Source organism: Ranitomeya imitator, chromosome 6 (genome assembly GCF_032444005.1).
Source record: "Ranitomeya imitator isolate aRanImi1 chromosome 6, aRanImi1.pri, whole genome shotgun sequence".
NCBI lineage: Eukaryota > Metazoa > Chordata > Amphibia > Anura > Dendrobatidae > Ranitomeya > Ranitomeya imitator.
Window position 1 is genome coordinate 467371331 of NC_091287.1, and position 1084751 is coordinate 468456081.

A 1084751-nucleotide genomic window follows, 5' to 3' on the forward strand; every position below is an offset into this window, starting at 1 on the left:
TTCGGAAGATTGATGGGCTGTCCATTGAATCCGATTCCCAATTTGTGACAATCGATGTGGAATCGTTATACACAAACATCAGACATAGTGATGGCCTTCGGGCCGCCAGATATTTTCTGGACATGTCCACATTTTCCGAAGGAATGAAGAGTTTCATAGTAGAACTCCTTGAGTTCGCTCTGACACACAATTTTTTTATTTTTAAGGGGTCCTTTTTCCTACAGCTCCAAGGAACAGCCATGGGAGCGGCCTTTGCGCCGTCCTATGCTAATCTGTTCTTGGGGCTGTGGGAAAGGGACCTCTTTATGTCAGACCAGCATGCGTCGATGGACCGCGTCCCTTTATGGATGCGGTACATCGACGACATTTTCCTGGTCTGGCAAGGTTCCTCCCATGAACTTAATATGTTCATGATGGACTTGAATAGTAATGATCTTAACATTCGTTTGACACATACCTCTAATTCAGATTTTGTTGAATTTTTGGATGTTATTGTCAAACGCGGCCCTAACGGAGAAATAAATTCTGATGTCTATAGGAAGCCTACCTCCACGAACTTGTTGCTGCATGCCTCCTCCTCACATCCACGTCATATGATTCAATCAGTCCCCGTCGGACAATTCTTACGCCTTCGCCGAATCTGTTCTTCGGATACGGATTTTGAAAGACAGGCGGAGGATTTAAAAAACCGATTTTTAGAGCGGGGTTATAGCCGTCGTGTCTTGAAGAGGGCATATAACAGGGCGAGACATTCTCATCGTAATGATCTACTGTATAAACCTACCAACGTTAGTAGACAACCGGATAATCAAAGTAGATTTATAACTAACTTTAATTGCCATTCTACATCTATACGGTCAGCTCTACAAAGATCCTGGCATGTGTTACAGGCTGATCCCATTTTGGCCAAATTTTTACCCGAAAGACCACCAATTACCTTCAGGAGATCTAAAAACCTCCGTGATCTCTTAACTAGAAGCCACTATGAGGAGGAACCAAGAGTTATGTTTTTGAATCAGGGTAACCCTAGGAGTGGATGCGTTCCGTGTGGCCATTGCGTGGCTTGCTGTAACATCGATAGAAGTGACACATTCTCGAATTCTAGTGGATCTAAAGTCTACAAAATTAAGAAATTTATAACATGCACAACGAGGTATGTGATCTATTATGCAGTATGCCCTTGTGGCCTTATTTATGTAGGACTTACAACACGCCTACTAAAAGTAAGAGTGCGTGAACACGTACTTGGCATACAGGCCGCTGCTGGCCACACGGACGCCTCCACACTCAAAACGATACCCAGACACTTTAAAGAATTCCATCAATGCAATAGTGATCTCCTGAGAGTAAGGGGCATTGATGCCCTTGACATTAACATCAGAGGAGGCAGGTTGTCACAACGCCTGGCTCAATCTGAAGCCAGATGGATCTGGACGTTACAAACTGTCCAACCTCTGGGTTTAAATGAAAATCTGCCATTTTCCCCTTTTCTATAACGCACATTCTCCACTATTGGGATGCACTTTGCGGTCACCTACTTGCTGTGGTAAAATGCGCATATTGGTTGTTTTAAATTGTATTTACTTATATTGATTTTTTTGTATCTTTTAGATAATATTTATATAGTATCCGCCGGCCTTCTTTTCTCCATTATCTTTATTTACCTTCACCATGGAAGTATATGCCATCGAACATACATAGGATATACAGCTGCGTACCATCTTGTTCTAATTGTGGTCATCTATTATGGACATTTATGCAACTAAGCAATATATGTAAATATACAGTTGTATGATCTTTTTGCTCATATTTTCCATATATGTGTTAGGTTATGTTTATTATTTTTATATACATGTATGTTGTATAATGGTGTATATACTAGACTTCTCGGGCTCTTCTGCAATCATGATTAGTATTATTTGCTAACTCAGGTTCAGGTTATAGGTGAGGTGGCTATTTTGTTTATTTCGTTCTTAGTGATATTCTGCTATATATTTTGTACTAGCTAGAGTGAGCCCCTGCTGTCATTTGTTTCTTCCATTCACCCCTCCGTGACCAGCACGCATGCGTGCGCCTCGTCCCCGCTTCGCCTGCCTGTATCCTGTATCTGTATGTGTCCCTCGGCATCAGGTCACGTGGGGTTTACGTGTTTCCTGATGCCCGGGGCCACATGACGCGGGTGCCGGCCGGCGTCGCGGTTGCCGTGGCGACGCACGCGTCACTTCCGGTTCGCGGCGGGGTCATTTCCGGTAGATACTGTGATATAAAGTCCGGCGTTCCGATGCTGATACATGCCCCCTGACGAAGGTGCCCACCGAAACGCACGTTGGGGCGGTCGGGCGGATCCCCTGGGCCATTTCTGTACCCCCATTCTACAGGTAATCATACACTCTCTGTAATTTTGTGCATATCGCATTGCTGTTATCAGTACGCCCAGTGGCAGTCGGAGGTGGGACTATTAGGTCCATATTATATACATTTCTATACACCTCTACGCCTGATGGACTCAGATTTTATATGTATGCATCTATACCTTTTGTGATATACTCTATTTGGAGAGATATTTATATATGGATATATGGGGTATTGTGATCAGTTTAATATCTTCCTGTGTAAACACGTTTATGGTTTATATGGCCCAGTTGGTATGCTGCCGACCTTTAGCGTTTCTTTTAATATTTTCCGTATGTGATTTTATTGTTGTTGCTACATTTTCCTGCATTTTTTGTTTATCCCTAATAAAATTTATACTTTCATACATTTGGGACTGCTTTATATCGTGAGGTGTCTGTCCTCTGTTCTATTTTTCAATCGGAGTATATCTCTCCACTAAGCTCTGAGCCATTTCCGTCACACAGATTTAATAGTTTTCTTTTATTATTCCTTTTTATATTTCATGTAATTGTATATATTGTACATTTTGTTCCCATTTTGTATCATCTTGTATATGTTTTATAAACACTGCTTATCTTTCTGAATTAAAGTGGTTGTCCACTACTTTCAGTTAACCCCCGAATGTATCCCCCCGGGGCCCCTAATGAATTTTATAAATACCTTCTGTTGCCGTTTTCGCCTGTGAGTGGCGCTATGGCAGCTGAGTCCGTGTCACATGACCCCCAGGCTGCAGCCGCCACTAATTTCCGCCGACATCACGTCAATTTCCAGACTTTGGAAATTGACGTGACGTCAGCAGCAGGCGTGACCAGCCTCCACAGACAGCAGTCATTCAAGAGTGACTGGGCTGTGGGCGGGGCTGGGGTTAGCCTGTGGGGCTGTGCTGGGGCGGGTGGGGCTGTGCTGGGGGCAGGCGGGGCTGGGATCTGTGGGTAGGGCTGGGGTCTGCTGGCCATCTACGCTCCTGTGCTGAGATGTGCGGCCGATGTGGTGGTGGTGGTGGTGGCGGCCGGTGCGGTGGTGGCGGTGGTGGTGGCAGCGGCGGCGGGGAGTTGGGATCTGCGCGGGGAATCTGCCGTCGGTGGATCTGCTGGCGGTGGGGGTTTTGCGCGGAGGGTCTGCGGAAGGTGCTGGAGTGTGCGGGTGGGGGGTCTGCGGGGCTGTGCAGTGGGGTCATTGGTATGTGTGACATGCACCATGCGACATGCACCATCCAACATGCACCATGCGATATGCGCTATGCGACATGCACCATGCAAAATGCACCATGCACCATGCGACATGCACCATGCGACATGCACCATGCGACATGCACCATGCTACATGTGACTTGCACCATGCGGCATGCACCATGTGGCATGCACAATGCGACATTTGACATGCACCATGTGAAATGCACCATGCGACATGTGACATGCACCATGCGACATACTACATGTGACATGCACCATGCGACATGCACCATGCGACATGCACCATGTGACATGCAACATACGACATGTGACATGCACCATGCAACATGCAACATGCAACATACAACATGCACCATGCCACATACAGTACATACATACAGTGCATACATACAACATACATATAGACATACAGTACATATAACATAGAGTACATACTCACCATCACTTGTCCCTGAAGCCAGTGTCACCAGTAAAAAATATTAAAATAACAAGCAAACACTATACTGCCTGATCCGCAGAAATCCAATTAAAATGAGTGTCCCTCGACGATCTCCCGTGGAGAGCAGCAGTATCAGCTGATGCGACCACTCTCCAGGGGCTCCAGGAATACAATGATGGAAGGTATCCTTCCACAATGTATTTCCCACAATGTATTCCTCTGTCCCTGTGAGAAAATAGTCCCTAGTCTCACTTCTGGCACTGCTGTGTGAGAAAGTTCCCACGCAGCAATGCCATAAAGTGAGACCCTGAACTGAGGTAACCTCAATTATACACTGCAGGAGCCATTGTCTCCTTTCAGTGTGTCACTGGAGGGCCTATAGAGCAGTGATATCACCCGATATCACTGTTCTATAGGGAGATTGTCATGGGACACTCGTTACTAATTGGACTACGGCGGACAGGTAGTATACGGTTTATTATTTTTAATTTTTTGCAGGCGATCGAGTATGGTAAGTATGGTTAAATTAAGAATATTAAAATACTTTTTTCTGGCTGTGTCTTTTTTTTTTAACTCTTTCACTACTATAGGATTATTAATGGATAGATGTCATATTGACACCTCTGCATTACTAACCTGGCTTACTGTCACCTTATAATAGCAAGGGGACATTAACCCCTTATTACCCCATATCCCACTCGGGAGTGGGAAGAGAGGGGCTAAGTGCCGGAATTGGCGCATCTCACAGATGCGCCATTTCTGGGGAGGCTGCGGATTGGTATTTGTAGCCGGGAGGGCCAATATCCATGTCCCCTCTCTAGGCTATGAATATCAGCCTGCAGCTGTCTGCATAGCCTTTCTGGCTACAAAATATAGGGGGAGCCCACGTCATTCTTTTTGGGGTCCCCCTATTTTAATAGCCAGTAAAGGCTATGCAGACAGTTGCGGGCTGATATTCATAGCCTCGGAGGGGCCATGGGTATTAACCCCTTCCCAGGCTACAAATTTTGGCCCCGGCAGTCAGCTTTCCCCCTCTGGTGTAGAAAATTGCACGGGAGCCCACGCCATTTTTTTTTTTCATTTTTTTAAACTGAAACATATTGTTCATTAACCCCTTTCTGCCAGCTGACGGAATAGTACGTCAGCTGGCAGTATCCCCCGCTTTGAGGTGGGCTTCGGTGATGAGCCCACTTCAACACCGCAACATGTCAGCTGTTTTCAATACAACAAAATAAATTGACATGATCGCTAAACGGCGTGGAGAGAAAAAAAAATCAAAAGCCAAAATTACGTTTTTCTGGTCGCTGCGACATTGCATTAAATTGCAATAATGGGGGATCAAAAGAACTTATCTGCACAAAAGTTGTATCATTAAAAACATCATCTCGGCACGCAAAAAATTAGCCCTCACCCGACCCAATATCTCAGAAAATATAGACGCTACACGTATCGGAAACTGGCGCAATTATTTTTTTTTTTTAGCAAAGTTTGGAATTTTTTTTCACCACTTAGATAAAAAATAACCTAGACATGTTTGGTGTCTATGAACTCATAATCACCAGGAGAATCATAATGGTAGGTCAGTTTTATGCTATGGGCACACGTTGCAGATTTGGGTGCCAAATTTTCTGCACAAAATCTACATCTCCTTGCAGAAAACGCAGCTGCGTTTTTGATGCATTTTTTTCATGCTTTTTTCACGGTTTTTACGTGGTTTTGTTGCGGGTTTTTTGTGAGGTTTTGATGCAGTTTTTGATTTGGTTTTGATGCTGTTTTTCGGGCAGTTTTTCTGCATTTTTGCTGTGGTTTTGATGCAGTTTTTCATGCAGTTTTGATGCATTTTTGATGCAGTCTTGATGCATTTTTTAATTTGTTTTTGGTGCGGTTTTTGGGTGGTTTTTATGCATTTTTGAAAGCTAAATAAAGATGTATTATTGAACAAAAAAAAAGATTTGTGATGTCATTATTGTCCAACTTCCTCTTTTACATTTGTCCAACCCACACTCAATTACACACACAGATAGACAGATAGATGACAGATGAAATGGATAGACATAGTAACATAGTAACATAGTAACATAGTTAGTAAGGCCGAAAAAAGACATTTGTCCATCCAGTTCAGCCTATATTCCATCATAATAAATACCCAGATCTACGTCCTTCTACAGAACCTAATAATTGTATGATACAATATTGTTCTGCTCCAGGAAGACATCCAGGCCTCTCTTGAACCCCTCGACTGAGTTCGCCATCACCACCTCCTCAGGCAAGCAATTCCAGATTCTCACTGCCCTAACAGTAAAGAATCCTCTTCTATGTTGGTGGAAAAACCTTCTCTCCTCCAGACGCAAAGAATGCCCCCTTGTGCCCGTCACCTTCCTTGGTATAAACAGATCCTCAGCGAGATATTTGTATTGTCCCCTTATATACTTATACATGGTTATTAGATCGCCCCTCAGTCGTCTTTTTTCTAGACTAAATAATCCTAATTTCGCTAATCTATCTGGGTATTGTAGTTCTCCCATCCCCTTTATTAATTTTGTTGCCCTCCTTTGTACTCTCTCTAGTTCCATTATATCCTTCCTGAGCACCGGTGCCCAAAACTGGACACAGTACTCCATGTGCGGTCTAACTAGGGATTTGTACAGAGGCAGTATAATGCTCTCATCATGTGTATCCAGACCTCTTTTAATGCACCCCATGATCCTGTTTGCCTTGGCAGCTGCTGCCTGGCACTGGCTGCTCCAGGTAAGTTTATCATTAACTAGGATCCCCAAGTCCTTCTCCCTGTCAGATTTACCCAGTGGTTTCCCGTTCAGTGTGTAATGGTGATATTGATTCCCTCTTCCCATGTGTATAACCTTACATTTATCATTGTTAAACCTCATCTGCCACCTTTCAGCCCAAGTTTCCAACTTATCCAGATCCATCTGTAGCAGAATACTATCTTCTCTTGTATTAACTGCTTTACATAGTTTTGTATCATCTGCAAATATCGATATTTTACTGTGTAAACCTTCTACCAGATCATTAATGAATATGTTGAAGAGAACAGGTCCCAATACTGACCCCTGCGGTACCCCACTGGTCACAGCGACCCAGTTAGAGACTATACCATTTATAACCACCCTCTGCTTTCTATCACTAAGCCAGTTACTAACCCATTTACACACATTTTCCCCCAGACCAAGCATTCTCATTTTGTGTACCAACCTCTTGTGCGGCACGGTATCAAACGCTTTGGAAAAATCGAGATATACCACGTCCAATGACTCACCGTGGTCCAGTCTATAGCTTACCTCTTCATAAAAACTGATTAGATTGGTTTGACAGGAGCGATTTCTCATAAACCCATGCTGATATGGAGTTAAACAGTTATTCTCATTGAGATAATCCAGAATAACATCCCTCAGAAACCCTTCAAATGTTTTACCAACAATAGAGGTTAGACTTACTGGCCTATAATTTCCAGGTTCACTTTTAGAGCCCTTTTTGAATATTGGCACCACATTTGCTATGCGCCAGTCCTGCGGAACAGACCCTGTCGCTATAGAGTCCCTAAAAATAAGAAATAATGGTTTATCTATTACATTACTTAGTTCTCTTAGTACTCGTGGGTGTATGCCATCCGGACCCGGAGATTTATCTATTTTAATCTTATTTAGCCGGTTTCGCACCTCTTCTTGGGTTAGATTGGTGACCCTTAATATAGGGTTTTCATTGTTTCTTGGGATTTCACCTAGCATTTCATTTTCCACCGTGAATACCGTGGAGAAGAAGGTGTTTAATATGTTAGCTTTTTCCTCGTCATCTACAACCATTCTTTCCTCACTATTTTTTAAGGGGCCTACATTTTCAGTTTTTATTCTTTTACTATTGATATAGTTGAAGAACAGTTTGGGATTAGTTTTACTCTCCTTAGCAATGTGCTTCTCTGTTTCCTTTTTGGCAGCTTTAATTAGTTTTTTAGATAAAGTATTTTTCTCCCTATAGTTTTTTAGAGCTTCAATGGTGCCATCCTGCTTTAGTAGTGCAAATGCTTTCTTTTTACTGTTAATTGCCTGTCTTACTTCTTTGTTTAGCCACATTGGGTTTTTCCTATTTCTAGTCCTTTTATTCCCACAAGGTATAAACCGCTTACACTGCCTATTTAGGATGTTCTTAAACATTTCCCATTTATTATCTGTATTCTCATTTCTGAGGATATTGTCCCAGTCTACCAGATTAAGAGCATCTCTAAGCTGGTCAAACTTTGCCTTCCTAAAGTTCAATGTTTTTGTGACTCCCTGACAAGTCCCCCTAGTGAAAGACAGGTGAAACTGCACAATATTGTGGTCGCTATTTCCTAAATGCCCAACCACCTGCAGATTTGTTATTCTGTCAGGTCTATTAGATAGTATTAGGTCTAAAAGTGCTGCTCCTCTGGTTGGATTCTGCACCAATTGTGAAAGATAATTTTTCTTGGTTATTAGCAGAAACCTGTTGCCTTTATGGGTTTCACAGGTTTCTGTTTCCCAGTTAATATCCGGGTAGTTAAAGTCCCCCATAACCAGGACCTCATTATGGGTTGCAGCTTCATCTATCTGCTTTATAAGTAGACTTTCCATGCTTTCTGTTATATTTGGGGGTTTGTAACAGACCCCAATGAGAATTTTGTTACCATTTTTCCCTCCATGAATTTCAACCCATATGGACTCGACATCCTCATTCCCTTCGCTAATATCCTCCCTTAAAGTGGACTTTAGACAAGACTTTACATAGAGACAAACCCCTCCTCCTCTCCGATTTTTACGATCCTTTCTAAACAGACTGTAACCCTGTAAGTTAACTGCCCAGTCATAGCTTTCATCTAACCATGTCTCGGTTATTCCCACTATGTCAAAGTTACCTGTAGATATTTCTGCTTCTAGTTCTTCCATCTTGTTTGTCAGGCTTCTGGCGTTTGCGAGCATGCAGTTTAGAGGATTTTGTTTTGTTCCAATCTCCTCACTGTGGATTGTTTTAGAAATGTTCTTACCTCCCTTCTGAGTATGTTTTCCTGGGTCGTCTTTGTTCGAGTCTAATGTTTTTCTTCCCGTCCCCTCTTCTTCTAGTTTAACGCCCTCCTGATGAGTGTAGCGAGTCTTCTGGCGAATGTGTGTTTCCCAGGTTTGTTGAGGTGTAGTCCGTCTCTGGCGAGGAGTCCATCATACCAGTAATTCACACCGTGGTCCAGGAATCCAAATCCTTGTTGTCTGCACCATCGTCTTAGCCAGTTGTTTGCATCAAGGATCCTGTTCCATCTCCTGGTGCCATGCCCGTCTACTGGAAGGATAGAAGAAAAAACTACCTGTGCATCCAGTTCCTTTACTTTCTTCCCCAACTCTTCAAAGTCCTTGCAGATTGTCAGTAGGTCCTTCCTTGCCGTGTCATTGGTGCCAACATGTATCAGAAGAAATGGGTGGACGTCCTTGGAGCTGAAGAGCTTTGGTATCCTATCGGTCACATCCTTGATCATCGCACCTGGAAGGCAGCATACTTCTCTTGCAGTTATGTCCGGTCTGCAGATGGCTGCTTCGGTGCCTCTCAGTAGTGAGTCTCCCACCACCACCACTCTTCGTTGCTTCTTGGCTGTACTTTTTGCTGTCACTTGTTGCTGTGTGCCCTTTTCTTTTTTGCTTGCTGGTATTGCTTCATCCTTAGGTGTGCCATCTTCATCCTCTACAAAGATTTGATATCGGTTCTTCAGTTGTGTGGTTGGTGATTTCTCCATGGTCTTCTTGCTTCTTTTGGTCACATGCTTCCACTCATCTGCTTTTGGAGGTTCACTGACACTTTTTGCACCTTCTGTGACCAGTAGAGATGCTTCTGTTCTGTCTAGAAAGTCTTCATTCTCTTTGATGAGTTTCAAAGTTGCTATTCTTTCTTCCAGACCCCGCACCTTTTCTTCTAAAAGGGCCACTAGTCTACACTTCTGACAGATCTATATATAGATAGATCTATAGATGCATACATCTATCTATTCATATATCTATCTATAGATATATCTGGATAGATATATCTATAGATAGATGTATGGATAGTGTAGGGTGCGTGTCCACTGTCCGGATTGCATCAGAATTAGCTGCAGATTGGATGCTGCGTACTTGTAGTCTCATCGGATGATGCCTGCACACACACCCCAAAAGACCCCCCGCACAGCCCCTCACACACCCGAACAGTCCCGCACATACCCGAACAGTCCCGCACACACCCGAACAGCGCTGCACAGCGCCGCACACATCCGAACAGTCCCGCACACACTCGAACAGCCAGGCACACACCTGCACAGCCCCGCACACACCCGAACAGTCCCGCACATACACGAACAGCCAGGCACACACCCGCACAGCCCTGCACACACCCGAACTGTCCCGCACACACCTGAATAGTCCCACCTAGTGCCGCACACATCCGAACAGTCCCGCACACACCCGAACAGCCAGGCACACACCTGCACAGCACTGCACACACCTGAACAGTCCCGCACACACCCAAACAGCCAGGAACACACCCGCACAGCCCCGCACACACCCAAACCGTCCCGCACACACCCGATCAGCCCCACACGCACCCGAACAGTCCCGCACACACCCGCACACATCCGAACAGCCCGCAGACCCCGCACACACCTGAACAGTCCCGCACAGTGTCACACACATCCAAACAGCCCGCAGACCCCACCCGCACACACATACACACACACAGTCACCGCCCACATACTTCCCTCCTCCCGAACTGCAGCGTTTCTTGGACCCACATCCGCAGCTAAACTGCAGATCTTTTTTACATCTGCGGTTTTTCTGCAGATGTGCCCGACTCAATGAAAGTCTAATTGTGCAGAAACACTGCAGTTCGGCACAAAAGAAGTGACATGCTGTGGAAAAAAAAGCTGTGTTTTGGTGCGGCCTTTTCCGCAGCATGTGCACAACAAGTCTGCGGCTCCCATAGACTTACATTGGTTGTGCACTACACTGCGGATTTGATGCAATTCCGTGCGGCAAAAAACACTGCAGATCTCCAATCAAATCCACAACATTTGCACACAGCCTTAGCATTTAGTGAACCTAGCAAAAAACAAGTGTGGGATTGCACTTTTTTGCAATTTCATCGCACTTTGAATTTTTTTTCACATTTTCTGTTACATGGTATGGTAAAACCAATGATGTCGTTGAAAAGTAGAACTTGTCCCGCAAAAGACAAGCCCTCATATGGCCATACTGATGAAAAAATGATGGCTCTGGAAGGAAGGGGAGCAATAAAAGAAAACGAAAAAAGCTCCAGGAGTGAAGGGGTTTAGAAACATGGATATGGACATATCTATGGAAATAGACATAGATATATAGATACATATCTATCTATCTATCTATCTATCTATCTATCTATCTATCTATCTATCTGTGTGTAATGGAGTGTGGGTTGGATAAATGTAAAAGAGGAGGTTGGACAGAAATGACATCACAAATCTTTTTGAAGATAGAGGAGGGAGATGAGGGAGGGGTTTGGGTGTGTTTTGGAGTGGGTATGGTAGGTTCAGGCTTAGTGGCAGTGCAATGCATCATGGAACTTGTAGTATTAGAGCAAAATACCTCAGGAGAAAGGAAGTTGTCGATTAACCCCATGAGAGCCAGATCCAGCACTGAAGATGTGCTGTTACAGCATGAAAAAAGGTAATATTGCTAAAATAAACACAGTGGATGTTTTCAGTGGCACATAATAGCAAGATTTATGAAAAAAATGTTTTATTGTAGTGGACAACTTCTTTAAATATATAAAACTAGATGGTGGCCCGATTCTAATGCATCGGGTATTCTAGAATATGCATGTCCACGTAGTATATTGCACAGCCCACGTAGTATATTGCCCAGCCATGTAGTATATTGCCCAACCACGTAGTATATTGCCCAGCCACGTAGTATATTGCCCAGCCACGTAGTATATTGCCCAGTCACGTACTATATTGCCCAGCTACGTAGTGTATTGCCCAATGACATAGTATATTGCCCAGCCATATAGTATATTGCCCAGTCATGTAGTATGTTGCCAAGTCACGTAGTATATTGCCCAATCACGTAGTATATTGCCCAGTCATGTAGTATATTGCCCAGCCACATAGTATATTGCCCAGACACATATGTAACAGGTTAACAAAGACTTCAAATAAAAAATAAACATATACTCACCTTCCGAGGGGCCCCTTGTAGTCCTGGTGCCTGTGTGCGGTGCACACAGCAGCTTCCGGTCCCAGGGTTGGTATGAGCACAGGACCTGTGATGACGTCGTGGTCCCATGACCATGACGTCATGGAAGGTCCTTCTCGCATAGCATCCTTGGCACCGGTGCCTGCCGCTTGCACTGCTGAGGACACCACGCATGTCGGAGGGTGAGAATAATGTTTTTTTTAATTATTATTATTTGTAACATTAGATCTTTTTACTATTGACGCTGTATATGCATCATCAAAGTAAAAAGTTGTTCGCACAGGGTTAATAGCTGAGTTAATGGAGTGCATTACACTGCGGCATAACGCGGTCCATTAACGCTGCCATTAACCCTGTGTGAGGGCTGACATGAGGGGAGTATGGAGCGGGCACTGACTGTGGGGAGGAAGGAGCGGCCATGTTGCCACCGGACTGTGCCCGTCGCTGATTGGTCGTGGCAATGGTTGTGGGCCTTTTGCCACGACCAATCAGCGACTTGGATTTCCATGACAGACAGAGGCCGCGACCAATGAATATCGGTGACAGAAAGACAGACAGAAAGACAGACAGACAGACGGAAGTGACCCTTAGACAATTATATAGTAGATGTATACCTGTGTATTACCTGTGTTTCTCTTGCTTTGCAAACCACATCCTTGAAGCCATACACTACCTGTAACTGGTGTCCAATTGTCCTGTATAAACGATTGGTGGTGGCAGCTAGTAGCTCTTTTTGTTATTGCGGAGCTGGCAGTGACCACATGGGGATATATACATATACTCCATGCTTTGTAATTGGAGGTGTATATACCATATGCTCACTATGAGTTTCCCAATACCCCGACCTAGCAGGGGAAGCACCCGCATCCTAGTCCATCACTTTTTACTCAATTGTGTAACTCCATCTGGTAGGTTGCCTGTAGTAGAGGCCTATTATACTGTTTCTACTCTGTGGAAATTGATGCCACTTTATTGATGTATAACAATCATTTTTTTGAAATGTGGAGACTCCAAGTTGGATCTCCATCTGGAGGGTTGCATATGTAAGTATGCATATGCAACATCAATAGTAAAAAGTTGGTCACACAGGGTTAATAGCTGCGTTAATGGAGTGCGTTACACCGTGGCATAACGCGGTCCATTAACGCTGCCATTAACCCTGTGTTAGGGCTGACTGGAGGGGAGTATGGAGCGGGCACTGACTGCGGGGAGGAAGGAGCGGCCATATTGCCGCCGGACTGTGCCCGTCGCTGATTGGTCGTGGCAATGGTCGTGGGCGTTTTTCCACGACCAATCAGCGACTTGGATTTCCATGACAGACAGAAGCCGCGACCAATGAATATCGGTGACAGAAAGACAGACAGAAAGACAAACAGACAGACGGAGGTGACCCTTAGACAATTATATAGTAGATGTTATACTCCGGCGATTGCCATAAAGGTGCACCTCTGCATGCCACCAATTTCATAGGAGACTTGCTGAACTTTTTTTATTGGATTTTATAGAAATCCGATTGTGAAAAAAAATCATACCTCTTTATGTACAGAGATATTCTCCCCTAAAAGCTTCTGGGGGGAATATCCCAATATATTGGGAGCCTGACAGAGCCTGTAAAGCAGAGCACGGGGATACTGAGCTTCATCATGTGCTCGAACCCATTGTATTTTGCTATACTTACGTGTTTTTTGTTTAATATTGTGGAAATACAATATATTTATTTCACTGATTGCAAACTTCTATTTATTTTAGTGTTTTTTAGTAATTTATATTACTGTATGTAACAAAGTAAATCGTTATTTTATGACGCGTTTCGGCTTCTTACCACTTTTAATCATTACATTGAGCCTTTTACTGAGAGGATTATAATAATAGTGAGTGCATTATGGAGCTAAATACAGTCAGGCTTAGGAGAAGTGAATGCCGGCAGTGGATAACAGGAAACATTGTGTATTCTTGTTGTGTATATTGTGAAGGGATTTTAATCTCTGTATGTGTGCTGTTAATATATGCTGACTACAGTATTAACATTCATGATCAACTCTGATTAGCGTCTCCCAAATATAAAATGCCTAGTAGCAATACAAGGGTAAAATGAAGGTTTAAGTGTCCTCTGAAAGGATTGTACCTTTCACCTCGGCATAATGCAGGCGACGCTTGTAACACAGATTCAGAAAAGACAATCAACAGAGAGAATTTGCCTTTCTGATACATTTACATCCATCTGAAAAATTCATAGATTACAGTTCAACATGGTATTCAGACTTCAACAAAGAAAGCAGGATTCTCCCCAGAATACCGTGTGTGCCATTACTCTAGTGTCTGCAGTAATGAACGACTACACCTGTCTTCCAGCTCCCCCATATGTGCTACCTGGATATTGCGGCATTAGAAAAAAAATGTGTATATATATATATATATATATATATATATATTCATATTCAGTCCTTTCTCCATATACTGAGAAGCTAGAACGCTACAAATATATTCTATATGAAATATTTCTGATCTAGTGCAAAAATAAGTACAAAACAGAAAAGATCTATGAAAAGAAGATAAAGTATAACTACACTGTGTCCAAAAATCAATAACTGATCTATTTAATTATCTATTTATTCATATATATGTATTTATATATTATACACTGCTCAAACCCCTTTATCCCTATCCCTATACACTAAAATCCCACATCCCAGATATCACTAAATGAAATATTCCATTTGTAAATCTTTATTCATTACACTAGATGGTGGCCCGATTCTAACGCATCGGGTATTCTAGAATATGCATGTCCACGTAGTATATTGCACAGCCCACATAGTATATTGCCCAGCCACGTAGTATATTGCCCAACCACGTAGTATATTGCCCAGCCACATAGTATATTGCCCAACCACGTAGTATATTGCCCAGCCACGTAGTATATTGCCCAGCCACGTAGTATATTGCCCAGCTACGTAGTATATTGCCCAGTGACGTAGTATATTGCCCAGCTACATAGTATATTGCACAGCCACATAGTATATTGCCCAGCTACATAGTATATTGCCCAGCCACATAGTATATTGCACAGCCACATAGTATATTGCCCAGCTACATAGTATATTGCCCAGCCACATAATATATTGCACAGCCACATAGCATATTGCCCAGCCACATAGTATATTGCACAGCCACATAGTATATTGCCCAGCTACATAGTATATTGCCCAGTGACGTAGTATATTGCCCAGCCAAATAGTATATTGCACAGCCACATAGTATATTGCCCAGCCACGTAGTATATTACCCAGTCACGTAGTATACAACACAGAGCCACGTAGTATACAGCAAAGACACGTAGTATACTGCCCAGTCACGTAGTATACTGCCCAGTCACGTGGTATATTGGCCAGTCACGTAGTATATTGCCCAGCCACGTAGTATACTGCCCAGTCACGTAGTATATTGGCCAGTCACGTAGTATATTGCCCAGCCACGTAGTATATTGCCCAGCCACGTAGTATATTGCCCAGCCACATAGTATATTGCCCAACCACGTAGTATATTGCCCAGTCACATAGTATACAGCACAGAGCCACGTAGTATACAGCACAGACACGTAGTATACTGCCCAGTCACGTAGTATACTGCCCAGTCACGTAGTTTATTGGCCAGTCACTTAGTATAATGCCCAGCCACATAGTATATTGCACAGCAACGTAGTATACAGCACAGAGCCACGTAGTATACAGCACAGAAATGTAGTATACTGCCTAGTCACGTAGTATACTGCCCAGTCACATAGTATATTGGCCAGTCATGTAGTATATTGCCCAGCCACATAGTATATTGCCCAGCCACATATCTAACAGTTTAAAAAAGACTTAAAATAAAAAGTAAACATATACTCACCTTCCGAGGGCCCCCTGTATTCCTGGCGGCTGTGTGCGGTGCACGCGGCAGCTTCCGGTCCCATATGCAGCATCAATAGTAAAAAGTTGGTCACACAGGGTTAATAGCTGCGTTAATGGAGTGCGTTACATCGCGGTCCATTAACGCTTGCATTACCCTGTGTGAGGGCTGACTGGAGGGGAGTATGGAGTGGGCACTGACTGTGGGGAGGAAGGAGCGGCCATTTTCCCGGTAGACAGTGCCTGTCGCTGATTGGTCGTGGCAATGGTTGTGGGCGTTTTGCCACGACCAATCAGTAACTTGGATTTCCATGACAGACAGAGGCCGCGACCAATGAATATCCGTGACAGACAGACAGACAGAAGGACGGAAGTGACCCTTAGACAATTATATAGTAGATAGTGGAATGTGTTGCAAGAAGAGCGACCAGAATGGTGACTGGTCTGCAAACCATGTCCTTTGAGGAACGGATAGAGGATTTGGGAATGTTTAGTTTGCAAAAAAGAAGACTTAGAGGAGACTTAATAGCTGTCTACAAATATCTCAAGGGCTGTCACATTGTAGAAGGATCATCTTTATTCTCATTTGCACAAGGAAAGACTAAAAGCAATGGGATGAAACTGAATCAGAGGAGACACAGATTAGATATTAGAAAATACTTTTTGACAGGTAGGGTGATCAATGAGTGGAACCAGCTGCCACAAATGGTGGTGAGATCTCCTTCCATGGAACTTTTCAAACAGGGGTTGGACAGAAATAGGTCTGGGATGATTTAGTAAATCCTGCTTTGAACAGGGGGTTGGACCAGATGACCCAGGTGGTCCCTTCCAACTCTACCATTCTATGATTCTGTGAAATAATATCCCAAAGCGGTCTGGAGTTGGAATGATGCTCAAAATCAAAGTGGCAAATGAAGTTACAGGCTGATCCAACTTCAGTGGAAGTGTCTCAAGACAAGGAAATTACGCTCAGTAGTGTGTGTGGCCTCCACGTGCCTGTATGATCTCCCTGCAATGCCTGCGCATGCTCCTAATGAGGCAATGGATGGTATCCTGGGGGATCTTCTCCCAGACCTGGACTAAAGCATCTGCCAACTCCTGTACAGTCTGTGGTGCAATGTGACGTTTGTGGATGGTCCGAGACATGATGTCCCAGATGTGTTCCATCAGATTCAGATCTGGGGAACGGGTGGGCCAGTCCATAGCTTCAATGCTTTCATCTTGCCGGAACTGCTGACACACTCCAGTCACATGAGGTCTGGCATTGTCCTGTATTAGGAGATACCCAGGGCCAACCGCACCAGCATATGGTCTCACAAGTGGTCTGAGGATCTCATCTCAGTACCTAATGACAGTCAGGCTACCTCTGGTGAGCACATGGAGGGCTGTGTGGCCCTCCAAATAAATGCTACCCCACACCATTACTGACCCACTGCCAAACTGGTCATGCTGAAAGATGTTGCAGGCAGCAGATCACTCTCCATGGCGTCTCCAGACTCTGTCACGTCTGTCACATGTGCTCAGTTTGAACCTGCTTTCATCTGTGAAGAGCACAGCGCGCCAGTGGCGAATTTGCCTTTCCTGGTGTTCTATGGCAAATGTCAAGCATTCTGCATGGTGTTGGGCTGTAAGCACAACCCCCATCTGTGGACGTCGGGCACTCAGACCATCCTCATGGAGACAGTTTCTAATTGTTTTCGCAGACACAGCCTGCTGAAGGTCATTTTGCAGGGCTCTGGCAGTGCTCCTCCCGTTCCTCCTTGCACAAAGGCTGAGGTAGCGGTCCTGCTGCTGGGTTGTTGCCCTCCTTTGGCCCCCTCCATGTCTCCTGGTGTACTGGCCTGTCTCCTGGTAGCGCCTCCAGCCTCTGGACACTACACTGACAGACACATCAAACTTTCTTGCCACAGCTCGCATTGATGTGCCATGCTGGATGAGCTGCACTACCCGAGCCACTTGTGTGGGTTGTAGAGTCCGTCTCATGCTACCACGAGTGTGAAAGCACAACCAACATTCAAAATTGACCAAAACATCAGTCATAAAGCATTGGTACTGAGATGTGGTCTGTGGTCCCCACCTGCAGAACCACTCCTTTATTGAGTGTGACTTGATAATTGCCAAAAATTTCCATCTGTTGTCTATTCCATTTGCACAACAGCATGTGAAATTCAGTGTTGCTTCCTAAGTGGACAGTTTGATTTCACAGAAGTTTGATTTACTTGGAGTTATATTCTGTTGCTTAAGTGTTCCCTTTATTTTTTTGAGCAGTGTATATATTTATAAATCAATTATTTTTTTCTTATTCACTTTATAATGCTGAATCATTAGCTTGACAAAGCTTCTTTTAAGCTGAATTGCTGCTTTTTGCACACCTGAAAAATTAAAAGTTTGTATGCTTTTTTGGTATTCCTACAGTGTGCGCCCTGCTGTTTTGTACTTATAAAATTAGGTTCATGGGCTGTAACCTGTTAGCTGGCACCTATCATCTGCTTTTGATTTTAGCTTATGCTACCTCATTTTTTTTTTTTTTATCTATACACCTATCTATCTATCTATCTATCTATCTATCTATCTATCTATCTATTTGTCTGTCTACATTATATTTATAAATGAAGAGTTAATCTGCTTATTGACTTTATATTGCTGCATCATGATTATAACTTTGGGTCCCTAATACCTCCAACCTACCATTTGCTATTTTTAATACTAGTGTCTTCTTGAATGAAATAGTGGTCTTTTGGTCTCCTGGGTCTCTGGGGTCTGGTTGCAGCTGCTGCTTATTAATCTCTTGTACAGGTACTGTATTATGACCTTCATTACATCTTTGTTCTGTTCCTCTTTGATATAATACAGCACTAGTATTTCAGTGTAACATACAGTACATTGTGCCCAAGTAATATGGAGGACATAACTCAGGCCAATATACATTTGCCCTACCTATACAGTTGCAAATGGGCCTATGAGTAAGGGGGTTCACTGATACCTGAAAGCTATGGTCTATACCATTGAATATATGGTAAAAACCAAGGATGGACGACAACCAAGTAACGGTTAAATGGTAGATTTAAAGTAGAAGGGCAAGAAAATAATAATAAAAATAGCCTTTATTGAATACGAGTATAAGGGAAAATGGTGGCACATAGGCGCACACATGCAATGGGATTACATAATAGATAGCACAAATTAGGAAAAAAATAGTATCCATCGAAATACCGGTCTTAAAAAAGTGCAGCCGCGCTATTAACAACAATGGAAAAGAATGAGTTGTATTCATGTGTGAGGTATTTGATGTCAATGTAGATCTAATAAGGAGAGCATATACTGTATATGCATACAAACAGTAAACAATAAGTAAGTCACAGACAGTGTATTCATTAAATATAAAGTATAGTAAATGTAGGCACATTTACATGTTCCCACTTATATTATCAATAGTTGGGTAGTAGTAGCCTGACACATGATTAAGAACTGCTTCTAGCAGGGGAGTACATAGCAGAGGAGGTGGTGTGCTGATGGAGATGTGTGGTGCCGGAACCCCGACTCAGGTTTCCTACCAACCAGACCTTTGTCAGGGGGTACCATTGAATATATGGAACAGAGCCTATGCATTTCATAGAGCACCATTAATGTTGGATTGCGAAAGATACATGACATGATGTCCATTGGAGAGCAAGGAGTCGATAAACTGTCCTTATAGCATCACTGTTTTCTGTGATGGTTTCGGCTATTCTAAATACATAATATGCATAAATTATGACATGTGCTAAAATCAATTATTTTGAAAATATATTAATGTATTACAATGAATACATACTTTTTATTACTTATGACTTTATTCATTCTATAGAAATTAATATAGAATAGAATTTGGTACTCAGAGTACTTTGCGTTTCTCTACTATAATTCAAAATTGCTTGCAAATGAGCCCATAAAATGTCATATTCCTGCTATTTGCAGCCATGGGAGGATTGCACAGATAATCAACATGGGGAGGGATAGGGGTAGACATATCATTGGTGCAACAGGTGCAATGGGCCTTCTTTTGTTTGTGTCCGAAAGTAAGGAAGGATAAGGTGAAGCAGCTCCAGTCACATGTTATTTTCATAATTGGGCTACTACAGAAGGGATGATTGGTGCCATTTAAAAAACAAGGGTCAAAAGCTGACCTGCCAGTCATATGGATCATCTTCTGGTGTAGGTGAGTGCATGTTGTCTCTTGGGTTCTTACAGTGGGGAAAAAAAGTATTTAGTTAGAGACCAATTATGTAAGTCCTCCCACTTAAAAAATGAGAGAGGCCTGTAATTGACAAATCCATAAAATCACCTTGTCTGATTTGGCAAGATTTCTTTTGCAAAATATGGTGGAAAATAAGTATTTGGTCACCTAAAAACATGCAAGATATCTGGCTCTCACAGACCTGTAACTTCTTCTTTAAGAGGCTCCTCTGTCCTCCACTCATTACCTGTAGTAATGGCACCTGTTTTAACTTGTTATCAGTGTAAAAGATACCTGTCACAGCCTCAAACAGATACAGTCCAAACTCTACTATGGTGAAAACCAAAGAGCTGTCGAAGGACACCATAAACAAAATCGTAGCCCTGCACCAGGCTGGGAAGATTGAGTCTGCAATAGGCAAGCAGCTTAGTGTGGTGAAATCAACTGTGGGAAAAATAATAAGAAAATGGAAGACATACAAGACCACTGATAATCTCCCTCGATGTGGGGCTCCATGCAAGATCTCACCTCATGGGGTCAAAATGATCACAAGAATGGTGAGCAAAACCACACAGGGGACATAGTCAATGGCCTGCATAGAGCTGGGACCACTGCAACAAAGGCTACCATCAGTAACACAATATGCCACCAGGGACTCAGATCCTACAGCACCAGACATGTCCCCTTCTTAAGCCAGTACATGTCCAGGCCCATCTGAAGTTGCTAGAGAGCATTTGGATTATTCAGAAGAGTATTGGGAGAATGTCATATGGTCTGATGAAACCAAAGTAGAACTGTTTGGTAGAAACAAAACTCGTCGTGTTTGGAGGAGACAGAATGCTTAGTTGAATCCAAAGAACACCAACCTACTGTGAAGCATGGGGGTGGAAACATCATGCTTTGGGGCTGTTTCTCTGCAAAGGGACCAAGACAACTGATCCATGTACATGAAAGAATGAATCGTATGAATGACTGTATCGTGAGATTTGGAGTGCAAACCTCCTTCCATCAGCAAGGGCATTGAAGATGAAATGTGAATGAGTCTTTCAGCATGATAATGATCCCAAGCATACTGCCAGGGCAAAGAAGGAGTGGCTTTTTAAGAAGCATATGAAGGTCCTTGAGTGGCCTAGCCAGTATCCAGATCTCAATCCCATAGAAAACTTTTGGATAGAGTTGAAAGTCCATGTTGCCAAGCGACAGGCCCAAAACATCACTGCTCTAGAGGAGATCTGCATGAAGGAATGGGCCAACATACCACCAACAGTGCATGCCAACCTTGTGAAGACTTACAGAAAACATTTGACCACTGTCATTGCCAACAAAGGATATATAACAAAATATTGAGATGAACTTTTGTTAATGAACAAATACTTATTTTCCACCATAATTTGCAAAATAAATCTTGCCTAATCAGACAATGTGATTTTCTGGATTTTTCTCATTTTGACTCTCATAGTTGTGGTCTACCTATGAAGTCAATTACAGGCCTCTCTCATCTTTTTAAGTGAGAGAACTTACAAAATTGGTCGCTGACTAAACACTTTATTTCCCCACTGTATGTGATGTCATTATTATATATATGTTCTATATTTTGCTTGGTTACATTAAAGAACGATTTCCAAAGTTAAAAGACATTGCCTGTGCAAAGAACAGGTCATAATTTGCAGAACAGTGGGTGTCCAACAACTACGATCCTCACTGATTCTGGAAACAAAGAGCTGAAATGCCCCATAGTGTAGAGCTATGGACATACGCGTTCGTCCAAACTCCATTCATTCTTTGTGCAAGCGCCAAAAAAAGAGTTCTGAACTCCGCTATCTCTGTCAGCTCCAGAGACAATGAACAGATCAGTGCAGAACATGTGTGGCCATTACTCCATTCCTATGAGCCATTCCCGAGATCAGTGGGGTCCCAGCAAGCATACCCCCACAATCTGCATGTTGTATCCTACCCTTATACATTTTAACAATGGGAATAACCTGTTTCGCTCCTAATTCTGCTGCCTTCTGCATTTCACCTCTGTATTTTGCTAGAATTAATTTTCTCATGATTTGGAATAACTGTGTCTCTTTTAAGTCTTGTTTTTTCAGATAGATCCTCTAATAACACACAGTTAGAACAAGTGTGGCCAAAGTCCTTGTATCATTTTGATAATTATGTATTTTTTTGTCTTTCAATAAATATAGAAATGATTCTGATGAAATTCATTCAACACATTTTTTTGGTAAAATAGGACATTTCTGACCTTGAATTGTAAATCTCTGAGCCTCGAGCACATAAAGCCAGGATATGTATAATCCTTAACTCATACACATGTGATTAAGCCTTCCTTGCTGTCTTCCCACTTCTATGTCACAATTGATTTTAAATTGTGTTTATCTACATTTTGTTAATTTAAGCTTTGAAATTATCACTTAAAGTGAGCCCTTTTGTTCTACAGTAATACTTGAAGATGAGATGTTATTTTACGGTGTTGTCAGATTTTTTCTAAATCAAACCCTCCCTGTCACATATAAATAGATTGCTAAAGATACATGCAATAACCTGTCAGTGTCATGCATTCTTCTCTATAATCTGAATGACACTGTACGTAATAAAATGCTCACTTCAATACATGTCTGCTGTAGTGTTCTTAACTCCGGGTCTAGTTTAAAATGCATTAGAAATATTGTCTCTGCTATGTACATATATATACATCTTCAGATGCATGTTCAACGCACTTATTAAGAAAGAGAAGCTTGAATAACAATGTAAATGCGTGAACGTGCATACGGTACTGTCAAAAATCTGATCACCATGCTGGGAATTTTCACCCTATGCAAAATTTCAATATTCTCCATTCCCAGTAATATATAACATCATAACTGAAGATAATTGCTTGTGTGAACCTGGCCTTTAGTCTTGGTCATTGGTGCCTCTGTTTTACTGTTGCAACCCATCCGTGGCTATATTAGAGATGGAAAAATGCAAGAATGAATTGTACAATTGTACTACTTCCAATAGGTGGTGCTATAGAGTTCAAATCCTCTTTATCTCTGAAGAGGCAATTTGCATATTAAATTTCCCAGAGGAGCATTGCATGGCGAATAAACCGCCTTACCTTGACAAGCAAGAGCTGGTATGTCACTCTCTACAAGGAGAAGCCTTACCCCTTTAGACCCCAGTCCAGAGCCTCTCACCTAGCCAAATCAGTTCTCATGCTTCGCACTGACGTGGGCCAACAGCCCGAAATACCGTGTCTGCGAATTGAGATACTGATTTGGCTATTTATCCTAAGTTATATTGCAAGACTCGTTAAAGGGTTGATGGTGACTTGTAGGATTGCTACTTCCAACAGGTGGTGCTATAGAGTTCAGGTCCTCTTTTTCTCTGAAGTGGCAATTTGCATAAAGTACAATTTCCAAAATCTTGCCCCCCTGGCAGCCAATAAAGGAATGCGCCGTCTGAGGTGAGTGCAACAATGGCCAAAAGGAGACATGGTATTTCTAGTACATCAATGGCTTCATCCAAGAATGTGTAGTCTTTACTATAGGAAATCACTATGTTGCTACTCTTTAACCCCTTTACCCCAAAGGGTGGTTTGCACATTAATGACCGGGCCAATTTTTACAATTCTGACCACTGCCCCTTTGTGAGGTTATAACTCTGGAGCACTTGCATGGATCCCAGTGATTCTGACATTGTTTTCTTGTGACCTATTGTACTTCATGTTATTGGTAAAATTTCCTTGACATAACTTGAGCTTATATGTGAAAAAATTTGGCGCAAATTTTGAAAATTTCACAATTTTCCAAATTTGAATTTTCATGCCCTTAAATCACAGAGATATGTCTCACAAAATGCTTAATAAGTAACATTTCCCACATGTCTACTTTACATCAGTACAATTTTGGAACCAAACTTTTTTTTGTTAGGGAGTTATAAGGGTTAAAAGTTGACCAGCAATTTCTCATTTCTACAATACCATTTTTTTAGGGACCACATCACATTTGAAGTCACTTTGAGGGGTCTATATGATAGAAAATACCCAAGTGTGACACCATTCTAAAAACTGCACCCCTCAAAGTGCTCAAAACCACATTCAAGAAATTTATTAACCCTTCAGGTGTTTCACAGGAATTTTTGGAATGCTTTTAAAAAAATGAACATTTAACGTTTTTCACAAAAAATTTACTTCAAATCCAATTTGTTTTATTTTACCAAGGGTAACAGGAGAAATTGGACCACAACAGTTGTAAAATTTGTCCTGAGTACGCCGATACCCCATATGTGGGGGTAAAACACTGTTTGGACGCATGGTAAAGCTCGGAAGGGAAGGAGCACCATTTGACTTTTCAATGCAAAATTGGCTGAAATTGAGATAGGACGCCATGTCGCGTTTGGAGAGCCCCAGATATGCCTAAACAGTGGAAACCCCCCAAAAGTGACACCACTTTGGAAAGTAGACCCCCTATGGAACATTTCTAGATGTGTGGTGAGCACTTTGAACCCCTAAGTGCTTCACAAAAGTTTATAATGTAGAGCCGTAAAAATAAAAAATCTTATTTTTTTCACAAAAATAATTTTTCACTCCCAATTTTTTTATTTTCCCAAGGGTAACAGGAGAAATTGGACCCAAAAAGCTGTTGTTCAATTTGTCCTGAGTATGCTGATACCCCATATGTCAGTGTAAATCACTGTTTAGGTGCATGGCAGAGCTCCGAAGAAATGGTGTTTTGGAATGCAGACTTTGATGGAAGGGTTTGCGGGCTTCATGTTGCGTTTGTAGAGCTCCTTATGTACCTAAACAGTAGAAACCCCCACAAGTGACCCCATATTGGAAACTAGACCCCCCAAGGAACTTATCTAGATGTGTTGTGAGAACTTTGAACCCCCAAGTGCTTCACTAAAGCTTATAACGCAGAGCCATGAAAATAAAAAATCCTTTTTTTCCATAAAAATGATTTTTTAGCCACCAGTTTTGTATTTTCCCAAGGGTAAAAGGAGAAATTGGACCTTAAAGTTTTGTTGTCCAATTTGTCCTGAGTACACTGATACCCCATTTGTGGGGGTAAATCACTGTTTGGGTGCACTGCAGAGCTCGGAAGGGAAGGAGCACATTTTTACTTTTTCAACACTGAATTGTATGGATTGTGCCTAAACAGTGGAAACCTCACAATTCTAACTCCAACCCTAACCCCAACACACCCCTAACCCTTATCCCAACCCTAACCACACCCCTAACCCCAACACACCCCTAACCCCAACACACACCTAACCCTAATACCCCTAACCCAAACACACACCTAACCCTAATCCCAACCCCAACACACCCCTAACCCCATCACACCCCTAACCCTAATCCCAACCCTAACCATACCCCTAAGCCTGACCGCTGACACCTGGACAAGTAAGTAAGTAAGCATGGCCAGAGGCCTTACATCTCGCTGACTGAGCACTGCGTAACTCTGGTGGCTGTGGGAAAAGGTGGGGAAGTGGCTGCTTCACATGTCTTGCTATCCCCAAGGCTTGCGGAACAAATCTCTGCATCTAACACTTTCTCCACTGCTTCTGCCTCTTCCAACTCCTCTGAGGCCTCCACCTGCATCTCAAGCCACTCCTTTAAAGAGGCACACATTCCAACAGTACAGAGGGAATCCTCCCCCACCTCCATACTGCACAGCCAGGGCTCAATGCAATCAGGCAGTGTTAAAATTAAATTGCTTTGGAGATTGCAGTCACACAGCTCAAGAGTTGTGGACAGCTATCTAGGCTCAAGGTAAGCAATGGCTGTCTCCACTGACCCTGGAGCCAGGAAATATCTTATGTGATAACAGTGTGAACCTGGTGACAGCACTATGCCGGGCAACCTCACACATGTGCTTGCATGGCTCACACCCTCAACCTGGTAATACAGCAATTTCTCTGATGCTATCCCTCCCTGGATGTGCTACTGCAGAAAGCACGGTTGCTGTGTGCTCACTTCCACCATTCGCACTCTGCGGGTCATCGACTTGCCTTGCTAGAAGTGGTCTTTCCACCTACCAGTTAACTGGTTGATATGCGATTTGCCGAGATAGTGACATTCCATTCTGCATATGTTGCAGTAATTGTGGCAGCAACGAAAAGCCCTGCTGCAGTATGTCATTTTGCATGGCCTTGGCCTACGCAGTATGGACATGATGCAAATCATGCTTGTGGAGTGAGCATATTCCAGTGATCGAAGTGTGCTCATGGTACCAGACAAACTGTTAGTGAAGTTGCAAGAGCCAAGGAACAGATGGAGGAGGACAAGAACAAAGAGGTGATGGGTGCTCAACAGTCAGGAGATGAAGACGATAATGATCCCCTCTCTGTTAGTCGTGGTTGGTGGGAGGGACGGAGGAAACAAGCATCAGTGTAACCCAGTCACCAACACACCATGGACTTGGACCTCATGCAAGCACCCACCACATGAGTGCCTTCCTGCTACACTATCTGAAACATGATGCTCGTATTGGTAGGCTTAGAAATAGTAATGACTATTGGGTTGCCCCTCTGTTATATCCACGGTACAAGAGTACATTTTGCCAGATGCTTCCTACCCTTGAAAGGGAAGCACGAATGTTGGAGTATTGAAACACGCATTTAGACAATCTTAAGAGTGGTTTTCCCCAAGACTGGATTGAGGCACACAGTGCATCACAGTTCTAAACTTCCAATCCTGGAAATGTTGAGTCGTCGCCATAGAAATATTAGCAGCAGCAGTATAAGTGACATAACCAATTTCTGTTGTTTTACACATTTTTTTAGATCAGCTGGTGCACCAGCAGAACAGAGTTGAAGTCTGACACATAATGAAAGACTGGAGAGGATGGTGTAGGAGTATCTCAAGCTCTACAGCTCTGGCAAAAATTAAGAGACCACCACATCAAAACTCTGTGAGGGTAGCCCAGTCTCCAGACCTGAACCCCATTAAAAACCTTTTTTTTCTGCCAGAAGTAGTGTGAAAGACTGGTGGAAAGCATGCCAAGACGCATTGAAGCTGTGATTAAAAATCTTGGTTATTCCACATAATATTCATTTCTGAACTCTTTCTGAGTTAAAACATTAGTATTGTTGTTTTTAAATGATCATGAACTTGTTTTCTTTGCATTATTTGAGGTTTGAAAGCACAGTTTTTTTTAATTTTGACCATTTTTCTTTAAAATAAATACAAAATTTATTGCTTGGAAATTCGGAGACATGTTGTCAGAAGCATATAGAATAAAATAACAATTTACATTTTACTCAAAAATATATCTATAAAGAGAAAAATCAGACAAACTGAACATTTTGAAGAGGTCCCTTAATTTTTGCCAGAGCTGTATATCAATGCCATCAGTGGGGTTTGGACCCTTTTGCATTTTGGTCTTCTGAAATGGAAGAGTGACCTAAGTTCGCCTGTTATACCTTGGAGGTATTGTCTTGCCCGGCAGTCAGCAGTCTCTCAGAATGTTTCTTCAGCACTGTTGGTGGTGTCCTGAGAAATAAGTGAATCCGGCTGTCAACTGAAAGTGTAGACCACTTAACTTTCATCAAGATGAACAAGTCATGGATATCCATTGACTTTTGCACCCCAGTAGCCGTCTGGGCAGGTTAGGCAATGGTGTAGTTTTTAGTATGATGTATTGATCTTGCATTATTGCAGTCTGTGACACCTTTGTCTTGACTTCTGTGGCTGCTGTTGCTACTGCTGCTGATGTTAATAACAATTTTTTGAAATGTGAAGACTCCAAGTTGGGTCTCCATCTGGTGGGTTGTCTGTAGTGGAAGGGGTGTAAAAGCCCCATTTTACTATTTCTATTCTGGGGAAATTGATGCCACTTTAGTGGTGTGTGGCAATAATTCTTGGAAATGTGGAGCCTTCAAGTTGGGTCTCCATCTGGTGGGTTGCCTGTAGTGGAAGGAGTATCAGAGCCCCATTATACTATTTCTACTCTGGGGAAATTGATGCCACTTTTCCTGGTGTCTGCCCCTAATTTTTGGAAAGGTTTGGACTCCAAGTTTGCTCTCCTTCATGTGTATTGCCTGTAGCAGTAGGGCCCCAAGACCAGCAGGCCTGCACTGACTTTCAGTCAACTATCTGTTGACTATCCTTACATTTTTCAAACAATGTCTACGAAGCTGATATTTGTGTCACCTTAATGTGGCTGAGCAGAATAGCAGTTTGAGCTGTTGCATGAGGTATCAGGGCTCCCAGCACAGCAGGCCTACAGAAGTCCCTCACTCACCTCTTAATTTCAACTTAATTTCAAAGCTGTAAATGCTGGCCCAGACTCTGTCTCATGCTTGGCCTATGCCTGACTACTGCGCCTTTATCAAATTTCTACTGTGGGTCAATTGATGTCACTTTTCTTGGTGTCTGCCCCTAATTTTTGGAAATGACTGAACTGCAAGTTGGGTTTCCTTCATGTGTGTTGCCTGAATTTTGCAGGGCTCTCAGAGCATGAAGCCTACACCTGTCACTCTTCCACCTGTTAATGAGCAATGTTTAAGCTACAAGTGCTGGTTCAAGCCCTGTCCCATGCATCTATGCTGCACAATTACACTATTTGTACTCTGGGTCAATTAATGCCACTTTTCCTGGTTTCTGCCCCTAATTTAAGCTGTTTTTCAGCTTTTGGGTTCCCTGAAGGTGTTGTCTATGCATTTGGCTTTGCCTCCCATTGAATTCAATGGTGTTCGGTGAACATCAGGAAGTTTGCCAATCTGAACCAAACCAAACCTTGAAAGGTTTGCTCATCTCTACTAAGGACATATTTGAAGTTGACTTGGAAGAGGACAAGGAGTATGAGATGGAACAAGTTTTGATTTTCATACATGTCAGACGTCGACTGCAATATTATGTTAAATGGAAGGGTTTCGGTCTGAAGGATAAATCCTAGGTTAATGCAGAAGATTGGCATGCGGATTGCCTAGTGAGGGAGTTCTGTAAGTGATGTCAGTGGTTGGGGATCTCAGTGGATCAAGTGGCCGTTTATACAGTAGAAGGGTGTACAAGGGTTGGAACCCTTGTGTTTGTGCTTTGTGGTCAACTCTCTGTCCACTGAACCACAGCAGATACATCTTTTCTCCAGGTATTTAGTTTCTGTTATCTTTGCTTCAGTTTTTTTAGCAGATGTTTCCATCTACTCATTTGTCTGCCCTCTCTATCACCTTTCGGTTGCGGCTTTATATACTTACCCTTCTGCTGGTCATAGTCTCAATTGGATGTCCAGCTATACAGCTGTAGTTTAAGCCAGTCACTGAAAGATCAGCTATGGTTTTTCTCTCTGCTGTTTATGTTCTATATCCTTCTCCTATCTTGTTTCTTTTTAGGAAGTAGGTGGCATATTCTTTAAAAGTATGTACTTAATCCTTTATTTTGTATTTTGTGGTTGTTTTACCCACTCTGGGATCTCTCTCTACTTCAGCACACTTTCCTTTCTGTAGGTAACTTGCAATCTGTTCTGCCCTCTGATTCTTTAGGAGGAAAGTGAAGGCAGCATAAGTCTGAGATACCATCATGAAGTCTGTAGTTAGGGCTATCTCAGCTCATGCAGGAACCACTAGGGACTGCATGGTCAGGATCTCTAGTCTGCAGGAAACGGCAGTGTCAGTTGCAGTTTTTAGTCTATTACCTATTTTCCCAAGTTATAAGTTAAAATATTTACCTGTAACCACAACAAGGGTCAGGCTTCTGAACTTAGGAGATGTATTATTGATGCCAATGGGAGCTGTATAAATCCCTCTACTGTAAATTATCACCAGTATGGTTTTCCTTAAAATAAATGTATGTATATATCCCTGGTTCCAGTTTGCTATAAAAACGACATTAACCGTGCTTTACTCATTGCAGCATATCCAGAGATGAGTCTCTGCGGCTGCTCTCAGTGTCCAGTTTTGTCTGTGGTGCTTGTGTCATGTGGACAGTGAGGCAGCTCATTAGTGAGCTCAGGGGCTCTGCCCATGCACATAGAACACACTGCAAGATTGCCTTGCGCAGGCGTGTACTACGGAGGACAGAGAATGAACTTCAATCCAATATTGCGGCCAGCCTGCAGCCAGCGGGTAAGGAAAGGGTGAATCAAACACCTGAAAACTCCGCCCATATGACCGAAAACCTGTTCCGCCAAATTCAGGTGCGAGGTTCCCTTTAATAAACAGACTTTCATTTAAAAACTGCATTTTGTGTTTGCTTGCGTTATCTTTGTCTAATATTTACATTTGTTTGGTGATCTGAAACATTTAAGTGTGACAATCATACAAAAGAATAGGAAATCAGGAAGGGGGCAAAAACTTGTTCACACCACTGTATATCTCAGAAACTAGAGCCAAATTGGAAATGTAATCATTTATTCTTAATCAGCATTATAAATTTAATATAAAACCGATCAGGTATCGTTGGCACCAAAATCACTGTATACCAGTGTTATATATGCTGAAAAGTGCAAGGACATGTTAAGGATTTAATGGCAAAAGGATAAAAGGAACGTTGAATGAAAAATCTTCAAACTTTATTACATATTCATCAGTTTAACATCCACATGATGGTTTTGGATAAAACACTCTATATTTCTGGCGCTAGCTGCGCTCTTCGTCATAGAGTTCTTAGCCATACTCTGTCACTAAGGCGCATCTAGGGCCAGACATGCATCAGAGTGTTTTTTCAAGAACCATCATGTGGAATTTAAACTGATTAACACGTAATAAAGTGTGAATATTTTTCATTCAAAATGGATGTGCCATTCCTCCCCTCTTTATTCCATTCTTTGCGTTTTCTGTTGGTCAGCAGTATTGGAACTGTACCCATCAAGATAAAGAGAGATTTAATTTCCTATGTCCGGTGAGCAATCCTTTCTCCTTTTTTTTCAGACATGTTTCAGACACACGTTCAGTATTTGCATCAGGAAAATCTGCTGCATATACTGATGTGTTGGCAAGAAAAAAGCAGCATAAAATACATGCATATTTCACACATTTTTTATACATTTTTTGTATGCGTTTTAGCCAATTATTAGTATGAGCAAAATCAGCAGCAAAAATGATGAAAAAATTGACAAGTGGCACATTTAAATCTGTTGCAAATTTGCAATGAAAAAATAAGCAACGTGTGAATGAGACGACAGGAATCTCATTTACTTTGATGGTACTAGGAAATCCGTCAGGTTTTGTGTCCAATCCGTGCATTAAAAAAACAACAAAAACAAGACAAAAACCACTATGTGTGCACAGACCCTAATTATATGCGACTTTTTTTTTAAATTCCTTAGACAATGCACAAAATGTTTGATATCCTGGAAAGATAGATGGCCAGGTATATGGATACATTAAAATTACAATAAAAGGTGTAGCCATTGTGATATATCTAAAGATTTAAGTAAGTGATTATCACAGCCAGATTTTGGTATAGATAGAACAAAGAAGGCACCATGTAAAAAGGCCACCGCTGAAAGCATTAAAAGATGATTGTAATGTAAATGAGGCAAAATCATGTGAAAGAATACACCTTGATGAAAAGAATATGTAATAAAATATTATAAAGAGTACAAGTGACTGAAAGGGGAAATTTGCCTTTATAAAGATCTCAGTAGTTAACAGGAACACTAAAATTCTGATCTTCAGAGTCTTTACTTGCACCCCAATCCATAATCACTATTCCCCATGAGCATCAAGCCTTTGGCAAATGCAAGACGGGATTTGGCCCAGAGACTTAATTTGTCTAAGAAAAAAAAAATGTATCAGAATCAAAGTTGCTAATTAATTGGTCTAATGTTATGCAGAGCTATTCTTTTGGATGTTCCTTGACAAGATGTGATCTTGTCATTTGAGAAGAATGCATACAAATTAAAGTGTGCCTGTCGCTATGAATAAATCCCCGATCAGTAAATTACAAAAGATTTGTAACTGATAAAGTTCTTCCAGATCATTTGATTATTTTGTAAATTAAGTATTGTGTTCAAGTGAGAGAAGAAAGCCTATAATCAGCCATGATAATAAATACGTGATTGCATCACGTAAGGGTACCGTCACACAGTGCCATTTCGATCGCTACGACGGTACGATTCATGACGTTCCAGCGATATCGTTACGATATCGCTGTGTCTGACACGCAGCAGCGATCAGGGATCCTGCTGAGAATCGTACGTCGTAGCAGATCGTATGGAACTTTCTTTCGTCGCTGGATCTCCCGCTGTCATCGCTAGATCGGTGTGTGTGACACCGATCTAGCGATGCGATCTAGCGATGCGTTCGCTTGTAAGCAGGGTAAACATCGGGTTCCTAAGCGCAGGGCCGCGCTTAGTAACCCGATGTTTACCCTGGTTACCAGCGTAAATGTAAAAAAAAACAAACAGCACATACTTACATTCCGGTGTCCATCAGGTCCCTTGTCGTCTGCTTCCCGCACTCACTGACTGCCGGCCGTAAAGTGAAAGCAGAGCACAGCGGTGACTCACCGCTGTGCTGTGCTTTCACTTTACGGCCGGCAGTCACTGAGTGCGGGAAGCAGACGGCAAGGGACAGACACCGGAATGTAAGTATGTGCTGTTTGTTTTTTTTTACGCTGGTAACCAGGGTAAACATCGGGTTACTAAGCGCGGTCCTGCGCTTAGTAACCCGATGTTTTCCCTGGTTACCCGGGGACCTCGGCATCGTTGGTCGCTGGAGAGCTGTCTGTGTGACAGCTCTCCAGCGACCACACTACGATTTACCTACGATCACGGCCAGGTCGTATCTCTGGTCGTGATCGTAGGTAAATCGTATAGTGTGACGGTACCCTAAGAGAATACCCAGTACTGGCCAGATATACTTTTCCACATATTTTCACGTTACACCCATAAACTTAAATGTATTTTATTGGGATTTTATGTGATATACCAAAACAAAATAGAAAGTGTTTGGGAACTATAAAGGAAATGATAGACTTTTTAAAATACCATATATACTCGTGCATAAGCCGAGTTTTTCAGAGTTTTTTTTTGGTGCTGAAAATGACCTCCTCGGCTTATACATGAGTCAATTGTCACAGAAAGCTAGAAAGTGTTACACCTGGTCCAGTCTCTGTACCTTTGCGGAGTCCCTGTCAGGACTCCCGCTCTGTGCTGGCTCCACGCTGTCAGGATGCAGCTTCTGTCTCTCCTTCCTCTCCTGCTTCCTGGTGTGCTGCCAGCAGGTTCTCAGGCAGAGTGCTTAGGCCACACGCTCTCGCTCCCGGTCTCTTAAAGAGACAGCGCGCATTTTTAAAAATATGCTTCTGGCCAATGCCTTGTTGTTCAATGCTATTTATAGCTCCTCCACCATAGGGAAGGCGCCAGAGCAACAAGTATCTATGGTTGCTTCTTCCGGTTCCTGTCAGCATGTGCTTCAGTTTCTGAAAGTTCTCTGCCAGTGCTCTGCTAATACTCTCTGTTTCCACAGATCATCAGCTATCAGTTACCCAGCTATCTTGGATGACGTTCGCTCTGTCTACGCCAGTTCCGTCTCGTCCCGCCAATCTGCCATCTTCATCTCTGGACAACGCCAGTACTGCTGAAACCAGCTTCTACCTGTACACCCGGTTCCACCTGGTTAGCTCCACGTCTCCTGCTAACCTTGCTTGTCCGCTTGTCCCGCTGGGACAGCTACCACGAGTCTGGGGTCTAACTGGAGGTTGCACCCATGTCCCCCAGGCATGCCATTCTGACCCTGTTCGAGGGGACTTACCACGGATGTGTGGGACTCACGTAGTCACGCCCCCTTCGGAGCCCCCCAGATCATGGCCCAGAGGTTCCACGTTAAACCTTAATAAAAACGAATGTGAACTTCAACTTCTGTGCCTCCGTTTCCATTCGTTACAGATTGCTTCAGCCATGGAACCTGCTGGATCCCAGACTCTGCCGGCTGTGGAGCTATGTCAAGAAGTTACCCATCTGAAGGATCAACAGGATAAGATCATGACTTTTCTACACAACGTGTCTGCTCGCATGGATACCCTGGTCTCCTTGACTGCACCTGTCTCTGCTACAAGTATTCAGGTATTTAGCTGTACTGCAAATAAAGGGCCTCATCTGGCAGCTCTTACCCGCTTTTGTGGCGATCCTGTTCAGTGTCGGGGGTTCATAAACCAATGCACGTTGCACTTTGAACTCCTGGGGCATATGTTTGATTCTGATCGGGCCAAGGTGGGCTTCATCATGTCCCACCTTGATGGAGAGGCTCTTGCCTGGTTGAATCCGCTGTGGGAGAGATTTCTAATCTTCAGTCCTTTCTAGAAGCATTTCGCAGGACCTTCGATGAACCCGGTTGTGCTACGTTGACTGCTTCGGCTCTTCTTCGACTACGACAAGAGGATCTTACAGTGGCTCAGTATGCAGCGCAGTTTTGTACCCTACTGTCTGAATTATCCTGGAACAACGAAATCTTGGTGGCTACCTTCTGGCAGGGCCTTTCTGGAAGAATTAAGGATGAGCTGGCGGGACGGGACATACCGACAATTCTGGATGATCTGATTTCCCTGGCAGTTCGGATAGATCTATGGTTTCAAGAAAGATACAAGGAAACCAAACGTGACAAGGGGTCCAATCATCAGGTTTCTAATAATCCTAAATCATCGACCTCCTCGACTTTGTTTTCCTCACCTATGGCTATGGAAGTGGATCGAGTAAGCTTGGGAAACCGCCATCAGGAGGCACGCCGCCTGGAAGGGAGCTGTTTCTACTGTGGCAGTTCCAAGCATCATATCCACACTTGTCCAAAGAAGTCGGGAAACTCTAGTGCCTAGGGTCTGTAGGAGAGGCTACCCTAGGTAAGGATCATCTCTCTCCTTCACTGCAAATAACTGTCTCCGTGGTCTTCGGCAAGGTAAAAATTTCGGAACTTTGTCACCTGGATTCCGGATCTGCTGGAAATCTCATTCAGCAGGCGCTAGTGGATTGTTATCAGATTCCAGTCCAGCACCTTCCGGAGCCATTGCTTGTGACATCCGTGGATGGCAAACCCCTGTCCGAGTCTGTTTGGTTCCAGACTGAGCCTTTGGAACTCTGGGTAGGTTCAATGCATTCTGAAAGAATCCGCTTTTATGTGTTGCTAGATTAGTCTCACCCCTTGCTTTTAGGCCTACCTTGGTTTCAGATACATGAACCAGTCTTAAATTGGAAGACGGGAGAGGTTCCGCGCTGGGGAGACTCCTGCTTGGATCAGTGTATCACCCCTGTCTGTCCTGTCCTCCCTCCAGTCCAGCCTACTGCCCTGCCGGGTCTACCGTCTTCTTACTGGTCCTTCGCTGACGTCTTTGGGGAAAAGGAAGCTGAGAGATTACCTCTGCACAGGTTGTATGATTGCCCCATTGATCTACTCCCCGGAACATCTCCTCCTCGAGGGTGAATCTATCCTCTTTTTCAAGCAGAGACTCACTCCTTGTCTGAATATATTCAGGAGAACCTAGCCAGGGGATTTATCCAGAAGTCATCCTCGCCAGCTGGAGCAGGATTCTTCTTCGTGAAGAAAAAAATGGATCTCTAGTGCCCTGTATCGATTACAGGGGGCTGAATCTGATTACAGTAAAGAACAGGTATCCGTTGCCACTAATTTCTGAGTTTCTCCCGCTCTGTGCTGGCTCCATGCTGTCAGGATGCAGCTTCTGCCTCTCCTTCCTCTCCTGCTTCCTGGCGTGCTGCCAGCAGGTTCTCAGGCAGAGTTCTTAGGCCACGTGCGTGCTCACTCCCAGTCTCTTAAAAAGACAGCGCGTATTTTTAAAAATATGATTCTGGCCAATGGCGTGTTGTTCAATGCTATTTATAGCTCCTCCACCATAGGGAGAGCGCCGGAGCAACAAGTATCTATGGTTGCTTCTTCCGGTTCCTGTCAGCATGTGCTTCAGTTTCTGAAAGTTCTCTGCCAGTGCTCTGCTAATAGTCTGTTTCCACAGATCATCAGCTATCAGTTACCTGGCTATCTTGGATGATGTTCGCACTGTCTATGCCAGTTCCGTCTCGTCCCGCCAATCTGCCATCCTCTTCTCCGGACAACGCCAGTACCGCTGGAACCAGCTTCTACCTGTACACCCAATTCCACCTGGTTAGCTCCACGTCTCCTGCTAACCCTGCTTGTCCGTTTGTACTGCTGGGAGAGCTACCACGAGTCCGAGGTCTAAATGGAGGTAGCACCCGTGTCCCCCAGGCACACTATTCTGACCCTGTTCGAGGGGACTTACCACAGGTGTCTGGGACTCACGTAGTCACACCCCCTTCAGAGCCTCCCAGACCATGGCCCTGAGGTTCCACGTTAAACCTTAATAAAAACGAATGTGAACTTCAACTTCTGTGCCTCCGTTTCCATTCATTACAGAAAGGAGAGGGAGCGGCAGAGAAGCGGGTGACAGAAGCAGGAGCCAGCGGCTGTGGCTAAAGCCTGTGCCACTGCTAAACAGAAATGAGTATTCATTTCTCCTATAGCGCACACAGTGACACCTGCAGTCGCAGCCGCCGGCTTCCAGAAGACATTCTACTCACCCTCCAGCGTGCACTCTAAGCATCTCGTTGGTCCTGGCTTCCAGCAGCTCTGCCTGTACTGAGCGATTACATGGCACCACTCAATAAGGTAATGAATATACACGTGTCTCCACTGCCATACGAGTGGAGGGAATATTCATTACCTGAATGAGCGGCACCACATGATCAATTGGCACAGGAAGAGCTGCCGGTGCCTAAACAAGGTGCTGCGAGGGCACGTAGGATGTTTGTTTTTTGTTTTGTTTTTTGTAATAGGAAGCATGCATACCAGGACAGTTATGGGGGGAGCCACGCAGAGCAGGACAGGACGGGGGAAGCCATGCATACCAAGACAGCTATGGGGGGAGCCACGCATCCCAGGACAGGATGGGAGAGCCATGCATACCAGGACAGTTATGGGGGGAGCCACGCATACCAGGACAGGACAGGGAAGCCATGCATACCAGGACAGCTACAGGGGGAGCCACGCATTCCAGGACAGGATGGGAGAGCCACGCATACTAGGACAGGACGGGGGAGCCACGCATACCAGGACAGGACGGGGGAAGTGACACATATAGGACAGCTAAGGAGGGAGCCACGCAAACTGGGACAGGATGGGGGAGCCATGCATACCAGGACAGGGATGAGGGGACAATGCAGACCCAGCTTATTCTCGAGTCAATATGCTTACCCAGTTTTCTGAGGCAAAATTAGGTGCCTCGGCTTATACTTGGGTTGGCTTATACTTGAGTATATACGGTATTTTAAAAATCTAAATCTAAAAATTGTGAGGTGAATTGGTATTCAGCCCCCCTGAGTGAACACTTTGTAGGACCACCTTTCGCTGCAATTACTGCTGCAAGTCTTTTGAGGTCTGACTCTACCAGCTATGCACATCTAGAGGCTAAAATGTTAACCCATTCTTCTTTTCAAATTAACTCGGGCTCGGTGAGATTGGATGGAGGCGTCTGTGAACAGCAATTCTCAAGTCTTGCCACAGATTCTCTATGGAATTTAGGTCTGGACTGTGACGGGGCCATTCAAACACATAAATGTGTTTTGATCTAAACCATCCCTTGTAGTGCTGGCAGTATGTTTAGGGTGCTTTGCATTTAGCCCAAAAGGTTTTACTTTGGTATCAGAGCCTCTTCTAGCACATGCTGACTGTATCCCATACATGGATTTTTGTAAACAGGGCTTCTTATTGCGTGCTTTCAAAACTGGCTTTCTTCTTGTCACTCTTCCATAAAGGCCAGATTTGTGGAGTATACTACTTAGGCTATGTACAGACATTGCGGATTTTGCTGCGGATCCGCAGCGGATTTGACGCTGCGGATCTGCAGCAGTTTTCCATGCGTTGTACAGTACCATGTAAACGTATGGAAAACAAAATCCACAGTGCACAGAGTTTTTTCCGCAGCATGTCTATTCTTTGTGCGGGTTCCACAGCGTTTTACACCTGCTCCATAATAGGAATCCACAGTTGTAAAACTGCTGTTGAAAACCACACAAAAAACATGGTAATTCCATGACAAATCCACGGTAAATCTGCAGGTCAAACGCAGGGCGTTTCACCTGCGGATTTTTAGGAATCTGCACGGAAAAATCCACTGCAGATTCCACAATGTGTGCACATAGCCTAATAGTTGTCCTGTGGACAGAGTTTTACACCTGAACTGTGGATCTCAAACATCCATCAGGAGGAGTGGAAGAGGATTCCAGTGGCAACCTGTGAAGCTCTAGTGAACTCCAGCCCAAGAGAGTTCAGGCAGTATTTGAAAATAATGGTGGTCACACAAAATATTGAAAGGTTGGGCACAATTTGGGCTTTTTCATTTAGGGGTGTAATCACTTTTGTTGCCAGCGGTTACGACATTAACCCCTTTCTGACATTAGATGCACTATCCCGTCAAGGTGGGGTGGGCCAGTATGACCAACGATGGGATAGTACGTCATAGCAATCAGCCACGTTCACGGGGGGATTAACTGACTGACTATCGCAGCTGACATACGGTACTATGTGCCAGGAGTGGTCACGGACCACCCCCAGCACAATCACCCCCAGCAGACTGCGATCAAACTTGATCGCAGTGTTCTGGCGGTATAGGGAAGCATCGCGCAGGGAGGGGGCTCCCTGTGTGCTTCCCTGGGTCTCCTACCTTCTTCTCCCTGCAGGCCCCGGATCTAAAATGGCCGCAGGGCTGCATCCGGGTCTTGCAGGGAGGTGGCTTCATAGCGCCGGGTCAGAGCAGGAGCCGGGAAGACTCCCTGCTGTGCATGTCAGATCGCTGATCTGACACAGTGCACAGCAAAGTGTCAGATCAGCGATCTGTCACTTTACTATGATGTTCCCCCCTGGGACAAAGTAAAAAAGTTTAAAAAAAATATTTCCATGTGTCAAAAAAAAAAATCCTAAATAAATAAAAAAAAATATATATATATTGTTCCAATAAATACATTCCTTTATCTAAATAAAAAATAAACAATAAAAACACACATATTTAGTATCACCGTGTCCGTAATGACCCCACCTATAAAACTGTTCCACTAGTTAACCCCTTCAGTGAACACCGTAAAAAAATAAAAAAAGAAGCAAAAAACAATGCTTTATTATCATACCGCTGAATAAAAAGTGGAATAGCACGCAATCAAAAAGGCAGATATAAATGACCATGGTACCACTGAAAATGTCCCGCAAAAAATGAGCCGCCATACAGCATCATCAGTGAAAAAATAAAAAAGTTATAGTCCTCGGAATAGAGCGATGCAAAAATAATTATTTTTTCTCTAAAATAGTTTTTATCGCATAAAAAGCGCCAAAACATAAAAAGAGAGGGAAATGAGGTATCGCTGTAATCGTACTGACCAGAAGAATAAAACTGCTTTATCCATTTTACCAAACGCGGAACGGTATAAACGCCCCTCCCCCAAAAGAAATTAATGAATAGCTGGTTTTTGGTCATACTGCCTCACAAAAATCGGAATAAAAAGCGATCAAAAAATGTCAAGTGCCCGAAAATGTTACCAGTAAAAATGTCAACTCGTTCTGCAAAAAACAAGACATCACATGACTCTGTGGACCAAAATATGGAAAAATTATAGCTCTCAAAATGTGGTAACGCAAAAAAATATTTTTTGCAATAAAAAGCATCTTTTAGTGTGTGACAGCTGCCAGTCATAAAAATCCGCTACAAAAGGCTATAAAAGTAAACCAAACCCCCCTTCATCTCCCCCCTAGTTAGGGAAAAATAATAAAATAAAAAAAATGTATTTATTTACATTTTCCCATTAGGGTTAGGGCTAGGGTTAGGGCTTGGGTTAGGGCTAGGTTTAGGGCTAGGGTTAGGGCTAGGGTTCGGGTTCAGGTGAGGGTTGGAGCTAGGGTTAGGGTTGGGGCTAGGGTTAGGGTTTGGATTACATTTACGGTTGGGATTAGGGTTAGGGGTGTGTCAGGGTTAGGGGTGTGGTTAGGGTTATGGCTGGGATTAGGGTTAGGGGTGTGTTGAAGTTAGGGGTGTGGTTAGGGTTGGGGTTAGGGGAGTGGTTGGGATTAGGGGTGTGTTTGGGTTAGGGTTTCAGTTAAAATTTGGGGTTTCCACTGTTTAGGCACATCAGGGCTCTCCAAACACGACATGGCGTCCGATCTCAATTGGAGCCAATTCTGCGTTGAAAAAGAAAAACAGTGCTCCTTCCATTCCGAGCTCTCCTGTGCGCCCAAACAGGGGTTTGCCCCAACATATGGGGTATCAGTGTACTCAGGACAAATTGTACAACAACTTCTGTGGTCCAATTTCTCTTGTTACCCTTGGGAAAATAAAAAATGGGGGGCTAAAAAAACATTATTGTGGGACAAAAATGATTTTTTATTTTCTCGGCTATGCATTATAAACTGTAGTGAAATACTTGGGGGTTCAAAGTTCTCACACCACATCTAGATAACTTCCTTGGGGGGTCTAGTTTTCAATATGGGGTCACTTGTGGGGGGTTTCTACAGTTTAGGAACATCAGGGGCTCTGCCAATGCAACGTGATGCCTGCAGACCAATCCATCTAAGTCTGCATTCCAAATGGCGCTCCTTCCCTTCCGAGCTCTGCCATGTGCCCAAACGGTGGATACCCCCACTTATGGGGTATCATCGTACTCAGGACAAATTGCACAACAACTTTCAGGGTCCAATTTCTCCTGTTACCCTTGGGAAAATACAAAACTGGGGGCTAAAAAATAATTTTTGTGGAAAAAAAATAATTTTTATTTTCACGGCTCTGCGTTATAAACTGTAATGAAACATTTGGGGGTACAAAGCTCTCACAAAATATCTAGATAAGATCCTTAGGGGATCTACCTTCGAAAATGGTGTCACTTGTGGGGGGTTTCAATGTTTAGGCACATCAGGGGCTCTCCAAACACAACATGGCATCCCATCTCAATTCCAGCCAATTTTGCATTGAAAAGTCAATCGACGCTCCTTCCCTTCCGAGCTCTGCCATGCACCCAAACAGTGATTTACCCCCACATATGGGGTATCAGCGTACTCAGGACAAATTGCACAACATCTTTTGGGGTACTATTTCTTCTTTTTTTCTCAAATAAACGCAGGTAATATCAAATAAATTTTACCACTATCATGAAGTACAATATGTCACGAGAAAACAAAGTCAGAATCACCAGGATCCGTTGAAGCGTTCCAGAGTTATAACCTCATAAAGGGACAGTGGTCAGAAATGTAAAAATTGGCCTGGTCATTAATGTGCAAACCACCCTTGGGGGTAAAGGGGTTAATAACTATGTGTTGAGCTTCTTAGAAGTCACACCAAGTTTACACTGCTATACAAGCTGTACACTAACTACTTTACAGTTTATCAAAGTGTTGTATCTTCAGTGTTGTCCCATGAAAAGATGTAATAAAATATTTAAAAACTTGTGAGGGGTGTACTCACTTTTGGGATACACTGTAGGACTGTTATTAGGGCATGTAGGGATAATCACCATTGAATGGGAGCACTACTGTCGTACATGGTAGGGTGCCAACCACTGCTGCCAAGTAGGGAATATTTAGGAATATATTTAGAGCTTTACATAGGGCCTAGCACACTTAAATATATATTGATCTTGTGACTGGTTTTCATGGGCCGGATAACGCCCTCAGTGCAAAAAACAAGGTAATCTTGTAGTTATGATACCTTGTAATGGGTAGCAAAAATAAATTAAATAATGTTACAAAGCAAGCTTTCAGAATTTCTTATGTCCCTTCCTCAGGCATTTCTTTAACTAAGTTTCTGAAGAAGCACAATACTGTATAAGCACAACATACACAAAAAAAGAGAAGCATGGTATAATATTCATTTATTATTACATGCCTCTCTTTTTTGTGTTGTTTGCTTGTGCATATATTTGTGTTTCTTCAGAAACTTTGCTATACCATACCTGAGGAAGGGACCTAAGAAGTCAACAAGGGTTTTGCCACCAAAGGTACCTTCACACTGAGCGACTTAACAACGATATCGCTAGCAATCCGTGACGTTGCAGCATCCTGGATAGCGATATCGTTGTGTTTGACACGCAGCAGCGATCTGGATCCTGCTGTGACATCGTTGGTCGGAGCAGAAAGGCCAGAACTTTATTTCGTCGCTGGATCTCCCGCAGACATCGCTGAATCGGCATGTGTGACGCCGATTCAGCGATGTCTTCACTGGTAACCAGGGTAAACATCGGGTTACTAAGCGCAGGGCCGCGCTTAGTAACCTGATGTTTACCCTGGTTACCATTGTAAATGTAAAAAACAAACAGTACATACTTACATTCCGGTGTCTGTCCCCTCGCCGTCAGCTTCCCGCACTGACTGTGAGCGCCGGCCGGCCGTAAAGCACAGCGGTGACGTCACCGCTCTGCTTTACGGCCGGCCAGCGCTGAGACAGTGCAGGGAAGCTGAGGCCGGGGGACAGACACCGGAATGTAAGTATGTACTGTTTGTTTTTTTTTACATTTACAATGGTAACCAGGGTAAACATCGGGTTACTAAGCGCGGCCCTGCACTTAGCAACCCGATGTTTACCCTGGTTACCAGGGGACTTCGGCATCGTTGGTCACTGGAGAGCTGTCTGTGTGACAGCTCTCCAGTGACCACACAGAGACGAAACAGTGACGCTGCAGCGATCGGCATCGTTGCCTATATTGCTGCAGCGTCGCTTAATGTGACGGTACCTCAAGTATTAAGTCTTTGTTTGCCAGATGGATGAAATACTTATTTCTCACTGCAAAATGCAAATAGATTTATATAATTTGTACAATGTGATTTTCTGGATTTTGAATTTTGATATGCTATCTCTCAATGTTAAAATTAACTTACCCTTAAAATTATAGACTGTTCATGTATTTGTCAGTGGGAAACTTACAAAATCGGCAAGGGATCAAATACTTATTTCACCCACCGTGCCTCTATACAATATCGTTTTATATTTAATGATGTATGGGGATGCCATAGAGTGTTTTTAGATATTTTTGATAAATAGATTGCTTTTATTTTATTTTCTATTTTAATCTTTATAAACTCAGACCTTCTACCTTAATTTTTTTTCTTATATTTAACACTTTCAATCATCCTTAATTTTGTTAGGATATTATAAAACAATGCTAACATAAAGTAGACATAAGGAAAAATTTATTAACTAGTTTGTGTGGTATGACTATCTGGTTAAAGGGTTTAAACATTTAATGTTTAAAAATTTTTTCTCAAATCTTTAACATTTTTTCAACCTAAATTTACCAGTCACATAAAGTGCTATGAGTCATAAAACCCCCAACAATCTCAGAAACACTACTGTCTCTAAAATAATTTCATAGTTAGTGCATAATTATTTGACTGTAAATTAATTGATTTCAGATTTGAAAAACGGGGCTTGGTCATTTTTTGGCTCTGCCATCATTGAGGGGTTACATTGTTAGCAATCAGTGCGTTAAATGGCACAGGGTAGAGGCAACGGTATAGTGGTTGAACAATCAAAAAAATCTGAATTATTTTCTTTTAGACTTCAGGAACATTTACATTAACCATATAAGATGTTGCAATGTTTTTTATATAATTTTATCTAAATGTGTATTGATTTTTCCATATTTGACTCTACAAGAAAAAAACTCCATATTGTTAATGTAATAAACAGCTTTCACTAGTAAGTGCTGTACATAATACTTTGAATGAACCTTTGCCTTTACAAATTATACAAATTGGATGTCAAATCCATTTAGGTTTTGTTTAATCTTGCAGAAGTACAGTTATGTCAGTCAGTACGTTGCGTGATATGCCGTTAAGGAACCGGTTTGAAAACAATATGGTAGCTGATTACCTATTCAACATGATTATATCGCTGCATAACACAAAGAACAGTCATGCAAATCTTGATTTCTCTAACAAGCTAGAAAGGAACATGGAGGAAGTGATATAATAACTCTTCACTCCCCACATAGAATCAGTAATGAATATTGAAACAATGCCATGGAGCCATTCATTTTTCCAACAAAGGTCACTCAGTGGAACTGATATCAGTCTAACATTTGTATACTTCAACAATCACACACAACAGTCCAAACACAAAAGGCTTCAAAGTCAGATAAATCATTTGTCAAGTCTTCTCCTAACAATGTTGACATGCTTGAAGAGATTTTGACACTAATGACATGGCCATAATGAGGATGATGTGCTTCTTTTGGGTTATTTCCTTAATGGTGAGCATATTTTTATGCATAAATATTTAAAATGTGTTGCCCTGAAAATAATGAGGTAATTATTTTTGTATGAGTGTACATATTTTATTTTAATAGGAAAATATGTTTTGGAAGAGCAAGAACCCCGGAGCATCTTCTCAACAACAATGGGAAGTTTGGTATGTCAAGTGCAGTCAAGTGAGACAACCCAATGGAGATTAGGAGACGGTTACGATTCTCTTCCAAGTCAGGTCAAAGATTCATTGCCTTAGTGTTTAAGAAAGTTACGCAAATTTAATATAGGGATATTTTATTCTAAAACAAATTACATATTGTTTTTTAGGAATAAAGAGTGAAAAATACATGTATGTATTACGTTGTTGTGCCAGTCAAATGTTTCTGAATTATGTCATGTTAAAGGAGATTTCTGCTGCTATGTAAATAAAAGTTAATAATTGAAGATGAGCAAATGTATTCAAGTAAAATGTAATTGTCATTGAATTTTACAAAAATTCTTATTGTTCCCCAAAATTTATTTTTTGCAATTTGCTTTGCTCAAATTCAGCTGTAAAAAGCGTCTACAAGCTGTGATACTTTCAAAAGGGGTCCTACTAGTTACTTTCCATGCCGGGTACCCAAACTTTTACATCAACTAATTTTCCTTAATGTAATTTTTAAAATGTTAAAAATAAAGTTTTTTTTTGCCTAAAATGCAAAGGAAATGCGTCATCTTTAACTTTAGGCCTTTTAGAGATCATTTAATCTTTAACTGTTCGCAGTAACAGTAATTTTTACCAGAGGTGCCAAAACATTTCACTGTAGTTAACATTTCTTGAGTGCCTTTTTTGGAATGAGGGGTAAATTGTTTAAAAAATAGCAGGAAGAAAATCCTAAAAAGATCCAGGCATTTCACTGTGCACACCCATTTTTCTACACCTATTTAACTAGTCCAAATTGACACCAGGAAGTCCACATTCACACATTCAGTATTTGGTCAGTATTTTATTTCAGTGTTTTGTAAGACAAAGCCAGGAGTGGGTGATAAATACAGAAGTGGTGACGTGTTTCTATTAGGGTATGTGTCCACGTTCAGGATTGCATCAGGATTTGGTCAGGATTTTTCATCAGTATTTGTAAGCCAAAACCAGGAGTGGAACAAATAGAGGAAAAGTATAATAGAAACATGTGCACCACTTCTGTATTTATCATCCACTCCTGGTTTTGGCTTACAAAAACTGATGGAAAATCCTGACCAAATCCTGATGCAATCCTGAACGTGGACACATACCCTTATACTTTTATTCTGATTGTTCCACTACTGGTTTTGGCTTACACATACTGATGTAAAACACAGACCAAATACTGAACGTGTGAACATGTCCTAAGGTTGTAAACAAAAGTTTTTAGATTGGCACACATTTTGGTTTTCGTAAATTTTCTGCTTCAGTAGTTTTAGATATGTTAGTCAGATGATTCTATGATTACAGAACTACAATTACCAGCATTTCAAAAGTTTAAAAACTTTTATTGGCTAGTATATCAAGTTCATGCAAAGATTCAAAAGTTCCTCAAGGACCCGTGAGTCCCTCCTGTAAAATCAAAGTCAAATCAATGAAAACTTGATCAAAACTATTTCAAACTTATGGATACATTGTATGAATTGCTGCAGTTACTATACATCCTTGCCTGAACCTGCTGCTTCAACTTCTGCTTCTGTTTTTAGATCGGCCTGCATTTATACTGCAGATGGTGCTGGGCGACACAGTCTTGGTCCAGTGCTAGGGACTTGTGATGCTGCCCAGCCAAGGGGGTCTGCATGTTTTTGCAAAACCACTAATCAACATTTATAAATCTTATAATTAGCTCTTTGAGCTTTTTGGGAGACAGAATCTATTTAAACATCAATTTGGTGGGATTTGCCGCTTCTAAGTTAATACCCTGGGTGATTCCCCTGTAGTTCAATTATTTTACTGCTTGCTAGATTTCCTTTGATAACCTTGTACTGACTTACCCTAGATTTGACTGTCGTTTATCTCCTGACCTCATCTCTGTTTTCTGATTTGGCCTTGTATCTTCTCTCTCTGGTTGCAACCCAGCTAGTCGACCCTCCTCTGCCAGCTTGATCTACTGACTAGTAACTGCTCCATGGATGCAACAAAGGGAACCCTATTATAAGGCCAGATCCCTGAATAGGGGATTAAAGGGTATAAATCAGGGTTCATCTGGGTCCTGCTAAGTGTATTGACTTGATTAAAGTCTGTCCATCGAAATAATTCACTTTCAGTTTACCCTTAGGCTACGGTCACAAGAACGTTTTCTCTCGATCAAAGAAAATCAGTCCGATTATGCTAATAAGACTCTGAGCAGAAATTGATCAGAGTGGAATCCAGTTTTCCCCAAGGAAGAGAGAATGTTTTATTCTCCACTTTCTCTATTATGTCAGTCTATGAAAATCAGACCACACTCGGATGTTATCTGAGAGTGGTCTAATTTCTTTACTAACCCATAGACTTGAATAGGTGAGTGCTATCTGATTGTTGAAGGTTGATTGTGCGTCATGCACAATTAGCATTCGAGAATCAGATGGCACTCATCCATTCAAGTCTACGGGTTAGTGGAAAAAAATTGTTCCGAGGAAAAAAATCAAACATGTGGACATCCCTATGGAATAACATGGGTACAAGTGCTATCCGTCAAAACCATGGATAGCACTCGTACGATTTCTGCGGTTGTCTGCACAAGCTCTTAAAGTTATATTTATCAGAAACTGCTATCATGGAACCTCTCGAATGCCTATTGTTAAGGACCGGCGGAACGCACCAAGTATAGATGGTATGAAACTAGGTGCGTTCGCAGTCCGAGGTCCACCGTGCAGGTAAAGACCCTGCTGCTAGTAAGACGGACTATATGGCAGTACTAAGTATACACAAATGGGTAAACCTCACCCTGCATGAAGGAAGCGATCCTGTTGCGTCACAGGACCGCAGTACCGCACATAGAGCGCGAGCAAGAAGTCAGCGAACTCAACCCCTACTCAGGATTGAAGATCGATTAGACACTTGCTGGCACAACACCGCAACTGGGTGTGTAGGGAAACTGATAAATAGAATATAAAGGCACGAGAGTGCGTGTGGTGCCGCACTGACAGACGCCACTAACCACCCAGGCTTGGGTAAGGAAAGCGCAGAGGAAGCGCACGGCGCCGTACTGGCGGACACAGCAACTGGACGCTGTGATGTGTGTTACGTGCAGATGGCTAGTCGGGCGCTAGATAGCTACCATCATCCGCGAGCAGTCAACAACACTAGGGAGGGATACTTAGGAGCTTTCATCCATCGACATACATCCATCTACACACACACATTATCAAGACAATACTAGCGCATGGCCGTGCGGTCATGCGCAGTTTATATAGTTGCAGCACAGGAAGCTGCTACAGAAGTTTTGCCCTTTCAGGACCTGCCAGGAGGACCAATGGGATGTGCTGCAGTACCTGAGCATGTGACCCTCGATCTCCAATGGGAGATCTTGCCCTGGGCATGCTCAGTGTGTGCAAATAAGGACTTAGTCCCAGAGAAGCTCGCTCGCCGCAGATCAGTGCAGGGTACAACAGGAGAGCCAGAAAAGGCAGCAGTAACCCTCTGCCCAGAATCAGTCCCAGCGAGACGCTGGGAGCGACGCCTCCGCTGAGCAGAGCCCACTGCGGCCGAAGCAGAATGGGAGACCGCAGCAGACACGGAGCGAGATTCCCCCTGTGCAACAGAGGAAACTCGACTCCTAACATTACGCCCCCCTCCCCTAGGGCCCCCCCCCCTTGGGCCTCGCTACGTTTGAAGGCAGCAATAAGCTGCGGAGCCCGAATGTGCTCAGCAGGCTCCCAGGACCTATCCTCAGGACCGTAACCCTTCCAGTCCACCCAAAAAAATTTTTTGCCACGTACCACCTTGCACCCCAAGATAGCGTTCACCTCGAAATCGTCCGTAGACGAACCCGATGTCCCGGCAGATGACTCAGAAAACCGGGACATGTATACGGGCTTAAGGAGGGACACATGAAAGGTGTCGGTGATACCAAGGCGTGGAGGAAGGGCCAGACGGTAGACCACAGGATTAACCTGTTCGAGGACCTTGAAGGGACCCAAGTAGCGAGGAGCAAATTTAGTGGACTCAACTCGCGGGCGGAGAGCCACACCAAGTCGCCAGGAGCAAAGGTCGGGGCGGGGCGCCGATGAGCATCGGCGGAGGACCTCATTCTCTCCTTAGAGGCCCGAATGGCATCCTGAGTGCGTTCCCAAATATCCCGTGCCTCCACAGCCCAGTCTGCCACCCTGGAGTCTGTGGAAGACACGGGCATAGGCACAGGTACCCGTGGATGCTGACCATAGTTGAGGAGGAATGGAGTTTGTCCAGTGGAGTCGGCTACGGCGTTGTTCAGCGCAAACTCTGCCCATGATAGCAAGGATGCCCAGTCATCCTGCCTGGCTGAAACAAAATGTCGCAGGTATGTGACCAAGGTCTGGTTGGCCCTCTCTACCAACCCATTCGTCTCGGGATGATAAGCGGAAGAGAGATTCAACTCAATACTGAGAAGACGACACAGCTCTCTCCAGAACCGAGACGCAAACTGGGGACCCCGGTCACTGACAATTTTGTCAGGCATACCATGTAGGCGGAAGATGTGCTTAATGAACAACGCAGCCAAGACCTTCTGATAGAGGACTGCTCCAGCACCAACGGATGAGGCATCCACCTCCATTAGGAACGGCTTATCCACATCGGGACGATGTAAGATGGGAGCGCTAGCAAAGTGGGACTTAATAGAAGTGAAGGCCTTGGAGACCTCTTCCGACCACAATTTAGGATTCGCTCCCTTCTTGGTGAGGGCTACCAAGGGAGCTACCAGAGTTGAGAAGTGGGGAATGAACTGGCGGTAATAGTTAATGAACCCCATAAAGCGCTGCACCGCTTTAAGAGAATGGGGCTCTTGCCAGTCCATCACAGCCTGTAGTTTGGCAGGATCCATAGCCAATCCCTGAGCGGAGATGATATAGCCCAGGAACGGTAAAGACTCCTGCTCAAACATACACTTCTCCAACTTAGCGTAAAGAGAGTTTGCCCGTAGGAGGTCAAAGACTCTGCTAACATCTCTCCGGTGGGAGTCAATATCTGGAGAAAAGATGAGAATATCATCCAGATAGACTACAACTGAGGTGGAAAGCATATCCCGGAAGATGTCGTTGAAAAAGTCTTGAAAAACGGCTGGGGCATTACAGAGCCCGAAGGGCATCACCAGATACTCATAGTGCCCATCTCTGGTGTTAAACGCCGTTTTCCATTCGTCCCCCTCACGGATGCGAATCAAGTTGTAAGCACCCCGCAGATCTAGTTTAGTAAACACTCTAGCTCCCCGAAGCCTATCGAAGAGCTCGGATATCAAGGGCAAAGGATACTTGTTCTTAACGGTGATAGCGTTAAGACCCCTGTAGTCTATGCATGGACGTAGTTCCCCATTCTTCTTCTGCACGAAGAAGAACCCTGCCCCAGCAGGTGACACTGACTTCCTAATAAACCCTCTTGCCAGATTCTCTTGAATGTACTGAGACATGGCCTCCGTCTCCGGGAGAGATAATGGATAAACTCGACCCCGGGGAGGCTCCGCACCAGGCAAGAGATCGATAGGACAGTGATAGGGGCGATGGGGCGGAAGGGTCTCCGCCGTCTTTTTGGAGAACACGTCTGCGTAAGACCAATATTGCTTGCGGAGAGAGGATAGATCTGCGGGTACCTCAGTAGTAGCAACCTGAACGCACTCTCGGTGACACCTACCCCCACATGATTCACCCCATCCCAGAATTCTGCCTGAGGACCACTCGATGTGAGGAGAGTGGTACCGTAGCCAAGGTATCCCCAACAGGACCTCATCAATACCCTCAGGAATGATGAGCAGAGAAATAATCTCCTGATGGGATGGCGACATGGACAGAGTAAAAGGGATGGTCTGATGTGTTATCTGTGCGGGGAGTGTTGACCCATTCACCACTCGTACCGTTACTGGTTGAGGTAGCATAACCAGGGGTATTGCGTGACGTTGGGCGAAGGCAGAAGACATAAAATTGCCCTCCGCCCCAGAATCCACGCAGAGGTCTACCGAGTGGGAGGATGAGCCAAAGGTAATTGTCCCCTTAAAGGACAATTTGGAGGCAAACGTTGCACTGTCTAGTGCACCTCCACCTACTACCACTAGACGCTGACGTTTCCTCGACCGCTGATGACATCTGGTGGCAAGATGTCCTGACTGTTGGCATACATGGCAACCCTGGAGTGCACGAGCGGTCTGGGACTTAGATCCCGCTCGTGACACCACCTTAGGTTCTTGGAACTCAGGAGCCTGGACTGGAGATTCCAAAGGTTTGGCGAAGGTGGGAGCCAGCCGAAACCTCTGCCTACACTGGGCTCGCTCTAACCTCCGCTCGTGAAAACGGAGGTCAATGCGAGTAGATACTGTTATTAACTCTTCCAGTGTGGCGGGAATCTCCCTAGTGGCCAGAGCATCCTTAATGTGGTCAGCCAGCCCCCTCCAAAATATAGGGCTAAGGGCTTTATCCGACCACTCCAGCTCAGATGCTAGAGTGCGAAAGTTGACTGCAAAAAGGCTGACCAAGGACGAGCCCTGAGTCAGTGCCAACAGTTGGAGCGCCGTATCATGGGTGACACGAGGTCCTAGAAAGACCTCTTTCAGAGTGCTCAGGAATAACGGAGCACTCTGCACCACATGATCGCTACGCTCCCACAGCGGCGTAGCCCACTGCAACGCCCTGTCCGACAATAAGGAAATTATAAAGCCCACCTTAGCCCGCTCTGTAGGGAAACGAGAGGCCAGAAGCTCGAGATGTATTGAGCACTGACTCACGAAACCCCTACAGGACTTACTGTCACCAGAAAATTTCTCTGGTAGCGGGAGGCGAGATAGCGTCGGTACAGGAGCGGCAGTGGACAAGGTAGCTGCAGCCACACTTGCAGCCTGAACAGCGACAGCAGTAACATCCACAGCTGAGGTTGAACGCTCTAGAGCCGCCAACCTTCCCTCCAGCTGCTGGATGTACCGCTGTAGACACTGATCGTCCGTCATTACTAGCCAGACCTTGGCGCTAGTATTATGTTAAGGACCGGCGGAACGCACCAAGTATAGATGGTATGAAACTAGGTGCGTTTGCAGTCCGAGGTCCACAGTGCAGGTAAAGACCCTGCTGCTAGTAAGACGGACTATATGGCGGTACTAAGTATACACAAATGGGTAAACCTCACCCTGCGTGAAGGAAGCGATCCTGTTGCGTCACAGGACCGCAGTACCGCACATAGAGCGCGAGCAAGAAGTCAGCGAACTCAACCCCTACTCAGGATTGAAGTCCGATTAGACACTTGCTGGCACAACACCGCAACTGGGTGTGTAAGGAAACTAATAAATAGAATATAAAGGCACGAGAGTGCGTGCGGTGCCGCACTGACGGACGCCACTAACCACCCAGGCTTGGGTAAGGAAAGCGCAGAGGAAGCGCATGGCGCCGTACTGGCGGACACAGCAACTGGACGCTGTGATGTGTGTTACGTGCAGATGGCTAGTCGGGCGCTAGATAGCTACCATCATCCGCGAGCAGTCAACAACACTAGGGAGGGATACTTAGGAGCTTTCATCCATCGACATACATCCATCTACACACACACATTATCAAGACAATACTAGCGCATGGCCGTGCGGTCATGCGCAGTTTATATAGTTGCAGCACAGGAAGCTGCTACAGAAGTTTTGCCCTTTCAGGACCTGCCAGGAGGACCAATGGGATGTGCTGCAGTACCTGAGCATGTGACCCTCGATCTCCAATGGGAGATCATGCCCTGGGCATGCTCAGTGTGTGCAAATAAGGACTTAGTCCCAGAGAAGCTTGCTCGCCGCAGATCAGTGCAGGGTACAACAGGAGAGCCGGAAAAGGCAGCAGTAACCCCATGCACAGAATCAGTCCCAGCGAGACGCTGGGAGTGACGCCTCCGCTGAGCAGAGCCCACTGCGGCCGAAGCAGAATGGGAGACTGCAGCAGACACGGATCGAGATTCCCCCTGTGCAGCAGAGGAAACTCGACTCCTAACTCCTATATTCATATTTTACACAACTACACTTTTACACTAAGAACACATAATAGTTGCTGTAGTGACTTCCTATTGCAGAGCTCCTAACCAGGCTGCCGGGATGCCCAGAACATGCTGTTTTTAGCGAAAGAAGTGGAATATAGCAATTGTTCATCTATTCATGGTTCAATATTTCAATAAATTTTAGGGTTAATGTTATGATATTGAACACGAAAGATAATATAAAATAATGTTCTATACCACAGTAATGTCAATGAATTCTAAGTTAAATTATGGGGTGCGCGCTCAGAATTATTTTGCCTCACTCCATGAAATAGGTGTTTCTTCCATGATCCGGAAAGAGGGCACTGATTAAAATACAGTAGGCCTGGTAAAGAATATAAAAGTAATGTAAAGATATTCCTAAAATATGCAACAATAATATTTCCCACCACTTAATTAAATATAAAAATCCATTTCAATTTAAGAGAAAGTGAACTATTCACCGGCACCTTCTTACAAGTAATAAAATAATAACTGGTAGCGACACGTCTTTATAAAACAGTTTTTTCTTAGTTTACAGGCACCAAGGGACAATTACAGACTTTTAAAGTCCTCATTAAGAGACAGGGACTATTCAGGAGAGCTCAGTGGATTGTAGATAAAACTAGATGCTTCAGTGGTAGCCAATTATACTGCATTTAAGGTGTACATTTCTGCTAAGAAATATATGTAAAATGTTTTAAGGTTATTTAGCATTGATAGAACGGAGCTAGTCTCCAAGGGTAATATGATGTATTAACAGTCTGAAGGTACCTATGTGGGTTTCTACTTAAATAACCAGTAAGAACTAATTCTTCAGATATCTCCATATCCAAGGAATGCAAACAACATCCAACAAAGCCAAATATTAACAGCGGATGAAACATATCTGCGGAATTTGTTTTAAGTAAATTGCCATCAATGTCTAAATAGAGATACATGTGGCATGTGAATAGCGTGGAGGATAGGCTTCTTTGTTTACCTCGAGCTCAGATCACACACTGTAACATCAAGCGGAGATACACTTAAGGGAATAACTGGGAAAATAAGGCATAGCTGCAAAGTAGTTTATGAATAGCCCTTTAATGATGTGGTATTAGTGAAAATAATGGTTATAAGTGTAAAAGCTTTCTGTATGTGTGAGCTTGAAAGCAGGGATAAGTACAGCATTGGTTGTTTTCAAAGTCATTCAAATGAGTGAACTTTCTCATTACTGGAAGTAAAGTCTGTTTTCTCCATATTCAGGTTCTAGGTTTGTAATCGAGAGGGGTCAGTGGTCTGCTCCATAATATGCATTATAGTCACCAGTTTGGTCCTGTACTAGCTCATAGTGAGCCTACCACAAAGATTTTAGCTTGAATATCATTTTCCTAAGTATATTATCAGGACAACGGATTAGGTTAATGGAATAGGAGGTAACATATATTTTATTTTTTATATATATATATATATATATATATATAAATATTCATTTATTTTACAAGAAATATATTAAAATGTAAAAATCCTGAAATCTGCTCTGAGAGAAAATAATATTTTGATGCCCATATTCTTACCATGATACTTATTTCAGGGGATTTCCAGGTATAGAAAAAAAAGAAAGAAAGAAAATGTTATTATGAATAAATTCTTAAACATCTTTAATTAGCAAACTTCATATGCTTTGACTAGAGAGGTAATCAATATTATCAAGAAATGACTGAAAACGTCTTGTTACACTGACAGAAACTGTCCTAGCATTTGAAAAAGATAGGACTCTGTGAGCATGTGTAGTAGGATGCTCCAATGCTGTGACCTGTTCTTCCTCATACTGTCAAGCTATCTCCAGGCTGCAATGGCATCTCATTCAGACAGGGTGGACAGCAGTGTGTGCAATTGCTTCTTAACTTAGCTGCCCTGGTGTCTCTGGTATTAGATGAGAAAAAACAGGTGATAAGCAGTGTGAGCAGCCCCTTCTTACCTCAACACCCCTGATATCTCTAGTATTACATGTGAAAGACAGGGCGTACAGCATTGAAAGCACCCTCTTCCTACCTCAGCACCCCTGGGATGTCCAGTATTATATCAAAAAGACAGGGTGATGTTATGATCCGGTGACCTTGGAGCCGCATGAAACTTTCTCTGGAGTTGGTGGAAACTGTACTGACCGCAAATCCTGAACTAACACTGCAACTAGAAGTAGCCGTGGGGTGTGCCTAACAAACCCTAGACACCTCGACACAGCCGGAGGACTAAATACCCCTATAGATGGAAATAGGAATTCTACCTTGCCTCAGAGCAGAACCCCAAAGGATAGGCAGCCCCCCACAAATATTGACTGTGAGTAGGAGAGGAAAGACACACGCAGGCAGAAAACAGGATTTAGCAAAAGAGGCCACTCTAGCTAAATAGGAAAGGATAGGACAGAATACTAAGCGGTCAGTATTAAAACCCTTCCAAAAATATCCACAGCAGATAATACAAAAAATTCCACCATCTAACTAAAGACGTGGAACGTATATCTGCAACTCCTGAGAATCCAACAAGACTGAGAAAATACTGACACAATCTAAGCTGGACAAGAAAAAACAAATGAATAGCACTGAATTATCAAGCACACAGCATGTGTGCCACAGAATCAAAACCAGACACTTATCTTTGCTGATTTGGCAGCAAGGCAGGAGGAACCAGACAGAGGTCCAACACCTCCCAACAACCATGGACAACTGGCAAGGACTAATGAATCCTGCACACCTAAATACCCCAGTCAGAACTGCAATCAGCAGATACACCTGACGAGGACTGCAATCCAGGTACAACTGCATTACCACCTACAACCACCGGAGGGAGCCCAAAAGCAGAATTCACAACAGGGTGAACAGCAGTAGGAGCAGCCTCTTCTTACCTCAATACGTCTGGTATCTTCACTATTAGATCAGAAAGACAAGGTGGACAGCAGTGTGTAGTTTCTTCTTACTTCAGCCCTCCCTTCTTCTATACATGAAAGGGGTGGGAGCTTCCTACTATGCATGCTCACAAGATAACTGTCCTATTAACATTCTAGGACAGGTTTCTGTTAATGTAACGAGATGGTGGAAGTTGCTGGGATTTGCTAATTAGAGGTATTTGAGAATTTATTCACAATAATATTTTCTTTTATACCTTATTCTTAAAAAAGTATAGAGAACTCCTTTTTGTACATGGTCCGTGAAATGACTGGTCACTTGGATCTGTGCACACCACAGTCTCCCCTAAAAGCAATGCTTATAGAAACATATGTAATTTAAATGTACAGTAAATATGAAATAACCAGAAATTATATATTCATGCACAGTAAAGTCACTTCACAGCCTGCATACTAATATTCAAATCTGCATGGATAACCCTGAGGATTAATAATGTTCCAAAATATCACTTTTATTCCATTTTGCTGTAAAAAAAAAACCTAGACAGGAGCCTCTGATCCTGCCCATTTGTAATATACCTTAGTTGTGACCAACTGTAAAACAAAAAGCGAGTTACACTTTGGTTATACATACCAACGTGTAATGAAAGAAGTGTGGTAATGATTATTGCTGTGTTTAAAAGTTGCTTAAATGAGTTGTTTTTTAGTTTAAAAGTTAATATGAATGAGCTCAGGGTAGTTTAAAAAAGTACCGTATATTTCAAACTTCTTTTCAGCCCTCAACTGTTATGAGCAGATTTATCCTAGTCCTCCCGTCATCTTCTAGGTGCCTCCTATTCCATTCAAAGTGCCTCTGGTTCTTTTTCAGGGCTTATTCCATTTTCATAGTGATCTTTGGTGCCTCTGGAACTGAATAGGCCTTGTGACATTAGGTGAAATTCCATTTTCCTTTACTGTAAAGGATTAAAGCATGGTACAGTGGTCCATTATTAGTTTTGAGTGTAGTCTTGACTAAGAGAGACGTCAGCTCAAATCATGTGGACTACTGTATTGTGTTCTAAAAATTAACAATATAGGAAATTGAAGTTTTATTGAAGTGCCGGAATGGGTTTTGTTTCAAGCATATCCACAAGTATGAAGTCATCAAGTGACTAGCCCAGCACTCCACAAACGCAGAATAAAATTGGCAATGAGAGAAAAGGAGATATTTCAAGTTCCACAAATGGTGAATGAATTTCTTATGCATACGTATCTGTGGTATTTTATAGGAACATTTGCATTTTTTGCAACAGACATCTTCGTACAGCTGACAATTGCCGTTTGAGTCTTCTTGACTGCAGTATCAGGCAATCAGAAAACTTTTCTCATGTTAGCTAGCTTATCACTTGGAGGTATCAGGAGACACAACTAGTGGTTAACTGGCATATTGTAAAAAAAAGTTGTTCTGACTGAAACCATGAGAAAGGTGCGTAGAGCTCCACAATTACGCTCTGTGCCGACCTACTGATGTCTGTACTACAGTACCATAGTCTTCAACAGAGTTTGTGTCTTATAGATGACTGTAGCAATACTGTACTGGAAGAACCCAAGAGTAAACTTACTAATATTTTAGATAGACTTAATCAGCATTTCTGCCCTTTCACATATAAATGTGAAGGAAGTTAAAATTCAGTATTTCTTAAGGTGATGCTTGATTGAATCTCCATAATTAATTATATGTGATACTGAGTGGTAAAAGGCTCCTGTTACTTGCCATAAAAAGAAAATAATTATGCAAATTCTGATATTCTCTCGAATTTGGCCCTTTTTTTTTACTTCATCACTCTATTCCCCTTCTTTCTTTATATATAAATCTAATGATAGTAATCAAGTGGATTTGGTCAAGGAAAAGATTTCAGGACCATGCTCTCTTGGCTAAAAAGACTAGGAGGGTATATCTCAGGAATAATGTTTTAATATTATATGGGATGGTTCGAGAGGGTCTGCTATGCAGTTCACAGATTATCTACTGTAAATGACAATATTATTTACTTACAATTTACCTCAGAAATTCCGGATTGCAGCATACATTTTTGAGATATCACCCTTTTTCATTCCCCCTATGGAGTCTCAGTTATGTCATATAAGCAAACATTGGATACTAAAGCCACTTTGCTAGCAATATCATGTCATTCTAAAAAACGATAAAAAATATTCAGTTCGGTTAATTGATCCGTACAAATAGAAATACATAATCTGATATTACATTTCAATCAGAAGCATTTACAGTATAACAAAGATTACGAGACTGAAAATATCGAAATTGGATGATTAAGAGGGCGCAAAACACGGTACAAAACATGAAGTGACAAGACATTCTCAACGAAAACGCATACAACTTTCTACTTACACTCCTCAGTTTTACAAAAAATAAAAAATATTATACAGAAACACATTCCCATGCTTTATCAAGATACCAAACTTAAAAAAAATCCTCCATGATCCAATAAGATTTACAATCTAAACAGCCCCTACTCTCACCTAGCCAAATTACTTCTCATGCTTCGCACTGATGAGGGCCAACAGCCCGAAACACCGTGTCTGCGAATTGAGATACTAATTTGGCTTTTATCCTAAGTCATATTGCACGACTCGTTAATGAGTTGATTGTGACTTGTAGGATCGCTACTTCCAACAGGTGGCTCTATAGAGTTAAGTCCTCTTTTTCTCAGAAGAGGCAATTTGCATATCCTACTTCAGGTAGTATTTTATCACCTAGTCTTTATGTCAATGACAATAAGTCCCCCAAACGAACTTGGCTCCACATGACACGATTAAACCATAAACCATTAGACCACAAATAAATTAGACCACAAATAAACATACAAAATACACAATTTCATTCATTTCAATTTGTCTTACATAGTATGTTTCATTACATGTCAAACCTGCAATGTTTAGTACATACGCTGTATCGGTCCATTAAAAAATGCCACAGATGCCATTTATTGGAAACAGCTAATAAACTCATGTCCAAATGTTCGGCAGTCTCCAAGCTTTTGCTTCACCATGGAGGTGATATGGCCTCATGTTCCATCACAGGTTTAGAGCGGGTTAGTAGACCATACAGGGGAGGAATTAGGAGACTTGGTGGACTTACCTGTTACAAACCAGGATGCCGCAAGGCATGAAAGTGAGACATGATTTGATATACCATAATGATTGATTCTTTTTCCCCTTGCTCCCATTGTTCTTTTAGAAAATTAATTTATGTGTCTAACCATCTCGAATTATTGTTTTTATGATGTATAATATACGGTTTTATTTTGTTGATACATTTGCTCTGATTGGACACAATGAGACCATGTGTCCCAAACAGGATATGGTATAAAGCGCTGAGGGTTCAGCACTTTGTATATCTAATAGTGTTGAGCATTCCGATACCGCAAGTATCGGGTATCGGCCGATACTTGCGGTATCGGAATTCCGATACCGAGATCCGATACTTTTGTGGTATCGGGTATCGGTATCGGATCCATAGTAATGTGTAAAATAAAGAATTAAAATAAAAAATATTGATATATTCACCTCTCCGGCGGCCCCTGGACATCACGCGGGTAACCGGCAGGCTTCTTTGTTTAAAATGAGCGCGTTTAGGACCTGCGGAATGACGTCGCGGCTTCTGATTGGTCGCATGCCGCCCATGTGACCGCCACGCGACCAATCAGAAGCCGCGACGTCATTCCTCAGGCCCTAAATTCCTAGAATGAGCGCGTTTAGGACCTGAGGAATGACGTCGCGGCTTCTGATTGGTCGCGTGCCGCCCATGTGACGGCGAGGCGACCAATCAGAAGCCGCGACGTCATTCTCAGGCACTAAACTCCTCATTCTAGGAATTTAGGACCTGCGGAATGATGTCGCGGCTTCTGATTGGTCGCGTGGCGGTCACATGGGCGGCACACGACCAATCAGAAGCCGCGACGTCATTCCGCAGGTCCTAAACGCGCTCATTTTAAACAAAGAAGCCTGCCGGTTACCCGCGTGATGTCCAGGGGCCGCCGGAGAGGTGAATATATCAATATTTTTTATTTTAATTCTTTATTTTACACATTAATATGGATCCCAGGGCCTGAAGGAGAGTTTCCTCTCCTTCAGACCCTGGGAACCATCAGAATACCTTCCGATACTTGGTGTCCCATTGACTTGTATTGGTATCGGATATCGGTATCGGCGATATCCGATACTTTTCGGGTATCGGCCGATACTATCCGATACCGATACTTTCAAGTATCGGACGGTATCGCTCAACACTAATATCTAATGATTAAAGACTGGAGGGTCTGAAACGCGTCAGTCTATCCACTTTCCCACTCTTGTGGTTGTGACATTCCAGCAGAATCCTTTGTATTCAAATTTAATGAAGCAAGTGATTTTATGGAGTCTTTTGGATGCTGGATTTTTTTTATATGATATCTCAGGAATGGTGAGAAAACCATGCCTGAATGCCTGAAGTTTGTATTATGGACCTTTAGGGACTCTTAGAGGCTCTTTGTATCTATATTCAAAGCACTGACTTGTATTCTCATCCTTATTGTACCCAGCACAAGAGCTGTGTCTTCATTCTTCTAAATCTTGATGAGTATGACTGGAGGACATTATGTATTTACTATATGGACTCATGCACTTTTCTCACTATGGTGCCTAATGATATGTTATACTTGGGTAACATGACATCCTATGAAGAAGCAGGTGTCTTCCTGAGCCCATCATCAGATCTTACATATGGCTACCCTATTAATGCTATATTTATACATAGACTGTCACTTAATAATTAATGGTGTGTGACTAGAAAACCATTACTTACTGAAAGATTCACATGTAAAACTTGTCTTCTCGGCTGTGCACACATTGTATGTCATTGCAGTACAGACCATTTATCCTTATAGATACTTTCTGTATAAATATCCCAGAGTTCAAGAAAATCACATTTTTCCAATAATTTGCTATTTTGTGCAGTTACTTAAGACGTTGCCTTAAGGTTTCTTTAGGCGATTTTGCATTGATGTGAAGAGTCTTGTAATATGAGTTTTGTTCCACATTATTTTTATGCCTATGTATTTGAGGGTTACTTTTTAACTATTTTTATATTGCGTGAAGCCTCTTGCCCTTTTTTCTATTGTAAGGTTAATTTCTCACTCTTTATTTTTAGTGGACATTGTGTTATTATCTTTGACAGTATTATTCGTTTGCTAAGGCTGGTCTCTTTAGAGGCATTAACTGTATTCCAGTTCTGAACTTGTAAGTATTTGGATGGATGTGATTGTGGAAAAACCTCCTTTCCCAAAAGAGCTTAACATTTATTTATGATGACAATTCTGCGGACTAACAGGAAGAGCCAGAAAATACCATTGTACATAGTGTAATACATTGCATTTTCTGGTAATATCATGTGCTGGATACAATACAATGCTAGATTGCACACTAGATGCTCAGTGTAAGAACAGACCACTATAGCAATGCTTTTTAACTTTTTAATTTATTTATTTCTCCCCCCCCCCATTTTAAGCACTGTATAGGATGGTCATCTGAACTGTTTATTGCATACATCCTAGCAAGCTTAGACTGATTTCTGATGAACATGATTAAATCCACCAGTGCAATTTTACATGTCAGACTAACTTAATTTCCTTCAATGACAGAATCACTGACTCGGTGGATCAGGGAAATGCTGTAGATATAGTATATCTTGACATCAAAGCATTTGACTAATTATCTCACACAATCCTTGGAATGGACAAGGTGGATTCATAGCTGGTTTAGTGATCGGACCCAAAGAGTCGCTGTAAATGTCTGCACATTCAATTGGAAGAATGTCTCAAGTGGGGTACCACAAGGCTCTTTATTGTTCAACATCTTTATCAATGATTTAGTTGAAGGAATTGAGGGTAAACTGATTACATTTGCTGATGACACAAAGCTAGGAGGGATAGCTAATACTAAAGAAGAGAGAGAGCAACAGCACATGTGAAAAAGACTTGGATATACTAATAGATCACAGACTGAACATGAGTCAACAGTGTGATGCAGCAGCAAAATAGGCAAATGCAATTCTGGGATGTATTAACGGAAGCATACAGTCTAGATTACGTGAAGTCATAATCCTCTTTGGTCAGACCTCATCTGGAATACTGTGTCCATTTTGGGGCACCACATTTTAAAAAAAGACATCAACAAACTGGAGCAAGTTCAGAGAAGAACGACCAGAATGGTGACCGGTCTTCAACATGTCCTAAGAGGAACGGTAACAGGATTTGGATATGTTTAGCTTGCAAAAAAGAAGACTGAGAGGAGACTTAATAGCTGTTTACAAATTTATCAAGGGCTGTCACATTGTAGAAGGATCATCTTTATTCTCATTTGCACAAGGAAAGACTAGAAGCAATGGGATGAAACTGAAAAAAAGGAGACACAGATTAGATATTAGAAAAATCTTTTTGACAGTTGGGGTGATCAATGAGTAGAACACGCTGCCATGAGAGGTGTGAGTTCTCCTTCAATGGAAGTCTTCAAGCAGAGGATGGACAGACATCTGTCTGTGATGATTTATTGAATCCTGTTTTGAGCAGGGGGTTGGACCAGATGACCCAGGAAGTCCCTTCCAACTCTATCATTCTATGATTTTATGAAGTGAGAAGAGCTGAGGCTAAGCAACAGAATTAGCTCATCTAATGGATTCTGCCTTGCCTGGGGTGACTGAGGCATATTCTTATTATGCTTGGAAGGGGCCAATATCCATGGACATTACCAACCTATTAATATCAGCACCCAACTGTCTGCATTGTCTTAGCTGGTTAATAAAAATAGGAGGGACCCCACTTCATTTTTTGGGGGACTCCTACCATTTATAATAACCAGCAAAGACATAGCAGAAAGCTGGGGGATGATCCTAATCGGCTGGAAATATCCATGAATATTGACCACTTCTATGTATAATAAGACCAGCTCACAGCTGTCTGCTTTCCCTTGGCTGGTTAATAGAAATACGGTGACCACACGTAATTTTTTACATTTATTTATTAATTAACAAGTATAGTAAAATACACACGCAAGGCACTGCTCTGCTCCTCTACTTGGACCTCCACCTCCTGGTTCAAGATTATTATTTTTTATTTTTTTAGTCAATGTTAAGTCATTTCCCTATCCAAATTTGTTTGCAGGGCAATTGTCTTGCTCTTACCTCCATTTTGCTTCCTTTTTCGTTATTTTACTGCAACCATTTTACAGCATCACATTTTGGGTCCCAATTAACTTATATAGGGTTTAGGACTGGAGTTAAGTTTGGTTCAAATTCTGGTACCTGAACTGAACTTTTGTCTAAAGTTCGGCCGAACCCGATGAACACAATCTTACAAGGGTCTGCTCATCCCTACTCTCTACATCAGTAAAAAATTTTCTGTTATGTTGAAGTCCCTAGAATAGTTACTGATTGACTATTTGTGTAGTGATGAACTTGACGCAAAGTCTGAAACTTAACAAGGGCACTAAGAACAAAACTTGGTAGAGGATGAGATGGGACAGTAGTGAAGACTAAGTCGGTTGTCGATACCACTAGTGAAGCTGCAGGAACCGGGTAACAATCCAGGATAATAATCCAGGAGCAAAATAGTAGTCAAGGTGTTGATCACAATCAGGAGTCAGAAACAGTACATAAGAGTCAGTACTCAGGATCAATAGCAGGCTAAGTACCCTGAAAATAGACCCATGGGTGAGGTTATGTGAAATGGAAATGCCTGTTGATAAACCATGGAAAAGGAGAGCCATGGTCAGATAAACTGAATCAAAGCTTGCAGGAGGCAGAGAGGCCTTAGGTAGGTGTCTGCTAGCCTGTCAGCCTTGTACAGACATTCAGTGAGGCTGGTAACATGAACCCCAGTTGGAAAGGTGGTAGCTAATAACTATCCTGAAGTTTCAAAGGGAAATTAAGATTAAGCAAAAGTAAGGGAAGTCACAATGAAAAAAAAAACAACCTAGTTGTTAGTATAATATATATAGAAGTCATAATAGTAAATGCTGAATCAAAATGTTAAAATGTATCTATTCTAAATCAAGAAATAAAGTAACAGTGAATTGAAGTAATCGTAATGACTGCTTTTAGTATAAGAAAGGTATGTGTTTACTGCTATCTGTAGGAAAATAATGGGTATGTTTGGTGATTCTTACATGGAGAGCTCCCTTAAAATAATATTTTACCAAAGCATTTTATGCAGAAGTCAATATTATTATATGGAAAGCTGAGAAAAACTTTTCTAACTTTTGTTAATAGTAAAAAATAAACTGAACTTTATACATTCTGCCAATGTCTAGTGCTGGCATCATGCTGACAGTGCAGCAGAGAATAATGGGGCGCAGTGGTCGCTGATGTAGCCTGCACAAGCCTCTTAGAGTCACTGATTGACTGCCACATTATCATCTTGACGCAAGTACTGCAGAGAATGGGACAGCAGAGGAGACTCAGCAATGGACCCAGGCAAAGTAAGTGAAGCACAACTGTTTTTTAATACTAAAGGAAATGATAGGAAATGCTTTTCTGAAATGGGACAATGAATTTAAAGTTAGGTTAATATTGACACAGATTTAGCCGCCACCAATTTGACAACTGAGGTAGACTATGGCAATAGCAGAGCAAGATACTGGTGTAGACCATCAGCCATTCTGAGTGAATAAGATTGGTTAGGCTATTCAAGTAGCAACTTCTATAAGTCACCCAACATATTTAGTCTCATGGATACAGCCAAAAATAGGTTCTTCACGTGAATTCATTTGGTGGTGAATACGGCACCATATACACCACCATCAGAGACACAATTCTCCAGTGGGACCCAATAGAAGTCTATAAGTTCTTTATTATGTTTCCAAAAGCTACATAGGTTGCATAAAGCAAAAATATGCCAGCATGTATTAAGTCAAATCCAGAAAGAATCCCTAAGGAATAAAAAAACAATGTACAAAATAATATATCTGTAAATGGATTATGTGTAGGTATCAAGGAATTACTAAACTATATCCAGTAAACATAGAGCAAAAGCATATGTCAACTAAATAAAGCTATGAACATCGTTTGCAATATACATTTGTATAAAATATTTGCAGAAATAAAATCAGGAACCGGCATGAGTATAGCGCGTATATTGCAGGAAGCAATAAGGGGTTAAAGTGAAGAAGTGATGGAACAGGCAAAAGAGGTAGTTGTGAAAACAAAGTGTGCAGCCTTTTTAAGAAGAAACCCTTCTGCCGTCCTGTTCCTTATTATCAACTTTGTCATTCCCATCAGACGTGTAAAAATCTCAGCATTTCATATAAGCATTAGAAAAAAAATACATTAAAATGCCCTGTAGATATTTCCCCCGGGACCAGCGGACTTGATATTTCTCCATCCAATATTACAATCAGCTGAATTTGAAATGCGTTGTACGCTGGTATTATCTCAGCCCTAATTCTGATATGAGACATACTATGCCTGGATTGGCACCCTTAAACTGCAGTCACTGTATTGTTTTATTAAATGCACGTGTAGCATATAATAACTTAGACAATAGCTGGGCTAGAAGAGATCTGCATTGCTTCAGATCTGCCGGGTACATGATTAACCCGAATGCCGCTGTCTACGAGAGGACAATAGTGCAGCAAACAATTCTGCTTTTCTACAGCAGTCATTTTAGCAGGGACAAGGAATATTTTACCAGGCTCAGATTATGAAGGCTGCCTGCATTCCTCCAGCTTTAAATTGTAGAAGAAAATGAAAAAACCTAATAGCATTTTGATGTATTCCAGTTAGGTTTTCCATTAGGAAAAAAGGTGATATGTTCTGACCATTTGTCAAGAATAGAAAAAAAAAATGGAGGAAATGTTGACAATTTCATTACATTGTGGTTATGGCGCTGATCTGAAGTTACCGATTATAAGACAGAAAAATATATATTCATAGTAATTATTAGTTGGAACCATTTCAGCCTTAGCCCCTTTAACTTGTGAAATGACTGTTAAGCTGTTATGAATCAATGAGCTGCAAATTTTTAGATTAAGAAATAAGTATGTATAGACATGTCTTTATAGTGACAGGCCCACACGCCGCCGAGATAAAGGAAAACTCCTACAGATGAGCATTTGCTGCCACTGGCGTGTCAAATAGATTTTAGTACTCAGACAAATCTTTGGTATTCAGACGTGATATAAGAACCGCATGGAAAGTTGTCTTCCATTATAAAGACAAATTGTGTTTGTAATGTGATTATTATGAGTATAGCTAGTGACTATTCTTCTAATATATATTGTATCTCTTAAAGGAGAATTCCCATAATCATGGCATGCCAACAGGATATGATATCCTGAAAATCATCAGATAGGTGGAGGTTTGACCTAGGCGACCACCACTTTTAGAAGAACTAATTTCTCTAGGCAAGGTGGCAAGCAGTATCACCTTCCACTTCAACACTGTATGTCAAAGTAAGAAATGTACTCCAGTCATAGAATGAAGTACATTCTAGTCGTAAATTATTCCCCATTTATGACGTAACTTATGATTTATTTGATAGCAGCCACTACCTTCCACCCTACTAAACTCTCACCAAGTTTCAAAAAGTTGGCAGAGTTGGCTATACTTAGTATACAAACGGATAAGACAAAACATTTTTTGCAACTATGAGTTGCGGACAAATTTTACAAAAGTCAAACAGTTTTGCTTAGAATTCTGATGCAAACTGTTTCATATATTGGGGCCTATGTCTGAAGTAGGAATCTTAGATTTTCTGATATCAGACATTTATTAGATATATTTATTTAGCCTCCTAGGACTGTGTTGAACCCTTTTGAGCTTTTTAATGCAAACAGTGTCACGATCCAATTTTGGATGTGTGGCAGCTCTGGTTCCAGTATGATTTACACCATGTTCCAAATTATTATGCAAATGATATTTTTCTCGGATTTTCCTAAATGGTCGGTGCAAATGACGGTCAGTCTAATAAAAGTCATCGCCCATTAGATTATACATCGAATTTTATTGAAGAAACCTCCCAATGATAACAGTATAATCTCCAAAATGAATAAAAACTCACAATGCACTGTTCCAAATTATTAGGCACAGTAGAATTTCTAAACATTTGATATGTTTTAAAGAACTGAAAATGCTCATTTGTTGAACTTGCAGCATTGAGAGGTCACATTCACTGAACAAAAAAGCTATTTAACTCCAACATAAGAACCCTTCTTTGATATCACCTTCACAATTCTTGCATCCATTGAACTTGTGAGTTTTTGGAGAGTTTCTGCTTGTATTTCTTTGCATGAAGTCAGAATAGCCTCACAGAGCTGCTGGTTTGATGTAAACTGCCTCCCACCCTCATAGATCTTTTGCTTGATGATACTCCAAAGGTTCTCTATAGGGTTGAGGTCAGGGGAAGATGGTGGCCACACCATGAGTTTATCTCCTTTTATGCCCATAGCAGCCAATGACTCAGAGGTATTATTTGCAGCATGAGATGGTGCATTGCCATGCATGAAGATGATTTTGCTCCTGAAGGCACGTTTCTGCTTTTTATACCATGGAAGAAAGTTGTCAGTCAGAAACTCTATATACTTTGCAGAGGTCATTTTCACACCTTCAGGAACCTACCAGCTGTTTCCCCATGATTCCGGCCCAAAACATGACTCCTCCACCTTCTTACTGACGTCGCAGCCTTGTTGTGACATGGTGACCATCCACCAACCATCCACTACTCCATCCATCTGGATCATCCAGGATTGCTCTACACTCGTCAGTAAAGAAGACTGTTTGAAAATTAGTCTTCATGTATGTCTGGGCCCACTGCAACCGTTTCTGCTTGTGAACAGTTTAGGGGTGGCTGAATAGTAGGTTTATGCACCACAGCAAGCTTTTGAAGGATCCTACACTTTGAGGTTTGAGGGACTCCAGAGGCACCAGCAGCTTCAAATATCTGTTTGCTGGTTGGAATGGCTTTTTAGCAGCTGCTCTCTTAATCCGATGAACTTGCCTGGCAGAAACCTTCCTCATTCTGCCTTTATCAGCACGAACACGTCTGTGCTCAGAATCAGCCACAAATCTCTTAACAGTACGATAGTCACGCTTAAGTTTTCGGGAAATATCTAATGTTTTCATCCCTTGACCAAGGCATTGCTCTATTTGATGCTTTTCGGCAGCAGAAAGATCCTTTCTCTTTCCCATGTTACTTGAAAACTGTGGCCTGCTTTATAATGTGGAACATCATTTTGTAAGTAGTTTTCCTTTAATTAGAATTGCCGGAAAACCAATTATCACATGAGTTTAAGATTGATTTCAGTGATACATTGAGCCCTGAGACACAATACCACCCATGAGTTTATTTGAAAAACCACATAGAAAAGGGAAGAAAAGGAATAGGTCACACATAGGGGATCACCTGAGGCAAGGAATCAGCATAAAACCTTAATTTTATTATACACAAACAAGAAAAACATGCACAAAACATTTAAAAACACTAAAAGTAGTCACACATGTGTGACATTACATCTTATCTATTGGCTCGTAATAGAGCCTACCACCTGAAAAAACTCCCCAAAAAAGAAATAAATATACAAATGTATAGACTCTTAGTATCTATATGAACAGCATTTTAAAAACCTGAAGGCCTATGTGCTTAATCACTTATATGGCTTTGAGTCATAAAGTTACTAGCCATTTGCATATTAGTTTGTGTTGTACTTTTCTTCAACAGCTCAAAACATACACAGTGGTCATAGTGATAAATGAACCCAACTGATCCACACAGGATATATAGAAAGAGCCTACAGGCTTGCACAGAGCACCCTGACTAAATGTTCTCAGTTCAAGGGCTATGTACATGAACAGGCATAGACGGCCAAGTGGCCAACCACAAATGCATACACATGGTTAAAGAAAGAGGCTGTAAGCACCAGCCATACCCAATAGCAAACAGCGGTGCTATAATGAAAAATTACCCTCAGTGAGTTAAGCCAGGTGGAGCCAAGAGTGACTCAAAACCATATAAGTGATTTAGCACATAGGCCTTCAGGTTTTTGAAATGCTGTTCATATAGATACTAAGAGTCTATACATTTGTATATTTATTTCTTTTTTGGGGAGTTTTTTCAGGTGGTGGGCTCTATTACGAGCCATTAGATAAGATGTTATGTCACACGTGTGACTACTTTTAGTGTTTTTAAATGTTTTGTGCATGTTTTTCTTTTTTGTGTCTAATAAAATTAAGATTTTATGCTGATTCCTTGCCTCAGGTGATCCCCTATGTGTGACATATTCCTTTTCTCCCCTTTTTCTATATGGTCATTTCTAGTATAGGTCTGGTCGGATCCCTCTATATCTGTGGTGCCCCCTCTTATCTATTTGGTTTTATTTGAAAAACAAAACAATTAAATCTATATGACACTTAAATCCAATTTGCATAATAATTTGGAACACGGTGTAAATGTAGCTTTTTTACTTTATGGACCAGCAGGGGCTAATATTAGTTATCCTTGCTGGAAGCCTGCTGTAACTGCAGAGTGGCTAGGTCAGCTGATGTGGGTGGTGACCACTCCCACCATCCTTTAAATGGTCACCTTATGCATCAGCTGACTGTTTGGGATAGACTTATTCTATGGATACCAGTCGTGAAGTTGCAGCTCTCTGGTGTGAGCTACTTCTGGAGATTGGAGTCCTGTTTCTGTGTCATCTGTTGTGTGGAGCTTGGCAGCGGAGTCTGGAAGCTAAGTGTGGTGTTTTTTCCTCATCTGTCTCGCGTATGTTAGTGTCCCCTGTGTTGTTCCATATGCAGTGGTGAGGCTAGCGACCTTGCCAGCCTGTGCACTAACTAGGGCACTGCTTGTTGACAGCAAAGGATGAGGTTCCTGATGGCGGTGGGGGAAGGACTCACTTAGGGTGTTAGGGGAGTGTAGGGACAGGCTCAGGTTTGATCAGGAGGTGACCATCCCTCTTTGCCTATTGGCATTTTCGTAAATAAAGAATTACATTTTTTTAACAAACTATCAAAAAATTATCCATTTATAGAGCAGGAACAGGTGAGCTGCTTTAAAGTTAAGGAGCGATGGCTTCACAACTAGGAGTAAAAAAAAAATCCCTTTTTGGGGATCTGAAAAAGGTTTGCTATACCAAAAATGATTAAACAATTGCAAATAATAATAATAATCTTTATTTATATAGCGCCAACATATTCCCCAGCGCTTTACAGTTTAACAGTTTCAAACACAACAGTCATAAGTAACAACGTTAACAATACAATAATTAAAGAAAAATAAGACAACCCTGCTTGTGAGAGCTTACAATCTACAATGAGGTGGGAGAGATACAAAGTACAGGTGGGTATTTACAATGATGTTTTTACAATGATGGTCCAGCCATCTTCAGGGGTGGGGGATAAATGGAAGTAGTGAATGGGCTACACACACAAACATAAAATGACTTTGATTAGGGAATGTGATAGGCCACTCTGAACAAATGTGTTTTGCGAGAGCAAATTGTGGATGGTCTTAATATCTTGCGGTAGAGCATTCGAGAGGATTGGCGCAGCATGGGAGAAGTCTTGGAGTTGGGAGTGGGAGGTATGGATTAGTGCAGAGGTTAGTCAAAAGTCATTTGCAGAGCGCAGTGGTCGGTTAGGCTGATAGAAAGAAATGAGGGAGGAGGTGTAAGGGGGTGCTGCACTGTGAAGAGCTTTGTGGGTGAGAGCAAGTACTCTGAATTGTATTCTATAATGAATCGGCAGCCAGTGTAATGTCTGGCGAAGAGCGGACACATCTGAACACCGATTAGCCAGATGGACAACCCTGGCTGCTGCATTAAGGATGGACTGGAGAGGGGAAAGTCGAGTAAGGGGGAGGCCAATTAATAGATCATTACAGTAATCCAGGCGGGAGTGGATGAAGGCGACAGTGAGGGTTTTTGTTGTTTCCATGGTGAGAAAAGGGCGGATTCTAGAGATGTTCTTTAGGTGTAAGCAGCAAGAGCGGGCAAGAGATTGTATATGGGAGATGAAGGAGAGATCGGAGTCAAATATAACACCCAGACAGCGTGCCTGCTGCCGGGGAGTTATTGTAGTGCCACCCACGGAGAGGGAAATGTCAGATTTAGGGAGGTTAGTAGATGGCAGGAGCAGAAGAAGCTCAGTTTTGGAGAGGTTGAGTTTCAGATAGAGAGCGGACATGATGTTGGAGACTGCAGACAGACAGTCAGTGGCGTTCTGTAGTCCCTCGAGGGTAAAGTCAGGGGATGACGTGTACAGGTGTGTATCATCAGTGTAAAGATGGTACTGAAAGCCAAATCTGCTGATGGTCTGTCCAATTGGGGCCGTGTAGAGAGAGAAGAGAAGGGGGCCAAGGACTGAGCCCTGAGGTATCCCGACAGCAAGAGGAAGAGGAGATGAAGTGGAGCCAGCAAGCAAAACACTGAAGGAGCGGTCAGAAAAGTAAGAAGAGAGCCAGGAGGGAGCAGTGTCCTTAATGCCTTAATTACAAAGGCTTTTTATCAAGCTAACTAAAAATTATCGAACTTTTAGGGAATAGGAAGAGACTAGCTGTTATCAACATGAAGAAATAATAGCTTCTCATCAAGCTGTGAAAACAAATAGCCCTATTATTGAAGCTGTTTCATATTTGTGTATCCTCGAAAGAATACCATTCCCAGCAGCAACACATAAGAGTGCAGAGGCAAGGCAAAGAGATGGCTTACAGTGTACGTTATTGTAGATGTAGATGCCCGGTGGACCATGTGTCATTGGCTCTAGTGGCAACAAAATGGTGTAGAAGACAGTCAACGGGTGGTCAGGCAGATAGATAGCATGGATGATTTTATCAGTGGAACAGTTATAGGTGAATGAAAATTGGCAATGACTGTTTCATTTTGATAAATATTAGGCTTTCCAGTCTTATTCAGATAACTTGGTCCGCTTTGGTGTGAAACTTCTACCAGCCATGCTGAATATTCTCTCAGACATGACACTGGTGGCTGGACATTACAGTACTCCCATAGCAATCTGGGCCACTGGTTCAGTTTATTGACACAGAAATCCATGTGATTGGGGCTCAAGGTATCTGCCTGAAAATGGAACAAATCTAGGTACAACTGAAACTGTTAAACAGGGGCTCCGTGTTTTCTGAAGCGTGTAAGTATATCACAATAGCAAACAAAAACATCTAGTCGACAATGTTGCTGCTGCCCCGTCTTCTTGTTGAAGCCCTGAAGCTGGCACAGTCAGGGGAGATTGAGTAACACAGTCTTATATAGGTAGGGCAAAAACCGTCTACTCAGAAATTTATATACACACCCTCAATACCAATAAATAGGAAAAAACAGTAAAATGCAAAAGTAAGGTTTAAAATACAACTTTATTGTGATCATACATGAAAATGGAATATTCAAGCAAAAAATAAAAATAAGAAGAGTGCAGGAGCTTGGAATCGCCAAAAAATCTATTACATTAATAAGCACATAGAATATGACATGTAATGAAAAAATAATAAAGTAAAAGTAACTTTCAAAGAAAAATTATGTATGGGTATGTATGTGCATGTAAAGTGACGCTAGTTCGTATCAATTCATGTATAAATATGTTATAAAGTGCATAGTGCAACTGTGAGCAATCATACTGAATTGAACAAGAATGTGATTAGAGTTATATCCAAAGCATGCTAACGTGAGTATATGCACGAGAAAAGTAAAAGGTGAAGTACCTATAAAGTGCAGCACGCAGAGGAATCCAGCTTCCAGGTCCTCTCACCCCGACAACACCGTTTCGCACAATGCTTCCTCAATGGGGGCGCCATAGAACCAAAGAGAGGCGGACTAATTTAATCAAGACCTGACCAGTATGGAGCCCAAACCAGCCCATCCAGAGTCATGACACCCCTCTGAGGCAATTGTGGGTCATTGATAGGTTAACATGGCAGATGGAGCAGTGTTCCTCCTCTCTTAATCACCAAACCCTACATAAGAAAGGTTAGGGATGCTCTACTTGTCTTTATGAGACCAAACTGAATCTGTCATCAGGTTTTTGTCACCTAATATCAGATAAGCATACAGTGACCCTGATTCCAATGATGGGTCGCTAACTGGGCCGCTTGCTGTACTTTTGATAAAATCACAGTTTTATCATCAGGAGATTATAACATAACTGTAACATCTAGTGCACATGAGCAAATTTCTCATATGAGTGCTATCTGTGGTTTTCATGGATATCACACGTACCTCTGATATTCTATGGGGCTGCATATATGCCTGATGTTTTTCCTTAGACCAAGTGGTTAGCGGAAAAAATTGCAGACATGTTTGATTATGATCCGATGACATCCAAGTGTGGTCCGATTTTAATGGGTTGATATAATGAAGAGGGTGGAGAAAAAAAAATTCTCTCCACATAAGGGAAAAACTGATGACACTCTGATCAAAGTCTGATCAGAATAATCAGATGGTTTTACTGGTAAGACCTAAGACTAAAAACCCCGCTGCCATGTAGCATAACATATTTATAAGCTTTGTGTAACCTTGTCCCAACCACTGATTAGCAGCTTTCTGCGTATGAACAGTGTACACAGAAAGCTGTTGGATTGTATGGAGCTCAGCATTCAGAGAACCGCAAGCTCTGCAGCCGAAAAAACTGTGATTTTTATCAATATAACAGCAAGTAGCCCAGTAAATGACACATCTCTGGAATCAGGGTTGACAGATTCCCTTTAACTAATAATGCACCTTAATTTTATTTTATAATTTTCTAATGTAATGTTTTATACGGTATTTCTTATATTTCTGTATGTATGATTTCACATTACAAATATAAATGCAAGTGCAAAAATGATCAATATTTGATGCAAATCACGGACACTAATAATTATGTAATTCTTAATTTTTTAAAAGAAAATTCTAAGAAATATAAAAAATAAATAAACGTCTCAATCAGAGCCGATAACGCGTTAAATAAAGCAGCATTGAAATAGTTTGGCGGCCATATCTTTAAATATTATCTTTCCCCGAATCCCTGACAGCAGCAATTCTAGACTGATTTGTTCCTACAGAGAATACACTGTATTACCATATTCCAAGTCTCGCTTTGTCCCTAAATATACAGCAATAGTGGCTAGATTTAAAAAAAAACGCTGAGGTTATTGTTATTTTTTTTTTATCAATAGGAAACCGTCATTTATCTGACATAAACAAATCTTTTAAGGAAAATGTCTTTTAAATGTTTTGTTGGCACGTGAATAAAATTACTTTTCTTACGCTCCGATTCTCTAAGGAAAATTCCCAATCCATTTTTTTTTTGCTGGCATTATGAAATCCTTTCTGTTGACCAATAATATAAAAAAACTTCCTTGGAGAAGATAATGTGCATGATTGCAATGCCACCTTGTCAAATTTGTGGCTTTTTATGCAGTCTTGTCTTCAGCCATGCATTATGCATGAAAGAGTATCTCATTACATTTCATTTTCTTTACAGCAGCCTTTCCTCTCTTTGACATGCTCAGATTTCCATTAGCTTTTACCACCACTCATCTTTTCGAACAGCTGCATCTGTAGGCTTTTGCAGCATTTTAGACAAAAAATAGGTGTGGTTAACTTTGTCTCCTTGCTCCTAATATAAATTATTCACTAGGTTTTTGTACAAAATGCAAGATAACCTGCTTAAACTCGAATGCCAATAAAGCCTTTTTTTTTTTTTTCTCCTTTTTCATCCTTGGCTTCTTTTTCCTTCCCCAGCACATTTTCAAGAATACATTGACGGCTATTATCCTTGCAGGACAGTTAAGTAAAATAATACAATCTGCTTTAAGGAGCATTCAACATCTTGTTTAAATATATATTTTTTTAATTTACATATGATTTTTTTTTATGTCTTTAGTGGAATTTTTTCCTCCGATTTTTCCTCTTTCTTTTGTATACAGAGTAATAAATAGATATGCGGGAAAAAAAAAGTATTATGAACTGCACACACGGTATTATACATGGATCACCCAGAGCATTAAAACCCCCAACAGGTGGAATGAATAATGACTTGATATAGCTGTCAAGGGGTGGGTTATATTAAGCAGCAGTCAGGAACAAGGCATTTCCAGAAAGGGTAGTTGTATAGACTAGGGTTGAGCGACTTTTACTTTTTTAGGGTCGAGTCGGGTTTCGCGAAACCCGACTATCTCAAAAGTCGAGTCGAGTGAAATCGGCCGATTATCACGAAAAGTCGGGGATCGACCGAAATACGAAACCCAATGCAAAGTCAATGGGAAATCTCTCTCTCTCTCTCTCTCTCTCCCCCCTCCGTCCCTGAACAGAAAAGCTGGTGTTACACATTGCAAATCGCTACAGCGCACAAGCGAGAAGATGGCGATAGGCGTGCACGCCCCTATGACCTATGTCATCACTCTGCCCACGCTCCTTCATTGGCTGAAAAAATGGTGCCAAACGCGTCATACGAAACGCGACTTTGGCGTGAAGATCGCCGACGGCATGGCCGATCCCACACTAGGATCGGGTCGGGTTTCATGAAACCCGACTTTGCCAAAAGTCGGCGACTTTTGAATTTGTTTGATCCGTTTCGCTCAAGCCTAGTGTAGGGTGTTTCTACATTGCAGCAATGGATCATAGGAATCGAGGACTCATGGATGTACAACTAAGGGCTCATAGCCATTTGCAAGAAAAAGAAAGAGCCGATTTCCAGACTGAAAAAACGGACGAGTGTTACGCGAGTGCCATGTGAGTGTCATGCGAGTACAATGCGATTTTAACACCTAGCATCCAATTTACATTAGAGTGCATTGCGATTTTAACATGAGCTTTTACATACAGCAGCTCTCTATGTCATTTACACATTGTTTTCAAAGGAAATATTTGTCAAAACACACACACACATATATATACACTGCTCAAAAAAATAAAGGGAACAATAAAATCCCACATACTAGCTATCACTCAAAGAAATACTTCAGTTGTAAATATTTATTCATTACATAGTGGAATGTGTTGAGAACAATAAAACCTAAAAATTATCAATGCAAATCACAACTAATATCACATGGAGGTTTGGAGTTGGAAAGATGCTCAAAATCAAAGTGGAAAATGAAGTTATAGACTGATCCAACTTCAGTGGAAATGCCACAAGACAAGGAAATGATGCTCAGTAGTGTGTGTGGCCTCCTTGTGCCTGTATGATCTCCATACAATGCCTGGGCATGCTCCTGATGAGGCGGCGGATGGTCTCCTGAGGGATCTTCTCCCAGACCTGGACTAAAGCATCCACCAACTCCTGGACAGTCTGTGGTGCAATGTGATGTTGGTGGATGGTGCGAGACATGATGTCCCAGATGTATTCATTTGGATTCAGGTCTGGGGAACGGGCCGGCCAGTCCATAACTTCAAGGCCTTCACCTTGCAGGAACTGCTGACACACTCCAGCCACATGAGGTCTGGCATTGTCCTGCATTATAGTAAAGTTGTGACACACATATTACACACAGATTACAAGTAAACAGGTACCAATATTGTTAGAAATATATCATGTGTGCATATTTAGGACTAAACAAAAGGGACAACTGTAAACAGAAATCCTAATACTCCACAAAGAACCACAGTCCATAAATCCCATAAAATATACCTTTATTAAACATACAAAATTTATAAAATTGAACAACGGACAAGATACATCGGGACCAGTGGGGGCTAGTGAGAAAACTGTACGGCAGTAAAAAGCAGGGCTACAGGGTACTCCCCACCGTGTCAGCACATCATGTCACAAAGTATATACTCCAATGAGTGATGTAAACGAGCACACAAAGCAGGGCACTGGTAGTTAACACTAAGGCCAGAGACAATACATCAATAATGAGGTGCAAGTGCACATGTAGCAAAAAGATTTCGCTGCATACCGGCCACAAACCAGCATAAAATAGAGAGGTGTTTACCTGATGTTTGCTGGCCGGTGGGGGACCTGAGCCAACCCCGACTCACGTTTCGGAGCCTAAACGCGGCTCCTTCCTCAGGGACATGATGTGCTGACACGGTGGGGAGTACCCTGTAGCCCTGCTTTTCTGGTTCTTTGTGGAGTATTAGGATTGTCCTGCATTAGTAGGAACCATGGGCCAACCGCACTAGGATTTGGTCTCCAATGGGTCTCATCTCAGTACCTAATGGCAGTCAGGCTACCTCTGGCGAACACATAGAGGGCTGTGCGGCCCTCCAAAGAAATGCCACCCCACACCATTACTGACCCACTGCCAAACCAGTCATGCTGAAGGATGTTGCAGGCAGCAGATCTCTCTCCATGGCATCACTAGCCTCTGTCACACGTGCTCAGTGTGAACCTGCTTTCATCTGTAAAGAGCACAGGGCACCTGTGGCGAATTTGCAAATCCCCATGTTCTGCACGGTGTTGGACTTTGAGCACAACCCCCATCTGTGGACGTCATGCACTCAGACCATTTTCATGGAGTCAGTTTTTAACCGTTTGTGCAGGCACATACTCATTTGTGTCCTGCTGGAGGTCATTTTGCAGGGCTCTAGCAGTGCTCCTCCTGTTCTTCCTTGCACAAATGATGAGGTAGCGGTCCTGCTACTGGGTTGTTGCCCTCCTACAGCCCCCTCCTTGTCTCCTGGTGTACTGGCCTGTCTCCTGGTAATGCCTCCAGCCTCTGAACATTACTACGCTGTTAGACACAGCAAACCTTCTTGCCACAGCTCACATTGATGTGCCATCATGGATGAGCTGCACTACCTGAGCCACTTGTGTGGGTTGTAGGATCTGTCTCATGCTACCATGAGTGTGAAAAGCACAACCAACATTCAAAAGTGACCAAAACATCAGCCAGAAAGCATTGGTACTGAGATGTGGTCTGTGGTCCCCACTTGCAGAACCACTCTTTTATTAAGTGTGCCTTGATAAATGCCAATAATTTCCATATGTTGTCTATTCCATTTGCGCAACAGCATGTGAAATTGATTGTCAAACAGTGTTGCTTCCTAAGTGGACAGTTTGATTTCACAGAAGTTTAATTTTCTTGGAGTTATATTCTGTTGTTTAAGTGTTCTCTTTATTTTTTTGAGCAGTGTATATACATGTCAGTAACACACATATTTATATTGAACTAAAAGATAGATAGAATAAAAGGCGGTAATTCATCTACCAGTTTCTGTAAAATCACTGCAGGAGCCAACATGATAGAAGAGATGGATTACATACAGCAAATGCATATAGAATAGGTAAATTTATTGATGTCAGAAACAAATACAATTAGTACAGTGTGTTTGCAAATTACTGGACATGAATTTAATAAGTAAAACGATTATTTATTGGAAAAAAATGGCATGGGCAGATGACTGGGGGCAGATGTTTATAGCCTGGGAAGGGGGTAATACCAGTGGAGCTTCCCAGGCTATTAATATTAGCTCACAGCTGTATAATTAACCTTTACTGGCTATTAAAATGGGGGACCTTAAAAAAAATGACACGGGTTCCCTCCAGAATTAGTAATCAGCAAAGGTTATGCAGACAGCTGTGGGTTGATATTAATAACCTAGGAAGGGACCATGGATATTGGCCCCCTTGGCTAAAATCCATCAGCACTCAGCTGCCCCAGAAAAGGCGCATCTATAAGATGCACCAATTCCGGCACTTGTCCTCGCTCTTCCCACTTGTCCTGTAGCGGTGGCAAGTGGGGTAATAGTTTGGAGGTTAATGTCACCTTTGTATGTAAGGGGACATCAAGCCTGGCTTTGTAATGAAGGGGTGTCAATAATCCATTACTATTCCTATAGTTGGTAAAGGGTTAAATAAAGACACAGCCAGAATAAAGTCTTTTAATGAAATAAAACACTAAACACAGTTTGCCATCTCTATTATTCTGCCAATCCATGTGACGCCCTCATTCTCCTGTAAAAAAGAAAAAGTAAAAAGCCAACAATATACCCATACCTGTCCGGCATTCAGTCCCATGCCGTAATTCATATCTGTGGGATATATAGTTTACAACCAGGAGCGGTGCTAATGCGGCCACCCTTTCTGTACACCACTGATGAATGAATGAGAAGCTGCCGGCAGCAGCATCAGTGACTAGCGCTGACGTCATTGATGCTGCACTGCCTCACAGCCTAATCCACGGTGAACTCTTGAGCGTGGGAAAATGGCAGTTAATTTCCCCATGCTCCAGAGGTCATCCCTTGAACAGTTGTACTGTCATTTTCTCACAGTCCAGAGTTCATCGCAGTTCAGGCTGTGAGGGAGCGCAGCTTAAGTGACATCACCACTAGTCACTGAAGCTCTGTTCTCAGCAGCTCATTCACCGGTGGTTTTCAGTTGGGTCTATCACATCTTGGCACTGTCCTGGTTGAAAACTGTATATCCCCCAGATATGGATTACTGTGTGGGACACAACGATGGACATGTATGGGTATATTGTTGGTTTATTATTTTATTTTTATTGCAGGAGATCGAGGGCATCGGGGAATTAGGTGTGGCAGTAAGTATGGTTTAATTTAGAACATTAAAGGAGTCTGTCTTTATTTCAATTAAAGGATTTTGCTACGTGGTGTCTGTGTTTTCTTAACAATTTGACTATGGAGGTAGTAATGGGGGCGTCTTATTGAAGCCTCCCTATTACTAACCTCGGGGCTTGATGTCACAAAGGTGACATCAACCCCCGCAACTATTACCCCACTTGCCACAGCTACAGGACAAGTGGCAAGAGCGAGGTTATGTGCCAGGATTGGCGCATCTTAGAGATGCGCCTTTTCTGGGGTGGCTGAGTGCTGATGGATTTTAGGCAGGGGGGGCCAATATCCATGGCCCTTCCTAGGCTATTGATATCAGCCCACTGCTGTTTGCATAGGCTTTGCTGGTTATTAATTCTAGGTGGACCTCATGTCATTTTTTGGGGGCTCCTCTATTGTAATAGCCAGTAAAGGCTAAGTATACAGCTGTGAGCTGATATTTATAGCCTGGGAAGCTCCATGGGTATTACCCCCTTCTCAGGTTATAAACATCTGCCTCCAGTCGCTGGCTTTCCCTCTGCTGGTTGTGAAAATTGCAGGGGAACCATTTTTTCCCCAAAACAATCTTTCAATAATTAAATACATGTCCAGTAGTGTTGAGCATTCCGATACCGCAAGTATCGGGTATCGGCCGATATTTGCGGTTTCGGAATTCCGATACCGAGTTCCGATATTTTTGTGATATCGGGAATCGGTATCGGGAGTAAGATTTATGTGTAAAATAAAGAATAAAAATAAAAAATATTGAAATACTTACCCTCTGACGCGCCCTGGTTATCACCGCTGCAACCGCCATGCTTTCCTTGGTAGAATGAGCGCTTGAAGGACCTTTCGATGACGTCGCGGCTTGTGATTGGTCGCGATAGCGTCATGTGACCGCTCATGCGACCAATCACAAGCCGCGACGTCATCGAAAGTCATTAACGCGCTCATTCCTTAGAATGAGTGCGTTAAGGACCTTCGATGACGTCGCAGCTTGTGATTGGTCGCGTGAGCGGTCACATGACGCTACCGCGACCAATCACAAGCCGCGACGTCATCGAAAGGTCCTTCAAGCGTTGATTCTTAGGAAGGAAGGCTCCCGGTTACAACCAGGGCGCGTCCGAGGGTGAGTATAGCAATATTTTTTATTTTCATTCTTTATTTTACACATGAATATGGATCCCAGGGCCTGAAGGAGAGTTTCCTCTCCTTCAGACCCTGGGAACCATTACAGGATACCTTCCGATATTTGTGTCCCATTGACTTGTATTGGTATCGGATATCGGTATCGGCGATATCCGATATTTTTCGGATATCGGCTGATACCATTCGATACCGATACTTTCAAATATCGGACGGTATCGCTCAACACTAATGTCCAGTAATTTCCATACTGTGATGCAGTGACCCCTGTAACAAGTAGGGGGTGCTGCATGGTCTCCCCAGTATGCGCACAGAGGTGCATTGGGGCCATAAGAATGCATGGCAATCACAGGCATGACTGTGGTAATGTGATAAAGTCCAGCAGTATTGTGAATGGCCGATACATGTGTTGCAGAGAAGACTCTGCGCTGCCAGCCTGAAGTGATGTGGTGTTCTGGGACCTGTAGTCCTATAGTTATAGTGTTGTATAATAGTCATGGGAGGCTGGCGGGGCTAGTTATGTGAGATGGGTGGGACAAACTAGCCACACACCCACACTCCCACCCAGGGGAGTGGCTTAAGGTATGTAATGTGACCAGGGTGTGGGTCACATGGTCTGAGTGAGGGGACCTGAATGGTCTACGTGCAAGGTCCTGGCAGATACCTCGGTGTTGGATGTGCTAAGCCCTGAAGAGCACTTGGTGGGACTTTGCTTCTGGTGACCTGGGTATTGCATGGACCCAGCTGGGGTTGGATGTCCTGGATTGTACCCAGACAGGCCACCTGTGTGATCCCGAGTAACCTGGGTGTTGGGAGGTCCTGGGAGGAGGACTGGATCCTTGAACAGCATGAGGTGAGGACCGGGATCTGCAGAGCCAGAAACAGGTCCTGTGTGGTATTGCCAGTGGAAAGCCTGCAGCACTGACAAGCAGGTAATACCAGACTGTGTGTTTGGCTCCAGAGCAAGCCTGAGTATTGGACTCGACCAAGAGTGTATGGTCACAGTCCTGTTGGAACAGAGTAACGCTGTGAACATTGTTGCTATGTGTTGCCATGCTATGAAGACTGTTGTTTTATGTTTTCTGCCACCAGGGTTTATGGAGTAAAAAACCCAATTGATCTTTTAGAAGAAAAATGTCTTGCTGAGTGTTATATCGCTGCCAAGTGAGTTTTACCCATCCCATAAGTATGTGCAATCAAACAATGGACTGGCCCGCCCATTCCCCAGATCTGAATTCGATTGAACACATCTGGGACATCATGTCTCGCACCATCCATCAACTTCACCTTGGTAGTATTTCCTGATGAAGGGGGCATGAGACCCCTGAAATGCGTTGAATAAAACTACTGTGAATCAACTATACTCTCCTGAAATTCATCTTAGCGGCAACGCAGAATTTTAACTACAAATCTCCCTTTGAAGACATTATTTTCTCTAGTCGGTGAAGACCTGTGGATCTGCAGCAGCCGCTATCTATATGCTCTAATCTCATCCTAACCAGGTGAGCAAATTTGGTGTATATTCTCCTCTGTGTAACGTGGATAAGACCCTATTGCGCTCTTTGTCTCCCCATTGTTTTGCAATAGTACTCTCCTGCACCTGAAATCCCCTGCCTCAGGGTAACTCTCGACTCTGCCCTGTTCTTCAAGACGCTCTTCCAAACTCTTGCCATCTCCTGTTGCCTCCAACTCAAAAATATTGTCAGAATCCGACTCTTCCTCAGCCCACAATCTACTAAAACTCTTGTGCATGCTCTCATCATTTCCCGCCTCAATTATTGCAACACCCTCCTCTGTGGCCTCCCCACTAACTCTCTTACACCGCTCCAGTCTGTCCTCAACTCTGCTGCCCGGCTAATCCACCTCTCTCCTCACTACTCCCCTGCTTCTTGCCTCTGCAAATCCCTCCACTGGCTCCCAATTCCCCAATGAATCCAGTTCAAACTACTAACACTGATCTACAAAGCCATCCACAACCTGTTCCCTCCCTATACCTCTGAACTAATCTCCCAATATCTTCCCTCACGTAATCTTCGATCCTCCCAAGACCTCCTACTCTCCTCCACACTTATTCTTTCCTCAAACAACCGCCTCCAAGATTTCTCCCGAATATCCCCCATCCTCTAGAACTCCACGCCTCAACACGTCCGATTATCCACCCCCCTCGGATCCTTCAGACAGAACCTGAAAACCCATCTCTTCAGGAAAGCCTACAGCCTGCAATAACCATTCTGCTGCCGCATCACCAGCCACCGGAGCTGCCACGTCACCAACCGCTAGAGCTGCCGCTTCCCCGACCTTCTGTCCCCTCCCCATTATACGGTAGAATGCAAGTCCGCAAGGACAGGGTCCTCTTCCCTCTGCACCAGTCTGTCATTGTAAATGTGTTTACTGTAAACGTTATCTATAACCCTGTATGTAACCCCTTTTCTCATGTACAGCACCATGGAATTAATGGCGCTATATAAATAAATAATAATAATAATGGCTGGGGCATCTTGGAAGGGGCCACTGTGTAAAACCTTTGCTGAAGACTCTTTCATCTCAGGATCATTGAGGATTCTCAATTTGAAATTTTAGCAATAGACCATAAATAACCTTTTAATTTTTCTCTAACACCACCAATTAAAAAATAAAGCCTTAATTGTAACCAGCTTAATGAATTGACTAGCTGTAAGATACAGGAGTGTGCCAGCTTCTCCTGAGATGCTTTCTGTAGCTGACTTCCAGTGTAATTATAATGGATTCCATCATAAGGAGGTGCAGAAAACAGTTCCTTTTGATGAAAAGCAAAGCTGTTATTGAACACTTACAAATCAACACATTTGAGGGTGATTGATCCCAGTTCTTCAAGTCCAGGATGAGATCCATCTGCCTGAAATTATGTTGACTATAATATAAAAACCATAGGAAAGACTAGAAAAAAATTCACACAGATGAAAAAGTAATAGGGGCCACATGGATTTGTGTTCCAGATGAAAAGCTGGAGCAATGTAGTAATAATCCAGATGTACATTGACTATATAGGAGTTTAAAAAATGATGATGGTAGGATGGGTTTGAAGATAGACTAGAGATTACAAATTTTGGGATGACACAGAATCAGTGAGAACAATATTATACTTTTTAATTATCGATTTCCATTTATGAGAAGCTCATTGTGTTGAAAACCAGTTCAGTTTTACTAGTGTGAGGCAGTGAAGGAAATTATATATCAGGGTTGCTATGTATCCCCCAGGATGTGCATAGAAGCACACTAAACCTGCTGGAGAGCATTGCAATTACAATGCAAAATAAGATTTGGTCCAACTACTGTATTTGACCAAGTCAGATTTAAGTCAGATTTAAGAAAACCTGACATGGGCTTTTATTTTTGAAGTGATCTGTAGGATGGTAGTGGGACGGATCTCTCCCTCCAGTCTTGGTCTTCAGGAATTCAGAATTTCTTCCAGAAAACTCAAGCCATGTGTACTATACCAGGCTTAATTAATCAGCCCTTAGATTGCTAACCTGTCCACTTCAAAGGCGTAGTCCACTACTTGGACAACCCCTTCTGAATCCCTATACTTCCTCCTTGTAAAAGAACAACACTTATACTCAACAATGTCGGTCCATTGGTGTTTGGAACTGGTCCTCCAGAGAATTGTGTGAAATTTTTATGTCACGCGATCCCCACAGCCAGTGAGCACTGGCTTCAGTCTCACCACCTTCATCCAAATCACATAAATACAGTGGAAGTGAGAGAGCATCAGACCTAGATAGGCTCTTTAATTTGCTTTAATGTTCACCATGTCTTCATAACCCAACTGACTTGAGTAGCCAATGATACTGATGTGTGATGGGTCTCTGGAACAGGAGAGAAGCAGGCACTAGGAGGAGAGAGCGTATGCTATTGTGGCATGGTTTAGCAAAGGACAGGCGACATTTTTCAAATCAAGCACATATCTTACATTAAAGGGTAGGCTTAATTCACAATAAAGGTCACCTACATTTATAAAAGAGGGAAGGACATCAATTATTTTACCAAACTCATTTAGATTTCATCGGTTTGTACCAAGATAAAAATGTATCACCCAACCAAATGGTTAGCATGGTTACCTTGCCTATCAAGAAAGGTCTGAAATCCTGAGAACTGAAAAGAGAAGCATGTTTATCACAATGTTGTACTTGTTGTTTTCTCTGGTAGTCCCATGGATGATGAATGAAGGGGTGATGAACATGTACCACTGTTGCTCCATTCATATGGGGTTCTCAATTCATTATTTTTTGTGAAAGCAACAGTGATTTGTCAACCAAACACAATAGCTATCTGTCAGAATGGGGGCTAACTAATGGCATCTGTGATAAAAAAAAAAAAATATTATAATGGTCTTAAAGGGAATGGAGCCAAGTTGAAATATCATCCAACAAATAAATGTAGACAATCACATAATTAGCAAGCAGGTAAATACAATGCTTAAACACCTGTAAGTGTCCAATGAAACCTGAGAAATATAATCAAATGGTTCAGTGTCACCCCTGAGAGGGGGAAGACTAAGTTGAAATATCTGGCACAGTCTATTGGTAAAATTGCTGGAAAGGAGCCGATGCCTTTATTAATGCTGAATAACATATTTACCAAAAACATTTCCTGTAAAAATAATGGAAGAGAATAACAAACTCTCTAAGGTCGGGATCATTTACAGTCCAGCATTCGCTAGAATTGGCAATAGCGGATCTTTATTTGGCAACCTGATTGTATAATATTCCCGGTCTTAAGAAGTTCTTTAAGGTAACTTGCATGCACTGCATTTACAAGCCAATTAGCGAAAATAATGTACCTGTTATTATGCCTGCTCTATGGACCTCTCTCTCTTCATTTTGGTGTGATAGGTTCACTTTAATGTGACCTATTGAAATATGAAGCATTTAATGGCTGCCACTGAGTTCTGTTATATATCTTCCTGTTAAAGCAATATATTTATTACAGCCTTTTCCATTCATAGTTCACTGAAACTTTGCCCTCACTTGAATTCTCCACCTTTTTATTCAGTACTTCTTTTACCTTCATAATGTGTTAAATGTTTTTATGAATATTTTATTAATGCAAAATGATCTATCTGCGATCTTGGTTTCATCTAATGGTTTATAAAAACACTTTTAGCACTACATCATGTAGAGGCAGAATTTGCATCAGCTTTCCTGTAAATACTTCCCAAAGAGACTAAACAAATGGGAAAAGCAGTGTCCTAAACGGCTGTGCTAAATAACTAATGTCACTTTTATGATGTTAAATTATTGGCTGGGCCAGTCTATGTTCAGGGTATCTCGATAATGGCAGCTTATATTAACTCAAGTAATTAGTGCATTCATTCTGATATCAAAAGTTTGTTCAATATTAGGACATTCAATTATTTACCCGTTATGAAGTGACTACATCTGTAAAGTTTGACTAATCTTTAAATGATTCATTTGCTTATGTATAACTATTTTGTCGCCAAAATAAAAAGTCAAATTTTAAGACCACTAGATAAAGAAGAAAACTAGATGAAAGACCCTATAGGGATAAGAGATGGTGGTTTGAACCAGATGAAAATGATGAATACATTTTAAAAATCTATAGAATCTATTTTACACAACGCGTTTTGACTGTATCCAGTCTGTCTTTTTTTTAACAGTTTTCAAAATACTATACTCTGAAATTGCTAGTCAATACATTGGCATAATTTTAAGACACTGCAAAAGTTGACAGCCTTAAAACACTCTAAATTCATCAAAGGGCTCAGTGTTATTTACAGTTCTTAGCTGGTATACTCCAAAATGTTGGCAAAATTCTTCTTCATTTCAAGCCAAGCCCATTTCACACTAAACCATGTCCCCTTGTCAGAGAAACTGGAAAATTGTCTAAAACATAAATATAATAGATGTGGAACATGTAAGATGAGTTTTTTGTCACAAATTAAGCTGGGCTTAAGTCTTGTGTAGATTAGTAAATCTCCTAGAATTTATTTTAAAAGTACATGAATGTCACTAATGATACACATGCAAAAAGTGTGAGGCACTTAGTTACAGGTGCTTCTCACAAAATTAGAATATCATCACAAAGTTCATTTATTTCACTTTTTCAATACAAAAAATGAAACTCATATTATATAGAGTCATTACAAACAGTGATCTATTTTTAGTGCTTATTTCTTTTAATGCTGATGATTATGGCTTACACATCCCCAAAGTCAATCAGGTATTAAGGCAGAGATTAGGTACCTACCCTGGCTAGCCGGGTGCCCAACCAGTGGTCTTGGCAATATTCGTTCCATTTTACTACCTCCCGAATCTGCCAGTCTTCCACAGATTGTGCAGCATAAGCCAAAGTAGTACAAGAACCACAAGAGAGGTCAAGGCCTCTAGAAAATAGCAGTTGCCCCTACCTGTAAATGCAACTTACAAATGACTTGAGTAAAATACCCCTGGCTCAAGGGTGCAGAGTTAATGGCGACTATGGGTATAGGTCTAGAAGACTTATGAGTTTTGAGGCCATAGGCATGGACAAATCTAGTGTCACAAATTGAACCTCGCACCACTGTCTAGAAAGGCAGAAATTACCATATTATTATTGCTAAGATGGATCTCAGCCGGTAAAATAAATTGTGACCTTTCTACGGAGGAAATAAGTACACCCGAGTTGCCAACCTCCCTGCAAGCCAGACTCCTTAGTTTTCGGCTGTTGTTTACAATGTGATATGGAAAGACAAGTACGCATGAAATTACCCTTTCCACCACAGAAGAAACAGACTTCCCTTGACGCCGAACTACCGTTGGTCCAACAATAGTGCGAGTCACCCCACCCAACTGCATGGATTCCTTGGTTGACTCAGACCAAGGTTCCCTTAAAGGGAACCTGTCACCTGAATTTGGCGGGACAGGTTTGTGGTCATATGGGCGGGGTTTTTGGGTGTTTGATTCACCCTTTCCTTACCCGCTGGCTGCATGCTGGCCGCAATATTGGGTTGAAGTTCATGCTGTGTCCTCCGTAGTACACGCTTGCGCAAGGCAAGATGGGAGAATAAGGATTAATTGTATATACCAAAGTCCCTGTTCCTAATTTTGGGGCAAGCAACACATGGCCCCACTCACACCTCAAAATGTCACATGTGTCCATGGTAGATGCCTTCTTGATCGCTCCTAGTTTCAGTTGCACAGCCGCAAAACTCGTACAGTCATGCCTCATCTGTGCACAGCACAACCAAGGTAAAACAGTAAAAATCCCTAAGAAAGCGACACTCAGGCCTCTATACCCGTTTCAGAGACTGCAGACTGACTACATACAGCTACCCAAGGTAGGAGTGTGTGAAAAATGTCCTAGTATGTGTAGATCTCTTCTCTGGTTGGCTGGAAGCCTATCCGGTAAAATGTGCAAATGCTAAAGCGACTGCAGACAAACTGATGAAAGCACTGATCTGCAGGTATAGTGTCCCAGAAACCATAGAAAGCGATAGGGGTACACACTTCACGGGAGAAACAATGAGGGAAATCATGCAGGCCCTGAGAGTACAGCAAGCATATCATACACCATGTAGACCACAAGGTAGTGGGAAAGTGGAGAGACTAAACGGGACACTTAAACTGAAAATTCAAAGGCCATGGCAGACACAGGAAAGACCGGGGTAGAGTGCCTGCCTCTTGCACTCTTGTCAGTCAGACACACTTCAAATAGAAGGACAAGCTTGTCTCCTTTTGAAGTCCTGTTTGGTAGTTTGCCAAAGACTGGTCTGTGCTTCCCACAGGTGCTACAAATGCAACACGGTGCTATGACAGCCCATGTCCAGGCCTTGCAGAAAAGTCTTAATGTGGTGCATAAACATGTGTTTTCATCCATTCCAGATCCTTGTGCCAGTGCAGATGAGCATCAGCTGAATCCAGGTGATTGGGTGGTCATACACAGACACGTGAGAAGGAGCCTAGATCCACGGTTTGACTGCCCGTTTTAAAGTCCAGCTGACCACATTCACCTCAGTGAAACTTGAGGGAAATCCCACCTGGATCCATGCCAGTCACTGCAAAAAGATCTTTTCACCAGCAGAATGACTGTTCTCTTAATCACCTTGCTGGCAGTGGTAGGATTTTTGCACCTTACAGAGACACTGGATAAACTTTTAAATCTTGACCATCTCAGCGGTGGACGCCGCGGCAGCACTTGGGACACAGGCTATGTCCCATCTTCCATTGGAAATTTCTCCCATATATTTTCCGCTATAAGTACTGGCACACACAGCCGTCTCTCACCTTTATATATCCCTCTATACGTTATTGATGAAGGTCCCAACCTGGGACCGAAGCGTCTATTATATATTGGGATCAATAAATCTACTCCAATATCTCACCGCAAAGTTGAGTGCCGGGTTATATTTTATTGTCATTATGGTTTGGGAACCTACCCGGGCACCATATGGTTGGAGTGCACATGTTCTTCGATTGCTTGGATCTTTATACATTGCTCAGTATCTGCAAGGACTATGCTGTACTTAGCCTTACCCCAGGAGCCAAGGAAGGTATTAACACCACATTGCATACACAATGAGACTTGGACTCAGATTTTCTTGGTTCCTTAAGGTTCTTAATGAGACTAATACAATATAGAGACTCCTTTTTTAAATCCAGCCAATTGGCTTAGCGACCTAGCGGGATGGATTATTTTTTGGTATTTTACAGACTTGCATGCAATTTTTATTGTTTTATTTTGTTTATTGCTTTATGTAGCTGAAAAAGCGCTAATATATGCATTACATGAGTAATTGAAGAGTGTATGTTTAAGGAAGGAATCTTAAGGTACCATCACACTAAACGATATCACTAGCGATCCGTGACATTGCAGCGTCCTGGCTAGCGATATCGTTCAGTTTGACACACAGCAGCGATCAGAATCCTGCTGTGACATCGTTGGTCGCTGCAGAAAGTCCAGAACATTATTTCGTCGCTGGACTTCCTGCTGACATCGCTGAATCGGCGTGTGTGACGCCGATTCAGCGATGTCTTCGCTGGTAACCAGGGTAAACATCGGGTTACTAAGCGCAGGGCCGCGCTTAGTAACCCGATGTTTACCCTGGTTACTAGCGTAAAAGTTAAAAAAAACAAACACTACATACTTACCTTCCGCTGTCTGTCCCTCGGCGCTCTGCTTCTCTGCCCTGTGTAAGCACAGCGGCCGGAAAGCAGAGCGGTGACATCACCGCTGTGCTTTCCGGCCGCTGTGCTTACACAGGGCAGAGAAGCAGAGCGCCGAGGGACAGACAGCGGAAGGTAAGTATGTAGTGTTTTTTTTTTTTTTACTTTTACGCTGGAAACCAGGGTAAACATCGGGTTACTAAGCGCGGCCCTGCGCTTAGTAACCCGATGTTTACCCTGGTTACCGGCATAGTTGGTCGCTGGAGAGCTGTCTGTGTGACAGCTCTCCAGCGACCAAACAGCGACGCTGCAGCGATCCGGATCGTTGTCGGTATCGCTGCAGCGTCGCTTAGTGTGACGGTACCTTAAGGCTGTGCCATCCATAGTGTATGATAGACCCCGGATAACCACTGCTGACTGAGGAAGTGAGTGTACACACTGAGGTACTAGACCCATGAGACAGTAGCTCCTTTGTGGACATCAGCTGACCCTGTGGCAGAGGTTATACCATTTACAAAAGAAGGAAATTGATATAGAAGGGTTAATGTTTTGCCTTTAATTGTCTTTTGCCTTTAATTGCTTGAATGTATTCTTATGACACTGTAGTCTTAGGGTACCGTCACACAGTGGCATTTTGATCGCTACGACGGCTTAGTCTCCTCTTCAAGGATTTTATACTTCTTATCTTATATGTTTTCAATAGTCAGCAAACAGCATGTTCTGGGTACGTGAGAAATAAAGGTCAGTATGACTCGGAGTAACGGGGGAAGGCTACATGAATAACATTGAGAGTTACATTTGTTGTAAATGGTATAAAATACTGCCTCTTGGTGCATTACAGCAGATAAAAGTGACTTTGCTCACAGAACGTGTGTGCGGTGTTCTTTTTCTCCAAGCGCGCTTGTAAACGACAGGCGTAACCTCCTGATTTGGCCTCACTGGTGATCTGGCATGTCTGACATTGGAGCTAGGACTGCTCTGATATGGGTATAACTTGACGTTTGGTAGAGCGGCTCAATATACATTTTTTGCAAAAAACGTATCAACCAAATACCCTGTTTTTTCCATCTTTTTACCAGCACTTGCTGGCCACTGTGATTTTTTTGCAACAGCGTGTTTTTGGCTTTACTGTGCTTTTTTGTGTTTTCATGTCTGACATTGGGTCAGAACGCAAACAGCTACTACAGGTCCTTCTCAAAAAATTAGCATATAGTGTTAAATTTCATTATTTACCATAATGTAATGATTACAATTAGTGTTGAGCATTCCGATACCGCAAGTATCGGGTATCGGCCGATACTTGCGGTATCGGAATTCCGATACCGAGATCCGATACTTTTGTGGTATCGGGTATCGGTATCGGATACATAGAGATGTGTAAAATAAAGAATTAAAATAAAAAATATTGATATATTTACCTCTCCGGCGGCCCCTGGACTCAGCGCGGGTAACCGGCAGGCTTCGTTGTTCAAAATCAGCGCTTTTAGGACCTGAGAATCACATCCCGGCTTCTGATTGGTCGCGGGCCGCCCATGTGACCGCCACGCGACCAAACACAAGCCGCGACGTCACCGCAAGCTATTAACGCGCTCATTTTTAAAAATGAGCGCGGTAATGACTTTCAAAGACGTAGCGGCTTGTGATTGGTCGCGTGGCCGCAACCAATCACAAGCCGCGACGTCACCGCAAGCTATTAACGCGCTCATTTTTAAAAATGAGCGCGTTAATGACTTTCAAAGACGTAGCGGCTTGTGATTGGTCGCGGCCACGCGACCAATCACAAGCCGCGACGTCACCGCAAGCTATTAACGCGCTCATTTTTAAAAATGAGCGCGTTAATGACTTTCAAAGACATAGCGGCTTGTGATTGGTCGCGGCCACGCTACCAATCACAAGCCGCGACGTCACCGCAAGCTATTAACGCGCTCATTTTTAAAAATGAGCGCGTTAATGGCTTTCAAAGACGTAGCGGCTTGTGATTGGTCGCGTGGCCGCGACCAATCACAAGCCGCTACGTCTTTGAAAGTCATTACCGCGCTCATTTTTAAAAAATGAGCGCGTTAAGGACCTGCGAATGACGTCACGGCTTGTGATTGGTTGCGTGGCGGTCACATGGGAGGTCCACGACCAATCAGAAGCCGGGACGTGATTCTCAGGTCCTAAAAGCGCTGATTTTGAACAAAGAAGCCTGCCGGTTACCCGCGCTGAGTTCAGGGGCCGCCGGAGAGGTAAATATATCAATATTTTTTATTTTAATTCTTTATTTTACACATCCCTATGGATCCCAGGGCCTGAAGGAGAGTTTCCTCTCCTTCAGACCCTGGGAACCATGAGAATACCTTCCGATACTTGATGTCCCATTGACTTGTATTGGTATCGGATATCGGTATCGGCGATATCCGATATTTTTCGGGTATCGGCCGATACTATCCGATACCGATACTTTCAAGTATCGGACGGTATCGCTCAACACTAATTACAATTAAACTTTCATATATTATAGATTCATTATCCACCAACTGAAATTTGTCAGGTCTTTTATTGTTTTAATACTGATGATTTTGGCATACAACTCCTGATAACCCAAAAAACCTGTCTCAATAAATTAGCATATCAAGAAAAGGTTCTCTAAACGACCTATTACCCTAATCTTCTGAATCAACTAATTAACTCTAAACACATGCAAAAGATACCTGAGGCTTTTATAAACTCCCTGCCTGGTTCATTACTCAAAACCCCCATCATGGGTAAGACTAGCGACCTGACAGATGTCAAGAAGGCCATCATTGACACCCTCAAGCAAGAGGGTAAGACCCAGAAAGAAATTTCTCAACAAATAGGCTGTTCCCAGAGTGCTGTATCAAGGCACCTCAATGGTAAGTCTGTTGGAAGGAAACAATGTGGCAGAAAACGCTGTACAACGAGAAGAGGAGACCGGACCCTGAGGAAGATTGTGGAGAAGGACCGATTCCAGACCTTGGGGAACCTGAGGAAGCAGTGGACTGAGTCTGGTGTGGAAACATCCAGAGCCACCGTGCACAGGCGTGTGCAGGAAATGGGCTACAGGTGCCGCATTCCCCAGGTAAAGCCACTTTTGAACCATAAACAGCGGCAGAGGCGCCTGACCTGGGCTACAGAGAAGCAGCACTGGACTGTTGCTAAGTGGTCCCAAGTACTTTTTTCTGATGAAAGCAAATTTTGCATGTCATTCGGAAATCAAGGTGCCAGAGTCTGGAGGAAGACTGGGGAGAAGGAAATGCCAAAATGCCTGAAGTCCAGTGTCAAGTACCCATAGTCAGTGATGGTGTGGGGTGCCATGTCAGCTGCTGGTGTTGGTCCACTGTGTTTCATCAAGGGCAGGGTCAATGCAGCTAGCTATCAGGAGATTTTGGAGCACTTCATGCTTCCATCGGCTGAAATGCTTTATGGAGATGAAGATTTCATTTTTCAGCACGACCTGGCACCTGCTCACAGTGCCAAAACCACTGGTAAATGGTTTACTGACCATGGTATTACTGTGCTCAATTGGCCTGCCAACTCTCCTGACCTGAACCCCATAGAGAATCTGTGGGATATTGTGAAGAGAAAGTTGAGAGACGCAAGACCCAACACTCTGGATGAGCTTAAGGCCGCTATTGAAGCATCCTGGGCCTCCATAACATCTCAGCAGTGTCACAGGCTGATTGCCTCCATGCCACGCCGCATTGAAGCAGTCATTTCTGCCAAAGGATTCCCGACCAAGTATTGAGTGCATAACTGAACATTATTATTTGATGGTTTTTTTGTTTGTTATTAAAAAACACTTTTATTTGATTGGATGGGTGAAATATGCTAATTTATTGAGACAGGTTTTTTGGGTTATCAGGAGTTGTATGCCAAAATCATCAGTATTAAAACAATAAAAGACCTGACACATTTCAGTTGGTGGATAATGAATCTATAATATATGAAAGTTTAATTGTAATCATTACATTATGGTAAATAATGAAATTTAACACTATATGCTAATTTTTTGAGAAGGACCTGTATATCCCTGAAGGATCAAAATTACGATACCCACTCCTTACTCTTCAGTTCCTGAGGAGTGAAGATGTAACTTAAAGCATAGCTTACAGGCCTCCCTAAAAACAGCAAACTTGTCATGCTCCTCAGAAAACCCAACAGGCAGAGCGATCTTGGGCTCCACTATTTGGCCCCCGAGAGTTGATTACACAGATCTGTAATGAGGGGGAGTTGATACGTGTTTCTCACGGTAATCTTGTTGAGTTCCCGAAAGTTGAGACATTGCCGCAAAGACCATCTTTTTTCTTAACGAAAAAACCAGCGGCTAAAGGCAGGGCAAAAGGGCCAATATGCCCTTTGCAGAGAGAGTCTCTGCAAAGGGCATATTGGCCTTTTTGTCCTGCAATATACTCCTTCATGGCTTGGCGCTTGGGCCAGGACAGATTAAACGAGCCTTGGAAAGTTTAGACCCAGGAACTAAGTCAATGGCACAATTGAAAGGTCTATGTGGTTGTAGTGTCTCACTTTCACAGAAATTAAAATATAAGTGCCAATAAATCCAAATTTTTCACCAACATAAAGCACTATATACACAAAATAAACTAAATATACCCAATAAAACTTAACATTTAATAAATTACTCAATTAAAATGACAACCACATAACACATACAACCTTCAGACGATGCCTGTTGTTTGGCTGAAAGATACAGAGTGCACAGTATCCCTAATTAACAGATTATCTGTACCCTACCTTGCCGCAGAGGTTGGCACCCTAAATCCTGCAGAGTGGCGCCCCCTGCTTAATGTAGACTCTACCTAATTCACTATAATGGGCCCTGTCGTGTATGAAAAGACAGCAAATTAAACAGCAGACCATACAATTCAGACAAACAAATATATAAGATTGTCATCAACATCAGTTGAAAACATGTGCTCAAATGTATTGCACATTGCCCCGTGCAATATTGTGTTTTAAGTTATAATACACACTTAATATTATTGCACCTATTCCCAAAATCCGGTATGCTGATAAACACTGGGGAATAAAATTATACACTGTACCTAGGTTTGCCCTATCTGCCTGCGGAGGTTGGCACCCTATAATCCTGTGCAATTGGTGCCCCCGTTCATCGTCGTCTACCCATAGTACTCCCTATAAGCTTTATCCAGGGGGGACATACAAACATTGGAACGGTATGCCGTTTCTTATAATGGTAGGTTTAGATACAAATATACCAGATTGGGCACCAGGTTCACAGCGCAAACAATTCAAATGGTTACATTAATGACAATTCTCTCATAATATAGTATATCTTAATTAGCATAATTATCAAGCATGTTCATCTCGACGCGTCTACCCGAGGTCGGTTCATCAGGAGACATACTTTGCATTAAATCATTAAAAACTTATCTGAACTTAGAGTTAGAAGGGTAAGGATCACACTAGATTGGAGGAGTGTGCCCTTGATAACAGTAGGGAACGATGTCCATCCCAAACCGCTCGTCTCAATCAGCCTTGTATTCCTGGTGCTTATCTTAGCCTTATATACACACACTAACCTCCTCATGGTTTCTGACATATCGGCTCTCTGTGATGCCCGCTGGCTTCACTACTTCCGGGTTCACGCAATGAAGGGTCCCGCGCTGTACCATGGTAAACCACTTCCGATATATGGAACACAACTGCGTTCCACACTGCGCATGCTCAAATACACTTGCTTTCCTTCTCCCGGCCGCATATATGCTACATTCTACAGCTAAAATGAGCGATGGGTGGAACGCTGATACGTCCCGTAACAAGGAGGCGCTACACAGTATCTTATTCTCTTATTTGCGCTTCATTCTATACGGATACCATAAACTAATGTCAGAAAATTGCTTTTGGGAACCAAACCCCATTAACTTTTCAGGCCGAAAAAACATAAATTTACAAAATATATAAATATGATGTGATAAAGAGTAATAACCAATACTGACCAAACTCAATTAAGAGCAATGTATCAAAGGATTTACATCCATAAGGGACTAACTAGGGTAATAGGCCAAAAAATTCCTTAACACAAAGAAACCAGATTGCAATTGGTCATTTAAGCCCTGTGGTTTTATACTTTTCATGTAAAAAAATCCACTTTGCCTCTTTTTTGAAGGATTAGGCGATCCCAATCCCCTCTTCGCACTGACGGTGTAACCACTTCGTTCACAGAGAACACAAAACAGCTCAAGTCACCTCCATGCACGCTCCTAACATGATTTGAAGTATCACGTTCATTCAAAATGTCCCCTATATGCTCCTTCACCCCTCTGCGTAGCTTCCGTTTTGTCTTTCCCACATAATCCTTAGGGCAGCTACACTGGAATAGGTAGATAACGCTCTTCGTTTTACAGTTCGCAAAGTGCCTCATATCATATTCCTTTTTCATGTGGGAACTAGTAAAAGTATAGATCCTGGAGACATGCTTGCAGAACTTGCACTTCCCACATTTAAAGGTACCGTTATGCCTATTCTCCAACCAGGTAGAAGACTATTTTTGAGGAAAGAAGGCACTGTGAACTAATTGGTCCTTGATTGATCGCCTCCTTCTGTATGTAATTGATGGGGTATCAAGAATTATATCACACAAATCCGGATCCATTTTCAGGATATCCCAATATTTCCGGATTACATTATTAATCTCATGTGATTGATCATCAAAAGTACCTATGATCCTCAGATTATCTCCTTCCTCCTCTTTAGTCTTACTAACCAGTAGGGTTGAGCGAAACGGGTCGTTCATTTTCAAAAGTCGCCGACTTTTGGCAAAGTCGGGTTTCATGAAACCCGATCCGACCCCTGTGCGGGGTCGGCCATGCGGGACGCGACTTTCGCGCCAAAGTCGCGTTTCAATGACGCGAAAAGCGCCATTTCTCAGCCAATGAAGGTAAACGCAGAGTGTGGGCAGCGTGATGACATAGGTCCTGGTCCCCACCATCTTAGAGAAGGGCATTGCAGTGATTGGCTTGCTGTCTGCGGCGTCACAGGGGCTATAAAGGGGCGTTCCCGCCAACCGCCATGTTACTGCTGCTGATCTGAGCTTAGGGAGAGGTTGCTGCCGCTTCGTCAGAAGCAGGGATAGCGTTAGGCAGGGTCCATTAACCACCAAACCGCTTGTGCTGTAGCGATTTCCACTGCCCAACACCACCTTCGGTGTGCAGGGACAGTGGAAGCTACATTTTTTTTTTTTCCCTCAGCGCTGTAGCTCATTGGGCTGCCCTACAAGGCTCCCTGATAGCTGCATTGCTGTGTGTACGCCGCTGTGCAAACCAACAGCTTTTTTCAAAGCACAAATCCTCTTGTTCCTTCCTTTCTGCACAGCTATCTTTTTGGTTTGTACACACTTTTTATTTAATTTGTGCATCAGTCCACTCCTTATTGCTGCCTGCCATACCTGGCTGAGATTACTGCAGGGAGATAGTAATTGAAGGACACTCCCTGTTTTTTTTTTTTTTTTTGTGGGAGATTAAGATTGACATTTCTGCTAGAGTGCCATCCCTGTCTGTGTCATCTCTCACTCAGTGGGCCATAGAAAGCCTATTTATTTTTTTGCTTGATTTGGGTTATAAAATCTACCTGAAAAAATCACTACATCAATCAGTGGGAGAAAAATATTGGCCTCAGGGCTTGTGTGCCACTCCTGACTCCTGTGTGCATCATCACTCACTCAGTGGGCCATAGAAAGCCCATTTTTTTTTTTTGCTTTATTTGGGTTCTAAATTCTACCTGAAAAAATCAATAAATCAATCAGTGGGAGATTAATATTGGCCTTTGGGCTTGTGTGCCAGTCCTAAGCGTGCCATCTCTCTCTCTCAGATAGTGGGCCATAGAAAGCCTATTTATTTATTTTTTCTTTAATGGGTTTATAAATTTTCCCTGGAAAAAAAAAAAAAAGTGGGAGATTAATATTGGCCGTAATATTGCAGTATTAGCCCTCTGTGTCTGTACTGCTACATACTTAGGCAGGTAACTGGTTCATGCAGCTTTACATGAACACCTGAGCCTTACACTATAGCTGGTCCGAATAACTAAAGCAATTGTTACCATCCACCTCTCGTGTCTCCCCTTTTCCCCATAGTTTGTAAGCTTGCGAGCAGGGCCCTCACTCCTCCTGGTATCTGTTTTGAACTGTATTTCTGTTATGCTGTAATGTCTATTGTCTGTACAAGTCCCCTCTATAATTTGTAAAGCGCTGCGGAATATGTTGGCGCTATATAAATAAAATTATTATTATTATATTATTGGCCTCTGGGCTTGTGTGCCAGTCCTGAGCGTGCCATCTCTCTCACAAATAGTGGGCCATAGAAAGCCTATTTATTTTTTTTTTTTTGGTTTTATAAATTCTCCCTTAAAAAAAGGGAGATTAATATTGGCCTTTGGGCTTGTGTGCCAGTCCTAAGCGTGCCATCTCTCTCTGTCTCTCAGATAGTGGGCCATAGAAAGCCTATTTATTATTTTTTTTATTGGGTTTATAAATTTTCCCTGGAACAAAAAAAAAAAAGTGGGAGATAAATATTGGCCTCTGGGCTTGTGTGCCACTCCTGACTCCTGTGTGCGTCATCTCTCACTCAGTGGGCCATAGAAAGCCTTTTTTTGTTTTATTTGTTTTCTAAATTCTCCCTGAAAAAATCATTTTATTTTCTTTGGTTTCTAAATTCTTCCTGAAAAAATCATTTTATTCTATTTTTTTTTTCCTAAAGTCTCACAGAAAAAAAAAAAAAAAAAACAAATCAGTGGGAGATTAATATTGCCCTTTCTGCTTGTGTGCCAGTCTTGACTCCTGGGTGTGCCATCTCTCTCTCTCTCTCTCCAATTGTGGGCCATAGAAAGCCTTTTATTTTTTTAGCTTGATTTGGGTTCCAAAATCTACCTGAAAAAATCACTACATCAATCAGTGGGAGATAAATATTGGCCTCTGGGCTTGTGTGCCACTCCTGACTCCTGTGTGCGTCATCTCTCACTCAGTGGGCCATAGAAAGCCTTTTTTTGTTTTATTTCTTTTCTAAATTCTCCCTGAAAAAATCATTTTATTTTCTTTGGTTTCTAAATTCTTCCTCAAAAAATCATTTTATTCTATTTTTTTTTTTCCTAAAGTCTCCCTGAAAAAAAAACAAAAAAAAACAAATCAGTGGGAGATTAATATTGCCCTTTCTGCTTGTGTGCCAGTCTTGACTCCTGGGTGTGCCATCTCTCTCTCTCTCTCCAATTGTGGGCCATAGAAAGCCTATTATTTTTTTTAGCTTGATTTGGGTTCCAAAATCTACCTGAAAAAATCACTACATCAATCAGTGGGAGATAAATATTGGCCTCTGGGCTTGTGTGCCTCTCCTGACTCCTGTGTGCGTCATCTCTCACTCAGTGGGCCATAGAAAGCCTTTTTTTGTTTTATTTGTTTTCTAAATTCTCCCTGAAAAAATCATTTTATTTTCTTTGGTTTCTAAATTCTTCCTGAAAAAATCATTTTATTCTATTTTTTTTTTTCCTAAAGTCTCCCTGAAAAAAAAAACAAAAAAAAAACAAATCAGTGGGAGATTAATATTGCCCTTTCTGCTTGTGTACCAGTCTTTACTCCTGGGTGTGCCATCTCTCTCTCTCTCTCTCCAATTGTGGGCCATAGAAAGCCTATTATTTTTTTAGCTTGATTTGGGTTCCAAAATCTACCTGAAAAAATCACTACATCAATCAGTGGGAGATAAATATTGGCCTCTGGGCTTGTGTGCCACTCCTGACTCCTGTGTGCGTCATCTCTCACTCAGTGGGCCATAGAAAGCCTTTTTTTGTTTTATTTCTTTTCTAAATTCTCCCTGAAAAAATCATTTTATTTTCTTTGGTTTCTAAATTCTTCCTCAAAAAATCATTTTATTCTATTTTTTTTTCCTAAAGTCTCCCTGAAAAAAAAAACAAAAAAAACAAATCAGTGGGAGATTAATATTGCCCTTTCTGCTTGTGTGCCAGTCTTGACTCCTGGGTGTGCCATCTCTCTCTCTCTCTCCAATTGTGGGCCATAGAAAGCCTATTATTTTTTTTAGCTTGATTTGGGTTCCAAAATCTACCTGAAAAAATCACTACATCAATCAGTGGGAGATAAATATTGGCCTCTGGGCTTGTGTGCCACTCCTGACTCCTGTGTGCGTCATCTCTCACTCAGTGGGCCATAGAAAGCCTTTTTTTGTTTTATTTGTTTTCTAAATTCTCCCTGAAAAAATCATTTTATTTTATTTGGTTTCTAAATTCTTCCTCAAAAAATCATTTTATTCTATTATTTTTTTTTCCTAAAGTCTCCCTTAAAAAAAAAAAAAATCAAATCAGTGGGAGATTAATATTTACATTTGTGCTTCAGTGACAGTCCTGCGTGTGTGGCATCTCTCTCATTTGTTGCCACCAACAACAGAGTGTGTAACATTGTGCCTGATTTTCGTTGTGGTCTCACTCACCTGTAAAGGGGTAGCTAAATCATACTGAAGTTATAGCTCACCGTGTAATTTGTGTGACAGCAACAAATACCGTTAGTTTGTTTACGTTTTTAAAACAATGAGGAAGTATGGTGGAAGAGGTCGTGGCCGGGGGCGTTCATTGTCAGCTGGTAATGAGGGTAGTGGTAGTGGTGGAGCATCAGCTGGTCGTGGGAAAAAAATATTGCACCTAAGTCTGGAGCTGTGGAGCCAGGTTCGTCGTCTGGCTACACAAGGCCTCGAACGCTCCCTTTTCTGGGAGTAGGAAAACCGCTTTTAAAGCCGGAGCAGCAAGAGCAAGTTTTGGCTTATCTTGCTGACTCAGCCTCTAGCTCTTTTGCCTCCTCTCGTGAAACTGGTAAATGTCAAAGCAGCGCGTCGTTAGTGGATGTTCACGGTCAGGGACAAGTCGCTTCCTTGTCCTCTTCAGGAAAAACAACAACAGAGAAGAATGCAGCAGGCGACACAACGGGTTACTCCATGGAGCTCTTTACACATACCGTCCCTGGCTTAGAAAGTGAAGCAGTTAACAGTCCATGCCCATTACAAGTTGAATCTGACATGGAGTGCACTGATGCACAGCCACAGCCAGACTACTATGCTGGTCCTTTGACTCAGACCACAACATTGCCCTCGCAGGGTGCTGATCAAGAATCAGACCCTGATGAGACTATGTTGCCCCATCACGAACGCTATACCACCGACCGACACGGTGACACAGACGAAGTTGCACACGAGCTACAAGAAGAGGTAATAGATGACCCAGTTCTTGACCCCGATTGGCAGCCATTGGGGGAACAGGGTGCAGGCAGCAGCAGTTCTGAAGCGGAGGAGGAGGGGCCGCAGCAGGCATCAACATCGCAACAGGTTCCATCTGCCGGGCCCGTATCTTGCCCAAAACGCGTGGCAAAGCCAAAACCTGTTGGAGGACAGCGTGGCCATCCGGTTAAAGCTCAGTCTGCAATGCCTGAAAAGGTATCCGATGCTAGAAAGAGTGCAGTCTGGCATTTTTTTAAACAACATCCAATTGATCAGCGCAAAGTCATCTGTCAAAAATGTTCAACTACCTTAAGCAGAGGACAGAATCTGAAAAGTCTCAATACAAGTTGCATGCATAGACATTTAACCACCATGCATTTGCAAGCCTGGACTAACTACCAAACGTCCCTTAAGGTTGTAGCACCCTCGGCCAATGAAGCTAGTCAGCAACGCAACATCCCTTCCGGCAGTGTAGGGCCACCATTTTCCGCACCACCTGCAGTATCTGTGCAGGTTTCTTTGCCAGGCCAAAGCAGTCAGGGTCAGGGAATCACCAGTTTCGTAGTAGGAAACACTGCATCTAGGGCACCGGTGGCAACAATACCATCTCCCACCGTCTCTCAGTCTGCCATGTCCACCGGCACCCCCGCTAGTTCCACGAACTCCAGCTCTCCAGTCCAGCTCACCCTACATGAGACTATGGTTAGAAAAAGGAAGTACTTAGCCTCGCATCCGCGTACACAGGGTTTGAACGCACACATAGCTAGACTAATCTCGTTAGAGATGATGCCCTACCGGTTAGTTGAAAGCGAAGCTTTCAAAGCCCTGATGGACTACGCTGTACCACGCTACGAGCTACCCAGTCGACACTTTTTTTCCAGAAAAGCCATCCCAGCCCTCCACCAGCATGTTAAAGAGCGCATCGTCCATGCACTCAGGCAATCTGTGAGCACAAAGATGCACCTGACAACAGATGCATGGACCAGTAGGCATGGCCAGGGACGTTACATGTCCATCACGGCACACTGGGTAAATGTGGTGGATGCAGGGTCCACCGGGGACAGCAAGTTTGGGACAGTTCTGCCTAGCCCACGGTCTAGGAAACAATTGGCTGTAGCCGTTCACACCCCCTCCTCCTCCTCTTCGTCCTCCTGCAGAAGCGAGAGCTCGTCCACAGACCGCAGTCGCACAACCACTCCATCCGCAGCTGCCACTGTTGCACACCAGGTCTCCCATTATGGGGCAGCTACTGGCAAACGTCAGCAGGCTGTATTGGCTATGAAGTGTTTGGGCGACAACAGACACACCGCGGAAGTTCTGTCCGAGTTCTTGCAGAAAGAAACGCAGTCGTGGCTGGGCACTGTAGATCTTGAGGCAGGCAAGGTAGTGAGTGATAACGGAAGGAATTTCATGGCTGCCATCTCCCTTTCCCAACTGAAACACATTCCTTGCCTGGCTCACACCTTAAACCTGGTGGTGCAGTGCTTCCTGAAAAGTTATCCGGGGTTATCCGACCTGCTCCTCAAAGTGCGTGGACTTTGCTCACATATCCGCCGTTCGCCCGTACACTCCAGCCGTATGCAGACCTATCAGCGTTCTTTGAACCTTCCCCAGCATCGCCTAATCATAGACGTTGCAACAAGGTGGAACTCAACACTGCACATGCTTCAAAGACTGTGTGAACAGAGGCGGGCTGTTATGTTTTTGTGGGAGGATACACATAAACGGGCAGGCAGTAGGATGGCAGACATGGAGTTGTCAGGTGTGCAGTGGTAGAAGATTCAAGACATGTGCCAAGTCCTTCAGTGTTTTGAGGAATGCACACGGCTGGTTAGTGCAGACAACGCCATAATAAGCATGAGCATCCCCCTAATGCGTCTGCTGATGCAAAGTTTGACGCACATAAAGGATCAGGCGTCTGCAGCTGAGGAAGAGGAAAGCCTTGATGACAGTCAGCCATTGTCTGGCCAGGGCAGTGTACAGGACGAGGTAGCGGGCGAAGAGGAGGAGGAGGACGAGGAGGATGATGGGGATGATTATATTTTTAATGAGGAAGCTTTTCCGGGGCCACTGGAAATTGGTGGCGCGGCAAGGCCGGGTTCTGGTTTTTTGAGGGACACAAGTGACGTGGATTTGCCTGAAACTGCCCCTCAACCAAGCACAACCGCAGATTTGAGAACTGGAACTTTGGCCCACATGGCGGATTATGCCTTACGTATCCTCAAAAGGGACACACGCATAACTAAAATGATGAACGATGACGATTACTGGTTGGCCTGCCTCCTTGATCCTCGCTATAAAGGCAAATTGCAAAATATAATGCCACATGAGAACTTGGAACTAATATTAGCAACCAAACAATCAACTCTTGTTGACCGTTTGCTTCTGGCATTCCCTGCACACAGCGCCCGTGATCGTTCTCACACGAGCTGCAGGGGCCAGCAGACCAGAGGAGTTAGAGGGGCAGAAATCAGAAGTGGCGTTGGCCAGAGGGGTTTTCTGACCAGGTTGTGGAGTGATTTTGCTATGACCGCAGACAGGACAGGTACTGCAGCATCAATTCAAAGTGACAGGAGACAACATTTGTCCAGTATGGTTACAAACTATTTTTCATCCCTTATCGATGTTCTCCCTCAACTGTCATTCCCATTTGATTACTGGGCATCAAAATTAGACACCTGGCCAGAATTGGCAGAATATGCATTGCAGGAGCTTGCTTGCCCGGCAGCTAGTGTCCTATCAGAAAGAGTATTCAGTGCTGCAGGTTCAATACTAACAGAAAAAAGGACTCGTCTGGCTACCCAAAATGTAGATGATCTAACCTTCATTAAAATGAACCACAACTGGATTTCGAAATCTTTTGCCCCACCTTGCCCGGCTGACACCTAGCTTTCCTATGAAAAGGTCTTGCCTGTGGACTATTCTGAATGCCTTTTCCAATCTCGTAATTTTCTGCACCTGATTGTCCAGCATACGACATGTTTACACCTCACTAAATGGCCAAACTCCCCACACGGGGCCGTGGTATCGACACTTGGCGACAGCACCCGTGAGAGTGCAGTTTGTCTGAAGAGGTGGGTGAGCCCGCTTTTGGTCGACGGCACTGCCACTGGGTCCCTCCTAGTACAATAAAGTGTCTGTGGCGGTGGTGGTGCGCACCCAACGTCAGACACACCGTTGTAATATGAGGGGCCCTGGGCCTGTACCGCCGGCCACAAGACAGTTTCCCCCCACCCCAGCTCAAACAGTGCTCTACCACTTGCAAAATTATCTCACAGCTCCACCAATGTTTAGTCTATGCGCTGACATCCTTCAATGCCTGCCACTGACAATACCATTGTATTGACATTTTTGTTATGTTAGGCCTTCGATGCCTGTCTGTGGTCACTCCTTCCACTAGGCCTCCACTGACCACACCACTGCTGCCCGTGTACCCCTGTAACCAATTTAAAATTGCCTACAGCCATGTGTTATTATTTTAGGCCTTCGATGCCTGTCTGCGGTCACTCCTTCCACTAGGCCTCCACTGACAACACCACTGCTGCCCGTGTACCCCTGGAATCAATTTAAAATTGCCTACAGCCATGTGTTATTATTTTAGGCCTTCGATGCCTGTCTGCGGTCACTCCTTCCACTAGGCCTCCACTGACCACACCACTGCTGCCCGTGTACCCCTGGAACCAATTTAAAATTGCCTACAGCCATGTGTTATTATTTTAGGCCTTCGATGCCTGTCTGCGGTGACTCCTTCCACTAGGCCTCCACTGACCACACCACTGCTGCCCGTGTACCCCTGTAACCAATTTAAAATTGCCTACAGCCATGTGTTATTATTTTAGGCCTTCGATGCCTGTCTGCGGTCACTCCTTCCACTAGGCCTCCACTGACCACACCACTGCTGCCCGTGTACCCCTGGAACCAATTTAAAATTGCCTACAGCCATGTGTTATTATTTTAGGCCTTCGATGCCTGTCTGCGGTCACTCCTTCCACTAGGCCTCCACTGACCACACCACTGCTGCCCGTGTACCCCTGTAACCAATTTAAAATTGCCTACAGCCATGTGTTATTATTTTAGGCCTTCGATGCCTGTCTGCGGTCACTCCTTCCACTAGGCCTCCACTGACCACACCACTGCTGCCCGTGTACCCCTGGAACCAATTTAAAATTGCCTACAGCCATGTGTTATTATTTTAGGCCTTCGATGCCTGTCTGCGGTGACTCCTTCCACTAGGCCTCCACTGACCACACCACTGCTGCCCGTGTACCCCTGGAACCAATTTAAAATTGCCTACAGCCATGTGTTATTATTTCAGGCCTTCGATGCCTGTCTGCGGTCACTCCTTCCACTAGGCCTCCACTGACCACACCACTGCTGCCCGTGTTCCCCTGTAACCAATTTAAAATTGCCTACAGCCATGTGTTATTATTTTAGGCCTTCGATGCCTGTCTGCGGTCACTCCTTCCACTAGGCCTCCACTGACCACACCACTGCTGCCCGTGTACCCCTGGAACCAATTCTCCCTCAACTGTCATTCCCATTTGATTACTGGGCATCAAAATTAGACACCTGGCCAGAATTGGCAGAATATGCATTGCAGGAGCTTGCTTGCCCGGCAGCTAGTGTCCTATCAGAAAGAGTATTCAGTGCTGCAGGTTCAATACTAACAGAAAAAAGGACTCGTCTGACTACCCAAAATGTAGATGATCTAACCTTCATTAAAATGAACCACAACTGGATTTCGAAATCTTTTGCCCCACCTTGCCCGGCTGACACCTAGCTTTCCTATGAAAAGGTCTTGCCTGTGGACTATTCTGAATGCCTTTTCCAATCTCGTAATTTTCTGCACCTGATTGTCCAGCATACGACATGTTTACACCTCACTAAATGGCCAAACTCCCCACACGGGGCCGTGGTATCGACACTTGGCGACAGCACCCGTGAGAGTGCAGTTTGTCTGAAGAGGTGGGTGAGCCCGCTTTTGGTCGACGGCACTGCCACTGGGTCCCTCCTAGTACAATAAAGTGTCTGTGGCGGTGGTGGTGCGCACCCAACGTCAGACACACCGTTGTAATATGAGGGGCCCTGGGCCTGTACCGCCGGCCACAAGACAGTTTCCCCCCACCCCAGCTCAAACAGTGCTCTACCACTTGCAAAATTATCTCACAGCTCCACCAATGTTTAGTCTATGCGCTGACATCCTTCAATGCCTGCCACTGACAATACCATTGTATTGACATTTTTGTTATGTTAGGCCTTCGATGCCTGTCTGTGGTCACTCCTTCCACTAGGCCTCCACTGACCACACCACTGCTGCCCGTGTACCCCTGTAACCAATTTAAAATTGCCTACAGCCATGTGTTATTATTTTAGGCCTTCGATGCCTGTCTGCGGTCACTCCTTCCACTAGGCCTCCACTGACAACACCACTGCTGCCCGTGTACCCCTGGAATCAATTTAAAATTGCCTACAGCCATGTGTTATTATTTTAGGCCTTCGATGCCTGTCTGCGGTCACTCCTTCCACTAGGCCTCCACTGACCACACCACTGCTGCCCGTGTACCCCTGGAACCAATTTAAAATTGCCTACAGCCATGTGTTATTATTTTAGGCCTTCGATGCCTGTCTGCGGTGACTCCTTCCACTAGGCCTCCACTGACCACACCACTGCTGCCCGTGTACCCCTGTAACCAATTTAAAATTGCCTACAGCCATGTGTTATTATTTTAGGCCTTCGATGCCTGTCTGCGGTCACTCCTTCCACTAGGCCTCCACTGACCACACCACTGCTGCCCGTGTACCCCTGGAACCAATTTAAAATTGCCTACAGCCATGTGTTATTATTTTAGGCCTTCGATGCCTGTCTGCGGTCACTCCTTCCACTAGGCCTCCACTGACCACACCACTGCTGCCCGTGTACCCCTGTAACCAATTTAAAATTGCCTACAGCCATGTGTTATTATTTTAGGCCTTCGATGCCTGTCTGCGGTCACTCCTTCCACTAGGCCTCCACTGACCACACCACTGCTGCCCGTGTACCCCTGGAACCAATTTAAAATTGCCTACAGCCATGTGTTATTATTTTAGGCCTTCGATGCCTGTCTGCGGTGACTCCTTCCACTAGGCCTCCACTGACCACACCACTGCTGCCCGTGTACCCCTGGAACCAATTTAAAATTGCCTACAGCCATGTGTTATTATTTCAGGCCTTCGATGCCTGTCTGCGGTCACTCCTTCCACTAGGCCTCCACTGACCACACCACTGCTGCCCGTGTTCCCCTGTAACCAATTTAAAATTGCCTACAGCCATGTGTTATTATTTTAGGCCTTCGATGCCTGTCTGCGGTCACTCCTTCCACTAGGCCTCCACTGACCACACCACTGCTGCCCGTGTACCCCTGGAACCAATTTAAAATTGCCTAGAGCCATGTGTTATTATTTTAGGCCTTCGATGCCTGTCTGCGGTCACTCCTTCCACTAGGCCTCCACTGACCACACCACTGCTGCCCGTGTACCCCTGTAACCAATTTAAAATTGCCTACAGCCATGTGTTATTATTTTAGGCCTTCGATGCCTGTCTGCGGTCACTCCTTCCACTAGGCCTCCACTGACCACACCACTGCTGCCCGTGTACCCCTGGAACCAATTTAAAATTGCCTACAGCCATGTGTTATTATTTTAGGCCTTCGATGCCTGTCTGCGGTCACTCCTTCCACTAGGCCTCCACTGACCACACCACTGCTGCCCGTGTACCCCTGTAACCAATTTAAAATTGCCTACAGCCATGTGTTATTATTTTAGGCCTTCGATGCCTGTCTGCGGTCACTCCTTCCACTAGGCCTCCACTGACCACACCACTGCTGCCCGTGTACCCCTGGAACCAATTTAAAATTGCCTACAGCCATGTGTTATTATTTTAGGCCTTCGATGCCTGTCTGCGGTCACTCCTTCCACTAGGCCTCCACTGACCACACCACTGCTGCCCGTGTACCCCTGGAACCAACATCAGAAAATATAAAAATAAGTATTTTGCTTATAAAAAAGAAAATACTGGAGAGATATCAAATGCAGACATTTTAACATTAAAAACAAACACATACAACAAAAATCTGGTACAGTACTAAAAATGGCCACCAGCTACAATAACTTTCTCCTGCAAGTAGTTAACTGAAAGGTTTTTTCAATTTTAAACACAGATATGGCATCCACCGAGTGTTGTCCTGTCGCGTCTTCTTTATATTATTGTCAAGAAGATGCAAAACAATGAAAATAATAAAATCATTATTTACCAAAAAAATAGAGTAAGTCAAAACCACATTGCAAATAAACATTCATTACAAATAAAGAAGCAGGGCGCGTCCGAGGGTGAGTATATACCTAATAAGAATATAATCACCCTCGGACGTGCCCTGCTTCTTTCCGACAGCCTTCCTTCCTAAGAATCAGCCCTTCCGTGGTGTAGAGAGAGGGTTTGTTACACTCCAAGGTGTTCCCCAGGTTGCCTTTCCTGAGCTTCGATCTTCCGGCTCTCGTTTAGTAGTTGTTGGAAACTACGCTGCATTGGGCCTACAAATTGGGTATGGGGTGTAGAGAGATGGTGTGTTCCACTCCAAGGTGTTCCCCAGGTTTCCTCGCCAATGCTTCGATCATCATGCTCTCGTTTAGTAGTTGTTGGAAACTACGCTGCATTAGGCCTACAAATTGGGTATGGGGTGTAGAGAGATGGTGTGTTCCACTCCAAGGTGTTTTCCAGGTTGCCTTTCCTGAGCTTCGATCTTCCGGCTCTCGTTTAGTAGTTGTTGGAAACTACGCTGCATTGGGCCTACAAATTGGGTATGGGGTGTAGAGAGATGGTGTGTTCCACTCCAAGGTGTTCCCCAGGTTTCCTCTCCATTGCTTCGATCTTCCGGCTCTCGTTTAGTAGTTGTTGGAAACTATGCTGCATTGGGCCTACAAATTGGGTATGGGGTGTAGAGAGATGGTGTGTTCCACTCCAAGGTGTTCTCCAGGTTGCCTTTCCTGAGCTTCGATCTTCCGGCTCTCGTTTAGTAGTTGTTGGAAACTACGCTGCATTAGGCCTACAAATTGGGTATGGGGTGTAGAGAGATGGTGTGTTCCACTGTAGAGAGATGGTGTGTTCCACTCCAAGGTGTTCCCCAGGTTTCCTCGCCAATGCTTCGATCATCATGCTCTCGTTTAGTAGTTGTTGGAAACTACGCTGCATTAGGCCTACAAATTGGGTATGGTGTGTAGAGAGATGGTGTGTTACACTCCAAGGTGTTCCCCAGGTTTCCTCTCCATTGCTTCGATCTTCCGGCTCTCGTTTAGTAGTTGTTGGAAACTACGCTGCATTAGGCCTACAAATTGGGTATGGGGTGTAGAGAGATGGTGTGTTACACTCCAAGGTGTTCCCCAGGTTTCCTCTCCATTGCTTCGATCTTCCGGCTCTCGTTTAGTAGTTGTTGGAAACTACGCTGCATTAGGCCTACAAATTGGGTATGGGGTGTAGAGAGATGGTGTGTTACACTCCAAGGTGTTCCCCAGGTTTCCTCTCCATTGCTTCGATCTTCCGGCTCTCGTTTAGTAGTTGTTGGAAACTACGCTGCATTAGGCCTACAAATTGGGTATGGGGTGTAGAGAGATGGTGTGTTACACTCCAAGGTGTTCCCCAGGTTTCCTCTCCATTGCTTCGATCTTCCGGCTCTCGTTTAGTAGTTGTTGGAAACTACGCTGCATTAGGCCTACAAATTGGGTATGGGGTGTAGAGAGATGGTGTGTTCCACTGTAGAGAGATGGTGTGTTCCACTCCAAGGTGTTCCCCAGGTTTCCTCGCCAATGCTTCGATCATCATGCTCTCGTTTAGTAGTTGTTGGAAACTACGCTGCATTAGACCTACAAATTGGGTATGGGGTGTAGAGAGATGGTGTGTTCCACTCCAAGGTGTTCTCCAGGTTGCCTTTCCTGAACTTCTATCTTCAGGCTCTCATTAAATTGTGGTTAAACGGAACAACTGCATTTGGCGTACTAGTTGGTTTGGGGCCTACTATCGGTGTCTGCCGCTCCTTGCTGTTCTCCTGGTTTCCTGTCCTGAAATTCCGTTTTCAGGCGCTCGTTAAGTAGTTGTTAATGTTAGACTGCATTTGGCCTACTAGTTGGGTTGGGGCCTACTATCGGTGTCTGCCACTCCTTGCTGTTCTCCTCCACTGAACAAAGCTGTGCCGCCTGTTTACTACTGTTGCCAATTTTGAACTGCATTTCGACTACTTACTGATTTGGGCCTGCTCTCTGTCTCAGCCTCTCATTCCAGTTGTCCTCCACTGCAATGCCCCCTGATTAGTCCTGTGTTACCAATTTTGAACTGCATTTAGCCCACTTTATTCTTTGGGCCTATATCTGTGTTTCCTCCTCATCCTGCCCATTGCCCAGCCAGTGATAGATGAGTCTGCTGGTACATTGACCCATAATGCAACATTTCCCGTGCACGCTACACTGCAAGATTGTGACCCTGCTGAAAGTCAGGTCCCCCTTCCCGCATACCATACCACCTTACACGGGGACAAACAGGAAGGTGCAGATGAAAGTGCAGGTTCCTTCATCAGGTGGGGGGAGGAATACTAGTTGGCGACGTCACTGGCACAGGGCCTCTCATGGTACGCAAAAGTGTTGCTGCCGGTGGGAGGCGCCCCCGCCGTGCAAACACACCGCTGTACTTTGAGGGGCCCTGTGCCAGTGCCAATGCCAACGAGTGGGCCCCCCCTGCTTGCTCAGGTTCACAGCACTTGCAAAGTTGAAATACTTACCTCTCCCTGCTCCACTGCCGTGACGTGGTCCAGATTTCCTGGGCCCACTAATTACTTGAACCAGCCCTACCCACCACAACTTTAGCCAAATGACCCCCAATTTCAAATGCCTTCCAATTATTATAAGGTAAATTACGCTTGACAAGCTTCATTAAGAAGAATGGATGGTTTTGACATTAAAATGGGCACTCTAGGTGTTTTCCTGGCCCCCACTCACTGCCGACTATGCTGCCCCATTGACTTGCATTGGGTTTCGTGTTTCGGTCGATCCCGACTTTACGTCATAATCGGCCGATTTCACTCGACCCGACTTTTGAGATAGTCGGGTTTCGCGAAACCCGGCTCGACTCTAAAAAGGTCAAGGTCGCTCAACTCTACTAACAAGCAATGAGCTCCTTTCCTTAGTACTTGAGGATTTAAAGGCCTCATTGAGTACCCCAAGCTGGTATCCTCTATCCACAAATTTGTCCCTCAATTCTCTGGCCTTTCGGAAAAAAAGCTGAGTCTGTTGAGCAGTTCCTTCTCAAGTATTGTCCCCTTGTTATTCCCCTTCTCAAGCTGTGTGGATGGTGACTCTCCCAGCATAGCAGGTTATTAGTACCCATAGGCTTATAAAAAGTATCAGTTACAATCTGCCCTATGTTGTTCCTAGAGATTTTTAAATCCAAAATGTTAATGGACACATATTGAAACTCATAAGTCAACTTTAGACCAATCTCGTTGTTCAGCTCGTTCACAAAATTGGAGAATGAGGCCACATCACCTGACCAAAAAATCAGTACATCATCTCTGTACCTATCCCAAAATAATATCTGGGGTTTCCACCAGAAGGCCTCATCCTCCCCAAACACAAACTGGTCCTCCAACCAGCCAAGGAAAAGGTTAGCATACGTGGGAGCACAGGGGCTCCCCATAGCGGTACCCTTGAGCTGGTGGAAGAACCTGCCGCCAAACGTGAAAAAATTATGCTTTAGTACAAACTCAGGTAGTCCAAAAACAAATTGATTATGATGGGACAAATGTGTTCCCATTGATCTAAGAAATAAATTACCAGCCTGCAAACACTTATCATGTGAAATATTACTGTATAAGGCCTCTACATCAATGGAGGCCAAATATATGTCATCGCTGAGAATAATATCCTCCTGCTTGAGAAGGAGATCCGAAAAATCTCTAATGTACGAAGGTAACGAGGTGACAAAGGGCCTGAGCATCATATCAATATAAACACTTGAATTCTGGGTAATTGAGTCAATCCCAGCCACTATTGGGCAGCCTTTCAATAGACTAAAACCTTTATAGACATTTGGCAGTGAATAAAAAACAGCCAACACAGGAAACTTGGGATACATAAAATCATACTCATTTTTGGATATTAACCCAACAGATTTTGCCTCTGTCAACAACAGCTTGAGAGCACTCATAAAATCCCCTGTGGGATGCTTTTTCAATAGTTCATATGTTGATGAATCTTTAAGAATACTCTCACATATAGCCTGATACTGACTGAGATCTAAAACCACCAAGTTTCCCCCTTTGTCAGAGGGTTTAAACACACAGTCCGTCTTAGTGGCCAGTCCGTTGAGTGCTTCCTTTTCTCCTTTATTTAGATCATAGTGATATTTGTCTCCCATAGTGCCTATCCTCTCCAAGTCCTCCACCACCAATCTCAGAAAGATCTCAATGCTATCATGACCTATCTGAGGGGGCATTCTCCTACTTTAAGGATTAAGATCAGTGAACAGGCCCAAATCCATTGGTCTCTCATTTTCTCTCAAAAGGTCTGTGAAAACCCTCACACTTGGTAGATCTTCATCTCTAACCCCCAAGGATTCACAATCAGCCCAATCATGGGTTTTAAAGAATTTTTTCCATCTAATCTTTCTTAAAAACAAATTGATGTCTGTAACCCATCCAAACTCATCAAACCGATGAGCATGGCACTACATCCTTGGACACCAATGTAAGGTTTACTTTTTCATGTCCATACTTACCCGCTAGATATGTTACCTGTTGTGAATTCTGTTGTCAAGCTCCCGCCTGTGGTCATGAATGGTACTTCGGCTGGTTCTGTCCATGGGCTTCCTCTGGTGGTTGTGAGTGGAGCTGCGGCTTCTGAGTTTCCTTCCACAGGTGACAAGGTTAATTCGTTAGCTGGCTGCTCTATTTAACTCCACTTAGATCATTGCTCCATGCCACCTGTCAATGTTCCAGTATTGGTCTAGTTCTCTCCTGGATCGTTCTTGTGACCTGTCTTCCCAGCAGAAGCTAAGTTCCTGCTTGTTTTTCTCTGGTTTGCTATTTTTCTGTCCAGCTTGCTATTTTGATTTTTGTCTTGCTTGCTGGAAGCTCTGGGACGCAGAGGGAGCGTCTCCGCACCGTGAGTGGATGCGGAGGGTCTTTTTGCGCCCTCTGCGTGGTCTTTTTGTAGTTTTTTGTGCTGACCACAAAGTTACCTTTCCTATCCTCTGTCTGTTCAGTAAGTCGGGCCTCACTTTGCTACATCTATTTCATCTCTGTGTTTGTAATTTTCATCTTTACTCACAGTCATTATATGTGGGGGGCTGCCTTTTCCTTTGGGGAATTTCTCTGAGGCAAGGTAGGCTTTATTTTTCTATCTTTAGGGCTAGCTAGTTTCTTAGGCTGTGTCGAGTTGCATAGGGAGCGTTAGGAGCAATCCACGGCTATTTCTAGTGTGTGTGATAGGATTAGGGATTGCGGTCAGCAGAGTTCCCACGTCTCAGAGCTCGTCCTATATTATTAGTAACTATCAGGTCATTCCGTGTGCTCTTAACCACCAGGTCCATTATTGTCCTTACCACCAGGTCATAACAGTTACCTTACTTACGCGGTATATACAGTACAGACCATAAGTTTGGACACACCTTCTCATTTAAAGATTTTTCTGTATTTTTATGACTATGAAAATTGTACATTCACACTGAAGGCATCAAAACTATGAATTAACATATGTGGAATTATATACATAACAAAAAAGTGTGAAACAACTGAAATTATGTCTTATATTCTAGGTTCTTCAAAGTACCCGTATTAGAGCAGTCCTAACTAATGTATGGAATCCCGATCTGATGTATTTAAAAACCTGGTCATATGTATAGAACCTGTATGAGCAGGATTCAGAAAGGAAATATCCAATGTGGGAATGTGGACTGCTCTAATACGGGTATACCTTGACGTTTGGTAGAGCGGCTTAAAATATTTTTTGCAAAAAACGTATTAACCAAATACCCTGTGTTTTTCCATCTTTTTACTAGCACTTGCTGTTAACTGATATTTTCGGCAACAGAGTATTTTTGGGTTTAAGTGTGCCTTTTTGTGTTTCTCTCTCTGAACCTGTTGATGTGGCCCAGCCAGGGTTAGCTGCTCCACAGAGTTTTTGCATCATTTGAGGGAGGCTATTCACTTGTTCAAAGAGCATGCAGTGGATCCATGACCAAAGTAAAAAAAAAGGTGCAAAATCTTGTTTAACCCCTTAGTGACAGAGCCAATTTGGTACTTAATGACCGAGCCAATTTTTGCAATTCTGACCACTGTCACTTTATGAGGTTATAACTCTGGAACGCTTCAACGGATCCCGCTGATTCTGAGATTGTTTTTTCGTGACATATTGTACTTCATGTTAGTGGTAACATTTCTTCGATATTACTTGCGATTATTTATGAAAAAAACGGAAATATGGCAAAAAATTTTAAAATTTAGCAATTTTCAAACTTTGTATTTTTATGCCCTTAAATCAGAGAGATATGTGATGAAAAATAGTTAATAAATAACATTTCCCACATGTCTACTTTACATCAGCACAATATTGGATACAAAATTTTTTTTTTGTTAGGGAGTTATAAGGGTTAAAAGTTGACCAGCAATTTCTCATTTTTACAACACCATTTTTTTTTAGGGACCACATCACATTTGAAGTCATTTTGAGTGGTCTATATGATAGAAAATATTCAAGTGTGACACCATTCTAAAAACTACACCCCTCAAGGTTCTCAAAACCACATTCAAGAAGTTTATTAACCCTTTACGTGCTTCACAGGAACTGAAACCATGTGGAAGGAAAAAATAAACATTTAACTTTTTTTTGCAAACATCTTAATTCAGAACCATTTTTTTTATTTTCACAAGTGTAAAAACAGAAATGTAACCATAAATTTTGTTATGCAATTTCTCCTGAATACGCCAATATCCCATATGTGGGGGTAAACCACTTTTTGGGTGCACCGCAGAACTTAGAAGTGAAGGAGCGCCGTTTGACTTTTTCAATGCAGAATTGGCTGGAATTGAGATCGGACGCCATGTCACGTTTAGAGAGCCCCTGATGTGCCTAAACAGTGGAAACCCCCCACAAATGACACCATTTTGGAAACTAGACCCCTTAAGGAACTTATCTAGATGTGTGGTGAGCACTTTGAACCCCCAAGTGCTTCACAGAAGTTTATAACGTAGAGCCGTGAAAAAAAAATTGCATTTTTTCAACAAAAATGATTTTTTTCCCACAAATTTTTATTTTCACAAGGGTAACAGGAGAAATTAGACCACTAAAGTTGTTGTGCAATTTCTCCTGAGTACGTCGATACCCAATATGTTGGGTAAACCACTGTTTGAGCGCACCGCAGAGCTTGGAAGAGAAAGAGTGCCGTTTTACTTTTTCAATGTAGAATTCGCTGGAATTGAGATCGGACGCCATGTCGCGTTTGGAGAGCCCCTGATGTGCCTAAACAGTAGAAATCCCCCACAAGTGACCCCATTTTGGAAACTAGACCCCCATGGAACTTATCTAGATGTGTGGTGAGAACCTTGAATGCCCAAGTGCTTCACAGAAGTTTATAATGCACAAAAAAGATTTTTTAGCCCCCAAGTTTTTATTTTCACAAGGGTAACAGGAGAAATTGGACTGCAATAGTTGTTGTCCAATTTATCCCGAGTATGCTGATGCGCCATATGTGGGGGTAAACCACTGTTTGGGCGCACGGCAGAGCTCGGAAGGGAAGGAGCGCCTTTTTGGAATGCAGACTTTGATAGAATGGTCTGTGGGCATTATGTTGCGATTGCAGAGCCCCTGATGTACCTAAACTGTAGTAACCCCCCACAAGTGACCCCATTTTGGAAACTAGACCCCCCAAGGAACTTATATAGATGTGTGGTGAGAACTTTGAATGCCCAAGTGCTTCACAGAAGTTTAGAATGCAGAGTCGTGAAAATAAAAAATATTTTTTTTTTCACAAAAAAGATATTGTAGCCCCCAAGTTTTTATTTTCACAAGGGTAACAAGAGAAATTGGACCCCAAAAGTTGTTGTCCAATTTATCCCGAGTACGCTGATGCCCCATATGTGGGGGTAAGCCACTGTTTGGGCGCACGGCAGAGCTGACTTTTTGAGCGCAAAATTGGCTGTCGTGTTTGGAGACCCCCTGATGTACCTAAACAGTGGAAACCCCCCAATTCTAGCTCCAACCCTAACCCCAACACACCCCTAACTCTAATCCCAACCTGATCCATAATCCTAATCACTAACCCTAACCATAATCACAACCCTTACCCCAAAACAACCCTAATGTCAACCCTAACCATAACCCTAATCAAAACCCTAAATCCAACACACCCCTAATCCTAATCTCAACCCTAACCTCAAACCTAACCCTAATCCCAATACACCCCTAATCACAACCCTAATCTTAACCCTAATCCCAAACCTAACCCTAATCCCAAGCGTAACCCTAATGCCAACCCTAACCCTAATACCAACCCTAATCCAAACCCTAACCCTAATCCCAGCTCTAACCCTAACTTTAGCCCCAACCCTAGCCCTAACTTTAGCCCCAATCCTAACCCTAGCCCTAAGGCTTGGCATTCCGTCGCAATCCGTCATTTTGGACAAGAAACGGATCCTGCAAATGTGCACGCAGGATGCGTTTTTTGCCCATAGACTTGTATTGCCGACGGATCGTGACGGATGGCCACATGTCGCATCCGTCGTGCACTGGATCAGTTGTGTTTTGGCGGACCGTCGGCACAAAAAAAGTTCAATGAAACTTTTTTTGTACGTCGCATCCGCCATTTCTGACCGCGCATGCGTGGCCGTAACTCCGCCCCCTCCTCCCCAGGACATAGATTGGGCAGCGGATGCGTTGAAAAACTACAGCTGCTGCCCACGTTGTGCACAATTTTCACAACGTGCGTCGGTATGTCGGGCTGACGCATTGCGACGGCCCCGTACCGACGTAAGTGTGAAAGAAGCCTAACCCTAAATTTAGCCCTAACCCTAAATTTAGCCCCAACCCTAGCCCTAACCCTAGCCCTAACCCTACCCCTAACCTAACCCTACCCCTCACCCTACCCCTACCCCTAACCCTACCCCTAACCCTAACCCTACCCCTACACCTAACCCTACCCCTAACCCTACCCCTAACCCTACCCCTAACCCTAACCTACTCCTACCCCTACCCCTAACCCTACCCCTAACCCTACCCCTGACCCTAACCCTAACCCTACCCCTAACCCTAATTTTAGCCCCAACTGCTGTTCTCCTGCTGGCCGGCAGATGGAGACAGATGGGTGGGGGCGCACTGGGCATGCGTCCGCCATGTTCTTCTGCCGGCGGCCAGGAGGAGCAGCAAGAGGATCCAGGGACACAGGTGAGTATTGTAGGGTCCCCGAATCCCCCTATTTCTCTGTCCTCTGATGTGCGATCACATCAGAGGACAGAGAATTACACTTTACTTTTTTTTTTTTTTTGCGGTCGCCGGTAAACAGTTAATTACCGGCGATCGCAAAACAGGGTCGGTAAAACCGACCCCGATCATGCTCTTTGGGGTCTCGGCTACCCCCGGCAGCCGAGACCCCAAAGATTCTCCCGGTGCCGGCCGGCGGGCGCACTGCGCATGCGCCCGCCATTTTGAAGATGGCGGCGCCCTCTGGGAGACACGAGGAGCATCGGGGGAGCTAGGTGAGTATTGGGGGGCCACCTGGGACCCCTTTTCTCTGTCCTCCGATGTGCGATCACATCGGAGGACAGAGAAATTAAAAAGAGATCGAGTTTTTTTTTTTATTGCGATCGCCGGTAAACGGTTAATTACCGGCGATCGCAAATGCGGGGTGGGTTTTGTGGGTTAAAACCCCCCCGAATCATGTTCTCTGGGGTCTCGGCTACCCCCGGCAGCCGAGACCCCGGAGAAAATCGGCCTCTGGGGGGCGCTATTGACTTTTTCCACAGCGCCCTTAATTTACGGCGCTGTGGTTTAAGTACCCTTAGCGGCCGCCGTTAAAAGGCGTATCGGCGGTCGCTAAGGGGTTAAATGTTTAGGTCAGTGATAATATCAAGAGCTTTGCTGCAGGCTTACAGCATGAGTCTGTGCACGTGTTACAGAAGGACAGAGCGAGAGTAAGGAGTGCTGCGGTGAGCTTACCTGCCGAAGTGCAGGACCTGAAAAATGTGACCTCCGGGGGAGTGGCAAGGGTGACCAGTGAAGCTGGAGAGTAGTCTGAACGTCCCGAAGTCAAGCCGGGAGGTCGATGAAGTGCCAAAAGTGTGAGACGTAAGCATGGTTTGAACGTAGGTTGAATAAGGACGAGGAGCTGAAAATAGTGGTGCAGTACAAATGGGACAGACAGGAGGGAAGTTAGAGTACAAAGCCAAAATTCAGAACCAGAAACAGACAATTAGCACAGAATCACAAGGCAAAGCACAGAACAAGAAAACAGACCGAGTCATACATATGAAAGCAAACGGACTAAACAGTATGCAAGCACACCAGGGGGTCAGACACACAGCCAAGACAGAAGTATTAATTACAAGAATCCCCAGATGAAGGCAGGTAAATATAGCCCTCCCCAAACCAGAAGGAGCTTATACAAATTAACCCCGAGAGGACAGGGAAGGAACCCTGTCCAGAACCATGACAAGTGCACTTCAGCTTGATGTCACAAACAGATGGTTGGACATTCTCCTTCAGGATTTTTTGGTAGACAGCAGAATTCATGGTTCCATTTACCACAGCAAGTCTTTCAGGTCCTGAAGCAGGAATACAGCCCCAAACCAACACACTACCACCACCATATTTTATTGTTTTTATGATGTTCCTTAACTGAAATGCTGTGTTACGTCCACACTGGATGTAATCGGACATACAGTACATTTTGCAAAAAGTTCAACTCTCCACAGAGAATTCTCCCCAAAAACCTGGGGAATCTTCAAAATGTTTTCTGTCAAAACTGAGATGAGTCTTTATGTACTTGTTACTCGGCAGAGCTTTGTCTTGGAACTCTGCCATGCAGACCATCTTTTGCCCAGTCTCTTTCTTATGGTGGAGTCATGAACACTGACCTTAACTGAGGCAAGTGGGGCCTGCAGTTCTTTGGATGTTGTTGTGCAGTCTTTAGTGACCTCTTGGATGAGTCTTCACTGTGCTCTTGGGGTAATTTGAGTTGGCTGGCCAGTTCTGGGAAGGTTTAACACTGTTCCATGTTTTCTTCATTTGTGCATAATGGCTCTCACTGTGGTTTGCTGGAGTCCCAAAGCTTGAGAAATGGATTTATAAACTTTTCAAGATTGATAGATTTCAATTACTTTGTTTCTCATTTGTTCCAGAATTTCTTTGGATCATGGCATGATGTCTAGCTTTTGAGGATCTTTTGGTCTACTTCATTTTGTCATATAGGTCCTATTTAAGTAATTTCTTGATTGGAAACAGGTGTGACAGTAATCAGGCCTGCGTGTGGCTTGGGAATTATTCCTCAGCTTTCGAAATATGTGATAAATTAACTGTGGTTTATGTTTTAAGGGTGTGGGTAATCACTTTTTCACACAGGGCTCTATAGGTTTGGATTTCCTTTTTCCTTAATAAAGACCTTCATTTAAAAACTGCATTTTGTATTTACGTGTGATATTTTTGTCTAATATTTAAATTGGTGTGGTGATCTGAAACATTTAAGTGTGCCAAACATGCAAAAGAATAGGAAATGAGAGAGGGAGGGCATCAACCTTTAATTGACATTCAAGGCAATTTCTCTGTAATAACACATTATCTTCCTTTGTGTTGATTAGATTGTAGCTTTTAGTTATATCTGCAATTATTGAAATCCTGCTCTCTATATCCTCTACAAGGTGATTAACCCCTTTCCAACATTGGTTGTAATAGTTTGCCGATGTCGTACTACCCCTGTTTAGTGCAGGCTACAGTGTTGAGCCCTCTCCGATTTGGGCACATGACAGCTGATCTATACAGCTGACATGTGTCCGCGACAGCCGCTGGTGGAATCGCGATCCACTCGAAGCTGTTAACTAGGTAAATGCCGCTGTCAGCTTCTGACAGCAGCATTTAATTCACTGTTTGTTGCTAATCCCAGCCATCGGTGACCCCGTCACATGATTGCAGGTCACCGATGTGTACCCATGACAACCAGAGGACTCCAGCAGACATCTATGGTTGTCATTGCTGGAGTGCCCTGTGGTCGGCACTCATAGCAAGTTAGCATCTCTACTACACACAAACGATCTGATAATCGCCTGTGTATAGGAGAGGTAATCGAAGTACTACAGCTTCTAGTTTACCATGGAGATTATTGAAGCATGCAAAAATTAAAAAAAATATTTTTCCAAATATTTAAAAGATTTTAAAAAATAAATGCTCAAATCACCCCTCTTTCTCCCCATCTATATATATAATTGTCTAAGGGTCTGTTTGTCTGTAACCAAAATCCCGTGTTGCTGATTGGTCGCGCCGGCTGGCCTCGATCAATCAGCGTTCATAAATAAACTACATACATATACTAGAATGATAGACAATAAAAACAATATTTTTACAATATTTGTACCTGCGCTAGACTTTAAAGTACTTTAGTCAACATTCACGGTGGGTGGTTACCTGTTTGTTGAGAGGATTGTTGGAAATTCGCCTGTGAGCGTATGTGGCAGATCAGGGATTGATCGTGGGAAGGGACTGAAATGGGAAACAGTACAAAAATGGGAAACAGTACAAAAATAAAAATAAGATCACAAATACTGAGCAACTTGTGTGATTAGTATAATATGCAGGACTACTATTAGTCTACGTAAAGGAATTGTAGTACACATATTACACACATAGGTCACATACAAAAGTAAATACCAATAACTAATAATAACAGAAAAATGTGATGTGCTATGTGTGTATATAAGGACTAATTTAGCAGGGACAACTGTATAACAGGAATCCTACACAACCACAGAAAGAACACAGTCAATATGTCCCATAAAGTATAAAATATAAATCTTTATTGAATATCTATACATAGAAAACTAGACCGGAACAAATACATACAATACAGATGGGGCTAGTCAAAACCAACCAAATGTAGCACCACAATACACAGAAAAGGGCTACATGGTGCCCCCCATAGACAAAGACACACCCAGGGTATTACTAATAATCAAAAAGTTAAATAATACCGGATATAAACGGGAACATGGGCCAAGTGTGAATATCCTATAATGGACAATAATAGGGAACAACAATGGACACATATAGAAATTAATTGCCAATGCAGATGGGCACAAACGCCCCATAGATGGAAATAAATTGCTAGTGCAGATTGGCACAAACGCCCCATATGTCCACAGTTGTCCCCATACAAATATCCATCCACAAACAGGACATGGCCTCATGTACTCACAAAGATTACCTGGTAGTGTGACAGCAAGGGGGGAACCAGAGCCCACCCCGACGCGCGTTTCGGAGCGCTACAAAGGCTCCTTCCTCAGGAAGGTTGGTTTTGACTAGCCCCATCTGTATTGTATGTATTTGTTCCGGTCTAGTTTTCTATGTATAGATATTCAATAAAGATTTATATTTTATACTTTATGGGACATATTGACTGTGTTCTTTCTGTGGTTGTATTAGTCTACGTGTAGTAAATCACTTGTGTAAAGCTTAAAAAACTAACACCCCGCAAAGTACGTTGCCTGAAATAAGAAGTATGTGCTTCTCCAATTAATAAGCTAAATGCACAATAGGTGAAAATCCAGTACCTGTCATACTGATGCTTATAGGGAAAAAAGAGGTGAAGTTATATTAGAAATGTCCATAAATCCTTGACGATAGTAGTGACGCAGGCAAGGTAGTTTTACTTAGCTGAGTGGATGCTGTCCTTTTTGTCTCTCAGGCGGCTCATGCAGGCGCTGTCCCGGCCGGTGACGGGCGCTCGCGCGGCCTGTTCTTGGTAAGCCTTGTGCGATGCTGTGCAGGACCTGCGGTGACATTCGGGTCACATGCTCGTTAGTCACGAGGTGCCCCTAGTGGTGCTATGCAGCGCTGTGGGAGCCACAAACCAACGCGTTTCGGAAATGCTTCGGTTTCCTTCATCAGGGTTGAATACTAGAACGAGAGTAACATGAAGGACAGTCTGTGAAGGAGAGAATAACATGGAGGACAGTCTGTGAGGGAAAGAATAACATGGAGAACAGTCTGTGAGGGAGAGAATAACATGGAGGACAGTCTGTGAGGGAGAGAATAACATGGAGGACAGTGTGTAGGGAGAGAAACATGGAGGACAGTCTGTGAGGTAGACAACAACATGGAGGACAGTGTGTAAGGGAGAGAATAACAATTTTCCCTGTTTTTAAGTTTATCATATGGTAAAATAAATGGTGTCTTTGAAAACTATAAGTCATCCTGTTGAAAACAAGCTGTCATACATCGATAGATGACTAATAAAGTTTTGACTCTTGAAATAAAGACAGGAGAAAAACATCATCAATGTTTATATGAATACTAGATGGTAGTCTGATTCTAACGCATCGAGTATCTATATATATAATTGTCTAAGGTCCACTTCCGTCTGTTTGTCTGTTTCTCTGTTTTCCACTTCGTCTGTTTGACTGTTTGTGTGTTTGTCTGTTTGTCTGTCATGGAAATCCCATGTTGCTAATTGGCGTCCCCCCACTCCCCTCCAGTCAGTGCCCCCTCCATACTCCCCTCCAGTCAGCACCCACAAAGCGTTTTAGCAGTCCGTTAAACAGACTGCATTATACCGTGGCACAACGCAGTGTAGCACAGTCCGTTAACGCTGCAATTAACCCTGTAAGTGTGACCAACTTTATACTATTGATGTTGCCTATGCAGCATCAATAGTAAAAACATATAATGTTAAAAATAATAATAATAAAAAAAATCATTATATTCTCACCTTCCGGCATCCGCAGCAGCCTTTCCTGCTCCTCGCTATGCTCCGGTCCCAAAAATGCATTGCGGCAACAACCCGTGATGACGTAGCTACATCATCATGGGTTATTGCCACAAGGAATTACTGGGAACCGAGCATCGCTAAAGGCCTGGGCTGTATCCAGGGCCGCCGGAAGGGGAGTATATAACTATTTTTCATTTTAATTCTTTTTTTAACAGGGATATGGTGCCCACATTGCTATATACTACGTGGGCTGTGTTATATACTACATGGGCTGTGTTACATACTACGCCGCTGTGCTCTACACTATGTGGGCTGTGCTATATACTATGTGGCTGTGCAATATACTACATGACTGTGCTATATACTACGTGGCTGTGCTATATACTGCATGGGTGGTGCTTTATACTATGTGGGCTGTGCTATATACTACATGGGCTGTGTTATATACTGCGTGGGCTGTGCCATATACTACGTGGGCTGTGTTATATACTATGTGGGCTTTGTTATATAATGTGTGGGCTGGGCTATATACTACATGGCTCTGCAATATACTACGTGGCTGTGTTATATGCTACGTGGCTGTGTTTTATACTATGTAGCTGTGCTATATACTACGTGCTTGTGCTATGTACTACGTGGCTGTGCAATATGCTATGTGGCTGTGATATATACTACATGGATGTGTTACATACTGTGTGGGCTGTGCTATATACTACGTGCCTGTGCTATATACTACATGCCTGTGCTATATACTATGTGGCTGTGCTATATACTACGTGCCTGTGCTGTATACTACATGCCTGTGCTATATACTATGTGGCTGTGCTATATACTACGTGACTGTGCTATATACTACGTGGCTGTGCTATATACTACGTGCCTGTGCTATATACTATGTGGCTGTGCTATATACTGCGTGGCTGTGCTGTATACTATGTGGGCTGTGTTTATATGCTACGTGGGCTGTGAGACTCTTTCGCCCGGGGCCCTTAAAAACCTGCAGCTGGCCCTGGCTTCACTGATTGGTCACAGCCGGCCGCGAACAATCAGTGACAGGTGCAGTCCGGCCGCGAAATGGCGTGCGTTTTGAACCACACTTCGGTAATTGGTTGCACCCGGCTGGCCGAATCCTGTGTATTCATTGCATTATTCTGAAATCTTCATAAATAAACTACATACATATTCTAGAATACCCGATGCGTTAGAATCGGGCCACCATCTAGTTCAAAATAAAACAATAAAAAATCAAATATAGACATATTTGGTATAAAAAAGAAAGGTATTATATAACAACATCACGCAAAAATACTCAAAGCAAAATCAAAATTATTGCGTCCATGTCGGATACATAGTAAACCAAGTCGTTTTAAGAAGACAACAAACTGGGGATGTGAGAACCACAAAGAACGACCACAACTGGTAATATTCATAAAATTACTTTTTATTTAGAACATATAAACAGTAAAAAGCAGACAATGATGAGACAAAAGTGGACATATGGTGCGAGATACCGCACTAAACTGTCACCATGCAAAAAACATGCCGACTATGTGACCTAGGTCCCCAAGTAAAAGATGTACATATAGGGGGGTAAAGCAACCAAGAGAAGGGTACTACTATGGCGAGTGAGCAAATATAATAGCATCCAGGGTGTCTCCGGGGACCAACGATAATGTCCCTAAGGCTATATACAAATATTCCCCACTGGGTTCTAACTGAACGGCCCCAGCCCAAATATGGGCAGAAAACGCCCCAGAACGTACACTATCAGTCAAACATACGGGTACACCACACCAATGTGCACCATCCTCATGCTGCTGCCAAAAGAGGCAAATGATCAAAACGACCATATACCCCACAAAGTCACAGACAGCACCCGCTGTACAAAGCAATATTACCTCTTAAAGAAGACCCTCAGTTGCAGCCCGGTCACAGTCAGCACGTCACCCGACGCACGTTTCGGAGAGCCAACTCCTTCGTCAGGGGGCGTGTCAGAATACACAGGAAACAGGGTTTAAATAGCCGGCCAAAGATATCAGTGGCGGCACCAACCGGAAGTGACGCAGGCGTCACTACGGCAACCCGCGACTCACAGGCGGCGGCGTCATGCAGGAGCGCCGCCATAGTCATGGCAACCGCTCAGGCATAGAGACGCCACAAGCCGCCCGGAGTAGCCGGGCCGAGTGCGCCTGCGTACAGGCAGCGCCGGCGGTGGTATCAGCAGGCCCACACAACTACTAACAGGCCAGTAATAAAAACATACATCCCCATGGTGGGAAGGAGGGAAATACAAAACAGGTATCTGCGCAAAATATAGGAAATATAATTATACAAAAGAATCCCGTGTCTAAACATCACCTCACAGACCATATACGGTCACCCAATATAAACGGTAGATAGATACAAAATCACCATACTAAAATGCACAGATCCCCTAAGTGAGTCAAAAACCCACCTCCCCCACCTTAATACAATACCCATAAAAAGACCCCTTGAGCATAAGATATAGAGATCTTAAACATACAGGTGCATATCTACCATAGCAACTGCCCACCCATATATTGATACAAAAACATCACCACACATGGAACATAGCAAATGCAGAAAAATATAATAGCAAAAATTGCACAAATATTAATATAGACAATCCACCACTGTAGCGATGTGTGTTATGTTTGCTAATGACAGGTGTTATGAAGGCAATCCAGAAACACAGTGTGCTTAGCGATCAGAGCGCACACAGTGATCTGACAAATACCCAAAAATACAAGAACGAACTCTGTAGACTGCACACCTGATCCTATCCTAAACACAACTAAAAGCGGCTGTGGATTGCGCCTAACAACTACCTAGGCAACTCGGCACAGCCTAAGAAACTAGCTAGCCTGAAGATAGAAAAATAGGCCTGACTTGCCCCAGAGAAATTCCCCAAAGGAAAAGGCAGCCCCCCACATATAATGACTGTGAGTAAGATGAAAAGACAAAACGTAGGGATGAAATAGATTCAGCAAAGTGGGGCCCGATATTCTAGGACAGAGCGAGGACAGTAAAGCGAACTTTGCAGTCTACAAAAAACCCTAAAGCAAAACCACGCAAAGGGGGCAAAAAAAACCCACCGTGCCGAACTAACGGCACGGCGGTACACCCCTTGCGTCTCAGAGCTTCCAGCAAAACAAAAGACAAGCTGGACAGAAAAAAAGCAACAAAAAAAAGCAAAAGCACTTAGCTATACAGAGCAGCAGGACACAGGAACAATCAGGAGAAGCTCAGATCCAACACTGAAACATTGACAAGGAGCAAGGATAGCAGCATCAGGCGGAGTTAAGTAATGAAGCAGTTAACGAGCTCACCAGAACACCTGAGGGAGGAAGCTCAGAAGCTGCAGTACCACTTGTGACCACAGGAGTGAATTCAGCCACAGAATTCACAACAGTACCCCCCCCTTGAGGAGGGGTCACCGAACCCTCACCAGAGCCCCCAGGCCGACCAGGATGAGCCGCATGAAAGGCACGAACAAGATCGGAAGCATGAACATCAGAGGCAAAAACACAGGAATTATCTTCCTGAGCATAACCCTTCCATTTAACCAGATACTGGAGTTTCCGTCTAGAAACACGAGAATCCAAAATCTTCTCCACAATATACTCCAATTCCCCCTCCACCAAAACCGGGGCAGGAGGCTCAACAGATGGAACCATAGGTGCCACGTATCTCCGCAACAACGACCTATGGAATACATTATGTATGGAAAAGGAGTCTGGGAGGGTCAAACGAAAAGACACAGGATTGAGAACCTCAGAAATCCTATACGGACCAATAAAACGAGGTTTAAATTTAGGAGAGGAAACCTTCATAGGAATATGACGAGAAGATAACCAAACCAGATCCCCAACACGAAGTCGGGGACCCACACGGCGTCTGCGATTAGCGAAAAGTTGAGCTTTCTCCTGGGACAAGATCAAATTGTCCACTACCTGAGTCCAGATCTGCTGCAACCTATCCACCACAGAATCCACACCAGGACAGTCCGAAGACTCAACCTGTCCTGAAGAGAAACGAGGATGGAACCCAGAATTGCAAAAAAATGGAGAAACCAAGGTAGCCGAGCTGGCCCGATTATTAAGGGCGAACTCAGCCAACGGCAAAAAGGACACCCAATCATCCTGGTCTGCAGAAACAAAACATCTCAGATATGTTTCCAAGGTCTGATTGGTTCGTTCGGTCTGGCCATTAGTCTGAGTATGGAAAGCCGAGGAAAAGGATAGGTCAATGCCCATCCTACCACAAAAGGCTCGCCAAAACCTTGAAACAAACTGGGAACCTCTGTCAGAAACAATATTCTCAGGAATGCCATGCAACCGAACCACATGCTGAAAGAACAAAGGTACCAAATCAGAGGAGGAAGGCAATTTAGCCAAGGGCACCAGATGGACCATTTTAGAAAAGCGATCACAGACCACCCAAATGACTGACATCTTTTGAGAAACGGGAAGGTCAGAAATGAAATCCATCGAAATATGTGTCCAAGGCCTCTTTGGGAAGGCAAGGGCAAAAGCAACCCACTGGCACGAGAACAGCAGGGCTTAGCCCTAGCACAAATCCCACAGGACTGCACAAAAGTACGTACATCCCGTGACAGAGATGGCCACCAGAAGGATCTAGCCACTAACTCTCTGGTACCAAAGATTCCAGGATGACCAGCCAACACCGAACAATGAAGTTCAGAGATAAGTTTATTAGTCCACCTATCAGGGACGAACAGTTTCTCTGCTGGACAACGATCAGGTTTATTCGCCTGAAATTTTTGCAGCACCCGCCGCAAATCAGGGGAGATGGCAGACACAATGACTCCTTCCTTGAGGATACCCGCTGGCTCAGATAAACCCGGAGAGTCGGGCACAAAACTCCTAGACAGAGCATCCGCCTTCACATTTTTAGAGCCCGGAAGGTACGAAATCACAAAGTCGAAGCGGGCAAAAAATAACGACCAACGGGCCTGTCTAGGATTCAAGCGCTTGGCAGACTCGAGATAAGTCAAGTTCTTATGATCAGTCAATACCACCACGCGATGCTTAGCTCCTTCAAGCCAATGACGCCACTCCTCGAATGCCCACTTCATGGCCAGCAATTCTCGATTGCCCACATCATAATTACGCTCAGCGGGCAAAAACTTCCTGGAAAAGAAAGCACATGGTTTCATCACTGAGCAATCAGAACCTCTCTGTGACAAAACCGCCCCTGCTCCAATCTCAGAAGCATCAACCTCGACCTGGAACGGAAGAGAAACATCTGGCTGACACAACACAGGGGCAGAACAAAAACGACGCTTCAACTCCTGAAAAGCTTCCACAGCAGCAGAAGACCAATTAACCAAATCAGCACCCTTCTTGGTCAAATCGGTCAATGGTTTGGCAATGCTAGAAAAATTACAGATGAAGCGACGATAAAAATTAGCAAAGCCCAGGAACTTTTGCAGACTTTTCAGAGATGTCGGATCCTGGATGGCTTGGACCTTAACTGGATCCATCTCGATAGTAGAAGGGGTAAAGATGAACCCCAAAAATGAAACTTTCTGCACACCGAAGAGACACTTTGATCCCTTCCCAAACAAAGAGTTAGCACACAGGACCTGAAAAACCATTCTGACCTGCTTCACATGAGACTCCCAATCATCTGAGAAGATCAAAATGTCATCCAAGTAAACAATCAGGAATTTATCCAGATACTCACGGAAGATGTCATGCATAAAAGACTGAAACACAGATGGAGCATTGGCAAGTCCGAACGGCATCACTAGATACTCAAAATGACCCTCGGGCGTATTGAATGCAGTTTTCCATTCATCTCCTTGCCTGATTCTCACCAGATTATACGCACCACGAAGATCTATCTTAGTGAACCAACTAGCCCCCTTAATCCCAGCAAACAAGTCAGATAACAATGGCAAGGGATACTGAAATTTAACAGTGATCTTATTAAGAAGGCGGTAATCAATACACGGTCTCAGCGAACCATCCTTCTTGGCTACAAAGAAGAACCCTGCTCCCAGTGGTGATGACGATGGGCGAATATGTCCCTTCTCCAGGGATTCCTTCACATAACTGCGCATAGCGGCGTGTTCGGGCACGGATAAATTAAATAATCGACCTTTAGGGAATTTACTACCAGGAATCAAATTGATAGCACAATCACAATCCCTATGCGGAGGTAGAGCATCGGACTTGGGCTCTTCAAATACATCCTGATAATCAGACAAGAACTCTGGGACCTCAGAAGGGGTGGATGACGAAATCGACAAAAATGGAACATCACCATGTACCCCCTGACAACCCCAGCTGGATACCGACATGGAATTCCAATCCAATACTGGATTATGGGTTTGTAGCCATGGCAACCCCAACACGACCACATCATGCAGATTATGCAACACCAGAAAGCGAATAACTTCCTGATGTGCAGGAGCCATGCACATGGTCAGCTGGGCCCAGTATTGAGGTTTATTCTTGGCCAAAGGTGTAGCATCAATTCCTCTCAATGGAATAGGACACCGCAAAGGCTCCAAGAAAAACCCACAACGTTTAGCATAATCCAAATCCATCAGATTCAGGGCAGCGCCCGAATCCACAAACGCCATGACAGAAAACGACGACAAAGAGCATATCAAGGTAATGGACAGAAGGAATTTGGACTGTACAGTACCAATGACGGCAGACCTAGCGGACCGCTTAGTGCGTTTAGGACAATCAGAAATAGCATGAGTGGAATCACCACAGTAGAAACACAGACCATTCAGACGTCTGTATTCCTGCCGTTCAACTCTAGTCATAGTCCTATCGCACTGCATAGGCTCAGGTTTAACCTCAGGCAGTACCGCCAAATGGTGCACAGATTTACGCTCGCGCAAGCGTCGACCGATCTGAATGGCCAAAGACAAAGACTCATTCAAACCAGCAGGCATAGGAAATCCCACCATGACATCCTTAAGAGCCTCAGAGAGACCCTTTCTGAACAAAGCTGCCAGCGCAGATTCATTCCACTGAGTGAGTACTGACCATTTCCTAAATTTCTGACAATATACTTCTATATCATCCTGACCCTGGCACAAAGCCAGCAAATTTTTCTCAGCCTGATCCACTGAATTAGGCTCATCGTACAGCAATCCGAGCGCCAGGAAAAACGCATCGACACTACTCAATGCAGGGTCTCCTGGCGCAAGAGAAAATGCCCAGTCTTGAGGGTCGCCGCGCAAAAAAGAAATAATAATCAAAACCTGTTGAATAGGATTACCAGAAGAATGAGGTTTCAAGGCCAGAAATAGCTTACAATTATTTTTGAAACTTAGAAACTTAGTTCTATCTCCAAAAAACAAATCAGGAATAGGAATTCTTGGTTCTAACATAGATTTCTGATCAATAGTATCTTGAATTTTTTGTACATTTATAACGAGATTATCCATTGAAGAGCACAGACCCTGAATATCCATGTCCACACCTGTGTCCAGAATCACCCAAATGTCTAGGGGGAAAAAAAAAGTGAACACAGAGCAGAAAAAAAAAAAAAAAAAAAATGATGTCAGAACTTTTTCTTTCCCTCTAATGAGAATCATTAGTTTGGCTCCTTGTACTGTTATGTTTGCTAATGACAGGTGTTATGAAGGCAATCCAGAAACACAGTGTGCTTAGCGATCAGAGCGCACACAGTGATCTGACAAATACCCAAAAATACAAGAACGAGCTCTGAGACGTGGAAACTCTGTAGACTGCACACCTGATCCTATCCTAAACACAACTAAAAGCGGCTGTGGATTGCGCCTAACAACTACCTAGGCAACTCGGCACAGCCTAAGAAACTAGCTAGCCTGAAGATAGAAAAATAGGCCTGACTTGCCCCAGAGAAATTCCCCAAAGGAAAAGGCAGCCCCCCACATATAATGACTGTGAGTAAGATGAAAAGACAAAACGTAGGGATGAAATAGATTCAGCAAAGTGGGGCCCGATATTCTAGGACAGAGCGAGGACAGTAAAGCGAACTTTGCAGTCTACAAAAAACCCTAAAGCAAAACCACGCAAAGGGGGCAAAAAAAACCCACCGTGCCGAACTAACGGCACGGCGGTACACCCCTTGCGTCTCAGAGCTTCCAGCAAAACAAAGACAAGCTGGACAGAAAAAAAGCAACAAAAAAAGCAAAAGCACTTAGCTATACAGAGCAGCAGGACACAGGAACAATCAGGAGAAGCTCAGATCCAACACTGAAACATTGACAAGGAGCAAGGATAGCAGCATCAGGCGGAGTTAAGTAATGAAGCAGTTAACGAGCTCACCAGAACACCTGAGGGAGGAAGTTCAGAAGCTGCAGTACCACTTGTGACCACAGGAGTGAATTCAGCCACAGAATTCACAACAGATGTGATCTTGATGGGAATCTTCCAGATGTCGTCGCTCGTGGTCCTTGTATCAAATGCACCAGAATGAACACAGATCACATGCTCGGGTCATCCAACACTTCACACTATACAAAATATCTAAAGAAAATTAAAAACAATAATTAAAAACAAGCACAGTGGCACCTCAATACAGACGACCACACCACACGTGCCCCCACCACAATCACAGGAACGACGCATAACTGATGGTTTCATTAAGTCCATTGGGGTGGACTGTATTTAACGTCCACATCCAACGGGTCTCAAGCTGTGCCAACCGTTGAGAGACTCTACCCCCTCTAATGTTCAGTTCTAACATGTCAATACCTTTAACTCTTAAGGCCCTACTGTCACAAATATGGTGTAATCTAAAATGTCTCGGTATTGTTTTTAAAGTTTCTATATCTGATACCTGTGCTGCTGCCTCAATCCCAAGGACGGCTCACTCTTATTTTCAACTGTCGCGTTGCTAAGCCCACATAGATCAATGGGCACGGGCAGGACGCATAGTATATTACATTTTTTGATGTGCATGTAATAGGTTTCATTATTTTAAAAGTTCTCTGCCCAGAGGAGTCCACAAAAGTGTCCTCCCTAGTAATATTGCTGCAGGCCACGCAATGACCACAGGCCAGACAGCCACCCCTGGGTTTATTCATTGGGTCATCAAGGAAAGTCCTTGATGGATTACCAATGTAGTGACTGCGCACCAAGTGATCGAGTATGTTCCTAGCCCTGCGGTAAGTGATCAACGGTCGATTGGGTAATAGTTTGACCAACCTAGGGTCGGTTCTTAAGATCGGCCACGCATTCTCCAACACATTACGTATTGACCCAACCCGAGAGTTGAAATTAGTAACGAATCTGATGACTTCAGAGCCATCACTTCTCATATTATTCCCATATAATAGAGCATTTCTGTCGCTATATTTCGCTCGTACATATGCCCATTTAATCGCCCAGTTGCTGTACCCCCGTTCTTTGAAACGGGATTTAAGATCCCTGGCTTGGGTCTCAAATTCCTCATTTGTAGAGCATATGCGGCGTATGCGCAGAAATTTCCCTATGGGGACAGCGTGCACCATATGGATTGGGTGAGAGGAGGATGCATGGAGGAGGCTGTTCGTGGCTGTTGGTTTCCTGTAGATTGTGGTTTGGATGGTATCCCCACTATCCCTCGTCAACTTTACATCCAAAAATTCAATTTTGGAAGTATCAAATGTTGCAGTCAGTCTGATATTCCTGTCATTGTCATTCAGACTAGTCACAAACCCAGAAAAAGCCTCGCTACTACCCTGCCAGATAACAAGAATGTCGTCTATGTAGCGTGCCCAAAGAAGGACACGCTCCATAGACAACAGACCATCTGACTATAGGAGGTCCCTTTCCCACAGCCCCAGGAACAGATTCGCATAGGCAGGCGCAAAAGCCGCCCCCATGGCTGTTCCCTGGAGCTGCAGGAAAAGGACCCCCTAAACGTAAAGAAGTTATGGGTAAGGGTAAATTTGAGGACCTCCAAGGCAAATAACGCAAACTCATGGGAACAATTGGATGTGGATAGAAAGAATTGTGTAGATGCCAATCCATCGCTATGGCGGATGCTGGTATACAATGATTCCACATCCATTGCCCCCATGATAGTATCCTCACCTAACTTCAAATCATCAACCCTATGTAGGAGTTGGTTCGTATCTTTCAGAAACGAGGGAAGTTCTTCCACGAATCAGGCATCCAGGTGGTATGGACGCATTTTTATGCGTCTTGGGGAGAAGGTAAAAAGTTGCTATTGTTGGCTCTGTGACAATAAATGCAGCACGTAGTTCCTTTGTAATGGTACCCCTATCCGTGGCTTTATCGAGGATCTCCCTGAGTTGTGTGCAGTAGGCGGACAAGGGGTTATATGTCAGTTTTTTATAGCATGTAGAGTTAGATAGCTGCTGCATGGCTTCTTCTCATACATTGCCTTCGGCCATATAACAATGTTACCCCCCCTTATCCGCCAGCTTAATCACAACATCAGGGAGATCCCTCAGCTGTTTCAGCCGTACTCTTTCACCTCTTGTCAAATTGTCATTTTGTATGGACTGAGGGATCCGTGCCACCCCCTCACTGGCCACTTTAACGAACATATCAATAGCGCTACAGCTCGATAGTGGGGGGAACTTCTTAGAGCGCACACGAATGGCCTGCGGAATCCTACCTCCATCCTCCATCTGATGTTCCCTGGATAATTCCTCCAAAATTCTCAAGGCTGACTGCTCGCTTTCTGTGGGAAACAATTTATGGAGATTATTGTCATAAAAATGTCACTTAAATAAAAGTGACTGAGCAAATAAATGCAAATCTTTGATCACCGTAAAACGGTCAACACCTGCTGTCGGTGAGAACGACAGTCCCTTATATAAAAGCGAGCAGTCAGTCTCGGATAAGGAATGCTCACTCAGGTTTATTACCTTATTCTCGCCCCTCGAGGTCTCATAACTCCGTGATTTGTATCTCTTGTAGGGGTGATAATTACGATTTTTAGGTCTATTATAGCTGACACCTGAGCGTGTGACTGCTGATGACGTTGAAAGATCAGACTGAGTGCTAGTTGATGATAAAGATGTATTAGACACACTGTGTTGTACTTGACGCTGTTGGGATGCAGGTTTCCTTCACCAATAAACATTTTGGGTCTGATAATCTCTAGTGTCTCTCGTTAACTTGGAAGCCTGGTGACAGTTGCATGGTGACAGTTTAGTGCGGTATCTCGCACCATATGTCCACTTTTGTCTCATTATTGTCTGTTTTTTACTGTTTATATGTTCTAAATAAAAAGTAATTTTATGAATATTACCAGTTGTGGTCGTTCTTTGTGGTTCTCACATCCACATATTTGGTATCGTCGGATTCAGAATCACCTGATCTATTAATATAAAAATAAATTAACTCGATTACTAAACGAGATCACTAAAAATTGAGATTCTCAGAAAATGCTATCTTTTTGTTTTGTTTTAGCAAATTTTGAATTTGCTTCCACTACTTAAATAAAAAAGAACCTAAACATGCTTGATGCCTATGAACTCAAAATGACCTGGAGAATCATAATGGCAGGTCAGTTTTAGCATTTACTGAAGAAGGTAAAAAAACCTGTTGAAGTGCACTTTTTTGCAATTTTACCACACTTGGATTTTTTCCCATTTTCCAGTACACGATATGTTAAAACCAATGGTGTGGTTAAAAAAAACAAGCCTTCACATGGACATTTTGACAGAAAAATAAAAAAGTTATGGCTCTGGGAAGAAGGGAAGCAAAAAACGAAAACCCAAAAATTGAAATACCTCTGGTCGTTAAGGGGTTAATAAATATGACCCCTGTTGTACACCACTGTTAACTGTGACCCAATCAGTGTGTTTCATTAATAACCAACCTTGGTTTCCTATCATGGAACTAGTTGTTTACACAACTACATAAGATTTTCCTAGTCCCATTGCTTTTTAGTTTATGTACCAATCTTTTATGTGTTATTGTACCGAATGCCTTTGAAAAGTCCAGATAGAGGCCATCCATGACCTTGATCCAGTCTAGAACTCGCCTCCTCATAGAAGCTGATCAGGTTAGTTTGACAGGACTAATCTTTCATAAACACATGTTAATATTGGGTCATGAGGTAATTTTTACTGATATACTCCAGTATAGCATCACTTAGGAAATCCTCAAAAAAGTCATACATTAGAGGTTAAAATTAAGTCTATAAATATTAGGTTCAATTTTTGTTCCTATTTTTGAATATTGGCACCAGTTTTGTTATGCGCCAGTCTTGTGGTACAGACCCTGTTAATATGGATTCTTTGAATATCACCAATAATGGTCTGTTTAACCCCTTAGTGACAGAGCCAATTTGGTACTTAATGACCGAGCCAATTTTTACAATTCTGACCACTGTCACTTTATGAGGTTATAACTCTGGAATGCTTCAACAGATCCCGCTGATTCTGAGATTTTTTTTTCGTGACATATTGTACTTTATGATAGTGGTAAAATTTCTTTGATATTATTTGCGATTATTTATGAAAAAAATGGAAATATGGCGAAAATTTTTAAAATTTTGCAATTTTCAAAATTTGTATTTTTATGCCCTTAAATCAGAGAGATATGTCATGAAAAATAGTTAATAAATAACATTTCCCACATGTCTACTTTACATCAGCACAATTTTGGAAACAAATTTTTTTTTGTTAGGGTTAAAAGTTGACCAGCAATTTCTCATTTTTACAACACCATTTTTTTTCGGGACCACATCACATTTGAAGTAATTTTGAGGGGTCTATATGATAGAAAATAATGAAGTGTGACACCATTCTAAAAACTACACCCCTCAAGGTTCTCAAAACCACATTCAAGAAGTTTATTAACCCTTTACGTGCTTCACAGGAACTGAAACAATGTGGAAGGAAAAAATGAACATTTAACTTTTTTTTGCAAACATTTTAATTCAGAACCATTTTTTTTTATTTTCACAAGTGTAAAAACAGAAATGTAACCATAAATTTTGTTATGCAATTACTCCTGAATATGCCAATACCCCATATGTGGGGGTAAACCACTTTTTGGGCACACCGCAGAACTTGGAAGTGAAGGAGCGTCATTTGACTTTTTCAATGCAGAATTGGCTGGAATTGAGATTGGACGCCATGTCACGTTTAGAGAGCCCCTGATGTGCCTAAACAGTGGAAACTCCCCACAAGTGACACCATTTTGGAAACTAGACCCCTTAAGGAACTTATCTAGATGTGTGGTGAGCACTTTGAACCCCCATGTGCTTCACAGAAGTTAATAACGTAGAGCCGTGAAAATAAAAAATCTCATTTTTTCTACAAAAATGATCTTTTTGCCCCCAAATTTTTATTTTCATAAGGGTAACAGGAGAAATTAGACCACAAACGTTGTTGTGCAATTTCTCCTGAGTATGTCGATACCCAATATCTGGGGGTAAACCACTGTTTAGTCCCACCGCAGAGCTTGGAAGAGAAGGAGTGCCGTTTTACTTTTTCAATGTAGAATTGGCTGGAATTGAGATCGGACGCCATGTCGTGTTTGGAGAGCCCCTGATGTGCCTAAACAGTGGAAACCCCCACAAGTGACCCCATTTTGGAAACTAGACCCCTTAAGGAACTTATTTAGATGTGTGGTGAGCACTTTGAACCCCCAGGTGCTTCACAGAAGTTTATAACGTAGAGCCGTGAAAATAAAAAAATCGCATTTTTTCTACAAAAATGATATTTTTGCCCCCAAATTTTTATTTTCACAAGGGTAACAGGAGAAATTGGACCCCAAAAGTTGTTTTCCAATTTGTCCTGAGTATTCTGGTACCCCATATGTGGGGGTAAACCACTGTTTGAGCGCCGTTTTGGAATGCAGACTTTGATAGAATGGTCTGTGGGCATTATGTTGCGTTTGCAGAGCCCCTGATGTACCTAAACAGTAGTAACCCCCCACAAGTGACCCCGTTTTGGAAACTAGACCCCCCAAGGAACTTATATAGATGTGTGGTGAGAACTTTGAATGCCCAAGTGCTTCACAGAAGTTTAGAATGCAGTCGTGAAAATAAAAAATATATTTTTTTCCACAAAAAAGATATTGTAGCCCACAAGTTTTTATTTTCACAAGGGTAACAGGAAAAATTGGACCCCAAAAGTTGTTGTCCAAATTATCCTGGGGTACGCTGATGCCCCATATGTGGGGGTAACCCACTGTTTGGGCGCACGGCAGAGCTCAGAAGGGAGGGAGCACCATTTGACTTTTTGAGCGCAAAATTGGCTCTCGTGTTTGGAAACCCCCTGATGTACCTAAGCAGTGGAAACCCCCAATTTAGGCTCCAACCCTAACCCCAACACACCCCTAACCCTAATCCCAACCCGATCCATAATCCTAATCACTAACCCTAATGATAATCACAACCCTTACCCCAAAACAACCCTAATGTCAACCCTAACCATAACCCTAATCAAAACCCTAAATCCAACACACCCCTAATCCTAATCTCAACCCTAACCTCAAACCTAACCCTAATCCCAATACACCCCTAATCACAACCCTAACCTTAACCTTTATCCCAAGCGTAACCCTAATGCCAACCCTAACCCTAATACCAACCCTAATCCAAACCCTAACCCTAATCCCAACTCTAACCCTAACTTTAGCCCCAACCCTAGCCCTAATTTTAGCCCCAACCCTAACCCTAGCCCTAAGGCTTCTTTCACACTTGCGTCGTTTGGCATCCGTCGCAATCCGTCCTTTTGGACAAAAAATGGATCCTGCAAAAGTGCCCGCAGGATGCGTTTTTTGCCCATAGACTTGTATTGCCGACGGATCGTGACGGATGGCCACACGTCACGTCCGTCGTGCACTGGATCAGTTGTGTTTTGGCGGACCGTCGGCACAAAAAAAGTTCAATGTAACTTTTTTTGTACGTCGCGTCTGCCATTTCTGACCGCGCATGCGTGGCCGTAACTCCGCCCCCTCCTCCCCAGGACATAGATTGGGCAGCGGATGCATTGAAAAACTACATCCACTGCCCACGTTGTGCACAATTTTCACAACGTGCGTCGGTATGTCGGGCTGACGCATTGCGACGGCCCCGTACCGACGTAAGTGTGAAAGAAGCCTAACCCTAAATTTAGCCCCAACCCTAACCCTAAATTTAGCCCCAAATTTAGCCCTAGCCCTAACCCTAGCCCTAACCCTAACCCTAACCCTAGCCCTAACCCTAACCCTAATTTTAGCCCCAACTGCTCTTCTGCTGCCGGCCGGCAGATGGCGACAGATGGCGGGTGCACTGCGCATGCGCCCGCCATTTTCTTTCCCCATGAAGACGCTGGCGGGCAGGAGAAGGACGCAGGAGGACCCAGGGACACCGGTAAGTATAATAGGGTCCCCGAATCCCCCTATTTCTCTGTCCTCTGATGTGCGATCACATCAGAGGACAGAGAATTACACATTACTTTTTTGCGGTCGCCGGTAAACAGTTAATTACCGGCGATCGCAAAACAGGGGTCGGTAAAACCGACCCCGATCATGTTCTTTGGGGTCTCGGCTACCCCCGGCAGCCAAGACCCCAAAAGATTCTCCCGGTGCCAGCCGGCGGGCGCACTGCGCATGCGCCCGCCATTTTTTTGCCGGAAAAAGATGGCAGCGCCCATCGGGAGCCACGAGGATCACCGGGGGAGACAGGTGAGTATCGAGGGGCTATCTGGGACCCCTTTTCTCTGTCCTCTGATGTGCGATCACATCGGAGGACAGAGAAATAAAAAAGAAATCGCGTGGTTTTTTTTTTGCGATCGCCGGTAAACGGTTAAATACCGGTGATCGCAAAAGCGGGGTCGGTAGAAAAAACCCTGAATCATGTTTTCTGGGGTCTCGGCTACCCCCGGCAGCCGAGACCCCGGAGAAAATCGGACTCTGGGGGGCGCTATTTACTTTTTCCACAGCGCCGTTAATTAACAGCGCTGTGGTTTAAGTACCCTTAGCGGCTGGCATTAAAAGGCATATCGGCGGTCGTTAAAGGGTTAAGCGGGTTAACTGGTTGACATTTTAATATAGAATTAACGGTATCCCTTATCATGTTATCTGTCATGGAATGTTCTTCTGTAAATACTTTATTCATTTCTTAAAAACAGTTTGCATGAAATTAGTTAGTGTGGACTTCTCCCATAGTTCAATCTTTTTAAAGGGAACCTGTTACCATTTTTTTCTATATAACCCACGGCCACTATCTTTCAGCTCCATGTGACCGCATTCTATAATGCTGCACATACAACTCCAACTTGTCCTGCCAGGCAAAAAAAGACCTTTTAAAATACTCACATATGGGGCCGGACGAGGCACTCCAGTCCGATGAACGTTACTGTTATTGGTCTGGAGCCTCCTTTCTTCTTTCAATGCCATCTTTCTTTTGTGCTTCATGTGGATGACACGTCCACTCAGTGTCCCCCTTTGTGCTACATGTTTCAATATGACTGTTTTCAAAAATGTATAGCACAAAGTATATTGCTTAATTACATGCAGTGGCACACATGCAGCCGAATAGGCAAAATGATCTTACAACTTAATTTACATGCATAGATCATACTTTTGGAAAAGCTGTTTCAAATAATCCCAGTAAATGTAATTTATGTGCACCATTTAGTTCACCTTGTTTAAACGGTCCATACACGTTAGAGTAACATTGGCTACACCTGGTGGTAAAGGCATTCCCAGTCGACAATCTGTGTATGGGGGCCATCAGACTCTTTCCAGACAGATGATTGTCCAGTGAGATAAGGCGGATCCATGTTCGATTTTGAACTGATAACCCCTTGTTCTCTGAGACATAAGCTGCCATCAGAGAAGTGAAAAATGGAGCAAAAGGAGCACTACTGTTTGTGAAGTTCTTTGGAGAAAAAATTGCCCGCTTGAACAATCGGCTGAACAATTGTTTGGACAGCATAGATAGCAGATGACCAAAACCACAGAAAAACAATGAAACCTGAATGGAGGATAACTGATAGTATTCTATTAGAAGAAAAACCCATTTATATTGAAGTCTTTAAAGAGGTTGTCCACTCTTTTTTTACATTGCTTACCTATTTTTGGGAATAGTTATCAATATTAGATTGGTAGGGGAGCGTCACGAGGCAACCTGCACACCAATAAGCAGTTATCACTTCTGGTAGTGGCCATATGCAAGTAGTGTATGGAGCAAAACACTATAGTTACTTTTATGGTTTAGTGTCTACGTTGCGTACTGCAGGTCAGCATTTATTCTTTTGATTAGATGTTGGGTGTCAAAACACTACAGATCTGATATTGATGACAAGAGATAGTCCAAAATGATTTGCAGTACCAGGTCCAGCACCCTCTCCAGGAATCTGTGCCTGATGGACATGAGCCCTACAAAAACCACCTCTTGCCTGATGGCATCCAGCTGAGCTCCTCTTTTGATTAGCTGGCCTGGCACGACCTCATTGTGGGATGTTGCATATGTGACAACAGACAGATTTGCAGATTGGGTCCTGCAAATCAATTAGCATGATCTGTATTGATAACCTATCCCAAAGAGCAGTCATAAATATAAACGAAGTGGACAACCCTTTAATGTAAATATGTTTCTACTTAAGGCCACATTCAGGTGGAAGCATTTTAACATCCATTCCTTGATTCCTGGAGCTTTTGCATTTTTAGAATTCTAGGGTTATATAAATCCCAGGGTACATAGACAGAGAGATAAGATCCCTTGATCGCAATGTATTAATAGTGATGAGCGATTGTCTTATCCGAATGTGATGAAGAGTTATCAGAGTATCTTGGGTGTGCTCGGATATTATGTTAGAGTCGCCTTGGCTGCATGATTTGCGGCTGTTAGGGAATCCCCACTTGTGTTGAGGCTGTCTAACAAACAGTGCATGTGCTGAAGCTGTCAAACAGCAGCAAATTATGCAGCTGCAGGGACTTGAACAAAACATACGAGCACTCCCAGATGCTCGAATAACACCCGACCGTGCTTGGATAAGACGTTATCCGAGCACGTTCGCTCATCACTAATTATTAACCCTCTATAAATCAGTTGTCGGGCCACATCTTGAATCTTGAATCTTGAATATGGGATCCAGTTTTGGGTTCTACATTTCAAAAAGGATATTGTAAAGTTTGTATCAGTGGTAGGCCAGTAATTTAGATTAAGACATGGGATAATAAATAAAATAGTAAAATGTTAGAAAAGTTGGGCATTTTTAGCCTAAAAAAAGATGTCTCAGAGGAGATCTCATTTATTTGTAGAAAAACGTGTGGTCAGTACAAAAGACTGGAACATGGCTTATTCTTCCCAAAGACCATGTTAAAGACCAGTGGGCATTCATTAACTGTAGAGGAAAGGCGATTCCGGCAGCTAAATAATAAAGGATTCTTTAGAGAAGTCAAACAAGAGCAGTGAAATGCCCCGCTGCAAGGGGTAGAAATGTCAGATACTTTATCAGGGTTTCAAAAGGTCTAGATAATTTTCTCATAGAAAATTGCATTCTAAAGATAAAAAATGTAAATCTGGTGGCGAATGGATGAACTTTATGGACCTGTTTTTTTTTCAACCTGTAACTATGATATAAATGTGGTTCAGCAGAACTGGGGGCACAGAGGTAAAAACAGCCATAACTTGTAGACTAAAATTGTGTTCACATTACAGCTGTCTAGAAGGAACCTTATTCTTCATAATGCAACTCTTTTACTACTTTATACAGAGTAGGGAAGATATTTTTGTTAAGTATATCAAGTACATATACATTCCTACTTACCAGTTACAATAATCGTCAGCCTTGTCGCATATAGCATTGTGAATATATTTTTGGCTGATGTGACCGATGTCTATATTCTTCTAAAAAAATCAATTTCAGCTACTTTTAAGAAATTATAATAACAAAAAAAACTGATTAGCTCTGCTAATAAATATAATGCCTAGCAATGGGCATTTCCATAAATGTGTAATATTATTAAATCACATGTCCCAGTTGATTTCTAAATGTAATTTAAGACTTTTTCTTGTCACGAGGGATTGCACTTATTGCTTGAATTTAACTGACAAAATGAGAAGAAAATCATAATTTATTAAGTATAGATCAAAATAAATTTCAGTAAAAGCTGTTCCGCAAAGTACAGAATAGCTGACAAATTGCATAAAACGTCCTTGCATCTTAAGTCGTAAATGGAATACATACCAGAAAACATTCTAACAATCTAAAAGCCATTTCGAGAAAGAAAAAAAAAGAAAAAAAAAATCTATCAAGCCCCAAAACATTTTAAATTTGACATTGCTAAATAGCAATAATGTCTTAAATGGCAAGCTGTTAGCTCTATAATGATGCACTTGGTGAGTGTTTTTTTTAACTTTTTGACAGAAATTACTTTGTTTTATTTGATTTTTTTCTTTGTTATTCGTAATACGAGACGCATTATGCATGGTAAAATGCCATTACATGGTGAGACTCGCGAACACCTGAGCATGGATTTCACTAAATGTGCTTAATCTCTGAGGATTTAATCTCATTTTTGATCAACACTCCACGTGTTGTAGCTAGTGAGCAGCATGTTAATGTGACCTCATTAAACTATTACTTGGCTTGTGGAGGAAATTGGCTACTGAATATAAACATTAATAATGCATTTTTTTTTTCTCGTTTCCACTTTACCATTGCTTTGCCTACCATCTGGGGAAATTAAAAAGGGTTACTGATGTCAATCAGCTAGTCCAATGGTAAAAAAAAAAAGAATCTACAATTAATAATGGTACATTAGAACAACCCTGAAAAAAAAACCTATTAATAAGGCATCATTATTCCTCCTGCTTGAGTTGACAAATAAGAATTCTTTTCCCTGGGGATACAGTTTTTTCTATTTCAAAGATTCTTAATAATTGCTTTTTTATAAAGCGCCCTCAGAAATATTGTGATTTGCAAACTTCTTTTAATTTCAGATTCTCGGCAAGTAAGAATTAGATTTTTTTTTTTTTTAGTTTTTCACCTTTTTTTTGGACATTGTGTTTTTTGCACTTTGGGTACTGTGATGGTTACGCCGTGACAAAAATCTTGTTAACTCCGAGGTCAGACAAGAAATTATCCACATTAAACTACATGTACAAAGGGCCAACAGGGAAAACAGAGATGAGAACGAAACCACTATCAACTCATACACACAAAGTTCAATAATGCCTTCTAAAGAAATTTTATGGGGATTTTTGCATTTACATTTTACGAATTAAAATGATGCTATATTATTTAATAAGTGTGAGATATAAATGGCTGATGGGAAACATAGCTCAAAATAGGGTCTTATCCTATAGTAATTACTAAAAATGGTATCAATATATTCTGACCTGGTCCCAGGTTGTATGGCTGCTGCAGATCCACAGGTGATTTCACCAGAGAAATATGTAACAAATGGAAAGTTTGTGGTCTGTATCAGCTCTGCCAGGTCATGAAGAACCATCAAATGCTGAAGATAATTAAAAAAATTTTTTTTTCTTTTTTCTACGCTTTTCGAAGTATAGCCCACTTCTTCAGGAAACAAAAACCATATCTGTTTTTGTACATGTTTCAAAGTGTAGCCCACTTCTTTTTCAGGAAGAAGAAAACCATATCTGGTTTTTGTATTCCTGAAGAAGTGGGCTAAACTTTGAAATGCGTAGAAAAATAAAAAAAACTTTTTTAAAATTATCTTCAGCATTTGATGTTTCTTCATCACCTGGCAGCACGGATATAGACCACACACTTTCCATTTGTTACATGTGTAATAATTATGTGCATTTTTCATTCCACTTTGAGTACATATATACATAATTCAATGAAGATGCCCATAGTAGTCCATGGAGCCTTTGTGTTCCTTTTTTTGACTCGTACAGAATCTTGAGGACGCATGGGCCCCATTTGTTAATGTATTCTGCTATAAATTGCTTGCAAAGTTGCAAGTTTTTGTGCAACTCCAAGCTGTGACTTTTGGCATTTTCACCGCCTGTTTCGCTGAGCGCTGCCAAAATGGATGGAGCTGGAGCAAAATGGGGGGCAAGTTGGGGTAGATAGGAAGTAAAGTCACAGATTCTCTAATTCATGATGAGATGTGGCTTTCGTTATGACAGAAATCTTACTCCAGTCCCTGACTGGAGAAAACTTGCTGTGAGGGGCACGAAACCACTTGTCAGATGCTCTAGATTCATGGAGTCATGAGCCCTTTCTATATATATAATTGACTAAGGTCCACTTCCTTCTGTTTGTCTGTCACAGAAATCCTGCGTCGCTGATTGGTCGCGCCCAGCTGGCCGATCAGCGACAGGCACAGTCCGGCCACGAATTGGCCCCTCCCTACTCCCCTCCAGTCAGTGCCCCCTCCATACCTTCAGTCAGCACCCACATAGCGTTTTAGCAGTCCGTTAAATGGACTGCGCTACACCGCGGCATAACACAGTGTAATGCAGTCTGTTAATGCTGCCATTAACCCTGTAAGTGTGACCAACTTTTTACTATTGATGCTGCCTATGCAACATCAATAGTAAAAACATATAATGTTAAAAATAATAATAAAAAGAAAATCCATATATTCTCACCTTCTAGCATCCACAGCAGCCTTTCCCGCTCCTCCCGATGCTCCGGTCCCAAGAATGCATTGCGGCAATGACCCCAGATGAAGTAGCGGTCTTGCGAGACCGCTACATCATCACGGGTTATTGCCGCAAGGCATTACTGGGATTGGAGCATCACGAGGAGCATCGCTAAAGGCCTGGGCTGGATCCGGGGGCTGCCGGAAGGTGAGTATATAACTATTTTTGGAGATGGTGCCCACATTGTTATATACTATGTGGGCAGTGTTATATACTGCGTGAGCTATGTTATATACTACGTTGCTTTGCTATATACTATGTGGGCTGTGCTATATACTACGTGGCTATGCAATATACTATGTGGCTGTGCTATATACTACGTGGCTGTGTTATATACAGTACTACATGGGCTGTGTTATATACTGCTTTGGCTGTGCTATATACTATGTGGGCTGTGCTATATACTACGTGGGCTGTGTTATATACTACATGGGCTGTGTTATATACTGTGTGGGGTGTGCTATAAACTACATGGGCTGTGCTATATACTACGTGGCTGTGCTATATACTACGTAGCTGTGCTATATATACTACGTGGACTGTGATATATAATATGTGGCTGTGTATATACTACATGGGCTGTGCTATATACTACGTGGGCTGTGCAATATACTTTGTGGCTCTGTTATATACTACGTGGCTGTGTTATATACTATGTAGCTGTGCTATATACTACGTGGCTGTGCTATATACTACATGGGCTGTGTTATATGCTACATGGGCTCTGAGATTCCTTCGCCCGGGGCCTTCAAAAAAATGGAGCTGGCCCTGGCTTCACTGATTGTTCGCACCCGGACGGCCGCAAACAATCAGCGACAGATGCAGTCCGGCCATGAATTGGCACAGGATTTGAACCACACTTCCCTAATTGGTCACGATCGGCTGAATCCTGTGTATTCATTGCATTATTCTGAAATCTTCATAAATAAACTACATACTGTACATATTCTAGATTACCCAATGCGTTAGCATCGGGCCACCATCTAGTAATGAATAAGGAGCGTCTGACTCCTACATGACCCCTCATTGATTAATCAGGGCCACAAAGTATGGGAAGTCTCCTGCACACAGTTCTATTTTTTCATACCATGTCTTGCCAAATCATTAGCAACAAGACTGTGAAGTTGCAGTCAGTATTGGATAGAATCAGATGCAGTAAATGTGCACTGACTAGAATATTTTCTTATCAGGTACAAATAATGAAAAATTATTTTTGTGTCTAAATAAAATTTAGGGTCACTGGCTTTAGTTCCAAACACAGCAATATCATATTGGAGGTCAAAAGTCCTCCAATCATAAACCTTATATATAGTATACATAGGTTAAGTGCAGTTATGGAACTTATCTTGGAAGAATCATTTCTCAGAGAGCTTAGGTTAGTCCTTCTTGTCAGAACCATTACTAATTATATTGGCAATCTTCTCTCGTGACTATGGCAATTAGTCAAGTAATCCTGTGTTCTAGAGAAGTGAAGAATATACAAAACTGCAACCTGCAACCATGAAGTTCGCCAGACCAGAATCAATTAGCGCAACTGTAATTCTAGTCACAAGAAAAAAACAAAAAATCAGCATTTCACATATCCTCTGCAGCCCACAATCTCAGCGTCTTCCAGGGTATGATTACACAATAATCGCTGCATTCCAATGCAAACTTTGATTCAGAATAATAAATTCCTGCATTTAAATATCAATACTTCTTATCATGTCCCTATCCCTTTTATGATCTGTGAAAAAGGTAGGCTTAAAAAAACTGTCCAAAAGCTTTAAATGCAACATTTCAACTTTTCACTTACATAGTGCTCAAATTAAAAGATTAAAAAAAATCTGTCTAGCAGTGACAAATAGAGATGAGCGAACCCATGGATGTTCGGGTTCAAGGAGTTCCACACAATGCAGTAAAAAGTTTGGTTCAGGTCCACACTTGACCTCGAAGTTAACCCTGGATCCCGACCCAATAGAAATAAATGGGGACCCAAAGTTTGGTGATTTAAAATGGCTGTAAAATGGTCATAATGAGGGACAGTGGCCAGCGAAAGGAAGCTAAATAAAGTAAAGAGCAAGACAGAAAAATGTGAATAGGGAAATTACTTAAAGGGGTTCTGTCACCCTTGCAATCTTTGGAAAATGAGTTAGTAACTGAATAAGCATAAAAATGTAATAGTGCCTCACAGAGACTGAGGCTAGCTATTTCGAGTCCAGTTAAAAATTTCACCCACAAGCAGCTTACATATATCACCGAGAGACCATGGGGAAAAGTACCCCCTTAGAAGCAGCTTACAAATTTCACCCAAAGAGCATGGGGCAGAGCCAGAGTCATAGCTAGAGTTTTGGTTCAGGGGGGGCGAACTTCTCAGTGGGCCCCTAACCAGGTAACCTTGACTAGAACTCGGTGATGCACATCAACAGTGGAGGAGGACCTCAGCAGATGACCGCGCTGTTACTGAAAATAATCTCTAAAAGGCCAACATGGATATTACCGCCATATGGTCAGTGGTAGATACCAATCCTACAGAACATATAACAGATCACAGAACAGTTATAGATAATGACTTACTGCTGACGTTCCTTCTGATGGAAACGTTCACTTTTCATGCCTTTTCCATCTGGCCCAGACCGACATGACAACTTATCCCAGCCAGGACTCGGCTGCAGAGAATACAACAAAGACACATTTCACGTCTCATTTCACGTCTCATATTTTCAGCCCCATCACCATCTATTCCCAACCTGCACAAACTCTTCATCCTGCCGATGCCCCAATACTGAGACACTGCTGCTATATGTGATCCTATTACTGCACCTGCTGTGAGGTTCTCTGTGCCCTCTAAATTCTAAAGCACCCCCTCTAGAAAATAGTAATGCCAGGTGAAAGTGCCCTAGAAAACAGAGCCCACATTTTGTCCCCTAGAAAGAAATAATGTCCTCTGTGTCCCTTTTGACAGTCAGATTAACCTGCGTTCCCCTATAATAAGTGCCCACTTTACATTTACCAATGTCCCGAGTCTCCCCCCTGTACAGCTCCCCTATACACAGTATGATGCTCTCTTATACACAGTATAATGCCCCCTAACTGTTTATCTACTGACTCCTTAATATCCCCCAAAACTGTTTAACCCCTTTCTGATATGTGACATACTATCCACTTTGAGGTGGGGTGGGCTCGTATGACCACCGACGGGATAGTACGTCATAGCGATCAGCCGCGCTCACGGGGGGAGCGCGGCCGATCACGGCCGGGTGTCAGCTGACTATCGCAGCTGACATCTCGCACTATGTGCGAGGAGCGGTCACAGACTGCCCCCGGCACATTAACCCTCGGCACACTGCGATCAAACATGATCGCAGTGTTCCGGCGGTATAGGGAAGCATTGCGCAGGGAGGGGGCTGCCTGTGTGCTTCCCTGAGACCCCCGGAGCAATGCGATGTGATCGCGTTGCTGCGAGGGTCTCTTACCTCCTCCTCCTTGCAGCAGGCCCGGATCCAAAATAGCCACGGCTTCTGGGTCCTGCAGGGAGGTGGCTTCACAGCGCCTGCTCAGAGCAGGCGCTGATAAGCCTGCAGAGTGCTCGTCAGATCGCTGATCTGACACAGTGCACAGCAAAGTGTCAGATCAGCGATCTTACACTATAACATGAAGCCCCCCCTGGAGCAATGTTATAGTGTAAAAAAAAAATATTCACATGTGTAAAAAAAAAATTCAAAAAATTCCTAAAACAATATATATATATATTGTTCCTATAAATACAATTATTTATCTAAATAAAAAAAACAATAAAAGGACACATATTTAGTATCGCCGCATCCGTAATGACCCAACCTATAAAAAAAAACGAGGCAAAAAACATTTTACTATCATACTGCCAAACAAAAAGTGGAATAACACGCGATCAAAAATGGATATAAATAACCATGGTACCGCTGAAAACGTCATCTTTTCCCACAAAAAATGAGCTGCCACACAGCGTCATCAAAGAAAAAATAAAAAAGTTATAGTCCTCAGAATAAAGCGATGCAAAAATAATTATTTTTTCTATAAAATAGTTTTTATCATATAAAAAGCGCCAAAACATAAAAAAATGATGTAAATGAGGTATCGCTGTAATTGTACTGACCCGAAGAATAAAACTGCTTTATCCATTTTACCAATCGCGGAACAGTATAAACGCCGTCCCCAAAAGAAATTCATGAATAGCTGGTTTTTGGTCATTCTGACTCACAAAAATCGGAATAAAAAGCGATCAAAAAATGTCACGTGCCCGAAAATGTCATCAATAAAAACGTCATTTCGTCCCGCGAAATACAAGACCTCACATGACTCTGTGGACCCAAATATAGAAAAATTATAGCTCTCAAAATGTGGTAACGCAAAAAATATTTTTTGCAATAAAAAGCGTCTTTCAGTGTGTGACGGCTGCCAATCATAAAAATCCGCTAAAAAAAACCCAGTATAAAAGTAAATCGAACCCCCCTTCATCACCCCCTGAGTTAGGGAAAAAATTATTTTTAAAAAATGAATTTATTTCCATTTTCCTGTTAGGGTTAGGGTTAGGGCTAGGGCTAGGGTTAGGCTTGGGGCTAGGGTTAAGGCTACAGTTAGGGTTGGGGCTAAAGTTAGGGTTAGCATTTGGATTACATTTACGGATGGGAATAGGGTTGGGATTAGGGTTAGGGGTGTGTCAGGGTTAGGGGTTTGGTTAGGGTTACTGTTGGGAATAGGGTTAGGGGTGTGTTTGGATTAGGGTTACAGTTATAATTGGGGGTTTCCACTGTTTAGGCACATCAGGGGCTCTCCAAACACGACATGGCGTCAGATCTCAATTCCAGCCAATTCTGTTTTAAAAAAGTAAAACAGTGCTCCTTCCCTTCCAAGCTCTCCCGTGTGCCTAAACAGGGGTTTACCCCAACATATGGGGTATCAGCGTACTCAGGACAAATTGGACAACAACTTTTGTGGTCCAATTTCTCTTGTTACCTTTGGGAAAATACAAAACTGGGGGCTAAAATATCATTTTTGTGGGGAAAAAAAGATTTTTTATTTTCACGGCTCTGTGTTATAAACTGTAGTGAAACACTTGGGAGTTCAAAGTTTTCACAACACATCTAGATAAGTTCCTTGGGGGGTCTAGTTTCCAATATGGGGTCACTTGTGGGGGGTTTCTACTGTTTAGGTACATTAGGGGCTCTGCAAACACAATGTGAAGCCTGCAGACCAATCCATCTAAGTATGCATTTCAAATGATGCTCCTTCCCTTCTGAGCTCTGCCATGCACTCAAACGGTAGTTCCCCCCACATACGGGGTATCAGCGTACTCAGGACAAATTGGATAACAACTTATGCAGTCCAATTTCAACTGTTACCCTTGGAAAAATACATAACTGGGGGCTAAAATATAATTTTTGTGAAAAAAAAAGATTTTTTATTTTCACGGCTCTGCGTTATAAACTGTAGTGAAACACTTGGGGGTTCAAAGCTCTCACAACACATCTAGATGAGTTCCTTAGGGGGTCTACTTTCCAAAATGGTGTCACTTGTGGGGGGTTTCAATGTTTAGGCACATCAGTGGCTCTCCAAATACAACATGGCGTCCCATCTCAATTCCTGTCAATTTTGCATTGAAAAGTCAAACGGCGCTCCTTCCCTTCCGAGCTCTGCCATGCGCCCAAACAGTGGTATACCCCCGGTATCAGCATACTCAGGACAAATTGTACAACAACTTTTGAGGTCCGATTTCTTCTCTTACCCTTGGAAAAATAAAAAATTGGGGGCGAAAAGATCATTTTTTGTGAAAAAATATGATTTTTTATTTTTATGGCTCTGCATTATAAATTCTGTAAAGCACTTGGTGGGTCAAAGTGCTCACCACATATCTAGATAGGTTACTTAGGGGGTCTACTTTCCAAAATGGTGTCACTTGTGGGGGGTTTCAATGTTTAGGCACATCAGTGGCTCTCCAAACATGGCGTTCCATCTCAATTCCTGTCAAATTTGCATTGAAAGGTCAGACGGCGCTCCTTCGCTTCCGAGCTCTGCCATGTGCCCAAACAGTGGTTTACCCCCACATATGGGGTATCGGCGTACTCAGGACAAATTGTACAACAACTTTTGGGGTCCATTTTCTCCTGTTACCCTTGGTAAAATAAAACAAATTTGAGCGGAAGTAATTTTTTTGTGAAAAAAAGTTAAATGTTCATTTTTATTTAAACATTCAAAAAATTCCTGTAAATCACCTGAAGGGTTAATAAACTTCTTCAATGTGGTTTTGAGCACCTTGAGGGGTGCAGTTTTAAGAATGGTGTCAAACTTGGTTGTTTTCTATCATATAGACCCCTAAAAATGACTTCAAATGAGATGTGGTCCCTAAAAAAAAATTGTGTTGTAAAAATTAGAAATTGCTGGTCAACTTTTAACCCTTAGGGTACGTGTCCACCTTCAGGATGGCCGGCGGTTTGGTCAGAGCGGCAAACCCGCTCCGCGCTAAGCTCTGCCCCCTTCTGTGATGCGATGATGCCTGATGTGTTCATAGCACACATCCGGGATCATCGCACTCCACTTATAGGGCCCTGTGTTGTACCTTGCGGTGACGCATAGTCGCCGCAAGGTATACGGACATGCTGCGATCTTACCACACATAGTGGAGACGGGATTTCATTAAATCCCCTCCATTATGCTGGAACATCTGGACGCTGTGTTTGACATTGCGTCTCTATGCAGCGTCAAACACGCATCGTTTCCTAAACGTGGACACATACCATTAGGGTATGTGCACACGTTAGGATTTCTTGCAGAAATTTTCCTGACAAAAACCGGACATTTCTGCCAGAAATCCGCATGCTTTTTTTCATGCGTTTTTGATGCATTTTTTGTGCGTTTTTTCCAAATGCATAGAATAGCGGGACAAACGCAGAAAATCCGCAAAATTAATGAACATGCTGCTTTTTTTTACCGCGGTGCGTTTTTTTCACGGAAAAAAGCGCATCATGTGAACAAAAAATATGCAGAATGCATTCTAAATGATAGGATGCATAATGTATGCGTTTTTAATGAGTTTTTATAGTGTTTTTATCGCAAAAAAAGCAAAAGTGTGCACATACCCTTATAACTCCCTAACAAAAGAAAATGTTGGTTCCAAAATTGTGCTGATGTAAAGTAGACATGTGGGAAATGTTACTTATTAAGTATTTTGTGTGACATATCTTTGTGATTTAATTGCATAAAAATTCAAAGTTGGAAAATTGCGAAATTTTCAAAATTATTGCCATATTTCCATTCGCCAATTTCCAATAAACGCAAGTGATATCAAATAAATTTTACCACTACCATGAAGTACAATATATTATTATTATTTATTATTATACATTTTTATAGCGCCATTTATTCCATGGTGCTTTACATGTGAATACGAGGCAAATATAGACAAATACATTAAACATGAGCAGATAACAGGCACACGGGTACATAAGGAGGGAGGACCCTGCCCGCGAGGGCTCACAGTCTGCAGGGGATGGGTGATGAAACACTAGGAGAGGGTAGGGTAGGGCAGGTTGCGCGGCGGTTCAGTAACTTCAGGATCACTGCAGGCTGTAGGCTTGTCGGAAGAGGTGGGTCTTCAGGTTCTTTTTGAAGGTTTCTATGGTAGGCGAGAGTCTGATGTGTTGGGGTAGAGAGTTCCAGAGTATGGGACAAGCACGGGAGAAGTCTTGGATGCGGTTGTGGGAAGAAGAGATGAGAGGGGAGTAGAGAAGGAGATCTTATATATATCTTATATATATATCACGAGAAAACAAAGTCAGAATTGCCAAGATCCGTTGAAGCATCCAGAGTTATAACCTCATAAAAGGACAGTGGTCAGAATTGTAAAAAATGGCCTGGTCATTAACGTGCAAACCACCCTTGGGGGTAAAGGGGTTAATGGCCCCCAAACTGTATAATTGCCCCGTCACTGTAATCTCCACACTGTATGATGGCCCCCTAGATATCATCCATATAGCATAATACACCATACCATCATCAATATAGTATAATACACTCCCCATAGGTCTCCATATAGTATAATGCACAGTACTATCATGGAGATGGGTGCAGAGTACATAGAGTGTTTTTGTAAAGCTGTGCACAAGCAAAACCTAATACTGTCCCTCACTACAGCTGCATCATGTCCCTACGGTAAGCAAAGTGGAAATAATCAATAAGAATCTTTAACCAGGAGGAACAGGTCCATGTGGAGGAGGAGGTGGATGTGGTGGTACGCGAAAGAGGTGGAGGAGGAGGTGGCCAACACAGTTTTTTGTATTTTTTATTTGTGCAGCAGGACTCAAAATGAAATCAATGGCAAATAGAGTTGGAAATTGGTTGGGTGCAGGCTGCCCAGAGATAATGGCAAGCTGTCCTTCATGTGAAGTATATTGTCTCGGTACTCTGTATCCCCCCAGCCATGCGCCAGTGATGCCCTTGAGCTGATCCGAGTGTCATCCTGCTGTGTAATTGGCTTTTCCTCCTCTCCACCTTTTCTCCTCCTCATCAACATCATCATCCTTCCGAATCATCCTCTACCTGTACAGTTGGGTACTTGGCTGATATTCAGACAATAACCCATCCTCTGAGCAATTTGTGGGCAACAGATCTGATAACTATGTGAATTTGCTCTGCTCCTCCTACTGCTCCTCTTCCTCCTGTGCCACCACCTCATCCATCATGGCTTGAATCGTTTTTTCCAGCAGGCATATAAATGATATAGTAATGCTGTTGATGGTGTCATCAGTGGCTGGCCATACTGGTGTAATATTCAAAGCAGCACAACACATGCCCCACATGGAGGCCCACTGGTGAAGTGGTGGTGTTCTGCACTGTGACTCATCCACGTCGGCTGCAGCTGAAACTCTACTATTGCCTGCTGCTTGCGCACTCTCTACAGCAGGGGTGGGGAACCTTTTTTCGGCTGGGGGCCATTTGGAAATTTCTACTATCATTCGGGGGCCACACAAAAATGATTACCTTGATCCCAGTATATTTATTCAAACAATTAATAATTACGGTAACTCACCCTTAATGTGACAGCTGGAGCTTCTTCTCTTTGGTGCAGCTGTGATGTTAGGTGATACTGATCATGTTGCTTCTCACAACTACTTTTCTAGGTTTGTGTTGGCCAGGTGAGCAGTCATCTTTTTGTCATAATAAGTTTTGTATATCATATACATCACCATAGGAGACGCTGGGACTACTGCATATAGAATGTAAGCACCAAAGGGCAGGGTCCTCGCCCCTCTGTATCAGTCTGTCATTGTTAGTTTGTTTACTGTAAGTGATATCTGTAACTTGTATGTAACCCCTTCTCATGTAAAGCACCATGGAATCAATGGTGCTATATAAATAAATAATAATAATAATAATATACTGTACATCACATAGGAGACACTGAGACAGCTGTTTATACACCACATAGGAGACACTGGACTGCTGTATATACATCACATAGGAGATGCTGAGACTGCTGAATCTATATCACATAGAGGATGCTGAGACAGCTGTATATACATCACATAGTTACATAGTTACATAGTTATTAAGGTTGAAGGAAGACTATAAGTCCATCTAGTTCATAGCCTAGTTCTAGCCCATAGCCTAACCTAACATGCCCTAACATGTTGATGCAGAGGAAGGCAAAAAAAAAACCATGTGGCAAAGAGTAAGCTCCAAACTGGGGAAAAAAATTCCTTCCAGACTCCATATACGGCAATCAGAATAGTTCCCTGGATCAACGCCCTATCAAGGAATCGAGTGTACATACCCTGTAACATTATACTTTTCCAGAAAGGTATCCAGTCCCCTCTTAAATTTAAGTAATGAATCACTCATTACAACATCATACAGCAGAGAGTTTCATAGTCTCACTGCTCTTACAGTAAAGAATCCGCGTCTGTTATTATGCTTAAACCTTTTTTCCTCCAAACGCAGAGGATTCCCCCTTGTCCCTGTTTCAGGTCTATGATTAAAAAGATCATCAGAAAGGTCTTTGTACTATCCCCTCATATATTTATAAATTAAAATAAGATCACCCCTTAGTCTTCATTTTTTCAAACTAAATAGCCCCAAGTGTAATAGCCTATCTTGGTATTGCAGACCCCCAGTCCTCTAATAACCTTGTTAGCTCTTCTCTGCACCCGCTTTAGTTCAGCTATGTCTTTATTATACACCGGAGACCAGAACTGTGCACAGTATTCTAAGTGTGGTCGAACTAGTGACTTGTATAGAGGTAAAATTATGTTCTCCTCATGAGCATCTATGCCTCTTTTAATGCATCCCATTATTTTGTTTGCCTTTGTAGCAGCTGCCTGACACTGGCCACTGAATATGAGTTTGTCATCCACCCATACACCCAGGTCTTTTTCATTGACGGTTTTGCCCAGAGTTTTAGAATTAAGCACATAATTATACATCTCATTACTTCTACCCAAGTGCATGACCTTACATTTATCCCCATTAAAGCTCATTTGCCATTTATCAGCCCAAGCTTCTAGGTTACATAAATCATCCTGTAATATAAAATTGTCCTCCTCTGTATTGATTACCCTGCAGAGTTTCGTCTCATCTGCAAATATTGAAATTCTACTCTGAATGCCCCCTACAAGGTCATTAATAAATATATTAAAAAGAAAAGGGCCCAATACTGACCCCTGTGGTACCCCACTGCTAACCGCTACCCAGTCCGAGTGTGCTCCATTAATAACCACCCTTTGTTTCCTATCTCTGAGCCAGCTCTCAACCCACTTGCACATATTTTCCCCTATCCCTATTATTCTCATTTTATGTATCAACCTTTTGTGTGGCACCGTATCAAAAGCTTTTGAAAAGTCCATATACACTACATCCACTGGGTTCCCTTGGTCCAATCCGGAACTTACCTCTTCATAGAAACTGATCAAATTAGTCTGACATGAACGGTCCATAGTAAACCCTAGTAAATCCGTGCTGATACTGGGTCATGAGGTTATTCCTCTTCAGATACTCCAGTATAGCATCCCTTAGTGCCCTCCAGGATTTTACCCACAGTAGAGGTTAAGCTTACTGGCCTATAATTTCCGAGTTCAGTTTTTGTCCCCTTTTTGAATATTGGCACCACATTTGCTATACGCCAGTCCTATGGTACAGACCCTGTTATTATGGAGTCTTTAAAGATTAAAAATAATGGTCTATCAATGACTGTACTTAGTTCCTGCAGTACTCAAGGGTGTATCCCATCCGGGCCCGGAGATTTGTCAATTTTAGTGATTTTTAGACGCCGCCGCACTTCCTGCTGGGTTAAGCAGGTGACATTTAATTGGGAATTTTTATCACTAGTCATTTTGTCTGCCATGGGATTTTCTTGTGTAAATACTGATGAAAAAAAGTCATTTAGCATATTGGCTTTTTCCTCATCCTCATCCACCATTTCACCCAGACTATTTTTAAGGGGGCCAACACTATCATTTTTTAGTTTCTTACTATTTATGTAGTTAAAGAATATTTCAGGATTATTTTTACTCTCTCTGGCAATGAGTCTCTCTGTCTAAATCTTTGCTGCCTTGATTTGCTTTTTACAGAATTTATTTAATTTTTTGTATTTATTTAATGCCTCCTCTCTACCTACTTCCTTTAATTATCTAAATGCTTTCTTTTTGTCACTTATTGCGCCCCTTACAGCTCTATTTAGCCATATTGGTTTCCTCCTATTTCTAGTATGTTTATTCCCATACGGTATATACTGTGCACAGGTCCTATCCAGGATGCTAATAAATGTCTCCAATTTTCTTTGTGTATTTTTGTGTCTCTGGATATCATCCCAGTTAATTGCACCAAGATCCTCTCTCATCCGTTGGAAATTTGCCCTCCTGAAGTTTAGTGTCCTTGTAACCCCTCTATTACACATCTTTTTAAAGGATACATGAAAACGTATTATTTTGTGATCGCTATTTCCCAAGTGACCCCCAACCCTTACATTTGCTATGCGGTCTGGCCTGTTGGTTAATATTAGGTCTAGCAGTGCCCCCCTTCTTGTTGGGTCCTGAACCAGTTGTGAAAGGTAATTGTCCGATTATCTTTGCTGGAACTGCAGGTTTCTGTTCCCCAATCTATTTCTGGGTAGTTGAAGTCCCCCATAATAATGACTTCTCCTTGAGTCGCAGCTTCATCTATTTGCTTTACGAGGATATTCTCCATTGCTTCATTTATTTTTGGAGATTTATAACAAACTCCTATCAGTAATTTATTATTTTTCCCCCTCCCCTTTTCTCCACCCACAGGGATTCTATATTTTCATTAAATTCACCTATGTTATCATGCAGGATGGGTTTTAAGATCGATTTTACATATAGACACACCCCTCCCCCTCACTTATCTGTACGGTCATTTCTGAACAGGCTATAGCCCTGCAAGTTAACAGCCCAGTCATGGCTCTCATCCAGCCACGTTTCAGATATCCACACCATGTCATAATTATGCTCCAACAACATTAGTTCTAATTCGTCCATTTTGTTGGCGAGGCTTCTGGCATTACTATACATGCACTTGATGTTCCTCTCTACCTCTATTTCTTAAATTATTAACTGTTCTAACCCCACCCCCCATGCCACCGCCACCCCCAACTTCCTTATTTGTGCCCAGGTCTCTATCTGCACTATCTTCCCCTCCTATACAATGAATACCCTCCCCCCAATTCCTAGTTTAAACACTCCTCCAACCTTCATAGGAGATGTTGGAACTGCTGTACATAAATAACATAGGAAACATTGAGACTGCTGTATATACATCACATAGGAGAAGCTGGGACTGCTGTATATACTGTATATCACATAGGAGATGCTGGGACTGCTGTACGTACATAACATAGGAAACATTATGACTGCTGTATATGCATCACAGGAGACTCTGGGGTCGTATGTATTACAGGAGATGCTGAGACATATTCATCATTGGGGAGGCTGGGGGAATAGACATCACTGAGGGGCTATATACATCACTAAGATGCACAGACAGCACTGGGGGTATATATGTCCCTAGGGGGAATATACATCACTGGTGGGGACACATACATCACTGGGGGATATATACAGCACTGGGGGCTGTATACATCACAGATGGAGATATACAGTACTCTGGTGGGATATACACCACTTTTGGGTAAATGCAGCAATGGGGAATATACACATCACATGGGGGAACATACAGCCCTGGGGGGTATACAGCACTGGGAGAGTGGTGATATGCAGCACTAGGGGGGGCAGGCATCGCCGGGGGAGGTACAGAGATCACCGGGGCGGCACAACGATCACTGGAGGTGGCACGAAGATCACAGGGGGCTCATAGCTGGGGGCACAGAGATCATGGATGGGCACATAGCTGGGTGGCATATAGCTGGAGGGGACAGAGAACACATGGGAGCACAAATATCACAGGAGGTACATAGCAGGGGGCACAGGGATCGCAGGGGCACATAGATCACAAGGGGGACACAAAGCTGAGAGCCATAGATATCACTGGGGTTCACATAGCCGGGGGTATAAACATAAGGATGAATGACCTCAGGGAAATCAAAACGTCCAACACCGCGGAGACACCATCACGTGTTTCTCAACGCAGTGATCCAGAACACTGCCCCCATCCCTTATGGGAATTTTGAAAATGCATGTAGAAAAGCCGCGGAGACAACATCACGTATTTCTCAACACAAGCAATAAATTGCCAGGTCTTTCACTGGGAAGAAACAACCACGGGAAGGGCAGCATCCAAAAAGGAAAACCACCTATGCCAAAACATGGTATCCATCCACAGACAGCTGTTTCGGGGTATTTACCTACTAATAGCCAGTTTCGTATTCCACACTGATGAGAGGCAAATACCCCAAAACAGCTGTCTGTGGATGGATATCATGATTTGGCATAGGTGGTTTTCCTTTTTGGATGCTGCCCTTCCCATGGTTGTTCCTTCCCGGTGAAAGACCTGGCTATTTATTGCTTGCATTGAGAAACACGTGATGGTGTCTCCGCGGCTTATCTACATGCATTTGCATATTTCCCATAAGGGATGGGGGCAGTGTTCTGGATCACTGCGTTGAGAAACACATGATGGTGTCTCCGCGGCTTTTCTACACATTGTCGGGGGGGCACAGAGATAACAGGGGGACATACAGCAATGGGACACAGAGATCACAGGGAGCACATAGCTGGGGGCACAGATCACAGGGGGCATAGAGATCACATTGGGAACAGTTGGGGCACAGAGATCACAGGGGGTACAAAGCTGGAGGGCCCCTAGAACAAAGGGGGACATATACAGTACAGACCAAAAGTTTGGACACACCTTCTCATTTAAAGATTTTTCTGTATTTTCATGACTATGAAAATTGGACATTCACACTGAAGGCATCAAAATTATGAATTAACACATGTGGTATTATATACTTAACAAAAAAGTGTGAAACAACTGAAAAAATGTCTTATATTCTAGGTTCTTCAAAGTAGCCACCTTTTGCTTTGATGACTGCTTTGCACACTCTTGGCATTCTCTTGATGAGCTTCATGAGGTAGTCACCGGGAATGGTTTTCACTTCACAGGTGTGCCCTGTCAGGTTTAATAAGTGGGATTTCTTGCCTTATAAATGGGGTTGGGACCATCAGTTGTGTTGTGCAGAAGTCTGATGGATACACAGCTAATAGTCCTACTGAATAGACTGTTAGAATTTGTATTATGGCAAGAAAAAAGCAGCTAAGTAAAGAAAAACGAGTGGCCATCATTACTTTAAGAAATGAAGGTCAGTCAGTCTGAAAAATTGAGGAAACTTTGAAAGTGTCCCCAACTGCGGTGGCAAAAACCATCAAGCGCCACAAAGAAACTGGCTTACATGAGGACCGCCCCAGGAAAGGAAGACCAAGAGTCACCTCTGCTTCTGAGGATAAGTTTATCCGAGTCACCAGCCTCAGAAATCACAGGTTAACAGCAGCTCTGATTAGAGACCAGGTCAATGCCACAGAGTTCTAGCAGCAGACACATCTCTACAACAACTGTTAAGAGGAGACTTTGTGCAGCAGGCCTTCGTGGTAAAATAGCTGCTAGCAAACCACTGCTAAGAACAGGCAACAAGCAGAAGAGACTTGTTTGGGCTAAAGAACACAAGGAATGGACATTAGACAAGTGGAAATCTGTGCTTTGACCTAATGAGTCCAAATTTGAGATCTTTGGTCTTTGTGCGACTTAAGGTACCGTCACACTAAGCGACGCTGCAGCGATACTGACAATGATATCGATCGCTGCAGCATCGCTGTTTGGTCGCTGGAGAGCTGCCACACAGACAGCTCTCCAGCGACCAACGATCCCAAAGTCCCCGGGTAACCAGGGTAAACATCGGGTTACTAAGCGCAGGGCCGCGCTTAGTAACCCGATGTTTACCCTGGTTACCGTTGTAAATGTAAAAAAAAAAAACACTACATACTTACATTCCGGTGTCTGGTCATGTCCCTCGCCATCAACTTCCCGCACTGACTGAGCGCCGGCCGTAAAGTACAGCGGTGACGTCACCGCTGTGCTGTACTTTACGGCTGGCCTGCACTCACCAGTCAGTGCGGGAAGCTGAAGGCGAGGGACATGACCAGACACCGGGAATGTAAGTATGTACTGTTTTTTTTTTTTTACATTTACAATGGTAACCAGGGTAAACATCGGGTTACTAAGCGCGGCCCTGCGCTTAGTAACCCGATATTTACCCTGGTTACCAGTGAAGACATCGCTGAATCGGCGTCACACACGCCGATTCAGCGATGTCAGCGGGAGATCCAGCGTCAAAATAAAGTGCTGGACTTTCCCCAGCGACCAACGATCTCCCAGCAGGGGCCTGATCGTTGGTCACTGTCACACATAACGATTTCGTTAACGATATCTGTTATGAAAGGCAATTCAGAATCACAATGGATATGGAGGTCAGAGCACATACAGTGAACTGACAATAACCCAAAATAATAGAACGAGCTCTGAGACGTGGGAACTCTGCAGACCGCAATCCCTAAGCCTATCAAACCACACTAAAGGTAGCCGTGGAGCGCTCCTGACCAGAACCTAGGCGCCTCGTCACAGCCTGAGAAACTAGCTAATCCTGAAGATAGAAAAATAAGCCTACCTTGCCTCAGAGAAATTCCCCAAAGGAAAAGGCAGCCCCCCACATATAATGACTGTGAGTAAGATGAAAACACAAACATAGAGATGAAACAGATTTAGCAAAGTGAGGCCCGACTAGCTGAACAGAACGAGGATAGGGAAGATAACTTTGCGGTCAGCACAAAAACCTATAAAAAACCACGCAGAGGGGACAAAAAGACCCTCCGCACCGACTAACGGTACGGAGGTGGTCCCTCTGCGTCTCAGAGCTTCCAGCAGGCGAGAAAAACCAATAAAGCAAGCTGGACAGAAAAATAGCAACAAAATAACATAAGCAAAACTTAGCTTTGCAGAGCAGCAGGCCACAGGAATGATCCAGGGAAAAAACAAGTCCCACACTGAGACATTGACAGGAAGCATAGATCAAAGCATCAGGTGGAGTTAAGTAGAGAAGAAGCTAACGAGCTCACCAGATCACCTGAGGGAGGAAACTCAGAAGCTGCAGTACCACTTTCCTCCACAAGCGGAAGATCCCAGAGAGAATCAGCCGAAGTACCACTTGTGACCACAGGAGTGAACTCTGCCACAGAATTCACAACAGTACCCCCCCTTGAGGAGGGGTCACCGAACCCTCACCAGAGCCCCCAGGCCGACCAGGATGAGCCACATGAAAGGCACGAACAAGATCGGGAGCATGGACATCAGAGGCAAAAACCCAGGAATTATCCTCCTGAGCATAACCCTTCCATTTAACCAGATACTGGAGTTTCCGTTTTGAAACACGAGAATCCAAAATCTTCTCCACAATATACTCCAATTCCCCCTCCACCAAAACCGGGGCAGGAGGCTCAACAGATGGAACCATAGGTGCCACGTATCTCCGCAACAATGACCTATGGAATACGTTATGTATGGAAAAAGAATCTGGAAGGGTCAGACGAAAAGACACAGGATTAAGAACCTCAGAAATCCTATACGGACCAATAAAACGAGGTTTAAACTTAGGAGAGGAAACCTTCATAGGAATATGACGAGAAGATAACCAAACCAGATCCCCAACACGAAGTCGGGGACCCACACGGCGTCTGCGATTAGCGAAAAGTTGAGCCTTCTCCTGGGACAAGGTCAAATTGTCCACTACCTGAGTCCAAATCTGCTGCAACCTGTCCACCACAGTATCCACACCAGGACAGTCCGAAGACTCAACCTGTCCAGAAGAGAAACGAGGATGGAACCCAGAATTGCAGAAAAACAGTGAAACCAAGGTAGCCGAGCTGGCCCGATTATTAAGGGCGAACTCAGCCAAAGGCAAAAAGGACACCCAGTCATCCTGATCAGCAGAAACAAAGCACCTCAGATATGTTTCCAAGGTCTGATTGGTTCGTTCGGTCTGGCCATTAGTCTGAGGATGGAAAGCCGAGGAAAAAGACAAGTCAATGCCCATCCTACCACAAAAGGCTTGCCAAAACCTCGAAACAAACTGGGAACCTCTGTCAGAAACAATATACTCTGGAATGCCATGCAAACGAACCACATGCTGGAAGAACAAAGGCACCAAATCAGAGGAGGAAGGCAATTTAGACAAGGGTACCAGATGGACCATCTTAGAAAAGCGATCACAGACCACCCAAATGACTGACATCTTTTGAGAAACGGGAAGGTCAGAAATAAAATCCATAGAGATATGTGTCCAAGGCCTCTTCGGGACCGGCAAGGGCAAAAGCAACCCACTGGCACGAGAACAGCAGGGCTTAGCCCGAGCACAAATCCCACAGGACTGCACAAAAGCACGCACATCCCGCGACAGAGAGGGCCACCAAAAGGATCTAGCCACTAACTCTCTGGTACCAAAGATTCCAGGATGACCAGCCAACACCGAACAATGAAGTTCAGAGATAACTCTATTCGTCCACCTATCAGGGACAAACAGTTTCTCCGCTGGGCAACGATCAGGTTTATTAGCCTGAAATTTTTCCAGCACCTGCCGCAAATCAGGGGAGATGGCTGACACAATTACTCCTTCCTTGCGGATACCCGCCGGCTCAGATAAACCTGGAGAGTCGGGTACAAAACTCCTAGACAGAGCATCCGCCTTCACATTTTTAGAGCCCGGAAGGTACGAAATCACAAAGTCAAAACGGGCAAAAAACAATGACCAACGAGCTTGTCTAGGATTCAAGCGCTTGGCAGACTCGAGATAAGTCAAGTTCTTATGATCAGTCAATACCACCACGCGATGCTTAGCTCCTTTTCAAGCCAATGACGCCACTCCTCGAATGCCCACTTCATGGCCAGCAACTCTCGGTTGCCCACATCATAATTACGCTCAGCAGGCGAAAACTTCCTGGAAAAGAAAGCGCATGGTTTCATCACTGAGCAACCAGAACCTCTCTGCGACAAAACAGCCCCTGCTCCAATCTCAGAAGCATCAACCTCGACCTGGAACGGAAGAGAAACATCTGGCTGACACAACACAGGGGCAGAAGAAAAACGACGCTTCAACTCTTGAAAAGCTTCCACAGCAGCAGAAGACCAATTGACCACATCAGCACCCATCTTGGTCAAATCGGTCAATGGTTTAGCAATACTAGAAAAATTGCAGATGAAGCGACGATAAAAATTAGCAAAGCCCAGGAACTTTTGCAGACTTTTCAGAGATGTCGGCTGAGTCCAATCATGGATGGCTTGGACCTTAACAGGATCCATCTCGATAGTAGAAGGGGAAAAGATGAACCCCAAAAATGAAACCTTCTGCACACCAAAGAGACACTTTGATCCCTTCACAAACAAAGAATTAGCACGCAGGACCTGAAAAACCATTCTAACCTGCTTCACATGAGACTCCCAATCATCCGAGAAGATCAAAATGTCATCCAAGTACACAATCAGGAATTTATCCAGGTACTCTCGGAAGATGTCATGCATAAAGGACTGAAACACTGATGGAGCATTGGCAAGTCCGAACGGCATCACGAGATACTCAAAATGACCCTCGGGCGTATTAAATGCAGTTTTCCATTCATCACCTTGCTTAATTCGCACCAGATTATACGCACCACAAAGATCTATCTTTGTGAACCAACTAGCCCCCTTAATCCGAGCAAACAGATCAGATAACAATGGCAAGGGGTACTGAAATTTAACCGTGATCTTATTAAGAAGGCGGTAATCTATACAAGGTCTCAGCGAACCATCCTTCTTGGCTACAAAAAAGAACCCTGCTCCTAATGGCGACGATGACGGGCGAATATGCCCCTTCTCCAGGGATTCCTTCACATAACTGCGCATAGCGGTGTGCTCAGGCACGGACAAATTAAACAATCGACCTTTTGGGAATTTACTACCAGGAATCAAATTGATAGCACAATCACAATCCCTATGCGGAGGTAGGGTATTGGACTTGGGCTCATCAAATACATCCCGCTAATCAGACAAGAACTCTGGGACCTCAGAAGGAGTGGATGACGAAATTGACAGAAATGGAACATCACCATGTACCCCCTGACAACCCCAGCTGGACACCGACATGGATTTCCAATCTAATACTGGATTATGGGCTTGTAACCATGGCAACCCCAACACGACCACATCATGCAGATTATGCAACACCAGAAAGCGAATAACCTCCTGATGTGCAGGAGCCATGCACATGGTCAGCTGGGTCCAGTATTGAGGCTTATTCTTGGCCAAAGGCGTAGCATCAATTCCTCTCAATGGAATAGGACACTGCAAGGGCTCCAAGAAAAACCCACAACGCTTAGCATATTCCAAGTCCATCAAATTCAGGGCAGCGCCTGAATCCACAAATGCCATGACAGAATATGATGACAAAGAGCAGATCAAGGTAACGGACAGAAGAAATTTTGACTGTACAGTACCAATGGTGGCAGACCTAGCGAACCGCTTAGTGCGTTTAGGACAATCAGAGATAGCATGAGTGGAATCACCACAGTAGAAACAGACCATTCAGACGTCTATGTTCTTGCCGTTCAACTCTGGTCAAGGTCCTATCACACTGCATAGGCTCAGGTTTAAGCTCAGGTAATACCGCCAAATGGTGCACAGGTTTACGCTCACGCAAGCGTCGACCGATCTGAATGGCCAAAGACATAGACTCATTCAAACCAGCAGGCATAGGAAATCCCACCATGACATCCTTAAGGGCTTCAGAGAGACCCTTTCTGAATATTGCTGCCAGCGCAGATTCATTCCATTGAGTGAGCACTGACCACTTTCTAAATTTCTGACAATATACCTCTATCTCATCCTGAGCCTGACAAAGAGCCAGCAAATTTTTTTCTGCCTGATCCACTGAATTAGGCTCATCGTACAGCAACCCAAGCGCCAGGAAAAATGCATCGATATTACTCAATGCAGGATCTCCTGACGCAAGAGAAAACACCCAGTCCTGAGGGTCGCCGCGCAAAAAAGAAATGACGATCCTAACCTGTTGAATTGGGTCACCAGAAGAGCGAGGTTTCAAAGCCAGAAATAGTTTACAATTATTTTTGAAACTCAGAAATTTAGCTCTATCTCCAAAAAACAAATCTGGAATAGGAATTCTCGGTTCAAGCAAAGAATTCTGGACCACAAAATCTTGAATATTTTGAACTCTTGCCGTGAGCTGATCCACACATGAAGACAGACCTTTAATGTCCATTGCTACACCTGTGTCCTGAACCACCCAAATGTCTAGGGGGAAAAAAAGACAAAACACAGTGCAAAGAAAAAAAAATGGTCTCAGAACTTCTTTTTTCCCTCTATTGAGAATCATTAGCACTTTCGGCTTCCTGTACTGTTATGAAAGGCAATTCAGAATCACAATGGATATGGAGGTCAGAGCACATACAGTGAACTGACAATAACCCAAAATAATAGAACGAGCTCTGAGACGTGGGAACTCTGCAGACCGCAATCCCTAAGCCTATCAAACCACACTAAAGGTAGCCGTGGAGCGCTCCTGACCAGAACCTAGGCGCCTCGTCACAGCCTGAGAAACTAGCTAATCCTGAAGATAGAAAAATAAGCCTACCTTGCCTCAGAGAAATTCACCAAAGGAAAAGGCAGCCCCCCACATATAATGACTGTGAGTAAGATGAAAACACAAACATAGAGATGAAACAGATTTAGCAAAGTGAGGCCCGACTAGCTGAACAGAACGAGGATAGGAAAGATAACTTTGCGGTCAGCACAAAAACCTATAAAAAACCACGCAGAGGGGACAAAAAGACCCTCCGCACCGACTAACGGTACGGAGGTGGTCCCTCTGCGTCTCAGAGCTTCCAGCAGGCGAGAAAAACCAATAAAGCAAGCTGGACAGAAAAATAGCAACAAAATAACATAAGCAAAACTTAGCTTTGCAGAGCAGCAGGCCACAGGAATGATCCAGGGAAAAAACAAGTCCCACACTGAAACATTGACAGGAAGCATAGATCAAAGCATCAGGTGGAGTTAAGTAGAGAAGAAACTAACAAGCTCACCAGATCACCTGAGGGAGGAAACTCAGAAGCTGCAGTACCACTTTCCTCCACAAACGGAAGATCCCAGAGAGAATAAGCCGAAGTACCACTTGTGAACACAGGAGTGAACTCTGCCACAGAATTCACAACAGATATCGTTGCTATGTCACAAAAAGCAACGATATCGTTAATGATATCGTTATGTGTGACGGTACCTTAAGAAAATGTGAACAGATGGACTCTACATGCCTGGTTCCCACCGTGAAGCATGGAGAAGGAGGTGTGATGGTGTGGGGGTGCTTTGCTGGTGACACTGTTGGGGATTTATTCAAAATTGAAGGCATACTGAACTAGTATGGCTACCACAGCATCTTGCAGCGGCATGCTATTCCATCCGGTTTGCGTTTAGGTGGAACATCATTTATTTTTCAACAGGACAATGACCCCAAACACACCTCCAGGCTGTGTAAGGGCTATTTGACCAAGAAGGAGAGTGATGGGGTGCTACGCCAGATGACCTGGCCTCCACAGTCACCAGACCTGAACCCAATCGAGATGGTTTGGGGTAAGCTGGACTGCAGAGTGAAGGCAAAAGGGCCAACAAGTGCTAAGCATCTCTGGGAACTCCTTCAAGATTGTTGGAAAAACCATTCCCGATGTCTACCTCTTGAAGCTCATCAAGAGAATGCCAAGAGTGTGCAAAGTAGTCATCAAAGCAAAAGGTGGCTACTTTGAAGAACCTAGAATATAAGACATAATTTCAGTTGTTTCACACTTTCTTGTTAAGTATATAATTCCACATATGTTAATTAATAGTTTTGATGCCTTCAGTGTGAATGTACAATTTTCATAAACATGAAAATACAGAAAAATCTTTAAATGAGAAGGTGTGTCCAAATTTTTGGTCTGTACTGTAGGTGGAGGGCACAGAGATCACAGGGAGCACATAGCCGGGGGCACAAAGATCACAGGGGGACATATAGCAAGGGGGCACAGAAATCACAGGGGGGCACAGAGATCAAAGGGGGCACATAGCTGGGGGCACAGATCGTAGGACGCCATAGAGATCACATGGGGAAACATAGGTGGGGCACAGAGATCACAGGGGGTACAAAGCAGAAGGGCACCTAGATCAAAGGGGTACATATAGCTGGAGGGCACAGAGATCACAGAGGGCACATAGCTGGGGGCACAGATCACAGGGGGGCATAGAGATCACATGGGGAAACATAGCTGGGGCACAGATCACAGGTGGTACAAAGCTGGAGGGCACCTAGGTCAAAAGGGGAGATATAGCTGAAGGGCACAGAGATCACAGGGGGCATATAACTGGGGGCACATAGCTGGGGGCACAGATATCACAGGGGGACGTATAGCTATGGGGCACAGAGATCACAGAGGGACACAGAGATCACAGAGGGGCACATACCTGGGAGGCACAGAGATTACAGCGGGCACATACCTGGGAGGCACAGATCACAGGGGGAATATAGTTGGGGGCACAGAGATCACATGGGGGCACATAGCTGGGGGGCACAGAGATCACAGGGGGCACATAGCTGGGGGCACAGATCACAGGAGACCATAGAGATCACATAAAGAAACAAAGCTGTTGGCACAGAGATCACAGGGGGTACAAAGCTGGAGGGCACCTAGATCAAAGGGGGACATATAGCTGGAGGGCACAGAGCTCACAGGGAGCATATAGCCAGGGGGCAGAAAGATGGGGAAACATAGCTGAGGGCAGAGATATCACAGGGGGACATATAGCTATGGGGCACAGAGATCACAGGGGGGGCACAGAGATCACAGTTGGACACATACCTGAGAGGCACAGAGATCACAGGGGGCACATACCTGCTAGGCACAGAGTTCACAGGGGGCATATAGTTGGGGGCACAGAGACAGAGATCACATGGGAGCGCATAGCTGGGGGAACAGAGATCATAGGGGGGCACAGATCACCAGCAGACTGACACAGAGCTGCCGGAACAGAGATCCCTGGGAAGGCACAGAGCTGCCGACACAAAGATCGCTCTGAACTCTCTGGCAGCAGCTCCTCTTCCAGGACAGGAGGAAGAGAGCGCATTGGGCGCTAACCCCATCCACTACGGCACTAACCCCGCCCAACCTGATGATGTCATCATTCATTGTGCAGGGCAGGCAGCATTCTGTAATGAGTGCTGCATGCTGTGCACTTGGGGGTTAAAGGGCTGGCAGCCGACAGGATACAGCTGCCGCCCGAGGATTGCAGACTCCGAGGACCTTCCTGCGGGCCGCATGAAAAGTCACAGGAGGTTTCTCACCCCTGTTCTACAGCATATGCAAGGTGAAGTTTAACCTTGTTGGTATGTTGCATATCAGCCAATGAGAGGGAAGGTAGAAGAGGCGCTGCAGCGCAGGCGAGAAGCAGCAGGGTGAGAACACGTAAAGTGCGCACACGCTGCCAGCATTTTAAGCAGCAGATCCTACATGTGTGATAAGATTTTAAGAAGCTCTGCACCACAAAGTTTAGCACATGCACCAGGCAAGGGATGTGCATCAAACCGGCTAGGACCAGAGCTGCTGAGAGATTTCACCTGTTATCGCACACCACAAGACTGGGCAAGAGGTTTACCAGCAGCAACCACTCATCTGTCTACTGTTTCATCCCAGTCCACAAGTCCTACACATTGAGTGATTTATCCCCAAACAGAGAAGTTTAAAAACAGCCTGCAGTCGTTTCCCTCTTGCTGTGCTAAAGTTGGTAGTGCAGGTCTTCCTGTGACTGAATGATGAGGCGGTGGAGGAAGAAGAGTAGAAGGAGGAGGGAACCTGGGCAGATAAATGTACAGCAAAACTAGGTTGTGGTAGGACATGAGATAGAACGCCTTCCATCGCGGTCCCAGCTGCCACTACAATTACCCAGTAGGCAGTAAGGAAGATGTAACATCTCTGGCCTTGCTTACTGGTCCACTTATCGATGGTTATGTGCACTGATGGGGTTACACAGTGCACACTTGATTTGGTCAGCAACTTAGTTTGTGAAGGGCAGGAATGGTCCACCTGGAAAAGTAGTGGCGGCTGGGAACAGCGTACTGTGGGACAGCCACCGACATAATTTTTTTAAAACTGTCTGAATCCATCAGCCAGAATGGCAGCATTTCAAGGGCCAGTCATTTTGAAATGCTGTCATTTATGACCATGGCTTGTCAGTGGCTAGGTTGAAAACTCCTCTTTCTCTCGAGGATTTTGGGGATGGAAAGCTGATCACCTCCATGGGATATTGTGGAGATGCTGGGTGACATTGGTAGTAGTGGTGATGTTGTCACATCCTCTAAATGTGAGGAGGCAGGTGGCCCTGTTGATCGTGAGCAGGAGGAAGAGGCTGAGACTGCAGCAGAAGAGGGACAAGGATAAGCCTCAGATTTGTCATGGTTTTTAAAGTGTGTACTCCAATGCACCTCATGCTTGGAATTCAGATGCCTCATTATACAAGAGGTGCACAGGTTCAGAACATTTATGTCTCACTTTAGGATCTGACGGCAGGGTCTGACAGTGTGAAACCACTTGTCGCTTGTCATCATCACATTCCCTGAAGAAATGCCACACCAGGGAGCTCTATTGAGCTGTTTTTGATGTGCTTATAGCAGCGGTGCGGTGGGCATTAGCTGCCGATGTACTTGCTAAAGGCTGCCCACTGTGCCTTTGCACCCTGCTCCCTCTTTTGCTGTGGTGTTGTGGCAGCATGGCCACCTCCTCCTCCTCTGAACTGTGCATGTCACTAGGATGGCCTCCACTCCATGTGGGGTCTAGATCATCCTCCCCCACATAATCTTCCAGTGACTCCTTAACCATGCCCTCTTTGCCAGTCTGCACACTGCATAAAGACGCTGCAGTTGGCAACTGAGTTTTGTCATCAACTGACATGTGCTGCCATGGTCCACTGACCGTGCGCACTATCCCTCCCTGTTCTCATCATTCAACCTAACAAACGGTTAGGCTCTTCCACTTCTTCAGCAGGGGCAGGTGGATGAGACACAGAACCCCAGCCAGCAGAGTCATGAAAAAGAACAGACTACTGCATGACTTTAGGCTGAGACTGCTTGTCTTGCTGTTATTTGCAAGGGGGTGAGGTGGAAGCCGGATGACCATGGTTTGCAGGTGCCATCTGTGCACTTTCTGCACTGGACAGGGCAGAAAATACTGCAAAGGAACTGAAGCCACTCTCAGGGATCCAATCTGACACCTTTTCAACATCTTATGGCCTCACCATTTGTACAGTGGCATTAGGGCCTACAAAAGGATGCATAACGTTCTGTCGCCTGCATGCATCAGAGGAAGGTGTTGTAATTGTGCACGTAACAGATACAAAATTACCACGTACACTCCCTGCTTCAACTACACCTCCACCAGCAGTTACACCATCACCAAAGCAGACATGGCCACATCCCTTATTTGATGCTCTCCTTATTTTTGGAAGCTGAATTTGTAAACACTACTTGCCAACATATGGCACAAGACTAGATTTATTTATTTGTAACATTACTAGAAAAAAACACAGCGGTCCTGAAAACATATGTCTTTGGCCTAAAAATGACAAGAAGACTGCCAATTATTTATTTCCTAGACTCATAAAAACCACACCAGCCCTGAAAAATTAGTTGTGGGGCTTAGAAATGGCAACAAGAAGTCTGATGCGATATATTGATTTGAAAAAATACTAGAAAACAGACACCAGAACTGAAAAAAAGTATTTTTTGTGCCTAGAAATGGCAGCAACATAGCTAATGTGATATATTATTTTGAAAAAGTACTAGGAATAGATATGAGAGAGCTTGTTCCGAAAATGTTTACCAATCTCAAATTCGGCATGAACATTGCACATTTGGATTCGTGTTGGTATCCTCAAGCAAAATTTGGCCAAAGTTCGGTAAATGATCGAGTTTCCACTGATCCTTTTGCTAGGATTTTGGCTAGGATAGTGGTGTGACGTGTTTGATGAGGGGATGGGCTGGGGAGCGGTCAGAGGAGTGGTGGACTATTATTCATTTTCTTTTTAATTAACTTAATGTGTGGAGATTCTTTTAGTCAATCAGGGCTCAGAAACCATCCACAACATCCAGATGCAAGGGCTTCTGTCATTGGCTGCCAAAGTCACCTTTCCCTCTATATATAAAAAGTGGACATGTTTTTGCGCCATTTTGTTAGTGTAACAGCGCAGAGAGGCTGTATCTGCTGCTACTGCAAGTAGTCAGATAGTTTTCTAGCTGGTTTATTTTCAGCTAGTTCAGCTAGATAGGATCCTGTGTCAAATCGACCTTCCACCATCTAAATAGTTTTTGCTTATAGTGTGGTGCAGTCATGAGTCCACATTTGAGAATCTAAATCATTTGTGCTAATAGTGTGGTGCAGCCAGGAGTCCATATTTGAGAATCTAAATCTTTTCTGCTAATAGTGTAGTCAACCTAGGAGCCCACATTTCTGAATCAAAAACCTTTTTGCTAATAGTGTTTTCCAGACACCAAGAGACATTTCTGAATCTAAATCATTTCCGCTAATAGTGTGGTCCAAACACCAGGCCACATTTCTGAATCTAAATCCTTTCTGCTAATAGTGTAGTCCAGACAAAAGTAAACAGTTTAGAATCTAAAGGTACCGTTACACTAAACAATTTACCAACGATCACGACCAGCGATACGACCTGGCCGTGATCATTGGTAAGTCGTTGTGTGGTAGCTGGGGAGCTGTCACACAGACAGCTCTCTCCAGCGACCAACGATCCGGGGAAAGACTTCGGCATCATTGAAACTGTCTTCAACGATGCCGAAGTCCCCGGGTAACCAAGGTAAACAGCGGGTTACTAAGTGCAGGGCCGCGCTTAGTAACCCGATATTTACCCTGGTTACCATTGTAAAAGTAAAAAAAAAAAAAACAGTACATACTCACATTCCTGTCATGTCCCCCAGCGTCAGCTTCCCTGCACTGTGTAAGCGCCGGCCGTAAAGCAGAGCGGTGATGTCACAGCTATGCTCTGCTTTACGGCCGGCCGGCGCTGACAGTCAGTGCGGGAAGCTGACGCTGGGGGACGTGACAGAAATGTAAGTATGTACTGTTTTTTTTTTTTTTACTTTTACAATGGTAACCAGGGTAAATATCGGGTTACTAAGCGCGGCCCTGCGCTTAGTAACCTGATATTTACCCTGGTTACCAGTGAACACATCGCTGGATCGGCGTCACACACGCCGATTCAGCGATGACAGCGGGTGATCAGCGACCAAAAAAAAGGTCCTGATCATTCCCCACGACCAACGATCTCCCAGCAGGGGCCTGATCGTTGGTCGCTGTCACGCATAACGATTTTGTTAACGATATCGTTGCTATGTCACAAAAAGCAACGATATCGTTAATGAAATCGTTATGTGTGAAGGTACCTTAAATCCTTTCTGCTAGTAGTGTGATAAAGCCAGGAGTCCACATTTCAGAATCTAAATCCTTTGTGCAAATTGTGTGGTCCAGCCAGAAGTGTACATTTCAGCATCTAAATCCTTTGTGCTAACTGTGGGGTTCAAACACCAGTCAATATTTCAGCACCTAAATCTTTTATGCTAATTCTGTGGTCCAGCCACACTATCTCAGCAAATAAATACAGATTGTTAATTTACTGACAGGTGACTAACATCCAACATGAGTTGGAGAAAGCGAGGTCAAAGGGGGAATAGGCTTGGTTTTCAAGGTGTATGTGGGATAGGTGGTAATGTTACGGAAAGCTCTACTGATCAAATAAAGGCTCATCCTATCCAAAGACAACTGAAAACTTCTGTTCCTGGATGGGCTACTCAACTCCCTTTCTTTGGAAGCCGCACAGTGGCACACCTTGGATATGAAAGCCAGAAAGAGCATGTGCTCCAGTGGATGGAAAGCGCTGCATCAAGTGGCCTCTCCTGCTCTTCCACCACCTTAAGATCACACACAGTCCAATCCTCAGATGTGGCACCCCATTTACCATTGACTCCCCTCTTCTCCCGCTTCACAACTCTCCAACCACCAAACTGTCCAAGAGTACAAATAGTATAATTGTACAGCATTTCTAGCTTAAACATTGATCAGTAACAGGTGTTTGAGTGACAGGTGTAGGCCTGGTGCTCTGAGAGCCATGCCAAATTCAGGCAACACATATGAAAGAGACCTAACTTGAAGTCAAAACATTTTCAAAAATTAGAGGCAGACACCAGGAAACATGGCATCAATTTACCCATAGTAGAAATTTTATAATGGCACAGCAGCAGTCAGACATGGGCCATTAATGAGGCAGGATGTGGGCCAGCATTTACAGCTTTGAAATTAAGTTCAAATTAAGAGGTGGGTGAGGGATCAGCGTTGTGCTTCTGTACTTGGAGTCCTAATATCTCATGTAGGAGCACAAACTGCTTTTTGGCTCAGTCACACTCATGTGGCACAAGTATCAGCTTTGCAGACTATTATTGTTTAAAAAATATAAGGATAGTAACACAGGTAGTTCACTGAAATAAGCGCAGGCCTGCCGGTATGGGAGCCCTACTGTTGCATGCAACACACATGAAGGAGACCCAACTTGGAGTCCAAATGTTTCAAAGCATTAGGGGCAGTCAACACTAAAGTGGCATCAATTTCCCCACAGTAGACAAAAGTACAATGGGCCTCTGACACCCCTTCCACTACAGGCAACCCACAAAATGAAGACACAACTTGGAGTCCCCACATTTCTAAAACTTTTTAGAAACATCATCAACAGTAGAATCAGCAGAAACAGAAGCTAACCCAGGCTATGCAAAATGATATACTGCACCAGGGCTCATTGCTGCCACCACTCTGCACCATGTGCAGAGTGGAATTCCACCGTGTTGGAACATCACATATCAACTGCTTAACCAGTAGCCTGAAAGATCTCTGTAGTAATGCAAGTCGATTACTGAGACCAGTCAAAAACAGCAGACATGTCCACTTCCGTAACAGATGATGGGCTCTCACTCACCCCAACTGTAGCGGGTAAAGAAATGGAGGTTGTGCAGCTGGAGACCTGTGATAATACACTTGTCATGTGATAGAGGAGAAGATGCAGCAGATGTGGTTAATGGGGTGGCAGGTGATTGGCGAGGCCTGCTAGACTGCATTTTAGCGTAGTGAGATTCCCAGACTAATGCATGTTGATCCCACATGTGTCGGATCATTCATGTAGTAGTCACGTTATTGGAATTTTTGCCTTTACTGAGACTATTTTTACAAAGTTGGAAGATATCAACATGATTTGCATCATCCTTATTGGTTTAAAAAAAGGCCCAGGCTAGGCAACTCTTGCTGCCCATGCAAACTGTAGACCTGCAACCGCTGCTGGCCACAGAGTTGTGGCTGAGGATACAGTGCTTGTCATGGTTGCATCACTCCTAGTCTGTGCAGCAAGCTGCAATGTAACGTCCTCATCTTCTTCATCCTCCACCAGTTAGTACAGTCCACACACACCTCAGGTATCTGAGTCTTATTAGTATCACCTCCACCCCCCAGGTGTTACCATCTGGTGACGAGGGTTTGGATTCTGCTTGGACCTTACTTCGCCTGCTCCGAATCCAACTGAAAAAAATTGGGGGCAATGGTGCAGATGCTTTTCTCCTCTTGCATCTGAATTTTTAGAACAGACCTCTGATGTCCATGGAATAAAATGTGTGAACAGCTCTGCAGACTCACCCATAGGTTGTTCACCATAGTCAGTTGGGCAGATGAAGAGTTGTGATGCGAGGGGAAACAAGTGTAATTGGTGTGCCACCTCTGAAGACTGCACTGTGTGTGATGTTAAGGTGGCGGAAGAAGAGAAAAGGCCACTTGATGCAGCGCTTGAGAGCCACTGAAGCACATGCTCTTTCTGGCCCTCATCTACAAGGCGTAGATGAGTACTTTCCGCAAGCTAGATGCCTCGAGGTAATCCTGGACTCTGATCTCTCCTTCAAAACACATATCTATGCCCTTTCCACTTCCTGCTGACTACAGCTCAAAAATATTTCTGGATCCATACATTCCATACATTTCTTAATCAAGAATCTGGAAAAACCCTAGTCCATGCACTCATCATATCCTGCCTTGAATACTGCAACCTCCTTCTTTGTGGCCTACCTTTTAACAGTATTGCACCCCTCCAGTCTATCCTAAGCTCTGCTGCCCTACTAATCCACCTATCCCCCCTATTTCCCGCGCTCTCCTCTATGTCAATTCCTTCACTTGTCCCTCATTACCCAAACACTATAGTTCAAACCCTAACCATGACATACAAAGTCATCCACAACCGGTCTCCTCCATAAATCTGAGACCTAGTCTCTCAGTACTTACATGTATGCAACCTCCGATCCTCACAAGATCTCTTTCTTTACTCCCCTCTTATCTCCTCTTTGCACAATCGCATACAAGATGTCTATCGTACATCCCCTCTGCTCTGAAACTCTCTACCCCAACATAGCAAACTCTAGCCAACCATGGAAACCTTCAAAAGGAACTTAAAGAACCACCTCGGCCTACAACCTACAGTAACCACCGTTCCACCATACCACTGCACGACCAGCTCTACCCTCACATACTGTATCCTCACCCATTCCTTGTAGACTGGTCCTCTCTCCTCCTGTACTATTAATCTTGTTTTTATTATGTATACACCTTTTCACATGCAAAGCACCATGGAATAAATAAAGGGAGTCGAGTAGCCCATCCAGCAACAGAAGTTGTCAAAATGCTGTGCAATTATACTATTTCTGCTCTGAGGAAATTGATACTACTTTAGTGGTGTGTGGCAATAATTTTTGAAATATTTGGACTCCAAGTTGGATTTCCATCATGTGTGTTGCCTGAATTTGGCACGGCTCTCAGAGCACCAGTTGTACACCTGTCGCTCATCCACCTGTTACTGTTCAATATTTAACGCCATTACCCCCAAGGGTGGTTTGCACGTTAATGACCGGGCCAATTTTTACAATTCTGACCACTGTCCCTTTATGAGGTTATAACTCAGGAACGCTTCAACGGATCCCAGTGATTCTGACAATGTTTTCTCGTGACATATTGTACTTCATGATAGTCATAAAAATTATTTGATAGTACCTGCGTTTATTTGTGAAAAAAAGGAAATTTGGCGAAAACTATGAAAATTTCGCAATTTTCCAACTTTGAATTTTTATGCAATTAAATCACAGAGATATGTCACACAAAATACTTAATAAGTAATATTTCCCACATGTCTACTTTACATCAGCACAATTTTGGAACCAAAATTTTTTTTTGTTAGGGAGTTATAAGGGTTAAAATTGACCAGCAATTTCTCATTTTTACAACACCATTTTTTTTTTAGGGACCACATCTCATTTGAAGTCATTTTGAGGGGTCTATATGATAGAAAATACCCAAGTGTGACACCCTTCTAAAAACTGCACCCCTCATGGTGCTCAAAACCATATTCAAGAAGTTAATTAACCCTTCTGGTGCTTCACAGGAATTTTTGGAATGTTTAAATAAAAATGAACATTTAACTTTTTTTCACAAAAAATTTACTTCAGCTCCAATTTGTTTTATTTTACCAAGGGTAACAGGAGAAAATGGACCCCAAAAGTTGTTGTACAATTTGTCCTGAGTACACCGGTACCCCATATGTGGGGGTAAACCACTGTTTGGGCGCATGGGAGAGCTCGGAAGGGAAGGAGCGCCGTTTGACTTTTCAATGCAAAATTGACAGGAATTGAGATGGGACGCCATGTTGCGTTTAGAGAGCCACTGATGTGCCTAAACATTGAAACCCCCCACAAGTGACACCATTTTGGAAAGTAGACCCCCTAAGGAACTTATCTAGATGTGTTTTGAGCGCTTTGACCCACCAAGGGCTTCACAGAAGTTTATAATGCAGAGCCGTAAAAATAAAACAAATTTTTTCCCACAAAAATTATTTTTTTAGCCCCCAGTTTTGTATTTTCCCGAGGATAACAGGAGAAATTGGACCCCAAAATTTGTTGCCCAATTTGTCCTGAGTGCGATTATACACAACTAGATTGTGGCCCGATTCTAACGCATCGGGTATTCTAGAATATGCATGTCCCCGTAGTATATGGACAATGATGATTCCAGAATTCGCGGCAGACTGTGCCCGTCGCTGATTGGTCGAGGCAACCTTTATGACATCATCGTCGCCATGGCAACCATTATGACAGCTACGTCGATACTGTGCCCGTCGCTGATTGGTCGAGGCGAATTCGCGGCAGACTGTGCCCGTCGCTGATTGGTTGAGGCAACCTTTATGACATCATCGTCGCCATGATGTGCCCGTCGCTGATTGGTCGAGGCCTGGTGGCCTCGACCAATCAGAGACGCGGGATTTCCAAGACAGACAGACAGACAGACAGACACACAGATAGACAGAAAAACCCTTAGACAATTATATATATAGATATGTGGGGGGAACCACTGTTTGGGCGCATGGGAGGGCTCAGAAGGGAAGGAGCGCCATTTGGAATGCAGACTTAGATGGAATGGTCTGCAGGTGTCACATTGCGTTTGCAGAGCCCCTAATGTACCTAAACAGTAGAAACCCCCCACAATTGATACCGTTTTGGAAAGTAGACCCCCTAAGGAACTTATCTAGATGTGTGGTGAGCGCTTTGACTCACCAAGGGCTTCACAGAAGTTTATAATGCAGAGCCGTAAAAATAAAACAAAAATTTTTTCCCACAAAAATTATTTTTTAGCCCCCAGTTTTGTATTTTCCCGAGGGTAACAGAAGAAATTGGACCCCAAAAGTTGTTGACCAATTTGTCCTGAGTGATACCCCATAAGTGGGGGGAATCACTGTTTGGGCGCATGGGAGGGCTCGGAAGGGAAGGAGCTCCATTTGGAATGCAGACTTAGATGGAATGGTCTGCAGGTGTCACATTGCGTTTGCAGAGCCCCTAATGTACCTAAACAGTAGAAACCCCCCACAAGTGACACCATTTTGGAAACTAGACATCCTAAGGAACTCATATATATGTGTTGTTAGAGCTTTGAACCCCCCAGTGTTTCACTACAGTTTGTAACGCAGAGCCGTGAAAATAAAAAAAAAAAAACTTTCCCCCAAAAATTATTTTTTAGCCCCCAGTTTTGTATTTTCCCAAAGGTAACAGGAGAAATTGGACCCCAAAAGTTGTTGTCCTATTTGTCCTGAGTACGCTGATACCCCATACGTTGGGGTAAACCCCTGTTTGGGTGCACGGGAGAGCTCGGAAGGGAAGGAGCACTGTTTTACTTTTTCAACGCAGAATTGGCTGGAATTGAGATCGGACGCCATGTCGTGTTTGGAGAGCCCCTGATGTGCCTAAACAGTGGAAACCCCCCAATTATAACTGAAACCCTAATCCAAACACACCCCTAACCCTAATTCCAACAGTCACCCTAACCACACCTCTAACCCTGACACACCCCTAACCCTAATCCCAACCCTATTCCCAACTGTAAATGTAATCTAAACCCTAACCCTAACTTTAGCCCCAACCCTAACTGTAGCCCCAACCTTAGCCCTAACCCTAGCCCTAACCATAGCCCTAACCCTAACTCTAGCCCTAACCCTAGCCCTAACCCTAGCCCTAGCCCTAGCCCTAAACCTAGCCCTAACCCTAGCCCTAATGGGAAAATGGAAATACATATTTATAATTTTTCCCTAACTAAGGGGGTGATGAAGGGGGGTTTGATTTACTTTTATAGCGAGTTTTTTAGCGGATTTTTATGATTGGCAGCCGTCACACACTGAAAGACGCTTTTTATTGCAAAAAATATTTTTTGCGTTACCACATTTTGAGAGCTATAATTTTTCCATATTTGGGTCCACAGAGTCATGTGAGGACTTGTTTTTTGCAGGACGAGTTGACAATTTTATTGGTAACATTTTCGGGCACGTGACATTTTTTGATCGCTTTTTATTCCGATTTTTATGAGGAAGAATGACCAAAAACCAGCTATTCATGAATTTCTTTTGGGGGAGGCGTTTATACCGTTCCGCGTTTGGTAAAATTGATAAAGCAGTTTTATTCTATGGGTTAGTACGATTACAGTGTCACCTCATTTATATCATTTTTTTATGTTTTGGCGCTTTTATACAATAATAACTATTTTACAGAAAAAATAATTATTTTTGCATCTTTTTATTCTCAAGACTATAACTTTTTTATTTTTTTGCTGATGATGCTGTATGGTGGCTCTTTTTTTGCGGGACAAGATGACGTTTTCAGCGGTACCATGGTTATTTATATCTGTCTTTTTGATCGCGTGTTATTCCACTTTTTGTTCGGCGGTATGATAATAAAGCGTTGTTTTTTGCCTCGTTTTTTTTTTTTTTTTTTTTTTTCTTACGGTGTTTACTGAAGGGGTTAACTAGTGGGCCAGTTTTATGGGTTGGGTCGTTACGGACGCGGCGATACTAAATATGTGTACTTTTATTTTATTTTTTTTTATTTAGATGAAGAAATGTATTTATGGGAATAATATATATATATATTTTTCATTATTTAGGAATATTTTTTTTTTTTTTTTACACATTTGGAAAAATTTTTTTTTACTTTTTTGTTTTGTCCCAGGGGGGGACATCATAGATCGGTGATCTGACAGTTTGCACAGCACTCTGTCAGATCACTGATCTGACTAGCAGCGCTGCAGCCTTCACAGTGCCTGCTCTGAGCAGGCTCTGTGAAGCCACCTCCCTCCCTGCAGGACCCGGATCCGCAGCCATCTTGGATCCGGGGCTGGAGCAGGTAGGGAGGGAGGTAAGACCCTCGCAGCAACGCGATCACATCGCGTTGCTGCGGGGGGCTCAGGGAAGCCCGCAGGGAGCCCCCTCCCTGCGGGAAGCTTCACCATACCACCGGCACATCGGGATCATCTTTGATCGCGGTGTGCCAGGGGTTAATCTGCCGGGGGCGGTCCGTGACCACTCCTGGCACATAGTGCCGGATGTCAGCTGCGATAAACAGCTGACACCCGGCCGCGATCGGCGGCGCTCCCCCCGTGAGCGCTGCCGATCACATATGACGTACTATCCCGTCGGTGGTCATAGGGGTCCACCCCACCTCGATGGGATAGTACGTCTAATGTCAGAAAGGGGTTAAGCTAGAAATGCTGGTCCAAGCCCTTTCCCATGTACGATGCTACACAAATGTATTATTTGTACTCTGGGTCAATTGATGTGTTTGACCCTAATTTGAGCTGTTTTGGCAGCTTTTTGGCACCCCTGAAAGTGTTGTCTAGGCTTTTGGTTTGGACTCCCAAAGACTTCAATTGGGATTGGATAAGTTTGACGAACTGTATGACTAACTGTTCAGCAAACATCGGAACATTTTCCAGTCCAAACTGAACTTAACCTTGAAAGGTTCGCTCATCTCTACTAGGAAACACCCACCAGGAAATAAAAATTATTTTTGTGGCCTACTAATAGAAATGAGATGACTGATGCCAAATATTTATTTCTGAGACTAATGGAAAACACACAGCGGCTACAAGAACAGTGCTCACACAAGTGAGGGGTGCAAAGTACACATAGCGACTTCAAAGATAGCACTCCCATAGGCAGGGGGTGCAGAGTACACACAGTGGCTTCAAGGACAGAACTCCTGCAGGCTGGGGAGTACAGAAAACACAAAGCGGCTTCAAGGACAGTACTCCCACAGATGGGGGTTGCAGAGTACACCTTAAAAGGGCAGTACTCCTACAGGAGGCTGGTGAAGAATACACACAGCAGCTTAACCCATTCACGACATGCCCTGTTGTGAATTCTGTTGTCGGGCTCCCTCCTGTGGTCATGAATGGTACTTCGGCTGGTTCTGTCCATGGACTTCCTCTGGTGGGTGTTTCTGAGTTTCCTTCCACAGGTGACGAGGTTAATTCGTTAGCTGCTGCTCTATTTAACTCCACTTAGATCTTTGCTCCATGCCACCTGTCAATGTTCCAGTATTGGTTTAGTTCACTCCTGGATCGTTCTTGTGACCTGTCTTCCCAACAGAAGCTAAGTTCCAGCTTGTATTTCTTTGGTTTGCTATTTTTCTGTCCAGCTTGCAATTTTATTGTTGTCTTGCTTGCTGGAAGCTCTGGGACGCAGAGGGAGCGCCTCCGCACCGTGAGTCGGTGCGGAGGGTCTTTTTGCGCCCTCTGCATGGTCTTTTTGTAGGTTTTTGTGCTGATCGCAATGTAACCTTTCCTATCCTCGGTCTGTTCAGTAAGTCGGGCCTCACTTTGCTAAATCTATTTCATCTCTGTGTTTGTATTTTCATCTTACTCACAGTCAATATATGTGGGGGGCTGCCTTTTCCTTTGGGGAGTTTCTCTGAGGCAAGGTAGGCTTTATTTTTCTATCTTCGGGGCTAGCTAGTTTCTTAGGCTGTGCCGAGTTGCATAGGGAGCGTTAGGCGCAATCCATGGCTATTTCTAGTGTGTTTGATAGGATTAGGGATTGCGGTCAGCAGAGTTCCCAAGTCCCAGAGCTCGTCCTTTATTATCAGTAACTATCAGGTCATTCCGTGTGCTCTTAACCACCAGGTCCATTATTGTCCTGACCACCAGGTCATAACAATGCCCCATACTAGTATGGCTCATGTCGTGTCTCCCCCTTTGATGTAGGCTCCGGCGGTGAGCCCACATCAAAGTCGCGACATGTCAGCTCTTTTGTACAGCTGACATGTGCGCGCAATAGCGGCGGGTGAAATCGTGATTCACCCGTCGCTATTAACCAGTTAAATGCCGCCGTCAAACGCTGACAGCGTCATTTAACCTGCGCTTCTGGCCGCACGGCCAGTAACGCTTCCATTGCCGACCTCCGTCACATGTTCGGGGGTTAGCGATGCGTAAGGATAGTAACCATAGAGGTCCTGGAGATCTCTATGGTTACTGATCCCGGCTAGCTGTGAGCGCCACCCTGTGGTCGGCGCTCATAGCAAGCCTATAATTAAGCTACAAAGGAGCGATCTGATGATCGCTACAATGTAGTAGAGCCAATCAGGCTATGCCAGCAAAAGTTAACAAAAAATGTTTTAAAAAATATGAAGAAAATATGAAAGTTTAAATCACCCCCCTTTTCGCCCCATCCAAAATAAAACAATAAAAAAAAAAAAACATACACATATTTGGTATCGCTGCATTTAGAATCGCCCGATCTATCAATAAAAAAAGCATTAACCTGATTGCTAAACAGCGTAGCGAGAAAAAAATTTGAAACGCCAGAATTACATTTTTTTCGTCGCCGTGACATTGCATTAAAATGCAATAACGGCGATCAAAAAAACGTATCTGCACAAAAGTGGTATCATTAAAAACGCCAGCTTGGTGCACAAAAAATAAGAAAAAAAAACAAAAACAGGCAGATATGCTTACCTGTCTAAATGGGCCTCAATACAATTGCACTACCAGGGTGCAGCGGTCCCAAGTAAAATGGCAACTTCACAGGTGCAATACCAAATGAAACAGCCAGCCTTCAATCAGGGATTGGCAGTGTGACACACCAATGCAAAAAATGTACTCTGTTTGTGGCAATGTTCACACAAGGATGCAGAGCATCTGGTTCTCAGCCTATTAATGAAGTGCTATGGCGGACTGCCCAGTGCTACCTATAATGCATCCTGTGTGAACAGAGGCCACAGTTTACAGAACCATTTGGGCCCAATTGCACCCTGAAAAAAATATAACGTGCAAAAAAAAATATCAATATATGTATGGTGTTAGTTGATATTCTGGCCATAATATGTAAGCTGGCAACCCACGTCAAGGGTCCTTACGTTTGCCAGTCTCTGCCTATTTTTTTCAGGGTGCAGTTGGGCACAAATGGTTCTGTAAACTCTGGCCTCTGTTCACACAGGATGCATCATAGTTAGCACTGAGCAGCCCACCATAGCGCGTCATTAATAGGCTGAGAACCAGATGCTCTGCATTCCTTGTGTGAACATTGCCACATACAGAGTATATATTTTTTGCATTGGTGTACCACACGGCCAATCCCTGATTGAAGGCTGGCTGTTTCATTTGGTATTGCACCTGTGCAGTTGCCATTTTACTTGGGTCTGCTGCACCCTGGTAGTGCAATTGTATTGAGGCCCATTTAGACAGGTGAGTATCTCTGCCTGTTTTTGTTTTTTTCTTGCATATTGGAGGATTCTTTCCTCTTTTTGTGGTTATCATGCACAAAAAATAAGCCCTCACCCGACCCAAGATCCCGAAAAATGGAGACGCTACTGGTATGGGAAAATGGCACAACTTTTTTTTTTTTTAGCAAAGATTTGAATTTTTTTTCACCACTTAGATAAAAAATAACCTAGACATGTTTGGTGTCTATGAACTTGTAATGACCTGGAGAATCAAAATTGCAGGTCAGTTTTAGCATTCAGTGAACCTAGCAAAAAAGACAAACAAAAAAACAGTGTGGGATTGCGCTTTTTTTGCAATTTCACCACACTTGGAATTTTATTCCTGTTTTCTAGTACAAGATATGGTTGTTAGGACTGGCGGAACGCACCAAGAGAGATGTAATGGATGCGTTCGCAGTCCGGGGTCCACCGTGCAGGTGAAACCTGCTGCTAGGACATGACAGACGATATGGCGGTACTCATAAGTATACACGCGTGGGTTAAACCTCACCCAGCGTGAAGAAAGCGATCCTGTTGCGTCACAAGATCGCGGTACCGCACATAGAGCGCGAGCAAGTGGTCAGCGAACTAGACCCCAACAGGGATAGTAGTCCGATTAGACCCTTGCTGGCACTACACCACAACTGGGTGTGAAAAGTATATACAATAGAGGCACCGAAGTGCAAACTCTGCCGTGCTGGCAGGCACCACTAAGTACCCAGACATGGGTCAGGAAGCGCACACAGGCGCGTGGCGCCGCACTGGCGGTCACAGCAGAGGACGCTGACACGTGTGTGACACGTTGAGTGTTAAGTCGGGCGCTAGATAGCAGCCATACACCATACGCGAACAATCATACAGTAGGGTAGGGGTATTTAAAGGACGACTTGCACTCACAACAAACACACATATAAAGTTGTACACTAGCGCATGGCCGTGCGGTCATGCGCAGTTTATATAGCTGCAGGACAGGAAGCGGCCACAGAAACTTTGCCCTTCCAAGACCTGCCAAGAGGACCAATAGAATGCGCTGCAGAGTCTGAGCACATGACCCTCGATCTCCAACGGGAGATCTTGCCCTGGGCATGCTCAGTGTGCGCAGACAAGGACTTAGTCCCAGAGAAGTCCACTCGCTGCTGACCAGTATTGGCTTTAAAGGCAGAAGCTGGAGAAGCAGCAGTAACTCTTCTCACAGAGTCAGACTGAGCGAGACGCTGGGATCGACGTCCCTGCTGAGCAGGCTCCACTGCGGCTGGAGGAGAATGGGAGACCGCAGCGGAGACGGATCGAGATTCCCCCTGTGCAGCAGAGGAAACTCGACTCCTAACATTACCCCCCCTCCTAGGGCCCCCCCCTCCTTGGGCCTCGCTACGTTCGAAGGCAGCAATGAGCTGTGGGGCCCGAATGTTTTCAGCAGGCTCCCATGACCTGTTCTCTGGACCATAACCCTTCCAATCCACCAGATAGAACTTTTTGCCGCGTACCACCTTACACCCCAAAATAGCGTTCACCTCGTAATCGTCCGTAGACGAACCCGATGTCTCGGCAGATGACTCGGAAAACCGGGACATGTATACGGGTTTCAAGAGGGACACATGAAAGGTGTCGGTGATACCCAAGCGTGGAGGAAGAGCCAGGCGGTAGACCACAGGATTAACCTGTTCGAGAACCTTGAAGGGACCCAAGTAGCGAGGAGCAAACTTAGTGGACTCAACTCGCAGCCTGATGTTACGGGCGGAGAGCCACACCAAGTCGCCAGGGACAAAAGTCGGAGCAGGGCGCCGATGAACATCGGCGGAGGACCTCATTCTCTCCTTGGAGGCCCGAATGGCATCCTGCGTGCGATCCCAAATGTCCCGTGCCTCCACAGCCCAGTCTGCCACCCTGGGATCAGCGGAAGACACAGGCATGGGCACTGGAACACGCGGATGCTGGCCGTAATTTAAGAGGAATGGAGTCTGACCGGTGGAGTCGGCTACGGCATTCTTAAGTGCAAACTCTGCCCACGGTAGCAAGGATGCCCAGTCATCCTGTCTGGCAGAAACAAAATGTCGCAGATATGTGACCAAGGTCTGGTTGGCCCTTTCTACCAACCCATTCGTCTCGGGATGATATGCCGAAGAGAGATTTAACTCAATACTGAGTAAACGACATAGCTCCCTCCAGAATCGAGACGCAAACTGGGGACCCCGGTCACTAACAATTTTGTCTGGCATACCGTGTAAGCGAAAGATATGCTTGATAAACAAGACAGCCAACGCCCGTGCAGATGGTAGCCGTGGAAGAGGCACCAAATGCACCATTTTGGAGAAATGGTCGGTGATCACCCAGATAATGGTGCAATTACGAGACTTGGGTAAGCCCACCACAAAGTCCATCCCGACCATCTCCCAGGGCCTGTCAGCCACGGGCAGAGGGTAAAGCAAACCAGCTGGCCGTTGCCGAGGAGTCTTGTTCCTGGCGCAAGAGACACACGCCCGAACGTACTCCGCGACATCACGAGCCATATGCGGCCACCAGTATGTCCTCGCCAGTAACTCAGATGTCCTTTTAGTACCAAAATGTCCACCCACCCTGGACGAGTGCGCCCAAGAGAGAACCTCCGGCCGCAAACTAGATGGAACAAAAGTCTTGCCCGGGGGCACAGACTCCAGTGAAACCGGGGCCACGGTTCTCAAACTCTCGGTGGGGACAATAAGCCGAGGCTCCTCCTCCTCCTCCGCAGATGACACAACGGAGCGAGAGAGAGCATCGGCCCGAATGTTCTTCTCCCCAGAAAGGAAATGGAGGGTGAAATGAAACCGGGAGAAGAACAAGGACCATCTGGCCTGGCGAGAATTCAACCGCTGAGCTGTCTGCAGATACACCAAATTTTTGTGATCTGTGAAGACTTGGAAGGGAAAACGTGCTCCCTCCAAGAGATGTCTCCACTCCGAGAAAGCCAACTTCATGGCTAGCAACTCCCTGTCCCCGATGGAATAATTCCTCTCTGCTGGTGCGAAGGTCTTGGAGAAAAAGAAGCAAGGATGCTTCCGACCTTGAGCATCCTTTTGGAAGAGGACTGCTCCAGCACCAACAGAAGAGGCATCCACCTCCATGATAAATGGCTTATCAACATCGGGGCGATGAAGTATGGGAGCGCTAGCGAAGTGTGACTTTATAGAGATAAAGGCCTTGGAGACCTCCTCAGACCACAATTTAGGATTTGCCCCCTTCTTGGTGAGGGCAACCAAGGGAGCTACCAAAGTTGAGAAATGCGGGATGAACTGGCGATAATAATTGATGAACCCCATAAAGCGCTGCACCGCTTTAAGAGAATGAGGTTCCTGCCAGTCCATCACAGCCTGTAGTTTGACAGGATCCATAGCCAATCCCTGGGCTGAGATGATGTAGCCTAGGAAAGGTAAGGACTCCTGCTCAAACATGCACTTCTCCAACTTGGCATAGAGGGAGTTTGCCCGTAGGAGGTCGAAGACTTTGCAAACATCTCTCCGGTGGGAGTCAATATCTGGAGAGTAGATGAGAATATCATCCAGATAGACTACGACCGAGGTGGAAAGCATATCCCGGAAGATATCGTTCACAAAGTCTTGGAAAACGGCTGGGGCATTACAGAGCCCAAAGGGCATCACCAGATATTCATAGTGCCCATCCCTGGTGTTAAAAGCCGTTTTCCATTCGTCCCCCTCACGGATGCGAATCAGGTTGTAAGCACCCCGCAGATCTAATTTAGTAAATACCCTTGCTCCCCGAAGCCTATCGAACAGTTCAGATATCAAAGGCAAAGGGTATTTATTCTTAACGGTGATGGCGTTAAGACCCCTGTAGTCTATGCATGGACGCAATTCCCCACTCTTCTTCTGCACGAAGAAGAATCCTGCCCCAGCAGGTGACACTGACTTCCTGATGAACCCTCTTGCCAGATTTTCCTGTATGTACTGTGACATTGCCTCCGCCTCCGGGAGAGATAGCGGATAGACTTGACCCCGGGGAGGCTCAGCACCAGGCAAGAGGTCAATAGGACAGTCATAGGGGCGATGGGGCGGAAGGGTCTCCGCCGCCTTTTTGGAGAATACGTTTGCATATGACCAATACTGCTTGGGGAGAGAGGATAGATCTGCGGATACCTCAGTAGTAGCAACCTGAACGCACTCCCTCTGACACCTACCCCCACAAGATTCACCCCAACCCAGAATTCTGCCTGAGGACCACTCGATATGAGGAGAGTGGTACCGTAGCCAAGGTATTCCCAACAGGATCTCATCAATTCCTTCCGGAATGACGAGCAGAGAAATTATCTCCTGATGAGATGGCGACATGGACAGAGTAAAAGGGATGGTCTGGTGTGTTATCTGTGAGGGCAATGTTGACCCATTCACCACTCGCACCATTACTGGTTGAGCAAGCATAACCAAGGGTATTGCGTGACGTTGGGCGAAGGCAGAAGACATAAAGTTGCCCTCCGCCCCAGAATCCACGCAGAGCTCTACCGAGTGGGAAAATGAGCCAATAGTAATTGTCCCCTTAAAGGACAACTTAGAGGCAAACGTCGCCGTGTCTAGTGTACCTCCACCAACTACCACTAGACGCTGACGTTTCCTCGACCGCTGAGGACATCTGGTGGCTAGATGTCCTGACTGCTGGCAAACATGACAGACCCTGAGTGCACAAGCGGTCCGGGACTTAGATCCTGCTTGTGACACCTCCCTGGCCTCATGTGACTCAGGAACCAGGACTGGAAATTCAAGAGGTTTGGCAAAAGTAGGAGCCAGCCGAAACCTCTGCCTACACTGGGCTCGCTCTAACCTCCGCTCGTTAAAACGGAGGTCAATTCGAGTGGAGACAGTTATTAACTCCTCCAGTGTGGCAGGAATCTCCCTAGTGGCCAGAGCGTCCTTTACGTGGTCAGCCAAGCCCCTCCAAAATATGGGGATAAGAGCTTTATCCGACCAATCCAGCTCAGATGCTAAGGTGCGGAATTGGACGGCAAAATGACTGACCAAGGACTCACCCTGAGTTAATGCCAGCAATTGGAGCGCAGTATCATGGGTGACTTGAGGTCCTAAAAAGACATGTTTCAGAGCGCTCAGAAACAGCGGAGCACTCTGCACCACATGATCGCCACGCTCCCACAGCGGCGTAGCCCATTCCAACGCCCTGTCCGACAATAGAGACAAAATAAATCCCACCTTAGCCCGCTCTGTGGGAAAACGTGTAGCCAGGAGCTCGAGATGAATAGAGCACTGACTCACAAATCCCCTACAAAACTTGCTATCACCAGAACATTTTTCTGGCAGCGGGAGGTGAGATAATGTCGGAACAGGGGTGGCAATGGACATAGTAGCTGCAGCCACGCTGGCAGCCTGTACAGCTACTGCAGTAACAGCCACAGCTGAGGTCGCGCTCTCGAGAGCCGCCAACCTACCCTCCAGCTGCTTGATATGCCGCAGAGATTGCTGTATGTCTGTCATCACTAGCCAGACCCTGGCGCTAGTGTAATGTTAGGACTGGCGGAACGCACCAAGAGAGATGTAATGGATGCGTTCGCAGTCCGGGGTCCACCGTGCAGGTGAAACCTGCTGCTAGGACATGACAGACGATATGGCGGTACTCATAAGTATACACGCGTGGGTTAAACCTCACCCAGCGTGAAGAAAGTGATCCTGTTGCGTCACAGGATCGCGGTACCGCACATAGAGCGCGAGCAAGTGGTCAGCGAACTAGACCCCAACAGGGATAGTAGTCCGATTAGACCCTTGCTGGCACTACACCACAACTGGGTGTGAAAAGTATATACAATAGAGGCACCGAAGTGCAAACTGTGCCGTGCTGGCAGGCACCACTAAGTACCCAGACATGGGTCAGGAAGCGCACACAGGCGCGTGGCGCCGCACTGGCGGTCACAGCAGAGGACGCTGACACGTGTGTGACACGTTGAGTGTTAAGTCGGGCGCTAGATAGCAGCCATACACCATACGCGAACAATCATACAGTAGGGTAGGGGTATTTAAAGGACGACTTGCACTCACAACAAACACACGTATAAAGTTGTACACTAGCGCATGGCCGTGCGGTCATGCGCAGTTTATATAGCTGCAGGACAGGAAGCGGCCACAGAAACTTTGCCCTTCCAAGACCTGCCAAGAGGACCAATAGAATGCGCTGCAGAGTCTGAGCACATGACCCTCGATCTCCAACGGGAGATCTTGCCCTGGGCATGCTCAGTGTGCGCAGACAAGGACTTAGTCCCAGAGAAGTCCACTCGCTGCTGACCAGTATTGGCTTTAAAGGCAGAAGCTGGAGAAGCAGCAGTAACTCTTCTCACAGAGTCAGACTGAGCGAGACGCTGGGATCGACGTCCCTGCTGAGCAGGCTCCACTGCGGCTGGAGGAGAATGGGAGACCGCAGCGGAGACGGATCGAGATTCCCCCTGTGCAGCAGAGGAAAATCGACTCCTAACAATGGTAAAGCCAATGGTGTCGTTCAAAAGTACAACTTGTCCCGCAAAAACAAGCCCTCACATGGTCATATTGATGGAAAAATAAAAAAGTTATGGCTCTGGGAAGGATGGGAGCGAAAAGCAAAAACCAAAAAGGACTGCGGCATCAAGGGGTTAAAGGACAGTACCCACACAGACGGGGGCTGCAGAATATACAAAGCTTTTTTTACGTAGTTATTCTCACCCTCCGAGGTCGCGTCATGTCCTCGGCAGTGCAAGCAGCAGGTTCTGGTGCTAAGGATGCTATGCAAGAAGGACCTGGCATGATGTCACGGTCATGTAACCGCGATGTCATCACAGGTCCTACGCTCATACCAACCCAGGGACCAGAAGCTGCCTCGTCCACCGCACACAGGCGACAGGCCTACGAGGGGCCCTCGGAAGGTGAGGATATGTTTATTTTTTAACCTGTTACATACGTGGCTGGGCAATATACTACATAGCTCGGCAACATACTACCTGAATGGCCAATATACTACATGAGTAGGCAGTATACTACGTATCTGTGCTGTATACTACGTGGCTCTGTGCTGTATACTACGTCGCTGTGCAATATACTACGTGGCTGGGCAATATACTACGTGACTGGGCAATATACTACGTGACTGGGCAATATACTACGTGACTGGGCAATATACTACGTGACTGGGCAATATACTACGTGACTGGGCAATATACTACGTGGCTGGGCAATATACTACTAGGCTGGGCAATATACTATGTGGCTGTGCAATATACTATGTGGCTGGGCAATATACTACATAACTGGCCAATATACTACGTGACTGGGCAATATACTATGTGGCTGGGCAATATACTACGTCACTGGGCAATGTACTACATAACTGGCCAATATACTACGTGACTGGGCAATATGCTATGTGGCCGGGCAATATACTACGTGGCTGAGCAATATACTACATGGCTGAGCAATATACTATGTGGCTGGGCAATATACTATGTGGCTGGGCAATATACTATGTGGCTGGGCAATATACTACGTCACTGGGCAATATACTACATAACTGGCCAATATACTATGTGACTGGGCAATATACTATGTGGCCGGGCAATATACTACGTGACTGGGCAATATACTACGTGGGCTGTGCAATATACTACGTGGACATGCATATTCTAGAATACCTGATGCGTTAGAATCGGGCCACCATCTAGTACACATATAAGTATACCAAAAAAAGAAAAAACGGCAGCACAGCCTAAAGCGAGATTAGGTACACACTTGGTCCTTAATAATGGAACACTGACAGTCTCGGGAGGTGCTCGCGTGGAAAATCAGGAACATACCATGCAACACTAGTAGAAAGAACGCGGCAACACTCACCGGACCTGTGATCAAGTCTTGTCTTTATTAGAATGCACGCGTGGACCCGTAGAAGCGCCGGTTTGGCGTGAAACGGCCATCGTCCTTTCCCCGCTCACCTCCTTTGCTTCTCCACTCCCCCGTGCCGTGAAGATGGTTTTACATGCATTCTAATAAAGACAAGACTTGATCACAGGTCCGGTGAGTGTTGCCGCGTTCTTTCTACTAGTGTTGCACACATATAAGTATATACATGTGCCCAGTATCCATTTTGAATGTCTCTAAACATACATCAGCAATTTTTCCTGAGTATATCGGGGTGCTTCTACATCTGGAAGTACCCCACTATATGCAATAAGATGTCTGTCGCTTATTGACACCATTGTCATATACAGCAGCTACAGTTTGTTTTAGTATACCATTTTGTTGGAAAGGGAGAAAAAAGAAAAACCGAGCAATTAGATGTCATTACCCCTCACTAGTTATATAATTCAGCAGGATACCAAAACCGGTATTAGTATCTGTTGGTTTGGAGCTGCTTTACCGTTGAGACTACCAACACAACAAGTTAAGTATGTAAATAAAAAATAATGAGCATTATAGCAATAAAACAAACAGAGCATGCAACAATTGAATACATGAATGCATAAGTATTGTACACAGCGATTAACATTTCTGCCAGTGGGACAAGATATTACTCTCAATCCATCCATTTAGCTTCAGCAATTATAGGTAGTCTGGGTTCGGCAAGTGGAAACTGAAATTTGACACGTATTCAGCGTTTCTATTAGAATAAGAAAGAATGCTAAGTGTATTGCAGTAAACCTTTTCATTATTCAAATGCAGTATATACTGTGTATATATATGTGTATATATACTGTGTGTGTATATATATATATATATATATATATATATATTGTAGTGCGGAGGTGTTCACACCGTGTGGCAATGAGTGGTAATGAGGCAGTGACCCTGTAAGGTTAAAGGCAAATTGTCTTTAATGTCCAAAATCTCACAAATGAAAAGCAAACGATATCCTCCGGATCGCAGCCGGGGTGTCAAAACAGTCCATACCCGAGACTGGTTGCTATGGACGACTACACCACCATGACACGCTGAAGGGGTTCACTTCCCTTGGCTGCACACATAAGCCGAATGTTGCAGAGTCACCTGCTCTGCAGCTTGCAAACCAACACTGACACACCCAACCTTTACTGCAGGGTTTTTAAATGAGATCTGTGGCCATGGTCCACTTGTAAGACCTGGCTGGAGAGAGTGAACTGCCCCACTATCATCCTGTTGTTCACTCTAAAAATAAAAGCCCATGCTGGGTTTTCTTAAGGCTGCATACATACATATATATAACGTAAGAAAACTAAAATTTGAAATACATAAAACAAAAAAAGTGGTGAGAGAGTCTGCAAAGGAAGGACAAAATCATGATTTCAATTGATGATATAGTAGAGTCCTAGGCCCCTTCACATGTCAGTGTCTCCAGTATGTGTGGTGACAGTGTTCACATGTACTGGAGAGACTTAGGCTATGTGCCCATGTTGCAGAAATGCTGAGGAAATGTCTGCATCATTTCCGCAACTCCCTGCCGCAGGTAAAATGCATGCAGAATTCACATGCGTTTTCCAGCAAAACATAAGCGTTTTGCAAGCGTTTTTTGAAGCTCATCAAGAGAATGCCAAGAGTGTGCAAAGCAGTCATCAAAGCAAAAGGTGGCTACTTTGAAGAACCTAGAATATAAGACATAATTTCAGTTGTTTCACACTTTTTTGTTAAGTATAAAATTCCACATGTGTTGATTCATAGTTTTGATGCCTTCAGAGTGAATTTACAATTTTCATAGTCATGAAAATACAGAAAAATCTTTAAATGAGACGGTGTGTCCAAACTTTTGGTCTGTAATAAATATATACATATATACATATATATATATATATATATATATATATATATATATATACACACACCAGTGATCACATTCTCTGTAGAAGCCATCACATGAGACTGATTTCATTTTGATTTCTATCATGAATGTTATACAAAATAGTATATACTCAGACATTAATGGGATTGTGCTCTCATCCAATGACTAACAAGTTATTATATTTTTTAAATTACCTGGAAGAACTTTTGGGTCCAAACTATTATTATTATTATTTTTTTTTACTATTTAGATCATCACTCATAAAGACTGAGCTGTATTTTGACAGATACTGACAAAAGAGTGCCAGGAAATTGTGACACAATTGTCACCTTCAATGTGCTCAAGTTGAAAAACTCAGTTTGAGTGCTAGGTACTAATTAGAACGGCTATATTAGGAAAAAGCAAATACACTGAAGTCTAATATTAAACAAAGAGCAATTCTCATCTCAAAGGTTTTCCATTGTGTGCGGCTGATTTCATAAAGCTGTTTTGCATTCTAATGAAGTACAAAACAATTACTAGTAGAGTAACTAATTTCATGCTATTACCGAAATCATATAAAACAATTCTCACTGTTTTATGAATTTTTAATGGCAATTTTGTACATGTTAATTGAGGAATTCATTGACTTTATATAATGAAATTTATATTTTATCTTTGCAGGAAGTTCCGTAATAAGAAAATGAGAAGAAATATGGCGAGTATTTAAAGACGAAACAAGCAGTAAATACAAGCAATATATAATCCAGCAAAATTGCCTACATGGGGCTGATAGTACACTTCTACATTGTTCTTTAGACACATATAATGGGAATATCATATAAATAGAATTTCAGATGCTACAGCCACATTTATTATTCATTATGGACCCCTGCCCTTCTACACTGGAGACTGATTTCAATAGAAATTCAATGTTTCTTTTATTCATAGTGCTTTGTAAATACCAGACTAATATACCGTAATCAGTCTTTTTTAATTAGTTTTTATTAAAAATAATCAAATTAAATCCTCATTAGGAAGCGCAGCACATAAAATCTACTGGCTTTTTTGAGAAAACTTTAAGCTCTAGTATATTCTTTACACAGATTGGTCCAAAACAGGAATGGCTGTTCTGACTTTGGTCTCCCCAAACCATCACTGATTGTGGAAACTTCACACTAGACCTGAAGCAGCTTGGATTGTGGCCTCTTCACTCGTCCTCCAGACTCTGGGACCTTGATTTCCAAATTAAATACAAAATTTACTTTCATCAGAAAAATCTTTCCATTAATATGGATACAGCACTCTGTGAACAGCCAGCCTCTTTAGCAATAGTCAGGTAAATTGCAGTCTCAGGGGAGCGCATAGGAGGCAGATGGTTCGGATAGATGAATATTCCCCTGCAGCTCCAGCCATGTGCCTCCAATGGAGGATGGATGCAATAGTAAAATAAAATAATGGTCTAAGGAGCACTGGGAAATACAGGACACAGGTGATTTGGGTGAATCCACAATGCGTTTCGACAGTACCCCGTCTTCATCAGGTGGAGATTTATTAATGACACACAGGAAGAGGTGTATATATATATATATATATATATATATATATTTTTTTTTTTATTTTTTTTAATGAACATGGATGATGCTCGCATTTTTTATTTTATTATATATTTCTCCTTTGTTATGATGTTTGTATTTATTGTCGGTGTCTCATTTTTGCCAATCCTTTGTCATTATGTACGTGGTTCCTATGTGATTTTACTTCGTCATGTGACACCATCATGTGACATGATGATTCCATTTTGATTGGTCGAATCTTGTTTCTTGTGTATCATTAATACATCTCCGCCTAATGAAGACGGGATACTGTCGAAACTCGTTGTGGATTTACCCAAATCACCTGTGTCCTATTTCCTAGTGCTCCTTAGACCATAATTTTATTTTACTATAGTTTCTTTAGCAATGACCTTTCGTGGCTTACCCTCCTTGTGGAGTGTGTCAATGACTGCCTTCCGGACATCTGTCAAGTCAGCAGTCTTCCCCATGATTGTGGAGTCTACTGAGACAGACTAAGGGACCTTTTTAACTGCTTAGGAAGCCTTTGCCGGTGTTTTTTTGTTACATTTTTAAATTTACTGAGCTAAAGACTTTTGGGTTTTCATTGGCTGTAAGCCATAATAATCAACATTAACATAAATAAGCACTTGAAATAGATCACTCTGTTTGTAATGAGCCTATATAATATATCTGTTTCACTTTTTGTATTGAAGAACTGAAGTAAATAAACTTTTTTGATGATCTTCTAATTTTGGGAGAAGCACCTTTTTCTAGTACTGCAAAACAGAGCTAAAATTAGCATAAAAAAGGGAGGAAAAAATGCACCAAAAACGCATATGTGTGAAGATACATTTAGGAGAATTTTGATCTTTTCTAAAATCCAGCTCCAAAACGACTTCAAATACACTTTACATACTCCTGCTAGTCATGTAAATGGAAAATTCACTGTGCTGTTCATACGATAAGCTTTTTGAGAGTTGCTTTTTGATGAAGCTTCGAAAACCTTGCTGAGAATAAAAAAAAAGTGATATGTCACTTTTTTTGACCAAACTTGACATTATCAAGTCACAAGTCTGAAAATCAGCGGTTTTTTTTTTAATTCAGTGTGTTAAATAAAAAAATTTAAAGCCTTCCTCAGGCCATGAACAGGTGAGCATATGAAAATCATCTGATTTTCCTCATGAAAAAGTCATCCGTGTGTCTGATTCAGATGTCCATGTGACATTTATGTGGCATCTGTATTTATACAGCAGTCTCATCCTCAATATGGTAGAGAGTAGTGAGTGTTGTGATTTTTCTTTCACAGGGACACTCAGTCGGTGTCAAAAATCTGTCATTTGAACTCTATTATAGTCCTATGAACAGTCCTAAATTCATTAGTCTGTGTGCTGTGCTAATTTTACTTGGACAGCAAACATCCATATAATACGCTTGTCTGAGCGAGCCCTAAAGCTGTTTCAGGAAAAACTTCAGAAACAAAAAAAATTCCAATAAATAAGAAAAAAAAAAAATTTTATGAAAAAATTTATCTGATTTTTTTCAACTCAAAACAACTTCTTATATAAGGATAGGAAATGTAATAAATAAAGAAAGTTCCTTGCTTATTCTTCCAAAAGAGGCGACACGTAACCCCTGCAGCCAGTCAGTGGCCAACCAGTAATTGTCTGCACATCTTCAGACACAATACCTACTGGTGTTCCTCACCATGTGGATATTTTCTTATCTCCAAATAATGAAAAGAATCGCTCTCTCAAATTTCGGGGAATCACGACCCATCTTTTCTGCAGAAATCTTGTGAGAATGCAAGTGGTTGGTGTCAGGTGTTTACTGGGGCTGAAATTCAGCCCTGGCATTTGAAATCACACAGGCCCATGTTGTCCCCGTCCATATGAACCAGATGGGATATATTACTAATATTACCCTGGATGGAGGAAAGGGTGATTTTCTACAAGACCAATATTTCTAATGATACCCTTGGCCTGCTGGGGTAAGTGATGGAGTCAGCGACTTTGTGCTCCATCACAACTCTTAATAGTATGGGTATCTTGAGAATGCCGATTCTGTTAACATAGCAGACAAGGCAGCCCATGATCAATCAGGCCCTTCTGGCATTTGCCAGAATTGCCAGATGGCCAGTCCGCCCCTGGTTGGTGTTACCTTGATGAAAAGTCTTGAATGCGAGTTCATAATAATTATGATCATGCTCTTTTTACTTAACTAAATAAGGAAAGAACATATATTACATGTTAATCAGTTTTACTATGTAATGTGTAGTACTTTGGATACATATGCAGCGGTTTACTCTGCTCTCCCCATTGAAAACATGTGCACACTGTGTCCAGCTGATCTTTCATGTGTATAGCCTGCCATAAAGTAGCTAGCTACCAAACTGCTATTATGAGTGGATGGGCACCTCCAGTCACAGATTCTCATCCTTTGGCATATGGATCGCAGGGGTTACATGATCACGAGTGCGATCCTAGCTTCGAGGATACTTTGATGTGATTTATTTGGTTTAGGGGACACTTGTCTTAGAAGAACCACCCATAGTCACTGGCCTAAATTTGCAATTCAGACCAACTTTATTAATATTAATATTGATCTGAAAGGTCTTATCACAGAATGGATTTTATAAGTGGAAAGCCAGATTTTTGCTGGTTATGGGGATAATCCCTGTTTAACTATTAAACATTGTTTCTAATCAAGGTTTCTTACTTTGTTTCCCCAATAATAGTCATAAACAGTTTCCACATAGTCCGGGTGAATTATCAGGACTGAAGGGTGACGTCTATTTACTCCGGTGTAGCGCAGTCTTTATGATAAGGAAAAACCACAGAGATCAGAAATTTGCTTTCATCGCCTTAGCTAACATTAGATCAATCAAACCTAATTGCTTATTGGATTTGTAATTTTATGTTTATGTTTTGTGAATAATTTCCATTGTTTCAGGCAGATACTGTATCTTTGCATTAGAATCCATAGCCTATGGCTTAATGCGTGCATAATCATCGGAAGAATACTTTCTGGGCTGGTGAAAGTATAAAAAAAAAATTCTGTAGTTTTTGGACTCATGTTTCAGAGAAACTTTTCTCTAACCTTTATATGTTATAAAACAAAAATATGGAAAACTTACAAATAAAGGTGTAATTACGAGTATCATCATAACTGCTCATCAGTTTCTGAACAAACGTAACCCTAAATTAGTCTCTGTGCACAACTATGTCCATCTCAGACACTGTCAGTTTGGCTTGGCAAAGTAGTGATGTATTGTTTTTCTGCCTAAGCATCAAACCTCTCAGAAGAACACTGAGGACTCCTAAATGTGCTACTGGAACCTGACAATTGTCATAAGTGTTTGTTATGACATGCCATGATGGATTTGGCACATAATTATTGCATTTGATTTACTATAAAGCCACAATGCATATGTAAACGGAGCCTTACTTGCTGGAGTCCAAGATGCTGAGAAAAGGAGTCATTGTTAAGTAGGGTAGTGATGTTGGCCGAGCTTTAGAGGATGATCTTAAAGGTGGATAACTTTCTACATATAATCCAGGCGCTGTCTCTTAAGGAACCATGTACTTTATCTGTGTGATCATCACGTGACCCGAGGTGATTTTCATTCTCTGAAAAGAGATTGTCCACTACTTGGATAACCCCTTCTTAATCCTCATGTTTCCCCCTTGTAAAATAATAACATTTATACTTACTTCTGGTGCCAGCGTCGCTCCAGTGGTGTCAGCACTGGCTCTCCCAGGAATCACATATCATTGTTATGTCATGCAATCTCTGTGGCCAAACAGAGACTACTTTAATCTCCTTACATGTGGACGTATTACATAGATCTAACTTATTCCATATGTATATGTTTTGCCTGAAGGATGGGAGAGTAACGCCAGCACTGATTGGCTGCAGTGGTGATTGCATGATATAACAATGTTATATGATCCCTGGGAGAAAAAGTGCCGACACCACTGGAAAGGCACTGGAGGCAGTGTCGGACTGGGGTACCTAGGGCCCACCAGTGGAACCGACTCCAGGGGCCCACTCTAAATTTCAGCACCCAGGCTAGGTACACCTTTGTGTTGTAGTATTTTTTAGGAGGCTCAGTAGTAAGTTTCATCATATTCACTAGAACAGGTACAACATGCTGCACATTTGTTTCTGCTAAAAAGATGGACACTCTAAGGGTGTGTTTCCACGGTCTCAGGAAATGCTGCATGTTTGACGCTGCGTAGAGCCGCAGTGTCAAACATGAAGCGTTCAGATGTTACAACATAGTGGAGGGGATTTCCTGAAATCCAGTCTCCACTATGCGGTAAAACACGCAGGCGGCAGACCCGCGTAAACGGACATGCGGAGCGTCTTTCCAGAACGCAGCATGTCTGTTTACAATGCGGCGACGCTCCGTCACCGCACCGTAAATTTACCATAGACAATTAGATGCAGAAAAACCACATCTAATGATTAGTCACATGCGTAATAACTGCGTAAACGCAGCTTACTACGCATGTCTACTAATTTAAGTAAGGTCTTACCTGTCCCGCCAATGGAAGTCCCGCATCCACTGCAGTTCTCGCGATAACTTAGCTTACCGCGAGAACTACCGTGCAAGTGACCGGGGGTTATCTCCGGTCACTAGTCTGGTTCTCACAGTCAGCTGATTGTGAGAACGATGCAGTGTAGGTGATCGCTGGAGAGTTATCTCCGGTGATCATCTACAAGCTCTGCTATGTCTGGATGTCAGGCATCCAGATGTAGCAGAGCTGAACTCATCATGGGACACTCGTTATTAAGGACTACGACTCAGGGAGTATTCTGTTGTTTTTTTTATTTTTTTCAGAAGATCGATGGCTTCGCTTGGATTACCAGTATAATAAAGATGACAAAACTGTGGTGGTTTATTTCATTAAAATACTTTGTTCTGCGTGTGTGTTTTATTAATCCTTTCACAACTATAGGATTAGTAATGGATAGGTGTCTTATTGATGCCTCTCTATTACTAAGCCGGCTTAATGTCACCTTACAAAGGTGACATTAACCCCTTATTACCCCAGATGCCACCTCTACAGGGCAAGTGGGAAGAGAGAGGCTAAGTACTGGAATTGGTGCATCTTACAGATGCGCCATTTCTGGGGTGGCATATATCCATACTCCCTTCCTAAGCTATGAATATCAGCCCGCTGCTGTCTGCGTAGCCTTTCTGGCTATAAATTATTGTTGGATCCCACATCATTTTTTGGGGGGTCCCCCTATTTTAATAACCAGTAAAGACTAAATATACAGCTGCGGGCTGATATTCATAGCCTGGGAAGATCCATGGGTATTAACCCCTTCCCAGGCTACAAACATCAGTCCCCCAGTCGCTGGCTCTCCCTCTCTGGTGCAGAAAATTGCGCGGGAGCCCACGCCATTTTTTTTTAAATTAAACAGATATTGCATTTAAGGTCAGGTCACACTTGCTAGAAACTTGCAAAAGTCTCACACCTCAATACCCTGCACTGCTGCTGGCACTCGGACTGGAGCGTTCAGCTACATAGAAATACATGCAGCCGCACGCTCCGGTCCTGAGTGCCAGCGGCAGTGCCAGATATTAAGATGCAAGACTTGTCCAAGTTTCTCGCATGTGTTATCCCAGCCTAACTCTTTACATACCATTTTATTACGTTTATTACTAAACATCGGGCTTTGTATTATCTATAGATATATTTATCTATCTATCTATCTATCTATCTATTATCTATCTATCATCTATCTATAGATATATCTTATCTATCAAACTTTTTTATCTATCAATCTATCTATCTATTATCTATCTATCAATATATCTATCTATGGAAACATACCCTAACGGAAACAACAAAGACCTGATTAATGTATTTAATTGGTTCTGTCCATGGCCATTTTTGTCTATTTTTATCTGATCCATTTCTTTAAGGCTATGGTCACACTATGGCTATGTGCACACGAAGCGGATTTGCTGTGAATCCGCAGCAAATTTTTCCGCGCAGAAACGCTGCAGATCCGCACTGTGAAGTACAGTCCAATGTAAATCAATGGGATAAATAAAATAGCTGTGCAGATGGTGCGGAAAAATCAGTGCGGAATTGCTGCGGATTTCAAAGAAGTGCATGTCACTTCTTTTGTGCGGATCTGCAGCGTTTCTGCACCCCTCCATGATAAAAATCCGCAGTGGCAAAAACCGCAGAAAATCTGCATTAAAATTGCACAAAATCCGCATAAAAACCGCGGCAAATCCGCAGCTGCGGATTCTGCCAGGAGATGCGGTTTTTGTGCAGAAAATTCTGCACCTCTTTTCCTACGTGTTCACAGTATTTTATGTCAGTATATATACCTCCCATAGGGGTGGAGCCGCCTATTCATCACTGTAATGGGCGGCACCATGTGACCGCTCATACAGGAGAAGCTGGGGCGAGGACAGGAAGCAGCAAGGGAGCCGGGTAAGTATTTTATTAACAGCGGGGGGATGCACAGGGGGTGGGAGGGGGTTGGGGACAGGGATCTTTTTTTTAAACACCCCAAAAAAAAAAAAAAAAAGATTTTTCATATCTTCTATCCAGCGAACGATGCATGAGAGAAGAAATGAATAGCGGCTTCAGCACCACGCTGGGGGGACAGCGCTTACTGTAGCGCTGTCTCCTGCACGGCACACTGACTGCACACGGACAACATCCGTGTGTGGTACGTGTTTTACACGGACCCATTGACTTTAATGGGTCCGTGTAATCCGTGCGCTCCCACGAACACTGACATGTCTCCGTGTTTTCTAAACGGACACACGGTCCGTGAAAACACGCTGACATGTGCAGAGACACATTGATTTTAATGTGTCTACGTGAGTCAGTGTCTCCGGTACGTGAGGAAACTGTCACCTCAAGTATCGGAGCCACTGACGTGTGAAACCGGCCTTAGGCTAAGTTTACAGTGGGCGTTTTTGCTGTTTTTTTTTCTGTAGCAAAACCCAAGTGCTTGGCAGGAAAGAATTTGTGGCAAAAACGCAGGTTTTGCTACATTTTTGGTGTGTTTTTCCATTCAATTGCTAAAAGAAATGACATGCTCTACATCCAAAAAAACAAGCAAAGCACAAAATACTGATAAAAAATAAACCAATCTGTGTGCATGAGATTTCTGAAATCTCATAGGCTTTGCTGGTACTGTAAAACGCAGCTGAAAATTAGCATAAAAAATGCATTAAAAACACAGCAAAAACGCCCAGTGTGAACGTAGCCTTATACTTTCCCTTTGATTGTTCCTCTCCTGATTTTGGCTACAAATACTGAGGTAAAATACTGACCAAATACTGTTTGCGTGATCGTAGCCTTAGTATAAACCAGTGTTTCCCAAACTCCGGTCCTCACGGACCCCACAGGTCATGTTCTCAGGATTTCCCTAGTATTGCACAGGTGTTGGAAGTTTCATCAAGCCCTCAGGAATTCTCTCACCTGTGCAACACTATGGAAATCCTGAAAATATGATCTATGGGGTCCGTGAGGACCGGAGTTTGGGAAACACTGGTTTAAACCTTTAGGAACCGCCGATACTCATTAAGCTCTTATTTCCTCATTGCCATTATAAAAAGGCAATCAGGAATAAGGCTGTAGTGCCCCCCCACCCAGAGTTGGAAAAACTCGGGGGCCTCGGCTACCAGGGGTGGAGACCCCGGAGAGCATGATCAGGGCCGGATTTTCCACTCTCTGATCATGTGATTGCCATTATCGCCTGCCGAGATCTGCCAGCCGATACCCGGCAACAATAGGAACCTTTTTCCTATTGCTTCCTCCTTTTGATCACGTTATAGAGCACCCGATGCAAACTGGAGAGATGTCATTTTTTTTTACTATTATCTTTTTCCTATAAATAACATTATAAATATATTAATTGTCCATTCTGCATATAAAAATGCCAGGTATCTTTTTAAAAGGATAGGTAGGATTTCGGGCAAGTGCCATGAAGAAGATGTCAGCATCACAGAAGAGCAGTGGGGGAAAGTATAGTGATATGAACAACTAGAAGGCAGAAAGGGTAGAGAGGGCAGGGAGAGCACAGCTGTGTGGGGCAAACAAGAAAGCAGCTTTTCTTGGGATGGAGGACAGGAGAGAGTCAGGACAGAGACATAAACAGGAAGCTCCAGTACTCACTTCAGGCCACTGTCTTCCTCTGGAGCCTCCCCTCCCCCTCCTGACAGTGCCGACCACAGAGCTAAGCGCTTGGCTTGGAGCAGTGCAGGAGCCATAGGACACCACTTCCAGTAGCACTTTCTTCACTGCTAGCAGTAGCTTCAGCAGTGACTGCACAGCTCTCCTGGCCACATGCTGCAGCAGCCTGACCCATCTGTGCTGGTGGGCGGGGCTTACTGCTGTCAGGCTCCAGGAGCAGCGTCAGTGCAGGTCAGTGAAATGTCTGTGCTGAGTCTCCCTCCTCCCATCCTACTAGCCACCAGAGACTCCGGGGAGGGAAGAGATCCAGCCCGCACCCTGCTCTCATACTGCAGTCTGAGCCAATGATCCCCACCATTATACCAGGCAATGCAGGAGCTCAGCTTTTCTCTCTTCTTCTGATGGGCGGGGAGAGGCGGAGCTTAAATCCGGCATGCAGGATGCTCAGAAGAGAGAGACTTGTCTGAGTCAGGGGCCCACCGGGAAATCCTCCGGTACCCCGGTGGGCCAGTCCGAGCCTGACTGGAGGTGAGTATAAGTTTTATCATTTTACAAAGGGTAACATGAGGATTAAGAAGGGGATGTCTAAGTAGTGGACAATCCCTTTAATTTTTTTATTCAGCAATTGAAAGCAAAAATTTTGCTGAGTGATAAACTGACAATAATAATAATAATATTAAATTATATATATATATATATATATATATATATTTATATATATATATATATATATATGCTAGATGGTGGCCCAATTCTAACGCATCAAGTATTCTAGAATATGCATGTCCACGTAGTAAATTGCACAGCCCACGTAGTATATTGCCCAGCCACAGTATATTGCAGTCACGTAGTATATTGCGCAACCACATAGTATATTGCCCAGTGACATAGTATATTGCCCAGCCGCGTAGTATATTGCCTAGTGACATAGTATATTGCGCAGCCACGTAGTATATTGCCCAGTTACGTAGTATATTGCCTAGTGACGTAGTATATTGCGAAGCCACGTAGTATACAGCACAGAGCCATGTAGTATATTGCCCAGTTACGTAGTATATTGCACAGTGATGTAGTATACAGCACAGAACCACGTAGCATATTGCCCAGTGACGTAGTATATTGCCCAACCATGTAGTATATTGCCCAGCCACATAGTATATTGCACAGTCACGTAGTATATTGCCCAGAGACGTAGTATATTGCCCAGCAACGTAGTATATTGCCCAACCACGTAGTATATTGCCCAGCCACGTAGTATATTGCCCAGCCACGTAGTATATTGCCCAGTCACGTAGTATATTGCCCAGCCACATAGTATATTGCACAGTTACGTAGTATATTGCCTAGTGACGTAGTATATTGCGCAGCCACGCAGTATCTTGCCCAGTTACGTAGTATATTGCCTAGTGATGTAGTATATTGCGCAGCCACGTAGTATATTGCCCAGTGACGTAGTATATTGCCCAGTGACGTAGTATAAAGCAGAGAGCCACGTAGTATATTGCCAAGCCACGTAGTATATTGCCCAGTAACATAGTATATATCCCAGCAACGTAGTATATTGCCCAACCACATAGTATATTGCCCAGCCACGTAGTATATTGACCAACAATGTAGTATATTGCCCAGCCATGTAGTATATTGCCCAGTGACATAGTATATTGCCCTGCCACATAGTATATTGCCCAACCACGTATTAGGGTTGGCAGAACGCACCAAATATATTTATTAGATGGGAATGGTGCGTTTGCAACCTGGGATCCACCGTGCAGGAAAGAACCTGCTGCCAAGTAAATGGCGGCACTATATGGTGGTATGAACCAGCTCTGTTAGCTTCACAGAGCAGCCAAGAAAGCAAGGCTCTGTGCCCTGTTAGACTTTCACAGAGGCACAGGCTAACTACCCAAATGAGAGCAGTCAGTGGTCATGCATGCACACAAAAATCTTCGCGGGAGGTGCCAGCATTCTAGGGGCTTATTTCAGCCAGGTACCTGAATACACATAAACACATGACCACACTGGCGCAAAGCACATAACTTAAGAAGATACTAGCCGCACGGCCATGCGAGCCTTAAATAGTTGGAGCACGTACAGGACCTTCAAAGAAGGACCAATGGAAGTTGCTGCAGTACCTGAGCATGTGACCCTAGATCTCCACTGAGAGATCTTGCTCTGGGCATGCTCAGTGTGTGCAAAGCAGGACTTAGTCCCAGAAAAGCCTGCTCACCGCAGATCAGTGCAGGGTACAATAGCAGAGCCTGGAGAGGCAACAGTAACCCTTTGCACAGTATCAGTCTCAGTGAGTCACTGGGACCGACGTCTCCGCTGAGCAGGCTCCACTGTGGCCGATGCAGAATGGGAGACCGCAGCAGACACAGATTGAGATTCCCCCTGTGCAGCAGAGGAAACTCGACTCCTAACACCACGTAGTATATTGCCCAGCCACATAGTATATTGCCCAGTTACGTAGTTTATTGCCTAGTGACATAGTATATTGCGCAGCCAAGTAGTATATTGCCCAGTGATGTAGTATATTGTCCAGTGATGTAGTATACAGCATAGAGCCACATAGTATATTACTCAGTTACGTAGTATATTGCCCAGTGACGTAGTATACAGCACAGAGCCACATAGTATATTGCACAGCGATGTAGTATACAGCACAGAGCCACGTAGTATATTGGCCAGTTACGAGCGACTATGGAGGGTGAGTATAGCAGGTTTATTTTATTATTATTATTATTATTATTATTATTAACATTACATTTTTTACTATTGATGCCACATAGGCAGCGTCAATAGTAAAAAGTTGGGGCACACAGGGATAATAGTGGCGGTAACGGAGTGCGTTACCTGTGGCATAACACGGTCCGTTACCACCGGCATTAACCCTATGTGAGCGGTGACCGGAGGGGATTATGCGGGCGACAGGCACTGCCTGCAGGGAGTAAGGAGCGGCCATTTTCTTCCGGACTGTGCCCGTCGCTGATTGGTCACAGCAGCCATGACAGGCAGCTGGCGAGACCAATCAGCGAATGAGTATATATATATAAAAATATATCAGTACAGACCAAAACTTTGGACACACCTTCTCCTTTAAAGATTTTTCTGTATTTTCATAACTATGAAAATTGTAAATTCACACTGAAGGCATCAACGCTATGAATTAACACATGTGGGATTACAGTTACATGAAAAGGTTTGGGCACCCCTATTAATCTTAAGCTTAATGTTTTATAAAAATAGTTTTTTTTGCAACAGCTATTTAAGTTTCATATATCTAGTAACTGTTGGACACAGTAATGTTTCTGCCTTGGGATGAGGTTTATTGTACTAACAGAAAATGTGCAATCTGCATTCAAACAAAATTTGACGGGTGCATAAGTATGGGCACCCCACTGGAAAAGTGACATTAATATTTAGTAGATCCTCCTTTTGCAAAAATAACAGCCTCTAGTCGCTTCCTGTAGCTTTTAATTAGTTCCTGGATCCTGGATGATGGTATTTTTGACCATTCCTCTTTACAAAACAATTCCAGTTCAGTTAAGTTTGATGGTCGCCGAGCATGGACAGCCCTCTTCAAATGATCCCACAGATGTTCAATGATATTCAGGTCTGGGGACGGGGATGGCCATTCCAGAACAGTGTAATTGTTCCTCTGCATGAATGCCTGAGTAGATTTGAAGCGGTGTTTTGGAACATTGTCTTGCTGAAAGATCCATCCCCTGCGTAACTTCAACTTTGTCACTGATTCATGAACATTATTGTCAAGAATCTGCTGATACCTCTTGAAGCTCATCAAGAGAATGCCAAGAGTATGCAAAGCAGTCATCAAAGCAAAAGGTGGCTACTTTGAAGAACCTAGAATATAAGACATATTTTCAGTTTTTCACGCTTTTTTTAAGCATATAATTCCACATGTGTTAATTCATAGTTTTGATGCCTTCAGCGTGAATTTACAATTTTCATGGTCATGAAAATACAAAAAAAATCTTTAAATGAGAAGGTGTGTCCAAACTTTTGGTCTGTATTGTCGTGTGTGTGTATATATATACAGTATGTATGTATATATATATATATATATATATATATATATATATATATGTATATACAGTTAGGGCCAGAAATATTTGGACAGTGACACAATTTTCGCGAGTTGGGCTCTGCATGCCACCACATTGGATTTGAAATGAAACCTCTACAACAGAATTCAAGTGCACATTGTAACGTTTAATTTGAAGGGTTGAACAAAAATATCTGATAGAAAATGTAGGAATTGTACACATTTCTTTACAAACACTCCACATTTTAGGAGGTCAAAAGTAATTGGACAAATAAACATAACCCAAACAAAATATTTTTATTTTCAATATTTTGTTGCAAATCCTTTGGAGGCAATCACTGCCTTAAGTCTGGAACCCATGGACATCACCAAACGCTGGGTTTCCTCCTTCTTAATGCTTTGCCAGGCCTTTACAGCCGCAGCCTTCAGGTCTTGCTTGTTTGTGGGTCTTTCCGTCTTAAGTCTGGATTTGAGCAAGTGAAATGCATGCTCAATTGGATTTAGATCTGGAGATTGACTTGGCCATTGCAGAATGTTCCACTTTTTGGCACTCATGAACTCCTGGGTAGCTTTGGCTGTATGCTTGGGGTCATTGTCCATCTGTACTATGAAGCGCCGTCCAATCAACTTTGCAGCATTTGGCTGAATCTGGGCTGAAAGTATATCCCGGTACACTTCAGAATTCATCCGGCTACTCTTGTCTGCTCTTATGTCATCAATAAACACAAGTGACCCAGTGCCATTGAAAGCCATGCATGCCCATGCCATCACGTTGCCTCCACCATGTTTTACAGAGGATGTGGTGTGCCTTGGATCATGTGCCGTTCCCTTTCTTCTCCAAACTTTTTTCTTCCCATCATTCTGGTACAGGTTGATCTTTGTCTCATCTGTCCATAGAATACTTTTCCAGAACTGAGCTGGCTTCTTGAGGTGTTTTTCTGCAAATTTAACTCTGGCCTGTCTATTTTTGTTATTGATGAATGGTTTGCATCTAGATGTGAACCCTTTGTATTTACTGTCATGGAGTCTTCTCTTTACTATTGACTTAGAGACAGATACACCTACTTCACTGAGAGTGTTCTGGACTTCAGTTGATGTTGTGAACGGGTTCTTCTTCACCAAATTAAGTATGCGGCGATCATCCACCACTGTTGTCATCCGTGGACGCCCAGGCCTTTTTGAGTTCCCAAGCTCACCAGTCAATTCCTTTTTTCTCAGAATGTACCTGTGACGCCCAAGAGACCGGGGTACCCAGCACCGGACCAATGGTGTCTGTCTGTTGAGGGGGGTGTCACGGGTGGCTTGACCCGGTGCTGTGGCCTCAGGCAATGCACAGTGTAAAGGGTATCGTGAGGGAACAGGCACTTACTTGATCAGCAGCAGGTTCTCCCAGCGGTGATGATCCCAATCCTGGATAGATGGCTATTGTCCAAATGAAAGACTGAGGCACTGAAACGTTTAACCAGTTTACTTTAACAAAAAAGGATTTACAACCAGTCCTGTCACCGGAGTCTGTATGGGAACTCTGAGTTACTTTGACCCTGCTGGGGTCTTCGCCTCTTATTGTACGCAATATCTGTGTGGCCCTGCTGCTGTATGTGAACTGGCTGCCGGCCCAATCTGTCCCCTCCGGGTCCTGGTTTGACGGGCAACCCGAGTCCTTTTATCGGCTTACCCCCTCCAGGAGTACCGCTGAACTCTGTGTCTGTTGCTGCGTCCGACCCTAGTGAAGCTGATATCACGTCACGTTTTTCCGGTTGCTGTATTATATGTAATGAATACAGCCACGGATCCGGTATCCGTCTTTGCGCCTGTTCTGGGTAGTGATTAATGCTACCCGGTTCTCACAATGTCCTTTTTCTCTATCCCTCTTCTCCTCAGGCCGGTGATTTAGGCCTGGTAACAGTCACAGGGCTGTTAGAGATTCAACTGTATGACCTCTCACTTTCAGCTCCTTAGCCCAACTGCCAGTTCTTCTCTCAGACCAGAATGGATCAAGGGGAGTCTCTGGAGCTCCCCCTTCTGGCCGGAGGTGGTAGTGCAGTCTTGCTATTTTAGTATTTGCATTTACTGTCAGTAACTATTTTTGTGGCCAATACCCCTAGGGGTGCCACATTCCCCCTTAGTTAAGAACAGTACTCCGGGACTGTGGGACAATAACATTTTGAAATAACAATTAATATGTACAGAGTCTTAAAAATGAAAAGTTACAAAAACCACTCGAGGAAACAAAAATATAGTTCTGTACAAAGTCACTTCAAATAGCGTCCATTAATACAGTTATATCCTTGAAGGTACTAGGAAAGGCACTGCACTTTGTGTCCAGGAATTTAGTTCCATTTTTCCAACGGAGTTATCAATATAAAGTCTAAAGAAAGTTCAAAAAGAGCGAGGAGCAAAGTTCAAAAAGCAGTCTTTCCGGAGCTTTGATTTAGTGCCTCCGGGCTGATAAAAAGTTCAAGAATATGCAAGAAGTTCATACAGACAAGTCTCTGTAGGCACTGGGCTTAAACGTTGCAGACTGATAACAATGACTATACTACATTTTCTGTTTAACTATATACGGCATAACATATATACAATTCACATTATGAGCTTTATAGTTGGTAATCTGCATACCTGGCCGGTAATTGACCCTGGGTACTACGCTGTGATCTACGTAATAGCGGTGTCTCTTCATGTGGTGTTCTACTGTCTACTGCGGATGTAGTATCTGCCCGCTCTGCTAAAGATAATTCCACGACTATGGAGTTGGCAAGTCCACCGTGAATGGGATTACTCTGACCAGGAATCTGTTCTTCCTGGCCTGGAACCTCCTGTAGTACGGGGTCAGCCTCTTCCTGTCTTGGGACTTCTGGTATTGGGTTTGGTGTTGGGTAAAAGGCCACCATGGGAACCACTACTGCACCATGGTATGTTAGTAGGGTTTTGGGAAAGTCTCCTATACAGGTGTGATACACTTCCTCTTCTTTTTCCTTTACTGGTTGAACCTGTATGGGTTGAATAACTTCTGGTTCTGGCTGGACAACGTCTGGCTCTTTCAATGCTTCCGGACATAATTTAAGATTGTCTCTTGACACTAGTACAGATGTTAAGCCTCCGTTTTTGCTAATGAGACACATTTTAGGATTATCCACTCTTGTTGGTAAAACTGTGTAGGGTACGGCTTCCCACTGATTGTCCAGTTTATTGGTTCGACGATTTCTCTTGAGCACTTGGTCACCTGGTCTTAATGGGGTCGCTAGAGCATTCTGGTTGAAAGTTCGCTCTTGTCTTTCTCTAGTTTGCTGAAGGCTTCTTTCCACACTCTCTTGCACTTGGCGATACTGCTTTTGCCGTATGATATCCCAATTGGAGTCTTGGACTTCTGCGTCTGGTTTCAGAATTCCCATTTCTAGATCGATTGGTAATTGGCCGGGTCTTGCACGCATAAGGTAAGCTGGGGTGCAATTGGTGGAACTCACCGGGACATGATTATACAGATCCACCAAGTCAGGCAATTTCTCTGGCCATTGATTCCTTTCTGCCTCAGGTAAAGTCTTTAGTAGTTCTATTACAATATGGTTCATCTTCTCGCATAAGCCGTTTGTTTGTGGATGATAGGCCGTCGTCCGGATCTTTTTGCAACCATACATATTACAGAATTCTCTGAAGATCTCTGATTCAAAGGCTGTACCTTGGTCGGTGAGAACCTGTTCCGGATATCCATGGGGTCTACAAAAGTACGTTTGGAACGCTTTGGCTGCTGTTTTTGCTGTCAGATCTTTTACGGGTACTACTACCAAGAAGCGTGAATAATGGTCCACGATGGTCAAGGCATAGACATAGCCAGACCGGCTTGGTGTCAACTTCACGTGGTCCATGGCTACAAGTTCAAGTGGTTGTTTGGTGATTATGGGCTGCAGTGGTGCTCTTTGGTTCTTTTGATCGTTTCTTCTGAGGTTGCACGGGCCACAATTTCTGCACCACTGTTCGATTGATTTTCTCATCCCGACCCAATAAAATCTTTCTCTTAGAAGTACTTCTAACTTTTTCCAACCGAAGTGACCAGCACCATTATGGTAAGCTTCGAGGACCATCTTGACATCTTGTTTAGGCACGATAATCTGCCAAACCAATTCATGTGTTTTCGGATTGGTGTACCTTCTACAGAGCTTCCCTTGATACAGGAACATTTTGCCTCTCTCTTTCCAGAGTTGATGCGTCTCTTCTGGGGCATCCTCATCGGGATATGCACTTTGCTCAGTTAACAGTTCCTTCACCAACTTCACAGCCGGATTGCTGTCTTGGGTGTCAGCCCATCTATGGTGTGCTAACGGATTTAAATTCACCTCTTGTTGTTTCTGATAGGTACTTGACTGATGATGTTTTGCCTTGGGATGATGGAAGGCTGGTAGTTCAATTTCTTCAAGCTCCCCCATTTCTTCTTCTACATCTCTCAAGTGTGGCATCCGGGATAGGGCATCGGCATTTCCATTCTTGCGACCTGCTCGATACTTGATCTTGAAGTTGTAATTAGATAACCGGGCTATCCATCGCTGTTCTAACGCACCTAATTTGGCTGTGTCCAGGTGGGTCAACGGATTGTTGTCAGTATAGACAATAAATTCTGCAGCGGCCAGATAGTGTTTGAAACGTTCAGTCACAGCCCAAACTACTGCCAGTAGTTCCAATTTGAAGGAGCTGTAATTTTCTGAATTTCTTTCAGTAGGCCGGAGCTTTCTACTTGCAAAGGCGATGACTTTCTCCCGACCTTCTTGCTTTTGTGACAGCACCGCTCCTAGTCCCACATTACTGGCATCGGTGTAGAGGATGAAAGGTTGATGGTAATCTGGGTATGCCAGAACCTCTTCTCCGGTTAGTGCCTTCTTTAGTTGTTCAAAGGAGTCTTCCCTTTCGTCGTTCCACTGAAAAGGAGGGTTTCGGTTTGAAGGTTTCTTCGTCTGCCCTACCAAGGTGTCTTGCAAGGGTGCTGCCAACTTGGTAAATCCTTTTATAAATCTGCGATAGTAACCCACCAATCCCAGGAATTGTCTAACTTCTTTTGCGCTGGTAGGTCTTGGCCAATCCCTTATGGCGCTTATTTTCTCGGGATCTGGTGCTACTCCCTCCGAACTCACGATGTGTCCCAGGTACTGTACCTTTGGCTTGAGAAGGTGACATTTGGATGGCTTGACTTTCATGCCATACCTGGATAAGGCTTCGAACACTTCTGCCAGGTCTATTAAGTGTTGTTCGTAAGTCTTTGAGTAGACGATCACATCATCTAGGTACAGGAGGACGGTCTCGAAGTTCTTGTGTCCGAGGCAGCATTCCATCAGCCGCTGGAAGGTACCGGATGCGTTGCAGAGTCCGAACGGCATGCGATTAAATTCACATAGACCCATTGGTGTGGTGAATGCCGTCTTTTCCTTATCTCGCTCAGCCACAGGGACTTGCCAATACCCGCTTGTTAAGTCTAAGGTGTAAAAATAATTAGCAGATTTCAAAGCAGTTAAGGACTCTTCTATCCTAGGCAAGGGGTAGGCGTCTTTATGGGTGATGTTATTAATCTTCCGGTAGTCTACGCACATTCTCATGGTTCCGTCCTTTTTTTTGACAATCACTAGAGGGGCCGCCCAGGGGCTACAGCTGTCTCTTATTACCCCGGCCTGTTTCATCTCCCTCAGCATATCTTTTGCACATTGATAGTGAGCGGGCGGTATGGGTCTATATCTTTCTTTTATTGGGGGATGGTCACTGGTGGGGATTGTGTGTTCTACCCCTTCTATCCGTCCGAAGTCCAATGGGTGTTTACTGAAGACTTGTTCATATTCCGTCACTAGCCTATACACCCCTTGTTTTTGATGGGTAGGTGTTGAATTTATGCCCACGTGTAGCTGTTGGCACCAATCCTCCATTTCTCCATCTGAGCCATTGCCTTCCACCTGACAGGTTGGTTCTAAGGGCTCAATGGTTGTGATGGCATTGTTGTCAACAGTATATAGCTTTGCCATTGTAGCATACCTTGGCAAAGTGACCTCTTCCTCTCCACAGTTCAAAAGTCGTACCGGCACTCGTCCCCGGTGTACCTCGACTATCCCTCGTGCTGTGAGTATAGTGGGCCTGCTGTCGGTGTACACTGGTTCTATTAAGGCTTGATAATCTCGTCCCTTAGTACCAATGGCTGCTCTACACCATACCAGCATTTCTGTTTTTGGTGGGATTACAATAGATGTTGGATCACTTACCCTCACACTGCCGATTTCTCCACCTGCAACTTCTACCTGTTGCCTTAACATCAATACTTTTATTTCCCTCCGGAGAACTCTCTGCTGGCAGGATTGGGCAGTTTCAGCAATTTGCTGTAAGACAGAAATGACTTCGGAAAAGCAGTTCTCTAACACATTCATTCCTATCAATACAGTTGGTTCACAGTTCCGCCGGTCAACATCAACAACAATTATACCCTGTTTCTTCAATTCTACTTTACCAATCTTTATGGTCATCTCCCTGAATCCTAGTTTCGGTACCAACTTACCATTACTGGCCCATATATCTAGTTCAACATCAGAGGGCCCTTTATCAATATCTGCATCAGCCCAGTACCTCTTATAAAGGATATACGGTATAGATGAAATCTGGGAACCTGTGTCCAGCAAAGCGTTGAGGGGCATTCCGTCCAGCACGATAGGGATAATGGGTCGTCCTCCGATGTACCTGTCGTGCCAGGGTGTTGGGCCTTGAAAGTTCATTCCTGCGAAGCGGCCCGCATTCCCAGGGGATTCCCGTTTAAATCACAATCTCGTGCAAAGTGGCCTGGCTGCTGGCAACGGCGGCAAATGGGCTGTCCATCCGGTTGGTAGCGGTCGCGGGGTCGTCCTCTCCATGTCGGGTATCTCCGGGGTCTCATCCATGGAACACCTTCTCTACGGTTTGACAACTCCATCTTGGGTCCTCTCATCTCCTGCATGGTTTTAGCCATTGAAGCAACAACATCAGTTAAAGAGTCAAGCTTTTGTTGAAGAGCCTCATTAGTACTGGGCCCCAGGGGCTTAGCAATGGCCCCGGACATAGCTGATGTCACTGGTACTCCATGTTGTTGAGGAGCCTCTGCCATGAGTTGCGCAGGATCCTGATCCCGAGGTGCCTCTGCCAGCTGGAGACGTATAACGCTCTCCTTTAATTGGGCAAATGTCAATTCAGGGTTCTTAAAAACAAGCATGCTCACATGCCCCCGGTGAGAAGGGGTGTAGAGTCCCTCAATAAATTGATCTCTTAGCAGTTTATCCGCTCCGGTGTTAAAAATGGGTTCAGCCAGTGTAAGTGATTTAAGGGCTTCCTGCAGGTTTAAGGCAAAGTCTCTCACGCCCTCATTAACTTTTTGTTTGCAATTAAAGAATCGTACTTTAGCTTTGCTGCTGGCAGTGGTTTCAAATGTAGCTTTTAATCCAGCAAATATGCGTTCAACAGTGCCTTTTAGATCAGCTGCCCATGCTGTGACTTCTCGCTTAGCATGGCCACTTAACTGCATCATCAGGAGACTAACACGCTGAACTTCACCCACAGGGAACATGTCAAAATGGGCCAGCATCTTTTCTCTGAAATCGTCAAGGGTATTAGGCTCACCTTCATACATTGGAAGCCATGGGCCACCCGGGGTATATGGCATCAGCACCGGCATGATGGGCGCCACTCCTTGCACCGCTGCGCTACCGGACTCTCTATCGACACTCTGTCTTTCAGCTGCATTAGCGTCGCCGGGTGCTGCGGCGTCTCCGTGCTGCGACATACTGTGCCCCCTTAGTTAATCCGGACCCTTCCGGTCCTCCGCTTCCGTCGGGATAGTGTAGATTCGTTCCGCTGTGCAGCAGGATCGATTTTCCCCTTGCTCTGATGTCAGAGCGCTCAGCTTGGTGCCGCCCACAATGACACGCCCCCTGCTGCTCCCACCCACCGCGCTCTGTAATGGCGGATTCTGAAGTTTTTCAGTTAGACTGGGGCTCAGGTGATGGCGTAGCTCAATTAACAGTCTCGTGCCTAACGGTTATGAAGTGATTACCTCAGGGGATGGCGGCCATCTTTACTCCATTATAACCAATGGGGAAAAGTCACTTTCAATAGTTTTCAATGGAGAATGGATTTTTCTTTAATAAAGTCAATTTTCAAGATTTTTCATCCAAGTTTTCACAGTTTTGGGCTCCAATCACGGCACACAATACCCGGTATACGGGCTGGCTAGATCCTGTTCGTGACGCCAATTGTGACGCCCAAGAGACCGGGGTACCCAGCACCGGACCAATGGGGTCTGTCTGTTGAGGGGGGTGTCACGGGTGGCTTGACCCGGTGCTGTGGCCTCAGGCAATGCACAGTGTAAAGGGTATCGTGAGGGAACAGGCACTTACTTGATCAGCAGCAGGTTCTCCCAGCGGTGATGATCCCAATCCTGGATAGATGGCTATTGTCCAAATGAAAGACTGAGGCACTGAAACGTTTAACCAGTTTACTTTAACAAAAAAGGATTTACAACCAGTCCTGTCACCGGAGTCTGTATGGGAACTCTGAGTTACTTTGACCCTGCTGGGGTCTTCGCCTCTTATTGTACGCAATATCTGTGTGGCCCTGCTGCTGTATGTGAACTGGCTGCCGGCCCAATCTGTCCCCTCCGGGTCCTGGTTCGACGGGCAACCCGAGTCCTTTTATCGGCTTACCCCCTCCAGGAGTACCGCTGAACTCTGTGTCTGTTGCTGCGTCCGACCCTAGTGAAGCTGATATCACCTCACGTTTTTCCGGTTGCTGTATTATATGTAATGAATACAGCCACGGATCCGGTATCCGTCTTTGCGCCTGTTCTGGGTAGTGATTAATGCTACCCGGTTCTCACAATGTCCTTTTTCTCTATCCCTCTTCTCCTCAGGCCGGTGATTTAGGCCTGGTAACAGTCACAGGGCTGTTAGAGATTCAACTGTATGACCTCTCACTTTCAGCTCCTTAGCCCAACTGCCAGTTCTTCTCTCAGACCAGAATGGATCAAGGGGAGTCTCTGGAGCTCCCCCTTCTGGCCGGAGGTGGTAGTGCAGTCTTGCTATTTTAGTATTTGCATTTACTGTCAGTAACTATTTTTGTGGCAAATACCCCTAGGGGTGCCACATACCCAACTGTTGATTTTGCTACTCCAAGCATGTCTGCTATCTCTCTGATGGATTTTTTCTTTTTTTTCAGCCTCAGGATGTTCTGCTTCACCTCAATTGAGAGTTCCTTTGACCGCATGTTGTCTGCTCACAGCAACAGCTTCCAAATGCAAAACCACACACCTGGAATCCACCCCTGACCTTTTAACTACTTCATTGATTACAGGTTAACGAGGGAGACACCTTCAGAGTTAATTGCAGCCCTTAGAGTCCATTGTCCAATTACTTTTGGTCCCTTGAAAAAGAGGACGCTATGCATTACAGAGCTATGATTCCTAAACCCTTTCTCCGATTTGGATGTGGAAACTATCATATTGCAGCTGGGAGTGTGCACTTTCAGCCCATATTATATATATATAATTGTATTTCAGAACATGTTTTTGTAAACAGCTAAAATAACAAAACTTGTGTCACTGTCCAAATATTTCTGGCCCTAACTGTATATATATATATATATATATATATACATAAAATAGAACATTTCCAATAAAACTTTTAATTGCAAAGAAAACCTCTTAAAGTCCCTCTCCTCTTGTGCACTATTATTGGGGTGCAAATGTCTTCTGGATAGAGAAACAGGTCGGGAACTTTAGTGTCATCTATTGGAAGCTGCAATCTTAAAAGTTATCAGGTTTTTAGAGGAAATAGGCTTTTTGCATATTTAAATTCCCAGAGTCGCATTACATCGCTAATAAGTCTCCTAATGCCTACAATTGCTCTCCACAGGGAGACACTTTTCCCTTTAGACCTTTTATAAGGAAGTGCAATTACTTCACCCAGTACCTAGAGAATTATTCCTTTTTTAAGCTCTTGGCAGCATGTGGCATACATTATAGTGTATGGACTGGACTTAGGAGCTTAGTTTGGTCTATGCTTGGCAGGAGCCAGGTGTGTTATGTAACTGCCACAATCAAAGATGATTGTCATAGAGGCAATGTGCACATTGTCCCAGCAATATGCTACTCATTGCTTTCACCACTTTGCTTCTTCTGAGTCCTTATGCAGCTCTTCCAGCTATGCTGCATATCCCTGCTGCCTCCACCAGGCTATACAGTAGGGAGGCACAGCCATATCCCACAGGAACTTAACTCTGCTGTGTTCTGCAGAGTTTAACTTCCCCAGCCTTTCACTAGGCAGCAGTGAGCTTAGTGGACAGCTCCTCCATCCACTCCTTGACTGAATGTTGGTTTCTAGTTATGCTCTTGTTTGTATTGATTCTTCCGCTATCGACTCTGCATGTTTATTTGTCTTGTCTGACCTCCCCATTCCTGACCTCGGCTTTATACTCTGATCCTGGGCTGCCTGCCCTGACCCCAGATTGTCTGACCATGTCTTTGCCTGCATCCTTCTGCACCTAGTGTTCGTGTCTCCGACCCCCCAGCCAGCTGCTGCAGACCCAGAGACTGCCTTGGAGTGGTACCTCGTAACTACCTGCAGCCAAGCCTATCCTCACCATGAGAGATTTTAGTGAATACTAGGTAGTCACTTAGTTATGCCACCTCAGGATAAGCCCGGCCCGTGGAGCAGTGGATCCACTCCCACCAGCGTTACAATGACAAAATGTAAAAGAGCAACAGTTTAAACCACCTCCCTTTTTTCATGACTTACATAAAAATCTAAATAAAAAATACTCATCTTTGCTATCACTGTGCATGCAAAAGTCCAACTTTTTAAAATAAATTAGTGCATCAATCTGATGAAAGAAAGATTCGATCTCCATCTACTATATAATTGACTTCCATCTGTCTGTCTGTCCTTCTGTCTGTAACGGTTATTCGTTCGCTGATTGGTCTCGGCAGCTGCCTGTCATGGATGCCGTGACCAATCAGCGACGCCCACAGTCCGGAAGAAAATGGCTGCTCCTTACTCCCCACACTGACTGCCCGGCGCCCGCATACCCCCCTCCGCTCACCACTCACACAGGGTTAATGCCGGTGGTAACGGACCGCATTATGCCGCAGGTAACGCACTCCGTTACCGCTGCTATTAACCCTGTGTGACCAAGCTTTTTACTATTGACGCGGCCTATGCAGCGCCAATAGTAAAAACATTAAATGTTAAAAATAATAAAAAAATAAAAAACGATTATATACTCACCTACGCCGCCTTTCCCGCTCCTCGCGATGCAACCGCCACGTTCCGTTGGCACAGATGGTCTGGCAGAAGGACCTGCCGTGACGTCACGGTCATGTGACCGCGACGTCATCACAGGCCCTGCACGCCTGCCGGAAGCGCGCCAGAAGCTGCCGCCTGTACCTCACACAGGCGACAGAACTACAAGTATGGTGAGTATTTTAGAACTACAAAGGGCCCTCGGATCGGAAAGTATGTTTGTTTATTTTTTATTTTTTAACCTGTGACTTACATGTCTAGGCAATATACTATGTGGCTGGGCAATATACTACGTGGCTCTGTGCTGTATACTACATCACTGTGCAATATACTGCGTGGCTCTGTGCTGTATGCTACGTCACTGGGCAATATACTACATGGCTGGGCAATATACTACATGGCTGGACAGTATACTACGTCGCTGGGCAATATACTACATGGCTGGGCAATATACTACGTCGCTGGGCAATATACTACGTGGCTGGGCAATATACTACATGGCTGGGCAATATACTACGTCACTGGGAAATATACTACGTGGCTGGGCAATATACTACATGGCTGGGCAATATACTACGTGGCTGGGCAATATACTACGTGGCTGGGCAATATACTACGTGGTTGGGCAATATACTACGTGACTGGGCAATATACTACATGGCTGGGCAATATACTACATGGCTGGGCAATATACTACGTCGCTGGGCAATATACTACGTCACTGGGCAATATACTACATGGCTGGGCAATATATTACGTAGCTGGGCAATATACTACATCACTGGGCAATATACTACGTGGCTGGGCAATATACTACGTGGCTGGGCAATATACTATGTGGCTGGGCAATATACTACGTGACTGGGCAATATACTACATGGCTGGGCAATATACTACATGGCTGGGCAATATACTACATGGCTGGGCAATATACTACGTTGCTGGGCAATATACTACGTCACTGGGCAATATACTACGTGACTGGCCAATATACTATGTGGCTGGGCAATATACTACGTAGCTGGGCAATATACTACGTCACTGGGCAATATACTACGTGGCTGGCCAATATACTATGTGGCTGGGCAATATACTACGTGGCTGAGCAATATACTACGTAGCTGGGCAATATACTACGTCACTGGGCAATATACTACGTGGCTGGCCAATATACTATGTGGCTGGGCAATATACTACGTAGCTGGGCAATATACTACGTCACTGGGCAATATTCCTACATGGCTCTGTGCTGTATACTACGTCACTTGGCAATATACTACGTAATATACTACGTGTCTGACCAATATACTATGTGGACTGTGCAATATACTACGTGGACATGCATATTCTAGAATACCCGATGCGTTAGAATCGGGACACCATCTAGTAGGAGATAAGGCTTCTTTACTATGAAAACTAGCAATGCGTGTAACAGCCAATCTCAGAATCTAGACAATGGTTTAAAAAAAAGATTAGATGTTTGTTTTGGTTTTTTTAAGAAAATAAAATAAAAACTTATGCAAATGTGTAACATTCTTCTTCTGAATGTTGATCGTGTTGATTAACATTTGGGATCAAGAATGAAGATATGTTCCTTTAGGGCAAATTTTTCATTTATAAAGATTCATATTTTTACTTATACCACATTCCCTTTATCCTTACCTCCAGTTCTACAGCCATTTCAGTGGTATCGGCACTGACTCTCCCTGTGATCGCTGCTGCTGTCTCACTTCCTCCAGTTGAATATGATACGCCAGAAGGTGGGGAGAGTGAAGTTGCTGTTGATTGGCCTCAGGGATTGTGTGTTGTAACCATGTCCGACGCTCACCATAGAGCCAGTGCCGATCCCTCTGGAAAGGCACCGCTACCGGAGGTGAGCATAAGTGTTATTATTTTACTTGGGGTAAGCATACAGAGTGGGAAAGGGTTGTCCGAGCAGTGGACAACTCCTTTAACCCCTTTACCCCCAAGGGTAATTTAAACGTTAATGACTGTCCATTTATGAGGTTATAACTCTGGAAGGCTTAAACGGATCCTGTTGATTCTGACAGTGTTTTCTCATGACATATTGTACTTCATGATAGTGGTAAAATTTCTTTGATATTACCTGCGTTTATTTGTGGAAAAAAATGGAAATTTGGCGAAAATTTTGAAAATTTTGCAATTTTCCAACTTTTAATTTTTCTGCAATTAAATCACAGAGATATGTCACACAAAATACTTAAAAAGTAACATTTCCCACATGTCTACTTTACATCAGCACAATTTTGGAACTCAAATTTTTTTTGTTAGGGAGTTATAAGGGTTAAAAGTTGACCAGCAATTTCTCATTTTTACAACACCATTTTTTTTTAGGGAACACATCTCATTTGAAGTCATTTTGAGGGGTCTATATGATAGAAAATAACCAAGTGTGACACCATTCTAAAAACTGCACCCCTCAAGGTGCTCAAAAACGCATTCAAGAAGTTTATTAAGCCTTCAGATGTTTCACAGGAATTTTTGGAATGTTTAAATAAAAAGGAACATTTAACTTTTTTTCACAAAAAAATTTAATTCAGCTCCAATTTGTTTTATTTTACCAAGGGTAACAGGAGAAAATGGACCCCAAACGTTGTTGGACAATTTGTCCTGAGTACACCGATACCCCATAAGTGGGGGTAAACCACCGTTTGGGCGCATGGCAGAGCTCGGAAGCGAAGGAGCGCCATTTGACTTTTCAATGCAAAATTGACTGGAATTGAGATGGGATGCCATTTTGAGTTTGGAGAGCCTCTGATGTGCCTAAACATTGAAACCCCCCACAAATGACACCGTTTTGGAAAGTAGACCCCCCTAAGGAACTTATCTAGATGTGTGGTGAGCAATTTTACCCATTAAGTGATTCATAGAAGTTTATAATGCATAGCCGTGAAAATAAAAATCCCAACAGTATCCCTAACCACACCGCTAACCTTGACACACCCCTAACCCTAATCCCAACCCTATTCCCAAATGTAAATGTAATCCAAACCTTAACCCTATCTTTAGTCCCAACCCGAACCTTAACTTTAGCCCCAACCCTAACCCTAGCCCCAACCCTAGCCCTAACCCTAACCATAGCCCTAACCCTAACCCTAATGGGAAAATGGAAATAAATACATTTTTTTTATTTTTTAATTTTTCCCTAACTAAGGGGGTGATGAAGGGGGGTTTGATTTACTTTTATAGTGTTTTTTTTAGCAGATTTTTATGATTGACAGCCGTCACACACTGAACGACGCTTTTTATTGCAAAAAATATTTTTTGCGTTACCACATTTTGAGAGCTATAATTTTTCCATATTTTGGTCCACAGAGTCATATGAGGTCTTGTTTTTTGCGGGATGAATTGACATTTTTATTGGTAACATTTTCGGGCATGTGACATTTTTTAATCGCTTTTTATTCCGATTTTTGTGAGACAGAATGACCAAAAACCAGCTATTCATGAATTTCTTTTCGGGGAGGCGTTTATACCATTCCACGTTTGGTAAAATGGATAAAGCTGTGTTATTCCTCGGGTCAGTACGATTACAGCGATACCTCATTTATATCATTTTTTATGCTTGGCACTTTTATACGATAAAAACTATTTTATAGAAAAAATAATTATTTTTGCATCGCTTTATTCTGAGGACTATAACTTTTTTATTTTTTTGCTGATGATGCTGTATGGTGGCTCGTTTTTTGCAGGACAAGATGACATTTTCAGTGGTACCATGGTTATTTATATCCATCTTTTTGATTGCTTGCTATTCCACTTTATGTTTGGCGGTGTGATAGTAAAGCTTAGCTTTTTGCCTCGTTTTTTTTTTTTTACAGTGTTCACTGAAGGGGTTAACTAGTGAGACAGTTTTATAGGTTGGGTTATTACGGACATGGCGATACTAAATATGTGTACTTTTATTGTTTTTTTTATTTAGATAAAGAATTGTATTTATAGGAACAATAAATATATATATATATATATATGTATATATATATATATACATATATATATATATATATTTTAGGAATTTTTTTTAATTTTTTTTACACATGTGAATATTTTTTTTTTACATTATAACATTGCCCCAGGGGGGGCATCATGTTATAGTGTAAGATCGCTGATCTGACACTTTGCTGTGTACTGTGTCAGATCAGCGATCTGACATGCACTCCTGGAGGCTTCCCGGCGCCTGCTCTGAGCAAGCGCTGTGAAGCCACCTCCCTGCAGGGCCCAGATGTCGTGGCCATTTTGGATCTGGGCCTGCTGCAGGGAGGAAGGAGGTAGGAGACCCTTGGAGCAACGCGATCACATCGCGTTGCTCCGGGGGTCTCAGGGAAGCCCGCAGGGAGCCCCCTCCCTGCGCGATGCTTTCCTATACTGCCGGAACACTGCAATCATGTTTGATCGCAGTGTGTCGGGGGTTAATGTTCCAGGGGTGGTCTGTGACCGCTCCTGGCACATAGTGCCGGATGTCAGCTGCGATAGTCAGCTGACACCTGGCCGCCATCGGCCGCGCTCCCCCCGTGAGCACGGCCGATCGCATATGACATACTATCCCGTTGGTGGTCATACAGGCCCACCCCATCTCGACGAGATAGTATATCTAATGTCAGAAAGGGGTTAAAAGCAGGGTAATAAAGTTATCACTCTTAGAAAAATCTAACGTAAATACTTTTATTCCCATAAAAAGATAAGAGTATTCTAAGACGGTACAACAATATATTTTTTTATTGTACATGAAAGGTAGTAAAGAGAATGAACATGTTACTCCATTCTAAATATTAGTAATTTTTTTTTATAATACATGATATTCAAGAAGCAATATAGGAACAAACCTGCAATATATTTTTATGACTACAACATGCACCCAGATTTAGAAAACAGAAAATAAGGAAAATTTTTAATTCTAATTAAAACTTGAAATGAAAAACTTAATATTAATTTTGGTGGTCTCTTTTCTTGCTATTCCCCAGTACAAAGGGGCAAATATGTTATTCCATGGTGGTTTATCAAATTAAAAAAATCGGACTGGTCTGCAGTGAACTGTTGGTCAAAGTCAAACGCTCACCCATCAACTGCTCAGAAAGTGACTATATTTTGCCATTGCCCGATTTTATTTTTTTTATTAAAAAGTGCTTCTAATAGTCCAAAAATTTGTTATGTCCTTTCATATGTCAACCTTGTTAGGACTGGCGGAACGCACCAAGTATAAGGTGTAATGGTATTAGGTGCGTTCGCCGTCCGAGGTCCACCGTGCAGGTAAAAGACCCTGCTGCTAGTAAGACGGACTATATGGCGGTACTAAGTATACACACATGGGTTAACTTCACCCTGCGTGAAGGAAGCGATCCTGTTGCGTCACAGGACCGCAGTACCGCAAATAAAGCGCGAGCAAGAAGTCAGCGGACTCAACCCCTACACAGGATTGAAGTCCGATTAGACACTTGCTGGCACAACACCGCAACTGGGTGTGTCAGAGGAACATAAATAGTAATATAAAGGCACAAGAGTGCGTGCGGTGCCGCACTGACGGACGCCACTAACCACCCAGGCTTGGGTCAGGAAAGCGCAGAGCAAGCGCACGGCGCCGTACTGGCGGACACAGCAACTGGTAGCTGTAATGTGTGTTTCGTGCTGTTGGATAAGTCGGGCGCTAGATAGCAAACATACACCTTCCGCGAACAGACATTCAATAGGGAGGGTTATTTAAAGAGCGACTTTCACTCACAACACACACACATATTTACAAGACAATACTAGCGCATGGCCGTGCGGCCATGCGAGGCTTAAATAGCTGCAGCATGTTTAGGACCTTCCAAAGAAGGACCAATTGAGTGCTGCAGCACCTGAGCATGTGACCCTGGATCTCCACTGAGAGATCTCGCCCTGGGCATGCTCAGAGTGCAAAGCAGGATTTAGTCCTAGCAGCTACAAGGACCTTAGCTGCAGTATCTGATCATGTGACCCTCGATCTCCACTGAGAGATCTTACTCTGGGCATGCTCAGAATGTAAAAAGCAGGACTTAGCCCCAGAAACGTCCGCTCGCCGCTGCCCAGCACTGACTTCAATGGGAGAAGCAGGAAACGCAGCAGTAACTCTAAGCACAGAGTCAGACTGAGCGAGACGCTGGGATCGACGTCTCTGCTGAGCAAGCTCCACTGCGGCAGGAGAAGAATGGGAGACCGCAGCGGAGATGGCCCGAGATTCCCCCTGTGCAGAGGCAGGAACTCGACCCCTAGCAAACCTTTAGTAAAAATTAATGAATGGTTAACTTCCCTGTTGATAATTGAATTTGTTCAATTTTTAAAAAACATTTCTGATAAAAGGGTCCATGTTAAGATTGCAGGTTATTCCACTACTAGGACTATAAACATCATCTGTAATCTATGAGGAAACCAGATCACAAGTGAATAATTTCCCCTCTAAGTTATCAAAAAAAAGTACATCATTACATACCGTAATTTTCCTTAAAATCAAAGAACAAAGTCTTTCTTATATTGGATTTTCATATTAACTACACCGGGCTCATTAAGTCTACGGTGTCTATTTAACCCCTTAGTGACAGAGCCAATTTGGTACTTAATGACCATGCCAATTTTTGCAATTCTGACCACTGTCACTTTATGAGGTTATAACTCTGGAACGCTTCAACAGATCCCGCTGATTCTGAGACTGTTTTTTCGTGACATATTGTACTTCATGTTAGTGGTAACATTTCTTGGATATTACTTGCGATTATTTATGAAAAAAACGGAAATATGGCGAAAATTTTTAAAATTTTGCAATTTTCAAACTTTGTATTTTTATGCCCTTAAATCAGAGAGATATGTCACGAAAAATAGTTAATAAATAACATTTACCACATGTCTACTTTACATCAGCACAATTTTGGAAACAAAATTTTTTTTTGTTAGGGAGTTATAAGGGTTAAAAGTTGACCAGCAATTTCTCATTTTTACAACACCATTTTTTTTTAGGGACCACATCACATTTGAAGTCATTTTGAGGGGTCTATATGATAGAAAATAACCAAGTGTGACACCATTCTAAAAACTACACCCCTCAAGGTTCTCAAAACCACATTCAAGAAGTTTATTAACCCTTTACGTGCTTCACAGGAACTGAAACAATGTGGAAGGAAAAAATGAACATTTAACTTTTTTTTGCAAACATCTTAATTCAGAACCATTTTTTTTATTTTCACAAGTGTAAAAACAGAAATGTAACCATAAATTTTGTTATGCAATTTCTCCTGAAACGCCAATACCCCATATGTGGGGGTAAACCACTTTTTGGGCGCACCGCAGAACTTAGAAGTGAAGGAGCGCCGTTTGACTTTTTCAATGCAGAATTGGCTGGAATTGAGATCGGACGCCATGTCACGTTTAGAGAGCCCCTGATGTGCCTAAACAGTGGAAACTCCCCACAAGTGACACCATTTTGGAAACTAGACCCCTTAAGGAACATATCTAGATGTGTGGTGAGCACTTTGAACCCCCATGTGCTTCACAGAAGCTTATAATGTAGAGCCGTGAAAAAAAAAATTGCATTTTTTCTACAAAAATGATTTTTTGCCCACAAATTTTTATTTTCACAAGGGTAACAGGAGAAATTAGACCACAAAAGTTGTTGTGCAATTTCTCCTGAGTACGTCGATACCCAATATGTGGGGGTAAACCACTGTTTGGGCGCACCGCAGAGCTTGGAAGAGAAGGAGTGCCGTTTTACTTTTTCAATGTAGAATTGGCTGGAATTGAGATCGGACGCCATGTCGCGTTTGGAGAGGCCCTGATGTGCCTAAACAGTAGAAATCCCCCACAAGTGACCCCATTTTGGAAACTAGACCCCCCCATGGAACTTATCTAGATGTGTGGTGAGAACCTTGAATGCCCAAGTGCTTCACAGAAGTTTATAATGCAGAGCCGTGAAAATAAAAAATATTTTTTTTCCACAAAAAAGATTTTTTAGCCCCCAAGTTTTTATTTTCACAAGGGTAACAAGAGAAATTGGACCCCAAAAGTTGTTGTCCAATTTGTCCTGAGTATGCTGGTACCCCATATGTGGGGGTAAACCACTGTTTGGGCGCACGGCAGAGCTCGGAAGGAAGGAGCGCCGTTTTGGAATGCAGACTTTGATAGAATGGTCTGCGGGTATTATGTTGCGTTTGCAGAGCCCCTGATGTGCCTAACCAGTAGAAACCCTCCACAAGTGACCCCATTTTGGAAACTAGACCCCCTAAGGAACTTATCTAGATGTGTGGTGAGAACTTTGAATGCCCAAGTGCTTCACAGAAGTTTAGAATGCAGAGTCGTGAAAATAAAAAATATTTTTTTTTTCCACAAAAAAGATTTTGTAGCCCCCAAGTTTTTATTTTCACAAGGGTAACAGGAGAAATTGGACTGCAATCGTTGTTGTCCAATTTATCCCGAGTACGCTGATGCGCCATATGTGGGGGTAAACCACTGTTTGGGCGCACGGCAGAGCTCGGAAGGGAAGGAGCGCCTTTTTGGAATGCAGACTTTGATAGAATGGTCTGTGGGCATTATGTTGCGATTGCAGAGCCCCTGATGTACCTAAACTGTAGTAACCCCCCACAAGTGACCCCATTTTGGAAACTAGACCCCCCATGGAACTTATCTAGATGTGTGGTGAGAACTTTGAATGCCCAAGTGCTTCACAGAAGTTTAGAATGCAGAGTCGTGAAAATAAAAAAAATAAAAAATTCCCACAAAAAAGATATTGTAGCCCCCAAGTTTTTATTTTCACAAGGGTAACAGGAGAAATTGGACTGCAATAGTTGTTGTCCAATTTATCCCGAGTACGCTGATGCGCCATATGTGGGGGTAAACCACTGTTTGGGCGCACGGCAGAGCTCGGAAGGGAAGGAGCGCCTTTTTGGAATGCAGACTTTGATAGAATGGTCTGTGGGCATTATGTTGCAATTGCAGAGCCCCTGATGTACCTAAACTGTAGTAACCCCCCACAAGTGACCCCATTTTGGAAACTAGACCCCCCAAGGAACTTATCTAGATGTGTGGTGAGAACTTTGAATGCCCAAGTGCTTCACAGAAGTTTAGAATGCAGAGTCGTGAAAATAAAAAATATTTTTTTTTCACAAAAAAGAAATTGTAGCCCCAAGTTTTTATTTTCACAAGGGTAACAAGAGAAATTGGACCCCAGAAGTTGTTGTCCAATTTATCCCGAGTACGCTGATGCCCCATATGTGGGAGTAACCCACTGTTTGGGCGCACGGCAGAGCTCAGAAGGGAGGGAGCACCATTTGACTTTTTGAGCGCAAAATTGGCTGTCGTGTTTGGAGACCCCCTGATGTACCTAAACAGTGGAAACCCCCCAATTCTAGCTCCAACCCTAACCCCAACACACCCCTAACCCTAATCCCAACCTGATCCATAATCCTAATCACTAACCCTAACGATAATCCTAACCCTTACCCCAAAACAACCCTAATGTCAACCCTAACCATAACCCTAATCAAAACCCTAAATCCAACACACCCCTAATCCTAATCTCAACACTCATCTCAAACCTAACCCTAATCCCAATACACCCCTAATCACAACCCTAACCTTAACCCTAATCCCAAACCTAACCCTAATCCCAAGCGTAACCCTAATGCCAACCCTAACCCTAATACCAACCCTAATCCAAACCCTAACCCTAATCCCAGCTCTAACCCTAACTTTAGCCCCAACCCTAGCCCTAACTTTAGCCCCAACCCTAACCCTAGCCCTAAGGCTACTTTCACACTTGCGTCGTTTGGCATCCGTCGCAATCCGTCGTTTTGGACAAGAAACGGATCCTGCAAATGTGCCCGCAGGATGCGTTTTTTGCCCATAGACTTGTATTGCCGATGGATCGTGACGGATGGCCACACGTCGCGTCCGTCGTGCACTGGATCAGTTGTGTTTTGGCGGACCGTCGGCACAAAAAAAGTTCAATGAAACGTTTTTTTTGTACGTCGCATCCACCATTTCTGACCGCGCATGCGTGGCTGTAACTCCGCCCCCTCCTCCCCAGGACATAGATTGGGCAGCAGATGCGTTGAAAAACTACAGCTGCTGCCCACGTTGTGCACAATTTTCACAACGTGCCTCGGTATGTCGGGCCGACGCATTGCGATGGCCCCATACCGACGTAAGTGTGAAAGAAGCCTAACCCTAAATTTAGCCCCAACCCTAACCCTAAATTTAGCCCCAACCCTAACCCTAAATTTAGCCCCAACCCTAGCCCTAACCCTAACCCTAACCCTAGCCCTAACCCTAGCCCTAACCCTAGCCCTAACCCTACCCCTAACCCTACCCTTACCCCTACCCCTAACCCTACCTCTAACCCTACCCCTAACCCTACCCGTAACCCTAACCCTACCCCTAACCCTACCCCAACCCTACCCCTAACCCTAACCCTAATTTTAGCCCCAACTGCTGCTCTCCTGCCGGCCGGCAGATGGAGACAGATGGCGGGCGCACTGCGCATGCGCCCGCCATTTTCTTCTGCCGGCGGCCAGGAGGAGCAGCAAGAGGATCCAGGGACACAGGTGAGTATTGTAGGGTCCCCGAATCCCCCTATTTCTCTGTCCTCTGATGTGCGATCACATCAGAGGACAGAGAATTACACTTTACTTTTTTTTTTTTTTGCGGTCGCCGGTAAACAGTTAATTACCGGCGATCGCAAAACAGGGGTCGGTAAAACCGACCCCGATCATGCTCTTTGGGGTCTCGGTTGCCGGGGGTAGATTTTCGCGGGGCCGGCCGGCGGGCGCACTGCGCATGCGCTCGCCATTTTTAAGATGACGGCGCCCACCGGGAGCCACGAGGAGCATCGGTGGAGCTAGGTGAGTATTGGGGGGCCACCTGGGACCCCTTTTCTCTGTCCTCCGATGTGCGATCACATCGGAGGACAGAGAAATTAAAAAGAGATCGCGTTTTTTTTTTTTTTGCGATCGCCGGTAAACGGTTAATTACCGGCGATCGCAAATGCGGGGTGGGTTAAAACCCCCCCGAATCATCGAATCATGTTCTCTGGGGTCTCGGCTACCCCCGGCAGCCGAGACCCCGGAGAAAATCGGCCTCAGGGGGGCGCTATTCACTTTTTCCACAGCGCCGTTAATTAACGGCGCTGTGGTTTAAGTACCCTTAGCGGCCGCCGTTAAAAGGCGTATCGGCGGTCGCTAAGGGGTTAATAATGTAAATAATGTACACATTTTGTGTTATGAAATCTGGTGATAGATCCTCTTCAGCTTTATTTTCTATGCACATAGTTGAAAAACCTGTATTTTTCTATTTGTTGCTAACTTCAGTCATTTCTACGTATAATTCCAACATTTGGTATTTCAGTATCATAAATGTTTTTCAGATTTTTATGAAGAAAATGGCAACAAATAACAATTTCTTCTACAAACCTCCTCTTTTATTAAATGAATATGTAAAATGATCAGTTTTCAATAACATGAAATCATCTACTGTCTTCTTTTGTTCTGCTCCTGCCCTTTCAGTTCCAATCCTCATTTTATTGGAACGGTGACATCTTTCAAAATGTCTGAGAAAATGATAAGTTGAATCTCTTTCTTGATTGTTCTAAATTGTTCCTGTGCTATATTCCAATTTCCTAATTGTCCTACCATTATACCACACTCCACAGTTGCATACTAAGTGATAAATAATGCATGTCTTATCATAAGTAATAAAGTGTATTATCTGAAAATGTTCTTATTTCACGTTCAGCTGTTACATACCAGATGTGTCTTAAGAAAAAGTATACATTATCTTCATATCTCGCAGCATTATATATATGGAGCACATTACTATTATCTAATGTTTTGACAGTTGAGCTTTATAATTCCGTAACTCAAAACACTTTGGTGTCTAAAATGCATATTTTTTAGTTAGTGATTTAATGAAAAAAAAACACAAGGCAGCTATATCCTGCCTGCACCCATCTGGTCCGCTCTAAGATCATAAAAAAATCTATAACACAATGCATAGGCTGGTAGTCCCATGGTAGTCGCAGCTATCATGGCTTACTGCTGGGCAATGCTACTTTGCAGTGAACTAAAATCATTTGGATCATAGCTAGCCCAATGGTGTTATGTAAACCAAATTTCCCAACACTTTGAAGTTCAGACTATGTTGACTCTTAATAATCAAGAAAATATTTGGGTCATATTTTTATTTTAGGTAATATTAATTTAGTTGTATGAGACCTAGTTTTTTGTAAGGTCACATGCAACTTATTTTCAAATAATTTGGAACTACATAAGTCTCAACTAAGTATTCCCTAACCACAACATAATGGTACCAATTCATCACAGTTTTTACACCTGAATTGTGACGTAAAAGCGTTGAAAAATATAGGAGCAACATGGAGTTGTGCCTAAATTTTGCGTCTTCATGTCAGTTTCTCTAAGCTTCACGAAAGTGGGCAGAGCCAGGGCGTGGCAGCAGCTGCATTTGCTGCACCACAAACTTACTCCAGCAAGGGCTACAGTAGAATTTGTGGCAAGGTGCACATGGAGGTGTATGCCACTCATCCGACGTTCTTGATTCATGCAATTTTTCATGAATTGGGAGCTTCTGTCTTCAGCATGCTCTCTCATGAAGACTGTCTGGAACAAGGCTGGTGTTGAGTAATTGAGCCTAATCTAATATATAAAGCTGAATGTGTGTATATGTGTATGTGTGTGTGTGTGTGTATGTCCGAGATTGGCATCTGCACCGTCGCAGCTACAGCCACAAAATTTTGCACAGTCACACGTCTGGACCCCGAGAGCGTCATAGGCTATGTTGTGAGGCGAAATTTTAACCCCGCGCTTTCCAATTCACCAAACAATTTTGCCCCTATCTACATAATGGGGAAAAAAGTGAAAGGAAAAGTGTTGGAGGCGTCGCAGCTACAGCCACAAAATTTTGCACAGTCACACGTCTGGACCCTGAGAGCATCATAGGCTATGTTGTGAGGTGAAATTTTAACCCCGCGCTTTCCAATTCACCAAACAATTTTGCCCCTATCTACATAATGGGGAAAAAGTGAAAGGAAAAGTGTTGGAGGCGTCGCAGCTACAGCCACAAAATTTTGCACAGTCACACGTCTGGACCCTGAGAGCGTCATAGGCTATGTTGTGAGGCGAAATTTTAACCCCGCGCTTTCCAATTCACCAAACAATTTTGCCCCTATCTACATAATGGGGAAAAGTGAAAGGAAAAGTGTTGGAGGCAAATTGACAGCTGCCAGATGTGAACAAGGGGGACTTAAAGAATGAGAGCGATGGCGCCAAAGAGTATATACCGTACAGTTGCTAAGGTGGGGCCCCGACATGTGATACTCACCACACACAGGGATATGAACACACACACAAAATGTGCCACACACTACCACGTGCTTGAACACATATCACCCTCAGCACACATTTCACCACACATACACCAACCTCGCCACATAAAAATCGAAACACAAAAGTCGCCGCTCAAAACTCGCCACACGCAAAACTCACCACATGCAAAACTAGGCTCATGCAAAACTCGCCACACGTGCAAAACTCACCTCATGGAAAACTCGCCACATGCAAAACTTGCACACGCGGAAAAATTGCCACATGCACAAAAGTTGCAACACATGCAAAAGTTGCTTCACACAAAACTTGCACATACTCAAAAGGCACCACACATAAAACTCGCCATGCGCAAAACTCGCCATGCACAAAACTTGCTGCACACAACTTGCTACACTAACCTGTCACATGCAACTCGACACACAAAAAGTTGCCACACGCATGTTGCCACACAAAACTCATCTCACAAAATTCGCTACATGCATGTCGCCACACGCGACTCAACACACACAACTTGACAAACGAAACTCGCCCTAAAACACACACAAGTCTGGTATTATCCTTCAAAAATAAAAATCAGATTAATAAGCAGACAAACTACAAGAGCAACAAATGTACCATATAGGAAATAAATGGCAGCTGTCAGTCACATGACCTGTCTATTATGTGTATATGTGAGCTAATATATACTGCCAAGGGGAGGGCTCCCTGTTGGCTGAGGATTTATCAGGCTGCCAATTTAGCTTACAAATACTGAGGTAAAAATACTGAGCAAATAACGTGTGAACGAGGTCTAATACAGGAGGTGATGACACACAGGTATATACTATATACAGGGGAGATGACACACAGATATATACTATATACAGGAGAGATGACACACAGGTATATACTATATAGAGGAGGAGATGACATACAGGTACATACTATACACAGGAGGAGATGACATACAGGTATATACTATATACAGGAAGAGATGACACACAGGTATATACTATTTACAGGAGCAGATGACCTACAGGTATATACTATATACAGGAGGAGATGACATACAGGTACATGCTATATATAGAAGATGACATACAGGTATATACTATATACAGGAGGAGATGACACGCAGACACACAGATATATACTATATACAGGGGAGATGACACACATGTATACACTATATACAGGAGATGACATACAGGTATATACTATATTTAGAAGGAGATGACATACAGGTATATACTATATATAGGAGGAGATGACATACAGGTATATACTATATACATGGGAGATGACACACAGCAGGTATATACTATATACAGGGGAGATGACATACAGGTATATACTATATACAGGAAATGACATACAGGTATATACTATATATAAGGGAGATGATAAACATGTATATACTGAGGTGAAAATGAGAGGTGTGAGGTGAAAATGAAAAGGTGTGAGTGCAAAATGAGAGGAGTGAGGGAAAATAGTGGAGTGATCGGAAAATGACAAATGTGAGGTCGAAATGACAAGTGTTAGGGGGGGAATGAGAGGAGTGAGGGAGAAAATGAGAGATGTGAGGGGGAAAATGAAAGATGTGATTGGGAAAATGAGAGACGTGATGGGAAAATAAGAGAAGTGAGGTGCTATAACTAACCACAGATATTTACTATGCCCAGGCAACGCCGGGCTCTTCAGCTAGTCTACTATATAAAGCTGAATGTTTGTGTGTGTGTGTATGTCCGGGATTGGCATCTGCACCGTCGCAGCTACAGCCACAAAATTTTGCACAGTCACACGTCTGGACCCCGAGAGCGTCATAGGCTATATTGTGAGGTGAAATTTTAACCCCGCGCGTTCCAATTCACCAAACAATTTTGCCCCTATCTACATAATGGGGAAAAAAGTGAAAGGAAAAGTGTTGGAAGCGTCGCAGCTACAGCAACAAAATTTTGCACAGTCACACGTCTGGACCCTGAGAGCGTCATAGGCTACGTTGTGAGGTGAAATTTTAACCCCGCGCTTTCCAATTCACCAAACAATTTTGCCCCTATCTACATAATGGGGAAAAAAGTGAAAGGAAAAGTGTTGGAGGCGTCGCAGCTACAGAAACAAAATTTTGCACAGTCACACGTCTGGACCCCGAGAGCGTCATAGGCTATGTTGTGAGGTGAAATTTTAACTCCGCGCTTTCCAATTCACCAAACTATTTTTCCCCTATCTACATAATGGGGAAAAGTGAAAGGAAACGTGTTGGAGGCAAATTGACAGCTGCCAGATGTGAACAAGTGGGACTTAAAGAATGAGTACGATGGCGCCAAAGAGTACATACCGTACAGTTGCTAAGGTGGGGTCCCGACATGGGATACTCACCACACACGGGGATATGAACACACACACAAAATGCGCCACACACTACCACGTGCTTGAACACATATTACCCTCAGCACACATTTCACCACACATACACCAACCTCGCCACATAAAAGTGGAAACACAAAAGTTGGCGCTCAAAACTCGCCATGCGCAAAACTCGCCACATGCAAAAACTAGGCTCACGCAAAACTCGCCACAAGTGCAAAACTCACCTCATGGAAAATTCGCCACACGCAAAACTTGCACACGCAGAAAAAATGCGACATGCACAAAAGTTGTAACACATGCAAAAGTTGCCTCACACAAAATTTGCACATACTCAAAAGGCACCACACATAAAACTCACCACGCGCAAAACTCGCCATGCGCAAAACTTGCTGCACACAACTTGCTACACTAACCTGTCACATGCAACTCGACACACAAAAAGTTGCTACACGCATGTCGCCACACGCACCTCAACACACAACTTGACAAACGAAACTAGCCCTAAAACACACAAGAGTCTGGTATTATCCTTCAAAAATAAAAATCTGATTAATAAGCAGACAAACTACAAGAGCAACAAATGTACCATATAGGAAATACGGCAGCTGTCAGTCACATGACCTGTCTATTATGTGTATGTGTGAGCTAATATATACTGCCAGGGGGGAAGGCTTCCTGTTGGCTGGGGATTTATCATGCTGCCAATTTAGCTTACAAATATTGAGGTAAAAATACTGAGCAAATAACGTGTGAACGAGGTCTAATACAGGAGGAGATGACACACAGGTATATACTATATACAGGGGAGATGACACACAGATATATACTATATACAGGAGAAATGACACACAGGTATATACTATATAGAGGAGGAGATGACATACAGGTATATACTATATACAGGAGGAGATGACACACTGGTATATACTATATACTGGAGCAGATGACCTACAGGTATATAGTATATACAGGAGATGACATACAGGTATATACTATATAAAGGGGAGATGACACACAGGTATATACTATATACAGGAGATGACATACAGGTATATACTATATACAGGAGATGACATACAGATATATACTATATATAAGAGAGATGACAACATGTATATACTGAGGTGAAAATAAGAGGTGTGAGGTGAAAATGAAAAGGTGTGAGTGCAAAATGAGAGGAGTGAAGGAAAATAGTGGAGTGATCAGAAAATGACAGATGTGAGGTCGAAATGACAAGTGTTAGGGGGGAATGAGAGGAGTGAGGGAGAAAATGAGAGGTGTGAAGGAGAAAATGAGAGATGTAAGGGGGAAAAAGTGAGGTGCTATAACTAACCACAGATATTTACTATGCCCAGGCAACACCGGGCTCTTCAGCTAGTCTAATATATAAAGCTGAATGTGTGTGTATGTATGTGTGTGTATGTCCGGGATTGGCATCTGCACCGTCGCAGCTACAGCCACAAAATTTTGCACAGTCACACGTCTGGACCCTGAGAGCGTCATAGGCTATGTTGTGAGGCGAAATTTTAACCTTGCACTTTCCAAGTCACCAAACAATTTTGCCCCTATCTACATAATGGGGAAAAGTGAAAAGAAAAGTGTTGGAGGCGTCAAAGCTACAACCACAAAATATTGCACAGTCACACGTCTAGACCCCGAGAGCGTCATAGGCTATGTTGTGAGGAGAAATTTTAACCCCGCACTTTCCAATTCACCAAACAATTTTGCCCCTATCTACATAATGGGGAAAAAGTGAAAGAAAAAGTGTTGGAGGCAAATTGACAGCTGCCAGATGTGAACAAGGGGGACTTAAAGAATGAGAGCGATGGCGCCAAAGAGTATATACCGTACAGTTGCTAAGGTGGGGCCCCGACATGTGATACTCACCACACACAGGGATATGAACACACACACAAAATGTGCCACACACTACCACGTGCTTGAACACATATCACCCTCAGCACACATTTCACCACACATACACCAACCTCGCCACATAAAAATCGAAACACAAAAGTCGCCGCTCAAAACTCGCCACACGCAAAACTCACCACATGCAAAACTAGGCTCATGCAAAACTCGCCACACGTGCAAAACTCACCTCATGGGAAAACTCGCAACACGCAAAACTTGCACCCGCGGAAAAATTGCCACATGCACAAAAGTTGCAACACATGCAAAAGTTGCCTCTCACAAAAGTTGCACATACACAAAGGGCACCACACATAAAACTCGCCACGCGCAAAACTCGCCATGCGCAAAACTTGCTGCACACAACTTGCTACACTAACCTGTCACATGCAACTCGACACACAAAAAGTTGCCACACGCATGTTGCCACACAAAACTCATCTCACAAAAGTCGCTACATGCATGTCGCCACACGCAACTCAACACACACAACTTGACACACGAAACTCGCCCTAAAACACACACAAGTCTGGTATTATCCTTCAAAAATAAAAATCTGATTAATAAGCAGACAAACTACAAGAGCAACAAATGTACCATATAGGAAATACGGCAGCTGTCAGTCACATGACATGTCTATTATGTGTATGTGTGAGCTAATATATACTGCCAGGGGGGAGGGCTTCCTGTAGGCTGGGGATTTATCAGGCTGCCAATTTAGCTTACAAATACTGAGGTAAAAATATTGACCAAATAACGTGTGAACGAGGTTTAATACAGGAGGAAATGACATACAGATATATACTATGTACAGGGGAGATAACACACAGGTATATATTATATGCAAGAGAGATGACACACAGGTATATACTATATAGAGGAGGAGATGACATACAGGTACATACTATACACAGGAGGAGATGACATACAGGTATATACTATATACAGGAGGAGATGACACACAGGTATATACTATAAACAGGAGCAGATGACCTACAGGTATATACTATATACAGGAGGAGATGACATACAGGTATATACTATATACAGGAGGAGATGACATACAGGTATATACTATATACAGGAGGAGATGACACACAGATATATACTATATACAGGGGAGATGACACACAGCAGGTATATACTATATACAAGGAAGATGACATACAGGTATATACTATATACCGGAGATGACATACAGGTGTGTACCATATATAAGGGAGATGACAAACATGTATATACTGATGTGAAAATGAGAGGTGTGAGGTGAAAATGAAAAGGTGTGAGTGCAAAATGAGAGGAGTGAGGGAAAATAGTGGAGTGATCGCAAAATGACAGATGTGAGGTCGAAATGACAAGTGTTAGGGGGGAATGAGAGGAGTGAGGGGGAAAATAAGAGGATTGAGGGAGAAAATGAGAGATGTGAGAGGGAAAATGAAAGATGTGATGGGGAAAATGAGAGGCGTGATGGGAAAATAAGAGAAGTGAGGTGCTATAACTAACCACAGATATTTACTATGCCCAGGCAACGCCGGGCTCTTCACCTAGTGTCTATATAAAAGGATGCAGTACCTCTTAGTGGTACTATATGGTAGCATATGAAGTTTACACAAACGTTTGGGTTTTTGGCCATAAACAACATAATTGGCAATCTTTGGTCAGGCAAAGAGGAGCCTAAAGCTTTAACCTCAACTCAGTCTGCGAAGCTCTTCTCTCTCTATCAAACTGAAGGTCCTCTCGCTTACTCACACACTCGATCAATAGCAAAAACACTGAACTACTTCCTTGGATTGTCTACATTACCTTTATTTGGCAAAATGTCCTAAAGGTTCAATGCTGATGTCCATATATTACAAGGGCTGTCTGAATTTTTGTGAAGCATACTTTACAGACATGCATTTTCACTTGATTGTTTTTTTTTAATTGATTGGAGAAGACTGGAGAACAGTTTTGGCCATATGCACCTCTATTAGCTGCCATTTTGAGAACAGAAGAGCTGCACAGTCTGTAAAGAAGGCTGCACTAGCAAATGGGTATTACTTCAAAAAGGAGGAGAATCACCTTGAACTTGTAATACTGATATATTTGTAAGTGGTGCAAAATTACAGTATATCCAAAAAACATTTGTTAAAATAAAGATAAAGAAGACCATCTGCTTAAGTCCCTATTACTTTTGTAAGGGGGTCGACGAGGCAGCGGGTATCTTCGTGCCGGGTCCGGAACTAAAGGGGCTGCATCCTCTGTTTCCGGGGGAAGGCTTGACAGAGCCAGACTTTCCCTGGTTGCCGGGGGGAAGCCTGAGGGAGCCAGACTAACCCTTGACCCCAGGAGGGTGGGCAGAGCCAGAAACAGGCACGCAGCGATGGAGACATAAATGGAAAAAGAGCAGAAAGCAAGTCAGTCAGGAGCCGGCTCAGAGCATTGAGGAGGGCAGCATAGGGAGCAGCGCGCAGAGCAGTGAGTGGTGCACTCTGCTTCCCTCATCAGAGAGTGTTGGCGTGGCAACGGGCCGTATAGAAGGAGCCCCATCGCCTGCAGAGCAGAGCCGTGCATAGCAGAGCCGTGCCTGCAGAGCAGAGCCAAGCTGGGTGCTGCAGCAGTCAGAGAGAGGATGCTCTATCCGGGGAGCATCAGAGCCACACAGACCAGCGACCGCTGTTGCCTCCCATCAACAGCGGGGACAAGAGAGAGAGAAAGACGGGCAATGTTTGCATGGTGACTGTTATAAATCTAGGTTCCAGACGTTACAGGATCGTGAGTACCGAGCGCGTGCTGCCTGAAAGAGACCGGGAGAGTGACCGTTATTTACATCCCAACTGTACAAGTGAAGGTCAGCCCAGAGACTTGTGACCTGACATCGCCAGCGTATGTTAGCAGGCCGCACTGGGCTCGTACTGTGGCCTTCACCCTTAAGTAGCCACTACAGTATATGGCGCAGTGGAAGGTAGCGGAGACCGGCCACTGTCACAAGAATACGGGGTATTGTTGTTTGCTGAACCCCATTAGTAAATACACTGCGCCAGCCGTTGTCGGCGCCATTGAGTCCTCTGTAGGAGTTATAGTCTGCAGAGCTTCTGACACAACTTCGTCACAGGAACTGTTTTTACCAGAGCCGTCATTCTTATTCTTGGACTCTCCTATGTTCATTTTACCTCACGTTTTCCCTATTCTGCCTAAATTTTATGTAACGCTTTCCCTATCTCCCTGCGTGGAGTAAGACCTTGTTATTAAAACCTTATAACTCTTGATCTGCCTCCTGTCTGTCACTGCATCCCGCAACCTGCTTACGCTTCAATAACACCAAGTGACAACAAATAATATGTCAAGCGTTCATAAGTTAGCACAGTCAAAAGTTTTACTTGTCTAGAACAGGTGCAAACATACAGATGCATAACAGCAGTTATCATCACTATCCTAACTCTTATCCCATTGAAACAAAATCCTGAGGCCTAATGAGTGCTGTCTTCAGCAACAACTAATTGTTGACTGTAATTGCTGTAAAGATTCCAAGCAGTGTCCTGGCCCAACAATTTCTTTAATATTCTCAACCACAAAAGCCATAGGGTCCCATTTGAGGCCCAATTATCCAGGACTTTTGAAGTTGGAGCTATTATCTGTGTGAAGGGAGTTTCATCTCTGTATTCATGATGGGTTCGTAGCGAATAGTTATTGTCAAAGATCAAAGCCAGGGTGGTCGTAACTTGGACCCACCCGCTGTTATCTTTTGACATGAACAGCTCTCTGCTGCTCCCTATTGTCTGGTTAATTAAGCATTTGGCCAAAGATCAACGGAGGAGGCCACAAGCTGTTTCCACCAACAGGCTGGTTATCGGGAACTAACAGTTAGCATATGGTATACACACCTCAGATTCCAATGCATGGAATATATGTATATACCCCCGATAAGGTCACTGTGAACTCAACGATAACCCAAGAATACCCGCTGCCGCCACCAGTCATTTTTTTTTATACAGACTCACTGGAAGCCAAGTTCTGGTAGCCTATGACATCAGCATGTGGCTTACAGGGCAAAAGTAACAGAGCTATTGACATTTATATTTAATCCAAAAAGATGGGCATTGTTTCTAAAAAATATGCAAAGATGCAGGCTCAGCACCGGAGACTGCATGAAAGTTTAGAAGACGATATATGACGTAAATACAGTATATGTTGTGAAGGGGTTAAAGATATAAATATTGTGGAATTCAGTAATTATACCAAAAAGGCAAATTATGAGAAAATTATATTATTCAATTAGATAATCAAATACGAAAGCATAATTAGCGAATGATCGATAACAATAAATATTTATCTAGAAATTAGAACTAGAGACCAAAGTGATGAATGTACGGTAAGCCAATACTCACAGTAGTTCATAGCTGACATCTGCCATACTAAATTGAACAGAATATAACATATTACTTTAATTTGTTCATGTTTTCAAGACCATTCCTAGGATTTAAATTGCTTAATTTGCTTTGACTGGAATCATAAGAGATAACTTGAAATGCTTTGAACAATGGGATTTTGGAAACCTAATATGGCATTCTCCATTTAATACAAAAGATATGTGAGGCATTCAATTATGATTTTTAAATGATTCATTATTTATAATGAATTCTCATTGCACCACCAAATGCTTTAAATTATGAGTTATGTATTTAACCATTTCACTCGCAGCGACATACAAAGGACATTGACAGTGTAAAACAGCAGTGCAAAATCAGAACTTAATTTTTCTATGTTTTTTGTTTAGACTTCTAGCAGGAATGTGGCAAACTGCTATAGGTTCCAGCTAAATGTCGCATACCTTTACTCTGAGTAAAGGTACTGATTATGAACAGGGACAGTAAAATGGAAGAATCAGTGAAAAACTAAATGCGGATCACTGAGTGACCTGTAAAGGAGTGGAGGGCCATGGGCACCCCTGAAGATGATAATGCAATTGTAAAATACTGTAGTACATTGTATTAGAAATCTTGCCTTTATGCTTAATCCATATAATGTGATTTTCATGGTAAATATAATGTATATCGTACTATATTGCCTGAGATGTGATGGGAGATGTGGATAATATAAATAGAAGACCCTCCAACTAAGAGTGAGCAGTGAGTTCTGAGAGAAGTGAGCTATGTGTGTGAGTCAATGAGTGACAGAAATAGCAAGCAGAGAAATGGCTTACAGAAGTGACAGATTGGATGTCGCAAAAGGCCTAGAAAGTCCAATACTCCGGAAGGAGAAAGCTCATGTCCACAGGTATGGAGCTTGGAATCCCAGAAGGGAAGGTAGAACTGTGGGTTTGTGAGGACCCTTAGGTCTGGACATGGAAGTAATACTGGAAATGACTGGCCCAGGCATGGGTACTGCCGTGATGTTATCTGTAGTTTGCTGGAAAGATACATTAAAACATGGAGAGCCCAAACTAGCTGTATGCTGCGACTGAAATGTTTCTCACAGCTGAAATGCCGTAACGTGTAACTACAAAACATGTCCTCTTCCTCTCTGAAGAGACAATTTGTGTAAGACAAAAGACGTAATGCCCAAGGCAAGTGACTGCCACCAACTGAATATACTGTATGCTTCATTAGTTTTTCTAGTAAACTAAACTTTGTATTTTTATAATAGAGTCAATCTAATCTTGGATTCCAGATGTACATGCCAATAATATCATGCTGCCATAGAGGAAGATTTCAAAAGAAGTTACTGCCACAAACACACTGAGGAACCAGTTTCACTGGTGTTTAAAGTAATTGCAATAAACAGCTTATGTGAGCTTTACAGACTAACAAAAGTAAGAAAATCTGTAGAGAGCAGTGTGCAGACCAGAATAATCATAAGTCTTTCATATACTCGTAAAGGTCAATAGAATAGATGTGAGCAGATCGAGCCATGGAGGATTTAGTTCGAGTGAATTCAAACATTTTGAGATTCGATACGTGATTCGCAAAAAAAAAAATTTGCCCGTCACTATTTTCCACACTGCTAAAGCATCAGAGAGTGGGCTAATGCCCTTCTGTAGTCCACACAGGCTTCCCCATAATACCCTGCAGCTAAGACATGTGACGAATTATCACACCCTGTGCCAACAGTGGCCAGTACCTGGGCCATCACAGATCAGCAGCTTCCAGTGCAGCACACGTTGTACTACAGAGTTGTTTTCCATCTCCGAAGACACTGGGTAAGATTCTCTTTTCTGTAGAGTGCTGGCTTTTATAGTCAGCAGGGTCTTCTTTCTCTATTCTGTTGAGTAGGGTTAAGCTCTTTTGGTCCGTGTTGTTCTCTCTTTCTTCTGTAGAATGTAAGCTCTTACGGTCAGTTAGGTTTTCTCTGTATTCTCTCTCCCATATGTATTTTGTGCTCAATTACAAGTTCAACAGTATTGAGATTTCTGCAAATGTATTAGATGTAGATCAAACTTTGGGGGAAAATTTGGTGAAGTCAGTAAATTTAGAATTTCAAAAGATTTGCTCACCTCTAGTCTTTTTTAATGAGGGGGTTGCAGGTTTTTTAATTTGAAACTCTTTATTTCTCATTAATGTACATGCCCTTATTTTTTTAATTACATAGTATATGTTTGCTGTAAAAGCTTTTGAGAAAAATGAAGAAAACGATACAGTAGGTATCATCAAAAATTGCTGCTAAAAATTTACACAGGAAAAGATGCTTACCTGTCCAAGGCCTCCAAACAATTACACTAACAAAAGTGCAGCGGACCCAAGTTAAGATGGTGGATGACAGATGCACAGGTGCAATAATACCAAAAATGCAGCCAGCCTATATCAGGATTGACGCATTGATGCTTCATGTATGCTATAAATTGCTGGCAGCAATTTGTGTTGATGTCTGTTATTTTCTCTATACGTTTCTATTCATCTTCTAAATGCTCTTCTTTACTGCTCCAACTTCCTGTGTGTGGCACATTAGTATATGGAAGGGGGAAAACTTTTCAAGATGGGTGGTGGCCATGGTGGCCATTTTGAAGTCGGACATTTTGGATCCAACTTAATCAAGCTTATTGAGAATGTCACAAGAAAAACAATGGTGTGTTTGGTTTTAACATAACTTTATTCTTTCATGAGTTATTTACAAGTTTATGACCACTTATAAAATGTAAAGTGCTGCCCATTGTGTTGGATTGTCAATGCAACCCTCTTCTCCCGCTCTTGACACACTGATAGCAACATGACAGAAGAAATGCTAGCACAGGCTTCCAGTATCCGTTGTTTCAGATGCTGCACATCTCGTATCTTCACAGCACAGGCAATTGCCTTCAGATGACCCCAAAGATAAAAGTCTAAGGGGGTCAGATTGGGAGACATTGGTGGCCATTCAACTGGCTAACGACGACCAATGGACTTTCCAGGAAACTGTTCATGTAGGATTGCTCGGACCTGACACCCAAGAGGGTGCACCACAACATTATGAGTGTCCGGTCCGAGCATTCCTACATGAAGAGTTTCCTGGAAAATATTTATTTCTGAACGCTTCCTAAGTTAAAACATTAGTATTGTTGTTTCTAAATTATTATGAACTTATTTTTTTGTTTTGGCATTCTTTGAGGTCTGCAAGCAATGCATTTTTTTGTTATTTTGACCATTTCTCATTTTCAGAAAAAAAAATACCAAACTTGTTGCGTGGATCTTCGGAGATATGTTGTCAGTAGTTTATACAATAAAAGAACAATTTACATTTTACTCAGAAATAGATCTATAAAGAGAAAAATCAGACAAACTGAAAGTGTGGCAGTGGTCTCTTAATTTTTGCCAGAACTGTGTATGTGTATGTGTATGTGTGTATGTATATATGTGTGTGTATATATATATATATATATATATATGTATGTAATTAGTTTATTTTATTACCATATTGCCACACTTTGAGAAATATGTTCTTGTAAGATAGTCTAAATGTACTACAGTCTGATAAAGCAGCATGAAAATGTAATATAAGTTTGGTGTCCAAAGGGTTAAAACTAAGTGATAAATAACAGCCTACAGTATTTCTTGGTTGGCTTTGCAATCAGTGTGTTTATGAGAGATCACTGCTATTAAGCTGCAATCTGCTGCAGACTTTGCATTTCCACCTTATCTTATGTGCTGTTCATATTTTCTCATAGGCTATTCTTGCTTTGTATAATAGGCTTTTATCTGCCGGCAACATCTTTGCTGAATCCATTTCTGGTCTTATTCTGAAAATAAATGCAGACATGTGGGGGTTTATGAAAAATGGTCCAGCAAGTGACATGAAGCCTGATGAGTTACCAGTTTGATTCACATGTGGGGCAATCTACTACATGCCTTGCATTTATTAGATTTTCCTATTTTTTTTTTTTTTCTTGAATTTCATCAACCAGAGCCGGAATGGATTTTTAAAGACGCAAGCTAGTATTTACAATAGGGTGAAACTGAGGAAGAAGAGGCAGAAAGAAATAATCTGAGAGATATTTCATTATCTTCTTTGTACCCATATGTTTGCCTGGGCTGACAGCAGAAGAAAAAAAAATACAGCTTGTAAAGATTGATCAGATGTAATATTTGCATTATGCTTAGAAATCTATTCATCTATCCAAATTAAATCTATCACTAGTGCTAAAATCAAGGTGTAGCTATTTATGATTTGTGGAAATTAATTCTCTAAATCAGAGCACTGTTATATACAATAGAGAGAAATAGGGAAAAGATTAGATAGATAGATAGATAGATAGATAGATAGATATCTACTATATAATTGCCTAAGGTCCACTTCCGTCTTTTTTGTCTGTCCTGTCTGTCTGGCTTTCTTTCTGTCATGGAAATCCCAAGTCGCTGATTTGCCACGACCAATCAGCGATGGGCACAGTCCGGTAGCAAAATGGCCGCTCCTTACTCCCCCCCAGTCAGCGCTCACACAGGGTTAATGGCAGCATTAACGGACCGCGTTATGCCGCGGTGTAACGCAGATCGTTAATGCTGCCATTAACCCTGTGTGACCAACTTTTTACTATTGATGCTGCCTATGCGGCATCAAGAGTAAAAAGATCTAATGTAAAAAAAAATAAAAAATCATTATATACTCACCTTCCGTGGGCCCCCGGATCCAGCCGAGGCTTTCCCGCTAATTGCGACGTTCTGGTGACCGGTCCATGCATTGCAGTCTCGCGAGATGATGACATAGTGGTCTCACGAGACCGCTACGTCATCATCTCACGAGACTGCAATGCACTCTTGGGACCGGAGCATCGCGAGGAGCATTGGTAAACGCCTCGGCTGGATCCGGGGGCTCCGAGAGGTGAGTATATAACTATTTTTTATTTTATTTCTTTTTTTAAACAGGGATATGGTGCCCACATTGCTATATACTACATGGGCTGTGTTAGATACTGTGAGGGCTGTGTTACATACTGCATGGGCTGTGCTATATACTACATGGCTGTGGTATATATTACGTGGCTGGGCAATATACTACATCGCTGTGCTCTATACTATGTGGCCTGTGTTATATACTGCATGGATAGTGTTATATACTATGTCTCTGTGCTATATACTACGTGGCTGTGCTATATACGTGGCTGTGCAATATACTACATGGCTGGGCAATATACTACATGTCTGTGCTATATACTACGTGGCTGGGCAATATACTACGTGGCTGTGCTATATACTACGTGGTTGGGCAATATACTACATCACTGGGCAATATACTACGTGGCTGGGCAATATACTACGTGGCTCTCTGTTGTATACTACGTGGCACCAAACTGCCAAATACACTGGGAGCCCTGGTGACTGAATGACACAGGTGGCATCACGAACATTCTTATTTCTAATAACCCCTTTAAAGACATTCCCTTTAATTTGGACTCCTGGGGCCACAGACCGGGTCGCTGCCACTGTGACTTCCCCTTTAATGACCACCGGACTCGGTACCGAGTACTCCTAGGCCCTGGCGGGCACTCCAACTTGGCGTCCCAAATAGGATTCGTGCCCTGGCATCGCCGGGTACTGTGTGCCATAGACTGCGTTAAATTTGTCTTTAAGCCGCCATTGCCGCGCCATGTGGAGCGTGAGAAGGAGGCGTACCTTTGTGGGTGGAGCCTGGAAAAGAGGGTGAAGGGGAAGCAGCGCTCCGTGCTGAGAGGAACACGAGTGAAGAAGCCGGAAGCCCCGGATGGAGAACCGGGAGAGCACCTTACCGAGCGCAGGAGGAACCGCTGCAGACTCCAGTGACAGGACGTCAGGCCTGCTTGAGGTTAGCATGGGGAAGGGATATGTCCTACCCGGGAGGAGAGCTAGCCGTGGTCGCAGCCACAGGCCCCATGATGCCACCAGGCCCCATGGTGCCCACAGTCCCTGTAAACCGGCTGGTCCCCAACCGCAGCTACGGCCCCCATAATGACATTATTCATGCCCTATATACTGGGAGCGGCCTGGCTGCCACAATATTCTGGCAAGTCCCACATGCTGAGTGACTTTAACCCCTTTACCCCCAAGGGTGGTTTGCACGTTAATGACCGGGCAAATTTTTAAAATTCTGACCACTGTCCCTTTATGAGGTTATAACTCTGGAACGCTTCAATGGATCGCAGTGATTCTGACATTGTTTTCTCGTGACATAATGTACTTCATGACAATGGTAAAAACTGTTTGATAGTACCTGCGTTTATTTGTGAAAAAGACGGAAATTTGGCACGGAAATTTGGTGAAAATTATGAAAATTTCGCAATTTTCCAACTTTGAATTTTTATGCAATTAAATCACAGAGATATGTCACACAAAATACTTAATAAGTAACATTTCCCACATGTCTACTTTACATCAGCACAATTTTGGAACCAAATTTTTTTTTGTTAGGGAGTTATAAGGGTTAAAAGTTGACCAGCAATTTCTCATTTCTACAACACCATCTCATTTGAAGTCATTTTGAGGGGTCTATATGATAGAAAATACCCATGTGTGACACCATTCTAAAAACTACACCCCTCAAGGTGCTCAAAACCATATTCAAGAAGTTTATTAACCCTTCTGGTGCTTCACAGGAATTTTTTGAATGTTTAAATAAAAATGAATATTTAACTTTTTTTCACAAAAAATTTAATTCAGCTCCAATTTGTTTTATTTTACCAAGGGTAACAGGAGAAAATGGACCCCAAACATTGTTGTACAATTTGTCCTGAGTACGCCGATACCCCACATGTGGGGGTAAACCACTGTTTGGGCGCATGGCAGAGCTCGGAAGCCAAGGAGCGCCATTTGACTTTTCAATGCAAAATTGACTGGAATTGAGATGGGACGCCATGTTTCGTTTGGAGAGCCCCTGATGTGCCTAAACATTGAAACCCCCCACAGGTGACACCATTTTGGAAAGTAGACCCGCTAAGGAACTTATCTAGAGGTGTGGTGAGCACTTTGACCCACCAAATGCTTCACAGAAGTTTATAATGCAGAACCGTAAAAATAAAAAATCATATTTTTTCACAAAAATTATCTTTTCACCCCCAATTTTTTATTTTCCCAAGGGTAAGAGAAGAAATTGGACCCCAAAAGTTGTTGTACAATTTGTCCTGAGTACGCTGATACCCCATATGTGGGGGTAAACCACTGTTTGGGCGCATGGGAGAGCTCGGAAGGGAAGGAGCGCCGTTTGACTTTTCAATGCAAAATTGACAGGAATTAAGATGGGACGCCATGTTGCATTTGGAGAGCCACTGATGTGCCTAAACATTGAAACCCCCCACAATTGACACCATTTTGGAAAGTAGACCCCCTAAGGAACTTATCTAGAGGTGTGGTGAGCACTTTAACCCACCAAGTGCTTCACAGAAGTTTATAATGCAGAACCGTAAAAATAAAAAATCATATTTTTTCACAAAAATTATCTTTTCGCCCACATTTTTTTATTTTCCCAAGGGTAAGAGAAGAAATTGGACCCCAAAAGTTGTTGTACAATTTGTCCTGAGTACGCTGATACCCCATATGTGTGAGTAAACCACTGTTTGGGCGGATGGGAGAGCTCGGAAATGAAGGAGCGCCGTTTGACTTTTCAGTGCAAAATTGACAGGAATTGAGATGGGACGCCATGTTGCGTTTGGAGAGCCACTGATGTGCCTAAACATTGAAACCCCCCACAAGTGACAACTTTTGGAAAGTAGACCCCCTAAGGAACTTATCTAGAGGTGTGGTGAGCACTTTGACTCACCAAGTGCTTCACAGAAGTTTATAATGCAGAGCCGTAAAAATAAGACAAAAATTTTTTCCCACAAAAATAATTTTTTAGCCCCCAGTTTTGTATTTTCCCGAGGGTAACAGGAGAAATTGGACCCCAAGATTTGTTGTCCAATTTGTCCTGAGTGCGCTGATACCCCATATGTGGGGGGAACCACTGATTGGGCGCATGGGAGGGCTCGGAAGAGAAGGAGCTCCATTTGGAATGCAGACTTAGATGGAATGGTCTGCAGGTGTCACATTGCATTTGCATAGCCCCTAATGTACCTAAACAGTAGAAAGCCCCCACAAGTTTCACCATTTTGGAAACTAGACCACCTAAGGAACTCATCTAGATGTGTTGTGAGAGCTTTGAACCCCCAAGTGTTTCACTACAGTTTGTAACGCAGAGCCGTGAAAATTAAAAAAAAAAAACTTTCCCCCAAAAAATATCTTTTAGCCCCCAGTTTTGTATTTTCCCGAGGGTAAGAGGATAAATTCGACCCCAAAAGTTGTTGTACAATTTGTCCTGAGTACGCTGATACCCCATATGTTGGGGGGAACCACCGTTTGGGCGCATGGGAGGGCTTGGAAGGGAAGGAGTGCCATTTGGAATGCAGACTTAGATGGAATGGTCTGCAGGCGTCACATTGCGTTTGCAGAACCCCTAATGTACCTAAACAGTAGAAACCCCCCACAAGTGACCCCATATTGGAAACTAGACCCCCCAAGGAAATTATCTAGATGTGTTGTGAGAACTTTGAACCCCCAAGTGTTTAACTACAGTTTATAACGCAGAGCTGTGAAAATAAAAAATCTTTTTTCCCCACAAAAATAATTTTTTAGCCCCCAGTTTTGTATTTTCCCGAGGGTAACAGGAGAAATTGGACCCCAAAAGTTGTTGTCCTATTTGTCCTGAGTACGCTGATACCCCATATGTTGGGGTAAACCCCTGCTTGGGCACACGGGAGAGCTCGGAAGGGAAGAAGCACTGTTTTACTTTTTCAACGCAGAATTGGCTGGAATTGAGATCGGACGCCATGTCGCGTTTGGAGAGCCCCTGATGTGCCTAAACAGTGGAAACCCCCCAATTATAACTGAAACCCCAATCCAAACACACCCCTAACCCTAATCCCAATAGTAACCCTAACCACACCTCTAACCCTGACACACCCCTAACCCTAATCCCAACCCTATTCCCAAATGTAATCTAAATCCTAACTGTAACTTTAGCCCCAACCCTAACCCTAACTTTAGCCCCAACCCAAACTGTAACCCTAACCCTAGCCCTAGCCCTAGCCCTAACCCTAGCCCTAACCCTAGCCCTAACCCTAACCCTAGCCCTAACCCTAGCCCTAACCCTAGCCCTAATGGGAAAATGGAAATAAATACATTTTTTTAATTTTTCCCTAATTAAGGGAGTGATGAAGGGGGGTTTGATTTACTTTTATAAGCGGGTTTTTTAGCGGATTTTTATGAGTGGCAGCCGTCACACACTGAAAGACGCTTTTTATTGCAAAAAATATTTTTTGCGTTACCACATTTTGAGAGCTATAATTTTTCCATATTTTGGTCTACAGAGTCATGTGAGGTCTTGTTTTTTGCGGGAAGAGTTGACGTTTTTATTGGTAACATTTTCGGGCATGTGACATTTTTTGATCACTTATTATTCCAATTTTTGTGAGGCAGAATGACCAAAAACCAGCTATTCATGAATTTCTTTTGGGGGAGGCGTTTATACCGTTCCGCGTTTGGTAAAATGGATAAAGCAGTTTTATTCTTCGGGTCAGTACGATTACAGCGACACCTCATTTATATCATTTTTTTATGTTTTGGCGCTTTTATATGATAAAAACTATTTTATAGAAAAAATAATTATTTTTGCATCGCTTTATTCTCAGGACTATAACTTTTTTATTTTTTTGCTGATGATGCTGTATGGTGGCTCGTTTTTTTGCGGGACAAGATGACGTTTTCAGCGGTACCATGGTTATTTATATCTGTCTTTTTGATCGCGTGTTATTCTACTTTATGTTCGGCGATATGATAATAAAGCGTTGTTTTTTGCCTCGTTTTTTTTTTTTCTTACGGTGTTTACTGAAGGGGTTAACTAGTGGGCTAGTTTTATAGGTCGGGCCGTTACGGACGCGGAGATACTAAATATGTGTACTTTTATTGTTTTTTTTTATTTAGATAAAGAAATGTATTTATGGGAATAATAATTTTTTTTTTCATTATTTAGGAATATTTTTTTTTATTTTTTTTTACACATTTGGAAAAAATTTTTTTTTACTTTTTTACTTTGTCCCAGTGGGGGACATCACAGATCGGTGATCTGACAGTTTGCATAGCACTCAGTGCTGCAGGCTTAACAGTGCCTGCTCTGAGCAGGCTCTGTGAAGCCACCTCCCTCCCTGCAGGACCCGGATGCCGCGGCCATCTTGGATCCGGGCCTGGAGCAGGGAGGGAGGTATGCAGACCCTCGCAGCAATGCGATCACATCGCGTTGCTGCGGGGGGCTCAGGGAAGCCCACAGGGAGCCCCCTCCCTGCGCGATGCTTCCCTGCACCGCCGACACATCGCGATCATGTTTGATCGCGGTGTGCCGGGGGTTAATGTGCCGGGGGCGGTCCGTGACGGCTCATGGCACGTAGTGCCGGATGTCAGCTGCGATCGGCCGCGCTCCCCCCGTGAGCGCCGCCGATCGCGTTGGACGTACTATCCCGTCAGTGGTTATAGGGGCCCACCCCACCTCGACGGGATAGTACGTCCGATGTCAGAAAGGGGTTAAAGAAAGACTCTGCAGCCTATTTGAAGTATATCCCTTGACGGAACATCAAAAGGTCAGCATTTTAACTGGTCAATTAATTGGAGCAGCATAAAAGTAGGTAAATTCCTGGCTGGATATTGAAAAAGGAACTGTGGAGCAGATATTCGCCAAATTCAAAAACACTTTTGACACCCGCACTGCTGCAGAAATTAAGATGAGGTTTTTTGGGTGCAAACAAAGGGAGCAGGATAGCATACGGGACTATGCCCTTAATCTCCAGGAGACACTGCAGGCCATTAAGCAGGTTGACATAAACAGCGTGCAGGATGGGGACAAGGTATTAAAGGAGCAGTTCATTGAGGCAATCCTGTCCAGCACCCACAGGACACAGCTGTGCATCCTGGCCCTGCAAAACCCTGACCTGGACTTTGCACACTTTAAAGACAGCGCCATCCGGGTGGTACATGAACAACTTCCCAGCCTCACAGTGCCCCCTAGGAATCCAGCAATTGCGTACCACCAGGAAGTGGCATCCTTTAATTAGGCCCCCATTGAGGCCGACGCACAGACCCTGGATGATGACCCCTCCTCAGGATTGCGCCTCCAGGTCCAGGAACTGACCAAAAGCGTAGCTGCACTAGCCAAAACCATGCGGTCCCTGCAGGAGTCTCCAAAGGAAAAGATCCAGCTGGCTTCCAGTCTAGATGACGTCCCCTGCAATGACAGAAGAGGATCCCACCAATCAGAGGAAGAGACAATGACCACTATCATCAAGACGGACTACCTATTTGTTACCGCTGCAACCAGGTGGGACACATTGCAAGATTCTGCCATTTAAATAAGTGACCCCTGTTGCAGAGGGCAAACCCCCAGGAGTAGGACGAGTAGGCCCACAAAGCTGGTGAGCCAAGTATGTTGGAGGACGACTGGTCCTCCCAATTGTGATTGATGGCATCTAGATGAACGCTTTACTGGACACCGGTTCTCCAGCGAAGACTATGCCATATATACTTTACAATTGGTACTAGGCTGACTATGATATTACCCGTGGCCCAGATAATGACCTGACAATAGTAGCAAGCAATGGTCAGCCTTTGCCACAAGTGGGGTATAAGGAGGTAACTATTAAGGTGGGGCGGGTAGAATTGAAAGCCCAAGGACTGGTGATTGTAGATATTGACCGGCGAGAATGTAATCCCATGATGACCTTAGGTACTAATGTCATAGAAAACTGTCTTGTCGAAGTTATTGTCTTGTTACAACAGGTGGCCGAAACTGCTGGTTCCAGTAAGCAGCCAATCCTGCAAAAAGAAATCAGAGCCCTGATGCAGAGACAAACAGGTAGAACTGCCTGGTGGAGAAGTTGTCAGTGTCACAGTGAGTGATCCGATCCCCATTGTGATACCCCCCAGGAGTGAAATGTTAATCTGGTGTTGGGCAGCAATAGGCCTCAGAGGTAAAGACTACCAGGCCCTGGTAGAACCTGTGTATTCAGATAGTAGGCCCACCATCCTGACAGCCAGAGGGGTGGGTGATGTCCGCAAGGGGAGGGTACCAGTATGTGTCCTTAATTGTGGAGAGAAAGAGGTTCACTTACCCAGATATGCCACACTTGCTAAACTGTTTACTGTTAGTGATAATGCAATACAAGCAACAGAACTCTTGGTCGAGTCCGACTAGATGGAGGACAATGGCTCTGCAGGACAGTTGGACGATTGGTGCCAGAAGTTACAAGTAGGCACTCACTCTACCCCTTCACACCAAAAATGTGGGGCCGACTGGGTGGTCCATGAGTATGAGCGGGTATTCAGCAAGCACCTACTAGATTTTGGGCAGGTAAAATGGGTTCAACATCATATCCCCACTGGAGATCATCCACCCATTAAAGAAACCGGCCTGTACCTCCAGCTCACTACTAGTGATGAGCGAATATACTCGTTACTCGAGATTTCCCGAGCACGCTCGGGTGTCCTCCAAGTATTTTTTAGTGCTTGGAAATTTAGTTTTTATTGCCGCAGCCGAATGATTTACATCTGATAGCCAGCATAAGTACATGTGGGGGTTGCCTGGTTGCTAGGGAATCCGCACATGTACTTATGCTGGCTAACAGATGTAAATCATTCAGCTACGGCAATAAAAACAAAATTTCCTAGCACTAAAAAATACTCTGAGGACACCCGAGCATGCTCGGGAAATCTCGAGTAACGAGTATATTCACTCATCACTACTCACTACTAATGTGCCAAGAGTATGTTACGATAGATGAAGGAGGTTGGGGTAATCAGAGACAGTTGTAGCCCCTGGGCAGCTCCATTAGTCCTCGTTAGAAAGAAATATGGTGCAGTGAGGATGTGTGTTGACTACAGGCAGATTAACCGCATTACACATAAGGATGCCTACCCATTGCCCAGAATTGAAAAGTCATTAGCTGCCTTAAAATCTGCTAACTATTTCTCCACCTTAGATCTCACTAGTGGGTATTGGTAGGTTCCGTGGCAGAGGCGGATAAAGAGAAGGCCGCCTTCGTGACACCGATGGACCTCTCTGAATTCAACTACATGCCGATCGGACTGTGCAACGCAACAGGGACGTTCCAGAGGATGATGGAGTGCTATCTTGGGCACAAGAACTTTGAAACTATTCGGTTGTACCTTGATGATGTTATTGTCTTCTCCAAGACCTATGAAGACCACTTGAAGGACCTGGCCAAGGTGTTCGAAGCCCTGTCCAATTATGGCCTGAAAGTGAAGCCGTCTAAATGAAACCTGTTAAAGCCCAAAGTGCAGTACCTGGGCCATGTGGTAAGCAACGAAGGTGTGGCACCAGACCCTGACAAAGTCACCGTGATCAGGGACTGGCCGTAACCCAGCAACATTCATGAAGTACGGCAGTTCCTCAGGTTGGTAGGCTACTATCTTTTGTGTGTGTGTAGCCCATTCACTATCCCCATCTATTCCCCAACCCCTGAAGATGGCTGGACCATCATTGTAAATACATCATTATAAATACACACCTGTACTTTGTATCTCCCCCACCTCACTGTAGATTGTAAGCTCTCACGAGCAGGGTCGTCTTATTTTGCTTTAATTATTGTATTGTTAACGTTGTTACTTATGACTTTTGTGTTTGAAACTGTTAAACTGTAAAGCGCTGCGGAATATGTTGGCGCTATATAAATAAAGATTATTATTATTACTATCGAAGATTCATCATGAATTTCGCTAGGATAGCCACACCCTTGCAAGACCTGATAGTGGGCCAATCCAAGAAGACCAAGAACAAGGGTCATCCATTTGAATGGAACGACAGGCTGGAAGGATTCTTCAACCGGTTGAAGTTGGCTCTCACTGGAGATGAGGTACTGGCCTACCCTGACTATGACCAACTGTTTGTACTCTACACAGATGCCAGCAATGTGGGATTGGGAGCAGTATTGTCCCAGGTACAGAAAGGCAGAGAAAGCGTAATTCCCTACCCCAGCAGGAAGCTTCGTCCCACTGAAAGGAATTGCGAAAACTACAGTTCTTTTAAGCTGAAGTTCCTCACCATAGTCTGGGCGGTAACAGAGCAGTTCAAGCACTACCTGGCTGCAGCAAAGTTCACCGTTTTCACGGACAACAGTCTGTTGACTCACCTGGAGATGGCAAAACTTGGTGGGTTGGAACTGCGATGGATGGCTCAATTGTCCAACTACGAATTTGCCATCATGTACCGTGCGGGGCGCAAGAACGCAAATGCCGATGTGCTGTCCAGGATGCTCCATTTACCAGAAGTGGGAGAAGATCTGGAATCACTCGAAGAGATTGAGTTACCAGCCTTCCACCGCCCCGAGGCAACCCAGTATTACCATTATGTAAAGAACAAGGGCAATGACAGGCGAGAAGCCACGCTGAACCAATTGCGACACCATGGATGGGCAGAGATGCAGGATAGCGACCCAACAGTCCATCTGGTGAAAGAGCTGCTGACACAAGCCAATTCCCACCCTAGTCCAGATGCTCCACAAGAGACTCAACAGTTGTGGAAGGAGAAGGGCAAATTGTTTATCTGCGACTGTAAGCTGTGACAGAGGAATATCGACCCACGCACTCACGAGCTGGTCTGGCAGGTGGTAGTCCCGAGACAAGATGTGCCAATAGTTTTGGAAGCATAGCACGATGGAGAGGGACAATTCGGATGGAAGAAGTTGGAAGTCCTACTTTGTGGGAGGTTCTACTGGATTGGCAATGAGAAGAGCCATTGAAAAGTGGTGCCGAGAGTGTGGCCCATGTAACCTGCGCAGAAAGGACTATGACAGCTTGAGGGCACCCCTACAGCCCATAGTGACCATACAGCCACATGAACTGGTAGCTTTGGATCATGTGATGCTAACCCCAAGCCTTTCAGGCTATGTCTATGCTTTGACCATAGTGGATAATTACTCAAGATTCCTGGTAGTTGTGCCTGTCAAGGATCAAACAGCAAAGACAGCAGCAAAGGCATTCCAACAACACTTTTGTTGACCACATGGTTACCCTGAAAAGGTGCTCACTGACCAAGGCCCAGCCTTTGAAGCAGAAGTGTTCCAAGAGTTCTGTAGCCTGTACGAATGCAAGAAGATCAGAACAATGCCGTATCACCAACAGACAAATGGCATGTGTGAGCAGATGAACCAGGTGGTAATTGACTTACTGAAGAACTTGCCCTTGGAAGAGAGAAACTTGTGACCAGAGAAGTTGCCAGACTTGGTAGATCTGTACAATCATATCCCGGTGAATTCCACCAACTGTACTCCAGCCTATCTAATGAGAGGAAGACCCAGCAAATTACCTGTTGACCTTGATATTGGAGTCCTAACACCAGAAACAACATTACCAGATGAAGATTGGGATGCGGAGCTGCAGCAGAAATACCGCCAAGTACAAGAATGTGTGGAAAAAAGTCTGTCCCAGGCAAGACAGAGGCAGGAGAGAAACTATAACCAGCACGCACCTGCAATTCCCTTGTCACCAGGTGAACAAGTTCTAACGCGGAGAAGAAGAATGCACAAACTTGATGATCAATGGGAAGCAGAACCATACACCATCTTACAGTCAAACTTTGATATCCCAAGCCTCTCTCTTTCTTCATGTATCTTTCCCTGCTCATTTAAACATGCCATCATAACCCCTTTACTTAAAAAGCCATCCCTTGACCAGATCTGCACTGATAACTACAGACCTGTCTCTAACCTTTCCTTCATCTCTAAACTCCTGGAACGCTTGGTCCACTCCCGTCTAATCCGCTATCTCTCAGATAACTCTCTTCTCGACCCCTTACAATCTGGTTTCCGCTCTTTACACTCCACTGAAATTGCCCTCAATGAAGTCTCTAATGATCTAATAACAGCTAAATCCAAAGGTCATTGCTCCCTGCTGATTCTTCTGGATCTCTCTGCTGCATTTGACACTGTGGATCACCAGCTCCTCCTCAATATGCTCCACTCTATAGGCCTCAAGGACACAGCCCTCTCCTAGTTCTCTTCCTTCCTCTCTGACCTCTCCTTCACAGTATCTTTTGCTGGCTCCTCTTCCTCTCCTCATCCCCTTACTATCGGGGTTCCACAAGACTCAATCCTAGGCCCCCTCCTCTTCTCTCTATACACTGCCCCTAATGGACAAGCAATCAGCAGATTTGGGTTCCAGTATCATCTCTATGCAGACGACATCTAATTATACACTTCTTCTCCTGACCTCATGCCCACCCTAATTCAAAATACCAAGGATTTTCTGTCTGCTGTCTCTAACATCATGTCCTCCCTCTTCTGAAACTAAATCTCTCCAAAACTGAACTTCTTGTGTTTCTCCCCTCTACTAACCTCACTCTACCTAACATCGAAATTTCCCTGGAGGGTTCAACCATAACTCCCAAGCAGCATGCCCGCTGTCTTGGGGCCATATTTGACACAGAACTTTCCTTTACTCCCTATATCCGATCACTCACTCGCTCTTGACACCTGCATCTTAAAAATATCTTCAGAATCTGACCTTTTCTCACCTTTGAAACTGCCAAGACTCTTACCGTCGCTCTTATTCATTCTCGTCTGACTACTGCAACTCTCTTCTGATCAGTTTCCCTCTTACCAAACGTTCTCCTCTCCAATTCATCTTGAATGCGGCAGCCAGGGTCATATTTCTGTCCAGCCGCTTCACCAATGCCACCATCTTGTGCCAGTCATTACACTGGCTACCCATTCGCTACAGGGTTCAGTATAAACTCATCTCTCTCACCCACAAAACTCTCCACAGTTCTGCACCGCCTTATATCTCCTCTCTCATCCCTGTCTATCGCCCTACACGTGCCATTCGTTCTACAAATGACCTAAGACTAACATCCCCCGTAATCCGAACCTCGCACCTCCGTCTCCAAGACTTTTCTCGTGCTGCACCAGCTCTCTGGAATGCACTTCCCCAGACGATCAGACTGATGCCTAGCCCTGACCTATTCAAGCGCGCTTTGAAAACCCATCTCTTCAAACAAGCCTACCACATCAACTACTCAGTAAATTAACTTTGCACCGTTCCCACCTTCCAAATATTATTGTGAATCTGCACCCTACTATTCATCTGTCTCCACACACTCCATGCACATGATAACTGCAGTTGATACTTGACTACTGCACTTAAACACACGGGTTGATGACCAGATCATGCAGCTTTATATGAAAATCCCTATTTATTATAATTGCCAGACCTGAAATAACAAGCACTTTTCATCTATTGTGTCCCCCCCATTTCCTTGTAGATTGTAAGCTTGCTAGCAGGGACCTCACTCCTAATGTCACTGTTTAAATTGTCTTAACTTGTATTGAATTTATTGTCTGTACATGTTGGAGCTATATAAATAAAAATATTATATTATTATTATTATTATGATAACACCAAGGTGAGTCTCATAAGCAAAGATGGAGGAGAAACCTCGACTGCCGTATCAAGAGATTATCTTAAGGTATGCCCTGACCAACTGAGAGACAGAGAGAAAGACCCAGGTACTTCTCAACCCATGGAGGAAGAGGAAAAGAGAATCCATACTGTTCTTGGAGACGTTCCCCAGTCATGGACTCAAGAAAATCAACCCATAGTAGTACCCGTTTTGACCTTTCCCCAGTTGGAAATACCAGAAGGAGATATGACTCGAAATCAATCTGAACCAGAAGAGACTCTACACCAGCGGGCTCAAGCAGTAGACGTCACACCAGCAGTGGAGCAAGAGAATCCACCACTTGCTATTCGTGAATTTGTTATTCCCACAGTAAGCAGAAGTACTCTTAGGAGTTCAAGTACACCTGTGCTACATAGAATCACCAGTAGCATAGCCATAAGAGAATGAATAACACCAGTGAGAGCAAGCCAAGTAAATCTGGTCAGATCACCCTCAGTGCCTGTGCTGCGTAGATCCACGGATCCGTGCATTCCTTGACCACAAAACCACAAAACACTAGTGCACGCCCTTATCATCTCCTGCCTTGACTACTGCAACCTCCTACTCTCTGGCCTCCCCTCTAGCACTCTGGCACCACTCCAATCCATCCTACACTCTGCTGCCCGACTAATCTACCTGTCTCCCCACTAGTCCCCAGCCTCTCCCCTATGCCAAGCCCTTCACTGGCTTCCTATAGTCCATAGACTCAAGATCAAAACCCTTACTATGACATACAAAGCCATCCACAACCTGTCTCCTCCATACATCTGTGACATGGTCTCCCAGTACTTACCTACACGCAACCTTCGATCATCTCAAGAGCTCCTTCTCTACTCCCCTCTCATCTCTGCTTCCCACAACCGCATCCAAGACTGCTCCTATGCTTCCACCATACTCTGAAACTCTCTACCCCAACATATCAGACTCTCGCCTACCATAGAAACCTTCAAAAAGAACCGGAAGACTCGCCTCTTCTGACAAGCCTACAGCCTGCAGTGATCCTCAACCTACTGAACCACTGCACAACCAGCTCTACCCTCTCGTAGTGTATCTTAACCCATACTCTGCAGACTGTGAGCCCTCGTGGGCAGGGTCCTCCCTCCTTCTGTACCTGTTAGTGCCTTGTTTTGCTGTTTATTGTATTTGTCTATATTTGCCCCCTTTTCACATGTAAATTGCCATGGAATAAATGACACTATAAAAATGCATAATAATAATAATCTACCTGTAGTACCAGACGTTAGATTCCAGCCCATTACAGGGACTAAGATATAAAATGTCAATAATTGTTACCTGTTTAAAAATATTGATTTTGCGTATTAAAATTCTAAATGCACAGCAGTGTAATGGGCGGTGAAATACCTAAGAACTTCCCTTGTAAATAGTTGGCACCTCCTAAGGTGCTTCTATTGGTTTTATCATGCCCTGGTAGTGTGAGTAGAACCTTGTGTATGTTTCAAAGACAAAAGAAAAACCATTTGGCATGGCCAAAGACAATGTCTGGATGCTAATGCCTTGCAGCCCGCCCAAGTCCCATGTTGGGGGTTTAGAATGGGTCCCCCGCATCAGTGCTGTTGTTGATGAACCCTGGTATAAAACCAGTTGTACTCTTGTAAATAATGTTCCTGCAACGTTCAAAGAAAAGTCCCTCCCGTAAAGGGAAGAAAAAGTTTTGTACCTGTTTAACCTATTGAAATGCCTTTTCAAAATATTGCACACATCTAACCTGTTACTGTTTTTGTTTCTTTTCCCAGTCTGGGGGTACTGGAATTATCCGAAAGGAATGTGGCATCCCAGGAGTTCAGGTACCACAGTGGTACTGCCTTCCTCTCGGGGATGAGAGGATCCCTTTGACAGGTAACCTGTACATGCAACATGTTCTAACTCAAGGCCAGAAGGGGGAGTTCTAGACCTGGTTTCAGGTAGAGGAAGGCTCCCAATCTGACCTGACAAAGGGAATTCAATGGGGTATTGTAAAAAGGAAGAGGAGAGACACCAGACCCCACAATGCAGATAAGCTGAATGCTGCTATCAAAGCAACCTGGGCTTCCATAACACCTCAGCAGTGCCACAGGCTGATCGTCTCCACACCACACCGCAATGATGCAGTAATTGATGCCAAAGGAACCCCAACCAAATACTGAGTGCATTTACTGACCATACATTTCAGTAGGCCAACATTTCGGATTTTAAAATCATTTTTTTCAAGCTGGTGTTATAAAGTATTCTAATTTACTGAGATAATGACGTTTGAGTTTTCATTGGCTATAAGCCATAATCATCAATATTAACAGAAACAAACACTTGCAGTAGATCACTCTGTTTGTAATGACTTTATAATATGAGTCTCACTTTTTGTAGTGAAGAACTGAAATAAATTAACTTTGATGACATTCTAATTTTGTGAGATGCACCAGTATATAGAAACATGGAAGCATTAAATCTAAATTGTTACTCAATAAGATGTACTTACAAAAAACGAAGATTCTTAGCGCATTAATTAGCCAATGTGTGCCATTAACCATGGTAAGGTGACACTTCTCTGACGGGTCTTATTATACCATTTTTCTATCCTATTAAACATCTCATTCTCAGGCTAAAACACCTACGAGGGGTTCAAGAGAGGCCTGGATGTCTTCCTGGAGCAGAACAATATTGTATCATACAATTATTAGGTTCTGTAGAAGGACGTAGATCTGGGTATTTATTATGATGGAATATAGGCTGAACTGGATGGACAAATGTCTTTTTTCGGCCTTACTAACTATGTTACTATGTTACTATGTTACAATTAAATGGACAAACCTGTCACTCTCTGGCTTTAAGCGTATAATTTAAATTGGCAAATAGAATTGGTTAAAATCACCTGTAGGTTAATGGGAGGAGTGCAGAGTAATAAGTAAACCTGACCAGCACCTCCTTAGTGTGAACAGGTGCAAGCTGCAATGACTGCACAATATGTAAAATTGTTAAGGTGAGTAGGATAGGAAAGCCAATTTATGCGCTAAGAACCTTCGCTTTTTCGTAAGTACATCTTACTGAGTAACAATACAGCTTAGATTTAATGGTTCCAGTGTTTCCATATATCTTGGCCCTTACAGAGTGCTGCTATATTTTCTTTTTACATATTTATCTATCTATCTATCTATCTATCTATCTATCTATCTATCTATCTTAGATGGTGTAACTTGAAGTTCATGGGCCCCAATGCAAAATGATTGCAAATCTCCAATGAGGCCCAAAATGATTGCAAATTTTTAATATTATTGGTCTTTTCATATGGGCCAAAGTGACCTTTCGGGTCCCCTGAGCTCTAGGGCCGTGTGCGATTTCAACCCTTGCACCTATTACATTTATACTCCTGGATATTTAGCTAGATGATAAAAGAAAGATATGAGATAGATAGACAAAGGGAAGAAAGGAAGGAATACGTGGCTATGAGATGCTTCTAGGTAAGAATACCTCGTTAACATAATATGCAATGCTGCATTTCATATCAATGTAGAGGTGCACAGATCTATAGTGTGGGCTCATCCTATGGCCACCGGCAATTTCCTCTGTGGTGTGGGACTCTACAGTTTTCTGTTGCACTATTTGCAATTTGTTTCTTTTTGGAGAAAATCATCAACAATTGCATATCTTATAAAATGCAATTAAAAAAAAATGCTAAAGGGGAATTTAGTAAATTATCATGTACACACAATCATACAAGTCTAATATCATTTTATAAAAAATCTACAGCATAAAACCACACATCCCTGTCTGGATAAGGATACAGCGTTCTTTAGAGAGTGAATTCTATTTTGATTCTCACCCCCGATCATACAAGGCTGAGAAGACTTGTGAAGGAAAACGTGAAATATACACTAAAGCATAAAGGAGTTTATTGGTCTGGCTGCACTACAGAGCCGAGCGCATTTCAAGCATGACCAAGTCAAAACAGAACCGTACCCGGAAAGGAAGAAGTAATTATTTCAGATTACAAAATGCTTCAGCGATTCACTTCATGAGACAACTGCATAGTCTACTTCAGCTTGGATGCAATCAATACTATATTTCGTCAAAATCTTGTAAGGTTCAAAACAAGATGATTCACATTGTTGCCGACAGTAGCCGGGGGCTATTTAGAAATACATTACAATAAGCAGAAGGAAAAAAAAAGTATATTTTACAGATAGTGGTATTTTACAGACACAAATTTGTTAATGCGTCTCCTACTGTTGGAGCTTGAGGCTCGCGTGTGAAATTGGGATGCGGCACCTCCAAAATTATTTAATGACTATGTTATCCTGTATCTAATGGACCCATTAGGCTAATTGCTAAATATATATTAATAGTAAAGGTTTACGGCAGGAGGAAATCTTGGCAAATCTTCGGTAGGCTCATGGTGCCCCCCACAGATCTGTCTCTGAACATTCATTATGTCATAATTATAAAGTCTCTTTGAAGTGGATAAAAATCCCTCGACTCTTCTCATCAATTATTTTCACCTGTTAATTCATTTTGTGTGAGGTAATAACCTCAGCATAATAACAAACGCGCAAGTACTCCGATTTTGCAATTAAAAGCAGCAGGGCTCCTATTTTGATCATACAGACTGTGACATCCATCATAGAAAACAATTTGGGCCTAGCAGGATGACAGATGCCAAGCTGATGGCTCTACTAACTAACTGCTTGTCGGAGGGGGAAAAAAGAAAAAAAAAACACATATAAGCTGGCTTCATTCTGCAGCTGCAAGCTATCTGATAGCTTCTGACCATTCAGAAGGGAAAGCCTGCAGTGACTAAATTACTTAGAGGTAATTTTACTTCAGAAAATGTGGATTTTTGATATATACACACACACGCATGCATTCCGCCGGCTGGTGTCATTCGGAAACAAATAGTCTTTCATTTGAAAATATCTGCAATCACTGTCAGTGTTCGACAAGCATTGTTTCCCGGCCTTTCAAAATAAAAAAAAAAATAAAATATATATATATATATATATATATATATATATATATATATATATAAATAAATAAATTGTAATTCTCATTACTTTACCTTTTCACATCTTATTAGATGCAGACGTCAAGTGGTTATCCCTGTGCTTTGTTTGACTAAATCAGAACAAGGAGGATTTCTTCAAACCTTTGGACAGGTGCCTAAATAATAGACGAGGATTCTTTTTTTTTTTGCTTTTCACTTTGCATCAAGGCTTAATGAATCCTTACTCTGGATTCGTGCCACTGACTAGCAAGTTTTAAAGCGACATGTTTCTCAATTTTGAGACAATTATTAGAGTAGCCCACAAGCAAGAAACCCAATTAGTCATAAAATGGATTCACAAGAGAATATATCTACAGACTTTAAAGCATCAACATATCAGAGTATTTCAGATTGCCAAACGCATCCAGGGCTGTTCAATCTACCTTTATTTACATTTTGTCACTGCGGATTATAGTAACACACATGAAGGGGGGAAGAAAAAAGATCAGATGCCTTTCAGCACATCTCCAATTCTATCAAGTGTGAAAAATAGGGAACACAAGGAGTATTAGGCTATCAGTCCAAAGATCCAGAGAAAGCTTTCAAATCAACAATCTGAATGGCACAGCTTGGTACAGTTTCTGCTGGCTCGAAAGCTCGCTAATAAACTTTATAGTGTTAAAATGAAATAGGATTAGCTAAGCATTTGACTAGCTCTATGGTGCTTTATAAGCTTATCTAAAACCCACCATATACGTTAGGCTGGAGACACACTAGCATTTAAAATTTCGGTCACGTGTTGATCCAGAAAGGAGGACGAGTGTCATGCGAGTACAAAGCGATTTTCAGCAAGTAGCATCCGTCTGACATGCGTATGCAATCCATATGCAATAAGTTTTTAACATCAGCTTTTACATACAATAAAACTCTACTTCATTTCAAGCTAGTTTACTAACTAATAAAAAATGTAATATTTAGATGTAGATACCGTGGGGAAAATAAGTATTTGATACACTGCCGATTTTGCAAGTTTTCACACCTACAAAGAATGGAGAGGTCTGTAATTTTTATCACAGGTACATTTGAACTATGAGAGATAGAATCTAAAAATAAGAACCAGAATTGCATGATTTCACCATAATTAAATTGCACTGTATTGCATGAAATAAGTGTTTGATCAACTACCAGCCGGGAAGAATTCTGGCTCTCATAGATCTCTTAGTTTTTCAGACTCTTCTCTGCACTCATTACCTGTGTAATTGCACCTGTTTGAACCCATTGCCTGTATAAAAGACACCTGTCCACACACTCAATCAATCAAAATCCAACCTCTCTACCATGGCCAAGACCAAAGAGCTGTCTAAGGACACTTGGGACAAAATCGTAGACATGCACAAGGCTGGGATGGGCTACAGGACAATAGGCAAGCAGCTTGGTGAGATGACAACAACTGTTGGAGCAATTATTAGGCTAGGTTCAGATTGTGTTAGTGCAATCCGTTTAGCGCCTAGCGCTAGCGGATTGCGCTAACGCAATGTGTTGTAAAGGGGTCACGTTAAACGTCCCCGCTCTCGCAGATCTCTGATCTGCGAGAGCGGGGAATGGACCGCGGGCGCGCCTCGGACGCTGCAAGCAGCATCAGTGGCGCGCCACAAAACACCGGCACATCGCTAGCGCGTGCCGAAAATGGCACGCGCTAGTGATGCACGTCCCCATTGCGGTTAATGGGTGCGCTAATGGACGCGTTGCACGGCGTTAATTTCGCCGTGCAATGCTGTCCGTTAGCGCGGGCCCATTATCGCAATGGGAACCTAGCCTTAGAAAAGAAGGCTGACGCCGAAACGCGCGTCGGGGACTGGCACATCCAGGAGACAACTTCTCACTCATACAGGTATTTGTGGCTCGGGTGAATGTACTATTCATGCATTTAGGGAACATTATTTGGTATACCGAATCATATATTTTAGCGCATCTACCTGTATTTGACCATCTCCTTACCTCCAGTGGCTGCTCATTTGCACTCTTTTTGCCACCATATTCATAAACACATATGTCCACATGCAAGCACTATATGCACTTTAGTGTCTAGGTGGTTTCTCAATATATAATATATACTATTAATATATACTATTTTTTGCACATGCACTTTCACTTATGTCATTTTTTGTATATATAATTCTTGTATTGTGTACATTTATATATTTATTTATTTATTAATATATACGTAATAATATTTCAATTACTTATTCACACATAATTGACAATTTTTTGGTTTTTATTATTTTGTGCAGCCATTAGCGTACAGATTTTGTTTAATATTTTCGTCTCCTGGTTTTAGTGCTTCCTTTTTGGTTTCTTTCCCCCTACTACATGGTGTATTCCACCCCTTTAATAAATATTTATCTATTAATTTGGGCTTGAGTTCAGTTTGTTTTCTTTGTTTTTTAGAAAAGAAATGGAAGAAACACAATATGACTGTCAACATAGCTCAGTCAGGTGCTCCATGCAAGTTTTCACCTCGTGGGGAAAGGATGATTCTGAGAAAGGTCAGGAATCAGCCCAGAACTAGACGGGAGAACCTGGTCAATGACCTGAAGAGAGCTGGGACCACAGTCTCAAACATTACCATTAGTAACGCACTATGCCTTCATGTAATAAAATCCTGCAGGGCACACAAGGTCCCCCTACTCACACCAACACATGTGCAGGCCCATTTGAAGTTTACCAATGACCAGAGAAGGCATGGTAGAAGGTCATGTGATCAGATGAGACCAAAATATAACTTTTTGGTATCAACTCCACTTGCTGAGTTTGGAGGAAGAAGAAGGATGAGTACAACCCCAAGAACACCGTTCCAACCATGAAGCATAGTGGGGAAAACAGCATACTTTAAGGGTGTTTTTCTGCAAAGGTGACAGGACAACTGCACTGTATTGAAGGGAGGATGGATGGGTCATGTATAACGAGATTTTGGCTAGCAAATTTCTTCCCTCAAGAAGAGGATTGTAGATGGTTCGTGGCTGGGTCTCCCAGCATGACAATGACCAGAAACTCACAGCCAGGGCAACAAAGGAGTGGCTTTGTAAGAAGTATTTCAGGGTCCTGGAGTGGCCCCAGCCAGTCTCCATATCGGAACCCCAAAGAAAATCTTTGGAACGGGCTGAAAATCAATTTGCCCATGGACAGCACCGAAACATGAAAGATCTGGAGAAGATTGGTTCGGGGGAGTGGGCCAAAATCCCTGCTGCAGTGTATGCAAACTTGGTCAAGAACTACAGGAAATGTCTGACCTCTGTAATTGCAAACAGAGGTTTCTGTTTCAAATATTAAGATCTGTTTTTTTGTTGTATCAAATACTTATTTAATGCAATAAAATGCAAATTAATTAGAAAAATAAAAATCATAAAATGTGATTTTCTGGATTTTTGTAAGATTCTGTCTCTTTCACTTGAAGTGTACCTATGATAAAAATTTCAAACCTCTCCATTCTTTGTAGGTGGAAAAACGTGCAAAATCGGCAGTGTATCAGATAGCTTTTTCCCCACTGTAGATAGATGATAGCTAGATGCCAAGGAGATATAAAATCAGTGCAATGCATGTGTAGCTTGCTGTACATGCATTTAGCTAACAAATAAAAGAAAACAATGAAGTGGGGTCACTCATATTTTTCTTATCCAGCTGAGGGAAAGCCAATACCTGGATGCTAATGTTTATAGTTTGGGGATTGGGTAATAAACATGGAGCTTCCCAGGCTATTAATATCAGCTCACAGCTTTCTAGTTAGCCTTTACTGGTTATTAAAAAGGGATGATCCCCCCAAAAATGATGTGGGGTTTCCCTATTATTCATAACCAGCAAAGTCTAAGCAGAAAGCTCTGGGCTGATATTAATAGCCCAGGAAGGGGCAATGGATATTAGCCCCTTCCCAAGACTAAGAACATCAGTCTTCAGCCACCCAAGAAATGGCTCATCCATTAGATGCACCAATTCTTGTGCTTAGCCTCCTATCTTCCCACTTGCCCTGGCTATGAACTCCAGTCACCTAACTGACATCAACACTCAGCATTCTTCACACGCAGCTCAGTGTCTTTGGGATGTCAGGATGAGTGGTCACATTTTATGTGAGCACTCAGCAAAGTATCCAGATGTAGCTAAGTTGGGCTTGTCGCGGAAAAAATTAATTATCGACGACAGGTGAGGATTTCTTTGATTTTTTACTTTTCTTCTGATATAGGGTTAGTAAAGGTGGTGTCTTATAGAACCTCTCCATTACTAACCCCTGGGCTTGATGTCAGCTGTTGACTTGCATTGGTGATTGCAATCCGAAATTCTCGACCACTCGCAGCATGCTGCAACTTTTTATCAGTCCGATTGCAATCCAATCTGAGCTGATAAAAAAATCACAGAAGAGCACTAATTGAATAACATTGGTCCAAATGCAATCTGATTTTTATCTGATTGCTCTCGCCCAACTTATTTGTTCATGTGAGTGAGCCCTTAGGCTGGAGTCACATTAGTGTATCGCATCGGATGCAATATGCTAATAACACACAGCTCCTGCTCTGCAGCCGAGTGTCAGTGCTATGTACTCCAATCCTCTCGCATGAGAAGTTCGCAGCACAGCTATGGAGGAGACAGAGAAATTATGACTATTTGTAAGCCAAAATCAGGAATGGAACAGTCAGAGGAAAAGTGTAATTGAAACACGTGACTACTTCAACATTTCCTATCCACTCCTGGTTTTGGCTTACAAATACTGATGTAAAATACTGACCAAATACTGAACGTGTGAACGTGTCCTTAATGTCCAAGTTGACTCAAAATATCTCGCTAGGGGTAAATGGATGGTAGCTAGTGGAAACCAACAGCTGTACTTGGGTGGTGTGTTCGGGTGTAATATTGGACAATTACAAGGACGTTTTAAATAATATATATATTTTACAACATCACACTTTGTGTGGTACATGGTTAAGTTTAAATGTCTGGATTCCGGAGATTTTTTTTTCTTTTTAAAATTAAAAAAATATATATGGCTTGCCCATCTCACAATGCAAAAAGTACAGTTTTTGGTTTCAGGATTTTGGTTTATTGGCAAAATTAGCACTTTAATACTGCCCTCTTTATTTGCATTGTGTGAAGAATAAAAAAAGACTGTTTAGTAAGATGCTGTTATTGGTTTATCTCGGATCAATCGATTCACATTCACACTAAGAGCCCAAATACACATTAGACTAAAGATGGCTGTATCTGCCGATATCGACAAGTTCTGCCAACAGTCTAATGTGTATGAGGGTGCTGTCCGACTGATGGTCGGGAGACTAATCTAAAATGTATAGCCAGACTTAGTTACTTTACAGGTACAGACTGGGCCGGCATCTAGCATCAAGCAGGGAGGAAGTAACAACTGCAATAATTAAATTGTCCTCCACTGTCCTGCATATGCATAACGGATTGTCTCATCTCACTTTATATACAGTATTTCTTTTTGCTCCGACAGCTATTGCTTCTTTGTTCTTTGCAGGATCACTAATTTTAGTGGAGTTGCTCTTGTTCCTGTGGGAGAGCTTCGGCTCAGGGACAGTACCTTTCTATGTGTTTCCAACATGTCAGTTATTGTTAGGCATACAAGGCTGCTGAGTTGAGATTAGGAGGTCTGTGGGTGGCAAGACATACCATGATTGTCTGATGTGTATAGTTTTGAGCTAATTCTGCCATTACTACTATATTATTTTATTTATTTATATAGCACCATTGATTCCATGGTGCTGTACATGCGATGGGGTTACATACAAAATACAGATATCACTTACAGTAAACAAACTAACAATGATAGACTGGTACAGAGGGAAAAAGACCCTGCCCTTGCGGGTTTTCATTCTATAGGATGATGGGGAAGGACACAGTAGGTTGGGGGGTTGCAGTGTCTCTGGTGGTGTTGAAGTAGCAGTGTGGTCATTGCTGGTTGTAAGCTTTATTGAAGAGATGGGTTTTCATGTTCTATCTAAAGGAACCAAATGTTGTGGCTAATCGGACTTGTTGAGGCATGGAATTCCTGAGGATAGTGTATTTGGGAGAAGTATTAGAGGTGATTGGGTGAGAGATGATTACGTTTGTGTGGCACCCCTAGGGGTATTTGCCACAAAAATAGTTACTGACACTAAATACAAGTACTAAGATAGCAAGACTGCACTACCACCTCCGGCCAGAAGGGGGAGCTCCAGAGACTCCCCTTGATCCATTCTGGTCTGAGAGAAGAACTGGCAGTTGGGCTAAGGAGCTGAAAGTGAGAGGTCATACAGCTGAATTTCTAACAGCCCTATGACGGTTTCCAGGCCCAAATCACCGGCCTGAGGAGAAAAGGGACAGAGAAAAAGGACATTGTGAGAACCGGGTAGCATTAATCACTACCCAGAACAGGCGCAAAGACGGATACCGGATCAGTGGCTGCATTCATTATATATAATACAGCAACCGGAAAAACGTGAGGTGATATCAGCTTCACCAGGGCCGGACGCAGCAACAGACACAGAGTTCAGCGGTACTCCTGAAGGGAGTAAGCAGATAAAAGGACTCGGGTTGCCCGTCGAACCAGGACCCGGAGGGGACAGATTGGGCCGGCAGCCAGTTCACATACAGCAGCAGGGCCACACAGAAACTGCGTACAATAAGAGGCGAAGACCCCGGCAGGGTCAAAGTAACTCAGAGTTCCCATACAGTCTTCGGTGACAGGGCTGGTTGTAAATCCCTTTATGTTGAAGTAAACTGGTTAAACGTTTCAGTGCCTCAGTCTTTCATTTGGACAATAGCCATCTATCCAGGATCGGGATCATCACCGCTGAGAGAACCTGCTGCCGATCAAGTAAGTGCCTGTTCCCTCACAATACCCCTTACACTGTGCATTGCCTGAGACCACAGCACCGGGTCAAGCCACCCGTGACATCCTCCTCAAGAGACAGACCCCATTGGTCCGGTGCTGGGTACCCCAGTCTCCTGGGCGTCACATTTGGAGGACAGGAGGTCATAAGGAGGACTGGAGATTAGCTGAGGGAAGATGTCGGGAGATTAGTTCGGAGATGTATGGAGGAGAAAGGTTATGGATGGCTTTGTAGGTGAGTGTTAGTACTTTGAACTGGATACTCTGGGGAAATTGGGAGAAAATTAAGGGAATTGCAAAGGGGCAAGCAGGTGAGTAGCAAGGAGAGAGATGAATTAGTTGGGCAGCAGAGTTAAGGATGGACTGGATAGGTGCAAGAGTGATAGTAGGTAAGCCACAGAGGAGGATGTTGCAATAGTTGAGGCGGGAGATGATAAGGGCATGCACAAGCATTTTAGTAGATTGAGGGTTGAACAAAGGATGGATTCTGGAAATATTTTTGAGCTGTGTGCAACAGCAGGTGGTGAGTGCTTTGATGTTTGGTTAGAAGGACAGGGTAGAGTCAAGGATTATACCAGTGGATTTCCAGTTTAGGGAAATTGTGATGCCATTTATGGTGATAGATAAATCAGGTAGGGAAGGGAATGTACATGAGATGTGGAAAAGATAATGAGTTCAGATTTGTCCTCATCAATTTTGAGGAAGTGGGAGGAGAAGAAAGAGGATATGGCTGATAGACACTCCGGGATTATAGACAGCAGAGAGGTAATATCTGGGCCAGAAAGGTAGATCTGAGTGTCATCAGCATACAGTAGGCACTGGAAGCCATAGGACTTTATGAGTTGTCCCAAGCCGAGGGTATAGATCGAGAAGTGTAGTGGTCCTAGGACAGAGCCAGGAAGGACTCCAAAAGAGAGAGGATGAATTGAGGAGGTAGTGTGGAAGGAGGAGAAATTAAATGTGAAGTTGGTAAGGTATGAGGAGATCCAGGAGAGGGCAAGGTCTTTGGTGCCAAAGGAAGACAGGATCTGTAGTAGAAGGTAGTGGTCAACAGTTTTGAAGGCAGAGGACATGTCAAGAAGGAGGAGAATGGAGAATTGTTTGTTAGCTTTGGCTGCAATTTCAATGGAATGGTGGGGAAAGAAGCCAGATTGCAGGTTGTAGAAGAGCACATTAGATGAGAAGTGGGAGTAAAGTTCAGCGTGAACATGCTGCTCATGGAGTTTGGAAGCGAATAGGAGCAGCGATATGGGGTGATAATTGGACATAGCAGTTGAGTCGAGGGATGGCTTTTTGAGGGTGGGCATGATTATGGCTTGTTTGAAAGCAGAAGGGAAGGTACCAGAAGTTAGTGATAGGTTGAAGAGATGAGCTAGGGATTGGATAAGTGTGGTGATGAGGTTGAGGAGGAGGTGGGTGGGATGGGATCCGGTAAAGTGCACAAGTGGAGAGGTGTGATTTTGAGAGAAGACCAGTAAGCTCTCCTTCAGTGATGTTGGAGAGGAAGGTTATGGAGTAAGGGCATTGGTCTGGCATACAAAGGGGTTGTGGTAATTGAACAACAAAGATTTGCCTTGTTTGGTCAATCATATTTTTGAAGTGTGTGACAAAGTCCTCAGCAGAGATTAGGGAGGTTGTAGGAGGCAGTGGAGGGCGAAGGAGGTAGTTAAAGTGTTGAATAGCTGCTTGGAGTTGTAGGATAAGGAAGATATGAGGGATGTAAAGTAGGCCTGTTTAGCAGATGTGAGGGCTGAATTGAATGCGGGTGTTATTTGTTTGAATGCGGTTTTCTTGTGAATGTGTTTTCTTCCAACGCCGCTCTGCAATCCTGGACACTTAAAGCTTTTAGTGAGGTTATTGTGCCAGGGTTGTCTATTAATTTGTCGCACTCTGTCATGCATATGACATAGCCTCTTTTTCCTTCGTAAGCCACAATATATTCTATCTATTCAATTCTCCCTGAAACTTTTCTCACACTTTTTGTATCATTCTGATTTTCCATTTTTTCTTGTCTTTCTTTTCCAATTTTCACATACTTTTTTTCACTGATTAACAACTGGTACAAGCATAGCCTAAATATAAAATAACAAATTTTTATTATCTGATTTCCAGAAGCTCCTCTACATTTCAACCAAGGTTTCCTCTTCCAATGGAGGTGATGTGAGACTACTGTAGCCAGGACAGCTGTTAAAAAATGTTATCCCTAACATCAGGGGAAATAAAAGAAGGAAATCAAAAGAAAATATACAAGAAAAAAGTGAACAAAAGGAAAAAAAGGAATCAGAAGCATAACCTCTTTAAGTTTTTGATGCAGATAGCCTTGATTAGCACATCTATGTGTTAATTATTGTATCATCAGGGCTGCTTTCAGGGCTTTACCGCCCTTACTAGCATATGGGCCTTAGTGAGCAGATGGGATACAGACTGGGCCCTCACTTATGCTCATCCGGCCCCACCCAGTGGCAGGATTCTGCTGGTTCAGTAAGAAGAGACGTGGGGGCAGTATGGAGAGACATGGGGCAGTATGAAGAGACATGGGGGCAGGATGGAGAGACATGGGCCAGGAACAGGAGAACACATGAAGCCAGAAATGGGAGAACATATGGGGCCAGGAATAGAACATGTGGGGACAGGAATGGGAGAACACAAGGGGCCAGGAATGTACCACAAGGGGACATGAATGAAACAGGGGGGTGCAGAATGGAGTACATATGGGAGCAGGATGTGGGACATTATTACTGTAGGGGCTAATTAAGGGATATTATTACTGCTGTGATGTATTTCATTTTTGAGAATACTGTTTTCAGTGGGGGGAGAACCTGTTACTGTGCAGGGTGACACTGTCGCTATTTTTCTTCACTTGTCGTAGTGTAGATGGTGTGAAAAAATTGTTGAATGTGCTCTAGATGACTGTGTTATTTTCTGTAAAGATGAGTCCTGGCTGGAAGAAGTGATGCTGGTCTGTGCTGGATGAAGATGAAAAACTTCAACTAGAGATCTGACCGGTGAGTCAGTGTGTTACTTGTACACTGACACTATACACTATATACTATAAATAGAGCTCCTGTGTATAATGTCACGTGTGATCAATATATTACCAGTACACTGAAACTATATGCAGAGCTCCTGTGTATAATGTCACTGGTGATCATTGTATTACTTGTACACTATATGCTATACACAGAGCTCCTGTGCATAATGTCACTGGTGATCCTGTATTACCTGTACACTGACACTGTACACTGTATACGATGTACAGAGATCCTGTGTATAATGGCACTTAAGGTAATATTATTATTGAGTTTTTTATTAATGATCAGTATTTTTGCATTCAGTCACTATGTGGTTGTAATATATGGTCTTGTCATGATGTGAAAATATTTGTCCCTTATATGTGGAATTATTCGGTCACTATGTGGTAGTAATATGTGGTCTGGTCAAGTATTTGTCCCTTGTATATAGTATTATTCATTCACTTTGTGGTGCTGATATGTGGTATGGTCATGGTGTGGTGGTATTTTTCCCTTGTATGTGGTATTATTCATTCACTATGTGGTGTAATATTTGGTCTGGTCATGGTGTGGCTGTATTTGTTCTTAGAATATGGTACTATTCTATCACTATGTGGTGGTAATATGTGGTCTGATCATGGTGTGGCAGTTTTGTCCCTTGCATGTGGTATTATTATTCATTTAAAAAAATATATGTGACACCTTCCTTTTAAGAAAAATAGAGAAAATATACTGGTACAAAAAAAGAGCATTGGATATTTTAACGAATGATTAAAGGGAACCTGTCACCCCGAAAATCACGGGTGAGGTAAGCCCACCGGCATCAGGGGCTTGTCTACAACATTCTGTAATGCTGTAGATAAGCCCCCGATGTTACCTGAAAGAGGAGAAAAAGACGTTAGATTATACTCACCCAGGGGCGGTCCCGCTACTGGTCCGGTCGGATGGGTGTCTCTGGTCCGCTGCGGCGCCTCCCATCTTCATTCCAAGACATTCTCTTCTGATCTTCAGCCACGTCTCCGGCACAGGCGTACTTTGTTTGCCCTGTTGAGGGCAGAGCAAAGTATTGCAGTGCGCAGGCGCCGGGCCTCTCTGACCTTTCCGGCGCCTGCGCACTGCAGTACTTTGTTCTGCCCTCAACAGGGCAGACAAAGTACGCCTGCGCCGGAGCCGTGGCTGAAGATCAGAAGAGGACGTCTTGAAATGAAGATTGGAGGCGCCGCAGCGGACCAGAGACACCCATTCGACCAGACCAGCAGCGGGACCGCACCTGGGTGAGTATAATCTAACGTCTCTTTCTCCTCTTTCAGGTAACATCGGGGGCTTATCTACAGCATTACAGAATGCTGTAGATAAGCCCCTGATGCCGGTGGGCTTACCTCACCTGCGATTTTCGGGGTGACAGGTTCCCTTTAATTGGTTGAAGTAGAGTAGGGCCCAACCAAAAGTGTCAACCTTGTCGTGGTGACAGGCTTAAAACCTTTTTGGGCCAAAATATAAGCTGATGGCTATGTATGTGATCTGGTGTTCGATGGGAAATGTTAATGTGTGATTGATGAGGACGTGGTGCAGAAGTGGAGTTTTTCCAAGAGTGGGTGGTGGTGCTGTGGAATGTTTGAGGGTTGGAGCCTGGGTGGAGTCTAAAGGGGGTCTGAAAATTTTGCTAGAATAGGGATCTGAAATTCCTGGTGGAAGCCCTGTGTATCATACCAACTACGTTGTATACATAGTTTTTCTTGGATTTATTTGTATGTCTTGATCACAGTAAGCGGTTATTTGCTTTCTTTCTGACTCAGGATTTGATAAGGCCGTGCAGTGCTCTATGGATTACCGACACTGGAATGTTGCTAGCTGTTTTGCCTTCAGTGGCGTTTGCACTGTGTCCATCTCCCCCCACACTCAGGTAACCAGATTCTAACTGAATGTGGAGTAAAGTGACTGATATGGTGAGTGATGTGGGACTACAGGTAGGAGGACGCTATATACATGCACACTTGACAGCATAGAGGGCGGCAGGACTTTATGTCCCTCTACTTTAATATTTAGGCACTCCTTCTCTACAAGCAAGCATGTCCCATGAAGAGTTGTCTTGGACGAAACGCGTAGGGACGAATTTATAAGGGAGAGTGCAGGGCTTCCTATGTATAGGGGTAGTTGTGGACTGCCCTTGTAAGGGCAGGAGCTTTGGGGGATAGACTATTTATAGCCCCATAGGGATTGATATAGGGACTGTCATCCCTTCGTATCCTGGATGTCTACCTAACAGGGGATTATTAGGCTTGGTTCCCATTGCGTTAATGGGAACGCGCTAACGGACAGCGTTGCACGGCGAAATTAACGCCGTGCAATGCGTCCGTTAGCGCGCCCATTCACGGCAATGGGAACGCGCAGCACTAGCGCGTGCCATGTTCAGCACGCGCTAGCGACGCGCCGGTGTTTCCTGGCACGCCGCGGACGCTGCTTGCAGCGTCCGAGGCGTGCCCGCGGTCCGTTCCCCGCTCTCGCAGATCGGGGATCTGCGAGAGCGGGGACGTTACCGCAACCCCAGGACGCGGCCCCATTAAAAACATTGCGTTAGCACAACCCGCTAGCGCTGGCGCTAAACGGGTTGCACTAACGCAATGTGACCCTAGCCTTATCTGGTGCTCCGTTGCCCTCGCTTTGGAATTGGTGAGACCGTTCCTTATTTATATGTAAACACCAGCAAGTATTATTTACAATATATGCTAGGACTGTTTTTTCTGGTCTTATGTGACTGAGTGCAGTAGATTTGCCTGGTTCTGGTTTGATCTTAAAAGTGGAGAGAGAAGAGGAGTAAATCACTTTGATTGAGGAACTCTATTTATTGGCTAGATTGAACATTACATTTCTATAGCAAATCAACATTTTTAGAATGCATGTAAGAGATTTGCAGAGATTGAAGAAAGAATGTACACAATGTAAACGAAAGAAAACCCAGACCTTTGGTGAAAGAAAAGATCAGTTAATGAGTATATATCTAAAACAAAAAATAGGTAATCTATGCTGTTTATTAGCTTGACTTCATTCATTTCAATATTGGACATACTGTAGTAGAGGACAATTTAATTATTGCAGCTGTTACTGCCTCGCTGCTTGATGCTAGATGTAGAAATGTAATAGTAAAATAAAATAACTTAATTAAGTTAATTAACCTTGAAGTTATAAGCTGTCTGTATTTCTATAAAGAAAATTTCCTTGCTCATATGGTCCTGTGATCACAGCAGCATTGGCACTTATTCAAGCATGCAGTGTAAGGAGCATAGGAGAGGGTAGCATGTGTTAACATGTATTAACATGGCATACAATGATGACAAGTTTATACTAGTTAACCCCTTTCTGCCATTAGACGTACTATTGCGTCCATGTGGGGTGGGCTTTACTTCCCAAGGACGCAATAGTACGTCATATGCGATCGGCAGCGCTCACGGGGGGAGCGCCGCCGATCGCGGCCGGGTCTCAGCTGTTTATCGCAGCTGACATCCGGCACTATGTGCCAGGAGCGGTCACGGACCGCCCCCGGCACATTAACCCCCGGCACACCGCGATCAAAGATGATCGCGATGTGCCGGCGGTGCAGGGAAGCACCGCGCAGGGAGGGGGCTCCCTGCGGGCTTCCCTGAGCCCCCCGCAGCAACGCGATGTGATCGCGTTGCTGCGAGGGTCTCACCTCCCTACCTGCTCCCTCCAGCCCCGGATCCAAGATGGCCGCGGATCCGGGTCCTGCAGGGAGGGAGGTGGCTTCACAGAACCTGCTCAGAGCAGGCACTGTGAAGGCTGCAGCGCTGCATGTCAGATCAGTGATCTGACAGAGTGCTGTGCAAACTGTCAGATCACTGATCTGTGATGTCCCCCCCTGGGACAAAGTAAAAAAGTAAAAAAAAAAAATTTCAAATGTGTAAAAAAAAATAAAAAAAAATATTCCAAAATAATGAAAAAAAAAATATATATTATTCCCATAAATAAATTTCTTTATCTAAATAAAAAAAAAAAAACAATAAAAGTACACATATTTAGTATCGCCGCGTCCGTAACGGCCCGACCTATAAAACTGGCCCACTAGTTAACCCCTTCAGTAAACACCGTAAGAAAAAAAAAAAAAAAACGAGGCAAAAAACAACGCTTTATTATCATACCACCGAACAAAAAGTGGAATAACACGCGATCAAAAAGACAGATATAACTAACCATGGTACCGCTGAAAACGTCATCTTGTCCCGCAAAAAACGAGCCACCATACAGCATCATCAGCAAAAAAATAAAAAAGTTATAGTCCTGAGAATAAAGCGATGCAAAAATAATTATTTTTTCTATAAAATAGTTTTTATCGTATAAAAGCGCCAAAACATAAAAAAATGATATAAATGAGGTGTCGCTGTAATCGTACTGACCCGAAGAATAAAACTGCTTCATCAATTTTACCAAACGCGGAACGGTATAAACGCCTCCCCCAAAAGAAATTCATGAATAGCTGGTTTTTGGTCATTCTGCCTCACAAAAATCGGAATAAAAAGCGATCAAAAAATGTCACGTGCCCAAAAATGTTACCAATAAAAACATCAACTCGTCCCGCAAAAAACAAGACCTCACATGACTCTGTGGACCAAAATATAGAAAAATTATAGCTCTCAAAATGTGGTAATGGAAAAAATATTAAAAATCCGCTAAAAAACCCGCTATAAAAGTAAATCAAACCCCCCTTCAACACCCCCTTAGTTTGGGAAAAATTAAAAAAATGTATTTATTTCCATTTTCCCATTAGGGCTAGGGTTAGAGTTAGGGCTAGGGTTAGGGCTAGGGTTAGGGCTAGGGTTAGGGCTAGGGTTAGGGTTAGGGTTAGGGCTAGGGTTAGGGCTAGGGTTAGGGCTAGGGTTAGGGTTAGGGTTAGGGCTAGGGTTAGGGTTAGGGTTAGGGCTAGGGTTAGGGCTAGGGTTAGGGTTAGGGCTAGGGTTAGGGCTAGGGTTAGGGCTAGGGCTAGGGCTAGGGTTAGGGTTAGGGCTAGGGTTAGGGCTAGGGTTAGGGCTAGGGTTAGGATTAGGGTTAGGGCTAGGGTTAGGGCTAGGGCTACAGTTTGGGTTGGGGCTAAAGTTACAGTTAGGGTTTAGATTACATTTACGGTTGGGAATAGGGTTGGGATTAGGATTAGGGGTGTGTCAGGGTTAGAGGTGTGGTTAGGGTTACTGTTGGGATTAGGGTTAGGGATGTGTTTGGATTAGGGTTTCAGTTATAATTGGGGGGTTTCCACTGTTTAGGCACATCAGGGGCTCTCCAAACGCGACATGGCGTCCGATCTCAATTCCAGCCAATTCTGCGTTGAAAAAGTAAAACAGTGCTTCTTCCCTTCCGAGCTCTCCCGTGTGCCCAAACAGGGGTTTACCCCAACATATGGGGTATCAGCGTACTCAGGACAAATAGGACAACAACTTTTGGTGTCCAATTTCTCCTGCTACCCTTGGGAAAATACAAAACTGGGGGCTAAAACATATTTTTTGTGGGAAAAAAAAGATTTTTTATTTTCACGGCTCTGCGTTATAAACTGTAGTGAAACACTTGGGGGTTCAAAGTTCTCACAACACATCTAGATTAGTTCCCTGGGGGGTCTAGTTTCCAATATGGGGTCACTTGTGGGGGGTTTCTACTGTTTAGGTACATTAGGGGTTCTGCAAACGCAATGTGACGTCTGCAGACCATTCCATCTAAGTCTGCATTCCAAATGGCGCTCCTTCCCTTCCGAGCTCTGCCATGCGCTCAAACGTTGGTTTCCCCCAACATACGGGGTATCAGCGTACTCAGGACAAATTGGACAACAACTTTTGGGGTCGAATTTCTCCTCTTACCCTCGGGAAAATACAAAACTGGGGGCTAAAAAATAATTTTGGGGGGAAAGATTTTTTTTTTTAATTTTCACGGCTCTGCGTTACAAACTGTAGTGAAACACTTGGGGGTTCAAAGCTATCACAACACATCTAGATGAGTTCCTTAGGGGGTCTAGTTTCCAAAATGGTGTCACTTGTGGGAGGTTTCTACTGTTTAGGTACATTAGGGGCTCTGCAAATGCAATGTGACACCTGCAGACCATTCCATCTAAGCCCTCATTCCAAATGGAGCTCCTTCCCTTCCGAGCCCTCCCATGCGCCCAAACAGTGGTTCCCCCCCACATATGGGGTATCAGCGCACTCAGGACAAATTGGACAACAAATTGTGGGGTCGAATTTCTCCTGTTACCCTCGGGAAAATACAAAACTGGGGGCTAAAAAATAATTTTTGTGGGAAAAAATTTTTGTTTTATTTTTACGGCTCTCCATTATAAACTTCTGTGAAGCCCTTGGTGGGTCAAAGCGCTCAGCACACATCTAGATAAGTTCCTAAGGGGGTCTACTTTCCAAAATGTTGTCACTTGTGGGGGGTTTCTACTGTTTAGGTACATTAGGGGCTCTGCAAACGCAATGTGGCACCTGCAGACCATTCCATCTAAGTCTGCATTCAAATGGCACTCCTTCCCTTCTGAGCCCTCCCATGTGCCCAAACAGTGGTTCCCCCCACATATGGTGTATCATCGCACTCAGGACAAATTGGGCAACAAATTTTGGGGTCCAATTTCTCCTGTTACCCTCAGGAAAATACAAAACTGGGGGCTAAAAAAATAATTTTTGTGGGAAAAAAATGTTGTTTTATTTTTACGGCTCTGCATTATAAACTTCTGTGAAGCACTTGGTGGGTCAAAGTGCTCACCACACCTCTAGATAAGTTCCTTAGGGGGTCTACTTTCCAAAATGGTGTCATTTGTGGGGGGTTTCAATGTTTAGGCACATCAGTGGCTCTTCAAACGCAACATGGCGTCCCATCTCAATTCCTGTCAATTTTGCTTTGAAAAGTCAAATGGCGCTCCTTCCCTTCCGAGCTCTCCCATCCACCCAAACAGTGGTTTACCTCCACATATGGGGTATCAGCGTACTCAGGACAAATTGTACAACAACTTTTGGGGTCCAATTTCTTCTCTTACCCTTGGGAAAATAAAAAATTGGGGGCAAAAAGATAATTTTTGTGAAAAAATATGATTTTTTATTTTTACGGTTCTACATTATAAACTTCTGTGAAGCACTTGGTGGGTCAAAGTGCTCACCACACCTCTAGATAAGTTCCTTAGGGGGTCTACTTTCCAAAATGGTGTCACTTGTGGGGGGGTTCAATGTTTAGCCACATCAGGGGCTCTCCAAGCGAAACATGGCGTCCCATCTCAATTCCAGTCAATTTTGCATTGAAAAGTCAAATGGCACTCCTTCGCTTCCGAGCTCTGCCATGCGCCCAAACAGTGGTTTACCCCCACATGTGGGGTATTGGCATACTCAGGACAAATTCTACAACAATGTTTGGGGTCCATTTTCTCCTGTTACCCTTGGTAAAATAAAACAAATTGGAGCTGAATTAAATTTTTTGTGAAAAAAAGTTAAATGTTCATTTTTATTTAAACATTCAAAAAATTCCTGTGAAGCACCAGAAGGGTTAATAAACTTCTTGAATATGGTTTTGAGCACCTTGAGGGGTGTAGTTTTTAGAATGGTGTCACACTTGGGTATTTTCTATCATATAGACCCCTCAAAATGACTTCAAATGAGATGTGGTCCCTAAAATAAAATGGTGTTGTAGAAATGAGAAATTGCTGGTCAACTTTTAACCCTTATAACTCCCTAACAAAAAAAAATGTTGGTTCCAAAATTGTGCTGATGTAAAGTAGACATGTGGGAAATGTTACTTATTAAGTATTTTGTGTGACATATCTCTGTGATTTAATTGCATAAAAATTCAAAGTTGGAAAATTGCGAAATTTTCATAATTTTCGCCAAATTTCCGTTTTTTTCACAAATAAACGCAGGTACTATCAAATAATTTTTACCATTGTCATGAAGTACAATATGTCACGAGAAAACAATGTCAGAATCACCAGGATCCATTGAAGCGTTCCAGAGTTATAACCTCATAAAGGGACAGTGGTCAGAATTGTAAAAATTGGCCCGGTCATTAACGTGCAAACCACCCTTGGGGGTAAAGGGGTTAAAGAAGCACTTTCATCAAATTTTTATCCTCCTAATATATTACAGTCACCATATTATATAACACTTTGTACTTACAATTGCTCATTTTGCCTTTCAACCCAGTTTATTATTTTCTTTTCTCTGCTCCATATATATATACAGGAAGTGTCTTGTTCCTGCAGAAATCATTCCTCTTTTCAATACCTGACAAAGCTATCCTGCCCCTCCCGCCATTGACTTTTGCAGTAATTGTGACTCATACAAAGAAAATTGACCTCCAGTTTCTACATAGAGGTTAGAAGGATTCAGATAGCCAGTTTTTAAATCACATGATGTCAAATACCTAATGGAAAGAAGAATAATTAACTGAGTAGATTGGAAAATTAGCAATTGTAAGTACACAGTGCTATATAATATTATGACTGCAATATATTAAGAGGATACAAATTTTAATGGGAGTGCTTCTTTAATAAAGGAAGGGATGGCTAACTGCATTTATTTAAACTTTGTGGGAAAAATCTTTACAAAGATGCTGTTCATGAAAATATCAAAGCTCTGCAATACTATTATTTTCCATTGGAACCATGACCAATCAGCGTTAACCCTCTAAATGTTAATTGATGTAATCAAGGTACTCTCAAAATAGATAATAATAGCAAACAAATTGAGACTAGATGTAGAAATATGGACGGTATAAAACCTAAGGTAGGGACACAGTATAAAGACATGATCAAAAGTTAATACACTGCATAACAAAGAAGGAATAGCGCTCACATATACCATTGCAATAGAGAAAATGGTTAGCTCTCACCCTGTTCCAATTATGGGGTCCAACCATCCGGAGAAGAGCTCAGGAGCTGAGGCAAACAAAATCGGCACTAGTAAACCTTGTTGTGTCCCTTTGTGATTGCTTCTGGCATGACAAGGGCAGTACCCAAGTGTCACACCCAAGTGAAGCACTTTTACCTATAGGCCCCAGTTGGGTGCTATCCTCAAGGAATCCTTGATAAAGCTAAGGACAAAACATGCATCAGAGTTCTAGGGACATAAGTTATGCATTGTTCCCTTTTCTATGGTATGTCTGTTGTTTGATATATGCATTGTATTTAGATTATATTGATGACTTAATTATCTATTTTAAAATGTAATGGTTCCACCCGTTGGTGTTAGGACACAGTGATTGACAGCTCAGTCATCCAGTCTGGTGCAGGATCATGCTGAGCTGTCTGTCAGCGATTGACAACTCAGCCATTCTGTCAGGTGTATAGCCGTGCTGAGCTGTCTATGCAGTGATTGACAGCTTAGTTGTTCAGTCTGGTGCAAGGGCATGCTGAGCTGTCTTCGTTTTTATTGACAGCTTGGGAATCTAATCTGAGAGGTGCTCAGCTCTCGCCAGATGCTCCCTGTTCCCCTGATTGCTCAACTATTTAACTGAGCTGGCAGTCCCAGATAACTACCAGCCACAGCTTCAGTTCTGTGTGGTTTGTTTTCCCTGTGCCTAGCGCCTTGTTTATTAATCTATTGCTGCCTTATCTTAGACCTCCTTCTGACTATCCATTTCTCTATTGTTTTTGCTCTGATCTGCTATCCTTTTGGTACTTTGACCTCGGACCATTACCTCACTATGTGTTTGTATATTCTATCTGTTTATGACGTACCCTTCTGGCTTTTGACCTCAGACTCCATGATTATCCCGACTATCAGCTTTTTGGTGAGAAGTGACCCAGCATCACATTACGGCTGGCCTGTATGTCTTTCTTTTTTGCTACTATGGAGCCAGTTCACATGTTCTGTGACCTGAGGATGAGTTTGATGCAGATTATTATTTGATCTGGCTAAGGAATGCCAGAGTCTATAATCAACACAGTACAAGTTACAGGGTCAGATAATTTGTTTTATGAAAGCTTTCTCTAACCCACCACTGCCGACTGTGGCTGTGGCATCAGTACCATCTGATGTACAGCTAGTCTCTCCCAAAACTATAATGGCCCTTCCAAATAAATTTTTGTGAGAGAAAAAAACAGTTTAATGTGTTTAGACAGAGCTGTAGGTTATTTTTTAGCCAGCATCCCTGGTTATCAGCGGGTGGGAATATTCATGTCCCTATTGCAAGGAGGCCCTCATACCTGGGCATTTTCCTTGTTCCCGCAAGCCCCAGAATGGTCATCTGTGGACACTTTTGTATGTTTGTATGTTTTAGGTCTTATCTATGATGAATCCAGGTCACTGAGGCAAAGGTCATAAATCTGACATTGGGGGCTGCACTGCTGAGGACTACTGCACTGAGTTCCATCAGTGGTCCACTGAAGTTCTGTGGAATGATGCAGCTCTCAGTTGCCAGTTCCTCAAAGTTCCTTCCAATACTATTAAGGATTCTTCATGATGGCCCTTGTTTTCTAGCGGACGCAATGATCCAGGCCATACGAATGGATCCTGGGAAGGTGCAGGCTATAAATGATTGGGTTTGGTAGCGTGATACTGTCTGGGCATTGGAAAAATAAAACAGTATTTCACGTCTGCTTCCATTTTAATCCAACCTGATCTCCAAGAACCATTCATTGTGGAGGTGGATCCTTTGATGGTCGCGATAGGCCCATTTTATCGCAGTGGCCCAAAACACTGCTTAACCTGCGTCCATCTTTTTTTTCTAAAAATCTCTCATCTGCTGAAAGAAATTATGATGCTAGGAATCGCGAGGTTACTTGCTTTTAAAGACTGGACACTTTTGACTTGGTGACTGGTCCTTTGAATCAATCATATTGTGGGATAGTTTTTGTAAATTAATATCTTCTTGCATGCTTAGTACAGTATAACATGTGATACATGGGTGCATGGATGCGTTCTCAATGTCTGTATCTTTATTTTTCAGAAGAATACTGATTTCTTGACACTTTACATCAACAATAACCTCAAGGTACGTTTCTCCATTTATTTCTGTGCCATTAAACACCAACATTTTAAACAGTTTTCTTTTATACTTAAGTGAATTGCTTAAAATTTTACACATTAATGCTCAGAAGCCATTTATCTTCATGATTTTACATTATGTAGTTTTCCTCCCTTTTCACCCCGCTTATTTCAGTCAATTGCAAAGCATAGAATCAACTACAGAAATTGTGACTTTGCTTTTAACCACTTCTTTGATGGGTTTTTTTTTGTCCCAAAGGGAGCTACATAATGATAAACATATTCAATTAATTTTTTTTCAATGCTTTCTGAGCACAATCCAATTTACAGTGTATTCATATGCATCAAAGCACCATTCATTTTGTATTTGCAGTAGAGAATTGTATTAGCATTATTTGTACCCGAAATATACAAAGGCAAAGACTACCAGGCACCTAAAATACCTGAAACTATCAGTCAAAGGGAACAGAAACAAAACAAATCAGCATCCTAGATATATAAAGAGCATTCTGTTGATTTTTTTTTTAATTAAAAAAAAATATAAAATCAAAAGAAGCAGATAAATTAGTAGACTATAGCATGATCATGTATGAATCTAGGGCCACGTGTACATGATATGTGAGATAATCCTGGCTGCAGAACTGGTCAGACTATCTGATTCACACTTTGTATAGATAATCTGGGACATCTACTATTTGAGCAGGGCTGACCAATGTTAGAGCCAGAGAAATGTTCCAAACTACCCAGGCAAAGTATGCTATTAAATAATCGGAGAAGTGCTGCAGCCATTTTCTTGCAACACAGAAGGGAGCCTAAAATGGCGTACCCATGGCAGAAGTGTCCAAAAGGCTATCAGTCTTTTGAAATATAGTTGAGGCATAATTTATAATTTTTAAAAGGAATCTGTCAGCAGGATTTTGCTACCTCATCGGAGAGCAGCATAATGTAGGCAAAGAGACACCAAATCCAACAATGCATCACTTAGTTTACTGGGTTCAGCCATCCTGACACTACCAGAGTTTTTAGATTTAGCAATGCAGCAGAGCTAGGAAAGCTAACCCCACCCCCCACCAGGCTTTCTATGTACTTAATGCAATGAGAACAACGGAGCATTATGGCAAAATGTGAACATATTTTATTAGTTATCAACAGTAAAATGACGTACAAAAAATACAAGAACACAACGGCATGATAAAGAGCCTAATATTCTGGTAATAAATATAGTGTAACATTTGCCGTTATACAAATCCACATCTTAACATGAAAAGGCATGGATACTTAAAAAATGCACAGTACTGGTGAATAGCGAGTGTAATACAACTTAAGATGATTGTCACAGTGGACATACATACAGTAACACCTCTGCTCAAGTAACAAATGCAGTATTTCACAAATATTGCACCCTTACCCATGGTAAATAGGTAGGAAATCACTAGGGGATAGACGCAAACCCCAGCATGGATTTCCCGTCTTTTACAGCACTGCTTTCTCAGAGGGATACGGAAAAAGGACCTTCCATTGTTATTTTAACTTTCATGACCTGTAGAGCTAATAGGAGCCCGCGCATGGCCAGGAGTCAAAGAAGGTCACCAAGACTCCCAGACATGCGCAACGCCCATTAAGATGTCAGGAGCACCGCAAGAGCACAGGACAGCAGTGCAAGCAAGTCATAAGCTATTACAGGACTGAACACAGAATGCTCAAGCATTTTAGAGACCACCAATAAATCAGGGTAAAAAACACCACATAAAAATGCAGTATATATAACAAATAAGTATAAGACGAAATACTTCTACTTTATAACTACATAATGGGTTGAATTGAAGTCAATGCGTACTGTGTTGATAGATGGCCGTAATCAGTATGAAGAATATACTGTATAATCTAGAAGTGAAGTAGTCTGCCAACAGTGGAAGGAGTAACTAAATTACAAAAAAAACATAAAAAATAAATGGTTAGAAAATAAAACAATACAGGTTAAAAATACCAAGGGCTATACATTATAGGAAGGAGGTGAAACTCAAGGATTCATTTAGGCCTGCAGGGGCCATAATTCCCAACTCAATAATCCACTTCATTTCTCTTTGGGCCAAAGTTTTTTTTTTAATATTACCACTGTGGATCATATCAATGCAACATGCCATAAAACTTTTTGGATTGCTATCTTGATACATTTTAAAATGCTGTGGCACCATTTTTAATGTTGTTATATCGGCCACTGTCCTTGCTGGACCAATATCTCTCACATGTTCTCTAATCCGTACATGCTATTCCATAGATGTCAGATCTAGATATATTTACTGCATCTGCAGGTTGCGTAATAAATCACATGGAAACTGCCTCGATAGATATAATGGTTAATAGTTTATTGATGATTGCCAGAGGCAGATTCGAATACAGTGCTGTGAGAGATATTTTTGCAGACCAGACAGTGGACACACGGACAACACCCATTGGTTGGACCCCTAGACCCAAAGAGGTTGGTTTAAGGTAGAATATAGTGGCTCTTGACCAAAATATGTTTGAGGTTTTTACAATGTTTTGGAGTCATTAAAGAGGATGCAAGTGCCGTGGATTGATTGAAGGTTCAGTTAGTAAAGCAGACCAGTGTCTTTCCAAAATGGATCTCATAGTCCCCCAATCCTGATTATAGGTCAAAATAAGCCTCAATTGTCCATGACCATCTTCCCATCTAGTTCTAGAATGTAATAATTGACTACGAGGGGTCAGCTTAGCTCTTTTGTAGACCCGTTTAATACATTTTCTTGCTGTAACCCTTCTCAGCAAATCTGGCCGAAAGATCCCTAGCTCGAGTCTCAGATTTTGCATCAGATGAGCATATCCGCTTTATCATGACCAACTTGAACAGCCTTCACGGTGGAGGGATTATGTGCAAATTCAGCATGTAACAATGCATTTACTGGTGTTTATCTATACACATCTATCTGTAAACCAAGATGTTCATTCACCTCCAGTGTGATGTCGTGAAAACCTATAACTCGGGCATTATACTTGCAGGTCATTTTGATATTAAGAGAATTTTGGTTGAGTTGGTCTATGAAGTGCTCCGGCTCAGTCAAGAGTGCCCTGCCACAATATCAATAAATCATCGATATACCTAAGCCAGCACTGCACATATTCCGTGGCCTGCAACCCCCACCACTGAACAAACCACGCTCCCAGTAACCCAAGAACAAGTTTGCGTATGAGGGTGCAATGACAATTATCCTTAAAAACAAAAAAAGTTGTGTGTAAGGACAAACCTGAGCAACTCAAGGACCAACCCACCAATACAGCTGTCCCAGTTGGAAGTCCCCAGGAAGAAGCAAGACAGCATTAAGGCCATTTTCATGGTTTATGCACGTACAGAGGGATTATATGTTGGCAGTGACAAGTAATATATCAGATTTCACAAAGGTCCAGTGAATCCTCCTCAGCACATCAGTCGTGTCTTTGACAAAAGATGGTAATGTCTCGACTATAGGTTTCAAGTAATAGACAATGAATTTTCAAACTAGATCACAGAATCCTTCAATACCAGATACTATTGGGTGACCAGTAGGGTCGACGGATCTTTGTGGATCTTTGGGAACAGATAGAAAGTAGGGATTTTGGGATATTTTTTCATGAGACCATCAAATACTTGTTTGCTAATGATACCTTATTGAAATCATTGTGAGCTGGGATGATGAACTGTGGTGACCTCAATGAGATGATCGTGGTGATCTCCTTGAGATCACCACAGTTCATCAGGCCCCTAATAGTGAACAGTAGTGAACTCTATGGTGTTACTGTAAGTCACTGAAGCTGTGCTTGCAGCACCTCAGGCTCCCATGGTATTCAGCCTGGACGGTTGCATCATAGCAACATCCAAGTTGTAAACTCTAGGCTGAGTGGGACAATATCCATGTCGCCTTACTAGCTCCAGGCTGTCTGCTTTAGTTTAGCTGTTTGTCAAAAATGAGGGGGGACCCAATGCCATTTTTTAAATTAGTTATTTAAGTAATTTAAAAAAAATTGAATACTTTTGGAATCAACAACAATAAAATAACAGAAAAATTGTTTAAATTTCACCAGGTGAAACTTATATACAGGTATTGGATACATCGGCCAGGTGATCACTCTCCCATGGTCAATGTTAAACAGCAGTCCAGGAGATGGATGATTTCAGGTCCTTGCCATTTGCTAGCTCCATTTGTACAAGACATGTCACAGGGTTACCGCAACAGAAGATCGCAACATCTCACTGCTTCTACTACTGCGCTGAATAGAAGCACTTCACTTTATTATTAAAAGGTGTAAATTTCTTTTGGCAGTGCAGGGGTCAATTTGCTATGCTGAGAGATCTGGGGGCTAGGCTCTCAACTGAGCACAGTTAGCCAATCCTATCCCCTATATAATCTGGGTCCTGACTGACACATATCGTCAGTACTAGCTTATGCTGCACGTCTGGGAGGATTTAAGTTTGTATTCATTGGAGGAGGCATTTGATAGATTTATATGTGACTGTTGCTCCATTTTGTAAGTGTGATAATCCTCGTTCTTATCCTATATTGGTTTTATTCCACCCTCCACTCCCTGATTCATCCCTCTGTTACATGTACGTGTATATTTGTATGCCTGGAATTTTCCCTTTCCCCTGTTTGTGTTACATTGCTTGTCTGGTTGGTGTACTATGGTGCACAGCTGCTCCCCTCTTCCCTGGGTCCGGTAAGGGTACATATGAACAGCAGATTAAGGAGATCAGGCAAGGTGCGTGGTCCCGGCATCTTCACCTTCAGAAGTAACCAGGGGAACAGGGCGAGCTAGGGCACTAACTAGCGTTAGGAACAGGGACGGTGACCCTGGTCCCGGGTCACCCAACAACAGAGTTGTGACAAGAAATGTTTGCAGTACTTTGCATCTTAATGTCGATTAAATCAATTTGGAAACTATGGTAAATCATTAAAGGGGTTTTCCACCGCTATTTAACTCCATTACTTATGTCCTAACATAACACATATTCTTAATAATCATTGATGGAATGTACTCTTATTAGGAGCTTTGCTTCTATGAGTGTATCTCTGTTTAAGTCACATAACCGCTGTTTACATGCTGTTACTGCTTCCTGTCACTTTCCATCTCAGCAGCGGAACTGGACAAATGGAGATGAGCAGGAAGCAGTGCCTGCATAACAAAGGGTTACGTAACTTGCATTGAGATGCGCTCATGTAAGCAGCGCAGGTTATTAAAGTATATTAGAAAAATGTTTGTTCAGAATAGTACATATGAAAGGGTGTAAAATAGAATGGGAAAACCCCTTTAACTCTGTCTATGTGTAGATTATAGCCCCTTTGGGTCCTTTCACATTGCGTTTTGTCACATGTTCATTGGTTCCGTTGGGTCGTATGTCCGAATCCCCCGAAAAATGGGATTCGGGCGTATGCGCCGATGGGGCCATAGACCATAATGGTGCTGACAGAGTGAACATGATTTCTGAAGTGCATCATTTTCGGGTGTGTAAGCCTATTGGAGGTGGACACTCAGACTTAGTAGATTGCATTTGGGTGTCCGTCTCCATTAAGTGTATACGCTAATGCTCGTAAAATGATAATACATCTTCCTAAAGCAACACTGCTGCATTTGTACAATAAAAATGAGTTTCATTAATAAATTAAAAAGGCCAACAATAAAGTATCAAGAGACATAAACAATTCTGAGATGTGACACGAGCCGCATTTCAGACAACTATTTTCTTTAATAATGCACTACACATAAACCGAGAGCAAGTGTGAAACGAAATGGCTAAATTAAAATTCCATATTTTATGTTCTCTTTAATCACTGACAGTTCTACTTGCCCTTTGCATAGAGTATGTAGTGTTCGCCAGCACTTAAGAAATTATGACACATGGCGCTTTTTGTAGCTTGTATTAAGCCCAGAGTCCTATGGAGAAAATATATGGTTTTTATTACCAAATTGTTCTTGTTTACAATTCTAATATTGCCTTCATTATCCCTTTCGCGAGACATTTTAGGCAGCGCTGAAGACCCGGGGCAGCTCTAGTCCTGTCATAAAGAGAAATTAATGTTGTTAAAGATGGCCTTGTTGCCCTTTGGGATAGCTGAAGATGTAAAAATATAGGGCTCTGTCTTAAAGGAGGAAATGATTAAAGGTGCAGGCACCTTACTCTCCATGCTGCACTAAAACTTTTAATAACATACTTCAGCAGAAAAAAAGGCTTACTTGTTCCCACTATACTTTCATTCCTTATTTTTTTAAGAGGACTTTGTTCTAGAAGAAAAGCTTTCTTTAAAGATTAATAGGCGTAAAAAAAAGATCTCATCGTTATAAAAGAAGATATTCGTCTCAGCAACAGCTCACTTAATAAAGACTGGATAATAGGAGAGCCAGTAGTACAGTCTTCTATTAGCCGGTTAGCTAATTAGTTGCATTGTTAGAAGGGGCCTTACAAAAAACTGACAAGCGTAAGCCATTTCGCCACACATACAGTAAATGAGATCACTGTAACAGATGTAAAGTAGTTTTCTTCTACAAGGTGTCTTTGACTTGGAATATTACAAGGAAAAAAAATACATACCCCCATCTTTAGATATCGTAAGAACAGGTCTCACAATCCAGGCCCAAAAGACTCGGTTAAGTGGTTATGGACTATATACCTCTTCGTGATATGATGGCTTAGATCATTAGCAGAAAATGGAAGGAGACAGAACACAAAGTGAGATCATAACCTTTGTCTTCTAAGGGGTGGACCATTGCTACTAAGAGCTTCACCCTTGCAATTTTGCACACCTCAGTCATTTTTTCTCATAAGGAAGCTAGCATAAATCAACAGTAAAGCACAAGCATACATCAACAGAAAAGCACAAGCATAAATTTATTTTTTGAGATACTATAGGTAATAAATATTGTATATTTAGATTTAACTTCAGATTTTAGGATCTAAGTAGATTTCAAAGCATGGTCACTTTGGGGAGCAATTTGGTTGCTGTAGATATAATAATAATATAATAATAATTTTTATTTATACAGCACCAACATATTCTGCAGCGCTTTACAACTTATAGAGGGGACTTGTACAGACAATAGACATTACAGCATAACAGAGATCACAGTTCAAAACAGATACCAGGAGGAATGAGGGCCCTGCTCGCAAGCTTACAAACTATGAGGAAAAGGGGAGACACGAGAGGTGGATGGAAACAATTGCTTTAGTTATTCGGACCAGCCATAGGGTAAGGCTCGGGTGTTCATGTAAAGCTGCATGAAACAAGAACTGAAGATATTAACTTATCATATAATATAATTAATTTGTTGAGGTATTTACTACAGAATTCTAGAGTAAAACACCTTGAAATGTCACAATTTCATTGCCATAGTGGTCGGAGTTGGAGTGGTACAGGACAAGGCTATAGTAAAGCCCAACCAGCAAGTGCATCAAAATTTATGCCACCTTGGAACTTATTACACCAAAAATATACTCTGGAATAACATTTATGGCAGAGGAAGAGGCATATGCCAGTTGTAACATATGCCTAATTAATTATATGACAAGGGCATTCTAAGAAATTAGGCAAAATTTACCCCAGTGGTGCCTTCATTAAGAAATGTATGCAAAACCTCGGTCTAAGGTCTCATTCAGATGTCCGACTTTTGCATACGAGTGATATCTGTGCTTTTCGCTCATAGCACTAATAGCCATGATTTTTATGGGACCATTCACATGTACAATGTTTTCCTCTGACCAAGTGGTCTGGAGAAAATTTTGGAGACTTTTCCAATTTTGATTTGAGGCTCTGATCAAAATAATCAATGCAAGTCAAAAGTTCAATGTAAAATTCGGACAGCACATGACATCCGAGTCCCCATTGAAAAGCTCTGGAATGTAATCAAGAGGATGATGGATATGGTAGACATAAGCCATCAAACAAAGAAGAACTACTTACATTTTTGCACCATAAGCAGTGTGAAAGACTGGTGGAAAGCATGCCAAGACGCATGAAAGCTGTGATTAAAAATCATGGTTATTCCACAAAATATTGATTTCTGAACTCTTCCTGAGTTAAAACATTAGTATTGTTGTTTTTAAATGATTATGAACTTGTTTTCTTTGCATTATTTGAGGTCTGAAAGCACTGTTTTTTTTTATATTGACCATTTTTCTTTGTCAGAAAAAAATATAAAATTTATTGCTTGGAAATTCGGAGACATGTCAGAAGTTTACGGACTAAAAGAACAATTTACATTTTACTAAAAAATATACCTATAAAGAGAAAAATCAGACAAACTGAACATTTTGCAGTGGTCTCTTAATTTTTGCCAGAGCTGTGTATGCGAGATGAACGAATTTTCTGAAATTTTATTAGCTAGATTAGCTGGAATTTGGTCACGAAATTCAGTACATGTCAAAGTCATTCAATATTGATCGAATTGCTAGTAATAGCCATTTATTATGCTTTCCATCCAGTCCTCCAATGAGTCAATTCCTCCTTCCGGCTTCAGTCTTTTTTCACGTTCAGTTTTCTTCACTCTTCAGCGTCTCCAGCACTCATTTGGTTTTATGCAACATCATGGCATTACTTAATGCCTAGTCAGGACAAGAGGGACTCTGAAGATGAAAGAAAAAAACAGAGCCAGAGGGAGGAAGCAAGCCAATTGTAGATATTTTTTTTTGTAAAATTTTAAGTGAATTTGATTAATCTTGATTCAGTTCACTCATCTCTGAATTATACTTACAGTATCAAACAGCATTCTGAAAATATTATATACAGTACATGAATTCAGCAACTGATAGATATGTAAAAACAAGGGATACTTTGCCCACATTTACTGCAGGGTGGAACTCAGTTCAGCTCACGGGCATCACTGGAGTGTGGCTGGGGGGACACAGAGTACCCAAATGATATACCTCCCACCAAGGACAGCTTGTTGCTGTATCTTGGCTGTGTGACACCCTTGAGCTAGTACATGCTACAGTGCTTGCGCAATGATCACCAAGTTGCCCGTGTTATTACCAGTGCAGATTACTGAGTGGCCACCCTGCTGGATCTCCTCTACAAGGACAATGTACCATCATTACTTTTGTCACTGTAGAGGGATCGCAAAATGCCTGGATACAAGGACACGTTATAGGAAAACTGCTAATGACTTTCCCACCTGACAGCAGGGGCTCAGCAAAGCAACAAGGTAAAGGCGGAGTACTAAGTAGCTGGGGCACCGCACTTCGGAAGGCAGGGTTAGCATGGGCGAAATGTAGCAAAACTCTGTGCGCATGCCACAACATCCGGCACCACCATCTGATATGGTCCACATTATCAGGACACAGCATTACAACAACATGGTGGAAGACTACTTGTCTACACATCTCCACGTGCTAACAGAGGGGCCTACCCTATTTAACTTCTAGTTCTCCAAATTGGACACATGACCTGAGCTTGCTTTTTAGGCCTCATAGGTGCTGGCCTGCCCTGCGACAAGTGTACTGTCGGTATGTATGTTTTGCATGGCAGGGGGTGTCATTACAGACAGGTGCATCTTTCTGTCCACATGCAAAGATTCCTTAACCCCTTAGCGACCGCCGATACGCCTTTTAACGGCGGCCACTAAGGGTACTTAAACCACAGCGCCGTTATTTAACGGCGCTGTGGAAAAAGTAAATAGCGCCCCCCAGAGTCAGATTTTCTCCGGGGTCTCAGCTACCGGGGGCACATCAGAGGACAGAGAAAAGGGGTCCCAGGTAGCCCCCCGATACTCACCTATCTCCCCCGGTGCTCCTCGTGGCTCCCAGTGGGCGCCGCCATCTTCAAAATGGCGGGCGCAGTGCGCCCGCCGGCCGGCACCGGGAGAATCTTTGGGGTCTCAGCTGCCGGGGGTAGCCAAGACCCCAAAAGAACATGATCGGGGTCGTTTTTACCGACCCCTGTTTTGCGATCGCCGGTAGTTAACTGTTTACCGGCGACCGCAAAAAAAATTAAAAAAAATCAAAGTGTAATTCTCTGTCCTCTGATGTGATCGCACATCAGAGGACAGAGAAATAGGGGGATTTGGGGACCCTATTATACTTACCGGTGTCCATGGATCCTCCTGCTGCTCCTCCTGGCTGCCAGGGAAAAGAAAATGTCGGGCACATGCGCAGTGCGCCCGCCATCTATCGCCATCTGCCGGCCGACAGGAGAAGAGCAGTTGGGGCTAAAATTAGGGTTAGGTTTAGGGTTAGGGCTAGGGTTAGGGCTAGGGCTAGGGTTAGGGCTAGGGTTAGGGTTAGGGTTAGGGCTAGGGTTAGGGCTAGGGCTAGGGTTAGGGTTAGGGTTAGGGCTAGGGTTAGGGTTAGGTTAGGGCTAGGGCTAGGGCTAGGGTTAGAGCTAGGGTTAGGGCTAGGGTTAGGGCTAGGGTTAGGGCTAGGGCTAGGGTTAGGGTTAGGGCTAGGGTTAGGGCTAGGGTTAGGATTGGGGCTAAATTTAGGGTTAGGGTTAGGGCTAAATTCAGGGTTAGGGTTCTTTCACACTTACGTCAGTACGGGGCCGTCGCAATGCGTTGGCCCGACATACCGACGCACGTTGTGAAAATTGTGCACAACGTGGGCAGCGGATGTAGTTTTTCAACACATCCGCTGCCCAATCTATGTCCTGGGGAGGAGGGGGCGGAGTTACGGCCACGCATTCGCGGTCAGAAATGGCGGACGCGACGTACAAAAAAAGTTACATTGAACGTTTTTTGTGCCGACGGTCCGCCAAAACACAACTGATCCAGTGCACGACGGACGCGACGTGTGGCCATCCGTCACGATCCGTCGGCAATACAAGTCTATGGGCAAAAAAATGCATCCTGCGGGCACATTTGGAGGATCCGTTTTTTGTCCAAAACGATGGATTGCGACGGATGCCAAATGACGCAAGTGTGAAAGTAGCCTTAGGGCTAGGGTTAGGGTTGGGGCTAAAGTTAGGGCTAGGGTTGGGGCTAAAGTTATGGTTAAATTTGGGGTTAGGGTTTGGATTAGAGTTGGTATTAGGGTTAGGGTTGGCATTAGGGTTACGCTTGGGATTAGGGTTAGGTTTGGGATTAGGGTTAAGGTTAAGGTTGTGATTAGGGGTGTATTGGGATTAGGGTTAGGTTTGAGGTTAGGGTTGAGATTAGGATTAGGGGTGTGTTGGATTTAGGGTTTTGATTAGGGTTATGGTTAGGGTTGACATCAGGGTTGTTTTGGGGTAAGGGTTGTGATTATCGTTAGGGTTGGTGATTAGGATTATGGATCGGGTTGGGATTAGGGTTAGGGGTGTGTTGGGGTTAGGGTTGGAGCTAGAATTGGGGGGTTTCCACTGTTTAGTTACATCAGGGGGTCTCCAAACACGACAGCCAATTTTACGCTCAAAAAGTCAAATGGTGCTCCCTCCCTTCTGAGCTCTGCCGTGCGCCCAAACAGTGGGTTACCCCCACATATGGGGCATCAGCGTACTCGGGATAAATTGGACAACAACTTTTGGGGTCCAATTTCTCCTGTTACCCTTGTGAAAATAAAAACTTGGGGGCTACAAAATCTTTTTTGTGGAAAAAAAAAATATTTTTTTATTTTCACGACTCTGCATTCTAAACTTCTGTGAAGCACTTGGGCATTGAAAGTTCTCATCACACATCCAGATAAGTTCCTTGGGGGGTCTAGTTTCCAAAATGGGGTCACTTGTGGGGGGTTACTACTGTTTAGGTACATCAGGGGCTCTGCAATCGCAACATAACGCCCACAGACCATTCTATCAAAGTCTGCATTCCAAAACAGCGCTCCTTCCCTTCCGAGCTCTGCCGTGCACACAAACAGTGGTTTACCCCCACATATGGCACATCAGTGTACTCGGGATAAATTGGACAACAACTATTGTGGTCCAATTTCTCCTGTTACCCTTGTGAAAATAAAAACTTGGGGGCTACAATATCTTTTTTGTGGAAAAAAAAATATTTTTTATTTTCACGACTCTGCATTCTAAACTTCTGTGAAGCACTTGGGCATTCAAAGTTCTCACCACACACCTACATAAGTTCCATGGGGGGTCTAGTTTCCAAAATGGGGTCACTTGTGGGGGGTTTCCACTGTTTAGGCACATCAGGGGCTCTCCAAACGCGACATGGCATCCAATCTCAATTCCAGACAATTCTACATTGAAAAAGTAAATCGGCACTCCTTCTCTTCCAAGCTCTGCGGTGTGCCCATACAGTTGTTTACCCCCACATATTGGGTATCGACGTACTCAGGAAAAATTGCACTACAACTTTTGTGGTCTAATTTCTCCTGTTACCCTTGTGAGAATAAAAATTTGGGGGCAAAAATATCATTTTTGTGTAAACAAATGCGACTTTTTATTTTCACGGCTCTACGTTATAAACTTCTGTGAATCTCTTGGGGGTTCAAAGTGGTCACCGCACATCTAGATAAGTTCCTTAAGTGGTCGAGTTTCCAAAATGGTGTCACTTGTGGGGGGTTTCCACTGTTTAGGCACATCAGGGGCTCTCCAAACGTGACATGGCGTCCGATCTCAATTCCAGCCAATTCTGCATTGAAAAAGTCAAACGGCGCTCCTTCACTTCCAAGTTCTGCGATGCGCCCAAACAGTGGTTTACCCCCACATATGGGGTATTGGCGTATTCAGGAGAAATTGCATAACAAAATTTATGGTTTCATTTCTGATTTTACACTTGTGAAAATAAAAAAAAATGGTTCTGAATTAAAATGTTTGCAAAAAAAAGTTAAATGTTCATTTTTTCCTTCCACGTTTTTTCAGTTCCTGTGAAGCACATAAAGGGTTAATAAACTTCTTGAATGTGGTTTTGAGAAAAACAATCTCAGAATCAGCGGGATCCGTTGAAGCGTTCCAGAGTTATAACAGTGGTCAGAATTGCAAAAATTGGCTCGGTCATTAAGTACCAAATTGGCTCTGTCACTAAGGGGTTAAAATAAGGCGTGGATCCCACACAACTTGTCCATACCTTTGTATGATTAGGCAACTATAATAGTTGCACCCAGCAAGTTTTCAACTTTATTTGCCATTCGTTTGTGCCTTTAATTTGTGCCTCCTCCCCAAATTAAAAATCCAATAAACTGTGTTGGCTACCTCCTCCTCCACCTCTTCCACCAGCAATGTCACATCCACCTCCTCCTCCTCCTCCAGTTGGATCTCCACCCCCTGTTTTGTGTCTCATTCTATATTCTTTTGAAGTCAGTTACCTAAAAAAAATGAAAAGAAATAGTGTTGGATTACTGCTCCCTTGCCTCTTCGTCCTATATCGCCACATCCACCTCTTCCTCCACTTGGACTTATGCAGTGTGGTTCTAGATAACTAATTTTGGTTTTGCAAACTCCAGGTTGTTTTATGTGAGTTGTAATAAAAAGTAAAAAAAAAATAACGAAACCATGAACAAAGAAAAGAAAAAAAAAATCTGTATAATTCCTTGCTTGCCTCTTCCATCAATACCAACACTTCCACATCTTTCTCCACTTGGACCTATGCCTCGTGGTTTGATATAGCTAAATTCGTTTTGTAACTTGTAGATTGTTTTAAGTCAGTTCCGTAAAAAAAAATTAAAAAACAAAAATAAAAAAAATCTAAAAGAAAAAATAAAACAATTAAAAAATCCCAGTGTTGGATTGCTCCTTCCTTGCCTCTTGCACATATTCTGCTCCATTCACCTCTTCTTCCACTTGGACCTATGTCTCATGGTTCAAGATAGCTAGTTTCTATGGTGAACAAATGTGCTTTATGATACTCGGTTATGTCTGTGTGTGCACAATATAATGAATCAGAGCCCTGTATTGCTGATACTGGTGCTGAAGCTGAGCCATCATACTAACAGCCTTTATAAGGGCTAATTGTTTGCTTTGCTGCTTGTATCACATAAAACCTGCATTTAGTCTAGGGAATGAGAAGGAGTTGCAGTAAAAGGGAGAGTGACAGAATCCAGTCTGTAGACAGTGATTAGGGGTGTGCAGTCCGTTGCCAAATATATACCAAATGTATAGCTGCATATGTTATTTTTTTGGAGGGGTTAAAAAATTGAATGTATTTTCATCCACTGAGTATTACGTGATTTGTTTTACTTTTTTTTGTGCTATATAACACTAAAAATCTATTAAAAATTCCCTGCGTTAAAATATTTACCCATACACTGTTCTGTGTTCTGGATTACTTTTTTTTTACATATAACACACCAAAAAAGTGTTTACAAATTTTGCAGGGTTAAATTTGTCACCCATAGTTTCACGTATTATGTGGACTGAGGTAATTTTTTGTGTGATCTATAAAATTTAAAAAACTGTTAAAAATTTTGCAGGCTTACATTTCTCAGCCATACACTATTCTCTGGTCTGGAGTAAATTTCTGTGATACTATCAGACACTACAAAAAAAGTGTTTAAAAAATTGGCTGGATAACAGTCCTCACCCATACACTACTTTGTGGTCCTTAGTACATTTCTGTAATATCTACTACTACAAAAAGCACAAAATTAGCTGGATTACATTTCTCAGACTTACTAGAATCAACCCTTTAAAATATTACTTTTATTAAGTAACAATAAAAAATTGACCCAAAACTTATGAATCAGGTGCAATAAGGTATGCTTAGGGAAAACAGTTGATCTTAAGCCATGACCTCAATCTAAAGGTACCGTCTCACAGTGGCACTTTGGTCACTACGACGGCACGATCCGTGACGCTCTAGCATCGCTCCAATATTGCTCCAGCGTCGTAGACTGCAGTCACACTTCGCAATGCACGACGCTGGAGCGATAACTTCATGACGTATTTGCGATGTAGAAGCTGCTGGTTACTATGCGCACATCGTATACAATATCATGCACACCTTTGTTACATGATGCGATCATGCCGCCACAGCGAGACACTAGACGACGAAAGAAAGTTTCAAACGATCTGCTACGACGTACGATTCTCAGCGGGGTCCCTGATCGCAGGAGCGTGTCAGACACAGCGAGATCATAAGTATATCGCTGGAACGTCACGAATCGTGCCATCGTAGTGATCAAAATGCCACTGTGTGACGGTACGCTATCTGCAGAGATAAATATATACACATTCTATGTGTCCCTGCTCAAAATGTCAACTATGCTTTACCTGAAGATAATGGCTCAAGTAAAGGAACACACTGTATATTAGTCGGCAGTGGCCCTAAATGATTCCTCAACTGAGGAAAATGTAAACATATGGAAATGTAACCATAGATTCATGAGGACTGATATATAACTTAATGTCGTCAGAAGCTGCAAGAGGAAATAAAATTACCCCCAGAGTAAATGTGTAAGGGGTTGACACTCTCACCTGCTTCACAAGGTATACACAGGAACAGTTCCTGTAGAAAATCACCTGCTGGTTTATTGTGGATACCATAAACCTTGGCAGGGTTCAGCAAAATAAACAGAGCCTTTCTGGCATAATGGTAAAACAAACAAGGCAGTCCATAATAGTCATTTTTCCTGCATGATTTCCCTGCAGATTACCTGCACAGTCCTCAGCTACTGCTGAAGCTAAGACACAACTCCCAGCCTAACTCTCATATCCAGGTATTTAATAACCCATGTGATGATCACATGACCTTGACCTTCATTTTAAATGTGTATATTTATTCTGTCAGAACAGGAATTAATTGGCCTTGTTGGAAATCTCTGTGCTCACAGCTGAGCTCTGGTAGCCACGCCTTTCACCTTTATAATCTGAGCTCTGTTTCAAATCTTTGTCAGACCATGCATTTGCTGCATGGTTAATGGAGGGAGAGAGGATCATATGAGGAGAGTTGGAGGAGTTATCTGTGATTATTGCGTGGTTTGTATATGTGGTAATTGCCTATCCTTCTCTATTTTGGTTTATTCCTCTACCTCCACACCCCGGTGCATTTCTCTGTTATATGTAAGTGAATATTTTGTATGCCTGGAGTTTTCTGTTAACCCTTGTTTGTGTTGCCTTGCTTATCGGGTTGCTGAACTATGGTGCACAGTAGCTTCCCTCTTCCCTGGGTGGGGGAAGAGAACAGATGGAGGACTAACTCATAAGATAAGGTGCAGCGCCCCAGAGATCTGGTCGTTGCAGTATGACACTCTGCCACTAAGGGGAGTGATGGTACGTCTGATGGCACTAAAGGAGCTCTCCTGACCAGGTATCACCAGAACACATTACACTTCACACTCCGGCCACTAGGGGGAGAAAAAGGCTTTATTTATTGGGCCACTCCTCACATTGGTAAAAACTAGGGGTTGGACAGGAAGTTAGACAGAAGCTGACTGGGTAGGATTCAGGCAACATCCCGTGGCAGGGGGTGTTGCAGGGAGAAGACACAGGGGTGTCCCTGTCAGGCGTGGGAACCTGGCAGGTGCCTAGCGAACACAGCAGAACGTAACGGAGCCACGCCTGCACCTCCTTGCGGCGGCATCCTAAGAAAGAGACACGAAGGGAAGGATATTGTGGAACAGTGTAAACAAGATCAAGCACAAAAGAGTACCAGTAGGAGTGGTGCCGTGAGACCGAGGCAACATCCTACTGAGGCGCATAGCCGATGGCCGGAACACCGCGGGAGTAACTGACTCTAGGCCTTACTTCGAACTCCGCAGGACAGTTAATTATAGGTTGGCTGTCTACCTTAAATTTCCTAAGAAGACATAGAAGGGAACAGTGGGAGAGGGGCGTCTCTAGGGTCCCGGAAGACCTCCAGGCCTTCCCGTCATACGGGTGCGTCCTAGCCAACCACCGGAGGGAGCCCAAAAGCAGAATTCACAACAGGGTGCGTCCTAGCCATAACATACTGGGGGACGAGAAACTAGCAACATCTGGAACTAAAGAGAGAGAGAGCTGTAGAGAACGATGAACGAGAACAGCAGTTGTGAGGACTATTCCGAATGCTCAGCAGGGTGGGACTACAACACACAGGCGCTAGTGGTAGGCAACGATTTCCATCTGCGAAGGAAACTCTGGAAGCGCCCATCGGACCGGCCGGTCTCTGATAGCCCTGTTAAACGTGCTCTGGATTGAGGATCCTGAAGTCTTCAGTAAAGAGGTAAAGAGACTAGGGTTGAGCGAAACGGGTCGAACATTTTCAAAAGTCGCCGACTTTTGGCTAAGTCGGGGTTTCATGAAACCCGATCCGACCCCTGTGCGGGGTCGGCCATGCGGTACGCGACTTTCGCGCCAAAGTCGCGTTTCAATGACGCGAAAAGCGCCATTTCTCAGCCAATGAAGGTAAACGCAGAGTGTGGGCAGCGTGATGACATAGGTCCTGGTCCCCACCATCTTAGAGAAGGGCATTGCAGTGATTGGCTTGCTGTCTGCGACGTCACAGGGGCTATAAAGAGGCGTTCCCGCCGACCGCCATCTTACTGCTGCTGATCTGAGCTTAGGGAGAGGTTGCTGCCGCTTTGTCAGAAGCAGGGATAGCGTTAGGCAGGGTCCATTAACCACAAAACCGCTTGTGCTGCAGCGATTTGCACTGTCCAACACCACCCTCGGTGTGCAGGGACAGTGGAAGTTTTTTTTTTTTTTTTTTTCCCCTCAGCGCTGTAGCTCATTGGGCTGCCCTAGAAGGCTCCCTGATAGCTGCATTGCTGTGTGTACGCCGCTGTGCAAACCAACTGCTTTTTTCAAAGCACAAATCCTCTTGTTCCTTCCTTTCTGCACAGCTATCTTTTTTGTTTGTCCACACTTTTTATTTCATTTGTGCATCAGTCCACTCCTTATTGCTGCCTGCCATACCTGGCTGAGATTACTGCAGGCAGGGAGATAGTAGCTGCCTGCCATACCTGGCTGAGATTACTGCAGGCAGGGAGATAGTAATTGTAGGACATTCCCTGTTTTTTTTTTTTTTTTTTTTTTGGTGGGAGATTAAGATTGGCAATTTGGCATTTCTGCTAGAGTGCCATCCCTGTGTGTGCCATCTCTCTCACATAGTGGGCCATAGAAAGCCTTTTCATTTTTCTGTATTTTTTTTTGTGGGGTGTATAAATTCTCCCTGATAAAAATACAGTGGGAGATTAATATTGGCCTTTGGGCTTGTGTGCCAGTCCTGAGTGTGCCATCTCTCTCACAAATAGTGGGCCATAGAAAGCCTATTTATTTTTTTTTTTGGTTTTATAAATTCTCCCTGAAAAAAAGGGAGATTAATATTGGCCTCTGGGCTTGTGTGCCAGTCCTGAGCGTGCCATCTGTGCCAGCCCTGAGCGTGCCATCTCTCTCACAAATAGTGGGCCATAGAAAGCCTATTTAATTTTTTTTTTTGTTTTATAAATTTTCCCTGAAAAAAGGGAGATTAATATTGGCCTCTGGGCTTGTGTGCCAGTTGTGAGCGTGCCATCTGTGCCAGTCCTGAGCGTGCCATCTCTCTCACAAATAGTGGGCCATAGAAAGCCTATTTAAATATTTTTTTGGTTTTATAAATTCTCCCAGAAAAAAAGGGAGATTAATATTGGCCTCTGGGCTTGTGTGCCAGTCCTGAGCGTGCCATCTGTGCCAGCCAGCCCTGAGCGTGCCATCTCTCTCACAAATAGTGGGCCATAGAAAGCCTATTTAATTTTTTTTTTTGTTTTATCAATTTTCCCTGAAAAAAGGGAGATTAATATTGGCCTCTGGGCTTGTGTGCCAGTTGTGAGCGTGCCATCTGTGCCAGTCCTGAGCGTGCCATCTCTCTCACAAATAGTGGGCCATAGAAAGCCTATTTAAATATTTTTTTGGTTTTATAAATTCTCCCAGAAAAAAAGGGAGATTAATATTGGCCTCTGGGCTTCTGTGCCAGTCCTGAGCGTGCCATCTGTGCCAGTCCTGAGCGTCCCATCTCTCTCACAAATAGTGGGCCATAGAAAGCCTATTTTATTTTTTTTTTGGGTTTTAGAAATTCTCCCTGAAAAAAGGGAGATTAATATTGGCCTCTGGGCTTGTGTGCCAGTTGTGAGCGTGCCATCTGTGCCAGTCCTGAGCGTGCCATCTCTCTCACAAATAGTGGGCCATAGAAAGCCTATTTAAATATTTTTTTGGTTTTATAAATTCTCCCAGAAAAAAAGGGAGATTAATATTGGCCTCTGGGCTTCTGTGCCAGTCCTGAGCGTGCCATCTGTGCCAGTCCTGAGCGTCCCATCTCTCTCACAAATAGTGGGCCATAGAAAGCCTATTTTATTTTTTTTTTGGGTTTCAGAAATTCTCCCTGGAAAAAAAAAGGGAGATTAATATTGCCCTTTGGGCTTGTGTGCCAGTACTAAGCGTTCCATCTCTCTCTCTCTCTCAGTCAGTGGGCCATAGAACGCATATTTTTGGTTTTATTTGTTTTCTAAATTCTCCCTGAAAAAATCATTTTATTTTATTTGGTTTCTAAATTCTTCCTGATAAAATCATATTTTTTTTATTATTTTTATTTCTAAAGTCTCCCTGAAAAAAAAAAAAAAAAAACAACCAAAAAAACAGTGGGAGATTAATATTGGCCTTTCTGCTTGTGTGCCAGTCTTGACTCCTGGGTGTGCCATCTCTCTCTCTCTCTCTCTCTCTCTCTCTCTCTCTCTCCAATTGTGGTCCATAGAAAGCCTATATTTTTTTTCCTTGATTTGGGTTCTAAAATCTACCAGAGAAAATAACTCCATCAATCATTGGTAGAAAAATATTGGCCTCTGGGCTTGTGTGCCACTCCTGATTCCTGTGTGCGTCATCTCTCACTCAGTGGCCCATAGAAAGCATATAGTTTGTTACATTTGTTTTCTAAATTCTCCCTGCAAAAATCTATTTTTTTTTTTGGGGGGGTTTCTAAAGTGTTCCTGAAAAAAATAAAAATAAAAAAAAAATAATAGTGTGACATTAATATTAACATTTGTGCTTCAGTGACAGTCCTGCGTGTGGGGCATCTCTCTAATTTGCAGCCACCAAAAAAAGAGTGTGTAACATTGGGCCTGATTTTCGCTGTGGTCTCACCAACCTGTAAAGGGGTAGCTAAATCATACTGAAGTTATAGCTCACCGTGTAAGTTGTGTGACTGCAACAAATAACGTTAGTTTGGTTACGTTTTTAAAACAATGAGGAAGTCTAGTGGAAGAGGTCGTGGCCGGGGGCGTTCATTGTCAGCTGGTAATGAGGGTAGTGGTAGTGGTGGAGCATCAGGTGGTCGTGGGGGAAAAAATATTGCACCTAAGTCTGGAGCTGTGGAGCCAGGTTCGTCGTCCGGCTACACAAGGCCTCGAACGCTCCCTTTTCTGGGATTAGGAAAACCGCTTTTAAAGCCGGAGCAGCAAGAGCAAGTTTTGGCTTATCTTGCTGACTCAGCCTCTAGCTCTTTTGCCTCATCTCGTGAAACTGGTAAAAGTAAAAGCAGCGCGTCGTTAGTGGATGTTCACGGTCAGGGACAAGTCACTTCCTTGTCCAATTCAGCAAAAACAACAACAGAGAAGAATGCAGCAGGCGACACAACGGGTTACTCCATGGAGCTCTTTACACATACCGTCCCTGGCTTAGAAAGTGAAGCAGTTAACAGTCCATGCCCATTACAAATTGAATCTGACATGGAGTGCACTGACGCACAGCCACAGCCAGACTACTATGCTGGTCCTTTGACTCAGACCACAACATTGCCCTCGCAGGGTGCTGATCAAGAATCAGACCCTGATGAGACTATGTTGCCCCATCACGAACGCTATACCACCGAACGACACGGTGACACAGACGAAGTTGCGCAGGAGGTACAAGAAGAGTTATTAGATGACCCAGTTCTTGACCCCGATTGGCAGCCATTGGGGGAACAGGGTGCAGGCGGCAGCAGTTCTGAAGCAGAGGAGGAGGAGGGGCCGCAGCAGGCATCAACATCGCCACAGGTTCCATCTGCCGGGCCCGTATCTTGCCCAAAACGCGTGGCAAAGCCAAAACCTGGTGGAGGACAGCGTGGCCATCCGGTTAAAGCTCAGTCTGCAATGCCTGAAAAGGTATCCGATGCTAGAAAGAGTGCAGTCTGGCATTTTTTTAAACAACATCCAATTGATCAGCGCAAAGTCATCTGTCAAAAATGTTCTACTTCCTTAAGCAGAGGTCAGAATCTGAAAAGTCTCAATACTAGTTGCATGCATAGACATTTAACCACCATGCATTTGAAAGCTTGGACTAACTACCAAACGTCCCTTAAGGTTGTTGCACCCTCGGCCAATGAAGCTAGTCATCAACGCAACATCCCTTCCGGCAGTGTAGGACCACCATTTAGCGCACCACCTGCTGTATCTGTGCAGGTATCTTTGCCAGGCCAAAGCAGTCAGGGTCAGGGAATCACCAGTTTCGTAGTAGGAAACACTGCATCTAGGGCACCGGCGGCAACAATACCATCTCCCACCGTCTCTCAGTCTGCCATGTCCACCGGCACCCCCGCTAGTTCCACGATCTCCAGCTCTCCAGTCCAGCTCACCCTACATGAGACTATGGTTAGAAAAAGGAAATACTTAGCCTCGCATCCGCGTACACAGGGTTTGAACGCCCACATAGCTAGACTAATCTCGTTAGAGATGATGCCCTACCGGTTAGTTGAAAGCGAAGCTTTCAAAGACCTGATGGACTACGCTGTACCACGCTACGAGCTACCCAGTCGACACTTTTTTTCCAGAAAAGCCATCCCAGCCCTCCACCAGCATGTTAAAGAGCGCATCGTCCATGCACTCAGGCAATCTGTGAGCACAAAGGTGCACCTGACAACAGATGCATGGACCAGTAGGCATGGCCAGGGACGTTACGTGTCCATCACGGCACACTGGGTAAATGTGGTGGATTCAGGGTCCACAGGGGACAGCAAGTTTGGGACAGTTCTGCCTAGCCCACGGTCTAGTAAACAGTTGTCTGTAGCCGTTCGCACCCCCTCCTCCTCCTCCTCCTCATCCTCCTGCAGAAGCAAGAGCTCGTCCACAGACCGCAGTCGCACAAACACTCCATCCGCACCTGCCACTGTTGCACACCAGGTCTCCCATTATGGGGCAGCTACTGGCATACGTCAGCAGGCTGTATTGGCTATGAAGTGTTTGGGCGACAATAGACACACCGCGGAAGTTCTGTCCGAGTTCTTGCAGCAAGAAACGCAGTCGTGGCTGGGCACTGTAGATCTTGAGGCAGGCAAGGTAGTGAGTGATAACGGAAGGAATTTCATGGCTGCCATCTCCCTTTCCCAACTGAAACACATTCCTTGCCTGGCTCACACCTTAAACCTGGTGGTGCAGTGCTTCCTGAAAAGTTATCCGGGGTTATCCGACCTGCTCCTCAAAGTGCGTGGACTTTGCGCACATATCCGCCGTTCGCCTGTACACTCCAGCCGTATGCAGACCTATCAGCGTTCTTTGAACCTTCCCCAGCATCGCCTAATCATAGACGTTGCAACAAGGTGGAACTCAACACTGCACATGCTTCAGAGACTGTGCGAACAGAGGCGGGCTGTTATGTTTTTGTGGGAGGATACACATACACGGGCAGGCAGTAGGATGGCAGACATGGAGTTGTCAGGTGTGCAGTGGTCGAAGATTCAAGACATGTGTCAAGTCCTTCAGTGTTTTGAGGAATGCACACGGCTGGTTAGTGCAGACAACGCCATAATAAGCATGAGCATCCCCCTAATGCGTCTGCTGATGCAAAGTTTGACGCACATAAAGGATCAGGCGTCTGCACCAGAGGAAGAGGAAAGCCTTGATGACAGTCAGCGATTGTCTGGTCAGGGCAGTGTACATGACGAGGTACCGGGCGAAGAGGAGGTGGAGGATGAGGAGGATGATGGGGATGAGTATATTTTTAATGAGGAAGCTTTCCCGGGGGCACGGGAAATTGGTGGCGTGGCAAGGCCGGGTTCTGGTTTTTTGAGGGACACAAGTGACGTAGATTTGCCTGCAACTGCCCCTCAACCAAGCACAACCGCAGATTTGACAACGGGAACTTTGGCCCACATGGCGGATTATGCCTTGCGTATCCTCAAAAGGGACACACGCATTACAAAAATGATGAACGATGACGATTACTGGTTGGCCTGCCTCCTTGATCCTCGCTATAAAGGCAAATTGCAAAATATTATGCCACATGAGAACTTGGAACTAATATTAGCAACAAAACAATCAACTCTTGTTGACCGTTTGCTTCTGGCATTCCCTGCACACAGCGCCCGTGATCGTTCTCACACGAGCTCCAGGGGCCAGCAGACCAGAGGTGTTAGAGGGGCAGAAATCAGAAGTGGCGTTGGACAGAGGGGTTTTCTGACCAGGTTGTGGAGTGATTTTTCTATGACCGCAGACAGGACAGGTACTGCAGCATCAATTCAAAGTGACAGGAGACAACATTTGTCCAGTATGGTTACAAACTATTTTTCATCCCTTATCGACGTTCTCCCTCAACCGTCATTCCCATTTGATTACTGGGCATCCAAATTAGACACCTGGCCAGAATTGGCAGAATATGCATTGCAGGAGCTTGCTTGCCCGGCAGCTAGTGTCCTATCAGAAAGAGTATTCAGTGCTGCAGGTTCAATACTAACAGAAAAAAGGACTCGTCTGGCTACCCAAAATGTAGATGATCTAACCTTCATTAAAATGAACCACAACTGGATTTCAAAATCTTTTGCCCCACCCTGCCCGGCTGACACCTAGCTTTCCTATGAAAAGGTCTTGCCTGTGGACTATTCTGAATGACTTTTCCAATCTCGTAATTTTCTTCACCTGATTGTCCAGCATACGACATGTTTCCACCTCACGAAATGGCCAAACTCCCCACACGGGGCCGTGCTCTCGCCACTTTGCGCTTGGACCCTTGAGAGTGCTGTTTGTCTGAAGAGGTGGGTGTGGCCGCTTTTGGTCGACGGCACTGCCACTGGGTCCCTCATAGTACAATAAAGTGTCTCTGGCGGTGGTGGTGCGCACCCAACGTCAGACACACCGTTGTAATATGAGGGGCCCTGTGCCTGTACCGCCGGCCACAAGACAGTTCCCCCCCCCAGCTCAAACAGTGCTCTACCACTAGCAAAATTATCTCTCACAGCTTCACCAATGTGTAGTCTAGCCGCTGACATCCTTCAATGCCTGGCACTGACAATACCATTGTTTTGACATTTTTGTTATGTTAGGCCTTCGAAGCCTGTCTGCGGTCCCTTCTTTCTACAACTACTACACTGACCAGGCCACTGCTGGCCGTGTTACCCTGGAACCAATTTAAAAGTGCCTACAGTCAGCCCAATTTTGTTATGTTAGGCCTTCGAAGACTGTCTGCCGTCACTCCTTCCACTAGACTTCCACTGACCATACACTGCTGCCCATGTACCCCTGGAACCAATTTAAAGTGCCTACAGCCAGCCCAATTTTGTTATGTTAGGCCTTCGAAGCCTGTCTGCGGTCACTCCTTCCACTAGACTTCCACTGACCAGACCACTGCTGCCCGTGTACCCCTGGAACCAATTTAAAATTGCCTACAGCCATGTGTTATTATTTTAGGCCTTCGATGCCTGTCTGCGGTCACTCCTTCCACTAGGCCTCCACTGACCACACCACTGCTGCCCGTGTACCCCTGGAACCAATTTAAAATTGCCTACAGCCAGCCCAATTTTTTTATTTTAGGCCTTCGATGCCTGTCTGCGGTCCATTCTTTCAACTACTACTACACTGACCAGGTCACTGCTGTCCGTGTACCCCTGGAACCAATTTAAAATTGCCTACAGCCATGTGTTATTATTTTAGGCCTTCGATGCCTGTCTGCGGTCACTCCTTCCACTAGGCCTCCACTGACCACACCACTGCTGTCCGTGTACCCCTGGAACCAATTTAAAATTGCCTACAGCCATGTGTTATTATTTTAGGCCTTCGATGCCTGTCTGCGGTCACTCCTTCCACTAGGCCTCCACTGACCACACCACTGCTGTCCGTGTACCCCTGGAACCAATTTAAAATTGCCTACAGCCAGCCCAATTTTTTTATTTTAGGCCTTCGATGCCTGTCTGCGGTCCATTCTTTCAACTACTACTACACTGACCAGGTCACTGCGGTCCGTGTACCCCTGGAACCAATTTAAAATTGCCTACAGCCATGTGTTATTATTTTAGGCCTTCGATGCCTGTCTGCGGTCACTCCTTCCACTAGGCCTCCACTGACCACACCACTGCTGTCCGTGTACCCCTGGAACCAATTTAAAATTGCCTACAGCCATGTGTTATTATTTTAGGCCTTCGATGCCTGTCTGCGGTCACTCCTTCCACTAGGCCTCCACTGACCACACCACTGCTGCCCGTGTACCCCTGGAACCAATTTAAAATTGCCTACAGCCAGCCCAATTTTTTTATTTTAGGCCTTCGATGCCTGTCTGCGGTCCATTCTTTCAACTACTACTACACTGACCAGGTCACTGCTGTCCGTGTACCCCTGGAACCAATTTAAAATTGCCTACAGCCATGTGTTATTATTTTAGGCCTTCGATGCCTGTCTGCGGTCACTCCTTCCACTAGGCCTCCACTGACCACACCACTGCTGTCCGTGTACCCCTGGAACCAATTTAAAATTGCCTACAGCCATGTGTTATTATTTTAGGCCTTCGATGCCTGTCTGCGGTCACTCCTTCCACTAGGCCTCCACTGACCACACCACTGCTGTCCGTGTACCCCTGGAACCAATTTAAAATTGCCTACAGCCAGCCCAATTTTTTTATTTTAGGCCTTCGATGCCTGTCTGCGGTCCATTCTTTCAACTACTACTACACTGACCAGGTCACTGCTGTCCGTGTACCCCTGGAACCAATTTAAAATTGCCTACAGCCATGTGTTATTATTTTAGGCATTCGATGCCTGTCTGCGGTCCATTTTTTCAACTACTACTACACTGACCAGGTCACTGCTGCCCGTGTACCCCTGGAACCAATTTAAAATTGCCTACAGCCATGTGTTATTATTTTAGGCCTTCGATGCCTGTCTGCGGTCACTCCTTCCACTAGGCCTCCACTGACCACACCACTGCTGCCCGTGTACCCCTGGAACCAATTTAAAATTGCCTACAGCCAGCCCAATTTTTTTATTTTAGGCCTTCGATGCCTGTCTGCGGTCCATTCTTTCAACTACTACTACACTGACCAGGTCACTGCTGCCCGTGTACCCCTGGAACCAATTTAAAATTGCCTACAGCCATGTGTTATTATTTTAGGCCTTCGATGCCTGTCTGCGGTCACTCCTTCCACTAGGCCTCCACTGACCACACCACTGCTGTCCGTGTACCCCTGGAACCAATTTAAAATTGCCTACAGCCATGTGTTATTATTTTAGGCCTTCGATGCCTGTCTGCGGTCCATTCTTTCAACTACTACTACACTGACCAGGGCACTGCTGGCCGTGTACCCCTGGAACCAACATCAGAAAATATAAAAATAAGTATTTTGCTTATAAAAAAGAAAATACTGGTGAGATATCAAATGCAGACATTTTAACATTAAAAACAAACACACAACTCTAATCTGGTACAGTACTAAAAATGGCCACCAGCTACAATTACTTTCTCCTGCAAGTAGTTAACTGAAAGTTTTTTTAAATTGAAAACACACATATGGCATCCACCGAGTGTTGTCCTGTCGCGTCTTCTTTATATTATTGCCGAGAAGATGCAAAATAATGAAAATAATAAAATCATTAATTACCAAAATAATAGAGAAAGTCAACACCACATTGCAAATAAACATTCATTCCAAATAAAGAAGCAGGGCGCGTCCGAGGGTGAGTATATACCTAATAAGAATATAATCACCCTCGGACGCGCAATGCTTATTTCCAACAGCCTTCCTTCCTAAGAATCAGCCCTTCCGTCGTGTAGAGAGACGTTGTGTTACACTCCAAGGTGTTCCCCAGGTTGCCTTTCCTGAGCTTCGATCTTCCGGCTCTCGTTTAGTAGTTCTTGGAAACTACTCTGCATTAGGCCTTCAAATTGGGTATGGGGTGTAGAGAGATGGTGTGTTCCACTCCAAGGTGTTCCCCAGGTTGCCTTTCCTGAGCTTCGATCTTCCGGCTCTCGTTTAGTAGTTGTTGGAAACTACGCTGCATTAGGCCTTCAAATTGGGTATGGGGTGTAGCGAGAGGGTGTGTTACACTCCAAGGTGTTCCCCAGGTTGCCTTTCCTGAGCTTCGATCTTCCGGCTCTCGTTTAGTAGTTCTTGGAAACTACACTGCATTAGGCCTTCAAATTGGGTATGGGGTGTAGAGAGAGGGTGTGTTACACTCCAAGGTGTTCCCCAGGTTGCCTTTCCTGAGCTTCGATCTTCCGGCTCTCGTTTAGTAGTTGTCGGAAACTACGCTGCATTAGGCCTACAAATTGGGTATGGGGCGTAGAGAGAGGGTGTGTTACACTCCAAGGTGTTCCCCAGGTTGCCTTTCCTGAGCTTCGATATTCCGGCTCTCGTTTAGTAGTTGTCGGAAACTACGCTGCATTAGGCCTACAAATTGGGTATGGGGTGTAGAGAGAGGGTGTGTTACACTCCAAGGTGTTCCCCAGGTTGCCTTTCCTGAGCTTCGATCTTCATGCTCTCGTTTAGTAGTTGTCGGAAACTACGCTGCATTAGGCCTACAAATTGGGTATGGGGTGTAGAGAGAGGGTTTGTTACACTCCAAGGTGTTCCCCAGGTTGCCTTTCCTGAGCTTCGATCTTCCGGCTCTCGTTTAGTAGTTGTTGGAAACTACGCTGCATTAGGCCTTCAAATTGGGTATGGGGTGTAGCGAGAGGGTGTGTTACACTCCAAGGTGTTCCCCAGGTTGCCTTTCCTGAGCTTCGATCTTCCGGCTCTCGTTTAGTAGTTCTTGGAAACTACACTGCATTAGGCCTTCAAATTGGGTATGGGGTGTAGAGAGAGGGTGTGTTACACTCTAAGGTGTTCCCCAGGTTTCCTTGCCATTGCTTCGGTCTTCCGACTCTCGTTTAGTAGTTGTAGAAAAGTACACTGCATTAGGCCATACAAAATGGGTATGGGGTGGAGAGAGATGGTGTGTTACACTCCAAGGTGTTCCCCAGGTTGCCTTTCCTGAGCTTCTATCTTCAGGCTCTCATTAAATTGTGGTTAAATGGAACAACTGCATTTGGCGTACTAGTTGGTTTGGGGCCTACTATCGGTGTCTGCCACTCCTTGCTGTTCTCCTCCACTGAACAAAGCTGTGCCGCCTGTTTACTACGGTTGCCAATTTTGAACTGCATTTCGACTACTTACTGATTTGGCCCTACTCTCTGTGTCAGCCTCTCATTCCAGTTGTCCTCCACTGCAATGCCCCCTGGTTATTCCTGTGTTACCAATTTTGAACTGCATTTAGCCCACTTTCTTCTTTGGGCCTATATCTGTGTTTCCACTTCATCGTGCCCATTGCCCAGCCAGTGATAGATGAGTCTGCTGGTACATTGACCCATAACGCAACATTCCCCGTGCACGCTACACAACAACATTGTGACCCTGCTGAAAGTCAGGTTGCTCTTCCCGCATACCATACCACCTTACACGGGGACAAAGAGGAAGGTGCAGATGAAAGTGCAGGTTCCTTCATCAGGTGGGGGGAGGAATACTAGTTGGCGACGTCACTGGCACAGGGCCTCTCATAGTACGCAAAAGTGTTGCTGCCGGTGGGAGGCGCCCCCGCCGTGCAAACACACCGCTGTACTTTGAGGGGCCCTGTGCCAGTGCCAATGCCAACGAGTGGGCCCCCCCTGCTTGCTCAGGTTCACAGCACTTGCAAAGTTGAAATACTTACCTCTCCCTGCTCCACTGCCGTGACGTGGTCCAGATTTCCTGGGCCCACTAATTACTTGAACCAGCCCTACCCCCCACAACTTTAGCCAAATGACCCCCAATTTCAAATGCCTTCCAATTATTATAAGGTAAATTACGCTTGACAAGCTTCATTAAGAAGAATGGATGGTTTTGACATTAAAATGGCCACTCTAGGTGTTTTCCTGGCCCCCACTCACTGCCGACTATGCTGCCCCATTGACTTGCATTGGGTTTCGTGTTTCGGTCGATCCCGACTTTACGTCATAATCGGCCGATTTCACTCGACCCGACTTTGGACATAGTCGGGTTTCGCAAAACCCGGCTCGACTCTAAAAAGGTCAAGGTCGCTCAACTCTAAAAGAGACTGCAACCCTTTGTCCTCGTTATTGACTGCACCTCACACCATCACCATCTATCCTACTGGGAAGCCCTGGGGACATACTTCACCTGTGGGAAGGTATACCATCTAGCTGCCATTCCATCACCCCAGCGGACCCCACAGCAGCGTCGGTCACCCTGACCGAACACCACAGGTCGTGTCACAAACCCCTGACAGACTGCACCACCTTTATTGGACGCCCCTTAGCAGGGTCGCGGACCGGGTCTAGCCACCGTGACAGCCTCAGAACCGAACCAGAGAGGCCCGGTACCGAGAACTCGTGGCCCTGTGTCTGGGGGCGATCCAACTTGGCATCACGAACAGGATCCTACTTAAGCCTGAGAAGCAGGTCATGTGTGCCTTGGATCTGTGATTGAAACATGTTGGACTGTGATTTATTGCAAAGCCTGTGTATTGCTATCTGCCGCATGATTCCCGCCAAAACCGCCGCCATTGCCGCGCCACGAGGAGCGCAGGAGAAGGAGGGCTTGTTATGGAAGGTGATCGCGTAAACGGCACGAACAGCAGCCTCCGCCCACTCCGACTACGGCTGCAGGATGACGAGCTCAGGAATGGAGGAGCTCGAACCCCAGAAAGTGTGTGTGCCGCTGCAGACCCAGGAGCAGAGCTGACGACCAGCAGGTACCTGAACGACGACGAAGTGACCTGGGAGCACCGCAGCCCAGCGGAGCCAGACCAGGGCTTGCCGTCACAGGGGAACCCGGATCCCCTGGAGTTGCCGGAGGAGGCATCGGACCACCCGACTCCAGACGGGGGCGTCGGCAACTGCGAGGAAATGGAAGTCGGAGCTGTGCTGGAAGGCCACCCGGGGGGAGCCGTGGTCAGGAGGACCCGTTGAAGTGCCATTTAGCACGAAACGGCCGTTGTCCGTAGCCGATCCTGCCCCTCCCTGCTGTTCGTTTTTTATGTCCTAATAAAGTGATGTGTACCACACCAGGGTAAGTGCGCTCCTATCTCTTTTTCTATTTTTTCATTGGCCCAGCCAAGGAGCTAGGCGGTCCTGCATTGGGGAAGTTAGAACGGAAAGAAAAGTTGAGTTATTTATATAGTATTTTATAGTAGGCCTTTAGTGGGTTCAGCTTATACGCCCTTAAAGGAAAAAGTTAAATTATTGTTCAAAGTTTGCACTTGGTAGAATACCCGGCTGGGTACTGAGAGTTATTTATAGTCAGAATGTTATTTAAAAATATTTAACCTTTGTTTTTGTTTGTAACGTTCAAGTGTTCTCACCTCCCATAAAGGGAAGCATTGTTCTATTTACTTGTTTTAGCATTTCAAAAATTTTGTATGCCTTTTGCTGCTATGTATTGTTGTTCTTCTTCCCAGTCCAGGAGTACTGGATTTAACCGGGGGGGGGAGTGCAGCGCCCCAGAGATCTGGTCATTGCAGTATGACACTCTGCCACTAAGGGGAGTGATGGTACGTCTGATGGCACTAAGGGAGCTCTCCTGACCAGGTATCACCAGAACACATTACACTTCACACTCCGGCCACTAGGGGGAGAAAAAGGCTTTATTTATTGGGCCACTCCTCACATTGGTAAAAACTAGGGGTTGGACAGGAAGTTAGACAGAAGCTGACTGGATAGGATTCAGGCAACATCCCGTGGCAGGGGGTGTTGCAGGGAGAAGACACAGGGGGGTCCCTGTCAGGTGTGGGAACCTGGTAGGTGCCTAGCAAACAGAGCAGAACGTAACGGAGCCGCGCCTGCACCTCCTTGCGGCGGCATCCTAAGAAAGAGACACGAAGGGAAGGATATTGTGGAACAGTGTAAACGAGATCAAGCACAAAGGAGTACCAGTAGGAGTCGTGCCGTGAGACCGAGGCAACATCCTACTGAGGCGTGTAGCCGGTGGCCGGAACACCGGGGAAGAAACTGACTCTAGGCCTTACTTCAAACTCCGAAGGACAGTTAATTATAGGTTGGCTGTCTACCTTAAATTTCCTAAGAAGACATAGGGGCAACAGTGGGAGAGGGGCGTCTCTAGGGTCCCGGAAGACCTCCAGGCCTTCCCGTCATATGGGTGCTGTTATGATATGGTGGCCTTGGAGCAGCATGAGACGTACTCTGGAGAAGGTGGTCCCTGTACTGACCGCAAACCCTGAACCTAGCAGCGCAACTAGAAGTAGCCGTGGGGGGTACCTAACACTCCCTAGACCCCTTGGCACAGCCTAAGATCTAACTACCCCTAAATACAGAAACAGGAAACCTATCTTGCCTCAGAGAAAATCCCCAAAGGATAGATAGCCCCCCACAAATATTGACGGTGAGAGGAGAGGGAAATAACATACGCAGATATGAAATCAGATTTTAGCATAGGAAGCCATACTAGCTAAAAAGAAAGAATAGAACAGAGTACTATGCGGTCAGTATAAAAACACTAGAAAATATCCACCGCAGAAAATACGGATCACCACATCTGACTAAAGACATGGGGGGTATATCTGCATCTCCAGAGAAATAGCTAGGCTGCAAAAAATCCTTCACAGACCAAGCTGGACAAGACAAAAACATGAAAATGCACAGAACTATAAGGTCCACTGCAGGTGGACAGCAAAAACAAAGCCAGGACTTATTTTTGTAGAAAAACACAGCAAACTGGAGAGACCAGCAGGGAAGTGAATCCTTCAAGAACAATGGACAACTGGCACTGACTAAAGGATCCTGCAAAGCTATATACCCCAGTCAGTTTTGCAATTAGTAGACACACCTGTCCACTCCTGCAGTCCAGGCACAACTGCTTTACCCTCTACAACCACCGGAGGGAGCCCAAAAGCAGAATTCACAACAGGGTGCGTCCTAGCCATAACATACTGGGGGACGAGAAACTAGCAACATCTGAAACTAAAGAGAGCGAGAGCTGTAGAGAACGACGATCGAGAACAGCAGTTGTGAGGACTATTCCGAAACCTCAGCAGGGTAGGACTACAACACACAGGCGCTAGTGGTAGGCAACGATTTCCATCTGCGATGGAAACTCTGGAAGTGCCCATCGGACCGGCCGGTCTCTGATAGCCCTGTTAAACGTGCTCTGGATTGAGGATCCTGAAGTCTTCAGTAAAGAGATAAAGAGACTGCAACCCTGTGTCCTCGTTATTGACTGCACCTCACACCATCACCATCTACCTTACTGGGAAGCCCTGGGGACATACTTCACCTGTGGGAAGGTATACCATCCAGCTGCTATTCCATCACCCCAGCGGACCCCACAGCAGCGTTGGTCACCCTGACCGAACACCACAGGTGGAGTCACGAACCCCTGACAGACTGCACCACCTTTATTGGACGCCCCTTAGCAGGGTCGCGGACCGGGTCTAGCCACCGTGACAGCCTCAGAACCAAACCAGAGAGGCCCGGTACCGAGAACTCGTGGCCCTGTGTCTGGGGGCGATCCAAAGGCAAGGGTAGAGGTCCTGGCATCTTCACCTTCAGAAGTATCCCAGTGAGTAAGGCGAACTAGGGCATCCCCTAGTGTTAGGGACAGGGAAAGAGCCCCTGGTCCTGAGTCACCCGAGAGCTGTGTCATGACACAGGTCCTGTCATGACTCTGCAGGTAGAGATACAGTGGATCTCTTCCCATCCATTCTATAAAGGTCCACTAAAACCAGCCCACAACATAGCTTTCAATTTAACTCTCTCAGCATGTAGTGCTGGAGGGAAAAACATTCTGGTTCTGCATCACTGACTGCACTATGCACAGTGACACATATATCCCTTCATACACTGTGCCAGTGACTCAATGCATAGATGAAAAATACAGGCCCAGTAATAACTAGGTCTAAGGTGTTATACTAGGAGATAGGAATTTCAGAGAAAAAGTTGTAGGAGCATATACGTAATATTTCCAGTGTGGACTGATAATAAATAGCAACAGACGGTGTTATTGTGTTGCAAATAGAGAGTGATGGTCAATAGAATGATGAAATCCAGAGGTAAATCACATATAAATCTCACAAAAATATGACCATACACCCTGGTTCCAGATATTTCAATGGAGTGAAAGATAAATCATATCCTTACTGAGCATGCATAAATTGTACATTACTTAAAAAATAATACAGTAAATGGATCTATACCGCTTGATAGATAAATAGCAGGCACCTTATATAGTGTTTAACTAGATAGCAGCAATATCAGCAGCAGCAGCACATAGTAGTCCCACTCAGGAGATCCAATAGCAGATAATCATTATTCATATCACCAAGATTTGTCCTGGCACCACTTATCTTATAGACAATATTGCTCCTAATATGATAACAGATGATGGTCTCAGTCAGAGAGTCAGATCTGTGGATCTCATCAGGAGATCCACAGATATAATAATGGATAGATATCCTATAGAACACTATACACTATTCTCTGGTCTGGTGGTCTGGGGTAAACTTCTGTGATATTATCTAACACTACAAAAAAGCATACATTATTTCATGGTCTGGGGTACATTGCCTGTAATCTATAAAACTGAAAAAAAGCATTCAAAAAACTTTGCAGTATTAAATTTCTCAGTCTTACAGTTTCACATGTTCTGTGGTATATTTCTGTAATATCTAACACTACAAAATAGCATAAAAAATTGTCTGTATTACAGTTTTCATAGATACACTATTCTATGGCCTGAGGTAAATTTTGTTGTGATGTATAATACTAAAAAAGTGTTAAAAAATGTTGCAGGCGTATATTTATGAGCCATTCAGTATTAAGTGGCCTGGGATACATTTCTGAGATATATAACACTACAAAAAGGTGTTATAAAAATTTGCTGGCTTTAATTTCTCACCCGTAAAATTTAATGTGCTCTGTGTTACATTACTGTTGCATATAACACTTCAAAAATGTGTTGAAACATTTTTCTGGATTGAGTTTGATTGTCATCCATACCCTTTTTTATATATATATATATATATATATATATATATATATATATATATATATATATATATATATATATATATATATACTGTATATATATATATATTTTATGGTGGTATTAAACTCCCAAAAAACACTTTGACTACTGCGGTTAACCAATTTTTTTATTTTATTAAAAATAAACTTGGTTTCAAAAGACCTAGCAATAACAAAATGCGTAAGGTGTGCAGTAAGGGACAGGGAATTGAAAGTGCTGATGATGGTGCACGCAGATGAAGAGGATGAGGAACAGGTGAAACTACACCTGTTGATGGAGCACAAGAAACACAACCATCCATGACACATTGGTTCCTGTCCCACTTTGCAAGGAGGCACAGTACACCATTCTGAAACCAGAACAGAGTGAACAAGTGGTTGGTTGGATAGCAGATAATGTTTCAAGTAGGCTTGGCAGCACTGCCCAGTCTTCCACATGGTCCAATCTCACCAGCTTACAGTCTGGATCACTCAATCCTCACTGTGATCCTCCTTCCCCTTACCATGTTGAGTCCAACGAGACTATTTATCCCATGTGAGGTCCTCAGGGTGGTAGTCATGGCGAGGGGCTGCTGTTCCGGCACACCTTGGCACCTCGCCAAGAAAATAGCACAAAACTCATGTTTGTGTTTGCAGATCCTACTGATGCCATATTCCCGTCTCCAGATGATATCAGACACTCAGGAACAGACACCGTATTCCACTTTAACAGTGCAACTTTACTTGATAACAAAGAACCCATGGCAGTTTCAATACAGCACAAGTTCATATTTTCAGCCAGAGCTATCCTTCTTCTAGCTTTGGAGATGTTCTTCCTGACTCTGCAGTCCCATTTTCCTGCGCCCACTTTCCCGTACTGTTTCCAACTCCGGCACCCCTTCACTGGGAGACGAAAAAGGTTCCTCTGTACTGATTCGAGCCATAGACCCCGGATTCTCTAAAGGATGCCATTGTACCAAGCGGCAGCCAACCGCATTCTGCTTTTCTGAAGCGTTCTGTGCCTTTCCGTACTGTGTGGCCCCCTGGCTTGCTCTGCCTTCTCCTGAATCACTCTCCAGCACTTTTTTAATGTTAAAACTACAATACACTACTGTCCACTGCTCCCACTGACTGACTGAGAAGTCACGAAGTCAGGAACACCAGGGTGCGGGGGTGGAAGATGAGGTGATGGATGACGAAGTCACTGACCCAACCTTGGAGTCTGACATGCAGAGCTAGGCCAGCAGCGCTGAGGTGAAGGGATCTGCAGCACTGAAACAGACAGGAAGAGACAATGGGGTGACCAGAGGGAGAAAGCAAGCAACTGTTTAACAGAGCACTGACACTGAAATTCTTCACCAAAAGAGTGAGGTATTTTCCAGTTTGGGACTATATTAAAGAGAGTTCTGAGACAAACTGGCCATTTGCAACCTGTTCCATGTCAATATCAGCAGGTGCCTGACCACTAAGAACCTAACCACCACCAATATGATCTGGCACATGTCATCTAAGCACCCAACTCGGTGGGATGAACGCCTGGGTCCACAATTGGTGCTATAGGGTGATTCCACTGCTTCTTCACCTGTGCTAGGTGCTTCCTAATCCCCTGCCCAAAAGACTGGTGCAGATGCCTCTTGCCCTGCACCTATCCTTGCACATTCTGACTTACCATCATCAGGCAATTCCAAATCCTTATCCCAACACAGCATCAAGCTGTCCCTATCCCAGGCCTTGGAATGAAATAAAAAGTTTCCAGTTGCCCACCCATAGGCCCAAAGGCTAAACGAACACATTTAAAGGCTGCTTCCTGTGGAAATGTTGCCGTTTCGGCTTGTTGACACTTTTTCTCCCTGTGTGGCATTCCCGCCTTGTACCAGCATGTGTCTAGGAACATCACCCATGCCCTTACCAACGCACTTATTGGGATTTTCCACTTAACAACAGACATGTGGAAAAGCACTTGTCGCCAGAGGTGATAAATTTCCCTCACACTGGTTGAGTATTGTGGAAGCTGGGGTTGAATCACACCGTTGCCCTGCACATGTGCTCTCAATGCCGAGGATCCTCGTACTCCTCCTCAACTTTTTTGAGGCATGAATAGCAACAAAATGCACCCAAGAAGACGTAATACCTTATCGATGAGCAATATAATATCAATATATTTGGAACAAGTTTTGTGAGGGTTATATCCCAACTAAATGTACTCCCAAGGAAAACAGGTAAGTTTCTTGTGTGGCGAAGCCCAGAGTCTTGTCTCTGACAGACTTTGGTATTGCTTGTTAAGGCAGTGAGTCCAGCTTCAATCCATAAAATCAAATCCTTTGTTTCATGATTTTAATAGATATGGCAATACTACAATATGCCTAGGCATAGGCATGATTGGGGATAAGGAGTGCCTAGGCATATTGTAGTTTTGCCATATTCATTTAAACCATGAAATAAAGGATTTCATTTTATGGATTGAAGCTGGACTCACTTATTTCACTAGCAGTAGCAAGTCTTGCAGCGGATTGCCAGCTGCATCCAGAAACACACTACGAGCGTTTTATCTGTGGCTGCTCTAATGTAAGCTCCTGAAGGTAAAAGTTTGGCTCTGTGGGTGAAATTTGTAAACTGCTTTGGTAGGGATACTCTGTCCCATGCTCTTTTGGATTTAATTATTAACTGGACTTCGAGTAGCAAGCCTCACTGCTGACAGTCAGCTCGATCCAAGATCATACTAACAGCTATTCATTGGCTGGAGCAGACATTTTGGAGCTGTGGGGGTATTGTGCCCCATTGTCTGGGTGCGAAATTTGTAATCAGCTTTCTAAGGGAAAAGTGAAAACCTGCTCTGTGGGTGAAATTTGTAAGCTGCTTCTGTGTAGGTACTCTGCCCCATGATCTGTGGGTGACATTTTTTATAAGATTCTGTAGGGGTACAGTGCCTAATGCTCTGTGGGTAAATTTTGTAAGCTGCTTCTGTGGGGGTACTCTGCCTCATGCTCTTTGGGTGAAATTTTGACTAGACTGGTAGTAGCAGTCTCTGTGAGTTCACTGTTAAAATTTGTATGTTATTCATTTACTTCCTATTTTACCAAGATTGCTGTAGCGACAGAACCCCTTTAACTCATTTTCCTATTCCCATTTGTTTGCAGGGCCTGCTCTTACCCCCATTTAGCTTATTTTTGCAGCCCCTAGCCCTTACTATGATCATTTTACAGCAATTTTTAAGCATCAAAGTTCAAGTCCCCATTGACTTCTATTGGGTTCGAGGTCAAGTTTGGAGCCAAACCAAAGTTCTTATGGTATATGTGGCGAACTCTAACATCCACGGGTTTGCTCATCACTACACTCTCCAAAATATGGCTGGCCTAAAAATGACCACACATCACACTATTCATAATTACTCGCCCCTATGGTAGAACTGGTCTTTTCCATGACATGGAAAATACATGTGACCAGACACTGTGCAAATGGTTGAGCCCTTTTGAATTTTTTCTCTTGATTACAGACCTCTCCATTCTTTGTAGGTGGGAAAACGTACAAAATCGAGAGTGTATCAAATACTTATTTACCCCACTGTATGTAAATTCTGGAAGTCTTTTCCTGCATCTTCCACACAAGAGGCATTTGTTTGTAATTGATTTTTGCTGTTAGTCTTCTATAAATATAAGAATATATTGATTTATACACCTCTAGTGTTCACTGTGCCCACTTAGTCCCCTTGGTGGAGGGTTTATACTGAGAGGCACTTTTTGATTTACATAAAACTCTGTGACACTTTATCACTTTATTTGGTCATGGACGATTAATTTCTTGATTTAATAGAATTTTATATATGCGTAATGCAGGTGTCTGGATGCAACGAGCAGAGATCACGAGGTAGAAGGAGCCAGGGGTTGATATAATGCTATTTATATAAAACAGTAACTTTAAGCAATTAGTGTTTCTAGCTATGCAATTAAAAAGTAGAAGGAATAATAAGTTTACAAGATAAGAGAAAGTCTTTCACTACTTAACTTTAGTGTCTTTTTCACAAAGGTAGTGTGCCCAATCTTGAGAGTCACCACGTGAAGCTCTGGACCTAGCGGGGGTCACTGTGTTTTCCTACTAGGCCGCAAGATTCTTCCTGACGTAGTATATTAAAGCCCATTGAGCCTTCTACTCACCAACCTCCGAACCAACCTCCGAACCTCTACTCCTAATCCCGCCCGATCACGGTGCCATAGATGATAGGTGGAAGTGATGGCCCTGCTCACTCACACTGTTCCTCTGCAATCGTAGGCGAGCCTCTCCTGTCGCTGTCTCTGCATGGCTTTTCTGGGCTTGACCGTCAGCAGAAGTCTCTCAGGCATGGCGCGGAGAGGACTGGGTCTTGGCTATTGACAGGCGTAGTTAGGCCTCGGAGGCTTGACCAGCACAGGGTGCAGATTCTGTCTCTGACCATTGTTTTTTGGGATAGCCTCTGGGAAATCCAGACCTTGCCATGCAGTCACCGGCACCTGTGTAGAATAGACTCTCAATCTCTCAATTTGTACGTATACAGTACAAGTGTGTGTCCACTTTTAATTTTATTGTAATCGCGGATGCATATCATCAGTAATATCTAGAAAATTACTTGTGATTTTTTCTAAAGCAAAATGGGATGATTGGACCTTTTTGCTGGACCATTGGATCCCCGGGAACTTGTACTGGTACTTTGGGGGCTATCCTGACCATGGCACACCAACAATTGAATAGAAGCCACTAAAATCTTGAACATTGATAGTAACATTTATTTGACATGTTTTTGTTGCATTCTGATTCATGTTTCAAGATGATTTAGAAATTAAATTTTTCCTATCATGAATGAAAATCTACTGAAAGGCAGCATGAACATGCTCCTCTTGGATTCTTAACAAAGAATCTGACAGGCAGTCTCAACGTTACAATATTAATTTTACCTAAAAGGCAAAGTTACTATTGCAGAATCATGTGTTGAACAATCAATATTGCTTCCTATAGAAAGGCCATAGGTACTAGGTAGTGCAAAGACATTCTGCACCTCTTCTAACAATTGTTATATGGAGGCACACAGGTTATTTTTTAATATATTTTATGATCTCTGAATTTTTCCATTAAAATTCTTCTATTATTGTGCTCATCAAAACTGGGAAATGCTGTATATAAATAATTTGCCTACATCTGACATGAGAGTTCAGTCTTCATCTCCTCATTATAATCCTGTAATTCTGTGGCTGACTGTAAGAAAACATGTTGCAGCAGGAGCCTCTCCCCAATGCTCTATTCTTGTTAGGAGACAAATACATTTTTAAAAAGTTGCACCCTACTATAAAACTGTGCATCCAGTCATCAGGAGGAAATTAGCATTTCTATAATCTGCTGGATTTAAAAAAAAACTGCTTTCAGAAGTTACATTAAAAATCCTGTAGACTAATAAGATTGATTATTCTGATTAGACTCTGGTCAGAGTCTGATCAGAGTGTGGTACGAGTGTTATCCAGCTTTCTTGTACATGGAGAAATAAAAGAAAAAAAAATCTCCGCCTTCTCCGTTCTGACAGTTCGTGAAAAATGGGACCACACTCAGATGTCATCTGAGTGGAATCTGATTTTTTTCACAGTCCCACTGATTTGCATTGCCAATTTTTATCTGACACCCGGATCAAAATCAGATATAGCTCTAATATTTTCCAAGGACCACTTGGTCAGAGAAAAGATTGGACATGTAAATGGTCTCATAGACTATCACGGGTAAAAAGTGCTCTCTGTGAAAACCATGGATAACACTTGCAAACATTTGACGTCTGAATGAGGCCTAAAAAAGAAAGCAGGTAAAATTACAATATATGTACGTATTAACACAAGATTGACTGTAAATTAGTTAATTTCAGCAGAAACCTCGCCCCAATGTTCTATTTTCAATATGAGACAAATAATTTAAAAGCTGCACCTTGGTAAAACCTTGTGTTTCCAGACATCGGGATGAAATTAGCAACTATATGGTCTGCTAGATTTGTACAAAACCTCAGAACGTGCATAAAATTCTGACAAACATTTCTTTTATCCTTAATTTATAGGTGTAGTGTTTCTTTAAATATTCAGCAGGTCAAATGTCACTTACCAATACAAAATTGATTCGAAAGCAACTATCTGCAGCAGGAGCCTCCCCCCACTGCTCTATTTTCATTAGGGGAAAAATAGTATTACAAAGCTGCACTTTGATATAACATTGCATATCCAGGCATAAGAATGAAATTAGCACCTATGACTTTTGTTTGATTTCTACAAAAACTGCAGTTGCAGCAGGAACCTCTCCCCACTGATCTATTTGCGATGGGAGACAATTAATGTAAATATTGCATCTAGATAAAACGTTGTGTCTCCGGGCATCAGAAGGAAATAAGTATTTCTGTTATTTCCTGGATTTTTACAAAGACTTCTTTCTTTCATGAGACGGATAATATTGTAAAGACTGGTCAACTTAACTTTTTATCATTAACGTATAGATTTAGTGATTCTTTAAAAAAGCAGGTAAAACTACAATATATGTACTTATCGTTACCCAAGTGACATAACGTACATTAACTTTTATTTTTCTAGAAATGGCAACATATAAAATGTGAATGCACACTACTAATTTAAAAGTGTAGCAGCATGAAACAGGCTTATTTATCTGTTCGATGGATTTACCCAGTTTTTCCCATCTGAGCCAATGACACTCCTTTTTGGCGTTAGCGGGATTACCTGGTGAACTAACTTTTGAAACAATAACTACACAAGATACAACAATCTGAAAAGAAATCTTCTGTGATTGTCCGTAAGCTATCGTAGCATTAGATGTGAAGAAAATGAGTCTCAGCAATGGATTGAAGATGGGGACAAAACATTTAACATTTTCTTCACCAAATCTGTAGACTTAGAGCAATTCTGGGTAAGGGACAAAGAAAGGATTACAAGCTTAAGCTGTAAAGGTAAAAAATACTTTGGATCAAAACTATTGGAAGAGAAAGAAACAATTGTGTTTGACCTAGCCATAGAGAGGAAAGCAGGTTTACTAAGGGCTGAGCGGAAAGTCGGCCACATTGCATCTCTTATTTACAGGACACGGCACAATCCTGGCGTATTAAAGGGAAAACATCATCCACATGTTTGTATGGATGAATAACAACTAGAGATGTTATAGTGACCAATGTCACTTTGCACTATGTAATAACATACCCAAATCGGCCAATGATCGATGTCCATTCTTCTAATAAATAGAATATTTCATGTCTGGTTAAAAAACCATTGGGTTGGGTTTTTGGATTTTTGGCTACTTTCCCACTATGAAGCTTTTGTGTTGTGTATTTTCAGGAAAAAAAATGCAAGTAACCTATTTTACTTAACCCCTTCATGACCCAGCCTATTTTGACCTTAAAGACCTTTGGCGTTTTTTGCAATTCTGACCAGTGTCCCTTTATGAGGTAATAACTCAGGAACGCTTCAACGGATCCTAGCGGTTCTGAGATTGTTTTTTCGTGACATATTGGGCTTCATGTTAGTGGTAAATTTAGGTCAATAAATTCTGCGTTTATTTGTGATAAAAATGGAAATTTGGCGAAAATTTTGAAAATTTCGCAATTTTCACATTTTGAATTTTTATTCTGTTAAACCAGAGAGTTATGTGACACAAAATAGTTAATAAATAACATTTCCCACATGTATACTTTACATCAGCACAATTTTGTAAACAAAATTTTTTTTTGCTAGGAAGTTATAAGGGTTAATATTTGACCAGCGATTTCTCATTTTTACAACGAAATTTAAAAAACCATTTTTTTTAGGGACCACCTCACATTTGAAGTCAGTTTGAGGGGTCTATATGGCTGAAAATACCCAAAAGTGACACCATTCTAAAAACTGCACCCCTCAAGGTACTCAAAACCACATTCAAGAAGTTTATTAACCCTTCAGGTGCTTCACAGCAGCAGAAGCAACATGGAAGGAAAAAATGAACATTTACCTTTATAGTCACAAAAATTATCTTTTAGCAACAATTTTTTTATTTTCCCAATGGTAAAAGGAGAAACTGAACCACGAAATTTGTTGTCCAATTTGTCCTCAGTACGCTGATACCTCATATGTGGGGGTAAACCACTGTTTGGGCGCACGGCAGGGCTTGGAAGGGAAGGAGCGCCATTTGACTTTTTGAATGAAAAATTGGCTCCACTCTTTAGCGGACACCATGTCACGTTTGGAGAGCCCCCGTGTGCCTAAAAATTGGAGCTCCCCCACAAGTGACCCCATTTTGGAAACTAGACTCCCAAAGGAACTTATCTCGATGCATAGTGAGCACTTTGAACCCCCGGGTGCTTCAGAAATTGATCCGTAAAAATGAAAAAGTACTTTTTTTTCACAAAAAAATTCTTTTAGCCTCAATTTTTTCATTTTCACATGGGCAACAGGATAAAATGGATCCTAAAATTTGTTGGGCAATTTCTCCTGAGTACACCAATACCTCACATGTGGGGGTAAACCACTGTATGGGCACATGGTAAGGCTTGGAAGGGAAGGAGCGCCATTTGACTTTTTGAATGAAAAATTATCTCCATCGTTAGCGGACACCATGTCGCGTTTGGAGAGCCCCTGTGTGCCTAAACATTGGCGCTCCCCCACAAGTGACCCCATTTTGGAAACTAGACCCCCCAAGGAACTTATCTAGATGCCTAGTGAGCACTTTAAACCCTCAGGTGCTTCACAAATTGATCTGTAAAAATGAAAAAGTACTTTTTTTTCACAAAAAAATTATTTTCGCCTCAATTTTTTCATTTTCACATGGGCAATAGGATAAAATGGATCATAAAATTTGTTGGACAATTTCTTCCGAGTACGCCGATACCTCATATGTGGGGGTAAACCACTGTTTGGGCACACGGCAGGGCTCGGAAGGGAAGGCGCGCCATTTGACTTTTTGAATGGAAAATTAGCTCCAATTGTTAGCGGACACCATGTCGCGTTTGGAGAGCCCCTGTGTGCCTAAACATTGGAGCTCCCCCACAAGTGACCCCATTTTGGAAACTAGACCCCCCAAGGAACTTATCTAGATGCATATTGAGCACTTTAAACCCCCAGGTGCTTCACAGAAGTTTATAATGCAGAGCCATGAAAATAAAAAATAATTTTTCTTTCCTCAAAAATGATTTTTAGCCTGGAATTTCCTATTTTGCCAAGGGTAATAGGAGAAATTGGACCCCAAATGTTGTTGTCCAGTTTGTCCTGAGTACGCTGATACCCCATATGTGGGGGTAAACCACTGTTTGGGCGCACGGCAGGGCTCGGAAGGGAAGGCACGCCATTTGGCTTTTTAAATGGAAAATTAGCTTCAATCATTAGCGGACACCATGTCACGTTTGGAGAGCCCCTGTGTGCCTAAACATTGGAGATCCCCCAGAAATGACCCCATTTTGGAAACTAGACCCCCAAAGGAACTAATCTAGATGTGTGGTGAGGACTTTGAACCCCCAAGTGCTTCACAGAAGTTTATAACGCAGAGCCATGAAAATTAAAAAAAAAAATTATTTTCTCAAAAATGATCTTTTAGCCTGCAATTTTTTATTTTCCCAAGGGTAACAGGAGAAATTTGACCCCAAACGTTGTTGTCCAGTTTCTCCTGAGTACGCTGATACCCCATATGTGGGGGTAAACCACTGTTTGGGCACATGCCGGGGCTCGGAAGTGAAGTAGTGACGTTTTGAAATGCAGACTTTGATGGAATGCTCTGTGGGCGTCATGTTGCGTTTGCAGAGCCCCTGATGTGGCTAAACAGTAGAAACCCCCCACAACTGACCCCATTTTGGAAACTAGACCCCGAAAGGAACTTATCTAGATGTGTGGTGAGCACTTTGAACCCCCAAGTGCTTCACAGAAGTTTATAATGCAGAGCCGTGAAAATAATAAATACGTTTTCTTTCCTCAAAAATAATTATTTAGCCCAGAATTTTTTAATTTTCCCAAAGGTAACAAGAGAAATTTGACCCCAATATTTGTTGTCCAGTTTCTCCTGAGTACGGTGATACCCCATATGTGAGGGTAAACTACTGTTTGGGCACATGCCGGGGCTCGGAATTGAAGTAGTGACGTTTTCAAATGCAGACTTTGATGGAATGCTCTGCGGGCGTCACGTTGCGTTTGCAGAGCCCCTGATGTGGCTAAACAGCAGAAACCCCCCACAAGTGACCCCATTTTGGAAACTAAACCCCGAAAGGAACTTATCTAGATGTGTGGTGAGCATTTTGAACCCCCAAGTGCTTCATAGAAGTTTATAATGCAGAGCCGTGAAAATAATAAATACGTTTTCTTTCCTCAAAAATAATTATTTAGCCCAGAATTTTTTATTTTCCCAAGGGTTACAGGAGAAATTGGACCCCAAAAGTTGTTGTCCAGTTTCTCCTGAGTATGCTGATACCCCATGTGTGGAGGTAAACCACTGTTTGGGCACACGTCGGGGCTCGGAATTGAGGGAGCACCATTTGACTTTTTGAATACGAGATTGGCTGGAATCAATGGTGGCGCCATGTTGCGTTTGAAGACCCCTGATGTGCCTAAACAGTGGTAACTCCTCAACTCTACCTCCAACACTAACCCCAACACACCCCTAACTCTAATCCCAACTGTAGCCATAACCCTAATCACAACCCTAACCACAACCCTAATTCCAACCCTAACCCTAAGGCTATGTGCCCACGTTGCGGATTCGTGTGAGATTTTTCAGCATCATTTTAGAAAAATCCGCGGGTAAAAGGCACTGCGTTTTACCTGCGGATTTCCAGTGTTTTTTGTGCGGATTTCACCTGCGGATTCCTATTGAGGAACAGGTGTAAAACGCTGTGGAATCCGCACAAAGAATTGACATGCTGCGGAAAATACAACGCAGCGTTTCCGCGCGGTACTTTCCGCACCATGGGCACAGCGGATTTGGTTTTCCATAGGTTTACATGGTACTGTAAACCTGATGGAACACTGCTGCGAATCCGCAGCGGCCAATCCGCTGCGTATCCGCAGCCAAATCCGCACCGTGTGCACATAGCCTAATTCTAAAGGTATGTGCACACGCTGCGGAAAACGCTGCGGATCCACAGCAGTTTCCCATGAGTTTACAGTTCAATGTAAACCTATGGGAAACAAAAATCGCTGTACACATGCTGCGGAAAAACTGCACGGAAACGCAGCGGTTTACATTCCGCAGCATGTCACTTCTTTGTGCTGATTCCGCAGCGGTTTTACAACTGCTCAAAAAGAAAATCGCAGTTGTAAAACCGCAGTGAAATGCGCAGAAAAAACGCGGTAAATCCGCCATAAATCCACAGCGGTTTAGCACTGCGGATTTATCAAATCCGCAGCGGAAAAATCCGCAGAGGACCAGAATACGTGTGCACATACTGAAACCCTAACCCTAACCCTAGCCGTAACCCTTGCCCTAACCCTAACCCTAGCCCTAACCCTAGCCCTAGCCCTAGCCCTAACCCTAACCCTATCCCTAACCCTAGCCCTAACCCTAACCCTAGCCCTAACCCTAACCCTAGCCGTAAACCTAACCATATTCTAACATTAGTGGAAAAAAAAATTCTAGATAGATTATATCTCAGTGATCAAAATGCACTTTGGAACGAATTTGCCAGCCGGCAGATTTGGCGGGCACACTGCGCATGCGCCTGCCATTTTGGAAGATGGCGGCGCCCAGGGAGAAGACGGATGGACCCCGGCAGGATCGGTAAGTATGATGGGGTGGGGGGGAGCACGGGGGGGATCGGAGCATGGGGGGGTGGATCGGAGCGCGGGAGGGGTGGAACGGAGCACGAGGGGGTGGAACGGAGCACGGGGGTGGTGGAACGGAGCACGGGGGGTGGAACGGAGCACGGGGGGTGGATCGGAGTGCAGGGGGGTGATTGGAGCACGGGGGGGTGATTGGAGCACGGGGGAGCGGACAAGAGCACGGGGGGAGCGGAGCACAGGACAGAGGGGAGCCGGAGCAGTGTACCGGACAGATCGGAGGGCTGGGGGGGCGATCGGTGGGGTGGGGGCACATTAGTGTTTCCAGCCATGGCCGATGATATTGCAACATCGGCCATGGCTGGATTGTAATATTTCACCAGTTATAATAGGTGAAATATTACAAACCGCTCTGATTGGCAGTTTCACTTTCAACAGCCAATCAGAGCGATCGTAGCCACGGGGGGGGGGTGAAGCCACCCCCCCTGGGCTAAACTACCACTCCTCCTGTCCCTGCAGATCGGGTGAAATGGGAGTTAACCCTTTCACCCGATCTGCAGGGACGCGATCTTTCCATGACGCCACATAGGCGTCATGGGTCGGATTGGCACCGACTTTCATGATGCCTACGTGGCGTCATGGGTTGGGAAGGGGTTAATAGGTGCTGAAATGGTGCTGAAATTTGCAACATCAAAAATTCATCAAAAGCACATCGTGGTAACGTAGCCTTGGAAAAAAAAATACATATGCTCGTGATCCTGAAATGTTTATTTTCCAAATGCAACAAAAGTAAAAAAAAAAAAAAATCTGATATTCACTTTACAATGAGGAGAAGAAGAGTGATCCTTTAGGGTTAGCTCGAGATAACCCTGGATCAAATGTGAAAAATAGTAAGTGAAAGGTTTCTAAATAGTGTTGAGCGATACCTTCCAATATCGGGAAATATTGGATCGGATTGGACCGATACCCAAAACATATGGGGTATCACCGTTTCCGATAACGGAAACCAATGCAAGTCAATGGAACACAAATATCGGAATGAAAATAAACCTTTTCTTTCCTTTCACATCCAGTTCCGGAGGGGGAAGAGTGTGGGCGGTGCGTGGGAGGAGACTGTGTGTCTGTGTGTGCGGGCAGGATCGGTGCGGGACCGTGTGGGGTCTGTGCAGGCCTGCCAGGGGTCTGTACGGGCCTCTCGGGGGTCTGTACGGACTGCCGGGGGTCTGTGCAGGCCTGCCAGGGGTCTGTGCGGGCCTCTCAGGGGTCTTTGTGTCTGTGTGCAGGCATCGTCCGATGAGACTACAAGTCCCATTGGGCTATGCCTGCTACAAAGACAGTGATTGACACATTAGCCAATGATAGGACAGTAGTAGTCCCATTATCCGGCTAAAGTGTTGAATGTAAAAAAAAACCCACAAACATACATACTACATATATTTAACATACATACATACAACATACTATATACTACATGCATACTACATACATACAACATACATACAACATACATACGACATACATACAACATACATACATGCTGCATACATACTACATACATACAACATACTACATACATACTACATACATAAAACATGCTACATGCATACTACCGACATACATACAACATACTACATACATACTACATACATTCTTTCTACATACATGCAACATACATACAACATACTACATGCATACAACATACATACAACATACCACATACATACAACATACATACAACATACACCATACATACTACATACATACTACATGCATACTACATACATACTACATGCATACAACATACATACTACATACATGCATACATACATACAACATACTTACTACATATATACTACATACATACTACATACATAAAACATACTACATACATACTACATACATACATACTACATACATATTACATGCATACAACATACATACTACATACATACTATATACATACAACAAACTACATGCATACTACATACATACAACATACTTACTACATATAAGCAACATACATACTACATACATACAACATACTACATGCATACTACATACATACATACAACATACATACTACATATATACTACATACATACTACATACATACATACATACATACAACATACTACATGCATACTACATACATACATACTACATACATACATACAACATACTACATGCATACTACATGCATACATACTACATACATACTACATACATACAACATACTACATGAATACTACATACATACATACAACATACATACTACATATATACTACATACATACTACATACAACATACTACATGCATACTACATACATACATACATACAATATACTACATGTATATTACATACGTACATACTGCACACATACTACATAAAAACATACTAAATACATACAACATACTACACACATACTACATGCATACTGCATACATACATACATACTACATACATACTACATACATACTACATACATACTGCATACAATATATTCATACATTGCATACAATGCATACATATAGACATACAGTACATATAACATAGAGCACATACTCACCATCACTTGTCACTTTGTTCCCGGAAGCCAGTGTCATCTGTAAAAAATATGAAAATAACAAACAAACAATATACTCCCTGATCCGCAGAAATCCACGTGTGTCCCACGACGATCTCCCATGGAGAATGGCAGCATCAGCTGATGCGACCGCTCTCTAGGGGCTCCAGGAATACAATGACTGGAGGAAGGTATCCATCCGCACTGTATTCCTCCGCTGCTGTAAAAAAATAGTCCCTAGTCTCCCTAGTCTCACTTTTGGCATTGCTGTGTGAGAAATCACCTGATGTCACTGTTCTATAGGGGAGATCGTCGTGGGACACTCGTTATTAGTGTTGAGCATTCCGATACTGCAAATATCGGGTATCGGCCGATATTTGCTGTATCGGAATTCCGATACTGAGTTCCGATATTTTTGCGATATCGGAAATTGGAATCGGAAGTTCCTATAAGTTCCCAGTCATCTTCGGCGTGTGCGGTGTGTATGGTTCCCAGGGTCTGGAGAAGAGGAGACTCTTCTTCGGGCCCTGGGACCAATATTCATTCAAAAAATAAAGAATAAAAATAAAAAATATGGCTATACTCACCCCTCGGATGAACCCTGGCTGTCACCGCTGCGAGTGTCTGCCTCCATTCCTAAGAATGCAGTGAGTGAAGGACCTTCGTTGACGTCACGGTCACGTGAGCGGTCAGGTGACCAGAACAGTACAGCAGGGTTAAAAAAAATGGAAAAAAATGGCCTGGGCTCCTGCACAATTTTCTGCACCAGAGGGGGAAAGCCGACGTCCGGGGGCCAATATTTGTAGCCTAGGAAGGTGTTAATACCCTTGGCCCCTCTCTAGGCTATGAATATCAGCCAGCAGCTGTCTGCGTAGCCTTTACTGGCTATTAAAATAGGGGGACCCCAAAAAAGTATGTGGGGTCCCCCTATATTTTATAGCCAGAAAGGCTATGCAGGCAGCTGCGGGCTGATATTCATAGCCTAGAGAGGGGCCATGGATATTGGCCCCCCCGGCTACAAATACCTGTCCGCAGCTGCCCCAGAATTGGCGCATCTGTGAGATGCACCAATTCTGGTACTTAGCCCCTCTCTTCCCACTCCCATGTAGCGGTGGAATATGGGGTAATAAGGGGTTAATGTCACCTTGCTATTGTAAGGTGACATTAAGCCGGGTTAATAATGGAGAGGCATCAATAAGACGCTTATCCATTTTTAATCCTAGAGTAGTGAAAGAGTTAAAAACAAAATAAAGACACAGCCAGAAAAAAGTATTTTAATATTCTTAATTTAACCATACTTACCATACTTCAGCGCCTGCAAAAAACATAAAATAATAAATTGTATACTACCTGTCCGCCGTAGTTCAATTAATAACTAGTGTCCTACGACGATCTACCCTATAGAACATCGGGTGATGTCACTGCTCCATAGGACCTTCAGTGACACACTGACAGGAGACAATGGCTCCTGCAGTGCATCACTGAGAGGTTACTATAGTTCACTGGTCTCACTTTGTGGCATTTGCTGCATGGGAAATTTCACACACAGCAATGCCAAAAGTGAGACTAGGGACTATTTTTTTACAGCGGCGGAGGGATACCTTCCTCCAGTCATTGTATTCCTGGAGCCCCTAGAGAGCGGTCGCATCAGCTGATGCTGCCGTTCTCCACGGGAGATCGTCGTGGGACACTTGTGGATTTCTGTGGATCAGGGAGTATATTGTTGTTTGTTATTTTCTTATTTTTTACAGATGACACTGGCTTCAAACAAACAAAGTGACAAGTGATGGTGAGTATGTACTCTATGTTATATGTACTGTATGTCTATATGTATGAATGTATTGTATGTAGTATGTTGAATGTATGTTGTATGTATGTAGTATGTATGTAGTATGTATGTGTGTATGTAGTATGTATGTAGTATGTATGTTGTATGTATGTATGTAGCATGTATGTAGTATGTTGTATGCATGTAGTATGCATGTAGTATGTTGTATGTATGTAGTATGTATATTGTATGTATGTATGTAGTATGTATGTTGTATGTATGTATGTATGTATGTATGTTGTATTGTATGTTGTATGTATGTATGTACGTAGTATGTATGTAGTATGTATGTAGTATGTATGTTTTATGTACAATACAGACCAAAAGTTTGGACACACTTTCTCATTTAAAGATTTTTCTGTATTTTCATGACTATGAAAATTGTAAATTCACATTGAAGGCATCAAAACTATGAATTAGAACATGTGGAATTATATACTTAACAAAAAAAGTGTGAAACAACTGAAAATATGTGTTATATTCTAGGTTCTTCAAAGTAGCCACCTTTTGCTTTGATGACTGCTTTGCACACTCTTGGTATTCTCTTGATGAGCTTCAAGAGGTAGTCACCGGGAATGGTTTTCACTTCACAGGTGTGCCCTGTCAGGTTTCATAAGTGGGATTTCTTGCCTTATAAATGGGGTTGGGACCATCAGTTGTGTTGAGCAGAAGTCTGGTGGATACACAGCTGAAATCGCAGGTTAACAGCAGCTCATTTTAGAGACCAGGTCAATGCCACACAGAGTTCTAGCAGCAGACACATCTCTACAAAAACTGTTAAGAGGAGACTTTGCGCAGCAGGCCTACATGCTGCTAGGAAACCACTGCTAAGGACAGGCAGCAAGCAGAAGAGGCTTGTTTGGGCTAGAGAACTCAAGGAATGGACATTAGACCAGTGGAAATCTGTGTTTTGGTCTGATGATTCCAAATTTGAGATCTTTGGTTCCAACCACCATGTCTTTGTGCGATGCAGAAAAGGTGAACGGATGGACTCTACATGCCTGGTTCCCACCGTGAAGCATGGAGGAGGAGGTGTGATGGTGTGGGGGTACTTTGCTGGTGACACTGTTGGGTATTTATTCAAAATTGAAGGCATACTGAACCAGCATGGCTACCACAGCATTTGCCTCAGCAATGACCCTAAACACACCTCCAGGTTATTTGACCAAGAAGGAGAGTGATGGGGCGCTTTGCCAGATGACCTGGCCTCCGCACTCACCAGACCTGAACCCAGTAAAGTTGGAAGACCATTTCCGGTGACTACCTCTTGAAACTCATCAAGAGAATGCCAAGAGTGTGCAAAGTAGTCATCAAAGCAAAAAGGGGGCTACTCTGAAGAACCTAGAATTTAAGACATAATTTCAGTTGTTTCACACTTTTTTATTAAGTATATAATTCCATATGTGCTAATTCATAGTTTTGATGCCTTCAGTGTGAATGTACAATTTTCATAGTCATGAAAATATAGAAAAATCTTTAAATGAGAAGGCGTGTTCAAACTTTTGGTCTGTACTGTATGTAGTATGTATGTATGTAGTATGTATGTAGTATATATGTAATACGTATGTCGTATGTAGTATGCATGTTGTATGTATGTAGTATATATGTAATATGTATGTCGTATGTAGTATGTATGTTGTATGTATGTAGTATGTTGTATGTAGTATGTATGCTTGTGTTTTTTTTTTTTACATTCAACACTTTAGCCGGATGATGGGACTACTACTGTCCCATCATTGGCTAAAGTGTCAATCTTTCTCATTGTAGCAGACATAGCTTGCACGCACACAATCCCCGAGAGGCCCGCACAGACCCCCGGCAGCCCGCACAGACCCCCGGAAGCCCACAGAGACCCCCGGCAGGCCCGCACAGACCCCCGGCAGCCCACACAGACCCCTGGCAGGCCCATGCAGACCACCGGCAGGCCCGCACAGACCTCCGGCAGCCCGCACAGACCCCCGGCAGGCCTGTACAGACCCCCGGCAGGCCCGCACAGACCCCCGGCAGCCCACACAGACCCCAGGCAGGCCCGCACAGACCCCTCACAGTCACGCACAGACCCCACCCGCTCACACAGACACGCAGTCTCCACCCACGCACTGCCCACACGCCATTATAGTGCATCATTGCACTATGGGAACTTCCGATTCCAGTATTCGATATCGTAAAAGCATCGGAACTCAGTATCGGAACTCTGATACAGCGAATATTGGCCGATACCCGATATTTGCAGTATTGGAATGCTTAACACTATTTGTATATGCCCAGCCATAAGTAGACTGTTACCACAGACACCAGAACTAAAACAATTATTATAAATTATATATTGTACGCTCATTGTAAAGGTCATTTACTCCATCGTGTAGGTATTTTTTAGGACTTTTCATACTATAAGGGGTGGTTTTAAAATATAGAAATAATTGGTCTCCATTCTGATCAGAATTAAAAACATTATATCCTTCAGTCAGTTGACCACTGAGGCCATGGCTTGGCTGCAAAGTAAGGTGATGGACAGATTGGACACTGCTTCCAGTGGGATGGCTCCAGATCTTCAGTCATCTGACTCCTGTAGCTGTCAGTCAATGGCCTCTGCAGTCAGGTGGAATGTAATTTCTTTGAAGCTGTGGCATTGGAGCTGTGGGAGACTGTAGTGGTAAGTAACATAATTTTTTTTCATTTTATCATTATCCTTAAGCTCCGACAAATTTTGAAAGTTCTGGAAAAGCCCTTTAAGTAATAAGGATCTTTAGTAGAGTTGAGCAAAAATATTTGCAGAACTTTAGTGCAGATGCCACATTAGTAGTTGATGCAAGCCAGACCAAAATACTGCATACCTCTTCCCTGATGCCCCTTTTGATTAGTAGGCCTGGCATGACTTCATTGCTGTGGCATAACACATGCATATAAGTACATTAGAACACTTTATTAACCTACTGGACTGATTTGTATGATTTTATTAGTCTGGGAACTCTGTAGCACTAGTGAGCACTGTAGGGTGTATGGAAGCGAATCTAATGCTATTTATGTGAACGCTGCACAACATGTGTGTGTGTATCTACTATATAATTGTCTAAGGGTCACTTCCGTCTTTCTGTCTGTCTGTCACGGATATTCATTGGCCGCGGCCTCTGTCTGTCATGGAAATCCAAGTCGCTGATTGGTCGTGGCAAAACGCCCACGACCATTGCCACAACCAGCGACGGGCACAGTCCGGCGGCAACAAGGCCGCTCCTTCCTCCCCGCAGTCAGTGCCCGCTCCATAATCCCCTCCAGTCAGCGCTCACACAGGGTTAATGGCAGCGTTAATGGACCGCGTGTTACGCACTCCATTAATGCTGCTATTAACCCAGTGTGACCAAGTTTTTACTATTGATGCTGCCTATGCAGCATCAATAGTAAAAATATCTAATGATAAAAATAATACCCCTATGGGAGGTGGAGCCGCCTATTCATTTCTCTAATGAGCGGTCCCACGTGACCGCTGAAGAGGGGAAGAAGCTGCAGCACAGAAGACCGTGGGATGGCAGGGGGAGTGCTAGGATCGCTGGGACTAGGTAAGTATACCTCAGCGCCCTCTCCCCCTCACCCTGCCACCCACCTTGACTCGAGTATAAGCCGAGAGGGGCACTTTCAGCCCAAAAATTTGGGCTGAAAATCTCGGCTTATACTCGAGTATATACGGTAAGTCAATGGGGACCCAAACTTTAGTTCTATAAAATGCCTGTAAAATGGTTATAATAAGGACAAGAGGGCTTCAAGAGGATGCAAAATGGGGATAGGAGTAAGATAATTGCCCTGCAAATAAATATGGATAAGAAAATGACTTAAATTAGTATATCATGAAAAAAAAAATTAATGAGGAGGCGGAGCTCCAAGTGGAGGGATAGAGCCGTGTCTTGTGTGTAGTTTACTGTACTTGTTAATAAATAGATGAAAAAAACTATATGGGGTCCTCCCTACTTTTAATAACCTGTATAGCAAAAGCTGACCTTCCCAGCCTATTAATATCAGTAGTGATGAGCAAATATACTCGTTATTCAAGATTTCCCGAGCACGCTCGGGTGACCTCCGAGTATTTTTTAGTGCTCGGAGATTTAGTTTTTATTGCCGCAACTGAATGATTTACATCTGTTAGCCAGAATAAGTACATGTGGGGGTTGCCTGGTGGCTAGGGAATCCCCACATGTACTTATGCTGGCTAACAGATGTAAATCATTCAGCTGCGGCAATAAAAACTAAATCTCCGAGCACTAAAAAATACTCGGAGGTCACCTGAGCGTGCTCAGGTAATCTCGAGTAACGAGTATATTCGCTCATCACTAAATATCAGCTCACAGATGTCTACTTTGCTGGTTATTAAAATTGGGGGTACCCTGAAAAAGACGTGTGGTCACTTTAATAACCAACTAAGGCAAAGCAGACAACTGGTGGCTGATATTAATAGGCTGGGAACTGTCATGGATACAGCACTTGGAACCTCCTACTACTGATATCCTGGTGAATTTTTCTGATTAATAGGCCTTGAAAAGACATTATATTGCAGTGAATAATCAGCATAAATCAATGCATTTGAAATGTAGATACAATTTTAGCTGTACATGCATGCTTAGGCTGGGTTCACATTAGCATATGTGTGCGCAGCGTATACCTGTGTACCGATCCGCATGCGTCTTGAGTGCATATATTTAACATTGTCTACGCAGGGACATGCGTTTGCATCAGCTCACGTCCGCATGCGTCATTTCGCGGTTTGCTGAAAAACACATGTTGCATTTTTTGAGGCATCAAATATGCGCAGGCATGCGCATGCGGAAGAATGCATCAAAACAATGCATTACTGTCTATGGGAATGCATTGGTATGCAAGGTCATGTGTACGCATGCGTTCGATGCGCTTGCGTACTTCGGACTGCGCTTGTCCAGGAACTGATTGAGACACGCCTTTGAGACACACCCTCCTGGAAATATCCAGCGCATGTGCATAAACAATGCAAACACAGGCAAAACCGCATACAAACGCATGAACATGCAGCATTTTTTTTTTTGCGTCATGCGTAAGCTGATGCGGATAAAAAACGCAGCGCAACCATGCGTTTGCATGCGTTTTAGCTTGCGTTTGCGCATGCAGATGATACGCTGCTCACAGATACACTAATATGTACTTAGCCTTACTTCACTAAGGACAGGGATATACTGGGAACTGCTGCCAGACAACTCTGCCAGTCATTCACCTCCTGTGGTTGGATATTCTGAAATCCAACATGCCCAATACATCTTTTTTTTACTGATATTTGTTAACTGACATGCCCCTATTCATAATATTATAAGCAGCAGGCATTTTGATGATAATCTTGATATTTTGCCCAAGTGCATTCAGCGTGGCAGAACATTCATTAGACAACCATTATTGACCTCACTGATAGCAGCCAAGGCGTGTAAGTGCAGGAATTTCTGCATGTGGGGCTCGTACTGAATAATTTGAGATGTTTGGAAATTGTTGTTTCCATTTTTTCACCATTTGCATTTCATTAATATGCCTGTCTATCCTGTGATTTCCATAATCCCATGACTTTTCCTTCTTTGTGTTACAATTTAATTGTGTAGAAGTGTATGCATATGTGGACTCCAATGCAGAATTGCAGTGCTTCACATAACAACATTTCATGTAGACATTAGAAACAATTTGTGGTTCATGTTGGTGAGAGTTTACATGTGCTTTTTGGAATATGACACAGATCTTAATTGATATGACCTTTGACTATTAAATGTTTAACATTATGAATTTTAGGCATTAATATTAAAGATATTTTAAATTATGCAGGACTCAGCCATACAACGATGCTATAAACTGCATCCCGGAGCCAAAAATAGTGCAATGCTGGGCAATGGATCAATAAGACCGAGAACAATGACAGGAATAAAAATACCCTGGGAGATGTTTTCGAATCTAAAATTCTTCTTAGGGATAATGGACTTATTGGAGCTAATGTAATCAGTTGTCAGTTTTACTTAATATAGAGTCATTATGAGGGAGATTTATTAAGCAGAAACGTGCTAGAAATTTGTTGCCAAAAAGTTGTGTACCAAATTTTATATGTGCTCTTTAGATGTTTTTTACTCCATTTTTTACTCAATCTTTAACAGTTATGAAAAATGTCTATTTAGTTGTTTGTTTTTTTAAATGACAAAAATTCATGCATCTAAAAGGGAACCTATAATTTCAGAAAATGCTAGCTAATTAGCAGTTACATAGCATTCCAAATCTGTCTGGCCACGCTCCAGAAAGTGCATCTACGGGGAGATTATACATTTTTTTCTTCCCAGGAGCCACCAGCTTTCAGTCAGAGGAGTCATTGCTTACTATAATCTGAATTGAGGCTGTTAGCCGGCCTCTTCACTTTGATTGACACTTTGATTGACACCCATCTCTGCACAGTGTCTGGGCGTGCTTATAGCTGTCGCCCATAGTATAGTGATCGGTGCTGTGATCAGTGAACATTCCCATTCTGAGCACGTCTCCATGATTGAAAGCCGGTGGCACCAAGGAGGAAACAAGTTCATTTTCTCCCAGTTGCCGCACATTCAGAAAGGCGACAAGGCAGCAGTAAAATGCTGTTCACCCGCAGATGATCCCTATATCAGCAGATAAATAATGTTTTCCAAGGTGACAGGTTCCCTTTAAAGAGATAAAATGATTTAAGAAAAAAATAAAGAAAAAAGTTAGCCTTACTCACCAACACCAGGTTACAATGCTAATGCACTAGCAGGATGCAGCATACCACCATGATAAAGGTGGGCCTACAAGCCACCGGTGGTTCCCGAGATACAGGTTGGGGACCTCTGCTGTAGAGTAACTAGATAGGCAATACACTAATAATCTTTATTTCTACAGCGCCAACATATTCTGAAGTTTATCATTCAGAGGATACATGTACCAACAATAGCAGACTTTGCAAAATAAAGGAATTTAAACAGGAAGAGTGAGGGCCCTGCTCACAAGAACTAACAACCTAATTGTTAAAAGGGTGGACACAAAAGATAAAAAGTGCTTATGTTGTATGGTCCAGCCATCTTTGGAATTAGTAAGGATATTTGTGTAATGCTGCATGACCCGGTTGCCTGTCACTATCTGAATATTAACCTAAAAAAAGGAGTATAAGTTGGTATGCATGCAAAATATAGGAGCTTGTTCACACTGGCCATTAAACAGACAAAACCCAAGACATAAAAATATGAGCAAATATCTCTCTACAAGTAAATAAGTAAAAGAAATAAGGCATATATATAATGTAGGGTACTAAGTAAACACAATTTTTGATTTACAAAAAAAGCATAAAATCCATCCCACCAGCATCAAGATGCACCCAAATCGAGATGGTCCTAACCTCTAGTATTAAAGCTTACTGTCCAGAATATGATATATTTGATTGTCTATGATTATGCACACTGAGGTCTGCTATGTCCATTAAAGCTGAACATAGACACATGCTGTGAGCTTTCCGACCCCCCTTCCTCCCAACTCTTGCTCCCTGCTGACAATACAGCTCTAACATGAAACTCCAGTGTGGGACTCTGTCCCCCCTCCCTCTTGAAGGCAGGAGTGAACAGGAAAACCAGTCTTTTGTTTGAAACCATGTGCTCTTTTGTTCATGTACAAACTTAATAGTAAAGCTTAACTTGACCTCAATTAGTGACAGAGATATGAAAGTTATATATTTGGTATGTGCATCGGTCGTGCCATCACCCAGTACGTTTTCCAATTTCCTGTACCCTTGGTATCCGAGAAACGAATTACTGCTTACTCGCGGTGCATAGCCAAGTCATGTTTGGTCTTAAAAGAATAATAGTCGCAAAGCAAGATCAATGGTAATTCCGCCATCGCTATACGAGGTTGAATCCTGGAGCTGCGGTGGATATGAATGTTCCATAACTCTGAGTCCCTCTGAGAAAGTAGGAGTGCTTTCCATAGCTCTGCCCACTCCATGATGTCATGACCACAGGGCAGATCTTAAACCTGCTGAGTTATGAGTGAGTGTTTACTCAGGAAAAGAGCTAACAGCAGCTCTGCAAGCTGCTCTGATGCATTCTTATGTTCTCCCCTCCCCCAGCCACATGGTTTGCCATGATCTGAAATGATATAAGAGTACTGTAGGTGTTTTGTTTTTTTTTCAAAAAAGTGGCATAGCAGCGTCAGGAGCTGGCGGCTGTGGCACAGTGACAGCTGCAGCTGCAGCCATCAGCTAACAGAAGACATCATACTCACACTCCGTCACTGCATCTCCGTTGTCCTGGGGCTGGCAACTCTCCTCTCCTGTGCTGAGCGGTCACGTGGTATCGCTCATTAAGGTAATGAATATGTACGCTTCTCCACTCCCATAGGCGTGGAGCGTATATTCTTTACCTTAATTTGCGGTACCACATGACCGATCAGCACAGGAGAGGAGAGTTGCCAGACCCGGGACAAAGGAGATGCAGGGATGGAGATGTAGGCGTGAAGAGAGTGAGTAAGATAGGGGTGGGGGGGATGTGAGCCATGCATACAACCATGGGATGGGGAGCCGAGCCATGTGGACAGGGCGAGCCGAGCCATGTGGGACTAGGGAAGCCGAGCCATGTGGGACTAGGGAAGCCAAGCCATGCACGACCGGGGAAGCCATGCATACAACAGGGGGAGTCACACATACCAGGACAGGATGGGGAGCCAGATACCAGGGCAGGACGGGGAGAGCAAGATACCAGGACAGGACAGGGGAAGCCACATACCAGGACAGGATAGGGAGAGCCACACATAGCAGGACAGGATAGGGGGAGCCACACATAGCAGGACAGGACAGGGGGAGCCACATACCAGGACAGGACAGGGGGAGCCACGCATAGCAAGACAGGGATGAGGGAACAATGCATACCCGGCTTATACTCAAGTCAATAAGCTTACAAAGTTTTCCATGGCAAAAGTAGGTGCCTCGGCTTATACTCCGGTCGGCTTATACTCGAGTATATACTGTAGTAAAATTGGTTTGGTGACCTACTGTATATTAGAAGCATTGGAAATCCCACCATTGTATGCCGTCTGATAAATTAGCAATAAAAAAGGTCAGATGAAACCATCGGCACATCTTTCTATAACTCTATATTTATTTATAATAAGAATAATACACAATAGAAAATGATAAACTACGGTGAATATTTGCAGACAAAGAAGTAGATTCCCGCAGACTGTTCAGTAGCTGTGGCTGCCACATATCTTTATATGTATTTAACAAACCTTGGCGTGTAATTTCAAAGCAGAAGTCATCATGTTTTCTCCCCCATAGTTTGCTCTGCAGGCTTCTCCCTGTAGACACATTTGATTAGACAATTGTTTTATATTTAGAAAATATGGTTAATCCTTTCCATTCTCATTATCTTAATCATTTGTAATCTGTCTACCTCTTACCTGAGCATTGCATAAACGCATGTCTTAGCAAAACGTCTTCTGAGAAAAAACCCAGAGCACCTTTATGCAACATGCATTTTAAAGATGAGTTTGGCAGTTGGTTTAGTATATGCTTCAAAACCGCTCAGACAGAGGGACCTTGGGGACGCACGGCCTTGTAGCTGCCTGTCTTGTCAGATCACTGAAGACTTTCAGATCCAATTGCATTCTATCTATAATTTCAGAATTTAATTGTTTGGCATAAATGTGTCTGCTACTGAAATATTTGAGCATTTTAAAAGATTTTTTTTAAATATCCCTCCGGTTATACAAGTCACTTTGTAATGAAAAAAATAAGTTGATAACACATATTCCACAGAATCTCTGCATAAAATCTAGCTCAAGTATGCATAGTTCACAAAGATATGTGTGTGTATATATATATATATATATATATATATATATATATATATATATACTAGCTATTGAACCCATTCTACGCCCGGGTGGTGAGCATTTATATTGGTATATGGTCTCCATCCTGGTACAGTTAGGTCCATATATATTTGGACAGAGGCAACATTTTTCTAATTTTGGTTCTAGACATTACCACAATGAATTTTAAACAAAACAATTCAGATGCAGTTGAAATTCAGACTTTCAGCTTTCATTTGAGGGTATCCACAATAAAATTGTGCCACACTGTTTTTAAAGGGACCAAAAGTAATTGGACAATTGACTCCAAGGCTATTTCATGGACAGGTGTGGGCAATCCCTTCGTTATGGCATTCTTAATTAAGCAGATAAAAGGCCTGGAGTTGATTTGAGTTATGGTGCTTGCATTTGGAAGGTTTTGCAGTGAAGTAAACATGCGGTCAAAGGAGCTCTCCATGCAGGTGAAGCAAGCGATCCTTAAGCTGCAAAAACAGAAAAAAAACATCCGAGAAATTGCTACAATATTAGGAGTGGCAAAATCTACAGTTTGGTACATCCTGAGAAAGAAAGAAAGCACTGGTGAACTCATCAATGTAAAAAGAACTGGGTGCCCATGGAAGACAACAGTGGTGGATGATTGCAGAATAATCTCCATGGTGAAGAGAAACCCCTTCACAACAGCCAACCAAGTGAACTACACTCTCCAAGAGGTAGGCGTATCAATATCCAAATCTACCATAAAGAGAAGACTGCATGAAAGTAAATACAGAGGGTTCACTGCACGGTGCAAGCCACTCATAAGCATCAAGAATAAAAAGGCTAGACTGGACTTTGCTAAAAAACATCTAAAAATGCCAGCACAGTTCTGGAAGAACATTCTTTGGACAGATGAAACCAAGATCAACCTCTACCAGAATGATGGAAAGAGAAAAGTATGGCGAAGGCGTGGTACAGCTCATGATAAAAAGCATACCACATCATCTGTAAAACACGGCGGAGGCAATGTGATGGCTTGGGCATGCATGGCTGCCAGTGGCACTGGGTCACTAGTGTATATTGATGATGTGACACAGGACAGAAGCAGCCGAATGAATTCTGAGGTATTCAGAGCCGCCATACTGTGTGCTCAGATCCAGCCAAATGCAGCCAAACTGATTGGTCGACGTTTCGAACTACAGATGGACAATGACCCAAAACGTAAAGCCAAATCAACCCAGGAGTTTATTAAAACAAAGAAGTGGAATATTCTTGAATGGCCAAGTCAGTCACCTGATCTCAACCCAATTGAGCATGCATTTCACTTGTTAAAGACTAAACTTCAGACAGAAAGGCCCACAAACAAACAGCAACTGAAAACCACCACAGTGAAGGCCTGGCAGAGCATTAAAAAGGAGGAAACACAGTGTCTGGTGATGTCCATGAGTTCAAGACTTCAGGCAGTCATTGCCAACAAAGGGTTTTCAACCAAGTACTAGAAATGAACATTTTATTTAAAATTATTTAATCTGTCCAATTACTTTTGGTCCCTTTAAAAACAGGGTGGCACATGTTAAGGAGCTGAAACTCCTAAACCCTTCATCCAATTTTATTCTGGATACCCTCAAATGAAAGCTGAAAGGCTGAACTTCAACTGCATCTGAATTGTTTTGTTTAAAATTCATTGTGGTAATGTCTATAACCAAAATTAGAAAAATGTTGTCTCTGTCCAAATATATATGGACCTAACTGTATGTGCTGCTCCATCCTGCGCCCCCATCCTGTCATGTGCTGCTCCATCCTGCGTCCCTATCCTGTCATGTGCTGCTCCATCCTGCGTCCCCATCCTGTCATGTGCTGCACCTATCCTGTGCCCCCATTCTGTCATGTGCTGCTCCCATCCTGCGCCCCTATTCTGACATGTGCTGCTCCCATCCTGCGCCCCCATTCTGACATGTGCTGCACCCATCCTGCGCCTCCATTCTGACATGTAATGCACCCATCCTGCACCTCCATTCTGCCATTTGCTGCTCCCATCCTGCGCCCCTATCCTGTCATGTGCTGCTCCCATCCTGCGCCCCCGTTCTGTCATGTGCTGCTTCCATCCTGCACTCTCGTTCTGTCATGTGCTGCTCCCATCCTGCGTCCCCGTTCTGTCATGTGCTGCTTCCATCCTGCACCCCGTTCTGTCATGTGCTGCTGCCATCCTGCGCCCCCGTTCTGTCATGTGCTGCTCCCATCCTGCGCCCCCGTTCTGTCATGTGCTGCTTCCATCCTGCACCCCCGTTCTGTCATGTGCTGCTGCTATCCTGCACCCTGTTCTGTCGTGTGCTGCTTGCATCCTGCACCCCCGTTCTGTCATGTGCTGCTGCCATCCGGCGCCCCCATTCTGTCTTGTGCTGCTCCCATTCTGTGCCCCCGTTCTGTCATGTGCTGCTCCATCCTGCGCCCCCATCCTGTCATGTGCTGCTCCATCCTGCGTCCCCATCCTGTCATGTGCTGCTCCATCCTGCGTCCCCATCCTGTCATGTGCTGCACCTATCCTGTGCCCCCATTCTGTCATGTGCTGCTCCCATCCTGCGCACCTATTCTGACATGTGCTGCTCCCATCCTGCGCCCCCATTCTGACATGTGCTGCACCCATCCTGCGCCTCCATTCTGACATGTAATGCACCCATCCTGCACCAACATTCTGTCATTTGCTGCTCCCATCCTGCGCCCCTATCCTGTCATGTGCTGCTCCCATCCTGCGCCCCCGTTCTGTCATCTGCTGCTTCCATCCTGCACCCCCGTTCTGTCATGTGCTGCTCCCATCCTGCGTCCCCGTTCTGTCATGTGCTGCTGCCATCCTGCGCCCCTGTTCTGTCATGTGCTGTTCCCATCCTGCGCCCCTGTTCTGTCATGTGCTGCTTCCATCCTGCACCCCCGTTCTGTCATGTGCTGCTGCTATCCTGCACCCTGTTCTGTCGTGTGCTGCTTCCATCCTGCACCCCCGTTCTGTCATGTGCTGCTGCCATCCGGCGCCCCCATTCTGTCTTGTGCTGCTCCCATTCTGTGCCCCTGTTCTGTCATGTGCTGCTTCCATCCTGCGCCCCCGTTCTGTCATGTGCTGCTTCCATCCTGCGTCCCCATCCTGTCATGTGCTGCTCCATCCTGCGTCCCCATCCTGTCAAGAGCTGCACCTATCCTGTGCCCCCATTCTGTCATGTGCTGCTCCCATCCTGCGCCCCTATTCTGACATGTGCTGCTCCCATCCTGCGCCCCCATTCTGACATGTGCTGCACCCATCCTGCGCCTCCATTCTGACATGTAATGCACCCATCCTGCACCTCCATTCTGTCATTTGCTGCTCCCATCCTGCGCCCCTATCCTGTCATGTGCTGCTCCCATCCTGCGCCCCCGTTCTGTCATCTGCTGCTTCCATCCTGCACCCCGTTCTGTCATGTGCTGCTGCCATCCTGCGCCCCCGTTCTGTCATGTGCTGCTCCCATCCTGCGCCCCCGTTCTGTCATGTGCTGCTTCCATCCTGCACCCCCGTTCTGTCATGTGCTGCTGCTATCCTGCACTCCGTTCTGTCGTGTGCTGCTTCCATCCTGCACCCCGTTCTGTCATGTGCTGCTGCCATCCGGCGCCCCCATTCTGTCTTGTGCTGCTCCCATTCTGTGCCCCCGTTCTGTCATGTGCTGCTTCCATCCTGCGCCCCCGTTCTGTCATGTGCTGCTTCCATCCTGCACCCCCGTTCTGTCATGTGCTGCTCCCATCCTGCGCCCCCGTTCTGTCATGTGCTGCTGCCATCCTGCGCCCCCATTCTGTCTTGTGCTGCTCCCATCCTGTGCCCCCATTCTGTCATGTGCTGCTCCCATCCTGCGCCCCATTCTGACATGTGCTGCTCCCATCCTGCGCCCCCATTCTGACATGTGCTGCACCCATCCTGCGCCTCCATTCTGACATGTAATGCACCCATCCTGCACCTCCATTCTGTCATTTGCTGCACTCATCCTGCACCCCGTTCTGTCATGTGCTGCTGCCATCCTGCGCCCCCGTTCTGTCATGTGCTGCTTCCATCCTGCACTCTCGTTCTGTCATGTGCTGCTGCTATCCTGCACCCCGTTCTGTCATGTGCTGCTTCCATCCTGCACCCCCGTTCTGTCATGTGCTGCTGCCATACGGCGCCCCCATTCTGTCTTGTGCTGCTCCCATTCTGTGCCCCCCGTTCTGTCATGTGCTGCTTCCATCCTGCGCCCCCATTCTGTCATGTGCTGCTTCCATCCTGCGCCCCCGTTCTGTCATGTGCTGCTCCCATCCTGCGCCTCCGTTCTGTCATGTGCTGCTTCCATCCTGCACCCTGTTCTGTCATGTGCTGCTTCCATCCTGCACCCCCGTTCTGTCATGTGCTGCTCCCATCCTGCGCCCCCGTTCTGTCATGTGCTGCTTCCATCCTGCACCCCGTTCTGTCATGTGCTGCTGCCATCCTGCGCCCCCGTTCTGTCATGTGCTGCTCCCATCCTGCGCCCCCGTTCTGTCATGTGCTGCTTCCATCCTGCACCCCCGTTCTGTCATGTGCTGCTGCTATCCTGCACCCCATTCTATCATGTGCTGCTGCCATCCTGCACCCCCGTTCTGTCATATGCTTCCCTATTCTGTCATGTGCTGCTCCCATCCTGTGCCCCCGTTCTGGCATGTGCTGCTCCCATCCTGCGCCACCGTTCTGTAATTTGCTGCTCCCATCCATATGCCCCATACGCTGCTCCATAAAGGTTTATGGCCCCCATAAGATGCTCCATAGTATATGCCCCGTACACTGCTCCATAAAGGTTTTTGGCCCCCATAAGATGCTCCATATTATATGCCCTGTACACTGCTCCATAAAGGTTTATGGCCCCCATAAGATGCTCCATAGTATATGCCCCCGTATACTGCTCCATAAAGGTTTATGGCCCCCATAAGATGCTCCATATTATATGCCCCGTACACTGCTCCATAAAGGTTTATGGCCCCCATAAGATGCTCCATAGTATATGCCCCCGTATACTGCTCCATAAAGGTTTATGGCCCCCATAAGATGCTCCATATTATATGCCCCGTACTCTGCTCCATAAAGGTTTATGGCCCCAATAAGATGCTCCATAGTATATGCCCCGTACACTGCTCCATAAAGGTTTATGGCCCCAATAAGATGCTCCATAGTATATGCCCCCGTACACTGCTCCATTATGGTTGATGGCCCCATAAGATGCTCCATAGTATATGCCCCGTATGCTGCTGCAATATATAAAAAAAAATACCATACTCACCTATTGTTGCTGGGCGCCGAGTGCTGGGGGGCCTGAGCAGGAGGGGACACTGGTGCGCTGTGGGGGTCAGGTGCCGGAGTCGCCGCTAGCTCAGGCCCCCGACACTTGCTATATTCACCTGGCCCTGATCCAGCGCTGCGTGCCGCTCCGTGTTCCCGGTCCTATGGCTGTGTCTGTTCAGTCAGAGGGCGGCGCGAATTAGGCGTGTCATCGCGCCCTCTGAACTGTGAACGTCACAGGCAGAGGACCCGGAGGACAGAGCGGCGGGCAGCACTGGAACGGGACAGGTGAATATATCTCATACTCACCCTCCTGGCACGTCCCTGCTATCCGTTGGAGATCGCGGTGTGTGTTCAGTGCTTACGCATACCGCGATCTCCTGGGTGCGTCACTCTGTGGGGTCCAGACTGCGCCGGCGCTTGCGCTTGCGCAGTCTATAAAGGCTTCGGACAGAGTGACGCTCCCAGCCTTATATTATAGATATATATATATATATATATATATATATATACATCTATCTATATATATGTAGATTCATATATATGTATCTATGTATTTATTTAAATTTAATGTTTTACATATTACATATTGAATAAATATTTTATATATAATTTATAAAGATATATTATTTATTACTATTACTTCTTAGTACAAAATCAAAGTATATATTTCTTTTGATAATTCAATTTCTTTATTCAGTTGCTCAGTTTTCAAATATGGTTCATCCATTCAGTAAAAAGCTCCTGCAAAAAATAGAAACAGAAGACCAATTTATAAATCCTAAAAAATAGCATATATGCATTAAAAGAAGCACTTCACTCAAAATTTTTATCTTCTTAATATATTGCAATCATCATATTATAAATACACAAAAACCCACAAAAATTCTGGGAAAAAGGAGTGTCTGTATCCATGCGTAGAATGGACATACATTTTATTTAATTACAACACAGAATTATCAGAGAAATATAAAAAATTAGTTAAAGGATGCCTCAGGGAGACGCAGCAGAAAAAAGTATGTTAGACATAAAATCCTTTCCAGGTATTAAATAATCAGATGATAATGGGAAAAAATGCATAAGAGACTATCATTTATCTTGTGGAAATAAAAACAAAAAATCTGATTGTCAGCAGAAGGTGAATGTAAGCAGAACAGAAAATGCACAGTGCAGTAAGTCTGTCTAGTAATGCACCTTTTTGTTTCAGAAATGGGTCAAACCACAGGATCATGCATAGTAATGTCTGCCATTTAACATGGATAAGAGTAAAATAAAATCACATAGTGATACAGTGTCTTAGTTTGCTTCACAAACTACACTTGACAAGTACAGACTATAATAATTAATGTATGTATATGACTGTTTTTACTTGTTAGAGAGCAAGTGCTAGATGACCGCTGCGTCTCCCACCCCAACGTGCGTTTTGCTTATTCTTCTTCCAGGAGCGTCCAAGTCTGTACTTGTCAGGTTTTTAGTACTGAGTACAGTACAGACCTAATACTATCTAATAGACCTGACAGAATAACAAATCTGCAGGTTGTCGGGCATCTAGGCAATAGCGACCACAATATTGTACAGTTTCACCTGTCTTTCACTAGGGGGACTTGTCAGGGAGTCACAAAAACACTGAACTTTAGGAAGGCAAAGTTTGACCAGCTTAGAGATGCCCTTAATCTGGTAGACTGGGACAATATCCTCAGAAATAAGAATACAGATAATAAATGGGAAATGTTTAAGAACATCCTAAATAGGCAGTGTAAGCGATTTATACCTTGTGGGAATAAAAGGACTAGAAATAGGAAAAACCCAATGTGGCTAAACAAAGAAGTAAGACAGGCAATTAACAGTAAAAAGAAAGCATTTGCACTACTAAAGCAGGATGGCACCATTGAAGCTCTAAAAAACTATAGGGAGAAAAATACTTTATCTAAAAAACTAATTAAAGCTGCCAAAAAGGAAACAGAGAAGCACATTGCTAAGGAGAGTAAAACTAATCCCAAACTGTTCTTCAACTATATCAATAGTAAAAGAATAAAAACTGAAAATGTAGGCCCCTTAAAAAATAGTGAGGAAAGAATGGTTGTAGATGACGAGGAAAAAGCTAACATATTAAACACCTTCTTCTCCACGGTATTCACGGTGGAAAATGAAATGCTAGGTGAAATCCCAAGAAACAATGAAAACCCTATATTAAGGGTCACCAATCTAACCCAAGAAGAGGTGCGAAACCGGCTAAATAAGATTAAAATAGATAAATCTCCGGGTCCGGATGGCATACACCCACGAGTACTAAGAGAACTAAGTAATGTAATAGATAAACCATTATTTCTTATTTTTAGGGACTCTATAGCGACAGGGTCTGTTCCGCAGGATTGGCGCATAGCAAATGTGGTGCCAATATTCAAAAAGGGCTCTAAAAGTGAACCTGGAAATTATAGGCCAGTAAGTCTAACCTCTATTGTTGGTAAAATATTTGAAGGGTTTCTGAGGGATGTTATTCTGGATTATCTCAATGAGAATAACTGTTTAACTCCATATCAGCATGGGTTTATGAGAAATCGCTCCTGTCAAACCAATCTAATCAGTTTTTATGAAGAGGTAAGCTATAGGCTGGACCACGGTGAGTCATTGGACGTGGTATATCTCGATTTTTCCAAAGCGTTTGATACCGTGCCGCACAAGAGGTTGGTACACAAAATGAGAATGCTTGGTCTGGGGGAAATTGTGTGTAAATGGGTTAGTAACTGGCTTAGTGATAGAAAGCAGAGGGTGGTTATAAATGGTATAGTCTCTAACTGGGTCGCTGTGACCAGTGGGGTACCGCAGGGGTCAGTATTGGGACCTGTTCTCTTCAACATATTCATTAATGATCTGGTAGAAGGTTTACACAGTAAAATATCGATATTTGCAGATGATACAAAACTATGTAAAGCAGTTAATACAAGAGAAGATAGTATTCTGCTACAGATGGATCTGGATACGTTGGAAACTTGGGCTGAAAGGTGGCAGATGAGGTTTAACAATGATAAATGTAAGGTTATACACATGGGAAGAGGGAATCAATATCACCATTACACACTGAACGGGAAACCACTGGGTAAATCTGACAGGGAGAAGGACTTGGGGATCCTAGTTAATGATAAACTTACCTGGAGCAGCCAGTGCCAGGCAGCAGCTGCCAAGGCAAACAGGATCATGGGGTGCATTAAAAGAGGTCTGGATACACATGATGAGAGCATTATACTGCCTCTGTACAAATCCCTAGTTAGACCGCACATGGAGTACTGTGTCCAGTTTTGGGCACCGGTGCTCAGGAAGGATATAATGGAACTAGAGAGAGTACAAAGGAGGGCAACAAAATTAATAAAGGGGATGGGAGAACTACAATACCCAGATAGATTAGCGAAATTAGGATTATTTAGTCTAGAAAAAAGACGACTGAGGGGCGATCTAATAACCATGTATAAGTATATAAGGGGACAATACAAATATCTCGCTGAGGATCTGTTTATACCAAGGAAGGTGACGGGCACAAGGGGGCATTCTTTGCGTCTGGAGGAGAGAAGGTTTTTCCACCAACATAGAAGAGGATTCTTTACTGTTAGGGCAGTGAGAATCTGGAATTGCTTGCCTGAGGAGGTGGTGATGGCGAACTCAGTCGAGGGGTTCAAGAGAGGCCTGGATGTCTTCCTGGAGCAGAACAATATTGTATCATACAATTAGGTTCTGTAGAAGGACGTAGATCTGGGGATTTATTATGATGGAATATAGGCTGAACTGGATGGACAAATGTCTTTTTTCGGCCTTACTAACTATGTTACTATGTTACAAAAACCTGAAGCAAAACAAGCAAAAAAAATCAAGTACACCTGTTGGTATCAGTGAAATTTGTTGGTGCATATGTACATTGTGGCTATTAACAGACAAATATAGATTAGAATAAAAGCAATACATAGAAACATTGCAGTAAATAAATAGATAATAACACTGGAAAAATACAAAGGGTAATTAGTTGACTATTTATGTAAACTAAAAGCTTGGGCTGATAAATGGCAAATGAGCTTTAATGGGGATAAATGTAAGGTCATGCACTTGGGTAGAAGTAATAAGATGTATAACTATGTGCTTAATTGTACAACACTGGGCAAAACCGTCAATGCAAAAGACCTGGGTGTATGGGTGGATGACAAACTCATATTTAGTGGCCAGTGTCAGGCAGCTGCTACAAAGGCAAATAAAATAATGGGATGCATTAAAAGAGGCATAGATGCTCATGAGGAGAGCATCATTTTACCTCTATACAAGTCACTAGTTCGACCACACTTAGAATACTGTGCACAGTTCTGGTCTCCGGTGTATAAGAAAGACATAGCTGAACGCAGAGAAGAGCGACCAAGGTTATTAGAGGACTGGGGGGTCTGCAATACCAAGATAGGTTATTACACTTGGGGCTATTTAGTTTGGAAAAGCAAAGGCTAAGGGGTGATCTTATTTTAATGTTTAAATATATGAGCGGACAGTACAAAGACCTTTCTGATGATCTTTTTAATCATAGACCTGAGACAGGGACAAGGGGGCATCCTCTACGTCTGGAGGAAAGAAGGTTTAAGCATAATAACAGACACGGATTCTTTACTGTTAGAGCAGTGAGACTATGGAACTCTCTGCCGTATGATGTTGTAATGAGTGATTCATTACTTAAATTTAAGAGGGGACTAAATACATTTCTGGAAAAGTATAATGTTACAGGGTATATATACTAGATTCCTTGATAGGGTGTTGATCCAGGGAACTAGTCTGATTGCCGTATGTGGAGTCAGGAAGGAATATTTTTCCCCAATGTGGAGCTTACTCTTTGCCACTTGGTTTTTTTTTTGCCTTCCTCTGGATCAACATGTTAGGGCATGTTAGGTTAGGCTATGGGTTGAACTAGATGGACTTAAAGTCTTCCTTCAACCTTAATAAATATTTAGCTACTTAACTATGTACAAAACATAAACAGAAAATAGCATTTTAGAAAGCAGCTTTTATAACAGTCACAAATGCATTTATAAAAGCTTTCATACGTTTGGCAAATAGAAATGTCTGACATTCTATCTTCATATTCTGTTTAGCTGAAAGCAATGCAATGTTGAGTTATCTGGCATTTGAGATTAATGAATATTGCTGTCCATAGAGAGATTCGCTATGAAATCGTATCTATACTGTCTATACGCTAATGATGTAAGGATTGCTGGGGCCGATTCACCACTGCTCCTGGCCATTCATAGGTCTAAACTTCTATAAACTTGTTGTAGCCTGCTCTTCCTTCCAAAATACTTTCTTCTTCATGTCCAAACACAGACTGCAGTATTGGAGCATATTTTTTTAGCATTACTTAGTCCCCAACTTTAGAACCAGTGTACCTATTCTAAGCATAGCAATAACTTTGGCACATATGATCATTCTCCATATAAGAGACACAGAAACAAAAAACATGATCATGATAGGTAAGGAGCAGCCATAAAACCATCAGCCAATTTTAAACATTGCCACTTTAATATTAGAGTGAGTATGAAAAGTATGGCTACTTTTTGTCAATAGTATATGCATAAAAGTCATTTCCTCCCTTGCGCTTCCCATAATTTTTCCTTAATTATGCTTTTCACTTTTTTGAAATGTTTGCTCATTATGGATACAGATATCTATTTATTCTTATAATTATTTTCCCCATATTGTAAAAAATCTCATTAATAATAATAATTTTTGGAAAATCCCGTTAAGGCTTCCTTCCATATGAAGACACTGATTTTCAAGTTTTTTTGTAATAATTGTTTAGACTTTTTTCATAAAGAAATGACTATGGTAAAAGACATTAAAGATTTGCTACATCTAGTTCATGCTGCATTTGGAAAAAAACATCAAGGAAAGAAAAAGCATACCAATAGTGTGAAAAATATTGCAAATACACAGTTTGTAATGTGTTTCATAGTCTCCTGTTAACATATAGTCAACTTTTGGCAGCAAACATTTTTGCCACAAAAAAATAAGACAACAAAAATGCCTGGAAAAAAAAGCCACAAATTGCTGTTTTTTTGATGAAAATACAAAGTAAAAATTAAAAACCTTTTTCTCTTTGCTGGGTACCTATCCTAATGTGAATCCTTTCCTAGGTTGAAGCCTACATTTATATTAAGTCTACATTTAAAACCGCCAGAGGCTGGTGGGTGGAGTGCTCAGTCACAGAGCCTATGCATACAAATAACAAAAGACTGACCTTCACTTCCAAACAGAAAACAGATGTGTACAAGTGTAAACTAAGAGTAGCCATTTCCATATATATGAGTAAACTAGAAGAGCACAGCTAACCGCACCACTGCTGCAGCTGACTGCATCCTCTCCAGGCCAATTAGCCACAGCTGGCCCACCGATCTCGGGTGCTCCAGTCAGAAAAACAGGTATCATAGATGAATGAAAAAGAAAACGGCAGCACTCACCGATCTTCTTAGCAGGTTATTTTATTGATTAAAAATCTTCACGGCACGGGGGTGTATGAACAAGAGGATGTGGGAGCAGAACAACGGCCGTTTCACGCTGATCTGGCGCAAAACGGCCATCGTTCTGCTCCCACATCCTCTTGTTCATACACCCCCGTGCCGTGAAGATTTTTAATCAATAAAAGAACCTGCTAAGAAGATCGGTGAGTGCTGCCGTTTTCTTTTTCATTCATTTCCATATATATACGTAGCTAACAAGTAAGGCTACTTTCACACTAGCGTTGTATGACATACGTCGCAATGCGTCGTTTTGGAGAAAAAACGCATCCTGCAAAGTTGCCCACAGGATGCGGTTTTTTCCATAGACTTGCATTAGCGACACATTGCGACGTATGGCCACACATCGCATCCATCGTGCGACAGATGCGTCATGTTTTGGCAGACCGTCGGCACAGAAAAAGTTGCATGTAACTTTTTTTGTGCATCGTGTCTGCCATTTCCGACTGCGCATGCGCGGCCGAAACTCCGCCCCCTCCTCCCCGGTCCTTACAATGGGGCAGCGGATGCGTTGTAAAACTGCATCCACTGCCCCTGTTCTTCATTTTTTTCACAGTTTGCATCGGTACGTTGGGCCGACGCATGGAGACGGCCCCGTACCGACGCTAGTGTGAAAGTAGCCTTAGGTAGCACTCTGTAGTGCAATAGCAGGAAAACATTAAATATATGAATTGCATAACTGCTCTAAAAAAATACGAAAAATTGAGAATAGTGCATAAATTAGCCAATTTATGTGTACCCAACATAAATCAATGCTCTTTGTGCCCATGTACTCATCCTCCAACATAACAAGTGCTTGGGAATCTATGCACTGAATCTCTTCCACTTCTGGGGCAGGGCTAGGTGGATAGGCTACCAAACCACATCCAGAGTCTTCAAAAAGCAGAAGAGACTGCTGCATGACTTGCAGTTCAGACTCCTTAGCTGATTTGCAAGGGGGTGAGGTGGAAGCCGGAAGACCATAGTCCTCAGATGCCATCTGTGCACTTCCTGCAGTGGACCGGGTGGAAGATAATGCAAAAGAACTGGAGCCACTCTCAGCCAACCAATGTAACACCTTTTCAACATCTTGTGGCCTCATCAGTCGTGCAGTGGCATTTGGGCCTACGAAAGGACACATAATGTCCAGTTGCCTGTGTACACCAGAGTAAGATGTTGTATTTGTGCACATAGCAGGTACAGAAGGACCATGTCCTCTCCCTGCATCAGCTACACCACCACCACCATCAGAAGCTACATCAACACCACCACGGCATATCCATGTCCCCTACTGTTTTTTCGCTAAAAGATGGCGGATGAGTATATTTATTATAAGCAAGCGTACTAAAAAACACACAGTGCTCCTAAAAAAGGTGGTGCCTAGAAATGGCAACAAGATGGATGAAGCCAATTATTTATTTCCCAGACTACTAAAAGACACATAGTAGTCAAGTCAAGAAAAATTATTCTTTTGCGTAGAAATGGCAACTAGACATCTGATAAAGATTATTATCTGATGCCAATTATTTATTGCTGAGAGTACTAAAAAAACAAGCACACTATGTCATGAGTCTGTTACCGGGTATCCCGGGTCCAGGGTCTCCTAACCTGTCCCAAGTGCTTGGGGGCTCCCTATATATCTCCATTCCCCAGATTACATTGGATGGTGAAGATACTGTGGCAACTTATCTTGCTGAGCGCCTGAATCTGCCCTTAGTCTGTTCCCTTCCCCCACCTAGTGAAACGGGGAATAGTAGTGTATGGCTTTACATCAACCAGACTGAGATGAGAATATGTACAGGGATAATGGAAAATAGCAGTCATACAAATTAGCTGATACAAACAAGAGGGATACACAGGGGAGTGAAGGAAGGGAAAAAACAAAAAGGGAGAAGGAATGGAATTGCACACAACCAAAGCCAAGCAGCAGTCACAAGATAAATCCAACAAACTACTTCTCAAAAAAACAAACTCTTCCAAGCTCATAAACCATGCAGCATAAAAGCTAACTCTGGCATTTTCTGATTGCCAGGGGCCTGTTTAAATAGGAAAGGGGAATGGCCAGCTCTGAACAGCTGAAGGCATCAGCCAAGCAAGCTTTCAGAAGCTCTCAACTGAAACAGATTAACTCCTGCACTGCTAGAAGAAATCAGCACCATATTATATGAGGGTAAAGTGCTTCAAATCCATGCAGGAGTAGGAGAAATCAGATGGCACAGTCTTCTGGCTCCTTTTCTTGTCGTTGTAAACATGTGGCAGTACCCTTTAATGAGGGACCTCCGGAACTTCAGGGCCGGGTATCAGGGTGTGCAATGTGAAAAGACTGCATCAACTTGACAGCATTGACCTCATATGATGATACCCACATCCTCTCTTCAGGAATGTAACCCTTCCTGTGTGCCAGATACTGAAGTGACCAAGAGAGAAACTCAATAATCTTATCAATCTGAAATTCCAAATTACCATCAACAATAACCAGAGATGGAGGTACATTTGATGGTACAGGGGACGCAACGTATTTTTTGAGCAGAGATTGGTGAAATACATTATGAATCCTAAAGGTGGGCGGCAAAGCATGGCAGAAATCTACAGGATTGATGACGGCCACAATTTTATAAGGACTGATGTGCCTGGGTCCCAGTTTCCAAGAAATAACCTTCAACTTAATGTTCTTTGACAACAACCACACCAAATGACAACACACAGTTCTGAACCCACCAAACATCTCTGTTCAGTGACACAATTATATTTGGAACCCATCCTCTTTAAATTATTCAAAACCCCTTTCCACACAGATGTAATAGATAATGAAAATTGTTCTTCACATATTCCTGAGGAACAATTCCTATTAAACGAGATAAACTGAGGGTGAAACTCGTAGGCCCCAAAGAACAGGGACTTACCAGTAGACTCATGACAACAGTTTTTCACTGTGAACTCAGCTACAAGAAAGTAAGTAGCTCAATTTTCCTGATTCTCGGACACAAAACACCTAAGATAACTCTCAATATTATGATTAACAAGTTCAATTTGCCCAATAGACTGTGGATGAAAGCAGAGGAGAACGACAGATGGATCCCCAAACAAGCTTAATGGGCATGGTCGTGGAACCACTATGCTGAAGCCCAAAGAAGACCTGGAGGGGTGTGACAATATTTGTCATGGTTGTGATGGCTCCTGAAGTGCCCACAGTCTAAAAGCATGTTGATTAGCTTCGCTGCAACTTTTCACCAAACTTTATTAGACTGGCAAACCTGAACAGGAAACAGGACAAACAGTAAAAAGTCTGTGTTTGGGGTTCGGTAATGGATACTAGGTGTTCCCGTTCGAGTTCCCTTATCCCTAGGCTTGGAGCAATTTGCTAGCAAAGCCTGGTCAGACAATTTCATCTGGCTAAGTTGTGACGTCGTTGCAAAATATACTACACTTCCCCATGATGTTGCCATTAATGTGCTGGAATTTCATGTTTCCAAGTACAGTAATTTTCTACTGATTTATATTCTTATGTTATGCTCTTATATTATTTTTGTTGCACGGTTTTTCATGATATCAAATTTTATTTACAATGTAGGAGAGTATACATGGGTGCGAAGTATTCACCTTCACTAGCAAATCAGGTAACGTCATGTTGGGAAGAAAGTTATCTTTATTATTTTGATAATTCATTTGTCTCATGAGTATTCTGGTATGGCAGATATATCGACGATCTGTTCTTTATATGGAGGTGCAATGTGTCTGCTTTACTGGAACTTGTGCAATATCTTAATAACAACCAATGCAATTTAAAGGGAACCTGTCACCAAGTTTGACCGATATGAGTTACAGACATCACTTTTCAGGGCTTTTATGCAGCATTCTATAATGCTGTATATCTGTCCCCAACCCAACCTGAAGAGAAGAAAAATAACTTTAATTATACTCACCTGGAGGGCAGTCCAGTCAAAGGGGTGTCGCAGGACTTGGTCTGGCGCCTCACATCTTCTTGCGATGCCAAACCTGCTTGCTTTAACCTGGTTGTTTGATTGTAGCTAAGGAGGTGGTATCCTTTGGCAACCTTCTGTCGTCCAGCCATTTTCATTCCAGCATTCACCATAGAACCATAGAACATAGTTAGTTCACCTGGGCTTTTATAGGTGCGACATTAACCGCTGCAGAACATAGTCATGCATACATTTACTAATTATGATACATCACAATAACACATAATCAAGGAATACATTATTTGTAATTCTCAGATTGTTGTTTATATAATCTACTGTACTATTTGTGATAAAATGTATACAGGTTGAACTTCCAGTAAATTGATAGTTTGAATTTCCGAACATTTAACTGATATTGTGTGTTACTCTAGTTCTCATCGTGCCATCTCCCATGCATCGAGACACTTCATCACTAGTCATGAACTTCGGTTAACATCGTTCAAACGGTTTGACATCGAAAGAACGTCAAGATTTCCTGGAGGAGGAGCTATCAGGAGACACCGCCTAATTTGTGAACCATTATAGATATTTAATTTCAGCATTGCCATCCAGATGGTCTTAACATGCGCAAAAAAATCATGTTCCATTATTAATTTTGTAATTTTTTTTCCTTTCTCTTTTGGTGATCTGTTTATTTCTTTTATTTTTTTTGTTACACATTTTTCTTGATTTTATCCCATACACTTTTACCGTGTGATTTGTACAGCCATATCCATAGACTCTAACTCTGCATATATATATTGTGAGACTCATTGTTTTTTAGCTCAGAAAATGAATGCGCCAGTGTGTTCGAAACACGTTGCTCTCTATTTGCCGCATGAAATCTAATTTTTATATTTTTCAATTCAAATTTGAAATTTTAGGGAGTTGGAATCTACTTCCTTTTGCTTTGTATTATTATATGTTGTCTGGACAATTTCTTTAATTTTTTAAGCTATGAGAAAATGTATTATATTTTTACATAATCAGCAAGGTTGTCTTCAATTTCTGATATCTGTCCCTGCTCTTACCATGTAATGTTAGTAGGCTAGTAATGATTGAAAAAACCTTGAGAAAGAGAATTCGGGGAGAAAGAAATAGTTGAGATTACTATGCAAATTTTTCAGTAGTGTGCTGCAGAATTTTAAAAGCAGAGAAATATGCAATTGTAGAATAGGTGCAATGGTGTCAGTACCCAACAATTAAGAGGTGGGTAAGCATTAAGCCTGCTTCACTAAGCATAGACTTAAATGAGTATAATCTTGAATAGTCAGTCTGTCTTCTGCTTTCTAGACTCATGCAAAACTGTAAAGGTTATTCTTGGCACACTGCAGCATTTTCTGAGAGGTTAGCGGTACTGCCCTCTCTATAGGTTAACTCCAGCAGATTAGTGGATTTCAGCAGGTGCCCTGTTGCTTTGACTATTTGATTTTAATTAACTTACCACTGCTACATTTAATATGCACAGAGGAAGGGCATCAAAGCATAACAACCTCTGCTTCTCTCAGGACTTCCACACACTTATGCTGCCCAATGGATTTTTACTGTGCGCCTTGAAAGCCTGCATTATATTGAACTTTAACTCTTTGAACTTGGTAATTATATTCACTATGGCAATATAAGCAATACTGAAGCTGGTTCATATTTCATGTGGGTCGTAGCTCATTCATAACTATATATATTTATATATATATATATATATATGATACTAGTGGACTACATTAACTATATGAATCCGGGGCAACACAGTAAGGCCTCATGCACATTTCTGGGCACCTTGCTGTGACTCTGTCCAATTTGCAGCTGTAGCACAGACATTTCATGAGGCTAAATTCAGATGTTGTCTTCATCGAAAGAATGATATGGTCAGAATTCAGTCCAAACAGCTCAAGTGCATGCATGCATGTTTGCCGCGTCCAAAGCACTAATAACTGCATGGGATCACTAAACCGTGCGGATTCACCGCATCCAATACATTCTATGGGTGAAATTTCTCTTGCGGAGACTCATGTCTCTGCAAGAGAAATTGACATGCTGCGGTCTGGAGAGACACGCCACATGTCCGTCTCCGCGGGTTAGCCATGTGCACCTACCCTAACAGGTTTTTCATTAAAGCTCAGCAACTTCAAGGTACTGTATGCCACTGCACAAGGGATTCAACCACTTTCCTGACACTGGGTTTACAGATATCATGATTACATTATTCATACCTATCCTAAATCAAGTGAAAAATAGAAAAAAGTCAGCTCACCCATATGAATATCTGAAGCATGGAGGCTTGCGGTACCGCAGGAAAAGCAAATAGAAGAAATAAAGGTTCCAGCATAAAGAATTTCAGTTAAAATTACACACTTATAATGTAAATAATAAAAAGTCACAAATCTTATGCCAAACACTTTTCAGACTGCTGTATTTAGTCATTACCTACATGCAATCGGCAGTCTGAAATGCATTTGCTAGATATTTTTGGTACAGGAGTTACGACATTTTAATATTGCCTAATAAATGTGTGATTTAAGTGAATATCTTAACGCTTGGACCTTTCTTTCTTCTATCCTAAATCACCATACAAATGTATTCTTAATTATCTTGTTCTGATGTAATAAAAGCCGTACTAATGACATTGGCAATAGCTTTTATTATAAAAATATTATTCAAGCTAAGTGTATGTATATATATATATATATATATATATATATATATATCTACAGTAGTGTAATGATGGTCCAGTGAGGAAGGGAGGCCCACTGACCCAAGGGCACATCGAGCTGAAGAAAGCTCTTGGGTCAGCAGGCCCGCTCCTACCCAGGCCCACAGGAGGGCAACAAAGTGGACGCCGCACGTCAAGGTACAGGATGAAGAAAAGATCATTTTTTTATGCAAAACATGGAATATACAGTATATACCAGAAGGTGGCCCAGGATACGGGACATTTAAATCAGGATGTGGTACATGCATATCAGGAAGAGGCCCAGAATGGGGGACATATATATACCAGGGTGGGGGACATGCATACCTGGAAGGTGCACAGGATGGACTGACATACAATGCCTTGCGAAAGTATTCGGCCCCCTGGAACTTTTCAACCTTTTCCCACATATCATACTTCAAACATGACGATACCAAATGTAAATTTTTGGTGAAGAATCAACAAGTGGAACACAATTGTGAAGTTGAACGAAATTTATTGGTTATTTTAAATTTTTGTGGAAAATCAAAAACTGAAAAGTGGGGCGTGCAATATTATTCGGCCCCTTTACTTTCAGTGCAGCAAACTCACTCCAGAAGTTCATTTTGGATCTCTGAATGATCCAATGTTGTCCTAAATGTCTAATGATGATAAATATAAGTCTACGTATAAATGCACCTGCTCTGTGATAGTCTTAGGGTTCTGTTTGAAGCACAGAGAGCATCATGAAGACCAAGGAACACAACAGGCAGGTCCATGATACTGTTGTGGAGAGGTTTAAAGCCAGATTTGGATGCAAAATGATTTCCAAAACTTTAAACATCCCAAGGAGCACTGTGCAAGCAATCAAGACTGATCAGAGATGCAGCCAAGAGGCCCATGATCACTCTGGATGAACTGCAGAGATCTACAGCTGAGGTTCGACAGTCTGTCCATAGAACAACAGTTTTACACTGCACAAATCTGGCCTTTATGGAAGAGTGGCAAGAAGAAAGCCATTTACCAAAGATATCCATAAAAAGTGTTGTTTAAAGTTTGCAACAAGCCACCTGGGAGACACACCAAATATGTGGAAGAAGTTGCTCTGGTCAGATGAAACTAAAATCGAACTTTTGGCAACAATGCCAAGCGATATGTTTGGCACAAAGGCAACACAGCTCATCACCCTGAACACACCATCCCCACTGTCAAACATGGTGGTGGCAGCATCATGGTTTAGGCCTGCTCTTCTTCAGCAGGGACAGAGAAGATGGTTAAAATTGATGGGAAGATGGATGGAGCCAAATACAGGACAATTCTTGAAGAAAACCTGTTGAAGTCTGCAAAAGACCTGAGACTGGAACGGAGATTTGTCTTCCAACAAGACAATGATCCCAAACACAAAGCAAAATGTACAATGGAATAGTTCACAAATAAATGTATCCAGGTGTTAGAATGGCCAAGTCAAAGTCCACACCTCAATCCAATTGAGAATCTGTGCAAAGAGCTGAAAACTGCTGTTGACAAACGATCTCCATCAAACCTCACTGAGCTCGAGCTGTTTGCCAAGGAAGAATGGGCAAGAATTTCAGTCTCTTGATGTACAAAACTGATAAAGACATACCCCAAGGGACTTGCAGAAGTAATCGCAGTAAAAGGTGGCTCAACAAGGTATTAAGTTAAAGGGGCAGAATAATATTGCACGCCCCAATTTTCAGTTTTTGAATTTTCACAAAAATTTAAAATAACCAATAAATTTCATTCAACTTCACAATTGTGTTCCACTTGTTGTTGATTCTTCACCAAAAATTTTCATTTGGTATCTTTATGTTTGAAGCATAATATGTGGGAAAAGGATGAAAAGTTCCAGGGGGCCAAATACTTTCACAAGGCACTATATATACCTGGAAGGGACCCAGGGTGGGTGACATTACAACATAACCAAAATTGGGGGCAAACACATATGCCTTCATAAGATTAAGAATGCTTAATGGACCCATATATCTAACCAACATGAAGGGGGGCAACATCCAAAATTTTGCACCGGGTCCCTGTTATGACCTGGTGGTCAGGACAATAATGGACCTGGTGGTTAAGAGCACACGGAATGACCTGATAGTTACTGATAGGAGGGAGCCCGACAACAGAATTCACAACAGTACCCCCCCCTTGAGGAGGGGTCACCGAATCCTCACCAGAGCCCCCAGGCCGACCAGGATGAGCCAAATGAAAGGCACAAACCAGATCGGCAGCATGAACATCAGAGGCAAAAACCCAGGAATTATCTTCCTGACCATAACCCTTCCACTTGACCAGGTACTGGAGTTTCCGTCTCGAAATACGAGAATCCAAAATCTTCTCCACCACATACTCCAACTCCCCCTCAACCAACACCGGGGCAGGAGGATCAACGGATGGAACCACAGGCGCCACGTATCTCAATAACGACCTATGGAACACATTATGGATGGCAAAAGAAGCAGGAAGGGCCAAACGAAATGACACAGGATTGATAACCTCAGAAATCTTATACGGACCAATGAAACGAGGCTTAAACTTAGGAGAGGAAACCTTCATAGGAACATAACGAGACGACAACCAAACCAAATCCCCAACACGAAGTCAGGGACCCACACAGCGCCGGCGGTTAGCGAAACGTTGAGCCTTCTCCTGGGACAATGTCAAATTGTCCACCACATGAGTCCAAATCTGCTGCAACCTATCCACCACAGTATCTACACCAGGACAGTCAGAAGACTCAACCTGCCCTAAAGAAAAACGAGGATGGAAACCAGAATTGCAGAAAAACGGCGAAACCAAAGTAGCCGAGCTGGCCCGATTATTAAGGGCGAACTCAGCCAACGGCAAAAAGGACACCCAATCATCCTGATCAGCAGAAACAAAGCATCTCAGATATGTTTCCAAAGTCTGATTAGTTCGTTCGGTTTGGCCATTTGTCTGAGGATGGAAAGCCGAGGAAAAAGACAAATCAATGCCCATCCTAGCACAAAAGGATCGCCAAAACATCGAAACAAACTGGGACCCTCTGTCAGAAACGATGTTCTCCGGGATACCATGTAAACGAACCACATGCTGGAAAAATAATGGCACCAAATCAGAGGAGGAAGGCAATTTAGACAAAGGTACCAAATGGACCATCTTAGAAAAGCGATCACAAACCACCCAAATGACCGACATCTTTTGAGAGACGGGGAGATCCGAAATAAAATCCATAGAAATATGCGTCCAGGGCCTCTTCGGGACCGGCAAGGGCAAAAGCAACCCACTGGCACGAGAACAGCAGGGCTTAGCCCGAGCACAAGTCCCACGGGACTGCACAAAAGAACGCACATCCCGTGACAAAGACGGCCACCAAAAGGATCTAGCCACCAAATCTCTGGTACCAAAGATTCCAGGATGCCCAGCCAACACTGAACAATGAATCTCAGAGATAACTCTACTAGTCCATCTATCAGGGACAAACAGTTTCTCCGCTGGGCAACGGTCAGGTCTATCAGCCTGAAATTTTTGCAGCACCCGCCGCAAATCAGGGGAGATGGCAGACAAAATTACCCCCTCTTTGAGAATACCCGCCGGCTCAGGAACACCCGGAGAGTCAGGCACAAAACTCCTTGACAGGGCATCAGCCTTCACATTCTTAGAGCCCGGAAGGTACGAAATCACAAAATCAAAACGGGAGAAAAATAACGACCATCGAGCCTGTCTCGGATTCAACCGTTTGGCAGAGTCAAGATAAGTCAAATTCTTGTGATCTGTCAAGACCACCACGCGATGCTTGGCTCCTTCAAGCCAATGACGCCACTCCTCGAATGCCCACTTCATGGCCAACAACTCTCGATTACCAACATCATAATTGCGCTCAGCAGGCGAAAACTTTCTAGAAAAGAAAGCACATGGCTTCATCACCGAGCCATCAGAACTTCTTTGCGACAAAACAGCCCCTGCTCCAATCTCGGAAGCATCAACCTCAACCTGAAACAGGAGCAAAACATCTGGCTGGCACAACACAGGGGCAGAAGAAAAACGACGCTTCAACTCCTGAAAAGCCTCTACAGCTGCAGAAGACCAATTGACCACATCAGTACCCTTCTTGGTCAAATCAGTCAACGGTTTAGCAACGCTAGAAAAATTAGCGATGAAGCGCCGATAAAAATTAGCAAAGTCCAGGAACTTTTGCAGGCTCTTCACAGATGTCGGCTGAGTCCAATCGTAAATGGCCTGGACTTTAACAGGGTCCATCTCGATAGTAGAAGGGGAAAAAATGAACCCCAAAAATGAAACCTTCTGAACTCCAAAGAGACACTTTGACCCCTTCACAAACAAGGAATTCGCACGAAGGACCTGGAACACCATTTTGACCTGCTTAACATGAGACTCCCAATCATCCGAAAAGACCAAAATATAATCCAAATACACAATCAGGAATTTATCCAGGTACTCTCGGAAGATGTCATGCATAAAGGACTGAAATACTGATGGAGCATTGGAAAGCCCGAATGGCATAACCAGGTACTCAAAATGACCCTCGGGCGTATTAAATGCTGTTTTCCATTCATCGCCTTGTTTAATACGCACAAGATTATACGCCCCTCGAAGATCTATCTTGGTGAACCAACTAGCCCCTTTAATACGAGTAAACAAATCAGACAGCAACGGCAAAGGATACTGAAATTTGACTGTAATTTTATTAAGAAGGCGGTAATCAATACAAGGTCTCAAAGAACCATCCTTCTTGGCCACAAAAAAGAACCCTGCTCCTAAGGGTGATGACGACGGGCGAATATGGCCTTTCTCCAAGGATTCCTTTACATAACTCCGCATAGCGGCGTGTTCTGGCACAGATAAATTGAACAATCGGCCCTTAGGAAACTTACTACCAGGAATCAAATCAATTACACAATCGCAATCCCTATGAGGAGGTAGGGCACTGGCTTTGGGCTCATCAAAAACATCCCGATAATCCGACAAAAACTCTGGAACTTCAGAAGGAGTGGAAGACGAAATAGACAAAAATGGAACATCACCATGTACCCCCTGGCAACCCCAGCTGGACACAGACATAGATTTCCAGTCCAATACTGGATTATGAACCTGTAGCCATGGCAACCCCAAAACGACCACATCATGCAGATTATGCAACACCAGAAAGTGGATATCCTCCTGATGTGCAGGAGCCATGCACATGGTCAATTGGGTCCAGTACTGAGGCTTATTCTTGGCCAAAGGCGTAGCATCAATTCCTCTCAATGGAATAGGATACTGCAAGGGCTCCAAGAAAAAAACCACAGCGCCTATCATACTCCAAGTCCATCAAATTCAGGGCAGCGCCTGAATCCACAAATGCCATAACAGAATAGGATGACAAAGAGCAAATCAGAGTAACGGACAATAGAAATTTAGACTGTACCGTACCAATGGTGGCAGACCTAGCGAACCGCTTAGTGCGCTTAGGACTATCGGAAATAGCATGAGTGGAATCACCACAGTAAAAACATAGCCCATTCCGACGTCTGTGTTCTTGCCGTTCAGCTCTGGTCAAAGTCCTATCACATTGCATAGGCTCAGGCCCATGCTCAGATAGTACCGCCAAATGGTGCACAGCTTTACGCTCACACAAGCGTCGCTCGATCTGAATGGCCAAAGACATAGACTCATTCAGACCAGCAGGCATGGGAAATCCCACCATGACATCCTTAAGGGCTTCAGAGAGACCCTTTCTGAAGATTGCTGCCAGGGCACATTCATTCCACTGAGTGAGCACAGACCACTTTCTAGACTTCTGACAATATATCTCCGCTTCATCCTGACCCTGACACAGAGCCAGCAAGATTTTCTCTGCCTGATCCACTGAATTAGGCTCGTCATAAAGCAATCCAAGCGCCAGGAAAAACGCATCAACATCACGCAATGCCGGATCTCCTGGCGCAAGGGAAAATGCCCAGTCTTGAGGGTCACCACGTAACAAAGAAATAATGATCTTTACTTGTTGAACAGGGTCACCTGAGGAGCGAGGTTTCAAGGCAAGAAACAATTTACAATTATTTTTGAAATTCAAGAACCTAGATCTATCGCCAAAAAACAAATCAGGAATTGGAATCCTAGGCTCTGACATCGGATTCTGAACCACATACTCTTGAATGTTTTGTACCCTTGTAGTGAGATTATCCATCCAAGAGGACAGACCTTGAATGTCCATGTTTACACCTGTGTCCTGAACCACCCAGAGGTAAAGGGGAAAAGAGAGACAAAACACAGTGCAAAGAAAAAAAAATGGTCTCAGAACTTCTCTTATCCCTCTATTGAGATGCATTAGTACTTTGGGCCACCTGTACTGTTATGACCTGGTGGTCAGGACAATAATGGACCTGTGGTTAAGAGCACACGGAATGACCTGATAGTTACTGATAATAAAGGACGAGCTCTGGGACGTGGGAACTCTGCTGACCGCAATCCCTAATCCTATCACACACACTAGAAATAGCTGTGGATTGCTCCTAACGCTCCCTATACAACTCGGCACAGCCTAAGAAACTAGCTAGCCCTGAAGATAGAAAAATAAAGCCTACCTTGCCTCAGAGAAATTCCCCAAAGGAAAAGGCAGCCCCCCACATATATTGACTGTGAGTAAAGATGAAAATACAAACACAGAGATGAAATAGATTTAGCAAAGTGAGGCCGACTTACTGAACAGACTGAGGATAGGAAAGGTTGCTTTGCAGTCAGCACAAAAACCTACAAAAAGACCACGCAGAGGGCGCAAAAAGACCCTCCGCACCGACTCACGGTGCGGAGGCGCTCCCTCTGCGTCCCAGAGCTTCCAGCAAGCAAGACAACAATCAAAATAGCAAGCTGGACAGAAAAATAGCAAACCCAAGAAAAACAAGCAGGAACTTAGCTTCTGCTGGGAAGACAGGTCACAAGAACGATCCAGGAGTGAACTAGACCAATACTGGAACATTGACAGGTGGCATGGAGCAAAGATCTAAGTGGAGTTAAATAGAGCAGCCAGCTAATGAATTAACCTCGTCACCTGTGGAAGGAAACTCAGAAACACCCACAGCCATCAGAGGAATTCCATGGATAGAACCAGCGGAAGTACCATTCATGACCACAGGAGGGAGCCCGACAACAGAATTCACAACAGGTCCCATCCCTAGTTTGCCACTATTTATATATATATATATATATGTATATTTATATATATATATATATATATATATATACAGTACAGACCAAAAGTTTGGACTCACCTTCTCATTTAAAGATTTTTCTGTACTGTATTTTCATGACTATGAAAATTGTACATTCACACTGAAGGCATCAAAACTATGAATTAACACATGTGGAATTATATACTTAACAAAAAAGTGTGAAACAACTGAAAATATGTCTTATATTCTAGGTTCTTCAAAGTAGAAACCTTTTGCTTTGATGACTGCTTTGCACACTCTTGGCATTTTCTTGATGAGCTTCCAGAGGTAGTCACCGGGAAGGGTCTTCCAACAATCTTGAAGGATTTCCCAGAGATGCTTAGCACTTGTTGGCCCTTTTGCCTTCACTCTGCGGTCCAGCTCACCCCAAACCATCTCGATTGGGTTCAGGTCTGGTGACTGTGGAGGCCAGGTCATCTGGCATAGCACCCCATCACTCTCCTTCTTGGCCAAATAGTCCTTAGACAGCCTGGAGTTATGTTTGGGGTCATTGTCCTGTTGAAAAATAAATGATGGTCCAACTAAACGCAAACCGGATGGAATAGCATGCCGCTGCAAGATGCTGTGGTAGCCATGCTGGTTCAGTATGCCTTCAATTTTGAATAAATCCCCAACAGTATCACCAGCATAGCATCCCCACACCATCACACCTCCTCCTCCATGCTTCGCGGTGGGAACCAGGCATGTAGAGTCCATCCATTCACCTTTTCTGCATCGAACAAAGACATGGTGGTTGGAACCAAAGATCTCAAATTTGGACTCATCGGACCAAAGCACAGATTTCCACTAGTCTAATGTCCATTCCTTGTGTTCTTTAGCCCAAAGAAGTCTGTTCTGCTTTTTGCCTGTCCTTAGCAGTGGTTTAATAGCAGCTATTTTACCATGAAGGCCTGCTGCACGAAGTCTTCACTTAACAGTTGTTGTAGAGATGTGTCTGCTGCTAGAACTCTGTGTGGCATTGACCTGGTCTCTAATCTGAGCTGCTGTTAACCTGCGATCTCTGAGGCTGGTGACTCAGATAAACTTATCCTCAGAAGCAGAGGTGACTCTTGGTCTTCCTTTCCAGGGGCGGTCCTCATGTGAGCCAGTTTCTTTGTAGCGCTTGATGGTTATTGCAACTGCACTTCAAAGTTTTCCCAATTTTTCAGACTGACTGACCTTCATTTCTTAAAGTAATGATGGCCACTTGTTTTTCTTTACTTAGCTGCTTTTTTCTTGCCATAATGCATATTGTAACAGTCTATTCAGTAGGACTATTAGCTGTGTATCCACCAGACTTCTGCTCAACACAACTGATGGTCCCAACCCCATTTATAAGGCAAGAAATCCCACTTATTAAACCTGACAGGGCACACCTGTGAAGTGAAAACCACTCCCGGTGACTACCTCTTGAAGCTCATCAAGAGAATGCCAAGATTGTGCAAAGCAGTCATCAAAGCAAAAGGTGGCTACTTTGAAGAACCTAGACTATAAGACATATTTTAAGTTGTTTCACACTTTTTTGTTACGTATATAATTCCACATGTGTTAATTCATAGTTTTGATGCCTTCAGTGTGAATGTACAATTTTCATTGTCATGAAAGTACAGAAAAATGTTTAAATGGGAAGGTGTGTCCAAACTTTAGGTCTGTACTGTATATATATATATATATATATATATATATATATATATATGTTTACTTCATGGGTCCCTTATATTGCTTTGTAATCATTGCAGCCATATTATTTGCTGTGCTTTGCATTCATGCTGTATTCTGCAGTCACTGGCAAACCTGAATGTATCCAGCAAACTAGGCAAAAAAAAATAAATCATTTATTTTAATTTTATTCATTCTAAGTTCCGAATATAACCTGATTATTTGTATTTTCGTCTTACTGTAGACTGCCTTAATAGGTAACATGGTTTTCTGACTATTGCTGTAATTTATTACCCAAGCTAATCTTGAAAATTGCCTCCTGGATGTAATAATTTGTTATTACTTTATTTGGGCCTTTTTCTGCATAACGTGTTTATTATAAAGATGTCACCATTGTGATGCCTAGCAACCATTGGAATGTTCTAGAGTTGCTTTGCATAGATTTTCCTAAGGGAAAGATCAGCCTGGTCCCTGCTTGGGAGAGCTGTCAGTGGATTCTGATATATGAGGGATAAAAGGGTCCCTGCTGCTGCCTCCAATAAGCTGGAGTTATGGCCCCAAAGCATTGACTTGAGCATCACTATACAGTGTTAGAAAATGTGTCAATTATCAGATGAACAGCCTGAGGGTAATGCCTGGGTCTAGGTCATAAAACCATCAGCGATGAGGAAGGGGAGAAATTGATGAGGAAGTTACTTGAATTAATTGATAACAAGAATGTCTGTATATGGAATATTCATTATAACGAAAGAACAGGAATGAATAATTTACATGTTGACTTTATTTTCTAGTGCCGGTGGTATATAGCATTTGCAAAGAAATCAGCACCTCCTCTTGTCAAGCCTTCCAGTTTGTTTAATGAAATTGTATTTATCTGGGGGTTAAAAAAAAAAGAACAGTAGTCAAAAGTGCACGGAAACCATAAAGCTTGTGAATAGAATGATAGCAATATTGTCCCAGACGATATTACATTTTTAAAAATATATATGTATATATTCCTTGCTTTTAATACAGAGAGACCTTGCATAATACATCATTATGATTTCATGGAAAGGTATATTGTAATAAGAAGATGTAATGATAAATCACAGATTAGCTGTAGTTATTTGTCAATTCAGGAACAAAAAGTAGAAATATTGAAAGCATTTTCTAGAAAAGGGAATGCAATAGAAATAAAAAAAAGTTTAAAAAATATAATACAATTGATATTAAATAAAATTATTCAAAAAATTATGGGTCAACACACTGTAAAGAGAAATGATGATTAATTAAGAGATATTTAATGTTTGTGAAACTACACACAGGGCTACATTATTTGTGCACAATGGGAAAGTGGCCTATGCTTATAATAAGGCCGAGATAGATTTGTGGGATCTTTTTTAAAATGCTTTTCCAGGACTATTCTTTTTTTTTTCACTATGAGCCTAAGAACTAACAGGCAGGCGGTTACTAACCGGCGTCGGGTTGAAGAGGCAAGTAGTGGCCTCTGTTAGCAATTTCCTGCCTGTTAGGTTTTAGGCCCATAGTAAAGAAAGAATGCCCTGGATAACTGCTTTAAGATAATGCCAACCAACTCTGAAGACTCTAATAACTTCAATGGGGAGAAAGAAAAGGGGGCATTAGAGTTTTGGCAACTTCTAATAGAAAGAAACCGGCGAGTCAATTTTTTTTTTAGCAGAGACTCTAAGTTGTAATGTGACCTGAGCCTAAAGACCCATTTAGATGAGCCAATAATTGAGAAGAAACGTTTGTTAGAATGATCTTTCACAGACTATTAGCTTATGTAAATATGCCATCAATCACTTGACAAGCTAGTAAATTATTTGTTCATCAATTGACTGGATAGTTGATGGCTCCAGTGTAAACAGGAGATGTGCTGGCAATAACAATTATATTTTTTTCATCTGTTTATTTCTGGCAAACCAGAATTCAAATTTTTATTACCAATCACGAATAAACTTGTGTATATAGTGGTCATTTAAAGGCAGTAGTTAGTGTAAATGCACTATTATGCATAGGCAGGACAAAGCAATTCTGAATCTGGTGAAAAAGAAAGTGGATTCCAGCTTATCATATTTTCCATTACACAATGCATCACAGCAGTAGAGGCAATGGCTAACACATTATGAAGTGACTTACAATGATATTGCTGGTTGTATAGAGCTGCAAAAACATTGTCTCTTTTTTCTAAAAACAGCGTTGACCCCAACTACTAGATGGATGTGTGGGGTACTGCAGGTCAACCCCATTCACTTCAATGTAGATGAGCTGCAATGCCAGATACAACTTATAGATAAGTGTTTCATCATTTGCAGATGGAAGCAGTTATGTTTTGTAGTCCTCTACTACCACTTTAAGCTCCTGGATTTATGTTTTTGTGACTACAGAAATAAAGCTGAAGATTTTGAGTAACTGTCGTAGCTATTGTCTTCTTCTATGGATTAACACCTCAGATGTTTTTTCGAGGTTTTTCACTGCAGGACAAAGACTACACGCGAGCAAAACTGACATTTGTATTATGCCTAATTTTTCTGTAGAAATGCCTGTAGAAACTGATAAGGAATTTGATTCCTCCAGAGCTTATTCTTTAGAATTCAGGGAACAAGTTTGATCAAAATGTTACATTAGAAAATTGCTCACAATGTAATCCCCCAATGTAATCATTAAAGTGACACTGCTGAGAACTTTTCTTCTTCTTTCCCATCTGTTTTTCACCTTTCTTTTTCCTTATACTTTCTTTTATCCTATATAAACCAGTAAGTCGTCATATCCCCCCCAGTTAGGTTCTATTTCTGGGGGCAGTAATTAGTTCAGTTACAACAAATATCATTAGCATCTAAAATTGGACGTAAGCCTACTAAAGAAATATTTATGAGGGTCCTCCGATCTATACAGAACATGCACACAAGCAATATTAATTTCATTGTTCCCTTTGTTGTTATCATTGCACATGCAGAGCATCAACAATCAATAAGGTTGAATAGGTTATTTGTGACTGAAGTCAAGATATAGCCGCTGGTGACAAGTGATTGACTCCAAAATGGAATTGTCTTCTACAGAACCTTTGGGACATATTATTAAATCGGAGTAGAGGCCTACCAGAGGATTGCATGATCCATGCTTTTCCCTCCCTTTCTCTTTTTCTTTTTAGCACTGGAAGTTAAAACAAAGAGTCAGTCCTGCTCGCCATTTGTATGTCCTCACTGTGTTTGTATGGGTTTTCTCCTCCTCGAAAATTACAATGAATGCATAATTAGGCAATTTATACTTTTCATGTTTAATTTTATTATTGAAAAACTGCAGAGCTGTTCAATAAAACTAAATCCTGAATATTTAAGGAAGTTAAAGTGAAGTTTTGTCTTTTTTAGGAGAATATCTACAGTATGTGTGCAGAATTATTGGGCAATTGTTAGAAATATTATACAACTGTATGAAAAAGGTAAATATTCCTATCTCAAATGTTTATTTCCATGTGCTACAGTTAGAATAATAACCAAAAATCTCAATGTACAAAAATACATTTCTGACATTTCAAAATATATACTGTATATTGTAAGATGGCCTCCGGACGAGTCATTGAGGGGAGATATGTGTCATCGCGGCTATTAGCTGCGGTGATGTGAGCTTGGAAGCAAGCTCTGGCACATATAGTCCTGAAAGAGTTATTAGGCCATTCCAGGACCGGGTTTTATGAGCAGTCATAAGAGGTGGGTGGGAATGACTGCTCACATATCCCAACCCCAGGGGCATGGTTTGGCTGATAAAATGGAGGCCGAGTATTCAGTGTCTGGAGCTGGAGATGTGTGGATCTCCTGTGTGTTGGTCTGTGCTAAGGCCTAAAGTATCGGACACTATCCTGAGTAGGCAGACCCGCTGTATGTTGTATGGACTAGGGTTGAGCGACCTTGACCTTTTTAGAGTCGAGCCGTGTTTCGCAAAACCCGACTATCTTAGAAGTCGAGTCGAGTGGAATCGGCCGATTATCGCGAAAAGTCGGGTATCGCCCGAAACACGAAACCCAATGCAAGTCAATGGGGGAGCATAGTCGGCAGTGAGTGGAGGCCAGGAAAACACCTACACTGCCCATTTTTATGGCAAAAACATCCATTCTTGTTAAAGAAGCTTGTCAATCGTAATTTACCTTATAATAATTGGAAGGCATTTGAAATTGGGGGTCATTTGGCTAAAGTTGTGGGGGGAAGGGCTGGTTCAAGTAATTAGTGGGCCCAGTAAATCTGGACCACGTCACGGCAGTGGAGCAGGGAGAGGTAAGTATTTCAACTTTGCAAGTGCTGTGATCCTGAGCAAGCAGGGGGGGCCCACTCGTTGGCATTGGCACTGGCACAGGGCCCCTCAAAGTACAGCGGTGTGTTTGCACGGCGGGGGCGCCTCCCACCGGCAGCAACACTTTTGCGTACTATGAGAGGCCCTGTGCCAGTGACGTCGCCAACTAGTATTCCTCCCCCCACCTGATGAAGGAACCTGCACTTTCATCTGCACCTTCCTCTTTGTCCCCGTGTAAGGTGGTATGGTATGCGAGAAGAGGAACCTGACTTTCAGCAGGGTCACAATCTTGCTGTGTAGCGTGCACGGGGAATTTTGCGTTATGGGTCAATGTACCAGCAGACTCATCTATCACTGGCTGGGCAATGGGCAGGATGAGGAGGAAACACAGATATAGGCCCAAAGAATAAAGTTGGCTAAATGCAGTTCAAAATTGGTAACACAGGACTAACCAGGGGGCATTGCAGTGGAGGACAACTGGAATGAGAGGCTGACACAGAGAGTAGGCCCAAATCAGTAAGTAGTCGAAATGCAGTTCAAAATTGGCAACCGTAGTAAACAGGCGGCACAGCTTTGTTCAGTGGAGAACAGCAAGGAGTGGCAGACACCGATAGTAGGCCCCAACCCAACTAGTAGGCCAAATGCAGTCTAACATTAACAACTACTTAACGAGAGCCTGAAAATGGAATTTCAGGACAGGAAACCAGGAGAACAGCAAGGAGTGGCAGACACCGATAGTAGGCCCCAAACCAACTAGTACGCCAAATGCAGTTGTTCCATTTAACCACAAATTAATGAGAGCCTGAAGATAGAAGTTCAGGAAAGGCAACCTGGAGAACACCTTGGAGTGTAACACACCATCTCTCTACACCCCATACCCAATTTGTAGGCCTAATGCAGCGTAGTTTCCAACAACTACTAAACGAGAGCCGGAAGATCGAAGCTCAGGAAAGGCAACCTGGAGAACACCTTGGAGTGGAACACACCATCTCTCTACACCCCATACCCAATTTGTAGGCCTAATGCAGTGTAGTTTCCAAGAACTACTAAACGAGAGCCGGAAGATCGAAGCTCAGGAAAGGCAACCTGGAGAACACCTTGGAGTGGAACACACCATCTCTCTACACACCATACCCAATTTGTAGGCCTAATGCAGTGTAGTTTCCAACAACTACTAAACGAGAGCATGAAGATCGAAGCATTGGCGAGGAAACCTGGAGAACACCTTGGAGTGGAACACACCATCTCTCTACACCCCATACCCAATTTGTAGGCCTAATGCAGTGTAGTTTCCAACAACTACTAAACGAGAGCATGAAGATCGAAGCATTGGCGAGGAAACCTGGGGAACACCTTGGAGTGGAACACACCATCTCTCTACACCCCATACCCAATTTGTAGGCCTAATGCAGCGTAGTTTCCAACAACTACTAAACGAGAGCCGGAAGATCGAAGCTCAGGAAAGGCAACCTGGAGAACACCTTGGAGTGGAACACACCATCTCTCTACACCCCATACCCAATTTGTAGGCCAAATGCAGTGTAGTTTCCAACAACTACTAAACGAGAGCATGAAGATCAAAGCATTGGCGAGGAAACCTGGGGAACACCTTGGAGTGGAACACACCATCTCTCTACACCCCATACCCAATTTGTAGGCCTAATGCAGCGTAGTTTCCAACAACTACTAAACGAGAGCCGGAAGATCGAAGCTCAGGAAAGGCAACCTGGAGAACACCTTGGAGTGGAACACACCATCTCTCTACACCCCATACCCAATTTGTAGGCCTAATGCAGCGTAGTTTCCAACAACTACTAAACGAGAGCCGGAAGATCGAAGCTCAGGAAAGGCAACCTGGAGAACACCTTGGAGTGGAACACACCATCTCTCTACACCCCATACCCAATTTGTAGGCCTAATGCAGTGTAGTTTCCAACAACTACTAAACGAGAGCATGAAGATCGAAGCATTGGCGAGGAAACCTGGGGAACACCTTGGAGTGGAACACACCATCTCTCTACACCCCATACCCAATTTGTAGGCCTAATGCAGCGTAGTTTCCAACAACTACTAAACGAGAGCCGGAAGATCGAAGCTCAGGAAAGGCAACCTGGAGAACACCTTGGAGTGGAACACACCATCTCTCTACACCCCATACCCAATTTGTAGGCCTAATGCAGTGTAGTTTCCAAGAACTACTAAACGAGAGCCGGAAGTTCGAAGCTCAGGAAAGGCAACCTGGAGAACACCTTGGAGTGGAACACACCATCTCTCTACACCCCATACCCAATTTGTAGGCCTAATGCAGTGTAGTTTCCAACAACTACTAAACGAGAGCATGAAGATCGAAGCATTGGCGAGGAAACCTGGGGAACACCTTGGAGTGGAACACACCATCTCTCTACACCCCATACCCAATTTGTAGGCCTAATGCAGCGTAGTTTCCAACAACTACTAAACGAGAGCCGGAAGATCGAAGCTCAGGAAAGGCAACCTGGAGAAAACCTTGGAGTGGAACACACCATCTCTCTACACCCCATACCCAATTTGTAGGCCTAATGCAGTGTAGTTTCCAAGAACTACTAAACGAGAGCCGGAAGATCGAAGCTCAGGAAAGGCAACCTGGAGAACACCTTGGAGTGGAACACACCATCTCTCTACACACCATACCCAATTTGTAGGCCTAATGCAGCGTAGTTTCCAACAACTACTAAACGAGAGCATGAAGATCGAAGCATTGGCGAGGAAACCTGGAGAACACCTTGGAGTGGAACACACCATCTCTCTACACCCCATACCCAATTTGTAGGCCTAATGCAGTGTAGTTTCCAACAACTACTAAACGAGAGCATGAAGATCGAAGCATTGGCGAGGAAACCTGGGGAACACCTTGGAGTGGAACACACCATCTCTCTACACCCCATACCCAATTTGTAGGCCTAATGCAGCGTAGTTTCCAACAACTACTAAACGAGAGCCGGAAGATCGAAGCTCAGGAAAGGCAACCTGGAGAACACCTTGGAGTGGAACACACCATCTCTCTACACCTCATACCCAATTTGTAGGCCAAATGCAGTGTAGTTTCCAACAACTACTAAACGAGAGCATGAAGATCAAAGCATTGGCGAGGAAACCTGGGGAACACCTTGGAGTGGAACACACCATCTCTCTACACCCCATACCCAATTTGTAGGCCTAATGCAGCGTAGTTTCCAACAACTACTAAACGAGAGCCGGAAGATCGAAGCTCAGGAAAGGCAACCTGGAGAACACCTTGGAGTGGAACACACCATCTCTCTACACCCCATACCCAATTTGTAGGCCTAATGCAGCGTAGTTTCCAACAACTACTAAACGAGAGCCGGAAGATCGAAGCTCAGGAAAGGCAACCTGGAGAACACCTTGGAGTGGAACACACCATCTCTCTACACCCCATACCCAATTTGTAGGCCTAATGCAGTGTAGTTTCCAACAACTACTAAACGAGAGCATGAAGATCGAAGCATTGGCGAGGAAACCTGGGGAACACCTTGGAGTGGAACACACCATCTCTCTACACCCCATACCCAATTTGTAGGCCTAATGCAGCGTAGTTTCCAACAACTACTAAACGAGAGCCGGAAGATCGAAGCTCAGGAAAGGCAACCTGGAGAACACCTTGGAGTGGAACACACCATCTCTCTACACCCCATACCCAATTTGTAGGCCTAATGCAGTGTAGTTTCCAAGAACTACTAAACGAGAGCCGGAAGTTCGAAGCTCAGGAAAGGCAACCTGGAGAACACCTTGGAGTGGAACACACCATCTCTCTACACCCCATACCCAATTTGTAGGCCTAATGCAGTGTAGTTTCCAACAACTACTAAACGAGAGCATGAAGATCGAAGCATTGGCGAGGAAACCTGGGGAACACCTTGGAGTGGAACACACCATCTCTCTACACCCCATACCCAATTTGTAGGCCTAATGCAGCGTAGTTTCCAACAACTACTAAACGAGAGCCGGAAGATCGAAGCTCAGGAAAGGCAACCTGGAGAACACCTTGGAGTGGAACACACCATCTCTCTACACCCCATACCCAATTTGTAGGCCTAATGCAGCGTAGTTTCCAACAACTACTAAACGAGAGCCGGAAGATCGAAGCTCAGGAAAGGCAACCTGGAGAACACCTTGGAGTGGAACACACCATCTCTCTACACCCCATACCCAATTTGTAGGCCTAATGCAGCGTAGTTTCCAACAACTACTAAACGAGAGCCGGAAGATCGAAGCTCAGGAAAGGCAACCTGGAGAACACCTTGGAGTGGAAAACACCATCTTTCTACACCCCATACCCAATTTGTAGGCCTAATGCAGTGTAGTTTCCAACAACTACTAAACGAGAGCCGGAAATCGAAGCTCAGGAAAGGCAACCTGGGGAACACCTTGGAGTGGAACACACCATCTCTCTACACCCCATACCCAATTTGTAGGCCTAATGCAGCGTAGTTTCCAACAACTACTAAACGAGAGCCGGAAGATCGAAGCTCAGGAAAGGCAACCTGGAGAACACCTTGGAGTGGAACACACCATCTCTCTACACCCCATACCCAATTTGTAGGCCTAATGCAGTGTAGTTTCCAACAACTACTAAACGAGAGCATGAAGATCGAAGCATTGGCGAGGAAACCTGGGGAACACCTTGGAGTGGAACACACCATCTCTCTACACCCCATACCCAATTTGTAGGCCTAATGCAGCATAGTTTCCAACAACTACTAAACGAGAGCCGGAAGATCGAAGCTCAGGAAAGGCAACCTGGAGAACACCTTGGAGTGGAACACACCATCTCTCTACACCCCATACCCAATTTGTAGGCCTAATGCAGCGTAGTTTCCAACAACTACTAAACGAGAGCCGGAAGATCGAAGCTCAGGAAAGGCAACCTGGAGAACACCTTGGAGTGGAACACACCATCTCTCTACACCCCATACCCAATTTGTAGGCCTAATGCAGTGTAGTTTCCAACAATTACTAAACGAGAGCCGGAAGATCGAAGCTCAGGAAAGGCAACCTGGAGAACACCTTGGAGTGGAACACACCATCTCTCTACACCCCATACCCAATTTGTAGGCCTAATGCAGTGTAGTTTCCAACAACTACTAAACGAGAGCATGAAGATCGAAGCATTGGCGAGGAAACCTGGGGAACACCTTGGAGTGGAACACACCATCTCTCTACACCCCATACCCAATTTGTAGGCCTAATGCAGCGTAGTTTCCAACAACTACTAAACGAGAGCCGGAAGATCGAAGCTCAGGAAAGGCAACCTGGAGAACACCTTGGAGTGGAACACACCATCTCTCTACACCCCATACCCAATTTGTAGGCCTAATGCAGTGTAGTTTCCAAGAACTACTAAACAAGAGCCGGAAGATCGAAGCTCAGGAAAGGCAACCTGGAGAACACCTTGGAGTGGAACACACCATCTCTCTACACCCCATACCCAATTTGTAGGCCTAATGCAGCGTAGTTTCCAACAACTACTAAACGAGAGATTCGGAAGATCGAAGCTCAGGAAAGGCAACCTGGAGAACACCTTGGAGTGGAACACACCATCTCTCTACACCCCATACCCAATTTGTAGGCCTAATGCAGTGTAGTTTCCAAGAACTACTAAACGAGAGCCGGAAGATCGAAGCTCAGGAAAGGCAACCTGGAGAACACCTTGGAGTGGAACACACCATCTCTCTACACCCCATACCCAATTTGTAGGCCTAATGCAGTGTTGTTTCCAACAACTACTAAACGAGAGCATTAAGATCGAAGCAATGGCGAGGAAACCTGGGGCACACCTTGGGGAGGCAGACACCGTTAGTAGGCCCTACCAAAGTTGTACCCCCAATGCAGTTTTAAAATTCCTAGAGGCTGAAAACAAGACTATTGACGCTCAGCTTTTTTCAAAGGAACACAGCTGAATTGAGTGGCGCAGACAGACACAGGTAGTAGGACTTAACCCAAAAATGTGGCTCACTGCATCTTAAAAAAGTTACAGGGGTACACAAGCAGCAGTGCTCTGGGCAGTGGAGGACAATTTCAATAGTGGACCGCAGACAGACTTTGTACGCCTACTATTAAAAAAAGGATGCTCTATGCAATTAAAAATAGGTTCCAGGGGTCCACGGGCAGCAGTGGTGTGGTCAGTGGAGGCCTAGTGGAAGGAGTGACCGAAGACAGGCATCGAAGGCCTAAAATAATAACACATGGCTGTAGGCAATTTTAAATTGGTTCCAGGGGTACACGGGCAGCAGTGGTGTGGTCAGTGGAGGCCTAGTGGAAGGAGTGACCGCAGACAGGCATCGAAGGCCTAAAATAATAACACATGGCTGTAGGCAATTTTAAATTGGTTTCAGGGGTACACGGGCAGCAGTGGTGTGGTCAGTGGAGGCCTAGTGGAAGGAGTGACCGCAGACAGGCTTCGAAGGCCTAACATAACAAAAATGTCAATACAATGGTATTGTCAGTGGCAGGCATTGAAGGATGTCAGCGCATAGACTAAACATTGGTGGAGCTGTGAGATAATTTTGCAAGTGGTAGAGCACTGTTTGAGCTGGGGGGGGGATCTGTCTTGTGGCCGGCGGTACAGGCCCAGGGCCCCTCATATTACAACGGTGTGTCTGACGTTGGGTGCGCACCACCACCGCCAGAGACACTTCATTGTACTAGGAGGGACCCAGTGGCAGTGCCGTCGACCAAAATCGGCACACCCACCTCTTCAGACAAACAGCACTCTCACGGGTGCTGTCGCCAAGTGTCGATACCACGGCCCCGTGTGGGGAGTTTGGTCATTTAGTGAGGTGTAAACATGTCGTATGCTGGACAATCAGGTGCAGAAAATTACGAGATTGGAAAAGGCATTCAGAATAGTCCACAGGCAAGACCTTTTCATAGGAAAGCTAGGTGTCGGCCGGGCAAGGTGGGGCAAAAGATTTCGAAATCCAGTTGTGGTTCATTTTAATGAAGGTTAGATCATCTACATTTTGGGTAGCCAGACGAGTCCTTTTTTCTGTTAGTATTGAACCTGCAGCACTGAATACTCTTTCTGATAGGACACTAGCTGCCGGGCAAGCAAGCTCCTGCAATGCATATTCTGCCAATTCTGGTCAGGTGTCTAATTTTGATGCCCAGTAATCAAATTGGGAATGACGGTTGAGGGAGAACATCGATAAGGGATGAAAAATAGTTTGTAACCATACTGGACAAATGTTGTCTCCTGTCACTTTGAATTGATGCTGCAGTACCTGTCCTGTCTGTGGTCATAGCAAAATCACTCCACAACCTGGTCAGAAAACCCCTCTGGCCAACGCCACTTCTGATTTCTGCCCCTCTAACTCCTCTGGTCTGCTGGCCCCTGCAGCTCGTGTGAGAACGATCACGGGCGCTGTGTGCAGGGAATGCCAGAAGCAAACGGTCAACAAGAGTTGATTGTTTGGTTGCTAATATTAGTTCCAAGTTCTCATGTGGCATTATATTTTGCAATTTGCCTTTATAGCGAGGATCAAGGAGGCAGGCCAACCAGTAATCGTCATCGTTCATCATTTTAGTTATGCGTGTGTCCCTTTTGAGGATACGTAAGGCATAATCCGCCATGTGGGCCAAAGTTCCAGTTCTCAAATCTGCGGTTGTGCTTGGTTGAGGGGCAGTTTCAGGCAAATCCACGTCACTTGTGTCCCTCAAAAAACCAGAACCCGGCCTTGCCGCGCCACCAATTTCCAGTGGCCCCGGAAAAGCTTCCTCATTAAAAATATAATCATCCCCATCATCCTCCTCGTCCTCCTCCTACTCTTCGCCCGCTAACTCGTCCTGTACACTGCCCTGGCCAGACAATGGCTGACTGTCATCAAGGCTTTCCTCTTCCTCAGCTGCAGACGCCTGATCCTTTATGTGCGTCAAACTTTGCATCAGCAGACGCATTAGGAGGATGCTCATGCTTATTATGGCGTTGTCTGCACTAACCAGCCGTGTGCATTCCTCAAAACACTGAAGGACTTGACACATGTCTTGAATCTTCGACCACTGCACACCTGACAACTCCATGTCTGCCATCCTACTGCCTGCCCGTGTATGTGTATCCTCCCACAAAAACATAACAGCCCGCCTCTGTTCGCACAGTCTCTGAAGCATGTGCAGTGTTGAGTTCCACCTTGTTGCAACGTCTATGATTAGGCGATGCTGGGGAAGGTTCAAAGAACGCTGATAGGTCTGCATATGGCTGGAGTGTACGGGCGAACGGCGGATATGTGAGCAAAGTCCACGCACTTTGAGGAGCAGGTCGGATAACCCCGGATAACTTTTCAGGAAGCACTGCACCACCAGGTTTAAGGTGTGAGCCAGGCAAGGAATGTGTTTCAGTTGGGAAAGGGAGATGGCAGCCATGAAATTCCTTCCGTTATCACTCACTACCTTGCCTGCCTCAAGATCTACAGTGCCCAGCCACGACTGCGTTTCTTTCTGCAAGAACTCGGACAGAACTTGCGCGGTGTGTCTGTTGTCGCCCAAACACTTCATAGCCAATACAGCCTGCTGATGTTTGCCAGTAGCTGCCCCATAATGGGAGACCTGGTGTGCAACAGTGGCAGCTGCGGATGGAGTGGTTGTGCGACTGCGGTCTGTGGACGAGCTCTCGCTTCTGCAGGAGGACGAAGAGGAGGAGGAGGGGGTGCGAACGGCTACAGCCAACTGTTTCCTAGACCGTGGGCTAGGCAGAACTGTCCCAAACTTGCTGTCCCCTGTGGACCCTGCATCCACAACATTCACCCAGTGTGCCGTGATGGACACGTAACGTCCCTGGCCATGCCTACTGGTCCATGCATCTGTTGTCAGGTGCACCTTTGTGCTCACAGATTGCCTGAGTGCATGGACGATGCGCTCTTTAACATGCTGGTGGAGGGCTGGGATGGCTTTTCTGGAAAAAAAGTGTCGACTGGGTAGCTCGTAGCGTGGTACAGCGTAGTCCATCAGGGCTTTGAAAGCTTCGCTTTCAACTAACCGGTAGGGCATCATCTCTAACGAGATTAGTCTAGCTATGTGGGCGTTCAAACCCTGTGTACGCGGATGCGAGGCTAAGTACTTCCTTTTTCTAACCATAGTCTCATGTAGGGTGAGCTGGACTGGAGAGCTGGAGATCGTGGAACTAGCGGGGGTGCCGGTGGACATGGCAGACTGAGAGACGGTGGGAGATGGTATTGTTGCCGCCGGTGCCCTAGATGCAGTGTTTCCTACTACGAAACTGGTGATTCCCTGACCCTGACTGCTTTGGCCTGGCAAAGAAACCTGCACAGATACTGCAGGTGGTGCGGAAAATGGTGGCCCTACACTGAGGGGATGTTGCGTTGCTGACTAACTTCATTGGCCGAGGGTGCTACAACCTTAAGGGACGTTTGGTAGTTAGTCCAGGCTTGCAAATGCATGGTGGTTAAATGTCTATGCATGCAACTTGTATTGAGACTTTTCAGATTCTGTCCTCTGCTTAAGGTAGTTGAACATTTTTGACAGATGACTTTGCGCTGATCAATTGGATGTTGTTTAAAAAAATGCCAGACTGCACTCTTTCTAGCATCGGATACCTTTTCAGGCATTGCAGACTGAGCTTTAACCGGATGGCCACGCTGTCCTCCAACAGGTTTTGGCTTTGCCACGCGTTTTGGGCAAGATACGGGCCCGGCAGATGGAACCTGTTGCGATGTTGATGCCTGCTGTGGCCCCTCCTCCTCCGCTTCAGAACTGCTGCCGCCTGCACCCTGTTCCCCCAATGGCTGCCAATCGGGGTCAAGAACTGGGTCATCTATTACCTCTTCTTGTAGCTCGTGTGCAACTTCGTCTGTGTCACCGTGTCGGTCGGTGGTATAGCGTTCGTGATGGGGCAACATAGTCTCATCAGGGTCTGATTCTTGATCATTACCCTGCGAGGGCAATGTTGTGGTCTGAGTCAAAGGACCAGCATAGTAGTCTGGCTGTGGCTGTGCATCAGTGCACTCCATGTCAGATTCAACTTGTAATGGGCATGGACTGTTAACTGCTTCACTTTCTAAGCCAGGGACGGTATGTGTAAAGAGCTCCATGGAGTAACCCGTTGTGTCGCCTGCTGCATTCTTCTCTGTTGTTGTTTTTGCTGAAGAGGACAAGGAAGCGACTTGTCCCTGACCGTGAACATCCACTAACGACACGCTGCTTTGACATTTACCAGTTTCACGAGAGGAGGCAAAAGAGCTAGAGGCTGAGTCAGCAAGATAAGCCAAAACTTGCTCTTGCTGCTCCGGCTTTAAAAGCGGTTTTCCTACTCCCAGAAAAGGGAGCGTTCGAGGCCTTGTGTAGCCAGACGACGAACCTGGCTCCACAGCTCCAGACTTAGGTGCAATATTTTTTTTCCCACGACCAGCTGATGCTCCACCACTACCACTACCCTCATTACCAGCTGACAATGAACGCCCCCGGCCACGACCTATTCCACCAGACTTCCTCATTGTTTTAAAAACGTAAACAAACTAACGGTATTTGTTGCTGTCACACAACTTACACGGTGACCTATAACTTCAGTATGATTTAGCTACCTCTTTACAGGTGAGTGAGACCACAACGAAAATCAGGCACAATGTTACACACTCTGTTGTTGGTGGCAACAAATGAGAGAGATGCCACACACGCAGGACTGTCACTGAAGCACAAATATAAATATTAATCTCCCACTGATTTGATTTTTTTTTTTTTTCAGGGAGACTTTAGGAAAAAAAAATAATAGAATAAAATGATTTTTTCAGGAAGAATTTAGAAACCAAATAAAATAAAATGATTTTTTCAGGGAGAATTTAGAAAACAAAGAAAACAAAAAAAGGCTTTCTATGGCCCACTGAGTGAGAGATGACGCCCACAGGAGTCAGGAGTGGCACACAAGCCCAGAGGCCAATATTTATCTCCCACTGATTGATGTAGTGATTTTTTCAGGTAGATTTTGGAACCCAAATCAAGCTAAAAAAATAATAGGCTTTCTATGGCCCACAATTGGAGAGAGAGAGAGAGATGGCACACCCAGGAGTCAAGACTGGCACACAAGCAGAAAGGGCAATATTAATCTCCCACTGATTTGTTTTTTTTTTTTTTCAGGGAGACTTTAGGAAAAAAAAATAATAGAATAAAATGATTTTTTCAGGAAGAATTTAGAAACCAAATAAAATAAAATGATTTTTTCAGGGAGAATTTAGAAAACAAAGAAAACAAAAAAAGGCTTTCTATGGCCCACTGAGTGAGAGATGACGCACACAGGAGTCAGGAGTGGCACACAAGCCCAGAGGCCAATATTTATCTCCCACTGATTGATTTATTGATTTTTTCAGGTAGAATTTAGAAAAAATAATAAATAGGCTTTCTATGGCCCACTATCTGAGAGAGGGATGGCACGCTTAGGACTGGCACACAAGCCCAAAGGCCAATATTAATCTCCCTTTTTTTTTCAGGGAGAATTTATAAAACCAAAAAAAAATAAATAAATAGGCTTTCTATGGCCCACTATTTGTGAGAGAGATGGCACGCTCAGGACTGGCACACAAGCCAAGAGGCCAATATTAATCTCCCACTGATTGATTTATTGATTTTTTCAGGTAGAATTTAGAACCCAAATAAAGCAAAAAAAAAAAAAAAATGGTCTTTCTATGGCCCACTGAGTGAGTGATGATGCACACAGGAGTCAGGAGTGGCACACAAGCCCTGAGGCCAATATTTTTCTCCCACTGATTGATGTAGTGATTTTTTCAGGTAGATTTTAGAACCCAAATCAAGCAAAAAAATAAATAGGCTTTCTATGGCCCACTATTTGTGAGAGAGATGGCACGCTCAGGACTGGCACACAAGCCCAGAGGCCAATATTAATCTTCCACTTTTTTTTTTTTTGTTCCAGGGAAAATTTATAAACCCAATAAAAAAAATAATAAATAGGCTTTCTATGGCCCACTATCTGAGAGAGAGAGATGGCACGCTTAGGACTGGCACACAAGCCCAAAGGCCAATATTAATCTCCCACTGATTGATTTATTGATTTTTTCAGGTAGAATTTAGAACCCAAATAAAGCAAAAAAAAAAAAAAATGGTCTTTCTATGGCCCACTGAGTGAGTGATGATGCACACAGGAGTCAGGAGTGGCACACAAGCCCTGAGGCCAATATTTTTCTCCCACTGATTGATGTAGTGATTTTTTCAGGTAGATTTTAGAACCCAAATCAAGCAAAAAAATAAATAGGCTTTCTATGGCCCACTGACTGAGAGATGGCACACACAGGGATGGCACTCTAGCAGAAATGTCAATCTTAATCTCCCACAAAAAAAAAACAAAAAACAAAACAGGGAGTGTCCAACAATTACTATCTCCCTGCAGTAATCTCAGCCAGGTATGGCAGGCAGCAATAAGGAGTGGACTGATGCACAAATTAAATAAAAAGTGTGGACAAACAAAAAAGATAGCTGTGCAGAAAGGAAGGAACAAGAGGATTTGTGCTTTGAAAAAAGCAGTTGGTTTGCACAGCGGCGTACACACAGCAATGCAGCTATCAGGGAGCCTTCTAGGGCAGCCCAATGAGCTACAGCGCTGAGGGGAAAAAAAAAAAAAATTTAGCTTCCACTGTCCCTGCACACCGAAGGTGGTGTTGGGCAGTGGAAATCGCTACAGCACAAGCGGTTTGGTGGTTAATGGACCCTGCCTAACGCTATCCCTGCTTCTGACGAAGCGGCAGCAACCTCTCCCTAAGCTCAGATCAGCAGCAGTAAGATGGCGGTCAGCGGGAACGCCCCTTTATAGCCCCTGTGACGCCGCAGACAGCAAGCCAATCACTGCAATGCCCTTTTCTAAGATGGTGGGGACCAGGACCTAGGTCATCACGCTGCCCACACTCTGCGTTTACCTTCATTGGCTGAGAAATGGCGCTTTTCGCGTCATTGAAATGCGACTTTGGCGCGAAAGTCGCGTACCGCATGGCCGACCCCGCACAGGGGTCGGATCGGGTTTCATGAAACCCGACTTTGCCAAAAGTCGGCGACTTTTGAAAATGAACGACCCGTTTCGCTCAACCCTAGTATGGACTTTTCACTTTATGTTTTCGCTTTGTGCTGGAAAAGGCTGTTCTTTTTTTTTGCTTTCCTAAGCGATTTATGAAGTTTAAATAAACCTGCCTGGACATTGCAGTAATACTGCTCCCTGTGCTTACCTCAACCGCAGTACAGTGAGTATGAAGCCCTACAGTTGGTGCTAGAAGCACGAGCACAAATCCCAAGGGTCAGTGTGACTGTCGCACAGATACTGCATGTCCTCCTGAGTAAAAGCAATAGCAGGCGCCAACATGGAGGAATAAATAAAGCAACTGGTGCAGGCTAATCTCCAGCAGCAACAGATGTGGAAACAGCAGCATCAACAGCAGCAGCGGCAGCACAGGCAACAGATGGAACTCCAAACCAAGGAGATCCGTGGCAGGGCAACCGCCCCAACCCCAAATCCAGGTGATGACTTTCACGTAATACAAACAAAAAAGGCAGCACTCTGTAGCGCCATAGCATGCAAATATGAAATATGAAAATTAAATTGCATTACTGCACTAGAAATATGAAAAAATGAGAAAGCTTAGCACATAAATTGGCCAATTCATGTGTACCTGGTAGCTGCGTTTTTTGTTTGTATGTATGTGAGTTGGTGACTCTAGGTTCTGCTCCTGTTCACACTTAGTCTATATTTGGATGTGAGGGTCAGTTTTTTTAAATTTGTTTTCACATGAGTAAGATGGTAAGAAGAGCATTGCAAAAGATGACCCAGGGTGATGGCGTCGAGGCATCCCTGGCGGTGTTTGAAAGGGCGGTGGAGTGGGAGAAATTGCCTCCAGAGCAGTGGGTGGTGGTTCTGGCACCACATTTAACTGGGGAACTGCAGAAGGCTTATTATGACACAAAAGAGTACACCAAGTTAAAGGCTGAGATCTTGGCACATTTAGGAATGACTCTGACTGTCAGTGCGCAACGGGTGCACCAGTGGACCTATTGCAGTGACAAACCTCCCCGGTCCCAAATGTTTGACTTCCTACAACTAATCCAAAAATGGTTGCATTACAGAATCCTCCTCCCCAGCACAGGTGGTGTAGAAGGTTGTCATGGACAGGTTAATACATATCCTACCAAGGATTGTGCAATCCTAAGTTGCCCAGGGAGATCCCTGTAATGCCAATGACTTAGTGAGCCTGGTGGAGAGGTACCAGGCAGTCAGGAGTTCCTTTGGAATACAAGGGGCCAGAGCATCCCCATGCTGGGGTTCCCAAAGAGGGGCTGACACATAAAAGAAATTGGCGCAGAATTTTTTTATTTTTTTTTTTACCAAAGTTTGGAAAGTTTTGTCATTTTAAGTAAGAAGTCTATTAAATGTTAAGTTTTATTGGTATATCTAGTCTAATCCATGTATATAGTGTTTAACACTAGGACTACTGGTATAGTCATTTTGACTACTTACTTACAGTAGTTCTAGTCAGGGTTCACGAGTCCAGTAGTCCTAGTGTTAATGTCGGTGAAAAATTTGAATTTTTTGGCACTTATATTCTAAATTCTGTGAAAACATTCCAGGACGAGGTTTTACGAGCAGTCATAAGTGATGGGTGGGAATGACTGCTCACATATCCCAACCTCAGGGGCGTGGTTTGGTAGATAAAATGGAGTGTCTTATTCAGTATCTGGAGCTGGAGATGTTTGGATCTCCTGTGGGTTGGTCTGTGCTAAGGCCTAAAGAACCAGACACTATCCTGTGAGAGGACCCGCTGTACGTTGTATGGACTTTTATTGACTTTTTACTTTAAGTTTTCACTTCCTGAGTGATTTATGCAGTTTAAATAACATTGCAGCAATACTGCTTCCAGTGCTTAAATCAACCGCAGTACAGTGAGTACAAAACCCTACAATATATACAGTACAGACCAAAAGTTTGGACACACCTCATTTATTGATTTTTCTGTGTTTTCATGACTATGAAAATTGTACATTCACACTGAAGGCATCAAAGCTATGAATTAACACATGTGAAATTATATACTTAACAAAAAAGTGTGAAACAACTGAAATTACAGTATGTCTTATATTCTAAGTTTTTCAAAGTAGCCACCTTTTGCTTTGATGACTGCTTTGCACACTCTTGCCATTCTCTTAATGAGCTTCAAGAGGTAGTCATTGGGAATGGTTTTCACTTCACAGGTGTGCCCTGTCAGGTTTAATAAGTGGGATTTTTTGCCTTATAAATGAGGTTGGGACCATCAGTTGTGTTGTGCAGAAGTCTGGTGGATACACAGCTGATAGTCCTACTGAATAGACTGTTAGAATTTGTATTATGGCAAGAAAAAAGCAGCTAAGAAAAGAAAAACCAATGGCCATCATTACTTTAAGAAAAGAAGGTCAGTCAGTCTGAAAAATTGGGAAAACTTTGAAAGTGTCCCCAAGTGCAGTGGCAAAAACCATCAAGTGCTACAAAGAAACTGGCTCACATGAGGACCTCCCAGGAAAGGAAGACCAAGAGTCACCTCTGCTTCTGAGGATAAATTTAGTCACCAGCCTCAGAAATCGCAGGTTAACAGCAGCTCAGATTAGAGACCAGGTCAATGCCACAAAGAGTTCTAACAGCAGACACATCTCTACAACAACTCTTAAGAGGAGACTTTCTGCAGCAGGCCTTCATGGTAAAATAGCTGCTAGGAAACCACTGCTAAGGACAGGCAACAAGCAGAAGAGACTTGTTTGGGCTAAAGAACACAAGGAATGGACATTAGACCAGTGGAAATCTGTGCTTTGGTCTGATGAGTCCAAATTTGAGATCTTTGGTTCCAACCACCGTGTCTTTGTGCGACGCTGAAAAGGTGAATGGATGAACTCTACATGCCTGGTTCCCACTGTGAATCATGGAGGAGGAGGTGTGATGGTGTGGGGATGATTTGCTGGTGACATTGTTGGGCATTTATTCAAAATTGAAGGCATACTGAACCAACATGGCTACGACAGCATCTTGCAGCGGTATGCTGTTCCATTTGGTTTGCGTTTAGTTGACCATCATTTATTTTTCAATAGGACAATGACCCCAAACACCTCCAGGCTGTGAAAGGGCTATTTGACCAAGAAGGAGAGTGATGGGGTGCTATGCCAGATGACCTGGCCTCCACCATCACCAGACCTGAACCCAATCGAGATGGTTTGGGTGAGCTGGACCGCAGAGTGAAGGCAAAAGGGCCAACAAGTGCTAAGCATCTCTGGGAACACCTTCACGATTGTTGTAAGACCATTCCTGGTGATGACCTCTTGAAGCTCATAAAGAGAATGCCAAGAGTGTGCAAAGCAGTCATCAAAGCAACAGGTGGCTACTTTGAAGAACCTAGAATATAAGACATATTTTCAGTTGTTTCACACTTTTTTGTTAAGTATATAATTCCACATGTGTTAATTCACAGTTTTAATGCCTTCAGTGTGAATGTACAATTTTCATAGTCATGAAAATACAGAAAAATCTTTAAATGAGAAGGTGTGTCCAAACTTTTGGTCTGTATATATTTGTGCTTCTCACAAAATTAGAATATCATCAAAAAGGTAATTTATTTTAGTTCTTCAATACATAAGTGAAAGTCCTATATTATATAGAGTCAATACAAACAGAGTGATCTATTTCATGTGTTTATTTCTGTTTATGTTGATGATTATGGCTTACAGCCAATGAAAACCCAAAAGTCATTATCTCAGTAAATTAGAATCATTAACAAATAACACCTGCAAAGGCTTCCTAATTTATTTGCATTTTGCAGTGAGAAATAGGTATTTGATCCCTCTGGCAAACAAGACTTAATACTTGGTGCAAAACCCTTGTTGTCAAGCACAGCAGTCAGACGTTTTTTGCAGTTGATGATGAGGTTTGTGCACGTCAGGAGAAATTTTTGTTCACTCCTTTTTGCAGATCATCTCTAAATCATTAAGATTTTGAAGCTATCACGTGTTTGTCAGTTGGCAAACTTACAAAATCAGCAAGGGATCATATACCGTATATACTCGAGTATAAGCCGACCCGAGTATAAGCCGACCCCCCTAATTTTGCCACAAAAAACTGGGAAAACTTATTGACTCGAGTATAAGCCTAGGGTGGAAATGCAGCATTTACCGGTGAATTTCAAAAATAAAAATAGATCATTATTTCCCCATAGCTGTGCCATACAGTGCTCTGCACCGTTCATATTTCCCCATAGCTGTGCCATATAGTGCTCTGCACCGTTCACTCTGCCCCATAGATGTGCCATACAGTGCTCTGCACCGTTCATTGTGCCCCATAGATGTGCCATATACGGTGCTCTGCACCGTTCACTGTGCCCCATAGATGTGCCATATACGGTGCTCTGCACCGTTCACTGTGCCCCATAGATGTGCCATATACGGTGCTCTGCACCGTTCATTGTGCCCCATAGATGTGCCGTATACGGTGCTCTGCACCGTTCACTGTGCCCCATAGATGTGCCATATACGGTGCTCTGCACCGTTCACTGTGCCCCATAGATGTGCCATATACGGTGCTCTGCACCGTTCACTGTGCCCCATAGATGTGCCATATACGGTGCTCTGCACCGTTCACTGTGCCCCATAGATGTGCCATATACAGTGCTCTGCACCGTTCACTGTGCCCCATAGATGTGCCATATACGGTGCTCTGCACCGTTCACTGTGCCCCATAGATGTGCCATATACGGTGCTCCGCACCGTTCACTGTGCCCCATAGATGTGCCATATACGGTGCTCCGCACCGTTCACTGTGCCCCACAGATGTGCCATATACGGTGCTCTGCACCGTTCACTGTGCCCCATAGATGTGCCATATACGGTGCTCTGCACCGTTCACTGTGCCCCATAGATGCTCCACATAAATCTCTGCCGCCGCCGCCGCTGCTGCTGCTGCAATAAAAAAAAAAAAACACATACTCACCTCCCTTGATTGCAGCTCCCGGCGTCTCGTTCCGGCGCCTCCATCTTCCCGGCGTCTCTGCACTGACTGATCAGGCAGAGGGCGCCGCGCACACTATATGCGTCATCGCGCCCTCTGCCTGAACAGTCAGAGCGCAGACGCCGGGAAGATGGAGGCGCCGGCCGGGAAGATGGAGCGACGCCCGGCGGCTGGAACGAGGACAGGTGAATATGCTATACTTACCTAGTCCTGGCGATCCTCGCGCTGTCCCTCTGCCTGGTCTTCGGTGCCGCAGCTTCTTTCTCTATCAGCGGTCACTGGCAGCGCTGATTAGAGGAATGAATAGGCGGCTCCACCCCTATGGGAGGTGGAGCCGCTTATTCATTTCTGTAATGAGCGGTCCCACGTGACTGCTGAAGAGGGGAAGAAGCTGCAGCACAGAAGACCGTGGGACGGCAGGGACAGCGCGAGGATCGCTGGGACTAGGTAAGTATGCCTCAGCGCCCTCTCCCCCTCACCCGCCGACCCTGCCACCCACCTTGACTCGAGTATAAGCCGAGAGGGGCACTTTCAGCCCAAAATTTTGGGCTGAAAATCTCGGCTTATACTCGAGTATATACGGTACTTATTTTCCCCACTGTAATTATTAAGAGTTGCACTGTATCTCCGTCATCTGTTGAAGATCAAAAGTTGTAAAGGATGTCAACCTACTTGGATCAATGGTCACTCAAGATGCAGCATCAACACCAGAAGTCAATAGGAATATAGCTGTGGGCAAATCAACAATGAAGTCACTGGACAATGTCTTCCAATTTCATCGGCGATGAAGACACGGCTCATACATAGTCTTTTTACAGTTTCCTTTCTTTTCATAGTTTTTTTTATGTAGTGACATGGATGCGAAACCTGGGCAAACAAACAAGGTTAAACAAACAAGACAAAATAAGAATTCATGCCTTCGAAATGTGGTGCTGGATAAGGATGTTATCGATACTATGGATGGCAAGAAGAACAAACAGAACTATTTTGGAACTAATCGAGCCAGACATGTCATTTGACTCAAGTTTCACTAAGCTAAGACTTGCCTACTTTGGACACATCATACGATAAGGACATAATGGTAGAAAGAATAGAAGGGACAAAGCAAAATGGAAGACAAGCAACCCCATGGCCTGATACAATCAAGACAGCAGCGGAGGAGATTCTGGTGGCCTATCTAGGCTTGCAAGACATTGATCATCCTACAGGGAATTTCTGCATCAAGTCGCCATGGCTCAAGATCGAACCTAGGCCTTTAAATAATACTAATCTCCATCATCACCTAAATCATTCTGCTCTCAGAGGTGGTAGAAAAATCATATATATATATATATATTAGAAAAGGGTGAAATTTCAGAAGCCAATGACATATTTCAACACATACAGTGGGGCAAAAAAGTATTTAGTCAGTCAGCAATAGTGCAAGTTCCACCACTTACAAAGATGTGAGGCGTCTGTAATTTACATCATAGGTAGACCTCAACTATGGGAGACAAACTGAGAAAAAAAAATCCAGAAAATCACATTGTCTGTTTTTTTATCATTTTTTTTGCATATTATTGTGGAAAATAAGTATTTGGTCAGAAACAAACAATCAAGATTTCTGGCTCTCACAGACCTGTAACTTCTTCTTTAAGAGTCTCCTCTTTCCTCCACTCATTACCTGTAGTAATGGCACCTGTTTAAACTTGTTATCAGTATAAAAAGACACCTGTGCACACCCTCAAACAGTCTGACTCCAAACTCCACTATGGTGAAGACCAAAGAGCTGTCAAAGGACACCAGAAACAAAATTGTAGCCCTGCACCAGGCTGGGAAGACTGAATCTGCAATGGCCAACCAGCTTGGAGTGAAGAAATCAACAATGGGAGCAATAATTAGAAAATGGAAGACATACAAGACCACTGATAATCTCCCTCGATCTGGGGCTCCATGCAAAATCCCACCCCGTGGGGTCAGAATGATCACAAGAACGGTGAGCAAAAATCCCAGAACCACGCGGGGGGACCTAGTGAATGAACTGCAGAGAGCTGGGACCAATGTAACAAGGCCTACCATAAGTAACACACTACGTCACCATGGACTCAGATCCTGCAGTGCCAGACGTGTCCCACTGTTTAAGCCAGTACATGTCCGGGCCCATCTGAAGTTTGATAGAGAGCATTTGGATGATCCAGAGGAGTTTTGGGAGAATGTCCTATGGTCTGATGAAACCAAACTGGAACTGTTTGGTAGAAACACAACTTGTCGTGTTTGGAGGAAAAAGAATACTGAGTTGCATCCATCAAACACCATACCTACTGTAAAGCATGGTGGTGGAAACATCATGCTTTGGGGCTGTTTCTCTGCAAAGTGGCCAGGATGACTGATCCGGGTACATGAAAGAATGAATGGGACCATGTATCGTGAGATTTTGAGTGCAAACCTCCTTCCATCAGCAAGGGCATTGAAGATGAAACGTGGCTGGGTCTTTCAACATGACAATGATCAAAAGCACAGCGCCAGGGCAACGAAGGAGTGGCTTCGTAAGAAGCATTTCAAGGTCCTGGAGTGGCCTAGCCAGTCTCCAGATCTCAACCCTATAGAAAACCTTTGGAGGGAGTTGAAAGTCCGTGTTGCCAAGCGAAAAGCCAAAAACATCACTGCTCTAGAGGAGATCTGCATGGAGGAATGGGCCAACATACCAACAACAGTGTGTGGCAACCTTGTGAAGACTTACAGAAAACGTTTGACCTCTGTCATTGCCAACAAAGGATATATTACAAAGTATTGAGATGAAATTTTGTTTCTGACCAAATACTTATTTTCCACCATAATATGCAAATAAAATGTTAAAAAAACAGACAATGTGACTTTCTGGATTTTTTTTTCTCAGTTTGTCTCCCATAGTTGAGGTCTACCTATGATGTAAATTACAGACGCCTCTCATCTTTTTAAGTGGTGGAACTTGCACTATTGCTGACTGACTAAATACTTTTTTGCCCCACTGTAAGTGGCATACATTTTTTTCTTTTAGAACAATGAAATAAATAAGAGTGTTTCAATGAAAACTCTTTAATCGTCAGATTCCAAACTTGAGGACTGAAATAACACTTCATTGCAGAGAACGTGAAATGCCATTTCATTAATATATATGGAATGATAGTATGTGTACATAGTGTATGTCTTGAAGGGCATAATCCAAGATCAGCAGTACTCTAAGCTATGTAAATGTCATCTTGACAAAATATCATCAAGTCATTGAAGTCATTTTATACTCACCTACATATTTCAAAAGGAAAATACCAATTAATATAGAAAGTACATGAGTACTTTGTATGGCTCTTTCCAATTGCCCTGGTGCAATTTTTGGGGTTGATGTCAACTTTGTAGTGTTAGCTAGCATCAAGTCCAGGAGTTAGTAATAGAGAGGTATCTATCAGATACCCCCATTTCAAATCCAGTAAGTTAAAAGAAAACAAAAGCACAAAAATATTTTACTTTAAAAAACAATCACCGACTACAAGTTTCACTATTTTATTAATAAAATATAAAGCCAAACTGGTTCGACATAGTCCAATGATTTCGAAATACTCCACAAATTGAAACCTGAAAGACATAAAAAGAGAGAATTAAATAAATAAAGACAAGAGACAGTTCCTCATTCACCAATTTATTAATAATAATAATTGACAATAATAATTATTAACGACATAATCCATGTCGTTCCTACAATGTCCACAGATTCTGAAGTTTAACCAATAGAGCCTCCTTCTGAGAATAACGCTTCATAGGTCACTCTGGGTCAGGTTGCGCTGTGTGATACACAATGAGTGGTGATGACATCAGTAATTTTACTGACATCACTGCTCTTGTGGGTCACACAGAGGGCAGTGCGAGTTTCGGAATGTCTGACGAGACGACCAGTGAAGTTCCTATGTTCAGAGAACATGGCTCCAAAGACTGGAGCAACAGTCACTGGCAAGTTTCACGTAGTACTCCGCCAGGTCTCATGGAGTACAGTATGAGACCCAGCAGTAGCTGCTACTCAAATCTATTGTGCCCCATTCTCTGAACGGGGCTTTGTGCACTGAAAGACAGGATCATCGTGGGACCTGCATTTGGACAACGGCAAGCCGGTGGTTTTTTAATAAGTGGATGAAAGACAGAAATTGTTGGGGAGTTTTCTTTGAAATAAAGATTATTTTTTGTGTGTGTTTATTTGAGTTAGTAATGGAGGTGTCTAATATTGGCCACCAGCTTTGCTTTGCCTTAGCTTTTATTATAAATAATGGTGACCTCCATCATTTTTGGTGGTCCCCCCATTTTTAATAGACAGGAAAGGCAAATCAGACGGCTGGGGGCAGATAGCAATAGGGTGGGAAGGTCCATAGGTATTGGCCCCTTAACAGCTTCATAAGACCAGCTCACAACTGCTTTTCCTTGACTGGTTAATAAAAATAGTGAGGACCCCATGTCATTTTTTCACTTATTTATTTTCTTTATTTTTACACTGTCTCTCACTCGAGCAGTGTGGTAGGGCTAGCGGTCCACCGTGCAGAGATGGAACCTTCTGCTAAGTAATGACAGACTATATGGCGGTACAATGAGGATACACACATGGGTTAACTTCACCCTGTATGAAGAATGTGATCCCTGTTAACCCCTTTCTGACATCGGACGTACTATCCCGTCCATGTGGGGTGGGCCCCTATGACCATGGATGGGATAGTACGTCCAGCGCGATCGGCGGCGCTCACGGGGGGAGCGCCGCCGATCGCGGCCGGGTGTCAGCTGCCTATCGCAGCTGACATCCGGCACTATGTGCCAGGAGCGGTCACGGACCGCCCCCGGCACATTAACCCCTGGCACACCGCGATCAAAGATGATCGCGATGTGCCGGCGGTGCAGGGAAGCACCGCGCAGGGAGGGGGCTCCCTGCGGGCTTCCCTGAGCCCCCCGCAGCAACGCGATGTGATCGCGTTGCTGCGAGGGTCTTACCTCCCTCTCTCCCTGCTCGAGCCCCGGATCCAAGATGGCCGCGGATCCGGGTCCTGCAGGGAGGGAGGTGGCTTCACAGAGCCTGCTCAGAGCAGGCACTGTGAAGCCTGCAGTGCTGCTCGTCAGATCAGTGATCTGACAGAGTGCTGGGCAAACTGTCAGATCACTGATCTGTGATGTCCCCCCCTGGGACAAAGTAAAAAAGTAAAAAAAAAAATTTTCAAATGTGTAAAAAAAAATAAAAAAAAATATTCCAAAATAATGAAAAAAAAAAAATATTAATCCCATAAATACATTTCTTTATCTAAATAAAAAAAACAAACAATAAAAGTACACATATTTAGTATCGCCGCGTCCGTAACGGCCCGACCTATAAAACTGGCCCACTAGTTAACCCCTTCAGTAAACACCGTAAGAAAAAAAAAAAAAAAACGAGGCAAAAACAACGCTTTATTATCCTACCGCCGAACAAAAAGTAGAATAACACGCGATCAAAAAGACAGATATAAATAACCATGGTACCGCTGAAAACGTCATCTTATCCCGCAAAAAATGAGCCGCCATATAGCATCATCAGCAAAAAAATAAAAAAGTTATAGTCCTGAGAATAAAGCGATGCCAAAATAATTATTTTTTCTATAAAATAGTTTTTATCGTATAAAAGCGCCAAAACATAAAAAAATGATATAAATGAGGTGTCGCTGTAATCGTACTGACCCGAAGAATAAAACTGCTTTATCAATTTTACCAAACGCGGAACGGTATAAACGCCTCCCCCAAAAGAAATTCATGAATAGCTGGTTTTTGGTCATTCTGCCTCACAAAAATCGGAATAAAAAGCGATCAAAAAATGTCACATGCCCGAAAATGTTACCAATAAAAGCGACAACTCGTTCCGCAAAAAACAAGACCTCACATGACTCTGTGGACCAAAATATAGAAAAATTATAGCTCTCAAAATGTGGTAACGCAAAAAATATTTTTTGCAATAAAAAGCGTCTTTCAGTGTGTGACGGCTGCCAATCATAAAAATCCGCTAAATAACCCGCTATAAAAGTAAATCAAACCCCCCTTCATCACCCCCTTAGTTAGGGAAAAATAAAAAAAATGTATTTATTTCCATTTTCCCATTATGGCTAGGGTTAGAGTTAGGGCTAGGGTTAGGGCTAGGGTTAGTGCTAGGGCTAGGGTTAGGGTTAGGGCTAGGGTTAGGGCTAGGGTTAGGGTTAGGGCTAGGGTTAGGGCTAGGGTTAGGGTTAGGGTTAGGGCTAGGGTTAGGGCTGAGGTTAGGGCTAGGGCTAGGGTTAGGGCTAGGGTTAGGGCTAGGGCTAGGGTTAGGGCTAGGGTTAGGGCTAGGGTTAGGGTTAGGGCTAGGGCTACAGTTTGGGTTGGGGCTAAAGTTACAGTTAGGGTTTAGATTACATTTACGGTTGGGAATAGGGTTGGGATTAGGGTTAGGGGTGTGTCTGGGTTAGAGGTGTGGTTAGGGTTACTGTTGGGATTAGGGTTAGGGATGTGTTTGGATTAGGGTTTCAGTTATAATTGTGGGGTTTCCACTGTTTATGCACATCAGGGGCTCTCCAAACGCGACATGGCGTCCGATCTCAATTCCAGCCAATTCTGCGTTGAAAAAGTAAAACAGTGCTTCTTCCCTTCCGAGCTCTCCCGTGTGCCCAAACAGGGGTTTACCCCAACATATGGGGTATCAGCGTACTCAGGACAAATAGGACAACAACTTTTGGGGTCTAATTTCTCCTGTTACCCTTGGGAAAATACAAAACTCGGGGCTAAAACATATTTTTTGTGGGAAAAAAAAGATTTTTTATTTTAACGGCTCTGCGTTATAAACTGTAGTGAAACACTTGGGGGTTCAAAGTTCTCACAACACATCTAGATTAGTTCCCTGGGGAGTCTAGTTTCCAATATGGGGTCACTTGTGGGGGGTTTCTACTGTTTAGGTACATTAGGGGTTCTGCAAACGCAATGTGACGTCTGCAGACCATTCCATCTAAGTCTGCATTCCAAATGGCGCTCCTTCCCTTCCGAGCTCTGCCATGCGCTCAAACGGTGGTTTCCCCCAACATACGGGGTATCAGCGTACTCAGGACAAATTGGACAACAACTTTTGGGGTCGAATTTCTCCTCTTACCCTCGGGAAAATACAAAACTGGGGGCTAAAAAATAATTTTGGGGGGAAAGATTTTTTTTTTAATTTTCACGGCTCTGCGTTACAAACTGTAGTGAAACACTTGGGGGTTCAAAGCTATCACAACACATCTAGATGAGTTCCTTAGGGGGTCTAGTTTCCAAAATGGTGTCACTTGTCGGAGGTTTCTACTGTTTAGGTACATTAGGGGCTCTGCAAATGCAATGTGACACCTGCAGACCATTCCATCTAAGTCCTCATTCCAAATGGAGCTCCTTCCCTTCCGAGCCCTCCCATGCGCCCAAACAGTGGTTCCCCCCCACATATGGGGTATCAGCGCACTCAGGATAAATTGGACAACAAATTGTGGGGTCGAATTTCTCCTGTTACCCTCGGGAAAATACAAAACTGGGGGCTAAAAAATAATTTTTGTGGGAAAAAATGTTTGTTTTATTTTTACGGCTTTCCATTATAAACTTCTGTGAAGCCCTTGGTGGGTCAAAGCGCTCAGCACACATCTAGATAAGTTCTTAAGGGGGTCTACTTTCCAAAATGGTGTCACTTGTGGGGGGTTTCAATGTTTAGGCACATCAGTGGCTCTTCAAACGCAACATGGCGTTCTATCTCAATTCCTGTCAATTTTGCTTTGAAAAGTCAAACGGCGCTCCTTCCCTTCCGAGCTCTCCCATCCGCCCAAACAGTGGTTTACCCCCACATATGGGCTATCAGCGTACTCAGGACAAATTATACAACAACTTTTGGGGTCCAATTTCTTCTCTTACCCTTGGGAAAATAAAAAATTGGGGGCGAAAAGATAATTTTTGTGAAAAAATATGATTTTTTATTTTTACGGTTCTACATTATAAACTTCTGTGAAGCACTTGGTGGGTCAAAGTGCTCACCACACCTCTAGATAAGTTCCTTAGGGGGTCTACTTTCCAAAATGGTGTCACTTGTGGGGGGTTTCAATGTTTAGGCACATCATTGGCTCTTCAAACGCAACATGGCGTCCCATCTCGATTCCTGTCAATTTTGCATTGAAAAGTCAAACGGCGCTCCTTCCCTTCCGAGCTCTCCCATCCGCCCAAACAGTGGTTTACCCCCACATATGGGCTATCAGCGTACTCAGGACAAATTGTACAACAACTTTTGGGGTCCAATTTCTTCTCTTACCCTTGGGAAAATAAAAAATTGGGGGCAAAAAGATAATTTTTGTGAAAAAATATGATTTTTTATTTTTACGGTTCTACATTATAAACTTCTGTGAAGCACTTGGTGGGTCAAAGTGCTCACCACACCTCTAGATAAGTTCCTTAGGGGGTCTACTTTCCAAAATGGTGTCACTTGTGGGGGGTTTCAATGTTTAGCCACATCAGGGGCTCTCCAAACGAAACATGGCGTCCCATCTCAATTCCAGTCAATTTTGCATTGAAAAGTCAAATGGCACTCCTTCGCTTCCGAGCTCTGCCATGCGCCCAAACAGTGGTTTACCCCCACATGTGGGGTATTGGCATACTCAGGACAAATTGTACAACAATGTTTTGGGGTCCATTTTCTCCTGTTACCCTTGGTAAAATAAAACAAATTGGAGCTGAATTAAATTTTTTGTGAAAAAAAGTTAAATGTTCATTTTTATTTAAACATTCAAAAAATTCCTGTGAAGCACCAGAAGGGTTAATAAACTTCTTGAATATGGTTTTGAGCACCTTGAGGGGTGTAGTTTTTAGAATGGTGTCACACTTGGGTATTTTCTATCATATAGACCCCTCAAAATGACTTCAAATGAGATGTGGTCCCTAAAATAAAATGGTGTTGTAGAAATGAGAAATTGCTGGTCAACTTTTAACCCTTATAACTCCCTAACAAAAAAAAATGTTGGTTCCAAAATTGTGCTGATGTAAAGTAGACATGTGGGAAATGTTACTTATTAAGTATTTTGTGTGACATATCTCTGTGATTTAATTGCATAAAAATTCAAAGTTGGAAAATTGCGAAATTTTCATAATTTTTGCCAAATTTCCGTTTTTTTCACAAATAAACGCAGGTACTATCAAAGAATTTTTACCACTATCATGAAGTACAATATGTCACGAGAAAACGATGTCAGAATCACCAGGATCCATTGAAGCGTTCCAGAGTTATAACCTCATAAAGGGACAGTGGTCAGAATTGTAAAAATTGGCCCGGTCATTAACGTGCAAACCACCCTTGGGGGTAAAGGGGTTAAGTCACAGGGTCGCGGTACCGCACAGAGAGCGCAAGCAAGGAACCACAGAACTCTATCCCAGGACACTGGATTAGAGTTAGTGTAGACCTCTTGCGATCGACACCACAATTGGGGTATCAGAGGCAACTAATACAAACAGAAGTGCATGCTGTGCCACACTAGCGGACGCCACTAACCACCCAGACTTGGGTAAGGTAAGTGCTCTAATAGCGCACGGCGCTGCACTGGCGGTCAAAGCAGTTAGACGCTGTTTCGTGTGTTAAAGCAGTGAGTTCAGCCGGGCGCTAGATTGCAGCCATACACCTTACGCGAACAGTCATACACAAGGGATGGGTTTTTTAAGGAAAGACTTGCACTCATCAACACACACACGATAACAATTGTATACTAGCGCATGGCCGTGCGGCAATGCAAACCTTTTAAAGCTGCAGCAAGTACAAGACCTTCCGAGAAGGATCAATGGGAGTCTGCCACAGAAGAAGAACACCTTTAGGACCTTCCTAGAGGACCAATGGGATTAGCTTCAGTATCTAAGCATGTGACCCCGACCTGCAATGGGAGGTCATCCCGTGGGCATGCTCAGAAAGGGAAAATCTGGACTTAGTCCCAGAAAGACCTGCTCGCTGCTGAACATTGCTGGCTACAAGAACAGAGCCTGGAAGAGCAGTAGTAACCAGTTATCCAGTATTAGCCTGAGCTAGACACTGGGACTGACATCTCAGCTGAGCAGACTTCACTGCGGCTGGAGAAGAATGGGAGACCGCAGTGGAGATGGTTTGAGATTCCCCTGTGCAGAGGCGGGAACTCGACACCTAACACAGTGTCGCCACCTGTGATCTGTCGGTTATACAAGCCTGATCACAGGTGGCACCAGCCAATCAAAATCATGTCAATACTTGCCATTCCAATACTTTCCATGCTCCAGAAGTGCCCACAGCTTAAAAGCTCATTGATTAGCTGTGCTGCAGTCTTTCAACAAGGTTTATTAACCATCCAAACTTTGGAAGAAGTCCATAATCAGAGTTAAGCAGTGGACACAAGGTGTCTGGTATGAACCTTGAACTGTACACTTCGGGTTTGCTTATCTCTATTTATTAGGATAAACACAAGCTCTCCCTCCTATAACAACTCTCCCTGAACTGCTTCCAGAGGACAGTGTGCCGATCATTGCGTCACCGGGTCTCATATATGACCCCATGACACTATGTTGCCTGACAATCACTGTAATGCCAGTAGCCAACATTGCTATGGCGGGCAAGACACACATGTTCATTGACTTTCTAACAACCATGAAGCATGGCGCTCGAACACCAGCAATACTCAATAGTGTAACAAGCATACCTGAGTACTCTGATGATCAATCAAGTATCGAGCAGTAGCGAGCACATGGCTTCATCACAAGCAGCAATCTGTCCTAAAATTAGGTTGCTTGCTCTTTTTATTGCGTTTTTGAGTGTTTTTTTAATGTGCAATTTGATTGCATTTTGACGCTGTGTTTTTTGTCTCTTGTTGGTATGTCATGGTTTAAATAAAGCTGTTTTGTTTTTGATACTTCCTGGTATTTGGCATTTAGAAAACTTTATTGACATACTATGATGCCTATTATATGTGTTTTTGATATATTTCTGCTGCGGAAACGCATTTAATACACATATACTTTTTTACCTGTGGAATTTCTGCACTTAATGCAAATCAATGGGGAAAATTTGCACATAAAACTCACGGTACCCACAAAAGAAATTAACATTTTGCGGATTTGAAATACGCACCACAGAACAGTTTAAACTGAGTTAAAAAAAGCACAGTGGGCATGAAATCTCTATAAATTCCATCTACTTTACTGGAACAGTAAAACACTGCGTTTTTAATGCAGCAAAAATACACAGCATGAAAAACTCACCAAAAGCTCATCGTGGGAACGTAGCCTTAAAGGGAACCTGTCATATTGAACATGTTATCTGTCTTGTGGGCAACATGTTATAGAGAAGGAGAAGTTGAGATGATTGATATATATATCTCGCTGAGGAAAGATTCAGTACATGTTCAACATGACAGCTTCTCCAACAAAAATTACATCTTAATTTCTCTTGCCTCTAATGGACTAAATCAAGCTACTAGATTTTGCAATGTTTTTCAGACTACACATCTCAGATTATGATACTTGTGCATAAACAGCAATGTGGGATAATTGCATATTACTGCTCCAATGTCTTTCTTAATACTTTACAATCAAATCAACAGACAACTGTAATGTTCTGATACACATTGCTTAGGCTGCATAATAGGTAAACCTCGAAAGCTTTGAGTCTTTCCTTACGTTTTGAAGTGAACGGGTTCCATGATAGCTGTCTGGTTGTCCAGTTAATGAAGATACAAATGTAAGTAATATACGGTGATGAGAAAAAGGGTAACAATGTTTTGAACTTTCAACTTTCAGGCTCCATATCTCACCATCCACTACTGCTTTGAACATGAGTTTACAATTATTTTATATCATCTTGGATATCTCATACATACATTTGACTAGAAACTATGATTCATTTTCAAATTGGGGAGAACCCCAAATAAACCCTCACTAAAAGAAAATAGAATTTACCTTTAAGTTCTATGAATTAATTTAAAGAATATACAAAGGGTACAAATAAATACTACATATATACTGTATATATATATATATATATATACAGTGGGGCAAAAAAGTATTTAGTCAGTCAGCAATAGTGCAAGTTCCACCACTTACAAAGATGTGAGGCGTCTGTAATTTACATCATAGGTAGACCTCAACTATGGGAGACAAACTGAGAAAAAAAAATCCAGAAAATCACATTGTCTGTTTTTTTATCATTTTTTTTGCATATTATTGTGGAAAATAAGTATTTGGTCAGAAACAAACAATCAAGATTTCTGGCTCTCACAGACCTGTAACTTCTTCTTTAAGAGTCTCCTCTTTCCTCCACTCATTACCTGTAGTAATGGCACCTGTTTAAACTTGTTATCAGTATAAAAAGACACCTGTGCACACCCTCAAACAGTCTGACTCCAAACTCCACTATGGTGAAGACCAAAGAGCTGTCAAAGGACACCAGAAACAAAATTGTAGCCCTGCACCAGGCTGGGAAGACTGAATCTGCAATGGCCAACCAGCTTGGAGTGAAGAAATCAACAATGGGAGCAATAATTAGAAAATGGAAGACATACAAGACCACTGATAATCTCCCTCGATCTGGGGCTCCACGCAAAATCCCACCCCGTGGGGTCAGAATGATCACAAGAACGGTGAGCAAAAATCCCAGAACCACGCGGGGGGACCTAGTGAATGAACTGCAGAGAGCTGGGACCAATGTAACAAGGCCTACCATAAGTAACACACTACGTCACCATGGACTCAGGTCCTGCAGTGCCAGACGTGTCCCACTGTTTAAGCCAGTACATGTCCGGGCCCATCTGAAGTTTGATAGAGAGCATTTGGATGATCCAGAGGAGTTTTGGGAGAATGTCCTATGGTCTGATGAAACCAAACTGGAACTGTTTGGTAGAAACACAACTTGTCGTGTTTGGAGGAAAAAGAATACTGAGTTGCATCCATCAAACACCATACCTACTGTAAAGCATGGTGGTGGAAACATCATGCTTTGGGGCTGTTTCTCTGCAAAGTGGCCAGGATGACTGATCCGGGTACATGAAAGAATGAATGGGACCATGTATCGTGAGATTTTGAGTGCAAACCTCCTTCCATCAGCAAGGGCATTGAAGATGAAACGTGGCTGGGTCTTTCAACATGACAATGATCCAAAGCACAGCGCCAGGGCAACGAAGGAGTGGCTTCGTAAGAAGCATTTCAAGGTCCTGGAGTGGCCTAGCCAGTCTCCAGATCTCAAACCTATAGAAAACCTTTGGAGGGAGTTGAAAGTCCGTGTTGCCAAGCGAAAAGCCAAAAACATCACTGCTCTAGAGGAGATCTGCATGGAGGAATGGGCCAACATACCAACAACAGTGTGTGGCAACCTTGTGAAGACTTACAGAAAACGTTTGACCTCTGTCATTGCCAACAAAGGATATATTACAAAGTATTGAGATGAAATTTTGTTTCTGACCAAATACTTATTTTCCACCATAATATGCAAATAAAATGTTAAAAAAACAGACAATGTGACTTTCTGGATTTTTTTTTCTCAGTTTGTCTCCCATAGTTGAGGTCTACCTATGATGTAAATTACAGACGCCTCTCATCTTTTTAAGTGGTGGAACTTGCACTATTGCTGACTGACTAAATACTTTTTTGCCCCACTGTAATATATATATATAGTATATTTATACCCATTGTATATTCTTTACTTCAATTAATAGAAATAAAAGTTACATTTTATGGTCTCCTAGTGAGGGTTTATTTGGGGTTCGGCCCAATTTTGAAATTACATATACATATATATATATACAGTGGGGCAAAAAAGTATTTAGTCAGTCAGCAATAGTGCAAGTTCCACCACTTAAAAAGATGAGAGGCGTCTGTAATTTACATCATAGGTAGACCTCAACTATGGGAGACAAACTGAGAAAAAAAAATCCAGAAAATCACATTGTCTGTTTTTTTATCATTTTTTTTGCATATTATGATGGAAAATAAGTATTTGGTCAGAAACAAACAATGAAGATTTCTGGCTCTCACAGACCTGTAACTTCTTCTTTAAGAGTCTCCTCTTTCCTCCACTCATTACCTGTAGTAATGGCACCTGTTTAAACTTGTTATCAGTATAAAAAGACACCTGTGCACACCCTCAAACAGTCTGACTCCAAACTCCACTATGGTGAAGACCAAAGAGCTGTCAAAGGACACCAGAAACAAAATTGTAGCCCTGCACCAGGCTGGGAAGACTGAATCTGCAATAGCCAACCAGCTTGGAGTGAAGAAATCAACAGTGGGAGCAATAATTAGAAAATGGAAGACGTACAAGACCACTGATAATCTCCCTCGATCTGGGGCTCCACGCAAAATCCCACCCCGTGGGGTCAGAATGATCACAAGAACGGTGAGCAAAAATCCCAGAACCACGCGGGGGGACCTAGTGAATGAACTGCAGAGAGCTGGGACCAATGTAACAAGGCCTACCATAAGTAACACACTATGCCACCATGGACTCAGATCCTGCAGTGCCAGACGTGTCCCACTGCTTAAGCCAGTACATGTCCGGGCCCGTCTGAAATTTGCTAGAGAGCATTTGGATGATCCAGAGGAGTTTTGGGAGAATGTCCTATGGTCTGATGAAACCAAACTGGGACTGTTTGGTAGAAACACAACTCGTCGTGTTTGGAGGAAAAAGAATACTGAGTTGCATCCATCAAACACCATACCTACTGTAAAGCATGGTGGTGGAAACATCATGCTTTGGGTCTGTTTCTCTGCAAAGGGGCCAGGACGACTGATCCGGGTACATGAAGGAATGAATGGGGCCATGTATCGTGAGATTTTGTGTGCAAACCTCCTTCCATCAGCAAGGGCATTGAAGATGAAACGTGGCTGGGTCTTTCAACATGACAATGATCCAAAGCACAGCGCCAGGGCAACGAAGGAGTGGCTTCGTAAGAAGCATTTCAAGGTCCTGGAGTGGCCTAGCCAGTCTCCAGATCTCAACCCTATAGAAAACCTTTGGAGGGAGTTGAAAGTCCGTGTTGCCAAACGAAAAGCCAAAAACATCACTGCTCTAGAGGAGATCTGCATGGAGGAATGGGCCAACATACCAACAACAGTGTGTGGCAACCTTGTGAAGACTTACAGAAAACGTTTGACCTCTGTCATTGCCAACAAAGGATATATTACAAAGTATTGAGATGAAATTTTGTTTCTGACCAAATACTTATTTTCCACCATAATATGCAAATAAAATGATAAAAAACAGACAATGTGATTTTCTGGATTTTTTTTTTCACAGTTTGTCTCCCATAGTTGAGGTCTACCTATGATGTAGATTACAGACGCCTCTCATCTTTTTAAGTGGTGGAACTTGCACTATTGCTGACTGACTAAATACTTTTTTGCCCCACTGTATATATTTGAGAAAGATCCACACTTGGGGTCGAAACGTCACCATATGAGCTATTAAAGAGCACCTTTTTTTATGGTGTGCTGCCTCAATTTTTTTTTAGTTTTATTCATAAGGACTGATATGTACCTGTGAGGCTCGACACCCTACTTTAACTATGCTGTTTCTCTATTTTTCTTACATATTGTGGTGCAGTGACCCCTGTTACAGGTAGGGGGTGCTGTATGCTCTCCCCAGAATATGCATGGAGGCGTATTGAGGCCATAGGAATGCATGGCAGTCACAGGCATAACTGTCAAATAATAATAATAAAGTCAGGCGTTATTGTGAATGGCCGGTATCTGTTTCGCAGAGAAAGACACTCTGCACTGTCAGCCTGAACTAAGGATGTTCTGGGACCTGTAGTCCTACATGTAAATTGTGTTGCTTAACAAGTGAGACTGACAGGCTTAGTTATGAGAGATGGGCGGGTCAAACTAGCCACACACACACTCCAACCTGGGGGAGTGGTTACACCTAGATATTGTGACCAGGGTGTGGGTCACATGTTCAGAGTGTTTGGATCTGTTTGGTCCAAGTGCAAGGTCCTGGAAGCCTGTGTTGGAAGTCCTGGGAGTAGGTTTCCTGAAAAGCACATGGTTGGGCTTTGGCACTGAGTGGCCTGTGTGCTGTACGTTCTAGATGGTCGGTGTTGGTAGCTCCTGCCAGTGGAGTCTTCCAGAAAGCACCTGGAGAGACCGTGTACCTACAGAGCCTGGGACCGCTTCAGTGCTGGCGAAGCCAGGACTGACATAGAGTCAACCTGTGGAGCAGGAGCTCCTGAGAGGTAACCCCTGGTACGGGGAAAGAACTGTGTGCGCTAACATAGGACGTTGCTGAACTGTGCAGTCACCCAGTGACTGGAGAGACACAGGCTTGAATAGTGAATGTTTTGTAAAGCCATATATGATGAAGTAAAGAATTATGTGAGGTCTGCGATACGTAACATGGCCTACCATAGTGACGATGAGTCACTTCTGGGTTACTTCCGGTCACTTCCGGTACGAATTGGTATAAAATCACCAGCTATATTGTCTCCCACTATGACCCCTGAAGAAGGTGTTATAACCGAAACGTGCGTCGGGGAGGGCGCACGGTCCCCGGTGACATATCACCCGTCTCATTACTAAGAGGTAATTTATTTATCTTTGTATAGATTAGTACCTTGTCATTATGGCTCTTTTCATGATGCATATATTGCAAACAATTGTATTTGATGAGCATTAACCCCTTGTTGTTTTGATATATTCATTTATCATGACGGGTGCATTTGTCCCGGGACCCCTGCGCCCTTAACATGCTTGCACGTCTGTGTGGTGTCCGTGCACAGCATGCAGCGCTGTACCTCACCTGTTTTTTGTAATGTGATATATTTTCGATTTTTGGTGTATTTAATTGTTTGAATCAATAAAGATACATGTTTTTATATATCATTCTATATGGACGTTTGGGCATTTTCTTTGGGCCCCTGTGACCCAATCTCTTTGGTTATATCTTTTTATCGACTCGTCCTGCTATGTAGTCCTTCGCTTTATTGTGGTTTTCCCTATATAATATATATTGTTATAGGGTACCGTGACTGCTTTATAGATATTTATTATGTCTATGATTATCCTGCTGCCAAGCAAATGTCCCCCAAGACACGTAGTAGGCGAAATGCTACAAAAAAAAAAAAAAAATATATATATATATATATACTGTACTGTATATACATATATATATATATATATATATATATATATATATGACCATCTTAGTTCCGCCATTATTTTTGTTAGAATATGATTAGTTATACAGATTCTTGTCGTGTCACTGCATTGTTACTGTTTTGCTAATAAAAATCGTATATTTCAATTTTATTATTTTGTTAGTATTTTGTAAAACCCACTTTGGCTTTTAATGTTGCTTGAATCCTACTGGGCATGCTCTCGAAGAGATTGAAGCACGTTTCAACCAAAATTTGATCCCTGGTCTCTTCTACACGTTCCCAAAGCTGGTGCATAATTTGCGACTTGCATATGAATACAGATTTTCCAACAAGGCTATTCATAAGTGTTTGACTGGAGTGAGGTATGGGGACAGTAAAGGTACCATCACATTTAGCGACGCTGCAGCGATCCAGACAACGATCCCGATCGCTGCAGCGTCGCTGTTTGGTCGCTGGAGAGCTGTCACACAGCATGAATGATGACATTCTAATTTTGTGAGAAGCACCTGTATCTATGGTGTTAGGGTGCTGCTTAAGGAAGCACCCCACCACATTTTTTATATTCTAAACCCTTTCTAAATGTGTCTGTAATGTACTGTAAATGCATCAATATACTTAGGCTGTGTCCTATTTATAGAATGAACCCTTTATCAGCAGCAGATTATCACTGCCTGGACTACAGGGCATGTGAGCCCTGATCTGACCACGCCCCCTCCTCTGATAAGCAGCTCACTGTCAATAGACAATGTACATAGAAAGAATTGTGTGGGCGAGGTTAGCTGTGGTGTGGATGGGGTTAGATCTGTGAGCTCTGCTATATGCTACATCACAAAACTCTGATTTTGTCACAACTGCTCCTCTCAGTAAAATAAGTGATGCATTGCTGCAATCAGGATCTGTTTTCCTACATTTTGCTGCTCTTGGATGAGGTATCAAGAGCCTGGTGACCTGGTGACAAATTCCCTTTAAAGGGGTTGTCCAGAACTTAATATTTGAGCTATTAGTAGGATAGAACAGTAATATGAGATCTGTGTGTGTCTGATACTCAATCAGCTGAAATTTGCTCTGGCAATGGCTAGATATTAGTGATGTATAAATCAGAACAAGGCCATGTTAAATCCTAGACAACTCTTTGAAGACTCAAATTTTGCCCAAAACTAATTGAATGCTGTATCGCAACACGCTAAACCAACCTGACACAGGTTGCTATACCATCACAACCACTGGGTGGCAACACATAGATGCATATAGCATAGACATCTTGTGACAGAGTATCGTAAAAAAAAATTTTTTTAAATATGTTAATCTTACAGCACATGTCTCAGGATATGTAGCGCCAACACAAAAGATAATGAAAGACCCATATGTATTTCCACTGAAAGCAGAATTAGTATTATTTTCTTTCACATCCTCCCAAGGTAACATTGAAATTTATGCAATGCCATACTTGAGACTCAAATCAGACTGAAACTTTACTGGCATAAAAGTTCTTTTCAGCTCCATACACAGGCTCAGTGAATTTGCAGCACGCAGATAGAAAGACTTTATTTGCCTTTTTATGATGATGATTATTATTTTACTTCCTCCCAGACTTCCAGTTTAATGCAAATAGCACATTCTGAAAATAGCTGCTAGTAAATATGGTAGCTGTTTCATAAAGTAGCGCTGTCATTTTCTTTCAGTAAATTTACAGAAATACTTTGAATTTAATATCGGGGACTTAATTCGTAATGGAAAATGATGTTTGATGGTGTTTAAATGCAAAGTAAGTCACTTTATAAAGCATAGGGCTCTTTTAAGTTTTTTTAACTTCTTGACATGTGTCACAATTTGGAATTCTGTTCTCATGGGATAAATGCCAGATTACATGGTGTAGTATTTTTATCCTCTGTACTTTCACTGTAGAAGCACACAACATCAAAGAGGAGGCAGATCACTCACATCAGCAGAAAATGGAATAGGTCTGTAATATGCTGGCTTTGATCTCCGGTTTTAATAATTATCTTGGCTACATGCATGCATTGAAAGTAAGATTGGAATTAATAAGTCCAAAAGCCATCAGAAAACGTGCAAAAAGCACTAAAACTTTTTTTTTACTATCTCTACAAAAGATAAACTATATAAACCAATCCCACGTAATTATAGCCCGCTCATTTACCGCATTCATCATGGAGGGTTATTCTTTACTCAGCCCATTGTCACACTCAAAACGGAGAAATGGATCTTATTATTCTATTAAGTCGCTCTTCATTTAAACCAGAAGCTCACTTAAACTAACAAGTTACAAATTATCAGTCTTCGTATGGATTTTAGAAAGAAGATGCCGTAGGTAAAAATCATTACATTCTTATAAAAAATCAACAGTGCACAAATGTTATCATTAAAAAACTATTCTAATATCGCCCAAGGACAGATATTTCTTTTGATATGGAAAGTAAAACAGATCTTCCACACACATGAAGGATTTACGCCCCGTGCTTGGCAACGGCATATTAAATGATTGGTCAGTGAAATGTCGGAATGAGTTATGATATTCAGACACGCTCTTATAATCTAATAATATGGGGGCTGCCGAATGAGATTTTTTTTCAGTAGTTTTCTGCCAATGAGAAATGAATGGCCCTCGCCTCTACATTAATTAATATTACTATCGGCAATTCAATGAGATTCATGCCAGGATCAAACATAAAAGCTCTGATGAATTTATTCAATTGTTTTCCAAAAATGTTTGCAACAATCTCAGAAAACGCCTAATAATGTTTAGCATCACCAATAAATAGTTTTTCGACAGTTGCTAATAAAGATGCAGGATACCCCACATGGCTATACAAAGGTGTGACTTGAGTTGCTTAAAACGCGGGGCACTATGTCATCCTCCTCATTTAGACATCTCTCTCTGTTCCTTGGCTCTTGCGATTGTGATGGCACTCTCTCGGGCCATGTAAATCCATTGAGCCTCCATCAGAAAAAGCCTAACAATGTTTAGTATCACCAATAAATATTTTGTCTAAAGTTGCTAATAAAGATGCAGGGCACACCACAGGGATGTACTAAGGTGTAACTCACTTGACTTGGTAAAAACAGGGTGCACCACATCATCCTCCTCTTTTAGACATCTCTCTCTGTTCCTTGGCTCTTGCGATTGTGATGGCAGTCTCTCGGGCCATATAAATCCATTGAGCCTCCATCAGAAAAAGGCTAACAATGTTTAGTATCACCTATAAATATTTTTTCTAAAGTTGCTAATAAAGATGCAGGGCACTCCACAGGGATGTGCTAAGGTGTTACTCACTTGACTTAGTAAAAACATGGTGCACCACGTCATCCTCCTTTTTTAGACATCTCTCTCTGTTCCTTGGCTCGTGGGATTATGATGTCACTCTCTCAGGCCATATATTTCCACCGAGTGTTCATGTAGTAGGCGATCACACAACTAACGTGGAATTTTGCTCAATTCTGCTCTGCCAGTTTCTGCAATTGAGTCTCCATCCTGGAAGTCACTATCTGTAACTGTACTGAAATCTCAAGAATAAATGGTCACTGCATGGCAGTGATATTGGTCTTGGTTGTTCTATATTGATTTTTTTTTCAGTAACAGCATTGTCATCTGATGAGGTATACCTACAACTAATGTGTGCCTCCATAGTTGTAAATATGGCTGCCTTGTTAGGGGTCCAATAAGATGTATTTCCCAACCCTTAACCTTCCTCATATTGAACCCCCCCAGCTACAGCTCTGGCAAATATTAAAGGTGCACTTTATTCAAATTCCTAGGACCTCCTTTATATTAGCAGAATGTGGATCCTCTGACCCTTATGGTGCACTGAAAGCAAAGGAGTAGACGAGGTGAATAAGTAGCCATCTATGTGAACAAATGTCTTCCATGTAGTTTATGGAAGTAGAGACACATTCAGCTATTTCCACAGCTCACCTAAATAACAATGGAGAGAGAAGAATATATGGTCTCTTCCTTTATGAAGCGCAAACAGAGAAGGGGACCTCGATTTTATCAATATGAGGTCTTAAAGTAGAGTCAGCACCTATGAGTCTTCAATTTTTCAGATGGTGATACATTTTATTGCAAACCCTAAGGCTTGATTAAACCTGACAGTGAGGTATCAGAAAAGGTTGTGTATCCCCACTCTAAAAAACTATATAAAGACACTGAAGTCTCAGGAAAACCTGTATGTATAGACAAGAAGATCTCTGTTATGATCTGGTGGTTTAGGAACAACATGAGACAAGCTCTGAAGGAGGTGGTATATGTACTGACCGCAAACCCTGAACCTAGCAGCGCAACTAAAAATAGCCGTGGGGGGTACCTGATGCTCCCTAGACCCCTCGGCACAGCTTAAGATCTAACTTCCCCTAAAGATGGAAACAGGAAACCTATCTTGCCTCAGAGAAAATCCCCAAAGGAAAGATAGCCCCCCACAAATATTGACGGTGAGTGGAGGGGAAAATAACATACACAGAAATGAAATCAGATTTTAGCATAGGAGGCCAGTCTAGCTTGATAGATAGGACAGGAAAGGATACTGTGCGGTCAGTATTAAAACTCTACAAAAATCCACGCAGAGTTTACTAAAAATCTCCACACCTGACTAAAGGTGTGGAGGGTAAATCTGCTTCCCAGAGCTTCCAGCAAGACAAAATTAATTCATACTGATAACGCTGGATAAACATAGAAAACACAGAACGGATAAGTCCACAAACTGTGAACAGAAAAGAGCAAGCACAAACTTAGCTTAGCTGAACTGGTCAGGATAACAGGGAAATCCAAAAGAGATGTGAATCCAACCAGGAACCATTTACAAGTGGCACCAGCTGAAGGACAGAGCAGACATAAATAGCAGAGCAGAGACGATCAGTGGAAGCAGCTGAAGACAGCTAACTCCAAGGAGCAGCCACACCACCAGAAACCACAAGAGGGAGCCCAAGAGCAGAACTCACAAAAGTGCCACTTACAACCACCGGAGGGAGCCCAAGAGCGGAATTCACAACAGTACCCCTCCTTGAGGAGGGGTCACCGAACCCTCACCAGAGCCCCCAGGCCGATCAGGACGAGCCAAGTGAAAAGCACGAACCAAATCGGTGGCATGGACATTGGAGGCAACAACCCAAGAATTATCCTCCTGGCCATAACCCTTCCATTTGACAAGATACTGAAGCCTCCGCCTCGAAAAATGAGAATCCAAAATCTTCTCAACCTCATATTCCAAGTCTCCCTCAACCAACACCGGGGCAGGAGGGTCAACCGAGGGAACAACGGGCACCACATATCTCCGCAACAAAGATCTATGGAAAACATCATGAATGGCAAAAGAGGCAGGAAGAGCCAAACGAAAAGACACCGGATTAATAATTTCAGAAATTTTATAAGGACCAATAAACCGAGGCTTAAACTTAGGAGAAGAAACCTTCATAGGAACATGATGAGAAGACAACCAAACCAAATCCCCCACACGAAGCCGGGGACCAACACGCCGACGGCAGTTAGCAAAACGTTGAGCCCTTTCCTGAGACAACGTCAAATTGTCCACTACATGAGTCCAAATCTGCTGCAGCCTGTCCACCACAGAATCAACACCAGGACAATCAGAAGGCTCAACCTGCCCAGAAGAAAAACGAGGATGAAAACCAAAATTACAAAAGAAAGGTGAAACCAAAGTAGCCGAACTAGCCCGATTATTAAGGACAAACTCGGCCAACGGCAAGAAAGACACCCAATCATCCTGATCAGCAGACACAAAGCATCTCAAATAGGTCTCCAAGGTCTGATTAGTTCGCTCAGTTTGGCCATTAGTCTGAGGATGAAACGCCGAAGAAAAAGATAAGTCAATGCCCATCCTAGCACAAAAGGCCCGCCAAAATCTAGAGACAAACTGAGAACCTCTGTCAGACACAATATTCTCCGGAATGCCATGCAAACGAACCACATGCTGAAAAAACAATGGAACCAGATCTGAGGAGGAAGGCAACTTAGGCAAAGGTACCAGATGGACCATTTTAGAGAACCGGTCACAAACAACCCAGATAACAGACATCTTCTGGGAAACAGGAAGATCCGAAATAAAATCCATGGAAATATGCATCCAGGGCCTCACAGGGACCGGCAAAGGCAAAAGCAACCCACTAGCGCGGGAACAGCAAGGCTTGGCCGGGGCGCAAGTCCCACAGGACTGCACAAAAGCACGCACTCGCGAGGCAAGGAAGGCCACCAAAAGGACCTAGCAACCAAATCTCTGGTACCAAAAATCCCAGGATGACCAGCCAGCACTGAACAATGAACCTCAGAAATTACCTTACTTGTCCATCTATCAGGAACAAACAGCTTCCCCACTGGACAGCGGTCAGGCCTATCAGCCTGAAATTCCTGAAGCACCCGCCGCAAATCAGGGGAGATAGCAGAAAGAATCACCCCCTCCTTAAGAATGCCAACCGGCTCCAGGACTCCAGGAGAATCAGGCGAAACATTCCTAGAGAGGGCATCAGCCTTAACATTCTTAGATCCCGGAAGATACGAGACCACAAAATCAAAACGGGAGAAAAACAGGGACCATCGAGCCTGTCTAGGATTCAGCCGCTTGGCCGACTCGAGGTAAATCAGATTCTTATGATCGGTCAGGACCACAACACGGTGTTTAGCTCCCTCAAGCCAATGTCGCCACTCCTCAAACGCCCACTTCATAGCCAACAACTCCCGAATGCCGACATCATAATTGCGTTCCGCAGGTGAAAACTTTCTGGAAAAAAAAGCACACGGTTTCATCAAAGAACCATCAGACTCCCTCTGAGACAAAACGGCCCCTGCACCAATCTCAGAAGCGTCGACCTCAACCTGAAAAGGAAGAGAAACATCCGGTTGACGCAACACAGGGGCAGAAGTAAATCGGCGTTTAAGCTACTGAAAGGCCTCAACAGCCTCAGAGGACCAATTCGTCACATCAGCGCCTTTCTTCGTTAAATCAGTAAGGGGCTTAACCACACTGGAAATGTTGGCAATGAAACGGCGATAGAAATTAGCAAAGCCCAAAAATTTTTGAAGACCCTTCACGGATGTGGGTTGGATCCAGTCATGAATAGCTTGGACCTTAACAGGATCCATTTCTATAGACGAGGGAGAAAAAATAAAACCCAAAAAAGAGACCCTCCGAACTCCGAATAAGCACTTAGACCCCTTCACAAACAAAGCATTATCACGAAGGATCTGGAACACCATCGTGACCTGCTTCACATGAGACTCCCAATCATCGGAAAAAATCAAAATATCATCCAAATATACGACCATGAATTTATCAAGATAATTGCGGAAAATATCATGCATGAAAGACTAGAACACAGATGGAGCATTAGAGAGCCCAAATGGCATCACAAGGTATTCAAAATGGCCTTCGGGCGTATTAAATGCAGTTTTCCATTCGTCACCCTGTCTAATACGAACAAGATTATATGCCCCTCGGAGGTCAATCTTAGTAAACCAACTAGCCCCCTTAATCTGAGCAAACAAATCAGTAAGCAAAAGCAAGGGGTATTGGAATTTGACCGTGATCTTATTAAGAAGACGATAATCAATACAGGGTCTCAAGGAGCCATCGTTCTTAGCAACAAAAATGAAACCCGCTCCCAATGGTGATGAAGAGGGCCGAATATGCCCTTTCTCCAAAGATTCCTTAACATAGCTCCGCATGGCGGCATGCTCTGGCACAGACAGATTGAAAAGTCGGCCCTTAGGGAACTTACAACCAGGAATCAAGTTAATGGCACAATCACAGTCCCTATGTGGAGGAAGGGAACTGGACTTGGGCTCATCAAATACATCCTGGAAATCCGACAAAAACTCAGGGACCTCAGAAGAGGGGGAAGAGGAAATTGACATCAAAGGAACGTCACTATGTACTCTTCGACAACCCCAACTAGTCACCGACATAGTTTTCCAATCCAGCACCGGATTATGTTCCTGTAACCATGGAAATCCCAGTACAACAACATCATGCAGGTTATGCAACACCAGAAAATGGCAATCTTCCTGATGTGCAGGAGCCATGTACATAGTCATCTGTGTCCAGTACTGAGGTTTATCCTTGGCCAAGGGTGTAGCATCAATGCCTCTCAAAGTAATAGGGCTCTGCAAAGGCTGCAAGGAAAAACCACAGCGCCTAGCGAATTCTAAGTCCATTACGTTCAGGGCAGCGCCTGAATCCACAAATGCCATGACAGAAAAGGACGACAATGAGCAAATCAGGGTCACAGATAAGAGAAATTTAGGCTGTATAGTACTAATGGTAACAGACCTAGCGACTCTCTTAGTACGCTTAGGGCAATCAGAGATAACATGAGCCGAATCACCACAGTAAAAACACAGCCTATTCTGACGTCTGAATTCCTGCCGTTCTATTCTAGTCAAAATCCTATCACATTGCATAGGTTCAGGACTATGCTCAGAGGATACTGCCATATGGTGCACAGCTTTGCGCTCGCGCAGACGCCGATCAATCTGAATGGCTAGAGACATAGATTCGCTCAAACCGGCAGGCGTAGGAAAGCCCACCATAACATCTTTAAGGGTTTCAGAAAGACCTTTTCTGAAAATAGCAGCCAGAGCCTCTTCATTCCATTTAGTGAGCACAGACCATTTTCTAAATTTCTGGCAGTATAACTCTGCCGCTTCCTGACCTTGACACAAGGCCAACAGGGTTTTTTCTGCATGATCCACAGAATTAGGTTCGTCATACAATAATCCGAGCGCTTGAAAAAATGCATCTACATTCAATAATGCCGGATCCCCTGTTTCAAGAGAAAAAGCCCAGTCTTGAGGATCACCACGCAGCAAGGATATGATGATTTTCACCTGCTGAATGGGATCACCAGAAGAACGGGGTTTCAAAGCAAAAAACAATTTGCAATTATTTTTAAAGTTCAAAAACTTATATCTGTCCCCAAAAAACAAATCAGGAGTAGGAATTCTGGGCTCTAAAGCCGGAGTCTGGACAACATAGTCCTGGATATTCTGTACTCTTGCAGCAAGTTGATCCACACGAGAAAACAAACCCTGAACATCCATGCCAAAACATATATCCTGAACCTCCCAGATATCAAGAGGGAAAAAAAAGACAAACCAAAGCACAGAAAAAAAAAAATGGTTCAGAACTTTCTTTTCCTTCTTTTGAGATGCATTTAATTCATTTTTGGCCACTTGTACTGTTATGATCTGGTGGTTTAGGAACAACATGAGACAAGCTCTGAAGGAGGTGATATCTGTACTGACCGCAAACCCTGAACCTAGCAGCGCAACTAAAAATAGCCGTGGGGGGTACCTGACGCTCCCTAGACCCCTCGGCACAGCCTAAGAGCTAACTTCCCCTAAAGATGGAAACAGGAAACCTATCTTGCCTCAGAGAAAATCCCCAAAGGAAAGATAGCCCCCCACAAATATTGACGGTGAGAGGAGGGGAAAATAACATACGCAGAAATGAAATCAGATTTTAGCATAGGAGGCCAGTCTAGCTTGATAGATAGGACAGGAAAGGATACTGTGCGGTCAGTATTAAAACTCTACAAAAATCCACGCAGAGTTTACTAAAAATCTCCACACCTGACTAAAGGTGTGGAGGGTAAATCTGCTTCCCAGAGCTTCCAGCAAGACAAAATTAATTCACACTGATAAGCTGTACAAACATAGAAAACACAGAACGGATAAGTCCACAAACTGTGAACAGAAAAGAGCAAGCACAAACTTAGCTTAGCTGAACTGGTCAGGATAACAGGGAAATCCAAAAGAGATGTGAATCCAACCAGGAACCATTTACAAGTGGCACCAGCTGAAGGACAGAGCAGACATAAATAGCAGAGCAGAGACGATCAGTGGAAGCAGCTGAAGACAGCTAACTCCAAGGAGCAGCCACACCACCAGAAACCACAAGAGGGAGCCCAAGAGCAGAACTCACAAAAGTGCCACTTACAACCACCGGAGGGAGCCCAAGACCGGAGGGATCTCCAAATCCTCCATTCTGATAAAAAAAACCAGCAAAAATACACATTGATGCATTGCAGAAAACGTGTTTCTTCAATGCCTTTTTGTAGCCATATTCCAATGATGAACATGCTGTGAAGTGCAAAAACAAAAACTAAATTTTAACCCCAATTAGGCAACAATGACTGAATCCTATAGAAGATCCTCATCCGTCATGAACATGGAAAAAGAACAATGTTCAACATGTAAGACAACACACCATCTTGATGTACCATTTTGGAGACAAGCCCCTACCTCTATCTCCATTATTTACTAAGGTACTAAATTCATAAACAATGAGAATCTTCTATAGGACTTAGCAGTGTCGGACTGGGGTGCCAAGGGCCCACCAGTAACAATGACTTTGGGGGCCCACTTTTCACCTGCGTACAAATATTAAACTACCCTTGTTCACAAATTTACCTATATCTCTATATAATATTAAACTGGGCAGTTTGGTTAATGAATGATGAGATGCTGCTTTTTTCTATACAGAGTAAATCATGTGAATTATGCCATGTACTACCCATATATTGGGGTTGGGGGTCCGTGTCTGTGCAGGGGCCCACCGGTGATTCCCCTGTTCCCCTATGGACCAGTCCGAGCCTGGGACTTAGTCATTGTTACATAATCAGGGTGAATATTTTATTTTTGGTTTCTGCACTTTGCAGTATGTTTTTCATTGGTATATGGCTATAAAAAAGTCATTGAAAAAAACATTTTCCACATTGTGTGTCTTTGTTTTTTTTGCTTTATTTTTTTAACTTATTCTTGTTTTAGACATATGTGTTTTTATTCCGAATGGAAAATTGCTCTTCTGGGAGAGTAGTAATCAATGTGTAGTGGAAGTCTTTTTCAAACCAAGACCAAGAAGTATGTGAGTTGAATGTATGCTGTCAGTTCTTAAAACAACACTAAACACAGAGAATGTACAAAACTAAATAATATCCCCGATTTCCTCCCTTAATCTTCTCCTTTTCTTTCACCGATTTTGCCTCATATTACACTTACTCCCTATTTCTCAGGTGATCAGCCTTCTCCTCCTCATTGTCTGGTGTGTGGCCGTAAGGTAACTGGCTGCAGCAGAAGCCCTGATTGTAGTAAGAAAAAAAGATCACTTACCTTTGTCCCCCTAGAAAAAACAGGATGAGGCTTCTGAAGATCATCAGCCAAAGATGGAATTTATCAGCTTGGGATTTAAAGCTTTTGCAGGATTTCTACTGGACTATTATTTCAGGATCATACAGACTAACAAAGAATGGAGGCCTTCTTTGTGCTTGTAATTCTCTCTGTCTTTACATCTACATTTAAAATGATCAGTTTTAAGGATGAACGAATCTGGCAAAATTCAAAATGGGCAGATTTGATTGAATTAGGCTGGGAAAATTTGATTTGCATCATTTTTTTCATTTTATGTCAATAAAATGTGCATTATTATTCTCTGAGGTGTCTCCAGATCTCCTTTAACCCCTTACCGGCATCGGACGTACTATACCGTCCGATGCCGGCTCCCCTGCTTTGATGCAGGGCTCCGCGGTAAGCCCGCACCAAAGCCGGGACATGTCAGCTGTTTTGAACAGCTGACATGTGCCCGTAATAGGTGCGGGCAGAATCGCGATCTGCCCGCACCTATTAACTAGTTAAATGCCGCTGTCAAACGCAGACAGCGGCATTTAACTACCGCTTCCGGCCGGGCGGCCGGAAATGACGTCATCGCCGACCCCCGTCACATGATCGGGGGTCGGCGATGCGTCTGGATGGTAACCATAGAGGTCCTAGAGACCTCTATGGTTACTGATCGCCCGTCGCTGTGAGCGCCACCCTGTGGTCGGCGCTCACAGCACACGTGCAATTCTGCTACATAGCAGCGATCAGCAGATCGCTGCTATGTAGCAGAGGCGATCGTGCTGTGCCTGCTTCTAGCCTCTCATGGAGGCTATTGAAGCATGGCAAAAGTTAAAAAAAAAAGTTTAAAAAAATGTGAAAAAAATAAAAAAAACATAAAAGTTTAAATCACCCCCCTTTCGCCCCAATCAAAATAAATCAATAAAAAAAATATCAAATCTATGCATATTTGGTATCGCCGCGCTCAGAATCGCCCGATCTATCAATTAAAAAAAAGTATTAACCTGATCGCTAAACAGCGTAGCGGGAAAAATATTAGAAACGCCAGAATTACGTTTTTTTGGTCGCCACGACATTGCATTAAAATGCAATAACGGGCGATCAAAAGAACGTATCTGCACCGAAATGCTATCATTAAAAACGTCATCTCGGCACGCAAAAAATAAGCCCTCAATCGACCCCAGATCATGAAAAATGGAGACGCTACGAGTATCGGAAAATGGCGCAATTTTTTTTTTTTTTAGCAAAGTTTGGAATTTTTTTTCACCACTTAGATAAAAAATAACCTAGTCATGTTTGGTGTCTATGAACTCGTAATGACCTGGAGAATCATAATGGCAGGTCAGTTTTAGCATTTAGTGAACCTAGCAAAAAAGCCAAACAAAAAACAAGTGTGTGATTGCACTTTTTTTGCAATTTCACCGCACTTGGAATTTTTTTCCCGTTTTCTAGTACACGACATGCTAAAACCAATGATGTCGTTCAAAAGTACAACTCGTCCCGCAAAAAATAAGCCCTCACATGGCCAAATTGACAGAAAAATAAAAAAGTTATGGCTCGGGGAAGGAGGGGAGTGAAAAATGAACACGGAAAAACGAAAAATCCCCCGGTCATGAAGGGGTTAAGAAAAAAAACACAGGTGCAAAAAAAAATTATACTTACCTGTCCGGTCGCGGAGCCTTGGTTTAATCCAGCTGTCTTCTTCTGTCCAGTCACAATTGCGGTCTCTTCAAAGGTAACTTCAACCTCTTAGGCTTTGACTAGGTTCCACAATTTTCCAGTACTCTGAAAGCCATAAGTGGTGGTCTACCAAACATTATTTTATTGGACTTGCTTGAATTAATTCACATAAAAAATTGGTTTGGGGCAAATCTAAATTTTTTTTGTAAAATTTGAGGCAAAGTCTATTCATTCAGCACAGGTCTTGCTCGTCTGTAGTCTATATATATATATATATATATATATATATATATATATGTTTTTGTCATGCAAAACGTCAGTTCTACATATTTAAATTGTAATTCTTGAAATGATTTCCAGAGTAGGTACGAATCATAGATAGCCATACTTATCAGTCATTAATAATCCTGTTTTCGAGCTGTTACATTTTATTACTGATATGAGACGCCCTGTGGAAGGTATCAATATTTATCTGTCAATCACAAAGTAGATGTTTCTGTTTATACTGCAATATAGTTATTATGTTGCCTGTTATTTTAAGAATCTATTCTTATTAGTTTTATGTCAGCCTACTGCAAATAATCACTTTGGCACATGAGTTTTCTTGCCTCCAGAGTTTGGTTTGTAGAAGTCGATATTCTTCACAATACTTTACCTGCTCCGTCAATTAGATACTTTAATTACCTCAGTAGGGATAGAAATGGATATATGACTGCAACATAACAAGCATGGTCTATATTTTATATTATTTACAGACTTTGCAGCTATGAACTTACTCAGTAATTATATATACCTGATAATACAGATCCAATCACGTTTTGTAGATGCAGGTACAATTCTTTCTATTAGTAACTTTAATATCCTGACCCGACTTACTGATTTTTACCATGGCACTGTTGTTTGCATCAATTATTGATGAATTGGGTCTTACTTCATATCATTTGTATAGAAAGTTTTCTTTATTTTCTGGTTAAATAATATGAAAAAATATTCCTATGTCTAGATATCATTGTTACTTACTTGATACAGTGCCTTCTAGTGTTTTAATTCTGCCCAATGTATCCATTACTGGCACAGGTCCATTTTGTGCACCCACACATAAATAGTGCCCGAAGTAAAGCCCCTTAATGTTTCCACCCAATAGAATTCACCTTTCATGGCCTTCATACAGTATAATGAATTCCCATACAGTCTGATGTCCCCATGATGACACACAACACAGTATGATGCCCCAAAGAAGCCCTCCACACAAACATTGTATTATGCCCCCACAGTGCCTCCTCACAAACATTTTAGTGTTCCTACATTGTCCCACCACACAATATAATGTCCTCAGATTTCCCCCACATATATCTCCACAGTGCCCTTCATACATTGTTACACTATAGCAGCCACATAATGATACCTCAGTGCCACCCCGTAAAGAATGGGCTATGCTAAAAAAATACTTTATTAGCCACATGCTCACCGGAGCCGTCCTGTGCTGATCTATGCTGTGTGAAGCTCCATGCAGCAGACAGATGGCACACACTGGTTGTATGGTGGAGCAGCTGATGGCTCCGTGTCCCACCACCATTGTATGCATCCTAAAGGTACCGTCACATTAAGCGACGCCGCAGCGATATAGGCAACGATGCCGATCGCTGCAGCATCGCTGTTTAGTCGTTGTGTGGTCGCTGGAGAGCTGTCACACAGACAGCTCTCCAGCGACCAACGATGCCGAAGTCCCCAGGTAACCAGGGTAAACATCGGGTTACTAAGCGCAGGGCCGCGCTTAGTAACCTGATGTTTACCCTGGTTACCATTGTAAATGTAAAAAAACCAAAGTCTACATACTTACATTCCGGTGTCTGTCGCGTCCCTCGCATCACCTTCCCTGCACTGTCTAAGAGCCAGCCGTAAAGCAGAGCGGTGACGTCACCGCTGTGCTCTGCTTTACGGCCGGCAGGCGCTGACAGTGCAGGGAAGCAGAACGCCGGGGGACACGACAGACACCGGAATGTAAGTATGTACTGTTTGTTTGTTTTTTTACATTTACACTGGTAACCAGGGTAAACATCGGGTTACTAAGCGCGGCCCTGCGCTTAGTAACCCGATGTTTACCCTGGTTACCAGTGAAGACATCGCTGAATCGGCGTCACACACGTCGATTCAGCGATGTCTGCGGGAGATCCAGCGACAAAATAAAGTTCTGGCCTTTCTGCTCCGACCAACGATGTCACAGCAGGATGCAGATCGCTGCTGCGTGTCAAACACAATGATATCGCTATCCAGGACGCTGCAACGTCACGGATCGCTAGCGATATCGTTGTTAAGTTGTTCAGTGTGAAGGTACCTTAAGAGTGCACATTTGAAACTGGCACATATCCTCAATGACAAAACTTGGAGACCATTGGCCCCAATGCAAAATCTCTTATAGGGCTTCCAACTATTATGGGTCTGAAATAGTATTGTTTTTTTTGTTTTTTTTTTCATTTTGGACCTCCTAGGCTCCAGGACACAGAAGCGACTGTAACCCCTGCACTTAGAAACCTATTATAGCATATAGTAAGTGGACATGGAGCTCTATAGGTAAGACCATGCATATCTCTGACTTACCAGAAGATTGGGACCGTTTGCCAAATCCAGGTATGTCCAGCCAGATCTGAGAAGGTTGGACTTCATGGTATTGGTGGGAAGAAGCTGCTTCTAGTACCCTGCTTCTTTTTGTCTGTCCTATTCAATAACAGGAATTACTCCATCACTGTGTAATGGGATCCGGATGGTAGGACTGCGCCACTGAACATGTGAAGGAATACCAGCACTGAACACACCAAATGAACGTTCGGAGAAGGAATGAAAGACTTACCAGGGGGCAAAATTACTATTCTGCAAAAGCAATATTTAGGAACAAGATCACCGTTTTAATTAATTGGCTCCAAATAAAATTTACGCTTTATGTAATCTCATATCGTAAATTAATATTTCATTGTGGGACAACCCCTTTGATAACATTAAATAAATAAAAGGTCAAAATGCTATATGGATAAAACAGAAAAAGGCAAGTATAGGACAATGTTTGTGTGGTCCATATTATGAGGCATATTTTTTAATTTACGTTTTAATTATTGATTTTAGTGTAAGACGTTACTCACAAAGCACGCTGCCATTCCAATTTGACAATTAATTATGACCACTTTTATTCTACACATGGAAATACATTTGTTATAGTTGTCACAGCTTTGCTCTGTTACATTCGCTTCAATCTTTCTTCTTTTCCAAATCTCTATCTCTTTATCTATAGATAATAGGAAACCTCAAATGAGTTATGGCCTAATAAAGAATTAGAGAACAAATTAATGTGGATGTACATTTCCATATTAAACGCATATCATTTTTTCCTCTTGTTAGAATTAAAGTCTAGTGCTAGATGTTATCTTTGTGCTGGATTTTATGAAACTAGTCTTGAAAATAGCAAGGTCATTATTTTTAATCTTTCTCTACTACATATCTTAAAATAGTGGCGGAGAATTGTTTAAAAAGCAAGCAAGATTACAACCTTGCGATTTTTGACCATTATCTTTGACATTACAAGGTTTTGAAAGGTTACTTAGCATCTATGTTTATAGAAAGCTAGGGAAGAGTTAGGAAACTTCTCAGCCTTATACTGACCATGTCAAGCACATTTCTACCAGTTAAACCAGTTACTTATAATGATGATTGTTTAAATCTTTTATTTCATCTTTATGATGGAGCCAGGTAAATGCTCTGGTTAAGTGCCGTGTTCACATTAGTGGTAACCTCTGTACTACGGGTTCCTATTACTTTTTTACTTTTTTTTTTTTCAGAAAAAAAATCGGAAACTACAGCTCTATTTGTGCTTAAAAAACCATGAAAAACAGTCAAAAATTTGAAAAGCCCATTAAGCGTCATAAGCAAGGAGTAGTTTTTTTTCTTTACTTACAAAGGTTGTCCACTACTTTTATATTGATGACATATCCTTATGAGAGGTCAACAATGTCTGATCAGCAAGGGTCCGACACCCGGCACCCTCTCCAATCCGGTGATGGTGGCGGAGGTCGCCGGCTGGAAGTACTCACTTACCGAGCTGCTTCGTCTTCTAGTAGTGGTTGGAGCTTGGTGCTGTACATGCGCCTTTTATTCAAATCAATAGGAGGCAGATGTGTAGTACCCTGCGATGGCCACTAGCAGAAGAAGAAGAAGCAGCTCGGCAAGTGGGTACTTCCGGCCTTCTGCCATCACCTCCATCACAAAAACATCTGATTGGCGGGAGTGCCAGGTGATGATTTACATTGATGATCAATGTGAAAGTAGAAGACAAACTCTTTAAATGCATGTACTTGGGGCATAAAAAATAATTTTTGAGTGGGGTTTCATTAAGAATTTTGCACCATTTGGCTTTTACAGGCTCTTTGTTACCTTGAACATATTACTTTGATGTGGTCTGTAGTCATAAATTATATGAAAAGAAATGTAAAAAAGACGGATATAAGAGTGACAGACTCATAGTCAGACTATAATATTAAGATGACTGACGGATTTTTAGGTACCGTATATACTCAAATATAAGCCGAGATTTTCAGCCCACTTTTTTGGGTTGAAAGTCCTCCTCTCGGCTTATACTCAAGTCATACCCCAGGGGACGGCAGGGGAGGGGGAGCGGGGGCTGTCTAATAATTCTCACCTACTCCAGGCACGGTCCCTGCAGGTCCCTGGCTTCCCCGGTGCCAGCAGCAGCAGCTTCAGCTTCCTCCTGTACTAAGCGGTCACATGGTACCGCTCATTACAGTAATGAATATGCGGCTCCACCTCCCATAGAGGTGGATCCAGCTGCATATTCATTACTGTAATGAGTGGTAACGGTGACTGCTCAGTACAGGATGAAGCTGCAGCGTCGGGGAAGCAGGGACTGCACAGCGACCGGACCAGGTGAGTATAACGGGGAGGGGACTGCAGTGCTGCGCAATAATCACCTTTCCTCGTTCCGGGCGCCGCACTGTCTTCAGCTGTGACGCTCAGGTCAGGGGGTGCGGTGACGTGGTTAGTGCGCGCCCTCTGCTGAACGTCAGTGCTGAACATGGCGTGGCGCCGGAATGAGGAGCATGTGACTATTGAAAGTGCCGGGGGCCTGAGCGACGGAGAGGTGAGTATGTGATTTATTTATTTTTATCGCAACAAATGGGGCAAGTGGGTCAAGTGTCTGTATGGAGCATCTATGGGGCCATAATATTTGTGCAGCACTATATGGGGCCATAACGTTTGTGCAGCACTATATGGGGCCATAATGTTTGCACAGCACTATATGGGGCCATAATGTTTGCGCAGCACTATATGGGACCATAATGTTTGTGCAGCACTATATGGGGCCATAATGTTTGTGCAGCACTATATGGGGCCATAATGTTTGTGCAGCACTATATGAGGCCATAATGTTTGTGCAGCACTATATGGGGCAAGTGTTTGTATGGAGCATCTATGGGGCCATAATATTTGTGCAGCACTATATGGGGCCATAACGTTTGTGCAGCACTATTTGGGGCAAGTGTCTGTATGGGGCTATAATTAACGTTTGTGGAGCACTACGGTATATGGAGCAAGTGTCTGTATGGAGCATCTTATAGGGCCATAATCAAGGTTTGTGCAGCACTATATGGGGCAACTACCTTTATAGAGCATCTTATGGGGCCATAATCAGCATTTGTGCAGCATTATATGGGGCAAATGTGTCTATGGAGCATCTTATGGGGCCTTTATTAACCTTTATGCAGGATTATATGGGGCATATTTTAATATGGAACATCTTATGGGGCCATCATAAACTGCATGGAGCATTATATGGGGCTCCTGATTCAATATGGATATTCAAAAACACTTAACCTACTGATGTCTCAATTAATTTTACTTTTATTGGTACCTATTTTTACTTTTGACATTTAACGGTAGCTGCTGCATTTCCCACCCTTGGCTTACACTCGAGTCATTAAGTTTTCCCAGCTTTTTGTTGCAAAATTAGGGGGGTCGGCTTATACTCGGGTCGGCTTATACTCGGGTCGGCTTATACTCGAGTATATACGGTAACTCATTTTGGAGCCAGTAAAAGGTAGTGCAACACAAATGATATCGATGACAATTGATTCAAAATTTTTAATGAAATTCAATTGCAAAAATTATTATTTGTATTAAATACAAGCAAAGTAAGTTGAAAAAATAAAATTTCTCCCAAAGGTGGACAGTCACTATAGCTGTCATGGTTTCAATAAAAAAAATGAAGCAATGAATCTAATACGTCTAGTGGTAGAGATGAGTGGATCAATTAGTGGGACACTGATACAGTATCCAGGTCGGTAGTTCCTGGCAGATAGGCAGGAGTTCAGCAAATCATTCACATTTCAGCATCCTCCATGCAACGTTTTGTCAGGGCTGGTGCAATGTCATCTATGTGATGTGAGGTATAGATGATGTCATGTCTGCCCTAGCTAATCAAAAGCAAAATGCAATAACTGGCAAGGGCACAATGTAATGTAATGTGCGGTGTTTGGTTGCTGACCAGCTGCAGCCATTCATTTAAATACATTAATAAAAGTACCGTAATAAACAGGATATTGCTGCACAACAAAGGAAGAGATCACTGCCCCTGCTGGATTTAGCATTTCTAGCCATGATATACCATACATACCACAATGCCCAAATTATACTGATACAAAAAAAATTGACCTCGCCACCTATCATGACATGCTCCATAGCTTGGTATTAAGTGTCCAGTTACAGGTTTCTGCATCTTGATATCTTTCCATGACATAGAAAAGTCAATGTGTTGTGTGTTAAGTTTAGAAATGCCATATCTGTGTACTTACTTTACTAAGGAGGTTGAGTATCCCATGTGCAATCATTTCATCTTATAGAATATTTCTTCTATAATTTCCAGGTACTAACCTCCACAAAACCTCTGAGCTGCCAATGATAATTGCATCTCTACCACTCTAATTATTTTTTGACACTAAAATTCACACTAAAAAGTATCACTTCAGACAAGAATATAATATAGCATCCACCATATCCAAACACTGTAACTATGGGCATAATTTGTCCCATCTCGGCAGATGAATTAAATTGTACATTTATTTTATCGGTGCATTGCCAAAAATGGATGTACAGTTATGTCCAGCCAGCAGCGCTGCACAGGAGCTGACCCCACATCATTAACAGTGGACGTCTGCTGTAATATACAGTCACTAGCTGAAGAGCCCGGCATTGCCTGGGCATAGTAAATATCTGTGGTTAGTTATAGCACCTCACTTCTCTTATTTTCCCATTACGCCTCTTATTTTCTCCCTTACACCTCTCATTTTCCCCCTCACTCCTCTTATTTTTCTCCTCACTCCTCTCATTCCCCCCAACACTTGTCATTTCGACCTCACATCAGATCATTTTCCGATCACTCCACTATTTTCCCTCACTCCTCTCTTTTTGCACTCACACCTTTTAATTTTCACCTCACACCCCTCATTTTCCCCTCAGAATATACATGTTTGTCATCTCCCTTATATATAGTATACACCTGTATGTCATCTCCTGTATATAGTATATACCTGTATGTCATCTCCCCTGTAAATAGTATATACCTGCTGTATGTCATCTCCTCCTGTATATTGGATATACCTATGTGTCATCTCCTCCTGTATATAGTATATACCTGTATGTCATCCCTTCTGTATATACTATATACCTGTATGTCATCTCCTCCTATATGTAGTATATACCTGTATGTCATCTCCTGTATATAGTATATACCTGTATGTCATCTCCCCTGTATATCCCCTGTATATAGTATATACCTGCTGTATGTCATCTCCTCTATATACCTATGTGTCATCTCCTCTTTTATATAGTATATACCTGTAAGTCACCTCCTCCTGTATATAGTATATACGTGTGTCATCTCCTCCCGTATATAGTATATACCTGTAAGTCATCTCCTCCTGTATATAGTATATACATGTGTTTCATCTGCTCCTGTATATAGTATATATCTGTGTGTCATCTCCTCCTGTATATAGTATGTACCAGTATGTCATCTCCTCCTGTATATAGTATATATCTGTGTCATCTCCTCCTGTATATAGTATATACGTGTGTCATCTCCCCTGTATATAGTATATACCTGTGTCATCTCCTCCTGTATATAGTATGTACCTGAATGCCATCTCCTCCTGTATATAGTATATACCTGTGTCATCTCCTCCTGTATATAGTATATACCTGTGTGTCATCTCCCCTATATATAGTATATACCTGTGTGTCATCTCCCCTGTATATAGTATATACCTGTGTGTCATCTCCCCTGTATATAGTATGTACCTGTATGTCATCTCCCCTGTATATAGTATATACCTGTGTGTCATCTAGTATATACCTGTGTGTCATCTCCCCTGTATATAGTATATATCTGTGTGTCATCTCCTCCTGTGTATAGTATATACCTGTATGTCATCTCCTCCTGTATATATTATATACCTGTGTGTCATCTCCCTTGTATATAGTATATACCTGTGTGTCATCTCCTGTATATAGTATATACCTGTGTGTCATCTCCCCTGTATATAGTATATACCTGTGTGTCATCTCCCCTGTATATAGTATGTACCTGTATGTCATATCCCCTGTATATAGTATATACCAGTGCGTCATCTCCTCCTGTATATAATATAAACCTGTATGTCATCTCCTCCTGTATATAGTATACACCTGTGTGTCATCTCCCCTGTATACAGTATATATGTGTGTGTCATCTCCTCCTGTATATAGTATATACCTGTGTTTTATCTCCTCCTGTATATAGTATATACCTGTGTGTCATCTCTCCTGTATATAGTATATATCTGTGTGTCATCTCCTCCTGTATATAGTATATACCTGTGTGTCATCTCCCCTGTATATAGTAAATACCTGTGTGTCATCTCCCCTGTATATAGTATATACCTGTGTGTCATCTCCCCTGTATATAGTATATACCTGTGTGTCATCTCCTCCTGTATATAGTATATGCCTGTGTGTCATCTCCCTTGTATATAGTATATATCTCTATGTCATCTCCTTCTGTATTAGACCGCGTTCACACGTTATTTGGTCAGTATTTTTACCTCAGTATTTGTAAGCTAAATTGGCAGCCTGATAAATACCCAGCCAACAGGAAGCCCTCCCCCCTGGCAGTATATATTAACTCACACATACACACAATAGACAGGTCATGTGACTGACAGCTGCCGTATTTCCTATCTGGTACATTTGTTGCTCTTGTAGTTTGTCTGCTTATTAATCAGATTTTTATTTTTGAAGGATAATACCAGACTTGTGTGTGTTTTAGGGTGAGTTTCATGTGTCAAGTTGTGTGTGTTGAGTTGCATGTGGCTACATGCATGTAGCGACTTTTGTGAGATGAGTTTTGTGTGGAGACATGCGTGTAGCAACTTTGTGTGTCGAGTTGCATGTGACAGGTTAGTGTAGTAAGTTGTGTGCAGCAAGTTTTGCGCATGGTGAGTTTTGTGTGTGGCGAGTTTTATGTTTTGAGTATGTGCAAGTTTTGTGTGAGGCAACTTTTGCATGTGTTGCAACTTTCGTGCATGTGGCAATTTTTCCGCGTGTGCAAGTTTTGGGTGTGGCGAGTTTTCCGTGTGGCGGGTTTTGCGCATGGCGAGTTTTGAGCGGCGACTTTGTGTTTCAACTTTTATGTGGCGAGGTTGGTGTATGTGTGCTGTGGGTGGTATATGTGTTCAAGCACGTGGTAGTGTGTGGCGCATTTTGTGTGTGTGTTCATATCCCCGTGTGTGGTGAGTATCCCATGTCGGGGCCCCTCCTTAGCAACTGTACGGTATATACTCTTTGGCGCCATCACTCTCACTCTTTAAGTCCCCCTTGTTCACATCTGGCAGCTGTCAATTTGCCGCCAACACTTTTCCTTTCACTTTTCCCCCATTATGTAGATAGGGGCAAAATTGTTTGGTGAATTGGAATGCGCGGGGTTAAAATTTTGCCTCACAATATAGCCTATGACACTCTCGGGGTCCAGACGTGTGACTGTGCAAAATTTTGTGGCTGTAGCTGTGACGGTGCAGATGCCAATCCCAGACATACACACATGCATACACACACACATTCAGCTTTATATTATAGATAACTAGTGATGAGCGAGCACTAAAATGCTCGTTGTTCGGGTGGAGCAGATTGGTATACTTAGGTACTCGACCTGAGCAACGAGCCCAATGTAAGTCTATGGGAGACCCGAGTATTTTTACAGGGATCCCCTCCAGGGGTCCTTTTAAGGTCCAAAAGCATCTGAAAATGATGGAAACACTGCTCAAATGACACAGGGACATCATAGGGATCGCCCTTGGAAGCATTCTTGACTCCTAGTTCACAGCTGTAAACAATTTTTTCCGAGATTCATGCCATTTTTCCAGGTGCCACAAAAAACACACTAAAACAAAACCAAAACGGATTTTGCTGGGAAATATGTCAAGGTACATCCTTTGCAGGTTAATGACTTGCCTATGAGGTCAAATTATTAACCCCAGACCGAAAATGTCCTCCCCCACTTGGGCTTAGTTCAGACGCTGCGTTTTTGAAGCATTTTTCAACTTTAACATTGCTTTCAACCACTACAAATGCATTCACTGGGAAATGTCATTGTAACATTTAACAACCCTAGCTGGCCATGTGGTGTGTGACACATAAGCAGACCCATCTTGTTTCATTTACGAACGACGGACTCTAAAGTCACAAAGCCTATTTTTGCTGGTACATCAGGCGGCATTAATCTTTGTAAAGGGCCATTATGAAACAGTGGGTCTCCTAAGCTGCTGTAGGCTATGTTGTGAGTGGATGGGCTGCCAAGAATTACAACGCACCACAATACCTCTTTCATAAGATGTCCAGGAGGGCCTCCTGAAAAAATGTTGAATTGAATTCAATGCAACATTTGCCTGCCCTGCTACCAATTCATATGCACCTCAACAAGCCTTTAAACTCACATACTGGATGTGCCCATGAAAATCAACTTCACAATATGCATTTTGTACTCCATACTCCTTTGCTTTACACATTGGCAGCAAGGCCAGCCCTGCTGTATAGTCATTCATATGCACCCCATTAGGCCTTGGAAGCCACCTACTGGATGGACCCAGGAAAATCCACTTCATAATATGCATTTTGTACTCCATACTCCTTTGCTTTACACATTGGCAGCAAGGCCAGCCCTGCTGTATAGTCATTCATATGCACCCCATTAGGCCTTGGAAGCCACCTACTGGATGGACCCAGGAAAATCCACTTCATAATATGCATTTTGTACTGCATACTCCTTTGCTTCACACATTGGCAACAAGGCCAGCCCTGCTGCATAGTCATTCATATGCACCCCATTATGCCTTGGAACCCACATACTGGATGGGCCCATGAAAATCCACTTCATAATATGCATTTTGTACTCCATACTCCTTTGTTTTATACATTGGCAGCAAGTCCAGCCCTGCTGCATAGTCAGTCATATGCACCCCAATAGGCCTTGGAACCCACATACTGGAGGGGCCCATGAAAATCCACTTCACAATATGCATTTTGTACTCCGTACTCCTTTGTTTTATACATTGGCAGCAAGGCCAGCCCTGCGGCATAGTCCTATGCACCCCATTACGCCTTGGAACCCACATACTGGATGGGCCCAGGAAAATCCACTTCACAATATGCATTTTGTAAATCCATAAGTCACCAATGATATACATAAAAAGGTCTAACTTAATCTACCCAAGTGATTATTAATGGGGCTTCAGTGCAAGATTTCCAACATATAAAAGTAAATGGCATTTCCACGCGAAAAAATTAATTACACCTCCATGGAAAGTGTGCATTTTCTCCACAGAAACACTTGAAGATCATGATATTTTTTTCGACTGTTAGTGTATCAGATAAAGAAAATAATGTTGGTTCCCTGAAATCGTCTTCTGATGGAAAAGAAAATCATTCAGTGAACTGTTAAACTGTAGATAAAGATCGATCGTACATTGCAAGATGGTGGAAGTTAAACAAGGCATGGTTCCAATTTTTTTTTTCAAATGTCACAAAAGTGCATTCTTCCCCTACCAAATCCATTTCTCAATGTTCAAATAAAAAAATCACATATAGAATCACACAGAGTTAAGGAGAACTGACTGCAAGGAAAAAAAAGAAAAGAATCTGCATCTCTTCCGCCAAAACTTGCTAACACTTCAGAGTTGTGGCTGATAAAAATATCAACAATCAGTCCAAAAGCGAGTAAAACAGATTACTTTAAATCCTTGAAAGACTATAAAGTTTACTAATGTGACACAAAATGATGTTCGTTTTTAGCTAAGCTTTTGAGAATACCCAACAATGCAGTCTGAATGATGTGATTGGAGACAGGAGACTGTTACTTTGGATTAAATACATATAATGATTAAGTTTATCTAAAGATTAACTACTTACAGTATACTTACATCATCACCAAGAAGATTTTAAACATCATCTGTCTGGAATATCAGAGAAGCAACACCAAGACAGAGAACCCCTGGGAGATCATCTACACTGCATGGGTGTCCTCAATTATGCAGGTATGAGCACACTGTACATGTACAGGTACCCCAGTTTTGGCATCTGTCTTAGGGTACCGTCACACAGTGGCATTTTGATTGCTACAACGGCACGATTCGTGACGTTCCAGCGATATACTTATGATCTCGCTGTGTCTGACATGCTACTGCGATCAGGGACCCCGCTGAGAATCGTACATCGTAGCAGATCGTTTGAAACTTTCTTTCGTCTTTAAGTGTTCCGCTGTGGTGGCATGATCACATCGTGTAACAAAGGTGTGCACGATATTATATACGATGTGCGCATAGTAACCAACAGCTTCTACATCGCAAACACGTCATGAAATTATCGCTCCAGCGTCGTGCATTGCAAAGTGTGACCGCAGTCTACGACGCTGGAGCGATATTGGAGTGATGCTGGAGCGTCACGGATCGTGCCGTCGTAGCGACCAAAGTGCCACTGTGAGACGGCACCCTTAGTCATGTTTCTCTGGTCTTATATAGTGGTTTATACTATGTAGTAACTCTAGTTTCACCCGGCCCTTCAAGTGGCCAGCTTTCAAGGTCGGATAAAACTGAGATATCATGGAGTCATCAGACGAGTGGCCATAAACCCTTAGAATATAAAAGCCACAAGGATTTAGATAGACCACCACAGGCAGAGGTTCAGTAAACCTTAATCTTTTACAATGCTAAACAACAGACACATAGAAGCTTAGAACTGTTTGTGAAGTGAATAAACAAAGATTTCTCAAGATTGTGTCACTGTGAGCTTTGTTTGTCACATCTGTAAATGTTTTACAAGAAATACAGCTATCTAATTGTCTGAATGCATTCAGTATCTTTCAACCTGGATTCCAAATCGCCATTTGTATATTCGCACTACACTATTAAGAAAATCATATCTATTTTCAGCCTTTCTAGAAAAACTTACACTTAACCCATTGAGTACTCTGGATAATCATGACAATCTTCTTGACCAGTATCTACAGGTAAGTAATGTTAAAGGGAATCTGTCACCCTTGCGCAGGCGTGTACTTCGGAGGACACAGCATGAACTTCAACCCAATATTGCGGCCAGCATGCAGCCAGCGGGTAAGGAAAGGGTGAATCAAACACCCGAAAACCCCACCCATATGACCGCAAACCTGCCCCGCCAAATTCAGGTGACAGGTGTTAGGACTGGCGGAACGCACCAAGTATAAGGTGAAATAATATTAGGTGCATTCGCAGTCCGGGGTCCACCATGCAGGTGAAAACCTGCTGCTAGTAAATGGCAGCGCTATATGGCGGTGGAAGCGAACCCTGTTAAGCCACAGTCACTGAACTCAATCCCAAGACCCGGGGTTGAAGTCCATTCAGACCACTTGCGCACAACACCGCAACTGGGTGTATTAGGTAATTAATAGAAATAGTTTTAGAGCACCGAAGTGCGAACAGTGCCGTGCTGGCAGACACCACAAAGCACCCGGACGTGGGTTAGGAAGCGCACTACTGGCACGTGGCGCCGCACTGGCAGTCACAGCAATGGACACTGATTCGTGTGTAACACATTGTGAGGATAGTCGGGTGCTAGATAGCAGCCATACACCTTACGCAAGCAGTCATACAATAGGGTTGGGATATTTAAGGAATGACTTGCACTCATCAACAAACACACGTATACAATTGTACACTAGCGCATGGCCGTGCGGTCATGCGAAGCTTATATAGCTGCAGCATGTATAGGACCTTCCAATAAAGGACCAATGGGAAGCTGCCACAGAAGTTTAGCACCTTCAGGACCTTCCAGGATGACCAATGGGAACTGCTGCAGCATCTGAGCATGTGACCCTCGATCTCCAACAGGAGATCTCACCCTGGGCATGCTCAGAAGGGAAAAAGCAGGACTTAGTCCCAAAAGCATCCGCTCTCCACTGCCCAGCACTGGCTTTAATGGCAAAAGCTGGAAAAGCAACAGCAAGCCTAAGCACAGAGTGAGACTGAGCCAGACGCAAGGACCGACGTCTCCACTGAGCAGGTTCCACTGCGGCAGGAGAAGAATGGGAGACCGCAGCAGAAACGGCCCGAGATTCCCCCTGTGCAAAAGCGGGAACTTGACCCCTAACATTAGGTTCCCTTTAAAAATAGCTGCTACAATGTATTCCGGAAATAAAACTGAGCGCTGCAAGAATGTGAAGATGTTCTAAAAACTAACTGTGACCAAGCTCAATTTTCCATAACTGTTCCCTGTGTAGTAAATATTGGAGACACAATAGATGATCTGACATCCTTTCAAATAATTACTTTACAGATAAAAAGAGCATTTGTTATTATTCCTGTTTATTATCCTTGAAAAAAAAAGGAACATGCAGTCTCCCTCATACAAGTTATCTCTGCCAAAATTGATTAAGTCCTCTGCATCTACAAGCATTCAGCCATCACTTTTATTTATTGAACTCTTACCATTTGATGCAGCCAAAGTTATGGCTCTCAAGGAGAGAAACTAATATAGTGGACAAAGAAATATTTGTAATGAACTACTGAGCCAAATTAACAGCCTTGCTTTATCAAATTTATATTAATTGTATTGTGTCCAATATGAGCAACCAGGCAACACAAAAAGGAGCTTTTCAAGTGAGCTCTTTAAGGTACACAAAGTTTATGAAGTCTTTGCCAACAAGGATGTGGTTTCACCTACCTTTTTTAAAAATATAATATTGCCATCACAGCCCCCCTTGCCCAAAATTCAACGGCCTATAACAGTACAGAGCATGTTAACCCTGGCCATCAAGTGGCAGGTAAGGAAGAGACATTGCAGGAAACCGAGTTAAGAAGTAGGCCCAATGCAGGGGTGTGGGTCCCTGAGACTTGTAATGGAGTGCATGAGCTGATAAACAATTCCCCAATGGGAGGTACCTTTTTTAAAAAATATACTATTGCCATCACAGCCCCTCTAACCCAATATTCAATGGCCTATAACAGTACAGAACACGTTCATCCAGGTCATATAGTCGGAGATAAGGAAGAGATATTGCAGGAAACCGAGCTAAGAAGTAGGCCCAGTGTAGGGGTGTGGGTATCTGAGACTTGTAATGGAGTGCATGGCCTGACAAGCATTTGCCCATGGGGGTTAAATTTGTTAAAAATATTTTATGGACATCATAGACACCCTTGCCCAAAAATTGACTGTCTGTAGCACCACAGAAGACGTTCAGCCTGGTGATCTAGTGGTGGAGAATGAGGAGACATTGCTGAAGGCCTCATTGAAAAGTAGGCCCAATTTAAATGAGCTAGCCTCCTAGACTTCTAATGCGCATACACTAAGTGTATTGGTTGACAAACATTTGCCCATGGGGGGATACTTATTTAAAAAATATACTATGGGCATCATAGACACCCTTGCCCAAAAATTGACTGTCTGTAGCAGCACAGAAGACGTTAAGCCTGGTAATCTAGTGGTGGAGAATGAGGAGACATAAAGATAAATCATAATGAAATAAAACTAATACATGAAAAATGTGAATCCACCAATGAAAGTAAATAACAAAATGGAGGGGCAAACACAGGTTCATAGATTTGAAGCCAGAATGTCTCCAACGAGATATGTTTGTCCCTAGCAACAGCTCAGAGACAGGGCTATAAATAAAAATATAACATAAAAGTCTTTGAATTAATTAATTTTATTGTAGAGGTATTCACTACTTTATTAGAGGACTGTCCAGAGATAGGGAAAATGGAAAATATAAGAATAAATAGGAATAATAGCCGTACATCTCTTTTTTTATGACATTTCCCCCTGTGGGAGTAACAACTGTTTTGGTTTAATTTAGTAACAGGCATCATAAAAACACCCTTGCCCCCCAAAAATGTGACTTTAGCATCACGGAATCCATTCACTCTGGTGCTCTACTAGTTGTGGAGGATGAGGATAAGGATGAGGATAACAACAAACAGACCAAATCTGGAAGCGTATATCTATGCGTGGTTGTGAAGAGGTGCATGGGAATATACCTCCCCATATAAGAGAATGTATTAGAGCTTATGTTTCGCTGTTTTCACTTGGTGGTGTACAGAAGTCTTTCCCAATCCAGCCCTTGTTCATTTTTATAAGAGTCAGCCTGTCAGCATTTTCAGTTGACAGGCAGATGCGCTTATCTGTTATAATTCCACCAGCGGCACTAAAAACCCGCTCGGACAGAACGCTAGCAGCAGGGCAGGCCAGGACCTCCAAGGTGTAGAGAGCCAGTTCAAGCTACGTATCCAGCTTGGATACCCAATAATTAAAAGGCACAGATGAATCACGGAGGACGTCTGCACCATCTGCAAGGTACTCCCTCAGCATCTTCCCAAACACTGCATTTCTTGTGACAGCACCCCTTGCCTCTGTCCCAGTACGATGGGAGGGTCTCAGAAAACTGTCCCAGAACTTTGCCATTGTTCCCTTGCCTGAGCTGGATTGTACTTCTGTCTCTCTCGCTTGGACTCCTTGGCTGTACAACAAACTCTGACATCTGCTGCCAGTGTTCTCACATGGGAATTTTCTAACCAATTCCGCTACAAGGGTCCTCTGGTACTGCAACATTTTAGTACACCTCTTTGCCTCTGGCAGAAGAGATTGAATGTTCTCCTTGTAGCATGGGTCTAGAAGTGTTACCAACCAGTAATGAGTGTCACCCAAAATTTATATAATGCGAGGGTCACATGAAACGCAGCAGCGCAAGTCAGCCATGCATGCCAGACAGCTAACAGGCAAGACTTCTATGTCCTCACCAACGGAACAATTGACCATGCTGTAAACCTCCTCCTCCTCATCCTCCTCCATATCCTCAGGCCATCCCCGATGAACAGATGGTGACAGCTGTGCTTGTAGTACCGTCTATAGTGCATGAAAGTAGCTCCTATTCTTCCCTCTCCTCTTCCTCATTGCCTACCAATCCACGTTGGGAAGAAATGAGGCTGGGCTGAGTGTAATCCCCCTGTATGGTTCCTTGATCCATGTCCTCATGCTCTGCCTTCAATACATCCTCTTTAATTGTGAGCAGAGAGGTTTTCAGAATGCTGAGCAGTGGGATGGTGACACTAATTATGGCGTCATCGACACTCACCATCTTGGTGCAGTCCTCAAAGCTTTGAAGGATGGTACATATGTCTCACATCCATGTCCACTCCTGAGGTCTTATGTGTGGAGTCTGAACTAAATATCGACAGCCTTGTTGATGTTGATAATCAACAACTGCCCTCTTCTGCTTACAAATCCTTTCCAAAATATGCAGCATAGAGTTCCAGCGCGTGGGGACATCACACACCAGTCGGTGAGCCAGAAGTTGCAAATGTTGCTGAAGCACGGCAAGGGCGACTGAAACTGCAGCTGACTTTCTAAAATGGGTAGACAGACGGCCTACTTTCACTAGCAGATCTGGCAGCCCCGGGTAGCTTTTCAGAAAACGTTGAACCACGAGGTTAAGCACATGGGCCAAGCAAGGTATGTGTGTGAGCTCACCTTGCCTCAGAGCCACCACCAGGTTATGGCCATTGTGACACACGACCATACTTGGCTGTAGGTTCAGCGGTGTCATCCAAATATATTTTTTTTCTCTTCGGTGACCAGTTTTTTTTCTCTTCGGTGACCAGTTTTTTATTCAAAGGGTTGGGACCGCCATGGAGTCAAATGTGGCGCCTCCATACGCCAATATCTTCATGGCGTCCTTTGAGGAGCATCATATATATACCAATAATCTCTTCCAACAGTACTCCATGTACTGGAAGAGATTTATTGATGATATATTTCTGATATGGAAGGGTGATGAGGCTTCACTTACCCAGTTTTTCTCTGAGATGAACATTCAGATTCCTAATCTGAAATTTACTATTGCTAAAGATCAGCACAGTATCAATTTTTTGGACACCTTGATAATTATTAAGGATGATGGATCTCTTGAATTTGATCTTTACACCAAGTCCACAGACAGAAACAGCTTATTATTGTATTCTAGTTGCCACCCCTCTCATGTTAAATGGTCCCTACCCAAATCACAGGCTCAACGTGTTAAATGTATTGTCACTAACCCTAGCCTGAGAACACAACGCACTGTAGAGATGAATAAAAAATTTCTCGACCGTGGGTATCCACCTTCTCTTTTGAAAAGGGCATCTTCATCTATCGCCAAACGAGAGAAAAAACCTGCAAGAGTTGCTTTTGTTACAACATATCACCCTTATGCGAATTTTTTCAAAGGTTGTATATTGGAACATTGGCCACTATTAGGGAAGGCTTATCCTTCTATTCCGGAATTTTCCAACTCTCCCCTGATATGTTACAAGAGACCACATAACATTAGAAATCTGCTGGTTAAGGCGGATGTTGGTTCAGCTAGAACATTACAACGTCAGTCCCTTTTGGCCACTCAGAGACAGGGAACCTTCCCCTGTCTACACTGTCCTCAGTGTTCAAACTTCACCAAAGGCAGTACCTTTTCTCATCCTTGATCTGGAAAATTATTTCAAATCAATGGCCTTTTCACATGCGATTCTACCCATGTGATTTACTTGATCAAATGCCCGTGTGGTCTCGGATATGTTGGTGAGACTACCCAGCATATCCGAGACCGCATTTCTCAACATAAGTCTACTATACGGTGCAAACGCATGATGTTACCTGTACCATTCAATTTCATTTCAGCTGGGCATTCGATTTCCCAGCTTAAATTTCAAGTATTGGAGAGTATTTCCTCCCCTAGACGTGGTGGTAATCGGGTTCAGAGGTTAAAAGAGAGGGAAGCCTTTTGGATATTCACCTTACAAACACTCCATCCACGAGGAATGAATAGGGAATATGAGGCTTTACAAAGATGAACGTTACATTGACGTAGTTTATGTATGTTACATGGTATAGCATGATTGCTGCAATGTTATATCTGGTCCTTTGTGATTTTCATTGTGTCTCTCTAATTTTCCCTTTTTCAGATGCCGTCATGATCATTATTCTTTTTTCCAATAGTTCGTCTTCTGACTGAGTGACACCCCCTCCACACTCCATTGACTTCATCTGAGTATCACTTTTGGGTGTCTTTTATCTGTTGCTTTAGATAGCATTTGCCTTGTGCACTTAGGTTTATATATTTTATTTTGTCCCCACTGGGCCCCCTATGCAGGATTTTGCTTACGAATTGTTCTTAAACCAAGTCCTTTCTCTGCGGTGCTTACTCTATGTCTGTACGCACTGTAGACTCTCTGTGTTACATTGCGTTTATGCCCGATCGGGGTCTTCTTATTTGCTTTATAACATAGTTTCAGGTGTTGTCTCTAATGCGCACGCGCCGGTTTTTTCCTGCCTGGGGAATTTTCTACTTCCGGGTCTGCAACACAACGCACTCTGTCATCGCAGCTCCTGATCTGATCGCGCATGCGTTATGCCAGCTGGAGTCAGGTATTCCCTCTATTCTCTAGACCGGATATTACTTCACAGGTTTGCGGCACTTAAACCTGCTCTGTGGCTCTTTCCTCACACCACCTCCCTGGTTACCGGACGCACGCCGATGTCACCGCTGTTACAGGTAATACTTACACCTGGTTAGGGCCACTGGTTTTCTATTGAATCGCACCCTCCCATATTCAGTTTATTTATTTTCTCTTGTGCTTAGCCTATTCTGCCGTTCCCCTGTATAGCAGATTCTGCTTATGGCTTCCAAAAGGCAGTGATTACTCCCTACAGGTATAGAGAGTTTAGCTTTTTCTTTTTCTTTTTCTTGGTGTGGTGTGATACTTTTTGTATCTTAACACGTTCTGTGCATGCAGCCATATCCTTCAAGTGGGTCACTAATGATGATATATTTTACACATTATGAATCTCTTTATAAATAAAATATATATCACTCTGGGGTTGTATTCTATTATTTCACTACAGGTCTAGTGCCTGTGTTTTTCCTTTTCCCCCTTTTTTCTATGGATTTCGGTTGGATCTTATACGATAATTCAACTTTATATGAACGTGGTTCATGTGTTTTCCTTTTCTAAATATGTATATGTTCTCCTTGGTTTTTATGTTTTCTATGTATTTTCCTCCCCTTTTGTTCTGTTTAGAGTTTTTTTCTGTTTAGAGGATTTATTCAGCCAGACAATGTATTTTATTTTCATATTATAATGGACTGTTCATGTTTTTCTGTGCATAGACTTCCTTGAGAAAGGCATAAGTTGCCGAAACGTTGGAAACTGTGATGTCTGTTATTATTCGGCTGTTCTGTAATAAATCTACCCTTTGAGAGTTGAAGATATTGTGGACCTTATTGAGTGCCGAAGGTTATTCTCCTTTTTTTTTTTTTTTTTTTCTTCATCCAAATATCTGACAGCTCTTTCAGCACTGTCCACAACTCTTCAGCATTGTGCGGTTTGTCACCTATGCAGATCAGCTTCAGCACAGCCTATTCCCGCTTGGCTGAGGCAGTACTGTAGTGCTTCCAGCTTATGACTGATGTGTTGATTTCAGAGATGGAGGCTGAAGAGGAGGAGAAGGAACAGGAGCTGTAGACTGTGGGGGCAACTCTGATTGACGCAAGGCCCACAATCCTAGGCATCAGGAGGATGTGTTCCATCCCAAGGTCCGAATGGGTCCCGGCTTCCACTATGTTAACCTAGTGTACCGTCAGTGAGATGTACCGTCCCTGCCCACAAGTACTTGTCCACATGTCCGTGGTTAGGTGGACTTTCCCAGTAACAGCATTGCTGAGGGCACAGGTAATGTTGTGGGACACATGCTGGTGTAATGCTGGTACGGCACACCGAGAGAAATAGTGGCGACTGGAGACCGAGTACCTTGGGACCGCTGCCGTCATCAGGTTGCGGAAAGCTTCCATCTCAATGAGCCTAAAAGGCAACATTTCGAGCGCAAGCAGAAGAGAAATGTTAGAATTTAGGACTGTGGCCTGTAGGGCGTTGGCTGGGTATTTACGCTTGTGTTCCAATGACTGGGTTATAGACAACTGAAGGCTGTGCTGGGACTAGGATGTTGACGGGCTTGATGATGGTGCTTCTTGACTGTGGGCAACAACAGGTGCAGGGCTAGAGGCAACTTCACATGCACAGTGGACTGGGGATTGGCTTCTATGCAAAACAGTGGAAGAAGCAGTGGTGTCCCCTGCAGACAGTATTCCTGGAGCCTGGGATTCGACCCACAAAGTTGGGTGCTTTGCTGTCATGTGCCTGATCATGCTGGTGGTGATCAGGCTGGTAGTTTTGCTACCCCTGCTGATGCGGGCATGGTAGGTGATGAAAATGGTCAGTTTGGGGTTATCGACAGAGTCTTTAAAAAATAACCAGACTCGGGAAGATCTAACAGTTGAAATGGGAACTTCCCTCATGTTGGTGTTACGGGGAATGGATGCACGCCTTCTGTCTGTGGCCATCACACTGCTTCTTCCTGCCTGTTGGGGTGATATGCCTCCTTCCCTATGTGTGCTGCTCTCCTCGCTCTGCATGTTCTCCTGCCAGGTTGGGTCAGTGACTATGTCATCCACTACCTCGTCTTCCACATCCGCACCCTGCTCCTCCTCCTGACTTTCTGGCAATTGTGTCTCATCATCGTCCACCTCTTGTGACACTTTACCACCATTGCCTTCATGTTACCATGGCTGTTCAAAGCTTTGGGCATCGCTACATGCAATCTCATCTGGCTCCACTTCAATTTGACCGGCCGAGAGTCTGGAATCTTGAAAGAGAAAACTGAACAGTTCTTCAGAGTGTCCAAGTGTGGGATCAGTTGTCTCAGGGCACTTGGCATGGTAGGAGGAAGGAGGATCAGGGTGAGGAATATCCAGGCCACACTCACGGCTACTCAGACTTGACCGTGTGGAAGACATGGTGGTGGTGGTGTTGGCGGCTAAGTGACTGGAAGCATTATCCGCTATCCAACCAACAACCAGTTCACACTGCTCTGGCTTCAATAGTGATGTTCGGCGGACCCCTAGAAACTGGGACAGGAAGGTCAAGCGAGAAGATGTGGGTCTTTGTTGTGGCCCACTTTTACCTTGGCCATGGCCTCGTCCTCTGCATGCACCATCAGCATCATGTCTACTTCCCCGTCCCTTTCCACTTGTCTTGCCCATTTTAAATGGAATACTGCATTATTTCAAAAGCCCAACACAAATGTATTTATTTGGAGCTAAATTATATCTGATCAGTATGCCTGCAAAGCTGCGATTTTTCAAACACAAGCACCAGGCCTCAGCCTGACATAACAGACTGTATTAAAAATTGTTTAGGGTTTTGTAGAATTTTTAATATAAAAAAAGAGTGGAACAATGCTAGCAGACAGACCTATGAAACTTATGCTTATCAAGCTACGATTTTTCCAACACAGATACAACAGGCCTCAGCCTGACATAACGGACGGTATACATTTTTTTTAGGGTTTTGTAAAATGTAAAAAAAGAAAAAAGAACAAGGCTAGCAGACAGAAATATATACCGGTAACTTATGCCTGCGAAGCTACGATTTTTCCACCACAGATACATCAGGTCTCAGCCTGACATAGCAGACTGTATTAACTTTTTTTATGGTTTTGAAGAATTAAAAAAAAAAAGAACAAGGCTAGCAGACAGATCTATGAAACTTATGCCTGTCAAGATACGATTTTTCCACCACAGATACAACAGGCCTTAGCCTGACATAACACACTGTATTACATTTTTTTAGGGTTTTTGTAGAATTTTTAAATAAAGAAAACAGAGTGTAACAAGGCTAGCAGACAGAACTGTGCCTGCGGAAATGCAATTTTTCAAAAACAGAAACACCAGCACTCAGCCTGACGTAACAAACTGCATAAAATTTTTTTTTGCTTTTGGCTGAATTAAAAAAAAAAACAGTGGCACAAGGCTATCACACAGAACTATGCTACATATGCCTGCGAAAATATGATTTTTCAAAAGCAGAAACACCAGCCCTCAGCCTGACATAACAGACTGTATTAATTTTTTTTTTGCTTTTGGGTGAATTAAAAAAAAAAAAAAAGAAAAAGGCTAGCACACAGAAGTATGCTACGTATGCCTGCAAAACTATGATTTTTAAACAGATACACCAGGCCTTAGTCTGACATAACAGACTGTATACATTTTTTTGGAGGGTTGGGTGAATTTTGAAAAAAAAAAAAAGAAAACAGCAGCTAGATATATATTAAATAAGCAGCAGTAGCAGACAGTTATGGAGCTTTGGGAGGGATGCAGTGGGACCAATGGACGCACATACAGTGCCTGCAGGCCTTGCACTGATGTGGATATGCTGTGCCCTGCCTACAATCTCGAGACCCACGAATTAGCCCTAAAAAGGACTGTTGGTTTCTCAGGAGTTGTGGACTGAACAGTCGCAGACCTACACTAACTATTGAAAGCACGATTCTGACCCTATTTCGGCAGTAGCTCTCCTTACATTAGCTAAGTCCAGAGCTGAATGAGGCGAGCAGGGTGGCGCTAGGTCTCTTATACGCGTGATGATGCTGTGCGACCAAGCCAATCACTGCACGACCACAACAAAGATGGCTGCAGTGTTTCATGGCCTGGCAGGCAATCCCTGCTGCGTGATTGGATCTCTAAAGTGCACCAAAAATGATGGGTGGAGACACCAGTTCCCGCCTAGTAATCCTGGAAATGCTCGATGCTTGCCGAGTACATCGAGCATAGTGATACTTGGGCGAGTAACGAGTAGTGGCGAGCACGTTGGCTCATCCCTAGTCATTCATAACCTAAAGACAGATACTGAGTCTCCATAAACCACTATAACCAAAAATAAAATCAATAGTTTATTGAAAAATATATTTAAAAAAACGCATATCACAAACATTAAATGACATATGCATGAGGTTGTATATAATGAGGATGTGCTAAGCAAAACAAGCATTCCTGATAAGTCATATGAAATCATATAGGATAAAAGAGGATCACATGGGACCTTAGCTCGTATATTACACTCAGCAAACCTGTAGATACAACCATTTTTGAATTCTATTCACTCTCAATGTAAACAATGGAGTCTATCCCTCAGGTCACAACATGCACCGCTAATAACAGCTTACCCATAGTATATTATGCTAAGTCACAAACACCACCACAACAAATGTCTGACGTGTGTTTCACCCACGTGCTTTCTCAAGGGGAGTGTGCCAGCTATCCCCTTCTGCCATCCTTATATACAACCAATTACTTACATACTGGCCAGTGAAAGTAGTGCATGCGGAGAGGCCCCCATGTCCCCAGGTGTATGGACTCTGGTACTTGTCTCCGGCGCGTGACAGAGGAGGAAATCCCTCCTTGACATCATTGACACGTGCCGGCAGTAAAGTGAGATCTTCATCAATGCAGAGTTCATGGGTTTGAGTGCGCATACGCTCACGGGCTCCATTTTTGTGAAGTCCTATGGAGGTTGCCATAGGAGTCAGCATACAGTTAGCATCATGATGTAACAGCTGGAATTGGGGGTAAATCCAAGTTATTTAACCCTTTATATGCTGCAGACAGTAGCAACCATGGCATCCAGGTGGATAGACAGTGGAAGGGGGTTGCCAAAGGGGGTTACTAAAAGGCTTTGGTATACTTCGTTAACATCGTAATGTGCATAAAAACATCAATGGTGAAATTCTGATGTTATAAACTAAAGCACTGTCCAAACACTGATAAAAATCTGATCCAAAACACTGACAAATAGCAATCCATTTATTTCACTTACAAGAAAAAACACTTCAAACGCTAAAAAATAGTCAGCACTTAGGGGACGCAAGTACCCATTATTTTTGTGGACTCATTTGCTAGGGTGAAATTGGTATGCAAGTCAGATAAAAAAATAGACAAGTCTTTGCTTTGCTTTTTTCCAGACAAGAGGTCTGTAAAAAGTGGACATATAAACAGTAGAGATGAGCCACTAAATTCAAGTGGAAGAATTCTTCTCGAATTTTACAAAAATCCACATTCCCAAAAATGCGGATTTTTTAAATAATAATAATAATCTTTATATAGCGCTGTCATATTCCGCATCGCTTTACATACATTATCATTGCTGTCCCCAATGGGGGTCACAATCTAAATTCCCTATCAGTATGCTTTTGGAATGTGGGAGGAAACCCACGCAAACACGGGGAGAACATACCAACTCCTTGCAGATGTTGTCCTTAGTGGGATTTGAACCCAGGACCCCAGTGCTGCAATGCTAACCACTGAGCCACCGTGCTGCCCTTTTTCTAAGTTGATATTTTTTGTAAGTCGACTGACACTGTTCACATAGTCAGCAAAATGTTGGTCACTGCCCACCATTTTTCTGTAGTATAATAGACCATCAAAAGGCTAAAAACAAAAAAAAAAATCAATCTATATACTCATGTCACTGTTCATCTCTCCAACCCTTATGCTGGTTACCAGTCTGGTCTTCTCCACATTCCTCACATTTTCTGATCCCTCATCGCTCATGTTGTAATCTCTGAGCCTATTGCACTGTGCAGGACTTCTGAGTGTCATGGCGCCTGGCTTTAGCGTATGCAAATGCACTCAGGAGGTCACTGAACAAGTCATGACATCATGACGCCATTGCCTTCATCGCGCTTACACAGAACAACTCTCAGCTGCCATGACACCCAGACGTCCGGCACAGTGTGAAAGAACCGAAGACCAAAGTTAGGTGTGGGTGACCAGAAAATGCGGTGAGGACCGGACTGGTGACGGTTAGTAGCAGAGGGTCTGGAGAGCTGAGTGGAGGGTGAGTATCATGATTTTTTTTTACATATTACATTTATTATGCCAAGGTACATTAAATTTTCACAAAATAATTTCTTGACGAACCGAATTTCCCTGGAAAAAAACGCGCAAAAAAGCTAATTTGAATTTTGCCTGATCCGCTCATGTCTAGCGAACAGCCTCATAAATTATAATGGGCATGTGCTCTATCCATGAAAAACACAGATGAAACACGTATGTAAAATATGGATGTCCGAATGAGGCCAAATGGTTGTACTTTATCAGACCTAAATGACAATGATGCATTGTCAGCCTTAGCCCCTAATATATACACATGGAAAATCATGACAAATCATCCAATTCCTCTAATTATTCTGGCAATACGAACCCCGTGTCTACACACCCGAGCATTTTATAACGCTCATGAATATCACACTGTTTTATTGCTTTTAATATTCTATGATTGACTTGATAGGGAAAACACAGCACTAAGTAGAATAACATCTATTGTAGTTAATTGAATGCGGTGACATCCATAACGAAAATGGAAATGATCTCCCTAAATCGACGCCGCGTATTTGCTTTGCTCTTGTTAAAGTTAAGAAGTGCCATTTTAATTTTCCATTTTGACTAGAGAATACAATACGTGACAGATGACATTGTAATTCTCCTATCTCTCGGTGTTCATATAACATCGCTAATATGATTTCTACCTTTCCTTTTGTTCTCAATTAAATTAAACGTTTCACGACAATTAATGTGTTCTTACACTTTAGTTTTTCATTAAAGCTTCCTTTTTACCCTCTGTTTAACCACCACGTTTCACATCCTTTACCGAGAACCTCCGACTGCTCCGGCGCATATTTCATTATGCCTGGCAGCCATAAATATAATTGTGAACCAATATCATTTTAATTGTTTCACTTATAACTTGTTTTAAATGATTCAACAGTCATCAGGAAAGATAAGTGCTCTTGTAGCCTGCAGGCTTTAGAGGCATAATAGCAAGAGGCGATGTAACAGAATATCGAAATAATGAAACCATATGCACGAGATAATGACAAAGCACTTGTATAGCTGGAAAGATAAATGAAAACTGTAGATCTTCTTCTCTTGGTAACATCACATCCATTTCCATCTACAGCCCCATTTCAATCATTAGACATCCCAAACAAATTGATGTTGCAAGCGGCATACAGAGCGAGAAGAGGAATAGAAAAAAAAAATAAAAAAAATAAAAAATGCCGGCACAACTCAGATTTACATTATGGCCTCAATAATTACTCCGGCTTCTATAGCTATCTGCGTAGATTGTAAATAATGAAACTAACAAGCCTTACAAGCATCCTTGTTAATACATAAAAAAATTGTATTTTTCCAAGAAGGGGGGCACATATAAATTAGAGTTAATTATAGGAGATAATTGCAGCAACCAGCTTTTGTGCATGTGTATGCGGCCAATGAATAAATTGAACTAATGTCTCTTTGTGTCTTTAAATTTAATAAGCAAACAGCCTTTTTATGTTAGCAGTTTACTGGCATTCATGGGTCTGGCAGAAGAAATATGCTATGGGAGGGCTCACTAATGGCAGAACATAATCACATTAATTAAAATATAACTGCCATTAAAAGATTTGTGGTATGAAATTAGGGCATGTTGTGAACTGAGACTATTGGGCTTAAAGTGCATATTACAGCCATTACTCCGTGCTCTCTGCACAGCGGTGAGCAACCTCACATGTCATAAATGTATTAGCAGTGTTTTCCTTCAAATCTATGGTTTTTAGTTTCCATACTGAAAGAGTAAACATTTGCGCCACTTCTCAGAGTTTGTAATAACGTCAGTGAAAACTTAAACCTACCATAAAGTATTAATACATCCTTCAAATTGATTTTCCAGCATTGTTATTGTATGAGCACTAGTGTTGAGCGATACCGTCCGATACTTGAAAGTATCGGTATCGGATAGTATCGGCCGATACCCGAAAAATATCGGATATCGCCGATACCGATATCCGATACCAATACAAGTCAATGGGACATCAAGTATCGGAAGGTATTCTCATGGTTCCCAGGGTCTGAAGGAGAGGAAACTCTCCTTCAGACCCTGGGATCCATAGGGATGTGTAAAATAAAGAATTAAAATAAAAAATATTGATATATTTACCTCTCCGGCGGCCCCTGAACTCAGCGCGGGTAACCGGCAGGCTTCTTTGTTCAAAATCAGCGCTTTTAGCACCTGAGAATCACGTCCCGGCTTATGATTGGTCGCGGGCCGCCCATGTGACCGCCACGCGACCAATCACAAGCCGCTACGTCTTTGAAAGTCATTAACGCGCTCATTTTTAAAAATGAGCGCGTTAATAGCTTGCGGTGACGTCGCGGCTTGTGATTGGTCGCGGCCCCGCGACCAATCACAAGCCGCTACGTCTTTGAAAGCCATTAACGCGCTCATTTTTAAAAATAAGCACGTTAATAGCTTGCGGTGACGTCGCGGCTTGTGATTGGTCGCGGCCCCGCGACCAATCACAAGCCGCTACGTCTTTGAAAGCCATTAACGCGCTCATTTTTAAAAATGAGCGCGTTAATAGCTTGCGGTGACGTCGCGGCTTGTGATTGGTCGCGTGGCCGCGACCAATCACAAGCCGCTACGTCTTTGAAAGTCATTAACGCGCTCATTTTTCAAAAATGAGCGCGCTAATAGCTTGCGGTGACGTCGCGGCTTGTGATTGGTCGCGTGGCGGTCACATGGGCGGCCCGCGACCAATCAGAAGCCGGGACGTGATTCTCAGGTCCTAAAAGCGCTGATTTTGAACAAGGAAGCCTGCCGGTTACCCGCGCTGAGGCCAGGGGCCGCCGGAGAGGTAAATATATCAATATTTTTTATTTTAATTCTTTATTTTACACATCTCTATGTATCCGATACCGATACCCGATACCACAAAAGTAACGGATCTCGGTATCGGAATTCCGATACCGCAAGTATCGGCCGATACCCGATACTTGCGGTATCGGAATGCTCAACACTAATGAGCACTATCTTCTCCAGTCCTTTCTTTAAAAATCGACATCATGCGCAATGTAGGTAAAACACAGCGGTCATGCTGTGAATATCTGCATTCAAATGTAGGGGAATCTATCAGGGTTATATCTCTCACCATAAGGAATTATGGGATTCAATATAGTGCTTAGGCTTGGCATCATGCAGGTATTATAAAATAAATCAAAGAGAGATAAAATGAAATAAAAAATAATATATGCATATGTGTATACTGTATATACAGTGGGGGAAATAATTATTTGATCCTTTGCTGATTTTGTAAGTTTGCCCACTGACAAAGATATGAACAGTCTATAATTTTAAGGGTAGGTTAATTTTAACATTGAGATATAGAATATCAAAAACAAAATCCATAAAATCATATTTTATAAATTGTATAAATTTATTTGCATTTTGCAGTGAGAAGTAAGTGTTTGATCCCCTACCAACCATTAAGAGTTCTGGTTCCTACAGACCAGTTAGATGCTCCTAATCAACTTGTTACCTGCATTAGAGACAGCTGTCTTACATAGTCACCTTTATACAGTGGGGAAAAAAAGTATTTAGTCAGCCACCAATTGTGCAAGTTCTCCAACTTAAAAAGATGAGAGAGTCCTGTAATTGACATCATAGGTAGACCACAACTATGAGAGTCAAAATGAGAAAACAAATCCAGAAAATCACCCTGTCTGATTTAGCAAGATTTATTTTGCAAATTATGGAGGAAAATAAGTCACCTAAAAACATGCAAGATATCTGGCTCTCACAGACCTGTAACTTCTTCTGTAAGAGGCTCCTCTGTCCTCCACTCATTACCTGTAGTAATGGCACCTGTTTGAACTTGTTATCAGTATAAAAGACACCTGAACACAACCTCAAACCGTCACACTCCAAACATAGAAAACCTATGGAGGGAGTTTATGCTCCGAGTTGCCAAGCGTCAGCCTCAAAATCTTAATGATTTAGAGATGATCTGCAAAGAGGAGTGGAATAAAATTCCTCCGGACATATGCGCAAACCTTATCATCGGCTACAAATAATGTCTGACTGCTGTGCTTGCCAACAAGGTTTTGCCACAAAGTATTGAGTCTTGTTTGTCAGAGGGATGAAATACTTATTTCTCATTGCAAAATGCAAATACATTTATTGGAAGGTCCTGAAGTGTACAGGTTTACATGCAAGGCACATGGAAGGGGCATGTGCCTGCAGCGTCCATGGCGGCTATCTGTGATGGTGGAAGCTACCGCCCTTCTGTGGGTCTGGACTGACAGATGTGAGCTTGTATAGCAAGTATTCGTCGGTGATCCCAGTAAGGCAGATTCCCTGGAAGTCTGTGTGTGACAGTGGGGGGGTCTGTGCGGGCCTGCTGGGGGTCTGTACGGGCCTGCCGGGGGTCTGTGCGGGCCTGCCAGGGGTCTGTGCGGGCCTGCCGGGGCCTGTACGGGCCTCTCGGGGGTCTGTGCGGGCCTGCCAGAGCCTGTATGTGCTTCTCAGTGGTCTGTGCGGGCCTGCCGGGGCCTGTACGGGCCTCTGGGGGATCTGTGCAGGCCTGCCGGGGGTCCGTGCATTAAAAATGCATGCGTTTTTTTGTATGCGTTTTGCCGCATTTTACGACGCATGCATCGTTTATATGCTTGCGTTTTGTTGCAGAAATGCAACATGTAGTAATTTCTAGAGGCATTTTTTTGCGGCAAAAAAACACATGCGTTTTTTGAGGCAAAAAAACGTATTGCTGTCTATGTAAACGCATGCGTTTTTAAGCACATGCATTTGGTTGCGTTTTTTAACGCATGCGTTTCCATAGAGAAAAACAAGTCTACACACTGATAAGCCACCCCCCACCATCAAGGTGATAAAGGGATCCAAACCCTAACCCTAACCCTAGGGATCCAAACCCTAACCCTAACCCTAGGGATCCAAACCCTAACCCTAACCCTAGGGTTCCAAACCCTAACCCTAACCCCAGGGATCCAAACCCTAACCCTAACCCTAGGGATCCAAACCCTAACCCTAACCCTAGGGATCCAAACCCTAACCCTAACCCTAACCCTAACCCTAGGGATCCAAACCCTAACCCTAACCCTAGCCATTTCTATTTAGAGTGGGTTTTCTAGTTGATTTTTATGATTGGCAGCTGTCACTAAAGACGCTTTTTATTCCAAAAAATATTTTTTGCGTTACCACATTTTGAGAGCTATAATTTTTCCATATTTTGGTCCAGAGAGTCATGTCACACGCCCTCTGGAGTCCCATTGGCGGTGTCTGGATCTTGATTTTTCTCTTGTGAAATTTCTCATCATGCGTACCAAAAACGCAAACGCAGGAAAAACGCATGTAAACGCGTAAAAACGCTGCTTTTTTTAACCGCATGCGAAAACGCATGCGTCTAAAAAACGCAGCGTTTGTATGCGTTTACATGCGTTTTTTTCACCACCTGCGTTTGCGTTTTAAACGCTGCGTTTTTAAACGCAAATGTGAAACTAGCCTTAGTGCCGGAATTGGCGCATCTTACAGATGCGCACTTTCTGTGGCGGCTACGGACTGGTATTTGTAGCCGGGGGGGCCAATATCCATGGCCCCTCTCTAGGCTATGAATATCAGCCTACAGCTGTCTGCGTAGCCTTTCTGGCTATAAAATATAGGGGGACCCCACATCATTTTTTGGGGGTCCCCCTATTTTAATAGCCAGTAAAGGCTACGCAGACAGCTGCGGGCTGATATTCATAGCAGGCTACAAATATTGGCCCCGGCCGTCGGCTTTCCCCCTCTGGCACAGAAAGTTGCTCGGGAGCCCACGCCATTTCTTTCCCATTTTTTTAAAATTAAACACTCATTAAGGCCTCTTTCACACTTGTGTAGGTACGGGTCCGTCGCTATGCGTCGTGCCGACGTACCGACGCACGTTGTGAAATTTGTGCACGACGTGGGCAGAGGATGCAGTTTTTCAACGCATCCGCTGCCTATTCTGAAGTCCCTAATTTAAAAAAAAAATGACTGTCACATCCAAACATAGAATAAGTGTGAACAGGTGCTGAACCTAGAGTCACCAACTCGTATAAAGTCAAATAAATAAGGCAGCACACTGCTGCGCTAAAACATGCAAACATGAAACATGAAAATTGAACTGCATTACTGCACTAGAAATATGAAAAAATGAGAGTGTTTAGCGCATAAATTGGCCAATTTATGTGTACCTGGTAGCCACATTAGGGCATCTCTCTTATACCTGGTCCTACAATTGCCTTTCCTCGCTGATAATAAACGTCTTCATCTGAATGGGTACCTGCGAAACCTCTTCTTAGACTAAATTTCTCTCTCTCTGTGGAGGGGTAATGGACCTGCTACAATTAAAACACCTGTGGCTAGGAGGCAGAGTGCTCAGTCAGAAGGCTAAAGAATACAAATTTCAAAAAACTGACCGTCACATCCAAACATATAATAAGTTTGAAAAGGTGCTGAACCTAGAGTCACCAACTCGTATAAAGTAAAATAAATAAGGCAGCACACTGCGGCGCAAAAACATGCAAACATGAAACATGAAAATTGAACTGCATTACTGCACTAGAAATATGAAAAAATGAGAGCGTTTAGCGCATAAATTGAAGTCCCGGGAGGAGGGGGCGGAGTTTTGGCCACGCATGTGCAGCAGAAAATGGCGGACGCGACGGACAAAAAATGTTCACTTGAATGTTTTTTCGTGCCGACGGTCTGCCAAAACACGACGGATCCATTGCACGACAGACGCGGTGTGTGGCCATCCATCGCGATCCATCGCTAATACAAGTTTATGGGTAAAAAACGCATCCTGCGAGCACATTTGCAGGATCCGTTTTTTACCACCGGATCCATATTTTTCTCATAGAGTTGTATTACCACCAGATTGCGCCTGATGGCCACATGTTTCATCCGTTTTTTGCCGGATCCATCAAAAAAGCTGTTTACACTGGATGGAAAACACATACAGAGGAACATTTTTTCTGTCCAGCAAAAAAACGCACAGCGACGGATCCAGCAAAAAACGGATGAAACGTGTGGCCATCAGGCACAATCCGGCGCTAATACAACTCTTTGAGAAAGAAACGGATCTGGCAGAAATAACAGACTCTGCAAATGTGCTTGCAGGATGCAATTTTACCCATAGACTTGTATTAGCGACGGATCGCGACGGATGGCCACACGTCGCGTCGGTCGTGCAATGGATCCGTCGTGTTTTGGCTAACCGTTGGCACAAAAAACGTTCAAGTGAACTTTTTTTGTCCGTCGCCCCCCTCCTCCCTGGACTTCAGAATGCGCAGCGGATGCGTTGAAAAACTTCATCCGCTGCCCACGTTGAGCAGAAATTTCACAACATGCGTCCGTACATAGGCCCGACGCAAAGCGACGGACCCTTACCGACGCAAGTGTGAAAGAGGCCTTAATGAGCATTTAATTTAAAAAACGGAAAAAACGGCATGGGCTCCCGCGCAATTTTCTGGGAAAGCCGACGGCCGGGGGCCAATATTTGTAGCCTGCTATGTATATCAGCCTGCAGCTGTCTGTGTAGCCTTTACTGGCTATTAAAATAGGGGGACTCCAAAAAAATGACGTGGGGTCCCCCTATATTTTATAGCCAGAAAGGCTATGCAGACAGCTGCGGGCTGATATTCATAGTCTAGAGAGGGGCCATGCATATTGGCCCCCCGGCTACAAATACCAGTCCGCAGCTGCCCCTCTCTTCCCACTCCCGTGTAGCTTTGGGATATGGGGTAATAAGGGATTAATGTCACTTTGCTATTGTAAGGTGACATTAAGCCGGGTTAATAATGGAGAGGCGTCAATAAGATGCCTATCTATTATTAATCCTAGTGTAGTGAAAGCGCCTGCAAAAAAGTAAAATAATAAACTGCATACTACCTGTCCACTGTAGTCCAATTAATAACAAGTGTCCCACGATGATCTCCCCTATAGAACAGTGACATCGAGTGATGTCACTGCTCTATAGGACCTTCAGTGACACACTGACAGGAGACAATGGCTCCTGCAGTGCATCATTGAGAGGTTACTATAGTTCAGAATTTCACTTTATGGCATTTGCTGCGTGGGAAATTTCTCACACAGCAATGCCAAAAGTGAGACTAGGGACTATTTTTTTTACAGCGGCGGATGAATACAGTGCGGAAGGATACCTTCCTCCCATCATTGTATTCCTGGAGCCCCTAGAGAGTGGTCACATCAGCTAATGCTGTCGTTCTCCATGGGAGATCGTCATGGGACACTCGTGGATTTCTGTGGATCAGGGAGTATATTGTTTGTTTATTATTTTCATATTTTTTACAGATGACACTGGCTTCGGGGATCAAAGTGACAAGTGATGGTAAGTATGTAATCTCTGTTACATGTACTGTATGTCTGTATGTATGTATTGTATGTAATGTATGAATGTTCTGTATGTTGTATGTATGTAGTATGTATGTAGTATGCATGTATGTAGTATGTATGTAGTATGTATGTATGTATGTAGTATATATGTAGTATGCATGTAGTATGTAAGTAGCATGTACGTTGTATGTATGTATGTAGTATGTGTGAAGTATGTATGTAGTATGTATGTAGAATGTATGTAATATGTATGCATGTAGTATGTATGTAGTATGTTGTATGCATGTAGTACTGTATGTTGTATGTTGTATGTATGCATGTATGCATGGAGTATATAGTATGTTGCATGTATGCTGTATGTGGTATGTTGTATGTATGCTGTATTTTTTATGTATGTATGTAGTATGTATGTAGTATGTAAGTAGCATGTACATTGTATGCATGTATGTAGTATGTGTGTAGTATCTATGTAGTATGTATGTAGTATGTAGGTAGTATGTATGTAGTATGTATGTACTGTATGTAGTATGTATGTAGTATGTTGTATGCATGTTGTGCTGTATGCATGTTGTATGTATGCATGTATGTACTGTATGTAGTATATAGTATGTTGCATGCATGTTATATGTATGTGGTATGTTGTATGTATGTTATATGTATGTATGTAGTATGTTGTATGTATGTTGTATGTATGTATGTTGTATGTATGTAGTATGTATGTAGTATGTATGTATTTATGTAGTATGTATGTAGTATGTATGTAGTATGTATGTATTTATGTAGTATGTATGTAGTATGTATGTAGTATGTATTATGTTTGTTTGTGTTTTTTTTTTACATTCAACACATTAGCCGGACGATAGGACTACTACTGTCCCATCATTGGCTAATGTGTCAATCACTGCCATTGTAGCAGGCATGGCCCGATGGGACTTGTAGTCCCATCGGACGATGCCTGCACACAAACACAAAGACCCCCGAGAGGCCCGTACAGACCACCTGCAGGCGACACAGACCCCCGGCAGGCCGCACAGACCCCCGAGAGGCCCATACAGACCCCCGGTAGGCCCCACAGACCCCCGGCAGGCCGCACTCCCCGAGAGGCCCGTACAGACCCCCGGCAGCTCGCACAAACCCCTGAGAAGCCCGTACAGACCGACGGCAAGCTGCACAGACCCTCGGCAGGCCGCGCAGACCCCCGAGAGGCCCATACAAACCCCCGGCAGGCTACACAGACCCCCAAGAGGCCCGTACAGACCCCTGGCAGGCCACACAGACCCCCAGCAGGCCACACAGACCCCCGAGAGGCCCGCACAGACCCCCAAGAGGCCCATACAGACCCCCCACGGTCCCACACAGACACGCAGTCTCCGCCCACGCACTGCCCACACTCTTCCCCCCTCTGGAACTGGATGTGCAAAGGAAAGAAAGGATTTATTTTCATTCTGATATTTGTGTCCCATTGACTTGCATTGGTTTCCGGTATCAGTATCAGCGATATCCGATATTTTTTGGATATTGGCCAGTCCAATCTGATCCCGATATTTCCCAATATTGGAAGGTGTCGCTCAACACTAGTCAGGACCCATGTGATGCCAGCCTATGAAGCCTGCAACGCTGCCAAGCAGGTAACACAGAGCAAGGGAGACTGTGTGCAGTGACGAGTGTCAGTGAATGAACTGTGCAGACATAACCGCAGTTGATGTGAACTATATGATAGGGTCTGTGATGTGTAGTAGGACCTACAGTGGTTTAGGTAGTGCAAAATAAACCAACTGGACTTGTTTAAATGAAGAAATGACTGCTGTGCATTTGAATATTGCTGCCGAGTGTCCCCCAACACATACAGTGAGTGCTGCACTACAATATATATATATATATACATATATGTATATATATTGTAGTGCAGCACTATATACATATATATCTTTATACTTCAATCTATCTATCTATCTATATACACACACACTGTATATATATATAATATATATATACTGTATATATACATATATATATATATTTATGTATATATACAGTATATATATATATATATTATATATATACAGTGTGTATATAGATAGATAGATAGATAGATAGATTGAAGTATATATATATATTTATAAATTGGAAATACAACACAGTTAGAATAAAAATCGTAGAAATATGTAAATCACAGGTTTGATAGATATATTAATGATATGCAAATGATGGCGACAATATTTTCAAAGCTTGATTTGTTCAGTATCAAGTATGAATACTATACGCCGAAATATATGCACTTACACTCCCTGGAATGATATTAATGATATTGCATGTGGATTAATGGTTGGCTGAAGACTGTTTTGGTATGCTGAATGCAAACAGAGATGCTGCAGACCATGGTAGAACTCAGGCTCCTCACAGTAGTATGGATAACATTCAGTCAGGCATTTTTGTGTTGAAAACCGGTTTCTAGACACATTGGAGAAATAGCCATGCCAATGGTTCCATGACCAAATTATTATAATGCCGAGATGTTATTGTACAAAAAAATCAAGATTGTAGGGGTCCAGCTATTGTATATCATGTCACCCCACACCATAATACCGGGAGTAAGATCAATGTGATGTTCTTTTGTGAAGGCCTCATCATGACTTTACATATGTGATCTCATCAGATTAGAAAAATAGTACATAGTGATTTAGTGATCTACTCTGTACTGCAGGTGACATTAGATGGCACATACCAAGCATATGGCATCTAAGAATGTATATACAAATCATCACAATATGTTTGCATGACATTGGACTATGAGTCAGACATTGAGCTACACATGTTCCATTAACTTCACAATACCGCTCTCAAAAGCAATGATTGTACAGAGCAAGATGGCAATGGAAGCTGGAATGGAGATCTATCTTTTTCAGTAGAGATGAGTGTATCTGAAGAGATTCTAATTTGTTAAATTGTGCAGATTTTATTGGGAAATTCAATTTGCAGCAAATTTATTGTCTTACAGATATTTTGTTATCTGTAAGCTGTAGGAAGAAAGAACTATTACCTCAATGTTCAACTTGACTTCTCACTGTCCTCCGAGTGCTGAAACTCCTGGCATCTTCTTGCTAGGATGGGATTTTGGCTGTGACTAGGATGTCTTTGCACAGGGATGTCTTCGGCATAGTTGCAGCCCGGTCTAGACAGCACGTCATAAGATTGTGGCACACGTCATGATGTCACTAAGTCTCAACCTAGAGTGAACATCCTAAGGTCATTGTGCCACAACCTTAATACACATATCCTGGGTCGGGACTTCTGGCTGCAGCTAGACCCAGGCATGTCTTGGGCCTAGTTGAGGCTGAAAGTCCGGAACTAGTGTGAAGAGATCCGTGCTTGCAGGTTGGGAAGTAACCCCCCTGACGAAGCTAACGCGAAACGCGCGTTGGGGCTACAGCGTGGTGTTCTCCTGTGTGCCATCTCTGTGGGGTAAGGACTCAGGGTCTCTATGTGACTGTCCAGGATATTGTTAGTGGTTAGAGCTTGTGTACAGGGCTCTGTGACCCGTCCACACGGACTTAATTTATTTCTTTAGATCAGATATACCCTGCCTCCTCTCCCCCTTAGTGAAACTGTAGCACTATGCACTTTATGAAAATACCAACTGGCATCAGTTTTTCCTCCACGTTGTTTTCTATCTGTGCTACCATAGCGATTTCTTTTTTCTATAATACCTTTTTGTGTACAAGTATTTATTGTGTTGTTTGATATTTGATTATCTATCTATGTATTTTCAATAAACTTGATTTTTTATGGACATTTACTCCATTTTCGTCCTATATAATGGGAAGTAAACTGGCTGTCATTTTGCTGAATTCATGTGAAGACATTTACCAAAAGATCTGCATTCTGGAGATTGAAGATTTTGTAAAATTTTAGGTGAATTGAATCCCGAATCCTATTATGCAAATTCTCCCAATTGTACTTTTTAGTGATGAGTACCACTGTATATATATATATATATATATATATATATATATATATATATAAAGACACAAAAGTGCACAGAGAGGTCAAAAAATACTCTGTTGTAAAAAAGTCACAGTAAATAAGCAAGTGCTAGTCAAAAAATAAAAAAATACAGGGTATTTAGTTAATACGTTTTTTTTGCAAAAAAAAGTATGTTAAGCTGCTCCACCAATCGCCAAGGTATACCCATAATAGAGCAGTCCTATCTAATGTATATAATCCATATCTGATGTATTTAAAAACCTGATCATCTGTATAGTACCTGTATGAGCAGGGTTCAGAGAGAAAATATCCATGTGGAACTTGCAGGCTAGAACAGCTACAATGCAAATGACCCACAGAGGAGTGGTGGACTCCCCAGTCTTGTAGAAACAAGAGAACAATTATAGAACCAAAAACACATGGGCTACTTGCACAGTGAACAAGTCTGTAGAAACCTGTTCACACCACCAAAGAACTTGAAGACACAAAAGCACACAGAGAGGTAAAAAAAATACCCTGTTGTAAAAAAGTCACAGTAAATAAGCAAGTGCTAGTCAAAAAATAAAAAATACAGGGTATTTAGTTAATACATTTTTTTGCAAACAAAAGTATGTTAAGCTGCTCCACCAATTGCCAAGGTATACCCATAATAGAGCAGTCCTATCTAATGTATATAATCCCTATCTGATGTATTTCAAAACCTGATCATCTGTATAGTATCTGTATGAGCAGGGTTCAGAGAGAAAATATCCATGTGGAACTTGCAGGATGGAACAGCTACAATGCAAATGACCCACAGAGGAGTGGTGGACTCCCCAGTCTTGTAGAAACAAGAGAAAAATTATTGGTGGAGCAGCTTAACATACTTTTTTTTTGCAAAAAAAAGTATTAACTAAATACCCTGTATTTTTTATTTTTTGACTAGCACTTGCTTATTTACTGTGACTTTTTTACAACAGAGTATTTTTTGACCTCTCTGTGCGCTTTTGTGTCTTCAAGTTCTTTGGTGGTGTGAACAGGTTTCTACAGACTTGTTCACTGTGCAAGTAGCCCATGTGTTTTTGGTTCTATAATTGTTCTCTTGCTTCTACAAGACTGGGAAGTTCACCACTCCTCTGTAGGTCATTTGCATTGTAGCTGTTCCATCCTGCAAGTTTCACATGGATATTTCCTCTCTGAACCCTGCTCATACAGGTACTATACAGATGATCAGGTTTTTAAATACATCAGATAGGGATTATATACATTAGATAGGACTGCTCTATTATGGGTATACCTTGGTGATTGGTGGAGCAGCTTAACATACTTTTTTTTGCAAAAAAACGTATTAACTAAATACCCTGTATTTTTTTATTTTTTGACTAGCACTTGCTTATTTACTGTGACTTTTTTACAACAGAGTATTTTTTGACCTCTCTGTGCGCTTTTGTGTCTTGAAGTTCTTTGGTGTTGTGAACAGGTTTCTACAGACTTGTTCACTATGCAAGTAGCCCATGTGTTTTTGGTTTTATATATATATATATATATATATATATATATTTATTTATATATATAATTGTCTAAGGGTCACTTCCGTCTTTCTGTCTGTCTGTCCTTCTGTCACAGATATTCATTGGTCGTGGCCTCTGTCTGTCATGGAATCCAAGTCGCTGATTGGTCTCGCCAGCTGCCTGTCATGTCTGCCGCGACCAATCAGCGATGGCCACAGTCCGATTAGTCCCTCCCTACAACCCTGCAGTCAGTGCCCGGCGCCCGCTCCATACTCCCCGCAGTCACCGCTCACACTCCTCGCGACGCTCCGGTAACCACTCCATGCAGGTTCCGGTGGCAAGGATGGTATGCAACAAGGACCTGCCATGACATCATGGTCATATGTTTATATTTTATTTTTTAACCTGTGACATACGTGGCTGGGCAATATACTACGTGGCTGGGCAATATACTACGTGGCTGGGCAATATACTACGTGGCTGGGCAATATGCTATGTGACTGGGCAATATTCTTCGTGGCTGGGCAATATACTACGTGGCTGGGCAATATACTATGTGACTGGGCAATATACTACGTGACTGGGCAATATACTATGTGGCTGGGCAATATGCTATGTGACTTGGTAATATACTACGTGACTGGGCAATATACTACATCACTGGGCAATATACTACATCACTGGGCAATATACTAAGTGGCTAGGCAATATACTACGTGGCTGGACAATATACCACGTGGCTGGGCAATATACTATGTGGTTGGGCAATATACTACGTGGGCAGTGCAATATACTACGTGGACATGCATATTCTAGAATACCCGATGTGTTAGAATCGGGCCATCATCTAGTATACATATAAATATACAAACACTGCTCAAAAAAATAAAGAAAACACTAAAATCCCACATCCTTGATAACACTGAATGAAATATTCCAGTTGTAAATATTTATTCATTACATAGTAGAATGTGTTGAGACCTATAAAACCTAAAAATGATCAACGTAAATCTCAACTAATATCCCACTGAGGTCTTGAGTTGGAATGATGCTCAAAATCAAAGTGGACAATGAAGTTACAGGCTGATCCAGCTTCAGTGGAAATGCCTCAAGACAAGGAAATGATGCTCAGTAGCGTGTGTGGCCTCCACGTGCCTGTATGATCTCACTACAATGCCTGGGCATGCTCCTGATGAGGTGGCGAATGGTCTCCTGAGGGTTCTCCTCCCAGACCTGGACTAAAGCATCCACCAACTCCTGGACAGTCTGTGGTGCAACGTGACGTTGGTGGATGATGCGAGACATGATGTCCCAGATGTGTTCAATTGGATTCAGGTCTAGGGAACAGGCAGGCCAGTTCATAGCTTCAATGCCTTCATCTTGCAGGAACTGCTGACACACTCCAGCCACATGAGGTCTGGCATTGTCCTGCATTAGGAGGAACCCAGGGCCAACCGCACCAGCATATGGTCTCACAAGGTGTCTGAGGATCTCATCTCGGTACCTAATGTCAGTCAGGCTACCTCTGGCGAGCACATGGAGGGCTGTGTGGTCATCCAAAGAAATGCCACCCCACATCATGACTGACCCACTGCCAAACCGGTCATGCTGAAGGATATTTCAGGCAGCAGATCGCTCTCCACAGCATCTCCAGACTCTGTCATGTCTGTCACATGTGCTCTGTCTGAACCTGCTTTCATCTGTGTAGAGCATAGGGCGCCAGTGGCGAATTTGCCAATTCTGGTGTGCTGTGGCAAATGCCAAGCATCATGCACGGTCTTGGGCTGTGAGCACAACCCCAATCTGTGGATGTTGGGCACTCAGACTATGCTCATGGAGTTGTTTCTAACCATTTGTGCAGACACATGCACATTTGTGGCCTGCTGGAGGTCATTTTGCAGAGCTCTGGCAGTGCTCCTCCTGTTCCTCCTTGCACAAAGGCGGAGGTAGTGGTCCTGTTGCTGGGTTGTTGCCCTCCTATGGCACTCTTCACGTCTCCTGGTGTACTGGCCTGTCTCCTGGTAGTGCTTCCAGCCTCTCGACACTACGCTGACAGACACAACAAACCTTCTTGCCACAGCTCGCATTGATGTGCCATCCTGGATGAGCTGCACTCCCTCAGCCACTTGTGTGGGTTGTAGAGTCCGTCTCAGGCTACCATGAGTGTGAAAGCACAACCAACATTCAAAAGTTACCAAAACATCAGCCAGAAAGATGTGGTCTGTGTTCCCCACCTGCAGTACCACTCCTTTATTGCGTGTGTCTTGATAATTGCCAATAATTTCCATCTGTTGTCTATTCCATTTGCACAACAGCATCAGAAATTGATTGTCAAACAGTGTTGCTTCCTAAGTGGACAGTTTGATTTCACAGAAGTTTGATTACTTGGAATTATATTCTGTTGTTTAAGTGTTCCCTTTATTTTTTTGAGCAGTGTATATATATATATATATATATATATATATATATATATACTGTGTATATATATATATATATATATATATATATATATATAATCATAAGCTGATAAACAGCATAAGGTCAAAAAATCAATCTATTTTAAACAAATAACCCTTAGTTCATTATGATAGCTCAGATAAAACATTAAATTTATTAAATGCAATTATAAGACCATGAGACAACTACAAACAGATATACACATAAAGACACACAACTGTGCACTCTAGAATACACCCTACTGATAAAGCCTATAGCCAACACCTGCCTAACAGCGGAGGTTGGCACCCTACACACAAATACGATATTGGCGCCCCCGCTCAATGTCGGCTGACTCTATGACTCCTACAATGCACCCTATATAGGTGTCACTTATACTCCAGTCATTTGCACTCAACCGGAAAAAGAACAGATAGGCAGGGCTGAAGGAGAAGTTAGTATATATACATTTGATGCCTATATGTATATATATGTTGGCTAGAATGTGGCAGGGTGAAGTACATGGCCTAAGACAAATAAGTGTGAACAAAACAGTACCAGTGCTTTAAAAATAAACCTCACTACCTCTGTCCCCTGCTGATACAAAACCTGCCTAACAGTGGAGGTTGGCACCCTACTTTACTGCTGATATGGTGCCCCCACTCAACGGCGGCTGACCCTGGGCCTCCCTGCTGATAAGCTAATAATAGTCCTCAGATAATTTATGGCCAGCAACCATAACACACATAGATGCAGGGCAGACAAGACAAGAAAACAACAGCTTTGATCATCAGCTGCAGATAAGATTATATCTATATACCATGATGACAGAGGGTGAGAAATGGTACTTATCAGAAATGATGTCTTGTACGCCTCAACGCGTTTCACCTCAGCGGATCATCAGGAGGCCATGATATGTAGATGCTCAACATATCATGGCATCTACATATCATATACATATCATGCATCTACATATCATGGCCTCCTTATGATCCGCTCAGGTGAAACGCGTTGAGGCGTACAAGACATCATTTCTGATAAGTATCGTTTCTCACCCTCTGTCATCATGGTATATAGATATAAGCTTATCTGCAGCTGATGATCAAAGCTGTTTTTTTCTTGTCTTGTCTGCCCTGCATCTATGCAGCGTCCATCTCCATGATAAAAGGTCTAGATGAATTTGGCTGGACCAACACTGGGGCAGAAATAAAACACTTTTTTAAAGTCAGAAAAGAGTTTTTTGCAGATGCTGACCAATTCCTAACATCAGCCCCCTTGAGTGTAGGATCAGTCAGGGGGATTAACTACCTGCAAAAAACCCTTAATGAACTTTCGATAGTAGTTTGCAAAGCCTAGGAAGCGTTGCAAACCCTTTACATCATGAGGTTGAACCCAATTAGTAATAGCCTGGTCTTTTTTTCAGATCCATACGAAAACCCTCACATGAAACAAACCCAAAAAAGATAATTCCTGTACAAAGAATGAATACTTCTCCAACTTAGAATACAAATGGTTTTCTCTAAGTCTCAGAAGAACAGTTCGTAGATGGTGCAAGTGGACTTGTCTATCAGGGGAGTACACTAAAATGTCATCAAGATAAATTACCACAAAGTGCCCAATCAGATTATTATTATTATTATTATTATTATTATTATTATACATTTTTGCAGCACCATTTATTCCATGGAGCGTTACATATGAATACGGAGCAAATATACACAAATACATTAAACATGAGCAAAAAAAAGGCACACAGGTACATAAGGAGGGAGGACCCTGCCTGCGAGGGCTCACAGTCTGCAGGTCAGGATAAATTACATTTATAAAGTGCTGAAAAACAGCAGGAGCATTAGGCAGACCAAAGGGCATGACCAGGTTCTCAAATAGTCCTTCAGACGTGAGAAACGCCGTTTTCCACTCATCCCCTTCACTAACCCTTATCAGATTTTAGGCTCCCCGTAAATCAAGCTTGGAAAACCATTTGGCCCCAGAAAGTTGGTTACACAGATCTGGAATGAGGGGGAGTGGATATGTGTTTCTGACGGTAATCTTGTTTACAACTTAAAAGTCGAGGCATGGCAGCAAACCACCATCTTTTTTCTTAACGAAGAAAAAGCCAGCACCTACAGGTGAGACAGAAGGGCGATTATGCCCTTTGCCGAGACTTTCTGCCAAATATTCCTTAATGGCTTGGCGCGGAGGCCCGGACAAATTAAACAAACGAGCCTTGGGAAGTTTAGCTCCAGGAACTAAAGTCAATGGCTATATTGAAAGGTCTATGTCGTGGTAACGCCTCCGCCTCGCTTTTGGAGAACACGTCTTCAAAGTCTCTTAGGTACCCTGGGATACCCTCCAGACCGACAGACGACACAGATACAGATTTTAAAGCAGTGGACAATGACACAGAATTGCAACACAGACTGGAACAATTGGACCCCCATTGGACAATATCCCCAGTTACCCAATCAATAACAGGGTTATGGCATTGAAGCCAGGGCATACCTAAAACAGGACACGCAGGTAAATTAATCAAGACAAAACAGCTTATGTTTTCCACATGAGCAGAGCCCTCTCTTAGAGGGAAAACTTCAGGCATGAATCAGATTCCCTCTCGGGTGAGAGGAGAGGAGTCAATGGCCACCACCTTGACTGGGGACTCAAGCCTAACTGTCCCTATCTTATTAAGAATCACAACACGAGAGTCAATTAAATTGATGTTCGTTCCAAAGTAAACAAAAGCGGTAGTCAAACATGGGACACCAACAACGTCCATTTTACCAAATGAAGAAAATTGTACCTGTGAGTCTGGGCAACCTCCTTGATTGTTACCAAGACATAGGCGTGTCCCAACATCTTAGATGGGGAGGGACAAGAAGGACAGTCTTTATTCCAGTGTCCTGAGGCTCCACAGTAAAAGCACAGCTGGTTATCTTTGCAACATCTCCTCTCTCTCTCTTTGACCGAGATGGCTCCCACCTCCATGGGTTCTGTAGTTGATGGGGTGTCCCCTAAGCTGAGGTATAAAGGGGTTTCCTGCTGCATCACCCCTCTGGCAAGGAGCCTACGGTCCATATGGACAGCCTGAGTCATAGCTTCCTCCAGGGTATCTGGGGGAGAATGCAACGCCAGTGCATCCTGCAAATGGTTGGACAAGCCTCTGCAGAACACCTCTCTTAAAGTGGCATAGCTCCAGGAAATCTCAGCTGCCCAGCATCTGAACTCGGAACAAAACCATTCTGCTGAGTACTTCCCCTGTGTCAAATTCATCACCATATCCTCAGCCAGACACACTCTATCAGGCTCATCATAAATATGCCCAAGAGCCTCAAAAACAGATTCACAGACATACGTTCCAGAGCGGAGGGAGAGACAGAAAAAGCCCAAGCCTGTGGAGCCTCCCTTAATAAAGAAAAAATAATCCCCACCCTCTGGCTTTCATTCCCAGAAGCACGCAGTCATAGAGAAAAAAAACAATTTTCACCCCTCTCTGAACACCCTAAATAATTTTTTATCCCCAGAAAAAGTGTCGGGTAACTTAACAGGTGGTTCAGGGGAAACTAAGGAAACATCTGAGGCACCCTCATCCCGAGCCCCAGAAGAAAAAGAACCCTGCATGGCATCAGCAACTCTTTTATGGAACTGTTGATGCAACTGAAACAGGGTTCTCTGTTCCACAGACAGTTTTTGTATCATTTGAGTGAGATTACTCACTTGCTCAGAAAGTGCATGCAACGGGTCCATACTAAATCAAAACCCCCACACCAGAAAAGGAAAAGTACTGGCAAGTCAGTGATAATATCAGGAACCCTGCTGCAGACTTATAGCAGGAGTCTGCACACGTGTTCCAAGCGGACCGAGGGAGTGTGCGGAGAGCTGCGGCAAGTTTACCTGCCAGTGTTCAGGACCTGAAACACGTGACCACCGGGGGAGTGACCAGAGGCAGAGCCAGACGCTGAGTGGCGGCGGTGGCCAGAGATGCAAGAGAGTAGTCAGAAAGTGCCGAAGATAAGCCGGGAGGTTAGTTTAGTACAAAAGGTAATACGTAAAGAGCAGTCAGGATTTAGCAAGAGGTCAGATAGCCGGAGATAGCAATGCAGTACAAATGGGCCTGGCAGACGTGAAGAAAGAGTACCAAGCCAAGAGTCAGAGCCAGAAATGGATAACAAGGACAGAGTAACAAGGCAAATGCACAGAAGAAAACAGACCGGGTCATACACTAAGGCTCTGTGCACACGATACGGATTTTGCAGCTGATCCACAGCGGTCCGCAGCAGTTTCCCATGAGTTTACAGTACAATGTAAACCTATGGGAAACCGAAAACGCTGTGCCCATGCTGCAGAAAAAAACATGCGGAAACGTAGCGGTTTACATTCCGCAGCATGTCAATTCTTTGTGCGGAATCTGCAGCGGTTTTACACCTGCTCCATAATTGAAAACCACAGGTGTAAAACTGCAGTGGAATCTGCACAATAAAGCGTTAAATCCGCAGTAAATCTGCAGGAAAAACACGGTGTATTTGCCCTGCGGATTTATCAAATCCGCTGCAGAAAGATCCGCAGTGGACCATTCTAAGTGTGCACATACCCTAAAAGGCAAATGAACAAAACAGTATGCAAGCACACCAGGGGTCAGACACACAGACAAGAACAAATGTATCACTGACAAGGATCCCCAGATGGAGGCCGGTAAATATAGCCCTCCCCAAACCAAAAGGAGGCCATGCAAAATTAACCCTGAGAGGACAGGAAAGGAACCCTGTCCACAACCATGACGCTTAGGCTTCCAAGCTTCTCCCTTTTTCCTCCAAACGTAATGATGGTCATTATGCCCAAAAAGTTAAATTTTTGTTTCATCAGACCACAGGATATGTCTCCAAAAATTAAGGTCTTTGTTCCTGGGTGCATTTGCAAATATTAATCTGGCTTTTTTATGTTTCTTTTGGAGTAAAAGCTTTTTCCTGGCAGAGTGGACATTCAGCCCATGTTGACACAGTACTCGTTTCATTGTGGATATTGATGCAATCTTACCAGCTTCCGCCATCATCTTCACGAGGTATTTTTCTTTTGTCCTTGGGTTGATATGCACATGTCAGACCAAAGCACGCTCATCTCTGGGACACAGAACCCATCTCCTTCCTGAGCAGTATGATGGCTGCACATTCCTATCTTGTTTGTACTTGCGTATAATTGTTTCTATAGATGAACGAGGCACCTTCAGGTATCTTGAAATTGTACCCAAGGATGAGCCAGACTTGTGCAAGTCCACAAATCTCTTCATGATATCTTGGCATATCTCTTGAGACTTTCCCATGAAGCTACACAAAGAAGCAGTGTGTTTCAGGTGTACATTGAAATACATCCACAGGCGTGTATCTAATTAATTCAGAAACTTCCAAACACATGGCATCATCATATGGGCAGTCCAGAATTGTTTAAAAGCGTAGTAATCTTAACATAACAAAAAAAAGTATAAAAGAAAGCAAATGTACACAACTCAAAATATTGCATGAGAAAAAAATGAAAAAAGTGAGTATACAGTGGGGCAAAAAAGTATTTAGTCAGTCAGCAATAGTGCAAGTTCCACCACTTAAAAAGATGAGAGGCGTCTGTAATTTACATCATAGGTAGACCTCAACTATGGGAGACAAACTGAGAAAACAAAATCCAGAAAATCACATTGTCTGTTTTTTTAACATTTTATTTGCATATTATGGTGGAAAATAAGTATTTGGTCAGAAACAAAATTTCTTCTCAATACTTTGTAATATATCCTTTGTTGGCAATGACAGAGGTCAAACGTTTTCTGTAAGTCTTCACAAGGTTGCCACACACTGTTGTTGGTATGTTGGCCCATTCCTCCATGCAGATCTCCTCTAGAGCAGTGATGTTTTTGGCTTTTCGCTTGGCAACACGGACTTTCAACTCCCTCCAAAGGTTTTCTATAGGGTTGAGATCTGGAGACTGGCTAGGCCACTCCAGGACCTTGAAATGCTTCTTACGAAGCCACTCCTTCGTTGCCCTGGCGGTGTGCTTTGGATCATTGTCATGTTGAAAGACCCAGCCACGTTTCATCTTCAATGCCCTTGCTGATGGAAGGAGGTTTGCACTCAAAATCTCACGATACATGGCCCCATTCATTCTTTCATGTACCCGGATCAGTCGTCCTGGCCCCTTTGCAGAGAAACAGCCCCAAAGCATGATGTTTCCACCACCATGCTTTACAGTAGGTATGGTGTTTGATGGATGCAACTCAGTATTCTTTTTCCTCCAAACACGACAAGTTGTGTTTCTACCAAACAGTTCCAGTTTGGCTTCATCAGACCATAGGACATTCTCCCAAAACTCCTCTGGATCATCCAAATGCTCTCTAGCAAACTTCAGACGGGCCCGGACATGTACTGGCTTAAGCAGTGGGACACGTCTGGCACTGCAGGATCTGAGTCCATGGTGGCATAGTGTGTTACTTATGGTAGGCCTTGTTACATTGGTCCCAGCTCTCTGCAGTTCATTCACTAGGTCCCCCTGCGTGGTTCTGGGATTTTTGCTCACCGTTCTTGTGATCATTCTGACCCCACGGGGTGGGATTTTGCGTGGAGCCCCAGATCGAGGGAGATTATCAGTGGTCTTGTATGTCTTCCATTTTCTAATTATTGCTCCCACTGTTGATTTCTTCACTCCAAGCTGGTTGGCTATTGCAGATTCAGTCTTCCCAGCCTGGTGCAGGGCTACAATTTTGTTTCTGGTGTCCTTTGACAGCTCTTTGATCTTCACCATAGTGGAGTTGGGAGTCAGACTGTTTGAGGGTGTGCACAGGTGTCTTTTTATACTGATAACAAGTTTAAACAGGTGCCATTACTACAGGTAATGAGTGGAGGAAAGAGGAGACTTTTAAAGAAGAAGTTACAGGTCTGTGAGAGCCAGAAATCTTGATTGTTTGTTTCTGACCAAATACTTATTTTCCACCATAATATGCAAATAAATTGCTAAAAAAACAGACAATGTGATTTTCTGGATTTTTTTTTCTCAGTTTGTCTCCCATAGTTGAGGTCTACCTATGATGTAAATTACAGACGCCTCTCATCTTTTTAAGTGGTGGAACTTGCACTATTGCTGACTGACTAAATACTTTTTTGCCCTACTGTATGTGCCATAAAAAGTACATTTTATAAAATATAATGGTTTAACAGACAAAATTCACTTAAATGATCACAAAGGCTGCAATACGAATTATGATGGATGGGAAGCACTACACAATATACAACATGATGTTATCAAAGATAAATATTATGTGCAAAATAGATACTGAGTGGGACCATACCATATTTCGTGTGGTCATGTGAGGAAGTGACCACACGAAATGTGCGTTGGGGCGGCGGGAACTACTGCATCACAACTGGGTTACCAATGTAAGTGTTTACCTAGTTTTTTCCTTACATACCTTATAGGCACGCTTTAGAGCAGCACCTTATATTTGATGCACTTTAGCTGATAGTGGCATGGTGCCACTCGGTATCTATTTTGCACATTATATTTATCTTTTGTAACATCATGTTGTATATTATGTAGTGCTTCCCATCCATCATAATTGGTATTGCAGCCTTTGTAATCATTTAAGTGAATTTTTTCTTTTAACCCCCTAGTGACAGAACCAATTTGGTACTTAATGACCGAGCCAATTTTTACAATTCTAATCACTGTCACTTTATGAGGTTATAACTCTTTAACGGATCCCGCTGATTCTGAGATTGTTTTTTTCGGGACATATTGTACTTCATGTTAGTGGTAACATTTCTTCGATATTACTTGCGATTATTTATGAAAGAAACAGAAATATGGCTAAAATTTTTAAAATTTTGCAATTTTCAAACTTTGAATTTATATGCCCTTAAATCAGAGAGATATGTCACACAAAATAGTTAATAAATAACATTTTCCACATGTCTACTTTACATCAGCCCAAGTTAGGAAGTTATAAGGGTTAAAAGTCGACCAGAGATTTCTCATTTTTACAGCAAAATTTACAAAACCATTTTTTTAGGGACCATCTCACATTTAAAGTCACTTTGAGGGGTGTACATGACAGAAAATAACCAATCTTGACACAATTCTAAAAACTACACCCCTCAAGGTGTTTAAAACCACATTCAAGAAGTTTGTTAACGCTTGACGTGCTTCACAGAGACTGAAACAATGTGGAAGGAAGAAATGAACATTTAACTTTTTTTGCAAACATTTTACTTCAGAACCAATTTTTTTATTTTCACAAGTGTAGAAAGAGAAAATTAAACACAAAATTTGAATTACAATTTCTCCTGAAAACGCCGATACCCCATATGTGGGGGTAAACCACTGTTTGGGCGCACTACATGGCTTGGAAGAGAAGGAGCGCAGTTTGACTTTTTCAATTCAGAATTGGCTGGAATAGAGATCGGATGCCATGTCGCATTTGGAGAGCCCCTGATGTGCCTAAACAGTGGAAACCCCACACAAGTGACCCCATTTTGGAAACTAGACCCTTTAAGGAACTTGTCTAGATGTGTGGTGAGCACTTTAAACTCCCAAGTGTTTCACAGAAGTTTATAACGTAGAGCCATGAAAATAAAAAAATCGCATTTTTTGCACAAAATTATATTTTCGCCCACAAATTCTTATTTTTACAAGGGTAACAGGAGAAATTAGACCCTGAAAGTTGTTGTGCAATTTCTCCTGAGTACGTCGATATTCCATATGTGGGGGTAAATAGCTGTTTGGGCGCACTGTAGAGGTTGGAAGAGAAGGAGTTCCGTTTGACTTTTTTCAAATCAGAATTGGCTGGAATAGAGATCGGACGCCATGTTGCATTTGGAGACCCCCTGATATGCCTAAACAGTGGAAACCCCCACAAGTGACCCCATTTTGGAAACTAGACCCTTTAAGGAACTTGTCTAGATGTGTTGTGAGCACTTTAAACCCCCAGGTGCTTCACAGAAGTTTGGAACATAGAGCCTTGAAAATAAAAAAAATCGCATTTTTTCTACAAAAATGATCTTTTTGCCCCCAAATCTTTATTTTCACAAGGGTAACAGGAGAAATTAGACACAAAAAATTGTTTTGCAATTGGTCCTGAGTACGCCGATGCCCCATATGTGGGAGTAAACCACAGTTTATGCGCATGGCAGAGCTTGGAAGAGAAGGAGGTTCCATTTGACTTTTCCAATGCAGAATTGGCTGGAATTGAGATCGGACGCCATGTCGCGTTTGGAGAGCCCCTGATGTGCCTAAACAGTGGAAACCCCCCACAAGTGACCCCATTTTGGAAACTAAACCCATTAAGGAACTTATCTAGATATGTGGTGAGCACTTTGAACCCCCAACTGCTTCACAGAAATTTATAACGTAGAGCCGTGAAAATACAAAATTCTTTTTTTTTCCTCAAAAATGATTTTTTTAGCTCGCAATTTGTGATTTTCTCCAGGGTAACAGGAGAAATTGGACCCTAAAATGTGTTGTCCAGTTTTTCCTGAGTATGCTGATACCCCATATGTGGGGGGACACCACTGTTTGGGGACACATTGGGGCTCAGAAGGGAAGTAGTGACTTTTTAAAATGGAGACTTTGATGGAATGGTCTGCGGGCGTCATGTTGCATTTGCAGAGCTCCTGATGTACCTAAACAGTAGAAATCCCCCACAGGTGACCCCATTTTGGAAACTAGACCCCCCCAAAGAGCTTATCTAGATGTGTGGTGAGCGCTATGAACCCCCAACTGCTTCACAGAAGTTTATAATATAGAGCCATGAAAATAAAAAAATTATTTTTCCACAAAAATGATCTTTTACCCCCAGATTTTTACTTTCACAAGGGTAACAGGAAAAATTGGACCCCAAAATATATTGTACAGTTTATGCTGAGTACGCTAATACCCCATATGTGGGGGAGGCCACTGTTTTGGCGCATGGCAGAGCTCGGAAGGGAAGGCACGCCGTTTTGGAATGCAGACTTTGATAGAATGGTCTGCGGGCGTTGTGTGGCATTTGCAGAGCCCCTGATGTACCTAAACAGTAGAACCCCTGACAAGTGACCCCATTTTGGAAACTAGACCCCCCAAGCAACTTATGTAGATGTGTGGTGAGCACTTGGAATGCCCAAGTGCTTCACAGAAGTTTATAATGCAGATTCGTGAAAATAAATATATTTTTTATACAAAAATGATTTTTTTAGGCCCTAATATTTTATTTTCCCAAGGGTAACAGGAGAAATTGGACCCCAAAATTTGTTGTCCAATTTGTTCTGAGTACGCTGATACCGCATATGGGGGGACCACTGTGGGCACACATCAGGGCTCCGAATGGAAGTAGTGACGTTTTAAAATGCAGACTTTGATGGAATGGTCTGTGGGTGTCATGTTGCATTTTCGGTGCCCCTGATGTAGCTAAACAGTAGAAACCCCCCACAAGTGACCCTATTTTGGAAACTAGACCCCAAAGGAACTTATCTAGATATGTAGTGAGCATTTTGAACGCCCAAGTGATTCACGGAAGTTTGACGCAGAGCCATGAAAATAAAAAATCATTTTTTTCCCCCCCAATTTTTTTATTTTCACAAGGGTAACAGGAGAAACTGTACCCCAAATGTTGTTGTCCAATCAGTCCTGAGTACGCCGATACCCCATATGTGGGGGTAAACCACTGTTTGGGTGCACGGCAGAGCTCAGAAAAGAGGGAGCACCAACTGACTTTTTGAACGCAAAATTGGCTGTCGCGTTTGGAGACCCCTGATGTACCTAAACAGTGGAAACCCCCTAATTCTCAATCCAACCGTAACCCCAACACACTCCTAACTCTAATCCCAACCCATTCTATAACCCTAACCAAAACCCTAACCCCAAAACACCCTTAACCCTAATCCCAACCCTAATCCTTATCAAATCTTTAAGCCCAACACATACCTAATCAAAATCTCAACCCTAACCTCAAACTTAACCCCAACCCTAACCTTAACCCTAATACCAAATATAACCCTAATCCCAAACGTAACACTAATGCCAACCTTAACCCTAATACCAACCATAACCCTAATCCAAACCCTAATCCCAACCCTAACACTAATCCCAACTCTAACCCTAACTTTAGCCCCAACCCTAACCCTAGCCCTAACTTTAGCCCCAACCCTAACCCTAACTTTAGCACCAACTCTAACCCTGAATTTAGCACCAACCCTAACCCTAGCCCTAACTTTAGCCCCAACCCTAACCCTAACTTTAGCCCCAACCCTAGCCCTAACCCCAGCCCTAACCCTAACTTTAGCCCCAACCCTAACCCTAACTTTAGCACCAACCCTAACCCTAGCCCTAAATTTAGCGCCAACCCTAACCCTAACTTTAGCACCAACCCTAACCCTAGCCCTAACCATAACTTTAGCCCAAACCCTAACTTTAGCCCCAACCCCAACCCTAGCCCTAACCCTAGCCCTAGCCCTAACCCTAACCCTAACCGGAAAATAGAAATACATACTATTTTTATTTTAGCATTTTTTCCTAACCAAGGGGGTGATAAAGGGGGGTTATTTACTATTTTTTTTTAATTTTGATCACTGTGATAGTATCTCACAGTGACCAAAATGAAATAAGAGGAAGAATTTTGATCTGCCGGCCGGCACATCACGGCGGGTGCACTGCGCATGCGCCCGCAATTTTCTTCCAGGAGGAAGAAGCCGGCAGCCAGGAGGGGACGCAGGAGGACCCAGGGACACCAGTAAGTATGACAGGGTCCCCGAATCCCCCTATTTCTCTAGCCTCTGATGTGCGATCAAATCAGAGAACAAAGAATGACAAGCCGCTTTTTTTTTTCCTTTTTGCGGTTGCAGGTAAACTGTTATTTACCAGCGATCACAAACCAGGGGTCAGTAAAAACTGACCCCAATAATGTTCTTTAGGGTCTCGGCTACCCCCGGCAGCCGAGACCCCAAAGATATTCTGGGTGCCGGCCGGCGGGCGCACTGCGTATGAACCGCCATTTTTTTCTCGGAAAAAGATGGCGGCGCCCATCGGGAGCTACGAGGAGCATCGGGGGAGACGGATGAGTATCTGGGTGCTTTTGGTGACCCCATTTCTCTGTTCTCTGATGTGCAATCACATTGGAGGACAGAGAAATTAAATGGGAAATCACGTTTTTTCTTTTTTGTGACCGCCAGTAAACGGTTATTTACCGGCGATTGCAACCCGGGGGTTGGTAAAAACCGACCCGAATCATGTTCTTTGGGGTCTCGGCTACCCCCGGCAACCGAGACCCCAGAGAAATTCTGACTCTGGGGGGCGCTATACACTTTTTCCACAGCGCCGTTAATGGCACTGTGGTTTAAATACCCTTAACTGCCGCTGTTAAAAGGCGTGTCGGCGGTGGTTAAGGAGTTAAACCATTATATTTAATAAATTGTACTTTTTTATGGCACATAGTAACCTTAGTGTATGTAAACTTTTGACTTTGCAGTAAGTAGTAAAAATGCCTTAAACCATTCTCTTTCTCTCATTATTCTGGCATTTGGCAAATATTATTATTTATGGTAATCATAATTGACCTGAAACGGGAAAGGTTTATTCTAATTTCATGTCAGATATTGAGAAAAACGTGCATATGTGTCTTTATATAGAGGATACAAACTTCTGGATTTGCGAACGTGTAATCATATTACCTTAGGGTAAGTGCACACATCATATATTTGCCGCCAATTTATTGTACTGGTTTGCTTGTATAAAACCGCAGTGCAATACGGTACCAGCTAGGTAATTTTCCGCATGGAAATTGACAAGTGTGGTATTTATCAGAACGGGTGAAATCTTCTCCAAATCCACACAAAAATCCTCTACAAATCTGATACTTGTGAAAATACCCCAATACTAGAGTATATTATATTTTCTTACTAAAGAGAAGCTATTTCAGTAGGCTTCTACAGGATAAGAAAAAATCACTTATATTGTTGTACCCATGGTTTATATCTATGGTTTTGTTTTTTCCTATGTTAATGACACATGTCTTCATGGACTCATTTGTCAATTATCACATACAGCTTAATAGGTATTATGATTTGTAATATGCTTTGCAATTACATTTCTCTCTATTACTTATATCCACTAATGTCATCAAATCAGCAAGTAATTCCAATGAAGAAATTTTGTTTTATAAGCTGCTAAAACTTCACGAGTCTTAACTTTGTAGACAGCGAAGGACTTAGCTTTTAATACTGCAGAGGTGTTAACTTTGAGGTCCTGGATATTTAATTTTTTGTGGCCTTAGTTTCCAGACTGCAGGGATTTGAGTTTTTCGGTCTGCAGAGATCTTTTATTTCAGATTACAGACCTTGTCTGACCTTTGGCTAAAATGATATACCCTACACTGGGGAAGATGCGTACTGCTTTGTCTGGGATGTGAGCCGGCGTTGGATGGTAAAGGTGACAGCTTTGAGACGCAGAAAGTACATTTTTTTGTGTGAAGTCTGGTATAATATTACAGAAGTGACAGAGATGAAAAATGAAGTAAGTAGCCTCTGTGCTGTCTTCAAGTTAAACAATATATGACAATACCACATTAGTCCTTTCTGTGTCTAATAAAAATATATATTTTGTGTGTCTATCTATCTATCTATCTATCTATTTCTCTATCTTATGAATAATGTTAGGTGCAATTCTTCACAGATTTTACCAGATCAATATCTTTTCTGAAATAACTAACTTCAGGGCTAAAATTAGATGTGATCAATTAGGCTTGAGGTGAACTAACCTCACTCTTTTTTAATATATTTATTGATTTTAATATAATGGGGGAGTAGGGTAAAAAAGGGGAAGGAATGGGAAGGGTAGGTAACTAACCTTACTCTTAACTCAATATATGCTAAAATATGTGCCATGACATATCATATGTCGTGATACTGTAAGGAGACAATGTAAGGAGAAGAACCCAGCTGGGCATGCTTCCTTTGTGACGGATCCGGAACCATTGGGGCTGTCACCTATGTTGAAGGGGGGAAAGCTTAAGGCCCCAGACCGTTCCCGGCAGTTGAAAAAAGGGGGCGTGGTTAAGCTGAGGGAAGTGCAGCGTACGAGTAATCTGACAGTTACGGTGGGTACGTACAGCATTCAAGAGGTCAGAGCAGAGGCTCCTAACGTGTAGTATTGTGAGAGGAGGCCTAAAACTTGAAGGCCAGAGGGTGATAAATGGAGACTGTCATCAGAGCCTTGTACCGATATCGCTGACACCGCTGACACCGTTGAAACTGCTGACACCACTGACTGTGAGACAAAGGGCCCGTGTACGGGACATAGCCTTGCGCCCACGCAGACCGGAGAGTCGAATCACCCATTGTGAACTTTATCCTGATAAGCTACTAAACAGACCCCACATAGGGGAAACTGCCATGCAGGGCAGAGACATTGCCTTGTGTGTTCCTTTTCCTTCCGGACCAAAAGCCAGCATCAGGATCACAAGGAAACATTGCCCACGAAAGGATCCAAGATGCCATCTTCTCCAATACCCAGGAAGCCATCCTCTCCAGGGCAACGCCAAATTTCCACCATGCCATTGCCTTGGCGCCACCATTTGCACCTGGGGAATACACTAAGGGCTGTATTTGGATTAATAAGTCTATTTCCTCCGAACGTATTTGGAATGCCCATCAGGGCTGTGGGGTACTCGATTCCGGGGCCGGTACTTAAAGGGGATGTGTCACAGCGGCGGCGGCGACCCAGTCCGTGGCCCTGGGCACCCATGTAAAAGGGAATTGAATAAAGTTTGTGTTCGTGATGTCACCTGTGGTGTTCAGTCAGTGGGGACCGACTGGGGTCCACTGGGGTGATGTTATGGCAGCTAGATGGTATAACTTCCCACAGGTGAAGTAGGTCCCCAAAGCTCCCGGTGTATAGATGAGAATGGTGAGTGGTGCAGTAAAGAGCGGAGGACACAGGTTTGCAGTCTCTTTACTTGGTTTACTGAAGGCTTCAGGCAACCGCAGTCCAGGGCACTAGATCACAGGTACAGGCAGGGTCCAGCCGGCTTGGAAGCAAATTTAGAATCCCCTTTACCAGGTGGAGTGAGAAGCCTTCCTATTAGTGTGGTGATGTTGTAGTCCCTTACTGCTTTTGGCTTCTGGCAAGGTCCTCACAATTCTCTCTGTCCTCCATGAAGGTAAGGACACAAACCCGTATGACAGGTGGCTTGAGCCTTTTTACAGAGACCCGGGCTCTATGTGCCACTGTGCCTCCTGGGTATTAGGGCAGAAAGGTGATGTGTAATCCAGCTGTCCTGCCGGTTTCTGCTGTGCCTCTTAGAGTCCAACACAACCTCGGTCTTCCAGCTACCAGATTCTCGGCGAGGGAGGTAGCCCAAACGCTGCTATGCTCCCCTGGTGTCTCTCTCCTGTGCTCCACTCTCCTGCATGCTCACTACGCTGTTCTTTCTTTCTTGCTCTCTCAATCCTGGAGCTGCAGCACCTTCGGTTGCACGGCCCCAAACATGTCTCTCTGCCTCAGACTGCTCCAGTCTGCTGTCTGGCTTTAACTGTCTCCTCTCTCCAACTGCCTTTCTCTCCAGACCAGAATGTATTTATAGAGGAGACACCCATAAACAGGATCAGAGCTCCCACTTCTGGCATGGAGTGTGAACATGTTGTGTGCATTGTGGTTACCTGATAAGAGATCTTCCTTCGCTTCCAATCATGATATCCCCCTCCCCGTGAGGAAAGCAATGACACTGTGACAACCAGGACCCTGGGGCTTCACATATTATCTTAGTTACTTGTTTTACTACCGTATTCCAAGTTAGTTAGTCAGCTGTGTCAGCGGTGTCAACAATATCTGTACAAGGCTCTGACGACAGTCTCCGCTTATCACCCTCTGGCGTAATTAAGCTGAGGGAACTGCAGCGTGCGAGTAATCTGACAGTTACGGCTGGTATCTATAGCGCACAAGAGGTCAGAGTAGAGGATCCAAACACAGAGTATCGTGAGTAGTGTTGAGCGATACCATCCGATACTTGAAAGTATCGGTATCGGATAGTATCGGCCGATACCCGAAAAATATCGGATATCGCCGATACCGATATCCGATACCAATACAAGTCAATGGGACACCAAGTATCGGAAGGTATGCTGATGGTTCCCAGGGTCTGAAGGAGAGGAAACTCTCCTTCAGGCCCTGGGATCCATATTAATGTGTAAAATAAAGAATTAAAATAAAAATATTGATATATTCACCTGTCCGGCGGCCCCTGGACATCACACTGCTAACCGGCAGGCTTCTTTGTTTAAAATGCGCGCGTTTAGGACCTGCGAATGACGTCCCGGCTTCTGATTGGTCGCGTGCCGCCCATGTGACCGCCACGCAACCAATCAGAAGCCGTGACGTCATTCGCAGGTCCTCAATTCCTAGAATTAGGAGTTTAGTGAATGAGAATGACGTCGCGGCTTCTGATTGGTCGCGTGGCGGTCACATGAGCGGCACGCGACCAATCAGAAGCCGCGACGTCATTCTCAATCACTAAACTCCTAATTCTAGGAATTGAGGACCTGCGAATGACGTCACGGCTTCTGATTGGTCGCGTGGCGGTCACATGGGCGGCACGCGACCAATCAGAAGCCGGGACGTCATTCGCAGGTCCTAAACGCGCGCATTTTAAACAAAGAAGCCTGCCGGTTAGCAGCGTGATGTCCAGGGGCCGCCGGACAGGTGAATATATCAATATTTTTTATTTTAATTCTTTATTTTACACATCCCTATGGATCCGATACCGATACCCGATACCACAAAAGTATCGGATCTCGGTATCGGAATTCCGAAACCGCAAGTATCGGCCGATACCCGATACTTACGGTATCGGAATGCTCAACACTAATCGTGAGACATCAGGCCTAAGACTTGAAGACCAGAGAGCGATAAACAGAAACTGTCGTCAGAGCCTTGAACCGATATTGCTGACACAGCTGACTGTGAGACAAAGGGCCCGTGTACGGGACATAGTCTCGTGCCCACGCAGACAGGAGAGTCATATCACCCTTTGTAAACTTTATCCTGATAAGCTTCTAAACAGACCCCACATAGGGGAAATCGACATGCAGGACTGAGACATTGCTTTGTGTATTCCTTTTCCTTCTGGAACCACAGCCGGCAATAGAACATCAAAGAAACATTGCCCACAACAGGATCCAAAATGCCATCTTCTCCAGTACCCAGGACAAGTGTTGAGCATTCCGATACTGCAAATATCGGGTATCAGCTGATATTCGCTGTATCGGTATTCCGATACCGAGTTCCGATACTTTTGCGATATCGGATACCAGAATCGGAAGTTCCTATAGTGCAATGATGCACTATAATGGAGTGTGTGCGGTGCGTGGGTGGAGACTGCGTGTGTGTGAGGGCGGGGTCTGTCCGTGCCTGCCGGGTGTCTGTGCGTGCCTGCCGGGGCTCTGTGCGTGCCTGCCGGGGGTCTGTGCATGCTGCCTGGGGTCTGTGTGTGCCTGCCGGGGGTCTGTGCGGCCTGCCGGGGCTCTGTGCGGGCCTGCTGGGGCTCTGTGTGGGCTGACAGGGGTCTGTGCGCGCCTGCCGGGGGTCTGTGCGGGCCTGCCGGGGGTCTGTGCGGGTCTTCCGGGGCTCTGTGCGGGTTGCCGGGGGTCTATGCGGGCTGCTGGGGGTCTGTGCGGGCTGCCGGGGGTCTGTGCGGGCTGCCAGGGGTCTGTGCGGGCCAGCCGGGGCTCTGTGGGAGTGGAGTGGGGTCCATATTCATTACTGTAAAGAGCGGTACCATGTGACCGCTCACTACAGGAAGAAGCTGCCGGCGCGGGGGAAAAGACATGCAGGGACCGTGCCAGGAGCAGGTATTATTACACAGCTCCGCTCCCCCTCCCCTCCCGACCCCTGCGTGTGACTCGAGAATAAGCCGAGAGGGTTACTTTCAGCCCCAAAAAGTGGGCTGAAAATCTCGACTTATACTCGAGTATATACGGTACTTGTTTTACTACTGTGTTCCAAGTTACAATAATTTGTATTCAGAAAATTTCCCTTTACTTCTCCCTGCATGGAGTATAGAATTAAATCCCCTGTTAACCCTTGCTCTGACTACGTTCCGTTACTGCATCTTATGTGCCTGCTGTCTCCTTACAATACTCTGTCTCAACATGTCTATTCTGTATGAGACTGTGTATCCACTCAGTGGTTTTGATGTGGGTTACAGCATATAGAGTATTGCTAGGATAGCAAGAACATATTGAATTTGTTTTGTGAGAACATGAAGTTCTCAACTAAATTTTGGAAAAATATTGGCACATTTGTGTGACCACTGGCACTTTCATCAATCCCAAGAAAGGGGTTCCAAAAGCCCTGTGTGACTGGATGGGTAGAACACAAGTGTCACCACTACTTTATTTCTTTTACAAGTCTATTGGAATGCTATTTCGCATACACAACTACCGATCTCATGCCACTTGACAATCACGGGACATTTGCTGCAAAGAATTCAATAAAGAAGGAAATAAACAAATTGACGAGACTTGTTTGGATCAAAGGGCACGAGCAGTGGATTTATTTTTTTAGGTTTGAATCCAAATCTGTAGCAAAGTTCCCACCTGCAATGTGACAATTGCAAAATAAAAATATGTCTTTTTATTAGAGATGATCAATTTGATCTACCACATATCAAATTCGAGTTTAATTGCATTAAATATGTAGGCACTGGCAAACTTGAACAATTTGGATTCCAATTCACTTGGATCGCTCCCCCCAAAAAATGCCTGGTAATTGCTGAAGACTGCTTCAGCCAGAGAGCAGGAGCACAAGAGATCAGGCATAGCTGCATGGGTTTGCTCATAAAGACCTGCAGTTATCACATCACATGGTTCTGAGCAGCAGATCAAGGGGGATTATCACAGGCACTGCAAAAGAAAAGGGCATCTCCTATTTACAGATTGGCGATTCAAAAAAAATGGTGTACTATGGTAGCACTGAATAATATAAAAAATGGGAGTGATAATCTCAGTCTGTGAATAATAATATCCAAATTTAAGTAAATGAAGGTGCAGGACCTGCAGAGTCAGCGTGACTGATTGAACCGTGATATTTTGCGTAACACCAGTTTATGTCCCTTTATTCCTAATTTTCCCACTGATAAAAAAAAAACTAAAGAAAAATACTAAAAACAATGCTTGTCTCTCAGAAAGTGATATCAGTGTTTGCATTTATTTTAAAGCTATTTGAAAGTTTTCATTTGTTTTTTACAGACAAAAGAAAAATTAGGATGTCCCCAAAATTTTAATACAACTGCCTACTTCACAAAATTTGCGTGGTTTTAAAAATATTTACTTTTTTTTCCATCCGTTTTGTAATAATCCAACACTACACCACCAGAATACACTGGCCTGTTGTAGGTGCTTGTATTTAGGACGTGACCGTCCTTTTTTGTCACTTTATTTTTAGTAATGGCATGGGGGTGTAGAGATACAGGGTTACTGGGTGCTCTCGTCTGCTGGCCTGGCTGTCTTTAGGAAGACTGCATGGACTAGGGCTCATACCACTGAATGCCTGCTCCCTCTCCCTGTGGGCATAACACTACTCAAACAACACAAGGTAAAACAGTGTGGCAATATTTTATTGAACTAACAACTCACAATAGCATACAGAACAGTCCCAGCAAATACCCAAGATGGTGCAAATTACCGATATTTCAGTTTTTCTTTTTTAATAAATTTGCAAAAATTACTACATTTCTGTTTTCCTTCAGTCAAGATGGGGTGCAGAATGTGCATTAATGAGAAAAAAAATGAACTTTTTTGAATTTCCAAATGTCTGCAATGAAAAAAAGAGTGAAAAACATAAGGGTCTGAATAGTTTCCGTACCCACTGAATATACTCATAACACCCAATTATACGCATCCTCTCCTGACATCACCCCCATCTTAATACAAAATACCAGTGATTGTCTTTCTCCTTTCTCTAACATCATGTCCTTCCCCTATCTGAAATCAATCACTCCTAAGCTGAACTTTTCATATATCCTCTACTAACCTACCAATACCTGATACTGCAATTTGCTTGGGTGGTTCAACCATAACTCTCAAGCATGCTCACTGTCTTGAAGTCATTTTTGACACAGAACTTTCCATTATTCCCTATATCCAGTCACTCATTTGTTCATGTTACCTGCACCTTAAAAACATCTCTAGAATCTGGTCCCTTCTATTCTTCTGTCTCCACGTACTCAATGCACACAATAGCACTCGGTAACTGTCAGAGGCGGATTATAATAGGGTCAATCTGGGCGGTAGCCTAGGGCCCAGTCGTGTGGGGGGGCCCTGGGCTACCGCTCAGATTGCCGTCTGCCATCAAGGCATTACTGCCCTGACTGGCGTAGTACGGGCCCAGTGGGCAGAGAGGGCCCGCATCGGGGCCCCTCCTCATCTGCTCACCGGGCCCCTACCGGCGCTGTGGCAGTTAAACACTATTGATGTGCGGGTGCGCCAGCCAATCAGAGGCTGGCAGCTGACATCAGCCGCAGCGCGCACATCGCCGGCGTCTGATGTCATTGTCGGCAAATGCGAGCTTCAGCTGCGAGGAGGGAGCTTCGCCGCTGGAGTGCGCACAGGTGAGGATAACTCTTTTTTTTTTATTGCGAATGGGCGGCAATCCGGGGGGCCCAGGACAGTATGCTGGACACTGGGGGCAGAGATGCTGGACACACTGGGGGCAATATGCTGGACACTGGGGGCAATATGCTGGACACACTGGGGGCAGGATGCTGGACACACTGGGGGCAATATGCTGGACACCCTGGGGGCAGAATGATGAACACACTGTGGTCAATATGCTGGAGACACTGGGGCAATATGCTGGAGACACTGGGGTAGAATGCTGGACACAGTGGGGGCAATCTGCTGGACACAGTGGGGGCAATATGATGGACACTGGGGCAGAATAATGGACACACTGGGGCAATATGCTGGACACACTGTGGGCAATATGCTGGACACACTGGGGGCAGAATGATGGACACACTGGGGTCAATATGCTGGAGACACTGGGGAAATATGCTGGAGACACTGGGGCAGAATGCTGGACACAGTGGGGGCAATATGCTGGACACAGTGGGGGCAATATGCTGGACACACTGGGGGCAGGTTGCTGGACACACTCGGGGCAGGATGCTGGACACACTCGGGGCAATATGCTGGGGACACTGGGGCAGAATGATGGACACACTGGGGCAATATGCTGGACCACTGTGGGCAATATGCTGGACACCCTGGGGGCAGAATGATGGACACACTGGGGTCAATATGCTGGAGACACTGGGGCAATATGCTGGAGACACTGGGGTAGAATGCTGGACACAGTGGGGGCAATCTGCTGGACACAGTGGGGGCAATATGATGGACACACTGGGGGCAATATGATGGACACACTGGGGGCAGATTGCTGGACACACTGGGGGCAGGATGCTGGACACACTGGGGGCAATATGCTGGAGACACTGGGGGCAGATTGCTGGACACACTGGGGGCAGATTGCTGGACACACTAGTGGCAATATGCTGGAGAAACTGGGGGCAGGATGCTGGACACACTGGGAGCAATATGCTGGACACACTGGGGGCAACATGCTGGATACACTGGCGGCAATATGATGGACACACTGGGGGCAATATGCTGGAGACACTGGGGCAGATTGCTGGACACCCTGGGGACAGGATGCTGGACACACTGGGGGGCAATATGCTGGAGACACTGGCGGCAATATGCTGGACACACTGGGGGCAATATGCTGGAGACACTGGGGCAGATTGCTGGACACACTAGGGCAATATACTGGAGACACTGGGGCAGAATGCTGGACAGACGGGGGGCAATATGCTGGACACACTGGGGCAATATGCTGGACACACTGGAGGCAAGACTGGAGGCATGGGCAGAATGTAGATATGGGGCATGATTGGAGACACGGGGCAGAATGAAAGACATGGGGCAGGATTGGAGACAGATCGTGCAGGATCATGGGGCAGGATGGATACGATGGAGACTGATGGGGCAGGATGGGGAGATCATATGGGGCAGGATGGATACTCATGAGGTCAGGATGGGAGAACATATGGCTGGAGCCAGGAATGAGATACACGGGGCCAGGATGGGGGATATTATTATTACCATAGGGGCTAATTAAGGGATATTATTACTGCAGTGATGTATTTATTTTATTTTTTTAGGACACTTTTAAATGGGGGGGTGGTTCTGTTACTGTGTAGAGTGACACTATGTCGCCTCTTTTTCTTCATGTGGTATAATGTAGAAGTTGGAAAAAATTAAGTAATGTGTTCTACAAGCGGAGATCGAGATAACTGTGTTATTTCCTGCAGAGACGAGTCCTGGCTGAATGAAGTGATGGCGGTCTGTGCTGGATAAAAGATGAAGGACTTCACCTAGAGACGTCACTGGTGAGTCAGTGTTACCTATACACTAACACTATACACTGTATACTATATACTGAACTGAAGGGTAAATTGACTAGATCAATGGATGTTTGACAGGTTATAGTTTCATACAGCAACTATTTTTCTGAAATAATCTGGTTCAGGTATATGATGACCCCGTCGCATGATCCCGTCGTATGACCCCGTCACATTGTCTGAACAGCCCGGGGCCCTGGCTACCCTTAATCCACCCCTGGTAACTGCACTTGGACATATACTGGTTGATGACCAGGTCGTGTAGCTTTATTTGAAAATCCTAATCTATATATAGGGTCTAAGGAGTAACGTTTCTCCTTATGGAGAGTGACATACCAGCTGGCTTGTCAAGGTAAGGAGGCTTATTCGCCGTGCAATGCTCCTCTGGGAAATTAAATATGCAAATTGCCTCTTCTGAGAAAAAGAGGACTTAAACTCTATAGCGCCACCTGTTGGAAGTAGCGATCCTACAAGTCACAATCAACCCTTTAACGAGTCGTGCAATATGACTTAGGATAAAAGCTCTGTCGTGTCAAGAATGGAGTTGCTCCTTTGAGGCTTGATGTCAAGGGAATGGGAGGAGCCTCATGGATAGAGAGGTGGGGGGAAAATGAGAGATGTCAGAGGGAAAATGAGAGAAGTGAGGTGCTGCAGGTAGAGGCTGTGTATAAGGCCACATTTAAACATTCAGTATTTGGCCAGTATTTTACCTCAGTATTTATAAGCCAAAACCATGAGTGGGAGAAAAATACAGAAGTGGTGACATATTTCTAATATACTTTTCCTCTGATTGTTTAATTCAAAGTTTTAGCTTACAAATATTGAGGCAAGAATACTGACCAAATAACGTGTGAACGAGGTCTAAAGGAGAAAAGTGTGGTGCTGCAGAAGAAGTAGGCTGTGTATATGATACGCTTTATTGCAATTATTGCAATTTCTCTCAGGATCAAGTGTTTCCAATTGTATATGGAAGAGGAGTGTGAGGTGCTGCTGGAGGATGCGACTATAAAGGAGAAAACCTGTGCTGCAGAAAAATGCTCTGCATAAAGGAGGAGCCTGAGGTGCAGGAGGAATAAGGCCTCTTAACTGCAGCTGTTAAAAGTCATATCGACAGTTGTTAAGTGGTAGTGATGAGCGAATATACTCGTTACTCGAGATTTCTCGAGCACGCTCGGCGGTCCTCTGAGTATTTTTTAGTGCTCGGAGATTTCGTTTTTCTAGCCGCCGCTGAATGATTTACATCTGTTAGCCAGCAAAAGTATATGTGGGGGTTGCCTGGTTGCTCGGGAATCCCCACATGTACTTATGCTGGCTAACAGATGTAAATCATTCAGCTGCGGCAAGAAAAACTAAACACTCGGAGGACCCCGAGCATGCTCGAGAAATCTCAAGTAACAAGTATATTCGCTCATCACTATTAAGGGGTTAATATTGTGTTAAAAAAACCTTTTGCTTCAACAAAATGGCACCGGTAAACCTGGGAGATGCAACACAAACCGCAGAGCAGAATATACTATATACAGGGGGAGATGACATACAGGTATATACTATATACAGGGGGAGATGACATACAGGTATGTACTATATGCAGGAGGAAATGACATACAGGTATATACTATATGTCACGCACGCACCCAGACTGGTTGGCGCTGGCATACGGGGGTGTGGCCCCACTGGGCCACAGACCAAACTTCCCTGGAAGGGGCGTAACTAAGTAGCTTCCTAGGTGTTCGCTGGAGCCTCTGATGGTGAGGTCAGACTTGTACAATAGGAAGCTACCAGGTGCCACTCCAGGGTGATGTCTGGCTGTGGCTGCTGATCCCACTAAGGAACGGAGCGGGCACGGCTGGCACTCTGGCTGACAGGCGGGTACGGCTGGAACATAGGAAGAACCGGTAGGGACCGGTCTGCAGGCAGGTATGTGAAACAGGTTGGAACCTGTTCAGACAGGAGGACTAAGTAACAAGTAGAGAAAGACTGCAAGAGCGGATACAGAGCGAAAGCACAAGAGCTAGAACCAAGAACAGAAACGCAGGAGGCTGAGTACGAGTAGAAGGTGGAGCAAAGAGAAGAGAAGGAGAAGGCAGAGCCAAGGGCGGAGACGCTGGAGGCGGAGCCAAGAGCGGAGATGCTGGAGGCGGAGCCAAGAGTGGAGACGCTGGAGGCGGAGCCAAGAGCGGAGACGCTGGAGGCGGAGCCAAGAGCGGAGACGCTGGAGGCGGAGCCAAGAGCGGAGACCCTGGAGGCGGAGCCAAGAGCAGAGACGCTGGAGGCGGAGCCAAGAGCAGAGACGCTGGAGGCGGAGCCAAGAGCAGAGACGCTGGAGGCGGAGCAAACAGCAGAGACGCTGGAGGCGGAGCCAAGAGCGGAGACGCTGGAGGCGGAGCCAAGAGCAGAGATGCTGGAGGCGAAGCCAAGAGCGGAGACGCTGGAGGCGGAGCCAAGAGCTGAGACGCTGGAGGCGGAGCCAAGAGCTGAGATGCTGGAGGCGGAGCCAAGAGCGGAGACGCTGGAGGCGGAGCCAAGTGCAGGAACACAGGAGGCAGAGCCAGATAGAACCGCAAAGAGCGGAGCCAGATAGAACCGCAAAGAGCGGAGCCAGATAGAACCGCAAAGAGCGGAGCCACAGAGCAAAGCCAGAGAGTGCGAAGCAAGGACTGAGTGCAGAGCCGCAAGAGTGCGGAGTGTAAGCAGACTGAGAACAAGGAAAGACAAAGCAGGGAAGGAAGCCACAGTCAAGGAGACCGAGAAAAGACAAAGTACAGACAAGGCAATGGAACAAGACACAGGGACAAAGACACAGGGACCAGGATATTCTGCCTCCTGGAGGGCGGACTACAAGATCAAGGCAATAGCACAGAGAAAAGCCTCCAGAGAGGGAGTAACTCAGAGCAAGGCCAGGCAAACTCAGCAGCTAAACACTAACTGAGCTAACACATTGCACAGGCCCAGACCACAGGGTGGAGCTGCACTATATACAGGAGGCCTCTTGATAATTGGTCAGGAACTGATTAGACAGATGCACCTGATTCCTATAAGAACCAGAGAGTTCAGGCGCCGGCCCCCTATACACATAGCCATGAGGCATGCAGAGAGCAGAGACACAGAACATGGAGCTGGCATGAAACAGAAACCACATCATGGCCTGGAGCAGTGGGTAAGATTGTGTGAGAGATGTGAGGCCATGACGTGATGCCAGCAGAGTTGTTACAGTACCCCTTCCTTTATGGCCCCTCTTCTTCAAGCCCGCCAGAATAACTTGTAGAAGAAGGATAGGAGCACACATAGTCCAGGCCAACATGACATCTTCAGGGTAAAATAAGGCAGGCGGGTCACCAGGAATCTCATAAAACAAAGTCTCTTGGTGCTCAACAGGGTTAGCTTCCACAATGAGCTGGACCACCTCCTTCAGGTAGACAGGTAACAGGGAATTGCATGCTGCTGTCTTAACATCTTCACCAGCCGGACACATGGAAACTGGAAGCCTTCTCATAGGATTCAACTTTTGCCCGACAGGTATCAGAGATGTTCTTAGGTATGGAACACAAGAAAAGTCATTAGAGATGAGAGTGGAGAACAACAGCTCCACCGGGTCAGAGAAAAATTGAGGTGAACAAACTTCTGTTTTGAAATCTTCACCAGCCGGCCACAAGGACGCAGAAGGTATCCACATAGGAACCATCTTCTGCCCGTTATCCAGAAGAAATCGTCCAAACGGCGGGGATGTTCCTAGGAACAGATTACAGGAATAGTCGTGGGAGATGTGTGGAGAGATAGTCACCGCTTTCCCATCTTCAGTGACGTTAGCACACCTTGACTCGACGACTAACTGTTTACTGGTATAGTCGCTGGAGATGTGTGGAGACATCGTCACCGCTTCCCCATCTTCAGTGACGTTAGCACACCTTGACTCGATGACTAACTGTTTACTCGTATAGTCGCTGGAGATGTGTGGAGACATCGTCACCGTTTCCCCATCTTCAGTGACGTCAGCACACCTTGACTCGACGACTAACTGTTTACTGGTATAGTCATTGGAGATGTGTGGGGACATCGTCACCGTTTCCCCATCTTCGATGACGTCAGCACACCTTGACTCGACGACTATCTGTTTACTGGTATAGTCATTGGAGATGTGTGGAGACATCGTCACCGTTTCCCCATCTTCGGTGACGTCAGCACACCTTGACTCGACGACTAGCAGACCAGCTGAAGAAGATGACACTGCTGAGTGTCTTTGACGCATGGGAACCAGACACTTCTCAAGACTGGGTAAGTTCAAACGAAGCACTTTACTGGAACTCTTGACCAGAGCGGGTGGTAGAGTCCTTGGCTCAGAATGACCCATGGGCATAACAGACAGCATACGGTAGACAAACTTCTTTGTGTATTAGGCTCCAACTTGGAGCTGTAGTTGTCCTTGCAGGACTAGACTGCTCTTGAGTAGGGCTTGACCAACTTCAGACAACGCCCTTACCGGGTTCTGGAGCTGTATGACAGAGACCACACACCGACTCCGAATGGTTGGCGACTTTACCACACCAAAGCTCCCGGAAAACAGAGACACAGTCTTTGATTTTAATGGAGAGGAAGAACTCTCACCTAGGGCAGCCTCTCCTGCTGGCCCAGGGTTTTGGAGTTTTAGATCTACAGGGCAGAGACCGTCAGGATGTTCCTTGCAACCGCAGCGATACCGCGTTCCCTTCTTGCGGCTGGATTTGGGCTGCTGCTTTGCCAGCCCACTTTTATCAGCCTTCCGGGGTTTTGCTTGGGTAGCTGCTGGGACAGGTAGAGGAACAGGTGGGTCTTGGACAGACTTGGTCAGACGTGACGATTTCTTCACGGGTTTCACCCGTCTGGACCGCCTCTCAGATCTAGATGGGGAAGACTTCACAGGAGCAGCAGGACGAGGCTTGTCAAAGACTTTACGGAAGGCCACCAGGAAGGCCCCAAGACTCATGACGATAGGATCCCCTGCTTCCCAGAGGGGACAAATCCATAATAAAGCATCTCCTGCTAGGTAGGACATGATATAGCCCACCTTAATCTGGTCAGAGGGAAAACAAGCTGCATTCTGCAGGATGTAGCGCAAGCACTGTTCCAGGAAGCTTTGGCATTCCTCTGGATTCCCATAGAACCTAGGTGGGTCTGCTGGGTTGTGCTCTTCCTCATAGGCCAGAAGTTGGTTGTAGAGAGCATTTGAAACTATGATTGGGCACGAGGACTCCTCAATTGGAACGACACAGGGCGGAACAAATTCTTCAGCTTGCTCATACTGGTAGAGAGAAAGATCATCATGCTCAGAGAGCGGTAGGACATGGGATACAGCGGAGGCCATGGCCTGTGCAAACTGTCACGCACGCGCCCAGACTGGTTGGCGCGGGCATACGGGGGGTGTGGCCCCACTGGACCACAGACCAAACTTCCCTGGAAGGGGTGTAACTAAGTAGCTTCCTAGGTGTTCGCTGGAGCCTCTGATGGTGAGGTCAGACTTGTACAATAGGAAGCTACCAGGTGCCACTCCAGGGTGATGTCTGGCTGTGGCTGCTGATCCCACTAAGGAACGGAGCGGGCACGGCTGGCACTCTGGCTGACAGGCGGGTACGGCTGGAACATAGGAAGAACCGGTAGGGACCGGTCTGCAGGCAGGTATGTGAAACAGGTTGGAACCTGTTCAGACAGGAGGACTAAGTAACAAGTAGAGAAAGACCGCAAGAGCGGATACAGAGCGAAAGCACAAGAGCTAGAACCAAGAACAGAAACGCAGGAGGCTGAGTACGAGTAGAAGGTGGAGCAAAGAGAAGAGAAGGAGAAGGCAGAGCCAAGGGCGGAGACGCTGGAGGCGGAGCCAAGAGCGTAGATGCTGGAGGCGGAGCCGAGAGCGTAGATGCTGGAGGCGGAGCCAAGAGCGGAGACGCTGGAGGCGGAGCCAAGAGCGGAGACGCTGGAGGCGGAGCCAAGAGCGGAGATGCTGGAGGCGGAGCCAAGAGCAGAGACGCTGGAGGCGGAGCCAAGAGCAGAGACGCTGGAGGCGGAGCCAAGAGCAGAGACGCTGGAGGCGGAGCCAAGAGCAGAGATGCTGGAGGCGGAGCCAAGAGCGGAGATGCTGGAGGCGGAGCCAAGAGCGGAGACGCTGGAGGCGGAGCCAAGAGCTGAGATGCTGGATGCGGAGCCAAGAGCTGAGACGCTGGAGGTGGAGCCAAGAGCGGAGATGCTGGAGGCGGAGCCAAGTGCAAGAACACAGGAGGCGGAGCCAGATAGAACCGCAAAGAGCGGAGCCAGATAGAACCGCAAAGAGCGGAGCCACAGAGCAAAGCCAGAGAGTGCAAAGCAAGGACTGAGTGCAGAGCCGCAAGAGTGCGGAGTGTAAGCAGACTGAGAACACAAGGAAAAACAAAGCAGGGAAGGAAGCCACAGACAAGGAGACCGAGAAAAGACAAAGTACAGACAAGGCAATGGAACAAGACACAGGGACAAAGACACAGGGACCAGGATATTCTGCCTCCTGGAGGGCGGACTACAAGATCAAGGCAATAGCACAGAGAATAGCCTCCAGAGAGGAAGTAACTCAGAGCAAGGCCAGGCAAACTCAGCAGCTAAACACTAACTGAGCTAACACATTGCACAGGCACAGACCACAGGGTGGAGCTGCACTATATACAGGAGGCCTCTTGATAATTGGTCAGGAACTGATTAGACAGATGCACCTGATTCCTATAAGAACCAGAGAGTTCAGGCACCGGCCCCCTATACACATAGCCATGAGGCATGCAGAGAGCAGAGACACAGAACATGGAGCTGGCATGAAACAGAAGCCACATCATGGCCTGGAGCAGAGGGTGAGATTGTGTGAGAGATGTGAGGCCATGACGTGATGCCAGCAGAGTTGTTACACTATATACAGGAGGAGATGACATACAGGTATATACTATATACAGGGGGAGATGACATACAGGTATATACTATATACAGGAGGAGATGACATACAGGTATATACACTTTATACAGGAAGAGATGACATACAGGTATATACTATATGCAGGAGGACATGACACGCAGGTATACAGTCATGGCCAAACGTTTTGAGAATGACACCAAAATTATATTTTCACATGATCTGCTGCCCTCTGGTTTTTATTAGTGTTTGTCTGATGTTTATATCACATACAGAAATATAATTGCAATCATATTATGTGTACCAATAGGTTATATTGACAGTTAGAATGAGTTAATGCAGCAAGTCAATATTTGCAGTGTTGACTCTTCTTCTTCAAGACCTCTGCAATTCTCCCTGGCATGCTCTCAATCAACTTCTGGACCAAATCCTGACTGATAGCAGTCCATTCTTGCATAATCAATGCTTGCATTTTGCCATAATTTGTTGGTTTTTGTTTGTCCACCCGTCTCTTGATGATTGACCACAAGTTCTCAATGGGATTAAGATCTGGGGAGTTTCCAGGCCATGGACCCAAAATCTCTATGTTTTGTTCCATGAGCCATTTAGTTATCACCTTTGCTTTATGGCAAGGTGCTCCATCATGCTGGAAAAGGCACTGTTGGGCGCCAAACTGCTCTTGGATGGTTGGGAGAAGTTGCTCTTGGAAGGACATTCTGGTACCATTCTTTATTCATGGCTCTGTTTTTAGGCAAGACTGTGAGTGAGCCGATTTCCTTGGCTGAGAAGCAACCCCACACATGAATGGTTTCAGGATGCTTTACAGTTGGCATGAGACAAGATTGGTGGTATCGCTCACCTCTTCTTCTCTGAACAAGCTGTGTTCCAGATGTCCCAATCGAAAAGGGGATTCATCAGAGAAAATGACTTTGCCCCAGTCCTCAGCAGTCCACTCCCTGTACCTTTTGCAGAATTTCAGTCGGTCCCTGATGTTTTTTCTGGAGAGAAGTGGCTTCTTTGCTGCCCTCCTTGAAACCAAGCCTTGATCAAAGAGTCTCCGCCTCACAGTGCGTGCAGAAGCACTCACACCATCCTGCTGCCATTCCTGAGCAAGCTCGGCACTGCTGGTAGTCCGATCCCACAGCTGAAACAGTTTTAAGATACGGTCCTGGTGCTTGCTGGTCTTTCTTGGGCGCCCTGGAGCCTTTTTGACAACAATGGAAGCTCTCTCCTTGAAGTTCTTGATGATGCGATAGATTGTTGACTGAGGTGCAATCTTTGCAGCTGCAATACTCTTCCCTGTTACGCCATTTTTGTGCAGTGCAATGATGGCTGCACGTGTTTCTTTAGAGATAACCATGGTTAACTGAAGAGAAAGAATGATACCAAGCACCAGCCTCCTTTTAAAGTGTCCAGTGATGTCATTCTTACTTAATCATGACTGATTGATCGCCAGCCCTGTCCTCATCAACACCCACACCTGTGTTAATGGATCAATCACTAAAACGATGTTAGCTGCTCCTTTTAAGGCAGGACTGCAATGATGTTCAAATGTGTTTTGGGGGTTAAAGTTCATTTTCTGGGCAAATATTGACTTTGCAAGTACAGTAATTGCTGTTAAGCTGATCACTCTGACATTCAGGAGTATATGCAAATTGTCATTAGAAAAAATGAAGCAGTAGACTTTGGAAAAATTAATATTTGTCTCATTCTCAAAATTTTTGTCCATGACTGTATACTGTATACAAGAGGAGATGACATATGGGTATACACTATATACAGGGGAGATGACATATAGATACAGCTCTGGCAAAAATTAAGAGACCACTGCAAAATGTTCAGTTTCTGTGGTTTTTCTCCTTATAGGTACATTTTTGAGTAAAACGTAAATTGCTCTTTTATTCTATAAACTTCTGACAACATGTCTCCGAATTCCCTAGCAATAAATTTACCATTTATTTTTCTGAAAAGGAGAAATGGTCAAAATTAAAAACAAAACAAAACAAAAACGGGCTTTCAGACCTCAAATAATGCAAAGAAAACAAGATCATAATCATTTTGAAACAGCAATACTAATGTTTTAACTAAGGAAGAGTTCAGAAATCAATATTTTGTGGAATAACCATGATTTTAATCACCGCTTTCATGCTTCTTGGCCTGCTTTCCACCAGTATTTCACACTGCTTCTAGTGCAAAAATTTAAGCAGTTCTTTTTTTGATGGCTTGTGATTATCCATCATCCTCTTGATTACATTCCAGAGGTTTTCAATGGGGTTCAGGTCTGGAGATTGGGCTGCCCATGACAGCGTTTTGACGTGGTGGTCTCTTCATTTTTGCAAGAGCTATATTTTTCTATAATCAGTACCTCACTACTATTACAGAAAGAGAAAATGAAAAGCTAGTCTGTTAACAATAAATGCACAAAAAATTATAGGAGGATACAGGAGGAGATGACATGCAGGTACATACTATACACAGAAGAGATGACGTACAGGTATATACTATATACAGGGGGAGATGACCTGCAGCAGGTATATACTATACACAGAGGAGATGACGTACAGGTATCTATAATATAACGCTGGGAGCGTCACTCTGTCCGAAGCCTTTATAGACTGCGCAAGCGCAAGCGCCGGCGCAGTCTGGACCCCACAGAGTGACGCAGCCCATGAAATCGCGGTATGCGTAAGCACTGAGCACACACCGCGATCTCCAACGGAGAAGCAGGGACGTGCCAGGAGGGTGAGTATGCTATATTCACCTGTCCCGTTCCAGCGCTGCGTGCTGCTCCGTGTTCCGGGTCCTCTGCCTGTGACGTTCAGTTCAGAGGGCGCGATGACGCGCCTAATGCGCGCCGCCCTCTGACTGAACAGTCACAGCCAGAGGACCCGGAAGAGGGAGCGGCACGCAGCACTCGAACGGGACAGGTGAATATAGCAAGTGTCGGGGGACTGAGCTAGAGGGGACTCCTGACCTCCACAGCGTGCCGGTATCCCCACCTGCTCAGGCCCCCCAGCACTCGGCGCCCAGCGACGATAGGTGAGTATGTTATTTTTTTTTATATATCGCAGCAGCATACGGGGTATATAATACTATGGAGCATCTTATGGGGGCCATCAACAATAATAGAGCAGCATACGGGGCATATACTATGGAGCATCTTATGGGGGCCATCAACCATAATGGAGCAGCATACGGGGCATATACTATGGAGCATCTTATGGGGGCAATCAACCATAATTGAGCAGCATACGGGGCATATACTATGGAGCATCTTATGGGGGCCATCAACCATAATGGAGCAGCATACGGGGCATATACTATGGAGGATCTTATGGGGGCCTTCAACCATAATGGAGCAGCATACGGGGCATATACTATTGAGCATCTTATGGGGGCCATCAACCATAATGGAGCAGCATATGAGGCATATACTATGGAGCATCTTATGGGGGCCATCAACCATAATGCAGCAGCATATGAGGCATATACTATGGAGCATCTTATGGTGGCCATCAACCATAATGCAGCAGCATATGAGGCATATACTACGGAGCATCTCATGGGGGCCATCAACCATAATGGAGCAGCATATGAGGCATATACTATGGAGCATCTTATGGGGGCCATCAACTTTTATGGAGCAGCGTATGGGGCATATGGATGGGAGCAGCACATTACAGAACTGTGGCGCAGGATGGGAGCAGCACATGACAGAATAGGGCAGCACATGACAGAACGGGGGTGCAGGATGGCAGCAGCACATGACAGAACGGGGGTGTAGGATGGAAGCAGCACATGACAGAACCGGGGCGCAGGATGTTAGCAGCACATGACAGGATGGGGCGCAGGACGGGAGCAGCAAATGACAGAATGGAGGCGCAGGATGGGTGCAGCACATGTCAGAATGGGGACGCAGGATGGAGCAGCACATGACAGAATGGGGGCGCAGGATGGGTGCAGCACATGACAGGATGGGGGCTGTTGTGAACTCCGCTCTTGGGCTCCCTCCGGTGGTTGTAAGTGGCACTTTTGTGAGTTCTGCTCTTGGGCTCCCTCTTGCGATTTCTAGTGGTATGGCTGCTCCTTGGAGTTAGCTGGCATCAGCTGCCTCCACTTATCGTCCGATATTTAAGTCTGGCTCTTTCTTCAGCCTGTGCAACTTGTCAATGTTTCCTGGCTGGATTCACATCTCTGCTTGGATTCTCCTGGTTTCCTGACCAGTTCTGCAAAGATAAGTTCTGGCTTTGCTCATTTCAGTCCACATGTTGTGGACTTATTGTTCTGTGAATTCTATATTTGTCCAGCTTGTCAGTATGGATTTTTTCTGTTAGCTGGAAGCTCTGGGAAGCAGATTTACCCTCCACACCTTTAGTCAGGTGTGGAGATTTTGTAAACTCTGTGTGGATTGTTTTGTAGTTTTTATACTGACCGCACAGTGTCCTTTCCTGTCCTATCTATCAAGCTAGACTGGCCTCCTATGCTAAAATCTGATTTCATTTCTGCGTATGTTATTTTCCCCTCCTCTCACCGTCAATATTTGTGGGGGGCTATCTTTCCTTTGGGGATTTTCTCTGAGGCAAGATAGGTTTCCTGTTTCCATCTTTAGGGGAAGTTAGATCTTAGGCTGTGCCAAGGGGTCTAAGGAGCGTCAGGTACCCCCCACGGCTATTTTTAGTTGCGCTGCTAGGTTCAGGGTTTGCGGTCAGTACAGATACCACCTCCTTCAGAGCTTGTCTCATGTTGTTCCTAAACCACCAGATCATAACAGGGGGCACAGGATGGAGCAGCACATGACAGGATGGGGGCGCAGGATAGAGCAGCTCATGACAGGATGGGGACGCAGGATGGAGCAGCACATGACAGGATGGGGATGCAGGATGGAGCAGCACATGACAGGATGGGGGAGCAAGATGGGAGCAGCACATACCAGGATGGAGACCATATACCAATATAAATGCTCACCACCCAGGCGTAGAACGGGTTCAATAGCTAGTATACTATAAACAGGGGAGATGACATAAAGGTATATACTATACATACATATTATATACTTACAGGTATATAATGAGGGAAAAATGAGAGGTGTGAGGTGAAAATGAAGAAGTGTGAGTGCAAAATGAGAGGAGTGAGGGGAAAATAGTGGAGTGATCGGAAAATGACAGGTGTGAGTTCAAAATAACAGGCGCTGGGGAAAATGAGAGGAGTGAGTGGGAAAATGAGAGGTGTGAGGGGGAAAATGAGAGGTGTGAGGGGGGAAATGAGAGGAGTGAGGGGGGAAATGAAATGTGTGAGGGGGAAAATGAGAGGAGTGAGGGGGAAAATGAGAGGTGTGAGGGGCAAAATGAGAGGTGTGAGGGGCAAAATGAGAGGAGTGAGGGGGAAAATGAGAGGTGTGAGGGCCAAAATGAGAGGTGTTAGGGGGAAAATTAGAGGTGTGAGGGGGGAAATGAGAGGTGTGAGGGGGAAAAAGAGAGATGTGAGGGGGGAAATGAGAGGTGTGAAGGTGAAAATGAGAGGTGTGAGGGGGAAAATGAGGTGAGTGAGGGGAAAAAGAGAGATGTGAGGGGAAAATCAGAGATGTGGGGGGGGGGGAATGACAGGTGTGATGGTGCAATAACCAACCACAGTTAGTTACTATGCCAGGGTAACGCTGGGCTCTTCAGCTAGTTTATCATAATGATGATGGATCCATGCATGAAAAGCACTTTTTACGTATTGTATGCCCCTCATATCCTTATATATTGTAAGCTGCGAGCAGAGCCCTCACTCCTCTTGGAACTGTTGAACTTTGTGTTACTCTGTAACGTCTTTACTGTCTGTGTATGTTCCCACTTAATTGTAAAGTGCTGTGGAATATGTTGGAGCTATATAAATAAAATTATTATTATTATTATACTTCTTTTTCTAGTCTAATTTAGTGACCGTACACTACACAACAATAATCCATGCTGTTAGCATACGGTATGCTCCTTTACAATAGCGAACCTATGTGTACTACATAGCAATGTAGCATTCTTTGGTTTATATGTTTAATTCACTTATATTGCATCATTATATTCTGCAGCTATTTAAAAACATGAATATCACTGTCCCAATCATGGCTCACAATCAAAATTCCTTATCAGTAGGTGTTTGGAGTATGGGAGGAAGTCGTAGAACCTGGAAGAAACCCATGTAGACATGGGGAGAACATACAAACTCCTTGCAGATATTGTCCTTGGTAGGATTTGAACTCAGGGCTGCAAAGCAAAAGGGCTAACGACTAGGGCACTGTGCTGCCCTCAAATATGGCTAACTTTTTGTCAAAGGGGTGGTTGGGACAGGGACAATAATTTAAAACAAAAACAAAATGCAAAAGCATTTTGCATAGCAGTTTTGCCGGTCCAATTTAACAGCCATGCACACAACAACAATCCTGTTGGCTGTTTGCACATCTTCCTTGCCATGTGTGCATTTGTTTATCAATGTAGCTTTTTGAAGTTATGGATTTTTTTGTCAAGATGGGGAAAATTTAAACAAAAAGATATATATGAATCAATGAAAAAAAAGTGAATGTTTTTCATAACTGTTTTGCTAGACCAATTTCACAGCAACACTGCTAACTCTTATCACATCTTTTTAGCCATGCATGCTCATGCCTAGCAACATACCTTTTTAAGGTTACAGAAGTTTGTCAATTGAAAAAACAAAACAATGCTAAAAAAAAGGTGAAGGGCAATTTGTTGGGTCTTTACAATGTGAATCCATCTGCTCTTTTATATTTTCCATCCATTGCTGCATTTCTGAGCAATTAGCATTCTCATTTATATGCAAATTAGGATTTAGTGCTCTGGACATGTCAGAGAGCACTTAATGAACTACTTCTACCCAAGCTGTGCCAGCCTCTTTAGGTTGATTGGTAGCTCACAGCCTGTGTGACTTCACACAGGGCAATGAACTCAGTAGCTATCAACCAAGATGAAGAGTCTGGTGCTGGGTAGAGAAACATGATGTGAGACTGTAGTTCTGTAAGTGTTCTGCCACACCTAAAACACCTAACGCCTCAAATGAGTGAAAATGCTAATTGTTCAGGAATGCAGCAACAGCTAGAAGATATAAAAGTGCATATGTATTTATACTTTAAAGACATGCATGCATGCGCATGCGGTGTTGATCATTCATAAAGATTATTTTTAGCATTTTACTAGTCCAATTTAACAACTATACACACCACGACAACATAGCTGACTGTTGCTACATCTTCCTTTCCGAGCTACTAGTTACTAGGTCAGCGGTACGAGTGCTCCATCATTACACCTATAGATGTGCTCATCTCCTACAATATACAGACTAGCTACAAGTTTTCCAGTCTCCCTAAATCAGTTCTTGCTGCCATCAGGCTGACCTATAATTCTTCTACGTATCTTGATTTTTTCCCCTTTTCATTAATATTGTCCAACTTTGACCACCCTGCGTTCAGGTGCAGAGAATCCTTACTACGGATATCAACTGGTGGAGCCATACCTTCACCATAGAACTAAACTGTGCAGCATTTGTAACTTTCTGGTCATATACCAGATTTAATTTGATTTTCAGCATCAAGTTTCTATTGAACTGAACATAAAATTATAGACAAGTAGGATGTTTCCATATAAATCATAAGCTGCTTTGCCCCTGGTTTATATTCATAAAGAAGTCATTTTGACAATATAATATCACTGGGTATGTCAATGTCCTTGGTATTAAGATTCCATCATATCCATTCTATTGAATAATACACCCTGTAATGATTACAGACGTTTATTATAGAATTCTTGAATATCTTAAAATGCACTTGAACAAAAGGCAGCTTACTTATTATAATGCAAGATGCTTTTAAAGTCTACTGTATACTGTGGTAGGAACTCATGCATACAAGATATAAAAGGATCAGTCAAGCTTGTTGGGAAAAACAGATTACATCTTTGTAGAATGTGTGACAAAAATGCTAAGAACCATAATTATAAATAACAAAGAATATTACATGAACACAACAAAAAGTGTTCTTGGAGAAGTTGGAAAAAAACTTCTGAGAGTTGTGATCCATTAAAACGCTGGCTGTGACAGCATAAAGCATATCTAGAAGCTCAACAATTATGTAGGCAAATTAAGACAAGCTACAGCACTTCACCAAGTTTGATCAAACTGAACATAATGACTATAAATATTATCCACGTTCTTGTGTTTTCAGAGACAATATGACAAAATGATAACTGCACTAAAAAGATGGTTTTCCAGAACAGGGACAGAAGTTGACAGAACACTTTTACATTCAATATATGGGGTAAAACAATGACTAAATGATTAAAGTACATTAACCCCTTCCCGACCTTTGACGCCACGTAGGCGTCATGAAAGTCGGTGCCATTCCGACCCATGACGCCTATGCGGCGTCATGGAAAGATCGCGTCCCTGCAGATCGGGTGAAAGGGTTAACTCCCATTTCACCCGATCTGCAGGGACAGGGGGAGTGGTAGTTTAGCCCAGGGGGGGTGGCTTCACCCCCTCGTGGCTACGATCGCTCTGATTGGCTGTTGAAAGTGAAACTGCCAATCAGAGCGATTTGTAATATTTCACCCATTATAACGGGTGAAATATTACAATCCAGCCATGGCCGATGCTGAAATATCATCGGCCATGGCTGGAAATACTAGTGTGCCCCCACCCCACCCCTCCGATCGCCCCCCCAGCCCTCCGATCTGGCCGGTACACTGCTCCGGCTCCCCTCCGCCCTGTGCTCCGCTCCCCCCGTGCTCGTGTCCGCTCCCCCCGTGCTCCAATCACCCCCCCGTGCTCCAATCACCCCCCCGTGCTCCAATCACCCCCCCTGCACTCCGATCCACCCCCCCCCCCGTGCTCCGTTCCACCCCCCCGTGCTCCATTCCAGCCCCCCCGTGCTCCGTTCCACGCCCCCCGCGCTCCGTTCCACCCCTCCCGCGCTCCGATTCCCCCCCCGTGCTTCGATCCCCCCCCCCGTGGTCCCCCCCCACCCTATCATACTTACCGATCCAGCCGTGGTCCCGTCCATCTTCTCCCGGGCGCCGCCATCTTCCAAAATGGCGGGCGCATGCGCAGTGCGCCCGCCGAATCTGCCGGCCGGCAGATTCGTTCCAAAGTGCATTTTGATCACTGAGATATAATCTATCTCAGTGATCAAAATAAAAAAAATAATAAATGACCCCCCCCCTTTGTCACCCCCATAGGTAGGGACAATAAAAAAATAAAGAAATTTTTTTTTTTCCACTAATGTTAGAATAGGGTTAGGGTTAGGGGTAGGGTTAGGGTTAGGGTTAGGGCTAGGGGTAGGGTTAGGGTTAGGGGTAGGGTTAGGGGTAGGGTTAGGGGTAGGGTTAGGGGTAGGGTTAGGGTTAGGGGTAGGGTTAGGGCTAGGGTTAGGGTTAGGGCTAGGGTTAGGGTTAGGAATGTGCACACGTATTCTGGTCCTCTGCGGATTTTTCCGCTGCGGATTTGATAAATCCGCAGTGCTAAACCGCTGCGGATTTATGGCGGATTTACCGCGTTTTTTTCTGCGCATTTCACTGCGGTTTTACAATTGCGATTTTCTATTGGAGCAGTTGTAAAACCGCTGCGGAATCCGCACAAAGAAGTGACATGCTGCGGAATGTAAACCGCTGCGTTTCCGTGCAGTTTTTCCGCAGCATGTGTACAGCGATTTTTGTTTCCCATAGGTTTACATTGAACTGTACACTCATGGGAAACTGCTGCGGATCCGCAGCGTTTTCCGCAGCGTGTGCACATACCTTTAGAATTAGGCTATGTGCACACGGTGCGGATTTGGCTGCGGATCCGCAGCAGTGTTCCATCAGGTTTACAGTACCATGTAAACATATGAAAAACCAAATCCGCTGTGCCCATGGTGCGGAAAATACCGCGCGGGAACGCTGCGTTGTATTTTCCGCAGCATGTCAATTCTTTGTGCGGATTCCGCAGCGTTTTACACCTGTTCCTCAATAGGAATCCGCAGGTGAAATCCGCACAAAAAACACTGGAAATCCGCGGAAAATCCGCAGGTAAAACACAGTGCCTTTTACCCGCAGATTTTTCAAAAATGGTGCGGAAATATCTCACACGAATCCGCAACGTGGGCACATGGCCTTAGGGTTAGGGTTGGAATTAGGGTTGTGGTTATGGTTAGGGGTGTGTTGGGGTTAGGGTTGTGGTTAGGGGTGTGTTGGGGTTAGGGTTGTGATTAGGATTATGGCTACAGTTGGGATTAGGGTTAGGGGTGTGTTGGGGTTAGTGTTGGAGTTAGAATTGAGGGGTTACCACTGTTTAGGCACATCAGGGGTCTCCAAACGCAACATGGCGCCACCATTGATTCCAGCCAATCTCGTATTCAAAAAGTCAAATGGTGCTCCCTCACTTCCGAGCCCTGACGTGTGCCCAAACAGTGGTTTACCCCCACATATGGGGTACCAGCATACTCAGGACAAACTGCGCAACAATTACTGGGGTCCAATTTCTCCTGTTACCCTTGTGAATCTAAAAAAATGCTTGCTAAAACATAATTTTTGAGGAAAGAAAAATGATTTTTTATTTTCACGGCTCTGCGTTGTAAACGTCTGTGAAGCACTTGGGGGTTCAAAGTGCTCACCACATATCTAGATAAGTTCCTTGGGGGGTCTAGTTTCTAAAATGGGGTCACTTGTGGGGGGTCTCTACTGTTTAGGCACACCAGGGGCTCTGCAAACGCAACGTGACACCCGCAGACCATTCCATCAAAGTCTGCATTTCAAAAGTCACTACTTCCCTTCTGAGCCCCGACGTGTGCCCAAACAGTGGTTTACCCCCACATATGGGGTATCAGCGTACTCAGGAGAAACTGGACAACAACTTTTGGGGTCCAATTTCTCCTGAAACCCTTGGGAAAATAAAAAATTCTGGGCTAAATAATTATTTTTGAGGAAAGAAAACGTATTTATTATTTTCACGGCTCTGCATTATAAACTTCTATGAAGCACTTGGGGGTTCAAAGTGCTCACCACACATCTAGATAAGTTCCTTTCAGGGTCTAGTTTCCAAAATGGGGTCACTTGTGGGGGGTTTCTACTGTTTAGGCACATCAGGGGCTCTGCAAACGCAACGTGACGCCCGCAGAGCATTCCATCAAAGTCTGCATTTCAAAACGTCACTACTTCAATTCCAAGCCCCGGCATGTGCCCAAACAGTAGTTTACCCCCACATATGGGGTATCACCGTACTCAGGAGAAACTGGACAACAACTTTTGGGGTCAAATTTCTCCTGTTACCCTTGGGAAAATTAAAAAATTCTGGGCTAAATAATTATTTTTGAGGAAAGAAAACGTATTTATTATTTTCACGGCTCTGCATTATAAACTTCTATGAAGCACTTGGGGGTTCAAAGTGCTCACCACACATCTAGATAAGTTCCTTTGGGGGTCTAGTTTCCAAAATGGGGTCACTTGTGGGGGGTTTCTACTGTTAAGCCACATCAGGGGCTCTGCAAACGCAACGTGACGCCCACAGAGCATTCCATCAAAGTCTGCATTTCAAAACGTCACTACTTCACTTCCGAGCCCCGGCATGTGCCCAAACAGTGATTTACCCCCACATATGGGGTATCAGCGTACTCAGGAGAAACTGGACAACAACTTTTGGGGTCAAATTTCTCCTGTTACCCTTGGGAAAATAAAAAATTGCAGGCTAAAAGATCATTTTTGAGAAAATAATTTTTTTTTTTATTTTCATGGCTCTGCGTTATAAACTTCTGTGAAGCACTTGGGGGTTCAAAGTCCTCACCACACATCTAGATTAGTTCCTTTGGGGGTCTAGTTTCCAAAATGGTGTCATTTCTGGGGGATCTCCAATGTTTAAGCACACAGGGGCTCTCCAAACGTGACATGGTGTCCGCTAATGATTGGAGCTAATTTTCCATTTAAAAAGCCAAATGGCGTGCCATCCCTTCCGAGCCCTGCCGTGCGCCCAAACAGTGATTTACCCCCACATATGGGGTATCAGCGTACTCAGGACAAACTGGACAACAATATTTGGGGTCCAATTTCTCCCATTATCCTTGGCAAAATAGGAAATTCCAGGCTAAAAAATCATTTTTGAGGAAAGAAAAATTATTTTTTATTTTCATGGCTCTGCGTTATAAACTTCTGTGAAGCACCTGGGGGTTTAAAGTGCTCAATATGCATCTAGATAAGTTCCTTGGGGGGTCTAGTTTCCAAAATGGGGTCACTTGTGGGGGAGCTCCAATGTTTAGGCACACAGGGGGCTCTCCAAACGCGACATGGTGTCCGCTAACAATTGGAGCTAATTTTCCATTCAAAAAGTCAAATGGCGCGCCTTCCCTTCCGAGCCCTGCCGTGTGCCCAAACAGTGGTTTACCCCCACATATGAGGTATCGGCGTACTCGGGAGAAATTGCCCAACAAATTTTATGATCCATTTTATCCTACTGCCCATGTGAAAATGAAAAAATTGAGGCGAAAATAATTTTTTTGTGAAAAAAAAGTACTTTTTCATTTTTACAGATCAATTTGTGAAGCACCTGAGGGTTTAAAGTGCTCACTAGGCATCTAAATAAGTTCCTTGGGGGGTCTAGTTTCCAAAATGGGGTCACTTGTGGGGGAGCGCCAATGTTTAGGCACACAGGAGCTATCCAAACGCGACATGGTGTCCGCTAACGATGGAAATAATTTTTCATTCAAAAAGTCAAATGGCGCTCCTTCCCTTCCGAGCCTTACCATGTGCCCAAACAGTGGTTTACCCCCACATGTGAGGTATTGGTGTACTCAGGAGAAATTGCCCAACACATTTTATGATCCATTTTATCCTGTTGCCCATGTGAAAATGAAAAAATTGAGGCTAAAAGAATTTTTTTGTGAAAAAAAAGTACTTTTTCATTTTTACGGATCAATTTGTGAAGCACCTGGGGGTTCAAAGTGCTCACTATGCATCTAGATAAGTTCCTTGGGGCGTCTAGTTTCCAAAATGGGGTCATTTGTGGGGGAGCTCCAATTTTTAGGCACACGGGGGCTCTCCAAACGTGACATGGTGTCCGCTAAAGAGTGGAGCCAATTTTTGATTCAAAAAGTCAAATGGCGCTCCTTCCCTTCCAAGCCCTGCCGTGCGCCCAAACAGTGGTTTACCCCCATATATGAGGTATCAGCGTACTCAGGACAAATTGGACAACAACTTTCGTGGTTCAGTTTCTCCTTTTACCATTGGGAAAATAAAAAAATTGTTGCTAAAAGATAATTTTTGTGACTAAAAAGTTAAATGTTCATTTTTTCCTTCCATGTTGCTTCTGCTGCTGTGAAGCACCTGAAGGGTTAATAAACTTCTTGAATGTGGTTTTGAGTACCTTGAGGGGTGCAGTTTTTAGAATGGTGTCACTTTTGGGTATTTTCAGCCATATAGACCCCTCAAACTGACTTCAAATGTGAGGTGGTCCCTAAAAAAAATGGTTTTGTAAATTTCGTTGTAAAAATGACAAATCGCTGGTCAAATTTTAACCCTTATAACTTCCTAACAAAAAAAAATTTTGTTTCCAAAATTGTGCTGATGTAAAGTAAACATGTGGGAAATGTTATTTATTAACTATTTTGTGTCACATATCTCTCTGGTTTAACAGAATAAAAATTCAAAATGTGAAAATTGCGAAATTTTCAAAATTTTCGCCAAATTTCCGTGTTTATCACAAATAAATGCAGAATTTATTGACCTAAATTTACCACTAACATGAAGCCCAATATGTCACGAAAAAACAATCTCAGAACCGCTAGGATCCGTTGAAGCGTTCCTGAGTTATTACCTCATAAAGGGACACTGGTCAGAATTGCAAAAAACGGCAAGGTCTTTAAGGTCAAAATAGGCTGGGTCATGAAGGGGTTAATACAGTAGATATAGAAAATAAAAATGATCCAGGTCTTGTAAAGTTTGTAAGGCTGGTGTAACTAGAGAGGAGCAGATTGCTGCAGATTCGATCAATTTGTGATTCCATTCACGAGGATTGCAAAAAATGTCCAGTATGATTTTGTGAGGACGTGGACTGTCTCGCCCATTACTACCCTAAAGACAAAGGCCGTATGCTAATGTGTATGTGAACTGTGTTATGTGCTTTATGCAATTAACCCCTTTGCGTCCTTGGGTTTTTCCTGTTTTTTTTTTTGAGTTTCCGTTTTTTGCTCCCCTTCTTCCCAGAGCCACAAATTGTTAATTTTTCTGTCAATATGGCCATGTGAGGGCTTGTTTTTTTGCGGGACGAGTTGTACTTTTGAACAACACTATTGGTGGAAAACGAGAAAAAAAATTCAAAGTGCAATTCCACAATAGTTTTTTTTACCATATTCACAAAATGCTAAAACTGACCTATCATTATGATTCTCCAGGTCATTATAAGTTAACAGATACCAAACATGTCTAGCTTCTTTTTTATTTAATTGGTGAACATTTTTTTAATGATACCATTTTGGTGTGCATACTTTCTTTTGATCGCCCGTTGCATTTTATAGTAATTTTGCAGCTGCCAAAAAAAAAGAAATTCTGGCGCTTTTACTTTTTTTCTCGTTACTTCCTTTACTGATTGGATTCATTCTTTTTTATATATTGATAGATTGGGGGATTCTGAACACTGCAATACCAAATATGTGCATTTTTTTTATTGTTTTATTTTGAATGGAGAGAATGGGGGTGATTTGAACGTTTATATTTTTTTATTTTTTTTATATTTTGAAAAACTTTTTTAAAACGTTTTACTTGCTCCAATAATCTCCATGGGAGACTAGAAGCTGTAATCATCTGATCACCTGTGCTACTCACATCAGGGCTTCAGCTCTGCCCTATGTGGCTAAAATGTTCACTTGCTGTGAGCTCCGACCAGTGGGCGGCGCTCATAGCAATCCGGCAATGGCAACCAGAGTGGTCTGCTGCAGATCCTGAGTTGTCATGCCAACCCATTGGCGATCCACTGTCATGTGACATGGGTGCCAATGGGTGGGATTTATGACGTGCTTCCGGCACAAGCATGTTAAATGACGATGTCAAAGATTGATAGCAGCATTTAATCGTGATCCACATGGGGCTGTTAGGTCGGTTTCACACGTCAGTGGCTCCAGTACGTGAGGTGACAGTTTCCTCACGTACCGGAGCCACTGACACACGTAGACGCATTAAAATCAATGCATCTGTGCAGATGTCATTGAATTTTTGCGGACTGTGTCTCCGTGTGCCAAACACGGAGACATGTCAGTGTTCATGGGAGCGCACGTATTACACGGACCCATTAAAGTCAATGGGTCCGTGTAAAACACGTACCGCACACGGACGTTGTCTGTGTGCAGTCCGTGTGCCATGCAGGAGACAGCGCTCCAGTAAGCGCTGTCCCCCCCACATGGTGCTGAAGCCACGATTCATATCTTCTGTGCAGCAGCATTTGCTGCAGAGAAGATATGAATAATCCATTTTTTTTAAGTTTATCGTGTATAAAATAAAGGTCCACCTTCTACTGTATGCGGTCACGTGGGGCCGCCGATTACAGTCATGAATATGCGGCTCCACCTCCGCATATTCATTACTGTAAATGAGCGGCCCCACGTGACCGCTCATACAGGAGAAGGTGCGGCCAGGAGAGAAAGCAGTGACAGCCAACGAGGGAGCCGGGTGAGTATTTTCAGAACAGTGGACATAGATCTTTATTTTATACACGATAAACTTAAAAAAAAGGATTATTCATATCTTCTCTGCAGCAAACGCTGCTACACAGAAGATATGAATCACGGTTTCAGCACGATGCAGGGGACAGTGCTAAACTTTAGCGCTGTGTCCTGCACGCTCCGTGTGGTACCCAGGGGGCACACAGGCGGCACATGTGTGCCGCACGTGTGCCACACTGATGTGCCACATAAACGCAGGGGCACACGGACACGGATAATTCCGGTACCGATTTTTTCCGGTACCGGAATTATCTGGACGTGTGGGACTGCCCTTAGGGGCACATGTCATGTGCTGGAAAAGTTGCGTGCTCATCGCCAGACCCCACAGCAAACAGGGGGAACCCACCTTAGTTGAAACTATACGTCTAAGGTGGGAAAAGGGCTAATGTGTATGTGTATAACCCTCTGTAATATGTTATGGTAATGTGTAGAATAGCGAGACAAATGTCGAAACCCTGTGATAGTGTATAAAGATAAGTGTTTATAGATAAAAGAAACCAAGGATTATTAGTAATATTATACAGTTAGGTCCATATATATTTGGACAGAGACAACATTTTTCTAATTTTGGTAATAGACATTACCACAATGAATTTTAAACAAAACAATTCAGATGCAGTTGAAGTTCAGACTTTCAGCTTTCATTTAAGGGTATCCACATTAAAATTGAATGAAGGGTTTAGGAGTTTCAGCTCCTTAACATGTGCCACCCTGTTTTTATAGGGAACAAAAGTAATTGGACAGATTCGATAATTTTAAATAAAATGTTCATTTTTAGTACTTGGTTGAAAACCCTTTGTTGGCAATGACTGCCTGAAGTCTTGAACTCATGGACATCACCAGACGCTGTGTTTCCTCCTTTTTGATGCTCTGCCAGGCCTTCACTGCAGTGGTTTTCAGTTGCTGTTTGTTTGTGGGCCTTTCTGTCTGAAGTTTAGTCTTTAACAAGTGAAATGCATGCTCAATTGAGTTGAGATCAGGTGACTGACTTGGCCATTCAAGAATATTCCACTTCTTTGCTTTAATAAACTCCTGGGTTGCTTTGGATTTATGTTTTGGGTCATTGTCCATCTGTAGTATGAAACGACGACCAATCAGTTTGGCTGCATTTGGCTGGATCTGAGCACACAGTATGTCTCTGAATACCTCAGAATTCATTCGGCTGCTTCTGTCCTGTGTCACATCATCAATAAACACTAGTGACCCAGTGCCACTGGCAGCCATGCATGCCCAAGCCATCACACTGCCTCCGCCGTGTTTTACAGATGATGTGGTATGCTTTGGATCATGAGCTGTATCAAGACTTTACCAGAATGATGGAAAGAGAAAAGTATGGTGGAGGTTGATCTTTGTTTCATTTGTCCAAAGAATATTCTTCCAGAACTGTGCTGGCTTTTTAGATGTTTTTTCGCAAAGTCCAGTCTAGCCTTTTTATTCTTGATGCTTATGAATGGCTTGCACCGTGCAGTGAACCCTCTGTATTTACTTTCATGCAGTCTTCTCTTTATGGTTGATCTGGATATTGGTACGCCTACCTCCTGGAGAGTGTTGTTCACTTGGTTGGCTGTTGTGAAGGGGTTTCTCTTCACCATGGAGATTATTCTGCGATCATCCACCACTGTTGTCTTCCGTGGGCACCCAGGTCTTTTTGCATTGATGAGTTCACTAGTGCTTTCTTTCTTTCTCAGGATGTACCAAACTGTAGATTTTGTCACTCCTAAAATTGTAGCAATTTCTCGGATGGGTTTTTTCTGTTTTCGCAGCTTAAGGATGGCTTGTTTCATCTGCATGGAGAGCTCCTTTGACTGCATGTTTACTTCACAGCAAAACCTTCCAAAAGCAAGCACCACACCTCAAATCAACTCCAGGCCTTTTGTCTGCTTAATTGAGAATGACATAATGAAGGGATTGCCCACACCTGTCCATGAAATAGCCTTGGAGTCAATTGTCCAATTACTTTTGATCCCTTTAAAAACAGGGTGGCACATGTTAAGGAGCTGAAACTCCTAAACCCTTCATCCAATTTTAACATGGATACCCTCAAATGAAAGCTGAAAGTCTGAACTTCAACTGCATCTGAATTGTTTTGTTTAAAATTCATTGTGGTAATGTCTGTAACCAAAATTAGAAAAATGTTGTCTCTGTCCAAATATATATGGACCTAACTGTATATGGTAGAAGATAGGAAATAGATAAGGAAGAGTTCATGTTAGGTACAGACCCAAAGATGGGAGGAGAATAGTGTTAATTAAAGGAGAGGGGACCCCGCTGACCATAAGAGCTTACACTCTACAGGAGAAAGAGGAGATTCTGCTGTCCATAAGAGCTTACACTCTACAGGAGAAATAGGAGACATCGCTGACTATAAGAGCTTACGCTTTACAGGAGAGAGAGAGGACCCCACTGACCACAAGAGCTTACACTCTGCAGGAGTGAGAGAGAGTACCCCACTGACCATAAGAGCTTACACTCTACAGAAGAGAGAGAGTACCCCACTGACTAGAAGAGCTTACACTCTACAGGAGAAAAAGAAGACCCCGCTGACCATAAGAGCTTACACTCTACAGGAGAAAGAGGAGACCCCGCTGACCATAAGAGCTTACACTCTGCAGGAGAGAGAGAGTACCCCACTGACTATAAGAGCTTACAATCTACAGGAGAGAGAGAGGACCCCACTGATGATAAGAGCTTACACTCTAAAGGAGAGAGAGAGGACCCTGCTGACCATAAGAGCTTACACTCTACAGGAGACAGTGAGAGGACCCTGCTGACCATAACAGCTTACACTCTACAAGAGAGAGTGAGAGGACCCTGCTGACCATAACAGCTTACACTCTACAAGAGAGAGTGAGAGGACCCTGCTGACCATAACAGCTTACACTCTACAGGAGAGAGTGAGAGGACCCTGCTGACCATAACAGCTTACACTCTACAGGAGAGAGTGAGAGGACCCTGCTGACCATAAGAGCTTACACTCTACAGGAGAGAGAGGGCCTGCTAACCATAAGAGCTTACACTCTACAGGAGAGAGTGAGCGGACCCTGCTGACCATAACAGCTTACACTCTACAAGTGAGAGTGAGAGGACCCTGCTGACCATAACAGCTTACACTCTACAAGAGAGAGTGAGAGGACCCTGCTGACCATAAGAGCTTACTCTCTACAGGAGAGAGAGGAGCCTGCTGATCATAAGAGCTTACACTCTACAGGAGAGAGAGGACCCTGCTGACCATAAGAGCTGAAACTTTACAGGAGAGAGAGAGGACCATGCTGATCATAAGAGCTTACACTCTACAGGGGAGAGAGAGGGCCCTGCTGACCATAAGAGCTTACACTCTACAGGAGAGAGTGAGAGGACCCTGCTGACCATAGGAGCTTACACTCTACAGGAGAGAGTGAAAGGACCCTGCTGACCATAAGAGCTTACACTCTACAGGAGAGAGAGGACCCTGCTGATCATAAGAACTTACACTCTACAGGAGAGAGAAGACCCTGCTGACCATAAGAGCTTACACTCTACAGGAGAGAGAGGACCCTGCTGACCATAAGAGCTTACACTCTACAGGAGAGAGAGGACCCTGCTGATCATAAGAACTTACACTCTACAGGAGAGAGAAGACCCCACTTATCATAAGAGCTTACACTACAGGAGAGAGAGGACCCTGCTGACCATAAGAGCTTACACTCTACAAGTGAAAGAGTAGACCCTGCTGACCATAAGAGCTCACATTTTAAAGGAAAAAGAAAGAGAAGACCTCATTGACCACAAAATCTTACACTCTACAGAAGACAGACTTACCCAGTGACTCTGGAGATGGAAAATGACTCCGCTGTACAAACTGTGCTCTGCTGGGAACCACTGATCTGTGTTGGCCCAGGTACTGATCACCACTGTACAAGGCATAATAATCTGTAACATGTCATTGCTGCATGGCATTACAGTGAGGTCCGTGTGGCAATGCAAAGTTACATTATCCCGCTGTACGATGCTCCAGCAGTGTGTGAAATAGTGCCCGGCAAGTTATTTTTTGTCAAACGTAAACTGAATCTAAAATGTTCATATTCATGTGAAACCATAAATTTCAGATAATTGTACTCTAACTTGATCCTCTATGGATCAATCAATCTGCTCATGTTTAGTGTCTGTCAATTTTTTTCTAGCAATCCTCACAAATCGAATTGCTAATTGTTCACTGAATGTGAGTAGAAGTGTACTCTACTGGGGTAAAACATGCTAACTGAGAGTGGGCTGTCCGAGTAGTGAACAGCCCCTTGCAATCTAATATATAAAGCTGAATGTGTGTGTGTGTGTGTGTGTTTGTATGTGTGTATGTCCAGGATTGGCATCTGCACCGTCACAGCTACAGCCACAAAATTTTGCACAGTCAAACGTCTGGACCCCGAGAGCGTCATAGGAGGTCCAGGATTGAGGGGGAAAATAAGAGGAGTGAGGGGGAAAATGAGAGGTGTAAGGGAGAAAATGAGAGATGTGAAGGGAAAAATGAGAGGCGTGATGGGAAAATAAGAGAAGTGAGGTGCTATAACTAACCACAGATATTTACTATGCCCAGGCAACGCCGGGCTCTTCAGATAGTTGTCTATAAAAAGATGGCTATGCTATATCGTTTACGTGTAGCCACACAGTGGTTTTGATGTGAATTCCAATCGTTCAATTTCTCGGCTTTCTTGCAGTAATATTTTGAATTTATTTTGGGGGGAAATTGTAGTTCCATACCAAATTCAAGCTCAGGTAATAGTAGATACATATGTATCTCTCTAAGCATCATAGACAGTAAACTGAGCATTAATGCACATTCACCACTATCACTCCATTCACACAGAGGACTCAGTGCCCCTCTTTTACTGATCGGTCATAGATCCAGCAGTCCCATGCCAATCCTTTTCAGTGGATGGATGATTACAATGTTGCCTTTTGGGGGCCAACTCTTTGAAATATTCTGGATTAACTTTTTTAAGAAAACAAGACAAAACTCTATGATGTGGTTACAAACAAACCTGTTATACACTGCTACAAAATGAGCTACATAGTGGATGCTTTCCTGAAACGGAAAGTACTTGCAAGCAGCATAATACAAAGAATAGCAGGTTTACGCAGAATCCTTTGCAGTAGGCGGAGCTATGCAAATAATCTCTTTCCACCCCAGTCTAATCCACAGCGCTTGGAACCGCCAAGCGTGCAATGCTGCGGATTAGTTTCTAAATTTACACAGCCAACCAATTCCTACCTGTGGACACGTGTTTCGGGCTTTAGGCCCTCATCAGCACAGGGCTGGAATTGGTTGGCTGTATGAAGTGGGGAAACTAATCCGCAGCATTGCACGCTTGGCGGTTCCAAGCGCTGTGGATTAGACTGGGGTGGAAAGAGATGATTTGCATAGCTCCGCCTACTGCAAAGGATTCTGGGTAAACATGCTATTCTTTGTATTATGCTGCTTGCAAGTACTTTCCGTTTTAGGAAAGCATCCACTATGTATTTCCTTTAAGTAGAGGGCTTTTCGGTCTCTTTCGTCCCGCTACATTTAGCCCAACTTGGGTCTCTCCCTAAGGTGGCTAGCATGTATGTACAAAATGAGCTAGAAAGCAAACTGTTGACACAAAACAGAAAATGTCTGCTCTCTGGTCATTTGTCGTTCTGTTTCTCACCTTTAACTTGCAATTCTCAGATAACCAGATTGATCTTGTCAGTAAAGAAGAACAAAAAGTCATTCATTTTCCAGTACAGGTTCTTGCACGCAGCTCCGGTGATAGACAGAGAGGGACATCCCAAGAGTTTGTATCATTCATTCATCCATTCATGCTGCACCTGAACAATTTCTGCTTTTTCATTACAGTAGAAGATCCTATTGCCTTCTATCCCAGCTCATTAGACTCCCAACAAATTGCTCTCTATATAATACCCACAGACTCGATGTCTACCTACTTAGGCTCCAGCCACTGTGACCATTTTATGTTTCTATATATTAGATAACACAGGGGTTGAATTAAATATACAAAAGTGTAGACATATAGCAATAAAGAAGCACAGCATACTGTATAGATGTGTCCAGACTTACCTTCCTTCCTGAAAATACAAATTCAATATATTCTCACAACATACTAGAAATTGTGTGCACAATGACCACCACAGGGCGTCCACATAGAGACACATGCAGCATCAACAACTCCCAACACAGTTATGTGAAATGATGATTTTTCAAAGCCAAGAGGACTGGAAAGACAATTCTACATTTACAGACAAGCAAATTCTTAATCATTCTTAATTATTCTGCTGCTTTCACAGTCTCTTAAAGGGAATGTGTCGGACAGACGGACAGTGTGGGTGTACGTGCTGTCAAGATTCCCCTTTATTGCTGATGCGAGTAGGTAGACATGTGACCGTATTTATGCAAGTTGCTTATTAGCACTGACTAGACTCATCTAGTTTCTCTCAATTCACTTCTTACACGTGACTGCATGCGTGCAAAAAACAACCAGGGAAGGAATAGCATCAATATGTGCATTGCCCGATGCTGTAACAGGGGGTGCCCTGGATGACAAGTTGCTAAGTAAACATGTTGCAGTTGAAGAGAAACCGGACTGTGACTCTTTATTCTTGGAATCATCTGCAGAGGTAACTGTCCCATTCCGGGAAGACCCTGATGGCGCTGAGGAACAGCACCGAGGTACTCAGAAAGATAAAAAAGAAAGGAATGTCCAGCTTCACCGAATCCGTAAAAAAGAGTTTTCTTTATTCACAAACTTTAAAAATGGAGGATACAGACTTCAGCACGAACCATATGGGTAAGAATCTCAACGCGTTTCTGGAGACTAAGCTCCCTTAAACATGACTAAGGGAGCTTAGTCTCCAATTGCATTGAGATTCTTACCCATATGGTTCGTGCTGAAGTCTGTATCCTCCATGTTTAAAGTTTGTGAATAAAGAAACCTTTTTTTTACGGATTCGGTGAAGCTGGACATTCCTTTCTTTTTTTGACTTTATACGCCTGGACACAGCGGGTCTGTGCTCCCGAAGATTGGTTTATGCATCACGGGTGAGCTGGTTTATTTTTCTACTAAGAAAGATATACATGTTTGTAGGAAGGGGGAAGGCCAGAGAGTGATAAAGGGATTGCTATCAGCCATGACAGCTGCCCTGGCCCCTCCATCCTACAACTTTACCTTCCCTGCAGGCAATGTGTGAGGAAAGAGATCCCCGATGGCACTCTCCTAGTTGGTCGCCCGAAGGAAAGAGCACTGAACTGAGTGAACCAATGCCATTTTAGATTCCTCAGGAGCAAACAGGGATGAATTCGCTCTCCTGAGGTAGCAGGTATTACTGTATAGTGTGTACAGGGGCATATATTTACTTGCAATGAGTTCTTCTTCTCTTTGCTGGCATTTGTTTTAGAGAGGTTTTGGTGGGTCAGGCAGGCTGTGGAACAGGTCTAGGGATGGGAGCGGTGAAGCGTGCAACACTACTCCTCCATAGCCAGGCCACACCTCACAAGTCATATCTAATACATATGGTAACAAAGTAAAACCGCCAACTTGTCACTTAGGAAACACAGAAAGGTTGTCTTGATGGATGGGTGGATGGTAAATGGATTGATGGACTTTTACGAATGACATAACCAAGGAACTTACATTTTCCTTCATTATGTGAGCGCTAAAGTATCTTAAATTATATTGAATCTTAAATACGCTTGAAGAAAAGACAGATATTTTCTGGAACATATTTTACTCTTTCAGGACTTGTTGCTACATACTTTAGTGAAGGAAAATGGCATTGAAAACGTTTTCCTTTTCACTGGACAAAGATCTATCATGTACTGTGAACTTCTAGGTTGTTAGGTCAAAGTGCAACCCAGCTGGCTCACAGAAGTTCATGAGGGCATGTATTGTGTGCCATGTGGTTCACAACCTCGTATTTCATACGTTGAAGTCTACTTGATTGTTTCTCTTTGAATCCTTACATTTCCTTCATCATTATGCTGAATTTAAAACATAAAGACTTATCGGGCTCATCTCTCTGTAATGGTATTGTGCCCACACATAGAACATAGAAGGTTCTATCATGTGTTGGCCTACGATGGATTCAAATGACATAAAATACTATATTCATTATCTACTTATATCTCACCTCCATCATAGCATAATCTGTTGGTTTATGTCAACATTAATTACTACATTCTGATTTAAAATAATTGAATTGCATGCGCGCATTTATTTAATTCCATGCCCAAGCTCTGATATAATATTTCATTATAATATGTTCATCAAATATGACACAGTTATTTGTACAGTTTTATCTATTTATGTGTGTTTACCAGTTTTTACAATAAGTAAGTCCAAAGCCTTTAACCCTTAAGCCTAGTTGGGGTGTAAAACTGAAATTATTACATTAGTAAATGCATACACGGCAGCTTAGCTCCTTAACACCCAGGGGAGTTTTAATTTTTGTTTTTTCCGTCCCTAATTCCACGAGCCATAATATTTTTTTTATTTTTCTGTGGACATAGCCATATTAAGGCCTGTTTTTTGAGGGATGAAATGAAGTTTTGAATGACATCATTCATTTTACCATATAATGAAAATAGGAAAAAAAATTAATTCCGCCATAGTTTTTTTTTTTTTACAGTGTTCATTGTGTGGTTAATTATTAGTGATGAGTGAATATACTCGTTACTCGAGATTTCTCGAGCACGCTCAGGGGTCTTCTGAGTACTTTTTATTGCTCGGAGATTTAGTTTTTCTTGCCACAGCTGAATGATTTACATCTGTTAGCCAGCATAAGTACATGTGGGGATTCCCTAGCAACCAGGCAACCCCCACATGTACTTGTGCTGGCTAACAGATGTAAATCTGGTATTTCCTCAGCTTTTCCTGTTTCTCCTGCAGTCTCTTTCTCCTTCCGACAATCCTTCCCTTGTTTCAGGACCATCTTTGTCCCACTCCTGGAAAAATCCCTGTCCCGCTTCTGAACAATCCCTGTTCTGTCCTTGCGCCAGGCCCACCAGCTTCCTACCATTCCCTGATCCGGCTTTAGTAGGAAAAGGTGCTAGGTTCACCATCTCAGCTCCACCTGCTTCAGTTGTAGACCCCGGATCCATTTTGGGTAGGTCTCTGGTCTAGCTGGTGACCGCCATCATATTCCTCAGCCTGTGGCCCCTTCCTGCAGTAGTGGCTTTATCCCCACGGCTGGCAGACTGTCCTTTCCTACTATTCACTGCTCCATCCTGACTGCACACAATTAGTAGACCAAAGAGGGGGAAAGCATATGAGGGTCCCCGTCACCTCATTACACAATTACACACCCATAGACTTGAATGGCTGAGTAAGTGCATGCTGAGATTGTTTTCACAGATTCGGTCAGAAAAAAAGCTCATCTGTACTGCTTCATTGAAAAATGCAGGTCTGATGGCTCACATGCCATCACATGCCATCACATGCTATTTGTTAAAAAATAAATCATGACGTTCAGTAATACTAGACCCATACTTTCAGTTCAGGAGCTACATGGATACAATTAGCAATCGACTGACTGATCCATTACACAGCGCAGGAGAGCTTTTCTGAATTTGTGAAAAGGTCTTCGTGAAGGGAGAGGGAGGAGGTGAGCTTTAAAGGGAATCCGTCACCTCAAAATTCGCCTATAAGCTAAGCCCACCAGCATCAGGTGCTTATCTACAGCATTCTGTAATGCTGTAGATAAGCCCCCGATGTATCCTGAAAGATAAGAAAAACAAGTTAGATTATGGACGTTATCGTATGAAGATGGGAGGCGCTGGACCCGGACCGCGACACCCATCGGACCGGATTGCACCAGGACCGCCCCTGGATGAGTATAATCTAACTTGTTTTTCTTATCTTTCAGGTTACATTGGGGGCTTATCTACAGCATTACAGAATGCTGTAGATAAGCCCCTGATGCCGGTGGCCTTAGCTTATAGGCGAATTTTGGGGTGACAGATTCCCTTTAACCTTACTAATTTGGAATGGTGGATACAGTGTTATTTAGTGTATATAGAGGTGTTAGGCTACTTTCACACTAGCGTTAACTGCAATCCGTCACAATGCGTCGTTTTGCAGAAAAAACGCATCCTGCAAAAGTGTTTGCAGGATGCGTTTTTTCTCCATTGACTAACATTACGCGACGCATTGCGACGGATTGCCACACGTCGCAACCGTCGCGCGACGGTTGCGCCGTGTTTCGGCCGACCGTCGGCCGCAAAAAACGTTCCATGTAACATTTTTTGCAGCCGACGGACCGTCTTTTCCGACCGCGCATGCGCGGCCGGAACTCCTCCCCCACCTCCCCGCACCTCACAATGGGGCAGCAGATGCACTGAAAAGCAGCATCCGCTGCACCCGTTGTGCGGCGGAGGCAACGCTAGCGTCGGTAACCTCGGCCCGACGCACTGCGACGGGCCGGGCCCGACGCTAGTGTGAAAGAAGCCTTACCCGTCATTGCAATCCTATGTATCATGATAATGAGACTGCTGAAAACGTCTGTATAAAATAGGAAGCTTAAATCTAGTATTCAACTTAATGGACAGTGTGCGAAATTTGCAAGAAATTCAATATTCTTAATATACATATTGACATGTAAAGTTGAAAATCTTATCAAAAATTGAAAAAAATGCAGTATGTATAACATAAAAACCAAAGGTCTTTTTCTGACAAAAAACCTTAATTGATGGTTTATCGCATAGATGGATCATCAATATTAGATTGGTAAGGGTAAAGCTAGTATTTAAAGGGAATCTGTCACCAGGTTTTTGCTATGTAAATTGAGAGCACTATAATGAAAGCAAATAGAAAATAGTTCCACAAAAACTTTGCTTCTGTGATCAGGACAATGAAGATTATTTATCACCCACTCCTGGTTTTGGCTGAGAAATACTGATATAAAATACTGACCAAATACTGCTAGTGTGATGGCAGCCTTAGGCATAACGTGTTAGGAAAACACACTTTGAACCCAGGAACAAAAAATGTATAAAAATTTGTTATAGTGTAATTTCCTTTTTTGACTCAAAATATACAACATTTTGTTGCCCTGTGGTCATGAAATCAAAGTTTGTGCTGAATGAAGTTGTTTTTCCATAGTCTTTAAATATAAGCAGTTGAAATATTACACTTGGAAGCAAGGAACAAAAATGGTGCTACATAGTGTAATAGGTGAGTGCAATTTTGATTTTATCACCTGCCATACTCCTTGGATAAGACCCTATGTTGTGCTGATCTCTCCTACAGCTCTGCGACTGACTGCAGACTTATGAATCCACCAGCTGCAGGGATTCACCCATTTCTGAGCCGGGACTGACGGGTACATATGCGCTATGCCATCCAGTGGGCGCAGCCTCGGCCTATACACTTCTATGGAGCACGCCCATGCCCACTAGTCAGCCACTCCCACTTGAGAGATGTGTCACTAGACGAAGTGCGGCTCAATACAAGTGCATGGAGCGAGGTCAGGCCCACTAGTCGGGCTCTGGCCGGTAGCATGTGTAACGCATAAGTACCCTCAGGTCCCTGCTGAGAACCCGGCGAATTCACACCACGCACAGTGCGTATGCTGGGGGGGAATTCATTAGCCTGTAATCACACAGTGACTTCAGACTTATCATTTTAGACCAGGCAAGCTATGTAACATTCTGAGCTCTGCTAGATCTACAGCAGAGAAAACTGTGACTCTATCATAACTGCTGGACCAAGTGAACTAAGTAATACATGGCTAGAATCAGGGTCTCTGTCCTTACTTTGTTCTGCTGTCAGATTACGTAGAGAAAACCTGCTGATCCCTTGAATGGAACAACACAGAACACTGCTGCAAAGCAGTAAAGAGACTGCAGAGCTCACATCAGAACCTCAGTCTCCTCTAACAGCTGACAGACGCCAAGCCTGCCTCATTCTCTATTTAAATGGGTGGTTTGAAATCCAAATAAATTTTCATCCTAAATACCCAACTATTTAATGCCATAATCTAAACTATTCTCTAATATATTTGAGTTCAAAATCCTCTTTCCTTCCCTAGCTACACCATGTAACTGCTTCAATTTTTCCCCTACTTCTTTTTTGTTGACACTTCGTTTGAGAACCCCAATGCATGTGGAGATACTCAAAGTGGGCAGAGGATGTGGTCATTGCCTCAGCCCCTGCCACCTCCTTGAAACAAAGCAATTTCAGTGACGCTCATTTCAGGGGATGTGCTAGTCTCTGTACAATGTTCACTGAGTGTGTCACCCCCCAAATGGCGCTGGTCTCTGCAAGACGGGTATTCTGGCAACACAGACTGACAGTGCTCTCTATTGCCGGCTTGTTACTACTGATCTATTCTAGCGAGAGAGTGCACTGTCATTGAGCACATAGCACAGGGACTGGAACAGCTCCTGAAATAAAGGTCACTGATGATGCTTTATTTCTCTGTTTGAGTATTCCAGCATGCACTGGGATTCATCAACAAAAAATTAGGGGAAAAAAAGAAAAGCAGTTAGATAGTGTAGTTAGGGAAAGATAGACAAATTTTAATTCAAGTGTACTAGAAAATAGTAAAAATTGGAGTCCAGCTCAACAGGACTGGATTTTCCTTTTCTTTTTCTTTTTCAAAAGAAAATATAGTACATACAAAAGAAATATTTACATGGAAGTCATGACCCAGCCGACGCATTTCGACTGCACTAAGCAGTCTTACTCATATGCCTCATTGGTGGAGAATATATTATCTTTATTATGATAGGTATGTGCCTACATTATGTATTATTACTGTCCGTGAATATAAAATACATCAATGCTCCATTATGATTGAACATGAGAGTGAACAAAGTAACAGATCGACAAGATCAGCTAGCATCTGCAAAGTGTCCTAACATAATTCATCACCATGTAGCTAAAGTTCTAACATTGTGGATAATGGCACAGGTACATCAAAATTTCCCATTCCTAATTCTATGTATAGTCTTTTACCCTCAGGCATACCCTAGTTTCATTTAACCATGGATGCAGGTGATAAACCCAAGTTGTCAGTGATGAAGCTGCCCAAAGGCATCATGTGTATTTAATGAATACTAGTAGCTGTGAAAATATCATATAATACCAGATTATTCCTGTATAATGATGACTCACAGGAGTTTATGTGTGTAATTATCCTAATGATATGTAACATGGAGGCTTCACACCATCTGCCTGTAAAATAACACAAAACCAAGAGGCCAATATTCTGATATATATCAATAAATAATTTATACTTAATGAAGAATTTTTTTTACATTTAACTATAATTATCCGGGAACAAAGCACCCAATATAACAATGCCCAATATTAAAATTGATTGTCCGATAACATAAAAATAGTAAGAAAATATTATACAGAATCAAAAGATTACTCTGTATGTTCCGTATATATATGTACACATAAGGGCCCAGTCAGACGCCCGATTTTAGAGTAAGTGTTATCCCTGGTTTTCACGAATAGCACCCTCACCCATGATATTCAGTGGTCCCTAGAAAATATCGGAGACATGTCCGATTTTGATCCAAGAATCCGAAAAAAATCGGCAATGCAAGTCAACGGGTCCGCGAAAAAAATCAGACCGTAATCGGATAACATCAGAATCTAGAAGGCTGAGAATTTTTTTTCTTTTAACATTTCTCCATATACAAAAAAAATCAGATGAGACTCGCACCACACTCTATTCTAACTCTCATCAGAGTAATCGGTCTGTTGTTGTCATACATGAAAACATTGGATGTCTGATTGAGGCTTGAAAAATATTGAGCGCCACGCTAGGGCCTAGGGGTACTCGGTACCAGGTCCGGTCATCGTTAAAGGGGTGGTCATGGTGGCAGTGACCCGGTCCGTGGCTCTGGGCATCCAAGTAAAAGGGAACGTCTTTAAAGGGGTTATTTGAAATAAAGTTTGATCATGACGCCACCTGTGGTATTCGGCTAGGGATGACTGACGCTGCTAAAAGGGGTCCACTGGGGTGATGTTATGGCAGCAGGGATGGTAGGGCTTCCCACAGGTGAAGCTGGATCCCCACGGCTCCCGGTGTCATAGGGAAAGATGGTATAGTGCCAGAAAGAACTAGAGGACACAAGGTTGCCACAGTCCAGGGTACCGGTGACAGGTGATGGTGAGGTCCGGTCGGCCTGGAAGCGATTATGGATCCCCCTTTCAGGTGACGTTAAAAGCCTTCCTTCTTGCACTGTAAGGCGAGTCCCTTGCTGCCTATGGCTCCACACAAGGTCCTCTCTTTCCCTATCCTAAGACAGTACTCGCATGGCAGGCAACACAAGCCTTTTTACAAGTGACTCTAATTCTGACCCTGAGATCTATGTTTTGCTGTGCCTTCAGGTGTGGGTGCGGAGAGATGACCTAGAATCTTCTGCCCTCCAGTTTCTGCTATGGAAAATACAGTTCCACACAGCCTCGGGCTCCCGGTGCCCGGTTCTGGCACTTCAGCATGGAAGGAGCTCAGTCGCAACTCCCTTCCAGCTCCTTAGTTCTCCTGTGCTTCTCCCCTCTGGCATGTTCTACAGATACAATACTGTCTGCTTCTTGTCTCTGGCATGGAGCTGCAGCACCACGTGGCTATATGGCCCCAGCTCTCCTGCTCACCTTTCTCCTCCAACTGACTGTCTGACACAAACTAACTAACTCCTCCTCCTCCAAGCTGGAATATATATATATCTGGGGAAGCTCCCCTGAAACCGGGATCAGATCTCCCCCTTCTGGCCTGGAATCATAACATGTTGCATGTATGTATCACCTGTTAAAGGGATCCTCCTCATTTCCAGGCATGGCGTCACCCTCCCCGAAAGGAAAACGACACCGCTGTAACAGCCGGCTTCCTGGGGTGTTACAAAGACACAGAAGGTACACTAGTGTTTTTGTACAACTGATCTAAAATAACATTTTTGGAGGAGTATCGAAGTCACATGGGCAAGAGGCAGTATTTTAAAGAGAATCAATAAGGAGGGTTCAAATTTATAAAAAAAAAATAGCAGCCAACAAAAAATCTCAAATTTTACATTTTGTGTTTAATTTATTTTTATTAAATTTGCAAATTTTCTAATAAAAAATATAAAAAAAAAATATAAAAAAGGGTTTTAAGGATATGAATATGACTGCAGGAGTCCAGTGTGATCATTTAGTAGAGAAGCTCTCATCAGACCTGGTTATACTTCTTGTCATAGAAGTTAGGTACTGTTCTCATTGTCAAATGTTTATTTGTAAAGGCATTCGGCTGCAATCACACATAGCAGAAAATGGCTACGGCTGTAAGCTACAGCAGCCACTTGCCGCTGCGATCTCATTGTAATGACCGTGCAGTTTAACAGATAACGCAGCAGTTTCCCTGCAAGATTAATAAAGGGAATCTGTCTGTCTGTGTTGCTATGCAATCTGGGAGCATCATAATGTAAGGGAAGAGACCCTAATTCCAGAGATGTATCACTTACTGGACTGCTAGGTGCAGTTTTGATAAAATTCATGCTTTCTCTGTTGTAAATGTAGAAATGGCCAGAATGCTGAGCTGCGTATAACTCCACCCACACCCCTGATTGGCAGCTTCATGTGTACACTCTACATTGTCACTGACCTGCCAATCAATGTTGGGGGTGGGGTTAAACAGATAAGCCTGACTGATCTGTACATGAGACCTAGTCCAGCAGTGATAATATCCTGCTGATAAAACACTGATTGTATTGAAACTATAGCACACAGCCTAATAAGTGACACATCCCTGGAATCAGGTTATTTTGCCACGCATTATGGTGCTCCAAACTAAGCAGCAAAACCCTGCTGACAGATTTAAGTGATTTAAGTGACTGGTGCGGTGCAGGGCTTTGGTGAATGGTACACACTGATTTTTTTCCAGTAGAAGGCACTGTGACTGCAGCAATAGTCAGAGGTTATTGATTAACTGCATATAGGGTATAATGTGTAGTAATGCATTGCTGACGAAGGAAAATATTACGAAACGCGCGTTGGGGTGCGCGGTGACTCTTAAAGGTATATCTAATATATAAAGCTGAATGTGTGTGTGTATGTGTGTGTGTGTGTGTGTGTGTGTCTGGGATTGGCGTCTGCATCATCGCAGCTACAGCCACAAAATTTTGCAGTCACACGTCTGGACCCCGAGAGCATCATAGGCTATGTTGTGAGGCAAAATTTTAACCCCGCGCTTTTCAATTCACCAAACAATTTTGCCCTTATCTACATAATGGGGAAAAAGTGAAAGGAAAAGTGTTGGAGGCAAATTGACAGCCAGGAGAAGATGGCATACAGGTATATACTATATACAGGGGAGATGATATACCGCTATATATTATATACAGGAGGAGATGACATACAGATATATACTATATACAGGGGAGATGACATATAGGTATATACTATATACAGGAGAGATGACTTACAGGTATATCTAATATATAAAGCTGAATGTGTGTTTGTATGTCCTGGATTGGCATCTGCACCGTCGCAGCTACAGACACAAAATTTTGCACAGTCACACGTCTGGACCCTGAGAGCGTCATAGGCTATGTTGTGAGGCGAAATTTTAACCCCGCGCGTTCCAATTCACCAAACAATTTTGCCCTTATCTACATAATGGGGAAAAAGTGAAAGGAAAAGTGTTGGAGGCAAATTGACAGCTACCAGATGTGAACAAGGGGGACTTAAAGAGTGAGAGCGATGGCGCCAAAGAGTTTATACCGTACAGTTGCTAAGGTAAGGTCCCTGACATGGGATACTCACCACACACGGGGATATGAACACACACACACAAAATGCACCACCCACTACCACGTGCTTGAACACATATACCACCCTCAGCACACATTTCACCACACATACACCAACCTCGCCACAGAAAAGTCGAAACACAAAAGTCGCCGCTCAAAACTCGCCACACACAAAACACGCCACGTGCAAAACTAGGCTCACGCAAAACTCGCTACACGTGCAAAACTCACCTCATGGAAAACTCGCCACATGCGGAAAAAATGCCACATGCACAAAAGTTGCAACACATGCAAAAGTTGCCTCACACAAAACTTGCACATACTCAAAACATACCACACATAAAACTCACCACGCGCAAAACTCGCAATGCACAAAACTTGCTGCACACAAGTTGCTACACTAACCTGTCACATGCAACTCGACACGAAAAGTTGCAACACGCATGTCGCCACACAAAACTCATCTCACAAAAGTCACTACATGCATGTTGCCACACGCAACTCAACACACACAACTTGACACATGAAACTGGCCCTAAAACACACACAAGTCTGGTATTATCTTTCAAAAATAAAAATCTGATTAATAAGCAGACAAACTACAAGAGCAACAACTGTCCCATATAGGAAATACGGCAGCTGTCAGTCACATGACCTGTCTATTATGTGTATGTGTGAGCTCATATATACTGCCAGGGGGAGGGCTTCCTGTTGGCTGGGGATTTATCAGGCTGCCAATTTAGCTTACAAATACTGAGGTAAAAATACTGAGTAAACAACGTGTGAACGAGGTCTAATACAGGAGATCACACAGGTATATACTATATACAGGGGAGATGACACACAGATATATACTATATACAGGAGGAGATGACATACAGCATGTATATACTATTTACAGGTTAGATGATATACAGGTATATACTATATACAGGAGATGACATACAGGTGTATACTATATATAAGGGAGATGACAAACATGTATATACTGAGGGAAAAATGAGAGGAGTGAGGGAGAATAGTGGAGTGATCGGAAAATGACAGATGTGAGGTCGAAATGACAAGTGTTAGGGGGGAATGAGAGGAGTGAGGGGGAAATGAGAGGAGTGAGGGGGAAAATGAGAGGTGTAAGGGAGAAAATGAGAGATGTGAGGGGGAAAATGATAGGCGTGATGGGAAAATATGAGAAGTGAGGTGCTATAACTAACCACAGATAGTTGCCCAGGCAACGCCGGGTTCTTCAGCTAGTTACAGATATTTTCAGTGCTATTTCCCTCTGCCTGTTTGCACATTTGCACTTTGCACTTTATTGCAGTGTCCATATGATGAAATCTTATGGTCTAATACTTGGTTGTTTAAAGACCTCACACTATATAGGTTATTTTTGGGACATTTTCAATTTATTGGTGTACAATTTTGAATAGAGTGATTGATTTACTAATATTGCACATTATATATATTTTTTTATTTACTTAAACTTATTTTGCTTACTTTATTTTTAATTTTTTGACATTTGTGATGCACGAATAGGGAATATAGCCTGAAAAGAATATATTGAGGTTCAACTTTTTATATTTTGGTATAGTTTTTTATTATTATATATATATTTGTAACCTTGTCTCAATATGCATACATACTTTTATTAATTATTTTATTAATTGCCATTTCTACCTAATAAAGGCATTTTTTTATTGACTTTCTGCTTGTGAGACACTCTTTGGCTGTTCATGTTTTTTGTTGGTGTGGTTGGTCTCTCACCCTAGTGTTTAATCACTGCTTCTCACAGTACACCGCGATTACTATAATTACTATATATATATATATAGTAAGATTGCACTCACTAACGGGTAGGGGATTACTCGCTTGGCATGGGATTCATGCACACGGGCACGAATTTTGAACACAAAAACAGTCCATACGGTTTATTTTATACAGCATAAATCGCATCGCAAGCCAAGTTGCATATCACTGACTTACATGTAGTCCATTGTTTAATACAGCAAGATATGGTTTAACTCATTATCTTCACATTAACAGGTTTCAGCAACTAATCACGCTGGTCCTCCTCTGACCAGTTGCCTGGGTTACCACACAGTTCATCTATATATATAATTGTCTAAGGGTTTTTCCGTCTGTCTGTCTGTCTGTCTGTCTGTCTATCCTGGAAATCCCGGCTCTCTGATTGGTCGAGGCCGCCAGGCCTCGACCAATCAGAGACCGGCACAGCATCGACGTAGAAATCCCGCGTCTCTGATTGGTCGAGGCCGCCAGGCCTCGACCAATCAGCAACGGGCACAGCGACGATGATGTCATAAAGGACGTAGACATCTCGCGTCTCTGATTGGTCGAGGCCGCCAGACCTTGACCAATCAGCAACAGGCACAGCGACGATGATGTCATAAAGGACGTAGACATCCTGCGTCTCTGATTGGTCGAGGCCACCAGGCCTTACCAATCAGCAATGGGCACAGCGACGATGATGTCATAATGGTTGCCATGGCGACGATGATGTCATAAAGGTTGCCTCGATCAATCAGCGACGGACACAGTCTGCCGCGAATTCTGGAATGATCATTGTCCATATATTACAGGGACATGCATATTCTAGAATACCCGATGCGTTAGAATCGGGCCACAATCTAGTATAACATAAGAAGCACCAAAAATCAATGGTACCTTATGGGAGCTCCTGCTCCACCTGTTGACTCCTTGTCAGTCCTCTCTCTTGGGAAACTGCCTTACGGGGATCACCAACTTGCCTGGTCGGCACACATTAGTCAGTCCAGACCTACCGAAGGACTGTAGCTTCCCCACACAGTAGCTATCACTGGCTCTGCAGATCCCTGTCCTCACCTCGTGCTATTCAGGGATCCGGTCCTACTCCCAGGACCTCCCAACACCCAGGTTACTCCGGATCACACAGGTGGCCTGTCCGAGTACTGTTCAGGACGTCCATCCCCAGCCGGGACCGTCCAATACCCAGGCCACCACGTCTGAAGCCCCACAATGTGCTCTTCAGGAAGCCTCCTCCCAGGTCTTCCAACACAGGCTTCAAACAGGAAACTCACAGCGACATGTGACCCACACCCTGGTCGCATCATATACAGTGGGGCAAAAAAGTATTTAGTCAGTCAGCAATAGTGCAAGTTCCACCACTTAAAAAGATGAGAGGCGTCTGTAATTTACATCATAGGTAGACCTCAATTATGGGAGACAAACTGAGAAAAAAAAAATCCAGAAAATCACATTGTCTGTTTTTTTAACATTTTATTTGCATATTATGGTGGAAAATAAGTATTTGGTCAGAAACAAAATTTCATCTCAATACTTTGTAATATATCCTTTGTTGGCAATGACAGAGGTCAAACGTTTTCTGTAAGTCTTCACAAGGTTGCCACACACTGTTGTTGGTATGTTGGCCCATTCCTCCTTGCAGATCTCCTCTAGAGCAGTGATGTTTTTGGCTTTTCGCTTGGCAACACGGACTTTCAACTCCCTCCAAAGGTTTTCTATAGGGTTGAGATCTGGAGACTGGCTAGGCCACTCCAGGACCTTGAAATGCTTCTTACGAAGCCACTCCTTCGTTGCCCTGGCGGTGTGCTTTGGATCATTGTCATGTTGAAAGACCCAGCCACGTTTCATCTTCAATGCCCTTGCTGATGGAAGGAGGTTTGCACTCAAAATCTCACGATACATGGCCCTACTCATTCTTTCATGTAACCGGATCAGTCGTCCTGGCCCCTTTGCAGAGAAACAGCCCCAAAGCATGATGTTTCCACCGCCATGCTTTACAGTAGGTATGGTGTTTGATGGATGCAACTCAGTATTCTTTTTCCTCCAAACACGACAAGTTGTGTTTCTACCAAACAGTTCCAGTTTGGTTTCATCAGACCATAGGACATTCTCCCAAAACTCCTCTGGATCATCCAAATGCTCTCTAGCAAACTTCAGACGGGCCCGGACATGTACTGGCTTAAGCAGTGGGACACGTCTGGCACTGCAGGATCTGAGTCCATGGTGGCGTAGTGTGTTACTTAGGGTAGGCCTTGTTACATTGGTCCCAGCTCTCTGCAGTTCATTCACTAGGTCCCCCCGCATGGTTCTGGGATTTTTGCTCACCGTTCTTGTGATCATTCTGACCCCATGGGGTGGGATTTTGCGTGGAGCCCCAGATCGAGGGAGATTATCAGTGGTCTTGTATGTCTTCCATTTTCTAATTATTGCTCCCACTGTTGATTTCTTCACTCCAAGCTGGTTGGCTATTGCAGATTCAGTCTTCCCAGCCTGGTGCAGGGCTACAATTTTGTTTCTGGTGTCCTTTGACAGCTCTTTGGTCTTCACCATAGTGGAGTTTGGAGTCAGACTGTTTGAGGGTGTGCACAGGTGTCTTTTTATACTGATAACAAGTTTAAACAGGTGCCATTACTACAGGTAATGAGTGGAGGAAAGAGGAGACTCTTAAAGAAGAAGTTACAGGTCTGTGAGAGCCAGAAATCTTGATTGTTTGTTTCTAACAAAATACTTATTTTCCACCATAATATGCAAATAAAATGTTAAAAAAACAGACAATGTGATTTTCTGGATTTTTTTTTCTCAGTTTGTCTCCCATAGTTGAGGTCTACCTATGATGTAAATTACAGACGCCTCTCATCTTTTTAAGTGGTGGAGCTTGCACTATTGCTGACTGACTAAATACTTTTTTGCCCCACTGTACCTCTCACCACTCCCCTGGGTGGGAGTGTGGGTGTGTGGCTAGTTTGTCCCGCCCATCTCACATAACTAACCCTGCCAACCTCCCATTATAAACATACAAAATAATTCTGGGACTTATAGTCCCACAACACCACATCGCTTCAGGCTGGCAGCGCAGAGTCTCCTCCTCTGCGACACACATATCGGCCATTCACCACAATGCTGGACTTTGTCACATAATCACATCCATGTATGCAACTGCCATGCACTCACAGCCTCAATACGCCTCCGTGCGTATACTGGGGAGACCATGCAGCGCCCCCTACCTGTTACAGGAGTCACTGCATCACAATATATATATACATATATATACATAATCAAAAATATTTTTTATTGTTCGTGGTGTGTCGGTGTTTTAACCTAAACAATGGAAAGACTGTAGCAGTGCAGGGCTTTGATGAATGGTACACACTGATTTTTTTCCAGTAGAAGGCACTGTAACTGCAGCAATAGTCAGAGGTTATTGATTGACTGCATATAGGGTATAATGTGTAGTAATGCATTGCAATATTAACTTTTCCAACTAGATGGTTCCAAAAGACTAGAGAGCATCTAATTAGCTTAGGACAGAAACATGCCAAAATCACATGTATTGCTAGAGAAGCCTGTTCAGCATAGCCTTAGATGGTAGAGGCTGATGAGCAGGCTGTAATATTACCAGCTGGAGCGTGCTGGAAGTTTGACACGGAGAAAGAAGGCTCTAGTTTTGCCCATCACCAGGGGCATACCGTCCATTGCGGCAGCCCACGCAGCCGCTATGGGACCCGTGAAATAGGGGGACTGGTGTTAAATAGTTGGGCTTGGTCAGAACATTAAGGGTATGTGCACACGTATCTGTGAGGGCTGCGGATTTTTCCGCAGAAGATTTGATAAATCCGCAGTGCAAAACCGCTGCAGTGTTTCCTGCGGATTTATTGCAGTTTCTATTGCAGATTCCGCTGTGGGTTTACACCTGCAGTTTTCTATTGGAGCAGGTGTAAACCCACAGCAGAATCTGCACAAAGAACTGACATGCTGTGGAATGTAAACCGCTGCGTTTCCGCACGTTTTTTTCCGCAGCATGTGCACTGTGGATTTCGTTTCCCATAGGTTTACATTATACTATAAACGCATGGGAAACCGCTGTGAACCCGCAGCTGCGGATCCGCAGCAAAATCCGCAGCAAAATCCGCAGCGTGTGCACATACCCTAAGGCACAGTCAGAACCACCAGATGATTTGGTAGGCCCGAAGTCAGGAGAAGGATCCACCTCGGCAAAACAGCACAATGGCTGCACTTTGTCAGGCGATGCATAGGATGACTCATGAAAGGCCGTACTGGGCCCCTGGCCCTCAAGGGAGGCCAGCATGACACAGTCACGGGGAATGGCAGAGCCTCAGGATGGGCAAGGGCAAGTCTGGGTTAAATAGTTTGCTTGGGCTGTGTACTTTTGAATTTGGACGGGGGGGTGGGGTTTCGATGAGGCAGGGAGGAGCAAGCGGGGGGAGCTTATTGAGGGGGTGATTTGGATAAGAAACCGACAATTTCACCTCAGCAACTGCCACGCTCACCTGCTGGTCCGGTGGTGGCTGAAATCCCCACCCACCCTCCCTTTTTCTTGTTTCGATTTTTTTTAATCGTGTTTATTTTAAGGTTATGTTTTTGTTTAAGGGAAAGGAGAAATTTTTGTCATAGCAGTTAAGCGGGGGAGGGAGGTCCTCGAAGTTGGTGGAAAGAGGGGAATGGCGGATTCTAGGGGGGGGACCTCTAGTGGTCCTGGACTCCCCCGGAGTGGATTGTGAGTGGATGTGGTAGATCAGCACATGGAGGGGCTGGTTAAAGGATTTGGTAATCGGTTGGTTTGGCCGGGTTGGTCATTATCTGCCTCCGAGCTAGTGCTTAGCGGCTGGAGGCAAGACTAAGCCTGGAGGCCAAGGTACACAATTTGAATTTCTGCAAAGTTATTTTTGAGGCTTCGAGGACCACCACTCCCTGGGGGGATATAGTTTACATGTTGTATTTATGTTTAATAAAAGGCTGCTGTGGCCATTTAATACAAATCTGGTATAATGTCGTTATTCAGGAGGGGATCTTACGATAAGGCAGTTTACGAGAGATCCGATGCAGTAAGTAATTAAGGTTAGTTGTTTAAGTCAGTAAAGGCGGTCACGAGTCACGTGTACCCCTTACGTCATGTGTCTGCTCTGTTTGTTGCAGATGAGAGGAGGCTCCATCCACCAGCTAAGGTCTTAAGCAGAGCAGGGTGGCAGCTTTAAAATATGCCATGGCTCTCTCTGCCTCCCCTGCTGTGTATATTAGTGCTCCACTCTCCCCCATCCTGAAATTAAAGCAAGAGAGGTCTACAGTCAGGACAAAGAGGATGAGAGGGTGCACCAGAGACAAGAGATCGAAGCACAAGCTACATGAAGAAGAAGCTGGCAAGTCAGGGCAGCCTGCATCATGTGCAATCATCTGCAGAGTAAGTTCATGTGTAATCTGTGTATGTTATTATTATTATTATTATTTATTTATATAGCACCATTGATTCCATGGTGCTTTATATGAGAAGGGGTTACATACAAGTTACAGATATCACTTAACAGTAAACAAACTAACAATGACAGACTGATACAGAAGGGCGAGGACCCTGCCCTTGCGGGCTTACATTCTACAGGATTATGGGGAAGGAGACAGTAGGTTGAGTGTTGCAGGAGCTCCGGTGTTGGTGAGGCGGTAGCTTCGGTAATGATGAGGCGGCAGCGGGGTCAGTGCAGGCTGTAGGCTTTCCTGAAGAGATGGGTTTTCAGGTTCCGTCTGAAGGATCCGAATGTGGTAGATAGTCGGACGTGTTGGGGCAAAAAATTCCAGAGGATGGGGGATATTCGGGAAAAGTCTTGGAGGCGGTTGGATGAGGAGCGAAAAAGTGTGGAGGAGAGAAGGAGGTCTTGGGAGGACTGGAGATCACGTAAGGGAAGATATCGGGAGATTAGTTCAGAGATCTATGGAGGATACAGTTGTGGATGGCTTTGTAGGTCAGTATTAGTCATTTGAACTGGATACGCTGAGGGAATGGGAGCCAGAGAAGAGATTTGCAGAGGGGGGAAGCAGAGGAGTAGCGAGGAGAGAGATGAATTAGTCGGGCAGCAGAGTTAAGAAAGGACTGGAGGGGTGCAAGGGTGTTAGCAGGGAGGCTGCAGAAAAGGATGTTGCAGTAGTCAAGGCGGGAGATGATGAGGGCGTGCACAAGCATTTTAGTAGATCGAAGGTTGAGAAAAGGACGGATTCTGGAGATATTTTTGAGCTGGAGGCGACAGGAGGTGGAAAGAGCTTGGATGTGCGGTTTGAAGGACAGGGCATGTCTAATATATTTCTATATGTGTCATGTCTAGGTATCTGTGCACATGTATTTAGTACATCTGTGTATTCACATCTTAACATATACTTACATTGTAATGTCTTTACAGTGCCCCAGGGTCCTGGTCATTGCAGCAATGTCATTCTTCCACCAGGGGGAGTGATGTTACATCTGAAGGCAATAAAGGCAATCACTTTACCAGGTATCACAAACCATTCAACATACTTCACACTCCAGTCCACCAGGGGGAGCCATGCTCCTATTTATTAGGGCACTCTTCACAATTAGGTAAAACTGGTGGTCTGGATAGGAAGTTAGTGAGAAGCTGACTGGGCTTCACCCAGGCAGCACCTGTCAGGCAGACAGAGGAAAGGAGGAACATCTAACAGTTGCCGACAGATAGTCCTTTACAGGGGTGGGAGCCTGTCAGATGCCTAGATGGAAGGTCATGGAGCTGCATCGGCCCGGCGTGTGGCAGCATCCTAAGGAAAGACATAGAAAGCAGAACATATTGCAGAAAGTGTGTAGGAAAGTAGAACACAGGAGAGGAAAACCAGAAGGAGTTCTACCCTGCAAAAGGCTGCCTCCTACTGAGGCACAGGACCCGGTAGCCGGAACACCGAGGGAGCAATCATCTCCATGCCTTGCTCCAGAGACCGGCAGAACAGCTAATTCCATGTTACCTGCCTGACCTACACCCAGGAGGCACAGTGGCAACTTGTGGGGGCTGGGGCGTGCTAGAGTCCCTGTAAAATCCTCAGGCCATCAGTCATATGGGTTTGTTCCTATCCATCTGGAGGACAGAGAGAGAGACATAACATCTAGAATAGCAACAACAGTTGTGAGGACCTTATGAGAGGCTGAGCAGTAAGGTACTACAACATCCAGGCGCTAGAGGAAGGCTACTGATTTCCACCTGGATAAGAGGACTCTTGATTTGCCTTCAGACCGTCCGGACTCAGCCTACCCTGTGATCTGATGCTCTGGACTGTGGATGCTGAAGCCTTTATTAAAGGTAAAGAGACTGTAACCTTGTGTCCTCATTCTTCAGTGCGCCTCACACCATCCACCATCTACACACTGGGAAGCCCTGGGGACATACTTCACCTGTGAGAAGGTATACCATCCAGCTGCCATAACATCACCCCAGCGGACCCCTAAGCAGCGTCGGTCACTCTGACCGAATACCACAGGTCACGACCATTATCCCTTTAAAGACCATCTCCCCTATCTCTAAGATATCCCCAGGGCCACGGACCAGGTCAGCCACCGTGACATCCCCCTTGAGAACCGAAGGGCCTGGTGCCGAGTACCCCACTGCCCTACGGGGTCGCTCCAACTTTGGCATCACGAACAGGATCTACTTAAGCCTGAAAATAAGGTCATGTGCGCCTAAGAACTGTGCCATAATTGTATTTGAACTGTTTGTGCTGAAAGACTGTGTATTGCAAAAGACTGCCAAAATTCCCGCTAAAATCGCCGCCATTACAGCACCACGAGGAGCACTGGAGAAGAGGGGCGTGTCGTCGTGGGTGTGAATGAAATGAGAAGCGCGAAAAATAATGGCCGCCCAATCTAAATATCTCTGCACCTTGAGGATGTGTCCGTCAGCAGCCGAGATCCGCCTCCTGATCCTCAATGGCGGGCGGAGACAAAGAAAACGAAACCGCCCACAGAGAAGAGAGCGGGAAAAGGATGAGGAATGAGCCAGCCACGTGGAGGATGCCATGGCCAGCCGCCCGGAACCAGAGCATGGGGTTGGAGCAGAGGACTCCCCCAGTCACCCGGAGCTGCACTATGACCAGGCATCCACAGTTGGCGCTGACTTCCTGCAGGCCAGAGTGGAAGAGCTGATTCACCAGCTCCTGCAGCTGCGGGTAAATACAAAGGCCGCATACTGGACAACGCCTGTGGATGACCCACTGGCACCGCCACCGCTCCCTAAACCGCCCCAAGAGCCATTGCCAGCACCACTGCAGACGCCGCTGCCAGCAGAGCCAGCTTACCCCGAGGACACCGTTGTGGCAGGTAAGGACGCTGACCCTGCCCCGGTGACAGAGGACTCGCTGATAGGCCCTGTAGCAGCGCCACCTCCCCGCGGTACCCACTGCCTGCAGTGTCTCGAACCTTGGGACCAGGCCACGGTGATGGAGCAGTTCATGCAGGCCCCAATTGCGCCTACCACCCTACCGGGTGAGCTATATGCAGAGCGGACAGTGTACCGCTGGGTGAATCCCGGATCAGACTTTATGGGAGTCCCCGGAGCGGAAAAACAGAAGGGAGAGACTGTGGAAGTTTTAAGTTGGGAGGACTATCAGGCCCAGCTTGCCCGCAAGTGGGAGGAAACTGAGGAATGGTACCAGGCCCAACATAGAGCCTTTGACCAACGAGACTTACAGATTAAAGCCCAGGCCTGTAAGGACCGCACCACTAACCAGGCCCCGTGTAAACAGGGCACAGTCGTAACATTCAAACTACAAGGAGGTTTGGGTTTCATCAAGGAACAGTGACTCTATGCAGAGATCTTTGTTAATCGAAGGGATGTGGAATCTCACCTCTGGGAAGGACATCCAGACAGAGACTTGTATCCAGGAGACAATGTCACTTACACCAGGCATTTTGGTGAAAAAGGCTGGTTCGCCCTAAATGTTCATAAGCAAAGGGACGCTAAGAAGCACTATGCTAAAACCCCAGCTATGCCGTCTCCTGTGACAACAGCACCCCCATGTGTCAAGACCACTGCCACTACTATCACCACTACTGTCATGCCGACTTGTACTTTTACTAGGACCACTGTATGTACTGTCACTACAATAGAAACTGTCGTGACCACGGAATCCATTCCAACGGTAACCTGTGCTAAGGTTACCCCTGAACGGAACACTGTGGGTACTCAGACCCCCATCTGGAGTGAGGAATCCCCCTATGTAGCACCTGGTAGCCGCCAGTACCCAAAAGGGCTACCTCCACCAGTGCTACCTCCAGAGTTACAATAAAGGTACAATGACAAGAATGTAAATAGTTCACAAACATTTCCTTTTTCCTGCTTTAGACCCGTCTAGGGTTAACTCTTAAAAGGGTCCCATGCTTAAAAGGGATCCTCAATTTGCACAAAGTTTCATCATTGTTTTAAAGGGCCACTGTCACCCCCCTGCAGCCGTTATAAACTAAAAGAGCCACCTTGTGCAGCAGTAATGCCGCATTCTAACAAGGTGGCTCTTTTAGTTTTGTGTTCAGGTATTACTAAAATAAAGCATTTTGAAACTCTGCAAAAATACCTGTCTTTGACCACGGAGGCGGGTCTGAAGCCTCCTCTGTGAAGCGCCCAACTGCCGTCACTCACATCTTCTGGGGCGATGGTCGCCGCCCCCTGCGCGCTGTTTTCTTTTCAAATCCGGCGCCGGCGCTGTGTAAATATTTGTGGGGCAGGTGCAGTAAGCTCTGGCTGTCTGACGTCACAGCCAGGCTTGCAGACTGCGCCTGTGCTGGCAGTGCGCCCACCCACCTCGGGAATCCCTGCCCAGCACTGTGTTATGCATTATGCACAGTGCGGGGCTAGGATTCCTGGGCATGCGCACTGCATGTCTCAGACTCTCACCCAGGTCCCCCGCCCCCCGCCTTACAGCCTCTGGCTATTCAGCTGAGCTCATCCTGCCGCCTCCCCCTTCTGCTCATAGCAATCGCCGGGAAAGAAACAACCTAGGAAACTTTCCTGCTAGCTGGAGTGGGTTGTCTAGCTGTGTTCTTTAGGTGTATGGATATGTTACTAAATTGGGGGTGATCTTTACCCAGCGATAAGTAAAGTTATATACTGACCTAGCCTTACATTATACCGCACTATGGAAATATATTGGATGTTGGGGGATCATTATACCGCACTATGGATATATATTGGATGTTGTGGGAGCATTATACCGCACTATGAATATATATTGGATGTTGGGGGAGCATGATACCGCACTATGAATATATATTGGATGTTGGGGGAGCATGATACCGCACTATGGATATATATTGGATGTTGGGGGAGCATTATACCGCACTATGAATATATATTGGATGTTGGGGGAGCATTATACCGCACTATGAATATATATTGGATGTTGGGGGAGCATTATACCGCACTATGAATATATATTGAATGTTGGGGGAGCATTATACCGCACTATGAATATATAATGGATGTTGGGGGAGCATTATACCGCACTATGGATATATATTGGATGTTGGGGGAGCATGATACCGCACTATGGATATATATTTGATGTTGGGGGAGCATTATACCGCACTATGAATATATATTGGATGTTGGGGGAGCATTATACCGCACTATGGATATATATTGGATGTTGGGGGAGCATGATACCGCACTATGGATATATATTTGATGTTGGGGGAGCATTATACCGCACTATGAATATATATAGGATGTTGGGGGAGCATGATACCGCACTATTGATATATATTGGATGTTGGGGGAGCATTATACCGCACTATGAATATATATTGGATGTTGGGGGAGCATTATACCGCACTATGGATATATACTGGATGTTGAGGGAGCATGATACCGCACTATGGATATATATTGGATGTTGGGGGAGCATTATACCGCACTATGGATATATATTGGATGTTGGGGGAGCATTATACCGCACTATGAATATATATTGGATGTTGGGGGAGGATTATACCGCACTATGAATATATATTGGATGTTGGGGGAGCATTATACCGCACTATGGATATATAATGGATGTTGTGGGAGCATGATACCGCACTATGGATATATATTTGATGTTGGGGGAGCATTATACCGCACTATGGATATATATTGGATGTTGGGGGAGCATTATACCGCACTATGGATATATATTGGATGTTGGGGGAGCATTATACCGCACTATGAATATATATTGGATGTTGGGGGAGCATTATACCGCACTATGAATATATATTGGATGTTGGGGGAGCATTATACCGCACTATGGATATATATTGGATGTTGGGGGAGCATTATACCGTGCTATGAATATATATTGGATGTTGGGGGAGCATTATACCGCACTATGGATATATATTGGATGTTGGGGGAGCATTATACCGCACTATGAATATATATTGGATGTTGGGGGAGCATTATACTGCACTATGAATATATATTGGATGTTGGGGGGAGCATTATTCCGCACTATGAATATATATTGGATGTTGGGGGAGCATTATACCGCACTATGGATATATATTGGATGTTGGGGGAGCATTATACCGCACTATGAATATATATTGGATGTTGGGTGAGCATTATACCGCACTATGGATATATATTGGATGTTGTGGGAGCATTATACTGCACTATGGATATATATTGGTTGTTGGGGGAGCATTATACCGCACTGCTGATCAATAAACGGAGATGTTGGGGGAGCATTATACCGCACTGCTGATCAATATACGGACCTGTTGGGGGAGCAATATACCGCAATGCTGATCAATAAACGGAGATGTTAGGGGAGCATTATACCGCCCTGCAGATGAATATACGGACCTGTTGGGGGAGCATTATACCGCACTGCTGATCAATATACGGACCTGTTGGGGGAGCAATATACCGCAATGCTGATCAATAAACGGAGATGTTAGGGGAGCATTATACCGCCCTGCAGATGAATATACGGACCTGTTGGGGGAGCATTATACCGCACTGCAGATGAATATACGGACCTGTTGTGGGAGCATTATACCCCACTGCAGATCTATAAACGGACATGTTAGGGGGAGCATTATACCGCACTGCAGATGAATATACGGACCTGTTGTGGGAGCATTATACCCCACTGCAGATCAATAAACGGACATGTTGGGGGAGCATTATACCGCACTGCAGATGAATATACGGACCTGTCGGGGAGCATTATACCGCACTGCTGATCAATATACGGACCTGTTGTGGGAGCATTATACCGCACTGCGGATCAATATACGGAACTGTTGGGGCAGCATTATACCGCACTGCAGATGAATATACGGACCTGTCGGGGGAGCATTATACCGCCCTGCTGATCAATATACAGACCTTTTGTGGGAGCATTATACCGCACTGCTGATCAATATACGGACCTGTTGGGGCAGCATTATACCGCACTGCAGATGAATATACGGACCTATTGTGGGAGCATTATACCGCACTGCGGATCAATAAAAGGAGATGTTGAGGGAGCATTGTACCGCACTGCTGATCAATAAAAGGAGATGTTGGGGGAGCATTATACCGCACTGCTGATGAATATACAGACCTGTCGGGGGAGCATTATACCGCACTGCGGATCAATATACGGACCTGCGGTATAATGCTCCCCCAACAGGTCCGTATATTCATCAGCAGTGCGGTATAATGCTCCCCCAACCTCTCCGTATATTGATCAGCAGTGCGGTATAATGCTCCCCCAACATCTCCATTTATTTTTCAGCAGTGCGGTATAATGCTCCCCCAACAGGTCTGTATATTGATCCGCAGTGCGGTATAATGCTCCCCCGACAGGTCTGTATATTCATCAGCAGTGCGGTATAATGCTCCCCCAACAGTTCCGTATATTGATCAGCAGTGCGGTATAATGCTCCCCCAACATCTCCATTTATTGATCAGCAGTGCAGTATAATGCTCCCCCAACAGGTCCGTATATTGATCCGCAGTGCGGTATAATTCTTCCCCAACAGGTCCGTATATTGATCAGCAGTGCGGTATACTGCTCCCCCAACTGGTCCGTATATTCATCTGCAGTGCGGTATAATGCTCCCCCAACAGGTCCGTATATTCATCCGCAGTGCGGTATAATGCTCCCCCAACAGGTCCGTTTATTGATCAGCAGTGCGGTATAATGCTCCACCAACATCTCCGTTTATTGATCAGCAGTGCAGTATAATGCTCCCCCAACAGTTCCGTATATTCATCTGCAGTGCGGTATAATGCTCCCCCAACAGGTCCGTATATTGATCAGCAGTGTGGTATAATGCTCCTCCAACATCTCCGTTTATTGATCAGCAGTGCGGTATAATGCTCCCCCAACAGGTCCATATATTCATCAGCAGTGCGGAAAAATGCTCCCCCAACAGGTCCGTATATTGATCAGCAGTGCGGTATAATGCTTCCCTAACAGCTCCGTTTATTGATCAGCAGTGCGGTATAATGCTCCCCCAACATCTCCATTTATTGATCAGCAGTGCGATATAATGCTCCCCCAACAGGTCTGTATATTCACCCGCAGTGCGGTATAATGTTCCACCAACAGGTCCGTATATTGATCCACAGTGCGGTATAATGCTCCCCAACATCTCCGTTTATTGATCAGCAGTGCGGTATAATGCTCCCCCAACAGGTCCGTATATTGATCAGCAGTGCGGTATAATGCTCCCCCAATTGGTCCGTATATTCATCTGCAGTGCGGTATAATGCTCCCCCAACAGGTCCGTATATTCATCAGCAGTGCGGTATAATGCTCCCCCAACATCTCCGTTTATTGATCAGCAGTGCGGTATAATGCTCCCCCAACAGGTCCATATATTGATCAGCAGTGCGGTATAATGCTCCCCCAACAGGTCCGTATATTGATCAGCAGTGCGGTATAATGCTCCCCCAACTGGTCCGTATATTCATCTGCAGTGCGGTATAATGCTCCCCCAACAGGTCCGTATATTCATCCGCAGTGCGGTATAATGCTCCCCCAACAGGTCCGTTTATTGATCAGCAGTGCGGTATAATGCTCCCCCAACAGGTCCGTATATTCATCTGCAGTGCGGTATAATGCTCCCCCAACTGGTCCGTATATTCATCTGCAGTGCGGTATAATGCGCCCCCAACAGGTCCGTAAATTCATCCGCATTGCGGTATAATGCTCCCCCAACAGGTCCGTATATTGATCAGCAGTGCGGTATAATGCTCCCCCAACATCCAATATATATCCATAGTGCGGTATAATGCTCCCCCAACATCCAATATATATATTTATAGTGCGGTATAATGCTCCCCCAATATCCAATATATATCCATAGTGCGGTATAATGCTCCCCCAACATCCAATATATATCCATGGTGTGGTATAATGCTCCCCCAACATCCAATATATATTCATGGTGCGGTATAATGCTCCCCCAACATCCAATATATATCCATGGTGCGGTATAATGCTCCCCCAACATCCAATATATATTCATAGTGCGGTATAATGCTCCCTCAACATCCAATATATATCCATAGTGCGGTATAATGCTCCCCCAACATCCAATATATATTCATAGTGCGGTATAATGCTCCCCCAACATCCAATATATATTCATAGTGCGGTATAATGCTCTCCCAACAACCAATATATATTCATAGTGCGGTATAATGCTCCCCCAACATCCAATATATATTCCTAGTGCGGTATAATGCTCCCCCAACTGTTGTGAATTCTGTGGTCGAGCTCCCTCCTGTGGTCACAAGTGGTACTTCGGCTGATTCTGTCTATGGGCTTCCGTTGGTGGATGTGAGTGGTACTGCGGCTTCTGAGTTTCCTTCCTCAGGTGATGAGGTTAAGTCGTTAGGTGCTGCTCTATTTAACTCCACCTAGTGCTTTGATCCTGGCCTCCAGTCAATGTTCTAGTATTGGTCTTGCTTCCTCCTGGATCGTTCCTGTGGCCTGTCTGCCCAGCATAAGCTAAGTTCTGCTGGTGTTACTTTTGTTTGCTATATTTTCTGTCCAGCTTGCTATTTTGGTTTTTCTTGCTTGCTGGAAGCTCTGAGACGCAGAGGGAGCACCTCCGTACCATTAGTCGATGCAGAGGGTCTTTTTGCCCCTCTGCGTGGTTGTTTGTAGGTTTTTGTGTTGACCGCAAAGCTATCTTTCCTATCCTCGGTCTATTCAGTAAGTCGGGCCTCACTTTGCTAAATCTATTTCATCTCTGTGTTTGTATTTTCATCTTAACTCACAGTCATTATATGTGGGGGGCTGCCTTTTCCTTTGGGGAATTTCTCTGAGGCAAGGTAGGCTTATTTTTCTGTTTTCAGGGCTAGCTAGTTTCTCAGGCTGTGCCGAGTTGCATAGGGAGCGTTAGGCGCAATCCACGGCTGCCTCTAGTGTGGTGTGATAGGTTTAGGGATTGCGGTCAGCAGAGTTCCCACGTCTCAGAGCTCGTCCTATGTTTTTTGGTTATTGTCAGGTCACTTTGTGTGCTCTGAACTTCAAGGTCCATTGTGGTTCTGAATTACCTATTCATAACAGTACTGGAGGCCCAAAGTACTATGCTTCTCAATAGAGGGAAAAAAGAAGTTCTGATACCATTTTTTTTTCTTTGCACTGTGTTTTGCCTTTTTTTTCCCCTAGACATTTGGGTGGTTCAGGACACAGGTGTAGTGATGGACATTAACCCCTTCATGACCCAGCCTATTTTGACCTTAATGACCTGGCCGTTTTTTGCAATTCTGACCAGTGTCCCTTTATGAGGTAATAACTCAGGAACGCTTCAACGGATCCTAGCGGTTCTGAAATTGTTTTTTCGTGACATATTGGGCTTCATGTTAGTGGTAAATTTAGGTCAATAAATTCTGCGTTTATTTGTGATAAAAACGGAAATTTGGCGAAAATTTTGAAAATTTCGCAATTTTCACATTTTGAATTTTTATTCTGTTAAACCAGAGAGTTATGTGACACAAAATAGTTAATAAATAACATTTCCCACATGTCTACTTTACACCAGCACAATTTTGGAAACAAAATTTTTTTTTGCTAGGAAGTTATAAGAGTTAAAATTTGACCAGCGATTTCTCATTTTTACAACGAAATTTACAAAACCATTTTTTTTAGGGACCACCTCACATTTGAAGTCAGTTTGAAGGAGAAACTGAACCACGAAAGTTATTGTCCAATTTGTCCTGAGTACGCTGATACCTCATATGTGGGGGTAAACCACTGTTTGGGCGCACGGCAGGGCTTGGAAGGGAAGGAGCGCCATTTGACTTTTTGAATGAAAAATTGGCTCCACTCTTTAGCGGACACCATGTCACGTTTGGAGAGCCCCCGTGTGCCTAAAAATTGGAGCTCCCCCACACGTGACCCCATTTTGGAAACTAGACGCCCCAAGGAACTTATCTAGATGCATAGTGAGAACTTTGAACCCCCGGGGGCTTCACAAATTGATCCGTAAAAATGAAAAAGTACTTTTTTTTCACAAAAAAATTCTTTTAGCCTCAATTTTTTTCATTTTCACATGGGCAACAGGATAAAATGGATCCTAAAATTTGTTGGGCAATTTCTCATGAGTACACCGATACCTCACATGTGGGGGTAAACCACTGTTTGGGCACATGGTAAGGTTCGGAAGGGAAGGAGCGCCATTTGACTTTTTGAATGAAAAATTATCTCCATCGTTAGCGGACACCATGTCGTGTTTGGAGAGCCCCCGTGTGCCTAAACATTGGAGCTCCCCCACAAATGACCCCATTTTGGAAACTAGACCCCCCAAGGAACTTATCTAGATGCATATTGAGCACTTTAAACCCTCAGGTGCTTCACAAATTGATCTGTAAAAATGAAAAAGTACTTTTTTTTTCACAAAAAAATTCTTTTCGCCTCAGTTTTTCATTTTCACATGGGCAATAGGATAAAATGAATCCTAAAATTTGTTGGGCAATTTCTCCCGAGTACGCCGATACCTCATATGTGGGGGTAAACCACTGTTTGGGCACACGGCAGGGCTCGGAAGGGAAGGCGCGCCATTTGACTTTTTGAATGGAAAATTAGCTCCAATTGTTAGCGGACACCATGTCGCGTTTAGAGAGCCCCTGTGTGCCTATGCATTGGAGCTCCCCCACAAGTGACCCCATTTTGGAAACTAGACCCCCCAAGGAACTTATCTAGATGCATATTGAGCACTTTAAACCCCCAGGTGCTTCACAGAAGTTTATAATGCAGAGCCATGAAAATAAAAAATAATTTTTCTTTCCTCAAAAATGATTTTTAGCCTGGAATTTCCTATTTTGCCAAGGGTAATAGGAGAAATTGGACCGCAAATGTTGTTGTCCAGTTTGTCCTGAGTACGCTGATACCCCATATGTGGGGGTAAACCACTGTTTGGGCGCACGGCAGGGCTCGGAAGGGAAGGCACGCCAATTGGCTTTTTAAATGGAAAATTAGCTCCAATCATTAGCGGACACCATGTCACGTTTGGAGAGCCCCTGTGTGCCTAAACATTGGAGATCCCCCACATATGACCCCATTTTGGAAACTAGACCCCCAAAGGAACTAATCTAGATGTGTGGTGAGGACTTTGAACTTCCAAGTGCTTCACAGAAGTTTATAACGCAGAGCCATGAAAATAAAATAAAAATTTTATTTTCTCTAAAATGATTTTTTAGCCTGCAATTTATTATTTTCCCAAGGGTAAAAGGAGAAATTTGACCCCAAAAGTTGTTGTACAGTTTCTCCTGAGTACGCTGATACCCCATATGTGGGGGTAAACCACAGTTTGGGCACATGTCGGGGCTCGGAAGTCAAGTAGTGACATTTTGAAATGCAGACTTTGATGGAATGCTCTGCGGGCGTTACGTTGCGTTTGCAGAGCCCCTGATGTGGCTAAACAGTAGAAACCCCCCACAAGTGACCCCATTTTAGAAACTAGACCCCGAAAGGAACTTATCTAGATGTGAGGTGAGCACTTTGAACCCCCAAGTGCTTCACAGAAGTTTATAACACAGAGCAGTGAAAATAATAAATACGTTTTCTTTCCTCAAAAATAATTTTTTAGCCCAGAATTTTTTATTTTCCCAAGGGTTACAGGAGAAATTGGACCCCAAAAGTTGTTGTCCAGTTTCTCCTGAGTACGCTGATACCCCATATGTGGGGGTAAACCACTGTTTGGGCACACGTCGGGGCTCAGAAGGGAAGTAGTGACTTTTGAAATGCAGACTTTGATGGAATGGTCTGCGGGCGTCACGTTGCGTTTGCAGAGCCCCTGGTGTGCCTAAACAGTAGAAACCCCCCACAAGTGACCCCATTTTGGAAACTAGACCCCCCAAGGAACTTATCTAGATATGTGGTGAGCACTTTGAACCCCCAAGTGCTTCACAGACGTTTACAACGCAGAGCCGTGAAAATAAAAAATCATTTTTCTTTCCTCAAAAATGATGTTTTAGCAAGCAATTTTTTATTTTCTCAAGGGTAACAGGAGAAATTGGACCCCAGTAATTGTTGCCCAGTTTGTCCTGAGTACGCTGATACCCCATATGTGGGGGTAAACCACTGTTTGGGCACATGTCGGGGCTCGGAAGTCAAGTAGTGACGTTTTGAAATGCAGACTTTGATGGAATGGTCTGCGGGCGTCACGTTGCGTTTGCAGAGCCCCTGGTGTGCCTAAACAGTAGAAACCCCCCACAAGTGACCCCATTTTGGAAACTAGACCCCCCAAGGAACTTATCTAGATATGTGGTGAGCACTTTGAACCCCCAAGTGCTTCACAGACGTTTACAACGCAGAGCCGTGAAAATAAAAAATCATTTTACTTTCCTCAAAAATGATGTTTTAGCAAGCAATTTTTTATTTTCTCAAGGGTAACAGGAGAAATTGGACCCCAGTAATTGTTGCCCAGTTTGTCCTGAGTACACTGATACCCCATATGTGGGGGTAAACCACTGTTTGGGCACACGTCGGGGCTCGGAAGGGAAGGAGCACCATTTGACTTTTTGAATAAAAGATTGGCTGGAATCAATGGTGGCGCCATGTTGCGTTTGGAGACCCCCTGATGTGCCTAAACAGTGGAAACCCCTCAATTCTAACGCCAACACACCCCTAACCCTTATCCCAACTGTAGCCGTAACCCTAACCACAACCCTAACCCCAACACACCCCTAACCCTAACCATAACCCTAATTCCAACCCAACCCTAACCCTAAGGCTATGTACCCACGTTGCGGATTCGTGTGAGATTTTCCCGCACCATTTTTGAAAAATCCGCGGGTAAAAGGCACTGCGTTTTACCTGCGGATTTACTGCGGATTTCACCTGCGGATTCCTATTGAGGAATAGGTGTAAAACGCTGCGGAATCCGCACAAAGAATTGACATGCTGCGGAAAATACAACGCAGCGTTTCCGTGCGGTATTTTCCGCACCATGGGCACAGCGGATTTGGTTTTCCATAGGTTTACATGGTACTGTAAACCTGATGGAACACTGCTGCGGATCCGCAGCGGCCAATCCGCTGCGGATCCGCAGCCAAATCCGCACCGTGTGCACATAGCCTAATTCTAAAGGTATGTGCACACGCTTCGGAAAACGCTGCGGATCCGCAGCAGTTTCCCATGAGTTTACATTTCAATGTAAACCTATGGGAAACAAAAATCGCTGTACACATGCTGCGGAAAAACTGCACGGAAACGCAGCGGTTTACATTCCGCAGCATGTCACTTCTTTCTGCGGATTCCACAGCGGTTTTACAACTGCTCCAATAGAAAATCGCAGTTGTAAAACCGCAGTGAAATGCGCAGAAAAACCGCGGTAAATCTGCCATAAATCCGCAGCGGTTTAGCACTGCGGATTTATCAAATCCGCTGCGGAAAAATCCGCAGAGGACCAGAATACGTGTGCACATACCGAAACCCTAACCCTAACCCTAACCCTACCCCTAACCCTACCCCTAACCCTACCCCTAACCCTACCCCTACCCCTACCCCTACCCCTAACCCTACCCCTAACCCTAACCCTAACCCTAGTTCTAACTCCAACCTTAGTGAAAAAAAAAAAAAAATTCTTTATTTTATTATTGTCCCTATCTATGGGGGACAAATGGGGGGGGTCATTTACTGTTTTTTTATTTTGACCACTGTGATAGATTATATCACAGTGATCAAAATTCACATTGGAACGCACTGCGCATGCGCCCGCCATTTTGGAACATGGCGGCGCTCGGGGAAGAAGACGGATGGACCCCGCCAGGATCGGTAAGTATAAGGGGGGGAGATCAGGGCACAGGGGGGGGAGATCAGGGCACGGGGGGGCGTCGGAGCACGGGGGGGGAGGGATCGGAGCATGGGGGAGAGTGATCGGTGTGCGGGCGGGTGGATCGCTGTGCGGGGGGGTGGATCGGTGTGCAGGGGGGGTGGTTCGGAGCACGGGGGGGGATCGGAGTGCGGGGGGGTTTGATTGGAGCACGGGGGGGTGTGATTGGAGCACGGGGGGAGCGGACAGGAGGACGGGGGAGCAGAGCACAGGACGGAGGGGAGCGGGCCACAGATCGGGGGGCTGGGGGGGCGATCGGTGGGGTGGGGTGGGGGCACATTAGTATTTCCAGCCATGGCCGATGATATTGCAGCATCGGCCATGGCTGGATTGTAATATTTCACCATTTTTTTAGGTGAAATATTACAAATCGCTCTGATTGGCAGTTTCACTTTCAACAGCCAATCAGAGCGATCGTAGCCACGAGGGGGTGAAGCCACCCCCCCTGGGCTAAACTACCACACCCCTGTCCCTGCAGATCGGGTGAAATGGGAGTTAACCCTTTCACCCGGCCTGCAGGGACGCGATCTTTCTGTGACACAGCATATGCGTCACAGGTCGGATTGGCACCGACTTTCATGACGCATACGCTGTGTCACAGGTCGGGAAGGGGTTAAAGGTCTGTCTTCATGTGTGGATCATCTCACTGCAAGAGTACAAAATATTCAAGACTTTGTGGCTCAGAATTCTATGTTAGAACCAAGAATTCCTATTCCTGATTTGTTTTCTGGAGATAGAGCTAAATTTCTGAGTTTCAAAAATAATTGCAAACTGTTTCTGGCGTTGAAACCTCGCTCCTCTGGTGACCCAGTTCAACAAGTTAAGATCATTATTTCTTTACTAGATTGTGGCCCGATTCTAACGCATCGGGTACTCTAGAATATGCATGTCCCCGTAGTATATGGACAATGATGATTCCAGAATTCGCGGTAGACTGTGCCCGTCGCTGATTGGTCGAGGCAACCTTTATGACATCATCGTCGCCATGGCAACCATTATGACATCATCATCGATACTGTGCCCGTCGCTGAATCAGAAACGTGAGATGTCTACGTCCTTTATGACATCATCGTCGCTGTGCCCGTTGCTGATTGGTCGAGGTCTGGCGGCCTCGACCAATCAGAGAGCCGGGATTTCCAGGACAGACAGACAGACAGACAGACAGATGGAAAAACCCTTAGACAATTATATATACGTGGCGACCCTCAAGACTGGGCATTTTCCCTTGCGCCAGGAGATCCTGCATTATGTAATATTGATGCGTTTTTTCTGGCGCTCGGATTACTGTACGATGAACCTAATTCAGTGGATCAGGCAGAGAAAAATTTGCTGGCTCTGTGTCAGGGTCAGGATGAGATAGAGATTTATTGTCAGAAGTTTAGAAAGTGGTCCGTGCTCACTCAATGGAATGAATGTGCGCTGGCAGCTATTTTCAGAAAGGGTCTCTCTGAAGCCCTTAAGGATGTCATGGTGGGATTTCCTATGCCTGCTGGTCTGAATGAGTCTATGTCTTTGGCCATTCAGATCGGTCGGCGCTTGCGTGAGCGTAAATCTGTGCACCATTTGGCGGTATTATCTGAGCATAAACCTGAGCCTATGCAGTGCGATAGGACTTTGACCAGAGCTGAAAGGCAAGAACACAGACGTCAGAATGGGCTGTGTTTCTACTGTGGTGATTCCACTCATGCTATCTCCGATTGTCCTAAGCGCACTAAGCGGTTCGCTAAGTCTGCCACCATTGGTACGGTACAGTCGAAATTTCTTTTGTCCGTTACTTTGATCTGCTCTTTGTCTTCCTATTCTGTCATGGCATTTGTGGACTCAGGCGCTGCCCTGAATTTGATGGACTTGGAGTTTGCTAGGCGCTGTGGGTTTGTCTTGGAGCCCTTGCAGTCTCTTATTCCATTGAGAGGAATTGATGCTACGCCTTTGGCCAAGAATAAGCCTCAGTATTGGACCCAGCTGACCATGTGCATGGCTCCTGCGCACCAGGAGGATATTCGCTTTCTGGTGTTGCATAATCTGCATGATGTGGTCGTGTTAGGGTTGCCATGGCTACAAGTCCATAACCCAGTATTAGATTGGAAATCTATGTCTGTGTCCAGCTGGGGTTGTCAGGGGGTACATGGTGATGTTCCATTTCTGTCTATCTCATCATCCACCTCTTCTGAGGTCCCAGAGTTCTTGTCTGATTACCGGGATGTATTCGATGAGCCCAAGTCCAATACCCTACCTCCGCATAGGGATTATGATTGTGCTATCGAGTTGATTCCTGGTAGTAAGTTTCCTAAGGGTCGACTGTTTAATTTATCTGTACCTGAGAACGCCGCAATGCGGAGTTACGTGAAAGAATCTTTGGAGAAGGGTCATATTCGCCCGTCGTCATCGCCATTGGGAGCAGGGTTCTTTTTTGTGGCCAAGAAGGATGGTTCGCTGAGACCTTGTATTGATTACCGCCTTCTAAATAAAATCACGGTCAAATTTCAGTACCCCTTGCCGCTGCTATCTGATTTGTTTGCTCGGATTAAGGGGGCATATAATCTTGTGCGTATTAAATGGGGCGATGAATGGAAAACTGCATTTAATACGCCCGAGGGCCATTTTGAGTACCTAGTTATGCCATTCGGACTTGCCAATGCTCCATCAGTATTTCAGTCCTTTATGCATGACATCTTCCGAGAGTACCTGGATAAATTCCTGATTGTATACTTGGATGATATTTTGGTCTTCTCGGATGATTGGGAGTCTCATGTGAAGCAGGTCAGAATGGTGTTCCAGGTCCTGCGTGCTAATTCTTTGTTTGTGAAGGGATCAAAGTGTCTCTTTGGTGTTCAGAAGGTTTCATTTTTGGGGTTCATTTATTTCCCCTTCTACTGTCGAGATGGACCCTGTTAAGGTCCAGGCCATTTATGATTGGACTCAGCCGACATCTCTGAAGAGTCTGCAAAAGTTCCTTGGCTTTGCTAATTTTTATCGTCGCTTCATCTGTAATTTCTCTAGTATTGCTAAACCATTGACCAAGAAGGGTGCTGATGTGGTCAATTGGTCTTCTGCTGCTGTGGAAGCTTTTCAAGAGTTAAAGCGTCGTTTTTCTTCTGTCCCTGTGTTGTCAACCAGATGTTTCGCTTCCGTTCCAGGTCGAGGTTGATGCTACTGAAATTGGAGCAGGGGCTGTTTTGTCGCAAAGAGGTTCTGATTGCTCGGTGATGAAGCCATGCGCCTTCTTTTCCAGGAAGTTTTCGCCTGCTGAGCGAAATTATGATGTTGGCAATCGAGAGTTGCTGGCCATGAAGTGGGCATTTGAGGAGTGGCGTCATTGGCTTGAAGGAGCTAAGCATCGCGTGGTGGTCTTGACTGATCACAAGAACTTGACTTATCTTGAGTCTGCCAAACGGTTGAATCCTAGACAGGCTCGTTGGTTGCTGTTTTTCTCCCGTTTTGACTTTGTGGTTTCGTACCTTCCGGGCTCTAAAAATGTGAAGGCGGATGCCCTGTCTAGGAGTTTTGTGCAGACTCTCCGGGTTTGCCTGAGCCGGCGGGTATTCTCAAAGAGGGAGTAATTGTGTCTGCCATCTCCCCTGATTTGCGGCGGGTGCTGCAAAAATTTCAGGCTAATAAACCTGATCGTTGCCCAGCGGAGAAACTGTTTGTCCCTGATAGGTGGACGAATAAAGTTATCTCTGAGGTTCATTGTTCGGTGTTGGCTGGTCATCCTGGAATCTTTGGTACCAGAGATTTGGTGGCTAGATCCTTTTGGTGGCCGTCTCTGTCGCGGGATGTGCATTCTTTTGTGCAGTCCTGTGGGATTTGTGCTCGGGCTAAGCCCTGCTGTTCTCGTGCCAGTGGGTTGCTTTTGCCCTTGCCGGTCCCGAAGAGGCCTTGGACACATATCTCTATGGATTTTATTTCGGATCTCCCCGTCTCTCAAAAAATGTCGGTCATTTGGGTAGTTTGTGATCGCTTCTCTAAGATGATCCATTTGGTACCCTTGTCTAAATTACCTTCCTCCTCTGATTTGGTGCCATTGTTCTTCCAGCATGTGGTTCGTTTACATGGCATTCCAGAGAACATCGTTTCTGACAGAGGTTCCCAGTTTGTTTCGAGGTTTTGGCGAGCCTTTTGTGCTAGGATGGGCATTGATTTGTCTTTTTCCTCGGCTTTCCATCCTCAGACAAATGGCCAAACTGAACGAACCAATCAGACCTTGGAAACATATCTGAGATGTTTTGTTTCTGCTGATCAGGATGATTGGGTGTCCTTTTTGCCGTTGGCTGAGTTCGCCCTTAACAATCGGGCCAGCTCGGCTACCTTGGTTTCGCCGTTTTTCTGCAATTCTGGGTTCCATCCTCGTTTCTCTTCAGGGCAGGTTGAGTCTTTGGACTGTCCTGGTGTGGATACTGTGGTGGACAGGTTGCAGCGGATTTGGACTCATGTAGTGGACAATTTGACCTTGTCCCAGGAGAAGGCTCAACGTTTCGCTAATCGCAGACGCTGTGTGGGTCCCCGACTTCGTGTTGGGGATTTGGTTTGGTTGTCATCTCGTTATATTCCTATGAAGGTTTCCTCTCCTAAGTTTAAGCCTCGTTTCATTGGTCCGTATAGGATTTCTGAGGTTCTTAATCCTGTGTCTTTTCGTTTGACCCTTCCAGATTCTTTTTCCATCCATAACGTATTCCATAGGTCATTGTTGCGGAGATACGTGGCACCTATGGTTCCATCTGTTGATCCTCCTGCCCCGGTTTTGGTGGAGGGGGAATTGGAGTATATAGTGGATTCTCGTGTTTCGAGACGGAAACTCCAGTATCTGGTTAAGTGGAAGGGTTATGGTCAGGAAGATAATTCCTGGGTCTTTGCCTCTGATGTCCATGCTGCCAATCTTGTTCGTGCCTTTCATATGGCTCATCCTGGTTGGCCTGGGGGCTCTGGTGAGGGTTCGGTGACCCCTCCTCAAGGGGGTACTGTTGTGAATTCTGTGGTCGAGCTCCCTCCTGTGGTCACAAGTGGTACTTCGGCTGATTCTGTCTATGGGCTTCCGTTGGTGGATGTGAGTGGTACTGCGGCTTCTGAGTTTCCTTCCTCAGGTGATGTGGTGAAGTCATTAGGTGCTGCTCTATTTAACTCCACCTAGTGCTTTGATCCTGGCCTCCAGTCAATGTTCTAGTATTGGTCTTGCTTCCTCCTGGATCGTTCCTGTGGCCTGTCTGCCCAGCATAAGCTAAGTTCTGCTGGTGTTACTTTTGTTTGCTATATTTTCTGTCCAGCTTGCTATTTTGGTTTTTCTTGCTTGCTGGAAGCTCTGAGACGCAGAGGGAGCACCTCCGTACCGTTAGTCGATGCGGAGGGTCTTTTTGCCCCTCTGCGTGGTTGTTTGTAGGTTTTTGTGTTGACCGCAAAGCTATCTTTCCTATCCTCGGTCTATTCAGTAAGTCGGGCCTCACTTTGCTAAATCTATTTAATCTCTGTGTTTGTATTTTCATCTTAACTCACAGTCATTATATGTGGGGGGCTGCCTTTTCCTTTGGGGAATTTCTCTGAGGCAAGGTAGGCTTATTTTTCTATTTTCAGGGCTAGCTAGTTTCTCAGGCTGTGCCGAGTTGCATAGGGAGCGTTAGGCGCAATCCACGGCTGCCTCTAGTGTGGTGTGATAGGTTTAGGGATTGCGGTCAGCAGAGTTCCCACGTCTCAGAGCTCGTCCTATGTTTTTTGGTTATTGTCAGGTCACTTTGTGTGCTCTGAACTTCAAGGTCCATTGTGGTTCTGAATTACCTATTCATAACACCCAACATCCAATATATATCCATAGTGCGGTATAATGCTCCCCCAACATCCAATATATATTCATAGTGCGGTATAATGCTCCCCCAACATCCAATATATATCCATAGTGCGGTATAATGCTCACCTAACATCCAATATATATTCATAGTGCGGTATAATGCTCCCCCAACATCCAATATATATTCATAGTGCGGTATAATGCTCACCCAACATCCAATATATATTCATAGTGCGGTATAATGCTCCCCCAACATCCAATATATATCCATAGTGCGGTATAATGCTCCCCCAACATCCAATATATATCCATAGTGCGGTATAATGCTCCCCCAACATCCAATATGTATCCATAGTGCGGTATAATGCTCCCCCAACATCCAATATATATCCATAGTGCGGTATAATGTAAGGCCAGATCAGTATATAACTTTACTTATCGCTGGGTAAAGATCACCCCCAATTTAGTAACATATCCATACACCTAAAGAACACAGCTAGACAACCCACTCCAGCTAGCAGGAAAGTTTCCTAGGTTGTTTCTTTCCCGACGATTGCTATGAGCAGAAGGAGGAGGCGACAGGATGAGCTCAACTGAATAGCCAGAGGCTGTAAGGCGGGGGGCGGCGGACCTGGGTGAGAGTCTGAGACATGCAGTGCGCATGCCCAGGAATCCTAGCCCCGCACTGTGCATAATGCATAACACAGTGCTGGGCAGGGATTCCCGAGGTGGGTGGGCGCACTGCCAGCAGAGGCGCAGTCTGCAAGCCTGGCTGTGACGTCAGACAGCCAGAGCTTACTGCACCTGCCCCACAAATATTTACACAGCGCCGGCGCCGGATTTGTAAAGAAAACAGCGCGCAGGGGGCGGCGACCATCGCCCCAGAAGATGTGAGTGACGGCAGTTGGGTGCTTCACAGAGGAGGCTTCAGACCCGCCTCCGTGGACAAATACAGGTATTTTTGCAGAGTTTCAAAACACTTTATTTTAGTAATACCTGAACACAAAACTAAAAGAGCCACCTTGTTAGAATGCGGCATTACTGCTGCACAAGGTGGCTCTTTTAGTTTATAATGGCTGCAGGGGGGTGACAATGGCCCTTTAAAGAACTGTGAATCATGAACTGCGCATGATCAGAAACTGTCCATTGTAAATAGCTTGCACCTTCTTAAGGGTGCTCCCTACTGGTTTTACAAAGGAGGCTTTTACAGAGACTGCCTCTAACAGAAACTGCTGTTAATCTTGCTGTAAAAACTGCTTTATTTTACAGACCTGAAGAAAAACCCGTTGGTGTGGCAGAATTCCGGGTCAGGATACACGTCTTGTAGCCCACCAAAGTCCAACATTGGGGGTTCGTTACGGGTCCATTGTTCACGTCACCTTTGCTGCTCAATTGACTTGATTGACGATGTGATTGATATGTTGCACTACCTCAGTGAAAGACTTGACTTTACCCTTAAAGGGAATGTTTAATTGTTGCACTTTGCTAAAGAGTTAATATATTATAGAGTAATATAGCAAATAAAGTTGAAAATTTAGGTTTAGATAGTAATAATGTATACATAGCCGATAGTATGTAGTCAAAAATTTAGATAATAAGAAATGGTTGATAATGTACTTTAGATAAACCGAGAAGAGAATGCAGTGAGCCTGTGGAGGTTGATAAACTGTTCTGCATTTCAATAAAATGAACCCGTGGGGGTTAGTTAGTGAGTTACTTGGTTAGTTAGTTAGTTAGTTAAAAACTTTGCCCTTAGGAAAGAATAACTGTTTATACTTGAATAAAGATAAGATGTTTGCTTTTACACTTCATAGATAGCATGCCTGTACGGGTAATAGTATTTCATAGTCAGTAAAGGTACCGTCACACATAACGATATCGTTAACGATATTGTTGCTTTTTGTGACGTAGCAACGATATCGTTAACGAAATCGTTATGCGTGACAGCGACCAACAATCAGGCCCCTGCTGGGAGATCGTTGGTCGCTGGGGAAAGTCCAAGACTTTGTTTCGTCGCTGGATCTCACGCTGACATCGCTGAATCGGCGTGTGTGACGCCGATTCAGCGATGCCTTCACTGGTAACCAGGGTAAACATCGGGTTACTAAGCGCAGGGCCGCGCTTAGTAACCCGATGTTTACCCTGGTTACCATTGTAAATGTAAAAAAGAAACACTACATACTTACATTCCAGTGTCTGGTCACGTTCCTCGCATTCAGCTTCCCACACTGACTGTGAGTGCCGGCCAGAAGTAAAGCAAAGCACAGCGGTGATGTCACCGCTGTGCTTTACGGCCGGCGCTCAGTCAATGCGGGAAGCTGAAGGCGAGGGACGTGACCAGACACCGGAATGTAAGTATGTAGTGTTTTTTTTTTAACTTTTACAATGGTAACCAGGGTAAACATTGGGTTACTAAGCGCGGCTCTGCGCTTAGTAACCCGATGTTTACACTGGTTACCCAGGGACTTCGGCATCGTTGGTCGCTGGAGAGCTGTCTGTGTGACAGCTCTCCAGCGACCAAACAGCAACGCTGCAGCGATCGACATTGTTGTCTAGATCGCTGCAGCGTCGCTTAATGTGACGGTACCTTTAGCGCATCTGTTATTGGTCAGATAAAGAAGCAAGTCAGTAGTGTAAATATGTTCTTGTTTGCAACGTTCAAGTGTTCTCACCTCTCATAAAGGGAAGCACAGTTTATATTAACTTGTTTTATAGCATTTTAAAAATTGCATGTCTTTTTGCTAATGTATTGTTGTTTTCTTTTCCCAGTCCCGGAGTACTGGATTTAACGGGGGGAGTGCAGCGCCCCAGGGTCCTGGTTGTTGCAGTAATGTCATTCTTCCACCAGGGGGAGTGATGTTACGTCTGAAGGCAATAAAGGAGCTGACTCTACCAGGTATCACAAACCATTCAACACACTTCACACTCCAGTCCACCAGGGGGAGCGATGCTCCTATTTATTAGGGCGCTCTTCACAATTAGGTAAAACTGGTGGTCTGGATATTAAGTTAGTGAGAAGCTGACTGGGCTTCACCCAGGCAGCACCTGTCAGGCAGACAGAGGAAAGGAGGAACATCTCACAGTTGCCGACAGAGGGTCCCTTACAGGGGTGGGAGCCTGTCAGAGGCCTAGACGGAAGGTCACGGAGCTGCATCGGCCCGGCGTGTGGCAGCATCCTATGGAAAGACATAGAAAGCAGAACATATTGCAAAGAGTGTGTAGGAAAGCAGAGCACAGGAGAGGAAAACCAGAAGGAGTTCTACCCTGCAAAAGGCTGCCTCCTACTGAGGCACAGGATCCGGTAGCCGGAACACCGAGGGAGCAATCATCTCCATGCCTTGCTCCAGAGACTGGCAGGATAGCTAATTCCACGTTACCTGCCCGACCTATACCCAGGAGGCACGGTGGCAACTTGTGGGGACTGGGGCGTGCTAGAGTCCCTGTATAAAGCCTCAGGCCATCAGTCATACGGGTTTGTTCTTATCCATCTGAGGGACAGAGAGAGACATAACATCTAGAATACCAACAACAGTTGTGAGGACCTTATGAGAGGCTCAGCAGTAAGGTACTACAACATCCAGGCGCTAGAGGAAGGCTACTGATTTCCACCCGGATAAGGGGACTCTGGATTTGCCTTCAGACCGGCCGGACTCTGCCTACCCTGTGATCTGGTGCTCTGGACTGTGGACACTGAAGCCTTCAGTAAAGGTAAAGAGACTACAACCTTGTGTCCTCGTTCTTCACTGCGCCTCACACCATCCACCCAGTGGCGTATCTAGGGGGGGGGCAGCCGGGGCATTTGCCCCGGGCGCAGCTGGCAGGGGGGCGCAGTCGGGCCACCTAACGCGGCGGTCCGCAGTGTCTCCCCCAGCAGCTGCATTCTGCCGCCCCCCGGACTGGGAGTCAGCTGTTCTCTGTGCCGACTGTCAAGCTGACAGCCGGCACAGAGAAGCTGCAGCGCGCCGGCTCCCAGTATTCAATTGTACTCGTATCTTAGACACGAGTACAATTGAAGATCTGACTGCAGGGCAGCGTCTAAACTGGAGTTGATTTCTTGAGGGGGAGGAGTCGATTGCAGGAAGCTGCTGGTGGAGAAGAGAATCCGGAAATGAGGAGCTGCAGCATGGAGCCGTGCGAAGAGAGGACCAAGGGGCTGCAGCATGGAGCCATGTGAGGAGAGGAGCTGCACCATGGTGGACCCAGGGTACAAGGGAATGAGGACGCATTTGGAATAGGGGCTGATGAGACGCTGTGTGGGGAATAGGGGCTGATGAGACACTGTGTGGGAAATGGGGGCTGATGAGACACTGTGTGGGGAATGGGGGATGATGAGACACTGTGTGGGAAATGGGGGATGATGAGACACTGTGTGGGAAATGGGGGATGATGAGACACTGTGTGGGGAATGGGGGATGATGAGACACTGTGTGGGAAATGGGGGATGATGAGACACTGTGTGGGAAATGGGGGATGATGAGATGCTGTGTGGGGAATGGGGGATGATGAGACGCTGTGTGGGGAATAGGGGCTGATGAGACACTGTGTGGGGAATAGGGGCTGATGAGACGCTGTGTGGGGAATAGGGGCTGATGAGACGCTGTGTGGGAAATGGGGGATGATGAGACGCTGTGTGGGAAATGGGGGATGATGAGACGCTGTGTGGGGAATAGGGGATGATGAGACACTGTGTGGGGAATAGGGGATGATGAGACACTGTGTGGGAAATGGGGGATGATGAGACACTGTGTGGGGAATAGGGGCTGATGAGACACTGTGTGGGGAATAGGGGCTGATGAGACGCTGTGTGGGGAATAGGGGCTGATGAGACGCTGTGTGGGAAATGGGGGATGATGAGACGCTGTGTGGGAAATGGGGGATGATGAGACGCTGTGTGGGGAATAGGGGATGATGAGACACTGTGTGGGGAATAGGGGATGATGAGACACTGTGTGGGAAATGGGGGATGATGAGACACTGTGTGGGGAATAGGGGCTGATGAGACACTGTGTGGGAAATGGGGGATGATGAGACACTGTGTGGGAAATGGGGGATGATGAGACACTGTGTGGGGAATGTGGGCTGATGAGACACTGTGTGGGGAATGGGGGGCTGATGAGACGCTGTGTGGGAAATGGGGGATGATGAGACACTGTGTGGGAAATGGGGGCTGATGAGACACTGTGTGGGGAATGGGGGGCTGATGAGACACTGTGTGGGAAATGGGGGATGATGAGACACTGTGTGGGAAATGGGGGATGATGAGGAGCTGTCTTGGGAATAGGGGAATGATGAGGAGCTGTCTGGGGAATGGGGGCTGATGAGGCACTGTGTGGGGAATGGGGGCTGATGAGACGCTGTGTGGGGAATTGGGAGATGATGAGATGCTGTGTGGGGAATGGGGGGATGATGAGACCCTGTGTGGGGAATAGGGGGATGATGAGGAGCTGTCTGGGGAATAGGGGAATGATGAGGAGCTGTCTGGGGAATAGGGGCTGATGAGACGCTGTGTGGGAAATGGGGGCTGATGAGACGCTGTGTGGGGAATGGGGGCTGATGAGACGCTGTGTGGGGAATGGGGAGATGATGAGACGCTATGTGGGGAATGGGGAGATGATGAGATGCTGTGTGGGGAATGGGGAGATGATGAGACCCTGTGTGGGGAATAGGGGGATGATGAGGAGCTGTGTGGGGAATGGGGGGAATGATGAGGAGCTGTGTGGGGAATGGGGGATTTATTGTGTGGGGGAGATTTGGAGAGGAGATGGGGGGATTTAAGGACACAAAATGAAGAGCAAAGGGGGAGATGGGGGGCATATATGAGGAAACAGTACAGGGGAATGGGTTGGCATGTATGAAGAAACAGTATTGGGGAACGAGGGCAGACTTCTGAGTTCTCACAGTGCGCACTGCACACTGTCAGAATTCTCTCATGCTGGCGATTTACATACATGCGGTCACATGCTGACTAGACATGTGTGGCCTCACTCAATGAAAATTAACTGAGCGAGGTCAGACACGTCTAGTCGGAATGTGGCCAGAAGTATACAAATCACATACTTGTGCTGACATGACTGTCCACAGGCAAGGGAGAATCCTAAAAATGTGCAGCACATTAGTTGTGAGAATTCAGAAGCTGCGATGTCAGGATTCAGCTCTGCAGGTTCCAGTAGTCATCACATGGACACTTCTCTCATATGCGACTTTCATACTTACGGTCCTGTGACAACGAGCTTCTCTTCTGCTTCTCCGTTTTTCACTGAACATTGAGAGCATTAGGGAGAGGAGCTTGAAGGTACATGACTAAGTGTGAAAATCGCATATGTCCTGGGGGGGTGGGGGGCGCCAAAATGAATTCTTGCCCCGGGTGCCAGAAGCCCTAGATACGCCTCTGCATCCACCACCTACACACTGGGAAGCCCTGGGGACATACTTCACCTGTGGAAAGGTATACCATCCAGCTGCCATAACATCAACCCAGCGGACCCCTAAGCGACGTCGGTCACTCTGACCGAATACCACGGGTGGTGTCAGGAACATTATCCCTTGAAAGACCTTTCACCCTATCTCTAACAGACGTCCCTAGGGCCACAGACCGGGTCAGCCACCGTGACATCCCCCTTGAGAACCGAAAGGCCCGGTGCTGAGTACCCCACTGCCCTATGGGGTCGCTCCATCTTCACATCCTGTTCCGTCCAGATGTGTCCAGATCCCAGATTTCCAAGTGGCAGAAGTTCTCTGACCTCCATATTGGGAGACCCAAGTGATGGGTGTCTCAGTATGGAAACTGCTGGTGCTACCAGCCTCTTGAGCGGTACCACCAGCGGAACACCGTCGCACCACACACACACATGCACACACACTGTATACACCATACACACCAAACACACACACACTGTATACGCCGTACGCACCACACACATACAAACACTGCATACGCCGTACACACCAAACACACACAATGTATACGCCGTACGCACCACACACACACGATACAAACCCACACTGTATATGCCGTACACACCACACACACACACAGTATATGCCGTACACACCACACACGCGCATACACACGCACACACACTGTATATGCCATACGCACCACACACACAGAGTGGATAGGTGGGTGAGCACATGGGGGGAGAGATTCTCAGCACCGCAAAGCCTGCCACCATCTTGACATTACTGCCATCCCGATGCGATAGCATCGGGCCTCCATCGAGTACGGTCATATGTGGCATTTCAGCTCCATTAAAACTTTGAGACAGACCCCGTGTTGTGGGGCAGAAGTACCACATATGAACATATAGTGAATAAATACACTTAAAGTGAATCTGATACATGCTGCCTAAACTGTGAGCAGCATGTATCAGGCACTTACTGCAGTATCCCAGCCAGGAATGTTTGATTCTGAAACTCTCTGGCATTTCAGAGAAAAACAAACTACAGGTGTATCTCACAAAGTTAGACTAGCATTGAAAAGTTAATTTATTTCAGTTCTTCAATACAAAAACTGAAACTTTTTCATACTGTATTAGATAGTCATTACAAACAGAGTGATCTGTTTATTTCTGTTTATGTTGATGATTATGGCTTACAGCCAATGAAAAGGACATTGGAAATCAAGATCCCAGAGTCTGGAGGAAGAGTGGAGAGGCCACAATCCAAGCTGCTTGAGGTCTAATGTGAAGTTTCCGCAATCAGTGGTGGTTTAGGGAGCCATGTCATCTGATGGTGTAGGTCCACTGTGTTTTATCAAGACCAAAGTCAGCGCAGCCATCTACCATTAAATTTTAGAGCACTTCATGCTTCCCTCTACAAGCTTTTTGGCGATGGAAATTTAATTCTCCAGCAGGATTTGGCACCTGTCCACACTGCCAAAAGTACCAATACCTGGTTTAAAAACAACAGTATCGTGGTGCTTGATTGGCCAGCAAACTCGCCTGACCTTAGCCCCATAGAGAATCTATGGGGTATTGTCAAGAGGAAGATGAGAGACACCAGACCCAACAATGCAGACGAGCTGAAGGCTGCTATCAAAGCAACCTGGGCTTCCATAACAACTCAACAGTGACACAGGCTGATCGCCTCCATGCCACACCGTACTGATGCAGTAATTGATAAAAAAGGAGCCCCAACCAAGTATTGAGTGCATTTACTGAACATACATTTCAGTTGGCCAATAGTGTTGAGCGATACCGTCCGATATTTGAAAGTATCGGATGGTATCGGCCGATATCCAAAAAATATCGGATATCGCCGATACCAATATCCGATACCAATACAAGTCAATGGGACACAAATATCGGAAGGTATCCTCTATAGTTCCCAGGGTCTGAAGGAGAGGAAACTCTCCTTCAGGCCTTGGGATCCATATTCATGTGTAAAATAAAGAATAAAAATAAAAAATATTGATATACTTACCCTCGGACGCGCCCTGGTTGTAACCGCTGCAACCGCCATGATTCCCTTCCTAAGAATGAGCACGTAAAGGACCTTCGATGACGTCGCGGCTTGTGATTGGTCGCGTGACCACTCATGTGACCGCTCACGTGACCAATCACAAGCCGCGACGTCATCGAAGGTCCTTCATGCGCTCATTCTTAGGAACAGAAGCATGGCGGTTGCAGCGGCTACAACCAGGGCGCGTCCGAGGTTAAGTATATCAATATTTTTTATTTTTATTCTTTATTTTACACATGAATCTTCATCCCAATACCGATTCCCGATATCGCAAAAATATCGGAACTCGGTATCGGAATTCCGATACCGCAAATATCGGCCGATACCCGATACTTGCGGTATCGGAATGCTCAACACTATTGGCCAACATTTCAGATGTTAAAATATTTTTTTCAAGCTGGTGTTATAAAGTATTCTAATTTACTGAAATAATGAATTTTGGGTTTTCATTGTCTGTAAGTCATAAATATCAACATTAATAGACATAAACACTTGAAATAGATCAATCTGCTTCTAATGACTCTATATAATATATGGGTTTCACTTTTTGTATTGAAGAACTGAAATAAATTAAGTTTTGATGATATTCTAATTTTGTGAGATACACATGTATATCAGCAGCAAGGGACAGAGCAGCGGTGTAGATTAGTCGAACCGGCGGGTCTCCAACACCTTCTCCCCGCCTGCTGACAGTGACTGATAAATCTCTGCCTACGTGTACATATTGCCAAAGATCTGTCAGTCACTTGCAGCGGGTGGGAAAAGCTGCCAGGGACTCCCCTCTCCGACTAGTCTCCCATGTGGCTCATTCCCCGGTGGTCCCTAAAGTATGTTTTTCTCTGAAATGCCACAGCTTTTCAGAGTCAAACATTCATAGATAGGTCATGTGTGTCATGTCAGGTTCCCTTTACACCTTTCATGATATATAATGTAAATTTACAGCATATGTAGCGTCCCTGCTTTTGATGCGGGCTTACACGCTGATGCAGTGAAGCGCCCGCCAGGGCCGTGGGGATACTTGTTACTGGGCCAGTTCCTTGGCCCTGGGCGTCCAAACAAAATGATGATAATAAAAGGGGAAATAAAGTTTATAGGGGATAGTTCAAGACACCACCTGTGGTATTCGGCAAGGGATAGCCGAAGCTGCTTAAAGAAGCCACTGGGGCTGATGGTGATGCAGCAGAGTTGGTACCCAGGGCACTTATGATGTGAAAGATAGTAGTGATGATTGTAGTGCAGAGTGGATGAAGCAGTAAATAACTCTGTGGACACAGCAGGGTGCAGTTTCCACACTTTAACTCACAGTTTGTGGTGCAGTCCATGGCACTGATTACAGATGGTAATGGAGAGTCGGGCAGCCTGCAAGAAATTTGGGATCCACCTAACCAGGTGAGTTCAGAGTAGGCCTCCCTATTGAGCTGTATTTTGAAATCCTTGCTGCCTAAAGCTGTGCTCAGTCCTCTGCTCCTTCTTGTTCTTTAGTCCTTGTCTGTATGGCAGGCAGCTCGAGCCTATTACAGGTGTCACTCCTTTGTGGCGGCTCCGGGCTCTCATTTGCTGCTGTGCCTTCAGATGTTGTGATGGGCTAGGAGACCAGCAGTCCCCTGCCCTCCGGATTTAGCTGCCAGGACTTCAGTACCCGCACAAACATGGACTCCGGTGTCCAGTCTCTAGCACTTGGCCCTGAGGTGAGCTTATCTACAGCTCCACTCCTCAGGTTCTTCCTTGACTTCCTCTCTCCTCTTTGTCCTCCTCAGAATAACTAACTCTGCCTCCAGGACAGAACTTATATCAAGAAGCTCCCATGAAATCAGGTGTTAGAGCTCCCCCTTCTGGTCTTGAGTAGGAAAGGTATTGCATGCTGATGTATTACCTGCTAAGGACAAACTCGTATGACTGATCGCCTGAGGCTTTTTACAGGGACCATATGATGCCTCAGCCCCCACAAGTTGCCACCGTGCCTTCTGGGTGTAAGGTCGGGCAGCTAACGTGGAATTAACTGTCCTGCCAGTCTCTGAAGTAAAGCATAGAGTTCCTTACTCCCTCGGTGATCTGGCTACCGGCTTCTGTGCCTCAGAGGGAGGCAGCTTATTGCAGGGCAGAACTCCCTCTGGATTCCTCTCCTTGTGCTATTACTTTGTTTCTCACTCTCAGCAACGCAATTCCCTTCGTGTCCTTTCTTAGGATGCTGCCGCACGTGGGGCAGGCGCAGCTCCGTAACCCTCTGGCTAGGCCTCTGACAGGATCCCACCCCTGTCAGGGACCTCTCTGTCTGCAGCTGTTTGATGTTCCTCCTTCCCTCTATCTGCCTGACAGGTGCTGCCTGGGTCAAGCCCAGTTCTCTTCTGTCTGAGTCAATGCCCAGTCAGCTTCTGCCTATCTTCCTATCCAGACCACCAATTTTACCTAATTGTGAAGATTGTAAACAGGAGCATAGCTCCCCCTGGTGGACTGGAGTGTGAAGTGTGTTGTGTAGTTTGTGATACCTGGTAAGGTGATCTCCTTTACTGCCTTCAGACATAACATCACTCCCCCTGGTGGAAGAATGACATTACTGCAACAACCAGGACCCTGGGGCGCTGCACATGCATGGCTAAAGTGGGCCTTACGAATCAATGTCACTGGTGGGTCCTCTGTACCCCAGTCTGACAATGAATACAATAGTGGAACAGGGAGCTGTCAGGTCTGTTCTCCATCTTTCTGCTTTTCCGTTTGAATCTCTTGCTCATGGAGCATCAGTCCACATACTGCACTTGCAGAGCAGCGCAAGAGGGGAATAGTCAAGTATTATTTACAGTTTTTATCAGTCAGTTGTTATAGTTGGCCATCATAGCCTATGGTGGGGACCATTGTGGTAGTGTTCATACTGTATGTGGTGGAATTGTACTAGTGGGGCCATTATACTGTGAAAGGTGATATGGGGTCTCATATTCTCATATTGTGTGGATGTATTTACTGTGGGGACATCATACTGTTTTGGGAACACAGTGATCATCCTACTGTGCATGTGGGGAAATTCACTGCATGTGAGGATGTCAGGCAATGTGCCAGTTGCATTTTTGGAGGCATCACACTCTGTTGGGCCATAAATTGGATATTGTATTGGGAGAGAACAGTACGAGTCATTAATAGGAGCAAAATTACTCTGTATGTGCAGCCATACATGTCCCTCTCTATTTTTAAATTTATGAGGCATACTATTCTGTGACTCCTCCTATGTGCTGTGAACCCGCCTACTCCACCAAGAGGGATGGGGGCCCAATTAGGTCTTTTGCTATGTGGCCCCATGGTTTCTACTGTATACATGCCCCCACTCATCACTGTTATGATCTATAATATGCTGCCAAGAGAAAATATTGCAAGGACTGAATGGAGAGACAGCTTCCTGAATGAAGCGTGCTGATGCTGCTTCTGGACCTATGAAGAAGTCAGTCCAAATAGATAGTGGAGTGACCAGCAGGGTGGAAGCTGGTGACTGAGTAAAGGTGGAGACGTTGTCTAATCACCCTCTCCGGAGACTTCTCATATATTATTACATGAACTGGCTGTTTAATGTGTCTTATTATTTAATGTGATTTTACATACACTGTGTTCTGCAGCAATAGCCTAGGACACATTTATCCCGTTAGTGCCAGCCAAGGATGGCAGGAGTTACATGGGCACACAGGAAGCTAGTTTCTGGTTGTTAGGCAGTTAATTAATCACTATTGAAGCAATAAAAACATTGTTCATTGGGAGAAGGCCTCAAGTTGTAAAATATGTTCAGTGACAGAGTATTTAAAGGGATAGCAAGTTTTATAGTAATTGACTATTTATATGACCGGAGGGCAGAGATTAGAGGATTAACAAGAAAGTTCCTTTCACCATTAGTGAGTACCAGCCACATCAAAACAGAGGTAAGGGAGGCATCATTTCCTTAGGCAGCTAAAAGGAGTGGGCTACTTAAAGGCAATCTGTAAACTGGGGACTGGTTTAGAGAAGTCTTATTCTGACTAGGAGGGAACACACGGTACCTAATGTGGTGACGCATAAAAAAATTATTGAACTGGACCTATACTATCAAAATTCTGTGCGCACTACACATAAGAAGAGAGCCTCTGTGTGTTACAGAAGAAATGTCCTTAAAGTATTATGCATGATATCAATTGTCGAACTTCTGCTTGAAGTATTTAAATAAAGAAGTTTTAATCTTTTAACAAAGGAGTCTAATCTCACTGATTTGTTGCATATTTTTAAGGTCCTCCATACCATCCATCAATCCACTTATGGGCTTAAAAGGGGTAAGCAAACCCCCAGATCGCAGACACACAATCAGGGGTACCACAACAGGGTGTTTTGGGACCGCAAAGCACCTCTCCATCAGGGGTTCCTTACAATGACCCAAATTAAGCAAAATATGTTGAAAAAAAGTGTTCTAGGTAGGACAAAGCTGGCAGATGCCGAGTGAGTTCTGGGCACAGCACAAGCTGCCAACTCTGGTCTCACCATAAACTGTAACACACTGTTGTGTTGGGCACCAACGGAGAGAACCAAGCAGTGTCATCATGGTGTCCTAAAATTGTCATTCCAAAGTTAGCAGATATAATGCAGATAAACACTGCGCACAGTTATATGGAGTCCAGCACTTTAGCTTTGCAACGGTCTGCACTTCTGCCATTTTGCCTCATAAAAACACAATCATCATGAGCAAATTAATAAATCACACAATTTTCCTATGGCAAAATACCTCTCCACATGTAACAATATAACTATTCATCTCTCATATGAAGAGTGGCTGTCCCAGCAAAATGATATCAAGTTACTTCACTGATTTCCATGCACTTTGTCTTCTAAGGAAATTCTACTGTAGGAACCTGTCAGGTCCCAAAAGCTTCAAAAACTGCCATATTTACCATTTATAAAATGAATCAAGCTGATACCTGAGACAATAGTTACTTTTAGGGGTAAAATAAATGTTCGGTGCCATTCTTGGCATATACAAATGAACCTGACTAGTTGGCTTTACATGCTCTAGTCATGCCCCTTACATGTGACTGACATCCTTGTGACTCACTGCATCTTCTCTCTTCGTTGTCATTCCTCCTAGGTCAGGTTCATTGGTATATCAGAAATAATAATTGATTCTACCCATAATATCAATTGTCTCATGTATCAGAGACCTTATTGGGAAGCTGGAATGTTCTATATGGTTCTGGAAGCAGTTTCTGAGAGTCCCGTTTATGGAAGCAGTGACACCAGCGGTAGACATGCTGCCTGTCAAACCTGTGAAGAGCAGATGTGAGACTTTATTCTTCCTGTTGACTTCTTCCACTAAGCAAAGTCTCCTAATATGTGGATTAATATAGCCTCAGTTGCTAAATAATAAAAAACAAAAAACAAAACTGTGATTTGTGTATATCACAAATAGTATAGTATTATTTCTACTATTGTATAATCATAAAATAAAAGCTGCTCCCTTGTGAAACTCCAGTTGCTTGGATCGGTATTGTAGCAAGTGGATCATAGTAGTGAGTTAGACAACCCTGCCTCAGGCGCAGTAGGCCTGACAGGCACAGCTCACACATTTTTGTTTCCCCCTCCTCTCCAAGGTGGCACAGGATCCCACCCCTCCCAGTACCTTCCTATCTGTAGGTTCTGCTTGAAATCCCCCCCCCCCACTCACTTTTACGGCCATCCTTGCTGAGTGCAGGCGTGACCTCCGTGGCTTCTCAGGCTCTCACTTTTTTACATTTATGGTTATTAAATATTTATTATTTGCATCTGATTTTGTGTACTTGTGATGCCCCAGGGTTTGGAAGCGATGAAGGATATCTTTTATCAGGTAATCACAATGCATACAACATGTTCAAACTCCAGGCCAGAAGGGGGAGCTCTAAGCCTAGTTTAGGGTGAACTCCCCTATAAATGCATTCTGATCTGGAGGGACAGGGGTCAGAAAGTTACAGACAGAGAAGAGAGCAGACCGACATAGAGTGTCAGAAGGTCTGAAGGGGCCCTGTAGTCTGAGGTACTACAGCCCCTGGAGAAAGAGACAACCAGAAGGAAAGAACATCGTTCAGTGAGCATGCAGGAGAGCAAAGCACAGGAGAGTGACATCAGGGGAGACCAGCTGCGAATGAACTATCTCCCACTGAAGTGCAGATCACCGATAGCCGGAACACCGAGGCTTTTGTGGGACTCTAAGACACATAGATGAGACCGGCAGGACAGCTGAATTGCAAGTTACCTGTCCGCCACACACACCTGAAGACACAGTGACACGTAGAGCCTGGGGCATGATAGAGTCCCTGTAAAAAGGCTTGAGTTACCTGTCATACAGGTATTGTCCTATCCTATATGGGGGACAGAGAAGAACTGTGAGGACCTTATCTGAAGCCATAGGCAGTAAGGGACTACAACACCACCGCGCTAGAATAAAGCTTTCAACTCCATCTGGTAAAGGGGAACTCTGGATTCGCTTCCAAGCCAGCCGGAACCCTGCCTGCCCTGTGATTTGGTACCCTGGACTCTGGTTGTCTGAAGTCTTCAGTAAACCAGGTAAAGAGACTGCAAACCTGTGTCCCCGTTCTTTGCTGCACCATCCACCATCTTCCATCTACAGCCCTGGGGATATACTTCACCTGTGGGAAGTTGTACCATCTAGCTGCCATAACATCACCCCAAAGGACCCCTTAAAGCAGCATTGGTCCCCACTGACTGAATACCACAGGTGGTGTCACAAACATAAACTTTATTCAATTTCTTTGATGAGTTTGATCAAGGTATGGTAAGTTTTTCTCTTCTCTAGAGAAATAGGGGAAAAAATTCTCCACCTTCTCCATTCTGAAAATCCATGAAAATCAGACTGTATTTCATCTGAGTACAGTCCGATTTTTTTCATGCACTCATTGACTTATAATGCCAATTTTGTTCCCACCCACAGATCAAAATTGGACAAGACTTTGATATTCTCCGCAGACCATTCAGTCCAAGGAAAAAAATCAAACATGTGCGTAGTCCAACAGAATATCATACGTATGAGTGCTATCCATGAAAAACCACGGATTGCACTTATACGTGAAAATTCGACTTGTGAATGAGCCCTAAGGATATGTTTTTCAATATTAAAATCTATATACTGTAGATTGCATAATTGACGCCGGAATGAATATTTTTGGTGAAATATCTGGATGGAATTTTAAAATTAGTGATCAAACACTGTCCCTTGAACTTAAGCTCCGTCCATACAGTTTGTGTGTGTACAGCATACATGAATTAATATATAAATGAATAAATATATATAGCATATGTATACAGATTTTACAAATCCTATTTAAAAGACATCTAGAGACATCTAGTGGTTGTTTAAGCAAAAAAAAAGTTTAATATACCACCAAAAAGCCTGCGAGATTTTCACAGTGATTTTCAATGTAAATGATTTAGTGTAACCTCACTTTTCTTCATTTAAAAAACAAACAAGCAAATATAATAAACCAAAAAAAAATGCCACGTCAATATACAGCTGTCAAGTTTATAACTGTGGAATCATGATTATGTGATTAGCATTAGGTAATATTCTAAGTACATTCATATGCTACAGTATATCCCAGATTGGTTAAACAAAAAAAAAAGATTATGGTGTATTCTATGTCAATACCACAGATAATTAGAGTCTGAGCATGCAAATATGATGTGTATTATATCTGATTGAGAAGTAATCATCTGGACACTGTGTATAATATTAAAATGTGCTGCCAACTATGCTATTTAATACGGTACTTTTTAAAAAAAATAAAAATGTGAATTTCACACTTATGCAACCTTCCTTTATTACAGTGCAACCCCCTGCTACTCCAGTGCCATTCCTAGGGGGGGGACCCTGTAGGACTTTTGTCTTGAAGTTGTTATCTGCCATATGCACTCATGTGACCATTGCAATGTACGGCATAAGACTACTTAGGATTGGCTGCAAGACTTTAACTTTTAAGTTTTGACCATTTATTAAAAAAGGTAAAAACATTAAAAAAAACAAGAAAACTATTACCAATAATGTCCCAGTTTGTGTACTATTGTAACTATTGAAGGTATGGGGATAATTTTGTGAATGCTGATATGAAAGTGAGACCTGTTTCAAGGCTCTGCAGTGTGTATTTGGGAACGAGTAGGAAGGGTGTGCTGTGCCCACTGGGGAAAAGGCCAACTGTTGAGTCTAGTAGGGGTAAAAGGTAATCCGCTCTCCTGTGACTACTGGAAACACCTATCTACAAGATTATTATTTTATTTCTATTATTGAGAGCAAGAAATATTTTTACTGGAAACATTGCAACTACTCAAAGGGAGAGGGTTAAACTAGGGTTGAGCGAAACAGATCGGACAAATTCAAAAATCGCCAACTTTCGGCAAAGTCGGGTTTCGTGAAACCCGACCCGATCCTAGTGTGGGATCGGCCATGAGGTCGGCGATCTTCATGCCAAAGTCGCGTTTCTTATGATGCTTTCAGCGCCATTTTTCAGCCAATGAAGGAGGACGCAGAGTGTGGGCAGCGTGATGACATAGGCCTCAGTCCCCACCATCTTAGAGAAGGGCATGACAGTGGTTGGCTTGCCTTCTGCGGCGTCACAGGGGCTATAAAGGGGCGTGCATGCCGACCGCCATCTTACTTCTGCCGATCATAGCATAGGGAGAGGTTGCCGCAGCTTCATCCGAAGAAGGGATATAGTTAAGGAGGGAAGATTAAGCCCCGAAACTGCTTGTGCAGTAGCGATTTCCACTCTCCAACACCACCATTTGTTTGCAGGGACAGTGGAGGTTATATTTTTGTGCATCAGCTCTGTATCTTATTAGGCTGCCTTACAAGGCTCCCTGATAGCTGCATTGCTGTTTGCACTCCGCTGTGCAAACCAACTGCTTTTTTGAAAGCATAAATCCTGTTGCTCCTTTCTGCACAGTTCTCTTGTTTATTTGTCCACACTTTTGTGTGCAGCGGTCCTTTTTATTGCTGCCATACTTTTCCTGAGATCATTGTAGGGAGATTGAAATTGTACTACAGTCCTTCTATTTTTTCATATATCTTCCAGCCACTTTCTGCCACTGCATCGATTCAAAGTGACAGGAGACAGCATTTGTCCAGTATGGTTACCAACTACTTTTCCTCCCTTATCAATGTTCTCCCTCACAGGTCATTCCCCTTTGATTACTGGGCATCTAAAATAGACACCTGGCCGGAATTGGCAGAATATGCATTGCAGGAGCTTGCTTGCTCAGCTGCTAGTGTGCTATCAGAAAGAGTCTTCAGTGCTGCTGGTTCAATACTGACCGAAAAAAGGACACGTCTGGCTACCCGAAATGTTGATGATCTAACCTTCATTAAAATGAACCATTCATGGATTTCAAATTATTTTGCCCCACCTTCTCCAACTGACACGTAGCGTGTCTGAAAAATGTCTTGCTTTTGGTCTCCTCTTACTGACTTCTCCAATTCCGCCATTTGCAGCTGCTGAATGTCCACCATAGGCCATTTTTATATTTCCCGAAATGGGCTGACTCCCCCCAAAGGTCCGTGGTCACCACCTAGCGCAAGCACCCGTGCGAGTGTCGTTTGCTTAGACAGGTGGGTGCGCCCACTCTTGGGCGACGGCACTGGCACAGGGTCCCTCATAGTACAATGAGGTGTCTCTGATAGTGTTGAGCATTCCGATACTGCAAGTATCGGGTATCGGCCGATACTTGCTTTATCGGAATTCCGATACCGAGTTCCGATATTTTTGTGATATCGGAAATCGGTATCGGAGTGTGCGGTGCGTATGGTTCCAAGGGTCTGAAGGAGAGGAAACTCTCCTTCAGGCCCTGGGATCCATATTAATGTAAAAAATAAAGAATAAAAATAAAAAATATGGCTATACTCACCCCTCCGAAGAACCCTGGCTGTCACCGCTGCAAGCGTCCGCCTCCGTTCCTGAGACTGTAGTGAGTGAAGGACCTTCGTTGAAGTCACGGTCAGGTGAGCGGTCACGTGAGCGATCAGGTGACCGGTCACCTGACTGCGACCTCATCGAAGGTTCTTCACTCTCTGCAATTCTCAGGAACGGAGGCGGACGCTTGCAGCAGTGACAGCCAGGGACCTTCGGAGGGGTGAGTATAGCCATATTTTTTATTTTTATTCTTTATTTTTTACATTAATATGGATCCCAGGGCCTGAAGGAGAGTTTCCTCTCCTTCAGACCCTGAGAACTATCGAGGATACATTCCGATGTCTGTGTCCCATTGACTTGTATTGGTATCGGGTATCGGTATCGGCGAGATCCGATATTTTGCCGTTATCGGCCGATACCATCCGATACCGATACTTTAAAATATCGGAAAGTATCGCTCAACACTAGTCTCTGACGGTGGTGGTGCACAACCAACTTCAGACACACCGTCATAATATGAGGGGCCCTGTGCCAGTACCGCCGCCCACGAGAGAGTGTTCCCCCCCCAGCTCGAACAGTGCTCTACCACTTGCAATAGTTACTTCTCCCTGCTCCACCACTGTGTAATCTGTGCTGTTAAATCCTTCAATGGCACTGCCAATACAAATTTGTTGAAATGATAGATGATGGTTAAAATATACAGGGGCCCTGGCCTCCATTTAGACCAGTTAATACTTTGCGTCTACTACCATTGTCTGCTACTCAGCAGAGGTGCCCACCCCAGTACCTAGCTATGCTGCCTGTTTAGTCCTGTTACCAATTTTGAAATGTTTGAAGCCTACTTTTGTATTTGGGCCTATTAACCGTGTCTGTGCCACTCATTACAGCTGTCCTCCACTGAACAAAGCTAGGCCGCCTGTTTAGTCCTGTTACCAATTTTGAACTGCATTTAGCCTACTTTATTATTTGGGCCTATATCTGTGTTTCCTCCTCATCCTGCCCATTGCCCAGCCACTGCTAGATGAGTCTGCTGGTACATTGACAGACCACTACATTCCCCTTGCACTCTACACAGCCAGAATCTGACCCTGCTGAAAGTCAGGTTCCCCTTCCCACATTCTATACCACCTTACACGGGGACAAAGAGGAAGGTGCAGATGAAAGTGCAGGTTCCTTCATCAGGTGGGGGGGCATACTCGTTGGCGACGTCACTGGCACAGGGCCCCTCATAGTACGCAAAAGTGTCTCTGGCAGTGGGAAGCGCCACCTGCCGTCAAACACACCGCTGTACTATGAGGGGCCCTGTGCCAGTGCCAAGTGCCAACGAGTGGGCCCCCCCTGCTTGCTCAGGATCACAGCACTTGCAAAGTTGAAATACCTCTCCCTGCTCCACCGCCGTGATGTATTCTGCATTTCCTAGGCCCACGAAAATCTTGAGCCAGCCCTACCCCCCACAACTTTAGCCAAATGACCCCCTGTTTTCAATGCCTAACTATTATTATAAAGTAAATTAAGATTGACAAGCTTAAGAAATAAGGATTGATGTTTTTGGCATTAAAATGGGCACTGTAGGTGTTTTCCGGTCCTCCACTCACTGCCGACTTTGTGTCCCCATTGACTTGCATTGGGTTTCGTGTTTCAGTCGGCCCCCGACTTTTCGAAATAATCGGCCAATTTCACCCGACCCGACTTTTGACAAAGTCGGGTTTCGCGAAACCCGACTCAATCCTAAAAAAGTAAAAGTCGCTCAACTCTAGGTTGAACAGCTTGTGTGCATACAACTAATCTAGGTGGAGCTCGAGGCTTTATATACTACCAATGGAAAAAATATAATTACTGTTAGGCTGGGGTCCCACTAGTGTATTGCATCCAATGCGGGAGTATCGGATGCGATATGCTAATGACCCTCGGCTCCTGCTCTGCTGCGAGTGGGAGCCGAGTGTCATGCATCTGTGCTTCAAGTCTCTCGGATGATATCCAAAGTATGTGCGTTGTCTCACTCGCACTCATAGGCTTATATGGGTGCTAGCGAGCCGAGGAAAAAAACGGTGATGGGAGCTGCCCCATAGATGAATACTGGTCTGAGTGCTATGCGATTTTTTATCGCAGAGCACTAGTCCATATTCCTCTCTAGTGTGACTCCGGCCTTATCGTGAACAGTTAAGCAAGTTGAAGATGAAATAATCTCTAAAAGTGCTAAAGTTAAAGATGACACATTTACTTTGTATTTTCAGCAGCAAAATATATTGTAAAATATAAATATAAATTTACTGTCATCTTTCACATTTTAAAAATTACAAAAAGGAAAATGAGACGATGCAAAAGTTTGGGTACCCTACATGGTTAGTACCCAGTAGCACCCTCTTTTGTAAGTATCACAGCTTGTAAACACTTTTTGTAGCCAGACAGGAGTCTTTCAATTCTTGTTTGAGGGATTTTCATCCATTCTTCCGTGGAAAATTCTTCCAGTTCTGTGATATTCCTGGGTCGTCTTGCAGATTTTCAATGATGTTCAGATCAAGGGACTGTGAGGGCCATTAAAAAACCTTGAGCTTGCGCCTTTTTATATAGTCTATTGTGGATTTTGACGTATGTTTAATATCGTTATCTATTTGTATAAGCCATCCCCTTTTCAACTTCAGCTTTTTTACAGATGGTGTTATGTTTGCATCAATAATTTGTTGAACTGTCATTGAATCTATTCTTCCCTCTACCAGTGAAATGTTCCCCGTGTCATTGGCTGCAACACAAGCTCCAATCCATGATTGATTCAACCCATGCTTAATTGTTTAGCGAGATGTTCTTTCCTAAAATGCTGTGCCCTTTTTCTACACACATACCTTTGATCATTGTGGCCAAAGAGTTCTACTTTAATCTCATTGGTCCACAGGACTTGTTTCCAAAAAGCATCAGGCTTGTTTAGATGTAGAGATGGGAAGACACCTGGTTGTTTGGGTCCAGTGTGTTCAGCTGAACAGTTACAAAAAGTTTGGGTTCGAGTACCAGAACAGTACCTGGACACGAACCATGGGGGTCCTGAATAATGTTTGTTTGTAACGCTGTCATGTGCATGACAGGGCAGCAAACACCGCTTGTGAGCGGTGGTGAAATCATCCCCGCCGGTCAGAGAGCTGCAATTCCGTTTCGCAATGAAATGCTTCGTCCAGGGGTGGTTAGACGCTGGTATGGTACCTTTTTATATCTCAGATGGCCAATAGAAAAGAAAATAAAGAAGCGCATGTGCAAAAAAGATCTTGTTGTCATGACAACGCCGAACGCTGCCGAAAAATAAAAATAAAAACAGAACATATAATGATCAAAGGACAATCACAGTGCCGAAAGAAACTACCTAGCTAAGTGCAATTAAGATAAAATGAACGAGAAAATATCCTCCGGTTATCCGGCATATAGAAGACATATTCTCCTGTCTGTGGTGCACCGCTGAATAGGTTCCGGGAGTGCGGCCGTAAGTGAAACCAGTCACGTGATGTTGGTGCGCATTGAGGTCAAACGGCCGCAAAGTGTCCGCTGCAAATGGGATCATGGCAATGAAGATGCCTCGGCCGTCCAGCGCATAGGAGACAAACTCCACCATCTTTGGTGCGCCGCCGAACAAGCTCTGTGAATGTGATCGTAAGTGAAACCAGTCAATCGATATAAGTACGCAGTGAGATATCCCGACCACACGGTGTCTGTTGTAAATAGTATCATAGCAACAAAGATTCTGTTCCGCAAATAAGGCAAGCGCCGGATATAAGGAAAAAGAAAAAGAAACAATTAGGCAAACTCAGACAGGAATGTGTCAGTATAGGCAAAATTAACCCAAGAGAAAAGGAAACACACCTACCACGTGTAAGATAATTTAATTAGTGGGTAGATATCGAAAGAATGTACTTAAGTGACTGCCATTTACATAGATATTATCCAATACATAATATACGTACAGTAATAACACTGACAATACATAAAAAATAAAAAGTGAAATAATTAATTAATTATTGATTAATAATATCAACCCAGTGCTAGGGTGATATGTAAATTGGTTCAAGAAAAAACAATTATTCAAAATATATGAAAGTGCACAGTGCTTAATAGTTGATAATCGCAAAACCAGAACTATCATATAATAATAAAGTGCATCGTACATATGTTTAATACATGTGTAAACAAAAACACAACATAATAGTAAATCATGACACATAAATAACCTGTGCCAATACACAAAGTGAATATATGAAACATAGTGAACTATAAATTATGCATCTATAAATAAATATATATATATGTAAAAAATTGAACCAATCCTAGAAAAAAGACGCCTGATTAAAATATACAAGAAAGTGACACCGTGCTTGAGATGAAGATCATCCTACATGGAAAGTGGCACATATGAAGCATGACACAAGACCTAAGTGAATAATAAGAAACAGAATTAATGATATGGCCATCCTATAGATATATAGTCCAGCGACCTACATACACTCAACAGCTCAAAAGGAATACAAACAAGTAAAACACATAAAACCAAATTTAAAATATATATAAAAAATGGAAGACTAGATTACCGAAATACACTAAAAACACTGAGAGGAATTTCTTAGGGAGGAGAGATATACTGCTAAACTGGCTGCACAAAATATTGATTATAGAAAGGGTTGGAAGCTGTTGTGATCATTCAATCCATTAGGGGATATAGTATTTAGTTTAAAAATCCACCTAGTTTCCTTCTGTGCTAGAAGACGCTTCCAATTCCCACCACGTGGTCCAATAAATACCCGATCGATACCTTTGAAGTACAAATTAGTGGGGTCACAGTTATGCACTTCCCTGAAATGTCGTGGGATCGGTTTCAATAATGTAGTGTCATCAATGTTTTTTGCCCCTTCTATGTCCAAAACATGCTCTCGGACACGTCTTCTGAATTCCCGAGTGGTCATGCCAACGTAAATGAGGCCACAAGGGCACGTGGCATGATAGATGACAGCTCTAGTTGTACAGTTGATGTTATACGTGATGACATATTTCTTACTGGAGTCTGCATTCGTGAATTCTTTGGCCCTGACAACGTTCTTACAAGCCACGCACTTTCCACATGGAGAACAACCCCACGCAGGGCCCTTAGATCCAAAAATGAATTTTGCTGTATTCCCCTTATGATGACTATGTACTAAATGATCCCGCAGATTTCGAGCTCTTCTGTATGTTACAGCAGGGGTATTACGCTGTAATCCAAGCCTGGTAGAAAAACAGTTTTCAACCTGGACGGTGCCAAAATGCGACCGTCCAGGCTGAGAACAACTGGTGAATGAGATGTGGCGAGCGCAGCCACAGTTACCGGCGGTGACATCATCGATGTTACTGGGAAGCTGGGATTTTATAAAGCTGGGAAATTTGCATCGCCTGGCCTTTCTTAAGGAAGACAGTGATCAAGCCATAGCCCTAACAGGCTAATTAAGGTCTGAAAACTTGGTCAAAGTGGGGGTAGTCTTTCTTTTGTCCTTTCTCATTCTCGGGTTCTCTACCACAGGCTTGGGAGTTTGAGGGTTCTGCGCAGCATCTTAGTTATTCCCAGCATTGTACTTTTCTGGACAGAGAGTTTAAATTTTTCTCCTGGGAGCTGATGTAGCCATTTTCCTAACTTAGGCACCACTGCTCCAAGTGCTCCTATCACAACTGGAGTCATTGTTGTCTTCACCTTCCACATTTTCTCCAGTTCTCCTTTGAGGCCCTGGTATTTGTCCAGATTCTCATATTTCTTCTTTCTGATGTTGTTGTCACTTGGCACTGCCACATCTATTACACTGGGGAACAATTTGAAAAAAAAATTCTGTTGAGTTAGGTTTTTGAGCTGATTTATACTAAAATTGGCATGCTGATTCCAAAAATGTAGTCAGTTTTTTTCTAGCACGTCAAGTTTTTTCTCCAGAACTTACCTGCCAGAGAAGAACAATTGCACTGATATCTCTAATAAGACTTGTTATCTGATTACAATTCGACTCATATAGAGCTACGTGGCAACTTGTAAGAGTAGTCACAACTGAGACAGTGTGGTGAGAGGTGTGTGCAGCTCCCAATACGTCATAATTATCAATATCTTTACACAAAAAATTTATCATAGTTGGAATAAACAGGATTTGTGATAGCTTTTCTCTTTACATTGGGCGCTTAGTTGTAATTTATATATCTTTTATGATTTTTTTCTTTGTTAGTTTTCAAAGCTTGTAACTTTCCATCTCAGTGTTTTATTTACATATGTACATATTTCCTTTGTTTCAGATCATGTCTGCTCCTTCTTCCTCTCGTCGTAAATGCCTATTTGTACTATTTAAAAAAAACACTTTTTAGGTACAGTAGTTTACATATTTTTGAGAAGACAAAAATCCTATAGTTCAAAAACTTGACGTGATAGAAAAAAACTGAGATCATTTCTGGATTCAGCATCCAAAAATTAGTTAAGAACAGTTGTCTGACCTAACTCCTAAAAAATTGTGTTCCCCAGTGTTATTATTGTTGTCTTCTGATCCTTGTCTACTATTACAATGTCTGGTTGGTTAGCCAACACCTTCTTATCCATCTGGATCTTGAAGTCCCACAGGAATTTAGCCCTTTCATTCTCCACCACTTTTTCTGGGGTTTCCCACCTGGACTTAGGGGGACTTAGCCCATATGATGGGCAGATGTTCCTGTATACAACTCCTGCTGCTTGGTTGTGGAATTTGGTATACACTGTTCCTGCTTGCATTTTGCATCCTGCCACTATGTGTTGGACTGTTTCTGAGGTTTCTTTGCATAGTCTGCACCTTGGGTCTTTTCTTGTGTGGTAGATTCCTGCTTCTATGGATCTGGTACTTAGTGCTTGCTCTTGTGCCGCTATGATTAGTGCGTGTGTGCTGTCTCAGAGTCCAGCTTTCTCCAGCCACTGGTAGGATTTCTCCAAGTCAGCCACCTCCATTATCTGCCGATGGCACATCCCATGCAGCGGCTTGTCATGCCATAGCGCTTCATGTTCCTGTCCTTCCTTCCAGATCTGTTGTTGTTGTTGCTGCCTTAGGCTTTCTCTCAGTATCTCATCTTTTGGTGCCATTTTTCTGATGTATTCCTGGATGCTCCTTGTATTATCCGTGATGGTGGCTTGGATGCTTATCAAGCCTTGACCACCCTCCTTTCTGTTGGTATACAATCTTTGGGTGCTAGAATTAGGGTGGAGACCTCCATGCATTGTGAGGAGCTTTCCTGTCTTCACATCTGCAGCTTCCATCTCTTCCTTGGGTCAGCACACTATGCCAGCAGGGTAGCTGATACCTGGCAGGGCATATGTATTGATGGGGTGGATTTTATTCTTCCCATTGAGCTAGCTCTTCAGGACCTGTCTTACCCTTTGATGGTATTTGATGGTATTTGGATGTTGCTGATTTCCTTGCCAACTCATCATGTTTACTGTATCCCTGTGAGATGCCGAGGTACTTGTAGCAAGTTTGTACAGCTGCTATGTGCCCTGCTGGTAATTCCACTCCATCAGTCTTGACTATCCTACCTCTCTTTACTACCAACCGGCAGCACTTTTACAGTCCGAAGGACATCCCAATGTCTTCTCTGTAGATGCTTGTCAGGTGGATCAGTGAAAGATGTCTTGTTCATTTTTTCGCATACAGCTTGATGTCATCCATGTATAGGAGGTGGCTGATGGTGCTTCCACGCTTGAACTTGTATCCATAGCCAGACTCTGTAATTATCTGACTGAGGGGGTTCAAGCCTATGCAAAACAGCAATGGGGACAGTGCATCACCATGGTATGTGCTGCATTTGATGGTCACTTGTGTTAGTTGTCTTGAGTTGACTTCCAGTGTTGTTCTCCATAGCCCCATTGAGTTTTGGAGGAAGACTCTTAATTTCCTGTTGACATTGTAGAGAGCCAAGCATTCACAGATCCATGTGTGTTGCATTGAGTCATAGGCTTTCCTGTAGTCAATCCAGGCTGTGCTGAGATTGGTCTGTCTGGATCTTGAGTCTTGAGCAACTGCTCTGTATACTAGGAGCTAGTGCTTAGGGCCTCTGGTGTTGGTCCCAATGCCTTTCTGAGTTGGATGCATGTACTGGTTCATATGGTTCTGTAGCTTGGTGGCTATGATGCCTGACAGGAGTTTCCATGTTGTTGTAAGGCAGGTTATTGGGCAGTAAATGGATGGAACTGTTCCTTTGTGAGGATCCTTCATGATCAGCACTGTTTTTCCTTGTGTTAGCCAAGCTGGGTGGTGGCCTGATTCTAGCAGTTGCTTCAATTGCTTTGCCATGCATTCATGTACAGCTGTTAAGTTCTTTAGCCAGTAGGTGTGGATCATGTCTGGACCAAGGGCTGTCCAGCTCTTAATGTTTTTGAAACACTGTTGGCTGTCTGCTTCTGTAATGGTGACTGTTTCTTAAGGTACCGTCACATTTAGCGACGCTGCAGCGATCCAGACAACGATCCCGATCGCTGCAGCACTCCAGCGACCAACGATGCCGGTCCCCTGGTAACCAGGGTAAACATCGGGTTACTAAGCGCAGGGCCGCGCTTAGTAACCCGATGTTTACCCTGGTTACCAGTGTAAACGTAAAAAAAAACACTACATACTTACCTTCCGCTGTCTGTCCCCCGGCGCTCTGCTTCTCTGTACTGACTGTGAGCGCCAGCCGGAAAGCAGAGCGGTAACGTCACCGCTGTGCTCAGCTTTCCGGCTGGCCGGCGCTCACAGTGCAGAGAAGCACAGTGCCGGAGGACAGACAGCGGAAGGTAAGTATGTAGTGTTTGTTTTTTTTTACGTTCACGCTGGTAACCAGGGTAAACATCGGGTTACTAAGCGCGGCCCTGCGCTTAGTAACCCGATGTTTACCCTGGTTACCAGTGAAGACATCGCTGAATCGGCGTCACACACACCGATTCAGCGATGTCTGCAGGGAGTCCAGCGACGAAATAAAGTTCTGGACTTTCTGCTCCGACCAACGATGTCACAGCAGGATCCAGATCGCTGCTGCGTGTCAAACTGAACGATATCGCTAGTCAGAACGCTGCAACGTCACGGATCGCTAGCGATATCGTTGAGTGTGAAGGTACCTTTACTCTAGGTGGTTGCTGTGTTTCATTCTCAGATCTTGCAGCCACATTGCACTGGTGTTGTGTGTCTTTTCCTTCTCCCATATGTTCCTCCAGTATATATATATATATATATATATATATATATATATTGTAGTGCAGCGGGGTTGGTGCAGTGTGACAGACAGGCAGTGACCCAGGAAAGTTCAAAACAAACGTGCTTTAATGTCCAGAGCTCACAAAGTAAACAGCACACTGTATCCTGCAGATCACAGCTGGAAATCAAGATAGTCCGTATCCAAGAATGATTGCCACGGGCGGCTGCACCACCGTGCTACAGTGAGGAGCTCCAGGCCTTTTGGCTTCGCTTGGCTCCATGTTACTTGACACAGGCTGAGCTTTGCAGAGCCACCTTCTCTGCAAGTTTGCAAGCCTAGATTGACACACTCAACCCTTTGCTGTAGGGTTTTAAATGGAATCTGTGGCCATGTGCCACTTGTAAAATCCGGCCTGGAGGGAGCAAACTGCCCCACTAGAATCCTGTAGTTTGCACCAAAAATAAAAGCCCTTAACAGGTTTTCCTAAACATTGTCTTGGTCAAATATCTTGACCAGGTCCACACTTACAGGTGCATCTCACAAAAATAGAATATCATCAAAAAATTAATTTATTTCAGTTCTTTAATACAAAAAGTGGAAATCATATATTATATAGAGTAATTACAAACATAGTGATCTATTCTCAAGTGTATATTTCGGTTAATGCTGATGATTATGGCTTACAGCCAAGGAAAACCCAAAAGTCATTATCTCAGTAAATTAGAATACTTATAACACCAGCTTGAAAAAATGATTTTAAAATCCAAAATGTTGGCCCACTGAAATGCATGTTCAGTAAAAGCACTCAATACTTATCATAGTAAATTATAATACTTTATAACACCAGCTTGAAAAAACGATTTTAAAATCCGAAATGTTGGCCTACTGAAATGTATGTTCAGTAAATGCACTCAATACTTGGTTGGTGATCCTTTTGCATCATTTACGGCATCAATGTGGCATTGCATGGAGGCTATCAGCCTGTGGATCTGCTGAGGTGTTATGGAAGCCCAGGTTGCTTTGATAGCAGCATTCAGCTCATCTGACGAGTTTGCTGGCTAATCAAGCACAGTGATGCTGTTGTTTTTAAACCAGAAAATGGTACTTTTGGCATTGTGGACAGGTGCCAAATCCTGCTGGAGAAGGAAACTTCCGTCTCTAAAAAGCTTGTCAGCAGAGGGAAGCATGAAGTGCCCTAAAAATTCCTGGTAGACGGTTGTGTTGGCTTTGATAAAACACAGTGGACCTACACCAGCTGATGACATGGCTGCCTAAACCATCACTGACTGAGGAAACTTCACAATCCCCATTCCGTTTTACGTTCTGGAAGGTGAATAAGGCCATCTCTTCTCTATCTAATTTGGACCGTAGGCCTCTGATGTTCTGGGAAGCTCCAGCAAAGTTAGTGGCAGCTTGCCACATACCGCCCAAATGATCGTGCTTTCCTGTGCTTTTCAGCCCTCTGGGCTTGGACTCCACAAATTCTATTTTCCTTTCTACCCTCTCATCTTATCTCTATCTAATCTCTTACTCTAACTACACTAATGAGGAAGCATTCCTCTTGGTAATTAGTGGTATTTTGCCCACCACTGTACTTTACCCAATCCTATCTAATAGCGAAATCTTAACCTATGTCCTATATACTAATCTTATCCTTTCCCTATATCTAATACATTAATCAGAACACATTGAATCATCCACATATTATAGCAATAAATTAACCATGTACCTTGGTGCCTACAGTATAAGATTCTATGCAATATAAAACACTTTTTTCATATTGTGAGGGAGTGAGGGGGATAATATGCGAGGGTTGATATGTATCCCCAGGATGCAAAGGGAGTCCTATTAGACCGGCTGGAGTGCCTTGTGTCCACATCAGGATGCCTGTGAGTCAGAAGACAAAATAAAAGTACTGTAAGTGTGGACCTGGTTAAGCTATTTGGCCAAGGCAATGTTCAAGAAAACCCGTTAAGGGCTTTTTGTTTTTAAGTGAACTACTGCATTTTAGTGGGGCAGTTCACTCCCTCCAAGCTGGGTCTTACAAGTGGGCCATGGCAACAGATTCCAGTTTAAAAAACCCTGCAGTAAAGGGTTTGGGTGTGTCAGTGTTTGCTTGCAAGTGGCAGATCAGGTGGCTCTGCAGTGTCCAGCCTGTGTGAAGTAACACAGAGCTAAGAGCAGCGAACACCTGGCACCGTGCAGCGTGATACGGTGGTGCAGTCGCCCTTGGCAATTGGTCTCATATACGGACTGTTGTGCCGGCCCGGCTGCGATCCGGAGGATACGGTGTGCTGTTCATTGTGTGAGTGGTTTGGACATTAAACACCTTTGCTGTAAACTTTCCTGTGGTCCCTGCCTATCTGTCACACTGCACTACAATATACAAAGGTTATATAACCTTTTTTCTACTCAAAGGAGAAGTACATGACTGTCCTGGTCACCCTTTTACAGAGCTACACAGGGGCCCAGAAGGTATAAGAGACCACTTCTACCTCCAAAGCAGGTGGAATTTTCCATTTTTATGTGTTAATAAACTGTAAATTCCCATGTACTGTTTTTGCACAGGGGCCATTTGCTGTCTGTGTCCACCACTGCATTAATCACACTGTCAGTGTTAAGTATTTGCTCTCAATCTGTTGTCTGAGATCAGATGGAAAAGTGAGTTCTTGTTACCTGTTTATTACATCCTGATGCTGTGTGCTGACTATTGTTATGGTGCTGTGTCTGTGTAGTGTAGCCCAGAACTTAGGGGGCTTTGCCTGGCAACAAATGTGATATGGGAAATGTAGATATGGTGACTACATCTAAAGGCATTTTATTGTGGGAATATTGAAAGCCATGCAGTGCTGTAAAGTTTGGGCCACTTAAAGATCGTTACTACATGACAGTGGGCTTTTACCGCAAACTTTGATAAAAATGTTAACTAAGAACAATATCACAATGTCACAGCTCTGTTGTCGAGTGTCCCGCGACCACGGACTCCTTCCCTGTCCCTAATGCTAGGAGGTGCCCTAGCTCGCCCTGTTCCCCGGGTTACTTCTGATGGTGAAGATGCCAGGGCCGCGTACCTTGCCTTAGCTCTTACTCTTCCCCCATCCATGGAAGAGAAGAGTAGTAGTGTACCACAATACACCAACCAGACTAACAAGGTAATACGAACAGTGGTAATGAAAAATACCAAACATACAAATATACACACATAAACAACAGAGGAATGCACTGGGGAGTGGAGGATGGGGTAAAACCAAAGTAGAAGAGCAATTATCACACACTCAAAGCCTAACAACAGTGACAGATTGATCTACCAAGCTCCTTTCTCCAATAACAACCACCATCAATCTCCCACCATACAGCAAAAGCTACTCTGACAATGAGTGCTAGCTAGAGCCCAGATTATATAGGAGATGGGAGTGGCTAACAGTGCACAGCTGAGAGCCTCAGCACCAGAAGCTCTCAACTGAACAGATTAACATCTGCACTGCCCAAAGAAATTTACACTGTTCAATAAGAATGTGGAGTGCCTCCCAACTGTGCAGAAGTAGGAGAAATGAGAGGCAGCGGTCTTCTGGCTCCTCTTTGTCATGGTAAACCCGTGAAACACTAATTATGTATATTTACAGTGGGTATGGAAAGTATTCAGACCCCTTTAAATTTTTCACTCTTTATTTCATTGCAGCCATTTGGTAAATTCAAAAAAGTTTGTTTTTTTCTCAAATATGTACTCTATGAAACATCATCTTGACTGAAAAAAAACAGAAATGTAGAAATTTTTGCAAGTTTATTAAAAAAGAAAAACATGGTCATAAGTATTCAGACCCCTTTTTCAGTATTTTGTAGGAGCACCCTTTTGAGCTAGTACAGCCAAGATTCTTCTTGGAAATGATGCAACAAGATTTTCACACCTGGATTTGGGGGATCCTCTGCCATTCTTCCTTGCAGATCCTCTCCAGTTCCGTCAGGTTGGATGGTGAACATTGGTGGGCAGCCATTTTCAGGTGTCTCCAGAGATGCTCAATTTGGTTTAGGTCAGAGCTCTGGCTGGGCCAGTCAAGAATGGTCAGAGAGTGGTTCTGAAGCCACTCCTTTGTTATTTTAGCTGTGTGATTAGGGTCATTTTCTTGTTGGAAAGTGAACCTTTGGCCAAGTCTGAGGTCCAGAGCACTCTGGAAGAGGTTTTCATCCAGGATATCTCTGTACTTGGCCACATTCCTGTTTCCTTCAATGGCAACCAGTCGTCCTGTTCCTACAGCTGAAAAACACCCCCATAGCATGATGCTGCCACGACATTTCACTGTTGGGATTGTATTGGGCAGGTGATGAGCAGTGCCTGGTTTTCTCCACACATACCGCTTAGAATAATCACCAGAAAGGTCTATCTTCGTCTCATCAGACCAGAGAATCTTATTTTTCATAGTCTGGGAGTCCTTCACGTGTTTTTTGTTAGCAAACTCTATGCGGGCTTTCATATGCCTTACACTGAGGAGAGGCTTCTGTAGGGCCACTCTGCCATAAAGGCCCGATTGGTGGAGGGCTGCGCTGATAGTTGACATTGTGGAACTTTCTCCCATCTCCCTACTGCATCTCTGGAGGTCAGCCACAGTGATCTTGGGGTTTTTCTTTACCTCTCTCACCAAAGCTCTTCTCCCAGGATTGCTCAGTTTGGCTGGACAGCCAGGTCTAGGAAGACTTCTGGTGGTCCCAAACTTCTTCCATTTAAGGATTATGGAGGCCACTGTGCTCTTAGGAACCTTGAGTACTGCAGAAATTCTCTTGTAACCTTGGCCAGATGTGTGCCTTACCACAATTCTGTCTCTGAGTTCCTTGGCCAGTTCCTTTGACCTCCTTTGACCTCATGATTCTCATTTGGTCTGACATGCACTGTGAGCTGTGAGGTCTTACAGTGGGGCAAAAAAGTCAGTCAGCAATAGTGCAAGTTCCACCACTTAAAAAGATTACTACAGGTAATGAGTGGAGGAAAGAGGAGACTCTTAAAGAAGAAGTTACAAGTCTGTGAGAGCCAGAAATCTTGATTGTTTGTTTCTGACCAAATACTTATTTTCCACCATAATATGCAAATAAAATGTTAAAAAAACAGACAATGTGATTTTCTGGATTTTTTTTTCTCAGTTTGTCTCCCATAGTTGAGGTCTAACTATGATGTAAATTACAGACGCCTCTCATCTTTTTAAGTGGTGGAACTTGCACTATTGCTGACTGACTAAATACTTTTTTGCCCCACTGTATATAGATAGGTGTGTGGCTTTCCAAATCAAGTCCTATCAGTTTAATTAAACACAGCTGGACTCCAATGAAGGAGTAGAACCATCTCAAGGAGGATCACAAGGAAATGGACAGCATGTGACTTAAATATGAGTGTCTGAGCAAAGGGTCTGAATACTTATGACCATGTGATATTTCAGTTTTTCTTTTTTCATAAGTATGAAAAAAAAACTACATTTCTGGGGATTTTTTTCAGTCAAGATGGGGTGCAGAGTGTACAATAATGAGAAAAAATAAACTTTTATGAATTTACCAAATGCCTGCAATGAAACAAAGAGTGAAACATTTAAAGGAGTCTGAATACTTTCCGTTCCCGCTGTATATATATTTTAATGTACAGTCTACTCTATTGTTTTGTCTACAGTTGCATGTTAAAGGGTAAAATATATGCAAAACAATTCTTACACCAATATACTAACTTAGACTGACTGACGAAATGGAAAATTTTGCAAATTGATAAGATTTAGATATAGTTTTAGTATGATATAATTGTTAATAATTTGAAGCTCATAATCACGAATTCTGCACCAGGTTAAGCATTATATAATAGCCTCATAGGTATGATGGGTCACAGCTTTCAAGAATAGTTGATACTTAAGTCATTTTGGCTTCCTTTTATCTTTTTGAATACATATTTAAGCTCTTTTTGTCTTGATTACCTTTATTTTTTCAGTTACTCTTGTGACAATGTAGCATTTAAGATTTAATGAAAGTTCCAGCAATGTACAAGGAACTTGAACTTTTTGTTGCATTTTATTGTTACAGTTTTCAATTGTCAAAAAATAATATTGTACAAATTCAAGAATTAAAGGGATTGTGCAATAATTGCTTGTTTGTGTTTTTTTTTAAATAACTCCCATGTCTACATGAATCTAATGCATATTTCCTATAGCTAGTTTTGCAATTCAAATTAGTCTTATGATTGTATAGTTTGCAGAAGAACAATAATATCTTTTTTTGTGGTAATGTGATGTGCCATCGGTGAAAAACTAAGTTTTTAAGCAAATTACAGGGGTTGTCCTTAGGAAAGTTTGCAAAATACATAAAATAACAAACTCAGCAGGTGTTCGCCCTCACTGGGTCCAGTGCTGACTCCCCATCGTGGCTTCGGTCTCAGTGTTTTGGCTGTAGCAATTACATCAGGTCAACAGCACACATCATTAGAGTTGAGCTATACTTTCCGATATCCAGAAGTATCGGTATCGGATTGGATCGACCGATATCCAAAAAATATCGGATATCTCCGATACCGATACCCGATACCAATGCAAGTCAATGGGACACAAATATCAGAATGTAAATAAGCCCTTTCTGTCCTTCTACATCCTGTTCTGGAGGGGGAAAGAGTGTGGGCAGTGCGTGGGCGGACACTGTGCGTGTTTGTGTGTGCGGGCGGGGTCTGTGTGGGCCTGTCGGGGATCTCTACGGGCCTCTCTGGGGTCTGTGTGGGTCTGCCGGGGCTCTGTGTGGTGCGCCGGGGTTCTGTGTGGCGTGCCGGGGGTGTGTGCGGCATGCAGGGGCTCTGTGCGTGTGTGCCGGGGATCTGTGTGGCGTGCCGGGGCTCTGTGCGTGTGTATTGGAGCTCTGTGCGGTGTGCCGGGGCTCTGTGCAGCGTGCTGGGGTTCTGTGCGGCATGCAGGGGCTCTGTGCGTGCCTGCTGGGGCTCTGTGCATGCCTGCCGGGGCTCTGTGCGACGTGCTGGGGCTCTGTGCGGCATGCCGGGGCTCTGTGCGGCGTGCCGGGGCTCTGTGCGGGCTGCCAGGGCTCTGTGCGTGCCTGCTGGGGCTCTATGCGTGCCTGCCAGGGCTCTGTGCGGCATGCTGGGGCTCTGTGCAGCGTGCCGGGGCTCTGTGAGGAAACTCTCCTTCAGGCCCTGGGATCCATATTTAAGTGTAAAATAAAGAATCAAAATAAAAAATATTGATATACTTACCCTCAGACGCGCCCTGGTTCTCACCCGCAGCCTTCCTTCCTAAGAAAGAGCGCCTGAAGGACCTTCGATGACGTTGCGGCTTGTGATTGGTCGCGTGAGCGGTCACATGGGCGTCACGCGACCAATCACAAGCCGCGATGTCATCTAAGGTCCTTCAGGCGCTGATTCTTAGGAAGGAAGGCTGCGGGTTAGAACCAGGGCACGTCCGAGGGTGAGTATATACCTATTAGGAATATACTCACCCTCGGACGTGCCCTCGGATGCTTCCTTCCTAAGAATTAGCACCTGAAGGACCTTAGATGACATCGCGGCTTGTGATTGGTCACGTGACCGCCCATGTGACCGCTCACGCGACCAATCACAAGCCGTGACGTCATCGAAGGCCCTTCAGGCGCTAATTCTTAGGAAGGAAGGCTGCCGGTGAGAACCAGGGCGCATCCGAGGGTGAGTACATCAATATTTTTTTTTTTTATTCTTTATTTTACACTTAAATATGAATTCCGATACCGATTCCCGATATCTTAAACATATCGGAACTCGGTATCGGAATTCCGATTCCAGATCAGAAGATCGCCGACCTCATGGCCGACCCCACACAGGGGTCGGGTCGGGTTTCATGAAACCCGACTTTGCCAAAAGTCGGCGACTTCTGAATCTGACCGACCCGTTTCGCTCAACCCTAATAGTAACCTCAGTGATGCACTGCAGGAGCCATTGTCTCCTGTCAGTGTGTCACTGAGGGTCCTATAGAGCAGTGACATCACCCGACGTCACTGTTCTATAGGGAAGATCGTCGTGGGACACTCGTTATTAATTGGATTACGGCGGACAGGTAGTATGCAGTTTATTATTTTAAGTTTTTTGCAGGCGCTGAAGTATGGTAAGTATGGTTAAATGAAGAATATTAAAATACTTTTTTCCTAATGTGTATGTGTGTTTTCTTAACCCTTTATTACTGTTGGATTAATAATGGATAGGCATCTTATTGATGTCTCTCCGTTATTAACCCGGCTTAAAGTCACTTCACAATAGCGCGAGTGGGAAGAGAGGGGCTAAGTGCCGGAATTGGCACATCTTACAGATGCGCCATTTCTGGGGCGGCTGCGGACTGGTATTTGTAGCCAGGGGGGAGGACAATATCCATGGCCCCTCTCTAGGCTATGAATATCAGCCCGCAGCTGTCTGGGTAGCCTTTCTGGCTATAAAATATAGGGGGACCCGACGTCATTTTTTTTGGGGTCCCCCTATTTTACTAGCCACTGCCAGTAAAGGCTACGCAGACAGCTGCAGGCTGATATTCATAGCAGGCTTCCAATATTGGCCCCCGGCCGTTGGCTTTCCCCCTCTGGCGCAGAAAATTGTGTGGGAGCCCACGCCGTTTTTTTTTTCACTTTTTTTTTTTAATTCAACGCTTATTAAAGCTTGTTTCACACTTGTGTCAGTACGGGTCCATCGCTATGCGTCGGGCCGACGTACCGACGCACGTTGCGAAATTTGTGCAAGACGAGGGCAGCGGATGCAGTTTTTCAACGCATCCGCTGCCCATTCTGAAGTCCGGGGAGGAGGGGGCGGAGTTTCGGCCGCGCATGCGTGGTTGAAAATGGCGGACGCGACGGACAAAAAAACTCTTCACTTGAACATTTTTTCGTGCCGACGGTCCGCCAAAACACGACGAATCCGTTGCATGATGGATGCGACGTGTGGCCATCCGTCGTGATCCATCGCTAATTCAAGTCTATTGGTAAAAAACGCATCCTGCGAGCACATTTGCAGGATCCGTTTTTTTCCCAAAATGACGGATTGTGACTGATTGTGGAAAACACAAGTGTCCGATGGGACATGCACAGAGCTCCGGCAGCCCGCCCAGAGCCTTGGCACACATGCACAGAGCCCCGGCAGACCGCACAGAGCCCCAGCACGTCACACAGAGCCCCGGCACGCCACTCAGAGCCCCAGCACACACGCACAGAGCCCTGGCAGCCCGCACAGAGCCCCAGCACGCTGCACAGAGCCCCGGCACACACGCACAGAGCCCCGGCACCCCACACAGAGCCCCGGCACACATGCACAGAGCCCCGGCACCCCTCACAGAGCCCTGGCAGGCCGCACGGAGCCCCGGCATGCCGCACAGAGCCCCGGCACGCCTGCACAGAGCCCCGGCAAGCCCGCACAGACCCCCGGCAGGCACGCACAGACCCCCCCACGGTCACGCACAGACCCCGCCCGCACACATAAACATGCAGTCTCCGCCCTCGCACCACCCACACTCCATTATAGTGCATCATTGCACTATAGGAATTTCTAATTCCGGCAGCCGATATCGCAAAAGTATCAGAACTCGGTATCGGAACTCCGATACAGCAAATATCGGCTGATTTGCAGTATCTGAATGCTCCACACTACACATCATTGCTGTAGCGAATCATTTAGCCCACCATAAACCTCTGCATAGCTGCTGAGCTCAGTGATTCTAGAGCGGTGATGTGTGTCATAGACATAACATCATCCCTACAGCCAAAATATAAAGACCAGCTGCAGGAAACCGTTGCTGGACCTTGAAAAGATGAAAATCTGTTCACTTTGTTATTTTAGAAATTCTGCAACGTTTGGGGCCCACTTTCCTGAAAATCAACAACTCCTTTGACCTTAAAGTCCGATGAGGTTGTAGTGATCCATTCGACGTGCATAGGCAAACACATTCAAATACAATTCCGGACTAATTTCAATATGTACAGCACCATGGAATCAATGGTGCTATATAAATAAATAATAATAATAATATGGCTTAATAGTTTGATTTCTCAGATATAACGCATCAGATTATTACAAAACAGGTATCTCTTAAATTGTTTAGAGATTAGTAAATCTGCCAAACTTTGGATTTGGCAGATTTACTCAAATTTAGTCAGGAAATATTATTTGTATTCAATTTTTTCAATTTGAATTGAATGTGCCCTGCTTGTTGGCAAAGGACAACAGGAAGGGGTTAAAAAAAAAAAATTGCACTCACCTTACTCCTCAACTGTCCTACTGTCGCATCTCCCTGTTAGTCCTCCACTGGCTCCTTTCCTTGGGTTTCGGTCTTTGTCTCTTCAGTCTTCATCGACTAGGCCATATGCAGATTAATGACATGAGTCACCCAGCAATGTCATGATACTGCATGAGGTGGATTCACTGTCAAAGAGCTATAGGGGTTTTCTGGCACCTACCGTAAATTGTCCTTTCTAAATATTTATCTTTACATTCTAACCACTTTTGCAATTCTGGTGGTGTAATTATCAGTAAATAATTTTTTTTACTTTACTTCTTGTGACTTTTCGTTTGAAGGGAATCTCAAACAGGACATCACAGGAGGCCGAGGCTGCACTCCCTTCCCTGCATGGTCTATTGCCCCTCATAGAACAGGTCGTCATCAGGGGCAGTTCTGCAGTTACTACACTTTCTTACATCGCCGCTCTATCGGAAGGTGTACTGTATCCATGGTGATAGAATCTGTGGGATATGTGGATGCAACACCCACACTCTGCTCCTATTTCAACCTCATCTTCTAACTGTGAAGCAAGACTTCATCGGGGGCAGATATAGAAGCTGTGAGTGACACCAGCACCATACACTGACGATGATTTGTTTGAGGGAGGTGCTGGAAGCTGTGGAGGGTGTTTGTTTAACTCACTGCTTCTATCCTCGCCCAATGATGACTATTCCTTTGCAGGTTGTTCTAAAAGTTGTTGGGTGGTGGCGCAGGTGTCACTTGTTGTTTCGATCTTCACCCCTTGATGACATCCTTCTTTCACATTTAGAAGCAGTGGGAGAAATAGAAGCAGAGTGCAGGCGCTGCCCTCACCTTTCCCGCAGCATTTATCACTATGGTTCCAGGAAATCTTCAGAGGGCGGTGGAGCCAAAAACTGAATAACTGCAGCGCTGCCCTCTGATGATGTCCTGTTTTAGGAAGGGCGATAGATGCTGCAAGGAAGTGAGTATTGCCCTCGCCTCCTGTGATGTCCTGTTCGAGATTACTCTCTAACATAACATCACAGAAAGTGCAGTAAAAAAAACACAAGGAGAAGTGTAGGGCATTCTATAATAAAGCTAATTACAAAACGTGATTAGGATGTAAAGACAGATATTTAAGAAAGGACATTTTACGTGCTGGACCAACACTTTTTGGAGCAGCATTGGTGAAACATCGGAGAGGAATGGTGGTGAGGAAAAACGTTTTCATTAAATATTAACCCTTTCATACCCTTAAAAAGAGTCCAGCAAAATGGAGGTTGGGCAATGTCATTAAGCTGGAATTTAGGAACTGAACAGCAAACAATAAAGATTATGGTAACTTTGCGTTTTAATACCCATAATTATCAATGTAATGGATAAAGGTCAGTATGAAAGTTTGCATTAAATAATATATACGAGGGGCATTCATTAAAGCTTTTCCCTGACCCACTTCCATTTATCACAGGATGCTGAAACTGTGCATGTGTAATGATATAAGTCTCTATAGGTTACGTGACAATTTGCAACTCAGGACTGATAATGGTCTTGATTTTACATTTGCTGAAGTTGTGTGAGGTTTGATAATGGACCCAGTAAAATACACAGCAGTCAAGTTCCTTTACTTGAAAGGCCGCACACCAAAGGAGACGTTCGATGAGATGAAAGAGGTTTATGGAGATGATTCCCCATCATATGATGTAGAACTGGCATCTTCAATTCAAATGTGGTCGGACTTCGGTGCAAACAGCTCCAATTCCAGGACCCCACTCTGCTATTGGGGAACACACCATCCAACAAGTGGAGGTCGCCATTTTGGAAAATCGCCACATAACCATTAACTACTTAGCTCAAAATGTCAAAATTAGTGTGGGGTCCGTGGAAAAAATCATCCAAGACCATCTTCATACGCATAAGGTATCTGCTCCGTGGGTTTCCCGGCTGCTCACACCTTTCCAGAAGCAGGAACAAGTCGAATGCTCTCAGGCTCTATTGACGATGTGCCATGGAAACCAGGAGCACTTTTTCAACAGACTGATCACACAGGATGAAAGCTGGGTCCATCCCTATAATCCTGAGATTAAAGTCTTGTCGATGCAATGGAAGCAACATGACTAACTGCCTCCAAAGAAGGCACGTGCCCAACCTTTTGCAGGCAAGATCATGCTCACAATATGTTGGGAAGAGCACAAAGTTGTATTGATGGATTTCCTAGCAAAGGATATCATGATCACTGGGGCATACTATGCTTTACTGCTGCGGAAATTGTGGGAGACCATCAAAACCAAGAGATGTGGCATGCCTCACACCTCACCACCTGCACGCTTGACCCGCTCCCATCCCACCTCATCCCTAACCTTTCCACGGTCTTCATCCCAACCCTAAAGCACCTCTTCAACCTCTCACTCACAACAGGTGTCTTTCCCTCATCCTTCAAGCATGCCAAGATCACACCCATCCTCAAAAAGCCCTCCCTCGACCCATCCTCTGTGTCTAGCTATCGCCCAATATCTCTTCTCCCTTATGCCTCCAAATTGCTGGAGCAACACGTCCATCTTGAACTGTCCTCCCACTTCTCCTCCTGCTCCCTCTTTGATCGGTTACAATCAGGCTTCCGTTCCCATCACTCAACTGAAACTGCCCTAACTAAAGTCACCAATGACCTACTAACTGCCAGGAGCAAGCGACACTACTCTGTCCTCCTTCTCCTGGACTTGTCTTCTGCCTTTGACACTGTAGATCACTCCCTTTTGCTACAAATCCTCTCATCCCTTGGCATCACAGACTTGGCCCTTTCCTGGATCTCGTCATATCTGACAGACCGAACATTCAGTGTCTCCCTCCCCCACACCACCTCTTCACTTCGCCCCTTGTCAGTCGGTGTTCCTCAAGGCTCTGTTCTAGGACCCCTACTCTTCTCCATCTACACTTTCGGCCTGGGACAGCTCATAGAATCCCACGGTATGCAGTACCATCTCTACGCTGACGACACGCAGATCTACCTCTCCGGACCTGACCTCTCCTCCTTGCTTACCAAAATCCCGCACTGTCTGTCTGCCATTTCAGCCTTCTTTTCTGCTCGCTTTCTACAACTGAACATGGACAAAACAGAATTCATCATCTTTCCCCCATCTCACTCTACCCCTCCACCAGACCTATCCATCAATGTCAATGGCTGCTCACTATCCCCAGTCCCACACGCCCGGTGCCTCGGGGTGATCCTCGACTCTGCCCTCTCTTTCAAGCCACATATCCAAGCCCTTGCCTCCTCCTGTCGTCTCAAACTCAAAAATATTTCCCGGATCCGTGCTTTCCTTGACCGCAACACTGCAAAAACGCTAGTGCATGCCCTTATCATCTCCCGCCTCGACTACTGCAACCTCCTACTCTCTGGACTCCCCTCTAGCACTCTGGCACCACTCCAATCCATCCTACACTCTGCTGCCCGACTAATCCACCTGTCCCCCCGCTATTCCCCAGCCTCTCCCCTGTGTCAAGCCCTTCACTGGCTTCCTATCGCCCAGAGACTCCAGTTCAAAACCCTCACACTGACATACAAAGCCATCCACAACCTGTCTCCTCCATACATCTGTGACATGGTCTCCCGGTACCTACCTACACGCGACCTCCGATCCTCCCAAGACCTCCTTCTCTACTCCCCTCTCATCTCTTCTTCCCATAACCGCATCCAAGACTTCTCCCGTGCTTCTTCCATACTCTGGAACTCTCTACCCCAACACATCAGACTTGCGCCTACCATAGAAACATTCAAAAAGAACCTGAAGACTCATCTCTTCCGACAAGCCTACAGCCTGCAGTGATCCTCAACCTACTGAACAGCCGTACAGCCAGCCCTTCCCTCTCCTAGTGTATCCTCACCCACCCCCTGCAGACTGTGAGCCCTCGCGGGCAGGGTCCTCCCTCCTTATGTACTCGTGTGCCTTGTTATCTGCTCATGTTTAATGTATTTGTCTATATTTGCCCCGTATTCACATGTAAAGCGCCATGGAATAAATGGCGCTATAAAAATGTATAATAATAATAATAATAATAATAAAATGCTCAACAAAGGTGTCCACCTTCTGCAAGGCTATGCACCAGTTCACAACTCACATGTTGCCCAAATAGAAGCATGCTCCTGTGGCTTTGAAATTCTACTGCATCCCTCTTATTCACCCGACCTTGCACCATCGGACTTCCACCTCTTTCCAGCAATGAAGTTATTTCTGAAGGGCAAGCATTTTCCAAATGATGAGACTTTGATTTCCAATGTCATAACGTGGCTTTTGGAGCAACCTGTCGACTTCTACAAGCGAGGTGATTACAGTTGCTTAAAGAGATGGGAGAAGTGTGTGTCCATAGGTGGCACCTAAGTAGAGAAGCACTAATAACTGTGCCAAGTTTCATTGCTCTCAGTCCACAGGAAGTGGGTCAGGGGAAATCTTTAATGAACGCCCCTTGTGTATTGCAGTGTTATTATCAATGAAGAAAAAATATTCTAAACAAAAATGGATATGTAATAATAATAATAATAATTTTTATTTATATAGCGCCAACATATTCCGCAGCGCTTTACAAATTATAGAGGGGACTTGTACATACAATAGACATTACAGCATAACAGAAATACAGTTCAAAACAGATACCAAGAGGAGTGAGGGCCCTGCTCGTAAGCTTACAAACTATGAGGAAAAGGGGAGACACGAGAGGTGGATGGTAACAATTGCTATAGTTATTCGGACCAGATATGTGGAGTGTTTACTTTTTCTATATAATATGAATATAATATTTTGTATAAAATAATGTTTTTATCTCTTCTGTGGTTGACAAGAATACGTTGATGGAATGTATAAATAGAGTAGTAGCTATAGGGGGCACTGTGGAGACAGTGTGCTATAATACTGTCAGGTTAAAAGGTAAAATCAGACATTATTCATAAGCAGAAAAGAGCCTTAGGATACCAACATGACATTTGAAAATCTTGAAGTTACTTGACTGGGAATTGTTGCACCATATATTATAAAAGTTTTCTTTATGTGAAGGGATTTTATTGTGAAGCTACAGGAACTGCTCAAGGCTGTGCCGAGAGATACCTCACTAAAACTATGAAAGGAAACTTAGAGAATGGTTGGAAAAAGCAACATTTTTAATAAATAACGCATCAATTTTTCTTGAAAAGACCTTGTAGATTTTTTCTACCTTGTTTGTTTTGTGAAGCCCAGTTTGCTACACTTTAAAGTATAAGAGGCAGAATACATTGTGCAAGGAACGGAAAATTCATATTAAAACATTTAAATGTACTGCACTAAAAATGCGGCTATAAGTCAAAGGAAAACAGTATTTGTCTAGAGTACGTCTTCAAGAAATATTATTCACTGGCAGAAAAAAGGGGGATAAGAAGAATCAGTCTTTGGACACAATGGAACCATGCTCTGTTCCTTCAGGGTAACCGTGTTTTTGAAAAAGGCCTCAATTTGCCGTGTATTTCTGATATAAAACATGGCCTATCTCCACTGGAAATCTGACATCTTATTGTAGATTAATAGTGGTCATCAGGATCTGTCGGAATCCTTTAAAATATGGATCTATCATATCTGTCACTGTGCTGTACAGAGCAGATGCCACAACAGTAATGTGAACATCACTTTACAAGCATCTGCTTTTTTTAAGAGCTCATGTAAATGACCAAGCCCATAAGCGGCCAAGACCATATACCTTGATGGGTTTTCATCCAGTAAATAATAGTTTTAGGTGTTGTCTTGACATTGATTTTCCAGAGTTCACTGATTGACAGTTTGGATCTGTGGCATTGTTGCATTGCAGTACCAAAATAATGCACTGTCCAATCTGGCTATCTTCAGAAAAATGCTTATAAGCTTTATTTATAAGCTCCTTGCTTAGAAGACCGACCACCATTGATAGGCTGGTAGGTGGTCGGTAACCTAAGCATTGAGCAGTAAATAATAAAGTGAAGAACTTTCTAATATCCGTGTATTTATAACATATACAACGGATCCAATGCAGGTCAATGGGAAAGGAAAATATTTTTCTGCTGGACCCAACAAACAGGTCTGGGAGCATGATAAAAAAGCTGAAATGGATGGCATAGATAGATAGGTAGTGCAGCTCATCCAGGATGGCACATTAATACGAGCTGTGGGAAGAAGGTTTGCTGTGTCTGTCAGCGCAGTGTACAGATGCTGGAGGTGCTACCAGGAGACAGGCCAGTACACCAGGAGACATGGAGGGGGCCGTAGGAGGGAAAGAACCCAGCAGCTGGATCACTACCTCTGGCTTTGTGCAAGGAGGAACAGGAGGAGCATTGCCAGAGTCCTGCAAAATGACCTCCAGCAGGCCACAAATGTGCATGTGTCTGCACAAATGGTTAGAAACCAACTTCATGAGGATGGTCTGAGTGCCAGACGTCCACAGATTGGGGTTGTGCTCACAGCCCAACACTGTGCAGGATGCTTGGCATTTGCCACAGAACACCAGGACTTGCAAATTCGCTACTGGCGCCCTGTGCTCTTCACAGATGAAAACAGGTTCACACTGAGCACATGTGACAGAGTCTGGTAATGCCTTGGAGAGCGATCTGCTACCTACAACATCCTCCATGACCAGTTTGGCAGTAGGTCAGTAATGGTGTGGGGTGGCATTTCTTTGGAGGGCCACGCAGCCCTCCATGTGCTCGCCAGAGGTAGTCTGACTGCCATTAGGTACCGAGATGAGATCCTCAGACCTCTTGTGAGACCATATGCTGATGTGTTTGGCCCTGAGTTCCTCCTAATGCAGGACAATGCCAGACCTCATGTGGCTGGAGTGTGTCAGCAGTTCTTGCAAGATAAAGGCATTGAAGCTATGGACTGGCCCGCCCGTTCCCTAGACCTGAATCCGATTGAGCACATCTGGGACATCATATCTCGCTCCATCCACCAACGCCATGTTGCACCACAGACTATCCAGGAGTTGGTGGATGTCTTAGTCCAGGTCTGAAAGGAGATCTCTTAGGAGACCATCTGCCGCCTCATCAGGAGCATGCCCAGGCGTTGTACAGTAGGGAATTCATACAGGGACGTGGAGGCAACATACAATACTGAGCATCTTTCCTTGTCATGAGGCATTTCCACTGAAGTTGGATCAGCCTGTAATTTGATTTTCCACTTTGATTTTGAGTATCAGTCCAAATCCAGACCTCCATGGGATATTCATTTTGATTCACTTTGATAATTGTTATGTTTTATTGTTCTGAACACATTCCACTATGGAATATTTAATTCAGAGATATCTAGGATGTGGTATTTTAGTGGTATTTTATATTGCATCTATTTTTGTATCTAAAAAAAGCTTGCAATTCAGCAGCCACATACTGTAAAATCACAGTAGGAGCTGACAGGATAGAATATATGGATAGAATAGATACATATACAGGTCCTTCTCCAAAAATTAGCATATAGTGTTAAATTTCATTATTTACCATAATGTAATGATTACAATTAAACTTTCATATATTATATATTCATTATCCACCAACTGAAATTTGTCAGGTCTTTTATTGTTTTAATACTGATGATTTTGGCATACAACTCCTGATAACCCAAAAAACCTGTCTCAATAAATTAGCATATTTCACCCATCCAATAAAATAAAAATGTTTTTTAATAACTAACAAAAAAACCATCAAATAATAATGTTCAGTTATGCACTCAATACTTGGTCGGGAATCCTTTGGCAGAAATGACTGCTTCAATGCGGCGTGGCATGGAGGCAATCAGCCTGTGACACTGCTGAGATGTTATGGAGGCCCAGGATGCTTCAATAGCGGCCTTAAGCTCATCCAGAGTGTTGGGTCTTGCGTCTCTCAACTTTCTCTTCACAATATCCCACAGATTCTCTATGGGGTTCAGGTCAGGAGAGTTGGCAGGCCAATTGAGCACAGTAATACCATGGTCAGTAAACCATTTACCAGTGGTTTTGGCACTGTGAGCAGGTGCCAGGTCGTGCTGAAAAATGAAATCTTCATCTCCATAAAGCATTTCAGCCGATGGAAGCATGAAGTGCTCCAAAATCTCCTGATAGCTAGCTGCATTGACCCTGCCCTTGATGAAACACAGTGGACCAACACCAGCAGCTGACATGGCACCCCACACCATCACTGACTGTGGGTACTTGACACTGGACTTCAGGCATTTTGGCATTTCCTTCTCCCCAGTCTTCCTCCAGACTCTGGCACCTTGATTTCCGAATGACATGCAAAATTTGCTTTCATCAGAAAAAAGTACTTGGGACCACTTAGCAACAGTCCAGTGCTGCTTCTCTGTAGCCCAGGTCAGGCGCCTCTGCCGCTGTTTATGGTTCAAAAGTGGCTTTACCTGGGGAATGCGGCACCTGTAGCCCATTTCCTGCACACGCCTGTGCACGGTGGCTCTGGATGTTTCCACACCAGACTCAGTCCACTGCTTCCTCAGGTTCCCCAAGGTCTGGAATCGGTCCTTCTCCACAATCTCCCTCAGGGTCCGGTCTCCTCTTCTCGTTGTACAGCGTTTTCTGCCACATTGTTTCCTTCCAACAGACTTACCATTGAGGTGCCTTGATACAGCACTCTGGGAACAGCCTATTTGTTGAGAAATTTCTTTCTGGGTCTTACCCTCTTGCTTGAGGGTGTCAATGATGGCCTTCTTGACATCTGTCAGGTCGCTAGTCTTACCCATGATGGGGGTTTTGAGTAATGAACCAGGCAGGGAGTTTATAAAAGCCTCAGGTATCTTTTGCATGTGTTTATAGTTAATTAGTTGATTCAGAAGATTAGGGTAATAGGTCGTTTAGAGAACCTTTTCTTGATATGCTAATTTATTGAGACAGGTTTTTTGGGTTATCAGGAGTTGTATGCCAAAATCATCAGTATTAAAACAATAAAAGACCTGACAAATTTCAGTTGGTGGATAATGAATCTATAATATATGAAAGTTTAATTGTAATCATTACATTATGGTAAATAATGGAATTTAACACTATATACTAATTTTTTGAGAAGGACCTGTATAGATGTCGGTGACACACACATATAAATATGTATATTACATAGAAGAAAAGCCGACAATTCAGCAGCCAGTTACTGTAAACTCACAGCAGGAGCTGACAGGATAGAATATATGGATTGCATACAGTATATACATAGAATAGATACATATATAGATGTCGGTGACACACACATAAAAATATGTATATTACATAGATAGAAGAAAAGCCGACAATTCAGCTGCCAGTTACTGTAAAATCACAGCAGGAGCTGACAGCATTAAATAGATGGATTACACACAGTAAATACACATAGAATAGGTAGATATACAGATGTCAGTGACAAATGCAATTAGTACAGTGTGTGCAGCTTACTGTACATGTATTTATTAAAAGTTTATTTTTCAGAAAAAAAATGGCATGAGCTCCCATCTAGTTTTCTTAACCAGAAGAGAGAAAGCCGATGGCTGGGAGCAGATGTTTATAGCCTGGGAAGGGGGTAATACCCATGGAGCTTCCCAGACTGTTAATATAAGCTCACAGGTGTATACTTAGCCTTTACTAGCTGTTAAAATGAAAAAAAAGCTGCCCAGAAAAGGTGAATCTATTAGATGCACCAATTCTGGCACTTTGCCCGCCTCTTCCCTCTTGCCCTGTAGCGGTGGCAAGTGGGGTTTATAGTTGTGGGGTTGAAATCACCTTTGTATTGTCAGGTGACATCAAACCCACAAATTACTAATGGAGAGGCATCTATAAGACACCTATCCATTACTAATCCTATCATTACATGGTAAATAAAGACACAGAGAGATTAAAGTTCTTTATTAGAAATAAAACAAAACACACTTTTCCATTTTTATTTAAAAATAACGAACACAATTATACTCACCTAATGCCTAAAATCACTGAATCCCTCGTCTCCTGAAAACAAAAATAAAAAACAGAAATATTCCTCATCTCTCCGTCGTTCTGTCCCATACACTAATCAGGGGGATTAATAGTTTTCAATCTGGACAGTGCCAAGATACGACGGTCCAGGCTGAGAACCACTGGTGAATGAGCTGCTGCGAGCGCAGCCTCAGTGACTAGCGTTGATGTCATCAAGATTACCGCAGGTTACTAAAGCTATATTCTCAGCTGGGCTGAACTGCGGTGACTTCAGCACTATGGGAAAAAGTCAGTGATGAGGTTATCGCCGTTCAAGCTCAGTGACTTCACCACAGAGCATAGTGAAAAATTCTCATGGTGATTTACTGTGAAGACACTGACTTGAACGCGGTGAACTCATCAGTAACTTTTTCTTATAGACGCCTCTCCACTACTAAGCTGTGGGCTTGATGTCACCTGACAATACAAAGGTGAAATCAACCCCACAACTATGAACCCCACTTGCCACCACTACAGAGCAGGTGGGAAGAGCCAGGAAACGCGCTAGAATTAGCATATCTAATAGATGCACCTTTTCTGGGCAGCTGCAGGCTGCTATTTTAAGGCTGGGGGGCAACATCCATGGCCCCTTACCAGCCTGAGAATACCAGCCCCCAGCCATCTGCTTTAGCAAGGCTGGTTGTCAAAAATAGGTGGGACCCCATGCAATTTATTAAAATTATTTAAATAATTAAAAAATACGGCATGGGGACCTCTATATTCTTGATAACCAGCATTGTTGAAGCTGTTAGCTGAGGGATGCAGCCCCCAGCTGTGAGTTTTGCCTGGTTGGATATAGAAAACTAGATGGTGGCCCGATTGTAATGCATCGGGTATTCTAGAATATGTAAGTAGTATATAGCACAGCCCACGTACTATATGGCACAGCCACATAGTATATAGCACAGCCCATGCAGTATATAACACAGCCCAAGTAGTATATTGCACAGCCACGTAGTATACAGCACAGCCTACGTAGTATATAGCACAGCCACGTACTATATAACACAGCCCACGCAGCATATAACATAGCCCACGTAGTATATAACACAGCCCATGTAGTATATAGCAATGTGGGCACCATATCCCTGTTAAAAAAATAATTGAAATAAAAAATAGTTATATTCTCACCTTCCGGCGGCCCCCGGATCCAGGCCAGGCCTTTACCAATGCTCGTTGAGACGCTTTGTTCCCAGTAATGCCTTGCGGCAAGAACACATGATGATGTAGTGGTCTCGCGAGACCGCTACGTTATGCCCGGTCATTGCCGCAATGCATTCTTGGGACGGGAGTGTCACGAGGACCGGGAAAGGCTGGCACGGATGGCGGAAGTTCAGAATATAATGGTTTTTTTTATTATTATTTTTAACATTATTTGTTTTTACTATTGATGCTGCATAGGCAGCATCAATAGTAAAAAGTTGGGTACCCTTACACGGTTATTGGCAGCATTAACAGACTGCATTACACCGCGTTATGCCGCGGTGTAACGCAGTCCTAAAACGCCATGTGGGCACTGACTGGAGGGGAGTATGGAGGGGGCACTGACTGGATGGAAGCAGTGAGGGGCCAATTCGCGGCCAGACTGTGCCTGTCGCTGATTGGTCACGGCCAGCCATGACCAATGAGCAACCCGGGATTTCCGTTACAGACAAACAGACGGAAGTACCCCTTAGACAATTATATATATATAGATACAGGGGAACCCACATCGGGTTTTTAATTTATTTATTTGTAGCGCATGCAGTGGCTGATGCATACTCCCATCATCCGCTCCTGCTCTCACTGTTATTAGCAGCAGCAGGTGTCAGATGATTGGAGCAGTAGTCTCAATAGCTGACACCAGTGACCGGAGGTGAACTTTATACCTCCGATCACAGCTGTGCACTCACGCTATCTTTTGACAGCATGGTAACCGTGACTCTCTGATCAACGGGGATGATTTCACTGCCAATCAGAAGCGATGTTTGCCTCGCTGTCATGCACATGACAGCATGACAAACGCCCGGTGTTTGGGCAGCCAATCACCGTAATGCCACACCAAAGATAGAGCCTGCATTACTGTGATTGGCAAGCAAATAAAGGGCTAAACATGCTGGGTGGGTCACCCAAATAAACCGAAGTGAATACCAAATTACTTGCCGAGTAATGAATAGCCCGAATACCGTACTATTCGTGCGAGTAACGAATAGTGCCGAATACATTCGCTCATCACTATTAAGAACTTGTTATTTCATAAGAATTGACAGGATTTTTAATAACATGGGAATTCAAAGGTTGCTTGTTTTTCCCAAAAGTTTTCAATGTAAACAAATTATGACTATGAGAATAACCTTTTAAAATCAAAGCTATGAAAGTTGAGAAACACTTTGGAAAACCATGCAAGCTTATAAATCATGATAAAATTATGCATATTGGCTGTTAACTTACAGAGGCATGGATCACATATGTGTTTTTACTAAACTAGTCAGGTTTGGACTAGAGTAATAAGGGCCCACAAATAAATTTGATTCTTAAAGGGACTCTGTCACCTGAATTTGGAGGGAACAATTTTCAGCAATAGGGGCGGGTTTTCGGGTGTTTGATTCATCCTTTCCTTACCCGCTGGCTGCATGCTGGCTGCAATATTGGATTGAAGTTCATTCTCTGTCCTCCATAGTACACGCCTGCGCAAGGCAAGATTACCTTGTGCAGGCATGTACTACGGAGGACAAAGAATGAACTTCAATCCAACATTGCAGCCAGCATGCAGCCAGCGGGTAAGGAAAGGGTGAATCAAACACCCGAAAACCCCGCCCCTATGGCTGAAAATTGTTCCCTCCAAATTCAGGTGACAGAGTCCCTTTAAGTGCCACTTCACATCTATATATAAATCTTACCTTACCTTATTTCACAAATTGCCATAGAACATGTTATCCATACATTTCAGAGTATTGGTTAAATTTTAGTACAGTCAAATCTTTACAGAATAGATTTGGAAAGTTTAGACACACCTGATCAAGCAGTGGTTTTCCTTTTCTAATTGGAACATGAACTTTGTAGACTCAGACTTAAGGCAGCAGAAACGCTACAAAATCATCAATCAATTTGAAAGCTGGACTGATTTGTATTAAAAAGACATTTCAGCGTAGCCATGTTGCCGTTGCGCTGAGGTCACTACATGTGAACTCACTCTTGAAAGGGGACCTTTCACCAATTTGAGCATATTAAACTGTTCACATCATGGGATAGTGGAAGAGCTTAGTATAATGTAGTTTTTATTTTTTCAGTTCTCCTCTCTGTTGCTGAGAGATCAGCTTGCAAAGTTTAGGTTATACTTTATGAGAAGTCCAAAGGAATCATTACAAGAGATTTGTCTATGGGGGCCTCTACTTCTTCTTCATGAGGTTGACCAATCATAAGCAAGCAATGACATACAGGGGAAAAAGAACACACCCACACAGTAGTTTTGAGCCTGATCTCACTGCAGAGGAATTACATGTGCTGGGAGTAGGGCAGATATACAGTTAGGGCCAGAAATATTTGGACAGTGACACAAGTTTTGTTATTTTAGCTGTTTACAAAAACATGTTCAGAAATACAATTATATATATAATATGGGCTGAAAGTGCACACTCCCAGCTGCAATATGATAGTTTCCACATCCAAATCGGAGAAAGGGTTTAGGAATCATAGCTCTGTAATGCATAGCGTCCTCTTTTTCAAGGGACCAAAAGTAATTGGACAATGGACTCTAAGGGCTGCAATTAACTCTGAAGGCATCTCCCTCGTTAACCTGTAATCAATGAAGTAGTTAAAAGGTCAGGGGTGGATTCCAGGTGTGTGGTTTTGCATTTGGAAGCTGTTGCTGTGAGCAGACAACATGCGGTCAAAGGAACTCTCAATTGAGGTGAAGCAGAACATCCTGAGGCTGAAAAAAAAGAAAAAATCCATCAGAGAGATAGCAGACATGCTTGGAGTAGCAAAATCAACAGTTGGGTACATTCTGAGAAAAAAGGAATTGACTGGTGAGCTTGGGAACTCAAAAAGGCCTGGGCGTCCACGGATGACAACAGTGGTGGATGATCGCCGCATACTTAATTTGGTGAAGAAGAACCCGTTCACAACATCAACTGAAGTCCAGAACACTCTCAGTGAAGTAGGTGTATCTGTCTCTAAGTCAATAGTAAAGAGAAGACTCCATGACAGTAAATACAAAGGGTTCACATCTAGATGCAAACCATTCATCAATACCATAAATAGACAGGCCAGAGTTAAATTTGCAGAAAAACACCTCAAGAAGCCAGCTCAGTTCTGGAAAAGTATTCTATGGACAGATGAGACAAAAATCAACCTGTACCAGAATGATGGGAAGAAAAAAGTTTGGAGAAGAAAGGGAATCGCACATGATCCAAGGCACACCACATCCTCTGTAAAACATGGTAGAGGCAACGTGATGGCATGGGCATGCATGGCTTTCAATGGCACTGGGTCACTTGTGTTTATTGATGACATAAGAGCAGACAAGAGTAGCCGGATGAATTCTGAAGTGTACCGGGATATACTTTCAGCCCAGATTCAGCCAAATGCTGCAAAGTTGATTGGACGGCGCTTCATAGTACAGATGGACAATGACCCCAAGCATACATCCAAAGCTACCCAGGAGTTCATGAGTGCCAAAAAGTGGAACATTCTGCAATGGCCAAGTCAATCTCCAGATCTAAACCCAATTGAGCATGCATTTCACTTGCTCAAATCCAGACTTAAGACGGAAAGACCCACAAACAAGCAAGACCTGAAGGCTGCGGCTGTAAAGGCCTGGCAAAGCATTAAGAAGGAGGAAACCCAGCGTTTGGTGATGTCCATGGGTTCCAGACTTAAGGCAGTGATTGCCTCCAAAGGATTTGCAACAAAATATTGAAAATAAAAATATTTTGTTTGGGTTATGTTTATTTGTCCAATTACTTTTGACCTCCTAAAATGTGGAGTGTTTGTAAAGAAATGTGTACAATTCCTACATTTTCTATCAGATATTTTTGTTCAACCCTTCAAATTAAACGTTACAATCTGCACTTGAATTCTGTTGTAGAGGCTTCATTTCAAATCCAATGTGGTGGCATGCAGAGCCCAACTCGCGAAAATTGTGTCACTGTCCAAATATTTCTGGCCCTAACTGTAAGCATGATTACTAAAACTTCTTCAGCTTTCATTGCACAGCAGTTAGTGTGGGGGTACAGGCAATATAGCAGATCCACGTTTTTTAAAAGATCACATCTTCTGTATTCTCTAATACTTCTTGTGAATATTTTGTATAACTTTTAATGGAAGTATCTTAAAGAATATTTGACATTTAAAGCATTGTTGATGTGTCATTTTCCCTTACAAAATCTGTAGTGAATGTTGGGGGTTCACAATGGGACTTTTCAGTACAGCAAAGTTTCACCTTGTCTCATTACAAACGCCTCTACAGCTGCAGCTATCCTCTCACAGTTTTGACAGAGATGCTTAATCCCCCACACTAACCACTGTGAGATGAAAGCTGATAGGTGTATGTAATTCCACCTTTGCTCTACTCTGTACTTTATAATGACACCCAGCTGAATGCTGAATGCTCAGGCACGTGCAATGATAAAAAAAACTGTGTAAAGAAAAAAAATGGGGTCTTGTCTATTTTTGATAACCAGCACAGACAAAACCGACAGCTGCGGGATGCAAACCCCAGCTGTCAGTTTTATCTTGGCTGGCTTTAATAAATAAATTATTTTTAAATATGGCGTGGGGTCCCCCTTATTTTTGATGAATAGGCAAGCTGAAACAGGCTGCTGGGGGCTGGTATTCTCAGACTGGGAAGGGGCCATCCCAAAACAGCCTAAAATTAGCAGCCCCCAGCACCAAGGATGCAAGGATGCTGGCTGTTCTGCTGCTACTCCTTTATGCCATCTCATACAGCTTATGTCTCTATGCAATAACAATATTTGTGTTTTTTATATGAATGCATAAACTGGCTAAAATGTTGTATGCTACCTCTATCTATGTATCCAATGTTTAGTGTCAAGCACTGCTCTTTTAGGTGGTGGGAGCTAGGGGCACAGGGACCCACCAAAGGGATCATCTGCCCCTTCTTCGATAAGTCCATCCCTGTTTATAGTCATCTATTAACAGCGTGAAGACAGAACGCAGTGAGTCCAAGTGCAAGTAGAGTATATGGGCCCAAATTTCTAACTACTAATTCGATAACTGCAGGATGCTAGATAGAGGCAAACAAGAGTGGAAGCCATTACCATTATTTGTCCTCACTGTAATGTAATAGACAAGAGCTATTATAAAGTTAGGAATATTGTATTATACTTTATAATTGCTTGGGTACTTAACCTGTATAACTTTATTCCCATTCTTCTAGTATGTTTTTACAGAATAGTTTCATTGTATCTAAATGCCATTGATCTTTTTTTCTTTTTCTTTCTTTAGTAAAAGACTGAAAGAAAGAGCAACTGTTTCCTACATAAATATTCATACTCCTGCCCAATGTGCTTCCAACTCCGTGCCAGGACTTTTTTTTCTGAACAAGACATTGAATTTTATATCCTTTGAGTGTTTATGGAAATGTATATTTGTTGAAAATAGCATACATAAACCATTTGGTCTAGGAAAGCCACATCCAAGAATGAACAACTTTCAATAATTTTCTTTAGCTTTCTTTCTTCCCAAATTCTCTCTAAATATTTGGAGAAGATAAGAATACACATATACTTATTATTTTGATCAGAATTATTTGTATATTCCTCTTCTATGTAGACCTACATTTCCATTTTCGAGGAAAAGTAGCATATATAGTTTTTCTCATATTTTCAAAAGCAGCATAATACAGTGACCAGAAAGGTAGTGCAGAGTAAACCACTAATTTTAGATTTTTCCCAGCAGCCATGTTTTGCCCAAATAGTAGATTGCCACACTGTTGGTATTCTCTTAAGGTACCGTTACACTAAATGATTTACCAACGATCACGACCAGCGATACGACCTAGCCGTGATCGTTGGTAAGTCGTTGTGTGGTCACTGGGGAGCTGTCACACAGACAGCTCTCCAGCGACCAACGATGCCGAAGTCCCCGGGTAACATCGGGTTACTAAGTGCAGGGCCGCGCTTAGTAACCCGATGTTTACCCTGGTTACCATTGTAAATGTAAAAAAAAAAAAAACACAACATACTCACATTCCGGTGTCTGTCACGTCCCCCGCTGTCACCTTCCCGCACTGACTGTGTCAGCGCCGGCCGTCACCGCTGTGCTTTACGGCCGGCGCTCACAGTCAGTGCGGGAAGCTGATGGCGGGGGACGTGACAGACACCGGAATGTGAGTATGTTGTGTTTTTTTTTAACTTTTACAATGGTAACCAGGGTAAATATCGGGTTACTAAGCGCGGCCCTGCACTTAGTAACCCGATGTTTACCCTGGTTACAAGTGAACACATCGCTGGATTGGCGTCACACACGCCGATCCAGCGATGACAGCGGGTGATCCAGCGACAAAATAAAGTTCTGGCCTTCTAGCTCCGACCAGCGATGTCACAGCAGGATCCTGATCACTGCTGCGTGTCAAACACAACGAGATCGCTATCCAGGACGCTGCAACGTCACGGATCGCTATCGTTATCGTTCAAAAGTTGCTCAGTGTGAAGGTACCTTTACCTTAATTAGATAGCCATCATAAAAGTCGGGGAATGAACTAACGTTGTAATGCTCATTCCTGACTATTGACTCATTTAAACATATCGGCAAACACTTGACGAATGAAAAAAACACTTGTTCATTGAGTGCAGTGATTTTTAACCTGACTTGATATCCTATGCTACCAGAACTATCATGTTAATGATTGTTTTTGTTCATAGAATTGCTGTCTAAGCAGGCTATCAAACAACCATCAATAAGCTTGTAATCCGCAGGCAATTGATAGCAGGAATAGTCCTGTATAAATGTAGTACTAGGGTGCATTTAGACATACGTATATCTGTCCTTTCAGACCAAATTTGGTGGGAGGAAATGGCTATATGATTTGATTGAAAAATGGGTCACCTGCCAGAAAACAGATCTCACATACTTAAAAATCTGCCAAACTCATCAATTATAGCATGTTAGATATATGAAATGCTCCATTATAAGGGATGAGAAAGGTGAGAATATCTGGCAATATAAATGACTAACTTAGACCACTTTTATAATCTATAAACTGGGTCTAATTTTCAGGAAATCTGTGAGTAAATGCACTATTAGATTTTTTATAACAAATCTGGAATGTTTCCTGCAGTCCCCATGTGATGTTGATATCTATTAGCTGCCTCATCTTTGCCATTTCTTAATGGCTTAATAGGTAGAGATGATTGAATTGATTTGATGCAAATCAAATTTGTGTTGAATTTTAGGCAATCCGCTGGAATAGGAAAATTCAAAGAATTTTTCATTTGATTAGCGCAAACCAAAATTTTGCAAAACACAGGAAATTGCGTCAGCAAAAAAAGGCTCAGGTGATCTCAGTCGCAGCTGCAGGACCTTCCCCATAATGCTTTACAGATATTTCTTCCCCTTGTAGGCAAATTGTCTAGTGCCACTTATAGGAATTAGCAATTCTATAGGTGGCACTAGAATTCTTGTCGTCTTCCTCCCTGAAGAGACAATTTACATATTTCTCAGAGGAGCATTGTGGCTTAAAAGTCTCCTCATCTTAGCATGCTTGATATGCCACTCTCCACAAGGAGAAACGTTACCCCTTGGATCCCCTTGTATAGCACAGATAATCAGGGACTAGTCTGTGTTATAAGGCTGAGTGAGATTCTGAGTGGACATTAGAGCTCACAGCTCAGCAATAGAGATAGGGAGAGAAAGACTTAAAAACAGACAAATTCTCCAATGTGTGCTGTACAACTCAAAAACAAAACTGAGTGTAGTGTTCTATGAATAATACAGATATCAAATTCATAGGTGAGAGATAGCAAAGTTGCCTCCAGGAAAGAGCAGGCCAGCATAACATTTCTCGAAGAAAAAAAAAATGTAAACTCTGTTAGAGTTTTGCATTTCTTGTTCAATCCTTTTTGTGAACAGGGAATAATAGTGTTAAATAAAGGCAAAATAACATTAATATAAATAACGACATGCGACTGTGACTTCACACAATTTGTGTCTCAGAAACTATTGTGACATTTGCATATGTTACACCAATATCACAGCCTGTTGCAAGATTTGGCTTTTCAGATGTCTACCAAGGATTTCTTGTTTAGTGATTTGAGGGAAGGTGATAATAATTGGGGTTGAAAACAATGACTAAACTTAGAGGGTAGCTGTACTTTCAAGAGACTTTTCAGGAATATATATATGTGCTCTCCCAAAGGGATAATCTTTAGACCATAATATAAAATTGAGGTAGTGTGTAAAGTCTGATATTTCAGGGTGTTCTTAAATATGCTGCTAGTTACCTGGTTACTATTCACTTTTTGTGTTTGCATTACAGAGCTTAAAACTTGTTCAATTGACTTTAAGGGGAACTCGTAGTGTTCACATATTTTTTCAGGCAATTGGACAGTTTTTAATTATGCGTTTCACGAAATTTTATTCACTGTAAATCATTTTTTTAACTAAATTCTGCAAAGCCACCTAATTCAAATTTCAAAATATCCGCTTATCTCTAAAAGGTACACAATTTTGTTTTTTAACAAGCCCGAGAACTATGCCCTAAACTCAAGACAGACAAAGGGCAGAGCTGAACAGGTGGAAATTGCCGTTCTTCCTCCATGCTGTTGACTATTTTTTCCATGATAAATTTTATCAGGATTGCATAGCATAGTTAGAGCCAGCAACATCAACCCTCGCAGTAGCAAAAAAGTTAATCATTATGAAACAAAGGCAATCAAAAGCTTGGAAGCTAAGACGTATAATGGCAGCCCCAGCAGCAGCAGTAAAACAGAAAGGGGATGAAAGGGTGCATGAAAGTCTGCATTGATCCATGGCTAATTCATTTTGACAAATATTAGGTTTTCACATTTATAGAGGACTAGATGGTTGCCCGATTCTAACGCATCGGGTATTCTAGAATATGCATGTCCACGTAGTATATTGCCCAGTCACGTAGTATATTGCCCAGCCACATACTGTATTGCCCAGCCACGTACTATATTGCCCAGCCATGTACTATATTGCCCAGCCACGTACTGTATTGCCCAGCCATGTACTATATTGCCCAGTCACGTACTATATTGGCCAGCCACGTAGTATATTGCCCAGCCACGTAGAATATTGCCCAGCCACGTACTATATTGCCCAGCCACGTGCTATATTACCCAGCCATGTACTATATTTCCCAGCCATGTAGTATATTGCCCAGCCACGTAGTATATTGCACAGCCACGTAATATACAGCACAGAGCCACATAGTATATTGACCAGCCATGTAGTATATTGCACAGCTACGTAGTATATTGCACAGCGATGTAGTATACAGAACAGAGCCACGTAGTATATTGCCCAGTCACCTAGTATACAGCACAGACACGTAGTATATTGCCCAGCCAGGTAGTATATTGCCCTGTCATGTATGTAACAGGTTAAAAAATAAAAAAGAAACATACTCATCATCTGAAGAGACCGTTGTAGATCTGGCACTTGTGTGCGATGTCCAGTCCCAGGATTGGTATGAGCACAGGACCTTCCATGACGTTGCGGTCACATGACCGTGACATCGCGGTCACATGACCGTGACATCATGGAAGGTCCTTCTCCCATAGCATCTTTGGAAGCGGAACCTGCCGATTGCAGTGCCGAGGAGAGGACGCGCCGGAGGAAGGTGAGAATAAGGTTTTTTTTTAATTATTATTATTTTATTTTATATTCCTAATAGGTATATACTCACCCTCGGACGCACCCTGGTTCTAACCCGCAGCCTTCCTTCCTAAGAATCAGCGCTTGAAGGACCTTTCGATGACGTCGCAGCTTGTGATTGGTCGCGTGACGCCCATGTGACCGCTCACGCGACCAATCACAAGCCGCGAGGTCCTTCAGGCACTCATTCTTAGGAAGGAAGGCTCCCGGTTACAACCAGGGCGCGTCCGAGGGTGAGTATAGCAATATTTTTTATTTTTATTCTTTATTTTACACTTAAATCTGAATTCCGATACCGATTCCCGATATCTTAAACATATCGGGAATCGGTATCGGAATTCCGATACCAGATTCAGAAGATCGCCGACCTCATGGCCGACCCCACACAGGGGTCGGGTCAGGTTTCATGAAACCCAACTTTGCCAAAAGTCGGAGACTTCTGAATCTGGCCGACCCGTTTCGCTCAACCCTAGTTCTGAGTAAGAAACTTGAAATGTGTATTGGGCCAACATAGAATCATCAGATCTGCTTCCTCGCTGCACCCATCATTCCCCACAGGCCCCTGAGCAGCTGCACAGGAGACAGGTCCTCTCCTTGCTATTGTTGTGGTGATACCAATTTTCTATATATTTTTTTAATAAAGCAGTTTCAGGAGAAAAGAATGTTTATGTTCTGTTAGATGAGATTATATTGAACTTTTATTTTCACAAAATATTTTTAAGTCCAATAGTGGAGTTGTGCATTCAAATGTTTCATCACTTGCGTAATACACTGACAGTCGGCGTATCAGGCCATGCATCTAGAACCTTCCCTGTGTGTTACAGCTGACCCCCACTGCTGATGCAGCACTGATTAGGAACTACCATCCACCAGGCCATACTTGTATGTATATATATATACATTATATATATGCAAGAAGGCGTTAAAGAACAAACACCTATTTTAACCCATATAATGCTTGGTCTAATCCTTTTATTTTATCATACTGTACAAATGACCATTTTCCTTGCAGTATAAAAAATGGGTCACAAGTTAGGAAAATATCTCAATTTTCCCTTTAAGCGCATATGTATAAGGGTTTTAATGCCAGGACAATCATTTGCAAATAGCACATATATTATTTCCAATTATTTGATCTTCATCTAAAAAGTATTATAAATTATACATATATAAAACCAATTAACTCCATGGTAATAAGATTATTGGCATGATATAAATTATTAATTTTTGTACAGATGGCTCCTAGTCACCCTCATCACTACAAACTACTTTGCACATCGGTACATAGGAATATGGTATCTTTCCACCAGAAATCTCTTTTTAATGTTAACTTTGTCCCAAAGCATTTAATGAATGAAAACAATTGTCCTTGTTAGTATCCCATCACTTGGCATCTGTCCATTGTGTAGTAGCTTTCAGCACTTGGTTCATCATTAGTTTGAGTGGAATTAGACTGTTTTGCAATTCGGATGCCTCCATTAGAAAATTGTGGTGTACAGAAATAAACTTTTAGCGGATGGAGCGCAGCGTTTGTCCTGTTTGGTTCACTTTGACCCAGGTCAACTAAAGTCATTTAAGTCCATTAACGTTTAGAGAACATTTTATCTGCATTGCTTTGTACAAATCTCATAGGTGACTACTGATATTGGTTGAACCTTTTATATTGTGGAATGTCATATTTAAAATATACAATATTGGTTATAAAATTCTGATTAATAAGATGTAAACTTACTGTACATTTTGAGGCTGGTGTTTGACAATGTCTTTGTGATAATTTTCATAACGTTATCATCTTTAATAAAGAGGCATTAATCCTTTGAAGCTGTCTATACTGTGGAAAACCCATGGTTGGCGATTAAACCGCCACCGATGTTTTGAACATTTCATTACATGCAGTGAGGTTTCTGCATCATGTCTGATGACTCCAAGTTCTATCTAACATCCACACCACCGATGTTACATAGACTGAAAAATAAACTGGGTGCATCAAGCTCATATTCTGGTAGGTATTCCTTTTTATATTTAAGTCTCTGAGTCATTGTGGCCAATATTGGCCCAGAAAAGGATAGTCTGATAAAATACTTAAAGCACATTAGTGCTACTGCCTTTTTTCATCATAAGGATAGGTATTCACCATCATTTGACCAAAGAACACCTTTAACTCTGAAAGGGAACCTAGGGCAGCATGAATCAAAGGCTGGCTGCGTGATTGCAACCAGGTATCTTTTAATCTGAAACACTGTGATGGATGATTGACAGGTTTTTCCCTATGTGCAACCAGACAGATGTGCAACAGATTTGTCAATAAACTGTCGTGAGGAGGGGAGATGTCAGCTGGGGGCTGCACCGGACTTCTCACATCTCTTTCTCTGAAATGTCAAATTGTTTCAGAGTAAAACATAACTGGCTGTCATTACGAACCCAGGCTCTTATTCACGCTACCCATTTACAGAAACCTTTGTTTGCAACTACAAAGGTCAGACATTTCCTGTAGTTCTTGACCAAGTTTGCACACACTATAGCAGAGTTTTTGGCCCACTCCTCCATAAAGATTTTCTCCAGATTTTTCAGGTTTCAGAGAGGTCACTGGGCAATATTCATCTCCCTCCAAAGATTTTCTATTGAGTTCAAGTCTGGAGACTGGCTAGGCCACTCCACCTTCTCACGGAGCCACTCCTTAGTTGCCCTGGCTGTGTGTTTTGGCTCATTGTCATGCTGGAAGACCCAGCCATGACCAATCTTCAATGCTCTTACTGAGGGAGGGAGGTTGTTCAACAAAATCTTGCGATGCATGACGCCATCCATCTTCTCTTCAATATGGTGCAGTCGTCCTGTCCCCTTTGCAGAAATGCACCCCCAAAGTATGATTCCATGCTTCACAGTCAACATAGTCAGAGTACCCCAAGATTAATGAATTAATTAAGCAGTGTAGTTTGTAAAATTATGTCACTTTTGGGGGTTTCTGCTGTCCTAGAACCTCAGGGGCACTGTTAATGTGACATGGCACCCTCAAATTATTCCAGCAAAATCCAAACTCCAATATGGTGCTTCTTCTCTTCTGAGCTTTGCCCTGTGCTTCAAAATACATTTTTGACCACATATAGGGTATCAGTGAATTCAGGAAGAATTACACAACATATTATGTGGTGCATTTCCTCCTGCTACCCTTGTGAAAATAAAAAAGGCACTAAAGCAACATTTCTGTGGGTAAACCTTAATATTTTTTTTCACAGCTCAACGTTATAAACGTCTGTGAAGCATCTATTGGTTCAAGGTGCTCACCACACATCTAAATAAATTCCTTGAGGGGTTTAAATTTCAAAATAAGGCAATTTGTGGGGGCTTCTACTATTTAGGCACATCAGGGGCTCGCCAAATGCAATATGGTGTCCAATCTTGATTACAGCCATTTTTGTGTTTAAAAGTCAAATGGTACTCCTTACCTCCCAAGCTTTGCCATGCACCAAAACACTAGATTGGGTGTTGGTATCAGCATTGAGACATGCATACATACATGCAATATTGTGCTGAACAAAGACACATCTTTTCTGATGTCAGAGAAAGCACTTAAACTGTACTTTCTGAACTATTGTATTTGACATCATAGTAAAAATAATGGCTACTGCTGACTTAGTCCATTACTAAGCCATGGGCTTGATGTCACCTGACAATACAAAGATGACATATAACACAGCCATGTAGTATATAACAGCCCACGTAGCATATAACACAGCCACAAAGTATATAGCACAGCCCACATAGCATATAGCACAGCCATATAGTATATAACACGGCCCACATAGTTTATAGAACAGCCATCTAGTATATAGCACAGCCCACATAGCATATAGCACAGCCATATAGTATATAACACGGCCCACATAGTTTATAGAACAGCCATCTAGTATATAGCACAGCCCACATAGCATATAACATCCCACGTAGTATATAACATGGCCCACGTAGTATATAGAACAGCCATGTAGTATATAGAGACACTTGCCCCATATAGTGCTGCACAACTGTTATGGCCCCATAGATGCTCCATACAGACACTTGCCCCATATAGTGCTGCACAAACGTTATGGCCCCATACAGACACTTGCCCCATATAGTGCTGCACAAACGTTATGGCCCCATATACAGACACTTGCCCCATATAGTGCTGCACAAACGTTATTGCCCCATAAGATGCTCCATACAGACACTTTCCCCATTTGCTGTTGCTGCGATAAAAAAAAAATCACATACTCACCTCTCCGTCGCTCAGGCCCCCGGCACTTTCAATATTCACCTGTCCTCGTTACAGCCGCCGCTCCATCTTCTTCAGCATCTTCTGCACTGACGCTCAGTTAGAGGGCGTGCACTAACCATGTCACCATGCCCTCTGACCTCACTGCAGAGGACGTGGAAGACGGAGCGGCGCCCGGAACGAGGAGCAGGTGACTATCGTGCAGTGCAGTGCTCCCCTCCCCGTTATACTCACCTGCTCCTGGCGCTGTGCAGTCCCTGCTTCCCAGCGCCGGCAGCTTCTTCCTGTATTGAGCGGTCACCGTTACTGCTCATTGCAGTAATGAATATGAACATTCATTACTGCAATGAGCGGTACCATGTGACCGCTCAGTACAGGAAGAAGCTGGGGAGCCGGAGACCTGCAGGGACCTGCAGGGACTGTGCCAGGAGCAGGTGAGTATAATTTTACACCCCAGCTCCCCCTCCCCTGCCAAGTCATCTCCGTGATGTGCCACTAGCTGAGGGCCCCTGGGGGAGCGGTGGTCCTAGGTACTGGCAGCTGCCTGCCCTTAACGCCGGCCTTGAATGGGCCCCCCTGTGTCGCCAGGGCCCCGGCACTTACCCGGGTACGCCAGGTGCTGACGCCGGCCCTGATCAAATAGATGCACCTTTTCTTGGTGGCTGCAGGATGCTATTTTTAGGCTGGGTGGACAATATCCTTGGCCCTTACCAGCCTGAGTATTCCAGCCCCCACCTGTCTTCTTTAGATTGGCTGGTTGTCAAAAATGGGGGCGGACCCCTCTCCGTTTTTTTTAAATTATTTATTTCAATAATTAAAGAATACAGAGTAGGTGCCCCTCCATTCTTGATAAACTGAAGCAGACAGCTGAGGTTTGCAGCTCCCAGCTGTGAGTTTTGCCTTGCAGGTTATCAAAAATACAGGAGAACCCATGCCGTTTTTAAAAAAAAAAAAATTATTTACAGCGCAGGAGTCGGCAGATGAATACTCCCATCAGCCGCTCACTGCTATTAGTGGCAGCAGGCGTCGGTTGATGAGAGCAGTCCATCAGCGGACACCAGTGACCAAAGGTAAACTTTATACCTCCAATGACAGCTGTGATCATGCTGTCATTGGACAGTGTGGGAACTGCAGCTGTTTGACTGGCGGGGATGATTTTAGCGCAGATCAGAAGTGGTGTTTGCCAATGCACATGACAACACAACAAACAACGGTGTGCGGGTGGCCGAACCCGGACAGTAACATGAACAGTAAGTGTTCGGTACGCCCATCTCTAAACAAGATGCAACAGTGTAAGAACAATATATGGACTCTTTGCAGCCCAATAGTTCATCAGAATGCCCAATTCCACATACCTTAGAGGTGTAAGCGAGCCCATTATCTCTTTGACAACTGTGCATACGTCGCACCACTGGTATGTCCACCCCTGGCCATATGAACAGCTTGTACCATACACTACCATACTTGCTGTCCTGTCCTTTTTATATTTTAGGCAGCCAGATCCTCTCCAGTTCTGTACTAGTCTGTGATTTATTAAGCTCATATTTATTGTAACATAGTAACATAGTAACATAGTTAGTAAGGCCGAAAAAAGACATTTGTCCATCCAGTTCAGCCTATATTCCATCATAATAAATACCCAGATCTACGTCCTTCTACAGAACCTAATAATTGTATGATACAATATTGTTCTGCTCCAGGAAGACATCCAGGCCTCTCTTGAACCCCTCGACTGAGTTCGTCATCACCACCTCCTCAGGCAAGCAATTCCAGATTCTCACTGCCCTAACAGTAAAGAATCCTCTTCTATGTTGGTGGAAAAACCTTCTCTCCTCCAGACGCAAAGAATGCCCCCTTGTGCCCGTCACCTTCCTTGGTATAAACAGATCCTCAGCGAGATATTTGTATTGTCCCCTTATATACTTATACATGGTTATTAGATCGCCCCTCAGTCGTCTTTTTTCTAGACTAAATAATCCTAATTTCGCTAATCTATCTGGGTATTGTAGTTCTCCCATCCCCTTTATTAATTTTGTTGCCCTCCTTTGTACTCTCTCTAGTTCCATTATATCCTTCCTGAGCACCGGTGCCCAAAACTGGACACAGTACTCCATGTGCGGTCTAACTAGGGATTTGTACAGAGGCAGTATAATGCTCTCATCATGTGTATCCAGACCTCTTTTAATGCACCCCATGATCCTGTTTGCCTTGGCAGCTGCTGCCTGGCACTGGCTGCTCCAGGTAAGTTTATCATTAACTAGGATCCCCAAGTCCTTCTCCCTGTCAGATTTACCCAGTGGTTTCCCGTTCAGTGTGTAATGGTGATATTGATTCCCTCTTCCCATGTGTATAACCTTACATTTATCATTGTTAAACCTCATCTGCCACCTTTCAGCCCAAGTTTCCAACTTATCCAGATCCATCTGTAGCAGAATACTATCTTCTCTTGTATTAACTGCATTACATAGTTTTGTATCATCTGCAAATATCGATATTTTACTGTGTAAACCTTCTACCAGATCATTAATGAATATGTTGAAGAGAACAGGTCCCAATACTGACCCCTGCGGTACCCCACTGGTCACAGCGACCCAGTTAGAGACTATACCATTTATAACCACCCTCTGCTTTCTATCACTAAGCCAGTTACTAACCCATTTACACACATTTTCCCCCAGACCAAGCATTCTCATTTTGTGTACCAACCTCTTGTGCGGCACGGTATCAAACGCTTTGGAAAAATCGAGATATACCACGTCCAATGACTCACCGTGGTCCAGCCTATAGCTTACCTCTTCATAAAAACTGATTAGATTGGTTTGACAGGAGCGATTTCTCATAAACCCATGCTGATATGGAGTTAAACAGTTATTCTCATTGAGATAATCCAGAATAACATCCCTCAGAAACCCTTCAAATATTTTACCAACAATAGAGGTTAGACTTACTGGCCTATAATTTCCAGGTTCACTTTTAGAGCCCTTTTTGAATATTGGCACCACATTTGCTATGCGCCAGTCCTGCGGAACAGACCCTGTCGCTATAGAGTCACTAAAAATAAGAAATAATGGTTTATCTATTACATTACTTAGTTCTCTTAGTACTCGTGGGTGTATGCCATCCGGACCCGGAGATTTATCTATTTTAATCTTATTTAGCCGGTTTCGCACCTCTTCTTGGGTTAGATTGGTGACCCTTAATATAGGGTTTTCATTGTTTCTTGGGATTTCACCTAGCATTTCATTTTCCACCGTGAATACCGTGGAGAAGAAGGTGTTTAATATGTTAGCTTTTTCCTCGTCATCTACAACCATTCTTTCCTCACTATTTTTTAAGGGGCCTACATTTTCAGTTTTTATTCTTTTACTATTGATATAGTTGAAGAACAGTTTGGGATTAGTTTTACTCTCCTTAGCAATGTGCTTCTCTGTTTCCTTTTTGGCAGCTTTAATTAGTTTTTTAGATAAAGTATTTTTCTCCCTATAGTTTTTTAGAGCTTCAATGGTGCCATCCTGCTTTAGTAGTGCAAATGCTTTCTTTTTACTGTTAATTGCCTGTCTTACTTCTTTGTTTAGCCACATTGGGTTTTTCCTATTTCTAGTCCTTTTATTCCCACAAGGTATAAACCGCTTACACTGCCTATTTAGGATGTTCTTAAACATTTCCCATTTATTATCTGTATTCTTATTTCTGAGGATATTGTCCCAGTCTACCAGATTAAGGGCATCTCTAAGCTGTTCAAACTTTGCCTTCCTAAAGTTCAATGTTTTTGTGACTCCCTGACAAGTCCCCCTAGTGAAAGACAGGTGAAACTGCACAATATTGTGGTCGCTATTTCCTAAATGCCCGACCACCTGCAGATTTGTTATTCTGTCAGGTCTATTAGATAGTATTAGGTCTAAAAGTGCTGCTCCTCTGGTTGGATTCTGCACCAATTGTGAAAGATAATTTTTCTTGGTTATTAGCAGAAACCTGTTGCCTTTATGGGTTTCACAGGTTTCTGTTTCCCAGTTAATATCCGGGTAGTTAAAGTCCCCCATAACCAGGACCTCATTATGGGTTGCAGCTTCATCTATCTGCTTTAGAAGTAGACTTTCCATGCTTTCTGTTATATTTGGGGGTTTGTAACAGACCCCAATGAGAATTTTGTTACCATTTTTCCCTCCATGAATTTCAACCCATATGGACTCGACATCCTCATTCCCTTCGCTAATATCCTCCCTTAAAGTGGACTTTAGACAAGACTTTACATAGAGACAAACCCCTCCTCCTCTCCTTATTTTTATTATCTTATTATGTTTTGTACTTACTTAAGTTCTTTTTTCTTATGTATTGTGCCCTGGAGTAAATTATGCATAAAAATGAATAATAATAATAATAATAATAATGATAAAGAAAACTCTTTTGTCAGGCTGTCCTTTTATAAGCTGCAGCTTTAATGATTTAACAGGAATTTGAGTTAGCATTATATACAAGTGCCACCTACCAGTTATTCCTTTCTTGTGAATCTGTCTTTCAGCTTTCTTTATCAGCTTGTATTTTTTATTTTCTGTACAAATGCTGCATAGCACGATTAGGAATAAAGTCATTTATGATAATTATCCACCGTACGCCTTTATGTTAAATGATGTATTTCTACCTTTTTCGTTCATTGTACAATTAAATTACAATAATGGGAAAAGGCTGATATGGTTACAGTTAATGAAGCAATTTATTTTTAGGCCCCGGCATACCGGTTGTGTGGAGGACGGCTTTCTTTAACTTGATTATGTTTAAAAATAACAAGTCTTCATTTTTTCTCTTATCGATGGTTACAGTTGTATAACATGTTCAGGTTATGAATATTCATTGATTGACTATTATTGCTGCGGTTTTATTGTAATTTAGTAATGTAGCAAAGTACAAGACAGTAAATCTCAATAACAATCTGATACTAAAATCCATACAGTGCACCCATTTATCATCATAATTACAAATAGGATATTAAGCCAACAATCATAACACAGTGAAATTTGCATTTAAAAGTAATTCATAGAAAATAAAGGAGTAATAGTTTTCTGTTTTGTGGCAATATTTTTCCTTTATAACTAACAGGAAAAAAAAGGCATTTAAACTGGGTGACAAAGAGGAAATTAAAATGATACAGCATGAATTGAAGCAAAAAATAAAGGAGGCCCAGGAAGCCTTCAGAATTAAACTTGAAAAGAAACTGTCCCACAATAATACCAGAGAAGTTTGGTCAGGAATGAAATTACTGACTGGGCTTAAGCTGAGGCCTGAAAATGATCGAGGAACAATGGACAAGGCTAATGAGATGAATCAGTATTTCAACAGATTTAGCAGTACATGTGTAATACCAACTGATAGTGGATGGGAACTGGGTGCAAATTCTGCAACATCGATATTGAAGGATGAGCAGACTAATTTTAGAGTATCCGAAAATGATGTGAGGAGGCAGTTTAAGTCACTTAACATTGGTAAAGCTGCAGGACCTGATGGACTCAGCTCACGCGTCCTTAAAGTTTCTGCAGACCAGCTGTGTACTGTCTTTACATGCCTATTTAATGGAAGTCTACAAACACAGAGGGTACCAGTGTTATGGAAAACTTCCTGTCTGGTGCCGGTACCCAAGACTTCTTCTCCTTCAACCCTAAATGACTATCGTCCTGTAGCCTTAACATCTCATGCTATGAAGGCCTGGGAAAGATTAGTGCTTGCTCACTTAAGACCGAGGGTTAACGCTTTTATCGATCCCCTTCAGTTTGCCTACCGACATAGATTGGGGGTGGATGATGCTATCCTTTCTCTGTTACATAGGGTACATTCATTTCTGGAGATTGACGGAACCACGGTGCGAGCGATGTTCTTCGATTTCTCGAGTGCATTTAACTCCCTGCAGCCACTTTTACTACACAAAAAGATGACTGATATGAAGGTTGAGGAGGGGATGAGAAATTGGATAACTGACTACCTATCAGATCGGCCACAGTTTGTACAGATGGGAGCAGTGGTGTCAAGCAGATTATTGAGCAGTGTAGGTGCCCCCCAGGGAACGGTGCTTGCGCCCTTTCTATTCACACTGTATACTTCAAACTTTCAGTATAAATCTGAACTTTGCCACCTTCAAAAATTTTCGGATGACTCTGTGGTTGTGGGATGCATTAGGGGAGATCAGGGGGATGAGGAATATAGAAGGGTGGTGTCGAATTTCGTGGATTGGTGCAATGGTAACTATCTACAACTAAATGTTAAGAAAACCAAGGAGTTGGTGGCCAACTATAGCAGGATTAAAAAAAAAGACACAAAAGAGAATGGTAAAACCAAAAACACTCAGTTTGAAAAAATGTTTGCAGTAATCCGCAAGTGCTAGTAAAAGATGTAAATAACAGGGTATTTGGTTGATACGTTTTTTGCAAAAAATGTATACTAAGCTGCTCTACCAATCTTCACGGTATACCCATATCAGAGCAGTCCTAACTAATGTATGCAATCCCTATCTGATGTATTTAAAAACCTGATCATCTGTATATTACCTGTGTGAACAGGGTTCAGAGAGGAAAAATCCATGTGTGCATACAGGGCAGAACAGCTTTTGTGCAGCTAGCCCAAGAGGAGTGGTGGAACTCCCCAGTCTTGTAGACACAAGAGAACAATCATGGAAACAGGAACACATGGGCTACTTGCACAGTGAACAAGTCTGTAAGAACATGTTCACACACCACCAAGAAACCTGAAGACACAAAAGAGAATGGTAAAACCAAAAACACTCAGTTTGAAAAAATGTTTGCAGTAATCCGCAAGTGCTAGTAAAAGATGTAAATAACAGGGTATTTGGTTGATACGTTTTTTGCAAAAAATGTATACTAAACTGCTCTACCAATCTTCACGGTATACCCATATCAGAGCAGTCCTAACTAATGTATGCAATCCCTATCTGATGTATTTAAAAACCTGATCATCTGTATATTACCTGTGTGAACAGGGTTCAGAGAGGAAAAATCCATGTGTGCATACAGGGCAGAACAGCTTTTGTGCAGCTAGCCCAAGAGGAGTGGTGGAACTCCCCAGTCTTGTAGACACAAGAGAACAATCATGGAAACAGGAACACATGGGCTACTTGCACAGTGAACAAGTCTGTAAGAACATGTTCACACACCACCAAGAAACCTGAAGACACAAAAGAGAATGGTAAAACCAAAAACACTCAGTTTGAAAAAATGTTTGCAGTAATCCGCAAGTGCTAGTAAAAGATGTAAATAACAGGGTATTTGGTTGATACGTTTTTTGCAAAAAATGTATACTAAGCTGCTCTACCAATCTTCACGGTATACCCATATCAGAGCAGTCCTAACTAATGTATGCAATCCCTATCTGATGTATTTAAAAACCTGATCATCTGTATATTACCTGTGTGAACAGGGTTCAGAGAGGAAAAATCCATGTGTGCATACAGGGCAGAACAGCTTTTGTGCAGCTAGCCCAAGAGGAGTGGTGGAACTCCCCAGTCTTGTAGACACAAGAGAACAATCATGGAAACAGGAACACATGGGCTACTTGCACAGTGAACAAGTCTGTAAGAACATGTTCACACACCACCAAGAAACCTGAAGACACAAAAGAGAATGGTAAAACCAAAAACACTCAGTTTGAAAAAATGTTTGCAGTAATCCGCAAGTGCTAGTAAAAGATGTAAATAACAGGGTATTTGGTTGATACGTTTTTTGCAAAAAATGTATACTAAGCTGCTCTACCAATCTTCACGGTATACCCATATCAGAGCAGTCCTAACTAATGTATGCAATCCCTATCTGATGTATTTAAAAACCTGATCATCTGTATATTACCTGTGTGAACAGGGTTCAGAGAGGAAAAATCCATGTGTGCATACAGGGCAGAACAGCTTTTGTGCAGCTAGCCCAAGAGGAGTGGTGGAACTCCCCAGTCTTGTAGACACAAGAGAACAATCATGGAAACAGGAACACATGGCCTACTTGCACAGTGAACAAGTCTGTAAGAACATGTTCACACACCACCAAGAAACCTGAAGACACAAAAGAGAATGGTAAAACCAAAAACACTCAGTTTGAAAAAATGTTTGCAGTAATCCGCAAGTGCTAGTAAAAGATGTAAATAACAGGGTATTTGGTTGATACGTTTTTTGCAAAAAATGTATACTAAGCTGCTCTACCAATCTTCACGGTATACCCATATCAGAGCAGTCCTAACTAATGTATGCAATCCCTATCTGATGTATTTAAAAACCTGATCATCTGTATATTACCTGTGTGAACAGGGTTCAGAGAGGAAAAATCCATGTGTGCATACAGGGCAGAACAGCTTTTGTGCAGCTAGCCCAAGAGGAGTGGTGGAACTCCCCAGTCTTGTAGACACAAGAGAACAATCATGGAAACAGGAACACATGGGCTACTTGCACAGTGAACAAGTCTGTAAGAACATGTTCACACACCACCAAGAAACCTGAAGACACAAAAGAGAATGGTAAAACCAAAAACACTCAGTTTGAAAAAATGTTTGCAGTAATCCGCAAGTGCTAGTAAAAGATGTAAATAACAGGGTATTTGGTTGATACGTTTTTTGCAAAAAATGTATACTAAACTGCTCTACCAATCTTCACGGTATACCCATATCAGAGCAGTCCTAACTAATGTATGCAATCCCTATCTGATGTATTTAAAAACCTGATCATCTGTATATTACCTGTGTGAACAGGGTTCAGAGAGGAAAAATCCATGTGTGCATACAGGGCAGAACAGCTTTTGTGCAGCTAGCCCAAGAGGAGTGGTGGAACTCCCCAGTCTTGTAGACACAAGAGAACAATCATGGAAACAGGAACACATGGGCTACTTGCACAGTGAACAAGTCTGTAAGAACATGTTCACACACCACCAAGAAACCTGAAGACACAAAAGAGAATGGTAAAACCAAAAACACTCAGTTTGAAAAAATGTTTGCAGTAATCCGCAAGTGCTAGTAAAAGATGTAAATAACAGGGTATTTGGTTGATACGTTTTTTGCAAAAAATGTATACTAAGCTGCTCTACCAATCTTCACGGTATACCCATATCAGAGCAGTCCTAACTAATGTATGCAATCCCTATCTGATGTATTTAAAAACCTGATCATCTGTATATTACCTGTGTGAACAGGGTTCAGAGAGGAAAAATCCATGTGTGCATACAGGGCAGAACAGCTTTTGTGCAGCTAGCCCAAGAGGAGTGGTGGAACTCCCCAGTCTTGTAGACACAAGAGAACAATCATGGAAACAGGAACACATGGGCTACTTGCACAGTGAACAAGTCTGTAAGAACATGTTCACACACCACCAAGAAACCTGAAGACACAAAAGAGAATGGTAAAACCAAAAACACTCAGTTTGAAAAAATGTTTGCAGTAATCCGCAAGTGCTAGTAAAAGATGTAAATAACAGGGTATTTGGTTGATACGTTTTTTGCAAAAAATGTATACTAAGCTGCTCTACCAATCTTCACGGTATACCCATATCAGAGCAGTCCTAACTAATGTATGCAATCCCTATCTGATGTATTTAAAAACCTGATCATCTGTATATTACCTGTGTGAACAGGGTTCAGAGAGGAAAAATCCATGTGTGCATACAGGGCAGAACAGCTTTTGTGCAGCTAGCCCAAGAGGAGTGGTGGAACTCCCCAGTCTTGTAGACACAAGAGAACAATCATGGAAACAGGAACACATGGCCTACTTGCACAGTGAACAAGTCTGTAAGAACATGTTCACACACCACCAAGAAACCTGAAGACACAAAAGAGAATGGTAAAACCAAAAACACTCAGTTTGAAAAAATGTTTGCAGTAATCCGCAAGTGCTAGTAAAAGATGTAAATAACAGGGTATTTGGTTGATACGTTTTTTGCAAAAAATGTATACTAAGCTGCTCTACCAATCTTCACGGTATACCCATATCAGAGCAGTCCTAACTAATGTATGCAATCCCTATCTGATGTATTTAAAAACCTGATCATCTGTATATTACCTGTGTGAACAGGGTTCAGAGAGGAAAAATCCATGTGTGCATACAGGGCAGAACAGCTTTTGTGCAGCTAGCCCAAGAGGAGTGGTGGAACTCCCCAGTCTTGTAGACACAAGAGAACAATCATGGAAACAGGAACACATGGGCTACTTGCACAGTGAACAAGTCTGTAAGAACATGTTCACACAACATTAGTTAGGACTGCTCTGATATGGGTATACCGTGAAGATTGGTAGAGCAGCTTAGTATACATTTTTTGCAAAAAACGTATCAACCAAATACCCTGTTATTTACATCTTTTACTAGCACTTGCGGATTACTGCAAACATTTTTTCAAACTGAGTGTTTTTGGTTTTACCATTCTCTTTTGTGTCTTCAGGTTTCTTGGTGGTGTGTGAACATGTTCTTACAGACTTGTTCACTGTGCAAGTAGCCCATGTGTTCCTGTTTCCATGATTGTTCTCTTGTGTCTACAAGACTGGGGAGTTCCACCACTCCTCTTGGGCTAGCTGCACAAAAGCTGTTCTGCCCTGTATGCACACATGGATTTTTCCTCTCTGAACCCTGTTCACACAGGTAATATACAGATGATCAGGTTTTTAAATACATCAGATAGGGATTGCATACATTAGTTAGGACTGCTCTGATATGGGTATACCGTGAAGATTGGTAGAGCAGCTTAGTATACATTTTTTGCAAAAAACGTATCAACCAAATACCCTGTTATTTACATCTTTTACTAGCACTTGCGGATTACTGCAAACATTTTTTCAAACTGAGTGTTTTTGGTTTTACCATTCTCTTTTGTGTCTTCAGGTTTCTTGGTGGTGTGTGAACATGTTCTTACAGACTTGTTCACTGTGCAAGTAGCCCATGTGTTCCTATAGCAGGATTAAGTTGGAATGCTTACCGATCACTATTGCTGGTCAGGAGGTAGAACAGGTGGAGAGTTACAAATATTTGGGGGTCCATTTGGATGGCAAACTGGACTGGAGATGCCACTCAGAGTTTGTCTACAAGAAGGGGATGAGCAGATTGTATTTCCTAAGGAAACTGAGGTCTTTTAATGTGTGTAGCAAAATGTTAGAAATGTTCTACCAATCTGTGGTGGCAAGTGCCATCTTTTTTGCAATCACGTGCTGGGGTAGTAGTGTGCGGGCCTCTGATGCTAATAAGCTGAATAAGATTATTAAGAAGGCAAGTTCTGCTGTCGGCTGTAATCTGGACTCTTTTGGGGAGGTAGTGGAGAAAAGAACTCTGAAAAAGTGTGTGGCAATTATGAACAATAATGCACATCCACTATATGAGCTATTCATGAGACAGAAGAGCACCTTCAGTAACCGGCTTATACTTCTGAGGTGTAAGAAGGAAAAATATAGGAAACCGTTTGTGCCAACTGCCATGGGAATGTACAACAATAACACTAGGGTTAAACCACCAAGGTGAATGTCTACTTGTTTCTCTACATTCCAGTTCACTCGTTGTGTATGTCCTATTCTATTGTATAATGTATAATGTTCTTCTGTCAACTCCACTGTCATGTCAACTATGTAATTCCTTTATGATTTTTATGATTTAAGTCGTGCTGCTGTGATACCATAATTTCCCACGGGATCAATAAAGTGTATCGTATCGTATCGTATCGTATCGTAACACTTGTCTAAGTAGAAAATACCCATTACTATTGGACTTGTTATTAACTATTTCCGGAGGAAAGTTTATAAAGGGTCATCTCAACTTGCTGCTGAGCAGCTTGAATATCTTATTGAACTATCGTTGATTATCTGTCTACCACCAAATACAGTATGTGCTTTTACCATAATGTTATCAGTCAGTATCTAGGGTTAGGAAAAAAAAGGTACATGGAACTCCTAGGAGAACATTAACCTGAACTCTGTTCATCAGACAATGTAAGGTATCTCGGCAGGAGAAGTCTACTTCATGATCTCTAAAGGGGTACGTGGATGGGTGGGTGTGTTATCTTTTCTGGTACCCGAAACTGCTGACAGCATACTGCCGATTGACATGGCAGGCAAGGACCAGACGACTTCATGATAAATGAGAGAAGCAGGAGAAAGAAAATAAAAGTTTCCTCATTGAACAAATGTGTAGACAATATACAGCTCTGGCAAAAATTAAGAGACCACCACATCAAAACCCTGTCATGGGCAGCCCAATCTCAAGACCTGAACCCCATTGAAAACCTCTGGAATGTAATCAAGAGGATGATGGATAGTCACAAGCCATCAAAGAAAGAAGAACTGCTTACATTTTTGCGCCAGAAGCAGTGTGAAAGACTGGTGGAAAGCATGCCAAGACGCATGAAAGCTGTAATGAAAAATCATGGTTATTCCACAAAATATTGATTTCTGAGCTCTTTCTGAGTTAAGACATTAGTATTGTTGTTTCTAAATGGTTATTAACTTGTTTTCTTTGCATTATTAGAGGTCTGAAAGCAATGGGGTTTTTTTCACCATTTTTCTTTGTCAGAAAAAAATACAAAATTTACTGCTTGGAAATTCGGAGACATGTTGTCAGAAGTTTATAGAATAAAAGAACAATTTACATTGTACTGAAAAATATATCTATAAAGAGAAAAATCAGACAAACTGAAGATTTTGCAGTGGCCTTGGGACGAGATCTGAATCTGAGCATGCGCCGCCCCCAGCGGCCTTTTTCCCGGAGGCCACCGCATCGCAGCAATCGAGCTGCTGGGGCCTCCGGGCTTTGAGGAAATGCCGAAGGAGCCCCGACTGACTCTGCACTAAGATACGCTGCCGCCACCCCACAGCACAGAGCCCCGACGCTGCACGAAGAGGAGCCGCCGCCGCACAGCACAGCACCCAGGCGGCACAAAGAGGAGCAGCCGCCGCCGCTCCCCAGCACAGAGACCCCACGCTGCAGCTACATTGAGGTAATGGGGGATACTCCATTCACACTTTCCTGTGAGACGCCCTCTCTTCGTCATCGGAACCACTCCCCCCCAAAAGGCACATTAGTCACCGGCCCTATAAGACGACATACAGCGTATAAGACCACCCCCGACTTTTAAGAAGATTTTATATTTTAACTGGAAAAGTTGGGGGGTCGTCTTATACGCCCAGTCGTCTTATATGCCGGAAAATACGGTACTATAAAATCCTTGCCAAAGTGATGTCCATGAACAGAAACATCAGCAGAAGCTTGATTAACGGAGTATGTAGAAGCTTTATCAGATTCTAAACTGTACTGTTCATGTCATGCACTTGAAGATTTACAGCAAGTAGGACCATATGTGTGCTTTCTCATTTGTGTCTCCATTTCTTGTGTTAGTTGACACCAATAATGGTTTTCCTGTATGCCATCCTGAATGAAGAGGTTATATCAGTTACAGAGGGACTATTGCTTTGTACACTCAGTTTTACATGATGGTAAACATTATGAGTGTAGAAGCACTGCATCGTGATGTATGTCGGTGATGTGATGCCTGTATATAATCCTGTCAGATTGTTGAGACTCAGTATAGGTCAGGGTGCAGTCAAACTTCAAGGAACAGACCAAGGCGTGACTGACGCCTGAGGAAGAATGTGGACTGTGGAACGACCATTTATGAGAATTAGACAGATCCTGGAACTGGAGGCCTAGTAGTGCAAATTAATAGATAAATTAATTGGTAGAGAGCCACAGAGGCGGGTGAGTATGAGAAACCTTTGTAAGGTTGATAATGCTATTATTATTGAAAGGGTTGTCCAGTTAAGGTAAGTTATCACCTATCCAAATAAATGATAATTGATAACATGCTGATTGGTGGGTGTCCCACTGCTGGGATCCAATAAATCAATAAATCAAGGAACTTTTATACCCGGCAGGGATCTGTTGGGTATGAAAATGGACTGCCACTCAATTCACTGAAGTCGAGCATGCACACCGCTGCTCCATTCTAACAGGGATAAAAGTTCCTAATGTTGTCGATTGGTGAAGGTCCTTGTGGTTGGACCCCTATCGGTCAAGTTTTAACACATCCCATGGATGTATAGAAATAATTTTTACCAGATAACCTCTTCAGTATCATGATAATTACTTTTATATTGATGACTGATCCTTATAATTTGTAAATGTCATACTCACCGGCATCACCTGTTATCTCCTCTGGCGTTAGTCTGATGTGCATCTGTTTACTTCCTAAGTTATTTGCATGGTTAGAAGCAATCACCCTACTAATGAGATTCTTAGCAATTTCCTGTGATCTGTAAGAAATGTTCAATTTCCCAGAAGTGCCACAGTGGGGGAATTTGAGCATTGTATTCTAGCAATTACACATGAACAAGGTAGGTCCAGCATTGAAGGAGATGCCCTTTGACGCCTCACCCTATTCTGCACCACTCATGTATCTTTGATATGAGAGACCCTCCTCGTTTACTCAGAATGCTATAATGGCATTTGAGCATAGATTTTATAGACTGAGCAACCCAACCACTAATTTGAGATGACTATGAATACAATGTTAATGAGTGGTAGGATTGTATTTTTCACCGCAACACAAGTTAAGTTTAGTATCTGAAAATACAAAACTGAAAAATAAAATTGTTAATGCTTTCCATTCACACTGCTGCTTAAATAACTCTAAGTAATGAACCCAACAAATATTGGCCTTTAATGCTGACCTTAACAAGCTTCTCCATGGAAATCTTTGAACCATTGACATGTGAGCTACTTATATTGAATGTGAGCTATCTCAGTGTATTTATTGGACTAAAGAAACTCATATATTATAGTACTTGACACCTGCGATCCACGCTGGATTTTCAATTAAATATTACTTGATTTACTGTAGTCTTTATTTGTGCACTGAAATACGAAGTCCATATTTGGGTTTATTTTTTATATCAAATCTCGAAATGTTTTAAGAGTTGCCAAGGTCACAGCTCTTTGTCATAGATATTCTACCACATTTGCCCAATCCGCCCGTCTTTGTGTTTCTTCATTGTTATCAAATACTTATTCCATTTTCATGGTTGGTACAAATGTGTATGGTTTTACAAGATGAATTCAATTATGCAATGTTTAAATGTATCAAAGAGACACTATGTCCCAAGATTTGACATTGGATACAGCAAGTCATTATCTGGCAAGAGAAGGTGGTAAAAATTGGATTTATAATTAATAACATTCTAAAAGCATTTACGCAAAACTGCCTACTCCAAGTGCCTTTCATTTACTCTCTATTTGTTCCGAAGTGCATTATTCTAAAGAATTTCCTTTTAACATTGGCAGAAAGACTATTGACCATGATGACATGTGTAAAGAATTAGAGGAAGGCAGAGCATAAAATGAGAAAGGGTATTTCAAGGTTCTTTGTTCTAAGTAAAACGTATATGTCTCAATTCTCTATCTCTGGCTCTTGGTAAATGGATACAATTGTAATATAATTCATGCTAATAAAGACATTTTATTGTCCAAACAAAGCGAGGAACGTAAAGGTGATAAGCCGTGTGGTCGCATGGAATGGGCAGCGCTGTTGCATCAAGAACTATTCTGTAAACTGTCACAAATGGATTTGCCGGTCCTGCCAGTCCCTTCACTACCATTTAAAACAAGCTAAGTGAATGGACTATTTTTCATAAAGAGGTGAATTTGACAATACAATCACGTTACACCAATCTGACCACTGTTCTTATTAATGCTTATAATGTTAGAATTGGCTCTTTTCTTTGTAACTGCTTCTACTTCAGACTTGCCGGCACATTGACATGCAGTAGTTGCTTGACCTGAATTACTCTGTGTAATTTTTTTGTTATACAGTAATTCTGAGAACATAGAGACTTTTATCTTGCCTCGTTAACTTTAAAATTGGTTACATAGATCCTGTAGATATCCAAACGATATGATACATTTAAAGCTCCTGTGACCATAGTTATAGGGAATCTGTCACTGGGTTTCCACTACCCAATCTGGGAGCAGCATAACATAGGGGCAAAAACCCTGATTCATCAATGTATCACTTACTTTACTGGGTGCAGCAAACAGTTTCCCTAATTCCGATCTAGCAGTTCTCTGAATGCTGAGCTCTGCATAACTCCGCCCACACCACTGATTGGCAGCTTTGTATGAACATTGTGCATAGGAAGAAAGCTGCCAATCATTTGTGGGGGCGTGGTTGGACTACATGGCAGCAGAATTACTAGTCCACTAGTGATAATCTCCTGCTGATAAAACAGTGATTTTATAAATACTACAGCCAGCAGCTCAGTAAGTGATACAGCAATGGAATCAAAGTTTCTGCTCATACAATATCTGCTCACAGATTAGATTGTAAAAATCTAGTGACAGATTCCCTTGATTTTCTTGTCCGAGTGCTAACCACGGTTTTCTCGGATAACATTCATACCTATGATATTCTCTGGGGCCGTGCACATGTCCTATTTATTTCACAGACTAAGTGGTCGGCAGAAAAAAAAACAGAGACCTGTCTGATTTTGATCTGAGTGTCGGCTCAAAATCGGCAATGCAAGTCTGTGGGTCCATGGAAAAAAACGCATGCTGACCGAGAGATGGAGAGCTTTTTTTACTTTCTACGTTCGGGATAAATGGATGCTACTCTGGTGAAACTCCGATCAAAGTCTGATCTGAATAATCGGATCGTTTTTCTCCAATGTGGATAATACAAAGAAAAGGAAACAAAAAACATGACTATATCTGTCATCATCGTCCTAAGCTCATTTTGCATCTGAATTCCATTTTTTGGAAATGCAGGAGAAATGGTGGAGACACGAACCCCAAACATATTATGTATTCATATTTACTTTTGTTTCCATGGTAGATAAGTAGGAAACAGAGATATTTTGCAAATCCACTGTCCAAAATGACAGGACACGTGTATAGAGCTGCTGGGAGAAAATTGGTCAACAACTACTAAAGGTTTATTAATGGTAAGTGAGCAACTTAAGGAAGGTTATTAGGAAAGCATTGGAGGTCAATTTCTAGTCATTAATGTAACCAAACAATTTGCCCCAAATAGTAAAAAAGTCTAAATTAACAGTTAGGAAATGCCATGCAGATAGAGAATGTATCAGTGTGAAACTTGTAAGAACTGGTTTAAAAAATGAAATTATATTTCTACCTACTAGTGTCTATGTCAATGGTGACCAGTTCAACATGTCGTGGGGGCTTTGACGGCAGCTCTTGACTTAAAGACTAACAGTTAATTTGTATATCGTAGTACACATGGAAATAAGAAACTTTGTAACATAGCTAATCATGGAAATCTTGCTCCTCCTAGAATCATGGAAAGCTCCTTTCTCCTCCGAGACTGATCTTTCACTTTAAAAGAATGAGTAAAATCTATAAAATCTGTATTCAGTGAAGACATATTTTCAAATGAACTGTCTTTTCCTATGAAGTGGGTAGGAAGGAGGAGGAGCTGGAGGCAGACTCAGACGCTCTACGACAAGTTCAACTGAAACAACATCTACTGTTCTCCATAGACCTTTATTGGCATCAACTGTCATCTCCTATCTCAGTAACAGGACAATCTGTATTCGCTGAAGACAGATTTTACCCGTGAAATGAGGATTTTGAGACCGAGTGATCAGGAGGAGAAAGATGTGGATTTTAGTAAGACTGGAATCACAGTAGTGTATGGCATCTGATGCGAGAGCATGGGATGTGATAAGCTAATGACCCTCGGCTCCAACTCTGCTGCGAGCGTGAGCCGAGTGTCATACTACTGTGCTCCCATCCTCTTGCATGAGAGAATCACAGCACAGAGGCGGAGGAGATGGAGAAAGTAATTTCTCCATCTCCTCCATTGTCTTGGCCTATATCAGGGATGTCAAACTGCATTCCTCGAGGGCCTCAGACCATGCGTGTTTTCAAGATTTCCTTAGCATTGCACAAGGTGCTGCAATCATTATATGTGTAGGTGATTAAATTATCACCTGTGCAGTACAAGGAAATCTGGAAAACATGACCTGTTTGCAGCCCTCGAGGAATGCAGTTTGAAACCCCTGGCCTATATCATACTTCACTTGGGCGACATCTGAGTGCAGTCTGCTGTTTCACACAGCATTGTATTGATGCGAGTGAGCCGAGTCTTGCTGCCAATCGCAGCATGCTGCAATTGTTCTCTCTTGCCGATCTTTTCTGCCCCATAGTATAACATTGGGGTTAGTGCTATGTGATAAAACATCTGATAGCACTTGGCTGTTTTTTTTACGTCAGTGTGACCCCGGCCTAATAAGATATATTACAAAGTCTCTAATTTTAATGTGTACTAATGATTTCTGAAAGTAAAAAAATGATGGTTACACTTTAAGCAAAGAGACCAATATTACATTTAATCAGAAATGAAATCACGTGGTATAAATATTACAAATTTTACAATGCTTTACTTATGACTGCCACTTTATTTATTTTATTAACATAAAATGTAATCTAAAATAAATCTCACAAAATGTTGTTCTTATTGTTGGAATAATAAATCCATACTCAGCACAAATTTTGGTAATCAGAAACAAACTACTTGTAAATCACATAAAGGCAACAAGTAACTTCTGTTACTATTAATTTCTGTATGACCTCAGCATACAAGATTGTGTTTGTTTGATCAACATCCTGGAGACAGAATCTCTTGATCTTTGTGAGAAAAAAAAAATTGCAGCATGCACCATTGTCTGCCATGTTTCGGATGAGACTTTTCCTATTCAGGTTTTGTGACTGCACCGAAAAAAAAAATGGAACCCATGAGACCAAACCTAAAGAATCCAATTATTACGAATACATTGCAGTTCGTTAACATAGGAAAATGCATTTGGTCTAATACATTTTATAACTGCTGATGTATAAAAATTTGTGATGAGCGAGTGTACTCGTTGCTCGGGTTTTCTCGAGGATGCTCGGGTGGTCTCTGAATATTTGTGACTGCTTGGAGATTTAGTTTTCCTTGCCGCAGCTGCATGATTTGCGGCTACTAGACAGCCTGAGTACATGTGGGGATTCCCTAGCAACCAGGCAACCCCCACATGTACTCAGCCTGGCTAATAGCTGTAAATCATTCTGCTGAGTCAACAAAAACTAAATCTCCGAGCAGTCACAAATACTCAGAGACCACCCGAGCGTGCTCTGGAATACCCGAGCAACAAGTATACTCGCTCATCACTAATAAAAATGGATGTATGCAGTTAGTATCCTATACTTATGACAGTACAGATGGAAAAATCATCCTTTTTTCTGGATGTCGCTTTTTTAATATGCTCTCCACCTAAGGGACAACGGAAGTCGGTCAATAGTCAAACATTTTGGGTCAAAATATTTTCACGTCTGTAAATGTAATTTATCTTTCACTATCACTTTTTTCTTTATATAAATCCTAGATTGTTCTTGGTATTGTAGCTCAACAGTCATGAATGAATGGGAAGAGATGAGAAATAAAAATGGAGACGATTCCAAAATGATAGCTGTAACCCAAGTAGGTAAAAGCCACTAATTCCGCAGCACTTTACAGACATCATCATCACTGTTGCCATTGCGGTCACAATCTAAATCCTCTATCGGGATGTCATTGAAGTATGGGAGGAAAACGGAAAACCTGGAGGAAACCCATGCAAATACAAGGAGAGCATAGAGACTTCTTGCCAATGTTGTCCTTGGTGGGACTTGTACCCAGGACCCCAGCACTGAAAGGATACAGTGCTAACCACTGAGTCTCGGTGCCACCCAGATTCATAAAATAGAAGGAGGCTGTTCTAGATAACTGGACATAAACCTATACAACTAGGGGCCAGACAGCAAACCCTAAAGAACCCGACAGTTCAAGGAACATCTAAAGTGACGATTAACCCATTATCGGGTCCTTGATACCCCAGCAATAATTGACAATCTGGTTCAATGTAGATGGTGAACCTAGGAGTGACTGATAAGCCATTGAGGGGAAAGTAAGTTTATATTTATTAACTACTAGATTGTGGCCCGATTCTAACGCATCGGGTATTCTAGAATATGCATGTCCCCGTAGTATATGGACAATGATGATTCCAGAATTCGCGGCAGACTGTGCCCATCCCTGATTGGTCGAGGCAACCTTTATGACATCATCGTCGCCATGGCAACCATTATGACATCTACGTCGATACTGTGCCCGTCGCTGATTGGTCGAGGCCGCCAGGGATTTCTACGTCGATACTGTGCCCGTCGCTGTGCCTGGCGGCCTCGACCAATCAGAGACTCGGGATTTCCAGGACAGACAGACAGACAGACGGAAAAGCCCTTAGACAATTATATATAGATCCCTATATAGATCCCTACAGTAGAGTAAGTTACACCTGAATTTACTACATGATACCTTAGTTGCACTACCAAGTCTTTTTTTTATTAAAAAAAAAACAACAAAAACAGCCTCTTTTTTATTGGACAGACCACACTTCAGGAATATTCTCTTGGTAAACCCTTTATTGTTCATCTTTATCTTAGACATTTTTTTCTAGACTAATTTGTATACTTTTTTTTGCTGGATGTCCGGAATAAGAACTACTAGTAACCCTCAGAGCTGGGGTACATGCATGTCATCCAGCCAGTGAATACCCTGCTCCATATTGATGAAAGTAAGTACCATTCTGTTGATAGTTTTCTAGTTGGCTAGTATTCCTGGTTATGTTACAGAGCAAACAGGCTACCTCCAATAAGTGCCTTCAGAGAACAAGCATTTTTTTCTTTTGATACAGAAGGTATTTGCATACTTTTTACCTTGGAGCATATAATTCTTCAACTGGATCTTCATAAACGGGCTATCTATTATTCTAACAACCCCTTCTTAATCATTATAGTTCTCCTATGTAAAATAATAGCAGTTATAGCCACCCCCGGTGCCAGCACTGTTCCATCAATGTCAGAGCCTGCTCTCCCGGTGCTTGTACGACATTGTTATGTCACGGGAACCCTGCAACCAAACTGAAGGTGCTTCCCTCTCACTTCCTTAGGAAGTAGCTGACATCTAAACAGCAGCAGGATGCTCTCCCTTCTTCTGGGTGTCAGGAAGTAAGGAAGTACGAGGGAAATTACTGCTGATTGGCTGTAGGGTTCCCGCGACATAGCAATGTCAAGCAAGCCCTGGGAGAGGAGACGCCCACATTCCAGGAACAGCGCCTGCATCGAAGGTGAGTATAGTTGCTATTATTTTACACCTAGGAACTATGGTGATTGAGAAGGGGTTGTCCATGAAGTGGACTCCAGTGCCGACTTTACAGTAATATGTATACTGAACATAGTTATTCATGTTGTATTCTGCATACAAGAATCTAATCCGGAACATATTATATCCAGTGTCTGGTTTACATTTATTATTTCATGCAATATTGGTTTACAGAAAAAAAAATAGTTTAATAGGAAGCTACTGCCTTCCAACAACCAGTAACATTGAGGTTTACTTTGCACAATCACGCTGTACATTCCCATCAGCTAGGCTTGGCCATTTCATATTTTTTCTTATGGATCATAAAAACAATTGCACTCACAGAAGTAAATAGTTGTTTCCTGGAACACAAAAATCTCAATAAAAGCGCCCAGACGACCACGTTATGGAAATGTATAAAAATATAAAGCGGTCAGGATGTTTGATCCCTTATGAAAGTGAAATACGTAATTAGCAGAAACCACCACAGATCATGTTTCTATATTAAAAAGAGTGTAATTTAGTGAAATGCATGTGGTTGAGAATACTGGCCGGAGTAACAAACACTGTACTTGTATGAGATCCACCCTAAGGTTGTTCAGAGGTCAAATCAATTAACATAATGAATGTGTATTACTAGGAAAGTAAAATCATTGAAGCCAAGGTCGTAGCCAATTAAAGTGATATTTGAAGTGGGATTACATTAGAACATTGCTATGCTCGAGCTTTTCTTTCCAGAGTCTGCTTTTTGCTTCGAGAAGTAAGAATTAAACTGATGTGGCATACATGACACCTGGCTCTCCTACCGTTTATATCTAGTGCGCAGAGTACACGTTATCAGCGCCAACAAGACTGATCGCTGTGACTTTAAATGTGCGGAGGAACTCTTCTCCCCTCTTCCTACCGCATTAAACATTTTTGCATTATTTAGTATGCTTGCTATTTAAAGTAGCTTCATTATATATATTTTCAATTATTACACATTAATTTCAGCGGCGCCACACATTATTATGGGCAGAAATGAATAGTTAATAATGCAATTTAATTTAAGCATTATTAACTACATGTTAATGTGACTTTGTTGGCTCTACATCAAGAGTAACTTCTTTAATTTTAATGCAGTTTTAAGTAAAAAGTTTTTTGCCGGTACAGTTTGTTTTGTAGAAAAATGGAATCATGTCAGCCTTGCTGTTTTTACATGAATTAGAAACTTATTTTCTGTGCATATGAAAATGGGAGGAAACATAAAAAGTATGTGACTTTCTGCTTTTACAGTCCATCACTAATCCAATACTCTCAAAACGTGATAAAAAAGTAAATAAAAGTAGACGATTCTATATACAAAGGATTAATAGACAAGCTCCTTTCTTCTTATGTTTTAGGTAAAAGATGACCCTAGTCATACATAGATATTTCATAATACTTGTATACATTATTAAACAGACCATGTAGACCTGATGAAGCTGGGGTACTTACTTTGAAAATCAATATTAGAAAGGCTGTATAATCCTGATATTAAAATGAACATTTTAGGAGGTATGGAGTTAGAGAGCTCATGAGTCCAAGAGTATTCAGTCTTTACCTTTTAGGGTATGTGTCCACGTGCAGTAAACGCTGCGTGTTTGACGCTGCATAGAGACACAGCGTCAAACACGCAGCGTCCAGATGTTACAGCATAGTGGAGGGGATTTAATGAAATCCCATCTCCACTATGCGTGGTAACACGCACGCAGCGGCTCTGCGACTCCGGACATGCTGCGCGTCTTTTCAGATCGCAGGATGTCCGTATATCTTGCGGCGACACTGCGGCGCCGCAAGATATAGCACAGGACCCTATGTGATGGGTGCGATGATCCCGGATGTGTGCTATGAACTTCATGTATGTATGTAGGGTTGAGCGACCTTGACCTTTTTAGAGTCGAGCCGTGTTTCGCGAAACCCGACTATCTTAGAAGTCGAGTCGAGTGGAATCGGCCGATTATCGCGAAAAGTCGGGTATCGCCCGAAACACGAAACCCAATGCAAGTCAATGGGGGAGCATAGTCGGCAGTGAGTGGAGGCCAGGAAAACACCTACACTGCCCATTTTAATGGCAAAAACATCCATTCATGTTAAAGAAGCTTGTCAATCGTAATTTACCTTATAATAATTGGAAGGCATTTGAAATTGGGGGTCATTTGGCTAAAGTTGTGGGGGGTAGGGTTGGTTCAAGTAATTAGTGGGCCCAGTAAATCTGGACCACGTCACGGCAGTGGAGCAGGGAGAGGTAAGTATTTCAACTTTGCAAGTGCTGTAATCCTGAGCAAGCAGGGGGGGCCCACTCGTTGGCATTGGCACAGGGCCCCTCAAAGTACAGCGGTGTGTTTGCACGGCGGGGGCGCCTCCCATCGGCAGCAACACTTTTGCATACTATGAGAGGCCCTGTGCCAGTGACGTCGCCAACTAGTATTCCTCCCCCCACCTGATGAAGGAACCTGCACTTTCATCTGCACCTTCCTCTTTGTCCCCGTGTAAGGTGGTATGGTATGCGGGAAGAGGAACCTGACTTTCAGCAGGGTCACAATCTTGCTGTGTAGCGTGCACGGGGAATTTTGCGTTATGGGTCAATGTACCAGCAGACTCATCTATCACTGGCTGGGCAATGGGCAGGATGAGGAGGAAACACAGATATAGGCCCAAAGAATAAAGTTGGCTAAATGCAGTTCAAAATTGGTAACACAGGACTAACCAGGGGGCATTGCAGTGGAGGACAACTGGAATGAGAGGCTGACACAGAGAGTAGGCCCAAATCAGTAAGTAGTCGAAATGCAGTTCAAAATTGGCAACCGTAGTAAACAGGCGGCACAGCTTTGTTCAGTGGAGGAGAACAGCAAGGAGTGGCAGACACCGATAGTAGGCCCCAACCCAACTAGTAGGCCAAATGCAGTCTAACATTAACAACTACTTAACGAGAGCCTGAAAATGGAATTTCAGGACAGGAAACCAGGAGAACAGCAAGGAGTGGCAGACACCGATAGTAGGCCCCAAACCAACTAGTACGCCAAATGCAGTTGTTCCGTTTAACCACAATTTAATGAGAGCCTGAAGATAGAAGTTCAGGAAAGGCAACCTGGAGAACACCTTGGAGTGTAACACACCATCTCTCTACACCCCATACCCAATTTGTAGGCCAAATGCAGCGTAGTTTCCAACAACTACTAAACGAGAGCCGGAAGATCGGAGCTCAGGAAAGGTAACCTGGAGAACACCTTGGAGTGGAACACACCATCTCTCTACACCCCATACCCAATTTGTAGGCCTAATGCAGCGTAGTTTCCAACAACTACTAAACGAGAGCCGGAAGATCGAAGCTCAGGAAAGGCAACCTGGAGAACACCTTGGAGTGGAACACACCATCTCTCTACACCCCATACCCAATTTGTAGACCTAATGCAGTGTAGTTTCCAACAACTACTAAACGAGAGCCGGAAGATCGAAGCTCAGGAAAGGCAACCTGGAGAACACCTTGGAGTGGAACACACCATCTCTCTACACCCCATACCCAATTTGTAGGCCTAATGCAGTGTAGTTTCCAACAACTACTAAACGAGAGCATGAAGATCGAAGCATTGGCGAGGAAACCTGGGGAACACCTTGGAGTGGAACACACCATCTCTCTACACCGCATACCCAATTTGTAGGCCTAATGCAGTGTAGTTTCCAACAACTACTAAACGAGAGCCGGAAGATCGAAGCTCAGGAAAGGCAACCTGGAGAACACCTTGGAGTGGAACACACCATCTCTCTACACCGCATACCCAATTTGTAGGCCTAATGCAGTGTAGTTTCCAAGAACTACTAAACGAGAGCCGGAAGATCGAAGCTCAGGAAAGGCAACCTGGAGAACACCTTGGAGTGGAACACACCATCTCTCTACACCCCATACCCAATTTGTAGGCCTAATGCAGTGTAGTTTCCAAGAACTACTAAACGAGAGCATGAAGATCGAAACATTGCCGAGGAAACCTGGGGAACACCTTGGAGTGGAACACACCATCTCTCTACACCCCATACCCAATTTGTAGGCCTAATGCAGTGTAGTTTCCAAGAACTACTAAACGAGAGCCGGAAGATCGGAGCTCAGGAAAGGTAACCTGGAGAACACCTTGGAGTGGAACACACCATCTCTCTACACCCCATACCCAATTTGTAGGCCTAATGCAGCGTAGTTTCCAACAACTACTAAACGAGAGCCGGAAGATCGAAGCTCAGGAAAGGCAACCTGGAGAACACCTTGGAGTGGAACACACCATCTCTCTACACCCCATACCCAATTTGTAGGCCTAATGCAGTGTAGTTTCCAACAACTACTAAACGAGAGCCGGAAGATCGAAACTCAGGAAAGGCAACCTGGAGAACACCTTGGAGTGGAACACACCATCTCTCTACACCCCATACCCAATTTGTAGGCCTAATGCAGTGTAGTTTCCAACAACTACTAAACGAGAGCATTAAGATCGAAGCAATGGCGAGGAAACCTGGGGCACACCTTGGGGAGGCAGACACCGTTAGTAGGCCCTACCAAAGTTGTACCCCCAATGCAGTTTTAAAATTCCTAGAGGCTGAAAACAAGACTATTGACGCTCAGCTTTTTTCAAAGGAACACAGCTGAATTGAGTGGCGCAGACAGACACAGGTAGTAGGACTTAACCCAAAAATGTGGCTCACTGCAGCTTAAAAAAGTTACAGGGGTACACAAGCAGCAGTGCTCTGGGCAGTGGAGGACAATTTCAATAGTGGACCGCAGACAGACTTTGTACGCCTACTATTAAAAAAAGGATGCTCTATGCAATTAAAAATAGGTTCCAGGGGTCCACGGGCAGCAGTGGTGTGGTCAGTGGACAAGTATTGGAAGGAGGGACCGCAGACAGGCGTAGTAGGCCTAACATAACAAAATTAGGCTGTAGACACTGTAAAATTGGTTCCAGGGGTACACGGGCAGCAGTGGTGTGGTCAGCGGAGGAAAATTGGAATTAGGGACTGCAGACAGACTTTTTAGGCTGTCCCCTGTGGACCATGCATCCAACACATTAACCCAGTGCGCCGTAATGGACACGTAACTTGTTGTGGACATGCCTACTGGTCCATGCGTCTCTTGTCAGGTGCACCTTTCTACTGTTTGATTGCCTGAGTGCTATGACAATGCAGACTTTTTCATGCCGGTGGAGGGCTGGGATGGCTTTTCTCGCAAAAGAAATGTCGACTGGGTAGCTTGAACCGTTGCACAGCGTAGTTCATCTGGGCTTTCTAAATATAAAACAAAGAAAAAAAGGAGGCTACATGCACTTTCAGCTGGGTTCCAGGGGTACACGGCCAGCATTGGTCTGGTCAGTGGAGAACTATTGGAAGGAGTGACCGCAAACAGGCATCGAAGGCCTAACATAATAACACATTGCTGTTGGCAATTTTAAATTGGTTCCAGGGGTACACGGGCAGCAGTGGTGTGGTCAGTGGAGGCCTAGTGGAAGGAGTGACCGCAGACAGGCATCGAAGGCCTAAAATAATAACACATGGCTGTAGGCAATTTTAAATTGGTTCCAGGGGTACACGGCCAGCAGTGGCCTGGTCAGTGTAGTAGTAGTAGAAAGAATGGACCGCAGACAGGCATCGAAGGCCTAAAATAAAAAAATTGGGCTGGCTGTAGGCAATTTTAAATTGGTTCCAGGGGTACACGGGCAGCAGTGGTGTGGTCAGTGGAGGCCTAGTGGAAGGAGTGACCGCAGACAGGCATCGAAGGCCTAAAATAATAACACATGGCTGTAGGCAATTTTAAATTGGTTCCAGGGGTACACGGGCAGCAGTGGTGTGGTCAGTGGAAGCCTAGTGGAAGGAGTGACCGCAGACAGGCATCGAAGGCCTAAAATAAAAAAATTGGGCTGGCTGTAGGCAATTTTAAATTGGTTCCAGGGGTACACGGGCAGCAGTGGTGTGGTCAGTGGAGGCCTAGTGGAAGGAATGAACGCAGACAGGCATCGAAGGCCTAAAATAATAACACATGGCTGTAGGCAATTTTAAATTGGTTCCAGGGGTACACGGCCAGCAGTGGCCTGGTCAGTGTAGTAGTAGTAGAAAGAACGGACCGCAGACAGGCATCGAAGGCCTAAAATAAAAAAATTGGGCTGGCTGTAGGCAATTTTAAATTGGTTCCAGGGGTACACGGGCAGCAGTGGTGTGGTCAGTGGAGGCATATTGTAAGGAGTGACCGCAGACAGGCATCGAAGGCCTAAAATAATAACACATGGCTGTAGGCAATTTTAAATTGGTTCCAGGGGTACACGGGCAGCAGTGGTGTGGTCAGTGGAGGCCTAGTGGAAGGAGTGACCGCAGACAGGCATCGAAGGCCTAAAATAAAAAAATTGGGCTGGCTGTAGGCAATTTTAAATTGGTTCCAGGGGTACACGGGCAGCAGTGGTGTGGTCAGTGTAGTAGTAGTAGAAAGAATGGACCGCAGACAGGCATCGAAGGCCTAAAATAAAAAAATTGGGCTGGCTGTAGGCAATTTTAAATTGGTTCCAGGGGTACACGGGCAGCAGTGGTGTGGTCAGTGGAGGCATAGTGGAAGGAGTGACCGCAGACAGGCTTCGAAGGCCTAACATAACAAAAATGTCAATACAATGGTATTGTCAGTGGCAGGTATTGAAGGATGTCAGCGCATAGACTAAACATTGGTGGAGCTGTGAGATAATTTTGCAAGTGGTAGAGCACTGTTTGAGCTGGGGGGGGGGGACTGTCTTGTGGCCGGCGGTACAGGCTCAGGGCCCCTCATATTACAACGGTGTGTCTGATGTTGGGTGCGCACCACCACCGCCAGAGACACTTTATTGTACTAGGAGGGACCCAGTGGCAGTGCCGTCGACCAAAAGCGGGCACACCCACCTCTTCAGACAAACAGCACTCTCACGGGTGCTGGCGCCAAGTGTCGATACCACGGCCCCGTGTGGGGAGTTTGGCCATTTAGTGAGGTGTAAACATGTCGTATGCTGGACAATCAGGTGCAGAAAATTACGAGATTGGAAAAGGCATTCAGAATAGTCCACAGGCAAGACCTTTTCATAGGAAAGCTAGGTGTCAGCCGGGCAAGGTGGGGCAAAAGATTTCGAAATCCAGTTGTGGTTCATTTTAATGAAGGTTAGATGATCTACATTTTGGGTAGCCAGACGAGTCCTTTTTTCTGTTAGTATTGAACCTGCAGCACTGAATACTCTTTCTGATAGGACACTAGCTGCCGGGCAAGCAAGCTCCTGCAATGCATATTCTGCCAATTCTGGCCAGGTGTCTAATTTTGATGCCCAGTAATCAAATGGGAATGACGGTTGAGGGAGAACATCGATAAGGGATGAAAAATAGTTTGTAACCATACTGGACAAATGTTGTCTCCTGTCACTTTGAATTGATGCTGCAGTACCTGTCCTGTCTGCGGTCATAGCAAAATCACTCCACAACCTGGTCAGAAAACCCCTCTGGCCAACGCCACTTCTGATTTCTGCCCCTCTAACTCATCTGGTCTGCTGGCCCCTGCAGCTCGTGTGAGAACGATCACGGGCGCTGTGTGCAGGGAATGCCAGAAGCAAACGGTCAACAAGAGTTGATTGTTTGGTTGCTAATATTAGTTCCAAGTTCTCATGTGGCATTATATTTTGCAATTTGCCTTTATAGCGAGGATCAAGGAGGCAGGCCAACCAGTAATCGTCATCGTTCATCATTTTAGTTATGCGTGTGTCCCTTTTGAGGATACGTAAGGCATAATCCGCCATGTGGGCCAAAGTTCCAGTCCTCAAATCTGCGGTTGTGCTTGGTTGAGGGGCAGTTTCAGGCAAATCCACGTCACTTGTGTCCCTCCAAAAACCAGAACCCGGCCTTGCCGCGCCACCAATTTCCAGTGGCCCCGGAAAAGCTTCCTCATTAAAAATATAATCATCCCCATCATCCTCCTCGTCCTCCTCCTCCTCTTCGCCCGCTAACTCGTCCTGTACACTGCCCTGGCCAGACAATGGCTGACTGTCATCAAGGCTTTCCTCTTCCTCAGCTGCAGACGCCTGATCCTTTATGTGCGTCAAACTTTGCATCAGCAGACGCATTAGGGGGATGCTCATGCTTATTATGGCGTTGTCTGCACTAACCAGCCGTGTGCATTCCTCAAAACACTGAAGGACTTGACACATGTCTTGAATCTTCGACCACTGCACACCTGACAACTCCATGTCTGCCATCCTACTGCCTGCCCGTGTATGTGTATCCTCCCACAAAAACATAACAGCCCGCCTCTGTTCGCACAGTCTCTGAAGCATGTGCAGTGTTGAGTTCCACCTTGTTGCAACGTCTATGATTAGGCGATGCTGGAGAAGGTTCAAAGAACGCTGATAGGTCTGCATACGGCTGGAGTGTACAGGCGAACGGCGGATATGTGAGCAAAGTCCACGCACTTTGAGGAGCAGGTCGGATAACCCCGGATAACTTTTCAGGAAGCACTGCACCACCAGGTTTAAGGTGTGAGCCAGGCAAGGAATGTGTTTCAGTTGGGAAAGGGAGATGGCAGCCATGAAATTCCTTCCGTTATCACTCACTACCTTGCCTGCCTCAAGATCTACAGTGCCCAGCCACGACTGCGTTTCTTTCTGCAAGAACTCGGACAGAACTTCCGCGGTGTGTCTGTTGTCGCCCAAACACTTCATAGCCAATACAGCCTGCTGACGTTTGCCAGTAGCTGCCCCATAATGGGAGACCTGGTGTGCAACAGTGGCAGCTGCGGATGGAGTGGTTGTGCGACTGCGGTCTGTGGACGAGCTCTCGCTTCTGCAGGAGGATGAAGAGGAGGAGGAGGGGGTGCGAACGGCTACAGCCAACTGTTTCCTAGACCGTGGGCTAGGCAGAACTGTCCCAAACTTGCTGTCCCCTGTGGACCCTGCATCCACAACATTCACCCAGTGTGCCGTGATGGACACGTAACGTCCCTGGCCATGCCTACTGGTCCATGCATCTGTTGTCAGGTGCACCTTTGTGCTCACAGATTGCCTGAGTGCATGGACGATGCGCTCTTTAACATGCTGGTGGAGGGCTGGGATGGCTTTTCTGGAAAAAAAGTGTCGACTGGGTAGCTCGTAGCGTGGTACAGCGTAGTCCATCGGGGCTTTGAAAGCTTCGCTTTCAACTAACCGGTAGGGCATCATCTCTAACGAGATTAGTCTAGCTATGTGGGCGTTCAAACCCTGTGTACGCGGATGCGAGGCTAAGTACTTCCTTTTTCTAACCATAGTCTCATGTAGGGTGAGCTGGACTGGAGAGCTGGAGATCGTGGAACTAGCGGGGGTGCCGGTGGACATGGCAGACTGAGAAACGGTGGGAGATGGTATTGTTGCCGCCGGTGCCCTAGATGCAGTGTTTCCTACTACGAAACTGGTGATTCCCTGACCCTGACTGCTTTGGCCTGGCAAAGAAACCTGCACAGATACTGCAGGTGGTGCGGAAAATGGTGGCCCTACACTGCCGGAAGGGATGTTGCGTTGCTGACTAGCTTCATTGGCCGAGGGTGCTACAACCTTAAGGGACGTTTGGTAGTTAGTCCAGGCTTGCAAATGCATGGTGGTTAAATGTCTATGCATGCAACTTGTATTGAGACTTTTCAGATTCTGTCCTCTGCTTAAGGTAGTTGAACATTTTTGACAGATGACTTTGCGCTGATCAATTGGATGTTGTTTAAAAAAATGCCAGACTGCACTCTTTCTAGCATCGGATACCTTTTCAGGCATTGCAGACTGAGCTTTAACCGGATGGCCACGCTGTCCTCCAACAGGTTTTGGCTTTGCCACGCGTTTTGGGCAAGATACGGGCCCGGCAGATGGAACCTGTTGCGATGTTGATGCCTGCTGCGGCCCCTCCTCCTCCGCTTCAGAACTGCTGCCGCCTGCACCCTGTTCCCCCAATGGCTGCCAATCGGGGTCAAGAACTGGGTCATCTATTACCTCTTCTTGTAGCTCGTGTGCAACTTCGTCTGTGTCACCGTGTCGGTCGGTGGTATAGCGTTCGTGATGGGGCAACATAGTCTCATCAGGGTCTGATTCTTGATCATTACCCTGCGAGGGCAATGTTGTGGTCTGAGTCAAAGGACCAGCATAGTAGTCTGGCTGTGGCTGTGCATCAGTGCACTCCATGTCAGATTCAACTTGTAATGGGCATGGACTGTTAACTGCTTCACTTTCTAAGCCAGGGACAGTATGTGTAAAGAGCTCCATGGAGTAACCCGTTGTGTCGCCTGCTGCATTCTTCTCTGTTGTTGTTTTTGCTGAAGAGGACAAGGAAGCGACTTGTCCCTGACCGTGAACATCCACTAACGACGCGCTGCTTTGACATTTACCAGTTTCACGAGAGGAGGCAAAAGAGCTAGAGGCTGAGTCAGCAAGATAAGCCAAAACTTGCTCTTGCTGCTCCGGCTTTAAAAGCGGTTTTCCTACTCCCAGAAAAGGGAGCGTTCGAGGCCTTGTGTAGCCAGACGACGAACCTGGCTCCACAGCTCCAGACTTAGGTGCAATATTTTTTTTCCCACGACCAGCTGATGCTCCACCACTACCAATACCCTCATTACCAGCTGACAATGAACGCCCCCGGCCACGACCTCTTCCACCAGACTTCCTCATTGTTTTAAAAACGTAAACAAACTAACGGTATTTGTTGCTGTCACACAACTTACACGGTGAGCTATAACTTCAGTATGATTTAGCTACCCCTCTACAGGTGAGTGAGACCACAACGAAAATCAGGCACAATGTTACACACTCTGTTGTTGGTGGCAACAAATAAGAGAGATGCCACACACGCAGGACTGTCACTGAAGCACAAATGTAAATATTAATCTCCCACTGATTTGATTTTTTTTTTTTTTTCAGGGAGACTTTAGGAAAAAAAAATAATAGAATAAAATGATTTTTTCAGGAAGAATTTAGAAACCAAATAAAATAAAATGATTTTTTCAGGGAGAATTTAGAAAACAAAGAAAACAAAAAAAGGCTTTCTATGGCCCACTGAGTGAGAGATGACGCACACAGGAGTCAGGAGTGGCACACAAGCCCAGAGGCCAATATTTATCTCCCACTGATTGATGTAGTGATTTTTTCAGGTAGATTTTGGAACCCAAATCAAGCTAAAAAAAAATAGGCTTTCTATGGCCCACAATTGGAGAGAGAGAGAGAGATGGCACACCCACGAGTCAAGACTGGCACACAAGCAGAAAGGGCAATATTAATCTCCCACTGATTTGTTTTTTTTTTTTTTTCAGGGAGACTTTAGGAAAAAAAAATAATAGAATAAAATGATTTTTTCAGGAAGAATTTAGAAACCAAATAAAATAAAATGATTTTTTCAGGGAGAATTTAGAAAACAAATAAAACAAAAAAAGGCTTTCTATGGCCCACTGAGTGAGAGATGACGCACACAGGAGTCAGGAGTGGCACACAAGCCCAGAGGCCAATATTTATCTCCCACTGATTGATGTAGTGATTTTTTCAGGTAGATTTTGGAACTCAAATCAAGCTAAAAAAATAATAGGCTTTCTATGGCCCACAATTGGAGAGAGAGAGAGAGATGGCACACCCAGGAGTCAAGACTTGCACACAAGCAGAAAGGGCAATATTAATCTCCCACTGATTTGTTTTTTTTTTTTTTTTCAGGGAGACTTTAGGAAAAAAAAATAATAGAATAAAATGATTTTTTCAGGAAGAATTTAGAAACCAAATAAAATAAAATGATTTTTTCAGGGAGAATTTAGAAAACAAATAAAACAAAAAAAGGCTTTCTATGGCCCACTGAGTGAGAGATGACGCACACAGGAGTCAGGAGTGGCACACAAGCCCAGAGGCCAATATTTATCTCCCACTGATTGATGTAGTGATTTTTTCAGGTAGATTTTGGAACCCAAATCAAGCTAAAAAAATAATAGACTTTCTATGGCCCACAATTGGAGAGAGAGAGAGAGATGGCACACCCAGGAGTCAAGACTGGCACACAAGCAGAAAGGGCAATATTAATCTCCCACTGATTTGTGTTTTTTTGTTTTTTCAGGGAGACTTTAGGAAAAAAAATAATAGAATAAAATGATTTTTTCAGGAAGAATTTAGAAACCAAATAAAATAAAATGATTTTTTCAGGGAGAATTTAGAAAACAAATAAAACAAAAAAAGGCTTTCTATGGCCCACTGAGTGAGAGATGACGCACACAGGAGTCAGGAGTGGCACACAAGCCCAGAGGCCAATATTTATCTCCCACTGATTGATGTAGTGATTTTTTCAGGTAGATTTTGGAACCCAAATCAAGCTAAAAAAATAATAGGCTTTCTATGGCCCACAATTGGAGAGAGAGAGAGAGATGGCACACCCAGGAGTCAAGACTGGCACACAAGCAGAAAGGGCAATATTAATCTCCCACTGATTTGTTTTGTATTTTTTTTTCAAGGAGACTTTAGGAAAAAAAAATAATAGAATAAAATGATTTTTTCAGGAAGAATTTAGAAACCAAATAAAATAAAATGATTTTTTCAGGGAGAATTTAGAAAACAAATAAAACAAAAAAAGGCTTTCTATGGCCCACTGAGTGAGAGATGACGCACACAGGAGTCAGGAGTGGCACACAAGCCCAGAGGCCAATATTTATCTCCCACTGATTGATGTAGTGATTTTTTCAGGTAGATTTTGGAACCCAAATCAAGCTAAAAAAATAATAGGCTTTCTATGGCCCACAATTGGAGAGAGAGAGAGAGAGATGGCACACCCAGGAGTCAAGACTGGCTCACAAGCAGAAAGGGCAATATTAATCTCCCACTGATTTGTTTTTTTTTGTTTTTTCAGGGAGACTTTAGGAAAAAAAATAATAGAATAAAATGATTTTTTCAGGAAGAATTTAGAAACCAAATAAAATAAAATGATTTTTTCAGGGAGAATTTAGAAAACAAATAAAACAAAAAAAGGCTTTCTATGGCCCACTGAGTGAGAGATGACGCACACAGGAGTCAGGAGTGGCACACAAGCCCAGAGGCCAATATTTATCTCCCACTGATTGATGTAGTGATTTTTTCAGGTAGATTTTGGAACCCAAATCAAGCTAAAAAAATAATAGGCTTTCTATGGCCCACAATTGGAGAGAGAGAGAGAGATGGCACACCCAGGAGTCAAGACTGGCACACAAGCAGAAAGGGCAATATTAATCTCCCACTGATTTGTTTTTTGTTTTTTTTCAGGGAGACTTTAGGAAAAAAAAAATAATAGAATAAAATGATTTTTTCAGGAAGAATTTAGAAACCAAATAAAATAAAATGATTTTTTTCAGGGAAAATTTAGAAAACAAATAAAACAAAAGAAAGGCTTTCTATGGCCCACTGAGTGAGAGATGACGCACACAGGAGTCAGGAGTGGCACACAAGCCCAGAGGCCAATATTTATCTCCCACTGATTGATATAGTGATTTTTTCAGGTAGATTTTGGAACCCAAATCAAGCTAAAAAAATAATAGGCTTTCTATGGCCCACAATTGGAGAGAGAGAGAGAGATGGCACACCCAGGAGTCAAGACTGGCACACAAGCAGAAAGGGCAATATTAATCTCCCACTGATTTGTTTTTTTTTTTTTTTTCAGGGAGACTTTAGGAAAAAAAAATAATAGAATAAAATGATTTTTTCAGGAAGAATTTAGAAACCAAATAAAATAAAATGATTTTTTCAGGGAGAATTTAGAAAACAAATAAAACAAAAAAAGGCTTTCTATGGCCCACTGAGTGAGAGATGACGCACACAGGAGTCAGGAGTGGCACACAAGCCCAGAGGCCAATATTTATCTCCCACTGATTGATTTATTGATTTTTTCAGGTAGAATTTAGAACCCAAATCAACCAAAACAATAAATAGGCTTTCTATGGCCCACTATTTGTGAGAGAGATGGCACGCTCAGGACTGGCACACAAGCCCAGAGGCCAATATTAATCTCCCACTTTTTATTTTTTTTCAGGGAAAATTTATAAACCCAATAAAAAAATAAATAAATAGGCTTTCTATGGCCGACTATCTGAGAGAGAGAGATGGCACGCTTAGGACTGGCACACAAGCCCAAAGGCCAATATTAATCTCCCTTTTTTTTTCAGGGAGAATTTATAAAACCAAAAAAAAAAAAATAAATAGGCTTTCTATGGCCCACTATTTGTGAGAGAGATGGCACGCTCAGGACTGGCACACAAGCCCAGAGGCCAATATTAATCTCCCACTTTTTTTTTTTTGTTCCAGGGAAAATTTATAAACCCAATAAAAAAAATAATAAATAGGCTTTCTATGGCCCACTATCTGAGAGAGAGAGATGGCACGCTTAGGACTGGCACACAAGCCCAAAGGCCAATATTAATCTCCCTTTTTTTTTCAGGGAGAATTTATAAAACCAAAAAAAAAAAAATAAATAGGCTTTCTATGGCCCACTATTTGTGAGAGAGATGGCACGCTCAGGACTGGCACACAAGCCCAGAGGCCAATATTAATCTCCCACTTTTTTTTTTTGTTCCATGGAAAATTTATAAACCCAATAAAAAAAATAATAAATAGGCTTTCTATGGCCCACTATCTGAGAGAGAGAGATGGCACGCTTAGGACTGGCACACAAGCCCATAGGCCAATATTAATCTCCCACTGATTGATTTATTGATTTTTTCAGGTAGATTTTAGAACCCAAATCAAGCAAAAAAATAAATAGGCTTTCTATGGCCCACTGACTGAGAGATGGCACACACAGGAGTCAAGAGTGGCACACAAGCCCTGAGGCCAATATTTTTCTCCCACTGATTGATGTAGTGATTTTTTCAGGTAGATTTTATAACCCAAATCAAGCAAAAAAATAAATAGGCTTTCTATGGCCCACTGAGTGAGAGATGGCACACACAGGGATGGCACTCTAGCAGAAATGTCAATCTTAATCTCCCACAAAAAAAAAAAAAAAAAAAAACAGGGAGTGTCCAACAATTACTATCTCCCTGCAGTAATCTCAGCCAGGTATGGCAGGCAGCAATAAGGAGTGGACTGATGCACAAATTAAATAAAAAGTGTGAACAAACAAACAAGATAGCTGTGCAGAAAGGAAGGAACAAGAGGATTTGTGCTTTGAAAAAAGCAGTTGGTTTGCACAGCGGCGTACACACAGCAATGCAGCTATCAGGGAGCCTTCTAGGGCAGCCCAATGAGCTACAGCGCTGAGGGGAAAAAAAAAAAATGTAGCTTCCACTGTCCCTGCACACCGAAGGTGGTGTTGGGCAGTGGAAATCGCTACAGCACAAGCGGTTTGGTGGTTAATGGACCCTGCCTAACGCTATCCCTGCTTCTGACGAAGCGGCAGCAACCTCTCCCTAAGCTCAGATCAGCAGCAGTAACATGGCGGTCGGCGGGAACGCCCCTTTATAGCCCCTGTGACGCCGCAGACAGCAAGCCAATCACTGCAATGCCCTTCTCTAAGATGGTGGGGACCAGGACCTATGTCATCACGCTGCCCACACTCTGCGTTTACCTTCATTGGCTGAGAAATGGCGCTTTTCGCGTCATTGAAACGCGACTTTGGCGCGAAAGTCGCGTACCGCATGGCCGACCCCGCACAGGGGTCGGATCGGGTTTCATGAAACCCGACTTTGCCAAAAGTCGGGGACTTTTGAAAATGAACGACCCGTTTCGCTCAACCCTATATGTATGTATGCTTCAGTCGATCATGCATCCAGCAATCATCTCAGCTGACACTCCCATGCCGGAGCGCTTATTCGGCCAAGCGCGCTTGTGTCCTCTATGATAAAGCTTACTGCTGACATGTCGGCCGGCAGCTTATCTCTGGATAAACTATGCGATCAACGATTGGAAATTATACATGCCCGATCGATATCTCCCTGACCATTAGTTGGCCAGTGTTCCCTTAAACATCTGACAACAATGTGACATGTATGGCCGCTGCTAAAGAAGTTTGCCAATCAATAAGAATCAGCAGGAAAGTTATGTGAGATAAGTGAAATATACAGTTGTGCTCAACTGTTTACATACCCAGACAGAATTTTTGCTTTCTTGGCCTTTTTTCAGAGAATATGAATGATAACACCAAAACTTTTATCCACTCATGGTTAGTAATTAGGTGAAGCCATTTATTGTCAAACTACTGTGTTTTCTCCTTTTAAATCATAATGACAACCCATAACATCCAAATGACCCTGATCAAAGTTCAAATACCCTTGTGATTTTGGCCTGATAACATGCACAGAAGTTGACACAAATGGGTTCGAATGGCTACTAAAGGTAACATCCTCAACTGTGACCTGTTTGCTTGTAATCAGTGTATGTGCATAAATGCTGAGTGAGTTTCTGGAATCCAGACAGACTCTTGCATCTTTCATCCAGCCACTGACATTTCTGGATTGTGAGTCAAAGGGAAAGCAAAAGAAATGTCAACGGATCTACGGGAAAATGTAGTTGAACTGTATAAAATAAGAAAGGCATACAAAAAGATATCCAAGGAATTGATAATGCCAGTCAGCAGCGTTCAAACTGTGATTAACAAATGGAAAATCAGGGGCTCTGTAAAAACAAAACCATAGTCAGGTTAACCAACAAAAATGTTGTCCATAACTGCCAGGAAAATTGTTTGAGATGCAAAGAAAAACCCACAAATAACATCAGCTGAAATACTGGACTCTCTGAAAACTAGCAGTGTGGCTGTTTCAAGATGCACAATAAGGAGGCACTTGAAGAAAAATGGGCTGCATGGTCTAATCCCCAGAAGAAAGCCATTACTGCGCAAATGCCACAAAGTATCTTGCCCCAAATACACAAAACAGCACAGAAACAAGCCTCAAAACTTCTGGAACCAGGTAATTTGGAGTGATAAGACCAAAATTGAACTTTTTGGCCACAACCATAAAAGTTACATTTGGAGAGAGGTCATCAAGGCCTATGATGAAGGAACACCATTCCTACTGTAAAGCACGAAGGTGGATCGCTGATGTTTTGGGGATGTGTGAGCTACAAAGGCACAGGAAACGTGGCCAAAGTTGAAAGAAAGATGAATGCAGCAAGTTATCAGCAAATACTGGAGACAAATTTGCACTCATCAGCACGAAAACTGAGCATGGGACATACTTGGACATTCCAACATGACAACAATCCAAAACACAAGGCCAGGTCAATGTGTCATTGGCTACAGCAGAACAAAATGAAGGTTCTGGAGTGGCCATCTCAGACTCCTGACCTCAATATTATTGAGCCACTCTGGAGAGATCTCAAGCGCACAGTTCATGCTAGACAGCCCAGGAATTACAGGAACTGGAGGCTTTTTGCCAAGAAGAGTGGGCAGCTTCATCCACAACTACCACAAAAGACTTGAAGCTGTCATTGATGTTAGAGGGGGCAATACACGGTATTAAGAAATGGGGTATGTGATGTTTTGGGTTGTCATTATTATTTAAAAAGAGAAAACACAATAGTTTAACAATAAATGGCTTCACCCAACCACTAACCATGAGTTGAAAAAAGTTCTGATGTTATCATTCATATTCTCTGAAAAAAGGCCAAGAAAGCAAAAATTCTGCTGGGGTATGTAAACGTTTGAGCACAACTGTATGTGGCAGCTTCATTCAAGCTGTCCATGGTTTCACCACAGTTTTCAAACAAGCATTTCTCAAGACTAGCAATGAGAAATTAAAACTGAGAAATGTTATGTTTGGGGAGAAGTTAGTTATCTAGATGAAATACTTCTCAGTAGAACAAAGGTCTACATTTTGTGGCTCATTCACTTATTGGCATCAATCAATAGAAAAATATCCTAATTAAAATGTTACTAAAGCCCATGAACTCACTTTATGAATTCACTTATAATTAATCATTATGAGTTTCAAGTGCAAATCTGCATGCATTACCACATTATATCTTTGCTAATTTCCCTTCATTAAGTTGTCTTTTACTTGCTTGGTATATTCCTTAGTGTAATGAAATTGCTTTGAAACAATTTTAAGTTTAATTACTGTACTTGTAGATTTTCCCACAAACAGGATTTGCATGGATATTATCTCCTGACCTTTCTTTTATGCTAGATGTTGAAGTCATCCTACATCTGTATTTACTTAACACACATTACAATATACAATCCCAGCTCCATGTATTTGATAGAATGACCAGATAAGTCAGGATCTATCATTCCTAAGACTTAAGTGGAGGTCTTCACTGTAATGCAGATGGATTTTTTTAACAGATATATTGCATTATTAATCTACATGTATGTTTTCAGTAGAGTTGAGCGAATTTCTTTGGGTCCCCGCTTATTCGGCAAGCTATAGCGCTTGCCAAATAAGCGGCAGAGGGAAGCCGGATACATGGAGCGCTCCGGCTGATCAGCACTGCAGATGCATGTATCGCGGCTGTGTCACTGTCACAGCACATGCTTGGATGGCCTGTTTGTTGGGCTCTCCAATGTGCTGTGACAGTGACACAGCCGCGATACATGCAGCTGCGGTGCCGATCAGCTGATCAGCAGGCATGCTCCATGTATCCGGGTTCCCTCTGCAGCTTATTTGGCAAGCGGTACAGCTTGCCGAATAAGCGGGGACCTGAATAAATTTGCTCAACTCTAGTTTTCAGCATACAATATATACCTTTTCGTTTAACATTATTGGCATCTTTAATCATTTTGTTTATAAAAATAAGACAATGGCTCTGTTTCATTAAAGGTTTATCCTTTTATCCAGGACTGCTTTTTAACTATGGACCTAATAACTAACAGGCAGATAATTGCTACAGTGGCATGTAAAGGTTTGGGCGTCCCTGGTCAAAATTACTGTGATTGTGAACAGTTAAGCAAGTTGAAGATTAAATGATCTCTAAGGGTATTCTTCCATGGTCAGTATTCGCTGTGGATTGGATGTTGTGTACAGCCGCAGGGTCCAATCCACAGCGGCCAGATGTTACAGCATAGTGGATGGGATTTTCTTAAATCCCATCTCCACTATGAGTGTTTTACATGCCACCCTACCTACTAACCTACCTGTTGTACCCAACATCAATCTCTGCCAGTACAAAGCAGTCACATCCCATCAAAAGAGCGTGGCTTCTCTTACAAACTGCCTAAGTGTTGGTAGCTGGCAGTAACTCAGCATGACTTCAGCAGTCATGCCCCATCAACAGAGCAATCCAAAAAAGAAAAAGTGGCTCTGTTGAAGTTGAACAGCTGAGCCGCCAGCAGGAGCAACCAGTGACCACTCTGTGCTGGTGCCGTTTAGAACAGGCAGTTAGTTAGCAAAAAAAATAGTCCTGGATAAACCCTTTAAGTCTGGCATATTGTATGCCAGTCTTACTAAAGGAAGCAAAGTTTACCTTGCATCTTCATCCAGGATGCCGATACAGATGAAATCAATCTTTCGTCTGACATGTCAGCACAGCGGGTGCAATGACTTCACTTGGAGGAGAAACTAGAAGGAGGGGTCAGTAATGTATTGCATTTTGTATGGGGAGGATATTATACTGTAAGTAGGCCTATAGGGAGTGCATTATACTATATAGAGGCTTATGGGGAGTGCATTATACTGTAGAGAGGCCTATGGGGAGTACATTATGCTATATGGAGGCCTATGGGGAGTGCATTATACTATATAGAGGGCTATGGGGTGCATTATACTATATGAAAGACCATAGGGAGTGCATTATAATGTATTGAGGGCTATGGGAAGAGAATTGTACTATATAGAGGCCTATAGGTAGTGCATTATACAATATAGAGGCCTATGAAGAGTGCAATATACTATATAGTGGCCTATGGGGAGTGCATTATACTATATGTAGGACTATAGGGGTGCATTACATTATTTTGCGGACTATAGGGAATGCATTATTCTATATGGTGGACTATGGGGAGTGCATCTTACTATATTGAGGACTATGTGGTGCATTATACTTTATGGAGGCCTTTGTGGAGTGCATTATACTATATGGTTGTCTATGGGGCGTGCATGATACTATATGGAGTACTTTGGGCTGTGCATTATTCTATGTAGAGGACTATGAGGTGCATTAAATGATATTGAGGACTCTGAGTAGTGCATTATTCTGTATGGAGGACTATAGGGAGTGAATTATACTGTATGGAGGACTATGGGGAGTGCATTATACTGTATAGAGGCCTATGAGGAATGCATTATACTGTATGGAGGCCTATGGGGAGTGCATTATACTGTATGGAGGACTATAAGAATTGCACCATACTATATGGAAGCTATTTATAGGGCCATCATACAGTGTGGGGATTACAGTGAGTGAGCCATTATACATTGTTGGGGCCTTCAAACAGTTTGGGGGCTAGTAGGCGGTCAGTATACTGTGTGGGAGTACTATACAGTTCGGGGGTCATTATACTGTGTATAGGAGAACATCATACTGTGTAGAGGGGAGTTTTACAGGAGGGGACTCAGGGCATTATTAAATTCTAAGTAAGTGCTTATTGTTATAGGGGTTCGAGACTCATAACACTTTCATTTTTTTGGGATATATGACGGAGTGATAGCTTATTTTTTGTGCTCTGAGCAGACATTTTTTAACTGATACCATTTTGGGGTAGATATGATGTTTTGATCACCTCTTATTGCTTTTTATTGTAATTTTGTGGCAGCCAAAAACCTGTAATACTGGTGTTCTGATTCCTTTTTTCATTAAGCCATTTACCTATCAGATTAATTTATTTTAGATTTTTGAAGATCAGATATCTATGAACACAATGATTACCAAATATGTGTATTTTTCAATGTTTTTTCATTTGTTTTATTTTTAATGGGGTAAGAAAAGGATGATTTGAACTTTTGTGTTTTTTTATTTATGTCCTATTTTTAAAACTTTTTTTTACTTTTTGCTGTATTCATTAGTCCCCTTAGGGGACCTGAAGCTGTGATTGTCTGATCGCTTGTTGTATACATAGCAATGCATCATCATGATCTCCTTTGAGCGTCAGCTAAATGGCTTTCACAGGAGTATAGCAATGACAGACCTAAGATGTAAAAATCAAAAATTATAGTCACCTCAACATTTATCTGTCTGACCCCTCCATTGCTCGTCCGCTATTTGGTCCTTAGAGCCACTTATGTTTTCCTCATTGAAAGACACATTTCACAACCTCCATGACATAACAATGTATTATGAACAGTGATTTGCGGGGCCTGTTCAAAGCCAGAACTCTTGGTCAAGGGTGAACATGCAAGAAGATGCAGTTTGCGATGGAGGAAAGAAAACGTAGCTCTGAGGACCAGATAGCAGGCAACGAGCAGCAGAGGGGCCAGACAGGTGAGTTTAATTTTTTCTGTTTGTCTTTTAAATGTTTTCCAGCCATCCAACTGGCCACAATTCATTCATTTCAGCAGACCACAATTTCACTAAATCCGTGCAAAATGAATTTACAAAAAGCTTCATAAATGCAGATAATTTTTGCATATTCAAGCAGAATTCTATTAAACTCAAATAAATTTGCTCATCTCTACTCAGAAGGATTGTGATATATCGATGTAACTTTTGGCAAAGTTTAGTCACTTTTATTCCTTATTTTAAGCAATGGGTTCTGCTTTAGCCTTCGTCAGCTTATAGTATGGATTGAAACCATCACTATAGATTTTTTTTGGGGGGATGTTGAGTGAGGTTTCTTTGCCACATTTCAAGCAAAAAAATGGCCTTTCATTCACTTTTGTTTATATACCACATGCTGGAAGGAAGACTGTTCAGTAAGTAGCAGATTTCTTGATAACATTTTGACGTGTTGAAACCTAGATGCCAAGGTCTTTGAAGATATCTTTGTATCCAATAGACTACTTGTGTTTGGTGATAAAAGCATTTCTGGTCTGCCCAAACAGCTTTATTCCTTTTGCCATTGTGAAGACGAAATAGGAGAAATAATTGGCTTTATAAAACATTAGAGCCAACAGTTTTAGGCCAATTAAAGTCATGTGAACACTGACAAGCTTGGGATATGTTGGTCTAATTTCTAGTCAATCACAGGTTAGGTCTGACTTTGTCTTTTGCTTTGAAATAAATGGCAGGTGCTGTTTGTGATGTCCTGTATAGATGAGCAGATCGATCTGAGGAGGACCAGGTTCAAGTTGAATTTACTGAAATTCATGGTTCCATGCAAATTCAGCCACTTTGAGATTTTATTCATGATTTGCCAAAAATAAAACTTCCCAGTGGCATTCTCCATAGTGATGAAGCATCAATGAGCGGGCTAATGTTGGTTTGTGTGGCCATACAGGCTTCCCCATAATGTCTAGCAGCTATGACATCACATTCAGTTTATAAATTGGATTTTCATAACTTGTGCAGTGGTGGCAGTAGATTGGTGGGTCATTGGAGGTCAGTTGTATTGGTATTGGACTGGTATTTTGTACAATAGGGATGGATTCTGTCTCAAGATTCACCAGGTAAATGAAGTAGAATGATTATAGTGATCCCTGCATGTGTTCAGGCTGGCTAACAGCCGCAAATCATGCAGCTGCGGGGACTCAAACATAAGCTATGAGCACACCCAAGATACTCGGAGAACACCCGAGCATGCTCGGAAAACGTGAGTAACGAGCACTCTCGCTCATCACTAATGATATATATGTAATTTACAATATGCAAGGTGTGCGGTAAGGCACGGGGAAGTGGACGTGCTGCTGATGGTGCACACAGAGGCCTCCCAACCTTCACTTGTCATTGCTAATATGCAAGCACCATCAGCAACCACATCCAATTCTTTCAGCTGTCCATACCCAATGCCTTGGAATGCAAATGCAAATGCCAAGCCCCCATCTACAGGCCCAAAGACTAAACGGCCACATTTCCAGACTGCTTGCCCTTGAAATGTTACCATTTAGACTCGTGGACAGTGAGGCATTTTGCATCTCTTGGAGACAGTCATACATTGGTACTCAGTCCACAGATGCCATTATTTTTTCAGGTGTGGTACCAACACTAAGGATTGAGGGCCAAAGTTCCTCCACCACTTACATGAGTTCCTGCATACCCTCCTCTTCATCCTCCATTTTCAAATTGTCATATCATAGCATGTCGTCCATATCAGTCACACGCTGGAAATATTGCAGCACTGCCTCAGTGAAGCAACAGGCTATGCTGAAACTAATTTGTTTTGGTGACAAACAGCACACCACCGCAGAGGTGTGGAAAGGTATAATTGACCAGACAGATCTGTAGCTCTCGCCACTGAACCTACAACAAGCCATGGTGGGGACAGGGAAGTCTTACCTGTTTGGAGTCTGGCACATATGGCTGACTTTCATATCATGTGACCCTCGTGATATACGCATTTTGGCCAGAATTGATTACTGGTTTTTCACCCTTCTTGACCTATGCTTCAAGGAGAACTTTCCATCTCTCCTTCCTGTGGCAGACAGAGCTAGTAAAATGCTGCAATAACAGAAAGCCCTGAAAAAATAGTACAAAAATTTATGCTTGCTGCCTACAATTATAGAGGAAGCTTTTGCATGGGAACCAAGTCGTGATGGAGGAACAAAGTACACAGGATGATACTACTCAGCCCATTCTCATCTCATCATCTCAGCACAGATTGGGTGATAATGAGGAGGAGGAAGCTGAGGAGGAACAGGAGATGGTTGTCTGTGCTACCGAGGGTACTACCAACAAAAACTTCTCATCTGTTCAGCGTGCTTGGCCTGAAGAGGAAGAGCAGGAGGAGGAGAGTGAGGAGGAGGAGATGGAGTGTCCTCCTGGTGGGGACAGGGAAATATTGGTTGTTGCGTCTGTGGCATATATGGTAGACTTTATGTTCTGCTTCCTTTCACATAACCCTCACGTTATACGCATTTTGGGGCACCACTGATTACTGGTTGTTCACCCTTCTTGACCTATGCTACAAGAACTTTCCATCTCTCCAGGTGGCAGAGAGGGCTAGTAAAAGGGTGCAATACCAAAAATCCCTAGTAAAAAAAATTAGGGCAACCAAGGAAGAGAGATGATGGAGACACACACCAGGTCCAAGAGAGGCAGCGGAACACTATTATCAAAGGTCTGGGACAATTTCATTAGATCTTCCCAGTGCCCAGGCCCTGATGTGTGGGTTAGTCTAACAAGGGGGGAAAAGTTTTTGAAGATAGTGAAAGAGTACCTAGCCGACCGTACCAGCATCCTCCATGATTACTCTATGCCATACAAATATTGGGAATCCAAGCTGGACACGTGGCATGAACTTTCCCTCTACGCCTTTGAGGTGCTCATCTGCCTTGCCGCTAATGTTTTATCAGAAAGGATTTTTAGTGCCACCGGCAGTATAATTGTGCCACCTGCTAGGGCCATGGAGTACTCGGAATCGGGTCGGGCAGTTCTTCACAGAGTTGTTATGGCAGCAGTGACCCGGTGCGTGGCCCTGGGCACACAATAAACATGATGAGGGACAGTTTGTAGGGGATTTAACGTGACGCCACCTGTGGTGTTCGGCAATGAGTGGCCGACGCTGCTTAAGGAAACCGCTGGGGCCGATAGTGATGCAGCTGGGATGGTTCTGCTCCCCACAGGTGGAGCGGGGCCCCAGGGCTACCGGAATAGTTTTGTAAGGGATTGTGGGCATTGGGGTGCAGGATGAAGGGTGCGGGAAATGACTGGAGAACACAAGGATTGTAGTTTTCTTTACCTTTGCTTGGTAGTTGAAGGTGCAGTCCGGGGCACGGGTAACAGGTGATGATGGTGTCCAGGCAGCCTGGAAGCAACTTAGTATCCACCTTGTCAGGTGGGGTTGGAGGCCTTCCTACTGCACTGTTCTCTTAGGTCCTTGCTGCTCTAAGCTCTGCTCAAGTTCCTCTCCTGCATGTTGCTTCTAACCTGTGTGGCAGACAGCGTGAGCCTATCATGAGACTGCCTTTTCACTGGCAGCAGCCCCGGGCTCTTGATCTGCTGCGGTGCCTCCGGGCGTCCGGTGTGACCAGGGAGCTTGCAGTCTCCTGCCCTCCAGATTCGGCTGTCAGAGCGTACAGCACCCACACAGCCAAGGACTCTGGCATCCTCTTTGTCAGCGCTCAGGTCTGGGGTGAGCTTGGTTACAGCTCCACTCCCCAGGTTCTCCTCGACTTCCCTACTCTCACTCTCAGACTCACTACCGACTGACTAACCCCACCTCCAGGCCAGAACTAATAGGGAAGCTCCCCTGAAACCGGGGGTTAGAGCTCCCCCTTCTGGTCTGGAATCAGGAAAAATGTTGTATGCTGTTTTTACCTGGCAAGGAGACCCCTCCTTGTTTCCAGGCATAACATCACCCCCTGTGAGGGAGGCAATGCCACTGTGGCAACCAGACTCCTGGGGTGCCACATAATGACTGATAGGCGCATCCGCCTGTCAACTGAAAATGCTGGCAGGCTGACTCTTATCAAAGTTAACAAGGCCTGGATTGGCCCAGATTTCTCAACCCCAACGGATAACAGCAGCAGAACATATAGCCAATTCAAATGTTCCATTCTTTTTCTGGTGTATTCCAATGCACCCCTTCCCACCTAAAAAACAGTATATGGTTCATGTTTATTTGTTTTTCTTGTCCTCCTCCTCCACTTAGGTGACGTTTTTTTTTTCAGGTGATAAGGTTTTTGAATGGATTTGGGTATTATGAGGGTTCTGAATTAACAAATCCCATTACTTTTGCTGAGTTGGTTCTAGTTTTTGAGATAATTAATCCATGAAAATAATACATTCCCCCAAAGTGACTTGTGTATGATAACAAACACAATAGCTCTTGGTCTTTTAGTCTGTCTTTTGACTCTTTAACAGTGTCTTAGGTAATAAAATATCCTAAAATATCCCATATAATTATTTTGATTTCAATTTGTAGGGTTGCAATGCTATAAAAGTGACTTTTTGATGCTAGAATTCTACTGTAATTAATTTATTAACTATTAAATATCTTAGAAACAGGAGCCAATCTGGCAAAACAAAAGTCATATTCTTAATCAGCACCATAAAACTAATATAAAACTGTTCAGACATTGTTTTAAAAAAAATCACTGCATACCAGTGTCAACAGGGTCATCATACGGCTCTTGTTCCAAATTTTTAGAGGGTCATCATGTGGTCCTAGATCATAATTTTTCCAGGGTTTGTATGATGCCCTCCTTCATATTTTTTACAGGATGTGTATGAGAATAACTTAAGAATAAAAGTATCGATCACACTACAAAACAATAACCAACCAATGAATAATGTGGACCAAATATGGACAAATCGTCAATTAGACAAGCAAAAACACAAAAGAACAAACCTCACAATCAAAAGTCCAACAAGTTATAAATATAAAAGAATTAAACTTTACTAGCAAATACATAGTCAGGTGAATATTACAAGAACTGTGAAACACACATAAAAATGCTTACAGGCGAGACCCAAATGGGCCAATATTCCTGGTGGATCAAATTAAAAAATAAATACTTATATCACTGGAGAGAGGAAAACGCATAGAAAGTACTCTTATACAATGGCACAATATATAATATTAGGTGCCTATATCACCAATATAGAAGTATTTAACAGACAGTCCAACATAATCACATCGTAATTTGACAACTATTAAGGAGTTTATTTATCTCCAAATATAACAGTGTTACTGCCTATCAATTTGTTAAGGACCTATAAAATCAAGTACCAGGTAGCATGGTTCCAACATAAGAAGGTAAAGTGCTAGTGTGCTGAGGTTTATGATCAGAAGTGGTAAAAAGCTAATTAATTGTATAGTCCGCACTATTACCTGTCAGAGGCATCTCAGTGGTGGCTCAGGGGATCCAGGGGCGGGCAGGCGGAATTTGATCTACCTGGAATATTGGCCTATTTGGGTCTCGCCTGTCCTTAAGCATTTTTTATGTGTGTTTCACAGTCCTTGTAATATTCCCCTGACTATGTATTTGCTAATAAAGTTTAATTCTTTTATATTTATAACTTGTTGGACTTTAGATCGTGAGGTTTGTTCTTTTGTGTTTTAGGATGTGCATGAGGCCTACTTCTAGTATTCTCTTACATATATGTGTAAATTCCAGAGAGCTGAAAGTTTTTCAGCCTTTGCACTTAGGCTTTACAGGTCTATCAGTCCCACTCCTTAAAAATAGGAAAAAAATATTTTCTGAAGCCATCCACTAAATGTCTGCCAGGGTTTACTTCAGTCACTCCTTCTAATTTTTGTCAGCCTTTGCAATTATTGCATAGGCTTTATGAGGCAATATGCTGGACACACTGGGGGCAATATGCTGGACACACTGGGGGGCAATATGCTGGACACACTCTCACTAGGGCAGGATGCAGGACACACTGGGGGCAGAATGCTGGACACACTGGGGCAGAATGCTGGACACACTGGGGGCAATATGCTGGAGACACTGGGGCAGATTGCTGGACACACTGGGGGCATTATGCTGGAGACACTGGGGGCAGGATGCTGGACACTGGGGGCAGATTGCTGGACACACTGGGGGCATTATGCTGGATACACTGGGGGCAGAGATGCTGGACACTGGGGGCAGGATGCTGGACACACTGGGGGCAGGATGCTGGACACACTGGGGGCAGGATGCTGGACACATTGGGGGCAGAGATGCTGGACACTGGGGGCACAGATGCTGGACACTGGGGGCAGAGATGCTGGACATTGGGGGCAGATATGCTGGACACTGGGGGCAGAGATGCCAGACAATGGGGGCAGAGATGCTGGAAACTGAGGCAGAGATGCTGGTCTCACTGGGGGCAGGACTGGAGACAGATGGGGTAGGATTGGAGACATGGGCATAATGTAGATACGGGGCATGATTGGAGACACTGGGCAGAATGAAAGACATGGGGCAGGATTGGAGACAGATTGTGCAGGATCATGGGGCAGGATGATATGACGGAGACTGATGGGGCAGGATGGGGAGATAATATGGGGCAGGATGGATACTCATGAGGGCAGGATGGGAGAACATATGGCTGGAGCCAGGAATGAGATACACGGGGCCAGGATGGGGATATTATTATTACCATAGGGGCTAATTAAGGGATATTATTACTGCAGTTATGTATTTATTTTATTTCATGAGGACACTGTTTTAAAAGGGGGGCGGTCCTGTTACTGTGCAGAGTGACACTATGTTGCCTCTTTTTCTTCATGTGGTGTAATGTAGAAGTTGGGAAAAAGTAAGTAATGTGTTCTGCAAGCGGAGCTCGAGATAACTGTGTTATTTCCTGCAGAGACGAGTCCTGGCTGGGTGAAGTGATGGCGGTCTGTGCTGGATAAAAGATGAAGGACTTCACCTAGAGATGTCACTGGTGAGTCAGTGTTACCTATACACTGACACTATACACTGTATACTATATACAGAGGTCCTGTGTATAATGTCACCGGTGATCACTGTATTACCTCTACCCAGACACTGCATACTAAGTACAGATCTCCTGTGAATACTGGCACTTATGGTGATAGTATTGTGTTTTTGTTTTTTGTTTTTTTTCTTCCTAACTGAAGGGTAAATTGACTAGATCAATGGATGTTTGACAGGTTATAGTTTCACACAGCAACTATTTTTCTGGTATAATCTGGTTCGGGTATATGATGACCCCATTGCATGACCCCATCACATGACCCCGTCACATGACCGGGAGGCCCACAGTGTCTGAACAGCCTGGGGCCCTGGCTACCTTTAATCCACACCTGCAGATGGATGTAGTTTTGTTTCTCCCTTTATTATGTAATCTACTGTAGTCAGGGCTGGCATCACCACCCGCTGCACCTGGGCAAGTGCCGGGGCTCTGGAAGAACGGGGGCCCACTCATCATCAGAGACACTGGCATACTATGTGGCCCATGAGCTGGGGAAGCCAGTTGCCAGCACTTGCACCAGCCCCCCTTAAATTCTCACCTCTCCCTGTTCCCTGCTGCTGCGGTCAGAGTGTGCAATGACGTCACAACAGTGAGCCCTCTGTCCCTCTGTGATGAGCAGTGAGGAGAGTTAGAAGACACTGAAGAGACTGGAGCAGCGGAAACTGGAGCAGCAGGAAATGGGAGAGGTGAGTATTTGATTATTTATTTATATTTTTATGGAGCATTATATAGGGCCCATTAGACCGTATGGAACAATATATGGGGCCATTATACTGTATGGAACATTATATGGGGTATTATATACTGTAAGAAGCAGTATATGGGTCCATTATTTACTGTATGGAGCAATATTTGGGGCCAGAATACCATATGGAGCAATATATGGGACCATTATACTGTATGGAGGACTATGTGGTGCCCATAATACTCTAAGGAGGACTATGTGGTGCCCCTAATACTGTATGGAGGACTGTGTGGTGCCTGTAATACTGTATAGAGGACTATACTGTCTGATCTAAAATGAAAAGTCTTCAGTCTCTCTGTGCAACTGCAGATTTCCGGTCCCCCCAAAATATGCAATGTGCCTGCTGAGTATTTGCTGGTTTTAGAGCTATTGTATAATTTACATATGTCACTCCTAAAAATAATAATGTAAGAAGTTAAATCTTTGGCATTGTACTATACCTATATTTCTTATATGTGCATCATGAATCATGGTTTGTGTTAAAGGGGCCCACTGAGTCTCTTTCACCCGGGACTAAAACCTTCAACTGTCCATACCTGTAGTCACAGGTGATGGAAAAATACTGTACAAGATGGCCCATGGAAGGGTGCAGGGGGTGATTTTTTCCTAACATTTTTTCCTGTAAAATTCATTTTATCTTTGTTTTTTATGTTTTATTGTCAGTCTGTAAAAGTGGCATAATAATAATAATAATAATAATAATCTTTATTTTTATATCATACTCTCACAACATTGTTCCCAGAAGCAACCTGCTGTTCAGATTTCATTTGAGCAATTTTTCCATCAATTTTTGAGATTTTACTGGCCCCCAGCCCTCCTGTTAAGGTCTTCTGGAAATATGCTCGCAATTCCCTTTGACTTCCATGATATTCAGTATTCGAGTTTAGCCCGTCCGAGCGTCTGACCTGCTCGACTCGAGTACCGATCACTCAAGCATTTTAGCGCTCAATCATCACTATTCGACACGCCAAAAACATACTGATAGGGAATTTAGGTTGTGAGCCCCAATAGGCACAGTGCTGAAGATAATGTCAGTAAAGCACTGTGGTAATTAATGGCACTATATAAGTGATACCATGAAAAAAGAAGATAAGAAGAAAAAAAATAAGAAAAGTACGGTAAATTAATTTTCATAAAATTATTAATTTAGCACTAGAGACAAGACGTACTGTAATTCCAATGGCAAATAATAAAGTGATAATTTTTCAAAAATTGTAAAATGTTGTAATATTATACTCTCTCTTTATTTTACCTGAAATTGTTTTGATAATGTGTAGTCTGGCCATATAGTCCCTGCCTGATGGGAGAATATTTCTAGATTTGTGACTTATCTTGATCCCACATCATCATTTTTGTCATAATTACCACACTCCTGGAGTTTGCACAAAGCAATCAGCTGAGTTGTGAGACATTCGATGAAATGTTATTGTTTGGTGCCCATGATGTTCCACTATTTATTAAAAAGGAACCATCTTTATTAGAAAAAAACACGGATTACACATAACCGGGGTATTCAATACACCAGCTCCTAAATGTCAAAGATCATCAACGGCGATGCAATTGGAAATAATAATTGTGATCAAACAATGTGCAGGATGCTTAGATGTATATTTATACGATGGAGTTTTTTTCTTTAGTAGAGGCCTTCATGTTCTCATCCCCATGAATACTCTGAAACATATCCATCAACCAGTCTGGATGTATTGAAATAAAAATTCATTTCATACATAGTAAATGTTTGCAGAATCCACGTTTGATACCTGAACTGCCCGGCCTCATTATATCCATTCTTGAGGTTGCAAAGTTTTAATGGTGAAAGGTAATCTTTGAGATTCATTTGCCTAGCATATCTTTTTTTTATTTTTTTGATCAAATGAATACTTTTTTCCCTCAGTTTTCAAAATACGGGTTTCTCTAAGAGCCAATGTAGGCTCTTAATCATGGCTCGATTCCTTTTATCCATGTCCTTTTTCTTGCGCTAAAAGCAAGACGGAGGTTTAGAATCAGACCGAGAAGATCTGAGCTCCAGTCCATATTTTAATGTCATGATTCCACAGACGTTACCTCATTTGATTCGAGTTCACAGGTGGCCTATTTAAAATGTCTCTTCATGTATTCTAAATTCCTAGATAAAATGTTATTTCAACTTATAATAATAATAGGTTCAAAGAAAAAAATACATGGAACATTTGTACTTAATAAGGCAAGAAGGAGGCGTCCATGTTATTTCTTACCAACCTCATAAGAAAAAAAAACTGTGTGGAGGTGTCTCTATTTTTATATACCAGTTTCATATTCATTACGCTTTGATAGATAAAATATCTTTCTTACCCCAACAAACCTTAACGGTAACCCCATGAATAACAATGAAAACTTTCATAGTGGAACGACATATATATTCAACACACTTTTTGTATTGTAGTGTACATGATTCAAAAGATGGCCTTTTGTCCCAATGAAGTATTAACCAAATTATTGTGAAATTGTGTTGTCGGGAAGATGTGTCCTTAAAAGCGAATGTTCTCTTTTCATCAAGTTCTGGTGGCTGGTACAGCTGGCATCATTCAAAGAGTCCCAATTCCTTAAATCTTTCGACATCTCGAAGGTGTCTTCAGCTATCGGTTTTCAAACTTCTACTCAAGAAGGATTCGAGGTGTAAAGTTTTTAGTGCTGATAACAATGTAAAGTAGAGAACTTCTTTACTGTTAGGATCTTAAGAACGTAGCTTAGTACAGGAAGGGACTCGTAATTCCACTCTTCCAAGACAATGAGTTTTACCAAATCATATAGAATTTCTTTGGGTAAATGTTACTGTGCTTTTTTGGCATGTTATATGTTAGACATTTTTTTTTTATCTCTTCACATCATAAGACAGTGAGAAAAGACTAAAATTGGACATGCTCGTAAGATAAATGTAGCCAGATGATCATCAAACAAGTGTGCATTTTTGTTTTATTACGCTGAATTAGTCAGCTGCCAGGCGTATTACCGGCTGCGTCTCTCCCAAAAAGGTTCCAACTGCCTCATCTGATGTTATATTGCTCAAATGGACAACGTAACTGTTCAGCTTGGAAGTGATGTGCAATCTACGAGCAGCAAGTTATCGAGCAAGAAAAACTGTGCAGATTGACATATAAGCTTGAGGGAAAAGATTCAGTATTCATTTTTATTCATTGAAAAAAGACATCTCAGAAGAGATCTCATTTATAAGTATAAATATATGGGTGGTCAATACAAAAGAGTGGCAGATGACGTATTCCTTCCAAAGACCTTCCAAAGGACCAGAGGACATTCATTTCTGGCGAAGGAAAGGCGATAAATAGGAAAGGGTTCTTTCCAGTTACAACAGTCAGACTGTGGAATGCCTGGCTTCAAAAGGCAGTAATGGCGGACGCTATAACAGCATTTAAAAAATAGCTGGAAACTTTTCTCACAAGAAATGACATTGTGGGTTACAAAATATCAAGCTAAAGAAAATGTGGAGAAAGGAGGAACTTGATGGACCTAAGTCGGTTTTCAACCAAAATAACTATGTAACTATATAAATCTGCTCATTTTGGACAGTCTATACATTAATAGTTATCAATAACCGTATACGACTGCCCCATTGACTATTAAGCCAATAATATAAAAACAATTAATGCTAAATCTTTCCATATATATCTATAAGTCAATCTGCCCATCCTCTCCTGCTCTATAACATACATCCTCTCCTGCTCTATAACATACTGCTAATATAGTGCTCAACATTCGCTTTATGAAGATCCCCACATGTAATACACTGACAAGTCATAATGCTTCGTTTCAAAAATGTTTAGAGTTTTGTTCTGTAATGTAGGGTCTATAATGTATTTTATTAGTAGTAGTAGTATTAGTATTATTATTACTGATTAATACTGAACAATACTGGACCTATGCAGAAGAATTATTGGCTGCAAATTTAGCAAATTAGAATTTTAAACTATAATTTTAAAGAAATATATAGTTTTGCTGTATCTTCCTTTGAAAAATTGGCCTATACAAATAGAATATTGATTATCTATCCCATTTGTAAGAAATGAGATTATGTGTGATTAAATAAAGAAATTAGTATTTATAATTATGGGTTCTTCCTTACACTCTGACCTTCTAAAATTACTAGCCCGCTAATCGAGAGATTACTAAATTTTCACAAGTCAAATATAGTGGAAAGTAAAAATGCTGTCTGCGTAAGTGGAGAATGACATTGAGAAATTATGGTATTAATATTTTGGCAGACACAGCAAAGACTGTTTAGATTAAAATTAAGGGCAAAGAGTCAGAATGGTAACAAACTGCTTGGCTCTTTCAAGGAGTGCTCCAATGATATGCTCAAATACTGATGATGGGACAATTTAATCAGTGAAGCAATATTGTTCAGGCTTGAAATAAGGGAATTATAGGAAACTTCTTATAGAGGTGCACTTGAAGCTAGACCGCAGGCATGATTCCGTTACTTGCAGTAATGCATGTAACTATTTTAGATAATTGTACATTTGTTGCATTATATGAATAATATCAATGCATTCCTTGACCCCTGAGGAAGCCGTAAAGGGAAACTGTAATGTCTTTCTCCCCTTCATCTGCTGTTTGTACTTGTGTGATATGTCTTGCTTACTGTGTATTTTACATTCTCTATTGAGTTTCTGTACTTGGGACATTTACCATTTTTGGCTATTTGGGTTTTATTGTGATTTTTTACATTTTGGAGCATTTGCAGGTTAATGGTGATTTGACTTGTGATTTATTTATACATTGAATGGGTTTGTGAACTTGTGGCTGAGTTACACTTTGCTGTGATAGGTGGTGATGGACATAGACATGAGACACATGTTTTGAAAAGGGGCTTTATGGGCTCTAAACAAATATCTGCAGTCATTCATGTTATTGAAGATTGCTGAATCATGACAGTGGGATACGAGCATATTGTCACGAATCCCTGATATTCACAACGTGAGTGTGTTATTTGCATATTTGCGGTCATGTCCTAACTAGAATACCATCTGCTTCTCTATTTTTTCTATTGAGAAGTGGATGAGAATCTCTTAAGCACATCACTATAGCTACGCAAATCGCCTAAATGTGGTCACATGAGTGCCCACTCATTCTGGTAAAAAAGGGAAATCTTGACAGTGCTTGCATTGGACACTGTCACAATTTGGCAATCTGTAGTCACATAGAGTGATTTCAGAAATGTTTTTAGAGCATGAAAAACCCTTTAGGTGTTTTTAACAGTTTCTTGTCCTTTGCTGCTATGCGTTGATAAAAATAAAGGAATTTATCATGGCGTGTGCATGGCTTTATGTATGTACTATTACTTTTTATTTATGGAAGCTGGATTCTCGATGGCATAGTGCACATCCACATATATTGTGCATATGGAGTGGTGCCCCAATTAAACTAACTTTTGTACGTTCCTTGGCTCAAACACTTTTAAAAGTCAGTTTTTATATAACCCCCCTGATTGCCTTCTAGCTGCTTTTTAGTTCAGAAAAGAAAATCAAAAATTGATGAGAGACACTTATTTTATAGTCTTAGACACAGATCTCAACATCTCTTAGGCCATTTTTTTGAGTAGCAGGAAGATAACACCCAGCCCCAGTGCTTATGTGTGCAGATGAAACTATTCATTGGCCCTAACACCTACAGTTCTCAGTCCAGTCCCCTGCTACACCAAAAGACAGTCAAATAGATGAAAATTCCAAATTTTGTGCATAAAAATGTAAGAAAATCTCTCTCTCTCTCTCTCTCTCTCTCTATATATATATATATACAATGCTCAGCATAAATTAGTAAAAACACAGTTTCCAAATATTTGACAAGGCTGGGCCTGGTAGAACATTTTTCTTTAACCCATGAGATGAAAGTAAGGTTAATAATATACCGTATATACTCGTGTATAAGCCAACCCGAGTTGAAGCCAAGGCACCTAATTTGCCACGAAAAACTGGGAAAACTCATTGACTCGAGTATGAGCAGAGTATGCATTGTTCCCTCATCCCCATCCTGGTATCCATGGCTCCTTATCCCCATCCTTGTCTGCATGGCTCCATATCCCCATCCTTGTCTGCATGGCTCCTCATCCCTATCCTTGTATGAATGGACCCCCTGAGAAAAGCATAAAAAAAACATCCTACTTAACTATCATGTGCGCCCTTGGAGCATCTTGTTCAGGTGGCTGCAGCTCCTGCGGCCAAGCGATTACGTGTCCCCGCTCATTAAGGGGATGAATATTCTCCTCTCCCCATGCCTATGGGAATGGAGAGAGGTGAATATTCATTAGCTTAATGGTTGAGCACCCGTGATAGCCCGACAGGTGCTGGAAGCCAGCAGCTCTGGCTGACACTGGGTGCTCTTTAAGAGAAATGAATATTAACTGCCAATGCAGTGAATATTCATTTCTCTTTAGCAGCAGACAAAGGCTTTAAACACAGCAGTCGGCCATTGACACCTGTGACCCGCTGCTCCGCCACTCCAAATCCCCTGCCGTCTTTTGGGACAATATCTCGTGTATAAGCCGAGGGGGGACGTTTTCAGCACAAAAAAAGTGCTGAAAAACTCAGCTTATACACAAGTATATACGGTAACTTTCATTGAAAAATCATCGGTTTTAATACACCCCACATAAGTACAAGTACATCTGTGAATTCATGATAGCATCAATGAAATATTGCCCTCAGACACCAAGAGTACTATTGCAGCCCCACAAAAAAAGGACACTACCTCCATGTTTAACTGTAGGCACCATGCATTTTTGCTTACACTCCTCACATTTGCAATGCCATACAGTTTCAAAGTTATCAGTTCCAAACACATTTATCTTTCATATATAATTTATAATTATTCCAGTGCATAGAGTCCCAGTAGTTTTCAGCAAAGGCCCTGGTAAATCGTAGGTGGGCCTTTTTTGTGCATGGACTTAGGAGAGGCTTCCTCCATAGATGACATCCATGCATGCGATTCCTCTGAAGCGTATGCTGCTTTTTGCCATGGAAAACACTTACCCCACTTTGGCTTCCTACTTCTTAAGCTTACTGCAGTGAACTTGCATGCCAACTTTCTTCAATCGTTCTCGTCAGAAGATGCTCCTGTTTAGTGGTTAACTTTTGTGATCTTCCTGGATGGACACCTCTGTGAGATAATTGCAATACCATATTTATCAATTCTGCTACAGTTTTCTCACTGACAAGTAAAGCTTTGCTCTTGTGTAAAGAAATTATTTTCTTTCTCATGTCTTCTTGTGACATTTCTTTTCCATGTAGTGGCATTGCTGACAACATGAAATGGGAAGGAGTTTTCTTAGTAATGCCCTTTTATGATCAAGAGAATAGAGCCATACATGTTTTTAAAGGCAGTTAGAGACATTGGAAAACTATTAATTTGCAGTGAATCGATTCACCTCAAATCGAATTTACTTGGAAAATTCAGCGAATCTTTCAAATTTGATTTGCAAAAGATTCACTTGTCTCGAAAAAAGTATTGAAAAATGTGAGTAAGGCTTCAGACTAATTTGTTAACATTTTCTGCTTAAAAAGCTATTGAAATGTCTCAGATTTAATATGGTGTCAGACTGATCAGTATGGTGAATTTTTTTCTAGACATATTACTCAACATACCATAAGTGGTTTATAAAGAAGAGCTAATTCTTATTTATGTATACAGTTAGATAAGACACTACTTGTCTTACGTAGAGTCTCTATGTTGGAGAAACAGGACAGAAACTGAGAGCAAGGACAAAAAAAAACATCAACCTGTGGCAAAACATTTCTTTTGTCCAAAACTCAACATAAACAAATTTAAAGTTGTTATATACTGTAGAAATGAGCGAGCACTAAAATGCTCAGATGCTTGTTACTTGAACCAAGTAATTTCTAATGCTTGGATGCTCGTTTCAAGTAATGAGTATAATGGGAGTTAATGGGAAATCCAAGCATTTTTCCTACAAGGAGGTCTGGGGGGCAGTGAAAATGTTGAAATAGATCGAAAAAGTGCTGAATGGAAGGAGAACAGCATGGGAATCATTTCTGTCTCCAAGATTGCAGCTGGGAACAATGGTGTCACACCTTACATTCAAAATCAAAGAGAAATTGGAGTTTACAGGAAAAATAATGTTAAGAAACATTCTTTCCTGTAAAATGACTTGTATATAAGGCAACATTTAAAAAGGATTTTAATGAAATAATAATTTAAGTAAACCAAATTGAAATTTTTACCAAAAAAATTTGAAATTTCAGTGTAATTTATGAAAGAAGCAAGAACTGCCAAAAATTTCATGGAAGAGGGACTCAGATACACCCTGTATTAGACATGAACATTCTAGTCAAATTGACATGTAGTGGTACTCCTAGACTCATAAAGGCTAGTGCCTGCCAAAAATTACAAGCAGGGCCATCCATACACCCTTAATGGCACCAACTGGTGTTGCTCATTCAAATATTAAGAAAGTGTAGTCGTGGTACTTCTACCCTCATAAAGGCTCTGCACACAGTGCAAATACAGAAAAAAAATATAAGGAAGGACATCCATAGACCCTGGAAGGCAACAAACGGAGGGTCCCATTCAAATATTGAAGATTAAAAACATTTTATATGCTGCTGTCGTTTGGTGGTGTGGAAAAGTCGGGGGTAATCCAGGCTTTGTCCATTTTTATCACAGTTAGCCTGTCAGTATTTTCTGTTGACAGGCGAAAGTGCATGTCTGTTTTGACTTCCTCGCAGCACTAAAATCTCACTCAAACAAGACAATAGCGGCAGGGCAGCACAACATCTCCAATGCATAGAGGGACAGCTTATGCCATGTGTCCAGCTTTGAGACACAATAGTTGAAGGTCGCAGAGGAATTAGGGAGTATGCTGGCTTTGTTGACCAGGTATTCCTTAACCATCTTTTAAAACTTCTCCCTCCTTGTTAAAAATACCTTGTTATCAGGGCATGGATGCTGGGAGAGTGCCATGAAATTGGACAAAGCCTTTGTCAGTGTATCCCTGCCTCTGCTGTCCCTGGTGTCTGTCTCCCTCGCCTCTCTTTGGTTGGGCAAGGAAGCTTGCCCCATGCAGCTAGCATTGTCTGATTGTAATTTTTTCAACATATTTTCCACAATGGCCTTCTGTTATAGCATCATTTTAGAAGACCTCTCCACCTCAGGAAAATAAATACAAAGTTCTCCTTTTAGAATGGGTCTAGCAAAGTGATCAACCGCTACTCTTTTTTTACCACCAGGTTACGGCCATTATCACACATGTCTACTAGACAAATTATCTTAATTAGAGTTTGTTGCTCCTTTACTGAGGCAGTGTTGCAGAGCTTCAAGCTTCTGGATGTTGTGGATGATGTGTTCTGAGAAAACACATCGGAGATGGAAGTGAAAGCAAGCAGGGGTACAGGAACTGGTGTAGGAGTTAGAGGAAACCCTGAAAGAAGCAGGGTCAGAAATCTTCCGCATCGGTAGCACATGTGTCTTGCCAGGATTGGACTCAGCTTCAGCCTTCGCAATGTTCACCCAGTGTGGTGTGCCATCAGGGAATGTAGCATCCGTTGCCACAAGCGCTTGGCCACTTGTCAGTGGGTAAGTGGACAATCCCAGTAAGTGCATTAGTAAGGGCACTGGTGATGTTTTTGGACACGTGTTGGCACAAGACGGGGATGCCACTTCGGGAAAAATAGTGGCGGCTGGGGACAGAATACCTAAGGACGGGTGCCGCCATGAGTCAGTGGTAATCCTCCGTGTTTACTAACCTAAACAGCAACGTTTCCACAGCAAGCAGTCTTGAAAGTGCCCGTTTAGCATTTCAGCTGGTGAGTTGGTGGCTGGGAACTTTCTTTTTAATTCCAAGGCCTGGGGTAGGGATAGCTGAATACCGTGCTGGGACACAGATTTCAAAGTGCCTGATGATGGTGCCTCAGAATGTGGAAGGACAGGTGGAGGGCAGGAGGCATCTGCATCTTTCTCATGGACATTGAATTGACAAGCATCTAGCACAGGGGAAGAGGCAATGGTGTCACCCGCTAGCATAATTTGTTCACCTAGGCATTCGTGTCAGTTGCTTAGATGACATGTGCTTGATCATGCTGGTGATGGTTAGGCTCTTAGTGGTCAGACAGCTACTGATCTCAGCACATGTTGCAAATGACCATTTTTTTTCTCAAAACTCTCTTTAAAAAAGTTCCAGACTGAGGAACACCTAACTCTTTGAAAGAGAAATTCACGAGTATTGGTATTCTGTGGAACAGTTGCCTGCCTTCTATCTCTGATTATTTTACTGCCACTTCCTGCCTGTTTTGGTGCTGCTGATCCCTCCCCCTCAGTGCTGCTGGCTCGCACTGCATGGTAGCTTCCCAGGTTGGGTCAGTGACTTCGTCATCCCCCACCTCATCTTCCACCGCCACACTGGTCCGCCTTACCTGGTAGCTTAACAATAACTTGACTTGTCGACAACTGTGTCTCATCATCATCTACCTCCTTGGACAAAATTTGCCATTCTCCACAGTCATCTTCCTTTGAATGTGGCCGCTCTAAGTTTTTTGCATCCCTAATTAGCCTGTCTTCCTTTTCCTCCTTGAAAATGCAGGGTGAGAGACCACAACCAAGAAATGATGATGTAAAGAGCTCCTCGTAGTGTTCTAGTGTGAGATTACTGGTATATTGGGACTCAACAGGGTTAGAGAAAGGAGGATCAGGGTGAGGAATAAGTGATCCTGGCTCTTGGGAGGTGAAACTGGACAGTGTGGAAGACTGGTGGTGCTGGCAAGCATGCTGACATGACAACATTATCTGATATCCAGTCAACCACCTGTTTGCACTTGCGTGGCTTCAGAAGTGGTGTCATGTGCGTCCCTGCAAAGTGGGACAGGAAGCTATGTGTTGTGGATGGGCATGTTGCTTGTGCTCCAGAACCAGATGCAGTTGCCCCTGCCCCACGTCCTTATCATCTGCATGCACCATCATCAGCACTTTCATTTCCCGGTACCTTACTGCACGACTTACACATTTTGAAATTGCTAGGTCTCAGAAAACCAAGTTTCCTTGATTAATAAGAACATTTTTTTAATTAAAAAAAAAGTCACCTGTAGCAGGCCAAGCGTTTTTTCAAAATTTCAAACCACCTTAATTCCACATAAAGCAAGCTAAACTGTATAAATGACAATAATCAGTTTTTGGAACAAAAAATGTTGCCAGCTGTAGCAGGAAAAGCAGTTTTTCAAAATTTCAAACCACTATCATTTTACACAGAGCATGGTAAACTGTATGGATGACAAAAGTCAATATAAAAGTAAAAACTGTGCACTGTAGCAGGACAAGCGTTTTTTTTTTTAATTTTAGCCACAGTAAATTTTAGACAAAGCACGTTCACCTGTATGGATGACAATAGTGACTTTTTGGAACAAAAAATATTATCTACTATAGCAGGACAGACCGTTTTAAAAATTTTAAGCCACCATAATTTTACCCAAAGCACGTTAAACTGTATGGATGATAATAGTCAATTTTTACAACAAAAAATTTCACCTGTAGCAGCAGGCCAAGCGGTTTTTAAAAAAATATCAAACCACCGTAATTTCACACAAAGCACTTTAAACGGTATGGATGGCGATAGTCAATTTTTGGAACAAAAAATGTTGTACAATGTAGTAGGACAAGCTTTTTAAAAAAAATTTAAACCACCATATTTTTACAAAAAGCACGTTAGACTGTGTTGATGACAATATAGTCAATTTTTTCAACAACAAAAAATTGTAGTCGCCTGAAGCAGCTATATATTTAGCAATGGACTGCAAAGTCATATGCCCTGCCTAGAGGTTATATTTAGCCACTCTCTTTGCTCCAGCAGTTGTTCATGGGCTAAATGCAGAATGCATAGCATAGAAACAGAAAAATAACAAGATTAGCCCTTAGAAGGACTTTTAGTGTGACGGTTCAGCATCAACTTCAGTAGCAGCACTAGAAGCAGAGCCAGACTGGCAATCCTGGCAAATACCAGAAGGGCCTGTCTGGTCATGGGCTGCCTTGTCTGCTACAATGTTAACAGAATCAGTGTTCTCAAGACACCCATACTGTTAAGAGTTGTGACGGAGCACAAAGTTGCTGACTTGGTGCTGACTTATCCCAGCAGGTCACTGCTATCATTAGAAATATTGGTCTTGTAGTAAATCTTCCGTTCCTCCATCTAGGTAATATTAGTAATATATCCCATCTGGTGCTTGGGGATGGGGACAACATGGGCCTGTGTGATTTCAAATGCCAGGGCTGAATTTCAGTCCCAGTCTATACCTGACTAGAAGACTTTGATTAATGAAACTATTCACACATAGGGTTAGACAACTACTCTCTCCTTCTAATCACAACTGTCCCTGAGCTGTGCAATGGCATCAGTGTTCCGCGCATGGTGGCCACAGTCTTTTTATAACCTCTGATGAGGTAATGCGGTCTAGCAGTCACAGTAATGCCACTACTAAGATGACAATCTCTGCATGTTTATTGGCTGTGTAACAGGCGCCAAACATGTGGGGCAGGGATTTGAGCATTCAATCTGAGCAGCAGGCAATGCTTTAAGAGTGCTGAGCAAATCCGAGCACCAAGATACTCGAATGATATCCGAGTGGTTTGCATGTTAATGACCGGGCCAATAATTCTGACCACTGTCCCTTTATGGGGTTATAACTCTAAAAAGGCTTCAACGGATCCTGATGATTCTGACACTGTTTTCTCATGACATATTGCACTTCATGATAGTAGTAAAATTTATTTGATATTACCTGCGTTTATTTGTGAAAAAAACGGAAATGTGGCAAAAATTTTGAAAATTTAGCAATTTTCCATTTTGAAATTTTATGCCCTTAAATCACAGAGATATGTTACACAAAATACTTAATAAGTAACATTTCCCACATGTCTACTTTACATGAGCACAATTTTGGAACCAAAATTTTTTTTTGTTATGGAGTTATAAGGGTTAAAAATTGACCAGCAATTTCTCATTTTTACAACACAATTTTTTTTAGGGACCACATCACATTTTGTTGAGGGAGGATCTAAAGTGATCCTTCACGGTTGACTCAGTGATTTCCAAATTAATCTAAAGGGCATTGCCGGCAACTGAAAATGACCAGACGGAGACTCGTGCCTCTGAGTGGGGAGTCGAGCAGATCTCTGGGCCCCCGTTTATTGTGTATGAGTTTTCATAGTCATAGAAATTATACTTCAACCAATCAGCATAAGAATACGCTCACAATTCTTAACCTATAAGAATGCAGGAAAAACTTAACCCATGATGATACAGGAAAAATGGAAACTACAGATATGGTTGTGTCTTTTTGGCATAAAAAACATATTAACAGATGCCTCAGTCTTGTATAGCGATACACCCACGAGTCTCTTATCTGGCTCACTCGAGTTAGAATACTCAAGGTCTTTATACCAATTATGAACCATAGACTAGCTGAATAACAAAATGTTATCTTCGTGAGAAACAGGACAGAGTTATTTCATAGCAGCTGTAACCTTCTACCTAAGTAAATAACAGAATTTATCTTTAACCAACAACAAAATGGAGTCAAAGCACAAAATGGAGAATCTTTCATAATTTGTTCCTTCACAATTTGAAGTCAATTTGAGGGGTCTATATGATAGAAAATAACCAAGTGTGACTCCATTCTAAAATCTGCACCCCTCAAGGTGCTCAAAACCGCATTCAAGAAGTTAATTAACCCTTTTTGGAATGTTTAAAAAAAATGAACATTTAACTTTTTTTCACAAAAAAATCATTTCAATTTGTTTTATTTTATCAAAGGTAACAGGAGAAAATGGACCCCAAAAGTTGTTGTACAATTTTTCCTAAGTACGCCGATACCCCATATGGGGGGTTAACCACTGTGTTGGCGCATGGCAGAGCTCGGAAGGGAAGGATCGCCATTTGACTTTTCTAGGCAAAATTGACTGGAATTGAGATCGGACGCCATGTTGCGTTTGGAGAGCCACTGGTGTGCCTAAACATTGAAACCCCCCACAATTGACACCATTTTGGAAAGTAGACCCCCTAAAGAACTTATCTAGATGTGTTGTGAGCACTTTGACCAACCAAGTGCTTCACAGAAGTTTATAATGCAGAGCCATAAAAAAAAATTATATTTTTTCACAAAAATTATCTTTTTGCCCCAATTTTTTATTTTCCCAAGGGTAAGAGAAGAAATTAGACCACAAAAGTTGTTGTGCAATTTGTCCTGAGTACTCTGATACCCCATATGTGGGGGTAAACCACTGTTTGGGCGCATGGCAGAGCACGGAAGGGAAGAAGCGCGATTTGACTTTTCAATGCAAAATTGACTGGAATTGAGATGGGACGCCATGTTGCATTTGGAGAGCCACTGATGTGCCTAAACATTGAAACCCCCCACAAGTGACACCATTTTAGAAAGAAGACCCCCTATGGAACTTATCTAGATGTGTTGTGAGAGCTTTGAACCCCCAAGTGTTTCCCTACAGTTTTTAACGCAGAGCCATGAAAATAAAAATTCTTTTTTTTCCACAACAACTATTTTTTAGCCCCCAGTTTTGTATTTTACCTAGGGTAACAAGAGAAAATGGACCCCAAAAGTTGTTGTCCAATTTGTCCTGAGTACACTGATATCCCATATGTGGGGGGGACCACCATTTGGGCGCATGGCAGAGCTCGGAAAGGAAGGGGGCCGTTTGGAATCCAGACTTAGATGGAATGGTCTGCAAGCGTCACATTGTGTTTGCAGAGCCCCTAATGTGCCTAAACAGTAGAAACCCCCCACAAGTGACCCCATATTGGAAACTAGACCCCCCAAGGAACTTATCTAGATGTGTTGTGAGAACTTTGAACCCCCAAGTGTTTCACTACAGTTTATAACGCAGAGCCGTGAAAATAAAAAATCATTTTTTTCTACAAAAATGTTTTTTAGCCCCTCAAATTTTTATTTTCCCAAGGGTAACAAGAGAAATTGGACCATAAAACTTGTTGTCCAATTTGTCCTGAGTACACTGATAGCCTATATGTTGGGGTAAACCCCTGTTTAGGCACACGGAAGAGCTCGGAAGGGAAGGAGCATTGTTTTACTTTTTCAACGCAGAATTGACTGGAATTGAGATTAGACGCCATGTTGCATTTGGAGAGCCCTGGTGTGCTTAAACAGTGGAAACCCCAATTGTAACTGAAACACTAACCCAAACATACCCCTAATCCCAACCACACCCCTAACCCCAACCACACCCTTAACCCCAACCACACCCCTAACCCTAATCCCAACCACACCCCTAACCCCAACCACACCCTTAACCCCAACCACACCCCTAACCCTAATCCCAACCCTAACCACACCCCTAACTCCAACACACCCCTAACCATAATCCCAACCATAATCGTAACCACACCCCTAAACGTGGCACACCCCTAACCCTAATTCCAACTGTAAATGTAATCCAAACCCTAACTTTAGCCCTAACGCTAACTGTAGCCCTAACCCTAACTTTAGCCCCAACCCTAACCCTAACTTTAGCCCCAACCCTAACTTTAGCCCCAACCCTAACTGTAGCCCTAACCCTAGCCCCAACCCTAACCGTAGCCCCAACCCTAACCCTAACCCTAACCCTAGCCCTAACCCTAGCCCTAACCCTAGCCCTAACCCTAACCCTAGCCCTAATCCTAACCCTAGCCCTAACCCTAATGAGAAAATGGAAATAAATACATTTTTTTAATTTTATTATTTTTCCCTAACTAAGGGGTGATGAAGGGGGATTTGATTTACTATTCATAGTGGGTTTTTTAGCGGACTTTTGTGATTGGCAGCTGTCAAACACTAAAAGACGCTATTTATTGTAAAAAATAGTTTTTGCATCTCCACATTTTGAAAGCTATAATTTTTCCATATTTTGGTCCACAGAGTCATGTGAGGTCTTGTTTTTGCAGGACGAGTTGACGTTTTTATTGGTATCATTTTTGGGCACGTGACATTTTTTGATCGCTTTTTATTCTGATTTTTGTGAGGCAGAATGACTAAAAACTAGCTATTCATGAATTTATTTTGGGAGGGAAGGGGGCGTTTATACCATTCCACATTTAGCAAAATTGATAAAGTGGTTTTGTTCTTCAGGTCAGAACAATTACAGCAATACCTCATTTATATAATTTTTTTATGTTTTGGCGCTTTTATATGATAAAAACTATTTTCTAGAAAAAATTATTATTTTTGCATCGCTTTATTCTGAGGACTTTTTTATTTTTTTGCTGCTGATGCTGTATGGTGGCTCATTTTTTGCGGGACAAGATGACGTTTTCAGCGGTACCATGGTTATTTATATCCGTCTTTTTGATCGCGTGTTATTCCACTTTATGTTCAGAGGTATGATAATAAAGCGTTGTTTTTTGCCTTGTTTCTTTTTTTATGGCGTTCACTGAAGGGGTTAACTAGTGGGACAGTTTTATAGGTGGGGTCGTTACGGACGCGGCGATACTAAACATGTGTACTTTTATTTATTTTTTTTATTTAGATAAAGAAATTTATTTATGGGAACAATATATATTTTTTTATTTAGGAATTTTTTTTACACATCTAAATATATATATTTTTTACTTTATAGTGTTGTACCAGGGGGGGACATCACACTATAGGGTCAGATCGCTGATCTGACACTTTGCACAGCACTGTGTCAGATCAGCGATCTGACAAGCAGGGCTGCAGGCTTACCAGCGCCTGCTCTGAGCAAGCACTTGTAAGCCACCTCCCTGCAGGACCCAGAAATAGCCCTGCAGCTATTTTTGATCCGGGGCCTGCAGGGAGGAGACGCTTGGTACAAGGTGAGCACATCACCTTGTACGAAGGGTCTCAGTGAAGCCCGCAGGGAGCCCCCTCCCTACGTGATGCTTCCCTATGTTTGATCATGTTTGATCGCAGTGTTTCGGGGGTTAATCTGCCGGGGGTGGTCCGTGACCACTCCTGGCACATAGTGCCGGATGTCAGCTGCAATAGTCAGCTGATACCCGGCCGCGATCGGCCGCGCTCCCCCCCGTGAGCGCGGCCGATCGCATATGACATACTATCCCTTCACTGTGAATTAAGTCCCAGGTCACCTCGACGGGATAGTACGTCATATTGGATTAAGGAATTAAAAGGCAACTTTAAATCACAAAACATTGATGGGTCTGTGAACATAAGTTTATGGCAGTCTTTAATACCCTACATACAGGACTACGTCTTTTACAAGGATTTATGACTTACTACAAAATCTGAGGAATCTGTTCCAGAGATAGTGAGGGTATCAGGTCTCTGATCTTACATGGATTTTGGGACAATAAAACTTTCACACCATATATATAAGCTCATTCTCATAGATCTTTTTTTTTTTTAAATGCTTATTATGTTACGTCTCTACTCTTTTTATGTATATATTTGTTTTTCTTCAGATATTTTGTTATACCATGCCTTATGAAGACACCTCGGTATTCTCAAATCCCTATTTTGTAAATCACTTATTATATTAACCTTTTTCTACTTGGTAAATTCTTTTAACAGATACTTCCATTTAGACACCATTGTTTTATAGGAATCATGAAACATTTTAAATTACAAGTCAGAGCAGATTGTATGATCATATTAAGCAATTTATACAGAATAAGAAGAACTTAAAGCAATATAATTTGGTCATGGAACATATGATTTCAATTGCTTTTCCTTTTGATGTTAACACTTGAACTATTTTTCCTTCGAAATGTTACAGTCACTCACATTTGGTAATTCGTACCAGGTATGTTACAGCATTATGTTACAAGACAGTAAATATTTCCAGATAATCAGAGAATGATGGATATCTTGTTATAACTCACTTTTGAACTATTTGTAGTTAACTTATAATTAACAATTAGGGGCACTGCTGCAAATTACTTTACTCAACTTCACATTGTTAGGTTTAGAATTATCATTTATTGATTTTACCTCCAATCAAATTAAAGTTAGGCTTGTCTTTTCTAACTAGCAACCCCTTAAACCGTTCAGGACATGTGCCTTACTAGTATGGCGCATGTCGTGTCTCACCCTTTGATGTGAGCTCTGGCGCTGAGCACACATCTTTCTGGCACATGTCAGCTGATCTGAACAGCTGACATGTACCTGGAATAGCCGCGAGTGGAATCGCGATCCACCCACTGCTATTAACTTGTTAAATGCCGCTGTCAAACGCTGACATTTAATGCGCAATTCCGGCAATGGCGCCTGAAATCCACCCATATGTGACACCTATCATGTGATCGCGGGTCACTGATGGGTCGGCATCACAACCAGAGGTCTACTGCAGAGCTTTATGGTCGCCAATGTCAGATTGCTATGAGCGCTGCCCGGTGGACAGCGCTCATAGCAAGTCAGCAATTCTGCTACTTAGAGGTGATCTAATCATCGCTTGTATGTAGAAGAACCGATCAGGTTATGGCAGCTTCTAGTCTCCCATGGAGACTATTGAAGCATGCCAAAAATTAAAAAAAGTTTTTAAAAATATTAAAATTAAAAAAACTAAAGCATACACATATTTGGTAACACTGTGTTCACAAATGCATTGATCAATATAAAAAAAGGATTAACTTGATTGCTAAACGGCGTAGCGAGAAAAAAGTCAAAATGCTAAAATTACATTTTTTTGGTCGCTGCAGCATTGCATTAAAATGCAATGACGGGCAATCAAAAGATCATATCTGCACCAAAATGGTATAAATAAAAACATCAGCTCAGCACACAAAAAATAAGCCCTCACCCAACCCGAGATCATGAAAAATGGAGACGCTATGTGTCTTGGAAAATGATGCAATTTTTTAAACTTTTTTTTAACAAACTTTGGATTTTTTTCACCAGTTGAATGAAAAAGAACCTAGACATACAGTACAGACCAAAAGTTTGGAAACACCTTCTCATTCAAAGATTTTTCTGTATTTTCATGACTATGAAAATTGTACATTCACACTGAAGGCATCAAAACTATGAATTAACACATGTGGAATTAGATACTTAACAAAAAAGTGTGGAACAACTGAAAATATGTCTTATTTTCTAGGTTCTTCAAAGTAGCTACCTTTTGCTTTGATTACTGCTTTGCACACTCTTAGCATTCTCTTGATGAGCTTCAAGAGGTAGTCACCGGAAAAGGTCACTGGAAAAGTTGTGATTTCTTCCCTTATAAATGGGGTTTGGACCATCAGTTGTGTTGTGCAGAAGTCTCGTGAATACAAAGCTGATAGTCCTACTGAATAGACTGTTAGAATTTGTATTATGGCAAGAAAAAAGCAGCTAAGTAAAGAAAAATGAGTGGCCATCATTACTTTAAAGAAATGAAGGTCAGTCAGTCCGAAAAATTGGGAAAACTTTGAAAGTGTCCCCAAGTGCAGTTGCAAAAACCATCAAGCGCTACAAAGAAACTGGCTCACATGAGGACCACCCCAGGAAAGGAAGACCGAGAGTCACCTCTGCTTCTGAAGATAAGTTTATCCGAGTCACCAGCCTCAGAAATCGCAGGTTAACAGCAGCTCAGATTAGGGACCAGGTCAATGCCACACAGCCTTCTAGCAGCAGACACATCTCTACAACAACTGGTAAGAGGAGACTTTGTGCAGCAGGCCTTCATGGTAAAATAGCTGCTAGGAAACTACTGCTAAGGACAGGCAACAAGCAGAAGAGACTTGTTTGGGCTAAAGAACACAAGGAATGGACATAAGGCCAGTGGAAATCTGTGCTTTGGTCTGATGAGTCCAAATTTGAGATCTTTGGCTCCAACCACCGTGTCTTTGTGCGACGCAGAAAGGTGAATGGATGGACTTTACATGCCTGGTTCCCACCATGAAGCATGGAGGAGGAGGTGTGATGGTGTGTGGGTGCTTTGCTGGCGACACTGTTGGGGAGTTATTCAAAATTGAAGGCATACTGAACTAGCATGGCTACTACAGCATCTTGCAGCGGCATGCTATTCCATCCGGTTTGCATTTAGTTGGACCATCATTTATTTTTCAACTGGACAATGACCCCAAACACACCTCCAGGCTGTGTAAGGGCTATTTAACCAAGAGGGAGAGTGATGGGGTGCTACGCCAGATGACCTGGCCTCCACAGTCACCAGACCTGAACCCAATCGAGATGGTTTGGGGTGAGCTGGACCGCAGAGTGAAGGCAAAAGGGCCAACAAGTGATAAGCATCTCTGGGATCTCCTTCAAGACTGTTGGAAGACCATTTCCGGTGACTACCTCTTGAAGCTCATCAAGAGAATGCCAATATTCAAAAAGGGCTCTAAAAGTGAACCTGGAAATTATAGGCCAGTAAGTCTAACCTCTATTGTTGGTAAAATATTTGAAGGGTTTCTGAGGGATGTTATTCTGGATTATCTCAATGAGAATAACTGTTTAACTCCATATCAGCATGGGTTTATGAGAAATCGCTCCTGTCAAACCAATCTAATCAGTTTTTATGAAGAGGTAAGCTATAGACTGGACCACGGTGAGTCATTGGACGTGGTATATCTCGATTTTTCCAAAGCGTTTGATACCGTGCCGCACAAGAGGTTGGTACACAAAATGAGAATGCTTGGTCTGGGGGAAAATGTGTGTAAATGGGTTAGTAACTGGCTTAGTGATAGAAAGCAGAGGGTGGTTATAAATGGTATAGTCTCTAACTGGGTCGCTGTGACCAGTGGGGTACCGCAGGGGTCAGTATTGGGACCTGTTCTCTTCAACATATTCATTAATGATCTGGTAGAAGGTTTACACAGTAAAATATCGATATTTGCAGATGATACAAAACTATGTAAAGCAGTTAATACAAGAGAAGATAGTATTCTGCTACAGATGGATCTGGATAAGTTGGAAACTTGGGCTGAAAGGTGGCAGATGAGGTTTAACAATGATAAATGTAAGGTTATACACATGGGAAGAGGGAATCAATATCACCATTACACACTGAACGGGAAACCACTGGGTAAATCTGACAGGGAGAAGGACTTGGGGATCCTAGTTAATGATAAACTTACCTGGAGCAGCCAGTGCCAGGCAGCAGCTGCCAAGGCAAACAGGATCATGGGGTGCATTAAAAGAGGTCTGGATACACATGATGAGAGCATTATACTGCCTCTGTACAAATCCCTAGTTAGACCGCACATGGAGTACTGTGTCCAGTTTTGGGCACCGGTGCTCAGGAAGGATATAATGGAACTAGAGAGAGTACAAAGGAGGGCAACAAAATTAATAAAGGGGATGGGAGAACTACAATACCCAGATAGATTAGCGAAATTAGGATTATTTAGTCTAGAAAAAAGACGACTGAGGGGCGATCTAATAACCATGTATAAGTATATAAGGGGACAATACAAATATCTCGCTGAGGATCTGTTTATACCAAGGAAGGTGACGGGCACAAGGGGGCATTCTTTGCGTCTGGAGGAGAGAAGGTTTTTCCACCAACATAGAAGAGGATTCTTTACTGTTAGGGCAGTGAGAATCTGGAATTGCTTGCCTGAGGAGGTGGTGATGGCGAACTCAGTCGAGGGGTTCAAGAGAGGCCTGGATGTCTTCCTGGAGCAGAACAATATTGTATCATACAATTATTAGGTTCTGTAGAAGGACGTAGATCTGGGTATTTATTATGATGGAATATAGGCTGAACTGGATGGACAAATGTCTTTTTTCGGCCTTACTAACTATGTTACTATGTTACTATGTAAGAGTGTGCAAAGCAGTAATCAAAGCAAAAGGTGGCTACTTTGAAGAACCTAGAATATAAGACATATTTTCAGTTGTTTCACACTTTTTTGTTAATTATATAATTCCACATGTGTTAATTCACAGTTTTGATGCCTTCAGTGAGAATGTACAATTTCCATAGTCATGAAAATACAGAAAAATCTTTGAATGGGAAGGTGTGTCCAAACTTTTGGTCTGTACTGTATTTGGTGCCTATGAACTCATAATGGCCTGAAGAATCAATATGGCAGGTCAGTTTTAGCATTTGGTGAACACAGTATAAAAAAAAAAAAAACAGTTGTAGAATTGCACTATTTTTGCAACTTCATCTCACATGTAATTTTTTTCCCGTTTTTGAGTACACAACATGGTAAAACCAATAGAGTTGTTCAAAAGTACAACTCGTCCTGCAAAAAAACAATGTCACTTTTGCGACCACAGGGGACGTGATCAGCAGTAAGGTAAGTACATACAAGGAATAGCATGAAAATGAATTAAAAAAAACAATGATGGAATTGCATTTTTAACCACTTAATTCCATTGATGTTTTCCCCAATTTTTAGTAGATTATATGGTGTCATTAAAAAACTAGAAATCCTCCTGCAAAAAACAAGCCCTTATATAGCTTGTTCATAAAAAAATAAAAAAGGTAAGTCACTTGAAAAAAAGGGTGGAAGAAATTGCCGTCCTTGAATGGTTAATATTAGCTCATATAATCCGATATTATTGGTATTTTTTGCCCATATTTATTTTCTTTACCAATGTATGAATCACCATTTATTCCACAGCGCTTTACAGGCTGTACTGTTCCCATTGGGCCTCACAATCATCTTCATCTTTTTATCAGAGGCCTGAAAATTTTGATGTAAAATTGACTGACATTTTAAACTGTTCTTAATTTTTTCACATTGACTAAAGCCCCAGTTCCAGCTGATAAAATACAGCCCCAAAGCATGATGATGCCTCCTAGATACTTCACTGTGGGTATGGTGTTCTTTTGGTGATGTGCATTTTTGGCTTTGAGCCATATGTACCTTTTGGAATTATGATGAAAAAGTTCCACCTTGGTCTCATCAGACCGACACAAATTTGCTCCATGATTTTTATATACTTGATGTAGATTTTGGCAAAACAAAGTAATGCATAAAAATTAAATTTTTTGAAACATTGATTTTTCTACTCTGCACCTTGAGCCATGGTATGCATTTTTCTCTTGTCTCTGGCTTCCCTCATGAGGTGTTTACTTATTTGATTCATGTTTTGAGGTATTCACCCACTGCATTCATAGTATTAACTCTTTGCAAGCCTCATTAGGGGCCGCCAGGGACACAAAACCACAGTAGAGTCTGGGTATATTCATTTATTTACTTATTTTGCACCCTATTGTTGCAAGTTTTTTCACTCTGCACTTTATTTATCTCTATAGATGATTATTGCTTACTACTGCTTTACAAGTGCACCTTGTAACTAAAACTCATTATGTAGGTAGCTGCAGATTGCTTATAATTATGGATGCAATATAATTATTATTTTGATATTATCCATCCATTTTTTGAGCCCAGTGTTTTGCTTGTTTTTTTTTCTGTATGGTCCGTATACATCTCCAAAACACTTCCTTTTAAAATTTTTAAGTGTATGTTTCAGTAAAGTTTATTTATTTACTATTTTTTTAATGCATTACTATGTTTGGAGGACTTCTTTTTGCTCTACATAGGTGTTTGGTGTTATCACAGTCCTCTGTGTTTATGATTTAGGGCATTTTTTGTTTTGGCAAAACAAAGCTGGGCTTGGATGAGTTCAGGAGATTGTTGTCACACACAGTCCACAGCTAGTACAAATTCCTGTATCTCTATTAATGTTGATTTAAGTTGCCTGACAGCCTCCTGAATCAATTTTTGTCTTGCCTTTTCATCAATTTTTTGGTGTCATGCAGTTCTTGGTAATGTCACTTGTATGCTAAATTTAAATCACTTTTTGATGTCTGTCTTCACAGTGTTCTACTACTATCTACTAACTTGGAATATTTTGTACCCTTCTCCTGACTCATATTCTTAACAATGAGTTCCTTTTGCTGAATTTTAAGCTGTTTATGGACCATTGCTTTTCCTGTTAAATGCAACTAAAGAAAAGTCAGGTCAAGTTTATACAGATCTATCGTAACTTTAAATGTGAAAGGCTAATTCTGAACACAACCAACTCTTCAATTATAAGAGGGAATTCACACTTATACAATCCGCATTATTTTAGTTTTGTTATTTTTATTTTCCCCACCTGAGGTCTAAGGGGTAACATTTCTCCTTGTGGGGAATGGCATACCAGATCTGGCATGTCAAGGTAAGGAGGCTTATTGGCCATGCAATGCTCAATGTAAATTGAAATTATGATTTGGCTTTTATCTTACTATATACTGGAAGACTTGTTAAAGAGTTAATTGTGATATGTAGGATCACTACTTCCAACAGGTGGCGCTATAGAGTTCAAGTCTTCTTTCTCTCTGAAGAGGCAATTTGCATATTAAATTTCCCAGAGGAGCATTGCACGGCGAATAAGCCTCCATAGCTTAACAAGCCAGAGATGGTATGTCACTCTCCATAAGGAGAAACCTTACCCCTTAGACCCCAGTCCAGAGCCTCTCACCTAGCCAAATCAGATCTCATAGTTTGCACTGAAGAGGGCCAATAGCCCGGAACACCGTGTCTGCGAATTGAGATACTGATTTGGCTTTTATCCTAAGTCATATTGCACGACTCGTTAAGTCTAAGTTCACATTAGCGTTGCGCCGCTGTTGCGTCGGCGACGCAGCGGCGACGCAGCGGCGACGCGCCCCTATGTTTAACATAGGGGACGCGTGCGTCTTTTTGGTTGCGTTTTTCGCCACGTGCGTCGTTTCCGACGCTGGCGTCGGACGCACGAAAACGCTACAAGTTGCATTTTCTGTGCGTCCGATTTTGGTCAAAAACGACGCACGCGTCGCAAAACGCGCGCGTTTTTGCGCGCGTTTGCGCGCGTTTTTCGATGCGTCGCGCGTTGCGTCGCCGACGCAGGGCGGCGCAACGCTAGTGTGAACGTACCCTAAAGGGTTGATTGTGACTTGTAGGATCGCTACTTCCAACAGGTGGCGCTATAGAGTTCAAGTCCTCTTTCTCTCTGAAGAGGCAATTTGGATATTTATTTTCCCCATCAAAATTATTTCAGGTTTGTTTCTTTACACAGATTATGGGTGACATTAATGAAACCCTCCTACCATCAAAATTACTATTATCTTAATATATTGTAGTCATCATGTTATACAGCACGCTGTACTTACATTTGCTCATTATTGCTTCCTACCTAGTTAATTCTTCTGTTTTCCATTAGGTCTATGGCATAATGCGATTAAAAACTGACTAGCTGAATCTTTTTAAGCTTTACGTAGAAAGAGGAGGTCAATTTTCTCTGCACAAGTCATGAGTCACTGCAAAAGTCTATGCCGGGGAGGATCAGAACAGCTGGGTCAGGAGTTGAACAGAGAAAATGGTCATGTAGGGACCTTTTGCTTCTACACAGAGCAGAGAAAATAGAAGAATTGCAAAATGAGCAATTGTAAGTACACAGTGACATATAATATGATGACTGCAATAAATTAAGAGGATAAAAACTTTGATAGGAAGAGTGCTTCTTTAGAGGTGGAAAAAGTTTTCAAAATGATACTTCTCTGGATTAGGTTCGCACACAGTAGAACAAGGAAATACTCTTGTGTGTCCTTGTGTAGGAGTTGGTTCCCCACCTCCCTATATGAGCTGTAGTTGGCACAATACACTTTATTCACTATAGGTACAGGCAGAGGCATCATCTAATCAATAGTTTAACAAACTATACAGAGAATAATTCTAAAATAAATATTACAGGTGGGCCATTGGCACCCTGGTCCAGCACTGATTGCTCTTGGTAGGAATTTTTTTTAAATGGCAAAAATGTTACATTTGAACAGGAGTGTGTCGACTTTTTTAACTACTATATAAAAAGTGGTTTCTCCAAATTCAACACAAAATAACATTTTCAATGACAGCTTCAGTCTCAGAATTATTTAATTTTCATTATGTTTATTACAAGCTTCTTTAGTGCAACCATCCTTGGCTGTTATGACCTGCTTTAAACGTGATGCACAGACAGACTGGACGGACACAGCTTTTGGCTGCATTTCTGAGGAGTTATAAGTCCTCTTTTTCTCAGATGAGGCAATTTGCATATTATATTTCCCAGAGGAGCTTTGCACGGCGAATAAGCCTCCTTACCTTGACAAGCCAGAGATGGTATGTCACTCTCCATAGGGAGAAACGATACCCCTTAGACCCCAGTCCAGAGCCTCTCATCTAGCCAAATCAGTTCTCATGCTTCGCACTGACGAGGGCCAACAGCCCGAAACACCGTGTCTGCAAATTGAGATACTGATTTGGCTTTTATCCTAAGTCATATTGCATGACTCGTTAAAGAGTTGATTATGACTTGTAGGATCGCTACTTCCAACAGGTGGCGCTATAGAGTTAAGTCCTCTTTTTCTCAGAAGAGGCAATTTGCATATTTTCTGAGGAGTGCCAGCCAATTCCTCATGAACAATGAACTCAAGTTCACTAATATACTTGGGTTGTCAAGACTGAGGTCCAAAAACTCAAGGTAAGAGATCATTGTCTTACAGAAGAATACTGGCTACACTATGTGAATGTAATATAAAAAGAAAGCTATTACCGGCTATCACCAGATTCATAAGAGAGCAGGTGGTCACGAACCCTCAAGTGAGTGTAAAATACATGAGGCACGGTTTGGGCCAAAAGGTAATTTGATTTCAGTTTGTAGGCTAGCATTTAGTATGTAAATAAAATATCTAATTGCCTCAAATGTAAAGGCCCCGTCACACATAGCGACGCTGCAGCGATACCGACAACGATCCGGATCGCTGCAGCGTCGCTGTTTGGTCGCTGGAGAGCTGTCACACAGACCGCTCTCCAGCGACCAACGATGCCGGTAACCAGGGTAAACATCGGGTAACTAAGCGCAGGGCCGCGCTTAGTAACCCGATGTTTACCCTGGTTACCATCCTAAAAGTAAAAAAACAAACAGTACATACTTACCTACTGCTGTCTGTCCCCGGCGCTCTGCTCTGCACTCCTCCTGTACTGTCTGTGTGAGCACAGCGGCCGGAAAGCAGACGTCACCGCTCTGCTTTCCGGCTGACCGACGCTCACAGCCAGTACAGGAGGAGAGCAGAGCACAGCGCCGGGGACAGACAGCGGTAGGTAAGTATGTACTGTTTGTTTTTTTACTTTTAGGATGGTAACCAGGGTAAACATCGGGTTACTAAGCGCGGCCCTGCGCTTAGTAACCCGATGTTTACCCTGGTTACCAGTGAAGACATCGCTAAATCGGCGTCACACACGCCGATTCAGCGATGTCAGCGGGACCTCAACGATCAAAAAATGGCCCAGGCCATTCCGACACGACCAGCGATCTCACAGCAGGGGCCTGATCGCTGGTACGTGTCACACATAGCGAGATCGCTACTGAGATCGCTGTTGCGTCACAAAACTTGTGACTCAGCAGCGATCTCGCTAGCGATCTCGCTATGTGTGACGGGGCATTAAGATATATTTAATTGTGTAATTTGCTTATATCTCGCCATCATATTCCACAGCTTTTACAGACATCATCATCACTGTCCCCATTGGGGCTGACATTCTAATTTTAGTATGTCTTTGGAGAGTGAGAGAAAACCGAAGTACTCGTAGGAACCCCACACAAACACAAGAAGAACATATAAAATTCTTTACAGATGTTGCCCTTCGTCGGGTTTGAACCACGGACCCCAGCACTGGAAGACTATAGTGCAAACCACTGAGTACACCTATACTGAGATAAAATCATAAGAAAATATGACCCCAGTATGGTTAAAACCATATAAATAAGACACAGAAGTTTGGGGACTATGTTATGTGAAGCAACGATAGAAAAGTGGAAGCTTTCAGGGCTATGAAGCAGTAGTATAACTAGGAGGAAGAATAAAACATTATGAACACAAAAAGAACACCTAGCCTACAATGAAGCATGATGGTGGCTTGTTGATGTTTTCTATGCTTCCTATGAGGAAGCTGAAGCATGGACATCATTCATTTCAAAACAAATCCTGGAAGTTTCTGGTGTGGCTGTCAGTTGTCTTAATTGAACCTCATAAAAAATATTTGTTAGAATTTGTAGAAGGTGTTTTCATCATTTCGACTCAAGAATATGAGTAAACTAAAGGACATTGCCCATTAAGATTGTACTAAGATTCTTCAGGAAGCCTGCTCTGGTTCTTTTTCTCTGCATGTGTTGCGGCTGCCTACCGCCGCAAAACATGCAGCCGCAAGGAATCGAATATATTATCCAAGCATGCCCTAGATACTCAGATAACACCCAGGCACATTCGCTCCCCACTAGTGCTCTATTATGTATTAATGACATTTGGTGTGAAGTGGCTGAAAAGTTCTGAGACTGCACAAATCATTAAAAGTGAGATTTTGTGCAGAATTTGGAGAAACCACTTGTTATATTAGTTGAGTTCTGTATGTAAATTATTATTGTTTGTTGTGATTTTGCAAACAGCAGAAGGTGTGGAATTTTATTACTAACTCTAATTTGCAATGGGGTTTCAATAAAATAGATTTAAAAAAACAAATATGCTAGTGTGCACCAACTGAATATATATCCTACAAGTAATATATCACACCTAGGTAAGTAAAAATATTAATTATAGAAGATATGTAAAATGCATATGTAATAACACACTTACTAAAAATGTTAAAAAAAATTGTTCCAGGAAAGTATATCATACATAAGCAGACATTTAGAATAGAGGCATAATAACAAAATATATATCCATAATATAGATATGCAACAGCAGTGCCATGTGACATGTAAAGCAAGTATATACATATATTTTTATAATCCTGATAAAAATATAGGTAGCATAATTTAATTATCAATGTATACTCATAAATAATAAATATAGCAGGTAAAAACAGCATATATAACATAAATAACATTATTCTATTATTTTGTTACTCTATTCTAAATGGCCACTTATGAGTAATGTATTTACCTGGTACAATTTTTTGCCATTTTATTAGAGATGAGCGAATTGATCACTGGAGGGTTGAGCTAAAGTCGAATTTCCTGAAATTCGTGGTTTTAGCCAAATTCAAACATTTTAAGATTCTGATCACAGTTTACCGAAATAAAAACTCGCCAAGCACCATTTCCCACACTGCTGAAACATCAGAGAGCAGGGTAACATTATTTTACATTGCTGCACAGGCCTTCTATTATGCCCTGGAGCTATGACATCTCACGAAATGTCATACCTTGTACAGTGGTGGTCAGTACCTAGGCCATCACAGATCACCAGTTCCTAGTGGAGCACAGTTCATATGGCATAGCTATTTCCAACTCGAGTCACTGGGTAAGTCTCTCTCTTTCCTGTAGAGTGTAAGCTCTTGTGTTAAGTAGGGTTCTTTCTCTCTCCTGTAGAGTGTAAACTCATATCGTCAGCAGGGTACTCTCTACCCTGCAAATTGTAAACTCTTATGATCAGCAGGGCCCTCTCTCTCTCCTGTAGACTGTAAACTCTTATGGTCAGTGGGGTTCACTCTCTCTCTCTCTCTCCTGTAGAGTGTAAACTCTTATGATCAGTGGGGTACTCGCTCTCTTCTGTGGAGTGTAAACTCTTATGGTCAGTGGGGTACTCTCTCTCCTGTGGAGTGTAAGCTTTTATGGTCAGTAGGGTCCTCTCTCTCCTGTGGAGTGTAAACTCTTATAGTCAGTGGGGTCCTCTCTCTACTGTAAAGAGTAAGTTATTATGGTTAGTGGGGTCACTTTTCTCTCTCTTCGATAGAGAGTAAGCTATTGTGGTCAATGGGGTTCTCTCTCTCCTGTAATGTGTAAGCTCTTATGGTCAGCAGGGTCCTCTCTCTCCTGTAGTGTGTAAGCTCTTATGGTCAGCAGGGCACTCTCTGCCTCCTGTAGAGTGTAAACTCTTAAGGTCAGTGGGGTCCTCTCTCTCCCATAGAGATTTAGCTGTTATGGTTAGCAGTGTCCCTTTTCTTTCTCCTCTGTAGAGTGTAAGCTCTTATGGCCACTGGGCCCTCTCTTTCCTGTAGAGTGTAGACTCTTTTATGGCGAGCGGGGTCCTCTCTCTCGTGTAGTGTGTAAGCTCTTATGGTCAACAGGGTCCTCTCTCTCTCACCTGTAAAGTGTAAATTCTTATGGTAAATTACTTTATCTCTCTCTTCTCCCCCACATATATTTTTTAAGCAATTAAACACTTTCCAACATTGAAATTCAAGCAAATTTATTTGCTGCAAATCAAATTTGGAGAACATTTTGGTCAAAATGGGTGCATTCAAATTTCAAGAGACCCACTCATCTAATTTTTATTAAACATATGGTTAAATATGTTTTTATGATATCTCCAATAAATAATATTGTTACTAACCTTAAGCGTGATACATTACCTGTAAGACATTAATGGGTATAAAAACTCATGCTTATCAGTTCTTTTCTATCCCTTAGTAACTCCCATGTATCATAATCAGTGGCATTAACATAAGAGGGCACTGGAAGCCATCATATCCACAGCCAGGTGCCTGATGTGTCAAAAAAATCCTCTCCATCATATAAGTAGATAAGTTATACACGTTAAGTGGGTAGGACATGTTAAACAATTTATATTGGAGCCACGTAAAATTTTCTCTAGAAGTAGACAATGAAGGTTTCTGTTGAACTGAGAACAAGTAGAGGTCTCGAAACACACAAGGAATTGATAGTAAAAAATTATTGGAAACCTGTAATACCCCTTTAACCAAAGAATTGGAAAGATTTCAAATATTTAACTTGAATCATCAATGAACAGCATTCTCCGATGACTTCTATCCCCTCCGGTATTTGTTTCTGTAAATTAACCACATTATTGATATTTAATTTAGCGCTTTTATGATATTGTATGCATTTTGTGGGTGTCATAAAATCTGATTATCTGAAGATGATAGAATTCTAATTTTATGGACCATTAACTATGAAATTAGAAGGACACTGTATATTAGACCTGTCTACAAAAAAAAACATGAAATAACCATGTTCAGAGGAGTCATTTTCTACATGCCACATTACATTTAATCCATCCATTCCTGTGTTGGCATGACATACGTGATAGAAAGTAAAATATATGTTGATATACATGCAAAGCGTAATAAACCCCATATAAAACATAACCCAACAGAATATGATAATACGATATGTATCTTTTTATGTTGGCCTGTTTACATCAATTTTATTACTTTTCCGATAACGACTTTCGATTGATCTTGTTAGGGGTCTATAGCTGATAATCTGCCTTAGATATACAGGGAAAATGACATTCAGTTACCCAATCGTCTCTTCTTTGGAAGTGCTGCTGTGATTATTAATGGAGGACCAATTGGAGTCTAAACAGTCGCACTGTCTATGCTAAACGAGCATCATTTACAGAATCAGGTTGAATCACAAAGTTGCTTTTTAACTCTCCGTTCTCCAAATACAACATTTGCGCAGCATTCATTGGTGTCATAGAAGCATGTACACCATAGAGGAATTTGTTAACAAGTAGAAGTACACATCCCTGTTAAACGTAGCTCTAACTATGTAACTGATGCAATTGATGGAAGCAGAAACCTATTTGTCAAATTAAGCATGATTCCCAGAATTCTTAATGCATGTAAAATCATGTTGTGTTCTGTGCAATGAAAACATACATTAGCAAAGTCACAATTTAAATGCTCAGGCCATATGGCTGTTTAAAATCAATCTGTAAAGACCTTAATGTGACATAAACCTCTAAAAGATATCATTATACCAGAATTGTGCAAATGGGGAGATTGTGTGTAGGCAGATACGGGAGGGAGAGTGCATTTTAGAAACAGAGCACATTACCATCAGCATTACCATTGATTGCCAATGCTGTGTGCAACTATTACTCAGAAGCATTATTTCTTGTCGTAATCTTATTTTAAAGTCTCCGAGCATCGTTTTCCATCCACGTGTATTAGAACTAAGGTTTGACAAGTTTATTGTCTGTGTCTTTATTTAAATTGCTGCTATAGAAAGTATTCTAGATCAGATTAAAGAGGATCCATTATTGTCATATAAGCAGTGGACGTCATAAAATATACAGTAGTACCAACATTAATCGGAGACTGGTTATTTAACAAAGTAGCTTGCCCACAACCAAAATTCATTCTACCTCTGGCCAGAAATTGTTACATTGCATATAGTATTAATATTTTTAAATATCAAGGCTTTTATGTCAGAACTCTGAGTATAAAGCTTTGAAAAGTTAAGCTTTTTTGATAAAAAAATAGTATTAACTAAGTATCTCATGTTATTTACATGTACTATTTACTGTACTTATCTACTTACTATATGGTATATGTTCATTTTATTTTTTTCTTCCGTGAAATGGACACAGTGTGAATGTGCTCTTATAAATTGCACATATACCAACCTACAGTATGATAGGAGTCTTAATAGCTGTCTGCAAATATCTCAAGGGCTGTCACATTGTAGAAGGACCATCTTTATTCTCATTTGCACAAGGAAAGACTTGAAGCAATGGGATGAAACTTTTTGACAGTGAGGGTGATCAATGAGTGGAACAGTCTGTCATGAGAGGTGGTGAGTAGGTTTGAGCGAAACGGGTCGGCCAGATTCAGAAGTCGCCGACTTTTGGCAAAGTCAGGTTTTATGAAACCCGACCCGACCCGACCCCTGTGTGGGGTCGGCCATGAGGTCGGCGATCTTCTGAATCTGGAATCGGAATTCCGATACCGAGTTCCGATATGTTTAAGATATCAGGAATCGGTATCGGAATTCATATTTAAGTGTAAAATAAAGAATAAAAATAAAAAAATATTGATATACTCACCCTCGGATGCGCCCTGGTTCTCACCGGCAGCCTTCCTTCCTAAGAATGAGCGCCTGAAGGGCCTTTGATGACGTCGCGGCTTGTGATTGGTCGCGTGAGCGGTCACATGGGCGGTCACGCGACCAATCACAAGCCGCGACGTCATCTATGGTCCTTCAGGCGCTAATTCTTAGGAAGGAAGCATCTGAGGGCGTGTCCGAGGGTGAGTATATTCCTAATAGGTATATACTCACCCTCGGACGCGCCCTGGTTCTAACCTGCAGCCTTCCTTCCTAAGAATCAGCACCTGAAGGACCTTAGATGACGTCGCGGCTTGTGATTGGTCACGTGATGCCCATGTGACCGCTCATGCGACCAATCACAAGCCGCGACGTCATCAAAGGTCCTTCAGGCGCTCATTCTTAGGAAGGAAGGCTGCAAGTTAGAACCAGGGCGCGTCCGAGGGTGAGTATATACCTATTAGGAATATACTCACCCTCGGACGCGCCCTCGGACCCGAGGATAAGTATATCAATATTTTTTATTTTGATTCTTTATTTTACACTTAAATATGGATCCCAGGGCCTGAAGGAGAGTTTCCTCTCCTTCAGACCCTGGGAACCATTAGAAACCCAATGCACTGCATTGGGTTTCGTGTTTCGGCCGACCCCGACCCCGACTTTTCTATAGGATCGGCCGATTTCACTCGACCTGACTTTTGAAAAAGTCGGGTTTCGTGAAACCCGACCCGATCCTATAAAAAGAAAAGTCGCTCAACCCTAGTGGTGAGCTCTCCTTCAATGTAAGTCTGGACAGACATCTGTCTGGCTTGATTTAGTTAATCATTCTTAGAGCAGGTGGTTGGACCAGATGACACAGGAGGTCCCTTCCAACTCTACCATTCTATGATTCTATGCTCCTGCTCATTTCTTTGATTTTGCTGTAGTTTTTTGTACTTTATACAAACAGGGGTATAGCTGCCCCTTTTTCAGCTAGACATTTCATCTATACAGCTTCCCATTGGCTGGTATCTGAACAGTCAGGTCTCTGTCCTGCTCTACCCTGATCAATATTGAGGTCAGTTGAGGTTGTAATATTAGAGACAGGATAGGACCGTTCCAATTGGATGCATCATTTTGTTTTTTACTTCATTTTTTGTGTCAAAATTTTGCCTATCTCCAACAAATTGAGCATTCAAACCCCAAAGCTCATCAAATTTATGAAGAGCAGTGGTGTTCCTTATGCTACAAATCTTACTCACAAATTTTGGTGAGGCGCATAACACATTTCAGATCTTCCGGATTCATTAAAAAGTATGCACCTCCTAATGAATCAGTAGCGTCTGACAACACCATGCCCCCTCATCTTGAATCCAGGCCTGTGTAGTTCCTTAAAATGCAGCAATTGACTGGTTAAAGACCAGGGAATTTTTTAGTTATGGCAGCATTTAGCAGTGATAAGAAGGTGCGTTGAGAACCGGACGGGTGATGTTTAGGCGCAAATGAAGAAGACAGGTAAACTGAATATAAGGGTTTTTTATTTTTTAACCTCTTAATGTCCCTTTTCCATCAAGCAAAATGGTGGTCAGTGGTTGATATTTTGTTAAATCTGTAGAAAAAGGAATTCCAAAAAAATCTGTAAATGCCAAATGCACAGACAGATGATGTTGAACATGAGGATCTGGCAATTGAAATTTAAATGGCCCATCCTTATATTGTCAGGAAGAAAAGCCACCAGAAGACATGTCCAGTATTTTCCTTTTGCAGCAACAGATCCGTTTACCAAGTTTAACATAAAACATAGAATTAGTAGAGAATTAAGCAGATCAGTTTTATGTGTGTGATCCTTGGCCCCAAAAACGTTTCCCTACAGAAGAAATGTTCAGATAACAATATGGACAAAGCAGAGTTAAACTGAAACTCTAACTTACAAGTTCCAGTGGCTGGTCAGCATGCTGGTTCCAGTCTCTCAAAGAGAGCACACGTTTTTGTGCTTACACACAGAATAGTGACAACTGCATCTCACTCACTCATGAAGGTTATTCTGGAATTGATATTGCAGAAGTCCTGATGCTGGCAATAGACTTCCTCACTGTCTCAGACAACTAGGAGGCTTGTAGATACAGTTACTCTCACTGGCCACGTCATGACTTAAAGGGAACCTATCAGCAGGATTGTGCACAGTGACCTACAGACAGTGTCAGGTCAGCGCCATTATATTGACTAAAATGATACCTGGGTTGGTGAAATCCATCTTGTGGTTGTTGTTTAATCTTTATTTGTAGTTTTCAATTAATGTTATGCCCATGCTCTGTGGCGGCCTGTGGGGGGTCTTCATGTGGTACTCTGATTAGTTATTCATCAGTATTGCTTCTGACAGGTCACTGATCCTTCAGCGACCTGCCCCATATTTTACATAGTGAATATTATATATATCTTGGGGAAAAAAATCACCTTCAGCAGGCAGGCGCCAGCACATTAAATTGTTTTATTTAGTCATATTTAGTCCTTTTCTGTCTCCGATCACAATAAATGCTTCACAGGTGGTTACAGGGCATGTAGGCTGGCATAATGAAAAATTCAGGTCACTTTAAGGAGGTAAGTCTTTCAGTATTTGCTCAGGAGTCATTAGAATATTTCTCTCTTTGTTGTTGCCACAGTATTGTTACTTGTAAAGGAGTCAGCATGGTGTAGCTCAGCGATATTGGTCATAGGTGATAACAATTAGCAAGTATAGACGTTAGTGATTCCAAATTAGCATTACCTCTGTCCCACTGTCTGACAGTGTCACTTAAGTTAAAGAATCATATCATGCAATCTTCCAGTACCCATACCCCCCTAAAAAGTAACAATCACATGGTGCTGGTTGGAATGGCAGCCGGGGAACTACTGATGGCCCCTTGTCACCACCATCTTTGTACTCTTATGAAGCTCAGTCAATGGGCTTTATTTAAGAATCTAAAAAAATGAAACATATTTGGCATTGCCATGTCTGTAATAGTCCAGTCTATGAAAATATTCAATGAAATAACCAGTATGGTAAATGTAACAAAAAAATGACGAACAAAAAATGGCAAACAAATGCCATAATTGCTGTATTTTGGGCAACAAAGCTTGACAAATAATGGCAATAAAATTCATGCTGATACTTGTCAATAAAAATGTCAGCTCAACAAACAACCAGTCATACAAGTCCGTAGAAATCCTGCGTCTCTGATTGGTCGAGGCCGCCAGACCTCGACCAATCAGAGAGCCGGGATTTCCAGGACAGACAGACAGACAGACAGACAGACAGACAGACAGACTGAAAAACCCTTAGACAATTATATATATAGATGCTGTATTGTAGTGTGGCTAATGGTCGCGTAGCCGATATGAGGTATGTGTCGCAGAGATGGCTTGTCTCTGTGAGTAACCTGGAGTATTTTCTATAGTGCATGAAAGCACTAAGAGGTTCGTTTGTTGCACCTGGGAACAGGTTACAGATAACTGTGAAAGATGGGTGAGTCTAGTTACCTACATACCTCACCTGTGAGTGTGGTTAACAACCTATATAATGGAGACTGTTGTTTGGCACAAGGTCTGTATGTGGGGAAGGAAAAGGCCTCCTGTGTGTATTTGGTTTCAGACCGAGCCTGAAAACTGGACACTCCCCCAGCCTGTGTGCCCACAGGCCTGGCAGAGCAGGCACCTTATGGGAATTTATCTACTGGTGTAGTGACGATTTTGACTCCATAGGTAGTTTCCAGAAACATGCAGTAATGAATGTTGGCAAGTGAAAATTACTAACTGCCCTTGTAGTGACCCGTACATTGTGCCCAGCCCATGCTTCTGGAGGCCTGCACACATAAGTTAGGCAGTCTCTCATCACTTCAGAAATGCCAAACATGTGGACGCTATATGTCGTTTATGTACACTGTGAGGCTCAGAAGGGATGGGGGGCATTTGGATTTGGGAGCGCAAAATTTGCAGTATTTCTTTTGAATAGTGTTGAGCGATACCGTCCGATACTTGAAAGTATCGGTATCGGATAGTATCGGCCGATACCCAAAAAGTATCGGATATCGCCGATACCGATATCCGATACCAATACAAGTCAATGGGACAATAAGTATCGGAAGGTATCCTGATGGTTCCCAGGGTCTGAAGGAGAGGAAACTCTCCTTCAGGCCCTGGGATCCATATTAATGTGTAAAATAAAGAATTAAAATAAAAAATATTGATATAATTACCTCTCCGGAGGCCCCTGGACATCACCGCTGGTAACCGGCAGCCTTCTTTGCTTAAAATGAGCGCGTTTAGGACCTGAGAATGACGTCGCGGCTTCTGATTGGTCGCGTGCCGCTCATGTGACCGCGACGCGTCCAATCAGAAGCCGCGACGTCATTCTCAGGTCTAAAAATTCCTAGAATGAGGAGTTTAGGGCCTGAGAATGACGTCGCGGCTTCTGATTGGTTGCGTGGCGGTCACATGAGCGGCACGCGACCAATCAGAAGCCGTGACGTCATGGAAGTCCCTAAACGCGCTCATTTTAAACAAAGAAGGCTGCCGGTTACCAGCGGTGATGTCCAGGGGCCTCCGGAGAGGTAAGTATATCAATATTTTTTATTTTAATTCTTTATTTTACACATTAATATGGATCCGATACCGATTCCCGATATCACAAAAATATCGGAACTCGGTATCGGAATTCCGATACCGCAAGTATCGGCCGATACCCGATACTTGCGGTATCGGAATGCTCAACACTACTTTTGAAGGGTTATGGAACCATTTTGCTTTTCCAGAGCATTTGTACAACAAGTGGTGTGGAAGTCCCCTATATTTCTGTTAACAGATGACAGACCTGAGTGAGGGTATGCTTTTTTTGTGGATTGAGTTGAAGCTTTGTTTTTGGAAACATTTTGTGTAACATTAGGGATCACATTTATCCGGCACTCTACACTGAGCACTTACTTTGGGGTTTTCATCTAAATCTCTGGGTGACGTGATCCAGATAAAACTCTGAAGGGATCCATTCACTATAATGAAGCAGGAGAGTTACTCTGGACTCTAGCCTCTGAAAAGGACACCACTGAACAGAAGTACCGTATTTTTCGCTTTGTAAGACGCTCCGGATTATAAGACGCACCCCAAATTTTGAGGAGAAAAATAGGAAAAAACTATTTTTTAATAAATTGGTGGGGCGTCTTATAATCCATGCGTCTTATTACTTACCGGGGGTTGTGGTTGTGGTGGATCAGGGTCCCAGGCTCGTTGCCGGAGGCAGGAGTGGAGCATTGCTGCAGGCTGGGATGAGGGGGTCTGCAGGGGGCTCCTGTGCTGCAGGGGGGCTCCTGTGCTGCAGGCTGGGATGAGGGGTCTGCAGGGGGCTCCTTTGCTGCAGGCTGGGATGAGGGGTCTGCAGGGGGCTCCTTTGCTGCAGGCTGGGATGAGGGGTCTGCAGGGGGCTCCTGTGCTGTAGGGCTGTCTCCGGTGCTGCGGGGGGCTCTGGCGACATTTTGTGAAAGACCAGAGCCCCCCGGCAGTTCTTCCATGCGTTCCAGTATGACTAATTCCGGGAAAATGGCCGCCGGAATCTCGAGAGATGAGATCTCAGCGCTGAAATCTCATCTCCCGAGATTCCGGCGGCCATTTTCCCGGAGTCAGTCATACTGGAACTAACTCCGGGAAAATGGCCGCCGGAATCTCGAGAGATGAGATCTCAGCGCTGAAATCTCATCTCCCGAGATTCCGGCGGCCATTTTCCCGGAATTAGTCATACTGGAACGCATGGAAGAACTGCCGGGGGGCTCTGGTCTTTCACAATATGTCGCCAGAGCCCCCCGCAGCACCGGAGCCTTCAGCATCACCCGGGGCAGCAGCGGACAACCCCGGCAGTGGCGGCGGACGACAGCGGCGGCAGGCGGTAGCGGCGGCGGACACCCCCTCCTCCCAGCCTGTAATGGTAAGCGGTATATCCGCTTTGTTAGACGCACCCACATTTCCCCCCCAAATTTGGGGGAAATAAAGTGCGTCTTACAAAGCGGAAAATACGGTATACAAAACTGTGGCCAATGGCATTTTTATGCAACACTAAAAAGACATACATCACAGGTCAGATGGATTCCACAGTGTCACATCTGCCTCATTATAAGGAATCTTCCACCAGAGGTTACGTCTGAATCACGTATTTCAAATATTTACATAAAAGAGCGCAGGATAAATGCAGACTGCAGGATAATTGTGCGCCAAGCCTTACTGTAATCTTTGGGAGGCAGAATGAAAACATCAACAGCAGGTGAAGAATTGGTTTTATTTGTTTTTTTACACCATTCCTCGTGCGATACAAATGATTAGGCAACTTTATTCTTCGAGTTGGTGCGAATACAGCGATACCATATTTATATAGGGATTTTATGTTTGGCTGCTGTCAAGCACTAAAAGATGCTTTTTAAGGCCACATTCCCATGGTCAGTATTTGGTCAGTAAGTTACATCAGTAGTTGTAAGCCAAAACCAGGAGTGGAGCAATCAGAGGAAAAAGGAAACATATGTCACCACTTCTGTATGTATTACCCACTCCTGGTTTTGAATTACATATACTGATGTAAAATACTGACCAAATACTGAATGTGTGAACGTGGCCTTATGGAAAAATAGTTATTGCATCACCATATTTTGAGAGCTATAATTTTTCCAAAATTTGGCCCACAGAGTCACGTGAGGGCTTTTTTTTTTTTTTTTGCAGGATTAGTAGACGTTTTTATTTGTACTACTTTCTGACATTTTTAGATCGCTTTCGATTCTGATTTTTGGGAGGCAAAATGAACAAAAACCAGCAATTCAGGATTTTTTTTTTGGGGGGGGGTGGGGAAGCATGCCATTTCGTGTGTGGTGAAATTGATAAGGCAGTTTTATTCTTTGAGTCAGAACGATTACAGCGATACCTCATTTATATCTTTTTTGACATTTTGACTCTTTTACACAATAAAAACTATTTTGTAGAAAAAAATAATTCAGCTATTACCTTTTTCTTTTCTGCTGGTGGAGCTGTATGGCAGCTTGTTTTTTTGCGGGACAATGTGATGTTGTCAGCAGTACCATGCTTACTTATATCGGTCTTTTTGATTGCGTTTTATTCCACTTTTTGTTAGGGCAGTCTCACACGTCCAGATAATTCCGGTACCGGAAAAAATCGGTACCGGAATTATCCATGTCCGTGTGCCCTACGTTTCTGTGATACATCAGTGTGGCACACGTGTGCCGCCCGTGTGCCCACTGGGTACCACACGCACGGTGCTGGGTACCACACGTACCAGCATCTGGTGCTGAAGCTGCGATTCATATGTTCCTTGCAGCAGCGTTTGCTGCAGGGAACATATGAATATTAGTGTTTAAAATGCAGATCCACGTCCACCTCCCCTCCCACCCTCTGTGCACCCCGCCCTCCCCCCCCCCCCCCCGCTGTGATTAAAATACTCACCTAGCTTCCGGATCCCTCGCTGTAGCGTCCTCTCCTGGCCGCAGCGTCTCCTGTATGCGGTCACGTGGGGCCGCCGATTACAGTACCAACTATGCGGCTCCGCCCCTTTGGGAGGCGGAGCCGCATATTCATGATTGTAATCAGCGGCCCCACGTGACCGCATACAGGAGACGCTGCGGCCAGGAGAGGATGCTACAGCGAGGGATCTGGAAGCTAGGTGAGTATTTTAATCACAGCGGGGGGGCGCACAGGGTGTGGGAGGGGAGGGGGACCTGGATCTGCATTTTAAACACTAATATTCATATGTTCCCTGCAGCAAACGCTGCTGCAAGGAACATATGAATCGCAGCTTCAGCACCAGTGGGGGGGACAGCGCTTAATGTAGCGCTGTCTCCTGCACGGCACACGGACTGCACACGGACAATGTCCGTGCGCGGTACGTGTTTTACACAGACCCATTGACTGGCCTTAGGTGGTATGATGATAGAGCATTATTTTTGTCTTATTTTTTATTTTTTTTATGGTGTTCACTAAAGGTGTTAATTAGTGCAACAGTTTTATAGGTCAGGTTGTTGCGGACACGGCAATACCAAATATATGTGCCTTTTTTGTTTATTTTTTATTTTCATACAAATATTTATTTATAGATACAATATAGTTTGATTTTTTTTAAAATATATTTTCACTTCACAAATTAACTTTATTGTAAACTTTTTTACTTTGCAGCAGCAGCCCCATACTATGCAAACTGTTAGCTCTGCACTGACAGAGAAAGTTGGTGATCATCTACTGCACATGTTCAAGCAACTATCCTAGCTCTGGTAACCCGGATGTTATCATGACGACATTGAGACCCTGCGTCACACCGCGGCGTCTCCAATCAAAAGACAGAGGGGCTGTCCTCCCTCTGCTGGCTCCTGGAATGCTGCTATCATGTTCAGTTGCAGCATTAAGGAGGTTAAAGTGCCAGGAGCCATGCGTGACCACTCCTGTCACTTAGTGCAAGGTGTCAGCCATCAGAATCAGCTGACACCTGGTGGCGATCACCCGCGCACCACCCGTGTGTGCGGGCAATCGTGATGATGTAATAATCCATCCCTGGTCAAATTGACCCACGGCACATGGACGGATTATTACATCAAATGTCAGAAAGGAGTTAAGTAATGATTCTTTGTTTACATTTACAGGGGGTTTCCAGTCACCGGGATTATTAAACCATTGAAAAGCCATTAAAAAATTTAAAAAACTTCACAGTTTAATTGATGTGACATTTCTGCTGTGTTTGTGAGCTGAAACATGTGGTCATGTGATCACAAGATCCTTACCTCCTGGTTTCATTCCTTCAAAACAAGTATGAATATTTTTTGTCTGTGCTTGGAATGGAACATAACCTATAAATCAAGCACAGCCTTGAATGGCAGGAAGCAGTAGCATTCAGAACAGTGTGCTCTGAATTAGGATGTCATGGTGGGCATGGGCAGGGCCATATTTGCCACTAGGCACTTGAGTGCACGTGCCTAGGGCGCCAGGATGCGGGGGAGGGGGGCACCTGAGCAAGTTGTTGCTTTTGTTTTGTTTGTATGTTTTTTAAATTCAAGTCCGGGGTCACCGACCACCTGCCTGCCCGCCCACTCCTGCGCCGGGACAGAGATGCAGGAACTTGGCGCGGAGGAGAAAGGTGAGTATGCCATGGGAGGGAGGGAGGAGGACAGAGGAGGATGGGGGGAGGACGGAGGACGGAGAAAGATGGGAGGACGGAGGAGGAAGGGGGATGGATGGGGAGCCATGTATACAAGATGGGATGGGGGAACCAAGCCATGCACAGAAGATGGGACTGGGGGGGAGCAGAGCCATATATACAAGATGGGACGGGGGAGCAGAGCCATACATACAAGATGGGATGGGGGAGCAAAGCCATACATACAAGATGGGAGGGGGAAGCAGAGCCATACATACAAGATGGGACAGGGGAGCCGAGCCATGCATACAAGATGGGAGGGGGGAGCCATGCACACAAGATGGGACCGGTGGAGCCATGCATACAAGATGGGACTGGGGAGCCATGCATACAAGATGGGACTGGGGAGCAGAGCCATGCATACAAGATTGGGGGCATGTATGAAGAAACAATATGGGACAATGAGGGCATGTATGAGGAAACAGTACAGGGGAATGGGTGGCATATCTGAGGAAACAGTATGGGGGAATGGGGGGCATATATGAGGAAACAGTATGGGGGATGGGTGCAGACACTGAGGAGCAAAAGGGGAATGGGTGCAGACACTGTGAAGCGAATGGGGAAATGTATGTGGGCACAGTATGAGTAGCGATGTGATTCCCTAGCAACCAGGCAACCCCCACATGTACTCAGGCTGGCTAGTAGCTGTAAATCATTCAGCTGCTATGATGAAAACTAAATCTCCGAGCAGTTACAAATACTCGGAGACCATCCGAGCATGCTGGGGAAAACCCGAGCAATGAGTACACTCGCTCATTACTAATCAGCATCACTATTGAAACATATTTTTTTTTGTTAGTGGAAACCCCCCACAAGTTACCCCACTTTAAAAACTACACAACAACCAATCCCATGAAACTGACACAATCAATAAATATAAGTTAACAACAAAAAATACATTAAAATCTGGTAAGTCACAGATAATGAAGCAATCTTAAGTATTTTGTAATATCAGGTCCTGTCTAACATTAAGACCTAATGGGGCTCTAGTTTCCAAGGTGAAGATCCAATAGGTATGGGCAGCATGGTGGCTCGGTGGTTAGTACAGTGGCCTTGCAACGCTGGGATCCTGGGTTCAAATCCCACCAGGACAACAGCTGCAAGGAGTTTGTATGTTCTCCCCATGTTTGCGTGGGTTTTCTCCTGGTTCTCCGGTTTCCTCCCACACTCCAAAGACATACTGATAGGGAATGTAGATTGTGAGCCCCTATGGAGACAGTGTTGATAATGTCTGTAAAGCGCCGTGGAATTAATGGCTCTATATAAGTGAGTAAAATAAATAAATAAATAGGATTCCCAATTAAGGACTTTTATATTTCAGTCCCCTCCTCTCGTTGGTTTAAACACCCTGTCAATACCTACAAATTTTTGGAGAAGTGTTTTAACAATGCAGAAATTTTAATTACAGTTGAATTAATGGCATCTGACTTGTGTCTTCTTACATATTTCTTAAGGAGGCCTATAGTGCAACCTACATATTGTATTTTGCAAGAAGTGAATTCTATGAAATGAATATATGCAATATTATAATATTGTAATGTATTATAATTAAAACTGTTCATGTAGGAATGCTCGGACCTGACACCCACATTATGGGTGTCAGGTCCAAGCATTCCTACATGAACAGTTTCCTGGAAAGTGGATTGGTCGTCTTGGGCCAGTTGAATGGCCACCAATGTCTCCCAATCTGACGCCCTTAGACCTTTATCTTTGGGGTCATCTGAAGGCAATTGTCTATACTGTGAAGATACGAGATGTGCATGCATCCTAAATGATCCCCTCGTAGTGCATGGGAGGTCTCAGAACTTGGCCCTATATGAGTCTGGGGTGATAGCATGGTAATCCAGGATAGTCTGCTTTACAATGTTATAATCCCGATTTCTCTGTGAGTCAATGGTTCGGTAAGCCTCTGCCAGGCTACCGTTCAGGAGTTCCACTGACAAACGCATTCAACCAGAGTGGGGCACCTCCATCACAGCACACTGCTGCTCAAAGTCCTTGAAGAACCCCTCCACATCTCCGGAAGCCTCATCAAATGGCTTAAATTCTGTGCGGGTGATCCGCACAGGCTCCCGGATCATTGGGTTTACATTCCACATTGCATTACTCCCTCTTTCAAGCTCCATTGCTTCTTGTCTCAGCTCTGTCCAGTGGGCACCCTCCTCCGTGTACTCCTGAGAGATGCCTGGGCCCAGAACCGCCATCTCTTCTTCGAACCACACCACCCACGGGCTTTTTGGGGTGGGGGTCCTCGTCTCCAGTGCTCATCCTTCAGACACATGGGAGGAGGTGGCCAGGCTGGCACCCACCTGTAGGTCAATTAAGGCCTCTTTATTCAGTCCCCGGTAGTTCAGGCCCTGATTTCTGGCTCTCTCCTGTAAACTAGATACAGTCCAATTTCTGTACTCACTCTGTGGGTGGTTTTCCATTAGGTTATGCTCTGTTGATCCTGCTGCCTGCCACCAGTTGAGACAGGGTCCTACTCTGGTATAACACAATCAACAGAGCTAGAGTATAGTAAACAATTCCAAGACCTTTATTTAGGCAAGAATACGAAAGGTCCATATACGATCCAACATGCAAAGGATAAAATAGTCCAAAATCCGAATGCAGTTCAGTAACAGGATAAAAGTCCAACAATCCAGCAGACAGAGGATCACATAGTCCATATACTCTTCTTTCTCTCTGAGGTGCTGTGAACACATCATCATTCCACACAGGACTGATCTGTGTCTCACCTCCCTGATATTTTAATTCTTCCTCCCCATTCACAGGTCAGGAGGGGGAAGGTCTCAGGGGCTCATTGTTTCAACAAGCTAGGTCAACATGCCATTAGCATATTCGCAAACAATACAGTGCTCTGGGGGCTGATATCAGATGGCAAGAACAGCCATTCATCAATTAGCAAGTAACTACTTCTACAAGAGAACACCATGAAAATAGGTAAAATAGAAATATACACAAAAATGATACCCACATAGCATATCACACCATCACACTGACAAACTTAACATTTTGCAATGGTCTCTTAATTTTTTCCTGAGCTGTATGCGAGAAAATGGGAGACTTCCTCATGTGTAACATTCCATATAATTCAATTTCTTCATATGTTACAATCAACTGCGTAAGATTAAGGGCACATGAGGAAACAAGGAAAGAATATGGTCCCAAACACATTGAAACATGTCAGAAAAAGTTGTGTTTTTATGTATTTTAAGCCCCTTTGGGATCATATTCTCGGAAATATAAGACTTAGTCAAAGTAGAATCTCACCATAGTTTTTATTTATCCAATCCAGTCATTTATCATTTTAGCTTCTTACCCAGAATTATTTTTCCTTTGGTAATATTTTTTTCTGCAGAAACAAGAGGAGAACAAATAATCATAGAATAGTTTTCGGTGTCTATATACAGGGCCCTAAGTGCTAGGAGAGGAAAATCGCCCCTCAAGTGACCCCATGTTGGAAATTACACCCCTCTGGGAATTTATTTACACTTGTAGTGATGATTTTGACTTTTTGACTCAATGGGTGTTTTTCAGAAAGAAGCAGCAGTGGATATTGATGAGTGAATATTGCAATCTGCCATTGTAGTGCCCATACATTGTGCCCAGTACTTGTTACTGGAGACATGGACCCCGCAAATTAAGTGGGCTCTCATTGCTACAGAAATTCCAAACATGAGGAACTCAAATATAGATTAGGCACACTATGGGCAGCAAAAAGGCAGCAACACTTACCTGCCCAGATTTTGGAACAAATGCACTGCAGTCTGCAGGGTGCAGCCAGCCCATGAAGCAAGATATTAGTAACACAGGTGTAAAATACCAGATCAGCAGCCACTCTCCACCTACCCACTCCTGGAGGGAGTGACTGCCCAGTATGCAATTGCACAATGAAGGCCCATATAGGGTGCTGTTCACACAATGGTACTGCATAGTGTCTGGTTCACAGCCTATTAGTCACGCCCCTACTTTTTGATTAGGCGAGCTGGCCAGTACACTCTCAATGCATCCCAGTGCGAACACCCCTCATTGTAACAGCCACAAATCAAGCAGCTGCGAGGACACAAACATCATCTACAAGCACACCCAAAATACTTGGAGAACACACGAGCATGCTCGGGAAACTTGAGTAACGAGCACAATCGCTCAACACTAATCACTAGTAATACAGTTCACTTGTTCTGTTAAATGCCATCCTGTGATCCAGTGAAAGATCTCATTTATAGTATACATTATAATATTTATTATAAGCACAGAAGACACAAATAATTTAAGTTCTTTTCTTGACCAGACAAGTTATTTTATGGCCAAAGTTCACAGCAATATGCACATTATCTAATGAATGCTGTTGGTCACCTATGCAGAGCTACTCTCCTGCTTGTAATATGTGCATTTTAAAGGAGTGTTCTGAAGGCCAAATACATTTTTAGCTACCATGCAGTGAACATGACATGACTTGAGCTGTTCTCCTGATGCTGCCAGGTACTCACACCCCACACACTGGCAGTGCACTCTCCTCTGTCTGTGTTGCTGGCTCCTCACTGATCATCTGAGCTAGCATCACAGGGCGCGCTGTGATTGTGGGCATTGCACAGTGTACAGCATGTAGGATCAGAGCAGGGACTAGCAAAGCCTCTGAAATGAGCGTCAATTAACACTGGAACGGGGCAGGGGCTCCGACAGTGACGCTTTGTTTGAGTATCTCAGCAAGCACTGGGAATGCCAAACAAAGCGTCATCACAGAGGAAGTAAGGAAAAATATACAATAGCAGTTAGAAAGTGTAGTTAGGGAATTTTTCATTTCAGCATATTAGAAATTTGTTTAGATTACGGCACTAAATAAATTGGGACTTAGATGAAAATTTCTTTGGCCTTTGAACCATGTAAGGACCACTATGCAAAGAACTGAATGTGGAGATGGCTAGGGAACATTTGAGACTGGCGACTTTTTATTATGCAGCACCCCAGGGTCCTGGTCATTGCAGTAATGTGATTTCTCTCTAGGGGGGAGTGATGTTACGTTTGGAGGCAAAGAAGGACAACTGAATCCAGGTATGACAAACATGCAACACATTTCGCATTCCAGGCCACCAGGGGGAGCTATGCTCCTATTCATTAGGGCACTCCTCACACTTAGATAAAACTGGTTGCCTGGGGAGGAAGTTAGTTAGTTGCTGGCTGAGCTTTGCTCAGGTAGTTCATCCCTGACAGGGGTGGGATCCTGTCAGAGGCCGAGACAGAAGGACACGGTGTTGTGCCTGCCCTGAGTGCGGCAGCTTCTAGAAAGAGACATTGAAGGAGAACTGTATTGTAGAGAGGGTGAAGAAGTCGTAGCAAAGGAGTGGATATCAGAGGAGTTCTGCCCTACACAGGCTGCCTCCTTCTGAGGCGCAGGATCCTGGTAGCCGGAACACCGAGGGAGCAACAGTCCTTTATGCCTTGCTCCAGAGACTGGCAAGACAGCTAATTTCATGTTACCTGCCTGCCCTATACCCAGTAGACAAGGTGGCACCCCTTAGAGGCTGGGGATGATAGAGTCCCTGTAAAACGCCTCAAGCCACTGGTCATACGGGTTTGTCCTATCCATCTGGGGGACAGAGAGAGACATAACATCTGTAACATCTTTAACAGTTGCGAGGACCTTATGAGAAACTTAGCAGTAAGGTACTACAACACCACGGTGCTAGAGGAAGGCTACTGACTTCTACCTGGACACGAGGACTCTGTATTTGCCTCCAAACCGGCCAGACTCTGCCTGCCCTGTGGTCTGGTACCCTGGACTGTGGATGCTGAAGCCTTCAGTAAAAGGTAAAGAGACTGCAACCTTGTGTCCTCGTTCTTCACTGCGCCTCTCATCATACCTCCATCTACATACTGGGAAGCCCTGGGAATACTGTTATGATCTGGTGGTTTAGGAACAACATGAGACAAGCTCTGAAGGAGGTGGTATCTGTACTGACCGCAAACCCTGAACCTAGCAGCGCAACTAGAAATAGCCGTGGGGGGTACCTGACGCTCCCTAGACCCCTCGGCACAGCCTAAGATCTAACTTCCCCTAAAGATGGAAACAGGAAACCTATCTTGCCTCAGAGAAAATCCCCAAAGGAAAGATAGCCCCCCACAAATATTGACGGTGAGAGGAGGGGAAAATGACATACGCAGAAATTAAATCAGATTTTAGCATAGGAGGCCAGTCTAGCTTGATAGATAGGACAGGAAAGGATATTGTGCGGTCAGTATAAAAACTACAAAACAATCCACACAGAGTTTACAAAAATCTCCACACCTGACTAAAGGTGTGGAGGGTAAATCTGCTTCCCAGAGCTACCAGCTAACAGAAATAATCCATACTGACAAGCTGGACAAATATAGAATGCACAGAACAATAAGTCCACAACATGTGGACTGAAATGAGCAAAGCCAGAACTTATCTTTGCAGAACTGGTCAGGAAACCAGGAGAATCCAAGCAGAGATGTGAATCCAGCCAGGAAACATTGACAAGTGGCACAGGCTGAAGAAAGAGCCAGACTTAAATAGCCGAGCAGAAGAGACGATAAGTGAAGGCAGCTGATGACAGCTAACTCCAAGGAGCAGCCATACCACTAGAAACCACAAGAGGGAGCCCAAGAGCAGAACTCACAAAAGTGCCACTTACAACCACCGGAGGGAGCCCAAGAGCGGAATTCACAACACATACACTTCACCTGTGGGAAGGTATACCATCTAGCTGCCATAACATCACCCCAGCAGACCCCTTAAACAACGTCGGTCACCCTGACCGAATACCACAGGTGGCATCATGAACATCTCCCCTTTAAAGACCTTTCCCTTTTACACGGACGTCCCAGGGCCACGGACCGGGTCAGCCACCATGACATCCCCCTGTGAACTGAAGGACCTGGTACTGAGTACCCTGCTGCCTTTGGGGGAGCTCCAATTACAGCATCTAACAGACTCAGAAAAAATTGTTACCCTGCCTGAGCTGGATTGTACTTCTATCGCTCTCGCTTGGAGTCCTTGGTTGGACAACAAACTCTGACGTCTGCTGCTAGCGTTCTCACATGGGAATTTTCTAAGTAGTTCCGCTACAAGGGCCCTGTGGTACTGCAACATTTTAGTACACCTCTCTGCCTCAGGCAGAAGAGATTGAAAGTTCTCCTTGTAGCGCGGGTCTAGAAGTTTCACCAACCAGTAATGAGTGTCACTCAAAATTTTGATAATCCGAGGGTCACGTGAAATTCAGTGCAACATAAAGTCAGCCATGCATGCCAGACTGCTAACAGGCAAGACTTCCGTGTCCTCACCAACAGGACGACTGACCATGCTGTCCTCCTCCTCCTCATCCTACTCCTCCTCCATGTCCTCAGGCCATCCCCGATGAACAGATGGTATGACAGCTGTGCTTGTAGTACCATCTATAGTGCATGAAAGTTGCTCCTATTCTTCCCTCTCCTCCTCCTCATTGCCTACCAATCCACGTTGGGAAGACATGAGGCTGGGCTGAGTGTAATCCCCCTGTATGGTTCCTTGATCCATGTCCTCGTGCTCTGCCTGCAATACATCCTCTTCAATTGTGAGCAGAGAGGTTTTCAGAATGCTGAGAAGTGGGATGGTGATGCTAATTATGGCGTCATCGACACTCACCATCTTGGTGTAGTCCTCAAAGTTTTGTAGGATGGTACATACAGTGGGGCAAAAAAGTATTTAGTCAGTCAGCAATAGTGCAAGTTCCACCACTTAAAAAGATGAGAGGCGTCTGTAATTTACATCATAGGTAGACCTCAACTATGGGAGACAAACTGAGAAAAAAAAATCCAGAAAATCACATTGTCTGTTTTTTTAACATTTTATTTGCATATTATGGTGGAAAATAAGTATTTGGTCAGAAACAAAATTTCATCTCAATACTTTGTAATATATCCTTTGTTGGCAATGACAGAGGTCAAACGTTTTCTGTAAGTCTTCACAAGGTTGCCACACACTGTTGTTGGTATGTTGGCCCATTCCTCCATGCAGATCTCCTCTAGAGCAGTGATGTTTTTGGCTTTTTGCTTGGCAACACGGACTTTCAACTCCCTCCAAAGGTTTTCTATAGGGTTGAGATCTGGAGACTGGCTAGGCCACTCCAGGAACTTGAAATGCTTCTTACGAAGCCACTCCTTCGTTGCCCTGGCGGTGTGCTTTGGATCATTGTCATGTTGAAAGACCCAGCCACATTTCATCTTCAATGCCCTTGCTGATGGAAGGAGGATTGCACTCAAAATCTCACGATACATGGCCCCATTCATTCTTTCATGTACCCGGATCAGTCGTCCTGGCCCCTTTGCAGAGAAACAGCCCCAAAGCATGATGTTTCCACCACCATGCTTTACAGTAGGTATGGTGTTTGATGGATGCAACTCAGTATTCTTTTTCCTCCAAACACGACAAGTTGTGTTTCTACCAAACAGTTCCAGTTTGGTTTCATCAGACCATAGGACATTCTCCCAAAACTCCTCTGGATCATCCAAATGCTCTCTAGCAAACTTCAGACGGGCCCGGACATGTACTGGCTTAAACAGTGGGACACGTCTGGCACTGCAGGATCTGAATCCATGGTGGCGCAGTGTGTTACTTATGGTAGGCCTTGTTACATTGGTCCCAGCTCTCTGCAGTTCATTCACTAGGTCCCCCCGCGTGGTTCTGGGATTTTTGCTCACCGTTCTTGTGATCATTCTGACCCCACGGGGTGGGATTTTGCGTGGAGCCCCAGATTGAGGGAGATTATCAGTGGTCTTGTATGTCTTCCATTTTCTAATTATTGCTCCCACTGTTGATTTCTTCACTCCAAGCTGGTTGGCTATTGCAGATTCAGTCTTCCCAGCCTGGTGCAGGGCTACAATTTTGTTTCTGGTGTCCTTTGACAGCTCTTTGGTCTTCACCATAGTGGAGTTTGGAGTCAGACTGTTTGAGGGTGTGCACAGGTGTCTTTTTATACTGATAACAAGTTTAAACAGGTGCCATTACTACAGGTAATGAGTGGAGGAAAGAGGAGACTCTTAAAGAAGAAGTTACGGGTCTGCGAGAGCCAGAAATCTTGATTGTTTGTTTCTGACCAAATACTTATTTTCCACCATAATATGCAAATAAAATGTTAAAAAAACAGACAATGTGATTTTCTGGATTTTTTTTTCTCAGTTTGTCTCCCATAGTTGAGGTCTACCTATGATGTAAATTACAGACGCCTCTCATCTTTTTAAGTGGTGGAACTTGCACTATTGCTGACTGACTAAATACTTTTTTTCCCCACTGTATGTCTGACATCCATGTCCACTCCTGAGGTCTTATGTGTGGAGTCTGAACTGAATATCGACAGCCTTGTTGATGTTGATAATCAACAACTGCCCCCTTCTGCTCACAAATCCTTTCCAACATATGCAGCGTAGAGTTCCAGTGCGTGGAGACATCACACAACAGTCGGTGACCTGGAAGCTGAAACTGCTACTGAAGCTCAGCAAGGGCAGCTGAAGCGGTAGCTGACTTTCTGAAATGGGCAAACAGACGGTGTAGTTTTACTAGCAGATCTGGCAGCTCTGGGTAGCTTTTCAGAAAACATTGAACCATGAGGTTAAGCACATGGGCCAAGCAAGGTACGTGTGTGAGCTCACCTTACCTCAGAGCCGCCACCAGGTTAGGGCCATTGTCACACACGACCATGCCTGGCTGTAGGTTCAGCGGTGTCATCCAAACATCTGACTGCTCTTTTAGCACTGTCCACAACTCTTCTGTATTGTGCAGTTTGTCACCTATGCAGAATAGCTTCAGCACAGCCTGTTGCCGCTTGGTTGAGGCAGTGCTGCAGTGCTTCCAGCTTCTGACTGATGCCAGTCTTCCACATCCGCACCCTGCTCCTCCTCCTGACTTTCTTGCAATTGTGTCTCATTATCGTCCACCTCTTGTGACACTTTCCCACCATTGCCTTCATGTGACCGGGGCTGGTCAAAGCTTTGGGCAGCTCTACATGCGATCTCATCTTTCCGCACTTCAAGTTGACCGGCAGAGATTTCTGAATCTTGAAATGGAAAATTGAACAGCTCTTCAGAGCGTCCAAGTGTGGGATCAGTTGTCTCAGGGCACTCGGCATGGTGGGAGGAAGGAGGATTAGGGTGAGGAATATCTTGGCCACACTCAGAAGTGTAAATGGAGAGGAGCAGGGGCCCTAGAACTGAACCTTGCGGGACTTCGACAGATAGGGAGCGAGGTGAGGAGGTGGTGTGTGAGTGGGAGACGCTGAATGTCTGGTCAGTTAGGTATGACGAGATCCAGGATAGGGCAAAGTCTGTGATGCCAAGGGATGAGAGATGAGAGATTAAACCACTAAGATTGGTGAGAATGCCGATTCTACACTATGAGCTATGTTTATCGGTCATGCTCCCACAGCTGATTGAACCGGTACAGAAGTTATACTGTATTAGATAAACACAAGAGTGATACCTAATGGTATTATATAGGAATACCCTATTAATTCAATATTTTTTGTAAACAAATAATTAATTAACCCCTTCGCGACATGCGCCATACTAGTACTGCGCTGCCGGCACTGCATTTGTGCCAGCAGCAGTACTAGTACGGCGCACCGATCACCGCGGTCTCGCGCTGAGCGCCGCGGTGATCGGGTGCGGGTGTCAGCTGTATATGACAGCTGACACCCCGCAGCAATGCCCACGATCGGCGGTAGCGCCGATCGCGGGCATTTAACCCCTCTGATGCCGCTGTCAGTAGTGACAGCAGAATAGAGGGGGATCGCGCAGGGACGGGGGCTCCCTGCGCTCTCCCACCGGAGAAACGCGATGAGATCGCATTGCTCCGGTGATCCGGAAGGAGTCCCCAGATCCAAGATGGCCACGGGACTCCTTCCGGGTCATGAAATAACTTGGCTAGCCGGCGCCTGCTGAGAGTTGCTGAGAGCAGGCACCGGAAAGTCTCCTGAACTTGCCTGTCAGATCGTTGATCTGACAGTGTTATGCACACTGTCAGATCAACGATCTGATCTAATACAGTGATGTCCCACCCTGGGGCAATGGTAGAAAGTTAAAAAAAAAAATAGAATGTATAAAAAAAATTTTTAAAAATCCCCAAATAAAGAAAAAAAAACATTTCCCAGTAAATCCATTTATTTATGTAAATTAAAAAAAACAATAAAAGTACACATATTTGGTATCGCCGCGTCCGTAACTACCTGCTCTATGAAACTATCCCATTAGTTAACCCCTTCAGTGAACAGCGCAAAAAAAAAAAAAAAAAACAAGGCAAAAAACATTGCTTTAGTATCATACAGGCGAACAAAAAGTGGAATAACACGCGATCAAAACGACAGATATAAATAAACATGGTACCGCTGAAAACGTCATCTTGTCCCGCAAAAAAAAGCCACAATACAGCATCATCAGCAGAAAAATAAAAAAGTTATATCTCTCAGAATAAAGCGATGCAAAAACAATTATTTTTTTATATAAAATAGTTTTTATTGCGTAAAAGCGCCAAAACATAAAAAAATTACATAAATGAGGTATCGCTGTAATCGTACTGACCTGAAGAATAAAGCTGCTTTATCAATTTTACCACATGTGGAACAGTATAAACGCCCCCCTAAAAGAATTTCAGGAATTGCTGGTTTTTGTTCATTCCGCCTCACAAAAATCGGAATAAAAAGCGATCAAAAAATGTCATCTGCCCGAAAATGGTACCAATAAAAACATCAACTCGTCCCGCAAAAAACAAGATCTCACATGACTCTGGGGGCCAAAATATGGATAAATTATAGCTCTCAAAATGTGGTGATGCAAAAACTATTTTTTGCAATAAAAAGCGTCTTTTAGTGTGTGACACCTGCCAACCCTAAAAATCCACCAAAAAAACGCCATAAAAGTAGATCGAACCCCCCTTCATCACCCCCTTAGTTAGGGAAAAATAATAAAATGTAAAAAAATGTATTTATTTCCATTTTCCCATTAGGGTTAGGACTAGGGTTAGGACTAGGGTTAGGGCTAGGGTTAGGGTTGGGGTTGGGGCTAGGGTTAGGGTTGGGGTTAGGGTTACCATTGGGATTAGGGTTAGGGGTGTGTTTGGATTAGGGTTTTAGTTAGAATTGGGGAGTTTCCACTGTTTAGGCACATCAGGGGCTCTCCAAACGCGACATGGCATCCGATCTCAATTCCAGCCAATTCTGCTTTGAAAAAGTAAAACAGTGCTCCTTCCCTTCCGAGTTCTCCTGTGCGCCCAAACAGTGGTTCCCCCCAACATATGGGGTATCAGCGTTCTCAGGACAAGTTGGACAACAACTTTTGGGGTCCAATTTGTCCTGTTACCCTTGGGAAAACAAAAATGTGGGGGCTAAAATATCATTTTCGTGGAAAAAAAATATTTTTTATTTTCACGGCTCTGCGTTATAAACTGTAGTGAAACACTTGTTGGTTCAAAGTTCTCACAACACATCTAGATAAGATCCTTGGGGGGGTCTAGTTTCCAATATGGGGTCACTTGTGGGGGGTTTCTACTGTTTAGGTACATCAGGGGCTCTGCAAATGCAACATGACGCCTGCAGACCAATCCATGTAAGTCTGCATTTCAAACAGCGCTCCTTCCCTTCCGAGCTCTGCCATGCATTCAAACGGTGGTTCCCCCCCCCACATATGGGGTATCAGCGTACTCATGACAAATTGGACAATAACTTTTGTGGTCCAATTTCTCCTGTTACCCTTGGGGGAAAAAAATTGCGGGCTAAAACATCATTTTGTGGAAAGAAAAAATGATTTTTTAATTTTCACACCGCAACATTCTAAACTTTAGTTAAACAATTGGGGGTTAAAAGTGCTCACCACACATCTAGATAAGTTCCTTAGGGGGTCTCCTTTCCAAAATGGGGTCACTTGTGGGGGGTTTCCACTGTTAAGGCACGTCAGGGGCTCTCCAAATGCGACATGGGTTCCGATCTCAATTCCAGCCAATTTTGCATTGAAAAGTCAAATGGCGCTCCTTCCCTTCCGAGCTCTGCCATGCGCTCAAACATTGGTTTATCCCCATATATGAAGTATCAGCGTACTCAGGACAAATTGCACAACAACTTTTGGGGTCCAATTAATCCTGTTACCCTTGGTAAAAAAAATTGGGGGCAAAAAGATCATTTTTTGTGAATATTAATATGAAATTTTTTTTACGGCTCTACATTATAAACTTCTGTGAAGCACTTGGAGGTTCAAAGTGCTCACCACACATCTAGATTAGTTCCTTAGAGGGTCTACTTTCCAAAATGGTGTCACTTGTGGGGGTTTCCACTGTTTAGGCACGTCAGGGGCTCTCCAATCGTGGCATGGGCTCCGATCTCAATTCCAGCAAATCTTGCATTGAAAAGTCAAATGGCGCTCCTTTCCTTCCGAGCTCTGCCATGTGCCCAAACAGTGGTTTACCCCCACATATGGGGTATCAGCGTACTCAGGACAAATTGTACAATGACTTTTGTGGTCCAATTTCTCCTGTTACCCTTGGTAAAATGAAACAAATTGGACCTGAAATAAAAATTTTGTGAAAAAAAAGTTAAATGTTCAATTTTTTTTAAACATTCAAAAACTTCCTGTGAAGCACCTGAAGGGTTAATAAACTTTTTGAATGTGGTTTTGAGTACCTTGGGGGGTGCAGTTTTTAGAACAGTGTCACTTTTGGGCATATTCTGTCACATAGACCCCTTAAAGTCACTTCAAGTGTGAGGTGGTCCGTAAAAAAAATGGTTTTGCAAATTTTGTTGCAAATATGAGAAATCGCTGGTCAACTTTTAACCCTTATAACTCCCTAACAAAAAAAAATTATATTTCCAAAATTGTGCTGATGTAAAGCAGACATTTGGGAAATGTTGTTTATTAACTATATTATATGATATAACTCTCTAATTTAAGGGCATAAAAACTAAAAATTTGAAAATTGCTAAATTTTCATAATTTCCGACAAATTTTAGTTTTTTTCACAAATAAATGCAAGTCATATCGAAGAAGTTTTACCACTATCATGAAGTACAATATGTCACGAGAAAACAATGTCAGAATCACCAGGATCCGTTGCAGCGTTTCAGAGTTATCACCTCATAAAATGACAGTGGTCAGAATTGTAAAAATTGGCCCTGTCACTTAGGTGAAAACAGGCTTTGGGGTGAAGGGGTTAAATACCATAGAGCCACCGTATGTGCAGAAAAATAAGGTGGAAATCACTACCAAGAAAAACACCCCCTGACAAAGGAATCCCTAAACGCGCGGGGTGCGCGGTATCAAGATCTGGCTGCATTTAAAGTTATATTCCCCCATTTTTTTCTCTTAGTGATTTTTGAACACCATGCACATGCCACTTTAAAATGCATACTGCTTAGCACCTTGTTGATCCCATGCACTTTCACTTTATTATTTGTGCCTCTTTATTTATAGTGTTCACTGTTGTACACAGCGTATTAATTTCTCTTAGATCTATATGCGTACATACACATACATACTTTTCAGCCCATATGCACTTTGTGAATATATGAGTTTTTATTTATTTCTTTTATATATGATATTGTTACTTGTGTACCATACTGGTGTGATTAGTTTTTGCTATTTTTACATTGCTTGTGCACTGGAATGACTATATAAACATTGCAAAATTATAATTTTTTTTCTTTATTATTTATTTTTATGATTTTTTATGGTTGTTGCTTATAATTCCTAGCGGAAATATTTTAAAATATATACAGTACAGACCAAAAGTTTGGACACTCCTTCTCGTTTAAAGATTTGTCTGTATTTTCATGACTATGAAAATTGTAAATTCACACTGAAGGCATCAAAACTATGAATTAACACATGTGAAATTATATAGTTAACAAAAAAGTGTGAAACAACTGAAAATATGTCTTATATTCTAGGTTCTTCAAAGTAGTCACCTTTTGCTTTGATGACTGCTTTGCACACTCTTGGCATTCTCTTGATGAGCTTCAGGAGGTAGTCACCGGAAATGGTCTTCCAACAATCTTGAAGGAGTTCTCAGAGATGCTTATCACTTGTTGGCACTTTTGCCTTCACTCTGCGGTCCAGCTCTCCCCAAACCATCTCGATTGGGTTCAGGTCTGGTGACTGTGGAGGCCAGGTCATCTGGCGCAGCACCCAATCACTCTCCGTCTTGGTCAAATAGCCCTTACACAGCCTGGAGGTGTGTTTGGAGTCATCGTCCTGTTGAAAAATAAATGATGGTCCAACTAAACTCAAACCGGATGGAATTGCATGCCGCTGCAAGATGCTGTGGTAGCCATGCTGGCTCAGTATGCCTTCAATTTTGAATAAATCCCCAACAGTGTCACCAGCAAAACACCCCCACACCATCACACCTCCTCCTCCATACTGCACTGTGGGAACCAGGCATATAGAGTCCATTCGTTCACCTTTTCTGCGTCGCACAAAGACACGGTGGTTGGAACCAAAGATCACAAATTTGGACTCATCAGACCAAAGCACGGATTTCCACTGGTCTAATGTCAATTCCTGTGTTCTTTAGCCCAAACAAGTCTCTTCTGCTTGTTGCCTGTCCTTAGCAGTGGATTCCTAACAGCTATTTTACCATGAAGGCCTGCTGCACAAAAGTCTTCTCTTAACATTTGTTGTAGAGATGTGTCGGCTGCTAGAACTCGGTGTGGCATTGACCTGGTCTCTAATCTGAGCTGCTGTTAACCTGCGATTTCTGAGGCTAGTGACTCGGATAAACGTTTCCTCAGAAGCAGAGATGACTCTTGGTCTTCCTTTCCTGCAGCGGTCCTCATGTGAACCAGTTTCTTTGTAGCGCTTGATGGTTTTTGCCACTGCACTTGGGGACACTTTCAAAGTTTTCCCAATTTTTCAGACTGACTGACCTTCATTTCTTAAAGTAATGATGGACACTCGTTGTTCTTCTCTTAACATTTGTTGTAGAGATGTGTCGGCTGCTAGAACTCTGTGTGGCATTGACCTGGTCTCTAATCTGAGCTGCTGTTAACCTGCGATTTCTGAGGCTAGTGACTCGGATAAACATTTCCTCAGAAGCAGAGATGACTCTTGGTCTTCCTTTCCTGGGGCGGTCCTCATGTGAGCCAGTTTCTTTGTAGCGCTTGATGGTTTTTGCCACTGCACTTGGTGACACTTTCAAAGTTTTCCCAATTTTTCAAACTGACTGACCTTCATTTCTTAAAGTAATGATGGACACTCATTTTTCTTCACTTAGCTACTTTTTTCTTGCCATAATACAAATTCTAACAGTCTATTCAGTAGGACTATCAGCTGTGTATCCACCAGACTTCTGCTCAACACAACTGATGGTCCCAACCCCATTTATAAGGCAAGAAATCCCACTTATTAAACCTGATAGGGCACACCTGTGAAATGAAAACCATTTCCAGTGACTACTGCTTGAAGCTCATCAAGAGAATGCCAAGAGTGTGCAAAGCAGTCATCAAAGCAAAAGGTGGCTACTTTGAAGAACCTAGAATATAAGACACATTTTCAGTTGTTTCACACTTTTTTGTTAGGTATATAATTCCACATGTGTTAATTCATAGTTTTGATGCCTTCAGTGTGAATTTACAATTTTCATAGTCATGAAAATACAGAAAAATCTTTAAATGAGAAGGTGTGTCCAAACTTTTGGTGTATATATTCAATTTTGTGAATTTTACCTTATCCGCCACATGCAAAATTAGTCTTTTTTTATATACAGAAATCCATTTTTAATAATTTCTATTTTGTAGGCATACCTTGATATGTGCACATTTATTGTATGCTTTTCTATTGTCATATTATTTCTTAATAAAGATATATCTTTTTATCGTGCATTCTATGCTTTGGTGGTTTTTGGTTTTACCCTGTTTGGAGCACGGATTAGAAGTTGTACTGTGCAAACAATATCATGTATATGTCCATCATGGAACACAAAGTGACCTGTGCTCATGACAGATAAATATGTGTTATAGCGCTTAGGTCTTAAGATCTTGCAGGCTGATACATTCAGCAGCCTGTGATTGGGGCCTGCCGGAGGATCCTCCCTTCTTTCGGCGGAACAGTCTGATGCTGTTTGGCAGAGAAAACAGAGCACACTGTCTCTAGAGGCAGCGAAGGAGAGAGAGCAGGAAGTTCACAATGATGAATGTGGGGTGTCTGAGTGGGTGCTCAAATAGGAAAATTTAGACAATAAGAGAATATGGGAATCGGTTATAAGGAAAATCAGATACTTTATTTCTTTTTTGTGTTCCAAGAAAATTCATTTAAGGAGAGCAAGCTTTTAAAGTAAACAAATATGAATATATTACTAGTAGTGATGAGCGAGTGTGCTCATTACTCGAGTTTTCCGAGCATGCTCGGGTGTTCTCTGAGTATCTTGGGGTTCTCGTAAATTGTTTGTGTCTCTGCAGCTGCATAATTTGTAGCTGCTAGACAGCCTAAATACATGTGGGGATTCCCTAACAAACAGGTAATCCCTGCATGAGTTCAGGCTGTCTAACAGCCGCAAATCATGCAGCTGCTGAGACAGAAACATCATCTACGAGCACGCCCAAAATACTCGGAGATCACTCAAGTGTGCTCGGAAAACTCGAGTAACATACACACTTGCTCGGCAATAATCACTAGTAATACAGTTCACTTGATCTGTTAAATGTCATCCTGTGATCCAGTGAAAGATCTCATTTATAGTATACATTATAAAATTTGGTACAGAAGACACAAATAAATTAAGTTCTTTTCTCTTGACCTGACAAGCTATTTTATGGCCAAAGTTCACAGCAATATGCACAATATCTAATGATCTGAATGCTGTTAGTCACCTATGAAGAGCATTATAAAGGAGTGGTCTGAAGGCCAAATACATTTTTACCTACCATGCAGTGAATGTGACATGACTTGAGCTGTTCTCTTGATGCTGCCGGGTACTCCGACCCCACACACTGGCAGTGCGCTCTCCTCTGTCTGTGTTGCTGGCTCCTTACAGATTATCTGAGCTAGCATCACAGAGCGCGCTGTGATTGTGGGCATCGCACAGTGTACAGCATGTAGGATCAGAGCAGGGACTAGCCCAGCCTCTGAAATGAGCATCAGTGATGACCGGGAAGGGGCAGGGGCTCCGACAGTGACGCTTTGTTTGAGTATCTCAGCAAGCACTGGGAATCCCAAACAAAGCGTCATCACAGAAGAAGTAAGGAAAAATATACAATAGCAGTTAGAAAGTGTAGTTAGGGAATTTTAATTTCAGCATATTAGAAATTTGTTTAGTTTACGCCACTAAATAAATAGGGACTTAGATGAAAATTTCTTTGGCCTTTGGACCATGTATGGATCAGTATGCAAAGAACTGTATGTGGAGATGGCTAGTGAACATTTGAGACTGGCAACTTTTTATTACAGCATCTAAGGCTAGTTTCACACTAGCGTTTAGCTGGGCTGCAGAAGGATGAGGACTTCCTCCGTGAAGCCCGCCCACTGCCGCACCTCTTCATTCAGCTCCGCCTATGGCTGCATGCGGTGTGCACACCCTATCTTTAACATTGGGTACACAGGCCATGCCTCTGTATGCGGATGCCGCCGCATGCGTCGTTTTGACAGTGCGACATCTGCACAAAATTGCAACTTGTTGCGTTCGGTGCAGGTCGTTGCACCATCAAAATGATGCATGCGGAGGCATCCACATACAGCGGCATGGCCTGCGTACCCAATGATAAAGCTAGGGTGCACACGCCGCATGCAGCCATAGGCGGAGCCGAATGAGGAGGCGGGGCTTCAGGGAGGAAGTCCTCATCCCTCCGCAGCCCAGCTAAACGCTAGTGTGAAACTAGCCTAACAGACTCAGAAAAAATTGCTCTTTAAAGAAGTCCTGAAAACAGGTCAGAAGTGTCCAGTGTTTGCTCTTATTTTATTCCCCGCTCCACTAAGTATTCCTTTGTGTGTTTGTTGTTTTTTTATCTTTTGTAATTCTGTCATATGGCTTAAAAGATACAAGACTTTTTAGTAAGTGATTGTTTTTAATGTTTTTTTTTTATAATTTTTATCAAGGGAGTACATCTTTTGGAATTTTATTTTGGGGTGTGTTTTTAGGCTGCTCTGCATTATTACCCAATGAGACACACTCCTTGGAGGAGACCATAAAACCATAAAAATTAGTGCAAAATGCAAAGGCCCATATCTCTGTAGCCACATAGTGGAATTACAAAAAATACTCAGTGGAGCAAGAGGAATAGAACAATAGAAAAAACGGTCCATTTTTGACCTGGTGACAGTATCTCTTTAAATGTATTAATGTGATGTAACACTTGAACGCCATACTGATCACCTACTAAAAATTCACGCGAATTATTTCAATGTGCTATATTAGCCATCTAACTAAAAATTGGTGGTATACATCCCATATCATAACATATAGTGGAATGAAAAATATATAAAAAATATATAAGGTGGATTGACGCATTAGGTGCGAGATTTTCCCTGAGGCCCAAGTTTAAACTTCATTTCCTGAGATTACGTTCAAAACAATTTCTATTAATTTTTCTAATAATTTCTGATAAATTGTAAGAAAATAGCCTTCGTCATTTTTAATTTGTGACTATAAAAATCGCATTGATCAGAGAGAAATCATAGGAAAGTTATACCATTTACTAATGATAGAAACAATAATAAAAACTTCATAACAACAATAAACTTGTTTAAGGTATATAAAAAAAAACGGGGTGAATGTTACTTTTTCTGTGTTATTTAATCAATAATGCCCAACAATCAGCAAAGGCCTCGTCCACGTGTCCGTCACAGCATATTTTAGTTTCAAAGGTTTATTCTGAAGATTGCTATCTATATAAAAATAGATTTGATGTTGTTTTATAGCGGTTAAGTTTCACTGCATCCTGAATGCGGAAGGACCACTGCCAGCCTTGGAAACCGTGACAATACGTGTTTTTCTCTAAAGTAGACCCCCTGCATCTTCCAGAAACAAACAAAAAAATCCTTATGCTTCCTTTGCATGCTTACAGGAGACCTTAAAAGAACTGAGTCTAGAAAAAAAAAAAAAGAAAGAAAGAAAACTGAAAATTGTCCCTACATGTGAGAAAAATAAAATGTTTCTTCATGCCAGCCCTCCAATCCTGGTCTCATACTTCAGTTGTTAGTAGAGAAAGAAATCATAAAATAGAACTGCTCAGCATGCTGCTACTATGCATGGGTAATATTCTGTTTGTGGATTTTTTTTTAATGTTTTTACTTGATGCAATATTGACCCCTAGTGGTAAACTGGTGAAGCAAATAGTCACAATAGAAATTACATTTTACCATACGAACAAATTAAACCCCAAAATTATAATGAAGATAAGTGATATATATATATATATATATATATATATGTTTTTAAAAAATCATAAGTATTGCCGTAAATCTAAACTTTCCACATATTATTTGTATTTGAAATGTATTTAATATATATATATATATATATATATATATATATATATATATATATATATATATTATAAATACATTTACCATTATTTTGCTATAAATATTAACGTATATTATATTGTAAGCAAAACAGAAGATCGAATTTGGATTAAAAAAATACTCCTTGAAATTAAAACACATATTTCAACAAGGCTGGATTCACATGAAGCAGATTTGATGCAGAAGATTAAAAATGGGTTGAATGAAGCTGCTTTGGTAAATTCCGAAGCGCCTGTCGTATGAACGGGACAATAGCGAAAATGACAATAGTATATATACTGCAGGTAAACTCATCCTAAATGGGTCTTCTGGCAGGTTATACGTTTTTCAAAAGCGAAAAAAATGAAGCAAAAATATTCAGGTGTTAGAAAAGGTATTTGATCATCACCATTCAACACGGAATCTACAGCCGCACCCGCTAAAAATCTGCAATTCGAGCAGTAGTTTGATAAATAGGAAACTCTTCTTTTCAAAGAGAAAATATACTAAGAATGCAGAGAGTGCAAAACAACAAAAAAATCATCGTGGCTCTCTTTATGAGAAAGGTTTCAAGATATTTGTAAGATTTCGCTGAATTTCCTTATTCTGGAGACTTTTTATATACAATACGTTACTGGAATGTTTATCTCTAGTATAGAGATATAATTCTCATATATGGAAAGAAATCATAAAATAAAGTCATTATGAATTTAATATAAAAAAATACAAAGTTCCAACATTCTGAAGAATGATGAAGAATTCTGTCCGAAGACATAGAATGACTCTGTGCTCGAACAATGGAAAATAGTGTTCATTCCCACTGCAGTCATTTCTGTGCCTCCTTTCCGAGCAGGCATTTTTACGGGAAGTATATATATATATATATATATATATATATATGTGTGTGAAAAAAAAAATATATATACATATATATGTGAAAATATATATATATATATATACATATATATATATAATATGTATATATATATGTGTGTGCGTGTCTTATTTAATGATACATGTTTTTCCTGCTAACTTTCAAATAATTAAAAAAAAAATAATGCTTTAAAATATTTGTACAATTTTACATAAATGATTCACAATGTGCTCGAATGTTTCTTTGGAAATTATTCTTTATACTAATGGCACATAAAAGTCACTTTTAAGGAAATTTATCATAAAGCGATTAATTATTTAAATCAAGTTTTTACATAAAACATTGTAGGCGGCTTTTTTTTAACAAGTGAATTTGTAAATTCGAAATTATCATAATAATTTGATTATTTTAATGTTTTAATGTAATAATTAATTTATTTGGGTAATGCATTTTAACACCATTTAGTATTAGGAGATTTTATCTTTCTGTCTAATAATAATGAAAAAAAAAAATCACACACATACCAACGATATTATTTTTTTTATAAGAAACACTGTCAATATGATATTTTCATTTTATAAATTAATTTATAGTATTAATCTGATTAATCCTACATTTTTAAGTACTTTTTTTTTATAACTTTTAGCAATAAGTACTATAAATTATAGGCAGATAACACGATTCATAGAAAAAATGTTCAATTCAATTTTTTTTTTATACAGTCATTATAGTGGTATACTTTGATACCTATAGTGATCAATTTATAGTTCTTCTGTCTGTTTGCCATCAGGATTTACGTTTATTGTATAAAAGAACTAGCGATCTGGTAAACCATTATTGACTATATATATTTTTTTTCAATCATTACTTTGAAATAGTTATTAAAAATATAAATAAATATATTTATATATACAGTAGATATGTGTGTGTGTGTGCGCGCGTGTGTGTGTGTGTGTGTGTGTGTGTGTGTGTGTGTATATATATATATATATAATTAGATAAAAAAAATGGAAAATGTTGATTTTTCTTATTTGCCATATGCAAATTATAACCTCAAAGTAATTACATATACAATGATTTGTACCTGGTTTTAAAAAGGACAGGCCCTACAAGAATTATATCTTGTTAGTATCAGTATTCCTCTATTTTTGATTTATGTACTTTTGCGAGAGATGACAGATAAGGAAGAAAAATTGACATATTATAAGCTAATAATAATAAATAACTCCTCAGTCTGCCCTGAAGCAGCTTGCATTGGTAAGCAAAATCAATGCATTAATCAAGGATGTTTTGGAGTAAAATATACTTAATGATGCAATGCGAAAAGCAGCATTAAGGAGAACGCCATACATTGTTTTCTTTTAGTGTATTATGATAATGCTGCTGAACCTATTTAGATGATATTTTTAGAAACCAACATTCACATGTTTGTAGGCATTAAACATGTCATATGTACTATGAAAAATTGTATTGAAATATGTATCATATATTCCGGAAATTTCACTGATAATGTACTAAAATGGGAAACGGGTTCAGGAATCGTATTGAGTGTGTTTGTATTTGTGCAAAAGCTGTCAAAAAAGTCTTCCTTTACTTTATTTACTGGTAAAGAGGTAGTCTCATGAAGATAGGCCTCTTCTAGTTGACCGGTTAGGAGATATTGAGGCCGAACCCATTCAGACCTCACTTTTATAAGCCATAGTGGCTTTCGCTCTAGCCGACTCAACTGATCCATATAATGCATGGTAATGTAATACATTTTTCCTTCAGAGGCCTTGATGGTTATCAGATTGTTGGGCAATCTATTAAAAAAGTGTCACAAAAAATTCTGTGGATGAGCAGAGATTTTATTATAATGGCCTTTTCCTTCAACCGAAAAAGTGATCAAGAAGTAAATATAAGGGTATAATACATGGAGTTATCTAGCTAGTTTTAGAATTTGTATTAAAAGCTTGAGCTGGGAAAAGAAAATCAGTCTATGATTTGCATCTATTAACAGATAAAACATTTGTGTGGTTGAGTATAATAGGAAATAATAAAACTATTATTTTACGTTGAATTGCACCAGCTGAATACATCGCCAACAGAGGTGAACAGATCAATGTGCAGACGATCGAGTTTGAGTCAAATTTCCTGAAATTCGTGGTTTCACACAAATTTAAACTCTTTGAGATTCAATTTGTGGCACTATTTCCTACACTGCTGAAGCATCAGAGAGCAAGCAAATGACATTTGGTGTGGCCACATGGGCCTCCCCGTAATGTCCCACAGATTTGACATCTTACGGATTGTCATACCATGTACAGTGGTGGTCAGTACCTGGGCCATCACAGATCACTGGTTCCCAGTGGACCACAGTTTGTATGGCAGGGTAATTTTCAATCTCTAGAGTCAGTGTAAGTCTCTTTATCCTGTAGAGTTTAAAGAGGTGGATCCATACCTAAAATGTCCTTTCTAAATATTTATGTTTAGAAACTGCAGCGCTGCACGATTTGCCATCATAGGCAGTGTTGATGTTACTTACTGCTTCTAGCTCTGAACTCTGACAATGTTTTGTTTCACAGTTAGATGCGGTGGAGGAGATGGAAGCAGGAAGCCGATGCTGCCCTCACCTTTCCTGCAGCATCTATCACAATAGATCCTGGACATCTTAAGATCACGGTTATGCGCAAATTGTAGTAAGTAACTGCAGCGCCGCCCCCTAGTGATGTCATGTTACAGAAGGAGTGATAGACACTGGAAGGAAATGACTTCAACCCTAGACTCCTGTGATGTCACAAACAAAACCTGGCACAAAATAAAGAGAAAAAAACATTTTAAGGATTAGATAGATAGGAAAAAGTGTAGAGCATTGTTTAATAATGCTAATTACAAAAGTGGAAATGGTGTAAAGAATAAAGATAGTAATTTCAACAAATAAGGACATTGTCTTCAAGCGATGCTGACAGTGTAGATGAAGCCATTGTAGTAAAGGATAGATTTATTGATAAAAGCAACGTGTTTCACGCAAAATGACTACGCAATGTGTTGCAAAATGGTCATACATGGTTGTAAGCAGTTCTCATCCACCCACCGGCACGGAAGATCATTTTTCTATCAGCCAATTCCTAAATTGCAACACATCGTTTGTGATTTATTTGCTCCAATGTAGTTGCAAACTACAATATGTAGCATGCACCATCTAACCAGTTCATAGCAGAATGAACAAACATAGATCCAATATAAGAAATATAGCTATAAATCATAGTTTATCAAGTTTAATCAGATTCAAATAAATGTATCTGCGACAAATCAAATTGGGGTGAAAATCATCAAAGCCGGCGCATTCAAATTTCAAAAGATTGGTTCATCTCATCACCAATATAAAAAATAATAAAAAAATATTGATCACATAAACTTTTCCAGCAAGTCAAAATTTTACTGTAAGGTTCCTGGTACTCCACGGCAAAAAGCAGATTTGAGAGTGGTTGCAACTGCTTCAGACGCAATGTAATATTTCTTGGGAGCCATATTTATGGGATGCATGAACAGTCTGTCAGAGGGGGTACCTATTTTATAGAACAGCTTTCTGCTCATAATCTGGAATCCATAGCTCTTCACAGAACAAAGTCAATACTTATCACAACTAAATATCAATATATTGCAGAATGCAGTCAGCCATGATAAAAGCCAGAGGTAGTTTAAAGTGCCCAGGGGAGGTAGTCGTGGGCGAGCTGCTGCTCCCACTCGCTCTGGCAATTTACAGACAACGTGTGTCCCCGTCTCGGTGTGCTGGTATGTGTGGGATGCATCACATTTACTTCTGGCCCACAGGCCTCCATTGGCTCCAGGTTTTCCTCTTCTTGAACCTTGGCAGAAATCAAACAGGATTCAAACAATCAAACATTCACTGGAAAACTGGCAGTCTTTACAAACAGGCATATATGATAAAACCCAGTGGGTTGTCGTCTTTCCCACAGGTACCGGACAAACTTCAGTCCTGGTTGTCGGTATGGGCAGAGTGTCCCTCCTGCTATCTTCCTTAGCACTAGGAATTCTTCCCAACCACTAGCAAAGCACCCAGATTGCATCACCTACCGCCTCCTAGAATTTGAGCCTATCTTTCCCTGTAGCTTCATAGGCTGAGTGCGATGTCAATCTCTAGGTTTACCAGGCCGGCAAATGGAATCATATAGAAGAATGTGTTTGGCAATCCACTGCTCCGAGTATTAGGCTCATGTTGTCCCTAGCAGCCTATTGCGTGAGACTGCTGCTGTTACTTCACACTACTTTCCCCAACTGAACTGTCACTTCCTGAGCTTGACACTAAATCTTAGTACCCCTTCCCAAAACTGGGCCGGCTGTTACAGTTAACCCTACTAGGCTAGACTACAGGCCCCAATGGGTGTTACCCTTGATAACAAGCATTAATATACCGTATATACTCGAGTATAAGCCGAGATTTTCAGCCCATTTTTTTGGGCTGAAAGTCCCCCTCTCGGCTTATACTCGAGTCATATACCCGGGTGTCAGCAGGGGAGGGGGAGCGGGGGCTGTGTAATCATACTTACCTGCTGCGGCGCAGTCCCTGCAGTCCCTGGCTTCTCCGGCGCTGCAGATTCTTCCTGCACTGAGCGGTCACGTGGCACCGCTCATTACAGAAATGAATAGGCAGCTCCACCCCCATAGGGGAGGAGCCGCATATTCATTGCTGTAAATGATCGGTGCCATGTGACCGCTCAATTACAGGAAGAAGCTGCAGCGCCGGAGAAGCCAGGGACTGCAGGGACTGCGCCGCAGCAGGTAAGGGGTGCGCAGCGCTATAATTACCTGCTCCTCGCTCCGGTGCGGCTCCGTCTGCAGCGTCCTCTAGCAGTGACGCTCAGGTTAGAGGGCGCTGTGACGAAGTCAGTGCGCGCCCTCTGCTGAGCGTCAGTGCTGGAGACGGAGCCGCAGAGGAGCAGGTAATTATTGAAAGCGCCGGCGTCCTGAGAAGAGAGGTGAGTATGTGATTTTTTTTTTTTTTTATGGCAGCACCAGCAGCATTCTAAGGAGCACCTATAGGGCCATAAAGGTGCAGAGCATATAAGGGGCACAGCATTATAAGGAGCACCTATGGGGCCATAAAGGTGCAGAGCATATATGGGGCACAGCATTATAAGGAGCACCTATGGGGCCATAAAGGTGCAGAGCATATAAGGGGCACAGCATTATAAGGAGCATCTATGGGGCCATAAAGGTGCAGAGCATATAAGGGGCACAGCATTATAAGGAGCACCTATGGGGCCATAAAGGTGCAGAGCATATATGGGGCACAGCATTATAAGGAGCACCTATGGGGCCATAAAGGTGCAGAGCATATAAGGGGCACAGCATTATAAGGAGCATCTATGGGGCCATAAAGGTGCAGAGCATATAAGGGGCACAGCATTATAAGGAGCACCTATGGGGCCATAAAGGTGCAGAGCATATATGGGGCACAGCATTATAAGGAGCACCTATGGGGCCATAAAGGTGCAGAGCATATAAGGGGCACAGCATTATAAGGAGCACCTATGGGGCCATAAAGGTGCAGAGCATATATGGGGCACAGCATTATAAGGAGCACCTATGGGGCCATAAAGGTGCAGAGCATATATGGGGCACAGCATTATAAGGAGCATCTATGGGGCCATAAAGGTGCAGAGCATATAAGAGGCACAGCATTATAAGGAGCACCTATGGGGCCATAAAGGTGCAGAGCATATATGGGGCACAGCATTATAAGGAGCACCTATGGGGCCATAAAGGTGCAGAGCATATAAGGGGCACAGCATTATAAGGAGCACCTATGGGGCCATAAAGGTGCAGAGCATATAAGGGGCACAGCATTATAAGGAGCACCTATGGGGCGATAAAGGTGCAGAGCATATATGGGGCACAGCATTATAAGGAGCACCTATGGGGCCATAAAGGTGCAGAGCATATATGGGGCACAGCATTATAAGGAGCATCTATGGGGCCATAATCAAAGGTGCAGAGCATATATGGCACAGCATTATAAGGAGCATCTATGGGGCCATAAAGGTGCAGAGCATATAAGGGGCACAGCATTATAAGGAGCATCTATGGGGCCATAAAGGTGCAGAGCATATATGGGGCACAGCATTATAAGGAGCACCTATGGGGCCATAAAGGTGCAGAGCATATAAGGGGCACATCATTATAAGGAGCATCTATGGGGCCATAAAGGTGCAGAGCATATATGGGGCACAGCATTATAAGGAGCACCTATGGGGCCATAAAGGTGCAGAGCATATAAGGGGCACAGCATTATAAGGAGCATCTATGGGGCCATAAAGGTGCAGAGCATATAAGGGGCACAGCATTATAAGGAGCACCTATGGGGCCATAAAGGTGCAGAGCATATATTGGGCACAGCATTATAAGGAGCACCTATGGGGCCATAAAGGTGCAGAGCATATAAGGGGCACAGCATTATAAGGAGCACCTATGGGGCCATAAAGGTGCAGAGCATATATGGGGCACAGCATTATAAGGAGCACCTATGGGGCCATAAAGGTGCAGAGCATATAAGGGGCACAGCATTATAAGGAGCATCTATGGGGCCATAAAGGTGCAGAGCATATAAGGGGCACAGCATTATAAGGAGCATCTATGGGGCCATAAAGGTGCAGAGCATATATGGGGCACAGCATTATAAGGAGCACCTATGGGGCCATAAAGGTGCAGAGCATATAAGGGGCACAGCATTATAAGGAGCATCTATGGGGCCATAAAGGTGCAGAGCATATAAGGGGCACAGCATTATAAGGAGCACCTATGGGGCCATAAAGGTGCAGAGCATATATGGGGCACAGCATTATAAGGAGCACCTATGGGGCCATAAAGGTGCAGAGCATATATGGGGCACAGCATTATAAGGAGCACCTATGGGGCCATAAAGGTGCAGAGCATATATGGGGCACAGCATTATAAGGAGCACCTATGGGGCCATAAAGGTGCAGAGTATATATGGGGCACAGCATTATAAGGAGCACCTATGGGGCCATAATCAAAGGTGCAGAGCATATATGGCACAGCATTATAAGGAGCATCTATGGGGCCATAATCAACGGTGCAGAGCATTCTATATAGCACAGTTGTATATCGAGCATCTATGGGGCAATAATGAACGGTATGGAGCATCTATTTTTATTTTTGAAATTCACCGGTAAATGCTGCATTTTCTACCCTAGGCTTATACTCGAGTCAATAAGTTTTCCCAGTTTTTTGTGGCAAAATTAGGGGGGTCGGCTTATACTCGGGTCGGCTTATACTCGAGTATATACGGTAAATACATTTAACCAATTGATATATCAAAGTGTGGAACATAACCTCCATCATTCCTACAGTAGAATGGAACATCAATTCATATTATGGTCAAAATATGTAAACTTGCAATCAGTATCAAAGTCCTTATTCAAAAATTTTGAAAAAAGTCTGACATCAATTAATTTTTTCCTTCTGAATATATTACAGTGCCTTGCAAAAGTATTCGGCCCCATGGAACATTTCAACCTTTTCCCACATATCATGCTTCAAACAAAGATTCCAAATGTTAATTTTCGGTGAAGAATATACAACAAGTGGAACACAATTGTGAAGTTGAACAAAATTTATAGGTTAATTAAAATTTTTGTGAAAATTGAACAACTGAAAAGTGGGGCGTGCAATATTATTCGGCCCCTTTAACTTAATGTTGCACCACCTTTTGCTGCGATTACAGCTGCAAGTCGCTTGGGGCATGTCTCTATCTGTTTTGTACATCGAGAGACTGAAATTCTTGCCCATTCTTCCTTGGCAAACAGCTCGAGCTCAGTGAGGTTTGATGGAGATCATTTGTGTACAGCAGTTTTCAGCTCTTTCCACAGATTTTCGATTGGATTGAGGTCTGGACTTTTACTTGGACATTCTAACACCTGGATACATTTATTTGTGAACCATTCTATTGTAGATTTTGCTTTATGTTTGGGATCATTGTCTTGTTGGAAGACAAATCTCTGTCCCAGTTTCAGGTCTTTTGCAGACTCCAACAGGTTTTCTTCAAGAATGGTCCTGTATTTGGCTCCTTCCATCTTCCCATCAATTTTAACCATCTTCCCTGTCCCTGCTGAAGAATAGCAGGCCCAAATTATGATGCTGCCACCACCATGTTTGACAGTGGGGATGGTGTGTTCAGGGTGATGAGCTGTGTTGCTTTTACGCCAAACATAATGTTTGGCATTGTTGCCAAAAAGTTCGATTTTGATTTAATCTGACCAGAGCACCTTCTTCCACATGTTTGGTGTGTCTCCCAGGTGGCTTGTTGCAAACTTTAAATTACACTTTTTATGGATATCTTTGTGAAATGGCTTTCTTCTTGCCAATCTTCCATAAAGGCCAGATTTGTGCAGTGTGTGACTGATTGTTGTCCTACGGACAGACTGTCCCACCTCATCTGTAGATCTCTGCAGTTCATCCAGAGTGATCATGGGCCTCTTGGCTGCATCTCTTATCAGTCTTCTTGTTTAAGATGAAAGTTTAGAGGGATGGCCGGGTCTTGGTAGATTTGCAGTGGTATGATACTCCTTCCATTTCATTATGATCGCTTGCACAGTGCTCCTTGGGATGTTTAAAGTTTTGGAAATCATTTTGTATCCAAATCTGACTTTAAACTTCTCCACAACAGCACTATGGACCTGCCTGTTGTGTTCCTTAGTCTTCATGATGCTCTCTGTGCTTCAAACAGAACCCTGAGACTATCACAGAGCAGGTGCATTTATACGGAGACTTGATTACACATAGGTGGATTATATTTATCATCATTAGGCATTTAGGACAACATTGGATCATTCAGAGATCCACAATGAACTTCTGGAGTGAGTTTGCTGCACTGAAAGTAAAGGGGCCGAATAATATTGCACGCCCCACTTTTCAGTTTTTGAATTTCCACAAAAATTTTAAATAACCAATAAATTTCATTCAACATCACAATTGTGTTCCACTTGTGGTTGATTCTTCACCAAAAATTTGCATTTGGTATTGTTATGTTTGAAGCATGATATGTGGGAAAAGGTTGAAAAGTTCCGGGGGGCCGAATACTTTTGCAAGGCACTGTATATTGAGAGATTTCAATGATTACACTGTTCAACACAAAAAAAATCATCAGCAAAGGTAATATGTCTGTTTTATGGAGTTTGATTTAGGCTGGTTTTACACTTGCATTTTGATCTGCAGCGTTTTAAACGCAAACGCATTTAAACGCATTTGGTGCAAAAACGCGTTTAAACGCGTTTAAATGCTGCGTTTTTTTAGGTGCATGCGTTTTTGCATGTTTTAACGCAAACGCGGCGTTTTGACGCGTTTACAAGCGTTTCTTCCTGTGTTTGCGTTTTTGAAACGCATGATGAGAAGTGTGTGACAGCTGCCAATCATCAAAATCAACTAGAAAACCCATTATAAACAGAAATACCTAGGGTTAGGGTTAGGATCCCTTGTAACCCTAGGGATCCTAACCCTAACCCTAACCCTACACCACAAACTCTAACCTTAACCCTAACCCTAACACAAACTCTAACCCTAACCCTAACCCAAACCCTAACCCTAAAACACAAACTCTAACCCTAACCCTAAAACACAAACTCTAACAAACTCTAACACAAACTCTAACCCTAACCCTAACCTTAACACAAACTCTAACCCTAACCCTAACACAAACTCTAACAAACTCTAACACAAACTCTAACCCTAACCCTAACCCAAACTCTAACCCTTACCCTAACCCTAAAACACAAACTCTAACCCTAACCCTAACCCTAAAACACAAACTCTAACCCTGACCCTAACCCAAACTCTAACCCTAACCCTAACCCAAACTCTAACCCTAACCCTAACACAGACTCTAACAAACTCTAACACAAACTCTAACCCTAACCCTAAAACACAAACTCTAGCCCTAACCCTAAAAACACAAACTCTAACCCTAACCCTAACCCTAACCCAAACTCTAACCCTAACCCTAACACAAACTCTAACAAACTCTTACACAAACTCTTACCCTAACCCAAAAACTCTAATCCTAACCCTAACCCTAAAACACAAACTCTAACCCTAACCCTAACCCTAAAACACAAACTCTAACCCTAACCCTAAAACACAAACTCTAACGCTAACCCTAACACAAACTCTAACCCTAACCCTAACACAAACTCTAACAAACTCTAACACAAACTCTAACCCTAACCCAAACTCTAACCCTAACCCAAACTCTAACCCTAACCTTAACCCTAACCCTAAAACACAAACTCTAACCCTAACCCTAACACCAAAAAACTCTAACCCTAACCCTAACACAGACTCTAACAAACTCTAACACAAACTCTAACCCTAACCCTAAAACACAAACTCTAACCCTAAAACACAAACCCTAACCCTAACCCTAAAACACAAACTCTAACCCTAACCCTAACCCAAACTCTAACCCTAACCCAAACTCTAACCCTAACCCTAGGGATACTAACCCTAACCCATAGGGTTAGGGTTAGGGTTAGGATCCCTTAGGGTTAGGGTTAGGGTTTGGGGGTGGCTTATCAGTGTGTATTCTTGTGTTTTTCTATAAAAACGCATGCAAACTCATGTGCTTAAAAACGCATGCGTTTACATAGACATCAATGTTTTTTTGCGGCAAAAAAATGCCGCTAAAATTACTACATGTTGCATTTCTGAAATACAACGCATGCAGAGAAAAAATGCATGCGTCGCAAAAACGCGTCAAGACGCTGTTAGGGTTGGCGGAATGCACCAAATATATAATTTATTAAATGGAATTGGTGCGTTCGCAACCCGGGATCCACCGTGCAGGAAAGCACCTGCTGCTAAATAATGGCGGCTCTATATGGCGGTATATACCAACTCTGTTAGCTTCACAGAGTAACCGCGAGAGGAAAGCTCTGTGCCCTGTTAGACTTTCACAGAGGCACAGGCCAACTACCCAGATGTGAGCAGTGAGTGGTCATGCATGCATACAAAACTCCTCGCCGGAGATGCCAGCATTCTAGGGGCTTATTTCAGCCAGGTCCCTGAACACACTTAAACACAATCTCCTCGCCGGAGGTGCCAGCATTCTAGGGGCTTATTTCAGCCGGGTCCCTGAACACATTCAAACACATGACCACATTGGCGCAAAGCATATAGCATAAGACGATACTAGCGCATGGCCGTGCGGTCATGCGCAGTTTATATAGTTGCAGCACAGGAAGCTGCTACTGAAGTTTTTGCCCTTTCAGGACCTTCCAGAAGGACCAATGGAAAGTGCTGCAGTACCTGAGCATGTTTTGCCCTTTCAGGACCTTCCAGAAGGACCAATGGAATGTACTGCAGCACCTGAGCATGTGACCGAACATGTGGCCCTCGACCTCCAATGGGAGACCCTGCCCTGGGCATGCTCAGTGTGAGTAAACAAGGACTTAGTCCAAGAGAGGCTCGCTCGCCGCAGATCAGTGCAGGGTACCATAGGAAAGCCAGAAAAGGCAGTAGTGACCCTATGCACCGAATCAGCCCCAGTGAGACGCTGGGAGCGACGTCTCCGCTGAGCAGAGCCCACTGCGGCCGATACCGAATGGGAGACCGCAGCAGACACGGATCAAGATTCCCCCTGTGCAGCAGAGGAAACTCGATTCCTAACATTACCCCCCCTCCTTGGGCCCCCCCTCCTTCAGCCTCACTACGCTCAAAAGCTGCGATAAGCAGCGGAGCCCGAATGTGCTCCACAGGCTCCCAGGTTCTATTCTCTGGGCCGTGACCCTTCCAGTCCACCAGATAAAATTTCTTGCCACGTACCACCTTGCACCCCACAATAGCATTCACCTCAAACTCATCCGTGGATGAACCTGATGTCCCAGCAGATGACTCGGAAAACCGGGACAAATGAACGGGCTTTAAGAGGGAAACGTGGAAAGTATCGGTGATACCAAGGCGTGGAGGAATAGCCAAACGGTAGACCACAGGGTTGACCTGTTCCAGAACCTTAAACGGGCCAATGTAGCGAGGAGCAAACTTAGTGGACTCAACTGGCAGCCTGATGTTACGGGCGGAGAGCCACACTAAGTCGCCAGGAGCAAAGACCGGAGCGGGGCGCCGGTGTGTATCAGCCGAAACCCTCATTCTCTCCTTGGAGGCCCGGATGGCATCCTGTGTGCGGTCCCAGATGTCACGTGCCTCCACCGCCCAGTCTGCCACCCTAGAATCGGTGGATGACACGGGCATGGGCACAGGGACACGCGGATGCTGGCCGTAATTAAGGAGAAAAGGAGTTTGACCAGTGGAATCGGCTACGGCGTTGTTCAGGGCAAATTCCGCCCAAGGTAGCAAAGATGCCCAGTCATCCTGCCTAGCAGAGACGAAATGTCGCAAATATGTCACCAGAGTCTGGTTGGTTCTCTCCACCAACCCATTCGTCTCGGGATGGTATGCAGAGGAGAGGTTTAACTCTATGCTGAGTAAACGGCAGAGCCCTCTCCAAAACCGAGATGCGAACTGGGGACCCCGATCGCTGACAATCTTATCAGGCATACCATGCAAACGGAAAACGTGTTTAATGAACAACACCGCCAAGGCCCGTGCTGAGGGTAACCGAGGAAGCGGCACCAAATGCACCATCTTGGAGAAATGGTCGGTGACAACCCAAATAATGGAGCAGCCACGCGACTTGGGTAGACCCACCACAAAGTCCACCCCGACCATCTCCCAGGGCCTGTCTGCCACCGGTAGAGGGTAAAGCAACCCAGCAGGCCGTTGCCGAGGAGACCGATTCTGGGCGCAAGAAACGCACGCCTGAATATAGTCCTTGACATCTCAAGCCATATGCGGCCACCAATATGTTCTCGCCAGAAGCTCAGATGTCCTCTTGGTCCCAAAATGCCCACCCACTCTGGAGGAGTGAGCCCAAGAGAGAACCTCCGGTTGCAAGTTAGCTGGTACGAAAGTCTTGCCCGGGGGCACAGACTCTACCGAAACCGGAGCTACAGTTCTCAGGCTCTCAGAAGGGACAATAAGCCAAGGCTCCTCCTCCTCCGATGACACCACGGAGCGGGAGAGAGCGTCAGCACGAACGTTCTTCTCCCCGGAGAGGAAATGGAGAGTAAAATGGAACCGGGAGAAGAACAGGGACCATCTAGCCTGGCGAGAATTCAGCCGCTGGGCCGTTTGCAGATACACCAAGTTCTTGTGGTCAGTGAAGACTTGGAAGGGAAAGCGAGCTCCCTCCAAGAGATGTCTCCACTCCGAAAAAGCCAACTTCATGGCCAGCAACTCCCTGTCTCCGATGGAATAATTCCTCTCCGCTGGTGTGAAGGTCTTGGAGAAGAAGAAGCATGGATGCTTCCGACCTTGAGCATCCTTTTGGAAAAGGACTGCTCCAGCACCAACGGATGAGGCATCCACCTCCAAGATAAATGGCTTATCAACATCGGGGCGATGTAGGATGGGAGCGCTAGCGAAGTGTGACTTGATCGAGAGAAAGGCTTTGGAGACCTCCTCTGACCACAACTTGGGATTTGCTCCCTTCTTGGTGAGGGCAACCAAGGGAGCTACCAAAGTTGAGAAGTGTGGAATGAACTGGCGATAGTAATTAATGAACCCCATAAAGCGCTGCACCGCTTTAAGAGAATGGGGTTCCTGCCAGTCCATTACAGCCTGTAGCTTGGCAGGATCCTTAGCCAAACCCTGGGCAGAGATGATATAACCAAGGAAAGGCAAGGACTCCTGCTCAAACACACACTTCTCCAACTTGGCGTAGAGGGAGTTTGCCCGTAAGAGGTCGAAGACTTTGCGAACATCTCTCCGATGGGAGTCAATATCTGGAGAGAAGATGAGAATATCATCCAGATAGACTACGACCGAGGTGGTGAGCATATCCCGGAAGATGTCGTTCACAAAGTCTTGGAAAACGGCTGGGGCATTACAGAGCCCGAAGGGCATCACCAGATATTCATAGTGCCCATCCCTGGTGTTAAAAGCCGTCTTCCATTCATCCCCCTCACGGATGCGAATCAGGTTGTAAGCACCCCGCAGATCTAACTTTGTAAATACCCTCGCCCCCCGTAGCCTATCAAACAGCTCAGATATCAGGGGTAGTGGGTACTTGTTCTTAACGGTGATGGCATTAAGACCCCTGTAGTCTATGCATGGACGTAAGTCTCCAGTCTTCTTCTGTACGAAGAACCCTGCCCCTGCCGGTGACACTGACTTCCTAATGAATCCTCTTGCCAGATTCTCCTGGATGTACTGGGACATTGCCTCCATCTCCGGGAGAGATAACGGATAGACTCGACCCCGGGGAGGCTCAGCACCAGGCAAGAGGTCAATAGGACAGTCATAGGGGCGGTGAGGCGGAAGGGTCTCCGCAGCTCTTTTGGAGAACACGTCTGCATAGGGCCAATAGTGCTTGGGGAGAGAGGAAAGATCTGCGGGTACCTGTGTAGTAGCAACCTGAACGCACTCCCTCAGACATCTACCCTCGCAAGATTTACTCCAACCCAAAATTCTCCCAGAGGACCACTCAATATGAGGAGAATGGTAGCGAAGCCATGGTATCCCCAACAGGACCTCATCAATTCCCTCAGGAATGACTAATAGGGAGATTATCTCCTGATGTGATGGAGACACAGATAGCGTGAAAGGAATGGTTTGGTGGGTAATCTGTGAATGTAGTGTTGACCCATTTACCACTCGAACGGTTACCGGCTTGGCGAGCATCACTAAGGGTATTGCGTGACGCGGGCAAAAGCGGAAGACAAAAAGTTACCCTCTGCCCCAGAATCCACGCATAGCTCGACCATAAGAGTGGATGGGCCTATGGTAATTGTCCCCTTGAAGGACAACTTTGAGGCAAACATCGCCGTGTCTAGTGTACCTCCTCCAACTGCCACTAGACGCTGACGTTTCCCCGACCGCTGAGGACCCTTGGAGGCAAGGTGTCCTGACTGCTGGCAAACATGACGGACCTTATGTGCACGGGCAGACTGAGACTTGGATCCCGCTCGTGTCACCTCTAAGGCCTCATGTGACTCGGATGCCTGGACTGGAGATTCCAAAGGTTTGGCGAAGGTGGGAGCCAGCCGAAACCTCTGCCTACACTGGGCTCGCTCCAACCTCCGCTCGTTAAAACGGAGGTCAATACGAGTAGATACGGCTATGAGCTCCTCCAGTGTGGCGGGAATCTCCCTAGTGGCCAAAGCATCCTTCACATGGTCAGCCAGCCCCCTCCAAAATACGGGAATGAGGGTTTTATCTGGCCATTCCAACTTAGACGCTAATGTCCGGAAGTGAACAGCAAAATGGCTGACCATGGTTGAACCCTGAGTCAAAGCCAGCAGTTGGAGCGCTGTATCATGGGTGACTTGAGGTCCTAAAAAGACCTGTTTCAGAGTGTCCAGAAACCTAGGAACACTCCGCAACACATGATCGCTGCGCTCCCACAGCGGCGTAGCCCACTCCAACGCTCTGTCCGACAGGAGAGAGATTATGAATCCCACCTTTGCCCGCTCAGTAGGGAAACGTGCAGCCAGAAGCTCGAGGTGTATACCACATTGGCTCACAAAACCCCTACAGGACTTACTGTCCCCAGAGTATCTCTCAGGCAAAGGAAGGTGAGATAGGGTCGGAACAGAGGTGGCAGTGGATAAAGCTGCTGCAGCCACGCTAGCAGCCTGAACAGCTATTGTGGTAACATCCACCACCGAGGTTGCACGCTCAAGAGACGCCAACCGGCCCTCCAGCAGCTAGATGTACACCTGCAATCGCTGTTCATCCGCTATTAGCCAGATCCTGGCACTAGTATACTGTTAGGGTTGGTGGAACGCACCAAATATATAATTTATTAAATGGAATTGGTGCGTTCGCAACCCGGGATCCACCGTGCAGGAAAGCACCTGCTGCTAAATAATGGCGGATCTATATGGCGGTATATACCAACTCTGTTAGCTTCACAGAGTAACCGCGAGAGGAAAGCTCTGTGCCCTGTTAGACTTTCAGAGGCACAGGCCAACTACCCAGATGTGAGCAGTGAGTGGTCATGCATGCATACAAAACTCCTCGCCGGAGATGCCAGCATTCTAGGGGCTTATTTCAGCCGGGTCCCTGAACACACTTAAACACAATCTCCTCGCCGGAGGTGCCAGCATTCTAGGGGCTTATTTCAGCCGGGTCCCTGAACACATTCAAACACATGACCACATTGGCGCAAAGCATATAGCATAAGACGATACTAGCGCATGGCCGTGCGGTCATGCGCAGTTTATATAGTTGCAGCACAGGAAGCTGCTACTGAAGTTTTTGCCCTTTCAGGACCTTCCAGAAGGACCAATGGAAAGTGCTGCAGTACCTGAGCATGTTTTGCCCTTTCAGGACCTTCCAGAAGGACCAATGGAATGTACTGCAGCACCTGAGCATGTGACCGAACATGTGGCCCTCGACCTCCAATGGGAGACCCTGCCCTGGGCATGCTCAGTGTGAGTAAACAAGGACTTAGTCCAAGAGAGGCTCGCTCGCCGCAGATCAGTGCAGGGTACCATAGGAAAGCCAGAAAAGGCAGTAGTGACCCTATGCACCGAATCAGCCCCAGCGAGACGCTGGGAGCGACGTCTCCGCTGAGCAGAGCCCACTGCGGCCGATACCGAATGGGAGACCGCAGCAGACACGGATCGAGATTCCCCCTGTGCAGCAGAGGAAACTCGACTCCTAACAGACGCATGCACAAAAACGTTTTTAATGTTAAATATAGGGGAAAAAAACGCATGCGTTTTTTAGCGCAAAAACGCAAAAAAAACGCAAGTGTGAAACCAGCCTTACTGATTCAAAATATTCCAAAAATATGCTTAGTTTTGCTCTATCACATAAAGTTTCTGAGAAGTATTTTTATTATTATGTTATTTCTGCATTCAAAATGTATGTGGTTTTCCTATGTTATTCCTATTTCTTTGCTTGTCTTAATTGTGAATTTTCTTACAGGGACAACATCAGTAAAGGTTTTAGTGAGTTTTATGGGAAGAAGTTGACAGTGCAGTCAACCAATGACTGCTTCTCAGAAAGTCACATGTTATGGGGAGGAGCTAACTGTTATGAGGTGGTAAGATTTTAGTCAGTCAGAAAAGGGTGGTGATGGCAGCAAGGACTGGTATGTGAGACTCTGACAGGAGACAGGCCTCTTCAGGGATCTGAGCCCTGCCACAGGTAGATAGAAGGGAAGGCAGCGGACAGCCACCATTGTGAGAAGATTTTTGCTGCATTTCTTGAAGGGCAAGTCACCTCAGAGGGAAGAAAACAGCTCAGCCACTGAGGTGTAACTGAGTGAGGGTCTCGACAGAGAGAGAACCTAAAAGCAGCCAATATCACACTGAGAAACTGCCTGTCTGCAAATGTTCATCTGTAAGGAATAGGATGACCTGTTTACCTCACAACTGTATATAGTTATCTACCAGATTACCTCCAGTAAAATCAGTTCTAAATACAAGCTGCCTCTGTCATCTCTGGGGAAATATCTACAAATAGTAAGTCGGCTCATCACATTTTTTTAGTTTGTCACCACCATTGAACTGAACTTACTCTACTGCTTGATCTGATTTAAAGGAGAAAAATGCCCCAACAGTGTATCAATCATCCCAACAGATTCTGCCATGTCTGTGGTTCTTTTACACCAAAAGGCAAAGTACGTTCAGTCACTCATGATATTAAAAAGATCTACCAGATGTACTTTAAGTGTCCACTCGGTGATCAAGACAAAAGCTGGGCCCCTCATGTGATATGCTCAAGTTGTTCAAATGGTCCTCGTGACTGGTTGAATATGAGGAAAGTGGCCATTTGCTGTTCCGATGATTTGGAGAGAACCCAAAAATCATAGTGATGACTGCTACTTTTGTTTTGTCAAACTGAAGGGCTTTTCTACAGAAATCAAACATAAGATTAATTACCCTGAACTTGAATCTGCGATTAGGCCAGTTCCACATGATGGTACCTTGGCAGTTCCACATGATGGTACCTTGGCAGTTCCTGTACCACCATTGGCTGGATTGGATGAAAATGAAGTAGAATATGACGACTATGGAGCTGAAGCTAATGGTGAAGACATGGAGACCTCAAGTCAAGATGAGTGTGTACTTGATGGAGCAGCCAGGCAGCCAGAACGCTTTACTTAACATGAATTAAATGATCTCATCAGAGACCTTTCATTGTCAAAAGATAAAACTGAACTTCTTGCATCTGGGTTGAAACAGAAGAATCTTCTTCATGATGATGTCAAAGTCAAAGTGTGTTATTACCGAAACAGAAGTAACACTTTAACACAATTTTTCACAGTTGATGGACCAATGGTGTACTGTAACAATGTGAATGGCCTCTTTGAAGAACTGAATAAAGAGTATTTTCTTGCAGATTGGCGATTGTTTATTGACTAATCCCAGAGGAGTTTGAAAGCAGAGTTACTTTACAGTGGAAATATGAAACATCAATCCCTACTGCTCACTCATATCATCTAAAAGAAAGTTATGAAAATCTGTCAGTTGTTTTGGATCCTATACAATATAAGCATCATCGATGGAATATCTGTGGAGATTTGAAAGTGATTGGTCTGCAAATGGGAATGCAAGGAGGTTTCACAAAATATTGTTGCTTCTTGTGTTTATGGGACAGTAGAAATACAGTAGAGCATTATGTTCGTTGTGGCTGGGGACAGAGAACCATCTATGCTCCACATAGAGTCAATGTTCAGCATAATCCTTTAGTTGCTCCAACAAAAATCTTTCTTCCTCCACTACATATAAAGCTGGGATTGATTAAAGACTTTGTGAAAGCTGTTGTGAATTCCGCTCTTGGGCTCCCTCCAGTGGTTGTGGCACTTTTGTGAGTTCTGCTCTTGGGCTCCCTCTTGTGGTTTCAATTGGTATGGCTGCTCCTTGGATTTAGCTGTCAGCAGCTGCTTCTACTGATTGTCTTTTCTGCTCGGCTATTTATGCCTGGCTCTTTCCTTCAGCCAGTGCCACTTGTAAATGGTTCCTGGTTGGATTCACATCTCTTTGGATTTCCCTGTTATCCTGACCAGTTCAGCAAAGCTAAGTTCTTGCTTGCTCTTTTCTGTCCACAGATTGTGGACTTATCCGTTCTGTGCTTTCTATGTTTGTCCAGCTTATCAGTATGAATTAACTCTGTGTTGCTGGAAGCTCTGGGAAGCAGATTTACCCTCCACACCTTTAGTCAGGTGTGGAGATTTTTGTAATCTCTGCATGGATTTTTGTAGTGTTTTATAGTGACCGCACAGTATTCCATCCTGTCCTATCTATCTAGCTAGACTGGCCTCCTGTGCTCATCCTGGTTTCATTCTGTGTATGTCTTTTCCCTCTCCACTCACAGTCATTATTTGTGGGGGGCTAATCTATCCTTTGGGGATTTTCTCTGAGGCAAGATAGTTTTCCTGCTTCTATTTTTAGGGGTAGTTAGCTCTTAGGCTGTGACAAGATGCCAAGAGAGAGTTAGGAGCTTCCCACGGCTACTTCTAGTGTTGTGTTGAGCTTAGTGACTGCGGTCAGTACAGATACCACTTCCTTCAGAGCTCATTCCATGTTGCTCCTAAACCACCAGATCATAACAGTACAAGTGGCCTTGTGTCAAGGTCAGGAAGCGTCAGAATTATACTGCCAGAAATTTAGGAAATGGTCTATGCTTACTAAATGGAATGAGGATGCTCTGGCTGCTATTTTCAGAAAGGGTCTTTCTGAAGCCCTTAAAGATGTTATGGTGGGCTTCCCTACCCCTGCTGGTTTAAGCGAGTCTATGTCTCTAGCCATTCAGATTGATCGGCGTTTGCGCGAGCGCAAAGCTGTGCACCATATGGCAGTGTCCTCTGAGCAGAGTTCTGAATCTATGCAATGTGATAGGATTTTGACTAAAACAGGACGGCAGGAATTCAGACGTCAGAATAGGCTGTGTTTTTACTGTGGTGATTCTGCTCATGTTATTTCTGATTGCCCTAAACATACTAGGAGGGTCGCTAAGTTTGTTACCATTAGTACTGTACAGCCTAAATTTCTTTTATCTGTGACCCTGATTTGCTCATTGTCATCCTTTTCTGTCATGGCATTTGTGGATTCAGGCGCTGCCCTGAACCTAATGGACTTAGAATTCGCCAGGCGCTGTGGTTTTTCCTTGCAGCCTTTACAGAGCCCTATTCCTTTGAGGGGCATTGATGCTACTCCATTGGCCAAGGATAAACCTCAGTACTGGACGCAGATAACCATGTACATGGCTCCTGCACATCAGGAAAATTGCCGTTTTCTGGTGTTGCATAACCTGCATGATGTTGTTGTACTGGGTTTTCCATGGTTACAGGAACATAATCCGGTGCTGGATTGGAAAACTATGTCTGTGACTAGTTGGGGTTGTCAAGGGGTACATAGTGACGTTCCTTTGATGTCAATTTCCTCTTCCCCCTCTTCTGAGGTCCCTGAGTTTTTGTCGGATTTCCAGGATGTATTTGATGAGCCCAAGTCCAGTTCCCTTCCTCCACATAGGGACTGTGATTGTGCTATTAACTTGATTCCAGGTTGTAAGTTCCCTAAGGGCTGACTTTTCAATCTGTCTGTGCCAGAGCATGCCGCCATGCGGAGCTATGTTAAGGAATCTTTGGAGAAAGGGCATATTCGGCTGTCTTCGTCACCATTAGGAGCGCGTTTCTTTTTTGCTGCTAAGAAGGATGGCTCCTTGAGACCCTGTATAGATTATCGTCTTCTTAATAAGATCACGGTCAAATTCCAATACCCCTTGCCTTTGCTTACTGATTTGTTTGCTCAGATTAAGGGGGCTAGTTGGTTTACTAAGATTGACCTCCGAGGGGTATATAATCTTGTTCGTATTAACCCTTATCCGGCTGAATAGGTACAATTGTAACTATTCCGTTTTAAAATTGCAATAACTTTTTTTTGAAAAGACGTAGAGGGCTGAAATTTCGTGACATCTCTACATTTTTGGTCCAGAATATATTGGCCAAATTTCAATAAAATATCTCCACCCGCTTCCGAGATAAGGGGTCGAGATCTTTTTGCATCCATAACAAGCTGCATAGGTACAAATGTACCTCATATATTTTGAATGAAGATAATGCAAGGGAAAAAGCATAAATTTTTTTTTAATGATAATGCTATTTAACTATTATAAACAAGTAAAAAACTGTTCATTTACATTATAAAAGAAAATGTAAGAAACTTTCTTATTGATTTTCTTTGCAAGTAATGCATGTTGGCTTTGCTACAGAGTGTTCATCGCAAATGGGTTTCACACAAACCACACAAGACTTTCTAGTCTTGCGTTGTTTTCGCCTCAGGTCTCTGCAGACATAGCAACTACCAACAACAGGGGAGGGTCCACGACTACCATGAGGTATTTTGGGGCCAGCTGCTGGCTGCGATGCTACCACAATGCATCGTCCAAGCACCATTTCTACTGCACCTCGAAGAAAATGGTTTCTCATTATCATTTTGTTTGTACTACGATCTTCAATTGCAATCATACACAGCTGATTTGCGAGATCTTTCAGGAACTTTCTTCGTTGATCCTTTGCCCTGAAGCTTGGATTGTGTTCTCTGTAGATGATGTAGGATGCTAACCCACTGACATCAATCATATTGTAGAAAAATGCCAAAGTCCAACGTGATGTTCGTCGTTTCACAGTGTACTCTCCCAACATTTTATCCATAACATCAACGCCACCTTTTGTTATGTTGTAGTATTTTATTATCTCTGGCTTGGCTGCTAGTGTCTCTTCAACTTCTCCCGTCATGTGCATAGATGATAGAAGCACGACTGATTTGTTCTTCTTTGGTACATATGAACAGACTGTTGCATCATGATTGTAGGCAAAATTTGTCGAGTATACAGGCCTTTCTTTGGCAGGCTGCATGTTGTTAGGTAGGAACCTTTTGTTTTTTCTCACTGTACCAACTAGTGTCATGTTCCAGGAGTTCAATACCTTAGCTAGTTCCATGGTTGTAAAGAAGTTATCGGTGGTGACATTTCTTCCAGAGCCTTTATACGAGCTCACTAGGTCCAATACTGTTCGTTCTCCAATGTTTACTTGTCGAGGACCATCAGTTGGTTTCCCAGTGTAGAGCTGACCTTGTAAAGGGTAGGCATTTGATGAGTCACAAGCCCAGAAAATCTTTATGCCATATTTAGCTGGTTTTGAAGGTATATACTGGGTAAATTTAGTATGACCTCTAAATGGAAATAATTGCTCGTCGACGGTGATACAATGATATGGCTTGTAGGCTCTCTCCAGATTACTGTTCAGCATTGTCCAGATGTCCCGTATTGGTGCAGCTTTATCTGTTTGCACACGTTCTGCACGTGTATTTTCGTTGTCAAACCTGATAAATCTGAGTATCATCTTGAAGCGGTCACGAGACATGGCTGCACGTATAAGAGGCAGAGCAGCAACATTCCACATTTCCTCCAGATTCTCTTTGTTGGCTCTGTGCACACCAGCAGCAATCAGTATGCCCAAAAATGCATGAAGTTCAGTTTCAGTAAATTGCTTGAATGTTTTTTGTGGTGGCCGTTTGGAAGAATCAGGAAAACGTTGTACCAGTTCGTTGTTGTAAGCATCACAAACTCTCTTGGCCTTTCGATTCGTTTCCCGTAATATGATGTCACACATCTCGGGAGTCATGATGGACTTGAATAGCTCTTTTGCTGTATATAGGTTGCTGATTGCTGCAGGGCCACCTCTTTGTCGTAGGACATTACGAGATTTTGTTTGTGCATTTGGCAGTGGATTACTGCACCATTGAGTTTCATCCTTAGCAGTCCAAATGTCGCCTGCACTTTGAGGCACAGAATCATCCTCAACACTTTCGTCTGATTCGTATTCATTTTCATGCTCTATGACCATTTCTTGTTCAATGTCTGAATCTTCTTCAGTAACATCCACTTGTGGTACATAGTTTTCATCATCAGATGGAACATATGGTTCATCCTCATGCTCAGAATCAGATTCTTCTAGCATTCGCATTATTTCGTCAGACGTAAATCTGTAAATATGAAAAAATGTAAAATAAATAATTTTCCGAAATACTACATTATTGGCTTTTCACAAAATTATACTAACCTGCAAACACGTTTTCTTGGATTATGGCGGAAACTAGATCCAGCATTACTATCACTCATGATGACTTGCTAGATGAATTTTGGCTTCGTATTTTGTGCTGAATATAAATAAAACATCGTAAAACAATATGTAGATACTAATTATTATCCATTTTTCGTATAAAAATTATACCTATAGTGATAAGTTTCATACAAAATATATGTAAGCCAAGTCCAGGCTGAAAGACAATTTGACTGTTCTGTCCCCACATAATGAGAATAAAGGTATAACTGGCTGTTAGATGCTGTGAGACTTTCCTACCTTCGTTTCCAAGAAATTGAAGACTTCACAAGCCTAGAAATGTGTGCTCACAGCAATGAGATGAACAGCAAAATGGCTAATGAGAGGAGGGAGGCAGGAAGACAAGTAGAAGCCACTCCCAGTTTGAATTAACTTAATTGACAGCAACATAAGTGACCAGTAACAACACTGAACAATAGATATCAGCATAACATTTGTAGCTGAATGAAATTTAGTTTCTGAAACCAAGTAAAGTCTTCCCACAGTGGAGGTATATGTGAAGGTACAATTGTACCTATGCAGCCTGTTAAGGTTGTAAAATTATGCAGCCTGACAAGGGTTAAACAGGGTGACGAATGGAAAACTGCATTTAATACGCCCAAAGGCCATTTTGAATACCTTGTGATGCCATTTGGGCTCTCTAATGCTCCATCTGTGTTCCAGTCCTTCATGCATGATATTTTCCGCAATTATCTTGATAAATTCATGGTTGTATATTTGGATGATATTTTGATTTTTTCCGATGATTGGGAGTCTCATGTGAAACAGGTCAGGATGGTGTTCCAGATCCTTCGTGATAATGCTTTGTTTGTGAAGGGGTCTAAGTGCCTATTCGGAGTTCAGAAGGTCTCTTTTTTGGGTTTTATTTTTTCTCCCTCGTCTATAGAAATGGATCCTGTTAAGGTCCAAGCTATTCATGACTGGATTCAACCCACATCTGTGAAGGGCCTTCAAAAATGTTTGGGCTTTGCTAATTTCTATCGCCGTTTCATTGCCAACTTTTCCAGTGTGGTTAAGCCCCTTACTGATTTGACGAAGAAAGGCCCTGATGTGAAGAATTGGTCCTCTGCGGCTGTTGAGGCCTTTCAGGAGCTTAAACGCTGATTTACTTCTGCCCCTGTGTTGCGTCAGCCGGACGTTTCTCTTCCTTTTCAGGTTGAGGTCGATGCTTCTGAGATTGGGGCAGGGGCCGTTTTGTCTCAGAGGGGATCTGATGGTTCTTTGATGAAACCGTGTGCTTTTTTTTCCAGAAAGTTTTCGCCTGCGGAACACAATTATAATGTCGGCAATCGGGAGTTGTTGGCTATGAAGTGGGCGTTGGAGGAGTGGCGACATTGGCTTGAGGGAGCTAAGCACCGCGTTGTGGTCCTGACTGATCATAAGAATCTGATTTACCTCGAGTCGGCCAAGCGGCTGAATCCTAGACAGGCTCGATGGTCCCTGTTTTTCTCCCATTTTGAATTTGTGGTCTCGTATCTTCCGGGATCTAAGAATGTTAAGGCTGATGCCCTCTCTAGGAGTTTTTCGCCTGATTCTCCTGGAGTCCTTGAGCCGGTTGGCATTCTTAAGGAAGGGGTGATTCTTTCTGCCATCTCCCCTGATTTACACCGGGTGCTTCAGGAATTTCAGGCTGATAGGCCTGACCGCTCTCCTATGGGGAAGCTCTTTGTTCCTGATGGATGGACAAGTAAGGTGATTTCTGAGGTTCATTGTTCAGTGTTGGCTGGTCATCCTGGGATTTTTGGTACCAGAGATTTGGTTGCTAGGTCCTTTTGGTGGCCTTCCTTGTTGCGCGATGTCTGTGCTTTTGTGCAGTCCTGTGGGACTTGCGCCCGAGCCAAGCCTTGCTGTTCCCGCGCTAGTGGATTGCTTTTGCCTTTGCCGGTCCTTAAGAGGCCCTGGACGCATATTTCCATGGATTTTATTTTGGATCTTCCTGTTTCCCAGAAGATGTCTGTTATCTGGGTTGTTTGTGACCGGTTCTCTAAAATGGTCCATCTGGTACCTTTGCCTAAGTTGCCTTCCTCCTCAGATCTGGTTCCATTGTTTTTTCAGCATGTGGTTCGTTTGCATGGCATTCCGGAGAATATTGTGTCTGAAAGAGGTTCTCAGTTTGTCTCTAGGTTTTGGTGGGCCTTTTGTGCTAGGATGGGCATTGATTTGTCTTTTTCTTCTGCGTTTCATCCTCAGACTAATGGCCAAACTGAGCGAACTAATCAGACCTTGGAGACCTATTTGAGATGCTTTGTGTCTGCTGATCAGGATGATTGGGTGTCTTTCTTGCCGTTGGCCGAGTTTGCCCTTAATAATCGGGCTAGTTCGGCTACTTTGGTTTCACCTTTCTTTTGTAATTTTGGTTTTCATCCTCGTTTTTCTTCTGGGCAGGTTGAGCCTTCGGATTGTCCTGGTGTTGATTCTGTGGTAGACAGGCTGCAGCAGATTTGGACTCATGTGGTGGACAATTTGACGTTGTCTCAGGAAAGGGCTCAACGTTTTGCTAACCGCCGTCGGTGTGTTGGCCCCCGGCTTCGTGTAGGGGATTTGGTTTGGTTGTCTTCTCGTCATGTTCCTATGAAGGTTTCTTCCCCTAAGTTTAAGCCTCGGTTTATTGGTCCTTATAAAATTTCTGAAATTATTAATCCCGTTTCTTTTCGTTTGGCTCTTCCAGCCTCTTTTGCCATTCATAATGTTTTCCATAGATCTTTGTTGTGGAGATATGTGGTGCCCGTTGTTCCCTCGGTTGACCCTCCTGCCCCGGTGTTGGTTGAGGGAGAGTTGGAATATGAGGTTGAGAAGATTTTGGATTCTCGTTTTTCGATGCGGAGGCTTCAGTATCTTGTCAAGTGGAAGGGTTATGGCCAGGAGGATAATTCTTGGGTTATTGCCTCCGATGTCCATGCCACCGATTTGGTTCGTGCTCTTCACTTGGCTCGTCCTGATCGGCCTGGGGGCTCTTGTGAGGGTTCGGTGACCCCTCCTCAAGGGGGGGTACTGTTGTGAATTCCGCTCTTGGGCTCCCTCCGGTGGTTGTAAGTGGCACTTTTGTGAGTTCTGCTCTTGGGCTCCCTCTTGTGGTTTCAAGTGGTATGGCTGCTCCTTGGATTGAGCTGTCAGCAGCTGCTTCTACTGATTGTCTTTTCTGCTCGGCTATTTATGCCTGGCTCTTTCCTTCAGCCAGTGCCACTTGTAAATGGTTCCTGGTTGGATTCACATCTCTTTGGATTTCCCTGTTATCCTGACCAGTTCAGCAAAGCTAAGTTCTTGCTTGCTCTTTTCTGTCCACAGATTGTGGACTTATCCGTTCTGTGCTTTCTATGTTTGTCCAGCTTATCAGTATGAATTAACTCTGTGTTGCTGGAAGCTCTGGGAAGCAGATTTACCCTCCACACCTTTAGTCAGGTGTGGAGATTTTTGTAATCTCTGCATGGATTTTTGTAGTGTTTTATAGTGACCGCACAGTATTCCATCCTGTCCTATCTATCTAGCTAGACTGGCCTCCTGTGCTCATCCTGGTTTCATTCTGTGTATGTCTTTTCCCTCTCCACTCACAGTCATTATTTGTGGGGGGCTAATCTATCCTTTGGGGATTTTCTCTGAGGCAAGATAGTTTTCCTGCTTCTATTTTTAGGGGTAGTTAGCTCTTAGGCTGTGACGAGATGCCTAGAGAGAGTTAGGAGCTTCCCACGGCTACTTCTAGTGTTGTGTTGAGCTTAGTGACTGCGGTCAGTACAGTTACCACTTCCTTCAGAGCTCATTCCATGTTGCTCCTAAACCACCAGATCATAACAGTACAAGTGGCCTTGTGTCAAGGTCAGGAAGCGTCAGAATTATACTGCCAAAAATTTAGGAAATGGTCTATGCTTACTAAATGGAATGAGGATGCTCTGGCTGCTATTTTCAGAAAGGGTCTTTCTGAAGCCCTTAAAGATGTTATGGTGGGCTTCCCTACCCCTGCTGGTTTAAGCGAGTCTATGTCTCTAGCCATTCAGATTGATCGGTGTTTGCGCGAGCGCAAAGCTGTGCACCATATGGCAGTGTCCTCTGAGCAGAGTCCTGAATCTATGCAATGTGATAGGATTTTGACTAAAACAGGACGGCAGGAATTCAGACGTCAGAATAGGCTGTGTTTTTACTGTGGTGATTCTGCTCATGTTATTTCTGATTGCCCTAAACATACTAGGAGGGTCGCTAAGTTTGTTACCATTAGTACTGTACAGCCTAAATTTCTTTTATCTGTGACCCTGATTTGCTCATTGTCATCCTTTTCTGTCATGGCATTTGTGGATTCAGGCGCTGCCCTGAACCTAATGGACTTAGAATTCGCCAGGCACTGTGGTTTTTCCTTGCAGCCTTTACAGAGCCCTATTCCTTTGAGGGGCATTGATGCTACTCCATTGGCCAAGGATAAACCTCAGTACTGGATGCAGATGACCATGTACATGGCTCCTGCACATCAGAAAAATTGCCGTTTTCTGGTGTTGCATAACCTGCATGATGTTGTTGTACTGGGTTTTCCATGGTTACAGGAACATAATCCGGTGCTGGATTGGAAAACTATGTCTGTGACTAGTTGGGGTTGTCAAGGGGTACATAGTGACGTTCCTTTGATGTCAATTTCCTCTTCCCCCTCTTCTGAGGTCCCTGAGTTTTTGTCAGATTTCCAGGATGTATTTGATGAGCCCAAGTCCAGTTCCCTTCCTCCACATAGGGACTGTGATTGTGCTATTAACTTGATTCCAGGTTGTAAGTTCCCTAAGAGCTGACTTTTCAATCTGTCTGTGCCAGAGCATGCCGCCATGCGGAGCTATGTTAAGGAATCTTTGGAGAAAGGGCATATTCGGCTGTCTTCGTCACCATTGGGAGCGGGTTTCTTTTTTGTTGCTAAGAAGGATGGCTCCTTGAGAGCCTGTATAGATTATCGTCTTCTTAATAAGATCACGGTCAAATTCCAATACCCCTTGCCTTTGCTTACTGATTTGTTTGCTCAGATTAAGGGGGCTAGTTAGTTTACTAAGATTGACCTCCGAGGGGTATATAATCTTGTTCGTATTAAACAGGGTGACGAATGGAAAACTGCATTTAATACGCCCGAAGGCCATTTTGAATACCTTGTGATGCCATTTGGGCTCTCTAATGCTCCATCTGTGTTCCAGTTCTTCATGCATGATATTTTCCGCAATTATCTTGATAAATTCATGGTTGTATATTTGGATGATATTTTGATTTTTTCCGATGATTGGGAGTCTCATGTGAAACAGGTCAGGATGGTGTTCCAGATCCTTCGTGATAATGCTTTGTTTGTGAAGGGGTCTAAGTGCCTATTCGGAGTTCAGAAGGTCTCTTTTTTGGGTTTTATTTTTTCTCCCTCGTCTATAGAAATGGATCCTGTTAAGGTCCAAGCTATTCATGACTGGATTCAACCCACATCTGTGAAGGGCCTACAAAAATGTTTGGGCTTTGCTAATTTCTATCGCCGTTTCATTGCCAACTTTTCCAGTGTGGTTAAGTCCCTTACTGATTTGACGAAGAAAGGCGCTGATGTGACGAATTGGTCCTCTGCGGCTGTTGAGGCCTTTCAGGAGCTTAAACGCCGATTTACTTCTGCCCCTGTGTTGGCTCGTCCTGATCGGCCTGGGGGCTCTTGTGAGGGTTCGGTGACCCCTCTTCAAGGGGGGGTACTGTTCTGAATTCCGCTCTTGGGCTCCCTCCGGTGGATGTAAGTGGTACTTTTGTGAGTTCTGCTCTTGGGCTCCCTCTTGTGATTTCAAGTGGTATGGCTGCTCCTTGGATTTAGCTGTCAGCAGCTGCTTCTACTGATTGTCTTTTCTGCTCGGCTATTTATGCCTGGCTCGTTCCTTCAGCCAGTGCCACTTGTAAATGGTTCCTGGTTGGATTCACATCTCTTTGGATTTCCCTGTTATCCTGACCAGTTCAGCAAAGCTAAGTTCTTGCTTGCTCTTTTCTGTCCACAGATTGTGGACTTATCCGTTCTGTGCTTTCTATGTTTGTCCAGCTTATCAGTATGAATTAACTCTGTGTTGCTGGAAGCTCTGGGAAGCAGATTTACCCTCCACACCTTTAGTCAGGTGTGGAGATTTTTGTAATCTCTGCATGGATTTTTGTAGTGTTTCATAGTGACCGCACAGTATTCCATCCTGTCCTATCTATCTAGCTAGACTGGCCTCCTATGCTCATCCTGGTTTCATTCTGTGTATATCTTTTCCCTCTCCACTCACAGTCATTATTTGTGGGGGGCTAATCTATCCTTTGGGGATTTTCTCTGAGGCAAGATAGTTTTCCTGCTTCTATCTTTAGGGGTAGTTAGCTCTTAGGCTGTGACGAGATGCCTAGAGAGAGTTAGGAGCATCCCACGGCTACTTCTAGTGTTGTGTTGAGCTTAGGGACTGCGGTCAGTACAGATACCACTTCCTTCAGAGCTCGTTCCATATTGCTCCTAAACCACCAGATCATAACAGAAAGCCATGGCAAAGACAAATTCACAAGGGTTCCAGTACATTTCGCAGAAATTCTCCAGCATTTCACCTGCAAAACTGAACTAAGGGGTATTTGTTGGTCCTCAGATCAGAGAGCGTATGAGAAATGATGTGTTTGAAGGAACTATAAATGATAAGGAATTGGGATCTTGGAAAAGCTTCAAGTGGATCTGTGAAAACTTCTTAGGAAAAAATCTTCAGAATATGTTGAAAGTGTTGAGGAACTGCTAAATGCATATCAGTGCCTTGGATGTCGCATGACTCTGAAAATGCACTTTTTGCATTCACATATAGATTTCTTCCCTCAAAATCTTGGGGATGTAAGCGATGAACAAGGCAAGTGGTTTCACCAGGACATTAAAGTAATGGAACACCACTACCAGGGTTTTTGGAATGGCTCAATGATGGCAGATTACTGTTGGATGTTATATAGGGACAACCCTGAAAAATCATATCAATTACAGTCTAATGTCAAGCACTTTTAATTTCTGCTCATATTTTGGTTTCTGTTTTGCATGTGAATTTATTTTGGTTCAATAAAAACTGTTTTGTAAGGCTGGTTTCACGTTTGCGTTTTTTTTTTGCGTTTTTGCGCTAAAAAACGCATGCGTTTTTTCCTATACTTAACATTAAAAACGCATGCATTTTTTTGCATGCGTTTTTACATGTTTTTGCAATGCATGCGTTGTTTATCTGCATGTGTTTTATTGCAGAAATGCAACATGTAGTAATTTTAGCAGCGTTTTTTTGCCGCAAAAAAAGTATTGATGTCTATGTAAACGCATGCGTTTTTAAGCACATGCGTTTGCATGCATTTTTAACTGCATGCGTTTTTATAGAAAAACACAAGAATACACACTGATAAGCCACCCCCAAACCCTAACCCTAACCCTAGGGGATCCTAACCCTAACCCTTAGGGTTAGGGTTAGGATCCCCTAGGGTTAGGGTTAGAGTTTAGGTTAGGGTTAAAGTTTGTGTTAAGGCTAGAGTTTGTGTTTTAGGGTTAGGGTTAGGGTTAGAGTTTGTGTTAGAGTTTGTGTTAGGGTTAGGGTTAGAGTTTGGGTTAGGGTTAGGGTTAGTGTTTGTGTTTTAGGCTTAGGGTTAGGGTTAGAGTTTGGGTTAGGGTTAGAGTTTGGGTTAGGGTTAGAGTTTGTGTTTTAGGGTTAGGGTTTGTGTTAGAGTTTGTGTTAGGGTTAGGGTTAGAGTTTGTGTTAGAGTTTGTGTTAGAGTTTGTGTTAGAGTTTGTGTTAGAGTTTGTGTTAGGGTTAGGGTTAGAGTTTGTGTTTTAGGGTTAGGGTAAGAGTTTGGGTTAGGCTTAGGGTTAGAGTTTGTGTTAGAGTTTGTGTTAGAGTTTGTGTTAGAGTTTGTGTTAGCGTTTGTGTTAGAGTTTGTGTTAGGGTTAGGGTTAGAGTTTGTGTTAGGGTTAGGGTTAGGGTTAGAGTTTGTTAGAGTTTGTGTTAGAGTTTGTGTTAGAGTTTGTGTTAGGGTTAGGGTTAGAGTTTGGGTTAGGGTTAGGGTCAGAGTTTGTGTTAGAGTTTGTGTTAGAGTTTGTGTTAGAGTTAGGGTTAAGGTTAGAGTTTGTGGTGTAGGGTTAGGGTTAGGGTTAGGATCCCTAGGGTTACTAGGGATCCTAACCCTAACCCTAACCCTAGGTATTTCTGTTTATAGTGGGTTTTCTAGTTGATTTTGATGATTGGCAGCTGTCACACACTTCTCATCATGCGTTTCAAAAACGCAAACTCAGGAAAAAACGCTTGTAAACGCGTCAAAACGCCGCGTTTGCGTTAAAACATGCAAAAACGCATGCGTCTAAAAAACGCAGCGTTTAAACGCGTTTAAACGCGTTTTTGCACCAAATGCGTTTGCGTTTAAAACGCTGCAGATCAAAACGCAAGTGTGAAACCAGCCTAAGGTGAAGCATTTTTTTCTGATATGTAAATTACTGTTTTCTTAATGTCGCCAGTATATTTCACTATAATAATGATGCTGTTCCATAGAAACTATATGTGTAACTGAAAAACTATATACGGTACATTTTTTAAAATCAGGACAAAAAGATGATTTAGAAAAGTAAAAAGTCACCTGCGACGATTACAAAAAAAATATTTTTTTGTAGCCCTATGTTAACAAAAGCAATGCTGGGTGAAACACCGTTTATGAAATAGCATTTTAGATTATTCAAGCAGACATATTCTTTCTTTCTTTACAACAATTTAATTTGGAATTATTAAGATTTTAGTATATAAGAACCATTATAGAGGAACCACAATCAGTTTTACTTTAATATTTCATTGGCAGTGAAAATATTTGAACATATAAGTAATGTAATGCAATTACAGCTCTAATCAGTACATCTCATTTAAATTACTCTTTCAATAACTAATTATTCAGGAAGCTAAAATTATATTTTAATTGCATTCATTAATTTGTTATGAGTAAGCATGTAGTAAAGTATGTAATTACACATGAATGATTATTATGGGTATAGTTATTTGTCTTTATTACTTTAACAAATGCTAAGTTAAAAAATCTTTATCGGTAGACTTTAAAGATGATGTAAGAATGGTTTAAACATTTTTCTGGTGTAATGCTTTAATTATCAAAGGTAATTAGTGACTCGGTCCATTACTAATAAAGCCAGCTCATTGTTAATAGGATTTGCAGGTTATACTCATTTGCTACTTGATTTCATTTGTGAGTTTCAAAAAGATCAGTGTTCTATAGACTGAAGAAAACAGAGGATACACGTAGTGATGCTCCATACTTCCATACGTCTTTAGGCTATGTGCACACGTTGCAGATTATTTGCAGTTTTTTAGCGTTTTTGTGCTATAAAAACGCTATAAAACCACAAATAAGCTGCATACATTAAGCATCCCATCATTTATAATGGAATCCGCAATTTCTGTGCACATGATGTGCCTTTTTCCGCATGAAAAACGCATTGCGGGAAAATAATGAACCTGTTCATTAATTTTGCAGTTTTTTTCGCGGATTTCCCACTGTCTAATGCATTGGGAAATGTCCAGGAAAAACCGCGCAAAAAATGCGCAAAAACCGTGTCAAAACCACGTCAAAACCGCGCAAAAAACGCGCAAAAAAGCGCATGCGGATTTCATGCGGAAATCTGGCAGAAATGTCCGGATTTCCACAGGAATTTTCTGCATGAATTACTGAACGTGTGCACATAGCCTTATAGTTTTAGTAATCATATATTTTCCACTTTTCATTTTCGTGACTATCCTAATAAAAGACATTACACTAAAATGTGAAACAATTTTTCATTAAAGGGGTTATCCAGGAATTTTTTTATTTTATCCTATGGGGCTAATTACTTACAGTCAGATAGTTGCTAACGACCTGCCTGTTCTAGCCAGCGACAATCTCTGCCAGCTCAGTCACAGATCACTAATGCCATCGATTGCAGCTTTTGATGATGTCAGGTCAGCAAGGCAGTACCTTCTCTTCCACTCTGCTCTGTAGACATGACATCACTACCAATGTCATGCGATTGACAGCCAGCTCCATGCTGCCTAACTTCGGGGAGTTGGCTGTCAATCATGACATCGGCAGTAATGCCCCATTGACAGAGCAGAGCAGAAGAGAAAGCCCTACTCTGTTGGCTACGTTGTTGTTGTACGTGAACTGAAGCAGGAGAGTCACCACCATGCACAACAGACTACTGGGTAGAATCTAACTGCCTGCAAATTCTTAGCCCTATAGGAAAAAATGACCAAAGTCTCCGATAACCCCTTTATGCTGAGTGCCCCCGATGAGTTTATGGTGAGTTTGTGAGTCTGTGTATTTCTGCTGCATCAAAAATGCAGCGTCTTAGAGTTCAAGGAAACTGGAAAATCTATAGAAATCTCATGAATACTGTGACATTTTTTACTCTGGATAAAATAACCGGCAATATATATTTTAAATCTGCAGCATGCCAAGTTTTTCTTGTGGGTACACAGAGTTTTATGAGCAGGTTTTCCCCATAGACTTTAGAGGCGGAAAATCCACAGGTAAAACCCCCATGTGAGTTTTTAGTACATTTCAGTGGCGGAAATGCTTCCAAAATGTATGCACTCACACACGCCTGTATCAATAAAGGTTTGTTAACCCCTTAAGGATCAGAGGTACTTCCGGTTTTGCGTTTCCATTTTTGCTCCCCTTCTTCCCAGAGCCATAACTTGTTTATTTTTCCATCAATATGGCCATGTGAGGGCTTATTTTTTGCGGTATAAATTTTACTTTTGGTTTTATTTGTACTGGAAAATGGTAATAAAATACTAAGTGTGGTGAAATTGCAAACAAGTGGAATTCCACAATTGTTTTTTTTTTTCTACCATGTTCACTAAATGCTAAAACTGACCTGAAATTATGATTCTCCAGGTCATTATGAGTTTGTATATTCCAAATATGTATAGGTTCTATTTTTTTACATGGTGAAAAATCCCAACTTTCTAAAAAAAAAAAAAAAAAAGATGCCATTTTGAGACCCGTAGCATCTCCATTTTTGGGTCTGAGTGAGGGTCTATTTTTTGCGCGCCCAGCTGAAATTTTTATTGATACCATTATGGTGTAGATACAATCTTTATTGCATTTTATTGCAATGTTGCAGCAACCAAAAAACATGTAATTCTGGCATTCGTATATTTTTTCTTGTTACACCGTTTACCGATCGGACTAATTGTTTTTATAACTTGATAGTTCGGGCGTTTCTTAATGCGACGATACCAAATATGTGTATTTTTAATTATTGTAATTGTTTTATTTTGAATGGGGCAAAGGGGGAGTGATTTGAACTTTTATATTTTTTAAAACTTTTTTTTTACTTTCTTCAATAGTCTTCTTTTCATTTGTTCTACACATAATGGGGCTGCAGCCCTGCTATGTGAAATGAAAATGCTCATCTGCTATGCTCATAGCAGTTCAGCAATGACAACCACACAGGCGTCTCCTGCAGAACCCAAGGTGCCATGCCAACCCTTCAATGCCCCACTATCATGTGACAGTGGCACCGATGGGAATAGCCAAGATACGTATTCAATTTGTGCTAATTGAAATTGACAGTAGCATTTAACTAGTTAACAGCTGCAGGTGGATCGCAATTCCACCCACGGCTGTAAGGGGCACATGACAGCTGATCAGATCAGCTGTCATGTGCCAGAAAAAGGTGCAAGGTCATTGCCGGAGGCAGCACCATTCATTTCTCTCTTATCTGATATGGTCTAGCATACCAGAGGATTGAGAAATGATTTCCCCTGAGCCTCCTCTGGTACCTTAGGTATCCCCGGCCCTCGGCGTCTTCTTCCTGGAAGAAAATGCCAGGCGCATGCGCAGTGCGCCTGCTTGCACCCGGCAACAATAGATTATTCCTACTGGTTCATTTTGATCACTGTGATATTGATCACTGTGATAGGGTCAAAATAAATAAAATAGTACATCAAACTCCCCTTTATCACCTCCTTAGTTAAGTAAAATAATAAATTTTAAAGAAAATAGTTTTTCAATCTTTTTATTAGGGTTAGGGTTTGGGCTCGAGCTAGGGTTAGGGTTGGGCTAGGGTTGGAGCTTGGGTTAGGGTTGGGTTTAGGGTTGTTGTGTTGGGGTTAGGGTTGAGGTGTTGGGGTTAGGGTTGTGATTATGCTTAGGGTTGGGATTAGGGTTAGGGGTGTGTTGGTGTAAGGGTTGTGGTTAGGGCTGTGTTAGGGTAAGGGTTAGAATTGGGGGGTTTCCACTGTTTATGAACATCAGGGGGTCTCTAAACGCAACATGGTGCCCCCCGTTGATTCCAGCCAATTTTGCATTCAAAAGTCAAACGGTGCTCCCTCCCTTCTAAGCCCTGCCATGTGCCCGAACAGTGGATTTCCCCCACATACCAGGTATCGGTGTTGAGAAATTGCACAACAATTTTTGTGGTCCATTTTCTCCTGTTATCCTTGTGAAAGTAAAAAAGTTTGGGTCTATAGTAAATATTTATGAAAAAAGTAAAATGTTCATTTTTTCCTTCCACATTGATTTAGTCTCGTGAAGCACCTGAAGGGTTTAATAAACTTCTTGAGTGTGATTTTGAATACCTTGTGACCGCACATGGAGTACTGTGTCCAGTTTTGGGCACCGGTGCTCAGGAAGGATATAATGGAACTAGAGAGAGTACAAAGGAGGGCAACAAAATTAATAAAGGGGATGGGAGAACTGCAATACCCAGATAGATTAGCGAAATTAGGATTATTTAGTCTAGAAATAAGACGACTGAGGGGCGATCTAATAACCATGTATAAGTTTATAAGGGGACAATACAAATATCTCGCTGAGGATCTGTTTATACCAAGGAAGGTGACGGGCACAAGGGGGCATTCTTTGCGTCTGGAGGAGAGAAGGTTTTTCCACCAACATAGAAGAGGATTCTTTACTGTTAGGGCAGTGAGAATCTGGAATTGCTTGCCTGAGGAGGTGGTGATGGCGAACTCAGTCGAGGGGTTCAAGAGAGGCCTGGATGTCTTCCTGGAGCAGAACAATATTGTATCATACAATTAGGTTCTGTAGAAGGACGTAGATCTGGGGATTTATTATGATGGAATATAGGCTGAACTGGATGGACAAATGTCTTTTTTCGGCCTTACTAACTATGTTACTATGTTACTATGTTGTGGGGTTTAAATTTTAGAATGGTGTCACTTTTGGGTATTTTCTGTCATTTTGCCCCACCAAACTCACTTCAAATGTGAGGTGATCTCTAAAAAAAAATGGTTCTGTAAATTCTGCTGTAAAAATGAGAAGTGACTGTGAGTTAAGATGAAAGTCACAAACGCAGAAATGAAACAGGTTTTAGCAAAGGGAGGCCCGACTTACTAAACAGACTGAGGATAGGAAAGGTATCTTTGCAGTCAGCACAAAAAACTACAAAAAGACCACGCAGAGTGTGCAAAAAGACCTCCGCACCGACTCACGGTGCGGAGATGCCACTCTGCATCCCAGAGCTTCCAGCTAGCAAGGCAAAATCATGATAGCAAGCTGGACAAGGAAACAATGAACAAATAATAAACTAGCAGGGACTTAGCTTCTGCTGGAGTAGACAGGTCACCAGAAAGATCCAAGAGCGAACTGAACCAGTACAAGAACATTGACAGCTGGCATGGAGTAACGATCTGAGTGGAGTTAAATAGAGCAGCCAGCCAAAGAATAAACTACTTCACCTGTGGAAGGAACCTCAGAAGCAGCAGCTCCACTCACAGCCACCAGAGGGAGTCCATGGACAGAACTCGCCGAAGTACCATTCATGACCACAGGAGGGAGTTCGATAACAGAATTCACAACACAGTAGTCAGAATTGTAAAAAAAATAGTTTTTCAATCTTTTCATTAGGGTTAGGGTTTGGGCTCGAGCTAGGGTTAGGGTTGGGCTAGGGTTGGGGCTTGGGTTAGGGTTGGCTTTAGGGTTGTTGTGTTGGGGTTAGGGTTGAGGTGTTGGGGTTAGGGTTGTGATTATGCTTAGGGTTGGGATTAGGGTTAGGGGTGTGTTGGTGTAAGGGTTGTGGTTAGGGCTGTGTTAGGGTAAGGGTTAGAATTGGGGGGTTTCCACTGTTTATGAACATCAGGGGGTCTCTAAACGCAACATGGTGCCCCCCGTTGATTCCAGCCAATTTTGCATTCAAAAGTCAAACGGTGCTCCCTCCCTTCTAAGCCCTGCCATGTGCCCGAACAGTGGATTTCCCCCACATACCAGGTATCGGTGTTGAGAAATTGCACAACAAATTTTGTGGTCCATTTTCTCCTGTTATCCTTGTGAAAGTAAAAAAGTTTGGGTCTATAGTAAATATTTGTGAAAAAAGTAAAATGTTCATTTTTTCCTTCCACATTGATTTAGTCTCGTGAAGCACCTGAAGGGTTTAATAAACTTCTTGAGTGTGATTTTGAACACCTTGTGGGGTTTAAATTTTAGAATGGTGTCACTTTTGGGTATTTTCTGTCATATTGCCCCACCAAACTCACTTCAAATGTGAGGTGATCTCTAAAAAAAAGGTTCTGTAAATTCTGCTGTAAAAATGAGAAGTCGCTGGTCAAATTTTAACCCTTATAACATCCTAACCAAAAAATATTATGTTTCCAAAATTGTACTGATGTAAAGTTGACATGTGGGATATGTTATTTGTTAACTATTTTATGTGACATATCTCTCTGATTTAAGGGCACACAAATTAAAAGTTTGAAAATTGCAAAATTTTCAAATTGGTTGCCAAATTTCCATTTTTTAATAAATAAATGCAAGTCTTATCAAAGAAATTTTACCACTATCATGAAGTACAATATGTCACGAAAAAACATTCTCTGCATCAGTGGAATCTGTTGAAGCGTTCCAGAGTTATGACCTCATAAATTGACAGTGGTCAGAATTGTAAAAATTGTCTTGTCACTAAGGGGTTAAAACGTGACACAACAAGAGACAAAATTTAGCATCGAAACATGATAAAAACTCACTTAAGAAAAACACAAAAATGCAATGACAACCTACAAGTAACCTAATTTAAATATAGGTGCCGAAATGGTGCAAAAATTCTGCAACTTCAAAAATACCAAAATAATGTTTAACTGTTTTATTTTCAATGGGGCAAAAGGGGAGTGATTTGAACTTTTGTGTTTTTTTGTTTTTTTTTCATATTGCTAAAACCTTTTTTTTAAACATTTTTTACTGACTGCAAAAGTCCTCTTAGGAAACTTGTAGCAGCGGGCTTCAGCCCCACTATATGTAGCATAGATCATGACGTGCATGTGGGTCATCAGCAGACCCCGATCTGTCATGAAAACTCATCGGCGTCCCGCGATCACATGACAGGGGTGCCGATGGGTGGGACTAATGACACGCTTCTGGTCAGTGTATGTTAAATACTGCTGTAAGTGATTGACAGTGGGATTTAACGGGATAACAGCCATGGACAGAGCACCGCTCCACCCGTGGCTGTTAAGGGCACTTAAGGGCTTATTAAACTGAGCCTACATCAAAGGCAGGGACACGAGCTTTGACGTAAATATACATCAAAGATAGTGAAGGGGTTAATACACAGGATATACTGAATCTTTTCTCACAAAACTATATATCAATCTCCTCAGCTCCTCCTTTTCAACTGTAAAGCGCTGCGGTCAACTGTAAAGCGCTGCAGAATATGTTGGCGCTATATAAATAAAGATTATTATTATTATTTCTGGGGACAGGTTCCCTATACGAGAATGTCGAGTAGACAAGACTCTATAGCAGATATGTATCCATGTATAAATAAATAGGATTTTAGAGAGTCCTTTTTTTCTTTTCTGCTATCAATAGTTTCCTTTCAATGATAATGATGTTTATAATAGTTGTGCTTTTAACATATGAAGTTACTGCAAAAATCAGAGCATCACAAATGGGTGATTTGAAATAATTGTCAATGACAATGCTACAGTATATACCTGACACCCACTGACACTACGTGACAGCTAATTCCCTGCATCACAAGATGCTGCACTGCGCCAATGTATATTGGCCATATCAAGAATATAGTAGAGAGTAATAATAAAATAATAATAAATATGTCTGAATAATAAATATGTCTGACTCACGAAGTCCCTGATATGTAATCCACGACTGATCAATCAACCACCGCTAACGTCCTTGTATCTGTTTACACCTGATTTTCATTGAGAGTGGCTAGAAAGAATAAGGTCCGTGACAAGTCCACCCACACCAGCCTCCTACAAGACTGTTCTAGAGCGCCAGCTCCGTCGGGTGATTCATGGTCACATTTACACTATTGTCAGGAAATTGAGCATGACAAAAACAATAAAATATGCATAGTGGTAAATTTGCAACACTTCCAGGCATGTTAAATGCCTTTCATCATCGTGTAGAACATTCTGCCGTCAATGTCCAACTAAAGGCTTCATGTTAAGAGTGACAGTCGTCTATGTTCCTATCTTAATAATCCGGGAAAGGGGAAAAAAATTATTTATGGAGTTATATATAAAGGGGTTGCCTATTTTATTTTTATTTTAACAAGAGTTGTGGCATCTACTAATATATAATTATTACATATTATCCTTCAGTCTAAAGCCCCACTGACTGTACAGATCTCCACTTCTTAAAATGACAATTGACGTAGAACCTCGTGACCAGACCTGTTTTCCCAGCTTCCTCCAATAGAAAAACACTGCACGCGGGAAAGCTGTTTTTCGATTGGAAGAAACTGATTGGCAAATCTGATCACATGCTCCTCCATCAACGACAATTTTGTTAGACTCTAACTTAATGCATTTTCAGGAATTAACACATGTGTATAGCCGCAATGAACAGTTTGCAACCCCATGTTTTGTATTAAAGCATCTAATGTGCTAAGGTCATTGTGAAGGGAGGAGGAGCAGGTGAGCTGTGACATCACCTATTGCGATTAGTGGATCCTGTGTAATCAGCTGTGTATAGAGGTGTTACCTGTCATTGGAATCCTGCCTCTGATATGAGGCCTGGCTGTAAATTCTTCCTTAAAGGGCAGGACATCTACATCTAAAAAAAGCTCCAGTGGCCACTGCAAAAATTGCAATATTCCTTTTTTCTTCTCAGAAATTCGTGATATAAAAATAATAAATACAAAAAGATATTTAATTTAACACAAAGTGATAATTTAAACAATAGGTAATTTTCTGATGATAGTTTCCTTTTAAAATATAGCAATAAGAACACAAAGTCCCCAAATCAACAACACACCTACAGAAATCTAGCACCCATAACGTGTAGTCATTATACTCAGGAGAGTTGTCATACTGAAGGTAGGGTGGCTCTGGGGCCATTGTACTGTAAATAGAGAGCTGTGGGGGCCATAACACTGTTTAAAGGGAGAGCTCTGGAGCCATCATACTCTGGGTAAGGGAATATGGGGGCCATCATACTGTGTATAGGGAGCTGTGGAGACATCATACTATGTATAGGGAGCTGTGGAGGGAGACGTCATACTGTGTATAGGGAGCTGTGGAGACATCATACTATGTATAGGGAGCTGTGGAGGGAGACGTCATATTGTGTATAGGGAGCTGTGGAGACATCATACTATGTATAGGGAGCTGTGGAGGGAGACATCATACTGTGTATAAGGAGCTGTGGAGACATCATATTGTATATAGAAAGATGTGGGAGCCATCATACTCTGTATAAGGGAATGTGGGGGCCACAATACTGTGTATAGGGAGCTGTGGAGACATAATACTATGCATAGGGAGCTGTGGAGACATCATATTGTATATAGAAAGATGTGGGAGCCATCATACTCTGTATAAGGGAATGTAGGGGCCACAATACTGTAAATAGGGAGCTGTGGAGACATAATACTATGTAGAGGGAGCTTTGGAGACATCATATTGTACATAGAAAGATGTGGGAGCCATCATACTCTGTATAAGGGAATGTGGGGGCCACAACACTGTGTATAGGGAGCTGTGGAGACATCATACTATGCATAGGGAGCTGTGGAGACATCATATTGTATATAGAAAGATGTGGGAGCCATCATACTCTGTATAAGGGAATGTGGTGGCCACAATACTGTATATAGGGAGCTGTGGAGACATCATACTATGTAGAGGGAGCTTTGGAGACATCATATTGTACATAGAAAGATGTGGGAGCCATCATACTCTGTATAAGGGAATGTGGGGGCCACAACACTGTGTATAGGGAGCTGTGGAGACATCATACTATGCATAGGGAGCTGTGGAGACATCATATTATATATAGAAAGATGTGGGAGCCATCATACTCTGTATAAGGGAATGTAGGGGCCATAACACTGTGTATAGGGAGCTGTGGAGACATCATATTGTGTATAGGAGGGTGTTTGCCATAATACTGTGCTGTTTGGGTATCAAACTTTGCTGAAGTCTCTCTGGGGTAATCATACTGAGCTTGTATTTGGTAAATCACTGTAGAGGTATCATACTGTATTTGGGAGGTATTTTGGGGACATCATGCTCAAAGGGAGCAATGAAAGAGGTATCATATTAGGTGAAAATACTACGGTACTTTCCTGAGCAAATGACATTGATAACTTATGCCTCAGACAGTTCATCGATATCGGATTTGTGGGAATCCAGCGTCTAGTTCCCCTACTGATCAGCTTAATAGCCTCTGCCAGCAGCTGGATGTATATATGTATGGGACTATATTGTACAGCTCTCTCCAATGTGTCATTTTGCATTATCTTTAAAGGGGTTTTCCAGACCAGGGCTAATTTTCTTCAGGCACTGAATCTCACAATGACCAGTTGAATGGGGTAGAAGAGCCAAATCCTTGTATTATGTATCTATTATGCACACGTGGTAATAAACAAGGGTAACATAGTAACATAGTTAGTAAGGCCGAAAAAAGACATTTGTCCATCCAGTTCAGCCTATATTCTATCATAATAAATCCCCAGATCTACGTCCTTCTACAGAACCTAATAATTGTATGATACAATATTGTTCTGCTCCAGGAAGACATCCAGGCCTCTCTTGAACCCCTCGACTGAGTTCGCCATCACCACCTCCTCAGGCAAGCAATTCCAGATTCTCACTGCCCTAACAGTAAAGAATCCTCTTCTATGTTGGTGGAAAAACCTTCTCTCCTCCAGACGCAAAGAATGCCCCCTTGTGCCCGTCACCTTCCTTGGTATAAACAGATCCTCAGCGAGATATTTGTATTGTCCCCTTATATACTTATACATGGTTATTAGATCGCCCCTCAGTCGTCTTTTTTCTAGACTAAATAATCCTAATTTCGCTAATCTATCTGGGTATTGTAGTTCTATAAAGGGTATAAAGGATATAACTATGAAAATCGGCACAAGCCCTTCAGGGGTCATGTACAGACTATAGCAGGGGTGGGGAACCTTTTTTCTGCAAAGGGCCATTTGGAATTTTATAATAATTTTCGGCGGCCATATAAAATTATTAAATTAAACATTAGCCAACTATATGTATTCAAACATTTAAATAACTCCCACCTAATGTGATGGCTGGAATTACTTCTCTTTGGTGAGGTGTGCGAATTTGTGAGGTACTGATGATGTTGCTACTCGCAACTGGTTTTCTAAGTTTGCATCAGTCAGTCTTGAGCGAATCCTGCCCGGTGCCTGAACAATGAACCCCGGTGAACTTTAAGTCTCCCAGCAGCGTTATGGTTTCCGTCATGGAGGTGGCGCTATGCGTGTTCGGTCACCACTCTGTGTATGGAGAGCACTGGCTGTAGCCGCAGCCTCCCGCACTGACCGACCGCTTCTCTGCATTGGAAACTGTGTCGGGGGGGGGACGCCGTTACTGAACACTGCTGGGAGGATTAGAGTTCATTTCCTCCCAGCAGTGGGGTTTTATATGCAGGAGCCAGGCAGGTTCAGAACACTACTAACCTGCAGATTAACCCCATTTCTGGGGTCTAAGGTATGCAGCACACGGAGAGTACACGGGACCTGAGGTATACAGCACATGGGGAGTACATGGTGCCTAAGGTATACAGCACACGGAGAGTACACGGGGCCTGAGGTATATAGCACATGAGTGGTACACGGGACCTGAGGTATACAGCACAAAGGTAGTACATGGTGCCTGAGGTATGCAGCACATGGTTGGTACATACCTGAACAGTAGCAGGGTACATCCCTGTGTATTAGTAGTTTGCTTCCAACACATTTGTAAATATTACACCTAATCAGCTGAATTGCTGTACTAGAAACCATGCAGTGGCTACAGCAGGACGTCCACCATCATCATCATCATGACCATTTCCTCTGCAGTATAAGGTGCCCCCCAATTATTATGAGAAGCGTGGCCTTCCCTGGATGACCTCAGTGATAGCAGGGATACAAGGAGGGGCCGAGTACAGATGATCCATCTTCTGTGGACCAGCCACTCTCCACACCTAGCAGTCACTGCCACAATTACCTTTGCACACCCTACAGAACCTGCAGCTTGGCTTCATTACATGCCACAGGGCACCGGTTGTGCTTTGCTAGTAATCCGGCTGCCCTCCCTAGCCCAGCAGCATACCTGTAGACTTCCTTCTCTCCAACTTGCTTGTTCTCTCTCCAATGCTGACTCTCCCTACAGCAGCCCACATCCTTTTACCAAGCAAAGCCTTTCTGGAGCGTGGCATGCTGAGAATTGTAGTCTCTACGGTGTTATTCATTCTTCTATGACACACAGAACGTCGGACACAATACAGAGTGCACCTCTAAAGAATTAAAGGGCCCGCGGCCAAAAACAGGCAAAGTGGCTGCGGCCCTAGCTGCTTCAGGGCAAACTGGATAAACCCTGAAAGTAAAATTAGAGAAGACAACTCGGACCTGGTTTCCTAAAAGGCCATCGAGAGTATCATGTACTTGGAGCGCCCCCATGGGGACGTGGGGTACTTGGTACAGGGTCCTGCGGTTCACAGGGGGATGTCACAGTGGCTGACCTGGTCCGTGACCCTGGGACATCCGTGTAAAAGCGAAAGGTCTTTAAAGGGATAACGTTTGTGTTCGTGATGCCACCTGTGGTATTCGGTCAGGGTAACCAACGCTGCTTTAAGGGGTCCGCTGGGGTGATGTTATGGCAACTAGATGGTATACCTTCCCACAGGTGAAGTATATCCCCAGGGCTTCCCGGTGTGTAGATGGTGCTATGGTGAGAGGCGCAGAGAACGAGGACACAAGGTTGCAGTCTCTTTACCTTTATTGAAGACTTCAGCATCCACAGTCCAGGGCACTAGATCACAGGGCAGGCAGAGTCCGGCCAGTTTGGAGGCAAGTCCAGAGTCCCCTTGTCCAAGTGGAAATCAGTAGTCTTCCCTTGCGCTGCAGTGTTGTAGTTCCTTACTGCCTAAGGCTTCACATAAGGTCCTCACAAATTTAATGTCTTTCTCTCTGTCCCCCATATAGGATAGGACAAACCCGTATGGCTGGTGGCTTGAGGCTGTTTATAGGTACTCTAGCACGCCCCGGCCTCCAAAGATTGCCACCATGCCTCCTGGGTGTAGGGTGAACAGGTAACTTGCAATTAGCTGTCCTGCTGGTCTCTGGAGCAAAGCATAAAGGTCCTTAGTCCCTCAGTGTTCTGGCTACCGGGCTTCTGCGCCTCAGAAGGAGGCAACCTATGTAGGGCTGGTCCCCTTCTGGTATCCTCTCCTTTGCTACGACTTCCTTCATGCTTGCTGTAATACAGCTCTGCCTTCTGAATATCTCTTTCTAGGAGCTTCAGCTCTGAGGGCATGCACAGCTCTGTGTCCTTTCTCCTTCATTCACTGACAGGATCCCACCCCTGTCAGGGACCAACTAACTGAGCTGAGCTCAGCCAGCAACTAACTAACTTTCCCTACAGGCGACCAGTTTTACCTATGTGGGGAATGACCTAATAAATAGGAGCAGAAGCTCCCCCTGGTGGTCTGGAGTGTGAAATGTGTTGCATGTTTGTGATACCTGGATGCAGGTATCATTCTTTGCCTCCAAACGTAGCATCACTCTCCTTGAGAGGAAAGCAATACCACTGCAATGACCAGGACCCTGGGGCGCCGCATACCTCCTAAGGAATCAAGGGAGAGTGCAGCGTATGAAAGAAACCACAGCAGTTCACTCATCTGACTGGCCTAGATACTCAGAAGTAAAACTAGAACTCCAAGTAGAATCCACTGAAGACTGTTAGTAGAAGAGACCAGCTGGGTTTTGGTTTAAATAGTAGCACCTGCAGTGTGATAGGACAGGCTAGTTAAAAAAAACGAAAAACACCTGCTCTCCAAAAAGAATGGACATAGGTAACAGATAATCAGCACCCGGACAGCGACAGAACATGGTGACACTGACAGAAGAGCACAGGCCACCAGATCGAATCTCGAGGCATGACGGTATCTTATGCCAATACTGTAACACACAGTTCCTCATCCGAAAAACCCTTTAATGATATTGCTCTGGTTTTTATAGATGAAAGGTGGGCCCTAAGACATTCCCCAGTCCGACATTAGTAGTAAGGATGAGGAAAGGGTGAGAGTCTGTGTGGGTTAAGGTTCATGCTTACTTAAAAACTGTGTGCACACATCGTTCATGATGACAAATGGTCTCCCTTTCTGTCAGTATTATGGACACTTTGGTGCCCTGTGTAGTGCTTCTGTAAAGCAGCATGTTCTAGAAGTGATGTTTATTTAAAAAAGTTTGCCAATGTGAGAAATCAGATGTACAATAGAGATATCACATGGCTCCTCACATGGCTCCTCACGTGGCAACTTGGCACAGGTTTATTTTAGAAGTGGCATGAGGACAAGGTAACAATAAAAACATTATATCATGAGTGGTTATAAGCCAAACAATAACTGAAAGACCTGTAGAGATACGAGCTTCATACATGCAGATTTTATGTTTCAAAAATGTTCCTTCCCTTTGTACCCTCTGTGACCATTCTGTGCCGGTAACATATTCACTAATTCACAGTAAACTAATTTTGTAGTATAAGAAGCAATAAGAGAATTCGCAACCTGATTCTTATCTCGTTGAAGAGTCAAATATTTTCCTATTACAAAATAATATCACCCGATGGTTCCCCAGCTGTCGTGTCACTCAAGAACATTGGTCCTTATTCATTAGCATAATACTGCATTATGGAGAAGTGTGCATGAAAAGGTTTTATGAGCAAAGTGAACTGAAGGCATCATTGTCAACTGTCATTGACTTAACTACAGTGGGAACATGATCTGCTGAAGATGGAAGGTAACAACTGAGAAATTATTTGTACACTAAATCACGATACAGCTGTCGGTCAAAAGCATGTTCAGTCCATGGTTATTTCTACTAATTTCACTATAAACGTGCAAAGTTGTGGTTCAACTTATTTCAGTGCTTATTTCAATGACGAAAAAATCTGCTACCAGACCCCCAGAACTACAATGTGGAATCCAAAATTCCCAATCCTTCTTTCCTTTAATATCTGCTATTTAGTAACAGATGAAAGGCCACCAAACACATTAGAATATTAGCCAATACTGATATTGTGCAAACTTTTTTGACAGCTGTGGAAAATGCTGCAAAGTAAGAATGCTTTGAGAAATAGAAGAAATAATAGTTTAGTTTTATCAATGAAAAGCCAAAGTGAATGAACAAAAGAGAAATATAAATCAAATCGATATTTGTTATGATGTTTCTTTTCCATCAAAACATTTCTATATACACATGCACACAGTTTTTGAAGGAACTCAGCAAGGAAGTTGCTCCTAACATCTTGGAGAACTAACCACAGATCTTCTGTAGATACAATATAGGCTTGTTCAATCCTTCTGCCCCTTATGTAGACCCAGACAGTTTTGATGATGTTGAGGCCATATCATCACTTCCAGAACTCCTTGCTCTTCTTTATTCTGAAGATTCTGCAGTTATTAGTGACATTGGCTGTATGTTTGGGGTACTTTTATGCTGGAGAATATATTTGAATCCAATCAGATGCCTCCCTGATTCAAATTCAGCAAATCTCGTGAATATTATCAAGATATTCCATTTACAACTTATTGCTTTAAAAATATAGTAGAGAAACCCTTTAATGAAAAGTTTATATCATGTTTAACAGTGGAATAGTACAGCATGATGACATCCTATTTAACCTTACTTTTGTTCCACAAAATAAAAGACTTATAGACTTGCGTCTTAGTGAGTATTCATTTTGTAGGCCTGAAGTAATGGATCTTCTTACTTTGCCCCCTCTGTTCAGTTAATTAGACATGTTTTAATGGGTGTCTGGGATTAATCTACTACAGAATAGCCTTACTTTAGTTAATAAGGTGAGGAACTGTATAATGTAATTAAGTAAAGCTCCATAGCAGTTCTTTAAACAACAGTAAAGCAATACTGTGCTAATAGATGGCCATGTTAATATATGGAGTTAATTTAGAGCTAGAACACCATTTTCCAAATTTGAAAGAAATGTTTGTAGGAGAAAAATGTGCCGCCTTAATTGTGCTGTTGGGTCATAAGGGTATATTGTGTAATTAAAAAGCCTTGGCTAAAATGATGGTGTCTAGTATAAATGATTCCAGATATTATTGGCCTATATTATTATTGAACTATTGAACATTTAGCACGATATATTATTTAAAAATCCATAAGAGGAAAATGAATTTATTTTTCATTGTATCTTAAAATAGTCTAATGCATATTTATAAGGAGACAGGAATAATGTAATAGTTAGCGCTTATAACATACATATACTAAATGGATAAAAGTGTTGGGACACATGTCTTAATAATTAAATTCAGAATTTTTATTTGGCTGCTTTGCCACAAGTGTATAAAATCCATAAAATTCAGCCCCTCACCATGCTGTCTGCCTTTACTAACATTTGTGACAGAATGGGTTGTTCTGAAAGGCTCACTGATACCAGCGCGGTCCTGTAATACGGTGTCATGTCAACTCCAAAGCTGCAAACCTCCACATTATTGGAATGGCTTTCCATAACCGCACAGCTGAAAGCAAACCAAGCACAATGCAAGCATCAGGTGGAGTGGTGGAAGGCATGCCACCACTCGAATCTGGAGCCATGAAAATGTGTTCTGAGGAATGATGAATCACACTATCCTATCTGGCATTGATTCATAAATGAGTTTGGGTTTAGTGAATGCCAGGAGAATGTTATCTGCGTGAATGCGTGTTGCCAAGTGTAAAGATTTATGGCCAAGAGATAATGCTACACGGTTGTTCTCAGGAACGACCTAATCTTCTTAGTTCCAGCTAAAGCAAATCTTAAGGTACCTTCACACTAAACGATATCGCTAGCGATCCGTGACGTTGCAGCATCCTCGCTAGCGATATCGTTTAGTTTGACACGCAGCAGCGATCAGAATCCTGCTGTGATGTCGTTGGTCGGGGCTAGAGGGCCAGACCTTTCTTTGGTCGCTGGCTCTCCCGCTGACATCGCTGAATCGGCGTGTGTGACACCGATTCAGCGATGTCTTCGCTGGTAACCAGGGTAAACATCGGGTTACTAAGCGCAGGGCCACGCTTAGTAACCCGATGTTTACCCTGGATACCATCCTAAAAGTTAAAAAAACAAACGCTTCATACTTACCTTCCGCTGTCTGTCCTTGGCGCTGTGCTTTCCTGCACTCACTGTGAGCATAGCGGCCGGAAAGCAGAGCGGTGACGTCACCGCTCTGCTTTCCGGCCGCTGTGCTCACAGCCAGTACAGAGAAGCAGAGCGCCGGGGACAGACAGCGGAAGGTAAGTATGAAGCGTTTGTTTTTTTAACTTTTAGGATGGTATCCAGGGTAAACATCGGGTTACTAAGCGCGGCCCTGCGCTTAGTAACCCGATGTTTACCCTGGTTACCGGCATCGTTGGTCGCTGGAGAGCTGTCTGTGTGACAGCTCTCCAGCGACCAAACAGCGACGCTGCAGCGATCCGGATCGTTGTCTGGATCGCTGCAGCGTCGTTTAGTGTGAAGGTACCTTTAGTGTTTCAGCATGCCAAGACATTTTGGAGAATAATATGTTTCCAACTTTATGGGAACAGTTTTCAGAAGGTTTGATGGGCAAATCTTGACCAATATCAGCGGACGTGATATTCAGAAAAATCCTATTCACTTTGCTGGAACTGTAATACATTGCATTTTTTGCACAGTGAAAATGTAAGATGTCTAGGGCGGTAGCCATGAGCAAGCTGCTGCTTCTCCACTCCCTGGTACTTTACAAAGAGTGTCCAAGTCCATATGTGTTGTGCTGTGAAGTTTGCTTTCCACTCACTTGTTGGTCAGAGGCCCTCGTTGTATCTACATCCTTAGCCACACACATCAGAGGACACCCGATTTGTTTAAACATATTAAATTGTTCTGGACAGTTCAATTACATTGGTCTTTAACATGCTGTATCGGGCACAGCAATCTGCGGTTCCAGTTCCATCAATACAGTACTTTTCAAGCCTTTGCTGACGTTCAGCTAGGACTATCCTCTTGTCAGCCTCAGGGAGTCCCCGCCCGGCCCCAGAGCATTCCTGAAATCCATTACATATCCTTCTCACAGTTCTCCGTCTGGCTTCCTCTGTATGGCAGGGATTAGGGCATACTCCTCAGTGCCTTGTTTGGGCAGGAGGTCCCTGATGTTACAGGAAGGTCCGCAGGGAATTTGGTACAAACTCATGCAGCCAAAATGATATGTACTCCATGTGTTAGGAGTCGAGTTTCCTCTGCTGCACAGGGGGAATCTCGATCCGTCTCCGCTGCGGTCTCCCATTTTCCTCCAGCCGCAGTGGAGCCTGCTCAGCAGGGACGTCGATCCCAGCGTCTCGCTCAGTCTGACTCTGTGAGAAGAGTTACTGCTGCTTCTCCAGCTTCTGCCTGTAAAGCCTATACTGGTCAGCAGCGAGTGGACTTCTCTGGGACTAAGTCCTTGTCTGCGCACACTGAGCATGCCCAGGGCAAGATCTCCCGTTGGAGATCGAGGGTCATGTCCTCAGACTCTGCAGCGCATTCTATTGGTCCTCTTGGCAGGTCTTGGAAGGGCAAAGTTTCTGTGGCCGCTTCCTGTCCTGCAACTATATAAACTGCGCATGACCGCACGGCCATGCGCTAGTGTACAATTTAATACATGTGTTTGTTGTGAGTGCAAGTCGTTCTTTAAATTCCCCTACCCTATTGTATGATTGTTCGCGTATGGAGTATGGCTGCTATCTAGCGCCCGACTTATCACTCAACGTGTCACACACGTGTCAGCGTCTACTGCTGTGACCGCCAGTGCGGTGCCACGCGCCAGTGTGCGCTTCCTGACCCACGTCTGGGTGCTTAGTGGTGCCTGCCAGCACGGCACAGTTCGCACTTCGGTGTCTTAATTATATAATTCCTTTCACACCCAGTTGCGGTGTAGTGCCAGCAAGGGTCTAATCAGACTACAATCCCTGTTGGGGTTTAGTTCGCTGACCACTTGCTCGCGCTCTATGTGCGGTACCGCGGTCCTGTGACGCAACAGGATCGCTTTCTTCACGCTGGGTCAGGTTTAACCCACGCGTGTATACTTTTGAATACCGCCATATTGTCTGTCATTTCCTAGCAGCAGGTTTCACCTGCACGGTGGACCCCGGACTGCGAACGCATCTATATCATCTCTCTTGGTGCGTTCCGCTAGTCCTAACACCATGTGCCTCCAGCCCACTGCACCTTGAACTTGATCTTCGCACGAACCTCACACTACATCTAACTAAACCAGGAAGTGATTCCCTTTTTACTTGACCTTCTGCCTCCCATCCTGGGCTAGTCCCAAACATTTACCCATATCATTCACTATTCCTATCAGTATGCATTGGCAAAGGCACATCACTACCTATCTTGCTCAATCTGTCACTTCCCTGGGTCCTAAACCCTAACCGATATATAATCCTATGCTTACCCTACACCTGAGCTGAGTGTACCAGAGTTACCTTAGGCGTCACCTTGCTGTACCCACACAGCAGCATCAGTACTTATCACATTTTACATTAGTTACAAGGCACTCTATACATTTATACAATTATAAAATGCATAAAACTACATGTCAATAGTTCACACTATGCAATTTGTGGTCTTCAGAAGCAGGTATACGACAGTCCCTTTCACACCATTAGAAAAATACGCAACATCGAAAATGCACCAAATATTCAACATTATAATTAAGCCTTAAAGGGGTTGTCCAACTTTATGGGGAAGTTGTTTTCTTTTTTTACTTAAATGCATGTATTTTGAGCTATGAAAACCTTTTTGCAATTGAGTTTCATTACAAATTTTGCACCATTTGGATGTTAGAAATGCTTTGCTTTTATTCACATTCAACTTTAAGGCAGTCTGTGGGCTTAAATCAACTGAGAGGAGCTCAGAAAAAGATAAAAAAAGAGTTAAACACCTTCCTGTTAGATGTCAGAGTGAGCTCACTGACTAATGTTCAGGTGAAGGGGTCGGCTACTTTTTCTTGTTAGTGCAGCTTCTTGATCTGCACTTCTGTATATAAAATGGCTGATGGTGGAGGAGCATGTGACCAGACCGGTCCATCAGCCTCCTCCAATTGTAAAACACCTAAATGGGAAAGCTGCTTTTCTATTGGAGGATGCTTTGTTCAGTATCAAGTATGAGTGCCACATGCAGAAATACACGCACTTTCACGACTTGGGACATGGGACACTTCAAAGGAATAGCCGCCCCACCAAATCATTGTAATGCCGATCTGATAGTGTATCATAATTCCATGGCTTTTCCTTATTGGTGTTGTAATTTCAATGTTGAGGAGTGTATATGATGTGGTGGAGGAGCCCATAGGCTTTGTTCACACTTACATTTGTGCTTTCTATTTGTAATGAAAACCTTGATGCCAGTGCCATATGCGACATTCAACAGTTGACACAAGAACCTGATGGATGCGATTGAAGTTGTGTTCTCTGCCATTTTGTAGGCAAAAATTGTTCCAGGCAAAACTATTCTATCAAATATGATCGAATATGTGAGGGATAGGGATGAGCGGACCCATGGAATTTTGGATAGTGGTACGCAACCCAAACTTTTTCTAAAGTTCAGTTTAGGTATCAGAACTGTACCTAAACTTGAACCAGAACCTGAACCCCATTGAAAAGAATAGGGTCTAGTGATGGGCAAACATACTCAGATAACATCTTATGCGAGAATGCCTGGGTGTTATCCAAGCATCTTGCTCGTATATTATGTCTCTGCAACTGCTTGATTTGTGGCCATAAGACAACCTCAACGCATATGGGGATTGCGTTAAAAATAGGCAATCCCCACATGAGTTGAGGCTGTCTAACAGCTGTAAATCATGCAGCCGCAGATACTCAAACATAATATACCAGCACACCCAAGATACTCGGATAACAGATGAGCATGCTCAGATAAGACGCTATCCAAGCACGTTAGCCCATCACTAATAGGGAGTTGAACTTTTGAGCTGGAAAATTAGTTATCTCTCTCCCTGCCTCCCTACTTATCTCTCGCTCTTTCTACAGTGGACTTCCCCCCGCAATTATGAACATTGCAATGGACTTCCGAGAGAAGTCTGTGTTCGGACACTTACTGTCAGGTACGAATGCCTTCATGTTCGGGGGTCACTCATCTCTAGGGAGGGAGACACTTCATTTGGGTCTTTCAATGCAAGTGTGAACAGAGGGGAATATTCCTCAAACTAAGGATATGGGCACAGGATGTGTTTACAACACTGGAGAAACTGCCAAGTTTTATAAGGCAAAGGCACTTAAGCTGTTTCACTGGCAGATTTCCAATCAGTTTTGCAGTGGATCTGCCACCGTCATTTTTCTTTATACTTTCCAAATGAAGTCACCCAAAGAAAAGAAAATTTTATTTAGAATATAATAAATAGAAAATATATACATCATACAATATTCAGACAGAGGACAGGAATTTTACCCGAGTATGTTGCACAGAAAAAGATAAAGAGCATCCATACAGGCTCTGGGAACATGTGGTTCATGTAAAAACACCAACCCATCAACATGCATTTGTATAAAGCCAGATCAAGCTGGTCATAAAGTGCGCAGTGCAAGTGCAAGTGCCTAGATGAGTTATTAAATATATAATAAAGACCAACACATACCTATATTTGTACGCCCGTCCTCAGTATCAAAAGAACCCTGGTGCGCGTTTCGCGTACTGCTTTCTCAAGGGGAAAATGTGCATGTCATGTCTCAAGATAAGCTGGTTTATATGGTGTTAGTACTCACATACTGGCAAATAGTGTGTCGCGCATGGCACCACCGCCACCGGGTCTCAGGTGCAACAGCCACCGGCACTCAACTTCGGCATGCGAGGAGGAAATCCCCTGTGACATCACATCCACAAGCAGAAGATAGAACAGGCCTTAGGTGAATTGCCGGACTCCGGTGTGTAGAGCTCATGTGCGTTGCCATTTTGTTGGAGCCCTAAATTTACTATTGGAAAACCTCACAGTACCCCGACGCACCGATGCAGAGATAGCGTAAGTCACTTCCCAATTATGTTTAAGCTATACAAATACATACCGCGACCCTGCATATGAACATCACCATTAGTATATAAATCGCACCTACCATTAATTATAAAAGTTATATGGCAGAACACACAGTGATGCAATATCAAAAAATCACAGAGATTTTAACCAATAACCATACAATAACAAGAGGATTTAAAAATATAGCCTTTATAAAAAAAAAAGGGGTCCGCTTCATAAGCTTGCTTGAATTCCAGATAGGTCCAGGGAAAATTCCCGATATAAAATACATAGGATAGGGTCCCCTATATAGTCCTCTTGAGCTATCAATGGGTTGAAGGGTCTCAATCATCACAAGTGAGTAGACACAACCATGTCTCAAACCACGACAAAGATGATTTTTTTTATATAAAACGGGTTACTATAATAAAAGAGAAAATAAGAACAAAAATAAAACGCACACTCAAGACATAACAAAAAGTTAAAAACACACAGAGAATTATAAATATGGAGCAAAGCTCAGTTTCTCATTCAGTCCAACAGGGGACATGGTACCAAGCTCCATAATCCACTTGGTTTCCATCTGTGCTAGCATCTGTTTCAAATTTCCACCCCTGATGCCCCCATGTATCCTATCAATACCTCTAACTTTAAGACCACAAGGGTCAGAGTTATGGTATAACTTAAAATGTCTAGGGAGAGTCTTTAATGGAGAAAGATCCTCCACCACCTCCGCCGCAACAATGTCCCTCACATGCTCCCTTACTCTGATTCATTGTTCCCTAGATGTCAGGCCAATGTAAATTTTAGAGCAGGGGCACTGTGCAAAGTAAACCACGTATGAGGTAGTACAAGAAATATAGTGGGTAATCTTATATTTCCGGGTACCATCCATGGTCATAAACGTCTTAGCTCTTATAATATTATGTAAATTGCATGCCTTGCAATTCCCACAGGGAAAGCAACCCCACCTATATTTCCAATTACCAAAAAAGCTCTTCTGGGGAGCCACATAGCAGCTCTTCACCAATTGGTCATTGAGATTTTTACTTCTCCTTGCCGTAATCAGCGGTCTTTTTGAGATTTCTTTATTCAATATAGAGTCCGTCTGAAGGACAGGCCAGTGCTTGGTTAGAATGTGGCGGATAGTATCCCACTGACAATTGAAGGTTGTAATAAATCTAACAGGGGGGTCCCCCTTGTCCTTCATTTTACCACTATTGCAAAGTAATCCCTGTCGTGGGGTATTCTTAGCTCGATGGTAATCATGTTTAATATTCCTCCGACTGTACCCTCTCTGTTATGACCTGGTGGTGAGGACAATAATGGACCTGGTGGTTAAGAGCACACGGAATGACCTGATAGTTACTAATAATACAGGACAAGCTCTGAGACGTGGGAACTCTGCTGACCGCAATCCCTAATCCCATCACACACACTAGAAATAGCCGTGGATTGCTCCTAATGCTCCCTATGCAACTCGTCACAGCCTAAGGAACTAGCTAGCCCTAAAGATAGAAAAATAAAGCCTACCTTGCCTCAGAGAAATTCCCCAAAGGAACAGGCAGCCCCCCACATATAATGACTGAGTTAAGATGAAAATTACAAACACAGAGATGAAATAGATTTAGCAAAGTGAGGCCCGACTTACTGAACAGACAGAGGATAGGAAAGGTAACTTTGCGGTCAGCACAAAAAACTACAAAAAGACCACACAGAGGGTGCAAAAAGACCCTCCGCACCGACTCACGGTGCGGAGGCGCTCCCTCTGCGTCCCAGAGCTTCCAGCAAGCAAGACAAAAATCAAAATAGCAAGCTGGACAGAAAAAATAGCAAACAGAGAAAAACAAGCAGGAACTTAGCTTCTGCTGGGAAGACAGGTCACAAGCACGATCCAGGAGCGAACTAGACCAATACTGGAACATTGACAGGTGGCATGGAGCAATGATCTAGGTGGAGTTAAATAGAGCAGCCAGCTAACGAATTAACCTCGTCACCTGTGGAAGGAACCTCAGAAGCCGCAGCCCCACTCACAACCACCAGAGGAAGCCCATGGACAGAACCAGCCGAAGTACCATTCATGACCACAGGAGGGAGCTTAACAACAGAATTCACAACACCTCTCTCCAAAAAACTGTCCCTTAGATCTTTTGCCTGTTCTTCAATCCTATCCACTGTGGAGCTTGTTTGCTTGGCCCTTAGGAACTGGCCAGTGGGAATGGTCTTAATAGTAGAATAAGCATGTCCAGAAGAGGCATGTAGGAGCGAATTGACCGAAGTTTCCTTCCGATAGATGTCCGTCTGGACGGACCCAAAGTCACCAACCACCAAAGTAATGTCTAAAAAATCAATCTTACGTTCATGCCACTTATATGTTAATTTAATGTTATATATATTATTATTCAAAGTGGACATGAACGTTTCCATTTCAGGGACCGGAGCCTGCCAGATAATCAGAAGGTAATCGATGTAACAAAACCAACACTGCGCATGCCCCATCCCCGTGAAACACCTCCCTCTCCCAATGACCGAGGAAGAGATTCGCGTAGGTGGGCGCACACGCCACCTCCATGGCAGTGCCGCGTTTCTGGAGTTAAAACCGGTCCCTGAAGGTGAAAAAATTATAATACAGAACAAATTGCAACAATTCCAATATTAAATCAACCAGGGGTCCGTCTACACTACCCATCTCTAGAAAGAACGTTACAGCTTGTAGACCCTGAGTATGGTCAATGCATGTATAGAGGAACTCAACATCCGCGGTGACAAAGAGCATATCAGAGTCCAGAGACAGATCATCGACCCTAACCAGGACATCCGCAGAGTCCCTGACTATGCAGCCGCACACTCCGGTCCCGAGTGCCAGCGGCAGTGTCGGGTATTAATGCGAGAGACTCGCACGAGTTTCTCACATTACACACGCACGTGTAACCCCGGCCTAAGTTGTATCATTGTCAGCATAAACCGAGATCTAATTGTTAGTCTGAAAAGAAAATTTTGAAATTCCTTGTAGCAAATTTTTCAACTTCATTTTGAACAATCACTGTTAGAGATGACCAGATCTGAGTAAATTCAGAATTGCTTGGATTTTCTTAGGTAATTTGATTCACAGCAAAGTAATCTTCCGCAAATGGAATGTTCATTATTCCTCATAGAGGCATGGCTGGCAAAGTTTCAATCACAGCTCAGTCCGTAGTGATCGGTGGCTGTAACCACGCCCCTGCACTGACTGACAGCTGCCTCAGCAGTGAATCAGGTCAGAGCTGGTTGTCAGTCAGTGTCAAAGGTTCAGTTACAGCTGCCAATCTTTAGGTACTGAGCGGTGACTAAAGCCACACCGGCCGCACATCTATGACTGTTATCCAGAGGCTTGCTGAAGGAATAAAACTCATTTGCTTCCTGCAGCAGAGCTTTCAATGTGACAGTCCCATGGCTCTAGAACAATATTTAGCTGCAGATTGAGCCTAAATCTGCAGGTTAATAGCATTTTGGAACATAGCAAGGTCCCTATAAAGCAGATCTGTGAGTCGTCATTGACAGTGAAATTTGTATATACTAATAAATATATCTCTTAGACCTGATAAAGCTGCTGTAATTAGTTTAAAAATCCATATCGTTATGGATGGCAAAGTCATGTGCTGACCTCATCAATTGCACATTTTAATATTGGACTTACTATATATGATAGTCATGCTTAGAGATGAGAGAATCTTCTGAAATTCATTTCGGACAGTTTCAAATCAGCCAGCCTATTTAATTAGTTTCTAATATAAAATCATTCCAAACTTAAAGTACCCTGGATGCCATGAACATTTTTTTTTATTGTGCTCTGAGGTCTCTCCAGAACTATAGACCTAATAAATAGATGCTAGGGAAGAGGATAAAGAAAAATCCCACAATATACGCAACTGTGTTCAAATTCATTGTAAATTTTCCCCAAATTCTGGAATCTGGATGTCATTTTTATTTATTATTTTGTGGGCCAGTAATTATTTAAAATAAAAGAAATCAGATGTACTCACCTTTCAGGGACCCTTACCTGACTCAATGCATTACTTCGCCTCAGCTCCCTGGTCCTCCGAGAGGGTTTTCGGTTCTTCCAGTACTGAGGCCCATGTAGTCAGTGGAGTCCAGTGCCTTTTTCTGCCTTTTCTACCTGGTGTAATCTTTTACAATGTGTATGATATCATAGCTGGAAAAAAAAAACACATGAAATGAACTACACATCCAAAACTTATACTGTGATCTATTGTGGCTAAGCAAAAATTTACAAACCTGAACACAATGTTCTTAGAATTTGGTGAACCTCTCAGTGGGTCCCTGACCTTAAAAATATGACGCCATGCGCCAATTACCACCATGATGATAGTGAACCTGCATGGGAAATGACTTGATGCCACAAAGCACCCATATTGCACCCACTGATCCCCCATGACACCAGGCCACACCACTACACAGAGACAGCAATAATTGCCACCACAGAGCCCCCACACTAAGGCCCCCACATTTGCGGTTGTGTCCGCAGCGTTTCTTCTGCAATTATCCGCATGCGTTGTGTGTTCCTATATTTAACATTAGAGATGCATGTGTCCGCGATCGGTTGCGTCTTGCCGCATTTGACGATGCATGCGTCGTTTCATCGTCTGCGGTTTGGCGCTGTAAACGCTACATGTAGTAATTTTTGAGGCGTCAATTTGCATCCTAGAAATTTATGAGGTTGTTAGCGGATGGAATGCGGCAAAAAAAAAACGTATTACTGTCTATGTGAACACATGCAGCCGCAAGCACATGCTTGCATTTGTGAACGTATGCGTTACACCACAGAAAAACATGTCTAGACACTGATTAGCCACCCCCCACATACAAGGTAATAAAGGGAGGGAGTGGACATTTGCAGGTCACTACTCAGCAGACAGGGAAGTTTCCAGACGCAGCAGAGCAGACACAGGAAGGAATCTACACTCAGAACAATGTAAGTATATCCTAGCCAATGCCTTTATTTACTATTTTCTGTCTCTACATGTCCTAATTTCTACCATTTCTTTCTTTCTGCATGCATCAGAATGTCATCTTCTTCTGATTAGGAGCAACGTCCTGGGCCTTCTCAAGCCAAACACGTCAGTGAAGTGAGTACTCAACTCCTCAGATTGGTAAGTATTCACTGTCACATCTACACGTGATAATTTTTTTTTCCTTTTTTTAGAGCACTTCTTCTACTGTGGCAGAGGGTGAGCCAGAGCAGCGGGGTCACGGTCAGGTGGTAAGACGGCAGTGTGTAAGTATACCGAGCTGATTGTTTACTGTACCCTCACTGTACCCTCACTTTAGTATTCTTGAATCTTCCTTTCTTTACTTTCCTCTTTCTTTACATTTTTCTTCTGGACTCCTTTTTTATTTTGACTTTGCGAGCACAATGGACCCTGACATGGCCGTCCGCTCTATGAGCACTATGGACTATGGTATGACTGCCCGCTCTATGAGCACTATGGACTCTGGCATGGCTGCACGCTCTACGAGCACTATGGACTCTGGCATGGCTGCACGCTCTACGGGCACTATGGACTCTGGAATGGCTGCACGCTCTATAAGCACAGTGCAGCTGGACCCTGACAGGTCACCCACCATGACCAGGCCGCAACAAATGAGCCCAGACCATGTAGATCCCAGAAAGGGAAAAAAAATAAAAAAACTGTGTACTATCAGTATTCCTCCCCCCTCACCTCCCAGTGTGTCTGTAATGTTAGGCTTGTCTCACCCTTCTAGTGCGTCTCAGGCCTCTCATGTGTCAAGCCCCATCCCCAAACTACCAGACCCCACTAGTATAATTGCCCCTTCTCCTGCCACCAATGCGTCGTCCACACTTAGCCAGGCCTCACAGCTACACAGCCCCCATTTCCGTCACTCTACCCCAAGCAGGCGCAGTTAAATAAACATTTTGGTTGTTCTAAAATAAATACTACTGTTTTTGCCCCCAATTATGTGTGGTTAATTGTGTATTTCGCCACCGGCAACACACACCGTGCACTAAATAAAACACTATGCTGCACACTTTATTTTTTGGCCACATCATAGCTCCAATAGTTAGCAAGTACATCACTGCAGCTTTGTGTGTTTTTAGTATAGAGATATGAGGTGGGCCAGAAAATTTATACTTGTATTTTCTCCATAATCTCTTCCTTCTGCTTAGTCTGTGACTGACTAGTGTTGCAGACTGAAGAGAAAATGGCGGCAATACAATGCAGAACTATACTCAACAGATCATGTGTCCAAAAACTAATTAGTTAGGACACCTGACCTGGTGAGAAGAGAACTGCCTTGTATAACCTCCATTTTCTCTTCTGTGTACGTAATCTATTTCACACAAAGTGAAGGGACGATGAAGGTCATACAAGGCATATCTATGCTCACCTGGACATGTGTCAGAAATAGTGAATTCACGAGGCTGTTATATGTGCATCATGAATTCATTATTTCTGACACCTGACTTGATGAGTATAGTTATGTTTTGTATTAAACAGCCATAGTCTCTTCAGTCTGCGTCCAATAGATACTGCAGAACAGAACCAGGACGCAATGACGTCAACAACCTTACCACTAACAACCTAAGGCTGCCATCACACTAGCAGTATTTGGTCAGTATTTTACATTAGTATTTGTAAGCCAAAATGAGGAGTGTAACAATTAGAGGGAAAAGTATAATAGAAACATATGTACCACTTCTGCATTTATCACCCACTCCTGGTTTTGGCTTACAAATACTGATGTAAAATACTGACCAAATACTGCTAGTATGATGGCAGCCTAAGTGGTTTGTAGAGGAAATACATAGGAGACACGGTCAAGATGCCAAAAAAATAAAGTTTATTAACAACAAATATTAGTAACATTTAAAACATAACCGGTACAGACCAAATCCCAACAGGACATTTACACAATATTGTCCTGCCATGACACACGTCCAATATCAGAATCAAAAAAGGCAGCAAATTGGTCCCGCATGTGGCCAACTTCAGCAGTTGACCGCAGCGGGTAATGCTGGTAATCTGGCAATGGGTTTCCAACTAGTTCATCCAGTTCAATGTTGGGTTGCTCCTTAGCCATTATGTAATTGTGGAGAACCACACAGGCTCTGACCACCTCATCGACTGTCTCCATTTTTAGATTAATGGCTGCTGCAAGAATGCGCCATTTTGAGACTAGAATCCCAAAGGTACACTCTACTGTTCTTCGGGCCCTGGTCAGTCTGTAGTTAAAGATCCTTTTAGTGTGGTTCAAGTCCCGACTGGAATATGACTTCAGTAGGTTTTCACACATCTGAAAGGCCTTATCCCCAACCATAACAAATGGCATTGGTGGACCTTGAGTGTTGGGGAGAGGTCATTGCCGTGGAAAATTAAAATTTTTGCCTTACACACGGTGCACCATATCCGAGTTCTTGAAAGTCTGGGAATCGTTGCCATGGCCAAAAGCTCCAATGTCCACGGCGATGAAGCGACAGTCCACATCTGCTATTGCCATGAGCACAACCGAAAAATATTTTTTATAGTTGAAGTACTCCGATCCTGTTCTGGCTCGTTTGATAATGCGGATGTGCTTTCCATCCACCGCTCCCAAACAGCTGGGGAAATCACACACACTCCAGAATTTTTCAGCTATTTCAATCCACATGTCCGCGGTGGGTAGGGGTATAAACTCATCCCGGAGAACATTCCACAAAGCCCGGCAGGTGTCCGCAACTATTCCGGACAGGGTGGAAATTCCAAGCCGGTATTGGAAGTGGAGGAATAATAAACTCTCTCCGGTTGCAAGAAATCTGTAATAAAATAAATAAATAAAAAAATTTACAATCAATTATATTTATGGTGTTGTTCTGCTAAAGACATAAAGGAAAATACAAAGAATAGATGTCAGAACAACCAAAATTAGGACTGGCATTTGTTTAGAATTGTTACGTACCTTAATGTAACCAGCAGACGTTCCTCTGGTGGAATCGCTCTACGGAGCTGGGTGTCCTGTCTCCGGATGGCTCCTTGGACACGACCAAGCAAATCCCGGAAAGAGTTTTGCGGCATCCTTGTATATTCCGGGAATATGTCTGGGTTGGCATTAAGCTCGCCATATAGTGTGTGATAGGCTCAACGGCTCTCACATAGTTCGGTAATGGGGTGTCGCCAAAAACGCCTACGCTGTGTCCTTCTCCATCTTTCGGGATTTCTGTGTTGCTCCCAAGCAAACGTACAGGCAAGAAACAGCTTGATGATTAAATCCAGGTTGAAATAAAAGCTCTCCATGCAAAGATCCATCATGACACAGGATACAGTAGCACACTGTTAAGATTTCAACAGTCCTAGGGTCTATATATAAATATCCCATAATACACGCCCTCTGTAGTCCCATTGGTGGTGTCTGGTTATCTAGATTTTTCTCCTGTAAAATTTTCCACCATGCGCACAAAAAACGTAAATGCATGACAAAACGCATGATAAAGCGTGAAAACGCGGCATTTTTTTAACCGCATGCATTCCCTCATGCGTTTAAAAAGCGCTGCATTTGTACGTGCTTCTATGCGTTTTTTCCTGCACTTGCGGATGTGGATTAAATGCTGCGGATTTGAACGCAAATGTGAAACTAGCCTAAGTGAAAGGAGCTGAAGATCTTAGGCTTGCAGGATGGGTGATGTGGAGCACCAGGTAACTTACCTTATTACAGGATACAATTCAAAGTACTTGTTCTCACCCACAAAGTTCTCCACAGTGCGGCACCCCCTTACATCTCCACCCTCATTTTGGTCTATCAGCCTAACCGACCTCTGTGCTCTGCAAATGACTTTCGTCTAACCTCTGCACTAATCTGTACCTTCCACTCTCGGCTCCAAGACTTCTCCTGTGCTGCACCAATCCTCTGGAATGCCCTACCCCAAGATATTAGGACCATCCACAATTTACATAGTTTTAGGCGCGCAAAACACATTTGTCAGAGAGGCCTATCACGTTCCCTAATCAAAGTCATTTTATGTTTGTGTGTGTGTGTGTAGCCCATTCACTATCCCCATCTATCCCCTGAAGATGGCTGGACCATCATTGTAAATACATCATTGTAAATACACACCTGTACTTTGTATCTCCCCACCTCATTGTAGATTGTAAGCTCTCACGAGCAGGGTCGTCTTATTTTGCTTTAATTATTGTATTGCTAACGTTATTACTTATGACTGTTGTGTTTGAAACTGTTAAGCTGTAAAGAGCTGCGGGATATGTTGGCGCTATATAAATAAAGATTATTATTATTATTACCCTGCTGGTGCGAAATCACCGCAGCACGGGTTGACACATGGCACAGCACATTTTAGATCAGGGACCCACTGAGAGATTCGCCATGACGTGGCAGTGGGCTTCATACAGTCTGATTAGAATGTTAAACTAAAAACCTCATGTTCAGTTTTGTATATTTTTGCTTAGCTGCAATATATTAATGTACAATTATTTGGATTTTCGGTCCATGTTTGTTTCTACAACTATAATTCTACCCTTGTGTAAAAAGGCATGGGAATTTTAGATTATTTGTGCAAAGCAAATCCAATATTGTTTGAAATCCACAGATTCAGTGATTTAATAAAACTTCAGCAAAATTTCAATTCTAATCAATCACTAGTGAGTCTAATGTGTCTTTTTATTTTAACCTCTTACTGGCCCTCCAAAAAATCTAGCAAAACAGCAGCCAGCTGACACTTTTATAAATTTGTGCAATTGAATCCTCAAAAACTTTCGGATTTGTTATTTTCTGAAATTTTGTGGAAATTGATAACAAATGCAATTTATTACAGCTTGATTAGCCGATCTCTATTAGGGCCCATACACACAGTACAGAGTTCTCACAGAAATGCCTGAGTGTCTCTCTCCATTAGATATGGCTCTGATTTGATCCTGAAACTGATAGCTGTGAGTGTTGCATGTACGGCTGTACTCCCTCCTAGCGGCATTGCTTTTTTGGTGGGGAACATTTTTCATACATACAGCATCGTACTTAAGAGCCGTACAGACTCTGTAAAATGCCGTACAGGTTTTGTGCATCAGGGTTATAATTTCATGTCATACTTGTAACTTTAATTTACCTTTCTGTAACATTAATTTACCTTTCAAAAAAAAATATCCTCCAATATTTCATAGTAAATCATATGACCACTACAGTTAAGACAGGAGAAAAAAAAAGGAAAGCGATGCAACGAGAAATGTGTCACCGGCGAAAAGAGGAATCGGTTAACACATAGTATTTGAATACAGCAATAAAAATTCATTGTGTGTTAACAAAGCAAAGATTATACTATAAAACCAATGCCATTGTGTTCCTTTTTTCATTATTCTAAAAATTCCCAATATTGAGAAGCAGTAGAGGCAAGGGTAAGGCTCCCTCCTCCATTGGTTTTGTGAAGCACAAGCTGCATGACCCAAGTATAACCTCATTCTACGGGGTAGAGAAAGGGCAGTTAAAAAGAGCATAAAACCCTGCACACTCTTTTTTGAATGAACTGTGTAAAAAGTCATTAAATTATATGGGCTAAAGTATAAGATTGAGGCTTGGAGCCCATTTGGGTTGTGAACTATGAGACATATTTGAATTAAAGCCTTCATACTAAGGTGCATTAATCCAATCCAAAGCGTAGACCATTACCTGCAATGATTAGATTGCTGAAGGGTACTGAAAGATACTTATCCATTAGGCACATGGTGGACTCTGAAATCTCTTTTGCACAAAATGCAAATCAAATATACTGCCTAAATGTGAATGTAATGTCGCCATTCCAAAGCAAATAAGCATTAATATTAAACGCCTGTGTTATGGAAATGTCCGCTCGTCCAGAAAAGCCGCAATATTTCTACAGCAGAAATGGGTCGCTTTTAGTGCAGAAAATTTTCTGATTGCAAGGACACAATGGCATTCTTCAGTAATGTCGAATATTAATTGGATCGAGGTCAAATGTTAATAATTCAGCTAGAAAATACATGCTAAATGAATTGTAAGCTTCAGAGGCTACTTAGCTTTCCTGGCATGGTATTAGGGAATATCTGAAAAACTGCATATTGAAAAAGCGAGCCACAAAACAATCATATAATCCTGTTTACTCATCAATTTATTATTGTATTTCACTAATATGTCCTAAGCAGAACCTGTCAGTTCTGCAACCGCCACCATTATTTTGTAGAAGTTTATTCCTGGATTATTCCTCTCTATGTTTAATATATTAATAAATGTGTCTTGCAATATGCAATTTAACCAAAGAAAGTCAGTGGGGTATTTATTCCCCCAGATTAGTCCTGCTTTGGATCTTGTAATCCTAGGGGGCGTGATTGACATCCATCCCACCCATGATCACAATGCTTTGCCTTCCTGGTTATGTGCAATGAAGCCATGTGTATGTTCCCCTCCCAGCGAGGAGCATTAGTGACGCCAATCCAGCTTCCCTGCGCCTGACTGAAAAGCGGAATCGGCGTCAATCAGAATCAAGAATCAAGATTCAAGAATCTTGAAAATGAAAATGAGCATTCAGCTGAGATGATCTGAACCCACTTAGCTAAATATACAGTAAGTATAGTAATCATGTAGTCGTAGAGTAACCACATAGACAGTTTAGAGCCTTACAGTTTACAACAAATTACTGTATGTAAAAAATAGAGTGTGCAGTGCTCATCTCCTATAAACCTCTCACAGATTTTAATTGGAACCTGACAGCTTTATGCTGCCTGAACCACGGGCAGCAGGCATCAGAGGCAGGCTCTCTTAATGCAGCCATGTATGTTTTGCTCTGCAATACTGCTGAGTTTCAGAAAAAATATATTTAAAAAAAATGGCCCAGGGCTATGCGACTTGAATGACTTGTCTGAGACACAGGTCTCAAATGGCTTCTCCCCCTTCTGCTGGAGACTACTTGTGCTCTCCTTATACGTGTGTACAGGGAGAAACCTGTCAGTCAAGAAGAAGGGGGTGGGGATAAATTGTTGGGAACCTGCCTCTTGGACCAGTGATCTAAATAACTTTTTCTTTGACAACTTTCAAAAATGGGATTTCTTGTATTCTCTGAAACAAAGCAGCATTTCAGAGTAGAAAATTATGACGTCAATAATGCAGCTGTTCCCTGATTTATCCTGCCTGTGGTTTGGGTAACATGCATTAAGTAACAGACTATCTTTAACCCCTTAAAGAGGGTGGTTTGCACGTTAATGACCGGGCCAATTTTTACAATTCTGACCACTGTCCCCTTATGAGGATATAACTCTGGAACGCTCTGACGGATTCTGGTGATTCTGACAATGTTTTCTCGACACATATTGTACTTCATGACAGTGGTAAAATTTATTTGATATTACCTGCATTTATTTATGAAAAAAATGGAAATTTGGCAAAAAATTTTAAAATTTTGCAATTTTCCAAATTTGAATTGTTATGCCCTTACATCACAGAGATAAGTCACACAAAATACTTAATAAGTAACATTTCCCACATGTCTACTTTACATCAGAACAATTTTGGAATCAACATTTTTTTTTGTTAAGGAGTTATAAGGGTTAAAAGTTGACCAGCAATTTCCCATTTTTACAACACCATTTGTTTTTAGGGACCACATCACATTTGAAGTCATTTTGAGGGGTCTATATGATAGAAAATAGCCAAGTGTGACACCATTCTACAAACTGCACCCCTCAGGGTGCTCAAAACCACATTCAAGATGTTTTATTAATCCTTCAGGTGTTTCACAGGAATTTTTGGAATGTTTAAAAAAAATGAACATTTAATTTTTTTTCACAAGTAATTTATTTTAGCTCCAATTTGTTTTATTTTACCAAGGGTAACAGGAGAAATTGGACCCCAAAAGTTGTTGTACTGTTTGTCCTGAGTACCGCGATACCCCATATGTGGGGGTAAACCACTGTTTGGGCACATGGCAGAGCTCGGAATGGAAGGAGCGCCATTTGACTTTTCAATGCAAAATTGGCTGGAATTGAGATGGGACACCATGTTGCGTTTGGAGAGCCCCTGATGTGCCTAAACATTGACACTCCCCAAAAGTGACACCATTTTGGAATGTAGACCCCAAAGGATCTTATCGAGATGTGTTGTGAGAGCTTTGAACCCCCAAATGTTTCACTATAGTTTATAACGCAGAGCCGTGAAAATAAAAATTCTTTTTTTTTTTTCCACAAAAACAATTTTTTAGCCCCCAGTTCTGTATTTTCCCATAGGTAACAGGAGAAATTGGACCCAAAAAGTTGTTGTGCAATTTGTCCTGAGTACGCTGATACCCCATATGTTGGGGGTAACCACCGTTTGGGCGCATGGCAGAATTCGGAAGGGAAGGAGCGCCATTTAGAAAGCAGACTTAGATGAATTGGTCTGCAGGCGTCACGTTGCATTTGCAGAACCCCTAATGTACCTAAACAGTAGAAACCACCAACAAATGATCCCATATTGGAAACTAGACCCCCAGGGAACTTATCTAGATGTGCTGTGAGAACTTTGAACCCACAAGTGTTTCACTACAGTTAATAACGCAGAGCCGTAAAATCATTTTTTTCCACAAAAATTATCTTTAACACCCAGTTTTGTATTTTGTCCAAGGGTAACAGGAGAAATTGGTCCCCAAAAGTTGTTGTCCAATTTGTCCTGAGTACGTTGATACCCCATATATGGGGGAAACCACCGTTTTGTCGCATGGCAGAGCTCGGAAGGGAAGGAGCACCATTTGGAAGACAGACTTAGATGGATTGGTCTGCAGGTGTCACGTTGCATTTGCAGAGCCCCTGATGTACCTAAACAGTAGAAACCCCCCACAAGTGACCCCATATTGGAAACTAGACTCCCCAAATGAACTTAGCTAGATGTGTTGTGAGAACTTTGAACCCCCAAGTATTTCACTACAGTTTATAACGCAGAGCCATGAAAATAAAAAATCTTTTTTTCCTTCAAAAATGCTTTTTTAGCCGCCCAAATTTTTATTTTTCTAAGTGTAACAAGAGAAATTGGACTGCAGAAGTTGTTGTCCAATTTGTCCTGAGTACGCTGATACCCCATATGTTGGGGTAAACCCCTGTTTGGGCGCACGGGAGAGCTCGGAAGGGAAGGAGCACTGTTTTACTTTTTCAACGCAGAATTGGCTGGAATTGAGATTGGACGCCATGTCGCGTTTGGAGAGCCCTGATGTGCCTAAACAGTGGAAACCCCCAATTCTAACTGAAACCCTAAACCAAACACACCCCTAATCCCAATCACATCCCTAATCCCAACCCTAAACACACCCCTAACTCCAACACAACTTTAACTCTAATCCCAACCATAACCCTAACCACACCCCTAACTCTGACACACCCCTAACCCTAATACCAACCATAAATGTAATCCAAACCCTAACCCTAAACCTAGCCCCAACCCTAACCCTAACCCTTGCCCCAACCCTAACCCTAGCCCTAACCCTAACCCTAACCCTAGCCCTAACCCTAATGGGAAGATGGAAATAAATACATTTTTTTAATTTTTTTTTTATTTTTTTATTTTTCCCTAACTAAGGGGGTGAGGAAGGGGGTTTGATTTACTTTCATAGCGTTTTTTTAGCGGATTTTTATGATTGGCAGCTGTCACACACTAAAAGACGCTTTTTATTGCAAAAAATATTTTTTTGCGTTACCACATTCTGAGAGCTATAATTTTTCCATATTTTGGTCCACAGAGTCATGTGAGGACTTGTTTTTTGCGGGACGAGTTGACGTTTTTATTGGTAACATTTTCGTGCACGTGACATTTTTTGATCGTTTTTTATTCTGATTTTTGTGATGCAGTATGACCAAAAGCCAACTATTCTTGAATTTCTTTTGGGGGGAAGCGTTTATACCGTTCTGCGTTTGGTAAAATTGATAATGCAGTTTTATTCTTCAGTTCAGTACGATTACAGCGATACCTCATTTATATCTTTTTTATGTTTTGGCACTTTTATATGATAAAAACTATTTTATAGAAAAAATAATTATTTTTGCATCGCATTATTCTGAGGACTATAGCTTTTTTATTTTTTCACTGATGATGCTGTATGGCGGCTCGTTTTTTGAGGGACAAGATGACGTTTTCAGTGGTACCATGGTTATTTAAATCTGTGTTTTTGATCGTGTGCTATTCCACTTTTTGCTCGGCGGTGCGATAATAAAGCATTGTTTTTTGCCTCGTTTTTTTTTACGGTGTTCACTGAAGGGGTTAACTAGTGGGACAGTTTTATAGGTCGGGTTGTTACGGACGCGGCGATACTAAATATGTGTACTTTTATTGTTTTTTTTATTTATTTAGATAAAGGAATTTTTTTTATTTTTTTTTACACATCTAAATATTTTTTTTTTACTTTATAACATTACCCGAGGGGGGGCATCATGTTATAAGGTAAGATCGCTGATCTGACAATTTGCAATGCACTATGTCAGATCAGTGATCTGACATGCACTGCTCCTGGCTTACCAGCGCCTGCTCTGAGCAAGCGGTTGGTAAGCCACCTCCCTGCAGGACCCGGAAGTAGCCCCACAGCCATTTTGGATCCGGGGCATGCAGGGAGGAGACGCTCGGTACAAGGTGAGCAGATCGCCTTATACCGAGGGTCTCAGGGAAGAACGCAGAGAGCCCCCTCCCTGCGCGATGCTTCCCTACGTCCCCGGAATGCTGCGACCATGTTTGATCACAGTGTACCGGGGGTTAATGTGCCAGGGGCATTCCATGACCGCTCCCGGCACATAGTGCCTTATGTCAGCTGCGATAGTCAGCTGACACCTGGCCGCGATCGGCTGCGCTCCCCCCCGTGAGCGCGGCCGATCGCTATGATGTACTATCCCATCCCTGGGAATTAAGTCCCAGGTCACCTTGACGGGATAGTGCGTCATATGGGATTAAGGGGTTAAGAACATTGCTAGAAAATTAGACACAGGGTTTATGCCATGAATTCAAGAATATTACCATAAGCCACAGAGAAGTATGGAGAGGGGCTGAAATTCAGTCCTGGCATTTGAAATCACACAGGCCCATGTTGTCCCCGTCACCATGAACCAGATGGGATATATTACTAATATTACTCTGCATGGAAGAAAGGAAGATTTTCTGCAAGACTAATATGTCTAATGATACCCATGGCCTGCTGAGGTCAATGACGGAGTCAGCCACTTTGTGCTCCATCACAGCTCTTAACCGTATGGGTGTCATGAGAACACCGATTCTGTTAACAACGTAGCAGACAAGGCAGCCCATGACCAGACAGGCCCTTCAAGCATTTGCCAGAATTGCCAGATGGTCAGTTCAGCCTTGGCCACAGATCAAGACTAGACAGACACGGCCTCTCTCACTGCAAGTGTAATGAACGAGGCCGGAAACAGTCTAGTCGGAATGTGACCAGGAGGATGCATATCACATACTTGCAGTCACATTACAGTCTGCTCCCAGCACCAGTACTGCAAAATTCTCACAGCATACAGTGTGTGCGATGTGAGTATTCACAAGTCTGCAGTCACATAGACCGCCTAATACCAGCGCCTAACACAGCAAGGTATGTGGCAGCCTGTGTACCACTTTTTAAAGACTGAGAGTGCATGAATAAGTCACCACTTCAGCTGAAGGCCAATGGGAGAAAAGCTGAAAACTGAAGCTGAAGACCAACAGCTGCAGATTGTCAATAAGCAGCTGATGGAAGTTTTATAAGCCTGGTGGCCTTAATGTATGATGGGCTGTAGGGCTGGTTTCTGACAAAAGGTGTCCCTGAGCAAAAGTAAAATTGTTACCTCCACTGCATCCTATAATATAATTGCCAGTTGGGACTTCCGGCCGCTGTCCCCGAATCCCATAAGGCACAGCGGCAGTGTAACTTGCACAGGCGCAGTTCGTGGCCACAAGGCCACAAACTGCTCTTGCGCAAGTGACATACACGTCTCCACTATAACATCCACAACTGCACACTCTACCCGCTATACCCGGGCATGCGTGGTAATGACACGGCTGAAACTGCGCCTGCGTGGGGAATAGCGGTGACGTCTATGCATGCACAGATGTTAATTTTACCGCACTCCTGATGCGATAGCATCGGGCCTATTTCTAGTGGTGTTATAAATGTGATACTGTGTATACAATATCTTGTAGAAGATTATTACACCTCTTAGAAGCAGTTGTGTATTTTTTTATTTATATACACTGTGTTAGAAATATTTATGCAAATGCTATTTTTTGGCAGCAGAGAGATCCTTTTCTTTCCAGAATTTCTTGAAACTTGTGGCCTGCTTAATAATGTGGAACGTCCTTCTTAAGTAATTTTCATTTAATTGGGCTCACCCATTACCATGGGTGTTTGAGATTGATTTCAAAGAGCCCTGAGACACAATACCATATAATAGTTTATTTGAAAAAAAAATTACATTTTGATTACACATATCCAATTTGCATAATAATTTTGAAAGCGTTGTAGTTATAATCGGTGTAACGAAGAAACCTTAGTCCTTTATTTCCAACTAGATGGTGGCCCAATTCTAATGCATCGGGTATTCTAGAATATGCATGTCCACGTAGTATATTGCCCAGCCACGTAGTATATTGCCCAGCCACGTAGTATATTGCCCAGCCACGTAGTATATTGCCCAGCCACCTAGTATATTGCCCAGTCACATAGTATATTGCCCAACCACGTAGTACATTGCACAGCGATGAAGTATACAGCACAGAGCCATGTAGTATATTGCCCAGCTACATAGTATATTGCCCAGTCACGTAGTATATTGCCCAGTTACGTAGTATATTGCCCAGCCACGTAGTATATTGCACAGCGATGGAGTATACAGCACAGAGCCATGTAGTATATAGACTTAAAACAAAAAATAAACATATACTCACCCTCCGTTGAAGTCCTGGCCCTGTGTGCGGTGCACACGGCAGCTCCCGGTCCCAGGGTTGGTATGGGCGCAGGACCTGTGATGACGTCGCGGTCACATGACCGTGACGTCATGGCAGGTCCTTGTCGCATACCATCCATGCCACCGAAGCCTGCCGCTTGCATGGAGCGATTACCAGAGCATCACGAGGAGCGGGAAAGGCGCCGGAATGTGAGTATATGATGATTTTTTATTTTTTTTATTATTTTTAACATTAGATCTTTTTACTATTGAGGCTGCAATAGGCAGCATCTATAGTAAAAAAGTTGGTCACACAGGGTTAATAGCTGCGTTAATGGTGTGCGTTACACCGCTGCATAACGCGGTCCATTAGTGCCGCCATTAACCCTGTGTGAACGCTGACTGGAGGGGAGTACAGAGCGGGCACTGACTGCGGGGAGGAAGGAGCGGCCATGTTGCCGCCGGACTGCGCCCATCGCTGATTGGTCGTGGCAATGGTCGTAGACGTTTTGCCACGACCAATCAGCGACTTGGATTCCATGACAGACAGAGGCCGCAACCAATGGATATCCAGGACAGACAGACGGAAGTGACCCTTAGACAATTATATAGTAGATATCAATTGATCGACAAGGCAATCAGAGCAGGGACAGTGCAAGTAACAGGACGACGGCCATTTCGTGTTAAAGGGACTCTGTCACCTGAATTTGGAGGGAACAAGCTTCAGCCATAGGGGCAGGGTTTTCGGGTGTTTGATTCACCCTTTCCTTACCCGCTGGCTGCATGCTGGCTGCAATATTGGATTGAAGTTCATTCTCTGTCCTCCATAGTACATGCCTGCACAAGGCAATCTTGCCTTGCTGACGGTGCTGGAACCAGGATGGGGAGCAGAAGGTAAAAGAGCAAAAGACACTGCCGAGAACCAGCTGATGGTACTGGAGCCCAGATGCGTTGACCAAGGTGCAAGAGCCAATGGCACGACCGAGGACCAGCTGACGGTGCTGGAACCCGGTTACTAAGCAGGAGGTACCTGTGCCACAAAGTACTACCAAGGACCACCTGACGTTGGTGGAACTCGGATACCCAGAAGGAGGCACCTAAACCAAAGGCTCTGCCCGGAACCAGCTGACGGTGCTGGAACCAGGGGGACCTAGATACGATTGTGTTGCCAGGAACCAGCTAACGGTGCTGGAACTCAGGCGGCAGAAGGTCCACAGTAAAAGAAAAAATAGGTAGGCCGCGATCCAGCTGCAGTTACTGAAAACCAACAGTCCTACAGGGGGAGATTGTCCTATTGGCACTACAGAACCAGCCTTGATTGCCACTTCCCGCAGCCCACATAGGAAGCCCCTAAACTGCAGGCACCATGGAGACAGCTAACCCGACCGCAACACGACAGGACAACGTTTTGGAGTGTAAGTGACCTTGACACTACCCGGAATCAGCTGACGGTGCTGGAACCAGACTGGGCAGGAGGGAGTACCCGTGCCAAAGACACTTCTGAGCAGCAACTGGCGGTGTTGGAGCCCAGGGAATACATGACAGAGTATAGGCTGAGGCCTAATTGGAGCAAGTTGAAAGAGAACCATTAACCCCCCCAGACGTTAGCAACTTAAAAAGCCACCTAGTACAGCACTAACACTGCACAAGGAAAAGGTGTCTCTTTTAGTTATGCTCCTTGCACACGCAGAACTAAACACTTATAAAATGTGTCCCCTGATACCAAGAAACCATCCCGGAGGTGGGACTTTCCTTCATAATGAGATGCAGCACAGCCGGCATTCAGGCCCCCTTGGCGCCGGGCACCGCCTCCTCAGCATTGTTTGAATCTGTCACGGAGCCCGCGCTGTTATGTTAAACCTTGCCATGCGCTGTTAGCGCTGCACGTCTTCTGACATCATTTGGTGGCAGGCTGACTGCGCCTGTGTGGGCGCTCTGCCAGAGATCACACCCCGCAGTGTCTTCTGATTTAGTCACACTCTGGGTCTGGGATTCATGGCCATGTGCAGTGCATATCTTCGCCTCTCACTCCTATCCATCTGCCCTCTTCTGAGTGTGCGGCGTCAGCTGATCCATAATCACATGCCACGGCCGTGACGCTGCACAGTTTGAGGAAGGCGGAAGCAGATGAGTAGGAGGTGAAGATAAGTACTGGGCATGCCCATGAATCCCAGGCCCGCAGTGTGACAAAATCACAAGACACTGCGGGGTGTGATCTCGGGCAGCGCGTACGCACAGGTGCAGTCAGCCTGACATCAAATGATGTCAGAAGAAGGGCAATGCTAACAGCGCATGCCCAAGGTTAAACATAACAGCGCAGGCTCCGGGACAGATTCAAACAACGCTGAGGATGCGGCGCTCGGTGCCATGGGGCATGAATGCTGGCCGTGCTGCGTCTCAATGCGAAGGAAAGTCCCACTTCTGGGACGGTTTCAAGGTATGAGGGGACACATATTTTATAAGTGTTAAGTGCAGCGTCTGCAAGGAGCAGCACTAAAAGAGCCACCTGTTCCTTGTGCAGCATTAGTGCTGCACAAGATGGCTCTTTCAGTTACAAACGCTTGGGGGGGGGGCCGGGTCCCTTTAATTGCTGTTATTGTGCCAGCGTGGCTCTTGCTGGACACGTTGCCGACTACATAGCAGGGGAACAGCTGGCATTGCTGAACCCCACTGACACGTGAGCGAGTTTTTTCTGTGCAGCCAGCACTTCCGGGCGACAACTGACAGTGTTGAAACCCAGGGAATCCAGGAGGAGCAGAGTGTAGGCCGAAGCCGGCACTGGAGGCAGGTAAATGTCTGTTATTGTGCCAGCGTGGCTTTTACTGGACACATTGCCGACTACACAGCAGGGGAACAGCTGGCATTGCTGAACCCCACTGACACGTCACCGAGTGTTTTTTTCTGTGCAGCCAGCACTTCCGGGCGACAAGTGACAGTGTTGAAGCCCAGGGAATCCAGGAGGAGCAGAGTGTAGGCCGAAGCCTGCACTGGAGACAGGTAAATGTCTGTTATTGCGCCAGCTGTTATGACCTGGTGGTTAGGAGCACCCGGAATGACCTGATAATTAAACCTCATACAGGATGAGCTCTGGGATGTCGGAGCTCTGCTGACCGCAAGCCCTAATCCTATCACACACAATAGAAATAGCCGTGGAGCGCTCCTGACCAGACCTAGGCGCCTCGTCACAACCTAAGAACTATCTAGCCCTAGAGATAGAAAATAAAGCCTACCTTGCCTCAGAGAAATTCCCCAAAGGTAAAGGAAGCCCCCCACATATATTGACTGTGAGAAAGATGAAAGTCACAAACGCAGAGATGAAACAGGTTTCAGCAAAGGGAGGCCAGACTTACTAAATAGACAGAGGATAGGAAAGGAAACTTTGCGATCAGCACAAAACCTACAAAAGACCACGCAGAGTGTGCAAAAAAGACCTCCGCACCGACTCACAGTGCGGAGGAGCCACTCTGCATCCCAGAGCTTCCAGACAAAATCATGAAAACCAGCTGGACAAGAAAACAGAGAACAAAATAAGACTATAAGGAACTTAGCTTCTGAAGGAGAAGGCAGGTCACCAGAGAGATCCAGGAGCGAACTGAACGAATGCAAAAAACATTGACAGCTGGCATGGAGTAACGATCTGAGAGGAGTTAAATAGAGCAGCCAACCAAAGGATAACCCACGTCACCTGTGTAAGGAACCTCAGAAGCAGCAGCTTCACTCAAAGCCACCAGAGGGAGCCCATAGACAGAACTCGCCGAAGTACCATTCACGACCACAGGAGGGAGTTCGACAACAGAATTCACAACAGCCAGCATGGCTTTTGCTGGACACGTTGCTGACTACACAGCAGGGGAACAGCTGGCGTTGCTGAACCCCACTGACACGTGAGCGAGTGTTTTTTTCTGTGCAGCCAGCACTTCCGGGCAACAACTGACAGTGTTGAAACCCTGGGAATCCAGGAGGAGCAGAGTGTAGGCCGAAGCCTGCACTGGAGACAGGTAAATGTCTGTTATTGTGCCAGCGTGGCTTTTCCTGGACACGTTGCCGACTACACAGCAGGGGAACAGCTGGCATTGCTGAACCCCACTGACACATGAGCGAGTGTTTTTTTCTGTGCAACTGTTACGCCCACAGGGTGTGACAAGGTAAAGTGGACTCACTAGACCACTGATGATGCAGTGGCGGCTGTATACCCGATACTCAAAAGACAGGAGAGTAGATCTCATAAACCAAAAGATATTTATTAACAAGACAGAACTCGCCGAAGTACCATTCACGACCACAGGAGGGAGTTCGACAACAGAATTCACAACAGCCAGCATGGCTTTTGCTGGACACGTTGCTGACTACACAGCAGGGGAACAGCTGGCATTGCTGAACCCCACTGACACGTCACCGAGTGTTTTTTTCTGTGCAGCCAGCACTTCCGGGCGACAAGTGACAGTGTTGAAGCCCAGGGAATCCAGGAGGAGCAGAGTGTAGGCCGAAGCCTGCACTGGAGACAGGTAAATGTCTGTTATTGCGCCAGCTGTTATGACCTGGTGGTTAGGAGCACCCGGAATGACCTGATAATTAAACCTCATACAGGATGAGCTCTGGGATGTCGGAGCTCTGCTGACCGCAAGCCCTAATCCTATCACACACAATAGAAATAGCCGTGGAGCGCTCCTGACCAGACCTAGGCGCCTCGTCACAACCTAAGAACTATCTAGCCCTAGAGATAGAAAATAAAGCCTACCTTGCCTCAGAGAAATTCCCCAAAGGTAAAGGAAGCCCCCCACATATATTGACTGTGAGAAAGATGAAAGTCACAAACGCAGAGATGAAACAGGTTTCAGCAAAGGGAGGCCAGACTTACTAAATAGACAGAGGATAGGAAAGGAAACTTTGCGATCAGCACAAAACCTACAAAAGACCACGCAGAGTGTGCAAAAAAGACCTCCGCACCGACTCACAGTGCGGAGGAGCCACTCTGCATCCCAGAGCTTCCAGACAAAATCATGAAAACCAGCTGGACAAGAAAACAGAGAACAAAATAAGACTATAAGGAACTTAGCTTCTGAAGGAGAAGGCAGGTCACCAGAGAGATCCAGGAGCGAACTGAACGAATGCAAAAAACAATGACAGCTGGCATGGAGTAACGATCTGAGAGGAGTTAAATAGAGCAGCCAACCAAAGGATAACCCACGTCACCTGTGTAAGGAACCTCAGAAGCAGCAGCTTCACTCAAAGCCACCAGAGGGAGCCCATAGACAGAACTCGCCGAAGTACCATTCACGACCACAGGAGGGAGTTCGACAACAGAATTCACAACAGCCAGCATGGCTTTTGCTGGACACGTTGCTGACTACACAGCAGGGGAACAGCTGGCGTTGCTGAACCCCACTGACACGTGAGCGAGTGTTTTTTTCTGTGCAGCCAGCACTTCCGGGCAACAACTGACAGTGTTGAAACCCTGGGAATCCAGGAGGAGCAGAGTGTAGGCCGAAGCCTGCACTGGAGACAGGTAAATGTCTGTTATTGTGCCAGCGTGGCTTTTCCTGGACACGTTGCCGACTACACAGCAGGGGAACAGCTGGCATTGCTGAACCCCACTGACACATGAGCGAGTGTTTTTTTCTGTGCAACTGTTACGCCCACAGGGTGTGACAAGGTAAAGTGGACTCACTAGACCACTGATGATGCAGTGGCGGCTGTATACCCGATACTCAAAAGACAGGAGAGTAGATCTCATAAACCAAAAGATATTTATTAACAAAAAGGAAACAGGTGTCAGAGGGAGAGAACCTCTGGATCACAGCACTGTACCACATAGTGGAGCACCGGGCAAGGTGTACCCCTATACAGGGATTCCCCCGTCACAACACCAGGTGGCCTGAATGCTACGAATCCAGGACCAGAGGACGACCCATACTGACAAACTAGCAACACAGTAGAATACTTGGGCCAGCTGGTGGAGACAATCCCAGAAGCTCCATGAAATCCAGCAAGGTAGTTTCCACTGGTAGCAGGGTCTGGAGGATTCCGTGAGGAGAGGCAAGACAACCTGGAGTGAGAACCGGAGAGACCAGAGAAGTCCAGAATGGGATTCACCAGAAGAGGACTCTGTGAAAATAGAGACATAAGTAAAGTGCAGAGCACAGCAGAGCGTGGCCTGAAGCTGCAGCAACAATCCAAAGAATGAACACATAGCCCAGGCACCTCCCTAAAGGGGAGGGTGCTTTTTATGCACAGAGCATCATAACACAGACGGCCCTAATAGCGAACAGGTGTCCTGCTGTTTCAAGTATGTGCAGGAAGCGGGGCGCGGCTCCTAAGAGCATTTCCAGGAGACCTGCCAAGAGGATCTTAGCAGAGAAAGAAGCCGCAGATCGTCTGGAGCCACGGACAGGGTGAGTAAGGCTGTGTGATAGGTGCCGGTCTCCCTGCACAGCGGAGACCGAGCCTGCGGCTGAGGGCATGACAGCAGCCAGCACTTCCGGGCAACAACTGACAGTGTTGAAGCCCAGGGACAGCAGGAGGAGCAGATATGAGGTATTGCCACACACACACAGCTGGGGAACAGCTGATGTTACTGAACCCCAATAACAGAGGAGCGACTGTTGACTGTGCGGACAGCACTTCCAGGCACCAACTGGCGGTGTTAGAGCCCAGGGACAGCAGGAGGAGCAGATAGGACGTTTTGCCAGATACACAGCTGGGAATCAGCTGACGTTACTGATACCCAATAACATGGCAGCAAGTGTTTACTGTGCAGCCAGTACTTCCAGGCACCAACTGGCGGTGTTAGAGCCCAGGGACAGCAGGAGGAGCAGATATGAGGTTTTGCCACACACACAGCTGGGGACCAGCTGACGTTACTGAACCCCAATAACAGAGGAGTGACTGTTGACTGTGCGGACAGCACTTCCAGGCACCAACTGGCAGTGTTAGAGCCCAGGGACAGCAGGAGGAGCAGAGTGTAGGCCGAGGCCTAATTGGATCAAGTTGAAAGTGAACCTTTAACCCCCCATGCGTTAGCAACTGAAAGAGCCAACTTGTGCTGCACAAGGACAAGGTGGTTCTTTTAATTATGCTCCTTGCACACGGTGAACTAAACACTTATAAAATGTGTCCACTGATACCGTGATACCGTCCCAAAGGTGGTACTTTCCGTCGTGATGAGACCAAGCACAGCCGGCATTCATACCCCCATGCCACCAGGCGCCGCCTCATCAGCGTTGCTTGAATCTGTCACGGAGCCCACGCTGTTATGTTAAACCTTGGCAATGCGCAGTTAGCGCTGCCCGTCTTCTAACATCATTTGGTGTCATGCTAACTGTGCCTGTGTGGCCGCACCGCCCGAGAAACCACCTTGCAGTGTCTTCTGATTTAGTCCCACTGCGGGGCTAGGATTCCTGGGCATGTGCAGTGCATATCTTCGCCTCTCACTACTCTCCATCCGCCTTAAATAAGAAGACACTGCATGATGTGATCTCTGGCAGCGCGGCCGCACAGGCACAGCCAGCATGACATCAAATGATGTCAGAAGATTGGCAGCGCTAACTGTGCATGCCCAAGGTTAAACATAACAGCGCAGGCTCCGGGACAGATGCAAACAACGCTGAGGAGTTGGCGTTCGGCTCCATGGGGGTATGAATGCCAGCTGTGCTATTTCTCATTGCAAAGGAAATTCCCGCCTACGGGACAGTTTCACGGTATGAGGGGACACATATTTTATAAGTGTTAAGTGCAGCGTGTGTAAGAAGCAGAACTAAAAGAGCCACCTGTTCCTTGTGCAGCATTAGTGCTACACAAGGTGGCTCTTTCAGTTACAAACACCTGGGGGGGGACAGGTTCCCTTTAATTGCTGTTGTAGTGCCAGCATGGCGGTCGCTGGACACGTTGCCGGATACACAGCAGGGGATCAGAGGACGTTACTGAAACCCAATAAAACTGGGTCATGTGTTGTCTGTGCAGCTGACACTTCTGGGCAGCAACTGGCGGTGTTGGAGCCCAGGGATTAAAGTTCAAGTGGTTGAAACATGAACACAGCTGGAGACCTGGATACTGTTGGCAACCAATTATTTAATCGGTAAGAGGAATGACAAATTCCTGTGAGATCCAGGCCTTGTTCATTTTCAAGAAAGTAAGCCGGTCAATGTTATTGGAGGATAGTCGTATGCGACAGTCTGTTAGTACACCACCTGCAGCACTAAAGACGTGTTTCGATAATACACTGACAGCAGGGCAAGCCAGCACCTCCAATGCATACTGGCTAAGCTCTGGCCATGTATCCAGCTTAGAGACTTGAAGGGGGGAAGAGCCATCTGGGAGTACGCTGAGAGTGCAAGACATGTAGTCTGTCACCATCTGACAGAAATGTGGCCTCCTGCTGACTGGATCCGTCAGTGATGGTGTAGACATTTGTGGCGGGCACACAAAACTTTGCCACTGTTGGAACAGACTGGTCTTGGCTTGTGTTGAGCCACTGCTTCTGCTCCCTCTTTGTGCAGAGATTCCTCCACTGCCTCCACGCACAGAGCTGCTTTGTAAAGCACTAGCAGTAGCAGGCACAGCACTTCTCTCGATTGGACTGGAGAAGATGATGGACTGCACCAGTGTGTCTTGGTACAGCTGCATTTTACACTCCCGCTGCAACGGTGTTATGAGGGTTTGCAAATTGTCCCTGTAGCGCGGATCGAGGAGTGTGTACACCCAATAATCAGCCGTGGTAAGAATGTGGGTGATGCGTCGGTCATTTCTCAGGCACTGCAGCATGAAATCAACCATGTGCTGCAGACTGCCAACTGGCCAAGAAACGCTTCCCCCTGCTTGAGGCGTGATGTCTGCCTGCTCTGCATCACCCCACCCTCGCTCTACATACTGACTACTGGAGATTTGTGTTACTCCCTCCTCTGGAAAGATGTCTTCCTCCTCCATTGACTCCTCCTCATCCTCCTCACAAAAGGTCCCCTGCCTAGTCCTTTGTGAGGAACCACGTCGCGCAGACTGTCCAGAAGCCGATGGCATTTCTGACTCCTCATCCTCAACCTCTTCCACCACCTCATCCCTTAGCGCTTGCAGGGTTCTTTCAAGCAGGCAGATAAGGTGGACAGTCATGCTGACTAGTGCATCATCTGCACTCGCCATCCGTGTAGATTCATCGAAGGACCGCAAAACCTGGCAGATGTCCTTCATAGTGGCCCACTCAGTGGTTGTGAAATCTGAACGGCGCGCACTGCGACTTTTTTGCGCCTGATGCAGCTGGTACTCCATTACTGCTGGCTGCTGCTCACACAACCGCTCTAACATATGTAACGTGGAATTCCACCTGGTGGGGAGGTCACATATGATGCGATGTTCCGGAAGACGGAATCGGCACTGCAGAGTTGCAATGCGTGATCTGGCCATGCTGGAATGCCGCAAGTGAGCACACTCAAGGCGGACCTTGTGCAGCAGTGCATCAAGATCCGGATAGTCCCTCAGAAAACTCTGCACAACCAAATTGAGCACATGTGCCAGACATGGGATGTGAGTGAGGTTGCCAAGGCCCAGAGCTGCCACCAGATTTTGTCCATTGTCACACACTACCATGCCTGGCTGGAGATTCGCTGGCGCAAACCACACGTTGCTCTCAGAATTGATGGCATTCCAGAGCTCCTGCGCTGTGTGGCTTCGATTCCCAAAAGAAATTAATTTAAGTACGGCCTGTTAACGTTTGGCCACAGCTGTGCTCTTATCGGTTGTAACAGGTAAATGTTCACGGGTCAAGGTGGAGGTAGACCATTACGGCTCCTGCAGCGATGATTCTGAGGAACTGGAGTATGAGGAGGAGTCAATGTGCACAGACTGGATTCCTGCAATCCTTGGCGTTGGCAGTACACGTACAGCACCACTCGCCGTGTCTGTACCCGGCTCCACAACATTGGCCCAATGAGGGAAAGGTATTGTCCCTGTCCATGGTGACTGGTCCACACATCGGTGGTGAGGTGGACCTTGCTACTAATGGCATTTAGTAGCGCATCTTTGATGTTTCCCTCCACATGCTTTTGCAGGGCCGTGACGGCTTGCCTGCTGAAATAAAAGCGGCTGGGCAAATTGTATTGTGGGACTGCCAATGCCATCAATTTATGGAAGCTGTCAGTCTCCACCAGCCTGAATGAGAGCATTTCAAGTGACAGAAGTTTTGCAATGCCTGCATTCAGAGCCTGTGCTGTTTCTCCCATACCTGTGCTACTGATGGCTGTAGACTTGGATGGGAGTGTGAGGATGACTGGGAACGTGGTGCTGTGGGTGGAATTATACTGGGTCTCTGGACAACAGTGCCAGTGGTTCTTCCATGGTGATCCTGTGAGGAAGCCGAACCAGCAGTGTGTGACCTGGAGGAAGAGGCAACAAAACAAGCTGAAGAGGTGGTAGGTGCCGCTGTAGGTTGGCCTAGGTCTTCAGTGTGGTTTTGTAACTCCACCACGTGCTTGGTCCGCACATGTTTCCACATGTTTGAGGTATTGAGGTTGCTGACATTTCTACCTCGCTTGATTTTCTGACGACACAGCTTGCATTTGACAAAGCAAATGTCATCTGCAACTGTGTCAAAAAAGGACCAGGCAATGCAAGGCTTGGGAGCGCCCGCTTTGGCTTTTGGAAGAGGCATGCTCCTAATGGGTGCCGAAGTGGAGGGTACAGGCAGCACAGTCTTCCCCCTCCCTCTCCCGGCCGTTTGGGGAATCTCTTCCTCAGAGCTGCTCCCACGACCGTCCTGTTCCTCACGCCATGATGGGTCGAGGACCTCATCATCTACGCTACCCTCTTCCACCAACTGCTTCTCCTGGGTAGTCTTGGCAGCACAGTACGCACCAGAAACTGGCACCTGAGTCTCATCATCTGATGCGTACTGAGAAGATGTAACCGGAGGCACTGTCCCACCCGCCTCTTCTGATTCAGAGAGACAAAGCTGTTGGGCATCACTGCATACAGCCTCTTCTTCTGATTATCTAATGCTGCTTGGCTGGCCCCCTGTTTCCAAGCCAAGAGATTCAGAGAACAGAAGTAGAGATGGCTCCTGTCCTGGGCTCTCTGACTGCCTGGGCAATTTGGCAGGTGGTGAAGAGTCAGATGGTTGCTCTTCAGTGCTCTGTGTCTGAGAAGATGTGGCACTAATTGAAGTCGATGCATTAGCTGCCATCCATCCAACAATGGCTTCAATTTGTGCGTCCCGCAGCAGCGGGGTACGGTGATCTCCGACAAAACTGCGCATGAAGGTCTGCTCCCTGCTAAAACTGGGGGATGATGAGTCACCGGTGCCCGCAGCTGGCGCAGAATCCCCACGTCCTCTCCCTGCTCCACGCCCACGCCCACGTGCCTTACTCCCTGCCTTCTTCATTGTGATAGACTGATAAAGATAGGCAGAAAAGTACTAACGGCTTAGTGTGCTTATTCCTGAACAGCTGCTAACAGGTATAAGAAACACTTATTTTATGGAGTGTGGACTAGACTTTATTATGAGCTTATGTGGCCTACACAACAGTAAAGTTGAGTGTTTGGTGACCTTTGGGTTTGTTTCACAGAACAGACACTACAAAATGAGCGCAGTACTCACACACAGACCGTGCAGACAGCCGTGAACGGCGCTGCAAGGCCAAGAAAAGCTCCTCTATCTAATCCTATATAATGTTTTTCCACAATCTAGCGGGATACGTATGGAAAGACACTAATAGGATATTTTTGGAAAAATGTGCAGCTGGCTGCACTAATTGCAATTTAGGACAATGGATTCATCTGTATGAGGCAGTGACGCACCCTGAGCTGACCACAACCAGCTGTGGCTGCGGACAGACTACAAAGCGAGCTGCACTCACACACAGACCGTGCAGACAGCTGTGAACGGCGCTGCAAGGCCAAGAAAAGCTTCTCTATCTAATCCTATATCAGGGGTGTCAAACTGCATTCCTCAAGGGCTGTAACCAGGTCATGTTTTCAGGATTTCCTTGTACTGCACAGGTGATAATTTAATCACCTACACACATAATGATTGCAGCACCTTGTATAATGCTAAGGAAATCTTGAAAACACGCATGGTTTGCGGCCCTCAAGGAATGCAGTTTGACACCCCTGTCCTATATAGTGTTATTCCACAATCTAGTGGGATACGGATGGAAAGAAACTAATAGGATATTATTGAAAAAAGGTGCAGCTGGCTGCACTAATTGCAATTTAGGACAATGGATTCAGCAGTATGAGGCAGTTTCGCACCCTGAACTGAACACAACCAGCTGTGGTTGCGGAAAGACTACAGAGTGAGCTGCACTCACACACACAGACCTTGCAGACAGCTGTGAACAGCGCTGCAAGGCAAAAGCAAGGTGAACACACAGCGGTTGCTAAATTAGCCTGAATTAAGCACAATTAAGCAAATCGCAATCTCTAAACTGGCCCTCAGTCAGAACACAGCATCCTGTCCCTAACTGAATTCACAGTAGAGTGAGCCCAAAATGGCGGCGGCGACTTTTATAGGGCGTCGTGACATCATTTCAGCAGCCAATCACAGCCATGCCAGTAGTTACATGCCCACCATGCAGAACAGGATGTGCCCACACTTCAAATCATTCCTCATTGGCTGATTTTTTAAAAAAACGGGAGTTTGCATGGTGGGAATTTCCGATTCCGGTTTCCGATATACTGAAAGTATCGGAACTCGGTATCGGAATTCTGATACCGCAAATATCGGCCGGTACCCGATACTTGCGGTATCGGAATGCTCAACACTAGTGATGAGCGAGAGTGCTTGATGGAGCATCGCTGGTGCTCAAGTGCCGTTCTCAAGTCCCCGGCCTGCATGTCCCGTGGCAGTTAGACAGTCAATAAACATGTGAGGCTGTCAGAGATTGACAGCATAAATAAGGAAGGATTTGTGAACTTGTTCGAGCTGTGGTTTATTGAAGACGCCAATTTCAGAAAATTAATTAGACATATAGTTTCCAAGTATATACACTTCTTCCTCAGAAAAAACATACGTTTTTGTCTATTGGAAAAAGTAACCTAAAAAACATAGAATATTGGAAAAAAATCACCAAAAAAGCACAGTTCAACAGCATCTTTAAATACTTCAGTCATCATCTGTGTGTATATTTGGATGATTATGTGACTCACCAGCACATGGCCATCCAGGAGATTCAGGGACAGCAGCCGAGGATCGGAGGCGACATTTTTTCATTTTTTTGTGTTCAGAGTGCCAACCTCTGCTGGTAGGTAGGCTTTGAAACAGGATTTGTTGTGCAGTGTGCAAGTAGCCAGCACGGTTGGCTGTATGGTGATTGCTTTTATATGTTGTGTCTGTTTTAGAGATACTTGTTAAAAGTAAAATTGTATCTGATTTATCACTTTGGTATAAGGTGTTGTTGTTGGGTTCTTGATTTTTTTACCTTATTGGCACATTTTTGAACATTTGAATGATTTGCCAGCTCTAAAGGCTGTGTACCTTTTGTTGTTGCTTAGGGATTTTATGGATCAAATAAACCTGCATGGACTTTTTAAAGAAACAGGCCTCCTGTCTTCCTCCTGCCGCACCTGAGTGAGTACGAAACCCTTACACCACCATGTCTGAACAAGGCTGCAACATTACCAAGGAGGTGGAGGAGTCATGTTTTGGGTCAGAATCATGGGGAAACAGCTGGTAGTCCTCTCTGTGGTCCCTGAAGGTGTGAAAATGACCTCAGCAATGTATATAGAGTTTCTGACTGACCACTTCCTTCCACGGTACAAAAAGAACTGTTCCATCTTTATCAAAATCTTCTTCATTTATGTCAATGCACAATCTCATGCTGCAAAAATACTTCTAAATAAATTGTTGTGATGGGTATAAAAGGAGAGAAATTTATTGTGTGGCCATCATTCTCTCCTGACCTCAACCCTTTTGAGAACCTTTGAAGTATCCTGAAGCAAAAGATTTATGAGGGTGAGAGGCTGTTCACATCAAAACAACAACTGACACACTGTAAAGAAATTCAAGCAGAACCTATACAAAAACTCACAAGTGCAATGGATGCAAGAATTGTGAAGTTAATACAGTATCAAAGACAGGGTTCTATGTTAATATGCAACTTGGCCTGTTACAATGTTTTTGATTTAAAAATCTATTGAGTTTAGTAAACGTGACCTCTTAATGCTGCAAATTCAACAGGTAACTATTTTAAGTTCTTTGCAGTCTACAAAATGTTTGGAAACTCTGTTGTGCATAATAATTAGGAACGATGTGTTTTGAGTTTTTTCGGTTTTGAAAAGAATTCTATTATCATTGGGAGGTTTGTCCAAAAAAATTTATGTATACTCTAATGGTTTATACTGATTAATTTGCATTGACCATTTAGGAAAATCAGAGAAAAATAGCATTTGCATAATAATTAGGAATGCAGTTGCTTCTGTCATCTTTATACAGTAGATGAAGGTAATCAGTTTTCAGACTCATTATGACGTGTGCTTCATGACATTTACATGCATACTAGATGGTGGCCCGATTCTAACGCATCGGGTATTCTAGAATATGCATGTCCACGTAGTATATTGCCCAGCCACGTAGTATATTGCCCAGCCACGTAGTATATTGCCCAACTATGTAGCATATTGCCCAGTCATGTAGTATATTGTCCAGCCACGTAGTATATTGCCCAGCCATGTAGTATATTGCCCAGTCACGTAGTATATTGCCCAGCCACGTAGTATATTGCCCAGCCACGTAGTATATTGCCCTGCCACGTAGTATATTGCCCAACTACGTAGCATATTGCCCAGCCACATAGTATATTGCCCAGCCACGTAGTATATTGCCCAGCCACGTAGTATATTGCCCAGCCATGTAGTACATTGACCAGTCACGTAGTATATTGCCCAGTCACGTATTGCCCAGCCACATAGTATATAGCACAGCCCACGTAGTACGGTATATTGCCCAGTCACGTAGTATATTGCCCAGCCACATAGTATATAGCAGAGCCACGTAGTATAGAGACTTAAAAAAAAAAAAACATATATTCACCTATAGCCCATTGAAGTCCTGCTATACTTACCATCCGCCGCCTTTCCCGCTACTCGCCACGCTCCCGGGACCGCTCCATTGCAAGTGGCAGCTTTCGGTGTCAGGGCTGGTGTGAGCAGTACCTATGATGACGTCGCGGTCACATGACCGTGACGTCACGGCAGGTCCTTGTCACACACTAGCCCTGGAACGGGACCTCACCGGAAGCTGCCGCTTGCAATGGAGCGGTCCCGGGAGCGTGGCGAGGAGCAAGAAAGGCGGCGGAGGGTGAGGATAGCAGGTTTTTGGTTTTTGTTATTATTTTTAACATGACATATTTTTACTATTGACGCTGCCTAGGCAGCACAAATAGTAAATAGTTGGGGACACACAGGTTTAATAGCAGCGGTAACGGAGTGCGTTACACCGTGGGCCGTTACCGCTGCCATTAACCCTGTGTGAGCGGTGAGTGGAGGGGATTATGGAGCGGGCGCCGGGCAGTGAGTGCAGGGGAGTAGGGGAGGGACTAATCGGACTGTGGATGTTGCTGATTGGTCACGGCAGCCAAGACAGGCAGCGAATGAATAACCGTGACAGAAGGACATACGGAAGTACCCCTTAGACAATTATGTATATAGATATTTTACTGATTGAACAACTACTCATTATAAATTGTCAGGATGCTTATATTTTAATGTCTTTTGTGGGGATAGGGTCCGCAAAAAGAAAAACAAAGAAATGTCAAATTTGGATCTGGACCACGAATCAAAATTGTACATTCATGTCTGAAAGTCCATGAAAACCTAGCCATCAAACTGATGGCATGCTAGCTGCTTCCTGGTGCGGACCATTTTTCACTGACTACTGCAAGCTTGAGAAACCTTTATTAGTCTTTCTTTGCATATGAGAAGACCGATGAAACTCCAATGCTAAAAAGTGACACTGACCAAACACTGATGAATATCTGATCCAGGACATTGATAGAAATCAGTCAGTTTTAGTCTCATAGAAGAAAAAATGGACTTCTGAAAGAGGCCTATAAATGTGCCGCTACTCGTGGGTAAGTACTGTGTGTTTGCCCCACCCTGGCTTAAAATTGCCAGCCAATCCCTGAATTATATTAATCTCTTCACCCCAAACCCTGTTTTCACCTTCCTGACCAGGCCAATTGTTACAGTTCGGACCACTGCCTGGAACGCTACAATGGATCGCACTGATTCTGAGATTGCTTTCTCGTGACATATTGTACTTCATGAAAGTGGTAAAATTTCTATAATATGACATGCGCTTATTTGTGAAAAAACAGAAATTTGACAAAAAATTTGAAAATGTTGAAATTTTCAAAATTTTAATTTTTATGCCATTCAATCAGTCATATCACACAAAATAGTGAATAAATAAAATTTCCCTCATGTCTTCTGTGCATGAGCACAATTGTTGTGAACTCTGTTGTCAAGCTCCCTCCTGTGGTCATGAATGGTACTTCGGCTAGTTCTGTCCATGAACTTCCTTTGGTGGCGGTGAGTGGTGCTGCTGCTTCTGAGTTTCCTTTCACAGGTGACGAGGCTAATTCATTGGCTGGCTGCTCTATTTAACTCCACTTAGTTCATTGCTCCATGCCACATGTCAATGTTTCAGTATTGGTCTAGTCCGCTTCAGGATCTTGCTGGTGACCTGTCTACTCTATCAGAAGCTAAGTTCCTGCTTGAATTTTACTGTTTGCTATTTTCCTGTTCAGCTTTCTATTTGATTTTTGTCCTGCTTGCTGGAAGCTCTGGGTTGCTGAGGGGGCGCCTTCGCCCCGTGAGTCAGTGCGGAGGTCTTGTACCCTCGGCGTGGTTTTTTGTAGGGTTTTGTGTTGACCGCAAAGTTACCTTTCCTCTCTTTGCTAAATCTATTTCATCTCTGTGTTTGTGATTTTCATCTTGTTTCACAGTCAATATATGTGGGGGGCTGCCTTTTCCTTGGGGGAATTTTCTCTGAGGCAAGGTAGGCTTTGTTTTCCTCCTTTAGGGCTAGCTAGTTCTTAGGCTGTGCCGAGTTGCATAGGGAGCGTTAGGCGCAATCCACAGCTATTTCTAGTGTGTGCGATAGGATTAGGGATTGCGGTCAGCAGAGTTTCCACTTCCCAGAGCTTGTCCTGTATTTTTGTCACTATCAGGTTTTTTCTGTGTGCTCTTAACCACCAGGTCCATTATTGTCCTAACCACCAGGTCATAACAGTACAGGTGGCCCAAAGTACTAATGCATCTCAATAGAGGGATAAGAGAAGTTCTGAGACCATTTTTTTTTCTTTGCACTGTGTTTTGTCTCTCTTTTCCCCTTTACCTCTGGGTGGTTCAGGACACAGGTGTAAACATGGACATTCAAGGTCTGTCCTCTTGGATGGATAATCTCACTACAAGGGTACAAAACATTCAAGATTTTGTGGTTTAGAATCCGATGTCAGAGCCTAGGATTCCAATTCCTGATTTGTTTTTTGGTGATAGATCTAAGTTCTTGAATTTCAAAAATAATTGTAAATTGTTTCTTGCCTTGAAAACTCGCTCCTCAGGTGACCCTGTTCAACAAGTAAGGATCATTATTTCTTCGTTACGTGGTGACCCTCAAGACTGGGCATTTTCCCTTGCACCAGGAGATCCGGCATTGCGTGATGTTGATGCGTTTTTTCTGGCGCTTGGATTGCTTTATGATGAACCTAATTCAGTGGATCAGGCAGAGAAAATCTTGCTGGCTTTGTGTCAGGGTCAGGATGTGGCAGAGATATATTGTCAGAAATTTAGGAAGTGGTCTGTGCTCACTCAGTGGAATGAGTCTGCCCTGGCAGCAATTTTTAGAAAGGGTCTCTCTGAAAGCCCTTAAGGATGTCATGGTGGGATTTCCCATGCCTGCTGGTCTGAATGAGTCTATGTCTTTGGCCATTCAGATCGATCGATGCTTGCGTGAGCGTAAAGCTGTGCACCATTTGGCGGTATTATCTGAGCGTAGTCCGGAGTCTATACAATGTCATAGGACTTTGACCAGAGCTGAACGTCAAGAGTACAGACGTCGGAATGGGCTGTGTTTTTACTGTGGTGATTCCACTCATGCCATCTCCGATTGTCCTAAGCGCAATAAGCGGTTCGCTAGGTCTGCCACCATTGGTACGGTACAGTCTAAATTTCTTTTGTCCGTTACTCTGATTTGCTCTCTGTCGTCCTATTCTGTAATGGCATTTGTGGACTCAGGCGCTGCCCTGAATTTGATGGACTTGGAGTTTGCTAGGCGCTGTGGTTTTTCCTTGGAGCCCTTGCAGTATCCTATTCCATTGAGAGGAATTGATGCTACGCCTTTGGCCAAGAATAAGCCTCAGTACTGGACCCAATTGACCATGTGCATGGCTATTCGCTTTTTGGTGTTGCATAATCTGCATGATGTGGTCGTTTTGGGGTTGCCATGGCTACAGGTCCATAATCCAGTATTGGATTGGAAGTCTATGTCTGTGTCCAGCTGGGGTTGTCAGGGGGTACATGGTGATGTTCCATTTTTGTCAATTTCGTCTTCCACTTCTTCTGAAGTTCCGGAGTTTTTGTCGGATTACCGGGATGTATTTGATGAGCCTAAGTCCAGTGCTCTACCTCCTCATAGGGACTGTGATTGTGCCATTAATTTGATTCCTGGTAGTAAGTTTCCTAAAGGCCGTTTGTTCAATTTATCTGTGCCAGAGCACGCCGCTATGCGGAGTTATATAAAGGAATCCTTGGAGAAAGGTCATATTCGCCCGTCGTCATCACCGTTGGGAGCAGGGTTCTTTTTTGTGGGCAAGAAGGATGGTTCTTTGAGACCTTGCATTGATTACCGCCTTCTTAATAAAATTACAGTTAAATTTCAGTACCCCTTGCCACTGCTCTCTGATTTGTTTGCTTGTATCAAAGGGGCTAGTTGGTTCACCAAGATAGATCTTTGAGGGGCGTATAATCTTGTGCGCATTAAACAGGGCGATGAATGGAATACCGCATTTAATACGCCCGAGGGCCATTTTGAGTACCTGGTCATGCCTTTCGGGCTTTCCAATGCTCCATCAGTATTTCAGTCCTTTATGCATGACATCTTCCGAGAGTATCTGGATAAATTCCTGATTGTATATTTGGATGACATTTTGATCTTTTCGGATGATTGGGAGTCTCATGTGAAGCAGATCAGAATGGTGTTTCAGGTCCTTCGTGCTAATTCCTTGTTTGTGAAGGGGTCTAAGTGTCTCTTTGGTGTTCAGAAGGTTTCATTTTTGGGTTTCATTTTTTCCCCTTCTACTATCGAGATGGACCCTGTTAAAGTCCAGGCCATTCATGATTGGACTCAGCCGACATCTGTGAAGAGCCTGCAAAAGTTCCTGGGCTTTGCTAATTTTTACCGTCGCTTCATCGCTAATTTTTCCAGTATTGCTAAACCGTTGACTGATTTGACCAAGAAGGGTGCTGAAGTTGTCAATTGGTCTTCTGCGGCTGTGGAAGCTTTTCAGGAGTTGAAGCGTCGTTTTTCTTCTGCTCCTGTGTTGTGCCAGCCAGATGTTTCGCTTCCGTTTCAGGTTGAGGTTGATGCTTCTGAGATTGGAGCAGGGGCTGTTTTGTCACAAAGAAGTTCTGACGGCTCGGTGATGAAACCATGTGCTTTCTTTTCTAGGAAGTTTTCGCCTGCTGAGCGCATTTATGATGTTGGCAAAAGAGAGTTGTTGGCCATGAAGTGGGCATTTGAGGAGTGGCGTCATTGGCTTGAGGGAGCCAAGCATCGCGTGGTGGTCTTGACGGATCATAAAAATTTGACTTATCTCGAGTCTGCCAAACGGTTGAATCCTAGACAGGCTCGATGTTCGCTATTTTTCTCCCGTTTTGATTTTGTGGTTTCATACCTTCCGGGCTCTAAGAATGTGAAGGCTGATGCCCTGTCTAGGAGTTTTGTGCCTGACTCTCCGGGTGTTTCTGAGCCGGCGGGTATTCTCAAAGAGGAGGTAATTTTGTCTGCCATCTCCCCTGATTTGCGGCGGGTGCTGCAAAAATTTCAGGCTGATAGACCTGACCGTTGCCCAGCGGAGAAACTGTTTGCCCCTGATAAATGGACTAGTAGAGTTATCTCTGAGGCTCATTGTTCGGTGCTGGCTGGGCATCCTGGAATATTTCGTACTAGAGATTTGGTGGCTAGATCCTTTTGGTGGCCGTCTTTGTCACGGGATGTGCGTTCTTTTGTGCAGTCCTGTGGGACTTGTGCTCGGGCTAAGCCCTGCTGTTCTCGTGCCAGTGGGTTGCTTTTGCCCTTGCCGGTCCCGAAGAGGCCCTGGACGCTTACCTCTATGGATTTTATTTCGGATCTCCCTGTCTCTCAAAAGATGTCGGTCATTTGGGTGGTTTGTGATCGTTTTTCGAAGATGGTCCATTTGGTACCCTTGTCTAAATTGCCTTCCTCCTCTGATTTGGTGCCATTGTTTTTCCAGCATGTGGTTCGTTTACATGGTATCCCGGAGAACATCGTTTCTGACAGAGGTTCCCAGTTTGTTTCGAGGTTTTGGCGATCCTTTTGTGCTAGGATGGGCATTGATTTGTCTTTTTCATCGGCTTTCCATCCTCAGACAAATGGCCAAACCGAACGAACTAATCAGACTTTGGAAACATATCTGAGATGCTTTGTTTCTGCTGATCAGGATGATTGGGTGTCCTTTTTGCCGTTGGCTGAGTTCGCCCTCAATAATCGGGCCAGCTCGGCTACTTTAGTTTCTCCGTTTTTCTGTAATTCTGGTTTCCATCCTCGTTTTTCTTTAGGGCAGGTTGAGCCTTCGGACTGTCCTGGTGTGGATGCGGTGGTGGACAGGTTGCAGCAGATTTGGACTCATGTGGTGGATAATTTGACATTGTCCCAGGAGAAGGCTCAACGTTTCGCTAACCGCCGGCGTTGTGTTGGTCCCCGACTTCGTGTTGGGGATTTGGTTTGGTTGTCGTCTCGTTATGTTCCTATAAAGGTTTCCTCTCCTAAGTTTAAGCCTCATTTCATTGGTCCATATAAGATTTCTGAGATTCTTAATCCTGTGTCATTTCGTTTGGCTCTCCTAGCTTCCTTTGCCATCCATAATGTGTTCCATAAGTCATTGCTGCGGAGATACGTGGCGCCTGTGGTTCCATCCGTTGATCCTCCTGCCCCGGTGTTGGTTGGGGGGGAGTTGGGGTATGTGGTGGAGAAGATTTTGGATTCCCGTATTTCGAGACGGAAACTCCAGTATCTGGTCAAGTGGAAGGGTTATGGTCAGGAAGATAATTCATGGGTTTTTGCCTCTGATGTTCATGCTGCCGATCTGGTTCGTGCCTTTCATTTGGCTCATCCTGGTCGGCTTGGGGGCTCTGGTGAGGGTTCGGTGACCCCTCCTCAAGGGGGGGGTGCTGTTGTGAACTCTGTTGTCGAGCTCCCTCCTGTGGTCATGAATGGTACTTCGGCTAGTTCTGTCCATGAACTTCCTTTGGTGGCGGTGAGTGGTGCTGCTGCTTCTGAGTTTCCTTTCACAGGTGACGAGGCTAATTCGTTAGCTGGCTGCTCTATTTAACTCCACTTAGTTCATTGCTCCATGCCACATGTCAATGTTTCAGTATTGGTCTAGTCCGCTCCAGGATCTTGCTGGTGACCTGTCTACTCTATCAGAAGCTAAGTTCCTGCTTGAATTTTACTGTTTGCTATTTTCCTGTTCAGCTTGCTATTTGATTTTTGTCCTGCTTGCTGGAAGCTCTGGGACGCCGAGGGGGCGCCTTCGCCCCGTGAGTCGGTGCGGAGGTCTTGTACCCTCGGCGTGGTTTTTTGTAGGGTTTTGTGTTGACCGCAAAGTTACCTTTCCTATCCTCTCTCTGTTCAGTAAGTCGGGCCTCTCTTTGCTAAATCTATTTAATCTCTGTGTTTGTGATTTTCATCTTGTTTCACAGTCAATATATGTGGGGGGCTGCCTTTTCCTTTGGGGAATTTTCTCTGAGGCAAGGTAGGCTTGGTTTTCCTCCTTTAGGGCTAGCTAGTTCTTAGGCTGTACCGAGTTGCATAGGGAGCGTTAGGCGCAATCCACAGCTATTTCTAGTGTGTGCGATAGGATTAGGGATTGCGGTCAGCAGAGTTTCCACTTCCCAGAGCTTGTCCTGTATTTTTGTCACTATCAGGTTTTTGTCTGTGTGCTCTTAACCACCAGGTCCATTGTTGTCCTAACCACCAAGTCATAACACACAATATATCATATACATCATTTTTTTGTTAGGAAATTATAAAAGCTGAAAGTTGACCATTGATTTCTTATTTTTACAACAAAATTTTCTAAACAATTTTATTTAGGGACCACCTCACACTTGAAGTGACTTTGAAGGGCCTATATGACAGAAAATACCCAAAGTGACACGATTCTAAGAACTGCACCCCTCAAGGTACTCAAAACTACATTTAAGACGTTTATTAACCCTTCAGGTGCTTCACAGGATTTTTTGGAATATGGAAGGAAAAAATAAACATTTACTTTTCTTTCACAAAAATATTCATTTATACCTATTTTTTTTTTTTACTTTTGCAAGGGTTAGGCTGGGTTCACATTGCATTAGTGAGTGTCTGCTAACGGAATCCGTTACATGGCGCAATTGGCACAATTAATGCTATGTAACGGATCCGTTAGCGCACCCATTGACCACAATGTAACTAACGCATCGCTAACGTATGCCATTTTTGGCATGCGTCAGCGATGTCCCGTTATTTTCTGGCGGTCCTCGAACGCTGCGAACGCTGCTTGCAGCGTTCAGGGTCCGTTCTTCGCTAGCGCAGATTGGGCATCTGCGCTAGCGGGATCGCTAAACGCAATCCCTTTTTGGACACTGCGTTAGTGCATTCCGCCAGAGTATGCACTAAACGGATTGCATTAACGCAATGTGAACCTAGCCTAACAGGAGAAAATGGACCATACAATTTGTTGTGCAATTCCTCCTGAGCATGCAGATACCCCATATGTGAGGGAAATCTACTGTTTTGGCACACGGCAGGGTTCTGAAGGGAAGGATCGCCATTTCAATTTTTGAATGTAAAATTTGCTGGCATAATTAGAAGACGCCATGTCATGTTGGAGAGCCCCCGATGTGCCTAAACAGTGGAAACCCCCCACAAGTGACAACATTTTGGAAGCTAGACACCTTTGGAAACTTATTTAAATGTGTATTGAACACCTTGAACCCTCAGTTGCTTCATAGAAGTTTATAATGCTAAGCCGTGAAAATAAAAAAAAAATAAAAAAATTTCCTGCAAAAATCTTTAGCTCCCAATGTTGTATTTTCACAAGGGTAACAGGAGAAAATGGACCCCAAAATGTGTTGTGCAACTTATTCTGAGTTTACTGATACCCCATATGTCATCAAAAGCTACTTTTAAGGCACAGTGCAAAGCTCAGAAGGGAAGAAACGCCATACTATAGTGCAGATTTTGCTGCAGTTGTTTGAAGGTGCCATGTTACATTGGCAGAGCCCCTGTGGTGCCAACACAGCAGAAACCCCCATAAGTGACCCAATTTTACAAACTAAACCTCTCACAGACCTTTATACCATTGAGCAGAGAAGATAAAATAATTTACATTTTTACCACCAAGATTGTGTGTTAGCCCCAAGTTTTACATTTTCATACTGGGAAATGGGTAAAAATGGCACCAAAATTAGTCTTACAATTTCTACTGAACTTGGCAATACCCCATATGTGGCTGTACAGTACTTATTAGCCATACGTAGAGATTCGAGAGAGATAGAGCTCTATTCACCTCCTGGAATGCAGATTTTCCTAGAATAGTTTGCAGATTCCATATAAAGAGACCTTAAGTGATACAAAAGCAGAAACCCCCTAAAGTGACCCAATTTTGGAAATTATAACCCTTTGGGAATTTATTTACAGATGTAGTGATGATTTTGACTCCATGGGTGTTTTCCAGAAACAGGCAGCACTGAATGTTGCCAAATGGATCCATAATCGCTTCCAGGCCGACCGGATCCCACCAATACCTGTTACCGGTACCCTGGACTGTGGCCGTAAATCACTAGTAAACAGGTAAAGAGACTGCAACCCTGTGTTCTCTGATTATTTCTGGCAGCACACTATCCTGGACCAATACAGTGGGAGCCCTGGGGACCCAGCTTCACCTGTGGGAAGCTATACCATCCTGGCTGCAGTACCATCACTCCCCAGAGGACCCCTTTAAGCAGCGTCGGTCACCCCTGACCAAATACCACAGGGGGCGTCACAAACGTTTTTATTTCTAATAACCCCTTTAATTTGGACACCCAGGGCTACGGACCGGATCGCTGCCACTGGGACTTCCCCTTTAAGGACCAACGGACCCGGTCCGAGTAACCCCTAGGCCCAGGCGGGTGCTCCACAAGTATGTTAGCACAGCTGAAAACAGTTTGGCTGATTAGAGAACCTATAAACCTGACCTTCCTTTGAGCTAGTTGAGAATCTGGAGCATTACATTTGTTGGTTCCATTAAACTCTCAAAATGGCCAGAAAAAAAAACGTTCATGTGAAACGCAACAGTCTTTTCTTGTTCTTAGAAATGAAGGCTATTCCATGCGACAAATTGCCAAGAAACTGAAGATTTCCTACAATGGTGTGTACTACTCCCTTCAGAGGAGAGCACAAACAGGCTCTAACCAGAGTAGAAAGAGAAGTGGGAGGCCTCGTTGCACAACTGAGCAACAAGACAAGTGCATTAGGGTCTGTAGTTTGAGAAATCGACACCTCACAGGTCCTCAACTGGCAGCTTCAATATATAGTACACGCAAAACGCCAGTGTCAACGTCTACAGTGAAGAGGCAACTCCGGGATGCTGGCCTTCAGGGCAGAGTGGCAAAGAAAAAGCCGTATCTGAGACTGGCTAATAAAAGGAAAAGATTAATATGTGCAAAACAACAGACATTGGACAGAGGAAGACTGGAAAACAGTGTTATGGACAGACAAATCCAAGTATGAGAAGTTTGGATCACACAGAAGAGCATTTGTGAGACGCAGAACAACTGAAAAGATGCTGGAAGAGTGCCTGACACCATCTGTCAAGCATGGTGGAGGTAATGTGATGGTCTGGGGTTGCTTTGGTGCTAGTAAAGTGGGAGATTTGTACAAGGTAAAAGGGATTTTGAATAAGAAAGGCTATCACTCCATTTTGCAATGCCTTGCCATACCCTGTGGACAGCTCTTGATTGGAGCCAGTTTCATCCTACAACAGGACAATGACCCAAAGCACACCTCCAAATTATGCAAGAACTATTTAGGGAAGAAGCAGGCAGCTGGTATTCTATCTGTAATGGAGTGGCCAGCTCAGTCACCAGATCTCAGCCCCATTGAGCTGATGTGGGAGCAGCTTGACCGTATGTACGCAAAAAGTGCCATCAAGCCAAACCAACTTGTGGGAGGGACTTCTGGAAGCTTGGGGTGAAATTTCTCCAGATTACCTCAGCAAATTAACTGCTAGAATGCCAAAGGTCTGCAATGCTGTAATTGCTGCAAAGGGAGCATTCTTTCACGAAAGCAAAGTTTGAAGAAGAAAATTTTTATTTAAAATAAAAAAAAAATTTCAAACCTTGTCGATGTCTGGACCAGATTTTCAATTCATTTGGCAACTCATTTGATTAATAAAAGTATGAGTCTTAATGAAAACACTAAATTGTCTGGGTGACCCTAAATGTTTGAATCGAAGTGTGTGTGTATAAATATATATATATAATCCTTCACTTTCTGCTACCTCCCCCAATCCCAACAGCAAGTAAGGAACTGTTCATCTCCTCTTCAATCCTCCCCATCCATCTCACCTCCTCCTCAGAACTGTTCCTTAACATACAATCCTCTGTCTCAAAGCACAGACAGCCCCCTCATGCCCTCACCTGCTCCCACCTGCTAACACTTTCTCTGCTCCTTCTCACTGCTGGTGATATCTCTCCAAATCCTGGTCCTCCTCACCATATTTCCACAGTTATTTCTACATCCCATCCACACTCTATCACAAACTTCCGTAACCTCTCTAACCTTATACCCATTCGCCCAGCCCCCGCTTCCCCAGTCCCACTAATAGGAGCGCTGTGGAACGCTCGCTCTGTCTGCAACAAGCTTTCCTACATCCATGATCTTTTTGTTACTGCCAAACTTTCCTTCCTTGCCATCACCGAAACCTGGCTCACCCCTTCTGACACAGCCTCCCCTGCTGCACTCTCTTATGGTGGCTTCCACTTTCTCACACACCCCGACCCAGCAGCAAGCATGGCAGAGGAGTTGGTTTTCTCCTGTCAGATACCTGCTCCTTCACCCCAATCCCACTGCCACCCTCTGTTACCCTCCCTTCCTTTGAGGTGTACTCTGTGCGCATCTACTCCCCCTCCAACCTCCAACTGGTTGTCATTTATTGCCCCCCAGGGCCAGCCACCATCTTCTTTGACCACTTCACCACCTGGCTACTTCATTTCCTTTCTGCGGACATCCCCACTAACATCATGGGCGACTTCAACATCCCCATTGACACTTCCCTCTCAGCTGCCACTAAACTTCTATCTCTCACTTCCTCCTTCGGCCTCACTCAATGGTCTTCTGCAGCCACTCACAAAGATGGTCACACACTGGACCTCATCTTCACCCACCTCTGCTCCCTATCTAACCTCTCTATCTCACCTCTTCCACTCTCTGACCACAACCTTCTCACATTCTCATCTCTCTCCACTCCTTGTCTACAATCCCCACCCCACAAACTTTCACACCCTCGCAGAAATCTTAAACATCTTGACCTACATTCATTCTCTGAATCCCTCCTCCCTCTCACAGACAAAAGTTTCATACACAATGCGGATGACGCTGCCTGTTGTGAATTCAGCTCCGGTGGTTGTAGAGGGTAATGCAGTTGTGCCTGGATTGCAGGAGTGGACATGTGTATCTACTAATTGCAGGACTGACTGGGGTATATAGCTTTGCAGGATCCTTTAGTCAGTGCCAGTTGTTCTTGAAGGATTCACTTCCCTGCTGGTCTTTCCAGTTTGCTGTGTTTTTCTACAAAGATAAGTCCTGGCTTTGTTTTTGCTGTCCACCTGCAGTGGACCTTATAGTTCTGTGCATTTTCATGTTTTTGTCTTGTCCAGCTTGGTCTGTGAAGGATTTTTTGCAGCCTAGCTATTTCTCTGGAGATGCAGATATACCCCCCATGTCTTTAGTCGGATGTGGTGATCTGTATTTTCTGCGGTGGATATTTTCTAGTGTTTTTATACTGACTGCATAGTACTCTGTTCTATCCTTTCTTTTTAGCTAGTATGGCCTCCTATGCTAAAATCTGATTTCATATCTACGTATGTCATTTGCCTCTCCTCTCACAGTCAATATTTGTGGGGGGCTATCTATCCTTTGGGGATTTTCTCTGAGGCAAGATAGGTTTCCTGTTTCTGTCTTTAGGGGTAGTTAGATCTTAGGCTGTGCCGAGGTGTCTAGGGAGTGTTAGGTACCCCCCGCGGCTACTTTTAGTTGCGCTGCTAGGTTCAGGGTTTGCGGTCAGTACAGGGACCACCTTCTCCAGAGTACGTCTCATGCTGCTCCTAGGCCACCAGATCATAACAGCTGCCGCTCTATATAACACCACAGTAGCTGTAGCTTTGGAATCTGCTGCCCCACTTACACATACCAAAGCTCGCAAAATCAACAGACAGCCGTGGCACACCAGCCAGACCAAAAAACTGAAGTGAGCTTCCAGGGCTGCTGAGCGCAGATCCCACTCCAACGAGCACTTCATCGCATTCAAACAGTCCCTCACTACTTTCAAGACCACACTCGCCACAGCTAAACAAACCTGCTTCTCATCTCTCATATCCTCTGTCTCACAACCCTAAACAGTTATTCAACACCTTCAATTCTCTCCTCCGTCCCCCAGCACCTCCTCCCTCCCCACTTATCTCCGCTGAAGACTTTGCCTCATTTTTCAAGCAGAAGATTGATAGCATCAGAGATAGTTTTGGTCAACAACCTCCAGAGCCCTTCCTCCCGACTTCCCAGCCCTCCACCTCCAAAACCAAGTTCTCCACCATTACAGAAGATCAACTCTCCACTCAACTCTCATGATCGCATCTCACCACCTGTGCACTTGACCCACTCCCATCCCACCTCATCCCAAACCTCACCACAGTCTTCATCCCAACCCTAACTCATCTCTTCAACCTATCACTAACAACTGGTGTTTTCCCCTCAAGCTTTAAACATGCCTCCATCACATCTATCCTCAAAAAGCCCTCTCTTGACCCATCCTCTGTATCTAGCTATCACTCTATATCACTTCTCCCTTATGCCTCCAAACTACTGGAACAACACGTTTACCTTGAACTGTCCTCCCACCTCTTTGACCGTTTACAATCTGGATTCCGGTCACATCATTCCACTGAAACTGCCCTAACTAAAGTCACCAATGACCTCTTAACTGCCAAGAGCAAGTGACACTACTCTGTCCTCCTCCTCGAGCTGTCGGCTGCCTTTGACACAGTGGACCATTCCCTATTAGTACAGACCCTCTCATCCCTTGGCATCACAGACTTGGCCCTATCCTGATTCTCATCATACCAAACAGACCGGACATTCAGCGTCTCCCACTCACACACCACCTCCTCACCTCGCCCCTATCTGTCAGAGTCCCACAAGGCCCAGTCCTTGGGCCCCTACTCTTCTCCATTTACACCTTTGGCCTGGGACAGCTCATAGAATCTCATGGCTTTCAGTATCATCTCTATGCTGATGACACACAGAACTACATCTCTGGACCAGATATCACCTCCCTACTAACCAGAATCCCTCAATGTCTATCCGCTATTTCATCCTTCTTCTCCGCTAGATTTCTTAAACTTAACATGGACAAAACAGAATTCATCATCTTTCCCCCATCTCACGCGACCCCCACAACGAACCTATCCATTACAGTAAATGGCTGCCCACTCTCCCCAGTCCCACAAGCTTGCTGCCTCCGGGTAATCCTTGACGCTGATCTCTCCTTCAAACCACATATCCAAGCCCTTTCCACTTCCTGCCGACTTCAACTCAAAACTATTTCAAAAATCCATTAATTCCTCAACCAAGAATCTGCAAAAACCCTAGTCCATGCCCTCATCATCTCTCGCCTTGACTACTGCAACCTCCTGCTCTGTGGCCTCCCCTCTAACTCTCGCACCCCTCCAATCTATTCTAAACTCTGCTGCCTGACTAATCCACCTGTCCCCCCCGCTATTCCCCATCCTCTCCCCTCTGTCAATCCCTTCACTGGCTCCCCATTGTCCAGAGACTCCACTACAAAACCCTAACCATGACGTACAAAGCCATCCACAACCTGTCTCCTCCATACATCTGTGACCTCGTCTCCCGGTACTTACCTACACACAACCTCCGATCCTCACAAGATCTCCTTCTCTACTCCCCTCTTATCTCCTCTTCCCACAATCGTATACAAGATTTCTCTCGCGTATCACCCCTACTCTGGAACCCTCTACCACAACACATCAGACTCTCGCCTACCATCAAAACCTTCAAAAAGAACCTGAAGACCCACCTCTTCCGACAAGCCTACAACCTGCAGTAATCACTGATCGACCAAACCGCTGCAGGACCAGCTCTATCATCACCTACTGTATCCTTACACATCCATTGTAGATTGTGAGCCTTTGCAGGCAGGGTCCTCACTCATCCTGTACCAGTTATGACTTGTATTGTTTAAGATTATCGTATTTATATATACTGTATATGCAGCTCTGGCAAAAATTAAGAGACCACCACATCAAAACCCTGTCATGGGCAGCCCAATCTCCAGACCTGAACCCCATTGAAAACCTCTAGAATGTAATCAAGAGGATGATGGATAGTCACAAGCCATCAAACAAACAAAAAACTGCTTAATTTTTTGCGCTAAAAGCAGTGTGAAAGACTGGTGGAAAGCATGCCAAGACGCATGAAAGCGGTGATTAAATATCATGGTTATTCCACAATATATTGATTTCTGAAGTCTTCCTGAGTTAAAACATTAGTATTGTTGTTTCTAAATGATTATGAACATGTTTTCTTTGTATTATTTGAGGTCTGAAAGCCCTGTTTGTTTGTTTTTAAATTTTGACCATTTCTCCTCTTCAGAATAAAAACCAAAATGTATTGCTTAGAAATTCGGAGACATGTTGTTTCAAACATTGATGTACGCCTCTACCCCTTTAAGTATATATGATTGTTAAGTATATTTATGTAAAGTATGTAGTTGGAGCGCCCCCAGACACAGGGCCACGCGTTTCGGTACCGGGCCTCTCTGGTTCAGTTCTGAGGCAGTCACGGTGGCTAGACCCGGTCCGCGACCCTGCTAAGGGGCGTCCAATGGAAGTGGTAGTACAGTCTGTCAGGAGTTCGTGACGCCACCTGTGGTGTTCGGTCAGGGTGACCGACGCTGCTGTGGGGTCCGCTGGGGTGATGTAATAGCATCCGGATGGTATACCTTCCCACAGGTGAAGTAAATCCCCAGGGCTTCCCAGTAGTGTAGATGGAGATGGTGTGAGGTGCAGGCAATAACGAGGACACAGGATTGCAGTCTCTTTACCTTTTACTGAAGGCTTCAGTACACTCAGTCCAGAGCACGTTCAACCGGGCTATCAGAGACCGGCCGGTCCGATGGGCACATCCAGAGTTTCCCTCACAGATGGAAATCGTTGCCTACCAATAGCGCCTGTGTGTTGTAGTCCTACCCTGCTGAGCATTCAGAATAGTCCTCACAACTGCTGTTCTCTTTCGTTCGTTCTCTACAGCTCTCTCTCTCGTTCTTTGGTTCCAGATGTTGCTAGTTTCTAACGTCCTCCAGATATGTTATGGCTAGGACGCCACCCGTTTGACGGGAAGGCTTGGAGGTCTTCCAAGACCCTAGAGACGCCCCTCTCCCAATGTTGCCCCCTATGTCTTCGTAGGTGTTGAAGGTAGACAGCCAACCTATAATCAACTGTCCAGCGGAATTTGAAGTAAGGCCTGAAGTCAGTTACTCCTACGGTGATCTGGCCACCGACTACGCGCCTCAGTAAGATGTTGCCTTCCTCTCTCGGCACGACTCTTACTGGCTCTCCTTTGTGCTGATCTCGTTTACACTGTTCCACAATATTCTTCCCCTCTTGTCTCTTCCTTAGGATACCGCCGCAAGGTGTGCAGGCGCGGTTCCATAACGTTCTGTTCTGTCGCTAGGCACCTGCCAGGTTCCCACGCCTGACAGGGACCCCCCTGTGTCTTCTCCCCGCACCACCACCTGCCATGGGATGTTGCCTGGTTCCAACCCAGTCAGCTTCTGACTAACTTCCTCCCCAGCCCCTAGTTTTACCAGTGTGAGGAGTGGCCCAATAAATAAAGCCCTTTGCTCCCCCTAGTGGCCGGAGTGTGAAGTGTAATGTGTTCTGGTGATACCTGGTCAGGATAACTCCTTAGTGCCATCGGATGTACCGCTACCTGCCTTGGGGCCATACTGCAACGACCAGGTCTCTGGGGCGCTGCACTCCCCCCCGGTTAAATCCAGTACTCCTGGACTGGGAAGAAGAACAACAATATAATGCAGTGAAAGACATACAAAATTTTTAAATGCTAAGAACAATAAATGGAAAAGGTGCTTCCCTTTATGGGAGGTAAGGACACTTGAACGTTGCAAACAATAACAGGATTAAATATTTTTAAATAACATTTAGACTATAAATAACTCTCTGTACCCAGCCGGGTATTCTACTAAGTGCAAAATTTTTGAACATTAAACTAACTCCTCCTTTAAGGGCGTATAAGCTGAACCCACTAAAGGCCTACTATCAAGTACTATAACAACTCAACTTTCTCTTCCGTTCTCACTTCGCCAATGCAGGACCGCCTAGCTCCTTGGCTGAGCCTACTGCCATTGCGCCGACCATCTTTCTACGTTTCTCAGGAGGACTCTCTCTCTAACCCCTACGGGCTCACTTCAGTATTCCTGTCCTCAATCTTTATTAACATTATCAAAACTTTCTAAATCCTTCAACATTATTAACGTTTCAGTAAAACAATCATCACACATTCCCTTTAAGAGAGACCCAAGTCTCTGGTGCAGATTCTCTTTACAGCAAGCAAGTCCTTCTGCAGCAAGTCTTCGCAAAGTCTTCGCAAAGTCTTCTCTGAATTATAAAACCAGTAGGGGGCACCTTTAAGAAGATGCAACTATTTACAAGGCCAGTTTGTGAATCATTCACCAAGGCCTGAAGTCAGTAACTCCTACGGTGATCCGGCCACCGACTACGCGCCTCAGTAAGATGTTGCCTTCCTCTCTCGGCACGACTCTTACTGGCTCTCCTTTGTGCTGATCTCGTTTACACTGTTCCACAATATTCTTCCTCTCTTGTCTCTTCCTTAGGATACCGCCGCAAGGTGTGCAGGCGCGGTTCTGTAACGTTCTGTTCTGTCGCTAGGCACCTGCCAGGTTCCCACGCCTGACAGGGACCACCCTGTGTCTTCTCCCCGCAACATCACCTGCCACGGGATGTTGCCTGGTTCCAACCCAGTCAGCTTCTGACTAACTTCCTCCCCAGCCCCTAGTTTTACCAGTGTGAGGAGTGGCCCAATAAATAAAGCCCTTTGCTCCCCCTAGTGGCCGGAGTGTGAAGTGTAATGTGTTCTGGTGATACCTGGTCAGGATAACTCCTTAGTGCCATCGGATGTACCGCTACTCGCCTTGGGGCCATACTGCAACGACCAGGTCTCTGGGGCGCTGCACTACCCCCCGGTTAAATCCAGTACTCCTGGACTGGGAAGAAGAACAACAATATAATGCAGTGAAAGACATACAAAATTTTTAAATGCTAAGAACAATAAATGGAAAAGGTGCTTCCCTTTATGGGAGGTAAGGACACTTGAACGTTGCAAACAATAACAGGATTAAATATTTTTAAGTAACATTTAGACTATAAATAACTCTCTGTACCCAGCCGGGTATTCTACTAAGTGCAAAATTTTTGAACATTAAACTAACTCCTCCTTTAAGGGCGTATAAGCTGAACCCACTAAAGGCCTACTATCAAGTACTATAACAACTCAACTTTCTCTTCCGTTCTCACTTCGCCAATGCAGGACCGCCTAGCTCCTTGGCTGAGCCTACTGCCATTGCGCCGACCATCTTTCTACGTTTCTCAGGAGGACTCTCTCTCTAACCCCTACGGGCTCACTTCAGTATTCCTGTCCTCAATCTTTATTAACATTATCAAAACTTTCTAAATCCTTCAACATTATTAACGTTTCAGTAAAACAATCATCACACATTCCCTTTAAGAGAGACCCAAGTCTCTGGTGCAGATTCTCTTTACAGCAAGCAAGTCCTTCTGCAGCAAGTCTTCGCAAAGTCTTCTCTGACTTTTAAAACCAGTAGGGGGCACCTTTAAGAAGATGCAACTATTTACAAGGCCAGTTTGTGAATCATTCACCAAGGCCTGAAGTCAGTAACACCTACGGTGATCCGGCCACCGACTACGCGCCTCAGTAAGATGTTGCCTTCCTCTCTCGGCACGACTCTTACTGGCTCTCCTTTGTGCTGATCTCGTTTACACTGTTCCACAATATTCTTCCCCTCTTGTCTCTTCCTTAGGATACCGCCGCAAGGTGTGCAGGCGCGGTTCTGTAACGTTCTGTTCTGTCGCTAGGCACCTGCCAGGTTCCCACGCCTGACAGGGACCACCCTGTGTCTTCTCCCCGCAACATCACCTGCCACGGGATGTTGCCTGGTTCCAACCCAGTCAGCTTCTGACTAACTTCCTCCCCAGCCCCTAGTTTTACCAGTGTGAGGAGTGGCCCAATAAATAAAGCCCTTTGCTTCACCTAGTGGCCGGAGTGTGAAGTGTAATGTGTTCTGGTGATACCTGGTCAGAATAACTCCTTAGTGCCATCGGACGTACCGCTACTCGCCTTGGGGCCATACTGCAACGACCAGGTCTCTGGGGTGCTGCACTATCTCTGCTGCACAGTGTATATTGTTTACTATAGGGAAAGTGCAGTGCACAGTTCAGCCACAAGATGGGGGCACAGAGTACATAGAAATGTACATAGTATAGAAGTGGTTAAACATAGGAGTGGCACGGTGGGATAAGGAGAAGGATACTTCCTCTTTGCAGTCAGTCGGGGTGAGGGTGCCCATGAGCTAAGCAGGGCTAGCTAGCCCTGAGCAACACCGTGCCACGCAACGTTAACCAGGCACAGGATCCAGCATCTATTCGAGGCCTGGATTGTTTCAGCGTCTTATTTTTACAACAAAATTTTCTAAACAATTTTATTTAGGGACCACCTCACACTTGAAGTGACTTTGAAGGGCCTATATGACAGAAAATACCCAAAGTGACACGATTCTAAGAACTGCACCCCTCAAGGTACTCAAAACTACATTTAAGACGTTTATTAACCCTTCAGGTGCTTCACAGGATTTTTTGGAATATGGAAGGAAAAAATAAACATTTACTTTTCTTTCACAAAAATATTCATTTATACCTATTTTTTTTTTTTACTTTTGCAAGGGTTAGGCTGGGTTCACATTGCATTAGTGAGTGTCTGCTAACGGAATCCGTTACATGGCGCAATTGGCACAATTAATGCTATGTAACGGATCCGTTAGCGCACCCATTGACCACAATGTAACTAACGCATCGCTAACGTATGCCATTTTTGGCATGCGTCAGCGATGTCCCGTTATTTTCTGGCGGTCCTCGAACGCTGCGAACGCTGCTTGCAGCGTTCAGGGTCCGTTCTTCGCTAGCGCAGATTGGGCATCTGCGCTAGCGGGATCGCTAAACGCAATCCCTTTTTGGACACTGCGTTAGTGCATTCCGCCAGAGTATGCACTAAACGGATTGCATTAACGCAATGTGAACCTAGCCTAACAGGAGAAAATGGACCATACAATTTGTTGTGCAATTCCTCCTGAGCATGCAGATACCCCATATGTGGGGGAAATCTACTGTTTTGGCACACGGCAGGGTTCTGAAGGGAAGGATCGCCATTTCAATTTTTGAATGTAAAATTTGCTGGCATAATTAGAAGACGCCATGTCATGTTGGAGAGCCCCCGATGTGCCTAAACAGTGGAAACTCCCCACAAGTGACAACATTTTGGAAGCTAGACACCTTTGGAAACTTATTTAAATGTGTATTGAACACCTTGAACCCTCAGTTGCTTCATAGAAGTTTATAATGCTAAGCCGTGAAAATAAAAAAAAAATAAAAAAATTTCCTGCAAAAATCTTTAGCTCCCAATGTTGTATTTTCACAAGGGTAACAGGAGAAAATGGACCCCAAAATGTGTTGTGCAACTTCTTCTGAGTTTACTGATACCCCATATGTCATCAAAAGCTACTTTTAAGGCACAGTGCAAAGCTCAGAAGGGAAGAAACGCCATACTATAGTGCAGATTTTGCTGCAGTTGTTTGAAGGTGCCATGTTACATTGGCAGAGCCCCTGTGGTGCCAACACAGCAGAAACCCCCATAAGTGACCCAATTTTACAAACTAAACCTTTCACAGACCTTTATACCATTGAGCAGAGAAGATAAAATAATTTACATTTTTACCACCAAGATTGTGTGTTAGCTCCAAGTTTTACATTTTCATACTGGGAAATGGGTAAAAATGGCACCAAAATTAGTCTTACAATTTCTACTGAACTTGGCAATACCCCATATGTGGCTGTACAGTACTTATTAGCCATACGTAGAGATTCGAGAGAGATAGAGCTCTATTCACCTCCTGGAATGCAGATTTTCCTAGAATAGTTTGCAGATTCCATATAAAGAGACCTTAAGTGATACAAAAGCAGAAACCCCCTAAAGTGACCCAATTCTGGAAATTATAACCCTTTGGGAATTTATTTACAGATGTAGTGATGATTTTGACTCCATGGGTGTTTTCCAGAAACAGGCAGCACTGAATGTTGCCAAATGGATCCATAATCGCTTCCAGGCCGACCGGATCCCACCAATACCTGTTACCGGTACCCTGGACTGTGGCCGTAAATCACTAGTAAACAGGTAAAGAGACTGCAACCCTGTGTTCTCTGATTATTTCTGGCAGCACACTATCCTGGACCAATACAGTGGGAGCCCTGGGGACCCAGCTTCACCTGTGGGAAGCTATACCATCCTGGCTGCAGTACCATCACTCCCCAGAGGACCCCTTTAAGCAGCGTCGGTCACCCCTGACCAAATACCACAGGGGGCGTCACAAACGTTTTTATTTCTAATAACCCCTTTAATTTGGACACCCAGGGCTACGGACCGGATCGCTGCCACTGGGACTTCCCCTTTAAGGACCAACGGACCCGGTCCGAGTAACCCCTAGGCCCAGGCGGGTGCTCCACAAGTATGTTAGCACAGCTGAAAACAGTTTGGCTGATTAGAGAACCTATAAACCTGACCTTCCTTTGAGCTAGTTGAGAATCTGGAGCATTACATTTGTTGGTTCCATTAAACTCTCAAAATGGCCAGAAAAAAAAACGTTCATGTGAAACGCAACAGTCTTTTCTTGTTCTTAGAAATGAAGGCTATTCCATGCGACAAATTGCCAAGAAACTGAAGATTTCCTACAATGGTGTGTACTACTCCCTTCAGAGGAGAGCACAAACAGGCTCTAACCAGAGTAGAAAGAGAAGTGGGAGGCCTCGTTGCACAACTGAGCAACAAGACAAGTGCATTAGGGTCTGTAGTTTGAGAAATCGACACCTCACAGGTCCTCAACTGGCAGCTTCAATATATAGTACAAGCAAAACGCCAGTGTCAACGTCTACAGTGAAGAGGCAACTCCGGGATGCTGGCCTTCAGGGCAGAGTGGCAAAGAAAAAGCCGTATCTGAGACTGGCTAATAAAAGGAAAAGATTAATATGTGCAAAACAACAGACATTGGACAGAGGAAGACTGGAAAACAGTGTTATGGACAGACAAATCCAAGTATGAGAAGTTTGGATCACACAGAAGAGCATTTGTGAGACGCAGAACAACTGAAAAGATGCTGGAAGAGTGCCTGACACCATCTGTCAAGCATGGTGGAGGTAATGTGATGGTCTGGGGTTGCTTTGGTGCTAGTAAAGTGGGAGATTTGTACAAGGTAAAAGGGATTTTGAATAAGAAAGGCTATCACTCCATTTTGCAATGCCTTGCCATACCCTGTGGACAGCTCTTGATTGGAGCCAGTTTCATCCTACAACAGGACAATGACCCAAAGCACACCTCCAAATTATGCAAGAACTATTTAGGGAAGAAGCAGGCAGCTGGTATTCTATCTGTAATGGAGTGGCCAGCTCAGTCACCAGATCTCAGCCCCATTGAGCTGATGTGGGAGCAGCTTGACCGTATGTACGCAAAAAGTGCCATCAAGCCAAACCAACTTGTGGGAGGGACTTCTGGAAGCTTGGGGTGAAATTTCTCCAGATTACCTCAGCAAATTAACTGCTAGAATGCCAAAGGTCTGCAATGCTGTAATTGCTGCAAAGGGAGCATTCTTTCACGAAAGCAAAGTTTGAAGAAGAAAATTTTTATTTAAAATAAAAAAAAAATTTCAAACCTTGTCGATGTCTGGACCAGATTTTCAATTCATTTGGCAACTCATTTGATTAATAAAAGTATGAGTCTTAATGAAAACACTAAATTGTCTGGGTGACCCTAAATGTTTGAATCGAAGTGTGTGTGTATAAATATATATATATAATCCTTCACTTTCTGCTACCTCCCCCAATCCCAACAGCAAGTAAGGAACTGTTCATCTCCTCTTCAATCCTCCCCATCCATCTCACCTCCTCCTCAGAACTGTTCCTTAACATACAATCCTCTGTCTCAAAGCACAGACAGCCCCCTCATGCCCTCACCTGCTCCCACCTGCTAACACTTTCTCTGCTCCTTCTCACTGCTGGTGATATCTCTCCAAATCCTGGTCCTCCTCACCATATTTCCACAGTTATTTCTACATCCCATCCACACTCTATCACAAACTTCCGTAACCTCTCTAACCTTATACCCATTCGCCCAGCCCCCGCTTCCCCAGTCCCACTAATAGGAGCGCTGTGGAACGCTCGCTCTGTCTGCAACAAGCTTTCCTACATCCATGATCTTTTTGTTACTGCCAAACTTTCCTTCCTTGCCATCACCGAAACCTGGCTCACCCCTTCTGACACAGCCTCCCCTGCTGCACTCTCTTATGGTGGCTTCCACTTTCTCACACACCCCGACCCAGCAGCAAGCATGGCAGAGGAGTTGGTTTTCTCCTGTCAGATACCTGCTCCTTCACCCCAATCCCACTGCCACCCTCTGTTACCCTCCCTTCCTTTGAGGTGTACTCTGTGCGCATCTACTCCCCCTCCAACCTCCAACTGGTTGTCATTTACTGCCCCCCAGGGCCAGCCACCATCTTCTTTGACCACTTCACCACCTGGCTACTTCATTTCCTTTCTGCGGACATCCCCACTATCATCATGGGCGACTTCAACATCCCCATTGACACTTCCCTCTCAGCTGCCACTAAACTTCTATCTCTCACTTCCTCCTTCGGCCTCACTCAATGGTCTTCTGCAGCCACTCACAAAGATGGTCACACACTGGACCTCATCTTCACCCACCTCTGCTCCCTATCTAACCTCTCTATCTCACCTCTTCCACTCTCTGACCACAACCTTCTCACATTCTCATCTCTCTCCACTCCTTGTCTACAATCCCCACCCCACAAACTTTCACACCCTCGCAGAAATCTTAAACATCTTGACCTACATTCATTCTCTGAATCCCTCCTCCCTCTCACAGACAAAAGTTTCATACACAATGCGGATGACGCTGCCTGTTGTGAATTCAGCTTTTGGGCTCCCTCCGGTGGTTGTAGAGGGTAATGCAGTTGTGCCTGGATTGCAGGAGTGGACATGTGTATCTACTAATTGCAGGACTGACTGGGGTATATAGCTTTGCAGGATCCTTTAGTCAGTTCCAGTTGTTCATTGTTCTTGAAGGATTCACTTCCCTGCTGGTCTTTCCAGTTTGCTGTGTTTTTCTACAAAGATAAGTCCTGGCTTTGTTTTTGCTGTCCACCTGCAGTGGACCTTATAGTTCTGTGCATTTTCATGTTTTTGTCTTGTCCAGCTTGGTCTGTGAAGGATTTTTTGCAGCCTAGCTATTTCTCTGGAGATGCAGATATACCCCCCATGTCTTTAGTCGGATGTGGTGATCTGTATTTTCTGCGGTGGATATTTTCTAGTGTTTTTATACTGACTGCATAGTACTCTGTTCTATCCTTTCTTTTTAGCTAGTATGGCCTCCTATGCTAAAATCTGATTTCATATCTACGTATGTCATTTGCCTCTCCTCTCACAGTCAATATTTGTGGGGGGCTATCTATCCTTTGGGGATTTTCTCTGAGGCAAGATAGGTTTCCTGTTTCTGTCTTTAGGGGTAGTTAGATCTTAGGCTGTGCCGAGGTGTCTAGGGAGTGTTAGGTACCCCCCGCGGCTATTTTTAGTTGCGCTGCTAGGTTCAGGGTTTGCGGTCAGTACAGGGACCACCTTCTCCAGAGTACGTCTCATGCTGCTCCTAGGCCACCAGATCATAACAGCTGCCGCTCTATATAACACCACAGTAGCTGTAGCTTTGGAATCTGCTGCCCCACTTACACATACCAAAGCTCGCAAAATCAACAGACAGCCGTGGCACACCAGCCAGACCAAAAAACTGAAGTGAGCTTCCAGGGCTGCTGAGCGCAGATCCCACTCCAACGAGCACTTCATCGCATTCAAACAGTCCCTCACTACTTTCAAGACCACACTCGCCACAGCTAAACAAACCTGCTTCTCATCTCTCATATCCTCTGTCTCACAACCCTAAACAGTTATTCAACACCTTCAATTCTCTCCTCCGTCCCCCAGCACCTCCTCCCTCCCCACTTATCTCCGCTGAAGACTTTGCCTCATTTTTCAAGCAGAAGATTGATAGCATCAGAGACAGTTTTGGTCAACAACCTCCAGAGCCCTTCCTCCCGACTTCCCAGCCCTCCACCTCCAAAACCAAGTTCTCCACCATTACAGAAGATCAACTCTCCACTCAACTCTCATGATCGCATCTCACCACCTGTGCACTTGACCCACTCCCATCCCACCTCATCCCAAACCTCACCACAGTCTTCATCCCAACCCTAACTCATCTCTTCAACCTATCACTAACAACTGGTGTTTTCCCCTCAAGCTTTAAACATGCCTCCATCACATCTATCCTCAAAAAGCCCTCTCTTGACCCATCCTCTGTATCTAGCTATCACTCTATATCACTTCTCCCTTATGCCTCCAAACTACTGGAACAACACGTTTACCTTGAACTGTCCTCCCACCTCTTTGACCGTTTACAATCTGGATTCCGGTCACATCATTCCACTGAAACTGCCCTAACTAAAGTCACCAATGACCTCTTAACTGCCAAGAGCAAGTGACACTACTCTGTCCTCCTCCTCGAGCTGTCGGCTGCCTTTGACACAGTGGACCATTCCCTATTATTACAGACCCTCTCATCCCTTGGCATCACAGACTTGGCCCTATCCTGATTCTCATCATACCTAACAGACCGGACATTCAGCGTCTCCCACTCACACACCACCTCCTCACCTCGCCCCTATCTGTCAGAGTCCCACAAGGCCCAGTCCTTGGGCCCCTACTCTTCTCCATTTACACCTTTGGCCTGGGACAGCTCATAGAATCTCATGGCTTTCAGTATCATCTCTATGCTGATGACACACAGAACTACATCTCTGGACCAGATATCACCTCCCTACTAACCAGAATCCCTCAATGTCTATCCGCTATTTCATCCTTCTTCTCCGCTCGATTTCTTAAACTTAACATGGACAAAACAGAATTCATCATCTTTCCCCCATCTCACGCGACCCCCACAACGAACCTATCCATTACAGTAAATGGCTGCCCACTCTCCCCAGTCCCACAAGCTCGCTGCCTCCGGGTAATCCTTGACGCTGATCTCTCCTTCAAACCACATATCCAAGCCCTTTCCACTTCCTGCCGACTTCAACTCAAAACTATTTCACAAATCCATTAATTCCTCAACCAAGAATCTGCAAAAACCCTAGTCCATGCCCTCATCATCTCTCGCCTTGACTACTGCAACCTCCTGCTCTGTGGCCTCCCCTCTAACTCTCGCACCCCTCCAATCTATTCTAAACTCTGCTGCCTGACTAATCCACCTGTCCCCTCCGCTATTCCCCATCCTCTCCCCTCTGTCAATCCCTTCACTGGCTCCCCATTGCCCAGAGACTCCACTACAAAACCCTAACCATGACGTACAAAGCCATCCACAACCTGTCTCCTCCATACATCTGTGACCTCGTCTCCCGGTACTTACCTACACACAACCTCCGATCCTCACAAGATCTCCTTCTCTACTCCCCTCTTATCTCCTCTTCCCACAATCGTATACAAGATTTCTCTCGCGTATCACCCCTACTCTGGAACCCTCTACCACAACACATCAGACTCTCGCCTACCATCAAAACCTTCAAAAAGAACCTGAAGACCCACCTCTTCCGACAAGCCTACAACCTGCAGTAATCACTGATCGACCAAACCGCTGCAGGACCAGCTCTATCATCACCTACTGTATCCTTACACATCCATTGTAGATTGTGAGCCTTTGCAGGCAGGGTCCTCACTCATCCTGTACCAGTTATGACTTGTATTGTTTAACCCCTCTGTGACCTTAGACGTACTATCCCGTCGAGGTGCCCTGGGCTTATCTGACCCTGGACGGGATAGTACGTCATAGCCGATCGGCCGCGCTCACGGGGGGAGCGCGGCCGATCGCGGCCGGGTGTCAGCTGCTTATCGCAGCTGACATCCGGCACTATGTGCCAGGAGCGGTCACGGACCGCCCCCGGCACATTAACCCCTGGCACACCGCGATCAAAGATGATCGCGATGTGCCGGCGGTGCAGGGAAGCACCGCGCAGGGAGGGGGCTCCCTGCGGGCTTCCCTGAGCCCCCCGCAGCAACGCGATGTGATCGCGTTGCTGCGAGGGTCTCCTCACCTCCCTCCCTCTTCGAGCCCCGGATCCAAGATGGCCGCGGATCCGGGTCCTGCAGGGAGGGAGGTGGCTTCACAGAGCCTGCTTAGAGCAGGCACTGTGAAGGCTGCAGCGCTGCATGTCAGATCAGTGATCTGACAGAGTGCTGTGCAAACTGTCAGATCACTGATCTGTGATGTCCCCCCCTGGGACAAAGTAAAAAAGTAAAAAAAAAAATTTCCAAATGTGTAAAAAAAATAAAAAAAAATATTCCAAAATAATGAAAAAAAAAAAATATATATTATTCCCATAAATACATTTCTTCATCTAAATAAAAAAAAAAACCAATAAAAGTACACATATTTAGTATCGCCGCGTCCGTAACGACCCGACCTATAAAACTGTCCCACTAGTTAACCCCTTCAGTAAACACCGTAAGAAAAAAAAAAAAAACGAGGCAAAAAACAACGCTTTATTATCATACCGCCGAACAAAAAGTGGAATAACACGCGATCAAAAGGACAGATATAAATAACCATGGTACCGCTGAAAGCGTCATATTGTCCCGCAAAAAAAGAGCCGCCATACAGCATCATCAGCAAAAAAATAAAAAAGTTATAGTCCTGAGAATAAAGCGATGCAAAAATAATTATTTTTTCTGTAAAATAGTTTTTATCGTATAAAAGCACCAAACCATAAAAAAATGATATAAATGAGGTATCGCTGTAATCGTACTGACCCGAAGAATAAAACTGATTTATCAATTTTACCAAACGCAGAACGGTATAAACGCCTCCCCCAATAGAAATTCATGAATAGCTGGCTTTTGGTCATTCTTCCTCACAAAAATCGGAATAAAAAGCGATAAAAAAATGTCACGTGCCCAAAAATGTTTTCAATAAAAACGTCAACTCGTCCCGCAAAAAACAAGACCTCACATGACTCTGTGGACCAAAATATGGAAAAATTATAGCTCTCAAAATGTGGTATTGCAAAAAATATTTTTTGCAATAAAAAGGGTCTTTCAGTGTGTGACGGCTGCCAATCATAAAAATCCGCTAAAAAACTCGCTATAAAAGTAAATCAAACCCCCCTTCATCACCCCCTTAGTTAGGGAAAAATAAAAAAAAATGTATTTATTTCCATTTTCCCATTAGGGCTAGGGTTAGGGCTAGGATTAGGGTTAGGGTTAGGGCTAGGGTTAGGGCTAGGGTTAGGGCTAGGGCTAGGGTTAGGGCTAGGGTTAGGGCTAGGGTTAGGGTTAGGGCTAGGGTTAGGGCTAGGGTTAGGGCTAGGGTTAGGGTTAGGGCTAGGGTTAGGGCTAGGGTTAGGGCTAGGGTTAGGGCTAGGGCTAGGGTTAGGGCTAGGGTTAGGGCTAGGGTTAGGGTTAGGGCTAGGGTTAGGGCTAGGGTTAGGGTTAGGGCTAGGGTTAGGGTTAGGGTTAGGGCTAGGGTTAGGGCTAGAGTTAGGGCTAGGGTTAGGGTTAGGGTTGGGGCTACAGTTAGGGTTGGGGCTAAAGTTAGGGTTAGGGTTTAGATTACATTTACAGTTGGGAATAGGGTTGGGATTAGGGTTAGGGGTGTGTCAGGGTTAGAGGTGTGGTTAGGGTTACCGTTGGAAATAGGGTTAGGGGTGTGTTTAGATTAGGGTTTCAGTTATAATTGGGGGGTTTCCACTGTTTCGGCACATCAGGGGCTCTCCAAACACGACATGGCGTCCGATCTCAATTCCAGCCAATTCTGCGTTGAAAAAGTAAAACAGTGCTCCTTCCCTTCCGAGCTCTCCTGTGTGCCCAAACAGGGGTTTACCCCAACATATGGGGTATCAGCGTACTCAGGACAAATTGGACAACAACTTTTGTGGACCAATTTCTCCTGTTACCCTTGGGAAAATACAAAACTGGGGGCTAAAAAATAATTTTTGTGGGAAAACAAAAAGATTTTTTATTTTCACGGCTCTGCGTTATAAACTGTAGTGAAACACTTGGGGGTTCAAAGTTCTCACAACACATCTAGATAAGTTCATTGAGGGGTCTAGTTTCCAATATGGGGTCACTTGTGGGGGGTTTCTACTGTTTAGGTACATTAGGGGCTCTGCAAACGCAATGTGACGCCTGCAGACCAATCCATCTAAGTCTGCATTCCAAATGATGCTCCTTCCCTTCCGAGCCCTCCCATGCGCCCAAACGGTGGTTCCCCCCCACATATCGGGTATCAGCGTACTCAGGACAAATTGGACAACAACATTTAGGGTCCAATTTCTCCTGCTAACCTTGGAAAAATACAAAACTGGGGGCTAAAATATAATTTTTGTGGAAAAAAAAATATTTTTTATTTGCATGGCTCTGCGTTATAAACTGTAGTGAAATACTTGGGGGTTCAAAGCTCTCACAACACATCAAGATGAGTTCCTTAGGGGGTCTACTTTCCAAAATGGTGTCACTTGTGGGGGGTTTCTACTGTTTAGGTACATTAGGGGCTCTGCAAACGCAATGTGACGCCTGCAGACCATTCCATCTAAATCTGCATTCCAAATGGCGCTCCTTCCCTTCCGAACCCTCCCATGCGCCCAAACGGTGGTTCCCCCCCACATATGGGGTATCAGCGTACTCAGGACAAATTGGACAACAACTTTTGGGGTCCAATTTCTCCTGTTACCCTAGGGAAAATACAAAACTGGGGGCTAAAAAATAATTTTTGTGGGAAAAAATTTTTGTTTTATTTTTATGGCTCTGCATTATAAACTTCTGTGAAGCCCTTGGTGGGTCAAAGTGCTCACCACACATCCAGATAAGTTCCTTAGGGGGTCTACTTTCCAAAATGGTGTCACTTGTGGGGGGTTTCAATATTTAGGCACATCAGTGGCTCTCCAAACGCAACATGGCGTCCCATCTCAATTCCTGTCAATTTTGCATTGAAAAGTCAAACGGCGCTCCTTCCCTTCCGAGCTCTCCCATGCGCCCAAACAGTGGTTTACTGCCACATATGGGGTATCAGCGTACTCGGGACAAATTGGACAACAACTTTTGAGGTCCAATTTCTTCTCTTACCCTTGGAAAAATAAAAAATTGGGGGCAAAAATATAATTTTTGTGAAAAAATATGATTTTTTATTTTTACGGTTCTGCATTATAAACTTCTGTGAAGCACTTGGTGGGTCAAAGTGCTCACCACACCTCTAGATAAGTTCCTTAGGGGGTCTACTTTCCAAAATGGTGTCACTTGTGGGGGGTTTCAATGTTTAGGCACATCAGTGGCTCTCCAAACGCAACATGGCGTCCCATCTCAATTTCTGTCAATTTTGCATTGAAAAGTCAAACTGCGCTCCTTCCCTTCCGTGCTCTCCCATGCGCCCAAACAGTGGTTTACTGCCACATATGGGGTATCAGCGTACTCAGGACAAATTGGACAACAACTTTTGAGGTCCAATTTCTTCTCTTACCCTTGGAAAAATAAAAAATTGGGGGCAAAAATATAATTTTTGTGAAAAAATATGATTTTTTATTTTTACGGTTCTGCATTATAAACTTCTGTGAAGCACTTGGTGGGTCAAAGTGCTCACCACACATCCAGATAAGTTCCTTAGGGGGTCTACTTTCCAAAATGGTGTCACTTGTGGGGGGTTTCAATGTTTAGGCACATCAGTGGCTCTCCAAACGCAACATGGCGTCCCATCTCAATTCCTGTCAATTTTGCATTGAAAAGTCAAATAGCGCTCCTTCCCTTCCGAGCTCTCCCATGCGCCCAAACAGTGGTTTACTGCCACATATGGGGTATCAGCGTACTCAGGACAAATTGGACAACAACTTTTTGGGTCCAATTTCTCCTGATAACATTGGTAAAATAAAACAAATTGGAGCTGAAGTAAATTTTTTGTGTAAAAAAGTTAAATGTTCATTTTTATTTAAACATTCCAAAAATTCCTATTAAACACCTGAAGGGTTAATAAACTTCTTGAATGTGGTTTTGAGCACCTTGAGGGGTGCAGTTTTTAGAATGGTGTCACACTTGGGCATTTTCTATCATATAGACCCCTCAAAATGACTTCAAATGAGACGTGGTCCCTAAAAAAAAACGGTGTTGTAAAAATGAGAAATTGCTGGTCAACTTTTAACCCTTATAACTCCCTAACAAAAAAAAAAATTGGTTCCAAAATTATGCTGATGTAAAGGAGACATGTGGGAAATGTTACTTATTAAGTATTTTGTGTGACATATCTCTGTGATTTAATTGCATAAAAATTCAAAGTTTGAAAATTGCGAAATTTTCAAAATTTTCGCCAAATTTCCGTTTTTTTCACAAATAAACGCAGGTACTATCAAAGAAATTTTACCACTATCATGAAGTACAATATGTCACGAGAAAACAATGTCAGAATCACCAGGATCTGTTGAAGCGTTTCGGAGTTATAACCTCATAAAGGGACAGTGGTCAGAATTGTAAAAATTGGCCTGGTCATTAACGTGCAAACCACCCTTGGGGGTAAAGGGGTTAAGATTATCGTATTTATATATACTGTATATGCAGCTCTGGCAAAAATTAAGAGACCACCACATCAAAACCCTGTCATGGGCAGCCCAATCTCCAGACCTGAACCCCATTGAAAACCTCTAGAATGTAATCAAGAGGATGATGGATAGTCACAAGCCATCAAACAAACAAAAAACTGCTTAATTTTTTGCGCTAAAAGCAGTGTGAAAGACTGGTGGAAAGCATGCCAAGACGCATGAAAGCGGTGATTAAATATCATGGTTATTCCACAATATATTGATTTCTGAAGTCTTCCTGAGTTAAAACATTAGTATTGTTGTTTCTAAATGATTATGAACATGTTTTCTTTGTATTATTTGAGGTCTGAAAGCCCTGTTTGTTTGTTTTTAAATTTTGACCATTTCTCCTCTTCAGAAAAAAAAACAAAATGTATTGCTTAGAAATTCGGAGACATGTTGTTTCAAACATTGATGTACGCCTCTACCCCTTTAAGTATATATGATTGTTAAGTATATTTATGTAAAGTATGTAGTTGGAGCGCCCCCAGACACAGGGCCACGCGTTTCGGTACCGGGCCTCTCTGGTTCAGTTCTGAGGCAGTCACGGTGGCTAGACCCGGTCCGCGACCCTGCTAAGGGGCGTCCAATGGAAGTGGTAGTACAGTCTGTCAGGAGTTCGTGACGCCACCTGTGGTGTTCGGTCAGGGTGACCGACGCTGCTGTGGGGTCCGCTGGGGTGATGTAATAGCATCCGGATGGTATACCTTCCCACAGGTGAAGTAAATCCCCAGGGCTTCCCAGTAGTGTAGATGGAGATGGTGTGAGGTGCAGGCAATAACAAGGACACAGGATTGCAGTCTCTTTACCTTTTACTGAAGGCTTCAGTACACTCAGTCCAGAGCACGTTCAACCGGGCTATCAGAGACCGGCCGGTCCGATGGGCACATCCAGAGTTTCCCTCACAGATGGAAATCGTTGCCTACCAATAGCGCCTGTGTGTTGTAGTCCTACCCTGCTGAGCATTCAGAATAGTCCTCACAACTGCTGTTCTCTTTCGTTCGTTCTCTACAGCTCTCTCTCTCGTTCTTTGGTTCCAGATGTTGCTAGTTTCTAACGTCCCCCAGATATGTTATGGCTAGGACGCCACCCGTTTGACGGGAAGGCTTGGAGGTCTTCCGAGACCCTAGAGATGCCCCTCTCCCAATGTTGCCCCCTATGTCTTCGTAGGTGTTGAAGGTAGACAGCCAACCTATAATCAACTGTCCAGCGGAATTTGAAGTAAGGCCTGAAGTCAGTTACTCCTACGGTGATCTGGCCACCGACTACGCGCCTCAGTAAGATGTTGCCTTCCTCTCTCGGCACGACTCTTACTGGCTCTCCTTTGTGCTGATCTCGTTTACACTGTTCCACAATATTCTTCCCCTCTTGTCTCTTCCTTAGGATACCGCCGCAAGGTGTGCAGGCGCGGTTCCATAACGTTCTGTTCTGTCGCTAGGCACCTGCCAGGTTCCCACGCCTGACAGGGACCCCCCTGTGTCTTCTCCCCGCACCACCACCTGCCATGGGATGTTGCCTGGTTCCAACCCAGTCAGCTTCTGACTAACTTCCTCCCCAGCCCCTAGTTTTACCAGTGTGAGGAGTGGCCCAATAAATAAAGCCCTTTGCTCCCCCTAGTGGCCGGAGTGTGAAGTGTAATGTGTTCTGGTGATACCTGGTCAGGATAACTCCTTAGTGCCATCGGATGTACCGCTACCTGCCTTGGGGCCATACTGCAACGACCAGGTCTCTGGGGCGCTGCACTCCCCCCCGGTTAAATCCAGTACTCCTGGACTGGGAAGAAGAACAACAATATAATGCAGTGAAAGACATACAAAATTTTTAAATGCTAAGAACAATAAATGGAAAAGGTGCTTCCCTTTATGGGAGGTAAGGACACTTGAACGTTGCAAACAATAACAGGATTAAATATTTTTAAATAACATTTAGACTATAAATAACTCTCTGTACCCAGCCGGGTATTCTACTAAGTGCAAAATTTTTGAACATTAAACTAACTCCTCCTTTAAGGGCGTATAAGCTGAACCCACTAAAGGCCTACTATCAAGTACTATAACAACTCAACTTTCTCTTCCGTTCTCACTTCGCCAATGCAGGACCGCCTAGCTCCTTGGCTGAGCCTACTGCCATTGCGCCGACCATCTTTCTACGTTTCTCAGGAGGACTCTCTCTCTAACCCCTACGGGCTCACTTCAGTATTCCTGTCCTCAATCTTTATTAACATTATCAAAACTTTCTAAATCCTTCAACATTATTAATGTTTCAGTAAAACAATCATCACACATTCCCTTTAAGAGAGACCCAAGTCTCTGGTGCAGATTCTCTTTACAGCAAGCAAGTCCTTCTGCAGCAAGTCTTCGCAAAGTCTTCGCAAAGTCTTCTCTGAATTATAAAACCAGTAGGGGGCACCTTTAAGAAGATGCAACTATTTACAAGGCCAGTTTGTGAATCATTCACCAAGGCCTGAAGTCAGTAACTCCTACGGTGATCCGGCCACCGACTACGCGCCTCAGTAAGATGTTGCCTTCCTCTCTCGGCACGACTCTTACTGGCTCTCCTTTGTGCTGATCTCGTTTACACTGTTCCACAATATTCTTCCCCTCTTGTCTCTTCCTTAGGATACCGCCGCAAGGTGTGCAGGCGCGGTTCTGTAACGTTCTGTTCTGTCGCTAGGCACCTGCCAGGTTCCCACGCCTGACAGGGACCACCCTGTGTCTTCTCCCCGCAACATCACCTGCCACGGGATGTTGCCTGGTTCCAACCCAGTCAGCTTCTGACTAACTTCCTCCCCAGCCCCTAGTTTTACCAGTGTGAGGAGTGGCCCAATAAATAAAGCCCTTTGCTCCCCCTAGTGGCCGGAGTGTGAAGTGTAATGTGTTCTGGTGATACCTGGTCAGGATAACTCCTTAGTGCCATCGGATGTACCGCTACTCGCCTTGGGGCCATACTGCAACGACCAGGTCTCTGGGGCGCTGCACTACCCCCCGGTTAAATCCAGTACTCCTGGACTGGGAAGAAGAACAACAATATAATGCAGTGAAAGACATACAAAATTTTTAAATGCTAAGAACAATAAATGGAAAAGGTGCTTCCCTTTATGGGAGGTAAGGACACTTGAACGTTGCAAACAATAACAGGATTAAATATTTTTAAGTAACATTTAGACTATAAATAACTCTCTGTACCCAGCCGGGTATTCTACTAAGTGCAAAATTTTTGAACATTAAACTAACTCCTCCTTTAAGGGCGTATAAGCTGAACCCACTAAAGGCCTACTATCAAGTACTATCACAACTCAACTTTCTCTTCCGTTCTCACTTCGCCAATGCAGGACCGCCTAGCTCCTTGGCTGAGCCTACTGCCATTGTGCCGACCATCTTTCTACGTTTCTCAGGAGGACTCTCTCTCTAACCCCTACGGGCTCACTTCAGTATTCCTGTCCTCAATCTTTATTAACATTATCAAAACTTTCTAAATCCTTCAACATTATTAACGTTTCAGTAAAACAATCATCACACATTCCCTTTAAGAGGGACCCAAGTCTATGGTGCAGATTCTCTTTACAGCAAGCAAGTCGTTCTGCAGCAAGTCTTCGCAAAGTCTTCGCAAAGTCTTCTCTGACTTTTAAAACCAGTAGGGGGCACCTTTAAGAAGATGCAACTATTTACAAGGCCAGTTTGTGAATCATTCACCAAGGCCTGAAGTCAGTAACTCCTACGGTGATCCGGCCACCGACTACGCGCCTCAGTAAGATGTTGCCTTCCTCTCTCGGCACGACTCTTACTGGCTCTCCTTTGTACTGATCTCGTTTACACTGTTCCACAATATTCTTCCCCTCTTGTCTCTTCCTTAGGATACCGCCGCAAGGTGTGCAGGCGCGGTTCTGTAACGTTCTGTTCTGTCGCTAGGCACCTGCCAGGTTCCCACGCCTGACAGGGACCACCCTGTGTCTTCTCCCCGCAACATCACCTGCCACGGGATGTTGCCTGGTTCCAACCCAGTCAGCTTCTGACTAACTTCCTCCCCAGCCCCTAGTTTTACCAGTGTGAGGAGTGGCCCAATAAATAAAGCCCTTTGCTTCACCTAGTGGCCGGAGTGTGAAGTGTAATGTGTTCTGGTGATACCTGGTCAGGATAACTCCTTAGTGCCATCGGACGTACCGCTACTCGCCTTGGGGCCATACTGCAACGACCAGGTCTCTGGGGTGCTGCACTATCTCTGCTGCACAGTGTATATTGTTTACTATAGGGAAAGTGCAGTGCACAGTTCAGCCACAAGATGGGGGCACAGAGTACATAGAAATGTACATAGTATAGAAGTGGTTAAACATAGGAGTGGCACGGTGGGATAAGGAGAAGGATACTTCCTCTTTGCAGTCAGTCGGGGTGAGGGTGCCCATGAGCTAAGCAGGGCTAGCTAGCCCTGAGCAACACCGTGCCACGCAACGTTAACCAGGCACAGGATCCAGCATCTATTCGAGGCCTGGATTGTCTCAGGAGGAATGTATAGCAGCAGTGCTGACAGTGCAGTAAAGTGGGTCTGCAGTTGCTGGTAGAAGAAGGCTAAGCAGTACGAGCAAGTCGCTCATCATATGGCAGATGATTGCATGGGCTGATGCCTTCGGAGCTGAGGCAAAGCAGCTATTGAGGGAACCCCAACATAAGGCAAGCATGCTGGACAGAGACGACGCTGAGGGATCAAAAGGTACGGTCCGTCCCGTAAGCGAGCTTAGCAATAGGAAAAGAAGGAAAGGGACAGAAGAGGAGTTTATTGCTATATATCTTGATGATGACAATAGTGTAAAGAATCTCATGCTGTGCACAAACCCAAGTAAAGAAGTTCTTGTTAAAGTTGGAATGGACTGTGACTCCTGAAACATCCTGAGGTCCCTGATGAAGCCAGAGAAGACGCTGCAGTTATGCTGTGCAATGGGCAGTGTGTCTATGTGATGGAAGGTCAGGGCACACTGTTACAAAAGCTGTTGGCCACGACTACTGCCCCGTCCTGCCCTTTTATCAGGAGCTTATAGAATAAATGAACAATTTACATTTTACTCAAAAATCTACTATATAAAGCTGAATGTGTGTATGTGTGTGTGTGTGTATGTGTGTGTGTGTGTATGTCCGGGATTGGCATCTGCACCGTCGCAGCTACAGCCACAAAATTTTGCACAGTCACACGTCTGGACCTCGAGAGCGTCATAGGCTATGTTGTGAGGCGAAATTTTAACCCCGCGCGTTCCAATTCACCAAACAATTTTGCCCCTATCTACATAATGGGGAAAAAAGTGAAAGGAAAAGTGTTGGAAGCGTCGCAGCTACAGCAACAAAATTTTGCACAGTCACACGTCTGGACCCTGAGAGCGTCATAGGCTACGTTGTGAGGTGAAATTTTAACCCCGCGCTTTCCAATTCACCAAACAATTTTGCCCCTATCTACATAATGGGGAAAAAAGTGAAAGGAAAAGTGTTGGAGGCGTCGCAGCTACAGAAACAAAATTTTGCACAGTCACACGTCTGGACCCTGAGAGCGTCATAGCCTACGTTGTGAGGTGAAATTTTAACCCCACGCTTTCCAATTCACCAAAAAATTTTGCCCCTATCTACATAATGGGGAAAAAAGTGAAAGGAAAAGTGTTGGAGGCGTCGCAGCTACAGCCACAAAATTTTGCACAGTCACATGTCTGGACCCCGAGAGCGTCATAGGCTATGTTGTGAGGTGAAATTTTAACTCCACGCTTTCCAATTCACCAAACAATTTTGCCCCTATCTACATAATGGGGAAAAAAGTGAAAGGAAAAGTGTTGGAGGCGTCGCAGCTACAGAAACAAAATTTTGCACAGTCACACGTCTGGACCCTGAGAGCGTCATAGCCTACGTTGTGAGGTGAAATTTTAACCCCACGCTTTCCAATTCACCAAAAAATTTTGCCCCTATCTACATAATGGGGAAAAAAGTGAAAGGAAAAGTGTTGGAGGCGTCGCAGCTACAGCCACAAAATTTTGCACAGTCACACGTCTGGACCCCGAGAGCGTCATAGGCTATGTTGTGAGGTGAAATTTTAACTCCACGCTTTCCAATTCACCAAACTATTTTTCCCCTATCTACATAATGGGGAAAAGTGAAAGGAAAAGTTTTGGAGGCAAATTGACAGCTGCCAGATGTGAACAAGGGGGGCTTAAAGAAAGAGAGCGATGGCGCAAAAGAGTATATACCGATCAGTTGCTAAGGTGGGGCCCCGACATGGGATACTCACCACACACGGGGATATGAACACACACACAAAATGCGCCACACACTACCACGTGCTTGAACACATATACCACCCTCAGCACACATTTCACCACACATACACCAACCTCGCCACATAAAAGTCAAAACACAAAAGTCGCCGCTCAAAACTCGCCACGCGCAAAACTCGCCACATGCAAAAACTAGGCTCACGCAAAACTCGCCACAAGTGCAAAACTAACCTCATGGAAAACTTGCCACACGCAAAACTTGCACACGTGGAAAAATTGTCACATGCACAAAAGTTGCAACACATGCAAAAGTTGCCTCACACAAAACTTGCACATACTCAAAAGGCACCAGACATAAAACTCACCACGCGCAAAACTCGCCATGTGCAAAACTTGCTGCACACAACTTGCTACACTAACCTGTCACATGCAACTCGACACACAAAAAGTTGCTACACGCATGTTGCCACACAAAACTCATCTCACAAAAGTCGCTACATGCATGTCGCCACACACAACTCAACACACACAACTTGACAAACGAAACTCGCCCTAAAACACACACAAGTCTGGTATTAGCCTTCAAAAATAAAAATCTGATTAACCCCTTCATGACCCAGCCTATTTTGACCTTAAAGACCTTGCCGTTTTTTGCAATTCTGACCAGTGTCCCTTCATGAGGTAATAACTCAGGAACGCTTCAATGGATCCTAGCGGTTCTGAGATTGTTTTTTCGTGACATATTGGGCTTCATGTTAGTGGTAAATTTAGGTCAATAAATTCTGTGTTTATTTGTGATAAAAACGGAAATTTGGCGAAAATTTTGAAAATTTCGCAATTTTCACATTTTGAATTTTTATTCTGTTAAACCAGAGAGTTATGTGACACAAAATAGTTAATAAATAACATTTCCCACACGTCTACTTTACATCAGCACAATTTTGGAAACAAAATTTTTTTTTGCTAGGAAGTTATAAGGGTTAAAATTTGACCAGCGATTTCTCATTTTTACAACGAAATTTACAAAACCATTTTTTTTAGGGACCACCTCACATTTGAAGTCAGTTTGAGGGGTCTATATGGCTGAAAATACCCAAAAGTGACACCATTCTAAAAACTGCACCCCTCAAGGTGCACAAAACCACATTCAAGAAGTTTATTAACCCTTCAGGTGCTTCACAGCAGCAGAAGCAACATGGAAGGAAAAAATGAACATTTAACTTTTTAGTCACAAAAATGATTTTTCAGCAACAATTTTTTTATTTTCCCAATGGTAAAAGGAGAAACTGAACCACGTAAGTTGTTGTCCAATTTGTCCTGAGTACGCTGATACCTCATATGTGGGGGTAAACCACTGTTTGGGCGCACGGCAGGGCTTGGAAGGGAAGGAGCGCCATTTGACTTTTTGAATGAAAAATTGGCTGCACTCATTAGCGGACACCATGTCACATTTGGAGAGCCCCCGTGTGCCTAAAAATTGGAGCTCCCCCACAAGTGACCCCATTTTGGAAACTAGACGCCCCAAGGAACTTATCTAGATGCATAGTGAGCCCTTTAAACCCCCAGGTGCTTCACAAATTGATCCGTAAAAATGAAAAAGTACTTTTTTTTCACAAAAAAATTCTTTTAGCCTCAATTTTTTCATTTTCACATGGACAACAGGATAAAATGGATCCTAAAATTTGTTTGGCAATTTCTCCTGAGTACACCGATACTTCACATGTGGGGGTAAACCACTGTTTGGGCACATGGTAAGGCTCGGAAGGGAAGGAGCGCCATTTGACTTTTTGAATGAAAAATTATCTCCATCGATAGCGGACACCATGTCGCGTTTGGAGAGACCCTGTGTGCTTAAACATTGGAGCTCCCCCACAAGTGACCCCATTTTGGAAACTGGACCCCCCAAGGAACTTATCTAGATGCCTAGTGAGCACTTTAAACCCTCAGGTGCTTCACAAATTGATCCGTAAAAATGAAAAAGTACTTTTTTTTCACAAAAAATTTATTTTCGCCTCAATTTTTTCATTTTCACATGGGCAATAGGATAAAATGGATCCTAAAATTTGTTGAGCAATTTCTCCCGAGTACGCCGATACCTCATATGTGGGGGTAAACCACTGTTTGGGCACACGGCAGGGCTCGGAAGGGAAGGCGCGCCTTTTAACTTTTTGAATGGAAAATTAGCTCCAATTGTTAGCGGACACCATGTCGCATTTGGAGAGCCCCTGTGTGCCTATGCAATGGAGCTCCCCCACAAGTGACCCCATTTTGGAAACTAGACCCCCCAAGGAACTTATCTAGATGCATACTGAGCACTTTAAACCCCCAGGTGCTTCACAGAAGTTTATAATGCAGAGCCATGAAAATAAAAAATAATTTTTCTTTTCTCAAAAATGATTTTTTAGCCTGGAATTTCCTATTTTGCCAATGGTAATAGGAGAAATTGGACCACAAATGTTGTTGTCCAGTTTGTCCTGAGTATGCAGATACCCCATATGTGGGGGTAAACCACTGTTTGGGCGCACGGCAGGGCTCAGAAGGGAAGGCACGCCATTTGGCTTTTTAAATGGAAAATTATCTCCAATCATTAGCGGACACCATGTCGAGTTTGGAGAGCCCCTGTGTGCCTAAACATTGGAGATCCCCCACAAATTACCCCATTTTGGAAACTAGACCCCCAAAGGAACTAATCTAGATGTGTAGTGAGCACTTTGAACCCTCAAGTGCTTCACAGAAGTTTATAACGCAGAGCCATGAAAATAAAAAAAAAAATTATTTTCTCAAAAATGAATTTTAGCCCGCAATTTTTTATTTTCCCAAGGGTAACAGGAGAAATTTGACCCCAAAAGTTGTTGTCCAGTTTCTCCTGAGTACGCTGATACCCCATATGTGGGGGTAAACCACTGTTTAGGCACATGCTGGGGCTCGGAAGTGAAGTAGTGACGTTTTGAAATGCAGACTTTGATGGAATGCTCTGCGGGCGTCACGTTGCGTTTGCAGAGCCCCTGATGTGGCTAAACAGTAGAAACCCCCCACAAGTGACCCCATTTTGGAAACTAGACCCCGAAAGGAACTTATCTAGATGTGAGGTGAGCACTTTGAACCCCCAAGTGCTTCACAGAAGTTCATAACACAGAGCAGTGAAAATAATAAATACGTTTTCTTTCCTCAAAAATAATTTTTTAGCCCAGAATTTTTTATTTTCCCAAGGGTTACAGGAGAAATTGGACCACAAAAGTTGTTGTCCAGTTTCTCATGAGTACGCTGATACCCCATGTGTGGGGGTAAACCACTGTTTGGGCACACGTGGTGGCTCAGAAGGGAAGTAGTGACTTTTGAAATGCAGACTTTGATGGAATGGTCTGCGGGCGTCACATTGCGTTTGCAGAGCCCCTGGTGTGCCTAAACAGTAGAAACCCCCCACAAGTGACCCCATTTTGGAAACTAGACCCCCAAAGGAACTTATCTTTATGTGTGGTGAGCACTTTCAACCCCCAAGTGCTTTACAGAAGTTTATAACGCAGAGCCGTGAAAATAATAAATACGTTTTCTTTCCTCAAAAATAATTTTTTAGCCCAGAATTTTTTATTTTCCCAAGGGTTACAGGAGAAATTGGACCACAAAAGTTGTTGTCCAGTTTCTCCTGAGTACGCTGATGCCCCATGTGTGGGGGTAAACCACTGTTTGGGCACACGTGGGGGCTCAGAAGGGAAGTAGTGACTTTTGAAATGCAGACTTTGATGGAATGGTCTGCGGGCGTCACGTTGCGTTTGCAGAGCCCCTGGTGTGCCTAAACAGCAGAAACCCCCCACAAGTGACCCCATTTTGGAAACTAGACCCCCCAAGGAACTTATCTAGATATGTGGTGAGCACTTTGAACCCCCAAGTGCTTCACAGACGTTTACAACGCAGAGCCGTGAAAATAAAAAATCATTTTTCTTTCCTCAAAAATGATGTTTTAGCAAGCAATTTTTTATTTTCTCAAGGGTAACAGGAGAAATTGGACCCCAGTAATTGTTGCGCAGTTTGTCCTGAGTATGCTGGTACCCCATATGTGGGGGTAAACCACTGTTTGGGCACACGTCGGGGTTCGGAAGTGAGGGAGCACCATTTGAATTTTTGAATACAAGATTGGCTGGAATCAATGGTGGCGCCATGTTGCGTTTGGAGACCCCCTGAAGTGCCTAAACAGTGGAAACCCCTCAATTCTACCTCCAACACACCCCTAACCCTTATCCCAACTGTAGCCGTAACCCTAATCACAACCCTAACCCCAACACACCCCTAACCACAACCCTAACCCCAACACACCCCTAACCCTAACCACAACCCTAATTCCAACCCAACTCTAAGGCTATGTGCCAACGTTGCGGATTCGTATGAGATTTTTCAGCATCATTTTTGAAAAATCCGCGGGTAAAAGGCACTGTGTTTTACCTGTGGATTTACCGTGGATTTCCAGTGTTTTTTGTGCGGATTTCACCTGTGGATTCCTATTGAGGAACAGGTGTAAAACGCTGCGGAATCCGCACAAAGAATTGGCATGCTGCGGAAAATACAACGCAGCGTTCCCGCGCGGTATTTTCTGCACCATGGGCACAGCGGATTTGGTTTTCCATATGTTTACATGGTACTGTAAACCCGATGGAACACTGCTGCGGATCCGCAGCGGCCAATCCGCACCGTGTGCACATAGCCTAATTCTAAAGGTATGTGCACACGCTGCGGAAAACGCTGCGGATCCGCAGCAGTTTCCCATGAGTTTACAGTTCAATGTGAACCTATGGGAACCAAAAATCGCTGTACACATGCTGCGGAAAAACTGCACGGAAACGCAGCGGTTTACATTCCGCAGCATGTCACTTCTTTCTGCGGATTCCGCAGCGGTTTTAGAACTGCTCCAATAGAAAATCGCAGTTGTAAAACCGCAGTGAAATGCGCAGAAAAACCGCGGTAAATCCACGATAAATCGGCAGCGGTTTAGCACTGTGGATTTTTCAAATCCGCTGCGGAAAAATCCGCATAGGACCAGAATACGTGTGCACATACCGAAACCCTAACCCTAGCCCTAACCCTACCCCTAACCCTACCCCTACCCCTAACCCTAGCCCTAACCCTACCCCTACCCCTAACCCTACCCCTAACCCTACCCCTAACCCTAACCCTACCCCTAACCCTAACCCTAGTTCTTACCCCAACCTTAGTGAAAAAAAAAAAAATTCTTTATTTTTTTTATTGTCCCTATCTATGGGGGTGACAAAGGGGGGGGGGTCATTTACTATTTTTTTTATTTTGATCACTGAGATAGGATGTATCTCAGTGATCAAAATTCACTCTGGAACGAATCTGCCGGCCGGCAGATTCGGCGGGCGCACTGCACATGCGCCCGCCATTTTGGAAGATGGCGGCGCCCAGGAAAGAAGACGGACGGACCTCGGGCGGCCAGGTAAGTATAAGGGGGGGGAGATCAGGGCACGGGGGGGGCGTCGGAGCACGGGGGGGTGGATCGGATCATGGGGGGGGTGGATCGGAACACGGGAGGGAGGATTGGAGCACGGGGAAGGATTGGAGCACGGGGTGAGGGATCGCTGTGCGGGGGGGGTGGATCGGAGCACGGGGGGGGGTCGCTGTGTGCGGGGGGGGGATTCGGAGTGCGGGGGGGTTTGATTGCAGCACAGGGGGTGTGATTGGTGCACGGGGAAGCGGACAGGAGGACGGGGGAGCGGAGCACAGGACGGAGGGGAGCGGACCACAGATCGGGGGGCTGGGGGGGCGATCGGAGGGGTGGGGTGGGTGCACATAAGTGTTTCCAGCCATGGCCGATGATATTGCAGCATCGGCCATGGCTGGATTGTAATATTTCACCAGTTTTTTAGGTGAAATATTACAAATCGCTCTGATTGGCAGTTTCACTTTCAACAGCCAATCAGAGCGATCGTAGCCACGAGGGGGTGAAGCCACCCCCCCTGGGCTAAACTACCACTCCCCCTGTCCCTGCAGATCGGGTGAAATGGGAGTTAACCCTTTCACCCGGCCTGCAGGGACGCGATCTTTCCATGACGCATATGCTGCGTCATGGGTCGGAATGGCACCGACTTTCATGACGCAGCGTATGCGTCAAAGGTCGGGAAGGGGTTAATAAGCAGACAAACTACAAGAGCAACAAATGTACCATATAGGAAATACAGCAGCTGTCAGTCACATGACCTGTCTATTGTGTGTATGTGTGAGCTAATATATACTGCCAGGGGGAGGGCTTCCTGTTGGCTGGGGATTTATCAGGCTGCCAATTTATCTTACAAATACTGAGGTAAAAATACTGAGCAAATAATGTGTTAACGAGGTCTAATACAGGAGATCACACAGGTATATACTATATACAGGGGAGATGACACACAGATATATACTATATACAGGAGAGATGACACACAGGTATATATATTATATAGAGGAGGAGATGACATACAGGTACATACTATATACAGGAGGAGATGACATACAGGTATATACTATATACAGGAGGAGATGACACACAGGTATATACTATATACAGGAGCAGATTACCTACAGGTATATACTATATACAGGAGGAGATGACATACAGGTATATGCTATATATAGAAGATGACATACAGGTATATACTATATACAGGAGGAGATGACACACAGATATATACTATATACAGGGGAGATGACACACAGGTATATACTATATACAGGAGGAGATGACATACAGGTATATACTATATATAGAAGGAGATGACATACAGGTATATACTATATATAGGAGGAGATGACATACAGGTATATACTATATATAGGAGGAGATGACATACAGGTATATACTATATATAGGAGGAGATGACATACAGGTATATACTATATACAGGGGAGATGACACACAGCAGGTATATACTATATACAGGAGAGATGACATACAGGTATATACTATATACAGGAGATGACATACAGGTGTATGCTATATATAAGGGAGATGACAAACATGTATATACTGAGGTGAAAATGAGAAGTGTGAGGTGAAAATGAAAAGGTGTGAGTGCAAAATGAGAGGAGTGAGGGAAAATAGTGTAGTGATCGGAAAATGACAGATGTGAGGTCGAAATGACAAGTGTTAGGGGGGGAATGAGAGGAGTGAGGGAGAAAATGAGAGGTGTGAGGGAGAAAATGAGAGATGTGAGGGGGAAAATTAAAGATGTGATTGGGAAAATGAGAGGCGTGATGGGAAAATAAGAGAAGTGACGTGCTATAACTAACCACAGATATTTACTATGCCCAGGCAACGCCGGGCTCTTCAGCTAGTATACCTATAAAGAGAAAAATCAGACAAACTTTATATACTGTATATACAGTACATTACTGTATATACAATACAGTATATTACATATATATATATATATATATATATAGCGGAAGATTGGCTCACTGCTGCGCACTGATGTAGACACGCGTACACTGTCTCTTTAAATTGTCCATTGGTTGGTATTGTATGGGCAGCGTAAACCAGTGTGCACCAAAAATAAACACAGCCCTTCATGCAAAACAAGAGAAATAGAACAAAATGGTATCTCACAGTGTCTGCAGTTGTGGGAATCCGCCCCTCTCAGGGTTAGCAAAACCTCCTGGTTCAGTTTAGCTCTAGGATCAACATTTTCCTGAAGTTTCTCTTTCCTCACATGCTGCACAATGGCTGCCTCTGGAGCCCAGCTATGTAAAACCCAGACCACTCTCTGGGGTGGAGATAAAGTGGACAAACTCACACCAGTTCCATGGTTGTCCACGAAAAACCCATCTCATTAAATACATTAGCTGTTAACCCATTGTAGCACTTAATGTGCTGGAGGAAAATAACTAGGTTTTACATCACTGATGCCATTAAGCGCAGCGAAACATATCTCCCCTCCAGCACTTTACCAATGACTTTGTCACTTATTCCTCCCCCCTGCTCAAAGCCAGGGGTTGTGGCACCTTCACTCAATAAACAGGGGAGTCAGGACACAGCATCTGCGTTCCTTTGCAGTTTCCCTGGCCTGTGCTTGACATGAAAATACAATCCCTGGACCGCTAACACCCATCTAGTCACCCGGGCATTCTTCCCCTTCCTTTCCCTCATCCATCTCAGGGGCACATGATCTGACACTAGCCTGAACTTCCTGCCAAAAAGGTAGTTTCTCAGAGTGTTGATTGGTCACTTGATGGCCAAGCACTCTATTTCTATGGTGGCATAGTTCTTTTCCTAGGAGGAGAGTTTCCTACGCAGGTATAGGACTGGATGTTCGTCCCTATCTATCTCGGGAAAACACAGCTCCCACCCCAATGTCGGCGGCGTCTGGAGCACGAACTCCATAGTGAAATCCAGTGTGACTAAGACCGGCTGTCTGCACAGGGCATGCTTCAACTCCTGGAATCCATCTCGGCTTCACAGGACCATTTGGCCATCGATGTTTTTAAGCCCTTGAGATGATCTGTCATGGTGGAGGCTATCATGGCAAAATTTGGAATAAATCGCTGACAATATCCCACAATTCCCAGAAATGCCCTGACCTGCTTTTTGTAGACCGGTTTTGGCCACTTTTTGATTGCTATCGCCTTTTCTATTTACAGCTTTATCTTGGCCCTCCCAACAATGAAGCCCAAGTATTTTGCCTCTTCTTTCCCTAGGGCGCACTTTTTTTGTTTTTGGTAAACCCTGCTTTCCTTAGTGCATCAAGTATCACCTGGACCTTCTGCAGGTGACTTCCCCAATCCAGGCTGAAGATCACAATGTTGTCCAGATAAGTGGCAGTGTATTTTTTGTGAGAGGCTAGGATCTGGTCCATGGCCCTTTGGAAATTAACTGGGGCTCTTTGTAGATTGAACAGCTTCTGGGTTTACTGGAAGCACCTGTCAGGTGTTGAGAAGGCCGTCTTCTCTTTGGCACTTGGGGACAGGAGAATATGCCAGTACCCTTTTGCTAGGTCCAGGGTGGTAATATATCTGGCTGGCACTAGCCTTTCAATGAGCTTATCGACCCGGGATATTGGATAGGCTTTGAACTTGGACATCTCTTTTAGCTTCCTGTAGTCTCTACAGAAGCACCACTGTCCATCCGGCTTTGGCACAAGGACAATAGGGCTAAACTTAATGATGCCCAGGCTTAACATTATCCTCACCTCCTTTGACATCACCTCACGGGGCACTTTGGGAATCCAATATGGCTTTTGGCTGACCCTCACATGTGGTTGTTAGGATTTCGTGCTCTACAACCTGCATACATCCTGGTAACGCCATAAACAGGTACAGATTCTGCTGAAGCAACTAACGGCACTGTTGTTTCTGGGCCGGTGATAGTGTCTCTGGCACTGTGAAATCCTCGACCCTGGCTTTAGGATTGGCCCCTAGGCACATTGCTTCCACCGGATTCCTGTCTCGCCACAGTTGCAGCAGGTTAATGTGGTATAGCTGGTACGGCTATCTTCTCCCTGGTTGGTGGACCTTGTAGTTGACATCACTCAACTTTTTGACCACCTCATATGGCCCTTGCCATTTGGCCAATAATTTTCTTTCAACACCATCACCCGGTCTCCAGGGCTAAACTGTCTCAGTCTTGCTGACAAATTGTAGACCCTCGCCTTGGCCTCTTGTGCTTGAAGGAGACTCTCCCTCACAATCGGCATCACGCTCACCATCCTGCCCTGCATTTGGGCCACATGTTCAATAACACTTCTGTCGGGTGTTTCTTTTGCTACCCAGTTCTCCTTTGCAATGTCCAGAAGTCCCCAAAGGTGTCGTCTGTATAACAGCTCGAACGCGAAAACTCCGTAGAGCTGTATATACAGCTCTGGCACAAATTAAGAGACCACTGCAAAATGTTCAGTTTCTCTGATTTTTCTCTTTATAGGTATATTATTGAGTAAAATGTAAATTTTTCTTTTATTCTATAAACTTCTGACAACATGTCTCCGAATTTCCAAGCAATACATTTTGAATTTTTTTTCTAACAAAGAAAAATGGTCAAAATAAAAAAATAAAAAAACATTGCTTTCAGAGCTCAAATAATGCAAAGAAAACAAGTTCATAATCAGTTAGAAACAACAATACCAATGTTTTAACTCAAGAAGAGTTCAGAAATCAATATATTGTGGAATAACCATGGTTTTTAATCACAGCCTTCATGCGTCTTGGCATGCTTTCCACCAGCCTTCACACTGCTTCTGGCGCAAAAATGTAAGCAGTTCTTCTTTGTTTGATGGTTTGTGACTATCCATCATCCTCTTGAAACATTCCAGAGGTTTTCAATGGGGTTCAGGTCTGGAGATTGGGCTGCCCATAACAGGGTTCTGATGTGGTGGTCTCTTAATTTTTGCCAGAGCTGTAGATATGGGGTTAGTCTGTGGCTTAAAAGCATTCTAAAGCCATGTGGCCGCCACACTGAGAGCCCGACTGCCAGGAGGAAATTAACTTTCAGTCATAGAGGTGCAGCTTCAGTCACAGCTTAGTACATAGTAAATGGCGGGTGTAACCACACCCATGGCACAGACTGACAGTCGGCTCTGCAGTTTGTCAGTGCTAAGCCAGTTGTTAGTCAGTGCCAGGGGTGTGGATACAACCGCTGTTTATTATGTACTAAGTTGACACTGAAGTCTTGCTGACCCTTCTTTTATTACTGAAAGCCGGAGGTTGCTGGGAAGAATACAGTTAATTTCCTCTGGTAGCCAGGATTGCAGTACGGCAGCCGCAAGGCTTTAGAACATTATTAACCTGCAGATTAACCCCATGTCTGCACATTAATGTCATTTTTTTACATGACAGGTTCCCTTTAAACTGTGGCAAGTTATACTGAAGCTATAAAATATTCTGGTGTATACTTCTTTTTCAACACTAGAGAGCAGCATGGCCTCTCTTAAAAATTGATAGAACATGAATTCAACACATTGAATATTAAATATTGTGATTGTCAACATTGGTCTATGCTGGAATGTTAAGCATGTGTTCTGATTCAGCTCCTGCTGCATACATCAAACTGATCCTTAGGCCCCCATTTACCAACACAGACAAAAATACTGCCTCTTTAGCCTCCACTACCTTAGCATTCCCTTTTTTCATAGAAAAACAGACTCCTGAATTTTTCTATAGTGCTCCACTGCAAAAGTTACCTACTGTGCATCCTGAAACATAGATCATACACTAATCATTTAGAGAAAGCGAAGTATGCAAATCCCATACATTGAGGTCATGAGATGACCACTGGGTGTGAAACTTGATGTTACACCACATCACTACTTTTCTTTGAGGCCTGGAAAGAATCTTGTTGAACTAAATTGCGATAGCTTTACGATTTAACATCTTTGGGATCATATTGGGAGTCAGATTAATCCATAACATGAAAGTCAGGTTTTGGCCTCGCTCACACGAACGTATAACATGTCCGAGTACTCGCTGATGTGATTATTTTTTCATGGCAATTTGACAATTTGCAGTGTCTATACAAGTCTATGGGTGTGAGTGAAACATTGGACTGGACTCGGGTGTCATCCCAGTGCAGTCCGATATATGCCGAGACAGGCATTGGAGGAGGTGGAGAAATTACTTTCTCCGTCTCCTCCCTACCTGTGCTGCTATTCTGTCATGTGAGAGGATTGGAGCACAGTAGTATGGCACTCGCATCACGGTCGAGAAGAGGGTCATTAGCATATCACATCCGATGCTCTTCGCTAGTGTGAGTCCAGCCTTATAATATAACTGTCGCTACAAATGAGTTTTACTCAAATTAGTTGATGCAAGTGAATACACTACACATCAAAAACTACTAAATCTGGTATTTTGCTTGACCTCCATGATTATTAACCTCTAATGACTGCATTAGAATGCTGAATGCTGAGCCCTATATAACCCCGCCCACACCACTAATTGGCAGATTTCTGTCCATACACATAGGGTGTTACCAGTGTGAGACATGTAATGACTGACAGTCTGCTCTCATTATCTACATGTCTCACACTGGTAACTCTCCTTTTCATGTTCTCCTTCTTTATCAAAAATATTTTCTGCCTCCATGGCAGGGATGGGATCCAGGTTGTTCTTCCCAGTTCTGGAGAAACAGTTTCTCTAAAGCAGTGCCCCAGGTCCGGTTCTATAATTATACCATGCTGGTACACCACTAACTTGCAGTGGCCGTTGACAACTATAGTGACCCAAATGCTCCTCTTGTCATCTGGGACAGTGGACATGTCACCAAGAATGAAGAGTTTGCCTTCCTTTGTTGTCCATCCCAGTAAGCAAAGAGGAGACAGGCTACAAATTAGGTTGTCTCTGGGCCGTCTCCTCACATTTCCTCCTGTTTGGCTGCCAGGTATTATGCCTGCAGTACTAGCACAGTATATCAGCACTGCCTCTATCAGTCTTCCATTGGTTCAGCAGGACGTATATCTGGGCTTCCATTTACAGCACCAAACATACTTTCTGTACAGTCCAGTAAGTCACAAAAATTATAGAAAAACATTTTTTTTTGCATCGTTTTGTTCTGAGAGCTATAACTTTTTTTATTTTTCAGCTGATGGAGCTGTATGATTACTTGTTGCAGGACAAAATGATATTTTCAGTGATACCATTTTTGTTTACATTCTTCTTTTTTTATCACACTTTTTCTACTTTTTGTTTGGCAGTATGATGATAACATTGTTTTTTTCCTTGTTTTATATTTATTTTTGTTACAGTGTTCAATGAAGTGGATCAGTGCTGTGACAGCGCAGCGATACCATATATGTATACCTTTTTGGTTAATTTTTACTTTTAACATACAAAAATACTTGTTTATGGGTACAATATCATTTTAGTTATTTTATTATTATTTTGTGATTTTTTAAACATTTTTACAATTTTATTTTAACTTTTTCACTTAGTCCCTCTATGGGACTTTCAGGTTTAGCAGTCTGATCGCTGTTCTAAAGCATTGCATTGCATTAGCTTTGCTATGCTATATAACAGTCAGTTCTGCTCTCACATACAAGCTTGATAGACCATGATCTGAGCATGGTTTAACAGGTTTGCTAGCACTGGTGACCAGGATGTCATCATGGTAACCTCGAGCCACCATGGCAATGATTGGGTCCTCGTGATGACTGTGTTGGGGCGCTGATCGGAGGCACAAGGAAGCCCCCTCCCTCTCTTCTAAATTCTGCAATCTATATCAATCGCAGTACTTAGGAGGTTAAAATGAAGGGAGTGGTGCAAGCACCGCTCCTGACAGTGAGAGCCGGGTGTCAGCTGTCAGATTCGCTGAACACCCACTGGCAAACACGCGCGCTCATCTCCTGTGCATGCAACATCACCAGGATGTATCCATACATCCAAGTTCAGAAGTTCTTCCCAATCAGGATGTATGGATACGTCTGAGGTCGGGAAGGCGTTAATACATGGACACAGTTAAATATAACAGTGCTGCAAGGAGCCAAAATCAGCTTCTTGTCTTGCCTCTTAGCACCTACTCTATGATGAAGCCAACGGCGGAATTGTTTAATTGTGCCACGGAGGATTGTTGTCCGCCAAGACGGTGAATCTTGCCGAGGCAAGGTAGTGCTTGAACCTCTCTGTCACCGCCCAGATGATGGCGAGGAACTCCAGCTTAAAGGAACTATAATTTTCAGGGTTCCTTTCTGTGGGGTGAAGCTTCTTGCTGGCGTAGGCAATTACCCTTTCTTTGCCTTTCTGTACCTGGGACAACACGGCTCCCAGTCCCATGTTGCTGGCGTCCGTGTACAGCACAAATGGTTGGTCATATTCAGGGTAAGCAAGTACCTCATCTCCCATGAGAGCCAACTTCAATTGAGTGAAGGGTCTCTCCAGCCCATCGTCTCAGTCAAATGGGGCATTCTTTCCCTTGGTTTTCTTGGATTGGCCCACTGAGTTGTGCGGCTATCTTGCTGAACTCTTTGATAAATCTTCTGCAATAGCCAACCAACCCGAGGAACTGCCGGACTTCATGGAGGTTGCTGGGCTTTGGCCATTTCTTGATCACGGTGACCTTATTAGGGTCTGGTGCCACCCCTCGGAGCTTACCACATGGCCCAGGTACTGCACTTTGGGTTTCAACAGGTGACATTTAGATGGTTTTACCTTCAAGCCAAAGTTGGACAGGGCTTCAAACACCTCAGCCAGGTGCTCAGATGTTCCTCATAAGTCTTGGAGAAGACGATGACATCATCCAGATACAGCAAGACGGTTTCAAAATTCTTGTGACCAAGATAGCACTCCATCATCCTCTGAAATGTTCCTGGTGCATTGCATGGTCCGAACGGCACGTAATTGAATTCACAGAGACCCATCGGTGTGGTGAAGGCCGTCTTTTCCTTATCCGCCTCTGCCATGGGAACCTGCCAGTACCCACTGGTGAGATCCAAGGTAGAGAAGTAGCTAGCAGATTTTAAAGCAGCTAATGATTCTTCTATTCTGGGCAATGGGTATGCATCTTTGTGTGTTTATCTGCCTATAATCAACACACATCCTCATGGTGCCGTCCTTTTTCCTGACGAGGACTAATGGAGCTACCCAGGGGCTACAACTATCTCTGATTACCCCAGCCTCTTTCATCTCTCGTAACATGTCTTTGGCACACTGATAATGAGCTGGAGGTACAGGCCGGTATCTCTCCTTAATGGGCGGATGATCTCCCGTGGGGATATGATATTGAATCCCTTTTAAATGCCTAAAATCTAGTGGGTGTTTGCTGAATACTCGCTCATACTCATGGACCACCCGGTAAGCCCCTTGTTTTTGGTGGGATGGTGTAGAGTCAGTGCCCATGTGTAATTTCTGACACCAATGAAGACGATGACATCATCCAGATACAGCAAGACGGTTTCAAAATTCTTGTGACCAAGATAGCACTCCATCATCCTCTGAAATGTTCCTGGTGCATTGCATGGTCCGAACGGCACGTAATTGAATTCACAGAGACCCATCGGTGTGGTGAAGGCCGTCTTTTCCTTATCCGCCTCTGCCACTGGTGAGATCCAAGGTAGAGAAGTAGCTAGCAGATTTTAAAGCAGCTAATGATTCTTCTATTCTGGGCAATGGGTATGCATCTTTGTGTGTTTATCTGCCTATAATCAACACACATCCTCATGGTGCCGTCCTTTTTCCTGACGAGGACTAATGGAGCTACCCAGGGGCTACAACTAGCTCTGATTACCCCAGCCTCTTTCATCTCTCGTAACATGTCTTTGGCACACTGATAATGAGCTGGAGGTACAGGCCGGTATCTCTCCTTAATGGGCGGATGATCTCCCGTGGGGATATGATATTGAATCCCTTTTAAATGCCTAAAATCTAGTGGGTGTTTGCTGAATACTCGCTCATACTCATGGACCACCCGGTAAGCCCCTTGTTTTTGGTGGGATGGTGTAGAGTCAGTGCCCATGTGTAATTTCTGACACCAATCCTCCATTTGTCCTGCAGAGCCTTTTTCCTCTGCCTGGTTGGATGAGACCAAGGGTTCTCTTGCCTGTATCACATTATTATTAACAGTAAACAGTTTGGCAAGTGTGGCATATCTGTTTAGGTGAACCTCCTTCTCTCCACAGTTAAAGGCACGTAATGGTACCCTCCCCTTGCGGACTTCAACAACCCCTCTGGCTGTCAGGATTGTGGGCCTACTATCTGAATACACAGGCTCTACCAGGGCCTGGTAGTCTTTACCTCTGAGGCCTATTGCTGCCCGACACCATATTAACTTTTCACTCCTGGGGGGTATTGCGATGGGGATTGAATCACTCACTGTAGCACGGCCAATTTCTCCACCAGATAGTTCTACCTGCTGTCTCTGCACCAGAGCTCTGATTTCTTTCTGCAGGACACGTTGTTCACTGGAACCAGCAGTTTCGGCCACCTGTTGTAATAAGACAACCTCTGCAAGGCAATTTTCTATGACATTAGTACCAATGGTCATCATGGGTTTACATTGCACGTCGGTCAATATCAACAATCACCATTCCTTGGGCCTTCAATTCTACCAGCGCCACCTTAATTGTGACCTCTTTGTACCCCACCTGTGGTAACGGCTGACCGTTACTGGCTACTATTGTCAAATCATCATCTGGGCCACGATTAATGTCTGTGTCAGCCCAGTACCGTTTATATAGAATGCAAGGCATAGTTGTCACCTGAGAACCGGTGTCCAATAAAGCGTTCATCGGGATGCCGTCGACCACAATTGGGAGGACTGGCTGTCCTCCAACGTACTTGGCTCGCCAGTTTTGTGGGCTTGGTCGTCCTATTCCAGGGGGTTGGCCCTTTGCTCCAGGGGTCGCTCGTTTAAATGACAGTACCTTGTGATGTGTCCTGCCTAGTCGCAGTGGCGGCAAATGGGTCGTCCGTCCTGATGAAAGCGATCGTCGTCTCTCCCTCTGGTCGGCGGGATCCTCTTCTGTCGTCACCAGGGGACGTCCTCCGGTCTGGAAGCCAGCTTGATCTTTTCTTTCGGCGACTCCTGCAGGGACTGCATGGTTTTAGCTAGTGCAGCTACGCTTTTAGCCAGTTCCTGGACCTGGAGGCCTACTCCTGTGGAAGAGTCATCATCCAGGATCTGTGCGTCGGCCTCAACTGTGAACTGATGATATGATGCCACCTCCTGGTGGTATGTGAGAGCTGGACACCTATGGGGCACTGTGCGGCAGGGCTGAGGTTCATGCAGCACCTGGATGGCTGTGTCCTTAAATTGAGCAAAGTCCAGGTCAGGGTTTTACAGGGCCAGGATGCGCAGCTGTGTCCTGTGGGTGCTGGCCAGGAGACCCTCAATGAACTGTTCCTTTAAGAGCTTGTCTCCATCTTGCACACTGTTATGGTCACCCTGTCTGACGGCCCGCAGTGCCTTCTGGAGATTAAGGGCATAGTCCCATATGCTATCCTGTGCACTCTGCTTGCACCTAAAGAACTTCATTTTGATTTCTGCAGCTGTGCAGGTGTCAAAGGTGGTTTTAAGTTTAGCAAATATCTGCTGCACAGTTCCTTTTTCCATATTTGGAAAGGATTTCATTTCTCGTAGGGCTGCGCCTATCAATTGTCCAATTAGGATGCTGACCTTTTGATGCTCGGTCAAAGGATAAACTTCAAACAGGCTGCAGAGCCTTCCTTTAAAGTCACTTAATGTATGGGACTCCCCGGAATATTGTGGAAGCCAGGCCGCTCCAGCAAATTAGGGCATGGACAGCAGCATGTTGGGTGCTGTAGCTGCATCAGGGTCCAGCCTGCGGGTAGAAGCTGCGGGGCCTGCGGGGCCTGGTGGCAACATGGGGCCAGCAGGTGCATCTGTGGCGGGGCCCGGGTGTGCCAGGAGTCCAGAGGCTGCATCCCCCACAGGGTCTTTGGGTATCACAGGGGCTGCAGCTGCATCCACCCCAAGGTCTTAGGGCATCACAGGGGCTGCGGCTGCGTCTGACGCTATTTCTCCCCCTTGGTCTGACATAGCTTCTCCCCCTTGCTAACCTTATAGGGGCCGGTGTCTCTCCTCCGGAGTTTGGAGCGGTTCCTCCGGTGTGCAGTCTGCAGCGGTTCCTGGTTCTCCGTTCAGCACTTTGCAGCGTCTTCACTTCTGGCCCTGCTGTACAGCATCTTCATTTCCGGCGTTCCTCTCGCAGCGTGGCACCCGTTTCTCCTGCTTCACTCGCTTTCCGGCTCGCTCCGCCAACGAAGGTGTGTCCCAACTTCCCTCGTGCTCCTCGTGGCGCTATAATGACGTCTGTTTTGGCAGCAATTCACAATGCACAGTCTCTTAGCACAACACAGTCTTTTTAGGTGCACATTTGCTGGGTCAGATGAGTCACCTGCCAGGGCCGTAGGGTACCCGGTATCGGGTTCGGTGTTCACAGGGAGATGTCACGGTGGTGACCCGATCTGTGGCCCTGGGCGCCCATGTAAAAGGGAGATTTTGAATAAAGTTTATGTTGGTGACACCACCTGTGGTATTCGGTCAGTGGGGACCGACGCTGCATTAAGGGGTCCTCTGGGGTGATGTTATGGCAGCTAGATGGTATAACTTCCCACAGGTGAAGTATATCCCCAGGGCTTCCGGTGTGTAGATGGAAGATGATGAATGGTGCAGTAAAGAGCAAGGACAAAGGTTTGCAGTCTCTTTACCTGGTTTACTGAAGACTTTAGGCAGCCACAGTCCAGTGTACCAGATCACAGGGCAGGCAGGGTCCGGACGGTTTGGAAGCGAATCCAGAGTCCCCTTTACCAGGTAGAGTTAAAAGCCTTCCTCTAGCGTGGTGGTGTTGTAGTCCCTTACTGCCTTTGGCTTCAGATAAGGTCCTCACAGTTCTTCTCTCTGTCCCCCATATAGAATAGGGCAATACCTGTATAACAGGTAACCCAAGCCTTTTTACAGGGACTCTATCATGCCCCGGGCTCTATGTGTTACTGTGTATTCAGGTGTGTGACGGACAGGTAACTTGCAGTTCAGCTGTCCTTCCGATCTCTGCTGTAAGTCTTAGAGTTTCTTACAACCTCGGTGGTCCAGCTACCGGTTATCTGCGCTTTAGAAGGAGGCAGCCTGCTTGTAGCTGGTCTCCCCTGACATCTCCTCTCCTGTGATTCGCTCTCCTGCACGCTCAATAAACGATGTTCCTTCCTTCTATATATCTCTCTCCAGGGGCTGTAGTACTTCTGACTACACGGCCCCTTCAGACCTTCTGACACTCTGTCGGTTTGTTCTCTTCTCTGTCTGTAACTTTCTGACCCCTGTCCCTCCAGATCAGAATGTATTTATAGGGGAGTTCACCCCAAACTAGGCTTAGAGTTCCCCCTTCTGGTCTGGAGTGTGAACATGTTCTATGCATTGTGATTACCTGATAAAAGATATCCTTCATCGCTTCCAAACGTAACATCACTCTCCCTGTGAGGAAAACAATGTCACCGTGACCACCAGGACTCTGGGGCGTCACAAACACCTTGTACTTCTGTGTCTTGCTCAGTGGTGATCAGGTTTCCACTTCCCTTACCTCGGCCATGTCTCTGAGCACTGAAGACCTTGTACTTCTGTGTCTTGCTCAGTGGTGATCAGGTTTCCACTTCCCTTACCTCGGCCATGTCTCTGAGCACTGAAGACCTTGTACTTCTGTGTCTTGCTCAGTGGTGGTTGGGTTTCCACCTCCCTTAACTGGGCCATGTCTCTGAGCACTGAACACCTTGTACTTCTAAGTCCTCCAGGGAGGTTGCAGTTTTGGAACATGACAGGACTAGAGGATAATAACTTCCTGGTCACATTACATAGTTTTAGTAGTTAAAGGGAACCTGTCACCCCGTTTTTTCAGATTGAGCTATAAATACTGTTAAATAGGGCCTGTGCTGTGCGTTACTATAGTGTATGTAGTGTACCCTGATTCCCCACCTATGCTGAGAAATACATTACCAAAGTCGCCGTTTTCGCCTGTCAATCAGGCTGGTCAGGTTGGGTGGGCGTGGTGACATCGCTCTTTTCTTCCCCAGCTTTCCGTTGGTGGCGTAGTGGTGTGCGCATGTCCAAGTTCCGAATTCCCTGCACGCACGTGAAGACACAGCGCGCGATCTGCGCTGTCATCCCTTTCATCGGTGGGGGCGGCCATCTTCCTGGGGCCGCGCGTGTGCAGATAGAGTGCTCTGCTGCACAGGGCTTCAGGAAAATGGCCGCGGGATGCCGCACGTGCGCAGAAGAGATCGCAGCGGCCATTTTCCCAAAGCAGAGATGCAAGGCAATAGTTAAAGCCGCCAGCCAATCAGAGGCTGGCAGATGACGTCAGCACACACGTCACCGGCGTATGACGTCATTGTCATTCGCCAGCGAGTCCGCGCTGAAATGTCTGGGATGGACGTCGGCGCTGGAGCCCGGCCAGGTGAGAAGAAAGATGTTTTTTTTTTTTACTGAATGCGGAAAGCCCGGGGCAGATTGGAGTCACAGGGGGCAGGAATGAAGACAACACAGGGGGCAGAATGAAGACAACACAGGGGGCAGAATGAAAACAACACAGGGGCAGAATGAAAACAACACAGGGGCAGAATGAAAACAACACAGGGGGCATAATGAAGAAAACACAGGGGGCATAATGAAGAAAACACAGGGGCATAATAAAGAAAACATAGGGGGCAGAATGAAGAAAACGGGGCAGAATTAAAATACAGGGGGCAGAATGAAGAAAACACAGGGGGCAGAACAATAACAACACGGGGCAGAATGAAAACAACACAGGGGGCAGAATGAAGAAAACACAGGGGGCAGAATGAAGAAAACACAGGGGGCAGAATTAAGAAAACATGGGGCAGAATGAAAACGTGGCAGCATGAAACCACACAGGGCAGAATGAAAACACAGGGGGCAGAATGAAAACAACACAGGGGGCAGAATGAAAACAACACAGGGGGCAGAATGAAAACAACACAGGGGGCAGAATGAAAACAACACAGGGGGCAGAATGAAAACAACACAGGGGGCAGAATGAAAACAACACAGGGGGCAGAATGAAAACAACACAGGGGGCAGAATGAAAACAACACAGGGGGCAGAATGAAAACACGGGGCAGGAATGGAAGCAACATGGGGCAGGAATGGAAACAACACGGGGCAGGAATGGAAACAACACGGGGCAGGAATGGAAACAACACAGGGGGCTGAATGAAAACACAGGGAGAAGGAATGGAAACAACACAGGGGAAGAATGTGGGACACAGGGGGTAGAATAAGACACGGGGCAGGATGTGAGACGGGGGCAGGGTGTGAGACACAGGGGGCAGAATGTGAGACACGTGGAAGAATGTGAGACACGGGGGGCAGGATGTGAGACACGGGAGCAGGATGGGAGACAACAGAATGTGAGACACAGGGGCAGGATGGGAGACACGGAGGCAGGATGGAGACAGATGGGGCAGGATCATGGTGCAGGATGGATACGATGGAGACAGATGGGGCGGTAGGATCATGGGACAGATGGGGCAGGATCATGGGGACAGATGGAGCAGGATCATGGGGACAGATGGGGCAGGATCATGGGGACAGATGGGGCAGGATCAAGGGGACAGATGGGGCAGGATCATGGGGACAGATGGAGCAGGATCATGGTGACAGATGGAGCAGGATCATGGTGACAGATGGGGAAGGATCATGGGGACAGATGGGGCAGGATCATGGGGAAAGATGGGGCAGGATCATCGGGACAGATGGGGCAGGATCATGGGGAAAGATGGAGCAGGATCATGGGTACAGATGGGGAAGGATCATGGGGACAGATGAAGCAGGATCATGGGGAAAGATGGGGCAGGATCATGGGAACAGATGGGGCAGGATCGTGGGACAGATGGGGCAGGATGGATACTCATGAGGGCAGAATGGGAAAACATATGGCTGGAGCCAGGAATGAGATACACGGGGCCAGGCTGGGGGATATTATTACCATAGGGGCTAATTAAGGGATATTATTACTGCAGTTATGTATTTATTTTATTTTTTGAGGATACTGTTTTAAATGGGGGGGTGGTCCTGTTACTGTGCAGAGCATATAGAAAATGTTCAGCACAGCCGAAGGGAGGAGGTGCACGGTCATAGGTTCCCAAGCCTCAATGTGTAAATAACAAGTGACTGGCACACTCCGAACGTGTTGTGATGCAAAATAGGGGGTTTATTATACATACAGTAAACACAAACGTTTCGGTCGTAACTGGACCTTCATCAGTGTGCTAGATTACTAGTATGTTGGAGGAGCCCCACAGTTAGAACTAAGATGCATCGGAAGCCTGAAGCTATATAGAATTCAGGTTGTAGAAGCAGTACATAGACGCAGGGGAGTATGTCCCAGGTGGCGCTATCAGAGGAAAGCCTGAAGCTATATAGATCCCAGGTTGTAGAAGCAATTTGCTGATGCAGGGTAGTGTGTCACAGGTAACACTATCCACCCAGTAAATATGAAGCCACGCGGTGTCACCGCTGTTAAGGGCTAAGAGGGAAGTGCACGCTATCAGCCTGATGAATGGAGGGAGCACGCAGTGTCCACTGCAAGTGCAGGCGACACTATGTTAAGTTAAATTAAGTAATGTGTTCTGCAAGCGGAGCTCTAGATAACTGTGTTATTTCCTGCAGAGACGACTCCTGGCTGGAAGAAGTGATGGTGGTCTGTGCTGGATTAAGATGAAAAGCGAAGCTGAAGGAATATACCTAGAGACGTCACTGGTGAGTCAGTGTGTTACCTGTACACTGACACTATACACTGTATACTATATACAGCAGTCCTGTGTACAATGTCACCAGTGATCACCGTATTATTTTTACACTGACACTATATACAGAGCTCCTGTGTCTAATGTCACCGGTGATCACTATTATCTGTACAGATAATGCATACTTAGTACAGATCTCCTGTGTATAATCACCCTTTTGGTGATAACATTGTGTTTTTTTACTAATGATCAGTATGTTAATATTCAGTCACTGTGTGGTGGTAATATGTTGTCACGGCCAAGGTGAGGAGACTGAAATCTGAGTACCACTGTGCAAGACACAGAAGGTGAAACATCAAGCTTAGGTCAATAAGTGGCTGAAGGTTTCAAAGGTTTTACGTATTGATGAGATGATAGTGACTCTTGATCAACCAAATGGATGGGTTCGTAGGTGGATCATAACAGGCACAGATGTACACTTTGACTCAAATACCAGCAAGGTCGATGTTATTCCCTCTAATCTCCACAAGATCCTATGCCATCCATCGTCTCCCTCTAAACCCCACCAAGATCCCCTGCCACTGACTGACTCCTTGTAATCCCCACCAAAAGCCCTATATAAAGAAATGGACAAGAATGGGGTATTGGCCTAGTGTATAATAATAATAATTGCCATGGCGCGCTTAGTGTGCTGCAGTATGTGTCCCTCTTTCTGATCCTTCAAAGTTGGTAGGTATGCAAAAGCCAGGTCAGTGACCTGATATCACCGCTGGAAGAAATTATTGCCTAAGTCCTGAGCTGTTACCGCTCAGAGCAGTAGCTCAGCAGCCTGGCATTTGTAGCACAAGGTCAGGCTACAGGGCCTTTTTTAATCACCACTCTCTGAACCTCCTTTCTCCGCTGCTGCTCTGTTGGTCCTCTCAGTGCCGATGCTCTGGTGCTCCTCTCAGTGCCGTTGCTCTGGTGCTCCTCTCAGTGCCATTGCTCTGGTGCTCCTCTCAGTGCTGTTGCTCTGGTGCTCCTCTCAGTGCCGTTGCTCTGGTGCTCCTCTCAGTGCCAATGCTCTGGTGGTCCTCTCAGTGCCGTTGCTCTGGTGGTCCTCTCAGTGCCGTTGCTCTGGTGCTCCTCTCAGTGCTGTTGCTCTGGTGCTCCTCTCAGTGCCGTTGCTCTGGTGCTCCTCTCAGTGCCGATGCTCTGGTGGTCCTCTCAGTGCCATTGCTCTGGTGCTCCTCTCAGTGCCAATGCTCTGGTGCTCCTCTCAGTGCCATTGCTCTGGTGCTCCTCTCAGTGCCGATGCTCTGGTGCTCCTCTCAGTGCCAATGCTCTGGTGCTCCCCTCAGTGCCATTGCTCTGGTGCTCCTCTTAGTGCCGATGCTCTGGTGCTCCTCTCAGTGCCGATGCTCTGGTGGTCCTCTCAGTGCCGTTGCTCTGGTGGTCCTCTCAGTGCCATTACTCTGGTGCTCCTCTCAGTGCCGATGCTCTGGTGCTCCTCTCAGTGCCGATGCTCTGGTGGTACTCTCAGTGCCGATGCTCTGGTGCTCCTCTCAGTGCCGATGCTCTGGTGCTCCTCTCAGTGCCATTGCTCTGGTGCTCCTCTCAGTGCTGTTGCTCTGGTGCTCCTCTCAGTGCCGTTGCTCTGGTGCTCCTCTCAGTGCCGTTGCTCTGGTGCTCCTCTCAGTGCTGTTGCTCTGGTGCTCCTCTCAGTGCCGTTGCTCTGGTGCTCCTCTCAGTGCCGATGCTCTGGTGGTCCGATCAGTGCCATTGCTCTGGTGCTCCTCTCAGTGCCAATGCTCTGGTGCTCCTCTCAGTGCCATTGCTCTGGTGCTCCTCTCAGTGCCGATGCTCTGGTGCTCCTCTCAGTGCCAATGCTCTGGTGCTCCCCTCAGTGCCATTGCTCTGGTGCTCCTCTTAGTGCCGATGCTCTGGTGCTCCTCTCAGTGCCGATGCTCTGGTGGTCCTCTCAGTGCCGTTGCTCTGGTGGTCCTCTTAGTGCCGATGCTCTGGTGCTCCTCTCAGTGCCGATGCTCTGGTGCTCCCCTCAGTGCCATTGCTCTGGTGCTCCTCTTAGTGCCGATGCTCTGGTGCTCCTCTCAGTGCCGATGCTCTGGTGGTCCTCTCAGTGCCGATGCTCTGGTGCTTCTCTCAGTGCCGTTGCTCTGGTGCTCCTCTCAGTGCTGATGCTCTGGTGCTCCTCTCAGTGCTGATGCTCTGGTGCTCCTCTCAGTGCCGATGCTCTGGTGCTCCTCTCAGTGCTGATGCTCTGGTGCTCCTCTCAGTGCCGATGCTCTGGTGCTCCTCTCAGTGCTGATGCTCTGGTGCTCCTCTCAGTGCCGTTGCTATGGTGGTCCTCACATCTCAGCTGCCTTTGACCACTTGTCACCACCACTGCCCAGAACTCCCATCACAATTCAACGCAGAATACTGTGTTAGGGGCGATGGAGAAATTGTCACATGGCTCCTGTCACAGATGGAATCTGGGTAGCACAGGGGGCATGTTTAATTCACAGCTAAGGCTTCTTTCACACTTTCGTCGGTACGGGGCCGTCACAAAGCGTCAGCGCAATGTACCGACGGACAGTGGTGATTTTCTGCACAACGTGGGCAGCGGACGCAGTGTTTCAACTTATCCACTGCCCATAGTAAACTCCCAGGGACGAGGGGGTGGAGTTACGGCCGGGCATGCGCAGTTTAAAATGCAGGACACGACGTACAAAAAAACGTTCCCTTGAACGTTTTTCCGCTGCGTCGGTCCGACAAATACCGACGCATCCAGAGCACGACGGACGCGATGTGTGGCCATACGTCGCGATCCGTCGGCAATACAAGTCTATGGGAAAAAAACGCATCCTGCGGGCACATTGGCAGGATGCGTTTTTTTCCCAAAACGACACATTGTGACGGATCTAAAAAGACGGAAGTGTGAAAGTAGCCTAAGGCAGCCACAGTATGAATCTGGGGCTGCGGTGTTTACAATGTGTGTCGTGCTCAGACACTTACACACCAGCAAATAAAAATGGCAGACCAAGTGGCTACAGACAAAAATAATTGAAAAAAATAAAGTTAAAACAGTACATTTATTTTCTTTAAAAAATACATTCTTATATTATAAATAAATTAAAAATCCTGACTTTCCCTTTAAGGAACATACCATATTGTACTATTGGCATGAGAAATTAATTATGCTATATGTCACTATGTCATTAGACAATGTGCGTATATCATGATACCTCTTATCAAATTCTTCTTTATTCCCCTCGATTAGTCTTACTTTAAAAGGGTTGTGCACATTTAAGAAGACATGTATCTGTGTCTACAAATTATTTTACCAATTAGGTTTTGTTACAATTATATTGCACTGTTTGCCTTCTACTTCTACGGCCTGTGTATTTCACTATATTACTGGTTGTAGAATGAGTTAACTGAGATTCTGTCAGCGAGTTTGGTCTGAGGGGCGAGTTTTCTGAGCTTTTCTCAGTTAATTTGCGACCACAACTCACATCAAAGTTGAATATGCATGGAAAAAAACATATATGGCTCCAAATTTTTAATGAAACCCAAATGCAACAATTATTATTAAACCCTAAAAAAATAAATAAATAGATAAATAAATAAGGATGTCGTCCACCTTTTGGGACCATTCTTATTTAATGTCTGAAGGCAGGATTTCTTTGATTCTGCTGACTTCTATAGTATAAGATGTATGTTAGATGCGTGTTATTCACATTGTATCTAACTCTGACCCCTTTTTATTTTACTCTCTAATTTACATGCTTTCCCGAAAAGAAAAAAAATTGCTGTTTTTCTTTTTTTTTTTTTAAATACTACCAATAAAGTTAATTGAAAAAAGGGAGGATAAAAAAAAAAAAAAGATCAGTAGACAGGCGTGACAAAAGCATCCAAAAAAAAAAAGCGAGAATCCAGCAGCTGTTGTCTGTATGGGAGACACACGGCCACTGCCTGCTAACATCATCACATAATCAGCCAGTCCGGGAAGCTTATTAACCTCCTCGGTGCTGGAGTGGCAGCGCCATCAGGCTAACGATTCCTTCATTAGAAGACACGTGAAGGTAAGCCGTGATAACGGGGGCTGCTCAGATTTGCACTTGCGTCCCCCCCCCCCCCAGTTCTGACTGGGATCTCTTATAGGATCAGACGTACGTCTGAATGTGCGGAAGGAGAATTTTGCACTCGAGCTGCTCGTCTTCTGCACAAAGCAGTCCGTCCATTATTTCATATGTTATGCAATCACTGCCCATCCTCTACTTTATAGGAACCCTAGACCCATCCCGTCTCGCCCCACACGTCTCTATGGGGCGCACACTCTGTCTGCTAGGGTCGCGTGTCCTACAAGCCTTCGCTGACACCCCGGTGATTAATTGCTGCAAACAGTAAGGGGTCTTCTGCTTTAGTGTCCTTAGAAATCGTAAAAACCTCCTGGTAGGTCATTAATTATTGAAATCATACAATGGCCTCCTTTTGTAGCATGTGAACTGGAGGAAAGAAAAAAAAAATCCCGCTAGCCATTGGTTTATAGGATGGGTACCAAGTAGGCCATGTAATGTTGCCAAGCAACAGCATCTGCCTGCTCTTCCATTACCGATGCCGCACAATGAACAGGCACCAAGCAATACCAATAATGAAAGGGTGTTTTTTTAGGATGGAAGAAAATAAAACGGTGATGGAAGGACTTGCTTTAAAAATTGCTCCTTTGATAATATTAGTGATTTAAAGGCTTGACGCAAATCATACGGCCTAATCTTCTCACTCCAATCACAGATGTCGGGAAATGTATTTGGCAGCCCGAGGGACAGCTATGGAGACGGAAAGCACTACAATACCCATAGAAGATATTTATTTATTTTACGCTCGTATACAGCGCCATTAATTAAACAGCGTTTTACAGATATTATCATCACTGTCTCCATTGGGGCTCACAATCTAAATTCCCTATCAGTATGTCTTTGGAATGTGGGAGGAAACCCATACAAACACGGGGAGAATATACAAACTGCTTGCAGATGTTGTCCCTGGTGGGACTTGAATCCAGGACCCAAGCACTGAAAGGCTGCAGTGCTAACCACTGAGCCACTCTACAGTGCTATCCACTGAGCCACTCTACAGTGCTATCCACTGAGCCACTCTACAGTGCTATCCACTGAGCCACTCTACAGTGCTATCCACTGAGCCACTCTACAGTGCTATCCACTGAGCCACTCTACAGTGCTATCCACTGAGCCACTCTACAGTGCTATCCACTGAGCCACTCTACAGTGCTATCCACTGAGCCACTCTACAGTGCTATCCACTGAGCCACTCTACAGTGCTATCCACTGAGCCACTGATGACACATGGATGACATTCCTGTGCCACATCAGTGTGACACGTACCGGCACCTGGGAAAAAGCTGTACAGTTTGTGCTGTTGTCACTCGCTGGGAGCTCAAGGCAGCTCGGATCATTGTCACGTGCTTTCCCTAAGATCAGCATGACCAGGCAACAATGGGGAGAGTTTTATTGCAAAATAAAGAATATAAAAAAAAATGGTGTGGGCTCCTGCGTAATTTTAATAACCAGAAGACGGAGAGACCATGACTGGGGGTTGATGTTATTAATCTGGGAAAGGGGACAATATCACAAAGGGCTCCCAGTGTATTAATAACAGCTCACAGCTGTTTGCTTAGCCTTTACTGGTTAGTAGTTTCCAACGGACCCTAGAAAAAAATTTGCATTAAGATCCCCCTATAAATTCTAACCAGCAAAGGCTAAACACACAGCTGTGGGCTGATATTAATAGCCTGGGATGGGGTCATGGATATTCGCCCTCCTCCTAGGTTACCAACATCAGCTGACCAAGGGTCTTGCTGACCTCAGGTAGACCTGGCGACAATGATCAGACAAGTCTTGAACACCCAGCTCTTGGGAACAGCACAAACTGCTCTGCTTTTTCCTAGGCACCGGTATATATCACACAGATGCAGCACACGGACGGCACATGGATGCCACACATATGTAACAAACAAGCATGGATAGCTCCGGTACTCATTTTTCCAGTCCTGGAAATATCAGGACGTGTGAAGGAGCCCTTATAGATCTTTTGCTTGAGGATATTCCAAAGGTTCTCAATAAGATTGAGATCAGGGGAGGATGGTGGCCACTCCATGAGTTTTTCTCTATTTATGCCCATAGCAGCCAATGACTCAGACATATTCTTGACAGCATAATTTGGTGAATTGTCGTATATGTAGATGATTTTGCTATGAATGGCACATATCTTCTTTTTGTACCATGGAATAGTGATCTGTCAGAAACTCCATATAACTGTACTCGGTTGAGGTCATTTTCATACCTTCAAGGATTCTAAAGGGGTTTACCCACTCTCACCTCATGATTCTGACCCTTCTCACTTGGCCACCTCCTTGCTGACGCTGCAGCCTTGTTGGTTCATGCTGGCCTTCCACCACTTCATGCACCTGGAAAATCCATGGTTGCACAGGACTCGCCAGTAAACAAAACTGTTTTAAAATTAGTCTTCATGTTTATCAGGGCCCACTGCAACCATTTTTGCTTGTGACCATTGTTTAGGCATGGCAGAATTGTAGGTTTATGCACTATTGCAAGCCTTTGGAGGATCTGTAGGACTCTAGAGGCACCAGCAGCTTAAAATGTGCACGAAGAGGTATCTGTCAGACACAGATAGCTCCGCCCACTGGACCAAAAATCCCCAAAAGAACAGAGGTTTTATTGATTAAAACACAGGTTATACTACATCTTTTTTTTCCTCAAAACTATATATTAATCTGCTCAGCTCTTCCTGCTCTATAACATGATGCCTGCAGATTGGACGGCATTTTCATGGTAAGAGGTCCCCTTTAAACATTAAGTCATTTTCGGATGATATATATTTCATTTACGATACCAAAAGGAATTGATACAGAAAGCAAATTGTAAAATTGTAAAACTTAATTTTGCAAATAAATTACTTTCTTTACAAAAACTGCAATACCCATTATATGGTATTTCTCTCTATATTTGTGGGTATGTTTCATTGTCATGGGCTATGTCACCTATACAGTCATGTCTAATAGTCTAGGAAGTATATAATATGTAATATATACAGTACAGACGGAAAGTTTGTACACACCTTCTCATTTAAAAATTTTTCTGTATTTTCATGACTATGAAAATTGTACATTCACACTGAAGGTATCAAAACTATGAATTAACACATGTGGAATTGTTTACTTAAAGGGAAGCTGTCACCAGTTTTTTGCCTATCAACTAAAAATATCATCTAATAGAGTGTGAGCTATACATTCCCTAACTACTTTTGAACCCCCCCCCCCCCCCCCCGACTCCCCATGAATCCCCCATAAGAACCTTTTAAATTGCTCCCGCGCTGTATGGAAATATCCTCGATCCGGTCCGATGGGCATTGGTTCTGGCCCCTCTCCCCACCCCAAATCGGCATGCTGTACGCATTCCGTTCTGTGAATAGCGTTGTTCACGTACAGGTCCCGCACGTGCGCCTTCAAATTGCCTTCTGCGCGTGCGCAATATGCTTTGCCCAACTGCGGGCAAAGCCGAAAAGCATTAGTGTGCATGCTCCGGAAGTACTATGTCTCTGAAGTCTTTCGCTGTGTTCCGGGACGTAGTTTACTGGTTTAAAGGTGAACGGATGGACTCTACATGCCTGGTTCCCACCGTGAAGCATGGAGGAGGAGGTATGATGGTGTGGGGGTGCTTTGCTGGTGACACTGTTGGGTTTTTATTCAAAATTGAAGGCATACTGAACCAGCATGGCTACCACAGCATCTTGCAGCGGCATGCTATTCCATCCGGTTTGCATTTAGTTGAACCATCATTTATTTTTCAACAGGACAATGACCCCAAACACACCTCCAGGCTGTGTAAGGGCTATTTGACCAAGAAGGAGAGTGATGGGGTGCTACGCCAGATGACCTGGCCTCCACAGTCACCAGACCTGAACCCAATCGAGATGGTTTGGGGTGAGCTGGACCGCAGAGTGAAGGCAAAAGGGCTAACAAGTGCTAAGCATCTCTGGGAACTCCTTCATGATTGTTGGAAGACCATTTCCGGTGACTACCTCTTGAAGCTCATCAAGAGAATGCCAAGAGTGTGCAAAGCAGTCATCAAAGCAAAAGGTGGCTACTTTGAAGAACCCAGAATATAAGACATAATTTTACTTGTTTCACAATTTTTTGTTAAGTATATAATTCCACATGTGTTAATTAATAGCTTTGATGCCTTCAGTGTGAATGCACAATTTTCATAGGTCATGAAAATACAGAAAAATCTATAAATGAGAAGGTGTGTCCAAACTTTTGGTCTGTACTGTATATGTACTCAATAATATGGGAAATTAACCTTGTTCTGATACAATGTATAGGAGGTAGTTGCGTAGGCAAGGTCAATGGATGCTGATGCACCATTAAAGGGAGATGTTAGAATTTATGTCCCTATGTGCTGTAGACAACATTTTGAGTCGTGGGAGATCAAACATTTCTCAGAAATTCTGAGAGGTTGACAGCTTTGAACTCAGTACACATTGCTTGATCCTTACATCATGCCCTTAATCATTCTTCTTTGAGAGATCTGGTTCATTGTGATTAGAGATAGATTACAGATCATGAGATTGTGTTTGATTATAGTGCTGAGCTGTTTAGATGAATCTATTCTCGATTTCTTAAGTGTCCCTGCTTCTTACATTCCTGCTCAGTCGCAGCCCTGCAATATAAAATTGAAATGAAGTAGTGTTATGGAACCAAAAACACAACAGCTTCAGAAGGTACTGGCCATAATAACCATCATCACAGTGTAGTCAACCTCAATGCACCACCAGGAATGTAGACAACCGGCTAGTTCTGCTCTGTGCTCGTGTGCTCCCTCCACCATCACTACAATTGTAGCAATTAATGCATTTTACATCTGGGCCTTAAACCCTGGATGTATAAGAACACAAAAGGTTTATAAATTGCAAGTGGTAACTGGGTGTCCTGTTACTGATTTTGCTATGGGGACCATGAGATTAAAGCCAAGCTTACAAGTTGAATATTTGGTCAGTACTTGTCACAGATGTGTCAGATGCTACAGACAGTCACTCTGCATGTTGCCGCAGAAGATCTCTGCGTTTGGCATTGCAAACACCTTCTTAATCCTTCTGATTTTTGGACCCAATTGGCAACCTCCCTCCAGCTCTAATTGACAGACCTGGAACTGGGTATTTTTAGACTCTCAGTCTGCTTCAGGGAGTCGCAGGTGATATTCACATTTTTTTCATTGTGAAGGCTTGGAGCTATAGCAGTCGGCTTACTTCCTTTCTTTTGCTGTTGGAGGACATTTGGTATTACCTCTCTGAGTCTGCTCAAGCTAAGTTGCTTCCCCCTTGTTTGTCTCCCTTCTCTTTAGTGTACATTTGGGACTGACCAGTGCTCATCCCTCCCCCTTCCTTATTCAGGGCTGGCTCTAGGGATATACAGGGCCTAATTTCCTGCTCGGTGATTGGTGTGGATCAAATATAGGGATGGTACGGGGGCAAGGTGTTATTAAATCTGCCTAGGGATCTCCACTCCCCCTTTCCCTAGCGTTTTGGCTTCCTTCCCTTCTTCCCCTTATGTTGCACTTAGTATTCCCACACTGTGCGTGACAGTACTTTACATCAGCATTTGTGATCCAAAATCATTAGTGGAACAATCAGAGGAAAAGTATAATAGAAACACATCACCACTTCTCCATTTTTCACCAACTCCTGGCTTTGGCTTACAAATACTGAGGTAAAATGCTGAACAATTACTAATAGTGTTGAGCGATACCGTCCGATACTTGAAAGTATCGGTATCGGATAGTATCGGCCGATACCCGAAAAATATCGGATATCGCCGATACCGATATCCGATACCAATACAAGTCAATGGGACATCAAGTATCGGAAGGTATTCTCATGGTTCCCAGGGTCTGAAGGAGAGGAAACTTTCCTTCAGGCCCTGGGATCCATAGGGATGTGTAAAATAAAGAATTAAAATAAAAAATATTGATATATTTACCTCTCCGGCGGCCCCTGAACTCAGCGCGGGTAACCGGCAGGCTTCTTTGTTCAAAATCAGCGCTTTTAGGACCTGAGAATCACGTCCCGGCTTCTGATTGGTCGCGGGCCGCCCATGTGACCGCCACGCGACCAATCACAAGCCGCGACGTCACCGCAAGCTATTAGCGCGCTTTTTTTTAAAAAATGAGCGCGTTAATGACTTTCAAAGACGTAGCGGCTTGTGATTGGTCGCGGCCACGCGACCAATCACAAGCCGCGACGTCACCGCAAGCTATTAACGCGCTCATTTTTAAAAATGAGCGCGTTAATGGTTTTCAAAGACGTAGCGGCTTGTGATTGGTCGCGTGGCCGCGACCAATCACAAGCCGCGACGTCACCGCAAGCTATTAACGCGCTCATTTTTAAAAATGAGCGCGTTAATGGCTTTCAAATACGTAGCGGCTTGTGATTGGTCGCGTGGCCGCGACCAATCACAAGCCGCGACGTCACCGCAAGCTATTAACGCGCTCATTTTTAAAAATGAGCGCGTTAATGGCTTTCAAAGACGTAGCGGCTTGTGATTGGTCGCGGCCACGCGACCAATCACAAGCCGCTACGTCTTTGAAAGCCATTAACGCGCTCATTTTTAAAAATGAGCGCGTTAATAGCTTGCGGTGACGTCGCGGCTTGTGATTGGTCGCGTGGCCGCGACCAATCACAAGCCGCTACGTCTTTGAAAGTCATTAACGCGCTCATTTTTCAAAAATGAGCGCGCTAATAGCTTGCGGTGACGTCGCGGCTTGTGATTGGTCGCGTGGCGGTCACATGGGCGGCCCGCGACCAATCAGAAGCCGGGACGTGATTCTCAGGTCCTAAAAGCGCTGATTTTGAACAACGAAGCCCGCCGGTTACCCGCGCTGAGTCCAGGGGCCGCCGGAGAGGTAAATATATCAATATTTTTTATTTTAATTCTTTATTTTACACATCTCTATGTATCCGATACCGATACCCGATACCACAAAAGTATCGGATCTCGGTATCGGAATTCCGATACCGCAAGTATCGGCCGATACCCGATACTTGCGGTATCGGAATGCTCAACACTAATTACTAAACATGTGACCATGGCCTCAGGTTACATCTCTAACTTTGGCTCATAGTTTGTACAGACCATAATCACAAATACTGTTACCCTTCTGCCCATTTTAAAATTGTCATCAAGCCTACTGGGATCATCACTGCGCCTGCGTTTGCCCCATTACTGTACCTAAAATACTGTGCCTCAATTACTAAAATCATCAAAATAATATTGTACAAGAACACATATATAGATGAAAGCGGAGGCAAACTCATTTTTAACTTTTAGAAAATACAGAATAGGGTAGAGAAGGTGGATAAGGACCCAAAATTAATTCAAATCCAAAAGAATACCCCCAAATTAATAAACATCCAATATCAAACCCCCAGGACCGGCGTCACCACCCCGTGCACCCTGGCAAGTGCTTGGGCCCTGAACAAACAGGGGGCCCACTTGCCATTGGCAGTGGCGTAACTACGGGGGTCGCAGCTCTGACAGCCCGGGCCCAGGGGTGAGGGGCCTGCTGATGCCAGCTAATGCTTCAGCTGAATGTGTGTCCTTAGATCCATGCTCGGCAATATATGCTGCTAGCCAATCAGACTCCAGCAGCTGATGTAGGTGTGCACATGAGCAGTGACGTCATGGGGCAGTGGGTGGGAGGTTAGTATTTTTTTTTCCTCAGTGATTACACAGTGGTTATGCTATTACATGGCTGATTCTACTGTGCATTATACCGTATAGATGACTATGGGGGTGCATTATAATACATGGATGACTATGGGATGTGCATTATACTTATGGATGACTATTGGCTGTGCATTATGGTGTATGGATGACTATGGGCAGTGCATTATACTATATGGATGATTATGAGCTGTGCATTATACTACATGGATGACTATGGGCTGTGCATTATACTGTTTGGATGACTAATGGCTGTGCATTATACTACATGGATGACTATGGGCTGTACAATATACTATATGGATGATTGTGGGTTGTGCATTATTCTACATGGATGACTATGGGCTGTGTATTACACTGTTTGACTGACTAAGGGCTGTACATTATACTGTATGGATGACTCTGGGCTGTGCATTATGCATACGGATGACTCTAGGCTATATATTATACTATATGGATGATTATGAGCTGTGCATTATACTACATGGATGACTATGGGCTGTGCATTATACTATTTGGATGACTAATGGCTGTGCATTATACTACATGGATGACTATGGGCTGTACAATATACTATATGGATGATTGTGGGTTGTGCATTATTCTACATGGATGACTATGGGCTGTGTATTACACTGTTTGACTGACTAAGGGCTGTACATTATACTGTATGGATGACTCTGGGCTGTGCATTATGCATACGGATGACTCTGGGCTATATATTATACTATATGGATGATTATGGGCTTTGCATTATACTACATTGATGACTATGGGCTGTAAATTATACTGTATAGATGACTCTAGGTTCTAGGCTGTGCATTATACTACATAGAAAACTATGGGCTGTGCATTATACTATGTTTATGACTATGAGCTGTGCATTATATTGTACTGATGAGTATGAGCTGTGCATTATTTATGGAGGTGCATCATATTATATGAAGGACTATGAGCCACATAACTTGAAGGATTTCCTAGTCCCAGCAAAGTGAATTAGATTCCTGAAGGTTCATGCACACATTGCTTATTTTTTAGTTGCAGATTTGCAGCAGATTTAGATCTGCAAAATATCAATTCTTTCAGCAATTTTGCTGCAGATTTCACCCGTACTGATGAGTGGAGAAAATTTTACAATAAATTAAAAACGCATGTAAAAGAAGAAACAAAAATGCTTAAAAAAAGGATGTATTTTTACTTTCAGAAATGATGCATACATTTCTGCAGCACATACATAACATGTGCACATACCCTAAAGTCTTATGAAAAGTCAAGCAATTATATAGGTGAATTTTAGATGGAAATTAGAGATGAGTGAAGGATCCTCGTCCTGCAGTCATGTCTATATTCCATGGCCGCTGGACACGAGCGCTACAAACTGCCTCCTGATGCAATTCGCGGCTCCTTTTGAGTATCTGGCCTGGCTCGGTGATGAGTGTGTGTTACGCCGCTAGGAAGACATCACAACAGAAGCCATTGGGTTGGAGATAGTTTGCAGGGCTCCTATCCAGCGGCCATGGGATACTGACATTCCCGCTGAACCAGGGCCTAGCAAATCGATGTGCTCATTTCTAGTGGAAATGTATTAAACAGTATACAAATAATATTGCAGTTACTTACTGTGAGGCTAGTTTATTTTAGTGCACTGATACGAATAAACACATATCCATTAAATGTACAAAAGTAAACAATTTTACCTTCAGCCCCTTATTCTCCGGTCCAACATTATTTTTTGTCAGGAAGCATTTGCAGCTTCCCTATCCAACAGATAAGGCTTTGTATACACAGCTGTATAATGGATCTCTGTACATCTGTAATATGGAGCCTAAGGTGCTACCTTCCACAGGTGAGGATGGGCGCAATGTAACAAACAATAATCACTGCAGTTTTACACTGCTTAGGCTACTTTCACACTTGCGCCAGTACGGGTCCGTCGCTATGCTATGTGAAATTTATGCACGACGTGGGCAGCGGATGCAGTTTTTCAACGCATCCACTGCCCAGTCTAAAGTCCGGGGATGAGGGGGCAGAGTTTTGACAGCGCATGCGCGGTAGAAAATAGCGGACGCGACGTACAAAAAAACATTCACTTGAACGTTTTTTTCGTGCCGACGGTCCGCCAAAACACGACAGATCCGTTGCACGACAGATGCGACGTGTTGCCATCCGTCGCGATCCGTCACTAATACAAGTCTATGGAAAAAAACGCATCCTGCGGGCACATTTGCAGGATCCATTTTTTTCCTAAAATGACGGATTGTGATGGATTGCAAAACACGCAAGTGTGAAAGTAGCCTTATATGGGTGGTCCAATACTTGTATCGATTTTTATCCTAAATGTATCGCTACTTATAATGTAATAGTTTTTCTAATATTTAATTAAAAAGTCTTTATCCTTCGCTCTCTAATCTAAATGCTTTATTTTACATATTCATTTTTACCTACCGTATATACTCGAGTATAAGCTGAGATTTTTAGCCCAAATTTTTGGGCTGAAAATGCCCCTCTTGGCTTATACTCGAGTCATGGTCGGCGGCAGGGTCGGTAGGTGAGGGGGAGAGAGGACTGTCGCATACTCACCTGCTCCTGGTGCTCCTGGCGCTGTCCCTCCCTGTCTCATGGTCTTCGGGTGCCGCAGCTCTTCCTCTGTTCAGCGGTCACGTGGTACCGCTCATTAAAGTAATGAATATGGACTCCACTCCCATAGGGGTGGAGCCGCATATTCATTCCTGTAATGAGCAGTACCAGTGACAGCTGACAGAGGAAGAAGCTGCAGTGCCCGGAGACCATCTGTCCGTGAGAAGGAGCCAGGGACCGCGCCGGAGCAGGTGAGTATTTCATATTACCTGTCCGCGTTCCACCTGCCGGGTGCCGCTCCGTCTTCCCATCCTCTTGCTGTGACTGTTCAGGTCAGAGGGCACGATGACGTCTTAGTGTGCACACCGCCCTCTGCCTGAACAGTCAGTGCAGAGAGACGGGACGTTGAGGAGCAGCAGGCAGCGACGAGAGGTGAGAATGTAATTTTATTTTTTATTGCAGCAGCAGCATTATATGTGGCACAGCTTTATATGGAGCATCTATGGGGCAATAATGAACGGTATGGAGCATTATATGTGGCATCTATGGGGCCATAAAGAACTGCATGGAGCATTATAATGGGGCATCTATGGGGCCATAATGAACTGCATGGAGCATTATATGGGGCCATAAAGAACTGCATGGAGGATTATATGGGGCATCTATGGGGCCATAAAGAACTGCATGGAGCATTATATGGGGCATCTATGGGGCCATAATGAACTGCATGGAGCATTATATGGGGCATCTATGGGGCCATAAAGAACTGCATGGAGCATTATATGGGACATCCTTGGGGCCATAATGAACTGCATGGAGCATTATATGGGGCATCTATGGGGCCATAAAGAACTGCATGGAGCATTATATGGGGCATCTATGGGACTATAAAGAACTGCATGGAGCATTATATGGAGCATCTATGGGGCCATAAAGAACTGCATGGAACATTATATGGGGCATCTATGTGGCCATAAAGAACTGCATGGAGCATTATATAGGGCATCTATGGGGCCATAAAGAGCTGTCGTAGCATTATATGGAGCATCTATGGGGCCATAAAGAACTGCATGGAACATTATATGGGGCATCTATGGGGCCATAAAGAACTGCATGAAGCATTATATTGGGCATCTATGGGGCCATAAAGAACTGCAAGGAGCATTATATGGGGCATCTATGGGGCTATAAAGAACTGCATGGAGCATTATATGGGGCATCTATGGGGCCATAAAGAACTGCATGGAGCATTATATGGGGCATATTTGTATATGGAGCAACTTATGGGGTCATAAAGAACTGTATGGAGCATTATATGGGGCTCCTGATTCAATATGGATATTCAAAAACACTTAACCTACTGATGTCTCAATTAATTTGACTCTTATTGGTATCTACAATCTACTGTATTTTTATTTTTGGCATTTACTGGTAGCTGCTGCATTTTCCACCCTAGGCTTATACTCGAGTCAATAAGTTTTCCCAGTTTTTTGTTGCAAAATTAAGGGGGTTGGCTTATACTCAGGTCGGCTTATACTCGAGTATATATGGTATTTCCATTTTGATGATGCTTCCTTTGTACGTCTTCCAAGGTATGGAGTGCTGGAAGCATGTCTTTCTCTTGGTGTCAGGGAGTTTTATTTCATGATTCCACAGATGTACTGCGCTATATTGAAAGAACAGATGCCACCATCAAACACTTTTTTCTTGGTGCTTTTATAATATATATACAGTACAGACCAAAAGTTTAGACACACCTCATTTAAAGATTTTTCCGTATTTTCATGACTATGAAAATTGTAAATTCACACTGAAGGCATCAAAACTAGTGTTGAGCATTCCGATACCGCAAGTATCGGGTATCGGCCGATACTTGCGGTATCGGAATTCCGATACCGAGATCCGATACTTTTGTGGTATTGGGTATCGGTATCGGATCCATAGTGAGGTGTAAAATAAAGAATTAAAATAAAAAATATTGATATATTCACCTCTCCGGCGGCCCCTGGACATCACCGCGGGTAACCGGCAGGCTTCTTTGTTTAAAATGAGCGCGTTTAGGACCTGAGGAATGACGTCGCGGCTTCTGATTGGTCGCGTGCCGCCCATGTGACCGCGACGCGACCAATCAGAAGCCGCGTTGTCATTCCTCAGGTCCTAAATTTCTAGACTGAGCGCTTTTAGGACCTGATGAATGACGTCGCGGCTTCTGATTGGTCGCGTGCCGTCCATGTGACCGCGACACGACCAATCAGAAGCCGCGACGTCATTCTCAGGCACTAAACTCCTCACTCTAAGAATTTAGGACCTGAGGAATGACATCGCGGCTTCTGATTGGTCGCGTCGCGGTCACATGGGCGGCACGCGACCAATCAGAAGCCGCGACGTCATTCCTCAGGTCCTAAACGCGCTCATTTTAAACAAAGAAGCCTGCCGTTTACCCGCGGTGATGTCCAGGGGCCGCCGGAGAGGTGAATATATCAATATTTTTTATTTTAATTCTTTATTTTACACATTAATATGGATCCCAGGGCCTGAAGGAGAGTTTCCTCTCCTTCAGACCCTGGGAACCATCAGAATACCTTCCGATACTTGGTGTCACATTGATTTGTATTGGTAGCGGATATCGGTATCGGCGATATCCGATACTTTTCGGGTATCGGCCGATACTATCCGATACCAATACTTTCAAGTATCGGACGGTATCGCTCAACACTAATCAAAACTATGAATTAACACTTGTGGAATTATATACTTAACCAAAAAGTGTGAAACAACTAAAAATATGTCTTATTTTCTAGGTTCTTCAAAGTAGCCACCTTTTGCTTTGATGACTGCTTTGTGCACTCTTGGCATTCTCTTGATGTGCTTCAAGAGGTAGTCACCGGAAATGGTTTTCACTTCACAGGTGTGCCCTGTCAGGTTTGATGTGGGATTTCTTGCCTTATAAATGGGGTTGGGACCATCACTTGTGTTGTGCAGAAGTCTGTTGGATACACAGCTGATAGTCCTACTGAATAGACTGTTAGAATTTGTATTATGACAAGAAAAAAGCAGCTAAGTAAAGAAAAACGAGTGGCCATCATTACTTTAAGAAATGAAGCTCAGTCAGTCCAAAAAATTGGGAAAACTTTGAAAGTGTCCCCAAGTTCAGTTGCAAAAACCATCAAGCACTACAAAGAACCTGGCTCACATGAGGACCACCCAGGAAAGGAAGACCAAGAGTCACCTCTGCTTCAGAGGATAAGTTTATCCGAATCACCAGCCTCAGAAATCGCAGGTTAACAGCAGCTCAGATTAGAGACCAGGTCAATGCCACACAGAGTTCTAGCAGCAGACACATCTCTACAACAACTGTTAAGAGAAGACTTTGTGCAGCAGGCCTTCATGGTAAAATAACTGCTAGGAAACCACTGCTAAGGACAGGCAACAAGCAGAAGAGACTTGTTTGGGCTAAAGAACACAAGGAATGGACAATGGACCAGTTTAAATCTGCTTTGGTCTGATGAGTCCAAATTTGAGATCTTTGGTTCCAACCACCGTGTCTTTGTGCGACGCAGAAAAGGTGAACGGATGGACTCTACATGCCTGGTTCCCACCGTGAAGCATGGAGGAGGAGGTGTGATGGTGTGGGGGTGCTTTGCTGGTGACACTGTTGGGGATTTATTCAAAATTGAAGGCATATTGAACCAGCATGGCTCCAACAGCATCTTGCAGAGGCATGCTATTCCATCCGGTTTGCGTTTAGTTGGACCATCATTTATTTTTCAACAGGACAATGACCCCAAACATACCTCCAGGCTGTGTAAGGGCTATCTGACCAAGAAGGAGAGTGATGGGGTGCTACACCAGATGAGATGGTTTGGGGTGAGCTGGACCGCAGAGTGAAGGCAAAAGGGCCAACAAGTACTAAGCATCTCTGGGAACTCCTTCAAGATTTTTGGAAGACCATTTCCGGTGACTACCTCTTGAAGCTCATCAAGAGAATGCCAAGAGTGTGCAAAGCAGTCATCAAAGCAAAAGGTGGCTACTTTGAAGAACCTAGAATATAAGACATATTTTCAGTTGTTTCATACTTTTTTGTTAAGTATATAATTCCACGGGTGTTAATTCATAGTTTTGATGCCTTCAGTGTCAATTTACAATTTTCATAGTCATAAAAATACAGAAAAATCTTTAAATGAGAAGGTGTGTCCAAACTTTTGGTCTGTACTGTATATTTATATTATAAATATATGTATATTATTTTCTAAGTAAATATATTTCAAAAGGTGCTATTGACATTAAATTCTCACCAGATGTTGGTAAGAATCCGCTTACTGAAATTTAATTAATACTTCATACAAAAGCCTTTGTTGGTGATAACCGCTTCAAGATGCCTCCTTTATGGAGAAACTAGACACATTCATTGCTCAGGTGTGATTTTGTCCCATGCTTCTACACAAACCCTCTTCAAATCCTGAAGGTTCCATGGACTTCTTTTATGAATTGTTAGCTTTAGTTCCTTCCATCCATTTGCTATTAGATTCAGGTCAGGTTATTGGCCGGGCTATTCTAGCAGCTTTATTTTCTTTCTCTGAAACCAATTGTGAGTTTCATTGGCTGTGTGTTTGGGATCATTGCCTTGCTGAAATGACCACACTCATTTCATCTTCTGCTAGACAACAGCAGATTTTTTTCAAGAATGTCTCTGTACATTTGTCAATTCACCCATTTGCCAGTGCCATATGCTGAAGAAAAACAGCCCCACACCATCATGTTCCCACCTCAAAACTTCATTGTTGGTATGGATGTATGGTAATTTTGGGGTAAATTGTAGGATCTTTTGGTCTCTGAACATTGTGTTTATTATGGCATCCAAAGAGGTCAATTTTGGTCTCATCTGACCAGACAATATTCTCCCAGTATTTCACAGGATTGATTAAATGTGGTTGAGCAGACTTGAACAAGCTTTTTGTGCAGCATGCAAACAGGCCATGGTGGTTCAGTGCATTACTTATTATTTTCTTTGAAACAATTGTACCTGCTGTTTCCAGGTCTTTCTGTAGCTCTCCACAGGTGGCCCTTGGCTCTTGGACAACTCTTCAGGTAATTTTTTTCACTCCTTTGTCTGAAGCCTTTCTGGGAGCACCTGATCGTGTTCGGTTTATGGTGAAATGCTGTTCTTTCCACTTCCGGCTTATGGCCCCAACAGTGCTAACTGGAACCTTCAGTAGTTTAGAAATGCTTCTGTAACCAATGGCATCAGTATGTGTTGCAACAATAAGGTTGCATAGGACTTTGAAAGCTCACTGGTTTTACCCATCATGAGTGTCATAAGTTTACAGGGACAGAAAGGAGACAGAAGACCACAGCATATGATTTCTCCTACACCTGCACTGATTAGAAACACTTCATTTGCATATTAAATGGCGTAAATTTATTTTAGCAGTGTAGGTATTAATCTGCTCAGTTGAGAGCTCCTGGAGTATTAAGACTCTCAGCTGTGCACTGTTAGCCACTCCCATCTCATATAATCTTGGCCCTGGCTAGCACTCATTGTCAGAGTAGCTTTTGCTGCATTGCTGCAACTGGTGGTTGACGTGGTTATTAGAAAAAGTGTTTGTTATCTCTGACTGTTGTTAGGTTTTCAGAGTGTGATAATTCCCTTTCTTCTTCTACTTTCGGTTAACCCCATCCTCCAGTCCCCGGTGCATTCCTCTGTTATATGTGTGAGTATATTTGTGTGTTTGGTATTTTTCGTTACCCCTGTTATAGTAATTACACTTTTTTTTATACACATGATTATTTCCTTTGTGTGTATTGGAACAAAACAAAAAACAATGCTGGCCACTTCAGAATTCTCCAGCGCTTTGTTTCCATCCATTTCTGCGAGCTTCTTGAAATATGTTTGGGGTTATTGTCCTGCAGGAATACCCATAACCTAGGACGTAAACCCAGCTTTCTTACATTAGGCACTTCATTGCATCTCAAAATCCATTGGTAATCTTCATATTTCATGATACTTTGCACACAGTGTAAGAGGCAGCAAAACAACCCCAAAACATCTTTGAACCTCCACCATATTTGACAGTAGGTACTGTGTTCATTTCTTTGTGGGCTGCATTCCATTTTCGGTAAATAGTAAAATGATGTGCTTTACCAAAAAGCTTTATCTTGGTCTCGTCTATCCACAAGTAATTAGGAAAACACGGCAATTCTGGAATTCTGGTGGTGCACAAGTAGGAGAACCAAATCCATCAGCTGCGATGTAGAAATACTTGGCACTCATATACAGTGGGGCAAAAAAGTATTTAGTCAGTCAGCAATAGTGCAAGTTCCACCACTTAAAAAGATGAGAGGCGTCTGTAATTTACATCATAGGTAGACCTCAATTATGGGAGACAAACTGAGAAAAAAAAATCCAGAAAATCACATTGTCTGTTTTTTTAACATTTTATTTGCATATTATGGTGGAAAATAAGTATTTGGTCAGAAACAAAATTTCATCTCAATACTTTGTAATATATCCTTTGTTGGCAATGACAGAGGTCAAACGTATTCTGTAAGTCTTCACAAGGTTGCCACACACTGTTGTTGGTATGTTGGCCCATTCCTCCATGCAGATCTCCTCTAGAGCAGTGATGTTTTTGGCTTTTCGCTTGGCAACACGGACTTTCAACTCCCTCCAAAGGTTTTCTATAGGGTTGAGATCTGGAGACTGGCTAGGCCACTCCAGGACCTTGAAATGCTTCTTACGAAGCCTCTCCTTCGTTGCCCTGGCGGTGTGCTTTGGATCATTGTCATGTTGAAAGACCCAGCCACGTTTCATCTTCATTGCCCTTGCTGATGGAAGGAGGTTTGCACTCAAAATCTCACGATACATGGCCCCATTCATTCTTTCATGTACCCGGATCAGTCGTCCTGGCCCCTTTGCAGAGAAACAGCCCCAAAGCATGATGTTTCCACCACCATGCTTTACAGTAGGTATGGTGTTTGATGGATGCAACTCAGTATTCTTTTTCCTCCAAACACGACAAGTTGTGTTTCTACCAAACAGTTCCAGTTTGGTTTCATCAGACCATAGGACATTCTCCCAAAACTCCTCTGGATCATCCAAATGCTCTCTAGCAAACTTCAGACGGGCCCGGACATGTACTGGCTTAAGCAGTGGGACACGTCTGGCACTGCAGGATCTGAGTCCATGGTGGCGTAGTGTGTTACTTATGGTAGGCCTTGTTACATTGGCCCCAGCTCTCTGCAGTTCATTCACTAGGTCCCCCCGTGTGGTTCTGGGATTTTTGCTCACCGTTCTTGTGATCATTCTGACCCCACGGGGTGGGATTTTGCGTGGAGCTCCAGATCGAGGGAGATTATCAGTGGTCTTGTATGTCTTCCATTTTCTAACTATTGCTCCCACTGTTGATTTCTTCACTCCAAGCTGGTTGGCTATTGCAGATTCAGTCTTCCCAGCCTGGTGCAGGGCTACAATTTTGTTTCTGGTGTCCTTTGACAGCTCTTTGGTCTTCACCATAGTGGAGTTTGGAGTCAGACTGTTTGAGGGTGTGCACAGGTGTCTTTTTATACTGATACCAAGTTTAAGCAGGTGCCATTACTACAGGTAATGAGTGGAGGAAAGAGGAGACTCTTAAAGAAGAAGTTACAGGTCTGTGAGAGCCAGAAATCTTGATTGTTTGTTTCTGACCAAATACTTATTTTCCACCATAATATGCAAAAAAAATGATAAAAAAACAGACAATGTGATTTTCTGGATTTTTTTTTCTCAGTTTGTCTCCCATAGTTGAGGTCTACCTATGATGTAAATTACAGACGCCTCTCATCTTTTTAAGTGGTGGAACTTGCACTATTGCTGACTGACTAAATACTTTTTTGCCCCACTGTAGGTGTGCTCAAGAACATATTTATTGAGTGAAGAAATTCCAGAAATAAATGAGACGTTTCGGTCAATACCTGACCTCCATCAGTCATCTGTTCAGTCCACTGCTAAGACAGTCAGTGCTTCCTTTCTTAGCAGTGGACACTGCAAACTCCCACACAGAGCGCTGCCACACAGATCTCCTCTATTCAGATGACTGATGAAGATCAGGTATTAACCGAAACGTTTCATTTATTTCTGGAATAAGTTCTTGAACACACCTATATGAGTGCCAAGTATTTCAACATCTCATCTGTCCACAACATGCTTTCCCAGAAGGATTTTGGCTTACTCATGTACATTTTGGTGAACTGCAGTCTAGCTTTTTATGTTTCTGTGTCAGCAGTGGGGTCCTCCTGGTCTCCTGCCATAGTGTTTCATTGCAGTTAAATGTCGATGTATAGTCCACACTAGTGTTGAGCGATACCGTCCGATACTTGAAAGTATCGGTATCGGATAGTATAGGCCGATACCCGAAAAATATCGGATATCGCCGATACCGATATCCGATACCAATACAAGTCAATGGGACATCAAGTATCGGAATGTATCCTCATGGATCCCAGGGTCTGAAGGAGAGGAAACGCTCCTTCAGGCCCTGGGATCCATATTAAAGTGTAAAATAAAGAATTAAAATAAAAAATATTGTTATATTCACCTCTCCGGCGGCCCCTGGACATCAGCGGGAGGATCCGGCGTCCGGCACGGCTTCTTTCTTCAAAATGCGCGCCTTTAGGACCTGTGGAATGACGTCCCGGCTTCTGATTGGTCGCGTGCCGCCCATGTGACCGCCACGCGACCAATCAGAAGCCGCGACGTCATTCCTCAGGTCCTAAAAGGCGCTCATTCTAGGACTTTAGCTGAGGAATGACGTCGCGGCTTCTGATTGGTCGCGTGGCGGTCACATGGGCGGCACGCGACCAATCAGAAGCCGGGACGTCATACCACAGGTCCTAAAGGCGCGCATTTTGAAGAAAGAAGCCGTGCCGGACGCCGGATCCTCCCGCTGATGTCCAGGGGCCGCCGGAGAGGTGAATATAACAATATTTTTTATTTTAATTCTTTATTTTACACTTCCGATACCGATACCCGATATCACAAAAATATCGGATCTCGGTATCGGAATTCCGATACCGCAAGTATCGGCCGATACCCGATACTTGCGGTATCGGAATGCTCAACACTAGTCCACACTGATTTAGATGTACCCTAAACCTGCAGCACAGCTTGGATTTCTTTGAAACTTGATTGGGGGTGCTTCTCCACCTTCCGGACTATCCTGTGTTGCAACCTCTCATCAATTTTTCTCTGCCATCCACATCCAGGGAGATTAACTACAGTGCCGCGGGTTGTAAACTTCTTGATTATGTTGCGTCCAGTAGACAAAGGAACATCAAGATCTCTGTACATGGACTGGTAATTTTGAGATTGTTAATATTTTTCAACAATTTTGGTTCTCAAGTCCTCAAACAGTTCTCTTCTCTTTCTGTTCTGCATGCTTAGTGTGGCACACAATGCAAAGATTGAGACAAATTCTCCCTTTTTAATCTGACTTCAGGTGTGATTTTCATTTTGTGCACACCTGTTACTTGCCACAGTTCAGTTTGTATGGACATCACATGCTTGACACAAAGTTGTTTACCCACAATTTTGGAAACATGACAATAATTTTGTCCAGACCATTTTTGGGGTTTTGTGTGACATTCTGCCCAATTTGACTTTTTTATCTGTTTTTTTGTGTGTTGTTCCAGTGCACACAAAGGAAATAAACATGTATATAACAAATCTTATGTAAAAGCAATATTTTTCTGGAAGAAATACTTCATTTTCTGGAACAATTTCAAGGGTTTCGGTCATGACAATATATCTGGTGCTTCACCCCTAGATACACTACCCTTATTTTGCATAGCACCATCTCTTATTACATACTGTGCAATGCATTATGTTCAATGAAGAGATTATATTGTACAAACCACTCAAGAGAAACAGGATTCTGCCTTTTGTGGCTATGTACTATGTGAATGGTGTGGCTGTTGCCTCTGCCACATGAAAATAAGTGTAGCACCCCTTGAATACTTTTAAAAGTTACCATTTAAAGAAGCACTCCACCTATCAAAGTTTTAATCTTAATATATTGCAATCATCATGTTATATAGCGCTGTGTACTTACAATTGCTCATTTTGTCTTTCTACCCAGCTAATTATTCTCTTTTCCATTAGGTAAAATACATCACGTGATTGATAACTGACAAGCTGAATCCTTCTAAGCTCTATGTAGAAACAGGAGGTCAATTTTCGATGCAGAAGTTATGAGTCACTGCAAAAATCCCTGGCAGGGGGAGGAGCGGAGCAACTGGGCCAGGAGTTGATAAATGCAGGGACAAGAATCTTCCTGTTTCTACATAGAGCAGAGAAAAGAGAAGCATTAACTGGATAGAATGGAAAAATGAGCAATTGTACGTACACACTGCTATTTAATATGATGACTGCAATATATTAAGAGGATAAAACCTTGGATGGGTTGAGAGCTTCTCAATTGTACATTTACAATATATTGTCGATGTGTGCAAATCGTTTGTCTGCAATAACTATCATATTTGATGGTGCGATGTGCCCACATGAACATACTGTCTAATATTTGCCAACTGATGAGCCAGACATCAGTCTCTGGGTTTAAGTAATTCTGCATATTCCAACAGTCTGTAACAAATAATATCCAGCAAGTCAAACAACAAATGGTTCCCAAATTCCAAAGGCAAAACAATCCAAAACAATGACTAAATGCCAAACACAACAATATTAATATTCATTTTATAAGACAGCATTCCCCACAGGAGATGTTCAATGGTGCCAATCTGAAGATTCCCTATGGGCTGTGTGTGATATTGCAGACCACTCTCTTTGACCCACTTTGAATACGACCAGACAGAGCCTATAGGCAAGATCAAAGCTGATTCAGAAAGAAATAAGGCTTGTTTATTAGTATTGGTTGTTATCCAACGGGCCTGTGCATACATTGAATTTTGTCATCTTTTCTCTGTGCAGTTTTGTCACAAAACTTGAAGGATTTCCTAGTCCCAGCAAAGTGAATGAGATCCCTGAAAGTTCATGCCCACGTTGCTTATTTTTTACTTGCAGATTTGCAGCAAATTTCAATCTGCAGCATATCAATTCTTTCAACATTTTTGCTGCAGATTTTATCCAAGCTAATGAGTGGAGAAAAATCTGCAATAAAGGCACATGTAAAAATGCATAAATAGACTCTTTCCCCAAACTAATTCTGCTCTGTATGAGCATCCTTGTCACTGTGCAATATGTTTCACTAGTGCACAGTGGCAGTGCACTCCCTCACCGGCTCTAATTAGAAGTGACAAGCTGGTAACAGAGCGCACTGTCAGCATGCACTTAGGGAACTAACCTGACAAGCACAGACCAGCCTTGCCTCTGAAATTGACATCTGTTTCTTGGATGAAACTGGTCTCTGCTCGCAATGTTCTTTCATTACACTGCGCACTGACAGTGTGCTCTATTGCTGACTTGATAATTATCATTAGAGTGGGCTAGGGAGCACACTGTCACTGAGCATTAATAAGATTATTGCTACTGAGCATGCATCAGAATTGACAGCAGATACATGCACAGTGTGGTGGAGATTAGTCCAGCCCCTGAAAAGAACATCAGTGATGACACTTTATTTCAGGGTCAAAACAGAGGCTGTGGCAGTGACTGCAGCCTCTGCACCCTGATGGCTTCCTGTTTGAGTATCCCAGCATGCACCGGGGATTATCAAATAGTGTCATGAAAATGGAAGTAGATAAAAAAAATAAAGCATTTAGATAAGAGGGGGAAGAATAGGGACTTTTTAAACCATATAAGAAAATCTATTATATTATGAATATAAACAGGGAGACATTTAGGAAAAAAATAATATTATTTTTGGATTAACCCTTTAATTTTATAAATAATGAGTACTTCCATCATCTTCTCTGTATTGGAGATGCTTTCTCCACTTCTCTTCTGTTGGCACTGCACTTCCTTCTAATGCGATCCAGCATCAGGACCAGGACAGGTTGTGCTGTAGTGCTTCAAAGACCCCGAGGCCTAATAGATAAGACCTATAGTCATCACCAGAATATACACCTCATTCTGAAGCCATCGCGATGACCCAGAGAAATGATAGTGCCCTAAGGAAATACTATGTATTGATGTCGTTTAACACGAAGATACATGATATTTTCACAATAAGTCTAGCGTAGTTTATTACACCACCAAATGTGTTTCAGCCCATGTAGGAGGAAAATCTGTCACACATTTGCAATAGGAGTAACACTAGAATATTTGAGTTGGCCCAAACTTGGTAATTATTTTGAACAGGAAGATTGACCACTGAAAACTTTTTGACAGTGACTAGCTGGACCGTCCTGTGTTTCTGTGAACAGAGACCTTCACTATCACAATTTTTGCTGAATCGAATAGGGAACATTAGTGCCCTACGCAGAGAACCACAGGAACTACAGGGAATCATATGAGAGGGCTCATTTATTTCTTACACTGGCACTGCCCTGGTAAAGAAAAAAAAATCTGAGCTAGGATTGGTTTCAATGGCTGATGAATGAGACCCAATGAGGGTCATCCTGTAAAAATCACACAGGGGGTCCATTTTTATGGCTCATCCAATAGTATTCCAAGATTTCCTCTGGATATTACTTTGAACCATGGTTACATCTCTACTCTTCTGGTCCTGTACATACAGTATTATATAACCCACTATAATAAGACCCTTCTACACTGGAAATTGGACTAACAGAATAGCAAATATGGCAGATAAAGGCTGGAAAAATAATGATTTACTTCATTGCAGGGTATTATTTATGTATTAAGATGCCTCCACCTTAAAAATGCAGTAGAAATATTTACAAACTAAAGTGCATTAAGGAAAATCCATTTATCCCTACCATACCATTAAGAGATTTATTAGAAAAAAAAGCATGGGTACAATCAGTATCAGGATATTTAAAGGGGTTGTCCACTACTAGGAAAACCTTTTCTCATTCCTCATGTTTGGCACTAGAGTTGAGCGACTTTTACGTTTTTCGGATCGAATCGGGTTTCGCGAAACCCGACTTTGTCAAAAGTCAGGTCGGGTGAAATCGGCCGATTATTGCGAAAAGTCGGGGGCCGACTGAAACACGAAACCCAATGCAAGTCAATGGGGAATCAAAGTCGGCAGTGAGTGGAGGACAGGAAAACACCTACAGTGCCCATTTTAATGCCAAAAACATCAATTCTTATTACTTAAGCTTGTCAATCTTAATTTACTTTATAATAATAGGCATTGAAAACTGGGGGTCATTTGGCTAAAGTTGTGGGGGGTAGGGCTGGCTCAAGATTTTTGTGGGCCCAGGAAACGCGGAATATGTCACGGCGGTGGAGAAGGGAGAGGTAAGTATTTCAACTTTGCAAGTGCTGTGATCCTGAGCAAGCGGGGGGGACACTCGTTGGCACTGGCACAGGGCCCCTCATAGTACGGCGGTGTGTTTGACGGTGGGTGGCGCCTCCCACTGGCAGAGACACTTTTGCGTACTATGAGGGGCCCTGTGCCAGTGACGTCGCCAACAAGTATGCCCCCCCCAACTGATGAAGGAACCCACACTTTCATGCGCACCTTCCTCTTTGTCCCCGTGTAAGGTGGTATAGTATGCGGGAAGGGGAACCTGACTTTCAGCAGGGTCAGATTTTGGCTGTGTAGAGTGCAAGGAGAATGTAGTGGTCTGGGTCAATGTACCAGCAGACTCATCTAGCAGTGGCTGGCCAATGGGCAGGATGAAGAGGAAACACAGATATAGGCCCAAATAATAAAGTAGGCTAAATGCAGTTCAAAATTGGTAACAGGACTAAAATGGGGCATTGCTTTGTTCAGTGGAGGACAACTGTAATGAGTGGCATACACAGTTAGTAGGCTGTTATGATCTGGTGGTTTAGGAACAACATGAGACAAGCTCTGAAGGAGGTGGTATCTGTACTGACCGCAGACCCTGAACCTAGCAGCGCAACTAGAAATAGCCGTGGGGGGTACCTGACGCTCCCTAGACCCCTCGGCACAGCCTAAGATCTAACTTCCCCTAAAGATGGAAACAGGAAACCTATCTTGCCTCAGAGAAAATCCCCAAAGGAAAGATAGCCCCCCACAAATATTGACGGTGAGAGGAGGGGAAAATAACATACGCAGAGATGAAATCAGATTTTAGCATAGGAGGCCAGTCTAGCTTGATAGATAGGACAGGAAAGGATACTGTGCGGTCAGTATAAAAACTACATAACAATCCACACAGAGTTTACAAAATCTCCACACCTGACTAAAGGTGTGGAGGGTAAATCTGCTTCCCAGAGCTTCCAGCTAACAGAAAAAATCCATAATGACAAGCTGGACAAAAATAGAATGCACAGAACAATAAGTCCACAACATGTGGACTGAAATGAGCAAAGCCAGAACTTATCTTTGCAGAACTGGTCAGGAAACCAGGAGAATCCAAGCAGAGATGTGAATCCAGCCAGAGAACATTGACAAGTGGCATAGGCTGAAGACTAGAGCCAGGTTAAATAGCAGAGCCAGGAGAGATGATTAGTGAAAGCAGCTGCTAAAGCTAAATCCAAGGAGCGGCAGTTCCACTCAAAACCACCAGAGGGAGCCCAAGGGCAGAATTCACAAAAGTGCCATTTACAACCACCGGAGGGAGCCCAAGAACGGAATTCACAACAGTACCCCCCCCTTGAGGAGGGGTCACCGAACCCTCACCAGAGCCCCCAGGCCGATCAGGACGAGCCAAGTGAAAAGCACGAACCAAATCGGTAGCATGGACATCGGAGGCAACAACCCAAGAATTATCCTCCTGGCCATAACCCTTCCACTTGACAAGATACTGGAGCCTCCGCCTCGAAAAACGAGAATCCAAAATCTTCTCAACCTCATATTTCAACTCTCCCTCAACCAACACCGGGGCAGGAGGGTCAACCGAGGGAACAACAGGCACCACATATCTCCGCAACAAAGATCTATGGAAAACATTATGAATGGCAAAAGAGGCTGGAAGAGCCAAACGAAAAGACACCGGATTAATAATTTCAGAAATTTTATAAGGACCAATAAACCGAGGCTTAAACTTAGGAGAAGAAACCTTCATAGGAACATGACGAGAAGACAACCAAACCAAATCCCCCACACGAAGCCGGGGACCAACACGCCGACGGCGGTTAGCAAAACGTTGAGCCCTTTCCTGAGACAACGTCAAATTGTCCACCACATGAGTCCAAATCTGCTGCAGCCTGTCCACCACAGAATCAACACCAGGACAATCAGAAGGCTCAACCTGCCCAGAAGAAAAACGAGGATGAAAACCAAAATTACAAAAGAAAGGTGAAACCAAAGTAGCCGAACTAGCCCGATTATTAAGGGCAAACTCGGCCAACGGCAAGAAAGACACCCAATCATCCTGATCAGCAGACACAAAGCATCTCAAATAGGTCTCCAAGGTCTGATTAGTTCGCTCAGTTTGGCCATTAGTCTGAGGATGAAACGCTGAAGAAAAAGACAAATCAATGCCCATCCTAGCACAAAAGGCCCGCCAAAATCTAGAGACAAATTGAGAACCTCTGTCAGACACAATATTCTCCGGAATGCCTTGCAAATGAACCACATGCTGAAAAAACAATGGAACAAGATCTGAGGAGGAAGGCAACTTAGGCAAAGGTACCAAATGGACCATTTTAGAGAACCGGTCACAAACAACCCAGATAACAGACATCTTCTGGGAAACAGGAAGATCCGAAATAAAATCCATGGAAATATGCGTCCAGGGCCTCTCAGGGACCGGCAAAGGCAAAAGCAACCTACTAGCGCGGGAACAGCAAGGCTTGGCCCGGGCGCAAGTCCCACAAGACTGCACAAAAGCATGCACATCGCGAGACAAGGAAGGCCACCAAAAGGACCTAGCAACCAAATCTCTGGTACCAAAAATCCCAGGATGACCAGCCAACACTGAACAATGAACCTCAGAAATTACCTTACTTGTCCATCTATCAGGAACAAACAGCTTCCCCACTGGACAGCGGTCAGGCCTATCAGCCTGAAATTCCTGAAGCACCCGGCGCAAATCAGGGGAGATAGCAGAAAGAATCACCCCCTCCTTAAGAATGCCAACTGGCTCAAGGACTCCAGGAGAATCAGGCGAAAAACTCCTAGAGAGGGCATCAGCCTTAAAATTCTTAGATCCCGGAAGATACGAGACCACAAAATCAAAACGGGAGAAAAAAAGGGACCATCGAGCCTGTCTAGGATTCAGCCGCTTGGCCGACTCGAGGTAAATCAGATTCTTATGATCGGTCAGGACCACAACATGGTGTTTAGCTCCCTCAAGCTAATGTCGCCACTCCTCAAACACCCACTTCATAGCCAACAACTCCTGATTGCCGACATCATAATTGCGTTCCGCAGGCGAAAACTTTCTGGAAAAAAAAGCACACGGTTTCATGAAAGAACCATCAGACTCCCTCTGAGACAAGACGGCCCCTGCCCCAATCTCAGAAGCGTCGACCTCAACCTGAAAAGGAAGAGAAACATCCGGTTGACGCAACACAGGGGCAGAAGTAAATCGGCATTTAAGCTCTTGAAAGGCCTCAACAGCCTCAGAGGACCAATTCGTCACATCAGCGCCCTTCTTCGTCAAATCAGTAAGGGGCTTAACCACACTGGAAAAGTTGGCAATGAAACGGCGATAGAAATTAGCAAAGACCAAAAATTTTTGAAGACCCTTCACAGATGTGGGTTGGATCCAGACATGAATAGCTTGGACCTTAACAGGATCCATTTCTATAGACGAGGGAGAAAAAACAAAACCCAAAAAAGAGACCTTCTGAACTCCGAATAGGCACTTAGACCCCTTCACAAATAAAGCATTATCACGAAGGATCTGGAACACCATCCTGACCTGCTTCACATGAGACTCCCAATCATTGGAAAAAATCAAAATATCATCCAAATATACGACCATGAATTTATCAAGATAATTGCGGAAAATATCATGCATGAAAGACTGGAACACAGATGGAGCATTAGAGAGCCCAAATGGCATCACAAGGTATTCAAAATGGCCTTCGGGCGTATTAAATGCAGTTTTCCATTCGTCACCCTGTTTAATACGAACAAGATTATATGCCCCTCGGAGGTCAATCTTAGTAAACCAACTAGCCCCCTTAATCTGAGCAAACAAATCAGTAAGCAAAGGCAAGGGGTATTGGAATTTGACCGTGATCTTATTAAGAAGACAATAATCAATACAGGGTCTCAAGGAGCCATCCTTCTTAGCAACAAAAACGAAACCCGCTCCCAATGGTGACGAAGAGGGCCGAATATGCCCTTTCTCCAAAGATTCCTTAACATAGCTCCGCATGGCGGCATGCTCTGGCACAGACAGATTGAAAAGTCGGCCCTTCGGGAACTTACAACCAGGAATCAAGTTAATAGCACAATCACAGTCCCTATGTGGAGGAAGGGAACTGGACTTGGGCTCATCAAAAACATCCTGGAAATCCGACAAACACTCAGGGACCTCAGAAGAGGGGGAATAGAAAATTGACATCAAAGGAACGTCACTATGTACTATGTATGACAACCCCAACTAGTCACAGACATAGTTTTCCAATCCAGCACCGGATTATGTTCCTGTAACCATGGAAATCCCAGCACAACAACATCATGCAGGTTATGCAACACCAGAAAACGGCAATCTTCCTGATGTGCAGGAGCCATGTACATAGTCATCTGTGTCCAGTACTGAGGTTTTTCCTTAGCCAAGGGTGTAGCATCAATGCCCCTCAAAGGAATAGGGCTCTGCAAAGGCTGTAAAGAAAAACCACAGCGCCTGGCGAATTCTAAGTCCATTAAGTTCAGGGCAGCGCCTGAATCCACAAATGCCATCACAGAAAAGGACGACAATGAGCAAATCAGGGTCACAGATAAGAGAAATTTAGGCTGTATCGTACTAATGGTAACAGACCTAGCGACTCTCTTAGTACACTTAGGGCAATCAGAGATAACATGAGCCGAATCACCACAGTAAAAACACAGCCTATTCTGACGTCTGAATTCCTGCCGTTCTATTCTAGTCAAAATCCTATCACATTGCATAGGTTCAGGACTTTGCTCAGAGGACACTGCCATATGGTGCACAGCTTTGCGCTCGCGCAGACGCCGATCAAACTGAATGGCTAGAGACATAGATTCGCTCAAACCAGCAGGCAAAGGAAAGCCCACCATAACATCTTTAAGGGCTTCAGAAAGACCTTTTCTGAAAATAGCAGCCAGAGCCTCCTCATTCCATTTAGTGAGCACAGACCATTTTCTAAATAAATTTCTGGGAGTATAACTCTGCCGCTTCCTGACCTTGACACAAGGCCAACAGTGTTTTCTCAGCATGCTCTACAGAGTTAGGTTCGTCATACAATAATCCGAGCGCTTGAAAAAATGCGTCTACATTCAATAATGCCGGATTCCCTGTTTCAAGAGAAAAAGCCCAGTCTTGCGGATCACCACGCAGCAAGGATATGATGATTTTCACCTGCTGAATGGGATCACCTGAAGAACGGGGTTTTAAATCAAAAAACAATTTGCAGTTATTTTTAAAGTTCAAAAACTTGGATCTGTCCCCAAAGAACAAATCCGGAGTAGGAATTCTGGGCTCTAAAGCCGGAGTCTTGACAACATAGTCCTGGAGACTCTGTACTCTTGCAGCCAGTTGATCCACACGAGAAAACAAACCCTGAACATCCATGCCAGAGCATATATCCTGCACCACCCAGATATCAAGAGGAAAAAAGAGGCAAACCAGAGCACAGAAAAAAAATGGTTCAGAACTTTCTTTTCCTTCTTTTGAGATACATTTAATTCATTTTTGGCCACTTGTACTGTTATGATCTGGTGGTTTAGGAACAACATGAGACAAGCTCTGAAGGAGGTGGTATCTGTACTGACCGCAGACCCTGAACCTAGCAGCGCAACTAGAAATAGCCGTGGGGGGTACCTGACGCTCCCTAGACCCCTCGGCACAGCCTAAGATCTAACTTCCCCTAAAGATGGAAACAGGAAACCTATCTTGCCTCAGAGAAAATCCCCAAAGGAAAGATAGCCCCCCACAAATATTGACGGTGAGAGGAGGGGAAAATAACATACGCAGAGATGAAATCAGATTTTAGCATAGGAGGCCAGTCTAGCTTGATAGATAGGACAGGAAAGGATACTGTGCGGTCAGTATAAAAACTACATAACAATCCACACAGAGTTTACAAAATCTCCACACCTGACTAAAGGTGTGGAGGGTAAATCTGCTTCCCAGAGCTTCCAGCTAACAGAAAAAATCCATAATGACAAGCTGGACAAAAATAGAATGCACAGAACAATAAGTCCACAACATGTGGACTGAAATGAGCAAAGCCAGAACTTATCTTTGCAGAACTGGTCAGGAAACCAGGAGAATCCAAGCAGAGATGTGAATCCAGCCAGAGAACATTGACAAGTGGCATAGGCTGAAGACTAGAGCCAGGTTAAATAGCAGAGCCAGGAGAGACGATTAGTGAAAGCAGCTGCTAAAGCTAAATCCAAGGAGCGGCAGTTCCACTCAAAACCACCAGAGGGAGCCCAAGGGCAGAATTCACAAAAGTGCCATTTACAACCACCGGAGGGAGCCCAAGAATGGAATTCACAACAGTAGGCCCAAATAATAAAGTAGGCTAAATGCAGTTCAAAATTGGTAACAGGACTAAACAGGCGGCATTGCTTTGTTCAGTGGAGGACAACTGTAATGAGTGGCAGACAAAGTTAGTAGGCCCAAATTTTAAAGAAAGCTAAATGTAGTTCAAATTTGGTAACAGGACTAAACAGGCGGCATTGCTTTGTTCAGTGGAGGACAACTGTAATGAGTGGCAGACACAGTTAGTAGGCCCAAATACTAAAGTAGGCTAAATGCAGTTCAAAATTGGTAACAGGACTAAACAGGCGGCATTGCTTTGTTCAGTGGAGGACAACTGTAATGAGTGGCAGACACAGTTAGTAGGCACAAATAATAAAGTAGGCAAAATGCAGTTCAAAATTGGTAACAGGACTAAACAGGCAGCATTGCTTTATTCAGTGGAGGACAGCTGTAATGAGTGGCAGACACAGTTAGTAGGCCCAAATAATAAAGTAGGCTAAATGCAGTTCAAAATTGGTAACAGGACTAAACAGGCGGCATTGCTTTTTTCAGTGGAGGACAACTGTAATGAGTGACAGACACAGTTAGTAGGCCCAAATAATAAAGTATGCTAAATGCAGATCAAAATTGGTAACAGGACTAAACAGGCGGCATTGCTTTGTTCAGTGGAGGACAGCTGTAATGAGTGATAGACACAGTTAGTAGGCCCAAATAATAAAGTAGGCTAAATGCAGTTCAAAATTGGTAACAGGACTAAACAGGCGGCATTTCTTTGTTCAGTGGAGAACAACTGTAATGAGTGACAGACACAGTTAGTAGACCCAAATAATAAAGTAGGCTAAATGCAGTTCAAAATTGGTAACATGACTAAAAAGGTGGCATTGCTTTGTTCAGTGGAGGACGACTGTAATGAGTGGCAGACACAGTTAGTAGGCCCAAATAATAAAGTAGGCTAAATGCAGTTCAAAATTGGTAACAGGACTAAACAGGAGGCATTGCTTTGTTCAGTGGAGGACAACTGTAATGAGTGGCAGACACAGTTAGTAGGCACAAATAATAAAGTAGGCTAAATGCAGTTCAAAATTGGTAACAGGACTAAACAGGTGGCATAGCTAAGTACAGGGGTGGGCTCATCTGCTGAGTAGCAGACAGTGGTAGTAGGCGCAAAGTATTAAGGGGTCTAAATGGAGGCCAGGGCCCCTGTATATTTTAACTACCATCTATCATTTCAACACATTTGTATTGGCAGTGCCATTGAAGGATTTAACAGCACAGACTACACAGTGGTGGAGCAGGGAGAGGTAAGTATTGAAAGTGGTAGGGCACTGGGGGAAACACTCTCTCGTGGGCGGCGGTACTGGCACAGGGCCCCTCATATTATGACGGTGTGTCTGACGTTGGTTGTGCACCACCACCATCAGAGACACTTCATTGTACTATGAGGGACGCTGTGCCAGTGCCGTCGCCCAAGAGTGGGCCCACCCACCTTTCCAGGCAAAGAGCACTCGCACGGGTGCTTGCGCCAGGTGGTGACCACGGCCCTGTGGGGGGAGTCAGCCCATTTAGGGAGGTATAAAAATGGCCTATGGTGGACATTCAGCAGCTGCAAATGGAGGAATTGGAGAAGTCAGTAAGAGGAGGCCAAAAGCAAGACATTTTTCAGGCAAGCTAGGTGTCAGCAGGGGAAGGTGGGGCAAGATAATTTGACCTCCAGCCTTAGGTGCTATTGTGATTTTGCCACTACCACCAGATGCACCACCACCACCATCAGTAACAGCTGGCAACCACCGCCCACGTGCTCTTCCACCAGACTTCCTCATTTTTTGGAAAATCTAACCAAAATAACAACCGTTATATGGTACTGTAAAACAAGGTAGAAGGTGTATATAAACTTGTTGAGAATTTAAATCTCCCTTTTTTGGGGGGAGACTAAACCAAAACTCAGGCCCTGTGCAAAAACAGCACAATGTGGCTGAACGTGGCTGGCTGATATACGACAAACTAACAGGACTGAAGTATATCCACTTTGTGAGAATTTGAATCTCACTTTTTTGGGGGGAGACTGAACCAAACCTCAGGTCCTGTGCATAAAGCAACACAATGTACGTGGCAGAAAGTGGCTGGAAGATATATGAAAAAATACAAGGACTGTAGTACAATATCAATCTCCCTACAATGATCTCAGGAAAAGTATGGCAGCAATAAAAAAGGACTGCTGCACACAAAAGTGTGGACAAATAAACAAGATAACTGTGCAGAAAGGAGCAACAGGATTTTTGCTTTTAAAAAAGCAGTTGGTTTGCACAGCAGCGTGCAAACAGCAATGCAGCTATCAGGGAGTCTTATAAGGCAGCCTAATAAGCTACAGAGATGATGCACAAAAATATAGCCTCCACTGTCCCTGCAAAAAAATGGTGGTGTTGGACAGTGGAAATCGCTACAGCAGAAGCAGTTTGGGGGTTAATCGGCAGAAGTAAGATGGCGGCCGGCGTGCACGTCCCTTTTTAGCCCCTGCGACGCCGCAGAAAGCAAGCCAATCACTGTCATGCCCTTCTCTAAGATGGTGGGGACCGAGGCCTATGTCATCACGCTGCCCACACTCTGCGTCCTCCTTCATTGGCTGAAAAATGGCACTGAAAGCATCATACGAAACGCGACTTTTGCTCGCAGATCGCCGACCTCATGGCCGATCCCACTCTAGGATCGGGTCGGGTTTCATGAAGCCCGACTTTGGCGAAAGTCGGCGATTTTTTAATTTGTCCTATCCGTTTCGCTCAACCCTATTTGGCACTGTTAAAATAATGACACTTATACTCACCTCTGGTAATGGCACCATTCCAGTAGTGTCGGCGCTCGCATTCTGGGGTTCACGTGAGGTTGTTATGAGTTATAACATGTGAGTTGTGCATCCAGTCACCACTGGCATAACTCTTCCCACCTTCTCAGATATCAAGAGGAAGTCTTGATGTTCAATTTGTCCTAAGGCAGGGCCAGAGAGGCCAACGCTTATTGGGGTAGGGTTCAGGTGACAGAACAACCTTATATGAGTCCTGAGAACACGAGTGCCAACACCACTGGACCGCTGCCGCCACCAGGAGTGAGCATATGTGTTTTACTTTAATGGAGCCAAACATAAGAATGAGAAGGCGTTGTCCTAGTAGTGGACAACCTCCTTAAGCCCTACCCCTGGCACAGCCCACAAATTGACTAGGAGAATTCACGCTTGGGTTGGGTTTGCCAAGGTCCCCTTTACTCTCCAGTGCTTCAGATGTTTCAGGAAAATCTGGACTGTTGGCACCATACCACTCGGTGACCCCGCTCTGTAGCTTTACATGTCTGTCACTTTGTGTCTACGCTGATGTAGGTCATGAACACGTAAATTTTTCAAAAAAATAGCCCACACTTCATGCAATTTTTAGGTGATAAAAAAGGCCGTGAACTGACCTGTTCCATCAGTGGCGTCCTATTACAGGACCTTCTGGTATCAGTGAGAACTTCTGAATGAGCCATTCTATCACAAATGTTAGAAAAGGAAGACTGCACGGCGAGGCGCTGGATGCTGTACACCTGCCAAAAATTCAATAAAAACTTGTGTCCCAATATTTTTGTTCATATATTTTAGCATGTAGGTGGAAATGGCTAAAGATTTTGAATCGGGGCAGAAAAGTTTCAATCTAGGCCATTAAAGGGGTTGTCCACCATTTTTTTTAAATTTTATAAGTGAACCCATAGTGGTCTGAAGATAATTTAAAAAAAAGAAAAATTCACCTACCGGACCTCTGCCATTCCTGAATACTGTTGCCTTTGTTCCCTGCCAGTCTCCTTACTCCTCTTCTAGTTGGGGTGTCTCATGAGCACTGCAGGCAATCAGTAACCTCAAAGAGGACCAACGCTTCACAGCTGTGGCTACTGATTTTCTGCAGTGGTCACATTACATTGATCAAGAAGGGGCATAATACTAGCGAGGAACACGGGCAACAATATACAAGAACAGTAGAAGTCTGGTAGGTGAGTACAATTTACATCTTTTTCAGACCACAATAATCCTATTTTTAAAATAACAAAAGGGTGAACAACACTTTTAAAGGGGGTGATTGGGACTACGATATTCAAGACCTATCCTTAGGGTAAGTCATCAATATGAGTTTTATGGGGGTTTAATACCCACCACCCCCATTTATCAGCTACTAGCAGGTCCCAAAGAGTGTTGGGACAGCACAGCTTTGTATGCATTGTAGTGGCTGTACTCCAGTACTGCAGCTCACCTCACATGTGAATGTGATCTGAGCTATAGTACTGGGGATTTTCCAAAAACCTGATTAATTTTTGAATGATGGGATGAAGCCAGAATATGTTGAGGGAACACAAGAAAACATGAGGAGACCATACAAACTGCATGCAGATACATTATCATCCTTGGCCAGCTTACAACCTAAGACCACAGTGCTGTAAAACAACATTTCTAATTTCTGAGTCTGCAGGCCCAGCTCACGGATCTCAGATCCATACGTTGGATAGATTAACTTATCTGCATCTACATTAAAGATTGGACAGTTTTTCTCCACCAGAGGATGTTAAAACTCGTTTAAAGACTAAATGAGGATCTACACAAAAAATACAACATGAAATCTGAAGATAACCTCACACAATAAGTTATTCTTATAAACCCAGAGCACTGCAGTCTAAGGCCTCTTTCACACGTCCTGATATTTCCGGTACAGGAAAAAACTGTTCCAGAGATGTCCGTGTGTGTGTGTGTGTATTAAAGTCAGAACGATGACAGCAGGTGGGGGCTTTTGGGACTTTTACTCCCATTATCCGACACCTGCTGCCGCTAATAACAGTGACAGCAGGAGCCGATGATTGAGGTATTCCTAACCCGCCGCCTGCGATATAACTAAATAAATGAATGTAAAACTCGGCGTGGCTATTTTCTTTAACCAACCAGGCAAAACTCACAGCTGGGAGATGCAAACCTCAGCTGTCAGCTTCAGCAAGGTTGATTATTTTTTTAAATTATTTAAATAAATAATTTTAAACAAAGGCGTGGGGACCCCCTCATTTTTGATAGCCAGCATTGCTAAAGCTCACAGCTGGGAGCTGGCATTCTCATGCTGGTAAGGGGCCATTGATATACCCCCCAGCCTAAAAACACCTGCCCGCAGCTGCCCAGAAAGGGCACATCTATTAGATGTGCCAATTCTGGCACTTTGCCTTGCCTTCCTCTTCCTGGCTCTTCATATTTGTGGGGTTGATTTCACCTTTGTATTGTCAGGTGACATCAAGCCCACTGCTTCGTAATGGAGAGGTGTCTATAAGACACCTCTCTATTACTAATCCTATAGTTATATGGTAAATAAAGACACAGCCAGAATAAAGTCCTTTAATTGAAAAAATGACACAGACTCCTTTAATAATCTTAATTAAACCATACTTACGACCTTGCCTAATTCCACGGAAGCCCTCGATCTCCTGTAATAAAACTGCCAAGATGCGACCGTCCAGTAAGAACCACTGGTAACTGAACTGCTGTGAACGCAGCCTCATTGACCACCGGTGACATCATCAAGGTTCTCAGCCGAACAAAACTGCGGTGACCTCATCATTGACTTTTTCCCACGGTCCTGAGGTCACCGCAGTTCAGCCCGGCTAGGAACCTCGATGACATCACCGCTGGTCATTGATGCTGCACTCGCAGCAGTTCATTCACCAGTGGTTCTCAGCCTGGATGGTTGCTTCTTGGCACCATCCAGGTTGAAAACTATTTAGCCCCCAGACATAAATTACGGTATGGGACAGAACGACGGACAGGTATGGTATATTGTTGTTTTTTTATTTTAGTTTTATTACAGTTATTACAGGAGATCGAGGGCTTTGGTGGAATTAGGCGAGGTCATAAGTATGGTTTAATTGAGGTTATTAAAGGAGTCTGTGTCATATGAACCCCACTTGCCACCTCTACAGGGCAAGTGGGAAGAGCCAGGCAAAGCGCCAGAATTGGCGCATCTAATAGATGTGCCTTTTCTGGGCAGCTGCGGGCTGCTATTTTTAGGCTGGTGTGGCCTTTACCAGCCTGAGAATACCAGCCCCCAGCTGTGAGCTTTAGCAAGGCTGGTTGTCAAAGATGGAGGGACCCCCCGCTATTTTTTTAAAAATTATTTATTTAAATAATTAAAAAAACAGCATGGGGACCCCACTATCTTCTATATATATAATTGTCTAAGGGTTTTCTGTCTGTCTGTCTGTCTGTCCTGGAAATCCCACGTCTCTGATTGGTCGAGGCCGCCAGTCCTCGACCAATCAGCGACGGGCACAGCATGGCGACGAAGATGTCATAAAGGTTGCCTCGACCAATCAGCGACGGGCACAGTCTGCCGCGAATTCTGTAATCATCATTGTCCATATACTACGGGGACATGCATATTCTAGAATACCCGATGCGTTAGGATCGGGCCACAATCTAGTTCATTATAACCAACCTTACTGAAGCTGACAGCTGAGGGTTGCAGCCCCTAGCTGTGAGTTTTGCCTGGTTGGTTAAAGAAAATAGGAGGGAACCCATGCCGGGTATTTCATTCATTTATTTAGTTATATCACAGGTGGCGAATACCTCGATCATCCACTCCTGCTGTCACTGTTATTAGTGGTAGCAGGTGTCAGATGATGGGAGTAAAAGTCCCAAAAGCCCCCACCTGCTGTTAATGTTCTGACTTTAATATAACTCTCATCATTCTCTACTGCTCGTGACGATCGCCGTCAGAGCAGGGGAGACTGATGAGAGCCATCTTCAGCACCCACCGCTGAGGACCAGCTCTTACTGTAGCGCTTCTTCCCCAGTGCCGATGCGTGTCACATGGATGACATCAATGTGTGTTCTCCATGTGCACGTGTGCGGGACGTTTTGACGCCTGTGTTGACGGTAAAAAACGGACATGTCTACATGTGAGTCACGCGGACACACGGTACATGGAAATACACTGACATGTGCACAGACCCATTTATTTGAATGGGTCTACATGTGTCAGTGTCTCTGTAACGTGTGACTACACATGCCGGAGACACGGATGTGTGAAAGAGGCCTAAATCTGATTACTGACAATACGTTTTTTAAATTATGAGATTTTTATATGAGATTATTATGAGATATTATTTATAGTACTACTTACACTTATATTTAGTGATGAAATAATATGATGCACTGCAAAGAGAAATCAACCACACAGAAACTATTTATAATGAACCATATTTTATGTCTGCATGGAGACAGGCTTTTCCATTTTGCGCCCTCTAAGACATTTACAGGGTGTGTTACTGTTCTTGGGTCTTCAAGAGATTTTTTTAAATCAATCACAACAGCTGATAACACGATCCAGTTGTCAAATTCACGCTTGCCTTGCACCAAACGGCAGCTGTTTCTGCCTGTTAATACAGAGTATAAAATCTTATGGCTAATATAATATCTCCTCTATGAAACATGGTGCTGCTTGACACTCTTCTTTAGTTATGTGAAAGGGTATTGCTTATTGCTTAGGAAGTGCAGTAGGATTATGATTTTACCAATAATAATCTCATGACATAAAGTACAGGCCAAAAGTTTGGACACACCTTCTCATTTAAAGATTTTTCTGTATTTTCATGACTATGAAAATTGTACATTCACACTGAAGGCATCAAAACAATAAATTAACACATGTGGAATTATATACGTATAAAGCAGTCATCAAAGCAAAAGGTGGCTACTTTGAAGAACCTAGAATATAAGACATAATTTCAGTTATTTCACACTTTTTTGTTAAGTATATAATTCCACATGTGTTAATTCATAATTTTGATGCCTTCAGTGTGAATGTTCAATTTTCCTGGTCATGAAAATACAAAAAAATCTTTAAATGAGAAGGTGTGTCCAAACTTTTGGTCTGTACTGTATCTTAGTAATAATACCTGTCATGGGTCTAGCGCGACAGAGAGGTGCCAGAAGACCACAGCATCTGATTTCTCCTACTACTGCACTGATTAGAAGCACTTCACCTTCATATTAAACAGTGTTTATTTTCTTCGGGCAGTGCAGGAGTTAATCTGCTCTGTTGAGAGCTCCTTGAGCTAAGACTCTCAGCTGTGCACTGACAGCCACTCCCATCTCCTATATAAACTACCCCTGGCTAGCACTCATTCTCAGATATATTTGATGCTGCATGGCTTGAGATTGTTGGTGGTTATTATTGGATAAGGTGTTTGGTGGATTTATCTGTGACTATTGCTAGATTTTTTGGAGTGTGTGACAACTCATAGTTCCCTTTATTCTCAAACTTTGGTTTAACCCTATCCTCCACTCCCCATTGCTGTCACTGTTGTTTATGTGAGCATACTTTTATGATTTGTATTTTCCTTTATCCCTGTTCGCATTACCTTGTTAGTCTGGATGGTGCATTACGTTACACTACAACTCCCCTTTCCCTGAGTGGGGCAAGGGTACAGACTGAGGGGGATTCAGGATCTAAGGCAAGGCACGTGGCCCCGACAGCTTCATCATCAGAAATAATCCGTGAAACAGGGTGAGCTAGGGCACCCCTAGCGTTAGAGACAGGGAAGGAGCCCCTGGTCCTGGGACACTTGACAATAGAGTCATGACAATACCTTGTTAAATATCTCCTGAAGAAAATTTGTCAGTAGACAGTGCCTGCTGAAAACTGATCTCAAAGTGAATGTTGAATGATTAGCACCATTTTATATTTAGGTCCAAATTGAACGTTAATACATTTTATCATATATAGGGCCTTGAAAAAGTATTGGTACCCCATGAACGTTTCCACATTTCCACTTCCACAAGCTTAAATGTATATTAGTGGTATTTTATGTGATATATCAACACAACATACCACGTATTTGTGAATTGTAAGGGTATGTGCACATGTTAAAGGGAATCTGTCTCCCCCTGGGACACTTTCAAGCTATTACTATGGACATACAGGTATTAGAATGGTTAAAATAGTCTTATCTGTATGCCTCACAGCTGCGGTGTAGTTGTGGAGACATAGAGTTTTAATGTTTTCTGTTAATGATGTCTTCCAAGCTAAGTGGCATGCGGTGCCTGGAAGATATCCCTGCCTCCTGACTTCATTACAATACCACTCCCTCCCATGCACGTCACACTTACCTGTGATGTGCAGTTGTGGCACCGTAATCCCGCGCCTGCGCCCTGCACTCGCGCTGCTTTGGGCACCTTATTGTTTTCAAAATGCATCAGGCTTGTTTAGATGTTCTTTTGCATACTTCTTACTCTGAATTTTATGGTGAGGACACAGAAGAGGTTATCTTCTGATGACTCTTTCATAAAGGTCATATTTGTGCAGATGTCTCTGAACAGCAGAACAATGTTCCACAATTCCAAAGTCCGATAAATCTTTCTGAAGGTCTTTTACAGAGGCAGTGATTTGCGTCTCTAGCAAACCTATGAGCAGCTCTCATTGAAATTTTGCTTGGTCTTCCAGAACTTATCTTGGCCTCTACTGTTCCTGCTAACTGCCATTTCTTAATTACATTTCAAACTGAGGAAAGGGCAACTTCAAAATGCTTTGCTGTCTTCTAATAGCCTTCTCCTGCTCTGTGGGCCTCTACTATTTTCATTTTCAAAGTGCTAGACAGCTGCTTAGAAGAACTCATGGCTACTGGTTTTTGGCACAAGGTTAGAGGATGCTGGATTTTTATAAAGCTGTGAAATTTGCGTCACCTGGGCTTTTCTAACGATGATAGTGAACAAGCCATAACCCTAACAGGCTAATTAAGGTCTGAAATCTTGGTCAAAGTTATTTGAGCGCACAAATCTCCAAGGGTGCTCAAACTTTTGCACTGGTGCTTTTTGCTTTTCGTAATATTTTAAATTTATAAAAATGGAAATGTGTCATTCTTTACTTTAGGCCTTTTTTTTTTAGATAATGTCATCTTCAACTTGCTTAACTATTCACAATAACAGTAATTTTGTCCAGGGGTGCCCAAACTTTTATATGCCACTGTAAATAAAATGACCAGCCCAAAACAAGTGGAGCCACGCCACTGTTTGTACAAAAACAAAACTTTATAAAATTGAGACAATGATACACACAGCCAAGGAAACTCTCAACTGGGTACAGAGAGAATATAAAGATGCTAGAATTGTCCAGCCAATCGGCTGATCTGAATCCTATAGGACACTTATGGAAGGAAGTAAAGCTCACAGTTCATAGAAGAAGCCCACGGAACCTTCAGGATTTGAAGAGTATGTGTGTGGAAGAATGGGCCAAAATCCTACCTGAGCAATGCATGCGACTAGTTTCTCCGTATAGGAGGCATCTTCAAGATGTCATCACCAACAAAGACTTTTGTATGAAGCATTAATTACATTTCACTAAGCGTGTCCAATACTTTTTCCTGGTATCATTTCTCATTATTACACATAACTTATGTACATCTATGGTTTGATTTCTTTGCCTGTGTGGATCAGATGGGTTATTACCGACATCTGTTGAGAATTTCATGCCAATAGCACCTTTAGAAATATATTTACTTAGAAAATTTTTGACATGTTCATTACTTACTTAACCCGCTGTATTGGCATTTCACATCTGACGGTGATTCCTAAAGACATACCCTGGATGCAAAATGATAAAATGTTAGCGTAAGAAAACAGAGATTGTGAGCCCCATTGGGGACAGTGATGATAATGTCTGTAAAGCGCTGCGGAATAAGATAGCGCTATACAAGCAAAGCATAATAAATAATAAAATAATAAATAAGAGTTACATACATATGAATAAATGCAAGAAGTGATTGGTACAGAAAGCAGAATTGCAGTGTAAATATATGATAATGAGTAAGAATCTGAGTGAGTTCGTGTATGATCAGAGAAGTGGAGGATTGAATCATCTGGCTGCGAGTACTTTGTAGTTGGTTAGAACACCACTTATGGGGACAGCTGTCACAGTCTTTAGCAAGTGATGACATAGCAAACCATAAATAGACCGGCAGCAATGGATGTTGCAGGGTGTCAGCGTGAGATGTAAATCTCACCCTCAAGGCCTCCGTCACGAGGATTCCATAAGCAAGAAATCTATAAGTGAGTAGATTTAGGGATTGGTTGTAGTGAAAGCTGTGCTGCCACTGATCTGCTTGTACTGCTCACTACATACAGGTCAATCACATCTACCGTAACATGTAACTAGATCACAGACTACGCTCTAATTTCCATTAAATGTTTAATTTGTTTTTTATATATAGTATATTATTCATAGTTTATCATCTGGGATGTGTGGTCTGTTAATATATTTGTATATACTTCTGAATAACATTGCTGGGAGTATATATATATATATATATATATATATATATATTGGATCATCAGATTTCTAAAATAAGGTTATGATTGTGCATTAAATGTCTGAGTGGGACTGTATCTGCCTGGCATTCCTTGTTGGTTCTCAGAAATATTGTAAAATAACAGCAGTCTTGTTAATGGCATGAAACATTGTGAAACAACTAAGCAGATCAAAGTCACACGTGGAAGAAGAAGAGATGAATATGCGATTTGGAACAATAGAATAATCTACAGAAAAACCAATAGGATCATCTATCTATCTCCTATCTATCTATCTATCTATCTATCTATCTATCTATCTATCTATCTATCTATCTATCTATACATCTATCTATCTACCTGTCTATCTGTCTATCTATCTATACATCTCACTAGGGTGTTGCGTCTCCACTCTCCCTGGAAGACCTGGAGTGAGACGGTAACATCGTGTAATGAATCGCAGGTCTTCATAGAGATGGTGTGATTAATGTCCTATATTACATGGATTTCCTTCAGTGCTGAGAGGACTCTTTCCATGCTGGCTGTGACCATACAGCCTATTTGTTCTCTGCTGCAATTGCTTATCATTTACTCCCTCTATATATACTGGCGTTTAGTCCTTGCGGGTGAAAGATTTGTCTTCCTGTGCTGTGTGCTAAAGCAGAGTTGTTGGAGTGGAGTGGCATTGTAGTACGGTAGTAGTGATCTGTGGTTTGCTGTAGTATGTATGAGTTTATCTCCTCATCCCTATTCCCATTTAGTTTATTCCTCCCTGTCACTATCCTCCTCCCTATTGTTAGTTAATGCTTTTGTATGATAGAGGTTTTCTGTTATCCCTGTTTTGTCTTTGAGTCTTGTTTATCTTACATTTGTGTTATGACCCCAATGGCGAGGGTCTCAGAGGAACGTGGAAGTCTGCAAGATACAAAAATCCAGCTCATAGGGCAGTGGTAACTGGGTTGACCATATATCTACTCCTAACGCCAACACTAGAAGTAGCCGGGGGTCATACCTACGTTGATCCTAGATGACTCGCGCCAGCCGGAGAATCTAAATACCCCTAGTAGAGGAAAACAAAGACCTCTCTTGCCTCCAGAGAAAGGGACCCCAAAGCAGGATAGAAGCCCCCCACAAATAATAACGGTGAGGTAAGAGGAAATGACAAACACAGAAATGAACCAGGTTTAGCACAGAGAGGCCCGCTAACTAATAGCAGAATATAGAAAGGTAACTTATATGGTCAACAAAAAACCCTATCAAAAATCCACACTGGAAATTCAAGAACCCCCGAACCGTCTAACGGTCCGGGGGGAGAACACCAGCGCCCTAGAGCTTCCAGCAAAAGTCAGGATACAGATTAGGAACAAGCTGGACAAAAATACAAAACCAAAAACAAATAGCAAAAAGCAAAGTAAATGACTTAGCTGAATAACCGGACCAGGATCAGTAGACAAGAGCACAGCAGATTAGCTCTGATAACTACGTTGCCAGGCATAGAACTGAGTGTCCAGGGAGCTTATAAAGCAACGCCCCTAACTAACGACCCAGGTGCGGATAAAAGGAAAGACAGAAAAACCAGAGTCAAAAAACTAGTAACCACTAGAGGGAGCCAAAAAGCAAATTCACAACAGTACCCCCCCCTTAGTGAGGGGTCACCGAACCCTCACCACGACCACCAGGGCGATCAGGATGAGCGGCATGAAAGGCACGAACTAAATCGGCCGCATGAACATCAGAGGCGACCACCCAGGAATTATCCTCCTGACCATAGCCCTTCCACTTGACCAGGTACTGAAGTCTTCGCCTGGAGAGGCGAGAATCCAAGATCTTCTCCACCACGTACTCCAACTCGCCCTCAACCAACACCGGAGCCGGAGGCTCAGCAGAAGGAACTACAGGCACAACGTACCGCCGCAACAAGGACCTATGAAATACATTGTGAATAGCAAACGACACAGGAAGATCCAGACGAAAAGATACAGGATTAAGGATTTCCAATATCTTGTAAGGACCAATAAAACGAGGTTTAAATTTGGGAGAGGAGACCTTCATAGGAACAAAGCGGGAAGAAAGCCATACCAAATCCCCAACGCGTAGTCGGGGACCCACACCGCGGCGGCGGTTGGCAAAGCGCTGAGCCCTCTCCTGTGACAACTTCAAGTTGTCCACCACATGATTCCAGATCCGCTGCAACCTAACCACCACAGAATCCACCCCAGGACAGTCAGAAGACTCCACATGACCTGAAGAAAAGCGAGGATGGAAACCAGTGTTGCAGAAAAAAGGCGAAACCAAGGTGGCGGAACTAGCCCGATTATTAAGGGCAAACTCAGCCAACGGCAAGAATGTCACCCAATCGTCCTGATCAGCAGAGACAAAACACCTCAAATAAGCCTCCAAAGTCTGATTGGTTCGCTCCGTCTGTCCATTAGTCTGAGGATGGAAAGCAGAGGAAAACGACAAATCAATGCCCATCCTACTACAAAAGGATCGCCAGAACCTGGAAACGAACTGGGATCCTCTATCTGACACAATATTCTCAGGGATGCCGTGCAAACGAACCACGTTCTGGAAAAACACAGGAACCAGATCGGAAGAGGAAGGCAGCTTAGGCAAAGGAACCAAATGGACCATCTTGGAGAAGCGATCACATATCACCCAGATAACAGACATGCCCTGAGATAGCGGAAGATCAGAAATGAAATCCATGGAGATATGTGTCCAAGGTCTCTTCGGGACAGGCAAGGGCAAGAGCAACCCGCTGGCACGAGAACAGCAAGGCTTAGCTCTAGCACAAGTCCCACAGGACTGCACAAATGACCGCACATCCCTTGACAAAGAAGGCCACCAAAAGGACCTGGCCACCAGATCTCTGGTGCCAAAAATTCCCGGGTGACCTGCCAACACCGAGGAATGAACCTCGGAAATGACTCTGCTGGTCCACTTATCCGGAACAAACAGTCTGTCAGGTGGACAAGACTCAGGCCTATCAGCTTGAAATCTCTGCAACACACGTCGCAGATCCGGAGAAATAGCTGATAAGATAACTCCATCCTTAAGAATACCAACAGGATCAGCGACTCCAGGAGCATCAGGCACAAAGCTCCTAGAAAGAGCATCGGCCTTCACATTCTTTGAACCTGGTAAATACGAGACAACAAAATCAAAGCGGGAGAAAAACAATGACCAGCGGGCCTGTCTCGGATTAAGGCGTTTAGCAGACTCGAGATACATCAGATTTTTGTGATCAGTCAAGACCACCACACGATGCTTAGCACCCTCGAGCCAATGACGCCACTCCTCAAATGCCCACTTCATGGCCAACAACTCCCGATTGCCCACATCATAATTTCGCTCGGCAGGCGAAAACTTCCTAGAGAAAAAGGCACAAGGTTTCATAACAGAGCAACCAGGGCCTCTCTGCGACAAAACGGCCCCTGCTCCAATCTCCGAAGCATCCACCTCAACCTGAAAGGGAAGTGAGACATCGGGCTGGCACAAAACAGGCGCCGAAGTAAACCGGCGTTTCAACTCCTGGAAAGCCTCCACGGCAGCAGGAGCCCAGTTAGCTACATCGGAGCCCTTCTTGGTCATATCCGTCAAAGGTTTCACAACGCTAGAAAAATTAGCGATAAAACGACGGTAGAAGTTAGCGAAACCCAAGAACTTCTGAAGACTCTTAACTGACGAGGGCTGAGTCCAATCAAGAATAGCTCGGACCTTGACCGGGTCCATCTCCACAGCAGAAGGGGAAAAAATAAACCCCAAAAAGGGAACCTTCTGTACACCAAAGAGACACTTTGAGCCTTTGACAAACAAAGAATTTTCACGCAAAATTTTAAAGACCAACCTGACCTGCTCCACATGCGAGTCCCAATCATCAGAAAAAACCAAAATATCATCCAGATAAACGATCAAAAATTTATCCAGATACTTCCGGAAAATGTCATGCATAAAGGACTGAAAAACTGAAGGCGCATTGGAGAGCCCAAAAGGCATCACCAAGTACTCAAAATGACCTTCGGGCGTATTGAATGCGGTTTTCCATTCATCACCTTGCTTAATGCGCACAAGGTTGTACGCACCACGAAGGTCTATCTTGGTGAACCACTTGGCACCTTTAATTCGGGCAAACAAGTCAGACAACAGCGGCAGAGGATACTGAAATTTGACAGTGATCTTATTTAAAAGCCGATAATCAATACAAGGCCTCAAAGATCCGTCCTTTTTAGCCACAAAAAAGAATCCTGCACCAAGAGGGGAAGAAGACGGACGAATATGTCCTTTCTCCAAAGACTCCTTGATATACGAACGCATAGCGGTATGTTCAGGTACCGACAGATTAAAGAGTCTTCCCTTAGGAAATTTACTGCCTGGAATCAAATCTATAGCACAGTCACAGTCCCTATGAGGAGGCAATGCACTGGACCTGGACTCGCTAAAGACATCCTGATAATCAGACAAATACTCCGGAACTTCCGAAGGCGTAGAAGAAGCAATAGACACAGGCAGGATATCCCCATGAATACCACGACAGCCCCAACTAGAAACTGACATAGCCTTCCAGTCCAGGACGGGATTATGGGTCTGTAACCATGGCAGCCCTAAAACAACCAAATCATGCATTTTATGTAAAACAAGAAAACGTATCACCTCGCGGTGTTCAGGAGTCATGCACATGGTAACCTGTGTCCAATACTGCGGTTTATTTGCTGCCAATGGCGTAGCATCAATACCCCTAAGAGGAATAGGATTTTCTAATGGTTCAAGAGTAAAACCACAGCGCTTAGCAAATGACAGATCCATAAGACTCAGGGCAGCACCTGAATCTACAAACGCCATGACAGGATAAGACGACAGTGAGCAAATCAAAGTTACAGACAGAATAAATTTAGGTTGCAAATTTCCAGCGGTGACCGGACCAACAACCTTAGCTATACGTTTAGAGCATGCTGAGATAACATGTGTAGAATCACCACAGTAGTAGCACAAGCCATTCCGGCGTCTATGAATTTTCCGCTCATTTCTGGTCAGGATTCTATCACATTGCATTAAATCAGGTGTCTGTTCAGACAACACCATGAGGGAATTTGCGGTTTTTCTATCACATTGCACCGAATTAGGTGTCTGTTCAGACAACACCATGAGGGAATTTGCGGTCTTGCGCTCCCGCAATCGCCGGTCAATTTGAATAGCCAGTGCCATAGCATCATTCAGACCTGTGGGAATGGGAAAACCCACCATAACATCTTTAATGGCATCAGAAAGACCATTTCTAAAATTAGCGGCCAGTGCACAGTCGTTCCAATGTGTCAGCACGGACCATTTCCGAAATTTTTGGCAATACACTTCAGCCTCGTCCTGCCCCTGAGACATAGCCAGCAGGGCCTTTTCTGCCTGAATCTCAAGATTGGGTTCCTCATAAAGTAAACCGAGCGCCAGAAAAAACGCATCAATATCAGCCAATGCCGGATCTCCTGGCGCCAGCGAAAAAGCCCAATCTTGAGGGTCACCCCGTAAGAACGAAATAACAATTTTTACTTGCTGAGCGGAGTCTCCAGATGAACAGGGTCTCAGGGACAAAAACAATTTACAATTATTCTTGAAATTCCTAAACTTAAACCTGTCTCCGGAAAACAGTTCAGGAATCGGTATCTTAGGTTCTGACCCAGGACTTCTGATAACATAATCTTGTATGCCCTGCACACGAGTAGCCAGCTGGTCCACACTTGTAATCAAGGTCTGGACATTCATGTCTGCAGCAAGCATAAGCCACTCTGAGGTAAAGGGGATGAAGAAAAAAAAAAAAAAAAAAAAATGAGAGAGGAGAAAAAAAAAACTCAGAATCTTCTTTCTTATAATCCCTCTTTTGCAATGCATTAAACATTTAATATAGGCCTGGCAAACTGTTATGACCCCAATGGCGAGGGTCTCAGAGGAACGTGGAAGTCTGCAAGATACAAAAATCCAGCTCATAGGGCAGTGGTAACTGGGTTGACCATATATCTACTCCTAACGCCAACACTAGAAGTAGCCGGGGGTCATACCTACGTTGATCCTAGATGACTCGCGCCAGCCGGAGAATCTAAATACCCCTAGTAGAGGAAAACAAAGACCTCTCTTGCCTCCAGAGAAAGGGACCCCAAAGCAGGATAGAAGCCCCCCACAAATAATAACGGTGAGGTAAGAGGAAATGACAAACACAGAAATGAACCAGGTTTAGCACAGAGAGGCCCGCTAACTAATAGCAGAATATAGAAAGGTAACTTATATGGTCAACAAAAAACCCTATCAAAAATCCACACTGGAAATTCAAGAACCCCCGAACCGTCTAACGGTCCGGGGGGAGAACACCAGCGCCCTAGAGCTTCCAGCAAAAGTCAGGATACAGATTAGGAACAAGCTGGACAAAAATACAAAACCAAAAACAAATAGCAAAAAGCAAAGTAAATGACTTAGCTGAATAACCGGACCAGGATCAGTAGACAAGAGCACAGCAGATTAGCTCTGATAACTACGTTGCCAGGCATAGAACTGAGTGTCCAGGGAGCTTATAAAGCAACGCCCCTAACTAACGACCCAGGTGCGGATAAAAGGAAAGACAGAAAAACCAGAGTCAAAAAACTAGTAACCACTAGAGGGAGCCAAAAAGCAAATTCACAACACATTTGTGTCCCATGCCTCATGTGGTGGGGGAGGGGACAGATTAAAGTTTAACAGGAGCATAGTAAAGTCAGAGACCCGAGACCCTCTACCTTATAGAGTACCCGCTGGCACAGTTTGTTCTCCCACGGCTTATATGTCTGTCGGTGCCACCCCTTTTTCACCTGTTTTTTTTATCAGGGTGTATTGCTGACTTTGGCTGGAATGGCTGCCATGGTTCCTCTCTTCCTCTGGGCTCCGGCTCAGAAGGGCTTTATGATGGTTGGAGGTGGGGGTTGCTGCCCTGTATGTGCGCCTGGTGTGATAGCGCCCTCTTGTGTATAGTGAGCCATATGGGGAACTGGTCCAGCTCTGTCCAACAGGCTATATTTGACGTGCTGCGATGGACGTGGAGGAGATATTTGCAGAACTCCAGGTGGAAGACTTCGGTTGGGCTGAGATCCCACTTTGTCTGGCTGGTTAGGTCACTGGATCGCAAAAGCAATCATAACATCGTATAAACCTCATGGAAAACTACAGCTCTAGTCTCCAAATACAAGCTCTCACACTGATCTACTAATAGAAAAATGAAAACGCTATGGAGGCTCAGAAAATGGCGACACAAACCAAACATTTTTTAAATCTTATAATTTTGGTATCGCCAAAATTGTACTGACCTTGAGATACATTATACCAGGTCATTTTTACCATACACTAACCGTAAAGAGACAAAACCTAAAAATAATGATGGAAATACTATTTTTCCACATAACACATTTTTTTTCTTTTCTTTTTATATCCCCGCTTAATTGTAAATTGCTGCGGAATATGTTGGCGCTATATAAATAAAAATTATTATTATTATTATTTTTAGTGCAATATAATGTTAAAATGAATTGCAAATTTCAAAACTACTACTTGTCCTACAAACAATAAGCCCCCTCTTCCTTAGAGTTTTGATGGCAGGAGAGTTAAAAATGAATTTGAAAGATTGAAAATGGGTTGTCAACCATTTAGAACTTTTCTTAACTTAAATACATGTATTTGGCACTAAAAACATTATTGCAAATAAGTACCATTTAAAATGTTGCATCATTCAGCTTTTAGGGGATCTTTGCTTTCTGCACTTTCAAGTTTGATGTGGTCTGTGTCCATAAATCAGCAAAAAGAGGCTCAGAAAAAAGGTGCAATCAGATGGCTGGAAAAATCGGGTTGAGATGGGAACACAGTGCACCGATCGGCTGGCGGGACTCCCAACCCAAGGGTAACAGCTGCATAGATATACGTGAAGCTGTGACACTTGGGTTGGGGGACGGGGGGACCCACTGGTTATTCTGTGCGCTCCAATCTCAAGCCGAGTTGTTGTGCACAAAGACAGATGAAAGAGTTGCAAACTCCTCTTTAGACCATCATAACGAGCCTGCTAATTGATTCTCAGCTCATTCTGCAGCCACAGTGCTACACAGAGGCTATGAAAGCCATTTGGTTATTGCATGGATTACCAAATTGTAAAAATTGTTTTTTAGCCCTAATTACATGCATTTAAGTAAGAAAAAAGTGGATAATCCCAAATAGGCTACAATGAAGATGCAGAACAGTAACATTCAGCAGAACCCCGATACTCAGTGGGATGAAGGTTATCACAGAGGAAAGAATGGTTGTAGATGACGAGGAAAAAGCTAACATATTAAACACCTTCTTCTCCACGGTATTCACGGTGGAAAATGAAATGCTAGGTGAAATCCCAAGAAACAATGAAAACCCTATATTAAGGGTCACCAATCTAACCCAAGAAGAGGTGCAAAACCGGCTAAATAAGATTAAAATAGATAAATCTCCGGGTCCTGATGGCATACACCCACGAGTACTAAGAGAACTAAGTAATGTAATAGATAAACCATTATTTCTTATTTTTAGGGACTCTATAGCGACGGGGTCTGTTCCGAAGGACTGGCGCATAGCAAATGTGGTGCCAATATTCAAAAAGGGCTCTAAAAGTGAACCTGGAAATTATAGGCCAGTAAGTCTAACCTCTATTGTTGGTAAAATATTTGAAGGGTTTCTGAGGGATGTTATTCTGGATTATCTCAATGAGAATAACTGTTTAACTCCATATCAGCATGGGTTTATGAGAAATCGCTCCTGTCAAACCAATCTAATCAGTTTTTATGAAGAGGTAAGCTATAGGCTGGACCACGGTGAGTCATTGGACGTGGTATATCTCGATTTTTCCAAAGCGTTTGATACCGTGCCGCACAAGAGGTTGGTACACAAAATAAGAATGCTTGGTCTGGGGGAAATTGTGTGTAAATGGGTTAGTAACTGGCTTAGTGATAGAAAGCAGAGGGTGGTTATAAATGGTATAGTCTCTAACTGGGTCGCTGTGACCAGTGGGGTACCGCAGGGGTCAGTATTGGGACCTGTTCTCATCAACATATTCATTAATGATCTGGTAGAAGGTTTACACAGTAAAATATCGATATTTGCAGATGATACAAAACTATGTAAAGCAGTTAATACAAGAGAAGATAGTATTCTGCTACAGATGGATCTGGATAAGTTGGAAACTTGGGCTGAAAGGTGGCAGATGAGGTTTAACAATGATAAATGTAAGGTTATACACATGGGAAGAAGGAATCAATATCACCATTACACACTGAATGGGAAACCACTGGGTAAATCTGACAGGGAGAAGGACTTGGGGATCCTAGTTAATGATAAACTTACCTGGAGCAGCCAGTGCCAGGCAGCAGCTGCCAAGGCAAACAGGATCATGGGGTGCATTAAAAGAGGTCTGGATACACATGATGAGAGCATTATACTGCCTCTGTACAAATCCCTAGTTAGACCGCACATGGAGTACTGTGTCCAGTTTTGGGCACCGGTGCTCAGGAAGGATATAATGGAACTAGAGAGAGTACAAAGGAGGGCAACAAAATTAATAAAGGGGATGGGAGAACTACAATACCCAGATAGATTAGCGAAATTAGGATTATTTAGTCTAGAAAAAAGACGACTGAGGGGCGATCTAATAACCATGTATAAGTATATAAGGGGACAATACAAATATCTCGCTGAGGATCTGTTTATACCAAGGAAGGTGACGGGCACAAGGAGGCATTCTTTGCGTCTGGAGGAGAGAAGGTTTTTCCACCAACATAGAAGAGGATTCTTTACTGTTAGGGTAGTGAGAATCTGGAATTGCTTGCCTGAGGAGGTGGTGATGGCGAACTCAGTCGAGGGGTTCAAGAGAGGCCTGGATGTCTTCCTGGAGCAGAACAATATTGTATCATACAATTAGGTTCTGTAGAAGGACGTAGATCTGGGGATTTATTATGATGGAATATAGGCTGAACTGGATGGACAAATGTCTTTTTTCGGCCTTACTAACTATGTTACTATGTTACAGTGAAGATCTCCTTTCTCTGCAATCAGATTAATCCCTTATTTTCAGACCCGTTCACACAGAATCATTAAGTGTAAGAATATTAGTTCTATCAGGCAGCCATGCTTTATGTGTATATCTGGGTCATGTTATCTTTTGAGACTTTGGAGCAGGAACATGAATTATTGACATATTTATCAATCCAGTGTAGTTTGGGCTCTACAAACTAGTCTTTCTCAATTCTGTACATGTAACACATTTTAAAAGGTGCATTTTCTGTAATTATCGAGTCTCACAAAGTGACTCCTATTGAGCTGTAAAAAGTGTGAGATGTCCCCGAAGCCTGAAAGCGATCGTACACAAAAGACTCAATTCACATGATGGGAGAAAATAGTTTCCGATTTTCATCCATAAAAAAGAGATTTTTCACAAATATTGTCTTCCGTTAATAATATTGACAAGACCAAATTCAGGTTCCTATGTTAATAATTGCCGTGTGTCAGTAAAAATTGGATGATTCGTGTGGGATGCCATTATTTTTTTCCGTACCTATAGACTTGAATAGGCAAGTCTCATCCGAAATAAGTAGAGACTTGTGATTTGGTTCACACGGACATTCAATCATTTGATGAACCCTTTTGGATAACCTTCCTCTCCACATTATGTATGAACTCGTTCAAGTGTTCGTGTTTATCTTAATGGACAGACGGGTATACTGTAAGCTGATGCCAGCTGCCATCATGGAAGCAAAGACTGGGCATTGTAAATTAGAACATGTAAAAAAAAACCTCTATCCCTCCACAGTCAGGTCCCAAAAAATATTAGCTCGATAGTCATTCTTTTTTAAAGAGTGCCTACACATGTGGTCAAAATTGTTGTTACCCCTCGTTTAATGACAGAAAAACCCACAATGGTCACAGAAATAACTTGAATCTGACAACAGTAATAACAAATAACAAAATCTATGAAAATGAACAAATGAAAATCAGACATTCCTTTTCACCCATGCTTCCACAGGATTTAAAAAAAAAAACTCATGAAATCGGCCTGGACAGAAATGATGGTACCCCTGAAAATAATGTGACAAAAGGGACATGTTAAATCAAGGTGTGTCCACTAGCTAGCATCACAGGTGTCTACAATCGTGGAAACAGTGAGTGGTCCTGTATATAGGGCTACAGATACTCACTGTGATGTTTGGTGACATAGTGTGTATCATAATCAACATGGACCAGAGGAAGCAAAGGAAAGAGTTGTCTCAGGAGATTAGAAAGAAAATTATAGACAAACATGTTAAATGTAAAAGTTATAAGACCATCTCCAAGCAGCTTGATGTTCCTGTGACTACAGTTGCACATATTATTCAGAAATTTAAGATGCGTGGGACTGTAGCCATGCGGGCTTTCATATGTCTTGCACTGAGGTGAAGCTTAATATGAAGTATAGCATGGCACTACCGTGAGCTGCTCAAGTAGGTTACCAAAACCAATGTGCAGTAAAATAAAGAACTTGGCACTCAACTTAGTATGTCATTTGCAAAACAATTTTTTATTATTTTTTCAGACTGGAAAAATAATAAAAAATCCTTTTGCAATGACATACTAAGCTGAGTGCCAAGTTCTTTATATTATTGCACTGAGGAGAGGCTTTGGTTGGGCCACTCTGCCATAAAGGCCCAACTGGTGGAGGGCTGCAGTGATAGTTGACTTTGTGGAACTTTCTCCCATCTCCCTACTGCATCTCTGGAGCTCAGCCACAGTGATCTTGGGGTTCTTATTTACCTCTCTCACCAAAGCTCTTCTCCCACGATTGCTCGGTTTGGCTGGACGGCCAGGTCTAGGAAGACTTCTGGTGGCCCCAAACTTCTTCCATTTAAGGATTATGGAGGCCACTGTGCTCTTTGGAACCTTGAGTATTGCAGACATTCTTTTTTAATCTTGGCCAGATCTGTGCCTTGGCACAATTCTGTCTCTGAGCTCCTTGGTCAGTTCCTTTGACCTCATGATTCTCATTTTGTCTGACATGCACTGTGTGTTGTGAGGTCTTATATAGACAGGTGTGTGCCTTTCCAAATCAAGTCCTACCAGTTTAATTAAACACAGCTAGACTCCAATGAAGGAGTAACATAGTAACATAGTTAGTAAGGCCGAAAAAAGACATTTGTCCATCCAGTTCAGCCTATATTCCATCATAATAAATCCCCAGATCTACGTCCTTCTACAGAACCTAATAATTGTATGATACAATAGTAACATAGTTAGTAAGGCCGAAAAAAGATTAGAGTAGAACCATCTCAAGGAGGATCACAAGGAAAATCGACAGCATGTGACTTAATTTTAACTTAGTTTTTCTTTTTTATTAAATTTGCAAAAATTTCTACATTTCTGTTTTTTTTCAGTCAAGATGGGGTGCAGAGTGTACATTAATGAGAAAAAAATAACTTTTTTGAATTCACCAAATCGCTGCAGTGAAACAAAGAGAAAATTTAAAGAATGAAAAATGAAACCCGACTTTGCCAAAAGTCGGCGACTTCTGAAAATGGCCGACCCGTTTCGCTCAACCCTACTCACGACATGTCGGACCCTTGTCACTGTATATTCATTTGGAAGGAACCTATCATCATGATTTTTGCTTTTAAATTACATACTGAAATGATCATTAAGGATGCTCATTAAAAGGATATTTCCAAAATCACAAGGTGGTCTTACAAAAATGCATACAGTACATACTATCTATTTATTAATTTGTGCCAATACAACCTATTTTGAAATCAGCCCCAATTTGCACATATCACCCCCCTGAAGACAACCCTCCAGGTTGTTCTAGCTCATGTTCGATCATGTGCAGTGCAATCTCTCAAAGCTGGCTTCATGCCAGCATAGCTATTCTCTTTGACGTATCTAGAGCAAAGCTCCAAGGATGGACTGTGTACAAGAAGCTGAAAAGAGAGATACTGCAGGAGGGGGCTCTGTGTAGAGGGTCTGAGGAAATTAATATACTGCCGGATGAAGTTCTGTACAGAGGGGCTGATATTAGTTGTGCAGTGTTTGTTCCTGCTGCTGAGAGACAAGTGATGTTGAACTGCAAATACCCACTCTACTGATGTATATGACAGAGGATTATCTTCTGACATATGCCTCAATAAAGTGCAACAGCAGGTAACAAACACAGATCTACATTGCTATAGTGGAGGCGTTTTGGACAGTTGAGTTCTGATAGAACCAGCTAATGATAAAAAACCACACTGCAGCTATATTGATGTAGATGGCAGGAGATAAAATCAATCAAGTAGAGTACTGTACTGGAGCACAGATGCATAAGCTGAATGCTACACTTAGATTTGCTTGATAATAGCTCAAAAACGTGGGGGTTGTCAGGAGCACACAAAAGAGAGGAGGTCTGCAGAATGGAGAAGAAGAAAGTACTGTTGGGAAAATTAGTTTTAGCAAACAAGAATCGGACCACCAATTCTGCTTCATGTTAGGCCCCCTTCACACGTCCTGGTATTACCGGAACTGAAAAATACAGTACCTGTGCTCTACGTGTCTGTATGTCCATGTGGAACATACGTGTTGCATCCATGTGTTACATAAGTGTGACACATACCGGCGCCAGGGGAAAGCAGTACAGTTAGTGCTGTTCCCAGGCACTGGGTGCTGAATGCAGTTCTCCGTGTGATCAGCGCAACCAAGCAATGCTGATGGGAGTTGCAATCAGCACCCGCTGTGTGTATATCATGTATTACATAAATAAATGAGAAATGGCGTGGGGTCCCCCTTCATTTTCCTAACTGACTTATGGAAAGCCGACAGCTGGGGACTGATGTTAATATTCTGGGAAGGGGCCAATAGCCATAAAGGTTCCTTGCGTATTAATAACAGGTCACAGCTATTTTCTTAGCCTTAACTGGTTGTTATAGGGAGTACCCCCAAAAAATTATGTGGGATCCCCTTTATCTTTAGTAACCTGCAAAGACTAGACAGACCTCTGCAGACTGATATTAATAACTTAGGAAGGGGCCATGGATATTGGCCCCCTCCTAGACTATGAATATCAGTCCTCAGCTGCCCCAGAAATGGCACATCCATTAGATGCACAAATTCTGGCACTTAGCCTCCACTCTCCCCACTTGCCCTAATGCGGTGTCAAGCGGGGTAACAGTTGTGAAGTTGTTGTCAGCTTTATAATGTCAGCTAACGTGAAGCCCAGAGGTTAGTAATGGAGAGGTATCTATAAGACACCCCCATTACTAACCTGATAGTCAAATTTAGTAAAGACACAGACAGAGAAAAGTCCTTTAATTGAAATAAACACTCCCCAATTCTCTTTGGCTATGCTAACACGATCAAGAATAGCCAACATGTCTTAATTGAAACTTCAATTCCTCGCTCTAAAATTCTGGCTTAGACCCTCGTACAACATGCATGGCCTATTGCTGACTGCTGCTGTGTCATTATCAAATTTCTACTATGGGTGAATTGATCAGTCAACTGCATGTATTACTATCCTTAAATTTTTCTACCAATAGCAGTTTACTAAGTTGACTTTACTTGTGCTACCTGAGTGTAGCTGACCAAAAAAGAAGTTTGAGCTGTTGTATGAGGTATCAGGGCTCCCTGCACAGCCGGCCTACACTGGTCTCTCACCCACCTCATCTTAATTTAAGCCAAAATTCAAAGCTGTAAATGCTGGTCCAGACCCTGATACCACATGCAAGGCCTATTGCTGACTGCTGCTGTGCCATTATAAAATGTTCTACTGTGGGTCAATTGATCAGTCCCCTACCTCTGTTACTATCCTTACATTTTTCTACCAATAGTACTCTATGAAACTGATGTTTGTGCCACCTGAGTGTGACTAGGAAACTAAAAAAAATTAGCTGTTGCATGAGGTATCAGGGCTTCCAGCAAAGAAGGGTTACACTGCTCCCTTCCCCACAACGTCTTAATTGAAACTTCAATTCAAAGCTGTAAATTCTGGCCCAGTCCCTGATACCTCGTGCATGGCCCATGGCTGACTGCTGCTGTGCCATTACCAAATTTCTACTGTGGGTCAATTGATGCCACTTTTCATGATGTCTTCTCCTAATTTAAGCTGTTTGGGAAGCTTTTTGACACCCCTTAAAGTGTTGTGTATACATTTAGCTTGGCCTCCCATTGAGTTTAATAGGGTTCGTGTACATTAGGCAAATCAAACCGAACCGAACCTTGAATGGTTAGCTCATTTCTAATTGTCACTCATTGTTCCCCATTGGATCTCACAAATCTAAAATTCATAATCATTTGAATTTTGGGTGTCAGAACAGAGTACTTGGAGGAAAGCCATGCAAAGAAGGACTTATAAAGTACACGCAGATGTTGCTCTGAGGGGAATTTGGATTATCTGATACTTCAATATAGATGGCCTTTGTTAACCCCTTAATGACCGTCGATATGCCTTTTAACAGCGGTAGTTAAGGGTACTTAAACCACAGCACTGTTAATTAACGGCGCTGTGGAAAAAGTGAATAGCGCCTCCCAGAGTTAGATTTTCTCTGGGGTCTCAGTTGCCGGGGGTAGCCGAGACCCCAGAGAATATGATTCAGGGGGTTTTACTGACCCCCGGGTTGCGATCGCTGGTAATTAACCATTTACTGGCGGTCGCAAAAAAAGCGATTTCCCATTTAATTTCTCTGTCCTCCGATGTGATCGCACATCAGAGGACAGAGAAATGGGGTCCCCGATCACCCCCCGATACTCACCCGTCTCCCCCGGTGCTCCTCGTGGCTCCTGATGGGCGCCGCCATCTTGTTCTGGCAAAAAATGGCGGGCGCATGTGCAGTGCGCCCGCCGGCTGGCACCCGGAAGATCTTTGGGGTCTTGGCTGCCGGGGGTAGCTGAGACCCCAAAGAACATGATCGGGGTCGGTTTTTACCGACCCCTGTTTTGCAATCGCCGGTAATTAAATGTTTACCGGTGGCCGCAAAAAAAAAAAGCAATGCGTCATTCTCTGTCCTCTGATGTGATTACACATCAGAGGACAGAGAAATAGGGGATCGGGGACCTTGTTATACTTACCAGTGTCACTGGGTCCTCCTGCGTCCCCTCCTGGCCGCTGGCTTCTTCCTTCCATAAGAAAATGGCGGATGCATGCGCAGTGCGGCCGCCATGATCTGTTGGCCAGCAACTAGAGGAGTTGAGCTAAAGTTAGGGTTAGGTCTAGGGTTAGGGTTGGGACTAAAGTTAGGGTTAGGACTAGGGTTATGGCTAGGGTTAGGGTTAAAGTTAGGGTTAGGGCTAGGGTTGGGGCTAACGTTAGGGTTAGGGCTAAAGTTAGGGCTAGGGTTGGGGCTAAAGTTAGGGCTAGGGTTGGGTTAGGGTTGGGGCTAAAGTTTGGGTTAGGGTTGGGGCTAAATTAGGGCTAGGGTTGGGGCTAAAGTTAGGATTAGAGTGGGGACTAGGGTTAGGGTTGGTATTAGGGTTAGGGGTGTATTGGAATTAGGGTTAGGTTTGAGGTTAGGGTTGAGATTAGGATTAGGGGTGTGTTAGGCTTAGGGTTTTGATTAGGTTTATGGTTAGGGTTGGGATTAGGCTACTTTCACACTGGCGTTTTTTTTTAATACGTCGCAATGCGTCGTTTAGGGGAAAAAACGCATTCTGCAAAGTTGTTTGCAGGATGCGTTTTTGCCCCATAGAGTTACATTACTGACGCATTGCGATGTATTGACACACGTCGCAACCATCTTGCGACGGTTGTGCCGTGTTGTGGCAGACCGCCGGGAGCAAAAAACGTTAAATGTAACGTTTTTTGCAGCCGACGGACCGCTTTTTCCGACCGTGCATGTGCGGCCTGAACTCCGCCCCCACCTCCCCGTTATTAGGATTGGGATTAGGGTTAGGGATGTGTTGAGGTTAGGGTTGGAGTTAGAATTGGGGAGTTTCCACTGTTTAGGTACATCAGGGGGTCTCCAAGTGCAACAGCCAATTTTGCGCTCAAAATGTCAAATAGTGCTCCCTCCATTCTGAGGTCTGCCGTGCGCCCAAAGAGTGGTTTACCCCCACATATGGGGCAACAGCGTACTCAAGACAAATTGGACAACAACTTTGGGGGTCCAATTTCTCCTGTTACCCTTGTGAAAATAAAAACTTTGGGGCTAAAATATCTTTTTTGTGAAAAAAAATATATTTTTTTATTTTCACAACTCTATATTATAAACTTCTGTGAAGCACTTGGGCATTCAAATTTCTCACCACACATCTAGATAAGTTCCTTTGGGAGTCTAATTTCCAAAATGGGGTCACTTGTGGGGGGTTTCTACTGTTTAGGTACATCAGTGGCTCTGCAAACGCAACATAACAACGGCAGACCATTCTATCAAAGCCTGCATTCCAAAACGGCGCTCCTTCCTTTCCGAGCTCTGCCGTGCGCCCAAACAGTGGTCCCCCCACATATGGGGTATCAGTGTACTCAAGACAAATTGGACAACAACTTTTGGGGTCCAATTTCTCCTGTTACCCTTGTGAAAATAAAAACTTGGGGGCTAAAAAATCTTTTTTGTGGATAAAAAATAAAATTTTTAGTTTCCCGACTCTGCAATATAAACTTCTGTGAAGCACTTGGGCATTCAAAGTTTTCACCACACATCTAGATAAGTTCCTTGGGGGGATCTAGTTTCCAAAATGGGGTCACTTGTGGGGGGTTTCTACTGTTTAGGTACATCAGGGGCTCTGCAAATGCAACATAACGCCAGCAGACCATTCCATCAAAGTCCGCATTCCAAAGCGGCGCTCATTCCCTTCCGAGCTCTGCCATGCGCCCAAACAGTAGTGCCCCCACATATGGGGTATCAGCGTACTCAGGATAAATTGAACAATAAATTTTGGGGTCCAATTTCTCCTGTTACCCTTGTGAAAGTAAAAATTTGGGGGTAAAAAGAGCATTTTTGTGGAAAATATATGATTTTTTATATTTTCATGGCTCTACATTATAAACTTCTGTGAAGCAGTTGGGGGTTCATAGTGCTCACCACACAACTAGATAAGCTCTTTGGGGGTATAGTTTCCAAAATGTGGTCACTTGTGGAGGGTTTCTACTGTTTAGGTACATCAGGAGTTCTGCAAATGCAACATGACGCCCGCAGACCATCCCATCAAAGTCTGCATTCCAAACGGCGCTCCTTCCCTTCCGAGCTATGATGTGTGCCCAAACAATGGTCCCCCCCAAATGTAGGGTATCAGCGTTCTCAGGACAAACTTGTCAACAAATTTTGAGGTCCAATTTTTCCTGTTACCCCTGAGAAAATAAAAAATTGCAGGCTAAAAAAATTTTTTTGAGGAAAAAAAAGGATTTTTTATTTTTGCAGCTCTACTTTATAAATTTCTGTGAAGCACTTGGGGGTTCAAAAGTGCTCACCACACATCTAGATAAGTTCCATAGGGTGTCTAGTTTCCAAAATGGTGTCACTTGTGGGAGTTTCTACTGTTTAGGCACATCAGGGGCTCTCCAAACGCGACATGGCGTCCGATCTCAATTCCAGCCAATTCTTCATTGAAAAAGTAAAATGGAACTCCTTCTCTTCCAAGCTCTGCTGTGCACCCAAACAGTGGTTTACCCCCACATATGGGGTATCGACATACTCAGGAGAAATTGCACAACAACATTCATGGTCTAATTTCTCCTGTTACCCTTGTGAAAATAAGAATTTGGGGGCGAAAAGATAATTTTTGTGTAAAAAAATGCGATTTTTTATTTTCACGGCTCTACGTTATAAACTTCTGTAAAGCACTTTGGTGTTCAAAGTGCTCACCACACATCTAGATGAGTTCCTTAAGGGGTCTAGTTTCCAAAATGGTGTCATTTGTGGGGAGTTTCCACTGTTTAGGCACATCAGGGGCTCTCCAAAAGCGACATGGCATCCGATCTCAATTCCAGCCGATTCTGCATTGAAAAAGTCAAACTGCGCTCCTTCTCTTCCATCTCTTCCAAGCCCTGCCGTGCGCACAAACAGTGGTTTATCCCCACATATGGGGTATCAGCGTATTCAGAAGAAATTGCACAACAAAATTTGTGTTTCATTTTCTCTTTTTACACTTGTGAAAATAAAAAAATTGGTTCTGAAGTTAAATGTTTGCAAAAAAAGTTAAATGTTCATTTATTCCTTCCACATTATTTCAGTTCCTGTGAAGCACGTAAAGGGTTAATAAACGTCTTTAATGTGGTTTTGAGCACCTTGAGGGGTGTAGTTTTTAGAATGGTGTCAAGTTAGGGTATTTTCTGTCATGTACACCCCTCAAAGTGACTTTATATGTGAGATGGTTGTTCTTAAAAAAAAAAAAGGTTTTGTAAATTTTGTTGGAAAAATGAGAAATCGCTGGTCAACTTTTAACCCTTATAACTTCCTAACAAAAAAAATTTGTTTCCAAAATTGTGCTGCTGTAAAGTAGACATGTGGGAAATGTTATTTATTAACTATTTTGTGTGACATATCTCTCTGATTTAAGGGCATAAAAATACCAAGTTTGAAAATTGCAAAATTTTAATAATTTTTGCTATATTTCTGTTTTTTTCATAAATAATCGCAAGTAATATCGAAGAAATGTTACCACAACATGAAATACAATACGTCACGAAAAAACAGTCTCAGAATCAGCGGGATCCGTTAAAGCGTTCCAGAGTTATAACCTCATAAATGGACAGTGGTCAGAATTGTAAAAATTGGCTTGGTCATTAAGTACCAAATTGGTTCTGTCACTAAGGGGTTAAATATAATTTATCAATTCCAGATCTATGCGAGCCTTAAATGATTATCCCGCTCACCTAAAAAAAAGACGATTATCCCCATCCATAGTATAGGGAAAACAATTCCAACATCAGCATTCTGGAATCCAGAGAATGGGGTTCTTCAGCCCCATTCTTTGGTGAAGAGATGCACATGGAAGGGGCTCTGCTCTATTTGCAGGTAGACTCTTTGTGATCAGCATGTCATCCCCTATCAAAGGGACAGGGGTAAATTTGCTTTGTTCTTCTGAATAAATTTTTAAGGCACCAATACACATTAGATAGTGGTCATCAGTAGTGTTGAGCATTCCGATACTGCAAATATCGGGTATCGGCCGATATTTGCTGTATCGGAATTCCGATACCGAGTTCCGATATTTTTGCGATATCGGAAATCGGAATCAGAAGTTCCTATAAGTTCCCAGTCATCTTCGGCGTGTGCGGTGCGTATGGTTCCCAGGGTCTGGAGGAGAGGAGACTCTCCTTCAGGCCCTGGGATCCATATTCATGTAAAAAATAAAGAATAAAAATAAAAAATATGGATATACTCACACCTCCGACGAACCCTGGCTGTCACCGCTGCAAGCGTCCGCCTCCGTTCCTAAGAATGCAGAGAGTGAAGGACCTTTGATGACGTCGCGGTCACGTGAGCGGTCAGGTGACTCTCCTCAGACCCTGGGAACCATCCAGGATCACTTCTGATATTTGTGTCCCATTGACTTGCATTGGTATCGGGTATCGGTACCGGCGATATCCGATATTTTTGGGATATCGGCCGATCCCATCTGATACCGATACTTTCAAATATCGGAAGGTATCGCTCAACAGTCAACACTAGTCATCAGGTCAATTGTTTAGCAAACTGCTATCTCCCCCTATTCCCACCATATACAGGAATACTCAGGTTGGCTTAGCGCTGCTTTACTGCGTACATCACATTCACCAGTAGATTGAAAGGACTCTAGTTGGTTCTGCATCACTTTCATTAGAGATGAAAGAATTGACTTGCAGGGCCTTTGTCCAGAGGCCACATCAGTATTCTGTGGCCACCACCTATCTGGCAGAATCCACAACACCTCTCCTGATGTGTTGGTCAATACTGACTTGGCCACTGAACCCAGGGTCCAGTGAATCAACTCATCTTTATCTCTATTGTATGCCAGGTACAGCTCCTCATTCTGGTTGTGATTGATATTACCGCTCATGTTTTGCTCAGTCCCATTCAAGTTAACAGCATTGAGCTGAAATACCTGACAAGGCCATTGCCAAGAGCGCAGATCTGTGGCTGGTGAACAATGAAGAGCATTTTTTAGAGTGATAGAGCTTCACAGTACCTTCAGTTAGTCGATAACATCCACACCAGAAGTTAGATGCCCGCTGATCAGATATTGATGGTCTACCTTACAGAGAAGCCATCAGCATCTTACACAGATAACCTTTCTCAAGCAGATCAGTCAGTGAAAACATTATTCTAAAAATCTCATACTTGGTAAGACTGGTGTACTAACTTTGAAAATCCACATCAGATTCAATGTTGTGTACATAGGTATCTCAAACTCTTATTTTATTCTCAACAGTGTCTTTGGGATCAAGGATTTTGCGGAACACACACATAAAATCTGTGGTTTTCTTTTTTTGCAGGTACTGCTATGTGGATACTTGGTAGCAATGACTGATGTGGAATCTACATATGCAGATTTCATAGCCTCTGGGAGAACGGGAAGAAGAAATGCTATACATAATATACTTGTCTCCTCTGCAAGCGGGAACACAAGTGACCTGGCTCTACAGTTATCAGAGCTAGACATCAAGAAGTCAGGTAAGAGAATTACACACAAGTGCGATCTCTGGGAGACACAACGTGCAAGTATGAGAGGTTCAATAACAAATATTTATCACCTATCCACAGTGTAAGGTGACTGGGACCAAGGGATCTCACGAGAACGTTTCCTGTGCATAGGTAATAAATGCTGTGTATGGTCCAACCCTTCTAACACTTTTTATTAAACTAGCACAGTGTCCATTCTGATGACAGCTTTCACGCAATGTAGGGGATTATAAATACTCTAGAGTTCAGTGTATGTGTTATATGAATGTGTGTTATGCCCAAATCATGTAAAAAAAATATGTACGGTAATGCTCTTCTGACCCCTTTCCCTTTAAAGTTCAGTCATTTGTAACCTTAGATCTCTCCTTCCTTCTAATTCTCTGTTAGCAGCTCATCATGTCTGCGATTCAACACGCCTAGTACATCAGCCGCCCAGTCATTGGCATGGGGTCCGATTCATTACAGCTTTTATACCAGTATTCTGATGAAAAAGGCTTTGAAAAGTCGCCAAATTTTTGCTTAAATCTTTTTATTTTTGGTATTTTCACACCATTTTCCCCCACCTCCTAAACAGTAGGTAGAGCTGAAGTGGGACAAGGGGATGGTGACCGCAGCTTGTTAAATTCATGATGAGCAGCGGATTTCACTATGCCACAAACCTTACTTCACCATGGATTGCAGTAGGATTTGTGGTGAGATGCACACGGAGGCGCAGACCTCTTGTGCGACACTCCCAATTTATGAGTAGGCATGTGCTTATTAACCCCAGATTTACATTTTTGGGGGGCTGCTGCAACATTGCCATACAATGCATTAAGAGACGATCAAAACATTGTTTCTATCCCAAAATGGTGTCAGCTCAGGGCAGAAAAAATAAGCCCTCACCCAGATCCCAAAAAAATGAAAGCGTAACATGTTCCGGAAAATGGCGACAAAAGCAAAATATTCTTTTTTTTTTTTTTTTACAAATTATTTAATTTATTTCTACCACTTACAAAAAGAAAAACTGTATCAAATTCAAAGAAGGTTTATTGGCAGGAATGAAAACACATTAATTTTGCCAAAGCAAGTGTACAATAGGGATAGTGACTGTGGGGACGATGGATAGGGACTGCAGGAACGATGGATGATGCACATCCAGGGTTGGATATATACAAATCCAAGGAATATCACAGTTCTCTTTTTCGCAGCCTGTGGCACACACTCACATACCGCACTGCAATCTCTACCGCGCTCTCTTCTTCCCCCAGCAGGATATATGTTTTTTCTTCCTCCTTCGTGGAGTTGAAATCCAGGAAGAGATCGGAGAGTCTCCCAAAGTCAGTGTCCCTCAGTTCTGAGTATTTGGTGCAGTATAGCATGGAGTTGGTCTCATCCTTAATGGTAGGTGTGGGGAACCTCTGGCCCGCAGGCCACATGTGGCCAGCGGTGACTTTTCATGCAGCTTGCGGGCAGGTCCCCTGAGTCCACAATGCTCAGGCGGCAGCCGTATCCTGCCAGCTGCCAGCCCTTTAACCCCCAAGTGCATGCAGCGTTCATTACAGAATGAATCATGAGGTCATTGTGGTGGGCGGGGTTAGCACCAGGGTGGGCGGGGTTAGCACCCAATGCTTTTCCGTCCCCTTGTTCCGGAAGAGGAGCTGCTGCCTGCCTGGGATTCCAGAGCGATCTCTGTGCCGGCAGCTCAGTGCCTGTCTGCTGGTGATTTCTGTGCCAGGTGATCTTTGCCCCTCAGTTATGTGCCCCCCGTGATCTATGTGCCCTCATACTATAGGCCCCCCTGTGATCTCTGTGCCTCCCAGCTATGTGCCCCCATGTGATCTCTGTGCCCCCTTGTTATCTCTGTGGCCCCAGCTTTGTGCCCTCCCTATGTGATCTCTGTGCAACCCGCTATATGCCCCCTGTGATCCCTGTGCCCCCCAGCTATGCGCCCCTGTGATTTCTGTGCCCCCAGCCATGTGCCCCCCTATGATCTCTGTTCCCTGTGATCTCTGCCCCCCAGCTATATGCCCCCTGTTATTTCTGTGCCCACCAGCTATATGCCCCATGATCTCTGTGCCCCCAGCTATATGTTTCCTATGTTATGTATGTACAGCAGTCCCAGGGACTCCTATGTGATGTATATGCAGCAGTCCCAGCTTCTCCTATGTGATGTATATTCGGCAGTCCCAGCATCTCCTGTGTGATGCATATACAGCAGTCCCAGCATCTCCTGTGTGATATATATAAAGCGGTGTCCTCTATGTGATATTGATGCAGCAGTCTCAGTGTCTCCTATGTGATGTATAGACAGCAGTCTCAGTGTCTCCTATGTGATGTATAGACAGCAGTCTCAGTGTCTCCTATGTGAGGCTTATACAGCAGTCCCATTATCTCCTATGTTGTGTATATACAGTTGTCTCAGTTTCTCCTATGAGATGCATATACAGTAGTCCCAGCATCTCCTATGGTGATGTATGATTTATAAAACTTATTATGACAAAAAGTTAACTACTCTCATGGCCGAAACAAACCTAGAACAGCAGCTGTGAGAAGCAAAATGATCAGTATCACCTAACATCACAGCTGCACCAAAGAGAAGCAGCTCCAGCCGTCACATTAAAGGGTGAGTTACCGTAATTAATTGTTTTGACTATATTTACCGGGGTGATAATTTTTGTGTGGCAGCCGAATGATGGTAGAAATTTCCAAATGGCCTCGGCTGAAAAAAGGTTATCCTCCCCTTCTTTACGGCCTCCAGGTCACAGTGTGGGCAGTCTATCCTCCTTGGGCTTGCTGCTCTATCTATCTATCTATCTATCTATCTATCTATCTATCTATCTATCTATCTATCTATCTATCTATCTATCTCCCACTATCTATATATCTGCTTCTACAGTTCATATCAGCAGGTAGGAAGTAAAGGACTAAAGTAAATCTTGTCTTCTTATTAGAATTTAGGATATTTAGGTGGTATTTGGATGAAGACTGCAACAGGGTGATTTTGATGACAATATAGTAAGTGGTGACCATTCGCGCATTCTCTATTTAATGGGTAAATGACTGCATTTAAGAAACAAAAAGCTAAACTGTGTTACATAAAATAAGTTAACATATAAAATCCTTAGCCCCAACCTTTAAAAATAAATCTTTCAAATATTGTAATGAAATTAAATGGCTTTATTGAAAATCTAATACAATAAATTAAAAATACATCCCAATAGATACTGATTTATGAAAAAGAAAAAATATAAAAAATAACTAAAAATAAAAAAATATATACATAATTCACACTCGAAGCACTACTTCTTGGTCACAGTGACAAGCATGTAATGTCAGCAATTCTCAGCAGAGAGGTGTGTTGCTCCCTCACACACATTTTCTCCTTAATAAGATATGTAAGATTAGAAACACACATTTTGAAATGTAAAAAAGATTAACCTTCATAATAAGTACGGGGTAAAGCACATAAACAGGTGTCGAGAAAGTTGTTGGAATTGAAGCCCATGGGTTAGGAAACACAAATTAATGAAGCGGTATTAGATATCTGTTGGTGAAAGTATGATAGAAGTATGATATCACTATTAAGTATGGACTGCGGAGGAGAGAAGAGGAAGCTACAGGAGGGGCCAAGCAGCTGTTACTGGTTAATTACGTGCAAAATAGAGTATGGAGATTTATAAAATGGTGCCGATGGGGGTCTCCACTCACACGTTTTACTGGCCACAGCCACATACAGTCCTGCTCATAATTCGACTCGCAATTTTATCAGAGGATCTGTTCCTTAAAGGGTTGTCCAGTAAAAACAAATTATCACCCACCAGCAGGATAAGTAATAACTTATGACCTACACTGATCAGCAGATTGAGTTATAATCAATGGGACCTACACTGATCAACAGATTTAGTTTTATCCACAGCAGGAAACATTAATCTCCATTCCAAAATCGTGTGGCAGGTTGGACACCTGACCACAGCTCCATTCATTCTCTATGTGGCTGTTGTCAGAAAAAGCAGAACACAGTAGTCAATAGGGAGTGATTGCATCAGCGGTGGAGTGAGCGCACTGCCGCTCCATACTAATGAATATAAAAGTTTGCCATCTTGCCAATCGTGCAGGCTCCAGAGATCGGTCCCCCATTGATCAACAATCTATCGCCCATCCTATCCTGTGGATAGGTGCAGAAAGATACATGTACAGTACCAAATGAGTGTCCAACCATGGTTGTGTTATGTTTTCCATCACAAACCCATCTACGACAACCAAAGACTCTAATAAAAAAAAGGATGTGTTTGTCTGACACCATCCAATTAATGAAATGTGTGGTGTGGGATATCTGTATCAAATTCCCAAAATATTTGCATGAAAAACTATAAATATTTATTGGTTGTGAGTGGTGTTTTAGAAAATCTCATATAAGTGAAAGTGAGTTATTTTTGTTTTGGTTCAGAAATTATCTCTTCCTAAATATGAAATAGTAATTAAATACTCCTGGTGGTCTAGGGGTTAGCATTATAGAGAATCTTCGGCATCTTGTCTGATCTCATAAACTGTGCCTTTATGAAACAGTGGTATGTGATATTTTACTAGATGTTATCTCCTATTCTTAAGGGATAGAGCCCTCCTTTTGAGAACTGTCTAGCGATACATTCTTTGTATTACCGTAATTGTTTTTTAGTAGGATTTCTAATAAAATATAAGAACGGTATATATCTATTCTTTATATAGCAACATTGATTCCATGGTGCTGTACATGAGAAGGGGTTACATACAAAATACAGATATCACTTACAGCATTTTGCCGTCTTCTTCGGGCGGCAAAACGCGTGTCGGGGTGAGGTCGCCGAGCGAACACATGTGACCTTGTACTACGGGTAATGTTACTGTTACTTTTTGCTCAGTATTGAGTAGCTGCTCCACCCTTTTGAGCTAGTACAGCCATGAGTCTTCTCGGGAATGATGCAACAAGTTTTTTACACCTGGATTTGGGGATCCTCTGCCATTCTTCCTTGCAGATCCTCTCCAGTTCTGTCAGGTTGGATGGTGAACGTTGGTGGACAGACCTGAGAATTTTATTTCTCATTGTCTGGGAGTCCTTCATGTATTTTTTAGCAAACTCTATGCAGGCCTTCATATGTCTTGCACTGAGAAGAGGCTTCCGTCGGGCCAATCTGCCATAAAGGCCCGACACACAGAGGGCTGCAGTGATAATTGACTTTGTGGAACTTTCTCCCATCTCCCTACTGCTTCTCTGGAGCTTCGCCACAGTGATCTTGGGGTTCTTATTTACCTCTCTCACCAAGGCTCTTCTCCCACGATTTCTCAGTTTGACTGGACGGCCAGGTCTAGGAAGACTTCTGGTGGTCCCAAACTTTTTCCATTTAAGGATTATGGAGGCCACTGTGCTCTTGGAAACCTTGAGTACAGCAGAAATTCTTTTGTAACCTTGGCCAGATCTGTGCCTTGGCACAATTCTGTCTCTGAGCTCCTTGGCCAGTTCCTTTGACCTCATGATTCTCACTTGGTCTGACATGCACTGTGAGCTGTGAGGTCTTATATAGACAGGTGTGTGCCTTTCCAAATCAATTCCTATCAGTTTAATTAAACACTGGACTCCAATGAAGGAGTAGAACCATCTCAAGGAGGATCACAAGAAAAATGGACAGCATGTGACTTAAATATGAGTGTCTGAGCAAAGGGTCTGAATACTTATGACCATGTGATATTTCAGTTTTTCTTTTTTAATAAATTTGCAAAAATTTCTACATTTCTGTTTTTTTTCAGTCATGATGGGGTGCAGAGTGCACATTAATGAGACAAAAGAACTTTGTTGAATTTACCAAGTGGCTGCAATGAAACAAAGAATGAAAAATTTAAAGGGGTCTGAATACATTCCGTACCCACTGTATATATACTGCTTGGTGTCTTTTATAAATTGGGCTTTTTGACGTATGAATTTCATATTTTTTTTATTATTTGTACCTAATTTGATGTGCTATCCCCTTTTTTCCCCTTGGTGTCTCTTGATGGTATTTTGCTGTTTGGATTATCTTTTTAATTGATATTTAACCCTTTCATGACCTTGGGATTTTTCGTTTTTCCATGTTCGTTTTTCACTCCCCTCCTTCCCAGAGCCATAACTTTTTTATTTTTCCGTCAAATTGGCCATGTGAGGGCTTATTTTTTGCGGGACGAGTTGTACGTTTGAACGACATCATTGGTTTTAGCATGTCGTGTACTAGAAAACGGGAAAAAAATTCCAAGTGCGGTGAAATTGCAAAAAAAGTGCAATCCGACACTTGTTTTTTGTTTGGCTTTTTTGCTAGGTTCACTAAATGCTAAAACTGACTTGACATTATGATTCTCCAGGTCAGTACGAGTTCGTAGACACCTAATATGATTAGGTTATTTTTCATCTAAGTGGTGAAAAAAAATTCCAAACTTTGCTAAAAAAAAACAAAAAACATTGCGCCATTTTCCGATACCCGTAGCGTCTCCATTTTTCGTGATCTGGGGTCAGTTGAGGGCTTATTTTTTGCGTGCCGAGCTCGCGTTTTTAATGATAGCATTTCGGTGCAGATACGTTCTTTTGATCGCCCGTTATTGCATTTTAATGCAATGTCGCGGCGACCAAAAAAACGTAATTCTGGCGTTTTGAATTTTTTTCCCGCTACGCTGTTTAGCGATCAGGTTAATGCTTTTTTTTAGTTGATAGATCGGGCGATTCTGAGCGCGGCGATACCAAATATGCATAGATTTTATATTTTTTTTATTAATTTATTTTGATTGGGGCGAAAGGGGGGTGATTTAAACTTTTATATTTTTTTTATTTTTTTAACATTTTTTTCAACTTTTTTTTTTTTACTTTTGCCATGCTTCAATAGCCTCCATGGGAGGCTAGAAGCAGGCACAACGCGATCGGCTCTGCTACATAGCAGCGATCTGCTGATCGCTGCTATGTAGCAGAAATGGAGGTGTGCTGTGAGCGCCGACCACAGGGTGGCTCTCACAGCCACCGGTCATCAGTAACCATAGAGGTCTCAAGGACCTCTATGGTTACAATGGAGACGCATCGCCGACCCCCGATCATGTGACGGGGGTCGGCAATGACGTCATTTCCGGCCGCCTGGCCGGATGCGGTAGTTAAATGCCGCTGTCTGCGTTTGACAGCGGCATTCAACTAGTTAATAGGTGCGGGCAGATCGCGATTCTGCCCACACCTATTACGGGCACATGTCAGCTGTTCAAAACAGCTGACATGTCCCGGCTTTGGTGCGGGCTCACCGCCGGAGCCCGCATCAAAGCAGGGGATCTGACCTCGGACGTACTATCCTGTCCGAGGTCAGATAGGGGTTAATAAAGTTAATTTTTAACACTTATTTGTATTGGATATCTTCATATTCCCATGAGTATTACACATATATGGGAGTTTTTGGTTGTCGAATTTTGTTGAAGTGCATTCTTCACTTGTGGACAAATTGTTTTGACATACTAACAATGACAGACTTTTTCCAAGGTGAGAGGACCCTGCCCTTGCGGGCTTACATTCTATAGGATGGTGGGGAAGGAGACAGTAGGTTGCCGAAGCTTCACTGTTGGTGATGAGGCAGCTCTGGTATTGTTGAGGAGGCAGTGGGGTCATTGCAGGCTGTAAGCTTTCTTGAAGAGGTGGGTTTTCAAGTTCCGTCTGAAGAAGCCGAATGTGGTTGATAGTCAGATGTATTGGGACACAGAATTCCAGAGGATGGGGAATATTCAGGAGAAGTCTTGGAGGCGATAGGGTGAGGAACGAATAAGTGTGGAGGAGAGAAGGAGGTCTTGGGAGGACCTGAGATTCGTGAGGGAAGATATCAGATTAGTTCAGAAATATATGGAGGAGACAGGTTATGGATGGCTTTGTAGGTCAGTATTAGGAATTTGAACTGGATACGCTGAGGGAATGGGAGACAGTGAAGAGATTTGCTGATGGGAAAAGCGAAGGAGTAGCGAGGAAAGACATGAATTAGTCAGGCAGCAGAGATGGTCTGGAGGGGTGTGAGAGTGTTAGCAGGGAGGCCACAGAAGAGGATGTTGCAGTAGTCGAGGAGGGAGATGATGAGGGCATACACAAGCATTTTAGTAGATTAAGGGTTGAGGAAAGGACAGTTTCTGAAAATATTTTTTGAGCTGGAGGTGACAGGAGGTGGAAAAAGCTTAGATGTGCGGTTTAAAGAACAGGACAGAGTCAAGTGTTACTCTGAGGCAGCAGATTTCCGGTACAGGAAAAGTGTGATGTAATTTATTGTGATAGATAGATTAGGTAGGGAAGATACGTGAGATGGAGGACAGATGATTTGTCCACATTGAGTTTGAGGAAGTGAGAGGAGAAGAAGGAGGATATGGCCGATAGACACTCTGGGATTTTGGACAGTAGAAAGGTGACATCTGAACCCAAGAGGTAGATCTGAGTGTCATCAGCATATAGGAGGCACTGAAAACAAGGGACTTTATGAGTTTTCCCAGACCAAGGGTATACATTGAGAAGAGTAGGGGTCCTAGGACAGAGCCTTGATGGACTCCCAACAGATAGAGGGCGGGATGAGCAGGTAGTGTGGGAGTAGGAGACACTGAATGTGCGGTTAGAAAGGTATGAGGAGATCCAGGAGGTCTTTGATGCCAAAGGAAGAGAGGATCTATAGTAGGAGGTAGTGGTCAACTGTGTCAAAGGCAGAGGATAGGTCTAGAAGGGGGAGTATAGAGAATTGTCTGTTAGCCTTGGCTGTAAGTAGGTCATTACTAATTTTGGTCAGGGCAATTTCAGTGGAATGATGGGGACAGAAAGCAGATTGTAGATTGTCAAAGAACAAGTTAGACAAGAGGTGGGAGGAAAGTTCAGAGTGGATGTGCTGCTCCTGGAGTTTGGAAGCAAATGGGAACAGCGATATGGAGCGATAGTTGGACATAGTGGTTGGGTCGAGGAATGGCTTTTAAAGGATAGGCATGATTGTGGTATGTTTAAAAGCAGAAGGGAAGGTACCAGAATTTAGTGATAGGTTGAAGAGATGGGTTAGGGATGAGATAAGTGTGGTGGTGAAGTTGGGGAGGAGATGGGATGGCGTCAAGTGCACAAGTGGTGAGGTGTGATTTGGAGAGGAGACGATTAAGCTTCCCTTCAGTGATATTGTAAAGGGAAGTTATGGGGGAAGGGCCTTGGTCTGATATACAAAGGGGTTGTGGTAGTTGAACAATAAAGACTTGCCTTGTTTGGTCAATCCTATTTTTTGAAGTGTGCGGCAAAGTCCTCAGCAGAGATGAGGGAGGTTGGAGGGGCAGTAGTGAGTGGAAGAGGGAGTTAAAAGTGTTGAATAACTTTTTGGTGTTGTAGGATAGGAAAGATATGAGGGTTGTGAAGTAGGCCTGTTTAGCAGAGGCGAGGGCAGATTTGAAAGTGAGTGTTGCTTGTTTGAATGCAGTGAAATCATCTTACGAATGTGTTTCTTCGAAATCCGCTCCGCCACCCTGGATGCCTTTTAGTGATGTTATTGTGCCAGTATTGTCTATTGATGCATCGCACTCTGCCATGCATGAGAGGGGTGACTGCGTCAATAGCTGATGCGAGAGTGGCATTGTAGAAAGCAGTGGCACTATCTGTGTCGTGGGCTGAGGATATGGACACCAGTGGTAGAATAGAGTCAGAGAATGTGTGGGTGTCTAGATGTGCGAAGTTTCTGTGGTGGTGCGCAAGTTGCTGGACATGGTGATGGGTGAGAAGGACAGGGATGAGAAAGTGAGTGGATGGTGATCAGATAGAGGGAGATGGGTGGTTGTGAAGTTAGAGAGGGAGCAGAGACGTATGAAGAACAGGTCTAATGTATGTCCATCTGTCTGTGTGGGTGGCTGAGTAGGACCACTAAGTCCAAAAGATGAAGTAAGAGACAGGATTTTGCAGGCTGTTGACTGAAGGGTATCAGTGGGGATGTTGAAGTAACCCATGATGAAAGTGGGAATGTCAGTGGAAAGAAAATGAAGAAGCAAGGTATAGAACTGATCAATAAAGGCAGTGACTGGGCAAGGAGGTCTGTATATGATGGCCACTTTGAGTTTGGAGGGAGAGTAGATGTGGACAGAGAAGGGGAAGGATAAGAGAAGGTAGAGGTGGAATTGGGTTAAAGGTGAAGTTACCAACAAAATGAGTACCAAGTACCCACAGACCACTATATCACAATACAGTAAAATCAATAAAGTTTATTGAAAACAAATTTTTAAAAAAAATATACATAACACCATGTGAGTTTTATCAAAAGAGAATCAGTCAGAAATTCCATGAGCAGCGGAAATACCGCATCCAACCATGTAATGCTAAGCATTAAGATACTTTGAAATCTATATTGGTATTACTCTCATTTAAATATAAGATCCCCAAAAAACATCCTTTAAGGTAATTTCAGCGTCTATTATTCCCAGATGATGAGAATTCAATATATAGAATGAGTGGATTCATGCTTACCCATAGTCAGTGCACCGCTGCCCCGGAACGCCCCGACGCGCGTTTCGCCCGTGCTTTTTCAAGGGGAGTGTGTTCCTGCCCCCACCTTACCTCATTAAATACCCCTTGAATAGTAACACCAGCCAGTAGGATGCTCGCATGCCGAGACGCTGCCGCCAGATTCCCAGCTGCATCAACTCCGGTACTCATTTCCGGCGCGCGCTAGAGGAAATCCCTCTCTGACGTCACATTGCGCGCACCGGAAGTGGATTGAGACCTTTGGTGACACAGGAAAAAGAGGCGAGCGACTGCGCATGCGCATACCGGCGCCATATTCAAGGAGCCCTTAAGGAAGATGCCATGTTTGTGTGCCCTGTGCGAAAAAGAAAATGCGCCTGCGCATAGCGGCGCCATTCTTAAGGAGTCCATAGTATAACGCCGTCTCCCAATACCCTCGAAAGCGGAAGAAGAAAATTGTCCATCTATCTATACCGCACCGAGCAGGATTTACCCAGAATACTAAGGCCAGCTGTAAGTAGCACACAAAGAAAACCCCCCCCCCTTTTGCCCTATTCTACCCCAGAACCCAGTCCGTATACAGAAATGGTACAAGAAGGATATCAATATATATTCTCTCATCATCCGCATAATAAGAACAAACTCAAAATAAACTATAATACAAAATAAACATTCGTAAAAAATATGTCTGTGCCATGAACAATAGTGCATAAAAACATACCACATTATACAACATGTAAATACAAATTAACCGTTTCAGGAAAACCCGAAACGGTAAATAAATAATAACTCAATCCCCAGGAGATCCCTAAAGAGAGGACCATATAATAACTATGGACCTCCTCCTCTAAGAATCCATATGTGATATTAAATACTACACCTATGACATATCCCATGTTTCATCTATGTAGAACATACAATTAATATTAATATACACAAAAACAATAACAATAAAACAATAGTGAACATGTACAATTCAATTACCACATGTAAATACACAAACATAAATAATAAATCACCATAAATATGAACATTATTTCGTTTATTTGTTGTTTTCCTCTATATTCCTGCTCTCAATATGCGGTCCATCTTCTCATGTATTCAACCGGGCCATATTCATCATCTATGTATAAAAGGTCCGAAAGAAAACAGACTCTCCAAGATGTAGAAAATAGGCGAGGGGGGAGGGGGAAAGTCACAAATAATTCTTCTTTAAGATGAAGATCAATCACCAAAACCTCACATTCAAGCAAGAGATGATCCTGCTACTAAAAATGAATAAACAAAGAAGAAAAATTAAAAACACACATAGAGAAAGTTAAAAAACAGGTATTACAAAAATGGTACAAAACTAATTTTTTCGTTGAGTCCATCAGGGGACATAGTGCCCAATTCGACAATCCACTTGGATTCCGTTTGGGCCAAAATCTGTTTAATATTTCCTCCTCTAATGCCACAGTGGATCCTATCAATTCCCCTGACCCTAAATCCTCTCGGATCAGACTGATGATATAATTTAAAATGTTTCGGTATTGTTTTCAGCAATGATAGGTCATCCACCTCTTCTGCCGCAATGATGTCACGCACGTGTTCTCTGGTCCTGATACGCAGCTCACGTGATGTCAATCCAACGTAAGCCTTGTTGCAGGGACAGACGGCATGGTATATGACATACGTTGTACTACAAGAGATATAGCTGGTGACCACAAAGGAACGAGTCCCATCTACTGAGGAAAAGGAATTGCCTCTAATTATATTCCCCCTCTTACATGCCAAACAATCTCCGCACGGAAAGCATCCACATCTCTGTTTGCCGGCACCGAAAGGATTTTTAATTTTGGCCGTATAGTGACTCCTGACCAGGTGATCCCTTAGATTCCTGCTACGTCTAGCAGCCATCAAGGGAACAGGTGAAATTTCTTTCTGTAATACCGGGTCAGTCATCAATACCGGCCAATGTTTGTTAAGAATCTGTCTGATTGAATGCCAACGGCAATTAAAGGTAGAGATAAATCTGGTTTTAAGATTTAATTAAAGGGTTGATTCCACGGGGACTTCGGGTCCAGATTTTTCCGTCTTTTTTGGTAGAGGATGAGATTATAAAAACTAAATGGGAAAGAATAGCTGGGGAGTGTTCGAAGGGTTTTATGGAGCTTTTGATTCAATTGGATGACAACAAATTAAAAGAAATTGAAAAAGACATTGAGGGAGTTCAAGGGGAACTTAAAAAAGAATTATCGGACAAAAAGTTGGAGGACATAAATAAAGATCTGGAACAGAGTTTCCAGAAATGGGAAACGGAGATTTGTAACATCAAATCTAGAAAACAATACCGAAACATTTTAAATTATATCATCAGTCTGATCCGAGAGGATTTAGGGTCAGGGGAATTGATAGGATCCACTGTGGCATTAGAGGAGGAAATATTAAACAGATTTTGGCCCAAACGGAATCCAAGTGGATTGTCGAATTGGGCACTATGTCCCCTGATGGACTCAACGAAAAAATTAGTTTTGTACCATTTTTGTAATCCCTGTTTTTTAACTTTCTCTATGTGTGTTTTTAATTTTTCTTCTTTGTTTATTCATTTTTAGTAGTAGGATCATCTCTTGCTTGAATGTGAGGTTTTGGTGATTGATCTTCATCTTAAAGAAGAATTATTTGTGACTTTCCCCCTCCCCCCTCGCCTATTTTCTACATCTTGGAGAGTCTGTTTTCTTTCGGACCTTTTATACATAGATGATGAATATGGCCCGGTTGAATACATGAGAAGATGGACCGCATATTGAGAGCAGGAATATAGAGGAAAACAACAAATAAACGAAATAATGTTCATATTTATGGTGATTTATTATTTATGTTTGTGTATTTACATGTGGTAATTGAATTGTACATGTTCACTATTGTTTTATTGTTATTGTTTTTGTGTATATTAATATTAATTGTATGTTCTACATAGATGAAACATGGGATATGTCATAGGTGTAGTATTTAATATCACATATGGATTCTTAGAGGAGGAGGTCCATAGTTATTATATGGTCCTCTCTTTAGGGATCTCCTGGGGATTGAGTTATTATTTATTTACCGTTTCGGGTTTTCCTGAAACGGTTAATTTGTATTTACATGTTGTATAATGTGGTATGTTTTTATGCACTATTGTTCATGGCACAGACATATTTTTTACGAATGTTTATTTTGTATTATAGTTTATTTTGAGTTTGTTCTTATTATGCGGATGATGAGAGAATATATATTGATATCCTTCTTGTACCATTTCTGTATACGGACTGGGTTCTGGGGTAGAATAGGGCAAAGGGGGGGGGTTTCTTTGTGTGCTACTTACAGCTGGCCTTAGTATTCTGGGTAAATCCTGCTCGGTGCGGTATAGATAGATGGACAATTTTCTTCTTCCGCTTTCGAGGGTATTGGGAGACGGCGTTATACTATGGACTCCTTAAGAATGGCGCCGCTATGCGCAGGCGCATTTTCTTTTTCGCACAGGGCACACAAACATGGCATCTTCCTTAAGGGCTCCTTGAATATGGCGCCGGTATGCGCATGCGCAGTCGCTCGCCTCTTTTTCCTGTGTCACCAAAGGTCTCAATCCACTTCCGGTGCGCGCAATGTGACGTCAGAGAGGGATTTCCTCTAGCGCGCGCCGGAAATGAGTACCGGAGTTGATGCAGCTGGGAATCTGGCGGCAGCGTCTCGGCATGCGAGCATCCTACTGGCTGGTGTTACTATTCAAGGGGTATTTAATGAGGTAAGGTGGGGGCAGGAACACACTCCCCTTGAAAAAGCACGGGCGAAACGCGCGTCGGGGCGTTCCGGGGCAGCGGTGCACTGACTATGGGTAAGCATGAATCCACTCATTCTATATATTGAATTCTCATCATCTGGGAATAATAGACGCTGAAATTACCTTAAAGGATGTTTTTTGGGGATCTTATATTTAAATGAGAGTAATACCAATATAGATTTCAAAGTATCTTAATGCTTAGCATTACATGGTTGGATGCGGTATTTCCGCTGCTCATGGAATTTCTGACTGATTCTCTTTTGATAAAACTCACATGGTGTTATGTATATTTTTTTTAAAAATTTGTTTTCAATAAACTTTATTGATTTTACTGTATTGTGATATAGTGGTCTGTGGGTACTTGGTACTCATTTTGTTGGTAGCTATATGGATTTGTCCACTAATCTGTATTAGGTTAGTTACTATTAATAGAGGAGCAAGTACAAGAATGCTTCTGGCTAAGATTAGCTATTTCTGCTTTTTGTATCTATATTTTGATAAAGGTGAAGTTAGTATAAAGGAGAATACTAGTGATGAGCAAGTATAGTTGTTGCTCGGGTTTTCCCCAGCACGCTCGGGTAGTCTCAGAGTATTTGTTAGTGCTCAGAGATTTAGTTTTTGTTGACACAGCTGCATGATTTATGGCTGCCAGCCAGCCTGAGTACATGTGGGGGTTGCCTGGTTGCTAGGGAATCCCCACATGTATTCAAGCTGTCTAGCAGCCGTAAATCATGCAGCTGCGTTGGCAAAAACTAAATCTCTGAGCTATAACAAATACTCGGAGACCACCAGAGCAACGAGTATACGCGCTCATCACTAAAGACCCATTCCTCCGCTATGCTTGTTGCCAGGGTGAGGAGTATGGGTGAAGTGGAGGCCACCGTAACACAGCGCAGCAGGGGAGGCCATGTCGGAGGGTGTCAGCCATGTTTCTGTGAGGCCGAGGAAGAAAAGATTAAGAGAGAAAGAGGTCATGACATGGAGTTTATTGCAGATGTGGCGGGAGTTCCGGAGTGCTCCAGAGAAAGGGAGCAGGGGGGTGGGGGTCAAGGGCACGGTTTTTACGCTAGAGAGATTGCGGTAGTTCATGTTAGATAGGGAGCAGTAGGAGGGGGAATTAATGGGAAGTATTAGCTGTGGGGATCCAGGATTGGGAGATATGTCGCCACCAGTGAGAAGCAGAGAGAGGGAGAGCAGGTGGGAGGAGAGTGGCCGATATGTTTTATGTTTTAGTAAGGGAGATCTGAGGTTGAGAAGCAGAAGAGATCAGGGGGGAGGTAAGAGGGAAGGAGAAATTATTATTTGGTTAGAGGGTGCTGGCGTTTGGGAACAGCGAAGGAGAGTATTAGTGGAGCAAAAACTGTAAGAGCATTTGTAAGTATAGTGAAGGAGTAATAGTGTGCTAACAGAAAAGCTAGGACCAAGTAATAAGAAGTACTTACTCTTCCCTTCTGGTTTCCTCTGGTTTATTCCTGGTATATTACTGCAGTACACTTATAGAATATATAATATATATTGGTGAGCCAATTTCTATATAATATATACTGGTCAATAACCATATTTATTTGGTGAAATATTTCTGTTGAAAACAAGCTCAGGCATTCAGTCCACCACTAGTGTGGCCAAACAGTTCAGTGCACCTTTCACTTAATTGTTTTATTTCTGCCCTCTTTTGGCTACAGTAAAGCCAAATCTATCAGTCACAGCGCACTGAACTATTTGGCCCTGCCGTGATGTAACGAGGGCGTGTGCCAGGTTTGGACAGTCATTTTGTGCTGACAGATTCCCTTTAAACTGCTGATTGGGGCTTCAGATCATGCTGTGACTTCTTTCTTGTGGAGGGAGCTGTTCTCACAGTCTAGTATTTCACAGCCTTGCTGAAGATGTCACACATTAGGAAATACCAGGATATACATGCCTGTATATATTATATGTATAAGTAACATGTTTTGTTTTTTCATCCAGGCAAAATAGGCTTCTATTTGGAACCTTTAACAGCTTTAAAGGGAGCCTGGCTCTAGGATCAACCCTTCCAAGCCGTCTATACGGACACACAGGTCATATTAAGTTGAATAAAATGATACCTTGTTATCTGTTATCTGTGATCCGATGTCTTATTCCATAAAAATCCACATTTGTCTTAATATGTAAATGAGCTTTTAAAATCTATAGGTCAGACATAGATCCCACCGAGAATCTGCCTCCAGAGCTAATTTTAAATGAATGGGGCGTTACCAGTGTGAGACATGTAATGACTGACAGTCTGCTCTACTGGTCTACTATATGTCTCACACTGATAACTCTTCTTTCATTTAAAATAATCTCTGGAGGCAGATTCTCGGGGAGATTTAACAGCTCATTTACATATCAAGATAAACATAGATTTCTATGGATTATAACACTGGATTACAGATATCAAGGTATCATTTTATTTAACTTTTTTTGACCTGCATGTCCATATAGACACTTAGGAGGGTTGATACTACTCACAGATTCTCTTTAAAGTTCATAATAATTAATAATAATAATACGAAAAAAGTTAATGATTTGAATAATTCAATATTGTTCTTCTTAATTCCAGAAGGTGATGAAAATGAACAGACAACTCCTAGCGAGAAACCCACAGACGAGCAAAGTCAAGCGCCAAAGCAGGAGAGCTAATAACTGTGGTGTCTGACACACACGCTCTAAACCTCAACGCAATATGAAGCTATGTAGTGCGGCAAGAGAAGGAATCGGCCCAGACGTCAGAAATTACTGGAAAAAATCAAAGAAATTGCAAGCAGCAGAGATGGTGGAAGGGCCTTTTCCCAATTTCTTCATAAGCAATGGCTGAGATATTTAAGGTGCAGTTAGCTACTTGAGATTTTTAGGAAACACCAGTGGGTAGCCACAGAAATACTCATTGTGGTTTTTGAAACCCTCAAAGGATTTCTGTGCTGTTGTAATGGCTTCCATGATTTATAGCTCAACTAATTATCTAGACGTCCCGATCACAGAAAAAGAGCGTAAAAATGATGATACATTAAGTTATAAACTTTGTATTAGTGTTTTAATAGCTTTTTATGTTTGAATGTTTTGTATTGCACACTTTAATATTTTATACTGCCCCATCATAAACGTGCACTTGTGAATGAACTGGTGGCCTCATAAACAAAGGGCTGATTTGTGTTTTTATTCTTTTTTAGGTTTTCGTCTTTTTTTGTCATTCACATATTAATTACAGTTTCACCCCCAAACTCATAACATTTCATTGGTATAATAGCTCTGGTAATGAAAGAGCACCGAGCCGATAATGATGCACCTTGTTTAGTAGCCAATGAAGTCACAGTGTTATGCTTTTGTCAGCTCGTAACGCACTAGGACTTGGATATCATCGATGTCACTACGGCAAATCGAAATTTTCACAATATAAATGTTCACAAGGATAAAAGTTTCATTCACTGAAATTGTGTCACTTTTTTATCTTATAAGACTCATTTGAGACATGTTTGTTGTAGCAGGGAGTGGAGCACTACACTAAAGGTTGGAGAATAGGAATGCACTGAGGAAGAGTGTGTCGCTAGCTGGTCACACCAATTCCATCCAAAATTACTACCTATTTCTAACACTCTTCTGGTTACGGCAGTAATAGTGCACTTTTTAATGTTTGTACCTTTTACTAATTAATTCTGTGGTTGTTTATCAGTTAAAACCAATAAAGTTTAACCAAATACCTTGGATTGTGTTTTCTTAGCAAAAAACAATAATCTGTTGTGAGGGGTGGGGGGCATTGAAAAAACTAAACCGTGTAAGTGCACGCTCAGCATAAAGCAGCTTAAAGATGTGACCTGACCATTCTTCATTCTGGATCCAGGTTCTCTTCCCTTGTCCATGTATGGTTTGTTTCAGTAATCCATTTATCATCAGATTGTTCTGGTTCCTCAACATCTGACATGGACCTTGATAATCCAGACAACGTCCAAGCTGGCATGACTCTCTTTGTTCGTGAAACTCTCATGTTTATTAAGGTAGGAACTACAGTGTTAGTGGTCTTGCCCAAGGACCACGACTGGTATATTACCACATTGGTGGTTGTGCTCTTTAACCACTAAGCTACACCAGCCACCTAAGGTAGGAATTACAGTGTTAGGAGCCTTGGTATATAATTTACTTAATTTTTATTTTTCCAGAGGGCAGAGCTGGGATTTGAACCTCAGTCTCCCATCCCGTAGGCTGTGCACTTAACCATTACATTATACCAGCCACTATGGAATATGAGAAGCTGGAGAAATAACAGGACCTCAAAGGAGAACTGGAGAAGATCTGGAAGGTGAAGACAACAGTGATTCTAGTGGTGATAGGAGCACTTGGAGCAGTGACCTCTAAATTGGGAAAATGGCTACAACTGATCTCAGGTGCAACATCTGAACTCTCTGTCCAGAAAAGCGCAATGCTGGGAACAACTAAGATCCTGCGCAGAACCATCAAACTCCCAGGCCTCTGGTCGAGGACCCAAGAATGAGAATGGACAAAAAGAGACCTCCCCATTGGGGGGTGAAATGAAGTTTTATATATGATAAAAAAAATTAAGAAAAAAATGCTGGAGGTGAAGCTCCTACAAAAAAAGCGACAAAAATGTCAATGAAGACATTTCTGGGAACAAAAAAAGCTAGAGTTTTCCTGAAGCAACTTCTGCTTCAAAAATTATGTAGCTACACGGACATCTATGAGACGTCGTGTGCATACATCCTTAGAGTGTGCTCATGTTGAATCTTTTGCTGAGTTTATGGAGAGGAAAATCCAAGTGAGCTTCAGCAAAGGGGAAACACTAGTCCTGGACCATCGCTGTGGCCTTCTGGCTCAGTGGGATAGGAAATAGTTTGGTGTTGGCCCTTCTCCTTTCAGAGTGTGCTGTGATAGGGATCTGCCCGTTCGACTAGTCTCCTGTGCAGCTCAGTCCCCTGTGGCTATTGAACAATGCTACAGCAATTCAGAGTGAAGTGTATATGGCTGAAATCATGCAATGTCTGATACATACTGCCCTTGAATCAGGCAGTGTGTGTCAGCGGTCAGGATCCCTTTAACCTCTTAACGACTGCCGATGCGCCTTTTAACAGTGGCAGATAAGGGGCCTTAATCCTTAGCATCGCTTTTAATGGTGCTGAGAAACAAGGGTACAGCATCCCCCAGCGTCAGAAAACATGAATCGAGTTGGTTTTTACCCTCCCCTGTTATGTGATTCAGGCAATCCCCCCCCAAAAAGACAATTTTTTCCCTTCATTTCTCTCTCCTCTGATATGATCTAGCATACCACAGGAGAGAGAAATGGGGTCCCCCGTGACCCCCCGGTACCTCTGCCATCCCTGGATCCTCCTGCTCCTTCAACGGCCCTCCACGTCATCTTCCTGGAAGAAAGTGGCAGGTGCATGCACAGTGCACCCGCCGAGATCTGCTGGCCGGCACATGGTAACAATAGGTGATTATTCCTATTGGTTTATTTTGATCACTGTGATAGACCCTATCACAGTGATCAAAATAATAAAAATAGTAAATCAAACCCTCTTAGTTACATAAAAATAATAAAGCAAAAAATATATAATTTTTTCCATTATTTGCAGCTAGGGTTGGGGTTGGGGATAGGGTTGGGGTTAGAGCTGTGGCTAGGGTTGTGTTAGGGTTGTGTTGGGGTTAAGGTTGGGTTGGGGTTAGAGTTGTATTCGAGTTAGGATTCTGTTGGGGTTGGGTTGGCGTTAGGTTTGTGTTAGGATTAAGGTTGTGGTTAGGGTTGTGGTAATTAGGGTTAGGGTTGTGGTTAGGGTTTGGGGTTAAGGTTGGGATTAGGGTTGGGGTTAGGATAGTGTTGGGGTTAGGGTTGTGGTTACGGTTGTGGTTAGGGGGTGTTGGGGTTAGGGTTGGGTATAGGGCTGTGTTAGGGATGGAGTTAGAATTGGAGGGTTTCCACTGTTTAGGCACATCAGGGGGTCTCCAAACGCGACATGATGCCCGCCATCGATTCCAATCAATTTTGTGTTCAAAAAGTCAAATGGGGGGCGTGGCTTGCACGGGCTAGGGAGCAGACCTGTGTCTGGGTAGCTCCTGCTAAATCCCGTATAATTAGCTACTAATAGCCTACTTTTTTAGACGAAACACCACTGAAAACTGCCTAAAGCTATCAAGAACAGGACAGAACGCTTGCAGAGCCACTTTAACAATGGTAAACACAGCAAAAGGACACCTAAGCTCCAGCCGCGGCCTTGCTGCAGGCCCACATGCTCAGAGGCCCAGAAAACTTCATTTAACCAAGCCTTCAGGCTTCAGCCCGGACTCAGACATTGGAGGACCACCGGAGAAGCCTGCCGTAGCACCCGCACTGAAATCTGCGGCTTCTGTGGCTGCCGCTACTCAGGCCGGAGCTACCTCCGTTCATAGGCCTGAAGCCGCGGCCTTTCCTAAGCCGTCGGAGCCGAGGTACGGAGGAGAAGCATTAACCCCGCCCACGACTCCGCCTACCATGCATATCAAACCAGCGGCCGAGGACAAAAAACTTAGTAGCGCTGCAGCGAAAACGCTGGGGAGACTTACCCCAGGGGCGACTCCCGCCCGGAGACACACAGGACCCAGCACCCAGCTTTCCCGGGTAGGCACAGCAGCGGGGACCTTACCGAAAGCCGCGACACTGCATGTACCGGCGGGGACGAGAGGTAAGAGTGACGTCGCGGCCCCGCCCATAATCCCGCCTACCTCGCGCGGCGACTCAGCTCCAGAGGCACGGAGCTCCAAAACGGCAACGGACCCCCCACCTGCGATCGCTGCTCTGAAGTCCCCGAAGCCCCTGGCCGCAACCACTCAGTCTGGAGCAGCCGCCGGGAAGGGGCACAGAGCCGCGGCTCCATCTGAACAGGCGGGGCCGAAATACAGAAGGTACGCCGAGGCTCCGCCCATCACTCCGCCCACGGCCAGCCGCGAAATCACACCGGGAACCAAGGACAGGGTCCCGGCTGCTAAAAGCACATCAGCCCGGTCCGCAGCGCTCGGCGGCACAGACTCCTTAACCTCACATTTGCCGGCGGAGACTAAGAAAGGGTGCAGAGGGGCTCAGGGGAGACCACTCGGACGGGGAAGAGAGAGACAGGATGATACCCCACCCCCAACTCCGCCCACTGACCGCAGCTGCCCAGCTTCTAACAATACCAAAAATCAAGCAGCAACTCATACACTAAGGTATGATGCCCCTTCATTCACTCCGCAGACCAGACCCTACTTAGACCAAGAGAGGAAAGACTCCACACTAAACACACCATGTCCATCAATTGGTGCAGCGGAGACAACGGCAACTAAAGGGCCTTCTTCTAGAAGGGACTTTGATCACATACTGGAACAACTCCGTGAAGTGATAAAGGAAAGTTTTGAGGAACACCGTATTGACTTCAAACAACTTTACTCTTTTAAAATCACCCTACACAGAATTAGATGGGACGGAGACAGCGTCCGAGTCCTACATAAGAGACGCATTGTCATCTGTAGCAGAGAGCATTGGCTCCTCCTCATCGGCTCCTTCCTCTAGGTCCTCCCAAAGTGATTGCTCATCGCTCATATACGACTCATATCCACCCTCCGAATATTCATCCGACACCAGCGAAGAGGATCTTCCACCCAGGAGCCTAGATCTTACGCACTCGGTCAGCTCGAGGACCCCTTCTATACTAGAAACCAAAATGGACATTCTTCAAAAAGACTTAGACACCCTAAAAAGCAACGTAGCGAATCTCGAGGACCACAGAAGGAGAAATAATGTAAAAATAAGAGGAGTTCCTGAATCTATTAAACCGCCACATCTGAAGAACTATATTCTTAAAATGATCCACAAATTCATCCCTGAGGCCAATGAATCGAACATTATTGAAAAAGCTTTTCGAATCAAAAGACCTGCGTTTCTCCCACAGGGTGTACCAAGGGACGTCATCGTCTCCTTCTTCCCGGCTTGGATCAGGAGTAAATTATTCGATCTCCCCTCCGACAAGAACTTCCAGCTCTCCTCATATGGTCAACTATCTTTCTTTAGAGACTTATCTAGAGACACCTTGAAAAAACGTAAAGACTTTGCACATATTACTCAAGAGCTAAGGAGGGCTCATTTTGCATATTCGTGGTCCCCCTCCTCCACCCTTACAATAAAGCTTTTATCTGGTAACGTCCATGTCGCAAACCCAGTGGAAGGCCTGTCCTTCCTACAACACCACGGCCTCAATCCTCCGAGTATCTCCAGACATCGTGGCCTGCAATCACGCAAAACATATAATGGTCCTGAATAAACTGTCCTGCCCTGCATACTCTTTCTCCTATCATTACAAGCCTGCTACATCCAATAGATGTTATAATCTCTTATGATTAGCTTTAATCTTGAGCCAATTATTTACCGCCCTCACAGCCACAGGATCATCATAGATGTCTCCTGATATAAGTTACTACACACCGTACAAGAAGTTAAAACTTACAATAGGCCTTCATTTGCCACTATCTACTACTTAGCCAACACGATCCTAGTTACACACCCAATGAACCCCCATAATTCCACATTTACGATGTATCAACAACATGTCGTACTACTCTATACACATAAACATATTGAGCTACTTGTTGACTACCATGGTCTTAAATACACACCTACCGAACTTACCCAATACTAGCTATATATCAGCTTTGTACCATAACATGTTGTTCTATTCTGTTATGACTTAAGTGTATATAATACTTGTTACTTTACTCTGTTTATTTTACTCGACTGTATGATCGCCTATTTATCCCCCCTAATGTTTGGGGGTTTGTTTTTTCCCCTTTTCCTTACCCTTCTCCCTCCCCCCCTCCCTCCCTTATCTCTTCCCCCCCTAGTCTATAGTTGAAAACCCAATAAAATATTTTGAAAGCAAAAAGTCAAATGGTTCTCCTTCCCTTCTGAGCCCTGCAATGTGCCCAAACAGTGGATTTCCCCCACATATGTGGTAACAGTATACTCAGGAGAAATTGCACAACAAATTTTGTGGTCCATTTTCTACTGCTATCCTTGTAAAAATAAAAAAGTTTGGGTCTAAAGTAATTTTTTTGTGAAATAAGTTAAATGTTATTTTTTTCCTTCCACATTCCTTTAGTTCTCGTGAAACACCTGAAGGGTAAATAAACTTCTTGAATGTGGTTTTGAGCACTTTTGGGGGTTAAGTTTTTAGAATAGTATCACTTTTGGGTCTTACCTGCCTTATTATATAGCAAAAACTCGGCCCTCAACTTAACGTAAGACAGGTGATTTAATGGTGTCCAAAAAATAACAGAAACGTTTCGGTCCTACATCCGGATCTTCATCAGTCACAGTTGATAAATGTGAGGGAGCGAGTGGACCCACAGAATTGCTGATTGTGGAATGAAATCACACTTGTGTGTGAGCGCTGCCTGTATGTGGGCAGTATAGCCCCAAATGAAGCGATATACCTTAAAATATCAGGACACACTGTAAGTGCACTGCCTGTGTGGGACGCGGAACCCACTGCTAGCGGTGGATTCCGCGTCCCACACAGGCACAGCACTTATGCTTATGTTTCCAAAATTGAGCTGATGTAAACATGTGGGAAATGTAATTTATTAACTATTTTGTGTGACATGACTCTCAGATTTAAGGGTATAAAAATTAAACGTTTGAAAAGTGCAAAATTGTGAACATTTTTGCCAAATTTCCATTTTTTTCATGGTTAAACGCAAGTCTTATCGAAGAAATGTTGCCACTAACATGAAGTACAATATGTCACAAAATCAGTCTCAGAATCAGTGGAATCCATTGAAGCGTTCCCCAGCTATAACCTCATAAAGTGACAGTCGTCAGAATTGTAAAATTTGGCTTGGTCACTAAGGGGTTAAACATAAATGTGTTCCAGGTCAACACTGTTCTATGAGTAGAAGTTAGCAAAGAAATTAAGAAATGGGAACGGCAAATAGTCATTTTCGATGTAACATTCGTCAGCAGTGCCGTCTAGTGGTGAAAGAGAAAAAAGACACATGCAATTTATTGCATTTGATATAAGATTAGTAGAGATGACCAAAAAGATATCATTGTGGTTTCGTCCTGATAAAGAGGTTTGAAAACCTCATAATAAACCGCATTCATGCTTCACTTTTGTGTGTGACTGTGCCCCGGGCAGCGCGGTTTCTGAACCACCGACTTCCTAATTTATTGCATCAGGTCTCCATTAAGTGGGCTTTCAACTTTCTGGAACGTGAACACCAATTTATAGAGAATACCAAAATAACAAATAGAGCAGGGACTAATCCTCTCTGAGTCCAACACCAACTCCCCGCCTGTTTTGGCTGCAGCAGTGACATCATATTGATAACGTGAATCATGACATGCTGTGATGGTCTTCGCTAAGGAAGAGGGTCCTCAAATTGTCCCTAAATCTGTGACCATAACTATTCCTGTCCTGGGGGGGTACTCTTAAAGGTAGAGATGCTTGAGTCTATTGAGGCTATTCTCCTGTTAATGTCCTAAGCTGTCCACTCCCGATACTCCTGGAGGCTTGGGACAATGTCAGTGTATATACACGAAACAAAAACGGGGATTACAAAAAGCCCGCCCCGCTCCCACTGCTCTCCGATCGCCGCCAACACAACCTCATTGCGAGTGGCCGATCGTTGCCATGGTGAGCTGATGACGTTATTGTTGACATCCGGGTGACGAGGCTCTAGCAGTTTACCTGTTTCATGTGCAGAGCAAGCTAGTGTGTGTAGTACTGACAGGTTATAAAGCCTAGCCAAGCTGCTGCATTGATATGATTTATGACTGCGATCAAAGCTGAGAAAATCAAAGCCCCGTACAGGGACAAAGTTCAAAGGTAAAAAAAAAGTAAAACAAAAATTGTAATAATATATTTTTTTAAAATAAACAAATAAATAAATATTTTTATGAAAAAAAAAGTACACATATTTGGAATTTTCTCATCTGGAACAACCCGACTTATTATTATTATTATTTATATAGCACCATCGATTCCATGGTGCTGTACATGAGAAAGGGGTTACATACAAATTACAGATATCACTTACAGTAAACAAACTAACAATGACAGACTGATACAGAAGGGTGAGGACCCTGCCCTTGCGGCCTTACATTTTACAGGATTATGGGGAAGGAGACAATAGGTTGAGGGTTGCAGGAGCTCCGGTGTTGGTGATGCGGTATAAAACTGTCCCACTAGTTAACCCCTTCAGTGAAAACCGTAAAAAAAAAATAGATAAAAAGCGAGGCAAAAAATTATGCGTTTTCATGACACCACCAAACTAACAGTGGAATAAAAAGCGATCAAAAAGATAAATGTAAATAAAAATGGTATTGCTGAAAACTTCATATTGTCCTGCAAAAACAAGCAGCCATGCAGCTCCATCAGTGGAAAAGTAAAAAAAGTTATAGGTCTCAGAATAACAGTAAAGCTGTCTTATCAATTTTATCATATGTGGAATGGCATATAAAACAATTCCTGAATTGCTGTTTTTTGTTCTTTCTGCTTCCCAAAAATCACAATAGAAAGTGATAAAAAAGTTATGTGCCCAAAAATGGTACCAATAAAACACCTCGTCCCGCAAAAAACAAGCTCTCACATGATGCTGCCAGCAGAATATGTAAAAATTATAGGTCTCAAAATATGGTGATGAAAAAACTTGTTTTTGCAAAAAAAAATTAAATAAAAAGGGTCTTTTAGTGTTTGATAGCAGCCAAACATAAAAAAAGATATAAATCTGGTATCGCTGTAATCGCACCGACCTGAAGAATAAAGTCATCTAATCATTTCTACAGCACAAGGAATGGCATAAAAAATAAATAAAATAAATTATTCACCTGTTGTTGATTTGTTAATTCTGCCTTCCAAAGATCACAGTAAGGCCGGCGTCACACCTAGCGCAGGAAAATACGGTCCGTTTTTTATGGCCGATATACGCAGAAAGGTTCCCTAAACAGTGTTCCGTACGTAATCCGTTGGCAAGGTGTGGCAGCGTATTTTGCAAATGTAATCTTGTATATGTAATCCGTATGGCCTCCATACTGCGTTTTTTTCTCGCAACCTTCCATACTGGACATTTAACTGGACATTTAACAGTTTTGAGGCCAGAAATTAATTTAAATCATCATCAGCAACCCTATTGAAGGCCTCTACAACAGGTGGCACCCTCTAATCTGGCCATTTTGTTGCTGTGCTTCTGTTGGTGTTGGTGGTTCTTTGGCAACATGTCTGACCTTCTGCATTTTACCCCAACTGAGCGGGTGTTATATAACTTGGTGTTGTCACATCGCTTTGGCCAGCCATACCCAGTGATAGTGGATCCGCGGAGCAGAAGAATGTGGGTCCATCCACTTTTGAGACAACACCTCACTAAAGGCCATTTTCACCGGCTATGTACATCTCTGTGGACACATCCCAACAAATTTTCCCAGTACTGTCGCATGAGTATTGCCACATTTGATATTTTGTTGGAGAAAATGCGACCTGGAATTACATATCAGAACACCAGGATGCGGAAATGTATATCCGCAGAGGAGCGTCTTCTCCTTACTTTACGGTATGTATTCACCATCCTCACATACTTTATCTTGATGATGTTTTTATAATATAAATGTGTTATTTAGCTTTGCTTAGCATCTAAGGTAAATTGATTAATATTATATGTAAAAATTAAAAGAAAATGTAACATACAATATGTAGTTAATGTTAAATTTCTATAGCCAGTGTAAATTTTATAAGGTATTGGTATCCTGCCTTTTTAGTTCCACACATAACTTGTGTTGTATATGATTTTTCCTAAGCATTAAAACATCTATATATATGAGGCATCGTGATTACTCGCTAATCCCGCCCCCTGCACAGTAGCTCTGCCCCCACCACATCACCACACACAATCCCGCCCCCCACCTCATTACCACACATAATCCCATCCACACACATTACCACACGAGGCTCCATCCTCACACATTACCACATGAGGCTCCGTCCTCACACATTACCACACATAATCCCGTCCACACACATTACCACACGAGGCTCCATCCTCACACATTACCACACGATGCTCCGTCCTCACACATTACCACACGATGCTCCGTATACACTCATTACCACACTAGGCTCCGTCCCCACAAATTACCTCTCGAGACTCCGTCCCCACACATTACCACACTAAGCACCGTTCCCACACATTATCACATGATGCTCCGTCCTCACACATTACCACACGATGCTCCGTCCTCACACATTACTACACGAGGCTCCGTCCACACAAATTCCCACACGAGCCTCCGTCCTCACACATTACCACATGAGGCTGCGTCCCCCACATTACCAAACAAGGCTCCGCCTCCCCACATTACCACACGCAGCAATTCAACCACTTCAGCCAAGGTAAACGTACATTTAATTGCATAATCACCAGCAGCGTTAATTAGATATCAATGAGCGTGCCGAGCGTTAGCTGGCTGGAAACAGGTAGTTGTTAATAATTTTTTGTCTGCTTTCAGCTTCCTGGCAACTGGAATATCTTATGCTGGCCTACATCTGGAATTTTTAATTGGGAGGTCAACTTTCTCTAGCATAATGCGGGCTACATGTGTTGAAATTTGGTCCAGACTACATGAACAGGTCATGCCTGTGCCCAAGATGGAAGACTGGATGAAGATTGCGTGTGGCTTTCAGGAGCATTGTGATTTCCCAAATTGTATTGGAGCCCTTGATGGGAAACACATCCGTGTGCGTAAGCCGCCTAACTCATGGTCCCAATTCTATAATTCTAAACAGTTTTTCTCTGTAGTGTTGTTAGCTGTGGTTGACAGTCACTACAGGTTTATAATTATAGATATTGGGGCCTATGGGAGACCTGGAGACTCGAGAGTCTTCAATTCTTCCATTATGGGTTGGCGGCTGCGTGATAACTAGTTGGACCTACCAACACCACATCAACTTCCAGGCTTCAATGTAGAAGCTGTGCCGTATGTCCTTGTGGCAGATGAGGCCTTCCAGTTGACAAGGCATATCATGAGGCCATATCCCCGTCGAAACCTGGACCACCGTCAGCGGATATTTCACTTGCGGTTATCACGGGCACGGCGACTGGTGGCGTGCACCTTTGGCATTCTGTGTGCCAAATGGCGGGTCCTCCAGTCTGCAATTCAGTTGAGTGAAACCAATATCAATGAAGTTATAAAAGCTTGTGTAGTATAACATACAGCAACTTCGCCAGACTACATGAGTGCTCCTCAGCTGATGGTGCTGAAGGTGTGTTGCCTAATGTGGGTAGCCCTACACCACACGTCATCCCTCAGCGTCGTCCACTTTCTGGACTCAAAGTCTGTGATAATTTTACAAATTATTTTCTTTCACCTCAGGGTGCTACTCCCTGGCAAGATAATGCTGTCTATATGTTATAATTTGAAAATTTGCATATACTGTATATACAGTATATATATATGTATATAAATAAAAATCTTATGTTAAGTTACTGTGTGTGTTGAATTTACCTATTTAAGAGATGGTTATGAATCTAATAATTATGTATGGTGTATTAATGATTGTTCCAACAAACATAAATTAGATTTTGATTTTTTTTATATATATATGCAAAAGCCAAATACTTATTTGCAAAGACCATATTTACGTCATATGGCTTTTGCGGCCATTTAAATTTGGCCTAACATAAATCAAAATTATTAATATGCTATCACAGCAGAATAACAAATATGTTTAAACCAACAAAATTTTTAACCACAAACAACTTAAAGGTTCTGATAAGTTTTTGGAGGTAATGGGGGCAGTTCGGGTTCTTGGTCTTGCGGCCTTTGTTGCTCCAATTGTCCTTCACCCTGTGTGGGTAATCTCTGTTGCCCATGCTGTAAATATAGGCCATGCTCGTGTTGGCCACTTGCCGATGAGCCATAGGGATTTAGATTATGGGCCTCGTGAGGATGATAGTAGCCATAGGACTCATACCCCCCCCCCCTTCCCCAATATGGCCATGTTGTCCAAACCCAGGTTGTGACCAGCCTCCAACTGTCCAAGTTGCCATATTGGGAAGGTTGCTGGTAGGATGGCATTTGGATAGGTGGTTGCATTGGTTGGTTTTGGAGGGGAAAGACTTGAGCTGTAGGCACACATGGAGGAGGTGCATCAGATCCCTCTTGAGCATGCACTTGTTGGGTTGTTTGAAGATGCATGAGGTTACGGGGTGACAGCTGCCACCTCTCCAAGTATTCAAATAACTCATAAGGGCTATTGGGGGTGCATGCATCAAGAAGGATCTGAAAGCACCCTCTCACATGTAGTCTCACCTCACAGGGTAGAGGACGGAGATACCGGGCCAGGCTGTGCGAATATGCCTTCTCATCCTCATCCTGAGCAACCCTGGCAAGATAATTTAGGACACCACTATCCACATGCCTCCTGGTTTCCAACAGCTCTCTCCTTCTGCGGTCATGGCGAGAAATAACAGCAGGCTGTGGGGAGGCCTCCAGTGGGACAGTAGGGCTGTTGCTGTTCCCAGGATCTTCCTGGCTGACTGGAGCTGGTGCAGCTGTGGGTGGTGGTGCAGCATCTGGGCCAGTTGTTGGCGGAGCATGTGGTGCAGCAGACGATGTTCCAGGAGGGATGGACCTGGAAGGATCAGAAGATGGGCCAGCCACCTCTTCACCTTCCCAGACCGGATCAATCACAGCCTCTGAGTCGGACCCGGTCTCCCTCTCAGTGAGGTTGGACTGAGTTCTGTTATGAAAGTATGACAATAATAAAATCAAATTTAATATATGAGCACAAAATACATATGTGTAATGTGTTGTGAGGTTTGTACTTACAGTGTCAGATCCATACTGGGATCCAGAAATGACAGCCGGTCGTAATATACATATATATATATATATATATATATATATATATATATATATTTCCTCTTGGTAGGAGCAGATGAACTACTCCTGGCCTGCTGCTGTCTTTCTCGCCGGTCCTGGTCCCTAATGCTGCGCCATCATCTCATAACATCTTCCACTGCAATGACAGAGAAGAAAATAATATATAATATATTGTGCATAGTGGTACAACAAGGTGTCAGTGATTTTACATAGTAATGTGGCCTAGTAAGCTGGATTTTAAAAAAAATATCTTCAGTAATAATAATAAGATTACAAACAGCACAATGGGATTTAAGGGGATAGTGTGAAAACCTGTTGGTTACTGCAGTTTATAACATGAGTGAACTTACTTATTTGCTGCTGTCCCTCGCATGGCCAATGTTCAAAATCCTCAAATAGGAGGCCACATTTGCTCCTCCATGCCGCCTCTTTTCTGGCGCAGTTGGAATAATGGGCATCTCTCTGATCCCAGATTTCTTGCCTCTCTTGCACCAGGACTAGCAGCATTTCTACATTAATAAAGGAAGACATGCTGCAGGAGACTCCGTGGAGGTGTGCCACATACTTCCGGGATGTCTCTCTGGCTTTTAACACTAGAAGTCCCGGGAATTTCAAGTTCCCCCCGAAGTCCTGAGAGAGGGTCAAATGACCCTCAGTCCACATTGACATCTTAAGGTACCGTCACACTTAGCGACGCTGCAGCGATACCGACAACGATCCGGATCGCTGCAGCGTCGCTGTTTGGTCGCTGGAGAGCTGTCACACAGACAGCTCTCCAGCGACCAACGATCCCGAGGTCCCCGGTAACCAGGGTAAACATCGGGTAACTAAGCGCAGGGCCGCGCTTAGTAACCCGATGTTTACCCTGGTTACCAGCGTAAAAAAACAAACAGTACATACTTACATTCAGCTGTCTGTCCCTTGCCGTCTGGTTCCTGCACTGACTGCTGGCCGTAAAGTGAAAGTGAAAGCACAGCACAGCGGTGAGTCACACAGCGGTGACTCACCGCTGTGGCTGTGCTCTGCTTTCACTTTACGGCCAGCAGTCAGTGCAGGAACCAGACGGCAAGGGACAGACAGCTGAATGTAAGTATGTACTGTTTGTTTTTTTACGCTGGTAACCAGGGTAAACATCGGGTTACTAAGCGCGGCCCTGCGCTTAGTTACCCGATGTTTACCCTGGTTACCAGTGAAGACATCGCTGAATCGGTGTCACACACGCCGATTCAGCGATGTCTACGGGGAGTCCAGCGACGAAATAAAGTTCTGGACTTTCTTCCCCGACCAGCGATCTCCCAGCAGGGGCCTGATCGCTGCTGCCTGTCACACTGGACGATATCGCTAGCGAGGACGCTGCAACGTCACGGATCGCTAGCGATATCGTCTAGTGTGACAGTACCTTTAGTTAGCATCCTTTCATTTGTAAATGTGCTCTTGCCTGAGGAATCTGCAGGGGGGATTATCTAACATAAGAGTGTGTAAACAGAAGGATGCAAGCTATTCCTGAGTGTGGGGGTTGCTGCTCACAAGAAAGAAAGAATATGAGCTGCTCCTGAGTGTCTGCCCACCCCCCCAGCTGCATTGCATTAGCAAATTTGCATGCAGCTTTATGTGCTGTGGGGGAGAAACCTATTTTGTTCACAGGAAAGAAAATGGAGAGAAGGCACACCATTAAAGAGGCATTGGAACTGATTCTGAGCAACACAAACCCTTCAGACTCAGATGGAGAAGACATAGTCCTTCAACCGGCACATGTGGGGTCTGTGCTGACACATGCCGTAGGCACGGACATACAGGACACATGTTCCCCTATGGCCCCATTCTGCACGAACTGTGTCTCTGTGTGGAGCACATGCGTGTCCGTCTGCTCCACACAGAGACATGTCCGTTGTTTTGCGGAAGCACGGTGTTATGACCTGGTGGTCACTGATAATAAAGGACGAGCTCTGGCACGTGGGAACTCTGCTGACCGCAATCCCTAATCCTATCAAACACACTAGAAATAGCCGTGGATTGCGCCTAACACTCCCTATGCAACTCGGCACAGCCTAAGGAACTAGCTAGCCCTGAAGATAGAAAAATAAAGCCTACCTTGCCTCAGAGAAATTCCCCAAAGAAAAAGGCAGCCCCCCACATATAATGACTGTGAGTAAAGATGAAAATACAAACACAGAGATGAAATAGATTTAGCAAAGTGAGGCCCGACTTACTGAACAGACCGAGGATAGGAAAGGTTACTTTGCGGTCAGCACAAAAACCTACAAAAAGACCACGCAGAGGGCGCAAAAAGACCCTCCGCACCGACTCACGGTGCGGAGGCGCTCTCTCTGCGTCCCAGAGCTTCCAGCAAGCAAGACAACAATAAAATAGCAAGCTGGACAGAAAAATAGTAAACCAAAGAAATACAAGTTGGAACTTAGCTTCTGCTGGGAAGACAGGTCACAAGAACGATCCAGGAGTGAACTAGACCAATACTGGAACATTGACAGGTGGCCTGGAGCAAAGATCTAAGTGGAGTTAAATAGAGCAGCCAGCTAACGAATTAACCTCGTCACCTGAGGAAGGAAACTCAGAAACACCCACCAGAGGAAGTCCATGGACAGAACCAGCCGAAGTACCATTCATGACCACAGGAGGGAGCCCGACAACAGAATTCACAACAGCACGGACCGCTTTTTACCGAAAACGTCCATGCACACAGATGTCATCCGTGTGACTTCCGTGTGCACGGACCATGGAGGAAAGTGAAAAGCCTAAAAATAAAGAATTTCATATTCACCTCAGTCCAGCACTGACAGTTCCTCTCACTTCCGGTGCCGCTCATTAGGCTATGAATATTCCCTTCACTGAGCCCAAGAGTTAACCGGAAGTGAGAGGAGAAGAGGCGCTGGAGGGAGGTGAGTATGTGGTGACAGCAGACAGCGCTATCTGTGGATTCACGGATAGCACACGGACATCACCCACGGTGCACGGGGGCCAAAAGGGATCCTGTTCTGCTTGTTTCAAAAACGGACAGAACAGGATGCCAAAAAAGGCAGTGTGAGTTACCTATTTTATTTCCTATCTTTTTTGTTTTGAACCAAAACAAAATGCTTATTTGAAATTATTTATCTTGCAGATGAGGAGACTCCGCCTCTACCAAAAAAGAGAGCTCGTTTGGCGAGTGAGCCGACAGAGACCGCAAAAGATGGCACAGTGTGGCATGAAGTACAAGTGGGGAAACATCTCCATTTGACCCCAATAGAACCGTACCCTACAGATGGAGAGCCAAGTGCTAAAGCCAGACGAAGTGTCCAGAGTCGCCTTCAGAGCTTCCTCTGTTTTATCAGTCTTGCCATGCTTCGTAGCATTGAAGAATGGACTACTCAACATGCACGTCACACGGAGCAAGTGGATTGGTTCATGGGTCTCCCGGAACTAATGGCATTTATTTCAGTCATTAGCTTGCGGGGGGTGACCAAGGTTCCATAACTACGTGACAGCTGGTCAGCAAACCTGGGAAACCCAAGGATCATTGCCACTATGACCCGGAACCGCTTTCAAGACATCATGCAACACCTACGCTTTGATGACATGTTCACGCGCAGTGAGCGAGTGGAGACCGATAAGTTTGCTGCAATCTCCGATGTGTGGAGATCGTTTGTCACCAACTGCATCGCATCCTACAACCCTGGTCGACACATCACTATTGATGAACAGCTTTTCCCGTCAAAGACTCGCTGCTGTTTTCTACAATACATTGCAACAAAACCAGACAAGTTTGGCATCAAGTTTTGGGTGGCTTGCGACTTGAAATCAAAGTACATCTGTAATGTCCTCCCATATCTTGGCAAGGACCCCAGTCGTCCCAGCGGGGAGAGACTGTCCGAAACTGTAGTGATGAGGCTGATGGAACCATTCATGGACAAGGGCAGAACTGTAACCACGGACAATTTCTTTACATCATTGTCACTTGCACAACGACTGCTTAGCCGGGAAACCACTATCCTCGGCACAGTCAAAAAGAGTCGCTGGGAAATTCCTCAATCCGCTAGACAGATGGACCTCACTGAATTCACCACTCAGGTGTTTTCAACCACTGGTGCCACACTGACAGTGTATGCACCCAAACGAAAGAAGGCCGCCTACATTCTCAGCAGCATGCACAGCGAGGTTGAGACTGACGATACCAACAAAAGGAAGCCAAACACGGTCACACAATACAACCACACAAAGTGCGGTGTGGATGTAATGGACCAAATGGTGCGGGAGTACAGCGTGCGTGCAGGAACACAGAGATGGCCAGTCGCCGTGTTCTACAACATGATTGACATGGCAGCACTCAATGCTCATGTTCTTTATCAGGCATGCACTGGGGTGCAGGAGAGACGGGTGGACTTCCTGGTTGAGCTTGCAAAAGAGTTAGGTGGCCGTCATGTGACTGAAAAGAAGGCACGCAAGGAGAAACTCCTTTGGCAACTTCCTTCCACACCCAGCCCTGGCAAAAGGGTGAAGTGTCAGGTCAACCATCGATGCACGAACAATTGTGCAACTGAGAGATGTGTTGACTGCTACAAATACACGTGTGGCAAATGTACCAGGGACATACCCAGGCAGTGCCAGGTATGTTCCGACATGTTCAGACAGACTGCTGAGTGAGTGCTGAAATGCTAGTCACACAAGGACATGTCACTCACACACACACACAGCCCCCCACTGCAGCCTACGGAAAATATGTGTGGAATTGTTTTATTCCTTGTATTTTTTAAACAAAAATAAAAAGCATCCTTTGATGCGTGCTCCTTTACTCCCCTACCCCCATGCATTTGTCTTTACCCTTTCCCCCCTCCCCACTCCTCCACCAACATCCCTCCCTGTTGTATAATTTGATTATATTGTTTTCTTGTTCACTGTTTTATCACATTTGTTTGGCCATGCCGCTTATACACTGCTCATCTTGAAAATGTGCAAGAGACATTTACCTCAGCCATGACTAACGCCGTGGCGCCCCCTTAGATATACATGGAAAATACCACAAAATGCTTGAAAGAAAAACATTTTACAAAAAAAATGACCCGCTGTCCACAAGTTCAGACGTTTGAGCTTCTTTAAAGGGACACTGTCACCTGAATTTGGAGGGAACAATCTTCAGCCATGGAGGCGGGGTTTTTGGGTGTTTGATTCACCCTTTCCTTACCCGCTGGCTGCAATATTGGATTGAAGTTCATTCTCTGTCCTCCGTAGTACATGCCTGCATAAAGCAATCTTGCCTTGCGCAGGCGTGTACTATGGAGGACAGAGAATGAACTTCAATACAATATTGCAGCCAGCATGCAGCCAGCGGGTAAGGAAAGGGTGAATCAAACACCCAAAAACCCCGCCTCCATGGCTGAAGATTGTTCCCTCCAAATTCAGGTGACAGTGTCCCTTTAAAGACCTAAGGGTATATGCACACGATCAGTGAACGCTGCGGGTGGACCCTGTGTAGATGTGCAGCATTCAGATGTTACAGCACAGTGCACAGACACCCGCGGATCACTTGTGGAGACGGACATGTGGCGCGTCTCTCCAGACTGCAGCATGTCAATTTCTCTTATCTCGCACTATAAATGTCCTCGTACAATGTATTGGACACGGTGACTCAGCAGGTTCAGTGATCACATGCGGAGTCGCCTGCGTTCAATAGACGGCAGCATACAAGCGCTGTGACTAAAGCGCTGCCACTTCCGGATCGCGCGCACATACGCTCAGACTTTTAGTAGACGCCGAGCAGTTAAGCGCCGTGAAGGCACATTAGTCAGGAGACTTCTGCTGGGATGACGCCCAGGACTGCACAACATAACAATGGCAAAGACATGTGGAGCCGCCACCATTATTTGCCTGTTTTCACAGCCAAAAAGATTCTATTTATCTCTTGATGGAGCTAAAAACAAATCCAGAAAACGCAACGAAAAGTGCACAAAAAAACCCGCTACTGAGGAAAGCTCAGGAAACCACCAAAAATGCTAATGTGGCACCCCTAGGGGTATTTGCCACAAAAATAGTTACTGACAGTAAATACAAATACTAAAATAGCAAGACTGCACTACCACCTCCGGCCAGAAGGGGGATCTCCAGAGACTCCCCTTGATCCATTCTGGTCTGAGAGAAGAAATGGCAGTTGGGCCAAGGAGCTGAAAGTGAGAGGTCATACAGTTGAATATCTAACAGCCCTGTGACTGTTACCAGGCCTAAATCACCGGCCTGAGGAGAAGAGGGATAGAGAAAAAGGACATTGTGAGAACCGGGTAGCATTAATCACTACCCAGAACAGGCGCAAAGACGGATACCGGATCCGTGGCTGTATTCATTACATATAATACAGCAACCGGAAAAACGTGAGGTGATATCAGCTTCACTAGGGCCGGACGCAGCAACAGACACAGAGTTCAGCGGTACTCCCGGAGGGGGTAAGCCGATAAAAGGACTCGGGTTGCCCGTCGAACCAGGACCCGGAGGGGACAGATTGGGCCGGCAGCCAGTTCACATATAGCAGTAGGGCCACACAGAAATTGCGCACAATAAGAGGCGAAGACCCCGGCAGGGTCAAAGTAACTCAGAGTTCCCATACAGACTCCGGTGACAGGACTGGTTGTAAATCCTTTTATGTTAAAGTAAACTGGTTAAACGTTTCAGTGCCTCAGTCTTTCATTTGGACAATAGCCATCTATCCAGGATCGGGATCATCGCCGCTGGGAGAACCTGCTGCTGATCAAGTAAGTGCCTGTCCCCTCACGATACCCCTTACACTGTGCATTGCCTGAGGCCACAGCACCGGGTCAAGCCACCCGTGACATCCCCCTCAAGAGACAGACTCCATTGGTCCGGTGCTGGGTATCCCGGTCTTCTGGGCGTCACAATTGGCGTCACGAACAGGATTCAGCCAGCCCATATACCGGGTATTGTGTGCCATGATTGGAGTCCAAAATTGTGAAAACTTGGATGAAAAATCTTGAAAATTGACTTTATTAAAGAAAATTCCATTTCCCATTGAAAACTATTGAAAGTGACTTTTCCCCATTGGTTATAATGGAGTAAAGATGGCCGCCATCCCCTGAGGTAATCACTTCATAACCGTTAGGCACGAGACTGTTAATTCAGCTACGCCATCACCTGAGCCCCAGTCTAACTGAAAAACTTCAGAATCCGCCATTACAGAGCGCGGTGGGTGGGTGTCATTGTGGGCGGCACCAAGCTGAGCGCTCTGACATCAGAGCAAGGGAAAAATCGATCCTGTTGCACAGCGGAAGGAATCTACACTATCCCAACGGAAGCGGAGGACCGGAAGGGTCCGGATTAACTAAGGGGGCACAGTATGTCGCAGCACGGAGACGCCGCAGCACCCGGCGACGCTAATGCAGCTGAAAGACAGAGTGTCGATAGAGAGTCCGGCAGTGCAGCGGTGAAAGGAGTGGCGCCCATCATGCCGGTGCTGATGCCATATACCCCGGGTGGCCCATGGCTTCCAATGTATGAAGGTGAGCCTAATACCCTTGACGATTTCAGAGAAAAGATGCTGGCCCATTTTGACATGTTCCCCGTGGGTGAAGTTCAGCGTGTTAGTCTCCTGATGATGCAGTTAAGTGGCCATGCTAAGCGAGAAGTCACAGCATGGGCAGCTGATCTAAAAGGCACTGTTGAACGCATATTTGCTGGATTAAAAGCTACATTTGAAACCACTGCCAGCAGCAAAGCTAAAGTACGATTCTTTAATTGCAAACAAAAAGTTAATGAGTGCGTGAGAGACTTTGCCTTAAACCTGCAGGAAGCCCTTAAATCACTTACACTGGCTGAACCCATTTTTAATACCGGAGCGGATAAACTGCTAAGAGATCAATTTATTGAGGGACTCTACACCCCTTCTCACCGGGGGCATGTGAGCATGCTTGTTTTTAAGAACCCTGAATTGACATTTGCCCAATTAAAGGAGAGCGTTATACGTCTCCAGCTGGCAGAAGCACCTCAGGATCAGGAGCCTGCGCAACTCATGGCAGAGGCTCCTCAACAACATGGAGTACCAGTGACATCAGCTATGTCCGGGGCCATTGCTAAGCCCCTGGGGCCCAGTACTAATGAGGCTCTTCAACAAAAGCTTGACTCTTTAACTGATGTTGTTGCTTCAATGGCTAAAACCATGCAGGAGATGAGAGGACCCAAGATGGAGTTGGCAAACCGTAGAGAAGATGTTCCATGGATGAGACCCCGGAGATACCCGACATGGAGAGGACGACCCCGCGACCGCTACCAACCGGATGGACAGCCCATTTGCCGCCGTTGCCAGCAGCCAGGCCACTTTGCACGAGATTGTGATTTAAATGGGAATCCCCTGGGAATGCGGGCCGCTTCGCAGGAATGAACTTTCAAGGCCCAACACCCTGGCACGACAGGTACATCGGAGGACGACCCATTATCCCTATCGTGCTGGACGGAATTCCCCTCAACGCTTTGCTGGACACAGGTTCCCAGATTTCATCTATACCGTATATCCTTTATAAGAGGTACTGGGCTGATGCAGATATTGATAAAGGGCCCTCTGATGTTGAACTAGATATATGGGCCAGTAATGGTAAGTTGGTACCGAAACTAGGATTCAGGGAGATGACCATAAAGATTGGAAAAGTAGAATTGAAGAAACAGGGTATAATTGTTGTTGATGTTGACCGGCGGAACTGTGAACCAACTGTATTGATAGGAATGAATGTGTTAGAGAACTGCTTTTCCGAAGTCATTTCTGTCTTACAGCAAATTGCTGAAACTGCCCAATCCTGCCAGCAGAGAGTTCTCCGGAGGGAAATAAAAGTATTGATGTTAAGGCAACAGGTAGAAGTTGCAGGTGGAGAAATCGGCAGTGTGAGGGTAAGTGATCCAACGTCTATTGTAATCCCACCAAAAACAGAAATGCTGGTATGGTGTAGAGCAGCCATTGGTACTAAGGGACGAGATTATCAAGCCTTAATAGAACCAGTGTACACCGACAGCAGGCCCACTATACTCACAGCACGAGGGATAGTCGAGGTACACCGGGGACGAGTGCCGGTACGACTTTTGAACTGTGGAGAGGAAGAGGTCACTTTGCCAAGGTATGCTACAATGGCAAAGCTATATACTGTTGACAACAATGCCATCACAACCATTGAGCCCTTAGAACCAACCTGTCAGGTGGAAGGCAATGGCTCAGATGGAGAAATGGAGGATTGGTGCCAACAGCTACACGTGGGCATAAATTCAACACCTACCCATCAAAAACAAGGGGTGTATAGGCTAGTGACGGAATATGAACAAGTCTTCAGTAAACACCCATTGGACTTCGGACGGATAGAAGGGGTAGAACACACAATCCCCACAGGTGACCATCCCCCAATAAAAGAAAGATATAGACCCATACCGCCCGCTCACTATCAATGTGCAAAAGATATGCTGAGGAAAATGAAACAGGCCGGGGTAATAAGAGACAGCTGTAGCCCCTGGGCGGCCCCTCTAGTGATTGTCAAAAAAAAAAGATGGAACTATGAGAATGTGCGTAGACTACCGGCAGATTAATAACATCACCCATAAAGATGCCTACCCCTTGCCTAGGATAGAAGAGTCCTTGACTGCTTTGAAATCTGCTAATTATTTTTCCACCTTAGACTTAACAAGCGGGTATTGGCAAGTCCCTGTGGCTGAGAGAGATAAGGAAAAGACGGCATTCACCACACCAATGGGTCTAAGTGAATTTAATCGCATGCCGTTCGGACTCTGCAATGCATCCGGTACCTTCCAGAGGTTGATGGAATGCTGCCTCGGACACAAGAACTTCGAGACCGTCCTCCTGTACCTAGATGATGTGATCGTCTACTCAAAGACTTACGAACAACACTTAAAAGACTTGGCAGAAGTGTTCGAAGCCTTATCCAGGTATGGCATGAAAATCAAGCCATCCAAATGTCACCTTCTCAAGCCAAAGGTACAGTACCTGGGACACATCGTGAGTTCGGAGGGAGTAGCACCGGATCCCGAGAAAATAACCGCCATAAGGGATTGGCCGAGACCTACCAGCGCAAAAGAAGTGAGGCAATTCCTGGGATTGGTGGGTTACTATCGCAGATTTATAAAAGGATTTACCAAGTTGGCAGCACCCTTGCAAGACGCCTTGGTAGGGCAGACGAAGAAACCTTCAAACCGAAACCCTCCTTTCCAGTGGAACGACGAAAGGGAAGACTCCTTTGAACAACTAAAGAAGGCACTAACCGGAGAAGAGGTTCTGGCATACCCAGATTACCATCAACCTTTCATCCTCTACACCGATGCCAGTAATGTGGGACTAGGAGCGGTGCTGTCACAAAAGCAAGAAGGTCGGGAGAAAGTCATCGCCTTTGCAAGTAGAAAGCTCCGGCCTACTGAAAGAAATTCAGAAAATTACAGCTCCTTCAAATTGGAACTACTGGCAGTAGTTTGGGCTGTGACGGAGCGTTTCAAACACTATCTGGCCGCTGCAGAATTTATTGTCTATACTGACAACAATCCGTTGACCCACCTGGACACAGCCAAATTAGGTGCGTTAGAACAGCGATGGATAGCCCGGTTATCTAATTACAACTTCAAGATCAAGTATCGAGCAGGTCGCAAGAATGGAAATGCCGATGCCCTATCCCGGATGCCACACTTGAGAGATGTAGAAGAAGAAACGGGGGAGCTTGAAGAAATTGAACTACCAGCCTTCCATCATCTCAAGGCAAAACATCATCAGTCAAGTACCTATCAGAAACAACAAGAGGTGAATTTTAATCCGTTAGCACACCATAGATGGGCTGACACCCAAGACAGCAATCCGGCTGTGAAGTTGGTGAAGGAACTGTTAACTGAGTAAAGTGCATATCCCGATGAGGATGCCCCAGAAGAGACGCATCAACTCTGGAAAGAGAGAGGCAAAATGTTCCTGTATCAAGGGAAGCTCTGTAGAAGGTACACCAATCCGAAAACACATGAATTGGTTTGGCAGATTATCGTGCCTAAACAAGATGTCAAGATGGTCCTCGAAGCTTACCATAATGGTGCTGGTCACTTTGGTTGGAAAAAGTTAGAAGTACTTCTAAGAGAAAGATTTTATTGGGTCGGGATGAGAAAATCAATCGAACAGTGGTGCAGAAATTGTGGCCCGTGCAACCTCAGAAGAAACGATCAAAAGAACCAAAGAGCACCACTGCAGCCCATAATCACCAAACAACCACTTGAACTTGTAGCCATAGACCACGTGAAGTTAACCCCTTACCGGCATCGGACGTACTATACCGTCCGATGCCGGCTCCCCTGCTTTGATGCAGGGCTCCGCGGTGAGCCCGCACCAAAGCCGGGACATGTCAGCTGTTTTGAACAGCTGACATGTGCCCGTAATAGGCGCGGGCAGAATCGCGATCTGCCCGCACCTATTAACTAGTTAAATGCCGCTGTCAAACGCAGACAGCGGCATTTAACTACCGCTTCCGGCTGGGCGGCCGGAAATGACGTCATCGCCGACCCCCGTCACATGTCCGGGGGTCGGCGATGCGTCTCCATTGTAGCCATAGAGGTCCTTGAGACCTCTATGGTTACTGATTGCCCGTCGCTGTGAGCGCCACCCTGTGGTCGGCGCTCACAGCACACGTGCAATTCTGCTACATAGCAGCGATCAGCAGATCGCTGCTATGTAGCAGAGCCGATCGTGCTGTGCCTGCTTCTAGCCTCCCATGGAGGCTATTGAAGCATGGCAAAAGTTAAAAAAAAAAGTTTAAAAAAATGTGAAAAAAAAAAAAAAAAACATAAAAGTTTAAATCACCCCCCAATCAAAATAAATCAATAAAAAAAATATCAAATCTACGCATATTTGGTATCGCCGCGCTCAGAATTGCCCGATCTATCAAATAAAAAAAAGTATTAACCTGATGGCTAAACAGTGTAGCGGGAAAAAAACTCGAAACGCCAGAATTACGTTTTTTTGGTCGCCGCGACATTGCATTAAAATGCAATAACGGGCGATCAAAAGAACGTATCTGCACCGAAATGCTATCATTAAAAACGTCATCTCGGCACGCAAAAAATAAGCCCTCAACCGACCCCAGATCACGAAAAATGGAGACGCTACGAGTATCGGAAAATGGCGCAATTTTTTTTTTTTTTTTTTTAGCAAAGTTTGGAATTTTTTTTCACCACTTAGATAAAAAATAACCTAGTCATGTTTGGTGTCTATGAACTCGTAATGACCTGGAGAATCATAATGGCAGGTCATTTTTAGCATTTAGTGAACCTAGCATAAAAGCCAAACAAAAAACCAATGTGGGATTGCACTTTTTTGCAATTTCACCGCACTTGGAATTTTTTTCCCGTTTTCTAGTACACGACATGCTAAAACCAATGATGTCGTTCAAAAGTACAACTCGTCCCGCAAAAAATAAGCCCTCACATGGCCAAATTGACGGAAAAATAAAAAAGTTATGGCTCTGGGAAGGAGGGGAGCGAAAAACGAACACGGAAAAACGAAAAATCCCCCGGTCATGAAGGGGTTAATACCAAGCCGGTCCGGCTATGTCTATGCCTTGACCATCGTGGACCATTATTCACGCTTCTTGGTAGTAGTACCCGTAAAAGATCTGACATCAAAAACAGCAGCCAAAGCGTTCCAAACGTACTTTTGTAGACCCCATGGATATCCGGAACAGGTTCTCACCGACCAAGGTACAGCCTTTGAATCAGAGATCTTCAGAGAATTCTGTAATATGTATGGTTGCAAAAAGATCAGGACGACTGCCTATCATCCACAAACAAACGGCTTATGCGAGAAGATGAACCATATTGTAATAGACCTACTAAAGACTTTACCTGAGACAGAAAGGAATCAATGGCCAGAGAAATTGCCTGACTTGGTGGATCTGTATAATCATGTCCCGGTGAGCTCCACCAACTGCACCCCAGCTTATCTTATGCGTGCAAGACCCGGCCAATTACCAATCGATCTAGAAATGGGAATTCTGAAACCAGACGCAGAAGTTCAAGACTCCAATTGGGATATCATACGGCAAAAGCAGTATCGCCAAGTGCAAGAGAGTGTGGAAAGAAGCCTTCAGCAAACTAGAGAAAGACAAGAGCGAACTTTCAACCAGAATGCTCTAGCGACCCCATTAAGACCGGGTGACCAAGTGCTCAAGAGAAATCGTCGAACCAATAAACTGGACAATCAGTGGGAAGCCGTACCCTACACAGTTTTACCAACAAGAGTGGATAATCCTAAAATGTGTCTCATTAGCAAAAACGGAGGCTTAACATCTGTACTAGTGTCAAGAGACAATCTTAAATTATGTCCGGAAGCATTGAAAGAGCCAGAAGTTTGTTAAATATTAATTATTCTTATTTTTATTCTGTACCGAGCACATGGTTTCTTGCTGACATTATCCAAAGCTATTTCTGTGTATGTAGCTCAGAGTATAAGTTAACGCCATATACAGGGAACACGTGATCAGTGTTGAGCATATATAAACGTCTCTTAGGAGGGGGTGGGGGGCTTTTTGTCACGTGGGACGGTCACCTCCCTTCCTTCACCATCATTCTCCATGGACATGGGACAAGACACGAGGAACAACAGCTGTTAGCTACTCCATGCTATGATGACTTCAGACTTCACACAGACAGATGACTTTTACCATTCAGGACCCTGGAAAGATGAGTAACAGGAGAAGCGCTGATATCTACACATGGACACTCTGTTTGTAATTGTTTCATCTACCTTTTATGTTTTTGTTGCGATGGTGGATAACTCAATAAACCACTATACTTTCGTCAGAATATCATGACATTTTTCTTTTAAGAATAACGCACCTGGTTAAGTCTTGATTAGATATTTTTGCGCAATAACGATTTTTAACATTTGGCCTAGCCAGCCAGTTTTGATTTTTTGTGCTATTTTTGCGTGAATTTCCTTCTTCTTGCACACGGGGGAAGACAGAAGAGTTCCGCTAGATTGTGCAAGTATTCAGGAATTCCACTTCAAAACTTCAAGTCACAAAGAACTCATACAAGAACCTACGAATGACGGAGACTAACAGGTGTTGTACGGATTGACAGCAAGCATTGGTAGTGCTGAAGAACAGACGTGTTAAAAATAGCCGTGCTGAAGTCCGGAGCCCAGCGTTGTACAGCAAAGGAACTACAAGCTGAGATTTCAAGGTAAGACAAATGGATTTGATAAATTCATATGCTAAATCAAGTCAGATAGAATTTGTAAGTTTATACAGATCTAGCTTAGAAATATTTTGGCATTGTTTATTTGCAGAATGCAGAATAGCGAATTTGAATTTAGATTCTAAGCTAATGTCTAAGAAAAAAGAAAAAGAGCAACTTAAAAATATCTTACATATGGTTTATGTATTTAACGAGTTTGTGACAGAGAAGTCCAAAAAAGACAGTGTAGAAAGAATTTCTAAGGAAACGAATGATGTTCCCAAGATTGACTGTAATGAGAAGAGTGAGAAAGATGTGACGCACGTATCTGTAATGACGATGACCACCCAAAGTGACATTGACTTTGTGACACAAGATGAAAAACAAGATGGAGGAAGTGAAGGAGACATGACAATTGACAAAGATGATCTACGAGGGACAGATGTACCATTGCCCTTAAAAATAGACGACTCAGAGGCCCAACTCCAACTTAAATCTAGGAAAATCCTGCTAAAATTATGCAAAATCATTCCTGCATATGATGACAAAATCCATGTGTGCAGAAATTCAGAGATATTTGAGAGTTTTGCTGATAAGTTTGATTTGACTAATCAGGAGAAAAATAATTTGTTTAAAATTTGGCTGCCAGTAACTTTTATGAGAAGATATTCATTAGAAATGCAGAATGAGGAGTATGAAAATATGACTGATGTAGAAAGATTAAGAATTTTGATTTTCTGTGGATTGAAAGAAAATTATCCAGATCTTGATATTCTTCTAAAATTGAAGATTGGCCGGGAAGAATGTACGTTTACTTTTATGGCCATTTTTGAAAGGATTTATAAATTGGTCTGTACGAATTTGAATCAACAATCCATGATAAATTGTTTTGTAAACAAGTTTAAATTCTTAAATCCTGTATCTCGTGTAATTGCTACACAGAAAAATTCTTTATACGAATGCGCCCAATCCCTTGATTTTTCTAGAAAACACGAGAATCTTGAAAGGAAAACACATTTTACTAAGTTTTTGAAACCAGGCAGAATTCAATCTTATCAAAAGCCAAAATCAAAATCTTCAAACCTGTTCCAAAATCAAATCTATGAAGTACGAAGAAAATTACATATTTGCTACAAACCCTATGAAAAGATTCAGGAGTCTATTAAAGAAATTTCTCTGAAAGATTTAAAATCTGAAGGCTCAGATCTGTCTCTAAAGATGGCGGAAACTGACAGACGGAAGCAGGTGAGTATCCCAGGGGGAGCTCAGCTGAACACTCCATTATCACAGCAGCTCTTCAAAGAGTCCATAGGGTTAAAACTGACCTTACTAAATTTAGCATTTCAGCAGATTATCGACAAACAGCCAAATTTTGGGATAGGAATTGGCTAAAAATTAATTATATTATATGATGAGGTATACAATGTATTATTTATTAATGTAATTATTCTATTTCAATATAATTCTGCAGTTATATATATTAATATAGTATACAGTAAATACTGTAGCATATTTGTATAAGTAGAGATTATATTAACTGCATTTTTATATATATAGCGAAATAATTAAAATATACTCCAGTAAAAAATATTTAGAATTACAATTAAATACATTTATTAAGTATATACATATGTATAAGATATCTAAATTATTTTGTTTTGAAATAAATATGAAAATAACCTTTATCTTTCATTTCCCTTAGAATTTTACTTTCAAAGCGAGGATTGAACAAAAAAATACCTGTTTCATGAATTTATGTCTTATTCACACAGGAAGTTATATTAACTGCATGATATATATATATATATTTAACACTAACAAAATAAATAATATATCTAACAACCTAAAAATGTGTGTACTACATGTAAATTTTCTTTCTGTAATAATCTAAAACGTGTTGTTTTTTTTTCCTCCCACTGCATGGTGCATGACGTGACAGCTGTGAGTTAAAGAATATCATATAGCCTTGTTTTGTTTTAATTTTAGGAATTTTCCTCAGCCTTACATTCAAAGGGTCTTAGTTACAGGCTTGTACCGAAATAGCGTTAGAACATTCAACTCAAGTTTCTTGTAAATGAGTCCAGTCCTTTCTATAGTTTAAAACATACTGATACTGTTACATAATATTTGGGGAATATTCAAAGAAATATTAGAATACTAAATTTAATAGATTACAATGCGCATTGATTGATAATTAGGATACAATATTTTGGGTTAATATACATGTTTTTTATTCTTTGTATGTGAAATGTATTGTGAACGTCTATGTGTGTCACAGTTTGAGTGACAGATAACAGAGAATATGGGCAGCTGCTAAGAGTGAACCTAATGCTAAGTGTGTAATGTAAGAGTGACCAGAGCGTGGTATGTGGAATGTGGTATGTGGAATGTGGAATGTGTATGCACAGTTTGACTGAGGCCTCATGATTTATGGTATGTCAGAAAAAAAACCCAACAACTGTGTGTTTAAAAAAAAAAATAATAATAATAGGATTCAGTTAAATTATTAGAATATTAAGATATATTTAAATATTATTATGCAACATATATTTCTTTGGTGATTATTATTTAATAAGTACAATAATACATCAATATGATTTTTCTAGAAAACCTACATTTAGAATAATTTTTCCAAATGATAATTTTTTCATATTTCAGTGTTTTTTATATTTACATAGATGAGTATACATCTTCAAACAAATATATGGCACAAGTTGATATGACAGTTATAAAAATAATTATTTTTCACTTGGGTTTTTACAAATTAATTTTTTCATAAAATAATATTTTTTGATATTAAGGGGGAAATGTGTTTTTGATCCTGATCACATCATCACATTTCATCAATACCTCTTCTTCACACATTTTAATAAAGAAGGAATATTAATAAGGTATTATTGGGTACAATAACAATAAATATTATAAATATCATTTTTTTCTCTTATGAAGGGTATTATATGCAAAGTTGCATAATTTCAATATTTTGGTGTTCCAAGGTTATGACAACATCTACATGAGGAAGTATTAAGGGAGTGTGTTGCTGAAACATAATCTCAGCATTTGTCATCAACATATAAAGGCCTTATTTTTATTTTTATTTTTTATTCTCATTTTTATTTTTCTATTTTTCATTTTTATTTTTTTATCTCAAGAAAAAATCAATATTTAATAGAGTAATGTCTACAAGCATATTGCTTTATCAAATATAGTGATCATATGGTTTCATTATATAAGAAATGTTTCAATTCCTGAGTTAAATACAACAATTCTTTCACTCATTCATTCATTTATTCATATATATATTCTTATTTTGGTTCATGGCTATACATACTTACATATTATTGATTGCTATGGTACGCTGTGATATTATAAGTTAGGGAAATTACCAGATTTGGTATAGAATAGGGAATGAAGACTTCAATCAAGATACCGGAGATACGTTAATAAAGACTTTTCATTTTTCTAAATTCAATTGATTCTTAAAAGTTGCAAGAAGAAAAGCCGTTATCCAGAAGTTCCACAAGGTAACAATGCTATGATTTCTGAGTAATAATAGACTGTGTCAAATACAATTCATGTCACAACTACAGCATCCATCACTGACAACTGAGTACAGTATCAAAGATGAACTGTGTTATTACGTTCTTATCACGATCCAGTGGTTTCCTATCACCTATAAGACTTCCATGAAAGCTGGTGAACATTCAGGTAATTGTCAGGACGCTACAACCCTGACATGTGTCCTGTGCACTAAGGACTGGTTATGGTGCTATGTTTGGCAAGGAAGAGTCAATGTAACCCTTGCTGTGCTGACCAAAGACGTCACACCTGTCCCAAGACCAGTGCGGACGATATGAGGATTCCAGATGATTTCCAAGGCGAGCCAATGTAAGTCCAGGTCTCTAAAGGTGACACTGCACAGATATTAAAGCTACATTTCATCTATGGACTTTGTTTTCTTATCAACATTTGATTTTATGGACTTTGATTGACACATGACACACGGTCTCTACATATCTACATGCTATCATCCTATTTCAAAAGACTTATAATAAAGATTGTTTAAAAGAACCAAGAAGACATCAATATGAAGACCAGATGACATCAGACCTGAGATGCTTCAAGTAGATATAGGGAAGTATATATATATATATTTTATATGAATATTAGTCACGGCCTACCATAACATGAATTTATATATCATTATATTATTGAGAACATATAACATTATTATTGATATTATTTATTACATCATTTTGCCAAAGAAGATCTTATTATTATTTTAATTTGAGGGTTCCAATCAATGTCTGTCACCCTCAAAAGGGGGAATTGTTAAATATTAATTATTCTTATTTTTATTCTGTACCGAGCACATGGTTTCTTGCTGACATTATCCAAAGCTATTTCTGTGTATGTAGCTCAGAGTATAAGTTAACGCCATATACAGGGAACACGTGATCAGTGTTGAGCATATATAAACGTCTCTTAGGAGGGGGTGGGGGGCTTTTTGTCACGTGGGACGGTCACCTCCCTTCCTTCACCATCATTCTCCATGGACATGGGACAAGACACGAGGAACAACAGCTGTTAGCTACTCCATGCTATGATGACTTCAGACTTCACACAGACAGATGACTTTTACCATTCAGGACCCTGGAAAGATGAGTAACAGGAGAAGCGCTGATATCTACACATGGACACTCTGTTTGTAATTGTTTCATCTACCTTTTATGTTTTTGTTGCGATGGTGGATAACTCAATAAACCACTATACTTTCGTCAGAATATCATGACATTTTTCTTTTAAGAATAACGCACCTGGTTAAGTCTTGATTAGATATTTTTGCGCAATAACGATTTTTAACAAAGTTGTCCAGCCAGAACCAGAAGTTATTCAACCCATACAGGTTCAACCAGTAAAGGAAAAAGAAGAGGAAGTGTATCACACCTGTATAGGAGACTTTCCCAAAACCCTACTAACATACCATGGTGCAGTAGTGGTTCCCATGGTGGCCTTTTACCCAACACCGAACCCAATACCAGAAGTCCCAAGACAGGAAGAGGCTGACCCCGTACTACAGGAGGTTCCAGGCCAGGAAGAACAGATTCCTGGTCAGAGTAATCCCATTCACGGTGGACTTGCCAACTCCATAGTCATGGAATTATCTTTAGCAGAGCAGGCAGATACTACATCCGCAGTAGACAGTAGTACACCACATGAAGAGACACCGCTATTACATAGATCACAGCGTAGTACCCAGGGTCAATTACCGGCCAGGTATGCAGATTACCAACTATAAAGCTCATAATGTGAATTGTATATATGTTATGCCGTATATAGTTAAACAGAAAATGTAGTATAGTCATTGTTATCAGTCTGCAACGTTTAAGCCCAGTGCCTACAGAGACTTGTCTGTATGAACTTCTTGCATATTCTTGAACTTGTTATCAGCCCAGAGGCACTAAATCAAAGCTCCGGAAAGACTGCTTTTTGAACTTTGCTTTTTGAACTTACTTTAGACTTTATATTGATAACGCCGTTGGAAAAATGGAACTAAATTCCTGGACACAAAGTGCAGTGCCTTTCCTAGTACCTTCAAGCATAGAACTGTATTAATGGAAGCTATTTGAAGTGACTTTTTACAGAACTCTATTTTTGTTTCCTTGAGTGGTTTTTGTAACTTTTCATTTTTAAGACTCTGTACATATTAATTGTTATTTCAAAATGTTATTGTCCCACAGTCCCGGAGTACTGTTCTTAACTAAGGGGGAATGTGGCACCCCTAGGGGTATTTGCCACAAAAATAGTTACTGACAGTAAATACAAATACTAAAATAGCAAGACTGCACTACCACCTCCGGCCAGAAGGGGGAGCTCCAGAGACTCTCCTTGATCCATTCTGGTCTGAGAGAAGAAATGGCAGTTGGGCTAAGGAGCTGATAGTGAGAGGTCATACAGTTGAATTTCTAACAGCCCTGTGACTGTTTCCAGGCCTAAATCACCGGCCTGAGGAGAAGAGGGATAGAGAAAAAGGACATTGTGAGAACCGGGTAGCATTAATCACTACCCAGAACAGGCGCAAAGACGGATACCGGATCCGTGGCTGTATTCATTATATATAATACAGCAACCGGAAAAACGTGAGGTGATATCAGCTTCACTAGGGCCGGACGCAGCAACAGACACAGAGTTCAGCGGTACTCCCAGAGGGGGTAAGCCGATAAAAGGACTCGGGTTGCCCGTCGAACCAGGACCCGGAGGGGACAGATTGGGCCGGCAGCCAGTTCACATACAGCAGCAGGGCCACACAGAAATTGCGCACAATAAGAGGCGAAGACCCCGGCAGGGTCAAAGTAACTCAGAGTTCCCATACAGACTCCGGTGACAGGACTGGTTGTAAATCCTTTTATGTTAAAGTAAACTGGTTAAACGTTTCAGTGCCTCAGTCTTTCATTTGGACAATAGCCATCTATCCAGGATCGGGATCGTCACCGCTGGGAGAACCTGCTGCTGATCAAGTAAGTGCCTGTCCCCTCACGATACCCCTTACACTGTGCATTGCCTGAGGCCACAGCACCGGGTCAAGCCACCCGTGACATCCCCCTCAAGAGACAGACCCCATTGGTCCGGTGCTGGGTACCCCGGTCTCCTGGGCGTCACAATAATAATGGACAAATCGGGGCTAAAAACCTCCAGAGAAAGAGACGTGGGCAAAGCGTCTACTGCTGGGGATCGCGCCGAGCTGCCCTGCGGGAGACCAGCTGTGGGCAGCGATCAGAGCCCGATCACCAAGGACACGTGCAGCACACGGAGACCACAGTGCCTGGATCACGGAGCCCCGCCTACCCACAGCGCGCAACCCCGGCTCCTCCCACAGTGCGCAGCCCCGCCTACCCACAGCGCGCAACCCCGGCTCCTCCCACAGTGCGCAGCCCCGCCTACCCACAGCGCGCAGCCCCGCCTTCCCACAGCGCGCAGCCACGGCTCCTCCCACAGCGCACAGCCCCGGCTCCTCCCACAGCGTGCAGCCACGGCTCCTCCCACAGCGCACAGCCCCGGCTCCTCCCACAGCGCGCAGCCCCGCCTACCCACAGCGCGCAGCCCCGCCTTCCCACGGCGCGCAGCCCGGCTCCTCCCACTGTCACATTTGACAGTTACACGTGAACGGATCTCCAGCTATTGGTTGACCACGCCAAGGACTTCACAAACGTGCGGACACACCCTCAGGCTCTAATTGGAAGTCGCCCAGCGGCTGAGACTCCGCCCCCCGCACGGGCCGACACTCGGTGTAACATTGTTCGCGTGCATGTAGATTAGGTTATGTGACCACGCCCCCGTCAGTTAGATTACCCCCCTTTTCAGATTTCTGACGTCTCCTCCCGATCTGACACGCCCACTGTTGTGTGCTCGCTGCTTGGTGACACGGTCTCCTTCAGCCAATTACCGTCCTCGTTCCCGGGGAGCCGGGCGTGCCTCTGTTACCGTGGTAGCCGGAGAGTGCGGCGGAGCGACACATCTAGTGGGGTCACTATGGAGGATGTGGAAGGTGAGGAGGGGCTCCGGGGGGCTCTAGCTGTCAGCGGCGGAGGAAGGGTCACCCCGGGCTCACGGCAGCGGGTCGGGGCTAATCCGGGAGCTCTGCAGGCTGGCGGCACAGATGGCCGAGGATGCTCGGTAATCCCTCAAGAAGCCGCACTGGGCCTGCGCCGCGGACCACATCTGCCACTGGCGGATACCGGCACAGGGCGGCACTGATTGCTGCGGGCGCCCGGGGCTGCGCTACAGCTGACGGTGCACGTGCCAGTGACCCTGGGGAATGGCTACATTATGCCAATGTCTGCTGTGTGCCAGTCTCTGCTGTGTGCCAGTGTCTGCTGTGTGCCAGTGTCTGCTGTGTGCCAGTGTCTGCTGTGTGCCAGTGTCTGCTGTGTGCCAGCCGTGCCAGTCTCTGCTGTGTGCCAGTGTCTGCTGTGTGCAAGCCGTGCCAGTCTCTGCTGTGTGCCAGTCTCTGCTGTGTGCCAGTGTCTGCTGTGTGCCAGTCTCTGCTGTGTGCAAGCCGTGCCAGTCTCTGCTGTGTGCCAGTGTCTGCTGTGTGCCAGTGTCTGCTGTGTGCCAGTGTCTGCTGTGTGCCAGTGTCTGCTGTGTGCCAGTGTCTGCTGTGTGCAAGCCGTGCCAGTCTCTGCTGTGTGCCAGTGTCTGCTGTGTGCCAGTCTCTGCTGTGTGCAAGCCGTGCCAGTCTCTGCTGTGTGCCAGTCTCTGCTGTGTGCCAGTGTCTGCTGTGTGCCAGTCTCTGCTGTGTGCAAGCCGTGCCAGTCTCTGCTGTGTGCCAGTGTCTGCTGTGTGCCAGTGTCTGCTGTGTGCCAGTGTCTGCTGTGTGCCAGTGTCTGCTGTGTGCAAGCCGTGCCAGTCTCTGCTGTGTGCCAGTCTCTGCTGTGTGCCAGTGTCTGCTGTGTGCCAGTCTCTGCTGTATGCAAGCCGTGCCAGTCTCTGCTGTGTGCCAGTCTCTGCTGTATGCAAGCCGTGCCAGTCTCTGCTGTATGCAAGCCGTGCCAGTCTCTGCTGTGTGCCAGTCTCTGCTGTGTGCCAGCCGTGCCAGTCTCTGCTGTGTGCAAGCCGTGCCAGTCTCTGCTGTATGCAAGCCGTGCCAGTCTCTGCTGTGTGCCAGTGTCTGCTGTGTGCCAGTGTCTGCTGTGTGCCAGTGTCTGCTGTGTGCCAGTGTCTGCTGTGTGCCAGCCGTGCCAGTCTCTGCTGTGTGCCAGTCTCTGCTGTGTGCCAGTCTCTGCTGTGTGCCAGTCTCTGCTGTGTGCAAGCCGTGCCAGTCTCTGCTGTGTGCAAGCCGTGCCAGTCTCTGCTGTGTGCAAGCCGTGCCAGTCTCTGCTGTGTGCCAGTCTCTGCTGTATGCAAGCCGTGCCAGTCTCTGCTGTGTGCCAGTCTCTGCTGTGTGCAAGCCGTGCCAGTCTCTGCTGTATGCAAGCCGTGCCAGTCTCTGCTGTGTGCCAGTCTCTGCTGTGTGCAAGCCGTGCCAGTCTCTGCTGTGTGCCAGTCTCTGCTGTGTGCAAGCCGTGCCAGTCTCTGCTGTGCCAGTCTCTGCTGTGTGCAAGCCGTGCCAGTCTCTGCTGTGTGCCAGTCTCTGCTGTGTGCAAGCCGTGCCAGTCTCTGCTGTATGCAAGCCGTGCCAGTCTCTGCTGTGTGCCAGTCTCTGCTGTGTGCAAGCCGTGCCAGTCTCTGCTGTGTGCCAGTCTCTGCTGTGTGCCAGTCTCTGCTGTGTGCCAGCCGTGCCAGTCTCTGCTGTGTGCCAGCCGTGCCAGTCTCTGCTGTATGCAAGCCGTGCCAGTCTCTGCTGTATGCAAGCCGTGCCAGTCTCTGCTGTGTGCCAGTCTCTGCTGTGTGCCAGCCGTGCCAGTCTCTGCTGTGTGCCAGTCTCTGCTGTGTGCAAGCCGTGCCAGTCTCTGCTGTATGCAAGCCGTGCCAGTCTCTGCTGTGTGCCAGTCTCTGCTGTGTGCCAGCCGTGCCAGTCTCTGCTGTGTGCCAGTCTCTGCTGTGTGCCAGTCTCTGCTGTGTGCAAGCCGTGCCAGTCTGTGCTGTGTGCAACTCTGCAGTGTGCCAGTCTCTGCTGTGTGCCAGCCGTGCCAGTCTCTGCTGTGTGCCAGCCGTGCCAGTCTCTGCTGTGTGCCAGTCTCTGCTGTGTGCCAGTCTCTGCTGTGTGCCAGTCTCTGCTGTGTGCCAGCCGTGCCAGTTTCTGCTGTGTGCCAACCTCTGCCAATGACCATTGCAGCTGTGATCATACATGTGCAGGATGATTGTGCCTATACTCAGGGTCTTAGGGGGCTCCCAGTTGCAGGGGCTGGGCCCAACACTGTAGTAATGTTGCCCCTCGAGTGCCCATTTTAGAATGTATTTTTGTGTCGTTAAACAGTCATGCAGCCCCTCTAGCTGTAATAATGCCCCTTTGTACGTTCCCCACAATATGAATAAATAAGGTTTATACTGACATAATCCCTGTGACAGATTCCTCCCAGCACACAGAGCCGGCGGGCATCGGGGGCACAGTGACGTCACCGCTCTGCCTGCGCTGGATGCTGAATTCTGTGGCCTGTAGTGAATTGTCCTGAGCTGTGATACCGCACACCACCTGTACACAGACGTGGCGCTGTTCTGTGGAGGAGAGGTGCCGACGCTCTCTCGAGTCCTGGACAATCCCTTTAAATGCTGTAAAGATACTGATCTTCTTAGCAGCATCTTAGGATGTGTCCAGAAATAGTAGATTTTTATATCCTCGGCATGCGGATGAGGTTTGTGCACGTTTTTATAATCCGCAGCAGATTTTCCATGCACAAAACCACATCTGCATTTCTGTTCGGTGTGGCCGCTGCCTGCCAAATTGTGGCACTTTCCATCCTTACAAATATATTATTACTCCCCAGTGCAGGAGTCCTGCTGGGAGCTGCATCAGAGCCCCCTGTATGGATGTGACAACCCCCCCGACCATCAGATGGTGCGGTAATCGTAGCCCTTACTGGTGACCAGCAGCAGCCAGGAGGACAGCTGAGAATCTGCTGTGGAGGTCACCTCTGCTGCCGAATCCCAATCCTCTCCTTCATGTAAGAACTGTTGGAGGAACATATCGCAATAGGGTTTTATCCGAGATTAAGCCGACAATGCGAGGTAAAAGCACTCACCAGACGCAGCTTAGGAAAAGGACTGGAGAGATTCACTGCCGTAGATCCACGAGGGACCGGCCGAATACAATGTAGGAGAACGTGGTCAAATTCTGCGCTGCTGAATCATGTAGTCCAAAGGTATTATTAAAAGTGGTCTTTATACAACGCGTTTCTGAGTTTCAAAGAACTCCGTCATCAGGAAATGCCACATAAGAACGATGAAGTTCTTTGAAACTCAGAAATGCGTTGTATAAAGACCACTTTTTATAATACCTTTGGACAACATGATTCAGCAGCGCAGAATTTGACCACGTTCTCCTACATTGAATCATCTCTTTTGTCAATGCTGGGGGTGTAGTCACCATTCCTCCTTTATGTCTATGCTGGGGGTGTATATAGATAAAAAGAACCCGGCACTCAACTTTAAGTCAAACTTGTGATTTTTATTTTGTAGTACGTAAAACGTTTCGGCCTAGTCTGGCCTTCGTCAGTTACTACAGTGTTGTAAAGAAAATAAATAGTGAGTACATACATGGCTACATCTGTACATACATCAGAGAATACATGCGGTGTATGATACATCAACAAACAAAAAAACAAGAAAACAGAATAAACAGAAGAACAAAAAACAGAAGTATATACAGAGTATCCTATGGTCCTGGTATGATAATCTTAGAAATCCACCATAAGAGGAATCAACTAGTATATCCCGGCCCTCCCTAGTGGTGAAAAAATGTGAGAAACATGGTGCTACTATGCGTACCGTACTGAGAGGTGTCTGGATAAATGGAGGAGTGCTTCTATGAGCGTAATGAGCTCCAGGGAGATCCCTGGGGAGGGAGAAAGGGAGAATAAGCCCATAATAGGAGCTACCATCTATATGCTGAAGTGGGACAGTGACAGTGTTATGTGCGGTCCCTGTCGGTGCTAATACCTTGAACAATGTAAGTCCCTGGGCAGAGCCGCGACTGCAGACGATACTGCAGGCTGTGGAGGGAACAAGGGTGAATGTCAGGATACTGAACACGAGGCTGCAGGCTGAATCGCCCGGTGGTATGCCATGCTGGGAGGAGGCAGAGTCCCTGCAAGCGGTAGTAGTGGGGAGCGAGTTACCTGGATAGGAGATGGGTCAGGACGCGGTGTCCACCGCTGTCGGATGAGCATGCCCGAGTGAGGAAACGCCAGTGCGGCGTTCCTTATGTGCGCGCTGGTCCTACCGGATGTGATGTACCGGAAGTGACCGCGTATGTTTCCCCGTGATTGACAGAGGAAAACCAGCCAATCCTGTGGCTCTCTAGTAGGGAGGCGGGACAAAAGCCAAGTGTGCACTGTGAGATGGAGCCGATAGACAGCCTCAGATGGTACGGAAACAGTGATAGTAGCGCTGGGAAGGTGAAGGTGGTGGTTATTCATAACATATCCACTTGTGACCCCGTGGAGAGGTGGAAGAGTCCTGGTGATTCAATAAAGGCGACTCTAGGAAGATAAATAAATATGTTAGAGACATAGATCTGCTTGGAACATAAATATGAAAAGTAGACATTTAGTAACTAGATCATAATGTGTACAAGTAGACATTTAGTAACTAGATCATAATGTGTACAATCAGCATCTCGGAGTGCTAAGTTGTAGGAGCCCATAATGATGAGACCCGTAGATAAATTCTAAGATTACTATCCACCACAGGGACCCACAAACAACAAATTGACTTAGTTGTGGATTTACTCACATTGGTTCTTGACTCTAATCATTTTCTGTTCCAGGACCAATACTACCTACAGATACGGGGGACCGCGATGGGCTCCAACGTAGCGCCCCCGTACGCTAACTGCTATATGGCAGATTTCGAAGAGACCATCATCTATTCCGACTCTCGCTTCCAGGATAATGTCCTACTCTGGAAGCGTTACATAGATGATATTTTTTGCGTATGGGGAGGCTCGTTGGAGTCCTTCCGGTCTTTTGTGGATTTCCTTAATACCGCATGGCCTGGTATCTCTTTCACAATGGCTCATGACCAACACAGAATGAATTTTCTGGACACTGTGGTCATCAAAGATAACACTGGCAAGTTGAGCACCGATATCCACATAAAGAACACCGACCGAAATAGCCTGCTGCATTTTGAAAGTCTACACCCCAGAGCCATCAAAAAAGCGATCCCTAGATCTCAAATTCAGCGGGTAACACGTATAGTCACGGATAACGAACTACGGACACTACGAGTGTCTGAGATGGAAGCCAAGTTTCTGGCACGCGGCTACCCCCACTCGGTCCTCCAAGAATCCCGGACACCTAGCCTTAATAGCAGACCAAAGTCCCATAAGCGTATACCATTTGTTCACTCTTTCCATCCGTTTTCGTATATTCTCCACAGTAACATTCGCAAACACTGGCATCTACTTACAACTGCCCACCCAAACATCCCGGAGTTTAGAGAACCCTTTCTCCCATGTTTTAGGAGACCCCGCAACCTAAGGGACACACTCGTAAGAGCTGATGTAGGTCCAGACAAAAAAGCACCCATCCAACGGTTCCTCCAGAACCCACGTCTCGGGACCTTCCCTTGTCTCCACTGCACCCAATGCAGCAATGTACTTAAGGGTAGCTCATTCCACCATCCACGATCTGGTAGATCGTTTCCCATTAAGAACTACTTCAATTGTGATTCATCATATGTGGTCTACCTCATTAAATGCCCCTGTGGCATGCTGTATGTTGGCGAGACAACCCGACCTATCCGGGAACGCATCTCTAAGCATAAATCCACGATCAGATGCGGCAACACACTCTTACCCATCCCACACCATTTTATATCGCAAGGTCATAACATTTCTCAACTTTTGTTTCAGGTAATAGAGCAGGTCTCAGCACCCAGACGGGGGGGAGACAGATTAGCCTCCCTAAAACACAGGGAGGCTTTCTGGAATCATACCCTCGATACCCTGCACCCTAAAGGTCTCAACAGGGATTATGACCTTGTCTCCTTCACCTAATTGACATGTGCCAATCTTAGAATTTATCTACGGGTCTCATCATTATGGGCTCCTACAACTTAGCACTCCGAGATGCTGATTGTACACATTATGATCTAGTTACTAAATGTCTACTTGTACACATTATGATCTAGTTACTAAATGTCTACTTTTCATATTTATGTTCCAAGCAGATCTATGTCTCTAACATATTTATTTATCTTCCTAGAGTCGCTTTTATTGAATCACCAGGACTCTTCCACCTCTCCACGGGGTCACAAGTGGATATGTTATGAATAACCACCACCTTCACCTTCCCAGCGCTACTATCACTGTTTCCGTACCATCTGAGGCTGTCTATCGGCTCCATCTCACAGTGCACACTTGGCTTTTGTCCCGCCTCCCTACTAGAGAGCCACAGGATTGGCTGGTTTTCCTCTGTCAATCACGGGGAAACATACGCGGTCACTTCCGGTACATCACATCCGGTAGGACCAGCGCGCACATAAGGAACGCCGCACTGGCGTTTCCTCACTCGGGCATGCTCATCCGACAGCGGTGGACACCGCGTCCTGACCCATCTCCTATCCAGGTAACTCGCTCCCCACTACTACCGCTTGCAGGGACTCTGCCTCCTCCCAGCATGGCATACCACCGGGCGATTCAGCCTGCAGCCTCGTGTTCAGTATCCTGACATTCACCCTTGTTCCCTCCACAGCCTGCAGTATCGTCTGCAGTCGCGGCTCTGCCCAGGGACTTACATTGTTCAAGGTATTAGCACCGACAGGGACCGCACATAACACTGTCACTGTCCCACTTCAGCATATAGATGGTAGCTCCTATTATGGGCTTATTCTCCCTTTCTCCCTCCCCAGGGATCTCCCTGGAGCTCATTACGCTCATAGAAGCACTCCTCCATTTATCCAGACACCTCTCAGTACGGTACGCATAGTAGCACCATGTTTCTCACATTTTTTCACCACTAGGGAGGGCCGGGATATACTAGTTGATTCCTCTTATGGTGGATTTCTAAGATTATCATACCAGGACCATAGGATACTCTGTATATACTTCTGTTTTTTGTTCTTCTGTTTATTCTGTTTTCTTGTTTTTTTGTTTGTTGATGTATCATACACCGCATGTATTCTCTGATGTATGTACAGATGTAGCCATGTATGTACTCACTATTTATTTTCTTTACAACACTGTAGTAACTGACGAAGGCCAGACTAGGCCGAAACGTTTTACGTACTACAAAATAAAAATCACAAGTTTGACTTAAAGTTGAGTGCCGGGTTCTTTTTATCTATATGCACACGGTTTGGGAACCTACCCGAGCACCTGAGTAGCAGTGCCCACGTCTTTTCACTCACTATGCTGGGGGTGTAGTCACCATTCCTCCTTTATATCACCGGTGGAGGTGTCACCATTCCTCATTTACCTCACTGCTGGAGGTGTAGTCACCATTCCTCCTTTATGTCACTGCTGGGGGTGTAGTCACCATTCCTCCTTTATATCACTGGTGGGGGGGTGTAGTCACCATTCCTCCTTTATCTCACTGCTGGTGGTGTAGTCACCATTCCTCCTTTATGTCAATGCTGGGGGTGTAGTCACCATTCCTCCTTTATATCAACGGTGGGGGGGTATAGTCACCATTCCTCCTTTATGTCACTGCTGGGGGTGTAGTCACCATTCCTCCTTTATGTCACTGCTGGGGGTGTAGTCACCATTCCTCCTTTATGTCACTGCTGGGGGTGTAGTCACCATTCCTCCTTTATGTCACTGCTGGGGGTGTAGTCACCATTCCTCCTTTATCTCACTGCTGGTGGTGTAGTCACCATTCCTCCTTTATGTCAATGCTGGTGGTGTAGTCACCATTCCTCCTTTATGTCAATGCTGGTGGTGTAGTCACCATTCCTCCTTTATATCAACGGTGGGGGGGTATAGTCACCATTCCTCCTTTATGTCACTGGTGGGGGTGTAGTCACCATTCCTCCTTTATGTCACCGGTGGAAGGTGTAGTCACCATTCCTCCTTTATGTCTATGCTGGGGGTGTAGTCACCATTCCTCCTTTATCTCACTGCTGGGGGTGTAGTCACCATTCCTCCTTTATGTCACTGGTGGGAGGTGTAGTCACCATTCCTCCTTTATGTCACTGTTGGGGGTGTTGTCACCATTCCTCCTTTATCTCACTGCTGGTGGTGTAGTCACCATTCCTCCTTTATGTCAATGCTGGGGGTGTAGTCACCATTCCTCCTTTATATCAACGGTGGGGGGGTATAGTCACCATTCCTCCTTTATGTCACTGCTGGGGGTGTAGTCACCATTCCTCCTTTATGTCACTGCTGGGGGTGTAGTCACCATTCCTCCTTTATGTCACTGCTGGGGGTGTAGTCACCATTCCTCCTTTATGTCACTGCTGGGGGTGTAGTCACCATTCCTCCTTTATCTCACTGCTGGTGGTGTAGTCACCATTCCTCCTTTATATCAACGGTGGGGGGGTATAGTCACCATTCCTCCTTTATGTCACCGGTGGGGGTGTAGTCACCATTCCTCCTTTATGTCACCGGTGGAAGGTGTAGTCACCATTCCTCCTTTATGTCTATGCTGGGGGTGTAGTCACCATTCCTCCTTTATCTCACTGCTGGGGGTGTAGTCACCATTCCTCCTTTATGTCACTGGTGGGAGGTGTAGTCACCATTCCTCCTTTATGTCACTGGTGGAGGTGTAGTCACCATTCCTCCTTTATGTCACTGGTGGGAGTGTAGTCGCCATTCCTCCTTTATGTCACTGCTGAGGGCGTAGTCACCATTCCTCCTTTATATCACTGCTGGGGGTGTAGTCACCATTCCTCCTTTATCTCACTGCTGGGGGTGTAGCCACCATTCCTCCTTTATCTCACTGTTGGGGGTGTAGTCACCATTCCTCCTTTATATCACTGCTGGGGGTGTAGTCACCATTCCTCCTTTATGTCACTGTTGGGGGTGTAGTCACCATTCCTCCTTTATGTCACTGTGTAGTCACCATTCCTCCTTTATATCACTGGTGGGGTGTAGTCACCATTCCTCCTTTATGTCACTGCTGGGGGTGTAGTCACCATTCCTTTGTTATGTCACTTCATCAGGAAATACCACATAAGAACGATGAAGTTCTTTGAAACTCAGAAACGCGTTGTATAAAGACCACTTTTAATAATACCTTTGAACTACATGATTCAGCAGCGCAGAATTTGACCACGTTCTCCTACATTGAATCATCTCTTTTGTCAATGGTGGGGGTGTAGTCACCATTCCTCCTTTATATCACCGGTGAGGGGGTGAAGTCACCATTCCTCCTTTATATCACTGCTGGGGGTGTAGTCACCATTCCTCCTTTATGTCACTGGTGGAAGGTGTAGTCAGCATTCCTCCTTTATGTCACTGCTGGGGGGTGTAGTCACCATTCCTCCTTTATATCACTGCTGGGGGTGTAGTCACCATTCCTCCTTTATATTACTGCTGGGGGTGTAGTCAGCATTCCTCCTTTATGTCACTGCTGGGGGGTGTAGTCACCATTCCTCCTTTATATCACTGCTGGGGGTGTAGTCACCATTCCTCCTTTATCTCACTGGTGGGGGGGTGTAGTCACCATTGCTACTTTATGTCACTGGTGGAGGTGTAGTCACCATTCCTCCTTTATGTCACTGTTGGGGGTGTAGTCACCATTCCTCCTTTATGTCACTGGTGGGAGTGTAGTCGCCATTCCTCCTTTATGTCACTGCTGGGGGTGTAGTCACCATTCCTCCTTTATGTCACTGGTGGGAGTGTAGTCGCCATTCCTCCTTTATCTCACTGCTGGGGGTGTAGTCACCATTCCTCCTTTATATCACTGCTGGGGGTGTAGTCACCATTCCTCCTTTATATTACTGCTGGGGGTGTAGTCAACATTCCTCCTTTATATCACTGCTGGGGGTGTAGTCACCATTCCTCCTTTATCTCACTGGTGGGGGGGTGTAGTCACCATTGCTACTTTATGTCACTGGTGGAGGTGTAGTCACCATTCCTCCTTTATGTCACTGTTGGGGGTGTAGTCACCATTCCTCCTTTATGTCACTGGTGGGAGTGTAGTCGCCATTCCTCCTTTATGTCACTGCTGGGGGTGTAGTCACCATTCCTCCTTTATGTCACTGGTGGGAGTGTAGTCGCCATTCCTCCTTTATCTCACTGCTGGGGGTGTAGTCACCATTCCTCCTTGATGTCACTGCTGGGGGTGTAGTCACCATTCCTCCTTTATGTCACTGGTGGGGTGTAGTCACCATTCCTCCTTTATATCACTGGTGGGGGGGTGTAGTCACCATTCCTCCTTTATCTGACTGCTGGGGGTGTAGTCACCATTCCTCCTTTTTATCACTGCTGGGGGGTGTAGTCACCATTCCTCCTTTATATCACTGCTGTGGGTGTAGTCACCATTCCTCCTTTATCTCACTGCTGGGGGTGTAGTCACCATTCCTCCTTTATGTTACTGCTGGGGGTGTAGTCACCATTCCTCCTTTATATCACCGGTGGAGGTGTCACCATTCCTCATTTATCTCACTGGTGGGGGGGGGGTGTAGTCACCATTGCTACTTTATGTCACTGGTGGAGGTGTAGTCACCATTCCTCCTTTATGTCACTGCTGGGAGTGTAGTCACCATTCCTCCTTTATCTCACTGCTGGGGGTGTAGTCACCATTCCTCCTTTATCTCACTTGTGGGGGTGTAGTTACCATTCCTCCTTTATGTCACTGGTGGGGGTGTAGTTACCATTCCTCCTTTATATCACCGGTGGGGGGGTGTAGTCACCATTCCTCCTTTATATCACTGCTGGGGGTGTAGTCACCATTCCTCCTTTATCTCACTGCTGGGGGTGTAGTCACCATTCCTCCTTTATGTCACTGGTGGAAGGTGTAGTCAGCATTCCTCCTTTATGTCACTGCTGGGGGGTGTAGTCACCATTCCTCCTTTATATCACTGCTGGGGGTGTAGTCACCATTCCTCCTTTATATCACTGCTGGGGGTGTAGTCACCATTCCTCCTTTATCTCACTGCTGGGGGTGTAGTCACCATTCCTCCTTTATGTCACTGCTGGGGGTGTAGTCACCATTCCTTTGTTATGTCACTTCATCAGGAAATACCACATAAGAACGATGAAGTTCTTTGAAACTCAGAAACTCGTTGTATAAAGACCACTTTTTATAATACCTTTGGACTACATGATTCAGCAGCGCAGAATTTGACCACGTTCTCCTACATTGAATCATCTCTTTTGTCAATGGTGGGGGTGTAGTCACCATTCCTCATTTGTCTCACTGGTGGGGGGGGGGTGTAGTCACCATTCCTCCTTTATCTCACTGCTGGGGGTGTAGTCACCATTCCTCCTTTATGTCACTGCTGGGGGTGTAGTCACCATTCCTCCTTTATGTTACTGCTGGGGGTATAGTCACCAATCCTCCTTTATATCACCGGTGGAGGTGTCACCATTCCTCATTTATCTCACTGGTGGGGGGGTGTAGTCACCATTGCTACTTTATGTCACTGGTGGAGGTGTAGTCACCATTCCTCCTTTATGTCACTGTTGGGGGTGTAGTCACCATTCCTCCTTTATGTCACTGGTGGGAGTGTAGTCGCCATTCCTCCTTTATGTCACTGCTGGGGGTGTAGTCACCATTCCTCCTTTATGTCACTGCTGGGGGTGTAGTCACCATTCCTCCTTTATATCACTGGTGGGGTGTAGTCACCATTCCTCCTTTATATCACTGCTGGTGGTGTAGTCACCAATCCTCCTTTATGTCAATGCTGGGGGTGTAGTCACCATTCCTCCTTTATGTCACTGCTGGGGGTGCAGCCACCATTCCTCCTTTCTCACTGCTGGGGGTGTAGTCACCATTCCTCCTTTCTCACTGCTGGGGGTGTAGTCACCATTCCTCCTTTATATCACCGGTGGGGGGGTGTAGTCACCATTCCTCCTTTCTCACTGCTGGGGGTGTAGTCACCATTCCTCCTTTCTCACTGCTGGGGGTGTAGTCACCATTCCTCCTTTATGTCACTGCTGGGGGTGTAGTCACCATTCCTCCTTTATGTCACTGCTGGGGGTGCAGCCACCATTCCTCCTTTATCTCACTGCTGGGGGTGTAGTCACCATTCCTCCTTTATGTCACTGCTGGGGGTGCAGCCACCATTCCTCCTTTATCTCACTGCTGGGGGTGTAGTCACCATTCCTCCTTTATGTCACTGCTGGGGGTGTAGTCACCATTCCTCCTTTATATCACTGCTGGGGGTGTAGTCACCATTCCTCCTTTATATCACTGCTGGGGGTGTAGTCACCATTCCTCCTTTATGTTTCTGCTGGGGGTGTAGTCACCATTCCTCCTTTATATCACCGGTGGAGGTGTCACCATTCCTCATTTATCTCACTGGTGGGGGGGGGTGTAGTCACCATTGCTACTTTATGTCACTGGTGGAGGTGTAGTCACCATTCCTCCTTTATGTCACTGCTGGGAGTGTAGTCACCATTCCTCCTTTATCTCACTGCTGGGGGTGTAGTCACCATTCCTCCTTTATCTCACTGCTGGGGGTGTAGTCACCATTCCTCCTTTATCTCACTGGTGGGGGTGTAGTCACCATTCCTCCTTTATGTCACTGGTGGGGGTGTAGTCACCATTCCTCCTTTATGTCACCGGTGGGGGTGTAGTCACCATTCCTCCTTTATATCACCGGTGGGGGTGTAGTCACCATTCCTCCTTTATATCACTGCTGGGGGTGTAGTCACCATTCCTCCTTTATGTCACTGGTGGAAGGTGTAGTCAGCATTCCTCCTTTATGTCACTGCTGGGGGGTGTAGTCACCATTCCTCCTTTATATCACTGCTGGGGGTGTAGTCACCATTCCTCCTTTATATCACTGCTAGGGGTGTAGTCACCATTCCTCCTTTATCTCACTGCTGGGGGTGTAGTCACCATTCCTCCTTTATGTCACTGGTGGAAGGTGTAGTCAGCATTCCTCCTTTATGTCACTGCTGGGGGGTGTAGTCACCATTCCTCCTTTATATCACTGCTGGGGGTGTAGTCACCATTCCTCCTTTATATCACTGCTGGGGATGTAGTCACCATTCCTCCTTTATCTCACTGCTGGGGGTGTAGTCACCATTCCTCCTTTATCTCACTGCTGGGGGTGTAGTCACCATTCCTCCTTTATATCACTGGTGGGGTGTAGTCACCATTCCTCCTTTATGTCACTGCTGGGGGGTGTAGTCACCATTCCTTTGTTATGTCACTTCATCAGGAAATACCACATAAGAACGATGAAGTTCTTTGAAACTCAGAAACTCGTTGTATAAAGACCACTTTTTATAATACCTTTGGACTACATGATTCAGCAGCGCAGAATTTGACCACGTTCTCCTACATTGAATCATCTCTTTTGTCAATGGTGGGGGTGTAGTCACCATTCCTCCTTTATATCACCGGTGGAGGTGTCACCATTCCTCATTAATCTCACTGGTGGGGGGGGTGTAGTCACCATTGCTACTTTATGTCACTGGTGGTAGGTGTAGTCACCTTTCCTCCTTTGTCACTGCTGGGGGTGTAGTCACCATTCCTCCTTTATCTCACTGCTGGGGGTGTAGTCGCCATTCCTCCTTTATATCACTGCTTGGGGTGTAGTCACCATTCCTCCTTTATCTCACTGCTGGGGGTGTAGTCACCATTCCTCCTTTATATCACTGGTGGGGTGTAGTCACCATTCCTCCTTTATCTCACTGGTGGGGTGTAGTCACCATTCCTCCTTTATGTCACTGCTGGGGGTGTAGTCACCATTCCTCCTTTATGTCACTGCTGGGGGTGTAGTCACCATTCCTCCTTTATATCACTGGTGGGGTGTAGTCACCATTCCTCCTTTATGTCACTGCTGGGGGGTGTAGTCACCATTCCTTTGTTATGTCACTTCATCAGGAAATACCACATAAGAACGATGAAGTTCTTTGAAACTCAGAAACGCGTTGTATAAAGACCACTTTTAATAATACCTTTGGACTACATGATTCAGCAACGCAGAATTTGACCACGTTCTCCTACATTGAATCATCTCTTTCGTCAATGGTGGGGGTGTAGTCACCATTCCTCCTTTATATCACCGGTGGAGGTGTCACCATTCCTCATTTATCTCACTGGTGGGGGGGGTGTAGTCACCATTGCTACTTTATGTCACTGGTGGTAGGTGTAGTCACCTTTCCTCCTTTGTCACTGCTGGGGGTGTAGTCACCATTCCTCCTTTATCTCACTGCTGGGGGTGTAGTCGCCATTCCTCCTTTATATCACTGCTTGGGGTGTAGTCACCATTCCTCCTTTATATCACTGCTGGGGGTGTAGTCACCATTCCTCCTTTATATCACTGGTGGGGTGTAGTCACCATTCCTCCTTTATCTCACTGGTGGGGTGTAGTCACCATTCCTCCTTTATGTCACTGCTGGGGGTGTAGTCACCATTCCTCCTTTATGTCACTGCTGGGGGGTGTAGTCACCATTCCTTTGTTATGTCACTTCATCAGGAAATACCACATAAGAATGATGAAGTTCTTTGAAACTCAGAAACGCGTTGTATAAAGACCACTTTTAATAATACCTTTGGACTACATGATTCAGCAGCGCAGAATTTGACCACGTTCTCCTACATTGAATCATCTCTTTTGTCAATGGTGGGGGTGTAGTCACCATTCCTCCTTTATATCACCGGTGGGGGGGTGTAGTCACCATTCCTCCTTTATATCACTGCTGGGGGTGTAGTCACCATTCCTCCTTTATCTCACTGCTTGGGGTGTAGTCACCATTCCTCCTTTATATCACTGCTGGGGGTGTAGTCACCATTCCTCCTTTATCTCACTGGTGGGGGTGTAGTCACCATTCCTCCTTTATGTCACTGGTGGGGGTGTAGTCACCATTCCTCCTTTATATCACCGGTGGGGGGGTGTAGTCACCATTCCTCCTTTATATCACTGCTGGGGGTGTAGTCACCATTCCTCCTTTATCTCACTGCTGGGGGTGTAGTCACCATTCCTCCTTTATGTCACTGCTGGGGGTGTAGTCACCATTCCTCCTTTATGTCACTGCTGGGGGTGCAGCCACCATTCCTCCTTTATCTCACTGCTGGGGGTGTAGTCACCATTCCTCCTTTATGTCACTGGTGGGGGTGTAGTCACCATTCCTCCTTTTTCTCACTGCTGGTGGTGTAGTCACCATTCCTCCTTTATGTCAATGCTGGGGGTGTAGTCACCATTCCTCCTTTATGTCACTGGTGGGGGTGTAGTCACCATTCCTCCTTTATGTCACTGGTGGGAGTGTAGTCACCATTCCTCCTTTATGTCACTGCTGGGGGTGTAGTCACCATTCCTCCTTTATATCACTGCTGGGGGGTGTAGTCACCATTCCTTTGTTATGTCACTTCATCAGGAAATACCACATAAGAACGATGAAGTTCTTTGAAACTCAGAAACGCGTTGTATAAAGACCACTTTTAATAATACCTTTGGACTACATGATTCAGCAGCGCAGAATTTGACCACGTTCTCCTACATTGAATCATCTCTTTTGTCAATGGTGGGGGTGTAGTCACCATTCCTCCTTTATATCACCGGTGGGGGGGTGTAGTCACCATTCCTCCTTTATGTCACTGGTGGGGGTGTAGTCACCATTCCTCCTTTATGTCACTGCTTGGGGTGTAGTCACCATTCCTCCTTTATATCACTGCTGGGGGTGTAGTCACCATTCCTCCTTTATATCACTGCTGGGGGTGTAGTCACCATTCCTCCTTTATCTCACTGCTGGGGGTGTAGTCACCATTCCTCCTTTATGTCACTGCTGGGGGTGTAGTCACCATTCCTCCTTTATATCACTGGTGGGGTGTAGTCACCATTCCTCCTTTATCTCACTGCTGGGGGTGTAGTCACCATTCCTCCTTTATCTCACTGCTGGGGGTGTAGTCACCATTCCTCCTTTATGTCACTGGTGGGGGTGTAGTCACCATTCCTCCTTTATGTCACTGGTGGGGGTGTAGTCACCATTCCTCCTTTATATCACTGGTGGGAGTGTAGTCACCATTCCTCCTTTATGTCACTGCTGGGGGTGTAGTCACCATTCCTCCTTTATATCACTGCTGGGGGGTGTAGTCACCATTCCTTTGTTATGTCACTTCATCAGGAAATACCACATAAGAACGATGAAGTTCTTTGAAACTCAGAAACGCGTTGTATAAAGACCACTTTTAATAATACCTTTGGACTACATGATTCAGCAGCGCAGAATTTGACCACGTTCTCCTACATTGAATCATCTCTTTTGTCAATGGTGGGGGTGTAGTCACCATTCCTCCTTTATATCACCGGTGGGGGGGTGTAGTCACCATTCCTCCTTTATGTCACTGGTGGGGGTGTAGTCACCATTCCTCCTTTATGTCACTGCTGGGGGTGTAGTCACCATTCCTCCTTTATGTCACTGGTGGAAGGTGTAGTCAGCATTCCTCCTTTATGTCACTGCTGGGGGTGTAGTCACCATTCCTCCTTTATATCACTGCTGGGGATGTAGTTACCATTCCTCCTTTATATCACTGCTAGGGGTGTAGTCACCATTCCTCCTTTATCTCACTGCTGGGGGGTGTAGTCACCATTCCTTTGTTATGTCACTTCATCAGGAAATACCACATAAGAACGATGAAGTTCTTTGAAACTCAGAAACTCGTTGGATAAAGACCACTTTTTATAATACCTTTGGACTACATGATTCAGCAGCGCAGAATTTGACCACGTTCTCCTACATTGAATCATCTCTTTTGTCAATGGTGGGGGTGTAGTCACCATTCCTCATTTATCTCACTGGTGGGGGGGGGTGTAGTCACCATTGCTACTTTATGTCACTGGTGGTAGGTGTAGTCACCTTTCCTCCTTTGTCACTGGTGGGGGTGTAGTCACCATTCCTCCTTTATCTCACTGCTGGGGGTGTAGTCGCCATTCCTCCTTTATATCACTGCTTGGGGTGTAGTCACCATTCCTCCTTTATATCACTGGTGGTAGGTGTAGTCACCATTCCTCCTTTATGTCACTGCTGGGAGTGTAGTCACCATTCCTCCTTTATGTCACTGCTGGGAGTGTAGTCACCATTCCTCCTTTATATCACTGCTGGGGGTGTAGTCGCCATTCCTCCTTTATATCACTGCTTGGGGTGTAGTCACCATTCCTCCTTTATCTCACTGCTGGGGGTGTAGTCACCATTCCTCCTTTATATCACTGGTGGGGTGTAGTCACCATTCCTCCTTTATCTCACTGGTGGGGTGTAGTCACCATTCCTCCTTTATGTCACTGCTGGGGGTGTAGTCACCATTCCTCCTTTATGTCACTGCTGGGGGTGTAGTCACCATACATCAGATATCAGGACACACATAACGATCTCTTCTCCTCCCATGTTACTACAACACTGTAAAACACCAGCTTCTAAAAATATTCCCTTACAATCAGAGATAGAAGCGTCCGGATCACGCTCTTGAAAGTTCTGAAAATTGGAGATCTTCCACCATTTACATCTATGGATTATTTGTGCATGTATTAAAGAAAATTAATAAAAAAAAATTGGTGTGAACATGTCAAGAGCTTCCCTTGGCTAAAGATAGTCATATAGCAGACAGGTGTATCTGATAACCCTCCCCTCCGACACGTGCACTCTCAGTTTGGGTGAAAGTGCACGTGTTTTCATTAGACAGAAGGGGTTACGTTGCTGTGATACCGCTAGTGGCAGCTACATCATTTGTCAGGGAAGAGTCAGGAGGCCTACATACTTGTTAGGGGGCTGCATGGTCCCGCCATAACCCCTCGACGGATTCTGATGACATCCCCTAGTCTTCTATTATTGTATAACTCATATGAAACGTCTTTTCAGGATTCAGAGTAAGCTGAGTGGTTACTTTTGTAGATATTTCAAAGTACCTTTGCTTTTCTTACACATTTGCTTTAAGAAGCCCCCTTTCCACTTCTGGACCATCACATTTTGTCGTACACTTGAGTTGGACACCCTCTTGAGCCCCAACTGACCGTATGAACTAGGCACATAGCCTTGTGGGGCCACAGTCCATATAACAGCTGCACATTTAGACCCATTCATTTGCAGTTTTTTTATTACTTTTCTTTGTCTTGTGGAATTCAATGTAGTTTTTTATGCTCTATATGACTTTTAGGCTAAAGCTAAAAAATGGTCTTTATTTTTGTCCTGAACCTTTTTTGGGGACTTTTTAATGTTAAAATAACCAGCTTACATGGAAAAAACATCAAGGGGAACATTTTTGCCAAAATTAGTGACTTTTTGAAAGAACATGAAGTGGAAGTTAGAGCCCTGTCTTCCTTTTCATGTTCAGTTTAGACGAAAGCGGGGACAGTGATGCGAATGCTGATTGGGCGCCGGGCACCACGTGTCATAACCGCACGAGAGCCCCGGGACTGTGAGCGCCAGTGTGTGGCTCTTGACACCGTTTCTAAGGATTTCTGTTTTGAGCCAGTACTCACACCAAGCACTTTATCAGACAATGTCACTCGGCTGCATCAGAGGCAAGTAAGATTCCAGGAGAGGTTTAGTCTTCGGCTGAATCCTTGTATTATGGGAAGAGCAACCACTGGTGAAAAGGTGATTCTTAGCCAGGGATGTACGGAGGATGAACATGAGACAATGGAGACTGAAAGAAAACTGAGGAAGAAGGGAGAGGACACCTGCATCATAGCTGCACTACAGGGAGGCCGACAGGGCAAACTTCAAAAAGCATCTATCAACAGGGGCTTAGCTAGAGTCGCCAACTCGTATACGATCAACTAGATAAGGCAGCACTCTGCAGCGTCATAGCATGCAAACTTGAAATGTGAAAATTGAATTGCAGTACTGCACTGGAAAAATGAAAAATTTGAGAATGCTTAGCACACAAATTGGCATTGACATGCCGGAAGGATCAAAGATGGGGAAAAATGTCTTTTTACTGGTGTTTGGATTTTTGGGAGGATCTGCTGGAGCTTCTGACCTCGTCCTCTCCTGTCTGGTCACTTGATTTGACTTTCATGTTTGCTCCTTCTCAGGCTGTTACATTTTTTCTGTGTTTGGGCTTTTTTCCTGCAGATGTTACATTTCCTAACAATGACCTCACTCAGATGAATCTTTCTTTCCCTGGAATAACATTTTCCCAGTTCCATGTGAGCGGCCGACCTCACAGAGGAGCCGGCTGGTTTCTGCGTCTCGGGTTGTGCGGTGTGTTCAGCCATCCATCAATGTGTCATTGCCAGCCGACCTCTTTTCTGGGCTGTGAAGGGTTACTTTTTGGCAATTCTTTAGGGTACCCTATATAACATATAGCAGGGAGAACAGTGGGCAGGCATGTCTTGCTACTATGGGAATGATTTTTCATTCCCCCTAATTATTGAAAATGGCTTTGACATCTCAGTTGAGAGGGGCAAGCTGATGGCTAAATATGTGGGGACATAATAATTAATAATAATAATTTTATTTATATAGCGCCAACATATTCTGCAGCACTTTACAAATTATAGTGGGGACTTGTACAGACAATAGACATTACAGCATAACAGAAATACAATTCAAAACAGATACCAGGAGGAATGAGGGCCCTGCTCGCAAGCTTACAAAGTATGAGGAAAAGGGGAGACACGAGAGGTGGATGGTAACAATCATAATCATGCTATGTGCAGTATTTAAACTTCTGGGACCTTCACGATTTTGGGCCGTGGGGACGATTAAAAACATGGTGTGAAAAAAGATTAAAGAAGTTGTCCACTACTTGGTCAACTTCTCAAATCCCTCACTTAGGCTCAAGAACATTATGAAGCCTATACTCCCCTCCCGTGTCGGTGCCGTTCCCGCGGTGTCAGCATTAGTTCTCCCGGGACTTCGGTGCTGTTGTTGCTACACGTGACTCCGGCATCCAATCGGTGCTGGCGTCACTGTCCCCGCATTCAGACAAATCGAACGTGAGGAGGAAGTCAGAGATCAGCTGCAGCCTGGACTTCCTCTTCATGTTCGATTTGTCTGGAGGCAGGGACAGTGACGCCGCCATGCCATTTGATGCCATTTTTGTTCTCCATCTCTGTTCGGTGAGGAGCTGTGTAATCATCATCAGTAGCTGTAATAGGAGTTTCTGGACCCCTCTCTATCCCTCTTCTCTATTTCCATCATGAAGAACCTTAGAGGTAGCATCCATCCGTCTGAGTTGAATGGAGGCTGGACATGTGCACCATAACTGCATACAATCTTTATAGGTCTGCTGGGAAAAAAACAAACAGTCTTCTGCTTTTTGTTTCTGTCCCAAAATGAAGTGAAGTTGCGCAAATTCAGCCACTGATCCATTCAGACGGAGGTCTGCAGAGCCCCGTTCTTGAGATCCCAACGGTCAGATCTCCACCGGTCAGAAAGTTATTACCTATCCTGGGGACAGGTAACATCTAAAAAAAGAAATAAGGCCTCATTCACATGTCAGTTTTTTGGTCAGTGTTTCATCAGTGTTTTTATGCAAAAATCGGGAGTAAAAACCTATTAGAAAAAACTATAGTCGAAAGAAATGAACCTGTTCTGTGTTTTGGCGCCATTCCTGGTTTTGATGATGAAACACTGACCAGAAAACCTGTTGTGGTGTGAATGAGGCCTTCTTTCAACCAATCTGCAGATCCTCTGAATCATGAAGATTATTTGCTTCATCCTGCTTTGTGAAGTGTGATCTTTTATGTCTTTGTTTGCAGTGGGTAACGTGCGTCGGTCATTTAGTTCTGTCACGTTGATGACATATCCGGGGGAAATAAGTGCACCCTTTATACTACACAGATCACGTAATGTAACCGGAAAGTCTTCTCCTGTGTCCATGGATTTCTACAAGCTTCATCTCAGATCTGCCGCATGTTAAAGTGTGACCGTCGTTTTCGTTTTTATGTTAGAAATCCATAGTACATGTAAAAATCTAACACTTATTAGTATATTTGATGAGGGGATCTGTTCCTTTCTTCCAGGACTGATCCTTCTCAGAGTTCCCAATTCATGGGTAAAACCTGTCTTCAGTGAATATACAGATTTTGCCATTACGGAGAGAGTAGAGGAGAGGACAGTTGGTGCCCATAAGGTTCTATGGAGACCTGGCTGTAAGTGATCTCTCAGGAGCCCTTGCAGCAGAATGTCTGTGTGGCCTCGAGCTCCTCTCCCTTCATAGCAATTGTCAGTTGTTGTTTTTTTACTCCTATTTTGATAAAGTGAATATCTGTCCTCACGGAAGACGTTGCGCATGAATTGAGAATGTAACATTAGTTCAAGAGGAGAGAGAAGCAGATTTCGCTGATGAGATATATTACAAAGTTGCTGAAAGGGTTAGTCCCTTCTCCAAGATCCTATCCCAATATTTAGCAAGTTTAATAATAATATTAGCAAATACCTCCAATTGGAAATTCAGTACAGTTCTTCTGATTTGCTGTGTCTCTTACCCCATGTGCAGTGCATTGCAGTAGCTTAGGTATTCATGGTTATGACCACCAACAACTGACAAACTGTCACTATGAGTGGTCGTAACCATGGATACCTAATGTACTGTAATGGCCTGCACGTGGGGTAAGCAACATAGCTAATTAGAAGAACTATACTACATTTCTAATTGGAGGTAATATTGCTAATATTATTAGTGTTACACCTACTACATATTGCGATAGGATCTTTGAGATGGGAATACCCCTTTAATTTCATGTGTGCTATTGATTTATTAAAATTAAAACGACAGTTACTCTTTAAAGAGTTTCAGTGAGTATGTGGTCACCGGTGTCTGTGGTGTGTCGCTAGGTACTTCTGTGACTAGGCAATGTTACGTGGCCGTCATCCAGGGCTGTGGAGTTGGAAAGCCAAACCTCCGACTCCTCTATTTCCATGACCCCGACTCCACGACTCCGACTCCACAGGCCTTCCGTCATCCAATCTTTGCTGCAGTATTATGTCTCTATGATCTCGTCGTAGTGCAGCAGCTGCACTGTGTAGGACAGGACAGAGTCATGTCGGGTACTGTGGTGAGTGTGAAATGTGTTTAGCTTTTATCACGCGCGTCATTGTGATGTGTTCGCCGCACTATTGGTCATCTGGCCCTATGTATTCATTCTGCAATCTGTGTTTTTCAGAAAACATTTCCCCTGAAAGCCTCAAGCCCTGCAAAATCTGCGGCAGAACGTTTCTTCCACCTGCTTTGGTATGTGTGAAATGAAGCATGTGTGTCTGTGTAGTATTATTATTATATGGTAATAATTGGTAATATATATTTTTTAGTTTTTTTTTAGAGAAAGAAAGTGTAAGTATATAACATAAAGGGGCCCTAATACATGTGACATTCTGTAATATGAGAGATTTCACAAAATTGAGGCGTTATCCCTATCAACCAATCAGGCTTCTGCTTTCAGTTTTCAAAGGACGACTGAAAAATCTGAGCGGAGTCTGACTGGTTGTTATGGACGACTCTGGGGCTTGGGCTACTTTCACACTAGCGTTTTTTTAAATCAGTCACAATGCGTCGTTTTGCAGAAAAAACGCATCCTGCAAAAGTGCTTGCAGGATGCGTTTTTTCCCCATAGACTTCTATTGACGACGCATTTGCGACGGATTGGCACACTTCGCATCCATCTTGCGACGGATGCGTCGTGCTTTGGCGGACCGTCGGGAGAAAAAAACCCTACATGTAACGTTTTTTTTAACCGACGGACCGCTTTTTCCGACTGCGCATGCGCGGCCGGAACTCCGCCCCCACCTCCCCGCACCTTACAATGGAGCAGCGGATGCGCCGGAAAAATGCATCCGCTGCACCCATTGTGCAATGCAGCAAACGCTAGCGTCGGAATCTCTCCCCGACGCATTGCGACGGGGAGATTCCGACGCTAGTGTGAAAGAAGCCTATCCGGTTATATTGGTTTGATAAATCGCCCTCAATATGGAAGAGAGATTTTCTCTATCCCCATGATGGCACCACGGAGAGAGGGGTCCGCCCCCAGGGACAGGAAACCTACAGATGAAAAAGGGCGTACCTCTCTCCCACATCAGTTGGTTTCCTGTCCCTGATGGGGAACCTACAGCACGTACCTGAAGGATTCTTCGTGGGATTCCAGGGAGCTGGCCGGTTGGTTCCTGACAGGGGGCGCCCTGTCACGGCTGGTTGCAGCGGGTTTTCTCCCCCCTTTTATTCCGACCCTGAAGCACCACCGCTGGGGTCGGCGGGCCCTGTGGGTGAGTGTGTCAGGGGAAGGCAGTGAAGAGGTTCCAGCCTGCCTTCCCCGTGGGAAAAAAAAAAAAAAAAAAAAGGGGAAGGAAGGAGGCAGGTGACGGCGGTCACCGATTCAGCCTCTGTACCGCTAGTCGGTACATGGAGGTAGCGGTGGCTATCTTTCCATGGCGGGCACAGGAGCGCTAGAGCGGAAGCGCCCCACAGCACCGCTGATCACCGCCGCCCAAACCGGAAGTGCGGGGGCAGGCGGAACGAGAAATCGCGCGCACAGGCGTCCCCAATAATACCTTCCCTATAGGACGCCTGTGCCGCGAACCGGAAGTGACGCGCGCGCCTGCGCAGATGGTCGCTTCTGCCGGCGGCAGATTCAAAAACAGCGTTCCCTAAGGCGTAAGCGTGGAAATCCCCTCTTTGTTGAAAAACTGCAGAGTGGAGCCACTATGAGTGGTAGAGAGGAGCAAGAGGCACAGGAGTGTGCACAACTGTCACCTGAGCAATTACAGGTGCAGCGGCACCCGCGTTCACAGCACCAGCGGAAGGGAAATGCTTCGTCCCAGCAGCGCAGCAGCAGTGGTCGCTCAGGGTCACAACGCAGCCAAGTCTCTGGGAAATCTACACGACCGGCGACGAATCCAGTGGATGTAGTCCCGAGGCCAGAGACGGTATCTCTCATTCACAAGGGGTGAGTGATCTACGTGAAAGTAATAATGTAATACGAGATTACTTTTTATTCTAGGGAAGAAAGTGTACAACTAAATCAAAGCACAAAGTTTGTGCGATATGTTCGGAAGAACTACCTTCCTCCTGGGAAAAAAAGCTATGCGGGTCTTGCATAGAAAAAACCATTCAGGAGGAGTCCCCGGCGTTCGCATCAGACCTGAAAACATTAATAAAAAATCAGGTGGAGAGTGCCCTCAAAGGCATTAAAATTCCGAAGGAAAGACGTAGATCAGGTCATAAATCTCCTGAACCCAGCATAAACGAATCAGAAAGTGAAACATCTGACTCTAATGATTCATCAACATCCGAGACCTCTTCACTATCGTCAGAAGGGGGACGCAGTTGCTTTCCCATCGAAGAGACAGACGCACTGGTAAAGGCTATTAGAACAACCATGGGTCTGGTAGATGAACGTCCCAAAAGAACAGCACAGGACATAATGTTCAGCGGATTAGAACAGAAGAAAAGAAGGGTATTCCCGATAAATGAGAAGATTCATTCTTTAATCAAGAAAGAATGGAAAAAAACGGATAAAAAAGTTCTCTTGACTCCCAAGAGAAAATACCCGTTCGATGACCCAGCCTGCTCATCCTGGAGCAAGGCACCCAAACTGGATGTGGCCATAGCAAAGGCCTCCAAAAAATTTGCCCTGCCCTTCGAGGACATGGGCACTCTAAAAGAGCCGATGGACAAAAAAGCAGACACTTTCTTAAAACACTCATGGGAAGCAGCAGGAGGTGGTCTAAAACCAGCCATCGCAGCCACTTGCACGGCCCGTGCTCTAATGGTATGGCTTGAACATTTGGATTCCCAGCTAAAGGGAAAAGTCTCAAGAGACACAATACAAAAGTCAGTGTCCATGATGAAAGGGGCAGCAGCTTTTCTGGCGGACGCTTCGGTGGACTCAGTGAGATTAGCAGCCAGATCGGCCTCTTTTTCCAACGCAGCAAGACGTGCCCTGTGGCTAAAGTGCTGGCCGGGGGACTTGCAAACGAAGACCAAGTTATGCTCAATACCTTGCGAAGGGGAATTCCTGTTTGGATCAACATTAGATGACATCCTCGACAAAGCGGGGGATAAAAAGAAATCTTTCCCCGGGTTCCCTAACCAGTCATATAGACGTTCCTTTCGGAACAGAAAGTTTATGCGGAGAAGATCCCCAAAAGGAAATGAGGATGGATGGGAAGACAGAAGAAATAAAAATAGGGGCTTCTTGTTCAACAAACCCCCCCCCCTCCTGATAATAAAAAATCCCAATGAAGGTATTCCCCAGGTCGGAGGGAGACTAGCCGAGTTTCTTCCAGCCTGGGAAAGAATTTCAAACAGCCCCTGGATCTTAGGCATTATACGAGAAGGCCTCAAATTCAAATTTCGTGTCCCTCCCGGCAACTTCTTCAGGATAACGCCTCAAAAACAGTCACACGAACAGTCAGCTCTCCAGAAGGAAATTCTGAACCTAGTCCAGAAAGGGGTATTGCAAGAAGTCCCATACCAGGAAAGAGGCACAGGTTTCTATTCTCCCCTCTTCCTCCGCAAGAAGCCGGACGGATCATACAGAACGATCATCAATCTAAAAAAATTAAACAGTTTCCTAGAGTTACAACATTTCAAAATGGAGACAATAAAATCGTGCGTAAGAATACTCTTTCCCTTGTGTTTCATGACTGTTCTAGATTTACGAGACGCATATTACCATGTGCCCATCCACAGAGATTATCAAAAATATCTCAGACTGGCAGTGAATATCCAGGGGGAGGTAAAACACTTCCAATTCCGGGCTCTCCCCTTCGGGATAGCTATTGCTCCTCGGGTATTCACAAAAATAATGGCAGAAGTAATGGCCCACATACGGGAGCAGAACATCCTAATAGTTCCCTATCTGGACGACCTCCTTTTAGTAGGGAACTCATTCCAACATTGCGAACAACAGTTGAATCAGGTCATGACTTCACTGTCGAGTCTAGGGTGGCTGCTAAACATAGCCAAGTCCAAGATGGTGCCATCCCAGGTACAGATGTACTTAGGGATACTCCTAGACTCGATCACGCAAACATGCTATCTTCCTCAGGAGAAGATTCAGAAAATGACACAGGCAGTGTTGCAGCTGACGGTATCCCCAGTCACTACCTTGAGGAAAGCAATGTCCCTGTTGGGCTCCATGACTGCCTGTATCCCGGCCGTACAGTGGGCACAATGTCATTCCCGGGATCTACAGTGGGAGACTTTAGATTCAGGCATATCTCTGCACGGGAATTTAGACGAGCAGTTAAGTATATCACCAAACACAATACACTCCCTAGCATGGTGGGCGGACCCAGGGAATCTAACCAAAGGGGTTCCTTGGGCTCTACCGACAGAAAAAATTCTAACGACAGATGCAAGCCCCTGGGGTTGGGGAGCACACATAGACGATCAAGTGGCACAGGGGAATTGGAACAGAAGTCAAAAGCTAGACTCTTCCAACATGAAAGAACTGTTAGCGGTAAAGCTGGCCCTAACACATTTTCTATATCTCCTTCACGGGCATCATGTAAAAGTCTTCTCGGACAACCAAGTAGTGGTCGCATATCTAAACCACCAAGGGGGCACCAGGTGTCGAGCTCTGATGGAGGTAACCCAATCCATCTTCCACATAGCGGAACACAGTCTAAAGTCCTTGACAGCTCTCCACTTAAAGGGCTCAGAAAACCAGACTGCAGACTTCCTGAGCAGGACAAGCTTAAAGCAGGGAGAGTGGGAGCTAAATCAGTTGGTCTTCGATCAAATCGTGAATCTCTGGGGTCTACCAGAAATAGACCTATTCGCGAACAGCCAAAACCACAAAGTGAAAACATTCTGCTCAATAGATCCCCGGGGGAACCCTGTAGCTCTCGACGCACTAACAATTCCTTGGAACTATCATCTCGCCTATGCGTTCCCTCCAATGTCGCTCATCCCCTTAGTGTTGAGGAAAATTCGGGAGGAGAGAGCTACAGTGATAGTAATAGCGCCATTTTGGCCCCGCAGAATATGGTTTTCTTGGCTAAGAAACATGTCCATATCGAGTCCTTGGGTTCTACCAGACTCTCCAAAACTTCTGTCCCAGGGTCCAGTATTTCACCCCAATGTAAAAAATTTACACATGACAGCATGGCTTTTGAAAGGAGGTTGCTGAGGGATAAAGGGTTCTCTCCCAACTTGGTGTCCACTCTATTACAGAGTAGAAAACCCGTAACCACTAGAATATATGGGAAAGTGTGGAAAAAGTTTATGTCGGTATCAGGGGCAGACCCGTCCGGGGAGATCCCAATAGGGAAAATACTTGAGTTCTTACAGAAAGGTCTGGAAAAAGGTTTAGCTACAAGCACTCTAAAGGTCCAGGTGGCAGCCTTAGGAGCACTGTATAATTACGACTTGGCCAAAAATCGATGGGTCATGCGTTTCATTAAAGCCTCATCTAGATCCAGACCCATTCCCCTCCACAACTCGCCTCCATGGGATCTAAACCTTGTATTAAACGCTCTAACCAAACCTCCCTTTGAGCCCCTGACAGAAGTTCCTTTAAAGATCTTATCCCTAAAAACCACACTCCTAGTGGCCCTAACCTCGGCTCGTCGTGTCAGCGATATACAAGCGTTATCCTCATGTCCACCCTTTATTCAGATACTTGATGACAAAGTCATTCTTAAAACTGACCCGGCTTACCTCCCTAAAATATCGTCACAGTTTCATAGAACGCAAGAAATTTCTTTGCCCTCCTTTTGTCCCAACCCTAAAAATGAGGGGGAAAGAACACTGCATACCCTAGACGTAAAAAGATGCCTGATCCAATATCTGTCAGCCACTAGGGAGTGCAGGAAGGATAGGGCTTTGTTTGTCTGCTTCCAGGGTCCACGGAAGGGACAAAAAGCATCGAAAGCCACGTTAGCAAGGTGGATAAGAGACGCCATCGCCCTATCCTACTCATCCTGCGGGACAGCCATCCCGGAGAATATAAAGGCTCATTCGACCAGAGCAGTGGCATCATCCTGGGCGGAGAGAGCTGGCGCTTCGATACAACAGATATGTAGAGCGGCCACTTGGTCTTCCCAGTCTACATTTTTCAAGCATTACCGCTTAGACTTGACCTCCTCTGATACTACCTTTGGGCGAAGGGTTCTAGAGGCAGTGGTCCCTCCCTAAGAGCTATCTATTCAAATCTCTCCGTGGTGCCATCATGGGGATAGAGAAAATGGTAGTTACCTGCCGATAACGGTATTTCTCTGATCCCATGATGGCACCCGTATATTCCCTCCCTTTTCACACACAGGTGTGCACTTGGTAATGTACCAGTAATTAGTTTTAGTCACGGTGCCTCTGTTAAGTTAAATTGGTTAAGTTTAATTTGTGTAAATATTGAGTTGCAGCTGAAGTTCTGTATAAGGCTCTGTAATCCAACTGATGTGGGAGAGAGGTACGCCCTTTTTCATCTGTAGGTTTCCTGTCCCTGGGGGCGGACCCCTCTCTCCGTGGTGCCATCATGGGATCAGAGAAATACCGTTATCGGCAGGTAACTACCATTTTTCTACTGGTGCAAAGTAAAATTGGAGCAGTTGTCTATGGCAACCAATCAGCTTCCAGCTCTCATTTGTAAGAAGCTGTTTTAATAATATGAGCAAAAAGCTGATTGGTTGCTATCGGTAATGTCCCCACTCTTTCCTTGAACCAGTTGTCCTCTGAGGGCATGTGTTATTTTTTCTTAAAGACGATGCATGTATTGGAGCTAAAAGTAATTTTGGACTTTGGGTTTCATTAAAAAATTAGCACCTTTTGACTTTTACAGACTCTTTGGGCCCAATTCATCAAAGCGTTCACATGAGAATTTTGGTGTAAAAGTTTTGAATAGTTACAAATTGTAGTCACAACTCGGAGTTAAGACGGGGGGTGACACCACGGCACTGGGGTGATGAGACAGGGGGGTGACACCACAGCACTGGGGGGATGAGAGAGGGGGGTGACACCGCGGCACTGGGGGGATGAGAGAGGGGGGTGACACCGCGGCACTGGGAAGGTTAGACAGGGCAGGTGACACCGTGGCACAGGGGAGGTGACACCGTGGCACTGGGGAGGTGAGACGGGAGGTTGCACCGCGGCACTGGGGAGGTGAGACAGGGGAGGTGACACCGTGGCACTCGGGAGGTGAGACGTGGGGGTTACTCCGTGGCGCTGGGGAGGTGAGACGGTGGTTGCACTGTGGCACTGGGGAGGTGAGACGGGGGGGTTACACCACGGCACTGGGGAGGTGAGACTGAGGTGTGACACCAGAGCACTGGGGGGGATGAGACGGGGTTGTGATACCACGGCATTGGGGAGGTGAGACTTGGGGTGACACCGGGGGGATGAGATGGGGTTGGGACACCATGGTGCTGGGTTGAGACTGGGTGGGACACCATGGCGCTGGGTTGAGACGGGGTGGGACACTATGGCGCTGGGGGGATGAGACGGGGGGTGACACCGCGGCACTGGGGAGGTGAGACGGGGGGGTGACACCACGGCACTGGGGAGGTGAGACGGGGGGTGACACCGCGGCACTGGGGAGGTGTGACGGGGGGTGACACCGCTGCACTGGGGAGGTGAGACAGGGGAGGTGACACCGTGGCACTGGGGAGATGAGATGGGGGGGGGGGGTTACACCACGGCACTGGGAAGGTGAGACGGGGGGGTGAGACACCACAGCACTGGGGGGGATGAGACGGGGTTGTGACACCACGGCACTGGGTAGGTGAGACTGAGGTGTGAGTGTGACACCGCGGCACTGGGGGGATGAGACTTGGGGTGACACCACGGCGCTTGGGTGAGACGGGGTTGTGACATCGCGGCACTGGGGAGATGAGATGGGGTTGGGACACCATGGTGCTGGGTTGAGACTGGGTGGGACACCATGGCGCTGGGTTGAGACTGGGTGGGACACTATGGCGCTGGGTTAAGACGGAGTTGGGACACCACGCCGCTGGGATGAGACGGGTGGGATACCATGGAACTGGGTTGAGATGGGGGTGTGACACCACGGCGCTGGGGGGATGAGACTGAGGTGTGACACCGCGGCACTGGGGAGATGAGATGGGGTTGGGACACCATGGTGCTGGGTTGAGACTGGGTTGGGACACCACGCCGCTGGGTTGAGACGGGTGGGATAACATGGAGCTGGGTTGAGATGGGGGTGTGACACCACTGCGCTGGGGGGATGAGACGGGGGTGTGACACCGCGGCACTGGGGGGATGAGATGGGGGTGGGACACCATGGGGCTGGGTTGAGACACGGGGGTGGGACACCATGGCGCTGGGTTGAGACAGGGGTGGGACACCACGGCGCTGGGGTGAGGCGGGGGTGCGACACCACGGCGCTAGGGCGAGACGGGGGGGGGGGGGGGGTGATACCACAGTTCGTCTAATTCTTGGCGAGTGGGGGCGTACCTCACTCCAGTCAGTGCATGGAGGTGCACACCACTTGCCCACACCATACCATTCCTTTTAAATGCAATGTGAACAAAATGTAAAATATAGAAAATGTTACACACACAAAAAGGAAAATGGACGGAGAATTTAAATTCTTGTATGGAGACTGGGACTGTGTCACATGTAATATTTTGTCATGTGCACTTTGTTGCTTCCTTCATGAATGAGTCAATAATTGGAAATAATAAGTATATAATGAGTAATGGAATAATGAGTCCGGCATCCTGTTTGTGACCGCACCAGGACACAGGAGCGCACTGACAGCATCCCGCAACCTCATCCATCATGATTTATTCAACTCCATCTCCTGCCACAGACTGGCAGGTCAGCTCCACCCACAGGCCCACCTGGGTCCTGCTGCCTATTTTGTGCCATTAGTCAGACCGAAGAACAGAAATTGGAATTGGTAACGTGGCCTAAGTTGTTCTGTAGCGTCACAGACGCACAAATGGTGTTTGGGGTCCCTGCGGATCTTATAGAAAAGCACTGGTTACATTCATGTCCCTGACAGCGAGGCCGTCCAGTAAGTCTGAATTTATTGCTCCTAATGCATTTCTTTGTCTCTTGAAACATATTTTTATTTATTTTGCTAGAAAAAACATACTCCGATATGCCAAAAATCCTCAGTTAAAAAAAGGAAAGTGTTTGACTCCAGCAGACAGCGAGCAGAAGGAACCGAAATTTCCATCGTAAAACCCATAAAGGCAAAAGTAAGTGTTGGAAAAGTATATTAAGGGGGTTATCTGGTCATAAGAAATCGATAACTTATCCTCATGATTGGTCATCAATATCACATCATTGGGGGTCCGACACCCGGCTCCTCCACCGATCAGCTGTTCTTAGTTCCGCTAGTCAGCAATTTGCAGCTCAGGTCATTGTGTAATTTTTTTTTTTTCTTTTTTTAATTTTTTTTTTGATTGTGTAATGGCTGCTGTAGATCAGATCCTAAGGATGGTTGTCAACCTCATATGGCTGGATCACCCCTTTAAAACTGTTTAGTTACAAGGGTATTTACAGTCATTATGGTGATATTACGTAATATATAAAACGTCATCTGAAGTCATGATTTTGGTATTTACTTAGAACTGTATTTAGAAATTATGACTTCGATTTATCTTTTCCATTTTTTTTAAGTCCCTTTCTTTATTTGTCTTGTGGTATTAGTTGCCGTTTTTGGTTCCAAATTCTTCAAAATGGTGCACACAATTCATGAGTTTGGCGCAAAATCAAAAATGGTCCTTTTTTTCCTGCCTTCAACTGTTCTTGCGACTTTTTGCAATGATGAATCGGGGCCTAGGGTATGACTGACATTAGAAAGTAGTGTCTTCTTTTTTGGGGGTCTACATTCTAGCTCCCGGATCCTTTCTGACGGCTTTACCTCCGTAAGTTCACAACTTGCTCTGAACTCCATGTTCGCTCACATTTGTATAACCCAGTAAATCCCATTGGCAGGGAGGAGGGGGTGTCCCGGCTGTGATTTAGGGATCTAAATCTGCTCATGTGCCGCCTCAGACTGACATTTTCTTGAAGCCAACCATAAGGACACCCCTCCTCCCAGCCAGGGCCCAGTATTGCCCCACTACTGCCACCGTCGGCTTCCTGCAAGGGCCACATTCCACCACTGCCCATCCTCTTTGTTAAGCTACATTCGGACTATAAGATGCACCCCCATTTTCCTCCCCAAATTGTTTTGGAAAAAAGTGCGTCTAAGGCTTCTTTCACACTAGCGTCAGAATCTCCCCGTCGCAATGCGTCTGGGAGAGATTCCGACGCTAGCGTTTGCTGCATTGCACAATGGAGGCAGCGGATGCATTTCTCCGGCGCATCCGCTGCCCCATTGTAAGGTGCGGGGAGGTGGGGGTGGAGTTCCGGCCGCGCATGCACTGTCGGAAAAAGCGGTCCGTCAGGAGCAAAAAACGTTACATGTAGCATTTTTTGCTCCTGACGGTCCGCAGAAGCACGACGCATCCGTCGCTCGACGGATGCGACGTGTGGTAATCCGTCGCAAATGCGTCGTCAATACAAGTCTATAGGGAAAAAACGCATCCTGCAAGCACTTTTGCAGGATGCGTTTTTTCTGCAAAACGACGCATTGTGACAGATTGCAGAAAACGCTAGTGTGAAAGTAGCCTTATAGTCTGCAAAATATGGTACGTATTTTTTCTTCGTTTCAGCTTGAACCTCCAAAGAAACAATCAAACTGGAGGAGGAAGCATGAGGAGTTCATCGCCACAATTAGAGCCGCCAAAGGTCTTGATCAAATTATAAAAGAAGGAGGAGAACTTCCTCCACCGCCTCCACCTTCATATGACCCAGGTGAATATTGAAGAGAGTGGACTGGTGTTTTATGTAGGGTCGGATACCAGTATCCACTGACAGGTCCGCATTTCTGTTAGGCCAATTGGGCATAAGATACTTGTACAGTGTTGTCCTTATTACAGTATTGTCCTACGAACAATTAGCGCTGTCTTCACTCTCCTTGCCTTATATGCGGAGGAAGCGAGAGCTGCTGCTGCCCTATCACTTCCCCCGGATATATGTAGTACTGCTATACATACATACATACATACATACATACATACATACATACAGCTCTGCTACATACACACATACACACAGCTCTGCTACATATGTTCATATAAACATACACAGCTCTGCTACATATGCACATATATGTTACAAACACAGCTCTGCTACATGCACATTTATATACAGAGCTGTTACATTACATTTATATACATCTCTGCTGCATGCACATTTATATACTCAAAGCTCTGCTACCTGCACATATACATGCAAATATACACAGCTCTCCTACATATGCACAGCTCTGCTACTTGCACGTTTATAAACACATACAGCTCTGCTACATGCATATTTACATACACAGCTCTGCTGCATGCACATTTACATTCACACAGCTCTGCTGCATGCACATTTACATTCACACAGCTCTGCTGCATGCACATTTACATTCACACAGCTCTGCTGCATGCACATATACATGCACAGCTCTGCTGCATGTACATTTACACACACAGCTCTGTTACATACACATTTATATACACAGCTGTTACATGCACATTTACATACAGCTCTGCTGCATGCACATTTATATAATCTCAGCTCTGCTACCTGCATATCTACATGCACATATACACAGATCTCCTACATATGCACAGGGCTGCTACATGCACATTTATCAACACATACAGCTCTGCTACATGCACATTTTCAGACACTCACAGCTCTTATACATGCACATTTACATACACAGCTCTGTTCCATGCACATTTACATTCACACAGCTCTGCTGCATGCACATGTATATACTCGAGTATAAGCCGCCCCAAGTATAAGCCGACCCCCGTAATTTTTGCAACAAAAAAACTGGGAAAACTTATTGATTCGAGTATAAGCCTAGGGTGGAAAATGCAGCAGCTACCGGTAAATGTCAAAAATAAAAATAGATACCAATAAAAGTAAAATTAATTGAGACATCAGTAGGTTAAGTGTTTTTGAATATCCATATTGAATCAGGAGCCCCATATAATGCTCCATACAGTTCATGATGGGCCCCATAAGATGCTCCATATTAATATATGCCCCATATAATGCTGCACAAATGCTGATTATGGCTCCATAAGATGCTTCATGCGGATATTTGGCCCATATAATGCTACACAAATTCTGATTATGGCCCCATAAGATGCTCCATATAACAATGTGCCACATATACTGCTCCATGCAGTTCATTATGGCCCCATAAGATGCCCCATATATCAATGTGCCCCATATAATGCTCCATACAGTTCATTATGGCCCCATAAGATGCTCCATATATCAATGTGCCCCATATAATGCTCCATACAGTTCATTATGGCCCCATAAGATGCTCCATATATCAATGTGCCCCATATAATGCTCCATACAGTTCATTATGGCCCCATAAGAAGCTCCATATAACAATGTGCCCCATATAATGCTCCATGCAGTTCTTTATCGCCCCATAAGATGCTCCATATATCAATGTGCCCCATATAATGCTCCATACAGTTCATTATGGCCCCATAAGATGCTCCATATAACAATGTGCCCCATATAATGCTCCATGCAGTTCTTTATGGCCCCATAAGATGCTCCATATATCAATGTGCCCCATATAATGCTCCATGCAGTTCTTTATTGCCTCATAAGATGCTCCATACAGTTCATTATGGCCCCATAAGATGCTCCATATAACAATGTGCCCCATATAATGCTCCATGCAGTTCTTTATGGCCCCATAAGATGCTCCATATATCAATGTGCCCCATATAATGCTCCATACAGTTCATTATGGCCCCATAAGATGCCCCATATAACAATGTGCCCCATATAATGCTCCATGCAGTTCTTTATGGCCCCATAAGATGCTCCATATAGCAATGTGCCCCATATAATGCTCCATACAGTTCATGATGGGCCCCATAAGATGCTTCATATTAACCCCTTCCCGACCTTTGTCGCACCGTATGCGTCATGAAAACCTGTGCCATTCCGACCTGTGACGCAGCATATGCGTCGTGGCCGGATTGGGCTCCTGCAGGCCGGGTGAAAGGGTTAACTGTAATTTCACCCGGCCTGCAGGGACAGGAGGAGTTGTACTTTAGCCCAGGGGGGGTGGCTTCACCCCCCCGTGGCTACGATCGCTCTGATTGGCAGTTTCACTTTCAACAGCCAATCAGAGCGATTTGTAATATTTCACCTAAAAAACTGGTGAAATATTACAATCCAGCCATGGCTGATGCTGCAATATCATCGGCCATGGCTGGAAACACTGATGTGCCCCCACCCCACCCCACCGATCGCCCCCGCCCAGCCCCCCGATCTGTGGTCCGCTCCCCTCCGTCCTGTGCTCCGCTCCCCTGTCCTCCTGTCCGCTCCCCCCGTGCTCCAATCCCACCCCCCGTGCTCCAATCCAACCCCCCTGCACTCCGATCCACCCCCCGCGCTCCGATCCACCCCCCGTGTTCCGATCCAACCCCCCGTGTTCCGATCCACCCCCCCCCCGTGTTCCGATCCACCCCCCCCCCTCCCGTGTTCCCCCCCCCCACGCCATCATACTTACCGAGCCTCCTGGGGTCCGTCCGTCTTCTTTCCTGGGCGCCGCCATCTTCCAAAATGGCGGGCGCATGCGCAGTGCGCCCGCCGAATCTTCCGGCCGGCAGATTCGTTCCAATGTGAATTTTGATCAGTGTGATAAAACCTCACAGTGATCAAAATAAAAAAAAAACAGTAAATGACCCCCCCCTTTGTCACCCCCATAGACAATAATAAAATATACAATTTTTTTTTCCCCACTAAGGTTGGAGTTAGAACTAGGGTTAGGGTTAGGGTTTCGGTATGTGCACACGTATTCTGGTCCTCTGCGGATTTTTCCGCAGCGGATTTTCATAAATCCGCAGTGCTAAACCGCTGTGGATTTATCGCGGATTTACCGCGGTTTTTCTGCGCATTTCACTGCGGTTTTACAACTGCGATTTTCTATTGGAGCAGTTGTAAAACCGCTGCGGAATCCGCAGAAAGAAGTGACATGCTGTTTCCGTGCAGTTTTTCTGCAGCATGTGTACAGCGATTTTTGTTTCCCATAGGTTTACATTGAACTGGAAACTCATGGGAAACTGCTGCGGATCCGCAGCGTTTTTTGCAGCATGTGCACATAGCTTTAGAATTAGGCTATGTGCACACTGTGCGGACCTGGCTGCGGATCCGCAGCGGATTGGCCGCTGCGGATTCGCAGGAGTGTTCCATCAGGTTTACAGTACCAAGTAAACCTGTGGAAAACCAAATTTCTGTGCCCATGGTGCGGAAAATACAGCGCGGAAACGCTGCGTTGTATTTTTCGCAGCATGTCAATTCTTTGTACGGATTCCGCAGCGTTTTACACCTGTTCCTCAATAGGAATCCGCAGGTGAAATCCGCACAAAAAACATTGGCTATCCGCGGTAAATCCGCAGGTAAAACGCAGTGCCTTTTACCCGCGGATTTTTCACACGAATCCGCAACGTGGGCACATAGCCTTAGGGTTAGGGTTGGGTTGGAATTAGGGTTGTGGTTAGGGTTGTGATTAGGGTTATGGCTACAGTTGGGATTAGGGTTAGGGGTGTGGGGGGGTTAGTGTTGGAGGTAGAATTGAGGGGTTTCCACTGTTTAGGCACATCAGGGGTCTCCAAACGCAACATGGCGCCACCATTGATTCCAGCCAATCTTGTATTCAAAAAGTCAAATGGTGCGCCCTCACTTCCGAGCCCCGACGTGTGCCCAAACAGTGGTTTACCCCCACATATGGGGTACCAGCATACTCAGAACAAACTGCGCAACAATTATTGGGGTCCAATTTCTCCTGTTACCCTTGAGAAAATAAAAAATTGCTTGCTAAAACATCATTTTTGAGGAAAGAAAAATGATTTTTTATTTTCACGGCTCTGCGTTGTAAACGTCTGTGAAGCACTTGGGGGTTCAAAGTGCTCACCACATATCTAGATAAGTTCCTTGGGGGGGTCTAGTTTCCAAAATGGGGTCACTTGTGGGGGGTTTCTACTGTTTAGGCATACCAGGGGCTCTGCAAACGCAACGTGACGTCCGCAGACCATTCCATCAAAGTCTGCATTTCAAAACGTCACTACTTTACTTCCGAGCCCCGGCATGTGCCCAAACAGTAGTTGACCCCCACATATGGGGTATCACCGTACTCAGGAGAAACTGGACAACAAATATTGGGGTCAAATTTCTCCTGTTACCCTTGGAAAAATAAAAAATTGCGGGCTAAAAAATCATTTTTGAGAAAAATTTTTTTTTTTATTTTCATGGCTCTGCGTTATAAACTTCTGTGAAGCACTTGAGGGTTCAAAGTGCTCACCACACATCTAGATTAGTTCCTTTGGGGGTCTAGTTTTCAAAATGGGGTCATTTGTGGGGGATCTCCAATGTTTATGCACACAGGGGCACATGGTGTCCGCTAACGATTGGAGCTAATTTTCCATTTAAAAAGCCAAATGGCTTGCCTTCCCTTCCGAGCCCTGCCGTGCGCCCAAACAGTGGTTTACCCCCACATATGGGGTATCTGCGTACTCAGGACAAACTAGACAACAACATTTGGGGTCCAATTTCTCCTATTACCCTTGGCAAAATAGGAAATTCCAGGCTAAAAAATCATTTTTGAGGAAAGAAAAATTCTTTATTTTCATGGCTCTGCGTTATAAACTTCAGTGAAGCACCTGGGGGTTTAAAGTGCTCAGTATGCATCTAGATAAGTTCCTTGGGGGGTCTAGTTTCCAAAATGGGGTCACTTGTGGGGGAGCTCCAATGTTTAGGCACACCGGGTCTCTCCAAACGCGACATGGTGTCCGCTAACGATGGAGATAATTTTTCATTCAAAAAGTCAAATGACGCTCCTTCCCTTCCGAGCCTTACCATGTGCCCAAACAGTGGTTTACCCCCACATGTGAGGTATCGGTGTACTCAGGAGAAATTGCCCAACAAATTTTAGGATCCATTTCATCCTGTTGCCCATGTGAAAATGAAAAAATTGAGGCTAAAATAATTTTTTTGTGAAAAAAAAAAAAAAGTACTTTTTCATTTTTACGGATCAATTTGTGAAGCACCTGAGGGATTAAAGTGCTCACTAGGCATCTAGATAAGTTCCTTGGGGGGTCTAGTTTCCAAAATGGGGTCACTTGTGGGGGAGCTCCAATTTTTAGGCACACGGGGGCTCTCCAAACGCGACATGGTGTCCGCTAAAGAGTGCAGCCAATTTTTCATTCAAAAAGTCAAATGGCGCTCCTTCCCTTCCAAGCCCTGCCGTGCGCCCAAACAGTGGTTTACCCCCACATATGAGGGATCAGCGTACTCAGGACAAATTGGACAACAACTTTCGTGGTTCAGTTGCTCCTTTTACCATTGGGAAAATAAAAAAATTGTTGCTAAAAGATCATTTTTGTGACTAAAAAGTTAAATCTTCATTTTTTCCTTCCATGTTGCTTCTGCTGCTGTGAAGCACCTGCAGGGTTAATAAACTTCTTGAATGTGGTTTTGTGCACCTTGAGGGGTGCAGTTTTTAGAATGGTGTCACTTTTGGGTATTTTCAGCCATATAGACCCCTCAAACTGACTTCAAATGTGAGGTGGTCCATAAAAAAAATGGTTTTGTAAATTTCGTTGTAAAAATGAGAAATCGCTGGTCAAATTTTAACCCTTATAACTTCCTAGCAAAAAAAAATTTTGTTTTCAAAATTGTGCTGATGTAAAGTACACATGTGGGAAATGTTACTTATTAACTATTTTGTGTCACATAACTCTCTGGTTTAACAGAATAAAAATTCAAAATGTGAAAATTGCGAAATTTTCAAAATTTTCGCCAAATTTCCGTTTTTATCACAAATAAACACAGAATTTATTGACCTAAATTTACCACTAACATGAAGCCCAATATGTCACGAAAAAACAGTCTCAGAACCGCTAGGATCCATTGAAGCGTTCCTGAGTTATTACCTCATAAAGGGACACTGGTCAGAATTGCAAAAAACGGCCAGGTCTTTAAGCTCAAAATAGGCTGGGTCATGAAGGGGTTAAAATATGCCCCATATAATGCTGCACAAATGCTGATTATGGCCCCATAAGATGCTTCATGCGGATATTTGGCCCATATAATGCTACACAAATTCTGATTATGGCCCCATAAGATGCTCCATATAACAATGTGCCACATATAATGCTCCATACAGCTCATTATGGCCCCATAAGATGCTCCATATAACAATGTGCCCCATATAATTCTCCATGCAGTTCTTTATGGCCCCATAAGATGCTCCATATAACAATGTGCCCCATATAATGCTCCATGCAGTTCTTTATGGCCCCATGAGATGCTCCATATAACAATGTGCCCCATATAATTCTCCATACAGTTCATTATGGCCCCATAAGATGCTCCATATAACAGTGTGCCCCATATAATGCTCCATGCAGTTCTATATGGTCCCATGAGATGCTCCATATAGCAATGTGCCCCATATAATGCTCCATACAGTTCTTGATGGCCCCATAAGATGCTCCATATAACAATGTGCCACACATAATGCTGCTGCTGCAATAAAAAAAAAAAAAAATGACATACTCACCTCTCGTCTCTGCCTGCTGCTCCTCCTCCTGAACAGTCACTGCAGAGGACGCGGAAGACGGGGCGGCGGTGGAACGAGGAAAGGTGAATATGAAATACTCACCTGCTCCCAGCGCGGTCCCTGGCAGCTTCTCTCGGACAGATGGTCTCCGGCGCTGGCAGCTTCTGCCTCTGTTCAGCGGTCACGTGGTACCGCTCATTACAGTAATGAATATGCGGCTCCACCCCATACGGGAGTGGAGTCCATATTCATTACTTTAATGACTGGTACCACCCCTTCCGACCATGACTCGAGTGTAAGCCGGGAGGGGCACTTTCAGCCCATTTTATGGGGCTGAAAATCTCAGCTTATACTCGAGTATATACGGTACATGCACATATACACATCTCTGCTACTTGCACATTTATAAACACACTAGATGGTGGCCCGATTCTAACGCATCGGGTATTCTAGAATATGCATGTCCACGTAGGATATTGCCCAGCCACGTAGGATATTGCCCAGCCACGTAGTATATTGCCCAGCCACGTAGTATATTGCCCAGCCACGTAGTATATTGCCCAGCCACGTAGTATATTGCCCAGCCACGTAGTATATTGCCCAGCCACGTAGTATATTGCCCAGTCACGTAGTACATTGCCCAGCCCGCGTAGTATATATAGCAATGTGGGTATCATATCCCTGTTAAAAAAAAGAATTAAAATTAAAAATAGTTATATACTCACCTTCCGGAGTCCCCGGATCCAAGCGAAGCGGTTACCGACGCTCGTCGCACGCTCCGGTGTCAAGAGTGCATTGCGGTCTCGTGAGATGATGACGTAGCGGTCTTGCGAGACCGCTACGTCATCATCTCGCGAGATCGCAGCATGGACCGGTTACCGGAGCGTCGCGAGTGGGCAAGGCCTGTTGTGGATCCAAGGGGCCGACAGACGGTGAGTATATAACGATTTTTAATTTTTTTCATTATTAGATCTTTTTACTATTGATGCCGCATAGGCAGCATCAATAGTAAAACGTTGGTCACACAGGGTTAATAGCAGCGTTAACCGAGTGCGTTACAACACAGCATAATGCAGTCGGTTAACGCTGCCATTAACCCTGTGTGAGCGCTGACTGGAGGGGAGTACGGAGCGGGCACTGACTGCAGGGAGGAAGGAGCGGCCATGTTGCCGCCGGACTGTGCCCGTCGCTGATTGGTCGTGGCTGTTTTGCCACGACCAATCAGCAATTTGGATTTCCATGACGGACAAAGGCCGCGACCAATGAATATCCGTGACAGACAGAAGGACAGACAGACAGAAAGACGGAAGTGACCCTTAGACAATTATATAGTAGATACAGCTCTGTTGCATGCACATTTACATTCACACACCACTCTGCTGCATGCACATTTATATACTTACAGCTCTGCTACCTGCACCTTTACATGCACATATACACAGCTCTCCTACATATGCACAGGGCTGCTATATGCACATTTATAAACATATACAGCTCTGCTACATGCACATTTACATTCACACGGCTCTGTTGCATACACATTTATATGCACAGCTGTTATATACACATTTACATACAGCTCTGCTGCATGCACATTTATACTCACAACTCTGCTGCATTCACATTTATGTACTCACAACTCTGCTGCATGTACATTTATATACTCACAGCTCTGCAATCTGCACATGTACATGCACATATACACAGCTCTCCTACATATGCACAGGGCTGCTACATGCACATTTATCAACACATACAGCTCTGCTACATGCACATTTTCAGACACTCACAGCTCTTTTACATGCACATTTACATACACAGCTCTGCTGCATGCACATTTACATTCTCACACACACACACACACACACACACACACACACACACACACACACACACACACACACACACACACATCCGTGCTGTTTACACATCCCATACATCAATGTGGAGCATTTCATTTTTGCCCCCTTCTCCTAAGAGCCATAACACTTGTTGCTTTTCTGTCACCATAACCATATTATGCATTGTTTTTTTATGGGACTAGTTGTAGTTTTGAACGACACCACTAACTTTACCATGTAACACACTGAGAAATGGGGAAAAAATCCTAAACTGGATCAAATAGTGAAAATTAAAAAGCAATTTCTCCTTTTGTTTATTTCTCTTTTATTTGTACGGTGTCAATTATGCAATAAAAATGACCTGGCAGCTAGATTCATTATGCACACACATAGAAGATATGTCAAATAACTGACATGTGGCAGAGATGAGCCCGTCGGGGGAATGGTCAGCTCTCTCACTACAGCTAGCGGTCATTTTTTCAAAATACCGTATTTTCTGGCGTATAAGGCGACCTTAAGACACAAAAGAGAATAGTAAAACCAAAAACACTCAGTTTGAAAAAAATTTGCAGTAATCCGCAAGTGCTAGTAAAAGATGTAAAAAACAGGGTATTTGGTTGATACGTTTTTTGCAAAAAATGTATACTAAGCTGCTCTACCAAACTTCACGGTATACCCATATCAGAGCAGTCCTAACTAGGGTTGAGCGACCTTGACCTTTTTAGAGTCGAGCCGTGTTTCGCGAAACCCGACTATCTTAGAAGTCGAGTCGAGTGGAATCGGCCGATTATCGCGAAAAGTCGGATATCGCCCGAAACACGAAACCCAATGCAAGTCAATGGGGGAGCATAGTCGGCAGTGAGTGGAGGCCAGGAAAACACCTACACTGCCCATTTTAATGGCAAAAACATCCATTCTTGTTACAGAAGCTTGTCAATCGTAATTTATCTTATAATAATTGGAAGGCATTTGAAATTGGGGGTCATTTGGCTAAAGTTGTGGGGGGTAGGGCTGGTTCAAGTAATTAGTGGGCCCAGGAAATCTGGAACACGTCACGGCAGTGGAGCAGGGAGAGGTAAGTATTTCAACTTTGCAAGTGCTGAGATCCTGAGCAAGCAGGGGGGGCCCACTCGTTGGCATTGGCACTGGCACAGGGCCCCTCAAAGTACAGCGGTGTGTTTGCACGGCGGGGGCACCTCCCACCGGCAGCAACACTTTTGCGTACTATGAGAGGCCCTGTGCCAGTGACGTCGCCAACTAGTATTCCTCCCCCCACCTGATGAAGGAACCTGCACTTTCATCTGCACCTTCCTCTTTGTCCCCGTGTAAGGTGGTATGGTATGCGGGAAGAGGAACCTGACTTTCAGCAGGGTCACAATCTTGCTGTGTAGCGTGCACGGGGAATTTTGCGTTATGGGTCAATGTACCAGCAGACTCATCTATCACTGGCTGGGCAATGGGCAGGATGAGGAGGAAACACAGATATAGGCCCAAAGAATAAAGTGGGCTAAATGCAGTTCAAAATTGGTAACACAGGACTAACCAGGGGGCATTGCAGTGGAGGACAACTGGAATTAGAGGCTGACACAGAGAGTAGGCCCAAATCAGTAAGTAGTCGAAATGCGTTTCAAAATTGGCAACCGTAGTAAACAGGCGGCACAGCTTTGTTCAGTGGAGGAGAACAGCAAGGAGTGGCAGACACCGATAGTAGGCCCCAACCCAACTAGTAGGCCAAATGCAGTCTAACATTAACAACTACTTAACGAGAGCCTGAAAATTGAATTTCAGGACAGGAAACCAGGAGAACAGCAAGGAGCGGCAGACACTGTTAGTAGGCCCCAAACCAACTAGTACGCCAAATGCAGTTGTTCCATTTATCAACTATTTAACAAGAGCCTGAAGATAGAAGCTCAGGAAAGGCAACCTGGAGAACACCTTGGAGTGGAACACACCATCTCTCTACACCCCATACCCAATTTGTAGGCCTAATGCAGTGTAGTTTCCAACAACTACTAAACGAGAGCATTAAGATCGAAGCAATGGCGAGGAAACCTGGGGAACACCTTGGAGTGGAACACACCATCTCTCTACACCCCATACCCATTTTGTAGGTCTAATGCAGTGTAGTTTCCAACGACTACTAAACGAGAGCCTGAAGATAGAAGCTCAGGAAAGGCAACCTGGAGAACACCTTGGAGTGGAACACACCGTCTCTACACCCCATACCCAATTTGTAGGCCTAATGTAGTGTAGGTTCCAACAACTACTAAACGAGAGCATTAAGATCGAAGCAATGGCGAGGAAACCTGGGGAACACCTTGGAGTGGAACACACCATCTCTCTACACCCCATACCCATTTTGTAGGCCTAATGAAGTGTAGTTTCCAACAGCTACTAAACGAGAGCCTGAAGATAGAAGCTCAGGAAAGGCAACCTGGAGAACACCTTGGAGTGGAACACACCATCTCTCTACACCCCATACCCAATTTGTAGGCCTAATGCAGTGTAGTTTCCAACAACTACTAAACGAGAGCATTAAGATCGAAGCAATGGCGAGGAAACCTGGGGAACACCTTGGAGTGTAACACACCATCTCTCTACACCCCATACCCAATTTGTAGGCCTAATGCAGCGTAGTTTCCAACAACTACTAAACGAGAGCATTAAGATCGAAGCAATGGCGAGGAAACCTGGGGAACACCTTGGAGTGTAACACACCATCTCTCTACACCCCATACCCAATTTGTAGGCCTAATGCAGCGTAGTTTTCCAACAACTACTAAACGAGAGCATTAAGATCGAAGCAATGGCGAGGAAACCTGGGGAACACCTTGGAGTGGAACACACCATCTCTCTACACTCCATACCCATTTTGTAGGCCTAATGCAGTGTAGTTTCCAACAACTACTAAACGAGAGCCTGAAGATAGAAGCTCAGGAAAGGCAACCTGGAGAACACCTTGGAGTGGAACACACCGTCTCTATACCCCATACCCAATTTGTAGGCCTAATGCAGTGTAGTTTTCTACAGCTACTAAACGAGAGTCGGAAGACCGAAGCAATGTGGACGAAACCTGGGGCACACCTTGGGTCGGCAGACACCGTTAGTAGGCCCTACCAAAGTTGTACCCCAAATGCAGTTTTCAATTTCTAGAGGCTGAAAACTAGACTATTGACACTCAGCTTTTTTCAAAGGAACACAGCTGTATTGAGTGGCGCAGACAGACACAGGTAGTAGGCCTTAAACCAAAAATGTGGCTCACTGCAGCTTAAAAAAGGTTACAGGGGTACACAGGCAGCATTGCTCTGGGCAGTGGAGGACAATTTCAGTAGTGGACCGCAGACAGACTTTGTACGCCTACTATTAAAAAAAGGATGCTCTATGCAATTAAAAATAGGTTCCAGGGGTACACGGGCAGCAGTGCTCTGGTCAGTGTAGTAGTAGTAGAAAGAAGGGACCGCAGACAGGCTTCGAAGGCCTAACATAACAAAATAGGGCTGTTGGCAATTCAAAATTGGTTCCAGGGGTACACGGGCAGCAGTAGAATGGTCAGTGGAGGCCTTGTGGAAGGAGGGACCGCAGAGAGGCTTCGAAGGCCTAACATAACAAAATAGGGCTGTTGGCAATTTAAAATTGGTTCCAGGGGTACACGGGCAGCAGTAGAATGGTCAGTGGAGGCCTTGTGGAAGGAGGGACCGCAGACAGGCTTCGAAGGCCTAACATAACAAAATAGGGCTGTTGGCTATTTAAAATTGGTTCCAGGGGTACACGGGCAGCAATGGTCTGGTCAGTGTAGTAGTAGTAGAAAGAAGGGACCGCAGAGAGGCTTCGAAGGCCTAACATAACAAAATAGGGCTGTTGGCAATTTAAAATTGGTTCCAGGGGTACACGGGCAGCAGTAGAATGGTCAGTGGAGGCCTTGTGGAAGGAGGGACCGCAGACAGGCTTCGAAGGCCTAACATAACAAAATAGGGCTGTTGGCTATTTAAAATTGGTTCCAGGGGTACACGGGCAGCAGTAGAACGGTCAGTGGAGGCCTAGTGGAAGGAGGGACCGCAGACAGGCTTCGAAGGCCTAACATAAAAAAAATTGGGCTGGCTGTAGGCAATTTAAATTTGGTTCCAGGGGTACACGGGCAGCAATGGTCTGGTCAGTGTAGTAGTAGTAGAAAGAAGGGATTGCAGACAGGCTTCGAAGGCCTAACATAACAAAATAGGGCTGTTGGCAATTTAAATTTGGTTCCAGGGGTACACGGGCAGCAATGGTCTGGTCAGTGTAGTAGTAGTAGTAGTAGAAAGAAGGGACCACAGACAGGCTTCGAAGGCCTAACATAACAAAATAGGGCTGTTGGCAATTTAAAATTGGTTCCAGGGGTACACGGGCAGCAATGGTCTGGTCAGTGTAGTAGTAGTAGTAGAAAGAAGGGACCGCAGAGAGGCTTCGAAGGCCTAACATAACAAAATAGGGCTGTTGGCAATTTAAAATTGGTTCCAGGGGTACACGGGCAGCAGTAGAATGGTCAGTGGAGGCCTTGTGGAAGAAGGGACCGCTGACAGGCTTCGAAGGCCTAACATAACAAAATAGGGCAGTTGGCTATTTAAAATTGGTTCCAGGGGTACACGGGCAGCAATGGTCTGGTCAGTGTAGTAGTAGTAGAAAGAAGGGACTGCAGAGAGGCTTCGAAGGCCTAACATAACAAAATAGGGCTGTTGGCTATTTAAAATTGGTTCCAGGGGTACACGGGCAGCAGTAGAATGGTCAGTGGAGGCCTTGTGGAAGGAGGGACCGCAGACAGGCTTCGAAGGCCTAACATAACAAAATAGGGCTGTTGGCTATTTAAAATTGGTTCCAGGGGTACACGGGCAGCAGTAGAACGGTCAGTGGAGGCCTAGTGGAAGGAGGGACCGCAGACAGGCTTCGAAGGCCTAACATAAAAAAAATTGGGCTGGCTGTAGGCAATTTAAATTTGGTTCCAGGGGTACACGGGCAGTAATGGTCTGGTCAGTGTAGTAGTAGTAGAAAGAAGGGACCGCAGACAGGCTTCGAAGGCCTAACATAACAAAATAGGGCTGTTGGCAATTTAAAATTGGTTCCAGGGGTACACGGGCAGCAATGGTCTGGTCAGTGTAGTAGTAGTAGAAAGAAGGGACCGCAGAGAGGCTTCGAAGGCCTAACATAACAAAATAGGGCTGTTGGCAATTTAAAATTGGTTCCAGGGGTACACGGGCAGCAGTAGAATGGTCAGTGGAGGCCTTGTGGAAGGAGGGACCGCAGACAGGCTTCGACGGCCTAACATAAAATAGGGCTGTTGGCTATTTAAAATTGGTTCCAGGGGTACACGGGCAGCAATGGTCTGGTCAGTGTAGTAGTAGTAGAAAGAAGGGACCGCAGACAGGCTTCGAAGGCCTAACATAACAAAATAGGGCTGTTGGCAATTTAAAATTGGTTCCAGGGGTACACGGGCAGCAATGGTCTGGTCAGTGTAGTAGTAGAAAGAAGGGACCGCAGAGAGGCTTCGAAGGCCTAACATAACAAAATAGGGCTGTTGGCTATTTAAAATTGGTTCCAGGGGTACACGGGCAGCAGTAGAATGGTCAGTGGAGTCCTTGTGGAAGGAGGGACCGCAGACAGGCTTCGAAGGCCTGACATAACAAAATAGGGCTGTTGGCTATTTAAAATTGGTTCCAGGGGTACACGGGCAGCAGTAGAATGGTCAGTGGAGTCCTAGTGGAAGGAGGGACCGCAGACAGGCTTCGAAGGCCTAACATAAATAAATAGGGCTGTTGGCAATTTAAAATTGGTTCCAGGGGTAGACGGGCAGCAGTGGTCTGGTCAGCGGAGGCCGATTGTAATGAGTGTCTGCCAGTTAGTAGTCCAAAACAATAAATAAATGTGAATGTCTCGCATTAAAACAAAACGAAAACACTAAAGGGTGCAATCATTAGGTTCAGGGGTGGGATCCTCTGTGTAGTTTCAGCCCTACTAATTTAGCGCAAAGTATTTACTGTGGTAAATAGAGGACACTGCCCCTGACTATGTTAAGTACCATCATACATGTCAACACAATGGTATTGTCAGTGGCAGAAATGGAAGGATGTCAGCGCATAGACTAAACATTGGTGGAAGTGTGAGAGATAACTGTGGAAGTGGTAGAGCAATGTTTGACCTGGGGTTGGGTGAACTCTCTTGTGGCCGGCGGTACAGGCCCAGGGCCCCTCATGTTACAACAGTGTGTCTGACGTTGGCGCACCACCACCGCCAGAGACACTTTATTGTACTATGAGGGACCCAGTGGCAGTGCCGTCGACCAAAAGCGGGCACACCCACCTCTTCAGACAAACAGCACTCTCACGGGTGCTTGCGCCAAGTCGCGATACCACGGCCCCGTGTGGGGAGTTTGGCCATTTAGGGAGGTGTAAACATGTCGTATGCTGGACAATCAGCTGCAGCAAATTAGACATTCGAAAAGTAATTCACAGTAGTCCACAGGCAAGAGCTTTTCGTAGGAAAGCTAGGTGTCTGCCGGGCAAGGTGGGGCAAAAGAATTCGAAATCCAGTTGTGGTTCATTTTAATGAATGTTAGATCATCAACATTTTGGGTAGCCAGACGAGTCCTTTTTTCGGTTAATATTGAACCTGCAGCACTGAATACTCTTTCTGATAGGACACTAGCTGCCGGGCAAGCAAGCTCCTGCAATGCATATTCTGCCAATTCTGGCCAGGTGTCTAATTTTGATGCCCAGTAATCAAATGGGAATGACGGTTGAGGGAGAACATCGATAAGGGATGAAAAATAGTTAGTAACCATACTGGACAAATGTTGTCTCCTGTCACTTTCAATTGGTGCAGCAGTACCTGTCCTGTCTGCGGTCATAGCAAAATCACTCCACAACCTGGTCAGAAAACCCCTCTGTCCAACGCCACTTCTGATGTGTGCACCCCTAACACTCCTGGTCTGCTGCCCCCTGGAGCTCGTGTGAGAACGATCATGAGCGCTGTGTGCTGGGAATGCCTGAAGCAAACGATCAACAAGAGTTGATTGTTTGGTTGCTAATATTAGTTCCAAGTTCTCATGTGGCATAATATTTTGCAATTTGCCTTTATAGCGAGGATCAAGGAGGCAGGCCAACCAGTAATCATCATCGTTCATCATTTTAGTTATGCGTGTGTCCCTTTTGAGGATACGTAAGGCATAATCCGCCATGTGGGCCAAAGTTCCAGTTGTCAAATCTGCGGTTGTGATTGGTTGAGGGGCAGTTTCAGGCAAATCTACGTCACTTGTGTCCCTCAAAAACCAGAACCCGGCCTTGCCACGCAACCAATTTCCAGTGCCCCCGGGAAAGCTTCCTCATTAAAAATATACTCATCCCCATCATCCTCCTCGTCCTCCACCTCCTCTTCGCCCGCTACCTCGTCCTGTACACTGCCCTAACCAGACAATGGCTGACTGTCATCAAGGCTTTCCTCTTCCTCTGGTGCAGACGCCTGATCCTTTATGTGCGTCAAACTTTGCATCAGCAGACACATTAGGGGGATGCTCATGCTTATTATGGCGTTGTCTGCACTAACCAGCCGTGTGCATTCTTCAAAACACTGAAGGACTTGACACATGTCTTGTATCTTCGACCACTGCACACCTGATAACTCCATGTCTGCCATCCTACTGCCTGCCCGTGTATGTGTATCCTCCCACAAAAACATAACAGCCCGCCTCTGTTGGCACAGTCTCTGAAGCATGTGCAGTGTTGAGTTCCACCTTGTTGCAACGTCTATGATTAGGCGATGCTGGGGAAGGTTCAAAGACCGCTGATAGGTCTGCATACGGCTGGAGTGTACAGGCGAACGTCGGATATGTGAGCAAAGTCCACGCACTTTGAGGAGCAGGTCGGAGAACCCAGGATAAGTTTTCAATAAGCACTGCACCACCAGGTTTAAGGTGTGAGCCAGGCAAGGAATGTGTTTCAGTTGGGAAAGGGAGATGGCAGCCATGAAATTCCTTCCGTTATCACTCACTACCTTGCCTGCCTCAAGATCTACTGTGCCCAGCCACGACTGCGTTTCTTGTTGCAAAAACTCGGACAGAACTTCCGCGGTGTGTCTGTTGTCGCCCAAACACTTCATAGCCAATACAGCCTGCTGACGCTTGCCAGTAGCTGGCCCATAATGGGACAACTGGTGTGCAACAGTGTCAGCTGCCGATGGAGTGGTTGGCCGACTGCGGTCTGTGGAAGAGCTGTCGCTTCTGCAGGAGGAGGAGGGGGTGCGAATGCCTACAGCCAACTGTTTCCTAGACCGTGGGCTAGGCACAACTGTCCCGAAATTGATGTCCCCTGTGGACCCTGCATCCACCACATTCACCCAGTGTGCCGTGATGGACACGTAACGTCCCTGGCCATGCCTACTGGTCCATGCATCTGTAGTCAGGTGCACCTTTGTACTCACAGATTGCCTGAGTGCATGGACGATGCGCTGTTTAACATGCTGGTGCAGGGCTGGGATGGCTTTTCTGGAAAAAAAGTGTCGACTGGGTAGCTCGTAGCGTGGTTCAGCATACTCCATCAGGGCTTTGAAAGCTTCACTTTCAACTAACCGGTAGGGCATCATCTCTAACGAGATTAGTCTAGCTATGTGGGCGTTAAAACCCTGTTTACGCGGATGCGAGGATAAGTACTTCCTTTTTCTAACCAGAGTCTCATGTAGGGTGAGCTGGACTGGAGAGCTGGAGATCGTGGAACTTGCGGGTGTGCCGGTGGACATGGCAGACTGAGAGACGGTTGGAGACGGTATTGTTTCCGCCGGTGCCCTAGATGCAATATTTCCTCCTACAAAACTGGTGATTCCCTGACCCTGACTGCTTTTGGCTGGCAAAGAAACCTGCACAGATACTGCCGGTGGTGCGGAAAATGGTGGCCTTACAGTGACGGAAGGGATGTTGCGTTGCTGACTAGCTTCATTGGCCGAGGGTGCTACAACCTTAAGGGACGTTTGGTAGTTAGTCCAGGCTTGAAAATGCATGGTGGTTAAATGTCTGTGCATGCAACTTGTATTGATACTTTTCAGATTCTGACCTCTGCTTAAGCTAGTTGAACATTTTTGACAGATGACTTTGCGCTGATCAATTGGATGTTGTTTAAAAAAAATGCCAGACTGCACTCTTCCTAGCATCGGATCCCTTTTCAGGGATTGCAGACTGAGCTTTAACCGGATGGCCACGCTGTCCTCCAACAGGTTTTGGCTTTGACACGCGTTTTGGGCCAGATACGGGCCCGGCAGATGGAACCTGTTGCGATGTTGATGCCTGCTGCGGCCCCTCCTCCACCTCCGCTTCTGAACTACTGCCGCCTGCACCCTGTTCCCCCAATGGCTGCCAATCTGGGTCAGCAACTGGGTCATCTATTACCTCCTCTTCTAGCTCGTGTGCAACTTCGTCTGTGTCACCGTGTCGGTCGGTGGTATAGCGTTCGTGACGGGGCAACATAGTCTCATCAGGTGCATGTAAAGAAGCTGCGGAGACACCATCACGTGTTTCTCGACGCAAGCAGTGAATAGCCAGGCCTTTCCCCGGGAAGGAACAACCACGGGAAGGGCAGCATCCTATGAAGGAAAGCCACCTATGCCAAGCATGGTATCCATCCACAGACAGCTGTTTCGGGGTTTTTGCCCTTCATCAGTGTGGAGTAGGAATCTGGCTATTAGGAGCAGTGCCTAGTAAAAAGGCTATAAAGGCACAGATGATTGGCCTCGGGGAGACCAAAACATCCAACACCGCGGAGACACCATCATGTGTTTCCTACTCCACACTGATGAGGGGCAAAACCCCGAAACAGCTGTCTGTGGATGGATACCATGCTTGGCATAGGTGGCTTTCCTTCATAGGATGCTGCCCTTCTCGTGGTTGTTCCTTCCCGGGGAAAGGCCTGGCTATTCACTGCTTGCGTCGAGAAACACGTGATGGTGTCTCCGCAGCTTCTTTACGTGCATCTGCATATTTCCCATAAGGGATGGGGGCAGTGTTCTGGAATCACTGCGTTGAGAAACACATGATGGTGTCTCCGCGGTGTTGGATGTTTTGGTCTCCCCGAGGCCAATCATCTGTGCCTTTATAGCCTTTTTACTAGGCACTGCTCCTAATAGCCAGATTCCTACTCCACACTGATGAGGGGCAAAAACCCCGAAACAGCTGTCTGTGGATGGATACCATGCTTGGCATAGGTGGCTTTCCTTCATAGGATGCTGCCCTTCCCGTGGTTGTTCCTTCCCGGGGAAAGGCCTGGCTATTCACTGCTTGCGTCGAGAAACACGTGATGGTGTCTCCGCAGCTTCTTTACATGCATCTGCATATTTCCCATAAGGGATGGGGGCAGTGTTCTGGAATCACTGCGTTGAGAAACACATGATGGTGTCTCCGCGGTGTTGGATGTTTTGGTCTCCCCGAGGCCAATCATCTGTGCCTTTATAGTCTCATCAGGGTCTGATTGTGGATCAGTACCCTGAGAGGGCAATGTTGTGGTCTGAGTCAAAGGACCAGCATAGTAGTCAGGCTGTGGCTGTGCATCAGTGCACTCCATGTCAGAATCTACTTGTAATGGGCATGGCCTGTTAACTGTTTCACTTTCTAAGCCAGGGACGGTATGTGTAAAGAGCTCCATGGAGTAACCCGTTGTGTCGCCTGCTGCATCCTTCTCTCTTGTTGTTGTTTTTGCTGAAGAGGACAAGGAAGCGACTTGTCCCTGACCGTGAACATCCACAAGCGACGCGCTGCTTTTGCATTTACCAGTTTCAGAAGAGGAGGCAAAAGAGCTAGAGGCTGAGTCAGCAAGATAAGCCAAAACTTGCTCTTGCTGCTCTGGCTTTAAAAGCTGTTTTCCTACTCCCAGAAAAGGGAGCGTTCGAGGCCTTGTGTAGCCAGACGACGAACCTGGCTCCACAGCTCCAGACTTAGGTGGAATATTTTTTTTCCCACGACCACCTGATGCTCCACTACCACTACCATCATTACCAGCTGACAATGAACGCCCACGGCCACGACCTCTTGCACCAGACTTCCTCATTGTTTTAAAAACTTAACCAAAGTAACTTTATTTGTTGCTGTCAAACAACTTACACGGTGACCTATGACTTCAGTATGATTTCAATATCCCTTTACAGGTTGGTGAGACCACAAGGAAAATCAGGCACAATGTTACACACTCTGTTTTCTGTGGCACCAAATCACAGAGATGCCACACACGCAGGACTGTCACTCAAGCACAAATGTCAATATTAATCTCCCACTGTTTTTTTTTTTTTTTTTCTTTTTTTTTTTTTTCAGGGAGACTTTAGAAACAAAATAAAAAAACAAAAAAAGGCTTTCTATGCCCCACTGAGTGAGAGATGGCACACACAGGAGTCAGGAGTGGCACACAAGCAGAAAGGGCAATATTAATCTCCCACTGTTTTATTTATTTATTTATTTTTTCAGGGAGACTTTAGAAACAAAATAAAATAAAATGATTTTTTCAAGGACAATTTAGAAACCAAATAAAAAAAAAATAGGCTTTCTATGGCCCACTGAGTGAGAGATGGCACACACAGGAGTCAGGAGTGGCACACAAGCCCTGAGGCCAATATTTATCTCCCACTGATTGATGTAGTGATTTTTTCAGGTAGATTTTAGAACCCTAATCAAGCAAAAAAATAAATAGGCTTTCTATGGCCCACTGAGTGAGAGATGGCACACACAGGAGTCAGGAGTGGCACACAAGCCCAGAGGCCAATATTTATCTCCCACTGATTGATGTAGTGATTTTTTCAGGTAGATTTTAGAACCCAAATCAAGCAAAAAAATAAATAGGCTTTCTATGGCCCAGTGAGTGAGAGATGGCACACACAGGGATGGCACTCTAGCAGAAATGCCAATCTTAATCTCCCACAAAAAAAAAAACAAAAAAACAGGGACTGTCCTACAATTACTATCTCCCTGCAGTAATCTCAGCCAGGTATGGCAGGCAGCAATAAGGAGTGGACTGATGCACAAATTAAATAAAAAGTGTGGACAAACAAAAAAGATAGCTGTGCAGAACAACAGGATTTGTGCTTTGAAAAAAGCAGTTGGTTTGCACAGCGGCGTACACACAGCAATGCAGCTATCAGGGAGCCTTCTAGGGCAGCCCAATGAGCTACAGCGCTGAGAAAAAAAAAAAAGTAGCTTCCACTGTCCCTGCACACCGAAGGTGGTGTTGGACAGTGGAAATCGCTACAGCACAAGCGGTTTGGTGGTTAATGGACCCTGCCTAACACTATCCCTGCTTCTGACGAAGCGGCAGCAACCTCTCCCTAAGCTCAGATTGGCAGCAGTAAGATGGCGGTCAGCGGGAACGCCCCTTTATAGCCCCTGTGACGCCGCAGACAGCAAGCCAATCACTGCAATGCCCTTCTCTAAGATGGTGGGGACCAGGACCTATGTCATCACGCTGCCCACACTCTGCGTTCACCTTCATTGGCTGAGAAATGGCGCTTTTCACGTCATTGAAACGCGACTTTGGCGCGAAAGTCGCGTACCGCATGGTTGACCACGCACAGAGGTCGGATCGGGTTTCATGAAACCCGACTTTTCCAAAAGTCGGCGACTTTTGAAAGTGAACGACCCGTTTCGCTCAACCCTAGTCCTAACTAATGTATGCAATCCCTATCTGATGTATTTAAAAACCTGATCATCTGTATATTACCTGTGTGAACAGGGTTCAGAGAGGAAAAATCCATGTGTGCATACAGAGTAGAACAGCTTTTGTGCAGATAACCCAAGAGGAGTGGTGGTGGATAACTCCCCAGTCTTGTAGACACAAGAGAACAATTATGGAAACAGAAACACATGGGCTACTTGCACAGTGAACAAGTCTGTAGGAACATATTCACACACCACCAAGAAACCTGAAGACACAAAAGAGAATAGTAAAACCAAAAACATTCAGTTTGAAAAAAATTTGCAGTAATCCGCAAGTGCTAGTAAAAGATGTAAAAAACAGGGTATTTGGTTGATACGTTTTTTGCAAAAAATGTATACTAAGCTGCTCTACCAAACTTCACGGTATACCCATATCAGAGCAGTCCTAACTAATGTATGCAATCCCTATCTGATGTATTTAAAAACCTGATCACCTGTATATTACCTGTGTGAACAGGGTTCAGAGAGGAAAAATCCATGTGTGCATACAGGGTAGAACAGCTTTTGTGCAGATAACCCAAGAGGAGTGGTGGAACTCCCCAGTCTTGTAGACACAAGAGAACAATTATGGAAACAGAAACACATGTTTTTTACATCTTTTACTAGCACTTGCGGATTACTGCAAATTTTTTTCGAACTGAGTGTTTTTGGTTTTACTATTCTCTTTTGTGTCTTCAGGTTTCTTGGTGGTGTGTGAACATGATCATACAGACTTGTTCACTGTGCAAGTAGCCCATGTGTTTCTGTTTCCATAATTGTTCTCTTGTGTCTACAAGACTGGGGAGTTCCACCACTCCTCTTGGGTTATCTGCACAAAAGCTGTTCTACTCTGTATGCACACATGGATTTTTCCTCTCTGAACCCTGTTCACACAGGTAATATACAGATGATCAGGTTTTTAAATACATCAGATAGGGATTGCATACATTAGTTAGGACTGCTCTGATATGGGTATACCGTGAAGTTTGGTAGAGCAGCTTAGTATACATTTTTTGCAAAAAACGTATCAACCAAATACCCTGTTTTTTACATCTTTTACTAGCACTTGCGGATTACTGCAAATTTTTTTCAAACTGAGTGTTTTTGGTTTTACTATTCTCTTTTGTGTCTTCAGGTTTCTTGGTGGTGTGTGAACATGATCCTACAGACTTGTTCACTGTGCAAGAAGCCCATGTGTTCCTGTTTCCACATCAAGGCCTTAGCATCAAACCGTATGTGACAGCGCACTGCTATTCCCCTTAGTCATCTTGTTCCTTGGGGTGTGACCTAAATAGAATGAGCTGGGATATCATACATATTTCATCTAAAAAAAAAATATGCAGACACAGCCTGTTTTTTTTTTTCTTTTTTAGACAGGCTATTAATAATCACTGACACCGCCTGTTTTTCTGCTTTATCCATCTAGACTATGTTCAGTGCCCGTACTGTCAGAGAAGGTTTAATGAGAATGCCGCTGACAGACACATCACCTTCTGCAAGGAGCAAGCAGCCCGCATATCCAATAAAGGCAAATTAGGTGCTGACCCGAAAGGGAAAGCCGCTCCTCGGACGCAGGTAACGAGACAGTGCTCTGCTACCTATCACAGAACATTTATACCCAGAATGTCTAAGGCTCGTCTTAGAGGTAATCTGTCAGCACGTTTTTGCTATGTCAGCTGAAGACAGCAAGCGATAGGGGTTAAAACACAGAATTCAGCGATGTCTCTCTTATCGAGCTTGGTGGTTTTGTTTGCTCGTAATGATTGTTTTAGCACAAGGAGCTTATCATTACTGGACACAGCAGTGCCTGCTTCCTGGTCAGACTCCGCCCCTATTGTGATCGGCATCTTACTGCCTACGGACAGAGCCTGATGTGGGCGGGGTTAGCTTCCTTTGCTCTGATGAATTGCTGATTGTGTCAGATCCCAGTAAACTATGTGATAGATGGCTGGATTCAGCTTCTCTTTGCCTACATCAGGCTGCTGTCAGATGAGGGAGCAAATACCTGCTGACAGATTCCCTTTAAACATACGGGCTTTCCACTTATAAATCTGCACTGACGTTCTAAAACATGAATGCAGAGTAAGCTTCTTGTATAACATGGCAGCGCAGAATCCCAATACAGAGGGTTTATTACAGATTCTTAGCAACACCAATATATACAATCTTAAATATTTAAGCCAAAAAAAGCATACATACAGAAAATACTAAAACACAAGGCTTTTTAGAAAGGCTAAAACAAATCTTTAATTACGATACTTAATAAAGGGAACCTGTCACCCCGAAAATCGCGGGTGAGGTAATCCCACCGGCATCAGGGGCTTATCTGCAGCATTCTGTAATGCTGTAGCTAAGCCCCCGATGTTACCTGAAAAAGGAGAAAAAGACGTTATATTATACTCACCCAGGGGCGGTCCCACTGCTGGTCAGGTCAGATGGGTGTCTCCGGTCCGCTGCGGCGCCTCCCATCTTCATTCCAAGACGTCCTCTTCTGATCTTCAGCCACGGCTCCGGCGCAGGCGTACTTTGCTCTGCCCTGTTGAGGGCAGACAAAGTACTGCAGTGCGCAGGCGCCGGGCCTCTGACCTTTCCGGCGCCTGCGCACTGCAGTACTATCATCTGCCCTCAAGAGGGCAGAGCAAAGTACGCCTGCGCCGGAGCCGTGGCTGAAGATCAGAAGAGGACGTCATGGAAAGAAGATAGGAGGCGCCGGAGCGGACCGGAGACGCCCATCCGAACTGACCAGCAGCGGGACCGCCCCTGGGTGAGTATAATCTAACGTCTTTTTCTCCTTTTTCAGGTAACATCGGGGGCTTATCTACAGCATTACAGAATGCTGCAGATAAGCCCCTGATACCGGTGGGATTACCTCACCCGCGATTTCCGGGGTGACAGGTTCCCTTTAAAAAAAAAAAAAAAAGAATAAAGGTATATAAATATAAAAAAAATAGAAAACTGGGAATACAAATATAGGAAAAGAAGGTGCGTGTACCTGGAAATAGATATTGAATGAAGCACTGCAATAATATATTACTGATCAGTCATGATTATTCAAAAAAAAAAGTGGACTCGCATATGATACCTATAATGATAAGTTCATAACATACTGGGACTGTTGTAACACTCATAATTCTATTGTAAACTTGTATAATATCAGCTATGAGCAGCAACAAAGTTTATAAGAAAAGTCCTGGTAGACTCATTAAAAGTTATTAAAGGGAATCTGTCACCCCATTTTTCACCTATAAGCTGCAGCCACCGCCATCAGGGGCTTATCTACAGTATTCTGTAATGCATTCTGTAATGCTGTAGATAAGCCCCCGATGTAACCTGAAAGATAAAAAAAACAAGTTAAGGTACCGTCACATTTAGCGACGCTGCAGCGATATAGACAACGAGCCGATCGCTGCAGCGTCGCTGTTTAGGTCGCTAGGAGACGTCAAACACCTGCAACAGCTGAACGATGCAGGAGCGATCCTGTGACGTACTTATCATTCTCGCTGGTTATTCGCTCCATGAAAAACATTGCTGGCATCGTTGCTTTTGCTGTCAAACATGACGATACACGCCAACCTGATGACCAATTAAAGTTCCGGACTTCTAGCTCCGACCAGCGATGTCACAGCGGGATCCTGATCGCTGCTGCGTGTCAAACACGAGATCGCTATCCAGGATGCTGCAACGTCACGGATCGCTGTCGTTCTCGTTGGAAAGTTGTTCAGTGTGAAGGTACCTTTAGATTATACTCACCTGAGGGGGCCGTCCATTCCGATGGGGGTCGCGGTCCTTGTCCGGCGCCTCCCATCTTCATACGATGATGTCTTCTTCCTTGCTTCTGTTGCGGCTCCTACGCAGGCGTAATTCTCTGACCTATTGAGGGCAGAGCAAAGTACTGCAGTGCGCAGGTGCCGGAAAAGGTCAGAGAGGCGCAGCACCTGCGCACTGCAGTACTTTACGTTGCCCTCAACAGGGCAGACAAAGTACGCCTGCGTCGGAGCCGCGACAGGAAGCAAGGAAGAGGACGTCATCGCATGTAGATGGGAGGCGCTGGACCCGGACCTCGACGCCCATCAGACTGGAACAAACCGGGACCGCCCCTGGGTGAGTATAATCTAACTTCTTTTTCTTATCTTTCAGGTTACATCGGGGGCTTATCTACAGCATTACAGAATGCATTACAGAATGTTGTAGATAAGTCCCTGATGGCGGTGGCCACAGCTTATAGTCAAAAAATGGGGTGACAGATTCCCTTTAAGTGTCCAAATATGAGACCAGAGTAGAGCATGCATATAAATTAGAAAAGGTATACAAACATCATTAAACAAACAATAATATTGAAAATAATATTACCAGCAGTGCAAGGGATCACAGGGACGCACCAAACCCGACGCGCGTTTCGCTATGGAAAGCTTTGTCCCCTGGATTGATCAGTAATATATTATTGCAGTGCTTCATACGCTATTTATTTCCAGGTATACCCACCTTCCTTTCCTGTAATTGTATTCCCCATTTTTTATATTTATATACCTTTCTTCTTATTTTGTTTTTTAATTATTGCAATTAAGCATTAGTTTTAGCCTTTTTAAAAAGCCTTGTGTTTTAGTGTATTTTTCTCAAAGATTCTTAGTTAACTCATTCTACAGCCTACAATAGACAGGATTGTCCGCTGCAGATTTGCAGCAGTTTTCCATGAGTTTACAGTACCATGTAAACCTATGGAAAACAAAATCCGCAGTGCACATGCTGTGGAAAAAAACGCTTGGAACCGCAGCATGTTCATTCTTTGTGCAGATTCCGCAGCTGTTTACACCTGCTCCATAATAGGAATCCGCAGGTGTAAAACCGCAGGTGAATTCCGCACAAAAATCGCATAAAATCCGCAGTAAATCCACAGGTAAAACGCAGTGATTTTTTTTTTTTTGAATCAGATATTTTTATTAAACCATCAAAATTGTGCATAAACAATAAAAGGAATAGTTTGTTTTCAGCAATATACAAATACACAATACTTTTTTTTGTTAGAAAACTTATTTAGTCCCAAACCAAACTCCCACCCCCCTTCCCCCCACCCACTAGAGACCTGTCAAGAGTCGTCCCCCACTAAATTATCACATACAAAAGTACAAGAAGAGGAAGATGACTTGTCAAAAAAAATATTTCCATAGGGGCAAAAGGTCTTCAGGTCACATTGATTCGAGCCACGGGCTCCACAACCTGTCAAAGAGGTCCATCTTGTTCCTCCTAACATAGATACTCTTCTCCAAAGCAATGATATGGTCCACTTGCTTCATAAAGTCTCTCCTTGTTGGTGGCTCTTCCCTAATCCAGAATTTGGCGATCAACTTTCGCGCAATAAATAACAGTCTAGCTATAACCGTTTTATACAGCTTATCAGTTATTACCTCCTCCACATAGCCCAAAACACATACCAGAGGATCCCGAGGCACATTACAACTATATGCCAAACCCACTTTATTCAACACCACCACCCAAAAGGAGGACAGCCTGGGGCACTGCCACAACATATGAAGGATGCCCGCTTCGGACTGCGAGCATCTAGGGCATTCTGAATTAGGCCTTAATCCGGCTTTAAATAACATGTCTGGGGTTCTGTAAGCCCTATGAATGACAAATAATTGTGACAGCCTACCAGGCTCACTCATTGATATCCTGGGCACATAATCCAATACTGATTCCCATCGGTCATCATCAATCGCCCCCAGGTCAGCCTCCCATTTCGCCCTTGCTCTAATAGGGTGCTCCGCCAGAAAAGAAAATAGAAGGAATTCATATATTACCGAAATCACCCCCTTCGTGCCTCCCCCTTCAAGGATAAAATCCAGCATAAGATCCACCTGGATTTCAACAGGCCCTCTCTTACACTGTGCCCGGTACGCATGAGAAAGACGACGGTATTGGTACATCTCAGACTCCGGGAGTAAAAATTCTTCCTGCAATATCTCAAAGTCTCTAATTCTACCCTGATGTAAAATCTGGCCCATCCGAGAGATGCCTGCCTCCCTCCAAATATGAAATCCCTCCATCTGTCTAAACTCCTGTAGGACACAGTTGTTCCAAATGGGTGAGAATCTAGTGAGTGCCCGTACACCCCTAATTCCTTTAACTTTATCCCACACCTTGTGAATGAGCCTTACAGTGCAAAATTTAGAACCTTTCTCACGGAAATGTCCCCCCTCTAGGCCCTCACTCAACACCTTTGTCCCAATCAATGATCTCAGGCTGCAAGGTGCCCGCATCCCACCTGACCCCTCTCCCCATCCCTTGAAATGCTGACACTGTGAGGCCAAAAAATACAACCACGGATTGGGCAATGCCACCCCTCCCTCCGTCTTTGGTCTCTGTAGGGTTTCCTGTTTAAATCTGGGGCTCTTCCCACCCCAGAGCAGCTCACCAAACAAAGATCTAATCCTCCGAAACCTATTCTGCGATATCCATATAGGGGAATTGTGCAACACATAGAGTAACTGCGGCATCACAATCATCTTTATCAGGTTTATCCTACTAATTACCGATAAGTGTAGCTTTTTCCACGCCTGGACCTTGGTACGTATCTTACGCAGAAGAGGTGCCAAATTCAGTTCCTCAAAGCTAGTCAAAGGGAGAGCGATCTGAATCCCCAGGTATTTAAATTTCTCAACTAGCCTCAACCTTGTGACAGAGTCCCCCCCATCACCGTCCCCACTATCCCCATCTATCAACATCATATTCGATTTGTCCCAATTGATCCTTAAGCCCGAATAACTCCCGAATTCCTCAATAATGGCCTCCGTCTTTACCAAGGTCCCCTCGGAATCTTCCAAGAAGAGCAGGATATCATCAGCGTATAACGCTACTTTTTCTTCCGCCTCCCCGTACATAAAACCCATCACCTCCCGGGACCCTCTGATCTTTGCGGCAAGGGGTTCCACCGCCAAGGCGAAGAGCAGCGGGGACAGAGGGCAGCCCTGTCTAGTACCTCTAGATAAAGAGAAAGTCTCAGAGAGAGCGTCATTCACTCTAATTTTGGCCACCGGAGAAGAGTACAACAGCCGCACCCATGAGATAAATTTAGGTCCAAACCCCATTCGTTCCAGTACTGACCACAAATAACTCCACTCCACGCAATCAAAAGCCTTATGAGCGTCCAAGGATACCACAACCCGTTTGCCAACATTGTCAGAAGGGATTTGCAAATTTAAAAATAACCTTCTCAGATTAAGTGCCGTTTATTTATTGGGCATAAAGCCTGACTGATCCGGGTGAACCAGTCTGTCAATCACCCTAGATAACCTGTTTGCCAGAGCTTTTGCCAGTATCTTAATGTCAGCCGTCAAAAGTGAGATTGGTCTATAGGATTCTGGTAATTGTGGGTCCTTGTCGGCCTTAGGGATAACGACCACGATAGCCTCTCTCATTGAAACAGGTAACTCCCCTCTTTCCAATGACCTATTATACACCTCCGACAGTTTGGCCAACAAAGTTTCTTTCAATACCTTGTACATCTCAGCTGGAATACCATCCGCCCCCGGAGCCCTGCCCCCAGCAACCCCCGCCAAAGCGGCCCCCAATTCTTCCTCCCCAATCGGCTCCTCCAACAACTCACAGTCTTCTTTGCTCAACCTAGGCAGGTCAATCCCCTCCAAGTAGCCCGTCATGTCCTCAGCCCCCCTGTCCACACTTGAAGTATATAGCTTATTGTAGAATTTCCTAAACACTTCCAAAATCTGCTCCCCCTGAGTAACCAATATTCCATCTTCCCTCCTAATGGAGTAGACATGAGGAGTCCCTCTGTGCAGACGCCACTACCGAAAGTAAATGCCCCACCTTTTCCCCCTCTGAATAGAAAGACGCTTTTTGAAAGGCCCGCAATCTCTCCGCCCTTCTCAAATATAATTGATTGACCTCCTCTTGGGCCTTCCTCATCCGACTCTGAGACTCCTTAGTACAATGGGCCCCCAATGCTGCCTCAGCTGCCTTCAGTTCTTCCAGAATAGCTTGATCCTGTACTCTAGTCCTAGTCTTGTGTCGTGAAATGTCACGAAACAGAATCCCCCTTAAATACGCCTTCATGGTGTCCCATACTACGTGGCATTCCGCACTCCCGTCATTAATCCTAAAAAACTCCTCTATTTCAGCCCCCACCCTTTCCATGTCCAAGAGTTGTAGCCAGGAGGGGTGAACCTTCCATCCCATCTTCCGTGAACCAACCTGTTCAGATAATTTTAATGAGACCCGAACTGGACTATGATCTGATAGAATCCTGGGATTATATTCCACCTCACTTAACAATTCGTTCATCCCATCATTGCCCATGGCGACATCGATACGAGACATAGAACCATACGTGGTCGAGTAACAGGAATAAGAATAAGTATTAGCGTTTCGAACCCGCCATAAGTCAATCCAGCCTATTTCTCTAAGGTAATTCCCAAAAGGAGTGCCATTACCGTCCCTACGTAGCGGAGCGTGATTACTCTTATCCCAATGGTCGTCGGCAATATTGTTCACATCTCCAACCACCAGAAGAGGAACCCCGACCCACCCTCTCATATGCTCCAAAATCTCTTGAATTTTCTTACCAGAATACGGCGGGGGTATATATATTGAAACAATGCAAATCAGACGGTTAAGAATTTTACACACCAAAAGGACATACTGACCATCTTTATCAATTTTAACCTCAACTTCCTCAAATGGAGTACCAGTATGGATCAAAACAGACACCCCCCTTGCATAATTAGAGAAAGTCGAGTGATATGCCCTGCGCACCCATTTTTTCTGTAACATATCTACTTTTTCCTCCACTAAGTGAGTTTCTTGCAGGCATATCACCGAGGGCCTCTGTTTCACTAAGTACTGAAATATTGCCGCACGTTTAGTAGCGTCCGCTAGCCCCCTAACATTCCAACTTATAATATTAACCTTCCCTCCCATTTCCTTAGAAAAAGGTATAAAATAAGGATCGTCTCTCCCAGGTCTCCCCCAATGCCCTCCTCCCCCCCTTCCCACCCCCCATCCCAACAACTAACCCAACCTTCCCCATCTAAAACTCAAGATAACTCAGATACTCCGAACTTTCTTTCTCTATATGAGAACCGAGGGCACTTAGTATACCCTAGAACTAAGTCTTTTGCCGTCCATCTCTTCCCCCCACACCGCGACCAATATGAAATATTCATTACGCCGCCGAACATAATACTGTAAACGTTAGGTGCAGTTGAACCATCTGCAACAGTAACATTCAGAAAGGACCCCTCCAACGAAGAGAGGCAGAACCAGCAGAGTCACAATCCTTCCGAAAGAGTCTTAACGGTTCCGCTCAGTGCCAATCTTCTTGGCGTTGGTGTCCAGCCATTGCATCGCCTCCTCCGGATTTTGAAAAAATTGAACACGGTCCAGCGCCACCACCCTAAGCTTAGCTGGGTAGAGCATTGAATATTTTAGGTCCAGTTCACGGAGCCGTCGCTTGACCTCCCCAAACTTCATTCTAAGTTTCTGCACCGATGCCGAGTAGTCCGGATAAATGGAGATCCGATTCCCATTTATGCTCAGGCCATCACTCAGCCTGGCCTTTCTCAGTAAAGTCTCCCGATCCCGGTAGTCCAGAATTTTTGCCAATATGGCACGAGGGGCCGAGCCGGGCGGCAGAGGGCGAGTGGGGACCCGATGAGCCCTTTCCACCGAGAAATGTTTGGTAAGGTCTGCTCCTCCCACCGAGTTCTTGAGCCATGCCTCAATATATTCAGTGGAATTATTTCCCTCCACCTTCTCCGGCACCCCAATTATTCTTAAATTGTTTCTCCGAGATCGGTTTTCCAAATCGTCTGTCTTAAATTCCAGCTCTGCAATTCGTTGAATATATTTCTTTTCTCTTTTTAACAGTTCGTTTGTCTGATCCTCCACACTGCCCACACGCTCCTCCACCACCTCCACTCTTTTCTCCACTTTGCGCATAGCAGAGTTAAGGGACTTTATTTCAACTGTCAGATCATCCACCCTCAGATTCAGCGCGGCCAAGGCAGATTTGCAGTGAATAACGACAGAGAAAATGTCCTGCAGTGTTGGTTCCCCCATCCTTGGCTGCTGTACCACATCAGAGTCATTGGTCTGCACAGGGCTAGCAGCAGGTGTCACACTTTCTGCACTGTGCGCTCCCTGCGCCCTCCCTGGGGAACATTGCACCTCCACTTCACCGGTCCCAGCGTCCCCTCCACTTTCTTGCCTCATCAGGGCTTCCTCCACCTCAAGTCCCTCTGGACCCAGCAGCAGGGCTCCCCCCTCCTCCGTGCGGGCAAATCGCTCCAGCCGGGCTATTACCTCCAGCCTCCGGCGGTATGTAGCGCTGGCCCTGGCCGCCTCCTCCTCGGCCACGGCGCCATCTTGAATTTTCGCGCCGGCTGCAGGCGCCGACTGTTTGCGGCGCGGCATCTCCGCTCCTCACCGCTTATCAACTCCGGAGCCTTCTTCCCCTCGCCGGGGACTTGCGGGGTCCCTCTGCCCGGTTTTCGGCGTTCGGCGGCGCCTGAAAGGGTAGGTTTAAGGAGCGGTGCAGGGAGAGAGACCCTTCGCACGTCCGCTCACATTCGTCGCTAGGCCACGCCCCCAAACGCAGTGATTTTTACCTGCGGATTTCTCAAAACAGGTGCGGAAAAATCTGCAGAGGTTCCGTCTACGTGTGCACATACCCTAAGACTTACAATTTTGTTTGGATCCTTAGCACTTCTGTTAAAGACACTGAAACAGAAGCATGATGTGTACATCCACTAATGGGTGACTTTCTGTGTTTTCTCCGGCGTTATCAGTCTCGTGGTGTTGCACATGGCGATATTCTGTATTTCTTTCTGTTTTCTGTATGTTTGCTGTCATTCAGCAGTTACTTGCATGGTCAGCAATAATGGTTCCTATTAGATGACAACTGGTAGAGATCCTGAAAATCACTAAATAAAGAGGTTGTCCACTACTTTTACACAGAAAACCTATCCTTAGAATAGGTCATCCATGTCTGATCGGTCAGGGTCCGACACCCCGCACCCCGCCGATCAGCTGTGTCTGTGTCGGCGGCCACTATGAGAAGACGGACCGATCAGACATTGATGACCTGTCCTAAGGATAGGTTATCAATGAGAAAGTAGTGAACAACCTCTTAAATGAATTTCTAGCTTGTGAAAAGTGACGTGTGCCTCTGTGCAACAAGCCAGAGATCTTACTCCAGTCAATGTAAGGAACGCGATCACTCGTAATAAATTAGAGGAGCTTTGATGTCTGCGTTACGTTTAGAACAATTTCCTCCAGAAATATATCTGAAGCGCTTTGATGAATCCGGCTGATGCTGAGCTGCTATCACGTGTAGCACTGATGTCTGCATACGCGCCAGCCTTGGTAACATCTATGTGTATTTATGTGCAGTACAAGCCCCCGTCACTGAAGAAGACTAATTCCCCTGCCTCCGTGTCCACAGCAAATTCCCGCTTACCCCAAGCACCGAACTTGGGAAAACCAGCCTCAGGTATGGCGCCTTATGTTCAGTGTGTGTCCTATGTGATGTAGTCAGTCGTTCCTATCACTATAATGTCAGGAAAGTGATGGTCACAATGGTGTGCCCGGAGTCTGAGCCTCAGCCATCAGGTCGTTTGTTATCAGACCACTAAATTTAGGGTGCTTTCACACTGCTTTTTGGAACTTGTTTGGTGGCCCTGTGGGGGCTTGTCTGACCCCCAACCACCACCTCCATAAATCGAGTTTCGATCGAGCCATAGTCATGCATCATTTTCTAGTGTATATGCTTACTGGAGACGGTCACTCAGACACAGTCTACTACTTTACTACTTCTAAATGTCTGCCTCCAGTAGGTGTATACACCCAATAATGATGTGAGAGGTTCGGACGTAAGCCTCAATGGGGCCACCGAACAAGTGCCAGAACGCAGTGTGAAAGCACCCTAATTAGGAAGTAATCCTGCCACTTGGTGAAAAATATTGTCAGCTGGTTCAACTGATGGCCTATAAAAAGGTGTCTCATTTTCAAGATGCCACACAAGAAACATCCCATGATAGGTTAAACCAGTGAGCTGTCTCAAGACCCTCGCAACCCTATTGTTGCAACACAAACTGATGGCATTGGTTACAGAAGAATTTCTAAACTACTGAAGATTCCAGTGAGCACTGCTGGGGCCATAATCCGGAAATTGGAAAGAACATCTTTTCATCATTCACTGGCCACGGACCCCACAAGATTTAAGACAAGAGTGAAAAGAATTATCAGAAGTATTGTCAAAGAGCCAAGGAACACATGTGGAGAGCTACACAAAGACATGGAATCAGCAGGTACAATTGTTTCAAAGAAAACTATAAATAATGCACTCAATCTTCATGGCCTGTATGCACGCTAACCACGCAAGACTCCCTTGCTTCTCGGAACAAAAAGCATATGCAAGTGTGTTTAAAGTTTGCTCAACAACATTTAGACAAGCCTGTGAAATACTGGGAGAGTATCGTCTGGTCGGATGAGACCAACATTAAACTCTTTGGATGCCATAATACAAACCATGTTTGAAGGCTAAAAGGTCCTTCATATCACCCCCAAACACCATACCAACAGTCAGTGAAGTTTGGAGGTGGGAACATCATGGTGTGGGACTGTTTTTCAACATATGTCACTCGCAAACTTCATATAATTGAAAGAAGGATGAATAGACAGATGTACCTAGACATTCTTGATAAAAACTAAAGTTCAGAGTTTATAGAAGAAGCTCACGTGACCTTCAGGATTTGAAGAGTGTTTGTGTGGAAGAATGGGCCGAAATCACACCTGAGCAATGCATGCAACTAGTTTCTCCATACAGGAAGCGTCTTGAAGCTGCCATCACCAACAAAGGTTTTTGTATGACGTATTAAATACATTTCAGTAAGCATGTTCCATACTTTTTTCCCTGTGTCATTACTCATTATTGCACATAACTTAATTTATGGACATCTATGGTTTGATTTCTTTGCCTGTGTGGATCGGATGGGTTGTTACCGACATCTGGTGAGAATTTCATGTTGATGGCACCTTTAGAAATAATTTTTTTTTTTAGAAAATTGGTGTTTTGTTCATTACATATTTCACCCGCTGTATAGTCTATGGTGGCATGTTGGTGTAACCTCATAAGGTCTTTAAAGAAACCTTGTCGCCAGCTGACCGACATGAGAGAGCAGCATAATGTAGGGGCTGATTCTAGCGATGTCCCTTGCCTGGCTGCTTGTTTTAATTTTAATATATAACACAATTATATCTGCTGCAGCTCTGCTAGTCTTCTTAATGATGAGCTCCTGCTATGTAATTCTAATATTCAAGACCTCCAGCTTTCTCCACCCCTCGCCACTGATTGGCAGCCTTTTCCCTACACTAAGCGTAGACGGAAAGCTTCCAATCGATACCATGGGCCCGGGTATAGAAAGCTCATTTGTGAGAAGATTAGAGGAGCTGCAGAGCAGGTAAACTGTGATTTTATCAAAATTACAGCAAGAAGCCTAGTAAGTGACACATTGTTAGACTTAGTCTTAGCATAAGTCTGGTGAGATTCTCTTTGCTGTTCTCAAACTATGAGGAGCTCTCCTTTTATCAATAAGTGATTTACCTTCTGTGCGGGTGCTGCATACCAGCATTATAGGGTTCAATAACACTGACATTATTGAGGCGGCCATTTTTACTGGTAAAGTATAGGTTCAGTAATGCAGTGGTAACAGAAATCCAAAATCAATACAAAAATAGCACTTTCACCTAAAATTCTGCTTTCTGGCTATAAAATATTTTTCATAGGTTTGATGCAGACGTATGCATATGTATAGATAGATAGATAGATACGGTATATCCATGTGAGTATGTATACATATACACGTCTCCTAATACACACATGTTGTACTCCTGGTTTTCGGTATACTGTACCCTGACCTGGCGGTGACTTCAGTAGTCCTTAGCCACCGGATCAGAGCCCTGTGAGCCTCCTCCTTCCCGCCAGTATCCCCCTCGCCTCTTCTGATTAGTAGGCCCAGCACGCTGTCATACATGTAGCACAATGCAACGATGACGTCGCACCAAGCCTACTGATCAGAAGAGGCACTGGGGATGGCGGCAGGCAGGATGAGGTTCGGAGGGATCTACCGACATGGCTGTGGACCAGGATCCTGCGGCTCTCTTTGCTCAGCTCTGCTCGTTCATATTTAATTCTGTATTATGTTATCATGTAGGTATACCGTCAGGAAAACCAGGCGCTGCAGTAACTGGAAGCCGTCTTCAGACACTTTCTCCAGCCCAGAAAAATGCTGTCGTGTCAAGTCCTCAGACCGGGTAGGTGCTATCAATATTGCTTAAGGATTATGTATGGGGAGTTGTATTTATAGTGTGTATGTTATGGTGGCAAAAGTGATGAAAGATGGAGACAGCAGAACAGGAGTGCCACGTAGATGCGAACCAGCACGCAGCAGTACCAACAAAGAAGGCAATGAATACATCTGTTATGGACTTCCAGGAGTGGTCCCGTCACATTTATGGCATAAATGTCTTCTGCTTTATGGCAATATGGAATTGCTCCTAAAATGATGACTGAGATTCCAAAACAGCTCAGTGCTTTCCTACGTGTTCCCCCTCCACCCCATGTGCTACAGCTGAGATTACTAGCCTATACAGCTTGGGAGTCCTTACCGGCCTCTTCTCTGCCAGCCCCATTCTCCAATCTCTTGACAACCAGAACTCAGTGGGGCCGTCAAAGATCCCTGGCACAGCCCTGGTATCTCAGGCCACTCCCTTACGTAAAGGACTTCATTCTTGGATCACTTCTGCCCATACATGCCAACTGTTCTAAGGAGAGTCACACTTTTATTGGCCTGAATATGTCCTTTATTCACAAATCATCCCACATCCCCAATGAATATGCTGTGCTGCCCGTGAATGTGAGCCTGAGAGACGGAGGTTACATGCAGCAGGTTTGTGCGGAGCTAGAAGCTTCCCGGTGTTTCTTTCAGAGTTGGAAAATGTACTTGTGCCCAGCTTGTTTCTTCAGTTTTCAATGTCTGGGCTGCCACAGGCGGAGATGGCTGCACTGACAGGCTCCAGACAGGCCATCTCATATGTGTCTCTGTTGGCAGATAATAGTGCCGCACTGTAGGGGCCTTGCTGTGTGGATATATCTATGTGAGCCTCGCTCTGTGGGCCTCGTTATGTGGACATCACTGTAGGGACATCGCTGTGTGGACCTCGCTGTGTGGACCTCGCTGTGTGGACCTCGCTGTGTGGACCTCGCTGTGTGGACCTCGCTGTGTGGACCTCGCTGTGTGGACCTCGCTATGTGGGCATTGCTGTGTGGACCTCGCTATGTGGACATCACTATAGAGACATCGCTGTGTGGCCCTCGCTATGTGGACAGCTCTATGTGAGCCTCCCTATGTGGACATCGCTGTGTGGGCCTCGCTATGTGGACATCACTGTGTGGGCCTCACTATGTGAACCTCGCTATGTGGACATCGCTATGTGAGCCTCGCTATGTGGACATCTCTGTGGGCCTGGCCGTGTGGGCCTCGCTGTGTGGACATCTCTATGTGAGCCTCGCTATATGGACATCACTATAGGAACATCGCTGTGTGGCCCTCGCTATGTGGACAGCTCTATGTGAGCCTCCCTATGTGGACATCGCTGTGTGGGCCTCGCTATGTGGACATCGCTGTGTGGGCCTCGATATGTGGACATCGCTGTGTGGGCCTCCCTATGTGGACATCGCTGTGTGGGCCTCCCTATGTGGACATCGCTGTGTGGGCCTCGCTATGTGGACATCGCTGTGTGGGCCTCGATATGTGGACCTTGCTATGTGGACATCGCTGTGTGGGCCTCACTATGTGGACATCGATGTAGGGAGATCGCTATGTGGACATCTTTGTGGGCCTGGCCGTGTGGGCCTCGCTATGTGGACATCGCTGTGTGGGCCTCGCTATGTGGACATCGCTGTGTGGGCCTCGCTATGTGGACATCGCTGTCTGGGCCTCACTATGTGGACATTGCTATGTGGACATCGCTATGTGGACATCGCTATGTGAGCCTCACTATGTGGACATCGTTGTAGGGAGATCGCTATGTGGACATCTCTGTGGGCCTCGTTATGTGGACAGCTCTATGTGAGCCTCCCTATGTGGACCTCGCTATGTGGACATTGCTGTGTGGGCCTCACTACGTGGATATCGCTTTGTGGGTCTCACTATGTGGGCCTCGCTATGTGGACATACTGAGGGGCGATCTAATAACGACTGAGGGGCGATCTAATAACCATGTATAAGTATATAAGGGGACAATACAAATATCTCGCTGAGGATCTGTTTATACCAAGGAAGGTGACGGGCACAAGGGGGCATTCTTTGCGTCTGGAGGAGAGAAGGTTTTTCCACCAGCATAGAAGAGGATTCTTTACTGTTAGGGCAGTGAGAATCTGGAATTGCTTGCCTGAGGAGGTGGTGATGGCGAACTCATTCGAGGGGTTCAAGAGAGGCCTGGATGTCTTCCTGGAGCAGAACAATATTGTATCATACAATTATTAGGTTCTGTAGAAGGACGTAGATCTGGGGATTTATTATGAAGGAATATAGGCTGAACTGGATGGACAAATGTCTTTTTTCGGCCTTACTAACTATGTTACTATGTGGGCCTCGCTATGTGGACAGCTCTATGTGAGCCTCACTATGTGGACATCGCTGTGTGGGCCTCCCTATGTGGACATCGCTGTGTGGGCCTCCCTATGTGGACCTCGTTATGTGGACATAGCTGTGTGGTCCTCGCTACGTTGACATCACTGGGGATCGAGCTGGTCTTTTTTGTAGTAATTCTGGGCACCACCCTAGAACAGTTCTGTACTCATGCCGTTACTAGGCCGGCACTAATGTTCTGCTTACACAGATACAGGAACATCACAGTGAGGGATATCTGCAGTGGTGATGCCGTGTACCCAGGCTTTGTGGCGTGTGGCGGGGAATCTGCTGTGATCTCTGAATTTGGGACAATTCTCACTTGGTGACATTTGCAGGTCTAGGGGCTCCATATTTAGATGACAAACTGTGTTGGTTTTGAGGGATAGGGTCAGAGTTGGGCACACACAATTTTCTACTCACCTGATCTCATGCTTTCTTGAGTGAAGCTTCTTAAAGGCAACTAGCCAATATTGGGGTCCCTTTAAATCGCAGTTAGCTGGCCCCATACTGTATTTATACTGAATGCATAGTTCACATAAATAAGAACATAACTTTTATGTCCGACTGGACCGAGCAAGAAGTACAAAACCATTCTTCAGTCCTGATGGACATCAGACCACAGTAGTCAATTATTGGCTGCAGGAAGTACAGAGACCGGCTGGGGCCAGTGATTGGCTGCAGCAGTCACATGTCTGTTCAGATTTAGCAGGAAGTACACAGACCAGCTGGGGCAAATGATTGGCTGCAGCAGTCACCTGTCCGTCCAGAGGGAGCAGGAAGTACAGAGATGAACTGGAGACATTTGTATCATTGAAGCTGGAGTCTAGAAGGATTGGTAAAGTGAATTTTACCAATTTTAATATTTTACTTCATTCTGCGAGCTGTTTATTTTGAAGCAGCCAGACCACCCCTACACATGTATAAACCTATCCGAAAAGGTAAATTATTGTAGGATTGATTTATAGAGTATAGTGAAATAAGAAAATGACTAATGGATGTGATACATAACCATAAAATGCCTTCCGTCTTTCATACTGTGTATTACATGTACTGTCCACTGGGTGTCGCTCTTCACCCTAAACTTGCAGCTGTGGTCATGCAGATAGGGAGTGGGAGATTATTTTACAGGCGGAATCTTTACTAATCCCCCTTGTATCCTGACCAATAATAGTTATGGCTTCTCATTAGATTAGGGCACGTGAGATGGATTGAGTTGTCTGGGTGGTTGGGGCCTGCTTACGAGACCCCTGTCGAGACTGAACAGAGCAACTGATATGTTGGATGTTAAAGCTTGCAGTTTTCCTCACAGACGGCACAGGTCCCCGGTCCGTACCATGTCTGCTGGTGAAGAGCAGTGACCGGACCTGTCCATCAGTCTCGTCCAATAGAAAACCTCAGATGGGAAAGCTGCTTTTCTATTGGAGGAGGCTGATGGACAGGTCCGGTCACTGCTCCTCCCACAGCAGCCATTGTACAGACCGGGGACCTGTGCCGTCTGTGATGGAAGCTGCACTAACCAGAGCAGGAGGAGAACCGGTCATACCTGTATAATAAGATCCGGGAACCGTGTCCCCAACAAATCTGGTAAAATAACGATAACATGGCCGCCCTCATCTACTCATTCTGCAGCCACCAATAGACGGTGTAAGACAGTGCAACGTTCTTAATAAAACCCAATTAAAAAAATGATTTTTAGCCCCAATTGCAAGTATTTAAGCAAGAAAAAAAAGTCCCCAAATGTGGGAAGCCCCTTCGTCAGTGTCTCAATAGGCTCCAGGTGCGAGAATTCCTTCTGATAGGAGCAGCATCTGTGACTTTCTTCCCTATACAGAGTGTAGGAACCAGGAATGCACCATGACGATATAAATGGTGGGCGATATTAATCTGCTTGCTTCATTCTTCTTTCCGGTGTGGTTGTAGCGCATGCTCTACTTGCTTTTATTGATTGCTTGGCTTTCACTAAAAGCTTTAGATGAAGAGATAATTTTGTGGTGATTTTCATAGCACTGTAAAGTTATAAGGGTTTCTACTACTGTTATATCAATGCGCTAGTCTCTGGAAAGATGATTAATATAAGATCAGTGGTGATCCGTCACCTCCCCACCCAATCTGCTGTTGGCAGCTCTTTCGGCAGCCGAACCTCTGTTCCCAACACTGTTTCGTGTCCACTGCCTACAGATCAGCTTTTCTCATTCACTGGAGGACACAGAACCATGGGATAGTCTGCTGCCACCGGAGGCTGGCACTATTATTGGAATTTAAATTGTCTCCTCCCCGGCAGACTATACCTCGTCTGCTCACATCAGGCTCTTCACTTTTTGATACCTCCGTTGTCTCCAACTGACACTATCTGAGTCTCAGACCTATTTTAGGCCCTAGAGGCCAGGTTAGGTGTTAACCTTTTTCGTTTTTCAGATGGATTGCTTTTAGGGTAATTTTGCACTCTGTTTCACCCAAGTAGCTGCAGTGAGTAGAGTTGAGCGAATTTGATAGGGTCCCTGCTTATTCGGCATGCATGGAGAGCCTATGTGTTGGGCTCTCCATGCAGGTGCTGTGACAGTGACACAGCCGCGACACATGCAGCTGCGGCGCCGGACAGCTGATCAGCTGGCGCTCTCCATGTATCCGGGTTCCCTCTGCAGCTTATTCGGCAAGTGCTATAGTTTGCCGAATAAGCAGGGACCCGATCAAATTCGCTCAACTCTAGCGGTGAGTACAGGATGTAATTTTTCAGTCGTATCCTCTCACGCCAGGAAGGCTAGACCACATACTTTAATGCAGTTTGATCAGGTCCCAGAACAGTGGTTTATAAGCCTCGTGGTCCTCTGGCTCCCCAGCCACCTTAGCACACGTGTTGCAGAAGATGGAGTCTGGAATGCCAACTTCTAGCAACAGGATCAAGCTTCCTTCTTCAAGACAAATCAGTTAAGTAGACCCCTTGCTGCAGCGCTGGTGGTCATTATTTGGCATGGTAGCATCTCTTTTTGTGGCGTCGAGACCTAACAGATACTCTATTTCCCCCTGTTGTAGCCCTGCACACCTCCCGGTGGTTTCCCGGCTACATCCTTGCACTGACTAGCCTCGGCTCCCTCGGTCACAATCCTGTCAAGGCCTCACTGTGCTCTCAAACATTAGCAACCCTTGGAACTGGGTAGGCTGTTTATTGTTGAAGGACTTGATGCATGCAGAGTCCCAGCGGCTCCCCCTCCGTTCTATCACCAGTCAGTTTTCTTAATAGTCTGTGTTTTTTCTGGCGCTTATAAGGTCAGAGTCCAGAGAAGACTGCACACTCTCGGTTATCCAGCCTGCCCTAGTATGCATATATCTTGTACGAGGCTAGATGTCCCTCGGACCAAGCCTCCATGTATCACACTGCTGGTATCTCCTTCTTTCTCTACCTATTGCTGCTCAGGGGGGCCTCTCTGTCTGGGTATGAGGAGGTGCCTTTTCTCCTGCAGGGGTACTTTCTTTAGCTCTTCTGTATCCTACACCTTGGTGGCGGTTGTTACCACCCTTAGTAGTATGGCCACGGCACAGTGTCACATCCTTCAGTGGACAGCATCGGCATGACCTTGGGCGGACGCTGTCCAAACAGCCTTAGATCGGAGACTGCCTTTGTCGCCACTCACGCACTTTACTCCGGAATAGGTTGTAGCTCTGTCTCTGCAGGGGCTGAGTTGGTCAGCTGGTTATTGTCCTGGTTTGTGGTTGTAAAGCAGCTAGTGGTTTCCTCCCCTCCTTGGTACGCTGATCACCTTCCTGAGAGAGTCAAACCCTCCAGATGAGACTTTACTGCCGTCCAGACTCCACAGGTCAAATTACGACTCGGGCACTCAGTGGACCACCTTCCACAGCAGATTGGGAAGGTGGTTCTGATAGCACTTGACCGCTTTCCTGGGTGTGTTACACAAGCTGGTGCTTCTCTCTATAGGCACTCCAACCATCTTCCTCAGTGGCTCTGAGCCCCCAGCAGAGACTTCTTGTAGGAAGAAGGTTGCTAAGACGATCCACAGTATGAGTCATACCTTACTGTGGTCTGACTACTTTCCACGGTTGGTCAAACCTAGACCCAGATGCTGCTTAGGGGGGTGTCCTACTCCCTTAGTTCTTATTGCACAAGGAAGCTACACGGCATAGAAGCAGACCAAGAGGTGCTCTTTCCAATTACCTTAGCTGGTTCAACTAAGTGAGATCCCTTGCAGGAGGTATTGTAATAGATCAGTCCGTTTTTTGATCTCTTCGCTTAAGGAGTCACAACATCGGACTCAGATTCCACAGCTGAAGTTAGCAGGTAATCAGTCCTGAGGGGACCCTGACCATTTTCCAGGGCAAATGCCTAATCAGAGAGGAGACAGGCTAACTGAGACCATCAGTTTGACATGATGCACAGGCATTATTGTGACCATTTATTTTTTCTCAGCAGGCCATCACTACAAGCAAGGCCTTTTGTATGGCTGATCATGCAGGTAATCCATTTGGAACCTGAACCACTATCCAAGGTGAGTCACCACTCAGTTGGTACTGCTAATCAGTCAGTTTGCACATATGGACCAGGGGGGAACTTTGACCTCGTCATAGGGTGAGTCTGTTCAGCTAAGTCAGACCCTCAATAGGGAGAATTTTAGGTGAACACCAGGTCTCTGATCTCGTCCTAGGTGACTCAGACCTATCGACAAGGACCTTTTGGTTTCGAGCAGTTGCAGGACTTGGACTTCTGTGCACTTCATCTTTGAGCCAGTGTTTTTGTGTTGGGAAGAGACCTTTCAGCTTAGTGTATCCTTTAGGCAGTCCAGATAGCCTTGCTCAAGGTTTTCCGCTGAAAGATGAGGGCTCCTTTTTATTTGATCATTTCAGCCTTTAGTAGGAACATTTTCTTTAATTCTAGGGGCAGGGGTTACTGACTTTTTTTTAGGGCAGTGTGAGAGGCGTGTTGCTTACACTCATTTAAGCTTCTTCAGCCGATAGGAGACCATTGATGAGGATACATCAGGATGAATGCTTCCTGAGTAGAGTGGTGATTTTCAGATGCATTGAGTGGCTTTTGAGGTGGCTAGTTCAGTGCATGGTTTCATCTTTATGCTATCTTGGTCTCTACCTTAGCCTAGATTTTTCACCTACAAACATTGAGGTCTGATTTGCAGAGTCTAGCAGTGCTTCCATCTTTTCATCTCCCAGGGGAGCGCTGGCCAAGTCCATCTCATTTTGGGGTTAAGGCTGGTAGTTCAGACATCGACTTCTGATACATTTCCTCAACCTCCAGGGTGTATGGAGATCCTAGGCCCCTAAGGGTCTCCAAATTGGCCTACTGCCTACAAAAGAGCTTTACCCAATAGGTGACAGGTCAGGGCAGACGTCTTGGCTTTTCTTCATTCCACAGGAATCTTGTTTTTTCCGTATTAGGGCAGGATTCTCCTTTCCCTGATTGGGCTAAGCATTTTGAATGCCGTTTTGCTTAGGATTCTCTAGTTTAAGTCCAGAACTTCCTTTCATCGTGGTAGATGCCCCAGGCATCTTCCGTACTATCCAAACAGACCTTTCCCAAGGTTGTTCTCTTCTTTTTTTTTTTTTTTTTTTTTTTTGGTCATTTAACTTGATCAGCTGGATCGTCGGGTCTGCAATTTGGAAGGTTCTTAACCTTTAGGATTAGGTTTGTCTGAATAGGATTAAGGAACAAGGGCCCTAAAATGTAACTTTAATTTAGCACCTGCTTAATAGGAGAAAACCTATGGGCAGCACTCGTAAGGCAATATCCTTCTTTCTACTCCTGCACGTCTAAATTGAACTAGGGCAGACTCTCAAAAGCCATGTTCCTGCCTTGGCTATCCTGTCAAATGGAATTTATCTTATAGGCCAGGGGTCAGGACTGTCTGGGTAGGGACAACTTAAGACCATCAGATTATTCCCTGGGATCCGAACTTCTAGGTCCCCCTTTTGTGCTGATCCAGTTCATTTTTTTGTGATTTTTTTTTTTTAGTGAAACACTCTGTCTCACTTTAATGAGGTACTTTGTAGCTCTGTCTGTCTCTCAAAGTTCCTCTCAGATGCCTTGGTGTCATCCCGAAATGATCTGGCAGAGATCCAACCGCCTATAGGACAGGTACCAGTGGTTCCCCAATCAGGGTTAGGGCGCGTTCTTCACCAGGTATCGACTTGGCTGCTGTGTAAAGCAGCCACTTGCTCATCAGTACATATCTTTTTTAAAATCAACAGGGTCCAGACTTTTGCCTCAGTACATTCATCCGTTGGTAGGAAGATACTGCAGGTGGCAGTAGCCCAGAGTTCCACGTGAGTTAAGGCGCAAAGACTAGGTTGTAACAGTATATTTAATTATTTTCCCACATTGGGGATAGCTTTAGGACGTTCCATGGTTCTGCGTCCCCCAATAGGACGAACGAGAAAAATTGCTTTTTGTGTACCCGACGTAAAACCTGTTTCTCGTAGTCTTCATTGCGGACACAGCACCCTTTGTTGGTTGCCCATTTACGTTTCCTTCTTTTCTTAATTCTTTTTTTTGGCTTTGCTCCTCCTTTCTCACAAAGCTGTGGAAGCCTGGCACCAGTAGGCGAGGTATAGTCTGCTGGTGAGGAGGCAATTTTAATTAAATTGCAATAATAGTGCCAGCCTCCATGTGGCACATGACTATCTCATGGTTATGAGATACAGATTTTACGTTGAGTACCCATAAATCTTTTATTCTCTTCAATCTGAGGTGATTTGCAGTACCCGGCAGCAGCCACTAAACCTTGTAGAGCGCTATAGTGTTCCCCTCCATACATTTGTTTGCATCCAGTTGCCATTAGTGGTGATAACAGCTGATCATAGAGGTGCTGGTTGTTGGAACCCACCAGTTTTATATTGATGATCTTTTCTGACAATCTCTTTAAATTACAAGTTCACCAATGGAATTTTAAATAGTCCAGTACGGCAATTTTTTTTTTTTTACTGTCCCCTTTGTTGGCAATCCGTAATGTTTGTGCAGACAGTGTTTTCAAATACATTGCCGACTTTTGCCGTTTCCATGTCCCTCGAGCACCCGCGGTACTCCATCCATACTTGAGCACCCTAGACAAACTCGAGTAACGCGCACTTGCTCTCATGACTAGTTGTGACTTCATATAAAAGGTCAGAATGTTAGCGGATTAATCGAGGCGCAAGTGATATCAGGATGAAAGATCATGATCTTATGACAGGGCAGCCGCACTTCCCATGTGCACAGAATGATGGGTAATCGTTCTGTGCACATACACTGTCTTTCCCGGCAGCTCATGTCCTGTCTACACAGAATAATATGCTGGCGAGAATTATGATTTTTAAACCAGCTTAAAAAGCATTTTGCTCAGTAGTTGGGTGATTGACTGCTTGTTTACACTGGCCCATGATCAGGAAATGAGCATTCCTAGGAACATCTTATTGTGTGGCCAGGACCAAAGTCCTGCAGATATGGTTGGCTTCGGCTGACTGTCTAATGTATATGGGGTGCCGGCTGGCTGATGGTTGGGACAGATGCCTAAAGTGCGTATACGATTTCAGACTGCTGATTGCATTGTTCTCCCGTAGATATGCTGGCGGGTCAGTCTGCAACTGTCTCATAGAGAACACAGAAGCACTCGTCTGAATCGGCACTTCTGCGTATGCGAGGTGCCGGCTGTGATGGCTGTCGGCCAAATGATGGACTGAAGCATCATCGTTCAGCAGACAGCCATCTAATATGTATGGCCAGCTGTAGTCATAGCGAGTGCACCTACTCAAATTTCATGGTAGGTTAACTAATTTCCCCATGTTCTGCAGTCAGAAGTTCACGCATGTAATCGCCTACAGGAAGACTTGGAAGAGAGTCCAATAATAACAATGCGATCAATTCAAGCACCAAGGGAAAACCTCATGTTTATTGAATCCATCCATTTGACAATCAAATCTTTCAAGAAAACTTGTTTGGTGTGTAGAATGCCTTAAAGGAACACTAAACCTTCGAGCGATTACTAAAACTAAGCAGGAGATGACCTTGACCTTACTGTCATTCTGCGGGATCATGTAGTAAAACAATCCGCATAGGAGAAACCTGTGGGAACACCGGGATTAATCATCTTCTGAACTCTTCTGGTTTTTCTGTAGAAGACAGCTGAGGGGGACGGCTTGGGGTTAGGGTTGTAATTGTTCCCCTTTTTTGCTGTTGGCATCACTGTTTCTCTGCCAATTCAGGTGATTGTTGAAAAGATTGCCCCTTCTCAGCTTTTTACCTGAAAATATCCTCAAAGTGACTGTACAGTCAAGATGAGCTTGTTACTTCGTAGCCTGATTTCTCCCTATGCCCAGTGCTGCCATGACTCCCGCTCCCAAAACTAATCCTTCCAATTAGAAGGGTTGTGCAGTGAAATAAGTTCAGTTATCCACAGAATTGGTGTGGGGCATACTGCTGGGGATCGGCACCAATCATCAGAATGGGGACTTTTTATCCTCGGTGGTTCACATTAATCCCTGTTACAAAATGGAGAAGCAGGTCAGAAGCCCAATCAGTGGTCTACTATGTGGTTACTGGAAAAAGCCACGTGCAAGGCTCTACAGCCCCGTAATGAATGATTGGAGCAGCGGTCGAGCATGCACACTGCCTTTCTAGCAGGGATAAAAGTGCCCCATTCTGCTAATCAGTGCGCGTTTCAGCCATTGGACCCCCATTGATCAGCAAGTTGTCAAGTATCATTTGCGTAGGTGAGAAATGGTTTTCACCAGACAACCCCTTTTAAAGGGAATCTGTCAGCAGGTTTTGTGCTATGTGATCTCAAGACCCCATGAGGTAAGAGTTAAAAAACAGATTTCGGCCGTGCCTCGCTTATCAAGCTCCATGGTTTTGTTTGCTTGCAGTGATTGTTTTAGCACCAGGAGCTCATCATAGCTGGGACACAGCAGGTGTGCCTCCTGGTCCGACTCCACCCCCTTCTGTGACAAGCAGCTCACTGTCTATGGACATTGTATATACAGAGCCTGCTGTGGGCGGGGTTACCTTTCTCAGCTCTGCTTCATGCTAAATCTAAAAGCTCTGATTGTGTCAGAACTGCTGCCCCCAGTAATCTAAGTGATTCATTGTTGGATTCAGCCTCTCTTTACCTACATCAGGCTGCTCTCAGATGAGGGAGCAAAAACCTGCTAACAGATTCCCTTTAAGTACAAGAGGTAGGAAAGTGTGCTGATATGCTCTCAAGGTATTGTTTTGGAGGCCCTTGTATGTGACCTATCTACGTGACATGCACGGCATTCGCTAGCGGAGTGAAGTGACCACCCAGCACACCGCGCGATCTTAAGAACACAGCTAATGAAAACCAACTACAAACTTGCTGCCCTACCACAGTGGGGACAATGCAAGGTAAAGCCTTTAAATGGTAAAACCCCCCAATCAACCAACTAAAAGACTGCAGCAGCTCCAATTAAAGGGTTTGTACAACGCTAAAAAGTTATCCCCTGTCAATGCAATAACAGACCTCCGGCTGAAGGGAGTCCTGCATGCTGTGATGGGACAACGACCTCTGCTGAAAGGGAAGGGCAATGCCTGATATTCCGGACACCCTGAGGATGAACTATAACCTCCAATTTCTTATATCAGAGAAAAGTTTCTAAATACTATTAGCGCATCCTACATCCAATAATGCTGCCATAATCCCAAGTGGCTGTAATATAGTAGCACAAGGCAAATACACTATAGGCACAGAAATCTGTAAATGGTGCAGAAGGGACAACAATGTGAAGGCGCTCTTGAGGATCGACAGTGTGGACCTGTGGAATGGTCACGCTGCTGGTCCCATCTGTGCACCCTCCAATGCTGCCAGCAAAGACAAATTTGTTTCTGGGGGCAGTGTAACTCAGTGGATCCATCACTCCGGTCAGCTCTAAAGCTAAAAAAAACATGTCTAAGTATGCTTCGGTGGCTGGTAACCTAAGCAACAAGCAGCAAACTATAGAGTGAAAATCTGTTTTACCCTCTAAACAACATGAAACAACCCCTTTAAATGCCCCACCTCATCATATCTTTTATCTATATGTTATGTCAGGCCCATACATGTTGGATTTTTCCACTACAATGAATCTAAGGCAATATCTGCATGTGTCGCCAGCGGATTTCCTGCAGATTTTACCTGTCTATTGCGCTGTTCTCTGCCAGAAGTATCACCAAAGCCGCTAACTGGACGGAGTCAACAAGACTAAGTCTCTAAAACTGCCCTGCCCACTAAATGATTAGGCGATAGCTTGTCGCATAGTGTTGGTAGTAATGAGCATAAAAATTGTTGTTTTTTTTATTTTTCATTAAAAATATATATATATTCTCAATGGATTTCCTGCATGTTTTGCCCCCCAAAAGGGAAATCCATAGTGAGTAAAATTGACCTGAGGATGAGATATAAACCATTCCACAGTTTCACTTGTACAAATCCACAGGTAATATCTGCCGCATTTCCATTGCACGCAATCGTTAACCATTGACTTATTTCATTTTAGAGGATCGTTAAAGTCAAGAACACCACCCAGCTTGGCTAGAAACCCAGCCCCATCCGCCAATAAAAGGAAAACTTACAATGCAGAAAGCAACTCGAGGTACTGTGCTCCGTTAATGTCTGTTTCTATATCGCAATATGTTTTAACCCCTTCATGACCCAGCCTATTTTGACCTTAATGACCTGGCCGTTTTTTGCAATTCTGAGCAGTGTCCCTTTATGAGGTAATAACTCAGGAACGCTTCAACAGATCCTAGCGGTTCTGAGATTGTTTTTTCGTGACATATTGGGCTTCATGTTAGTGGTAAATTTAGGTCAATAAATTATGCGTTTATTTGTGATAAAAACGGAAATTTGGCGAAAATTTTGAAAATTTCGCAATTTTCACAATTTGAATTTTTATTCTGTTAAACCAGAGAGTTATGTGACACAAAATAGTTAATAAATAACATTTCCCACATGTATACTTTACATCAGCACAATTTTGGAAACAAATTTTTTTTTTGCTAGGAAGTTATAAGGGTTAAAATTTTTACAACGAAATTTACAAAACCATTTTTTTTAGGGACCACCTCACATTTGAAGTCAGTTTGAGGGGTCTATATGGCTGAAAATACCCAAAAGTGACACCATTCTAAAAACTTCACCCCTCAAGGTGCACAAAACCACATTCAAGAAGTTTAGTAACCCTTCAGGTGCTTCACAGCAGCAGAAGCAACATGGAAGGAAAAAATGAACATTTAACTTTTTAGTCACAAAAATTATCTTTTAGCAACAATTTTTTTGATTTCACAATGGTAAAAGGAGAAACTGAACCACGAGATTTGTTGTCCAATTTGTCCTGAGTACGCTGATACCTCATATGTAGGGGTAAACCACTGTTTGGGCGCACGGCAGGGCTTGGAAGGGAAGGAGCGCCATTTGACTTTTTGAATGAAAAATTGGCTCCACTCTTTAGCGGACACCATGTCACGTTTGGAGAGCCCCCGTGTGCCTGAAAATTGGAGCTCCCCCACAAGTGACCACATTTTGGAAACTAGACGCCCCAAGGAACTTATCTAGATGCATAGTGAGCACATTGAACCCCCAGGTGCTTCACAAATTGATCCGTAAAAATGAAAAAGTACTTTTTTTTCACAAAAAAATTCTTTTATCCTCAATTTTTTCATTTTCACATGGGCAACAGTATAAAATATATCCTAAAATTTGTTGGGCAATTTCTCCTGAGTACACCGATACCTCACATGTGGGGGTAAACCACTGTTTGGGCACATGGTAAGGCTTGGAAGGGAAGGAGCGCCATTTGACTTTTTGAATGAAAAATTATCTCCATCATTAGCGGACACCATGTCGCGTTTGGAGAGCCCCTGTGTGCCTAAACATTGGAGCTCCCCCACAAGTGACCCCATTTTGGAAACTAGACCCCCCAAGGAACTTATCTAGATGCATATTGAGCACTTTAAACCCCCAGGTGCTTCACAGAAGTTTAGAACGCAGAGCCATGAAAATAAAAAAATAATTTTTCTTTCCTCAAAAATGATTTTTTAGCCTGGAATTTCCTATTTTGCCAAAGGTAATAGGAGAAATTGGACCCCAAATGTTGTTGTCCAGTTTGTCCTGAGTACGCTGATACCCCATGTGTGGGGGTAAACCACTGTTTGGGTGCACGGCAGGGCTCGGAAGGGAAGGCACGCCATTTGGCTTTTTAAATGGAAAATTCGCTCCATTCATTAGCGGACACCATGTCACGTTTGGAGAGCCCCTGTGTGCCTAAACATTGGAGATCACCCACAAATGACCCCATTTTGGAAACTAGACCCCGAAAGGAACTTATCTAGATGTGTGGTGAGCACTTTGAACCCCCAAGTGCTTCACAGAAGTTTATAACGCAGAGCCGTGAAAATAATAAATACGTTTTCTTTCCTCAAAAATAATTATTTAGCCCAGAATTTCTTATTTTCCCAAGGGTTACAGGAGAACTTGGACCCCAAAAGTTGTTGTCCAGTTTCTCCTGAGTACGATGATACCCCATGTGTGGGGGTAAACCACTGTTTGGGCACACGTCGGTGCTCAGAAGGGAAGTAGTGACTTTTGAAATGCAGACTTTGATGGAATGGTCTGCGGGTGTCACGTTGCGTTTGCAGAGCCCCTGGTGTGCCTAAACACTAGAAACCCCCCACAAGTGACCCCATTTTAGAAAATAGACCCCCCAAGGAACTTATCTAGATATGTGGTGAGCACTTTGAACCCCCAAGTGCTTCACAGACGTTTACAACGCAGAGCCGTGAAAATAAAAATTCATTTTTCTTTCCTCAAAAATGATGTTTTAGCAAGCATTTTTTTTATTTTCACAAGGGTAACAGGAGAAATTGGACCCCAGTAATTGTTGCGCAGTTTGTCCTGAGTATGCTGGTACCCCATATGTGGGGGTAAACCACTGTTTGGGCACACGTCGGGGCTCGGAAGTGAGGGAGCACCATTTGAATACAAGATTGGCTGGAATCAATGGTGGCGCCATGTTGCGTTTGGAGACCCCTGATGTGCCTAAACAGTGGAAACCCCTCAATTCTACCTCCAACACTAACCCCCCCACACCTCTAACCCTAATCCCAACACACCCCTAACCCTAATCACAACCCTAACCACAACCCTAATTCCAACCCTAAGCCTAAGGCTATGTGCCCACGTTGCGGATTCGTGTGAGATTTTTCAACATCATTTTTGAAAAATCCGCGGGTAAAAGGCACTGCGTTTTACCTGCGGATTTACCGTGGATTTCCAGTGTTTTTTGTGCGGATTTCACCTGCGGATTTCTATTGAGGAACAGGTGTAAAACGCTGCGGAATCCGCACAAAGAATTGACATGCTGCGGAAAATACAACGCAGCGTTTCCACGTGGTATTTTCCGCACCATGGGCACAGCGGATTTGGTTTTCCATAGGTTTACATGGTACTGTAAACCTGATGAAACACTGCAGCGAATCTGCAGCGGCCAATCCGCACCGTGTGCACATGGCCTAATTCTAAAGGTATGTGCACACACTGCGGAAAACGCTGCGGATCCGCAGCAGTTTCCCATGAGTTTACAGTTCAATGTAAACCTATGGGAAACAAAAATCGCTGTACACATGCTGCAGAAAAACTGCACGGAAACGCAGCGGTTTACATTCCGCAGCATGTCACTTCTTTCTGCGGATTCCGCAGCGGTTTTACAACTGCTCTAATAGAAAATCGCAGTTGTAAAACCGCAGCGAAATGAAACCGCGGTAAATCTGCCATAAATCCGCAGCGGTTTAGCACTGCGGATTTATTAAATCCACAACGGAAAAATCCGCAGAGGACCAGAATACGTGTGCACATACCGAAACCCTAACCCTAACCCTAGTTCTTACCCCAACCTTAGTGGAAGAAAAAAAAAAATCTTTATTTTATTATTGTCCCTACCTATGGGGGTGACAAAGGGGGGGGGGGTCATTCAGTATTTTTTTTTATTTTGATCACTGTGATAGGTTTTATCACAGTGATCAAAATGCACTTGAAACGAATCTGCCGGCAGGCAGATTCGGCGGGCGCATTGCGTATGCGCCCGCCATTTTGGAAGATGGCGGCGCCCAGGAAAGAAGACGGACGGACCACGGGAGGCTCGGTAAGTATGATGGGGTGGGGGGAGCACGCGGGGGTGGATCGGAGCATGGGGGGGTAAATCGGAGCACGGGGGGGGTGGATCGGAGCACGGGGGTGGGGGTGGATTGGAGCACCGGGGGGTGGATCGGAGTGCAGGGGGGGTGGTTGGAGCACGGGGGTGGGATTGGAGCACGGGGGGGAGCGGACAGGAGGACGGAGGGGAGCGGAGCAGTGTAAAGGACAGATCGGTGGCTTGGGGGGGGCGATCGGTGGGGTGGGGTGGGGGCACATCAGTGTTTCCAGCCATGGCCGATGATATTGCAGCATCGGCCATGGCTGGATTGTAATATTTCACCAGTTATAATAGGTGAAATATTACAAATCGCTCTGATTGGCAGTTTCACTTTCAACAGCCAGTCAGAGCGATTCTAGCCACGGGGAGGTGAAGCCACCCCCCCTGGGCTAAACTACCACTCCCCCTATCCCTGCAGATCGGGTGAAATTGGAGTTAACCCTTTCACCGGATCTGCAGGGACGCGATCATTCTGTGACACAGCATATGCGTCACAGGTCGGATTGGCACCGACTTTCATGACGCATACGCTGTGTCATAGGTCGGGAAGGGGTTAAAAACAGAAATCTTCTTCAGCCTACAATGGAATTGGCCGTATTATCTATATGTGACCTCTCCATCGCCAAATTTAAGAAGAGCTTACTTAGACATTTCTTGAGAGCTGCACGTAACTTAAACCCCCGTTACTGGAAACAATCAAAATCTCCCTCATGCTCTGATTTTGTTTCGGAACTTAATCATATCTTCAGAATGGAGCAATTGATTGGTCAGGACACCAGAACCTCAGACAAAGTACTTGACATCTGGTCTCCTTGGATTGTATTCAGAGAGACCGCGGAGCTAAAGATTTGGCTACGCTTAAACGTCTAACGAACAAAATACACCCCTATGTGTCATTACTCGTTGTTGTGGAACAATTAGTCCATCATTTTAAATAAACCAGATTCAAATTGAACCGGATGAGAAACCAGATCCTTTCCCTCACCCCCTTTTTTTTTCTCCCCTCTCTCTCTTTTCTTACTTTTTCTCTCTTCTGTATAACCTAAGCTATATCTAGATTCTTTTATGGTCGTTGAGTAATCCAGATAGCTTGGGTATCCTTACTCCCAATTTGCATTCAGTTACCATTCCAAATCATACGTAAGAGGTGGACAATGGGAGTTTTGATCTATAATACTTGTAAACCTTTATTGCAAATACTAATTTACCCTTATTTTAATTTAAAGGTAGAACGCTCATAAGGTTGGGCTATAGTACTCTGTTGATGGTTTCAGACTTTCTTTTGAGAAGTTAATTGTAATTGTACCCTCATATTGATCAAGAGACAAAAGAAAGTGGTTTTATACAGGTTTAAATGGAATATTATAGTGCCCTTACACGTTCGACTGTGTTTATGATTGCTTATTAATACTCTGATTTACATCTGCTTATTAATACCTTGATTTACATTGTATATTTATATGCAATTCAATTCAATAAATCTGATTTACAAAAAAACAGAAATCTTGCAATTTTCACACTGGTCTCTAGGGTCTTTTTTTAAAGACTCTAACTTCCTGTTGTTTTAGGAAACAATACATGTACATAGTATCCATTAACAGAGTCTAAACCTTTTTGTTTTGTACCAAAGCATCCACTGAGCGTGTCAAGAGGTCATTGTGAAGGGAGGGCAGCAGGGTCCGCTGTGACGTCACCTGTTGTGATTGGTGGACCCTGTATACAGGTGTTATCAGTCATTCTAATCTTGCATCTACTGATCTGAATCTGCTGAAAACTGGAAGGTCTGGAGGTATGAGTTTAAAAAAGCATGAATGGCCACTGTGAAAATTGCAAGATTACTAAATTTGTTTTTAAATAAAGATGGAGGGAAAAAAAATTAAGTTTGGGGAATTTTTTTTTTAGATGTTACACAAATACACTAAGTAACATAGTAACATAGTAACATAGTTAGTAAGGCCGAAAAAAGACATTTGTCCATCCAGTTCAGCCTATATTCCATCATAATAAATACCCAGATCTACGTCCTTCTACAGAACCTAATAATTGTATGATACAATATTATCATATATATATGATATGATATGATACAATAAATGATACAATATGATACAATAAATTGTATGATACAATAAGTGATTTTCTGATGATCGGCTTTCCTTTAAGGACACAAACATTTTTCATTTTTGCATCTTCAGTTTCTTCTTCTCCCCTTATTCAGATATTCGTAACCTTATTTTTCCATATAAAGCCTTCTATTTGGAGCATGCAATACTGAGATCATTGTTATTTCACTTTTAGGAGGTGAGATGAACAAAATTAGCAATTCTGGCATAGTTTTTAATTTTTCTTTTTTTCATAACATTCACAGTGCATGTTCGTTAATTATATAATAGTTTATTTTCCAAATTAAATAACTTTTTATTGCGAAAATTTGTCTTTTTGAGGATTTAAACTGCTGAGATCTAAGTTTTCTCCACTCCTTTCAGACGTAGCAGAATGTAAGGCCATGTTCACACATTCAGTATTCGGTCAGTATTTTACATCAGTATTTGTAAGCCAAAACAAAGAGTGAGTGATAAATACAGAAGTGGTGACGTGTTTCTATCATACTTTTCTTCCTATTGTTCCTCTCCTGGTTTTGGCTTACAAATCCTGAGGTCAAATACTGACCAAATACTGACCGTGAGAATGTGGCCTTAGATGTAGCTGTTAGAGATGGGCGAACCCGAACTGTAAAGTTCGGGACCCGTACCAAACACATAGTGTTCGGTCACAAGGTCCCGAACACGGGTTTCCATGGGAAACCGGTGTTACAGTTTGGGTCCAGGGCCTGTAAAATAAAGAATAAAATTAATATTAAACATTATAAATATTATACTTGCCTGTCCAGTGACGCGTCCTCCCATCCCACTGTGTCCTGGCAGCATCTGCTTCCGGGGCCGCTCATTACCTGCCAGCGGTATTCACTACACTCGGAAGTCTTTGGCTTTTTCCGGCAGTGTTTGTGCGATGACGAGTGGAAGGTTAGGGTGACAGAGATGAGGTTGGAAATGTGGAGCTTTGCAGCACTGTAGAGTGCTCTGTG

At 43.9% G+C, this 1084751-nt stretch overlaps 2 protein-coding genes and 1 long non-coding RNA gene across 4 annotated transcripts in view; 2 read left to right on the forward strand and 1 right to left on the reverse strand.

Annotated features, from left to right (window-relative positions):
* Nucleotides 1-396088: 396088 nt before the first annotated feature.
* On the reverse strand, nt 396089-965516 carry LOC138641473 (uncharacterized). Its single transcript, XR_011313868.1, has 3 exons — nt 965459-965516; nt 788803-788955; nt 396089-396137 (listed from the first exon to the last, which is right to left on the reverse strand). It is a non-coding gene; the product is annotated as an uncharacterized lncRNA (long non-coding RNA).
* On the forward strand, nt 881544-962609 carry PKIA (cAMP-dependent protein kinase inhibitor alpha). 2 transcript variants are annotated; one of them, XM_069731511.1, is made up of 3 exons: nt 881544-881724; nt 944444-944621; nt 961479-962609. In XM_069731511.1, exons 2-3 carry the CDS (start codon nt 944471-944473, stop codon nt 961553-961555), a joined length of 228 nt encoding a protein of 75 aa, XP_069587612.1. In that variant the 5' UTR covers nt 881544-881724; nt 944444-944470; the 3' UTR covers nt 961556-962609. The 2 variants fall into 2 exon arrangements, with proteins under 2 accessions (XP_069587612.1, XP_069587610.1); XM_069731509.1 differs by having other exon boundaries at nt 881546-881724; nt 961476-962609.
* Nucleotides 965517-996362: 30846 nt separating the features above from the next.
* ZC2HC1A (zinc finger C2HC-type containing 1A) overlaps nt 996363-1084751 on the forward strand; it is a 95036-nt gene continuing 6647 nt past the window's right edge. The window contains exons 1-8 of the mRNA XM_069731512.1: nt 996363-996531; nt 1018812-1018879; nt 1027690-1027806; nt 1029271-1029412; nt 1052206-1052354; nt 1062186-1062285; nt 1065008-1065107; nt 1077974-1078069. Of these exons, the coding sequence (XP_069587613.1) occupies nt 996516-996531; nt 1018812-1018879; nt 1027690-1027806; nt 1029271-1029412; nt 1052206-1052354; nt 1062186-1062285; nt 1065008-1065107; nt 1077974-1078069 (788 nt within the window). The 5' untranslated portion in view covers nt 996363-996515. The remainder of the gene's footprint in view (nt 996532-1018811; nt 1018880-1027689; nt 1027807-1029270; nt 1029413-1052205; nt 1052355-1062185; nt 1062286-1065007; nt 1065108-1077973; nt 1078070-1084751) is intronic.

Excerpts from the sequence above, each read along its gene's own strand:
- PKIA (XM_069731509.1), top strand. The coding sequence starts at position 944,471 with ATGACTGATGTGGAATCTACATATGCAGATTTCATAGCCTCTGGGAGA. Across the intron at positions 944,622-961,475 it reads GCTAGACATCAAGAAGTCAG|AAGGTGATGAAAATGAACAG; the intron begins GTAAGAGAATTA and ends TCTTAATTCCAG.